Raw genomic sequence first — 1,023,669 nt, forward strand, 5'->3', positions numbered from 1 at the left:
TTATTTTTAAAGCAGTTGTGAGACAAAGCCATCCTATCCACCTAGGAGAGGATTGGCTTGTTTTTCTTTTCTCCCAAGTTCAGCCCCACTCTAAATTCCCAACTTTTCAGCACAGCCATGTGCAAATAACCAGACGCCTGCTCAAAACAGATTATCTTGCCTACAAAAGAACTGGGACTGTCTGTGGAGAAGGGAGTGGGGAATGGGGAGAGAAGGCACCCTTTGGACTGGTGGCCAGAACTACCGGGAAGCTGCCTGCAGAATCCTCCCAGTATCCTTTTGTCCACCAGCCATGGAAAGCTGGCCAGCCAGACATACGTGCTGACCATTCCATTTCTCTCACTCATGGAAAACCCTGAATCCAGGTGACAACCTTTGCCAAAGCTGGCTGATTTTCCATGCAGAAAACTTGAGAGCACTTTGGAGCCTTGAAAGTTGTAATGAGGCCCCAGAAAACAGGTGGCTGTGACGGAGAGGGATAGTCCTTGTATTGGAGGGACAGACGTGAGGAATAAGAGTAAGTCGGATGTCTCCCTGCCCCATCCAATAGTCCTGGCCACTGGACATTTGAAACAAGCAGCTATTTTTATTATTTTCCAGGCAGAGCAATCTGCCCCAAGTGGAAGTCTATCTTGGGTGGATTTATCTCTCTCCAATTCAGGCAGCCTCCCTTTGGCTTAGAAACTTACCCACATGAATGTAGAGTTGGGATGGCCAAAGCTAGAGGCAGTAACTGGGATCAGTCAAGGATAAGTGATTGGAAAATTGTTTTCTTTTAGGGATCCTGAGAGTAATAAAGCTCCTAGGATTATCTGCCTCTTTCTGAGTTCCTGGGCAGAACCTTGCCTTATGCTACCGCCAAGGAACTGTGTTTTGGGGACAAAGAGTAGGCGATCCAGAAGGTATTTTCTCAGAAAAGGAGTGAATTCATGAGATGGTTGAGTTTGAAGACTGATAGGGTTGGATCTGGAGCAGCTAGGTGGTGTAGTAGGTAAAGCCTAGACCTGGAGTCAGGAAGATCCAAGTTTAAATCTTGCCTTAGACACTTAGTAATTGTGTGACCCTGGACAAGTCACTTAACCCCGTTTACCTTAGTTTCCTTATCAGTAAAATAATCTGGAGAAGAAAATGGCAAACCACTCCAGTAGCTTTGCCAAGAAGACCTCAAATGGGGCCACAAAGTGTCAGACTCAACTAAAAATAATTCAGAAGGGCTGGCTCTGGAGTCGAAAAATGTTTGAGTTCTGGTTTTGATCCTTGTTTTGATGTGTGATCCTAGACAAATTGCTTTGCCTCTCTGGCCCTGTTTCCCTCTCCGATGAATGAAAAAATTGGACTCGTTATCTCTGAGTTTCCTTCAGAACTAAATCTATAATCCTATGATCTTAAGTGGTAGAATTAGATGATCCCTCAGGTCTCTTCTAAATCTGGAATTATAGGAGCCTATAATATTACAGAGAAACCTTGTTCAGGGGAAATGCAGCGATCTTGCATCCTCCCAGAATAAGGACCTGGCCCCAAAGTAAGTGATAATCCCAAAAGGTTTCTCAGGAACCAAGCAGGTATCACGAATTCCCAGTACCTAATTAGAAGCGACTGGATTTAGATTTGGTTAAGTGGCTGGACCCAAAGAGTAGTCATTAAGGATTTGACATTAACTTGGAGGAAAGCCTTGAGTGGATGTCCTGGGTGTCTGTTCCTGGATCTGAGATATTTAACATTTTCACTGATAATTTGTATAAATGCATATCAGATTTTCAGATGACACAAAGTTGGGAGGTATGGATACCATATTAGATGGAAGAATCCAAAAATTTTAAGAGGTTGAATTTTAAATGATTAAATCTAATAAAAATAAATGTAAAGTAAAAGAAACAAACAAACACATTCCTGGTACCCAAAGTTCCAACAATGTAAGATGGCAGCACAACCATGCCTTCTTATCTGGTGTCATTCTCGTTCATTTCCTCCACTGAATCTTCCATAGGATAGGAGTTGGATAGGGATCCAGTGTACTAGGGGTTCTCTCTGAAATTTCTTGGTATTTCTGGGGCGGCATTAGAACGCATGGATTGCCCATCAGTTTTCCTTCACTCTGACCACATGACTGACCCCCCTCCTGTTCCAGGCAGACACTTCTTTGATACTCTCTTTTATAACACTTCTTCAGGGCAATTCTTGATTGTTAATGTGGAGCCGACTTCTTAAATCCGCCATGCATCTCTTCATTGACCTGTGAGTGACCTGGAACTTTCATTCTTCAGGGACTGTGGTTTTCCATGTTTCACAGCCAAATAGCTTCATGGGAAGAACATTGGTGTTAGAAAGATGAGCCTTTGTTTCAGGGAGAAATTCTGAGTCATTATGCACAATGGATAATTTCCAAATTTGACACAGACTGCTTTCTTCCTCTCATTCAATTCTGGATATAAAGTTAATAGAAATGGAAGTGATTACTATGCATAAAAAGATCTTCAAGATTTGATATTTCACATGTTTTTAAAAAATAAATTTTATTCATGTCTTTTGTTTTTAAATTTCCTGAATTTTCCCAATATCTTTCCCCCTTTCTCCTCCCAGAAATCCATTCCACATAACAAATAATATTTGTTTGGGGCATGGGGGGAAGAGAAGAGGGGAAAAAAACAACCAACAAAACCAATCAGTACATTAAAAAAACTAAAAATATTTACAATGTTCCACACCTAGGGACCTCTGCAAAGAAGTGTGTGTGTGGTGGTGGTGGGGTAAACTCATATCTCTTCTTTGTGCTTTGTAATTTTGCAACACTCACTTTCAATTGATTTTTGATGGCTGTTCTACCCCTTTTTATGACTGTAGTCTTTGTACATATTGCTTTATTTACCTTTCATCAGTTCATCAAGCTTTCCACGCTTCTCTGTATTCATCATATTCCTTGTTTCTTAGAGCACACTCATATTTGTAATTTGTTTGGCTATTCCCCCCATCAGTGGGCATCTATTTTTAAAAACCCTTACTTTCTGTCTTAGCTCTAAGACAGAAGGGCAAAGGCTAGGCAATCAGGGATAAATGACTTGCCCAGGGTCACACGGCTAGGAAGTATCTGAGATCAGATTTGAACATAGATCCTCCCAACTCCAGACTTGGTGCTCTAACCATTGTGACACCTACTGTCCCTGGTTATCTATTTTATTTCCAGGTCTATGCTGTCTCCAAAAGATTTCCACATAATCCTGAGCCTGGTGATATGCTAGTTAAGACTATAATCAATTAAAAGCAGCATAATAGTGCATAGATACAGAAATTTAAGAGGCAGGCACATTGACAGCAGTGAGACCAATCAAGATTGATTGTGTAGGGAGGGGACAGCTAGGGGGCTCAGTGAACAGCCAGGCCTGGAGATGGGAAGTTCTATACACACACACACACACACACACACACACACACACACACACACACACACACACACACACGCTGCCTTGGAACTTAGTATTGATCCTAAGATGGAAGGTAAGGGTTAAAAGATTGATTGTAAAGGCTGAATATATTAAGCATGGAGAAGAGAAGGCTTGGGGTAGAGGTGGAGAATACATGGTGGGCATTTTCAAATTTGCTTTACTCTAAAGGATACCTCTGGGAGATCTAGATGGAAGTTACAGGGAAGTAGATTATATTTGAACTCAATTCAGCAATTTCACATCATGACCATTAGAAGTACCCACAGTGGAGGTTATGAGAGTCAGGACTAGATATGGGAGGTCCTGGGTTCAAATGTGACCTCAGACACTTCCCAGCTGTGTGACCCTGGGCAAGTCACTTGACCCCCATTGCCTAGCCCTTACCACTCTTCTGCCTTGGAGCCAATACACAGTATTGATTCCAAGACGGAAGGTCAGGGTTTAAATAAAAAAGTATCCACAGTAAAAATGAGATGCCAGCAATTTGGGAGGAGGCGCGGACCAGTGATTTCAATGGTAGAATGAACTCTCATTCAGGGCACTTGCTATACCAATGCAGATAGGCACTGTTTTGGCAACTGCCATTTTTTATAGCCATTCAGTAGAGTACCAAGAGGCTAAGCGATATGGCCAGGATCATATAGTCACAATGCGGTAGCAGAAAGACTTGAATCTGTTTCCTTGATTTCGCAGTCAGTTCTTAATCCATTAGGTCATGCTGCTGGACTATTCCAAGAGTCTCCTGGCTTTCAAGAGCCTGCCTCAAGTCCTCCCTTCCACTCTAATTCATTGTCAAATTGATTTCATTCATTTATTTATTTAGCTGTTTGTTTGTTTTGGTCTTACATTCCCTTTATGGGAATCATTTATTTATTTTGCCTACCATAAGAGAGTTGCATTTTTGACCTTGACAATGAGCATGACTAATGTGTCAAACTGATTTTAAAACATTGGTCTGGCCATGTCATCCTCTCCATCCCACCCCTATCCAATGAACTTGAGGGGCTCCTTACTATCTCCATTATTACAAAATCGAATCCCCAGCTTTGCTTTTAAATTCCTTCATCGCTTGGCCCCTTGCTACATTTCTGGTCTTCTTATATCTTACTCTCCTCCAGGCCAGTGACCCTGGCTACCTTGTTGTTCAATGTGACATTCCATCTCCTAACTGCAAGCTGTCTCTGCTACCTGGAATTCTTTCCCGTTTTGCCTTTGTTTCTCGGCTTCCCTGGCTTCTTCCTCCAAAGTCCTACCTTCTGCAAGAAACCTCTTTCAATCCTCCTTGATCTTTGCCCCCTTCCTCTGAAACTACCCCCGATTTCACCTGTCTGAATCTTGTTTGTACATTGTTGTCTACATGTTGTCTCCCTCAATAGATCAGGAGCTTCTTGACAGCAAGAATTGTCTTTAGCTTCTCTGGGTATGCCCAGCATTTAGCACAGTGCCTGGCACAAAGTAGTCAGTGCTTAATGAATGCCTGTTGACTTGCTTCTCACAAGAACACTAATATCGGGGGCAGCTGGGTAGCTCAGCGGATTGAGAGCCAGGCCTAGAGATGGGAGGTCCTAGGTTCAAATCTGGCCTCAGACACTTCCCAGCTGTGTGACCCTGGGCAAGTCACTTGACCCCCATTGCCTAGCCCTTACCACTCTTCTGCTTTGGAGCCAATACACAGTATTGACTCCAAGACAGAAGGGTAAGGGTTAAAAAAAAAAAGAACACTAATATCATTCACTCTTCTTTGGTTTGTCAAGAATTTTGCTCACAACAACCTTTTGAGTGTCTAGCACAAGGATTATTGTCACTTTTTTCAGAAGAGAAAAAAATGAGACTCAGGTCACTTAAGCAGCTTGCTCAGAGTCATCCTGCTAATTAATCTCAGAATTTGGACCAGGCTTCCCCAACTCCAGGTTCAATGCCATTCCCATTATACTACACTGCCATGCTGTAAAGTTTGTCAATCCCTTTCATTATCCCCTATTTCATTTCTTCTCAAAACAACCTTATAAGAGAAGCTGAGTGAGTATTATTTCAAAATAATGAAGAAATTCATCAACTCCAGAATAAAGAAACTGAGAGATAAAAATGACTAGTCCAAAGTCACAAAATAAGTTAGCGGTGGAGTTTTGAGATGGTACTAACACTTGAATGTACCAGTTCCTCCTTCAAGTGTTCATTCTTCAGTCATATATAAACTTCTCTAGTCATCAAAGAAAAATGTGAGAGTTATGTCTGGATTAACCAACGCTCACTATGAAAGGGGGACAGCATCTAAAACCAGGGGCCTTGGGTTCAAGGCTCATCTTGGCCACTTACTCACTGCTGACTCTAAGCAAAGTATTTTTCCTCTTTGGACTCAATTTCTTCATCTGTCAAATGAGGGCATTAGATTGACTACTCTCTAAGGTCTCTTCCAACTCTGAAGCTGTGGTTCTAATTTAGGCAAATGAGGAGTTGAATAAACTTTTGTGGGTTGGCCTGGCAACCTGCCCACCATTTATAAAGCTGGTACTTGGAAGGCATGGAAATCAATCTCCAACTTCCAAACAAACAGTTGAGGCCTGGCCCATCTTTAAGATAGAGAAAGTCTGTGTACTTGTGCTCCCTCCTACATAGACCCTCCCTAAAACAAAAACAAACTCACACATGCAAAAAGTTTAACCATCCAAGGTGGATTGTTTCCCTTTCTTTAGAGTACCAGTATCCCAAGGGCAGGGACTCCTCTGTATTCCATCTATGTTGTGAAGAGGTGAGCTATGGGATATAATTTGTTCCCCATTCAATTTCCTAGCTAGCCCTGGGGTAGAAGGAAAGTTTGCTCAGAGGAGACTGGGAATAATATCCAGTCTCTTCCATTCTTTCTTCCTTCCTCCCTCCTTCCTTTCTACCTCCCTTCTTCTTCCCTCCCTCCCTTCCTTTCTCTCTTCTTCCTCCATCCCTCCCTTCCTTCCTCTCTTCTTCCTTCCTTCCTTCCTTCCTTTCTTCCTTCCTTCCTTCCTTCCTTCCTTCCTTCCTTCCTCCTACCCTCCTTTCTCTCTCCCTCCCTTCCTTCTTTCTTTCTTTTCTTCCTTTTTCCCTCCCTCTTTTCTTCCTCCCTCCCCTCTTTTTTCCCTTCTTCCTTCCCCTTCCCCTTCTCTCCTTCCTCCTTCCCTTCTTCCTTCCTTCTGTCTCTCCCCCCTTTTTCCTTTCTCCCTTCCTTCTTTCCTTCCTCTCTTTCCTTCCCCTCCCATACCTACACAGATGCTGAGTTATGCACACATGCAAACTGTGTACATGACCCAGTGCCATGGCAAGGAGTTGGATGGTGGAAATGACAGGTAACTCAACAAATCCACAAGCATTTATTAAAATCACCTACTACATATGTACAAGGCACTGGGCCAAATACCAGGCATACAAAGGAAGGGAAAAAGAGTCTCTCATCTTAAGGAGCTCACAATCCAGTAGGGGAGACAGCAAGAAAAGAGCTATGTACAAATGAGATATAGGCAGAGTAAATTGGAGACAACCAACAGAGGGAAAGCATTAGCATTGAGGGAAATCAGGAAAAGTCTCAGCCAGAAGGTAGAGTTTTAGCTGGGATTTGAAGGAGGCTAGAGAGGACAAGAGATGTGGATGAGGAGGAAGAGCAGTCCAGGCTGAGGAACAGCCATTGAAAATGAACCAAATAAGGGTAAGTAGGTAGCACGGTAGATAGAAAGCCAGACCTGGAGTCAGGAGCATATAGGTTCAAATTTAACCTCTGACACTTCCTGACTGTGTGATCAAATCATATAACCCCAATTGCCAGCTCTTCTGTCTTAGAACTGATAACTAGAAGAGAAGATAAGGGTTTAAAAAAGATAGGGGAGTTAAATTTATTCTTGGAGATAAACAGGGAGCCTTTGGAGGTGCCAGCAACAGAAATTGGGAAGTTGGAAAGAGGGGAGAGCTTGGGTGTAAAGATAATGATTTCATCTTTGGCCATGTTGAGTTTAAGATGTCTATGGGACATCTGATTCAACGTGTTTAGATTTAGAGGTCAGGAGAGTGGTTAGGACTGGATAAGTTGATCTTAGAATCATTGCCAAAGAGATGATAATTGAATCCAGGGAGCTGATAAGAACTCCAAGTGAAATAATATAGAGGAAGAAGACAACCCATCTTCTGGAATTGAGGCAGCAGGCAAGGTGCACAGTGGGGTTTGTGATTTGGGGAACAACTAACCTTTGGGCAAAAGACTCATCTACCCACACTCTTTCCTCTCCTCACAACCTTTCCAACACTTCTTGAGGTATGTGCACTAATCAGTGCTCCACGATGGGGAAGAAAACAAGGATACGTTGGGCATTCCTGTCCTCAAGGAGTTTACTCTAATAAGGAAAGTGAGACAAGCATATAAATAATCATACTAAAAAGTCGAATAAGGCAAATAAGTATCCCCTCTCTAATAAGCATCATCCTTTGATATAGCGGTCAGCTCCTCCAGGTACCAAATGTTAATCTCTCTCAAAGACTTTGCATTTACTACATTATTAACAATAGTGATAAAGACAGTTTATGTGGCACAGTGGATAGTGTGCAACAGTTCTGAAATCTGGAAGCCCTGGGTTCAAATTTTACCTCAGACACTTCCTCCCTATGGGATTCTTAGCAAGTCACTTAACCTCTTTATCTAGCCCATGTCCCTCTGTCTAGAATTGTTACTAAGACAAAAAATAGGGGGTAAAAAATAACAATGAATAATTAGCTTTATTGTTTTCAAGTGCTTTGAATATAAACATCTCATTTGATCTTCATGAAACACGATGAGATAAGTGCTATTATTACTCCCATTTTACCATGAAGAAACTAAGGCACCAAGAAGTTTAAATGACTTGCCCAGGGTTACACAGCTAATAAATGAAGCACTTGAGTTTATCTGACTCCAAGCCCAACATTCAATGCACTATACCACTTAGCTGCCTCTGTATTTTGCACTGTCCCCTCTGACTGGAAAGCTGGAAGGTAGACTATCAAACTCCTCCCAATGCCTTCATTTACAGAGATTAAAAATTCTAGCTCCCTTTACTTTGCATTTCCATGGAATAAGATGCTCTTTCAAAAAATACTCAGTGGTATGTTTCCCTCATCCACAACTTTCCAGCCTCTTTTTATATGTTTTTCTCTCCATTAGATCATAAGTTCCTTGAGAGTAGGTATTGTCTTTTCATTAGTTGTATATTTAGCACTATGTTTGGCACTTAATATTTATTGAATTAGGCTCATTTACTTATATATTTACATATAGATGTGTGCCCACCCTCACCTCCTGCCCAGTGGGATGTAGGAGGTATGCTCCCTAACATCAGGAACTTTGTTTTAACCCTATGAGCTGGTACATAGTACCATGTATTGGTTTTTTAATTGTTTTGAAGAAAGGAGGAAACAATCATTTTTTAAAATATTTTATTTGATCATTTCCAAGCATTATTCGTTAAAGACATAGATCATTTTCTTTTCCTCCCCCCCACCCCCCATAGCCGACATGTAAATCCACTGGGCTTTACATGTTTTCTTGATTTGAACCCATTGCTATGTTGATAATATTTGCATTAGAGTGTTCATTTAGAGTCTCTCCTCTGTCATGTCCCCTCAACCTCTGTATTCAGGCAGTTGCTTTTCCTGGGTGTTTCCACTCCCATAGTTTATCCTCTGCTTATGAATAGTGTTTTTTTCTCCTAGATCCCTGCAAGTTGTTCAGGGACATTACACCGCCACTAATGGAGAAGTCCATTACATTCGATTATACCACAGTGTATTAGTCTCTGTGTACAATGTTCTCCTGGTTCTGCTCCTCTCGCTCTGCATCACTTCCTGGAGGTCGTTCCAGTCTCCATGGAACTTCTCCACTTTATTATTCTTTTTAGCACAATAGTACTCCATCACCAACATATACCACAGTTTGTTCAGCCATTCCCCAATTGATGGGCATCCACTCGTTTTCCAGTTTTGGGCCACCACAAAGAGCACAGGTATGAATATTTTTGTACAAGTCTTTGTGTCCATTATCTCTTTGGGGTACAGACCCAGCAGTGCTATGGCTGGATCAAAGGGTAGATATTCTTTTGTCGCCCTTTGGGCATAGTTCCAAATTGCCCTCCAGAATGGTTGGATCAGTTCACAACTCCACCAGCAATGAATTAATGTCCCTACTTTGCCACATCCCCTCCAGCATTCATTACTTTCCTTTGCTGTTATGTTAGCCAATCTGCTAGGTGTGAGGTGATACCTCAGAGTTGTTTTTATTTGCATCTCTCTGATTATAAGAGATTTAGAACACTTCTTCATGTGCTTATTAATAGTTTTGATTTCTTTATCTGAGAACTGCCTATCCAGGAAACAATCATTTATTAAGCATGCACAATGTGGCAGGCACTATACAAAACACTTTACAAATATCAACTCATTTGACCTTCACAATAACAGGTGCTATTTTTTAAACCCATTTTACAGATGAGGAAACTAAGGGAGAGAAGTTCTGTAACTTGCCTAGGATCACAAACTAGTAAGTATCTGAGGCTGGATTTGAACTTACATCTTCTTGACTCCAAGCACAGAGCTCAATCCACTGAGCCACCTAATTCCTCTCCTAGAGGGTGAGACCTGAAAAGAGGCTAATCCAATAATAGCTTTGTTGTTGTTGTTATTTGGTCATGTCCAACTCTTCATGACCCCATGGACCACAACACACCAGATCCTTTTGTACATCACTGAAGTCTAAGTTCATGTTCATTGCTTCCATGATACTATTGATCTCATCCTCTACTCTACCCCTGGGAGGAGATAAAGGGGAATTGGACGAGGGTCATGGCCATGAGGAAGGGAAGGATGGACTGGATGGGAGAATATTGGGAAGCTAGGATCTATAGGACTCGAACAGATGGCTTCTAATAGATGATAGTTTTCTCCAGTGCTATAGAAGATGAAGCATCCTGGAGACTCAGACTTCGTATAAGCCACCAAGTGTGGTCCAGCCTACCAAGACTTAGGAGGAAAAATTCAATGGCCCTCAGAAGCTGATTAAGTGTGGACTGAGAGGGAGGGTGAAGAGCCCCAGATGACTCTCTAACAGCTCATTAAGGCTTAGTCAGCCCTTCCCTGTGGAGCCTTTCTCCATAATTTTCTTTTATAAAAATGGTTTCACGATGCTCTTTTAAAAAATACTGCCATTGCTTTCCAATAAGTTCTCTCACATCAGTAGGAAAAAAATCCTTCCCAACAAAGAAACACTCTTAAGCAAAACTAATTAATACACTGGGTATATCTTTTAACATATTCCTCACTTTGCACCAATAGTCTACCACTTGTGAGCTTCCTTCTGGCTCTAGTTTACCATCCTGTGATCTCTCCAACAATAGGAGGGAGGCATGCTTCAACAGTTCACAAATATGACAATTGGTTCCTGTCTCCCCCATGAAATTTCTGTCATCTTTCAGAGTTCTTTTGTGACCACTGTTCTGGTCCTACTTTTACCAATTTTCAGTAGTTCTTACAAGTCCTCCCAAGTTTCCCTGAATATTTTTTGCCATTTCTTATAGCACCTTAACATCAGGTCAGCTAAGTGGCACACTTGATAGATTAAAGATCCTGTGGAGCCAGCAGGACCTCCATTCAAATTTATCCTCAGACACTAACTAGTTGTGTGACCTTGGGTGAGTCCCTTTACCTCTGTTTGCCTCAGTTCCCTCAACTATAAAATAAGGATAACAATAGCACCTATTTCAGGGCTGTTGTGAGAATCAGTTGAGATGATAACTGTAAAGCCTTAGCACAGTGCCTGGCACACTGTAGGTGCTATAAAAATGTTAGTTGCTATTATTATTACTCCAATATAGTCACATATCTAAATCTGTTCACTCATTCTCCTTAGCTCTACTCATTACTCTAATTCATTCACATATTTAAACCTATTCATTCATTCTTCTGTCAATGAGTGTACCCTTTGTTCCCAGCTCTTTACTCATACAAAAGTGCTAATGTAAATATTTTTGTACTGATGAAAATTTCCTCTGTTTTCAATCTTCTTGGGGAATACGCTCAATAGTGGTATCATTGAGTCAGTCAGTCAATAAACATTTATTAAGAACTATGTGTCAGGTACTGTGCTAAGGGCTAGAGATAAAAAAGAAGTAAAATACAATTTTTCAAGGAGGGAGCTCACTTATGAAGGGTCCCTTTCAAGAATCACCTACTATAGATAATCAAACTTCTATAGTTAACTCTGATTCGAAATATCCATCCCTTCCTCTTTCCTCTTCATCTGGCACATGTCCAGGCTCACGCCTAGACCCCAAGAGCTGCACATGGCCAACGTGCTTGGGTTTGTAACTGTTATAGAGTTACCATGGATTCTTCACCTTCCCTGGCAGTCCATGCTTAATTAGTTTCTGAGTGCTGTTGAATTTCCATACCTGTGAGTCTATAGGATGCTTCATCTCAAAGCATCTTCATCCCTCCTTCTCAAGGTGGGTGGGTGGGGAATGGGCAAAGGGTCTATAGGCATGGGGAGGAGTCATGACTCTGCAGTGGGAACCAATTCTGTACCAGCACATCCCAGAGAACAGAGAAATATTATAGGATTCTTCTTGACTGAGGATGTCAGAAAAATAACTGTACTGAAGACCTTTTGGGCTCTGCCTGTCTCTCTGCAGCCATCACTGCATTTTCTCTTCCTCTGTGGTATATAGCTGGCTTTGCTTGTACCACTCTTCTAATCTGGGCTACAATCCCAAGCACTTTGACCATGTGTAGCACTTGAGGCCCAGGCATGAGCCTGGACATTTGCCTGGTGAAAAGGGAAGGGAAGCTTCAGTGGGTACTTTGAATCAGAATTGACTTGTTTCTTTTATCTTCTAAGGCTATTGTACTGCTGAGTTTGAATGGGGGAGCTCCAATAGCTTTGTTAAAGATAGATGTACGTCTCTTTTTAGATGTAGGATTGGAGCTTGTCTAAGAAGGGAATGAACATCTTTAAAGCATCTACTCTGTGCCAGAAACTGTGCTAAGTACTTTATAAAGATTATTTCATTTGATTAGGAATCTTAGGGTTTTAACCATTCACCCTAGTTGCACACCATTTGTAAATCTGATTTTCATACAATCTTGATCTTTAGCCAAAAAAATAATTTTAAAAATGTTACATGGTGCTGGGCCACTAGAGACCTCCATTCAAACTGATATTGAACCCGTGATCTATTTTATTTCTCTTTTATTAACATTCATTTTAAAAATTTTGAGTTTCAAATTCTCTCCTTCCCTCCAATCCTTCCCCAAGACATGAACCCAATTCTTTGGGCCCAGTCATCCACCCAATACTTCTATAGCTCTTAATTTTGTTAAATCAAATCAGTGAGCATTTTTTAAACCTTTATCTTCTTTTTTTTACATTTTATTTGATTTTTAAATCTTTTCCCATGGTTACATGATTGTTGGTTGGTCATCTCCCTCTCTCCCAGAGTTGACAAGCAATTTCACTGAAACCCTTACCTTCTGCCTTAGAAGCAATACTAAGTACCCCAAGTGTTCCAAAATGGCAGAAGAGTGATATTGGGGTTAAATGACTTGCCCAGGGTCACTGAGTTCAAATTTGAACCCAGGATCTCTCTCTCTCTCTCTCTCTCTCTCTCTCTCTCTCTCTCTCTCTCTCTCTCTCTCTCTCTCTCTCTCTGCCTGGCTATTTACTTGAGCTATCTAATTGCCTATTAGTGAGCACTTATTAAATACCTATTATGTGCCAGGTTTTGTTATTACAGCTAAGGCTAGAAAAGCAACCCCTACCCCTCCAAAAAAAACCAAAACAGTCCCTGCCCTCAAGGAGCTCGAAGTCTAATGGGAGAGACAATATATTAACAACTATGTTCAAACAAGATATAAGCAGAGTAAGTAGGGCATAACCTCTGAAGAAAGGCACTAACACTAAAAGGAATCAGGAAAGGTTTCTTACAGAGGGCACAATTTTATCTGGGATATGAAGGAAGCCAGGAAGGTGGAAATGAGGAGGGAGAGAATTCCAGGACACACAGAGTTGAGAGACAGGAGTATCTTGATCAGAGAATAGCAAGGAGTCAGTTGTCACAGCACTGAAGAGTATGTAGGAGTGAGAAAGATATAAGAAGACTGTAAAGGTAGAGAATGCCAGTGTATGATGGATTTTGGATGGCAAACAGAGGATTTTCTCTTTGATCCTGGAGGTGTCAGAGAGTTATTAAGTTGGGGATGAGAGGGGACATGGTAAGATTGTGCTTTAGAACAGTCAGCTTAACAACCAAGTGGAGAATGGTCTGGAATAAGGATAGACTTGAGCCAGAAATACCAATCAGAACACTACTACAATAGTCTGGGCATGAGATGATGAGAGCATGGACCAAGGTGGTGGGTGACTGTGCCAGAGGAGAGAAGGAGGTACATATAAGAAATGTTATAAAGGTGAAATCAACAGTATTTAGCACCTAAAGGGAATAGGAAAGGCAAGAGAGGTTGAGGAAGGAAGGATGCCACCAAGGCTATGAAAGTGGGCAACTGGGAGAGTGATGTTACTCTTCATAGTAATAGGGAAGTTTGGGGAAAGGGAGGATTAGGGAGGAAAGGGAAAATCGTGTTTAAAAAGAAACAGATAGCCAAATAATTTGTAGAAATCCATTTATACCCTGCCTTGATTTTATATGCCCATTACTCTGATTGGGGAGTCCAGTGAGAATCTGGACCTATAAATTTACCAACACAGAGAACTTCCCAGGGAGAAAACTCCCCCTACCAAGACAGCTTGGTTCCTTTTCTTTGATTTAAAAGTCTTGGAGAGTTGTCTGTGGGTACTAAGAGATTGAGTGACACAATCAGGGTATCACACAACCAAGGTATCAGATGCAGCACTTGAACTCAGCTTTTTTTCTGCCTCTGGGTAGATTCTGTATCAACTACCTCTCCATCCTGCCCTTTCAGCACCAGTATTTGCAACCAGCAAAAAAAGAAAAAAAGTTAATCTGGTATGGGTTCAGAACAGATTTATATGCGACCCTTAGAGGTGGCTCTCCCTTTGAAAGTCTTTCCTTTTAGGCCAATGAAGTAGAAAGACTGACCCTGGCCTCCATCTCACGTCCTGATGCTAACTGGGTTCCTGCTTTACTGTCTAGACAAAAGTGCTGAGGTCCTCTGGGGCTGCAGAACAGCTCTTGGTTGTCCCAAGTCTTACTAACCTTTATTAGTTGAGGTTGTCCCCAGGTCCTTGACTAGACTCTAACGATGTCTCTGATCTCTTTGAGGTAGAGAAACCGAGGCAGAAAGGAATTAACTTATTCAAGTTCACAGGCCAGTTGGTGATAGAACTGAAACTAGGAGCCAGTTTTCTTCTTTGCTAGGCCAGCACCCCCCCCCCCCACTCCGCCCCAATCTGACAACTAAGGTGCCAGGGTGCTGGGTCCATTCCAACTCCTTGAGCTCCGATCCAGATGCAACTGCTGCTGGGGAGAGGGGAGCATCCATGACTGTAACTGCGGGCGCGTCTAGTTTCGCTTTGTTGCAGACTGGGGACCCCTCTGGCACAGCCTCCCGACCCCACCCCTCCCCTCTCCCAGGCATCTTGGACCGCCCCAGGAGTGCCGGGGTTCCAGCCAATCGTGGAGGGCTGCGCAGACAGCCCGCCTCCCCTCGGACTGCCTGGGCAGGCTGGCAGGCAGGCAGGCAGGCAGGCAGACTGACTAGGGAGTTGCGCTGCTGACGGATCTCAGTCGGGTACCAGCAGCCGCATCTCAGTCCTTGCGGTCCGGCTCTTCTGCTCCAGTCACCTGCGTGAGCCACCCGGCTCCCCCCCACCCCTCACCCCCTGCATCAGCAGCGGCGGCAGCCATTCCGGGAAGCGCAGGTCAGCGTAGCCAAGGCCAGCTCCGTACAGGGGGGCGGTGGCGGAGGCCCGATTCGAGGGTGGGAGCAAGAGAGCTGGGACGAAGCAGGAGATGGGGCACCCCTGGGGAAGAGGCATAGAAGGCAAGAGACTGGAAGAAGCTAGGGATGGAGGCAGGACCCCGGGAAGGGGAGGGGATGGGAGGGAGGCGGCAGCACTCTAAGCCGGGGACAGGGGGCATCCCTGGGAGCTGCGGAATGAAGGGAAAGACTGAAGGAAGGGGGAAGGGGCAGAGCTGGGTTGGAGGTAGCGAGGCCAGGGGCACAGCGCTGGGAAGGGTTCAGGGAAAGGGACGGAACATCCCTGGGGAAGGGCTGGAAGGAGCGAGATAGGAGGGCAGGAAGGGAGAGTATTGGAGATAAGTGGGGAGGGAGAAGGGTCAGAACTAGAAGGGAAATTAGGGGGACAGATCTGAGAACGGATTCAGGGAAAAGACTGGGGGCGTCCCTGGGAAAAGGCTGGAAGGAAGAAAAGTGAAAAGAAAGGAGGAAATTGGAAGGAATTCAGGACGAAGCGAAGGGAAATGACCAGGGCTGGAAGAGGACTCAGGAAAGGGGCTGGGGTACTTCCCTGGGGCAGCGCTAGAGGGAGCTGGGGAGCAAGGCACGGAACCCACTGGGCTAGACCCGCAGGAGGATTTGGGGCTCTGAGCCAGGGCCGAAAGCATCTCCCAGACCTGGGGAGAGGAGGGAGGGAGGGCTGAGCGGCCGCAGGGGATGGGAAGGGTGCTGGGGTGGGGCAGCGAACTGCAGGGACTAGGCAGCAGCGGGACCTGAGCGTCAGTCGCCCCGCGGGTTCTCTCCTGCACAGGCAGCCGCCACAGGCGCTGAAGATGCTGCTGCTTCCAAGACTGCTGCTGCTCGGGCTCCTGGCTGGAGCGGGGCGAGCCGCCCCGGCCTCCTCCCCTCTGCCCATCAGCCCTTCCCCTTTCCCCATGCCCCCCTCATCCCAGAGCCAGCGGGAAGGGCCCCCGCCCGCCCTCACCTTTCCGCAGGAGGAAGCCACCCTCGATGAGATGTTCCGTGAGGTGGAGGAATTGATGGAGGACACGCAGCACAAACTGCAGAGCGCCGTGGAGGAGGTGGGTGCGCTGCCTGGGAGAGCGAGTCGGCTTCTAGGCTCAGGAGAAAGCTGCCCAACTGAGTTACCGGCTGGGGCTGGGGGTGAGGGTAAGGGTCCAGGACTGAGGGAGGAGAAGTTGGCCCAGGCCAACTAGTCAGTCAACAAACCCTTATGAGCTCACACTGCGGGCCAAGAACTCTGCTAAGAGCAGGTGTTCATGGCTCAGCCATCTTGGGCCCAAGGCTATCCTGAGGGACCATCAAGGCACCTACCCAGGCTGCGGAGAGAGAGTTGAATAGGCCTGGTAGGACGCAGAAAAGAAGTCGCAGGTGAGCTCCATAATGGCGATCCCTGTCCCCACCCCCCTTGCCACTCCAGGGTGCACTAGAGCTGGGATTTCCTGCTGGTGAGCTCATCTTCACATCCAGGTGTTTTCTCCTTTAGCTGGTGCCTTGTGGCTTGTTCCAGCCTCTATCAAAGGGAAACTGGGACTAGAAAGGGATTCTGGGAGAATTTAGGGTCTTTGTTATCCTCTAAAGTACAATTTGGAGGCAAGGAAGAGAAGTCAGAAGTATGGTTGGCCCTCTGCTCCCAAATCAGGCTTTCAAAGACTCCCCTCTGAACAACTCAGCAACTATCTATGAAGAGTTCCTACTGTGCAAGGCACTAGCTTCTGGGGATGCAAATAGTCCAGTCTCAGTCCTTGAGGAGTTTCCAGTTTACATAGATATATACATTGCAGAAAGAATACTCAGTGGAATCAGGAAAAGCTTCCTATAGGAAACAAGCCTTAAGAGAAGCATTTTAAAAGACAAAGGTGAAGATGGAATATATTTCAAGCAGAGTAGAAAGACAGCAAGGGCAAAGACCCAGACAGGAAATAGAACCATGAGTTTGGAAAATAGCTAGAAGTCCAGTTTGACCAAAACATACAGAGTATACAAGGAATCCACATGAAATAAGTCTGGAAATGTGGGTTGAAGCCAGACAGGAGAAGGCTTTAAATGCCAAGTAGAAGAGTTTGCATTTTTCCCTCAAGCCAATTGAGAGCCTTTTTTGTAGATTTTGAAGCATGAGAGTGATATGGGCCAGACCTGTGTGTCTTAGCGATATGATTTTGGTAGCTGTTTGTGGAAGACAGATGATAAAATCTGAGATACCAATTAGGAGCTGGTTGCAACATGCCAATGGAGAGGTGATGAAAGTCTGATATAGGGCAGTGACCTTGTGAGTAAAGAGAGGGACAGATACAAGAGAACATCTAGGGATTGAGCAAGATTCCAGGGACACAGGTACTAACATTATAAGTCCAGGACTCACTCTAGCTTCATACCCCTTTGCCCTCTTTCCTGAATATTTCAGGGGCTGCTGGTTTCTGTGAGACAGCTTTACCCACTTTCCACAGCCTTAAATCATCAGTGCCACAGTCTCTGATCTGAAGGAAAGCCTATACCAATGGTGTGGGTAAGAAGATAGTCTAACAGTTACCTTTCCTTTGCAAGGAAGCTAAATTGACTAAAATTTCATTTCCCCTTGGCCTATTTTTATTTCTTAATATTTTTATTTTATTTAAAATATTGTTAAAATAAGTTTTAAAATAAGAGTTGGGAGGTCCTGGGTTCAAATTTGACCTTACATACTATATGACCCTGGGCAAGTACTTAATTTGCTTAGTCCTTGCCCTTCTTAGAGTTGTTACTAAGACAGGAAAGAAAGAAAGAAAGAAAGAAAGAAAGAAAGAAAGAAAGAAAGAAAGAAAGAAAGAAAGAAAGAAAGAAAGAAAGAAAGAAAGAAAGAAAGAAAGAAAGAAAGAAAGAAAGAAAGAAAGAAAGAAAGAAAGAAAGAAAGAAAGGAAGGAAGGAAGGAAGGAAGGAAGGAAGGAAGGAAGGAAGGAAGGAAGGAAGGAAGGAAGGAAGGAAGGAAGGAAGAAAGGAGGGAAGAAAGAAAGGAAGGAAGGAGGGAAGGAAGGAGTCAGCTAGAGGGTCCAAAGTGACAGGAAGCCCAAACTTATCACTTTTTTCCTTGGTCAGAGTAGTTTTGACCAAACCTATGCCTTTGTCTTCTTCCATCCAGTACCAAAAAAAGTTTCCATGCTGTATAGATTCTGTCTTGCCTGGAGTACCACATATAACACTTTGCTTAAAAGCCAAATGTTTCTGACCAAGGGAAATAGTTTTTTGATTTTCCTCAGCCCTGGATTAAGTTTGAGGGTTCCTACTGCATCTTTCAAGCTCTTGGAGTTTGCTGGGTCAAAATTGTATCAAAGGATCCTAGATTTAGTTAGAAGAAATCTAACAAAATAATCTGGAAATCAACTCAAATCATGTAGTCTATAACACCCTTCATTTTTCACGTAAGGAAACCAAGGCCCTAAGAAGTTGTGACTTGGCCATTGATTTGATCAAATTGTGTCCATGTAGAAGAGTGGAGAGGGTCAGAGCTTGAATCCCAGCATGTCATGACCAAGTCACTTAACATTTCTAGGCTCCAGTTCCCTCAGTGTAGAACCAAAAGGTCTGTCTAGATGACCTCTAATGTCTCTTTGAACCTTGACTTTATAATCCCTTGATGCTGTGGCTAAAGGCAGCTTCTCTAGTGGCTCAGATCTTACAAATAGCCTGGGCTTGATTCCCAGCCAACACAAAAATGGTCCAGATCCTGAAACTCCCATTTTCTATTTCTTGATGTCTGCCAAAGGATACTAGAATGGAGCGATAAGACAGAAGAAAGCCAGACAGGCCCATTAAATAGTACTTCAGCTTAACTTTGTTATTTCAGAGTCGGCTCAGCTAACACTGCCTCCATTTTCAGAGAGACACAGCCAGGTGAACAGCCTTGCTCAAGGCTGACTCATCCATTTCCTTTAGCTTATTTCAACTTCTTCAAGGTTGATTCCCACCAAGAAGAAAGAGGCCAACCCTATATTTTATTTCAGAATTGAAACTTTTTTCCATTTTCCATAAAACTTGAGTTGGCATTTGAAACTTAAACTCCAAGCAGGCATTCGTGCTAGAAAGAATCTGGGAATGACTTGATTGAATGGAAGTTCAAAGTGTGGCCATGTCTCATTTTATGGCTATATTATCCAAAATGGCCACATGTTACTCCAATTACCAGTTAGTGTTCCATGATGGGCATTAGCTAAGAATCTCATTAGGGTTTAGTGTAAATCCTTCCATGATGCTTGAAAAGCCAGTGATGAAGAGTTAGGTATACGGAGTTGGCCAGTGACCTTAATCATAGAGTCTGGATATCTGGCTTGAGCTATAGCCCCAAGTCATTTTGCCTGCCTGCGCCTCAGTTTCTTAATCTGAAGAAAACTGGAGATAATAATACATATACTTATTTACCTTGAAGGATAATAGCAATGTGATCATTCAATGTTCTAGGCACCATACTAGGTGTTAGGAATATAAAGATGCAAATAACAAAGCCCCTGCCTGCAAGGAGTGAATATTTTAAATGAGATACTACATGTTTACAAGTAAGTAAAACCAAAATATATGAAAAATAATACAAAGTAACTTTGAGAGGGAAGAGTATCACTACCTGTGACAAAAATGGGGGAATCAGGAATGGTCTAGTGTAGGAGGTGGTATCTGAGCTGTGCTTTGAAAGCAGCTAGTGATTCTCAACAGTAGAGGAAAGAAAGGCATGTGTCCCTGACGTGGAGAACCATTTGTACAAGGACCTAGAGGCAGGAGATGGGCTGCCATGTATAGACTGTGCTAGGAAGTGTTTATAAATGTAATAAAGTGCTAGATGTAAGGTTCAGCTAGTAGTTATACTTGCTCCAGTGATACATAGGGACAAATTAATTCCCCTCTCTAAGATTTCATTTTCCTCATCTATAAAGTGAGAAGGTTGGACAAGGCATTCTGCAAGTTCCTTTCCAGTTCTAAATCTTTGACTTTGTAAAGTTACCATAATCATGGCAGGTTGGTATCACAGAACCTGAACTGGGAGTGTACTTCAGGGGCCAACTGGTCCAAAGTATGCCTGACTGAGAAGCCTCTCTACAATGCTGCCAACTGCTTATTTGCCATCTCTTGGAAGATTTATGATGTAAAGGAGCCCATCATCTCTTGATGTAGCCCTTTCTACTTCTAGATAGTTCTAATTGCTAGAAAGATTTTTCCTCTATATACAGGACCTAAATCTGCCTCTGTTGTTGCTTCCACCCATGGCTCTACCTTCTGGGTCCAAGCAGAAGGAGACTAATTCCTAGTTAGATTTTGTTAATCCTTTTCTTCTTGAGACAGCTAGGTGGTACAGTGGGTAGAGTACTGGACCTGGAGTTAGGAAGACTCAAGTTCAAGTCTGGCCTCAGATTCTTAGTAACTGTGTGCCCCTGGACAAGTCGTTTAACTTCTGGCTGCCCCAATTTCCTCAACTGTAAAATATGGGGATTATAATAGCACCCACCTCCCGAGGTTGTTGTAAGGAAATGAAATATTTGTAAAGCACTTCACTCACAGAAGGTGTTTGATAGAAACTTGTTTCCTTCATTTCTTCTTTTTTCAACCCTTTCCTTCTATCCTAGTAACAAGGGTAAAAGACTAGGTTAAATGACTTGCCCAGGATCACACCTCTAGGAAGTATCTAAGTTCAGATTTGAATCCAGGTCCACCAGGTCTGGTACTCTATCTACTATGCCACTTACTTGCCCCTGTTTCCTTCATTTCTAACATCTCCTGGTAGTCTCATCTCCCTAGGAAAGCAGGTGATATATATTTCATGAAAGCAATCATGTTCTTATCAACATACCCTTGTTGCTTTTCCATTGCTGAGAAGAGGTGGCCATGCAGACCTTACTCAATTCAAGACAGACAATTGTATCATGATTTTCCCACTCAATTGATTTCCCAACATTCCACATGATCCAGCTGCATCATGCTGTTGACTTCCTGAACATGGGGGTGGGGGGTGGAAACAAGTGACATTCAATTGCACTCATTGGTGGAAGAAGTGAGTAAAGCTCTAGGCATTTGCCTTACAGATTGAGCCTGTCAGTCAGTTTGGTGATGACAGCTGCTAATACTTCGATAAAACCCTGCCCTTGGCAGTTTGCAAAGTGTTTTCATGTGTCCTTGCCCATTTGATCCTTACAACAGCCTTGCAAGTTAGAAAGAGTAGGGACTGGGTCTTATGCTCCCAACGATTTGCAGAGGCAGCTGGGTAGAGTGAACAGAGTATTTGAGAAGAAGTCAGGAAGACCTGGGTTTGAATCATGCCTCAAGCAGCTACAGGGATGCCTCCATTTTATCATCTGTAAAATGGAAATAATAGCAACCCTCACAACTATTTCAAAGGCTTGTTTTGGGGAACAAGTGAAATAACCTAAGTAAAACACTTAGAAAATTTTAAAGAGCCATATAATTGTTGCTTATTTTTTCTCGAGTCATTGTCTGTCTGGGAGACCTGGGTTCTAATCCCACTTCTGCTAGCAGCAGTATGGTGTAATAAATAGTGCTGGACCTGATATCAAGAATACCTAGTTTCATTTTTCTGCCTTAGAACTGATACTTAGTATTGATTCTAAGATCAACAGTTAGGGTTTAGAAGGAAAAAAAGAGGGGAAAGGAGCAGCTGGACAGCACAATAAGACCTGCGTTCAAATATGGCCTCAGACATTTCCTAGATGGTTGACTCTGGACAAGTCTTAAAAATTGTTATTAGTACCAAAAGTGAGGGTTTAAAAAAAAGGTCTGAGTTCAAATCTCATCTTAGTCATTCATAAACTATATAATGACCCTGGCCAACAAGCATTTTGTTACTGCCTGTAATATTCCAGACACTGAGCTAGGCACTGGGAATACAAAAGCAAAGAATGAAATAGTTCTTAATGTCAGAGTTTATAAACTAGCAAGGAATTCTAGTTCTAGGAAATGTCTGCAGTCAGATTAGAAACTAGATCCTCCTAACTCCAGGCTTCTAGAAGGCAAGCCACTTAGCCTCTTTGGACCTCAGTTTTCTAATCTGTAAAACAGGAACAGTGTAGACTAGGGGATCTTTAAGGTCCTTCATAGCTCTAAGTCCTACTAACAATTTTAGCTTTGTACTTGCATAATCTCTGGGTCTCAGTTTCTCATCTGTGCAATGCAGTGGTCAGACTAAAGAGTTATCATAAGATTATAGATTTATAGCTGGAAGGGACTTTAGAAGTCACCTAATCCAAGCTACCTATTTTATAAAAAGGAAATAACCTAAGAGAGAAGGGACTTCTCTGAGGTTATAGTCAGTAAGAGTCTCTCAAAGCTGGGATTTTTGAACCCAGATGCTCTTTCCATTACACCATGCTACCTCTGATCCTTTCAGCATTCTATATTTATCCTCTATCCTGGCTAATCGAATCACTTAGATTGTCTTCTTGCTAGATAGACTTGCCCGAGTCCTGAGCTGGAATGAATACATTTCCCCTGTTATCACATTATGCCCCTATAATGGGCACATGGAAACAATAAGTTATGCATGCACCATAGTTAGTAGGCTACATAGTCTTTCTGTGTTGAATACAACATGCTGAATGCCCAAATTTGCCTGCTAGGGCAATAATAGTTATGGCTGTATAAAATTTCCATGATAAAACTGTGCTTTCCATGGTTTATGATACTGTTAAAAGAGCTTTAGTTCATTCTGCTGAGAATAATTTTACACAAAGGCTCATTTCTGTTGCACTAAGTGAAGTGGAGATTTGCTCATTATTTGGTTATTTGACCAATATAGGAAACCAAATTGGATCATTCAGATGCCAAAGTGGATTGTTTCCCCTTGGCTTAGATAACTAGATTACTTCATGCCAGGCCCTGAAGCTGCATAGACTTTATTAACCATGTAATGGCCAAATTACTACTTCTTTCTTAGTAGATGATCTTACCTCCTAGTTTATTGAGAATTTTGAGATGACTTGGCATGAGTTCCCATCTGTACCTTTCCCTAACACTATCCTTTCCATCATTCCTTCTCTCTGTGTATATCTCTCTCTCCTTCTCTCTCTATTTCTCTCTCTGTCTCTCTCTTCTTCTCTCTTTCTGTCTCTCTGTTTCCTTCTCTGTCTCTCTGTCTGTCTCTCTCATTTCAATCTCTCCCTATTATGACAGAATGATGCCATTCTGGAAGGGACCTTGGTAGCCACTTAGTCAATCAACAAGAATTTACAAGGCCTTCCTCCTATATGCCAGGCACTGTAGTAGGTGCTGAGGATAGAAGTTCAAACAATGAAACAAACTCTACTTACAGGAAGTCAAGTCCCATCCTTACCTGAAAAAGGTTCCCTCTACAACATCTTGGCAGAGTGGTCATCATGCACTCAGCTCAAAGACTTCTAGTGAGGGAATGTCTATATCTCCCATGACAGTCCACTTCATTTGGGGACAGCTCCAACATGTTGGAAGTTGTCCTTCATGCCAAGGTTAAATTTATCTCTACCTGCTATCCTTTTAGCCTAGTGCTATCCTCTGGGATGGAACAGAACGAGATGGATCCTTCTTCCATATGAGAGTCCTTTTGTTTCTTCCTCTGTATCTCCACATATAATCAGTTCTTCCCTATATTTAAAACAACAACCCCACCTTCTCTGGCCCCTAGCTACTATCTATTCTGTTGCCTTTATTTTTTGCCAGTGTCCTCAAACCAGTGTCTTTACTCCCTACAGCTAGGTTTCACAGTGGATAGAGTGCCAGACCTGGAGTCAGGAACACTCATCTTCCTGAGTTCAAATCAGACCTCAGACACTTACTAGCTATGTGACCCTGGGCAAGTCATTGAACCCCTGTTTGCCTCCATTTCCTCATCCATATCTGAGCTGGAGAAAGAAATGGCAAGCCACTTCAGGATCTTTGCCAAGGAAATCCCAAAATAGGGTCACAAAGAGTCAGTCATGACTGAATAATAACAATATCACCTGCACCCATTTCTTATTGAACCAGTCCTTCTGAACCCTTCTCAACTGGCTTATGCTTCTAGAAACAGCATCTGTGAAGGCTTCCCATGAACTGTCATTTCCTTCCTAATTCCAGAGTGCCTTTTCTTATTCATCCTCTTCAGCTTCCCTGTGACATGTTCCACCAAGGATCACTTACTATTTGAACCTCTCCTCATGCCATTGTTTTCTGTCTCTCCCGTTCTCCCCCATAACGAGAGAGAGAGAGAGAGAGAGAGAGAGAGAGAGAGAGAGAGAGAGAGAGAGAGAGAGAAGGAAGAAGAAGAAGAGGAGGAGGAGGAGGAGCAGGAGGAGGAAGAGGAAGAGGAGGAGGAAGAAGAAGAGGAGGAGGAGAAAAAGAAAATTAGTGTTTCTTATCTCCCACCCCAAACTGGTCTTCTTCCTGTTCTTTACACATAACAAACACTCCATCTCCCATCTTAGTGTCTTTGCTCTTGCTGTCCTCCATGTCTGGGATGAACATCCTATTCATCTCCACTTCTCAGAATCCCTATGCTTTGAGATTCAATGCAAGGACCACCTTGTGCATGAAGCCTTCCCTCATCCCCTGCCCTACCTGATTACCCTCCCTGCTGGCACTTTCCCTCCCCAAACTATCCTTGTGTCTGTTTTTCTGTTCCACATATTTCTATTCCACATATCTATATCCACATCTTCTCCCCATGGCTTCTAAAAGTCATGGACTTTGTAATCCCAGCACCCTAGTACAGTGCCTGGTACTTAGTGGGTGCCTAGTTGATTGAGTCCATTTATTACCCCAGATCATCTTTCAGGTTAAACCCATTTCTTTCAGCTCAGCCTAAGTTGGGATGGTTTCACCAGCTTCATTCTCCCTCCCCCTTGCTCCAGCTTCCATCTTCTTAGTTGTCCATCCCTGGTAGTACTCTTGTCAATGCCTCTCCTTAGATATGGCCCCTAGAATTGGACCTCATGCCCTGATGTAGTTAACAGAGGATGGCATCAGGACACTTACCTTCTTGTTCTATTGCTTAAGGCCATGGTGTATGCACTTTTCTACTCCCTCCCCACTGAATCCTAGAGGTTGTTGGCTAGCACAATGAATAGAGTGCAGGGCCTGGGGTCAGGAAGATCTGAGTTTAAATTGGTTTCCCTTACTTACTAGCTATGTGACCAATGTGGGTAAGTCACATAACCTCTATTTGCCTTGGTTCTCTCATGCTTAAAATGGGGATCAAAATAGCACCAATCGTCCAAGCTTATTGTGAGGATTGAATGCTATGATAATTATAAAGCTCTTGGTACCTAGTCAATAATAAGTGTTTGTTGATTTTCTAAAGCACTTAGTATAGTGCCTAGCATATAAAAAGTGCTACACGCAGTATACGTGTTGGGTATTATTATTAGTTATTATTTTCCTTTCACTTTAAATTATTTTGCAAAGAGCTATATCTGCTAAGGGACAGATAGGTGATGTAGTAGACAAAGCATTGGACCTGGAGTAAGGAAGATCTCAGTTCAAATCTGGCCTTAGATACTTACTAGCTATGTGACCTTGGGCAAATCACTTGACCCCTATTTTCCTCAGTTCTTCATCTTTAAAATGGGAACACAGTGGAGGAGGAAATGCTGACTCTCCTAGTATGTTTATCTGGAAAACCCTATGAACTCTTTCCATGAGACCATGTAGAATTGAACATGAGTGAATGGCTCAACAACTATCATATTTTCAAGTTCTTCTAACTGTAGAGAAGTGGGATTTTTGTAGAATCCTAGAATTTCAGAACTGGAGAATGTTGTCATTTTACAAAGAAGGAAAGTGAAGTCTACATAGGAGAAGTTACTCATTCAAGGTCTCACAGAGAGATGGTAGCAAGGTCAATCTGGGAGTGAGTTTTCCTAGCTCCTTGCCCATTGGTCTTTCTGGTTATGCTGTGTATACCTTGAGATATGTCACACTCCTGACTATCCAGTTGAACCCCAGCTCCCTGTGTCATGATCCTGGATGAGCATCACCCCACTGATGATACTTCTAGTCTGTTGGGCTCTGATCTATAACTTTCAGACTAGACAAATTGCTCATTAAATTCCTCTTGAATTTTAGATAAAAGCAGAGGAGGAAGCCACCAAGGCTTCATCAGAAGTCATCCTGCAAAACCTGCCTCCCAATTTCCACAATGACTCCCACATGGAGGTCAAGGTTGGCAACAAAACCATCCACTTGCACCAGGAAATCGACAAGGTATGAGACCATCATTAGCACCTCATCATGCCTGTAGCAATGGCTTCTCCTTGTATGAAGAGGGGAAGGGGGCTCCTTCCCATGGAAAAATGGAGGTTTCACAAATCCTTTTTCCAGAGAGATCTCCCTGCCTGGGCCATGTGGAGTTCTCTAGACTTGCATCATTCATTCAACAAGTATTTATACCCTTCCCATATGGAGATGATAACTACAGCCAGAGGCAACAGTGAATTTCTTCTTTTTCCACAACTTGTTGAATGAAGGGGAGGCACCCCTGGGGCAGGTGCAGGGTTCAGGCCAGACACTGTCTGTGAAAGCACTTGACTTGAATCACTGTTGAGGGTTATCATTGTTATTATTATTTAGGGCTGAAACTGATGACTTTTCATGTGGTTCTAAAAGAAAGGGGGAGTGTTAGGAGTTTGGTCACTTTTCCAGATGTGTATCCCTCAGGAAAGGAAAGGAGCATTGGGACAGATTTGTTGGAAGAATCTAGAATCTTATTACATTTGTCTTACCGTGTCAGTGTTTCCGTCCTAGGTAACCAACAATCACACTGGACAGATGGTTGTTTCGGAAACGATTATTACCACCATCAAGGATGGAGAGAGCAAAAAGAATCATGTAAGTCCTAGCTATTCCTTCTTTTATTTCTAGACTTCCAGTGAGATCAAATCCAAGCACTGACGTCCACCATGAGCAGGAGGACAAGATTATATTTTTCTCCTCTCCCCTCCCCTCCTCTCTTCTCCTCTCCCCTCTCCTTCTCTCCTATCCCCTCCTCTCCTCTCCTCTTCCCTCCCTTTCCCTCCTCTCCTCTCCTCTTCTTTTCTTTTTTATGGTTGTTTTATTCTTTTTATCTGGTTCCTATCTAGGGTTGGAAAGGAGATGAAGTCATCTTTTATTGAATGCCTCCATCATACAGATTGGAAAAATAAGGGCCTGAGGGAGTCATGGGATCATATATTTAAAGCCACCTAGACAAATAGATAAAGCCTTTATTAAGCACCTATTATGTACCATTTATTGTTCTAAGAATGGAGAATAACAGTATAAACAAATAATAGCTTCTGCCATCAAGGAAGATATATTCTAATGAGAGAAAAATAACATAAAGGGGAGCTGAAAACAAGAGGGGGATGTACTCAGTGTCATAGAGTGAAGCTGTCTGGGAAGTGGCAAAGAAGTCAGATAAGACAAGAGCCAAGGGACCAAGGTACCATAGGTTCCCAACATGGCAGATTGATCCCTTTAGGCCCATTCAGCTTAACAATATAAGCCTAACCACTATCAGGCAGGGTAATGGTAAGAAAACACAGGCTAAAGGAAAAGGGCAAGCCTGCACACTCCCCACTCCAGCCCACCCCACCAAAATAGCTTCAGAAGATATATTTGGCAGGCCCAGATCTGTGCCCTGCATAGAACATTTAGGGGTCTCTGCCTCTATTTTTCATTTAAAAAAACTTTGTGGCTTTGTTGATATTTTGAAAGCATCCCCATCATCTCCTCATCCTTGTAGAATTCTACTTTGTTAAAAAAATGACAGTTAAGCAAAATAAATGGACACATTGGTCATGCCTGACAAGGTATGCCTCATTCCCCATCCCTCTGTGCTGAGAGGCAGGAAGCATATTTCACTGTCACTCCTCTGAAGTCCCAGTTGGTTGCTGCATCAATCATCATTCTGAAGTCTTACGGTGTTGTATTACCTTGTATTATTTTTGTGTTCTCCAAATCATTTCCACCACATTTGTTCTATATGGATTGAATCCTTCTAGAGCTGGATTTCTTAGCCACAGATCTTTTAGAGTCTTCCAAAAGGGTCTGTGAACTTAAATGACAAACCTGTGTATATGTATCTATAAATATATGTCTATTTTTATTTTCATTAATTTTTATTTTTCTTTCTAATCAACATTTTATTTTGTGCATTTAAAAAGATTGTTCTGGAAAGGGGTCGATAGTTTTCACCAGCCTCCCAAAGAGATCCAGGACCCCAAAAGGGTCAAGAAACCTTGCCTTAGAGGGAGGTAGTAGAGTCTCAGCCTCTTAATGGGATCAAGTGAAGGAGAATTGAGTGCTTCTTGTTCTTGCTGGTCTTGGACAACATTAAGGAAAAGAAATGGGATTTCTTCTGTTGGCCAAAGAGTCAGGCATCTTGTGGGCTTTTTTTGGTAGTGGGGGGGGGGGGGGAATATCAATTCAACTAACAAAAAAGTCATTCAAACTAACATTTGTTCACACTTACTGTGAGCTGCAGAGCCAGACTGTCCAGCGGAATGATAGGAATTCATAATCCTGTTCAAGAAGAGTCACAAATTCCAACCTACAGTTTCCTAGGGAGAGAGGAAGCCTGAGGCTGGAAAGAGTCACTCATGGCCCAGAACCAAGGAGAAGCAGCATTGTTTGGTAGAATAAGATGATGTCTCAGGGGCTTGGCCAGTAATCTCAGCTCTGGTACTCATTTATTGTGTGACCTTGGACCAAGTCCCTTCTTCAATCTGGGCTTTGTTCCCTTGTCTGTAGGATGAGAACTTTGGACTAGATAAAACCCAAGGTGCCTCCAGCTCTTGACATTCCATTCTATGAATGTCACTAGGCTGTAGAAAGAGGATTTTGTTGGGGCTGAGAGAAGAGAGGTAAATACAGGACTGAAAAAGGATCATAACAATTTGCAGAGAAACGAAACCAAATGGTGGGGATGAGTGAGCATCCGAAACAAATGTAAGGAGAATGAGACTAGCCAGGAATTTGAGGAAATGATAGACCACTAGATCTGGAGACAGAAGATCTGGGTTTGAAGCTCAGTTCTGTAATTTACTAGCTGTGGGATTTGGGGCAAGTGACTTATCATTTGTAGGATTTGTAGAATTTCTAATCTATGAATTTTATTTTGTGAATATTGTGAATATTTTGTGAATTTGATGAAAGATTGTCCCAGGAAGGGTCAGTAGGTTCCACCAGTCTCCCAAAGGGGTCCAGAAGACAAAAGGGGTCAAGAAACTTTGTTTTAGAGGAAAGCAGTGGAGTCCAGGTCTCTTAAAGGGATAAAATGATGGAGAATTGGGGATTGTAGAATGAGGATACTGGAATATGTGATTTCTAAGATCAACCTATAATGTTCCTGTAACAGGAAGAATTAAGATAGAAGAATGGAAAAGGAAGACAAGGAGAATTTTTTTTAAGGATTGATAATTCTCCTTTGAAACTTTGTGACCTGCTCTCTTTTTTCCTTGGAGAATAAAATATAGTGTAATTAAGCAGGGAAGAGTAAAAAATGAGATCTTTGGGCTACCTCAGTAAGAATGGTTTCACATATTTAATATACCTTTACCCAAGTAGACAATACAGCCAAAGGGCCTTTGGCTTTATGCAAAGATCCAACAGCCAGCTTTGAACTTGAGCAGAATTCTTCAGTCTGAACCCAGACTCCTAGCATTCCAGAGCTGGAGGGGACCCCAGAGTCTATCTGGTGCCACCCCTACCCAAAGAGGAATCTCTTCTCCATAATTTAGCACTTGGCCCAGTGCCTAACACATAGTAAGCACTTAAGAAATGTTGATTGATTGACCCCTGACAAATGCTTGGATGCTTTATCTTTAGTCAAAGGTTGGTATTCTTTCCACTTCAATATAGATAGGGTTAAAGGAGGATTTAGATAAAACTATATTCATATATTTATGTCTAAATAGCTAAAATATAATTTCATAGATTCTTTCATCTAACTGCATCCTAGTCAACGTTTTATCTGATTCTACTATCAATTAATTTGTAATTGAATACTTTTAAGTAACTGATGGAGATCCAGATCCATGAAGAAAAGGCTAAATTAGCTTCCCTCTTGGAGAACGAGCTCTTCCAGCTGCAAATTCCAGTTCCATCTATGTCCTTTGGCTTTGGGGGGTTTGCTCAGGTGTTTCAAACCCTTTGGCCATCGTGCCGTGGATTGCTGTGAAGGGGAGGACGATAGAGAGGGAGGAGGTGAAATGCTGCGAATTGCAAGCCAGGGCCCCTTAGAACTTTCACAGTTAATGATTTTCACAGTTGTTTCTGGAAGCAGCTGAAACCCTACCTTAAAAGAAAAAAAAAGATTTAAAAAACGATGTAATACTTTGTGAATTATGGCATTCCATATCCGGAGAGTCAGAGATTTAGAATTCGTAAGTGTAGTTCATTAAAAGAAAGTCACTGGAAGAGCCAAATTCTTCCCTTTCATCTTTGTATTAATACATGTAGAAACCTGAGAAGGCTTGTGGAAAGTTACAAGTTATAAGTATGTGAAGGCTTGAAAACTTACCACATCATATAATTGATTGGACTGTTTTTAGATTTGGGTGTGGGAGGGGAAAAAGGACAATTGAGTTTGTTATTTCACCTGGGGAGGCTGGCCAACAATAATGCTATGTGGGGGTCCTGTGGTCAGCCTTCTCTGCAGGGCATTCAGCTAGCACCCACTTCCCAGGCCAGCAGATTGGCCAATTGTTTTCATGGCCAAGGCAGGGAGAGGGAAGGAGTCTTTGAAGGTGGAGAGAGTGAGATCCCTCATATGAGAGTAGAAAAAGTGGTGCCAAGAGCACATCCCCCTTTGGAATGAAGAAATATGGCGGTCTATTTTGCGTCCTAATTCCTTGGGTGATTACGATTAGATTTACTGTACAGAACAGGTTATATCCAGCAAACTTTGGATAATTCAAATTCTAGCTTATGCAGAATAACTAAAAGGAACCATTAGAGCTCTACCCTTCTATTTTTATAACAGAGGAAGATGAAATCCAGCTAAGGGGTTTGCCATGGTCCAATAGACCTAATTGGTAGGGAGCTCTGAGGCCATCTAAGCTAATCCTCCATTTTATTGGTGAGGAAACTGAGGCACAAAGAGTGACTTGCTCAGGATCACACAGCTTTCACCTTTTCACTATTGCCCCAGCTGAGGAACCAGGTCTAAAATTCAATCAAATTCCCTGAATTCATTCTTTCGACAAGTATTTATTTATTAAGCATCCACTACCTAATAAAGCATTGTGCCAAAGGCTGGAGATACAAAGACAATTCAAAAAACAATCCCAGCCATTAAGGAGCCTATTTTTCTATGGGAATAATGCATTATTTATATGCATCAATTGCTCTCTTGGTTCTTAGATATAGATCTCATTGGTGTAGGGAAATCCCTTCTGCCAGTGAAGAACTGCAGCTTCCAGCTCAGCCTCTTGGAATGCCCAGAGATGAAGCTATTTGCCAGAGTCTTCAAGGCTAACCCTCTGCTATATGCCTCTTGTGCAAAACACATACAAAATTAGTAAAAGTCATTTGTGTTGTGTCTGATTAGGGGCCAGGAGATGGGCAGTGACTAGCTGCTATCAGTTATTATTTTTAAATGGTTTCTATGACTGCCTTTTGTTTTTAACATCATCTATATTTCCCCTACTAGCTTATCTCCTTCCCCTTCCAAAGAGCCATCCCTTGTAACAACAAAAATAAGTAGAAACAGAATTTATTAGCAAAACTAATTTTCCTTCTTCCCCTTCCAAAGAGACATCCCTTGTAACAACAAAGAAAGAAGATCAAGAGGAGGAAGAGACAAGATTTATTAGTAAAACTAATGGCCTTTCTCTTCCCCCTTCCAAAGAGTTAGCCCTTATAACAACAAAATAAATAAGAAAAGAGACAAATTTATTAGTAAAACTAATAGCCCCCTTCCCCCACCCCTTCCAAAGAGCTCTCCCTTATAACAACAAAAGTAACTAAAGAGGAAGGAGACAAAATTTATTAGGAAAAAGAATAGCCTTCCTCCTTTCCCTTATAAAGAATCATCTCTTATAATGATAAAAAGCAAATAAAGAAGAGAGAAAATTTGTTAGCAAAACTAATAGCCTTCCTTTCTCCCCTTATAACAACAAAATAAATAAAAGAGGAAGAGAAGAAAACTTATTAACAAAACTAATCAACATATTAGAAAAAATCTGACCCATGCAATGTTCCACACACTTGGGCCTCACCTCTACAAAGGAGCAAGGGATGGTGTCTTCCAAGGCTGTCAATTATTAAGCAGAATCAGTGAGTGTTGGCCACACTTCCTAGAATTATGGATATTAAAGAAATGAGAGAGTATAGAGAGAAGTTTTAGAAAATATCAAGGGTAAAGGGATGACTTCAGACTTTTAATTTTTGTAGGGGATGAATTAGGTGGCACAGTGGATAGAGAGCCAGGCCTGGAGATGTGAGGGCCTGCCTGGGTTCAAATCTGGCCTCAGATTCTTCCTAGCTGTATGACCCTGGGCAAGTCACTTAACTCCCTTTGGCCTAACTTTTATTGCTCTTCTGCCTTGGGAGCCAATACTCAATATTGATTCTAAGACAGAAGATGAGGGTTAAAAACATTTTTTAAAAGTTTTTTTTAAAAAGAAAGACTTGAATTTGTTTGCAGGCATAGGAGGAAAAGTGTGTCATCATGGAAAGACCACTGAATTTGGGTTGGAATCCCAGTTCTGTCTCTTATTACCCAGGTGGCCTTGGGCAAGTCATGGAACCTTCTCTGGTCTCAGTTGTCTTATGAGTGGTTTGAACTAGGTGATCTCCAAGGTCCTTTCCTGCTCCAAGGCTAGGACTGCTTTACTCTACTGGGACTGATGTCAGAAGACATTCAAATGCTGGCCCTGCCATCAATTTGCTATGTGACCGTGGGCAATTTACTTAACCTCTTTGACCATTAGTTTCTTCATCTATTAAATGGAGATAATTATAAAGTGCATGAGAAGAAAATGCTATCGAAATGTGAACTCCCATTATTTCTGGGTTAAAAGTATGGTTTTTCCTACTCATTAATTCCTTCCAAAGAGAGATCAGCTGTTTTCCCTACAGGTTCTGCAGACTGAACTGATGATTTCTAGGAATTTATTCATTGGGCTAAAATTCAACTTCAATGAAACATTTTTGAGTTTGTGATGAGATTTTTTTTAAACTGGCCTTGGAACTTCCTGTATCAAGTATCACTTGACATGCACAGACCCTCAACAGGGGCTTGGAGATCGTTGTGCTTAATGCACAGATTGCCAGTAGGAAGGCATTTCTTATAATGAGCCTCTGTCCTCCTACTGGACAGCTGGTTGGGAACGTTTCCCAGAGAGTTTATTTTTCTTTTCCATGTTTTAGGGAAGGGCCTCCTTGTGGGTTGACTTCTTTTGTCAGTAAGTGCAGAGCCTCATTCTTGAATGGAATAAGTTGTGTCTTTCCATCCCTGCCCTTATTAATGAAACCATAAGACAGGGAACACCCCATGGACAAGGAGCAGGAAGATGCCATGGAAGCCCTGGAAGGGAGAAGGACTGGAGAGATAATCTTATGCTCCTCCTTCTCCCTCCTTTACCTTCTGTCTTAGATATCTGCTTTAAGACAGAAGAGCAGAAAGGGCTAGGCAATTGTCTTGCCTAGGATCACCCAGCTAGAAAGTGTCTGAGGTCACATTTGAACTCAGGACCTCCCTGGTTTTATCTATTACGCTACCTAGTTGCTCCATTTTGTGCCCTTCTCAAAGACCTTCCTTCCTAAGAGCCCTAAATTCTTTGCACAGTGGGGTAAATGTAATAGATATTGTTAGATAATTTAGATAGATAATGCAAATAATTTCTCTTCCTCTGTGAGGCATGACTTTGGTCATCATCAATTTCCTTCCTGAGCTTGTGTGCGAGATGTTTGAGCCTCTAAAAGTCATAGATGATGTCGTTCAGTCATTTCAGTGGCGTCTGACTCATGGGAACTTCATTTGCTTTTTTGGGCAGAGATACTGGAGTCATATGCCATTTCCTTCTCTATTTCATTCTACAGATAGAGAAACTGAGGCAGAGTTGAGTGATTGGCTAGTGTAAGATTAAAATTGATATCTAATAACTCCAAGTATTATATTTTATAAGATTTATTAATAATTACTTACTTGAAGTAAAGGAATAAAAAGACAAGCATAAAACCTCAGTAAAGAGACATTTTCCCAACCTCAATAGCAGGAGAAGAAGAGAGGAGAGGGAGGGGTTGCAGAAACTAAATGTAAGGATGTAATGTAAGGACAAAAGTGGGGTTCTGAGAAACGGAGTACTGGGGTACAGAAATTAATTACACAATAGTGTCGGAGATCAGATTTGAACTCAGAAACATGAATCTTCTGACTTCAGGCTTAGCACTCCATCCACTACACTATCTAACCATCTCAAAAGTCATAGATGTAGAGCTGGAAGGGACCTCAGTTCAGGTCATTTAATCCAACTCTCCCATTTTATAGATGAGGAAGGTTTAAGTGACTTTCCCAAATTCATATAGGTAGCAAGTAGCAGAGGTAAGATTTGAATCCAGGTCCTGTGACTCCAGAGCTAGTGCTCTTTCTACTGTACCATATTAACTTCTTAGAGTCAATAGTTAACATTTTCATTCATTCAATAAGCATTTCAATAAACATTCAGTGTCTGTTCTGTGAAAGTGCCAGTGTTAGGAACTGGTGATGTAGACACAACTGGAAAAAAAAAATAGTCATACCTTATAGACATCAGGCTCCAAGGGCACTCAGAGGTCATCTGCTCCAACCTTGACATTTTACAAATAACTAGAGGGATCCAAGAGTTTATGTGACTTGTCTAAGGTCATTCAAATAATAAAATCTTAGAACCAGGGCAGCTGGGTGGCTTAGTGCATTGAGAGCCAGGTCTAGAGATGGGAGGTCCGAGGTTCAAATCTGGCCTCAGATTAGCTCTGTGACCCTGGGCAAGTCACTTAATCCCCATTGCCTAGCCCTTGTTGCTCTTCTGCCTTGGAACCAATGCATAGTATTAATTCTAAGGCATAATGAAAGGGTTTAAAAATAAAAATCTTTGCATCATAATTCAAACTCAGGATCTCTGATTATAGACCCAACAATCTCTCTATTATACCATATCTCTACCCTCAATCAGCCTGTATTCCACTTGGAAAATGGAATCCCACATTTCTAAAACTTTTCTTTGTTGCATGCTGTGAACATGTAAGAGGTATTTTGAATTTACCTTTGTCTTTATTTGTATTTTTTCTCTTTCTATTAGTCCTTATATCCTTATAAATGTCCTTGTCTTTCCTATGAAGATATTTTCCATTTTCTATAAGAATATGTGTCTTTCCTATAAGAATAAGAGAACAGAGATCTCAAGCTTGTCTAAAGCTGGGAACTCTAGTGTTGTAGTCAGTTATTCTACTGAGTAATGGGATGTGACAAGAGTCAAGGAATTTCCCAACCATAAGATTCATTCATCCTGTTGTTCTCGCCTGAGGGCATCCCTGGGAAATGGTCACAAAGGTTTACACGATGACAGTGTTCCATTCGTGAGAAGGATGACCAGCATCCTCATGAGCTGGGGGCGTTTGTTAATTCTATCTGAGATGCTGTGGTTAGGGTGGGAGAGAGGAGCTTTGGAGGAAAGAATGGTAGTTTCTCCAAGAAAACAGAAAGTCTTGTGTGACCTGATTGGAGGGAGGTGCCAATCGTACCATTACACTCAGAATTTCGGTCAGTTTGACCACTTGGTTTCCCGGCTTGGTTTCTGTTTTCAGTTTGCTCTCTGATTTCTGGCCAAGTCCTTGGGTTTCTGAAAGGTTTCATCCACCAGAAGGGGAACATTGAAGAAACCTGCGACCTCTTGGTAAATATTTGAACAATCACCAAACTAGCTAGACAAACACAGTAGATAAGCGCAACTTGAAGGAGACATTTCTTTTCAAAACATGCCCATACAGTATTTAAAGGTCATTGGTATGAAAACCCACCAGTGGTTTTTTTCCTTGAAAAAGAAAAACACGTTTGAAATCTTCCAGAGACTTGCCTACATTTAAATAATGACAGAAAGTCAGAGTTCTGAATGTACTCCATAGAATGTTGATCTATAGTAAAATTTTATTGCTATCCTTTTTTAATACCACCTACATTTTTCATTTTATCACTCTTTCCTTCCCAGGGAATAATACTTTATAAGAAAATACTAAAAAGATGGGGAAAGACATCTCAGCAAAACTCCCAACACATTAAAACTATCTGACATTATAATGCCATTCCACATCCATAATTTCCCTCCTCTCCAAATAAATCAATAAGCATTTATTAAGTTCTTACTGTGTACTAGGCACTGGGAACACATATATAAAACTAACAATTATTAAGTGCCTATTCTATGCCAAGTACAATACTAAGTGCTTTATAAATATCTCATTTGATCATCATTACAACCCTGAGAACTATTATTATCCCTATTTTAAAGATGAGGAAACTGAGGTAAAAGAGGCTGTGACTTACCCAAGATAACATAGCTAGTATTTAAGGCTGGTTTTGAACTCTGATTTTCCTGACTTCCTGTCTAGTCCTCTATCCTTTGAACCATCTGCCTTCTTTTATAAAGAATGAAAAAAATCCCTGAGGAGCAATTTTCTAGCAATGATAGCTATCTACTTGTGGGAGAGGCTGCCTTGGAATGGAGTGAGTGCCCTGTCACTAGAGGTGTTATTCAGATACGGATTGGACAACCATTTGGTTATTTGCAAAAGGGATTTCTATACTGGATTGGAGACTGGGTTACATGACCTCTGGGGTTCCTTCCATATGTGTTTCAATGGGGGAAAATGAAAGAGGGATGGATTTGGAGTCAATGGTCCTGGGTTCTAATCCTGGCTCTGTCATTTGCCACCATGTGATCCTGGGCAAATGACCTCTCCTCTCTGGACCTTTACACTTAATCTGTAACAGGAGGGAGTTGGACCAGATGACTGTTTTCAGCTTTAGGTCTAAGTCTAGTCAATCTTTTGGTAGGTTAGGGTCAATAATTGGTAAAAATGAGCCACTCATAGGTCACTTAATAGTCAATTAAAAGATTTACTTAAGAGGAAAGGCTGTTCAACAAGGCTATGGAAGGGCAGAGCCAAGATGGCAGCTTAGTAGCAGGGAAAGCTGAAACTGCTCTGACTATCCTTCCAGCAAGCCTATGCGTTGACTCATTCAGCTCAATGAAACTTTTTTGCCTCAGATTTGCCCATCATGAACTAAGCCAAGCCTTATATTAAGATAGCAACAACCTTTAACCAGCCTTTATTCTCCTGATCAAGTCAAATCTCAAAGATTCAATACCTTTTTTTTTTGTATCCTTACCTTCCATCTTAGAATCAATACTGTGTTTCAGTTCCACAGAAGAAGAGCAGTGATAAGGGCTAGGCAATGGGGTTGAGTGACTTACCCAGGGTCACATAACTAGAAAGTGTCTGAGGTCAAATTTGAACCCAGAATCAAAGCCTGGCTCTCAATCCATAGAGTCACTTTGCCCCAGATTTGATGCCTTTTAAAGAAAAAAAAAACAACTAACTTGCATGGAGACAGGGATGGTACATCATTTCCACCTCAGGAACCCATAAAATCTTTGACCAGCTTCCCACTTATTGCTCTCTAGGTCTGTTGCTTTCCTATCAATTCCAGGCTTGGTGAGAAAGAAAAATATCTCAATGTTTTACCTCATTTCCAAGTCAATATTAGCTCCATTCTGGCAGGAAACATTTGTCACTGAAGTCTGGCTGTCAGAGAACCCATTAATTTCTGCTCTTTTTTCTTCTTCAGTTTTTGGTATAAGAGATGTCGTCAACTTTAAACCTCTGTAACTGGGGCAGTTTCTAAAAAGAAGCTAGGTGCTATGGTTGCTAGGGGCAACTAGCTCAGGAGGCTAGCAAATATAACACGCTCTGTTTCCAGAGATAAAGTGATGGAGGGGGCAGACTAGAGTGAATCATAGAACATGGTTGTTAGGGTTGGAAGGAATCTCAGAGATCATCTATTATCATGCCCTCATTCCACAGAGGAGGAAACAGGCTCAGGGATACGACCCCAAAGTTCATACAGGTAGTAGAACCAGGATGGAAACTCAGATCCTCCGGTTCCAAAGAATAGGCATAGAAAAATCTTATCATGGGGGCAGTTAGGTGGCTCAGTAGATAAAGAGCCAGGCCTTGAGTTGAGAGATCCTGGTTTCAAATCTGACCTCAGACACTTCCTAGCTGTGTGACCCTGGGCAAGCCACTCAATCTCCACTGCCTAGCCCCATGTTGGCAAACGTATGGCACATGTACCAGAGGGTGCTGCTCCCTATCCCCTCTCCACTGTGCCTGAGGACAAATTTTCACATCACCCACCCCTCTTCCCAGCAGCCCAATGGGAGCACTTCCTCCCTGTCTGGGGCAAGGGGATAGCTCAGATGTGGCATGAGGGTGTAGTTTGGGCAATCAGTCTCTAAAATGTTTGCCATCACTGGCCTAGCCCTTCTCTTCTGCTTTAGGACCAGTATATACTATTGATTCCAAGATGGAAGATAGGTGGTTTTTTTAAAAAGAAAAATCTTATCATGGTAGTAGCTAAACCATCAGCTGAACAAGGAGTCAACCAGAGTTTTGAAGCCCTAAACTCAGAAACCTAAGAAATCCAGTCAAGAAGGAGAAGTATAAGGAACAATGAAAGTGTTTACTTAAGGGGTATTTAATAGGTAAAACCAAGGATTTTCATTTGTTTTCAAAGGTTGTTTCAAAGAAGTCTGTGGTATTTGTCAGAAGTATATTTTTGGTCTTTTTGTTAGATTTAAATAGACCAATTGGTTGACTGATTGAGGCAATGTGTCATTGTCCTCAGAGTTAGGAAGACTGGAATTCAAGTCCTTCCAGTTACATATACTAGTCAAGTATGTGCCCTGAATAAGTCTCTTCAGTTCTCAAGTCTCTAGGAAATCATCCAAGCCTCAGAGTTACAGAGAAGGTATCCAGCTACACGATAGAGAGGATTTCCTCAACCAGGAGCCGAGCCCCCTAGATCAATGAAATCAAAAATCCAGTCCCTATCCCTTCGATAAAGAACTTGTTTTTTTATCTACAAAGGCCTGGACATGTGAGGACATAAATCTAGAGTCTCACAGAGAGGCTCATTTAGTTCCATGAAATAAACATTTACCAAATGTCAACAAAGAACTTAGTAAACTGGAGCCCACAAAGTCAATTTTGGAAATTTGAGAGTGGATATCAGAAGAGGGAGGATGAAGAGCTAGCTGTGTGTGGAATCTGTCACCTATTGACAGAACATCAGATAAATGGCCATGGAAAAGGCAGAATTCTAAATGAGGACATTATAAGTGGGTGTTATGTGCATGTGCCTGAAGCAGTCAGCTCCTGAGGTGTTTTAGTGATGTGATGGAACAAAAATACGACCATTGGAAAAAATGAGACTATTTCCATTCTGTCATAGTTCAGGGCCTCCCTTGACCAGAAAGTGGAGGTTGGAATCCTGAAGAAGTACAGGAGATGGAAGACAGTCTCTGTAAAATAGAACTAGAATTTTAGCAGACTCCCATGCTCAATGTGTCTGGGCAATATGGACACCCAAAAGGCTATATAGGATCTTGGCTTCTTGGATAGGAATGGAAGCTCTGGGAAGTGTCCCAAAAAGAAGAGGTGTCAAACTTTGGAAATCTAAAATATTGTGTTCAGCTGTGGATATTCCACAGGAAGGACATGGACAAACTGGATCAGTTCATAAGAGGATGATTAGGATGTTCATGGAGGGTATTGGATTATATGGCACCCAAGAATCAGTAAGAGGAACTAGAAATGTTTAGCCTAGAGAAGATGTAAGGGAGAGATGATAGCTATTTCCAAATATATTTGGATAGCCTGAATAGTTCTCCCTTTGGGAAAGTAATATGATAGAGCAGAAAGAACACTTAGCATGGAGTCTGAGAACTTTGGTTCAAATCCCACCACAGGCTTTTACTAACTGTGTGTCCTCAGACAACTCACAACTTTCCTGGGTATCCGTTTCCTCATTTATAAAATTACGGTGTTGAACTAGATGACTTTTTGGGGTTCCTTCCAGCTCTAGACCTGTCATCCTATGAAGTCTTTGACAGGCTGTCACAGGAAAAAGGAATTAAGCCAGTTCTGCTAAGACCCCAAAGACAAAATTAGATCAGAATTTATTAAGCACCATGCTATCAAAGTAACAGTCCCTGCTCTCTCTTTTTGTTCTAATGGGTAGAATTTACACAAGTTTTGACTTGTTTTGACTCTTTATAAAGAAATCCTTGATATCAGTCAAAACCATCCAAGAGTGGAATGGGCTGCTTCCAGTAGTAGCAGGGCTCCCCAGTCCTAGAGATATTAAGACTGAGGCTTGATGATCATGGGTAAGGAGATGTTCAAGGACAGAGGTGTCAAACTCTCCTCCATGGATCCATGCCATATAGCCTGCAAAACTCCTGAATCTGCAAAAATACAGCATAACAAATAATGCTGACTTACAGTTTTCTAAGTCAACACACCACTGGTATAGATTCTTTGAATTTGACACCACTGCTAGGGGATGCCTGTTCAAATAAGAGTTGAAATAATAAACACCAAAAGGACCTTCAGGCCTTCCTGACTCCAGACCCAGAGCTCTTTGTGACTTGTCCAATTTGATCTTAGTTCTTCATTGATCCAAGTCCGTCACTCTGTTGGTGGTCTCTCAGGTCCTTTGCTGCTCAGAGATTCTATGATTCTCTGGCTTTGAACCCCATAGAGACCTCTGTTCTGTGGCTCTGTAAGGAGAGTGAGGCATTCTTTGGAGAAAGATATTACAGTATTCTACCTGGTTTGAAGCTGTTGACCAGCCATCACCTGGTAGAAATGCAGTTGGCAAAAGCCAGAGCCTTAGCTTCTAGTTTTCTTCTTTTGTAGGAGAGCAATCACAGCTCATTGTGAGAACCAATTTGTCTCTATCCATGGTGCCCCAAAGTCATCGTCTTCTTTTTTAAAACCCAAACATTTTATTGTTGTGTCAGTTCTTTAAAATAAAAACAAAACAAAACACCACATTTTAAATCCTTCCAGCCATTTGATTCTTGTTTCCTGCAGAGTAAATGCAACAAATAGGCCAGAATCACTGGAGGAATTGACATAGTTTCCACTTGGGAATTCTTGATGTTCTGGAAATTCTATTCGCCATTAAATACTATAGAATTCTCAGCTGAATGCTCAGTGTCCCCTTCTCACCCCTGAGAAATTATTTGAGTAGGTAGATTTTCACTTGGGATCTGGGTTTTCCCCAATGGCTCACTGTGTGTGCAACCCTTCCTGATTGCTTCTCAGGACAGTGGGCCCCTTCCCTTCTCAGGGCCTCAGTTGCATGATCTGTAAAATAAAGGATTTGGCCTGGACGGCCTTTAGTATAAGCCCTCTCATAAGCCACTTTGCCAGGGTTGGAAGCACAGTATTCTCCAAAAGGATCACAGACAATATACTCTGTCAGTATGGAAATAACATAAGGACAGATTGTTTAGCTAATAGAGCTGTTCATTCAGTAGGAAATAGATTGGGTGACTCCCTTATCTGCTTGGCTTTTTACCTAGTTTGTCTTAAAAAAGAAATCCTCAGTACTTAGCACAGTCCTTGACACAAAATAGGTGCTTAATAATGCTGTTTTGAAAACTCTTTTCATCCAATTTTAAGGACTTTGATAAGTGCTTAACATGGTTTATACAATGAAGATACAGAGACTAAAATCAAATAGTCCCAGTTCTCAAGGAACTTGGTGGAGATGGTGAGGAAAAAACAAGTGTTCAGTTTTTTTCAGTCATGTTTAACTCTTCCTGGCCCCATATGGGGTTTTCTTTTCTTTTCTTTTTTTTAATTTTTATTTGGTCATTTCCAAACATTATTCATTGGAAACAAAGATCATTTTCGTTTCTTCCCTTGGGGTTTTCTTGACAAAGGTACCAGAGATGTTTTGTCATTACCTTCTCCAGTTCATTTTATAGATGAGGAAACTGAGGCAAAGTTAAGTGACATGCTCAGGGTCACACAGCTAGTAAGTTTCTGGGGCCAGATTTGAACTCAGAAAGACTTATCTTCCTGAGTTCAGACTAGCATCCTATTCACTGTGCTGCCTAGTTGTCCTTAAGAAAGAAATGCCCAACTAACACCAGGATGGTAGGAATAGAAAGGGTGAAATTGGTGTAAGCCTTCTACTTGACATCTTGCCTGAGCCTGCAGTTATTAGTGCCTTCCCTCATCAAAATAAAAATATTTTAAAAGAACCTTATAATTTGTACAATTTGTAAGAAATTATATAATACATGCTATCTCTCTATTAAGGATTCCTTTGAGGTAGGGAGTTTTCATTTCTATCTTTATAGCACATTGCAAAATGCTTGGTACATAACAAGTATTTAATAGATGTTCTTTGATTGATTGATAGATATTCTGGAGAATAAGGCAATTGATTATCTTTAAAGGGCAAGGAAGAGGCAAAAATAAAGAATGATTCTCAGATTCCAGATCTGAGTGATTAAGAGATAGGTGGTGCCACCACTGTCATCATGCCATGTGCTCAGGATGCTGAGGTCTATCATTTATGGCATACTGTAGGTATTTCAGATCTGTGATTGATCTGCAAGCTAACTGCTATTAAGAGAGTTAACAACTCTGTGAAATAGGTACCACAGATATCGAGACCCCCATTTTACAGCTGAGGAAACTGAGATTCAATTCAATGGTTAGTCACTCAGCAGCTGTGACATGCTATAATCCCTCAGTGCCTTTTTATCCTGTTTGATTGTGTTCCATGACTTTCTATAAACCCTCCATAAAAGATTTTTAATCCAACATATAAGATGTTGGATATGAGAACATATCCGATATTTTATCCAATATATACCTTGTTGGTATATGTAAACATATGCCAGTCCACAGAGAAAAGCTGGTCTCTCAATAACATATTAATGTCAAGCATCCATGTAACAAATGGACCAAGCAACAGAGGAAGGCATGTTCCAGAGGTGGATCAGGTAAAAGTTGCCAGTAAATGATAGCTAAGAAGGACATGCCCCACAGACTGACCATAGAACACTGGCCAATATTAGGAGATCTAACCTACAGACTCAAGGCAGCCTTGTTGCAAGGATGTATACATAGATATGATCTAGAATCTGTCCCATCTGACCTTTGGGAAGACTTCAATTTCTACCCTTATAGGAAGCAAGGGGAGGGCCATGACTGGGTTTTTACTCCACTTTCCTATCTCCAAAAGGGACGCTGAACTAGGATTACATCACACATCAGATATTGGGAGTAGGGATATAGGATAAAATCCACTTTCCCCTGGTTACTCCATGGAGGAGGGAAGTACTTTAGCATACTCTCTGCCAGCTTAGTTCCCTCTCATTAAACTTTTATTGCACCAAGGACAATCAGAAATAGCGAGCAAACACGTTTGCACAAAGGACACTCACAAATAGGGAACAAAACATTTATGAAGGCGAGTTGTAAAAGGGTAATTGGGGAAGTTATACACATTAGTTATAAGAGAGGTGTTCTTTGACTCAGGAGTGAGATGACAAAGGAGAGGATGACTTTACCCAATAAGATCATTCTTCTTAGTCTCGGAGGGCACAAACACTGTGAGCCAAGTACCATGTTGGTTCATATGTCAACAGCTCCAGGAGGTCTCCCATCTATTATTGAAAGATGGCACCTTTTCCTCCAAATCAGCTCTCTCCTCTTTGCTTGCTTCGCTCCTAAACTCTCAGCTGGTCAAGGAAGCACATTCTCTCCAAGGCCATGCAAGGGACCCCCAGAAACTACATTTACATGGAGCTTAGAATGTAAGCTCTTTGATGACAGGGTCTATTTTTGCTAAACCCTCTGCCTGGCACATAGGAATCAACAAATACTTCTTGACTGGTTAAGAAGTTGGAAGGGATGGTGGAGAGGCTGAGCTGTGGGTGACCCGATTCCTCCCTCCCAACTTCTTTCTGCCTGGCAATACTTATTGTTGTAATTGGCTCCATTTGGAGCTCCAGAGCCTACTCAGTGTAGGCACAGCTGGTGGTATTTGTGGGGGAAGCTCATGTGATGCCTGAACCTGATTTCCATTTACAGATAATTTTACCCAACTTTTCCTACTGCAAACTTTCCATGGCTGTTGCCATTTCAGAAAAGAATGTGGTTTGGAACATTCCTCAAATCGTGTGGAAATGTGCTTGTGAACTGGAGTCAGAAAGTATTCTTTCTTTGAAATAACTTAAAGACTACTCCACCCCTATCCCCCAGGCATATTATCAGTCCAAAAAGTCCATTTCACCCCTTGAAATCCTTCCCTATGCCCAATCCTTATTTTTTTTAAACCCTTACCTTCCGTCTTGGAGTCAATACTGTATATTGGCTCCAAGGCAGAAGAGTGGTAAGGGCTAGGCAATGGGGGTCAAGTGACTTGTCCAGGGTCACACAGCTGGGAAGTGTCTGAGGCCAGATTTGAACCTAGGACCTCCTGTCTCTAGGCCTGGCTCTCAATCCACTGAGCTACCCAGCTGCTCCCTTTGCCCAATCCTTATTGTGGAGCCATGTTCTAGGTAATGGCAGGGGGATGGGGGGGTAAGAGTTCACACAATATCTTCCCCGCAGTGAAGCTCAGGGCTTCTTCTTCAGAAGCTCCAGGCTTCTGTTCTTACAACCCTATAGGATGACTCTCTTCTGTGTTCTCTGTTAGTATTAAATGATCCTTCCAGAGATCTTCATGAGACATGCACCAAAAAGTGGTAAACTGTGGATCTTTTGTCCTTGGCATCAACTCAACTAACCCAAACCTATGGTTTTTCCCCTTAAAGGTAACAAGAAGTGGGGGACTATGGTTGTGGAACAGTACAAATAATGTTAGACTCTTGTCAAGATAATGTTAAACTAACACATGCTAGTTTTCCTGCAGCTTTTCTCTTTTTTAAATTCTTTGGCATAAGATGTCCTTCTCTGGATGGTAGGTGGATAAGGATATATTGGGAAATGTTGATGGTAGGAATACAAAATTCATCGGTAAGATATATTTCCTTTTTCTTTTTTAAACTCTTGCTTTCTCAATAGATGTTTGAAGACAGAAGAGTGGCAAGGGCTAGGCAATTGGAATTAAATGATTTGCCAGGGTCACATATCTAGAAAGTGTCTGAGCCCAGATTTGAACCCAAGTCTTCCCAACTCCAGGCCTGGTGGTCTATCCAATATATGACCTAGCTACCCCTATATTTTCGAATAAGTAAATGTCAGCAACAACTAACATTTAGATGGCTCACAGTGATGAAGCACTCTAAGTTTCCTTTGTGTTTCACAACTTTGTGAAGTCAGTACTACAGATATTGGGTCCCCCGTTTCACAGATGAGGAAACTGAGGCTCAGTTGACTAGATACTTGTCAGGTTAGTGTCATAGGTGGTATTTGAACCCAGTCTGCCAGCATTTTATCTTCTTAAACTGAAATCGGACATTTAATGAACACTGTTGATACTTCAGATCTGTGAGTTCATTCTGTGTGTTAACTGGTGCATGCCACCCTTCCATCCCTTTTTATCTTGTTTGGTTCCATTCCCAGTCTTTCCATAAGTGCTTTATAAAGGAGCCACCCAAAATGCTGGAGGCCTCCCTGTTTTTCTCTTACTATTTTAGGAACAATGTGACTAGCATTCACTCTATTCATCTTTTGGCTTTTGGTTACACCCTTTCCCCATCATTTCTGTGGTTGATAACGTCTTTTATGTTGCTGCCTACAGACAAGTACTTGTTGGCAAGATGCTACAGTCTCCTTAAATCTGATGTATCCTTCCCTCCTCCTTAAGTCATTTGTAACATTGATTCAATTCAATTTAATTTACAAATTGAAAAATCCAATTCAATTCTCCAAGTTGAAAAAAAAATTAAAAGCCCAGTAGGGAGCATCTAGTGGTTCAGTGAGATTGAGAGCCAGATCCAGAGATGGGAGATCCTGGGTTCAAATTTGCCCTCAGATGCTTCCTGTCTGTATGACCCTGAGCAAGCCTCTTAATCCCTATTGCCTAGCCCTTAAAGTTCTTCTGCCTTGGAACCAATACACAGACAGTAATTGATTCTAAGATAGAAAGTAAGGGTTTAAAAAGCTTACTATGTGCCAGGCACTGTGCTAAGCACTAGGAATATAAATAAGAAAAAGATAATTCTTGCCCTCAAGGAGCTTACATTCTAATATATACTATAACATGTGCAAAATACATATAATACACAAAAGGAAGCAAATGGCAGAGGGCGAGGGGCAAGAATCACTAGGCACAGGGAATCAAAGCCCAGCAGAATTGCTGATAGAAAATGGGGAGTTATATGGAAGGTTCTGAAAGTTCAGGGCCTTCTGTCAAGGAAGGCTTTGGGAGAAATTCGCTTCTCTACATTCCAGTCTTCCAATCACAGAAGAGTCAACTATGGAGGTGCAGTTTGATACCTCAGCCCTTCATTGCCAAGAATGGAGCACTTCCTTCTTATCACCAAACTCTTCCATCTAGCAATGCTAGGAAATCCAGCTAACATCCCTGCGCTATCCACTTCCCTTCAACTCATCTGTTCTCAGGAACATCAGTGGGGAAGGGCGGCAATACCTCCTGAGGTTCATATGGCAGTCCCATCTGCTTTCAAGTATTCCCTAACACTAATGTGTGCACAAACTAACCTCCTAAAGATGTTACAGAAATGAAAAAACAAGAATAAGTATGGGTAGTCTGGCAATTAAGTTGCACAGTAGATAAAACACTATGCCTAAAGTGAGGAAGACCCAAGTTCAAGTTTGACCTCACGCCTTTACTACCTCTGTAATCCTGAGCAAGTCACTTAACCTCTGCCTCGGTTTCCTCATCTAAAAAATGGGCATATAAAAAAATATAATCCCCCTGCAGAGGGTGTTGACAAACACACAGATCACCCTGAGATACATGGCTGAGTTATAAGGTAGGTGAATCAATTGTAAAAAGGAAGTCAAAATAAGGTATCAAACTGTAGGATTTAAATTAATGTCCAATACTCTAAGTATTATATTTTACAAAGTTTATTAATAATCACTAGAAGTAAAGGAATAAAAAGGTAATTAACAAAATAAGATGACATTACTAAATTCTCCTGCTTGTTTTAAAAAAAAAAAACACTGGCAGCCGCTGCAATTACAGGAAGAAGAGAGTGAGAGACAGGGCTACACCAAATTTATAACCTCCCTATGTCAGCATATAATGTGAGGAGAGTGGGGTGCTGGGAATTGTAGTTTTTAGGGTAACTGTTTGTAATTATGCAATCCCCCCTGTGATTCCCATGGAAAACAAGCATGTAGAAATCTCCCAGATTTACATGTCTAGTTTCCCCATGGAATCAGCACACAAAACCAACTTAAATCTCTAAAGTTCTAAAACTAGCAGTGCATACAATGTTGCACTTTCTAAGAGGAAATTACAATAATTTGGGGATAAGAGGGAGATAAAAAGAAAGAGAATAAAGCCAATGATTGCCAGGCACATTGACAAAAAGCTAATTGGGGAGGAGGTCCCTTTGGCATAAGAGTGTACATTCAAAATAAATGCGTTCAACCCCCCACAGTTCAATTTCACTACATCCCAAAGTTCATTCTGGATCCATGGTGCCTTCTCCAAACAGTTCACTTTCTGGATTCCGGGTGGTAGCAAGTTTCTTATCCTAAAATTACTCTCAAACAAGAAAAATTTTTATAAAACTAGAATTTCATAACAATTATGCAATCCCTCTGATCAGGGTATTGACAAGCACACAGATCACCCTCAGATACATGGCTGAGTTATGAGGTATGTGAATCAATTGTAAAAAGGAATTCAAAAGCATAAAGAAAACCAAATAGAAGTAAAGGAAAAAAATCAAAATTAAATAGCATATAAAAATTCTAAGTAAGCAAGAATAAGCTCATAACACTCCTACCAGGGTTTTGTTGGGAGGATCATATGAAATAATATTCATAAAATGCACAGAGCCTTGCATATAGGAAATGCTTCATAAATATTAATTATTATTGATCATCATTTTTGGAGGGAGGAATAAAATTACTTTGGGATTTTGCCCTCTTTAAGGTATGTAAGAATCCAGCTGGATGCCTTTTAAAATGACAGATTTTGCCAATAAGCATATCATTAGATCCAGGCTAATGAAAGATATTGTCTCCCAAGTGCTGCTGCTACTTCCTCCTATAGTACCTTGGGTCCTGAGATGGTGCCGTACGATGAATGCAAAATTTATAGAAATGCTTGCAGAACTGTTTCATTTCATTTATTGCCTTCCCCTGGTTTAATTTATGAATGTTCTCAGGATGATCTTGCTTAACTAGGTTTCAAGCCAAGCTCTCTCCAAACTAGTTCCCATTTCAACTACTTTTTTGCTGTTTTATGAGGCGACGCTGCCCACATTTTTCCATCATCTTTGTCCTTAATGTTTTGCAAATGAACTTGTGCTTTAAATCAATGTTGCCCTTGGCTTTCACATTCCTTTGCTTGGCAGGGATATTTGTTGGCTAAGGCATTTTTTGGGCTTTTTCCATCTTCTCATTGTGACAATTATTTCAAACCATATTTTAGTGATACTTTTAACAACTCACGGTCTCATTCTGATTCCTCCATGTTCTACCCCCCTATAGAATCCTACTTCTAAACAAATAATGAAGCAAAACTAATCAACATTTAGCCATATCTGAATAGGTATGGATCCTTCTGCCTCATCTGGCCACTCTGTCTGTGATAGGTGGAGGAAGCATGCTTTGAAAAAAAAAATGATTAGTCCCCATGAGGATCAGACTTCTAAAGCCTTTCATTGGTGGTTTCCTTTGCCTTGTTTTTGTCAGTGTGTGTACATTGTTTCCTTTGCTCTGTATCAGTTCAACCTGGTCTTCTTTTTTTTCTGAAATTTTCAGATTCAGGGCAATATTATTATATATTACAATATTATATTACATCCACATATCATGGCAGTTATTCTGCATTAGTTTAACTTTTCAAAGTAATAGAGAAGGTTAATGGGTTTAATTTTGGAAATCTGAGAAATGGGAAGTAGACAGCTTGCTTAACAAGTCAGGCTACAGCACTGTAATTGTACACACACATACACAGTCTTCTCATCCTCACCTTTCTAACTTGGTATATTATTTGGACCTTTGGTCTAACCAGTTGATAATCTGAGTGTCTACAACTCATTCTGAAATAATGTGGATGCTAGTGACCTATTAAATTCTGTAGAATATCTAATCAGTTTGGGATCTTGTGGTGATATTTGTTTTTTGCCATGTCCAGCACACAAACTTTCTCCCTCTCTCAATCTCTCCCTCTCTCCTTTTTTTCCCCCTCTCATCTTCCCTCCTCTTGCTCTAATTCCCCTTGTCAGGGCATGTCTACCACTAGTCTGCAGCTTAAAGTCTTACAAGAAACTGGGGCATTGAGAGATGAGTGACTTGTATGAGATCATACAACTAATATGTATTAGAGGGACAACTTGAACCTTTATCGGGTATAGTATGATACTGTGTTTTCAAAAGGGCCGCAAGACAACACTGTCATGGCTCCAGTTTTACTGATTTTCTAGAGGTTCTTCTATAGACAATCATACGCAGAGGTTTTCACCCCTATCATTATAAGAACCCCTTTTAAAAAATTATTTTTACTGCCATGCAAAACACACTTCCACAGAACCCCTTTCTTAGAATAATACCAAGTGAATTCTTGGCTCCAAAGCCTGGAACGTCAGGCTTATCCAATAGTAGATTACTAGGATCATTTACTCAAGTATATTGTATCCCTAACCTGTTCCACTGACCTGCCCTTCTTCTTACTCAGCACCAGATGTTTTGATTACTGCTTTGTAATACAACTTGAAATCTGATATTGCTAGGGCGTTGATTGCTCGGATATTCTTGATCTTTTGTTCTTCCAGATGAATTTTATTATTTTTCTAGCTCCATAAAGTTATTCTTTGGTAGTTGGTATAGTAGTCTTTCAAGATGTCACTGTTTGGTTGTGGCTTTTTGTGCTCTTCCTACAGTCATGAATGAGGCAGTCCTGTGTTGGTTTATCTCCTCAAGCATCCTTCTGGTTTAAGGATACAGAAGAAAAGAAAGTTGAGGGACTTATGAGAAGGATGAGGGACCCTGTCTGCTTGATGCCCTACTTCCGAGAATATAGGCAAGGAGCTGCCAAGAAACCTGGAAGTTTTCAGCAAAGAAAGCTTCTGTATTATAGGGTTAAAGATATGAGAAACCATAACTAGAGCAACCTTTTCCCCAAAAAGCCAGGATCAGAAAGAAAGCCAGAGAGGCTCTCTGGAATGCCAAAGCAAACTTATGAATCACTGTATGTCAATAAAGGATAATAGAGAGATAAAAAAGATAATTATATGAACCTCTATATGTACAGTGGCTTTGAGTCAGGAAGACCTGTGTTCAAATCCAGACTCAGACATTTATTAGCTGTGTGATTCTGGGCAAGTCACTTAACTCCCTGTTTGCTTCAATTTACTCAACTCTAAAATGGGCATAATAGTGGCACCTAGTTCATATGGTTGTTATGAAGAACAAAGAAATTTTTTCATAGAGACATTCATTGCTCTGACCTTCTCCCGAGGAGCAGGAATATGCACCATTCTCAGAGTCCCATCTCTTGTGACATCAAACCTAGAATCATTTGAGCTTATGTGAAAGGAGAAAGAGTCTAAGGGTTGTCTAACAGTCTGCCCCTTTTGACTGAGCAAAGCTGGGATAAGGATAAGGAAGCCCTGTGAGATGCAAGGAAAGCATTCCACATCTGAATAAGACCCCCTCAAAAATTTGGAAAGTATGACTTTGGTCTTCCTTATAAATAAAGAGTCCTTTCCCTGAAGGAATTTGCTCTGGATTGGGAAGAATTGAAGATCAGACCTTTTCCCAATCCTTTCTAGAAGTGGCAAACCTTTGAGCTGAAACCCTAATGCAGTCCAAGAGAAGAGGCTCCTGCCAATCCCAGGCACATGGTTACCCTTGCTGAAAGAGGATGATACTTGAGTTGAAGAGATGCAGAAACATCCAGCCAAGCCAAGGGATGAAGGTAGTGAAGATTGCCACTGCCCAGGGAAGAGTAAACCCAATTGATCAACCCACCCAGAAAAGATGGCAGGCCCTATGAAAAACCCAATGTCTGAGGAACCTGTCCAGTCCAGTCTGCCAGGAGTCCAGTGGCCAAACGACCTGTCTAGGTCAATCAAGGAGCAGCTGAGCCAGATATGGAGTGAGTTTTGCAGCCAGAGTGACCTGGTTGACCAGTCTAGCAATGGACTGATCCATGTAACTGAGATACCACGCTCTGAGAGAGCCAATCAAGATGATCATCAAAGCAATTCATCCATCACAAGACACAACTGACTTCACGAGTACCTACATTCCAGAGAAAGGACAGTTCCAGAAGTATAAGTTGCCTTGAAAGCAGTAGCAATGTCAGTGTGTACAGATAGGGTGCCATATTTGTATTTTTTCTTTTCTAAAATCCTTACTTTCCATTTTAGAATCAATACTGTGTATTTGTTCCAATGCAGAAGAACAATAAGGGCTAGGCAATGGGGGTTAAGTGACTTGCCCAGGGTCATCTAGCTAGGAACTGTCTAAGGCCAGATTTGAACCCAGGACCTCCTGTCTCTAAATCTGGCTCTCAATCCACTAAGCCACCCAGCTACACCACTCCCCCCCACATTTGTATTCTTAGGAAGCATGACATGGAACCAGCAAGCAGTTGGCAGACAGCCCTAGTACGAACCCTGGGGTATTTTCCTAGACTACTCAGTGTGTATTTAATAGACATAATAATATTTCTCCAGCCTGATTGCCTTTGGCATAGCAGCAGAAAGAAGGGATGCTTTCAGAAGGGAAGTGGAGCCACCCCAAACCCTTTCTGGAACTTGTCTCTCTCCTGTCTCCTCATGAAGGTTGTTCCTCATGCCTAAAATTCTCTCCGATCTTTTCAAGGCCATGTTCTCCAATTTTTTGGTCCAGGAAAATTATTGAGGCCTCCAAAGACCTTTAGTTCTATCTGTATACATTTATAGGATTGGAAATTAAAATAGATAAATTTCTAAAAATTATCTATATTAAGTCATTTTGAATTATAGTAACATGAATGTAAATGATATATTTTACTGAAAATGTCTCTTTTCTGAGACAAAAACATAAAAACTAGCATTGTTTCACATATTCTTGCTCATCCCTTTAATGCCTGATTTAATAGGAGACAGCTGCATTCTCATGTCTGCTTCTGCATGCAATATGTTGTTTTGGGGGAAGTATATGAAGAAAATTTGGCTTCACACAGTTGGAAAAGGGAGGAGTATTGGAACAAGCAAATAACATCTTAGTCTTATGAAAATGGTTTGACCTCAAGAACTCCCAAGGATCCACAGACCACCCTTTGGAAACAGCCTTAGGTTCAAGTACCACCTCTTTCCTCTAAGAGGCCTCCTTCTGGCTGCTCCCTAATGTTGACATCCCCTTAATCGCTGGAGATTTAGCCTGGAAATCTCCTTTATTTACTCATCTGTATATAACGTGTTGTGTCAGCCCCAAGTCAAATGTAAGCTTCTTGAGGTCAGAGACTGTCTCCTTTTATTCTTCTACCCCCAGTGCTAGGCACATGGTGACCAATTGTTGACCAAGTTCCTCTCTGAGGTCTTTATTGGGACTTGTAAAGGTCTAAGCCAGTATGATGGTACCATTTTACTGGAGGAAATCTGCAGAGAATCTCAGAAAGCTACCCCACTACAGAGAACGGGTAGAGGCTTCCCCAGCCCAACCATGGGACCATGACATAATGAAGGCTAAGCACCCCTGATTTAGAAACCGCACAAATGAAGCTTGCCATCCTCCTTTACCTGTCTACCCCCTCTCTTTCTCCTTTTGTCTTGGCATTCCCATCGTAGCAGAGGGAGCAGCTTTCCTGAATAGGACCTTCTACCTAGGTATTCTCATGGGATAAGGGGACAGAACTAGTTCTAAAGAACTCAGGACAGTTCTTGGCCCACTCGCTACCGTCAGTGTAGGCAACTTCTCCACCAGCTACATACCAGCCTTCAGGCTGGGCCCCAAAGTTTTCCAGCCTCAATTTGTCTCAGAGCCAGCTCTACTTGCATTCAATCTCATGCATATTCCTTTTAATTTCCTGTAGAATTATGAGTACCTTCATCTGCAAAAAAAACCTCTGGGGCAATATTCTTGTCTATTCTTTCAGCTGATTGACCTTTCATTGGGCATCTTTGATGTTCCCTGTATTTTTTTAAAGCCTTACCTTATCAAGTGATAACCCAGTGGAAGTACTTGTCAGCTCCCCAGAGGGAGAGAACATGAATCATGTAACCATGGAAAAATATTTAAAAAGAAAAAAATAAAACCCTTACCTTTCATCTTAGAATCAATATTGTATATTGATTCCTGGGTAGAAGAGTGGTAAGGGCTAAGCAATGGGGGTTAAGTGACTTGCCTGGGGTCACAAAACTAGGAAGTGTCTGAAGCTAGTTTTGAACCCAGGACCTTCCATCTCTAGGCCTGGCTCTCTAGCCACTGACCCTCCAGTTGCCTCTAATATCTTCTGTATTGAGTGTTATTGTCTACATCTTCAGCCAAAGGGGGAAAAAAAGAAAGAATGAACTTGAATTATTCACAGAATTATTTAATTACATTACCATTGTAAAGATTAAAATTAGGGAAAAGCTGAGGCAGGTAGAAATTAGTTTCTCTCTGCAAGTATTACATTTTCAGAGGTTTATTGAAGGTTAAAATATAAAGAAAAAACAAGTAAGAAAGGCACGTGCTAGGTGGGCTGAGAGGCCCAATTCAATTTCATTCACATCATGAGAGACAGGTCTGCTGGGCAGCAGAAGTAGCCTTTACAACCAGGTTAAATACCCCATCTTGCTCTCGGCCCAAGTGAGGTTACAAGGCATTTTGGGAAGTGAGCAAGGACTTCTGGGGAATGGAGTCCAGAGTTCAAATCTCCATTTTTATACCATTTGACTTTCTTTTTTTGAAAAGAACAGGACTGATTGTCCATCATGGATATGCCAAGGTTGTACCAGCACTGGTGACTAAAGATTTCTTGTCTCTCTTTGCTTTAGGCTCATGAATGATTCTTAGTAGGGCTTAAAACTACAGCTATGTCCCTGTCCCTTTTGATGTCCTACATTCTCTCTTGGATCCTTCTGGTATCTGTCATAGATGGGTGATAGATCAGATAAAATGCTGGACTTCTGCAAAAGGTACCAAAAATGATGGTTTCCCTGGCTAGCTGTTGCCTAATGCATTGGGCCACCCCTCCCTTTACCCTACTCACAAGTATATCAGTACTTGGCAGTGTGATAATTAAAATTAAATTATGAGACTGCTAGTAGCATTAATAAGTTTATTAAATCAAAGTAGTAATAGTAAAGAGAGGGGAAAAGTAGGAGAGAGGGAGAGAGGTATTTTGCTTACTACTCTATTGGCCGCCATGATGGATTAAAGCTCATCACCCACAAGTTTTTCCAGTCTTCATACTCCAACCAGAAGACCCTGGCAGGCTCCTAGGTCTCCCCTTATAAGCCGTTTTCTTTACCCATTAGCTCTCACACATCACATCTAAGGGACCAACCAAAAAAAGAAAGTCAAATTTGCCTGGGCTGCCCAGGGGAGCAGTGCCTGAGAAATCTGCTTTCTGTCTCATTGGTTCCTTGGTTCTCTAACTTCCTTTCCCTGAGGGCTTATCTATACCTGAATCTACTCCAGCTCACTGAGAGATGACATAAAACATAAAACAAAGCAACATAATGTTACACCTCTAACTAAACTAAAATCACCTCCATTAAAATGCATCCATTGTCTTTTCCCAGGCAAACACTACTAGGGGCTCAGCACTCTGCCAACCAAATGTATACACTGGCCAAGACGTGGTCATTACAGCTTCCTAAATGATGATGGAACTGCTGACCAGTTCCTGACCTGCTGACCTAAGATGTGTGCTCTCTCTCCAGACGAGGACCACTTGTCCATAAATCATTACCCCTCAACCCCGCTCATCTGGAGATCCATTCCAATCATCCCCACTTGGAAGTCCTTCCTCTCCCTCCAACTTGGACCACTCTTTCCTTCCTTTCATTCTCATTCGGCAGCAGACAATCCCTTTCCCCCATGCACCGAGTCTATGTTTATTCCATGCTCTGCCTTCTCTTTCAGAAACCTGTTCTACTTCATTCTAGCAATAACTGTTAATCCATCCCACATTCACAAAGGCCAAATCTCTGTTGAAGCTCTTTATATGGTCCTCCTGCGTGAGTGCTGCCTCTTCCCTGCAGAGCTATCTGTCTTCCACTGAGATTCTCAGCCTTAGTTTCCACACCTGAGCAGACAATAGGGACTGGGGATTTAAGAGCCTAGGCTAAGTTGTTCTCTCCGAGGTTGGGGGAGCCCCTTTGGGTGAAGTGTAGAAGAATCTGAACTGGATGCTTTTGTTTCAGTGCACATGCTTGGGTTTCTGGCTCCCAGTTCTTTTGTTCTCATATCTCTCTGCTCAAAATGGAGATTCAAAAAATATTTGTTGAGTCAAATGGATTCAACAACCGTGTCTGTATAGCTACTGCCTGTAAGACCTAAAAGCGCGTGGGAAAAGAGGCTCCATATGGATGCCTCCATGTCTAGTCTAAAGGAACTATTAGAGGGAGGTGGGCTCAAGCTCACCCTCAGTGGCTGTGATTTTTCCATTTTATGAATTTTATCCTTTAAAAAAAAACCTAAAAACCCTCAGAATCAAGCCTAAGAATCAGTTGCAAGGCAGATGCCTAGGCAATTGGGGTTAAGTGGCTTCCCCCAGGTTCATGTACTTAGGAAGTATATGAGACCAGAAGTTGTTTACAGATTTGAAGTCAGCTGGGTCATGCAGTACATAGAGCGCTGAATCTGGAGTCAAGAAGATCTAAATTCAAATTCTGCTTGAAACACTTATTAGCTATGTGCCCCTTGGCAAATTATTTAATATTTGTCTGCCTTAATTAAATCATCTGCAAAATAGGGATAATGATACCCTCTACCTCTCAGTTTTGTCGTGAAGATAAATTGAGAGAATGTTTGTAAAGGGCTTTGCAAAACTTAAATGCTAACTATTGTTATTTTGGAATTGAAGATTGGTCATTTTTTGTTTAAGAATTCACAGGAACTCCTCCCTTCCTTTTCTCAAAGTAGGACACCCACAAGTCCCATCCCACTGGTCCTGCTTGAGTCAAGTTCTAGTATGGGGTTGGTGGCTGACAAAAGAATTGTCCCTTCCAGGCAATGTGTGAAGAGATCAGGGCAGCTGGGTGGCTCAGGGGATAGAGAGCCAGGTCTGGGGATGGGAGGTCCTGGATTCAAATGTGGCCTCAGACACTTCCTAGCTGTGTGACCCTGGGCAAGTCACTTTACCCCCATTGCCTAGGCCTTATCACTCTTCTGCCTTAGAACTGATACACAATATTGATTCTAAGATGGAAGGTAAGGGGAAAAGAAAAGAAAAGAAAAGAAAAGAAAAGAAAAGAAAAGAAAAGAAAAGAAAAGAAAAGAAAAGAAAAGAAAAGAAAAGAAAAGAAAGAAGGGACTGTTGAGGTGTTCTCTGAGCTGGTAGCAGAAGAGAGGGGGCAGATCTTTTTCATGAGCACAGGTTGGGGTCAGTATCATTGCAATCCTTTCTGAAGAAAAAAAAAGTGGCACATTATCCCTCTTATCTTTGTCCTGCCTTGCCTTGCTCTTCCAGATGTGCTGCTAACCAAGTCCTTCTGGTCAGGGAGCTCCTGCTAGGAATCTCAGATCTGGAGTTAAACGTGTCTTTGACCCATCCATTCCTTCTAGGGACTTCCTGGGATTGTTATCAGACCTCTCAGCCAGCCAAGAGCACTTGGCCTCCACAGGTGCTGTGAAAGGAACCCTGGATTTGGATTCCCAAGATCTGAGTTTGAATCCTAGCTGTTGCTCACCCCTTTGTGACCTTGAAGGAGGCATTTCCCCTCTGGACCTCAGTTCTATCATCTATAAAATGGGGTAGGGGCCAGACTAGGTTATATTTACCTGGGGCCTATTGTTGCTGCTAAGGAAAGTTCTTCTCCCAGGGAAGATCAGCAATTATACTACAACAGGACCTGGGTTCAAATGTCACCTCTGATGGATTCATTTAATACCTGTGTGACCTTGGGCAAGTGGCAACTTTCTTCCATCTCAATTTCTTCATCTATAAATTGAAGGGGTTAGACTAGATGGCCTCTAAGTCCCCTCCCTGCTCTGACTCTGTGACCCAAAGAATCACCTGTTCACTGAGAGACTGAGGGACTTACCCAAGTCACCAGCCAGCATGAATTCAGAGGCAAGACTTGAACTCAGGTCTTTAAGGCTCTGAGACTAACTCTTTATACCACATCTTCCTCTTCCTCATACAATAACAACTAATATCTCTAGTCTAAGGACTTGCTGAATCCTTTTCAGGTTGTTTTCCTCTTTTGGTGTCCTTTTTGGTGTCCTTTTGGTGTCCACTTGTCATCCAATCTGATCTGAGGCTCCAAGTGTGGCCACATGCTGGTAAACTGTCTTGGCAGATGGGCTAAACCCATTGGTGAGTTAGGGGAGTGTCTATCTCAGGCATGCAAAGACTTCCCCAGTGCAGTGGGTGACTGAGAACAATTTATTCCAGTGACCATAAAGATGGAGGAAGGAGGCTCCATGGAGTGCTTAAAGCTTGCTCAGACTTGGAAGAAGCCAAGCTCATCCACTGTCCCCTGAGCCATCCCAGTCATCCTGGATTTTGTCTTGCCACTGGACTTTGATGATTCTGGAAGAGAGAGTGAGGCTGATGACTTTGTGCAAGTCTCTCTTACTTAAATCCAGTTTATGCTTGAGCCAAAAGACATCCATGATGCCATTTTGGTCTTCTTCAAGCATGAAGGGCAACAACCAACCAGTAACAATAATCATAGCAACAATAATAACAACAACTAATCCTTAAAGTTTGTAAAGCAGCTAACTTCTATAAGATTATTCAAGCCTCATCACAACTCAGTGAGCTAGATAATCACAATCCCCATTTTACAGATCAGGAAGCTGAGGTTGAGATGATTAACTTCCTATAGTCAAAAGCTAATAAATCTTGAAGATGGGATTTGAACCTATGTTTCTTGACTCTAAATTCTGTTTATTCTTTTAGTATTTAATTTTTCCTTCTCCTCTAAAGTACGACAAGGGGAAAGGAATAAGCATTCGTACTATACCTGCTATGTACCAGATGCTTTCATAAATAACATCTCATTTGATCTTCACAATTCTGATAGATAGGTGCTACTTTTATCCCCTTTTTACAAATAAGGAAACTGAGGTTAAACGACTTAACCAGGGACACAAGGCTGGTATGTGTCTGAGGCTAGATTTAAACTCTGAATCCTTTTCAGAGTTGTTTTCCTCTTTTGGTGTCCACTTGTCATCCAGTCTGATTGGAGGATCCAGTAAGCTTTAGTAAGTACAATGGACACATCCTAGTAAACTGTCTAAATTCAGGATTTTTGACTCCTGAATCAGAACTCTGCCCACTGAACTGTATACCAGCTGCCTATGACTTTTCAGGGAATTGACTCCTTCCCATAGGGGCACAGCTTATCCCCTAGTGATCTAAGCATATCTTTCTGGAGGGACAGAGAATTACAGGAGAATTAATTTCAGTTCATCCATCAGGACAGAATTCCTTTACAGAAAAACAAAACAACACATCAACATATTTCCTGCTTCAGCCAAAGTTCAGACATTGGAGGGCTTGGCAGAGCAGGATACCAGCTAATGGGACTTCTTGGTTCATTGAGGGGTCACCAGAAAACTTTTTTTCATTTCGGCCCTTGAAGTTAGAAGCCTTTCCAAAATGCCTGTGTTTACGTTCCCACCCTAGTCTTGACCATCGCCAAATGCTTTCCTACTGGTGATTCTCTTTGGGAGTTGGGGGGGGGGCACACTTAGAAGGTGGAGCCTGGGCATTGAGTCCAAGATAAGCAAGGGAAGCTTGATTACTTTCTCCATATAACCTTACTATCTACTTGCTTTCTTTTCTAATTTTTTTTCTAATTTATTCTTCTTAAACTAGAAAGAACAAAAAATCCTACTTAATTGAGCATTCTACCTAGGTGGGTTCTAGATAATCAGAGTTTTCCTGTGCTTCTCTCTGGGGCCAGCCATCCTGAATTCTCTCCTTTGGATGCTTTCTCCAAATCTGCACGGGCCAGAGATGAGTCATGGAAATTGTAGCCTCTGGTGTGATTAACTAGAAAACTCATTGGCATCGTTGATGGGTATTTAAGGCTGTTGATGACACTGTCCCCAGAAAATGGCCCCTTACATAGGCCTGGAGGAACCGTCTGAGATGCCTGGGCTTCGTGACAAACCCAGCCTGCGGGTTCGAGCTTGAATGACATTGAGTAAATTGCCACCATTCTTGGTGCCTAGACTGGCTTCTGTGGATGTTTGGCATCCAAGCCCTGAATTTATTTTACACTAAACATTAACTTCTGTCTACCAAAAGCTATTCCTTCTGTTCCCTCTATCTGGAAAATGAAAGAATTAGAACCATTCCCCCCTCCACCACCACCCCCCCCCCGCCTCGGTTTTTCCATTATTTCATGACAGTGTGCAAGAGCAGAGAAATTTTCCTGGCAAAGTATCTAAGTTCAAACTATTCATTTTCCCCATCTACCCCTTCTCTTCCCTCCACAATGGAATATAAACTAAGCATTGGCCAAAGCCTGGGGGAGAACCCAGAGCTAGTTTTCTAAATATATACCTCCTTTGCCTGACAAGGATTATTAACCTAAATGGCTTTGGCTGGGTTATCTCTGGCTGCTTCTTGTGAATTCTTCATGTGGGAAGGGCAGGAAAAGGGGGTTAGCTAATAGAGAGAACAGTTCAATGCGACAAACATTTGTTAAGTACTGATGTGCTAGGTATCACCATTAGGTGCTAGGCAAACAAAGGGGAAAAAATCAAAATAATTATTCTCAACTAACTTCTTACTCTTCAGACTTTCTTTCTTTCCAGCAGCCGTCTCATCCTCAGCCCTACCCTGACCTGGACTACCATTCTATGAAGTGCCACACTCACCCTACCCCTAGCTCCATTCCTCCCTCCATCCTCTGTCAGAAACGAGTCAGCAGCAACAACCACTCCTCACTCTGGACTTTTCCATCTCTTCCCCTAGCCCCAGGCTCCCTTTCGTGTTTCATCTTCGGTCATTAGAAGGGACTCTGAGAGTAAGAACTGCCTTTTGGGGGATTATATTGGCATCATTATTGTTTAACACAGTGCTTGGCTCATAGTAAACATTAAGTGCTTTAAAGTATGGATTCTATCCATCTATTTATCCATCTGTCTATCATCTATCTATCTCCATCCATCCATCCATCCATCCATCTATCCATCCATCCATCTATCTATCTATCTATCTATCTATCTATCTATCTATCTGTCTGTCTGTCTGTCTGTCTGTCTATGTGGGTGGCTGGCTGGCTATCTTTTTGTCTATCTCTGTCTCTGTCTATCTATCCAACTATAAATTCATCTATTATCTATCTATACATTTTCATCTATCTGTCCATCTATCTCTTAAAAAAAACCAAACCCTTACCTTCTGTCTTAGAATCAATACTATGTGTTGTTTCCAAGACAGAAGAGAGGTAAGGACTAGGCAATGAAAGTCAAGTGACTTTCCCAGGGTCACACAGCTTGGAAGTGTCTGAGGCCATATTTGAACCTAGGACCTCCCACCTCTAGGCCTGTCTCTCAATCCACTGAGCTACCTAGATGCCTGCATGTCCATCTATCTTTTTATCTTTCTGTCTGTGTCTGTCTATCCTTCCATCTATCCATCCATCATCTATCCATCTATTCATCTATGTATCAATCCATCCATCTATCAATCCATCTATCTATCTATTATCTATCCATCCATCCATCCATCCATCTATCCATCCATCTATCTATCAATTATCTATATATCTATCTATTATCTATCCATCCATCCATCTATCCATCCATCTATCAATCATCTATCTATCTATTTTCTATCTATCTATCTATCTACCTATCTATCTATCCATCCATCCTTCCATCCATTTATCTATCCACCTGTCTCTACTATTTATCTTCTGGCGTTCAAGGAGTTTATATTCTACTGGGATGTGACAAAAGAACTCTGAGGGTTTGAAACATGAATTGCAATCAACCCACCATCAATAGGAAGATGGGATGGCTTCCACAGATAGCTCAGATCAAAGTTTTGAAGGTATTTTACATCTGACCCAAGGGTATCAGAGTCCCTTTCTCTTATTCCCTCTAGCTAGGAAACAGGAGATTTAGAACAGCCTCCACTATTATTATATGACCATTGCTAAGAAGGATTCTGGTGGTATCTGTGGCTATAGCCATCGGTGCCTCAGCTATTGTTTTGTGTCTTATAAAAGTGCTTATTTACCTGTTGGCTCTGGGACTCAGACCTTTATCCTAAATGGGGCACATGAAAAAGTCCCAAGATAGCTAGGGCAAGGTTACCTAGATAGAAACAAGCCTGCCTGAGGGATGCTTTAATTCTCTTCCTCTTTGTGACACTGGGAGACCTGTGGGGATAAGGTAGTAGGGAATACTTTGGAGACAATTCCATGACAACTCAGAGCCCCGTGGTCTAAAGTGATGTGGCAAAGGATAAAGACAGAAATTGAGGGGGGCAGCTTGTATTTTATTTTGTTTATTTATTTAAAACCCTTACCTTCCATCTTAAAATCATTACTAAGTATCAATTCCAAGACAAAAGAGTGATAAGGGCCAGGCAATTGGGGTTAAATGACTTGCCTAGGGTCACACAGTTAGGAATTGTCTGAAACCACATTTGAGGAACTTCTGCTTACTTGCAGTCTTAGAGGAACCTATTTGGGACAGCTGGGTGATGCAGTGAATAAAATCTGAAGTCAGGAAGGTCAAATTCAACCTTAGATACATATGACTCTGAACAAGTCACTTTGCCCTGCTTGCTTTAATTTCCTCATCTGTAAAATGGGGATGAAAGTAGCAGCTATCTCTCAGGATTTCTATGAAGACCAAATGAGATAATAATTGTAAAGCCCTTAGTATAGCCCCTGGCATATAGTAGGTGCTATATAAATGTTCGCTAGTATTATTTTGTGTTAGGGGTCTGGTGAAACCTCTGTGCCCTTTCTCAGAATTATGTTTTTTTTTTTTTAAATAATTGAAGGAAATGTTAAACTTGAGAAAAGCTAAAATGCAGAGATGGAAAAAATAGTCCAAGCTGAGCCAGGAGAGGAGTGAGCATGGCTGGCATGGGTTTAGGGAAAGACTTCGCTAGTTGGACAGAGGAGATGGCTTTAAAAAATCACCGACAGCATACAGGCTACTGGCTGAGAGTCTGGGGATCCAAGATCAAATCATGTGGTGCTTGTCTTTAGTGTTTACAGACAGTTGTAACAGCCTACATTTATATAGTGCCTCCCATGTGCCAGGCACTGTGCTGTGTGGTTTACAATGATCTTATTTGGTCCTCAGAGATTGAAGATTTAAGCCCTATTTCTCTGCTTCCAAAGACAACAATTTTTCCAGTAATAATAATAATGGCCCATGGATAAGGCATCAGCTTCTAGACCTAGGGATTATGGGTTCAAGCCCCATCTGAGTCGCTGGCACAGTGGGTAGAATGCCCAGCCTGGAGTCAGAAAGACTCTTTTTCATAGCACTCATAAATGGCCTCAGATACTTATTAGCTAAGTGACCCTGGGCAAGTCACTTAATGCTGTATGCCTCAGTTTCTTCATCTGTAAAATGAGCTGGAGAAGGAAATGGCAACCCACTATAGATTCTTTGTCACGAAAGCCCCAAATGGGGTCACAAAGAGTTGGACATCCCTGAAACAGCTGGACAACAATAACAATATTTATATAATATTTACTATCCTTCCAATAATCCTGCAAGGTAGGCACTATTATAAGCCTCAATGTTACAATTGAGAAAACTGAGGCATACAGTATTAAGTGACTTGCCCAGGGTCACACAGCTAGTAAATGTCCAAGGCCACTCTTTAGATCTTCCTGATTCCAGGCTCAGTGCCCTTTCCATGATGCCACCTAGCTACCTGTACTACATACGCCTCTGCCTTAAAGGACCTGGGTTCAAATCCCAACAGTCATTTGGAGGCTACGTGACATTGGGAAAGTCAGTTCAATGTAGTCCTCTCTAAAATAAGAGGTTAGACCAGATGAGTCATGATGATTCCTTAGAGACCTTAGACCTTAGAGACCTTAGAAGTCATCTCTTTGTATAATTAGAATTTGCTCCCCAGAACTCTCTTTCCAGCTTCCCGTGTTCCTTCTCACATTATGTGCTAACATAGGGAGGATATATTTTGAGTGTAACTCTGCCCTCACTCTCTTTCCCAGAGAAAGAAGTTGGAGGAGGTTGGAGGAATGCCAGGCAGAAGAATTTTTCTCACGTGACTTTACCCAGGCTTTTACTTTTGTTCTTATATTTTTTTCTACTTTCTACTTCAAATGATTATTAATAAATCTTATAAAATATAATACTTGGAGTTATTGGATATTAATTTTAATCTTACATCATCCAAATTCATTATTTTACAGTTGGATAAAATGAGTCCTGGAGAAAGGAAATTATTTACCCAAAGTCACATAGGCAGTTGAGTGGTAGAGTCGAGATTCAAACTTGGGTCCTAGGACTCTAAGTTCTACACAAGTCCATTGCTTCTTCACTTCTAAAACCAGTATTACCTTTGACAGCATTATACATCTGCTGTATTTATGCCTAAACAGAAGGAAGTCTTACTTTCTACCTTGGGTAAGCCAGAGTATAAATGAATGCTTTATATTTTCTACATTTCTTTATATATAATGTTTACATGTCTACTACAGAAAATGGTGCCCAAACAGAGCAGGAGATGTCTTGTCTCTGCCTTGGGGATTAGAAGCTCTCTTTCCCAGTGGGTGCCAAGCCAGTAGTTGGATGGGTTGGGCTTGGAGATGGGGCCATGCTGAGCAATGGTGGCAGCAGTGTGTGCTGCTATCGAGGGATCAGTAAAATGTCAGCCCTTTGAGGACAGGGACCCTTTTGTGGTTCATCACCTAGTCCAGTGCCTGGCATACATGACAGGGGACGGATGGATGGATTGACCAGGAGAATGGTGGCTTCCTGGTCTTTCTGGATCATGATTTTGTCAGAGAGGTTCTTAGGGTCTGATCTCAGTGTATATGGGTTCCCAATCAGCCTCTTCCCTTGTGGTACAGAACTAAACACTATATTTGGAGGGAAGGGATCTGAATTCAAATTTGGTCCTAAGTGACCCTTGGCAAATCATTTTCCTTTTCTGGGCTTCATCACACAGTCTAACTGTATGATTCCCAAAATCCTTTCTAGGCTCTAAATTCTAAAATCTTGGGACAGCGTCGCTGACCCTGTGGGGCAGGGAGAGTTCAGAGCATTTCAACAAGTGCCCATTAAGTGCTCCTGGTGGCCAGGAAAGTTATTCCACTCATCTGGCTCATTCCCCTGTGGCCAGAAACTGTCCACAGCTTAGTAACTTGGGCCCAGAAGGTCAGGGACAAGTGGGACTTCATTTCACCAGTGGAGAAGCTTTGAGGCTTGGGAAAGAACTTGTTGAAAGCCCAGTGGCAGAGCCTCCTTCACACAGCACAGAGTGTGGGTCTTGGCACACAGAAGATGCTTCATACATGTTTGCCTCTCACTGAACCACATGGTCTCCCTCAGCAACCATCCATTGAGTTGGTCTCCAAGAGTGGTTCAACTGACTTAGACTGGGCAGTGTTGTTAGCTCTAGCTATCCCTAACTTGGGTCTTCTCCTTGTCCCATTACCTCTGGAAGGACCTGGCTGTCAGAAGCCTGGGCACAGCCAACTTGTGCTCTTTTGTCTGTTCAGCCATGCCACTATGGGATTAAAGGGAGAGGACCCTCTGCTGCCATTTGGTGATAATCTGAGGGACACAGAGATGGATTCTGAAGAGGGCATTGGAGGAAAAAGAGTTTCCTGGGAAGCCTTGTGTTCCTGATTGCCTAAATAGCACTGAGTTCTAACTATACAATATTCTGTGGCATAGATGCTAATAAGGGAACCCAATATTTCCATTTTACAGAGGAGGAAACTGAGGCTTAGAGAAATCTGACTTACCTGAGGTCATAAAGTTAGTTTAAGGGACCCTCTGTAGATCACACAGACATAAAGTGGAAGAGGTATCACTGGAACCCTGGTCTCTGGATTCTGAGGGGTGTTTTCATTGAACCACCCAGCTCCGTCACAATTTGGGGTCTAGAAGGGTTAAAGTGGAGTACGGGGGTGAGGAAGGATCTGCTTTGAGTCTGAGTGCCAGATCAGAAGGTGTGGTCAGCCTGGGAAGAGACCAGACCAATATCCCTGTAGGACTCTGTGTGTGTGTGTGTGTGTGTAGGAAGGCAGGTGATAGAGCTGGTCACCTTTTCCTTTATGACTAGGAGAAGTGGGTGACAGAGGATGAGTGCCCCAAATTATGAGGAATGGCATGGCTGTTTTTCTCTTCAGGCTCATGTGTCCTCTCTCCTAGGCTTCTGCCCTGAAGGACCCAAAGTCAGGGCCTGGAAAATTGTTAGGTGGTAAAGTCAGGCTGTGGGCTCTCCTGGAGCAGTGCCAGGATCCCTTCCCAGCACAGCTCCCATCTCTTAAGGAAGGAATCCCTCAGAAATGGCCCCATTTTTTCCCTTCTCTCCGCTCTCCAGCCCCATTTACCTCCTTGGGTGCAGCCAGCAGCAAGTAGATTTCAACCAGAGCCCCATAAAGTTGTTGTATTGGTAAAAAGAATAATAATAAACCAAAACATTGACAGGTTTCTGGAAAAAGCCTCTGTCATCTTTTTACCAATAAAATCTTCTGGCTTCCCTTCTACATTTGCAGATGTGAATGCTTACTGTGGCCCAGCTCTGTCAGCCAAGAAGGCTCACCAGACTCTGGGGCCCTGGCCTCTGAGCCAAGCATACTGTAAATATTTCATGAGGCTGGGGATTGGGGGTGAGGAGTAGGGAGCCCCATGGCAGACAATGCAAAGATTACCCAAGCAGCTTCTGTTCCCGTAGGGGCCAGAGGGGCAGGGGGCATCTCTCTCCTTCCCAGAAGGCTGGTTCTCATTTGGCAAAGACATAAGAGCTCTTCCAGGCCCATATACCTTTCTTTTTCTTTCTTTCTTTCTCTCTTTCTTTCTCTCTTTCTTTCTCTCTTTCTTTCTTTCTTTCTTTCTTTCTTTCTTTCTTTCTTTCTTTCTTTCTTTCTTTCTTTCTTTCTTTCTTTCTTTCTTTCTTTCTTTCTTTCTTTCTTTCTTTCTTTCTTTCTTTCTTTCTTTCCTCATTCCTTCCTTCTTTCCCCCTTTCCTTTCATTTCCTTTCCTCCTTTCTTTTCCTCTCCTTTCCTCTCCTTTCCTCTCCTTTCCTCTCCTTTCCTTTCCTCTCCTTTCCTTTCCTCTCCTTTCCTTTCCTTTCCTTTCCTTTCCTTTCCTTTCCTTTCCTTTCCTTTCCTTTCCTTTCCTTTCCTTTCCTTTCCTTTCCTTTCCTTTCCTTTCCTTTCCTTTCCTTTCCTTTCCTTTCCTTTCCTTTCCTTTCCTTTCCTTTCCTTTCCTTTCCTTTCCTTTCCTTTCCTTTCCTTTCCTTCCTCTCTGCACATACATGCACACACAATCAAAAATATTTTGTTAAGCACCTACTATGTTCCAGGCATTGTGCCAGTCTCTTGGGATACTAGTACAAAAAAGGAAGCAATTCCTACTCACAAAAAGCTTATGTTCCAATGAAGCAGACAACAAGTACATATAGAAATATGTATGGCAGAAAAGTAAATACAAATGCAGATGGAGTCACTGACTATAAAGTAGTTTCAGAATGAGGATGCTAGGAGTTGTGAGGATCAGGAAAAGCTTCATTGAAAAGATGATGCTGGGACTTGGGTTCAAATGAGGCATCAGATCCTTCCTAGCTATATAACTCTGGGCAAGCCATTTAACCCCCATTGCCTCGCCCTTACTGCTCTTCTGCCTTGGAATTAGTACTTAGTACTGATTCTAAGACAGAAGGTAAGGGTTTAAAAAAGGAAGATGATGCTAATGAATTCCATCTTAAAGGAAGAGAAGGACTCTGTGAAGCAGAGGTGAAAAGCCAGTGGAGTGAAGGTAAATTCCAGGCATGAGGTATGGCTAATAGAAAAGGAAAGAGATGAGAGATGGAGTTCCTTGTACAAGAAACACAGAGGAGGTCAATTTGAATAGATTGCAGAGTACAAGTGGTATAGTCGTGTCCAGTGAGACTGGGAAGATAGTTTGGGGTTTGGTTATATAGGGCTTTAAGAGCTAAGCAAAAACATTTTAATTTTATCCTAGAGGCCATAGGAAGCCAATGGAGTTTCTTGATTCATGTGGCCAGATCTGGATTTAAGGGAAATTATTTTGTAGCAGTGTATAGGATGAAATGGGATGGGGAAAGACTTGAGGCAGAAACATCATTGAAGAGGCTGTTTCAATAATCTAGGCAGAGGTGATAGGGGCCCTGGCCAAGATGGGTATTGTGTGAGTACAGAAAAGGGGCCAGATTTGAGATTTATTGTGGAAGAAGAAGGAGGTGTGCTTGTAATCAGTTTCTAGGTCCCCTCATTCCTACTTTACATCAGCACTGAGAAATTCCCCAAATCCCTCTTCCCCTCAACAGAAGCGAACTCTAGGAACATGTGGTCCAACTTCCTCATATTGTCTTGTTGGCAAAAACTATGGCTTTCTTCTCCCTCCTCCCACCTTCATCCTCATTTTCCCTCCTTTTCATTTTCCTTTCTTTTCAGTGTAGATGGTGCTAAAGCTGGAATCAGGACAGACCCAAGTTAAAATACTGTCTTCCACTCACTAGCCAGGATAAACAAATTGTGTAACTTCTCTGAGCCTTACTTTTCTCATCTGTAAAGTGGGGATAAAAATACCCTTTGGAATAATTTTCAAGGGGTTATTATGAGTATTTAATGAGATAATATAAGTAAGGACCTTTGAAAATCTCAAGATGCCATATAAATGGCAGATGTAATTATTGCTATTATTATATTTTCAACCAGAAGGCAGACTCCACCATTTCCCAGAACAAGAGACAATATTTTCCAAGGGACTGGGGGATGGAAAAAAATGAGAGTGATCATCTGTCCCAGGCTCTTAGCTTGACTACCTGCCTTGCACACCATCTGTGACAGTGACCACTATCTACCTTGGTCCTGGAATTGGGCAGAAGGACTGGAGCTTCTGGAATGGTGCCTGGTTTGGGGAGGGAACCAGAATGACTTTGTAAAAGAATTGTTACTGAGAGATTTGGCCCAAGGGGCTCTGCAGTATCTTCAATCTCTCTGTCTCTCTGTCTCTGTCTCTGTCTCTGTCTCTGTCTCTATCTCTGTCTCTCTGTCTCTATCTCTCTGTCTCTGTCTCTGTCTCTATCTCTCTGTCTCTCTGTCTCTCTGTCTCTGTCTCTCTCTCTCCTTATTCTTTTCCCACATTCTTCCTTCCTCTCTCTCAATATTCATTCTCTTTATGCTCTCTCCTCAGCAAGGACTCACTCTTCCTGTGAGTCCTCTCTGTGAGAGCTGGAACTAATAAGTTTCAAAATTAAATCCATCTGCTCAGTGTATTAAAAGTAATCCTCAGAGTATGTGTTACTAGTTTAGGGTGTGTGTGTGTGATAAAGGAAACAAGCCTATAAGCTTTTGACTGTGTGGAGTGAGGGGTGGGAAGAGTTGAAAACTGGGTTTTAGACCTGATCTGCCATTAACTTTTGGGTGACCATAAGTAGTGTTATGTGTATTGTATAGTGTTATGTAACATAAGTAGGTTAGTGCTCCTTGATGGACTAGTTTCATCTGCAATTTGTTGGAATCAGCCTAGAGATCCCCCAAGGGCTCTTCCTTAACATTCTGTGGTTCTGCATGGAGAATAGCTTTTGGGGGGAAAATTAGATGCAGTGTAAAAATCCAGATGCCACGATCTTTGCCATCAGTGTCTTGGTTCTTCTGACATCTAGATGTAGTTGAGAAACTATTCATTGGACCTTTAAGATGAGATGGACTAGGAGTACATTGTTGGATCTTCAGGGTACAAGTTGATCCATGAATGAAGATTTTGGAGACCTCAAAGAAAGACTGGACCCTCTGCTGGCTATGGTATTGGATGCTCTTGATGAAGTGGGGAATCATCCTCCTCCCCATTTCCAGAATAAATGACTATCCCATGAGCTACCGGCAATATTCTCCCCTTTTTCGTATCTCTTCCCCTCATGTTATCAATGACAATTTTCTGTCAATTCCATCTTGAAAACATCCCTTGCACCCACCCCTTGCCTCTGTTTCTTTCTTCTCTTTCCACACCCAAACACATCTTTTATACGCATGGTAGTGTAGTGTTGCCACTTTGTTCAAGATCTTTTAATGTCTCCCCATGGTTGATCACATAATATTACTAGATGTGATTGATAAGATGGAAGACTATACATTCCCTCCTATCCTCACACCTCTCCAAAATAGAAATGATATTTGAGATAAAGCCATTTTAGCTGTCTCCATAGTCTAGGTCACCAAGAACCCAAATGGGGTAAAAACCCCATGAACTAATAGCTGAGAAAGCTAATCCTCAAATTCCTAACAAGCTCACTCAGCACTCCTTCCATTGCTACCCACCACAAGGGCAGGGATGAAAAAGTTGATTCACAGACTTGCAGAGGATTACTGCTCTCTGAGTAATATGGAAAACAAAAAGGCAGAAACTTGTTCTGTCTGGCATAGCAAGATGGCAGCACTCAGTGCTGTAGTAGAGATCTGAGGAAACTAAGGTTGGCTTTGTATGTGATTGGCAATCCACTGAACTTATGGGAAAGAGTCCAGTATCCAGCTGGAGCCAGTTTTTAAAAAATACTTACTTCCATGTTAGAATTGATATTAAGTATCATTCTAAGGCAGAAGAGTGGAAAGGGCCAGTCAGTTGGGATAGTCTGTCTTAAGGGTCTTACAACTAAGAAGTATCTGAGACCAGATTTGAACCCAGGACTTCCTATCTCTAGGTCTGGCTCTTTATCCATTGAGTCATCTCGATGCCCCTGGCATCAGTTCTGTTCCCCTAGAAGTCATTTGGGGCAAGGACAGAGGGCAGTGAAACCTGATTTGCCCAATATGGAGGAGACTTGGATGGATTTGAGGTCTAAATCTCAGAGAAACTGCCATCAAAATCAGAAAGTATACAATGGGATGAAATAAAGGGGAAGGACTGAAATTGCCAAAGACTGGAATTTCCTCATGAAGAGAAAAATGTAAAGATATTGAACATAAGCATATAAACCAATGGGGGAAAAAACTAAAAACAGAAAGGAATAGGATCTCCAGATCAGCTAAGAGAGTCCAGACAGTTATGACTAATCAGTACAAGATAGAGGAAAATGAATCAACATTTGAAGAAGCAGAGGAATCTATGGATTCCCAAGAGATCATGGAACTCTGTGAACTCATATAACCACTCTGGAGAATAATCTGGAATCATCCTAAAAAGACCATAAAATTATGCATACCCATTGACCCAGAAAAACCACTATTTTTTTAAACCCTCACCTTCCATCTAAGAATCAATACTGGGTTCTGGTTCTAAGGCAGAAGAGTGGTAAGGGCTAGGCAATGGGGGTTAAGTGACTTGTCCAGGGTCACACAGCTAGGAAGTGTGAGGTCAGGTTTGAACCCAGGACCTCCCATCTCTGGGTCTGACTCTCATTCCACTGAGCCACCCAGCTGCCTCCAAAACCACTATTATGTCTGTATCTCAGAGATCAAAGAGAAAGAACACACACACACACACACATATATAATGTATATGTGTCTGTCTATCTATCTACCTAAATTCTTTTTGTAGTGGCAAAAAAATTAGAAATTGAGGGGATGTCCATCATTTGGGGATTGGCTAAACAAGTTGTGGAATCTGGGTTCAGTAGATACTATTGTGCCATGAGAAATGATGAACAAAATGATTTCATAAAACCCTGGAAAGACTTATATGAACTGATGCAAAGCAGAACCAGGAAAACATTGTATACAGTAACAAAAATATTATACAGTGATCAACTATGAAAAACTAAACTAGTTTCATAAATGCAAGGATTCAAGAAAACCCAAAGGGACACATGATGAAAAATGCTATCCACAGCCATAGAAGAAACTGTTTTGAGTCCAATTGCAGTTCAAAGCATACCACTTTTCATTATGTTTCCTTCATGAGTTTTCTTATATGTGTAATACTGCATGTGTCTTCCTTCAAGATATGAGAAATATGGAAATATGTAATGCATAACAGCATTGGTCTAACCTATAGCAAATTATTTAAAGTCTCAGGGAAGAGGGGTAGGGAAGGAAGGAAAGAATATGGATCTCAAAACGACAGAAAACAATTGTTAAGAATTGTTTCTATTTGTAATAGAAAAAGAAAGGTTAAAAAGAAGAGAGATCATGGCATCACAGAATTCCTGAATGGTCTAAATAGAAATAAAAATTGTGAAAGCAGAATTTATGGCCTACACAACATAAATAATTGAAAGAATAAAAAAAATCTAATAAATGTTTGATTGCTCAATTAGAAGGGAAGCAAAGAGCAATTACTATTTTTAAAAAAACAACAAACACCATGATCTCCAAAGAAGCAAAACAGTCATCTTGAAGTTGTCCCTCTGTTTTTGAAGCTCAATTTAAACTCAATTCCATAAACACTTTTTAAATACCAAGACCTATGTTGGGGAAGAGACACAAGTCATGGCTATGCAGAAGTGACAATTTAGTTGAAAACTAAACCCAAGAAAACATCTCTGGGAGCAGAGAGCAGACTGTTTTGGCTAAATTTGATATGTTCCCAAGCATGTAGCCCAGGGCTCTACACACAGTAGGTGCTTAATAAGGCTTAGAATTGGATCAAATGAAGTTGTTATTTTGAGTGGGACTGATAGATATTTATAGTCTGCATCCAATTACTAATTAGCAAGTAATAGTAATTATTTTTACTATATTGTACTATTTTAGATTTTTCAAAGAGATTGATACTTTTAATCACAAGGTAAAGAGGGAAATGCTAGACTTGAAGTCTGGAGGAGTTGTGCTCAAATCCCATCTCTGACACCATCAGCTTTGAAAAATTGGAAAGGTTACTTCAGCCTCAGTTTTCCAAATCTGTGAAATTGGAATAATAGTAGCACCTGCCTCACAGCTTTGTTGTGAGTCTGAAATGGGAATAGTGAATGTATAGATAATTGCTAAAAATCAATGAAAAACAGCCATTTTGTTCAATGACATAATATTTCCCCCTCTAGGAATGTATCATTGATGAGGACTGTGGAACAGGGAAATATTGCCAGTTTTCCAGTTTTGAATATACTTGTGAACTCTGCAAAAGCCAACAAACTGTAAGTAACCAACCTCTGTGAAGGTCTAACATGATATTCCGCTAGTCTTTCTTTTTAAACTTTTTTATCTTCTGTCTTAAAATCAGTATTAAATATCAATTCCAAGGCAGACAAGTGTTAAGGTCTAGGCAATTGAGATTATGTGACTTGTCCAGGATCAAATAGCTAGAAAGTATCTGAAGTCAAATTTGGACCCAGGACCTTTTGTCTCTAGACTTGGCTTTCAATCCACTGAGCCACCTACCTGTCCCCTGTTCCTTTAGTATTGTCCTCTTAGAAGCTTCTTTGTCGATGCCTCAAAATCTGACATTGCTACTAGTCCCCTTTGGCATTTTGGCATTCAATCCATAGGAAAATGCCAGAGTTCCAAAATCCAATGTACACTGGGAAATGTCCACATATTCTTGGAAATACCAAAGATAATATAATCCATTTGGGGAACTTATCAGAAGGAGGAGGGAGGGAGAAATTGCTCTGCAGAGAAAGCTCTAAATCCAATCCTGGCTATTTCCAGGAGTACAGATTCTTTCCTGACTAGCATATGAGGGTAGGAAGGATCAATAGCATCTCTGCCTCCCAGACAGATTACAGGTGTGATATATGATACCTAAATCTTTAGCCGCCAACTTGGGCTGGAGACAGGGGGTTCTTGTAAAAAAAAAAATGCCCCTGTAGGGCACTTAGATATATGGAGAGTAATCAGCTGTTTGCCCAGAAAATAGTGACAAAATACCCTCATCTACACACTAGACCTGCCTGAGAAATAAGAATCTCCAAAACAATAATTCTCATTTCTTTAACAAAAAAAAATATATTATTCTGAATTTAAGAAATATCACCCCCCAAAATTAAGAAATATCACCCCAAACCCTCCAACAATCCATATATGAAGGAGAAATAATCTTTATTATGTACAGTTTGCTTTTATAAAATTTATATAATAAATTTAGCATGTTACTTTCATAACTATCCTATTTGTCAGTGTTCCTTTTGAGCTTCCATCTGTTCTTTTCTGTGCATTTTAAAAACTACAATCTTTCTTTCTTTGTTTCTTTTTGGGGCAACATTATCACTACCTCCCCAACTCTTGAATCTCCTTACGTGTCCCATTCCTCCCATAAAGAATGCAATTCTTTTTTTTTAATCTTTACATTCTGTCTTAGTATCAATTCTATGATAGAAGAGTAGCAAGAGCTACACAATTGTGGTTAAGTTACTTGCCCAGGGTTACAAGATTTGAAGCTAGGATCCTCCTGTTCTAGACCTGGTGCTCTATCCATTTAGCCACCTAGATGCCCCTGCAATTCTTTTTAATATGAACAGTTTAGCAAAACAAGTCCACATGTCTTACAGGTCCAAAAAAGTATACATCATTTGGAACTGTGAGTCCAACATCTCGTTGTCAAGAGATAGGGAGCTTGAATTGGTCATTGCATTGATTAGAATTGCCTACTTTTTCAAAATTGTTTTATAGTACTGTTGTTATGGGGACAGATTGTTCTGATTTTCACTTCAGTCCGTATCTTTTTTTTCTGAAAATTTTTATTGTTTCTTACATATTCCATTATACTGATACACCGTAATTTGTTCAATCACTCCCTGATTGATGAGTACCTCCTTTGTTTGCAGGTATTTCTTACAAACAAAAAAAAAATGCGATAAATATTTTTGTAAATTTGGGCCTTTTTTTCTTTCTTTGATTTCTTTGGGGTATAGACCTACCTATAATGCTGGGTCAGTGGGTATGCACAGCTTAATGACTTTGGTGGCAATGTTCCAAATTACTTTCCAAAATGATTGGACTAATTCACAGTTCCACCACCAGTGCATTTATTAGCCTATATTCTTACAATCCTTCCAAAAATTGTTATTATCCCTTTTGTCACCTTTGCTAATCTGATAGGTACAAGGTAGGATCTGTGCATCTTTCCAATTACTTATGATTTGGAGAATATTTTTAATGCAACTTTTGAGAGTTTGAATTTTTTTTCTTTTGAGAGCTATCCTTTTATATCCTTTCACAATTTATATATTGGGAAATGACTGACATTTTTAAATATTTGAATCGTTTCCTTCTATCATTTGGAAAGGAGAGCTTTACTGAGGAAACCTGATAAAAAAGATTTTTCCCCCTAATTAACTGCTTTTCTTCTCATTTTAAATTGTATTGCTTTTATTTGTTCAAAAACACTTTACCATTATTTAATAAAAATGGACTATTATATCTTTTATGATCTTTTCTATCTTTGACTGATCAAGAATTCTTCCCCTGTCTAGAGTCACAGAAGAGAATTTTTTTCCTTGTTTCTCTATTTTGTTTGTTTTTGATATTGAGGCCATCTATCTATCCCTTTGGAGCTTGTTGTGAAATATGGTATGAAATCTTGGTCTAAACTCAATTTCTGCCAGACTGAATTTCAGTATTTCACAAAGTTTTTATCAAACAGTGAATCCTCACACCAGTAGTTACAGTTTTAGGATTCACTGACTATTGTGTACCTCCCTTTGTATAGCACACGTGCCTCAAATTAGCCCTGTGGGACAGGTAATAAAAATACTATTTATCTCCATTTTACAAATGAGGCAACTGACAAAAAAGGGAGGGGAGGGGAGGATGCCTTTTCTAGCATCATGTAATTAAGAACAGAGTCCAAATATGGAATTAAAATTCATGGTTCTTTTGATGCTACCCAAATCTCCAAGTTAAATTGTAGAAGCTGAGTTTGCTATTAAAAGAGCCACGTATGGAATCATTTTGCAGCATGAATCAATCATCAGTCAGCTCCTCGTTAAGCTACTTTGCAAAATCCAAATTGTATGCATTAGGTTTTTCTAATGTGTGCCTCTCCCCATCTGAACCTACTGTTCACTGGTGGTGAGTGACATGACCACTAACCCACTGAGCCCCACTCAGTCTCCTGAACTCTGTCTTTTTTAAAACCCTGACCTTCCTCCTTAGAATCAATACTGTGTATTGGTTCCAAGGCAGAAGAGTGGTAAGGGCTAGGCAATGGGGGTCAAGTGAGTTGCCCAGGGTCACACAGCTCAGAAATGACTGAGGTCAAATTTGAACCCAGGACCTCCCATATCCAGACCTGACTCTATCCACTGAGCCACCCAGCTGCCCCCCTGAGCTTGTCCTGACTTAACCTCTAGTTCTGAGGGCTCTCATTTCATGTTTTTTTTTTGTCCCCTTTCTCAAGCTCTGCTCAAGAGATAGCGAATGCTGTGGGGACCAGCTCTGTGTCTGGGGTCATTGTGTAAAAGCTGCTTCAAAGGGTAGCAATGGGACCATCTGTGACAACCAGCAGGGCTGCCAGCCTGGCCTGTGCTGTGCTTTTCAGAAAGGTAGGTGGCCTCCCCTGTTCAGCACCTTGAGCTGTTCTCTGTAGGCTGGAGAAGCCTATTTCAATAAGATTGGGTCAAGTAGATGGATGAAGGAGGCAAGACTCTGATTCCCAGTATCGCAGACTCTCAGAGTTCCGAAGGATCATAGATGGCATCCAGTCCAACTTCCACCTGAGCCAGAATCCTCTACAATACCTCTGGTTGTCCTTAAAGCATTTTAGTGAAGGACTGAGATTTTCCATCCCATTTGGGGAGAGCACTGATTGTTAGGAAGTTTTTCTTGAGGGATTGGTTCCAATTCTGACCTCTGGGTCCAAGCAGAGCCAACTAGATCCCATTTCCAGGTGAAACCCCTTCAAATAATTGAAGTTATCATATCCTTTCCCTCTAGCTTTCCCACCCTTAGACTTTTCTCTTAGCCAAAAAGAGGTAAAAGAGACGTCTAGGGGAATCTGGTTAACTCAAGGGTATTAAGGAACCCCTTCTACGTCATCTCTCTGGTGCCCATGAGGGGGGACCCACTACTCTCTGAAGTGGTCCATTTTGGACCCCTCTGATTTTTAGGAAGTGTCTTTTTTTATTTTGAGATCTACCTCTTGGCAATTTCCACCCATTATCCTGCGGTGTCAAACCAAGGCAATTCCTGTGTGTGTGTGTGTGTGTGTGTGTGTGTGTGTGTGTGTGTGTGTGTGTGTGTGTGTAAGGGACGGTCAGAGGTTGAGAAACAAAGATTCCAGTGGCATCCTCAAAGGAAGATGGCTTGATGCATTAATTCTTTCCTGCCCCAGTAATCCTCCAAATCTCTAGTTTACTATCCAGATAGAAAGGACAGTTCCTTTAGGAGCCAAATCCTCTTCACCCCCATCTTCAGCAGCCTGGAGGAGCAAGGAGAGAACAATAGGTTTCCTATGGGAGGTATCATCCAAGCTGAGCTTTGAAGGAAACAAGGGGGGTGGCATAGATGAGAATCCAATGTCGTATTCCAGAAACCAGACACAGGCCAATTTGGCTTGAATGTAGAGTGAAAGAGAATAAGGTGTTAAAAGCCTGAAAGGTAGGCTGGAGCCATATCATAAAGCACTGAAAAGTCAAAGATTTTGTATTTTATATAAAAAAATAAAATAAAAGTAAAAAAAAGTAAAAAAAATAAAAGTAAAAGGTTAATATTACCTAGTTTTTTAAACCCTTGCCTTCCATCTTAGAAACAATACTGTATATTGGTTCCAAGGCAGAAGAGAGGTAAGGGCTAGTAAGGGTTCAAGTTACTTGCCCAGGGTCACACAGGAAGGAGGATCCAAGGCCAAATTTGAACCCAGGACTTCCTGTCTCTAGATCTGGCTCTCCATCTACTGAGCCACCTCATTGCTCCCCTGTATTTTATCTTAATGGCAAGCAGGAACCATTGGTGCAGTTCTTAAGCGGAGGAGTGACATGTCCTTTAGAAATATCAGCTTGGCTATTGTGTAGAAGATGGCTCAGAGAGGGGAGAGATGGGAGGCGGGGAGACCAATGAGGCTACTGCAGGAGTCCGTGTGAGATGTAATGAGGGACTGCCATGGAGCAAAGGGGAAAGATGTGAGTGAGACATGCTGTGGGTGTGAAAGCACTGAGACTTGGTGACTGGACCTGAGAATGAAGGAGTCCAAGGTGACTCAAGTTGGGAACACGAGTGAGTGATGATGCTCTGAACAGAACTGGAAGAGGTCAGGTTAGAGGGATGTTGTCTGGAGTGACTATGGCATATTCCACTGCAAGATGGGACCCTTGAAACCATGGGAGCTTAGGCGATCCAGAGAAAAGAACCCTGAGGATATCTCCATGTGTAAGAGCCGGGACAGGGATGATGATCAAAGGAACGTAAGAAATAATCAGACGGGTTCAAAGAGAAAAAGCCAGGGAGGAAAGAGTCCCCAAGTCCAGGAGGAGAGTTGTACAGGTCAAGAAAAGGAATCGGGAAATGGGATTGGATTGGCAATTAAGAGATGAGGGAGGGAAGAGTATTCAAACACTTAGCATGAGCGAAGCGGAATACCACATGCAGGATAGCTCCTGCCCTCCAGGAGGGGAGATTCCAAGTTGGGTGACCTGGGACAGGGCAGTCTCACTTGAGGGATGAGGTTGGAAGCCAGTGTGCAGAGGGCTCTAAAGGGACATCATCTCCTCCTCCACAGTGGGAGTGGGAGGTAAGAAAGTGGAAATCGTGAGAGTGGATCTTTTTCTGAGCCATTGGATACACTCAAAGGCAAGGCTACATCGTATTTCTTCTGCAGTTCAGAGAAGATTTCAATAAGGATTTTGCTGACTTCTTGCAGGGCTTCTCTTTCCTGTGTGCACACCACTGCCAGGGGAGGGAGAACTCTGCCACGACCCTTCCAATAGACTACTGGATCTCATCACATGGGAGCTGGAGCCTGACGGGGCACTAGACCGGTGCCCGTGTGCCACTGGTTTAATCTGCCAGCCACACAGGTGAGTGAGTTCTCTGTCAAAAACAAGACAAAACCAAAACCTCTCTTTTGGTCAGAAACCTTCGGTTTCCAGCACACATTTCCCACCACTTGCCATCTAGTTCTAAGCATGACTATGGTCACGTCAAAGTCTCAGAATCTGCAAGTTGGAAGGAGACTATATCACCCCCTTTCCCTTTTGTGGGTTTTAAAATCAATATACAATAACTGAAGTATTATATTTATAAGATGTATTAATAATAACTAAAATAAAACTTGTATCTAAATTAGCTGGGGTTGCAAGAGAAGAGAGGAGTCACAGCAAACTTAAAGCAATCACACAAATGTGAGGACACAGGAAAAGGGAAAAGGATTCTAGGAAATATAGAAAGGAATTTTGGGTAACATAGCTTTTTAGGAGTTCAAGAATTTCCAACTATACATTTTCCAGTGTTAACAAGTGGTCATCCAGCCTTTGGTGGACCCAGTGAGTCCGAGTCCTCTTTGTATGACAGCCCTTTGCAATATTATGTTTGAATGAGTACAAAGTTATCCCTGATGATAAAACTCTATCCCATGGATCCTAACTGGGGCCAAGCAGCACAAGTCTATTTTATCTTAAAGGTACCAGTCCTTTAGATGTTTCCCAATTAGAAGCACACATTAGGTTAAACCACAAAGCAGGGTGGTAGCATTTTTATTGTATTGTTTCCAAAGCATTGGTTCTGGAGTCATAGAACCTGGGTTCAAATCCCAGGTTTGACACAATGCCTGAGGGACCTTGGGAAAGCACTTGACCTTTTCTTTTTATGGAAGGGTTTGACTTGATGGCTCCTAAGATCACTTCAAGTTGTAGATCTATCATCCTGATATTGGCATGGTGGATACAACACTGGACTTTGAATCTGTAAGACCCGAGTTCAAATCCTGCCTCAAATAATTACTAGCCGTGGGACTCTGGCAAGTCACTTAACCTTTCTTAGACTGAGTTTCCTTACCTGTAAAATGGGAGTAAAATTATGGTAGCATCAAGTGAGATAACACACATAAAAGTGCTTTGTTAGCTATTAGCTACCCCATCTACTGGGAATTGGGGTCATTGAACCAGTAGGGAGATTGAGTAAATGTAATTGCTCATTCAGATCAGTCTCTTTGGAGTTTTCCATGCATAGAGAAAGAAAAAATATTTTTGGAAATGCTTGCAGAATTTTCATGGTCAAAAGGGTTTGGCCATTGTGTTCATGATTTGGACAGTCTTGCTTGAGCTCTGGAAACAGTCTAACAGAGTCAAGGCTGCTTCCGAGCAGGGAGCTGGTCTCCACTGAAATGCTCAACCAAAGTCACGCTGGGGCATTGTGACCAAACTCAGCTGCTTGCTTTCTAGGCACAGCTTGGTGTATGTGTGTGAATTATCCTTCAATAAAACGAGGCATGAAGACAAAGAGCAGGCAATGGCAAATGAGGGCCTTCTGTTCAGCTTGCTGCCTGGGGACATTACCGAGGACCAGGACGATGATGGAGATCTTGTTCAGGAAGTCCGTAGGGAACTGGAAAACCTGGAGAGAGATCTGTCAGAAATCTCTCTAGAAGAGCCTGCTGTGACTTCTGATCTGTTTTATGTAGATGAGATTTAAATGGTCAAGGACAGCTTTGTAATCTAGTCTTTTTACAAGTGTAATTTGTGTATATTGTCTTGCTTGTATAGGCCCCAAGCACATTCACCATTGGAGAGAAGTGCAATTCAATAACTAATATATTTTAAGAGGGAATATTCTTCATGCATGTTCAGATGAGGTTTCTTTCTTGGTGTGTTCAGTTCATTTATATATCTGGACCAAAAAAGGTGGCATTAAAAATTAATTAATTAGGCTTGTTATGTTTTGGGCCAGATGACTCAAAATTATAAACTAGATATATAAAAAAAGTTAATTCTCATTTTTGTACTTGCTCAGCTTAAATTATCCCCAACATTTAATATGAATGGTAGGGAAATGGCATTTCTAACCCTTTCAGATTAGTTTGAAAGTTTTTGGTAGGATGAGCTGTAATGGGAAACAATTTCCCTCACTAATGGTTTTTTAGGGGCAGTGAACTTTAGCCGTGTACAGAATTCCTTGTAATTTTGAAAATATAATCATGGTGAAATGGCAACAACTGAAGTTTCTGAGTATTTTTTACATGAAAAATCCAGTTGTCCAAATCTTAAGTCTTCTGGGGATATTTTCAACTTGTGTAGCTATAAAGAAAAGAGACTCGGTTAGTAGCAAGTCTCCATGACTGCCCCATTTGTGTTTCCATGTTTATTTGGGGAAAGAATGACCAGACACATTCAACAAATTCCACAAAAACTGTATCTATTGGAAAGAGAAAACAAGATTCTATTTTTAAGCACAGCTGAAATTAAATCTGGTTGTAAAAGTCCCCACCCCACCCCGTACTCCAAATTTAAGTGTATTTACTTATCAGCGATATGTTCTCACCAATTGTCTACAAACCCAACTTCTCGACAAAGAAAGATGGTATTTTAAAAGTCCTTTTATGGCATTAATCTTAGTAACTTGATCTGACTGAAGTAAAGTGCACTTTACTAAGTAGCCCTCCTCTACACTTCAAACAAGATACTTTGGGTGATTTAGAATATTTAAAATTTATGAAATTATTCTTCAGCTGCTATTGAACAATCTTAATAAAATGGAAAAATAGGAGTTCTTGAGCAAATGCTGCGCTATTAGGATAGCAATATCCTTTTTACTGTGATGGCTGCCAATGCCAGTGCCAATATCACACTCTTAAATTTCTGTGAGGACAGAATAAGCCCAATTCTTACAGATTATTAAAGAGGGAAAGGCAGTGTGATTTAGTGAATGGAGAGTAGACCTCAGAGTCAGAACGATGTGAGTTCAGGTTCTACCACTGACACATAAAGATTTTGTTATTCAAGGAAAGTAACAAATTTTCAGTGACCCTGGGGACTCTGTACACAGAGATGCTCGATATTGGCATTGATACGTTGTCTGATGGGGCATTTCTTATGCCAAGAAAATTATGGATGAGAGCCACTACCACCACCTTCTCCGGCCACAAAGATTCATGAGAACTGTCTTGAAAAAGTTAGTTATGTACATTGCATTTAAACTTATTATTATTCAAAGTTGCAAAGGATATTTAAAATACCAGAAGAAAATATGACATGGAAAGCTAGTCAGTACAATTTTGCCATTGTAAGGCCAAAAGATTCACTTCATCTAATTTTCTATTACGGCTCAAAAAGCATCTGGGAGATAGTATATCGATGACCAAGATCATACATGGAGTGTATTGTGGATAACTTTCTGGGACCAAAAGCTAAAAATAATTTTGGGGTAAAATATGACATTAACAGACTATTTCCAAATCTATGTTTAAAAAAAGTTGTCCACTATTACAGCAAAGCTTGGATTCTTAAACTACATTTTACATAGCCTTTTGTGGCAACACACAATCTTGATTTAAAGGGGATCCTAGATATCAACTAGTTCAACTCCAACCAATGAAACTCCCTTTAAGTGCCTGGTTCCATAAAAAATACCCAGTGACAAGCTCTTCACCCTAAATGGCTTTCATCATAGTGGTCTTCCTACAATTTCCGCAGAAGGATCCTAGTTTGCCAGGTGTAATGATCCACGGTTTTCCATTTTGAAGTGATGGTCATACTCCTTTTGTCTCTCTTCCAGGTTAAACACCCCATCCTTCCCCCCCAGTTCAGATCTTAGGACTTCTTTGGTATTAAGCCCTGCTTTGTCCAAACTAGCTGTGTCGCTGGGCAAGTCATCGAGCTTTTTTAGGTCTTCCCCTTCACCTCTAAAACCAAGGGGGTTATAAGCTCCCTTTCAGTTATAAAATTCTCTGATCCAGGTGGTTTCCAGGCTGGCTGTTATTCTCTGGCTCAACTGAAAAATAGATCTGAATATCTAGGTATTTATCAACAACTTAGAGGTCCCTGTCATTCTCCTACACTCCAAGACCTCTTTATATTCTTACCTGCCCTCTCCTTTGCTCCAGGCTCTGAGGAACAGTTTGCTTCATTAGTCACTCTTTCATCCCTTCTCCCTTTCTGTTGCCTTTAGTCACATCCTAGGCTTCACCTAAGTGCTCCAGCTTTAACAGACCTGTATTTTGATCCTGTCATTCCTGCCAACTATGGTGCCATTAATCTTTATTCCCATTTACTACCCAGGTCTAAGAGGAGGAATTCTTAACCTTTTTGGTGTCAGATACTTGGCAGTCTGGTAGATCTTTCAGACCCTTTCACAGAATGTTTTTAAATGCATATGATAAAATTAAAATATTTGGTAAATATTTTTAAAATATACAAAAAACATGTTAATCTGTTATTTTCTAAGTCATTATGTGACCTATATATTTTTGCATGTATGATTTGGTAGCCTCCCATTTCTATTTGAATTTGACACCCACTGATCTAAATCCCTTTCAGCTCTAACTCTGGAATGGCAGCCCTAATCTCTCTCTAGTCCCCTACCACCACCTGTCTGCTAAACCTCATCCCTTAGATGTCCACTTGCATCTTATACTTAACATGACAAAAGCAGAACTAAATATCCTACCTAAACCTGTGGCTCTTCTAAAGTTCTCTCCTGTGGTTAGTAGTTCTCTCCTAGTACCCTTGAGGTTGTCTGCCTCTTCTTTCTCCTTGTGTCATTTAGGTGCCAGATTTTGTCAATCCTGCCTCCACAAGATCTCTCATTTATTCCCAAATTCTTTCTATGTGGCATGGTAGAGAGGATAGAGAACTGGCCTCAAAGTCAGGAAGATGAGTTCAGGTCCCACCTCCAACCCCTACTAGCTATTCCAAGTTCCTTTACCCTCTTTATCCTCTTCTTAGGGCTCTAGGCATTAAACTGAGTAGCTGGCGGCAAGTAGCCTGCACAAACTCCACAAACTAGAACCAGATTAAGATGTAATTGGGACATGTTTAACAAAACTGTAACACAATGTTAATGCGGTTTTCTAGGTTGGTTCCCCCCTTTAAGGCAATATCCCATTCTCTCCCCTACGTGGTTAAATTAAGCTCTTGGGAGGCAGAAACTTGACCAAGGTAAAAAGTTTTTAATTTTTTTGGCAGGGCAAGGGGATTATTTAATGTTTTTTTGAATGAAGTGTCCTTGAAATATTGTGTCCGTGACACTTGAGAAATATTCTGTAAAGGGCCTGCTTTATATGAACTCAAATGTGATATTTCCATAAATGCAGCCAAAAGCAAGGTGAGTATTTTCAAAAGTTGCACCACTGATGTTTCATTTTGTCAAGACTATTAAGGTTGGAGATGAATTCTGTGGTCATGGTACTGAGTGATGGTAACAGCCCTACACAGGTGAAAGTTTCAGTATTTGAACTTGATGCTTGCCATGACAGACTGACAAAGCATTTCTGTGCTATAGACCAAACACTACAGCACCTCTGACATTAACTTTCCTAAATGCAGGCAGCTTAGCAGTGTTGAGGTTCTGGGTAAGCTGAATGCAAAGTTACCTCCTCCTTCATTCCAAGTGCCTTCACCCTTCACTATAGGGCCCTCAGTGTTGAGGGACCCGGTGTTGGGTGGTGCCAGGCCTCTGACTCTAGGAACCTGGACTTCGGACTTTCTGGGCTTTTGTTACCTTCTCTGACACTGTGTCATATTGTAAGTCATATTGACAGCCAGCCTGAGGTTCTGTGAGATACAAACTTAAGTTCCCAAATTTGTACTGTAAGATATTAATTTCCTAGATAATGTTCAATTCTGAAATATTAACAAGTAAAAGGTAAGTCCTACTTTTATTCAGGTTATTTTAATTGCTTCCATCTTATAACTATACTGAGTAAATTTAACCATTTTTTTTTTGAGGCACAACCCATATTATGTCATAAAGCATCTATCTGAACAAAATTAAGTCCAATACCTATCCAGATTCTAAATCCACAAGTTTAATAACTAAAATAACACAACAGAATGAACAAATGTTTTATTGGCATGTTCATTGTTGTAAACAGCATCTGGCGTGAAAAAGTTTACCAAAACCTTTTACTGATTTTTATAAATTAGATGGCATTTCCAAAAATTATATAGAATTTTTCCATTGATATTTTTATTTCGCAAAGCGAAAACTTGCAGATTTCGCAATGAATTCATGTTGACTTGTTTCTGTCTTGTATGATGATCTGATTTTATTAGCAAGATTATTTTGTAAGACTTTAAGACATTTCCAAAAGTTAAACTACATTACTAGAAATCAACTCCAAAAATTAAGGTCTGATTTACAAGGGTTCTAGAACTTGGAGTCTTCAAAAATGAAATGTACAAAAAGGGCAGCCAAACAGAAAAGCTCATCAACAAAGAAAAAGAAAATCCTACGAGACCCAGCATCATGACACCTAACTGAGAATTAAATTTAAATATGCTGCAATACTTTCAAATGTACACAATGAAAAATGATGTGGGAAAAGATTAGCCATGGTAAATATTAGAACTGCAATTTTGATAACTGAACGGGAAAATTTTATTTACAATGTTGGATGAAATAGTGAAATTCTTTTCTACATCTGAAACCTAACAAAAATCAGTCACAGTTACAATTCTGCAGTAAACTGATCCATCACCTGCTGGGAACTTTCTAAAGGGAACTTTCTGATGTTATTTTGAGAATAATGTTCCTAATACTTTAAGAAACAAAACAATACCACCCCCAAACAAGCAAGCAAACAAACAAAACACCTTCACACTTCTTCCTGTTACAGCTGGTTCTGATAATGATTCCATTATGTCTTCAGCTCCTACTTTTGCTGTTTTCTGTGAGTTAACACAAGTTGCATTTACTTCCGAATTGTCAATGAGGTAATGTGTGCATCAGTGAAACAAAGAAAATCATTCATTCATTCATGGCCTTTGCACAGCTTTTATTAGTAAGCTATGAATATCCTGTTTGAGACTAGTTTTACTAGCTCCTATGTGCACATTTCTGTCTTCATAAATGCTCACTCATTTCCCCCCACCCCCTTTTCTAGTTTTAGGGGTTTTTTTTTTATTTGCACATCCCTTTTAGCTTTACAGTACATTTGACTATAGTGCACAACATGATTCCAAGTCAAAACAGTGACCCACTGGGCCCTGAGCTTCTGATTGGCAAACGGCATCCCAATCAGCGCTGGTGTCATTGCTTTACCCCTAATGATGTCCTGCCATACTGGCACTACACAGTAGTAGCAAACCTTCCAATTAAAACAAAAAATCCCCCAGGGAAAATGCTACACTAGAAGAATCAGTCTTGAGTCAAATCTTTATTTGGTGCTCCGTCCAGATAAATTTTTAGTGCTTTTTCTTTACGAGGAGAGTAGGTTACACGATGTCCAGTTTTTTGGAGCCGGCTGCTTTCCTTTTTCATCAGTTCATTTCTCTGCTCATCTGTTAATTCCATTAATTCTTCAGTTTTATCCCTAAATTCAAATGATCACATTCGTTAAAAAATAGTTCTTTAACATTCTGGAAGGGAAAAACAAATTGTGCTAGGATGTACAACACTGATAAACGAGACAATGGTCAAACTAGTGAAATCTTTGGCAAGATGAACAACCAAATACTTCTTGCACCACCATTCTCCCTCTCCCGCCCCTTGCCCCCACTTCAGTGTTTTATCATTACTCCTTACCTTATTTAACCAGAAAATGCTAGGATTCCTGTTAGAAGTCAAAGCATCAGTCACTGATGTAGTTATAAAGTATGATACACAGGCTGCCTGACTATCTACAAAAAATGGTCTAGAAGGGTATTAATCACAACTTGCCTTCAGCAAACAGTTAGCAGTCAGTTCTCCAAATTAACCTGGATCTGGTTTTTTCAATATAATTATGGTCAAAAGTAGTCTAACTGCCTAATGGAGTCAAAAAACATGCCTTCAACATTACCTATAAAATATCACTGCGCCATCATCACAGATATAAAGGGGCCACACATTCAGTGTAGAAACTTTAGGGTTCCAATCCAAATCCTGGTGAATTTCTAGGACAGATATGTCACAGGGAAATGTTCCTCTGCCCTGAGGAAGAGAACATATTCCATGAATGCACCATGCTGGTGGACACATTTGCACTCAGGTGTGTTACGTCTATCACTGATCTCACCTTTGCAAATTCAATATCTTCCAAAGGTATCCCACTGATTTCACAAAGCTGGAAAACAAAAACAACCAAATGTGTTTGAGAATAATTATTTCCTCAGTTTTGAAGATAAAAGAACCTTCTCCCCCAATGTATATTATAATAGATTAAAATCCAAAGTGAGAAAGCACATACTACATACAAGAAACCAATATACTCATTGTTCTAGTTTTACCTGTTCTTTGCCCTCTGACCCCAAGTCTGAAAAATCAGAGTGATTCATTAAAAATAAGATCAGATGACTCAGTTTAATAGGCCTTACTTATCTCTTGGTGGCAACAGGTAAGAAGCCTTTCAAAGCATTACCTGCCCCGCAACAGCAAAGTGAGTATATGACCAACTCAAAGTTAAGGCTATCATTAGATGTTTTCAATATTCCAATTGAAGATTGTTTCTGAAAATTTCTTTAGATGAAAACTAACAAAATCATGTCATCAAAAATAGAAGAAACATTCATAAGAGTGTGTGATACACAAAGAAAAGTCACCTTCTCTCTCAGTTCATCAACACTGCTGCTTTCTAACACCACCTCTTGGAAGGGGTCGAGTCTCATGTCTGTTGGCCTCCACCGCCTAGACAGCACAGCCAGTTGTGACATGGATTTCATCTTCTCCACTCCTAAGAAATTAAAGATTAAGAATTTATCTTATTGCTAATGAGTACCACTTTTTATTTTATTTTTTTTTAATTTATTTAAGAAAAATTGTCCATGGTTACATGATTCATGTTCTTTCTCTCCCCTCCTATAGCCAACGCGCAAGACCCACTGGGTTTTACAACTACGTATTGTTTTTTTAAGTGTTCATGGTAAGAAAGATGGACCTCTAAGTATTGTCAAAAACTGAATGGGCAAAAGGAAAGAACAGACACAGAATGTCTTTTAAACAAGGGTACAATTTCATTCTCCACATCCCCATCCCCAACATTCCTAAGACAATTAAGGACTAAGCTGAAGAGGAGGGGAGGTTAAGAAGGAAACAAGGTATTTTGTACATCTAGGCTGATGTGAATGTTTTCAGCTCACTCTTTTTATTCTACCCCCTGGTCCCTAACAGCTCCTGTTTTCTTCAAGGATTTCTCAAGTCCACCTCTTTTATGGGGTCCTGCCTGACTAATACTCATGATTCCTTTTTCTGATTTCCTATAAACAGTTTATTATTGATCCTTGGAACTTTGTTTTTCCCCCCCTAAATAGAAACTAAACCAAGAGATGAAGACTATATTCTCCAAACACGAGAGCACAGGATGAGAATACACAAGACATGCTTAATAAAGAAGTGCTAATCAAAACTTCAAAAGGAAGAGGAATAAACAATAACTTCTCTTAATTCTCAGGTCATGAGACCTGATACTGCTTTGGGAGAGGTACCTGGGGCTAACCCTAGCCATGATCACTGAAGAATAGTGGGATCATGGAGAGCCTTTCTCAGTCAGAGATCTCTGAAATACCCTTCCTATGTGGCCTTGGAAAGGTCACTTTTTCTCAGGAACCCAGGTAGCTCTTGAGGGCAATTACTTGCCCAGTGGTTACTGATCTGTATAGTCAGAGGAGCTCCTTACTAGGCTCTTCCTACTATAAAATTACAGCTGTAGTCAGAAAAATAAAATTACTTATCAAATATATTTAGAATTTTTAGATCTTATTATTTTTCTTTCTTTTTATTTTTTAAACACTTACCTTCTGTCTTAAAATTAATACTTTGTATTGGTTCAAAGGCAGAAGAGCAATTAGGGGTAGGCAATGGGGGTTAAGTGACTTGCCCAGGTCACACGGCTAGGAAGTGTCTGAGGCCAAATTTAAACCTAGGACCTCCTTTCTCTAGGCCTGGCTCCCAATCCATGGAGGCACCCAGCCGCCCCCAGATCTTATTATTTCTAAAGAAAAAACATAATTTTTTAAACACAAAAATTAACTCATTAATTCTTACTATAATGCAAGTAATGTCTATAATATTTGCAGCCTATTTGTTATCTTATCAAAACTTTATTTTAAGGCATTGATAATACCATCAAGAACTTCAAGGAAAACCTCCCAGTTGCTGGAAATATTAATATCCTCTTCATAGACATGATAATCTAGAAAGACTGTGCCAGGATTCTTCCATGTTTTTTTCCTTAGACGAAACCTGTAAAAGAGTTATGACATATTAAAATTCTCTCCCCTCTAAGCCTTTAACTGATGTATGCCTAGGAGAAATGTTTATTGTTTATTGTCAAGATAGAAAGATAAATGGCTACTTGAAAAAATAATTTAGGCAAGTTGTACTGAAAATTCCTAATTCTTGCCTTTGAGGACTTAGTATGTTTTCAAACAGATTCCATGAAAGCAAGGCAATAAGGACCATCAAAGATCCCCAAGACTATCCTCTTCATATTAGAGGAGGAAACTAATTTCTTTGTAGCTATGTTAGTCCTTACTAAATAAAACTGAAGTTCTACAATTTTGAACAGCTCAGAGAATTCTGATCTTGTCTGGCTTAAGTTTAAGCATAAGTGGGGCTGCCAACTCCAAATTATCTATCTGTACATGATCCTTTAAACCATCCCAGCAGATAAGTGCCAATGTCCTTTACCTGTCAATGCTGAGTTCTAGCCCACACTGCTCCCTGAGCTGGGGAAGGAGCTCTTCTTTAGACTGTCGGACAGTCATGCCTTTAGCAAAAACAGCATCAAGGAGAAACCTACAGGGCTATAAATGCAAAAGAACTGGTAAGTGCTGAGATTCCTTAAAGTCCACAGCCACTTCTATTCAATTGAACTATCCTATACCCATATAAGGAAGAAGGATCACAATTTCAAAGAACAAAATTAAAAGAACATATGGAAGGAAACCTACTAAGAATACTTCCAAAGTATACTTGACACAGAACTGACAAACTAATAGCCAATTGCAATTGGAGAGGACATGAGTAAGGCAATGGCAATTCTGAGACGGATCCTCTCTTGCTGTACTACTCTATTTTTATGTCTTCGTCGTATTTTCCCAGTTAAATGATGTCAGCTCCCTGAAGGGAAGGAATTGTCTTTCTAGTTCTTTGTGTTCTCCCTACATCACCTACCACATACAGAAACTGAAATATTGGTACATTAAAGAATTGAGTTTCAATTAAGACAAACATCTAGAAAAAGAAAAGAATTAAAAAGCAGATCATCTGACTCGTTACGGTGAAAGTCCTTTTCTATGAATTCCTGCCCACCTTAGAGATCAAAAGGTTTTAGACAAATCAAAAGTATCTTCTTTTCCAGAAATGGGGGTCTCTTAAGACCTAAAATTAAAAACTATTAATAAAATTCTTTTTCTATCAAAGTCCTACTTCCAAATGATGCCTCTCTTTAAAGCAAGAGAGGCTGTTACCTGTAAGGGAAGTAGTTAGTACCTACATCAATGAAATAATATACTGTTTTTAGTAATAAATGTTGCTAAAACCATGAGAAGTTATCTTACGATGATTTAAAATAGATGTTCCTTACCTCTTGCTCATTTACTAAAAGCTGGTACACTTTGACTCTGTACTCTCCCTTCTTAAGTGCTCTCCCCAATCTAATTGTAATCTACAAGTCAGAAACAACATGTGTCAGATGTATTGTCACAAAAACAATGAAAACAGTTACTTAAGCTGTCATCATAACAAAATTACATTTTCAGGGTACTCCACTTCGTGAGGAAATGAGCAAAGGATGCTATCAAATCAATTATTCAAATCTAGCTCTAGTAATAAATAACTATTTTCATTAACCTTGTTGTCATCTGAAAATGATGAAAGTGTTTCATTCAGTCGGACACTCTCAAACTCTTGATTGCTGGCATAGACTCGAAAAACTTTGAAGTGAGAAGACAGAACTCCAACAAAGGGTTCCAAATGTTGTTTGAAGGCAGCCAGTGTAATTCTTTTATCAACATGCACCATCAACCCTAAGCAAAAATATTTTTTAAAAGTCTATAAGCATTAAATGAAACTATAAATGAAAAATATCAGTGTGTTTTAGGTAGAAAAGAGCTGTGTTTCATTCACGCAATCAATATTCAGGTACTATATATATAGTACTTTAATTCAGTAAAAAAAAAAAGCACCACATAAATCCAAATGCTTGCTTTGAAACTGCTCTAAAATATATTCTAATGAGATGAAAGTATTTTAGAGATATATTATTGAATTCTACTAAGAACTAGAAAGCCAATTTCCTGAATTTTCCTAGTGATCTCTGTAAATATGAGGAAAATAAATAATGCATTTGATATATCAAAAAATTACTATAATTCTTAAAGCATTAACTCTTACAATAATACCTCTGGAAGATATTTAAAAAACTATCTTTACCCCTGCCCCTCCACTAAAAGTCTGCTTTTTCTTTTTAAATACAGTTGAATGTCAAAGGGGAAAAGTATATATGGAGGGTTACATAAAACACTCAAAAGTTTAAAAATTAAGGAAAGTTACTCAAGCATGAAGTCTTATTGTAGTTATATGAGCTGTATGTTTAATACTATTTTTTTTAAATTGTGGGGGTGGAGTCTTTTTTTAGGAATATTATCCCAATTTATAACTTAATTCCATTATTCCAGCAAAAAGCAAAAACAAAATGATGCTTATTTAATTCACTACTGCTATTATTAAAAAAAAACACCACAACAGCATTACTGTACATTTCTTCTCTTAATACACACCAAAGACTATACAATATTATATTTATTTTCTAGGAAGCAGGAATTGCAGATATAGTGTTGTTCCAAAACAGCATTTTGTTTCAGGGTCATAAAGGCCTATTTTGTGGGTTGACAGAATTGTTCTCTATATTACCTGCAGAAGATGATTCTCAGATTATATGAATTGTTCTTTCCTAATGCCGACATGTTTTAGTTGCCATACTCCAGAAATAAAAGAAACATTTCCAGTGTAGTATGGCTTTTATACAAAGGAGGAAAAGTTTCAGTTTGTTTCAATTAACCACCCTCATGCTTTTCAGGAAAGGGTCTATGATGCCAGATTAATTTCCTGGTTCATTTTTGAAGGCCAAGGGTTTATTTTTCAAAAAAGTATTATTTGGATTATTGGCCTCTCAATGAATCATTTTACACTTCCCTAGATGAACACTTATCTGCAAATCTTCTGTTCAGTCAGATGATCTTGTTAAACAATCCTGCAGCGTCAGCCATGGGTTTCATATTTCATAACCCAGGACTTAACGTTATCTGCTAATCAGCAGATTCCCTCAGTATCTATTTTAAAATTATTTATAAAACGGCAACAAACTGGACTCAGTCAAACTCCTTCCCGGGCTTCATTGTTTACAGTTTTCTTTTCGGAAAATTTGTATTTATCCCTAAATTGTCCTGTTGTTTCTAAATCAATTCCCTAGCTATGACATAAAAAAAAAATGTTATGGAAAAGCTTTTTTAAAAAATCAAGTAGTAATTAAAGTCAATCATTGTAAATTGTTTCCCATCAACATTATTATTTTACATTTAGATAAGTCATTTTGTCATGGCTTTTCTTGTCTAGAAATAATGCTGATAGAAGGCCCATAGGGCATGCAGTGTAATGAACTATTCTTTAGTAAAGCTTCTCTGAACATTCCCAGAACAGATATATGCCTCTTGAGTTTTAGTGTTCCTCTAGAAGCTCTCTTAGATTATACTGGCAATCTGTTAAATGAAATGTGTTATTTGTAACAAGTTACAACCTTTACCTGATAAGGAACTGATTTTGCCTTCCAGTCTTTGCTGTGAATGAATGTATACATATTGGGAAGGGTAAGGAAACTGGGGTGTCAGTAAAAGAATGGTAAACTTTTCAAGGAAAATGAATGTGATTACATAAGCCACAAGAAAGTGAAATCAATCTGATATTTCTAGGAGCATCATAATTCTAAATTTTCATCAAGTTTCTTCAAAATTCTTGGGTAGAGGTTATCAGGTTCTAATGATAACTACATATGCTTTGTTAATCGGCTTTAGAACAAGAGTTCTTAACATTTTTTATCGTATTCCTCACACTCCTACCCAAAATGTACTTCCTAACCTCCTGTGGCAAAACCTATGAATCCTTCTCAAAATAATGTTTTTAAATGCATAAAATAAAATATTTAAACTTACAAAAGAACCCAATTATATTGAACTACGTCTTATACACTGATCATAGAAAGACTTTCTACTCTTGATGTATTTTAAAATATCTCTTATTATTGGCTAACTTTTTAAAAAAGGTGTGGCAAGTTGGGTCTACCTGACTTAGTTTGTACAACCTTTTCTTTCATTTCACTTTTCCAATTAATCATAAAGGTATGTTCTTTTATTTCCCAGTACAGGATGGATAATTAATATTTTAAGTCTCTAATATTTTACTTCTGAACTTTGAATATGTCATACTTCTTCAACACTCTCCAGGCTTTCTTGTGTTACTTATTTTGAAAATTATTCCTATTTTCCTCTAATCAAAACTATCATTTTATTACAATTCCCCTTTCCAAAATAGACAATAGTTTTAACTTCTTTTGCCATATAAATCGAATGTGCTATACTTTTATATCTAATTTGCATGTAAATTCATCAATTTAATTTTACCAAGAAATTATAACAAAAGCAATAAAGGGCAAGGTTTTATCACCTTGTACAAACTTTATGGCTTTCACAGATGGATTTAGAAGTGAATGTAGTGAGGGCAGCTGGGTAGCTCAGTGAATTGAGAGCCAAGCCAAGAGATGGAGGTTCTAGGTTCAAATCTGGCCTTAAATACTTCCCAGCTGTGTGACCCTGGGCTTAACCTCCATTACCTTGCCCTTACCACTATTCTGCCTTAGAACCAATACATAGTATTGACTCCAAGAAAAAGTGAATGTAGTGGACTCTCTTTAGTAAAGTTCACTCATGTATACATCTAATTGCAATATTAAGAACATGGGTACTGAGTTGCGAAGCTTTAAAATTTTACATACATTTATGTCCTTCTCCAGAACCTTCATCTGCAGCGTAGGATTCTGCTTTGAAATACATATACTGTGTTTCTCCCCTGCTCTTGCCACTTTCATCATATTCACTATCAGTTCCAGAGTCTTCTTCAGCTGTATCCCAGGTCTCTTTCTTTCCTTCATTTGCCTTAGATCTTCTACTACTTGTGATACTATGAGAGTCAAGTCCATTAGCCAAAGGGACTGGGGCACTGTCTGCATTGCACAAAGTGTCACTGCTGTGACTGGAACTAAGAATATCACTGTCCACTGAACTTGTACTCCTGTCATTGTTCACATCAGAGTCTGACCGCTCTTCAGACTGGAAATTTTCTGGATCAGAAGTCTGAATTTGCTGTTCAAGTTCTCTGTTATCAACTGATCCTGAAGAATCTCTCTCATTGAGAGGTGATTCAATGTTTTCAAAATCACTTGTCTCAGTACTCTTGCTACTGTCTCCATTATCTCCATCCTGTTGCTGTTGTAGAGACAAGCTTTTAAGCTTTTCAGTACTTTCTTCTAAGATAGCCTCTACAGATTTTAGGCTACCTAGAGGTCCTTTAACTCGTTCACATGCATCATCTACATTGCCAGAATCTCCACCAGCTTTCTGGTATGCTGTCCTTTTAGAATGAGATCCTGGAGATTGTTCAGGTAATAAAACAAACAGTCTGATTGTATTTGCATGCCGATCCAGCAGTTTCCACAAATGAGAGTCTGTAAAGGCCATCTGTCGATCCAAAGATTCAGAACTTTCGACAAATACCTAAACATTAAGGCAGAGAGTTCCGTTATATCATTGTAGTTTTGGTTCTTAGGCATTACAAGAGAATTATAGTACTCAAACAGGATACATATTGAATTGCAAAGAAAAAAATTTAAGGAAATTATTTAGGTGATAAGGCATTTAATTTAAATTCAAATGTTTAAGTCAGTGCATAAGCTTGTTGAAAAGACTTGAGAACTTTGCAGTTTTCCTCACTAGTAAATTTCAGTTAGCATTCTACTGCTTAAGAAAAATTCTAAACCTTACAGTCACATTATATCTGAAAAGTTCAAGAGTATTTTGCTCTTCATAGACAAAGATGGTGCTCTCAGGAGAACAGTAAGATGGTTGCTCAAAAGGTCCTCATCATGAGCAACATATATATCCACATATCTGTGAGATAGATGGTTAATGTCAGTGAGGCTGCTTCTGCCAATACAATTTTCCTTACTGAAAAATTAACTGACTATATGGAAACAGAATTTGCAATCTGGACCTCATCAGTATCATGTTCCAATCCACTATTTCTTAACCCATGAAAGGAACATTTGATGTATTATGAAGAAGTCCTCGAAATATCACAAAATCCTGGGTTTCTTCACAGATCTTTTCTCATTTTGAACCAGGCAAATGGCAACAGTAGTAATCATGTTGGAAAAAAGAAAGATGGCAGTTGTGTGTTTTTACACATAAAAAGTAATAGAAATGACAAATGGAGAGAACAATAACCTGGCAAGGTCACATGAATGTATAGACTAAAAGTGTTTGGGAACTAATGGATTAATCATGTGAACTAAAAATGGACATACTGAGTAAGATAGTTAAACTTAGAAACGAAAGTTTACCACATAATAATGGAAACATTGTAATACTTTGGCAAGAACACTGAACATTTCCAGGCTACAGTTTCCTTATCAATAAAATGATGCTTTCTAGGTCCCGTCTGCCACTAACATTCTATAAAATGCTATGAAAAATAACAAATAAATTCACATTGGAATTGTCTATAAATTTTAAAAGGTGGTACTATAGATGCAATTTTCTGAAGTGGAAAAAGTATAAAGGTATTATGCCTTCATCATTTCTCATAATGTCCCATTTCATGCTGTGCTTTCTCAGAAGATTATTATACCCAAACTCCATCTGGATGTAGTCAATACTATTACATCATTTAGTTTTAGTAAACCATGGACCTTCCATATTGTATTGTGCTTAAATAGTTAAAATCAGATAGTCGCCTTCTATTAAAAGCTACTACACCAAAAGGTTTAATTTAGAATTTCAATTTTAACTCAATAATAATAACTATTGTGCAACAGTATCTATATTTTGTCTGGATGCTTAACGATAAGGCTTTTCTATATTACATATATTTTGACTGAAATTAATATAAGGAAAGCTCAAAAGCAAAACAAAAAATGCTCAGATAAAAGCAAAAAGATAAGACATTTAAAGTGTCTCATCAGAAACACAGATGTTAAAACCCAATAACATAATTACTAGGCCTTTGCCTCTAGGAAAGGAAAGGAGTCCATATGTAAAAGTGTATGTATAGCAATTCTTTTCATAGTAGCAAAAAACTAGAAATTCAGGACCATCTGGTGGTGTCTATCACTCAGCGAATGCCTAAACAATATTGTAGATAAATGTATTGTATTATTGTATAATGGCAAAAGGGATGGTTTTAGAAGTATCTGGGAACACTTATATGAACTGATGCACTGTGGTAAGCAAAACCAGGGGTAAGGGTAATAATAATTACAATGAAAATGTAATAATAGATGGCATTAATATAGCAGTTACTTTGTGCTAGGAATTCTGCTAAGCATTTTACAATAATTATTTCATTGGATCCTCACAACAACCCTAGGAGGTAGGTGCTATTTACTGTCCCCACTTTACAAGTGAGGGAACTAAGGCAGGCAGAGATTAAGTGACTTGCCCATGGTCACATAGGGTCTTGAGGCCATATTCAAACTCAGGTCTTCCTGACTCCAGGCCCAGCACTCTGAAAGGGGGGAGGTTGAGAATGGGTTCTCCTCCCTTCTCCCATAAAAGAACAGAAGGAATCACAGACAAGCAAAACAGCTTTGAAAGTTAAATGTTGTATTTATTATATACTTAAAAATAAAAGCAAGCTCTATATAATGGAGATTCACAGTTTCAAGAACAATCCTTTCCTTCTGTTCTACAATGTAAATGGAAATGTTTACTTTATTTGGTGTTTAAGTTCAGAAAATAAATAAAATTAAATAAAAAAAAATACAGACTCCTATTTCTCACTGTTGCCCTCCCTCTCATCTGATGACCGATCCTGGCTGTAGCTTGCTTTATTTCAAAATATTTCTCTGGGTCTGGAAAAGGAGAAAAAGAGGCAACTCTAGTAGCAGCATGGCAAGCAAAAATTAACTTTTTTTGCAAGGAGTAAGGTGGTAAAAGGCAGTACAATATAGTTGCTAGAGAGTTGGCCTCGGTTAGGAAGACTTGTGTTCAAGTCTTGCCTCTGACACAAAATGGCTAAGTGAGACTGGAAAGGACATTCAATGGTTTAGTACCCCAGGGCAACTCTTTTAAGAGTATAATATAAGGTGAAGAACAGTTTTTGACCTGCATCTGTAGATGGTGTTTCCTATACCAACAAAATTCTATATCTACCACCACTCCCAATCCAAAAAGGTGTAACCAGATTATGAAATTAAAAGGTCAGATAGCACTAGTTGTTGAGAAGAGCACAGAGAATAGGGAAGATGTTTAAAGAGTAATAAGTTTAAGGTTAAAATGTTGGAAGTAGGGAGTAGAAAAATGAAATCAGAAAAATAAATAAGAAGGAAAATGTGAAGTAAGAGCCATCTGAGAATGTGATATGATATACCTAGAATAAATAAATGAAACTGGGCTTCAATATGCATTAGAATGATAATTATTGGAAATAATAAATAAATCCAAACAAATGAGAAAAGAGCATTAATTCTTACTTCTTCCTTTGGAGGACAGGTAAATAATGGAGGGAGAGGAAAATAATTCAGTGAGTTCAAGACTGTGACTGATTTCCCCTATACAAAGCTGAAGAACTTGATGCTCCTAGGCCAGGAGCTATACTTATTGTGAGTTCAAATTGGGCCCTGTTCCTGAGGTCATCTGTTCCCATACACCTAAGTTCCACAAGGGGACTGGCTGATTATGGGACAGGGTTTAAAAATGGCCAAATAGGGAGGAATGTATCAATATGTAAACAGACAAATATTTCATGAAGAAAGTGGGATTAAAGAGTAGGCTTGGTCAAGGTACAGAAAAGAAGGAAGGTGTACCAAAGGGCACAATATACATAAAAGGATGAAGGCAGAAATACAAACATGGTATGGATGGGTCTATGGGAAGACTGACCTGGAGAGAATCAAACTTGGGAAACAGTGTAAGAAAGCTGGAAAGGGAGAGTTTGTATTTTTACTTGAATTAAATGTAATTAATGGAAGAAATGGAAGAGGTGATGGAGCAGAATGGCAAGCTTTGATTCAAAAAGACTTGAAGTTCCACTTCTGATTTGTCTGTGTAGCACTGGGCAACCCTTCCAGGAAAGTCTCTAAGATGAAAAGTTGTCAACAGTTACATTCATAGAAGGAATTTTCTCACTAGAAGTTTCCTATGCCCATGAAATCACAGGTTCAAAACAAACAAACAAAGAAGATAAAATATAGGAAAGAGTCACTAAAGACACACCTTGTTACTTCTAAAGAAGCCTTCAGCCTTCAGTGTTTTACTGGACACATTAAGAAGACGCAAGTCATTGTAGCAGCGTTCCAGAACTATTCTCATTGTTTCAGCAGGCAAATGTATAGCCTATAAAGGGATCATAATTATAGAAAAAAAAACTTTAATTTTGCAAGAAACCATACCTTAAAATGAAAAGTTGACTAAAAAAATGACATTGAGCCTTTTCCAATGGGTCAAAGATAACATGGAAGTAACTAGTTAAAGTTAAAAAAAAAAAGAAAACACACACACAAAACTCAAGAATACAAATGAATCTTATTAATCTCACTTATTAAAACCACTGCTTATGAGAAGCCCAAAGGAACGCTTGCAAAGTAGTATTAAACAAAAATCTAAACATAAAAACATTCCACTTAAGCCACTCTAATTTTACTTTTAGGACTTAGAGTAGTGATCTTATTCAAAAATGAAAAACTTACCTCCTTATAGCTGGCATTTGGCCATCAGTTTGATACCTAATTCAAATAAACTGCTTTTCTTCATATTGTAACCAATCAATAACATTCTGATAATTTGTAACAATGGCCCAAATCAAAGAGAGAACAAGAAAAATAGATTTTGGCCAACAAATATTTGTTTCCCATCATGTCTATAGAAATGACTGGGGGGAATATCTCCTCCAATTCCTAACTGTAATCTATTAGTTTAAAAGTCCAATACCATCATATCTTTAAAGATACAAACTGGTGGCTGAATGGTAAAGAAATTGTCAACCTCCAGTTCCAGTTTCCAGGAACATAAAGGAATAGAGGCAACTGAGCTAGTACTCCCTCCTAATACAAAGGAGAAAGAATATAATCAAACGAACCTGCTTACATAATGCTGAAGAGCTTAAGGTGGTAATAATTTTGAGTGTGCTGACTCATAGCTCCTTGGCACTCCCCACCCCCCATCTTTAAATGAATGGCAAGAACATAAAAACAAATATGACCTTAGATATGTTCAAAAAACACATCAGAAGGGGCAGTTAGGTGGCTCAATGTATAGGGCCAGGCTTAGGGAAGGGAGGATCTGGGTTTAAATGTGGCCTCAGACATGTCCCAACTGCATGACCTTGGGCAAGTCACTTAACTCCAATTGCATAGCTCTTCTGTCTTGGAACCGATATTGTGTATCGATTCTAAGATAGAAAGTAAAAGTTTAAAAAAAGACATTAGCAAAACATGCCCATTGCAATCACAAAATACTAAGAGTGTTTCTGGGGAATCAGCAAGGCCTAGGCCCAAGATTTGTATCTGTTACTGAAGTTACAAGTTATTTGTTATCTTAATCCCTTGGGTAATGTCCTTAAGAATAAGGCAAAGAAAAATTGCTGATCTGTACTGGTCAAGGCAGTTTCCTCATGAGGAGTTCTCTAGAGATTAAATCTCAGCCCTGTATCTCCTCTCTCCCTCCTCATAAAAAAAAAAAAACAAAAACTGTCTCTAAAATTCTAGTTCCTATGTCTCTCTCTAGGACAATGTTATCTTTTATAATCGAAGCAAATGTACACATAGTTCTAGTAATGACTAAAAGCATAGGCATTTTGTTATCTCTGAACTAAAAGAAAAAAGACTAATCATCATCATCTCCAACTTCCTAATTTTTACAAATGAATATGTATGGGTTGGTAAAAATACACAGGTGAAATATTTTTTTAATCTAGCTACCAGGGCAATTTGGTAAGATGTTTTTAATATGTAATCATACAACTTCAGTGTAGTGTTAATAAAAGCAAAAAGTTAGTAACTCAAGTCATGTTCTGCTTGCTTCACAGTTACTTCTGTCCTTGACTTACCTGATCTACTAAACTAAAAGCTATTCCTGGGGAATAATCTTGCATTATTTATCTGTCTCCTCTATAGTTTATCAAAAGCATGTAAATAGGTACCAGAAAAATGTCTGCTGACTAATGTATATTTGGAATATGCCTAAGGTAATTCTTTTTGGTGAATATTTATTATCAAACTCTTAAGCACAATTTAAAAATAAATAAATAGAAAAATGTTAAGCATTCTTAAAAACTATGGCATACTCAAATCAATAGAACTATCAAAAGTTTAGTACTTGAAATGAAGCATTATTCAGTGTTAGTGAAAGGAATACAACCATTAGACATTCTTCTCAAATAGGCTGCCCAACTATTAAAGTTTTTATGTTAGATATGGAAATTATTTTTCTCCACCCATAGATTGTGTTATTTATTACTTACCTTTGAAATAAGCTGCTTAAATTCAGTGACTGTTTGATTTAAATAAGCTCGTACGCTAACTGGAGGAGCAACAGATTCTGTCTTTATATCAACCACATGAACTTTCACCATCACTTCTGCCACATGTGAAAAACATAAGAACAGAATTCTAAGTACTTAAAGTAACTGACTTAAGATATTCAGTGTATGGTTTTTAACAGTCACGGTTTAAAAAAAAGTAACAGTTACTTTTTTTGTGAAAAAGTATAATATACACACTTATTAAGACTGTCTTTTCCTTTCTTCATCTAAAGTTATTAACAAGTTAACCTTAATTAACAAGATGAACTATCCATAATGAAAAATCCAACAAATTGGGCTCCTCAAATAAAATGCTTTAAGCTTTTCTAGGATAACTGTAGCATACCAGGTATATTAGCATATTGAAAGTATGATTGGTGTATTGATATTGTATCTTATGTGTTCATATACAATACTCATAGTCATGTTGCTTATTGATTATTGTATTTCCAAATCTTCAATCCAAAGGTCAGAGGAATTCCTTGGCAGGACAATATTTGCCAGAGGGTCCTAGTTCACACCTTGTTGGACCACATTCCTTGCCAAGTCACATGTTTGTTTAACCTCCTCCTCTTTGATTACAATTGATTGTCAATAGAGCCAGTGTCAGGCATAAAGCCTATGCCATGTCACATGTTCATTGGCTACCTCCCATTCCACATTCCTAAACTCTTCAATAAAAGTTTGAAGGCACATGTAGTGCCCTCTCTCAATACCATCAGAGGGGCATGGCAAGATGTAGCTCATATTTTTTAATTCCTTGTCTCTGAGTGTTTATTCCTTTGTCTCTCTTGTGAATCTTGAAATTTCTCAGACTTGTGAATGTTAAAAATTTCCCCATTGGGGAATTCTCCATTGGAACAATTCCCTACTGGGAACATTCCCCATTTGGACAGTGAGAACTCTACTTGGATCAGAAATGGGAGGACCTCTACTCCACCCATACTTAGGACTGCTTTAGGGGAGAAAACTCCTTTATAAACAATGAAAGTACTTAAACCCATACTTATAATGAGGCAAAAAGTTCTTTAAGCCATGCCTATTTTTAGAATTAATACAATAGGGTGCTAAGTACCTATAAAGGTCAGGCAACTTGTGAATTTACAAGGAGCAAAGAGGTGAAAACTTATTCAGAAGTTTTTTCTGGTTCAAACTTACTAAAAGGATTAGTCGACTCAGCTGTGAATTCAGAATGGGCTGTCCTTTGGAAAATGTCTACTGTGATTGGTAGATGGAAGAACTTAGGGGAAGTGACATAGGAGAAAACCCCCTATATAAGAAAAAGGAATCTCTTGAGAAGAGGATCTCTCTTGAGAAAGAATCTCTTGGAGGAAATCTCTAAGGAGGTCTCTCAAGGGAGGCTGACTCTGGTTGGAACTCCCTCTGGGGAGACTCTGTCCCCCAGAATCCTCGCTTGAACAGATCTTATGGTGAGTGATAACTGACTGACTGATCTTTTCTTTTAGGACTTAGGACTGGGTTGGCCAGGGCTACCCTGGGCCAGTCTATCCTTTTCTCATTATTTCCTTTTTCTCTCTTTCTCTCTTTCTTTAATTCCTCATTGTATTATTAATTAAAATCTCTATAAAACCCAGTTGACTTGGGTATATTTATAATTGGGAATATTTCCCTGGCGACCACCTTATATTTGATTTAAAACAAAAAACTGTGGTGAAAACATATTTTCTGCAGTCACAATTTACTCACCCACTCTTATATCTACTATAATTTATAGCCTTCAACCATTTTGATTATTACAATTTACCTTTTTGTAGTCCTGGCTACTGACTGGGTAAATGCATCAATGCTTAGATCATTTTTGATTGGGCCCTAATTCAAGGACCTGTTATAGATTTATTTTTCTTTTTACTTGGAATTTTACACATAAGACTTTGATAGTCTATATTTTCATCCAGAAATCTTTCTTTTCTTTTTGATTTTTCTGATATCTTTTTAATATCTCTTGCCAATTGATTCACATACCTCATACCTCAGCCATGCATCCATAAGTGATCCTTTTTTTTTTCCTCAATCACCCTCTTAACAGGGGAAATGTAAAAATATCATTATTTAAATTGCAAAGTTTAAATTCCTTTTGAGAAGAATTTTAGCTAAAGAAGATGCTACCTCTCTGAATCCAGAACTGAACTGTTGGAGAAGATACCATGAAGAAGCCTCCAGACCAGCCAGCTGCACAAAATTGAACTTTGGGTGTGGTTGATTGAACATTTATTTGTATGTATATTTTCATGCCAAAGGGGACTGCCCCTAACTGGCTTTTTGTCAATGCGTTCAGCAATTATTGGTTTCTTTTTTTCTTATCCTCAAATTATTGTAATCTTTAAATTGATTATGTTTTTATGATCCTTTGGGAAAGGACTTCTTCCCTGAGGATCAAATGGGGGGAATGTAAAATTGAGATTTGAACTCTGGACTTCAATCCCCACAAGCCCTTGCTCCACTTCCCCAAAATGCTTTGTAATCTCACAGAATTCTGAGGTGGGCGAGATCGAGAAGGTATTTAACCTAATTGCAAGGCTTTTGTGGCCTCTTTTGGACTTCCGTTTTGGGGCAGAAGTGGCTCTTTCCATAATGTAGGTGAGGTCTTGTCTAGGCCTCTGGCCTAGGCATGTGTTTTTTCTTACTTGTATATTCTTAAATTCTCAACCTTTAATAAACCTCATAAAATATAATACTCCTTGCAGAGAGAAACTAATTTCTACCTGCCTCAGTCTCCCCTAAATTTTAATCTTTACACTCTCTTTCTCTTCTCTATCAATTTTCCCTTAGTTTCCAATCTCCTTCTCAGGTGTCCACCCACGAGAACTGTACGATGTAACGACAAGAGGTTACAATAACCTTAATTCATTAATAGTTAAAACTCACGATTTACTTTAAATGTGACTTCTGCTCTATATATTACCAATAAAACAGTATACAGTACAGAAACAACAATTTGATCTCTCTTTTAAAATGAGAATATTCTGGGAATGTTATTTCCAAAACTAAAGTTCTGATATTTACTGGAGTAGCAAAAGGCAGTTTTGGCAATTTCCAAAATATAGATCCACACCATTCAATTCTGTTAGATACTGGCTGCACTGAAAGAATAATGGATTGGCATTAAGGTTTCCTATAGTCCATACCTCTGCTAATAGATACCCCAACTTTTGAATGTTTATGATTATCTTTGAAACTTTAATATAATACTTTATATAGTTTATATATAGTTTATATATAGGGTCTTTCATTCTTAAAAAAAATTATTCTAAAATTCCTCTGCTTCACTCTTTTATTACATAGAAACAGGAACTTTAAAATGCTTAAGTATTCACAAGGTTTCCCCTGGAGTGCACAGCACACACTACATTATGGACTAACAAACAATGATTTCAAGATCCTGTCTAAGCTAAGGAATAATGATAATTATCTTTATTTGGCATCTGGGTTATTTTCATCTTCCATATATTTCTTTGTACATATCCCTGTTGAATTTTTAAATGCTTGTTCCTAAATTTTTCTTAATTTTTCATTTAAAAATTTGAAAATAAGTAAAACTGTTCAAATTCAACTTAAAAATAAGACACCCCCCCTCCCAATTACTTAAGTAATTTAAACTAAACAAAATTCTTCAGAATAATGTATTTCTTACCACCAGGTTTATAAGACTGGAAAACCTGATCAGGTTTTCTGGTTTCCAAGAGTAGATCAAACATGTATGTTGACTTGACTCCACCAAGTAGAAGCCCCATTGGAGTATCCTCTTCTCCTTCATATGATCGCTCTAGATAATCATGAAACTCGTCATACTTAACAAGACGACAGCAATCCAGGGGAATGACCTCTTCCAAATCCATCATCTAAAATTGGAAAAGTTACCCCACAGATTTTATTTTTTTAAATATAACATCAATATGACTATTACCACCTATAGTTCTCTCTCTTTACCTATACACATATACATATATTTATGTACTTATGACTTGTATAGATGCACAAATACAATACTTAGAAATATGAATTAAATGTTTTTAAAATAAAAATTAACTTTTATTTTTACCATCATTCCCAAATAACATTTTAAATGATTAAGCATGCAATCTATGTAACAAAGTATTCCAAACATAAAATTATTAAATGCTTTTCAGTAAAAATTTTGAAGTTAAACTGCACTCCAAAGTCAGGGTACTATGCAATTTTGAGGATACATATTTATGAATCATAAAAAGGAAAACTACATAATTTAAATGAAGGAATCACTCCATCATTTGCTCAATTATATAGGAATAAGAATGCTGCTATGAATGAGTAGGGGGAGCTTCTTAAGCAGCCTATTTTACATAACAATGGCTACACTGTAAGAGCTCACATCCATATAATTTAGAAAATGTTTTCCTTACAATAGCTCCTCGTGCTAGGTAGTTCAGGTATTATTATCTCTATTTACAGATTAGGAAACTGAGGCAAAAAGAAGTTAAAAGATTTATGTTCTTAGTAAAATAATGGAACTAGTGCTAGAACCAAGTTCTTCTGACTGCAAATCCTAAACTCATTTTACTACACCAGTGGTGTTAAGCTCAAATAAAAATGGTGGCCACTCTCTAGAACATAAGGATCTTGCAAGTGCACAAAGACTTAAGTTTTAAAATGTAATGTTATTTATACTTTATTTTTGTTAATTTTGTTAAATATTTCTGAATTCCATTTTAGTCTGGTTCAGAGTACTGTGGGCTGGGTATTTGACCCCTCAAAAAGATATCACAGTTACTTCCCTGGAGTAGACCAATGAACTGACATGTCATCTGTGGTACCAGACTTGAGAGTTTGCCTTTTCCACAAAAAGCATTATAGCATTATAGAAATCAAGCAGAGAAATCATAGGGAGTCACTGGAATATTTAATGTTCTTCATTATGACTGCAGGTAAATCAATCACTCCTAAGCCTTAGCTCCTCCATCTGTAAAATGGTGATAGCTGTATGTAGTTGAAAGAAGTTGAAGCTAGAGTCTGGGGGTCTGGGTTTGAATTTAATTTTGCTGCTTACTACACATGTGATCTTGAGCACGTTATTCAACCTCTCTGGGCTTCAGTTTCTCATCAGTAGGATGAGTGGATGGATGGGGAGCCTAAAAAGATGCCTTCCATCTCTGCAGTTGCCACTTTAATGCTTTTGTGAGGAAAACACCTTGTAATTTGTGAGGAAAACACCTTGTAAATTGATATGTAAACATTCAATGCTGCTACTGTAATTTCCGATATGTTTTAAATTAAACTTATTCATAATCATAAAGAAAGCCAGTAGCAAAATCATAATCAGTACAGAGGGCATCAAACATGAATTTTTTTTTAACCCTTACCTTTCATGTTAATATCAATACTAAGTATTGGTTCCAAGGTGGTAAGGGCGAGGCAATGGGGTTAAAGTGAAGTGTCTAATCCAGATTTGAACCCAAGACCTCCCAACTCCAGGCCTGGCTCTCAATCACTAAGCCACCTAGCGGCCCTGCTGACATGAAGTTTTATAGTTTAATCTTCACATTATAATATGTGGCAATGATTATTTGGGTTTCTCTTGCTACAACAAGTTATTGAAATCTCTAAGTGCCCTTTCTCTACAAAGCAAAATATAAGCTTTTAATATTAAGTCCTAGCTAGAAGCAACAGGTAGCTCAGTGGATAGAGTACCAGGCTTAGAGTAGGGAAGAATTGGATTCAAATTTGGGCTTAGACACTTCTAAGCTTTGTGACTCTGAACAAGTCACTTAACCGCAAGTGCCTTGCCCTGGCTGCTCTTCTGTCTTAAAATTGGTACTTAGATTCAAGGTAAGGGTTGAAAAAAAAATAAGTTCTACCCAGTCTAATTCATTTTGAGAACATGAACATTACTAAAGAGGAGCTGAATATACTCCAAGGGAGGGATATAAGGTACGTCTTTTGAGAAAATCCCATTCCTAGAAGAGGACAATTATTGGGGTTCCTGAAAAGAACTATTTTCAGTACTGAATCTGGACAAATGCTGCCATTGAGTGCAAAATGAGTAGGAAGAGAACAAATTAGATTACATTTGGGAATGTGTACAGGCCTTTACTACAAAAGAAAATAAAAAATGACAGAAAATCATGGGAGCAAGATGTTACATAATTAGGAGCCTGAATGATATAATGGAACCTCTAACATGCTAAAAGAAAAAAAAAAGAAGAAGAGGGCTGGCTTCTAGCTTGAAGATTTAAAGTGAAAAGGGTTTATGGGAAAACACAGAGCATAAAAGAAAAAGCAAGGTCATGGCCTGAACCTATAGGAATATTCCATATGAAAGCACAAATCAAAGCACTACTCTCTTACATGAGAATGGTTACAAATTGATAATATAAATGTAAATCTAGCAAACGGTAAGACAACATACCTTATAAGCTATTTCTACTGCTTCTTTTAGAGTCTTATCTTTATGAACCTCCAATTTATTTTCCATCATGACTTGTTTCACAGGATGCATGCAGAACAATTTTATCTGTAACACAAAAATTTACTCAATGTTTTAATCAGGCCAAAATTCACATTTTCATAAATTTTATTTTTAATTACATTACATCTTTAATTATATAAACATTATTTAGATTTATTATTATTATTATATATCATATAAATATTATATATTAAATTATTATATATTATTATATATTATATAAATATTATATATTAAAAATACTTTTATTTAGTAATAACAATTTTATCTTATAATTACTTAAAGAATGCCAACAATAACAAAACATTTCACTGTGTTAAAAGAACTAATGTTAAGCCCATTTTACTCCACTGCTAGAACGATTTTTCCTTCAAAAAAAGGTGAGAAAAGTCTGACCTTGCAGGTATTTCTTTCAATTTCACGCTGCCTCTTTTCTTGCTCTTCCAATTCTTTCTCTTTTTGCACCAAACTCTTAATGTGCTCCGGGTAGTCATTCACTTCTAAAAATTCTACCAATAACAATGATAATGATCAGATGCTGTCATTCCAATTCAGCTTTTATTACCCTTAACCTCAGATTTGTTGGTTTGTTTTACCAGATAGCTAACAGCAGAGGCCATCCCAGGACAGTTCTTTCCCTAGACACCTGGTCTTCTACAGAGTTCTAAAAATGATCATATTTGTAATAAGTATTTCTTAGCCATTTCTCTTGACAGCATATTAGTTAACTTGCTACAAGCTGAGTTTTATAGAATGAATCTAAAATTTATTATAGCTACCATTTATATAGCACTTTAAGGTTTGCAAAATACTTTCTAAGTTATCTCCTCTGGTCCTCATAACAACTGTGGGAGATAGATGAGTTTTATCCCCATTTTGCAGACCTGAAGTAGACAGAAGTTAAATGACTTGCTTAGGGTCTCACAGCTAGGGAGTAGGTAAGGCAAGGTGAACTCAGGTCTTCTTGATTTTAAGCCTAGTTTCATCAGAAAAGAAGAAAGAGGGGGCACTTCCATTTTGGCTTTATATATACATCCAGGGGAAACATGAGAGAAAACATATATGAGGGGGTAAGAAAAAAGGAAGAGGAGGAGGGAAGAAAGGAAGGAGAAAGGGACATTTGCAGGAGGAAGAGGAAGAAGAGAGAACTAAGACTTGTGATTTATTTCATTGGTGTAAGGAATTTGTTAGGTAAATTCTATCAATATGGACAAATAACTGTTTTACAATTTACTTGGAATCTAGGTTTACATATACATATATATATATATATATATATAAAATATGATTAGTGTCATTATCAAGGGCAACTATGATATGCCTTTTTGGAGAGAATCCACTAAGATCAACATCAAGTCTAATACATAAACTAAGACACAAATTCTCCTAAGACTGATGATGGTTGCACTTTCTGGTTTATTCTAAATAGGTATGGACACCATTTGTGAAAAATACAGACAATGTCCATAGGAAGATTTTGGACAGCTTATATTTTATTTCAATTCAGTAACTATTTGGCAAGCTCATGCTATGTACAAGGGTTTGTGCCAAGCACCAAAGGGCGAAAAATAAAAAAGAATAGTCTTTACTCTTAAGGTTACTTTTCACTTGGAGTAGTAGGGGTGGGGCTACATTGTATACATGACTAATTAGGGTACAACAAAAAAGAGGGAAAGAGAATTAGGGAAGATCAAGGGAAGGTTGAGCTAAATCTTCTAGGAAGAGGAGAGACCAAAGAAGAATACATTTCAGGCATGAAGAAAATACACAGAGGTGTAAGATAAAGGATAAAATTTGTGGAATAGCTAGTAATCTAGCCTGGCAGCAATGTAAAGGAGAGTGGTATGAAAAAAAAGGTTGGAAAGGTAGGTAGAACCAGGACAAGACAAGGTCTTAAACTGGCCTACTAACTTTTTCCCCAACTGCTCTGTTTCAGAAAAACATCCTTCTTGGTTATATTTAAAGTACTTTATTTAGATCTTTAACCCTCCCACTAGACCTGTTTAATTGCTCAGAGTACACCTACCACAAAATAGGAAGCCTTTTATGAAACTATGATATAGAAGTCTAAAAGACTTATTTATATCATATTACTGCCTCTTCATCTTCATCATTGTGTAACCACACCATCACTACCACTACTGCTACCATTTATATACATTACCTACTCTGAGGCACTTTACAAATATTATTTCATTTGATCCTCAAAACAAGAAAGGTATTGAGCTTCCTTGCCTCCTTTAGACTGTGTTTGAAGTTTAACAAAGGTAGACTGACACACATTTTTCTCTGAGCAAGATACATTTTATTAATTACCTGCCAATAGAATGTGTCAATGGCTGCCTCAGTTTAGGCAAAGACCCTGAGATGGAGACTCAGTTCTTTTTTATATAAGATTAGAACAAAGCACAAAACAGAGCAGGTGGGGAAATTATATGACTAATGACAAAGTTGACTTTCTGGGGTTGAGGACAGCATTTGGTTACATTGCTGAATCATGCTGGAAGTTGGAAATGAGGGGCAAGCAACAACTCCTTCCATTCCTCTTGTGACTAAGCAATGTTCATCATTTGAGTCCACCTGCAAGGATAGTGTGCCAGATTTCTTTAGAGAGCAAACTTAAAGGATATCTTAGTGGTCTAAAGATAGTAGATCAGATTCTCTAGTGTCTACCTGCATCCCTCAAAGAGAGAAATTCGTTAAGGCAAGAATAGCGATTAGCAGAAGAACTGGATTTCTTTTCTTTAAAGACTGTAGATAATTACTAAGATGGTGGCTGGGCTATTTATAGATCAAGGTTGCCTGGCTACCTATTAAGAGTTGACTTTTACTAATGAACTTTCACTCTAATAACTCTTCTAGCCCTAATCTGTAGCCCCATTTCTAAAAAAGAGCCATCTTTCCATCTGGCCAAGAGGTTATAGCAAATTTGACTAGGAATCTGGCTATTCTGTTCCTAGCATATGAAAGAGGTAGTAATAAATCCATAAAACTGAAACACTTTTGGCTTTATAGGTAAGAAAATCTGTGTTATAATGAAGTCCTACATTTTTTCTCTATACTAACTTCAAAATAGTTACAGAACAGAGAACAAGATCTTAATGATTTTTTTCCTCCATGGTAAGTAAAATTGTTCATTTTAAAAAGCAAACAAACAAAATTATTATGTTTTCCTTGTTAAAAAAAAAAAGGGCAACTTTAGTTACTTCCTGGTTGGAAAAGAGAATTTTCATAAAATTTGAAACACAATACCTTAATTTTTGCTCCTCTTAAATAATACCAAAATTTTTCTCCATGAAAAAATAATCATATTTTCTTTGTCATTATATTGTATAGCTATAGTACACTTGTATTTCACATTCTGTGACCTAAATTTTAAAGGTGTATTAGTACAGGGCATAAGGCTTCATTACTTTTAAATCTCATTTGGTGGGTAGAGGGCAGCTATGTAGTATAGCAGATAACAGAGCTGGACTTAAAGAGTCAGGAAGACTCATCTTCTTGAGTTTGAATTTGACTTCAGATCCTTGCTAGCTTTGTGGTCCTAAGTAAGTCGTTTAACACTGTTTACCTCAGTTCTTCATTTGTAAAATGAGCTAGAGAAGGAAAAGATACTGGAAATGCCATTCCAGTATCTTTGCCAAGAAAACTCCAAATGGAGTCACAAAAAGTGGGACATAACTGAAAGAACTGAACAACCACAATGTGTAATAAAAAATGGAAAGGAAAACCCTCAACAAAAGACACTAATTTCTTGGGACTTTTAAATAAAACAAAATACCTATAAATAGAAAATGACTGTTTTAAAGACTTATGCTTTTCATAGTCTATCCAAGTTCATGCACATAGTTCAAATATAAAAATATGGGTTTTTTGTTGGTACTAGGAGGAGGAACAGAAATACTTAACAAGTGGAGAGAGTCCTGGGGCTGAATGAGAAGAGGCTGTTTGAGTCCCAATTCTACTACTTTAGAGATCGTGCAACTTAGGACAAAAAACTTAACCTTTCTGGGTCTCAAGTTCTTCACTTGCAAATTGGGGGTTTTAGATGACCCTAGAGTTCAAGTTAGAAGGAAATTAGAACCCATGGAGTTATGAGGTTATGGAGTCAGAGGTTAAATGACTTGCTCAAAGTCAAACTGGGTATAAGCAGCAAACAGAAGTGAATGAATTAGGGCTCTTTCCATAGTACAAATACCTTTTATTGCCTACTTTTAATGGGTTGTTAAAATGATCAAACAATCAAGTGAGAATGTATATAAAAACACTCTGTAATTATAAATATCTTATGTGTGACTCCACTCATGGGAATATAACAAATCAAATTAAAAGACAGATTCTCTTATTTCAGAAATATATCGGGATGGAATTTCCAAATATTTTCTAATTTCCATAGATATGTCTCAGAAAAATACCTGGGGCAGATTTTGATCAAATATTATCTGAAAGTTAAAATAGAAATAATTAATAAAAAAAACTATCTCTTAGATTTGCCTACATTTGTTGATAATCTATTTTTTACTGTAATAAACATTTTATTCTTTTAAGCAGTATACTAGGCAACTTTAATGGTATTCCTACAGAGCAGGAATCAGTAGGAGGTTTAGGTTTTTTTCTTAATAAAAGAATTTTATTATAAAGTAGCTTCACCTATAAGATACTTCTCCAAAGTCTGTGCTTCAAAAACAATGTTGCAGTCAAACATTAGTTTTATTTTTTTTGATATTGAATAAGGACTCCATTACTAGAAAAAAATAAAAAATAAGCCCAAAACGTATAACTCCCAACTTAGTTGCAATTTTGGCAAGAATTATTCTGAGGGCCCTTAATGACTATATTTCAAATTCTAGTTCAAGAAATATAAACATAAGAAGGATTAAGTACCTTACTCAAGATAATTGAATTATTCTACATACATTAAACTCACTAATTTAATCTTGAAAACTCTTTAACTAGTGCTGTAAAACTGGTAAGATAATGCCCTATTACTATGTTCATAAAGTCAAGTTAAATACACTTACTTGCATTTCTCGAAGGATCCTTCAATCTATATATAAGCATATATGCATTTGTGGAGCTAGTAGAAAGACAAAGCAAAGTCAGCTGACTGAATTTAATTTTATTAGGTCAACAAGTATAGAAAGCACTCTTCCCTACTTCATTTTTTCAGGCACATTCATACTTAAACTTCACTAGGAAATCATGAAATTTTCTTCTGCTTGTATGTATGGATGAAATGATTCAACTGCCTCTCTGGTTAAGTCATTTGAATATCGAGTAGGCCTGTTTCCCAAAGTGACTCGTAATTGATGAGCTAGTTAAGTAATAATGTTAATAGAACTATAAGAGTGAGGGAAAAAAACCTCCAAATGCAGAAATCTAGCTCATGATTCCCTTGGCCCATTTTTCAAGACGGAGAACATTACTAACCTCGCAAAGGCACTAGAATAATATCCTCGACTTCCTGAAGATCCACCATGAGTTTTCTTAATGTCCTCTTGGGTTATCTGAAACATTATATCACAGTACTTAAGTCTGTAAAAGTTTAATTTGATGCTCTACATTGTCCCTAAACAAATGGAATTAATGAACTCTTGTAAAGGAGAGCAAATCAAAGGAAAAAGGAAAAGATAAAAAGAGGGAACACACACAATTACAATGTACCACATATATCAATTAGACCTAAATTTAGGACTATGTAAAATCTTCAGGGGGTGTCTAAACAGTTAATAAATCAAATTTTCATCAGTAGTCAATGGCTCCCAATGAACTTCAGCACTAATGATCAGGGAACAATTGTAAAAGTCTAGTTAAGAGAAAAATTAAAAAAAAAAAAAGAATTTTAGCATGTCAAATGAGTGAGACCGAAATAGGAATGGTGTTAAGAAAACCCAGTTCCACTCGGTCTTCTATGTTTTCTTCTCTCAAAAGTTTTGGTGAATTGGCATAATCTCAATTTCTCTTGTCAGGGCAAAAAATTTTTAAGTTCTTGCTTACCCGACTAACATGCTGATCATTGAAGCTGTACCACTGCTCATCACTGAATGATTTTATGCACGCATAATAATGACCACCAGCTGCACTTCCCGAATGAACCATAACAGAAAAGAGTTCGTATAGCAATGAATTCTAGAAGGGAAAGTAACAACATAGAAATCTCATTCATCTTTAATCCCATCTTCTTTAATACATATATAGTATAGAGATTTCAGGCTATGCTACAGGGAAGAGCAAAGGTATAAAAATGTGTAAATTGATAGACACTTTGGAACAAAACCTCAAGTCTGTTTCATAAATTTAACAATTTAGTGCCCATTTTCTCCATTCTAATCATGAAGTCTTGGAATGATGCATACTAAAAAGATGCTGAGTACAAAATAGATCTATGTGTGGTCCACAGTAAGTAAAAACAAACAAGAAAAATGTAAACAGGTAACTGGAAAATACTTTTCTTTACTAACAAAATATCTATGACTTCCTCTACAAGAGACAAGTGGTTTCCTTTAATAAAACCCATATTTGGGTGTCACTACACTCGATGACTATATTTGAGGGTTTTACCATAATAATTTGTTCAGAATTACTCTGTAATCACAGGCAAAGTTAATTGTAATCTGGATCTTCTAATACTACTTTCTTAGTTAAAAATTCTCTGATGGTTATAATAAAGGACTATTTTTATGGCCTTTTCTCAAAAAAATTAAAAAGAACTAGATCAGGTACTTTTCAGTTATGGTTGGAGAAAGGATAAAAGTGATAGCAAAATAGAGAACAGATATCCTCAATTGCATGAGTTATGAAGTTCATGAACAAAATCAATGAATTTAGGATAAAAGGAGAAATTCTGGATTGGGAAAAAAAATCTTTGCATCAACTATTTCAGAGGTCTGATATTCAAGATATATGGGGAACAAAACGTATACTATGAAGAACAATTCTCTAATGGATAAGTGGTCAGAGAACATGAACAAATAGTTATCAAAAGAAGATTCTGAGCAGCAACATGAAAGACTGATTCACAGGTAAGGGAAAAAGAACTTATAGGTTGCAAATCACACCCATCAAATTGACAAAGAGGACAAAAGATGAGCCTAGTCAATATATTGGAAGAACTGTGGAAAGAAACATTTAAGCTAACTGCATGAAATCAGACTAAGAAAATGATTAAAATGACTATACTCTTTGCCCAAGGGATCCTCCCTAGGGTATTCTATACAACAAAGTGTTTATAGAAGTACATTTTAATAGCAATTTTATAGCAAAGAACAAGAAAACAAGCAGACGCTGACAGACTTGAAAATGACTGAATGAATTCTATGAATGTAAAAGAATGCTACTGTACCTTAAAAGTACAAAAGAATACAGACAATAGGGAGACATAAAATAAAGTAAACTGGAGTAAACAATATGCACAATGACTATTTAAACAAATAAGTTTTTATTGATGTCTTCTATTTCTTACATTATTGTAATTATCCCAAGGACTTTTTCTCCCCAATCTCCCTCCCAAAGAGCCATCCCATATAACAAAGAATTTTCTGAGAGAGGAAAAAACAAAACAGCACAACTGATTGAAAAAGTTAGAAAAATGTGCAAGGTCTTAACACCTGTGGACCTCCTACCCCACAAGATGAAGGCTGGGGATGCCCTTTGTTCTCTTTACGTAAATTCTGTTTAATCTTTATAATTTTGCTACATTTACTTTGTTTTTTAAACCCATATCTTCTGTCTTAGAATCAATACTGTCTATCAGTTCCAAGGCACAAGAGTGGTAAGGACTAGGCAAAAGGGGTTAAGTGATTTGCCAAGGGTCACAAAGTCAGGAAGTATCTGAGGTTAGATTTGGTCTCAGAACCGCTCATCTCTACTTCTGACTTTCAATTCATTGAGCCATCTACATTCACTTTTGATGTTTTGATGTGCTGTACTTTCCATTTACAATGCTGTCATTATCAATTATATAGTTTGCTTGGCTTGGCTAACTTTACCCTCTATAGGCTTATATATAAAGTTCATATATATATATATATATATGTATGTATGTACACCTTACCATGTTTCTCTGTATTCATCACATACATAGTTTTTGGCAGCACAGTAATATTAGATTCTATTCATGTATCACAATTTAGTCATTCCCCAATTGATGTGCATCTACTTTTGCTTCAAATTATTATTATTTTTTTTTAAACCCTTACCTTCCGTCTTGGAATCAATGAATTGGTTCCAAGGCAGAAGAGCAGTAAGGGCTAGGCAATAGGGGTTACGTGACTTGCCCAGGGTCACACAGTTGGAAAGGTTATGAGGTCACATTTGAACCCAGGACTTCCTATCTCTAGGCCTGGCTCTCAATCCACTGAACCACTGAGCTGCCCCCTCCAATTATTTTTTAATAACAAAAACTGCTGCTCTAAATATTTTGTTGTATATGAGGACTTTCTTCTTATTGATTCTATGGATTCTCTGGTCTAAATACCAAGTATTGCCATATTTGGTAATTTTTGCCAATTTATACCTTTGGGGGGGCAAAAACTCACTATTGGACAAAAATTTCTGAGAAAACTAGAGAGCAGTTTGGCAGAACTAGGCATAGACGGGTGATGGTGAACCTTTCAGAGACCAAGTACTGTGCCCCCCAATGAGTACTAGGCATGCTCTGCCTCCTCTTACCCCACACAGAGGGAGAAAATGTTCCCACTGGGCTACTGGGCAGGTGAAGTGAAAAAAAAAATGTCCCCAGCAAGTTAGAGAGGGGGAGGGGAGTGGTCTGAGCAATCCACTGCCCTCCAGCTCTCCCACCTGTGAGCTGCCCACCTTATCTGTGCTCCCATTGAGCTGCTAGGCAGAGGGGCAGGGGATGTGAAAAAGTATCATCAGGCACAGTGGAGAGGGGGAGGGGAGCAACTCTGCCTGAGTCCCTCTCCCTTTCTAATAACAAACTTGGGAGAAAATGAGGGGGTGAAGTGGAGGTGGGGAGGGGGTGGTATGTGTGCTCACAGAGATTGCTCTGTATGCCATCTCTGGCACACATGCCATAGGTTTGCCATTATGGGCATAAACCAAGATCTCACACAGTGTACCAAGATACGATCAAAATGGTTACATGGTTTAGACATAAAATGCACTATCATAAGTAAGTTGGGAAGCACAGAAAACCTTGTTAGATCAATGGATAAGAGAAAAGCTTATGACCAAATGAAGCAGAGGGGATCACAGGAAGTAAAATGAGTAATTTTGATTAAATAAAATTTAAAGTTTTTGGACAAACTAAACCAGTAGAGTCAAAACCAGAAGGAAAGCAAGAAACTGGTGAAACAAGTTTTATAGCAAGTTTTTCTAATAAAGACTTCATTTCTCCAATTTTGAGAAATGACCCCAATTTATAAAAATAAAGGCCATTCTTCAATTGTTAAACTGTCAACGGATATGAATGATTTGTTTTCAAAAGAAAATATCAAAGTTACCAGTACTCACATGAAAAAATGTACTAATTCCCTACTGATTAGAGTAATGCAAATGAAAACTACTCTCAGATACCACTACCTCACATCTATCAGAATGGTTAACGCGACAGAAAAGGAAAACAACAAATGTGGGAGGGGATGTGGAAAAATAGGTACATTAAAGCATTGTTAGTGAAATTGTGAACTGGTCCAATTTAGAATTATGTCCAAAGGGCTATAAAACTGCCCATACCCTTAGACCTAGCAAATACTACTATTAGGTCTGTATTCCAATGAGATCACAAAAAAGGAGAAAGGATCTATTTGTACAAAAATATTTATAGCAGCTCTTTTTGTGGTGGCAGTGAATTAGAAACTGAGAAGCCTATCAAATGGGTAATGGTTGTGGTATATGATTGTGATGGAATACTATTGTTCTATAAGAAAGATGAGCAGGTTTCTCTGGTCAGGTTTTTATGAATGGTGCAACGTGAAGCATACATTTTTACTTTCTTCCTTTTTATGTTATTTTATTTTTTAAACAGCTAATATGAACATCTTTAGCATGTCTTCACAATATCTAGATATACTTGCTTTCTCAAAGGGTGGGAGAGAATCTGAAACTCAAAATGTTAAAAAAAAAATGAATGCCAAAAACAAATCAAAGACAGAAATTTAAGAATCATTTGCATAGAGATGAATGAACTTAGGTTCATTAGGGAACTGATGAAGTCATCCACAATTAAGGGATAAGATCTGGATGATGATCCATCAGATCCATCAAATGATACAAAGGAATGAACACAAAGACAAAGGAAGAACCAAGAAGTAGTGTCTCAAAGGCCCAGGAAAGATTTATATTAATTTAGGGCTTAGACTAAAGGTTCATTCAGGTCAACAAATCTGAGTGTTTTCCTTTTTGTGTCCTCAGCATTGAGCAAAAAACCCTGCATATGTTTTTGAAGACTTGAAGAAACTGAAGCATTTAAAAATATCATGAATGTTAAAACACATCTTTTAGTGCAACTGTGAATTATGTTTTGGGTGTGATTTTCCCAACTTGTTTGCCCTCAAGAAATTAGACAAAGTATTACTAACCTACACAGAGTGCAAAGCACCTTAGTTGTCCAAGTTACTATCCAGTTATTACTGCTCAATCATTCTTTTCATGCTTACTCCCAAAGTTCTATCTAATTCAAAAACCCTACTCTAGGTGTCCTCTCCAGGATACTGGTCTCAAGTCTGTCATCATTCAAAAGTTCAATACAGTAGGCTATTTATGTGGGGTGGAGGTGAGTAGATCTGATTCTTTTAAACCCTTTTAAAATGTAGTTACCATCTGTATGTGACCACATTTACAGATCAAAATAAGTATTTTAAAAACATACTTTTGAAAGAAGGAATATCAGTATCATCTATGAGAGTTCCTTAACTTGCCAGGCTGGAGATGCAATGGCCCTTCTACTATTAATAGGCACAGAAGCTTTGACTTGCTCCATTTCTATCCTGGTTCAATTTGCCTCAACTTATCGAAGTAACCTCCTGTTCCCCGGGGGGTTGCCCATATTGGTGCTGAACATAGAAGGAACAAGTGACTGACTTTGCCCTAACTGTAGCTCACAACTCCTGAGCTAGCTATCTACAAGCCACAATATCCCTGATGTATTCACAAGCCCCTGGGGGCACAAATTACAGGAGGCACCACCATGCTTGTAGTTCCAGTAATTCCTTTTAGAGATTGAATTTCCAATTCAATATCACAGAGAAAAAGGTACCTTTTCAAGACCAGGTTTTGTAATCTTTTCAGTTCCACTACTACTTTCAAGGCAGATTCCTTCATCGACCCCATCATCATTTGAGAAATCGTTGCTCATCTGATCACTGTGACAACTGCCTTCATTTTCTGCTCCACTGTCGGTACAACTCTCAGTCTGGGGAGACTTCTTCATAACAAATAAAAGTCTTCTTAAAATTTACAAGCCACATGAAGTGATAATACATTTAATACAAATACATCCACTTGAAAAAATTAATAGAATAAAATATTAAGATAAGTATTTCAATTCACAAGATACTAAATTAAACAAAATGGAGTTTCAAAATCATTTAAAAGAGAAAGCCTTGCTATTAAAATTTTGATTTTATAATTGAGTATTTTACCAAACAGAACTCTCTACTAAATATTATTTATAATTGTAAGAATGGTCTTTATTTTATCGATGTCTAAAATCTCATGATAGACAAAAATTTCTGAAGAGAAAGAAACTCAACTTACAATGGGATAATGTATTCCCTGTAATCAAGCCACTGACTAGATGAAAAGGGTTAAATTTAATACTAAATCAAGAGAAAAGTTAAAGATGAAAAGACGCCAAACAATTTGAATAACTGGTCTTTTCAAATAAATCATCAATGCTAAAATATGGAAAATGGAAAAAGATAAATGTTAAGTATCACCATTTGTTGTAAAAGTTACCAAAAGGAAACAATTGCCAAAGAGAGGAGGCTTTTTAAAAACGAGCCCCTAGATCACTTTTGTTGGCAAACATCATCTCTGCCATTTAGGGGAGAGATCAGAGGCAAGGAATGCAAACTCATTTTTAGAATTTTTTAATAGAATAGTGAAAGGTTATAATAAGTATTGCCTTATAAACTAATGGAATTGAAAAAAGGTCTAAGATTAGTGAATCAGATGAATTATATCATTTCAAGAATGTTCCAAAATTAAACAAATTGTCAATGTTGTGACAATAACTTGTTTTTTTATCATCAATGGCAGAGGAATTAGACTGTAATCTAAAACTCTGGACATTTGGACTCCAAAACCTCATGTTCTCAATCACTACAATGAAGAAGTAGAAATAGCAGCACCTAGGGAGATAGCCAGAGGATCAAGGCTTTAGGGCTAGAAGGCATTTTGAAAGTAATCTACTCCAAATTTCATAAACTGAGGCCCAAGGCCATAGAGGTGGTAAGTGGCAAAACCATACTTTAAATGCAATTTCTTTGACTGACTTCAATGCTGATACTTTTCTCACCATACTACAAAGGGATCATCAATAAAAACACACAAATCCAACTAAAGAAATTTCTTCCAAACTCAAGAGAATCTCTCAGCCTGTTTTTGAGAGGCTTGAAAAAAAAATCAAAGGGAAATGTCAATAGCTGGTGCAAGGGAGAGGAGTAGACTGGAGGCTACCTCTTCAGGCTGTCAACTCAAAAGCGCTGCCTGTCAATTTCCCTTGTGTCCATTTCTGAACAGGCTAAATAGAATGCTTTGCTTTTCAAAGGAAATGAAACTAGGCTTGAAATTTTCTTCACTGATTTTTCAAAATTACTGTAAAACACCGTTCTCTTTTAAGTGAAGAATTCCACTAGAGAATGGGGAAATAGCCAATAAGGTCACTGAAAGAAACTAAGAAAAGTCTTTTTGGTTCTCCTGGAAAAGGTTTGAGAAGACTGAACCAGACCAAGTAAATACACAGAGAAGCAAAAAATCCATGCTGAAGAAACATAATCTTGAAAACATGAGATTGCTTTACAACGGACCTCTGGAAGAGAAGCTATTAGAAGAATGGGGAAAAAAAATTACATGTCATATATTAAGATGCCAAGAGTTGATCCAGATTACAAAGGCAATCCATATGCCTGCTTTTTCATCTTTTTAAAATTTTTCTGGAAAAAAGTTATGTAATGTATCAAAGTTATGCTTGGTGAAAATATGAGCGTTTCACAAACTATTATCTTCAACAGACTCTACTTAGTTTATAACTGACATTTATATAGTGCTTTTCAGTTTCATAAAACATTTACACTAGATTCTCATAAAACTTTGCTGCTTAGGTTTTTTTGGTTAAAAAAAGCATTTAGCTTGGCAGAACAAAATACAGACTTACAAGGCTCTCCTCTGAGAGAGTCACTCACACCTATGTTAAGATCCTACGGCATTTCTTGACAAATGCAACCACAGAGATAATTCTGTTCAGCAACCATATAACTGAATAATAGATATTTTTGTTAAAATCATAATATCCTCTACTGTCACGGAGGATTTCTTGCTCCCTGTCTAAAAGTAGGGATTCTCTACAGCTAGTAAGATACTCTAGATAATATTGTTAATAAACATTACTGTACAAGATCTAGAACATTGTAGGGTCTCCTTAAGGAAATACATAAATATTCTAACAATCCATACAGGAAAAAATTAAGTGAACGAAAAATGCTACTTGCAGTTTGTATGGCCAGTCAATTGAGGAGAAACATAAAATACATATAATTTGAGATAAGCACTATAGATTGATAATGTCCAGAATTGAACAGAAAGAAAAAAAGAGTCTGATAAGATTATATTAGGGAAATTGTGCAATCTATTTAATCATCCCAAGTTGCTCCCTGTCACAAAGACCCATATTTTGAATATAAATATTCTCTTATAGAGAACATTTTAATTCTTTATGGTTTTGAATCCTGGAACACAATATAATCTGCAATTAACTCAAAGAATAGGGAGAATACTGTGGGGGCCAACAGATATCAGCACATTCCAAAGGTAGATCTACTCTATCAATGCATGGAAGAGGGAGCAACAAGAAAGCAGCCAAATCATAGGACAGGAGTGCAAGATGGTGAAAGGCAGTTCAGGTATACCACCACATATAGGATGGCCTGGAGAAGGGCTGACGATACATAAGAAGCCCACATAAGCACTACACGGAATAAGTCATGATAGTCTACAGGCTGCAGTGAATCAGGGAACACCCCTAGTAATGAAATCTACTGAAATATGATTAATTGTGATACCATCTGCCTAAAATAGTCTAAGATTAAGCATAACTTTCTGTTCTAGAAAATAATATCTATTTATTAGGTTGCTTTGAATTTGTAGATCTATGGACTTCTGTTTACTTAAATAAAGTCTCTCAAGGGAATGCCAAATCAGTTAGTCCATCTTTACTATCTAGTGAAAATCTCCAGTAATAAAAAAGCAATTATTTCAGTCACAATAGAATTAAGCTCTTGAAATCTTAATTCATCCCATGAAAAGTAACCACAAAAGAAAAGCACCACAAAAGGAAAGTAAATAGAGGAAAATGGCAAGAGGAAAAATCTAACAAATTTTGAAGAACTCTCCATTTTAAAGTGGGGAAGTAAACAATGTGTTCCTGCTTTGCCCTAACTTGTTCAAAAGCTGAAATTCCAGAAGGAGTCATTTAAAATATTCCTAATCCTTCCTAAATAAGCCTTAGATAACTACACAAAAGAACAAGGACCCTTAAATACATCAGTGGGGTAGAGGAGTGGAAAATGATACTTCCAAATAGAAATGGGGGCCACTAAAATATGCATAAAACATAGGGTTCCTGTGGTCCAATTACATTTTAATCTGATTTGGGCCAAATTTGGGAGCATTGCAGTCCATAATGCAGACTGTATGTTTGTCATCTCTACTCTATATACCTGTAAGTTTTCTAACTTTACCCTGATTAGTATGATAGGGGCCAAAATGGGAAGATAAACTCTCTGAAAACAATTTTCTGCATTTGGTTCCCCAGAACTTAGCACAGTGCCTGATATCATAATAGCCACTTAACAAATGCTTATTCATTCATTTCATTCACCAATGTACTCTCTAATCAATGAACACCAAACTGTGAGAGCTTATTTTATTTCCAAAGCCATATTAATTTAAATAGCAAAGTGTTCACAATTTAAGGTGTGCAGAGAAACCTCTCATTAAGTTAAATATTCTCTTCAGATCCTGACATTAAAAAAAAAAATAAAGGGAAGCAAAGAATGACCATCAAGACATTAAGTTCTATGAAAATCTACGTGGTACACTTTAATTCCTAGGCTGCTCACAAATATAGAGGAACTTAAAAGACTTGTCAAATTTAAAAGAGAATATTGTAGAAAATAATTATATATACCTCATCTTCAATGTCAATAAATGTACTCATATCTAGCTCTTCTGGGAAAGTCATCCGGTCATTTAATTTAATCCTGTGCATGGTGGTGTAATCAAAATCAAACCTTTTCAACTGCAGGGTCAGCAGATATGGAAAATGCAAAAAACGAAGGCCCTTAAAAAAAAAACCACAATGTTAAATATTGAATATCATTTCAAACAACCAATATCATGAAATTGAACAAGTGGTTTTTACCTTCCGTGCATCACACTTCTTCTTACACCGCTCACAAAAATACTGATTGGGACCATCAAGGATCTCTGGCTGTATAAATGCATGTAATGCTTCTTCCTAGTGAAAGAAATATATTCTTTTATAGTTGTTACTTTAAAGAAATATGTTAATGACTAGGGCCTGAACAGACATGACAATTTAAAAAGATTTTTAAAAAGGTAGGATGGCCAGAAACTTAAGACACCTAAGAGGCAGAAAGAAAAGTATTAGGAAATGGTAAGAAAAGATAGCTTCCACCTAGAAATAAGTGGTCATATATTGAACTAGCATCATATTTCATTCAGCATCAGAAATATCCACAAGGTCTCATCTGCTTCCCTATTTTTAAAAAAGTCCCTGTTATTTTGCACATCACATTTAGTAATTTCTCTGGAATCAATTTTTGTATCATCAGGAAATTTGATATTTTGCTAACTTACCAACCTCAGTTCTCATTCCTTTAATTTTAAAAGGATTCTTTCTCTCTGAAACATTAGTAATTCTTTCAGTATTTCATAGTATGCACAATTAATATAGAACAAAGGGAGATATTTTGGCTATATTATATATGTACGCACACATATATACATAGATATATACACACCCAACACCTCATTCTTCTTGGAGAATGTTATTGGTGTTTGAATATGGGAGATATCCAATGACAGATTTATAGTACTAAAACATTTGTCCATAACTACATATTTTAGTAAAAATAAAAAATCAGTTGTGTCCTATTCTCAATGCAATGTGAAATATTTTAAAAAACTTATTACAAGAGCTTCCACTACTTAAAACTTATTGCAAGACTGTTTCTTACTCAAAAGAATTAACAGGTTTTCATTCCTCAGTTTTGCATCCTTAAGAAAAAAGGAGACCACTTGAGTCAATTCTCAACATTTATAATTTTTCCAGTTTTCTAAAAGATATAGCCCATTTAACACAAAAAGCAAGTTTGGCTTCATGATCTCTGCCTGGCAGAGGTAGTAGTAAGCAATAAATAAATGCTTTTATCTAAACTCAAAGCGCATCTGAAGTCATCTGTTCCCCTGCAGTATTAAAGCAGAAATACCAATGGACAAATGCATATTAATAAGATATCAATTGAAAGAAAATTGGGTCACTAATACAAACATGTTATCTTCAAAGTAATTTCTTTTGTATGGAAAAAGTTGTTCCTCAAAAGGAGAATAAAAGGGTGTGTGGTCTGATAGAATAGACTCACCAATTGCAAACTGGCTGGCACACAGCTTATAAGATTACTATCTAAATGTTGTTGTTTGATGGATCCCACTTTGGGAAGAGATCAAGGATATGAGAAGGTATTCAAAAGGCCTCCAAATTCATCCCTTCTCCCTCCATTTCTTTCTCAGAACACAGGGAAGCACTAAGAACAAATAACAAAACACATGTTTGCAGGTTTTTTTTTTAAGCCCCTGCTTTTTTCCCCCACAATAAAGAGTTCTACTAGTAGTCATAAGACTTTTTTCAAATTATTTCCCTTAAAGCATTTTTCAATTAAAAAGAATGCCAAATTTTATATAAAAGACTACAGAAAGAAGCAAAAGTAGTTATCACTTAAATAAAGAAGAAAGATACTTCCCAGATAATTTACAAATAAGAAGGAGCTCTGGAAAAATGGTAGCCTTTCATAGGGCTTATTGTCGACCAGTGATTGCTATTCATCAATTGTGTAAGGTGTTGAATTACTGCTTTCAGAACAGAGGTAATGAAAATTGAACAGCAATTCTAAAAATTTTGCATGTGAAACTGCTCAACAGCATGCCTGCTACACTATGGCCCCCAGAGTTGAAATACAAGGTCCCCTGGATTCTTCACGTCTTAACTAAATATTTTCTAAGCTAGGGTAAGAAGTTTACTTGTTTTATAATTTACTTCAAAGCAGTAAGTTATAATGACTAGTAATGGTAAAAGTAGTTCATGATATTTTAGGCTCTCATAAAATTTACTATAGACACTCATTCAACTTCTGTAAATTATCTAGTTTTCCATATTATATATTCTCCAAAAATATTACAAGATAGAAGTTTAAACCAGAAACTTTTGGAAACAAGTAAAACCATTTTGAAGCTAGCCACACTACGAAATACAGTAAAAATTTAGATTCACTCATTCATCCAACCGACAAATAAATGATATAAATGATGGATAAAAGTGGTAATGTAAATTTATGTAGACTTAGTGTGATGTGCAAGTCAACAAAGGACCATACCTAAATATATTTTCTGTATTAAAATAAAAGTGATATCCCTTTGGACTCTCAAATACTGAATGAAATATTATGAATAATGTAGCACTATTACCATTAAGAATGTCACTGCTTACCAAAGGCCTAGAAAAATAATTGCTTTCTTCAGCTTCACATGTTTACTTGTGCTAATAAAATTCACAAAAATTATGTACTAAACTTGTGACAAAGTTTCAAATTTGTACATATCTCTATTTTTGATCACATGCCTCTCTTTTGGCAGAAAAAAAAATGGCATTATACCATAGGGCTTTTTTCCTCATAAAGGTTGTGGAATGAGCCAGAATACCAGCATCCTTTTGGAAGTGGGTATTCTCAAAGCCCTAATCAGAGGTTAGGGGAGAAATGTAAAGTTAGAATCTCCATATTTTTCCATCCACAGAAAAGAGAGCATTGGCTATGCCTATTTTATAGGAAAAAAAGAAACAAATACAGGTAAGTCATTTGTCCAAGGCACAATCTGAAAATTACTGTCCTAGATATTTACTGTTTTATGTAAATATTTTATTCTACTTCTTTAATTTAACATACTTGAAATTATCATTTTATTTTTTGGCCAAAAAAGCAACAAACTTACATGAATAATGGATAATTTTTCCAATATAAAAAGAGTTCAACATTAATCATTTTATTAGCTGGTCTTGGAAACAAATCCGTTTTAGACAGTCGTATTGTAATAACATGTTATATTTGAATATTATTTTTCAAAGTAATGAATTAATCAGCAAATATTTATTAAGTACCAACTATGTACCAAACACTGTGCTAGCTACTAGGGATAGAAAAAAAAATCGTTCCTACCCTCAAAGAGTGTGTGTGTGTGTATATATACACACACACACACACATATATATTGCAAAGGAAGCCAAACTGTACACAATACAATTACATAAAAATAGATACAAACTTATTTTAAAGGAGAGTTACTAATAGGGGAAACAGAAAAGACCTCATGTAGGGCATGGTATTTCAGCTGAGCTCTGAGGGAAACTAGGAATTGGAAAATGTAGAGGTAAAGAAGGAGTCTTCAAAAGGCACGTATTTTTTCTTCTAGGTAATCTCCACATGGCTTTGGGTGGAAACATCAAATTTCTTCATTGGCCTTCAATATGAGTAGCAGTAAAAAAAAGATGCTTTTACAAGGAGACTAGTTAAGTTTTGGGATACAATTGTAGAACAAAGTCTTTCTTCTCTAAGCAGTTCTCTGTAGGGTAGAGCTAAACCTGACACCACAGCCTCATCAATACCACTGTCTAACCAATTAAGCTAAAAGCCAAATTGTTTAATCACACATACACTGTATTTAGGGGATGGATTGTGTCAATTTTTGTAACCTCCATAGCATCTAGCAGTGTTAAGCACATAGGTACTCAATAAAACTCTGTCTTATCAATTCTCCATTGAAACAATGGCGAAAATGTAAAGGAACACAAATTAATTTGGGGATCAAAAATCTTACTTTTTTTTTGCATGATTTGTTTTTTTTTCCCCACAATGATGAAGATCATTAAGATTATATATCAGTAAAATGTAAGTTCCTTGAGAACAGCTGTCTTATTTTTACTTTTGCTTCCCTCCAGTCTACCATGGTCCCTAATAAGACTTTAAAACTTCAAAGATTTATAATTGTGGATAATCAATTTTACTGACAAAGATCACAAATGTTCTCTAACTGCACAGTGAACTTCAAGAATAACTATGGCTTTGTCTGACTTGGCTAGGCTCATCCTTAGACAAACAGACAGCCCATCACTGGGCTCATACTTAAAAGTCTTTCCAGCTTGGTAGGATCTGCCAGTTTGTGATAAGTTGGCTTGTTTTAAGGAAGAACACAGGGATCAATTCCAAGAACTGATGTAATATCAAAGATTTTAGTGGACTGTCTCATACAGAGCAACTACTTAATGGCTGTTGAACTGAATTTATTTAATCTACAAAGATTAAATTTAACTTGATTTAGATATAATATCTCGTGTCAAGCTTTTTCTAGATCATTAACCATCAAACAGACAATTCTATCACAATGGGTTTTGTTTCCTAATATGCTGGAAAGTGCTTTCACAAACAAAAAAGATCTAATCTTTCGGGTTTTGTATATGTCATTTAATTTAATTATTATCATCTAATAATTCTAACTAATTGTTAGAACTTATTTATAAGCAAACATGGATGGAAACATATGTTATAAAAGTCACAATTTGTGTTCTAAAGATGAGCTCAATTATTATAAGGAAAAAGTGTAATCTGAAATTAATTTAGTGCCTACGTTACAATTTGTTTGATAATTGTGACAAATTTCCATTTCTGATATCTTACTATAATTAAATTTATTTTATACAACTAATACAAAATTAAATTTCCTTTTAGTTTACATACACTGACATTATATTATACATATACAAAAAAAATAAATGAAGGGAAAGTCTATTCTAACAATATTTCTACCACTTTACATTTTAAAAACTGATATTAGAGGAAAATCAGAAGAATCTTCTAATAGGAAAAAACCTGCTAAATTAGTTTCCCCAATATTTCAAAGAAAAATAACCTAGAATCAGAAGTATATTTAAGAAAAATGGACATATGTCCATTTTCTGGAACACCAGAAAAAAATATTTCTTAAAGATTTTTAAAATTTCAACAAGTTCTATAATCCTCTAACACTAAAAGAGAATAAAGATTTGCAGATATTATACTGATAAATTAGGGGCATGTCAAATCAATTCATGTTTTATCCTTAGATTTGCATTCTGCTGTAAGACCTCTGAAGTGAATTACTTAGAATTTTGAGAATTAAAGAAAGTTTACATGAATCTTGGATTTATGTCAAAATCTGAAATGCCAAGCAAAATCAGGTTACTTTAAATATTTATGTATTTAAATGATATAGACCATATTTTGCAATTAATAAAAATATATAATAAGGAAAGCAGATAACACCTTAAAGGATAAAAAAGCACTGAAATTCGCTAATGAAGTCAGGAAACTAATTAAGATTGTACAGTATTAGATTATATAGCATAATTCAAATTGAAGACACGTTATTTTTAAAATTTTAAAGAGAATTTTATAGAACTCTACAAAGTATCTCTAATCTCTAATAAGAAATTACATTCTTAAATGTGCATAATTCTAGAAAAGTACACAATGGCAAGCAGTGATATAACCCTAACTTTAGACACTATGTAATGACAACTCATGCTGACTCAAAACACTAAATTCTAGTTTCAAACTTCATAAAATAATGGGAAATCACTTACCTCTAACTAGAGTTCTTTGAAGGTAGTATCCTCCTTAGAACCCCTATCTTGGGTAGTTTCGCCTGCTGCAATTTCCCTCAGGAGATACTAGCAAAGTCTAATAAGTTTTAGGTTCCCTTCTGCAAGCCCTATTAGCGCATGTGTGTAAACCTGCTTACATACTGCTTCATAGCTGTGATTTCCAATTCCCAATGAACCACCACCACCATAATCATCATCGCCGCCGCTGCCGCCACCACCACCACCACATCACCATTATCATCATCTGTGGATCAATGGAGGATACTACCTTCAGAGAATTCCACTTAGACACAGGCGATTTTTCCCTTCTCCAAAAGCAAGTATCCTCCATATCTCTCCACTGCTGAAATCTACAGAGCTAAAAGAATATCTACTAAGATGGCAAACAAGCAGGATAACCAACTGGTATAGTAACCAAAAGATTTAACCAAGCTATCTTACTTACCAACATTAAGAAAGTTCAACTAAGCAAATATCCAAGTCAAAATAATAAGACTAAAAGATAATTTTACCAAATTCCAATAAATCCAAAATAACAAGGAACATGAAAAATTGTTTCATAAAAACCAAAGGATATTATTTAGTAGGGAAATTGGAGAAAAAAGATCTGAATTGACTGTACTGGACTAGATATCTAGAATTATCTTCCACATTATAGCTCTTTTTAGTAGGAAAATAATAACAGTAATAAAGCTTATAGCTCTGAAGTTCTTATATATTATGGAACATATTCAATAGGTTTTTAGTTCTTCAGCTATCTGGATGACTAAAAGTCAATTAGCCACAAATGGAAATGTAAATATCAAATAATGAAAGAGATTCAAATAGTATTTTATAGGGTTCCCAAATCTTCTCTTCTACTTTTAAAACAGGAGTAAGGGGCAGGTCTTCCTTCAACCACTTACTCCAGAATAATGGTTTTTAATTTCTTATTAACTCAATTCTGGGCATCCCTAAATAGGTGATAAGCAGCCTGGAATTACTTATAGAAAATTTGCCTGGTCCTTAAAGGATAAATTATTCTATCCTAAGGGAAGGATAAGGAAATAGTACAGGCCTGGCAATCCTGGAAATTTGTCAGGCTCTCTGTGGAGGATATCAATCTTGTATTGAAACCACACCTACAGGGCTTCAAACCTTCAAACCTTCAAACCAATATGCTTATAGTTAATCTAAATCAAATTCTGGCTAAAGGTTATAAAATAAAAATTTGTACTGAGTTTGTATTTTATGTTAAGGACATAATGCTAAAGATTTTCACCCACTTTACATACTAAGAATGTATATTTTCCAGGCTACCAGTAAGAACTGAGAATAAGAATAAGGGTATACATGTAGTTACCTCTGAATATACTGATCTATTTCTGAACACTTTACCATTTCTTTCACACATTCTGATACATAATGTTATGCATTTTTTTTCTTTAACTTTTTAGCTTATATCCAATTGAGGAAGTATATAATTCCATTGGGGGATACAAGATATTATTTTACTTTGGTGTGCTCTTTAGCACCATAGTACTAGATATGTAGGTGTTTAAAAAATACTAGAAATGTATTTTAAATGTAGTCAATGAATAACAATACAATATAAAGCCTTAAGATATTAGTCCTACTATTCGAAAAATCACTACTTTTTTTGCACATTATATTTTACTTGGAAATTCACATTTGTGCTTCCAAACCACATCTTTTTAAAGAGTTTTATTTCATATCTATTCCTAGTCAATTTAAGTAAAACGGTGATCCCTACAGTAACAACAAATTTAAAGTAAAATTGAACTAAGGATGAACCATATATTTGGCTTACTCTTCTAAATAAGTATAATTTCACCATAACTATTCTAAGGAAAATGTACTAAATTAGAAAAAAATCTTTAATAAATATAAAAATTTTAGGATAATTCCCAAATTAAAACTACACTCATATAGACTGGAAGAAAAGAAATTATCTATAGAGCTGAGTATCACTGATAAATGGACCACTCTCAAGTTCAAATACAGACAACGCTTTTGACACACACACACACACACAAAAAAGCCAGGGCTAATTTTCTGTAGGATTCCAATATGTAATATCTAGGCAAATGTGGAAGAGGAATAAGTAAATTCTCAAACCTCCCTGTCTTGGTTCTACCTTCTCAACAATCTTTCTTCATCTTTCCCAAACCTAAATTTTCAATTCTATTCCTTCTCTGGACCTTTACTTTAGAGGAGGTAGTAAAAACAAGAAGGTTAAGAAAAATTAAATAGCTACTAGAAATAGACATGAAAAGGAAATAGATCTAGAATCCCAAAATTAGATAATTCATATCTGATTATCAAGTAGAAAAAGGTATGATCATGTTTATCATTTTTGTCAATATGTAATATCTAGGCAAATGTGGAAGAGGAATAAGTAAATTCTCAAACCTCCCTGTCTTGGTTCTACCTTTTCAACAATCTTTCTTCATCTTCCCCAAACCTAAATTTTCAATTCTATTCCTTCTCTGGACCTTTACTTTAGAGGAGGTAGTAAAAACAAGAAGGTTAAGAAAAATTAAATAGCTACTAGAAATAGACATGAAAAGGAAATAGATCTAGAATCCCAAAATTAGATAATTCATATCTGATTATCAAGTGGAAAAAGGTATGATCATGTTTATCATTTTTGTACAGGCATAATTTGTGGTTTTCATTTAAATTAAGTTTTAAAAAGAAAGAATACTATTTTCTGAAAATTTAGCCACTCTCTACAAGCAAAAATATGTAATTTTCAATTTTCTAAGTCCTACTCCCCACCTCCCCTATAAACAAATCACCTCTCAACATAGAAAGGACTCATCAAGAAAACACTTATAAACTGGATTAGTAAAATCAAAAAGGATAATGAAACCAATCTTATCTCCCATCAGAAAGAGTAAAACCCTTAGCCATGAGGCAGTACATTGGCATTTCTTTTCCTTTATATACATGCACTATTAGGACTCACTGAAGGGTCAAAAATCTTTTAGATCTTGCTAGCTTAACTGCAGAATGACTAACAACCCAAGAGGGAGTATCTAGGATGATACTTACCTTAAAATAAATTATACCACTGTGCTATTATGTATTCTGTGTATGGATACACAAGCAGTCAGCTGAAAGGTACACACCACACTAGCAAATGCCTGGCTGGAGCCATAAGGTCGGATGACCAATGGAATGTCAAGATATGTGTCGATTCTCCAGCCCTCATAACCACATTCCAGACACCTCACGTAGTCCTTCAGCTTCCCTTGATACAGTTCATTTATAAGATCAGCCTAGAAGAAGAATAGTTATTTGTCATTAAAAAGTAAAGTTCTGGAAAGCTTCAAATCTCTGGTATCTTATGGGAAAATATATTTAAAACTTATTTGTATTTATTAATAGTAGTATGAAATAGTTTAGAGAGTCAATATGAAATAAATTTTAAAAATTCAATTTTTAAATCTTAGCCTACCAAAATATATAAACCTATTAAAATGAACTTAAATGAAACCTGTAATCACATTATTCAAATAAATAGCACAATCTAAAAATTAATAACCATCACAACTAAAAGGCATGTCATTATTATTCCAGGAAATTGGAGTCATAATTATAAGATTAAAAAAATTCTTTTCATTTTTAATTATTCAATACTATTCATCTTTCCCCTCCAAACTTATTTTTATAAAAAATCATAAGCAAAGATGATAGCATTCCATAACAAATACAAATAAAACAATTATAAAGAACACAATTACATAATCTTCTATAAAAGTTTCTTTAAAATATCCCATTTAAGGGGTAGCTAGGTAGCAGAATAGATAGAGCTTGAGGCCTAGAATTAGGAGTTCTTGGGTTCAAACATAGCCTCAGATACTTCCTAGCTATGTGATCTAGGTCAAGTCACTTAACCTCATTTGCCTAGCCCTTATTGCTCTTCTGCCCTGGAACTGATATTTAGTATTCATTCAATGACAGAAGGCAAGAATTTAAAATGTGTATATCTACGTATATTCCTATTTAAGAGAAAGCCACCTCACCCCCCCCAAAAAAGAAAGCCAATTTTCCCCACGTGTGATTTTTCTAAAGGTATGCTTTGTGCCTTTTGACCATTGCACATTTAATTTCAGAACAATCCTTTGGGGAAAGGATTTGAGGGATCATCTTCAGAAGCTCTTTCTAATTCCTCCTATCCTGGTTCCTGCCCTCTTCTCCCAATAAGTGGGCCCTCTTGTTCTTAATTGGAATGATAGCACGAGGAAAGGAACTAATTGAGAAAGAAGTGATTTTAGATCTAATTAAACTTTCTCTTAATTTCTAAAGCAAAAATTTTTAGCATATACACAGACAAATAAATAACAAGACAATTCAAGAAAAGAAAGAGAACTAACAACTGGGAGGACAAGGGAAGGTTTTGTATATTTATATATCAAATGGTACCTGAGTTGAGTATGTAGCTAGTTATGAAGAAAAAAAAAATTTAAACTTTAATGTACTATGACTATAAATTATTAACTCACTTTAGGTGAAAGGCACAAATATGTCCAAGTACTCAACAGTCTACGTGTTTTATTAGGGATGGTACAAGATTTGCAAGTTCAGAGTTTATCCTTGACTCTTCACCCTCCCTCAACCTTATATATCCAAGTAGTTGCCAAATTTTGTCAGTCACATTTTGTCACAATATTCTTCTTTTCAATCTCCTTTTAAATCTAAAACAGGGGGGAAGCTGGGTAGCTCAGTAGATTGAGAGCAGAGCCAGGCCTAGAGATGGGAAGTCCTAGGTTCAAATCTGGCCTCAGACACTTCCCAGCTGTGTGACCCTGGGCAAGTCACTTAACCCCCATTGCCTAGCCCTTACCACTCTTCTGCCTTGGAACCAATTTACAGTATTGATTCTAAGATGGAAGGTAAGGGCTTAAAAAATAAATAAATAAATGAAATTTTCAAGGTTCTCATGGTAAACAAAACAAAGCATCAAATGGGGTCCATGTCCTTTCCTATATAAATATTCCCAAAATGTATGCTAGCTTTCTTATATAGCTCAACAGAATCACTATACTATAGAGATTGACCATTGAAATGGGGATTGAGCAGGTTACAAGTACCTACTGAGTGCCTAATCTTTCTCTGGGTACTAGAGTAATTTAAGTTCCCTGAGTGTAGCTACTACAGCCCACCAAGGAGGAACACTGACCTTCCTAGAAAAGGGGTCTTGCTTTTAATTATGACATTTACAAGCTATGTGATCATGGATGGGGGCAAGTCACATAACCTCTTGAAATATAATTTTTCTAGCAGCAAAATTCATATCTCTTGGGACTGAGGTGAGGAAAATTCTCTCTGAACCTAAAAGCATCATCTAAAGAGAATTTGCTCATGTTGACTCTTAAGATCCTTTACAGATTAACCTGATCTTACTTTACTCACTGGTTTTACCTCTAACAGCTGGGATTAAATTTATTCTCCTTGCTTTCAGGTTACAAAATTAGGCCCAATGAAGAAAATCTTCAGAGGCAGGCAGATTTTGGCTTGAGATTAGGCAAAACTTCCTAAATAATTATAACTTCCTAAAAAGTAGAATGGGCTGCCTAGGGAATAGATGAATTCCCTTCTTGGGAAGAGGGGTGTTAGATTAGAGGTCTACAAGGGAAGCTTGGATAAGCACTTGTCAGGTGTTGTAGAGAAAAATACTATTCAGTTTGTTGGATTAGATTTCTTAAATTCCTTTCCAACTCTGAGATTCTATGAAATTCTTGATTTCAGTAAAACCCACTGCCTAGCTCCAGAATCTAAACCGTAGTTTAATCTGTCTCATTCCCCATATTCTCTCTACTTAGTTTTGCACCCACCCCTAATCCCTGCCCCCTAAAATCAGAATGTTTTTTCCTCTCCTCTCATTAAAATAAGACCAAGCTTGGCCCCTATTTCTTCTATGAGGCCTTCTCCAACTAAACAAGTCTACACTAATATTTATCTCTAAAATTTATATTAGTTTGATACTTAATTGTACATTGTTTTTCATTATTAAAGTACATGTCTCATATGTTTACATCTTATCTACCTTCAACTCCTCTAAGACAGAATCCCCTTTTTTTAGGGTTTGAGTTTTTATTTATTTTTTGGATTCTTGTTAAGTACCTGGCATAATATACTAATTATTTATTTGCTACATTTATTGGGAAGCTTTTGTGTGTGTGTAAAGTCCTATGGGAGACAAAGATCAATCATATTTCAAATTTCTGTCGTGTTTTAAGCTTTAGAAAATACTTTCCTTACAACAACCCTGTAAGATAGGAAGCTTACTGTTACTTTTCTCATTTGAGACAAAAAACAACAACAACAACAAAAAAAACAGGCTGAAAAGATTAAATGGTTTGCCTTGAGTCATATAGTGTCAGACCTGACAATCAAGTCCAGTGCTCCTTTCACTAAAACATGATTTCCCCCCCAAAAGTGCCAAATGCATTCTACTTTTTCACTTTCTTCATATATATGTAAAAAAGAGTGGTTTGGACTTGATGACAACTAATTTCTCTTACAGCTCTTAAAATTCTAAAGTTCCAGATTAGGATATAATTCTGGCTATCTCCCATGGCTAGAATGCATTCCTCACTTTCTTTAAAAAAATAAATAAAAATACAACAAGTACCATTTTCTTTCAGTCAGTCAATAAATCTGAATTAAATGCCTAGATACCAGACACTGGGGATACAAAGCAAGCTAAAAGACAGTCCTTGCTTCTAAGAGTTCATAGCCAAACAGAGAAGATATCCTGCAACAACTATGCCAAACCAGCTGCAGACAGGAGAAAATCAATAGAGAGGTCTTAGCATGAATGCAGGTTGGGATCCCACCAACTGTGAATGCCTTCCCTCCCAAATCACCCTGCATTTAAACACTTTGCATCTACATAGATTTACTTTCTATTTATGCTGTACACATTTACATTGTGCTTGCTGGTTCTGAAATTAGAACCTAAGCTCCTTGGGTGGAAGGAACATTTTAATCCTTGTACTTGTATCCACAGTACCTGGGACACATTATGTGCATAATAAATGCCTACTGATTGATAAGTATATTTGTAATATTATAGATTACAGAATTAAAAATTCAATAAGTACCATAAAATATAATTATATTCAAAATTCAGAACAATCATTAATTCAACAAATAAATGAAAGCACCTACTGATGCTTTTACATTATGACAATAAGACAAAAATCATTTTTTAGGTAATAATTGACCCCAAGAAAATTATCCAGCACTCCCAAGTTTAAAATTTAAGTTACCTGCTCAGTTTGCTTCCACTTCTGTTCCAATGCATCAAACATGACTCTACAAAGTTCTTGTACATCATGTTGCTGCCAAGCTGTCACAAAAAGAAACTTTAATTTATTAAAAAAAAGGCAATTATCAATTTAGATGTATTTGACATATAAGCATATGTTTCAGAAACAGAAGCCATGACCAAGTAAGTGTAAAAAAGCTTGGGCTGATGAAAACATTTTCTTTTTCATACTTTTACATTTCAAATAAGCTTTCTTATTGATAGAGTTGATAGAGTACAATATACTAAAGTACACTTCAAGGGGATTTGTGATTTCCTTTTTGTTATGTTATGATATCAGTTCATCACATCTCATCCTTTTCCTTCATTCTCCCACCTCACTTCCCAACCAAGACCATCTCCATGAGTTATGGCCATCCACCCACATCCCCTAAAAGGCCACCTGGTGGCCATCCTTCTCCAGACGCCTTTTCAGACTACAGACACTGGGATCACTCTAAAAACATTTCTGGCTTAATAGGATCTGCCAGCACTAAATCTTTTGAGGGTCATCACCATGTCTTACTGAGATACCAGAGAAAGATTCCAGTGAAAAACTAAGATATAAAAGGAATATAATTAACTTACATTTTAATATAAAGCACTATACATTTCCAATACTATAAGTAAGACCAAGTCAAGCAATTACCTTTCCCCATGATGTTGATAATTTATAATAGTGAAGTACAACTGACAAGAAAACTAATTACCTTCACTACTATCCCATCCAAAGCTCCTCGTAACATCAGTTGTTTCAATTGCTCGCTTTTTGCTGGTTTGTAATAAAACAAAGAGTCTCTGAAGCTGGTATGGAATGCTTGTCACAGGATCTTCTTCAGATTCCTCAAATTCCCACCTATGGAAGTGAGACATTTGAATATTTTAAAATTATTCAATAAATAAATTAACAGTAAGAAATATCATATCTTTGTGTGTTTAATAGAAATAAACAAAATTTTATTTCACAAGACTACACATAAAAGCATAAAAACAAGAATAGCCAAGCATGAGAATGGCTCGTTTAAAAGAAATAATTTATCTCGATAGAGAAAGAATCCTATGAAGTGATTAATGATTAAGATCAAATAAAGCAGAAATATGAATGTAATATGAAAAATGACTATAATTATGCCAATGAAAAGACTAAGAGTCAAACTGAGGAATCTTAATGACCAATCTTGACCTGGGGAATAAATGATGACATTTTCCCCCTTCCAGGACAAAAGTAGGAAAATGTAGGGGAAGAATACTGCACAAGTCAATTTCATTTTTAATTCTTCTATTTGTTATTTGAAAGGACATTCTAGGAAATGATTTTCAGATAAGAAACAAAAGGGGTCAATAAATCTTAAAAAAGAAATTGGGGGAGAATTTTATTTTCTTACATACTCAGGATTTCTCACCAAAGCTTGAGTCTCAGATTCTTAAATTTTGAATCTAAGGAAGATCTCCATATGCAATCCTAATGCTAATAAAGATTCAATTTACCTTAAAAAAATGAATTTTTCTACCCCATTTTCTTTAAGTGGTACTACTATTATTTGAGTTATCTTGGCCAGAAACCATGGTACTGTCTCCTTATAGATGACCCCCAACCCATTCCTACCTAATCCTCTTATCTATGGTTTCAATTACCCAAAATCATTCCAGAAGGAGAGAGGCAGGAAGGGGCTTTTGCTAAAGATGGAGAGGTAGGTTGGACAGGTGTGAGGACTCAAGTGGGTGGAATGGGCAAAGGTCTCCTCTATGTGCTGGAGTTCCACCAGCTGCAGAAATCTCGCTTGTGTGTCAGTTCTGCTTTCACTTGGAGGGTTTTTTTTTGGTTATTTATTTATTTTTTGTGAGGAGTGTGCAGAGGGGAAAGTCTCAGGGAACCAAGCCAAGGGGCAGAATCAGGGAGAGAGAGCACAGTACTATTCAGTAAAGTTAACCCAAGAGTTAAAAGTTATAAACAAGTACTAACTATTGTTTTAGGCACCAAGGGTCTTGGGTTGTATTTCTCCATGGATAAGTGAGCCTACTGTATAGTAAAATATAATGTACTTCATTTCAATACTTTTTTAAAAAGTACTTAAGTCTATTTTAGCCCTTTAGAGTAAAAGGAATAATTTGGGTTTTTACCCTTTCCACTAAGCTAAATACCTAGGCCATAACTCTTTAAAAAGATTCTAATTTGTTGGTACATACATAATGGTTAAGTCTTATTGTTTACTTAAAATGACTAGTTCATCTCTTCCTCTTCATTCCCATGACCACCATTTCAGTGGAACCATTCATCACCTCATATCTGGATAGTACTGATAGCTTCTCAACTATTCTTACTCCTTTTATGGTGTAGCTATCTTACAATAAAAATTGAATAGTGATGCAAAATTTTCCTTTAATAATATTCTTATCATGTCACTTCCTTGTTGATGAGAAAAAATTAATCTTTAATAGTTCCTAATGTTTGTGACATCAAGGAAAAAAATTTCTGCTTCATATTCAATCCTATCCCTCATTTTACCACCACTACCAATAAAACCACATACAAATATTTAAGTGTCTACTAAGAACACTAATAGGTCTTGAGAGAGATGAAGTTATGACTAGATAGGAAGTTTCCGTATAACAGATAGAGAAAATGCTAACATGGACAGTTGTAACACATAATATTAAAGGATAAGTAATTTACAAAGTGCTACCCAAGGCCCAAAGGAAGATTCCAACTGACTATGAGGATTGGGAAAGGCTTCCTCAAGGAGGTAGCATCTAAAGTTATATTTAAAGGACTGGAAAGAATTTCAGACACCAAAGACAAAGAAAGGGAGAGAGGCACATAGGGTTCCTGGGGTGTCAAACTTAAATAAAAAGATTCCTTTGAGCCACATATTGGCTTAGAGAACCACAAATTAACATTATCAATGTCACATTATAATTTGTTTTGTTAAACATTTAGAGGTTCCCTCCAATACTTTTCCTCCTCCCTCTTCAGTTTCACACCTTTGGCTTAGGGTTCAGCCAGAGCTCACTCACTAAAAGCTCAACCGAGAAATTGAACCAGTTCAGAGACACAGTGAAGGAAACATCAAAGGCAGTACTAGGCCCCAAACAACGCAACCACCAGGACTGGTTTGACGAGAACAACACTGCTATTCAAGACCTATTGAGCAAGGAGAACAAAGCCTTTATGGAGTGGCAAAATAACCCAAACTCTGCTCCTAAAAAGGACAGATTCAAGTCTCTCCAAGCCACAGTGCAGCGTGAGATCAGGAAGATGCAAGACCAATGGTGGGGGAAAAAGGCAGAAGAAATCCAGCGGTTTGCTGATATGAAAAACTACAAACAATTTTTCAGTGCCCTCAAGACTGTCTATGGGCCATCAAAACCCACCACCACTCCCTTGCTATCCTCTGACGGTGACACTCTCATAAAAGATAAAAAAGGCATCAGCAACAGGTGGAAAGAACACTTCAGTCAGCTTCTCAACCGACCCTCTTCAGTCGACCAAAGCGCCCTTGACCAGATCCCCCAAAACCGCTCCATTGAACAACTTGATGTCCCTCCTTCAATAAAGGAAGTCCAAAAAGACATTAAACAAATGAGTGCAGGCAAGGCACCCAGTAAAGACGGGATCCCAACCGAGCTGTACAAGGCCTTAAATGGAAAGGCGCTCCAGGCATTCCACATAGTACTGGCCAGCATATGGGAAGAGGAAGACATGCCCCCAGACTCAGAGATGCCTCCATCGTAGCCCTATACAAGAACAAAGGCACATGAGCAGCCTGTGACAACTACAGAGGCATCTCACTACTCTCCACTGCCGGAAAGATCCTCACCCGCGTTATACTCAACAGACTAATGTCATCTGTTTCAGAGCAGAACCTGCCTGAATCACAATGTGGCTTCCGACCAGATCGTAGCACCATCGACATGGTCTTCACGGTGAGGCAAATGCAGGCAAAATGCCTTGAGCAGAACCTGAGTCTCTACATTGTCTTCATAGACCTGACAAAGGCGTTTGACACGGTGAACAGGGACACATTGTGGGTGATCCTCAACAAGCTCGGTTGCCCAGCAAAATTTGTCAAACTAATCCAGCTCTTTCATGTCGACATGACAGGGGAAGTCCTATCTGGTGGAGAGAATTCCGATCGCTTCAACATCTCCAATGGCGTGAAACAAGGCTGTGTCCTCGCTCCAGTACTATTCAACCTATTTTTCACCCAAATATTACGACATGCTGTGATGGATCTAGACCTGGGTGTCTACATCAAATACCGACTGGATGGCTCATTATTTGACCTTCACCGCCTGACTGCAAAAACAAAGACAACAGAGAGACTCATCCTGGAAGCTCTCTTTGCAGATGACTGTGCTCTCATGGCCCACCAAGAAAATCATCTTCAAACCATTGTGGACAGGTTCTCCACTGCAACAAAACTGGCCTGACTATCAGCCTCAGCAAAACAGAGGTGCTGTTCCAACCTGCACCAGGGAGGCCAACGAACCAGCCGTGCATCACAATCGACAGCACGCAGCTTTCTAACGTCAACACTTTCAAGTACCTGGGCAGCACCATTGCCAACGATGGGTCCCTAGACCACGAGATTAATGCCAGGATCCAAAAGGCCAGCCAGGCACTTGGGTGGCTGCGCTCCACAGTCCTCCAACACAGAGGTGTAAGCACTGCGACGAAGCTCAAAGTGTACAACGCAGTGGTCCTCAGCTCGCTCCTGTACGGTTGTGAGACATGGACACTGTACCAGAAGCACATGAAACAGCTGGAGCAATTCCACCAATGCTCTCTCCGGTCAATAATGAGGATCCGATGGCAGGACCGAATCACCAATCAGGAAGTCCTTGACAGAGCCAACTCCACCAGCATTGAAGTCATGGTCCTCAAAACCCAGCTACCATGGTCTGGACACGTCATCCTCATGGACCCACAGCGAATACCAAGACAGGTATTCTATGGTGAACTGTCAGCTGGACTCAGGAAACTCAGGACTCAGGCGACCAAAGTAAAGATTCAAGGATCAGCTAAAGTCAAACTTGAAGTGGGCTAGCATTACACCAAAGCAACTAGAACTCGCTGCCTCTGACAGAAGCAGCTGGCGAACCCACATTAACCATGCTGCCACCACCTTTGAAGATGAACGATATCAATGTCGTGCCTCTGAGCATGAAAGCCGACACCAGGCCACAACTGCACCTCCCGTAACAACTGGAGTCCCATGCCCCATGTGCCACAAACTTTGCGCCTCAGCCTTTGGACTCCAAAGCCACATGAGGGTACACCATAGATGAAACTGCACAAAGACAATAGTCATTCTCGATCACAGAGAGACTACCACTACACTATATACTATACAGCCAGAGCCCTTAAACCCATGAGGATCAAATGAATTTATATATATATATATATATATATATATATATATATATATATACACACACACACACACACACACTTGTATTCAAGGAGCAGACTTAGTTTGGCTGGTATGCATATAACATACAAACTCAGTGTTTCATTGGTATCACCTTTAAGAATTCATTTATTTCCACACTGGCATGAAATTTGTCACAGTAAGTCTTCTGCAGAGTAAAACATTTGGTAATTAAAATGAGAAACGACTATTTAAACAATATGCTCAATTAGAAGTTCTTTAAAGATGACTTAGGGAAAGGAGAATTTTAAAATATATTTGGGTTTACTCAAAATACAATTTTCACATTTAACTTATAAAGTAGCTGTAACATGTGAAAGTTAAGCTAAAATTGATTATTTGCTCACATGGATTTAAGTGTCATTTTGATCTAAATATAAACATATTTCTAAATTTTCTCCTTTTAGAAAATAGTAGTTTTTGAGATTTCCTCATTCAATTGCTTCTCCCTCTACTCTTTTAAAGTTTTAATCTCTTAAAATGTATCTAGGAAAATATATCTGAGAAATGTTCAGGTATTTTTCATGATAAATGAAAGGCAATGTGTTATTAGTTGAAAGAAGCCTATATTTGGAGTCAGAAGACTGGAATTCAAATCCAAGTCTATACATTTATTTATCAACACAATCACTTACCCCATGAACACCCTAGTTTCCATATCCATCAAATGTGAAGAATATTTGCATACCTATTCCTCAGAGTTGCTCTGAAGAAAGCACTGTATAAGCCTTAAAGTAATACAAAAGCATGAATTATTTAAAATGTGAAAAAATAAATTTAATTTAGTTGCTAGAATACTTACTTATACAATGCATTCCTGAATTCAGGAGTCATGAAAAGTGTTTGCAGAAGGCTGTTCAAATAGCAAGTCATTGCTTGATTTACTAATCCCACATATCCTTTAAAAAGATAACAAAAGCAAATAATACAATTCAATATTTAAAAGAAAAATCAGTAAGGAAGACAACAAATTTAGCATTTGCAAGCATTAAGTATTTACTTAGAACAAAAGAAAAAGGTTAATAGTATTTAAATTTTTTTTTAAACCCTTACCTTCCATCTTAGAATCAATACTGTGCATTGGTTCTAAGGCAGAAGAGTAGTAAGGGCTAGGCAATGGGGGTTAAGTGACATGCCCAGGGTCACATAGCTAGGAAGTGTCTGAGGCCAAATCTGAACCCAAGACCTCTCATCTCTAGGCCTGGCTCTCAATCCACTGAGTCACTCAGCTGCCACCAATATTACTTAATTTGTAACTATAACAATTTCTCTGGATCTTATTCAAGTATCTGTTTTCACAATTGTGCCTATATGAATATCATCTCTATAAACTCCATAATAGCATGTCAAATTGCTCCATAAGTAATAGCATCCAATACAGTATTTATTGTGTATCTCAAAGGGTTGCAAAACAAGTTTTTTAATACTAATGAAATTTGAACTGTTTCACACTGATATGAAAACAATTCTTCAAATTTAGATTATGAGAATATTACAGATCAAAAAGAAATCCATTAAGAGAATTCTATTAGCAAGCACAGTCCTATCATTTCTCTGAGATTTAATTTCTTCATGTATAGGATAAGGGGCTGGGTACAGACAGTCTTAAAGATCCCTTTCTGGCCTTAATATCTTTTAGGATGGAATCTATATGAAAGATTTGAAAAAATGAGCAAAAGCTGGAATCACTGGCATAAGTATTTAAAAGTCTTTCAAGGTGGACTACTTTGTAAAAATAACAGTCATATGGATATGTGAGTTCTGGTGTTTTTATCTTAAAATCACATGTTACAGACATACCTCATATAAAAACCTCCTTTAAGAAAAAAACCAAAAACCTTAACTTATAAAGCATTTCCCAGAATTCCTAAATGGAATGTGATGAGAAAAAGGTTCTGGGGAAGTATTTTAGAGAGGAATTCCAAGCTTAAGGCATTGAAGGGATCAAAGAGAAAGTAACTGGATCAGATATAAGTTATCAGATCTTCTATCAAATATTAAAGAACTCTAACAGCCTATATTGAGGATTCAGCATATGAATTCTTCTGTTTCAGTACCTCAAATGACAGACCATCATATAGTACATTTTATCGTGGGTTTTGTTTTGTTGAAGAGAATTCTTTCAAAGAAAAGTTCTATTTCAAGTGATTCCTGATATCAAATGCCATTAGATTTTAAGAATTTTTTTCATAAAATGCATCATGTCAATAAGACAAGCAGATAACTTGTTAACATGAAAATAACCCAAAAGTCTATATTTTTTCTCAATTTCAATTATTAATCAGAGTAAAAGTAAAATCATTAAATAATACAAAACAGTCACTATAAATTAGTTTTTAAATTGCAATGTCTAAATAAAACTATGCTTTGTTTAAAATTAGGTTCATAAATGACTCAATTCCTGAATAAAAGAGAGTAAATAATATAAACAGGCAAGGCTGAAAAATATGTAGGATAAAGAATAAAATACCAAAAGAAGGCATTTTAAAAAAGTGAAATTATTTCACTGTGATCAGATTATACTCCAAGAGTTAAAATCCAATAAAAGCCCTATGTTCTTTTAAAAGAAATGGTGATTCTTTCAAATGAACTACATTAGTGAAAATCAAAGAAATTCCTTCCAATCAAATAAGAATTCCCAAACTCTAAAAATGCATTCAAAGTCAGTTAATTTACAAAAGGTAGCTTATTTATTAACAAGTGTTCAATATTTTTGATTCTAGTTACTTTCACTGCTGATGAGTGGAGTTTATGTGCATGTATATGGGACAAAAAAAGGAAGGTTATAGGAATCCTAGAATATTGTAATAGAAAAAAGCAATGGACAAGGTAATGCAGTCCAAAGGAACAACTGGGCCAAAGAAGTCTTTGGAAATTGTATGTTCATTTGAACAATGAATTAATTGCTTCAAATAGAGCTTAACTTTAGAGCTCATGTCTACCTATTCTCCCAAATTCCTGTTCTCTCAAATTCCCTAAACACAGACTGAGTGCCCACTGAGAGTCTCATTTTTTCTTCTTCTCTTTTCTCAAATGCCACTATTCCACAATTCCAGCCCCTCATTCTCAGTTGTTTTTATTCTATTCTAAAATTCTAAGCCTTCGTTCACCTTCCCTCCTATCCCAAATTTCATTACCAAGTTTTCCAGTTTTCCAAAGTAAAAGTTAATGTGAAAAATTCTAATAATCAAAGAAGGCTACAAAAGTTCCCAAAGAGTTCTTTTCTCTAGTCTCTTGGCCTGATGTGCACATTTTAACAAGGGTCTCTGTAGGCAGATTATTATTTGGATTTCATATTGTATTATATAAAAGTTATATAAATTAAATATATACTCGTTATAAAGTTGGTATGTTTTCCCCTGCTGGCACATATAATTTTCTTAAGAGTTGCATTATAATCTGGCCTCAGACACTTCCCAGCTGTGTGACCCTGGGAAAGTCACTTGACCCCCATTGCTTAGCCCTTACCACTCTTCTGCCTTGGAGCCAATACACAGTATTGACTCCAAGATGGAAGGTAAAGGTTAAAAAAAAAGGAGTTGCATTATAAAAACTAAAAAAGAAAAAAAAGAGTTGCATTATAAGGTTATAACTAGTTAATATATTCCCAATTTAAAGCTCAGCTTTGTTATTTACTATCTTAGGCAAGACAAAACTTCTCTGGGTTTAATTTCTTCATCTATCAAAGGAAAAGATTAAATGATATAAGATCTAAGGTCACTCCAATTTCTAAATCTATAATTCTCCTATAAAAATGAATCAATATGAGAAGAACATCTTACCGGTTTCTGATTTATTCAATATAGAAGAATATGAGTAGCTTTGACTGACATAATCACCAGTGGAGCCTACAGAACCTTCTCTTGGGAGGGGACCAATAAACCTATCTTGCACACTGTCATCTACTGCACTGGAGTCCTCCTAAAAGTCAATGTAAAAAATATTTAATGAACAAATTTAACTGCTGCAATTTTAAAAACTACATGCTATATAAAATGCTGTCAATTACTAAACTTTGCAGAAGGATTTTAAAATCAGTAAATAAAATAATTAATGGAGTATTTACATTTAGGCCACCTCTATGATATATTTGAATATCATTTCCTAAGTCTATTTTATAACATAAGCAGTGTAAACAATACTTTGATGTCCATTTCATAGTATCAGAAACACTCTGATGTCACAGAGTGGTGCAGAAGTGATCCTGATCTCTTGAAGGCTATACCATTAGAAAACAAGCTCTATCATATCCTACCAAAATACAAGTTTTAAATGTAAACCAAGTGATGGATTCTTTGTTAAGTCTGGAAATGTTCATTACCAGGTTAGTTTCAGGCTATTAAAATTATTTTAGCCATGACAATTTATGAAGATTGTTATACAGTAATAAATCATTACAATTACCATAAAAATATCAAAGTTAAAAAAAGGAATCTGATTTTGATCAAGAGAAGTTCTAATACCAATAAAATTATCTATCACTTAAGAACTGAAACATTGCAGGTTTCTAGTTTGTGCTTTTATTATATATTTGTTGGTCATATTTCTGATTTTTCAGGACCCCAAAATCAAATATTTGGAGCAGGTATTTTATTGGTTATATAATAGTGCTCTCATTTTACAGATAAAGAAAACAGGTTGCCCAAGGCCACAAAGGTAGAAGTAGGAGAGCCAGCATCCAATTTCAGGTCCTCTGGCTCCAAATTTAGCATTCTTTCAAGTATACCATGTTGCTTCTTATATTTTATTTGTAGGTAAAAATTTTTGGTCTGGGCAGTTAGGCAGCACAAGTGGATAGAGTACCAGGCCTGGTGTTGGGAGGTCCTAGGTTCAAATCAGGCCTCAAATATAATTCCTAGCTGTGTGACCCTGGGCAAGTTACTTCACTCCAAATAAGTAGCCCTTACTGCTCTTCTACATTAGAATCAACATACAGTATCCATTCTATGACAGAAGAAAAAGGGTTTAAAAAAATTTATTTGGTGAAAAATGGAAACCTTCAAGTATAATCTGAACTATATAACAATTCAAAATCAAACAGAGAAAAGCATCCAAGTATTTAAGAGAAACAACTAAATGAATTTCTGGAAACATGGCTGTATATCTAAACAGTAGAGGGTGAAGACATGCAGGTTACAGTAAACTGTTGCTTTACCGATAGTATCTGAGGCTGTTCACCATCTTTATCTGTCAAATGAAGAAAGTTTTTCTTCCCAGGTTCAAAGTTAGTATCAAGAAGAGATTTGTCACTGGTGTGATCCAAAGGCTAAAGAACACAAAATAACATCTAAAATCATTTAAAATTTTTTCAATTATAGTAATAAATCATTACAATTACCACATAAAGTCTTAACTAGATTTGAAAACTGGTTCTTTTGAAACAAGTTCAGTAAAATTCTTTTAATGATGGCTTGAAATTAGCTATCCATTCACCCTCACACTTAGATGGTTAAGCACTCTCAACAATAAGTACTTTATGGGCCAGCAGCTATGTTAGGTAAAAAGAAAGGAGTTAGGTTAGATGATTTCTATGGTATTCTTTTGACTTTAAACCCAATGACTCCATGATCCATCAATAATAGGAGACTTCCATGAAACAATTCCTAAGAAAAATTACTTTGGTCATGGAATTTTATAAACTAGATTTAGGAAAGGCAAAAACTGTAAGAGAAAAAAATGCTAAGACTCAAAGAAGAAAATCTAATTATAATTATTCCTATGTTTTCCAAATATGCCAAAATATAAACCAGTACTCATCTGGTTTCCAGCAAAAGGAATTTTGTACATTTGAGAACAAAAAAGAAAGTTTATAAAATCTAGACATATTATTTCCTATTTAAGAAATTCGCTATATGAGATAGGTCACAATATGTGATAATATGGGTTAAAATAAAAAGCAACATCTAGTTTTCCTCAGTTCTTGCTTATTTGGGTGGGTGGGAGGTGGAAGGGGAAAACAGTGGAAGAATAGCTTTTTGAAGATATATAAAGATTAAGTGAGTAGTTTTCTAAAAACCATTTAAGTGGGATTCAACATCAACTTGGGAATAACATTAAGCAGTGTCTGGATATGAAATCAGATGCCCTGGATTCAAGATGCAGTTTATTGCTGGGCTTGGAGTCAGGACAGATAAAGGTTCAAACAATATAAACCAGATACTTATTAATGTAAAACACTATAATATGATTAGACTACTGGTTTTCATTTATCAGTTGTATCTTTTCAGTTCTATCATTTGCAAAATGAGAAAGGTAAGATCTCTTTCAGCTTTCATACTCTGTATTTACGTAATATTTGCATTATCTATTTCACAGGATTAGTATGAGGATTAAATGAGATAAAGTATGTAAAAGACTGTTAAGTACCATATAAGAGATCTATTCTCATGTTTTCCTTTTCTTTTTAAGGCACAAGCTCCTTCCTTCTTTCATTTTAGTCCTAATTATAATGGTCACTGGAAGAGACCTAAGAAAGGTAATACCTCCCTTCAAGCAAGATGACTCTTTTACTTTCCAGCCCAGATTGTAATTCTTAATTTCTGGGTGCTCCTAGAAAGGCATGGTTCTTTTCTGACTAGGTCCCACATTCATTCATTCATTCAGTCTGAAGTCAATACTATTTCTTTGAAAGTCACCTGAAGATCTAAATCTCTAAGCCTTTCTTAGAAAGGTCTCATCTCACTTTAATCAGTCTCTCCTCATTAGCCATTTTTTCCTTTTTTATCCTCTCTGCTTTTGGTACTATTCCAAGTTGATTCTCTCAACCTTTATATTCTCAGTTTGCTCATTCTGGGTTCTAACTACTTTTGAACCCAGGTTCTCTAAAAACTGTCAATCATCTCCCCTCCCACCAACTTTAGCCTACCTAAATTATAGAGTTCATGCTGATGTATCAGCATATTAAAACTTCATTAAACCCACAAGTCCTGCCACTGTTCTTTCTCTCTGAATACACACACACACACACACTCAAAACTTCACTTTTATATTCTATTCCTGCTCACTAACCTATGGTACCAAAACATAGCCTAACCATCCCATCGGTCTGCTATAGTATATAACAAAATTAATCAATGCTACCTATGAATTTTCTTTAAATATTTCTACCAGATAAGGGTTTGTGGAACCATTACTGCAAACATGACAGGGAAAATGGGATTTACACAAACAAATTTGTTGAGGAAAAGATGTTTCATTTTTGAATAGAAATAAAAAGGGTTCAATTCCTCAGTTTTACAAGGATGGGAAGACCAGGAAAAGTAAAAACTAGATTTAGTTTTTTAAAAAAGTAACTCACTTTTACAATGCTTTTAAGGTTTAAAAGATTCTTTTATTCACAATATTATAGCCTACAAAGGTTATAATATTATTATTCCCATTTAAGTATACTTCAATTCTTTATTATGCATGGCCAGCTAAGAATAGAGATATTCAAGGAAAAGAGAAGATGACAAAGCAAATAAAATGGCATACTCCCATTTAAATTCTTTTCCATTATATTAAAAGTTTGTTTAAAACATTACTTAAGAGGGGAAAAGCATAGCTCCTTTAAGAATAGCTCAATGGAGAAGCAAGTTGTAAAGTTCCCAAAAGCTGTGGGGCTTAAAGTGTAATCATAAGCAAGTCTATGCAAATATCTGCAACAGTGAAGAAGTATAAAAGCAAGATATGGCAGAAGTATTCCATACTGGAAAAAAAATAATCAGAGGGGAAAAGAAGTTGAAAGTTGTCAGAGAGAGCAAAGGTATATAAGATGGTCTTTGGAGAGTGATCCTTCGAAGAGCTAAAATAAACAGGGCAAGATGCTCATCACAGTCTTCTGGTGAATGAATGGGGAGCAGGGATGGTAAAATTAATGCTTTTACTTTTGAACAAGCAGAAGGTAAAAATATCGAGTAGGCAGTTGGAAATTCAGAATTAAAGCTCAGAAGAAAGGTTGCAAATGAGACAAATTTGAGAGAAAGAAGATACCTGAAGATAGCATCTTGAGGAACACCCACATTCCAGATCAGGAAGAAGAGAAGGAAGTGAAGGGAAGCAGGTGAAAAATTAGGACAATCAATGAAAAGGGTATTTCAAAGGCTGAAGGAGAATCAAATGATATGTGGACTAAATAGAAGTCACCAGCAACCATCTGGTAACCTTAGAAGAACTTTAGTAGAATATTAGGAATAAAAATCAGGTTATAAAGGGGTAAAAAAATGAAAAGGTAATAAGAAAACGAAGGCAACAAGCTTAGAAAACTCTTTTAATAATTTCAGTGACAAAAAGAAGGGACATTAAAAAAGAAGAACAAAATAAGACACGAATTTAAGGGAGTAAGACTTGAAAGTCTTTGTTGCTTTTTGGTTTGTTTTGCTTTTAAAGGAAGAGGCAATACAAAGATACAAAATTGGCTAAGAACAGATCAGATTGAGTGACAAGGGGGGAAAGGATAATACTGGTGAGAAAGAGGATTTCCTCTATCTCTAAGGCAGGAAAGAAAGACCTCAAAATTTAATGGAATATTTTTTTTAAGGATTTACTATATGCAAGGCATTATGCTTAATTCCTAGGATAAAAAGAAAAAAGCTACTAATTTCTACCCTCAAGTAACTTACAGGGGAAACAGAAATAAACCCAAGTAAATATCAAGTACATATAATGTAATAACCTGACATAATGTGTAACCTGACATAGAGCAGGTACTTAATAAATGTGTTTAGATTTACTGAGTATGAAGTCATTTCATGAGAGAAAGAGTGCTACTTGCAGAATGAATAAAAGAAAAAGCATTTATACAGTACTAATTAAGTGGAAAGCACTATATTAAATGCTGAGAAGACAAATAGAAAAATCAGTTCCTGCTCAAAAGGAGCTCACATTCTAATGGAAGAGAGAATGCAAATGGAGAGCTCCAACTGAAAATAAGATAAGAAAGTTCTAAGGGTCCTTAGATGACAATGCATTTTCTTCAGTATCTTGTCCTTTGACCAAATCGTATCAGTTTCTGATTCTAAACCATTTGACAATGCCAAGGACTTTTTGATGGCAAAACCTCTCTTTTCTGTGTCTTTAACAATTGTGATTAAAACACATAAAGAAGCAGTTAAGATGCCTCTTCTCCACTATGGTTGCTTCCTGAGATGAATGTTGAAGGCATTGATATTGAGGGGTGGGGTAGTATACTAAAGAGAAGGGGAAGACTATAACTCCCAGACTCAGGCTTCTTCACTGGTTGGCACCTAAGTGTCTGGCATCTAAGCTATTCTTTAAAAAAAGCTAAGATGTCTAAGAATTGGTGAAAAATCCTGACATGCAGAGGCATCCCAGATTAATAGACTGTACAGTGGATCAGGAAGTCGAACGCTAAGGTTAGAGTTCTTCTATCACTCATTTAACTGTGTGACAAACTGCTTAATTCTGCTGAGCTCGAGTTAGCTTATCTTTAAGGGAATAGAGTAATAATATTTAGTGCACATATATTATATGGTTGTTATAAAAAAAATTACCTTGTAAAATAAGCTCTGTGAGCCATTATGATTATTACTTGCAGCAGAAAGTATGGCAACCAAAAACAATTTTGCAGTAGAAAGGGCAGAGATAAGGGAGCTGCCACTAGACAGTTTCTAGCTTTAGTGAGCTAGGAAGTAGACAAACTGGAATTTTCAGTGGGGATGGTATGAGTTATCTGACAGGCAGTCAACAAGTAATGAATAAAGAACCTGCTGAGGGAGCAAACAAGATTAGAAAGCATGAGTGTGTAGTTTAATAACTTTCTCCTATAATATTCTACAGTCTAAGAGCAGATGATGAAATTAGTCCAGCAGTGAGGAGTGACATGGTAGGAAAGGTGCTAGAGAGAACCTTATTGAAATAGAGGGCAATGGGAAGGCAGGAGAGAGAGAATAGATCGTATCCAGGATAGGAAAAGCATCAAATAAAGTAAGAAGTAAACAGGAAGTGGTCAAGGAAACAGATCATAAAGAAGATGGGAGGAGGGGGAGAAGCACATTAGGTATGACAGAGACAAGAAATTTCATCAAGTTTTATTCTATTATTCATTTGGAAATATAGATTATTCTGTCCCAGTTAGTTTTAAAGCTGCTTTGTATTTCTTAACTTCAATTGAACTTGAACTTCAGCTTTTCAGGAAGCCTGTTTTAAAATCTAGAGGGGGGAAATCAGGTATAAAAACACTCCAGTTATGGAATATTTTTAAAAGTCTGACTTATGTTAAAAAAATAGCAGTATTAATTTTAGCAACTTGAAATCAGTTGAGTTAAATAGAAGATATTACCATGTCAGTAGCACTGATTCCATTTCCCCACACCAAATCAAAGGTTCCATTTACATAGCCCACTTTGTTGGCCACATCTTCAAATAATTTCCTCAGTGGAGTAGAAGCTGGTAAATTTAAAGTGATTCGTTCATTGACTGTCTTTGAATTAGTAGTATCTTGTATAATACATAAAACTCTAGGTTCTTCAGCAGCATTTTCTATCTGAAATTGAAAGAATCAAAATAATTTTTTGTTTTTTTAAAAGGAAAAATAAATATAAGCCCATGAAACTTTACTAAATCACCATTTAACAGAAACTAAGGAAATACATTAAATTACCCTTTTGGGGCCCAAGCTATGTAAGTATTATTATAGTATTACTCAAAATGGTTACATTTTAAATTAAAAGTGTTAGAAATGACACAAATATATCTTTGCTTTACAAATATATGAGGTTTATTTCAGAATGATTATAAAGATATACTCACCAATTTTTAGCTTGAGTAGTTAAGACACACTACATAAACAAACTTATTGAATGAATGAACATCCATGAAGGTACAAAATGATAGAATTTATAGTAAAGAATCTTGCACATTTAATAATATGCAAAATCTCTATTTTATAAATAATTAATTTAAAATAATGCAGTTTAATTGTGAGGCAGGCAAGAGGGAGAGGTGTTATTTCTTTCTTTTTTAGTCGAGGAACTAGAAAGTCTATTAAGTTTAAGTAACTTGTCCAAGATCAAACAACTAACAATTACCAGAATCTGGAGTAGAACTCAGATCTTTTCATTCATAATTCAGAGGTGCTTCCATAACCCATTTTGTCTGCATCACAAGTTAAAGACTTACTGAGTGCTTACATAGGAAAATATCTTTAGAGTTCCAAATAAGCATTTTAAAAACTAAATTAATAGAGGAAAAAATCCTATTACTAAGCAGAGAACTAACTGTTCTTTAGCCAATTTCTACTTTCAAAAAAGCTCCAAAATAAATTAACAAATATTTGAGTTTTAGTAGATTTTTTAAAAATTATAATTTCTTCTTCCCTCTACTTATTACTCACAGCCCTCACCCAAACTTTTTTTTTTTAAAGCAAAGTACCTTAAAGAAACAAATGTTAAAGAAAAAATGTGGATTGACAATTCTAACCAGCATTGATTGCGCATGACTCTAAACTTTACTGGTACACTAGCATGGAACAGCACTATTTAAGTTTTCCATTTGAATTTCCTGATTTGCCAATTTTAAATAAATTCCAGGCAGGCACTCATTGTGCCTTCTACTTATTGTGGCTCTCCTGTGGTGCCTACCACAATGCTATAGTGTCACACAAATAGTACATTGTTTTTTAAAAATGGCTTAATTATTAACTATCCAAAACACTTTATGGTACTTATTGATATCACAAAAGTATAATTAGGAAATGAAAGGAGAGGAGCAATCACCTTGAAAGCTAATAAATTATGCAGGAAAAAATCATGAGAAGACAAATCACCAGGTCTTTCCTTGTTCTCTTCACCTCATGAAATTACATTTTATTACTTCAAATAATCCTTTACCTAGTGGTGCCTATACTGAGTTTCTTCTGTAAGCTCCTGAAGGGCAAGCACTGTTTCTTTTCATATTCTGTATTCCCACAGGCTAGCACAGAGTTGTCCTATACATAATAAATGTTTGTTGATCTGATTTAATTTCAAAAGAAGATACATTCAGAGTTTCTGGGGCCTCTATGCATTATCATGCATGAAGCGTCAAAACAAATAGGATAATTTGGCTCCACTTTCAGTTTTCTGTCAAATTTAGATTTCAGATTCTAATCAATGGAGTGCATACACATACTCAATTTAACTGATTTAACTGACCACACAGAATAGCAATTCCGAGAAGGGTGATAGTGAGTAACCTTTCTCAATAAAACCATAAAAAAATTAATAGAAATTACAATTTAAATGTCACATTTATGGAAGTGAGAAGGCTGGTGTTCTATAGGTTTTCATTGTCCTCCATCTCCACCCCTATATTATAGAATTAAAGCTAGATTTTTCTGAAAATTCAAAAGAAGTTTATTGGGTTTTTCCTTCAAAAAAGATGATGAATTTTAGGGAAATATCACATCTAAAGAGGTCAGGGAAGGAGGGAGGGGAAAGTTGTAGTGACAGCTGGGTGGCTCAGTGGATTGAAAGCCAGGCCTAGAGATGAGAGGTCTTGGGTTCAAATATGGCCTCAGACACTTCCTAGATGTATGACCCTGGGCAAGTCACTTAACCCCCATTGCCTAGCCCTTACCACTCTTCTGCCTTGGAACCAATACACAGTATTGATTCCAAGATGGAAGGTAAGGGTTTAAAAAGATTTTTTTTTTTTAAAATAGAGGCCTGGGAAAATTTGCCCATTTAATAAATAAGATATGAAATGAAAAGTGGCCAGATGTAACTGGTAAGCCAGATACCATAAAGGGCAGCAAGGGTTTACTCTTGACCTGCTTCTGATTATTAAGAAATAAACTAGTTGGAAAAGCAAAAATGATGAGAATCTTCAGAGGTAGTGGTCTATGTCACTTTAAAACTCATTGTATGACAGATGAGGATGGAATGCCAGGCAGAGTGTGATAAGTACTCTAGATTTAGGATTTCAGATTTCAAATAGTTCAAAGAAATGACAGTAGGTAGGACCCTATAGCCTAAGAGTCAGAAAGGGAAATCATGTATTTGGTTTGGCTAGATATGCTAATGTAGTACCTCCCATTCCTGAGCATGCCTGTCCAAACTAAGCATAAGAACCCATTAGTCTTTTGGCTACTTTATCATTCTGCTGACTCATTAATTGAGCTTTCAGTCCTTTTCAGTAAACCAAGATTTCAAGGAACTTTTCACAAGAACTATGGCCCAAACAGATCTTCATTCAATACTTGTTTTTTTTTTATGCAAATACCATAAAAACTGGGGGAGGTACTGAAAACCTTGGTTAACTATTAAAATGCAGGCAAAATGGTAGCAATTTGCAAAGAGAAAGAAATGATTAAGGGGTCTAAGGAAGGATGCTTATCTATGAACTTAGCTTTTAAAAGGATGAAAAAAGGAGGAGAAACTGAAGCCAGAATGAGCTGTTTTGTAAACAGTGGTGAAAATAACAAAGAACCTTTTTTGCTAGGTTGGGAACAAGAGAAAGATGAAAGAAGAGAGAGACAGGGCTCTTGGCTTGGTGTGAATGGGAAAATAATTGACAGAGACTGGGCAGAGTGACTCAAATTCAACTGGGCAGAGTGACTCAAATTCAACATTTTGCATGTTTTTTAATAAAGTAAATGATATTCAGATATATTGATAGAACAAATAAAGAGGGAACTGAAATCTAAGATAAGTATTGAAAGTAAGATAACACACAGTTTCAGCCTCAATGAGCTCAAGTCACCTGGGTCAGAGTGCATGCATGATTAGAACCAACTCAGTGATCTTTGAGGAATCATGTTGAAATAGAAAAGTGTTATGAGGCTAAAGACAAGGAAATACTGTCTCAATTTTCATAAAAGAAAGAAGACAAATGCTTCAAACTACAGAACAATAAGCTTAATGTCAATTCCTGGTTAAGTTCTAGAAGAGTTAAAGGAACTGTTTATATAGGCGCTTAGAAAAAGAATAATCACTAAGTTAGCATGAATTCATTAATAAGCTATAAGACTAATTTGATTTCTTTTTTTTTTTTGGCAAGGTTACATGACTAGAAAATGGCTATAGATTACCAAAATTTCAATTGCCTGTAAGTTGCATGATACTTTTGTAGTTAGGAAATAGATTTATAGAATAGATGACAATATGGGTAGGTGGGCTTGTACTTAAAAGTTTGCTAATAGGATCCAATGATTATTGACTAATCAATATATTTATCAAATGTACAATGTCAAAAACTGCTGGAAAATTTGGAAAACAGTATGGCAGAAATTAGGTTTAGATCATTATCTTACACCCTATAACCAAGAGATGTGGCACATTTGTCTGGGCATCTTGGAGGGGGCCTCTACTGTGTGGAGGAATTTTTTTTTTGCCTGCCCTGTCCCTCCACCCAGCAGCCCAAAGTGAGCACTCCCTACCTCCACTGTCTGGGGTAATGTGGTGAGCTCACAGACAGCTCAAAGGTGCAGTTTGGGCACGTGATCAATAAAAGATTTTCCAACACAGGCCAACCAAGATAAGGTCAAAATGGGTACATAAGGAGTGATATTATAAGTAAATTAGAAGAGTGTAGAATAGTTTGCTTGTCAGAGAATTTATAACCAAACAAGATATAGCAAAAATTCCAAGATGTAAAAAGAATAATTTTATTATTAAATTAAAAAGGTTTTGTACAAACAAAAGCAATGTAACCAAAATTAAAAGGCAGGCAATAAACAAAGAAAAAATTTTTATAACAAATATCTCTGATAAAGGTCTCATTTCTCAAATATATAAAGAATTAATTCAAATTTATAATACAAAGTCATTCCCAAATTGAAAATGGTCAAAGGATATGAATAGGCATTTTAGATAAAGAAATCAAAGCTATCAATAATCATATAAAAAGACATCCTAAATCCCTATTGATTAGAGAAATGCAAATTAAAACAACTCTGAGGTACCACTATTAGATTGGCCAATACGACAGTAAAGGAAAATAATAAGTGTTGGAGGGAATGTGACAAAATTGGTACATTAATATATTGCTGGTGGAATTGCGAATTGATCCAATCATTCTGGAGGGCAATTTGCAATTATGCACAAAGAGCTATAAAAGAATGCATCCATTTTGATATAGTAATACCACTTCTAGATCTCTATCCCAAAGAGATTTTTAAAAATGGGGAAGACCTATTTGTACAAGAATATTTATAGTTGCACTTTTTGTGGTAACAAAGAACTGGAAACTAAAGGGATATCCCTCAATCAGGGAATGGCTGAACAAATTGTGGTATATTATTGTGCTATAAGGAATGATGAAGAGGATGATTTCAGAAAGAACTGTAAAGACCTATGTGAACTGATACAGTGTGAAATAAGCAGATCCAGGAGAATGTTATACACAGGAACTGCAATATTGTGGAGTAATCAAATGTGATAGACTTTGCTACTCATAGCAATTCAATGATCCTGAACAATTCTGAAGGACTTATGAAAAAGAATGCTATCCACTTGCGGAGAAAGAACAGCTGGAATAGAAATACAAATGAAACATATGATTTATCACTTGTTTTATTTGGGTATATGATTTGGGGGTTTGGTTTTATAAGATGATTCACTTATAAAAATGAATAATATGGAAATGTTTTGCATGATAATACATGTATAATCCAGACTGAATTGCTTGTCTGCTCCAGGAGAGGGGAGGGTAGAAGGGAAAGAAGCAACATGAATTATATAACTCTGGAAAAGTTATATGGAAATCTGTTATTAAAATAAAGTTTAAAAAAAAGGGGAAAATGCAAATGGCATAAAAGCTGGGATGGGTGCTCAGTACATTGGATGACAACATCTATCCAAAAAGAATGCTTTTAATGGTGAACAATAAGATAATATTTAATAGGATAAAATAAAAACCTATACTTGCATTAAAAAAATACTATGTATAAAATGGAGATCTCTCTGGGCAGTCGTTCACGTGAAAAATTCCTTAGAATCTTTGTGGATTGAAAGCTTAATTAGTCAGCAGAGTGATAAAGTAGCCAAAAGAATTAATGGGATCTTATATTTAGGAAAGGCAGGCTAAGGAAGGGAGGTGCTAGTTTTGCTATATTTTAGACAAGTCAAATACATGGAGGACATTTTCTAATGCTGGGTCTCACATTTTAAAAGGGCCTCAATATGTTGTAATTTATTTAGGGTTGAGAAGGAACTGAGACCAAAGAAGAGAAAACTTGGGTTAAATAACAGTAGCAGTCTTCAACTATTTAGAAGGTCATCTGTATAAGGAGATAAACTTTGTTTTGCTTGACTCCAGAAAAGAAATAGGGATAATGATACAAATTAGAAAGGCAGATTTTAGCATGACATTAGGTAACCATCCTAACAACTAGAAGTCTTAAAAAATAAAATGTGCTGTTTTAGGGGGTTGTGATTTCTGTCACTAGAAGTTTTTAAGCAGACATTGAATTACCAATGATTGAGGATATCACAGAGTCATGAAATGATTTCTGAGGGCCCATTAGACTCTACAATTCTAAGATTCTACAATTTTATACTTCAATGTCCTTAATTTTCTTTTTTAGAAATATTGGTCATATTCATACTGATTGAGTACATGGTGAGTAGTAGTTACTGTCAAAATTGAGAGAAAAGAAATATGGATGTATAATTGCAGTTTAAATTAACTTGTTGCATTTTCTTTGGAAATATGTTACTGCTCTAGATGGAAGACTTCCTGGTCTAACATTAGGTAATTATTTTTCTCAGTAGGTAACATTCATAGAAAAAAAAATGATCACAATATTCACCAGTAGCTCAGAAATATTTCATAGATACTTATATCTAACATGAAATATAGCCAAGAAGGTGCTAGACACTAATGTATATAAAAGCTATCTATCATATACTTAATATTCTTTTAAAGTTTTCTAACATAAAATTTAATACATACAACTGAAACATACATAAATGCTTAAAGAATTTACAATCTATAAAAATAGACAATGATTTAAAGACTGAAACCTTCCTTTCAGTTGCTATTTTTAAAGAAATGTAATATTGTGGTCATAATCTTTCAAAAAACACATATAACTAACAAAGTTGTTCTTTCTATAAGATGATAGTAATTTACTTTGTTCATTAGGAATCATCAAACTCTTCAACATGATTTAGACTTGAGTTTTTCCTTTTAAAAGTAGATTTCCTTTTTCAAGTAACCTATATCAAATACTCAATTAGCCTTAAGCTCCCTTTTAGTTAGGACATTTCTATAATTCGATGCTTCTAAATAAGAGTTTACTACACAATGGTTGAGGAAACAATTGTGAATAAGAAGGGTCTGAGTAGAAGTGATAAGGAAGAGGAGAGGGCAATTTAGAAAGTTTAGGGTGGGATTTTAGATTATAGTTAAACTAATGATTTGGAAAGTGAGGCAACTTCTGAGAATGTGGTAGTAGCCAACAACTTAGTTCAATAAAATCATTTAATTTTTAAATTAAGAAGTCAGATTTCTAGGGAGCAGCTGGGTAGCTCAGGAAATTGAGAGCCAGGCCTAGAGACGGGAGGTCCTAGGTTCAAATCTGGCCTCTGACACTTTCCAACTGTGTGACCTTGGGCAAGTCACTTAACCCCCATTGCCTAGCCCTTACTACTCTTTTGCCTTGGAGCCAATACACAGTCGATTCCAAGACAGAAGATAGGGGTTAAAAAAAAAAAGTCAGATTTTCAGATTGCTTTTTTTAAAAAAATGTAGCTATCTTGAACAAGAGACATCAAAGTGAACAAATCAAATGCTTTCTAGTTTTTTAAGGGAGTGGGAGAGCTAAAAATCGATCATGTTGTTAATAGGAATGTTTACATTAAGACTGGGTAGGAATACAAGAGTTACTTACACATGCATAAATTTTTAAAGAAATAACATGCCGTGTTATCAAACACAATTACAATCATGCTGTTATTTGTTCTATTATCACTTTAGCTGTCTACCTGTGAAAATTTCTTCTTCATTTCATCAAAGATACTTTGTCTGCATCTCCAAAACATATCCTATGATATATATAAGAACATAAATTATAATAAACCATTTCTTTAAATGGAATAGTGAAAAAAGTTCCTAAATTTAAAAGATTACAGGAGAAGGTTAAGTATTAATACTACAGATTTTCTTTTAAAACCAATATGTATAGTTTTCACCTATTTCTAGATTTTTTTAAAGAGGAAATTTAGGCTAAGTGACTTGTCATGGGTAACCCAGTCAGGAAGCATCACCTAATTGCCCCCTCTAAATTACTTTAATAAGGAAGACGAGGCTTGCAAAAAAACCAAGACTACAGAAAACGGCTTTATTGCAAAATACAGGAAGGGATACTGAAATACTGAAATAACAATAAACATATTTCTGAGAAATTGTGAGAAAAAAAACAAAATTTTTAAATCAAATCTTATTTTGAGTATTCTAGACCCTTTCTCTAGAGGTAAAGGCTTTAAAAAGCACATTAAGGAGGCAGCTAGATAGCTTAGGGGATTGAGAGCAATACCCGGAGAACAGAGGTTCTGGGTTCAAATGTGAGCTCAGATACTCCTAGGTCTATGAACCTGGGCAAGTCACCTGACCCACATTACCTAGCCCTCACCATTCTTTTGCCCTGGAACCAAGCATTAATTTTAAGACAGAAGGTAAGGATTAAAAAAAAAAAGAGGCACATTAAAAAGCATTTTAATGACATGAAGGGTTTGGACTACATGTTCTCTAAAGCCTGTTTCAGTTTAATTCACATATTATGAAGTCCTTTGTAAAAATTAAGTAATAACTCTCTAATTTTGTTTATTTCTCCCCCTGGATTTCTGCACAGTGGATTTTCTTGAGGTAAGGTTAAATGGCCTTGGTCCCAACATAATTAGATTAGGCTAGTAATTTTATGACTAAATTCTCAAATAGAAGATTAACTTAATGTCTGTCTCATCAAGATCTGAGTGTGTCTCACAGATTACACTGTAAAAAGCCTAGTGGTACCTATTGATTTCACCTTTTCAATCCTCTTCCCTCCCCCAACCTACTTTCTATTTTAAACTTAGTTAATCTAAATTATTGATAATAAATAACATGGTTTATGTTTATGTGAAAATACACCAAAACTGTCTCAAGCAACTTACTTTTCTCAATAGGTATCACAATATATGATCTGTGCTATTTCAATAGGATGTGTTAAAAGAAACTAATTTTAAAAAAACAACCCTTACCTTCTAACTTAAAATTGATTCAAGTATTGATTCTAGGCAATTACAGTTAAGTAATTTGCTCAGGGTCACATAGCTAAGAACTGTGTGAAGTCACATTTGAACCCAGATCCTCCTAACTCCAGACCTAGAACTCTTATCTATTTAACCACCAAGTAGCTCCTCTTAGTATCAATTATAACACAGAAAAGCAACAAGAGTTAGGCAACTGGGGTTAAATGACTTCCCCAGGGTCACATTGCTAGGAACTGTCAGAGGCAAAATTTGCACCCAGGTTCTCCTACCTAGTGTTCTATCTACTATGCTACTAAGCCACTCCTGAACTAATTTTTTAACACAGCCAACTTCTTAGGTTTTGACACTAAGGGCAAATTCGAACTATCGAATATAAGAGTTCCACTTACAGGTTTTCTACTTATCAAGGGTCTACTGAGATTGTTGAGAGGACTTCAGCAGACATTGGGAATTGGCAACACTCCCAAACATCTGTGGTCCCTACATGTACTAATAACCAAAGGTTTAACTCTTTTTTTGATTCACTTTATAATTTCTTAATCATGCCCTGCTTTTGGCATTCTTAAGAATAAAAATAATATATTTATGCTTGTTTTAAAATCAAACCTCATGCCCCAATTTGAAATAGATACAAATTCCTGGGATACAAGGTTTTCTACAAATAACACTTTTTTTCAATCTGGACTTGGGATTTGATTAATATGAGAGACCCAGAGTGAGGAGACTTACTGCAACTATTTCACAACTTAGTCTTAAGAGTTGTCAAGGGCACTGAGATGTTTAGTAACTAGCTCTAGGTAACAGTCATTATGGGTCAAGTCACAATGGAACCCAGGGCTTCCTAACTTACTCCATCTACCAAGCCACAATGTCTCTCAAATATTTTGTGTTTGAGTCAATCAATTTAATAACAAATTAATAATAACTTTTTACAGGTATACTATGAAGTACATCCCTTTGATCTGGTAAAAGTATTATTATTCCTATATGACAGACAAGGAAAACCAGGTAAAGAGAGAAATGAATAGGACCAACCATACAATTCCTAAGACATTATAACAAGAATTTTAAGTCAGGTTTTCTAAAACCAAGGCCAGTATCTCTTCTAATACACTATACTGAAGAATATTTAAATTTGCTTGAAGTTTGTAGTTTGGTGTCGTACAATTTATAAAGAAATTCAGCAAAAATTGTTTTCAGTCAAATGCTTAATGAAAGCAGTCTCTAAGGCAATCTCTATAGCTATGATATGTGCCTGCTTTACAATAAACAACTTACAATATTAGACTATATTAATAGAAAGAAGGCCCCAGATTATGGGAGAATGGTGACAGTAAAGATAAAAATAGGTAATTTTGAAGGAAGAGCAGGTTTTGAAGGAAAAATGAGCAGGTTGGAGAATGTTGGATTTGATGGTGAAATAAGTCAGATGGAGACATCCAACAAACAGCTAAGAACACAGAAGAGGCATTCAGGTGAAAGATGGTTTGAATGGAAGTTGTCCAGGGTAGCACAGAAAGAATCCTGGTTAAGATATAGACAGGAGTAGAGGACCTTGGAGATCCTTTCAATTCTAAGATTCTGTAAGGTGACAATTTATAATATATAACATAGGACTGGATGAAATCACTCAGGAAGAAAACTCAGGGAACATCTATACTTAAGGAGTTGGAAGAGAGATAATACACCAGCAAGGAACCTAAAAAAGGAGAAGTTAAGGAGAAGTCAGTTTTACAGGGGTAGCAATTCATCCTAAACCTTCTTAGATACTTGCCAAAATGTTCCCCAAAGACTTTCATGACAGAGTGAAGTTAATAATGTGATGTTACAATGAAAAGGCAGGAATTGTTATTTAACAACCAGAACTTTGTAGAACACACTATCAAACTATTATAAATTTACATGTAAGGGATATATATAAAAGGAGATTTCTTGATGAGATGGGAGAAGAAAATATTATTACACAGCTAGAGGGGACCAGGGAGTTATCTAATCCAACTTCCTTATTTTATAGATGAAAATTCTGAGGCTCTCAGTAACTTACAGAAAGTCATATGGGTAAGTAATAATTTTGGTATTCAAACTCAGGTCCTTTGACTCAAAATTAAACATTCTCAAATTGAAGTAGATAATCTAAAGTTTATTTCAATTATAAGATTCAAAGAAACACTTCATATGCTTGGTTACTATGTTATCTCCCTATATCATTGATTCATATGTATTTTACAAAAAGAGATGTGTATGTGAGTCTATAATTTCAAGAAAAAGGAATTGGTCGACATCATTAAATTTAGTATAAACATTAAAGAAAATAGAGAAAAAGACCACAGGATGGGGCAATAAGCATGGAACCTTTCAGAGAATTTCAACAGAATTATAAAGATATAAACAATAATGGTAGTAAAGATATCAAGGCACTAAAGATCAAACATGGGACAAAGTTTGACAATGAAAAGGAGAGGAAATGGGTAAGGAGACATGAGAGCCCAATAGTTCCCAAGCTAGAGACACTGAAATGAAATAAATAGGGGATATTAAAATAAAAATTTTGCCCCAAATTCTTAGTCATTTCAAATTCATTTAAACTCAGTAACTAATAGAAGAGTTAATGAAAACCGGTATGGGATAGAAATAAGGATAAGAGAATTATCAAATGAAAGGTAATACTTGGGAAGGTAGGTATATAATGTGGGAGTAATAAGAGAAGATCATGAGACCTAAACTAGAAGAGGGAGGTGTTTTTGGCATGATAGCATCAGGTGAAGGGAAAAGTTGTGAAAGGTACAAGCAGAGGCACAGAATTAGAAATGAACACTTTTAAGTTGATTTGACAGTGAGAAGAACCTCACTTAGACTAGTGTGGAATTTATGTTGGGAAAAGAATGGGATAAAAGAAATGGAAATAGATTTTGGAAGCCCATAAACAGTTTGGAATAGATGCTAAGGGCAACAGGAGGTATTGTGATTTTCTAAGTGAAGGAAAGGAATTTAAGTCATATTTTAGGAAAAGTGATCTGACAGCTAAGTGTAGGGAGGAGGAAAAGACTGAAGGAAGAATAGACAATTAAAAGGCTATCACAAAAATGTAGTTGTTAGAAGATAAGGCCTAAAATGTGGTTTGGAAGTAGATAGGAAGCAATAGAGAAAAAAGGGAATGCCAAGAGAAAAACAATAATTTTGCTGACTGATTTGACAAATGGGGGAAGGAGGAAAGAAAATCAAAGAAGACTCCAAAGATTTAATCTAAAAGATTAGAAAACAGAAAACAGTCTTGTTTGAGGGTAAAATAAGATCATTTTTTGGATCTATTGAACATAAGAGGATGACTGATCATTCAAGTGGTCCTATAAGCAGTTGAACTGGAATTTGAGCTGAAAACAAATTTGAATTTCATCAATATAGGAATGATGACATTTTGAGAATGGAAGTTAACTAACAGAGAGCCTCTCAGAAGGAATGAATCAGTATTTTTAAAGCATCTTTTTAATGTGCTAGGCATTGCTCAAATTGCTAAGGATATAAAGAGGTAAAAGGGGTGCTGTCTAATGGAGGTAGGCACACTGCAAACTACTATGAACAAGCAGGATTATAGACAGGATGAGTTGTAGAAAATCAGCAGAAGAGAGGCACTAGTATTAATGAAGATTGAAGGTGGGATTTTAGCTGGGATTTGAAGAATGCCAGGAAAGCTAAGAGAGAGAGTCAGTAAAAATTGCTAGAATTGGGAGTAGTGTCTTGTGAAGACTGTAATGGGGGGACAGACGAGACTAATTTCAACAATGTAGTATCACCTCAGTTATCTAGCAATCATAAAAATATAACTTTCAAGTAATTACACTGGGATGAACCTAACAGTCAAATACCACCAAAAACAGATTAGCTAGATAGGTTAACAAATAGTATGTGTGCAGAAGGAGGACAGGGAAAGACAAGGATACTATAAAATGTCTAAAGGACATTGCCTCTTATAGATACACGCACACAAACACACACACACCCCGCCAAATGTACTGTTCTATCAATTATAATATAACCCATTCTATTATACAGATTCCACAATTCCTTCCATGACAAAGAAATAAGCAGTAGCATTATTCTGACCCTAAAAAAAAAAGTTATTTCTAAAAAGGATGAGCAGAAAGATGTTGATGGAATAGTTATTCAAATTCCTTGCTGGTGCTGGGTGAAATAAAACTCTTGGATAATTACTGCATAATTAAAAAAAGCTAGGCCAGAATATTTAGACTTTTTTATTATTTGTGGTTCTCAGAAAAATGATCAGAAGGTATACCTATCTCTTTCACTATAGTCACTATAAGAGCAAAAGTTTTATGAATTATTTTTCTTTATTGAACTGGACCAATGATTCATCAATGTGGAAAACTCTTGATATGGAAATCTCATATAGCAGTACTGATCAGCAAAAACACTTTGGGGTAACTGTGAGGTTAAATGACATGCCCATGGAGACATGACTAGCATGTGTTAAGAGGTAAGCTTTGAACCTAGGTCTTCCTGGCTCCAAGTCTGGTTCTTCATACTGAACGGCCACATGTATATCTAATACCTCAAATTAAAGGGGTCTGAACTCTAACCCTCTCTTCACTGAAAAGAGGAGGGTACAGGAGGAAACAATGCATAAAAAAATAGATGTAGCACATTGGTCTTTTTTTCCTCTTTTAAAGAACTTTCTTATAAGTGATGGCTCATTAGGAGCAGTGTGCAATAGTGTGTGGAGGTAGTACACCTGCAAGTGCACATGCACAGCTGCACAGACAAAGAAATACGTATACTGTAACATCAGGGGGGAAAAAAAGCTACAATTAAAGAAATCTTCATTCTAGCCTCTGCTGTGAGGTAGATCACCATTTGACCTCTCATAGGAAAATCAGGGATTAGTGAACTGTTCAAATGAATAAAATATTCTTTCTGTTGCACTGATACTATTGCTCATCATTTCTTTTGTGTTTTTTTTATAAGGAACTTCAAAAAAGGCTTACTTTCCCAAAAATATTTTCTTTATTATTTAAAATCCCACCATTATAAAGTTCTTCCTTTTATTGTAATTAATTTTAGTTTGGGGGAATTTGTTACTTAAAATACAAGAAACTTCTTGGCAAGTCACACTGTCATTATCAGCCAGTTCCTTAAGAGAAATTAGCTGACAAGCTTATTGAGAGCAGGATTTGCAGCTGAGGAAAGGAGGTGGAAAGGGAAAGAAGTAATGGATGAGAAAGTAAGCAGAGAGAATACTTCACTTACTTTTAGGGTACCTCAAAGATTTTAAGCTTGAATAATTTATTCCCTATATATGCAAGCAAATGACTAATGGTGATAGTTATTTATATAGCACTTACTAAGTTCCAAACATTGTACTAAGTGCTTTAAATTATCTCATTTGATCCTCACAACTTGTGAGATAGGTGTTATTATCCCCATTTTACAAATGAGGAAACTGAGTAAAGCAGAGATTAAATTATTTGCCTAGGGTCTCAGAGCTAGTCAGTGTCTGAGGAAAAATATCAACTCTCAGGGGCTCAGTGTTAATTCACTTCATCACCTAGCTATCTGCCCTTAAAAAAAAAATTATTTCACTCTCATCATTCCAACTACTACTTTAGTATACAGATTTATTAATAGTCCTCATGTAGTACTGGGCTGACTTAGTAGGACTGACTATTCAAGTATTCCTTTGCCTTGCATCCTACAACCTATCTTACTTGTGACTGGGACTGCCAAATATATGCCACCAAGAGCATGGGGCTATCTAGCTTTCCATTTCTAAATGAAACTGAAATCTTTGTTATTAGATTATTAAGTATTTTTCTTTGCATTAAATGCAGCATTTGAAATATGGAATTGTAAGATCCAAATTTTTAAAAAATAGCAGCAAAAGTCTAAATATGAGCATTAAAATATCAAAGACTAAACAAAACAAATATGTTGTTCATTCTGAATAAGTGTTATATATAGTACAAGTCATAGGAAAAAAGTCTGTTGAACCAGTTGAACAAGGTTGAAATACACTAGCTAGTATCAATTTCACTGAGACGGCATGCTGGAAGAAAATCCAACATTTGTTGGAGTACAACTGAATAGAGGTTGAGCAGAAACAGAGGAGGGCAATGGGGACAAACATTTATATAGCACATATTATGTGCTAGGCACTGTCCTAAGCACTTTACAGATATTATCTCATTTGATCCTCACAATTCTGTGAGATAAGTAATATTATTTATTCACATTTTATAGCTGAGGAGACTGAGGCAGATAGTAGTTAAGTGCCTTGCCCAAGGTCAAATAGCTAACATTTGATTTGAATCCGGATTTAAAGTCAGATCTTCCTCACTCTTAGCTCAGTGCTCTAATCCCTGTGCCTCTCTAGAAAGAAAAAAGCACATAAATGTTCATGTATTCACTGGCCCCAGAAAGAATGGGAGGCGAGGAGGGTGAGGGAGAGATATGGCTATTATTTGAAGTATAATAAATTTATAGTTTGTTGGCTTTAAAAGTTTTTAACATAATCAAGCTTATGCTTTAGGCAACTGGCTCCAGAATTACTCTATAAATGCATTTTAACTACAAAAGCAAGCTAGATGATTTAAAAATAATATCCCAGAATTCTATATAGATGAAGTTTTTTTTAATTAAGATTAAAAGCAGAAAAAAATCTAAGTACATATATAAAAATATAAAAGAATTAAGAATAAGTATTAGAATGATCAGAGCCAGTGACTTTAGTTACTTATCCCCTGATGTATGTCAGTTGGATTTCTTAGATCCACTTCAAACTCAACTTGTCTATAATACAATCCCTGCCTCCACAACAAAAACCACTTCCTTTCTTTTTAACTTCCCCTTTTTTACCAATGGTACTATTCTTTTGGTTCTTCTAACTTTCAATTCTAGTGTTATCTTTGACTTCTACCTCTCCTCCTTTATCCTCTATACTAAATTAGTTACCAATCATCTCTCTCCTTTTATAACATGTTCCCCTCTTGTTATTTTCATATTCACCACCCAGACCTCTTATCCTTTAACTATCAGAGAGATGCCAAAGTAGCTTCTCTTTACCTGCATACTGCCACCAAACCAATCATCCTAAAATGTTTGTGTGAGTTCTGATTGATTTATCAAATAAATAAATAAGCCTGTAATCCAAGGGCCTTCTTTAAAAGGCTGTCATTCTTGAACTCATCTTTGCTCCCCCAACTGTCTCCTCTAACATCCTTATTACTGTCAAGGGGTACTATCATCCCCCTAGTCACTCAGGTGAAGTGTCATCTTCAACTCCTTGCTCTCACCTCATCACCATTATCAGTGGTCAAAGCTTGTTGCTTCTATTTCCATAAATTCTCTCATAACCTCTCCCCATTTTGACATTACAACTGTCCTCATATAGGCCCTCATCATCGCATCCTTCAACTACTGCAACAATCTCTAGGTTGGTCTCCCTGCCACAAATCTCTCCCCACTCCAATCACCCCTTTACTCAGATTCAGGTCTGATCATGTCACTCCCTACCCTCCACCCCTTACAGTGGCTCCCTAATACCTCTAGGATCAAATATAAAATCTTCTATTTGGTTTTTAAGCTCTTCAGAACTTGACCCTTTATTATCTTTTCCATCTTACACCTTACTGTTCCATGTACTCTGTGATCCAGTGACAGTCTCCTTGACACAAGCTATGACATTCTATTTTTCAATACTGAGCATCCCCATAAACTGTCTCTACCTTCTAATTTCCACTCTTGGTTTCTCTGGCTTCCTTCAAGACTCAGGTAAAGAAAATTCCACCTCCCACAAGAAGCCTTCCTCTGAGGGTAGTTGGGTGCAGTGGATTGAGAGCTGGACCTAGAGATGGGAGGTCCTAGGTTCAAATATGGCCTCAGACACTTCCCAGCTGTGTGACCCTGGGCAAGTCATTTAGCCCCCATTGTCTAGCCCTTACCACTCTTCTGCCTTGGAACTAATACACAGTAGGGACTCCAAGATGGAAGGTAAGGGTTTAAAAAAAATAAAAAATAAATAAATAATTAAAAAAGAAGCCTTCCTCTGACTTCTATAATCTTAGTGTCTTTCCTCTGAGACTATCCCCAATTTATCCTGTATATATTTGTCTATATATTCAAGGACTGCCAATTCCATTTCTTTGTATTTTCAACTCTTAGCACAGTGCCAAGTATGTGCTATGTACTTAATAAATTCTAATGAATTGACATTATCATTTCCAAAACTATCATTCCAATTAGGTCAACCCTCTAGTATTTCTATTACATTCTATATCTAATTATGATCAGACATATTCATGTTTTAGTCCCTATCTGAAATATCCTTTGTTTTTCTCTCTGCCAATGCCAATCCTCAGATCAAAAGGTTCCATTTACCCAAATCTTTGTGGCACTAACTCTAAATCTACACAATTATTTTTCCTTTCTTCTAAATTCCTTATAAATCTAAAAGATTAAAAACCTAAATTAATGTTCCCCAAGGGAAGTAAAATATATACAAAGAAATGAAAAAAGTTTTATTTTCTATTTTCATCTCCATCTACTAAAGTTCTCACCTTTAAGGCCCAACTGAAGTGCCTCCTCCAACAGGCCTTTCTGGATTCTTCTGCTAGCAATTCTCAAGCCTATGAACTCAATCTCTTTTGTACACAAATAAGAAAAGGCAAATGTATTCAATTACCTCTAACTCAATCACAGTTTCACTGAAGAGAGGGCCTTGGTCATTTTTCATTTTTACATCTTCAGCACCTCACAGACAATAAACACTTCATAAAACACTGCTGTATAGAACTGACCAGCACTCAACAAGTACTTATAAAATGCCCAAGTTATACTAAGTGCTGAAAGACAAAAAGAGCAAAAGAAAATAAAAACAAAGAAACCCAAAAAACCTAGTGTCCTTGATCCCAAAGAACTTACATTCTTTTGAGATGAATATGTACACCAACAATGGTTGTGGGCAGGCTTTTCTGAAAGAAACTGTGTGAAAGGAAGGTGAGATATAGGATAATAGTTTGAGGATGTAAAAATGTCTTTTTCAGGATAGGGGCAACTAAAGTATGTTGGTAGATAGAGTAAGAATTTGTAGAGATGGAGTAATTAAGAAATTAAGAGAAAGCCAGTGTTTTATCACAAGGACAATCTACTGGGGGAAAAAATGAGAGAGGGAATAGAATCGAAAGTATATGCATAAGAATTGGCTTTGATGAAGAAATAATTTGCTTCTGCATAAAGAATGAAGTAGAAGATAAAAAAGATGGATGATGTCAATCTTTTAACTAGGTTGACGACATGTGGGTACTAAGATGAGGACAAGTGTGAAGTTTTGAGATACAGAGAAGGGTAGAAGTGGTTACTCATGGCAAACTTTCTATTACTTCAAAATTCAAAGAGGATTGTGTTAAATATTTAAAAGTAGACATGTAAAGAGGTAAGAGAGAAAGGCTGGGTAAAGGCAAGACATGTAAATAAATAATTACAATACAAGATATTTCATAAATCACATCAGAATAGGAGATCTTAACTTATTTTGTACTTTGGTAGTCTGGTAAAACCTACAGACCCATTCTTAAAATGTTTCTTGCTCACATGCATAATTGATGGAAGTGCCAAATTTCAATAAGAGGTTAGTGAAAACAAATATGTAATTTTTTTCTTCTTTGAGTTCACAGAGCTCCTAAAACCTATAGTCAATGGATCCCAAGTTCAGTACCTTCACATAAGAGAAAAGATCACTTTTTGTTTGCTGAAGAAAGGAAAGGGATGGAAGAAGCAGGGAGAGAGGGAGGGACATTTGGGCTGGCCTCAGAGAATGAGTATTCGTTCAACAAAAATAGATTGGGCACCGCATATAAATATGGGAATTTAGGGGCTAATTCTTATACAGAGCACAACCACAAAGATTATGCCATTACTACAATCTACTGTTCTCCAAAGTTCCTACTTAAACATTGTTGATGAGTTAACTCATCCTTTCACAAACCAAGTGGAAAGACTATATTTGGAAAAGTTCAATGACAATTAGGCTCCTCTAAGTAGCAAAGGTACTTCCAATCCAATATCCTCAATTCCCCACTTCCCAATAAGCCAATGTTCTCTGGATGTTCTAAATCTCCCAAGTTACTCCACCCAAGCCTGCTCTATCTACCATGTTCCAAAATTTACATCATTGTACTCTCCTCTCACTGAATCCCTACAACATACCAAAAATGTAGCTGCTTTGAATCCTGTCATTTTAGCTTTTCCAGTCCTCTTTTCTCCACAAACAAGATCAGATGAGTGTCAAAACGTTCCTACCAGCAGAGGGAGCAAAGGGAACCACTCAACTTTCTAATGAGTCCTGAATAAACTTTATTTCAGACTACTGAAGGGAAAATGCTACAATGTCAGTTATAAAGTTCATCCATTTTAAGTACTATAACCCGGAAAAGAGTTCTAGGACCACCTTTCTAAGGCAGTGATGGTGAACCTTTAGCGACCACATGCCATGCCCCACCTCCAGAGACCAAGTGCCATGCCCTGCACCCCCACTAAGTGCTGGGTGTACCTCACACACACCCTTACCCCACACAGAGGAGGGAGGGAGTGCTCCCATTGGGCTGCTGTGTAGAGGGGTGGGTGATGTGAAAAAACATTGTCAGGAATGATGGAGAGGGGGAAGGGTGCATCTCCACCTAAGTCCTTCTGCCTTTCTAGCAACAAAGTCTGGGGGGTGGGGGAGGGTGGCGTGCATGCCCACAGAGAGCTCTTTGCCATCTTTGGTGTGTGTGCCATATGTTCGCCATCACTTTTCTAAGGTAACAGATCCTACCCAGAGATCTAAGTTGATGATTAAGGGGGAAACAAAATAATACCTGATTCCTCACCCCTTGTCCTAGCTTATCCTAGAAATGTGTGGCTGTGAAAAAATGTTATTTTTATTTGTGTGAATGGCTTAATAAATACATCTAATTACCATGCATTTCTAAAAATAGGTAAGTAATTATTAAATGTTCTTTTAAAATTTCAGTGTATGTGATTTTTATATTAATGCTCCAATGATCATATACATTCAGTCTGTAGTAGATTATTATTTACATACCATGCAAATCATCCCAAATTGTTAAAAGGAGAACAAGAATGGTCAGTTGTACAATTTGACAAACTGGACCAAATTGTCCAAACTAAAAATAGGAGAGTGAACAATAATGCAGCAAGGTATAGTGGGAAAAGCAGAGGCTTGGTAGTCTATACATGCACTTTGGTCCCAACTTGTCATTAACTAGACAGGACCTTGGGCCATATCACTTTCCCTTTCTGGGAGTCAGCTTCCTAATCTGCAAAATAGAGGAACTGGATTTCATCTGTGAAGAACCTTTTAACTCCTAATATTCTATTACTCTAAGGTGGTCAGTTGAAGTGGTCAGTTAAGGGGTTCAGAGATTCTGGAATGCCAGGCTAAAGAATGTGAACTTTGCTCAACAGAATGTGGCAAGCTTTTGACAGAGTCAGACTCAAAGGAAGATTAGAAAGAATTAGGAAAACTGATCTGAAAGTAGAATTTAAGAAAGATTTGGGAAGAGGGAAGGGTAAGAATTAATACTTCTATAACACTACTGGGGAAAAAAGGGCCCAGCTATATTATTTTCAATTCTCAAAAATAGGATTCAAGTTGAAAGGTGATGAGAACCCATCACATAAGGATCCATTCAAAGAATTGTTGCTATTTAGTCTGGAGAAAACCATACTGACATATAGAAAGTTATATGGAGGAAGATGATAGCATTCTATTAGGAAAAACTTTCTAATTATCAGAATTTTTCCAAAATGTAATAACCTCCCTCAGCAACTAGTCAGGACCCCAATCACTAAAGATCAGATGAGTGTCAAAAAGTTCCTACCAGCAGAGGGAGCAAAGGGAACCACTCAACTTTCTAATGAGTCCTGAATAAACTTTATTTCAGACTACTGAAGGGAAAATGCTACAATGTCAGTGATAAAGTTCATCCACTTTAAGTACTATAACCCGAAAAAGAGTTCTAGGACCACCTTTCTAAGGCAGTGATGGCGAACCTTTAGCGACCACATGCCATGCCCCACCTCCAGAGACCAAGTGCCATGCCCTGCACCCCCACTAAGTGCTGGGTGTACCTCACACACACCCTTACCCCACATAGAGGAGGGAGAGAGTGCTCCCATTGGGCTGCTGTGTAGAGGGGTGGGTGATGTGAAAAAACATTGTCAGGAATGATGGAGAGGGGGAAGGGTGCATCTCCACCTGAGTCCTTCTGCCTTTCTAGTAACAAAGTCTGGGGGGTGGGGGAGGGTGGCGTGCATGCCCACAGAGAGCTCTTTGCCATCTTTGGTGTGTGTGCCATATGTTCGCCATCACTTTTCAAATGGAGGCTGATTGGCCATTTTTCAGAGATATTATAGAAGAGATTCATGCTTCAAGTTTGCTCTATCAATCAGAGATCAAATGATCTGTGAAGTGCTCTTTTAATTCCATGAAATAGAAATCAGTTTAAAATTTGAAGATTACTATGAAATTACAAAAAAAATTTAACTGGATAGAAAGTATAAATATATTTATTGGAGTCACAGAGAAATAAGATCACTTTTAGAAATCAAGAATATATGAAATCTACCATGTACTCAGTACTACTCTACATACTTTGAGAAACAAAGGGTCCATGGTCTAGCTGGAGAGTCATCACAAAGAAAACCAGGCGTTAAGGCTAACTTGACCAATACAAAGTTTTGAAGTGATATTAGTATCTTATAACCAAGACCCAATGTAAAGAAACTGCACTTTAAGAAGACTTGGTTGGTTGCTCACTTATGGTACAGTTATTATAAAACTAATTCCGTCCTAAAAAGTCTTACTGAATATTGTGTTTCAATGGATTAGGTGGCATATGCTTATACCTGAGGGGAAAAAAGCAAATTAAAGAAAAATGATGAAAAGCTCAAGAAAGTCTTTAACTAGTTACATATTACTTATTCTACTCCTCTTAACTGAATGCAGTCATCAAATGAAACAGCACCTATCCAAACAGATGATATATTACCAAATGGCACAATCATTCCCTTCTCAATTGTTTATACTTGTGCTCTTTATATTCTTCTCATCTCCAGCTTATTATTTCTAAAACTGGTACTAGTAAACAGGTAACTGAACTAACCTCACAGGTCTCTGGATAACTTTTAATATTCAAAACAATGAATCTGGCTTTTGTTACTCAAAATTATCTTTCTTTCTGATTACCGTTAAGATTTCTTATGAGGAGGCCCCTTGCTGACAAGCAACGATCCAACTAGTGAAAAGCTTGTTTACAGGTTCTTAGATGTTCTAACTATGCGGTTATATGAAGCTGTATTTACTCAGCCTACTACTATATACTCTATACAGATGCACAAAAGGTAAATTTGAAAGTATGTGATGATATGCTGTTTTTATAACTCAAAATGATCTTATTTTATGACAAACAACTTAAAGTTAAATTTCGCCACTTGGTATATACACAGAGCTCCCTTCCATCTTGAGGACCCCCTGGAGTCAAGTGGGGCTGGAAGTTTTCACATTAGTCCAAAAGATAGCCTGTGTTTTAGAAAGAACTTTCTGAACTATGGGAGTAGAAATGCAAAAGAAAAACTTATGACTTATCACTTGTTTATATGGGCATATGATTTGGGGTTTTGGCTTTAAAAGATTACTATATTGCAAAAATGAATAATATAGAAACAAGTATCAGGTGATAACATTTGTACAACCCAGTGGAATTGATTGTCAGATCAGAGAGGGAAGAGGGGAGAGGAAAGAAAATGAACCATGGAAACATGGAAAAATATCTTAAAAAAAAAATAAAAATTTAAGACGGAAATAAAAGAGAACTTTCATTCTGGTCTATTTCTGCTACTAAATACTTTGTGAAGTATCACAACAAAAAATCAACAGTAGTTCTGGTACATTTTCATCTTTAAAACTACATAGGTTAAGCCAGATGACTTTCCAGGAGAGTGATTCAGGGACCTCAAAGCTGCAAACTTCCCTCATTAGGGATGACATGCAAGACTATGATGAAGTTTATATCAGTAATGCCATATAATATTTAAGGTGTTACAGAACTATCCTTTTTCCCCCAAAGGGAATAGTATTAGATAAGGGATATTTTACACATACTTTTCGTAAGTGAAAAACAAAGAACATTACAGAGTATTCTAAAACAAACATTTTCTTTGAATATCTAAGGTTTCTATCATATATTTAAATGAAATCTTTGTACCCTTAATTCTTATAACAATGTTTCACAAATAAGACTTCAGGATTATCATTTTTAAAAAAGACAATAAAATGTCAACATTCTTTATAGGTTCTAGGATATCATCCCAAGAAGAATATATGTTAAAAAAAAAAAGCATAATTGAAAGCATTTCTACTATTTTAACTGACAAGCTGAAATCATAAATAATCCTCATCACTTAAGAAAACCTAATTACAAAACAATATATTGAAGATATAACTTGTTTCAGAAAAAAGATACAAACTATTTAGACAAGTTTTAACAGTAGCATTTAAATATGTTGTACTGCTCTATTTCTTGCACCTTTTTCCCAAAACTGATTTATATAGAATAATGCCTATTAAAGATTAGGTAATATAAAAAATATTATTTTATCCATCTCTCTGAATTCAAAGAAATTCAGTTTTCTCTGAAATACAATCTTTATTTGAGGCTACCTCTGTCAAGAAAAAATAAGGTAATCTGTTTACTATGGCTCTTTATGAATATAATGGTTCATACCATTATGAAACAAAATGCTTTTGCCTAGGTATGGAAAAGTACCCAAAAAAGTTAAATTACATTATTTAAAGTTTATTGGCTTGTTAAATGAATATTTTGGAAAAGACATACAACTATTCTAAGGCATTAAAGAAAATAATTCTACTATCATATATCTAAAGCCTACAGGAGGCATCACAGTACAGTAGAAAGAAAACTAGATTTGGAATTAGGAAACCAGTTTGAGGCACAACTTTCAATTCATCAGCAGTGTGACTATAGACAAGTCACCTCTCTGAGCTCCAGTTTCTTCATCTGAAAAGTGAGAATAATAGTTGCATTATCTCACAGGGTTGCTGTAAAGAAAATATTTTTTAAAACCTTTGAATTATAACATATTCATAAAAGTGAAACCAAAAAAGTTAGTTTCCATTTTTTTCCTAAAAAAGTCCTCATTGGAAACTAAATTATCATTCTTTGCAGATAATATGAGGGTAAACTTAGAGAATCCTAAAGAATCAACTAAAAAACTTGTTGAAATAATTAATAACTTTAATAAAGTTACAGGATACAAAACAAATCCACATAAATCATCAGCATTTCTACATATATTAACAACAAAGTCTAGCAGCAAGAGTTAGAAAGAGAAATTCCATTTAAAGTCACTCTGGAACAATATAAAATACCTGGGAATCTACTGACCAAGGTAAACAGGAATCATCTGAACACAATTACAAAACACTTCACACAAATAAAGTCAGATCTAAACATATGGGAAATTATTATTATGAGTAGGCTAAGCTAATATAATAAAAATGACAATTCTACCTAACTTTATTTATTCAGAGCAATATCAATCAAAATATCAAATAATTATTTTATAGAACTAGAAAAATAATAAAATTCATCTGGAAGAACAAAAGGTAAAGAATATCAAGGGAACTAATAAAAAAATGAAGGAAGGTAGAATAGCAGATTTCAAACTATTATAAAGCATCAATCATCAAAATAGTCTGGTACTGGCTAAGAAATAAAATAATAGATCAATGGAGTAGATTAGATAAATAATATACAATGGTAAATGACCTTAGCAACCTAGTGTTTGATAAGCCCAAAGACTCCAACTTTTGCAATAAGAACTCACTCTTTAACAAAAACTGTTGGGAAAATTGGAAAACCGTATAGACCACTAATATCTCACATCCTATACCAAGAAAAGGTCAAAATGAATATATGATTTGAATATAAAGAGTGATACCATAACTAAATTAGGGAACATAATAGTTTACCTGACAGATCTTTGGAGAAAGGAAGAATTTATGAGCAAACAAGAGATAAGAGGGTATTTTGAGATGTTAAAATGAATAATTTTATATAAATTTATATACATATACAAATTTATATGAAATTTAAAAAATATAACCAAGATTAGAAAGGAAACATTAAAGTGGGAAAAAATCTTATAGTAAATTTCACTGATAAAGCTCTAATTTTGCAGATTGATAGAGAACTAAAACATTTTATAAGAATACAAGCCATTCCTCGCCTGGCAAACAAATGGTCTAAGGATATGAACAAACAATTTTCAGATAAAGAAATTAAAGCCATCGATAATCAAATGAAAATATAATAACCAAATAATCAAATCAATAATCAATATGATCAAATGAAAAAATGTTCTAGATTACTCTATTACAGAAATGCAAATTAAAACAATGGTGAGGTACCACCTCACATCTATCAGATTGGCCAATATGGCAGTAAAGGAAAGTGGTAAATGCTAGAGGGGATGTGACAAAATTGGAAAACTAATGCATTGTTTATTGAGTTGTGAACTGATCCAAATATTCTGGAGGGCAATTTGAAACAATGCCCAAAGGGCTATAAAACCCTTTGATCTGGTAATACCACTACTGGGTCTATATCCCAAAGAGATAATAAAAAGAGGAAAGGACCTACTTGCACAAAAAATATTTATAGTAGCTCTTTTTGTAGTAGCATTTTGAGGGGATGTCCATCAATTGGGAAAATGGATGAACAAATTCTGTTCATTTTGGAGCTAGAATACTATTGTGCTATAAAAAATTATAAGCATGATGATTTTTTAAAAAGCTGGAAATATCTACAGGAGCTAATGCAGAGTGAAATAAACTGGGCGGCCCACTGTACACAGAAACAGCAATAATGTGCAATGATTACCTGTGAAAACTTCACTACTCTCAGCAATAAAATGATCTGGGACAATCCTGAAAGACTTATGACAGGGAATGCTCTCTACTTCCAGAGAAAGAAATGTTAGAGTTATCTTTTACAACAATATATTTATGGTTTTATTTTGGGGTTTTGGTTAAGTATGAGTGTGCTCATACAACAATGACCAATATGGAAGTGTGTTTTGCACAACAATAAAAAAATTTTTTTGAAGGTCCTCATTGGCATCTGGAAACATTCCACTAATTTCCTTTCTTTAACATAGAATATCACCAAAAAAAAAAAGTGTATCTTTGACAGAGTAGGTATTCAATAAACATTTAAGTAGAAATATATCTCTTTAAAAACCTAAGTCTGACACTCAACTTCACACAGAAAAAAACTCCCCCTACACAATTTAGTGGCTTCTACTATGTGCCATTTTGCAGTATTTTAACTACTTCAGAAAATAAGGAGAGAGGTAAAGAGAACACAAATGATTACTTTGCTTTTTTTTCAGTTTACTGAGGAAGGCTTAAAGGAGGGATGAATTGAGAGATGTTTCAATGAAGGATAATAGGAAGCCTGTCAAACTGGCAGAAGAAGGGTATTCCTTCCTATCAAAGGGGTTGGCACACCACACACCCAAAATTAGAAATAGCAAATAATAGGTCTGACTAAGAGTAAAGAAAAATAAAAACAAAAAATATTTAACCCCTGGGCAGTCTTGGTAAAAAGCTATAAAGATGCTCTGAAGATAAGAAAAAAAGCTGGTAAATCTGACTTGCAGAATTATAATAATACAGTATCTGGGGAAAGGAAGGGAAGGAAAGGAGAAAAAAAGAGAATACACTACTTATGTTCAAGAGCTAATGTTTTAATCTAGAGAATGAGAATACTTACTGAGCAATGTCTTGATTTCCCAAAGCTAATTTGGGAAATATTGTTGCACAAAGATTAGAGAAATTTCACTTGGGTCAAGAAAGGTATTTAATGAGCAAACTACAAAGCTCTAATTTTTTTTGTGCCATTAAGTATCCACATAAACAATAAAGTGCATAATCTACCCCCTACCATTGTCACAGCTGCAACTTGCTTGTCAACTTCAGACCTAAAATACTATCACAAGTTTACCTAATAGAAATAGACACCCAAACTTCTAAAATTTCAAAACCTTTTTCTGTATGTCACTTAACTGTCCTGACTTGTATTGTTCTTTACTGTAAAGTCACATTTATTTCAAAATAGTACTGAACGTTTTACTAAACAAATATCAAAGACTGAAGGAGAAATGTTCATAGCAACAAACTATACTATGAAGACTGTTTAACCTGTGGCTGTCAAATGATCTCCTTTTACAGATTCTATGACTAATATAGTGGTGGAAGCAGAGGCTGATGGAACTGCTTGAGTTTGCAGCTTCAGAGCCATGGTAGAGCTAAAGTCAGTTGGGTGTCTGCAGCAAATCCAGCACTAACATGATGAGCTGCCAAGATTGGAGGGCTACCAGGCTGCCTAGGAAGGGGTATATTGGCTGTGAGTGGAAAAACTGAGAAGAGTTAAAGTTTCTGTCCTGATCAGCATGAGTATGGGCCTGTGTGGCACTTGGCATTTCCACTAGCGCTAGAAGGAAATCTAGTCTCAAAAATAAATATTACATATTCTATTGTCTACTTTTCAATTATGATATTTTAAAACAAAAATATTTATACATTTCACAATTTTATTTAATGATACTTCAAAGATTTAGGATTTCATTAATGTGGATAATGCCAACTAATAATAATAATAATGATGATGACAGCTAACATTTATATAGCGCTAAATACATGCCAAAGACTTTGTAGATGAGGAAATTGAGGCAAATGGAGGTTAAGTAACCCAGAGTGACAAAGCTAATATGTATTTAAGGCTAAATTCTTTACTCCAGGCCCAGTGCTCTATACACTATGTCACCTCACTGTCAATTCACGGACTGCAACTTCTCTTGGCCTTAACAGGTAATCTTTGAGTGTTTTCACATATAGTTCATCACCAGGCCCATACTCAAAGTCTTTCCAAATATGCCAGACCTTATTCTCCACTATTTTAGCTTTCAAGAGCAAAGCATCTAATTATTTTTTCCCTTAGGATTTGACAAACAAAAGAATGCATTTAAAAAAAAGTATTTACTAAGTGCTTAATATGTGCCAGGCACTATATTAAGTGTTAAGGATACAAAGACTTTGGGAAAGCTAAATGATTCAGTATATAAAGCCTGGGAGTCAGGAAGACCTGATAATAGCATTAGTCATATAGAAAATAGTCCTATTTAATTTAAAGACAAGGATTGTTTAAAATAAAAGCAAAATCTATACTAGCCTTGTCAAATTTAGTAGTTGTTTAGGAATATCCCTTAAGTGTAACCTTGGAAAAATATTTTAAAATAAATTAATTTAATTTTAAAAAATTGATAGTGCTAAGAGGCTTGTAATGTCATCCAAGGGTGGGAAATAAATTGGAGCATAAATACTGGGAATTAAAAAAAAAAAGAATATTTCTGAAGGAAGATTTTTCAAACATCACATCATATATAATAATAATATAAAAATACTATAATTATAGTAGTAAATGGAAAGCACAATCAATACTAAAATTTTACTTTTTAAAAATTATATAACATTCATCTCAAGGAGTTCAAAGTACAACACCACGCTGGAGTTTGGCAACATTAAAATAGATTTTATACTTCACTAACAAGTTATTGTGAAAAAATAAATCCTGGGAATATATGCATGAATACATATGAGTAAATTTCACAATGTACTTGGGAACCAGGGAAGTGGAAGTATAGATTAATTTAACAGACCACAAAGAGGTTACATTACCAAATCATGGGGAAAAAAAAGTCAGAAACTACACATATAAGAAAAAGCTAAATACTGATGTACAATTTCTTTCAATTCAATTTGTAGGTTCACTCCCTTAAAAACCTATTGAAAAATTAAGTGATAGAAACGAGATAATTCTTAAAATTGATCAAAGAACTATATAAAAAGAATCTCTCTGGCCATTTAACTTCTTAACCTGCTAACATAGGCAGTAAATTTAGAGACTAAAACAAATTCACTAAACACCTGTTTTGTACCTAGCAGTCTGTTAGTGGCATTGGGAAATCAAACATAAAAGAACTAATTGCTGTTCTCAAAAATTTTACAAGCCATACACATGTGAAACAGTAAGTACCAGGCAGTATAGTTTAAAATTACTAAATTGTTGTTGCAAGATAATGTGAAAACCTCAAACCACCACAAAAATGAAGCAAAATAACAGAAAAGGAAACACGTGGGTAAAAATTTAAAAGCATGAACTCTTATATATAGTTCACAGGTATATTGAACTTTAAAGCCTACAAAAAACTTCCTTAGGAACAGTCCAGTGAGGTAGATCCTACGTTATTTTTATTTTACAAATAACGTAACTAAAGCTTAGAGAGCTTAAGTGACTTGACCAAGGTAAGGAATGGAATCCAGGTCTTTTTACTCTAAATGCTACATTCATCACATTACCTCTCCAAGGAATAAGTAAATTACCACATCCTAAAAATAAGCAGAACATTCCATCTTCCTTAGTCATAGTCATGCAGTGATTTTTCTTTGGTATCCTCTCAGCTGGCAAAAATCAGAAACCATTACTTGAGAGAAGAGATAATGAACTTAAAAACACACACAAACCTGAGGAATGGCAGATCACTCACAAACCCTTAAGAAATTTAATTAAGGGAACTGGCACTGAAATTCTACATTGGTCCCCCGCTAGGAATGATGGGATCCTTATGAAATAATGATGGAGGTGAAAAAAAATAATAAAATGGATATATTCTCTTAGGATATTCTTAGGGGGTATGAGCTCATGATGAAAGCAATGTTTTGTTTTTTGCTTTGTTTTTGCATGAAATAAAGGAGAAAAGATGAGCCAAAATGAGTTTGCATATCTATTCCAGAAAGATTTTATTTCCTCTTCTGTATCATTATAACTCTTTTAAGTTTTCATTACCTCAACATTTTTGGACTCATTGTTATAAGTGTCTTCAAAATGTTTCCATATGTATGCTTATTATATATATATATATATATATATATATATATATATAATGTCCAAAAAGAAGACTTAGTGAAGTTTTATGGTTCAAGGGCTTAATATGAAACTTTTCGGACACCTTGTATATAATCTGTATCCTCCGTTAGATCAAGACCTTTGAGAATATGAACTACTTACTTATGTCAAATTTGATAGAGCATAGTAAAGTGATAGTTACATAGTGAGACATTTAATAAATATTAACTATAATACACATTTCTTGCAAAGGAGGAGAAAGTTCAAAATCATCCATATTTTTAAGACTGAAAAGAATCTATTACCAAACCACAGATATCAAACACAAAGAATTAGGAAGGGGGACACATATGTATGTATGTATGTATGTATATACTTAAATTCTCACGTTTTACTTTTGTTTTTATTTTTTTTAAACCCTCACCTTCATCTTAGAATCAATACTGTGTATTGGTTGTAAGGCAAAAGAGCAGTAAAGGCTAGGCAATGGGGGTTAAGTGACTTGCTCAAGAGTCACACGGCTAGGAAATGTCTGAGGCCAAATTTGAAACTAGGACCTCCCATCTCTAGGTCCAGCTCTCAATCCTCTAAGCTACCTAGCTGACCCCTACTTTTGTTTTTATATGACCTTCTTTTCTGAATATGTTCTTCCATAAAGCACCCAATGAGCCAGTCATTGAACAATAGACAAAAACTGGTTCAGCAAACCAAACCAATATATTAAATATACAACCTTCACAGTATACACATTATTCCATGGTGACAGCCCTCTCAAAAAAAAGGGAGGTGCAATTTCTCAAATAGAAGAATATAAGGAAAAGAATCAATGAATACTCATTAAGAGCAATTATTATAGAGTGCAAAGAGTTAGGCTAGGCCTATGAAAGTTACAAAAGACAAATTTTCTCCATTATTGTTCAGAAAGGTAAGACACACATAAAAAGTTAAGAAAGGTGAAATTCCAACAGCTCAAGACAACAGCATAAGAGATGCTACAAAATAGTACATAATTAGTTATCAAATTAATTGTACAGTGTTATAAGAGTTCTAAGAAAGGGAAGCTTAATGGACAATGGGGTATTTAAACCTAACCTTGAAAGAATATGGTTAGGGAAAAGGGGGTTGGGATAGGGGAGAGCAGAAGCAAGAACAAAAGCCTAGAGGTTAAACAGTACAAAACTGGATGGAAAGATAATGAGGAAACCAGTTTGGCTTGAATAAGGTTTTGGGCAAGGGAGATAAAAATAAATATAGGTTAAGTCCTAAATCAGACTACAGAGGGTCTTGAATAAATTTTGGCGTTTACTCTAGTTAATGTACAAGACAGATTTTCAACAAGAGAATATCTACTTTATGCAGATTAACCTGATGAAGGAATGAAGTGTCAAAGGGAATAGAGTAAGACCAGAGGGAAAAAAAAACAGTTAAGAAATAGGAGCTGATCTGCAATGGTGATGGTGCTAGATATTAGGGAAGAATATGAACAAAAGTTTTGGAGGCTAACTGAAATCCTGAAGCTAAGAGGATCTCTCATTTTTGAAGGGGAAATGAGAAATTCAACTGTAGATATGCTGAGTCTGAGATAATGGGACATACAAGTGAAAATATTTAGCAGACAATTGGAAGCATGGGACTGAAACTTAGAGGTGGTGGGGGACTAGAGAGGTTGATTAGATTATTACTGACTAAAATAATAACTAATATGCATATAGCTCAATTACTATGTATTTTACAATTATTGTCTCATCTGATTCTCACAACCCTGGGTAATAGACACTGCCATGACCCCCATTTTACAGATGAAGGCAGAGGTTAGTTAAGCGATTTGTCCAGGGTTACGGTGTCTGTGACCACATTTGAACTCAGATCTTACTGACCCCAGGCCCAGTACTCTATCCATAGTGTCATCTAGCTGCCTTGATTTGAAGTTCTTTATAGAGGTAAGAGTTGAAATTAGAGAAAGGAGACTTAGGGTAGAACAGAGCATTTTTGGAAGACCAGTCACTGAAGGAGAGGCAAATAAAAAAGCAGGCTAAGAAAGCAACACAAAAATTATAGTAGGCAAGGGTGCAGGGAAGTGGAAGAATGAGCAGCCTAAAGAGACCTCAACTAGGTTTGAGGAATGAGAAAAAGTCAATGGATATATGCCATTTAATCGTTAATTCCAAGAAAGAACAAGGTATGGAAGTTAGATTGAGGTTTTAGAAGATCAGAAAGTAAAGGTAACCACTGAGACAACTTGAATCTTTCATTCAGCAGTAAAAGCCAGAGGAAAAAAGCTAGCAAGTTTGGGAGAACTGTGTATATGTAATACATGGTAACCACAAAAATTAGAGTTTAAATTGGGGGAAAATTGTGCAGAGAAGACCCAAAGGGAAGGGGATCAATGGCACTGATAGAGGACCTCTTCTTTAAAAACTTTCCAAAGGTAAAAGAAGCACTGTGGTACAGGGAAATCTCTACTTTGTAGAGTAGGGGTAAAGTAGAAGTAAATCAGATTATTAAATCCACTTTAGTTTGAACTTTTGCTTCTTAAATTTAATAATTGGAGAGCATATCCATGTTTTCTCAGATTAGCATCCCCCCTCAAAAAAAAATGGAGGTGTGGGAATGTTATAAAGAAAATTAACCTTACCAATCACTAAAAATCCAACTCTAAGATCACTAGACAAAGAATGTCCATTTTTCTCTGTATCCCTACAGCCATATGACTATATAACAAGGCTTAATAAATGTCTTCACAAAAGGCAGGCATCTACCACCTTATACAATAAAGCTAATACAACATTTAAGTCATCAATAGGAATTTTCATTACTAAAAAATTGGAAGTCTGTTTCTGCCCATTTGTCTTTAAAAAAAAAAAAAGGAACTTGCTCCTAAAGTCTTCCATGTATTTTCTTCCCCCATTAAAATTGTAAGCTCCTTGAGAGCAAGGACTTGCTTCTTTCTCTATTTGTATCCCCAATGCTTAGTTAGGGTGCTTTGCAGAGAGTAGGAGCTTAATGTATGCTTTATTCAGTCATTCAACAGAGTTATCTATTTACCTCCTAGCTACCTACTCTATCCCCTCTCAATCCATCATCTCTCTATTTTTATCTATCTTAGTATAATGGTGCTTTGTAGAAAGACCTTAGTTGTATGTTTATTTCGTTATTCAATAGAATTCTCTATCTACAAAAATTTGGATATTATAGATCTAGCTCCCTATAAATCTACAGATATATACAGAGAAATCTACAGATATATACGCAAATACAGATATATTGAGATATGTATAAAGTCTATGATTGGCTTTTATTTTTATGTTAAATCAATTGACATCACATAAAAATGCCTCTAAGTTTTACTTCGTAAATTGAAAACAGGGATAATAAAAATGTTTTTTCCTTAACTAGCTAGTTTCAAATGTTGACAACCTGAACTGTTCACTCCACTTAAGAGAGCCAGGAAACTCGTCAACAAAACCAAAACCAAATCCTCTATTCTTGAAGTCTGGGGGTCGGACAGTTAAAAATAACCCCCAGCCTGTGCCTACAGACACAAGAGCAAGCATTATCGTCGCCCTGGCAGGTCGGCGGCGCGCTGTACAGACGTTGTCTCGGGGGCTCTATGGATGCTAGGAAGACGGCGCCAGATGGACGGCTCAGGCCAGCTTGCGCTGCGGCTTCCCTCCCATCCTCCCCGGGAGCTGGAGGTTTCTCTTATCATTCGCTCTCCAGAGGGAAACAGGGGAGTTTGTGCCCCGGCCGGGTACCCTTGCATCGAGGCCGGCGGCCCCAGCCCGGGTCCTTTTAGTATGCTCGGGAAGAGTGGGTCCCGTCCCCTCCCTAGGCTCATTTATTTAATTTTCAGGCGTCTCCAAGAAGCAAGGCTTATCCCCCACCCCACCCCCCCCACCCCCGGGCCCGGCCGCAGCCGTCTCCCACGCGGGGCCCGTGGCTAGGCCGGGCCCGCTGCCGGAGGCCGCAGCGCGGGCCTAGCCAGGCCCCTTGGCTCCCGCTCCCACTCACCTCCTTTGGGACGAGCTGGTTCTCCTCGCCCGGGACCATGGCTCAGACTCGGCCCTCAGGCGGCGCGATCCGACGCGAGGGACGGCGGTTCTGGGCCTCAGGAGAGGGCGGCCGAACCAGGCATTCTCCCGCCGCCCCGACCCTGGCCACTCGCGGAGGCCTCGGCCCGAGCCTCGGACGGCAGCACGCAGACACCGACCCAAGGAAGCCCCACCGTCACCGTCACCCTCGTCGTAGTCGTCACCCTTGTCGTCGTCGTCGTCGTCGTCGCTGCCGCCGCCGCCGCCGCCGCCCGGCCCCTCCCCCGGACGACAGCGATCAATGGAAAAATGGCGGCAGGCGTTCTCGCGAGACTTCAGCGCGTCCGGCCCCGGGAGGGGCCGGGACCTGGACCAGGCTAAACTGTCTGCGGCAGGGAATCCCGGCTGCGGCTCGGCCCCAAACGGAAGGGATTCCTGCCGTTTCGAGAATGGACCGCTCTCTCCTTTCCTTGAGCCCTGCGGCCGCGCCCCCCTTCTTCCTCCTTCCCGGGCCGGCGGCTTCTCTCTAAATCTGCGGGTCGAGTCTGGGCATTTCTCCCGTCGGCCCGGGGCCCCAGTCCTGTCTGGTTCTGGTTGGGCCCCCCATCAGGTCCAGTCCAATCAAGTCATCTAGCAGTCTGTAATTTAGTTCTTATTAAGCGCCCACTATGTGCCAGGCACTGCGCCAAGTGCTGAGGATTCAGGGAAAGGCTAAGAACAGCCGCATGCCTAGGAGTAGTTCACAACATGCACACCATTAGATACAAACAAGCAAAAAATTGGAAAATGTTAGAAGATTGGAGGTGACCGAGGGGAGGCGTTAGAATTAAGAGGAAACCTGAAAGATTTTCTGCAGAAGGTGCAAGCATTTATTAAGCGTTGACAGTGTGCCTAGCACCGTGCTAAACACTGGGGTTTCAGAGAAAGGGTACCGCTGCTGCCTTTCAGAAGCTCACAACATGGACACAATTAGGTACAAACCTAATGGCAGCTAGGTGGTGCAGTGGGTAGAAAACTGTACCGGAAGCAAAGAAGACTCATTTTCCCAGGTGTGAATCTTACCTGAGACTTAGCTGTGCTACTGTGAGCAAGTCACTAAACTCTGTTCACCTCAGTTTCTTCTGTAAAATGAGCAGGAAAATGAAAGGGCAAACCACTCCAGTATCTTTGCCAAGAAAACCCCAAATGGGATCACACTCTACTGAACAAGGATGTGCCCCAAGGTCAGCACAATATTTTGTATGTAGTAGATTTTTAATGTGTTGAAAGATTGAATTAATTTAGGCAATTGTACAGCTAAAGCATTCTTAGTGATTTCTGAATGGCTTAGAAATGTCCACAGCCTCCCTTTGGTGAACTTTTTCAAAGGGACCATCAACCAAATACTTCTCATGTCTAATAAACCTCATCATTTCTAAGCCTTGTTCACATGAGTAAAAATAACATGCTAGGGAGAAACTTCTGAATATGTTCCATTTGTGATCTATTATCAGTGCAAGAAAATAGTCTCTTTTTATGTTGTACAGTGTCAAAAGTTTCTCTGGAGCCTTTTTTTTTAAACAGTGGTTTTAGGGTTGACTTTGTATAAACTTACATGTGCTTCAAACTTATTATTCAGTCACTTCTGATTTTTCTCTAAATCAAAGATCATTGAGTTAATCAACAAGCATTTATTAACAAGGTGACTATTGGCCAAGAAATGTACCAGAATATAAAAATAGATAAACAATACAAATACTACTATAGTGTCTAGCCCTCAAGAAGAATTCTATGGAATTCTAAGAAACAAAGGTGGGGAGGGAGTACACTCTAGGCTTGGATGGAATAGACCTTCATAGGTGAAATGATCAGTCTGGCTAGACACTATAGTGCATAAGGGGAATAAGAGACTTTATTCAAAGAAATAACATTTCTTTGTTTCTGGCAACAGAAAGGGAGGTTGGGGGCAGGTTTAGAAGGGCTTTAAGTGCCAAACAAAGGAGTTTAAACTTGATGCCAGAGATGAGATGGAGACACTTGCATTTATTGATTAACAGAGCAATTTATTCAGTACTGCATTTTAGAAAAATCCCTTTGGCAGCTGTGTGGAGGATGAAATGCTCACATAGCTTTAGTCTTTTAATCATTCTAATTGCTCTCTTTGGGGAGTTTCTAACCTCCCCACATCCTCTCAAAAAGTGAATACATTCTTGTTTCACCTTTTCACCAATTCACTTCAAGAAGTATTTGTGAAACAGCTGCAACAGTGTGTGCTAGGCACTTTTTTAAAAAGTAAATTAATTTTAAGCACAGTTTTTAACATAAAAATAAAAGCCAATCATAGACTTTTTAAAAACAGATTTCCTTGAAAAGATCTTATTGCTTCAGAGGAAGTTAGGCTGGAAAGAAAATGACTGGATTTCAGAAAAGATGAACAGATTATCTTTAAAAAGGAAAAAAGCTGCTTAATGGGTAAAAGGTGGGAGATGAGAAGCACAGCTTTAGAAGAGAAATATCTTCTCTCCAGTGTCAGATGTGGAAAAATTTGAGACTGGCAGTTAGATGTTACCTGGTGAAAGACTTCTACTTGCAGAGTCAATGCTATGTACAAACATTATTCCAGCAAATTTAAATATTACCTTGCTAGCATTATCTTTAACTTAGATGTAATTATACAGCTTTATCATCATCATTAAACATTTATTGAACATTTGTTATATTAATTTGGGAAAATAATCAGTCTTCATCCAGTCTCAATGCCCCATATCAGTTTACCAAAGAAATGTTATTTCTTTGATAAAGTCTCTAGTTGACTGGAACAGAGAAATAATATTTAGTCCCAGTTCTGATTCTAAATAGCTGTATGACCTCAGTAGTTTTTTTGTTATTAACCATGACTTAAATCACAAACTCCAGAAACAAATGAACCTAAAAAGAAGAAAAATGAACAAAAACTCACCAAGGACAGATTTATGTCATTTGATATTCCCCCCCTTTTTTTCTCACTAAACATTTCATTATCAAGTGTCTTAATAATAATAAAATGATAATAATAGGTAGCTTTTATAACTTCTTTAGGGTATCCAAAATGTATTACGAATGTCTCATTTTATCCTCACAATTCTGAGAGATGGCACTATTTTTATCCTCCTTTTATAGATGAGGAAACTGAGGTGGGCAGCAGTTAGGTGACTTGTCCAGAGGTGCATATCTGGCAAGTGCCCAAGGGTAGATTTGAACTCAGGTCCAGTGCTCTATCCACTTGAAAAGGCTTTTAGGAGTCATTTCATTCTAATCTCTTATTTTACAAATGAAAAAACCCAAAACCTGGAAAAGGAAAATAAGTTGCCTAAGATCTATACTAGTAAATGGCAAATGTCTTGTTCAGTTATCTTTTGATCTTTGTAATCTCAATTGGAGATTTAATGGCAAAGATACTGGAGTGATTTGCCATTTCTTTCTCCAGTTCATTTTAGTGATTTCCTCATTATGGCAAAAAGGTTGAAGTGACTTACCCTAATGCACACAGCTCAATGTCTGAGGTCAGATTTGAACCCAGAAAGATGAGTCTTCCTGACATCAGAGTTGGCTCCCTATTCACTGTGCTACCTAGCTGCCCTGGCATATGGCAGAACTAGGATTCAGACCCAGGCCTTCTGACTCCCAATCCAAAGTTTTTAAGTGCTTGACACTATGCTGATCTCCCACTTGGCTGTTCACCTTATATAAAGTAAGCACTTGCTGTTTTTTGAACATTTTTGAATGGTAGCAGAAAGGATAAATAATCCTATATTCTTGTAGACTGTGCCAATGGATTGCAAACTCTTGGCCAATCCTATCAAGCTAGAAAGGCTTAGCACACAGACTGAGCAAAGAATTATATATTAGTCATTTGAGAACTAGCCTACATAAGTAAAGTTAACTAAGTAAGTAGCTAACCCAGTAAGACTTTTCACCACAAGGTAAGCTTCTGGGAATTTTTTTTTTTACTAGAAAAATTAATCAAGATCATGTATTAAGGCATGAAGTGTGTGTGTGTGTGTGTCTGTGTGTGTGTGTGTGTGTGTGTGTGTGTGTGTTGGGGGGGGGGGTGGTGATGATCAGTATAAATAGAGGGACAATCATGACTACTTGAAGTATTGAAGACTTTGTGTCTATTACCATATGGGCATTCAATATGTTTTTAGTGATGATGGTAGAGGAAACAGTTTCTTTACATATATTGCAGCATTATATTACCTAGTAACTATGAAACAAGATAACTTGCTTGGATTAGATTACTTTGCTAAATTGGTTTACCATTTTGGTTATACCATTTTCCTTGAGGGCATAATAAAAAATAAAACTTGAATCAAAAAAAAGGAAATTTCAAATTAAGTATCTAGTGTCAAGGTCAATACTTTTAGACTAGATTCAAACTTGCCAACTATTGCAGGCCTTATCTATTGAATATTTCTTGCAGTGTACTTTGAAATAATGTTAAATTGGTAGAATCCCTCAAGCAAAGGGGAACACTATCCTTAGAATGCACTTCAAAGCCTGTTAGGTGACTCAGTGGATAGAATGCCAGGCCTGGAGATAAGTTCACTTCTAGCCTCAGACATTTCTAACTGTGCAACCTTGGGCAAGTCACTTAATCTCATTTGCCTAGCCTTTGCCCTTCTGTCTTAGAGGTGTCAACAGAAGAGAAAGTAAGGGTTTATTTAAAACACACACACACACACACACACTTAAGCAATGGTATTAATGATGGATATACTAATACACCTTTTGTACATTGTTTGGGTAGAGAGATTCTAGAGCTTCATTCTTAGAGAACAAAGTGGATAGAAGGACAGACCTTCACTACAGAAGTCCTATGATGGAATCATGCCTTAGGCACTTAACTAAGTGGGTTACACAGAACAAGTCAAGAATGTCTTTCAGCCTGTTTTCTCATCTGTAAAATAGAATAATAATAATAGTATCCACCTCCCAGGGCTGTTGCAAGAATCAAATAAGAGGCCTCATACACTTCCTAGCTGGATCACCTGGGGCAAGTCACTTCACCTCAATTGCCTAGCCTTTACCACTCTTCTGCCTTTCAACCTCTATCTAGTATCAATTATAAGACATGTTATCCCTTTTAAAAAGGATTAAATGAGATAATATAGAGTACTTTGCAAACCTTGAAGTTTTACAAAAGTGCTAGCAAATGAAATAATATTTGAAAAGTGCTCAGCTTAGTGTTTTGCACTTAGTAGGCCCTTAATAATAAATTTTTGTTTTAAACATGATTATGATTGTTACTATCATTGTTATTGTTGTTATGTCTTGTCAAAATATAGGGGGTGCTCTAGGGCCAAGAGGGGGAGTTAGACCCACCTCACCCATACCCCCAACACTGACTGGAAAGGGAAAAATAATTGTGGCAATGGGGTGGTATTTAGGGGCACTTGGAAGTGAGCAGGGAGCTGGTTTTTATGATGATATGAGAAACTGGGAGATGAGAAACTCTTCTGAGTGCATAGAAAATGGAGGGAAAGGCAATAGTTGGGAAAGTGCATATTGTGATATGAGGTAGAAATAAGTTCTGGTGAATGTGAATGTCAGAGGGGTCCTTGTACTTTGGAGTTTGCCCTAAGGCTCATTTCCTATATACTATACTATGATGAAGGGCATAATGAGGGTTAGGGCTTATGAAAAAGTGACAGAGTAGAAAAAATACTATATTTGAAGTCAGAGTTATAGGTACAAATTCTGACACATTAGCTATGTGATCTTGTGCAAGTCTCTTAACAACTCCAGACCTGAAAAATGGAGAAATTAGACTGGAAGATCTTTAAAACTCTTTCTGACTATAAATCCTAAGATCCTACTACTTCTTATATAATACATACTAGTATAGAGCAAGAGAAGAGAAGAATAGAATATATCTGAATCCTGGGGCCATCTCTGCCATTTTGTGGCAGAGAAAAAGTGTTTGAGGACTGGGATATCAGGCAACATAAGGTAATGTATATTCTCAGACAGTCTCACTAAAATTTAAATATATGTATATTTAAATATATTTTAAAGATACTTGTTATAAGGAAACAAAAATGCTGTATCCTAATGTGAAGGAAAAAGACAACAGTATTAAAATTCCTTCTGCCACATTCTTGTGGTTTGGAGCCCACCCTGTGCTCTAGCCAGCAATATATGGCACATTATAGCAAGTTCAAAAGATTTTGATTAATGGCCTGGAAATACTTTATCTGTCCTCTAAATTCCAAGCCTAAATGTAGAGACGTTCACAGTTGCCCCTGCTCACCATGGTGCTAAAAAATACATGAAGTTTTTGGACACATAATCCATTGAAACTATCCACCAAGGTATGGAGAAGTTCCAATATGAGTCACTGACACTGGCCTCCTCTCTGGTCCTAGAACATACCACACTTCATCTTTCAACTACATTTTCATTGATGTTCCTTATGCCTGGAATTAATTCCCTTTTTATCTCTGCCTCTTGGCTTCCCTAGCTTCCTTCAAGTCCCAGATAAAATAGCACTTTTACAAGAAGCCTTTCCTGATTCCTTTTTATTCCAGTGCCTTTCCTCTGTTAATTATCTCTATTTTTTACTGTATACATTTTGTTTGGTCTGCTTTTTGCCTTTCTTTACCTTGTCTTTCAGTAGGTGTTTAATAAATGTTTGTCAACTTGGCTTGACTTCAGTCCACTAAATCCCTATTTTTCCCCCATGGTGTTCAGCCACACCTCCCCATCTTGTATTTGTGAAATCAATTTTTTAAAATCCCAGTGTATGATTTTATATTTATCTCTATATTTAATTTTATTGGATTTGGGTCAGTGTTCAAACCTTTCAAATTGTCTTTGAATCCTTACTCTATCATCCATTATGTTAGCTTCCCCTCCCAGCTTTGCCATCTGCAAATCTGATAACCTGCAGTTTATATTTTTATTGATTTATGCCATTGATGACTATGTTAAACCACAGAGCCAAACACATATTCCTGGGGCACTGCCCTGGAGCCCAGTTGACATGGAATCATTAATAACAACTCTTTGGTTCTGTCCATTCAACCTGTTCTGAATCCTGATTGTACTATTGTATAGCCTATATCTCTCCATCATTTACACAAGAATAGCATAAGAACTTTTATCAAATGCTTAGCAAAATCTATTCAGGCTTTATCTACAGTATATTTGTGATCCATGATCTTGTCAAAAAAGGAACATAGATCAGTCTGTCATGAGTTGTTCTTGATAAAGATATTCTGACTTAATTGTTATCACCATTTCCTTTTCTAAATGTTACTTGTCATCTCTCTAATGATCTTCCTTAGAGAGCAATAGTTGCTGCCTCCCTGATCTCACAGTCCAACTGCTTTGCTTTCTTAATTTTACTAATACTATAGTTCCAACTTGTCCATATATTTGTGGATCATTATGATATAGCCAGCTGTCCCTTTTGGCTTTATGACACCAACAGATGTGATAAAGACTACTGTCTATGTTTTCGTCTAAGTTATTGATAAAAATGTATTGATCTTAAAGAATTCTAATAGAAATATTTAATAGAAAATAGAATAGGGCCTCATGACATAGCCTTCGTCTAGATCATCAGATGTTCCCTCATGGGATTAGACTAACCTCTATATATTAGCAAATAATGAAGATTTTAAGATAAAAAAACTATAGAACTTTTGTTAGCATTATATTATCTGCTCAATTTAACTTATTAGCACTGTATATTTTGTTTTATTTTTAAAAAACCCTTACCTTCCATCTCCGAGTCAATACTGTGTATTGGTTCCAAGGCAGAAGAGTGGTAAGGGTGAGGCAATGGGGGTTAAGTGACTTGCCCAAGGTCACACAGCCAGAAAGTGTCTGAGGTCAAATTTGAACCCAGGACCTCCTATCTCTAGTAGGCCTGGCTCTCAACCTACTCATCTACCCAGTTGCCCCCTAGCATTGTATATTTTAAATGGCAACACTACTTATTTTAGTCAATCTTAGTAATACCTCGATTCTCAAATAGAATTTCCATGAACACAATGTATTTTGTTAAAGAAGAGGAAACAAAATAAGGTTATCTGTTGTTGTTCACTTCCGTCCAAATTCTTCCTGACCCTATTTAGGGTTTTCTTGGCTAAGGAAACCTAAGGAAGATTGGATCTTGTTGGTTTTTTCAGACATTTTAGTTTTGTCTGACTCTCCTTGGCCCCACTGGGTATTTTCTTAGCAAAGATATTGGAGTGGCTTGCCATTTCCTTCTCCAGTTTATTTTACAGATTAAGAAACTGAGGCAAACAGGATTAAGTGACTTGCCTAGGATCACAAGCTATTAATTATATGAGGCCAAGTTGAACTCAACAAGATGAGTCTTCCTGACTGCTGGCCTGGCACTATATCTACTGTGCCACCTAGCACAGATTACATTTACCACATGAAATTAAGGAAGTTTCAGATTTATCTTATAATTGACAAGGATTACTTTATATAGAGATAGTCAAAGATGCAGGGTTAGATTGGAGGCCTTCTCATAAGTGTCTTCCCATTTCAAAATGTTTATGACATAGATTAACTCATAGATATCATGAATTTAGTTGTTATAAAGTAAATTAGATGAATTAATGTTACAAATTAATTTCAGATTAGAATTCTAGCTTTCATGAGCTTTTAAAAGTGAAGATGTCCTATGTTTTCTTTTATACACCAAACTAGATTTTTTTTAATGTAAGAAGATTGCATTTCTATATACTTTCATCAGGCTAAATTATAAGTAGTAATAAAGAAAGTTTGTATTTTGGCTATTGAAAATGCTACCTCTCTTTCCTACCTCATGTGACTAAAGATTTTCCACATAATACTCAGCCCTCTGTATTTTTTTCCTTCACATTCAAATAACCTCAAGAACAGATTAAGTTAAAAAAAATATATATCCTCCAAGTAATAAGCCAGTTTGAAAAATTTACATCCCTAGAAATGAATCCTGGGTTGAGGGCAATGATAAAGTCTTGAAAATAGTGGGTTGTAATGAAAATGCCTCCTCAGCCATGACTGCTGTGGTTAAAATTTAATGGAACATTAAGATTGAACTATTGTGCTCCTGTTGGTCACTGCTATTGGTTTATAAAAACTGAGAGAAGATTTATACTATAAACAGATCTCTAGCCCCGGACATGAGAGACTTGGGTCTTTTTGGTGCTCAGCATATAAAAGGGTCATTTATTTTTCTTCATGTTGTTCATCTATTTATTGGTTTGTAATAACAATTAGGGGCCCCAGAGGTTGAACATTTCCTGATGGTTAATGATCTGTCCAGGTTAAAGGCCCAAAGCTTCTTGTTGGGATCATTAATTATACCAAACAGTCCTTGTATGCTGGGAAATGCTCTGCTTCCATCAGTTAGCATGATGACAGTACCTGTGGCCTAAGCATGAACTTCAGAATACTTAAGTTTCCTAAAGAGATTGTGTTGCTTTTAAATGCAGCAAGCTTCCAATCCTGGGGTTGGAACCAAAGGGCCTTGATATAAAATTCCGCCTCTGACTGACTATCCATGTGACTATAGGCAAGTCATTCAAGATTTCATAGCTGCAGCTTCCTTATCTATAAAATGAAGATGAAGACAGACACAACCTAGACCAGGAGATCATTGTGGGGAAAGAGTTTTATAAACCGTAAAATATTACATATAAACTCTTAAGAAGCTGTTGCATTTGTGGAAGCACACCCCAGTAAACTATCTCAGCAGATGGACCAAACCATATTGAGAGTAACTAACAGGCCTCAAACCCATCTGTGAGTGAGGAGAGTGGCTACTCTAAGGATATGAAGATTTACCCTGGTGGAATGGGCAGATGAGAATAATTTGTTCCAGCAGCCTTGAAGTTGGCTAAAAGCAGGCCCTGTGGAGCACTTCGAGTTTGGTTAGACATCTAAGAAGCCAAGGTCATCCCCTGCATCATGAGCCATCACCAGGGGTCTTTATTTTCATCTTGCCACTGGACATTGATATTTCTGTGAGGGTAAGGCTAACAACTTTGTGCAATTCTGCCTTACTTAAATCTACTTTATGTGAAAGTCAACAGAGCTTGTCCCTAGTGATGTCATTTTGGTCCTTTTTGAGTTCGAAGGACAGCAGTAGTAAAAATGTAAGCCTCTTGTTAGTGTTATGTTATATCCCAAAGCCTGGGTCAGGATCAACTAGGTTACTTTTCTGGAACGTAAACTTTGTTTCTTTCATTTTGTATTCTACCTCCCCTGTGAGGAAATTCCTCCAGGGGCCTACTGGACAATCAAGGTTTGTATCTACCTTCCCAGATATAAATTCAGCTGAGGTTATGTCTGTAAACTGAGGATGGCAGATCACTCTATTTCAGAGTTCTGTGCTTCACTAGGCTAGACCAAGTCCAGGTTAGTATCTGGCCTGTGAGTAATCATTACAAATTTAGGCTGGGTGAGATAGGGACATCTACTCTCAAACAAACAAACAAATATACTGGCCAACTTATATTAATAATAAAATAATATTAATACCTTCAATTAATGAAATTTCCTCCCTGGCCATATTCACCCTAGAGTTATCATTCTCATATTCCTCTTCTTTCAGCTCTAGCTTAGTTCTTTAAAATCATCCATGCCATCACCAAATTTTAACCACATTCATTTCTATACTAGTATAGAAGGAGGGAGTGTTATATCTATATTGTCATACTTCTTATGGTATTTTTATTATAACTTCAAGTTTATAGATTTTGGCAAAGCCATTCCTGCACACTTTAAGTTTGAGGTTATTTTCAAGACGTGGTCGAAGAATTCTTTTTTTCTATTTTCATTCTTCCTTATTATATTAACAAATTTGGGTAGCTTTCTTTTATGATTTCCTGAAATATGGTAACCAAGGTTTATTGTTTGTCAGTGATAGTCTAGGAATTTGATAATTTATAAATTATCTCTCTTTGAACTCTTTTCCAGGTCAGGTACTTTTGGAAATAGGTACTTTACATTTTCTATTATTTTTTAATCTTTTGACTTTGTCCAAAATTTTCTTGACTTGTGGAATAATTAAGTTCCAAAGACTCTATTCTGTTTTTCAAGGTGTCTATGACTGAGAAAAGATTTTCCATCTTGTAAGCTATTTTAATCTTCTGTTTTTCTAATCCAGATTTCCTTTTGAAATTCTAATTTCATTAAAAAAAAAAGTCTTGCTAAATTTCTCCCCAACTTTCTTGTAATTCTTGTGACCAAGCTATTTTTGTTTCTCAGATTCTTTTTATACTTATTGTGGAATGTATTCCCTTCTTCTGGCTTCTTTTAAATCTTTGGCTTCTTTTATCATAAAATTGCTTCATTATCTTTCATGTTTTCTTCTGTTTACTCATTTCCATTCTCTGTTCTTAGATTAGGACTTTGTGCCATTATCAGTGTCATCTCTTCCAGCACTCTTTGGTGGGCTAAATAGACCCTACTTGATCCAATCCCCTCAGTACTCTGAATGCTCTCCACTGCCATTCTGGATAGAATGGCAATGCTAGGCTCCTACCTTTGGCCTCAATCTGTAGATTCTCTCTCAGTCTCCTAGTTAGGTTCTGGACTCAACCATTCTTTTTCTTCTTCTCTTTGCAAAATTCTTCACTGGTTTTTGATTCCATTTCCAGTTGTGGCTATGACAAGCTTCAGTAGGATATTGGTGGTCTTAGGCTTCCTGCAAGTTCCCTATGTAGGTAGGTTACCAAGTGCTGAGCTGGCCCTGTGCTTAAAATGGCCTTACATCTCAGATTAAGGCAAAGACCTGGATTTGAGAATTTATAGGAAATTAGTACTTGGGAAATTCATATAAACAAGAGCTGTTTTATTATATAGTACAGTAAACAAGCAAAAAAAAAACACCAAAAAACCATAAATGTACACACTATATGGCAATATTGACTGACAGAAGTATATTCCCATGGATGTAAGAAATTCATCCAGTGAGAGGGCAAACGGAGAACATGTAGGAAAAGAATATGCTCAAAGCTAAGGTTCAAGTCACAAAATTATATACAATAAAAATGGGCTTGGTTAAGAATGGGTAATCAGTGCTAGGCATATAAAAGAGTTTTCCTAATCAGATCCAGTTGTTGTAAAAAGGTTCTCAAGGTGTTTATTAATACTAGACATGGGTGAGACTTGTGCTGGTGGGGTTTCTTTATCAGAATTGGAACTGAAAAAGAGTCCAAGTTAACTAAGGCAGAAGAGAAAACTTCTAACCCAGACCACCGCAGCCAATCAGGATTTTTATCCAACTAGAAGCTGTGATACCCTCTTGCTTAATTTTCCTCATCTGTCAGATGATCTGGAGAAAGAAATGGCAAACCACTCCAGGGCTTTGCCAAGAAAACCCCAAATGAGGTCATGAAGGGTTGGACACGACTGAAAAGATTCAACAATAACATAACTGCCTGATACAAGGTTAACTTAGGTCAAAACAGTGGAAAAGTACACATTGTCTGCCTTTGCCTATATGCTCTAAGGACCTACTAAGTCTAAGTGACTCCATTCTGGATCCTATCATTATAACTAATATCAAACAATATAAAAGTTATAATTATCATAGCCTGTCTCTTGCTGTGGTGTTCATTTATCTAGAGTGCAGAGGTCAAACTAGTCTTCCTGTGCAGTGAGCAGTGATTTATGAGAGCTGGCTGTATCCTCTGCTAATGTTCTGAGTGGCAAAGGGCTAGTATATGGCTTTACCATGATTATGTAGTTTTTGGATATTGTACCATTTTGCAATCTTCCCCTCACCCCCAAACTCCTCACAATGCCCTCCTTCACTGTGTCTTCTAGCTTCAGACACATGTTCTGACTTCCCAGATATGATCCTCTCCCAATTCTCATAGGTACATTTGCTGAAATTTATGCTGGCTTCCCTGCCATGGTCCTTTTCCAAGGCCCAACCAGCTTCTGTTTGTCTCTTTATACAGTTCTAAATGGATGAAAGAGATCATTTGGGTTTCTATTCATTTTTCTTTATCATTTTCCTATCTGGTATTTTTTAGATATTTGCTGGGATGTGTCTAGAAGAACTGGGCTCCTTGACAATGTTTCCCATCTACCATCTTAGCCAGTAGTCCCTACTGCATATTATATTCCTGGAATTGTTTCTTTCTAAACTACAACAATTCAGTGCCCTTACCCTTCTACCCCCAACCCCCAGCTTAATTAGATAGTTCTTGATTCTTCTCATGCCTCAATGCTTCCCCATAAATGGTTGCAGTGTAATATACTATTTCTCAGAGCTGTATAAAACCTTTGTGGCTTTTATGACTTTTATTTATGACTTACTTTTGTTTTGTTTTGTTTTTGCCAACTCATTTTTTAAACTACATAAAAGACCTGAATCTATAGTCTTTTTCTTGATTCTCCTCCTCTTGGATGTTTGATCCTGGTTTGTACCTGATGACCCCCTGGTTGAAGAATTCTCAGATGATGTGTCCCAGATTGTGGAGTCTCTGCTTTTCTACTAAAATGCCAGAGTAGGAGGTTCCTAATCTTAGGACTTAAAAAAAAAATCAGGTTTCTATTAAAGCTTGATTGCCACTAGATGTATGTGGTGGCCACACCCAGAAGACAGAGTACCTACTTCCATGTGCCTCTACATGAGCAACTATATTCATCTTATTCTACCTTCCTAAATATGAAGAGCCTACTTTCACTGAATTTCTCTTCAAGCAAGATGACCAGTGTCTCATCCCAGCTCTGGTGTCTTCCTAACATGAAATTGGGCATTCCTTCCCCAAGGAAGGAACAATGTCCCACCTATAAGTTTTTCAGAGTTATTCCTCATTGTCCTCCAGGTTATTCCCCTCAGGCACTAAGAGATAAATTAGTGACACTGTCAATGATATATGCCCTGAGAGAACATCCCCAATCCCTATTCCAGATGGAACATAGTTCCAAGTACAGTACCTTATATAAAACAGATGTCCAATAAATATTTACTGATTTAATTTGCTTCCTAGGAAATTAAATCAAATCAAATCAGAGTCCCTGTTCTACTACTGTTTGCTATATGGCATCTGAGAAGGTCAATTCACAGAGAATCACAGAATCTTAGCATGTTGTGACCAGAAGGGACATTAGAAATCAACTGTCTCATTTCATAGATGAGAAACTGAGGCTCAGGGTGAAGTAGACACTTTTGAGGTCATCTAGTTCAATCTTATCATGTTGCTTTATTTTTTGTTACATTGATTTTACATCACATTTTTATATATATTGTCTTTCCCATTCTTCTCCTCATTCTCACAGTGAACCTTCTTTAGTATCAAAGGAAAACAGCTAAGGAAAACCAACCAACCAACCATTGGTGTATGACAATGTATACAACTTTTTGTACCCATAATTTCCACCTTTCCAAAGAAAGTTATTGCATTTGTTCATCTCTTCTTCATAATCAAAATTGGTCATTAAAATTATCCAGTATTTGGTTTCATTTTAGTGTTCTTTTAATTATGTAAATTAAAATTTGTATTGTATTTATTGTATATTATTTCCTAGACTGTTTATTCTGCCTTCATTCATGAGTCTTTCCATTTTTCTAAATTATTCATATTTGTTACATTTATAATATAATAATATTCTACTATATTCATATATCACAATTGTTTTTTTTGCTACTACAGAAAGTGCTACTATTATTTTAGTATAAATGGGACTTTTCTTTTTCTACTTGACTTCCTTTGGATATATATCACATCAATGGGATGTCTGAATCAAAGGTCCTGAATAGTTGTGTTTTTTCTTAAATAAGTTCCAAATCATTTCCCAGATTAATTGGATTAATTCACAGTTCTGCCATGAGTACATTAATATGCCTGTCTTTCCACATATCGTATAACATTGACTGTTACCATCTTTTGTCATCTTTGCCAAATTGCTCAGTGTGAAGTCAAGCATTACAGTTGTCTTAATTGGTACATGAGATTTAGAACACTTTCATATGGTTATTCGTAGTATATATTTCTTCTTTTGAAATTTGTCTGATGGATCCTTTTACCACTTGTATATTATAATGATTTTATGTATCTTTGTTAATTCTCTATATATCTTGTTATCAGACTTTTTCCAGCTATTATAAAGAGATTTAGAGCTAGAAGGGACCTCAGAGATCTTCCTACTTCTCTTACTTCTACAAATGAGGAACCTGAAGCGCAAAGACCTCTTTGACTAGATCACATAAGTAGAGGTTAGATATAAAGATCTTCCCCAGTTCACATTTTTTTTTCCTTCTTATCTTGGCTAAATTGTTTTGAGTCAAGTGAAAAAAATATTTTTATAATTAATATGGTCTATTTTTTCTTTTATGATCTTTTAGAGATGAAAAAATCTAAGATCCAGAGAGGAGAAAGGATTCTATCTAGTCCAGCCCTCTCATTTTAAAGATCAAGAAGCTAATACCTAGCAAGTAGAATTGACTTGTGCAAGATCACACAACTGGTAAGGTTTAGGACAGGCATACACCTCTTTGGACTCTCATTCCTTAACTTCCCATGTCAGACTGCTTTTTTTTTATTCTAGTGGTCCATCAATTCAATGACCCTGAAAATGTTCAGAATTCTAAAATGTATGAAATTGTAAGTTAAAAACAAAAAGATCACATATTTTTCTCTGATTTCATAGTTATGGTTTTGTGATCACTGGAAAATCACTAACCACCTCTGAAATTTATTTTCCTCATCTGTAGAATGAGAATATGAAAAATTCTTATAGTATCTATATTAGGATTATTATGAGAATTAAACAAAATAATTTATGTGCAGTATTTTATAACCTTTAAAGAAATGCCATCTAACATTCTATAATGAGAGATCTGATGCCTGTGCAGATGCCATCATCTTCCTCATCTGATATAACCTGTCCATGTAGAGAACTTGTTTCTGGAATAATCCTGAAGACATATAAGAGAAATATTTTGGAGAGATTGTGGGGCATGTCTAAACATTCTATAACCAGCTGTAATTGGCTAATGGCACATGATTGGAAGGAGTCTTTCTCAATTGACTATGAGACTAGAACCGTTGGTGTTTTCAAAAAGACCTGTGTCAGCTTCAGCCATCCTTTAACTGTACTCAGTTGCTCTTCTCAAGACAATTGGAGAAAGAGTAAATACTATTAGAGTGTTAGACCATAGGGCTCTGTGCCCCTTTGAGGACTTATGTCTTCTGAGAAATGGGTCTTGGTCCTTAGCTTCTTTGTTTTCTTTTCCAATCTACTTGATGGGAGTGGAATTTTTGGCTTTGGAAGTTTCAAAGGATGGAAATTTGAGCCACAGAAATCCAAGAGTAGGTATATAGGCCAGGTCTTTTAGTCAGTACAGCAGATAGGTAGTTCAGTGGAGTCAGAAAAACCTCAAATACTTATTAGCTATTTTATTATTATTATATATAATATTAGCTCTGGGCATGTCTTATAATCTCTATTTGCCTTTATCCACTAGAGAAGGACACGGTAAAGTCATACCAGTGTCTTTCTCAAGAAGATCCTACAATGGGGATCAAGAAGAGTAGAAGAGAACTGAACAACAATAGTAATAGCAGCAATGTCCCTGAGAGAAAGGAATGACTGTAGGGAGTGACCTCAGCCTATCAGAAAGATTCACCTCACAGTCATGCTGTATTTGAGAACTTGGTGAGACTAATACTATGTAGGAACTGAGCAAGGTTTTGAGTCTATTCTACTTCTCTAACCCAAGTAGTGTAGGGGAGAATGTGTCTCAGAGGTATTGAGAAAAAGTGTTTTAAAATAAGAGGCAGCTATATGACACAGTGGATAGAGCACTGAACTTTGGATCAGGAAGACGAATTCAAATTCTACTTTGGACATTTACTCTGGACTCTGGGCAAGTCATTTAACCTCTGTTTGCTCATCCATAAAATGAGGATAATAATAGCACCTACTTCCTTCCTACTACCATTTTGAGGGTCAAATGAGATATTTTTAAGGCACTATATAAATACTAGCTATTCTTAATTTAAAAATCTACTAAATGAGAAGTGTTTAAATAGAAATAGGGTCAGTTTAAGAGCTGTTTCATTTGGAGAGAATTCAAAGCTCGGAGTAGGGACCCATAATTTCCAGTAAGATTTAGACACTGAGGGACAATCAATTGAGGCAGGAAATAGCATTAAAAAACAATTTCTGGCAGCAGAGAAGAGAAACCACAATGAATTCAGAGGAGAACCTGATCTGGCAACTGAGGATTGGGCTGTAGAAATGGACAGATTCTGGGAGTTGAGCAAATTGTGCAGCAGAGATGCTGCACCCAATAGGGAGCAATGTGAGGATTCCACCAAGAGAGAAAGGACATTGTGGTCATTAAGTATCAAAGGTGAGAACTTTTTCAGTCACATGTGTTCCTTATATGTATGTCCCACTACAATTGATCTCTGACTTTATGCCCACTCTTCCATGGATACCATGAATATTTCTTGACAGATATAACAAAGGTTTGTGGAGAGAATTCTTTGTAGCTACTATTCTAATTATGCCATTTTAGTAAATCCCATTCCTTCCAACTCATTACTGGCTGACTGTTAATGAGAAACTCATCAATGGAAGCCCCAGGAGATATAGTTTTAGGAATACCTTTCCCCACTCCCCCAACATTTCAATTTCTTTTTGTGGGTTGTTTCCTTCTATTGTTTGTAAGCTCCTTGTGGGTAGAAACTTTAAAAAAAAATTGTATCCCCTGCACTTGGCACAGTATCTGGCACGTAACGTAGTAGGCACCTGATAAATTTTTATTGACTGATTAATTGGAATGACAATTTTCTTCAATGCTTCTGTTGTGGTAGTATTAAGTTAAAAAAACAATCAATTGAAGAAGCAGTCATAGGTTTTGTCATCCTGTCTAATAGTTGGAGTTTGTGGAATAGTGAAAAGAACACTGGGCTACGAATCAAAATTGAATTCTATTCCTGACATTGGCACTGATTGTGGGAAAGTTACCTAATCTTTATGTCTACTTGCCTACATCAGTGCAGGATAATTATAATATTTCTTTTTCACAGGGAGTTGTGAGGATACAACTAGATAATATCTGTGAAATTGGGGTGAGATCTCAAGAAGCTACCACATCAATCTAACATGTTATTATCCCTTCCAACCGCCCTTATTCCCTGCTCCAAAAGATATCAGTCCTGAAATTTGGTAAGATTCTAAACTCCAAAGAATAAATTTGCCCCCCTCCCCATGGAGTACAAACAGGTGATTTTCTTTTCTTTTCTTCCTTTTCTTTTTTCACTTTCTATTAGCCAGTTGATTTTCTAGCTTCAGGATGCTAAGAGAGAATCCTTGGCATTTAGCCCCTTGTATGAAAGGGCACATCTTTGTGCACTTCAAACCTTAGGAAAGAAAGTTTTATTACCTCATTTTGTCTTTATATCACATAGATTTTGGAAAGTATTTCCTTTCTTTCTCCTCTCCCCCATCTGCCCTGAAACTGACCCTTTTCTTGGAACAAAGAAAAAAGTTAAGCAAAAACATCTGAAATAGTGACCTCTAAGGAACTATTATTGGATTTTCAATGACTGAAAGTTCAGCTTTATTTTAATTTACATTGCTGTAGTTTAAAGCAGTCCTTTTTGCTTTGACTATTCAAGTACCAACCAGACTACTTAGAGTCTAGAACTTCAAAGTATAGTAAATTAACCTCAAAAGTTTTTCTTTTCTGTATTTGTCACTGTGGATGTAGAATGTGCCAAGTGGGGTCATGAACACACATACTTAGGTACAACTGCCAAAGTTAAGATTTTTCTTTATGGTAGTTTGGTGGATAGAGCCCTGGGCTGGAAGTTGGAAGACCCAGGACACTTACTAGCCCAGGGACCTTGGGCACTTCACTTTACCTATGTCTGTTTCCTCAGTTTTAGTTTGGATGTTTTCCTTTGTGGGGTGTGTAGTTGGGGGGGGACTGGGGTGATTCCTTCCTGGGATGACTTCCTCCCTTTCAGATCCCTTCCAAACCTTGAGGTTCTAGGAAGTGGTCTTGGCTTGTGGGCACCCTGTGTGAGCTGCCTGGGACTCAGAGCTTCGGGCCAGTGACACTTACTGGGCGTGTGACCTTGGTTTAGACCCTTAACCTTCCTGAAGCTCAGTTGCCTCACATGTAAATTGGAAATAAAACTATAGTATATAAAGGGAATGTGTGTTGCTGCTGCTACCTCCCCAGCTCTGTTCCCTGAAGCTCCTGGCATTGGCCAGAAGTGAGTCAGGCCCCCAAGCTGGCACTGGGGCCTGTGGAGCAGTTTGGGTTTGTTGTGGTTTTCTATGCCAATGGTTAGCTCCCGGCCCTGCTGGTGGCTGGACCGTGGAACGTCGGGGCCTGGGTGTCCACTCGCGCTCCAGCCGCCGCCCTAGCACCTTTCAAAAGTCGCTGGAGGCCCCGCGATCCCCGCTGCCTCGGTGGGGCTCCCAGCTCGCTCGCCGGCCCCTGCAGCCCTCTCTCCTAGGCTTTCTCTGTTCAGCCCACCCCCGTAAGGTGCAGGAGCCAGGTCTGCGCCGGCAGAGGAGCCCCGAGGCCACCCCGGAGCCTTGGCGCCTGGCTGCCCCGCCTGGACCAGCAAGTGTCTCTCCTCAGCCAGTACGCGAGCCTTGGCGAGGCCGCAAAGGCGGCCGCATTGACGTCCACTCAGCACCCTCAAAGGTGAAATGCAGAACTTGGAGCCCGGAGCGGGTAGGGCCGTGGGCAGGAGCTCTGGGGCATACTGGCCCACCTTGCCGCCGCCCCCCCCTCCCCCCGGTCACTTCCCGTCCATGGGGGTCTCTTTGCCTCACCTTGGGGGCCTCCAAGTCACACTGCTCCTCCATTGGGGCCCCTGACTTACACTGCTCTACCGTGGGGGCCCCCGTTACACCACCCAACGGAAGGGGCCCCCGAGTTACATTGCCCGACGGAGGAGGCGCTCGAGTTACACCGCCAGACGGTGTCCCTCCCCCCAGTCGCGCTGCCAGATGGCAGGACCCTGAGTTACACCGCCGGAGGGAGGGGCCTCGAGTTACACCGCCAGATGGTGAGGCTGTGCTGTGCTGCAGGACCCCCTGGGGCAGCTCAGCCAGCCCCTGGGAGGGTATTAAGTAGTATATGGGTCTTGTTCTCTTGTCAGGGGAGCCAGGCAGCTACGCCGCCTCTCTTTAACTTCTCATGGCTCAGAGGAACAGAAAACCCAAGAGGAAACTGAAGTGTTGTCCTTGCCTTTCCTCTCCCGGGCCAGATGAGGACTGGCCGGAGCAGGTGAGAAGAAGGGCCCCTAGGGAGAGGAGATTTGGACTTTTTTTGAGGAGAGAGAAGGGGACGTCCATATCTACTCTGATTTAGATTACTCTGAGAGAAAGCTGCTCTGGGAGTTAGGGTCAGCTAGATTCCAAAGAGTGGGCATCCTAATAATCAATCACTTATGCATCCTGTGTGAGATACTGAAGGAATGGAGGGGTAACAGAAAAGCACGGAGTCCCCTGCCCCCAGAGGAGCTTGCCCTAGCTGGGGTGACAATTGGTGTTCCGAAATACCTTTAATACAAGGTAGACTATGAAAGTGGAGGAAGGGAATTCAGAACAAATGGCTGGAGGAGCTGTGAGGAAGGAGAGCTTAGAGATCTAAATCAGCCAAGCTTCAGGAAGGAAGTGGCACCTAAGGGGAATAGTTTTCCAAAAAAGAATTTATCAAAACCAGATCTGCTGTCCTTCCAAGTTGGCTCTATCTTGAGTTCTAACTCCAGCTCTATCATTAAAGTAATTGTGTGACATTAGATTACTAATTGTGTGGCCCTGGATAAATCTCATGACCTTCCTGGGCCTTAGTTTCCTCATCTATAAAATGAGAGAATTGGAGGAGGCAGTCCTCTGATGTCCCTTCCAGCTCTAGAATATCATCCTGTGAAGCTATTTTCTTTTTCCGAGAATTAGTTTTCTCATTTGTGAAATTTGCTTGATTTATTCTAGACAATACTTGATGATTCTATGATCAAGTTGAGAGGGGACATACATAATGTTATCCCCAGACATTACAAGTAGATCTTGTAAGCAGAAAGTCCCATCCCAATCCCCTTTTTTTTTTACCTTCATTGGTATTAATAGTTCCCAGTTGGGTGTGAAACCTCCCACCAGTGTTAGAGAGTTGCCTGGGCATTAGAACACTAATAGTTCTAGTGATTAGCCCATAGTCACACATTCAATAAATATTCAAGATTTCTAGACAGATCCACTATCCACCATGCATGTATTCTTTAGTGAAAAACATTTAATGGTAACAGCATTAGAGTAGGAATCAGAGATATTTTGCATGATATGCCCAGATAATATATAATGTTCCAAATCTTTCATCTTGTAGATGAAATTGCTGGTAATTTCTTGGTTGTGCTCTTAAGATTATGCTCAGTTCAACAAATATGTAGTGAGTGACTAGTGCTAGTCAGACACTTTTCCCCTTCTCTAACTTTCTAGACATGATGTACACACTGGAAAGAAGAGAATAGATGACAATGAAAAGATAGCTTCAGCTTCCATTCAGAACCCACAGCTTCTCAGCAGAGGAACTGCCTGCTTTTCCTTTCTCACAGTAGTAATCCAACTCTTCTTTTCCTTGGGATTAGTGCCAATACTTGGTTAATTTGGCAAATATTTCATAGGATCAAAAAAATTATAGCCATGAAGGAAACTTAGAGTTCATACAATTCAACATTCTCATTTTATAAATAATGGAAACCAAGGTCTAGAGAGAGGCTGGACTAGATGGCTTCTAAGGTTACTTCAAACTCTTAAGGTTCTGTGATTCTGTGAAGTGACTCAGGATCACTCAAGTAGCAGAAAATATTCTTAGACCTGCATATAGCTCTTTCTCATTGCATTTTAAAACTTTAACTGATTTGGGGATTGAAAAGGTCTTTCTCTCCCTCTCCCCCTCTCGGTCTCTCGTCTCTCCCTCCCTCCTTCTCTCTCTCTCCCTCCCTCCTTCTCTCTCTCTCTGTCTCTCTCTGTCTCTGTCTCTCTCTCTCTCTCTTTCTCTCTCTTTCTCTCTCTCTCTCTCTCTTTCTCTCTCTCTCTCTTCCTTTCTTTCTCTCTTTCTTTCTCTCTATCTGTGCTGTGTATTGGTTCCTTGGCAGAAGAGTGGTAAGGGCTAAGCAATGGAAGTTAAGTGATGTACCCAGAGTCTCACATCTAGATCAGAAGCCAGATAGGACCTCCATGTCTTTAGGACTTGCTCTCAATCCATTGACCTACCTAGCTTCTAAAGAAATTTTAGGCCTGAAATTGGGAGGGATTTTGGGGGGTTGTTGATGTTTAGGACAGAAGAGAACAATCTATTATTTAATAAATACAGACAAGTATTTATTAATCACTTTTACTGTATGCTAGATACTATGCCAAGCACTGAGGACACAAAGAAAAAATACAGTCCTTGCCTTTAAAGAGGATAAAATACTGAGTGAGACAACATAAAAACAACTAGATCTATACACATATATATGTCTGTACTCAAATATATGTATATATACACATGCATGCGCATATATACATATATGTGTCTATAGAGGTAGGCAGATAGATAGATAAGTAGATATAGATATATGAAAGGTAATCTGAAAAGGAAGTAATTTTAGCATCTGGGGGACACTGGGAAAAGTCTCCTACTGCTGAGCCTTTTAGGAAGCCAGGAAAACTAGGAAAATGAGAGCATACAATCCTATCCCCTTTGGATTCCAGAGCTGGGAGATGGTCATTATAAAGGTGTGAGTGGGGAGAGGTAGGATTGAGAGAATAGGTTATTTCTCCCGATACCATGATACAACAACTTATAAGTGTTAGATTTAAAATGGTTGATGTCTTAAACTGTAGTGATTAAAATAGTTGAATATATAAATTGTGATAGATATAAGAGAGGGTGAGTAAATTTTGACTGCAGAAATATGTTTCACTACAGTGTCTTGGTTTTTAAATCAAATATAAGGTGGTTGCCAGGGAAATATTCCCAATTATTCAAATACCCAAGTCAACTGGGTTTTATAGAGATTTTAATTAATACAAATGTGGAATTAAAGAAAAGAGAGAAAAAGGAAATAAGTATGAAGGGCCTTAAGCCAACATGGCCTAGATCTGAGTCTTAAGAGAGAGAGATCAGTCAGTCAGTCTTTTAACACTCACCACAAGGTCTACCTAAGCAAGGATTCTAGTGACACCAGGCCAGCATCATCTCAGCTGCTTTCACCATCTCCCTCCTCCATATGAATGTTTCAGAATCAGTCCTTCCTCAATCTGAATGTTTCAGAATGAGTCCTCCTCAATTTGAATGTTTCAGAATGAGTTGCAGCTCTTCTCTGAGCCGTTATTTTTAAGGGCAAAATCTCCTATGTCACCTCCCCTAAGTTCTTCCATCTACCAATCACTGTAGATGTTTTCCAAAAGACAGCCCATTTTGAATTCACAGCTGAGTAGATTGATCTCTTTAGTAAGTCAGAAAAAAAAATGCTGCTGTGTAGACTAATTTCATTAAGAGAAAACCTCTGAGTAAGTTTTCACCTTTTAGGTCTAAGTAGTTTACAAGTTGCCCCACCTTTATAGGCACTTAGCATCCCATTGTATCAATTCCAAAAATAGGCATGGCTCAAAGAACTCCTTTCCTTTATAAGTATGGTTTCAAGTGCTTTCATTGTTTAGTAAGGAGTTTTCTGCCCTAAAGCATTCTTAAGTATGGGTGGAATAGAAGTCCTCCCATAGCAATGAGTTTTCTCCCCTAAAGCAGTCCCAAGTAGGGATGGGGTAGAGATCCTCCCATAGCAAGGAGTTTTCACATTCAAGTAGAGTTCTCACTATCTGGTAGGGAATTATTTCAAGTAGGGAATTGGAGGATTCCTCAATGTGGAGTAAAATTTTTAACATTCATAAGTCTGTGAAATTTTAAGGTTTACAATCCCCCCTGATGATCATTGGGAGAATAGTCTCCCCATTGATCATTTAACATAATCAATTTGTAATCCTAAATATACTTCTAACTATATATATATATATACACGATATTCAAATTTCTAAGAGGAATTAGAATAGTGAGGGAGGAAATAGAAAAGAAAGCAAAACCAATGTTTTGCTAGGCACATTGACAGAAAGCCAAATTAGGGGCAGTCCCTTTTGGCATAAATGTGTACATTTACAATAAATGTTCAATCAAAGTTCAGTTCAATCAATCATATACAAAGTTCATTCTTGATCTTCTTGATGAAGTGTAGGTTTTCGGCATCTTTCTGCAACAGTTGATTCTCTGGATATAAAAGTTTCAAACTTCTTTCTTGGAGATCTTTTCTCGAACAAAATAAAAATCTTGAATTTTTATAAAAGTACAATCTTAAACAAAAAATCAAAATTCTTGGATTTTTATAAAAATACAATCTCAAACAAAAATTTCAAAAATTCTTAGATTTTAAATTAAAATACAATCCCCCCTGAAGTAGGTGTTAAAAAACATTCAGTTCAACTCAGAATTCGATGTTGAGTTATGGGGGTATATGAGTCAATTATCAAAAGAAGAGAAAAATAATAAAAAACATAAGGAAAAATTCAAAATAGGCCCTTGTATAGGTCCAATATAAAGTAATTTCTATCCCACAAGTCTGTAGGACAGAATGCAGTAATATTTCATTTATCCATTTGCAACCAAGACTACAGGAAGTTGCCATAATATAAGAAGAAAAGAATTAGAATTCTATTTTGATAGGGAAGTGTCATTCCCTCATCTGATTTTTTTTGTCATTCTCAGGGATATAGGGAGCCAGCATGATAGTCAAACTTTGTACTTGTATGAGTACTTCGTAAAGAGTGTAGATACAAGGAAGTCCTATGACTTAACATATGTCAAGCGTTGCAACCTCGAGTCTCACATTAGTATTTCATGTGTGCTCTTTTTGGCACTATTCAGGTTAAGTCTGGGCTCCTTGTTTTTTATCCCTTTTTCTGGAATCATACATAAACATTAATCACAGTCCTATAATATTTTATCAATAAATGGCAGGTTCCCATAGTTTAAAGCTTTTAGGTATATATTGATATTATAGCAAGAATATATATTAACTTCTATTACTGCAGGAAAAAATATTAATATTAATTATGTGTACCTTCAGTACAAAAATGAGAAAAAATCAAATATTCTAATCAAAATAAAGAAAAGAAATAATAAAAATAAGGAAAAAATCAGTAATTCAATGTGTTCTCGAAAAAAAAAACAGCATCCACTTGTCTAAGGATTATTATCTCCAATGCATGCGATAGGTTTCAGTCAATCAGTCTCAGCAGAAGATGCTTTCTTCACATGTGAGCAGTGAATCCAAGAGTCCCTTTCTCCAATCTTTATGGATGTTGGAGTAGTTAACAATATTTGGAATGGTCCTTCCCACGAAGGCTGAGTTGCTCCAGTACGCTTGAAATTCTTAATATAAACTTTATCTCCTGGATTCAGGTCATGCAGAGAAAAGTCTAGTGGTCCAGCTTGTACTGCAGCTCCGGATTCGTGGAGTTCATGTAGTTTGTGCTGTAACTCCTGTATATAGGAAGCAATAGTAATATCTCCCCCTAATAGTGAGATATATGCCAAGGAGAAAGGCTTAGCCTGTTTAGGTGGATGTCCAAAAAACATCTCAAATGGTGAAATATGTAAGTCTCCTCTAGGCCTGCTTCTAAGATAAAATAGGGCCAGAGGGAGAATTTCAGGCCATTTTAAATGGGTCTCAGTGTATAATTTGCCAATCATAGTTTTAAGTTCTTTGTTCATCCTCTCTACTTGGCCTGAGCTCTGGGGATGATTTGGAACATGAAATTTGGGAGTTATTCCCAAGCAAGAATATATCTGATTTAGAACAGAATCAGTAAAATGACTCCCCCTATCGGAATCAATATGTGCTAGCAGGCCAAAACGAGGAATAATTTTCTTTAAAAGTATCTTTGCAACAAAATCCGCCGTGGCTCAGGTCGCAGGAAATGCTTCCGGCCATCTGGTTAGTTGATCTACAATTACTAGACAAAATTTATAACGTCCAGCCTTTGGCATCGTTATGAAATCTATATCTGTAGATGTTCAAAAGGTGTGTAAGCCAGAGGACGTCCACCAAAGGCTTTTCCACGAAATGCATGTTGGTTATATGCCTGGTAGGTAGAGCATACTGAACACACTTTAGAGACTATGGGAGTTATACCAGGAGCTATCCATACTCTCTTAACAGAGTCCATGATGCCCTGGGTGCCAAAATGACCATTTTTATGAATAGATTGGCAAATTTGGTTATAGAAACTTCTAGGGAGCAGGGGTTTTCCTTCAGATGACACCCACACTCCATTAATCTGTTTTGCTTTGAATTTTTGTTTCCATTTTTCCACTTTCTTTTCATTATAGGAAAGTGGTAAATTTAAATCATTAGTAGTTGTTAATGTTAAAATTAATTCAGGCCCTTCTATGGCTGCTAGCTTTGCAGTGGCATCTGCTCGATCATTTCCTCTAAAGACAGGGTCAGAGCCACCTGTATGGGCAGAACAATGAACTACAGCTAGGGCTTCAGGAAGCTGGAGAGCAGAAAGAACTTCATTAATAATTTCTGCATTAGCTATAGATTTTCTAGCTGAGGTTAAGAATCCTCTCTGGAGCCATAACATTCCGACTGAGTGAAAAATGCCAAAAGCATATCTAGAATCCGTATAAATTGTTGCCTTTTTATCCTTGGCAATTATAAAGCTTGCTTCAGAGCTATGAGTTCTGCTCCTTGAGCGCTAATGTTAGAAGGTAGTGAAGCTGACCATTCAGTGGCAAATTCTGAGACTACAGCAGCTCCAGTGTAACGTATGCCATCCCTCATAAAAGAGGAACCACCGGTAAATAAAATCAGATCTGCATTGTCTAAGGGAGTGTCCAAGAGATTATCTCAAGGCTTTTCTGTCATGGACACTAATGTTTCACAATTGTGTAATGGTTCTCCTGAAGTTGGTAAATCTGGAAGCAAGGTGGCAGGGTTAAGAGTAGTACAATGTTTTAAAGTAATGTTTTCACTATTTAATAAGGTTATTTCATATCTTGTAATTCTCTGATCCGAGAATGCCTGTGTAACAGAATAAAGACTACCATAAATGCACAGGAAAGATACAAAGAATGTTTTCAACCTTGAGAACTTAAAGTGGTGAATTTAAGTTGAGGTTTCAGAGCATTTTACATTCATCCCTTGAGTCAGTGGAAAGGTTGTTACACTTGGAGTCAAAGAACATGGGTTCTAATCCCTGCTCTGCAATTTATCAGATATGTGATACTAGGCAAATCACTTCAACCTCTTGGTCTTTGGGTTTCTAAAAAGGAGATTAAACTCAGTGACTTTTTCCATATTTAAATTCCTTTGACAAGGGTAGCTAGATAGTGTAGTGGACTGGAAGTCAAGAAGACCTGAGCTAAAATTGAACTTCAGACACTAGCTATGTGACCATGGACAAGTCATTTAACTTTTGCCTCAATTTCCTCATCTATAAAATTGGGATGATGAGCGATCTTATATATATATATACACACATACATATATTTACCATATAGGATTTTTATGAGGATAAAGTATAAAGTGAAATAATATTTATGAAGAGCTCTACAAACCTTAAAACATTATATTCATGCCAGTAATTATTGGTATTATCATTATTAGCTCTTTGGGCATTTACTGTACTGCAAATGCGTATTGCACATTACTTGTTTAAGTGATAGAAGTTTACTTCAAATGAGTAGTTTGCTTATCTTGTCTCTCAGTTGTTACTTAATCAGTTTTGCTCAGTTTTAATTGAAACATTTTGATAAGCAGGTCTTTAACCAATCTCACCATCTGGTGTTTTTCTGTCACCCTGCTTTGCCTTATATGATGTGATGTGCAGAGAAACCATTCTTCAAGTACAGTTGGATGTGTCAATCAGATTTCACAGAATTTACATTCCGACTGCATCCAGCTTGCTATTGAATATATTTTCACAATTACTGCCTTTGTCAGCTTTGTATATAAAAGCACCTCAAAACCCATACCTCTAATATGATGGTGGTGGTGGTGGTGATGGCTATTCAGAAAGTGAGTTTGATGAACCAACTGCTGATGTATTAGGAAGAGAACAGTAATTTTTGTTGGCAGTATAGTAATTTAGGCATGTAAATTAAGACTATAAGATGAATCAACTTTAACTATTTTTGGCTTGCTGTATTATTCTTAGCTAGATATTTCTTCATTCAGAAATGAAGTTTTATCTGTCTTTGAGACTTTTATCTATTCAATTGACTAAAATTTTTGAGCAATAATGAATTTTTTAATTGGAAATTTTTTTCAGAGTGCTTAAAAACTGTACTCAAACATTATTTTTATCTGGTGATAATGTATAAAGACATTTACTTCCCCAGGAGTAATAATGAGGGAATAGAGTTAGGCACCTTGCCTCCAGACTACACTTGAACAAGATAAAAGCTAATCTATTCAGGGACCATTCATCATTATTGGTGACTTCCCCTTCTAATCTCTCCAGTTGAACTGAATGTTCTACTTCCCTTTCAGTACCCACTAATAGACAGGGAAAAAGAAAACTCTTGGAAAAAGAAATGAGGCATTACCCTTGGTACATAAACTTGAACGGGAAGGTTCAAAGGGATGAAAACTCTGACAAGAGGCTAACTGCAGACAAGTCTCTGTTTTTCAGTAAGTTTTCCTTCCTTCCTTCCTTCCTTCCTTCCTTCCTTCCTTCCTTCCTTCCTTCCTTCCTTCCTTCCTTCCTTCCTTCCTTCCTTCCTTCCTTCCTTCCTTCCTTCCTTCCTTCCTTCCTTCCTTCCTTCCTTCCTTCCTTCCTTCCTTTCTTTCTCTTTCTCTTTCTTTCTTTCTTTCTTTCTTTCTTTCTTTCTTTCTTTCTTTCTTTCTTTCTTTCTTTCTTTCTTTCTTTCTTTCTTTCTTTCTTTCTTTCTTTCTTTCTTTCTTTCTTTCTTTCTTTCTTTCTTTCTTTCTTTCTTTCTTTCTTTCTTTCTTTCTTTCTTTATGTATACCCATGATTGTCCCTCAGTGATGATTGCCTGCCTGAATTGATCTAAGTAGTTAGTTAGGCCATGTCACCAGCATCCCATGATTTTTAAAATCTACTAAATGGTGTAGAAGGGCAGTCATTTTACATTGTTGCCATATGCACCAAAGATCATACTCTACTGCCATTTTAGTATTAATATTCTTTATTTATTAGTATTAGTATTAATATTCTTTATTAGACTCTTCTTAATGTACCAATAATGTTATACATTTGCTTTTTGGACAGCAATATTAATATTCATATCGGTTTTTGTTTTGGGCATTAATAGCATGGTCTAGTTTATCTTGAATTATTCTTTAATGGCTTCATTCCTCTACTTTTCTAGTTCACCAGGATGCCTGGCATATACTTGGTACTTGATAAATGCTTGCTGATTCATTGGCTGCCTCTGGTTTTCCCAATAAGATATATATATATATATATATATATATATATATATATCTCTTCTTGAGGGCAGTGACAGTAGCACTGAGCACCTAGATTGTACATGTATGTTAGACAGTTAATACACATTTATCCAATAAGTGAATTAAACTTAACTTCTTTTTTGTATTATTTCAAGTGCCTTCCTTCAGAATCAGATGAAGAAGCAAAACTTCTTGGCCACTATGAAAACTCTGATGACAACAAGGAAAACTTCAGTAAGATTAATTACCAAATAGAAGAAAAACCTAGAAAACTCAATAAAGAGTGGAAGGCTCATCTGAACAGTCAGCATTCACAACTGTGTAATGACAGAGAAGACATGATAGGTTTAGAAAGCCATAGTCTTTTGAAGAATGCTTCAAACATTTCCAGCACTTCAGCTTTTAAGAAGTACAAACAATTTAAAAACAAAAATCTTGAGAATGATATAAAAAGTAGTCCGGAGCAAAATGAACCAACCAAAAATGATAATGGCCAGAACCAAGCTTTTTCTCTTTCATCTCTGTCTTTATCTATTATGGAAAAGAAAGCAAAGGTGAAAAAAGCTTCTCAGAAAAGCAATAGTCAAGACCAGCTGCCAGAGAAAAATTTTGGAAAAGTTTGTAAAAGTCCCAAACTATCAAAGAAGAGTAAAACCAAGACCAGACCATTCCGTCAGCACTTGCATGACCTCCCATCACAAGACTCTTACTTAAATGACAGTGATGAAGAACAGATAGCCAGCATTTCTAAAAACAGCAAAGATGGTAAACCCTTGTATAAACGTAAAGGTATTAATTCTGCATTATGTTATTTTGAAGATAGCATCCTAACTGGTTTTAAGAAGTGTAGGAAATCACATAAGGGAATCTCTATCAGGAAAGTACAAAGGGCTAAAACCCCTGAAACAAACAGGTATCACCAAAGTGTCCTAGAACCTCTTCTGTCATCAAGTCCTATTACCCTGGAATTAAAAAATTATGACTCAGAAGAGGAATTCTCTACAGGAAGCCTGTCAGAGAAGAGGGATTCTTTAACAGTGAAGTCAAGCACTGAAGAAATGTGCAGCAGTTTTGATCATAGCCAAGATATTTTTTTAACACAGAGGTCTTTATCTTCAGAGCATGTTTCCAATAGTTGGAACAGCTCTTTGTCTTCACCAGCTCCCAAACGGGCCAAGAATGGAAGTAGTGAATGGAGCGATAAACCCACCCATTCTCCAGATAATTTGTCACGGTTATCTTCAAGTGGAGAAATTGTCCCAAATGGAGAAATCATTCCAGATGATACTAATCTTTCTCAGAATAATTTGAAATTCTTTGAGAAAATCAGAAAATATTCAAGTACAAAAGAGAAAGCCATTCAGACAGAGGATTTCTTTGGTTCCTCAGGATTAGCTACCTCATTCCTCTTAAGAAAAGAAGTAGATTTATATGAAAAACCCCTGGACTTGACTTTGCCTGGGAGAAGCAGGTCTTGGGTCAATAGTGCTGAGAATGTTTCCTGTGCCATGTTGGCTGCTGGTGATGGGGTTCACTTAATTTCTGAAAATGTTTCTGAGACTATTTGTTCTGTAGAAGATCAAACAATAGGTTCAGGGCTAGCAACTGCTGTTCTTAGTGAAGACAGTGAGAAGTGTGTTTGCCATCAGCTGAGAAAATCAAATGAGATAAATTATATTCAGACAAAACTTAATTCATCCTTTTTCTTTAAAATGAAAGATGAACCAGACACTAACATTCCTAAAGAATCTTTAGCAAAATTAAAGAACCAAATAAAAAAATAATTCTATATAGAAATTGAACAGAAATAGTAGACACACAGTTTTAAGGCAGTTATATAATTTGCATGTTCCTATATAATATTTTGCATTCAAGAAAGATGGAATTTCTCATTTAATTATAAATGTATATTCTTCATAGGTTTAAGAAAACAGGCTGAGGAGTTGACAACTTAACTTCTTTGTGATTCTAAAGGGGAATTTGAACCAGTGTAGATACCTAAAACAGAGAAAGCCAAAGCCTGCTCCAATTTTGAATTAGAATGTACTGTATTAATATTAGTCCTTTATATTTCCAAGAAGTAAAAGTGATAATGCCCACTGGGGTTATGTCTATAATACATTAAAAAGCTGAGATGATAGTGGAAAAATTAAGTCAGTCACCCAGTGTGTGGACAAGACATCATCAAAGATAGATACCTTTTGGCAACACGTAGAAAACCTGTATGTAGTTTTGCTTGCCACAAGTTGTATATCATTAAACCAAGCTTTTGTAAGCTTAGTCTCAGTGTGCTGAGCCATAGCCATTAATTTTCAGTATCATGAGCAGTGGGGGAAAAACTCTTGTCCCCAAATTTTCACCTGGGCATTTAAGGGGGAGAGGGATGTCATTTCTGGAACAGTCATTTACCTAAGACTAGTGGTCAGCCTGCTCAGTTTTCTTTATTGTCCTCAATTTAAGACGATATTGAAAAAAATGTTTAAATGATACTCTCTAGGTATTTAGAATGTCTTTAAATTGTCTTTCATATTTTCTAACCAATAGATTTAGTAGTTATTGTAGGGATGATGTTGTGTAAGGAAAGGTAGGAAGTAAAATAATTGAATATACTTTATAATGGAGAGCTGTTTGGGGGGGTCTAAAATAATTTCATGTTGTATTTGCCTTCAAATATTTCCTTTTTCCTAAATTTTCAGCCATGAACATTAGAAACAATTTGATTTTGTTCAATTGTTCCTCCTCAAAGATGAAAAAAGGAGGCTAATTTTAACACCCCCAATTTTTAGTATGTATGACCTGTTACGTGGGGGGGGGGGGTGTATATGTGTGCATGTGTTTAGGTGTAGAATACTGATCTCTTCATTCAACATTCACCAAGTGTTAAAAGCTGGTTCCAAAGAATAAGTTATAACTTGAATTAACATTGTATTTAATTAAAGAGAAAATGTGAAATAAAGTTGTAAACTTTTTCTTATTCTTTGACTTTATGTTGAAATAAAAGTCCTTTATGCATCGGCTTTTTTTTTCCCAATCTATCTACCATATACCCTTTTATTCATTCTATGATATAAAAAGTAATGGGGGAAAGTCAATCACCATAGGTAAATCCTTTACTGTATGTATGTAATGACTGTCTTATGTGACAGTATATAGGTAAATGTTCGTGTATGAATATGTGCATAACATATACAGTAGCAGGGAAAATTGCTACTGTTGTTAGACCACCCTTCAACCCATGGAGCCATTACAGTCTTGATTTGCATGCTTGTCATTTAGGTCAAATGGAAACTATACCAAGTAGAGCTAATTTTCATCCTTTTTTATACAACTGGGAAAAATATATTGCCTTTCCTAATGTCTGCTAGTAAGAATTTAGCCAGTCCCAAATACTTCTTTGGATCTTAAATTGCCTAGTAAACTTGAGGATCCATGTGGGATACAGGAGGAAAAACTAAGGTGGGAAAAAGGTTATTTAAGAATGTTTATAAAGGTTATGGAAAATAGGTAATTTCCTGATAAATGCTGGTCATTTATTGTTCTCTCTCTACTAGCTTATTTCTGCAATCCTGTCTAGTTCTGTACCTATATAATTTCTTTGTCTTGGTGTTTATTTCTCCCTTCCCAACTTTCCCTGGCATGCCTTTTCAATGTTCATAAGTAACTACTGCTTAGAATCTTTGGGTTAGTTATTCTCATAAGGAACTCTCTAAGTTGGGAAACTTCTCAGCTTACTCTTTTGACCTCATACACCCACATACGTGAGTTAAGTATCTCCCCTAGAGAACTCTATTACCTGAAGGACATATAAATTCATTACAGTTGACTTGCCATAGTGGGAAACCACAGGAAGCCATGAAAAACCTCACACACAAGGGAAAATGAGGAAATGAACTGAGTGTAATATATCTAATTTGGTTCCCTGCAACTTGCCATCCGTGAAATAGATGATGTCACAATGTTATATTTGCCCTGCATCTTCAGAAACAATGTGGCTGATTTTGAGAATCACCACATCTTTGCTATTCATATTGGCAATTCTTATGCTGACATCTGTGATATCTCTGCCCCAAGATCCAAGTGGCTGTGGAAGAAAAGGAAATTAGAAGCCTCTTGTATGGAAAGCAAGCATATTCTTTCCTTGTGGGGTCTTGTGCCTTTCCTCTGACACCCTTTCCCAAGATGGATACCAGAGGGAAAGCCAAATATTTCTGTGCACAGTTTCAGAACTGAAATCTTGATCAAGTCAACATATGTTTATTAAATGCCTTCTATGTTCCAGGCTCTGTATTAAGTGCTGATGGTACAAAGAAAGAGAAAAGATAGTCCCTGGTCTCAAGAAGTTCATAATCTAATGGAGAGAAATTGCAAACAATTATTTTTAATTTGGAAAATTTATTCATTTAATTAATTTAGAATATTTTCCCATGGATACATGATTCATGTTCTTTCCCTCTTATCTCTCCCTCCCATAGCCGACATGCAATTCCACTGGGTTTTACATGTGTCACTGAGCATGACTTATTTCCATATTATTGATATTTGCACCAGAGTGATTGTTTAGAGTCTATATCCTCGATCATATCCCCATTGACCTATGTGATGAAGCAGTTGTTTTTCTTCTATGTTTCTATTCCTACAGTTCTTCCTCTGAATGTGGATAGTGTTCTTAATCATAAATTCCTCTGGATTGTCCTGGATTATTGCACTGCTGCTAGTAGAGAAGTCCATTACATTTGATTTTATCACAGTGTATTGCTGTCTGTGTATAATGCTCCTGGTTCTGCTTCCTTTACTCTCATGCAAACAATTATATACAAAAATGCTATATCTGGCATAAATCTGAAGTAATCAGTAGAGGGGGTAGTAGAATGGCAGTAGAACGAAGAAATCAGGAAAGAATTCCTGTAGAAGATAAGATTTTTACTTGAGATTTGAAGATGAAGAAAGGGTTTTTTAGGTGTTGGGAGTAGCCAGTGAAAACAGCCCATCTAGAAATGGAGTGCCCTGTGCATTCTATCAAGTGAATACTAATCAGCATTTTTATTAGGTACTGGATGTACTCTGGAAGAGGTGATCAGTGAAGGAAAAGACCTTGTCCCTGCCCTCAGGAAGCTTGTAGTCTAGTCTGGGAGAGAGCACTCAGAAAATAGTGAATATTGCAAATAGTATGAGATAGGCATAAGAACAATATCAATATCCCAATGAGCCTGCATCATGGTCGCTGGCCATCACCTGGACAGATTGGGGAGAGGCAGCTAGCTGTATGACCCTCTACACTATTCTTGTTCTGTGAAAGAACAACAAAATTTAGAAGGGCATGAGGAACTTGGAGCTCCCCAAATAAACCATTTATGTCCATGGCAGTGTTAGCACTATCATTAGAGATGCCAGCAGAGTTATGGGCACTCCACCAAATATATTTTGGATTGTTACATCTCTGCCCCAGCAGTGTAAGAGACAGTGTAGGCTGAGACATTTAAATAGGTGGTGGCAGTACAGTCTTGTGGGAAGAATTCTGCCTCTGGAAAGAGAGGATCTGATAAAACAGGAAAAAAACAATTCTAGAATCAAAGAATCTTGGATTAAATTCCACCTTTGATGGTTCTTATCTTTGTGACCTTGGGCAAGTTGTTTAATCTTCTTGGGCCTCTTTTTCATATGTAAAATGAAGGGGCTAAATAAAATAACCTTCTCTTTCTAAGGTCCCTCCTAGAGGGAAAGAGAAGGTTACCTTATGATCTATGATCCTAACTGGGTTACAATTCTGTTTTTACTACTTTCTTCATGCATAATCTTGGGTAAGTGGTTTTTCCTCTCAGGGCCTCAATTTTCTCTAAAATAAAGGGCTTTTATTTTTCAGTTCTAGGTATCTTATACTAGACATTGATAAGTTAGAGAGGAGTGGTAGTCTGATGGAAGGCAACCATAATGGGGAAAGTTCATACCATGTGAGGGCTATTTGAAAGAATTGGGGATGTTTATTCTGGAGAAGAAAAGGAGAAAGAGCAAGAAGATGAGAGTTTTCCTTTTTAATCCCAGAGGGCAAAACCTAGGAGTCTGGGGTAGAAATTAAAAAGAAGTAAATTTAAATTCAGGGTCCAGAAAAACTTCCTAATAATTATAGCTATCTTAAAGTGAGATTGGTTGCCTTTGGGAGGAAAACATTGATTCCCTCTCCAAGCAGTAACAGAGCATATCAGGGATTCTTATTTAAGTATGAGGTCAGACTAGATAACCTCTGAAGTATCTTCCAAATCTGAAATTTTGTGATTTGTTCTGGCTCTGTGCTTGTTCCCACTGATTTGGCTATGATGAAAAATTGAAGTTCTGGTGTAGATTTTGGTCAGCAACCTTTTTTTTTTACTAAAGTATATCAGTAGGGAAATCTAAACAATAAATGTGGTAGATCATTAGTCCTTAAACTTAAATAAGGAAGAAAGGAAAATAGAAAAAAAGAAACAAATTAATAGAGTGAGACCCTTAAAATAATTAATAATAAAAGCTAATGAGAAAGAGAGAGAACTATCATGCTTATTATAGTGCCATGTTGTTATTTAATCTTGTCCAACTCTTTGTGACCTTGTGGATCATATTGTCCATGAGGTTTTCTTGGCATTGTCAACATGGAAATCTAGAGATCCCCAGTTTATTTAGTTTTGAGTATAGAAACCCCAGGTTTTGACCTTGTCTCAGGAGAGGTTTCCCCCTGAGGGAAGGTCCCTATTCACCAGACAGTGAACTTCCTGGTAGTTTGGGTGGGAACAGCTAATCCCATCCAATATTGAACATCCCTTTTGTCCCAATGGTTTCTTCCCCCTAGGCTAAGGTCCATGACCAAGGTGACCCAGCCCTAGGCTAAGTCTTTTCCCTTTTGTGTCCATTGTGGGGCCCCAGCCCCTCACTATTATTCCTGTCTGGAACTCCTCATTTTCCTTTCTTACCATTGTGAAGTCAATCAACTGTCCCTCTAATCCTAAAGCCCCTAGGTCATCTAGAGTGGTATATAGGATCCCCAATTTCTTTTGTTCCTCAGAGTCCATCCTGAGTCGGTGGCACTCCCAGGGGCTGGCTTGACTCTGTGCAGTCTTGGAAAGCAGCTCTGTTGTCGTATTAGTAGCACTAACCCCTTTTCCCTTGATTAAAGAGTGATTTTTGACTATTTAATAGTTCTGTGTTTTTTCTAGTTGACAGCATAGATAATAGTTTGTCATTTCCTTCACCAGTGTATTAAACCAAATGGAGATTAAGTGTCTGAGGCTGGATTTGAACTCAAGTCTTCCTGACTCCAGGCCTAGTACTCTATCCATTGAGCCCACCTAGTTGCCCCTGTCATTGTATGCCCTCCCTATAGATGGGGCAGCATGGGCTAATGGATAGAAAGCCAACTTTGAAGTCAAGTAGATCTGGGTTCACATTTCAGCACTTCTGACTATAGCTATATGACAGTGGGAAAATAATTCAACTGCTCTGTGCCTCAGTTTCCTCATATGTAAAATGAAGTTAATGGTATCTGGGGTATTTGCTTTAAAATGTTGTTGAACTGATCAACTGGGATTGTAAATCAAGCACTTTGAGAACTTTAAAATGCCACCTAATGGCCAATTATAGTCATAATGTATACAATCTTTGTATGACAGATCAAATCTAATCCCTCTTTTCACATGCTTCCTTTAGTTCAGTGGTGTCAAACTCAAATAGAAATAGTGGCCACCAAACCATAGGTAAGGATCTTTGTGGGCATGTAATGACTTAGAAAATCACATTAACATTATCTATATTTATTGTCTATTTATTTTGTTAAATATTTCCCAATTATCTTTTAATTTGATTTGGTTGCATCATCTAGTTATTCCTCAATCCATGGAACTTCTACTGTGTCTGTGATTCTTTTCTACTCAAAAATTTTTAAAAGGTGATTTAATTATTTCGGTGTGTATGAGATCTTTTAATCTTTATTTTTTTCTCCTATACTTTATCAACTTGGAGGCCTATATTTTCTAAGATCAAAGGCTATCGAAGTTTTTGTAATTTTCCTAGAATAATTCCAGATTTCTTTCTGAAATGGTCAGATTAATCCACACCTTCATCAAGGGTGTATTTGTGTGTTTATCTTTTCACAATGCCTTCAACATTTACTCTTCTCATCTTTCGTTGTCTACTGTGTGAGGTGAAATCTCAGGTTGGATTTGCATTTCTTTTGTTAATTATTTGGAGTAATCTTTCATATACTTGTTAATAGTGTGTGATTATTTTTTGATGAATAGCTTGTTCATAACCTTTGACCACTTCAGCTTTGGAGAATGGCCTTCAAGTCAAGGTAGTTTCGTAAAATAGATTCGGAAATTAGCTTCAAATAGAGGTCAGGAATCCTGAATTGGTAGTGTATTTTCTATCTGTAGACTAAAGCTTTCCCATATCTCTAAGCTGGTTGCTGCTACTGTCCCATTCTTGCCTTCCTCTTGCCATTTGCTAGAATTTTCAACAGAATGGGAAGTGCAGTCAGTATTGGCACCTCCTTCACCTCTCCCATTCAGAGACTACCCTGTCAGCATCCTCTGACTCTGAGACTCTAAAGGCTGTAGGGAAATAAAACAAAATCCTTTTTTTACAGAAAGATTAGGGACCCAAATTGGGAAGTTTTAGGAGGGAATTGAACTAGATGATTTCCAAATCTCCCAGAAAGGGGTGTCTGTAGACACTTAGCATCCCAATAATTTGTGCCCAGAGTTGGACATCAAAATTGTGGATTTTCTTCCCGCATTTAAAATGGACTTGCTCACCATCCAAAACTTCAAGTTTTAACATTTGCTATTCACCTCCAAGTTGATAAAGTATAGAAGAAAAAAAAAAGAGAAATCAAAAGAGATCCCATATACACCATTCTTTGACAGATTTTTATCTCTTCATAGGAACAATTGTAATGGAGTCAGTAGAACTTAGCTGTAGGCAGAACACTTCTCTTTTAAGGAGTTCAAAGGACCATTTATACATCTTACTGGCCATCAGAGATGAGAGGCTGGTATTGTTACTCTATTTCCTGGATGAAGAGACTAAAAATAATAATATATTCTAGCTAGGAGGATATGGTCAGAAAGATGTTGAAAGGCTTGTAGTCATTTGAAATATTCAGCCAAGGACAATTTGAAGAATAAAAAACTAAATATAACATGTCTATCCACCATTATTATCATTATCATCACAATAACTAATATTTCTATAACTTTTCAAGGCTCACAAAATAGCTTAGACACATCCAGATCCACACAAAGTATGTAACACAAATATTATTATCTCTATTTACACATGAAGAAACTGAGGCTAAGAACATTTTTAAGGGACTTAAGTGCTTAGGGTCAATTTGGCTTAGTTTAGGCTGCAACTTCAGTATGACTGGTTTCCATCATATTTTAATCTACTTAGGAAGTTTAACTGCTTTCAGCAATGCAATTTTTGAATTATAATCAGTATTTTAACTAAGAAAAATTAACGTGCTCCTTGGTACATAATGAGGTTTGCTGACAGCAGTAGAAGGGAAACAGTTCACACTCAGGTTACATCTACATGGATAAAGTCAGATGGACAATGGGAACTATCTATATAATTTTAATCAGTGTACATGGCATAATTTTTCCTATCAACCTTCCTTAATTCCTTAATTCATTTATATTTCTTTCTTTAATTATCTGAATAATTGTGTTCATTCTCCATATAGCCTTGATCTTCAAAATTGGGGAGCATGAGAAGAAAGATGAGGAAGGAGAGAAAAAAGTAGAGAGAAAGAGAAAGAGGGGGAAGTGGGAGAAAGATAGAGAAAGGGAGAAAGAAAGGTAGAGAGAATATATCAAAGTTTTCATTTTTCATGATAATGTTCTCCTATCTTCAAAATTCTTGTATGTGTGTTTTCTGATTAAGGAGGTGATCCTCTTTGTGAATAAAGCTCATTTATATGCATATGCAGGATTTGAAGATATTTTGAGGAGGAACCTTTTTCAGTAGGAAATATGTACCAGGGAATAAAGGATCTTTCCTTAGAGAAAAAGCTTTAAAGACAGTAATAATCTTAATTAAATAGTTTTTAGTATTCAGAAAGGACCCGAATGTAAAATGTACATACAACTTTCAGCCATATGTTCATTTTAATGATATTAATATTTCCCCAGAGATGATAATAAAGTTTCTTCCTAATTATATACCATTTTATTATGCAGAATGAAATCTCATGTTAGTTTGGTTAACATTTTTAAAAATTGATAGCATTCATAATCTCAGAAAAAAGATAATTCTTGCTTTTTTTCCACTAGCGCAATTTTTGCTGCTCAAAAGCCAGTTATAGAATTAAGTAGATCAAAGAATTGCTTGTTCTAGTGAAACTCAGTCCCTCAATTTGCCAAGTATTCATGATAGCTATGTCTACTCTATGCAAAGTTAAAAAAAAAAAGTAAAATGAACTTGTTATTTTGGGCCATAGATATAAAAATGAGCTTTTAAAATGATTTCAATAATTAAAGTGGCTATAGACCCACATTTTAGCAGTCCTCTAGGGAAGCAGACTGACATACTAAAAAGAATATTGGACAGAACATTGGACAGAAGTCAGAAACCTGATTGTATCCTTTATTTTTGCTCTAACTACCTCTGTGACCTTGGGCAAGTTACTCAATCATAATAATACTTTATTTACCAAGCCCTTGTATATACATAATCTCTTTTGATCTTTGTAATAGCCAAAGAGTCAAGAGTAAGCAAAGTTATTTCTTCTATAAGATGAAGGAATTGGAGTAGATATTCTTACTACAGTTCCTTCTAGTTCCAAATCTTGTGATTCTTCCATTTTGCAAATGAGGGAACTTTCAAAGGAGGAACATTCAAAGAAGATAAATGTTTCCCCAAATCATATGACCAGTAAAACTGGGACCTGAACTCAGGAGTTTCTTATTTGAACTTGAACTCCAAGTATCTTACTAATCCTTGAAAATAATTGCTGTTTTCCTTAAGCCATCTGAACTTCAGTTTCTCATTTGTAAAAATGAAGTGTTTTACCCTTTCAGCAAAGCATTTGACAGTGTTCCATGACACCCATAAGGACTGAGATGAGAAAGGCAGACTGGATTGAGTCATGTGAACTGATTTTTTTTTTATCAAGACTTGATTTTATTGCTTTAGAGAAGAAGAGGAGAGAAAATTCTCATTCACTACCAATGGATAGCAACAAATATTCTTTAATTTGTAGTCTTAGAAAGTTGTCTAGGAGTTCTAAGAAGTCCAGCCACTTGCCCAAGGTCTCATAAATCATAAGTAGTAATTCTTAAATTCAAGTTCAGGTTGTTACCTAGTCAGAGACTAGAAAGAAGATAATTTAGACTAATTTAAGTCCATTTCACTTGGTACTAAAAGGTCATCATGTTAAAATATTTTCAAGAAATTTCTTAGTGACATTCTCTCTAGATTAGTACTAAAAACAAACTGGTTCAATAAACATTTCATACTTCTCCAGGCTTTTCAGCCAGCTTTGCTCACTGAACTGATTCCTCAGTTTGGCTTCAGCTTTCCTGATAGTGGAATGGTCCTTTCCTCCAGTTCCATCTTACAGTTTTACAATATTCAAGTATTTTACACACACAGGGATAATAACTCGGATCATTTTCTCCCTTGGCAGGAGAGGGGACCCTTTATTTTATACAGGCTTTTGTTATGTGAATTATATGTTTAAAGGGGAGAGTGGGTAATTTAATGATGAATTCAGGCTGTATGGACAGCTGGTTTGGACACATCCTGGGAATATTTTAGAAGATGGGTCCTAGTAAATTATAGAGACAGCTGGATGGAGTAGGAGAGGAGGAAGATTTAATATTGTATTGCTGGCTTCAATTCTGACTGCCCTACTCTTACCAAATGGCTGATCAGAAGCCCCAAAGCAATGATTCTATTTGTTTCTCTGGATGCTCTCTAGTTTTCCTCCCTGGTCTCTTTAATACCATAGGCTGCTGATACATAAATGATTCCACCTAGAAATACATTTTTATCTCCTTTGCAGGTGGACCCTGAATTAGAGATTCTGGACATCAATAAATACTTTCCTCCATGTTTTCACTGTGCAAAATGTTCAAGGGTTGGACATTTTAATCTGGCTATTCCCATAGTCATCTCAAGATAACAGATCCAAAAAACAGACCAAATTATGTTTCCCCCTAAATCTCTACTTCTTTTGAATTTCCTCTTTTGAATTTTATACTCACGTGTTCTAGCAGCTGTGTCTTTAAGCCAAGTTTTTTGTTAAAAAAAAGGACTAAGTGTGAGAGGGTATAGTAAAAAGGCAAGGAATTTCAAAAGTTTATTGAGAGGATTCTTTAGACTCCCGTGTGGTCAGCCACAATGTTACAAGGGAATCACTTTAAAAGACTGATATATATTAATTTAAGGTCGCCAAGGAATTCAGCTATGTAATTCCTAAATGAAACTCAAGTCACAGTCAATCTTTTATGGAGTTTAATTACAATAGGAGGAAGAAAGGAATTAGAGATAGAGAGAGAGAAAAAGGGAGAGAAGGGAATAGGGCTTGAATGTTTAGGCTGGGCCAAAAGGCCCAAGCCCTTAGATAGCTGGGGCAAAGAAAAGAGATCAGTCCCTATTACTCACGTGACCAAAATGGAGAAACAGTTTCAGAGGCCCCCACCTTCAGCTTCCTTCAGAGCAAACTTCTCAGAGCACACACCAACCACACTGACCCACTTCTCAACCCCCCACCGAGTCTTCAGACCCCCCTATCCTTAAGGAAACCATCCAAGTTCCCTCCCCTCAGTCCTCACATCTACCAATCACCTGTCCATCAATTTCCCTGTGCCAATGGAGGCTCTAGCTTAACCCAGGACCGCCCAGAGGTCTTCTGGCTTTGCACATGTCTGTTGAAGGTCATATTTTCAAATAATTAAATCTTTGATCCTTTGCTACAGCCCTTTCTAAATCCTGTTAACCTGAGTAGGGTACAGATTGGAATAATTAAATTTTGATCTAGGCTGCAGCCCTTACTCAATCCTGTTAGGACTGAATAGGGTGGAGATTGATTCCAAGTATCTCCATTGTATCAATTCTAAAATCAATCATGACTCAAAGAAATTCCTGTTCTATGCTTAAGCATAGGTCAAAGTCCTTTCCATTGTTCAGCAAAAGGTTTCTGTCCTAAAGTAATCTTAAGAAGGGAAGAGAAGGAACCTCCCATGCCAATGGGGTTCACATTCCAATAGTCAAGACCCACTATCAATAGGAAATTTTTCAAGTATGAAATTTCCCAATGGTGAAATTTCCAATATTTATAAGTCTAAGAAGTTTTGAGGTTTACAATAGTCAGTCACCAATTTTATAATTTTTCTACAATGTCTCTGACATACATCTCTTGCTCTGTACTCACATAGCCACCATCCTACTTTAGGCTCTTGTCACCTTCTAATTGGTCTCTTTGTTTCAAGTCTATCCCCACTCTAATTCATTCTCTAAAGTGATTTTCCTAAAAAATAGGTTTGTACCTGTCATTCCTAAACTCAATGAATGAAAATGGTTCCTTAGTACTTTTAAGATAGAATATTAAGTCTTCAATTTGGCAAAGTTTTAACTAGACTTCTCTCCTTCTTTCCAATCTTTTTTGCATCACATTCCTCTCCATGTTATAATTATGATTCAGCAACATTGACTTTGTTGTCCCTCAAACTTGACACATGATTTTCCATCTACATATTTTTCCAAGAGCCTCTTTATGGACTTCTGAAGTGCTAGTACTATTCTTTCTAAGGGTACCTTCTAGCTAGTCCCTAGCTTAGAGATTTTTAGATAGAATACATATATAACATATGTATGTAATATATATACATGTGTTTGGGAAAATGATCTAAAGCAAATACATTAGATGTAGGTTAATATGCTATTATTTTTGGTCTGAAAAATTCCAGGATGACCAGGGGGTTTCCTCTAGTTAGAAATTTAGAAAGGGAGTTTATATATCATTGTTTTCATAAAGAAGAAGAAAAAAGAAGACAGAGAAATTAATTTCTGAAGGTCACACAGTGAAGTGGTGTAGCTGACCCCAAAGCCCTTGATTCCCAGGTTGGTTCTCTTTCCATTATATCACACAAATAAGCCTTGATAGGTCATTCATGCCAGGGCTGAGGGAGACCCTGATAGGGCTAGATCAGGGTAGTGTTGAGGTTAAGCATAGGAGGATTAGTGACTAAGTAGGTGTTCAGTAGGCATGGGGCCAATTTCAGCAAGAAGGTGGAGGGTAAACTTATCAAGGTCAACAGTGATTTTCTGGCTTGCCTTTGTGAACTTTAAAACTGCTTAGACTCTACCTTAGAACATTTGGTTAAGGCTATAGCCTTATTGTAAACAAAAGAGGTACTTGGTCAGGAACATATTGAGAACTTTTAAAATTACTCCACCCTGCTCAGACAGTGCTTTAGGGGAAGATAAAGTTGTAAAATCCTGATGGAACAATGAAAAAGTCCCCAACTCATACTTATAGTAAAGCTAGAACCTTAAGCTAGGTCTATTTTTAGATCTAATGCAAAAGGGTGCTAAGTACCTATAAAGGTTAAGTTAATCACTAAAAGGTCAAGCAATTTACAAAAGGCAAGCTTAAAAAAAGAGGTGTGAAGTTTTAGTCTACCCAGAAAAGGTGATAACAAAAGAAGATGTGAACTAAGAATGGTCAGTCCTGGGGAAACGTCTACTGTGATTGGTAGATATGAAAATTTAGGGGATGTGACACAGGGAAAATTTTCTTTAAAAGGAAGGAGCTCCAGGTGGAGGACTAGTTGGAGTTTTGGAGTTAGTATGGAGGAGCTGGCTCTCTGAACTTAGTTGGAGTTTTGCTTGAGACAAAATCTTGTGGTGAGTGGATAAAAGACTGACTAGTCTCTCTTAAAGCTCTTTCCTACTATTTCCTCTTACTCTATCTCTCTCCCTTCCCTTAATTCCTTCATTTGTATTAATTAAAATCTCCATAAAACCCAGCTGACTTGGGTATTTCATATTTGGGAATTTTTCCCATGGCGACCACTTATTTTTAGATAAAACTCAAGACACTAAAATTTTATCTTTACAGTTCTGGCAATTCACAGTCTTGAAAACCATATTTTCGCGGTCACACCTTCTATTAAAATGTAATCACAGAAAAATTATACATTAATGCTGTGGAATAGCTGGTTTCCAGCAGATGGCAGCATTGTATTATCCAGTGGAAACAAACTCCTTTGGTCCCATTTCACATTAAGTTCATTGGATCACAGATTTAGAGCTGGAAAGATCTTCAAAAGACCTGAGTATATATTCTTCATTTTAAAGATGAGAACATTGGGGCCCAGAGAATTTCAATGACTTGCCTAAAGTCATACGGTAGTAAATACGGCAGATCTAGAATTCCAACCAAGAGTTCTTGGTTCTCCCAAACCACTGCACCCCAGGGATCCCAGTGGTCAGTCCCCTCCCTCTGCATGCATTTTAATTGCATGGGAATTAAAATATTTTAACTAGTTAGGGAAGTGGATCAGGGAAGGCTTCAAAGAGGTAGTCCATAAACTAAGCCATAAAAAAAAATGGGTAAAGGTTTTTAATACATGTAGGCTCAGAGGGAATGCATTCCTGGCAATGAGAGACAGATTGAATAGATGTACAGAGGCAGAAGAGGACAGGATAGAATTGGGAAATAGAAAATGAAGCAGTTTGGCTGGGATGTAGAATATGTGCAGGCAAGTGGTGTGAAATAAGGCTGGGAAGGGAAGGAGGAGACAGATTGTGAAGAGCCTTAAATGTCATACTAATGAGTTTTTCTTTATTCTTTAAGTGACTGCATTTTTTCAGCAAAGGAGTCATACCTGTGCATTAAGAAGATCAATCTGGCCATTGTGTGAATCTGAGATCGGAGAGAAGAGCAAGTAGAGTCAGGGAGACTAATTGAGAGGTTATTAAAATAGCTCAGATGAGAGCTGATGAAGGTCTGAAAGAGGGTGGAGTGAATTAGACAGGCACCAGGCATATTGTGGAAGTAAAATTAATTGGACTTTGAGGGCTGATTCAAATCAGGAAGTGAGGGACAGGGAAGAGTCAAAGATGATTCTCAGATTTTTTTTTTCACTTTAAACATTATTTTATTTGGTCATTTCCAAACATTATTCATTGGAAATAAAGATCATTTTCTTTTCCTCCCCCCCCCTTCCCACCACCTCTCCCATAGCCGACGCACAATTCCACTGGGTATCACATGTGTTCTTGGTTCGAACCCATTTTCATGTTGTTTGTATTTGCATTAGAGTGTTCATTTAGAGTCTCTCCTCAGTCATATCCCCTCCACCCCTGTAGTCAAGCAGTTGCTTTTCATCGGTATTTTTACTCCCACATTTTATCTTCTGCTTGTGGATAGTGTTTTTTAGATCCCTACAGATTGTTCAGGGACACTGGATTGCCACTAATGGAGAAGTCCATTACCTTCGATTGTACCACAATGTATCAGTCTCTGTGTATAATGTTTTCCTGGTTCTGCTCCTTTCACTCTGCATCACTTCTTGGAGGTCGTTCCAGTCTCCATGGAATTCCTCCACTTTATTATTCCTTTGAGCACAATAGCAGTATTCCGTCACCAACATATACCACAATTTGTTCAGCCATTCCCCAATTGAAGGGCATCCCCTCATTTTCCAATTTTTGGCCACCACAAGGAGTGCAGCTATGAATATTCTTGTACAAGTCTTTTTCCTTATTATCACTTTGGGGTATAAACCCAGCAGTGCTATAGCTGGATCAAAGGGCAGACAGTCTTTTATCACCCTTTGGGCATAGTTCCAAATTGCCCTCCAAAATGGTTGGATCAATGATTCTCAGGTTTTAAGCCTGGATAACTGGTGAATTGCCCTTAACAGGAAATAGAATGTTATGAAGTATTTCAGGTGTGCCATATTTGATGATGAATTCTGTTTTAGACCTAATGAATGGAAGAGAGGTTGGAATGTTCAGAAGGAGTTTTGATTGCACTTTACCCATCAAAAATTACTTCAAACAATTTTGCTCTAAGTGGGACTCACTTAGTCTAGAAGATCTTAGGGAAACTGCAACTTATTTATTTACAGCAAACAAAGAACAGAATAGAGAGAAGGATGAATTAGCTTATTAAGTTTGAGGTACACAATAGTGGAAAATGATGGATCAGGTGGTGAAACTACACTGTGAGAAGATGGTGATTATGGTAAAGAGGACCACCATGAGAAGTATTGAGGAGCTCTCCATGGCAGTGAACATCCAGCAGAAGAGATTAAGAACAACAAGAAGGGTGATGACAGTGGTAGTAGAGCAATGAGACACTGAAAAAGAAAGAGGATGGAGGCAAAGAAGTGGTGTGAGAGAGCAATCCTGGGGAGTATACTTTTGGGATACTTATTTCCTCCAATTCCATCAAATGGCATAACATTAAGGCCATTTACCATCCTGGTTACCTTCCTCTGGGCATTTCCTATCTTTTCAATGTCCTAAAAAAATGTGACATTCAAACTTGAACACAGGAGTCCTGATGTGGCCTGGTTAGGGAAGAGAGAAGGAAGCTTGACTCTCTACTCTTAGGCATTTTGCTTCTTCTGAACTTAACCTCACTACAACATAGAGCCAGATTACCTGAGGAAAGAGAGTTGGAAATGGAAATTTGAAGCTGGAAGACCATAGAAAAATCTGGAAAAAAAATGGTCAATGTAGTGAATGAGATAAGAATTCAAGAGATAAGTAAGTATTCCAGTGCAATGGCAAGGGCCCAGTTGAGATTGGGTAACATGAATTTGTAGTGTATAAATGGAGATTTTGAGCCTTTGGACTTCATCCCCCAGAAGTCCCTTAGTATTTCCCCAAATTCCCTTTTTCCTAAGACCCCATGTTGGCGAGATCATGTTATTGGTATTTAAGTGGATATATGCTCCCACGCCCCTTTCTGGACCTGTGACTGGGCTGAATTCAGGCAGTTCTTTTGCCCTAGCTATTATTAATAAAACTTTTAAAAATATAATACTTAATTATTGAATATTAATTAAAAAACCCACAGTAGTGGAATGAGTCAGTATTTCAAGACCTCTCCTCAAAGTTCTTATGAATAGGAGTACAGTATAGCAAGGGGGTGGGTGAATTGGCTATTAGTAAGTCAATAGAAGGATGTAGCAGACAGGCAGCTACAAGGTGTGAGTTTGAGCACCTGAAAGAGAAACCAGGAACTGGGGGAATGTGGGTGGAAGGGTTAAAGATTAAGGCAGGAAGAACATAAAAAGAGAAAATAGACACAGAGACTCAGGAGTCACCAGCATCAAGCCCAGCTTGTCAACTCCTCCTCCAATGGTCAGGGGTACAGAAGCGACTGAGCTGAACTACCTTTATTAAGGAAAATAGGAATGGGGCTGGTGGTATGTCAAACTGGTGTCATGGCAGAAATATTAGTGTCATATTGGCAATCAACAACAAGATAAAAGAGATGGATGGGAAGACAATGGAATAGCCAGTGCCCAGACCAGAATTCATTTGAAAGTCCTTCTTCCTATGGCACACTGGCACCATCTCATTCAGATGCTGAGTGTAGGTCTTTGACATTGCAAAAAAGCTATTGAAATTGCTTGCCAGCCTTCCAGACTGGAGACAATGGGAGAGGTTTGAGTTTCACAAAATTTGAACCCCAATTCAATTTAAGGATTCAGAAAATAATCATGTGCAACATTAGAAATATATCCATAAGTCTGGTCCACGAGCACTTTGCTCATTAGAGAAATACTTTTGAATACATCTCTAATACCTTCATGATTTGTTATATCAGAAACCCTACAAATGATAAAGTAAGGGATTTAAAGGGGGAGGGCAATGCCGTGACACTATGAATTGGGTTAATAGGGTCAAGATTCTTAATGGAGGCAAGTGAAGACAAAATCAATGTTATAGACTGAGAAAAGGAGAAGAAATTGAAGGCCTGGAGGCCATGGTGGGGCCAAAGGGTAGGGTCAGGAGGAATAAAGTCATCTGAGGTGTGGAGGGACAAAGTTATGAAAAAAGAGGAATGTCAGTGTATTGGACGTTGTGTAGAACCCTTTTGAATGATGGTAAGGGCTAAGGCATGACTAAGCTAAGAGAGTACAGATGAAGATTTTAGGAGTTAAGTAGGTAGGCCAGGGTTTTAGCAGGATCATCACCATAGATAGGGAAGTTACTAAGGATGATAGCAGTTTGATTGAAGAGGAAAACCGAGTTAGTTCTCTGTTTGATTTATACTTTTCTTTGTCAATATTTTTGACATGGTCATTTTTCTAATTTGGTTAGTTTAGGGTAATACTACCTTCAATAATATTTTATGCCAGGGATTTATCATGGTGTGGAGATACCTTGGGTTCTTGAAAGCTGTGCCAGCAGTGCACAGATTCTGGAAAATACTAAATTCCTAAAAAAGTCTTTAAATACAGGTCCAGCAACAAAATGTATCTATTATCTGAGGACCAGAACCATTTAAATATAGCAAATTGGCCACAAGGTGATGATTTTCTTTGAACTCAGAAAGTTTATCTACTAGTTATGGAGGTATTTATCATCCAAATTAATGGAATGAATATACCACTCATGAAACCACAGATATTTTGAAGCATTTGAAGTTTGAAGGATAATAACAAAATGATTTCTCATCCCCTGAGCACATATTGATGGAGTAACCACAGGATGAGGAGGTCAGAAGGAGAAAGGATTGTCTGTTTAAGGATCATGTACCTGAGGAAACCCAACCTGGCCATCGACATTATTCATGGATAACCTATAAGATGGATTATCCATTCAGTAGAAAACTGAGAGTTTTTAGGAAAAGATGATAATAATTACAATCCAATTATTTCATATCTTATCCCTGCCCCATTCCTTTAACTAAGAATAGGTATGTGTATTGTTTATATCTTGGCATTGAAATAACTTCTCTGACAACTGAATGTTCTTATGATAAAATATTAAGTATTAACCATCACTTCAACAACTCTGTAATAAAAGTTTTCATGGTGTTCATATATAATAGACCTGAACCTTGTCCCTGTTATTCTTGTCAGGTAACATTTTGTTTAAAAATTTTTAATCCCTGAGGTACTGCCTCACACCTATGAGATTGGCCAGTATAACAGTGAAGGAAAATGATAACTGTTAGAGGGGATGTGGCAAAATTGGGAAACTAGTGCATTGCTGGTGGAACTGTGTGAATGGATCCAACTACCCTGGAGGGCAATTTGGAATGATGCTCACAGGGCTATAAAACAATGCATACCCATTGATTCAGTAATACCACTACTAGGTCTGTATCACAGAGATAAAAAAAAAAAGGGAAAGGATTTACTTTTTTTTTATTTTTTTAATATTATTTTATTTGGTCGTTTTCATACATTATTCACTGGAAACAAAGATCGTTTTCTTTTCCTCCCCTCCCCTTCCCCCCCCCCCCCCCACCTTTCCCTCTCCCATAGCCGATGCATGATTCCACTGGTTATCACATGTGTTCTTGACTCGAACCCATTTCCCTGTTGTTGGAGTTTGCATTATAGTGTTCATTTAGAGTCTCTCCTCAGTCTTATCTCCTCCAACCCTGTAGTCAAGCAGTTGCTTTTCAGCGGTGTTTTTACTCCCACAGTTTATCCTCTGCTTGTGGGTAGTATTTTTTTTTTAGATCCCTGCAGATTGTTCAGGGAAATTGCATTGATACTAATGGAGAAGTCCATCACCTTCGATTGTACCACAATGTATCAGTCTCTGTGTAGAATGTTTTCCTGGTTCTGCTCCTTTCGCTCTGCATCACTTCCTGGAGGTTGTTCCAGTCTCCATGGAATTCCTCCACTTTATTATTCCTTTTAGCACAATAGTATTCCATCACCAACATATACCACAATTTGTTCAGCCATTCCCCAATTGAAGGGCATCCCCTCATTTTCCAATTTTTGGCCACCACAAAGAGCACAGCTATGAATATTTTTGTACAAGTCTTTTTGTCCATTATCTCTTTGGGGCAGACAGTCTTTTATCGCCCTTTGGACATAGTTCCAAATTGCCCTCCAGAATGGTTGGATCAATTCACAACTCCACCAGCAATGAATTAATGTCCCCACTTTGCCACATCCCCTCCAGCATTCATTACTTTGCATAGCTGTCATGTTAGCCAAACTGCTAGGTGTGAGGTGATACCTCAGAGTTGTTTTGATTTGCATCTCTCTGATTATAAGAGATGTAGAGCACTTTTTCATGTGCTTATTAATAGTTTTGATTTCTTTGGCTGAGAATTGCCTGTTCATGTCCCTTGCCCATTTGTCAATTGGAGAATGGCTTGATTTTTTGTACAATTGATTTAGTTCTTTATAAATTTTAGTAATTAAACCTTTGTCAGAAGATTGTTTCCCAATTTGTTGCTACCCTTCTGATTTTGGTTACATTGGTTTTGTTTGTACAAAACCTTTTTAAGTTGATGTAATCCAGATTATTTATTTTGCATTTTGTAACTCTTTCTAATTCTTGCTTGGTTTTGAAGTATTTCCCTTCCCAAAGGTCTGACATGTATACTATTCTGTGTTCGCCTAATTTTCTTATAGTTTCCTTCTTTATGTTCAAGTCATTCATCCATTTTGAATTTATCTTGGTGTAGGGTGTGAGGTGTTGATCTAAGCCTAATCTTTCCCATACTGTCCTCCAATTTTCCCAACAGTTTTTATGAAATAGTGGATTTTTGTCCCAAAAGCTGGGATCTTTGGGTTTGTCATATACTGTCTTGCTGAGGTTGCTTGCCCCCAGTCTATTCCACTGATCCTCCTTTCTGTCTCTTAGCCAGTACCAAATTGTTTTGATGACCGCTGCTTTGTAATATAGTCTGAGATCTGGGACTGCAAGACCCCCTTCCTTTGTATACTTTTACAAAATTATATATAGCTGTTCTTTTTGTGGTTACAGAGTTGGAAATTAAAGAGATGCCCATCAGTTGGGGAATGAGGAACAAATTGTGCTATATGGTGGTGATGAAATACTATTATGCTAAAAGGAATGATGAACAGAATGATTTCAGAAAGAACTGGAAAGACCTTTATGGACAGATGCAGAGTGAAATAAGCAGAACTAGGAAGACATTGTACATACTAACAGCAATATTGTGGAATGATCAACTGTTATAGACTTGGCTATTATCAGCAATGCAATGATTCAGGACAACTCTGCGGGACTTGTGAATAAATAATGCTATCCACCTCCAGAAAAAGAACTGTTGGAATCATAATGCAGATGAAAATATATGATTTTTTCCAAATGTGTATTTGGTTCTATGTTGTTTTATATGATTACTCACAAAAATGAACAATATGGAAATATGTTTGCATAATTATATGTGTATAACCCAGTTCAAATCATCTTCCTGCACCAGGAGGAGGAAGGGAAGGGGAGGAGGGAGATAAGTTTGATCATATAATTTAGGAAAATTTGTGAGGAAATGTGTCATTATATGTAATTAGTAAAAAAAAAAATTTAAAAAGTTACCAATAATAAAAAAAAATCATCAGTCCCATAATTTTGTTCAAATGACTTTAATCTGTTAAATAAATTACTAAGTAAAGTAGACCAGCATGTTCAGTCTTCCTACTCTGGCTCCAGTGCAATGTTATGGAAAACACATGAGAATTTTAATTATAAGACTTGGGTTCTAATCTTGGCTTTGCCAGTAACTAGCTGTGTGATCTTTGGCAGAGCACCAAAACTTTCAAAGCTTCACCTTTCTCCTTGGTATTGTGAGAATTTAACACATCTGCACTCCTTTTTCTATTCTTTGTACCTGGAGATCAGCCTTGGGTTTTAAAGAGGAAGTTTCATATTGAGTTTGAAAACAGCTCATTCTTTGAGATTGCAATTCAACATTTCCCTTTGTTTGAATTAAGAACAAGGTTTAGGGCTTATCTGTATATGGATGATGCATACATATCTTGGGAGCACTCTAGAAGTTTTGTAGCTTGCTGTCCCCCAGAATTGGCTTGCATCTTCTCCCACATGATTCCTGGTGGCCAGAAGACCAGCCTCTACTCCACATTAAGGTTGGAGTCCACCAAATCAGGTGGACTCAGAAAAGTTACATCACAAAGAGTTTAAAAGTGACTTAGGAGAGGAAGTAGGTCTCTTTGGCTTTAGATTCACACAGAGGGGAGGTGGTGAAGAGAGCACTGGCTCACCCACAGCTGGCTTGGTAGGGGAGGCAACTGAGAGAGTGTCAGTGGGTACATACACAAACCCTGTCTGGTTTAGGGCTGCCCAGGAGAGTACCCTTGTGCCCCTGAGGTCTGGCTGAGATGCTGATGCAGTTGGCTGGTGGAGGAGGCTTATAAAAGGGATAGCAAGCCACATGTGGTGGGTGCCTGTTCTTTCTCTGATCTGTTTTTTTTTTTAGTCATTTAGTAACAAATATAAATTAAGATACAGTCTCTAGAGAATTTTAATCATAATAATATGGCGACCATGAAGGGACTGTCAATTCCTCTTCTTTCTTGACTTTTTCTAAGTTTTTTTTTCTTCTTATAACATGGAGTAATTTATGTGTAGTGCAAAGAAAAAAATTTTTTTGGAAGTTCTGGGTTCCCAAGAATCTCAGACTATCAAGGAGAAACTTTGGGTAGGATTACTGTTTCTTTTGTGGGTCTATTTCTTTTGAATAGGTCTTCTGCATGTTTATATGTGTTGGCCAATTATATTGTTTCCTTTTTGGTTAGAGAGAAAAGGAACAAAATCAGCAGGATACACTAAAAGTGAAGTTGCTAAGGTGAAAGGAAAGCAACCGAGTTAGTTTATCTTTAAGGATATAGGAGTAAAAGAGAGAGACAAGATCTTCAGTTTTCTTCTGTTTAAAAAATCCTCATAACAAGAAAAACATGAATTAAGGTGTTCATGGGCGCTTCAACAGAACCTCATGGCCTTTAGGCAAGGTGGAGACTCAGGCTAGAACAAACAGGGTCTAATTTATTTTTGGTGTGTGCACCTACACATTAAGGTAGGACTCAGTATGACAGTGAAGTTTCTGATTTCTGGAATGGGCTGGCAGAAGCCTCTACATGGCGGCTGATGTGGTTATTGGCATGGCATAATTTCATGCCTGGACTTCAGGACACATGATCCAGTCTGCCCAATCAGAAAGCCTAGTAGGTATAATGTCATTGGCCATATAGTTCCAGGGCAAGTGGGAACTTATTGAACTTTTATTATTATTATTATTTTATTTTTATTATTATTATTATTATTGAACTTTTTGCTTGGCTCTGGCCTTGAATGCAAGCTCACTCTTTCTGCTCTTAATTTATCTGGTCCATCAATGTGCCAGTGAGGTTGGGAATCTGGGACCTGAAGAAGCAGCATGCCTGGGAAACTATGATAGTTAGAAAGACCTGATAATATCTTTCTTTCTCTCTTTTTTACAAGTAAATAATATGTCTCCAAGATTAATTTTAATTATAACAATTTGTTGAACAGATTCTATTTTATTTATTATTTATTTGTTTTTTTCCTTTTTATGGAAATCGGGAATATACATAGTAAGGATCCTATCCCACAAGGATCTCCTTTACATAGGCTTCTTATCCAATGGGAACAAGAGCTACTGCCAATGGAGCCAGGAGTGACAGAAAACACAAGACCTTAGCTTTTGTAAGACATGTTTTAAAACTATAACTATACCAGCTGGGGAGCTCCTTTGGCCTTCTTTTGGGTCTTTTGACTTTAAGATGTTAAGATTAGCTATTGGAAATAAAACTCCCAAAGAATTAGATTGTTGGGACATTTGGGCAGTGCTCCTTGATGAATCTACAAAGGTCCAATCAGGTGGCCAATTTTTTAACCTGTTTTCCACTGCTTTTTCCTACTCTTCTCATCCAACAGCTGTTTCTTTCTCTCTGGCCTCTCTCCCCACCATTGCCTTAGCCTGTCCTCCCTTCTCTCTTTTCAGGGATCCTCCCTAAAGTTTCCTTTGCCCTTTCCTCCCCTATATATGCTTTCCCCCTATTATTTATTTCTTTTTGCTGGTCTGGGCCTTCTCACTCTACCCCACCCTGAAGCCCTTGACATTTCCATTTCTCCCCCCACTCCAAGTGTGACCATTCTCCTCCAACCCCACTCAGCTCTAGCCTCAGCCTTGTCACTGACTACCTATACTCCTCCACCATTGAGAAGTCCTCCCCAAGAGCGTTCTCCCCAAAAGGGAGGTTCATATCCTCCTTATCTTCTCTGTTCAGTCTCTACATAGACTTTAGACTCAATAGTAGTAAATAATGATTCTCATTAAGGCATTTTTCCTCTGAAGGAAGTTCCCACATGTGACCAAATAGACAATGTAGTGACAGTAAGGCATTACGATCCATTCAGTCCTACCATCTTCAGTATGTGGAGACAGGACACATCCAGCTTTCCAATCCAATTGCTATTCTCAGACAGTTTGAGACCATTTTTTTGCGGGGGGGCTAATTCAAGCTGGGGTGATTTAATGGATCTAATACATACCTTACTCTCTGAAGGAGAAAATCAGGCAATTTTTGAGACCAGCAAAATAATCCTCAGAAGGATGGAAACAGTGGCCATTACAGGACCCACATAGGGACCCTAATAATCCTTAGGACTATATGAGGTTACATGATGCTAGAGAGGCTTTGCTCAAAGGAATGAGTGACTGCTCTACTAGCCCCCCCAAACTGGTGTAAATTTGAAGATGTTACTCAGGAAGATAATGAGCATCCCAGCCAAGCATCTGATTAGGTATGCCTGGCAGCTAAGAGGTACACAGGTTTAGATCCCATTAAATTCACTGAGGCTCATATACAGTATCATTTTGTGAAACATTTCTCCCTGAAAATAAAATAAATATTTCCATAAGCATTGTCCAGACTGGGTTATTATGAAGACAGGGCAGTTGAAGTGTGAGAGAGGGAAAGGAAAAAAATGAAAAAAAAAGGAGAAATTGGAAAAAAATTAAATTACAGGAAAAGGGAAATGTCTATCTTAGCTCTTCTTTTAACATCTGCACTTGTGGAACTTATAGCTCCCTTATGAGAAGTCACTAAGCCTCTGACTCAGGAAACTGATAATGACCTCAAACATGGAGGGTCAATGCATTATTTTTTTTGCAGAATGTAAGGTCAGAAGCAATAAATTGTAGTAGGAAGAATCAGAAGTTTAGAAACAGAAACTAGAATAATAATAGAGGCTCTAGGAGAGCTGATGTTTCTCCTGGAAATGACCATTTGAAGGGGACTGTAGTTATTGCAGGGAATGCCAGAGGAATCATGATTTTTGATGATATGAGGGAGGGGAAGGAGTCAGTGTGGTGTCAATGGTCTGTTCTCCTCATCATAGTAAAGAGCCTCATGTAACTTTTATTATGATAGGGGTTGGGGACATTTATTCATTTTAATTTATTTTTATTTTTTTAGTCAATTTAGAACATTATTCCTTGGTTACAAGAATCATATTTTTTCCCTCCCTTCCTTCCCCCCACCCTTCCCATTGCTGATGTGCAATTTCACTGGGTATTACATGTGTCCTTGATCAGAACCTATTTCCACGTTGTTGATGTTTGCACTAGGATGTTCATTTAGAGTCTACATCCCCAATCATATCCCTTCAACCCTAATCAAGCAGTTGTTTTTCTTTGGTGTTTCTACTCCCACAGTTTTTCCTCTGAATGCGGATAGTGTTCTTTCTCATAGATCCCTCCAGGTTGTTCAGGATCACTGCATTGCCACTATTGGAGAAGTCCATTACCTTCGATTGTACCACAATGTATCAGTCTCTGTGTACAATGTTTTCCTGGTTCTGCTCCTCTTGCTCTGCATCACTTCCTGGAGGTTGTTCCAGACTCCATGGAATTCCTCCACTTTATTATTCCTTTGAGCACAATAGTATTCCATCACCAACAGATACCACAATTTGTTAAGCCATTCCCCAATTGAAGGGCATCCCCTCATTTTCCAATTTTTTGCCACCACAAAGAGCACAGCTATGAATATTCTTGTACAAGTCTTTTTCCTTATTATCACTTTGGGGTACAAACTCAGCAGTGCTATGGCTGGATCAAAGGGCAGACAGTCTTTTATCGCCCTTTGGGCATAGTTCCAAATTGCCCTCCAGAATGGTTGGATCAATTCACAACTCCACCAGCAATGAATTAGTGTCCCTACTTTGCCACATCCCCTCCAGCATTCATTACTTTCCATAGCTGTCATGTTAGCCAATCTGCTAGGTGTGAGGTGATACCTCAGGGTTGTTTTGATTTGCATCTGTCTGATTATAAGAGATGTAGAGCACCTTTTCATGTGCTTATTAATAGTTTTGATTTCTTTGGCTGAGAACTGCCTGTTCATGTCCCTTGCCCATTTATCAATTGGAGAATGGCTTGATTTTTTGTACAATTGATTTAGCTGGTTGGGAACATTTATTATGATTGTCTCTTGGATACTGGGGCTTCCAGATCAGTCTTAGCGAGCAAACCCAATTCTGAATGTACTTCAGTTTGGTCTTTACATGTGGTTGGTGTATCAGAGAAGCCTCAAAATGTAAGCTTTGTGTCTATGCAGCTTCTGCTAGGAGAACACTAATTCATCTTGATGCCTCACTCCCTTACATATGGGGATCTATAGACAGTGGATCCCTAGTTATGGGGAAATTAAGTCCATTGTAGTTCTGACTAAAAATTCAGTCCCTGAATTCCTTCAGTTATATTCCTAATACCTGCCAGCTCTCATAGAATTAAAACAGGTCATTCTGTCCACCCATGCTCTAGACTACAAAAAGTCATTTACAGTATGTGTACATGAATAGAAGTGGGTGGCTTCTGGAGTCTTGACTCAAGTCTTTGGAACCATCCAACACCCAGTAGCCTAATATTCTGTATAGCTTGATGCAGTGGCTGCTGAAGTACCACCCTGCCTTTGGGCTGTGGCAGCCATACTTCTCTTATTGGAGAAGACCTATTATATAGTCTTAGGTTCTCCTTTAACTGTTCTCTATGTCTAGAAGGTCAAGGCATTAATGGTCTGATACAGAGCACAGGCATTTTCAGGTCAAAGACTTGCTAAATATGAGATAACTTTGTTAGGGAATGTAAATATCACCCTTAAATTTCTTACAGTCCTTAATCCTGTAACACTGGTTCCTGATTTGCTAGTCTCTGAGGAACCACTACATGATGGTACATGTGTAATGAACATGGTTCAGAAGTCTTGTATAATCTCTCTTATTCATCTTCAGCAAACTGATATAGTTTTCTACATGGATGACCATCAGCAAATTGGAGGGATTCACTGATTGGGAAGTCTCCTTCCAAGTGTTGCTGATTACTTTGACTGCCATCAAAGTTGGAGAAAAAGATTCTTGTATTCATTGTTCTCATGTAAAACCAGCATCTTATGCTGACTGACACTGGGGAATCCTATCTTGCTGTTCTACTAAAGCTCATGCCAAGCTTTTACCAGGGGAAAAAGTTATGTATACGCATACTTAGAATCATGGTCATGTTAAAGATATAATAGACTTAATTTTTAGGTAATCAATCTGTTTCTTTAAAATGCATGTTTGAAGGGGCAGCTGGGTAGCTCAGTGGATTGAGAGCAGGACTAGAGACAGGAGGGCCTAGGTTCAAATATGACCTCAGACACTTCCCAACTGTGTGACCCTGGGCAAGTCACTTAACTCCCATTGTCTGGCCCTTACTGCTCTTCTGCCAAGACGGAAGGTAAGGGTTTAAAAAAAAGAATACATGTTTGACACTATTGAATGAGGTCTAGGAAATGATCTTCCTTTTAATTTTGTTTTCTTCTCTTCTAATTTTTGTTAGTTTTTAGCATGCTTTTAAAACTTGAATTTATGGAATCATACCTGATATTTGGTATAGAAGGACCAGTTTACAATGCCTAACAGCCTTGACAACATTGTGCACCCCAAAGTTTATTTCATTTATTTATTTATTTTGTTTTTTTCCAAATTTTGAAAATATTTTTCCATGACTACATGATTCATGCTTCCCTCCCCTTCCCCAAACCCCCTCCCATAGCCAATGAGCAATTCCACCAGGTATTACATTTGTCATTGATCAAGACCTATTTCCATATTATTGATATTTGCACTAGGGTGATCATTTAGAGTCTACATATCCCATCATATCCCCATTGACACATGTGATCAAGCAGTTGTTTTTCTTCTGTGTTTCTGCTCCCACGGTTCTTTCTCTGGATGTAGATAGTATTCTTTCTCATAAGTCCCTCAGAATTGTCCTGGATTATTGCATTGCTGCTAGGAGAGACGTTCATTATGTTTAATTGTGCCACAGTGTATCAGTCTCTGTGTACAATGTTCTCCTGGTTCTGCTCCTTTCACTCTGCATCAGTTCCTAGAGGTCGTTCCAGTTCACATGGAATTCCTCCAGTTCATCATTCCTTTGAACATAATAGTATTCCATCACCAACAGATACCACAATTTGTTCAGCCATTCCCCAATTGATGTACCCCCAAATTTAGACTACCAAAAATGATTATTAAATCTTATGGGACTATTTATGATAAACTACAAAGGGAGTGCTAATAAGCCACTGATCAGTGCTAATAAACTGATGGTCATAGATGTCAAAAACTCCTGTGGGGATAAGATATGTCAGGGCCAAAGTGGGGAGAGCTGTCTCATGGGAGGGGCAGAAGAATGACTGTTCAACAAAGACTCTGAGATAGGACTCTTCTGACTCAACCGGTTAGGACATCTCTTTTTGTGGAGAATATTTTCATTTAGCTCTGACTCTTGTTTGCTATACCTATGCTCTTGTATAGAGTAGAAATCTTTTCAGGGGACCACATTTTCCATTTGTTCATACTTCTGTCCCTCTTTTTCTTTGGTATGGCAACTTTTTTTTGGTCATGGCAGATGGTGGATAACTGAAATACCATTTCACCTGACCTACATGCTTGCAGGATATAAGCTATCTCTCTACTGGACTATGGATAAATATAGAAGCTTGTTATAATTTTATATAAGTATATATATGTATTTTTCTCTTATTTTTGGGATAGGTCATTCATATATAATTTGGGTGACATTTAATTCATTCTTAAATGATAAACCTATATATAAATCCTATACCATCTATTGTTGTAATAAAAGAATACATACCATGTTGGAACATTATTTTATGTTACCATCAGGCTATATATGGCTTGTATATAGGGTTAGATCCTGGGAAGAATCTCATCCTCCTGAAGGGGGCATTGATAAGTTATCTTAATGGCCCAATGGCTAAGTTTTTTAAAGCAATTTTAGGGAAAGATATCACCAATAACTTAGAGCAGGAAAGCAGATATTCCAGAGAAAATACTGTGAGGACCATCATGATTCCAGGCAGACTAAAAACATGACAACAACAGAAGATGTTCCAAAACTCAGACAATATATCATGAGACTCTGAGTGAACCTTTGGATATAATGAACTGAACTGTGAGGGTCAGGCCCTCTATCCACTTCTGTTCTTCCCATGTGCCAATATTTAATTTTCCCTGTAAAACCCTTGTGTCAAAAAAGGGAGAATGCCCCCTAATGGCTCCTTGTCACATCTACTGATCATTTTTAATATGTCAAGAAACACCCAAACGTAATTAGATCCTTTGTGAAATAACTTTGGGGTTTTTATGTATCCTGATGCAACGATCTGTAGGAATGTAAGTAAGGGACAGAGTAAATTTTATAGATTGTCTTTTAGAGGAAAGGAGGAGAATTTGGATTCAAGTCCCCAATCTTGAAATGTATAGATATATATGGAATAATTCAACGGGGAGACTAACATGTCTCCCAATGAATCAGAGCAGAATTTGGTAGTATTTAATACTAATTTGCATTCCTTTTCTTTTCTTGGTACCCTAAGATCAGCCTAGGGTTTTAAAAGGAAAGTTTCATATTCAGTTTGAAAATAGTCCATTCTCTGAGATTGCAATTCAGCCCCTCCTTTTGATTGAATTAAGAACAAGGCTTGGGCTTATCTATATAAGGGAGATGCAAACACTCACTCTGGGAGTACTCCAGAAGCCTTGTGGCTTGTTGGCACCCAGAAGAGGCTTGCCTCTTGTCCTATGTGACTTGTCCTCCAGAAGACCAGCCTCTAAGTTTGGAGTCTGCCAAATCAGGGGGACTCAGAAAAGTGAAATCACAAAGAGCTTAAAAGAGACTTAGGAAAGGAAGTAGGTCTCTTTGGCCTCAAAATCACACAAAGAGCAGGTGGCAAGGAGAGCAATGGCTTGCCCATAGTGTGGCCATACAGCTGTCTTAGGGCAAGATGGCTAGGAAAGTGCCAGTGAGTGAGCATTGGTTAGGGGAGCCCAGGCATGAACCCACCTAAAGTCAGGCTGGGGGAGATGGCTTGTGAAAGGAGCAACTGGTCACATAGGGCTGGCACCTTTTCTTTCTCTGACCTGCCTTTTTTATGATTTAATTAATAATTATAAAATGTCTCCAGAGAATTTGAATCTTAACAGTATATGCTTGTTGGATTTGAATAGTGCCTGAAGTCCCTTCCAGCCCTGATTGTCTGGGTTGCTCTGGCTGTTGACTCAACATGTCACAAGAGTCAAGATAATTCTCCAGTTTGGGCCCTAGCTTCAAGGGGATATTGAGATTGCAAAACACGGAGAATTTCTGGCACTTGGTGTTAGCAGAATACAAATTATTATTACTGTTTTCATTCTGTCTGGTCAATCAATAGATGGCACAGATGGCTTTTTGAGGTGAGAACAATGTACTCCTGAAGACACATTGCTGCTAGCATTACAATAGTGTTTATAGCAATGTAACCAAGTCAGAAAACACCCAATCCTGGTCCCTTGGCTCCTGCATTGGTTCTCAGAGACTTAGACAGATGTTTTATAGAGTTCCTTCAAAATGTTAAAAGTTAATTAAGTGTTTTGTTGATGGTCTTTGTTCCCCAGCATGTCTTACATTCAGAGGCAGATTTTTGGTAAGTTTGGGATTGAAAAGGAACTAGGTGAAGTGAAATATGTTAGATTCAGAGTTGGAAGACCTGGTTTAAGTTCCTTTTCTAGAATTATAGACCAGGCAAGTTACTTCACTTTTTTTTCTCATCTATAAAACAAGCAGTTGGGTTAGATATCCATTAATGTCTTTTCCCTATCTAACATTCTGTGATTTTGCCCCTAGTTATCTCCTAATCACTGAATCCATTCAGTTGCCATCCTTTTTGACCTCTCTGTGGTTTTTCACATTATTAATCATTGTCCTTCCTAAATATGCTCTTTCCTTGACTTCATAAACACTATGCCCTTCTGGTTCTTCTTCTCCCTTCCTAACTGCCCTTCTGCTCTTTGTCTTTTCAGGCGGTTCCTCATTCTCTTCCTTACAGGCATTTGTGAGTGTTCTCAAATTTATGTTTCTTTTCTTTCTCTATATTCCTTCACATTCTACTCATTTATTTATCTATTTATTTATTCACTTGTTTATGTATATTTATATTCATTCATTTGTGCTTTAAAAATACTTTAAAGATTTTCCTGATAGGTATCAAATGATTACATTTGTGCAACCCAGAGGAATTGCTTGTCAGCTCTGGGAGGCGGGGAGGGAAGAGGGGAGAGAAAGAAAATGAATCCTGTAAACATGGAAAAATATTTTAAAATAAAAATTAAGTTGATAAAAAAAGACTTTTGTGTTTTCTTTTTCTTCCTTTTTTTGGGGGGAAGGGGAGTAATCATATCCTTGTTTTTTGTTCTTTCTGATTTCTCAAAAAAAATGTAAAAAAAGGAAAACAAAATCCTTGCAACAAAACTATCTAGTTAAATAAAACGAATCCCCATATTGCCTTTGTCTCAAAATATTTGTTTTAGTCCACATCTTGAGTTCATCTTGAGTCCACATCTTGAGTAGAAGGGTATATGTTTTATCATTAGAATTATAGTTGGTTATTACATTAATGAGAGACTATGTCTTTCAAAAATTGTTCATCTTTTCAGTGGTGCTGCTATTCTATAAATTGCTTTCTTTGTTCTCAATTCATACATAGTCAGTTCATTCAAGTATAGTTTATTTAGCCCTTTGATAATTGTTGAGTATCCCCTTAGTTTCTAGTTCTTTGCAAATTAAAAAGAGTTGCTGTAAGTATGTTTGTATATATAAGTCCTTTCCCTTTTTGGAGGCCTAGTATTGAGATTGCTAGGTCAGAGGGCATATAGATTAGTGAATTTTTGGCCACAGTTACAAATTGCTTTCCAAAAAGGTTGATCCAATTTACAACTCCCCCAACAATGCAGTAGTGTGCATTTTTCCAATGTTCATTTAACATTTTTCATTTTCCCTTTTGTGTTATCCTTTCCAATCTAATGGGTATGAAGTAGAGCCAAAATTGTTTAATTTATATTACTCTAGTTATTAATGATTTTGAGCAATTTTTTCAGATGGTTGCTGATAGCTTGGACTTCTTCCTTTGAAAATTATATGTTCATATTCTCTGACCATTTATTTATTAGGGATGGATTTGGCTCATTCTTAAATTTTAAAGACTGCCAATGTGCAAATGACTCCCATATTTATACATCTAGCTTTCCTTTAATTTTTCAGCTCTGGGTTCACATCTCCAACTGTTTATGGGGCATCAAAAAAGATCATAGCTAGCTAGAGCATTGGGCTGACTAATGAAATTAAGTTCTAAAGGCAAAAATGTAAAATCTTAAAGTTAGGTTAAAAAAAAACATCAGATTTTCAAGTGCAGAAGAGGCAAGACAAGGTTATAAAGCAGTTTAGCTGCAAATGATCTAGAGAGGAATTAGTGGATAGTAGCCAAAAAGGCTAATGTGATCTTAGGCTGCACCAAGAGGAGCAGGGTTTCTAGGGCTACAGAATTCAGTCCAACTGTATTTTTTTTTAAACCCTTACCTTCCACCTTGGAATCAATACTGTGTATTGACTCCAAGGCAGAAGAGTGGTAAGGGCAATGGCAATGTGGGTTAAGTGACTTGTCCAGGGTCACACAGATGAGAAGTGTCTGAGGCCAGATTTTGAACCCAGGATCTCCCATCTTTGGGCCTGGCTCTCAATCCACTGAACTACCCAGCTGCTCCCCCCTCTCCAATGTATTCTGATGAGCCTCAGGTCCTACACCTCACATAAGTACAAGGAATAACCCTATGATGCTCCAGTACAAAAACTACATTTGTTACTAAGGTAGATGCCATAGGGTTTAGGACAGAGATAAGGAGAGATTATCATGAACTGGGATAGAATTTGTTTTAGTTTTGTTTTCTTTTTCTATTCCTAACTTTGCTGCTTAGTACCTGAATGATGTCAGTCATGATACTTAATCCCTCTGGGTCTCAGTTTACTTCTCTGGAAAATAAGGAGTAGGGGGAAGCTGGGTAGCTCAGTGGATTGAGAGCCAGGCCTAGAGACGGGAGGTCCTAGGTTCAAATCTGGCCTCAGAAACTTCCTGGCTGTGTGACCCTGGGCAAGTCATTTGACCCCCATTGCCTAGCCCTTACCACTGTTCTGCCTTGGAGCCAATACACAGTATTGATTTCAAGGCGGAAGGTAAGGGTTTAAACAAAAAAAGAAAATAAGGGGTGTATATATTGTGAAAGAGGAATTGGGAAAGGCATGCAGCAAGACAAGAAGCAGTGGCTGAGTGGTGACCTGTCAGTCAAACCAAGGTTCCATTTGGAATGTTACCGGGAAACAGTTGAAGGCAAAAAACCAACTACTGACTGAACTCTGGACCTGACTTTATCTCTTGGACTTGGAATAATCTCTCTGACTTGCTCTGCTGGTGATAGTGACTAAAAGCCAGACCTAGCAGTCATTCCTCTCAAGTTGAACTCTATCCCAATATCCTCCAATCTAAGGCCAATCTGTAGTCTAGGGAAATCCTTAACCCTCTTACCTCCATTCTCCATATTTTCCTGTCTTCCCCAAATAAACCCTTTCTTAAGATAAAGGGAGATGAAGTATTTTCATTTGAGACACCACCAACTCACCTTGAGAGATTAAGTAGTCAGAAGAAGAAGACAAAGGGGAGGGAAGCTGAACAGGCTTAAGAGGGAGGCTGGGAGAGAGGGAGGAAATGTGAGGAAGGGAGGTATAGAGGGAGGAGTGGAAGACAGAAGAAATAGGATAACTGCCTGATCTGTTATCAATCAATATATCAATCACCCATCATATATACCTCCATCATTTTTGTCTATTACAGTATTAGACTCAATGATCTCCAAGGTTCATTCTATTTCTCAGTCTATGATTCTATAATGCTTGAAGAATCCTAGCATATAAGCTCTCATCAGTTAGTGTATCCTAAGCATTCATTCTGAAACTGAGCTCAGTTTCAATTGAGTAGTGGTAGTGTAAAGGTTAAAATTAATGGTTGGACAATGATTATATGAAATTATGTTGTCACCAGTATTTATTATATCTTGAGTCAGAAATCTATTTACAAATATTTACAAATAGAGAGGAAATAATAAAGAAGAGAAATGTGAGGGGGATAGAGGAGTTATTTATCCTCTCAACCTAAATGCTTTGCTCCAGGTCTGCTTAATCCAGACAAAGATTAATTAGCTCTCAACCAGGAAGATTGATAGTGAGTAATCACATGGGCTCCAAGATGGAAGCTAGTCTCTCCAGAAGCTAGGAAAGGGGTCAACCTTTTACTCACTTAACAAAGTAATCCATGAGTCAGAGTCCAAGTAGAAGCCGAGTCTGAGCCCACAATCCAAGCTGTAGTCTCCAGCAAAGCTCCCTTGAAGACTATCTCCAGAAGACAATCTCTTCAGACTATCTTCTCAAAGACAATCTTCCCTGAAGGAGTGCAGGGCTTGCGTTTTTTGTGGTGGCTTCTTGTCCTTTCCCTTCTTCACAGAGGCCAATCACAGTTTCCAAATTGTCTAGCACTGTCCAGGGGGCATGTCTATAGGATCTACTTCTCACCTTCTGAAGGTTAAGTTCTCATCAAAAAAGATTCACAGATTTCCAGCTGATTGAATTTCTAAGGGTGTGAATTCTCTAAGTACCTTGCTAGCTTCTCACAGAGTAGTATGTAGGGTATTTAATCTTTTGTTGACTCAATTCAAAAGTAGACAAGGGGGAGTTAATCCTGTCTTTAGTCTAGTGAGTTATTAAGTAGAGGTACTTAAGGTAGTGTTAATTCAGGATAGACAATAGAGTAAATAATTCTCTTTCACAGTAGGAATGGAATCCAGACCAGGAGGGCCAAGATAATTGGGTTGTGAGAAGAGGAAGCATCAGATATTGGCAACTTTTTTTTTCAAGAGGTTTAGCATTTAATGGCAAGAGAAGAGCTGCTCAGGCTGAAGGGTCAAGGGAAAGGTTTTTTTTTTTAGGACTGAGGTGACCTGAATATGTTTATCATAGATGAGAAGAAGCCAGTGAAGAAGAAAAGATGAATTAAATAATTTGATAAATGAGCATTTATTAAACACTAATTACCAGGTACTTTGCTTGTTGCCAGGGATCAATTTATGAAGAATGAAGTAATCTTCATCCTCAAGAAGTCTACATTCTTTTTTTAAAATTAAGTTTATTTATTTAATTAATTTAGAATATTTTTCCATGGTTATATGATTCATGTTCTTTTCCTCCCCTCCACCCATCCCCCTCCCAGAGCCAAGAAGTAATTCCACTGGGTTTTACATGTGCCATTGATCAAGACCTATTTTCATATTATTGATTTTTGCAACTACATCCCCAAACATGTCCCCATTGAATCATGTGATCAAGCAGTTGTTTTTCTTGGGTGTTTCTACTGCCACAGTTCTTTCTCTGGATGTGGATAACATTCTTTCTTAAAAGTCCTTCAGAATTGTCCTGGATCATTGCATTGCTGCTAGTAGAGGAGTCCATTACATTCAATTGTGCCACAATGTATCAGTCTCTGTGTACAATGTTCTCCTGATTCTGCTCCTCTCACTCTGCATCACTTCCTGGAGGTCATTCCAGTTCACATGGAATTCCTTCAGTTCATTATTCCTTTGAGCCACAAAACCCATCACCATCAGATACCATAATTTGCTCAGCCATTCCCCAATTGATGGGCATCCCCTCATTTTCCAATTTGTTGCCACCACAAAGAGCACAGATATGAATATTTTTGTACAAGTCCTTTATCTCTTTGGGGTACAAACCCAGCAGTGCTATGGCTGGATCAAAGGGTAGACATTCTTTTGTCGCCCTTTGGGCATAGTTCCAAATTGCCCTCCAGAATGGTTGGAGCAATTCACAACTTCACCAGCAATGCATTAGTGTCCCAATTTTGCCACATCCCCTCCAGCATTTATTTCTTTCCTTTGCTGTCATATTAGCCAATCTGCTAGGTGTGAAGTGATACCTCAGAATTGTTTTGATTTGCATTTCTCTAATTATAAGAGATTTAGAACACCTTTTCATGTGCTTATTGATAGTTTTGATTTCTTTATCTGAAAACTGCCTATCCATGTCCCTTGCCTATTTATCAATTGGGGAATGGCTTGATTTTTTTTTTTGTACAATTGATTTAGAAGGAGCTTACATTCTAAAAGGGAAGAAAAAATATATATGTATTATATATATACATATATATATAAACACATATCCCCAACATATACATATATATGCACACACATTATTTATGTGTATGTATATATGTATATGTGTGTATATTTAAAAGTTTATGTATGCTTTTTTTCTCCCAGAAATCTGATTTATCAACATTTACTGGAACACCCCTGTGTATCAGCATATACAGACTAAATATAAAGAGAATAAATACAAAATATAAATAGAAAGAAGTTTGGGGGGGAGGGTACTAACATTTAGGGGAGGGAAAAGTTTCCCATAGAAATACTCGATATATGTGAGAAAGGGCATAACTGATGGAGCAAAGTCCTAGGAGAAACAAGGAGGGATAAACCCAAGGTTTTGGTAGAGGGATTAGCCTTAAAAGTAAGAAGTAAATTCTGTAACCAGAAGGAAAGGGAAGAGAGTAATGGCTGATTCTGGATTTAAGGAATTGAGAGTGGTGGAGAGAGATCCTATCAAATGGGAAAACAAATGGTAGAATCATCACTTAAGTAGGAGGCTCTCTTATATTCACTTCACTTAAGGAGGAGGTGAGGTCATCTGGTGTATTAGGGATGGAGATTAGTTTGGGTACAAGAGTAGAGAGAAAAAAGATTTGAAACTGATGTTGTGGGGAATGAAGAAGTCATTAAGGGTAGAGTAGACAATTTGTTGAGCAACTATGGCAATTCATATGAGGTTGTCTACCTTAAATTTATAGTTGACAATTTAGAGACATCAGGAACAGGGAAAGAGCTATGCTCCCAAAATTATGACCCCAGGAAAGAGGTTTAAGTTCTTGATTAGTGACAAGGAGCCTATTGTTTGTTTTTTTCCAAGTCCTTCAAATAATTTACCCAACAAATGTGCAATTTAGACTCAAGGATTGACCACCTTGGTTAAATTAACTGTTATTTCAATACACTTGTCAGTCAAGTAAAATATATTATATCATTCATTTGGTTTATTTTTTCTCTTGCTACCAAATGGGCCAAACATCCAGACAGCATGGTATAGTGGAAAGAGATCTTATCTATGATCTAGGACCAGGGCACAAGTAACAGCTCTCCCACTAGGTAGCTGTGTATATATAAGAAATTACTTTACCTCTTTACACATCAGTATACTCATTTCTAAAGCAGAAGTAGAGGCAGACCAATTTCTATTCCTTCTGCCTTTCCCCTAGTGGATTGTTTATTGATATTTTTTTGTTTTGTTTTTACACTGCTTAGATTTCTCCCTTTATACCTCCCTCTTCTACTTCCAGAAAGTCCTACTTTATAACAAGAACTTTAAAGAAGACAAAGAAAACAAATTTAGCAAGATTGATGGATATAACAGAAAAATTTGATGTCATGGGTAATGTTCTGCATTAATAGATCCCAACCTTTGTCAAGGACAACGATTGGGGGATTAAAGGCTTATTCTTTATAATTTGAAAACATTAAATTAGATGTTTGGGGGATGCAAGAACATCCACTTACATTGTAGTCATTGTATGTATGTATGTGTGTGTGTCTCCTTTCCCTGCTTACTTCACTTTGTATCAGTTCATGCAAATCTTTCCATTTATCTCTGCATTCATCATTTTTCTTACAGCCTAATAATATCCCATTACATTCATGTACCACAATTTGTTTAGTCATTCCTCCGGGGATCTAGCTTGCTTTCCAGTTTTTTGCTTCCTCAAGAAGAGGATAAATATCTAAGTATATGTGAAGACTTGGGCAGCATGACATAGTGGATAGAATGTTGGACTTGCAGACAGGAAGACACAACTTCCTGAGTTCAAACCTGTTCTCAGACACTTACTAGCTGTGTGTCCTATTTATTTCAGTTTCTTCATCTGTAAAATCTGTAAAATGATCTGTGAAGAAAATGGCAAACCACTTCAGTATCTTTGCCAAGAAAACCCCAGATACGGTCACATTGCCCTTCATGTAGTCTACACCATTCTGTCTCTTATCTTTGGCTTTGCCATCTATCTCCCTTGACTGAAATACCTTTTCTTTTTACCTTTGTTTTTAAAATTTCTTTAGCCTTCTTCAAACACAGCTCTCATTCTACTTTATCTATGAAGCCTTTCTTCAACCCTCAGCTGCTAGTGACTCCCCATGGAATCACCTAGAATTTACTTTGTATGCACTTGTATGTGTATGTATTGTCATCCCAGAATACATATAAACTCCTTGAAAGCCAGTTTCCCTTTTGCCATTGTATTCCTGGCAACTACCACAGTGCCTAGCAGAGAGGAGATTCTTAGTAAGTGTTTGCTGATTGTTAATTCTCTATTTCAGGAATAAATGTTGAGATTCTGTGGAGTATAAATGTTATGGCTCACTTCTGAACATCTTTAGGTCTTGCTTCTTGCATTCTAGCCTCCTCCTCCTCCTCTTCCTTCTCATCTTCTCCTTCGTCCTTTTCTCTCTAATAGAACATCTACAAACCCGTAGCTCTGTGACTATGGGCTCTGGTTGGGGAGATTTCATCCAAGATGCTCAGTGTTTGGCCCATTCATTCTTTCACCTCTTCTTCATGTCTGTCTTTACTCCTCTCTTCACTCAGTTCTTGGTTCTAGCTCTTTTTTATGTATTATGGTCTCCCATTAAAATGGAAGCTCTTTCAGGACAGAGACTGCCCTGCTTGCTTGTTCTTATATATCCCCAGCATTGGGCACAGTGCCTGATACTTAGTAGGTGTTTACTATATGTTTTATTCTACTCATTTGGCAACAAGAGGAGTAAAATCACCAAGAAGCAAGAGGAACGGTTTTATACCTCCCAAGAGACTTGCTAGGTTTTCTATAGCCTATGTAGTATGCAGTCACCAGAGAGCAGTTGAAAGGAATTCATTCATTCATTTAGCAAATATAAATATATGTGTATACACACATATGCCAATGTATACATATATACAAACTTATAGATCATATAAATGTGCTAGTTTTGGGAGGGATATAAAGATGTATAAGGAAGGCATAGGTCCTTATATAAAGATATCTAAATTTCTGTCCAGAAAGACTTCAGTTTAAAAGCAAAATTAAATAGGGAAGAGCAGTGTAGGGGCTGAAGATTTTTTTGAGGGAGAGGAGGTAGAAAAATTGCTTAACCTGGAGTCGAGACCTAGGTTCAAATCCTAGATGTAACACGGAGCAAGAGCAAATCACCTAATTTCTCTCAGTTTCCTTATATGTTAAACAAATGGGGATCATCATATCCAAAGTACCTATCTCATGAATGAAATAGTTGACCTCATTAAACTTTAATATATAAATGTCACTTATTACTATTAGGGATCATAGAAATGTGAATTATTATCATACAAGTAGAATGACATACTTTCATTGCTGGCAAGGGACTTGTGACAGTATATAAATCAAATGAGTTCTGTCTATACCATTCCTAACAAGTCAGTTGTTATCAGCTAGGACACCATTCCCACTTGCATACCTGTTATGTTCCAGGGACTTATTTAAAGTCACATTAAGAAACAAGAACAGAGATAGGTAGGTGACTAAGTAGATAGAGAGTCAGGCCTAGAGATGGGGAGATCCTGGATTCAAATTTGGTTTCAGATGCTTCCTGGCTGTGTAACCTTGGGCAAGTCACTTAACCCCATTGCCTGGTCCTTACTGGTCTTCTGCCTTGGAACTGATACTTAATATTGATTTTAAGATGGAAGGTAAGGGTTAAAAAAACAAACCATCTTTAAAGGTCATCCCTTGTTTTTAAAAACACAAAACAATAAACCCCACCAAAAAACCTGCTGATTCCACTGTCAATGCTAGAAATTCTTCACTGAGTAATGGGAATGGAAACATTTCTCAAAGGAGATATTCATTCCAAACAGATTATTGAAGCATTGTCAATAGGTCTTGCTACTGCTCTCACCAGAGCTATTCATCTACTTTGTGCTGAGAGACTCTCAGTCAGTGGGGTCTTGGGTTTTTCCTCTTATTATGTTTAATCTTGCTGACAATATGGGCTTTTCTGAACATCATTCTTTTCCATGATATTGAAAGTCATTTCTGTGCCTGGGAAATATCAGAATAATGTGAAAGAACTGGTAATGCTTTTTTAAAAAATGCTTTAATTTTGTCAGGGACAACATAGCTGGTGACAGGGACATGCTGCCTAATCCAGAAAAAAGAGGCATCAGAAGGGTAATCAACAGTTGTCTTCATGAAAGACATGGCCAGTGAGAAAGTATAATCAGCAAAGGCAGCTGTCAAGCATGATCAGATGAAGAAAATTCCAAGACATAAATGTGGACTAGAGAAAAAGAATCAGGTATATAAGGATTATAGTTTAGGAGAACAAAACAGTGAAATTGGAGTTAGGAGAGCTAGATTCTAGTCCCAGGATTGCCACTGATGAGGCTGTGTGACTTGGGATCTGGAATGGGTTCTCCCCATCTGACCTTCCTCCTCACTTTCCAATGAAGGCACTCAAACCTGACCTATAAGAAATAGCATCTTCTATGCCTCTTATATTAGTGATCCCACTCTGGTCTCATGTTTTAGAGAACTACAAGCTGATTTCATGGTGGATCTACCTGATAATATCAATCATGGAATTAATTTGTGTTGTTGGTATTGTCCTCTTTTCTCTAGTTGTGTAAGTAGGTATATTTCTTTCAGATTCCAGGCCATCTGGTCTGTGTGTTTTGTCTGTTTGCTCCTAAGAAAGTTGGGATTCCATCCCTTGTTAGTGATCTTTAGCTTGTGCCTGTAGTCAGTGGGGAAGAAGATCAGGTTCCTGAGGGTGTCCAGTGTTGATGAGAATTGGTCCCAGACTAGATTAAGAAAATTTTTATTTAAGAGTATGACTTTAGAGTATCTCATTGCTACTTTCCACAAATAACCCAGGGGGAGAGGGAGAGAAAACCAGGTTCTCAAAGGATCACCAAGATGGCCAGAGGCTTCCCTGGATGATTTTGAAGACTTTGGTTCAGAGGCCGGGCTGCTATGGTCAGTGACACTGGAAAAACAGATAGTGTAATGTGAGTAGACTGATTGTACTCCAACACTTTTTTGATAGTTGCTTCTTAAAAATCTAATAAATCCCCCTGAGCCTCTGAATAGTCTGCATTAAGCCTTGAAAATGACAGGCAAATAGGGAGTGGTTTCTGACGTGCCAGTAGAATCATTATATCTCAGCCTCTCAAACATATCCCTAGGGTGATAGATTAGAATTTCTGAGCAGATATCCTATCAGTAAAGTAACCTAGTCTGTATCTAAATAGTCTTATCATCACAAAGTCACCCTTCTGATATACTGACCTCCTAATCTAGGGAGATACAAAACCCAACTTTGACATACAAGATGCTGAAAAAGAGGAAGACAAGCATATTTAGCAGTTCATTCCCCCTTTCCTTCACTCCACTCCACAATCCAATACATTCTGGATTCTTTCCTACATGCAGACATACTATTGGAACACAGAAGAGGACCCACACTGAATAATCTTTTCTGTGACACCCACAATAATGCAGTCATGCTTTGCTTGAATTTCAGAGGCTTATATGGTTCTGATCCCTTCTCTGCAGATATCCCAATCAGCCCAGATAATGATAATACCTTACATACATACCATTTTGAAGTTTATAAATTGCCTTTCACACAATAACCCTGTGAAATGGGTGCTTAAAGTATTATTATTCCCAATTTGCAAATGAGGAAAAATTCAGTTTAGGATCTAGCAATTTAGTAAGTGGTAGATTAAGCCCATGCCTTTGGCTTTCAAGACAAGTTTCTACTTTTTCTTTCTAATCCAACCCATTGGCTCCAGAGTCCTCTAGGCTTACTTGGCTTTGATCCTCTTTCCAGAGATAGCCAAATCTCCTCAAAGGCAGTAGGGTTGTGACCAATTTTATAATGTACCAGGTGTAGTAATCTCCTTTACTTCTTAAATACCTCAGCTAAATAGTGTGCCAGCACATGATGTTCTGGCGTAGTTATTCAAAATATGTTTTACCTGAAATGTTTTTCTACTGCTCTTTGTTTCTCCTGAATGTTCCTAATTACAATACCAACATTATCCATTGTAATGGAAGTCTGGTGCATTTACTGACCCCATCATCTTGCTCAGCTCATGCAACTTCTCCACATGGAGGATGCTGGAGAACTTGCTTTAGGAAATGTTTTAGAGAGACTGTGGAACATGTATAAACATTGTGTAACTGGGTTCTAGGTGACCAGAAATCTAGTGAAGAGGGAGCTCTCTGATGGACTTTGGAGACATACAGATAGACTAGTAAAGGTCAGGCTTTGCCTATTTTCCTTTAGTCACTTGATTCTTTTGCTCATAGTGTTCAGTGAGAGATAATGAAGTAAGGGACAGATTCCTCTCCTTTGAGGCCATATGACCCCAAGAAACAAGACTCTGTCCTTGACCTTTTTGTTCTTTTCCATTGGAGAGTAGAGCCTTCAACTCTGGGAGTTTCAAAGTTCTGGAGTTCAAACCACTACTTTGGGAGACAGGTTCCAGATTGAGTTTTATAGCTAGCCCTGCATTGATTTTCCAAGGAGCAATTTTCTATAGTTACCTTTGCAATCCCACCTAGTGGAAGGACTCATTCAGAAGATATACAGCATATAGATAAGAACTTTGTAGGACCAGTGTTTTGTGGGAACTGAGCTAAATTAAGATCCTAATCACCTTTCTCTCCATCCCCAGAGGCTGAGGTGGCATAGGAGGGATTATGCCTGAAAGTGTTTAGGAAAATGCTCATATTTTATTTTTGCTATAACATAGAAGTAAATATTTCTTTGTAAAAGCTAATTAATGTCAAGTTGCATTTTAAAATATTATTCATTTATTTTTAACTTTTTCTTTTAAAAATTTGAGTTCCAGATTCTCTGTTCTTTTCATCCTCCCCTATCCATTGAGAAAGCAAACTATATATCAATTAATATGTGTGAAATCAAAAGAAATAAATTTCCATATTAGCCATATCACAAAAGAAAGCCAAAAAACAATGAAAGTGAGAAAATTATACTTTGATTTGTACTCAAAATTAATCAACTCTCTCTTGGGAGGTAGGTAGCATTTTTTCATCATGAGTTTTTGGAATTTTCTAGGATCATTGTACCAATTGGAGTAGCCAGGTTTTTCACAGACGATCTTTATTACAACATAGCAGTTACTATGCACACTGATCTCCCAGTTCTCATTTCATTTTGTATCAGTTTGTATAGGTCTTGTCATGTTTTGCTGAACCTTGTTACCCTGTCATTTCTTATAGCACAATAGTACACCATCACAATCATATGAAACAACTTTTTTAGCCACTCCCCAAATGATGAGCATTCCCTCAATTTTCAATTCTTTGCCACCACAAGAAGATCTATAAATATTTTTATGTGAATATATATGTATGTATGTATCCTTTTCATTTTTTTAATCTCTCTCAGTTATAAATCTAGTGGTAGAATTGCTTGATCAAAGGATACACACAGTTTTATAGCAGTTTGGGGAACAGTTCCAAATTGTCCTCCAGAATGGTTGGACCAGTTCACTATTCTACCAACAGTTCATTAATGTACCCTCATTAATTTTTCCCTCATCCCCTCCAGCATTTGTCATTTCTGACATGTGGGGGGTTGATGATATTTTAGAGTTGTTTTAATTTGAATTTCTCTAATAAATAGTGATCTATAACATTTTTATATGACTAGAGATAGCTTTAATTTTTTCTTCTGAGAACTGCCCATTCATTTCACTTGACCAATTTACAATTAGAGAATGGTTGTTATTTTTATAAAGTTGACTAAATTCCCCATTATACCTATTCTTTTCCTCTTCTCCCAGTGCATTCTTCTTTCTCACTCTTATATTTTTAACTTTTGGTGATCAGTCCAACATAACTCACACCTGTGCCCACTGTCTATTTAGACTCCTACTATCTGCCCCAATAATGATGAGGTTCTTTGGAGTCACATGTATCATCTTCCCATATAGGAATATTAACAGCATATGGAATAATAATTCTACTGAGTCCCTTACTCTTTCATGTTTACCTTTTTATATTTCCCTTAAGTCTTCTGTTTGAATGTCAAAGTTTCTATTTACCTATGATCTTTTCATTAAGAATGCTTAGATATCCTCTATTTCAATAAATATATACTTTTTACCTTGAAAGATTATATACAGTTTTGCTAGGCAGGTAATTATTGGTTATAAACCTACCTTTTGGAATATCATGTGAAAACTGTTACATCTTGAGCTGACTGTGGCTCTACAATATTTGAATTTTTTTTTTGTTTCTGGCAGTTTGTATTTTCTCCTTGACTTGGGAATTTGGCTATATGTTTCATTGGAGTCTTCATTTTGAGATATCTTTAATTTCTATTTTACCTTTTTGGACCTCAGATATGAGGGCAGTTTTCCTTTATAATTTCTTAAAACATGCTATCAAGATTCCTTTTTTTTGATCATGGATTTCAGATAGTTAAGTAATTATTCAATTATTTCTCCTGTAAAATGGAGATTTGAACCCCAGACCTCAATTCCCAGAAGTCCTTGGTAGGTCCCAGAATGCCCTAAAATCTCACCTGAGGTCCTCACCTGGGCCTACTTGCTCTTTCTCTCAGCTTCTGCTTCTAGGCACACAGGGTTCTTTACCTAGCAGGCAAGATGTAGGTTGCACTTGCTTTTCTTATTTTGTATTTCTTTATTTCTTAATTCTAATAATCTTTAATAAACCTCATAAAAATACAATACCTTTGGCAGAGAAACTAATTTTAACTGTTACACTCCTCAAACTACTTTCCAGGTAAGTTTTATTTCCAAAGACTTATTTTACATTTTCTTCTATTTTTTTTTGGTCTTTGTTTTATTTTTTCTTGAAGTTTCATGGAGTCATTAGCTTCTACTTGCCCAATTCTAATTTTTAAGCAATTATTTTCTTCATTGAGCTTTTGTATCCCTTTTCCTATTTCACCAATTCTACTTCTTAAGAAGTTCTTTTTTTTCAGTAAGTTTTTGTATTTTCTTTTCTACTTGGAATTTTGATTTGATCCAGTGAATTTTCATTCCTCTTTTACCCAGCTTTTAATTCTTTTTTCCCCCCTCAAACTGTATTACTCAAATTCCCTTTCCCAACTTTTCCTCTTCCACTCTTCTCTCTCTCTTTTTAAACTCCTCCAGAAATCTTTTTTAGCCTTGGGTCCAATTAGCTTTTTTTTTTTTTGCTTTGCTTTCAGCTGTTTTGACATCACTGCCTTTTTTCTAAGTTTATGTATTGGACTTCCTTGCCACCACAGTAGAATTTTGTGGTCAAGTTCTTTTATTTGTTATTATTTGCTAAGTTTTCCAGCCTATTTCTTCACCTTGAACTTCATGTTAAAGCTCACCTGAGGGTTGGAAGGCACTGTCCCAAGTTTTAGTTTTTTTTCATGTTGATATGGTGGTTCTGTAAGTTTTCAGTGCTTCCAAGATGGTGTTATCTTAGCAGGGGTGTGACCACTGTTTTTTTGGTCCATGTTCTAGTCTTTAACTAGGAAGGGCTTCTGCTACCCTGCAGTTGCAAGTACTAGTTCTCCTCAACCCTAGAACTTCGATCAAGTCCCTTTATATCCTGCAGCACACCTGGTAGCACTCCTTTCTGATATCCTACCTCCTTTGCCTTTTGGAATATCATACTCCCAGCCTTCCATTCCTTTAATGTGGAAGCTGTCAAATCTTGAAGTACATATTAGGAAAATAGTGTAAACACAGAAAAGGTAAAAAAAAATGACATAAAAGATTAAAAGATATAGAGCTAAAGTAACAAAGGACAAAAAATTCCTTTAATATTTTTGGCCATGACTTCATGAAAAGCAGAGTGAAGAAGAGAAATAAAGATTCATATAAACAAAAATTCATTCATTTGTTCTTTCTGTCAATACAATTAGGTGTTTCAATCAATAGAGAGCTAGGCTTGGAGTCAGGAAGACCTGAGTTCAGATCTGTAGAATATCTCACATATACATAGGAATAGGATAACCAAATACCAGAACTCCCAGGTCTTGGAGAAAAACTGCCAGAAACAAAAAATTCAATTATTATGGAGCCATAGTGAGGATAGTTCAATATTTAATAGCTTCCACATTAAAGGAGTGGAAGGCTAGGAATATGATATTCCAAAAGGCAAAGGAGATAGGATTACAGAGAGGAGTGCTAGAAATGAGACCCACACTTGCTAATATAGTTACCAATCTACACCAGCTGCACTCAGTGCCAGTGAGGGATTTCCTGTGATCTTTCTGACCAGTTGTCTGACCTAACTTCCCCTTATAATGATTATTCAGTAAATTTCTATTAATGGAAAGAACAAATGAAATTTTGTTTATATGAATTTTTATTTCTCTTCTCCACTCTGCTTTTTATGAAATCATAGCTAGAAATGTTAAAGTAATTCTTTGTCCTTTGTTACTTTAGCTAAAATCTTTTAATCCTTTTGTATTATTTTTTTACTTTTTTGTGTGTTTAGCCTATTTTCCTAACTAGACAGTAAGTTTCCTAAGGGCAGAGATGTATCTTATGTTTCTTTGTATCCCCGCTGCTCCTGACTACAATATGTTGCACCTTAAGGAACAGGAACTTATTCAGTGTCTGTTGAAGGATTGTCTGCTCACCTCATAAGCACCACGTGTATGGAAATGTGCTACTGCTTAGTTCTCCATCATAATTCAGTCCTCCTAAATGGAAAGGTTTAAGTTGGTATTAGGAAGGCGATTATTTTTCAAAGATACTTCCTGCAGTGTCTAACATTCAAATTAAAATTGGTTCATATTCTGACAGAGGGATGCTATTAGAGGATAGGTCCTAAGCAAGTATGCATTACAGACCCATGAGGTCAAGCAAGGTTAATGAAAACATCTTTCAGTCTCTCAGCATAGCTTAGACATCTATATTCCAGCACGCCTCTCTGAATCTATAGTTTGGATTTTTAGGGCAAATCAAATGTGATAAAGCCTGAAGCATCTACTTAATGGTTTTGAATATGACTTTATTGGAAACATATTCATTAATTCAATTTTCACTCAACAAATATTTACTGAGCATTTAGTATATCCCTGGCACAAAGATGAATAAGATAGACAGTCCTTGCCCTCAAGGACCCAACACACTAATGAAGATATTATTGTTGGTCAGGTACTTTAATCATGTCCAGTTTTTTTGTGATCCCATTTGGAGTTTTCTTGGCAAAGACATTGGAGTGGTTTTCCATTTCCTACTTGTAGATAATTTTAGAGGTAAGGAAACTGAGGCAAACAAGGTTGAGTGACTTGCCCAGGATCCCACAGCTACTAAGTCTCTGAGGCCAGATTTGAACTTAGATCTTCTTGACTTTATGCTTGGTACTCTATCTACTATGCCACCTAGCTGCCCTTAATGGTTGTAGGAATATGTAAACACCATAGGGACAGTAGGAATAAAATGCTAGATGGGTTTGAGGAGAGAGATATCACTGTTTATAGGTGGTAGGAGTCAGGTAAGAGTTTGCAGAAGGGTAGCTTTTGAGCAGGGATGTGAAGGTTGCATAAGGTTTCAGTCATTAAGAGGAGGGTATTCAGGTATAAGGAACAACAGAAGCAAAGACAGGGAAGTGACTTCTCATTATTTTTCAGAGATATATCCCATAGTGTCTAATATTCAAATTAAAATTGGTTCATATTCCAACAGAGGGATTCTATTAGAAAATAAGATTACAATAATAATCACAAGACAGGTTTATGTTAGTGGCAGGTAGTCCTTTTTGGCAGGAGCATAGGGTTTAGGTAGGGGAGCAAAAGAAGATAAATCTGGGGAGAGATGTTGGAGTATGGAGTGCCTTGAAGCAATAGGAGATAAATACTCTGTTTATTTTATTTTCTTCCTTTTCATTGCCAAGATGGAGTATTAAACACTCCCAGGGGGATGGTATTAGTCTCACTCTCTAAAGATCTACAGGACCACATTGCCTAGTTCCTAGGGAGAAAAGCACTAGCTCATTACAAGCTTTAAGACTGATCCTCCAGAGCAAGAGAGATTAATCAAAATGCCTTAAGTTGACCACAGGCAATAGTACACCAGGGCATTCTGGAGCAGGGCACCTGGAGAAAGGAAAGGGAGAAAATGAGGAAGGAGATGGTAACAAGCCATTACCTAGGTGGAGATGGTTATATCTCTGTCTCCTTTTATGCATCCCAGACTAGTTCAATGTGAAGCCTGGGATCTCTATGCCAGTTTGTATGGAGTTTGATAGAATTCAGAAAAGCACTGGCACATCTTTCTTATGTTCCCGTGCCTGGGCTGCAGTTACTTGCCAACATAGAGCTAAGTGGGCCATCTAACTCTCTACATCCTCCAACAGTAAGAGTTGTACTTCATCACTGTACATCACTGCACTTCTAGTCTTCAGAGAAAGCATTGGGCAAAACAAACAACAAGAACAAAATCAAAGAATGTTTATCCAAGATCAGAGATCATTGAATCCAATACCCGCATACTCCTATTTTTCAGATGAGGAAACTGAGGTATAGTTAAGGAAAATAATTCATAAAGGTTATTCAGTGAGATAATGATTGCAATAGAACTAGAAACCTAGACTTTTGACTCATTCCAGGGTCTTTTCCCTAGCACCAACTAAATTTTTTCCCCCTTACTGTGTTTTCCCTGTGATAATGTATGAATTCAGTATACTTCATGTTATTCTGAAGGTTGGTTTTGCCATACAAAAATTTTTCCTCTTAGGCAGGCCAAATAACATTATGTTGGGCTCCTTCCAAGACCTATTTTTCTAGGTGCTGAATTAAAGAAAGGAATTATTTCCTTTTATTTCTAGTTTCCAACAATAATTCTGAATTATTGTTGAATTATGAAAATATAGACAATTACAAAAGAAACTCGTCAGAATTCTTCATGTAGGCATTCTTGTAGTTCCTTGAACAAGATATTCCAACTCTCATTTCTGTGCCTTTGCATTATTTGGAATGTTCTGACCCATTACTTTGGCCTTTTGGTTTCCTTGACTTTCTTCAAGATTCAAAATATCACCTACTTCTAGGGATTTTTCCTCATCCTCCTTCTATGTGCTAATTCCTTCCCTTTCAGAGCACCTTCTATCTGCTCTGTATATATATATCTCAGATGTACTTAGTTATTTATATACTGTCCTCTCCACTTGAAAGTAAGTTCTTCAGATCAGGGAATATCTTTTTGCCTTTACTTGTATTTTCATTGCTTAGCACAGTGACTGGAAAATACAATAAGTACTTAATAAATGTTTAATGACCAATTTGTGTTAATAAAACCATTAGGATTAGAGGTGGTTGAACTTTTTCATACTGACTCCAAACAATAATGGAAGGTTATGTCAAATTCATGATCAATAAATAAATGATATTATACAATAACAAAGTTTTAGAACTGAAAGGGGACCTCACGGGACATGGAGATCAATTCTCATTTGAATCACAAATCCCCTCTATAATATTTTTGATAAATGTTCATTTAGCATCTACCTGGAGATCTTCCACGAGATCTTCCTATTAACCTCTCAAGGCCACACATTTAATTTTTTTTTTTTACCAGTTTTAATTGTTAGCAAGGTTTCCCTTCTTACTCTGGAAGATCATTCCATTGCTATGACCCATCCTTCTGACTTGTTCCTCTGGGAATTTCCATTTTAAGAAAAGTACCCAGTTCACTCATGTTGACTTTTATTCTTCTCCAGGGTCTGCTTTTGATTCTCCTGATTGCTCTTCTCTCCCTTCCTCTCCCTACCTCTGTCTCTGCTTTTCAGTTTCCTTTTATATATTGCCTTCCCTCATTAGAAGGGGGGGCCATTTCACTGAAGTGAGGGATCATCTTTTTTTTTTTCCTGGTTTTCATATTCCTAGCACTTAGCACAAGTTTCTGGCACCTAGGCAGCATTTAATATACTTTGTTGACTGTTGACTGGCTGACTTATATTAACTCAAAATCTGTCCCTGTAACATTTGCTCATTGATCCTATATCTTCACCAGGGAATCCAACAGAACAAGTTCAATTCTTCTATCACATTGAAGAGGACAGTTTATTAAGCACATACTTATCAAATTTTAATTGGCAAATAAAAAAAATCTGAGGAAAATTCCAAGAGTCTTATATGAATAACTAAGAATGTGTTGGCAAAGTGTAAGGAGAGGAAAAATGAAAGATGAGAACTACAATAATGGCCTAGGGAGGTCTAAAGGGATTCAGAGAGTAAAATATCCCTCTAAGCTATAAAATCCAGGAATCAATAGCAGAGAAACAGAATGAGAGAGAGAGAGGACAAATTAGAAGAGGAGTAGATGTGAGTGAAAGGAAATAAGGCCAATAGTAGGACTGTAGAAATCAAAAGATTTAATTAGCCAACTAATCAGAAAATATTTTTGAGGTATTATTATATGCAAATGAATTCAATAGAGATGGATTCAAAGAAATATTAGAAACAATTCATGTCCTCGAACAGTTAACAATCAATTAAAATTACTCAAGGAAAGGAGAAACCATCACTATGTTAGTCATAAAACACAAAGGATAACATTTTAGAAAAAGTGTTAAAGAATCTGATCTGATATGCCTTTTTTCTGCCCTCCGAGGACCCTCATGGCCTGAACTGTGTAACCAGTGATGGTTAACTGACTCCTTTGAACAAAGAAATTGAATGTAAAAGGCAAGATTTAGCAACTAACTAGATATGTGATGCGAGGGAAAATGAGAAGTGAAGAATAATGCTGAGGTTACAAAGCTGGGAGAATGGAAGAATAATAATGTCTTTGAAATAGGAAATAGGAAAGTTTGGATCTGACCCCTTCTCTCCACTTTTACTAGTCTAAACTCTTGTCACTTTTCACCTAGATTATTGCCAAATCTCCCTGACTCATCTCTCACCACTCCAGTCCATTTTATATACTGTTGCCAAAGTAATTTCCCTTAACTATATATCTATGTGACTCACCTCCTCAATCAATTCCAGTGGCATCCTATTACCTCTAGGCTCAAATATAAATTACCCTGTTTAGTATTTAAAGTACTTCACAACCTGGCCCCAATTTACCTTTTCAGTTTCATTGGACATTACTTCCCCTCTCACATTCTGAATGAAGTAGCACAGAACATAGAACACTGAACCTGGAGTCAGAAAGAGCTAAATTCAGATCTTGTGTTTGGTACTTATTAGCTAGGTGATCTTGGGCAAGTCATTTAAGATTTCCTCAGTTATAAAATGGACATATTAATAGTCACTTACATCTAAGAATTATTGTGAGGATCAAATAAGATTATATTTTTAAAGCACTTAGCCAGTGTCTGGCACATAGTAGGCTCTATATAAAATGCTAGTTATTATTCATTAATTAACCAAAACTGACTTTGTTCCTCATGTATAACACTTCATTTCCCATATCTGGCCATTTACACTGGCTGTTCCACATGCCTAGAATTCACTCCTCATCTCTACTTTAAAGAGGTCCTTCCTTTAATCTAAGTATAAGCATCATCTTTTGCATGGGACCTTTCCATGTCTTCCAGGATATTAGTATCCTTGCTCCTAAACTTTATAGTATTGAACCCTTTTCTATATGTTTCTATTTATTTATTATGTTCATGTGTTGTAGTTATATTCCTATTATATTTCTACATGAATGTATATAGTCTTCCCTATTAACAGTTAAGTTCTTTGAGAGTAAGTATTGTTTTATTCTTTGTACACTTATCAGCAGTTTCTAGCCCAGTGCTTTTTGAGGTACTTGCTGATTGATTGAGAATAACATGGAAGAAGTATCATTCAGCAAACTCAAGATTTAAAAAATAAAATACTGCCCCCCCCCCAGGAAAACTGGAAAGGAAAACTATGTTGTTGGTTTCATCTCATTGGTAATAATTAATGCTGTTTTTGGAAACTGCTTCCTGACATAGGAGGCTTTTTCTTGTCCTCCATTTGAATTATTTCCAAAGAAGAATTCAGTGGGAGCTGAGACTCTCATCAGCAGTAAAGATCCAAGCAGAATTTGCAAAGCGTATTTTTAGCCTATTCAAAGACTCTACTGGGGACAAGGTAAACACAGAAATCACTGTCTCCCTTTTAGCTTACATTTCTGCCTGAAGGGAATGCCTGTATGGGAAACTCCCAGGAGGCAGATTTCTGGTTTACTAAATAGTCTTTTGCCCCTTCTCCTTTTTTTGAAGTTCTCTCTCTTGGTCATTTCATCTATTCCCATAGCTTCAGTGATCACCTCCAGGCAGTTGATTCCTACGTCTATGTACCCAATTCCAATTTGTTCCTAGCTTTGGCTCTGTATTACCAATAGCCTGAAAGACATCTTTACCAGAATAGGCTGCAAACATGTCAAATAGAACACATCTCTAGTTGATCTCATTAATTCTTCCTCTACCATTCACGTCTCTCAATTTTCTTTTTTCTCTTGATGATATCATTATCCTCCAAGCCATCAAGAATCAAAATAGATTCAATTTGAGGGTGGCATGAGGGAGAGGAAGGAAAGCTTCCTTTCTAGCCCCTCAGTTATCACCTTAGTCCCAGCCTTCTCTCTGAGATCACTTAAATTTATTTGAAAACTGGCATCCCTACCTCCACTATCTTTGGAAAAATTGTTTTTGTTCTTTCTTTTATCCTAAATTAGACAAACATCAATTAATATATGTTCTTCTGCATACAAAAAAGAAAAAACAAAAGAGGATTGTAATAAAACCATGAATTAGAATATGAACAGCTTGCTTTACAAAAAGCATATAATAAATTGAGTGTGTTAGTTTAAAGCTTCTCTGCTTGCCTTTGTCTCCCTCTGAATTTCCTTTTGGTCTCTTTTATGCATTTAAAAATGCTTTCATGATCTTTCTTTTCTTTTTGGTATCAATGTAATTCATGTACTCTTTTCTTCAATTAAAAAGAAAACCAACTCTCTTTTGTTAAGAATAAGCATAGTCAACCAATTTTAGTTAATTTATCCATTGGCCATGTATAAAAATATACATTTCATTCTAAATCTCAAGTCTATCATCTCTTCTCAGGAAGTAGCATGCTTTATTATTGGTTCTTTGGAGTTATGTTATGTCATATCAGAGTTCATTATTCCCTTCCCTGTACATTCCTTCCTTCTCTCTCCTTTTTCTATCCTGCCTCCTTTGTTCTTTCCTCCTTTTTCTTAGTTTTAAAATTGACTTCATTTTTTCAATAAACAAAAATGTATTCCCCACCCCCCTCCTATCTCTATTCTCAATTAAAAGGAGAAAGAAAAACAAACCCTTGGAACACAGTTGTTTTTTTTTCCTTCTAGACAGTCATTGTATAAATTGTTCTTCTGGTTCCTCTCACTTCATTCTATGTCAGTTCAAACATGTCTTCATAATGCTCTAAATCTATTCCTTTCATAATTTCCCATAGAATAATAATATTCTATTACATTCTCGTACCATCCTTTGTTTAGCCATTTCCCAGTTGATAGTGACCTTTTATTTCAGTTTTTTTTGTGACTGTTGTATTGAATGAAAGTTCTGAGTTCTGATTATAATTAATCAATTTATTAGGTAGCTAGCAATAACCAATAAACTGAGATAAATTAGTCTCTTTCAGGGAGCCTCCTCTTTAGACCTCTTTAAATTCAGGTGTCTTCCTTCTAACAGTACATCACCAGGACCTCCCAGGCAAAAGCAAGGCAACCCCAATTAGTAAACACTTTTTTTAAACCCTTAACCTTCTGTCCAATTATTGGTTCCAAGGCAGAAGAGTGGTAAGGGCTAGGCAGTGTGGGTTAAGTGACTTGCCCAGGGTCACACAGCTGAGAAGTGTCTGAGGCCAGATTTGAACCCAGGACCTCCTGTCTCTAGGCTGGACTCTCAATCCAAGCTGTCCCCTTGGTGAACATTTTACTGAAGGTGTGGGCTGAGTTATCAATTCCTCCCTATTACTTTATCATTGTGGAGAGAAGAGGCAGCTGGGCAAAGTAGGCTGGTCACAATACCCAGATGCCCCTAGCAATATGGGGCAGAAAAATAACTCCCATTAGGGTTTCCCTGGCTTAATTTCCCCTTTGTAGATCAGGTCAAAGAGACATGTTCCAGGTAAGAACTTGATTTCTGTTTACAAGATAAGTAAAAGTGAGGGTCTCTGCCCAGCAGATTTCCTGGGGGCTTTACATGGAAAGATAAAAATGTCCTCTCCCTAATAAAATGCAAGCTCCTTGAGGGAAGAGACTATTGCATTTTTTGTCTTTATATTCCTCAGTTAGAATGAGTGAGGTCTATTTTGAGTTGGGTTAAAAGATAGGGGTTTTGATAGAAAAGGGAAAATTAAGGATTAACATCAAATACCAAATGACAGAATATGAAATTAATTTTACTCACTATAAAAAGGCTACCATAAGTATTTTTCTACATACAGATTCTTTTCTGTTGTCTTTGATATTTTTGGGCTCTGAGCCTAATAGTATTGCCAGGTTAAAGGCTACCTCTCCTTCCGTTCTTTCTACTCTTTAATATATCCTTTACATGATAGGCAACATAATTTTCCTGAGGTATTGGTCTGACCCTGTGACTACCTTGCTCAAAAACTTTCAATGTCTTTTTACTGCTTATAGAAAAAAATAGCTCTTTGGCCAGATATTCAAGGCCCTCTTTTATCTGGATGAAACCTGCCTTTCTCAGGCTATTTTACATGATCTCATAGATCTCTCTCAGTCTATATTCCAGCCAAATTGTACAACTTTGTCTTGTCCTGAATTCTCCCATTTCTGAGGACTTTTATCTTTCTTTTCATTTGGCAAGTCTAATTGTTAGAAATTTATTTTCATTGAGCCTAAATCTGCTTCTCAGTAACTTATCCTTTAATATTAGATATTATTGTTCAGACATATCTGACTCTTTGTGATCCCATTTGGGATTTTTTGGGCAGAGAACACACTGGAGTGGCTTGTTATTTTCTTCAGTTCATTTTACAGATGACAAAACTGAGTCAAACAGGGTTAAGTGATTTGTACATTGTCCCACCACTAGTAAGTGTCTGAGGTCAGATTTGAACTCATGAAGATGAGTCTTCCTGACTTTGGCTCAGTACTGTATCCAGAGTGCCACCTAGCTTTCTTCCAATCCTTGATGTAAAGCTGGAAGACCTCAGAGGCCAATGAGTCCAAACTCTTCATTATATAAATGAGGGAACTAAGGCATAAGGAAGTTAAGGAACTAGCCAATGATCATATTGGTATAAATATCAGAGGCAGTATTTGAACCTAGGTCTTCTGACTCCAGGGACAGCATTTTTCCCACCCCTGTCTTCAGTTTAAATATCTTCACTTCATATTTCCCAGGCCTCTCTCCATACCAGTTCCTGCTATTCTAGTTTGTCAATTTCCTTCCTAAAACATGGCACCCAGAACCAAACTCAGTATTTCAGATGTGGTCTAAATAGTCCCACATAGAACAGTGAGACACTTAATTTGTCTTGTCCTGGAAATCTAATGCATTATAAGATCACATTAGGGTTTTTTGGCTATATACCTACAACTGTTAACTCTTATCAAGATGGTCAAAACTTTTCCCCAATATTTTTTTCTATTGAACTATTGTTTCACCCATATATTTCCATTTTATTGTGAAACATGAGGATAGAACTGTGCTATTTTCCATCTGTTTATACCATGTGCCCTTTGCACATAGTAAGTACTTAATACATGTTTTTTAAACTAGTAGAGATGGGATTTGATGTCCCTCAAAGTCTCTTCCTGAGGTTCTATCTGCGATTCCACGAATCTGTAATTCTGTAATTGAATTGACTTATTGGGCCTTAATTTCTTTTCTCTCTTCGAACTCTTGACTTTCCAAGTCCCTCAGCCCTTAATCTTTGGCCTTGTTTGGCAGAGAGGCTGCTCACTTGCTTTTGGAGAAGGCTCTAGGATTGTTTCATTAATGAGGGGCCAGTCTGCTGAATGTTGGGGAAGTACTTAGACAAGAGCCGGTTGCTAATGAGTTGTAGGCTGGCCAAGAAGACACCTAATCGAGTTTTAGTCTTTGACCAAGACCAATGGCTTGCAATGGAGTTGAATTAATTAAATTTAATCTTGGGTTACATTTTGGTATATATATATATATCCACACACACATTGGCATTATATATATGTTTGTGTACACATACATACATCATATATACATCTATATATACATCATACACATATTACATTTATTTATATAAAATGTCATCACTAAGCCCAAGGTGTAGACTCAACCTAAAGGAAGAGAAAAGATGGACCCCAGACTTGTAGGAAAATGCCTTAGTTAATGAAATAGATTGTAACATCAGTGAATAATGGAAGAGAGAAGAGGTGAGTGGGCAGACTGGGATGAGAGATCATTAAACTCAGTACTTAGGATTTCCCCTATGATGCCCCACCATCTGTATAGTTCCTTTTATTCATTCTCTGAATCCCTGATGCCTTCATCCCACTACCTTTTGGCTTTAAAGATGTCTTCAAACTTTTCTTCTCCCCTCCCAGACTCATCAGTTGCCAAATCTTGTCAATCATGCCTCCATAGCATCTCTTGTACCTGTCCCCTCTTCTTCACTTGCATGACCCTGTGTCTTTTGAGTTCAGGCCCTCAATAGCATTCACCTAGTCTAGAAAAGTTCTTGAGAAGTAGTTTCCTTCCTGTTACCTCCAGAACAAGACACAAATACCTATTTAACATTTAAAACTTGTCACAGTCTGGCTGCAACCTCCCTTTCTAGATACTACACATAGATTTTCCTTCATGTACTCTAAATTCCAGCTTGGGTGTGCCATAATCCAGGGAGTTCTAGTCTTGGAGTTGGGAGACCTGAGTTTTGATGCAGCCACAGACACTCACTAGTTGTGTGACCTTGGGCAAGTCATTTAACCTTTACCTTAACCTTACCTTAACCTTAAACATTACCTCAGTTTCCCTCATCTTAAATTAAGTTGGAGAAGCAAATGGCAAACTGGTCTAGTATCTTTGCCAAGAAAACCCCAAATGGGGTCATAAAGAGTCAGAGAGAACTAAAATGACTGAAAAAGGACAAGTCAGAGCTTACAGCATAATGTACATTTAATAAATAATTGTAGAATCAATGAATGTATTATTATTATAACTTCCTAATTGGTCTCCATCCTTCTAATCTCTCCCTTCTCTAATCCTTCCTCTACACTGTGGCCAAAATAATCTTCCTAAGAGTTTTATCTGAGCACAACATGCCATTCCTGCGCCCCAAAATTTTCCTTGACTCTGTATTGATGTGGGAGAAACACCCAATCTATAGCAGGGTCTCACCCCAAGAATGGGAGACTCAAACTCCATTCAGTACAGAAGTAAGAAAATAAATTTATTTGAAGAAGTAGAGGCTAATTAGGTAGCCATAGGGCCAATAGATAAGCCAAGAGGCTAGTAATAGCCCCTTTGAAGCTTGATAGCATGGAATAGCAGCTCAGGTATAGGGTGGCAGCTTCCTCTGAGGAGTGGAGCTACCTCACCCTGTGGATCAGGGTTGACATATTTATTGGGGGTATGGAGCTTAGTGTTTCACTTTCTAAATTCATGTGGAATTATGTTTTGGGGTTTGTTGCCATAGAGAAAAAGTCACATGTACAAGATTAGGGGATGATTCTGGAATGCCAGAGACCCCAGTACACAGGTTCAATGTTCCTCCATTGTCTACCTTGTAATCCATTTGCCAGGGAGAGGTCTTGCAGTTCTTCCAGAGTGGGGACATGGGGAGGGGGATATGGTACTTTGGAGGACTACTATAGGTAATTAATTATTTCTAAAAGCAACATAAGCAATTAATAAAACAGAGAAGGTACAAAGCTGATGCCTAACATAGAATATTACCAATCTAGTACACAGAGTGGATAATTGACAATCTACAATTCATGCTTGATTAATGCTGAAACTAGTGCCAAATAGGGAGAAATACAAGATTTCAGAGTACGATGGTTCCATTCCCCTTACTGTCCACTACCAGCCCACATCAGTATTACTTCTAGTAAAACATTCAGAATCCTCATATATTTAAATTCTTCTAGAGCCTGACTTCAATATGCATTTTCATCCTTTTTTAATGTCTTCCTTTTATTCTAGCCAAACTGGGCTCTTTTGCTATTCATTGAATTCAATTTCTATTTCCAGCCTAAGATTATAATATGAATGAAATATAGATCTAGAATTTGAAGGGAAACCAGAAGCCATCCAGTCTCATTTCTTAATTTTACAGGTGAGGAAACTGAGGCCCAGGGATGCACTTGCCTCTTTGCATTTATAAAGGTAATGGCTGGGGTGTTCTTTCTTATCGATGCCTTTTGGAATTCTTTTCTTCATTGGAGGCTCAACACAAGGACTACCTTTTCTTTGAAGTGTTTTCTGATTGTCCTCTTCCTTTACTTGAAAAAAGTGATCTTTTTGATTCCTTCCCCTTATTTTCATGGATGTATAATGCCTACATACATGTTGTATCTCTGCATTAGAATGTGAGCTCCTTGAGTGCAGGAACTGTTGAAATAGAGAAAGTAAACTGAGGGGAACTTGTTTCTTCTTGCAATGACTGCTGTCCTCTGGCTTTGACTAGAGAGGGCTGCTAAGGGAACCTGAAGCTGCTTATTTGTAATGGAGGTAGGAATGAGAAATGAGAGGGATGCTGCCACACAGGGATGCTGGTACACAGGAACTGTTACACAAGGGAACTGCTCAGGGGTTTACTCTGGGGTTTGCTTACTAATCCCTACTGATGACTGATGGATCAGTATATCTTTCTAACCTATTCCCCCCTTCACTCCCTCCCTTCTCCAACCCTCTCCTTTTTGCCTCCCTCACCTCCCAATCTTCTTGAAGCCTTTGGCTTCTTCCATCCCTCTTGAATGAACTATAAAGATACTCTAGTTGCTTTCTCAGGCAAGGGGTTTATTGGGATAACAGGATGGGAAACTGAAGTGAGAAGGATGAGGATGTCCCTAATCTAAACTGAGGGAGAATTGAGAGTTTGAGAAAGTAGTCCAGTCACAAGCTGTGACTCTAAGACATTAGGGAGATGGAGGACAACAGCTTTTAAATCTTTCTTCTTACTCACAAAATCAGCAAGGTCTCTCAGCTTAACCCCAGAGAGAAAACAAAGTCCAAAGTCTCTCAGTTTCTCCTGGCCAGCTCAACTCTCTCCAAGAGACAACCAACTCAAAAGCTTCTCCCCTGGTCAGCTTCAACTGCTCAGAGCCAGAGACAAAGTTCAAAGCCAGAGAACCCCCAAAACAAGTCAGCCCCACCAGGGTCTTTCAGCCAGGTTCTCAACCTCCAGAGTGAGAGTGACTCCAAGTCCCCTCCCCCTGTCAGCTCAACTGCCTACTCCTGGGAACATTCCATTTTGGAAATTCCTTCTTTTGATTGACAGATAGGTCTCCATTTTCTTGCATCTTAGTTTCCAAGTCCTCTCCATGCCTCTACTACACTGTTCAATTCCTTTTGCCTAGCACAAAGCCTTTCATTTAGTAAGCTGGGTATTTATTAATATTTGTTGAACTAAATTAGGCTGTAACTATGTATACAAGCTAGTTGGAATAGTTGGAGCAGCCATGACAGTCAAATGGGTTATCCTTGCCCTCTTCTCCCTGTCCTCTCATAAGCTTGTCCATACCACAGGGGCCCCACTGGCTCTCCATGCTAAAGAGGTCACTGAGCCCTGGGCTAGATGACTTTCTACCTGCTCTTGGACCCTGGGAGAAGAGTCAAAGCAGACTTTATTACTTGGCAATGTCTTCTCTGTAATGGATAGCTGACTGGTTGTGGGCTGTGTGTTGAGGCACCAGAGAGTTGGTATAATTGAGCCTGAGGACTTTGGAAAGATCACAAGACCTTATGTGTGCTCCCTGAGCACCCATTGCATCATTCTCTCCAAAATGACCCAGCTTCTTCCATAATGGGGCCTTCCTGGGGCTGTAACTATTGATAGTCAAAGTAATTATTGGTAAATGTCAAGATTATTCAAGAAACAGAATATTTTCTCAGAATCCAAGTTCCTATCTTGATTTTGACCCCTAGGTTCTTCTCAAGCTTTGTTTGAAGAGCCCAGAAGTTGGTTTCAGTAAGAATAAGATTTTTTTTTCTGTTCCCTCCACCCCCCACACCCCTTTCCACTGCTGTTGATTTCCTCTAGAGGATTCAGCAATGAATAAATTAGAGCCTCAAGTCCCAGGTCGAGTTCTTCTCTCTACAAAGTAATTTGCAGTGATCTTCCTATTAGCCCAGAGCTTTGGTTTGCTTTGAGCTGAAACCACAATGCTGCCCTTTTCTGCTCCTTTATAGCAAGGGGATGGGGTTGAGCTCATCATCTTGGCTCCAGGATGTTGGTTTCCATAATGGAATGGAGGGAAAGATGAATCTAGGGGGGCAATTCTCTGGAAAATTCTCCCAACAGTACCCTCAAAATTTGGATTTTGCAGGCTGTCAGGGGCTGCAGGAACCATCACTTGTGGTAGTTCCTTACCATAGTAATAGGGCTGGTATTTTCCCGGGCTCAGAAGGGAGAGAAGTCGCTGTGGGAATTGTATTTTTCCATTCTCAGAGGAGATATTGCAAAGCCACTGAGTTTTATTTGCCTAGAAAGGTAGAGTTCCCAAATCCTAGCCATAAAGACAAGACACTATGGCTGAGAGGAAGCAAGCAACAGTAAGGGATGAGCTAGGGCAGGGGCTGGGTTACTTGGAATAAGATTATGCAAGGTAGATATTTTTCATTGAAACAATCCTGGCTGATGACAGGCAAATGCCCCCTGCCCTTCCTCTCCTCTCACATGGACTTTGATAGGAAATAAGTCTGCACTTGGCAAAAGGCACCCTTGCCACACAAATGTAATTAGCCATCAACTGTCAGATATACTGGGTCTGGAGAAGCTTGAGTATGCAGACTCAGGAAGATGACAAGTAGTGACTGAGACAGCTGAGTTAGATTTTGGTCTTATCAGTTTACTTGCCATTCCCAGGAATAGGAATACCTATTAGGGTAGTCTGCAGGAACCAGCATTAGTAATGTTTCTGATGCTGGTGATCTGAATCTGGCTGTTTATACGAATGTCATTGAGATAAGCTCTTGTAGGAGAAACTCTGAATGGTTTTATTGGCTTGACAGTTTGATCTATGGTATATTTTACTGGCTATGTTTTAGAACTTGTTCCTTCTGTCATTATATGTGCTCTCATTTCTCTCTTGGGATCTAACTTTCTGTGACTGATCCAGGGGGCAGTAGTGGAAGAGTGGGGATCTCTTCTTAGAGCTCCTGTTGGTTCTTTGGATTTAGGGCTGAAAGGGACCTTCGAGACTATCTACTTTAAGCTCCTTGCTTCACAAATGAAGTTGCCAAAGCTAGTGCAGTCACAGAGCTGGGATTTGAACCCAATTTGTCTGACTATAATACAATCTTAGGCTCTCAGCTATTGCAGTCTAGATTGCATCAAAAGAGACAAAATATATAGGACTAGGGAGGTCACAGTCTGGCTATTCTTTGCCCTAGCTTCATGACCTCCCAAGGATTGTGTTCATTTAATCATTTAAGGACATTGATAAAATTGTGTAGATTTTTTAAAATCCAAAGATATTTTATTTTCCCAATTACATGTAATAACAAATTTCAACATATGTTTTCTGAAATGATAAGATCCAAATTTTCACCCTCCCTTCCTTCCCCTCCTTTTCTTGGAGATGGGTTATACTTGTCTTATCATGCAAATCATAGTTCCATATTGATCATTGTTGTAAGAGAATGTTGTTGTAAGAGAATACTCATACAAAACCAAAACCTTAAAATAAAACCCTAAATAAACTAATGTGAATGGGAGTATGGATCTGCATCTGACTCCAGCATTTTTTTCTCTGGAGCAGGCTAGCATTCTTTGTCTATCATAAGTCCTTCAGAAATGTCCTGGATCACTGTATTGTGGAGAACAACTAAATCTTTCACAGCTGATCATCATACAAATTGCTATTACTGTGTACGATGTTCTCCTGATTCTGCTTATTTCACTCTGCATCAGTTTCCAGCTTTTTTTCTGAAATCATCCTGCTTATCATTTCTTTTTCTTTTAGATTTTTGGAAAATTTTATTTAATTAGTTAATTTAGAATATTTTCCCAATTTTTCCATGGTTACAAGATTCCTGTTCTTTTACTCCCTTCCTCCCACCCCCCTCCTATAGCTGATGTGCAACTCCATGGGTTTTACATGTGTCATTGGTTGCTGCTTATTATTTCTTAAGGTATTTATTAATATTAACAGTATTATATTGCCAACAAATACCAAAATTGCATTGATCTTTAACATTTTTAGCGATGCCTTAAATGAAGGTGCACATGAGATGTTCGTTTAGTAATTAAAGTTGTCCAAAAGTGTGAATGGGTTAGGTTGGGAGGGAATTATCTCTCAATTACGGAGGTAAGCAAAGGATAGAAGACTGCTGTTCCTGTACATTATAGAGAAAATTCTTTGAATCTGAATTGAACTGCATGAACTCTATGATCCCTTCTGTCTCTGTGATTCTAGGTTTCTACAACTGCAAAATCTAGTGACCTTTCTTCTTTATGATGCTGACTTTCAAATCTAGCATCTAGATAGAAAAAATGCTCAGATGATTTTGATTTGTATATTTTTTTTCCTTTCTGTTTTGGTTTTTGTTTATCTCTGGGTGATCGGAGGAACTAGGGAATTAGCTGATGAGGTAAATTTTCTGTGGGTTAATTTTCCACTGATTGAAAATGCTTCTGGAGTTTGGCTCTGATATTACCATCCCTCCCCTAGCTCTGCTCTCAAATAACAGTTTAGGGAAAAGATAATAGTTTCCTCCCCAAATGTGAATAATACCACTTCTTATTAAGGTGGATGTTTGAACAGCTTTGACTAGGGAGTTGTGTCTTCCCTTTGGATGTCTCAGACTAGGAAGGTAGATACTGGCCATACATATAATCCAGGCTCCCTAGACCTTTTACTCTTAGAAGTCTCAGAATACCACACCACCTCCTCTGCCCCAATACTTCTATAGATTATAATCTTTTTACTTTACTTTTGACACTACTTAAATCTGAGGAGCTTGACAACATTTTAGGGTTGTCAGATCAAGTAAATTTTATGATCTCTAGAGGATGAGTAGGGGTGGTATGTCAGGGACTATCTTGCTTTCAAAATGATTTGTTGACCAGGCTCTAGACATGTTGTAATTTGATGGATGATACAATTAGGAATGAGTTTTCATTGGTATATCTCCTTAATTAAAAAAGCAAGCACCCCCCCTCCAAAATAATAAAAAAAAAACCCAAACACTAAAGGGAAAGCAATGACTGGCTTTCATAACAAAATATCATCCACAATAATAAAAATCAGTCAATCAACTGGTATTTACTAAGCAGTTATTATATGCCATACCCTATGCTAAGTGATTTTACATGTATATGTATATATATATATGTACATATATATATATACATATATATATAATACTACAGCAAAGCTAAAAGTTGGTTGGAAGGGGGCAAGAGATTGAGACATTGAAAGATGTCAAATTTGAAGAAAACACTGCACACATTAGGAAGTCTAGGGAATGAAGAACTCAAATGCATATGGAGAAGTCAGTGAGATAATGATTTGGCCAGGGCATAGCCAAATCCTTGACTTTTGTCCATAGCCCCTCATTGCATAAGACCTAGGCAGGTGTCAGGGAAAGGTAATTTTGTTATTCATACTAAGTATATGAGACAGGAGGACTGAGGGAAGCTACTTCTGAACCAGGAGGGATTGGTGAATAGGAGAGCCAAGACCTTGTTCACTTTTTGCAGGATGGTAAGATCCCAAAGACCCAAGGCTCCAAAGTGAAGATCAGTCCTAGGCTGAGGCATTGCCCTTGCTAAAAAGAGGACCATCATAGTCCAACTGCAAAGACTCCTCTAAAACCTCATGAAGCTAGAGGCTGAAGGGGGTGAGGGTGCAGCTGCTTATTGAATAACTGAGCCCAGAGAGTCTGGTGGATTGATTTGTCCAAAAGAGATGACACTCTTAGAAAAACCCCCATGGCCAAATGACCTGTCTGCCCTAGTCTGGCAGCAACAGCTAGCACAACAGTGGTCTTCCTGGATCAGTTCAGCAATAACTCAGTGGCCAAATGACCCAGCCCATCAACAACTACTTCCAGATACTATATAATCTATCAGGTCCAGGTCAGGGGCAACTGAGAGTCCCCTCTACAATTGAGCAATCTATTTGATCCAGTCTAGTAGCAGACTGATCCATCCAACTGAGCTGCTGTGCTAAGAAGTTCCACAATTCATCCATCATTGCTGTCATATCTCTTAGCGACTTTGAAAAGATTTCACTGTCCCCCATGAAGAAACAAAGGACACTGAGGCATACCCTGAGGACTTAAGAATTTTCTTGGCCACAATAATAATGGCATTTATATAATGCCCACGATGTGCCACTTTCACAGATATCTCATTTGATCCTCACAATGACCCTAGGCAGAAGAGAGTGGGTTCCTCGAATGCACCTTACTTACATACTTCGCTGTCATTTTCTATGAGGTTTATGAGTTTATGTGTGCTTATTGGAGAGTTTTGCTCATATTTGGGCAAAATGCTTTTTTATTGCACTCTCCTATGCAATTTGAGTAAATGCCTTTGTAAATAACTATATGAATCTATTAGGTGATTGTTAAGAGGAAATATACTGGTGGGGAAACAGTGTTAGGAGATTAATCTCCCACAGGTTTACTTCTAGAATTTTGAGATTAGAAGCAACTGTCCCTCTGGCGAACATTCCAGTGAAGAGAGGGGTATTACATACATGAAATCAATGCAAGATAGTTTGGGGAGAGAAGACACAAATACAGATATATCTGCATGTGTGAGGAGGGATCAGGACAACTTTTTATCTAAGGAAAACATTTTTTTCCCCCTAAGAAATGAAACTTGAAGGAATCAAAGATTCTCAGAAAAAGAGTATGTTCCAGGCACAGGAATAGCCCAAATCAGTACATCATTATGATGGCAGTTTTAGCCTTGGAGTCACAAGACAGAGAGAGACCTGGATTCAAATTCCACTTCAGATATCTACTACTTATGTGATATCCTGTCTGTTAAATCCAACTTTTTCATTTGTAAAATGGGGATAATAAAACCTACAGAAATTACCTCACAGGTTTGCTAGGATGACTGAATGAGCACTTTTTTATACATTAGAATACTCTGTAAATGTCAGCTACTATACAGGAAGAATGTCTTGAAGGAATCTGAATTAAAAAGATGCAAGATTGTATTTCTAGATGTTCTTCTAAACTCTGAAAATGAAATTGTTGAAGGACCAGAATGATTCATGTTAGATAGGACAACTCAGGCAGCAACAGATTCTTCTAGAAAATAATGGGTTTTTCACTATCCACAAGCAGAGGACAAACTGTGGGAGTAAAAACACCGAGGAAAAGCAACTGCTTGACTACAGGGGTTGAGGGGACATGATGGAGGAGAGACTCTAAATGAACACTCTAATGCAAATACCAACAACATGGAAATGGGTTCGAATCAAGAACACATTTGATACCCAATGGAATCATGTGTCGGCTATGGGAGAGGTGGGGGGGGGAAGGAAAAGAAAATGATCTTTGTTTCTAGTGAATAATGCTTAGAAATGATCAAATAAAATATGTTAATTTGCAAAAAAAAAAAAAAAGAAAAGAATGGGTTTTCCCCTTCTTTCCTCCCTCTCTCTCTTCTCCTCCCTCCCTCCTCTTCCTTTCTCCCTCCCTTCTTCCCTCCCTCCCTCTCTCCTTTCTCCCTCCCTCTCTCCCTTTCTCCCTCCCTCTCTCCCTCTCTCTCTTTCTCCCTTTCTCCCTCCCTTTCTCCCCCTCTCTCTTTCTCTTTCTTTCTTTCTTTCTGTCTTTCTTTCTTTCTTTCTTTCTTTCTTCTTCTTTCTTCTTTCTTTCTTTCTTTCTTTCTTTCTTTCTTTCTTTCTTTCTTTCTTTCTTTCTTTCTTTCTTTCTTTCTTTCTTTCTTTCTTTCTTTCTTTCTTTCTTTCTCTTTCTTTCTCTCTCTCTCTCTCTCTCTCTCTCTCTCTCTCTCTCTCTCTCTCATCACTCTCTCTCTCTCTCTCTCTCTCTCTCTCTCTCTCTCTCTCTCTCTCTCTCTCTCTCTCTCGTCTCTCCTCTCTGCTCTCTCTCTCTCATCTCTCTCTCTCTCTCTCTCTCTCTCTCTCCCTTGTTCTTGTTCTTCCAATTTAAGCTAGAGGCTTTCTTTATGGGACCAAAAGAATTCTCTTTAGATGTCAATGCTATGGTATGTAGATGGCCAGGGAGAGAGTGAGGATGAGATAGATACATCAACAAGAACGAGTGGCAAATAGGGATTATCTGCAACCAAAAAAAAAAAAAGAGTTAGCCATATCTCGGTTTGTTGGTAGGAAATTCTTTGACTGAAGTGGTTAATAGTGTTTTTTTTTTTTCAGAAGCACTTGGCTGATATTTGAAATTCGATTCTTATGTTGCCCAGGCTGCCATCACTTATTAATGAAGTTTTCAGCAGCAGGAACATTTCTTATGAGGTAAGAGTTTAGTATCCAATTGAGAGAATGTGCATTGGTCTGAAATACAGTTTAATTCACTAATTCGACATAGGCAAGTTGACACTCAGGTGGTGAGCATGCCTACTTTCCACCTTGCCTTACCAGCAAGCGCCTAACCTCTAAGTTAGCAAAACTACCACAAGGCAGAGTGCTTGAGTGTCTGAGAGATTGGATATTTTCCAGAGAAGTCCTTGAGTCTCCATGTAGTCTGTACTTCTACTGTGATTGCAAAGTTTGCAGAAATACCTTTTCTGAGGCCCAGACCTTGGAGAATTACTTGGGTAGATGACTCAGTTGGTAGAAGATGCTCCTTTGTAGAGTTGACCCCAAGAAAAGAAACTGAAATTTTCTGACTTAAGCCTGACACTTGCTTAGCTGCAGAGTTTTTGTTGTTGTTCAGTTGTTTTCAGTTGTCAACAGCTGGCTTATATAGATTAGCTTAGAGCTTTTATAATTGCAGTAATTTCTTCTAATTTGGTGTTGATTTTGACTTTGCTATAAGTAGTCAATGATGCACAATGAACACAAATAGGTGATTCAAAAAGAATGTCTATGTTGGCAACCAGTTATTTCCTGCCTGTTGACATGTAGTCAATTCATGTTTGACATGTCTATCATTTTCAATTCAATTCATTGAATTTAAGTACCTACTATGTGCTAGGTGTTGGGATACATGGATAAAAACAAAACAGTCTCTGCCTCAAGGAGCTTATATCTTCACCTGGGGCAGGAAATACAACATTTACAAGCTTAAGTTAAATCAGAGTAACCAAAGTGTGAGAGGGGACTAACAACTAAGAGGGCAGGGAGAATTAGATAATGTTTTCAAAGGAAGTGATGATTTAATAGGCCTTAAATGAAAGTAAATGTGCTAGGAATTAGTAGGGAAAGGGGAAGTATTTCAGGGATGGAGATCATTCTGAGTCCTAACTATGAATTTTGGCAACCAGGAAGAATTCAATTGAATAGGAGTTGGGATATGTTTGCTAAGGTATAATCACATGAATGCACCTTGTACATGGTTGAAGCAAACTGGAGACAGAGCTTACAGGACTTGGGGAGCTTGAGGAACTAGAACTGGGAGGGCAGGAGAACCAAGGAAGCCTGGAAGATGGTGAACTAGTACTGAATTTACTGGATCAGGGGTGGTGAATTAAGTGACAACAACAATGATCTTTTTAAAAATTCTATGAAATTTTTTATCCTGACCTTAACAAACATCAAATGACATGAGCATTTCCATACACATTTTAGAACAGAAAGAGGGGATTGTATATAAAACTGTGAATCTCTTTTATGAAGAACTTGTTTTTATTTTAAGGTATTTAATAAACTTTTGGTGTAAGTTTCAAAGTTGTTCTACTTGTCTGGGATTCCTTCTGGTCTTCTATCCTTTTCCCAAATTTTTGGAAACTATCCTTACCTGCCCTCTTCTTTTCACTTCCCCTCTCCCAAATGAAAGGCATAGAAAATTCCTCATCATAAATATGCAGTCAGACAAAACAAATTCCCACATTGATCATACTAAAGAGATATGTCTTGTTCTGTATTGAGTTTATCACCTCTCTATAAGGAGGTAGGTTGTCTGCTTCATCATTGGTACTCTGGAATGGTGGATGGTTAATCCATTAACAATATTGTCCTTTCCATCTCCAAATCTATGAGCTACAAACTTAGTTTAGCTGGAGTGTAGAAAATATGAAGAGGAACAATATAAAAGAATTATGGAAATATAGATTGAAACTAAATTATAGAAGGCCTTCAATGACAGGCTGAATTTATCTTTCATCTTAAAGACATAAATTAACATTTTGAAGCAAATGAGTGACATAGTCAGACCTATGTCTTAGGAAGATTATTTTAGGAGTTATATGGAAGAAGAAGAAGAAGAAGAACTCTGTGGAGGATGGACTTAATAGTATTTCATATTTTCCTTATCCAGCACCATCTGACTTTCTTTTCAAAGAAAGTAATCAAGGCACATAGGTATGAGATTTCTTAAACTTTTGTCCTTAGTTTTAAGATTCATAATATATTGTTTTTACAAAATAGTTTCCACCTTCTTCCCTCTGTGTTCACTTTCACATCAAAGTCAACATCAAGGTATATCTTATGTATTTGTTTTGTGTATACACAGCATTTGCTAATCTGTAAACATGTCTTTACACTAGTAAGAATATAAACTTCTTGAGGGCAAGAACTGTCTCCATAGAGATTGTATTTGCATCTACTACCTAGCACATAGTAGGTGCTTAATAAAGTCTTGTTCATTGATTTGCAGTTTTGTTCATGTAATTTCTAATCCTTCATTCTCTACAACAGATGGTATATAAGTTTGAATGATCTTTCCAGGGTTGTTTACCTGGCTTTTTGAAGAGCTCTAAAAAGATGTCCTATAAATGATTTTTCTTGTCGTCTTTGGGAACATGATGAAAGCTTTGATAAGTTTATTTGCCTTCTTGAAGAGAACACATCAGCCATCCTTACATTTAACTTCAACTTATTTGTGTTTTTTGTTTTTATTTCTGATGGGGGAGGGATTTCAATATGGACTTGGTTCAATTCCTCCAGTAGTATATTCACCCAATTATTAGATAGAAAGCTCAAATCTAGAGATTTTAGATTTTTTAAAATAGATGATATTAAACTATACTATTCCTAGATCTTTCTACCTTCTACATCATTGTCAACATCACTGTGGAGGCAGAAGGGGACCACATAGCTGACATCAAAAAAATCATCACCCCAAAACCAGCCTCTGATCATAAACCTTTCTCTACTCTCTTAGCCTGGCTTGATCATTAAGCATCATCTATAGTTGGAGCTTTCCTTGAAACATCTCCTGCTCTGTAGAAACTGCTAGACATAGTGCTTCCTTGACATAACTTTCAAAAACAAGGTCATGATCATGCAATGATGTGGTGTCATCTTTGATATTAATCTATAGTAGTAGTAGTAGTGGTGGTAGTCTCTTGGTGACCGAGAATGACTATTGTCTTTGTGCAGTTTCATCTACGGTGTACCCTCATGTGGCTTTGGAATCCAAAGGCTGAGGCGCAGAGTTTGTGGCACATGGGGCCTGGGACGCCAGTTGTCACGGGAGGTGCAGTTGTGGCCTGGTGTCGGAGTTAACGCGCAGTGGCAAGACGTCGACGTCGCTCATCTTCAAAGGTCACGGCGGCATGGTTAATGTGGGTTTGCCAGCTGCTTCTCTCAGAGGCAGCGAGTTCTAGTTGCTTTGGTGTCATGCCAGCCCACTTCAAGTTGGACTTTAGCTGATCCTTGAATCTTTTCTTTGGTCGGCCTTGTTTCCCGAGTCCAGCTGACAGTTCACCATAGAATACCTGTCTTGGTATTCGCGGTGGGTCCATGCGGATGACGTGTCCAGACCATCGTAGCTGGGTTTGGAGGACCAGGACTTCAATGCTGGTGGAGTTGGCTCTGTCGAGGACTTCCTGGTTGGTGATTCAGTCCTGCCATCGGATCCTCATGATTGACCGGAGGGAGCGTTGGTGGAATTGCTCCAGCTGTTTCATGTGCTTCCGGTACAGTGTCCATGTCTCACAACCGTACAGGAGCGAGCTGAGGACCACTGCGTTGTACACTTTGAGCTTCGTCGCAGTGCTCACACCGCTGTGTTGGAGGACTGTGGAGCACAGCCGCCCGAGTGCCTGGCTGGCCTTTTGGATCCTGGCATTGATCTCGTGGTCTAGGGACCCGTCATTGGCGATGGTGCTGCCCAGGTACTTGAAAGTGTTGACATTAGAAAGCTAAGTGCCGTCGATTGTAATGCATGGCTGGTTCATTGGCCTCCCTGGTGCAGGTTGGAACAGCACCTCTGTTTTGCTGAGGCTGATAGTCAGGCCAAACAGTTTTGTTGCGGTGGAGAACCTGTCCACAATGGTTTGGAGATGATTTCCTTGGTGGGCCATGAGAGCACAGTCATCTGCAAAGAGAGCTTCCAGGATGAGTCTCTCTGTTGTCTTTGTTTTTGCAGTCAGGTGGCGAAGGTCGAATAGCGAGCCATCCAGTCAGTATTTGATGTAGACGCTCAGGTCTAGATCCATCACAGCATGTCGTAATACTTGGGTGAAAAATAGGTTGAATAGTACTGGAGCGAGGACACAGCCTTGTTTCACGCCATTGGAGATGTTGAAGCGATCAGAAGTCTTTCCACCAGATAGGACTTCCCCTGTCATGTTGACATGAAAGAGCTGGATTAGTTTGACAAATTTTGCTGGGCAACCAAGCTTGCTGAGGATCACCCACAATGCTGTTCACTGTGTCGAATGCCTTTGTCAGGTCTATGAAGACAATGTAGAGACTCAGGTTCTGTTCATAATGTTAAGAAGATGCCCCCTAAATCTTAGTTTCTATTAGTGACCCACTACAAATATTGTCCATAAACTTATTTAAACATCTGTACATACACACACACACACACACACACACACACATATATTTCTAACCTATACCTCACCTCTTGGCATAATGTATTCCATAAGTCAATAGTCAACAAGAATTTGTTGAATGCTTTTTGTCTTAGTATTAGGCATTGTGCTAAATTCTGAGGTTACAAAGAAAAGTAAAAAAAGAGTCCCTCCTATAAGGAATTCAAATTCTAAAAGTGGAAGTAATATGAAAATAATTAGGCACATGCAAGATATGGACAGATGTATGGAAGGAAGGTAGGTACCTGTAGAGGGAAGGCACCAGAAGCTCGAATGACTAAAAACAGCTTCTTGAAGAAAGCTGGATTTGAGCTGAGTTGTGAAAGAAGAAAGATGAGCAAAACAATGGAAGCGCATAAGGAAAACATTCAAGTCATGAAGAAGAGCTAGTATAAGACATGAAATATGTAATGGAATGTTGTGTTTAAGGAAGAACAAGTCAGTCAGTGTTACCAAATCAGAAGATATTGTAACAGAGTTATTAGTAAGAAGATGGGAAAGGTGGGAAAGGTAGGGAGGGGCCAGGTTGTCAAGGACTTTTTATGCCAAACAGTGATCTTCATATTTGATCTTGGAGGTACTGGAAGCACTAAAATTTATTACTTGCTGGGTGAATTCAATTTATTTATTTACATTTGGGAAATTGTCTAACTTTTTTCCCAAAATTTATTTATTCATGTATTTCCCATGTTAATTTCTTCCTTCCTCCCTTCCCATTAGAGAAGGCATCATTTGACAAAAAGATATATATATATATATATATATATATATGCATATATATAAATATGTAAAAGAATGTCTTAATTATTTCTATCACTCAGTTCTTTCTCTGGAGGTGGATATACACAAGTTATTCTTTAAACAACATTTCTGTTGCTCTATATAATGTTCTTTTGGTTCTGCTCATTTCACTTTTCATAGTTTCATGTAAGTCTTTCCATGCTTTTCCAAAATTAACCTTGTCATTTCTTACAGCGTGGTAGTACTTCATCAGAATCAACAATCACAACTTGTTCAGCTATTCCTCAATGGATGGACATTTAATTTGTCAATTAGTAAGCATCTCCCATGTATAAAGCTCTATGGTGGAAATAGAGGTGAATAAGACAATATAATCCAGTAGGAGGACACAAAACACTTAAATATCTGAGCTCAGAGATAGCATGGCTGGTTCATAAAAGAAATGCAAGGAAGGTGCTATGTAAGGTCCAAGGAAAGAAGAATCATTTTAGAATCTGGGGAAAATAGGGAAGACTTATGGAGGAAGCAGGATTTATGCTAGACCCTGAAGGGTGGGTAGAATAATACCAGCAGATAGAGGTGGGACTGGTAGGAAGAGGGCATTACCCATTTAGAGATCAAGATGAACATGAATACAGAGGTGAGGAATATAGAGTGCATGTGGGTTATTAGTGACTAGTGTTTTTTTTTTCCTATAGTGTAGATGGTTGGATTTTGGGGAACACATTTCAAGTTTCCTTTGGTGCTCTTTTACTTCATAATTTGGGGATTTGATGAACAATCAATCAATGGATATTTGTTAAGCACCTATTATATGGCATGCACTGCACTAAGTGCTAGGGATACAAAAAGAGATAAGAAACAGTCATTGTATGCTATCTAATGGAGGAGATGGCATGCAAAAATATAAAAAGCAACTTATCAGGATAAATAGATCATTAAAAGAGGGAAGATACTGGAATTAAGAGGGATTGGGGATGTCTTCTTATAAAAAGTGAAATTTTAGTTCAGCTTAAAAAAGAAGTCAGGTAGGTCAGTGGTTGGAACAGAAAAGGGAAAGCATTTCAGGCATGGGGGCAGGTCAGACAGGGAAAATGCCAAGAGCTGAGAGCAGCATCTTGTTTGTGGAACAGATGGAGAGAAGAGGGTGTCTAATGCATGGGGAGTAGGGTGGCTGGGAGAGAATTGAAAGGTATGAGACTGAAGGAGTCTTGAGTTTTTTGGAAAAAATAACCCATATTAAGAAGTTATAAGGTATGGAGTGGAAGGGTTGGGGAAGAATTTCACCTAGGATAAACTTCAGCCTGGACCTAAGTTAGTTCAGAGCACTGAGAAATGGGAAGCCTCCTCACAAAATCTCGCTCTAAATGAAAAGACTTCTCAGCTGCACCATATGCAGAGTTGTAACTCACTCAAAATTGTATTGAGGCTATAAACTGTGAGAGCTCCTCTTGAAGAATTTATGAGAGTGCTGAGAGCCATATATTCACTCTGGAGACATCTATTGTTTGTTTATAATGTGTGCATGTTTAATTTGCAATAAAACCAGGAGGCAGTACTATACAACTGGCAATGCATCCACCCTCCAGTGCTGGTTTGGAAGACAGAAGGTAGGAAAGGAGAAGTCAAGATAAATTGAGAACTTTACTCCAATAAGACCTGAGAAATATCACCATAGTGAATCTGATCAAAGCTAGCCTTTACTTGAGGGAGATAAGTGATTTCTAGCATAGGTCCAGGGAAGGACATTTCTGCTCTATTATAAAGAACACTAACTCTAGTTTCAGAGATCTTGAGTTCAAATCTTGCTTTTTGACATTTACTTACTTTGAGACCTTGGAAAATTTTCTTAACCACCACAACCTAAGTTTTCTCATCTGTAAAATGAGATAATTACTCTAATTGGACAATGAAATCCTTTCTAACTCTACACCTATGATCCCAATGGACTATAATAATAGCTAGCATTTATATAGAGATATATTTTATTTTATCATTACCACAATTGGTAATATTATTATATCCCCATTTTGCAGATAAAGGAACTGAGGTAGACAGAAGTTCAGTAACTTGTCTAAGGTCATACTGAAATGGGGGTGTAAGGGCCCCTGGGGAACCCCAAGTCTCTAGAGGAATCTCAGACCAAAAAAAAGAGCATGTGAGAAATTCCTCAATCCTGCTCCCTAGGGATGATGGCAGTAGACGAAAGCCAGCCCTGGTGCAACCAAAGAGACAACTACATAAACAAAGGATTCTTTGAGAGGTACATTTCCTTCTGTTTTAGATGCATTTCCCTTAGTTTTATTATAAGGATTTTAGCATGGATCCATACCTTCTGTTTGCAACTCAAACATCACTAGGTTCTCTGAGATATGCAAATCACCCACCTTTAGGATCAGGGCTTATATGTCATTAACAATGTATACCTGCACTTCTACTTTAGACATCAAGGCATCTCAAAAGGGAATGTCACCCGATCTTCATTTCTCGTTCCTCTCCCCACAGTCCTTTCCAGGTCACATAGTTTCTGTTCCTTTAAGGTATAAAAATCCTGGACCCCTTCTCCAAAGGAAGGTAGACTTCACCTGCACCTGCCTCCTTGGCCATTCAATCAATAAATTCCTCTATTTTTAAAGATTTGTGGGAGCATGGTGATTCTTTAAGTGGGCACCCTTCCAAACTAGAACTCCCATAGCAAGTTCTCTATCCAGTTCTAACTGGCTGCCTCTATGATATATATATATATATATATATATATATATATATATATATATAACACATCTATAATCTTAGGTCTAGAGAGTAGACCCAAACTTTATTGATAAAGGAAATTCCCAGGTGAGAAACCATATTTTACCGATGTTAGTTGTAAATTGGCAGCTTCCCTGCAACTTATATTCTTAGAGCATGAGTTCTTAATCTGGGGGTCCATGAACATGTTTTTGAAAAATTATTTGACAATTGTATTTCAATATAATTGACTTCCTTTGCAATCCTATGTCTCTTATGCATTCAAAACTGTTATTTTGAGAAAGGGTCCTTAGGCTTCACCAGACTGCCCAAGGAAGACCCATTGCCACAGACAAAAAGATTAGGGACACTCATCAGAAGTTATCTATGACACTGAGAAATCATGACTTGACCTGGGTTATACCCAGGATATATGTGTGTCAGAGGCAGGATTGAACCTAGTCTTTCTGTCTTGTGAGGCCAGCTTTCTATCTACTATACCACAATTCCTTCCATTGTAGTTGGTGGCTTAATATTAACAGCCATAATTCTTTGATCTCAGGAACTAGCAATGTCTCAAATTCCTCATTAGAGTCATTCCTTTGGGTTAGATCTCCAGGTGTCTTCTTTTCACTTGAAAATTCAACAATGAAGGTAAGGTTAACTCTGTAGTTCATTATGTCACACCTTACTGTGGATTTTTTCCTCAGATATTAGTTAAAACCAAAGAGAGAATGAGAATTTGATTTGTGAATGAGAACTGCCTTGAGGGGATGGGAACCAGATATTGATATTAGATTTTGTGTGCAGAGAACAAGTTAGGAAGCTTGGAAAGTATAGAAAGTATTGAGGCAGTTAGGTGGTGCTGTGGAGAGAGTGCAGGATTTGGAGTCAGTAAGACTCATCTTCAAAAGTTTGAACCTGGCCTCAGATATCAGTTGTGTGAAGTCACTGGGCAAGTCACCTAACCCTATTTGCCTCAGTTTCCTCATCTGCAAAATAAGCTGGATAAGGAAATAGCAAACTGCTCCAATATCTTTGCCAAGAAAACCCCAAATGGGGCCACTAAGAGCCAGACATGACTGAAAAATGACTGAACAGCAACAACAGTGGACTGGTGGTGATGAGGAGATTAGGTTAGTGAATAATCAAAGTTGGCTAGAATGTAGAGTTTGGTGCAGATCTAAGATTTCTCTTAGGAGGTTGCAAGGTGCAGGAAAGAGAGTACAAGAAAGATGAGGTCAGACAGTGCTTAATACCACATTCCCTGGCTTCATCATCTTGCCTGGTAGATGACTCTTGGGTTATTTTGAATAGGCTTTCATTCCTCAAAGCTGGGCACTCACTTTGTGTGTAATAATTATAACTAGCATTGATTGTGAAAATAACTGATTTATTGATAGTTTATAGATAGGATCTCTTTATGTACAATCAGTATTAATCCATTTCCAATGGGTATTACTCAGTTTGTATAATTGCATAAATATATCCCCAGTCTATTTCTAATCAGTATTATTCATGAGTGATTGTACAATATATGCCCACATTTATATGGAGCTACTTGAGTTTGATTATTTAGGTATTGATCCATATTATGCTCCTCTCAGGTTAAAGGGATTCTTTCCTATGTCAGACTTTTTAGGCCAGTTTCTAGATTGTATGTTAAGAGGTATGAGTACACTTGCTTAACCACCAAAATGTCCAGGCTAGAGGCCCTCCATCCATGAAGAGTAAATTACCTAATGAGTAATGCCAACATGAGGAAGAGAATCATTTGGACCTCTGGACCTCTGCCCTTTGACATTTTTCCCTCACCCAACTTAGGGACATAAGCATTCCATTACCCATCGTGGGACCCTTTAGTCATTGATGGCCGCACATTCTGCTCATCCTGGGAGCAGAGATGACTCTTGCCTTGCCTTTATTGTGACTGCACATGGAAAGTCCCAAAGTTTTTTTGAGACCCCATCAACCTTTATCATTTACTATGATTGCTCAACATTGAGTAGGATTCTGCTTGCTGGATACCTGCACATTTATTGCCTGTTGCTAGGGTATAGGTAGGGGTCTCCTTGTCCATTGCCTCAAGACCTCCAGTGTGACCATGGGTGGGATCATTAATGAGTCTTTGTATTCTATGGTTCACTATTCAGACTATCTGAGACCTGAGGGTTATATAATCTTTATAAGGGAACAGGAAGGCATCTCAGATCATGAGAAAAATCTGAGGTCCCAATCAAAGAAAGCCAAGTCCTTTTAATAAATGGTTATTGGATCAGAGTTCTGCCTCAGTGATTTTATTACAGATTGACCAGAATTTTTGTCATGACATTATAGAAGCTTTGAGGTTTGCACAGTTTTTGTTATCACCTTTGATTCTAACAACATCCCGAGGTGAATGCTGTCATTATCCTCATTTCAAAAATGAAGAAATTAAAGACTTGCCTCTAGTTTACAGTTGAGGCAGGGTTTGAATTCACCCTTCTTCTGATTCTAAGTCCTGTCCATCTAATATGCCATTTAACTACCCTTATTTTTTCAATGTAATTGAACAAATAATGGTTACAGATCTCTTAGCAGGAGTAGAGGACACTGTATACTTGGGATACAAAGATAAAAAAATAATCTAACCCCTGATTTTAAGGAGCAAATCATATATTAGGTGCGTGAACTATATGCATAAATAATTGTAATACAAATAATGATTAAGTGCATGTAGGGGAGGTAAGATAGAAAGGATGGAAAAGAGGGTAAGAATGAAGGATCACTTCACCTTAATTCAATTCAATAAACATTAATTTAGCATCTACTATGTGCAAGGGATGTGACAAAGTCTAGGGATACAAAGATAAAGTTGAAAAATAGTTTCTGCCATCAAGGAGCTTATATTTTTCTGGAACCTAATTATTTCTACCTTGGATAGGGGGAAATCAGAGAAGGAATCCTGGAAGAGGAAATAATGGATTTGGATTCTAAAGCAGAGGAAGGCTGTCAGTAGAAGGGAATTGGGGTGGAGAATGGAATCAATTCTGTACATCTAGAGCAAGACAAGATTAGGAAATAATAAATATTCCAGTATGACTAGAATAGAGAGTGTAAGAATGTGAGAAGTGTGAAAAAAAAAAGGCTGAAGACAGGTTGGGAAAGGATCAGAATGTCAGGACCAGGAGTTTATTTGATGCACAACAGGAAACTGCTAAAGGAGTTTTGAGTCAAAGGAATAATATGAACAAAATGAAAAAGATCAGGGGTACAGAGTTGGAAGGATCCCAGAGGTCATTTAGCCCAACAATTTCATTTTTCAGACAAGAAACTGAGCTCCAAGTATAAGTGACTTGCCCAGTGTCACCCAGTCAATGCATCTGAGGCGGGATTTAAGGCAAGATCTTCTCATCTCCAAGTCAAGTGCCCCTTCCATCATGAAGTTCACTATAAATGGGAATTATTTTATTCTTGGTATTTATATCCCCAGGACTTAGCATAATGTCTTGAATACAGTAGGTGCTTAATAAATGCAGATAGTTCTCGCTTTACATAGATTCCCATTATTCAAATTTCATTTTAAGTAAAGAATTCTGAAAGGCAAAAGTGTGACCACTTATTTTTTGGATTTGAGAAAGATAAAAATTTGAAGATGTGAATAACAAGATTATAAAATTAGAGAAAAATAATTGGAGTTAGAAGTAGATGAGAATGACATGGAGGAGTTGATGGAATCTTCAGGAGAAGAACTGTCTAAGGAGGATCTGGTGGAGTAGCTGGCTGCAATGATAAAGAAGAAGAAAGGGAAGCTTCTGAGCCCAAGGTTGAACTAAAAAGGCTCACAATGAAACAGCTGGCTGAAGTGCTTCACTGTTTGAATGATTTTTTTTTCTTGTACTGAAAAGCTGGATCCAAACACTTCAGGGTTTTTACAAGTTCAAAGACCAGATGAGGATAATATTACATGCTATAAGGAAAAAAGAGAGCCACTGACCAAACATCTCTTGAGAACTTCATAAAAAATGTTACACAGCCAACCACTATTTATAAACTAGGGACAGTGGATGGGGAAGGGCCAATATAATACATCCCTGTGTTAATTTTGTTGTACAATATGTGCATGCTTTATTGTTTGCTATCTTTCATTTTATAGTTCTCTTTATTATCATGGTACAGTATTTAACATGTCTACATTTTAGTATATTTTGTGATTTGTGCTATATTATAAGGGGAGTTTATTTGTATTAGAGGGGTTAAGACTTTCAGTATAGAGAGGGGGAAAGAGGAGTGGAGACCCCCCCTTCTCAAAGTGGGGTTCAGGGGAGACAGCAGATGTAAGGAGTTGGCTCAGAGAGAGGAAAGGGGGCTTGAAGATTTCCCCCCTTCTGCCTTCCCTCCTTAGCTAAGGCTGATCCCTCAGATTCACTCTTGTTCCTCTTGTCCCCCCTCCACTGCTAGAGATCAAATGGTCTCCCCTTTGATCTGTTCACTCACACACAGCTTGGGGAAAAGATAACTATTTTAATGTCAACTCACTCAGGGGTTAACAAAGAATAAGTAGCAGGGAATGAATGGGAAAGGACAGTGGGAAAAGGACATCCTTGTCTCTAAACCCTTTTCCCTCCCTTCTTGAGTTTGGGGGGGGGAACTCAGGCCTTGGCAGCCCGAGCCCCCGGAGAGAAAGTCAGGTTGACTCACCTTGGGTTTGGCCTCTTGGCCACAGTTCAGACTCAGGGCAACAGGAGCTGAAGTAAAGTCGGACAGAGATTTAAAATGTCTTTCTCAGGTTTCTTCTTCAATAGTATTTTCAATTAGGAAATGTTTGGGGGAAATATTTCTAGTCACCAGCAGGAAAATGGGTAACCCTCAGGAGAATGTCTTTTTCCACCTTCTCTCTTCATCTTCTCCTGACTGAGAGACCAACTCCTCTACCAGCCAGATTCTTCTCCTCCTACTCAAGATTCCAAACTCTTGGGGCCCCTCCCCCATTGAGGTGATCAGTTTCACACACTCTTCAGTCTGGCACTTTTCTTTAGTGCCAGCCTCTGTCACAGTGCAAAGGTATTATTTTGTGCATACCTCTGTGTTTTGTAGAAGCTAACTGAAGTGGGTGGGTAGGGGCAAATTTGCATTCTGTGAAAATCACTTTATGTAGAAGTCTACGGAATGGTCCTCTAATGTAAAGAGAGAACTGTCTGTACTTGTTCATTGATTTATTCATTGATTGCTGCTTCTCAGGGAAAAAAATATTGCATATTGGCAAAATTTCTCTGACAGTTATGTAAAGGATGAATTGGAGGATGAGGAGACTAGTGGTAAAGAGTGATGTAAGTAAAGAGGTCAATACAATAGTCCAGGGCAAGAGGTGATGATGAATGGGAGATAGGTGCAAGAGACATTGTGAAATGTCAATCCATAGAAATTGGCAGCAGACCAGAGGTAAGGAAGGAGGAGACAAAAGGGTCATAAAAGCTTCAACCTAACTCATCATCTTTCAACTTTGATATCCTAAACTGATTAATACACATGCTTTTCAACTTTGACAAGTTCCCATCTTAATGATGACTCCCATTCAAATGTAGGTCCTGTCCCCTTCTTTATTCATTTCCAAATTATTTAAAATAAATATCTTCAAGAAGTATAGCTCTTCTGATGAGCTATTAATATATAAAGAATATAAATGGAGCTCTCACTAACTACTGGGATAACTGTTGCAAAACACCTTGGAATTCAGAGGAAATTTGTGGATCCTGACATGGGTGGTGGGAAGAAGTAATAAAGCTAGGAGTATCTTAAAGAGATAAACTAGAGATAGCTTCTAAATGTTTCTACTTTTATCTGTGGCTCTCTTCTTAATCCTACTTCTGATTTTGCTAGTTGAATGATCATAGACTTTAGCTCCATGTGCCTCATTTTCCTCATTAGTAAAATGAAAAAGAGTTGAACTAGATGGTGTCTGAGATATCTTCCAGTGATAGAGAATATTTGTAAATCAGAAGCAGATCCAAGATGATGGAGTAGTAGCAGATGGAATTTCAGTGAGCTCCCTTCCCCTGCCTCCAAAACATTTCCAAACACAGCTAGAAAATTCAATATGCCAACTCCAAATTTGGAAAATCCAAGAAAAAAGTCACTATGAGTCATTTTTTTTCCTAGGCCAGGTCAACACATGAGGCAGACAGAGAGATATGCAGACATTGGGGAAAGGGTTTGTCTACGATTGTGTCCTGGGGAGCATTCCAGCAAAGGGAGAGACTGCACCAGGGTCAGACACAATCACAGAGCTAAACTTGTGCAGAGTGCAAAAACAGGTGCCAGTTGTCATTTCTGCCCCTCAGCATCCTGTCCCAGGTCAGAAATCCAGGGTAGTCTAAAGAGGGGGTCTATGGTCAAAGTCCTTGGTGTGCAAGAAGTTCAGAAGAAAATATTTGTAAGATACTTTGAAACTTTAAAGCACCATATACGCAGTCATCTAGTCCCACTACTTTCACTTTATCAAAGAGGAAATTGAGGTAGAGGGAGGTCCAACATCATACATCAATGACCCTGGGATTCCTAGCTAAGATCCACTGTCAGGAGGGGCAAATTGCATGGCTGTGATTTGAGGCTTGTTAGGGGTCTGCTTGCTCATCCGTCCTGAGCAATTAATTAATGCCAAGGAACTTTCAAGCTATTTGGAATGGGAGAAGTAGGGGAGAGAATCACGCCTCATCCCTTTTTACACAACTCCAGTCAAAATAGTAGGAAGGAGGGACATGTGACTGGATTTTAGAAACAAGCCTTCCTTAATTTAAGATGACTTTTCTTTGAAAATGGGTAGGTATGGACAGTCCCATTCGCTCTTGGACCTGGACCTTGAACATGAAATGCAGAAGGCATGATGCTCCAATTAAGGGGTTGTTTTGGAGCAGGATTTAGAGAATGGAATGAAGAAAGAGATAATTTCAATGTGATCTGATTAAACCAAAATTAAGGAGGCATGGTTTAGAAATGCATCAGCCTATTGAGCATGGCTATTTCTCCCTTTGATCTTTCTTGGTGAATATTCCTTTCCTGGGTGGTGAATTAGTGACTGGCACAAGACAATGACTTTACTGGGCACTATCCATACATGACATCTCCCTCTATCTCCTTTGTATCTCCTTTCCCAGCTTCCCTTGTACCCCTCTCATAGATGCTTAGTTTAGAGTTGGCCATCTGCATCATCTGGTATCCAAGTAAGCTTGCCTGGACTGGGAGAGGTAACCAACTTCCATCCTCCTTCCTGGGATGCTTACATATTTTGCATCTCTAGAATTAGTTCAGAGAGTATAGTTTCAATGTATAAAAGATGTTATTTTGAAGGATTTGTTTGTTTGCTATTGAGTTAAAAATTTCTCTGAATGCCTATATACTTGCTTATCCTTAATAATATCTCCTCCTTTTTCCTTTTTCTCTGGCAAAAAATGATTGTTTATTCTATGAGATTCAGCTTTCCAAGCATCCTTTTGTCCAGATAGCATTGGTCTATAAAAGATTTGGTGGAGAAATACAGCTGTAGAGATTTAAAGAAAGAATTGTGCTTTGTAGGAGGGAGAGGTAGGATTTGTGGCATGGGGATCTATGAAAGTAGTAAAGAATTTGGGACTAGCATGAGGTCATTTACAGATTGGGGAAAAGGGCACAGAAAAAGAAGTAAGAAAATGCTAAAAACAAATACCTCCTGTTCCCAAGACTACGAATTCAGGCTAGTAATAGAAATACTGCTAGTCTGCAATCTTATGAGTTAAGTAGCCTTTGGTGGGTTGGGTTGGGAAATGACTACTGTTACTGCTTTTATCACATGACTAGAATGATTATTACATGGCTGCTATGAGATTTGGACATAGATCTCAGCTAAATTTTGTATTTCTTATTGCTGAACTCGCTGTATAATAAGGACCTAATAAATGTATTATTGTGCATTTCTTATGTAGCCATTTATAAATTTTAAGAATGATGCTATTGGGTCAGCTGGCTCAGAGGATTGAAAGCCAGGCCTAGAGATGGGAAGTCCTGGGTTGAAATTTGGCCTCAGACACTTCCTAGTTGTGTGACCCTGGGCAAGTCACTTAACCTTATTGCCTAGCCTTTACCACTCTATTGCCTTGAAACTAACTCTCAGTATTGATTCTAAGACAGAAAATAAGGTTTCTTGTTTTTTTTTTTAAAGAATGATGCTATTGAAGCTTTTTTTTTTAAAAAATCATTGTCCCTTCTCTATACTGTTCTCCTTTCCTCTGCCCAAACCTTCCTTGTCATAAAGAAAAACACACAAAGCCATTCTACAACATATGTATCATCCTATATTTGAAATCCACCACATCTCTGTTGAGAAGAAGGAATTATCAGGCCTCTGGAGTGAAGACCGATCCTTGCATTAATTGGAATTCTTTTGGCATTATTTTCCTTTACATTATTGTGCTCATTACATATATTGCTCTCTTGGTTGTGTTTTCCTTCCTTTTCATTGGTTCTTTCCAAGGTTCTCTGAATTTCTCAAATTTATTTTTTCTTATGTCACAATAATATTGCTTTACATTTCCATACTACAATTTGTTCAGTCATTGGGCATGTATTTTGTTTTTCATTTTTTGCTTTGTCACTTCCACACAAAGTTCTACTATGAATATTATAAATCTAGAACCGAAAGGGACATGAGAGATCCACCTCCTTTCATTTTAAAGCTAAGGGAACTGAAACTAGAGAGGTTAGTGACTTATCCAAGATCACAAACAAAGGTAGTATCAATGGTGGAATTTTGACCTAGGTGTTCTGACTCCAAAGCCAAGGCAATTTCAACTGCAATGGGGCTTTTCTGGGACTTTGGCATCTTTGTGGAATATATGCCCACTCAAGGGATCACAGAGTCAAATTATATGAATAATTTAGTCCTTAGACTCACATAATTCCAAATCATGTTTTTAAGGATTGTTGGATCATTTTCCAGCTCTACCTAAATTATATTAGTGTGCCTGTCTTCCCAAGCTTTGCTTATTTCTTACATTGTTCATTTTTCCTAATCTTAATTTAGAGTTTGCAAAGTACTTTCACATATACTGTAACATTTAATCATCAAAAAACTTGGTATTCACAACACCCTTGTGAAATAGGAGAAATATCTCCAGTTTTTGGATGAAGAAACTGAGGCTTGAAGGTGCTGAGGAGTAGGGAGTAAAGATAGGGCTTGAAACTAGGTCTTCTAATTCTAAATGCGGTGTTCTTTCTCCTATACTGTAGTATAGAAAATATGTTTTAAATATAAAACAACTTACTTACAATACAGGCATGCCTTGGAGATATTCTGGGTTTGGTTCCAGAACACTGCAATAAAGTGAATATCACAATAAAATAAGTCACATGAATTTTTTGTTTTCCCAGTGCAAATAAAAGTTATTCTTACACTATACTATTAAGTGTGCAATAATATTCCATCTAAAAAACAATGTACATACCTTAATTAAAATATTTTATTGCTAAAAAATGCTAACCATTATCTGAGCCTTCAGCAAGTCATAATATTTTGCTAGTAGAGGGTCTTGCCTTCATGTTGAGGGCTGCAGACTGAGCAAGGGTGTTGGTTGCTGAAGGCTGGAGTGACTGTGGCCATTGCTTTAAAATTTTTTAATTAATTAATTAATTTTGTTTTTCTAAACCCTTGCCTTCCATCTTAGAATCACTACTGTGTATTTGTTCCAAGGCAGGAGAGTGGTAAGGGCTGGCCAATGGAGGTTAAGTGTCTTGTTCAGGGTCACACAGCTAGGAAGTGCCTGGGGCCATATTTGAACCCAGGATCTCCCATCTCCAGGCCTGGCTCTCAATCCACTGAGACACCCAGTTTCCCTGGGCAACTTCTTAAAATAGAATAATAATAAAGTTTACTGCATTGACTCTTCCTTTCATGAAAGATTTCATGTATATTCTTGTCATCACTGTGGATATCGTTTTTTTTTTCTGGTTTTACTCATTTTTCCTGTCATTGTTCTTGCAAAGTTTTCCATGTTTCTCTGAATCCTTCATTGTCATCATTTCTAACTGCATAACTATCTATGTTCCATTACATCCACATACCACAGTTTATTCAGTCACTTCCAACTGATGGGACTTTCCTTTGTTCCCTGTTCTTTTCTACCATGAAATGTGTTCCTATATTTTGTTGTAGGTTGGGTACTTCTTTCTGTCTTTGACCTTATTGGGGGCATATGTCTGGCAATGCTATTTTTATATTTAACTTTCTAAAATTGAAATTAGTCTTTCAGAAACAACAAAATCCAGCAGAAAATAGGTAAATGAAGAAAATAAGTGGGGCAAAAAGTGATTTCAATGCAATAGAGATCTGGCAACAAAGGACTTAGATTTGAATTTGGCTCTGCCCCTTACTATCTCTTGATTTCATACAAACAACTTTAATGTTTTGAGCCCCAATTTACTCATCTATAAAATGAGAGAGTTAGAGTAGATAATCTGAGGCCATTCATTTCTACCCCTAGATCTATGTCCCTACCCTCCCAAACCATGCAAATCAATAAATGAGCAGTAGTCATCTTGGGAACAACTAACCTGTTTTCATTTTTAAATTCACTTTCCTTTTTTAATTTCCATTTTTAATCACTTCATTCAAAACTCGTCAGGACCTCAGACTTGTTACTTCATTTTCTGGATCTCAGTTTCCTCATCTATAAAAATCAGGAGGTTGGAATAGATGGTCTCTGGAATTACTTTTAGCTCAAGATCAGGCATGTCATTCAGGCAGGGTCCTTTGTTCCCTGTTTTTTGGCAGAGGCCATTTTTAGGAGGGTCAGCTCTCCCTGGCATGATTTAGGATATGGATTTAAATGGGAACAAAAAGTGGAGCTCTCATAAGTGGAGTTTTATAGCTGATATTGGGGTCATTTCAAGACTCCAACTTTCGGTGAGTGTGAGAAATAATTGGATCCCTACGCCATTTTAAGTAGACCGCTGCCCATTTTAAATCAATAATTTTATCCCTAAGATTAATTCTAATCAGTTTCACCTAGTTTAATGTGATTCTATGGGGTTAATGATTAGTTACTTATTATTAACAAATAATAATCAGTAACAATTAGTTACAGTTATAACTGAACCATTTCTAAAAATAAGAATCTTCCATAAAAGTCTATGTTAAATTCTAACTTGATAGCATAGTTTGACAAGGGCCTCCACCCTGATATCAGTGGAAAGTTCTATGATACATTAAGAAAAGGAAAAAAAAGCTCTTTTACTCAGTATTGCTTCCTTTATATTCCCCATTAAGTATGCTGGACCACCTGAAAAAGAAACTAAAGTGGGTGTGTTGATAAAGCAGGCCTAATGATAAAAGTGGGTAACACAAAGATGGGGTAGATGAGCTGGTTGCTACCTGTCTATCTACCATACTACATGTAGCAGTCCACCCCTAGCTATGGGCAAGAGGAACAGTTGGTATGTACAGATTGCCTTAGAAGAGAGCATGCTCAGTCTTGAGCATGCTCAGTATTGCACATGGCTGGGAAAGCCTCTGACCCTTGACCCCAGCTTCCCCCAGGTTAGGCGGGAACACAGGTTTCTTTGTGCTCACCTGGTTAAGAAAAACCACACCTATACCTTGTCATTAACCAATGATGATCATCCCTATGTACTGTGTATATTTGCATATCAAAGAAATTAAATAGGGCCCAGCCAGCTCCGCCTCTCTCTCTTCTGCTCTTGCTCTTTTTCAGGCTAGCTGATGGCTGTCCTGGCAGGAGATTGGCCTCTGGCCAAGCTCCATCTTTAAATCTTCTCTATCTCTCTTTCATCTCTCCGACCTGTGTGGTATTAAATGTGGATCTCTGGACTGGTAGAAGCCTTTGGAAGGGTCCTTTGATCAGAGCTTAGCTGTGGCTCATGGAAAATTAATAAAGACTCATTCCTGCCACCTCATATCTCTAATTTGACTCCGTCATCCCCCTTGTGGTATCTAAAACTTCTATCCTTTCTCTATCTTCCTACCTTAAAGCTTCTCTCTCCCCTCTGAGGAAGCTTTACTACAAAAGAGCATGAGCATCAAGAGTTTAGAGTCTACTTCTGCCTGGATTAACCAGGCTATGAAAGGATGGGACTGGGATCTAAAAGGAATAAAGACTGTACTCTGGAGAAAGAAGGCATCTCTGATCATGAAGAAGATCTAGGATCCTATTTCTTGGCTGGGGTCAGATCCCTCTAATAAAAGCTTTTGACTCAGAGCTCTGCCTCAGTTGTATTGCAGATTGGACAAATTTCTGGTGTTATATGAGTAACTTTCTCTTCCTGGATCCATTTTCTATCTTATAAAATAAGGGGTTTATAATAGATGATCTCCTAAGGCTTTTTTAGCTCAAACAATTGTGTTAGAGGGAATATATATATATATAACATCAAAGTTCCATTCAAGAACTGGAATTAAAAAGGGAAAACCTCCAAAGTATGGAGATTAAGTCCTTTTGGAGCAGAAGATTCTAGAAACTGTTTTAGAGTTAGAAGGATGTCAGAGATCATGTCATCCAACACTGCCATTTTACAAATAAAGAAACTGAGGCTCAATAAAGTTAAATTACTCATCAAAGGTCACATAGCTATTTAGTAACAGATCACTAATCTAAGCCCAAATCATCTAATCTAAATCTAATTCTCTCTATTGCACCATGGTTGGATCTCAGACTTAATTGTTTTCTCTTCTTAAAATATGATTCCTTCTTTGTTTGTGATCCTGGATTCCCATAGTATTTGAATCTGGAAGAGACCTTAGAGGTCATTTATTCCATTGCTGTCAAGTGACAGATGAGGAAGCTGAGGTACTGAGGAGGGAAATGAATTATCTGTGGTGATTCAGTAAGTACATGTAGATGTAGAATCAGAGGCTCTTAAGAGAGTTTGAAGGGACTTTATTCTACCCATATCTGCATAAGGATCCCCTTTGTGACTACTATAAAGTAGTATTTTTTTTTTACTTGAAGATCTCCAGAGATGGGCAACTCAGTCCTTCCCAAAGAAACCCATTCTACTTTGGGATGATTCTAGTTAGCAAGTATTTCTTGATATGATGCCTAAATTTCCTTTTTCACAATGTCTACCCACTGCTCTTAATTATGCCTTTAGCAACAACCTTTAACAAGGCTAATCTCTCTTTTTACATGATAGCCCTTCAAATGCTCAGAGATAGCAATCATGTTCTTTCATCTTCTCTTTTGCAGGCTAAACATCCCCGACTCCTTTAATTGCTCCTCCTATTGCATGAACTTGAGGTGCCTAATCATTTTAGATATAGATAACCTTTGGATGCTCTCCAGCTATGTTCCTTCTGATATATTTTGCTAAGAATTGAATATAGTACTCCAGCTGTGGCCTGGCTAGAGCAGAAGACAGCAGAAATCCCATCCAGGTAATGGGACTCAAACCCAGGTCTTCTGATTCTAAATCTAGTAGCAGATGGCTGCTGGAAGTGTACCAAGATAAAACTCAAGCCAGATATATAATGCTACTATAAGGCCAAACTTTGTAAGCCTCTCTTTGTCAACAATCCAAGCCTGAGAGTTTTAAGGTTAGAAGAATGGGTACAGGACTAAAACAGTAGCACCAAGTTAGTACACTCAATATATCGATGTATTAGAAATTGGATAGAACCTTACATTAGATGACCTCCAAGGTCCCTTCCCACTCTAAAGTCCTGTGAATCTATGATATTTCTCTTAATTCCCATGATAAATAAGTATGGAGGTAGAACGTGAACACTGTGAAAAGGGAAGGAAACTAACGTCCTTTTAAAAAAGAACATGAACTCAGCAAATTCATTGGTGCTGTTTGAGGACTTGAAGGATGAACCAATTTAGGCTGTTTTAGAACATGGATTGTTTCCAGTGGGAACCCCCTGTGAAAATGTGCACCCTTACTCCAGAGGACCATTGCTAGAAGGTTGGAAGGATAAAAGGATTTTGTGTAGAAGGAAAACAAAGTGTATTTCTGACAGACAGGTAAATGCCCCTTTGTGAAGGCAGTAATAACACATTTGTTGGCAAGAAAAGACATCTCCAACTTATTTTTGATACAGATCCAATTGCTTTTGGAATGCCAATAACCGCTCCATTACAGTATGAAATGGAGCAGCCCTAAAGATAATTGTTAAAATGTGCAGGAGGCAACCCCCCTCCTCCATTGCTGACAGGACTGAACGCACTTTTGGAAAGCGTTGTTAGCAAGAACAGCTTGTAAAATGGTTCACAACCAGACTCATTCCTCCTCCGCCTCCCTCAGATGCTGAAATCCAAATGTAATTGGCCATTTATCATGCGGGGAAGAGTACAAAGAGTCCTATTTTTTAATCATCTCAATCTCCTTTCCCACCCCAACAAAGAACACATATTGTGATATCACAAATTCATAGAATAATAGATATCCATGATGGAAAAAGCTTGCTGGGGTCACAAGTTGGTCCCTGATGGTCCAGGCAACAGAAGCAATTATCATCTTGCATGGGAACTTGCTGTATGGTTCACATCTTGAAGCCAGAAGAGGAAATAGTTTATGAACACATAAAGTACTCCATCATTTATTTATTTGTTTATTTTTGGAGTAAGGAAATTTTTAGACTCTTTGTTTATTCAGTAATTCCCTCTTTTTTTCTTCCTCTAAAATAGAGAGTTTTGTGATTTTCCTCCCCATTTTCTAAACAACACTAAGAAATGCTAACGGAATTTGCAAGAAAATGAAATCAAAGATTTATAAGTTGGAAGGAATCTTGGAGGTCATCTTGTCGAAACTCTTCATTTTATATATAGGGGAGCAGAGGATAGCAGTTAAATCACTTTCCTAAAATCACATTGCTAGTGTATAAAAGTAGATATGATAACAGCACCTATCTCACGGGGTTGTTATGAAGATAAAATGGGTAATACTTGTAAAGTGTTTTGCAAACCTTAAAGTGCTATATAAATGTTATTATTATTTATTATTATTAGTTGTTACAGTGGTAGTAATAATAGTAGTACATGGCAGAGCCTAGATTGAAATTCAGATTCTCTGACTGAAAGTGTTATGTTTTTCTTTCATTGTACTATGCTTGTTGTTGTTGTTATTGTCATTTAGTTGTTTCAATTGTGTCTGACTCTTTGTGACCCCATTTGGGGTTTCCTTGGTGAAGAAAGATACTAGAGTGGTTTGCCATTTGTTTGTCCAGTTCATTTTATAGATGAGGAAATGGAGGCAAAGAGGATTAAGAGACTTGCCTAGGGTCACAGAACTAGGAAGTATCTGAGCCTAGATTGGATTTTAGGACTTCCTAATTCAAGATCTGGTGCTCTATCTACTATTCCACCGTGCCAACTGGCTGCCTTGTACTCTACTGAGCCCCTCAGTTACATTTCTGTAAGGGGGACTGACCAGGGGAAACTCAGATCGATTTGATGAGATTATTGGGTGTGGGCCTTTCTCTGAAGCTAGCTAAAGGACATCTTTGAAGTTAGGAATGACATTTCTCCAAGAATATGCAAGAAACATCTGTGACTGTTTTCTAGTAAATGAGACTACCATCTAGTTGACTGGTGATTGAGACTTCCTGAAAAGATGCATGTTCCTCAGGGTCTATAAAAATAAGCTGGTTCTATTACACTTCTCATCTCTGTCTCTCTTTGACTCCTGGACAAGGGTCCAACAGAACAGATCTTAATAATTTTATCCTTCAAAAGATGGAGGATGGAGAATAGTTTATGTAGTAATAACAACAGTGTAATATAAAACAAATAAGAAAGACTTAAGAACTCTGATTGATGACCAATTGCAGTTTCGAAGCTATTCCTTTCCTGACAGAAAGAACATGAACTCAAGTTGCAAAATCTTACATGTATGTTTGGACATGACCAATGAATGGATTTATCTTGCCCAACTATACATATTTGACAGAAGGGTTTTGTTGTTTCTTCTTTCTTGATGAGGATGAGGGTAGCTTTTGGAGTATAGCAAAATTAGCAATATAGTTATCAAAATGAAAAAAAGGAAGGAAAAAGTGTCACTGAAATGTTTTAATAGGAAATCCAAACTAAACTGAATAGCATTGAAAATTAAATTTGTTGTGTATTTAGAGGGGTATAGACACTGTTTATGGTGATGAGGGGCAGATTCACATCTGCAAGGACCATCTTTTTCTACTTTTCTTTGTATATGGAAATGCTCACCTTCATTGATTTTTTTTAAACAAGATTTTTAAAAAGCTGGAGGAATTAGCAAAAGAAAATTCCATTCTAAATCCCCTGATCACTGATGGGCGGGATGGGTGGGGGGATTAGGTAGAAAAATAATTGGAACCTTGGAGGATGGAAGTGACCATTCCAGGTATCCATGATGAAGAAGGAAAAGGAATATGGACATAGTCTACCATGCACCCTAGAGTTGAGGAATGCAGATTTCAAAGTTAGGTAGGATTCCAAGGAATAAAATGCTTCAGTGGAAGCCATCCCAAGATGGATGGGGAAGACACACAAAAATGATGAAGACCCAAAAGGGAAATAATTCCAATGAGGAGGGAAAATGAGATTTGTCTGGAGAGACTGATGTGGATATATAGGGAATTCATCAACCAACTTAGATAAAAAATAAAAGAAATGGACAGAAGATGAAAGCAAAGCTAAGCAATGGATGATGTGTAAAGTTAAAGTTCAGCATGAGTTGGGGCTGGAGAGGGAAGCTAAGACAATAAGGATTCATATGTGGAAGCTGTAAAGAGGTAAATTCAGACCTGATGCCAGGAAAGACTGCCTCCTTCCTTGAAAGAGATCTTTAAAATGAGGCCAGATGCACTTGTTGGCTATGTTATAGTGGGGTTTTATTTTGTGTATTTCCTCAGTGATACTCCCTCTCAAATTTTGTGATGTCTACCTCTTCTCACTCTTTACAGGCGATGGAATTCGTAGCATGAGTATATGGCAGTAGAATGTGGTAGAATGTGCTAGAGGGTAAAGGCACCATTCCTGAAGTACAACCTCTTATTTAGAAGTGGGGAATTTTGAACATCCCAGTCAGTATAAACCTGGAATCTTATAGCAAGACAAGAGATATCTCCTGGGAAATACCAACTTTTGTGAGTTTCTTCATGGGTAGCCCCAAGTACAAAAATGACTGAGTTCTCTTAGGGCAGAGATAGCAAGATGGAACTGTTGGCATGCCCATGGGTATGCACAGGTAGTTATTGGGATTACACAACTAAAGAGAGGTGGTAGGAATGGGTGGTGGTGAACAGTACACACAAGAATGTTATACCAAAGGGGCAATCACTAGCACAATGGATAGAGGTCTGAGCTTGGAATCAGGTAGATTCAAGTTTAAATACTGTTTCTATCCTGCCTAGTCATGTGAAAAAGAGCAATTTAAAAATATTTGCCTGCCTCATTTTGCTTGACTATAAAATGGGGAAAATAATAGCAACCACCTCCAGGAGCTGTTGTGAGGATCAAATGAGGTAACATTCGTAAAGTGCTTAGTACAGTGTCTGACACGTAGTAGACAATTAATAAATACATATTCCCTTTTTCTTTCTTAGTACATTTGAAGGAGTATATTCCAAAGTTTTGAGTGTATGCTGCATTACTTTAGAAGAACAATTTCTAGCTCTTCAAAAAGATAGTTTGTTGGGTTTAGCATGATGATGACCATATCTTTTTATACTTCTAAAAATCATTTTGACCAAAGAAGTCTTATGAAGAAATATTTGGTACACATACCTATAAAACTGGAGAAGAGGAGTAAACCTTTCTTTTCTGATCTCAGATCTCTCTTTTACAATACCAACTCCAAGTGACTGGTGCTCTTCTTCAGTCTTAAAAAACTTAATTTGGAATAATTTTCAGAAGATTAAAGTTATCAAACTATGCTTGGCAGCTGTGCTACTAAGCATTTGAAAATTCATGAATTGTCATTGAATTACCAACATTACTACATTCATTTAGTTGAAGGATATCCTACTAGACCAAGAAAAGTGACAAAGTCACTGGGTTTTTCTGTACTTAATTATATGCTATATCAATATTTAGATGGCCCTAGACTTGTTCTGTTCCTTGCCAGGGAACTCATTCACTAAGCTGAATAGCCTTAATGCTCAGCAAAGTATAGCAGGAGTTACTAAATCCATCTGGTGAGCCTCAAGTGTTATAGTTTGCCTCTGCCCGGAAGACATTAGAATTAAGTTTCAAAACCTAGACTTGATCATTAGCTCACTCTGTGGCCCAAGAAACAGAGGTTTGGAAGTGACTATTTTTGGAATCTACCCATTCTTCAAGGATTGGGTCCAATGCTACACCCTCCATGATGTCTCAACTGATTCCTGTTCCTGTTGGAGATGATCTTTCTCTCTTCTCAATCGGCATTGAACTCCATACCTCTCATTTTGTACCACCTCCTTCTGGGTCTTGTTGGGGGAAACAGCCCTAATTCAAGTGTCAAATTGCTAACATTTCTATTATACTTTAAAGTTGACAGATATTACAACCATTATCTCACTTTATTCTTAAAATCAGGTGTTATTATTATCATCCCTATTTTACAAACTTAGATAGACATATTAAATGATTTGCCCAAAGTCATAAAGATAATAAATGATTGAGGCTAGATTTGAAATCTGGACCATTTGGACCTCTCTACTCTAGTTGATTGCAACCCCTAGCTGACTCAAATCATAGTAGATAGAGCCCTGGAGTCAGGAAGTTCATGGTTTGTGTTCAGCCTCTGACATATATTGGCTATAGGATTCTGGGCAACTCCTGTGCTAAGCACTTTTCATTCTTGGCCTCAGTTTCCTCATATACAAAACTGGAATAATAATAACACCTAACACAATGCATTACTGTGAGGATCAAATGAAATAATATGTGCAAGGAACTTCACCAGTCTTAGGATGCCATGCAAATATGAGCTATTATTTTTTATCTATCTTATTCTTCATCCTCATTATTATGTATTTGTTGCATAATATTTCACACAAGAGTATGTGCTGTATGTCTATGTATATACCACTTCCACCACTTTTCAGAATGTAAGCTCCATGAAGGCAGTAACCATGTTAACTATTCTTGTATCTTTCTCAATATTAAGTACAATGATCTACACATACTAGGTACCTAATAAATAGTTATTGAATAAATGAATGAATGAATGTATTGATGAAGCACAAGCTCATTACTAGAAACTTACTATCTCAGGTCCTAGGGCACCCTTGAGATAAATATAACTCCTTTGATACATGTAAAACCCAGTGTAATTGTGTGTTGGCTATGGTGGGGGGAGGGGAGGGAAACAGCATGAATCATGTAACCAAGGAAAAATATTCTAAATTAATTCATTAAATAAAATTTTCAATTAAAAAATAAATTTAACCCCTGGAAAAAGCCTTACCTACAAATGAACAGTTCTAGTCCTCAGTCTTTATAGCCTTATATCTATCCCCATTATATCAATCTATTCCCATTATATCCCTCTTGTTGCCTTTCAAATAAATAGAAATTGCCTTTCCTCTATTTGGTCTTATGTTCATTTGTTCTTTACATAAAATTTCTGTAACCCCTTCAGATTGAGCCTCTCTTGTTTTAAAAAAATATTTTTATTGATATTTTTGGTTTTTATATCACCTTCATTTCCAACTATATCTTTCCCTCTCCCCCCTTTCCCTACCCAGAGAGCCATCTGTTGTAAGAAAGGATAAAAAAGGAAAAGAAAAAAAGCAGTTCAGCAGATCTAAGCAACCCATCAACCAAGTCTGACAGTGTATGCTCTGTTCTGTACTCATAGTTCTTCTCTTTGAAGAAAGGAGGGGAAAGGGGCTATTCTTCATCTCTTCTCTGAGGCCAAGCTTGGTCTTTATAATTAAAGAATTCAGTTTTATTGGCAGGGGGAGGGCATGATTCTCTCCATTCATTTTGCCATCATAGTGTATATTTCCGGACTCTGTTTTCTTTTCTTCTTTTTTTTAATCTGTTTTTGCCTTTCTTTGGATCACCAGAGCCTAGCACAGTACTTGACTCATAGTAAATGTATTTAAGTCTTCCCATGCTCTTTTTCTTACTTCATCATGTTCTTTATTTCTCTTAGAGTTGTAATAGTCCCTTACATTTATGGACTATAATTTCTTTAGCCATTCCCCAATCTATGTGCAACTATGGTTCCTTGTTTGTTATGAGACAATTCCAAGACAATGGAGCATCTTATCTTGGGAGGGTCATAGAACTGTAGATCTTTAGAACTGAAATGAACCTTAGTCATCATCTCATTCAAATCCTTGGAAATGAAGGTGATGTAAACCGCCAAAATATCAATAAAAATATATTAAAAAACAAGAGAGGCTCAATCTGATGGGGTTACGGACATTTTATGGAAAGAATAAATGAACATGGGATCAAGTAGAGGAAGGGTGATTTCTATTCATTTGAAAGATGATCACAGCTTGATTGACATGATGGGAATAGATATAAGACTGTAAAGTCTGAGGACTGGAATTGTCCATTAGTAGGTAAGGCTCTGTCCAGGGGGTATATCCATCTCAAGGGTACCCTAGGACCTGAGGTAGTAAGTCTTTAGTAATGAGCTTGTGCTTCATTGATTCAATCATATGAAGTAACAGAGATTCTCAGAGGTGAAATTACTTGCTGGTCACACAGCTAATCCATGGCAAGGGTTTGGCTCTGTATTAATGCAACATATGCATAACTGTTATCTTAGCCTCAATATTCTGCTTTTCGGCTATTGAAGTGGGGACATTGGTTCCAAACAAAAAACAATGGATCTACAGTCTCCCCCCCAAAAGAAACCAGGGAGGACAAAATTTCCTCTTCACTACCTACATGAATCCTCTAGGAAGAAACAAACAAACCCTGAATTTAAGGTACCGAGGATATCTGCAGGTCTGAGATCTGAACAAATTTTCTAAAAACCCTTTGTTTGGAAAGGTGGCTGCTTCTGGTTTGTTACAGAGCAATCAGTTTATGCCAAAGCTTTCCAGGACCCAGCTTGGTGATTAAGAAATCCATCATTAGTATGTAAATCTCAGAGCTCTGGGCAAATTGAATATTAATTATTTGCTTCATAAGCTGATGCTGCTCAACAGTATGAAAATAGTTCAGGATAATTAGGATTTAACAACCTTCAGAAATAAAGAAAATAAATATGGGATTATTGATGAGTGACTTTGTTTTTATTTCATTACAGTATAATAAGTGGTCCCAGGATGGGTTTCATTTGCGCAGGATCAAGAGGAAAGCTGGGCCCCCAAATTGAGTACATGTGTCATGGTGACAAGAAGCAAGACTATAGAACTTAGAGTGTTTTTGGCAGGTATCAGCAAGGTTTATCATGGAATAAAACAATGTTTTCTGAATACTCATCCATTTTGGAATGAGTAAACTGATTCACAGAGTTTAGGTTCTTTTATTCTGTATTTGGATGTATGTTGGCTCTGATTGTGGCTCACTTCTCTGCTTTTAAAAAAAAGTTATTATTTATTTTTATTTAGTGATACTTTATTTTTCCCAATTATATGCAATAATAATTTTTAACATGTTTCCCAAAATTATATGGTTCAAATTGTTTCCCTTCTTCCCTCCCTTCCCTGTCTCAGAGATGGTAAGCAATTTGAGCTGTATTATATATAGTTTTTTTTTGGTAAGGGACTACTTACAAAAAACTACCCCCCCCCCCCCCAGTAAAACCATAAATAAACCAGTGTGAAAAATAGTCTGCTTGATCTGAATCTGACTCCAACAGTTCTTTCTCTGGAGGTGGATAGCATTCTTTGCTTCTCTGTTCTTTTTCAGTGATTTCATCAGCCTCCATTGGTTGAACTATCATCTTTATGTAGATGATTCTTAGATTTATATATCTAGCTTCAGTTTCTTGTATGAGCTCTAGTCCTGCATTACCAATTGCTTATTGGACTATTTGAACCAGATGTTCTCTAAGCATTGGAAACCCAATATGTCCAGAATAGAACGCAAAATCCTTCCTATAAAATCAGCCATTTTGGGGAGAGTAGAAAAAAATACAGAATTTAGAGTTTGAAGACCTACCTACCTATTTGACTTTGGGCAAGTTAGTCAAGCTTTCTAGTCTCAGTTTCTTCATTTGGAAAGACAGGAGGCAAGATCAGGTGAAATTTGTCACCTAATGATAGGCCATAATCTCTCCTATATAGTTTCTTCGGTGTTCCAAAGCACCTGTCAGATCAGGTGTATGGGATGTATAAAAGCATTATAGTCCAGTAGTGAACCTTATAAATTCATGATCCTTCAGTTCCCTATTCTATAGGACAAGGGAGACTCACATTCATTGTTGGTTGGGGTAGTGATATCTAAAAGCTAAACTAATACTCAGTTCAATTTTCCCCTCATCATTGCTCAGGGAACATGAGAAATGTGTCCCATGAAGCTGCAGAGGGGGAGAAACCTTGCCTGCATATTTCCTTCTAGTTAAAGAATGCACTGGTAATTCTACTCAGTTTGTTAGTCTGTTAGTCTGTCAGTCAGTCAGTAAACCAATCAGTCAGCCATGCCCATTAGAGTAGCATCCAGTAACACATCCATGAATCATTCAGGCTTATTCACTCGGGAGAGGAAAAGACCACAAGAAGATGAAAGGGGAAGTTTTGTGAGATTTCCACTTTTGATAAATGATTTAGGAAGGAATCTTATCTAAAACTATCTCTTTAATTAGTTGTATAAAAAGGGAAAAGCTGAAAAATACCTTACATGGATTATTTATGGAGAGGATGACCATAAAAATGGAAAATGATTAGAGACAGAATTGTGGAAAGAAATGAAGTTAGTGTAAAAGAAAAAGAGAAGGAAGAAAAGGGCAAGAAGAGTGGTCATAGTTATAGATTGTCAGAGCTAGAAGGGATGAGAGAGTCATCTAGTCCAAATTTTTGCTTCACTTAGGGATATCTTCCATAAGATTCCTGACAAATGGTCATCTAGCCTCTGTTTAAATGGGAATGAAATGGGAGGCCATGTAAAGCAGTGAGCTCCTTGTCACTGAATATCGAAATTTATGACAGCAAGCTTACTTCATTACAAAGCATCCTGATCCATTATTGAATAGCTCTAACTGGTAGGAAGAGCTTCCTTATTTCTAGTGGAGAGCAGCCTTTCTGGATCTTACACCTAGGTTCTGGTTCTGCCTCTAGGACTAATAAGGACGCTCAATCAATCAAACACTTATTAAGTGCCTAAGACATGACATGTTAGAGACAGTGATGGACATTAGGGAATTACAGATAAAAATTATAATCTCTGCCCCTTAAGCTCTAGTAGGGCTAATCAATCTTAGGTCTTTTCATTGTGATATCCCTTCAGATACTGTAAGACTAATTATAACTCCTATATTTCCTCTTCTCCAGGTTAAGTACTACTGTTTACTTCACCCAGACCCCATGTGTCATGGTCTCTAGAACCCTTGTTGTCCTGGGTATTCTTGGACACCCTCCAATTTATCCAAAAGTTTGAGTGTTTGGGTGGTGTTTTGGCATTAAAACAGAATCTGAGAGTCTTCCAGGTACATCCAGAATGACGTAGGAAGGTTGGACCTGATTTCCACCTATTGATAAATACTTCTAGCCAAGGACCTCATGCTGTGGGAAATTAAAGCACATTGGTATTGATGGTTATGCTGTAGCTGGTGGGCTAATCTCAACATTAAAGAGATGAGAATTCACTTCCTTTTGCGTTCTGACTTTCTTTTTTAGCAAAGTGCATCACATTGAATAGGCACTTAATTACTAGATGACTCATGGGTTGACCTCATAAACTGAGTTCCACAAAACATTGAAAATAGTTCTCTGATTTGGTTATCTGTACAGCAAAACAAATAAACAAACAAACAAATAAATAAATAAAATAAATAAAAGACCAGATCTAGAATACCGAGTCCTTTGAGTTACTATCTACCATTGATAACATTTCAAAGGAGTACCTAAGATAAACAATGATAATGGACTAAGCAAAGTGTGTTTCTTTCTCTTTCTTTCTTTGTTAATTCCTCCCTCCCTCCCTCCCTCCCTCCCTCCCTCCCTTCCTTCCTTCCTTCCTTCCTTCCTTCCTTCCTTCCTTCCTTCCTTCCTTCCTTCCTTCCTTCCTTCCTTCCTTCCTTCCTTCCTTCCTTCCTTCCTTCCTTCCTTCCTTCCTTCCTTCCTTCCTTCCTTCCTTCCTTTCTTTCTTTCTTTCTTTCTTTCTTTCTTTCTTTCTTTCTTTCTTTCTTTCTTTCTTTCTTTCTTTCTTTCTTTCTTTCTTTCTTTCTTTCTTTCTTTCTTTCTTTCTTAAAACTGATATTAAGAATCATTTCAAAGGCAGCAATAAGAACTAGACAGTTGGTGTCAAGTGACTTGCCCAGGGTCACACATCTAGGAATTGTCTATTGCCAGATTTGAAACCAGGATCTTCTGTCTCCAAGCTTTGTACTCTATCCACTAAGTCACCTAGCTGGCCTTGAAGAGTTATTTCAAAGTCCCAAGCAGCAACCTGATCAGTTTTACATTTGTGTGTGTGTGTGTATGCATGTGCCTGCCTGCATGCATGTGTATGTAATATCTTCAGTATAACTTACTATATATAATAACTTCAATGTAACTTAGAGATCCAAAAATATCATCAGTCTTATATTGTGAAAATACTGAGTACAAGTTTATTCATTCATTTAACATTTAATAAGTACTTTCTATGTGGGGAGAGAGAGTGAGTGAGAGAGAGAGAGAGATTGAGAGAGAGAGAGAGACTTAGATTTCACCCAAAGGAAAATTTCCCAAAATCTCTAGTATAGCAAGCTAGGAATAGGACACAATTCAAGTATCACCTTCTCTATACCTCTACACATTGGCCCTTTCATGGGTCTTCCTATTCCTTCAGGAACCTGAAATTCTTGAAACAGCTGGAAGACCAGGACCTCTCTTCCTCTAATTCTCACCAACTCTCTCTCTCTCAGGCAGGCATGAAGTGTTGAGTAATCAATCTTCACTAAAGAGGATAATCCCATGCAAGTAGCTCTTTGAGCTAATAGTTACAATGGTAAATATTGATAAATATAATATACATAAACAAAAGCTCTTTCATAAATAATTTTTAGAGTGTAAGTGGATCTTGTGATCCAATAGTTTGAGAACCATTGCATTATACCATGCTGTTCTTAGTCTGATCAATGGAAATCTATTTTGTTTTCCAATTCTTTGTTACTGAACAAAATGATGCTGTAAAGAAGCCATGAAATATTAAAAGATCCCAAGGAGTACTTCCAATATTTTTTGGGTATATTCTCTATGGATAATTTGAGGGAAACATATAGGCATGCAATGTATACAATGAAAGAAAGGGTGAGAGTTTTGATCTGCAAACATAATGGTGGACTCCAAGTTAATGAGATTACACTTTGACATATCTATCAAAATGAAGTATGGAAAATGTAGGTGCTGTGATGGAATATGGGATAGAAGGGTATGGTAGTGATATGAGGTCATATGTCTTTTGTTTGAGTTTCCTTTAAATTTTGTATATTAGCCAGTTCATTTTCTCTTCCTACTCCCATTCCAATGGTCAAGAACCATTTGTTGACTCTTTAACATATCTTGGTCCAAATACTTGCTTCTCTGTTTATTCTTTAATCACTCACACATGATTATAGGAAGCTATGATTGTATACCCCAGAGATGTTCTGGTTGTAAGTATTTAAGCCATTCAAAGCAAGACCATTAGAGTGTCATAGGGGTGTACCAGAAAAATCTGGTGGATTTGTATGCTCCAGGCAGATAGCTAAATACAGATCAGAATGGATGGGAATAAGACCCCAATCTTGGCCAGGGTCATGCTGAGTAATTTGAAATATGAATTGACACATCATTTGGAGACAGTATCGATGTATCTCACCTCTTGTTTCGGCTTCATTGTGCATATTATCTCATGTGGAAAATTAACTGGTGAATTAGCATTCTGCAAGACTCCTGAAAGAAGGGCAATCAGCTTCCTCTAAAGGCAGAACATTCAGGAAGAGATCCTTTCAGCAGATGAAGAAAAGCATTCCAGGGAGGGGGGCAGTTTGTAATCAGTTGATTTGCCTTTTGAATATGACCTTTGAATATAAACTGCACATAAGACTGAACTATCCAAGGAAATTTCTGGCAAGGAAAGCCAATCAAAATTGATTCCTTTTGATCCTCTCATTTCCCATTCCCCTTCCTCTCTTTCTCACATCTTCCTTTTATTCTCTTCCTTTCCTTTTCATTTCTTCCTCTAATGTCTGCTAGAGAGATTCAGATCCAGGATTGAGCTAAAGAGCATTAAAGAGTAAAACTTCCAGAGATTAGCTGGAGCTATAGAGTCACCCCACCCCATGCCTATGAATATCTTATTTCCATTTCACTCTATTTTTGTATTACATTAAACAGTTATGTTCCTAAAAATATTTAGAGAAAGCCATTGGAGTGTTGAGGACAAACTATTGAGGTAGTGACAATTTTTGACTGATCTGACAGATATTTTGACAGATGTGTAGATACAGTTTCATAGGGACTGGGTCTTATTTGGTTATCAAAGAGAGTGCTGACAGCAAAGTCTCAAATGCAAAGTCATCTAAATTAGGTTATTGGACAGCCCATTGTTATGGATGTGGTTGGATGAAAGCTAAATAGCATAACAAAGGAGGACACTTCTGTGATTTCATGGCTTCAGTGGCTACCTCTGTGCTTATGACTCCCTAAGCTATTTCTTTAGCCTTGACCTTTCTCAGAAGCATCAGACCTATTTCTCCAGATACCTGTTAGATTTTTTCCACTTGGATTCTTCACCATCCCCTGAAACTCAATGTGTTGAAAAGAGAATTGATTATTTCTGTATTATTCCCCTCCCTCCCACTGATTTCTCTTTGTTTATCAGTTATACAACCATTTATAGGTTTCTTAAGCTCCCATTATTAGACTCAACTTTAGATTCAACTTCAATTCTTTCCTATTCTTATTCTTCTTAAATACCCCAAACCCATATCAAAACATTTATTGAATTCTATTGATTCTTTGTCAATTCAAGAATCAACAAACACCTACTTACTACTGGCCAGGTGCTGGTAGGTATTGGAGAAATCAAACAGGTCTGTGATATTGATTTGGGAATCGTCTTAGACAATATAGCTTACAACCCTTCTTTGCTCCCACATCCTTGAAATTCTTGCCTATATCCTTCTCTAAGTTTATCACAAAGCCTCCACCCAGTATGTGTGAGGACTTTCTTCTAGTTTCTGGGTTCCACTTTGACTGTCCATCTTGTGTCCTCACCACATTACTAGCCCATTTTCTCTATCATACATTTCTTTGATAATACACAGTTTCTTGTCTGCCAGTACCATTAATCTCAGATATACGTACTGATGGACAAATTCTACAGGTTTTTTTTGTTGGACGGCACTGGGGCAACAAAGACAAAATGAAAAAAGTCCATATCCTCAAAGATCCTGTAGTCTACTTGGGGGAAAAAAACATGTATACACATTAAGTCAATGTGAGATATATACCAAGTTAATACAAAGCAATTTGGATGGAGAGGATGAAGAAAGGACTTAGTAGGAACTGCTACTTGAGCTAAATCTTTACTGTAGTTAGGAATTCTGAGAGATGAAGTTGAGAAAGGAAACCATTCCAAGCCTAAGAGACAGCATAAAGACAGAAAAATATTCAGGCATTGAAAACAATAGTGGGAATTTTTTATATGTGTAATAGCCAGTAGGCCAGTCTTACTAGAATATACAGACTGTGTGAGGAGAACTAATGTGAAATCAGCCTGGCAAGAGAAAATAAGAGCCAGATTGTGAAAGGGCTTTAAACATCAAAAGAGGTTTTTTAATAGGTAAAAATATATACCACCAAGTGTGAATACTAATGTCATGACAGGCTGTAGTTTGGATTTATTCTGATAAGCAACAGGAAACCATTGAAGCTTCTTGAGTAGAGGAGTAACATGGCTAAAGTTTTTTTTTGGTAAGAAGTGGCATTTTCTTATCCAAGGTCAAAGGACATTTCAAGAGTATATCTGATCAGAAAATTTCTTCCAATTTTTTCTTCATATTTTTACAGTGGCCAGTCTCATTAGCTTATTAAAATAGCAGTGCTTGCCTTCCTAGTCTCCAAGATAGCTCCCTTATAATCAACCCCAAGTAGTTTCTTTTTCTTAAAATCCAGATATTGTCACATAACTCCACTGCTCAAGAACTTTGAATATCTTTCAACTGCTTATCAGATCAAATCCAAACCCTTTAGCCTATCATTAGTGGACACCTTGAGTGAGTCCATGATTCCCCACTTTATGCATCTTTTAATATTAATACTCAAAGGACTGCTGTGCAAAGTAAATTCTGTGGTTGCTTCTATCAAGTAATTCTATATGAGATTTTATAGGAGGATAGCCTTTAAGGGTACACTTTCTTTCACCAAATAATTAACACTATTTATATAATAAGTACTTGTCATTGTAACTTGACACAGGAAAAACCAAGAAGATAAAGCATGCCTATTTCCCTGATTATGACATGTAATTGGGTAGGAAGACCATTGAGATAGTCCCTCAGTACAAGTTCCTTTGTCAGGCACTGCTGATGGACAATGAATGGGGTCTAGAATTGAATAGGAAAGGGAAATCTGGCTAGATTACATTTGGTAATGTTTTCAATGCTGTTGATAAACCCAAGGAACACCCTGCCTCCAAGCCCATCTTTTTAATACAGGACCCTCAAAGTGATCCTCTGTGGCTATGATTCATATAACACCACCATCTCAGAAGAAACAAAATTACAGCTGATTCATATGGCAAAGGAAAGCCACATGGTGAGTGTAAGCAGGCTGCAGTATATTATCAATGATAACTTGTCACAAGAAGTGGCATAAAAGATATCTTCAAGGACATGTCTGTTCATAAAAGTAGGTGAACTGCTCATGCAGTGAGATTACGGGATAACAGATGGGCAGCCTGAGTATTGCACTAGTATCCATGAAATATTAATTAAGAGATCCATAGGAGGGCCTCGAGCTCTTTGGATAGCTCCTCTGGAGAATTTATGAAAAAAGCATATACAACAATCATACAGGAGAGAATTAGTATATCACAGTGGATAAAATATTTGACTTGGAATCAAGATGAACTGGGTTTGAATCATGTCTCAGACACTTACTGTGTGACTCTGGATAGATCACTTTCTTTTAGCTTTAGTTTTCTTACCTATAAAAGGAGAATCAAACCAGCATCTGTGTCATAGGTCTGTTGTAAACATCAGATGAACTATTGCATGTAAAGTAATTCATAAAGGTTAAAATGCTATATAAATGTGACCTATCATTATTGTGAGCAGGGATGGATGGATTGTGATCTGCACCAGTGGAGGGAATTTCCATGCAGATGTGATTGTCCATTAAAGTAAAGTAATGTAAATGGAAGACACTATGCTAAGTGATGGAAAGGAAACACAAATGAAATATGACACTGTCCCAGGCCTTATAGAGCTTATAACCTAATAAGGGGGAATAGCCGTCCTTAAACTTGAAGAGGACCAAAATGGTAATGCTAGGTGATGTCTTTTCACTCACCCATAAATTAGATTTAAGTGAGGCAGAATTCCACAAAGTTATCACTTTCACTCTTTCTTCTAGTCATCAAAGTGCAGTGGTAAAATAGAAGTCAAGATAACTGGAGATGGCCTGGGAGGTGGCCTCCTTAGTTCTTTGACGTCTAACTAAACTGTAAGTGCTCCAAAGTGCCCAATTCTGCCACCTTCATGTCCTTAGGAATAAATTATTCTTATCTGCCTCTTTCATTATGGGAAGTATTTACATGCTTGGGGTAGACACCCCAGGTACCCCAATAAGGGAGACAGTTTGTGGAAAAGGCACAGGAATTGGAGTCAGGAGACCTGAGTTTGAATCCTGATTCTGCCATGTATATTACCTTTGTGACCATGGGTAACTCACTTAACCACATTGGGCTTCCATTTCTTCTGTCTATTAAATAAGGACTAAATGATCTCTAAGGTTTCTTCCAACTTTCGATCTATGGTCATAGAATTCATTCTCAATGAATTACTCAAATGGATCTGTAATCTCATTGATTTGGGAAGTCTTTTAAAAAATGCATATCTCAACTTGTTTACATCTGCTTACCTTGTGTGACTTTTGTCTGTGTTCTACCAAAATGTGCCATAGGTGATCCATCCAATAGGCTGGAAGCCATTTTCACTTTTTTTTTCTGATCTTGGGATATCAGTAAAATATTATGGCTATCTGTCATTTTTCACTCTTTCTATGTGACCAACCCATCTTCTCTTCCTTTTATAAAATTCTTGGATGATATCCTTTTATTCTTGCTCTTTAGAGTTCTTGTTTGTTATGAATTGCAGCCTGCTTATGCCCATTATATGACAGACATCTCTATTGCCTTGTATGTGATACTCATTTTTTTTTTATTTGAGGGAACTGATATTCTGCATCTCTCTGCTTTCTAGTAACATCAGGGAAATATTAGTATTGAAAAGATAGACTTTGATGCCATGGACAGCTTGGGGTTAGTATAAGTTCTTTGCAATTTCTCAAGAGCATTCCAGACCACTTTACTTCACACTTTCAATACTGATCCCAGACCATTCTCTATATGTAATGTCTATATGAAATATGTATGCATATATATATATATAAACACACACACACATATATATATATACATGCACATGCTGTTGGACAAGCTCTATAGGATGTTAATACAACTTTATGTTGCAATATGAGTAACAGTTATTCATTATTCACTTGGTTTTTCCTGTGTAGATGCACTGGTCAAATTCTTTTATGTTATTACCTATTTCTTCCGGGAGGATCTGCAGTTTCTTAGGGTTTGATTTAACCACCACATTTATATTCATAAACATAAATATTTGGAAGACCTCACTATAGTGAATTTCTACTTGAACTGAGCCCTATGTTGAATCCCCTTCATGTTTTATCCCTTGACTAGTGTTTATTTTGAGAGTCAATGAATGGGGGTATTTCTATTGTTATATCTCCTAAAGAAACTTAAAAGATCTTACATGGGGATGATATCACCTACCTCACAAGCTTGTTGTGAGGATCAAATGAGCTATGGAAAGTACTCTGCAAACTGTAGAGTGCTGTATAAATGCCAGAGATTATAGGTGGGTGGATGGCAGTTTTTTCCCCCTATGGAATCAAGTACATTTTAGGGAAATAAAAACAATAAGCAAAATGATATGTTATACTCTATATCTTTCAATTAGCTGTAAGACATGGTCCACAGTCCATTATATCTTAGAAAAGTCTTTGTTCTCTCCTAATGTTTTCTTTGAAGATGCTCTTGATTCATGTATAAATAACTCAAGATTTTGTAGAAATAGGAACATAGTTATATGTCAGAATTATTGCTCAGTCAGCTTTCCCTCCTCCCATTTTTAATGAGATCCAAGATTGTTCTATATCTTTGGTATCTCTCCCTCCATCAGATATTTTTATGCCAATATCTCATTGCCCTTAAAATTATATGACTCCAGAATGGATCTGCTTAATATTTAGGGGTCTTTCTCCAACTTTTCCCCATTTTTGTTATCTTTTATGCTATTTCTACCTTTGATACATATACCAATAAATACACAAACATTATCACATGCTTAATGTATAATAAGTACTCTGATATTGTAGAGATCATTAATTGGGGAAATGAGTTAGAAATACTGTGGAGGAGGCTTTTGATTTGTGCCTTGGAGAGTGGAATTCTAGGAAGAAAGAATGTACTGAGCAAGGAAATGAAAGTGAACAAGTGTAAGACAGGTCCAAGGGAATGTAGCAGTCTGGTTTAACAGGAATATAGAGTATCTGGAGAAAAGTAAGAGATAAGTTTGGAAAAATAGGGTTTTACTGGGTTATGAGGAGCCATTAATTCTTTTCTAGAAGGTTTGGATTTTACTTGGTTGACTGTAGAGAGACAGCTTAGAATAGTGGATAAAAGGCCGGCCTTGTCTGAGTTCAAGTCCCTCCTCCAACACATGCCAGCTGTGTATTGTGGATAAATCATTTAACTTCTCAGTGTCTGAGGGCACTCTAATCCTTCATTGCAACAGTAAAAGAAATTTCTGTACTGGGAGTTCTCAAAACTGATGAAATAACAATTCTGTACAAAAAGATAATAGTGAACCACTGGAGGATTTTAAGAGTAGTAACATGACCTGGACAATCAATCAATCAACATTTATTAAGTGCAAACCATGTGACAGTATTATGTCTTCCTTGTTTCTTCCTCTGCTCCTCTGGGCATCACTGGTAAATTCTTCCCAGAACCTTTATTTTGGACAAAGTCCCTGATCAGGCATCTCCTCATTCTCAAGAATATGGATTTTGGAAGGGTGGTTTGGACCAGGATAGAGGAGCCATGGACCAGCTTAGGATGTTGAACAAGAAGAAATTCTCCATCCTATGCATCTCTCAATATTAGTAATCAAAGAATTGTGGTACAAAGTTATGCCTGTGATTGTATATATCAAGGAATCCTCTATGGGATGCTTTATAGGAGCCTTTGAGAATGTACTTTCTTCCACTGAATAAGCCATACTGTTTATTTAATAGGTAGTTCTCATTGCGATTTGATGTAGGAAAAATCAAGTAGATAAAAATGCCTATTTCCCCAATTATGATAAGCAATTGAGTGGGAAACCCATTAAGGCAGTCCATCTGTACAAATATCTTTGGCAGGCACAGCTGAAGGATAAAGGGTGGGCTGTGGAAATAGTAGAGATGTTGATATTTAGACAATGATGAGGGCAATTGGACATCCATGAGTAGCAGTGACATGATGGCCCTGAGTTATATCAATAAAGATTAAGGATCCCGTGGAATGGTGATATTGCAGTTATCTTTTCTAGTAATAAGAGCTCACTTTGATATAATTCTTTACAATTTGCAAAGGGCTTTACATATATTATCTCATTTGATTTTATGTTAAGACAAGAAGAGGGAATGGATGATCATCTCTATTATAGTAATGGGGGCAGATGAGGCCAAAAGAAGTTAATTGACTTGCCCAAGTTCATATGGCTAGTAAGAAGCAGAATTAAGACTTGCCCCCAGATTTGACTCAAAGTCCAGTGCTCTTTACCAATTCTCTCTTTCCCAAGTGGTACTAATGACCTTATTTATGAAATTCTGAAAATTTCTGGGGATTTTCAAGTACAATAGGGGTATTTCCAGTTTTCCTAATATTGCAGACATATTCTGCAAATGTTGGCCCCCTCTCTGTTCACTCCAGGTTCCTTCAGTCTAGCATCAGGTGGCCTTTTCATTCCCAGCTCAGGTTGTCTTCTTGGGTCTTTGCAAGAGAGAGTTCTTTGAAATGAGGCCAAATGATGTCCCCGTGGACCAAATGCACTTTCCCTGAAGGGACTCAGAAGCACTAGAAAGGAACATGTTGACTGAAAGCCCTGTGGCAACACAACTCAGGAGTTAAGGTTCATGGAAAACAAGGAATTTGAACACTGGTGTGGTTTTCTATTAAATAATGATGTCCCTGGTGGGTGTCAGAGAAACATCAATCAGTCAGCTAGCCCATCAGGGAGATATCTAAGCACCCACAAACTTAAGCAGCTGGAATGGATCTTGAATCACAGAGCTCTATCATCCTAAGCCCATCTCTACAGGAGAGTGCATTTCCCTGGAGAGAAAGCCATTGGGGGACTATTGATCTCCCTAGGGAAACTAGGAAACTTTGAGTACTTTCTGCTGATAAAACAAGCATTTATGAATTTTTACTCACCCCTCCCTTTTCCTTTGGCTACAGAGATTTTTTTTTAAATTTTAGAATTAAGACTATGAATTAGTTCCAAAGCAGATGAGAGGTAAGGCGTTGGCAACTGGGGTTAAATGATTCGCTGAGGGTCACATAACTGGTAAGTAACTGAGGTCATATATGACCTTAGGACCTCCTATTTCTCAGCCTGACTTTTTATCCACTGAGCCACCTAGCAGTCTTGGTTTACAGAGATTTTGAAAGAAATAGCCTCTTAAAGTAGATAAGATTGTGGAAGATTATAAAGGATAGCCCTCTAGTGATGAGGAAAATTATTGGAAGATTTGAGACTATAATCTGGGGCTTCTGACTTTCAGATGGGTGCTCCCCACCCACCCCCCAAACCATATTGCTCTCTTTCTTTCTCTTAATTTACTTTCTACAGGGAGCCTTCCTAGATTGATCCAACCTATTCTCTACCATGCCACAATAACTTCAGACCTGCTATTCACATTAAATTACTTTGAAATATATTTTATTTGTAATAGAGTCATGGAAAGTACATTTTCCGAAAGTGTAAATCTAACCCCATGCTATTCCCCTGTTGAATAAACTCAAGCAGTTTTCAATTGCTTCTCGAATCAAATAGAAATTTCTTTGTTTAGTTTTTAAACCTCTTTACAATCTGGCCCCAACCAACATTTCCAGCCTCATTGGCCACTATTTCCCCTCCCCTACTCTATAATCCAGTCAAACTCACCTTCTCTTTGTTCCTCACATGTGATATCCACCCTTCCATCTTCATGCCATTGTACTGGCTGTATCTCATGACTATACCATTTTCTCTTGCCTCTACTACTTAATAGAATCTCTTTCTTCCTTCAAGACATAGCAACATCTTCTACATAAAGCCTTTCCTGACCCCTTCAACTGCTAGTGCCTTCACTTCCAAACTACCTGATAGTCAATTCCTTTGCATGCATTCTCTCTCTCTCTCTCTCTCTCTCTCTCTCTCTCTCCTTATTGTAGTTGCCATTAAATTGTTTCATTTGTGCCTGATTTGTGCCTGACTCTCTTTCTGACCCTTTGTGGGGGTTTCTTGCAAAAAATACTGGAGTGGTTTTCCATTTCCTTCTCCAGTTTACTTTATAGATGAGGAAATTGAGGTAAATAGGGTTAAGTGACCTGTCCAGAGTCACACAGCTATAAGTGTCTGAGACCAGATTTGAACTCAGGAATATGAGTTTTTCTGATTCTAAGCCTAGCACTCTAGCCACTGTGTCACTAGCTGCCCTCTCTCATCTGTCTGTCATATATTTATATATTCTAGACCTGTGGTGGCAAACTTATAGCATGTATGCCAGAGGGGACACTCAGAGCCCTCTCTGTGGGCATGTGAACCATAACCTCAGCATAGAGTTCACCAGAGTTCATTACTAGAAAGCCAAAGGGATTGGGATCGGACTGCTCCCCTCCCCTTCTCCATGTGCATTTGAGGACATTTCTCATATCACCTGCCCCTGTAAAAGGTTTGCCATCACTGTCTTAGACTGTAAATTCCTTGAGAATAGGAAGTATCTTTTGCCTTTCTTTGTATCTCTAGCTAAACACAATGCTGGGCACATAGTAGATAGTTACTAAATCGGGTTGACTTTTCTTTTCCATTGGAATGTAAGCTCCTTGTGAGCAGGAACTGTTTTATTCTTTGTTTATATCCCCAGTGGCTAACACATTGGCACTTAATAAGCAATTGTGCCTTAATTAATTGATTGACCTTGTTATATAGGTTTTTATTACTGACTTACTTTATAGCCACTGGGTTTGCCTGGCCCACGGCCTATTTGATGGAATCCTAATTGCCAGCTGTCCCAGGACAATGAATTCCTGGATGAAAACAGTGAGATATGGAGGCTCCTGGATGCCTGACAAATACTCCAAACTATTGGCAACAAAAATGCAGGAATTTACTAGGAGAGATTGAAATTCAGAGAAACCCAAGAATTACCTGACAGCTAATATGACCTTCTATTCTCCCAGAGTAGGAATCTTAGAACCCAAGAGTGTCCCACCTGAAAGGAACCTTACAAATCATCTAGACCAACCTGAATGCCAATCAGAATTCCCTTCTATGACATGCTTGACAAATGGTCTTCCCAGCTCTACTTCTAGTCTTTCTGTCCTGGAGCCAAACAAGACTAGTCTAATAGAGGTCCCACTTGATGGTCATTCAAATATTTGAAGAGAGCCATCATAGCATCATAGATTTAGAAGGGAAGGGGTATTAGAGACCATTAAGTTCTATTCCTTTATTTTCAATTCAAGGAAAATGAGACCTTGGGAGTTTTGTAGATTTGTAAATTTAAAGCTGGAAGGAACTGTAGAGGTCACCAAATTCATTCTTCTCTCCTCTCCCCCCCCTCCCCCCAATAAGGAAATTGAAGTCCTGAGAACTTTAATGATTTGTATAGGATCTCACAGCTGGTAAAGTGTTTCCATTAGAAGTCTAACTTAATTTTTTGTAACTCTGCATCTTGTGCTCTCTCTAATATGTCATACTGCCTCTCAGGTTAAGTAACTTTACCAATATCACAAAGGCAGGGAGTAACAAAGACAGGATCCAAGTCCCTGTCACTAGAGTTAATGCTTTTCCCACTGTACCATACTGCTTCTTGCATGTGTCATTGAGTCTTTTTTCTCCTGGTTAAATATCCCTAGTTCCTTCAGTAGATCCTCATGTGGAGTCACCTTCAGTTTTTACCTTATCTTAGATATGAAAGTTTGAAGATGGTGCTGACTTGTCATTGATTTTTTTTCTTAGTTTTCCTTTTCATTCCCTCCCCTCTGACCACTTAGGAAGATGAGAGAGAAGGAGAAAGAGGAAAAGTGAGAAAAACAAAGAAGATGGGATGCTTTGGAGATGCTAATAATAATGGAATTTACATAGCTCATTAACATTTTAAAATCCCTTTACATAAATTATCTTATTTGAACCCCTGTAATATGGTTTATTGGGTAGGTAGGAGGAGCAGTGGATACAGCATTGGGTCTGGAGTTAGTGGATCTTCCTGAGTTCAAATCTGGCCTCAGACACTTACTAGCTGTGTGACCCTGGGCAAGTCACTTAATCTTGTTTGCCACAGTTTCCTCATTTGTAAAATGAGCTGGAGAAGGAAATGGCAAACCTTTCCAGTATCTTTGCCAAGGAAACCTCAAATGGGGTCATAAAGAATGAAATATGACTGAAAAATGACTGAAAAACAACAACACAGTTGATTATCTCTATTGCATAGATGAAGTGACTTATTCAGGTTCATTAAGCTGTTAAATGTTTGGGGCAGGATTTGAATTCACACTCACTGAACTCCAAATCTTCCCCAATACCCATTACATTATGCTGCCTTCCAAAAGGTGTTAAAAAGGGCTTTAAAAATGTCCAAAACTAAGAGTCAGGATTGTATCCAACTTTATGTCTATGAATGGGATTTGAAAATAGTTTACTAGTAGGAGCCATGTATTCACTCAGCCTCATTGCTCATAACCACATTGCAAATGCAAAATGAATGAAAAAAATACTAAGCATTTATAATATGCCTAACATTTTATTAAACAATGGAGAAACAAATACAAAAATGAAGATGTCTTTGTCTTAAAGCAATTTATGTTCTAATGGGGGAAATAGCATATAAAGATGAATGTTGGCCAAGAAACTCTTGGTTTTAATCATTTTATGTATGTAGTATAGAGCCATAGGGAAGAGGAATACATCTTCATCAATATCAATGGTAGCACTGATTTCATTATGATTCCAGATCTAGAAAGTGTAGATGGGGGCGTGGAGGTTGGTGGAGGATATATTCATGGTGAGGAGGCCAATGGCTAGAAAATGGATGAGGAGTACAGTGAAGTATGGCTGGTGCTAGCCTATATAGAGTGAACCAATGGAGGCCCTCATTAATTAGGACAAGGTGAGGCAGGGTAGATCTTCCAAAGTTGAAAGGATTAAGTCCTTTGGGGAATCATGTCTGGTTCTGACTTGACAAGGCCAGCTGGCCAGAAGATGAAGATACATGGAGTCCTGAGGAAGACAAGGAAATGCTTTCAAATCATTTTACCCACTAGGATTGCCTGAAAGTGTCTTTCCTCTCTTTTCATTGGGGAGGGGGCTTCTAGAGAGTTGAACCTTTCTTAGGCTTCCATCCTACTCTCTGGTTAGCAATAGAATCCCAATGGATTCTGTAATCACTATATCAGTAGTCAAAGCAGCAAGCATTAACTATGCTTAATGATACTCTCATAAATCCGAAAGCCATATGGCAATTATAGAAAAAAGATATTTTTGAGGAGAGAATAATTTAAAATGATTGTTTCTTTTATTGTAACAGAGGGATCTAATTCACACAAGAAAACAATGAATGTCCTGATCTAGAGATGAGAAAATGCTTTCACTGATGTAAGCAATAAAATCAGGTCCTCAATTGGCTTCTCTAACATATTGACTAGTGGGTTTGTCTTCAATTTGACTAGTATTGATTAAACACCTACTATATGCAAGGCATGATGTTAGGTGCTGGGAATACAAAGAGAAAACGAAACATTCTGTCTTCAGAAAGCTTACATTTTTTTTTGGAGGATACAACATGTATCCAGATAATATGTAAATGCAACACAATATAAAACAATTTAAAGAGGTCAGAGTTCTAATAACTAGGGGAAACAGTAAAGGAAGAGATATATTTTCCAGGAAGGTGGAAATTGTATCAGAGGAGGAGGGGGCCCATTTTAGACATTCTAAAGAGAGAGCGTGTGCAAAGGAGATGGAATGCTATGTAGAGACAATAAGCATAGATCACATGCAAGTGATATGGCCATCTAATCTAACCCCTTAATTTTACAGATAAGGAAACTGAGGCTTATAGAAGTTCAGTGGCTGAGACTCATAGAACATAGACTAAGAGAAATGGAATGTAAGATTTTTGAGGGCTTCTCCTCCCAAGTAGTATATTAAAATAGAACCCAGACCTTTAGGTTATTGTCAGTCTTACAGTGCAATTGTAGAATTCTATGTAGTAGATCAGACAAAATAGGTGAGGTCTTTTTGCTGTAAAACGGTGTTGCTATGGCAGGGAGAGATGTTCCTTGGTGCTTTCTGGGTTTGCCTATGTATGAATTCTCCTGTGCCATATGCATTCATAGAAAAGTTCGTCTATTAGATTGTGCTGTGAACTGCCTGAGATCTGTGGCCTGGAAAAATTTGAAAGTTTTGAGTGATAATAATTCTGTGTCAAAGTTATATCTTTGACAAGACAAAAGTACACCCTGAGAAAGTTCTATTTCCTCACCAAGGTACAAAAATGCAGGGTTGTTGGAATGGTATTCAAGATCTTAGACCTTTAAAGATGCAGAAAGTCATACATAATATTCCAGGTTTCCACCTTATTCAGGAATTCCCTTTAAATCATCCCTACAAATGATCATATGACCTCTCCTTGAATACTTTGATGGGCAGATATTTCACTACCTTATAAGGAAATTCTTTTCCTTTAGTGGCTTCACATTGTCTACCAGGTAAAGTCAGGTTGGTATTAAGACCTTTGACAATATGATCTACACCTGTCTTTCCACATTTCTCTTATGTTAAAACCCCTTACTTGTCCTACAATGTAGCCAAACCAAATCACTTGCCATTCACTGGATGTATTATATAATTTCTTATCTTCATGACTTTATTCACATCATTTCCTACCCTTGGATTGCTCTTGAAATACATTTCCATCAATTGCATCCTTCCCATACCTTAATACCCAATTTTATTGCTAACTCCATTCTACTTTTCCTGTTCCTATCATGTCAGTTTGGCTACACCTTTTTCAGGCATATTCACTTTATTGTGCATCATAGATATTTTTGTATAACTTCTGGTTATTCTTTTTAGACCATAAACAACTTAATGAATTTCTCTTTCATCCTTAGTACTTACAAACACCCCTGTAAATATTAAACACTCAATATTCTTTTGTTGAGCTGAATCAAATTCTTCCACATAATGAGCTGAAATCTGCCTCTTTATAACTTTCCCTCGGTGGTCCTATTTTTGTCCTCTGGAGCCACACAGAAGTCTAATAAGTCTTCCCTATGATAATCCTCAAGCTATTTGTTTTATAACTACAATCTCCTCTCCTGTAGTCTTACTAACAGATGTAGCCTTGATACAAATAACTCCAAAGAGCCAATAATACAGAAATAATCCTTGGGGAACATTGTTATACTTTATAAGGGTCCCTGTAACAGATTTCCTTCCTTATTTCTATATTGCACAAACTAATATTAAGATGAGTTTGCATTCTCTGAGTACAGATTGATGGACATTTTGTAAACCTTAAAGTTCTATGTAAATATTAACTATTGTGATTAATGTTATTGTAGCACTCCTTCTAGCCTACTTTTCCAATTAATGATTGAATTAGTATGTTCATCCCCTGAGGGAGTGTGACTACTTCTCCCATTAGAGTTTTAAGGCAACCCTGAAGATCATTGGGGTTCATTGTACATTTCTTGTGATTCCTTATTTGGGGGAATCAGAAGTCCTTTTATCAATTAACCAGTAAAACTATTAAATTTTAGAAAAAATTATTTACTGAGGAAATATACCAGGAAGAGTAGTTTAAAAGAAAAAGGGGGCAGATCCAAGATGGTGGAGAAGATACAGAGACCCACATGACCAAATTACACTCCAAATAATTATGATATAACACCTCTAAATGAATTCTGGAATAGAATAACCTGAAAAAGATGGGGTAAAATAATTTTTTAGGCCAAAACAATTTGGAAGACTAGCATGAAAGATATATTGCACTAGGGTGGAAGTGGAGCTCAAATCAGCACACCAAGACATGTCCTACCATGGTAACAGACCTTGAAGATGGCTGAATCAGCAGTAAAGGCTTCTGGAGCTCTCAGCCTCAGATGGTAAACATGATGGGACAATTGTGCAGAAGGAGATTACAGGGTTTCTTTGCTGGTTCTGGGTTTAAAACTCTTATTGCATTGCCCATACACAGATCTAGGTCTCTGTCCTGAATCCCAGTCTCAGGGTGAGGAGGAGCACTACTATTCATCCATCAGTGCTAATGCCAATCATAGAGCAGGGACTCTAGTTATGGTTCCCAGGTGGAAAAGAGTTTTTGTGGTTGTTCATGCACCAGAGCACAGGCTGGAAGACTATTAAACACACTTTTCTTAGATTGTATCACTTTGGAAGAAATGAAGACATAGATCCCCAGAGTTAGCTTTGAAAGCAACTGCACAAAGAACCTGAAGTTTGGAACACTATTTCTCTTACCACAGTCATGGAAATCAACTGCAACAGTTTTTTTTTTTAAGTTAAAAGAAAATAAAAAAGCTGGAAAATAGTAAACAACAACAACATCAAAAAAGAAACTCAGAATAGAAAGCTATAGACTAAAATACAAACTTAGATGTCAACAAAGGCAATACTGCTGTATCCAAAGGCATCAAGAAAAAAAATACGAATTGGTATTAAGCCCCAAAAGAATTAATGGCAGAGTTCAAAAAAGCATCTTAAAAATTAAATAATAAAGGTAGAAGAATTGGGAAAAGAAATTAGAGTGATATTATAAAATCATGAAAAAAGTGACATTGCTTGGCAAAGGAGACAAAAAATGCTGAAGAAAACAATATCTTAAAAAAACAGAATAGGCCAGTTGGTAAAAGAGGCACAAAATTGCACTGGAGAGAACTTCTTTCAAGGCTGAATTGGATATATAGAAAAAGAGGTACAAAAATCCAATGAGGAAAAGAATTATTTAAAAAGTAGAATTGGTCAGGTCCAAAGATATGAGGTCATGAGTCCAAATCTGCCCTGAGATATTTTCTAGCTGTGTGGCTCTGATCAAGTCACTTAAGTCCATTGCCTAGCCTTTACCACATTTTTGCCTTGGAATCAATACATGGTATTGATTCTAAGATAGAAAGTAAAGGGATTTTTGTTTTTTAATTAAGCTTAATTAATTAATTAAGAATATTTTCCCATGGTTACATGATTCATGTTCTTTCCCTTCCCTCCCTGCCCTCCCCCCATAGCCAACGAGCAACTCCACTGGGTTTACATGTCATTGATCAAGACCTATTTCACTATTATTATTTGTACTAGGGTGATCATTTAGTCTACATCCCCAATCAAATCCCCATCGAACCATGTGACCAATCATATGTTTTTCTTCTGTGTTTCTATTTCCACAGTTCCTTCTCTGGATGTGGATAGCATTCTTTCTCATGAGTCCCTCAGAATTGTCCTGGATCATTGCATTGCCACTAATGGAGAAGTCCATTACATTCGATTGTACCACAGTGTATCCATCTCTGTGTACAATGTTCTCCTGGTTCTGCTCATTTCACTCTGCATCAATTCCTGGAGGTCTTTCCAGTTCACATGGAATTCCTCCAGTTCATTATTCCTTTGGGCACAATAGTATTCCATCATCAACAAATACCACAATTTCTTCAGCCATTCCCCAATTGAAGGGCATCCCCTCATTTTCCCATTTTTTTGCCACCACAAAGAACTCAACTGTAAATAATTTTGTGCAAGTCTTTTTCCTTATGATCTCTCTGGGGCATAAACCCAGCAGTTGTATGGCTAGATCAAAGGGCAGACAGTTTTTTAGCACCCTTTGGGCATAGTTCCAAATTGCCTTCCAGAATAGAACTCCACCAGCAATGCATTAGTATCCCAATTTTGTTGCATCCCCTACAACATCTATTACCTTCTTTTGTTGTCATATTAGTCAACCTTTTAGGTGTGAGGTGATACCTCAGAGTTGTTTTGATTTGCATTTCTCTAGTTATGAGAGATTTAGAACATTTTTAATGTGTTTATTGATAATTTTGATTTCTTTATCTGAAATTCTATTCATGTCCCTTGCCCATTTATCAAATGGGGAATGGCTTGAATTTTTGTACAATTGATTTAGCTCCTTATAAATTTGAGTAATTAGACCTTTGTCAGAGGTTTTTTTTATGAAAGTTTTTTTTTTTGCCAAATTTTTAAAACTGCCCTGATATTATAGAACTATAGAATTAATTAGAAATGGAAAGAATTTGTCAATCTCCTCTTGAAAGAGATCCCAAAAGGATAACTCCCAAGAATATTATAGCCATATTCCAGAACTCCTAAGTCAAAGAGAAAATATAAGCAGTCAAAAAGAAACAGTTCAAATATCACGAAGCTACAGTCAGAATAATACAAGATTTAGCAGCTTCCACATGAAAGTATTGGAGTGGCAAAAAATTAGAAAATGAGGGGGTGTCCATCAATTGGGCAATGGCTGAATAAATTGTGGCATATGTTGGTGATGGAATATTATTATGCTGAAAGAAATAATGAAATGGAGGAATTCCATGTGAACTGGAATGACCTCCAGGAATTGATGCAGAGTGAGAGGAGCAGAACCAGGAGAACATTGTACACAGAGACTGATACACTATGATACAATCAAATGTAATGGACTTTTCTACCAGCAACAATGCAATGACCTAGACCAATCTAGAGGAACTTGTGAGAAAGAACGCTATCCACATCCAGAAAAAGAACTGTGGAACCAGAAATGCATTAGAAAAATATATGCTCAGTCACGTAGTGTGATAGGGATCAGATTAGGGTTTTGACGTTAAAAGATTGCTCTACTACAAATATGAATAACATAGAAATATGTTTTGAACAATGATACATGTATAACCCAGTGGAACTTCTTGTCAGCTTTGGGAGGGGAGAGGAGAGAGCAGGAAATAGTGGGTGGGTTATAAATTATGTAACCATGGAAAATATTCTAAATAAAAATTAAAAAAGAAAAAAGAAAGTATTGGATGATCTGAAATATGATATTTCATAGGGTAAAGGAGTTAGGACTTCAGTCAAGACACACTTATCCAGAAAAACTGAGACTAATCTTTCAGGGGAGAAACGGGTATTCAGTAAAACAGAGGACTTTCAAACTTCCTGATGAAAAGACCAGTGTTGAATGAAAAACTTGACTTTCAAATACAAGACTCAAGAGAAGCTTAAAAATATAAATAAGAAAAAGAAATAAAAAGATATTCAATAAGGTTAAGTTATTTACATATACACATAGGAAGATGATTCTTATAACTCCCAATAATTTTATCACTATTAGGGCAGCTAGAAGTAGTATACAGAGACAAAGAGCAAGGGTGTGAGTAGAGTATGATGGGATGATACCTAAAAAAATAAAATTAAGGCATGAGACAATGGAATGCATTGGGAGAAGGGTAAAGAGAAAAATAGAATGGGGCAAATTATCTCACATAAGAGGCATGAAAGAGCTTTTACAGTGGAGAGGAAGATGGGAGAGTTGGGAAGGGAAGCACTTGAACTTTACTTTTATCAGAATTGGCTCAAAGAGGGGAAAACATACACAATCAATTGGGCATAGAATTTTTTCTTGCCCTACAGGAAGGGAAGGGGATGTGAAAAGAAGGCTGGGGGCTGATTGAAAAAAGGGACAAATTGGGGCATATGGTAGTCAGAAGCTAAACATTTTGAGGATGGACAGAATGAAAAGGGAGAGAAAAGAATAAATGGAGGGAGGACATAGGATGAAGAGTAATACATAGTAATCATAATGGTGCAAAAAATTTTACAAGCTCTCTAATAAAGGCCTCATTTCTCAAATACATAAAGAAGTGAGATGAATACATAAGAATACAAGTCATTCCCCAATTGATTAGTGGCCAAAGAATTTCAACAGGCAGTTCTCAAAGTAATTAAAGATCTCAATAGTCATGCAAAAAATGCTCTGAATTACTATTATTTAGAGAAGTAAAAATTAAAACAACTCTGAGGTCCTGCCCTACAACTATCAGATTGGCTATTATGCCTCAAAAGTAAAATGACAAAGTTGGGAGGGGATGTGGGATAATTGGAACACTAAAACAATGTTGGGGGGGGGGTTATGAACTGATTCAACTACTCTGGAGAGCAATTTGTACTTACATCCAAAGGACTAAGAGTATAGATGATCCAGCAATATCATTATTGGGTTTGTATCATAAAGTGTTAAAAATTTTAAAAAAATCAAAGAAGGGAAGAGGACCTATGTGCACAAGAAGATTTAAAGTAGCTCATTTTGTGGGGGAAAACAATTGGAAAATGAGGTGATAACTCATCAATTGAGGAATGGCTGAGTAAATTATAGCATATAATTGTGATGGAATACTATTGTGCTGTAAGAAATGATGAGCAAGAGGAGGTCACAAAAACCTGAAGTAGAGTGAAAAAAGAACCAAGAGAACATTGCACATAGTGACAACAATACTATGCTATTAACAAATGTAAATAATTTAGCTATTCTCAACAGTAATGAGCCAAAACAATCCCAAAGGACTCATGGTAAGAAACACCATCTGTTTCCAGAGAAAGGACTGATGGGAATCAGATCCCAGACCAATGGAAACTTTTTAAACTTTTTTACTTTTTTGTTGTGTTTCTTTCCACAAAAAGATTAATATAGAAAAATGTTTTATGTGATTGTACATGTAGAATCTATATCAAATTGCTTACCATCTTGGGTGGGATGAAGAGAGGGAGGGAGAAGTCAACAGTAAGAATTCCATTAAAATGTTGGAAACTATTTTTACATAAAATTGGGGAAAAATTAAATTAAATTAAAAAATAAGAAAAAAAAAGTAGTTATAAAAGCAATACCCTTCTTTTTCCTTGAACACTAAAGGACTCTAAGGAGAGTGGGCTCAAACTTCAAGTTAAAATTTAATGAGATACGTGTCCCAGTTACTCTTTTGTGGCAAAAGATTAGCTCACAGTTCTTAGTTCATGGAAATCCTTTTCTCCCTTGTGGGGTTTTAACGAAATTTCTCAGGAATGTTTTTCTGCTGAACTTCAAGTATCCACAACCATAGCCAACACTTTTCTCTGTCATAAGGGGTCACATTCTCTGATGCATTTACCTTCCTTTGGTTACTATTTTTTTTTTTACATCTGTTTGTAGAAACTTCCTCTGTCACCGGCTACTGTTACTACATTAATAATAATTGTAAGAGCAACTGTATATGAAGTTTTTAAGGCTGACAAAATGTATAAATTAACTTGTTTGATTATCATATCAACCCTGGGAAGCAGGTGCTTTTATTATCCCAATTTTATAGATGAGTAAACTGAGGTAAAATGGTCATACAATTAGCAAGTGTCTGAGGCAGGATTTCATTTCAGGTCTTCCTTACTTAAGCCCAGTGCTCTAGTCATAGTGCCACCTGGCTGTCTCTGTTACTGGTGGCACTTCTACTAGCTGTTCATATCTTTTAAAGTTCACAAAGACAAAAGCTGATCAATTCTGTCTATATGCTCATTTGCTTAAGATCATGGAAGAAAAACACAAAAGAAACATTATGTGCTCATGGAAACATGACATTTGGGTCATAGACAGGACATTCTCCCCCCTCCCCTCTGGCTCTAACCCAATGGTTCACAGAAGTTTTTCTATTCTTCACTTACCAAGAACTCAATCCTGGCTCAGCACATCAGGTGTTATTGGTTCTTCTGACTCTACTACTGTTTTGAAGACCTTTGAATATTACAGTTTTAGCCCCTCATTCACACATAAATGGAAAAAAGGTTTCCAAAGCTCCATATATTGGATTAGAAATAAGAAGGAAATATGAACTCATACTGTTTGAGCCTGATTTAGAAGGGCAAATCTGAGAATTCCGTAAAGACTGAGCTTTCCTTTGCCAGTTCCCATCTACACAGTTATGATTATTGACAATCTACAGTACGTTGAGTGGCAGAAGAAGACATGTTGGGATCAAATATTTGATTTGTTTAATCTACAAAGTGGCTAATCCCCGTGTGAATAAATTGAGAGTTTACTATCTTTACATTATTGATTGATACAAAGAAGAGAGACTTTGAGGCTATAAATAGATGAGTGGCAAAAAAGGAGAAAGGCAGGGAAAAGTGATTTGCTGCTCCTGGCACCTACACACTACTCCAATTTTAGCAGGCAAATTACAAAAGCATTTGGGCACAATATAAGGAATTTCTAACCAAAGGATTTTGGTTTCAGTAATAATTCATGCCTTCTCCCAAATTATTACAAAGCTGAATGGGTTTGTGATGGTCTCTGAGCACATTCTGCTATGCAGTGACTAAACACAATTGCTCATATCATTTGCAAAGAACATGGTTACTGAAATAGGAGACCTTCATTAGAATTTAAGTTTGTTGAGGGCAGGAACTTTTCATTTTTTGTCCTTATATTCTCAGTTCTTAGCATGATGCATGGCACATGATAGATAGTTAGTAAATGATTGAATTGAATTGGATTCTTCCATCCTTCTTTCCTTCTCATTCTCATCATATGCCTATGAACCATGAGAGAGTTCATAGGAAACTGAAGATGATGTTTTTCAGTGAGAAAAATCTATTTTTAGTAGTGTTGATTCTTTTTTTATCCATATTTGTTTTTATTATTTGTTTAGAATATTTTTCTGTGGTTCTATGATTCATGATTTTCCCTACTCCTCTTCCCTCCCCCCTCCCAGAGCTGATAAGCAATTCCATTGAGTTATACATGCATCATTTGTTCAAAACCTATTTCCATGTTATTCATATTTGCAATAGAATGATCTTTTAAAGCCCAAACCTCAATCACATCCCCATTGAACTATGTGATCGATCATATATTTTTCTTCTGCCTTTCTGTTCTCACAGTTTTTTTCTCTGGATGTGGATAACATTCTTTTTCATAAGTCCCTCTGTATTGTCCTGGATTATTGCATTGCTACTAGTAGAAAAGTCTATTACATTTGATTGTGCCATAATGTATCAGTCTGTGTATAATGTTCTCCTGGTTCTGCTCCTTTCACTCTGCATCAATTCTTGGAGGTCATTCCAGTTCACATAGTAATCCTCCATTTCTTTATTCCTTTCAGCACAATGATATTCCATCATCATCAGATACCACAATTTGTTCAGCCATTTCTCAATTGAGGGACACCTCCTTGTTTTCCAATTTTTTGCATGACAGAGAGTACAGATATAAATATTTTTGTACAAGTATTTTTTTATTATCTCTTTGGGGTACAAACTTAGCAGTGGTATTGCTGGATCAAAGGGCAGGCACTCTTTTTAAGCCCTTTGGATCTAATTACAAATTGCCCTCCAGAATGGTTGGACAAATTCACAACTCCACCAGCAATGCATTAGTTCCAATTTTGTCACATCCCCTCCAACATTTATCACTTTCCTATGCTGCCATATTGGCCAATCTGCAAGATGTGAGGTGGTACCTCAGAGTTGTTTTGATTTGCCTTTCTCTAATTAGAAGGGATTTAGAACACTTTTTCATGTGCTTATTGATAATTTTGATTTCTTTTTTGTTTTGTTACAAATCCCCCCCCCCCCCCCCAGTTTGTTGCTTTCTTTCTAATTTTGGTTGCATTGGTTTTGTTTGTACAACCTCTTTTTAATTTAATATAATCAAAGTCATTAATTTCACATTTTGTAATGTTCTCTATCTCTTGCTTGGTTTTAAATTCCTTCCTTTCCCACAGATCTGACAGGTATACTATTCCAGGTTCACCTAATTTATTTAGTGATTTTAAATGGAGTTTCTCTTTCTAACTCCTGCTGCTGTTTTGTTGGAAATATATAGAAATGCTGATGATTTATGTGGGTTTATTTTGTATTCTGCAACTTTGCTGAAGTTGATCATTATTTACCCTAGCCTTTTAGTTGATTTTCTAGGATTCTTTAAGTAGACCATCATATCATCTGCAAAGAGTGATAGTTTGGTCTCCTCATTGCATATTTTAATGCCTTCAATTTCTTTTTCTTCTCTAAGTGCTACTGCTAGAGTTTCTAGAACAATGTTAAATAACAGAGGTGATAATGGGCATTCTTGTTTCACTCCTGATCTTACTGGGAAGGCTTCTACCTTGTGCCCTTTGCAGATGATGCTTGCGGATGTTTTAAAATATATACTGTTTATTATTTTTGAGGAGTGACCCTTCTGTTCCTATACTTTCAAGTGTTTTCAATAGGAATGGATATTATATTTTGTCAAAGGCTTTTTCTGCATCTTTTGAGATAATTATGTGATTTCTATTGGTTTGATTATTGATATGATCAATTATAGACTGTTGATTCTTAAGATCGGAAGTGTAGGAACCTCAAAGCTACACCAGCAGAAGTACAGGTGGTGGAGTCAGAGACCAGATTTCATCACTGATTCCCATATTTTATGATCTCACTGACCTGTAGTCTCTTTATTTTTTTCTTCTGTTTACAGACAAATATGCATAGATGGCTCTTCTATTCTCAGATGTTCACCCTCTTCGTAACGTAGACAGAATAAGCATCCCTGAATATAGACCCAGAAAGGGAGAATCAATTAATTCTATTCATGATGAAGCTATATAAACAATTTGCTCACTGCTCCCTTTTCTAACTCTTCACTAACCATCCCTATAGTGATTTGGTCAAGGATTTTTTGACAAATAGAAAGTAATTACACAGGAGTAGGTAGGAGGGCAAGGTGCTTACTATATACTGGACACTGCTTATCAAATACTTTACAAATATTATCTAACTTGATTGCCCTATATTTAGGAGAATCCATTCTCTCTGATTTAAAACTGGTACATTTATTTGTCCTTCTTTGGACCTGGATCCAGTCCTTCATGTGCCTTTTATAAATACTTCATCTGGGTCTAGTAATTAGAACCTATCATGGTAGCTTATTACCACCTTCTCTTTTCTTGGGTTTCAACTTCCTACAAACAATTTTGATTGTTCTCTTTCCCATCCAATAATTGGAAATGCTTTTATGTATATATGCAATTCATTATTACCAACAACTGGATTTACCCAATGGCCTCAGTAGGTTTGGCCATTGCTCCCTCCAATGCTGTTTGCCAGACCCTAGATGTTGTATTGTCTATCTCTGGTTGCTATGAAACCTTCCTGGAATAATCATTTAATTCACCCAGACATCTTAGGACTGTTCTGTTTGTGTGAAAGGCTCATTCTGACCTCTGCCTATATCACTCTGTGCTTTAACAAGGAGAATATTTATGTGAGACACTAAAGATTCCAGAATGCTTTTTTGGGTAAGGAGGGCAGCTTAACCTGGTTTCATCAGCCAAATTCCTGGGACTTGGCTGAAAGCCTTGGCCTCTATCCCTGGACTATATAACCTCATAAAATGGTAAGCTCAATTGTGGAAGAACTAAAACACATTTTATTATTAACTAAAACAAACTTTATTTGTCATAATTTTTTATGTTGCTCACTTACAGATTTTATGCTCACATTCAATTCCTCTTGCTCTATTGTTAAACAGTTATCTTTTAAGTTTGGTCATTTTGTTCTTCCTTCTCTGAACAATGTTTTGCTGTATCTCAGGCTTTGTGGGGCCTGGGCAGCCCCACCAATCTTCCCTGGGACATCCCATTAGGGGCATAGCAGCTATGTGTGGGTCAAAGGGACTATATTCATTCAACTAAATTCCTTTGGGTAAATCTGAGCCATGATTGTTCTGGTCCTGCCTGTTATCATTCGCAAAGAAGCATTGGTACCATGGCTGGTGGTGGTGGCAATGTTGAAAGTAGCTAGCTTTCTCAATGGGGAGAAATGGGAAGAAAACATTAATCCATTTCCAACCAAATGCGATCCAGTTGCCAGAAGTATCTACTAAGTTGTTATAACATTGAAGGGCAACACATTAGAGGCTGGTCAATTTTTATGACTTACAGTGTTCTAGAATACTTATAGAATTAAGGCAATACCTAGGAAGCTTCTAGGTTGAAGGAAGAGAGTGGCTGTACTCACCTAAATTACAATACTAATAAATTAAATAATAAAAATACATAAATTAAAAAAAATATTCCATTGGCATTTTTCTAAATCTCTTTCCTTGTGTGTTAACCTGAAGGAAATCATCCTGGAGAATGTTAATGGCATGTCTATGCTTCTTCTGTAAGTGTCTAGTGTCTTATGACAGCTATTGATACTGGCCCCTCAATTCCCACACAAGGGATCTGTCCAATGATAAGAGTTTTTTATGTGGTGCTGGTTCTAAGATCTATCCTATCACCTGATGGGTATGTATGGAGAACTTCACTGTAACAGTTTTCTTAGTATGGAAACTTGCCCCGCTTCCCCTTCTGGAGAGCTTGGCAGAGTTGGTTCATAGAATTCGAGGGGAAAAAAAATCTCAGTTATTTATGTCATAGCTATTACCCTTCTAGTACTGCATAGCATGGTAGCTTGAGACTGCTGTAGTATCCTTTGCCTGGCTATTAAGTAGAAACAGACACTGACTTTTTCTAGCCAACATGAACTACCTTTTACGATGCAGATTAATACCTTTATAGGCCCTGGTGGCCTTTATAATAGAAAGATTAGGAAGGGTCATATTGGAACAAACTGTACTTTTGATGGAAGAAGGGAGACCCCTGCTGGGAATTCATAAGAAACTTAAGGCAGGGTCCATAATCACTTTGGAGGACCCCTGCCAGAAGCAAGGTGGAGAAACAATGATGGTGGGCAGCAGAGGTAGGAAGAGGGATGGTCATTGTTCATGGCTTGCTAATTGTCTTCTTTCTTGGTTTAGGAAAAGACCATTTAGATGGAATTCTTTCAGAAGAGCTAGACTGAATACTTAAAAGATGTCCTTAGAAATCTGACTGCTCTGGGTGACATGGTTAGATGATCATTTAGAAGACAGGAAGAAGAATAAAATCACATATTAAATTATTTGATTGCATGTTACGTACATTCAGTAGAATGTAAAACGCTTGAGGAGAGCTCTCATTGTTATGTCTAGTACAGCATCTGACATATGTATATATGTATATACAAATATATTAATATATATGGAGAGAAAAGGGGAGAGAAAGACACACACACACACACACACACACACACACACACACACACACATATATATATATATATATATAGAGAGAGAGAGACATAAATATTTATTGAGTAGACAATTGAAATCTCATCAGTATGGGCATCACTTCACTGGTAAAGATCAAAACACATACACAACTCACTGTGGCATAGTATCTAGGCAGGGATATGTTAGTAAATTTTTATCAACTGGCTCTTGAAAAAATATGCACATCACACTTTTAAGTTTAATCTGCATGATTAACACTTTTCATCAATTTCTTAAGTTTAGACAATCAACAAAACAACAAATCATTCTCTGACTTGTAGTGTTTGCTTATTTCTGAGGTGTTGATACTTATCCAGAAGATTTAACAATCAGTATTAGCTGTATTCAGTACACCCCTCACTAAATATTTGTTATACTTAATAAATATTATGCTTAATAAAACAGAATGCACAGGACCTGGAATCTGGAAGAACTGTATTCAAATCTTTCTTTAGACATTGACTATTTGTAAGATCATGGGCAAATGCTTTAACCTTCCAATGATCTTCAAGATAATTTCTAGCTTTAAATTCATGATCCTATCATCCTTCATCCTGTGAGATGCTCACTCATCCTTTTCCATACATTTTCCAAAGAGTATCCATTCAGTAAATATAATAGATTCTCTGGATTGGAAACACCATGATCCTAGAAGAATTAAAACTACCATAAATCTTCCTCCAGTTCCTTTAATATTTCATGGATACTAGTGCAGGATTCCTAGGTTGACTATTTGTTATTCTTTCTCCCTGACCAGCTAACCTCCTTTCCTAGTGATATAGGTGCTTAATAATAGACTATGCAACTTCTTACACGTGTCAGTATTGTCAAAGTGTTGAAATCTACTTAATCCACAATGTATCTTTCTATTTTCCCTTGGGTCACCTGCCATTTTGATTTTTCTGAGATCATGGTATTTCTCTATTTGTAGACATAAAGAAATATTCTCAACATTTATTAAGCATGTGCTACATGGTAGGTATTGTTCTAAGAGCTAGATTGTGAGAATGTTAGTCTTTTAACAGTTAATCATCCTTTTTAAAAATGGGTTTTGGTGACAATGATGAGCTTACAGGTCCCTGAATGCATTATGACTTTCCCAAATGTGATTTAGTCCATTCTCTTTCATTCAATTCTATGCTCAGTTCATTGCCATTTACAGTCCTTGCTGAAGGTATTCATATTGATTAACTAATTCTCAGGGTCACCCATTGAAAATACATGATATCATTTTGACTTTTCCCTTTGTGGATAACTAGAATGATATTTTTTTGAGTGACTGCAAATTTCCCCGAGAAAAGCCTATAGTTTACCTGAGATTAAAAAAAAAAAATCAGCAACATGTCATCAGCAAACAGTTGAGGGAACCTCATCTTCTGTGGAGAAGCTCTCTTCTTCTTCTTCTTCTTCTTCTTCTTCTTCTTCTTCTTCTTCTTCTTCTTCTTCTTCTTCTTCTTCTTCTTCTTCTTCTTCTTCTTCTTCTTCTTCTTCTTCTTCTTCTTCTTCTTTCTTCTTTCTTCTTTCTTCTTCTTCTTCTTCTTCTTCTTCTTCTTTCTTCTTTCTTCTTCTTCTTCTTCTTTCTTCTTTCTTCTTTCTTCTTCTTCTTCTTCTTCTTCTTCTTCTTCTTCTTCTTCTTCTTCTTCTTCTTCTTCTTCTTCTTCTTCTTCTTCTTCTTCTTCTTCTTCTTCTTCTTCTTCGCTTCATATAGAAGGATATCAGTGAAAAAAATTAGATCTTTGGTGAGTCTATGGTTTCTTATTTTATGACTCACTTAAACTCGATGCACAGGGTCCAACAATTTTTGCTACAGGTCAATACAAGAGAATAGGATGTTTTCACTCTATTCGAAAGGTGTTTTCAACTACATTGTGGCACTGACCAGCCCATTCTTGTATTATTGTTCACAACACACATATACAGATGAAGAAACTGAGACAAACAGGGTTAAGCGAATTGCCCAGGACAAACGGTCAGCTTTTAAATTTCAACACTTTATTGAATTTTGTAAAATGATTCAGTTTGTAATTTTTCATCATTCTCTGTCATAATGTTCACAACAATCCTGGGAGGTAAATATTATTATTATCTTCTTTTTATAGATGGAGAAACTGAGGCAGAGATTAGGTGACTTGCTCAGGATCATGCAGCTAGTAAGTGACCAAGGCCAGACTTGAACCTAGATTTTTCCAACTCTAAGAATAGTACTCAACCCATTATATATATATATATATATATATATATATATATATTTACATATGTCTCATTGTGTTTGTGTGTGCACTTAGTGGGAGATATATTTCTGAACACAAAAAATAAAGAGTGAAATTAATAAATACTAGTTTTAGTTCCTTACTCCAATGTCCAGTTATAATAATGACAATAATTAAAAATTCTAATTATTAAAACTAATAGTTATAAATATACATACATAATTATATCTATTGTATGGCCTCTAGAGGTCAGCCAGTCAGTCAATAATTATATATTATATATTTATATAAATGCTAATAATTATAGCTAATGCTTTAATATCTAAGTCAACTCAACAATCATTTATTAAGTACATAGTATGCAAAATCCTGGAAATATGAATAGAAGTGAAGGGAAAAAACAGTTCTTACCTTCAAGGAACTTTTATACATACATACCTATATACATACTTATATATACATATATATCATATACACATGCATACATATATATTTTAAACACTTACCTTTTGTCTTAGTATCAATTCTATGATTTGCCTAGAAAGTGTCTGAAGTCAGATTTGAACCCAGGGCATCACAATTCCAGGCTTAGTGCTCTATCTACTATGCTGTCTCCTAGTTGCTTAATGGGAGAAGCAGACCACAAATGAAAGGGAGCTGAAAATGTGGAGGTGGAGAAGGAGAAAGAAAGAAGGTAATTACAGAGAGTAATCAGGGAGGAAATATGGTTGGCATAGACGCTTTCATAAAATGGAAGTTCCAGGGACTGACCAACCAAAAGAAATAGCTGCAAGGGCAGAGAGAGCTTCTAGAGCAGGGGTCCCCAAACTTTTTACACTGGGGGCCAGTCCACTGTTTCTCAGACCATTGGAGGGCTGGACTGTAAAAACCCAACCCTAACCCTAACCCTAATCCTAACCTTAACCCTAACCGGGCAGCAGTATACACAGTGCAGAATCTCCTTCCCCACCTTGCTGGCATCTTCCATTGTGCAGCCACATAATCCTTTGCATGGTGCCTCTTTTTAAGGCACTGCCTTATACAGGGCTCCTCTCACTGACCATTAATGAAAGAGGTGCCCCTTCCAGAAGTGCAGTGGGGACCAGATACATGGCCTCAGAGGCTGCATGTGGCCCATGGGCTGTAGTTTGGGGACCCCTGTTCTAGAGTAAGAAGACTGCTAGAATATGGTGGAGGAAGTCCAGAGATTCTAGAGTGAAGTTCAGAAAGGAACACATTTTATTTTTAAAACAAGAATCCTGTGAAGGAAAATGAGGAGGGGTTACTATTTCATTTTGTAGATAAAAAAACCAGAGACTTAAGGAAGTGAAGTGTCTATTTGGTTCAATAGATATTTATTAAGCACCCACTATGTGCCAGGCACTGTATTAAGCACAGGATTTAAAAACAGAAGGAAAAGACAGTTTCTGTTCCCCAAAAGCTTTCAATCTAGTGGGAGATCTTAGGACTGCTCAGTCAGAGCCTGTGTGGGACAGAGAGTGCTTGGAGGAATAACTGCCAAGATGAATTACAGAGTAGTTTAGTGTCTCTGTTGGATGGACTCCACTGGAGTAAGGAACTATAAGTCCTGAAAGAATGCATGATTTTAAAGACTGAATCCAGACAGGCTATTTTCTATGTGTGAACTCCACTGCTGCTCCAGGTTATCAGAATTCAAAAAGTTTCTGAAATATTATCTCCCTCAGCAAATCTTTTTCTACCAACAAAGAGGTGAAGATATCTCCCTCTACACATTTGCCATAACTTCCCCCTTCCTTGCAACAAATACACTAAAATAATTTGCCCAAGTTATTGATATGTCATCAATATCCTTGTTTTCTTTGGTATTGTTTGCCACTGAGTAGTTGCTGCAAAAAGAAAGGAATGATTTGTGTCAACAGTCACTCCTACACCACCTTACACAGTCCCACCCACCGACAGGCTGTCTGGCATCAGTCTATTCATTATTAAAAGCAACAGTTATTCAGAGAACAATTGCTGCTTGAAGAAGAGATCAAAGGTAGCCGAAGACAGACTTGCTTTTGAGAATTCAAGGGATAGTGTTGGTACCAGAGATTCTTCTGTAGTCATTCCTTTATGATGATGGTCTAATCTTGCATCCTATTACAAAGAAGCCTCCAGAAGTCAGACAATTAATCAGTAAAAAATTATTAAGTGCCCTCTATTGGTCAGGCACTTTGCTAAAAGCTAGAGATTAAGAAAGAGTCAAAAGAACTGTTCGTTAAATGAATATACATGTTGCAGTTGATAGGATCAAAGATCTACACCTGGAAGTGACCTTCAATTCAAAGTGATTTAATCCAACTTCCTCATTTTATAAATGAGACTGAGGTCCATAGAGTTTTAGTGCCATGAAAATTTTTTTAAAAAGGTCTTTGATTTCAGTAGAGTGGACCATTAGTCACTAGACAGACTCATAGGAACATAGAATCTTAGTTGGAATGGACCTTAGAGGGTACTCAATCCATTCACCCATTAAATGAATGAATTTCCCTTACGTGTCTACAATATCTCTGCTAAGCAGTCATCCTAATTCTTCTCAAGCACCTCTTTTGATAGGGAACTCACTACTTACGAGCACAGGCCACACCAGGGCAGAAGAGCTCCAAATTTTAGGAAGTTCTTCCTAACATCCTACTGTGACCAACTGCCCTTTAGTTCTGTCCCCAAACCCTTAGTTCCTTCTAAGGTCAAACAGAACAAATTTAATTCTTCAGATATTTGAAGATAGTGTCTTTTTTTACTCAAACTTCAGTAATTTTAATAAACTCTGTTTTCTACTGATTGAGCAATTGGGATAGCAGGAGAATCTCTGCAGCTGGAATAGATATTATTTGGCTCTGTTTGGGTCTTCAAAAATGATTTTGAATCTTACTTGTGGGAGCCAATTGGGGAAAAGTTCAAGAAAGAAGTGAGCAGAGAGACTGCTGCTTGGATCCTTCCATTATATCAGAGTGGTCTCCTTGAGAACCTCTTTGATGGCTAGAAATAGATTTCCTCTATTACTGCTCAGCTGATATTCTGGTTGCTGTTATCTGGGCAGACTTGTCTTATGCAAGTAAAGAAATATGTTTCCAGCAGAACATTTGCCAGCTATTCTTGATGTTACAATTACTGTCTATTGGGCTGGTGTTGGATTTCCACTTCTATTTGTCTTGGATTTGTTGGTTTTAGCTTTCTGCTTATTTCTATTTGGTCTCCTAGGGTTACATGAATAGGGAGAAATGATGACCTCCCCTTCCCTTAAAAAAACGAATTAATTTAATGGCTTCTTTATTGAGAGTAGATTTTTATTCTGAAAAGAGAGGATAGGACATTTAATTCTTTTTTAATACAAACACATTTATCTTCTTTATTTTTAAGAATTTTCACAAACTATTTTTCATTCTTTTTTTAAGTTTTGAGTCACAAATTCTATTCTTTCTTCACACTGCTACTCCACTCATTGAGAAGATATGCTTATGATAGATAATATGATACAAATCATACATATGAAATCATGGGAGATATTTCTATATTAGCCATTTTGTTAAAAAAAGAGAGAGAAAAACAGTATGCTTCAATGTACACAAAATTTTTCAATTCTTTCTCTGGAGTTGGATAGCATTTTTTATCATGACTCCTTCAGAATGTCTTGAACCATTGTACTGATCAAAGTAGTTAAGTCTTTCAATGTTGATCAACATTATAATATTGCTGTTATAATATTGTAAAGTAATCTGGTTCTGCTCACTTCACTTTGCATCAGTTAATATGTCTTCTTAGGTTTATTTTGTTGTTGTTTTTTAGTTTGTCACTAAACATTTATTAAGTACCTAATATGTACCAACATCTTTTTTTTCATTTACACCTGGTTTATTCTTTGATTTAATTGATTAACATAATGCAGAGTCCAGTTAAGCTCCACTCATCCATTAATGAGGAAACTGAATGGAGGAAAAAGAAGGCTTTCTTTTTAACTCCAAAGGGCACATAGTGGCACTCAAGCATAGAGTTTAGGTCTTTTGGCTATCATTCAATACTCTGCATAGTTTGCTGTTAAGTTAGACCACCCAACAAAAATCTTTCCCAGGCTAGGAAAAGATGTATAGTTAGATGTTGATGTTGTTGATGATGATGATGTTGCTGCTGATGTTGCTAATGTTGATGACATTGATGTTGATGATGTTGATGTTGCTGCTTCTGCTGCTGATGCCAATGACATTGATTTTTTTTAAAATTTTATTTAGTCAATTTAGAACATTATTCCTTGGTTACAAGAATCATATTTCTTTCCCTCCCTCCCCTTCCCCGACCCCTTCCCATAGTCTACACAATTTCACTGGGTTTTATATGTGTCCTTGATCAGAACTCATTTCCATGTTGTTGATGTTTGCACTAGGATCATCATTTAGAGTCTATATCCCCAATCATATCCCCCTTGACCCATGTAATCAAGAAGTTGTTTTTCTTCAGTGTTTCTGTTCCCACAGTTTTTCCTCTAGATGTGGATAGTATTCTTTCTCATAGATCCCTCCAAGTTGTTCAGGATCACTGCATTGCCAATGACATTGATGTTGTTGATGATGTTGATGCTGATGATGTTGTTGATGTTGATGATGACTGAATTTGGAGTTGGAGGTTTTCCTTCCATTTGATCCTTTCTGACCCTTCCTGCTGTAATGATTACAATTTTCTTGGAGACTATCTCCAACCTCCTTTACTCTTCCATTGTATTGGTCTTCTCCCCACCTCCCCCATGTACTTCTTTATGCAATATATATTTTCCCCATTTTATCTCTTTCTCTATTTCTCTTAGAATTATCCTCTTTGTTAGCCCTAGTTTTTAATTTTTTTTGACACATCATCCTATACAGTTTGGCACTGTACTCTCTAAGTATACTTCTTCCAGCTACCCTGATGAGAATGACAATTTTTGAGAGTTACCAATATCATCTTTTCTTATAAGAATACAAATCATTCGATCTTATTCGGTCTCCTAAATCCCACCCCCACCCCCTTTCTTAATTATCTTTTGGTGATTCTCTTGAGTTCTGGGTTTGGGCATCAACTTTTCTTTTTATTTTAAGTCAGGTCTTTTCTTTAGGAATGCTTGGAAGTCTTCTATTTTTATTAAATGATCATACCTCCCCCTACAACAATATAATCAATTTTGCTGGGTTGTTTATTCTTGGTTGTAGACCCAGTTCCCTTGATTTCCAGAATATCATATACCATGCCTTCTGGTACTTCAGTGTGGATGCAGCCAGGTCCTGTGTTATCATAATTGTGGTTCCATGCTGTATGAATGGTTTCTTATGAGTAGTTTGTAGTATCTTTTCCTTGGTCTGGTAGTTCTTGAATTTGGCTATAACATTCATGAGTGTTGTAATTTGGAGATTAAATATAAGAGGTGGTCTGTGGATTCTTTTAATCTCCATGTTTCCCTCTTGCTCAAGAATATTGGGGCAGTTTTCTTGGATAATTTCCTGCAGAATGATGCCCAGGATTTTTCTTTTGCCATGATTTTCTGGTAGTCCAATAATTTTAAAACTCTCTTCTGGATCTATTTTCCAGATCTGTAATTATATCAATGAGGTGTTTCATATTTTCCTCAATTTTTTCTTTCTTTTGATTTTGTTTTATAGACTCCTGCTGCCTTGTGAAGTCATTAGCTTCTAGTTGTTGGATTCTAATTTTTAAAGGCTAAATTTCATCCCTGGTTTTTTGGTCATCCTTATCCTTCTGATCTGTTTTTATTTGTAGGCCATCTTTCACTCTCTTTGCCTCACTTTCTAGCAGGTCAGTTCTGGCTTTCAAAACACTATTTTCTTGTTTTAGTTCATGTGCCTCTCTTTCAAGATGACTTGCTTTGCTTTTTAAGTTCTTCTCTCACTTGTGTTCAGCCTCTCTTAATTGTTTTTTGAATTGTGTTTTGATTTCCTCCAAAGTCTGAGTTCAATTCCCTGGAGTTTCTGGGCTTTTGCTTAGTATTCCTTGGTCCTCCTCTGTTTCATTTGCTCTTTGTTGATTGCCTGGATAGAAGGTGTCAATTGTAATTTTTTTTTAGTTTTTCTGTTGTTTACTCATATTTCCCCCCCCCCCCCTTCTTTGCCCCCTGTCATTGGCTGTAATCTTGCTTCTCTGATTATTTGCTGGATCTGTGGGTTTGGGTTATTCTATCTTGAAGGGGCTTCTTCTCTGCTCTGCTGATTGACTAGATTAGACTGATGGAATATTAATGAGCCTTGAGGTCATATCTTCCCCATCTGGCAGCAGAAGCTGAAGGTATAGGTGAAGGTGTGGAGGCTGAAGGGAGCTATGCTTCCTGCCCTGTTATCAAGGTATTCTTACATTTAGTTCTTAATAGGTAAGAGCAGGAAACATTGAAAGGACATTTTAGTGCTTTAATTTTTTTTACTCTTTCTTATTTGCCTTTTTATGTTTCTCTTGAATTTTGCATCTGCACATCAAATTTTCTGTTTAGGTCTGGTCTTTCCTTCAGAACTGATTGGAAATTTTCTATTTTTTTAAATGACCATATTTTCTGAGACAGCATTCCACAAAGATATAATAGAAAGTGCAATTTTGTGATAGAGTGAATAGTGTCTTCTTAGTGAGTCTACATAGAGTTTACATTATGTTACAACTCATTAAAAGGCATTGGGAATTGTAAATCTTGAAATCTCTCAGACTTGTGAATGTTAAAGATTTCCCCATTGGGGAATTCTTAATTGGAACAAATTCCCTACTGAGAAACATTCCCCATTTTGATGTGAGAACTTGCCAGGATCAGAAATGGGAGGACCTCTACTCTACCCATACTTAAGACTGCTTTAGGGGAGAAAACTCATTGCTAAACAAAGAAAGTACTTGGATCCATGCTTATGGTGGGGCAAGGAGTTCTTTGAGCCAGGCCTGTTTTTAGAATTGATACAGTGGAATGCTAGGTACCTAAAAGGGTTGGGCAAGTTTTCTCTTGATGAGATTAGTTGACTCAGTTGTGTTTTCTCTAGTTCAGACTTACTGAGGATCTTGGTCAACACAGCAGCATTTTTTTCTGATTCAGACTTACTGAAGAGATTGGTCAACTTAGCAGGAATTTAGATGGGCAGTCCTTTGGAAAGCGTCTACAGTGATTGGTAGATGTAGAGACTTAGGGGAGGTGACATGGGAGAAAAACCCCTATATAAGAAAAAGCAGAATCTCTTGAGGAGATATATTCCTTTTGGAGGAATTCCTTTTGGAGGATCTCTGATGAGGACCGCTTGGGAAGAATCTCTTGAGAGAGGCTCTGGAGAAGGGAAGCTCTTGGAGGACAATCTCTAAGGAGGTCTCCCTGGAGCTCCTCTAAGGGGACTCTGTCCCTCTGGAGGCTCTGGAGAGAGGCCTTTTGGAACAGTATCTGGCTGGAAGGCTCTCTGGTGAAGTCAGCTGAGATGGAGCTGGCCTGGTGTTACTAGAATCCTTGTTTAGTCAGACCTTTTGGTGAGTGTTAAAAAACTGACTGATTTCTCTCTTAAGACTCAGGTCTAGGCCATATTGGCTTGAGGCCCTTCATGCTTATTCCTTTCTTATTCTCTCTCCCTTTCTTTGATTACTCATTGTATTGTTAATTAAAATCTCTATAAAACCCAATTGACTTGGGTATTTGAATAATTGGGAATATTTCCCTGAAGACCACCCTATATTTGATTTAAAAACCAAGACACTGTAGTGAAACATATTTCTGTGGTCAAATTTACTCACCCTCTCTTATATCTATCACAATTTATATCTTCCACCATTTTAACTCACTACAGTTTAAGACCTCAACCATTTTCAATCTCACAGAATGTGGGTTTATTTCTATTTACCTTAGACCTGAGAGTCTAAATTTGTGTGTGTGTCCTGGACCCTTTTGGTAGTTTGTTAAAGTATATGGACCCCTTCTCAGAATAATAGTTTTAAATTATCAAAAGAAAACCCAAATTTTAGTCAGAGGTTATACCCAGTGGAATTGCTTGTCAGCTTGGTGGGGGTTTGGGGGGAGGGAAGAGGAGAGGAAGATAATATGAATTATATAACCATGGAAAATATTTTAAAATAAATAAATAAATTAAAAGTTTTAGTCAGAGGTTATGAAAATAAATATATGTTTTTTTTTCTTCCACCAAAATCCTCAGACAATCTAAAATCCATCCTTAAATCCTTTGGGGGCCAGTAGACCCTAGGCTAAGAACCCCTATTTTAGACTTGGTCATAGTCATAGAAAATTTCAGCTGGCAAAACCTTTTGATCATACTCACAAAATATCAAGATTGGAAGAATCCTTAGAGATCATCCAGTTTACTTCCATTTTGTAGATGAAGAAACTGGCTCACCTGAACCCCCATCTTTCATCTAAAGTCCTATCTGATTCTCTAACAGTTTATATTTTTATAGAATAGATTATTATTCTTATTTTACCAGAGAGAGAACAGACTTATATAAATCTGAAGTCTTCTTTTAGACTTTCTTCTAAGTTCATATCTTTTGCAATACTCATAGTAACTTGCTTAGTTCACTGCTCAGTAAATTGTAAGTATGACAGATTACGTGCAAATAATAGTTCACACATCTAAAAGTAGTACTGATATTTCTGAATAGACCTTTAGGGGTAGATACTATTAGTATCACACATTCCATATTTTAGTCAACTATTCACTCTTCCCTCTACTCCACCTTGTGTATCATGTCTCTATGTCCTTGAATAGGTTGACTCCTAAGCGTAGAATGTTCTTCCCTTTCAACTCTGCCCCTTGGAATCCTTAGTTCATTTCAAGACTCAGCTGTGATGTCATTTCACACTTAAGGTGTTTCCTAGTCCCCTGAATTCTTTGTGCTTTACCAATCATCCTGTATTTATGTTGTATATTTTAAAATTTACTTATCTGTATGTATGCTTTCTCCTGGGCAGTTAGGTGGCAGTTAGGTAGAGGACTCCTCTTCCTGAGTTCAGATCCAGCCTCAGACATGTACTAGCTGTGTGACTCTGAGCAAGTCACTTAACTTTGCTTCAGTTTCCTTATCTGTAAAATGAGCTTGAGAAGGAAATGGCAAACCACTCCAGTATTTTTTTCCCCCAGAAAACTCCAAATGAGGTTATAAAGAGTTGGATATGACCAAAAATGAACTGAATTGAACAACCACAAATGCCGTATCTTCCCATTAGAATGTAACCTTCCTGAGGTCAGTGATAATTTTGTTTTTTGTTTTTTTCTTTAAATTCTGGACATCTACAACATTTCCTGGCACATAATAAATGAATTATTGGAATAGCAGTACTGGCTTATATTGAGCTAGTAATTTGACATTAAAAAACTCCCCCAAACCAAAAAACCCCCACAACTTTCATGGAATGAAAGAATTCCAGAATTTAAGAGCATGGAGGAGACACAGAAATCACCCTCCACAGTTCTTATTGCAATCCCTTCTTTCACATTCATGTAGAAGGTGAATCCAGTTCTCAACTGATACCCTCAAAGATGGTGATGCTACTGCCATCTTGGATTCTGGTCCATGTCTTGGGAGATAGATTAGTGATAAAGACTAGAATTTAGGAGCAGGTAGAAACTGGCTTCAGATTCTTCTGTTTAAATTTTCTAGCTGCATGACTTTGAATAAAAGTCATTTAATGTCATTGAGTCTAAATTTCTTTATTTGCAAAATGGAGATGGTAATACCTGCAGTATTTGGCTCAAGTAATAATACTGTAATACTTGGCTAAGAAGATCAGATATGATGATAGGTAGAGAAAACTAGCCTGAAGGGTAGCTAAATAGTACAGTGGAGAGTCAGTCCTGTAGATGGGGGGTCCTAAGTTCAAATCTGAAACCTGTCACTTCCTAGCTATGTGATTGGGCAAGTCACTTAACCCCAAATGCCTAACTCTTGCTGCTTTTCTGCCTTGGAATCAATATTTAGCATCAATTTTAAGACAGAAGGTAAAGAGGGTTTATTATCTAATTATCTAATAAAGTAAAAAAACCCCTAGCTTTACCTTCTGTCTTTAGTTTTTAAAAAGTAGTTTACTAGCTAATTTATTAAATTAGCTAATTTATATATTTATATAAATATGTAAATTTATATTATATATACATAGCTGGCTAATTCATTAAAGAAAAAAGAGTAGTCTGAATAAGATACTTAAATTATTAAGACCTAAAACTATATATATATATATATATATATATATATATATATAAGTTTTGGGGACAATCTGTATAAATGTCAGTTATTTTTACTTTCTACTTGTTGTCATTTTTTATGTTCCTGGTATAGAGTAATAATAGCCTTCATTTATATAGGATTTTAAGGCTTTGTAGAGCTTTGCACAAGTTATTTCATTATCTCTTCATAATTTTTCCATGAGGTATTATCCTATATTATAATTATCCCTATTTTATGGAACTTAAGTGACTTATCCAAGGTTACACAGCTGATAAGTGTCTGAGGAAAGAATGAAATCCGGGTCTTTTGGACTCCCAAGTTCAATATTCTATCCACTATGCCATCTAGGTGTCTCAAAAGGTCAATTTGCTGGTCTGGCGGTGGCAAGCTGGTCAGGTTATAGCGGGCAGGGGCCACTAAGAATCCAAATTTGGATGACAACAATCTAGCTAGACTCAGGCTTGAAAGTGTATTTCTGAGATTCTCTTTACCTTCTCTAATAGTAGGAAAAAAGGTTTCTGATATGCTCACAGTTGGAAACTCCCTTCTTGGGCATTCAGCTTCCTCACTACATTTTCTGTGCATTCCCCCCCTCATGCAAAGTCCCCTCCCAAATCCCACCACCGAGGCTCTGTTCCCTTCCACTTCCTACAGATTTCACCCCATGGAAATGACCAGAGGGGCCATAGTGGGTTGGAATGACTCACTGGCTGGAGTTCACAGGAAGTGTGAGCAGTTCTTCTGCCATAAGAGCAAGTGAGGCAGCAATAACAGGGACAGCTATGATTAAATTGGGAGTTTTAATAGCAAGCTGCCATAAGTATTGCTTCATCTTCAAGGACTTTCTCGGCTGAATTACCGGAGAATGCTGACTCTCTCTGGACACATGCTCATATCTAGGGAAATAAATATTGATTGCTTGTGGTGCATTTTAGCAGCAGCTCAGAGAAGGGGAGGTTCCTCTGCATTTGATTTTCTAATCTTTCTAATTTTCAAAATCTTTATAAAATCACATTGATATTAGAGGTAGATAAATATGTTGTCTCAAAGATGCACCAATTGGTCAGCAGGAAATGGCTAGCTACTTTTGTACTTAGGGGGGCTTTGATCTGTCAGAGCTGTCTCCTAGTGACCTGTCACTAGAAGGACTCTCAGTTTTAGGACAACTGGAGAGCACATAGTCACCATAACTGTGACTTTACCATAGATGAACTGCTTCTCTTATCTGGAAGTGCCTGTGTCACCAAGGATATTAGGAGAAGGGAATAAGCATTTATAGAGGGTCTAACATGTACCTGACACTGTGCTGATATCTCTTGTTTCCTCATAAACCCACTGGGAAGCAGGTGCTATTATCCCCATTTTACAGCTGTGGAAACTGAGGACAAGAGAGGTTAACTGACTTGCCCAGGTTTACACAGCTACTAAGTGTTTGAGGTTAGATATGAACTCAGGTCTTCTTGACTCTAAGTACAAAGCTCCACTCACTATGCTACTGGGGGCCTCAATAAATCGGAGGAGCAATATTTCTATTTGATCACAAGATCATAGTAGGTTCAAAGACTCTTCTCTAGGAAAGGACTTAAGTGGTCATCTGCATAGTCCATTGTTCTCATTTTTCAAAAATAACAACTTTGACTTAGGGAAGGTTAATGAGTTGCTCAAGATCATACGAGAAGCATATGGGTAAGGGAGGTCTGAATTTGAACTCAAGTCCTAGGACTCTAAGTTAGTGCTTTTTCTATTATACTACAGCTATGTCCCCAAAACACCAAATGGAGGAAATGAACTTGGGTCAGACCCATTCTGCAAAGAAATTCTCCCCAGAAGTTTGTGCTGACTGTTTCTCACACATGGCACTCCATCACCTGGGTCATTGCCTTTGCAATGGTTTTCTGTTAAGCCTAGAATCCTCTGCACACTCACGTCCATCTTTGAGTTTTCCTTCAAAACTCAGTTCCAATTTCACCTTATGCAGGTAACCTTTCCTGGTCCCCTCAGTGCCTTCTTTTCTCAGACTACCTTACGTCTGCCTATTCTGCATATCTTGAAGGTACCTAGCTATTTACCTGTTGTTTCCATCAATTGAGTGTGAGCTCCTTGAGAGCAGCTACTATCTTTTGGTCCTTTTTAAAAAATGTCCAGGGCTTAGTATAATGCCTAGCAAATAGCGAGAAATGCTTGTTGACTCTTTGTTGACCAACTTAACCCTTTCTCCAAAGCAAATAGTTTTAACCTACAGTACAAATAGCTTAATTTCTTTATAGTTGGTTTCCTTTATAATCTTATTAGTTTATTTTATACATTTAAAAATGTGCTTCTAAAAGTGGGATCCATAAGTGTCACCAGACTATCGAAGAGTACTATGTCATACACAAACAGAAGAATCCCTGCTTTTAGTGTCAACGTGTGTTTATTTCCTTTTTAAATTTAATATTTTATTTTCCCAAAATACATGTAATAACAATCTTTTACACATATTTTTTGAAATTATAATATCCAAATGGCCTCTCTGAGATAGTAAGTAATTTGATCTTGGATATATGTGTACATTTCCTTTTGGACCAGCACTTTGGGCATCAGTGCAGGGGATACAAGTCTTGAATTTGTGACTCTTGGTGGGAGTCTGTTCTTTTGTGAATGTCTATATGGGGTGAGAAGGATGCTGCAGATAAGTCTGGATTTTGTTAACTTGCCAAAGGTGGCTAGGAGTTGCTGAGAACCATTGTCAAGCTAATTTGGGGAGCATCACGGATGAGAGTATGATTTTGAAGCTTCACTTATGTCTTGCAAAAAGAAGGAACTGTCAGGTAAGACTTTTTACAAGAGTAATTGAGTATTTTGCAAGTATCTGGTCTCACCAGTTCCAGAGGTTGTGTAGCTCAGGAAGGTCCAGATAAAAATGTAATTGCCTTCTTTTTAATATTTGGCTTTTTGGTATATCCTTTGATTGTGCAGACTTCAGATGAATTTGCTTCTCGACCACCTACTGCCATTCTTCCCCCTCCACCTCTGCACTGAGTTGCCTCTTTTATAAAGGGTTAGCTAGGTTGCTCAATGGATAGAACACCAAACTTGGAATTGGAAGAACCCGGGTTCAAATTTGGTCTCAGAGACACTTTCTAGTTATGTGATCCTGGGAAAGTCATTTAACCAGAACTGCCTAGCCTTTGCTACTCTTCTGTCTTAGAACCAACACTTAATATTGATTTTAAGACAAGGTAAGGGTTTAAAAAATGAATTGCACAGAAATCATCTTATGACCTTATTATCATTCCAAATTTGAAGAATAATTACTATCTGCTATTCATTCATTCATTTATTCATTTCCACTTGAGCTTACTCATTCACTTGGTGAAATTAAATTCTTACTATGTGCAAAGTTTTATGCTAGATTTGTGAAGAGATACAAAGTTAAATATGAAAGACTTACTGGGGCAGTGGCAGTGGAAATGGGGAGGATAGGATAGAATAGTAGTGTTTTTGAGGCAGGTGAATGGCTAGGTCTTGGAAACTGATTGGTCTTGGGGGCAAAAGAAAAGGATGAGTCAGGAATGATTTTGAGAGTTATAGCCTTGTCACTGAGAAGATAAAAATAATGGGAGAGTCCTTGAGCTAAGGGATGGCTGATGTGTTTGGCTTCTATGCTCCCATTCTCTCTGAGCCTGTTCTTAGTGTTAACATGCTAACACAATCTCTGTTTCCCTCTTTCAATCTCTCTCTCTCTCTCTCTCTCTCTCTCTCTCTCTCTCTCTCTCTCTCTCTCTCTCTCTCTTGTTTTCTTTCTCTCTCCCTCCCTCCTTCCCTTTTTTCTCTCTTTCCCTCTCTTCCTCCCTTTCTCTCTCTCCCCCTCTCACTCCCTTTTCTGTCCCCCTCTCTTCATCCCTCCCTCCCTTTTTTCTCTCTCCCTCTCTCTCCCCTTTCTCTCCCCCCTCTCTGCCTCCCTCCTTCCTTCTCTCTCTCCCTCCCCCTCTCTCCCTCCCTCTCTCTCCCTCTTTTTTCTTCTTTCCCTCTCTCCCCCTTTCTCTGTCTCATTCACTATCTGTCATTCTCCTACCCTCTATCCCATTTTCTCTGACATCCTCTTCCCCTCTCCCCTTTTCTTTCCCAAACCAGGAGGGCAGGGTCCTCATGGGCAGGTTCCACTCTGATCAACATAGGAACTTTTATCTACTCCAATTTCAACCTGGTGGCCACCATATGGATGCTTGCCATATTAATGTTGAATTTAATTTAACTCAGCCACCAAATGAGGAAATCAGGATTTGTGAGTTTAAGAGATCTGCCAGCTTCAGTCTCTTGAATATCAGGAATTACAGGCATGTTCCACTCCATCCAGTCCCTTTCACTGAGCTTTCCTGCTGCAGAGTGCAATGCAGCTTCCTCTTTCTTCCCTGCCCTGAACTCTGAAAGTACACAGGGTTCTTCCTGCATTAAAATAATAAAAGGGAAATTCTTCAAATTGCAGGTGCATTAATAACTAGTCCTGGACTTCCATACATATATACCACAAGCTAAGCTTTCATCTTTCTGAATTATGCCTTCTCTTGAATGACTCCTTCTTCCAGATCTTGTCCCCAGGTAGCTTACCCAGACAGTCCTGTCTGGGCTTAATGTTGGATAAGCTCTAAGTTCCTGGCTGAGCCAGATTCCATTTAGCCAGAGTCTATGGTGTCTTATCCTTGCTGGAGTATACTTTTTTCACCCCAGTCCTGGGTGTGGATCCATCCCAGAAGGCATTTCTCAGGATGTCCCATGTAGTAAGCTCTCCTCTTGGAATTAAAGCTATCCTTGCTTATCCATTGTCTTGATGGCAAGTGACAATTTAAAGTCCCATCCTTACCTCAGGCTTCCTGCTTAAGGAAGGACCTTTAATAAATGTTTATTGACTCACTGACTTATGGAGCTTCCATATCATTCCACTAGACTTTAGGTTTTCCTGTATTCTATCATTTTCTTGGGAAGAAAGTATAGCAGAGGTGATATTATGCTGGGCTTGATGTCAGAAAGTTGCTCAGTCTTTTTTTTTTTTCAGTCATGTCTGACTCCTTGTAATTCCATTCAGTTTTCTTGGCAGAGATGCTGGAGGGATTTGCCATGTCCTTCTCTGACTCATTTTACAGATGAGGAGACAGTGGCAAATGAGGTTAAATGATTTGCCCAGGATCATAAAGCTAGTGTGAGGTTAGATTTGAACTCAGGTCTTCCTAACTCCTGGCTTGGCATTCTATCCACTGCATCATCTAGCCACCTTCAGCTTCTATCAGAAAGACTGCTCTTCAAATCTTACCTCAGATGCTTCAAACTGTGTGACCCTAGGCAAATAAGTCACTTAACATTATTGAGTCTCAGTTTGCTCACTTGTAAAATAACATCTCTCTTACATGATTATTATAAGCCTCAGATAATACAGTATATTTTGTAAAGAAAACCTCTCATCTTCTGTTCTAGAATTCATACCATCTACAAAAGATGCAAAAGATAGTTCCTGTCCTCAAGTAGCTTACAATCTAGTGGAAAGAAATGATGGTGATAATAGTAACAGTAGTAGTAGTAATCATTATCATCATTGTTGTCATTATTGTCATCATCACCATCATAGTAGTAATAAGGAGAAGGAATGGACCTATGATTTAATTTATATAGGTGACTCTTGGATTAGGAAACTCTACCAATACAGATGAACACTTTCTCCACAGCTTGTATTCTCGATATAAGTGTCTTGGAGCACTGAGAACTTAAGTGACTTACCCAGACTTACACAGTCAATATGTATTAGAGGTAGAACTTGAACACAGATCTTATTGGCTTTGAAGCCAATTCTCTAGCCATTTTGTAGGGGCTACCTTTCAGTAATTAAATATGAAAGAATAATAACAGGATAATGACTTTTCTGTCTGAATTCCATAGAAAGGAGAGAAGAATGGGAAAGCAATAATAATGATAACAAAAATAATGATGCACTTCTGTAGTGCTTTTATGTTTGCAAAGCACTTTATATACATTGTATGATTGAATTCTCTTTGTCTTATGAGTCAGTTATATTCATTTTCTAGATAGGAAAAAAAAGAGAAGTGTGTGGTATCATGAAGCCAAGAGAGAAGATGGTGTTCCAAAAGGAAGTTCACTGGGTCAGATTCTAAAGAGAAGTCAAGGAGACTGAGAACTGAGAAAGGCTATCATGAGATTCACTTGAAAGGTCATTAGTAAACTTTGAAAAGTCATTAGAGTGACTGGGGACAGAAATCACAATGGCAAGGTTTAGATGGGGGAGAATATGGAGACTCATTTATGTAGACGAGTCATTTAGAAGGTTTGTTGGTAAACAGGAGGAGAGAGATAAGAAAGTTGCTTAAGGAACTGGAAGCTTGGGAGAAGGTTACTTAATATTGGGAGAACCAGAGATGTTAGTAGGAAAAGGAATCTGTAGGCAAGGTAGATTGAAGATTAAAGAGGAGCTGACAGACACATAGAGCAATGATAATAGTAGAGGGCTAGCCATGGCAAGGAAGAGTATCATAGGAGTACAGATCTGGCTCTGGAAGGGTTGTCCAATCCAAACCCTTCATTTTACAGTTGAGAAACTAAGGCCCAGGGAAGCTTATGTGATTTGCCCAAGATCACACAGATAGTAGGCATTAGGGGTAAATTTTAAACCAACATTATCTTATCTAGAACCTAGGTTCTTCCATTACACCATGGCTACCCTTCTGATAGAAATGGAGAGGATAAGTTGATAGGATCATCCCTCATATATATGTAGCTGAAAGTGATCTTAGAGATCATTCAGTTTAGGGGAGCTTAGCCAGGGATCTGTGTTTAGATTTCAGAGGATTTGTGAACTTCAATGGGACAAAATGCATCTTCATTTTTCCTAACATTTGCCTTCCTTTATAATCCTACATATTTTATTTCATGCATTTAAAACATTATTCTGGAAAGGGGTTACCAGACTGCCAAAGGGGTCCATGACACCAAAAAAGGTAAAGAACTCCTGATCTAGTCCAATTGAGGGCAAAGTTATAGGGAGGTTGTCTGCTGAGAGGGAGAGGGGAGACTAGTATTTTGGGGCTTAGAGAAAGAGATTTGGAACATCTACCATGCACAGTATGACAGGCAGTCAATAAATGATGAACAAAGGGGTTGTTGAACAGCAGGGAGGACCTAAGTCAGGTTAAATAGCATGAATTTGTGATGGATCATTGTCAGCATGGTTTTGTTACTTTCTGGCTTAGAAGCTGGACAGAGATCAGGTTGAGAATGGGGGATAGCAAAAAGGTCAAGGATCTCTAAGTGGTTGAAGACAGCATTCTTTAAGTGATCTAAGCTGGAGAGGGATGCAAATGACTGAAAGAGATGAATTGAAAGAGGAATTTAGGAAGAGATAAGGGATAGAGGACAGTGGATAACAAAGATGGTAATAGGTAATTATTAAATACTTAGTGAATTTGATTGTATTTAATAGCAGAGTGGCATCCTAGAGAGATGGTCTTATAGTCAGGAAGAACTGACTTCTTGAGTCTGAGACTCTAGGTAAGTTCCTTAACTTCTAAATGCCCTCAGACAACTCTCCAAGAAAACAAATTAACAAGTTTCTAAATCTGGAAGGAACCTTAGAGTCCATGAGGGAACTGAGGAACTCAATTAATTACACAAGGTCACACAAGTAGAATCAGAGTCAGGATTTGAATTCAGGGCTTCTGACTCTTTTCACCATACAGATTTTCTTTGCCTAGGTATGTTGCTGATTTTTGCCTAGCAAAGACTGGTTTCATGTGGAGGAGTTCTATATTCTGATGAAAACACTCTCATAAAAGGGGAAGAGGAAGGGAAGGATATGTTTCCAACTAAAATTGTCACTTAAACTCACCGTCAAAAATACCTCAATATATACACCAGCTGGAATTATTGCAGCTTTGTTGTTGTTGTTATTGTTGCTTTCTAGGCCATCTTGTTAGCACTAGAGGCTCCAAATGGCCTGGAATTTGTCTTTTATTGTCTGTGCCAGATCAAACATTCATATTATATTCCCTATTTCAAAAACAATCACCTAGCCCTCCAGTCAAGCAGCATATTGATTTTAATTTGGACAAGTGCACAGGTGTTGAAGCTGTAGGCAGCAGGTTGGGGAGGGTGGTGATTGCTGTTGAATCCCAGTATTCCCTACCTTCCCTCCCCTATCCTGAGGAATGTGGAGAGATCCTGGATAGTTTGGGAGGCATTGGCCTCTGTGAGGAGAGTTTTTCCTTCTTCAGGAGGTAGAAGTTCTCTTCTTAAAAATTTTAAGAAAGTTTCAAAGACATTTGTTTTCCTAGGGAAAAATGAATATAAATTTAGTGTTTTTATTTAATCATTTGCCTCCAATAGACCTTTATAACACCAGGGTAGCTTCCTCATCTCTAAGAAACATTCATCCATAATAGTTTCCTAAAAGCACAAATCTTCTGGGATTTGAGGAAACAAAGTGATGTATCCCACACTGACCTTCTATTGTACATTTTTATCCTCTAGGAAGGGTGTAAAACCAGGTTTGGGTAACTGTGTTTTATACCAGGGTACTGAAATTTAGAGGGTGCTGACAATATTTGAAGTCACTCAAAAGAGAGAAACAATTGAACTTAGCACCTTATTTAGAGATTTTAATATAGAGGTTACACTCTCACAGAGGCACTTTCTGATCTGCCTCTTACCTACTCCCTCTCCAGAGCTGTTCTACCAATGCAACCCTATTTTATTTCTGTTTCTGCCTTCATCCCCATAGGCCCTTATGTCCAGTGATCCAGTCTCTTCCATCATGTAATTTCTACCAATTAATGCACCTTCTGAGAGACTGCATGGGTTAGTAGCTAGAGAGATAGCCCCAGGGTCTAGAAGACTTAGGTTCGGGGCCCATCTTTGACATATATTGACTATGGGATTCTGAGCAAGCATTCAACTTCTCAGGTCCTTAAGCAACTATTTTAAGACTCCAAATTACAGCAAAGTTGATAAAGAATATTGGCAAAGGACATTTCCTCATCAGGAATTAATTATTATTAATTAATGTATTAATGACATCATAGGTCCTGGACAACTTCCCCTCCCTCACAAAATCTATCCCATTGAGACCCAAACCATCAGAAAACTTCAGAATTTCCTCAGAATTGCTTTTAGTAAAGAAGCATATACCAAGCCATTGGCCCCATTTAGACCATGGTTTGTTGAAGCCTGTGGTATTTATATTCATCTTCCTGACAAGAAGACTTCAGCATTCTTTCCACCTACAGTAAGAGAAGATATGAATGAAGGACATTGACAAATGGATCCCTTATGTTAAATATTGTGAAAAGATGAATTAAGTACATATTTGTTAATTTAAGGATTAACTTTTTTAAAAAATCATAGGCTCTTTTATGGGAGGGATTTAGGCTGGTTTTTATTTATTGCATCTTCAATGCTTCTTGTTATGCCTTATCCACAGGAGGTGCTTAATTAATTGTCAGTCAATAAGAATTGATTAAGTTTGTACTATGTGCCAGGCACTGCACTAAGCTCTGGGGATGCAAAAGAAGCAAAAGACACTTTCTCTCTGCAATGAGCTCTCACTCTAATGGAGAAGGCACTAGAATTAAGAGGGGTTGGGAAATGCTGGGAATTTCATGGTAACTTGAAGAAAGCCAAAATAACCAGGAGGCAGAAATAAAGAGAGGGGACATTACAGGCATAAAGGACAGCCAGAGAAAAGGGCCAGAGGGACTTTCTCATGAAACAGCAAGGAGACCAGTGCAACTGAATTGAAGAGTATATAAAGAGGAATAAAGAATAAACAGATTGGAAACTGAAAACTTGGAATGGGGCGAAGTTAGGTTGTAAAAGGTTCTGAGTACCAAACAGAAAAATTATGCACAATCATTTCAGATTTCTTTGTATTTTGCCCAGGAGGTGATGGAAAACCACTAGAGTTTATCTGAATTTTAACTCAGGGGTCTTGTTAATCATAAACTGCCTCACTGACATCTCTACCTGGATGTTCCATAGGGATTTCAAATTCAACATGTTCAAAACAGAACCCTTTCTCTTTCTCCCAAATTCCACCCCATTTTGTAATTGCCTTATTTTTGTTGAAGGTGTCACCATTCTTTCAGTCACCCAAGCACATGACTTCAGAATTAGCCTTGATTCTCCCCTATCCTTCACTTTCTTAGATCCAATCTGTCGTTCAGTTTTATCATTCTACTCTTGCTGTATCTCTTTCATTTATCTTCTCTCTGCTCATAGAGCCCCAATGTAAAGTTCTTATCACTTTTCATCTAAACTCTTGTAATAGCCAATTATTTGTGTTTACATAACCAGTCTCTCTCATTTTCAGTCTATCCTCCACATCACTGCCAAATTGATATTCCAAAAGTACATTTCTACCTGTTTGCTCCTCTACTCAAAAAGATGCAAGTGCTCCTATTACCCTTGGGAAAAAGAGAAAGCCCTTCAGTTGGCATTTAAAGCCCACAACTCTCTATTTCCAGACTCTTTTCCCAGGCTTATTATACACTACTTCATGCCACTGAACTCTATGTTCCAGCCCAGATATACCCCTCCTCGCTCTTTGCCATTCCCTGTACACAACATTCCATTTCTATGGCCTTCATGTCAGCTATCTCCCATGCCTGGAATTCTCTCCCTCTTCATTTCCAACTTTTGGAATCTCTAGGTCAATTCAAATCTCAGTTCAAAAGTGACCTCTTTTCAGGGACCTTTTAAAAATTTTCCTCCCTCAATTGTTGGTGACTTCTCACAGTCACTTCAGATTTCTTTGTGAATTTTCTGTATTTACTTATTTGTGAATGTGTTATGATCCCCTTAGAACAGCGGTTCTCAACCTGTGGGTCATGACCCAGGCTCAGGGCTCTAACGACCAAAACATAGGGGTCACCTAAAGCCACTGGAAAATATATATTTCCGATGACTTTAGCTGCTGAGAAATCGTGCTACTTTACAGCAAGATCTTGGAAAGAATGGGGACCCTGCTGCCTGCACATTGTACTAATATTAGTTACTTATCAGCAGCCCTCCCCCTATGAGGGGCGATGGATTTATCCTGTTGTCTGGAGACCAGACTCAAACAGAGACCCAGAGAGAGCACCCAGGCACTGGCTCCGGAGGGGTTAAGAATGAGTCCTGGAGTGGATAACTCCTGGAGTGGATAACGGAGGCAAGTAATCCCAGCAAAGTGAAGCCTCAGCTTGAGCTGGAGGGAGACAACAGGAAGAAGAAGGCAGCATCTGCAGACCCCCTCCCTAGGCAGGGCTTATCTCTCACCCCAGCACTTAGGCTGCCTCCTGCTGGATTAATATTTCTCAACATATAATTAAATAGTGTTTTTGTGATTAATCACTGTTTAAATTATGTTTGATTTGTAGCAATGAGAATACATAATGCATATCAAGTATTTACATTCCGAATCATAACTGTAGCAAAATTACAGTTTTGAAGTAGCCACCAAAATAATTTTTTGGTTTGGGGTCACCGCAACATGAGGAACTGTATTGCGGGGTCACGGCATTAGAAAGGTTGAGAACCACTGCCTTAGAATAAAGGAAAGCCTTTGGAGATAGGGCCCACCTCAGTTTTGTATTGTATTCCTAAGTGCCTGCTACATGGTAGGCATTCAATAAATGTGTATTTATTGATTGGTTGATTAATTGACTAGCAATCACTGAATGATTGAACATATTTAACAATGGGGATTGCATCATTTCCCCCAAACTATCTCATTGTTGGGCAACCTTAGTAATTAGGGTACACTTCTTTACATTGAATTGAAATCTGCCTCCCTATAATTTCATCCATTCTGCCCACTAAGGCCATGGAGAGAGTAAATAAAAAAGTCTGGTCCATGTGGGTTTGTGCTGGTGGAGAGATGGAACAGTGGCAAGAGCAGACAGAGGTCTTTTTGTGAATCTACTTTAGAAGGGAGCTTGCTTTGTTGGGACATTAGAAAAAAAAACAAACTTTCCCCTTCCCCACTTTCAAAGAAGCTGCTGAGACAGAGAGAAGCCACTGGAGAGAATGTCACATAACATTTCGTATTCTGGCTTCATTTCCTGAGCTCAGACTTTCTGACCTGAGTCTGTGTTGTCTAAAAAAGAAGTTTCTTCTTTCAGCAAAAAAACTGCTGGGGAAAAGTGCCCCAGCCGTTAGGCTACAAAGTGACTCCCTGGAATGAGCTCTGAAGCGGTGCCACTAGGCGCTTGAAGCCCTAAATTGACCTTCCATAACATCATGAAACAAATATGCCTTTCAGAAGAAAAATATCTGTATTTAAAGGAGCCCCGTTCTTCTAATGAATCAAAACTGAATGAGATGGATAGAATTTCCTTTATGGAATATCAGAGTTGTAGAAATCCATTGGGCACAAATAAATGCCACAATATCCTAGGGGACTAATCAAGTAAAAGATGATTGATACACTGAGTCATAGGAGCTTATTGTAAACCAGTGGTGCTCATTGTTGTGTCCCTAGATCAAGATGGTGCAATCTCCCCTTTTCCCTTGTGAGAAGTCAAAGGCTTGGAGTTCTCATAAATTTAAGTCAACAAAAACATACTAAATATAAATGAAAGGCAGTGTAAAATAACAGAAAGCCAATTTTAAATTTAAAAATACTTAGAATCTTACAGGACTTCCTGAGGTACTGAGAATTTAATTGACTTGACCAGAGTTACTCTGTAGGTATGTGCCAATGTTGGGACATGAAATTAAGTTGCAAGGGCAATTTCTAATCAACACTGGTAGAAGAAGGAAAAAATCTTTCCTCACTGAGAATTCACTGCAATAAAATCACAGGTATAGTCCAGAAAAGAAAGAATATATAGGACACTGGGCATACAAATACCAGAATGAGGTAATTTCCATCTTCACCAAACAGCTATTAAAAGCCTGTTGCTCCTGCCTCTTTTGTCATAATGGATCCCAAAAGTTGAGAAAGAAGAAATATGGGAGGATGTTTGAGATGGCAGTAGCTAATTTACAGTGTCCCCATATTGCACAGTGCAACATTCCTTTCTCCTAATCCCCCTCAAAAAGTCATTTTATAGAATGATAAAGCTCATTTCCTTATTCCTTTTGGGCCATAAAAATAAGAAAAAAATGACGAATTTGACTTCACAGACATCATTGAAGCTTGTTTAAATGAAACAATAGGATGTAGCTCTAAATGGATATACCTTATTCAAAAGAAATGGGATCAATAAAAATAGGGTCTGGGGTAACATTATATATTAAGAAAATATATTTAAAATAGAGGAACTACAGGGCAGAAAAGTATGATGGAGAGGATCTGGATAAAGATCCATCAATCATTCAATAGTGTAAAGGTTAAAATTAATGGTTGGACAATGATTATATGAAATTATGTGGTTGCCAGTATTTATTAAATCTTGAGTCAGAAATTTATTCATAAATATATACAAATAGAAAAGAAACCATAAGGAAGAGAAATGTGAGGGGGACAGAGAAGTTAAATGTTTTGCTCTGGGTCTGCTTAATCCAGGCAGAGACTAATTAATTAGCTCTCCATCAGGAAGGCTGGTAGTGGGTAACCACATGGCCTCCTCCAAGATGGAAACTAGTCTCTCCAGAAGCTAGGAAAGGGGTCAGCCTTTCACTAACCCAACAAAGCAGTCCAAGAGTGAGAATCCAAGTAGAAGCCAAACTCTGAGCCCATGATGCAAGCTGAACTATCCAGTGGAACTTCCTCAAAGTTCTAAGTATCTAAGTATCTAAGTATCTAAGTATCTAAGTATCTAAGTATCTAAGACTATCTCCAGAAGACAATCTCTTCAGACTATCTTCTCAAAGCATGCTTTTATGGTGACTTCTTGTCCCTTCTCCTCTTCACAGGGGCCAATCACAGTTTCCAAATTGTCTAGCACTGCCCTGGGGTTAGTGTATGGGATCAACTTCTCACCTTCTGAAGGTTAAGTTCTCATCAAAAAGATTCACAGATTCACCACTGATTGATTTTTTAAGGGTGTGAATTCTCTAAGTACCTTGCTAGCTTCTCACCTAGTACTTGTAGGGTGTTTAGTCTTTGTTGATTCAATTTAAAAGTAGACAAAGGAGAGTTAATCCTGTCTTCAGTCTAGTGAGGTACTAAGTAGGGGTACTTTTGGTGTTAACTCAGGATAGACAATAAAGTAAAGAATTCTCTTTCATAACAGTTTCCTATTAAGTATCTATTATGTACCAGGCAGCATTGTGCTCAGCAGAGGGACACAAAGACAGAAACGAAAGACTATTATAAAAAATTTGCATGTTAATGGAGGAGACAAGAATCATATAACTGGTATGTACAAAACATATATAATAAGGCCAATGAAAGAACAAAAAAATTGATTTTGTTATTAAACTACAGACCAACTAGACAGAAGATGAAAATAGATTATGAGTTTGGGAAACTAATTATAAGTCTAGCCTAGTTAAAATTGCATGAAGACTTGTGGGACCCACTGTATCCACTCTGCCAAAAACAGAACATCTGATGACTAAGAATTTCATTCTTCAAAAATTAAAGGAAACAATAAGGGGAAACTATTCTTAAGCGGATTCTTCCTAATAGAGAAGATTTGTTAATAATGGTAATAGTGATGAGGACTTTAGGGGCAGGTGTTCAATCCTTTTTTTGTTGTTTTTCAGTTGTTTCAGTTTTGTCTTACTTTCCATGACTCCATTTGTTTTTTGTTTTGTTTTGGCAGAGATACTGGAGGTATTTACCATTTCCTTCACTAGCTCATTTGACTGATGAACAAACTGAGGCTAACAGGGTAAAGTGACTTGCCCAGGGTCACATAGCTAGTAAGTGTCACTCCTATTTAGGGTTTATGATAAAGGAGAGGAAAGTGATAATAAGATGAAATTTAATAGGGCAAATGTTTGTCATACATTTGGGTTCACTGCATATCCCCAGAACCCAGTATTGTGCCAAATAGAGAGCAGACCCTTAACAAATGCTGGTTGAATTATCTAATTTCTTGGAACATAGTGGCTGAAGGCCCACCTCTCCCAGAGACTTCCTTTTTATTTTTTATTGAATTGTATTTTTTCAATCATGCATAGTAACAGTTTTTGACAAATGTTTTCTGATATTTTACATTTCAGATTCTCTCTGTCCCTCCCTCTGTACCTTCTCAAGGTGGTAAATAGTCTGACATAGGTTATATCAGTGCTTTCATGTAATACATATTTCTGAATTCCCCATGTCATGATTGACGACATACATCACATATACATTAAAAAACTCATAAAGGAAATGAAGTGAAGGATGGTGTGCTTTGATCAGCAATCAGATTCCAACAGTTTATTCTTTGGTTATAGATAGTAGGTTTTTTTTTTTTTTAATCATGAGTCCTTTGGACTTAGAACCTTGTTTTGTTGATAAAAATTTAGTTCTTCTCAGTTGATCATTATACAATATTTCTGTCACTGTATATACTATTCTTCTGGTTCTGCTGACTTCACCTTGTATCATCTCATATAAGTCTTTTCAGGGTTTTTTTTTTTAATTCATCCTGTTCATCATTTCCTATGGTGCAATAGTTTCCCCCTTACAATCATATATCACAGCTTGTTCTACCATTTCCCAATTGATAGAAACCCCCCTATTTCCATTTCTTTGCCTCTACAAAGAAAACTGCTAAAATATTTTCGAACAAAGTAGGTCTTTTCCCCTTATCTCTGATCTCTTTGGGATAGAGACCCAGTAGAAGTATTTCTGGGTGAAAGGATATGCATAGTTTTATGGATCTTTGGAATGGTTGCACATTGCTTTCCAAAATGGCTTTATCAATTCACAGTTCTTTTCCCATAACCCCTACAACATTCCTTTTCCCTTTTTGGTCATATTAGCCTCTCTGATAGGTGTGAGGTGGTATCGCAGATTTATTTTAATTCACATTTCTCTAATCAATAGTGATTTGAAGAATTTCCTCATGTGACTATATAGAATTTTAATTTCTTTCTTTGTGAACTGCCTGTTCATATCCTTTGACCATTTATCAATTGGGTAATGCTTTCTATTTTTATAAATTTGACTCACTTCTCTTAAGAAATGAAGCCTTTGTCAGAAACACTTAATGTAAACATTCCCCCCCCAACTTGTTGCTTCCCTAATACTCTTGGTTGCATTGATTTTATTTGTATAGAAACATTTGAATTTAATGCAATCAAAACAATTAATTTCATCTTTTGTAATGTTATCATGTGTTGTTTGATTATAAATTCTTCCCTTATTCATGTCTGACAGGTAAATTTTTCTGTGCTCCCCTAATTTGGTTATGGTATCCCCTTTTATTTCTAGATTAACTATCAATTTTAATGTTATCTTGGTTTATGATGTGAGATGTTGTTCTAAGCCTAGTTTCTGCCATATTGTTTTCCAGTTTTCCCAGCAGTTTTTGTCAAATGAGCTCTTTCCTCATGAGCTTGGATCTTTGGGTTTACCTAACACTAGTGTCATTAACTGCTATATGTTGATTTCCTAATTGATTCCATTGATCCACTACTCTATTTCTTAGTCAGTACCATGTCATTTTGGTGATTACTGCTTTATTGTATAGTTTGAGACTGGGTATAGCTAAGCTTCCTTCCTTCATATTTTGTTCATTAATTCTCTTGATATTCTCAATCTATTGTTCTTAAAGATGAATTTTGTTATTATTTTTTAAAGTTCTATAAAATAGTTTTTGGGTAGTTTGATTGGTATGGCACTAAATAGGTAAATTAATTTAGATTGGATTGTCATTTTTATTATATTGATTTAGCATATTCCAATTGTTTAGGTATAACTTTATTTTTTGTGAAGTGTTTTGAATTGTGTTCACAGAATTGCTGAATTCATTTTGGTATGTATACTTCTAGATATTTTATATTGTCTACACTTATATGAAGTGCCATCCTCCTTCTCCTCCTCTTTATCATCATCCTCATCTTCATCCTTATCTTGGTCATCATGATCATAACCATGATCATGATTTTGTCCAGTCCTGGAAGGATTTCTGCTGCAGCCCCAGTCCAAGATGTTTTAAAGTAATTTTATAGGGGGCAGCTGGGTAGCTTAGTAGATTGAGAGCCAGTCCTAGAGATGGGAGGTCCTAGGTTCAAATCTGGCTTGAGCCACTTCCCAGCTGTGTGACCCTGGGCAAGTCACTTGACCCCCATTGCCTAGCCCTTACCACTCTTCTGCCTTGGAGCCAATACACAGTATTGACTCCAAGACAGAAGGTAAGGGTTTAAAAAAAAAAGTAATTTTATGAAAAGATAATCACCAATGCCCTGGATCATAAAAGCAGTTCTTCTGGAGAAGAGGCTATAAGAATGCTTGCAGAAATCACAAACTACATTGGAAGATTTGGAGTGAACTTCTGGATATAGTGAACTGCACAAAGCCCTCCATTTGTCTTATGGCAAAGGGGTTTGCCATATCAGTCTGACCGACAGGAGTTTGACCCAAGAGACAATGAGACCTGAGTAAAGCAACATAGCAAAGATTTATTGTAGACAAAAAGCAACAAGGGGGAGTCCAATGCCAGTAGAAATGGCTGACAACTACTTGGAAGGAGATTACAGGAGTCCCTTTGCTATCTCTGGGTGCAAGACTGTGGGAATCATGAGATATTATAGCATGAGAGGACTTCAGGGGTAATGTAACGTGGGTCACCTCTATTCATTGTCTCTGGGGAAGGTGAGCTTCTTGGATTAACTTCATTGGGTGTTCCTGAGAGAGAAGAGTCCTGGTCTTGAAATTGCAGGATATTGTTGGCAACCATTTTGTTTGCTTAACTGGAATTTGTCCCTTGTTCCCTAGTTGGGGTCTGTTTGTTTCCTGTTGCCTAGTTGGGGTCTCCAGGTTTATCACCCCCCCAAAGCTAATTAGGCTTTTTGTTAAATGCACCTATCAATCATTTTTTTCTCTCTTTCTCTTTTATTCCCCAAATTGTCCTAACTCCCTCTATGAAATATTCAACATTTTTTCCTATTTTTATACCCCCTAGTGAGAAAATCCAAATGTATAATAGATTCCATATGTGGAATGAGTCACTGGGGAGACCTGACATGTTAATCTCCTGTAAAACCAAGAGTAGGGAGACTTAACATGCTTGTCTCCCAAAGAATTGGGGTGGGAGGGGGGCAAGATTGTGTGAAGGAAATTATTTGGGGGATGTTGATCCCAAGTACAGAGGCTAGTGCTGGTGTTGGTATGAGTGACAACATGGCAAAGCCAGCTTCACTGTGGGCATCTCTACTGAAAGGGGAAGAACCAGCAGAATGTCACCACTAAAGGACAGATGGTATGAGGTTTGAAAACCAGTGGGCAAGGAGGGTTCTTTTTTTAAAACCTTTTCCTTCTGTCTTAGACTCAATACTGGGCATTAATTCTAAGGCAGAAGAGTGGTAAGGGCTTGGCAATGGGGGTTAAGTGACTTGCCCAGGGTCACATACCTAGGGAGTGTCTGAGGCCAGATTTGAACCAGGACCTCCCCTCTCTGGGTCTGACTCTCAATCCACTGAGCCACCCAGCTGCCCCCCAGGAGGTTCTTAAACACAGGTGGGAAGCTCTTTCACTCTCTCTTACCTTCCAGACCTCCACTGACTGGCTCTCTAAGTGGTCCTAGCTCTGGCTTATCTTGGCCCCTGATCTGTGGTGAGCCTAGCTGCCAGGGCCTTAGCCAGAAGAATTGGTTCTAGTTAGGCTGAAACCTCTCAATCTTTCATTCTGTTTCTCTCTTCACTAATACCTGCTAAATAAACTCTGGTGCTGAGACTCCAGACCAATTTTTATCTGTTACAGTGTATTGCTATGCCTATTTCAGCATTTCTTTCTTTAATTCATTAGATAAAGCAATGTGAGTAGTAGTTAATTAAGGAATAAACATCCTAAAAAACCTTAGATAAGAGATAATGGAAACCTGAAGGTCCAAGAGAACAGCAAAATATTACTTTGGACTAAGGTTTGCCTCCAAACCTAATGAGCCTCTCTGTCTCTGTATCTGCCTCTGTGCCTCTCTCTTCCTCTCTCCGTGTCCCTGTCCCTCTCTCTCCCTTCCTCCTTTCCTCCCATCCTATCTTTTTGCTGCTTCTTTTCTTTTCACTTTTTGATATGTCTCTCCCCAGTTTCCCTGTCTATATTCCATTTCCCTCTGATCTCTCTGTCTATCTTCTCCCTTCTCTGGGTCTTTCCTTTTGAATCAAAAAGTGTTAGCGATGGAAGAGTCCTTTGGGATCACCCAGTCAAATATCTTCATTTTGCAGATGGCCCACACAGAAGTGCACCAAAAGATAAAACCCAGGATGACATTTCTTTTCCCATTTCTCTTCTCTCCCTTGGTTACCTTTTCTTTTCCTTTCTCCCCTTAATTGATCATGATATAGAACTGAGGTATTTAAAATATTTATCATACTTGCCACATAGTTTTATGTCTTCTTTCTAAAAACAAGGTGAGCTGAACATTTTTTGATTCTCTGAGTCAGGTAACATGGCATGATGAAAGGCTGGTCTCAGTCAGGAAGTCCTGGCTTTAAGCCCTACCTCCCACACAGTCTTTCCAGCCCTGTGGCCCAGGGTGAGTCTTTCAACTTTTAGTGCCTCAGGCAACTTTCTATGATGATAAGTTATAGAGATTCTGATTGACATCACATAAGAGGTCTCTAAACAATTAAAATCATAGATCTGGACCTGAAAAGGAAACACCTAGATAAAGTTGCTTTGTATGTGTGGCATGCTGTTTATTTATTTTGGAATCTTGATAGGAAAAAACAAAAGTTTCTTTTCTTCTCTCCTAAAGCCTGAAATTATCCTGCTTTTTTGTAGTCAAATACAATTACTCTACTGTGCTTACTCTTTGGATTTTCCATTTTTAGGAAGAAACTCACACTATTAAAACAAGGATAGCTATTAGGCTGAAGGAGATGTCTTGTTAAAGGATATAGCCCTCCTAATTATACCCCAAAGAACCGGTTGAATTCCTATCAGAATGGGTCAGTCCTGCCAAAACTACCTTCCTAGGCAGAGAAGCAGGAAAGCTTTGAACTCATTTATATGCTCATTTTGCTTTGGGTAACCTTTCTGGAATTCATGGAAGGAGGAGCTGGTCATTTGGGTGGCATTTATTGGAAAGGAAGCCAACATTACTCATTTTAGAAAATCCCACAGAGTTTATCCTTGAATCCTTATGCCATCTAAAGAGAGATTCTGGCATTGGATTGAACAGTTCTGGACCTGAAATCAGGAAACCATGAGTTCAAATCTGGACTCAGACACTGAGTCACTTAACCTCTGCCTGACTCAGTTTCCTACTCTGTAAAGTGAAGATCATGATAGCCCCTGGCTACTGGAGTTGTTGTGAGCATAAGATGAGTTAATATCTGTAAAGTGCTTTGCAAGACTTAAAGCACCAGATCAATGATGGCCATTATTGTTGTTTGAAGTCAATAAAAGGTTTTCTGGGATTTCTTTTTCTACCTTGTATCTTCCTAACCAAGGCTTGTGGATAGGGTATTGAATGGGGAGTTGAAAACTCCCATTTTAGTGTTATTTATCATGTCAACATATAATTTTACTCAACCATTCATTTACATGGTGACAAGTTTTCTGTCTTCCTATGCAGTTCCTCTATTATCTTTATCTGAGCTTCACATTTATGGGAGATTTTATTACCAGTAGGGACAGAGGGCCTGCCAAATCTAGTCCTCTCTCCCTCACTTAAAAAAAAATCTCACTAATAAAATTAATTTAAATACTAAAAACAGTCCCCCCTGTTTTATCTGTTTCATTCAGCTTGGCCTTCACCCTTCAATTCAGCCACACACTTACTTTGCCTCCCTTAGTTCTGACCTTTCAATGTTTCCAGATCCCTGGCTACTCTACCAGACCTTGTATAAACACCTTTGGCTTATTCTGGTCTAAACTAGACCATGACTACTGAACATTAAACCCGTATCTCTTCCTAGCCTTCTAATGGATGCCAATATCATTTTCTTTCAAATTATGTTATTTTTACACTTTAATGAGATCTTGTTGTTCTGATTACTAACTTATCATGTGACTTACCTTCCTGATGTTTCCCCTCTGTAAACAAAAGAAGATCACACCTATTCCAGGACTCCCCAACTTTCATATCCCCAAGCAAAATAGAACAAACAAAAGTATCTTTGGGAAACTGCTGAAAACCCAAGCAGTAGCAGAAACTGAAGTGGGGTTTGTAGACAGAAAAACATTTGGTTGTCTCCATTCTTGGTCCCCCGAGGCAGCAATGGATTGATATTTGCTGGTTTCCTGCCTTCCAGCAAGGAAGGGAGAGAGCTTTGGGGAAATGACATTTCTGGAAATAACTAACCCCACCTGGTAATGAGAGAGGAGGTAGAAAGCATCCTTGTACCATCATCAATTATGCCATCCTGCTGGAAAGGGGAGACCCAGGAGAGAGAAGCTCTTGACACCACAATCGTTATTTATAGACACTTCCCCCAGTTCTGCTCACATTGTCTGTCTGCCCAGTGTATACCTCTTTCCAAAGGTTTTCATATTCTGTTCCTCTCCCCACTGACTGTGTGGATTGATTAGGACCTCAGATTCAGTCTCTCTTCCAAAGAAACCTGCAGGGTGACTTTTGAGTGGTATGGTGAGGCTTGAACTTGTGTTCTCTCCTGTAAGTACATAGATCAATTCATCAGTGAACATTTAGTCATCTATTGGGCATGAGGTCTGAGACAGTTGGGCAGGGGAATGGGGGCAGTGGGACAACACCAGGCTGAGTGAGATATAATCCTTGCCTGCTAGAAACTTATAGTCTAGTTATTAATAGTATAAGAAAATCTCTGAAAAGGGCTGAAAGACAGGAAGGGTGGCAGTTGTTTCTAGGAGGGAAATAGATCACCATGGGGCTTTACATAAAACACTTGTGTCCTCCATTAATGAATGCATGTGATTCACAAGTATGTGAGGATCCAAAGGTTTGTCAGCATTACAGTGGAGAGATTTGTTCTACCAGTGCCAATTGCAACCAATCTAGAATACCCAAAGTAAGTCAAAGAAGATAGTATCCTCCTTCATCAAAATTTTCTTTGTATATGTTTTAAATTTATTCTGTGTATATATTTTACATATATACACATATATGTAAATGTATATCCACACATACATATATATGTACATTCATATATACATATAAATATGTATATATGTATACACACACACACACACACACATACACACACACACATATATATATATATATATATATAGCTTCCCCCCAATAGAATGTAAATTCTTTAAGGGCAAAGGCCTGCCTCCCTGTACACCTCTAATTCTCTTTGTATGTCTTTGTATCTTCAGCTCAGAGTTTGGCACAGAGTGGGAAAAGCTGAATAAATATTTGTTGAACAAATGAATGATTAAATAAATGAACAAACTAACAAAGGAATGAATGAATAAATGAATACAAGTCATAATGATTTGTCTGAATGCCATGTAAAGGTTAAATGAGTTGCCTAGGGTCCCACAGCTAGTGACAGGGATGAGTTTTGAATGCATAATTTCTTTACTCCAAGTCTAGCATTCTATCTCTTCTGTAATACCGTATTATAAATATAGGCACTCTCTACCCATAACATTTTGATCATTTGGATTTTTGCGAAAGTCTGAGTGATTTTTCTAACTAATGACTATGATAAAGGATGGAATCAACTGGGTAGTTGGACAAGAAACATTCCAAATATAGTTCCAAATATTGACTTTTTAAAAAATACAGAGACATCTCTAGCCATGATTGGAAAGAGATGGCTTATATCTGGTGCCCAACTGGAATAGAAAATCTAAGTAGAAACTACTTTTGAGGAAAATGCATTTGGGGGACCCACTGCTTAAATTTATTGAATTGAAAATTAATATTAGAATTAGAAGGGACCATAAAGACTATCTAGTCCAATCTCTTCATTTTATGGTGGAGAAAAAAGTTGAAGGGATTTTCTCAAGAGCTGTAGTAGTCCAGAAAACTTGTTTGTTTTTACTTTGAATAGGGAGGGATCTTGGAGGACATCTAGTCCACCTTTCTCATTATCTGAGATAATTCAGGCTTAGAGAGGTAAAACAAGTTGCCCAAGATCACATATGGGATCAATTATAGACCCAGGAATTGAACCAGTCTTAGGTCTCTATGGGCAATTTTCTTTCCACTATACCATCCTTGTAGACATGATCCCTTCCTTCTGCTTATAATTCCCCCTAACTGGAACCTTCATCAGAAATTTCCAGATTTCCCTGGAAGTTCTCTGTCCATGACAACAGGGAAACCTTTCAGATATGCCTGCAGGATATGTTGTCTGTTCTTATAAAATCCCTAACTGCTCTGTTGTATGATGTGATGGTGTCCTTGGGAGTCTTACCTATCAACCATAGGAAGAGGGATGAGACTGATGTCAAGATTTGCCAAATCTCAGAAGACCACTGGGGACTTTCTCTTCCTCCTCCTGGCATATCTTGAAAAGAATCATGTCCAAATACTGGTAACATCTCTGGTTGTACCCTTTCCCCTCCTCTCACCATCCTTTTTGGATCTGTTGGCTTATGTTCCAGTTTGGGAGGGAATGGTTGCTACCTTTTGTCTGAGGTTTTAGACTGTATCCTAGCTGGGAGTTATGAGTGCTGCCTCAGTTCTGGGGGTGCCAGATGTGTCCTAGTTGGGTGAGGGGGAATAAGGGCTTCCATAGTAACTTTATTGTGGTGCCTCTGTCCCATCCTCCATTCCTTTAATCTTGGGTGTATCAAATTAAGTCACCTAGCTTTCCCTTGAATGACTTAAAATACACTAAAGAAAAGCTTCCTACTATTCATTGAATGGCTAGTCTCATTCTTCTTAAGCATTCAACCATTGGAAGAAAGTCACACAATGTATTTATTGCAGAATCAAGACAAGAAGAGGCTAGATGGACCTGACTGCCAGGCTGGTGCTCTTTCCATCATACAATCCTGACTCCCTGGACACCTCTGATTCTCTCTAACTGTATACATGTGAATAGCCTCCAAGTCCCATTCTAAGTCAGCTCAAGAGAATTGATTTAAACCAATGAAATGTTCCTAGAATATAAATGAAATGAGGAGCCCACGTACCTGGAAAACAACTTAATATGCTTATTACTTTACTTCCAAAGAAATAAGGAGTAAATTTTTAGCGTCTGAGCTTGAAGCAGACTTCAGAAGCTCTCGACCACAATTTCATGCAGTTGAGTATCTGGCCAGAAAAGAAGGAGGCACATGTTTGGGGAAGTTTAGTGTGACCCCTTTTCTTCTGAGGTTAGCAGGTTGGGAGTTATGTGTCCATGAAAGGAGGAAAGCTCCTTCTGAAAAAATCCTGCCAGTGAGTGAAAACGCCATTTTCTAGAGACTCTCCTGTTCTCCCTCTGGTGCTGGCATTCTCCTCTATTTCCCCACCTCCAAAAAAATCTGCTCCAACAGAAGAGCTGGAGCATGGCCCAGATCTCAAGCCTGACTCCAGCACCAGCTGACAGAAAGCTGGGGATTTTTCCCCTCATGTCACGTTTCAGAAAGTAATTGACAAAAACCTAAAGTGAAGATGTAATTATAGTTATTAGACACTTCAGGATGAATGCAACTCTGTGTGTGTGTGTGTGTGTGTGTGTGTGTGTGTAAAAGTGGAAGTTTGTGCATTGACACATGTTGGGTTCACCCTAGGCTTTAGGAAAGGAAGGAGGTAACAGTTTGCAAAGAACATCTTTATTCTTGTGATCACTATCCCTTGTGACTTCTCCCTAGCCATGGCAAAGCTCCTTTTGCAAGAGGAAGGCAGATACACACAAAAACTGGTAAGGCCTATTCATTTTTCTTGGTGGCATTTTCAATTTATTTTCAATGAACAAGTACTTTTCTCGTCCTTTCATTGCTCTTTACCAATTGGGGCAAGAGGGGAGTGAGAAATAAAACTCCTTATAAGAAATATACATATTAAAAAAACAATTTCTACAGTGGCCATATCTAAAAATATGACTCATTTTGCAGCTTAAGTCTATCACCTTTCCAGCAGGAGGTGGCTAGCAAGTCTAGGCCATGGCTTGTATTTGAGAATGATATCTGGTCATTGCGTTCCTCTCCAGGCAACACTCATGACATATCTCCATAAAATTTTCTATACCATGCCATAGAAATTTCTTTGCCCTAAAGGCTTTCTCCATCCCTGGGCTACTTCTCACATGAGAAGTAGCCTCCAACCCTGTGGACTCAATTTTTGACTTCTTTTAGAACTCCATTTTAAGGAGAAGGTCCAGGTTGACCACATATCCATTCCTTTACATATTATACTCATGATTCATCTCCATAGGACTTTCTTTGCCATAGTTCTGAATACCTTCCTTCCTGTTCCTTACTCTTTTGCTTTTCAGCTCTCCCTTTTAAGTATTATCTTCCATTAACATATAAATTGCTTGAAGGCATCTCTTTCTGGTTAAATTTCCAGCATTTAACAAAGTATCTGATATGTAGTAAGGGATTAACAAATACTTGTCATTGTTAACAAGTCCTTCAAAATTTCATCTTTACCGTGTTTTCACCTGATTGTGCTTACTATATTCCGTGTCAGCTCACACAAGTATTTCCAGGTTTCTATGATCCCATCCCTTTTCATCATTTCTTATGGTGTAATAATATTTGATTATATTCATAAACCATAATTTGTTCAGCATACTTCAGTTAATGGCACCCCTTTAGTTTCTAGTTCTTTGTTATTTCGAGAAGAGCCACTATAATTATTCTTGTAGACATGAGACCCTTTCACTTTTATTGAGTCGAGTGAATGAGGAGAAATGGGAGGCAGATTTTGACTCAGCTTAAGGGAAAACTTGACACTGTAATCCTTTTAGCAGTGGAATAAGGTGCTTGAAGGAGCATCTAAAATCTCTGTGCCTGGAGGTGTTCATAGACTCACTGAATCATAGATGTTCAGAATTGAAAGTGGAAGAGGCCTTAAAGGTTCTGAAAAGTATCTTGATGACTAAATACGAATCTCTTCTAAAGTATTCCTGACAAGTGGGCAATTCAGGTTCCTCTTAAAGACCTGCCACGAATGGAAAACTCTCTATTCTCTGGGACAGCCCAAGACAAATCTGGACAGGTCTGACTGTTGGAGATGTTTTTCCTTATGTAAATGCAAACCTTCCACTGCAAAGTCTTTCCCTTATTCCTTGTCCTGCCCTCTGAGGACAAGCAGAATAAGTCTAATCCCTGTCCCACATGAGAGCCCTTCCAATAGTTGAAAGCAATTGTATTTTCTCTTTCCAAGTGAAACATTTCTAGTTCCTTCAACTAATCAATCAATCAATCAATAAATCAGCAAGCATTTAGTAATCTTCTGGTATATTCCAGACACTCTGCTAGACATTGGGGATACAAATACAAAACTGCAAGGCATTGAACTCAAGAAGCTTACATGCTTTCAGGGGAGAGAGCCAGTATTTCTAAATCTATAATCTTATGATTAGTACTTAACTGCTCATGACACTGGACATTTGAAATCAATCAGATCTCCCTGTTTTAAAGTCATGACATTTCCTATTAAAAGACTTGAGAAGTTCTCATCCATAATTGGCCATGGCACCCAGTTCAATCCAGAATTTCTTCTGATCCTGGAACTAGTAGAGCTGCCCTGAAGCAGAGAATCAAGAGACCTAGGTCTTTGTAAACTTCTTCCTTCATGACCTGAAAAATATCATGTCTGGGTTTTCCTGATTATGTCCCGTCTTGGCTTTCCCATTTTAATTTTGTCATGGTCTTCTGGTAGACCAATGATTCTTAAGTTGTCTCTCCTGGGCCTATTTTCTAAATCTTCTGTTTTGTGAATGAGGTGTTTCATATTTTCCTCAATTTTTTCATTCTTTTGATTTTGTTTTATAGTTTTCTGCTGCCTTGTGAAGTTACTTGTTTCTAAGCTTTGGAAGCTTTTGGCTTTCAGGAAACTATTTTCTTGTTTTAGTTCAAGTGCCTCTGTTTCCAGATGACTTATCTTGCTTTTTAAGTTCTTTTCCCAGTTGTCTTCAGCCTCTCTTAATTGTGTTTTGAATTGTGTTTTGAGTTCTTCCATAGCCTGTGCCCAATTTGCTGGAGTTTCTGTGTTTTTCCTTGGTGTTCCTTGATCTTCCTCTGTTACATTTGCTTTTTGTTCATTGCCTGAATAGAAGCACTCGATTGTAATTTCTTTTTTTTTCTTTTTCTGTTGTTTGCTCATATTTGCCCCTTCTTTTCCCCCTGTAGTTGCCTGTAGTCTTGATCCTCTCATTATGGGCTGGATCTGTGGGTTTGGGCTTTTCTGTCAGCCTTCACCCTTGGAGCTTAGTCAGCAAAGCTTTCAGATAAATTTGTGGGGGAGGGGTGTTGGAGCTTGAGCTTCCCAGACCTTTGAAGGTTTGACAGTATTAAGGCAGGTGTCCCCAAACTACTGCCCACGGGCCACATGCAGCCCCCTGAGGCCATGTATCTGGCCTCCACTGCATTTCTGGAAGGGGCACCTCTTTCATTGGTAGTCAGTGAGAGGAGCACTGTATGTGGAGGTGCTGCAAAGCATGGCGTCGCTCACATACAGTACTACTTCTAGTGACATAATCTTTGCATGGTGCCTTAGCATAAGGTACCATGCAAAGGATGTTGGGGCTACACAATGGAAGACATCAATATGGTGAGCAGTGATCTGGAGGAGGGGATTCTGCACTGTGTACACTGTTGCCTGGTTACAGTTAGGGTTAGGGTTAGGTTTAGGTTTTTATAGTCCGGCCCTCCAATGATCTGAGGGACAGTGAATTGGCCCCCTGTGTAAAAAGTTTGGGGACCCCTGGATTAAGGAGTTGGTCTTGCAGAGCTGGATGTGCCCTGAGGCCAAAACCTTGGAAAGGGGGGCAATATGGAGTGTCTCATCTGCAATTGGGCTGCCTTCTCTGAGGTTCTCCTCCAGGTGCCTCCCCTTGGCCTGTGTTCAAAGCCCTGAGCCTGGCATAGCTTTGCCCACAAGGTACTCCCTCTAGACTAGCACCCTTGCCCACCCAGAGATTCCAGTCACTTCTAGAGGCTCAGTACTGTAAGTGAGGGCGGGGTCCTGGGACCTGCCTTCTTTTTTCCCCTTCAATCCAAATGTTCTTGAATTCAGGTCTTTTGGGGGCATACCTTTTAAGTTGAGTCCAGCAAGAGGGTTCCTTAGCTCTGTCCTGTTGTGAGATTTAGTTTTCAGTCCCCTAGGAGCATTTTTTTTAATTGGTGAGGAAGGGTTTCCAGAAGTCTGAACTTTTGCTGCCTCTACTCTGCCATATTGACCTCCCATTTTAATTTTGAAGGTTTTAGCCACAATGCCTCTGTGTGTGTGTGTGTGTGTGTGTGTGTGTGTGTATGTAGTCAATGGATTCCCCTAGTACCTTTCAATTATTGTTCCTGTCCCCCCTCTCTTGAGTGTCTCCAGTTAATTTGTATGGCATTCTTCACCAGGTTTTTACTTAAACATGCCAAATAAAAGGGTTTGCTGTTTTTGGCATTGGACTGGCTGGTGTACCGAAGCTTCAGACTCTTTAAGACCCAGTAATGGATCTTGGTACATGCCATTCTGTTGACTTATATTGATCTTATAATTACCCAGGTTTTAATTTACATTCATCTACCTATAATTCTTTCTTGCTATTTGCCCCATATCCTATACTTAGTCATCGGGTTTTTTAAAGCTAAATATAGAACTTTATATTTACTCCCTATCAAATTCCATCCATTATGATTCTATCAAATTTAAATTTTATCTAAAATCCAATCTAAAAATGGTGATAAAAAACTGATTCTTGTCCGAGTGACTTTACAGCCTAGACCTTATGATTCAGGGGATTCCTCTCCTATGGTATTTGGAACCTGTTATTGAGAATAGAGCTCTGCCCTTCCTCTCTCTTTAGCTCTCTGCCTAGTGCTCAGGATGGGCCATGTTCAATATATTATTTTTACCAACACTTACCATGAATCATCCTTCTGGATCATTCACATCTTCTCAATTTACTACTCTCCTGGTCTATTGTCACTGCTTTGGGAATTAGAGGCTTTCACAAAAGGGCTAGTGACGATAAAAAGCTATAGGCCTTTATTATGAGCACATTTTAACTCACACAGGAAAGGTATAAAACCTAAGCCTATTTATCTCTGGATACACCCAAGAGCAAGAGGTAGCAGAGGCAAGGTAAGAGAGGTTCAGGGTAAGGGAGACATATAATTCTCAGCTATTGGAAGGGCACAGATGCAACTGGTTATTAATTACCTGTGGGGTATTGTCAGGTCTCAGGTGTGATGATCTTTAGGCTACATCTGGAGGAGAAATTGAGTTCAATAACAACTCTTTTTAAGGGAGGTTGGAACAAGGAAAAGATCATTGACTGGAGTCAGAGGATCTAAGCTAGAATCCTGCCCTGGAGGTTTCCTATTTGATGGCTTTGGGAAAATCAAGTAGGATTCATAGATCTTTATTTCCTCACATATAAATGAAGGGAGTTTAATTGGAGCAGAAGAGTCAAACACATAGCCAAAGGGTTATATTGCTGCTATAACACTCCCAAGTAGTCCAAATCAGGGGCAGCTAGGTGACTCAATGGATTGAGAGCCAGACCTAGAGAAGGGAAGTCCTGGCTTCAAATATGGCCTCAGAAACTTCCTAACTCTGTGACCCTGGACAAATCACTTACCCCCAATTGCCTAGCCTTCACTACTCTTTTTTGGAACAAAACATAGTACTGATTTTAAGGTGGAAAGTAAGGGTTTAAAAAAAACTGTAACTTGGAAATATATAACAAAATAAATTAAAATATGATAGAATATAAATAATATTAATATTTTGTTTTCAAAACCAATATGCCATTGGTAGAGATCCTTATGTATTATTTAGTGGTCCCTGTGTCTATGTGAGTTTGGCAAACTGGACCAGATGGTCTCTGAGATTATTCTTTTTCTAGTTTTATCATCCTATTTCATTGTTCTTAGTTCAGTGCAAGTTCTATTATCCAAAATGCATCAATCAATCTACAATGATTTATTAAGCATTTGTATGCCTGGAATGTAGTAGAAACTTAATAAATGCTGGTCTAATGAATGAATAAAAAATGGAAGAAATCAAGACTTTCTTTTGGGGACTTGGTTAGGATAATCTGTCTTGGAAGGGGTTTTTGGTCATAATCTTGGACACCAGCACCAGCATGGTTGGATCAATGGGAATAACACTTAAAGAACTATGGGATAATTAAAAAAATATACAAAAATAAAAATTAGAGATTTTGAGAGACATTCTTTTTAAAATATTGCTCTAATTCTACTTCCATTTAAAAAATTGATATCTTAAAACATAATTTCTTGGTTTACTTATCTTCTGACAATGAACTCTTAAAAATTTTTAATTTTATTATCATGTAAAACACACTTCCATATGGATCACTGTTGTAAGAGCACACCATATACACCTCCACCCAATAAAACCATAAATATTCTGATGTGAAAGATAATATATTTTGTTCTGCAGTCATCCAACTTCAACAGTTCTTTCTCTGGAGGTGGATATCATTCCCCATCATAAGTCTTTCAGGATTGTCCCAGATCATTCTATTGCTGAGAGAAGCCAAGTTTTCACAGTTGATCATCATATTGTGAACAATGTTCTCCCTGTTCTGCTTATTTCATTCTGCATCAGTTCTTGCAGATCTTTCCAGCTTTTTCTGAAATTATCTTGTTTTCATCCCATCACCAACATGTACCATAATTTGTTCAGCCATTTTCCCCAGTTGATGGATTTTCCCTCAATTTCCAAATCTTTGCCACTACAAAAAAGAACTGCTATGAATATTTTTGTACAAGTAGGTCCTTCTCCCTTTTTTATTATCTCTTTGGGATAAAGACTCAGTAGTGGTATTATGGGATCAAAGGGTTTGCACATAGTGAACTCTCTTTTAATAAGGAAAAATATGCAAAATTTAATGAAGCAATATTTTTGATACATTTGATAGTGTATCCATCATTCCATACACATAGTCTGCTGCCTTTCTCTCAAAAGTAGGAATGTATATGTAACCATTCCTTTTGGGAATGGCTGCAAGGCAGCTCCAATGGTTCTGAACATCTTTCTTCTTCCCACAGGCCTTTTCAAACTCAAGGTTGGGTTGCAGTCAATTTATCCTCTGTTATTCAGAATTGAAACTAGTCTTTAAAATTAATCTGAATTTGCTTTTTAGTGTTGTTTTCATTTACATTATTGTAGTTGCTGTGTTCTGTTTCTTCATTCTTCACTCTGTATCATTTCACACAAATCTTAAGTTTCTTTGAATTCTGTATCTATATCATTTCTTACAGGACAATGCTATTCCTTTACCTTACATACCACAATTTATCCAGGTATTAAATAATTGATGGGTTCCCACTTTATTTCAAGTCTTGTTTTGTTTTGGGGCTACTTTGAAAACTTGGTTGTATGTGGGACCTTTCTGAGAAAACCCCCTTTTCAGCACCAGAAAAGGGAAGACTTAAAAACTCCAGTGTGGAAACCAAAAAGAAACTAAGAAGAAGCCAACCCTTTTGAGGATAGGTGAATGGGACATAGGCAAATGACAAATCTGAGGACTGCACAAATCATGCTAGGGAAAGCACTTAATACTAAACATAGAGTCCATCAAAGCCCATCCTTTTAACATCTGTTTAATGGCTCTTAATCAGATGCCAAAACTCCAGGTAGGGCTGTAGTCTCTGAGCCTACTATCAGTGAATTTGCCCTTGGTCGGTAGAACAGGACAGGAGCCTTTTCTTTGTCTAATGAATACTGGAAAATATTGTATTTTTCTGGTAGATCATCCTACCTTGAGTTCTGAGGGTGGGAGTGGGTTTGATCTACCGGATTCCTTAAAATGGCAATCCTGGGTATGTTACAGCACAGAACAACCTCACTCAAGGTGTAACACCTCCCTGCTCCAGCTGTCTCCATAACTGGAATATTTTCCCTCTTATATACCTCTACCTCTAAGAATCTCTAGCTTCCATCCAGGCACACAGCCTATGTGTTATCTCTACAGAAAGTCCTTCCAGATACCCTTAGTGACTTGGGGTCAGAGATAGAGCTCAAAGGGACATCAGAAATGGTCTAGTCTAACTCCTTCATTTTATAGATGTTGAAACTGAAGTCCCAAGAAATTACATGATTTTACTAATGTGTCTGTCTTCTAAAATTTGTGTATGTATTTACCTGCTTACATGTTGTACCCCCATAGAATTTTCAGTAGATTATAAGCTCCCTGAGAGCAAGGACTTTCCCCACCATTTTTGTCTTTATATCTCCAATGCCTTGCACATTGTCAGATTGATTTGGCTCACAACATATTAAATTCACTTTGACCCTTTTTTAGAATTTATACATTTGGAGCTAGAAGTAATCCTTGAGATTGGGATCAATCGTTGTATTTCACAGATGAGGAGGTTGAGGAGCAGAGAAGTTAACTAACTTGCCTAAGTTTACATAGGTAATTACTAAAAAGGCTCCATGGTTTGGCCTTAATTCCTCTGGCCCCAAATTTGAATTCCATTTCCAATAATCAGTTTTGGTTATTTGAATATCTTAATGTTGGAGACAACATGATCATTCATGATTCATTATAGCTATTTTTTCTTATTTGAGCCAAACCTGAGACTATATCTCTTTGCTTAGAAGCCCATCAGAATTCATTCTCTTAGAAGGTCTAATTGAGACATGCCAAGATTGGGTGTTTGGGGGCTTGGTTTTCAAAGCAATGCAAAAGCAAGTTCAAGGAAAATAGGGAATATACCCTCTAGATTCACAATTATCTTAGTTTTGGCTCCTTGTGACTAGGTATAGATTCCTCCCCAAATCTATCCCAGCCAGTTCCTCCTCAGAGTTTCTTTCACTCCTAAGCTAGGAGCCATTAATTTCAGCATTAGTAGACTGGAGGTCTTAAGTCATAGCCCTAGAGAAGTTGAAGATCTAGTCTAAAACCAACAAAATTAAATACAATAAGGATTGAGTTTTTTAAAAGTAGCCATCCAGGTACAGAGTGATAGAGATATGATTAGACAGCAATCTGGAGGTTTCAGTGAACTGCAAACAATATGAATCAATAGTGTGACATGGGACCCCAAAACAGTTCATAGGATCTTGGGCTTAGCATGAATGGAAATACAATGTTCATTTTTTTCTAAAGGCTATCAATAAGCTAAAGAATGTCAAGAGAAGGATGACTAGGATTGGAAGAGGACTAAAGGTTATGGTACATAGAGACAAGTTGAAGTGACAAGAGGTAAGTCAAAGGAACTGGAGAAAAGAAGATTCAGGAGCACAAATTAATGTCTTCAACTATTTGGCAGGCTGTCAAGTGATAAAGATATCGGACTTGTCTTGTTTGGCTTCATGGAATAACTAGGAACAATGGGTGGGAATTGTAGTGGGCAGAAAACAGATTTTTGTTCAATATAAGGAAAGAACTTCTGTCATAGTGCTAATGCGATATAATGTGATGTGATGATTAAGAGCTGGAACTAGTGAGAAAGTGAGGTGGCATGCTAGATGTTCTTGATCTGGAGGCAAGGATTGTTGTTGCTATTCAGTTATTCAGTTGTGTCCCAGACTTTATGACCCAATGGACTATAGCACACCAAAATTGTTTTCTTGGCAGAAATAATGGAGTGGTTTGTCATTTCTCTTTCCAGTGGATTAAAGTATATGGAGGTTAAGTGATGTCCTCAGGGTCAAATAGCTAGTAAATGTCTGAGGCCAGATTTGAATTCAGATCTTCCTGATTCCAAACCTAGTATTCTGTCCACTGAGCTACCAAAGAGGAAAGGATACCTGAGTTCAAATCTGGCTTCATACACTTGCTAACTATGTAACCCTGGATAAGTCACTTAATCTCTGTCTGCCTTGGTTTCTTCATCTGTAAAATGAATATTATAGTACTTGCCTGCCACAGTTGCTATGAAGATCAAATGTTAATATATGTAAAATATATTGCATCATAAACAGTTTTATCCATACTAGCTTTTATGATTGGCATAACCATAAAGTGTTACATCAACATAATAGAAAAGTTGAAAAAAACAAGAAATAAAAAAGAACCCCTGTCAAGGATATGTGGATCCTGAATGCAGGAACTAGGGAAATGCATGGATGTATGTGTCCAAGGCCACAGAGAGGGGATAGAATTCAGAATGCTTAAGGAAGAAAGGAGTCAAAGGACACCAGAAGTGGCCATAAGGTTATAACTGGGACCAGGGCATGGTGTGGTGGAAAGAACAGTGACTTGGATCCAGGAGGTTGGTGTCTGATCCTGGTCTTACTCTTAACTAGCTGTACCACCTTAGGCAAGTTCCTTAATATTTCTGTTCTTCAATTTCCATAAAAAACAAAGCAAAACAAAATAAAAAACTAGACCTTAGATTTTACTTGCATGGGGGTCTCACTATAATGGAACTCCTTCTACCTAGGCAACCAGAGAACTGTTCTGAAACTCTCAGTCCTAGAGAGTAACCTGGGATGCTGAAAGATTAAAGAACTTGCATCAGAAGCTGAATTTGAGCCAAGATGTTCCTCACTCTGAGATCAGTTCCCTATCCACTGTACTATGGCTGCCTCTGTTTCCTTATCTGAAAAACAATTATTTATGCTACCTACTTCAGAGATTTGCTTCAAAAAGGTCCTTTGTAAACTGAAAAACTCAATATAAACACGAGCAATATCAACCCAGAGGGAACCTGAGGTTTTGCATCCAAGGGATGATATATACTGTGGCTGTTTCCATTGCAGAGAAATTAAAATGTGTCATGGGCAGCACCAAGGATAAACTTCCCAATTTCACTGAGACCAGATCCCAAGTCCCAGGTCCCATAGTGGGGCTTCACAAAACCAGAGGGCATTATGGAATTTCATGAGGGAGCCATACAAAGAGTCCCAGAGTTGGAGAACAAATCCTGGGAAGAAAGGTTAAAGGACCTGAAATTATTTAGCCTCAAGAAGAGGCAGCTGGGGAGAGATTTAATAACCATCTTTGTGTAGCTGAAGGGTTATTATACAGAAACTGGTCACCAGCTGTCTCCTTTCAGCATCGAGGACAAAGCTGAAGGAAATGAGTTTACACACTATATGAAGAGACATTGAGGTCAGATGAGAAGACAAAAAAGCCATACCTTCCTGACAGAGTTGAAATGGGTTATTAAGGGAAGTTTATTGAGCATCTCAGAGATATTAAGTCTCTTACCTGGCACAGGAGAATCTGATGTCAGCAAGAAGGAACTGCTTCTTGGGAGAATCTTTCAAACCAAAAATTCTAGTACCAATATTCTCTCAAAAAAAGGAGTCAAGCTGTGCTCCCATCAATGTTGAGTTCATATTATTCTCCTGATCTTTTCAACTATTTTCAACATTTGAGACCCCCTTTATGTCATGTGACTGACCAGATTAGGGAAGTTGTACTCTTAGTTAATTGAATGAGAGTGAAAAATTTCACAATTGCCAATGCTGGGAATGCTCATGGACTTATAGACTACATTGCAAAAACCATTCTTCCCCTAGGAATCAGTATCTCATAGATTGGGAGCCAATTCCTTAAGTCACCTAAACAATAAAATTGCATTTTTACAGAATAACCAGGAACCAGGAGGGTCTTCTTAGGAAAGTTTGTTTTTCTGGAAAAGCACTAAGGATGTTATTGAAAAAGCACACAACCAAATTGATGAAAATTCTGCCTTAAGATAATGGGGTGGAGTCACAGAATATACTTGCAGTATTAGGAATGCACCAAAGCTATCTCTGAAAGATTTTTCTTTCAGACTCAGTCCTTATTGGAACACTGACCACTTTGCCACACAGGATCAGTGTATCAAGAGCTCAAAAAAATCCAAAAACTCTTGATGCCAGGGAAAGCAATACAAAAGACCTCATTAGGCTGCTTCTTTGTTGGTTAGGTCATGAGGGAAAAGACTTAAAGACACACTTATATTAGGAAAACTTCACCCAAAGTGGATTTTTCTTCACACACTCCTCTCCCCACTTCTCTCTCAAGCACACATGGTTTTTGCTCTCTTTCTGTGAATAATAAAAAGCCACAAAATATGGGCCAAGCTAATTACATTTACTGGCCTTGGTAAGTGCCTTTCCCCATCCTTAAACATCCCCTGTACAATCCTTCCAGCTGCTGTCATGATGCCAGTACAATGTTTCTCAGTTCTGAGCAGCTTGGTGCTGTCTACCGCTTCAGTGCTGAACTAGCCAACTACTCGTAGGGATGGTGTGGTTTAATGGGTAAAAGAATGATTTGGAGACAGGCAGACCTTTGAAACAGTTGTGTTCTTGACAGGGACAGATGGATCCTATAAGTCCTTTGTGCCTCAGTCTTCTTATCTATCAAATGAAGATAATACTACCTGTATTCATCTCATAGAGTTGTTACAGGGCACAAATGAAAAACAATAATACTTTGAGAACCTTAAATATTGTGTAAATAGCAGATATGATCTTTAAATAATTAAAAATTATTATGACTAATGGAGTGATAGAGTGGCATGGTATAAAGAACATCCTTAGGTATCAATGGACCTGGATTCCAATCCCACCTCTGATGGTCACCCTTTTGACCTTAATCTACCTAGACTTCATGTAGCATAATCTCATGGTCCTTTACACTTTTGACTGTCCTCATTTGGATGTTCTGAAACTTATTAATATCCTTCCTAAAGGGTGATAGTGAGAATAAAGCAATTTCCTTAACTGTAAAGTGAGATGGTTGGATTAGATGGCCTTTGATGTTTCTTCTAGCTCTGTATCTATGATCTGGTGATTAGTGAATGTTAAATAATTATTAATTACTTTAAACTTCATAGCAACCTCAGGATGGGGTAAGGTTATGTCTCTGATCTCTGTCTAATTAATCTATTCTCTGATGCTTCATAATGGTATGAGAATGAGCCTGGACTCCTGAAGGCTATAACATTACCAGAGTACAAGTGCTGCTGTGTTCTATCAAGATGGAAAGGCCTTGAGTTTGTATACAGTGCCAGGCTATATGTCTGGCATCAAGCTTTTCTAAGCTTTGAGAGTTCATTATGAGGTTGGTCTCAGGGTGATGGATTTTCTGACTATAGATACTCTTGAAGGTCTTCTGTTTAGAGAAGCAGGGAGTGTGATCTGTGCCAGTGTAGACAGTGCACACACTGATAAAGTTACAAATCTTCGTATTGATTGAACCCATATTGATTTAGTGCCGACTAGCTAGATGGTACAGTGGATAGAGTTCCTGGCCTGGACTCAGGAAGAATCATCTTCCTGAGTTCAAATCTGACTTCAGATAGTTACTGTCTGTGGGACTCTGAGGAAGTCCCTTAATCCTATTTGTCTCAGTTTTCTCATCTGTACAATGAGTTGGAGAAGGAAATGGCAAACCACTCCAGTATCTATGCCAAGAAAACCCCAAATGCCATCATTGAAAGTTGGAAACAACTGAAATAACTGAACAACAATAATGGGTAAAATCACTGTGTGAGGCTATGAGGGAATTGAAATGGGAAATGTTTTCTGTCCTTTGGGAGCTTGTTGTCTAGTAGGGGTGATAAGATAATAACAAGAAGAATAGCTGTCATTTATATAGTGCCTACTATGTGCCAGGCATTGTGATAAGTGCTTTACAAATACTATCTCATCTGAACCTCAAAACAATCTTGGAAAGGGAAGGGAGATAGCTATTATTTTTCCCTTTACTTTACAGCAAGAAACTAAGACAAACAAGGATTAAATAACTTGCCCAGGATCAGACAGATTTGAATGCAGATCTACCTGACTCTAGGACTGGTGCCCTAAGCATTACATCACTACCATCTTACTGCCCTAATGTGAATAGATTACAAAATCTCAGAGTTGGAAGGGAACTGAGAAGCCATCTAGTTCAACCCATACCTGAATGAGAATTCCCTCTGTTACATACTGCACAATTTGGAGTCAAGAAGACTTACAGCTAAATCTCACTTCAGACTTTTAGGTGTGTGACACTGGGCAAGTCACTTAATTTCTGTCTGCCCCTGTTTCCTCATTTATAAAATGAAGGTAATATTTAAGGCTGCCTCACAGAGTTGTTGTGAGGATCAAAGAAGATAATGCAAATAAAATACTTTAAAATCATGAAATGTATGAGTCATTATTATTTTCATCATTTTCATTTAGCCTTTGCTTAAAAACCTCCTATTGAGACAAAAGCCTCCATCTTCTGAGGCAACCTATTTAATTTTTTTTAAGCCCTTACCTTTCATCTTGGAGTCAATACTGTGTATTGGCTTCAAGGCAGAAGAGTGGTAAGGGCTAGGCAATGGGGGTTAAGTGACTTGCCCAGGGTCACACAGCTGGGAAGTGTCTGAGACCAGATTTGAACCTAGGACCTACCGTCTCTAGGCCTGGCTCTTAATCCACTGAGCCACCCAGCTGCCCCCTACCCATTTCATTTTTGCAGGAATTTAATTATTAGGAAGCTTTCTGTGAACTGAAGCCTAAATTTTACTCATTAATATTTCTGTTTATTTCTCTGAGTTCTGTCCTCTGGGGTTAAGCAAAACCCATCTCATCCATCTTCTATGTGGCAGAGCTATAAACACTTTTAAAAACATATCATGTTTGCCTTTACTCTTTTGGGCTACAAATTACACATCTTCTTCTAAACCTTATATGACGAGATCTTCAGACCCTTCATCACCCTGGTTGCCCTGCCCAGACTGCTCGCCAGTTTATCAATGTATTTTCTAACATGAGGTTCATAGTGTTAGCTAGATGAGATAAGATTATAGGCAAAGACCTGTTAACAGGCTATTATTGGGTGAGGCAGCTAGCTATCTCAGTAGATAGAGAGTCAGACCTGGAGTTGAGAGGTCCTGAGTTCAAATATGGTATTAAACACTTCCTAGATATGTAACCCTGGTCAAGTCACTTAACTCTCATTGCCTTTCTCTTATTGCTCTTCTGCCTTAGAACTGATACGTAGTATTGATTCTAAGACAGAAGGCAAGCTTTTTTAAAATGAGGGTATAGAGACCCCCCTTGAGAGTCCTACAACATTTATCTGTGGGAATAACCTGAGGTGGGGAGAGGAGGCTAAGGAAATGGGAGAATAATAATGACTCAAGGACAGAAGTTGAAACACATGGGGAGTAACTCGAACTCCAAGGAAATAAGAAGAATAAGAGAATAGGTGCGGAGTATCAGCCCCTTGATACTCCTAAAGACAAGATAGTCTGCTTTGGGGGTGACAGTGTCACTAGGAAAAGTGGGGAGTCTAAACTCCTTGGTGTTCCTATAGACAATAGAGTCTGAGCATTAGTAGGAGGCACTGGGGGGCGTCCCTGTCGCTAGAAAAGAGATACAGAGAAGCAAGAGCAATAAGAGGAGAGGAGGGTAAGGGAGAGAGAAAGAGAGACAGTGAAGGGCAAGAGCCAGTAAGTGAGAGTAAGAGAGTGCAAGAGAGAAGTTTCAGGCTAGTACGCAGTATTTATTGAGGGTTTTAGGAATGTATATGTAACATGACATAGGTTTTAACATTGGTTGAATTGACAACGATGAGATCAAAGAGGTGGAGTTTAATCCATCCCGCGTGTAAATGAATGTAGTCCTAGCAGAGCAACACCCTAATTCAAACCGCTATGTTAATGAATGTGCTCCGAGATGAGGCAGCGTGGCCCCATCAAGACCTAGCCCATGAATTTGCCCGTCTTTTGCTAGTGCCTAGGACTGTCCCTTTAACCTCAAGAGTTCTGACCATGTGTCTGGTAGTACAATATCAATACATCAATCATACTTCCCAGATGCCAACATGCCTGGTATGCTACAGAGATTATTACAGTAGTCTAGGTTAAAAGTAATTAAAAGCTGAACGAGGGTGACTATTGTGGGAATAGACAAGAGGATATGGCTGGGAGAGATCTTATCATTAGAATTAATAGTACTTGATTCAAATCGAGTCAAGTCAGCCAGCATTTATTAATTGCTTACTTCATGCCATTAACTCTGGTAAACTCTTGGATTATAAATGTAAGCCATAGGAAAGATGATCCCTCCAGTCAGGGAACTTCTATTACAACAAGAAATGATAACACATACAAATTATAATGGATAAAAGCTGAAGGAGGTGTGGTAGAAAAGAAGCTTCCTCTTAAGGGATATCATAAGGGGAAGAAGTTTAAAGAGTCAGGAGAGGATTCAAGTCATGAACATAACAGCCTGAATGAACAAACATGATTGTCCTGAGAAAGAAGAGGGATATAGTCAGAATCTAGAACTATGCTTATGTGAAAGAGATGAAAAGGGAAAAAAGAGGAGAATAGAATTTGTAGTACCTATTATGTGCCAGATATTGTGCTAAACACATTACAAATATCATCTCATTTTATCCTCACAAAACTTTCATGTGGTAGATGTTATTCTTATTCCCATTTTATAGTAAAGAAAACTGAGGAAAATAGAAGTTACTTGACCTGACCAGAGTCACATAGCTAGTGAATATCTGAAGCTGTAATTGAACTCAGGTATAACTGATTCTTGGCTCAAATGTCCATTGTGTTGCTTAGCTATGGAAAAGGAGATGAGGTACCATCCCAGGAGCCAGAGAGAGAGGATTTAGAGACATTAGTAGAGAACCAAGAAGGGGGAGGGTGTAATGTAAATTAGGTAGAAAAAGAAAGAACCTGGAAGAAGGTGGTGGTCAATGATGACAAATGAAAGGTCAAGGATGATGTGGACTGAGATGGATCCATTTTATTTCTCAATTTAAGGGTCATTAGTGTCCTTTAAAAGAACAACTGAAGTAGAGTTGAGAAAGTAAAATAAGATTGGAAGAGATTGAGGACTATGTGGTAATGGACTAAGCAAAAAGATTCAACATAGCCTATTTATTCATTCAAGAAATTTGCAGTGAAACTAGGGAAGAAAGATGGTATAGTAGTTGGAGATTTTCATAGGAGCATAGGACCATCAATCTATATCTGTAGTATAAAGGGAAAAGTTTTTGAACTGAGAAAAATTTGAGTATATTAGCGGACAAAAGAGAAGGAAGAAGTGGGAAGGTTGAAATTGAAAACAGAAGAAACTGTATATGTGTATATGTTCTGGAGGGGGAGTGATCTATAAAAGGCCAGGAGGAAAAAAAGAATGAGGTCAGTCTAGGTGGAAGGATCAGTCTAGGCCATGAATCAGAGTTGAGAAAAAGTATGTGTCTTCCCATACAAAGTTGGAGATTGAATCTACTTGTGTGTCCACTGGAGTTTTTGAGCCTTTACTGTAACATTTATAAATTTCACTTAAGAAGTGAACACCTATGTGCCATGAAAGGTGGAGTTTTGGGGTATCCAAAATACATGTATTTTTTAAATTTAAAAACTCCCTTTTTTCTGTCATAGGATTAATATTTTGTATTGATTCCAAGGGAGAAGAGTGATAAGGACTGGGCAATGGGAGTTAAGTGACTGGTAAGAGTCACACAGTTAGAATGTATATAAGATCAGATTTGAACCCAGGACTTCCTGTCTCCAGGACTGGAAGTATGTGTATTTATTAAAATGTATTAAAGGCTCTCTCTGACTCTGTCTCTGTCTCTCTCTTTGTGTGTGTGTGTGTGTGTGTGTGTGTGTGTGCACTTGAGGCATCTGCCTACTTTGAAGACCCTAATTCCTTTCACTGAGCTATATTAAATGTGCATTTTTCAAAATTACACTTTAGGAAATTCACTTTTATAGCTGGATATATGGTGAAATGGATCAGGGAGAGACTTGAGGCAGGAAAATTCACCAATAGAGCCTTTAAGTAGTTCAGTTAAGACATACATCGGACCTGTAGAGTGGTGGCTATGCCAATGGGGAGATGCAAATGAGAGATGAAAAGTAACAAAACTGAACAACAGATTGGATATGTGGGATACATTTGAGAGAGGAGAAATCATGAATTCCATGTAGGTTGTGAGATTGGATTGGTAACTGGGAGGATGGAAGTACTATCCTCAAGTGATAAAAGAAATTGAGAAGAGAGGAAGGCTTTGGGAGAAGGATGAGTTCTGCTTTGGACATGTTGACTTTAAAGTGACCATAGGTTCTTTAATTCAAGCTGTTCGTGGGGTAGTTGGTAATTGGAGTGCAGAGCTGTGATGAAAGATCCCCAGAAATAAGAGGGAAGGAGGAAAGAATGATGGAAAACAGACATTTTGTGGTATGGAGGAAATGAATCCAAAGACCTTACATATAATCTTATATAGCATAGTAAGAGAGCTCATCTACTTAGATTTTGATTGGGGGGATATGAAGCTGGGGCTGGAGATCCAAAGACAGGAAAAATATATAATAGTCATTATGTGGAATATGGAAAGCAATCAATGACAATACTTATAGCGTAAGTATATAATAACAAAAATTGTTTAAGGTTTCACAATTTTCCAAATTATGAAAATTTAGCAAATTGGGCAAAGGTAGATGGTGGGAATAACTTAGGGTTAGATATTACTAGGCATTTAGGCATTCAAGGAGAATAACTTTTATAGGTTTATCTCACTCATATCCTCAGTACTCTTCTTGAACACAAATCTGGAAGGAGAATCTTTTTGGACAGAAGATTTTGTTCAAACATTCTGGTTGCTTGCCTGGGCTATATTCCATTTTTCTCTGACTTCCCATTTATCTCATTCCATGCCTCTCCAACTGGCTTCCTCCCAAAGTGATGGATGTTGATAACACAGGCTGGAACATTCAGGAACTGTTTTTGTTTTCAGCCCTAAGGTTTATGGTGACAAGTTGTCCATTGCTGAGGGCAGAAGCAACTTTCCCTGGATCCTGGTGCATTTGGCCAAGCCTGGTCTAGACCTGTTTGCAGATCCTAAGAAGATTAGAAAAGTCATAAGCAATATGACCTGGACCTCCAATATGACCTGGTCATCTCCTACATACCATTTCCTGGGGAGATCACAACTGTTAGCCAAGATCTCAGAAAGGTAGACCAAAACTCAATCCTAGATAGTTTCTAAATTTTCTCTGCCCTGAGAAGAGATTTGGTAATCTCTACTAAATTAGGAAGGGTTGGGGAGTCAAATTTATGACTTTAGAATTCTGGGGCTGAGAGGGGGGATCTGGACCTGGGAATTCTCTGGTGTAGGGAACTGTGGTAAGAGAATACTCTCTATGAATATGCAAATTGGCAGTTCTTCTGCAATTTATATGCAGGAAATGTTGCCTAGGAGCACTGAGAAATTGGGGGACTTATCTTGGGTTACAAAACTAGTGCCTGGTAAAAGTAAGCCTTAAATTTAGGATTTCCTAACTCTAAGATCATTTCTAAATTCACTAAGCAGCCTTACCTCTCCTGATTTCTAGGCATCTGTTTACCAGTGCATTGAATATGGGCAGTAATGTAACTGAATATGACACCATAGCAGGAGCAGGTAAATACAATCTCATGGCTGTCATCAAGACTTCATAAGATGGAACTCATGACAGTAATGCAATGATAGAAAGGAATTTTTAATGGAGCTGGAATTTCACATATGTAAGCCTTCTCTACACTGTAAGACATCACTATTCCCTCCAACCCTTTTTGTTTTGTATTCTTGGTGTCTATGCCCATAAATTCCTCAATTTCTAAAACCTTCCTCCAAAATTCCCTATTCCCATGCTCATACCATCCTTCTCCCAGTCACCCACGCTCCAAACCTCAGTTATCTTGGGTTCCTTCCTTTTTTTTATATTGCCCAACATCCAATCAATCATGGAATCCTATTGATACTAACTCCATAATATATCTTGAAATCCAATTCTAGTATTCATATCTACTCTTCACACCACTACTTATCAATTTGATTATGATTAAATTTTCCTATCTTGTCCTGAAACTAACCGGTTCCTTCTTTTATCTATCCTCTAGGTCCATGGTGGCAAGCCTATGGCATGTGTGCCAGAGGGGGCACTCAGAGACCTCTTTGTGGGCATGCCTGCCATCACTCTAACACAGATATCCTTACTAGAAATCCAGAGGGATATGTGAGGCCAGACTGCTCCCTTCCCCCTCTCCATGCATGCCTGAGGACATCACCTGCTCCTCTAAAAGGTTCACTACCACTGCAGTTGAGACAAGTAATTTTTCGACAAACCTGTTCATTGCAAGGGTCACTGCAATTCCCTCATTTAAAAGATAAGACAGCTGAGACACAGGAGAGGTTAGTGCCTAGCCCAAGGTAATTCAAGTAATAAGCCTTCAATGTAGGATTTGAACCTAGGTCCTTTGACCTCAAGAGTCCACTGTACTATGTTGTCTCTTCATTAAAATTATAATTATTAGTCATTTAATAATTTATAGACATTCTATGGGAGATTTATGCATTGGATAGAGGGTTGAGTTAGATGACATTTAAGATTCTTGGAACATTCTGACTCCTAAAGCATCCCTCTAACCATTGTATTCTTCCATATAAACACCTTCAATGGTTCTACATAGCTGGCCAAATAAAATTTAAACTATATTCTAGCATTTAAGGCCATGTACAATTTAGCTTAAGCTTACTTCAGTTCTTATTCTCTGGGCTGTTTGTACCAGAAAGCCCTGATTTCAATCACCTTGCCCTTTCCCATACCTAAGCATTTTTATTTCATTTCATTTTAACAAATGTTGACTTAATATCTATTATGTGCAAAACAGAGATGTTGGCTTCAGAATCAGGCAGATCTGGGTTCAAGTCTCTCCTGACACACATAGTAGTGGTATGACTGTGGAAAAGTCACTTAATATTTCACTATTTTAGGTAATTCTCTAGTCCAGGAATTCACAACCTCTTGTTTATTTCTTGAATCCCCCCCCTTTATTTTTGCAATTTGGTAAAGCTTATGGACCCATTTTCAGGATAATGGTTTTTAATGTATACAATAAGATGCATAGGATTACAAAAGACTCATTATTTTAAAACACAAATTACAAAAAGAAAAAAAGGTCATGGACTCCAGGTTAAGAACTCTTTTTCTAGACCCTAAGTTGCTGAGAAGATGCTAACCTATATAGATAAAAGTGATTTCCACATTTGGAAGTTCCCTTTATCAATTAAATTGTAGACCTAGTCTCTATCTGCCAGGCAGCTTGGTGGTTCTGTAGTTGGAAGATTGGGCTTGGAGTCAGGAAGACTAAGCTTCCTGAGTTCAAATTTGGTCACAGACACTAGCTGTGTGATACTGGGTAAGTTACTTAACCCAATTTGCCTCAGTTTCCTTACTTGTAAAAATTATCTGGAGAAGGAAATGGCAAACCACTTCATTATCTTTGCAAAGAAAATCCCAAAAGGAGTAAGACAGAGTCAGACATGACTGAAAAACAACAAATCTGCAAGATGGTATGCTAGGGTTTGGAAATATATGACATATATGAAACAGTCTCAAAGAACTTAAATTCTACTGCTGTTTTTCATACTTGAAATAGTCCACTCTTCCCTCCTCCACTACCACCATCCTATCTGATTTCCTGATCTCTGTCTTTTAAAATCCTTCTCATCTTTCTGGGTCATGGACCACATGAAACCTTTCCTGACCATTTCCTCTTTTTCACTCAAGGAAAAGTGATCTCTCCATCCCCAAAGTTCTTTCAGAAATTTGCCTTGTTTTTCTTTAATATCGAATCACAGACTCCATATGTATTTATATGTATACATGTCCTATCTCACCCCCCCCCCACTCTTTGCCTATAAACTCTTTGAAATCAGGGACTTTTTTAAAAAAAAATTCACCCTTAGGACCTAGAGCTGTCTCAGACAGTGGTGGATATTTGAGTACAACAAGAAAATAAATACCCTTATGCAAATCCACAAAACTGATGGTTAAAAGCATAATGGAATATTTAGATGGGGATAAAAAAAGGGAGAAATTAATGGGATCTTTCTAGCATCTCTGCTTCAATTGAGACCATTACCATCTTTCTAGGCACCAGGGTTTGAAATCTCAGTCATTTTTCACTCTTTATTTTTCTTCAGTCCCTGTAGCCAATTAGTCACCTTGTCCTTTCAGTTGTGCTCCCATGTCTTCTCTTGCCTTTATCCCAATCTCTACACTTACAGCTACCACCCTAATTCAGGCCCCCATCACCACCAACCAGTACTATTGCTAGCATCTCCTAATTGATCTCTCTACCTTTATTCAGACTCACCCTCATCTAATCATCATTCGCAGAGCTGCCAGATCACTGCCTCTAAAACATAAATCTGGCCATATGGGCTGGCGATTTTTTTCCCTAGCATCTCTCATACTTGTCTGCTGATCCATTTCATAGCTACAGGAGACTCGGATACATTAAAATAAGCTGTTGGAATCTGCTCTGTATGACTTTCAATGTTTATCCTGGAGAAGTGCTGAAGCCTTTAGGGAAGGTCACAAAGTTAGACTCTGAGCTAAAAAGAAAAGTCTTCTCTTAGTTGATCTGCTTTTATTCAAGATACAGACCATTAAATCTTCTCTCAAAGTACTCTGGTCCCTGCACACCACAGATCCACTTGGTTTTGTAATCATCCCCTTGGCTAATTAATAGAAATGGTGAAAATGACTTTTCTCCCTTTTTCATATTAAGTTTTTAATTGCTTTGAGTTACCTAAGACAGTCATCTACTGAAGTTATTTTAAAAAGCTCTTCCCCATTTAAGATAGTTATTTGATAGAGTGATTATTTAAGTGATCTTTCTTATCCCTAGGAAAATCTTTAGAGCAGGGGTCCCCAAACTATGGCCCTTGGGTCACATGCAGCCCCCTGAGGCCACGTATCTGGCCCTCACTGCACTTCTTGAAGAGGCACCTATTTCACTGGTGGTCAGTGAGAGGAGCACAGTATGTGGCGACCCCTCAAAGCGCAGCATCACTCACATACAGTATTACTTCCGGTGACATAATCCTTTGTGTGGCACCTTAGAATGAGGTGCTGCGCAAAGGATTATGTGGCTGCACAATGGAAGACATCAGCATGGTGAGCAGCAATCTAGGGGAGGGGATTCTGCACTGTGTATACTGCTGCCTGGTTAGGGTTAGGGTTAGGTTTTTATAGTCTGGCCCTCCAGCAGTCTGAGGGACAGTGAACTGGCCCCCTGTTTAAAAAGTTTGGGGACCCCTACTTTAGAGGGAGAGATCAATTCATTTCAAAGTCTAAAGGTTATTTCTCCTCAGTAAAGAACCAATGAAGATTATTTGTGTATTTCTAAAAAAAATGCATTCTCTGGTATAGTCGCTGCCTTACCAGAAAAATGTATCCATTTCAAGAGCATTTATTGTTCAATGGTTCATTTTCAAAACATGCCCCGTCATAATGCCAGTTCATCATGTCAGCCCCCTCCCTATTCTGGAAATTTCAGTGGTTCCCTATTGCTTTTATGATGAATTCTAAACTTTTCTATTTGGCATAAAATGTTCACAATCTGGTTATAATTCTTTCTAGGCTGATTTTATATAATTTCTTCTCACATATGCCAAGTTCTAGTCAAACTAGTCTACTTGTTGTTTCTTGTACATATACTCCTGCCTCCCACTTTTGTGCCTTTGCCCGTCCTCCAAGGATGTTCTCCTTGCCTGGAATGTTCTTGCTCCTCACTTCTGCCTCTTGGAATTCCTAGCTCATCTTAAATCTCGTATGAAGAGCTCTCTTATATGCAATCCCTTTGCTACATTACCACTTTCTAATGTTCCTGCCTTCTCCATTACTTTTAATATTTTTATGCTTTAATATTTGTATATTTTTAAATTTACTATCCACATACAAGTTGTTTCCTCTAGTAAAATGTAAGTTCCCTGAAGTTAACAGTGTTTCATTTTTGTTTTAATATCGCAGTGTCTAGCAGAGATCCTGGTACATATCAGGAGCTTAATAAATAATAAAAAAGGCTGGTCAAATTGAATTGAATTGGCTTGTGTGTGGGATATGCTATAGACCATCTAGTCTGATGGAGAAAATATTAATACAAATCACAAGCACGAACAGAGGCAAGATATAGTAGAAGTTTGTTTTAAGCCATTTGGACAGCTAATGGAAATCTTATTCCTCTAAAAATCGACATGGTAGCTTTCTTCAAGTGTCAGATCTGTTGTGTGCTATTCTCTGAAGTGTCAGAGTGTAGAATTAAGACCAATGAGATAGAGTTTCAGGGAAACAGATTTTGATTGAAGATGAGGAAAGACTTTCTAACAATTTTTCTAGAAATGGAATGGACTTCAGTGAGTTTCTATCACTGAGCGAAGGGTACATAATAACTTGTTAGGTCTGTGGTGGAGGACTTTCTGCTGTTGGATAGAGAAGAATATAAGGTACATTGTAATATCATTTCATATATCTAGCATCTACACTTATCCTTGGAACTGGTCAGGACAGATCTCACCCCTGCCTTGGGGACAAGAATATTGACTTCTCAAGAGGCAGAGAGGCACTTTTGGTAAATACCACTGGACATGAGAAGGCCAAATTCTATCACTATTTCAGGCACTCAAGTCCTAAGGGAACCATTACTAGTGGAAGTTTATTTTTAGTCCCCGCTGACCTAAAATAGTAGCTAAATTTCTGGGACTTAATCTCTGAGAATGCCTCCTTTCTTCTCTTCTCTTCAAATTCCACCTTGCTTGATGGTAAATCAGTGTTATTCAGGAATAGGTAAGTCAACCTAGAAGCATGATGACATATAGCATCTGCCTGAAATCCAGGTCTTTAAGGTATTTGTGCCTGAGATTGATGTAGCTGGATGAGAAGAGTTCCTTTTAGATACAAATGGCCTTTCCCCTATATTTTACAGAGCATCTGGGACAGTACAAGCATCTGTTGAATTGTCAGCACATCTGCTCCAGATTTTATGTGTCCTTCTCTCCTGTAACACAACTCAGAGGTCCTACATGGACAAGTTTCATCCTTCTTAAAAAACTCTAAGGATTAAAAGGATGTCCATATCAGGGGCAGGGGCTATATTCAAGGCAGGAAGAATTTTATCAAGTGAGAGACTGGTAGTATGACTTTGGAGATGAGAAGATGTGGTTTAGGATTGGGGATTGAGGGTAAGGACAACAGATGATTTCAAGTATTTCTAGAAGAGGGATTAGACTAGTTCTGTTTGGATTCTAAGGAGCAGCACTGGGAGTAATAGGTAAAAGATGCAGAGAGCCAGATTTCAAGTTGGTGAATAGAAAAACTTTCTAAAAATAAGAGCTTTTCTCAAAGGCAGAATCTCCTGCTTCAGAAGATGATAGCTTTCATTTACCTGGAAATCATCAAACAGAAGTTGGATGGCAATTTGCAGAGGTCCACTGTAGACTCTTTACAGTGGAATCTAGTCACAATCACATATGAATAGTTTTTTTTTTTTTTATGAACCCTTACCTTCCGTCTTGGAGTCAATACTGTATATTGGCTCCAAGGCAGAAGAGTGGTAAGGGCTAGGCAATGGGGGTCAAGTGACTTGCCCAGGGTCACACAGCTGGGAAGTGTCTGAGGCCAGATTTGAACCTAGGACCTCCCGTCTCTAGGGCTGGCTCTCAATCCACTGAGCTACCCAGCTGCCCCCTATGAATAGGTTTTAATCAGTGATGCCAAACTCAAATAGGAATACGGACTTAGAAAACCACACAACAACATTGTCTACATCGAATTAGAATTTAATTTATTTCATGACACATTTCCCAATTACAATATAATTGGGTTCTGCACAATTGGGAGTATTATGGATAGTATGTAGCCCAGGGCTGTATGCTTGACACCTTTGGTCTAGATGACCTTTGGGATCATTTTGGATGGGAGATTGTGACTATTTAATTTGTGTTTTCTTCTCTCTTTTCTGTAGGCAGGAAAATAAAATCTAAAAATCCTTACTGTCTCAATTTTTTTGTACTTGTAAAGGTACAAAAACTAGGGACACTTCCTTTCATCCTCATCCTACTTCAGATAGATCAGGTTGGTCTACAGTAAAGAGTGCTGGATTTGGGGTCAGAGGTTTAAATTCTAATTGTGGCTTTGATGTTTATAAGCTATGTGACCTAGAAGAAGTTTAACTTCTTTGGGCCCAAGTTTCCTCATCTGTAAAAAAAAAAAAAGAGGTTATAACAGATGAGTTCAAAGGTTCCTTCCAATTCTAAAATCATTGATCCTGTCTAGTTTTCCTTTGAAATGTCACTCATACCTCTGTTTTCTTTGCATTCATTATTCCAAGGCATAGAATGTTGTGATTTACCCTCCTCAAATATTGAATTTGGGCATTGCAATACTACCTCTTCTAGGAAGCCTTCAGTCACTCCCCTCAATTCTCACAAAATTTATTTTGGAAGTTCTTGAATATGTTTGTTTTATTTTGTTTGTGATCATTTCTTGTCCACCTACCACTAGGCTTTAAGTTGCTTGAGGGAGGACAAAGAAAAGATCCTACCTGAATTTTGCTTCTCTCAGCACCCAGCATAGTGCTCTGTGCACAGTAGATCTATAATGAATATTATTCCATACTAAATTGAATTCATGAGTTTGTCAGTGTAGGCTCTCTTTCACTTTGGGCAGGAGGCAACTTATCATGTGAGTCTTATTCTTGTCTTTCTGTAAATCTCATAGTGGAGCTACTCAAAGGCTGGAAACCTCATTCTTCTCATATATGAACTTTATTAATTTAAAACTGCACTCAGACTTTGGGGACATCCTATATTTTGTTCTTAAAGGTTGCCCCAGTTTTTTCTCATTCCTATTTAATAACCAACCTACCCACTTTGATAAAACCTACCCCACTTTTGATAAAAGGCACCACTGAGTACAGTGGTGCCCTTTATTCCCTTTATGGCACATGCCATTGCTGGTAATAGACTGCATCCTATTTACAACTATTCTCAATTTTTTGATGGGTTACCTGCAATCTTCTGGAATTCTGTTTCGCATCATTATTCATGGATATGTAGCATCTTTAGAGAATATCTGAGACATGAAAACTGATTGTTTTGGGGCTGTAGCAGATGTGCAATTTCCCAAATCTGACAGATTTTGATCTCTTCCTTTTCAAGCTTAGACCCAGCCCACTGTCTATCCACAACTCCTGTCCAAGCTATAAGTACTAATGGATGAGCTCAATGGGCTGCCCATCAAATTGCTTTTCATAATCTGGATAAAATTCAAGCTCTCGTCCACTTAGATTTTCCAGTGTGGTTGGTGAGGCCACTTTCCTTTGAATGAATGGTTCACATTGATGAAATTTCATATGACTTATTGGAATAGAGACAATATCGCCCTTTAACAGGAGAATCTTGAAAAGCTTCTCCTCCAATTTTACTTGGACTTTGCACAAAACATACTCTTTGACATTACAAATATTACAAACATTACAAATTTGTTTAGAGAGCTGGGTGAACAGGACACTGATGTGCGGAAGGTGCTGATAATGCTTAGATATTTTTGGCAGCAAGAACAATAAGTTAAGATGGGAAGCTAGTAGATGGCATGTTTCTTCCCTATCTCCTGGTCTGCTGCAACCTAAGTGATTATCTCCCCAGCCTGGCTCTTCTCTATTCCCACTGTGATCCTTACCATGGTTTCCATAGTTGCAACCTCAGAGTGTTCTGGGATTTTTCATCACAATGGGCGGTGGTCTCTCTCCTTAAATCCCAACTGAATTTGTTTTTAAAAGACTGATGGCACATTTTATGCTTTTCACCTTAGCAAGCATGTTTGTGAGGCTTCCTCATCATGGCATTATATGTTCCTCTATTTTATGTTTTGTGTTGGCCATTAGAAAATTATTGGACAAAATTGTCTGTTTAGTCACTAGTATAATGGAATCTTGTATAATCAACATATGTATGAGGATATCCTAGCTGGAAGAGAGTCCCTAAGGCTAATGCTTTTCTCTACTAAGTCAAATATGTTTTAGCAGTCAACAGACAACAAATATATAGAAATCTTATATTTTCTGTACCTCTCAGTCATTTTTGTAACCAGAGAAAATGTATGTGTAGGAAAAGTCTGCCTCTTCTTTTCTCATGTTTTCATTAAGCATGCCTTTGCTGTGTACCTAGACCACTGTCACAATGAGAAGGGAGGTAAATTGTTATTTGCTGAAGTCTTCTTAGTAATCTTTTAAATATCATAATTCAAAATATGATTTTTAAATTCTTTTTGAGTATTCTAATAATTTGCTAAATATTCCACCATTCTTAAAGGCATCTATAAACATTAATTTAACTTTTCATACTTAGCATAAAATTTTTATACAATAACCAGTGAACTGACATACTACTTTAGAGGCAGTAAGGTATAGTGGAACATTTAATTTGTGTACAGATCTTGAATCTGACACTTAATAACTATGTGAATTCAGGCAAGTAATTGACTACTCTACTTTTCAGTTTTCCTTATCTGTAAAGTGGGCAGAGTAGATAAAATGCCAGGCCTGGAGTCAGGAAGACTCAATTTTGTAAGTGCAAATCTCACCTCAGAAAATAGCTGTGTGACACTGGGCAAGTCAGTTTGCCTCAGTTTCCTTATCTGTGAAATGAACTGGAGAAGGAAATGGAAACCAATCTAGTAGCTTTGCCAAGAAAACTCTAAAAGAGATCACAAAGATTAAGGCATGACTTAAATGACCAAACAACAACAAAAAGTGGGTATAATAAGATTTTAATTATTTCCTCTACAGGGTTGTTCTGGGAAAACACTTCATAAAACTTACTATGAATCATAGATATAACAAAGAAATAAACAAATAAGCAGTTATTAAGAGTTTGGTATGTAGGGAGCAGTAAATAGCTCAGTGGATTGATAGCCAGACTTTGGGACAGGAGATCCCAGGTTAAAATCAGGCTTCAAACACTTCCTAGCTGTGTGACCTTGGGCAAGTCACTTAACCCCCATTGCCTAGTCCTTACCTCTCTTCTGCCTTAGAATCAATCCACAGTGTTGATTCTATTCCTCTTAATATGGTAAAAAAAGAAGTAAGTTCTTGCCCTCTAGGGTCTTTAGTCATTGAGGAGGCATTGTAAGTACCTATAAATACTATAGATAGAAATAGTTGGAAAACAGATCCTGAGGAATTTTTGAAGGGAGGCACTGGCAGTTGGAGGGAATCAAGAAAGACTTTATGTTGGAGGTGGTCATCAATTGAGCTTTGAAGGAAATTAGGGATTCTAAGATGTGGAGGAGAAGAGGGAACATCCAAAGTGTTCCAAATGTCTTGAAGCCATTTTAAAGCTAGTAAAGCTAAGCTTTTTGGTGCACCTTGTTTTTTTTTTATTCTATATTTTTGACATTCTTTTTTATTTAAATTATTATTATTTTTTTTTTTTGTTATAATGCTCACTTTATTTCCCTGCCTTCCCGCAGCCAACGCACAATTTCATTGGATTTTACTTGTGTCCTTGATCAGAACCTATCTCAATGATGTTGTTTGCAGTAGGATATTCATTTAGAGTCTATATCCCCAACCATATTCCTTCAAACCATGTATTCAAGCCATTGTTTTTCTTCTGTGTTTTTACTCCCACTGTGTTTCCTCTGGATGTGGATAGTGGTTTTTCTCATAGGTTCCTCCAAGTTGTTCAGGATCACTGCATTGCCACTAATGAAGAAGTCCATTACATTTGATTGTACCACAGTGTATCAGTCTCTGTGTACAATGTTCTCCTGATTCTGCTCCTCTCATTCTGCATCACTTCCTGGAACTTGTTCCAGTCTCCATGGAATTCCTCCACTTTATTGTTCCTTTGAGCACAATAGTATTCTATCACCAACATATACCACAATTTGTTTAGCCATTCCCCAATTGATGGGCATCCCCTCATTTTCCAAATTTTTGCCACCACAAAGAGTGCCGCTATGAATATTCTTGTACAAGTCTTTTTCCTTATTATCTCTTTGGGGTATACACCCAGCAGTGCTATGGCTGGATCAAAGGGCAGACAGTCTTTTATCGCCCTTTGGGCATAATTCCAAATTGCCCTCCAGAATGGTTGGATCAATTCACAACTCCACCAGCAATGCATTAATGTTCCAACTTTGTCACACCCCCTCCAGCATTCATTACTTTCCTTTGCTGTTATGTTAGCCAATCTGCTAGGTGTGAGGTGATACCTCAGAGTTGTTTTGATTTGCATTTCTCTAATTATTAGAGGTTTAGAGTACTTTTTCATGTGCTTATTAATAGTTTTGATTTTTTTAAACTGAAAATTGCCTATTCATGTCCCTTGCCCATTTATCAGTTGGAGAATGGCTTGTTTTTTTTTTTTGTACAATTGCTTTAGTTCTTTATAAATTTGAGTAATTAGACTTTTTCAGAGGGTTTTCTAATGAATATTGTATCCCAATTTGTTGCTTCCCTTCTAATTTTGGATGCATTAGTTTTGTTTGTACAAAACCTTTTTAATTTGATGTAATCAAAGTTATTGATTTTAAATTTTGTGATTTTTTTCTAGCTCATGCTTGGTTTTAAAGTCTTTCCTTTCCCAAAGATCTGACAAGTATTCTATTCTGTGTTCACCTAATTTGTTTATAGTTTCCTTCTTTATATTCAGGTTATTCACACATTCTGAGTTTATCTTGGTGTAGGGTGTGAGATATTGATCCAAACCCAATTTCTCCCATACTGTTTTCCAATTTTCCCAGCAGTTTTTTTTTTATCAAATAGTGGGTTTTGGTCCCCAAAACTGGGATCTTTGGGCTTATCATAGATTGTCTTGCTGAGCTCATTTACCCCTAGTCTATTCCACTGATTCTCCTTTCTGTCTTTTAGCCAGTACCAAATTGTTTTGATGACCACTGCTTTATAATATAGTTTGAGATCTGGGACTGCAAGTCCTCCTTCCTTTGCTTTTTTTTTTCATGATTTCCCTGGATATCCTTGATCTTCTGTTCTTCCAAATGAACTTTGTTATGGTTTTTTCTAATTCGTTAAAACAGTTTTTTGGTAGTTCAATGGGTATGGCACTAAATAAGTAAATTAATTTGGGCAGGATTGTTACTTTTATTATGTTAGCTCGTCCTACCCATGAGCAGTCAATGTTTTTCCAATTGTTTAGATCTAGTTTTAATTGTATGGAGAGTGTTTTGTAGTTGTGTTCATATAGTTCCTGTGTTTGTCTTGGCAGATAGATTCCTAAGTATTTTATATTGTCTAGGGTGATTTTAAATGGAATTTCTCTTTCTAATTCTTACTGCTGAGATGGGTTGGAGATATATAGAAATGCTGATGACTTATAGGGGTTTATTTTGTATCCTGCAACTTTGCTAAAGTTGTTGATTATTTTGAGTAACTTTTTGGTTGATTCTCTAGGATTCCTTAAGTAAACCATCATATCATCTGCAAAGAGTGATAGCTTGGTCTCCTCATTGCCAATTTTAATACCTTCAATTTCTTTTTCTTCTCTAATTGCTACTACTAGTGTTTCTAGTACAATGTTAAATAATAGAGGTGATAATGGGCATCCTTGTTTCACTCCTGATCTTATTGGGAAGGCTTCTAGTTTATCCCCATTTCAGGTGATGTTTGATGATGAGTTTAGATATACTGTTTATTATTTTTAGGAAAGGCCTTTCTATTCCTATACTTTCTAGTGTTTTCAATAGGAATGGGTGGTGAATTTTATCAAAGGTTTTTTCTGCATCTATTGAGATAATTATGTGATTTTTGTTAGTTTGCTTGTTAATATGGTCACTTATGTGGATGGCTTTCCTAATATTGAACCATCCTTGCATTCCTGGTATGAATCCTACCTGTTCATAGTGAATAACCATTGTGATGACTTGCTAGAGTCTTTTTGCTAGTATCCTATTTAAGACTTTTGCATATATATTCATTAGAGAAATTGGTCTATAGTTTTCTTTCTCTGTTTTTGACCTGCCTGGCTTTGGGATCAGTACCATGTTTGTGTCGTAAAATGAATTTGGTAGAACTCCTTCATTGCTTATTCTGTCAAATAGTTTGTATAATATTGGGATTAGTTGTTCTTTGAATGTTTGAAAGAATTAATTTGTGAATCCATGTGGACCTGGGGATTTTTTCTTAGGGAGTTCTTTGATGGCTTGTTCAATTTCTTTTTCTGATATGGGGTTGTTTAGGTAATCTATTTCTTCCTCTGTTAGTCTAGGCAATTTATATTTTTGTAAGTAATCATCCATATCACCTAGATTGCCATATTTGTTGCCATATAATTGGGCATAATAGTTTTTAATGATTGCCTTACTTTCCTCTTCATTAGAGATAAGGTTTCCCTTTTCATCTTGGATACTGTCAACTTGGTTTTCTTGTTTCATTTTTTTCAATTGGACTGTCCAGTACTTTGTCTATTTTATTTGTTTTTTCAAAGTACCAGTTTCTAGTCTTATTTATTAAATCAATAGTTCTTTGACTTTCAGTTTTATTAATTTCTCCTTTGATTTTTAGGATCTCTAATTTAGTCTTCATCTGAGGATTTTTAATTTGTTCACTTTCTAGTTTTTTAATTTGCATGACCAATTCATTGACCTCTGCTCTCCCTAATTTGTTAATATATAAACTCAAGGATATAAATTTCCCCCTAAGTACTGCTTTGGCTGCATCCCATAAGTTTTGAAAGGATGTCTCATCAATGTCATTTTCTTCAATGAAATTATTAATTGTTTCTATGATTTGTTCTTTGACTAACCAGTTTTAGAGAATGGTGTTGTTTAATTTCCAATTAATTTTTGATTTACCTCTCCATGTACCCTTACTGATTATTATTTTCATTGCATTGTGATATGAGAAGGTTGCGTTTATTATTCCTGCTCTTTTGCACTTGTTTGCAATGTTTTTATGACCTAATACATGGTCAATTTTTGTGAATGTACCATGTGCTGCTGAAAAGAAGGTGTATTCCTTTTTGTCCCTATTTATTTTTCTCCACATATCTACTAACTCTATTTTTTTCTAAGATCTCATTCACTTCACTTACCTCTTTCTTATTTATTTTTTTGTTTGATTTATCTAGTTCGGATAGAGGAAGTTTCAGGTCTCCCACTAGTATAGTTTTTCTATCTATTTCATCCGTGAGCTCCACTAGTTTTTCCTTTGGAAATTTGGATGCTCTGCCATTTGGTGCATACATATTGAGTACTGATATTTCCTCATTGTCTATACTGCCTTTTATCAGGATGTAATTACCTTCCCTATCTCTTTTAACTAGATTTATTTTTACTTTGGCTTTGTCAGATATCATGATTGCGACTTCTGCCTTCTTTTTATCAGTTGATGCCCAATAGATTTGGCTCTTTCCTCTTACTTTCACCCTATGCGTATCTACCTTCCTCATGTGTGTTTCTTGTAGACAGCATATAGTAGGGTTTTGGATTCTAATCTACTCTGCTATTTGCTTTCATTTTATGGATGAGTTCATTCCATTCACATTCAGAGTTATGATTATCAGCTGTGTATTTCCCAGCATTTTGATTTCTACTCCTAGTCCTGCCTTTACTTCTTTCACTATTTCCTTCTACACCAATGTTTGTTTTTAATCAGTCCCCCTAGTTCCCACCCTTATTTTACTCCCTTTTCTACTCCCCTCCCTTCTTATTCCCCCCTTATTTTCTTTGCAATCTTTTTAAAACTACCTCCACCTTCTCCCTCCCTTATACTGCTTCCCTCCACACTAGACTGTTTGTTACCCTTATACTCCCCTATAGGCGCAAAACTATTCTCTGCTCCAATGGATTGGATTGTTTTCCCCTCTTTGGGCCAATTTCAATTCACATAAGAGTTGAGTATTTCTTGTTTCCAACCTCTTTACCCTTCCTGTTTATTGATGTTTTTCCCCCTCCTGCTATGAGCTTCTTTGTGACATATAAATTTACCCCCATTTGTTTCTTTTTCCATTTCTTTTAGTATTAACCTTATTTTTAGCTCCAGTTGTATGTATATATGTATATATGTATATATATGTATATGTATTTATGCATACATATATCTATATACCTATTTATGTCTTGTTATTTCATCCTATACAGTTTGTCACGGTTCCCTCTAAGTGTAATTCTTCTAGCTGCCCAGGTGATAGCAACAGTTTTTAAGAGTTACCAATGACCTCTTTTCTTATAGGGATACATATCATTTTAACTTGTTGAGTCTCTTAAAAAAGTTTTTTTTATTTTCTTTTTCTTTTTCCCCTCTTTTTTTTTTTGATAGGAAAGGAAGGGGATAAGCATTTATTAAGTACCCTCTATTTGCCAGGCAGTGTGCTAAGTATTTTACAAATATCTCATCTGATCATTAGAAAGACATTGGGAAATGGGTGATATTTTGATTCCCATTGTACAGCTAAAGACATTTGAGGCAGACAAATTAAATGGCTTGACAGGGTCACATAGTGTGTAATTTGAATCTGTTACCCTAAAAACTACTATCCCCAGCAAAACTACGATTCCATTCCCAGCACCCTACTCTCTTCCTGTCATTACGTGCTGACGTAAACAGGAGATAAATTCAGCGGCTCTTTTTCCTTTCTATGGTGGCTTTGGTGGAGCAGACAGAAAAAACTAAGTCACATGGTTCTCTTTTGTCAGATAATAAACTTCATAAAAATAATACTTGAAGTATTAGACATTAGTTTAAATCCTCCAAATAGCTAGTATATGTCAAAGCAAATTTGAACTCAGGTCCACCACTCTCTCTACTACACCACCTAGTAGTTTCCTTGCAGGGTAACTAAAGTAGACTGGTCAATTAGGATAATATTCCAAGTATACTCCACCTACTTCCAACTTCAGTAAAGTTTTGACAAAATTTATCCCAATATTCTTTTGGTCAAGAGGGTAAGAGATGAGCTGGACACATATTGTCGTGTTCTTGACCCTATGATATTGATTTAACTTTTTTTTAAACATTATTTGATTTGGTCATTTCCAAACATTATTCAGTGGAAACAAAGATCATTTTCTTTTCCTCCCCCTCCCCCACCTCTCCCATAGCCGACGCATGATTCCACTGGGTATCACATGTGTTCTTGATTTGAACCCATTTCCGTGTTGTTGGTATTTGCATTAGAGTGTTCATTTAGAGTCTCTCATCAGTCATATCCCCTCTGCCCCTGTAGTCAAGCAGTTGCTTTTCCTTGGTGTTTTTACTCCCACGGTTTATCCTCTGCTTGTGGATAGTGTTTTTTAGATCCCTGCAGATTGTTCAGGGACATTGCATTGACCCTAATGGAGAAGTCCATTACCTTCGATTGTACCAGTGTATCAGTCTCTGTGTATAATGATTTCCTGGTTCTGCTCCTTTTGCTCTGCATCACTTCCTGGAGGTTGTTCCAGACTCCATGGAATTCCTCCACTTTATTATTCCTTTTAGCACAATAGTATTCCATCACCAACATATACCACAATTTGTTCAGCCATTCCCCAATTGAAGGGCATCCCCTCATTTTCCAATTTTTGGCCACCACAAAGAGTGCAGCTATAAACATTCTTGTACAAGTCTTTTTCCTTATTTTCCCCTCTTTTTTAATTACCTTTTGATGGTTCTCTTGAGTTCTGTGCTTGGACATCAAATTTTCTATTCAGGTCTGGTCTTTTCTTTACAAATTCTTGGAATTTTTCTATTTTGTTGAATGACCATATTTTCTCCTGTAAGAATATAGTCAGTTTTGCTGGGTAATTTTTGGTTGTAGACCTAGTTCCCTTGCTTTCCAGAATATCATATTCCATGCCTTTCAGTCCTTCAGTGTAGATGCAGCAGATCCTCACTGTGGTTCCATGGTGTATGAATGACTTTTTCTTGGCAGGTTGTAATATATATATAGTTGGTCTGATAGTTCTTGAATTTGGCTATAACATTCCTGGGTGTTGTCAGTTGGGGATTAAGTACAGGAGGTGATCTCTGGATTCTTTCATTCTCCACTTTCCCCTCTTATTCTAGAATATTGGGGAAGTTTTCTTGAATAATTTCCTGTAATATTATGTCCAGGCTTTTTCTTTTGTCATGGTCTTCTGGTAGACCAGTGATTCTTAAATTGTCTCTCCTCAAATGATTTTCTAAATCTTCTGTTTTGTGAATGAGATGTTTCATATTTTCCTCAATTTTTTTATTCTTTTGGTTTTGTTTTATCGTGTCCTGCAGCCTTGTGAGGTCACTTGATTCTAGTTGTTGTATTCTGGTTCTTAAAGACTGGATTTCATCCCTGGCTTTTTGGTCATCCTTCTCTTTCTGATCTGATTTTCTTTGAAGGTCATCTTTCATCTTCTTTGCCTCATCTCTCATCTCCTTTGCCTCATCTTTCATCTCCTTTGCCTCATTTTTCAGCTGGTTGATTTTGGCTTTCAAGACACTATTTTCTGTTTCCAGATGACTTATCTTAGTTTTTAAGTTCTTTTCCCAATTGTCTTTAGCCTCTCTTAACTGTGTTTTGAATTGCATTTTGAGTTCTTACAAAGTCTGTATCCAACTCGCTGGGATTTCTGATTTATCATTTGCTGACCCCTCCCCCTCTTTTCCATTCGCTCTTTGCTCGTTATCTGTACAGAAGCTGTCTATTGTAATTTCTTTCTTCTTTTTCTGTTGTTTGCTCATATTTACCCCTTCTTTACTCCCCGTATTTGTCTGTGCTCTTACTCCTCTCATTTTTTTGGTTTTGGGGGGTTTCTGTTAGTCTCCCCTCTTGGAGCTTTGACAGAAGATCTCTCCCTGCAGTCTGTGGGGGAGGGGTGTTGGAGTTTGAGCTTCCCCGCCCAGAGGTTCTCACTGCCACTGGAGGCTTAGTGCTCTAGGTGGGGGAGAGGGGTCCTGGGTCATTCCTTCTGCCTTCCCCTTAAACCCGAGTATTCTCGGATTCTGGCTTTTGGGGGGCATACCTTTTGGATTGAGTCTAGCAGGAGGATTCCTTTGTTCTGTCCTGTTGTTTGGTTTGATTTTCAGTCCCCTAGGTGCATTCAGTTTGTGATTCATAAGGAAGGGTTTTCAGAGGTCTGAACATCTGCTGCTTCTAAGCCACCATCTTGACTTTGCCCCTGGCAAGCGGTTCACCTTGTTTTTAAGACATGATGAAACCACTGATTTTCAGGAAAGCACACAGTCCAGAAATGGAATATGAGTTTTTATTGTTATTTCTGATGAGGAAACTGAACCATATTTACATTGAGAGATATTTTTGCTATAAATAAAACCAGAGATAAAGACATTAGCTCAGTGGTTCTCATTTGATGGAATTTGGAGGCAATGTGGTACAGTGGAAAGCATACTGGCTCTGGTATCAGAGTCCCTGGATTCAAAACACATCTCTGAGCTTAATGGATGTACACGTGTAGTCAAGTCCCTTACGCTCCCTTGGCTCTGGTTTCTTTATCTGTTTCTTTATCTATTATATCCAAGAGGGTTGGCCTAGATGACCTTAAGGTCCTTTTCAGCTCTCTATCTGTGCTCCAATAGGTATCCAGAGGCAACGAGGAGCTCCATCTCGTAGAATACTTGACAGCCTGCCTTTGTCATGTTCCCGATAAACATAAGCAGGGACCCCTGCAGCGATGTCTCTGCCTCTTGTACTGACACGTGTTACAGGGAATGGAAAGGCAGAGGTGTTCTGGGAAGAATTCGATAAGAGGCAGCAAACTTGACAAGTGCTATATATATGTCACTTATTTCTGAAAAGCCACTCACCTGAAAATAGAAAATGTACCAACCCTGAATCCAGAGAGAATAAGTGGTATGTTGTCTAATCCCTGGAGTGAGTCATTCTTTGGGTTGTACCTGGGGAGGAAGGTGGAGTTTGCCAGTGAAAATAGGAGAAGGGAGTTGTGTTTGGGAGATGGGACAGAAAGCATAATTGCTTATTAAAAAGAATTTAGGAGGCAGCTGGGTAGCACAGTGGATAGAGTGCCAGGCTTGGAGTCAAGGACAACATGGATTCAGATATGACTTCAGTCACTTACCACATGGGTAAGCCTGGGCAAGTTGTTTTACCCCCAGTTGCCTAAACCTTACTGTTCTTCTACCTTAAAATTGATACTATAAGAGAAAGTAAGGGTTTAGCAAAAAGAATGATTTGTCAGTTCATTTTCCATGTGCAAGACCACAAGAACCCTGGGTAAATGAGTGAACTTTATGATCACTTCCTCCTAGGCAACACTGACATCTCTCATGGCCACAGAATATCCTTTTCTTGCTGCTTGGTCATTCCTGGGTGGAATGGATAAGCAGGTCGTTGAACCTGTTCTCTCTACCAGGCAAATGCAACATCTTGGACCAAAGACAAACTATTCTAGTATCTGCTTGTCTTAGAATGGGTAAGCAGGACTTAACAAGTGGGCTTCAGTTTTCTTTTGCCTAATATAAACCCTTTCTGGTGCCTCATCCTGGCACGGCTTTAATCCTTGGTTTCCAAAGTCTGGGGGAATAGTCTGTCATTCTCTAGCATGTCCTATTGATGAGATTTCTGTCCCTTGGCTGGGGACCAACATATAGCAAAGTCTGAAGAGGATAATTAGATGTTGCACCCAAGGAGGCATCTAGATAGCTCAATGGATTAAGAGCCATGCCTAGAGATAGGAGATCCTGGGTTCAAATCTGGCCTCAGATACTTTTTAGCTGTGCTACCCTGGGCAAATCACTTAAACCTCATTGCCTAGCCCTTACAACTCTTCTGTCTTGGAGCCAATACACAATATTGATTCTGAGATGGAAGATAAGGGTTAAGAAAAAGACAAGATTGCACAAGATAGAAGGCTGAACCTGGCATCCGAAAGACCTGAGTCTAAATCTGACCTCAGACACTTACTAGCTTTGGGTCTCTGCCTCAGTTTCCTCAACTATAAAATGGGGACAGCACCTACCTTTCAGGGTTGTTGTGAAGATATGATGAGATGATGTTTGTAAAGAGCTTTGAAAAAGTCCTAACATGTTCTATAAATAGTTCTATAGTAGTAGTAGTAGTGTCACCAGGTTGGTGGCAGGGCAATGATTGTTTTGGCGCCAGCTCCTCTTGAACTGTTTGCTAAGACTTAAAAGAGTTTACAATAGGAGAAACTCCACTGCCTTAATCCTAGGTCATTGATGGATTGGAGTGAGTCCAATACTAGTCACCCATCATTAGAGGTATTTTCATCACCAGGGTGATCATAAGCAAACAGTGAATTAAATCCTTTAAATACTTAAAATAGGAGGAATTCCTTTGATTGTTTGGTGAAGGAAGGCCAGAAAAGGCAGCTTCTATTGAGTGAAGGCTTTTTCTCTGGGGTGATGCCAGCACAGAAACAGTGGAAACATATGACCTTCAGTGAGAAAATAAGGAAAAAAGTTTTATTAGTTATTATGCTTAAATTGATTAAATTAAATTAACATTTAAAATTATTAAATGCTTACTGTGTGCAAAGCCCTGGGGATGTAAATAAAAAAGCAAGACAGTCTCTACTCTCAAGGACCTCACATTTTATTGTTGTTTGATCTTTTTTCAGTTGTGTCTGACTCTTCATGACCTCATTTGGGGTTTTCTTGGCAGAGATATTGGAGTGGTTTGCTCATTTTACAGATGAAGAACTGAGGCAAACTAGGTTACATGACTTTCCCAGGGTCACACAGCTAATAAGTATCTGAGGCCAAATTTGAATTCAGGGAAGATGAACCTTCCTGACTCCAGGCCAGGCCCTCTCCATGCACTGTACCTAAGAGGAGATATGTGCTAGCTGTGTGATCACAAAAACATCACCTAACCTCATTGACCCTTGATTTCTTCTTCTGTAAAATGGAAATAAGACTGGCAACTCCATCACAAGGTTGTTGCAAGGATCAAACATAGAGCAGTGATGACAAACTCCTTTTTTAAATGGAATATCACCATCTTTATTTATTTATTTTTATTTATTTAGAATATTTTCCCATGGTTACATTATTCATGATTTTTTCCACCCCTCTTTCCTCCGTGTCCCAGAACTGACAAGCAATTCCACTGGCTTATACATGTATCATTGTTCAAAACCTTTTTGCATATTATTTATATTTGTAATAGAGTTATTGTTTAACCTCAAAACCCTAATCATTTCCTCATCAAACCATGTGATCAATATGTTGATGACAAACTCTTATAGGGTCACTAACCATACATACAAACCCCTGCAATCCACCTATTAACATTATTTAGGCCCTATTATATTTTTATTTATTTTGTTAAACATTTCTCAATTTTATTTTAACCTGCTTTGGATTTACTCTTTATTTTCTGCTGAATCCCTAAGGCCTCAAGTGTGACACCTCAGATATAGAAATGGTATTTTGCAAAGTCCTGTATAAACAGTGATGTTTATACACCTCATCTCCATCTGCATCCATGAGCTTCCTCCACTTCAATGAGTGGAGGCTTGGGCTTGTTAGTTGCTATAGCTCGATTTCACAACATGGCAAACAAAGCAAGCCTCACTCCCCTCTTTACCCTATTTCCCCATGCCAGCTGGACAAAAGGGATTGTTTCTCACTTGGCCTGGTTAAGATGACTCTTACTCCCTTACTTTGGCCAAAGAAGACTGGGGGCAGCTGGGTAGTTCAGTGGATTAAGAGCCAGACCTAGAGATGGAAGGTCTTGGGCTCAAATATGGTCTCAGATACTTCCTAGCTGTGTGACCTTGGGTGGGAAGTATTGGTTTTTTAAGTATATTTTGGGCAACTAGGTAGCTCAATGGATAGAAAGCCAGACCTGGAAATAGACAGTCTTAGGTAAAATCTAGCCTCAGACACTTCCTAGCTGTGTGACCCTGGGTAAGTCACTTAAGGCCCATTGCCTACCCCTTACCACCCTTTATGCTTTGGAATCAATGCACAATCTTGATTCTAAGATGGAAAAGAAAGATAAAAAAAAGAAGACTAGTGATTGGCAATGAGGTATGATATTGTTAAAACAGATCCTTCAGCAGAAGAGGCTAGGAAGCTTTTTTTTTTTTTTTTAAATATAGAATACTCTTGCCTCAAACTGGAGAGTCATTACAAATCACACCTGCTTACTGTTTGTTTTTTTCTCATTCTCCTGGAATACCATGAGAAGGAACAAGATGTAAACTGAACCTCCTTGGGTTCTGCCTCATCCAGAAAAACAGAAGCAGTGGTAATTGCTTGGTGAGGATGCTCTCAGAGGCTCCTTCATCATGAAGATTTTCTGTGTTTCTGAGGTCAGGAATGTAGCTTCCTCTATGTACAAGGAATAAGTGTCTCTAGAAGAATTAATGCTTTTTACAGGAGTATGTGGTTTTCTCTTAGAGTATTTATTCCCTTTTTACTTAGGCCTTAGAAAGAGATCTGGGTTGGAATTCAAGAGAGCTGGGATCCATGTGCCTGATATTAACACCAGGTAACCTTAAACAAATGATTTTTGAGCTTTTCTTTGAGTTATAGTTTTCCCATTTGTTAAATAAAGAAGTTGAATCAGATTAACCCAATAGTTCTCTAATATGCTAGGTTTTGGTCATTTCTTTGTCTCTGTTTCTCAATTTCTTCCCTCCCTCCCTATACACTCTCTCTCTCTCTCTCTCTCTCTCTCTCTCTCTCTCTCTCTCTCTCTCTCTCTCTCTATCTCCTCTCTCTCCTCTCTCTCTCTCTCTCTCTCTCTCTCTCTCTCTCTCTCTCTCTCTCTCTCTCTCTCTCTCTCTCTCTCACATACACCTAGCCTGGTCCACAGTAAACCATATTTGAATTATTTCAGGACTTTGATTTCTCGTATGGAATACGGTCCTTCCATTTTTACCTGTCACAATCCTGACTTTTACTATTCATTCGAGGGCAGATCACTTAGAGCCCCTGGGTCTCAGTTTCCTCAAATATAAAATGAGAGCATTAAACTAAATGGCTTCTGAGGTCTATTCTATATCTTGAACCCTGATATGGTTTCTAATTCCTGCAAATTAGTAGATGGTCTTAAAGAGTTGATAGAGCCTAAAGCATTCCCTACCCTGGTTATGATCCTCCTTAATCTTAGCCAGATGGGCCTCAACAAACCAGCAGACCTACCTATTGGCCATCAGAATGGAAGCCTTGAAGGCTTGGCCAGAGATTGTGCATTGTTGTGACAGAAGAGGTCTTGCATTCAAATCTGGCCTCAGATATTTCCTAGTTATGGACCTAGGCAAGCCTCTTGACTCTAATTGCCAAGCTGTACTTCTCTTTTGTCTTGGAACCAATACACAGGATTGATTCTAAGATAGAAGGTAAAGGTTAAAAAAGAGAAGACTCCAGAGAAAGGATATCAGCGGAGATTCCAACAAATACAGGCAAAGCTGCATAATATCCTAGGACCCTCAGGGTCTTGATAGGAATGGCTTGAGAAATGCCACAAGTGTGCCCCATAGGACCATCAAACAGGGTTGAGCTGTTCAGTATTAGCTAGAAACTGGGTAGAAATGGGAGGAAGGAGAATAGATGAAGAAAGATTTTATAGGGGAACAGAGGTGAAACAAGGGGATATAAGGTAGATAGATATTTTATTCTTTGAGTTTGTGCATTTGTAGGAAGAAGTGATTTTGACAGATGACCTTAAATCTATGCTCTAGGGCACCTGGGAACTCTATAACCAGCTGGTGGCTAAGATAGAGGGGAAAGGTTAGCCTAGGGTAAAAGAAAGAGACTAACTATGGGTTGGCTAATTCACAGGAGTCTTTTCAACCAAGACTTAGCCCAGTAGCAGGTAGGGAATCTTTTCAGACCAGCAGGCAATTAGAACAGTGCTACCAAAGGGGCCAAGGAGAAGGCAGGATTCAAGGCCAAGTCCATTTGAGGATTGAGGTGGGAATGGGGTTGGCAGACTAGCCAAAATAGGCTTAATAGAAGGGCAAGGTGTGAAACTGGGTTTCTTGGGATAAAGCTGAGATCTCACCAGGTGAGCAGGGAGTGAGAAATAGGTACGAGAGAAGGAGAGTGAGGGCTGTAATGATAGACAAACATCCACACTGATTTGGGTGCTTGGATGAGCTTGTTTCATTCTTGTCTTTGTAGTCCCAGCATCTGGCACGGTATCCAACACATAGTAGGTTCTTAATAAGTGCTTGCTGATTGATTGGGGAAACAGTATATACCCCTAAAAGGTCAAAGGTATAGAAAAGTCCTGTGTGTAGTAAAATATTGATAGAAACATTCTTTGTGCTAGGGGAAGTATGGCTTTGACCTCCTATAGCCACTGCTGGATAAGAGGCTGGTGATCTCTGTGGTCAGTTAATCAACCACCACTTATTAAGCACCTACCATCAGACTCTGTGGATACAAAGCATGGTGGATATGGAGTCAGAGAAGATGGGGTTACTTTGCTTTGCTACTTTGGTTTGCTCCTTGATTTGCTACTTATTGCTAAAGTGACCATGGCAAATCATTCCTCCTCAATGAGCCTCAGTTTCCTCATCTTTAAAATGAAAGCTGTTTTAGAACAATGATGTCAAATTCAAGTAGCAATGAGGGCCACTAATTGTACCCAAAGATCCTTGTGGGCTACATATTCACTTAATTTTAAAATGTAACATTTACTCTGTTTTTATTTGTTAAATATTTCCCAGTTTTTTGGTTTTATTTGGTTCTCTCTCTCTCTCTCTCTCTCTCTCTCTCTCTCTCTCTCTCTCTCTCTCTCTCTCTCTCTCTCACACACACACACACACACACAAAACATAACAAGACTATCATTTCCATATTTCTAGAAATTATATGACTGTCTTAAGTGGTTTAAGACTACATCCTGAACATTGAAGTTCACTAGTTATCACCCCCCCCCCAGATCTTTGTCTAGCCTTTTGTTCCCATCTCATACTCAAAAAGGTGACTTTTAAAGCTAAGTGTAAGACTTTATTTATTCCTATTAAAGCTCATCCAAGATAGGTAAGAGGGGTAAGAAAAAAAAAAGGGTAGACCTGGAGTCAAGAAGACCTGACTTCAAATCTAGTTCACTACCTATATGACCCTGTACAAGTCTGTATCCCAAAGAGATCAAAGAAAAGACTGTATTTGTACAAAAATACTTAACAGCATTTTTCTGTGGTGACAAAAAACTGAGGGGATGCCTAACAATTGGGGAATGATCAGACAAGTTGTGGTATATGAATGGGATGGAATAATGTTGTATCATGAGAAATGACAAAAAGGATAATTTCAGAAAAACCTGGAAAGATTTTTATGTACTTATGCAAAGTGATGTGGGCAGAACTAGAAGGTTGTACACAGCAGCAATATTGTATGATAATCAACTGTGAATAACTTAACTATTACCAGCAGTGAAAAAATCCAAGACAACCTCAGAGTTTCCTCAAATATAAAAAGGGGATAATAATAGGATCCGCCTCACAGAATTGTTAGGGTAAAATAAGATAATATCTGCAAAGTGTTTTGCAAAGCTTAAATTGCATATAAATGCCAATTAGCATCATCATTGTTGTTGTTGATGTTATTCAGTTCAGGCCTTAGATCTTTGCTCAAGTCTAAGATATTTTTTGAAACCTGATACTCTCCTCCAACACATTAGACATCTATCTCTTCTAGGTTTAGGCAATCTATATATTTGATAGACATGCAAAACAACTAGGTCATGTGTGCAAAGCATTTTGCAAACTTCAAATCCATATGTAAACGGTTTTATTGTTGTTGTTGTTATCTAAGTCATTGGTTAAAATGTTAAGCATTGCAGGCCCAATTATAGATCCTACTAGAAAACTTCTTGAAAATCGACCGAACCTTTAATGATTCTTCTTTGAGTTAAGCCATTCAATCCATTCTAATCCACCTAACTAGCCTATTGACTCTAGACTACATCATTTCATCTTTTCCATCAGAATAATGAGTGGCTTTGTGGAATGCTTTTCTAGAATCTAGGTAAATAAGAATATAGGGAACTGGTTCAAACATAACTAAAAACCATATATCTCAATACATATAAGTGGACCAAAAATAGGAACAGTTTAAAAAATAAGACATATTATCAACAACCATATGAAAAAGTGTTGCATATTGCTAATAATAAAATAAACTTATATGAAAGCAATCAAGCTTACCCTCATTAGACTGACAAATTCTATAAACATTAGATAGAGTCGATGTTGGAGGATCTAAGAGAGGACAGGCACACTAATGTATGTACCTTTGATTTAGCTGGGATTTCAAATCTCAACTACATCCTACTATTCCAAAACAGATTAGAATTATGTGGAAAAAAAAAAGTCATTTTGTTTCTACCTTTGACCCACTACTATATACCGACAACAAAGTCAAAGATAGAGAAAGGTCCCATATGTAGCAAATTATTCATGGCGGCACATGTTTGGTTGCAAAGAAATTAGAAAGAAAATAGGTGCTCATTGTTCAATAAATGGTTGCGTATATGGTATTTTGTAAATATAATTGAACACCATTGTGCCACAAGCAATTACAAATATAAAAGATTCATGGAAGTACAAGGTGATTTACATGAACTGATACAAAGTGAAGTACTCAGAACCAGAAAGATAACCTATACAATCCATGACAATGGATATTAAGTAAAACACACTAAAAAGTAGCTTAATTTAGATTAACCACAACAGGCAATCTTGAGCTAAAAGAGAGATAATTTGTATTTCTCTTATCTGGTAGAAAGGTCAAGAACAATGGAAACAGTTTTACCTAACTCACTTAGGTTGTTAAAGTAAGAATTAAGTGGGGGTTGGAGAGGTGTGGCATATCAGAAAATGACAGGAGGGAGTGAAAAATGAAAGGTGTCAGTAAAACTTTAAAAAATAAAACAAAATCAAATTTCTACTCCATGTAATTTTATTAAAAAACAAACAAACCAAAAAGGATGTCTGGTATAACCAGTTCTTGAAGAAGCCACAATGGCTTTTTAAAAATTTAAATGTTTTTAATTTTTCCAATAATAATAATTTTCAACATACATTTTCCTACATTATACAATCCAAATTGTCTCCCCCAACCCTTCCTGGCAATGGTAATCAATTTGATCTGGATTATACATGTTTTATCAGGCAAAATTTACTTCTATATTGGTCCATAGTGGTTCTTTGTTATCACTTTCTTCTCCTAATATTCATTGATCATCTCTTTAGCCAAGAATTAAAGTTAAGCTTTTTTTTTGCTCAAGATGAATCTTTAGCCATATTTTCTAGGTTCCTTTCGGAAACATAATTTATTCTCACATGGAATACTGGAAGTGGCTAATTATCATCTGGTTTCCATCATCATTTTGGATAGATAAATGGCATGGGAAGATAGTATATTTCTTTTTTGTTGTTAAGCCAATGATTGCCTTAGAGCCCTTTAGCAAGGTGACAAATACCAATGGCCAGTTTTTATCTTTTCTTTTGATTTTTACTGAATAAACTCTCACTAAATTTTCTCTATAGCTACTTTGTGAACCCCTCAATGACAAGAAGCAGGTTCTTCTCAAGAGCATGTGACAAAAGATACACATTTGTTTCCCAGATTAAAAAAGATAGAGGTCCTTCTCATTCATTTCAGTATAATATTCTTCCTGTTTCAGCCTCCAAACATAGAAACATACATAGTATCACAGATTTAGAGATGGAAAAGATCTTAGAGATCATTGAGTATAGCCCCCCCTCATTTGTAGGTGGGGAAACTGAGACCCAGAGAAAAAAATAATTTGCCCAGTCACACAGCTAATAAGTATCTGTCCCTGGATTCGAACCTAGGTCTTCCTGATCCAAAGTCCAGGATTCTATCCATACAACAATATAGCTCTTTATTGTCTTCTAGTATATTGCTACATTTATCTGGGACAGGCCCTGCAGATGGACAGTGAGCCAGGCCCAGAGTCAAATGGGAGGAAAAGGACAGGCTTGAGTACATTTGGAAAATGGCATATTGTTTTCAGTGATCCTAAATGACTCCCCAACAGAAACCCCACAATTATTCTGCCAGCAAAGCATATGGCTATGAGCCAAAACAGCAGGTGATCAAGAGGCTTTGGGGAGTCATGTAGCGGAGCCAAGTAGACTTCAGCGTATTTCCAACAACGATGCATGGACAAGAAGTGATAGAAATGATATTATCTAGGAGGCGAATCATAGAAAATGGCAGTGGGCCAGTCACGGAATGAGAATGTAAGAAAACAGATGGACAGCCCTAGCACCAATTTATGACACACAAAAAAGACATCAATGAAGGCCTCCAGCACTTTGGGCAAATCCTCAATGGGGGATTGATTAGGGGTCATTAGCAAGAATCACAGCAGAGGAGAAAACATGGATGGGTGTAACCTGCACCAATGGGAGATGAGAACCGATGCCCAATGTGCTCACATGGAGAATTGATGTATATATTCTAGGAATTGCTTGAACTTCGACTTCAAATAACCTATGTTGGCTAGGTACCAAAACAGGTATGAAAAACAGGTAGAAAAAACAAACCACTTTCTGCTGACTCATTCACAAGAAAACAATCTAGGGATTTAGGAAAAGGTTCATTAGAACCAGTAACATAAACACTACATCCATTAGAAGAAGCAACTCTGGCAAATACTTGTCACTGTTCAGTTCGTCCAACTCATTGTGACTCCCTTTGGGTTTTTCTTGGCAAAGATCCAAAAAAAATGACCAAAAAAGTGGTTTGCCATTTCCTTCTCAAGCTCATTTTACAGATGAAGACATTGAAACAAACAAGGTTTAATGGCTTGCTCAGGGTCACACAGCTAATCAGGATCTAAGGTCAGATTTGCTTTCAAGATGAGTCTTCCTGACTCCTCTCCACTTGGCAACCTACCTGCCCATCAACTGGGAAATGAACCATGTCTCAGCCATAAGAATAGCAAGGTAGAGTAAAGAAAGACTGGGATTCTGGGGTCTTAAACAAGTGGAGAATACATTGAGAAAAACCCATAGCAAGATTATAACAGTTTTTCTAAGAAAAAATACCAAGGTTACAAATATATATATTCTGTCCCCCCTCCCCCCCCCCCCCCCCCCGGTGGATGGAGTGTTGGTTTTGAAGACAGAAAGGTCTGAGTTCAATTCCTGATTCATACATTTACTATCTGGGGTGAGTCTGGACAAGTCATATAACCTCTGTCTGTTTCAGTTTTCTCACCTGTAAAATGGGGGTGATAATAGCATCTACTATATGGTTGTTGTAAGATTAAATGAGATAACCTGTAAAGTGCTTTGGAAACTTGAAAGCACTATATAAATATAGCTATTAATATTTTTAGAATTTTTTTTGAGAGGACTTCACTGGAATTTTATTGGTAGAAATAACTTTTCTAGTTTCTTGGTCCATGCTTAGTAGCTTTTAGTATTAGAGAGTTGCCTGAGTCATTCAGGGGCTAAGTGATGTCCTTGGATTCAACTTGAGTCTTTGAGTCTGAGAGCTCTAATTATTATGTAATACTACTTCTTTGGTAATTAGACATAATCTTTTTTTTTTTTAAACCCTTACCTTCTGTCTTGGAGTCAATACTGTGTATTGGCTCCAAGGCAGAAGAGTGGTAAGGGCTAGGCAATGGGGGTCAAGTGACTTGCCCAGGGTCACACAGCTGGGAAGTGTCTGAGGCCAGATTTTAACCTAGGACCTCCCGTCTCTAGGACTGGTTCTCAATCCACTGAGCTACCCAGCTGCCCCCAATTAGACATAATCTTGCCCCATATTCTCTTTCCATTTTAGAACCTAAGATAAAGGTCTTCTAATCTATCTCCAATGCTGAAGCATGAATCAATTTATTTTATTTTTTTTCACCTTTAAATTTAATCTTCATTATTAAAATTTTCTCCATTATTTTTAAAGTCTAGGAAATCAGTAAAACCAAAAAAAAAAAAAATCAAATCCTGATCTGTAGCATTTGCCTATTTCTGAGGTGTAAAAGTCATGAATCAATTCAATATGACATAATTTGTTGATCAGCTACCATATACAAAGTCACTGGAAGTACAAAGACCATTGAAATGATTTCTGAGAATACAGACAAAAAAAGAAATAGTCCTCACTCCCAAGGAGATTACATATCTACAAGTAAGTAAATATAAAGTGTATGCAAAGTTAATAAAAGCAGTAGCAATGGTGAGCAACCCTTAACTCAAGGTGGACCTCCCACCTCCTGGTTCAAGGTACTTGATAGTTTAAAACCATAGCTCACCAGCCCCCAACTGATGGTATATTTAGTTTCTAATTAATGAAAGGATGTGAGTTTATGACTTTTCTGGTCCCACTCTTGACTCTCTAGCTTCATCTACCTCTTTGCCAAGACTTCTCACCCTAAAGATATCTCTATTACCTGTGGGTTTTCTTCTAATTGGTGAGTTTCTGCCTGAGACCACTATTTCATGAATGGCCCACACTATCTATGCCCTATTCTTGCCTGACTCCATTCCTATCTCTCTACTTTGCCACCTGGCCCTCTTGAGCCTCCCCTGCCTCGCATGACTTCCAACTCTTTTTTATGTATTATTATTTTTGTTTGTTTGTTTTAGAATATCAGGTCCTAAGATCCTTAATGGTAGGAATTATCTTTTGTTTTGTCCCTTACATTTGTATCCCCAGCACTTAGCACAGTGCCTGGAATGTTGTACTTACTAAGTGCTTTTTCTATCAAAAGGGATTTAATGAAATATCAATAAGACAGTTCTCCTATAAACCTTGTATAGTCTTTTACAAACATGCATATATTTAAATATACATACACACGAATATGTGTGTATATATTTGTATACACATATATGTATATATTTTTGTAGGTATGTGTATAGCAATGGGAATAATGGACATTTAGGGAGTACAAAGATGCACCCTCATGGGGAATACATATGCTAGAACACATCTGAGAAGAGTTCTCCATATAGGCATACACATTGTCAGGGCACATATTTGAGAGGACAATTCATGCTCCCAGTGCTGCAGAACCACTGATGTCTTCTAGAGTTAGACTTGTCTTGCTCTTCCTTTGGGTCAGCTTCCACCCTGCTGGTCTCATGCAGCAGGCACATCCCGTGTTCTGTGCATTACTAAAATCCTCCTGATGTCACTGCTGGCTGCTGTCAAGTGTGGACCCTCTGATTTCACATGGCAGAGTCTCTTTGTCTTTCTAGTTTCAGCTGGAGTCCTGAGGTTCCCTCTTAGGAAGAGCTGACTTTGATATAGGCTCCTTAGTTTCAGGGCCCAAAGGTCTTTCCTGCTCTTGTTCTTTTAAGGAGAAATAAGAATAACTCAAATTTACGTAGCACTTAGGATTTGCGAAGCACTTTCCATATACTATGTGATTCTCATAATAGCCCCATGAGGTGGGCTATTGCCATTTTACAGTTAAGAAAACAGGTTCAGGGATGTTAAATAATTTCTTGCGAGTCACAAGGCAATCTGAGTAGGGATTCAAACCCAGGTCTTCTTGACTTGGAACCCAGTTTTCTATCCACTGTGCCATGTTAGCTATTAACATAGTCACTATATGACAAAGGAACATTCACTGCTTTTATTTTTCCCCGTAACAAACTATTTATTTCTCTGGGTCTTGCCCCAAATGGGCACTCCCTCTCTGGAAGAGGAAAGGCAGGCTCTCTAGGACACAGATAGCCCCATCTAGGTCCTGATGGGGGGTCATTACACTCAAATGCCACAAACAGCAAATATGAAGAAGTCAGAGAGGTGTGAAGAGATTTGTGTGAACTGAAAACTAAAATAAAGCAAGAAGCAGGAACGTGAGACATACAAATCCTACCACAGGGGAGGAAGTACAAAAAGTGCCAACTGAAGGCTTCAGAGTTGAGCAAACTTGACTCTGGAGAGCCAGAGTTGAGAAAATATAGTTCCCTTTTCTCATTGCAGAGGTGGGAGAGTGTGATTGTAGAATGTTGCGTCCAATGTCACATATAGTCAATACACTGGTTTTTCTGAAATGTTTTTCCCTTTTTTTCTTTTTGTTCCATGTGTTACAATATGGCTTTCTAGGGAAGGTATTGCAGACAACAGATAAGTTCAGAAATGAGAGCAGTGTCTGAGAGCAAAATTAGAGCCAAAGATATCACCAAAATAAGATTTCAAACATTATACCTTATATAAAATCTACTCTAATTGCCTCTTTTAAAGATGTGGAAATGGGCTCAGACTGGGGAAAGCCCATGCAACATAACCAGGTGGGGGCAAAAAGTCAGGTCCCTTCACTCCTGGCTCATTGAGCTTTCTACGAAGCCAGCTGCTTCTTCTCTCTGTTATCTACCTTATCCTATTTACAATTAGAAAACACATCTAATGAGCCTTAAATTATTTTCTCTCTAAGCACAAAGAGTTTTTAATTAGTAAAGGCTATATCCAAACTGTGGTCAGATACAATTAATAGATTATAGAGCAGCTAATAGACTATATAAGATCATTGTTTGAACAAAGACACTTGTAGAAAAGATGAGGAAAGAGATGCTGTCAATTCATTTATCTCCTTATTCTTGCTTACCAGTCTCTATCCTCTAGTTTCTGTAAAGGAAATACAGTGATCCTTTACCTTTTACAGGAGTTACCAGAGACCTCCATGATAGGTGAAAATTCATGAAGTAGCTGGAGAGCAAACAGACTCACAGTGCTGCGGTTGGCTGCCTTTCATTCCACCAGCCAATAGTGAGTCATGTACAATCTCACATCGGCAAACATGCAAGTGGTAGTGGCATACTGCATTTTCATTGTGTACAGTATGATGTTCATCTGCAAAATCCCATGATATAGGGAAAATGCCATGATATAGAATTATATATTTATATATTTCAAAAACCAGTGATACAGTGAAGCATGTAAGTGAATTGTAATATAGTGAGTAATGATAGTATACCAAAACAAGGAAACATTTTATTTTGGGAATAGGCATTAGAGGTGCACTAGGACATGATGAAAATACAAGACTTTTGACAATCTACACCATTAGGACTTCACAGGCTTAAGGGGAGACTAAACATATAGGACTTACTCATACCCCAGACCCTGGTTGGTGAAGCCATGGCACACTGAGCACATCTGGCACTCAGGGAGCTGCTCCATTCCCCTTTTCCAGAGCCCTAGGACATTTTTTGCATGCTCCATCCCACTGTCCAGCCACCCAAAGCAAATACTTTCCCAATCAACTTACTCCTGTAATTTGGGGACCACAGACATCTCCAATTTGCCTCCTGGGCACTTGAACTGGGAAAAGGTTCACCAACCTTTTATCAGACAGTCTAGAAAACATGAGTGGTAGAGACATTCAAGGAATTTACTTGAAATGTGGATCAGCATGAAAGTAGGAAGAGGCCAAGTTAATAATTAAAGATATTTCTCAGGAGTGGAACACTTGGTTATATAGAAGGGACTCCATTTAAGCCTCATTTACTTCCAGGAGCCTGAAATGAGCCATGGAATCTGATGGTTAGAAGAAAACATATGGCTCATCCAGTATGTTTCCTTTTCATTGGGCAGGACCATATCTAAGCCACCCCATCTAGGTCTCTGGTCAATTCTAATCCAGAGGTAGCCCAGGCCTTATTGAGAGAGAAACTTCAATTCACCAGAATCATCTTTAAAGATATCAGTGCCTTACTTCTCTATGAGAAGCAATGCAATGATCCAGGACATTTCTGAAGGACTTATGAGAAAGAACACTATCTACATTCAGAGTAAAATCTGTGGCAGTAGAAACATAGAAGAAAAACAACTGCTTGATCACATGTGTCAATGGGGATATGATTGAGGTTATAAACCCTAAATGATCACCCTAGTGCAAATATCAATAATATGGAAATAGGTCTTGACCAAAGACACATGTAAAACCCAGTGGAGTTTTGCATCAGCTATGGGAGGGGGTTGAGGGGAGAGAGGGAAAGAACATGATTTTTGTAATTCTGGAAAAATGCTCTAAATTAATCAATTAAATAAAATTAAAAAAAATTAAAAACATAAACCAATATAAAAAAAGATGTCAGTGCAGAGGTAGTGAGGTGGTTCAGTGAATGAAGAACCAGGTCTGTACAAAGAGGTCCTGGGTTCAAATTTGATCTTACACCTTTCCTGGCTGTGTAATCCTGGACAAGTTACTTAATCCTCATTGCTTAGTCCTTACTGTTCTTCTATCTTAGAACTAACAAATAGTATTGATTCTAAGATGGTAGGAAAGGGTTAAAAAAAAGCTATCAGTGTATTTCCAAAGTACCTATGGTGGAAAAGGTTGTTTACCTGTAGAAAAGGAACCGAAGCATTCAATACAGGTTGAAACATACTTTAAAAAACTTTCCTTATATTTCTTGCTTTTTTCTCACTATGGCTAATCTGGAAATTTTGCATAACTTCACATGTATAGTCGATATCCTATTGTTTGCTTTCTCAATGGATGTGGGAAGGATAGGAGAAATGAAGAGAATTTGGAACTAAAAACAATTTTTAAGTGAATGTTAAAATTAAAAAAATCCTGAAAACAAAGGAGCTAATGATATCCCCAACACCATTTTCAGTCAATACATTGATAAATAAATTGTCATTGGTATTTAGATTACACATAGTTGTAGTAATAATGTAAATGGAAATAACAAGGTAAAATCCCTCCACCCCCTCAAATCTTACAAAACAAAATTATGTAATTATACTGACCTAGCTCAGTCCCCAAAAAGAGATACTAGAATCCACTTTCCTCGCTTTGTGAAGGTGAGGAACTCTGAGTATGTAACAAAATCTATCCTATCAAATTTCCTAATATCATGGTCAGTTTTTCCTCTCTCTTTCTTTTTCATTTTTTAAATAAGTGATAGCTTTCTGAATGGACGGGGGAGGTAGAGGGATATATTGGAAACTATTTGTGATATTAAAAACATCAATAAAAATTAAAAAGCCCAGTTGTTTATTGGCTAGCCAGTTCATATAAGGTTCTTTAATGGCTGCTAAGGGGGATACAAAAATAGAGGAGTCCTTTCCTTCAAAAATGTTATGATTCATTAGGGAGAGTTAACACATGTGATATTAAGTTAATTTTTTAGCAGGGCTTGTGAAAACAGAGGAAGAGAAATCACAGGCAGGACATCTTGCAAATGGCCTCTGCTTCTAAGAGCAGAACTCGCTGTGTTGGCCAATCAGTCTTGTTCCAATAGAGGCATGTAATGTTCTGTGTTTTGTCATAAAAATGAGATTTATCTAGACCAAAGAATCAATATCAAATTTTGTATGGAGTAAAATCTGCAGGGGAGATGTTTGACATGTTAAAAGGAAATAATGGGGGGTGAAATAATGTGAAGAGCAAGAGTTTCTCTCTCTCTCTCTCTCTCTCTCTCTCTCTCTCTCTCTCTCTTTCTCCTCTCTCTCTCTCTCTCTCTCTCTCTCTCTCTCTCTCTCTCTCTCTCTCTCATACCCACACACATATTTAAGATGATAGGAAAACTGTCCTTCTCTGGTGCTAGACAAAGGGGAGACCCCAGAATCACACTGATAGACAAGATCCTAGGGGACAATCTTCATCAAGGTGGATCTCATCCATGACTTCTAAGTCCCAGTAATCTAACTAACTCAGGATGTGCCTCCAAATCTTTCCAGGCCCACACAGATACAAACAAAGAAAACAGAGACCAATAAGGGAATTTTACTCTCTTAGAAGCATAGTAAGCAAGATTTATCTTCTGTGGGCCAGTGCCTAGCTTTCCTGGCCCAGGAAGAAACACTCTCACAAGATGGACCAGAAAATGGGGACTTGGCACATGGGTGAAATTTCCTAATAAAGTGTATCTAATTACAGTCAGTCATTTAGTCCATCAATGAACAAACATTTGTTTGTTAAGTACCTAATGTGTGCCAGAGAAGTAATATGGCATAGTGGATAAAGAGCTGGTCTTGCAGCTAGGAAGACCTAGGTTCAAGTTTAGCCTATGAAATATACTGGTTCTGTGACCTTACACAAATATCTTAAATCTCGGTGTTCTAGCAACTCCATTACTATTTGCACTGGTAGAGGGAGTTTGTTTCTTTGTCTGGGAGTGCCCTGGATCAATGAAATTTCTGAGCCAGTCTTTATCCCTATCCTTATTATGTGCCAAACACTGTTAGGAATTGAGGATAAAAAGACAAAAATAATCTTTAAATAATGTTGAAATAATTAATTTTTAAATAATCTTTATCTTTAAAGAAATTAAATTCTGTTAGCGACTCCACACCCTTCCCAACATAAAGGTGTTCCTATACATATGGGTATGTGTATCTATGCATATAAAATATGTTCAAAGCAAAAAAGAGGTAATTTTTTTGGAAGGACACACCAGCAAATGGGAGGGAATCAAGAATGGTCTCATTTAGCTAGTGATATTTGTGCTTTGAAGGAATCTCAAATATATACATCCTCTAAAAGGCAATATAAATTCACTTAAATTCACAAAGGTAGGAAGGCAGGCATTTGAAGTTATAAAATTCTTGAATAGAAAACATTTTCAGAGGGCAGAGCCAGGAATAATGGTAGAAGGAGCAAAGAGGAAAATTTAGGTTATGTGTCAGGAAAAAACATTCCAAGTAATTAGACCTGTCCAAAAATGGAATGGGCTGTGTGTGTACAAGGGAATGACCAGAAGCAAAGAAAAATTGAATTTGGAAGAAATACCTCAGAAGATGAACAGATGGAACCCCACAAGGCCTGGGGGGATGGGATGGAATTCCAGCCAGGCTCAAAAGCAGTTGGGAAGAAAAACCAAAGTTCTTCTTGTCTTGGGTTCTTTTGGAGCTTAGAGGGAGAACTACTTGGCTGTGAATATACATAAAATCTTTCAATTCTTTACTGGAACAGAAGAAGATCTTGAAATTATGGGTTTTGAAGTTCCCCTCTTAACACATGGACTCTAATTCAAGTTCTTTTATAAATCAAGATGTCTAATTTATTTGGATATAAAAGGTTGAAGGGGTAATGACAAGACAGGGGGAAGAGGGAAATCCTTGAGGTATCTTCCCTATAGGTTGAGGGTTTGACTAGGGAATCTTCTTCAGAAATAATCTTTGGGTTCCCCTAAGAGAAAAAGAGTCTTTATCCCAAAGATTGTCACCAGTTGAGAAATGAGATCTTCTTCTGTTCAGGTAAAGGATTGAGAGATTTTGTGTATATTCACAGTCAAGTAGTTCTCCCTCCCAGCTCCAAAGAGCCCCAGACCAAGAAGAACTTTGGTCTTTTCTTCCAAACGCTTTTGAGACTGGCTGGAATTCTATCCCATCCCCCCAGGTCTTGTGGGGTTTCAGCTGTTCATCTTCTGAGGTATTTCTTCCAAATTCAATTTTTCTTTGCTTCTGATCATTCATTCCCTTGTACACAACTGTCTCCAGATGTTGTGGGCTTTCCTTGAAGATCTTCAACAAGAAGTTGAATAATACCTTTTGGGACATATAAAGGGGATTCCTTTTGCATATGGCTTGGACTTTATGACCCTGTGGTCTCTCATAAATCTCAAATCTATGATCCTTAATATAATATAAAAGTAGAGTTAATAATTATGAAGGAGGTGTTAGTGAATGCCTAGCAGCAATAAATAGCATGGCTGACACAAATTCACTTGGGTTTAAGGACATTGTATTGGTATAAAAACAGATGTAGAAAATAGACCTTTAATTAAGAGGGGAACCAAAAAATGTCTCAGACTAGTCAAAGAATTTTATAAACTCCCAGGTACTGCCACTGTGTTAAATGGCATAGTGGATGGAGTATCTGGCCTGGATTCAGGAATTTCTGAGTTTGTATCCAACGTCAGATACTAACTGTGTGACCCTGGGCAAGTCACTTAACATTGTTTGCCTTCATTTCCTCACTTGTAAAACGAGCTAGAGAAAGAAATGGAAAACCATTCTAGTATCATTGCCAAGAAAACTTCAAGTGAGGCCACAAAGAGTCAGACACAACTGGAAAAACTAAACAACAACAAAGCTGTTGCATCCAGAGGCATAGTTTTGTACTTATTCTAGAATGAAATTACCCTTTAATATCATTTATAAATGTAACACTGCCTTCAGTATCCTCTTCCACAGAGACTTAAATGTTGTTACTACCTCTACAGAAGATTATTATTAGAATTAAAGGCAATATAGTTTTGTGGGTTTTTTTTGTGAGAAGATTAAGAAACAGTTTAACTTTCATTAACTATCATAGGAGAGTCTGCATAAGGAGAAAAGAGAAAGGACTAAAAGAACTTCTTTCCTGAGAGATTAAATGATTAACATTTTACTTTGTGGGAAAGCATTATGAAAAAGAATTTCTGATAGATTTGAATGATCATACTTAAATAATGTGTTTCTATAATGGAGGAGGAGCCAGTTGTAGAGTTGATTAGAGTATTCTATTTCATAGTTCTTTCCCATATTTTGAAGAACACAGAGGTGACTGCTTGTAAATTTTACTTACCACTGATATCTTGTAAATATTTAAGTTTTTGTATCATTATTTGTTACTATACTATAATAACTTAGATAGGCAGTTATGCTATAGGACAGTTAACTCCCTATCTAGCTTACACAGGAAACCTGAGTATGATCTATGATCAGTTTTTGTTCTTTTGAAGTACATATAGATTTTTTTTCTTTCACAGAGGTTTCATATTGCGGGTACAGACTATATTTTGAATAATAGAGAAGGGATGTAGTAGTTCTCAAATCTTGATAATTGGCATCGAAAGATGTTGTATGGCAATTTCTGGATGGGAAGGATGGTTTCCTTGGTTCAATGGATATAGTGCTGGAGTTGGAGTAAAAATTCCTGAGTTCAAATCCAGCCTCAGATATTCACTAGGTGGTTAATTTCTACTCAATATCTAGGAAGTAAGCCTTATTTTTCTCATTTGTAAAACTGGTACAATGTGATTTGTAGGACCTAGTATGCTAAAAAAACACTGGCCCTAGAGTCAGGAAATCCAGCTTCAGATACTTACTAGCTATCTGATCCCAACTAAGTCACTTAACCACTGTTTGCCTCAGTTTCCTTAACTGTAAAGTGGGGATAACAATAGCACCCATTTCCCAGAGTTGTTGTGAAGATCAAATGAGGTAAGATTATAAAGCACTTAGCACAGTTCCTGGCACAAACTAAGTGCTCTATTATTGCTGACTATTGTGGCATAACTACAGATGTGGAGCAAGTTTCACAGTTATTTATATCTCTACTGGGATTGGCAACAAGCCTAGGAGTAGATATGATCATTTTGAATTGCTGTCCATGATGGTGTATCAAGTAGCTGATCAGTCACCCAAGGGCCTCATGGAAAGGTCACAGATTTGATTTGTTCTCCTAGATAATCAACCAGGAGAATAATGATTGAAGGGCAAAAATAAGAGAGTGTTTCTCACAGACTAGAAAATTTGAAGGTACAGGATGCTAAAATATTCCAGCTGGCATAGAAGTCATCTAGTTCAATCCTCTCATTTTATAGGTGAGGAAACTGAGGCCCAGAGAAGAAAACTAACTTGTTCAAAATTAGGTAGCTAGTTAGATAAACAGAGCTGGTTCCAGAGACATGATGATGGTGACAGTGATACTGATGGGGCTGAGTTGATGACGGTAGTGGTGGTGATAATGATGATGATATCCAGGCATGGTAGCACGTACCTGTAGACATAATTCTTGTTACTCTTGAAGTTGAAGCTAGTGGGTCCCTTGAGCTTAATAGTTTCAGTAGGCTAAAGCTGATTGGTTGTCCACTCTGTATCTAGTACTAATAGGATGAGCCCTGAGAGTGAGAGACCATCAGGTTTCTTAAGGAAAGGTGAGCAGGTCCAGCTTGGAAACAGAACAGGTAAAGCTCTCATGCTGAAGAGTGGTGGGCTCAGGCTCATGAGTAGCCACTGTACTTTCATTCTGGGTGAGATAGGGATACACAGTCTCAAAAATAATAGCATTTATACAGTACTTTAAGATTTACAAAGCTTTGTATCATTATTTAATGTTATCTTTACCATAAGCCCAGAAGGAGGGTGGTGGTATAATTATCTTCATTTTATAGATCGAATATTGGAGGCAAGTGGAGGTTAAGTGATTTGTCCAGGGTCAGAGAGTTTGTAAGTGTCTGGGGCTGGATTTGAATTTAAATCTTCCTAACTCTAGGTCCAGTAATCTATCCATTGTGCCACCAAGCTGCCCTTAAAAGGAGTAATGTGGTACAGTTGAAAGAACCCTAGCTTGAGTGTCAGAAGGACTTGGATTTGAATCCTGCCTCTGCTACTGCATAGTTAAGAGACCCTGAGCAAGTCATTTCACCTCTCTAGACCTTAATTTTCTTACCTGTAAAATGAGGGGAATTAATTTGATGATCTTTAAGTCTCCATCTAACTCTCAACAAAGGACCACATGAAGAAATGTAGGAATGTAAGAATGCCAGGAGTTAATAAAATCCAATTCTGATAAAATGATGAACTTTGGAGAATGAAGAAGAAACTGCATTGGAGTCACTAGATTCAACTAAGATCAGATGGTTGAAGATTGAAGCAGTGATCATGAGGGAAAACTTGAGAAGAGAGAAGCAGAGAAAAGGGTGGGGTTTAGGGGAGAAAAGCTGTGTTGTGTCTAGAGAAGAGGAGAGTTTTGGAGTGGAAGATGAGGATGGAATTACTCATGTAAGATATCAGGGAACTTAAAGGAGAATAATTTGAACCTGGAAATAAGGGAACAGCCTGGAGGATCTTATACCACAAGGACCTGGATTAGTGTGGGATCAGTTGGAGGTCTTGGGTTCAAATCCCTCTTCTACCAGTCATTAAATGTGTGACCTTAGTAAATGACCTAGTCTTCTTAGGTCTCAGTTTCCAAATGTATAAAATGAAATGTTTGAATCTGAGAGATACCTTTAAACTCTAAATTACAGTTCTAGGGTGTTGCCTTCTTAGCCTCCTGCTCAGAAGAACTAAGCAAGCGAAAGAGAGAAAGGGGTGGGCAGTGCTTTGTTTGGGCAGTGATTAGGATGGAAGGGTAGAGCTAGGGAGCATTTTGGGAGAGTATCTGACTGTGCGAGAAAGCCACGGCTGGCTAGTATGAAACTGTTACTTTGTAAATGGAATCTATTGGTTATCCCTTTCTTCCAAAAAGAAAATCTTTCTCTCTAACTGGAGGGCTTAAAAGGATGTTATGATGATGTCATTGCCTGGGATTGGCTGGGATCAGGCAAGATGTGACAGAGGATGATCTGTTTCAACTACAGTGGTCTGGGCAAGGCTTGGCCAACAGGGACTGTGGCTAGGTATGTCTGACAGATGCCAGAAGCTATGTCTCCTGTCTGGATATTAGGACTAGCTTAGAGTGGGAGTTGGCCAAGTGCCTGGATAGTTTGAGCTAAATATCAAAACAGAAACCTGAGCCAGATTGAGGGTAGATCTGGGGGCTGGGGACTCGTGTAGGTGGACTCATCTAGAGCACCAGCAAGAGAGGAACCGATTGATGCCAAGCCATCAGGAAAGCAGGCAGGAGAATGACCAGTGGGCAAGATGGAAGCTGTGATGGGGTTTCCCTTCCCCTCCCACCTTTCCTTTCCACCCACAATATGGCTTAGGCCCACTCCTTCCCCTTCTCTACCCCAGTAGAGATTCCCTAAAAAGGTCACCCCCCACCCCAGTTGTGATTGATCTTGGGATCTCCTGATATAGCTTCCTGATCATCCAAGGCATAAAGTTTCACCCATGTGGATGACTTGGGTCTCTCAGACTAAGGGGATGCCTTGAGACCATGTGAGTTAACATACTCTGCCCTGCTGACTAGATTTGTTTCCAATAAGGTGACCAAGTCTACCAAAGCTAAAGCTAAGGTCCACTGGATCCTTGTTGATATCCTTTCTATGTGATCACCAAGTAAACCCCTTTGGCTAACTGTTCAATGACCAGTGGCTCATTTTCCCCCAACACTGAACCTGAACTAGAGGGGTCCTGTTATAAGACCCTACCCTAATAGTAACCAAAAGATTGATGAGACAAAGTATAGGATTAGGATACAGGCAGTAGTCACAAGCTTTTCCAGGATGGAGAGTTTGGGTGACAGGGGAAGGGAGGAGAAAGTAATGAACACTTATTAAGTGCCTACTATGTGCCAGGCACTGTACTAAGTGCTTTACAAATATTATCTTTTTTGATCCTTACAACAACCATGGAAAGTAGGTACTATTATTCTAATTTTATAGTTGAGGAAACTGAGGCAGGCAGCTCTTCACTAATTTGCCTAGTGTCTTGTAATTTGGAGATTGGTCATAAGGTGTGACTTAAAGACAATTGATGGTATCCTCCCAGGAATAATGGAAAGCAAAAAACTGTATTCTGGCATAGGCAAAGGCCCTTTATTAGCATATGAATGGATACATCTCTAATGACTGAAGAGTTCATCTCCTTAGATTTGGAGGGAGATCCTTAACAGCCATGGACTTTAATAGTATTGGCATGTATGCTGGTCCCTGCACAGGGGAGCTGCTCCCTTCCCCTTCTTCCCAGTGCCTGAGGACATTTTTTACATGCCCCACCCATCTGACTGTCCAGTCATGCAAAGCAAGGACTTCCTTCCTCCGCTCTCAGGGGTAATGCTGGTGGGGTGGGGTGGGTAGAGCTCACAGGCAGCTTGAAGTTGCCCTCTGGGGACTAAAACCTTTGCCAGTCACTCTAGAGGGAAGGATATACAATGAGACAGTGTAACCCTAGGGGCACAATGTTTGCAGGAAGAATGCTTCCATCCATTGGCATCAGAAAGTTTGGAAAAGACCATCTAGTGTGAACTCTCCAGTGAGGAAACTCCCTCAACCAATACTAATTAATATCTGTTCAGTAATAGCTACCTGTTGTTGGGGTCGGGGGGAGTGGTGGTGGTATGTTTTTTTTTAAACCATTGCCTTCTATCTTAGAATCCATACTGTGCATCCATCCAAGACAGAAGAGCATTAAAGGCTAGGCAATGGGGGTTAAGTGCCCAGGGTCACAAAGCTAGTAAGTGTCTGAGACCACATTTGAACCCAGGATCTCTCAGGTCTTGCTTTCAATCCATTGAGCCATCTAGCATCTCCCTTAGTTGTGGTTTAAAGGACTGAATATACCAAGGAGAGGAGGAGAAGGACATCGCCCCATTTGGCACCCTTCATTGGGTTCTTCAATGGGGTCCCATTGCCTATGGGATAGGGATGGGGACTGGACCTCTGATTTCCTTTATACAAGGAACTTCTGACAGTGCAGATTGGTATCTTCTCTGCATTGTATATAGTCTTAGAGAGTTGCCTGGGGAGGGGTAGGGCAGAGGCTGGATGAGGGTCTTTTAGTGACCTTCAGATCCTTCATTGTATCAGAGGTGCCACTTCAACCCAGGTCTTCTTGGCATGAAGGGGGCTTTGGTTTGACCGTGCCACATTCCATTCCAAAAACGAACTATAGTGAAAATAAAGGAAACTTGCCAGTGAGGGTACCCTTAGACTTATTTCATCAATCAGGAATTCAGATTAATTTCTCTTAAATCAAATCCTATAGCAGAACCAAATATGATAGGTCTAGGCACTTTTGTGGACCTGGGACCATCAAAACAACCCCTGTGGGACAGAGAGAAGCCAAGAGGAGGTCATAGGGTGTAGGGGTTGAGGGAGAAGGTAAGATAGGTTCAAGCTGGTGAGGAACTAGAGAGAAGTGAAGAAGTAGGCTGATTATTCTTGTTAATAAGGTTCTCCTTCTCTCTCTCTCTCTCTCTGTCTCTCTCTCTGTCTCTCTCTCTCTCTCTCTCTCTCTCTCTCTCTCTCTCTCTCTCTCTCTCTCTCTCTGTACAGGGTTGGATTGGAGCACCTCCTATGGGCATGGGATTGGGTCCTTTCCAGTGACACAGTTTGTTTTGCTGAAGGACTGCGGGTACTGTCAGTGCCCCCTATATTTCCCTGACAGGGCCCCTGGAAAAGTTCTTTTTTCCCTGCCCTAGTTATAGTGTAGTCTCTCTGGCTGAGAACTTTGAAAACTTGGCACATGCCTGATAGGCATAGTAATGCTGTTTCCTGGCTTCTAGGAAAGATGTGGGCTAGACATTGCTGTCCAGCCTTTGAGGCTCTGGGTCCAATGCCCTAACACAAACTCCAAATACTGGGCCAATCAGATGGCCCCATCTGAAGGACCCCTTTCTTGTCCTCCATATATGCTCAAGCTGAGGAAGGTCCAAGGGGCACACTTGGTGGCTGTGCTTCTTTCCCTGAGTGGCTCATTCCCTGGACAGAGCTTTTTTTCTGGTTCATGGGCTGCTACTGCTTGGAGAGAAGCCTGGAAAGTGGTGTGTGAGCACCTCCTCCATTTCTCCGGCTTATAAAAGAAAATATATATAAAATACTTTGCCACTTATCTCAGCAGGAGAAGCCTTGTACATATTGGAGACACAAAAAGACCTCTTTGGTTGGAGAGCTCTGAATCATACAGCATTTTGCAGTAGAACATTCAACTCAATGCTTCCTAGGCAGAGCCTTAATGATGGCCTCGAAGCTTTCCTCTGGGTCAGGGAACAGTATTGCTGTAGAGCCAGGCATGCCTCAAAGTCCCAGAGTTCTCCACTGGAGACTTACTTCTAGTCACCTGCATTTTATAACAATCCTCACATACAGCTTTGAGGAGGGGGATGGGGATGGGGATGGCAGAATTAGGAGATCTTTGTTCCGAACTGGGGAAAAAATGAAGCAGTCAAGCTTCTTGGATTCCCTGGCTCTGCTGAGAATTCCAAGCAGGGTTTGATCATGTTGGGGTGTGCAAGTGTTGCTGAATGTCTGGTGAAGCATGAATTGTAAACATGTCATTAGATTTAAAGGCTATCTTGAGATGGATGATGGTCAGAGGAGAATGTGGAATGCTGAGGACCAGACAGATCTGACTGAAAATGAGCTTCTGAATAATTTATAATGAATTGAACAATCAATACCTTAAGTCAGGCTTGGTGGAGCTCAGGAGCCCAGAGGCAAGCCCTGTAAGAAAGTAATTTTTAAAAAAACATTTGGTAAAGAGAAATAGCTTTGGGGTGGGAAAAGATAAGGAAAGAAGGGGGAATGAACACATAAACAATCATGCCTTATATTCATATAGTATTAAAAGGTTCACAAAGAACTTAAACATCTATTCTGTCACTTGGTCCTCCCTACAACCTAGTGAAGAGGTAGGTGCTATTCATCAGTCCCTTTTTAAAGATGAGGAAACTGAGTCTGAGAGGTTTAATGACTTGCCTAGGGTATTCTAATTTGTAAAACATCTGAGGCAGGAATTGAACTCTGATCTTTCTGACTTTAGATCCAGAATTCTTTTGTTCACTAGTCCTTCTGTTTAGCTGAGAATTGCCAAGTATTTCTGGAACACAAGTCATGTTCCTAGCAACATGGGACAGAAAAAGAAATATTAGACATAATCATTACTCCAAGGATCTTGCAGTACAGCTGGGGAGAAAAGGCAAGCACAAGGAAACAGCTGGATTCTAAATCCAAAGGCAGCGAGTAGAAGCATGAAAAGAATGGAGGGAAGTGTGGATGGAGGCAGTCTGGGAAAGCTGAATGAACTAAGTTGGATTCCAGTTGGACAGTGATTGATGGATGGGATTGGGACAGATGGAGAAAAGGGAGTGAGGAGGAAATTCTGTGGTGGGGTGTATTGGGGGTGGGAGGATCAGTACAAATAAAGGCAAAGAGCCAGCAATTAGAAGGACAAGAGTGGGGAAGTAGGACTTCTAGCCTGGATGAGTAGAGTAAATTCTAGAGTTGCAGGAGACAAGGCTGAATGAATGAGATTGAATAAACAGGTTCTTGAAATCTGGGTTGAGGAATTTAGGTTTCCACATGGCAGGATGGAGCCATTGCAGGCTTTTAGGCAGATGAGTTGCTTCTTTTGGCCAGGTTGTACAGGATGGATCAAAGTCAGAGAGAGAAGAGCCAGGAGTCAGGGTAACCAGGTGAGAGGCTGTTGCAGTAACCCCAGGATAAATTGGTTGATAAGAGTCTGGAAGGTGACAATGTGGGGAAATAGAGGAGGGATAAATCTGACATGCTTCTTGAAGGAAAAAAGAATGAGACTTTTTAGCAAGGGATGAAGTGTTACACTTGGGAGTCAAAGATGATTCCAGTGTCTAGTTTTGATTTTAGAATTTTCTTGGTAGAGGGAGAGAAGGGAGGGTAGGAGGAAGGAAGATATCTGGGAACTTTAATATAACAAAGAAACACATTAAAAAGTTTTCCCATAGCACTAGCCATAGAAATGAGGTAGTTGGGAAAAGGAGCAGGTTTAGGGCCAGTGGGTTTTTTTTTTTTAATTTTATTTTTGGGTTTGAGTTTCAGTTGGCAGAGAAATACATATGAATAATATAATGGAGAGAACTGGACTTAGTGAGAGGCCCCATGTTCTTAGCTTGGCTCTGCCACTGACCACTTGACTACCTGGGAAAAATTTGGCAAATCTTGTAATATCTTTGGGTGCTTCTTCAGCTATAAAATGAAGGACCCAGATTTGATCATCTCTAAGATCCCCTCCAGCTATAAAGTAATGAACCCATGTCCTGTAGATGGCTGGTGAGCAGGTGAGGGAGTTGTATGGGTTGGTATTAGCATGACAGCTTCTTCTCCACAGATTTTTCCATTAATAGAATTTTTCCTGGACAGAGCCTTCTGTCTGATTCATGGTCAATTACTGCTTTCATAAAGACCTGGAAAATGATGTCTGACCTCTTTTTTCCCAACTAGACCTGTAATATCATCAGTATAAGGAGCTCCTGGTGAGGAACTATCTCTATTAATGTATATCACCGACTCCTGACTTAGAATTTAGTCTTGAAGAGTTTCCAGGGTCCCTGAGAGATTAGACGACTTGTCCAGAGTCCTACTATCAGTAGGGGTTAGAAGGAGAATTTGAATCCATGCTCACAAACAATGCCACACCTTTTCTTTATCTTATAAAAGAAAAAAAGAGAGAAACAATATTATTATTTGCTATGTTTCTCTGTAGAGAAAACTCCTTTGTGAACAACTCTACTCAGCTTAAGGCCACTTATTTGACCATCTCTCTGATCTGAGGCACAGCTGGGAACCAGGACAAAGAAAAAGAAGCCTTTGAGTATTCAAAACAGATGTCATCATGGACGGGCACTAAAGCTACTTTCATTGTACATGTAATACTAACAGTACTTTTGCTTACTAGCTTCCAAGACCTCACAGATTTGAAGAAGCAAATGAGAGGGATTTGTGCCCAAACCAGGTAGAGGCAGACACAGTCAGGGTGTATAAGCAATAGTGGATAGTGAAGAAGAGAGACAAAACTATTTTTTTAAAAAGCAGACACAAGAACACAAGAAGCTCAGGAGACTAGGGCCATCCTATTAAATTCAATATTTATTAAAGCCCCAGAGAACTAACACTACAAAGACAAAAAAAGAGATTGTTCCTGGCCTCAAGGATTTTACCTTCAATTGGGAGCAGGGATACCACATAGGCATAGGTAAATAAATACAAATAATACAAGTCAAGGAGAGAGAGAGAGAGAGAGAGAGAGAGAGAGAGAGAGAGAGAGAGAGAGAGAGAGAGAGAGAGAGAGCGAGCACCAAGCACTGGATGAATAAAGGAAAACTTGGGAGAAGCTTTCAGATGAGGTACCAGGTACTAGCTTTATTTTGATAGACATATGGACACCCCTGTGGGATGTAGCTCAGGACAGTGATGAATATTCATATAAGGGAACCATGATACAAACCAAATCCAAGTCCAATGGTATTTTCTCCATTACACCAATGCTTTAATATTCTAGCCAGACTGACCTATTAGCTAGTCCCTGAGCTTAAAATTCCATCTCTCGCCTCCATGCACTGGCATGAACCATCCCCTTTCTTGGAATCTGTTCCTTCCTCATTTCCAACTTTCCAAATCCATAACTTCTTTCGCAACCAACCCAAGAAAGAAGCCGTGTGTGATCCCACAGTATTTAGAGCCTCAGAAGTCATCTAGTCTAACTCCCTGATTGTATAGATAAGAAAACTAAGTCCTTGGGAAATTAAGTGGCTTGCCCATAGTCACATAGTTATTTAAATCAACCCATCAACAAAATTAATAAAGTACCTCCTATGTGCCAAGGCAGTGTGATGGAGTGGATAGAGTGAGTTTGTTCAGGAGCCAGGAAGATCTGGTTTCAAGACTCACCATTGACATGCCATAGATGTGTGACCTTGAGGAAGTCACACTTCTCTTGGCTTCAGTTTTCTCATGGGTCAAATAAAGATAGTAGTACAATTACCTGCCTCACAGAATTGTTATGAGAGTTTCAAACTCAGATAATGCATACAAAATATGTTGCAAACTTTAAAGTCCTATATAAACATTATTCTATGACTACACACAACCTTTCAAGAGGTAAAGGAAATTTCTTCCTCTTAAATTTCCTATTCCAATTAAATAAAAGCTCTAGGTCCTGTCCTCTACCTCTATGATCCAGACCCTGGACTAGATGCTTGGGATATAATTTAATATATAATAATATAAATTAATAATTTATCTTTGTTTACGAACTTTAAAAGGTGATATGAATGTTAGCTACTATTACATCATTTATCCAATATATACATTTTAACTTAAATATGTATCATGTACATTTTTATCTCATCTATCTATCTATCGATGTATGTATGTATGTATGTATGTATGTATGTATGTATGTATCTATCTATCTATCTATCTATCTATCTACCATTTGAAAGTTGTCTCTCTCATTGACTATGCATTCCTTGAGAAAGGGCACTAATTTTGTCTTTTTTTTTTGGTATCTCAAGCTTTTGACTTGGTGCCTGGCACATAGTAGGTGCTTAATAAATGCTTGTTGACTTGAAACTTGCCCCCTTCTCCCAGAATGCCTATTGCCTGCCTCTAAGATACAGACATTGAGCAATGTTCTGTTAATACAAAGAAAAACAAATAGAACATCCTTCCTCACTAGAGATTAAAATGAGTCTGCACTTGTTACTCCTACCAACAGGAACATGTAATAAAGCTGTTTCCTTTTTAGAAAAACTTTGTATCCCTATTACCTAGCATAGAATCATGTATCTTTATGATGCTTAATTAATACTCAATGAATTGAAATTATACTCAGGGTCCTCGTGTTGAAGGATGGGATGGATGTGTGTGTGTGTGTGTGTGTGTGTGTGTGTGTGTGTGTGTGTGACATATTTTAGAAATATCCCAATACCATATGGCTGTGGATAATGGGGAAAAAAATCAAAACTGCTTGTAGCTCAAAAAACAGTGGAGAGATGCATACCAGGCATATATATTCAACAGCATGTTGCTGACAGTGACGCACATGACAGAAGTTTGTAAAGGGTATTATCCAGGAAATGTATGATTGAAAGGAGTGACCCAGTCATGTAAATAAGAGATAACAGATTGAGGGGTATTTGGAGAATGGTAAAAGACCCAGATGTCCCTCAGGAAAGTGGGTATCTTCTGTATCGAGTAATTATGAGAGTATGCGTGGGAGCAACATTTCCTAGGGCTTTGCCTTGTGGATGCATCCAGCTTTCCAAAGCCCCTTCCCCACCCAAGCTAGGCTTTTTTTCCCTTAAAAAGTATTGAAATCATTTGAAGAATTATTTGGCTCAAGGGAATAAGGCTGATGCAGCTTCCCAGTGGCTTACGTACAGAAAATTTAGGACTCGGGAGCCTAACTTCCTCAGGTTTTAGACCAGAAAGTCAAAATGAAGGCAGGGAAGTGACATCCAACTGAATCAATTCTGGATCCATGTTCAACAACCCTTCCCTGCACTGGCTAAATGATCTAAAAGTATTTTATTTCATTCAATCTTATATCTAAACTACCAGATTTACTTGATCTAGATCTAGCCTATGATAGAGTCAAGTCAAATGAAGTCAACTCAAACTCATAAACACCTGCTATGTGTCAGAGGGTATAAAGAAGAATTGTACAGAATGAGGTGTGTATGTGTGCCTGTGTGCTACAAAGGCAAAAAAAAAAAAATAAAGGCTCTTCCCTGAAGGAGCTTACCTTCTATGAGATAATAATAATGATGATGCTATTTATATTGTCCTTTAAGGTTTACGAAGAGCTTTATAGGAAGACGTGGTTTAAAGACTCTTTATTGGCCAATGCCAAATGGACCAACTATCTCTGTGATTGTAGTTCATGGAACAGAGCCTAAACTGTAGACTTTTTTACAGAGAAGAGAAGGTTGGGATGGTATAGAACATGCTGTCATCATGAGACCACTTTGGGAATATTCAGCTTTAGCATTCTGTATGTAACTATTTTATGTATTCCTAATTCGCTCACCCTATATGATGACGCATCTAGGTAATTCAGGGGATAGAGCACTGGGTTTGAAGTTAGGAAGACCTGAATTTACTCTATTTACTAGCTATGTGACCCTGGGCAAGTCCATTTTGTCTGCATTAGTTTCCTTATCTATAAAATGGGAATAAAATAACTTACCCCATAAAGGGTAGTTGTGAGGATTAAATGAAATAATATTCATAAAGAGATATACAAATATGAACAAAGGTGTTAAATGCAATGTCCAGTGAAGCCACAAACATGACAAATCTCTTGGGATTTTTATTGTTCATTTGTTTTCAGTCCTGCCAAACTTTGTGATCTCATTTGGAATTTTCTTGGCAAAGATACTGGAGTGGTTTGCTATTTCCTTCTCAACTTCATTTTAAGGATGCGGAACTAAGGCAAAAAAGATTAAGTGACTTGTCAACAGTCACACATCTAGTAAGTGTCTGAGGTCAGATTTTAACTCAGGAAGATGAGTCTTCTTGTACTCCAGACCCAGCATTATTGGCTATACCGTCTAGCTGCCTTAATCCATTCTTGAGATAGATACCTCAGTGAAATTGTGACCAAAGCACACAATGTTATCCTTCAGTTAGAGAAGTTGGATTGATTGTTATTTATGGAAAAAAAAACATAATAGCATTTATATAGTAAAAAGATATGTGAATACCAGCTATTATGATTATGATGATTATTCTTTCATCCTCCTGATTATAGTAATGCATAGTAATGTGAAGAATGATAAGATCATAGATCTGGAGCTTAAATAGACAGGTTTGGAGGTTATTTAGTCTGACTTTCTCACTTTACAGATGAGGAAATGGAAGCCAATGGAATATCTATTATCATACAGACTCCAAAGCCTCCTATCACCATGCCATAGTGCCAAGTAACCCAGATTGTAACTGATACACATCAGCAAAGGGTGGAGGAGTCCTAGGTGGGTGGTCTCTGTTATGGGCCATGAGTACAGCTAGAACTCAGCACTGACCTTGTGGGAAAGCAGAGTTACTGCCCTTTCAGCATAGAGATCTGGTCAAGTGTAAGACCAAGAAATTCGCCCATATTTAATCTCAGGGAGACAGAAGAGGAATACAGTGAAATACTGGAATCTAAGTAGGTGGTTCCCCTCCTGGATCACTGCATTGTTGACATGGAGGGGCTTATTTAGCTCAATGACACCATGAGCTATGCCATGCAGGGTTCCCCAAGATGAACAGGTCATTAGTGGAGAGTTGTGACAAAAGGTGATTCACCCAAGAAGGAAATGGCAAACCACTCCAGGAGCTTTTCTAAGAAAACTCCATGGACAGTATCAAGATGCTAAATGATATGACATCATAATGATGTGCTGGTCTATGGGGCCACCAAACAATAGCAATAACAAGTAGGTGGGCCAATAAGGCTAAGTAATAGGAGATAACCATCCCAAGGAAGGTTAACTAAAGGGAATTTGGATTATTGGGACTGTTGCAGATCTGACCTACTCAGGCTGGTCTAGTGGTTTGGAATGGAGTTGGGACAAAATGAGTTAACAAAGAGAGGTTTAATGGGCCATAGTATTGATCTCATTGAGTGTTGCTTCCTTTTCTCTCTCTTGGTCATACTATCATCAGTGTCTCTAGTTTTAGCCTTCCTGAACCAATTGAGTCTTCAGGTCATTTTAATTCCTTTTAAGGAAAAAGCTAGGCAAGTTTGTGGAGGTGTAGGGTAGGGTCTTAGGAAAAGGTAGTCCAGTAGAGAGGGCAACATCTTAGGAAAAACCAACCCAGCTGACATTAAGGGCTATTGCATTTGTGCACGTAATGATTAAAATACCTTGGAAACTGTATATTTAATTCTTTATTAGTAATAGTGAGAGAAAGAGAGAAAGGAAGAAAGAAAGATCACCAGGCTACCCTAACTAAATAAAAAGGCTCCAAGCTGCACCACACTTCCTCAGATCCAGCTCCCAGCTAAGGCTTAAGCAGAGTGCGATCTATGTTCCTCCAGAGAAAGGAGTAAGCTGCGTGCCCAGCCAATGAGATAGATCCAAGAAAAAGAGAATGAGCTACCACTCAGTCCCCTCTCTCATAAGGCCAGAGAGGTTACTGCTACCGGGGCTCTCAGTTTGGACAGTCCAGGTCCTGAGTTTGGACTTTCAGACATGTCACCCAAGGGGATTTCCACTGATCAGGTTTGGAATTGCCACATGACTCAATGGCTTCCTACCTAATGAGGTGAGTCTGAATAGGGATACCCTTTAGATTTAATTCACACAACAAATGCTCATGTAGGACCCTTTGTGCCTTCCAAGGCATATAAGCTAGCTTGGAGAGACTACACAGAGTTCAGAAAAATGTGATAAAACTGGAATCTTTGATTTACCAGATCTGGTAAACAGCCTCTCATCATTGCTCCCTGGTGCTGATATTGCTGTAAGGGGTGGGAAAGAAGGGCCACTAGTCCCCAGAACACTGAATATCTACCAGTCATGTGCACTCTAGTCACACTGTATGCTTCAAACCTTCTGGGACTGACACTCCAGCCTTGTGTCATGCTGCCTCATAAACCATCTGGGCTCCCAGCTGCTCCTTGAACCCCAAGACTCCCTCTCACACATGCCATTGGTCTGGATGGCCTCTGAGGTGCCTTTGAGTTTTTAGGGATTAGGGAGTGATTCCATGCTTTTTAATTTCTTATCTCTTATTGACTTTAGTATTTACCAAAGAAAATTCATCTACAGGCTTGCTAAATTGCAATTTTGCATAAGAGATGGTAACTTCTTCAAATGTTTTGGGTCCCACTTTTTGCCCCATCTTATTACTCTTTTGGGTTGCCCTCTTCCCAAGGAATTCTATATTTCTGACTCATTCCATTCAAAAAGCATAATTTTACCATATTTTATCTCCTTTTTTTTTGCAAAAGAACATTTAAACAAAATACTTAATTGTACATGAAATGACCAGATCATCCTGACACTTAGTACAAACTTTTGTTTTTAACTCCTTAACTCTTGACATGATCAGAATTTAATAAAAAGACAGCTACTTGAATGTTCTTTTGAGCTCTTTCTTTTGGACGTTATGGATTTTATCTTCCTTCCCATTTGAGGAGACAATTTCTAAAAGGAAATGACACTGGAGATATCTGCATTAAATTTATAATTCCAATCTTTCCTCAGTCCTTTTTTCTATCTATTTAGGGTCCTAAACTCAGGTTCAAGGATAAAGCCTCTGTATCCCTTTCCTGACCCTCCTCAACCCTTTCTCAACTGGAAACATTTTAATCAGTTTTCACCTACCCCTGAACCTTATTTAGAGCACTGGCATCCTTTCGCCACCAATGACCTTGGAACTGAGCTGTACTTATAACAGAGGAATCACAAGGAGCATCCAACCCCTTTCTCCCAGCTGCCTCCACCTCCCTGTTCCCTGGTCTGGGAAAATATGAGTTGATTCTTCCATTGTAGCCAGTCCTATTCCAGTCCCAGCAATGAATCCAGGTCTCTACTTTGAAAATTTGAGGAAATGGGGTCAAGTAGGTGACTCAATGGATTAAGATCTATGCTTAGAGATGGGAAGTCCTGGGTTCAACTATGGCCTCAGACACTTCCTGCCCTGGGCAGATCACTTAACTCCATTGCCTAGCCTATACTGCTTTTCTGTCTTGAAATCAATGCACAGGATAGTTTCGAAGATAGAAGATAAGCACTTTTTTTTAGTAAAGAAAATATGGGTACAAGAAAGCCCAATGTGGCTAGAGTCTCAAGAATCTTATCTCTAGGTGTCAGATCTCATTTTGCTAAGTTTCCCAGCTTGGAGTCTATGTAGTAGAAGGGGACCAATACTTGGAGTTATGGGACCTGAATTCAATCCTCAGCTCCACTCTTTACTATGCGATCCTGGGCAAGTTACCCAAATTTTCTGAGCCTCATTTCCTCATCAGTAAAATGAGGGGGTTATGCTGGATGACCTTTGAGGTCTCTTGAAGTTCTAAGGTTATAGATTTGTGATCCTAGCTGATGGCACCATTTGGATCTACATCTATTCCAGGTACCTTGGTGAGCCTGATTCCCAATGGCTTTTTACTAGGATTACTGGCCTTAATAGCATGCCCTAAATGTTCCTACTTGGGTGTCTGCACAAGAAGTTCCTGGGCATGCTGGCTTTGAATTAAGCTATCTGGATACTAAGAGGAGCCTGTGTTTACGAAGCACTGGTTGGAAGATAACTTGAAGAGATATGGGGTTTGGGGAAGCAGCTCAATCATTCACCACTTAGGAAGTTTGTTGTTTTGTAAACTTCGATAAGCCTCTTGAATTCTTTCATTTTTAACCCTCACCTTCTGTTTTAGCATCAATTCTAATACAGAAGAGCATTAGAGCAGTGAGGATTAGGCAATAGGGGTTAAGTGACTTGCCCAGAGTCACACAACTAGAAAGTATCTGAGACCAAATTTGAACCTAGGTCCTCTCGACTCCAAATCTGGCACTATCCACTCTGCTACCTAACTACCCCTGGCCTTTGGAATCCTTGAAATTAGTTGTCCCTTCCCACCCTTCCCCCCCCTTCCCCTCACACTATTCACTACTTTATTATGAATTAACTTGGCTTGGAGAGTAGAAGCTGCTTCCATGATACTTCTGTTGTTATTGGTACAGATATCTCACACACTCCCTCCGACCCTGTATTCTGGGAATTCTTTCATGTTCTCTTCAGGTCCTCATCCTTCCCTTGCAGAAACCACAAGCTCAGAAACCTGCCAGTTCAAATAAATGGCATAGCATCACATCTGATGAGTACTTTCTCACAAATATTATACATTACTGACATTGTTCTCTTTTTGTTTCTGTCTCTGTCTCTCTTTCTCTCTTTGTCTCTGTCTCTCTCTTTCTCTGTCTTTCTCTTTCTCTCTTTCTCTTTCCCTCCCTCTCCATGTCTCTCTCTGTCTCTATCTCCATCTGTTTCTGTCTCTCTTTATGTCTCTGTCTCTGTCTCTCTGTCTTTCTGTCTCTCTGTCTTTATCTCTGTCTCTCTCTCTCTGCATTTGGAGGGGGTACTATAACACAGGACTCTATCCAACCCTTGCTCTATGCCCTCTCCTCACAACAAATCCTGTCTTCTCTCTGATGAAGCTGCACCCTCAGACTTTAACTTACACCAATGCACAAACTGTCTCTCATGCTCCAGACACCCCTCATACACATTCTATTTTGACCCTAATTCATGGTACTCTGGTTCCTCTCATTCCCACTTCATATTCTCTACATTAACTCAGCCTTTCTAACCATGAACACTTTCCTTCCACAGGCTCAGGGCTAGTTACCACCACCAATGACTGTTCAACACCAGTAACAGGAAACATTGATCATCAGTTGTCCCCACCTGCCCTGATGACCAGCTATGCTCCCATTGGTGATGTTATTGACATTGACACAAGGAGCCAGAGGGAGCCTGGGTCAGAATCATGGGGTAGCCAAAGAAGAACTTTAAGGATGGGTCACTAGTGAAGCAATGGTCAAGAGGAGTAGAGGAGCTTGTGGATTATTTTTGAGAGAGATGACATGGTGGCTCTGTCCACTTCAATGGATTATAGGAAGCACATAAACATTTATTAAGCATCTGCTGTGTGCAGGCAATGTGTTAAGTTCTTTACAAATATTATCCTGTTGGATTCTCACATCAACCCCGGAAGGTAGGTGCTATTCTTATTCCAATTTTATAACTGAGGAAAATGAGGCAAAGATTATGTGACCTGTCCAATGTCACCCAACTAGTAAATTCTGGGGTCATATTTGAATTATGGACATGATCTACTGTGGCATTAGCTGCCAAAAGACCCACCTGTGGGAATCTTATCCTGAGACCAGGATCTTTTCAATATGAGCATGAATGCAGCTTTCCATAATTACATCCTACCATATCATTTTTTCTGCCACCAGCTTTCAAATTTAAGAAAAAATTTGAATCACCTATTTGAATTCTTCATTCTCTTTTGTACCTAAATCTGTCTTGAAATTAAGTTTCTACAGATATTGAGGGATGGTGGATTGGACCCATTTTAGTAGCCAGTTGTTAACTCCTATCATCAACTATCAACATTATAAGAGCAAACATTGTCATCACTAACATTCCTCCTTCTTACCACTTTCAACCATACAACCCATGGAAATACCCTTTTCAAAAAAGCCCAGTTGCCACACTGTGGTGAGATGGCTTCATGATTGTTGAATAGTTCATTCACCATCTGTCTAGTAGAGTGGAACAAAGCACACTTATTAGCCAAACAGTGCCCCAAGCCCTTAACAAGGACATCTGAAAAGGTCACTGCTCATTAGACCTGGCTGAGACCAGCAGTGGTCATATATCCTGGGCAACCAGAATGACAATACTTACGTCTGGGGCCTTAGCTTATGGTGCTGCAAAATGCTGGCCCAATCAATAGCTCTTGGGCTCAGTACTTTTTCTGGCTCCCTACTCTTCTCTCTTCTCCAGAGTTCCTTGTGAGGACTAGAAAGAACTACCATACAAGACCCTTTGACTACTACTGCTAGAGATGAGACTCTTTAGATGGGGGACAGAAGATGGGGCAATGAAGCCATTTGCATATCTTTTCCTTGTTCTCTAAATAGCATCCCTTCTCCTATGTTCCATTCCTCTAAACTGTCTTGGAAAGGGCTGGATTTCAATGTTAAAACTCCCATATATTTGTATTTGTTCTGTGCTTTCATGGAAATCCAGGTGAGGAACATCCCTCTGCTCTTGCAGATTGGCATCTATTCTCCAGTGAATAGTCTTAGAGTTATCAGTGACCCTGAGATTAATTGGTTCTATAAGCCTAGGCTTATACAACTAGTATGTACTGATCAACAAACACTTAATATGGGGTAGCTAGATGGCTCAGTGGATAGAGAGCTAAATGTGGAGATTGGACGTTCTGGGTTCAAATGTGGCCTTAGACACTTTCTAGCTTTGTGACCTGGGCAAGTCACTTAACCTCAATTAGTTAGCGCATTGGATCCAACACACATTATTGATTCTAAGACTGAAAGTAAGGGTTTAAAAAGATTCATTAAGCACTTACTATGGGCCAAGCACTATGCCAGTGACTGGGGATTCATACTCAGAGAACCAAATAATCCCTGTCTTAAGGAACTTCTATTTTAACAATGTCAGAATTTTAGAGGGAGGATTTAAACTCTATGGCTGGTTCTCTATACCAGTGGTCTTCAAAATGTGGACCATAGCCAAAGACAGATTGAATTCCACCATAAAACTGATAGCCATCCTTGGGACTGGTCTCCAGCATGAACACTCCTACCCATTATCCCTCAGTACTCCTGGACTCTACCTCCTGGACTTTTTCTGATCAAGCTCGCAGGCTCTCTCCTGAACCAGATATGGGCTCCTCTGGGCAGTTATTCCTCTAACCAAGCACGTGTCAGATTCTTTGTCTGTTATGAACCCATGTTTGTTGAGCCTGTTTTCAGAAATGTGTGATGGTGCATGATGGTGATGCCCACCCTGTTTCATAGCATTTGTGGATCTTCAGTGACTATTCCATCCACCTACTGCATGGTGATGAAGAATATTTTAACTGGTTGCTGAGCTATACATACAAAAGGCTTGACCAAATGGAAGAATACTCTCTTTCTTGGCAAAAAGCAAGGGGAGAACTGCTATAAGCCTCCAGAAGGGATAGAGGCAGATGCTGCCAGGGACTTCCTTATCTCTCAACTCATGCTGCCATGTGGCCGTGAACTCATTGCCACCTTTGGTCCTTGCTATGTCAATTTTTTTCTCTTCTTAGATAAATGAGTGTTGAAGATGGAAAGGATCAGATTTTGACCTTAATATGGTTCAAAATGCCTGAAGAGCCTCCTAGAGTCCAGCAACAGGAGTCCACAGTAGAACTTGTCTGTGGCTGGTGCAGCCAAGTCTGGTGAGTATGTAGCTCTGATATATTTGACCCAGCCTGGCACTGAATTTGTACTGGTATCAGAGACCATTTCTGTATGCAAGAGAGTGATTCATGCTTCAGCTGTGCCATAAACAGAAGCTAACCTGTACAGGGAATAGTCAATAATTGCCCTTTAAGCTTGAGTCCACTCTCTCCAAAGGCTCAGGGGCTGGAGAATAGGTTTCCATTTCTGAAACCCAGTTCCAGAGGTTTTTGTTCTTGCTGTATCTCCTCAGAAAATCTCCCTTTGCAGAAGCTAATTGATGTTAATTGGTTAATTGCTATTGAGGGAAAATCAGTTGGTCAACTGATTGCATGATATTAGAGAAATATTGACTCATTATATTAGGACAAAATATAGTGGATATGGGCTCATGAGCAATTGAATTAGCAATACCTCTGCACTCTCCTTGAGGCTACCCCTAGAACTCAGAAGGCAGAAGCAGTAGCTCTGCTCTGGGGACCTGAACTATCAGTATAAAATGTTGGGTGACTAAGTCCAGAGCCTCAGTGCTATTTAACCTAGCTCCTACTCCACCCCCACCCTACCCTTTCATCGTGGCTATGGAAGGCAGGCAGACAGACTCTGTAGCCTGCCTCATCTCACCCCTGACTCTGATTTTCCATTTTGGTGGGGCCAGAATGAATTTCAGAGTATGCACAAGAATGAGTACATTTTAATTGGCATCCCAGACCTCCTTCATTTCATTATCTTTCTCCTTAAATCTATCCCTTTTTCAAACTTTTCTTAGTTGCTGGCAAGGGTACCACAATTCTTTAGGTGACCCAGTTTAAAAAAAAATATATATATATTTATGTGTGTATGTATAACCTTCTGTCTTAGAATCAACACTATGTATTGGTTCCAAGGCAGAAGAGAGGTAAGGGCTAGGTAAAGGAGGTTATGTGACTTGTTCAGGGTCACACACACAGCTAGGACATATCTAAGGTCAAATTTGAATCCAAGACTGCCAGTCTCTAGATCAGGTTCCCAGTCTGTCTGCTGAGTCACCTGGCTACCTCCTAGTGACCTAGTTTTGCAGCCATCCTTGATTCCTTACTGTCACTGACTCTTTATATCTAGTCATCAAATTTTGTCACTTCTATCTCAGTAACATCTCTTGTACTCTTTTATGTGGCTCTTTCTCTTCCCTTAAATACTCTAGTTCAAGACCTCTGTTCTTTGTTGTTGTTTAGTGACCCCATTTGGGGTTTTCTTGGCAAAGATTTTGGAGTGATTTACTATTTCTTCTTCCAGTTCATTTTACAGATAAAGAAACAGAGGCAAATAGGGCTAAATGACTCATTCAAGACTTATTTAGGGTCACACAGCTAGTAAATGTCCAAAGTCAAATTTGAACTCAGGTCCTTCTGATCACAGGGCTGACACTATCCGATGTACCACCTACCTGACTTTTTGCCCCCTTTTGCCTTTAGCCTTCTAATTGGTCACTTTGCTTCTAGTTTCTCTCTAGTTGGGTTATTTTCCATATAGCTGCCAAAGTGATTTTACTCAAGCACAGTTCTAAGAATGCAACTCAATAAACTTCAGTGACCCCCTAGGATAACATTTTATTTCATTATTTTATATTTATCTCTTTAAATGTCTTTTTGGTGTCATTTTAAAATACACACAATCATTAGGACACAGCACATTGGGCAATTTATAAATAATATATATGTATCATTTGTGTGTGTTGTATTTTATTGATAAGGATACAGAACTTAAAAAGTTCAAAGACCACTCTATTAACGATGCTAAGCTTCCTTTGGCACTGACATTTGCAGGGTCTTAAATTGGCTGGTGACCATTCCTCAATTCAGGTCCTTTCCCCCTGACATCTCTCCTTCTGAAAATTCCCATTCTCCATTTTTATAATCTAGGCTTAGTTACCCTGAAGCTGGTTATAAAATGTTCTTCCCTCATTGGTGGTTGATAGTATCTGTTTATTACTGTGTATGTGGGTTTTATAAGAGAAGAGGTTTGGAAGAAACAATAGAGGGTGAGATTCATTTAGCGAGACCTGCGTTCAAATCATCTTTGACATTATCTGTCAGGTATAAAGATGATGTATGATGTATGTATCTCATATCTGATATTGTAGGTATCATATACCTCTGTGGAATGTACTATTATGTGCATAATGTATATATTGTATCTTAAGTATAATAAAATATGTATCTTATATATGATATGTGAGATATTATAAGTATCCTATGTATGAGCCATATACAAATATATGAAATCATACTTATGTATGATATTGGATAAGATATTTGTTAGATAAGATCTTTATGTTGGATGAGATACTTAACCTCTGTAAGCCTCACTAAGACATATATCCCCTATGTCTGTCTGCCTATTTCTCCCTTTCTCTGTCTGTCTGCCTTTCTGTCTGTCTGTCTCTCATTCTCTCTCCTTCTCTTTCTGTCTCTCTCCCTCTGTCTCTGTCTCTGTCTCTCTCTGTCTCTCTGTCTCTCTGTCTCTCTGTCTCTCTGTCTCTCTGTCTCTCTGTCTCTCTGTCTCTCTCTCTCTCTCTCTCTCTCTCTCTCTCTCTCTCTCTCTCTCTCTCTCTCTCTTTGTTGTGCTTCTCATAAAATCCTTTAGAACAACCCACTGAAATAAGGGCACTATAGTGGCTGGCCAGATTGAGCCCATGAGAGATTGGGGCTGGAATTGGTAATCCCCAGAAGCCAGCCAGGAGTAGGTGGTAAATGGGAGAAAAGAGTCTAGTTCTCTGGCACATAAACTCCGTAGAGGTTGAACAGAGAAAAGAGTCCCATGTAGGGCTGGAGCTACCATATGCTTGTGAAAACGATTTCCTTTGTTGCTGGTGGGTAAAACTTTGTAGAATGAAATGGGAAATGCCCCATGACAGGACTTTCTCAGAGCAGTTGACTCTCCTCAGGTTAGTGCCTTTATTCTAAGATTACCTTCCACTTATACTTTTCTGTGTGCAACACTTTTTTACACATAGTTTTCACCATTAGAATAGGTGCTCCTTGAGGGCAGGGGCTATGTTTCTTCTCTGTGTTCCCCGCACTTAGTACAGTGCCTTGGAAATAGTAGGTATGTGATAACTATTTTATTCCATTTTGTTGTTCAACGAAACAATTAAGCATTTCATTGCTACTGCATATAATGTCATATCTGATACCATTTTGGTACAAGTGAAAAAATATAACCGGCTGATTGGGATCAATAAGCTGCATCAACACCATACACACACACACACACATACACACACACACACACACACACATATATAATATTTGTTTTATAAATTTTGTCAGTAGTTGGGTGTAATATAGAAGTTGAAATGACTGCCATTCATCAGACACTAATGCAAATATGTGAATTGTTCAATGAACTCTAAAGATATTCAAAAATATATTTATTTTCTGGAGAAAAAGTGAAAAATGTGTACAAAAATTATATCAAAAGTATACGCTGCCAAAAGCTATAGCCGCTGCTTGAACCATTCACCAGCAACATTTAATATGACTTATTTAATATAATAAATATTTGTTGACTGACTGTGTTGTGGGGTATTAGCAGTGAGTTGTGATGGTCCATGTGCCTGAGGCTGTTGGGTATAGGCCCTATTCATTCTGCCTGAATTGTCCTTGCCTGATACACTGATGCATCAAAGGTGACCTTAGGAGCAGAATCCAAACCCCTGATTTTCCAGAGAATGGCATTAAGGCCATTAGAAATTGGTGAGTCCTCCAATGTTATATCAGTAGAAATATGAAAGGTGAGATTTGAACCCAGCTCCTCTAACCCCACAGAAAGTGATCTTTTGATTGTACAGTGCTGGATCCATGGCTGTATGTCTTGGATATGTGGATCCAGAGACATGAGGGATCCTTTTGAAGGGAGCATGATTCTTTCTGGACTATGAGTTGGCTGAACAGATCACACTGGAGAAAATGAGGATTTATGGCAAACATTTGGACAAAGATAGAGGGAGGGTCAGTTGATTTTCCAGAAGAATACCACCTAGTGCTATGGCCAGGGCACAGCCTTTTTTCTGGATGTCACGGGTGCCCTGGGAACAATGAAAACAGGAGACTGTGGTTGCAGATTGCTCTCTATGGAGAGGGACCAGCTGTTATGTTATGTTATGGCAAGTTATCTCTTTGGGGAGCTGGGCATTGTTCTCTGCCTCTCCTTTCCCATTTGCCCATGGCCAAATCATGGGACTGAGGTTGCTTGCCCTCTGTTACTGCTGGCTCATAGGGACAACTCTAGATGAGAAGTCATCTTTTTTTTTTTCTCTAGAATAGATGTTTCTACCTCCTCTGGCTTACAGAGGCCTCTAGACTCCTGGCCAAGCATTGTGTTACCTATGATGACTTTTCCTTTGTCCCAAGAGGAGCTATCCAGGAAGGCACATGTAGCAAAGGAGACAGAACATCCAAGCTTCTGGTCATCACCGCAACCAAAATGTGCAGCTGCTCCTCACCTTGGACATAATGATCTTTGCTACAGTCAAACCTATCTATTCTCCTCCTTCCATGCTATTTTGCTCACATTGCTTTATACACTTTGAATATCACAGAAACAAAGGTGTTTGTGCATCAGGTTAACTCATTATTATTATTAGTATCTTAGTAAGAATTAGCTTACTAGCTGCTTAATGGGATACCAGCAAGAGCAGGGTGGTTATAAGAGCATAGGAGATGATGTAAATTTTGATGAAGGTGTAGTGGAAAGAATGAGACATTGGAGTGGGGAAATAAGGTCCTGGACACTAAATGGGACAAGAGATACCTCAAGGGAGGAAGGGCTAAATGGATGCAGGGATGATGACCAAAAAATGAGTAATGAGAGGATGTTTATCATAATATCTTGTTTCAGATTCTTCTCTTCTACTTAGTACACCTGTCTTCTCTTTTCCTACGATCTTAGGGGTAGACATTCTGCCTTCCTTTTAAGCCAATTCTATTTGTCTCCTGACTCTGCTTTTTACTTCCTGTGTCCCCTTGGACAAATAATATAATTTCTATAAACCTCAGTTTCCTCATCTTTAATATGAGAATATTAGACTCTAATGATTTCTAAGGTTTCTTTCAGTTGTAAATCCATGATTCCCAAAGGAACCAACCTCTTCCCAATCTTGCTGCATACTTTTCCCCTTTCTCAGTAGCATTGTCTACCTTTCCTTCTCTACTGGCTCTTTCCTTTGTGTCTAAGTCAGTGATGGGCAACCTTTTGATTTTGGTGTGTCAAAATTCACCAAAAACCCAAGCATAACTTGGGTGATGGGTCATTCAGGGAAAAACAAAACAAAACATCTTTCTCGGCATGCGGCCCCATACTTCTCTGTATGTGGCTGTATGGGGCTGCATGTCATTGAAAATGGCTACATGTGTCAGTGCTGACACATATGTCATAGGTTCTCCATCATGGGCCTAACTCAAAATCGAATTAACAAACACCTGCTGGGTAAAGAAATCACCATTTTTCACATATTCTCAGGTCTGTTATCTTTCTGCCACTGTTTTTCCTTGAAACTCAATGTACCCCTTCTAACTGCCATTGCTTTCTCTTCTGCCTTCCTCAAACCAAACCCCTCTACTTCCTTACCATTAATAGCATCTTTATAATCTGGCTTCCACACTGGCCACCCTGCTGAAATGATTTCCTCTGAAATTACCAGTCACACTTATAGTCTAATCTAATTGTCTATCCCAACTTAATCATCCTTCTTTTTGCTGCCTTTGCCATGGCTATCCATCCTACTTCATGTAACTCTCCTCGTACATAATTCTACCCTTCTGGCTCAACTCCAAGATTTAGAGCTGGAGGGAACCTTATAGGTCATCTGTTTTGTATACATTTTTATATGTAACATCTCTCTTGAAAGAATAGAATTTCTCAATGGCAGATTGTTTCATTTTAAAAAATTAATTCCTAGCATTAGTGTATTGTGTGGCATAAAGTAAATAGATGCTCAGTAAAATCGATATAGTCCAACTCCTTAATTTTTCCTATGAGGAAACTGAAGCTCACAGAGATTAAGTGATTTATATGAGGTTACAAAATAAATGGGATTAGAACCTGGATCCTTTACCTCTTAATCGAATGCTCCTTTCATTATATTATGCTATCTTCTTCATTTTTCTGATTTGTCTGTTATCCACCTATCTTCCCTTATCCTGAATATGGTCTCCCCAATGTTTCTTATTTCACCTTCTTTTTTTCTCTATCTATACTGACTCCTTCCTCCAGGATTTCCATTTTAGTTCCATACTTCTAGTTGCTCTAGGATGTTGCCACTTGACTGAGAGTTTAAAGGTTAAGGTCTGGTTTTCAGCAAGAGTTTTTGACTTGAGATTTGTGAATTTTTTTTAATCAAAAACTATATTTTAATAGAATTGATTTCCTATGTAATCATCTGAAACATACTAGGTGCTTTTTTATTCAAAGATATTTTATTTTCCTAATTATATGTAATAACAATTTTCAAAATATGTTTTTTGAAATTATAAGATCCTGTCTCCCTCCCTCCCTTCCCTTCCTCTTCTTGAAGATGGTAAACAATTTGATCTAGGTTATACATGTATTATCATGCAGAACATGCTTCTATATTGGTCATTATTATAAGAATTCTCATATAAAACCAAACCCCCCAAATAAAACCTCAAATGAACTAATGTGAAAGATAGTATGCTTTGATCTGCAGCTGATTCCAATGGTTCTTTCTCTGGAGATGGATAGTTCTTTGTCATAAGTCCTTCAGAATTATCTCAGATCATTGTATTGCTGAGAGTAGCTAAGTCTTTCATAGTTGATCCTTGTACAGTATTGCTGTTATTGTGTACAATGTTCTTCTTGTTCTGCTTATTTCACTCTGCATCAGTTCATGTGGATCTTTCCAGTTTTTTTCCCTTGCTTATTTCTTATAGCAAAATAGTATTCTATCAGCAACATATACCACAGTTTGTTCAGTCATTCCCCAATGTGTGGACATCCCCTCAATTTCCAATTCTTTGACACCGCAAAAAGAGTTGCTATATTTTCATACAAGGAGGTCCTTTTCCCCTTTTTATGATCTCTTTGGTATATAGATCCAATAGTGGTATTATAGGATCAAAGGGTGCGCACAGTTTTATAGTCCTTTGGGCATAGTTCCAATTTGTCCTCCACAGTGGGTGCTGAATAATTGTTTATTGGACTGAATTGGGTTAAAAGGGGTCCATATACTTCACTAAATTGCCCAAGGGGCCTATGATCCAAAATAGCTTAAGAGTTCTTAGTTTAAAGTCTAGAACTCTTGGGTTTATATTCTAGAGCTCTCTAGTTTGAATTCCAACTTTATTAAGTCACCTAGTAAGAAATTATTTTTTCATTTAGCTTGTAAATTCCTCTAGGCATGTGATCGACTAATCTTTTCATCTCCCTAGCTCTTAATATGTTTTTTTTTTCTGCATGTAGTGGGTGTTTTGTAAATGTTCAGTGAAAGAATGAGTATGGATCTATTGATTACTTTCTATATGCAAGTTCATGCGTGATGCTGAAACACAAAAAGGAATGAGACAATCCCTGCATTCAAAGGATTTAGTCTAGGAGGTGAGATAAGACAGGGATACCCATAATTAGAATATGATATGGGTAAGATGAAACTTTCAATCAAAATACTATAGGAATTCTGAGGAAGAATTGATTTTGTTTTGTTTTTGTAATTAAAGGGAAGGGGGAAAAAAAACAAATAGCTAGCAGGGCTGTAGTGGGCAGAAAGCTGGCCTTGGAATCAGAAAGCCTTAGGTTCAAGTCCTGGTTCTGTCTCTAATGCACACTGGCTCTGCTATCCCTGGGAAAATCACTTACCTGTTCATTGCCTCAGACTAGATGTTGAAAAGAACATACCAGTCTTCTTGAGTGGAGAGAGCTTCCTTACTTTGGGAATTTCTTATATAAATTAAATCACAAGTCTAGACATCAATTCACCTCCTCTTGGTCCCCTCACTGGTTGTCCAGAATAAATAAAAACTCTCTCCTCCCTTCCACCCTCAGAGTAGATTCAGTTTTGATTTTCTCATATAACATTTGAAAGTAGGGGATAGGGACAGGTAAGCATTATCAGAGTATCTCAAGTACCGGGGGCTGATTCTTCCCTTTCTGAAGCAGGTTATATTCACAGCCCTCTGTAACTCTTCCTCTAGAGTCAATAGAAGAGATACTCTCTGAAGGATGAGTTCCCTCAAGAATTTAAGCAGAGCAGGCTGGAATTGCCTAGAGAATCCAACCAACTCAATGAATATTAACTGGGCCCCCTTAGCATGTGGGGATTGGGAGATCACATTGCCTTGACCACAGTAGACATTTAATAAATGTGTTGGATTGAATCAAATTATGAGATCACAGATTTCAATGTGGACTTCCATACAGAGGTTTTCCCTGCTTTCCCTCCTTCTAGCACCTCCTTTCCACTAAAAAGATGGTCTAGCATTTGTTTTGATGTTGTATCCCATCTCCTTGAGAGCTCCTTAAGGAAAGGGATAATTTGCTTTACACGTCTTTGAATCCATAGTGCCTGGCACCTAGGTGTGTGTAATAAATGCCTGTTGATTGCTTGATATAGTCAAACCCAACCCCTTCATTTGCTAACTCAAGACTCTAATAGATTGGCTCTAGGCTTTTTCTGGAGCTGAAATCTAATGTTGTAAGAGTCTATGGCAGCATAACTGGTTTTGAGTTCTACTTGAAGATTGTTTGAAAACTTAATTTTGAACTAGGTTGACCAAAGTGCTCTTCCCAACAGTCCTGTGAGGTTGGCAGTGAAAAGCATTGCTAAATCCATTTTCCAGATAAGAACTCCAGTCAGTTTCAGTCTACATAGGGAACAGATTTCTGATATTTAGCTAAAATCAAAAGCTCATACAGCTTGATCTAACTTCACCATATGAATCACATCTCTGGAGGAGAGAGAATGAAGGAGATAGTTTTCTCCCTCGTGGAGGCAGCAAATTTCAAATTTTTCTGATTTGAGCCTCTCTCTCTCTCTCTCTTTCTCTCTCTCTCTCTCTCTCTCTCTCTCTCTCTCTCTCTCTCTCTAGTCCAAGATGTGGGCTGAAGTCTCTCAGGATCTCAGATCCATTGCTATTTTTATATTATCTTTTTTTTTTTTTTGCAATATCCTTTGAGACTTTATTTAGGGGAGCAGACACTAGTAATGTGCCTAGGGTTGGATAAGTCAGGAGGAGGGGATCTAGGCAAGCTCCTCATGTCCAGGTCTCAGACTCTGGCAACTACTGCTATCCTTTCTTTGGGTGACTGAGTATCCCAGATAAGTTGGTTGGTCAGTTGTGACATAGCAGGGATGTGGTAGAGTCCTGTGCGCTTCCCCATCCCCTTTACTGTTTCTCACCCTGAGTTTTACCCAGGAAAATGTCCCCTCAGGTGATGTGGGGGTGAGGTGAGGAGGAGGGAAATCTTGTATTGAAGGGTAAAAGAAAGTCTTTTATTAAAAGCAGCTGGTACTGTGTGGGCGCTCCCGGAGCGGTGAATAATAATAAACGCACTAATAACAAACAAAATAATGTAAGTGCCAGAGCCCGGCACATGCCCCGCCCCCGCCCCCCCCAGTCCTCAATAAATGTGGCCAGCACTAGGTAATCCCTATCTCCGTGGTTGGCCTGGTTCTCCATGAATGACAGATTAAGTCTAGCCACCGGCTTGGGCTAAGGGAGCGCCTTTGAACAGGAAACTGATCCAGGCTTTCCCGACGTTCGCTGCGTGCCAGTGAAAGCAAGGGCCAACATGCTCCGACTTAGTTCTTTCTTCTGGGTATAGGGTGGGGGGAAGGTAACACATAGAAGTGATCGCTGGTAAAGACAGCGTTGTTTCCTTCAAGGCTATTTTCTAGAGAAACTGGCAGCCGGGATGAGATGCCAATCTAGGTCTCAGCTTCGGAGGGCATAGCCTGAGGCTGACCGCAGTAGACTGTAAACTCCTTGAGGGCAAGGACTGTTCCCTCCCTCAAGCCTCTCAGGCTGGTATCTCCCCGGCTCCTAGCCCTGTGCAGGACATGTTGGCTCTTAATAAATGTGTTTTTATTTTTATTTATTTATTTATTTTTTGCCTGGAATGGAAAGACCGGTGCAGCAGGGCGGGCAGCTAAGATGGTTCAGGGGGTCACAGCCACAGAAATTGCTCTGCAGCTAGTTGCTCAGCCAGGACCACTTCGGGGGGAAGCTCTTCCAGCCAAGTCAGGGCAGAGCTGGGGCGCTGGCCAGCAGCGGGGAATCCCAGCGGCAGGACTGGATGGGAGGAATTTGAGAGAGCCTTGGGTCTAGGAGCCAGCAATCTGGAGCCGAGGGAGACCCCTGCGGCAGGAGTAGTAGCAGTAAAGAGAACCCAGTGGATCTCCCCACCCAGTCCCCAACCCCCCAGTCCCCAGCCCTCGCGGCCTCTCTGCCAGGGATCCGGGGCTGGAAGGAAAGCCCTCCTATCCAGTGGCGAATGAGTCGGCGCTGGCTGGCTTGGGGCCCGGGAGTGGGACTGGAGCTCGGGGCCTTAGGGTGGGAGGAGAGGGTACCCCCTCCCCCGCCCTCTCCTGGGGCGCGCGCCAGAGGGGAGCTGGGCTGGGGGCTGGGGGATGGAGCAGAGCAGGTGGGGCGCCGGCTCGGACTCCGCCCCCTGCGCGGTCCCGTTGGTCCACTGCTGCACTTCCCCAGCCCCTCTCCGGAGCCGGAGCGCGATTGGCGGCGGCGCTTGTCGCTCGGAGGGGGCCGGGCAGTCCTGCTCTCGGGCTCGGCCCGCTGCAGCCTCCGCGGCCGCCGCCACCACCTCCTCCTCCTTCCTTATAGCTGCGCGGGCTGGTCTGCCCAGAGAGCCGGCGCAGGGCGATGGGGAGCGGCGTGGCCAAGCGCCCGGGCAGCTGCAAAGTTTGCCACACTTGCGCGCTGCGGTGCCTGGCTGCTGGGCGCCGCTGAGCGACTGCTGGAGGGGCTTCGGCTTCATTTCTCCTATTTGTTTGCGGTTCACCTAGTAAATAGAGCTATTTGCTTGGGCGGCCCCGGGAGCAGCAAACTTGGGGCTGTGCAGCGAAGATCCTGCAGGGGATTCGGGCCCTGAGCTAGCAGCCTGGGCTTTGCTTTCCAAAGCCACGGACTCAACCGTCCGGCAGCTCGGCATCCCGCCATCCCGCCGGCTCCAGATCGCGGAGTCCTTTGGAGCGTGCGGGTGGGTGTGGAAGACAGTAGGGATTAGGGACAGTTCAGCGGCCTTGGGGAGCACGGGGAGTTCCCCCTCTCTATGGAGGGAGCGCAGGATGGTGTGCACCAGGAAGACCAAAACTTTGGTGTCCACCTGCGTGATCCTGAGCGGCATGACCAACATCATCTGCCTGCTTTACGTGGGTTGGGTCACCAACTATATCGCCAGTGTCTATGTAAGGGTTCAGGAACCGGTGCCGGACAAGAAGCTGGACGAGGACAAAGGGGACACGCTGAGGATCATCGAGCGCCTGGACCACCTGGAGAATGTCATCAAACAGCACATTCAAGGTACACCGAGCCCTTTCACCACTGACGCTTCCTTGGGAAACTTTGCTGGACCGACCGGTTGGTGGTGGTGGTGGGGTGTATGTGAGTGTGTATGTGTGGGGAGCGGGAGGTGGGAGGTGGGAGAGGTAAGGGCGGGGGCGGAACACTTGGGTCTGAATAGACCTACAAGTAACCTAGGTCGGTGTGACTAGTCAATGATAAGAATAGTCTGTATGAGCACTCTTGCAAGAGTGCACGCATATTGTGGGTGGCTGCGTGGGGGGATTTACCTGTGAACAACCTGCAGGCGCTGTCTGTATACACATGTACACTCACGCAGGGGTGTCCTTTCGTGCCTGAGGTGGGCCGTGTGTGTGTGTGTGTGTGTGTGTGTGAGAGAGAGAGAGAGAGAGAGAGAGGAGAGACTCATTCACACATAGACACAGGAGCATATCCTCCCTAACCCTCAAAGAGGTAACCAGCACGTAGTCACACAAAAATTAGACACGTGCTGCACACTCTCTCTCTCTCTCTTTCTCTCTCTCTCTCTCTCTTTCTCTCTCTCTCTCTCTCTCTTTCTCTCTCTCTCTCTCTCTCTCTCTCTCTCTCTCTCTCTCTCTCTCTCTCACACACACACACACACACACACACACACATACACACATGAGTCTTTCATTCTCTGCTGCCTGGCGTAGGGAAACGGCCCTAGCAGCCTGTGGGGCCCTGGGGGTGCAGGGATGGGGTTCGAGAAAGGAAGAAAAGAGGTAGCGCGTTCTTTCCAGTCTGCCCTGCTCTCATTTTCGGGCTCGCAGCTGGACGGCTGGAGGGAGCTTGGAACCCGGGAATGCCCCTGCCTGCGGGCCTGGGGGAGGGGCTTCTCAAGCCCCGCGAAGAGTGGTTGCCCCTCCCCTCCCCTCGACTCACCCCTTCTTTGCCCCTCAATTCCCCAGCCTCTGGCCCCCTGCTTGGCTACTTGTGCCTAGTGATCACTCGAGTCCTTCTGAGGAAGACTCAGGTGTCGACTTTCAGAACCCCTGGGAGCTTGGGCCCTGGGCTCGGTCATGGACCTGTAGGTTGGCAGCCCTGGAGTTAGAGCTGGTGCTGGAGGTGAACCCTGGACCGGAAAGATCGGGAGGCACCAGGCTAGGAAAAGCAAGGGAGATCCTGGCCTGAGTTGAGGGGAGAAGGGGGATCTTATGGACCTAGCTAGTGTGACTGCTTTCTTGTGCCTCCATGCCTGAAATGTGCCTGCCTATGTGTGTATCTGTGTGTGTGTGTGCATGCGTGCGTGCACGCGCCTGCTTATATGTGCCTATGTGTTCGGAGAGGTTTAAAGCATCCCTTTTCCCTTAGCAGTCAGGGTGCTTTGCGAGTCCGTGTCAGTTCTTGGTTCCGGGTTAGTGGCTTGAAGGGAAGAGTATATTCTTGTTTCTTTGCTCCGTTCTTTTGACCAGCAGCTGGCTGGAAGCTGCTGGTACCGCTCAGGGTGGGGTGACAGTTCCAGCTCTCGTTGCCCGCCCTGCCCCCTGCCGGACAAACCCATAGCTGAGAACAGGCCCCCACTGGAGACTCGAAGGTGGGGCACTCCTCTCCAACCCCAACCTGGGCAATTTACTGTGGCCCTGAGCGTGCTTGAATTTTAAACCCAAGCCATCATTCGCCATCCCCACTCGATGAATGAGTTAGGTTTGTCTTCTTTCACTGTCTCAGCAGCCCCTCTGGCTAAAAAGAGGTGGAAAGGGTGGAGGGAGCCTTACACTTCAGAGTTGTCCCCAGATCTGCTCTTGCCATAGGAGTCACAATGAGTACTGCTCTCTTGCTGGACAGATCCGTTACAAACAAAATCTGGCCTCAGTCTGCAGCTTTCCATAGCACACCTGCCCCTCTGTCTATTTCCAGCAGACCACTATAGAAGGAGCCTTTTCTGCCTCTGACTGTCAGCAGCCTGTTGCTGATAATTCTTCCTTCTACTTTATCATCAGATACATCTGGCTTCCAAAAATTGCTCAGCAGTAGAAATGGAATTTTTGCCTCAGGGACGTTCAGAACTTTGTGAAATGAGGCTCACTGACCTGACTTTAACATTTCAAATCTAATTCCAGATCCAAAGTGATTTTTTATTTGTAGGTGTGTTCAGAGGAAATAATAGGGGCATCAGTCAGAGCCTGGGACCCTGGGGAGTAGTTATAGGGTCCTAAATGGGAGAGCTAAGGCCGACCACAAAGATCTTTTCCTTTCAGACTGTATTAGGGGAAAGAAAGTACAAAGAAAGCAGAAGAAAGCACTCACTACTCAGGTTAGATGAGATGGTGATAATGGATGATGGGGAAAAGGCAGAGGTGCTGAACTCTATATTTCCCTTTTTATTCCTTTGCAAAGAAGAATAATCCCTGGACTAGAAAAGTGAGAACAAAAATGGTAAATAAGGAGCTGAAACCTAGGGATGTAGTAAGAGAGCACCTACCTTGCCATTGATGAATTGACAGTCATTGTGGCTCTCCCACTTGCTACCTTCATATTGTTGGGCAAATGAATCATTTAACCTCTTTGGACCTTAGTTTTTTTTTTTTTATCTCTAAAAATAAACAAGTTGGGCTCAATTTTCTTTAAGGCTTCTTCCAATTCTAAATCTATAGCCTATAATCCTAGTGTATAAAAATAATTAGCAGCTGTGATTGCTGAGCTACTACTGATTTGAAAAATCTTGGAGAAGAGAGATGTGATACAGGATTGGAGAAAGAAAACCTTTTCAATTTTTAGAAAGAAGAAGCAAATGGAGTCTAGAGACTACAGATCTTTGAACTTATCTTAGATTGTTGGCAAAATTCTAGTTTGTCTTATTAAAGGATTAGTTAGTGAAGGTGCCAAAAAAGAAGTATCATTTATAACAAGCCCTATGACCATCTCTTGTGTTATTCTTGTGGAAAGGATGGAGAGATATGAACTAGATGATAGTACCATTATGTGAATTCAGAACTAGTTGGATGGCTACATCCAAAGAGTAGTCATTTATGTTTTGGGGCTCACTCCAAAGAACATCTATAGTGGTCCAGAGATTGCTTCCTGATCCACTGCTATTCATCATTTTTCTTAATGACTTGGATAAAGAAATAGATAGCATGTCCATCTTTCAGGGATCTAAAACCAAGATTTATAGTTAATAGAGTAGATAACAGTTGGGTTTTCAAAAGTCTTAGCAGGCTCTGATGATGGTAATAGCTAGTATTTATATAGCACCTACTACATATTAGGTTCTTTACAAAATCTCAATTGTTCCTTACAACAAACCTATTGATGATATTATTATCCTCTTTTTACAGATGATAAAACTGAGGCATATAGAAGTTAAGTGACTTGTCTAAGGTCACACGGCTAATAAGTGTCTGAGGTCACATTTGAACTCATGTCTTCTTGACTCCAGGGCCAGGCCTCTGGCCACTGAGCTATCTAGCTACTAATATGAGAATTAGTTCATAAATGAGGGAATATTTAGTTTGGAGAAGGTAAAGACTTAGTGAGGATATGACAATAGTCTTCAAGAATCTAAGGACTGTTTATATAGAAAAAGGATTAAATATATTCTGTTTTGTCTTCAATATCAGAACCAGGAGTAATGGGTGAGGGGTGCAGTGAGGCAGATTTGAATTTGATGGAAGGGAAAACTTCTCAAAAATTCAAGCCATAAAAATCAGTGGAATGAACTGCCTTGTCAGGCGATGACTTGGCATTCCTTGGACATCCTCTACCAAAGGCTGGACAAGTGCTTGGGCATGTTGTTTGTTGGAGGGATTCTTGGTTGGATATGAGTTGAACTAGGAAGCTGCTGAGGTCCCATCCATCCCTGGGTTTGAGAGTTCTCCCATCCATTTCCCTTTGGTCAGAAAATCGGCAGGCAGAGTACTATGGAAAGATTCTTCTGTGAGAGCTAGATGTGTAGTTTTTAGCTGTGAGACATCCGGTGAATGTGCTATTAAAATAGAATAGGTATTGTGTCTTTCTTTAGGAAAAAACCTTGCAATTAAGCATTGTTCATACCAGAAAACCTGGGAGAGCCAACAAAGCAACAAGGCTCTACCTTTTTTTAAAGATAGAGGTTTGAAAGGGGGTACTGAATCCCCCTAAGTGCATTAGAGTAAGTGTCTGAAAAGATTCCATGAAGCAAGCTTTAGGCATCAAAATTCTTCAACTCAATTCCATCAATCAACAAATGTTTAAACAATTCAATCTTGATTCTGGGTAGCTAGTGGGTGGGCCTTTGACCAAGTTGGTTGATTGAGCTTTTTGGCAGTTCTTGTAACTTATATTGCTGAGTCAGTATTATTCATGGCTTATACTCATCCTCCAAATCATAATTATGAGACTGATTCAGTTTATTCAGAGCCCAGTGGGAGCTGGCCACAGTGCTAGGTTCTACGTATACAAAGACAAAAGCAAAACAGACTGCCTCCAAGGAGCTTACATTCTAATGGGAAAGACTTATGTGAAAAGTAATGGCAGAAAGGATAACTAGATAGACTGAGAGCTAGACCAAGAGACAGAAGGTCCTAGATTCAAATCTGCCCTCGGACATTTCCCAGCTGTGTGACATTAGGCAAATCATTTAATTGCAATTTCCTAGCCTTTACCTTACTGTTCTTCTGCTTTAGAACCAATTCTAAGAAAGTTAGGATTAAAAAAAAAGGAATGTCAAGGACTAGGGGTAGAGGAATTAGGAAAGATTTCTTGCAGAAGATGGCACTTAAGTTAAGCTTCTAATGGAAGTAGGGATTCAAAGAGGCAGATATATGGAGAGAGAGCATTGCAGGCATGGGGTACAGAAAAGGGAGAAGGATTGACATATATAGGTGAGCTGGCGAATTTGGTTGGACTTATATGAAATTCATCTGGAAAGAAAAGTTTTGCAACCAAAATGTGGTGTGTTTTAAAGGCCCAAGAGTAATTTTTCCAAGAGGAAATTGAGATCCATTGATGCTTGTTGAGTGGAGGAATAGACAGAATCACACCTATACTCTAAGAATATCAGTTTGCTACCCGAGTAAGACAATCTGGTCTTGATTCAAGGCAGCCAATGGGTGATTCCTTGACCAAAAAGGTGGGCTGAGATTTTTAACAGCTATTGGTTTCTGCTACTGAGTAACGATTATTTGTGGCTTATAATCATTCTTCAAATAATATTCATGTTGCCTTAGAGCCTAGATAAGCTACCATCCTTTCCACTGGATAGAAGTCACCTTGGAAACTCAAAAGCACAAAATAATAATGATGTCAATTTAGAACCAGAAGTCATTTTACAGCTGAGGAAACTGAGATCCAAAGATGTTACAGAGGAAATACATTTTAACAACATGTGAGTTTAAGGTTTACAAAAGACTTTTTACCTATTAATTCTCTGTAAAGTAGGATTTTTAGGTATTATTCTCACAATTTTTCAGCTAAAAAACTGTAACTTGGAGGTTAAAGGGAACCTGGGTGGCACAGTGGATAAAGCACTGAGTCTGCAGTCTAGAAGATCTGAGTTGGAATTTAGCTTCAGATATTTAGTGGTTGTGTGACCCTGGGCAAGTCACTTAACTCTGCCTCAGTTTCTTCATTTGTATAATGGAGAATGATAATAATAACACTTCCTAGAATGGTTTTGAGGATCTAAGGAGATAATAATTGTAAGGAGCTTAATATGGTACCTGGTACATGGTAAGCCCTACATAAATGTTAGTTATTATTATTATGTGCTTTGCTCATGGACACACAGCTAGGAGATTTTGAAGGAGGAATTAGAACCCATGCCAGTTCTGACACACTTATGTCACAGATCGTCTCTTAAGTAGAAAGGTGGGAATTTTAACCAAAGTCTTCTGATTGCAAAGCCAGTGCTCTCCAAACCAGACGGGGCTGCTGCCTTGCTGAAATGTTACCAAGCATCCTAAGGAATGTGCATGAATGGGCCCTGCAATTAGAAGTAGCTTTGGAACCCCACTCACTCTGAGGTCTTCAGTCAAAGATGAAAAGTATATTTTCCTCATGGGGTTTGTCCTAATATTTAATTTTAATTTGTTTTCTGCTCGAATGATTTAATTAGATGGTGCCTGGGAATCTCTAGGGAGCTCAAATTGCAGATCTTAAACATTTTTTTTTTACAAAATGGATTGGAAATGAGGGGCAAACTTCAAAAATGTGCTTTTTTAAAACCACGGTTCCCTATAAATAAAATAAATTTGAATCAAACATTTCTATTTGGAGTCTTCTAAACGAGCCATACATGCGAGCTCAAAAGGGTGCTGAAGGTGAGTTTGCCTTTTGGAATGGGGACTGGCAAACTGGGGAGTGCAATTGTGGGTCCAATATGACAAGCATATATTGAACCTATATTCCATGCTGTGATGTGGCCAAAAATACAAAAGTTCAAAACTCTGTCCTCTGGGAGTTCACATCCTACTGAGGTAAATGGGGATCTCATGAAAATGAGCCTGGGTCCTACTCAAATGATCAGAATAGGATGTAGTGGACAGAGAGTATTGGGTCTGAAGTCAGGAAGAGTGGCATTCATCCAAAAGGCTATGACCTTAGGACAATAGGTAGAACCCTCAATTTACTATCTATGAAATAGGGATAAGAATATTTCTAACACCAACCTCATTGACTAGTGAAGTTTAAGTGAATCTTGTGAAATACTCTACAAATTTTAAAGAACCCAAACAAATGAGAAAATAAAACATTATTTTTGGTTTTTTTTTAAGTAAAGATTTTAAAAATAAACGATAATGGGCATTTTTGTTTTTAGACCTTTTATTTCCATCTTAGAATCATCATTAAATATTGGTTCCAAGGCAGAAGAACGGTAAGGGCTAGGAAACTGGGGTTTTATGACAGCTAGGAAGTGTCTGAGGTCAGATATGAACCCAGGACCTCTCATCTCCAGGTCTGGCTCCATATTCAGCTGCCCAAACAAAAGACTTTTAACAACAAATATCTTTGGGGAATTGGCAAGATAAGATTTTTGTTGTTGTTGTTGTGGAGAGGATTAGTGACTTTGAGAAGTAAGAAATTAAACATCTCTTGCATAAGGAATTGAATTACTGGATGAGTTATTTTCAAGCACTCACATTTCTTTGAATATTGTAATTAATAGTGTGCTAGAGTATTTGATTGATTTCTAAATCCATTATCCTCCCTCATTGAATCTAGTTAATTCCAACAATAGGAAGAATGTATTATTAACAATTTTCTTTTCATGAAAGTGTATTAGACACATTATATGCACATTAATGTTCATCTGAGCAGTAATATCAGGTTGCTTGCCAAGATAATCTATATGTGGTGTAAAAATTGGTGCCTTAAAAACATTGGGAAATGGTCATATATTATCTTTGGATTCTAGATTTAAGCTGGAAGGGACGCCAGAGACCATTCAGTCTGATCTCTTTATTTTACTGATGAAGCTGAGATGGGTGAGATAAATTGTGTGAGGTTCTCAGGGTCTTGTTTGGTCATTTCAATAGTGACTCCATTTGAGGTTTTATTGGCAAAGGTACTGGGATGGTTTGTCATTTCCTTCTCTGGATCATTTTACAGATGAAGAATTAAGTAAACAGGGTGAAGTAACTTGCCCAGGATCACACAGCTAGTAAGTGCCTGAGGTGGATTTTGAACTCAGAAAGAGTTCAAAGGCCCAACCCCCTATCCACTTGGCCACCTCACTGTAGAAAAATTGTTGTTATGAATCTGGAGTTCAGGAGATAGTTTTTTTTCTTCTTTCCTTTGCTGGTCTCAGTGACCTTTTGGGTGCCACTTATAAAGTGACCCATTTTCTAGGCAATCTCCAAAATGAATAAAAAAAGCTACCTTCTACTTTTAGTGAGGGGATCTTAAAAATGAAGGATATGATGTTTGTTTAGTGCTTTGAGTTTATCAGAGGCAACAAGGTAATATAAATGTGAGCTTTTGTTATTCTCATGAATGAACAGCAATTGTGGGTAAAATTGCATTAGTAACAATGGAATTGATACTTGGAGACTGCACAGTAATAGAATTTAAGGTTGGATTGAGAAGTTTATTAATAGACCAGGGTCATGTCTTGATGTAACAGAAAGAAAAAAATTTCAAGAAAAAGCAATCTAAGGATTAAAAAAAAAACAACCTTCCAGAAGTATGCTGCATTAAAACAAATGAATTCAGCATTCTTTTCTCCTCACTTGACATAAATTGTTGTTTGCCCTTGATAATGTATGTTGGTGTAGATTCTCTAGGAGAATTAGAAATGGAACATTAAAAAACCCCTCTAATTCTGACATTCCTGTTTGAATAATAATAACAGCAGGCATTTGTTTTGGTTCTTTAAAGTTTGTAGAGTGTTTCTCATATCTCATTTAAACCTTATAAGCCCATGAGGTTGGTGTTAGAAATTTTCTTACCCTCTTTTGTAGATAAGAGACTAAGGTTTATTTTCCTATCGTCCCAGAACTAATAATTGCCATAGGCTTTCTATGAACATGACTCCTCCTGACTTCAGGTCCAATACTCTGTCCAATACATCATATTTTGATCATTTGCGTAGGAGCTACACTTTTTCATGAGATTTTGGAAAATCAGTGTAGATCCTCTTTGTTACCAGCTGACCAAAACTCCAGGCTCCTACCTTGAGACTATGAGCTTCTGATTGGTAAATAATCACTGAGATCCACCATTCTTATCCTCTGACTATCTTTTTACTACATGGTTGGGTCTTTATTTTCTTTAATTCTTCTTTCTCCTCCAATTTCTAGATTTAAAAAACGAGAATTTCTCCAATCCCCTGCTGGCAGTACATCGTACCTCTTAAATTCATGGTTAGCTCTCATCCTCTCATTTCATCAGTGCAGTTGGTCTCCCATGGTAGGACACCTCATGGTTATCTTTGACTTTCTCTTCTTCTACCCTTACTAGACAATCAGGTACTTTGATGTAAATTCTATCTCTGGAGTAACTCTCACAATCATCTACTACTTTAGCCAAATGGATGGCTCCCAAGTTTTCCTAGAATTCACCACTAGAGGTTTTCCTCTAGGAACTTTCCCAAAACAAGAACTCTCTGGTAATTAGTGGGGAAGTATCTACTATAAATTGGGGGCCTTGGAGGCTGGGGAATCAGGGGATTTAGAATCCTTTTTTTAGGAGAGGTGTATCTCTTACTTTGGCTGGAGGCAACATAGTATGTTGGAAGGAGGGATGAATTTGGATTCAAATGGCAGCTCTTCTACTTACTATCTATGTTTGGTTGGGCAAATCATTGAATTTTCTCAGAAGCTTAGTTAAGTCAACTGTAAAATGATGTACAATTGTATATATGCTTCTTGAGGGAAGAGTCTTGCCTCACTTTTGGGTCTAGCACAATACCTGGCATAGAGTAGGTGCCAAATACAACCTTGATTGATTGATTAATTGAAAGGGTTTCTCCTTTAAATCCACAATCCTTTGAAACACTATTCTATTCATGAAAACCACTCTTTGATCCTTTCCTTGATGTCATATCAACAGTTAATCAACCATATTTAAAGGCCCAAGATGTACTAGGTATATCTATTTCTCTTGCTTATTGTGTTTCAACTTTGACTTAATTTCAGAATTAAGAAGGTGGGGAGGTTCCAGTCATTCATCAAGAATTAGTACCTTTAGAACTATAAGTGGAGGGAGTCTTAGAGGTCATACAGTCCACCCCCTCATTTTAGAGATGAACAAAACCAAGGCCCAGGGAGGTTTTTACTTTCTCAAGATTATATTAAGTTGGGGGGTGAGATTCAAACCCAGTCTTTTTTCTCTAGATCTAAAACACCTTCCACTGTCCCCTTTCTTCTTCTGAATCTTTCCTTTCTACTTCCCAGTCATTTCTTCAGGGCTAGTGTACATATAGGTACTCAGACTTTTTTCTCCTCTCTTGGAGCCTCTTAGGGTTTGGAGAGGGAGAAAGTACAATTGCTACATAGGAAAGCTTTAATAGAGTGGTTTTGGTCACAAAACATCAGCAGCTGTTTATTTGCTCAAAACAGTAGGAGTCCATATTAATAACCACGTGAATTATGTGTGTGGAAGTGAAAAGTAAGCAAAATTCTTACCGTGGCCCCATAAATGGGGCTTTCTTCTTTTATTGAACTAATCTCTCTTCCAGTAGATGCTGGTGACATTTCCTATTATCCATGCAGAAAGTCTGCCTTGATCTCCTACTCTCCAAAAAAAAAATTTTTTTTTTTGCCCTGCCTAGAACATAGTCCCAAAATGAAGAGCTTTTAGGTTTCCTTTTTTGCAGTAATAAGGTTTTAAATGTATGTCCTTCCTGTCTCAACAGAACTCAATAGATGATGTGAATTCTCTCTAGTTAATCTCTAACATGTCTTCATGATGGAGGAAGGACACCTTGGAGGAATTCCCAGAGCATGTGCTGAAAGGAACTTGGAGTGGAGAGGCTGAATTGAACAGGAGGAAAGGGGAAACAAAGCAAAAGAGAAAGTTCTAACATCCAGAGCTGCCCAGAAGGGGAATGGGCTGCTTTGGGGATGGGGTGACCCTTTTCTAAAGGTTTAGAGGCTACAGCATGGTCCCTTATAGCCACAGTTATAGCAGAGACTCTTGGCAAGATGGTGTTTGAGTTTGGAGTATCTGTGATCTTTCTATCTTAGCCTTCAGTTGAGAAAGAACATGTGTGCACATGTGTGTGTGTGTGTGTGTGTGAGAGAGAGAGAGAGAGAGAGAGAGAGACAGACAGACAGACAGACAGACAGACAGAAACAGAGAGCAGACACAGAGAATAGGCAGAGGCACAAAGATACAAAAGAGAGATGCAAAAACAAATACAGAGACAGACAAAAAGTGACAGAGATAGAGAAGCAGAAGGATACAGAGAAAGAAAGAGACAGAGATAGAAAGAGATGAAGAGGCAGAGACATAGAGAGAGATAGAGATAGAGGGAGATATAGAGACAAAGAGGCAGTTAGAGACAGAAAAACAGAGACAGAGAGTTACAGACATATATATATATTTCAAGGCACAGAGAGAGAATATAGAGATGATGGTAGTAGCTATGGGAAGTATGTGCCTACCTTTAAAGAACAACTCAAACTGTGGTTTTGACCAGGCTCAATCACAGAATCACAAGATTTGAGAGATGGAAGGAACCTATTCAACCATCTAGTCTAAGGATTAACAAACTATAGTCCTCTAACCAACCTTGGCCCATCACCTGGTTTTGTTCTTAGCTTGGAGGCCCTACAAAAGCAGGAAGAAGGCCTGATTTTGCCCTCAAGTCATAGTTTGATACAAACCATGATCAAGAATAATCCATTCTACAATTTGCCTGCCAAGTGGGCATCCTGCCTCAAGACCACTACTGAGATGGAATCCTTTACTTACCAAGGCAACCCATTCCATTTTTGGACAGTTCTAATTATTAGGAAGTTTTTCTTGACATTTATTCTAAATGGGGCTTTTTGGCACTTCTAACCAGCGCTCCTGGTTCTGCTCTTTGGGGCCAAACATATCAAGTTAAATACTTCTTTCTTTAGATGCCTTTTCAAACACTTGTATACAGACTAAGGTCTGTAAGGATATTCTGCAGAGATCCAGAAGAAGTGTGGGATGTAAGCCCTCACTTTAACTAAGATGTTGGATCATAGAGTTAGTGGTGGAGATGCTGATAAATAATATTCTATACAACAATTTATTGGGCTCTTTGACCTGTCCTTTCCCTATTTAGATTGAAATGAAATCAATATTTCCTTCAAAGAAGAATATCCTTCTAGACTTCTACAGTGAATGGGAATGGGACAGGAGGTCCCATAGAAATTGTAGAATTGTATGATCTGGTCCCATGACTGAAGCTACCTTTGAGAGTGGAATAGAGATAGGGAAAATGATTGGACCTTTGATTTCACTGGTAAAGGAAACTCCATGGATCCTGGGGAAGAGGAGACTCTCTATTCCAAGACAAGATGGCACTTATCTGAAACTTCTACTCTTAGGGAGTTGCCTAGAGCACTGAGATGTTAGGTGATTTGCCCCAGGTCCCACAACTGGTATGCATCAGGAGTAGAACCTGAAACCAGGCCCTTCTAGTTCCAATGTTAGCTTTCTATGTCTTATACCATGTTGAGAATAAAATGGAATGGGGGAAATTTTTTTTAAGTCAAGTGAAACCAGTAAGCAATTTCTAGGCACCTAATATGTGCTAGGCACCAAGCTAAACACTGAGTAGAAAGAGAAAACAAAAACAAACTAAAAAAAGCAGACATTAAAAAAAAAAACAAACAAACAACAAATCCAATTCCTACTCTCAAAAGCATTCATTGTCTAATGGTGGTGATAGCATGGCAACAAGTACATACAAACAAGCTACATAGGAGGATAAATGGAAAACCATCAGCATAGGAAAGGCACTAGCATTAAGGGGGTTTGGCCAAGGCTTCTTCTAGAAAATGGGGCTTTAGCTGAGACTTGAAGACATTCTGGGAAGCCAGGAGGGATAGATGAGGAGGGAGAAAATTTCAGGCATGGGGGACAGCTAAGAAAAAGAAGATTTGGATGATGGAGTGATCTCATAAAGCACTTACTAGGTGTCAAACACTTTGAAGAAAATTGAGAACACAAATAGAAAAGCAAAACTGACCCTGCTCCTCAGAACTCACATTCTAACTGTGGGAGACAATCCTCCTTGCAGGGTGTAGCAGCAGAGCCAATGGCAAGGCTTCATGGTTGTACACTTTTGAGGAGGAGGGAGATCCTGGCAGGATCTAGCCCAATACAAATGGATGTGTGTATTAGGAATTTTTTTTTTTAACCAGACCTAACCTGTGCTGATCATGTATTAAATTAGAGAGAAAACCAAACTAGAATTAATGAAAATTTATCAAATCCAAATCACAGTTCCCAGACCAGAGGGTCTGTCTGCTTTGTACAACCCTCTTCTTATTTCATGCTGTCATGAAGCTTCCAAAGTGCCTGCCTACTGGCCTTCCTTTTTGTCCTAAAAATATTTACTTTTAAAAATCTACTTAATGCAGCTGCTGGGGCATTGGACAGTTCCAAGAATGTGGCTTTGTTTGGAGGAGACAGTGCTATGGGCATGACGTTGCAAGGGGCCTCATTATCCTGTCTGAAGGATGCACAAAGTAAAACTGCTTTCCCCAGATGATTACTGGAAGGTCCTTCAAGGTTTCCTCCATGATTTTAGCCTACAGGGTGGAAGAACAGAGCTATGCATTTTTTTCCCCATACTGAACCCAGAAGTGACTTGGAGTGACTTTGGCTTATCTTCCTTCTAGGGTGAATTTGATTTAAATCAAATTGATTTAAGTCATAATTTCAATCACAGCCAGGAAGATGCGATTTAAATCACTTGTCAGAAAGACTCAGTTTAATCTTTTTTTCCCCTTCTCTCTATAAAAAGTACCTTCTTGCTGTTCGATAGAACCTTAACAGCATATATTCTTCACAACTCATAGAAAGAAGTAGTTTCATTTTTAGAAAATGCATACTATATACATTTTAAAGTAGTGACTTATTTTGATGATTTTCTCCCCCCATGAAAAAGTTTGCAGCTACATCCAGAAACTGAATAATGATCGTGACTGTCTACAAAATCTCTCTGGGTTGTGGGACATAGTCTATTGCCACAGATGATTGCCTGTGCTCTAAGCATTGAAAATCCTCTCACTCTTTTCTGGAAACTCTCTTGACCCATGTTAATATAGTCCTGTAGTGGGGGCAGCTAGGTGGCTCAGTGAAGAATCAGGCTAGAGACAGAAGGTTCTGTATTCAAATTTGGTTTCAGACACTTCCTAGCTGTGTGATCCTGGACAAGTCATTTAATCTCTATTGCCTAGCCCTTACTGTTCCTCTACCTTAGAACCAACACACAGCATTGCCTTTCTCCTAATGCCACATAAACCTAGGAGGAAAAGTGGCATGTTTTTTGAGAGCTTTTACTACTAGTAGCTGTAGAGAAATGGACACAGGTTAAACCCAACACAGACAAGGTTGAGAGTTTTGGAAGTCACAAAAGCCAGCAGTAATAGCATCTCTGATTGTTACCTTGATGGGAAGATGATGACAGACACAATCTTCTTCCCTCTTGACTAGAGGAGTAACATTTATCTGAGACTTGGTAGTTTGTAGAGATTTCCACACGTTTAGTTGGATGACTAGCTTCTTACAGGTCAGGGATGGTTTTGTTGTTATGACTGTATCTTTAGTACCGAAGAAGGACCTAGAACATATTAGGCACTTAATAGATGCTTTTTAATTGGTCAGCTGTGGCGTGAAGACATCTAATGGTGCCCTCTCTGGCAGCTGAGATCCGAAATTATTCTTTGTCCTGAATTCTTCTTTTTTTTACCCTCTTCCTTCTAGGTGTCTCATGGTAGGTCCTAACTCTTTCCTTTTGTGTGTGAAGACACCCTGTAATAAATACCTATTTGCTTTAAAGCATGACCGACCCATCCTACTCTTGTGAAAACATCCCGAAGTCCCTAGCTGGGAGTAATAGAGGTTGACAGAAGACGGTACAAGGAATGGGGCAATCCTCTTGTTATTTTGATACTTAAGAAACCACTAGAGCCTGGAAAGGCTGTGAGAGGTGAGTCATCTTCATTCTACTCTATAGGGCCAATTAGAAATATATACAGGCTAATTTGTCAATCTGTATTAAAAGTGTAGATATGCATTGAGCATGGGTGAGGTGTGCTAGGATATGTGAGTCATGCTCTGTGCAAATAAGCTTACACATTTTGACTTTTTTTCTTCAATAAGAAATTACATTTCTTACATGGGTGGCTTAGCAGACAGAGTATCTGGCTGAGAAATGGGAGGTCCTGGGTTCAAATGTGAGTTCAAACACTTCCTAGCTGTGTGACCCTGGGCAAGTCACTTAATCCCCAATCCCTACCCTTACCATTTTTTTCTTTTTCGCCTTGGGAATGATATAAGGTTTAGGACCTTGGTCTTCTGAGTAGCTGTGTTTCTATGATACTACACTGACTCTCATTTATGTCCTAAAAGTTATATCATAATTATAGACTGTCCCAGAAGGTGCTACAGTTGAAAAAAGAGCTTATAAAACCTACTTCCAGCAGCCTGGCAGAGAATTTAAGAAGTCTTTATGCAGGCACTAAATTTTTATTGGTTTATAACATTTACATAGGAACGTCTTATGTCTCCGATACCTTCTAGAGGCAAATGCATGCATAGTCATTCCCCACAAACATGGGACATTGCCAACCATGACAGTATTAAACCAGTTACTCAGCCCCCATGTGCTTATATGCCTAGCTATTCAAACTCCATTATATCAGTGAAGTCAAGCACACAGTCAACCACTCATCTATACTCTGCCTTGGACCACCAGTCACCACGCCCCATCCCATCCTACTCTTAGTCACAGCTATAACTGCCTTGATTTTATTGCTCCTGAATGCTTTGTGGTCAAAGGGGCTGGAAGTGAAGGCTGTCTTCTCTGGTATTAACCTGGGATTGTCAGGTTTGGGGAAGATACTGCTAGCCTTCCAAGTCTGATACCTGAGGGTCAACTCAGCTGCTGCTTCTATTGTCTAGCCCATCTCACCAGGATGAAGACTTTTCTTCATTTTTAGGAGGTAGAAAGGGACAAGTGAGACACTCTGTGGAGTCTTAGAAGAACCGGGGGAACCCCAGGGACTAATTTTAACTTTACTTGGCTAAAGAATGACCTAAGACTTTTCCTGTGTGAAACAATAGGATAGTAGATCTAGAATCCCAGTTTGAGTTTTCTCTGACATGTTAATGTATTTCCCTTAAAAGCAGTCTTTGTTGGGGCTGTTGGTTCTAAATTAGACATCTATTGTCCTTGACCAATGGGGTCCCCTTTGAGATATTAAGATGGGAACTCTCCTAATTGAAGGGAGGGAGTCTCAGCCCTAAAGATAAAGAGAGGGTGAGTAGGGACTGGGAGAAGTCAGTCATTGAAAAGGGGTTAAGAATAAGCCGGCTTCTCCACTTATCCTTTGGTAAAAATCAGAGATGCTATTACTGCCGGCTTTTATGACTTGTGAAACTCTCAACTTTGTCTGTGTTAGGTTTAACCTGTGTCCATTTTTCTACAGCTACTATTCGTAAAAGCTCTCAAAAAATATGCCACTTTCCTCCTAGGTTTATGTGGCATAGGAGAAAGGAAGGGAAAAATCAGAAAGCATTAGGGCTGCACAGTGAACTTGGGAGGAGAAGAACCTATGTGGGAGAATGAGTGGTGGTGAGGAATGGATGGTGGCGGAGAATAGATGGTAAAGAGAATGATGGTGGTGGAGAATGATAGTGATGGAAAATGGGTGATAGCAACAAAGTAGGGAAGCAAGTGGGCTAACACCTGGAGGTGATAGCAGAATCAGTCAATCAACAATCATCTATTAAGGGGCCTCTGTTTCAGAAATCATAGTTGGCACTGAGACAAAAATGAAAGAATATCTGCCCTTAAGGTATATATTATCAGGAGAGACAATGTGCACATAAACAAATATATACAGAATAAATATAAATGAATAACAAAGTAGTTTAGGAAGGGAGGGTACTAGCAGTTGTGTGGAAACAAGAAAAAATTCAGATAGTGTTTAAGCTGAGTCTTAATGGAAGAAAGGGGAAAATGGAGAAAATGAGAGGAAAAAGGGAGGGCATTGTAGGCATGGTGGATGGCCAATATAAAGGTACAAAGATGGGAGATGGATTATCAAAGTAGAAAACAGCTCTCACTCCACTGAACCACCCAGTTATCTTGCCCCCTTCATTTTAAAGACCAAAAAAAAAAAAAACAAACCCAAAACCAAAACTGGGGCTCACATAAGAGAAAGTATTTGTCCAAGATCACACAGGTAGTAACACACAGGAACCCCAAATATGACACTCCTGCCACCCCCCATACCATGCAGCTGCTCAAGCAGCTTTGGCAAGGCAGCCTGGGTTCAGATCACACCTGGGCTTGGGTCTTGGAGCCTGTTGGCTCGCCTATCTAGTTTCATACCCCTTGCCACTTACAATTTTGTAGCCAAATAAACAGACATTCCAAGAATCTGAATATTTTCCCACTGCATTACCCTGATGTTTTGACTTCTGGTATCTCACAGTTTATGTTGTTCTTTTAGTCTTAGCAAAGAATAACAAAAGCTGAAGTCCTTGGGGAAGGGGGTGCTTAAAATGTGGCCTTTGCCACATTGATAGGACCCTTTCCCTTTCCTCTCAAATTCCCATGTTGCAGCTGGATGGGAAAAGTCTGAAGCTTAAGGGATTGGGGGCGGGAGATGGCAGTGGTTTCATCTTAATAAAGCTGTCGCTTGTGGTAACTCTCAAACCAAAGCAATTTTATACGTACAGAAGGGAAAAAAGGATCCAGAGAAAGAATGAAATTAGGAGGCACCCAGCTAAATGTAGAGATTCTCTTTCTTGAAGGAGGATAGACTTGAGCTCATCTTTGATTTAGGCCTGGAGCACAAAAGGAAGAGAGGGAGCATAATTTATTTTCCAAGAGGAGATAAGAAATTTCCACTCTTCCCTGAGATCCCTATTGAGGGTTCCATTGGCTAGAATGGCAGAAGACTCAGATCTCTGTTCCTGGCTGGCAAAATAGAATTCCTGTTCTTTTGAGAACTTCTCACTGCTGCCTCAAGCCCCAGTTTACCCCTTCAGGCTTGGGAGAACACCAGTGGGAGAATTTATAAGAAGTTATTTTTTCAGTAGAGGAAGAGCTCCAGATTAGTCATATAGCCATAAAGTTAATTTCTTGTCTTCTAAATAGCCTTGATCTAAATTCTTTCCCAGTAGTAGACATGAGAGGTAGAGTGTGGAATGGATAGAGATGACCTTCCAATCAGGAAGATCTGGGTTCAAGTCTCACCTTTGACAGATGAATTACTTAACCTCTTAGTAGTCCAGACAATAATATTGTAAATTATAGAATAGTCCCTGTTTGCATAGGTAGAGGAAACTTCCACACTGAGGGTTTTTTACACTGTTATAATCACAGGTCCAGAGGAGAGAGAGGGAGAGGGAGAGGGAGAGAGAGAAGAAGAAGAGGAAGAGGGAGAGAGAAAGGGAGAAAGAGGTGGGGGGGGAAGAGAGAGAGGAAGAGGGAGAAAGAGAGAGGGAGAGGGAGAAAGAGAGAGGGGGGAGAGAGGGAGAGAGTAGGAGGAGGATGAAGGGAGGGAGAAATACTGGTTATTTAGTTTCCACTTGGGAATCAAGAGGTAATCTTTTCTGTGGCATCTCTGACAAGTGGTACTCCAGTATCTACTTGAAAATCTCCATTGTGGGAAGACATCCCACCCCTACCCCCCAAGGCAATTCATTCTACTGCTGGATGACTTTAGTTGTGAAGAAATTCTTTCTCTCAATGAACTGAAACCTGCTTTTGGTCAGCTTCTACCTTGTATAGCAGCCAGTTCCATCCTTTGGAACCCAGCAGATCATGTCTGATCCCTCTTCTATGCGACAACCATGTGGAGAGAATAGTGTTACTGTAGTTAGAAGATCTAGGTTCAACTCTCAGTTTTGATGTTGACTCCTTGTAAGGGCTTGAGAAAGTCACCTTGCCTTGCTAGGCCTTAATTTCTTCATTTATAAAAAAAATGGGGTTTGACTAGATGGCTCTGACATCCTTTCTAGCTCTAGATCTAGGATCCTATGGTTCTAATTAATGCTTCAAATACTTGAATACAAGAGTTGCATCAAACCCCATCACTCCAGTCCTGTAATATCTTCTTTTCTCTAGGCTAAAGCAATCCCATTTTCTTTGACTCTCCCTGACCTGTTTGCCCTTTTCTGGTTCTACTACAATTTCCCCCCAAATGTGGTGACTATAATTCAACAAAATACTCCTGATTTATTCTGACTAAAATAGAGAACAATGGGTCAGGGAACATGCTTTTGCCTAGATTTTTATCCCCAGCTCTTAGCATATTACCTGACATAATAAGCCCTTAACAGGTTCTTGATTAGTCAAACCCCATACTTCTTTTACAGAGGCTTAAAATCAAGTTTTATTCAGGGACTGCCATGCATACTTATATTGGGCTTGCAATTCAGGACAACTTCCCAATCTTTTTTTTTCACATGAATTATTGTTTAGCTCCACCTTCTCCATTCTGTTTTTATGTAGATTATTTTTTGAACCCTAGTGTTGAACTTTACATTTATTTAAAGAAAATTTAACTTATTAGATTCACTCTATTGTTCTAGGCCAACAATATCTCTTTTCAGATCCTATTATCTGCCCTTTCCGCTTTTGTGTCAACTCCACATTTGATAAGTATGCCATCTAGTCCTTAATCTGTTATCAAAAATGTGGATAAGCATAGCACTAAATCATTTAGGTCTTGTAATATTTTCTTGACTTCTTCCTGTCAGGACTATCACTGCCTAAACAATACAAGCCTAGGTTCTTGACTCCTGTGTCCAGTGTAAGAGGTCTCTTCAGGTTTCCTCATCATCTCTACTTATAGTCTTAGGTATAGTGCTCCTTGTTTGTGGTAGTCTTGACTTAATAAGACTTCTCTGATCATTTTCTGGTGGTTCTTTTTAAAAAGAGTAGCTCCAGCCTTGGCAAAGAAAAAGGGAAGGTAGAAATGAGAAAAGAACCAAAGACAAGGTGAACATTTCATATTAACATGACTATCTCATTCTCTTTCATCACATCAAGCAGATGGCTGCCTCACCTTTTGCCTGAAGCCTGTAGTGATATCTGATAGATTTTATTTTTCTTTTCATTTCAAGCAAGATGTGTAGCCCAGGGGTAGGCAGGCTGGTGTGAAAGAGCTGCAGACTGAGAAACTTATTGTGGGTGTCAGCAAGGTTGGGGGATTCAATTCCATAGTCATTGAGCCCCTGGAGGGATGGGGGGATAAACCTGTCTTTTTGGTTCTCTTACTGTAAGGCAGGAATTAAGTTCTATTTAATTCAGCATACTTATTTGAAAAACAGCTACTGTGTTTTTAGTCTTCTTTTAGATGCAGGAGGAGATATTAATTACCCCCAAACCCCGGGGAATGCATTGTGTCCCCAATTTGAGAATTCCTTCCAACAACATCTATTGCAACCCATCCTTGCCTCCCTTTCCAGTGTGACACTTGTCCATTCCCCCCCCCCCCCATCAGATTAAAAGAGGGTGTCCACCTGGAATACCCAAGGTTTTCCTTCCTTTCTCCAACAACAACTAGTGGAGTACAACCTGCCCACTGGTCATCTCTCACCTTTACTACATGAGTGGCTCACTCCCACTTCCTATCATGCATTTTCTGGATGATGTTCTTAATGCCTATTCATCTGTGAAGTTCCTCACTAGTTAAGTCTTACAGCCTATTCGCATCCACTCTGTGCTTCCCTATAACCCTCTGGGTGATAATTCAGTTTTATTTCCTTGGAAACTCCTATATTCCATGTTTCTCTGCCCAACAACATCACTGGTTGAATGCTGGTAGTAAAAAAAATTTCCAGGGGAAGCATGTGGTCAGTATAGAAGAAATGGACCTTGACCTTTTAAAGGTTTACCAGGATAAAAGGTTCAAACATAGAAGTTGTATATTATAGTTAAGCACATTAGGAAAGAAGAACACAAAGTGCTATGTAAAATCTGAGAGAGTGAAGGCTTCATGAAGGAGATGTCATTTCACCTAGACCTTGAACGATGGGTAGAATTTTGCTGAGGAAAAATTGGGTAGAAAGACATTCCAGGCATGGGACATAGTATGAACCAAGATAAAAAGGCTAGATAATGCAGGGAGTTTTTGAGAATCATCAGGGGTATATAAAAGGGGTCCATGGGATAAAGGTCTTGAGAGGGAGGCTGGGGACAAACCACAGAAAGCGTTGAGTGTCAGCCTAAGGAGTTTGAATTTGAATTCATCAAGCAACCAGGAGTCATCAAAACTTTTGAAGTTGGGGAGTGATGGAATTGGAGGGATGCTTTTAGGAAGATTAATCAGGCAGTTGTGAAGGCTGAATGGGAGACAGAGGCCAGAGGTGGATAGAACAAGTACACAGATAAGAAAAGTTGTGGTTTCTTCCACACAATGTAATTTCAAGCAGAAAAGCAGTAATAATTAGCAGGAATCAGAAAAGGCTTCATGAAGGAGGTGGTATTCTGGCTGTGTTTTGAAGGAAGCTGGCAGAAATGGGTCTAGAAGCCAGGTTTTCTTACTCCTACCTAGTTCAGGGCTCTTTCCAGCACCGTGCCTATTTAAGGGTAACCTGGCTATCCGATAGCCCTGGAGTTGCTATAATCTATGGACCTTTTCAGTGAGAGAGTGTTTTAAGTCCTGGTTGGAGTTACTTAAAAATACACCCTTTGTTAGGTCATGAATATTCAGTTTGTACACAGTTCCACGCAATTAGACAGATGCATATTTACAGTGGACATTTGTGTTATGGTCCATGGCTCTGCTTACTTTGAGTGATGAGGAGCTGACAGGTCTATCACTACCCAGACAGTGCCCCAGGGAAGGTTTCACAGGGAACTGTAGAAATGTCAGGGCTGGGAGGATTTCGGATTGGGAGCCTCCCAGAAAACGCTGTTGCCTTCATTTCCAAAGCTCTGACAATTCACACTTACCTGGGAAGCTTTTTGTGGATTTAGTTCCAGGGAATATGGATTTCCAATCAAGGAAATTCATCAATATCCCTGGGAGAAGAGATTGGCTTTTTTTAAAAAATTGGATAAGGGAAGGTGATTTTATATAATCAAGTCCAGAGTCTGGCCAGCCATTTTTCTTTGCTAGTAGGAATGCTGACAGGACACATGGTCATGGTTGTTGGCTCTCTGTTCTGGTGCTGAATTCTCATTAGTACTAATTTATTAATTGACCTTCTGAGTAGTGCTGCATTCAGGTTGCTCTGGAGGATGAATGTGGGTAGCTCAGAATGGACCCCCTTCACAAAAGAGTTTGGAATCAAGCAGTTTCTTTGTACACTTTTCTTTTTGAAAAAAAGAATATTCTTTTAGGGAATTTAGCAACTTGTGTTGCAATAAAAAACTAAGGAAATGATTAATTATGTAACTTAGGATTTTAGAGGCATTGAGTTTTGTGTTCTTAAAACCCTAGATTTTCAGTTATTCAGTCAGTTAAATGTGAGGATTGCAAGTGAAGGAGAGAGCAGACATGAATTATCGACAGATGAATCATGAATTATGGTGCTATGTTATAGTAACATAGTAGTAGACTCTCGGTGTCCGAGAATGCACAAGTGCTTTCAAAAATCCCCCTACATCACAGATCTACAGCTGGAAGGAAGCTCGGAGGCCAAAGAAACTAACTTCTTCATTTCACAGGTGAAAAAATAAGATTCATAAAAGTTGTGTCTTGCAGAGGTGGGATTTGATGGGAGGTTGTCTGTCTCCAGAGTAATTGTTCTTATCACTGTTCTACACTATCTCCCGGAGATGCTGTGAGCATTCTGGGGTCCTGTTGAGTAGTTTGGAAATCTCCAATTAATTCTCAGAATTTAAAAATCAAATATTATTTGAAGTAAACAGCTACATTTTAATACTCTATGTTTTTACATGGGACCCAATGGGAGGTTTGTTCTCTTCTTACTCATGTTACCATCCCTTCTTAAGCAGCTTGTATGATCCAAAAGGCCATTTTGGAAAAGTGTGTTTAATTTACTTTTAAAACCAAGTTAAGAGAATCTCTAAGGCCCTTCCTATTCTAATATTTTATGGTTCCATGATTCTAAGATTCCTCTGTAGATACAGTCATTTCATATTATAAACTCATAACCAAGATCTGCTGGTGACTTTAGAGGTTGGCTGACCTCAAAGCTAGGAAGACCTGTGTTTAAGTTCCTCCTCTGACCCATAATTACTGGGCAAGTCACCGAAACTCTTAGTGTTTTCTGCAATGCTCTGAGAATGGGGTAGATGCTGTTCTACACTGGAAGAGGGAGCTCCTTTATTGGGAGTTTCTTATCTCAGTTAAATCATGGATCCAACCTCCTCATTTTTGCTGAGGGGTAAACTTAGAGAAATAGAAAGTATGAATTGGCTCAAGGACACACAGCAATGGGTTTCTTCTCAGTTTATCTCTACATTTACTTATTTTGCTTGTTTGTTTATCTATGTCTACATTTAAAAAGTCCATATTCACTAGTAACTCTACCCTCTTTGACTTTTCAATTCTAAGTCAAAGTTTGAAAATGTGCATGTGTGTATATGTGTACATGTTTATACTTTTGATTTTCATTGGTGTAGAGACTTCCTCAGGAGGAAACCATCAACTATTTTACTGTTTACAGACTCAAGGGATTGCTTGGAGCACTGAGAAGTCAATTGACTTTTCCTGAGTCACACAGCTAGTACAGATTAGAGTTGAAACTTGAACTCAGTTCTTTCTGACTCTCTAGTACCCTGTGAATGTCTTAGCAGAAAAATATAATATTAAAATAAAGGGAACACTTCTGTCAGTCCTTACTCTTCTTGTCTACAATTATTTTAAATGACATTTCCTTATCTATCTCTTGTTGAACTTTGCTGATGGTAAATAGAAATGCTGATGATTTATGTGGGTTTATTTTGTATCCTACAACTTTGCTAACGTTGTTAATTGTTTCTCTGAGTTTTTTGGTTGATTCTCTGGAGTTCTCTGTGTAAACCATCATATCAGCTGCAAAGAGTAAGAGATTTGTTTCCTCATTGCCTATTCTAATTCCTTCAATTCTTTTTCTGCTCTTATTGCTATAGTTAGAGTTTCAAGTATACAATTAAAGAGTAGTAGCGATAATGGAGATCCTTGCTTCATCCTTGAACTTATTGGGAAGGATTTTAGTTTATTCCCCATTACAGATAAGGCTTGTGGTCCTTACCTCTTCTTTCTTTTCTGAGAGATAAACAAAACAATCTCTTTCCAGTTCACCAAAGATTTATTTTTAGAAATTTACTTTTAATATAGGTAAGGTACTTCTCTAAGTGTTAGGGATGAAAAGACAAAAGTGAAAAACAATCCTTGCCTTCAGGAAGCTTGAAGTTTGCTGGTGGGATACAAGCTACGAGGAGGGAGAAAGTATTGACAACAAAGGGCAATAGGAGATAAAATAGTCTTATGTACAGATGGCCAACTGGGAGAATTTGGTGTTGTATGCACATGTGTGTATGTGTGTAATATTTGAAATTGTAATTCCCTTTTGTGTAATAAAAACAGACTGATAAGTGGGCGAGAGAGCACCTTATTTGAGATAGCCAGCATCCCTGGGGAATTGTGGATAGTAGCGGGAAGACTGGCCCACGTGTTATCCAGCAATCTAATTCCATTTCCTTGCAGGAACAGCATGTCAATATGTTTTTTGTCTGCTGGACAATGTGTCGGAGATGTCTTTGATTTTTTTGTAACTCTGCATATAATTTCTTAGCATTTTTCTTCCGGGCATTGATTAAAGCTTTTCTACCTACTTTAAAGTCATTAAGTAGAAAAACCATCTGCTGAAGACAGATTGACAATATTGCTGGTGCCTTACGTTGAAAAGCAGGCATATTTTCTTTTACCGTGCTGTAAAGGTTATTCTGAGTTGAGCTGAAATGGAAGAGGTGAATCCGAGGGCCTTGTGGCTTCTCCATCGAAGTGGGTCTGAGGGTATTGTCAGGTGTCCCAGGGCATTTAGACCACGTGATATGGTGTCAATGAGAGTAGAGCCATCTAGCTGATAAGGATGTGTTTCAAGAGTTGCAGGATAAAATTCTTCATTTGGTCACATTACATTTCTGTCATCTCTTCCAACTTGGAATTCTCATCCATTGCCAGTATGCCAACATTAACATCCAAGTCCCCACCAAAAGGAACACACTGCTATTGTTATCATTTCTAGAAACTCATCAACCTTCAGGATGAAATTAACTTGGAAACCTCATCTCTCCCCTGACCCCCCCACCCCACCCCTGGAACCCCTTTCTTTCTCTAATTGGAGAGGGTGGGAGGTAGATTTCAGGGAGTTCCTCCCAGAACCCCCTATCTCTTTACAGAAACATTTTGGAGTAGTAGATAGTGAGAAGGCTTCTGATTCTTCTCCATTTAAGGATGGCATCCAGAGAATTCCCATCATCATTTCCCAGTTAGACTTCATAGTGTCTAGAAACTCATTATTTTGCAAGTTGAAATCCATCTTGTCACTCACAATTCTTCAGATCATTTCCCACTCTGGCTGCAGGACTTCATCATGGGTCGCCTCCTGGACTACCCCCCCCTTCCCATTTTTCAACTACTTTTTTTGTGTGTGTTATCTCCCCGTTGGAGTGGAAGCTTCTCGAGGGCAAGAACTATCTTGTGCTTTTCTTTGTATCCTCAGTGTTTAGGTGTATGGCACAGAGTAGGTACTTAATAAATATTTATTGGCTATTGGCCATTCATAGCTCCACTGAAGAATGACATTGTTTGTTTTTTTTTCCTTTATTTTATTCCAGTGACAAATTTGCATGCAAGTTTTCCATGGTTACATGATTCATGTTATCTCTCTCCCCTCTTCCCTCTCTACTCCCAGAGTGGACAAGCAATTCCACTGAGTTATACATATATTACCACTTAAAACCCATTTCCTTATTGTTCATTTTTGTAAGAGAGTCATCTTATATGACCCAAACCCCAAATCACATACTCATATAAACAAGTAATAAATCATTTTTTTCTTCTGGATTTCTACTCCCACATCTCTTTCTTTGGATATGGATAGTATTCCTTTTCATGAGTCCCTCAGAATTGTCCTGGAGCATTGCATTGCTGTTAGTAACAAAGTCTATCAGGTTTGATCATCCCACAATATTTCAGTGACTATGTATAATGTTCTGGTTCTGCTCATTTCACTTTGCATCAGTTCATGGAGCTTTAAGAATGACATTGTTTCAAATGAGACCAAAAAGAGTGGTAGTGCCTGATTTTATAATGTATTGAATTTCTGAAGGTTGTGGGTGAGGGAGAAAGAGAGGATTCACAGAGGGAAAGATCACCTTGGAGGACTTCTCTTGTCTCATATACCTTTACCATATGACTGAAATGCAGGAACAGGGGTGAGATTTATCATTTCGTTGTATAGAGAACTCCTGCATGGAAAATGGAAAATCCCTCTACCAATGCTTTCCTCCCTCCCCCAACTTACAGTTTTAGAATGTTGTCTAGAGTTCTGAGAAGTTAAATGACTTCCCCAGGGTCACACAGTCAGTGTGTGTTCAAGGTGGGACCTGAACCGAGGTCTTCTTAGTGCCCATATCAGTCACTCCACTCTGACTCCTTATCATTAGCTGGCATTTTGGTTTGTGAGCAGTTTTACTTGCAGTATCCCATTTGATGTTTGTAAAAACCTTGTGAAATATATACAACAGATATTTTTGGTCTATGTTTGTGACTTTACACAGAACTTTCTCCATGAGAAAACTCTCTCTACCAATCCAGATAAGGAACTTCTTTAAAACTTCTAGTCTTACCTAAGGCAAATAAGTTCAAGTGACTTGCCCAGGGTTACAAAGTCAGTATGCATCAAAGGCAGGTCTGCAAGTCATAACTCTCTCTGTCCCAGGACATTTTCCAAAACAGGGCATCTTAACCTTTGTTTGGAGGGTTATGGCAGTCTGGTGAAACCTTTGGACCCCTTCTCAGAATCATATTTTTAAATGCATAAAATAAAATACTTAAGATGATAAAGGAAGCCAGTCATATATGCAAAACCCAGTGGAATTGCCTGTTGGCTGTGGGGGTGGGTGGGAAAGAACATGATTCATGTAACTATGGAAAAATATTCTAAATTAATTAATTAAATTAATTAATTAAAAATCATATATGTATATATGTATGTATATGTATATATATGAAGCCAATAATTTTAGAAAAAGGTACATATTTTCTCACCCTTTTCATAGATGCCTGAAATCTATCTATGGACCCTTTATAGGTTCCTGGACCCCAAATTAAGAACCCCAACTCTAAGACTTAGATATTTTTGAGAAGATTTTGACTAGCATTGAGTAAATGGAATCTCCTTCCCAGAAGTTCCTTGTACTTAAGAAATTCAAGTTCAGTTCCTCTCCCTTCACAGAGATAGTTTGGAAAGATAGATAATTAACTGGCTTCTGAGTTGGGCAGATTTGCTTTTGATATGTAATGGCTGTGTGACCCTGGATGAGTCACCTGAACTTATTTGCCTTAGGTAAATAAGACAAGTAGTTTTAAAGAACTTACTGATTTGGATTGGTAGAGACAGTTTTCTCCTGGAGAGGGTTCTCCTATAAAATCACAGGTCTAGACCCACCTCCAAATTTCAAGGGAGTATGCTGATACTGAGAGCAGCTGAGTGATTTCCTCAGTTAGCCTTATTTCACAGGTGAGAAGAACAAGGTAGTAGATATCGTGTGGTCTAAAAGCAGGATTAGCCCCCATTGTTCCTCTCTGGCATGCTATACATGGGGTTATGCAGCCTTTCTGTCTTTGTGTCAGATCTGTTATTTGGGATAAAATAAGTGTTCCCTGCCTATGTATTTGCACATGCAGATTCTGATAGTCTGTGGGAGGATGGGGAAGATTTTTTTAGGTCCAAACCAGGCCAGTGGCTGGGCCTGCAAGTGCCAGCATCCACTTGTATTCAGTGTCTTTGCAGGGAAAGTTGCAGTGTGACCCGGTCCCCAGCAGTGCTGAGGGCATCATTAGCATTCTGGGTGGCTGTGAGCCCTGTTGTACAAATCAGCTGTTTAGGGCTTTAAAAAAAATTGCTGAATGGCTCTCTTGGTTAAGACTCCTAGAAGTGGGGAGTTAACAGTTTCCCACGCTTATTGAACGGCAAAAGACCTTAGGTTTTAGTGTTTTGCTTTCAGAAATTTTTTGGAAATCATTTTTAACAAAAATGTCTCAATGGGAAGCTTGTGGAATTCAGGCATCCTCTGGGAAGTGGCTATGGATGTTCCTTTTTTAGAAGTCTAGTCTTCATTATTATTTTTTTAGAGGAGGAAGACAGGCCAACTGGTTTCAAAAATTTTATTGTTCCCTACTATACATATGAGTGTATGATTATAAACACACACAAAGATATAAATCCACATCTATACAGATATATGTATTTGTACACATATGTATATATGCATGTGTACATATCGTACACATATGCCCGGTTTATTTAGATAGATTATACCTACATGCTACATTAATGCAACCATCTCTTCTTTTCCTGCAGCATGAATATATGTCATAAAATATGAAGCAGCAGAGCTGGTTGGGCCGTTAGAGATCACCGAGCCAACATCCTAAATGTACAGAGGTAGAAACTGAGGTTGAGAGAAGGACAAGGACTTGCCCAATGCCATATAATTAACCAGAAGTGGAAGCAAGCTCTATCCATTCTGATTCCTCATTGGAAATGCTTCCATAAGCCCAGATGAGACTGTGCAGAGAGATCAGTTCTAGTTATTGACTGCCACTCAAGCACATACCCTGCTCATTCATTCATTTATTCATTTAATCAGTCTTCATTCATTTATGAGCTCATTTAATGAGTGTGCTGTTCGTATGGTAGGACACATTGGCTTTCCTCCTTAAGAAGCTTATAGTAATCTGTTTTGAGAATGACATATATACATGAAATAATCAAATAACATAAAATGTAATTATTTGATAAAGACTCCAAGGAGTTTGGAGAAAAGACATCTGTCTTTTACACCGGGGGGGGGGAGGTGGTACAATTGGGTAGTCAGTGCTGTGGGTGATTTTGGTCTTCAGGACTTTGTTTTTAAGCTTTCTTGTAGAAAAGAGGAAGATCGACAAAGGGATTATTAGGTCACCACCCATGGTATTGGAGACATTGCAAATAGAGGAGAAAGAAGAACTATCCATTTCATATCTTGCTTCTTTTTTTCCCAGCCTAGAAGAATATTCTGGACTCCAAAGGATGGAACAGAAATAATCAATAAGGAAATGAAATCAAGAATAATGAGAGAAAAAAGAGAAAGTACCTAGTTTCCTTTGGGAAGGAGGGGAATAAGCATTCATTAAGTGCTTACTATTTATTAAGTGATAGAGTGTTGTAAATACTTTACGCATGTCTCATTTGATCCTTACATTAATCCTGGGAGGTAGGTGCTGTTATTATCCCCATTTTATATTTAATATAACTGAGGCAAACAGAGGTTAAGTGACTTGCTTAGGGTCACACAGCTAGTGTCTAAGGCAGGATTTGAACTCTGACTTTCCTGACTCTAGTTTTAGCCCCTTATCCATTGTATTGTCTGGCTGCTTCTTCACTATCTAATTGCTTCTAAACTCAAATCAGCAGATCTAAATGAACTATATCCTAGGGTGTTGAGAGAATTGACAGATATGATTGCTGAGCCACTGTCAATGGAAGATGGAACTGCAAAAGGGCAAATGTTACTATTTTCACAGAAAGAGAAGAGAATAGAATCTGAAAACTTATGAGCTTTATTTCAATTCCTAGCAAATTTTTAGAACAGATTACTAAAGGGTTGGTTAGTGAATATAGTAACAGCTAGCATTTTTATGCTTTGCAAAGCACTTGAGAAATATTATCTCATTCCCCCCCTCACAACAACCCCATTAGGAAGGTGCTATAATTATTATCACCATCTTATTTTATTTTATTTATTTGTTTATTTAAAAAAACATTGCCTTCTGTCTTGGAATGAATAAGTAATGGAAGATCAGTACAGGCTAGACAGTTGGGGTTTTTAGTGACTTGCTCAGGGTCACACAGGTAGGACATATCTGAAGCCATATTTGAACCCACTATCTCCTGTTTTCAGGCCATCCACTAAACTACCTAGCTACCCTATGACCCTCATCTACAGATGAAGAAACTGAGGTTAACTTGTTAAGTGACTCAAACAGAATTGAAACTCAGGTCTTCCTGATGCCAGGGTAAGCACTCTATCCACTACTTTTGCTGCTTCTAGGAAAAGAACAGCCATTACCAAGTATTAGTGTGCCTTTCTCAAGAATAGGTCATGCCAAGACTATTTCTAGTCATTTCTACCTTTTGAAGTATGAAAGTATCATTGACCAAGAACTCATTACGTTTGCTGCTTTCAACAGAGAAGAGCTCCAGAAGATTTCTGGAAAATTAGAATCCTATATCACTATCTCCAGCACAGTCTTAGGGGTGTTCTCCAAACCCTTCTTTTATTTTCTCCTTCTAAATGAACTATAGAAGGTGGTCTATAGCACACTCCAGTGATAGCATTTCTTTCTCTGTTGATCTTTATCCCAGTGGTCTACACCATACTTCTCCACTTTTATCTAGACATCAACTGACATGAGAAGAAATTTCTTGGTATTTAATGCTACCTGACCACTTACTCCCAGAGCTCTTTGGTCAGTCTTTTTTCTTTTGAATAAGAATATTCTTCTAGAGCCATATTTCAAGAAAGGGTTTCATCCCACTAACCCCTGATTTTATCCATGAGGTCAAATTTTCCTCCTTTCACCTTGCTTGTTAATCATATTCTGTTTAGTTAGGCTTAAAAAGCAGAGGTTGTGGATTTTATTATTGTTTCTTTATTCAAATATTTCCCCTGTAAATTACTGGGCATCTCTAGAGGTTTTTGGCTTTCTGCAGTCATTATTCTCTGTGATATCTTGTTTGGTGTGTGTACATAGATAGATCCCCATCCCTAGCTCCTATCCCTTCTCTTCTTTTTCAATTTAAAGCCATATTAATTAGGATGCTAGACCCCAGGCAGATTCCAGCCCTTGAACCTTGTTACATACAATGGAAATGCTGACCACTAAATGCCAGCATGGCTTCACTGAAAATAGTTCTTATCAGTCTTACCTCATTTGCCTCTTAAAAAATGAATTTACTAGACTGATGGACAAGTGATACACCATGGACTCAATATCCACGGGTTTCAGAATCATTGCTTGTATTTGGATTGAACTAGAAGATTTTCAAGGTCCCTTCTAGCTGGGAGATTGTACATATATCTATCTATATCTATATCTATATCTATATATATTTCTGCATATGATTAGCCTCTCCAATCATTTTGCCACAGTTTTCCTTTATTCATTCAGCACCCAGGAATTGTATGTTGACCCTTTACTCTCTGCTTTGAGACTTCATTCTCAGGTTAACCTTTCCCATTGTTTCAAGACATCCTAAACATTCTTTTTATAAAATAGCTTGGAATTGCAGGTGGAGAATCTGATAAGACTTACCTTTGAGTTGTTCCCTTTCCTCCTCTCATCTTCCTTTCATCCTATCCCCTTCTTTCTTTTCCCTTCCCTTCTCTTCATTTCCTTTCTTCCATGCATAAAGTCAGCCCTTGTAGATAAGTTGCTCAGACAAACCCTGTCTGGTTGGTGATAATTACATGAGCTTTGGGAATTTTCCTAGTTCCAGGTGTCTGGGAGTTAGGAACAAATAACATCTGTTCTCATGCAGTGGAGGAGTGGCAAATTACAAATCACAAGTCACTCTCAATAAATCCCAGACCTGAAGTTTGCCATGGAAGAGAACTGGCACTTACCGCCAGCCTGCCCAAGGTCTTTGTTTTGAGACAATATCAAAGATCTGGATTCTCCTTTCTTGAACTTGTATTCATTCCTGTGATAGGCTCATAAATCATATTAAGATCATAGAATCATAGATTTCTAGCTGGACAAGACCTTAGAAGTTACCTAGTCTAACCCCCTCATTATAGAAACTGAGGCTTGGTAGAGGTTAGATGGCCAAGGCCCCATATTTGTAAGTGGAAGAGCCAGTCAGTATTGAAGCCCAAGGCTTCTGATCCCAAATCCAGGACTTTCCCCACTCGTGTTGCCACGATTGTTCCTTGTTTCCCTCATAGATATTATAGTTATTTCTGCATAATACCTTATGTCCCTCCTAGACTGTGAGCTTTGTGTGATCCTGGAAGCTATTTTCTCTGTATCCTGTTAATGCTACCAATAGGGTCTTGTACATAATAGGTGTTTAGTGAAGTTATAAATGTACAAAGAGACCAGAGAAACCATCATAGAATCATAGGTTTAGAGCTGAAAGGGATCTAAGCGATCATTTAGTCTAATTCCCTAATTTTACAAAGAAACTGAGGCCCAGAGAAGGTAAATAAATTGCCTGAAGTCATAGGGTACATAGTCCAAGGTTTACAGAGAGTAAATAAACATTATGACTCATTTCCCTCACTTTATATAGGAGGAAATTGTCCAAAAGTGGAATGGTCTGCCTTGGGAGGGGTGGATTTTCAAGAAGAGGCTAATTGACAACTTCTTGGGCATATTATAGTGGAGATTCCTTTTATGACTAAAATGGACCCCTTTTTCTCCTCTTTGCCTGACTAGCTAGGGGTTGTATAGGTAAAAACAGTGACTCTTTTTCTTTCCTTTCCCAAGATTTCATAGTAAGGAAGATTCCTTTATAATGTCTTGGTTATCTCAAAAACTTCTTTTTAAAAAAATAGCTAGGTTAGAATAGATGGCTGTGAAGAACCCTTGCATCCTGAAAATTCTATGAAAAAGAGAGGGGAAGGCTCACATCCGTGGTTATGCAAATAGTAAATGGTGGAGTTGTCTTACTTGCTCACTTTACAGAGTAGAGAGTAGTAGAGAGTACAGAGTATCTGAGGTCACAAATAAAGTTAGTGGCAGAACCAGGACTAGAACCTTACTCTTTAAATTTCTAATTTGAACTTCTTGCCATCACTTGAAAGGACATGAGATAGGGAGACCAGACTTGAACTTTCTTTCCCTCTCCTCTCTTTATCACTCAGTCCAGCAGCTGTGGAAGTAGACTCAGTAGGGAAGGAGAGAAATAGAGAAGGGATGAAGAAAGCAAGAGAAAAGATCTTAGCTCTGGATCTCCAGACCTTTCATTTGCTTTCTACTGATGGTGGAAAGCATTGATGATTGGGGTGAAAGTGAGTGAGTGGTTAAGTGGTTCTTTATTCAGAGCAAAGCCAGATATGTGTAGTATCAGATCACTTTTGGCATGTGGGAACTGTCTGAAAGGGAAGGATATTTCAAATGGTCAATAAAATCAAGATGGCGGAAACACCTAGTCTTGTGTTCTGCCAATCTTGTTGTTAGTTTCATAGCTAGACTATTTCACTTCCAAAAATCCAATTTATTAATTTTGATGTGGTCATAGCTAACTCAGGTCACATCTTGAGTGGTAGGTGACAGTAGATTACTGGAGAAGTTATACTGTTTCTTGGCAAATGGGTCGATGGATATAAAGGTTATAGATTTAAGACCAGACCTGTTGGTTGTCTCAGAATGTTCCCTTTTTGAGGAAAGGAAGGGGTCATTCATGAAGTTGGGAAATCAGAACCCAATTATTTATTCACGACTTCTCCCTGCCCCAAATCCCTTCCCATAAAATGGGCCTTACTCATTTCTATCTCATATGAGAGCGCAGATCAGATCCACACAACTTAGAATGTCTGGGCCAGAAGTGAAATCCGGATTTGATTCTGATCTCAGAAAACGCCCACATCCCCTGCCTTCCAGCTGCTGAGATCTTTGAGGAATTGTCCAAGTGCTAGAGGTGTTCTCCAGAAAGCTTCAGCAGAAGTGTGGGCTGGGGATGGATTTCTTTTGTGCCTGCTCTAGGGTAATGTTAGGCCACATTGTTTAGAAAGGTTGAAAGATACAAAGTCTGTTAGGTTGTTTTGGATAAATATGCACCTCTTCTTTATGACTATAATTTGTTCTGTCAGCATTCTGAAGAGGCAACAAGAGCTAAATGTCATGCTGTCACCAGTTCCTCTCTGGCTTACCTTTCTCTCCATATGTGTTCAGACTGCCTCTCCTTTCCCAGAATATCATCTAACTGGTGAGAATGTGGCCGGAAGGAAACTCAGATCAAAGCTATTGTAGCTCCAGCACCGTCTGTTACTTGGACTAGACTTTGTATCGACTTACTTCTGTGAGTGTTGTATGGCCTCCAGTAGGAAAGATACATATTCCTGGTTGACAGGAACTGTTTGCTTCCTTTTGGTTGGATTCTCAGCATCCTACCACAGCAGTGATTTTGGGGAGGGATGATTGGCTCTATGGAGAGAAGGGAGATGGGTGCTCTGGAAAAGAGGTCAGGCCCCACCTGGAATTGTGTTTAGTTCTAGGTATCATATTTTAGGAAGGTGATTTTCAAAATGGAACACATTTAGAAAAGGAAAGCTTAGGATGGGAAAAGTGGGAACCAGGGGATGTTTAGACTAGAAAAGACTCAGAGGGACATGGTAGCTGACTTTAAATATTAGAACTGTCCTGTGAAAGAAGGATTAAACTTATTTCTTTCTCTTTCTCAGTCTCCCTGCCTTCTTTCCGCTCTTTGTCCTTCAAAGCCAGTCCCTATTCCTTTGCAAAGCCTTTTCTGATTACCATAGATCACAGAGATCTATTGATTCCTTGACATTCAAGAACCTTTACTATTTGGTCTGTTTGGCAACTAATAATAGTTTTAAAGAGGATTCTTGCCCATTGCTGAATTGTTCTGTGCCTTGTGCATTTTCAGTTTTTCTACATCATGCCATGGAAATAGAGTCAGAGAACCTGGGCTCTGTTGCCTGTGTGATCCTCAAAAAATGGCTTTACCTCTCTGGGCTTTTGTTTACTTGTCAATAAAATGGTGAAGTAAGGGGTTTGGACTAGATGACCTGAGGAATCCCTGCAGCTAAAAATCCTACAGGGAGAAGACTGCCATATTCTGTACCTGGGGAAGCTGCTTAGCATAGTGGATAAGAATGATGGACTTGGATTTAGGAAGATCTGAGATCAAATCCTGCCTCAGAAACTTGCTAGCTATGTGACCCTAGTCACATTACTTAACCATTCTCAATCTTATTTTACCTATCAATAAAATGGTGGTAATAATAAAAGCCACAGGGTTGTTTTTGAGAAGCTTTGCAGATATTAAAGTGCTAGCTATTATCATTATCATTATAGTTATATCTTAGGGGCTTCAGATGCTTTATATCTTATCTTCCCAGTTTGACTGTTTGCCTGTTGAGGGAAAGGTCCAAGGCTCATAGTTCTCAGCACCTTTCTTCCTTCTAGATTTTACACAAGTTTCTTCATGTAGTAGAGGATGGGATCAATAAATATTTGTTGATTGATTAATCTTTGGCTTTAGGACCTGTTTTTCTGAAGGCAATCATAGGCTGAACCGTTCTTTCTTCCTACCCACATCTATTACCAGAAATCCTGGAAGCAATTTATGAGCTTTCTAGGGAGAGTTTGAGCCAGGCAACATCCCCCAGAATCTCCTATTTGAGCCTTTTACATTTTTTGGTTCTCTACCTTTTCTTGTATGATTTTAGGGGAAAGGGCTATAACCTTGTCATGATCTGGCAGGGAGGAGGGGAAAAAAGCTCAAACTTCCATCATTTTTTTCTTGATTAAAGCCAGTGTCAGGGCACTTTTCAAGAAGTGACAATACTATTTACTCTCCTTTTTCCTACGGAAATTTATTTTTCCCTCAGGATGTTATTGAGCTAGGGAAAAACCAGTAGTAAAAAGTAAATAATGATTTGGTCTCCTATTCCTTCTCATCCTCCTGTAGCCAAAAGGTAGAGGACTTGATTTCTGGGACTCTGGGGATAGATGTGGGGCTGTAGCAAGGCAGACAAGGGGATACCTGGGTTTCACCAGGCTGGAATGTATGCAAAGGTACATCCCCCCCTTTTCCTGATCCCAGTTCTAAGGTCTTCCTTTCTACTATGCCTGTTTCTGCAGCACTCTGGCCCCTAGCCTCCAGAGAGGAAATGACTTTTTCTCCTTGGCAGCCTGGTTCTATCTTGCTCTGGGAACACAGAACAGCACTTCCTTCCAGATCCTCCCATTTCCCGAAGTTAAGTACCTATAACAGCTTTTTTGTGGCATGGGTGTATGACTCAAAGATAGAAATAAACTTTTCACAGTTTGGAGTATCCCAGACAATAATAGAATTGGCTGTATTGCTTCCTGTCCTTGGCCTCTGTCCCCCCCTGTCCCATTCTATGAATTCTGCAACTAGAATGTCCTATGTAGCAACATCCTTGCCCAGATCTCAATGTCTTTGGGTCTGAAATGTTTCCAGGCCATGTAGAGGGAGTCAGTTCTAGTAGTGGTGACAGGGAGACAATCAGTGAGAAATGATTTCCCATAAGACTGTAGGGGAAGCTTGCTAATTCTTTCATAATCAACAAATGTTACAGTACCATGAATTGTGTGATGGGTAGGAATTAGCTGGGGAACAGTTGGTTTGAGGTCAGAAATAAGGCATGAATATGATGAATAGATATCATGATTGTCATTCTTAAGTTGACTCCATAGGCCATTACACAAAGGGGCTCTGGATAGAGCCTAAACTGGAACAGATGTGTTGGGAAAAACCTCCATATAGGGCAACTTTAAAGAGTCTTGGAGTCAGGAGGACCTGGGTTCAAATTTTGTCTTATATGCTTTACAAACGTGTTTATTTATTATTCCTTTAATTGTTTAAAATTATATGTAGAAATAATTTTTGACAATGGTTTTCTAATATTTTACATTCCAAATTCTCTCCCTCCTTCTCTCCTCTTCCCCTTTTCTGAGACAGTAAATGATCTTATATAGGTTATTCCAGTGCTGTCATACAATATATATTTCTTTATTCCTCATGCCATAAAAGAAGACATATATCACACATGCAAGAAAAAACTCATAAAAGGGGGCAGCTGGGTAGCTCAATGGATTGAGAGCCAGGTCTAGAGACAGGAGATTCCAGGTTGAAATCTGGCCTCAGATCCTTCCTAGCTGTGTGACCCTGGGCAAGTCACTTAACCCCCATTGCCTAGTTCTTACCACTCTACTGCCTTGGAACCAACACATAGTATTGACTCTAAAGCAGAAGGTAAGCATTTTTTAAAAAATCATGAGAGAAATAAATTGAAAAATGGTATGGCTTGATCTGTATTTAGACTGTGATGGTTCCTTTGATGGCTAAGGATAGCAATCTTCATTGTGAGTCTTTTAGGGTTATCTTGAATCCTTGTATTACTGAAAAATTTAGTTAGTCTTTCACAGCTGATCATTGTACAGTGTTTCTATTACTATTTACAATATTCTCATGGTTCTGCTCCCTTTACTTTGCATCAGTTCATAGAAATCTTTTCAAGTTTTTCTGAAATCATCCTGTTTGGATTTCTTATGCATGATAGCATTCCATTACAACCATATACCACAACTTATTCAGTCATTCCCCAATTGATGTACATCTCCTCAGTTTCCAGTTCTTTGCCACTGCAAAGAGAGCTGCTATATTTTTGTACACATATGTCTATTTTTGTACATATGTGTCATTTTCCTTTTCCTTTGATTTCTTTGGGATATAGATATAGTAGTTGATCTTGTGTACTTAAAAAAATCCTTACCTTCCACCTTAGAATCAATACTCTGAATTAGTTCTAAGGCAGAAGAGTGGTAAGGGCCAGGCAATGGATGTTAAGTGATTTGCCCAGAGCCACACAGCTAGGAAGTATCTGAGGCAAGATTTGAACCTAGGGCCTATCATTTCCAGGCATAGCTCTCTATCCACTGAGCAACTTAGCGATTCCTTGTTTCTTATACACTTTTAAATCATGTCTCAGTTTCCTAATCATTAAGCTGAATGGGTTGGGTTCAATGGCCTTTTGGCTCCAAATATATTAGGTTACTCTCTGATATTTATACAATGATATCTAATATTTATATAGTGCTTTAAAAGCTTGCAATGCATTTCTACATTATCTCATTTAATCCTCACAACAGCCCTGGGAGAGAAATGTATTTTTTTTATTCCCATCTTACAGATGAGGAAATTGGGGCTAACAAAAAGTGACTTCCTTGACATCACTCAAGCATCTGAAATAAGCGTTCAAAAAATTTTAAATCTGAAACTTCCTGACTCTAAGTCCAGTGCTCTAATCACTAAGTAATGCTGCCTTCTAGTATGGCAAGGCTTGCAAAATGTTTGCTCCATATTCATGTAGGAGTTCTGGAATTCTTGCTAAAGCATATGCCTCATTATTGCATAGTCACATAGTAACAGTCTAGTCTCAGGTTTAGACGTGATCTTAGAAGCTTGCTACTCCAACCCCAACCCAAAGCCTGCCTCTTGCCTACCCATATGTTAAATGATTCTTCTATATTCCCCCTCTGCAGTAAACCTACCCAGAGGGGAGCAATAGTTTGTGCCAAGCATGATCAAGTACCCAATTAGCAACATTTGTTGAATTAATAATGAGCTTGGTCAGCTTAACCACTAGTCCCTCTGGGTGATAACCCAAGTGGCAGGGGGTCATAAGAAGAATAGAGACTTGAGTTTTTTCCTCTACTCATTTTCCTCTACTTCATTATAGTGTTTAACTTGAAGATGAATAAATGAATGAAAACAAATTTAATAAACACCTACTATGTGCTAAGCACAGTGTAGACAATGGGGATACAAATACTAAACTAAAGCAGTTTTTGTCTTTAAGCTTACATCCCTATAAAGTAGGGGAAGTGACAACACTTATAGGTGAGTAGAGGCCAAGGGAGAGAGTCTGGAGGGTCACAGGGATAGGTGGTGAGCCATATCATCTCCTTATTGGAAGCAATGGTAATCTTGATTCATGACTTCTCTGAAGTAGGGATGGCAGGGATCATAAGCTAATTGATCTAGAAGTAATAGGGGCCTCAGAGGCCATCTAGTCCAACTCCTTCAATTTACCAATGAAGAAACTGAGGCCCAAGGAGGTTAGGTATTGTTTCTGTGGAGGAGAAGATGGAAATCTGTGCTGGAGTACAGCCTGGGGAGGAATTGTTGCTTTTTTTTTTAATTTTTGGAAAATTTTACTTAATTAATTAATTTAGAATATTTTTCCATGGTTACAAGATTCATGTTCTTTCCCCCCTCCCCTACCACCTCCTGTAGCTGTTGTGCAGTTCCATTGGGTTTTACATTTGTAATTGATCAAAACCCATTTCCATATTATTAATACTTGCATTACGGTGATTGCTTAGAATCGACATCCCCAATCATATCCCCATCGACCCATGTGATCAAGCAGTTGTTTTTCTTCTGTGTTTCTACTTCCACAGTTCTTTCTCATAAGTCCCTCAGAATTGTCCTGGATCATTGCATTGCTGCTCATAGAGAAGTCCATTACATTTGATTATATCACAGTGTATTAGTCTCTGTGTACAATGTTTTCCTGGTTCTGCTCCTTTCACTCTGCATCAATTCGTGGAGGTTGTTCCAGTCTCCATGGAATTCCTCCACTTTATTATTCCTTTGAGCACAATAGTATTCCATCACCAACATATACCACAATTTGTTCAGCCATTCCCCAATTGATGGGCATCCCCTCGTTTTCCAATTTTTGTCCACCACAAAGAGCATAGCTATGAATATTCTTGTATAAGTCTTTTTCCTTATTATTTCTTTGGGGTACAAAACCCAGCAGTGCTATGCCTGGATCAAAGGGCAGACAGTCTTTTAGCACCCTTTGGTCATAGTTCCAAATTGCCATCCAGAGTGGTTGGATCAGGAATTGTTGTTTATAATCAGCACCTATCTCTGTTTTGGACATGTCTGTACTGAGGGGAAAATGGGAAACATTTCCCATCAATCAGACTCAGCTAATTCCAAGTCTTTGCTATCGAGCCACAGGGAAGTCCTGGTCTACATCAGCCTCCCAGCCTCAGCTCTATCTCATCTGAACCTGTGGGCCTGTGGTAGCTAGTCAGCCCTAGACTACTTAGCCAGGCCATGCTTCACATTCCTATAAATCCAGGGACTTTTTCTTGCCATCCACTATGTCACTGAATGTTACTTCCTTCACTCCCACCTTTCTTCTTGCTATAGGATTAGTAATCAAACCAATATGTATTGTCCTATTAGAATAGAAACTTCTTGATAGCAGGGAATTTTTGTCTTTGAATCTTTTGCAATTAGTACAATGCTTGACCCAGGAAATATTTGATGAATCCTTTTTCTTTCATTCATTGGTTACACTAGATGATCGTTAAGGTCTTTTCCAGGTCTAAATACTATGACGTTAGTTAGCTATACAACCATGGGCAAGCCATTTAATCCCTATATATGTCTCTATATTTTATATAGCTTCTTCATCTGTAAAATGGCCATACTAATATTTGTAGGATTCTTGGAAAACCTTAGTGCTACATTAAGTGAGAATTTGGATAGGGCAGGAGGTATTGTTATGTTGGAGCCAGCTGTAACAGTTTAAGCAGAGAAAAGAAATGTAGGGTCTTTTGTACAGATGTACTTTCCCTAATCCTCCCAGGTGCTAGTCCCCTTCTTCCCACATATTTATTTTGTTCCTATACTCTATGTGCTTATACTCGGGCAGCTAACTATGTGGTGGGGCAGCTTGGTGCTACCTTGGATAGAACCCAAGACTTGGAATCAGGAAGATCTAAGTTCCAGTCCAGCCTCAAGCATTTACTAGCTGTGGGACTCTGGGCAAATCACTTAACCCTTATTTGCCTCAGTTCCTCATCTGTAAAATGGGGACCCACTGGGGAAGGAAATGCCAAACCATTCCATTATCTTTGCTAAGAAAACCCCATGGGCCAAGTCCATACAGTTACATAGACTAGTTGGACAAGGTTGAACAACAACAAAAGATGGGGCTGGATAGAGCGGCTTAGAGTCAGGAAGACCTAAGTTCAAACCTTCTTCAGACTCTTTCTAGCTGTATGTTCTGGGGCAAGTCACTTAACTTCTTAGCCTTAGTTTCTTCATTTGTAACATGATGATAATAATGACATCGACCTCACAGGGTTATTGTATGGTTTAGATGAAGAAATATTTGCAAAACACTTTGTAAGCCTTCAGGAACTATAGAAATGCTAGCTAGATGTACACAGTCATATGGGGCAAGCATTCCTGTAGCACATTTAAGTTTGTAAAGTGCTTTACATAGTTAATATTCCCATTTTATAGATAAGAAAAATCAAGATACAGGAAGATTAAACTGTCTTTCCCAGAGTTGCAGTGTTAGAGGTTAGATTTGAACTCATTTTACTGACTGAGGGTCCAGTGCTCTAACCACTACTCCACCCAGCTGTACATCCATATTGGCTCTGCTATCAGAACATAAGGGCATTGAGGGCAAGGGTTTGATTTTTTTTTTTTTTACTTATTAGCTAATATTTACATAGTGACGGAAGGTAGGTGCTATTATTATCTGCATTTGAACAGTTGAAGAAACTGAGGCAGTAGATGCTGACTTGCCCAGGGTCATGCAGTTAGTAATTCAGGACTTCCTGACTCCAACCCAGATCTCTAACCACTGAGATACCTAGCATCTATCCCTTTACTGCAGTAAGAGGATCATAATGTCCACAGTAAAGGAAGTAAGAACCCCACTGTATTCTGTACTGGTCAGTCCTCATCTGGAGGACTATTCTGAACAGCACCTTTTTGGAGAGTCATGGAATACGTTCCAAGAGGGCAATTAGGATGACGAGAGGATTGGAGGATGTGGAGTGGAAGGTTTGACAGAGATAATAGAGGATGTTTAGTTTATAGCAGTAGGGTGGGACAGGATAGTTGGGTGTAGGTGCCTGAAGGGCTGTCTCATGGAAGATTGCTTATACTTGTTCCTCTTGGCCCCAAAGGGCAGAGCTAAGAGCAATGGGTGGTAACTGCAGAGAAATAGATTTCAGTCTATTATAAAGAAAACATTTTTAATGATGAGAACAGTCCCCAAAGTGAAAGGAATAGGTTACCTTGAAGTAAATGGGTTCCCTCTCTCTAAAGATCTTCAAATGAAGTCTGAAGGATGACTAGTCAGGGCTATTTTATTTTATCTATTTTTTAAAAACCTTTACCTTCCATCTTAAAATAAACACTATTTATTGGTTCCAAGGCAGAAGAGCGTCAAGGGCTAGGCAATGGGAATTAAGTGACTTGCCCAGGGTCACACAGATTAGGGCTATTTTAGAAAGGATTTTTAATCAGGTGTTGGGTGGAATAAATCATATCTGAGGTTTCTTGCTTTCCCTGGCTATAGAACAGACATTGGGCCTTTGTCTGCCTCCTAGAAACACTAAGTGACTTGCCCAGGATTGTACATCTAGTAAGTACCAGAGGCAGAATTTGAACCCAGGTCCTGTGACTCCAAATCCATGATTCTATTTATTATGCCAGGTTGCCTTAGCCAAGAATAGTGTTCAGGTACACATGAGGCTTAACACTGTCCCATATTAAGTCATCTGTTGAACTGATGTCTGAGGCTACAGCCATGGGTTAATTGCTAACTTGGAAGGGTATGGATTATCCATGAAGCCTGCAAATTAAAGCTAAGATTCTCCAATTATGTGCTTCTGTGTCCCATTGGCAAACCAACATTTAGTTTCCTGAGTGAGAAAGCTGTAAGGCATCACAGATTAACCTGCTGTCACCTTTAATTCTTCTGAGACAACAGGAGGATAATCATTGAATCACCACCACAGAATTTATTGCAGAGGGCTGGGTTCTCTTCTTGATTCTGTCGCTGTTTCGAGCAGGATGTTGGGTAAGGTCTTCTCCCTCCAGACCGTGGCTCCTTCTGTATAATGAAGGGTTTGGGTGAGTGACTTCTTGGGTATCCTGAAAGCTCTAAACATTTCATATTATTTGTTCTCTCAGCTCTGACATCCAAGGTTTGATAATCTAAGGTCCCACCAAGCTCTGGTGTTCGGTGTTCTAGGTTCTAAAATCTCTCACCTCTGATATTCCATGTTCTAAGCCCCAAGGGTCCTTCTAACTCTTACATTCTCTGTTTAACATTCTAAGAGACTTTCTGGTTCTGATAGCTTATGCTCAAAAGACCTTCCCTGCTCCAGATGTTCTGTATTATTAGGGTCCGCTAATTCTAGATTTCTGTGTCCCATTCTCTAAGGTCCCTCCTGGCTCTGACTTTCTGTGACTTTGCTGTCATTCCTGTTAGGCAGTAATGTGCCACAGGACCTGTATTTTTGTAGTTGTGTCTGTGCACAACAGCTCCTGTTGTCTTATGTCTACTTGCCATCTGGGTAGCTAAAGAGGAGAGTTCAAGTGGCTACTTTTGAGCCAGTCCCCCCTCCCCCAGAAGTGGTCTCACTTCTTCCCTACTGTTCAAAATGGGCAGATACCTATTTTAGGGGCTGGAAGACCTTGTTCTGAAGACCACACATCATTGGAGTTCCTGCATGTTGTTCTATTACATTTCCACTAAGATCTTTGAGTCAGGGTCTAGAGTCAGGAAGATCTGAGTTCAAATGTGATCTTGGACACTTACTCACCAACCATCTGACCCTGGGCAAGCCACTTCATCCTATTTGCCTCAGTTTCCTTCCCTATAAAATGAGCTTGAGAAGGAAATGACAAATTTCTCTAAGTATCTTTTCCGAGAAAATTCCAAATGGGGTCACAAAAAGACAGGACTGAAAACAATTGAACAAGGTTCTTAATAAAGCATCAGATGCACTTTCAGGAAGCAGCTGTTGGGAGGTTTGCTGGGATTCCATATTGCTTTTCTGCTTCCTGTTAGTGCATTGGCTTTTGTAATAGCAGGAGCTGATGGGGAAGGCTGGGGTACAGAGAGGAGGCAGCATTCAAGGAACCATCCGTGGATTTGGCCTTTTGAAATGGGGATATCAGGGCTGCCTTTGTATGAGCCTCTGCCTGTCTTCCTGCTTGCCTCACCCCACACCTTGCTTCCAGAGGATTTGGGTATTTCCCTGAAGTGAGTGGTTCCCCCCCACACCTCCCTCCTTTTTCTTTTCTAAAAGCTAGACTTGTAAATCCATCCTGGCAGAGCTATGGAAAAAAAATAGCAAGGCTCTTCTTAATTGGCTCAAGGCCATTGCACACATTACCAGGTGCACTCAAGCTGCAATTTACTTTTTAATTAAAGTTTCTCCTCCTTGAACGAAGGCTGAACGCTGGGTCAGATTTCTTTCGCTGGGAAAAGGTATTTTGTGCTATGGGCTTGTGGAAGCAGGGAACTCATATGGGACCTGCTTGATCTCCCAGACTCTGCTTTTCTTTCCCTTTCTTCATTCCTTTGGTATTCCTTGACCATCTTCAGAGACAGTTACTGAGTGAGGCTCTGACTCACATTTTTGTCTTGCTCTGGGCAGTCCTACTCTTCTGCCATCCCTGAGGATTCCTCATAAGTCAGATCTATGCTTGCCCCATATGCCAGTATCTGCTCCATCAGTCGTGTCTTTGCCCACTCTGCCTACAGAACTCAGGAGTCATGGGAGCTCCAAGTTAATGGCCACTAAGGAAATAAAAGTCTTGGCCATTTTGAAGGGATCTGGATGGTTTCAGTTTGATTGAGCGTGCATTCAGGCTTTTGTCTCAGCCTTCAATGGTCATTCAACTCACCATACCTGGTTAACATAGCACCAAAGTTCTGAGGGGAAACCAGGGAAAGTATTTTAATGTGAAAACCAAACAGATGTGAGGGAGTGAGAAAGGCTGGGAATGCAGCAAATGAGGGCGTACAGCCTGTGCCAGCCCAAGGAAGCCAGTTTTTTCAAACCAAAGAGCTACTCTAAGGGACTAAAGAGTAATCTAGCTTCTCTGTGTATGTGTGTGTGTGTGTCTACACATGTAGAGAGAGACAGAGAAGAGGTAAAGAGAAGAGAGACAGAGAGAAGTAAAGGAGAGAGAGAGAGAGAGAGAGAGGGAGAGAGAGATATGAAATTTCATTTCTAGACTTCATGTCTTCATCTCATCTCTGGATAGTTTGTCAACTCTGCTTTTCTCTCCTCTACTTCCTGGCTTCTCAGTCTTCAAGGAAACCTGTCTTTGCTTCTTTGTGTGTCTTTAGCACTTAGCATAGTGCCTGGCACATAAAAGGACCTTAGGAAATGTTTACTGATTGAGTCAAGCCTTAGTTCAAATCCCACCTTCAAAAGATCTCTTCTGGTCCCCTTACTGTTAACACCTTCATTCTGAGATAACCACCCCTTCCCACCATATGTGGAAATATTGGCATTCACATTGGGATATAACCATCAAAAAAGTTCTATCTTGCATCCTTGATATTAAATTACCTAAAGAAACCATGTATTATTTTCCCTAGGCACTGGGATTCTTTCTGAACTATTACAGATTGATTTTATATTCCAGACACAACCATGGGTATTCACAGATTATGAGACTTGGCCAACAGGATTTGTTTGCATGTATCTTATATATAAGCACAGTTGCTTTTTTGTGTGTTATTTTTATCATTAGAATATGAGCTCCTTGAAGTCAGGGGCCATTTTTTTTCGCCTTTCTTCATATCCTCAGTAGCTGTAACACACTAAATATTTGAGTTAGCCATAGTATGGGAGAGGTGGGAGCCATATTCACATTTTTTGCAAGTGTAATTTCCATACAACTTGGGGCATACCTAGTGCAAATTGAGATGCACTTGTGTGTCATTATCCACTTAATGAATCCCTGCTCTCTATGATTTCTTTAATGCAGACTGTATTTCATATATTAAGATAATTTCCCTTTCAGTAGGAACTGTGCTTTAGTTCATATTCCCTCCTCCAGTGATGATGAAATACATGAAGTCATCCAGACTCTTTTGACTAATCCTCTACTAACTAAAGGTAGATATATCTGGATTAGGAGGGTGGCCATCAGTGGTCAGGAGACTGAATTTGTGTCTAGTTGATGAGCTTTAACCAGGGCCTTAAACTTGGCATTATAACTTTATGCCACATTCTTCTACCTAATCCAGTAAATGATGGGAGTAGGGGGCAGGAAAGGTCTAGCCACATAGAGCTAGTATGTCCTGTCATAGGATGCTGATTATTCACAGATACAATGACTCACATAACCTTAGAACTAGAATTTTAGGGCCACAGGAAAAGAAGATTACAATGGTATGAGGCCTCTTCATTTACTGGTAAGAAATCAGATCACATAATCCTGGGAACCTTATCTCTGTGAGATTCTATGAGTCTATTCCATCTCCCTCATTTTACAAAAAAGGAAACTGAGGCCATGAAAGATAAAGTTATGTTCTCTGAACAGAACTGAAATGTTCTGTGTGCTACAGTTTCTTATGGCAAAGAGTGATATTGTGGCCTTAGCAAAACAAAGTGTTCGAGAGTCATTTATATTTGAACTGATCTAGTCAATTAACTAGCCTTTATTAAGTTTTTAACTATGTACGAGTCAGTGGGAATAAGGCAAAAAAGTCCTATCATGGGTCCTTGATGTTAAACCAACTACAGAAGCTACATCTGTTTTCCCCAAGCACTGGAATTCTTTCTGAATGATTACAAATTGATTCTATATTCCAGACACACCAGTGGGTATTCACAGATTATGAGAGCTAGCCAACAGGTATACTTGGTCATCAATATCTAGGATTAGTGTAATTGTTGTCTTTATTATCATCACCACCAGCAGCACCAATACCATTATCATCACCATCACTATCAACACTACCATCATTATCACCAATATCAATGTCATCATCACTATCACCAATACCACCAGCAACACCAACACTACTGCAATAATTTACATTTGCATACCAGTAAGATATTGTAGAAAGAACACAGGATTTAGAGTCAGAGAAGTTGTATTCTGACCCTGGCTGTGTTACTTTCATTCAGTTCAGTTCAATTCGCCAAGTGCCTACTTTTAAGTACCTACTATGTGGCAGGTGCCGGGCTAAGCCCTGGAGAAGGCAAGAACTAGAATAACCAGAGTCCTTTGCCTTCAAGCAACTCTAAATGAGTCATTTGACTTCTCTGAGCCCCCATTTCCAATTCTTTAAAACTCAAACAATTGGGCCTGATTATCTCAGAGGTCTCTTTCAGCTCCAATTCTGTAATCTTATGAACTTTATATTTCCCAAATGGATTGGGTCCATTATCTCATTTGACCCTCCCACATTAGGCAATGGAATGATTATTATCCAATTTTACTGAGGAAGAAACCAAGGCTCAGAGATATCAAAGGAAATGTTTAAGGTCCTCCTCCATTTTCAGTGGCTGAACATCTGTCTTTCAGGTGCATTTTAATATGGGGTTTAGCACTGAAAGTAATAATAAATATTAAACTCTGAATTATAGCCCACTCACTCCCGTGGAGGGAACTCTAGATTTTGGAAACACCTGGACAATTTCTTTCTAAGTTCTGTAGCACCATGAGTCTACTCTGCTTGATTCCAGAATGCCTTTTTTCCCTTTGACTCTCCTACTCCACTTCCCCTCCTCCTTCCTCCCTCCGCCTAGAAAGTGGCCAGGAGCTGAGCCAGACATCTCCTCCTTATAGGGGCTGTGAAAGTCACAGAGCCCTTCTCTGTGACTAAAAGATTTGTTTAAGAGCTATGAAGGATTTACTTAATTTACTTTCATTCTTCCTTCCTGGTCCTCCCATTATATGTCCCCATCCTTAGAGGGTGAAGGTGCTTCAGGTGAAGCCAGCAGAGACCGTGAAAATGCTGTAAACTATTAATACAGTGGCTCAGTGCTTTGCTTCCATCTTCTGCAGTCTAACACCCTTCAAGTAATTAATTGCATTCATGGTAATGAGCTTTAGATTTCGGACACCAGGCTGGCTTAAATAAACCTCACTTAAATGTTGTATTTATGATGTATTTCGTATGATAGAGATAGGAACTCAGCTCAGTATAGGCTGGGAAGATGAACCCACATACTTCAAAGGACCTCATCCAGAAAGGCAAATAAAATCTCTCTCCATATAAATTGGGGCGATTAATTTGCATGTCGTCTGTCTGCCAGGCTCCAGTGGACAATTCCTTAGCCATTTGGGAGTGTTGAACAACAAACCATTATGAAAACTCAAAGTAATTTATACTAATGCTTCCCTTCTGTCCTTCCCTCTGGGATGCTGACTCCTTGGGGGGCTAAAAGATTATGTTGGCTTCCTATGGGCAGTGAAGATCTCTGGGTAGGATTATAGATGAGAGCCCTAGCATTTGTCTCTGCCTGGTTCTACAATTCTGATTTAATTTAATTTTTTTTAAACATCTGCCATGGTGTAGTGTGAAGAACACAAGACTTATAGGCAGGAAGACTTGGATTCAAATTCTGTCCTAGAACTTAATGACTGAATAACACTGGTCAAGTCACTGAACTTTTTGGGTTGTAGGTTCTTCATCTGTTACCCAGATTCATATTATTATTATTCTCTATGCCTCATTCTCACCTCACATTTTCAGTCTTTTGCCAAGTCTTACCATTTCTCCCTTCACAGTATATCTTACATGTATCTTTTCTCCACTCACATATTAGATCTTCTCAATTGTCATCCAGATTTATGCAATAGCCTTTTCTTTCCATTTCTTTCCCCATTCCAATCCATCCTTGCTCATTTGCCAAAGTGATATCCCTGAAGCATAGATATGTCCATATAATCTCCCCCTTCAATAAACTCCAATGGCTCCCTTTTTTAATTGGAAATTTTATTTAATTAATTAATTTAGAAAATTTTTCCATGGTTATATGATCCATGTTCTTTCCCTCCCTTCCTCCCACCCCCTCCCATAGCCAACAAGCTATTCTACTGGGGTTTACATGTATCATTGACCAAGACCTATTTCCATATTATTGATATTTGCACTAGGGTGATCATTTAGAGTCTACATCCCCAATCATATCCCCATTGACCCATGTGATCAAGCAGTTATTTTTCTTCTGTGTTTCTAGTCCCACAATTCTTCCTCTGGATTTGGATAGCATCTTTCTCATAAGTCCCTCAGAATTGTCCTGGATCATTGCATTGCTGCTAGTAGAGAAGTCCATTACATTTGATTATACCACAGTGTGTTTGTCTCTGTGTACAATGTTCTCCTGGTTCTGCTCCTCTCGCTCTGCATCACTTCCTGGAGGTCGTTCCAGTCTCCATGGAATTCCTCCACTTTATTATTCCTTTGAGCACAATAGTATTCCATCACCAACATATACCACAATTTGCTCAGCCATTCCCCAATCGATGGGCATCCCCTCGTTTTCCAATTGTTTGCCACCACAAAGAGCACAGCTATGAATATTCTTGTACATGTATTTTTCCTTATTATCTCTTTGGGGTACAAACCCAACAGTGCTATGGCTGGATCAAAGGGCAGACAGTCTTTTAGCACCCTTTGGTCATAGTTCCAAATTGCCATCCAGAATGTTTGGATCAATTCACAACTCTACCAGCAATGCATTAATGTCCCAATTTTGCCACATCCCCTCCAACATTTACTACTTTCCTTTCAATGGCTCCCTTCTACCCCTAGGTCCTCTGGCATTTAAAGCTCTTCATAGCCTGGACCCTCCTTACCATTCCAGTCTTCTTAAACTTACTCCCCTCCATATTCACTATAATGCAACAAAATTGGTCTGTCACATAGGCATGCCTGGTTTAAAGTAATTCATAAGCTCATAGAATTTTTTTTAATTAGACAGGACCCAAAGGGCTATTTAAGCTAAACTTCTCTTTTCACAAATGATGAAACTGACACCCAGGGAAGATAAGTTATTTGCTCAAGGTCACACAGTAGTAAAATAATGGCAAGGATGGGATTCTAAACCCAATTTCTTAGATTTGAAATTCAGTATTCTTTTGAGGATACCAATTTCATTTAATTTAGTTTAAATTTTAATCATGGACTAAACCATGTTGTTTTACATTCTAGTTTCACCAGATCTTTGAATATCTTCCCAGTTTCTTGATCTTTGATATATTTCTTATTTCTCCTAGATTCCTACTCTCATTCTTACTCATTTGCTACTTTTAGCTTGGCTCTGCATTCCTGAATTCATCAGCTTATTCTCTGATTGCTGATCATCTGCTTGCCTTCCATTTTGGATTTTTAGACTTGATCTCTGATTCCCTACATTGGTTAGGGCCTTATTTCTAGTTCAGGCAAAGGAGTCCTTTTCTGGTCCAGTGGTCCTTTGGGTAGCAGCATGATGCCCTAGAATCAGTGCCATCCTGATTGAATCGACTGAATTTACCCCCTAATTTTAACATTCTGCTATGTCATTGACACCTAGCTTAGGGCAGAATACATAGAAAGTCTGTGCCAAATATTTTTTTAACTGAATTTTGATTCATCTTTTTTGGGGGTTGGAAAAATACAACTGTACCTTTAGGTGCTGTCTAACATAATGGTGGGGGCAGATATTTGAAAAATTGAGATTGCCTTTCTTTTGTGTTAAAGTTGGTGACATTTGCTCATAGAGTAATGAGTGATCCACATTCTCAGTGGAGAGGAAACCTTCCCAGCCAACAAAAAAGGGACTTAATTGGATCTTTTTGTCTCTTGACAGTCATCTCATGTTTTTGACTGGCAGATTCCTCATTATTAAAATTTACTAAAATTAGAGTGAAAGAGAGAAGAAAACTCATTTCATCTCATATTTCATTAGAGAAGGTAATGTCAGAACTAAGCTGAAGACTGGATTTGGAATCAGAAGAGCAAAGTTCAAATCTTGTCCCTGCCACTTACTTACCAGTCATGTGATGTTGGCAGGCATTAGAATCTAGTGGAAAATTTGCCATGATCTTTCCTTCATGCTTTCTCAAACATCCATCCTTTGTATTTTCTTTAAGCCATCACATCATTGATCATTAGGTGAGAACTCCAGAACTGCTCTATTATGTCTCTTGAAGGTTGATATAGATGCACCCTAGGAAAGAGAGAATGGTTTGATTACTATTGGATCTGTCAAATATCAAGGCTGAGCCTGTGGTACTTAATCAGAAGACCTGGGTTAAAACTGAGTTTCAGTTGGATGACATTGGGCAATGTTTTAAAATCTCTGAGCCTCAGTTTCCTATGAAATGAGGAGCATATTTCTAGTCCAGGCAAAAGACTCCTTTTGGGTAGGAGCATGATGCCCTGGAATAGTGCTTTTCTGCCATTCATCAAATAGTCTGGATTACCTCTTAGTTTTAGCTTTCTGCTCTAAGGCATTGACACCTAGCCTAGGGCAGAATACATAAAAGATATTTTTCTAAATGATTTCTAATGATTCTTCTAGATCTTAGCTTCCTTGATTTTAATCACCTCCTCTGGAAAATAATAAAAATAACTAGCATTTAAAGGGTGTTTTAAGACTCATAAAACACTTTTCACATCTGATCTAATTTTATTTTCACAAAAGCCCTGGAATGTAATTGCTATTATTATCCCCATTTAACAGGAGAGGAATGTTAAGTGACTTGCCCAATATCTTACTGCTAGTGTCTAGAGATAAGATTTGAATTCAGGTCTTACTGCTTCCAGGTCCAGCACTAAATCCATTTCCCACCTGGCAGCTTCAATGACCTATGAGCCTATGATTCTGTCAACCAGTCTACCCTGCCTCCTCATAAATGCCTAGACACATGGCAGCATCCTAGGATTTACAATTTTCTCTTCATGGCCTATAGTTGTATTCAGACAGCTTCTAGGACAAAATATTTCAAGTATGAACCATTACTTTGGAGACTTGGCCTTGTCAAAGTAACTTGTCCTTCTCATTGTTCATGGCTTCCTGTTCAAGTTTAAATAGCTCCTTTCCCCTCTGGGGATCAAAATGGCAACCGCTTCTCCAATCTGGGCCAGATGCCATGACTGTTTTTTTTTTTCCTTTTTCATATCTGCAGAAACCAGTGAGGCTTTCTGCTTTCCTCAAAGCTAAAAGAGAGGTGAGATTCCTGTAAAAGACCAGCTGCTCCTCTCATTTCCTAAGGGTCCTACCGGTAAGGGTCCTACTTAACAGCTGTCAGTCAGCCCTGGCCCTAAAGACGTCCAGAACTTGGAAAATGTCACACTCCAGGAAGGAGCCATTGCCCTTGGTTTTATAGGAAATGTCAACCGAAGGGACTCCATGAATATTCGGTGAAGACTTTGACAAATGCCCTACAGTATAACAATCTGTTGGGTGCTGTTGTCAGGAGCCTAATTATGAGTTTGGTCTCCTGGTTCATTAAGAAGCAGGTGAAAGAAAAGAGATGTTTGAATGCATCCATTCACACATGCAACTTTTTTTCTCCAGGTCATTGGATTTCTTTCCAAATTAAATAGTCTCATTATGTGTTATGGGCTCTGTGGAGTAAGTAGATCTGAAGTGAATTGAAACATCCTCTGTCAAGATATTATATTTGGCCAGGCCATGCCTAATTGACAAGAGGCTGCCAAAGCAAGCATAGAGTCTTGTAAATGCGTTCTTTGTGACACAATTAATCTACAGCTATCTTGCAGCCACTGTGGCCTTTTCAAAGAGTATTAGCCTGCTTGAAGAGATGAGACCTTCTGCAAGATGAATGCGCTATTCATGTAGGCATCTACTTGGAACCTCTCTAGAAATGAGGAGGACCAGAATATGTTAGGAAACAGCTGGAAGATGATGGGTGCCAGCTTGCTGATGTGCCATGGTTCAAGATTTTGACGAGTAGCCCCATAGAGTGGATAGAGAGGGCTGACCTTGGGGCCACAAAGATGAATGTTCAAGTCTTCCTTCTGCCACATGGAGCTTTGTGACCATGAAGAAGGCATTTGATTTCTCATGGTCCCAGGCAACACTGAGACTATATATAAATTGGTTTTGAAATACCAAACTATATCAGAGAAGAGGAGGAGTGTGTCTACACCAGAGGTATGTAGAACTGAGGAGACAACACATCTGAACAAACTTCACCCCCTCAACACACACACACACACACACACACACATGCACCCATATACATACTATCCGAGTTTCAGGATATGTTAAAAGAATTTGGAATAGGTTCATGTGACAAAATTGACAACTTCCTTCAAAGGAAGTCCTGTAGAATTGTGTTATCCCCTTGGAACCATAGCCTTTCCCTCATACCTTCTCCAGGGTCCATCCTTCATATTGTTTCTAGCCTAATAATAAGTAATCTTAGCCTAATAATATAATAGCCTAATAATAGTAATAATGAATTGGGTTTACCATGCCACTCCCCTTTTCAAAAAGCTCCAATGGCTCCCTATTGCCACCAGGATGAAATATAAAATCTTTTTTTTTTTTTTTAATTTTCAAAGACTCTAATCTTATCCCTGTGATGTTAACACAAGCCTTGACTGACATTACCTCTCTCAACCTCCTCTTGTTCTGATTGGACAATTGGAGGGTTGGAGTACCAGAAACTGGACTTTTTGATTGACTCTACTTTGCATCTGCTGCTTTGTCTGGTTTTAGCTCCATGAAAAAAGATGCCTCCATGCTGAATACCCTTTACTTTCCCCCCTTTGTTTCCTTTTCTGTTTTGACTCCTTTAATTAGACTGCTTGCTCCTTTGAGTGCAGGGAATGTCCTTATTAATTGTATCTCCAGTGCTTAGCACAGTGCCTGGCACATAGAAGGCACTTAATGTTTATTGGATTGGATTAGATTGCAAGGAAGCATGAGTTTCTAGGAGTGAAGGGGAGCCAATGTTGGAGAAGGGACAAGTGGTGCAATAGGGCTAGTGAAAGGCTAGAGGGCAGGGACCAATCTTGATCATCCACCCTCCTCTCCTATCCCAGAGGATTGAGACTTGGCTTATGCCTTATTTTGTAGAATTGATAGATTGCAAATCAAAATGAGAGCACTTTGAACTGGGTCCTAAACAAATCCACCTTCTCAGAGGAAATCAATCGGGATCTAGTTTAATGGAGGTGTTAGTGCTTTTATGATATTGATTATTAATAAGTCAAGAATTAGGGCTAATTATATTGGGTGCTCATTGGAGATTCAGGTCAAGTTGCTTGGAAGAAAGCTGTTCCAGACTCTTTAACAATGGCAACTCCTCATGTCATAGCAGAGATCCTTATACAAAGAGCTTAGGACTTTCCAAAAATCTTTTGATCAAATAAATGCATGTAAATTCACCATTTCCCTGTAGCTGCCTCTTGGTCTGCTTCCTGATTGATGTAAGCACTGGGCCAAGAAAAGCCCTAATAATTGAGTATGGAGCAATTTGTGCTTCATCTTCGATTATGCTTGTATTTCAAAATTATAGGTGCCATTAAGTCCATTCAGGACAGAGGACAGATATTCAAACAAACAAGGCCAGAGAAAAGCTTCCCAACTGGCACCTGTTCATGCAGCCAGATGTCCTTCTGAAATATTATTTTCCTCTTTTCCTCTTGATTTATTAGTTAACAGCTATTAGCACAAGACAAAGGCAGCTTGGGGAACTAAAAAGAACATTAGATTTGGAGTCATGGAGACTATGACCCTGGGCAAATAACCTCTCTGGGCTTCAATTTTCTTATCTGTAAAATGGAAGCTTGGGATGTTCCATCCAGCTAGAAATCCAGGATTTTATGATACTTTTTCTGTTTCAATTCTTCTCTGGTCTCACCATTCTGAGTACTTTCTTCATTAGTGTGGATTGTGGTCCATTTTATCCTCTGTGATTTCCATTCATTGACTTTCTCTAATCTTTTATAGAGAAAGAAAGGAAGGAAGGGAACAAGCATTTATTAAATGTCTACTGTTTGCAGCCAGGTGGCTCAGTGAATAGCATGCCAGGCCTGGACTAATCTTCCTGAGCTCAAATCTGGCCTCAGACACTTTACCAGCTGTGTGACCCTGGGCAAGTTGTTTGCCCCTGCCTACCTCAGTTTCCTCATCTATAAAATGAGTTGTAGAAGGAAATTGTCCACCACTTCAGTGTCTTTGCCAAGAAAACACCCAATAGGGTCATAAAGAGGCAGACATGACTGAAAAATGCCCCATGTTTCAGGTACTACAGTAAGTGGTTTACAAATGTTATCTCATTTGAGCTCCACAACAGCCATGGGAGATAGTCTGTTATTATTCACATTTTACAGTTGAAGAAACTGAGGAAAACAGACTTTGCCCAAGGTCACATATATAATAAGTGTCTAAAGCTGGATTTGAACTCAAGTTTTCTTGACTTCAGACACAGAACTCTATCCCTTAAATCATCTAGGTACCCAGCTCCATGTCTATGTCCATATGTACAAAATAAATGCAAGGCAGTCTTGGGGAGGAAGGCTTCATATAGAAGCCTTAATAATTCCAAATTATTTTTCTGAATGGTTGGAGCTCTTCACAACATATTTTTTAAATTACATTAAATTAAAATTTTTGTACCACTTCTTAAGCATATCCTCACTCATCTTGTGCCTCAGCCCACTTATACATATCAATGGTCTGTTCCTTGCCATTTGGGTCACTGCCATTTTGATCTGAGGCATCCTGACATAGCCAATAGTGCATCAGACTTTAAGGGCAGAAAACTTTCATTCTAATCCCTCCTTATATGCTGACTAGCTGTGTGACCCTGGAAAATTATTTAATCTTTCTGTGCCTTGGCTCCTTCTTCTATAAAACGAATAGATAGGACTCAATGACCATTTTGTTCCATCCTAGCTCTTGAATCAATAATTCAAGAATTATTCTGAGATTGTGTTATTCTGTGATTCAAAGATAAATGGGGGGGTGCAGCTGGGTGGCTCAGTGGATTGAGAGCCAAGACTAGAATCAGAAGGTCCTGGGTTCAAATCTGACCTCAGACGCTTCCCAGCTGTGTGACCCTGGGCAAGTCACTTAATTCCCATTGCTTAGCCCTTACTGCACTTCTGCCTTGAACCAATATACAGTGTTGATTCTAAGACAGAAGATAAGGATTTAAGAAAAAAAGATAAATAGCATTATTGGGAAGATGTTAACAATAAAGAGGACTTTTATGCCATCAAGGAATATGGGAAGTCATTGAAAGTGCTGTTCAGGGTAAACTATCCCAGTGTTTTCCTTGAGTTTGATTCTCATCTGGCTTTTTCTCTACCTACAAATGCCAATCTAAGTTTTACAAGAGCCACATATCCGTGGACCTGCTCTGCAAGCTCCCTGTCCAACTAGTGGCTATAACCTAGACAATATCCATATATCATCAAAAATGGGCTTTGCTCATATTAATTATTACTCTAAAGGTATATTATGGATGTTAATTGAGAATGGAAGAGAGTTTGATGTGACATAAAGAGTCAGAGTTTAATGTTAAATAGCCCCTTTTGTCTCCCCAGCAAAGTTGCTTAAAGTCCTAATCTTGAAATTATTCTCAAATGGTTTTAAGTATCATTTCTGCATAAATGAATTCCAAATCTATATATGCAGTACTAATCTCTCTTATTTCACTTTAATTCAGTTCAATTTGTATACAAGGCACCTTCCTATCCCTGGGGATTAAAAGACAAAAAAAAAATCAACAACCACCAAAAATAGAGTTCCTGCACTCAAGGAGCTTACATTCTGCCAGTGGCTATAACACGTAGCCAGATAATGACATTGAAAGGGATATCAGAATGGAAGAGAGCCCCAGCCTAGAAGGTTTTAACCAAACTGAGATGAAAATAACTAGAGAATCCCAGAGGAGCAGGTGTGAGAAAAGTACATTTCAGGCAGAGGGAACAGCTTGTAGTATTGGGCTACAGAGGTGGGAGATGGCATGTCAAGTTGGGAGAACAGCTAGCTGATTTGTAGGGCACATAAAGCAGAATAATATAAAATAAGTTTGAAATGATAGGTAGGAACTGCTTCTTGGAGGGTTCTAAATGTCCAAGCTGTGGCGTCGGAATTCTATTCATAGATCCTATTGGAGAACTATCTCCTCTTAGATGTGCCAAAGGCAATTCGAAGTCAACATGTTCAAAATGGAATTTGTCTTTCTGTTGAGGGCAGCAGCTTCCCAAAAGCCTTTAGTTGTTACAGTTCTTAGTCTTGGACTCATCCTTGATTCTTGACTTTCCTTCACTCTCCCTGGTTTAATCAGTTGACTGAGCCTGTTGATTCTACCTCAGCTCCTCTATTCTCTTCTTTCTACTCATAGACCATTGCCCTAATTGAGGCTGCCATCACCTCTAGCCTTGGCTATTTTAATAAGCCCTTAATCAACTTCTTCTCTGTCTTCTCTTCCCCAATTCATCCTCTGCCTCGCTGCCAGCATTATATTTTGGAGGCCCAAAGCTGGTCGTGCCATTCTTCAGACTCCTTAGCCTAGCATTTAAGACCCAAGACAGTCTGATTCAGACCTTCCTGTTCAGCCTTACTTCATACCACTTTCTTTTGCAAACTGTATTCTGGTCAGTCTCGTTTGCTGGCTATTTTCTGAGCTCCTGATGCTGCCTGGTATGTTCTCTCTTCCTCCTTCCATCTTCTATCTCTCAGATTCGTGGTCTTCCTTCATGGCTCAGATATTTGTGAAACTTCCTCTGGTTCTGCTGCCCCTCAGTGCTCTCTCCTTCCTCCTTTTTCATTACCCAATATTTACTGGAGTTCCTATTGTGTCATTTGAGTAGAATATAAGCCTCCTGAGGGCAGGGACTATTTGCCTTTCATCCTCATACTCACATTGCCTAGTATACTGTAGAGTATGAGGTAGGTGTATTTTTTTAAAGCTTTCTGTCTTAGTAATGACTCTGAGATAGAAGGGCAAGGGAAAGACAAATAGGGTTAAATGACTTGCCCAGGGTCACACAAGCTAGGAAGTGTTCAAGGACAAATTTGAACCCAGGTCTTTCTGACACCAGATCTGATGCTCTATCTACTGTGCAACATAGAGGGTCATCTTAGGAAATATATTCCATTTACATTCAAAAATTAAGAGATGCCAAGAGTTGGCACAACATCAAACTTCAACCACTCATCCAGGATTTTTTCTACTACTGGGCACTGTTGTTTTTTACCCTCGATGGTTACCTGACTTTGAAATAGTCAGTGTCTATGAAAGCATCTGCCCCAGTGTCTCATCTGACCATCCCTTTGTCCCCTTCTATGGATTGGAAGTGGCTGCCTCTTATTGCAGGCACCTACAATGTCCTGTTTTGGGGCATGGAATAAACTACACTAGTTTTCCATAATAGTTTCCAAAACCTTCTTTGTGTTGGCAGAGCTACGGAATGAAAACTGAAGGCATCTCTGAGCACTCCACTGTGTCTCTGTGCCCTGTCATGTCAGGGCTTGATATTGGAAGCTGCCCAGAAGGTTGCTTCAGCTAAAGGCAATGGAAACATTCAGAGAAGAGGCAATATTGTCTGATGCCTTCATGATCCCCTCATTTGGGGGCCTTTTATAGAGCTACAGAATGGAGACATGAGAAAAGGAGTGTGACTTGGTGTTCCTTACTACGCTGGACCCAGAGAAGGAGGAATGGTGGAATGATGGAATCTATGAGTTGGAATTAGTAAGAACCGGGATCAAGAGAGAATGCCCTCTCTACCAGCCCATCTAGAAAAGACTTCTATGCCTCCCTTTCCCCCCTCCCCATCTCTGCCTTTCACTCAGTTTTCTTTCAGAAAGCATTTATAGGATTTAGATAAAGTGTGGAAAGGACCTTAAAGATCAGCTAATCCAAGCCCCTCATTTCAGAGATGCCCATAGAAGTCAAAGGACTTATTGAAGGACACAGAAAAAGTCAGGCTGTAATTTGAATTCCCTCCAAATTCAGTGCTCTGCCCTGCCTCCTCCCAATTTATTGAGCACTGTCTTGAAAGTTAACATGACATAATGAAAGGAATACTAATTCTGGAGCCAAAGGATTTGGATTCAAATCTTACCTCTGGTGTTTTTCTACCTGTGTGACCTTAGGTAAGTCCCTAAGCCTATTTGGGGCTTAGTTTCCTAATCTATAAAATAAGGAGGTTGGCCTAGGTGGCTTCTGAGGCTCCTTCACATTCTTGGTCTTTGGTCCATGTGTAAGAGAGAATGCCTGTTGCTGAGATTTCAGCAAAACTGAAAGGGCAAGGGATTAAAAAAAAAAAGACAGACATTACAATGAAAAGGGAAATCCTTTAGATATAAAATAAACACTGCATCTTAGAAAGGGTCTTAATTGAATGTGAAGACATCAGGAAGGACAAGAAACTTGCCTGTATGGCACAGACCTTTGTTCCTAGTTATTTATTTGCATAAGATGTCCAAAGGATTCTGGGAAGAATAATTCAGGGAATTGTGCACTGATCTTCAAGAGTCAAGGTGAAGTACCTTCCTGAAAGTCTGAAAGAAGAAGCATCATTGAACTGGTTGGGCTAGACCTCTTCTGCCTCCTGACTGGAGATGACAAGTCTCAAAGCTAAGGGTTCAAGGAGGTCAAAAAGGACAGACTTCTGTAGTTCCTAGGCTAAGGGTCATTGCTGTCATTGGAAGAATACAGTAGCACTCAATCAGAAAAGAATACTAGAATGCTGCAGTCGAAGAAGGTGCATTACTCTACAGCAGAGCCAGTGGCTTAAAGCGATAAAAGACTGCAACTATCTACTAAAGACCAAGCCCAGGCAGTCCAGGGGATTGACCTGTCCAGCAGAGATGTCATGCCCTGAGAGGAGCCCTATAGCTATGTAATCTGTCTCCCCTGCCTAGAAGCAGCTGCCAAGCAATAGAGTGACTTGCCTGGCCAAGTCTGCAGCCAAATAACCTACCTGACCCTAGCAACAGACTGACCTGTCCAGCTGAACAGCAGATTAGCCCATACCCCATGAAATTCATTAAGACTTTCTGGAAAAAGAATAGCTAGACTTTGAGAAGACATAAACTGCCAATAGATAGAGAAAGGGGGGCAGAGAAGGGAGAGAGATAAAGAAACAGAGACAAGAGACAGAGATGCAGAGAAGGACAGAGAAGAGAGAGAGGGAGAAGAAGAAGAAGGAGAGAGACTAAGGGAGAGGGGGAGACAGAGAGAGAGAGAGAGAGAGAGAGAGAGAGAGAGAGAGAGGAGAGAGAGAGAGAGAGAGAGGAAGAGAGAGAGAGAGAGGAAGAGAGAGAGAGAAAGGGAAAGAGAGAGAGAGAGAGAGAGAGAGAGAGAGAGAGAGAGAGAGAGAGAGAGAGAGAGAGAGAGAGAGAGAGAGAGAGAGAGAGAGGAGAGAGAGAGAGAGAAAGGGAAAGAGAGAGAGAGAGAGAGAGAGAGAGAGAGAGAGAGAGAGAGAGAGAGAGAGAGAGAGAGAGAGAGCGAGCACTGCATGAAATGTTGCTTCTGGGGTTGAAGAGAGCATCAGAACACCATGGAAATCATATGTATAACCTATTTCAAATTGCTTGTCTTCTCAATGATGGGGGAAGGGAGAGAGGGAGAGAATTTAGAACTCAAAATTTTAAAGAAATGAATGTTAAAAATTGTTTTTACATTTAATTGGAAAAAATAAAATATTTTAAAACAGAACACCACAGAAATGTCTCAGAAAAACAGGAAAAATGATTCCTCAGATAAGGCTAGTCACAATATATAGTATTCCCCCTTCTCCACCTCCTACTGTCTTCCAGCCCTCATCCCACCCCACCCAGATGAGAAAATAGATATTGTTCACAACTTTCCCCTTGTCTGAACTCCTTTATATCACTTGCTTTTCACACTTAATCATATGCTGCTGTCTTCATCGTTACTGAACTATTTTCTGTATGAATGCCTGTTCTTTTCAAATAAAAATAATAATCACAATAGCCCACATTCATAATAGCTTTACAATTACAAAGCATTGTCTGTACTCATTTCCTTTCTTTGATTTTCCCAATAGCCCTGGGTGTAGATAGTGAAAATATTTGTATTATCCCCACTTTTCCTTCTATTTTAGTGTTATTATCATTTAGTACCAAACCTATAATTCCCTTGGTATTGGGAAATCTAAGGGAGGAAACTTTGGCAATCCAGACCACCACCTATCCTGCACCTTATAGTTCTAGAGAGTTGCCTCGAGCATTGAGAGGTTAGGTGACATGTCCAAAGTCAATTAATGAGATGCCCATGGTCCTTAAAACCAAGAATGTTTTTTGTTTTGTTTTGTTTTTTTGTCCAAGATGCCAAGTTGCCTTTCTTGCTTCCATTTTAGAGATGGGAAAACTGAGATTGAAAGAGGTTAATGACTTGTTCAAAGTCATGAAGTTGCTAGAAAGTGATGGAGCTGAAGTTTCCTGACTCTTAAGCTCAATGCTCTTTCTGCAGTTGCTGACAAAAAGACTGTAATCTCCAAGAGGGCAGGGACCATATTTTATATATAATTTATATGCTTTTCCATACCATACATAGTAGATAGGCAATGAATGGATGTATCTATGTCAATTATATGCCTGAGTGATGTTGACGTGGCATAAACAAAAATGTATGTGTGTGTGTGTGTGTGTGTAGTATGTAGTATGTAATGTCGGTGTGTGTGTTTTGAAGGAGGCTTGCAGGGAGGGGAAAGGAGAATACTTTGGTGGGCTAAAGATTTGGACAGAGGCTCTAAGGAAATGGTAGGGAGCTCAGAACTGGTCAAGGCAGGACAGGATTGGACAAGTATAACAGTCTTTTTTTTTCCTCCATAAAGGTCACATGCTGTGTTGTGGCAGGTTTGAGTGGTTAGGGAGGTGGCTGGCTTGTTACTGGAATTTCTGAGGAGTCTGGGATCAGAGGAGAGCCCTTTTTGATCTCTGGAATAAAGGAAAAATTTCGGTTTGGAGAAGGATTCCAGAAATACATGCAGCCAGTCTTGGATAGGTATCCCCCATGCTACTGATAGAGTCCAAGAGGCTGCTGCTGTAGTCATGCAGAACATCACAGACAAAAGAGGGAGTGCCCATTTGCCCATTCTGCCTTCCTCTCACAAACAATACTGGGTCCCTGCCATAACTCAGGGCTCCTGGAACTACAGCAGAACCTTGCATAGCCCCCAGCTTGCCAGTCCTCCTCCTGCTTTTCCAAATGACATCTTTGCCCCTCGCCATGTTGCTGTGACCTGTGTCTCCTGCCTTCCCCTTTGCTTCTGAAAGCTTTGACTTTTCTCCTGAAACCTGCTGGTTTTGTTTTCCATAGAAAAACAGAAGAGAACATTGCCATGTAGCAAAGCCTTGTTGTCTTTTATGGCCAGAAAAGGAAAGAAAAACAATTGCTCATGGGTGGAGAATGGAGGTTTGCCAAACAGGAGTCTGAGCAGAGTCACTGGCCTTGAGCACCGTATCCCCTCCCTTGTTACAGACCCAAACAATTCCAAGTGGAATCTCAGGGACATTGTCTGGGCATGCTTTTTAATTGATGGGTACTGGAGTGACTCATTCCTTTAACCTGAAGTGGTTGTAATAAAAACGGAGTACATTTATATACAATTTTAAGGTTTCAAAGTTCTTTCCATATCTTATCTCATTTGAACCTCCCAAACATCCTATGAGGGTTGTTATTGTTCTCGTTTTTACAGATGAAGAAACAGGTGAGAGATGAAGTGATTTGTACAGGGTCACACAGCTAGGGAGTGCTAGAGGCAGGACTTGAACTTAGGTCTCCTGGGTCCAAATTCAACACACTGTGGTCTCTACAGTGGTTTTTTTTTTAATGGGAATGAATTGTGGACTGAGGGACAGGGGGTGGAACCTTATTTTTATTCTGGTTCTGCCGTAAGTTCTCTCTCCCTTCTAGATCTCAGTGTCCTTATCTGAAAAATGAAGGTAGAGAATAAGATCTATCCTATCTCCAGCCATGTAAGACTTTATGAAAACAGTTGGGGTCAAATTGTGCAAGCTCTATACCAGGTCTCCTAAACCCCATGGAGAAGGAAGATGATTACTTTAAATCTTAGAGGAAAATATTTCTATAAGGCAGCATCTAAGAGCCTTTTAGGGTGATGTGGCTGGTTGGATTAGTTGTTAAGTAATTTCCCCTCCTCCTCCTCTTCTCCTCCTTCCCTCCTCCCCTCCAAACCCTCTTCTAAGTAAGGGGACACATCTATTTCTAATGCAGCTGTATCCTTATGGATTTTTTAATAAAGATGACGAATGACCCAGGAATTGATAAGAAAAGGCAAAAGTATTTTGGGTTATGCATTCAGGGACTGAATAATTTCAGTTAAAATTATATTTCACTGTGGGCCTTAAATGAATTTTTCATTAAAGTGCCATAACTGAGAGGAAGGTTAAAGATAATAGTCCTTGCCTGGTGGGGATATTGACAGAGGTCCCCCCCCCCCCATACAAGCTTGGATTCAGGAGCAGCATGTACATATCAGAGGAGGAGCGAGAGAACAACCATGCCATAAGTCTTGGCTGTTTTCTGATCCACAGCAGTAGGGGTGTGCCAGGATAAGCCAACAAACTGAAAAAGGGAAAGACATACCTACTAGCAGGGATAGTGATTCCAAAAAAACCTCTGGCAGGAATTGAGAGGCAGCATGATGCTATGAGGAAGAAATCAGGAGACCTGCTCCATCCCTGACATATGGTGGGATCTTGAGCAGGTGCTGACTCCTCTGCAAGTTGATGGCCTCTGTAAGATGAGGGTGTTGAACCTGGTGATCTCTAAAGTTCCCACCAGTTCTTTTTGGGTTATGAAGCAGAAGAAACCCCCTTTGTCAATTCAGGAGGGCACCTGATCTGTAACTTAAGATCTTGGATGGTTGCCGAGAGTCCAGAGATAGTTATCAGGGTCACATAGCTAGTACTTGTCAGATGCAGAATCTGAAATCAGAGCTTTTTGGCCCTCAGGATATCTCTCCCTCTGCTACATACACCACACTGCCTTCAGTTCTGATGCATGACCTTTTTTAAACCATACCTTTCACCTTAGAATCAATTCTAAATATTAATTCCAAGGCAGAAGAGAAGTAAAAGCTAGGCAATTGGGGTTAAATGACATGCCCAGGGTCATAGCTAGGAAGTGTCAGGCTAGATTTGAACACACAGGACCTTTCATTTGCAGGCATGGTTCTTTAGGACACTTTCTCCCTCTCCTTCTCCCTCTCCTCCTTTTCCCTCTCCCTCTCCTTCTCCCTGCCCCTGTCCCTGACCCTCTCTCTCCCTCTCCCTCACTCTCTCCCCCCAACTTGGGTTTGGGATCCTACAAATTCAGTTCCATTCCCCAAACATTTATTAAGTTCTAATTATGTGTAAGATACTCTGATAAGCTGACTCTTTTATATATAGCTGTGGATTACTTGAAACTGAATGTAATAAGTTCAAATGTATTCATAGGCATTACTCTTGGGGCAGATTGGTCTATTTTTTCAGAGCCTTCTTGATCTTAGGTTAGCACTAGACTGGCCAAAACTGCAGGTCCCATGGGCTTAACTATTATTTTTGTGGAGATGATTCACAGGTATGTATATCCAGTCTCAGTATCTCCCCTGAAATCTGGTTCCAAATCAGTAATTGCCCACTAGGCATTTCAAATGAGATCACTTGAAAGAATCTCAAACTCAACATATCTAAGACTGAACTCATTATCTTTCCCCATAAATCCTCCCATCTTTTAAATTTCATTTTTTTCTGTTGATAGCACTGCCATCATTCTAGTGTCTCACATTTATAATCTTATCATCCCCTTGGAGCCTTCATTCTTCTTCCACACTTGCATCCCATCAGTTCTACTTTCACAGCATCTGTCCTCTATGTCCCCTTCTTACAACTTTCAGTCTGTTAATATCCTAGAGATATTTTTTTCATATAAACTACTGGTGACTGTCCAGGTTTTCACTCACATAATTCCCTTTTTAGTTCAGACCTTCATCACTGTTCCTGGGTTATTAATTGATTGATCTTCATGCTTCAATTCTATCAACACTCCAATCTATATACAACTACCAAAGAACACAGATCTGGCCATGTCATTTCCTCATTCAATCAACCTCAGTGACTCCCTATTGCTATTAGGAACCATGCATGCATTTAAAAAAAATCAATGGAATAAATATAGGATTGTAGAGACCTGGCTAATAAGTGGTATTATTATATGAAAAGACCTTTAGGGGTTTATTTGGCTACAAGTTGTAAGACTAAGATATCAAGATTTGGATCAATATAAGGAGGATATTTTCTTTTTAAAAAATTGACATCTTTCGTTTTTATATCACCTTCTTTTCATGTTCCTCCTCCTCTACCCAGAGAGCCATCCTTTATAATAAAGAGAAAAAAATAACTCTTTATTCTTTATTGGGAGTCCCATCTTATTTCATTCTTCTCTTTCTCTCTCTCATTTTCTTTCTCTTTCCCTTCCTTCCTTCCTTCCTTCCTTCTTCCCTTTCTTCCTCTCTCACACTCTCTCTCATTGTCTCTCTCACTCTCTTTCTTTTTTTCTTCCTTTGTTTGTTTCCCTTTCTCTCTTTTTCTCTCTCCCTCCCTCCCCCTTCTCTCTTATTCTTTCTCTTGCCTTCTTTTTATCCTTGGGGTTTGGGACTAAATGCTGCTTAACAGCTGGGCCATGTGTCAGCCTAGTCCAATGGGGCCCAGGAAAGGTATCTATTTATAATCCATCTCCATCTTCCTTGCAAAGACATGTGCTGTGCTGAATCTTTAGAATTTAGTATTGAAAAGTAGACTTTCATCTTTAGAAGCAGTTTTGGATAAACTAGCATGTTTGCATTAAATTAAAATTTCCCCAAAATAGTCCTTCTACATTTTACTGCTGTGTAAGATATAAAGAGCTCACTGTTTGTCAAGGAGACCTGTGTGTAAATGATTTGCTGAGGCTCAATCTTTTTTTTTAAGTGTTCTGTTGATGATTGTCTAATTTGAAGGGTTTTGGTGGACTAGCTCCTATATAGGTGTTGGGGAACCCACACCTCCCAAAACATACTCTGGAAGCTCTTGGTTGTAACAAAGCTCAAGGTGATTCAGTGATGATGGGTGATCCAGGAAATCAGAGTTGACCTCATGATGCAGTAATGAAAGTGTAGTGGATAGATTTAAAGAAGTAATAATCCTGTTGTCATCTGTCCTGATTAGAACACACCTGAAGTATCTGTTTGTGCTTGGACACTCTATTTTATAAACAATATTGACAAGCTAATGTGAGTCCAAAGGACATGACAAGGATGGTGAGAGGACCAGAATCCATGGGTCTACAAACAACTGGAGAAGAGAAAATGTAAGACAAGGTAGAGTGGAGTATGATGTAGAATGTAAATACCTAGAAGGGAGGTTCCTTGGTTTGTTTTTGTCTTTTCAATGTCTAACACTGTGGAATGGATGGATAGATGAATGAATAATTATTATTTTCATATATTTGAAGCACCATCATATAGAATGATAGGTTTGATTTGCTTAGTCCTAGAAAGCAAAAATAGGAGCAATGAAGGGAGAAGATATGGGGGAAGATTTCCATTGAGCTAAAAGAAGAGATTTCTTTCTTTTTTTTTTAAGTCATAATCTTTTATTATAATATCTCAGAAGTCCCTTCTTTCTAAAAGAAGAGATTTCTAATCATTAAAGCTGACACCAAAATACAATGGGCTGTTCTGGGAGGTCATGAGCTCCCTATGATGGTGGGTCTTTAAGAAGTGGTTGGATTACCACAGCTCAGAAACTGTAGAGGGCATGCTTCTCAGGCTGGGAATTACACTGGATGATCAAGCCAACTTCTTACCCTATGTGCTATGAAACTTCCTTTCAAAGCCAAGCTGCCAATCCCCATTTGCTTATGAAGTTACTGAGAGTTTGCTTATTTCAAGAGCTATCAATGATAGCCCAAGGGTCAAGACTGAAGTCACTCTTCCTTTTTCTTCTGCTGGCCTGGCTAGGCTCAATTAACCTATTTTTTCCTTCCAGGGACTCATGTCCAAATGAGAGAGTTCCTTCAGTCATTGAGTCATAATATTAGGGCATGGAACACATAGAGATGAGCCTGGTCTGTGCTGGATAGATGAGGGGCAGCAGCATGCCTGTCATCATACTTATTTTGTTAACAGTGTAGCAAATCATTCTTGCCCAACACCATTCATGAAGACCATATTGGCCTGGGGATAGGACTAAATGATAGCTTCTAGCTCTAGTTCATGATTTGCAAAGGGTCCCTTTATGTCTGGTTTGTTTATCTGCTTTTAAGATGCAGAAACTTCAACATTTCAAAGCTGCAAATGTCAGGCAATGCTTATTATTTCTTTACTTTCTCATAGGGAAACTAGAGGCTCATCCTATATTTTGAATCACTCAATCATAAGAGTCTAGAGTTAAAAGGACTTGAGAAGGTATCTAATCTGACCTATACTTGAACAGGTAATTCCTTCTATGACAAATTTTTCTAGTGGTAGACCAGTCTCATCCTCGAGATCTCCAAGGACAGAGAATCCATCGATTTTGGGGGAGGTCCATTTTATTCTTGGAGAGTTTGGGCTAAAATTCTTCTTCTAACATCTATTCATTGGCCCTACTTTTACTTCTTGGGGCTCAGGAGAAATATAGCCCTCATTCACATAAAAATCCTTTTATGAAGTAGTGTGAGTGTTCTAATATTTGCATAAGATATGTATGTATTTCTTGTTTGGAAGTTTCCTATAAAGAAATCCAAGGTTTGGTGACAAGCCATTCTATTTCCCCATTCCTGCAGCTGTCCTTTTGGATGAACAGACCTTGCCTCTTTGATACTATGTACCTTAAAAAATATTCACTAAGAGGGAAGCTAGGTGACTCAGTGGATTGAGAGCCAGGTCTAGAGACAGAAGGTTGTAGGTTAAAATGCAGCCTCAGATACTTCCTATAGGTGTGATGCTGGGTGAGTCACTAAATATCTGTTGCTTAGGCCTTACTACTCTTCTGCCTTGGAACCAATATACAGTATTGATTCTTTTTTCCCATCATTTATATTTTTCCATGTTTACATGATTCATTTTCTTTCCTTCCCCTCTTCCTTCTCCCCTTCCAGAATTGATAAGCAATTCCACTGGGTTGTACAAATGTTATCACTTGATATCTATTTCTATATTATTCATTTTTGCTATAAAGTGATTTTTAGAGCCTAAACCCCAAATCACATACCCATATATACATGTGATAAGTGATGTCGTATGTCTTGCTTTTGCATTTCTACTCTCACAGTTCTTTCTCTCAATGTGGTTATCATTCTTTTACATAAGTCCTTCAGGAGTGTCCTGGCTTGTTGCATTGCTATTAGTAGCAAAGTCCATTACATTGGATTGTTCCACAATGTTCTACTTTCTGTGTACAATGTTCTCCTGGTTCTGCTCATTTCACTCTTGGAATGGCTTGATTTTTAGTACAATTGACCTAGCTCCTTATGCATTTGAGTGATTAGATCTTTGTCAGAGGTTTTTGTTATGAATCCCCCCCCCCATTTGTTGCTTCCTTCTAATTTTGGTTGCATTGGTTTTGTTTGTATAGAAAAAACTTAATTTAATATAATCAAAACTATTCATTTTATATTTTGTAGCATTCTCTATCTCCTGCTCAGACTTAAATTCTTTCCTTTCCCATAGATCTGACAGGTATACTATTCTATGTTCACGTAATTTGTTTATGATTTCCCTCTTTATATTTGTCATTTACCCACTCTGAGTTAATCTTGGCATAGGGTGTAAGATGTTGATCTAAACCTAATTTCTCCCATACTGTTTTCCAATTCTTCCAGTACAGTATAGATTCTAAGACAGAAGATAAAGGTTAAAAAATTTCACTAGAGGGGGCAGCTGGGTAGCTCAGTGGATTGAGAACCAGGCCTAGAGACTGGAGGTCCTAGGTTCAAATCTGGCCTCAGACACTTCCCAGCTGTGTGACCCTGGGCAAGTCACTTGACCCTCATTGCCTAGCCCTTACCACTCTTCTGCCTTGGAACCAATACATAGTATTGACTCCAAGACGGAAGGTAAGGGTTTAAAAAAAATTCACTAAAAAATAACTCTTTCAAGTGAGTTTGAGAAATAACTATATCATTTACTTAAGGATGCATTATTCCTTGCCTCATATAAGGAGGGGGCAGGGTGTTGTAGGATCAGTGAAATGATTATAGCACATCCCAACATCTGGCCAGGCAGGGAGAAGAAGATGCCAACATCAATTCCATTAGGCAACCTTGTCTCTCAGTTTCTTCTTAACATCTCTTGGCTGAATTGGCATCCTTGACTGATTTCCTTTATCCCTACCCAATGAAGACCTGCTGATTTATAGCCTTGGCCTGTTCTTGACCTCCATAATAAGGCTGTGAGGAAACATTAGAAGAAAAGGGAGATTAATGGTTGGCTGGCTGGCAATTCTCAGTGCTCACCTAGACTCAGCATTCACTCCTGATCTCACTGGACAGAGAAGTGATTCTCTTCCCAGTACTCTTATCCAGAGATCAAACTGAGCTCTAGCTATGGGAACTGTGGCTTCTGTGGACACCATGCACATTTGTGAGTAGTTTCTTACAAACAATTACCCCAAACTCCCCGACTCACTAGTTTAAAGGACATTAGGAAAGGCAAGAAGGGATTGTTTCATTTCTTTCCTTCTTCCTGCCATTTTCTTTCAGGTCATAAACCAGGGGTGTCTCTCACCTTTGTCCCTTTCTCTCCTTTCACACAGCCACTACCATAGTTCAGACCCTCATCTCTTCTTACTTGGATTAATCCAGTAGCCTCCTTCTTAGACTCCTAGCATTCAGCTTCTTGCTTTTCCAGTGTGTACTCCATACTACTGGCAAATTGATATTCTTAAAGTACAAGTCAGACTGTGTCAATCCCCTGCTCAAGAAATGTCCATGGGTCCTCAGTCCCCATTGGATATTCTTAGGACTTTTCTCTTTGTCATTGACAGCCTTTACATTCTGGCTCTAGTCTATCATTCCAGGATGATTACGAATTATTGACTCCCTGTGCACTCTATGCTCCAGCCAACCCAGCCTGTTTGCTCTTTCCTTGGATGAGGTTCTTGTCCAACATTCTATCATCTTTTGTCCCAGTGCCTTCACACAGCCCATACAGCCTGTTTAGAATGCATTTCCTCCTTATTTCTGACTTCTGGAATCAAGGAAATCAGGTGACACAGTGGTAAAGCTCTGGGCTTGGAGGCAGGAAGACCTGATTTCAAATTTGTCCCCAGACTAGTTGTTTGACTTTAGGCAAGTCACTTAACCTCTGCTTGCCTTGGTTTCTTCAATTGTCAATATGGCAACAACACTAGCAGCTACCTGCCAGGGTTGATATGATAAAGCACCTAGCACATAATAGGCACTCTATAAATAAATGCTTATTCCTTCTTCCCTTTTCCATTCTTGGAATCAATTCCTAATTCCTTCAAGGCTCCATTGTCAGCACCACCTTCTATAAGAGTTGCCTTTGCTAATGCCAGAATTCCCCTCAACCTAGTTATTATTTCTCCTTGTTTTGTGTATTCCTTTGCATTAGCTTACCTAAGTATAGGCTATTTTCCCCTAGGAAAAGGTAAGCTCCTTGAAGGAAGGGGCTTTTTTTCCCATGCCTTTTTTTCCCCAATGTTTTCCCATTGTCTTTTTATCCCCTCTGACTGGCATATCAGAGACACTTAGGAAGAGGGGGTTGAATTGAAGGCGAGCTCATTGCTGTGATCCATTAAGTCAGAGGCCTTCCTTAATGTTAGGCTGTCCTGAAAAAAAGGTAAGGGGCATCAACGTACATGGAGCGATACGCCGATTTCTAGGATTAAACAAAATCAATCCAGTTTGTTCACTTCTCATTCCCTCAGCCCTGGATAATCTTCTTTTGACATCATCTCTGGGCTGTAATGGGTGGGAGACTTGTGGGGTCTGGAGTGGGCAGTTGGAGCAATATTCCTCTTCATAACTCAGGGAAGGAACTCATGATCTACCTCCTCTGTTCATGGGAGACCTAGCGGAGGGAGAAGACCTTGCCCAGGAAGCAAGCTATGTGAGATACTGTTCTTCTGGAACAGCGATCTGGGCTGCAGTTGTGGGGATTTGAGAGAAAGAGAAAAAGTGTGTGTGCATATCCTGACAACTCAGCGTAGCTTGAACACATTCCCTGGTGACCCTGCTTGATGGGCAAGTAGACATGTCATGGTGCCCATTTGGGTCAGAATACCATTCCCTTAAGCAAGTTGGAAGACACTAAAGTTCTTCCCTGGGTCCCGACAGGGCTGCTGAGTGGTGTGCCTTGTGAGCTTTTAAATAAGAATGGAGGAAAGTTATCAAAAATCTTCCATCTTATATTTTATTATATTGGACAATAAGGAAGCTAAAAAAGATGAGACAGGCTCTTCTCCTAAATAACAAGCATTTATTTTTTTTATTTTTGAAAGTCTTACTGTCTGTTTTAGAATCAATATTAAGGATCAGTTCCAAGGCAGAAGAGTGGAAACAGGCAATGAGAGGGGGGTTGGTTAAAGGACTTGCCTAGGGTCACACTGTCTGAGATCACATTTGAACCTAGGACCTCTTATCTCTAGGCCTGGCTCTCAATCGACCTAGCTTCCCCTTAATAAGAAGTTATTGAGTTCCTATTATATGTCTGATGTGCTGCATCCTAGAAATACAAATTCAAGGAAGGAACCAATTCTGGATTTTAAGAAACTTATGTGTCCATAAATTAGGTTCCAGACAGCCCTGGGACCTCCTCTCCCATTTCTATAATCTCTTAAGCTTTCCACAAACCCTTCTTTATAAGATCCCTGGGAGGGAGAGAGTTTAAGGATCATTATGACTGAAAAAAAGAATTAATGCTTTATCAATGGTCCTTTGGAATAGTGGTTGGTCATTATGGATGAGAATTCTGAAGCCTTCCAAAGCTGCTTTTCTTTACAATGTTGTTATTATAAAAATTATTTTAAAATTATTCTCTTGGTTCTACTCATTTCTCTCTGCACCAGTTCATGTAAAAGTAAGTGTTAGTGATTGCTTTCTGTGATCTGGGCACAGAACTAGGTGCTGAGGATGCAAATTCAAAAAGAGAGATGGTCTTTGCCCTGTAGACATTTAAATTCCAATAAGGAATTCCAATAAGGGGCAGCTAGGTGGCTAGGTGGATAGAGAGCCAGGTCTGGGAGTACTGTGTTCAAACAGTTCCTAGTTGATTGACCCTGGGTAAGTCATTTAACCCTCCATTGCCTAACCTTTACTGCTCTTCTGCTGTGGAACTGATTCTTAGTATCAATCTCACAATAGAAGGTAAGGGTTAAAAAAAATTCAACAGGGGAAAAGTGGGATATAAGAGGATGGCTAGGAAAGGAAAATTTATTCTCTGGGGAATCCCAGGGATGGTAAGGTGATGACTATATTTTTTTCCCAAAAGTATCAGGATTATTTATTTTTTTCTGCTTATTTATTTATTGGAAATTTTATTTAATTGGTTGATTTAGAATATGTTTCCATGGTTACAAGATTCATGTTCTTTACCTCCCCTCCCTCCAACCTCCTCCTGTAGCTGATGTGCAATTCCACTAGGCTTTACATGTGTCATTAATCCAGACCTATTTCCATATTATTAATATTTGCATTAGAATGATCGTTTAGAGTCTACATCCCTAATCATATCCCCATCGACCTATGTGATCAAGCAGTTGTTTTTCTTCTGTGTTTCTACTCTGTTTTTTCTCTGGATGTGGATAGTGTTCTGTCTCATAAGTCCCTCAGAATTGTCCTGGATCACTGCATTGCTGCTAGTAGAAGAGTTCATTACATTTGAGTATCAGGATTATTAACTTAATTACTGAGCTCAGAGCAAGAGTTGGAAAAGGGGGGCATTGAGGGAACCAAGGGTGCATATTGGATAGGGACTGGCAGACAGTGGGATGGCCTGAGCAGAAGACTGCATAGTTGGGTAGCTGGAAGGATGAATGAATGAGAAAGAATTAAGTGCTTCTAACCTTCAAAGAATTGTCTAAAGTGTTTCAGGGGGCAGCTAAGTGGTTCAGTGAATAGAACACCAGGTCTGAAGTTGGGACAACCTAGGTTCACATGTGACTTCAGACACTTCCTAGCTGTGTGACCCTGGACAAGCCACTTAACTCTCATTGCCTAACCCTTGCCCCTCTGTCTTAGAGTTGTTACTAAGATAGAAGGTAAGGATTTAAAAATAGTGTTTCAAATACAAATTCAAAAGAAAGACAACCTCAAGGGAGCTCATGCTCTAATAGAGAAGAAAAACATAGGTTTTTGTTGTAAGTCAGATGGGAAGGTCTTTAGGGCATGGCAGCAAATATTCCTATTGATAAAACCATTTCTGTTCATGATATTGAATCATTTGATGGTGCCATGGATCTGGGTGATGAGAACTTTGGTTTCTGTGTCTCTAATAGCTGAGGCTACCAAGGAAATGGAAGTCATAGTACCTGAAAAGGTAGCTGCCCATTCATATTTTCATAAGGGTTTCCTCCCTAGATATTTGTCTCAGGGCTGATAGGGACAGGAAAGGGTATGGAGATAAGACCCTGCTCTTCCCTGTGCTTGAGATTACCTGCTTGGTAGTGTCAGTTCATTGGTGGGTGATGTTGAGAGGGTGAACCTCTTCCTCAAGGGGTGCTCTCCTGGATGATGGCTGTGGGAGTTGGGTTAGAATCAGATCTGGTGGTCTTGGGCAAGGTAATACTATTCCCAAATGGGAAGGACAAGCAAGGCTTTATATGTAGGACCAGCCAATAGACAGATATAATGAAGTAAGTGTACAAGTGTATTTACTGGTAATCAGTCTGCTAGATTCCAGTGGAATCAGAAACCATTCTAGTCTGGCCCATGGGATATATTATCCTTCAGGAAAGACCTAACAGAGGGAGAGCTGACAGAGACAGGGAGAGAGAAGGAAAGTATCATAGAGAGACAGAGTGTTCTGTTATCAGGTTGTCTTATTGCTCCATATGCTGCTGAGAGCAACCCTTCCTCTATAACAATATCCCCTCATACCTGCTCTGATCTGGACCCTCTGAGGCAGGGAGATATGGCTGAATCAGCAGATAAGATCCATTTTATTATCAAAATAATCATGACTCGGCAAGCTTCCCCCCCTCCCCAAGCTGTCTATCTCCTAAAGGTCACCAGGGGAGATTGTGACTGTGGTTATCAGGCTCTGACACCATCTACTACCTCATGTATTCATTTGTTCACTCATTCATTCAAGTATTCTCACATTCATTCATTCAATCCTCCATTCATCGATGAAGGGTTAATTATCTGTGTAGGGTTCTATGCAGAACACTGAAAATATAAAATTGGTTTCTGCCTTCAAAGGACTCACAGTCAGGTAGACTCATACACAAAGAACTGTAATTCAGGGCAGAATGAAGTATGTGACAAGAAAAGGGCATACACAATTCAGGAATTGAGGTGAGGGAGAGGCCACCTCCAGCTGGGATGAGGAGAGAAGGCTTCATGGAAGAAGGGATGGGTCCATGTAAGGATAAGATCATCCACAGACAGAAGTGGGAAATGGAGGGCATTAGAGGGGATGGGGAAGGAGGCAGGAGGCACAGGGTATACTCAGGGAGAAACACTAGGCAAGTTTGGGCCAAAATAGGAAGGGAAATAATATTAACATAAGTCCAGAAAGGAAGAGTGAAACCTAGCTAAGTGGTTTAGACTTTATTAGGCAATGGGGAGCCATTGAGAGCTTTTGAATAGGGGAGTAACATTATCAGAGTGGTACATTAGAAGGATAGTTCTGACAGCCTATGTAGGATGGATTGGAGAAGAGAGAGCCTAGAGGCAAGCAGACCAATTAGAAGGAGATTACAGTAAAAGGATGGATGTGAGAGGTGTTCTAGAAAGAATTTGCTGACTAACTGAATGTAGAAGTGGTAGGAGGAGAAGGAAGAGTCAAAGTCTGGTCAAAGCAGTCTGAGAGTGTGGCTCTGAGGCTTTTTCTGTCTTGAATAACCAGTGAGAGTTGCTGGGGAAAAATGAGTCCTCTTACACTAGCCCAGCTTTATCTTTTTCATGCCAGATGATGCAATGGATAAAGTGTTGGCCTGGGGAGGCATGAAGACGTGCCTTTGGATCCAGCCTGAGACACATTAGCCATGTGATCCCAGGCAAATCCCTTCTCCACCTGCCTCAGTTTCCTAAAATGTAAAATGGGGATAATAATATAACTCAAATATTTGTTTTAAGGATTAATGTATATGGTGATTAGTGGAATAACATCAAAGTGATACATTAGGACATGCATACATATATGTGTATATAATATATATATATATATGTGCTAGCTATTATTGTTGTTAATTCAGATTGTAACACAGAGATATTCTTAGAGACCAGTGTTATCGAATGAGTGATTTCTCTGTTTGCCTTGACAAGAGTGTGGTGGTTTCTACATTGGGGAAAATACTAGCTGTATTTTAGAAAGCCTCATTACCAATTTTTTCATTCCTATTAGGATAGGAAGGGGCCCAGAACTTCCAAGAGAGTCCTGGATTTGGATTGAGAAGACCCTTAATTCTGTCACTTTATTCTATAAAGTATATGACCCTAGGCAGTTACTTAATTCTCTGAACATCAGTCTTCTCATCTGTAAAATGAAGGGGTTGAGGGTTTGACTAGACAGTCATTGAATTCTCTTCCAACCTTAGATCTGTGGTCCCAAGATCATCACTGTGGGACCTTGGGCAAGTCTTTGGATCTCCAGGTTCTTGGGAGGGAGTTAGACCAGATATTTACTAAGGCCCCCTATAGCACTTTCTCTGGGGGCTGAAATAAATGGGGAAGCTCCTTGTCATTCTCACTCAAGAAACTCAATCTGCTTGGAATTGTAGGGTTTAAGGAATTACTCAGTAAAGAAATAATTGACTTTTCTGAAAATAAACACTGAGCAGGTAGAAAACAGCAATGCAAGCTGGTCCCATTTTTTCATGGCAGGCTCATTTTATTCAGAGTATTTGAAACATGAGCACACACACTATACATATTTTCAAGTTGATGTTATCAGGCTTGCTTCTCTGAATCACTGAACTTGCATTAAGCTGAGGCTCTGGAAGATAGTCTATTCCTGGCAAATGTTTACACCATGTCAGGCAAGTGGCCCTGGATGTGATCTGATAATAGACAGCTCCCACACCTTGGCTGCTGGCTTAGGCACTGGCCCATTCTGGCATTTTGATTAGTCTGAGTAATCGTAGGTGTGTGAATGGACTGGAGAGGGTGTGTGTGTGCGCTGGGTGCTGACAGGCATTCCCAGCTGTTGACAAACACTTGGCATCTGGGTTCCATTTCTCTTCTTTTTACTTTGCCATTCCTGCAGAAGAAATGGTAAGACTTTTCCTGCTTCCCTCTTAGGACTATGGGTGGCTGAACCTCCTCTATATTCTGAGGGAAGTGCAGAAGGGGAAAAGCTGAATGTTAGAGTTGATGAGTTGTCTTAACCACTCAGATTCTGCCTCACTGAGAAGCTGAGATGGTTCTTACCCCACTTATAGCATGACGTGGTCCCATTTGGGGTGTCTATGTCCTAGCTGGAAGTCCCTGTTCAAACCTCAGTGGCTTGTCCTACAAATGTAGGACAGGTAGTCCTACATACTATTTCTGGGCTCCATTTGACTATGACACAGTGAAAATTTTGGGGTTTATAATCCAAAGATAGGGTTGAAATTCTTCTTTGGCTATAGCCTCATCAGATTGCAAATTCTTATGGGTAGAGATTGTTTCATCCTAGAAAAGAGAATTTGAACAAGGGTAATAATACAGAACAGGTTGGCAGTTTTATTGGAGGGAAATACCAAATTGATGAAATCACAGATCCCAATCTCTGTAAATTCTTCAAGTCAAAAGGTCTAGGGTTAGAACTCTTTATCTGATGCTTATCAAGCTGTGTGACTATAGACCCTGACCTCAGTATTTCTTCTTTTGCAAAATGGGTATAATAATAACTGGGCTACCAGCCTCACAGAAATATAATGAGGATCAAATAAAATCATATAAAGCAAACATTTTGTGTTCATAAAGTATTCCATAGAAATGAATTGTTTTGATTATGAATATATTTCCAGGATCTCAGCCCTGTGGTGGGCTTCTGATGTATTCTTGCCCTGCCTGCTTCTGATAGCTCCTAGAATCCCCTTTGTGCTTCAAGTTGCTGCTTCATATCCTCTACCATCCCCTGGGGTGTGTGTCATTGTTTCATATCTCTTGTTATTCTTCCACATCCCAAGTCACCTCTGGTCTTCCCCATCCCATCTTTTCTATAAAAAAAAAAGGCAAGTTTTCAAGAAGACAAAGGACCAGAGATGGTAAATCAGACAGAACTGTGACATCTGGGGAAGATGGTGGTGAGACAGGATGGGAGGGAAAAGACTAAGGAAGTCTATGATATGGATAGAGGATGCAGGGGAAGTGGGGGAAATCTTTCAAACCCCTCCTTTAACCTCTGCCCAAAATGGATATTTTCTATAGCAGATGACTCCCAGTAGTTGCTTCAGGTAGCCTCTATCTCTCCACCTTCTGGGTCTTCTTAGGAAAAAAGTGAAATGGAATAAGAAGCACCAGTTGCTGGTGATGTTGACTAGATTCTGATTCTGGGGAGCCTGGCCCCTGGTTGTTGTTTGAGACTGGGAGGAGGCAGCAGTATGGGGTGGTGTGGACCAGGGAGATGGGGGCCAAAGGAGAGGAAGGATCGCTAAATAGGAGATTGATTCTGCTGGCATGTAACAGGCAAAATCCCTTTGTAGTTATTAAGTGCTGAGCTGTGCCCAGTAATGGCGAGAGAGAGAGTGGCAATCAATTTATAATTATAAAAGTATCAGACAGCAAGAGCTGGAAACCGTCTTCCGCATTATGTGGCGGAATTCTCCAGTGCTCCATCAAGGCTGTGCTAATACGTTTGCTAGAAGTTAAATGGATTTCTGGACCACATTCGAGGACTCGAAATAAGGGACATGGCAGGCAACCTTGGGCATCCGACAGCTAGCAATTGCAGCACAGTAGAATGTGAAACTTAAAAGGATCACTCTTTAGAAGGACACTGCTGAGAGAGTCTTCGCTCTGAGAACAGGGGCTGGTTAGTTAACAATGTCTTCTCTCTGGGGGAGGGGGGCAGTAGAAAGCATGTGGTGTGAATGTGGGCAGTCTCCCAGAGGGCAGCGGAGGGCAGTGAGGAGGAACGAAATTACTCTTGTGCTCTTAGGGGAAAAAATCACTGTTCATCTGCCAAGTTAGGGCCTTCCAGCCCTCCCCAGCCTTTTTTCAATTCTTATGTTGGTCTTTTGAACAAGCCTTTACCATTCTCTGGTACTAGTTTTCTTGAAGGTTTGATCATCCCCAAATTATTCTTTTATTTCCCAGTGGGGTAAGCTAGGCCTTTTCCACTCAAGGGAGAAATGGCCTTATTTCTTTGAAACATGGCCGCCCTGGAAAATCCATCTGAGGAAGTATTGGAAAGGAATCCTGGTGTAAGGCAAAGCTGTAATCTGGGGATGTAATTTGAGACTCAAGGAATCTGAGAGATGACAGAACTAGAAGTGACCCTCTAGTTCAGTTCCTTCTTTTGGTCTGATTGTGTTGTGTAAAGCAAATTGCATGAGTTGAAGGGGTGTTGTTCTCAATCCATGATCGTTTGATGGATTCATGACTAATGGAGGCATTAAACCTGCTAAATGTCTCAGAATAGCCATGTTGGCTGGTCAGGGGACCCTCAGACAGAATCATAGCAGTTTCAAAAACTTATTGATATCTTATGCCTAAATTTTCCCCAGTATCATTTTTTCTCTCTTCTATTAAGGAACTATCCCAAGAAGTAAATAATTTTTAAGGCAAAAAGAGAGAAAAAGAGGAACCCCCAGGAAAAATCATTCAATACATAAAAAATCTGAATTATATTCATTTTTCCTTCCCTGTAGATCACCTACCTCTCATATGGGGTCATGCCTGTCCTTTGTAATTCTGTTAAGCTTGTTTTCTTTTTTTTTCCTTTTAATTCTTTTCCCCAAATCCCTTCCTTACTATGTTCACTTTCAAACATTTTGTGGTTGTTATTATTTCTAATCACATTGTTGTTGTTATTGTATATATAAAGGTTTCTTATCTCAGTTTACTTACTCTGAATCTGTTCATGTAAGTCTCATGCTTCTCTATTTTCATTCAATTTGTTGTTTCTTACAACACAGTAATATTTCATTACATACACAATTTGTTTAGCCATTTTCTAATTGCTGGGAACCTACTCTGTAGAATCATAGCATAAAAGAATAGAACAAAACAGACCTGGAAAGAATGAATGGAATAGAATAGAATGCTATCCCGTCTCATCCTGTTTCTGATTTTTACCACATTTATGGCCTTGGACAAATCATTTAACCTCTATGAGGCTTAATTTCCTCACTTGCAAAATGAGAAGATGGGACTAGATAGACTCTGAATCCTTTTCCAGCCCAATAGTTATGATCTCTTGATTGAATATAAGATCATAGGGAGTCAAGATTGTTTCACTTTTTGTCTTTGTATATGATGGTAAAGCGGATGGAGTGCCCATTCTGGAGTCAGAAATATCTGAGTTCAAATGTGGCCTCAGAAGCTTACTAGCTGATGAGCTGTGTGACCCTGGGCAAGGCACTTAACCTATTTACCTCAGGTTCTTCATCTGTAAAATGATCTCGAGAAGGTACCATATTAGCCCAAATAGATTGTTATGTTTTTTTTCCACCTATGAAAGTTGCATTTGCACTATATTCAACCACTTCCAGCTTTGAAACCATAAATTGTGTATCGTGTGCCTCAACATACATAAAAATCATGGCTATATCCTAGGGCTGACCAAACACCTGTTTGTTTTGATATTCTGTCAAATGTCCCCATTAATACTGAAGGCTACAAATCAGTGTTAATTAAAACTACTGGAAATGAGAAAACTAGAATGACTGTGATGCTTGCAGTCTCAACTGATGGTGAAAACTAATTCCTTATGTAATTTTAAGGCATAAAACATTACCTAAGGAAAAGTTACCATGGAGGAGTGATCCTTTGGGTGCAGGAAAAGCGATGGATGAATGAAAGACTTGCGTTAGATTGATTGAATGTGGTCTGGGGTAGGCATCCGAGTGTGTTACTGCATCAGAGAGTAATGCTTGTACTTGATGTGTTCAAGGTTCACCTGACTGAAAATGTGAGGAAGAGAATTGCTGAAATGTGCATGGACCTAGTTGTTATTCCGGGAGGAATGACATCGCAATTACAAGTGTTAGATGTAGTAATTAATAAGCCATTCAAAGATTATTTGAGGAAAGAATATAAGGAATGGATGTTGACTGGAAACCATGAATTTACTCAATCAGGAAAAGTAAAGAAACCATCGGTCACTGTATTAGGGAACTGGATCACAACCACTCGGGACAAAATCTCCACTGAGTCCATTGTGCTTGGATTTAAAAAATGTTGTATGTCAAAGATGGTGTTTTTTGGGAAGAAGAGGGTGACGACGATGATTCAAATGATGTTTCCACTTCAGGAGATGAAGAAATAGAAGAGGAAGAAGAACATGATTAAATTTTTGGAAGATAATTTCTCACAAGTATCAATAAAAGTAACTTAATAAAAGCATCATATTAAAACTTCTTTTAACTTGTTTCCAGGACCTTGAAAAATCTTTGAATATAAAGTGCCTATATTATTCATGAGTTAAGAGAAAGTTGTAATTTGAAAGGAGAAAATAAAATGGGTGTTCCTTTTTTCTGAGTTACTCTTCAAAATACGGAATCACACTATATTTAGGTGAATATGGTAATGGAAAACCATTCCAGTATCTTTGCCAAGAAAATCCCAACTGGAGCATAAAGAGTCAGACATGGCCAGTTGATTAAACAACAACTTCTTAATTGGCTAAATCCAGTGCCTGACATGCAGTAGGTGCTTAATGAATGTTTGTTTTAAAGTTATAAGGAACTTCAAAGGTTTTCTAGTCCAGTTTGAAGCAAGACTATCTCCTATGACATCAACCATGGTCTTCTATCCCTTCATTTCGGAGGAGCAATGACAGTGCACATGGGGTGATGTCTTAACTTGGGAATTAGATTTAATATAGCTTCACAAAGTTGTCAGCCTCACTTTCTCTTCCAGAGTCACACACAGAGGACAAAAGTCAGGACCACTGGAGGTGACCCTTGGTGCAGTGGATGATCTTGGTGTCTTTGATGTCTAACTAAGCTTTAAGTGCTCCACAGTGCCTGCTTCAGCCATCTTTAGCATTGGAAGAAATTGTTCTCATCTACCCATTTGGCAAGGGGAAGTCTTCACATACTTAGATTAGACATTCTCCTAATTCACTGATGCTTACCCTCAACCTGGTTTAGCTTTGTCTGGTGAGATAACTTTATTGGGGTGTGACTGTTGTGAATGCTACAACTTCTTGGAGCCACAGGTAAGAGTTGTGTGAAAGGTAGACACCAACAGCGAATGAGCAGCCCTGAAAAGCGCTCAGTAAGTCCTCATACCAAAGGTGCTAGTTTTCCCTGAATACCCCATACATTCCATCTAACTTTTTAGCCTTTGGTGGCCATTTAGCCTTTACTTGAAGACCATTAGTAAAAGGGAACTCACTTCTTAATTAGGGAATTCATTCCATGTCTAGAGAAGTTAGATTACTTGGAAGTTTTCCTTATATTGAGTTAAAATTGCCTTACCCACTGAGCTTTGTTCTTTTTCTAGGTCCAAGAAGGGCAAAACGAATTCATCTTCTATAGGATTTATTAATATTTTTAAAAAAACATGTGATTTTGTTGCTGTACTCCTTCCAAAATGGAGATTGTGGTTTCCTCTGTATTTTTCTCTGTAGAGTTGTAAACACTAATTTTTCTAGTTATTATATTGCTTTGGTAACAGAAACTTTAATGCCAAGTGGCTAATCTTCTGATGAGGAGCCTCTCTGAACTTAGCTAGACTTATCTGTGGGCAACTAACAGAAAATATGGCTAGACTCATAATTTCAGAGCTAGAGCTACAAGTTACCTCATTCAATGAGGCAAAGCAACCTTTCTAATATTTAAAAATGATAGCTGTGATCCATCCCTACACCAATTCTCTTCTATAGTTAAACAAATTCTATTTCTTTAGTTGATATTTGTATGATACAGTTTAAGATCTCCCTCATCATTCTTCTTACCCTCCCATATTAATGCCATTCCTAAAATTAAAAACAACTCTGTGCTATTTCTAAACATAGCCTCTAGGACCAGATACTACAATCTAGTTGTGGATGATTAGAGAGAATGCAAAGGAACTAGCATCTCCTTTATTCTCAGTTTCCTTAACTTCTCATGTCTTGTTCATATGAATAGCTGTCTAATCATTTTTGCTCCATCTTATACTTGTGCAAAAGACTTTTTGTGCCTGAATGAATGACTTTACATTTATCCTTATTACATTTCATTTTATTGGATTTGGCTTCTGTTATCTAGGCTGTCAGCCTCCCTCTGCTCCTGAGACCAATTCTGCAATGTAATGCCATGTCTCCTCTAAATAGTGATGGAGATGGAATGACAAAATATCCCTTTTCAGCTTTCCTTTATGTAGACATTTTGTAGCTCACACCAATTCTATGATAAGATGACTTAGATAGTATCATGAATGGCAGCTTAGATAGTATCATGAATGGCAGCTAACAGGTTATTTAGCATTAGTTATAACTCAAAAGAAGTTCTTTAATGTCTAGATCATCATGCATTGGCAAGGAGGTGCCCCTGGGTTTGGGAGGCTATACTAACTCTGTTCGGTTCTACCATACTGGAATGTCCTGGGGACTCACAGTCACATCCTCCCTGAAGATTAGCCTGAGTTTCAAGAGACTCAGCAGGCTGACTACTAGGAGATGAATTCTTTGACTATGGCAACCCATCATGTGAAAACAATTCCAAAATGGCCATGCAGAAGTCCCCTGAAATTTCAACAGGGAAGGTGATAGTGTGATGGTAAAATGGGGGTGGGAGTGCAGAGAATGCTAAGAATAGGAGAGTTTTTAGATGGTCTATAAATAGGAACTTAACTTGCTATTATGGAAGAAAGACTCTTCAGAGTTCTGAATTTTAGAGAAAAGTCTGATGGAAACAATTTGAAAAATTAATTTTAAATTATTCTAATCTAAGCATCTTTCTGCTTAGAAAGAAAAATGTCCAAATTAACAGAATCCCCACAGGCACTTGGACATCTCTCTACACAGGTCATTTTAAAGTAATTCTCAAACAAAGAACATATTATAATATGAAAAAGCATAGATACAGAGCTTGAAATAAGGTAAAAGATCAGTTAACAGTTTGCTTCATCAAACAAAACAATACTCACTTAACTTTCAGCTCAGTCTTAGATAATCATTTTCCTAAAACCATTTAATCTCCCTTTGACCTATTCTCCCATGTTTTCCTTTCAGGCTGGTCAAAGGTAAGCCCAAGAGGTATTTCTATTAATTGTAAGTCAAAGAGACTTCCTTCTGATCTTTACCCTAAACTCTTTAGGGGATGAGGAAAGGCCATGTGACCTTAACTAGACAAGAGATATTTTCCCTTTTGAATCTTGTGATTACCCTTAATTCAGTTTCCTGAACTTTAGCTTTGGTCCCCCTTGTACAGACTTCTCTGGAGAAGTTGTATATTCTTCTTTTTTAAATTAACGAGGAGGAGAATGATGGTTCTTGAGTTCCTCTCCACTTGTGGCTCCCTAACAGATCCCTGTGCCAGGTAGGTAGATATTGTTTGGAGCCCTCAGAAGCTTGGCCCTTCTTCTACTGGTTGCCTATGCATTATGAAAATCTCCTTCCCCAGCATGCTTGGCCAAGGTCTCAATTTTGATAAACAATGTTCTAGACCCAAGGAGAATTTGTTGTTGTTTTAGTCATTTTCATTTGTGTGTGATTCTTTGTGACTCCTTTTGGATTTTTATTTTTTTGTGTGTGTGGCAAAGATACTAAAGTCATTTGTCATTTTCTTCTCTAGCTCATTTTACAGATGAGTAAACAGAGGCAAACAGGATTGAGTGACTTGCCCGGGTTCATCTATCTAGAAGTGTCTGGGGCCAGATTGAACTCAGGTTTTTCTGACTCTAGCACTGGCACTTTATCCACTACATCATCTACCAGTATCTAAGAAGAATAGTTCAATAAGAATCCCCAAGGGATCTAATAATAAGATTGTTTCATTTTTGTTAGAGACGGTCTATTACATATTAGTAATAAAACTTCTTCAGGTGTCTATGTACCCTTCTGAACTTATTGCTTCTCTCTTTTGTGTATGTTTTAAATGTTTCATTGACACTATTTTATTCTTTTTTTATATCTTTTTTTATGACTCACCCCCTCATCTCCTTTCTCTAAATATTCATTGTCCTTGTAACAAATAAGTACAGTTAGGAAAAATAAATAAGCTGGTTGTTCATATCTGAAAGCATATGTCTCATTCTTTTGACAAGGGATAGAAAGCCTATTTTATCATCAGTGTTCTAAAATCATGATTGGTTACTGCATTGGGCAGAGCCCTGAAGTGTTTCAATATTATTTTCCTTTATGATTTTTGTGGTCATTATGTAAATCGTCCACATAAGTCTTCCATTGGATGTATAAAGTCCATCACAACTTGGTCCTTCTTCTCTTTCTAGTATCCTTACATTTCAATGCCCTTAAGCTCTATGATTCATCAGGATACACTGACCTTTTTGCTGTTCCTACAATATAACATTCTAGCTCCCTTCAATTTCCTGTCTATATCTTTGCATTGGCTCTTTCTCCACCTGATGCCTTGAATGCTCTTCCCTCTCATTTCTATTTTCTGGATTTCCTTCAAAATTCACCTTGAGACTCACTTTCTGTTTGATGCTTCTTTTGGTATCTCCAGATCTTAATGCCTTCCTCTTTCCAATTATTTTCCATCTATTCTATATTTTGGATGCATTTTGTTAATTTACACATTGCCTCTGCCACTAAAATATATGTGCCTCTAGGGTAGAGACATTTTGGGGAGCTTTTCTCTGTATCCCCAGAACTTAGCATAGTGCTTGGCACATAGTGATTAAATGCATGTTGACCAACTTTCAACTTCGTTTTCCAGTTGACTTAAAGTCAAGAAGACCTGGGCTTAAATTCCACCTTCCATACTAGTATTGTGGCCTGCTTAACCTCCATTGGCCTCAGTTTCCTCATCTGTAAAATAGGAAACTTGGCCTCCATGACCTCAAAGATCCCTCCCAACTCTGTACCTATGATCCCAAGGATTCTATGGTCCTATGTCTTCCTGGCTTTGTCTGAATCAACAACATTTATCATCTCACAGTAATGCCAGTTGTATTAGATGGTAAACTTCTAGAGGACAGTGACTGTCTTTTATTTCTTTTATAATTCTCAGTTCTTGGAATAGTGCCTTGGCACAAAGTAGGCACTTCATAAATATTGATTGATTAAAATTAGATTCCATTACATTCTTACAGCAATATGAATTCAGTCATTCTTCAGCTTTTAAGCCCTAAATTTGTTTCCATCCTTTGTTGCTTTAAATATTTGAACATAGAGCCTATAAGGTTTTTCCAACCCACTCTTCCCCCTGGAAGCCTGCCTGGAGTGTATACCAGCATGAAACATTTATATAACTTGTTGCTGCTGGCCACTAGTCATTATTGGACACATGGGAAAATGGCTTCATTACTCCCAACCATGACTTTCTAGGTCACCATATTAGTTAAGTGCATTTAATAACTTTTGAAATGAGTGAAAGCACATTTAAAAGTATTGGCATGGGGAGTGAAGGCTGATTTTATAGAGTTTTGCCTGGGGCTTCAGAGTTTGAATTTAGTCATCTTTTTATTCTCTGAAGAGGATAAAGAAACTTATTGTGGATAATATTGATTGTTGATCAGCAATATTCTGTTCTTCACTGAACACTCTGTCTATTTAACTTATGGCCACTATCTTCCTAAATGCCTATTTAGCCCACCAAAATGGCACTCATAGAACTTGAAGAAGCAATGTGATGAGCCTTGCTGGAAAACGGTTCCCCTGATAGCATACACAAACTATCACCAAACATACATTCAAAGCTTTTTAAGCATGTGGGGCCAGCTAGAAGTTATGTCCCACTGGTAAAGCCTTTGAGAAACTAGTTACCATACCATAATGGATAATTATAACCCTTCTAGTATTAAAACATATGATTGGTCTTCTATTTCTAAGGCAATTTTTAAAAGCGTCATGATATGCCAAGAGCTTTTAAATTGAGATGTACACCATCTGCTACTAGTACGAGCTTATTATTATTTACCAAATATTCCTTGTGGTTTATTAGTATCTCCTTTTTTTAAGGTGATGCCAGAAGATCTATGTCCACATAGTCCAATGGTAACCCAACTTGAAGACTTAATTTCTACCCCTTCTCACAAGCAGTAAGGTTGGCATGACAGAAACTAGACCTAGGGATTTCCAACTTTTTGGAGATTCTCAATGGCCCATTCAAAATTATGTTGAGGAGCTCCTGCAAAGAGGTGATTTTGTCTCATGCATGGTTTGACTTCCTGAGAAATTCTGCCTCAGTAGTGTCTGTAAACAATCTTATTAAGTGCTATGTGCCAAGCATTGTGCTAATCTCTAATATAAATATAAAAATTAGAATATAAATATAGAACACAATACATTATAAATATATAAATATGATATAAATAATGTAATTATGACAATAAATAAATATAATATTCAGTGTTTATATATATAGTGTAATATAAATAGAAACGAATAGAAAAATAAAAACAAAACAATGTTTGTCTTAGAGAAGCTTATAGTCTAATGAAGGAGACAATATATGTGTTTATAATTATATTCAAAATGAATACAAGGTGGTTATGAGGAGGGCAAGCTCTACCAGATTTAGGGAGAGAAGAAAGATCAGCACTTGAGGGAAATCCCAAAGGACACCAGAAATCCAAGAATTAGAGATGAAGAGGGAGTTTCATTCCAGGCATGGCTGATGGTCAATGTCAAAACAGAGAGTTAGGATAGAGAGCATTGTGTGTGGAGCACATTTAGCAGGCCAGCGTTGTTGAACTGGACACAGTGAGGAGGAGAATAGCATTTAAGAAAACTGGCAAGGTTGGAAGATGCCATATTGCAAATAGATTTAAATGCCAGTGGAATTTACATTTGATTCTCAAGGTAATAAGGAGCAACTGGAGTTTGAATAAGGGACTGGAGGGGAGGGATGGTGACATGAGCATAACTGGTCTTTAGGAAAATCACATTGGCAACTCTGTGGAGGTTGGATTGTGGTGGGGAGAGGCTTGAGGCAGAGACCTAATAGGGAGTGGTTGTAACACTTTAGAGGACAGATGATGAAGAAGCTAGGTGATGAAGAAGCTGGGATTGAGAAGAGGGAATGTATTTGAGACATTTTGGAGAAAGAAGTGATAAGATCTGAAAGCGAATGAGGTCTTGTGGAGAGAGTGAGAGGGAGGAATCAGGGATGACACCACAGTTGCCAATCTAGGTGAATAGAAGCACGGTGGCACCCTAAAATAGTAATAGGGAAGTTAACTTTGCCCTTGTGGGTAATGCCACATTTAGCTCTTCTACTCACCTGGTTCAAAGGAATAGAATATCATCCTCAATGTCATTGATAGAAAGGGAATTATGGATGGGGTCCTGGTGGTCCATCTGTATCTATCTGAAAGAAGAGAGTTAGCAGCCTGCTCCAGGTTGGTCAGTATACTAGGGGATGACAGCTGATCATGATAATTGAACTCTGGGTAGTCTGGCTAGACTCATGTTTCAGAATACCATATTAAGACCTCATTTGCTTCTGATTTTGAGGGACGCTGATCAGGGAAAAAGCAATACCCTCATAGGGTTATATCTTCAAAGGTAACATCTGACTCTTTAGAACTCGTTTATAGTTCTAAAATGATGCCTTCTCTTTAACTTCTGGTATAATATAATGAACTAACTCATGGGCTCATACAGTATAGCTTGAAATCACCAATTTAATCTCTATGCTTCACTCTCACATGCTTATTCTATGTCTTCACAACTCAGTTGTATTTGTTGGCTTGCAGTTATTGAGGGTAAAAAAAAGGTTAATTGGAAATGTTGAGCTGTTTTCTCTTTTGCAGTCTTAGTGATGAAAATCTTTACAGATGTAGATTACAAGCTGGTGTCTGGTATATTTAAATAAATGTTGATACAGCACACCCTGTACAGTGTGACGGCTTATAATGAAGAACATTTCAGAGAATCCTAGAAATTAGAGACAGAAAAGGTCTATTGTGACATCTAATCATCCCTTGGCAACAGGATTGTTTCTAGTAGCTTACATGCAATAAGTTCAACCTAACAGGTGTGTATAGTAGGCAGCCTACAAGAGAATCAATTCAATTTTATTAAATAAATATTTTTGACTGTATAAATATTCAATGCTTGCTACTAAGGGAAGAGGGGTTGTATATAAAGACGAATAAGCAGCAGTTCCTGCCCTTCAGAAACTTATACTTTATCAGGAAGATGAGACAGTTATACAAAAAAATAAGATAGAAGATAGAATGTGAGAGATTCATAATGACTGTGAGAGATCAAGGAAGGGGAAGAGTATTATCAGTCAGAGGATGGGAGTGGACTGGGTCAGAGAGCTTTGAAGGGCCTGAAGGTGAGATTTTATCTGAAGGCAATATGAGGAGAGGACATTTCAGGCATACAAGCATGTGAGCAAAGATATGAAAGTGAGAAAATGTAGGATGGATTTTGGGGACAGTGAATAGTATGGCTGAAGCACAGAGTTTGTGGAGGGAATAAGACAAGATCAAATTGGGAAAGGGGGTTGCAATTCAATTGTATACCAAGTGAAGGAGATTGGTCTTTGATTAGCAATGGACAACCTTCACAGATATTATTTGACTGGTCCACCAGTGATTTTTTTTTTTGTCACAGGGAAACCAAATGAGCATCTCATCTCCAAATCTACATTGATTAATTGATTGATTGAGGTAGTTTTTGGTTCTCCAGGATTTGAATGCTGAGAGCTAAGATGACAGATTAAAGGACTCTGTTAACCCGAATCTCCCCCCTCCTACAGCACAGACAAAGAAAATAAATCACCTCAACACAAAGGAAAGCAGGAAGAAAATATCTCATTAGATGAGAAGTAAGAGTGGCCTAGGGAGTGCAGCATCTGTGGGAACCAGCAGAATGTCGACCAGCTCAAAGCACTGCTATATGGTCAGAGGCAATGAAGTGGCAGAGTGGGGATTGGCTTAGCCCATGAGACAACAGGGGAACTGGCTGCACATGTTGCTGAATCTAGCTGGACAAAACAGCTGCAAGCTTCTCTACAGCAAGCCAACAGGGCTATCCCTCAAAGGATACACTGTGGAACCCAAAGGCAGCTGGACAAACGACAAGTACTAGAGAAGACTCCTATGCAAGATTGGAACAGTGCTCCTTCTATCCCAGGAGCAAAGCAGAACCACAATAGATAATTAAGCTAATTTTAAAAATAGAAAAAATAAGCAAGACAATGAAAAAATTGGACCTTAGAAAGTTGCTTTAGTGACAGGCAAGATCAAAATGTGAACATGGAAGAGGACAACAATGCCAGAAAGGAAATTTGCAAAGCTGCAAAGGAAAGTATGAAAGGATGGCAGGCTCCAAAAGAACTCATTGGAGAACTTGGAAAGAAATTTTAAAATCAAATAAGAGAATTGACAGAGTCTCAACAGTTTGGAAAAAAATTCACTGGAGAAAAAAATTCCCTATAAACTAGAGTACGTCAAATGGAAATAAAGTCATAAAACACATTGACAAAAACATCTTACTAAAGACTAGAATGGGCCAAATGGAAATGGAGGCCCAAAAATAAACTGAAGAGGTGTAAATAGGTGGCTCAATGATTGGGGAGCCAGGCCTTGGAGACAGGAGGTCCTGGGTTCACATCTGGATTCAGATCCTTCCTAGCTGTGTGATCCTAGATAAGTCACTTAATCCCCATTGCCTAGTCCTTTACCTCTCTTCTGCCATAGAACCAATATATAGTATTGATTCTAAGAAGGAAGGTATAGGGTTTAAAAATACATCGAAGAAAACAACTTTTTTTAAATTTTATAATATTTTATTTGATCATTTCCAAGTATTATTCATTAAAGACAAAGATCATTTTCTTTTCCTCCCCCCATCCCCCGTAGCCGACGTGTGATTCCACTGGGTATCACATGTGTCCTTGATTCGAATCCATTGCCATGTTGTTAATATTTGCATTAGAGTGTTCGTTTAGAGTCTCTCCTCTGTCATGTCCCCTCAACCGCTGTAGTCAGGCAGTTGCTTTTTCTCAGTGTTTCCACTCCCACAGTTTATCCTCTGCTTATGGATAGTGTTTTTTCTCCTAGATCCCTGCAGATTGTTCAGGGACGTTACACCGCCACTAATGGAGAAGTCCATTATGTTCGATTATACCACAGTGTGTTTGTCTCTTTGTACAATGTTCTCCTGGTTCTGCTCCTCTCGCTCTGCATCACTTCCTGGAGGTCGTTCCAGTCCCCATGGAATTCCTCCACTTTATTATTCCTTTTAGCACAATAGTATTCCATCACCAACATATACCACAATTTGCTCAGCCATTCCCCAATTGATGGGCATCCCCTCGTTTTCCAGTTTTTGGCCACCACAAAGAGCGCAGCTATGAATAGAATACAACTTTCTAAAGACTAGAATGGGCCAAATGGAAATGGAGAGGACACTGAAGAAACTCTTAAAGAGTAGAATTAGCCAAATGGAAAGGGAAACACAAAATCTCAAGGAAGAAAATAACTTCCTGAAAACTAAAATTGGGCTAATGGAAGCTAGTGAATCTGTAAGACATCAGAAAACAAGAAGACAAAATCAAAAGAATGAAAAAATATAAGAATTTCTGAAATATCCCACTGGAAAAAAAAAAACAACTGACCTGGAAGATAGAAAGGAGAGATAATGTAAGAATCATCAGAATACTGTGACTTACCAGTCCATTATCAGAGGTCTTTTTTTTTTTTTACTTTTGCCTGAGGTGTGTTTACATAGAGGTGAGAGGGTGGTGCTTGGATTCAAGGGATACAGGATGGTTTTAGTGCATTTTCCTTCAAAACTATTGAATGGAAATCTAGTTTCAGCATTTCCATCCTCCAAAGAGGTATAGAAATGTAGCTGAGACCTAGTGGCCCTCACCAATAGCAAGAATTCTTGGTGGTTAACCATTGAGAAAGAAACAAATGCTATCCCTCTTTTCCCTCTTATTTCTATACTTTCACTCCCTTCCTTCTGATGATTTAGTCATTCTGTTCCATTTGGGGTGGTGTTCCTGGGTGATATATCATGTCATGCTCTAATGGATTGAATCCTGGATTCTTGTCCTGTAGCTTTAAGTCTTTGTTAAGTACCTACTAAGAGCCAGGCACTGTGCTAAGGGATGGGAATATAGAGGAAGGCCAAAATATGGTCCTTACCCTCAAGGAGCTCACATTTAAATGGGAGAGACAACAAGCAAAAATTATACATATAAGGAATATACAGTATAAATGAAAAGATAATCTCAGAGGGAAGGCATCAGGAAGTATGGAAAAGCTCTTGCAGAAGGTGAGACTTAAGTCATCATTTCACCTTCCTATGCTTCAGTTTTCATATCTGTAAAATGGAGGTTACCTGCTTACCCTGTACATCCCACAAGGTGGTTCTTAGGATTGAATGAGATGATGGATATGAAATTCTTTGAAAACCATAAGTTGTCATATAAATGGGACATGTTGCTTTCTTGATGCTGTTGGCCAATGAAGAACCAAGCCAATCATTCTATAATCTTCTTTCCTTCTGACTTTGGTCAAGAAGTGAGGTGGTATGGACAACACAGTGTACTTAGAAACAGAAAGCTTTGGGTTCAAATATCACCTCAGTTACTTCTTACTATTTGGCCCTGGACAAGTCACCTCTCTTATCTATGTCTCATATTCCTTATCTATAGAATGGGAAATTGTACTCATTGGTCCATGAATTCCTTCCAGCTCTAAATCTACCATCTTTGGACTGTGAGACATAGTGGTCTGTTCTTATAGAGAAAAATTGTATTTGTGAGAGATCCCATATCTGTCTATATATGCCAGCCTCGACCTTCCCTGAGGTGCCTGAGCTACCTAGGGGCAATGCCAGTTGGATCTCAGCTGGAGCCCTTGCAACTGTCCTGTCAGATCCAAGAAGGTGATGGCTGCCTCTTTATTCTGTTTAATATTCTGAGAAGCTGGGTCTATAGCTTGACATTTTCATCTGTCATCCATTGCACCCCTCTGCGTGCAGAGAGCGTGACTGACGGCTTTCAGAGCACAAAGGTAGGTTTGGTTTCTGTCCAGTGGTCTTATAAATTGATAAATTCTTTGATGGTTTATCCCTTCTAAGCAACTATGTGTATCAGAGGCAAAGGATCATTTTAGATTTAGGATCCTCAAATAGAGGATGGACCAGAGCCCATCTGTTCTGGTCCTTCGAGTGAACACAGCATACTATTCTCTCTCTCTCTCTTTCTCTCTCTCTTTCTCTCTCTGAAGGGCTGGAGATAGGGGGAACAGTTTCTGTGAGGTATACCTCTGCCCTATTTTCCTCATATAAATACACTCAAGAACTCATGCAATGAATTTAGAGAAGAAATAAAGAGAATTCCAAACCAGACTGCAGATAACGAGCCACTGGGGACCCATGAGGTCAGGCCTTCTCTAAAGGGTCTTTTTAAGTATCTGCCCATTTTTCCTCCTCATCAGTTCCCCTCTCAAGGTGGTAGGGCTTGCTCTCTTAACCAGAGGCAGGACCCAGCCCAAGGACCTTAACCGTTCTCTGTCTCTGCCTAAGGACCTTGGCCATCGTATGACGCTTAGTTCAGAACAGCTGAGGAAATGGGCTTTGGGCTTGTTCACTGTCAAATATCTCTTCAGAGAAAATGTCATCCTCAACCAGTCAAAGCCTCACCCATCTGCCAAGACAGACCAGATGTAAAGAAAGTGCTGTGGATACCAGTTTCAGGAGGGAAAAGAGCTAAATGAGAGAATCACACCCATTCACAATTGCACACTCACACACTTTCTCTCTCTCACACACACACACACCACACAAAATTCCCAAGTTAATTGTTCACTTGCATTGTACAAATTCCCTGCCAAATGACTTCAGCCCCCACGCCCTGCTCCGTGGCTGTAAAAAGCTCGGATGAGCAAATAAGTAAGCACATGTCAGTAAGTAGGAATCTACTACATCACTGTGTGAGGAACCAGGAGACCAAGCCTGATAGAGGCTAACAAACATTTCTTAAGGGCCTACTATGTGCCAGGCATTAAGAAAACAAAGGAAAAAAGGAAGCATCCCTGCTCTCACAGGCTGGTCTGTCAAGGAGAGCTGTTAAGAGATAAGTACATGATGAACCCAGTGAATAGGCTACAGAAAATGGATACATATAATGAGAAATACAGTTAATATTTGTGGGGAGACAAAACACAAACAACCAGAGTAGGGATATTTTATCTGGGGTTCATGAACTTTTTTCCCTTTAAACCCTTACCTTCTATTGTCATATCAATATTCAGAGTGGTAAGGGCTAGGCAATTGGGGGTTATGTGACTTGCCTCAAATCACATAGCTAGGCAGTATCTGAGGTCAGATTGGAACCCAACTCCAAGCCTGACACTCTATCCAAAAAAAACACCCAGCTGCCCCATTGGTGCTCTAGTTATGGATATGTGTTTTGCAGAACAGGAAACTAAAGCTGAGAGAGATTAAATTACTACCACCCTCTAGCTGAATGTTGAAAGTAGGATTCAAACTCAGTTCCTTGTCACTCCCAAGTCTTGTTCTCTTTCCACTTCCTCATACTATCATCTCTTATTGTTAACATGAGCAATAGTGAATGTGGATATTGGATCAAGGCTGGACTTGGACCTTGATTCTCTTTTAATAGGAGACTTTCTGGGAGGAAAATCCCTTTATCCATGTAGATCAATAACCATTCTATAACATATAGTCTTAGAGAACTTGCCTGGGGCACATAGACAGCATTTGTTACAAGTAGGACTTGAATTTGTGTCTTCCTGGTTCCAAGGCTCATTCTCTACACCCTGCCATATTGCCTCTCCATACAGGTATACGGATAATTAATAAATGGATTTTTGGGAGATATTCATTTGGCTTCATTCCTTTCTGTAGCTCTGAAGCAAAAGAAGCCAGCTTTGTCCACTGGCTGCCTCAGTCTGATTGTAGCCTTAAGCTGGAGCCTGGACTTAACTACCCAGTGTACAAATATTCTGAACATCCTGTATCCATAAAATGGTAGATGAGGATGAATCCACTCAGGGTCATGAGTCAGGGACCGCCTTTCCCCCTGGAGCTCTCAAAGAGTCAGAAGATGCCCCCAGTAGGATTGCTGTTCTAACAGTCCTGTCTTATCCATCTAGAGCCTTGTACAATGGCGGCCACACAGTGGGCATGTAATAAATGCTTGGTGATTGACTGATTATTGCTGTTTCCCAGGATGGGAAACCAGGGGAAGGAGTTCTCTTCCAGAGGGTCCCTGCCTTCATGGTCATTCTCTCCCCTCTGTGACTGGCCCCATGTCTCTGTAGTGTCCCCCTGAAACCTAGCATGCACAAACACACACATACAGAGTCTGTTCTAGGGCGTAATTAAACACAACTGCAATAGGAAGAAATTTCAAGAATAAGCTATAAGCATACACCTCACCTCTAAGTTGTTTTGAGATCATTATTAAGTTCTAGGCAGTAAGGTATAGTGGAGATGAAGCTGGCCTCCAAACACAGGAAACCTGAGTCAAGTTCTGTGTCTGACATCTGTGGGCTGGGTGACCCCCATTAAGTACTTAACTCTCAGGGTCCCAGTTGACTCTCTAGACTAGAAGTCTTACACTGGCAGAGCAAGTTGGGAGTTTCACTGGGTATGCCTATAAAGATGGAATCACAGGTCTGATACAATATACACACACTATATACATATATGTATTTATACACACATACATCTACATGTATGTATATATTTACATATGCATGTTTACCCAGGTGCATATTTTATTGTTGTCTAGTCATTCCAATCATGTCTAACTCTTTGTGACCCCATGTGGGGTTTTCTTGGCAAAGATACTGGACTGGTTTGCCATTTCCTTTTCTGACTGGTTTTATAGATGAGGAAACTGAGGCTAAGAGGGTTAAGTGACTTACCAAAGTCACACTTGCTTTAGTGTCTGAGGTTGAATTTGAATTTGGGTCTTTTTGACTCTCAGCTGGGTTCTCTATCCACTGCTCCACCTAGTTGTTCCCTGTGCACATACATGCACACACATGTACAATAGATATAGATAACCAGGTCCATATAGGCATGCGCTTATATGCATGTGTGTACATAATATGTAACATGGTATGTAGATATAAATACATGTGTATATGTACATAGAGATATCAAAGTCATGCTAAAATTGTAAGGCTTTGTCATAAGGGGACAAGCCCTGCTGGGATAGCATTTGTTGTTCCTATGAACCTGCTCCTCGTGATTGCAATTCCCTTAAAATGTGTGTTTTCTTGGTGCCAGTTACAGACAGCAGCAGTTGGCATGGACCATCATTTTTGTTTACTTTTGCTCTGTTCTTATGGAAATTCCTGAGCAGACCAAGAGCCCCCTTTAGAAGGTCAGCCCCTTGCTAGTAAGTCTTCTTTCATTCATTGTCTTTGTCTCACCAGCCTGGCACATAAGTGCTTATTAAATGCTTATTGATGGAATATTTCTCTTCCAGTGCAGATGGGCACCTTCTCTATAGCTTATGGTCTAAGAATTTTGATGCACTGGGTATCTCCTTTCAGGGCTTGATGATCCCCAAGCCTACTTAGTGGTTACACCAACCACTGCTGTCTTCACTTCTCTTAGATGCCCAACCGTCTCCCCTGGTGCTCTTCTGGCAAGTTCATGCACTGTAATGCCCATAGTGACCTCGGGCACTACCCAAGATCTTGTGTACCCAGTGTAGTGATGCCAGACTCATGGTGATGATGATAAGGCAGAGTTTGGGAGTCTGCTGTAAGTTTGGGAATGGAATATGTGTCATAAGCCCTAGTCAGGAAAATAGATGGATGCCTCCAACCCTCCTAACGGTGCTGGGGGAAAGTCCCACCAAGGAAGCCTTTGCTCCACCAAATCCAGGGGTCAAGCTGTAGCTTGAGCATGGCTAATGTATCTGCTTACAGGTTTTCTGCTGTTCTGACCATCCCTGACTGCCCAGACAGCCTGGTTACCGGGAGTGGCTCTGCTTCTCTTTCTCAAATTCACACAGCATCAGGGAGACTGAAAGGTCTTCCTCCATGGTCTTAAAACTTTGGCTCACCTTCAAGGTCCTCTACAGATTTCTGAAGAGTTCTGAATAGGGTTACCTGTCCTGGAGAGGGAAAAGACCACTTGAGTGTCCAAATCGTTATTGTATTTCATGGATAACAGTAACTAATATTTATATATCACTTTAAGGTTTGCAAAACATTTTATAAATATCTCATTTCATCCTCATAGCAAAATGCGTACTATTATCATCTCCATTTGACAGATGAGGAAACTGAGGTGAGAAGAGGGTTTGGGACTTGCACAGGGCTCACACCAGTGTGAGGCAGAATTGGAACCCAGGTCTTCCTGAGTCCAAGTCCAGCATTCTGCCCATGATGCCACTCCTTCTGGTGGTGCAAGATGGTGACCAACCCCTGCCTTCCCATTCTTTGGTTTAGCTCGAAACAAAAGAAATGATGCTTTCATCTTTGATTTCCTGTTCCCTGCTGGGTCCTGTGTCTCAGCAAAGAAGGTAAATAACTGGGAGTCATCGCAAATGTGTCCTCCCCAAATTTTCTGCTTTTCCAAACTTCTGAGATTTTAGTCTCCTTGTAGTATTTGTTGTCGGCTGGCCCCTTGCAGGGGTCTGACCTTTGCACATTCACAGTGGCTGCTAAAGCCTCTTTTGATTGGAAAACACTTTTCAGCATTAGCTATTTCATCCTGCAGCTCTTGCTGGCCAGGACAGCTAAGGACAGCCTGCCAGCAAGGTGACTTTGCCCTGGGTAGTATTCTTGATTAGCTTTCTATTGTGTGGGGTACATACTGTGTGCATGTATTCCTTAAATATATATATATATGTCATCACACATGGGCATGAATCATATGTGCATAGACACATAAACAAAATTGGACACCTATTAGAAGCATGGGTATTTGCCACACGAATAGAGGTCTCTGTGTATTGCTTATGCAGATTATCTATTATAGTATGACCAATTCACATTTATTTAATGCTTTATAAAACACTTTCCTTGGAACACCCCTGTGCCCATTTTATAGATAAGCAAACTGAGGCATACAGAGGGAAAATGATTTACTCAAGGTTATAGCTAGCAAGTGTTATAGGCAGGACTCAGGTCTTCTCTATTTGAATTTAAGGACTCAGGGTCAGCAAGACCAGAACTTGAATCCTATCCCCAACACTAGTCTCATGACCCTCTATCCCTTGTACCACTTATTTGCTTCTGGAGAGATTTGAGAAATAGCCAGGTGAGTTCAAGTCAGCATCATTTCTGTAAGTCTTTAATCCAACCCTTGGTACAATCATGATGGTGATGGACAATAAAGCCACACAGATCAGCTAGGTGGGGGACAGTGTCCTTTATGTGGTGACCCCCTTCTTGACGTCTATGAAGTTCTCAGTATCCCGTAGAAAATGGGAAGCAGAAGCCCAGGGCTGGTGCGCTCGATGGAGCTGCCATTTTAGGGCTAGAAGGACTGGATTGTGAGGCTTCGGATTTCTACCCGATGCCATGCATCCTTCAATAAATATCTTTAGCCTCATTATTGACCGATCTGCCCATCTAATAATAGCTGGGCTCTGCCCTGATCACAGACATTCTATCCTATTGCCCTACAAACCAAATGATCACAAAGAATTTCTTTGTGATACCCTGCATTTGGGAGGTTTTTTACATGGAAAATACAGCTCTTGTGACTCAGTTCTTGACACTCTTCTTTTATCTCCTATGTTCCCTGCCCATAGTTCCTTGAAAGTGCCCAGAATCACCCAGAGTCTTACTCAGAGTAAGGCCCATTTGAGTCAAAGACATTCGATGCATTTTAATGCAGAACCAAGTTCTACCCTAGGAATCTGCCAGAGAAGGGAATGGTGCTGGCCATAAAGCCCTAGTCCTAGGATCCTGACTGAGACTTCCTGGCTGTAAGCCCAGCATTCTAAGCACCTTGCTACATTGCATCTCACTTGTAGTTATACTTACCCTTTTATATTTTCTACTTCCACTCGTATTTTATGTTGTCTTTTCCAGTAGGAAATAAGGTCATTGAATAATAATAATATTTGACATTTATGGGAAGCCTCTACTATGTGCCAGGTGCTGTGCTAAGTGCTTTACAATTTTTCTCTCATTTTATTCTCACAATAACCCTAGGTCGGTGTTATTATTATCCCCATTTTGCAGATGAGAAAACTGAAGCAAACAGAGGTTAAGTGACTTGTGCTGGGTCACAGTCAGTACGTGTCTGAAGCTAGAACTCAGATCTTCAGTGCTTTATCCACTGGGGCCATTAGCTTGTTCTTTGCTGCCTCCATGCCTACCCTAGTGCCTGACACATAATAGATGCTTTAAAAAATGATTGGCTGTGGCTAGGGCTGAATTTACTGTTCAAGTCAGTAGAGGATGACATAGGCGCATGTTGCCATCGTTACTAATCCAAGGTGTGTCTTACATGGTACAGATCCCAAGCCAGGCAGCACAATGTGGATGGTGTATTCCTGGAAGAAGATGGACTCCGAGAGAGTGGGTGGTATGGTGGCCATCGCACAGTGAAGGATTTGCAATTTGGGGGCTGAACAAGGGAACAGACTCATTGGGCAGCCAGGGCTGGCTGCACTGGTACAGAGAAAGCACATATGGCAGACTCCCTGCCGCCCCACAGTAGTTCAGGGTCTGCCTTGCCTCACCATTTAGCTTGCTTTGGATGGCAGTTAATTGTCTACACTCTCATGTCTTTGGAGAGAAGATGTGTATGTTGTGATGCCCTGAATCTCATTCCACCAGCAATAAATTGCAGATCTGGCTTTTGGAATAAAAGACGAAGCCTTGCTGCCATCACAGTGAAATTGTGCTCCCTATTCTCAGGGACCAGGAAATCAATTTTTATTAAGTTGGAAGAAATAATAAGAGGAGATCACACTGACTTTCTCTGTGATAGTGATTTCTGGGCTTGGACAAGAGAGAGGGGAATGGCGGTTTTTAAATGTTCTCTCAGTTTTCAGAAGAACAGGCATTAGCCAAAGCCAGGGAGACCTGAAGCCCCAGATGAAGTAAATGGGGAAAAAGGTTACTGGTCTCCATAGCAGCATGGTATAAGGGAATTCAGGCACCAGCCTCAGACTCCTGAGAATCAGGGATGTTTGGAACTGGGAGGGACCTTAGAAATCATCTGGTTCACATTCCATATCTGAGAGATGTGGAAACTGAGGGGTACCAGGGCAGGAAAGTAGCAGTTTTCTGTGCAATTTCTGTACCTTTCTGTCAATGTGCCTCAGTCAGAGGAGAGATATATGTCCTCCAACTGGAGGGGCTGATCTTCATCCTTGACATAAACACTTTCTTCATTAGTTCTTTCTCATAAAGAAACAGCTTTAGTACACTCTTTCAACAGGACTGTTTTGATAAAATTCCATCTTTCTATTCTATTGTTTACTGGCTATCCCTCCTGCCTTCTATAATTCTCTGTCTCTGTCTGTGTCTTTATGTCTGTGTGTATCTCTCTCTCTGCCTGTCTCTGTCCATCTGTCTGTCTCTGTCCATCTGTCTGTCTCTGCCCCTCTCTGCCCTTCTTTCTCTCTGCCCCTGTCTGCCTCTCTCTGTCTCTCTCTCCTTCCTGACTTCTATAATTCTCTCTGTCTCCCTGTCTCTCTCTCTTTGTCTATCTCCTTCTCTCCCTCTTAGAAAGCCTCAGCTTCTCTGTCTTCCTCTAGAGAGCTCCAATCCCACTTTCTTCAAGACCTTAACATCCCTTTAGTGCTAGTGATCTTCAGTTAATCCTATAAATATCTATACAGAATTGCTTGCAGTTTATCTTTACCCATTATGCTTTCTTTGTATTTTCAGTGTTTAGTTAGCACAGTGCCTGGCATAAAGTCAGTGACTATTCAGAGGATGTGCCATGTTGGGCTCAGGACAGCAGCACTGGTTTGGGGTTCCTTCTGCTGAAAAGAGGCAGTTCCACAGCAGAGGTGTGCTCTAGGCTCCACAATCTAGGTGCTAGTCCTAAATCCCAGAGTCTCAGTGACCCTAGACATTGTGCTTAAGATGTCTTAGAGAAACAAAGGAACAGACATGTATTTTGAAAGCAACTGCTTGGTAGCCACAAGCTCTACTTAGACACAATTAGATTATTTCTAATTTGGTGTTGCAATAAATAGAGCACTGGACCTTGAGTCAAGAAAACCTAGATTCACATCTGGCCTCAGACACAATTTATGTGATCCTGGGCAAGTCACTTAACTGCAAACTGCCTCTGTTTTCTCAACTAAAAAATAAGGATAATAATAGCACTTACCAGCATTGTTGTGAGAATCAAATAGGACAATATGCACTTAATATGGTGCCTGCCACAATGGTAGGCACATAATACATCCTTTCTTCCTTCCTCCCTCCTTCCCTTCCTTCCATGTAAGCCAGAACCAAGGAAGTCTCTAATGCCGATGAGCTGATCATTGCCAGGCGCAGGCAAGTAATTGGCTCTTTATTTTATATAGGGTACAGCTAGGGTCTTGCTCTCCATTAGCCATTGGCCTCAACCTAGAGATAATTAGGCTAGTTCTCTAGAAGGCAGTATCAGTGAAGGATCTGATGCTGTTGCTCTGATCACTGCCACCTGCCTCCTGGATCTCTAGCCTTCATTCAACCCTGTCCTCAGACAGCTTACTGTAGAGGATTAAGCATTTATATAGCACCTATTATGTGCCAGATACTATGCTAAGCACTTTACAAATATTTCATTTGATCTTTACAGCAATCTTGAGAGGTAGGTACTGTTGTTTTTTTAACACAATAAACTATTTTTAAAATTTTTTTCTCAATTACGTATAAAAGTTTTTTAATTTGTTAAAAATTTTTTTGAGTTCCATATTCTCTTTTCCTTCCTTGGGAAGGCACAGGACATATATGGTCAAACAAAACATTTTTTATATTTGCCATTTGAAAAAGAAAATGCAGGACCCATCCCCCTGCAAAAAAACAACCCTAAGAAATCAAAGAAAGTTTAAAAATACTGTCTTTGATTTCTTAGGGTTTTGACTTGCATTCAGACTCCATCAGCTCTTTCTCTGTAGATGAATAGCATTTTTCATCATAAATCCTTCAGAATTATATTAGACAACTGTATTGCTGGGAATAGATAAACCATTTGTATTTGATCATTATACAATATTGTTATTACTATGTGCAGTGTTCTGGTTCTGCTCACTTCATTCTGTATCAATCCATGCAAATCTTCCCAGTTTTTTACTGAAAATATCCTGCTTATCATTTCTTAAAGGATGATGGTTTTCCATCATAGTCATATGCCACAAATCCATCCTTTCCCCAACCGATAGATTTCCCTTCAATCCCAATTCTTTGCCACCATATTGTTCTCAGAATGGTTGGATCAGTTCACAACTCTTCAAACACTGCATTCGTGTCTATTTTTCCATCCCCCCCCCCCCCCCGCCTCAGCATTTGCCATTTTCCTTATTATAGTCAATCTTATAGGTGTAAGGTGATTCTTCAGTTGTTTTAATTTGTATTTCTCTAAATCAATGGTGATTGAGAGTATTTTTAAAATATGACTTTGTTAGCTTTGATTTTTCATCTGAAAATGCCTATTCATGTCCTGTTCATATTTTTAAACCATCTATCAGCTAGGGAATAACTCATATTCTTATAAATTTGACTCAGTCAGCTAGCTATGTGGCACCAGGCATTGAGTCAAGAAAATTCATCTTTCTGAGTTCAAAGCTGGCTTCAGACAATTAGTAGTTGTTTAACCCCAGGTAAGTCACTTAACTATGTTTTCTTTAGTTTCTTCATCTATAAAATGAGTTGAAGAAGGGACTGGCAAACCACTCCAGTATCTTTGTCAAGAAAACTCCAAATGTAGTCATGAAGAGTGAGATGTGACTGAAAAAATGACAGAATGACAACAACGTTTTACTCAGTTCTCTATATATTTGAGAAATGAGGCCTTTAGAGAAACTTATTGTAAAAATGTTTTCCTGATTTCCTTCTAATCTTAGCTACACTGGTTTTGTGTGTGAAAACTCTTCTTAATTTAATGTAATAAAAATTATTTTTCAAAAACCCCCAGTGCAATCTAACTCTTATTTGGTCATAAATTCTTCCCTTAATCATAGATCCAATAGGTAAACTATTTTATAATCCCCGAATTTGCTTATAATATCACTTTTTAAAAATTAAAAAAATTAATTTTAATAACAAATTTCCTCATAAGTTTTCCAAAGTCATATGACTCATATTGTCTCTCCCACCCCCCCCTTCCCAGAGCTGACAAACAATTCGACCTGGGTTATACATATATTATAAGGCAAAGCATATTTCCATATTACTTGTTATTGTAAGCAAATTATTTTATAGAGCCTAAACCCCCAAACATAACTAAATAAGCAAGTAATAAATCATATGTTTTAATCAATATTTCTACTCCAACAGTTCTTTCTCAGAAGGTGGATAGCATTCTTTTCTTATAAGTTCTCAGAATTGTCCAGGATCACTGTATCACTGTTAGTAGAAAAGTTTATCACATTTGATTGTTCCATAATATTGAAGTGTACAATGTTCTCCTGGCTCTGCTTACTTCACTCTGCATCAGTTCAGGTAGGTCTTTCCAGCTCTTTCTGAAACCATCCTGTTCATCATTCCTTACAGCACAATAGTATTCATCACCATCATATACCACAATTAGTTCATCCATTGAGGGACACCCCTTTATTTTCTAATTCTTTGCCACCTCAAAAAGAGCAGTTATAAATATTTTTTGTACAAGCAGGTCCTTTCCCATTCTTTTGAAATCTCTTTGGAATACAGTCCTAGTAGTGGCATTACTGGATCAAAAGGTATGCATTCTTTTATAGCCTTTAAACTACTTTCTAGTTTTCTCAGAAATTTTTGTTGAATGGTGAATTCTTGTCCCGAAAACTGGGATTACTCTGGTAATTTAGTACTCTGCAATGTGCACCTAATCTACTCCACAGATCTATCACTCAATTTCTTAGCCAGTACTAGATTGTTTTGATGATTACTACTTTGTAATACAGTTTGAAATCTGGTACTGCTAGGCCATCTTTCACAATTTTTCCCATTGGTTTCCTTGAGATACTTAACCTTTTGTTCTTCCAGATGAATTTTGTTATTATTTTTTCTAGCTCTGAAAAATACATTTTTGGTAATTTGATTTGTATGGCACTGAATAAGTAAATTAATTTGGATAGAATTTTCATATTTATTATATTGATTTGACTTACCTATGAGTAATTAATATTTATTCAATTGTTCAGATTTGACTTTGTGTGAAAAGTATTTTGTAATCATATTCATATAGTTCCTGGATTTGTATTGGTAAATAGACTCCCAGGTATTTTATATTGTCTAAAGATATTGTAATTAGGATTTCTCTTTCTATCCTTTCCTGTTAGAGTTTATTGAATATATCTATATGTATATATAAATGTTGATAATTTTTGTGGACTTATTTTATGTTCTACAACTTTGCTGAAGATGTTAATTTTTCCACTTGTTTTTAGTTGATTCTCTAGTGTTCTCTAAGTATAGGATCATATCATCTTCAAAGAGTGATAGTTTTATTTCCTTATTGCCTATTCTAATTCCTTCAATTTCTTATTCTTCTATTTTTTGTTATAGCTAGCATTTCTAGTGCAACAGTGATTAATCATGGCAATAATGGATATTCTTGCTTCACTCCTGATTGTATTGGGAAAGCTTCTAGTTTATTCCCATTACAGATAAGGCTTGCTATAAGTTTTAGATACATACTGCCTATCATTTTAATGAAAGCCCTATATATTGCTATACTTTCTAGTGTTTTTTTTTAAACCCTTACCTTCTGTCTTAGAATCAGTGCTATGTATTGCTTCTAAGGCAGAGGAGTGGTAAGGGCTAGGCAATGGGGGTTAAGTAACTTGCCCAGGGTCACATGGCTAGGAAGTGTCTGAGGCCAGATTTGAACCTAGGACCTCCCATCTGTAGGCCTGACTCTCAATCCACTGAGCTACCGAGCTTCCCCCTAGTGTTTTTAAGTGAGAACAAGTGTCATCTTTTGTCAGAATAGTTTTTCTACATTTATTGAGATACTTATATTATTTTTATTATTTTTCTTGTTAATATATTCAATTATGCTGATAGTTTCCTCAATATTGAACCAGACCTGCTTTCCTGATATAAATCCCACTTGGTCACAGTATATAATTTTCTTGATATATTACTGTAATCTCCTTGCTAGTATTTTATCTTTTTTTTCCCCTTGCATCAATATCATTGGAGAAATTGGTGTGGTGTTTAAGTTTTGTTTTTTTTTCTCTTCCTGAATTAGGTATTAGCACATATTTGTGTCATAAAAGAAATTTGATCGGACTCCTTCTTGGACTACATTCCCCAAAAGTTTCTATTAGAATTAAATATTCTTTAAATGTTTGGCAACATTCACTTGTGAATCCATCTGTTCTTGGGAGTTCATTGATGCCTTTTTCAACTTTATTGTCTAAGATGAGGTTAGTTAGGTATTCTATTTACTCTTCTATTAGTCTAGGTAAGTTATGCTTTTCATAAATGTTCTTCCATTTCATGTAGGTTGTCAGACTTATTGGCATACAATTGGATAAAATAGTTTCTAATATTTGCTTTAATTTCATCATCATTGTTGATGTATTCACCTTTTTCATCTTTGATACTGGTAATATTATCTTCTTTTAAAAGAATCTAAGTAACCAATCATTTATCTTTCCCCTCCCTCCACCATAAAAATAGCTCTTTTAATTTTCAGGATTTCCAGTCTGGCATTTAGTAAGGGCTTTTTAATTTTTTTTCTAGTTGATTTTTAGTTGCTTGTCCAATTCATCGATCCACTCTTTCTCTATTTTATTTATGTGAGCACTTAGAGATAGAAAATTTCCCCTAAGTACTACTTTGGATATATCCCATAAATTTTGGTATATTGTTCCATTGTTGTCTTTCTCTTTAATGAAATTATTTATTGTTTCTATGATTTGGTCTTTGGCCCACTAATTCTTTAGAATTAGATTATGTTGTTTCCAATTCATTATTAATTTATGCTTCTATGGCCATTTATTGAATATAATTTTTATTACATTATGTTCTGAAAAGGATGCATTTAGCATTTCTGTTTTTCCACATTTGGTTATGAGGTTTTTATGCCCTGATACCTGTTTTTTTCTGAAAGTGCCATATACAGCTTAGAGAAAAGATATATTCCTTTCTATTTCCATTGAATTTTCAAGAGATATATCATATCTAATTTTTCTAAAATTCTATTCATCTCCTTAATCTATTTCTTGCTTATGTTATGGTTAGATTTATCTAGTTCTGAAAGGGAAAAACTGAGGCCTCTAGCTAGTATAGTTTTACTATTTCCTCCTGTAACTCATTTAGATTTTCTTTTAAGAATATGTATGTTGCGCCATTTGGGTGCATATATGTTTAATATTTATATCACTTTCTTGTTTATGGTACCTTTTATCAAAATATAGACTCCCTGTTCATCTATCTTAATTAGATCTATTTTTGTTTCTGGCTTTTTCTGAGATCATGATTGCTACCCTTACATTTTTTTTTCTTGGTTGAAGCATATGAGATTCTACTCCAGTCCTTTATTTTTACTCTGGACATGTCTCTCTGTTTCAAGTATGATTCTTGAAAACAACATATTATCAGATTATGGTTTTCAATCCATTCTGCTATTCATCTCCATTTTATGAGTGAATACATTCCATTCACATTCATATTTACAATGATTACTGTGCATTTCCCTCCATTCTTCCCCCCCCCATTTATCCTGCTCTCTTTCTCTTGTTGCTTGTTCTTCCCCAAAAGTCCATTTTGCTCCTGACCACTGCCTCCCTTAATTCGCCCTGTCTTCTGCCAATCTACCCTTCTCTTTCTCCTTCCTTATGGGGTATACTAGATTTCTTAAAACCAAAACCAAAACCAAAACCTTGCCTTTTCTCTTAGAAATGATACTAAGTATTGATTCTAAGGCAGAAGAGCAATAAGGACTAGGCAACTGAGGTTAAGTGACTTGCCCAGGGTCACACAGCCCTCCTTCCCCTGCACCTGCTAGAACAAAGTAGTTGTTCCACTTCATAGAGCACTGTTACTCCCCATGCAGTGCTTAACAAATCTATGATGGAGGTCTATCCTTGCCAGTGTTCTGATGCCTGTACTTGCCCATCATGTTTGTGTTCATAAACCATGTAAACACTTGTATGTGTATCTTGGAAGCCCTTAGAAACCCCTGATTGGATATGTAATATATAAAATACCCAGATTCCCTTACCTCAGGGCCCAGAACTTTGAGGAAAGGTCCATTCTAGGTCCCATGCTCATGTGTAATAATAAATCTCTTTCCTTCCTTTTGAGTGACAATTGTGGTTTCCTGCATCACTAAACTGAAAATTCTACAACAAACTGACCAGTACAAGTGTTACTCCACTAGCTACCTTTTGCAGAGGGGTTTTGATTCCTTATAAAGACTTTAATAACCTAAGGAACACTATAGTACCTTAGATTCTTTAAAAGAATTAAAAAATAATCCTGTGTGTGAGTTTTGATGGCTTCACTAGGTCAGAGCTTCTGGCAGTGGTATGAGGAGCTTGTGTCATGCATGAGCTCATGAAAGTGGAGAATCAGGATCACTAGAGGCACAAATTTTTATTTGGAATAAGGCAGGAAGCATTGGAGATTTGGCCTGAAATGGTTAGTATGTTAGAGATGGTACCTCCTGATGAGAATTGGACTAGACAAATCCCATATTTGAGTGTTCTAGGGCTCCCAGTTCTCCACAGCCAAGGAATACCCTTTGCAAAGAAAGAAATCCCTTCTCAGGGAGACAGGGAGACTGGAAGAAAAGATAGAATCATGGGCTTTTCCTTTAAGGACATGTTCCTCTAATTTGTTTGCAAGATAAACTCATAAGGCCTCCAGCTCCAGTTGGAGAACAAGTTCCTATTTGGTTCCTTGTATTAACTATCGTCAATGAGTCACCAAAGATGATAAATTTTAGTAACCCAGAAAAAAACTGGTCATTGTAAATGATGTTGAAGTTAGTAGAGTAGAAAGTGCTGACTTTGAAGAAAACAGCCTCTTGGTTGGGTAATTATATCTTAGATTACATTAAGTTTCAAGTGCTCTATCAGGGGTGATTCTGGATTAAGGAGTGGTCCCTGTCCCATTAGCAGAGTTGCCTTTGTTCTCAAGATTAGCCTCTGTTCTATTCTCTCAGAATTTCTCCTGGTTTGAGGATTAGCTTTTCTCTCAATATCAACAGAGTGGGAGTTAATTCATAATAGCTTCCTTTACTTCTGCTTTGGGGACTGTCTAGGGTCTAGCACCATTATAGGAATTGGTGTTGACTGACCAAAGTTTCTTATTCCTGTAATTGGTAGGAGAGTGGGGAGCCACTTCATTGATAAGAAACATTTGGTAGGTTGAAGAAGACTCCTTAACAACCAAAGAAACTTATTAATGCATTTAAAAATGTTGATTTTATTTCTCAGTAATTCTGTCCCTCAAAACCCATAGTACAAAAGATCAAAATAAAACATGTTGACCACACCTGACAATGAACATCTCATCACACACCTGTAGTCTACTATCTCTCTGATGAAAACAGATCAGTTCGTTGATCAGAGACCTCCATCCATTATTATGATTATTGAGTTAAATTGGTTTCTTGGTTCTTCTTACTTCACTTTGCCTCAGTTTACTGGGTCGTCCAAGAGTCTCTGGATTCTGCATACTCATAAATTGTATGCCACAAAATGATCCAATTCCATTCATATACCACAATTTGTTTATCCATTATCTAATCAATGGATACTCACTTTCCACTCTCCTTATTGATCTTCATGTCTCTCTTATCCCTACTTGGGGTTAAAGATATTAGCATTTTCTCCAGATGGCACTGAAAGTTGCCTGAAAATTGGCATTTTTATAAAAGAAATTATGGCAGTATGGAAAGAACTACACGGGGGAAAAACAACAACAACCAAACTTGGCAAAGGAAAACCTGAATCTGAGTTGAATCTTACCAGCTGTTAGATCATAAGTAAAAATTTTAACCTTTCTAAGCCTCTTTTTCCTCAAATATAAAGTGGGGATAGTAGTACTCATAGTATCTAGATCAGAAGATTATTTTGAGACACAAATGTAAAATATAAAATGTTTTGAAAACCATAAAATATCATATGAAGCATTAACATCTATTATTACTAGATAAGAAAGCATGTCATTGGCTTCTGATCAGCAACACACTTGTAGACCTGAAACAAGAGAGCCAGAGAATCCCCAAGTCCTTCAGCAAATCTAATGCTTCCTTTCTACTATTAGGGCAGATTATGAATAAAAGCATAAGAAACCAACAACTTTTCAAGTAATTTCTGTAATAATGGTAACTTGTTCTTCCATAATGCTTAACAGTTTAGGAAGTATGCATGGAGGCAGTATTCCCTAGTCATTAGAGAATCAGTCAATCAATACATCTTCATTAGGTAGACACTGTACTAAGTGTTGGTGATATGAAAAGAAGGCAAAAGACAATTCCTACCCTCAAGGAGATCACTCTACTCAAAGAGATAACAAGTAAATAAATATATACAAAGCAAGTTATTTACAGTATACAAAGGCGGGGGGGGGGGGGAAGTAATGTTAGGAAAACCCAAGAATTAAGAACAGTTGGGAAAAAGATAAAATCCTGGTTGGAACTTAAAAGGAATCCATGGAAATCAGTAGACAGAGATTAGGACCGAGAACATTCCAGGCATGGAGGATGCTCAAAGAGACCCAGAGTCAAGAGATTGAGAGTCATGAGCTCAGAACAGCAAGGAAGCCAGCAACACTGGATGGAAGAATACATGATGGAGAATAAAGCATAAGAAGACTGGAAAGAAGGATGGGGCTGGGTTATGAAGGGCTTTGAATGCCAAACAAAATCAGCCTCAGATACATGAACAGCTAGTTTCAAGTTCTGCTTCTGACTCATATTGAATGTGTAACCCTGGGTGAGTCATCTAACATCCCAGAGCTCTAGGCAACTCTTTTAAGATTGTAAATTACAAAGAAGCCATCAGAACCTGGGATTTCTAATGGGAGCTGGTAATTAAAAAGGAAACTGCTGCTTTCCATCATGATTAAACCTTTTTTTCATTCTTAGTGCAAACACTTCATCCTGCATGGATAGAGTTTTCTTACCATGGAGCTCTCTATACCAGTATAGCCACAGACCCAGTCCTTATCCCTATTCCTTTACAGGTTATCGACAACTTGAGTCACAATAACCTTGTGCTTACACTTTATTCTCTTCCACTTAAACTCTGATCTGGAGACATTGGCCTTTCCTTGCTTTCCTCAACCATGACATTCCATCTCCTGTCCTTATTCCTTCTCACTGATTGTTCTTCATGCCTGGAATGCTCAGCCTCCTGGCTTCTCTGTTTTCCTTCAAGATGCAGCTCAAATACCTTAAATGCCATCTGCAAGAGATTTTTCCTGGTTCCCGTTCTTCCCCTATTACTAGTGTCTTACCTTTAGAGATGACCTGCCTATCTATTTTCTTTGTGGTTTTTTAAACCCATACCTTCTGTCTTAGAATCAATATCAGTTCCAAAGAAGAGGAGCAGTAAAGGCTAGGCAATTGGGGTAAAGTGACTTGCCCAGGGTCACACAGCTAGAAAGTATCTGACACCAGATTTCAACCTAGGACCTTCTGTCTCCATGCCTGGATCTCTATCCATCAAGCCATCTAGATACCCCTTATTCTTTATGTATTTTGAATGTCTAGAGCATATTGTTTTCTCCATTGGAATCCGAGCTCCTTGAGGGCAAGGGCCATGTTTTACTTCTTTTTTTTTTATATCCCCAGCATTTATCACAGTTTTTGACACATGTGAATGCTTAATAACTGAGGTTAACTGATTGACTGATGAAAGTATTATTATCCCTATTTTCAATATGTGGAAATCATTCCTTAGAGAAATGAAATGATCCACTCTGGTTTACACAGCTAGTGGTTAGTGGAGTGAGGGCTCCAAGACCTTTGATTTTCATGCCAGGGCTCTATTAAAAATGTCTTTCTGAATATAAAGGGTCAGCATCTCTAGACTATTAATTACTGAAGTCTATCTGCTAGTATAGACGCATCCCTAATTTCTGACACATATTTCTTTTCCATTTGATGTGGTTCATTGCTTTATTCTCTCAGGCCATATGCTTGGTACTACTGAAGATATCTTGTCTTTATGGAGCTTATAGTTAATTTGTGGAAATATAGCATTCACATAGAAATAACTTTAACTAAATCATGATAAGTGCACAAAGAGATGCAAAGGGCCATGAGAGTTCAGGAAATAGAAATCACCTCTGTCTGGGAGAATTAGGGAAGGTTTCTTAGAAGAGGTGATACTGGGTCTTGGGTCTTGAAGGATGAGTAGAAATTGGTTAGGCAGAACTGAGGTGGGGAGAAAGTAGAGGAAGGCATCTAAGGCAGTAGAAACAGCATGAGCAAAGACTCAAAGGTAGGAAACCATCACTATCGGGTATAATTAGAGAACAGTAGGTGCCTGGTATAGCTATTCCCAGGAGAGGAGTTAATGGCAGATAAAATTGGAAAGGTAACTGATAACACTGATCCAGGGAGGCCTGCCTGACTTTACATGGAGATGCTGCTCTGTAATTCAGCACTTATTAAGGGTGCCAACGATTAAAGTATCCTTCTCATTAGATATGTCTAGAGAGTCGCAGAATGTCACCCTGAAATTATAGTAGAAGAAGGGAAGGAGACTGTAGACAGAGCAGAATCCAGAATCAGGTTTCAGGGTCAAGGGAGGATCTCATTGTGGGCAAGCCTTTGTGTGATGGGGAGCCACTAATGCAATTACAATGAACCTGAGGTTTTCTAATGGGAGCTAGTAATTGAAAAAGAAACTGCTGCTTTTTGTATTGGTTAAACCTTTTCCTTTCTTAGTGCAAACACTTCAACCAGCATATTCAGACAACAAACCCCAGACCACAGACTATTGAGAATCTTGGCCTGAACTTTTATTCTGTCCCTAGAAGTGCTTGAATTCCTGGTTGCCTTAGGGACAACAAAAATATAATATCTCAATATCTCAAGTTGTGGTAGCAAAGAACTGAAAATTGAGGGGATGACCATCAATTGAAGAATGACTAAATACCTTGTGGCATGTGTTTGTGATAAAAAAACTACTGTGCTATATTAAATGAAGAAAAGTTTAATTAAAAAAAAAACAGAGAAAAGACCTGTACAAAATTTTAAAGAGTGGAATAAGCAAAACCAAAAGAACATTATATACAGCAACAGAAAATTTATTTGAAGAATAATGTGTATATGTCTACCTCCAAAGAAAGAACTGGTAAATAGAAATAAGCAAGATGTAGTTTTATATATACATGCATCTTTTTTGTCAAATGATGCCTTCTTTAGTAGAGAGAGGGGGAGGGAAGAGATACCTGGGAACTTTAAGGTAATGAACAAACACACAAAATATCCTTTCCACCAGTTCCTCTCTGTTGCCCATTAATTCTGCCCTTTGAGACCAAGTAGAAGTCTAATCCCTCTTTCACATGATGGGTCTTCAGATATTTGAAGGTAGATATCATGTCCTCCTTAAGTCTTCTCTTCTCTAAATTAAAAAGCCCCAGTTCCTATCATCAGAGCTTACATGAAATGGTTTCCAGACCCCCCTCACAATCTCATTTGCTCTTTGGAAAGTCCTCTCTCAATGTTTTTCCTAAAATGTGGTTCCCCCAAAGTGAATACAATATCCCAGATATGACCAGATCAAGGCAGAAGAAAGTAGAACCATGTTTCTTAGTCCTGAATATGATCCTTCAATGAATACAGCTTACTGATGCAAAGTGGTGGCATAGATGGTGGATCCTGGAAGTAAAAAAGGTTCTACTTCTGACACCTACTGGTTCTCTGACATTAAACAAAGCTCCTTATCTTGGTGTTTTAAGAAGCTCTCTAAGATTAGGTAGCAACACTGAGCTGGGAGAGTTTCCTCATTAGATGTTATCTATGGTAATGGAATAATACAACCTAAGGATTATGTTCACATATTGTGTGTGACTTGTGGTGGAGTGGGAAGAATACTAGATTTGGAGTCCAGGGACCTGAATTCAATTTCTGGCTCTGCTACTCACTCCCCAACTATGTGATCTAAAGAAGGACATGTTGCCTCTCTCCACTTTGGTTTCCTCAAGTGTGAAATGAGGGGTGGAAATAGATGGCCTCCAAGGTATCTTCCATTTCTATTTTTATGGCCCTAACTCTCCATCACATAAAGCACTACACTGGATGATACCAAAAGAGTAAGAAGGAAGGAAGACTAGGCAACATTTTTTTAATAGCAAGGAAGTGTTTCCATATGTTTGAAGTAGGACCACAAAGCATTGTTCTGAAACATCCACACCATATGGCTTTGTGCTTTCAGTCTGCTGCCCCCAGGCTTTTCGGCTATGTTCTCCCTCTCCTGTGGATTCAGTCTGCTGGTTGATGGGAACAGTCAGTACCGATTACCAATCAGCTCCTGTAATGGGAGGTATCATTGGGCCAGCAATGCCTCTTTATAGCCCTTGAAAGTCCAGGGAATGTGCAGCTTCAGGCACCTTGAAAACTGCTGAAAGAATAAGAGAAAAGGGCTGCTGAGAACATCACTCTCCAGAGGGCATGGCCTACAGAAAGCAAATGAGCAATCAGAAGAGGGAGGGGCCTAACCAGAAAGGTGAGGAAGTCATCTAGAGGATATGAGAAAGTGAGGAAGTAATAATAGAGTGATAAAGCATAATATTCTGTTGAATAGAGGAGGAAAATGAGGAAATACTAAGGATAGTCAGAGAGAGAAAGAAAATTTTATGTCATTTTTAAGTCATGTCTGCTTCTTAGTGATCTTATTTGGGGTTTCTTTGGCAAAAATACTAAAGTGGTACACCATTTTCTTTTCCAACTCATTTTTTAGAGATGAGGAAACTGAGACAAAGAGGATCAAATGACTTGCCCAGAATCACCTGGCTAGGAAGTGTTTGAGGCTGAATTTGAACTCAGGAAGATTCCAGATCCAGTGCTCTATTCACTGTGTCACCTAGCTGCCCATGAGGAGAACAGAGGAATTATAAGGAAAGTGATCATCAGAAAAGAGGAGAGAGACAGAGAGACAGAGAGACAGAGAGAAAGACAGAGACAGAGAGAGACAGAGACAGAAAGAGAGACAGAGACAGAGAGAGAGACAGAGACAGAGAGAGTCTCCAACATCAGCACCAAGGACAGCATCAGGTGACTTGCTGCTCTGATTGATTATTCCAGATGAATTTCACTTTTTATCCTGGGTAGTCCAGTTTCAGTCCTTCTTCCCAGGATAGATTTCCTTGGCTTTAAAGGATTTGCATAGCCACCACGAACTCATTTGGGGAGTCTATGTTGTTTATGGAAGGCTCAGACCCTAAGGTAAGCATTTTTGTTCCAGTAGAGGAGCCCCCAATTTCTCCATTCTCAGAATCCTAGTCCTCCATTGTCTAGTCCCTTTCTAAACAAGGCAGGAGATTCTGACCAAAGGTTGGGCAACAGGAGGAAGGAAGATGAAACTTGGTAGCAGCTGGAAAGAAGGCAGGAGCCTGGAAGGTACTTATCCAGGGCTGCTTAGATTTCCGCTTTAAAAAATGAAACCTTTGCCTTTGTCTTCTATGCTTCCAGCACCTGATCCACTGGGAGGGCTACTGTAAACATCAGCTTTCTCCTTTCCTGTCTGCCTCAGGAGCAGCCTTAATGGAGTTGGTGTCCCAGTGCTCTGTCAGGTATAAGAATAGGCAGGCAGGAACTCCCTAGGGGCTTGTCGTAAATAGACTGTAGAACATAAAAAAACAGTCAGGGCTCTGGCAACTTCTCACTCCCAGAGTCTCCTCACTTGTACTTATTGGAACTGTCAGGGAACATAGAATGCATGAGGGTGAGTAATATGAAATAAGGCTGGAAAGATAGGCTGAAGTCAGGCGATGGTGGTTTTAAATACTAAAAAGAACTTTTTGTACCTTATTCTAGGGGCAATAGGGAGCTACTGAAATTTTTTGCACAGAGGAGAGGCAATCAGATTGATGCATTAGGAATGTCAATTTGTCAGCTGTGTAAAGGGATTAGGGATGGAACAGTGGATGTGTGGAAGATAAATTGAAGAGCTAATGAAATGGTTCAGGTAAGGAGTGAGAATGCCTCAGTTAGGGTGGTGGTCTATAAGTGGAGAGAAAGGGGTGGATGTAAGGACTGTTATTGAGGTGAATCTGACAAAATCAACCAAAAAGATAGAAAGATTTCCCAGTAATATACTGAAGGTCATGAAACTCAATGTCAACTCTGACTTAGAAGCCTCAGAAATGCACACCTTCTAACTCCCCAGGAGTTAATATTTTATACTACTTTAAGAGTTTACCAAGGGCTTTACCTATATTATCTCGACCATCATCATAACAATTTCATGAAAACCAACTTCACAACAACTCATGAGGCAAATATTATTGTCCCCATTTTGTTGTTGTTCAGTTGTTTCAGTCTTGTGAAACTTCGTGATCCCATTTGAGGATTTCTTGGCCAGTGTCATCAAAGAAAGTAACGAACAAGAGAGTGAACACTCTTTGTGTGGTAGTGGTAGTAGTTAGTTGTTGTTGAGCAGAAAGAGCAGAGACCACATTTTTTATTTTCTCTGAATCTCTGGCACTTTGTAGGCACTTAATAGGTGGTGGAACTGTTCTCAGCAAAGTAAGATGACTCTGGGGTTCTAGAATTATACATTAATCACCTTTTGGGGTGGTTTAGTTTTATGGGGAAGATGCTTTAGGGTTAGAGAGCCCCTTATGGGGGAAGAAGTGAACATTATGACCGAAATCAATGAACTGTCCACCTTATTAATTAATTTATTCATTCATCTATTCTTTCATTCAACAAATTTCCCTTTCGATCTTCCTTTATAGAGTTTGGGTCTCCTTCCATGCATAGTTAATATGCCAGGAGAAGAAACCAGAAGTCTGGTACAATGAAATCCAAGGCAAAAAGAGGGCTGCCAGATGTCTTTTTTCTTGATTATGGAAGATAACCAGTGATAAACTTTATTATGCTGGCTGAAATGGGAGCAGCCATTCCCTCTTGGGAATATCCCGTGGGAGATTGATATGGAGGGCCAACTGCCAACTGCTTAGGTGTTGAATTACCACTTGTTGATAGTGTACAGGGATCTTTACCTGTGGGTTCTTTGACCAGCAAGCACTTGAGCCTTAGGCCTGGGGTTGAGCTGGCATCCCCTCTCCATCACCCCATTGTAAGGTTCATTAACCTAGGGTCTGAATATTGTGTAAAGGGGAATCCTTGTTGCACCTTGGAATCTAGGAAAGATTTCAGGAGCAAGAACCTTTTTTTTTCTTTGCTTAAAGAAGAATGTGTAAAGAAAGTCACTGGGAAAATAGGCTTCATCTCAGGAGAGTTGGTTTTATAAACAATATTTCATAGAAACAGTTCATTGGAATACATGCTGATGGCTTGTGTACTCTCCTTAGGTTTAAATTCTTACTCTTCTCCCAGTCCATCTTCTCTGTGTAGGTTGGCCTTTGGGATCCTGATCTATGGCCTCATCCTGGTTTACAGTTGTATTCTTTATAAAGAATAAATTTTTATCATCACTTTTTGTCTTTCCATTGTCTAAAATTTCCTCATATCCTCCTTCATCTTCCTTTCAGAAAGCTATCCCTTATAATAAATATTTTTCAAAGGAAAAGGGAAAAAGAACAAATATTAACAAAACTAATACATCAAAAAAGTATAACAGGATATACAATGTTGCTTACCTGTGGACCTCCACCTTTTCATAGTTGGATTCTAGTCTCCCTTTTCTTATTTCTTGCTTCTCTGGTTTCTAGGTACCTTTGATTTAGCAGTAGCATAAGCCCCAAACCCTAATGGTATCCTGCCTTCCCTGTTGTTTCAGGTTGCCATGGCAATGATTCAGAGCCTGGTACCCAAGGAATAAGAGAAGCATCGAAATATAATAAGAACTATGCTGCACTTGGAACCAGAAAATCTGAATTCGAATCTTATCTCTACCATTTACTGAATGTACAGATCTGGGTAATCCCTTTACTGATCTAAACATCAGTTTCCTCATCTGTTAAATGTGAGAGATGGATTGATGCTCTATAGCAGGGACCTTTACTGTACCAACTCCTCTGTTATTCTTTCTAGGTAGAAGGCAAAGACAAGAACCAGTAGGAACAGAGATGCTCAAAGACCAACAGATCTTTCCTTAGGGTCAAACAACCTTACAATGAGAACTCAGTATCAGGTCTTCATGCTCCCTCTCCTGTCCCTGAACACAATTTTGTGACTCTGAACTGAAAATCTTATCCTTGGTTGAAGATTAATTAACCTGACAAAGAAAAGACTTTTGGGGGTCATGTGATTATGATCCCTAAAGGCTTAAAAGGCTGTCTTGGAAAAGAATTTTAAGTATTTTAGCTCACATTCATAAAGATTCTTTAAAGTTTATAAAGCACATTACATATGTACTCTCCTTTTGAGCCTCATTACAACCTTATGAGGTAGATGCTACTATTACCCTATTTTATAGAGAAGGAGACTGAGGCACAAGGAGTCTAAATGTCTTGCACAAAAATATCAATAATATGTAAATAGGTCTTGATCAATGGTACGTGTAAAACCCAATGGAATTGTGTGCCAGCTATGGGAGGGGCTGGGAGAGGGGAGGAAAAGAACATGAATCTTGTAACCATGGAAAAATACTCTAAATTAATTAAATAACATTTTCCAAATTAAAAAAAATGTCTTGCACAAGGTCGCACAGTTAATAAATATCCTCTACAGTGAGATTTGAGTCCAAATCTTCTTAACGACAAGTGCTGTACTCTATCCACTATATCAGTAGTAATTTGTTGTTGTTCAATCATTTAGTTGAGTTCAATGCTTTGTGACCCCATGAGCTATAGTATGTCAACATTACGATGGGGTTTTCTTAGTAAATATTCTGTAGTGGTTTGCCATTTCTTTCTCCAGTGGAGTAAGGCAAACAGAGGTTAAGTGACTTACGTAGGGTGACATAGTATCTGAGGCTAGTTTTGAATTCAGGTCTTTACTGACTCCAGACTTAATGCTTTATCCACTGAGCCACCCAGCTGTCCCACCAGAAGTAATAACTGAAATTTATTAAAATAGTGTTTTACAGTCTAAAAAGTACTTTATATAATTTATTTCAGTAGAGCCTGGCAACAACCCTGGTAGGATCTTAGCACCATTTTATAGATCAAGAAACTGAGGTTCATAAAGGCTACCTAGAGTAACATATCTGATAAATGATAAAGGCAGAATATGAGTCCAGTCAGGCTCCAGAGGCAGGTAACCAGGAGCAGCTGGTAAAAATTAAAGGGAGATAGATGTAAGTACTTTATAGCAATCAGGATTGTATAAAAATGAATAGCTTTCTCATGAAGTAATGAGTTTTCTGTCACTGGAGGTGTTCAAATAGAGGAAATCACATTTGGGGGATGTTATAGAAAGGATTCTTCCATCGGATAAGGGGTCAGGCTAAGTAATCTCTAATGTCCTTCCTAACTCTAAGATTTATGATCCTTAGAGCTGTGGAATATTTTTCTTTCAATTTAGTATTATCTATGGAGTGTTAGAAGAAGACCCTGTGTGGGGGCTTTCCTATTTATTCCTGAAAATGATTTCCCTTATTCTAATTAGCAAATACATGAAGGCTTCCTCTTTGTAGTGTGAGTTAGCTGTGAGTTACTTAATTTATAAGCTAGGGACAGAATAACTCTTTGCTTGTCTCCATTTCTACCTCAAAGCATCAGAGGTGCTGACAGACCTGGTCATTTTCATCAAGTTGGCAACTTAAGAAGGAGGCATGATGTAATTACAGGAGCTCTCCATCACTGGCTGGACCAAAGGGCCATTTTATAAATTCTTTTGGAGGGAGGAAAGAGAAGAAAGAAAGCCTTCCCTCTTCTTTTTTATGGTCTTCTCCTGTCTATTCCTAACCATCTTGGTTTGATCTGTCAAAACTCTTTTCCCAGCCCCCAGCATGACACTGTTCTTAGAGAAGATGAGAGGAAAGGAGTTAAGGTGAATGGATTTCACACAGAAAGGATACCCACTTATTTTAAAGGTGGGTGGCAGGAGTAATTTCTGTCTACAGTTACATTTGTAAACACAGCATTTTGGATATATCAAGAGACTCCAAATGATCTTCTTGTCACCATTTGTCTGCTAATTAAAAAGTGAAAAAATGCCAGTAGGAAGAAAATGGAGTCAGGAAAATGTAAAAATTGCCAAGACAAGCAGAACAGGGCTGGAGCTGGTGATTTTACATGCCATGTGTGCAGGCAGATGCATGCCTCATGGGGCACCTAAGAACATTTTGGCTGTTTGCTCTATAAATGTGATGTTGGCTTATAATTCAGGAAACTGGGCTTAATGATGGTTTGAGCATAGTTATGGGTTGTGAAGAGGCCTGAAAATACCATAGATACTGGTAGAAAGATACTGACTGAGTACTGCCTCACTGGGAACTGTCACATGCTGTTGGTATGGCCAGTTGGGAAGTGGTTTGAAAAGTGGGGTTAATTCCAATCATCTATATATGCATGTGAGATTGCCAAACTCATTAACATTTCTCCATGTTGGAGGATACTGACTGGTTATAGGGAATATGGGGGTAGAAGATGTTCTAAGATTCTTGGAAAAATTCTGGAATATATTATTAAAGGGATGGTAAGTAAACATCCAGAAAGAGTAACAGCAATCACAAAGAGTCAGCATGTCTTCAATAACAATGGATCATGCCAGACTAACCTCATTTCCATGTTTGACAGTTCCCAGAAGAGTAGACCAGGAAAATAAGGCATAGACAACTTAACCTAGATTTTTTTTTCAATGACTTGGTTGCAGCCTTTCATGCTACTCTCATGGGCAAAATGGAGAAGTGGGGCCTGGACAGTAGTATAATAAGGTGAATTTGGAACTAGTTAGGTGGCTGAAACAAAAAAAAGTCATAAATGGTTTGACATCAAGTTGAAAGATCTGAGAAGTGAGTGCTACAGGGATTTGTGACTGACTATTCAACATTTTTATCATTTGACCATATGAAGTCATGACTAGCATAATTATCAAATTTTCAGATGACTCAAAGCTGACAAAAAGATAGGTGATATATTGTTAGAATAATGCATTAAATCTAATGAAAAATGATTTAATAGGGTTGAATATGAAGTCTTACACTTCAGTTTTAAAAAATCATCTTCAGAATAGTAAAGTGATGGAGATGCAGCTACAGAGCATTTTGTCTGACAATGATTTGAGCTTTCTTGGACTTTGAGTCCATTATGGATATCATAGTTAAAAAGCTACTGCATTCTTAAATTTCATTAAGATAATCTCAGTGTCCCAGAGTAAGGAAATGGTTCTATTATGTTTTGGTTAGATTATACCTGGTGTATTATGACATACTTAGGAGGGGTATTGACAAACTGGGGGGCAGCCAGGATGGAGAAAGGCCTTGTGATCATGTTGTATGAGAATGGGTTTAAGGAACTGTGAATGTTAAGCCTGGAGAGAAGAGTTAAGAAGAGTGAGAATAGCTGTATTCATGGATTTGATGGGATGTCAGGTGGGAAGAATTGGATTTATTCCTGGGATTTGGACTCAGAGAGCAGAACAAAGAGAAACATTATAAAAATTGTGGAAGGGCAAATTTCAGATTAAGGTATGGAAACTTTCTTAATTGAGCTATCCCAGAGTGCTTAGGCAAAGACTACATAGATGACCATTGTTTAGGACTGTTGTAGGCGGGAGTATTCATGTTCTAGAGGACAATATGATTTTTGAAGTCTTTTTTAAACCTGTATAACCAGTAAAGATGAAATGATTGAGAAAACAAAGGTTTGATTAATAAATCAGAACCAAACCTCTTCCTCAGTTTAGTACTGGATTCCAAATACAGTCGGACGCAGACTTTTATACATTAAAAATAATTCCTCAAAGAAGGCCAATTAATTAAAAAGAAACTATACAACATGTGGAAATCTGATTTTTAATTGGAGGAAGGATTAGGAGCTTTCACAGCTGGGAGGGAGAGAGTGAACAGGTCCAGTTCCCTGAATTTGGGAAGGAGATGTCCCACTTCTTCCTAGTGTCTGTATCCAATCAAAAGAACATGAAAAGAATCACCAATTGATCAGTACATGACCAGTTTCAGATAGGACATATGAATTACTTGAGATGTACAATTATGAGGAAATTTCTTGAATCAATCTTGGGATCTGGCTGCATTTCTGTTCAACATAATGTAGGTCCTTGGTTAAAGGTCTTTAAGCAGCAGGTACAGGTAGTCCAGTTTTGCAACCATGAAGGGCTAGGTTCACACAATGCAATAAGATTTTCTCTCAATTCCCACAATTGAATAAACTTTCCTCAGAAGACAGCATTTTGAGTAGGCCCATAATTGAATAGAAAAGGAATTAAGCTAGCTCTATAACTGAGTGACAAGTTGAAATCAGTGTAGTTCACTCAGTTCCCACAATTAATCACTTGCTGTTCTAATCCCCTCAATTTCTTCAATTTTCTTGCACTTGATATTCTGCTGGACTATGATTTATATTTCATAAGGTCAGAGGTTGGAGTTAGGAATCCGTACGTATAGTCAAATGCCAACATTTTAGATGATGCCACCTTAGCACAGGATAACAAGAAGAAGCAGACAAGTCAGGACAAACAAGACAATCTTCCTCCCAGTGAGAGATAACTTCAAATTGAATGGGCTACCTTACCAGGTAATATGTTTCTCCTCAGTGGAAATCTTGGGACAAGGAAGACAGAATGTATGGCCATTGTATGATCATGTAATGAATATTTTGTAGTGGGAATTCCTATTTGGCTATATGTTGGACTGGATGCTTTCTTAAGTCCTGACTAGCTCTGAGATTATGTGCAGAAGTGACTTAAGCTAATGTAAAAGACAAAATGGGAAATGAGTGCCTTCCTGAAATTCCTGTGAAGACTGGTAGGAATCATGAGGATTTGTGTATTGGGAAAGGGTTGAACCAAGTGACTTCTGATGACCCTTCCAAATCAGATCGTTGGATTTCATGTATCTTCACTCGACCTGGCTGATAGAAAACTGATTCCAAGTCCAGGGCTGTCTGCTGCTCTTGTCCCCCAGTGATGCTCCCATTTCTAGTACCATGAACCTGTCAGTTCAACTCAGCAGAATGCTTTTTGGTTGTAAGCAAGCTTTTACTATGTTCCTGCATTATCTTTGTTTAGGAATACAAAAGATGGCAGGGAATAATGAGGCAGAAAGAGAAGTCTTTCATAAATGGTGCAGGGGAAAAACATCTGAGACACAGAAAGATGCCATAATAAGTAGGTGATCAGATAGCATTTCTATTCCCCTCCCCTGCTGTCTTTCATCCCTAACTTACTTACTTAAAGTGCTGGAAAACCCAGAATACACTCCATGTCATTGGCACAAATAAGATATATAAATAGCTGTCACAGAGAGGAGGTGGTGTGGGAGAGAGTACCAAAAGATCTCTCTAGGTGCCAACAGTAAATGTTCCATGCCTCAGTTGGAATGAGTATTCTACTTTTGCTCTCTGTAGATGTTACATGTGTCTATCACTGAGTGAATGTGCCCACATACTGGGAAATTTTCTCAGGAAGCTTAAAATGGCAGTGAATTTCAGAATGAAGAATTCCATTGGTCTTGAAGAAGGCCAAATGGTATTAACTTTGGGAGGCACATGATTTCTAATGGTGACAGGACTCTGAGGCTGCAGTTTCCAGGAAAATAGGATTTGTAGTACCAGGTAATGAACTGCCTTCACAAAGGTATGGTGGTAGGAATGTGGCAAAAGAACAACTACTTCTCCCCACTATCTCTCCAATAGAATGTAAGCTCCTTGAAGGTAAAGACTACTTCATTTTTTACTTTGTATGCCCAGTGCTTTGCATAGAGCCTGACACATAGTAGGTATTTAATAAATTTATTGATAAGCTTAATAAGAAATTAATTGTTGAGATTCAGGCTTATCTGTTAAGTAAGATCATAAATTTAGAGCTGGAGGGTCCAAAGGGACTATCTGGTCTAATCCCTCATTTTACACATAAGGAAACTGAGTTCCAGTGATATTGGGTGATTTACTAGATATCATGAACATTGTAACTGTTAGATCTGAACCCAGGTCTACTCATTCAAATCTAATAATTTTCTCAAGATACAAAATTGTCTCTGTGCCCTACACAGAGAAGTTAGAAAATTTTTCTTACCCTGTCAAAAGATTTTCTCAGTGGGGACCCAATGGCATTCTCTAGCTTCACCATGATTCCACCATGGATTCTCTTTGATTTCTGATTTTTCCAAGTTGGCTCAGTTATCTCTTTTGGAATCCTGAGTGTGCTGACAAAGGACAGCTAGTTGGTACAGTGTATAGAGTGCTGGTTCTGGAGTCAGGAAGACTCAACTTCATGAATTCAAATCCAGCCTCGCCACTTATTAGCTGTGTAACCATGAGCATATCACTTAACCCTGTTTGCCTCAGTTCCCTCATCTGAAATGATCTGGAGAAAGAAATGGCAAATTACTCTAATATCTCTGCCAAGAAAACCCAAATGGGGACACACAGACTTGGACGTGACAGAACATTGACAATAATAAAACTGTCTTGACAATAACCCATGATTTTCATGGCCTTCGTCCCACACTTTCCTGTATATGACCAGATCTCACCAATAAAGATAGATGCTAGTTGATATGACTTTCCCTGTTGGTCTAGGCCCTTTCTGGCAGTCTTTACTAGTAATATATATTGTGCCTACCATATATCCATCCTCTGTCAGTTGCTATGGGGCACTTGGGTCAAATTAAGCCTTAGACTCTGAACATCTTGTAGCAGGGCCCTGATAACCTCAAAGAAAAAGAGCAAACAAAAATAAATCAAATCATGTTCTACCCAAAGGAGTCACCAGCATATTTGTTTAAGGAGGAATAGAAAAATTCCTTTTCCAACAAAGTTGCTAGTGTTTCATTCTGATTGCCCTGGGGACATAAGTGATTAATATAATGTTAAAGTTGAAAGCAACATGAGAGGTCACCAAGTGATATTTGAAAGAACATGAAAAACAAGAGAGATGCCACAAAAATGGAGAAGGGCAAATGTTGTCCCATTTTTTAAAAGGAAGAGAATAGAGTCTGTAAAATGTAGCCGAGTAGGCTTGACAGTGATTCCTTGGGAAATTCTAAAGAGATAGATGATGAACATCTGGACGGGGCAATGTGGTTACAAAGAACCATCCTAGCATCGTCAAGATAGGTCACAATAGACTAACCTAAATTCCTTTTTTGACAGGATAACTAAACTAATAGGTGAGGGGAATTTGGTGACTGTATTTTATCTAGGGTAGAATATAATTAGATTAGAAATTGGTTGGTTGGCTAGATTCTAAGAATAGTTTTTAGTGGTTTAGTGGCAGTGTGAAAAGGGGTCTTCAGTGGAGTATCCCAGAGGTCTGTGCTTGCCCCAGGCTGCTTAATATTTTTGTAAGTGACTCAGACAAAGGCATAGATATTATCTTCATCAAGTCTGCAGGTGACAGAAAGCTTGGAGAAATAGCTCACATGTAATGGATAAAAGAGGGAGGATTCTAAAGGATCTTGACAAGCTGGAATTAGACTGAATCTAAAAAGATGAAATTAATGTAAAATGTTGGAATAAATGTCAAGTTTTACACCAAGGATAAGAAATTAACTTCACAGGCATATGATACAGGCATGGCAGTTATTCTGAAAAAGATCTGGGAATTCAACATGACTCAGTAGTGTGCTGTAACCCAAAACCTACTGTCATCTTGGACTACATGAGGAGAGGCATTGCTTCCAGGAAAATGGAGGTGAAATTTTCACTATACTCTGCTCTTGTCAGGCCTTCTCTGGAGTATTATATGCATTTCTGGACAGCACTTTTTTTATTCTTATTCTTATTTTTTCTTACATTTCTATTGTAAATTTTTATTTAATTAGTTTAGAATATTTTTCCATGGTTATATGATCTATGTTCTTTCCCTTCCCTCCTCCCTCCCCCTTCTCATATCCAACAAACAACTCCACTGTTGTTTACATGTGTCACTGACCAAGACCTATTTCCATATTATTAATATTTGCTTTACGGTGATTGCTTAGAGTCTACATCGCCAATCATATTCCCATCGACCTATGTGATTAAGCACTTGTTTTTCTTCTGTGTTTCTACTTCACTTTCTCTGGATATGGATAGCGTTCTTTCTCATAAATCCCTTAGAATTGTCCTGGATCATTGCATTGCTGCCAGTAGAGAAGTCCATTACATTCAATTGTGCCACAGTGTATTAGTCTATGTGTATAATTTTCTCCTGGTTCTGTTCCTTTCACTCTGCATCACTTCCTGGAGGTCTTTCTAGTTCACATGGAATCCCTCCAGTTCATTATTCCTTTTAGCACAATAGTAGTCCATCACCAATAGATACCACAATTTGTTCAGCCATTCTCCAATCAAAGGACATCCCCTCATTTTCCAATTTTTTGCCACCATAAAGAGAGTGGCTATGAATATGGACAGCACATTTTGAGAAAGACATTGATAAGCTAGAAAGTGTCCAGAGGTGTTGCTAGGATGGTGAAATGGTAAATGTTCTTGAGTTTGGGAAATATGAGAACTCGATGAAAGAACTGGGAATAATTAGCCTGGAAAGACTCATAAGGGCCATGATAGCAATCTTTAGGTATTTGAACAGTTGCAATCTGGAGGAGGGATTAGATTTGTTCTCTTTGACACCAGAGGGGTGGTAGGTGGTTAGAGCCCTGGACCTGAAATCAGGGAAGCAAGTTCAAATCTGGCCTCTGATATTTACTAGTTGTGTGATACAGGCAAGTCATTAAATCCTGTTTTCCTTAGTTTCCTTAGTTTTTAAAATGAGCTAGAGTTCAGACTGGCAAAATACTTTAGTATCTTTGCCTAGAAAACCCCAAATGGGATCATGAAGAGTTGGACATGACTGAAATGACTAAATAAAATATTTTACCTTTTAGGGCAGAACAAGGACAAGTGATTGAGACTTGCAAACAGGTCAATTTCAGCTGGATATTAGGAAAAACTTGCTAACAATTAGAACTGCTGAAAATTAGAATGGGTTGCATCCAGAGGGGGTGGATTTCCCCTCCTTAGAGGTCTTCAAGTAGAACCTGGATGAATATTTGTTGGATCTATTTTAGTAAGAATTCCTTTCTTATATGAGTTGGACTCTGTAGTCACTGAGATCCCCTTTCTTTCTCAAATTCTGGCATTAGAAATATTGGGGCTTTAACTATAGCACTTTCAGACAATGGATTCCGAAATAGTTGAATTCTTGGACTCAAACAAATAATCATTGATAATGTTAGCTTAGAATAAGGTGGACAGCAAAGGGCCCAGAGATCAATGCTTGACTTTGTGCTAATTCAATGGCTTTCAAAAAATCACTAATTTAGTTAAAGGCTTACACAGCATGCTTATTTAATTTGCAAGTGATACATACCTAGAAAGGATTGATAACTTCAAGAATGGCAGTCTTAAGATCTCAGAAAATCTTGATAGGTTAGAATAACAATATGAGTTGAATGAAATGAATTGGTAGTGATACTTGAAAAATCACACACTGGGGTTCAAAAAAATCAGCCTCAAAGCATAAGTTATTTTATAAACACTCTAGAGATTTTAATGGACTATAAGCTCAATGTGAGTGAATAGTGTAATAAGGCAACTAGAAAAAGCTAATGTGATCTTTGGTGGCAGTGAGATATAGGTATAGGCATAGGCACAGATCTATCTGTTTAGTGCATTAGTCCTTTCCCTCAAAGAACTTGCTTCTATCTAATAAATGACATTTCTATACGTGCCCTAAATTTGTCAACTACTTTTTATGCTTTGTTTTATTTGAGCCTCACAATATTTATTACATCTATATAGTATTATGAGTAGAGTTTCATTCAGGATGCCATAATTCAAGGACACTGATAAGTTAGAAAGTATATAAAGGAGAGCAACCAGGATGTGGAATTCATTTTGCCTTTGAAACATTTGAAGGAAGTGGGATTGTTTAGACTAGAGAAGGGGAGACATGAAGGGTGGAGTTTGTTTCTCCAAGGTTTGGAAGGCTGTTCATTTGGAAGAGAAATTATATTTGTGCTATATGGGCCCTAAGCAAAGAACCAAGAGCAATGGATGGAAATTTCCAAGAGACAAAATTTAGACTTGTGTCAGGAAAAATTTTCTAACAATTAAAGCTATCCCCAAAAAGAATATATTGGGCCAGAAGGGGATGAGTTCTCTTTATTGAATATCTTCAGACTGAATGAGAACTTCTTGGCTATGTCAGGGTGGGATATATTCACTGGAATCATGTATTCAATAAATCAAAGAGCATACCCTCTTTGGGAAACAGTAGGAAGAGGAGGCCTCACCCTTAATCCCACAGGATATTTGTGTTCAAACTAAGGCATAACCCCAAAGTCTTAGTTTAGACTTTTGGGATACTCTGTATATAGATCACTGTTCTCTTCCAAGATGGAGAGATGTTGCCTCAATTTGACCAAAAGGAGAGGTTGGAGAAATTGGTCTTTGTGGGGTCTGAGGACAGTGATTATAGAAATGAAGTTAATTGGTAAAACTCTCATTAATAATAATTGAGGAGCAGCTAGGTGGCTCATTATATAGAAAGCCAGGCCTAGAGATGGGTGGTCTTGGTTTCAAATATGTCCTCAGACACTTTCTAACTGTGTGACTTTGGACAAGTCAATTAACCCCCGTTGCCTGACCCTTCCTACTCTTCTGCCTTGGAATCAATACCAAGTGCTGATTCTAAGATGGAAGGTAAGGGTTAAAAATTAAAATCTGACCTTTGTATAGAGATAAAAAGTTTATAGAACTTTTCATGAGGTAGTTCTTATGTTATCATGCCCCTTTCATTATAAAGAAATAGAAGCTTAGGGTTGTTAAACACCTCGTCCATAGTTATCACATCACAATATCTGAGATAGGATTTTAATCAGGTTTTCTTACCTTTGCTGCCCACTTCCATGCTGCCTTCTTCTTCTTCTTTTTTTTTTTTTTTTGGATATTCTGGGCCACTCCTAGATGAGAGTTGGGACCTGGGGATTCTCCTTAGATGACACTAAACTAAGTATTTCTCATAGAGCTGCCATCATACTGTCTTTGATAGCAGTTTCCATTTCCTTCTCAATTAATTAGGTCTGAACATGTATATGTTTCCTGAGGAAGTGGGTGGGGAGGATGGGATGGGAGGGGGCATAACTAGGTCAGACCCATGGGAGTACTTCTCATCAAAAGATAGTGAGTACTGGAAGAGTTTTTCAAAGGTGAAATCCAGCCAGATTGACTACAGCTTCTGTTGCCTGGGATACCCTGAGGTTTTCCATCAAGATGGAAGCCTTACCCATCCCTCTAATTGCTTCTTGATTCTGCCTCCCCCAGTACTTTCAAATTCAGCTCTGTTGCCTTATACTTCTGAAAATAGGAGTTTGGTAGTTCATAAGATCAGAAACTTGGAAGGGACCATAGAGGCCATCAGGTCCAATTTCTTCATTTGATAAATGGAGAAACTGAGACCCAGGGAGATTAAATGACTTGTCTAAGGTTGTAAAGGTAGGTATTTAAGGTGGGATTTGAATCCCAAATTCTTGGCCTTCAGAACTAAGGGTGTGTTACTTAAGGGTATTCTGTCATGAGTATATTGGGTTTCCCCAGTTAAAATAGCAGGTATTTGTTGTTTGGTCATTTTAATTATGTCTGGCTCTTTGTGATTCAATTTGGAATTTTTTGGGGGGTGGGCAAAGATACTAGAGTGATTAGCCATTTCCTTCTCCAGCTCATTTTTTATTTATAAGTTAAGTGACTTGTTCAGAGGCACAGATAATAAGTGTGAGAAGCTGGATTTGAACTCAGGGGGATGAAGTCTTCCTGACTTCAGGTCTAGTACTCTGTGCATTATGGTGCTACCTTCTTGCCCATAATATATTCATTCACCAGGGACATCCATATCCACAGATCAATTCACTATGCCTTTAGTAAGTTTTCCCTGGGTACAGAGAACCCTACAACCTGCTGAGGACTCAAAGATCAATGAAGCAAGTCTAGTGGGAGGAACCACCAAAGATACAAATAACTCTAATGCATAAGAGGATGAGATAAGTGTAAAGTTAAGCGTGAGGGCAATGTGAAAACTTGCAGAATTGAATGATGAAGGAAGTGGCATCTTTGCTGGGCCTTGAATGATTTCAACAGATGAAGAGGAGGAAAGAGCAGGTGATCAGACTCCTGGGGATGGAAAAGTCCAAGGCATAGACAGGAGCTACCTCAGAGCTCATTAATACTCCATTAACCTAATCTAGTCAATCAGCAAAGCAGAGAAGAAACAAATAGAGCAGTTTGGCTGGACCATTGAGCAAACAGAGGGCAGTGATGCTCACTAACACTGGAAGGGCAGAATGGTGCCAGATGGTGAAAGCCATTGAATGTCAGGCTAAGTAAGGACTCGGGATTTCATTCAGTTAACCAGAAAGAGCTATTGGAGCATATTGAGCAGAGGAATGATGGAATCAGAACAATGCTTCAGGAAGTCATCTTCCTTCTGGCCTAGAAGGTATGTTCTGACAGATCCTCTTTGATATTTAGTTCTAACGTGAATTTGACTAGGAGACACAGGGGAGCATTCTCGAGCTAGCATGGGGTTGAAGATGAAAAAGGGAAATCTCATTTAGTGCTAGCCCAGCCTGAGTGTAGTCCTCGAGTATTTAGGGTTTGATATGACTCCTTGCCTCATCCCTAGGGTGAGGTGTCCAGGGATTAGAAGCTCCCAGATAGTCCTTTTACCCCAGATCCTCTAAGAAAGCAGGCCAGGAAAAAGGCTACACCTGGAGTGGGGAGGTCATGGGCTCAAATTTTGCCTCAGATAATTACCTCACCTGGATAAGTCTCTTAATTTCTTCAAGCTTTGGTTTCTATACTTGTAAAATGGGAATGCTAATAGCACCTGCTTTATAGGGCTTCTGTGAAGATCAAATTAGATAATTCATGCAAAGTGCTTTGCAAAACTTACAGCTCCCTAAATAAATGTCCACTGTTATAATAAGTCTAGTTGCTGAGGGCAATGGGATTTAGTCGTTGGTGGATAGGGTTGAAATAGATATTGCTATAAAGGATGTTTGTCATGATTTCAAGAGGTGATTTCTCTTCCCTGTATTACATCCTCTCCTGCACTGAGGGCCCTTAGTGTGCCATCAAGGATGGATAGAATCACTCTCCTTTCATTATCCTTTGGCCTCCAGTCCACACTCATCCAGATACCCAGCATTGGCCCGTGTTTTCCACTTCATTCTCCCCTCTCATCCTCCTAATCCCTCTTAACTTTCTTTTCTATAATGTTTCTCTCCTGGAAAGATGGGGCCCAATCCAAGCTAATTTGTCTCTAAGTACTATGTGTTTGGCAGTCTCTCCCCAGTGCTACCCCCATTCCCACACTCACCTTGCATGGGTTCCAAGGAAAGTAACAGGAAAGAAGAAGGATGAGCTGCCTTGCCCTGCTCCAAGCAATCCAATAACTGACCCAACCTCCCCTATTCTCCTGGCTTTTTTCCTCACCCAAGGGGAAGATTAATCTGTCCCATATTCTAACCTTTGCCTTGGGTTTCCTCTACTTAAAGACTGGAATAAGTCTTCTCCTAGATGATATATATGACACTGACTCCAACTTTCCCTCCTTCCTTCCTTCCTTCTAACATTTATTGAATCCCTATTATGTGCAAGGTGCTGACTCATCCGATTTGAGAACTGGAAAAATCCTTAGTGGCCTTCTAATTCAACACATAAACCAAAACAATTCCTATGATACCACACCTGCCAAGTGGTCCTCTGGACTCTATTTGAAGACCTCCAAAGAGGGACAACTCACCACACCTGGAGGAAGCCTGTTTCATTCTGGGATAGCTCTAATTAATAATAAGGTTTTTATAACATCAAGACTAAGTTGGAATATCCAACACCCTTTCCCCATGGACTATGCTGAGAGCTGAGATAAGAATCCTGCTGACTCAGAACCCAGGGCAAAGTCTGCAACCATGACAGAATACCTTGATAACAGAGCAGGAAGCACAGCTCCCTTCAGTCTCCACACCTTCACCTATACCTTCAGCTTCTGCTGCCAGCTGGGGAAGATCAGATCTCAGGGCTCATTAATACTCCACCAGCTTAATCTAGTCAATCAGCAGAGCAGAGAAGAAGCCCTTTAAGGACAGAATAGCCCAAGCCCATAGGTCCAGCAAGTAATCGGAGGAGAAAGATTATAGCCAATGACAGGGGGAAAAGTAGGAAAAAATATAAGTAAACAATAGAAAAAGAAAAAAGAAATTCCAAATGACAGTTTCTATTCAGGTAATGGATAAAGAGCAAATGGAACAGAGGGGGACCAAGGAACAGCAAGCAAAAACACAGAAACTCCAAGGAATTGGACTCGGGCTTTGAAAAAACTCAAAACACAATTCAAAAAAAGAGTTATGAGAGGATTAAGACAGTTGGAAAAAGGACTTAAAAAGCAAAATAAGTCATCTGGAAACAGAGACACATGAAATAAAACAAGAAAATAGTCTTGCAAGCCAGAAATGACCAGCTTGAAAATGAGGGAAAGAGAGTGAAAGATGGCTTACAAAGAAAAATAGATCAGAAGGAGACTGATCAAAAAACCAGGGATGAAATTCAGTCTTATAAAAATTAGAACCCAACAACTAGAAGTAAATAGCTTCACAAGGCAGCAAGAGCCTATAAAGCAAAAATCAAAATAATGAAAAAAATTGAGGAAAATATGAAACACCTCATTGATAAAACTACAGACCTGGAAAATAGATCAAGAAGAGACAATTTAAGAATTATTAGACTCCCAGAAAATCATGACAAAAGAAAAATCCTAGACATCATTCTACAGGAAATAATCCAAGAAAACTGTCCCAACATTCTTGAACAAGAGGGAAAAATGGACATTGAAAGAATCTAGAGATCACCTCCTGCATTTAATCCCCAATTGACAATACCCAGAAATGTTATAGCCACTTTCAAGAACAATCAGATCAAGGAAAAGATACTACAAGCTGCTAAAAGGAAACCATTTAGATATCATGAAACCACAATTAGGATAACACAGGACCTGACTGCATCTATACTGAAGGACCTGAAGGCATAGAATATGATATTCTGGAAAGCAAGGAACCTGGGTCTACAACCAAGAATCAACTAACCAGAAAAATTGACTATATTCTTGCAGGGTAAAGTATGGTCATTTAATAAAGTAGGAGACTTCCAAACATTCCTAAAGAAAAGACCTGACTGAAACATAAAATTTGATGCCCAAACACATAATTTAAGAGAATTACCAAAAGGTAATTAAGAAAGGGAAAACAAACTTAAGGGATGCAATAAGTTCAAATGATTTGTATTCCTATAAGAAAAGATGATATTGGTAACCCTTAAAAATTATTATCATCAGGTTAGCTAGAAGAAGTATACTTAGAGGGTACAGTGACAAACTGTATAGAATGATATGTCAAAAAATAACAAAATAAAGGCAAAAAGAGCATAATTCTAAGAGAAATAGGAAAAGAGATAAAATGGGGTAAATGTATATTGCATAAAGAAGCTCATGGCGGGAGGTGGGGAGAAGAACAATACAATGGAAGAGTGAAAGAGGTTGGAGATAGTCTCCAAGAAAATTTTAATCATTACAGGGTGTAATAGGAAGAAGTCTGCAAAAGAACTTTGCAATGCAAACTTTCAAGTGATTGACAAGAGCATGTAAAGGAGTCACATGGGAGCCTAAGGGTCAAGATCTGGGTAAAGATTCTAAGCTCCCAAGGGAAAGCTCACTTTTCTCCTGAAGGATCTAGGAGACTGTAAGTTTTACATCAGGTTTCTGACCTTTTGGTGATACCAGCTGAAGAGAGAGGAATCCTGCTTGAACTGGCTGCTGGCAGCTAGAACAGAGGACTAAAGACTCACTTCTCTACTGGATCTGATTTGGACAGTTTTCATCTGAAGATCCTGGCCCATTGATTGGACTCCATTTGTGAGATTTTTGTATTGGGAAAACTTAATGTTTTTAGCTTAGATAAGTTAGGTTTAAAATAGATTTATAGAAATTAGGGTTTACGATTAATTATAATAAATTTCCTTACCCTTTTCCCTCTTCCCTTTCCCAAATATGAACATGATTTTTATATGTTTCCTTCTTCTTCTATCTCCTAACAAAATCCAACTATTACAAGGTGGAAGGGTCAGAAAGGTTCACATGGAAGGAAAACCTCCAACTCCAAAATCAATCATCATCATCAACATCATAAACAACAACAACAACATCATCAACATCAACAACAACATTATCAACATCAACATCATCAGTATCAACAACATCATCAACATCAACAATAACTTCATCCACATCATCAACAATATCATCAACATCAATATCTAACTACCCATCTTTTCCTGGCCCAGGAAAGATTTTTTTATGGATGGTCTAACCTAATAGCATACTATACAGAGTACTGAATGAGAGCTGAAAGACCTATACTCTACGCTTGAGTGACACTATATGTCCTTTGGGGATAAAAAGAATGTCTTCTTTTTCCTGGACTCAGTGTCCTTATTTATGTATGAGTGAAGCTTACCTGAACTGTGTATTAAGTTAATCAATTAAATCAAAGAATAAACCAGGTATTAACAAGGGCACAGGGAGATGGGAGAAAGTTTTCTGTAGCATGGATAGTTGCAAAGTTCAGAAAATTAAAACTCCTGCTATAGCTTGGCCTCTTAAGTCCCTGCAGGACTAGGGCACTTTGTTCCTTCTCAGGTTGGAGATGTTGACTGGGTCGACACCTTTTCATTTATACACCTAGGAGCTCCTTGCCAACGTAGTTTATGGAACTATAAAAAAGGAATCCCTACTTTATCATTAATTAATCCACAAGCATTTGTTTATGGGCCAGACACTAGGGTAAAAATACTGAAAAGGAAAAAATCCCTGTTTTCAAAGAATTTTCACTTTAGTGGACAAGTGATCAACCACCTTTTGCTTGAAGGACTCCAGGGAAAGAGAACCTACCCCCTTTTGAGGTTGCCCTTTCTAGCTCTAATTTTAGAAGTCCAAATTTTCTTCTTTGCAATTTCCACCCCCTGGGATGATTACTGGGGATTGAGGCAAGTATAAAACATACATTTCCCTCAATGGGGCTCTATCATACTTTCTTCTCACACTACTCTGCCTCCCCTAGTATCTTCCCTCTGTATTGTTTTTTGTTGTATTTCTTACCTAGTTTATCTAGAAGTCTACAAGACTAGATATCTGGACGCCTAAGAAGAAGGATACCCATTCAGCTGGTTGACAATTTCTTTATTGTTGCTAACTGGTTGCTAACACAACACTTTGAAATACATATAATCCTCTTGGACATAGGACAGAAGTATATCTAATGATTTGGGGGTTATTGTCCCTCCAAAAAGAGTGAGAATGATGTAATGCTTTCTTACCTTCCACCCTATCTCTCCTTATCTCGCTCACTTATTTCCTTCTTTCCTCTTTCTTTAGTAGCATGGTTGGGCTGGCAAGTAGGAGAGGAGTCTTCAGTCTTTGCAGTATCATGAACCCGTTTGGCAGTCTGGTGAAGCTATGGACCCATAGAGTTTGGGGATACTATGGGCCCCTTTCAATGTTTGCTAAATTCTTTCTCAGAATGTTTTTAAGTTTTAAAAATTAAAGTATATGGAATAGCAAAGATAGAAAATTCTATTGAAATAGTTTTCAAAATATTTTAAATAACCAAGTTCACAGAATGGATGTGGGGGTGGGCAACAACTAGATGGCTCCGTGGATTTAGAGAGAGCCAAGCCTAGAGACCAGAAGACTTGGGTTCAGATTTGACTTCAGATACTTCCTTGTTGGGTGACCTTGGGCAAGTCACTTAATCCCACTTATGGAGCCCTTCCCACTCTTTTGTCTTGGAAACAATACATAGTATTGATTGTAAAATGGAAGCTAAGAGTTTAAAATAAAATAACAAGTTCATCCTCCCTAGTTTAAGAACTCTGAAGTAGCATGTCTAGGAGAAGGAAATCAGTTTGCTAGAAAAGGAAATTGTATTCCTGAAATTAAATCCTTTTGTCTTAGAATCCTTGTCAAGGCGACTAGTTGTAGATGAGGCCCCAGTATTATTACCATTCTGGCTCTTATACTGCCATCAAAACTGGAAAGCTATTTCTTCTTCTGTGGGAGGAACATTTTCCTGGGGCTGTCTGGGCACAGGGTACAGCACATTCTTTCTTGCAGCAGTGGGTATTTCAGGACTGCCCTTGTCTCTCTCTCTAACCTGGCTTCTAAGTCATCTCCTCCATCTGTCTGGCTGATGGATTGTCCCTGTGGGAGCCCACGAGCCAGTCAGCTAGGCAGAAGGAAGCCAAAGGATGGGCAATAGAAAAAAAGAAAAGTCTATTTTTCTCCTTTTTCTTTCCCCTCCCACATTCATACACCAAAAGCCAGACTGAAGTTGGTTATAGCCCATCACTAGTAATTCCTGCCTCTGTACATCTTCCAGTGTTTTTCCAGAAGGAACCATAACACTTGAATAGATCAGTGTGCTTCCTCTGTCCACCTTGTAATCTTTATGCAAAAGGCACTTGTAGCATAAAGGACCACGGTTAGCTTTTGTCAGGGATGGGTAGTAATCAAACTTTTTAATTTTAGCTCCTCCCTCCCAATAAAAGAAATATGGCTACCAAAAGAATCCAGGATTCTATTTCTTTTAAGCACTCAGACTCAAGTCCTAACATTTCTTCCCCCAATCAACAACCATTTAGTAAGAACCTACTATGTGCTAGGCATTGTACCAGGCAATGAAGAAATACGAAGACAAAAGTGAAGCAATTCTTGCCTTTGATAAGCCTATGATGTCTTGTACTATGGTGGTCATATTGAATGGTTAAGATTGTTTGACCTAAGAACCAGGGCTCTGTCAGTGGAGATGTACTTTGCAGTTCTCCCTATATGTGTCAGAACCAAGATAATCTTTTATATTGGTGGTTTAATGGACAGAATTCTTGATCCAAAGGCATAATCCTGAGTTCAAATCCCGGATCTACTATTTACTGCCTATCTAGAAATATGCAAATTGATTCTTTCTGAATCTCAATTTCCTGAAGATATAATAAGAATGTTGGTATAGATAGTTTTTGTGCATGTGTGTGTGCACATGTACACACCCTTTAGAGTTTTCAAGGTGCTTGTTGTATTTTCATTTGATCTTCATAATAATTCTCTGAAAGATCTGTTATATTATACCCATTTTAGAGATGAGGAGACTGAAGCTAAGAGAAATTCAATGATTTGCCCAGAGTCACATAGCTAGTAAGTTTCCAATGTGATATTTGAACTCAGGCCTTTTTGATTCTAAGTCTAGCACTCAATATAGATAGAGTACTCTTTCTGGTACTTGTCTGAGGAAAAACTAAGATATTTTATTAGTATAGACCACCAGAACCGGGGAGCAGGACTCAACCTACTAGAATCTTAAGAAGAAAGACTGAGGAATGAGGCATCAAATGACTCAGTGATATTGGCCTCTCTATTGACTTCCTTCCTTACCTAATGGCTCAGACCAGTCTGTAGGTGATCAACCAGACCCAACCCAATCAGAACATCCATGTAAGATATTGCCCTTTCTGAGGGAATTTATAACTGGGCCACTCAGGAAGTAGAAAGTCAGTCAACTAACCTGTGAGGAAATATGAATGAATGCTTTCCCCATTGAGACCTCTTAGAATCCCCATGTTCCTCAAGACTTTCATCTTAAGTCCTATCTCTTATAGGAAACCTTCTTTGATCTCCTAAATTATTAGTGATCCATCTCTCTGTCTCAAATTAGTCTGCTTCTTTCCTTAAATATTATATACCACCTTTCTCCCAATAAATAAGCTTTTTGAAGACAGGGACTATTCTATTATGCCTGTATGCCCTAGGGTGTAATATGATGCCTTACTCATAGTAAGAATTTAATAAATGTTTTTCTACAAGTGTGGCTCTGAAGAATGAAAGGACAATTCCCTCTCTCCATCCTTTCCTGAGGTGATGTGATATGGATATAGAACACTGGGTGGTTAGTTTTACTGTACTGATTTTTTCTCTTTTTTTTTTCTCTTTTGTTATGAGATTTGGAGAGAGGGAGGAAATAAAGATGATATTTAAAACAGAAAACTTCAAGAAAATAAAAAAGAAAAGAAATGTTGGGTTGGAATGGATTGGAGAGAGGACAGAGGACACAAATCTCAGTCTCTGGTACAAAAGGCAGGAACCTAAGGTCAGGGCCAAAGTGTCAGGCAAATCTAGATAATTGGGATTTCAGTCCTAGACAATGGTGGGTACTCACCATGGTGCTGAAGTCATTCTGCCCTCAGATCCTAGACAAAATCCAGACTGATAAGAACATAGACCCTAGAAGGAGGCAGGAATGAATGCATGTGTCTGGCAGCACCTGTGCTCTGTTTGGAAACTAAGGGTAGATAAACCCTGGATATTTACAGGGCTCACACAAAGCATGTTTGGTCAGGAGAGGCAAACAGGCTGGTGAGCTTCTAGTGGGTGTACAGGGAATTCAGCTAAATCCACCCAGAATTAGGAGGTCAATTTGTTTTGTAAGGGAAGGAATAAAACCTGGCATTTCACCTGCCTGGTGAGCTCAGAGGAACTTTATATGAGGTCAGGCCATTGGGGAACTACCACCCCTTTAACCTATCTACCACCCCTTTGGCACCTATCATATATTTATCATTACCCTTGGAGAGGGAAGGACTAGACCAATGATAGTGAACCTTTACAGATCGGATGCCAGACTCCTTATACCAAGTGCCATGCCAGCCCCCCACTGGATACTGAGTGCTCTATCCTGCCCTCCCCCAGAAACCAAGTGCCACACTCCATTCCACCCTTACCCCACATAGGGGAGGGAGTTAGCACTTCCATTAGGCTGCTGGACAGAGGGGTGGGTGATGAGAGGCACATGTAGAAAGGGGTAGAGGAGTGGTCTGAGCACTGTACTCTGTTCCCCTCTAGTCTGCTGCCTGTGAGATGCCCACCTTACCCCCTGTGAGCTCCCATTGAGCTGTTGGGCAGAGGGGTGGGTAATGTGAAAAAAAATGTCATCAGGCACAGTGGAGAGTAGGGAGGGAGAAGCTCTGCTTGAGACCCTCTGCCTTTCTAGTAATGAACTTGGAGGGGGTGGGGGAAGGAGGGCAGCCATGTGCTCATAGAGAGCACACTGCAAGCCATTTTGGCACCCATGCCATAGGTTTGCCACCACTACACTAGACTCTTCCATAATCAGCAACAAGACAAAGGAAGAGCTCCACTACACCAGGATTCCTAATAACATAAATTTAGGTATATCACAAGCCTGTCTCACTAAGTATGCAATCAAGGATTGAAGGACTTCAATTCAGTTCAGTTCAACTCAATAAACATTTATTATTTATTGTATTTCAAGCTCTGTGCTGTTCTCTGGCAATACAAAGACAAAACAAGTTAAACCCTGTCCTTGAGAAGTTTGCATTTTAATGTCGGAAATAGTATGTCCCAGGTCAATCAATAAAGATTGATTGAGCACCTGTCCTAGTCTAGGCACTGTGCTATATGCTGGGAGAGAAATACACAAGATATGACAAATAAACTCAGAGTGCTTTTGGGGAGGGGTATACAGATCAATATTAACTGGGAATATTGGTAAGTGTTTCTTATAAGATGTAGCATTTAAAATGAGCCTTTAAGTGATCTAGGGCATTAGGTGATGGAGGTGAGAAGAAATATGCAAAACCATAGAGGTGGAATATTAACAATCATATATGGGGAATACCAGATAGACCAGACCTGTCATTTGGTGGCATCTGTGATCTTGATCTTAATCACAAATCTTATCCAAATGTAGATCAAACCATACTATTTTTCACATTGATTTATGGGTTTTATTTGGGGGTTTTGGTTTTATATGAGTATTCTTTTATAACAATCACCAATATGGAAGTATGCTTTGCATGATAATCCATGTATAACCCAGATCAAATTGCTTACCATCTCTGAGGAGGGGGAGGGGAGGGGAGGAGAGAGACAGTTTGGATCTTATAATTTTGGATAACATATATTAAAATTTGTTATTAAATGTAATTGTGAAAATAAAATATCTTTAAGTAAAAAAAAATCTTGTCTAAACTAGGCTCTCCTTCATGCATAGATGTATTCATGTTTTTAGTATGGAACTGGCCCCCTCAACTTCCCATTGGCAACTTTTGAACTACTGGCAGCAGATCCCAGTGGGAAAGAGAACACTTGGGAAACGCTTGTTTTCTGTTTCAGTTGAATGGCCATGCTTTGCCTACAGGGAGGGTTAGAGGTCTGCTCCTATTACTGAGCCACCACACAGCCTGGCAAGGTCACCTCTCCTCTTGGAAGTCTGGACTGACTGTATTAACCATCAATGCTCTTGACCTTAGAGGACATCTGTGGCTGCTCTGCCTCACTTCAGCATGTCTTGTGGCATGCCACAGTCCCCAGGTACAAGTGGCACAGTCTCTAGGGACAGAGAGGTCCTTGCCAGTTCTGTTTCCTATTCCTGATGCAGTAAATCACTCCCATTAGCTGAGGTTGCTGTTCTGTTAGGTTTACTTATGGTCCAACTTATGGGTGATTTTGATGAGACCATCTGGCTTCAGTGGGCAGGTGCCAGCCCAGCCTGCCAGTGAAATGCTGTTTTTCTTGTCTCCTCCCCACCCTCTTTCCCTGGCAGCATTCTCTTAGAGATGCCTTCAGTGCCACATCCCTGCATCTTCAATGATGAGTGTGGCCTGAACACTTGAGGATCCCTGGATTCCTGGCTGGCATCTGGTTCTATAGCTGGTAGTAAGAGAATACGAGAAACTACAAAGCCTGCTTATCAGTAGTCACAGTGGCAACTCAGTTGTTTTTTCCCTTCTTGAGCTGCCTCATTCAGTTCTTCACCATGGGTCCAGAGGTAACAGCTTATAGCATGGGATGATCTTAGGTAGTGAGGGATAGTGGATAGTGCACTCAACTGGAAGTCGGAAAGAACTGAATCTGAAATCTTTGACACTTATTAACTGCCAGACCACAGATAAGACAAGCTATTTGATCTCTTGGAGCTTTAGTTTCATTATCTGTAAAGTGAGGTGAATACTACATATAATATTGAGAAAGAGAGAGGAGAGGGAGAGAGAGAGAGAGAGAGACAGAGACAGAGAGACAGAGAGAGAGGGGGAGAGAGGGAGGGAGGGAGGAAGAGAGGAAAGAAGAACTCTAGTATGTCACAATGGAAAGGAGAGATTTGGCATCAGAGAACCTGGGTTCAAATCCTTGCTTTGCTTCTTATAACCTATATGACTGTGTGCAAGTCATTTTCCCACTTCAGGACCAGTTTCTCATCTCTAAAATGAAAAGTTTGGCCCACTAGACTGCTCCTTAAATAACCTATAAACTTGCTTCACAGGGTCTTTGTGAGGTTTAAATAAATCAAAGCATAAAAAATATTTGGAAACCTTAAGACAGGCATAGAAATGTCAGTTATGGAAAGAAGGAAGTTCTTTGAGGGCAAGAACTAATTCACCTTTGTGAATATATATAAATCTATGTTTATTACTGTACTTATATCTTTACCCAGCTTTCCCTTCTCTCTCTCTCTCTCTCTCTCTCTCTCTCTCTCTCTCTCTCTCTCTCTCTCTCTCTCTCTCTCTCTCTTCATCCCTCTCTCTCTCATTTATCTATATGTCCACACATAAATATCCTATATGTGTATGTATTTACATATGTCTGTCTGTCTATCTATCTATCTATCTATCTATCTATCTATCTATCTATCTATCTATCTGTGTCTGTCTGCCTGTCTGTCTATCTATCTCTTGCAACCAATATGGTGTCTGACATATAAAGGCATGAGGAAAAAAGCTTCTTAGGGTTTCTAGGCTTTCCTGTTATTATTTTTCTCTTCCTACTTTTTCTTATCCCTTTTCTTCCTTTTAAATCATCTCTTTTTCCTTTTCTTTCTTCTCTTTCCTCTCGTTTTCTCTTGCTCTATTCTCTTACTTCCTCTTCTTTCTCTTCCTCCTCCTACACTAGTGCCCTCAGTCTGCTGATTGAGAGCTCGGTTCTTTCTGGATGAACACTTTCTTATGGGAAAAAGGCAGTTACCAGGATGAATACTACAGTTAGCCCTGTCATACCCCTGGTTTCCTTGTAGGTATCTAAGCCCCTTTTGGATAATTGTTTCTTCCTGTTGATCCAGGAAAAAAACCATGCTAGCTCCAGAGGAGCTTCTTATTCTTATCCCTAAACCACCTAGGCACATGTTTTATGTGCCACTTGGGGGCCAGTGACACTAATTATCTGAGCAACACCTGTTGATTAATTCAGAACCTCAATCAATTGGCTCATTTGGCAGCTTAGGCTTTGTGGCAGAGAATTCTGTAGCCTGCCTGGCTGGAATCCAGAGGCTCCCATAGTAGGTGGTAGCACCATGGTCATAGCAAGAGCAGCTTCTCCCTGTTTCCTTTTGAGTTTCTTGATTTTGACTTTGAGATCTATGAAAATAGAGTCAGCTGTTTGCTTTAGCCTGTAAATCTAACAGGAGGCTGGCTCATGGTAAGCATCGTCCCTGGATGGGGGAGGAAGATCTCTTTCCTTACCTGTGATTGTTTTTGACAGAGCAGAAAAGAGAAATTAAATTGTTTTAAAAGTATATTCTAATGTAGAAGAAGGTTGTTTGGGGGTGCATTTTATTTTGTATTTATTTTTGAGGGTTTAAATATTTCATGCAATGTCACTTACAGCTCGACTTCTCTAATTGGAGATCCAGAATGCCGTGCTGGGTCTATCTGTAGTACAGTTGAGTGAATAACACGAGGACATTTGCTTAACAAAAACGTGCTTAATTACACAACCACATATGACAAAATATTATTTCTCATACTGAAATGAATATGCCACAGCAGCTTGTTGATTGCAGAGGCAAATTTGCTGTGTGCACTTGAATACCTGATATATTTTAATGAAATGCCCTAAGCTAACAGGTACAACTGGTTTTCAGCTGGTTTCTTAGTCCACAGTGGAAAGCATCCTTGGGTTGTTTCAGAACACTGGGTTTGATTTCTTCCTCCTCCTTCCACTGGGCATTCTTTTTATTGTTGTTGTTCAGTCGTGTCTGACTCTTCATGACCTCATGGATTTGTCCATGGGCTTTTCTTGGCAATGACACTGGAGTAGGGGATTCTCTTTAACCTTTACCAGACCCCAGAATTTCAGTTTTGGAAGGGAAGCCAGAGGCCATCTTATGCAACCAGAACCTGAAAAGTCAAGTTTTCTTGACACCATTTCTCATTTGATTCAAACACCTCCAATCAGAAGGAACTCATTATGTTGATTTTACTTTTGGATATATCTAATCCTTAGGCAGTTTTCCTTAGAGCATTTGGCCTACTCTGATCCCAAACTTGATCAACTCCCTCCCCTACCCCTAGCACAGACTTAGGAGTATTTCTAGGAGCAATAATAAGAGCAAATGAGAGGCAGTGTGGCAGAGAGAAAAGATACTGATACTAGTGTAAAGTGCTCTGGGTTAAATTGCTGTCTCTCATACTATCTATGTACTGTTAGGCAAGCCATTTAACCTCCCCAAGACTCAGTTTTTTATCTGTAAAAATGAAAGAGTTGAACTAGAGAACCTCTGAGATCCCTTCTAGGTTCATGATTTTATGAAAAATAAAATAAAAGGAAGCAGAGGGGGAAATATAAGGAATGGAGTACAGTGCCTAGAACATTGTTGTTGTTCATGATCCCAAGACTATACCATCAAAGGAGTTTTCTTGGCAAAGATATTGGAGTGGTTTGCTATTTCTTTCTCCAAGTAGATTAAGGAAAACAGAGGTAAGTCTTGCCTAGGGTCACATAGCTAGTAAGTAACTAAAACTAGATTTGAATTCAGGTCCTGGTCTTCCTGACTCCAGACCATGATCTATCCACTGAACCATCTAACTGATTCATCCAGGACACAAAAGATACTTAATTAATGCCTTTTGATTGAATGGTTGTTTGATAATTGACCTTCAGAGCAGTCCCTTTCATTCCTCATTTCTTAGATGTAGTGTTGAAAGATTTCATCTTGTCAGGTGCTGCTCTAAACTTTGGAGATCCTATAAAAAAAGGAATCTCAGCCTTCTGCCATCTATAGCTACCTTATTCTCTGCTTCTTTAGAGCGGCACATTCAAAGCTTGAGTTAAAACTGTTCTCAGTCTGATGGATATTGCATTCTGACCATGAGTTCAGATCCCAGTTATGCCACTTACTATAGGACCTAGGGAAAGTCACTTCATCTTTTTGGACCTTAGTTTTTCCATCTCCAAAGTAAGAGGACTGGACGAGAGAACTTTTAAAATTGTTTCAACTTTTTACCTATAATATTTATGATTCTAAACAGTGGTAGGAAGTGATGGAATTGAGATGAGAGGAAGCATAGAATCACTATGAAATATACTAATAGTCACATTGCTATATCCCTTTTTCTTAAACCCTTTTTTTCCTGTCTTAGAATCACTACTGTGTATTGGTTCCAAGGCAGAGGAGCAGTGATGGCTAGACATTGTGAGTTAAGTGACTTATCCAGGGTCACACAGCTAGTAAGTGTTTGAGGCCAGCTTTGAACCCAGGCTCCCTTATCTTTGGGCCTAGCTCTCAATCTAATGAGCCACCCAGATGTCCCCCCACCCAAATCACTTTTTAAATGGCTTAAGTGCTTTTTATTATCTCATTTAGACCTCTCAAGAATCCTGTGAGGGTAGAAACTATAGGTGCTATTATCTCAATCTTATAGATGGCAAAATTGAGGTACAGAAAATTGAAATGACTCACTAGCGGTCTCACAGTCAGTAAGTGTCAGAATCTGGATCTGAACTCATCTTCCTGATTTTAAAGTCCAATACTTTATCCATTAGGCCACTGGGGAATCATCCTGATTAGGTGTATTTAACATTAGGAATTATAAGCCTCTCCCTCTCCCAAAGTGTTACTAGTAAAATTTTAATGTAGGATGTGTGGCAGGAAGCATCTATAGTGTCCTCAGGTAAAGAAGAAGCTCAGCTTGGGTTCTTGGAATACTTCTATCCTGCTGAAAGTTGGGCCATCAGAGGGAAGAAGTACATTGCAGAAGGTACTGCCAGTCTCTCTAAATTATCCATTATGAGGTGGTAAAGTCCTTGCTACTCTGCCTTAGTTTTATCTCAGAATGTCCCTGCATTTGGAGGGAGAGAAGCCTAGCCTAGAAGCTGGACCTAGGGAAGAAGAGTGACAGAAGCTACAAGAAGAATGTGGAGGTGAAAGTTCCAGTTCTTTCTTTCACAGGCCTTGGATCAAAGAAATAGAGATAGAAGTATTCTCATCTCCCTTCCTGAGTCTAGAATTACTAATGATGCTTCACTCCACTCAGATTTGTTTATAGGGCCAGCTCCTGACTTATGTTTTTGCCTGGACTTCTATGCTCATCAATAGTCATAGATGCCTCTCTTTCCAGTTGTTCTTAGTTAAGAAGTTGTTGAAATGCAAAGGTTTCTATTCCACAGGAAACCAGGAAGGCCACAAGCTTTCTATTGGTTCAGTGGAATCAAAGTGAGGTTGATGGGTGGAGTTGGCATTCAGGGCTCGTAGTTTAGAGGGAGAAATGAATTCTATTAAAGAAAATCCAGAATGATGGAGCACATCCATTATGGAGGCCTTGATGGCAGTCGGGAGACTGGGGGAGAGAAGGGAAGAAACTTGGAAATCCTACAATCAATTAATAATTCCATAAGACAGTTCATTATAATGGACAAGTGTTTAACTAAATAAAACTATAATCGAATGTGTCACAAGTGATCCACTATAGAATTAGGATCCTTTCATTCACACATCATTTCCTGCACAATTTAGTTAGATAACAAATACCACTTATCCAGTCAGTGCAGCCCATCAGCTGCTGAAATGCTGTTTATTTCTGTAATGGGACTTAAGGCAGAGGGAATGAAGCTTAGTGGGAAGTGAGGCATCAGCTTAGGGTGACAGGATTCCTTGCAACCAGTCAGCACCAACCATCTAGGCTATCATAGGAGGGAAACTCAGAGAGAAATAGAGGGCCACTAGGTTTCCTGGGATTGATTCTAGCTGGATCCACCTTACAGCAGAGTAGGCTAGAGGATCAGGGTTTGCTACCAATCAAGGTAGCCTATCCATGCTGGAACAGAGGAGTATATAAATTGCTTAGTAAGCTATCAAGCTACTCTTCCAATATATAAAAGTAGCAATTAGTTGGATTATATAAGAAGCAATTACTATTGCTTGCTTTGGGGAGTTTTATTTACTTGTTTATTTTTAATTTTATTTTTATTGTCATGCAAAACCCACTTCCATATTGGTCATTATCGTAAAAGCAAAGCCATCCATAACCAAAACGCACAAATAAAACCAAAGATGCACTGATGGGAAAGACGACTCCAACAGTTCTTTCTCTGGAGGTGGAGAGTATTCCCTGTCATAAGTCTTTCTGGATTGTATGGGTAGTTTTAGAAGTGGAGAAAGGAAGTGACCCATGTGTGCCATTGCTAGTCTAGACCTGTAGCTGTGTGGATGATCTGGAATCTTTCCTTTGGAGAAGTCTATGCACTGACCTATTGGGAGGATATGAATATGTGGTTGACAGCAATTGCAATGTGTTTGTGTTTCCCTTCTCTCCTACCCCAGACATCTCTATATTAACACTTTATGCCTTTCTCCAGCATCTAGATTAAACAGAAGGCTAAATCTGTGATGTTGTGGTAATCAGGAGTACATGAACTCTATGCCTGATTGAGTGAGTTGAAACTTCTCAATATCTCCATGGTCATATTTGAGAAGCCCTAAAGGCTCTTCTCCTTTGGGTTGAAACAAGCAATCATACTATCACTGAACTTATTAGAAGGGCAGGGATTAGATCAACTAGCAGGAGAAGGGGCATAGAATAAAAAGTAAAGAGAAACTTGCCCCAACCTTTATCTCTAGGGCCATTGATACTCCTGGGTTGTCCCTTGCTCTCAACATTTGAACCCATGGGCATTTCATTCTTCAGTCAATGGTCATAATTCTAGTTTTGTACCTATATTCCCCATGGCTGGGCTAACCTGCCCAATTGCCTCTCTTGCTGTGATCAGTCCCAAAGCTGACTTTCCATCTCTTTATTATTGGAAGATGGAGGTAAGAAGGGGAAAAGTCTGTTAAATGACCACTATGTGCCAAGAACTGTGCTAATCACTTTACAAATATCATCTTAGTAGATATTCCTTGAACCTCTCTAGATGAATCACTCATTCCACCCTTTATTGGAAAGACTCCTTCGACCTCTAGACTCTTGGGCTTTTGATTAATGATTCTTTCAGGGACTTTTCTCTCCTCCCTTGGCCTCATTTCCTGGGCTTGAATTAACTTAGCTATTGCTTAATTGTGAATTTTTACTGACTTGGTGGATCTCTCTTGCCTCCTGCTCCTACCTCTGTCCCTAAGTTTGACAAAGAGGGTTAATCTCCTTATTTACCAGCCACTTCGTGGCCTCAGTGTCTCCCAGGACGGCAGTCAGGATGCAATTTCAGGTGGGTCATTAGAGATAGCTAGGCAGTATTGTGGATAAGAATATTGGATGTGGAGTCAGACAGAGCTGATTTCAAAACCTGCCTTAGACATTTACTAGCTATGTGACCAGAGAGGAATCACTTGACCTTTTGATCTGTTTCTTACCTGTAAAATGGAAGATAATAATAGTCCTTACCTTCCAGGTTTTTTGTGAGGATCCAATGAAATAATATATGCCTAGCCTTTGCAAACCTTTAAGCACTATATAAATAAATACTAGTTGTTATCATTACAAATAATTAAAAACTAGTCAAGAGAAAGAGAAACAATTTGAAAATAGGTATGGAGCTCTCCTAATTTTCCCAAATTGACTCCTTTTCAGTCCCCAATAGCCATTTCATATTTTATTATGATTCTTTTTTCACCTTGACATATTTAGGGAAAAGGGAGGGAGATAGAGCAAATGATGGAAATTACCTAACCAGGCAACAAGCAATTGGAAATGTTCAAGTCCATGATTGCAGAATGGATTCTAGTGGCTGCCTTTTCTTGACAGAGCTCAGGAAGGATACTATTCTTGACCCTTCACTGAGCCAACAATGAGGCCTCCATCCTAATACAACCCCACAAACAGCACTGACTGAAACAACTTACTCTGCTAAGAAAGGTTTTTGTAACACACCTTCTAGAATAAATTGGGCACCCGCGGCCACAGCTGCTCAGGGGTGGCTATGGCCTCTGGAAATTGCTTAGCTTATGGCTGCAGATGGCAGTTGCCACTGATTAAGATCCTCCAGCATTTATTTACTTTTGATGTTATCTTTAAATGAAGATGGTTAGAGCAACTGGCAACTCTTTTTCCTCTACTTGTTCCCTAGCAGGGACTGGCTAATTTTACAGGGTGTCATTCTCCATTAGACCCTCTTATTGTGGGTCCATTAGTCCAGGTCCCTGGGGTCCCCTTTGGCTCCCTTTTCTCTATTTTCCTGGGGTGATCCGCAAATATGTGTATGTGTTTGTATGGAGGGGGGGGGGCAGGGTTTCTTTGGAGTATGACTGGACAAATTGAACCATATAACAACCTGAAAACACATTTTCTGGCCCACTTACAGCAGAGGAATAGAAACTTTCAATCCTCAGAGAAAAATAAATGATGTTCCCCATGAGCAGTTTCAGAAGAAATGTCATTTGAGACATAAACTCCTTTTTTATTGTCACCTATGTAAACTTCCTGGGGAATAAACCGACTCGGCATGCTGCGAAAGTCTCTTGTTCATCTGCTAGAACAGAACGTATTAGGTTATTTGCAGAAGGAAGATTGAAAACTGGCAGAAAAGTCAGAGTTCATTCCTATTGCAAATGTATGGGAGGAGATGTTTGCATTAATGGAAAATAACAGAGTTATTACGTTCATAGATGACTACCCTCTGAGAACTGGGTGATAGCAGAGGGGGCCCAAAGGGAAAATTCTTTATAAGAAGAGAAAATTTCTATCTATCTGGGGCAGGACAGTGAGAGGTTTTCCTGACACCCTGCCTTTGCCCTAGCTGTTCTATGTACTTGGAAAGGGTGAGTGCCTAGATGCCAAGTCCCAATAGTCCAGTCCCTTGAAGAGTCAAGAAGTCAGCAAACACAACTCAGAAGCCTAGAAGAGGCTTGTGCTCTTGTATGGGATCAGTTGTATGGCACCATGTCCTCCTTGACTTTGCACTTGGTCCATTGAGCAAGGATGCCCTTGCCTCCAGCTTGTCTTTTCAGAATCAAGGGGTATTCTGCTCATCCTTACAACCTGGCTGGTCTTAGCTTTCTTTCCATGTGATAAGCTTGGCTCTGGGCTTCATTGCTCTTCTCTTTTAACTACAGCCACCATTTCTGACCTTCCACTTTCCTTCTCACATCCTTCTGGATCACCTGACAATGAATGCTGCACATCAGGATGTCATATTCCCTTTCTGGGACCTGGCTGATGGACTTACTTAGCCTTGACTTTCTGACCTTGTAGGACAGTGAGAGTTCTAAAACTTTATCACTTTTCACCCATATGGAACAAAGAATGGAATCTCTGATTCCTACCTCTTACATCTAGCTTCCTTGTCCTATAATTTTTTCCTTATAAGGGGTAAAGACTGTAGGGAGAGATTCATAAAGATATGTAGGTGATATAAAAACAAAACAAAACAAAAAGATATTTCTAAATATCAACATTAACATATTTTTCACAAATCTAGATTTAACAATTTCAGAAATTTCCACATTTATTCATAAACAGTGCCTTGGAAGTTTTTTCAAAATAAATTTTTATTTATCTTTTGTTTTTATATTGCCTGTATTTCCCAGAGTATCTTTCTTCATACCCTTCTAGAGATTCTTCTGTTATTAAGAAGGAAAAAAATGAATTAAAAACTGGGGAGTCATCAAAATTAGTTAATATATCAAAGAATATGGCATATTCAGTGTTCTACTATTATTACTTGAGCTGCAGAAAATTCTCTGTATTTGAACAAGTGTGATTACTTGGTTAGGGGTATGATGGAACTCAAAAGCTAATTGTTAAACTTTTAGTGTGTAGCAGATGCTACAAATCAGGACTGGGCTTATGGTTTTATTCATTGTCTAGACTTAAGAAAGTGATGGAAACATTTTAATAATTAATATTAAACTTAAAAATTATGTCATGTGCCTTTTTGTCCTCTTCTAGAAAGCCAAATTTTAAACATTTACCAGGGCAGCCCTGACTTGTCTCCATTTTAGAAATTAAAAAAGATTGAGCTTGGGGGCAGCAAGTTGGAACAGTGGATTGAGAGCCAGGCCTACAGATGGTCAAATCTAGCCTCAGAAACTTCCTAGTTGTGTGACCCTGGGCAAGTCACTTAACCCCTTCTTCTGCCTTAGAACCAGTACATAGTATTGATTCTAAGATGGAAGGTAAGTTTTTTAAGAGAAATAATAACAACAATGAAAAGACTGAGCCTCAGAAGGTTGGTGACTTGGTTAATGTTTCTTATAAGTAATAGAACTGAAATTGGAATCAATGTCCACTGACTCTATATCAAGTTCTCTTTCAACAACATTATGGTGGTGATTGTTTGCAGTGGTAAGTTCTTAATATCATATTTATGTCTAGAAGAGGCCTATCTAGTTCAACCTCTCTTTTGGTGAATGAGGAAACTGAGGAACAAAATGATTCAGTGATTTGCCTGGGATTACATAGCCAGTAAATCTCAGAAGTAGAATTTGAACCTAGATCTTCCTGATTCCAAGTCCAGTATTGTATCCTCTATATTATGCTGTCTTTAGCAACCAACCTTGTTGGTCCTAATGAGTACTGGTAGGTGAACATGAAGGGCATAGAGGTAAGCTTAAGGAATGAGTTTGGGAAGTACAGGAGGGGGCAGGAAAGAGCCTAGAAAAGAGGAAAGCTAGAGAAGATTGGCTGCCTGAGATGTTCTATTTAATGAAAGGACCAGACTTATTTCATCTATCTACCTTCAGCTTATCCCTTTCCAAAGCTCTACTCACCTCATGGACTTAGGCTTAATCGTATAATAGCTATTGAAGACCTTTCCCTTTCACTTTATTCTCCTAAACCTCCATCTCTTATAATTGATGACATCCCTTCTACTTTCATTGAAAGAGGCTCCATCCACCTTAGCACTTCCCTTTGCCCTCTCCCCATCCTGCTTGATATAGCCTTGTTTCTACATCCATCCCCTCTTTTGTACTTTGCCCTTCAGGGGTAGAGTGGCCAAGAAGGTGCTGTAATAAATGATCATGTGATAAATGATCATGTGATAAATGATAAAAGGATATATGGAGCCATAGATGTAGATATGGCATATATAAAAAAGTATAGTGTGCGTAGCCATATAGAAAGAGTTATATATGCATAAAAAGCATGTGTGTATATATAGTATATGTATGTATATTATATATGTAGTGTGTGTCTCTCTTTTACATATATGTATATATATAGAGAGAGGGAGACACACACACACACACACACACACACATACAAACATATATATCAGGAAATGGCCATGGTTGGTGTGAATTCTTGGGTTCTCTTGGCACGATCCACTCTGATACTGAGAGGCAAACTATAAATGAGAATTTGGAGGAAGGGAAGAATGAAAGGTCACACATTTTTCTTGCAACAACTGAAAAAATCCACACACAATAGCTTTTTTTCCCTTTAAAGGTTACTAACTCTTAGATTAGATGATCTGGAAAGTTCCTTCCAGCATTCGATATTTTACAAGAATATATTGCTTCATGAGATAGTTTTTCCATAACACAGGTAGGACAAAGGAACATAGCTTTAGAATTGGAAGGGAACTCAGAGGCCTTGTCTAATCCATTCATTTTAGAGGTGAGAAAACTAAGACTCAGAGAGGTTGTGATTTACTCAAGATCACACAGCTAATAAGTGTCAGAAAAGCTGACACTAGGTTGGCTAGTGATTCTGTATAGGAAAAGGAACTTTTGTGAACTCCAAGAATCTCTTTATTCAGTTCACAGACCTGAAGATCACTTATTGCAAAGCAGCATAAGGTATGTAGTGGATGTGATACTGGATTTGGAGTCAAGAAGATCTGGGTTCAAATTTTATCTGGCTGGGTGACCTTGAGAGTTATAGTTGAGTTCCCAATTCCCATCAGCACACCTTACTTAAAAATCCCCTACTAAGGAATTAACAGGAATGGACCAAACAACAGCAATAACAAATAAAACAAAAAACATACACAGGGACCATATATATACATATATAAATTTACACACATAAACTATTCTTGATATTAGACTACTTGGTATCAAGTTGATATATAACAATTACTGGTGTTAAGTTAATACTAAATATCAAGTTAATACAATAGGAAGACTACATAATACTACTTTGTATCCAGAAAGAACATTGTTAAAAAATGAATATGTGTGGGGGCAACTAGTTGGCTCAGTGGATAGAGACTCAGGGTTGGAGATGAGAAGTCCTGGGTTCAAATCTAGTCTCAGTTTCTTCCTAGCTGTATAACCCTCATTGCCTAGCCCTTACAGCTCTTCTGCCTTGGAACCAATATCTTAATATTATTAATTAATTAACCAGTTAATTAATTAATATTCTTACTCCTAAGACAGATGGTAAGGGCTTTGTTTTTTTAATGAATATGTGTGGTTTAGGAAGTGGAGAGCTATATCCAGATATCTTTGAGTCATTTCCCATTAGCCCAGGAGTACAATGAGTTTATCAGTTTAGATCATAATTTAATAAGTGGGAGGCAGGAAGAGAGGAAGAATAGGGGGTTAGAAAAGGAAAATCTGTGGATGTGGTTGACAAATGGACCAAAAAGTGAGAGCAACCAAAGAAGGCATCTCTCTTAGAGACTATGAGCTTTGAGCAATAAGGGATAGAAATAGAGAGAGGAAGAGATGTCTCTGCTGCAAGACTCATGATTCTTGGTAATGAGATGAGTCAACATGTGTCCAACTTTGCTCTGCCATTTTTGTCCAGAGAGGATAGGGGACCCATCCAAGGTCACACACAGTGAGTCAGCAGAGCCAATACCAGAATCCAGGATTCCTGACTGCTGGTATAGTCAAAGGCTTTCCCCAAGAAATGGGTATTTTGTCCTGATAAATGAAACTTGACTTTGCTCATATCCCCTGCTTAGAAGCTGCTTATTCCTACTTTTTAAAGACATCATTCAAACAGTGGGGGATTTGCAAGGAGGAGAAACATTTTCTTATTTAGCAATGCCATATTCCAGGACTGTTTCCTTCAGACCACATCTGGGCTGCAGACTTCTCTCATGTAGTGTTTTTACACATTCTAAATGTCTTGTCTGCATCAGAGAGCAGGGTCTACAAAGGTGAAGCCTTCATATGAGGCTGTTTCTTTTCTTAGGAATGGATTTGACCTTGGACCCTTCATTGTACTAATAACTTTGGTTGGGGGTTGGGAGCAGCAGGGCAGAGCTGTGAGGAATGGAATACTCAGATTCAACTCAGCTCAATTCAATTCAACATTTATTCAGGATTAAGTTCTAATTGTGTACAAGGAACTGTGCCAAAGACTGGAGATACAGAAATAAGCAAGCAAACAAGCAAAAATGGGCATTTCTTCCCACCCCTGAGGAGCTGACATTTTACTGGACAATGGGAATCCTTCATAAATTGGGTCTCCGTACCTGATCATTTTAGCTGCTAATCTATATACCACGGAGGGGAGTCCTGCTGTTGCTTTTATGTGAGGCAGGGGGAAGATTGAATCTAGAATTAGTGTAGAGAATTCTCAGGCAAAAAACTTCTTAACCAATGAAAGCCACCAACTTCTTTGTGATTTAGTTTTAGAGAGTTAGCCATTGTTCTGTTATATATTAATTTAGAGTTGCCTGCATCACGAAGAGGTTAAATGACTTACCTAGGGTCACACAGCCAGTGTGTGTTCAAGACAGGCCATGACTCAGACTGTCTTCATTCCATCAACAGCCTTCTAGCCATTATTCAGGAATCAATTGGCATTTGTGGTCCATTTTTCACATACATATTCAAAAAGGACTTTTTCTTCCATATTTAAAAATAATGGAATCAAGTCACACTCCATGTGTTTATGCAATAAAGTCTCTCTTTTCCTGTGGAGGGGCTTTTAATTAATCTAAAACAAGCTCCTTATTTTCTGCTTTAAAATAACAGTGACAGAAATCAATAACTGGCATGGATGCCATCAGTGACCATCTCCAAGAAGCTCAGAACTGGTACAGACATTCTCATTAATCAGCAGACTCTCCAGGGTCCCCCTACCTGTACCCCTATGATCTTTGTGCAACAAAAATTCAAGAGTAGTAGTCTCTGTGTTTCAGACATATTATCATTGCGGTTCTTGAGGAGTCCAGGTTTGGTAATACATAGTAACTCATTAAAAAAGTATACTTCCATGCCACTTGGAGAAATTTTCAGTAACTGTTCACAACAGGTGACTTCCATCAGCTGTGGAAATCAGGATTTGTGATCACTTGAAATCTGGAGATAATCTTCAACTGTCATTATTTCTGGTTGTTTCAGCACCCACCTTACTGTGCCTCTCACCAGAATCCTTCCCAAGAACCAGAGAGATATAATCTCCTCTTTTCACTTCTTAGCTTCTGTTGAGAGTTCTAATATGCTAGAAGATGGCCACAAGAATGTCAATAGGAGGCATACAAGTTCTAAATTAGGTGTAGATGGTCAGTTCTTCAGTCATCCAGAGCTGGCCTAAGTGACAGTCTGGTATAGGGAAATGGGCAAAAGGCATATCATCAGGAGACTTGAATTCAAGTCAATTCAGTTCAAATAAGAGTATCATAAATCTAGAGGTTGTCTTGTCCTTGGGCACAGTCTGAAGGCCCACTCTTGACCAGATCCCTTCCCTAATGTCAACAAATCTCTCTCTTTCCCTATGCTAAACTGGGCTGGAAAAGTGACTCAATGAGACTTTAAAAAAATTTCTCTTTTCAATTTGGTCCTGTGAATTTTCTAGATCTAGATCTCTTTGGAAGAGTTTGGATAAGGAGTCTGCCATACTTCTTCTTGCTACTCCACCAACTTGCTCCCTCCACAGCCAAATTATATTGATATTAGCACATGCATACCCCTCTATCAGCATATAACCAATGGATTTAGCACCTAGTTCAGTGATGATGAACCATTTAGAGACTGAGGGCCCAAACTCCAATCTTCATGCCTCACATGCACTACCCCCCTCACTGCACTCAGGGGGAGAGAGGAAGCACTCCCACTGGGCTGCTGGGCAGAGGGGCAGATGATGTGAAAAATATTATCAGGCATGTGTGAAAAGAGGGAGGAGAGCAGCCTCCTCCAGCACATGTGCCATAAGTTTGCCAAGATGGACCTAGTTGGCAAAAATCATTAGTTAAAATGGAAACTATCAACGGGAAGACATTGTTAATATCATTCATCTATTAGTTGTTGTAGTAATTAGTTTCCCCTTCTTCATCATAAGTTGATTTGAGCATGATTTTTTTTCTGCTGCTTGCCTCAGTTGTGAACATCTCTTGTATGGTTGTTTTTATCTCATCCAACCCACTCATTTTACAGAGGAGGAAACTGAGACCCAGAGAAGGAAAATGCCTCACTGTGGGTTACACAGATAAGTTAAATTTCTACTGGGAATTCTCAGGATACATTGTGCATCTTAGTAATCAGTAACTTATTAAAGTTCAGTATATATATATATATGTATATATATATATATAAAGTATATATATATATAAAGTTCAGTATATATAAAGATCAGTAACTTATTAAAATGTTATAATTTATTTGTGATATAAAAGAATAATTAGCAAATTGATCAAACAGTGAATGAAAATATGTTCATTTCACATTTGGAATGAGTCAACTGTAATGAGCTAGTCTATCTAAGGATAAAATCACTATCGGGAGATTGGGCTTATTTTTGCCCCCTCTGGTTAAATTAAATATCCACCTTGGAACCTGCTTTGGAAATGCTTCCTTAGGGACTGGGCCAGTAGTCCATCAGGTCCAGAACTTGTTAGTACTCTCCTGCCATTAAATGGCATGTGGCTCTTCTTGATCCCAATGAGTATAGTCCAGATGACTAGGGGAGTCCAATCAACAAGTATCAGGAGATGTTATGGGAGCTGGGAATACAAATGCAAAAGATAAAACAATCCCTCCACACTAGGAATTTACATTCTAAAGGGAGAAACAAGTACATATAGAAACGTGTTTGGAATAAATGTCAAGAGAACACAATACAATAACTACAAAGTAGTTAAATTCAATGTTTTTGGCAGGGAAGAGTTCTATGAGTTTGGGGGATCAGGCAAGCCTTCATGTAAAAAATTATGCTGGAGCTTCTTCTTAAAAGAAGAGAGGGAATGAATTCCAGGCAGAGAGGTACAAAGCATATGCACACACGGAGAGAAAGGATATATATATATATGTATATATACACACACACACACACACACACATATATATGTACATACACATATATCCTTTCTGTGTATATATATATGTACACATCCATCCATATACAGACATATATTTACATATACTATATATGTTTATGGGTATATGTGTAAAGGATATAGACATATATTTATATATGTACATATATGCATATAAGCACACACATGTAAACCATACATATATGTATACTACTGGTAAGTGAACATATGAGTAAAATAGGAGAACTTAAATAAAAACTAATCTTAAAAACAAAGTGTAAGTAGATACATAGCAGGGTAAAAAGAGCATTAATGTTGGGATCTGAGGAGCAGAGTTCAAATCCCACTTCTGTTGTTTAATGACTTTGGAACAAATCATTTCACCTCTTGCCAGTCTCCCCATTTGTACAAAGGGGGTGTTGAACTAAGTGGCCTTTAAGTCATTCTGGCTCTGCATCTTTGGTCTATTATATCATTGCTCTTTCTTGCTGTGAACAGTGATCCATGTTTGTTCATTTGGAATGGACTCTACAGGGTTAAATGACTGTGGCAAATCATGTCACCTCTCTGGTCTGTCTCCTCATCCGTGCAATGGGGATTCTGCTTTTTTATATGTTTTTGGATTTTCTTTTGAGAATTGATTCATATACTCCATAACTCAACCATGTATCCTGGGTTGATCCATGTGTTGATCAATACCGTCCTCAGGGGGGATTGTATAATTTTCATAAATTCAAGATTAAAAAAAAATTTGAGAGTAATTTCAGGAAAAGAAACTTGTTAACTCCCCTAATCAAGAAAGTGAACTGTTTGGAAAAGGTGCCATAAAAAATGCCTGTAGAAACCACACACAGGATCAAAAGATCCTTAATGAACCTTGGGATGTAGTAAATTGAACTGAGGGTAATTGAACACATGCATTCTAATGTAAAATCTTATGCCAAAGGGGATTGCCCCCTAATTGGCTTTTTGTCAATATGTCTACCAATCATTGGTTTTGTTCTCTTTCTCTTTTATTTCCCTCATATCCCCAAATTATTGTAATTTCTCCTTAGAAAGTGCAATATTATATGTACCTCTAGTAAGAGATCTTTAGAGATATAAACTGGTTAGGTTATTTGAAATGATTCATTGGGGAGACTAGGCATGTAAATCTGGGAGATTTCAACATGCTCGTCTCCCAAAGAATCACAGGGGGATTGTGTAGCTAGAATTCACTCACGAAGGCTCCTTCAATCCAACTCATCTTACCCAGAATCTCATTTGCATGCTTACACTGTGTGAATGGACATCAACGGATGTGTGTGGGGGGATGAAGGATAAAAGTTTGGGTGTAGCACCACCCCCTCTCTATTTCCCAGAACCTGGGGAGCCTGACTGAGAGCCAGGGCTGAGAATTTACATACGTGGTCTCACTTAAGTTAGCAATATAGGCTTTTACTTCTATCTATTTGCTTTTTTTACTTCAAGTGATTATTAACAAACCTTATGGAAAATGATACTTGGAGTTATTAATTTAAATTTAACAGGTCTCTTTTAAGGTCATTCTGGCTCTGCATCTTTCTTCTATTATATCATTGTTCTTCCTTGCTGTGGACACTATTCCATATTTGTTCATTTGGAATGGACTCTGTAGGGTTTAATGACTCTTGCAAATCACATCACCTCTCTGATCTGTCTCCTTATCTATGCAATGGAGGTGTTGGGATAGGTAGCTTTTAAGGTCATTCTAGCTCTGCATCTTTGGTCTATTATATTATTGTTTTTCCTTGCTGCAGCCACTGGTCCATGTTTGTTCATTTGGAATGGACTCTCCAGGTACATTCTGTTCCCTTCTAGTTCCTCCCTGCTTCTGTATCCCCACTTCTTGCCTTTCCATCAGAGCCAGGAGAAATTGGGACCTTGAGACCTCATGTCTGAAAGGTAGCCACTGTTCCCTCTTCTAGAAATGTCATTAGTAGGAGGTGCTCAGGGCCCCAGGCATTTCAAAGCTCATTCATCCAACCTGTCTAGGAGGATGGGGCGGGCCAGCAACATCTCATGAAAACACAGGAGGCCTTTTATCTCAGCATGTTTAAACACTTTGGAGCCAAGGTAGAGTATACACAGAAGAACATAAAAACAAGTCACTGTTGGCTAAAGTTTGTATGCAAGTGTACCCAGGTGACACATAAATCCAGTGAGTGGTACCTTGCTTGGAAATCCATCTTATTTATCCTGTCATTTCCTCTTTTTTATGAGGTGATGGGTTGTGCTGAGGGGTGGGTTTTTTCCTCCTTCTGCAGACCTAAGCATTAAGAACATTCAGGCAGCTTCCTGTGCAGGCTCCCTGGAGGACACTGGGTTACAGGGTAGGGGCAGTTTGGCACCTCTGAGAGCCCAGCCAGTTCAAATTCCCTGCCCCCTCCTTGTCATGCAATTGTAGGAAAGAGCTCTTCAGGTCCCAGAAATGGCCTCCGAGGGTTGCCTCCACCCAGATGCCCTTGGAAACCACAGGATAGGGACATTCAAGGGGAACTTGTGTGAGCCATCAAGGGAAGAGGGAGTTCTGTGGATTCTTGGACCTGCCCTTCCTAACCTCCCTTTCTGCTGATGAATAAATTACTGTTAAAGTTCAAAAGAACACGTTTAATCCCAAGAATAAACAAGTGAAAAAAAAAGAAGTGGTAGGAAATGTCTATGTAACCTAAAGACCAGGGACCCAGTTGGTGAAGTCTCATTAATTACACCTCTACTCATTTGGAATTTGTAATCACTTACTAGTGATGGCCACCATGATGATTGAGTAACAGATTTGATAAGGTCCAGCTCATGACTTCCCTGGCCATGAGAATAATTGGCCCAATAATGATGGAATGCTTTACATTTAATATTTCACTGAGTCCTCATGGAAACCTTGGGAGATACATCATCTCCTTTTAATATAAGGAAACTGAGCCTCATGATAACAGGTAATTATAAGAAATGGAGCAGCTCGATGACACAGTGGATAGAGAGACAGACCAGGAGTCAGGGAGACTCATCTTCCTGAGTTCAAATCTGGCCTCAGATACTTTCTAGCTATGTGACCCTGGGCAATTCACTTGTCCTTCTTTGCCTAAGTTTCCTCATCTATACAATGAGCTAGAGAAGGAAATGACAAACCAGTCCAGCAAAGGTGCCAAGAAAACTCCAAAATGGGGTCATGGAGAGACAGATGTGACTGAAATGACTAAATAATAATAAGTATCAGAGGTAAGATGTGAATTGAGTTTTTTTTTTAACCCTAGGTCCAATGCTCTATGCACTGGATCATTCATTTTTTCTCCTATTGATAATTCATGGACTTGCCCTTCCTAATTACTCTTTCTGAAAACTTTATTATTAAAGTAAGGAAAATGTTTTCAGTCCCAAAGGTAAATAAATGGGAAAAGTATATGTGTGTATGAGGGGAAAATATTTAAGTATCTGAAGGCCAAAACCCAGACATAGCAACCTCAAGAATCATGTCTTTCCTAATAGATAATGTACTAGAGGGGCATCATGGGTTAGTGGTTAGAGAAGATGGCCTCAGAGACAGAAGGAAATGTTTCATCAACTTTCATCTCTGACACAAACTGACCTCCTGATCTCTTAACAGGTAACTATATCTGGGCAACACTCAAAGACTTTAAATTGTAGAACTAGTGCTGATCCTCTTTGGTAGAAGGACTTTCCTGAAGTCCTGCCAGCACGAAGAACTCATAGGTTGGATTTCCAACAATTGGGTTTGTTGGTATTGTTAGCTTTCCATCAATGTACCTACTCAATGTTGGCCAATGTCCATGTCAGGGAAAAACTATATAATTCCTTAGATATATGTTTGTTTACATTTCTGTTCTTAAGGTCATTTTTGTGCTCTGTTTTGTCAATTCCCTTCTTAAAATGGGACATTAGAACTGAGCACAACACTCCAGATGGGGTCCTACCATCATCTCTATGGCCCTGGGGCATACAAAATTGCCATACACATAGTGCTTAATTATATTTTTGTTCAATTAGATTGATTGGAGGCATTCTATGCAAAACACTGGGACGAGTCAAGAAGACTTGAGTTTGAATCTGTACTGAGATAATTACCAACTGTGTGGAAAAATGAGGAGAGCAAACATCGATTTAGTGCCTACTACACGCATACATAAGAACTTTACATATACTGTCAAGTATTTTAACATTTGTCTGCCTCAGTTTCCTCATCTGTAAAATAAGAATAATAATAGTACTTACCTCCCAAGGTTGTAAGAATCAAATCAGATAGCATCTGCAAGCCATTTAGAACAGTGTCTGAAAGATAATAAATACTTAATAAAATATTATTCTGAACATTTTGTCTCAATATACACTATAATCAGAGTAGATTCTTGACCACTATGTTGCTTTACCTTTTAGTTCACTAGCACTGATAGATTTTTTTTTCTCAAAAAAATTCATTTAATTAAAACTCCCTCATAAGGATAGGTAGATAGCTTAGTGTATTGAAAGCCTGATCTGGAGATGGGAGGTCCTGGGTTCAAATCTACCCTCAGACACTTCCTAGCTGTGTATCACTGGGCAAGTTACTCAATCCATATTGTTTAGCCTTTCCTGATCTACCTTGGAACCAATATACAGTATTAATTCTAAGATGGAAGGTAAGGGTTTAAAAAAAAGGAATCCTTCATTTTGCACTTGTGCAATTACTTTTTTTTTAAACCCTTACCTTCCATCTTAGAATTAATACTGTATATTGGTTCCAACACAAAACAGTGGGAAGAGCTAGGCAATGGGGGTTAAGTGACTTGCCCAGGGACACAGCCAGGAAGTTTCTGAACCCTGGATATCCCATCTCTAGGCCTACTTCTCTATCCACTCATCTACCTAGATTTCCCCTTGTAATTACTTTTTTAAAAAGTATACTTTATGTTTTAACTGATTACACATGTAAAATTTATACCAGATTTCTTGTAGTCTTGGGGAGAGGGGAGGGGAGGGAGGTAGTGAAAGAGGGAGGGAGGATCAGAAAATGGGAGAAGAGTTGAAACTCAAAATTTAAAACAAATGAATGTTAAAATATTGCTTTTACATGTAGTAGGGGGAAAAGAAAATATTATTTTGAAAAATTTTACATTTGTTCCTACTAAATTTCATCTTGTTGAAAATAACTCAGCATTTCAGCTCATAGGGATGCATTTAGATCCTGATTGTGACATCCAATATATTTGCTGCCCCTCCCAGCTGGTAATTATGATACCTATTCTTTCAAATAAGTAAATAATAAAGGTGTTGCATAACATGGATCTATACCCAGATCCCAGGGACACAGGATGCCATATTGTTTCCCTCTTTCTGTCTCTCTCTTTGATCACCTTCACTGAATTTATAAAATCTTCTGCTTTCTGCCCTGTCCTCACTTCCTCTTTTCTCTCTCCTCCTCTTGCTCCCTCTCTCTCTCTCTCTGTCTCTCTCTGTCTCTCTCTGTCTCTCTGTCTCTGTCTCTCTGTCTCTCTCTCTCTCTCTCTCTCTCTCTCTCTCTCTCTCTCTCTCTCTCTCATCTCTCTCTCTCTCTCTCTCTCTCTGTTTCTGTCTCTCCCCTACCCTCTGTCTATCTTTTTTGTTTCTATTTCATTCAGAGCAGACTCTCAAAGCCCTGAGCTCTTTACACATCACAGTGAATAGATCTGCCATATTGCCCCTCCATATCAAAAGAAAACCAGAAATCACATAACTTTTCTTCACAGATACCCATCCCAGCAGTTTTAATATTCCATAAGATACTCTCACCATTGATAAAGCGTGGTATAGGGGAGAGTGCATTGGGTTGGAGTCAGTCAGTACACATTTCTTTAACAGCTACCACCTAGGCTAGACACTGTGCTAAGCCCTAAGGATACAGAGGAAGGCAAAAAATCAGCTGCTCTAAAAGACTTGAATTCCTATCCCACTTTGGATTCTTTCCTACCTTTGTGTTCCTTGGCAAGTTGCAACCTCTGTGCCTCAGTTTCTTTATAAAATGAAAATTTTGGCCTCTAAGGTTCCTTCTGGCTTCAAATAAAAGATCTTAAAAGCATTCAGGTGGCCTTATGGATAGAATACTAAGACTAGAGTCAGGAAGACCTGAGTTCAAATCCAGATTCAGAAATTTGCCAACTGTGTGACACAGGACAAATCACTTAATTTCTGCCCACCTCAGTTTCCTGAATTGTAAAGTAAGAATAATTATAGCACTTACCCCAGTGTACCTCTAATGATCTGAGATAGTACTTGTAAAGCACTTAGCACAATGACTAATGTGTAATAGTTACTTAGTGAATGTTTGTTCCCTACCTCCCTATGATCATAGAGTGTGTCATCTGTAACCTATCAGAGATATTAGCTTCTTGTTCTGGTATGGGTTGGACAACATGGCCTCAGAGGTTTCTTCTATTGGAGATCCAATAATAGAGATTTTCTTTCTCTTCAGCAAAGCGTAAAGAGAAAACTGCTGGTCCATAAGGAGTGCTTTGTGCTTTATTTCTCTTGGGCTCTCTAGGTTATTAAAGCTGACCACGATTAACTGTAAGATTGTTTGTGACTTTTACCACACCAGTTGCCTGGAGATCATGGCTATTTGAGTTAAGAAGCACAGTTTCCTGAATTCTCTTTAGACTTCAGTTAGTAAAAATGGTAGTGCTCAGAAGATATTTTTGAATGGAATGGATTTCTTTTCTTTTCTTTTGTCTTTTCTTTTCTTTTCTTTTCTTTTCTTTTCTTTTCTTTTCTTTTCTTTTCTTTCCTTCCTTCCTTCCTTCCTTCCTTCCTTCCTTCCTTCCTTCCTTCCTTCCTTCCTTCCTTCCTTCCTTCCTTCCTTCCTTCCTTCCTTCCTTCCTTCCTTCCTTCCTTCCTTCTTCCTTCCTTCCTTCCTTCCTTCCTTCCTTCCTTCCTTCTTTCTTCTTTCTTTCTTTCTTTCTTTCTTTCTTTCTTTCTTTCTTTCTTTCTTTCTTTCTTTCTTTCTTCTTTCTTTCTTTCTCATTCAAAATGAGTGATATATTTATCTCACCATATTGCCTTTTTTTTTTAAACCATGAAGTAAAGGTACTTATAATGGCTAATATGGACATGATCACTTAATCTGGAGCTATCAGGGGTTGACCAGGGACTTGCTAGGACAGAAAATCAATGTCATAAATAATGAAAAGAACACTAGATTTGGAATCAGAAAGCTCATGTGTTATCTTGGTTTTATGCTTAGGAAAAAAAAAAAAAGCTAGTGAAAACATGTGAAAGTCACAACCTCTCTGGGCTCAATTTTCTTATCTGTAAAATGAAGGAATTGAATTAAAGCTCTTTCACTCTCTAAATCCCATGATCTATGAGATAGTGTTGGCCCCTCTGTTAGAAGTTTTCTTCTTGATCACTCTTACTGTTCTTCACTTAGTTGAAGCTTTCACCCTCATTTTCATGGGAACTTTGGCCTTTGACTTTCTTCCTCATGCCTCTGCTAGCCAGGACTTTGGAGGATGCCTCCATTGGTTAATTGAGAAAGAGCCATAGCAGGATTCCAGGGCTTGTGCTTGATGGAATTTTTTCCACCCATTGGCTCCCACTTACCTTCTAATTGTATTTTATAGCACTCTCCTTCACGATCTCAACTTTTTCTTGTCAAAATGACCTGCTAGCTGGTTCCTGCACATGACAATCCATCTCCATTCTCTCTGAAATTCCACAAATGGTTCTCCAAGGCCAGAGCTTCTTTTTCTCTTCCACCTCACAGAATCCCAAGTTTTCTTCAATACCCTACTGTGTTCATGGCACAGCTAGATACCACTTCCTACTGGGAGCCTTCCCTGATATCCCAAGGTATTAGAGCTTTCTTCTTTTAAGAATCACTTTGAAGGGGGCAGCTGGGTAGCTCAGTGGATTGAGAGCTAGGCCTAGAGACGGGAGGTCCTAAGTTCAAATCTGGCCTCAGACACTTCCTAGCTGTGTGACCCTGGGCAAGTCACTTAACCCCCATTGCCTAGTCCTTACCACTCTTCTGCCTTGGAGCCAATATACAGTATTGACTCCAAGACGGAAGGTAAGGGTTTAAAAAAAAAAAGAATCACTTTGTGTTAGTCTATGTATTTAATATATATATATATATATATATATATATATATATTTGAATAATACTTTAAATTATTCTATATATTTCACTTACATGTATTCATATTATATTGTTCCAGCAGACAATAAGCTACTCTAGGACAAGGACTGTTTCATTTTAGTGGGTTTACCCTTTGCCTGCTTCATAGTAGGAACTTCATAAATATTTGTTGAATTGTGAGGAATTGTGATACTATGGAAACAAACCTGCATTTGGAGTCTGAACATTTGTGTTCAAATCCCATCTCTACTAGTGAGATCTTTCATTCTGGAAAGAATGTATATGAATCAAAATTTTATGTAAAGTTTGTTTTTACTTTTTGTGATTAAAAATGCATATATGGTAAATGCTTAAAAAAAGTGACCTTGGGAAAGTAACAACCCTTCTAGGCTTCATGTTTCTCATCTATAAAATGGGAGAATTAGATTTGGTATCCTAAGGTCTTAGACACTTATTATCTGTGTGACCCTGGGAAAGTCACTTACTCTTCTTTGACTCAGTTTCCTGATCTATAAATGATCCAGAGAAGGAAATGGCAAACCTCTTCAGCAAAGATGCCAAGAGAACCCTAAATGGGGTCATGAAGAGACATGAACATAGTAGAATGGTGGAAGAGAATGGACATGATAGAAAAATGACTGAATAACATGCTTCTAGGTCTTAATCCATATTGCACCTCCTCTGTATATACCTTCTGTGTGCTTAGTTAAATAAAGTATTAGCTAATTTAGTTAAAGGTTGCCTCCCCTATTACAATGTGGCTGTGAGGATGTTTTCACCTTTCCTTGTATCTCCAGTGTTTGGTTATAGTAACTGCCTAATGAATTCTTGTTGACTAACTGAATTGAATCTCATATTTTCAGAGCTATGGTCCTTGGTCTTTGCTTCTGGGTACAAGGTCTGAAGGAAGACTTTCGTGCTTTGTGCTTTAGTCTCGATACTTAAGCTTCAAGGTTTTTTCTGTGTATCTCTTTGTAAAGTCAGGGACAGACTGCCCTGGATTTCTGGCCACAATATCTTGCATCTCAAATTCTTTTAGTTCATTCGTACTCTTAAAGTGCCTCTACTTTCAGCATTTGGCTGCTTAGCAATGGAACTTATTTGGTTTTCCATTCAGAAACTGGGAGGCCAGATGGCTCTGCGCCTCACAGGCTGCCTGGTTTCTTCAGTCTGATTGGATTGGACTTACTTGAAGAAGTGGGCAAAAGGATGTGGAGGCTGTAAATCCAGGTCTCGCCCTTCGCTCCCAGTGCCAAAACTGTAAAGGAAATTTCCAACTGAATTTCTGACCTGTTTCTTCTTCCATCTTTTGGGTGGGATAGGGAGTGTCCATCTGAGGTCTCATCAAAATATAAGGGAGAGGATTAGCTAAGATTTAAATTATTTTAAAATATTTATCATTATTTTATTCTAATAAATTTACATATAAGTTTTCCAAAGTTACATGATTCATGTTGTCTCCCTCCCCTTTTCCATCTCCCCTCCTGGTAAGATTCAAGAGTTCTTAACCTGGGGTTCATGAACTTGTTTTTAAAAAAAAATGTTTCGATAATTATTTCAAAATGATGGGTTGCAGGGGCAGCTGGGTGACTCAGTGGATTGAATGCCAAGCCTAGAGATGGGATTCAAATCTGGCTTCAGACATTTCCTAGCTGGGTGACCCTGGGTAAGTCACTTAACCCCTATTGCCTAGCCCTAACCTCTCTTCTGTCTTGGAACTGATATATTGTATTGATTCTAAGATGGAAGGTAAGGATTGAAAAAAAAATGATGGGTTACTTTATATTCCACTGAATTTTAATTTATGCTTTTAAAACCTGACCCTGAGGAGTCCATAGACTTCAGAGGAGACTGCCAAAGGGTTCAAAAAAGGGTAAGAACTCTTGAGCTAAGTGGATCTTTCCATTGGTAGTATATCTGGAATCAGGAGAATAGCTAGTATCTAAATAGTGCTTTAACAATGATACATGCAGAACCCAGTGGAATTGCTTGTAGGATCCTAGAGGGAGGAGGGAGGAGGGGAAAGAAAGAAAGGAGGGGAAAGAAAGGAGGGGAAAGAAAGGAGGGGAGAGAAAGATCATGCAACCATGGGAAAATATTCTCAATTAATTAGTTAAATAAGTAAAAAAAATTTAAAATAGTGTTTTAAGGTTTTCGAAGTGCTTTAAAGTGATTGCCCCATTTGGTCCCAATAATTCTGGAAAATAGTTGCTATTATTTACACCTTCTCCCCATTTCATAGATGAGAAAACTGAGGCAGGCAGAGGTTAAGAGACTTTCTCCATGTTCATACAATTAATAAATATCTGTGGTTGGATTTGAATTCAGATCTTCCTAATTCTAGGCACAGGGTCTTAGGTGAGCAAGAGAGATCCCAACCAAGTTCAAGTTGCTTTGAGTCCCGAAGGTCCACTTGGGATTGCTTGTGGTTGACTGCAGACTGCAGGCAGTGCGCTGAGTTGGTATATAACTTTCCTGCAATTGAATTTCCCTTTGGTGGAATTTGGAATCAGCCTGGAGATTCTCCCAGGTGACTGGGGCTCTGGTTGCCAGACTGAAATACTGCCCCAGCAATGAGCAAACTGTACCTGCATTCCCTGTGAATGATGGCAGCCGGGACTAGATTCATTCCTCGGATCAGGCCACTGTGAAATTACTGTGAGAAGAGCAGTATGTAAATTGACAAGATGGAAATGAAGGGCCATCAAATCGATCACTAGCACGTGGCGAGGTTTAAAAAAAAAGGTGAAAGCAGGAAAAATAGAGACCTGGAGGCTAAGGTGCCAACGCACAGCTATCTGGCTTCCGCCATGGCCATTCTGTTCCCCTCTCCCGCACCCTCCGCCAAGACCCCTCCACCACACACAGGAACCAGCCTAGGATGACAGGAAAATGCTAAATGAGGGACTCGGGCTGCTTGGCTAGTGCTGTGGGCAGAGGCAGCAAGTTTATCTTAGTAGTTTGTTTGCAAGCACCTGAAATATTAAACGCGAAGCTGAGAGGAAGAGGAAGGGGCAGGGGAAAGCGGCTGCTGGCTGCTGGCTGCTGGCTGCTGGCTGTTGTTCTTGAATGATGGGGCCTGCCATGCAGCTTCGGATCATTCTCTGATGGGGCACCCCTGAGTATATGCTCCGAGCCCCCTTCCCAGATCTATCCAATAGGAACCATTCTGAGAGATTCAGAGATGAGGAACCTAGTGATTCTCAGCCCTTTCCCCCCACCCCGACCCTGGCCTCGTGCCTGTGGACATCAATCAGCCCATCAACAGGCATTTAGTAAACCTATATATGCCAGGCACTTTGCTAAATACTCTAGGATTCCAGGAAAGGTGCAGTTTCCTGCCTCAAGAACCTTGGGAATGGGAAAGAGTTTTGGGCTAGGAGGAACCTTAGAGCTTTTCTAGGATCATAGAAGAAGAGAGATTTAGAACTGAAAGAGTCTTTAGTGGTCATCTCATCATAAGAAAGGGCAGCTAGGTGGTACAATGGATAGAGTATCTTCAAAATCAGCCTCAGACTATCGTGTGGTCCTGGGCAGCCTTTTGCCTCAGTTTCCTCATCTGTAAAATCAGCTGAAGAAGAAAATGGCAAACCACTCCAATATATTTGCCAAGAAAATTCCAAAAATAATCAGGAAGAATTAAAAGTGATTGAAGAAATGACTAAAACAAAAGTCTTAGAAACTTGGACATGGAGCTGGAGAAACTCAGAAACCCTCAGAAACTCAGCTCTTATGTTAGGGATAAGGAATGTGAAGGCTAGCGAAGTGACTTATGGGAGATCACACCTATAGGAAGTGCATCAGAAATAACCCAGGTCCTCTGATTGCCAGGACCACAGTCTTTCCATAGCACTCTACTGTCTCTAGTACAGCCCCCATATTTTATAGTAGGTGAAGCTAAAGCCCAGAGGCAGAGTGACTTACCCACACAAACAGCATCTGAAACCTCCATCTTCTTCTCTAAATTCAGTTCTTTCCACTAGACAACATTGCCTCTTTTGCCTTTTCTGTGCTTTAGCAGACAAGCCTGTTTCCCAAGATTTCTGTGAATTCAGGTAGCTCCCTACTACATCTTGACTTTATTCTCAGGATACTCCCTAGACCCCATCTCCTGAGGCTCCAGGGTCTGCTGCCTCTGCGCATTTAGGATTTATGGCTCCACAGTTTTCCTTGGCTTTTACTTTTACTGAATGAGGAATGATTAATTCTGGAGTGGAGCACTCTTTGGCTAGCCTGGGCTTTTAATGGGAGTCAGTCTCCCCATAAATATCCCACTGGATAAAAGCTGGCTCTGGAGTCAGGAAGACACCTTCCCCAGTTCAAATCAGACCTCAGAGTCACTTACTAGCTATGTGACTCTGAACAAGTCATTTAAACCTGTTGGCCTCCTTATCTGTTGGGTTTCCTTATCTGTAAAGGGAACTAGAGAAGGAAATGGCAAACCAGTATCTTTTTTTTTAAACCCTTACCTTCTGTCTTGGAGTCAATACTGTATATTGGCTCCAAGGCAGAAGAGTGGTAAGGGGTAGGCAATGGGGGTCAAGTGACTTGCCCAGGGTCACACAGCTAGGAAGTGTCTGAGGTCATATTTGAACCCAGGACCTCCCATCTCTAGGCCTGGCTCTCAATCCACTGAGCTACCCAGCTGCCCCCACAAACAAGTATCTTTGCCAAGAAAACCTCAAATGGGTCATGTAGAGTCAGATATGACTGAATAACAACAGTCTCAAAAGCTAGGCTTCTATAATACAGTTCAGATGGTGGTTAGTGAGAGGGTGAGTTCGCTTCCCCGGGGGCAGAAGGCTTTCTGCTGCCCTAAGAACCTAAAGAAGAAAAAGTAGAGAACTGAAACTGAATTCTTGATAATAGGTCAATTTATGTCTTTATCAGTCCTTTGCTTCAGAAGTCAGGACCCTTTTCCTACCTGGGATTAGCAGTGCCTTCCTGAGAAATGAATGCATTTAGTGGGATCTGATTGTTTCATAATTGGAAAAAAAGCTTTTGAAGCTATCTCCCATCCTTTTAGGGAAGACAAAGCTGCATATTAGCCCGTAGCCTAATAGGACTTTACCTCAGATGGCTAACACTGGTGGAGCCCAGGCACCTGCCTCAACTTACTTTTTGCAGTAACCCACCACCCTTGCGCCTCATTTCATGTTTCTCCTATGATGCCATTTTCCCCAAGGGCCTCCCTCTCTTGCAGGTCCAATCCCCATGATTACCACTGACCTCCTAACCCAACTCACTTGCTTTTGCCCCAGGTAAAAATATCACTTGTTATGGTTCCATTGAGCAGAGCTCAGTAGGCAGCAAAATGGAGCAGACTGAGTGGTTGGAGCGGACCTAGAACTTAGAACCATTGGCTGGTGCTTAGCACAGTGCCTGACACATATGGCCAAGTGACCTAGAAAGATCCCAGATTGAGCATTTAAGTGATTCACGAAGTATTCATAGAAATATTGAATAGTTGGCGATATGGCCTGGCAGATAGTATAAGGGTGGTCCAATGGGGTGGGTAACAGGATAGTGCTCCAGGAGGCATTAAGGATACACTGTGAAGTATTTAGAATCCTATAGACATCCAGGAGTTTAGCATCCTAGGCTCAGGAGATAGGCCAAGAGAAACTGAGCACCTGGACAAAGAATCAAGATATTGATTGAGCATAAGGAAACCCTAAGTGGTGCTATTTTATAAAATTATAAGACCCCATTAGAGTTAGAAGGCAAGAGAAGCTCAGAGAAGTGACAAGTAGGAAGGAACTAAGTCAGTTTTTGAACCCAGTGCCTTGGACTCCAAATATTTTAGTCTTTTTTTTTTCTCCTTCATCGCATTGAAGAGAGAGAATGTATTGAGAGGTTGTAGCAGTGACTCATCATTACTGACACAAGGTACTTCCAAATTCCTCTAGCACTGGCAGATCAACTATTTCTAACATTGTCCTTCTATAAAGCATGGAACCAATGCCCCTGTTTCTCATTGTCTTAGGAGTGGAGAAGTGAAGCACCTACCTACCACAACATTGGATATTTCCAAGGTTCTAAAGAGTTCCTTAGTTTTTTTTTTTTAATAATGGGAAAATCAATGATCCACAAACAGGGAGAAGATGTGGGGTCTGTGGCTGTTAAGATCCAATCCTATGTCTGGTGTAGAGTCCAAGACAATCCTCCATTCTCTCTTCAAACTCATACTTCACACACTCAGTCACTCTTATTTCTATGTAGGTGTTTTCCTAAATCATATTTTCAGCCCTATCCTTTCATCTGACTTAAAGGATTTCTTCCAGTGAATGCCCTCTGGCACCTCAAATTTATTATATTCAAAACTGATGATATTATTTCCCCCTAACTCTCCATCTTGATTAGTTATGAAAAATAAGGAATGAACCCAATCATTAGAATCAGGCATAAGGTCAGGGAGAGACTATGTTCCTGAGGAAAGTAGCACCCCACCTGGAGGACTGTGGGGTCAGAGAGCTAGGCTGGCTACTATAACCAGTGTGGAAATCTTAGGAAGGCCTATATTTTTATCTCATATTCATGAATATTATTTGCCTTTTTTGTTACAATGGGTGACTTGATTATTTGGGTCCTTTAAAGGGCACTGAAAGTTACAGCTTTCTGCTGGCTTGACCATATGGTGTGGACTACAGGACAAGCACACAACATTCTGTCCCCATTTGGTGAATGGCACTGAAAATGTAACTGTTCATCCTCATCCTAACCTTAGTTGAATTAAGACTATGGCTTTTAGGTCTTGAGTCTACTTGGATAATGGTCCTTTAAGAAACCAAGAGGTTATCACAACCATGTGTGTTCTGTACCCACAGAAACCTCATTCTGGATTGATTTAGCTGCTATTGATCTGATTTACTTTCCCTGACTTTCCTCTGGTCTTCCTTCTTTATCTTAGTGCCTGATTCCACAGACCATTTCTTAGTGTTCAGGTAGGTAATCTGACAATAGTCCAGCTTTTGTTCTGGTTTCCAATAGAATGTAAGCTCGTTGAGGGCTAGGACTGGTTCACTTTGTCTTGTATCCCCAGCACCTAGGAAGAGCTCTTTGTAAAAGTAGGTGCTTGATAAGTCCTTGATGAATGAAAATGAATGAGTGATATATGAAGGGATGGATGGATGAATGGATAGAGAGATGAATGGATGAGTACCCAATGGATAGGTAGATGTTTTTAGATTTGCCTTTTAAGTTCCCTTTTGCCCCATGCTAGTCACTGCTCCCTGATTAGTGGATAAGTTGTTTGTGATTTGTCCCTCATCATGACTAGTGCCCCCCTGTCCCTCAAAGCTGTCACTTCATTATCAGCTGTCAGATCATTTCAGTTGTTACTCTGCTTAGCTAGGACTTCTCTGCCCCCTGCTGGCTTTCCTCATTGATTCCCTGAGGTCCTTAATTTAATCCTAGCTGTCCCCCAAAACATGTGTCAGAGGACAGCTGTGGCTTTGCCTTTTGCTTGGCAAGAGATCAGAAACATTAATGAACCATGGATGGATAATCAAAAGTTAAATTAACTATCTAGAAAAAAGACAGTGATGGAATGGAGTGGATTTGACTGACAAGATCATAGAAGCAAAGAGATTTTAGTCTATCTTTTCCAGGAAATGAGGAAAACATGCTCATTCTACTTACAACTGGCTTCCAATATTCATGGAGATGATTTCAAGAAGGCAAAGTGGGTGTTGGGGAGCAAGATGAGCAGCTAGGCTCTCACCTTTCCCCAACATCCCTTTTGAGCATCTTTTGTGTGGAAAACCAGGCTCTGCCAGTGAGTAATGGCCTTTTTCAGGCAGCTCAGGCTATTGGAGGGTGGGCTTTCCATCCTAGAACCTCAGGAGGCCTTGTGGTTGCTGTCAGAAAATGAATCATGCTCTTCTCAAATTGGAAAAATTGCAAGATTTCCCCACATGCATACATAGGCTGTACTTCCCTGACCTCCAAACACAAGTGAATATACAGTGAATAGAATAAGAATAGAATAGAATAATGGATTGGAATATGAAGAGAGCCAGGCTGCTTAGAGAGACAGAACACACAAGCTTGGGATCTTCTTTTGGTGACTTTTTTATTTAGAGTAACTGAGCTTTTGCTTTACTTATTTCTGAGCAATGGCAAGGCCCTACCTAGTGCAGGAAAATATTTCCTTCCACCACTCACACTCCCAGTCTCCCAAGGCACTTTGTTCTCCCAGCTCTTATCATATATTCACATTCTATGTAGTATTGTATCCTTTTGTGGGTGTCTAATCTCCCCTCCTGAGCTATCAGGTCTACCTCTGGCTCCTCTATCCATCCTGCTCTCATACTCTCCCTCTGTCTCTGCACTGCCTGGTTACCTTGACCAGTCCTTTCAATCATTCAATCAGCAGGCACCTAGGAAGCACCTTTTGTACTGGGTATTGGGGACATAAAGGCAAAGAATGAAACAATCTCTTCTTCCAAAGAACTTATTATTTCAAGTATGTTTTTGCCAAAACTTATGTCCTTCTTCTTTACGCATCCCACCAAATCCTAACTCTAGAAAGGCTCCCTTTCCCCATCTATTTTTTTTTCCATTCCTCCATGAAGGTTGCTGAGAAAGTCACAGGTTTGGGCCAGCTGACATCCCTACAGATTTATGCTATCTAGTTTCAAAGATGAGTCTGCTGTTTCTTGGCAATTCACTTATTCTTCTTGGTAACACCCTATCACATTTACCTAAGCAATAATGCTGATGCTGAACCATGTTTCCGTTCTAATCCCCTAGCCTATCCATGCTCCCTGCAGAAGAGCTCCTGCAGATCCTTCCACCTCAACTTGTTGCTAAATATTCACCTCTTCTCCCCCTTCAATCAATCAACATTCTTTAAGTCTCTACTCTGTGCCAGTCACTTTGCTAAGTGGGGATGCAATTCCTGCCCTTAGTGAGCTTATGTTCTATTAGAATGATTAATATTTTTCCTTCTTATTAGAAGTACATTTCTTGATTTTCAAGACTAAACTCATCCATATGTAATTTCAAGTTTTTTTCCATCCTCTCTCCTCTAAGACATTGCTTGGTCAATTATCCCCCTTAATTGCTCTCCCCTTAATTAGTGAGTGCCTCTTCTTTCTCAGTCTATCAATCAATAAACATTTAGTAAGCAGAATCATAGAAAAATTAGAGTTGAAAGCAACCTCAATGACCATCCAGTTCAATCCAAAAGAAGCCTCACTAAAACAGACCTGACAATTAATTGTCTATCCTTTGCTAAGAGACCTCCTTGGAGGGAAAACCATTCCTCCAGGAAATTCATTAAACGTACTATATGCCATGCACTGTGTATAAATATATTTACTTCTCTCTGTCTCTCTAGATTTTTATTCTCAAAGGTGAGAGTCCACCCACTTTTGATGGCTTTATTCATAACCCACATGACTACCCTGTCTAAAACTCTCTTCCTAAGCTCACTGTCATTCAGTTGTTTCAGTTGTATCTTTACACTTCATGACCCTTTTTGAGATATTCTTGGCAAAGATACTAGCACAATTTGCCATTTCCTTCTCCAGTTCATTTTGCAGATGAAGAAACTGAGGCAAATGGGTTTAAGTGACTTATCCAGGGTCACACAGCTGGTAAGTGTTTGAGTTTGGATTTGAATTCAGGAAGATGAGCATTCCTCAAAAAAGCAAATGTGTCAGAAGTAAAACTCTGACATTTAAGGCACTCCATAAATTGACTCCAACCTACATTTCCAGCCTTTTCTTGTATCCTCCTTCATATAGTATGTTTCACTCCAACTGTACAATATGTAGTTCTGTGAATATTCACTGAATTTATCTATTCCTATGCTTCAATACTCCCTTGCTTGGACTACTCTCTCAACTCTGCCTATAAAACCCCTACTCGTCCTTTAAGACTATTTCTAATGCCACCTCTTCCTTAAAGCCTTCCCTGATTTGGCCAGCTGTCACTTTGCAACCTCTTTTTCTCTGCCTATTTCTGCCTGCCTGCCATTCTGTCTCTCTAATTTCTCTCTCTCTAATCTCTCTCGGTCTCTCTGTCTCTGTCTCTCTCTGTCTCTGTCTGCCTGTCTGTTTCTCTCCTCTCATAACTCAGCATTTTTTTTCTTTTCATTGAATTTAGTTCAGTGCCATTCAACATTTGTTAAGTAACTACCATGTACTTTTTCTAAGTTGTATTGTGATTATTTATAAGAGACATCTTGATGTAATAAATAGAGAGCAAGCTTACGTATCTGCCATTTGAAGACAGTCCTAGCTACTTTGGGTGAGGTTTGTCACAGGGTTTGTGGTCAGCTCCAGGCCTGGAGTCAGGAAGACTTAAGTTCACCTCTGATCTCACACACTAACTGTGTACCCCCAGGAAAGTCATTAGCCCTTTTTGCCTCAGTTTCCGCATCTGTAAAATAAGTTGGAAATGAAAATGGCAAACCATTCCATTATCTATGCCAAGAAAACCACAAATAGGATCATGAAGAGACTGAATAAACCACCAGGCTTGTCTCAGGGTGATAATTTATTTTCTTTTGGCTATAGTAATTCACAAAGAAGTGTTCAAGGGATTGTTGTCTCAATTGGCTCAGGGAGCACTTGCATTGATGATGTCATGAATCACCACACTGTTGAATTGTTAAAGTATCTGCTACTTAATTATAAGTTCCACAGGAGCAGGGACTGTTTCTCCTTCATCTGTTGTGTCCCCTCACAGCTTTTCTTATATAGATCAGGAAGCATTTATGGAATTTAACTATAAGCACTCACTTCTCTGAGCAATGCAACCAGAAAAGTGATCTGCCAGGGAGATACTGTTGACTCCTCACAGCTCTGCCATTAGGCTGTTGCCAGAAAGAAAGATTTCTCTCCTTAAATGCCAGGGTTCAATAGAACTGCTGATTTCTAGTCTGAAAGGGCTTCTTGCCTCTCTTTACTCTGATGTCCCAGTGAAACCACATCCCAGATTACTTGTTTCCAAAAGTGAAAATCCAATTTCCAGCCAATGCCAAAAAGGCACCTTTTTTCTTCAGCGAGAGAATAGTTTTTCATTAATATTTTCATCAATATTAATAGCATGCTATAGCCATACTTTGTTTTTAGGCTCAGTCCTGGCTATGAATACAAACAGAGTGCTTTTCTTCCTTGCATAATGTACTGCCTCAGAAGTAGGACTTAATGCACTTTATTGCTAATGATTTTGACAGCCTTAGCCCATAACCTGCTCTATCCCTCCAAACTGCTGCTCTAGCATTGTGCTGTCTTATTCCTAGGATACAGATTCCTGGGTGAAAAAGTTAAGTGAAATGTGTTGAATGATTAAATGAATATGCATTAAGAAATTCATGGTATGTTCTTCAAAGTATTTGGATTCCCAACTGACTCCCCTTATATCCATATTGAAACTCAATCCAGGGGTAGATATTAAATTTCCTTTGAAAAATGGAGTATAAGAATTGAGCAAAAAAGAACTCTGAAGTCCTATGATTTTTCCTTTGACCATGTTAATAGGCTTAAAGAAAGATTGTTAATTGGTTATGCCCAGTGAAACATTGTTTTCCTAGGCATTCTCCATCAGGCAGAACTAATTGTCACTCTCATTCCATGATTTTATTAATTTAATGCTGGTAATTTGGGGAAGGATGCTCAGGAGCCATCTGGAAGACATCTCCTACTTCTTCTGTGAGGGTCCTTTATTTTCTTTGCTTGATTCTTGCTGATATTTCTTAGGACACATCCATTTGGTTCCTTGGGTAATAGAAAACAATTCCAGAATGTTTAAAATGGCAAATACTAATGGATGTCCAATTGTGAAATTGTACCACTTCTGTATCTGCCTCCAGTAGGGGCTAGATTCCCTTACAGGTCTTGAACCCGTGGTTAAAATCAATGCCTACAAAGGCACTGCCTTTTCTTCCAGATGTTGTGCTAGAAGAATATAATCAGGGGGCTCCTCAGAGTCTTAGTGTAAGACAAGTTTCTTGAGCAGGTCTTGAGCAGAGCCAGAACTCTTCAGTGACTATCTACCTTGGTAGTCCAACTAGCTCAGTCCTGGTCTCTTGTTTCTGCTTGCTGACTGCAGATATCTAGATAATCTCTATTCAAGTATTCCTCTCTTGTGAGGAAAATGGATACAGGACATTTATGATCCAATGTTCCCCTAGAGTCGGTTCAGAATGTGTGAACCCAGAGGGAGAATTCACACACATGAAGGAAGATAGTTGGGAAAGGAATCTCAGACAACAAAGGTGGGAAATATGCCAGTTTAGAAGATTCTGACTATGCCCAAAGGACAATAAAAGAATGTCTGCCCTTTGATCCAGCCATAGCACTGCTGGGTTTGTACCCCAAAGAGATAATGGACAAAAAGACGTGTACAAGAATATTCATAGCTGCGCTCTTTGTGGTGGCCAAAAATTGGAAAACGAGGGGATGCCCTTCAATTGGGGAATGGCTGAACAAATTGTGGTATATGTTGGTGATTGAATACTATTGTGCAAAAAGGAATAATAAAGTGGAGGAAATCCATGGAGACTGGAACGACCTCCAGGAAGTGATACAGAGCAAGAGGAGCAGAACCAGGAGAACATTGTACACAGAGACTAATACACTGTGGTATAATCGAACGTAATGGACTTCTCCATTAGTGGCGGTGTAATGTCCCTGAACAATCTGCAGGGATCTAGGAGAAAAAACACTATTCATAAGCAGAGGACAAACTGTGGGAGTAGAAACACTGAGGAAAAGCAACTGCCCAACTACAGCGGTTGAGGGGACATGACAGAGGAGAGACTCTAAACGAACACTCTAATGCAAATACTAACAACATGACAATGGGTTCAAGTCAAGAACACATGTGATACCCAGTGGAATCATGTGCCAGCTATGGGAGAGGTGGGGGTGGGGGGAGGAAAAGAAAATGATCTTTGTCTTTAATGAATAATGCTTAGAAATGATCAAATAAAATATTATTTTAAAAAAAGATTCTGTGTAAAAATCTCTTCTGTGAACTCACATTTTTTCAATTCTTTAGCAAAACTTTGGCAAGTTGATCAAATGACCAGCTTTTGAGGCTTCTTAGCTGCTGGTTCTTCTAGATGAGAGTTAATTGCCTCCCATATAAAGAGATCTAGAGGTATCAATGCCAGAATAGTCAGAGACAGATGTCACTGATTGTCTCTCTCTCTCGATCTCTATCAGCAGTCTGGCTACTTGCAGGGGCACAACCAGGCTCTGACACCTGATTGACCTCCTCTAGCACTAATAGGGCAACTCCATATTTCTCTTTTTTTAAACCCTTACCTTCCATCTTGGAGTCAACGCTGTGTATTGGCTCCAAGGCAGAAGAGCAGTAAGGGCTAGGCAGTGGGGGTTAAGTGACTTGCCCAGGGTCACATAGCTGGGAAATGTCTGAGGCCAGATTGGAACCTAGGACCTCCTGTTTCTAGGTCTGACTCTCAATCCACTGAGCCACCCATCTGCCCCACCCTGCATTTCTAAAAGGACCTTTATAAATGGCCTTGCTAAAGTGATCTTATATCTCATATTTTTGTGGGGCTTTGACTTTAGAGAAAGAATTCTGATGCCACTTCCTGATCCAGAAAGTATAGAATTTCCATCAAGATTCTTCCTCATAGTGCAGTCAGAGTGCAGTTTGATCAAAAGGACATTGAAGGCAAGCCCCTGGCTCCAGAAATGGTAGATTTCTGTGAGAAAACCAGCAACAAAATGGGAGTATAGTTTCTATTACAGAGATAAAGCAATGTATAAATTCCTCAGACTATTACTTAAGTAACTGATACTTATTTAGAATTTTAAAGTTGGCATAATGCTTTTCAGACATCTTATTTCAACCTCATAACCACTCTTTGATAGGTATTATTCATGTGATTGTACCCTTATTACAAGTCAGGAAATTGAGGCTCAGCATCGAGGGTCATGTAGATAATAAATGTCAGAAGTGTGGTTGGGATCCATGTTTTTCCTACTCCAGGTAAAGCATTCTATCAATCTCACCATACGTTGGCTCACACCAATGGAACATACTTTGGCTAGAGGACTTCATTGGACCTAATGAAGAAGTGATGGCTACCAGGAGAATTTTACACATTGGATTTGTCATGTAGAACATAATCTGGGGTTACTTTATCCTTTTTAAAGACTAGTATATGGAGGAGTCTCTGCTTAGCTAAGAGGACAAGTGAAAAATCTTCCCCAATACAGTGAATTAGGACAGAGAAACACACTTTTGATTTAGATCCAAAACCCTTGAAAGGACGAATGAATATTTTCAAAAGATCTAACAATTTGGACACTCAGGATAATTAGTTCTATGAGTGTTTTCTGAAGTTAAATGATACCAATCAAATAAAAAAAGGATGTTTCTGTAATAAGCTGTATGTGGAAGGCATAGTATTCCCTCTGGTACATGCTGTGGAGATGTGCAATGGTCAATAGAGAATGAAGGATGGGGGCAATAAATGTTGAAACAAACAGTGATGACTTTGAATCAAAATTCTTGAGTTCAAATGTTCCTAGCTCTATTTCTCATGGGCTTGGTGACTTTAGGCAAGATAACTCTTTCTAGCCTTAGTTTCCTTACCTGTCAAAAGGAGATAATATTCACATAATTATCCCCATATAGCTGTTGTGAGGAAAATGCTTTATAAACAAATGCCTACTAGGGCCAGTGAGATTGTCCAGTGGATAGCCATGTCTGGAGATGGGAGGTCATGGGTTCAAATCTGGCCTCAGACTTCCTAACTGTGTGACCCTGGACAAGTAGCTTAACCCCAATGGCCTAGCCTTTACCACTCTTATGTCTTCCAAACAATACTTAGTATTGATTATAAGGTATAAAGTAAAGGATTCAAAAAAATAATTAATGACATCTATATTTATATGAGTTATTGTTCATATTTCCCTATAAACCTTCTATAGAGGCTCTATCTACCCAAACACTGGAGGACTCTTCATTCTCTTTTGCTATCTACAGACTGATATTGGCAGTTGGACCATCTGTTTATAAACTGTCATCCCTATGACAAGTTACTTATTTTCTTTTTATGACCAAACCAATGTGCATAGATGAACTGTAAGCATTGTTCCCACTTGGGTTTGCATGGAAATTGAGGAGACGTGATAGGAGAATGTTCTCTTGCCTCCTAGAAACCCAGTGCAGGTACTCAAAAGTCAAGGACTGGGTTTAGCTGTCAGATTGAACACCTCAGAGGGAGTGGAGATTTATTGAGTGTTAAATGTCAGTATCGATGTAATAAAGATGGTACACAGTGAGTAATAAGCACTTTCCAGATGAAGAACCTCTCTCAATAAGTTGTCAACCTGTCGGCAGCTGTGAATTATTAAAAAAAGAGGAAAAAAAACATTTGGAGTCACTTCCCTTTCTGATACACTCCTGCAGCCCTTGTCCATGTCAGCTTGTCAGGAGGCCTGGTATGTCCTGGGGAGTGTGCAGTGATAGCCCAAGACCTAGTGAATGAATGGCTCAGCCTGTCTCACCTCTCTTGGGCTCTTGTTTCTTTCTTTTTTTTTACTATTCTGGGGAGTAGATTTCTGTTCTATAGAGGGCTTTGTCCATAGCAGAGAGGCTTTAGGTAGAGAAATACAAGAAATAGGTGAATAATATGAGCAAATGTTTACATGAACATTTCTAGTGATAAAAGTCTTAAATACACATAGAGTGGAAAATATGAGCCCTGGACTTAGAGGTTGAAAAAATAACTTAAAATCCCACCTTAGGTATTTATTCCCTATGCAGCCCATGGCAAGTCAGTTAATTTGTTTGTACCTCAGTTTCTTCATCTGTAAAATGAAAAGATTGTTAGATGCCCTCTAAGGCCCTGTCTAGTTCTAGAGCTATAACTCCATGATCCTCACAAGAGATTTGTAGAGCGGGTAGTATAAGTATCCCATTTTAGAGATAAAAATCCTGAGGTCCAAAAAAATGAATTTATCTAAAGTTTTATATAGATAGTGAATTACAGATTAAGAATTAAATATATATATATATATATATATTTTTGAGTACATAGTACTCACTCACTCACTCCCATCATCTCTGCTTCTTGAAATCCTGGCTATCCTCTAAGACCCAATTCAAGTATTAATTCCTCTAGGAAGTTGTCCCTGATACCAATCCCACAGCTGATAAAGATGTCTCCCCCAGATGAACTCTTCAGTGTTTGGCTTAATTCTTCTTCTGCATACTTCTTACACTTCCTTTCATATTGTAGTTATTTAAATCTGTGCTCTTTCTCTCCTTTCTTAGTAGATTCTGCATCCCAAAAAGGCTAAATCAGTGTCTGAAAACTCTTCCCAGGGCTATCCTTGCCTTGGAGTTATCCTTTGGTGATTTTCTGAGATGATAAATTGCAACTCTGTTGTCTATCTTCATTGGAAGAAGGATTTACCTCACTGAGGAGCTCCTTCCCCTTCTGAAATGATTATAAAAGCCTTCTTTATGCTGTCTACATTGCTTTCCACACAGCTAATAGGCAATAAATGCAGGTTGAGTGAATGAAGTTAGATTCCAGTGATGATGAACTTGTTATCACAGGAATACCCCATTTCTACCAAGCCCAGAGACAGGACCTGGAGACAAATTCTATATGACACCAGATGGGGTTATGGTGTGGGGATGGGATGGGGCTTTCAGAAGAAAGATATTGTAGCTAGTGATCAGGACTCAGGTTCTAGAGAAGGAATGTGGAAAATAGATTCCAAGTCTCTTCATAAAGGCTTTCATTGAGATACTTGTAATCAGTGATGACAGGGTGAGTGGAGGCTGCTATTTTGTTTAGAATAATAGGATGACCTGACCTGGAACTGTGGCTGGAATAATTGACCTATTAGTGATGTGCTCTTTAAATAAATTCAAGAATACTTTACAGCAGTAAAGTTTCATATGACTCTATGAAGTTGATCAACTTCACAGAATTTTATGGTTGTTCTTTCCACTTACATTGCTGTAGGTATCATGTGTACTTTCCCCTTATCTTTGTTTACTTCACTCTGCATCAGTTTATTTAAGTTATTTTATGTTTCTCTGTATTCATCACATTCATTGTTCCTAAAAGCCCAGTAATATTCCATTTCATGAACCACAATTCCATTAAACAAATCCAATTGATGGGCATCTACTTTATTCCTAGGTCATTGCTACCACAAAAAGTGCTGCTATAAATATTTTATTTTATATGAAGACTTTCTTTTTATTAATGACCTCTTTGGGTTATATGCCTAGTGTTAGAACCACTGGGTCAAAAAATAAGGATATTTTAATATTTTATTTGCAAAATTTAAAGTTGTTTTCTAGAATGAACTTTCCATGAATTTAAATTATAGTTGTGTTTGCTTTTTTCTGGAATAATAATCTGTCTTCAACTGATACCAATGAGACAAGAAGAAAATAATTTGGCCAATGCTCAGTGCCCTAGCCCCAGATTTCAGCTTTTCTTTGTTTCCTTATCATTCTTGTAATAATTAAACTTAGACTTAAGACAGAAGCAGAGGCAGAGAGAAACAAGTACCTTGGCCCCAGATGATCCCTAAAATATCTATCATGTTTAACATTGTAGAATTTTGTTATTTATTTATCTCTTGATGCTCTCTCTCTGGATAGCTGTGGAGCTGGGGATGGGAGAGTCAGAAGGATGGACTTTAAAGCAAAGTCTTACCAAAAAAAAAAAAAAAGCCAATATTTGTTTTTTTCAGAAAACCTATTGGCTGCCTGGCTTCCATGACAGACTACCTTTCAGCTGCTGTCCACCATCTTGGTTCTGAAAGCAAGAGATCAAGTTTGGTTCAAACTCTAGAAACTTCCTTCTTTAATTCTACTGTTTCTAACATCCAGGGCAACCCTGGAACATAGAGAGCTAAGATAATTGTAATTATTGAGTTTGTTTCAATGAGGATATTTATTTTATTTTTCTTCCTTTTCAATCCAGTCTCTCTTGGCTGAAATGGCCTCAGACTCTTGATATGATGAAATTAGTTAGAAACACAAGTAAGAATGGCCAGAGGGGATAAAAGAAAGCACAGAAGTTGAGGTCACAGCTAAGAGTACCAGTAGTTCACTATCCTTAAAGTGACTAGCTCTATAATATGAGTTTCTCTTTCCCCTTCAGAACAGGCTGGACAGGAACTCTTTAGATCAATATTTTTAGGAGTATTTTGGTATTTTCATACTAAAACACATTAGAGTATTAGATAAAAATTACCTCTTACTGGTCCTAGAAGAAAACCTACTATTGCTTTACTGGTCTAGAGCTGTTATTCTCATGGTTGAAAGATTCTCTTTTTCATTCTCTCTCTCTTTGCTTTTGTATTGCTCTTGTGATAGTAAGTAGGAGTTAGCACATTCATACTAGGTGACCAGAATAGTGTGAGAGACTCAGTGCCTAGGAGCAGTTGAGATCTGTCACTTAGAGACTATGCCCTGTATTTTCAATTTCCTTGAAGGGTGAATCCTCTCTTATTCTCAGGATTATGGAATAGCATGCTGGCCTTGGAATATGGATGAACAGGTTTTGAAGATAGCACTATCTATAATGGTGAGGAAGTAGTGCCTTTCCCTTTCCAAGCCTCATCTTCTTTGTCTGTTAAATAGAATAAGACTCACGGTTCTCTCCTTATAGAGTTTCTGTGAGGCTCAACCATATATAAAATTATTCTTACACTTTAAAAGTTCTATATAAAAATCAAGTTTAATTATTAACTAATATGAGACACTTTGTGGGTTTAGCCCCTTTTGACTTGGTAGTGATTATTATCAAACTGTGTCTCAGAAAGACCCTAAGGAACTTTGTATTTGTAATCCCAGTCTTTAAAACTACACCCACCAGTATCCAGTGAGCCATCCATTTCTACCAGGAGACTGCATAGTCTTGTGGAAGGTGACCTAGGTTCACTTACCCTTGTGACCTGAGGCAAGTAACTTAATTTCTTTGGGCCTGGTTTTCCTGTCTATACAATGAGTGAAGTGGACTTGGTGACCTTTAAGGTCTTTCCCAGCATTAAATCTATGATACTGTGATTTGTGATCACAACAATCCATGTTATAAATTTATGTATCTTTTTCTGGGTCAAATATTGCAATAGTCTCCCAATTGTTCTCCCTGTGTTGTCTTTCCATCCTTCACTCCATCCTACATACTGCTGCCAAAGCAATTTTCCATAAGCTCAAATTTGGTCATGACTCATTCAACTCTAGTGCTTTCCTATTGCCTTGAGGATAAGACACTAATATTTAACTCTTCAGGAGACTATCCCAAACTTATATTTCTAACCTCATTGGACATTGTTGTCCCATTCACCCTTTGCAATCTGACCAAACTCTCTCCCATTCCCTATCTTTGTGCCTCTGCACTGACCATCCTATGTGCCTAGAGCGCACTCCTTTTTACTTCTGCCTCAAAGTATCCCCATTTTCCTTTAAGAGGCAACTAAAGCACTATTTTCTATATGAGGCTTTTCCTGATTCCCTCAATGATTAGTACTCTATCTTCCAAACTACTTTACACTAAACGACTTTGTACATATTTGTATTTGTACATCTTATTTTATGCTATGCAGCATATTCTTATATGTTCTTCTGGGTCTCCTCCATTGGAATTGGGAGCTCCTTTGAATAGAGACTGTTTCATTCTTTGCATTTTTATTCCTGACACCAAGAACACCGACTGGCACTTGGTAGAAACTTAATAAATGCTTGTGGATTGATTGATCAAGTAGGAAAAAAGACAAACATTTAAGCACCTACTCCATATGGAGTACTGAGCTAAGTAACTGAGTCAATGGAAATTTTGTGTAAGACAGTTTTTACCTTTTTAGATGTTATAGTCTAGTGGGAGTGGGAAGGAACAAACATTTATCTTCTGGTTCTAGGGAGACTTTTTTCCCTATTTCCAGGGAAGTAGGCACTTAAGATATCACTGATTCATAGGAAATATCAATCCAGGATTATGAAGGAAGACTTTAGGGAGGATTCAAAGTAGGGTACTAAGGACTGAAGTCTTAAACTCCAGTTAGAGAATTCGTGAAAAGCAGGAAAGAAATGAGGGAATTCCAGGGAATTTTCTTGGGCAAAGGGCACTTCAGTTAGTGAACTGATGTTTTAGCCACATAACTAATAAGGAGTCAGAGCCCTATCCATAAAAGGGGTTGTCTCCAAGGCCTCTTTAATAACTTGCCTATTTTGTCACTTAAAGTCTTAAAGAAAACATTCCCTACTAAATATCTTCTATTTATTTGCAAATTGAACAAGAAACACACTCTCTAGCCTCTGAATTAAGGGAAGAAAATGTAGCAAAGCAAGGGGCAGAAGAGTTCTTATTTTTTGTTCTATTAGTGTCCATGATCTATCATTAATATTTAAGTCCAAGACATGTACTACTAAAGAGACTTGAGATAGAAACCAAACTTCTTAGAGTGTTTCGGGCTACTGAGACCATATCTGAAGGAAGTGGAATGGTAGTAGTTAGGGGAATGGAAACCCCATTATACCACACAAATTTATTGAGGGAACTCGGGATAAAGGAATTAGCCTGCATGTGAGAAGACACAGGGGAAATGTGATTTGTGTATTTGTATTTTTGAAGGGATATTTGTGGTGCAAGGAGCAGTCTTATTTTTTTGGTCCCAAAGAGCAAAGTAATCATAGGGGGAAAGATGCCTTGCAAAGAGATGTTCTTATAATAGGCCTCTTTTGGGAACTATCAAGTCCTTATCATCATAGGTCTTCAAATGGAGTCTAGATGCTACCAAAGTGATTTCTATTTAAAGGTTGGATTCAACATTCTCAGCTTCTTTTCAGATCTATGTTTCTGCTAGAACAAATATTTTCCCTGAATCCCCTCCTCCAACAATTGAAGATAAAATATGTAGAAATGGAACATTGACAAATACACCAATCAGCATATACTTATATACTCTCTTTTAGATAGAGTCCTAAGTGCTGTCAGAAAACCTGGGTGCAAGACTTAGTTCTGACACTCATCACACTATATAACCTTAAGCTTAAAAATTTTGAGTCTCAATTTCCTCCTCAGAGAGATAGGAATGATAGTATTTATAATTCTAATTTCACAGAGTTGGCATGAGGAGCAAATGAGAGAATGGATCTCAAATACTATATAAATGTGAATTCTGATTTTCTTTTTGTCTCCAGCATCTAGAGCAGCACTCTGTGCACAGCAGGTGCTCAGGAATCCTTGACTAGATTGAATTGAATCACACAATGAATAAATGAAAGCTTACAAGTGAGAAGTGAGAAGTGTTCAAACTCCATGGCCAAGAGAATGGGCATCACTGCATGGCACCATGTTGCTTGAGCAAAGAGGTCTGGCAGCATCCAGAAAAGAATGAAAGACTCTGAAACCATCTCTTTGGATTTGAACATTAATTATTTCTAAAAGGAACAGAATCCAATCTGGGCCATTGGGAGCCATAGATCTGGACTCCCAGCATGTCAGGCTCCATATTATTAGTTCTTTGCCCTGCTGTTTTAATGAGATTAATGATTGTTTTTCTGTTGAGCACCTACCTGTGATCTTCATAAAGAATGAGTCACATGAAGCACTGTGAAGATCTCTCCCTGGAAAATGGATGTTAACAGAGTTCAGGGAAATAGGAAAATTGTCAGCTATTTGAGATTTACTAACTGTAATATGATAACGAGATGTATAATGCAGGTAGGAAAAATTGAAAGAGAAATGACAAAAAGCAGAATTATAAGGGAGGAAAAAAGGAGCTCTCATTTTGTTATTCTCTTGACTCATCCTGTGATAAAAAACATGAAATAGGGGAGAAAGTGAAAATCTGCATGCAGAAACAGAGAAAAAGTCTTTGTGAAAAGACAAATTCCCTAAGCACTGTGTTGTGTTTTTTTTCCCAGCTTAACTGAGCATTGGAGCTGGAATATCAGTCCAAAGGTGATTTGTACCATTCTGTGTGCTGACCAGCACTGTGGTAGGGGTGGGGGTAATGTATTGCTTCACCAAGCACATATGTCTGCCTTATCTGGAATAAGCACTCTCTTTCTAGGAGTGTATGTGGGGGGAGTTTATAGATACCTGGAGTTAGAGTAAGAAGACCTAGATTAGGGTCTCAACCACCACCTTTATGACCATGAACCAATCACATTCCTTCTCTTTACATTTCATTTTCCTCATTTACAAAAGGAAGTTTTGGACTTGTTCCTCAAGGTTTCTGTTGACTTAGCCATTCTATGCTTTCAATGATCCAGGGCTATGTGAATACACTTCCTTGATACTTTTTTAAAAAATTTATTTAATTAGATGATTTAGAATTATTTTCCATGGTTACAAGACTCATGTTCCTTCCCTCCCCTTCCCCAACCCCTCCCATATATGACACACAATTCCACTGGGTTTAACATGTGCCATTGATCAAGACCCATTTCCTTATTATTAGTATTTGCACTAGGGTGATCTTTTAGAGTCCACTTTCCCAGTCATAGCCCCACTGACCCATGTGATCAAGTGGTTGCTTTTCTTCTGTGTTTCTTTTCCCACAGTTCTTCCTCTGGATGTGGATGGTATTCTTTCTCATATACCCTTCCAAATAGTTCTGGATCATTGCATTGCTACTAGTAGAGAAATCCATTATATTTGAATTTACCACTGTACATCAGTCTCTGTGTACAATGTTATCCTGGTTATGCTCCTTTCACTCTGCATCAATTCCTGGAGTTCATTCCAGTTCACATGGAATTCCTCCAGTTTATTATTCCTTTGAGCACAATAGCATTTCATCATCAACATATACCACAATTTGTTTAGCCATTCCCCAATCGAAGGACATCCCTTCATTTTCCAATTTTTTGCCACCACAAACTTCATGGCTGTGAATATTCTTGTACAAGTATTTTTCCTTATTATCTATTTGGGGTACAAACTCAGCAGTGGTATAATTGGATCAAAGGGCAGATAGCCTTTTAGTGCCCTTTAGACATAGTTCCAAATTGCCTTCCAGAATGATTGGATCAATTCACAACTCCACCAGCAATGCATTAATGTCCTGACTTTGCCACATCCTCTCCAGCATTCGGTACTTTCCATTGCTGTCATGTTAGCCAATCTGCTAGGTGTGAGGTGATACCTCAGAGTTGTTTTGATTTGCATCTCTCTGATTATAAAAGATTTAGAACATTTTTTCATGTGCTTTTTATAGTTTTGATTTCTTTATCTGAAAATTGCCTATTCATGTCCCTTGCCCATTTATCAACTGGGGAATGGCTTGAATTTTTGCACAATTGATTTAGTTCCCTATAAATTTGAGTGATTAGACCTTTGTCAGAGGTTTTTTTTTTTTTTAATAAAAATTGTTTCCCAATTTGTTGCTTCCCTTCTAATTTTGACTGCATTGGTTTTGTTTATACAAAACCTTTTTAATTTAATGTAATCAAAATTATGTGTTTTGCATTTTGTAATTTTTTCAAACTCTTGCTTGGTCTTAAAATCTTTCCTTTCCCAAAGATCTGACAAGTATACTACTCTGCATTCACCTAATTTACTTATTGTTTCCTCCTTTATGTTCAAGTCATTCACCCATTCTGAGTTTATCTTGGTATAGAGTATGAGATGTTGATCTAATCCTAATCTCTCCCATACTGTTTTCCAATTTTCCCAGCAGTTTTTGTCTAATAGTGGATTTTTGTCCCCAAAGCTGGGATCTTTGGGTTTATCATAGATTGTCTTTCTGAGGTCACTTACCCCAAGTCTATTCCACTGATCCTCCCTTCTGTCTCTTAGCCAGTACCATATAGTTTTGATGACCACTGCTTTATAGTACAGTTTAAGATCGGGTACTATTAGGCCACCATCCTTAGCATTTTTTTCATTATTTCCCTTGATATTCTTGATCTTTTGTTCTTACAAATAAATTTGGTTATTGCTTTTTTGTAATTTTATAAAAAAGTGTTTTGGTAGTTTTATGGGTATGGCCCCAAATAAGTAAATTAGTTTGGGTAGGATTGTCATTTTTATTATGTTAGCTCACCCTACTCATGAGCAATTAATGTTTTTCCAATTATCTAGATGTAGTTTTAATTGTTTTAATTGTGTGGAGAATGTTTTGTAGTTGTGTTAATATAGTTTCTGAGTTTGTCTTGGCAGATAGATTCTTAAGTATTTTATACTGTCTGTGGTGATTTTAAAGGAAATTTCTTTTTCTAACTCTTGCTTCTGAGATGATTTGGAAGTATATAGAAATGCTGATTATTTATGTGGGTTTATTTTATATCCTGCAACTTTGCTAAAGTTGTTGATTATTTCCATTAGCTTTTTAGTTAATTATCTAGGATTCCTTAAGTAAACCATCATATCATCTGCAAAGAGTGATAGCTTGGTCTTTTCATTGCCTATTTTAATACCTCCAATTTCTTTTTCTTCCCTAATTGCTACTGCTAGTATTTCTAGTACAATGTTAAATAATAAAAGTGATAATGGGCATCCTTGTTTCACTCCTGGTCTTATTGGGAATTCTTCTAATTTATCCCCATTGCAGATGATGTTTGCTGATGGTTTTAAATATATAGTTTATTATTTTTAGAAAAGGCCCATCTATTCCTATGCTTTCTTGTGTTTTCAGTAGGAATGAGTGTTATATTTTGTTGAAGGCTTTTTCTGCATCTATTGAGATAATCATGTGATTTTTGTTGGTTTGCTTGTTGATATGGTCTATTAAGTGAATGGTTTTCCTTATATTGAACCATCCTTGCATTCCTGTATAGTATAAATGCTACCTGATCATAATGAATGACCCTTGTGATCACTTGCTGTGTCTTTTGGCTAGTATTCTATTTAAGATTTTTGCATCTATTTTCATTAAGGAGATTGATCTATAGTTTTCTTTCTCTGTTTTTGATCTTCCTGGCTTTGGAATCAGTACCATATTTGTGTTGTTAAAGGAATTTGGTAGAACTCCTTCTTTGCTTATTATGTCAAATAGTTTGGATAGTATTGGGAATAGTTGTTCTTTGAATGTTTGATAGAATTCACTTGTGAATCCATCATGCCCTGGGGATTTTTTCTTAGGGACACTACCTAGATTCTTATAATGATTTTTATGAGAGATAACTGGTCCAATTTTTTTTACTTTATTTTTTAATTTCCATGTTATCTATTTTTGCAAGTGAAAAATCATATAAAACCCAAACCTCAAAAGACATACACAAATAAACAATTGAAAAACGGTATGTTTTTGATCTGTATACTGATTCCCACAGTTCTTTTTCTGGAGATGGATAGCATTCTCTGTCACAAATCCCTCAGAATTGTCCTGTGTCATTGTATTGCTGAGAGTAGCTGTCTATCACAGTTGAGCATTCCACAATATTGCTGATACTGTGTACAATGTTCTTCTGTTTCTGCTTACTTTAGTCTGCATCAGTCCATGTAGGTCTTTCAATCTCTTTCTGAAATTGCCCTCTTCATCATTCCTTACAGCATGATAGTATTCCCTCATCTGATCCAATCTTTTAATTATACACATAAGTAAAGTGAGGCTCAAGGAAAAAGCCTTTCAGAAAGACAGGGTCATCTATGTCCATGATCATAGATTCCTCAAATCACACACTCTCAAAACTAGAAGGGATTTCAGGGGGGTTTTGAGTTCAATCTCTTTCCTCAAGCAAAATTGCCTCTATAACATTAGCAACAAATTATGTATATAGTTTTAACTGCAAGACTACTACTGATAGGATTTTTTTTTTACTTTCCAAGGTAACTCATTACATTGTCAGATAGCTCAGATTTTAAGAAATTCTTCTTTGTTTTGCATTGTACCCAGTGGCTTCTTTATCTCCTTTGGAGCTAAGTAGAATGCCTATCCTTTATTCCAATTAGGTATCACACACTGGGTAGAGTGAGTGAGGTGGTATAATGAATAGACTGTTGAGACTGGGATCAGAAAGATCTGAGTTCTAATTTAGCCTCACTTAGTTTAGTCTGCTTTCTTCTCCTTTTTCTCTCCTCTCTCCTTCCTTCCATTCCTTCATTTCTGCCTGCCTTCCTTCTTGCCTTCATTCCTGCCTTCCTTCCACATAACAGTCCTCTAATTCACACTGTTAGAGAATAATCTTGCCTCTCCTTGTTTTATCTTCCTCAGGCTAAAGAGTTCCAGTTGATCTTTATTTGGCATGGGTTTCATGTCCCTCACCAACATGACCATGTACTTCTGGATATGTTCCCATTTGGCTATGTATTTTCTAAAATATGTTTACCTGAGGAGAACAAACCAGTCCAGATGAGGACTGGCAGGTGATATCATGGCAGTGGATTTGGGGGGATAGTTTCCCAGTTTGGCAAATCAAGTTTTGGAAGACCCCTTAATTCCTAGTCCAGAAGACTGTGCCACAAGAAGATATGCATTTTTTTCTGTTTGGTAGCCCAAGAATCTTCCTTCTGTTCTAATATCTTTACCTATAACCATAGACTCCTTACCAACTCTATCATCGGTGATCCTTAGGATCCTAAAATGTAGAAGTCATAAGGGATCCTTAGAAATCAATCCTAATGTCCTTCTTTTAAGGATGAGAAGACTGAGATTCAGAGATAGGGATAGCTTCCCAAAGCTCCATGTCCCACATCCCCTATTCCTAGACTTTTCCCTGCTATCCTCAGGACTTTTCCATACTGGTTATGGAGGTTTTCCTCATATCTGATTCTTAGAATCTTTCAAGGCTCAACTCAGGTCACAACTTCTCTAAGAAGTCTTTTCTGTTTCTCCAGTTATTACTATCTTCACCTTCCTCAGTTTCCCTTGTATTTATTTGTTCTCTGCCTTCGACATTTCTTCCCACCTTAAAACTACACTAAGAGTTTTGGAACACATTCTATAATAGAAATTCTTTTAGTGCCAAGACTTTCTCCTTTTTATTTTCATCCTCAGTATCTTACATAGGGTATGGACCTGGGATTCATCAGTGTGAGACACTTCTTATGTAGAAAGTCCTCTTACCCATATGAAGTACCAGCTTGTCCATAGCTTAGACAGTTTCCTAGAGTACTGCAAGGTAAAGTGATTTATCCATGATTCTCCACTAGTATGTGTCAGAGGAAAGATTTGGAAGCCAGTAGAGCACAATGGAAGAAGAGCTTTGAATTTGGAGGCAGAAAATCTGAGTTCAAATCTCACTTCTTTTTGTGTGATCATGTAACCTCTTTTGACCTCAATTTCTTCATCTGTTAAATGAGAGGATTGAATGAAATTATCTCTAAGGTTATTTTGAAACTTAGATCTACAGCCCTATGAATTTGGGTCTTCCTTGAAAATAACAGTGCTTAATGAATATAAATCAAGTGACTTGAAGATAATACTAAAGCAAAATCTTGGAGTCAAATATATTTGCTTGCTTCAGGAAAGTCCTAGTCCTGACCCTCACTCACCCTACTGGTTTAGAAAAAGTTGCTGAGTCCCCATTAGAAGCAGCCTTTCCCCCTTGAGGGCCCCATTTTCATTGTTCAGTCTTCTCTAGCTGCCTGGATGGTATGTCTGTCTGCCCCCAACATTTCCTGCCAGAAACAAGTTCTCTGCTGTCCATGTGCTTGCTAAATGCTAAGTATACAGCATCCGCTGGAGCCAGCCGCTGTCGAGAATAACTCAGCCAAGGACATGCTCTCTATCTCTCTAGGGGAATGCAGATTGTCCATCAACAGGAAAATCCTTCACCTTGAAAGGCTGACTAGGATGGTTTCATATTATTAAAAAAATTTTGTCCTCCACAGCAGTGTTGTGTGTCCTGAGAGCATCTATATAAAATTTTTGGTTAAATGCATTTTCTTTCACAGTAAGGCCCTCACTCTCAATATCTATATCCTACATACAACCTTCCTCTATTTCACCAAATAACAATAATCATCCCCAATCTCTCATCCTTCAGTTAGACCTCTCCCTGATTTTCTTAGTCATGGACACATAGATTTAGAATTCAAAAAGACCTTAGAGGTTATCCAATTAAATTGTCTTATTTTACAGAGGAGGAAACTAAGGCCTACAGAAGTTAAATGACTTGTCCAAAGACACAAATGCTAGTAAGTGGCAAAGACAATACTCATAGCCAAATCATTTGCCTTCAAGTTCATTATCCTCTTTTGACTCTTCACCTTTCCCTTCTGTCATAGTAGACTTTGGATATTGCATTCCTTTCCTTATAAACTTTGCGAGACTGTGGCCATTGTGCCTTATTCACCATTGTTTCCTCTAATCAAGACACTACTTATATCAGGAGATTTGTGATTCACAGTTGACAAATTCCATTAAAATTTTGTTCTGAAATAGGGAGGCATGGAGCACCAGGCACCTTTTCTTTCTCCTGGCACCAATAATCTATCAGTTGAATAGATTAACAATATTCTTCTATCAAACCATTGCCAGCTAGAAATGGCTTCTTCTTTGCTGGCACATTTGAAAAGATTGCCTCTGGAAGAAATTATGTCCCTCCCTCCTAAATCCTATGATTAAATCCTGAACTTAAAGTCAGGAAATCTGGGTTTTGATTTCTGCCTTTGCCATTTAGTAACTGTGTGATCTTGGGTAATCTATATCCCATTTCTGACTATTTCCTCATATACAAAACAGGGGTGATGATTCTTGTTTTTCCTTCCTTGTAGTATGATTCATTACTACTTATAATTATAACCCCTTACCTTTCCATAGTTAACTTATAGTGGGTATTCATGGCTACTTTGGTTCTCAATATTCATTCAGCTCTAACCTGAGCCCAAGGCCCTTCACATAGTTGGCACTCAATTCCTAGTTTTTGAATAATTGACTGAATGAAGGGAAAGCAAAGAGATAGAGCATCTAATTAAAACAATTAAGTTATTGTAGCTAAAAGTCAATATTCATATTTTGAGATTGTCTTATGGCTATAAAATATTTCACTATCATTATCTTATTAAATTTTCCATCTTTGCTCTGCAATCTTCCTATAATCCTAATCCTTTGGGAATATTCCAAGCTCTTTCTTCCATCTCTACTCTATTCGTCCATTTCTAAGTCCCTAGTAATTGATGGTTAGTAGCACTGGTGACTCAGAGCCAAAAGTCATGGTTTGAAGAGATTACTGGTCTAAACTCTGATCAATGCAATACTCAGACATAATTCAAGAAGACCAGTGATGAAACATGTTACCCATCACTGATAGAGATGATGGACCCAGGGAATGAGGCATACATAATTAATTTCTTAGCACCAAGTGAGGCACATTGTGTTTAGTAAATGGTTATTGGAATGAATTACCATGGAATAGGACCCTGGAACTTTTAATGGCTACAGCCAATTTGAGTAAACAAGTGTGATATGGCAGCCAAAACAGGACCTTAGGCTACTCTACTAGATGTCATTGTTCAGGATGAAGGAGGTGAGCACTCTACTATTGACACTACTATTGACATACTCTGACACTCCTGGTCAGGGATCATGGAGGAAAATGTGTTTGGATCTGGGCACCATATTTGAGGAATGTTATTAACAGCACACACAAAGGAAAGTGATCAAGTTGGAGAGAGGAACAGAGACTAGAGACCATACTCCATGAGGGAGACTTGAAGGAGATTGGGAAGATTTAGTTCTTAGTTTCCAGAAGAGATGGAAAGGGCATAAGAGCTATCTTCAGAATTTGAAGTCTTTAGATGATTAGACTTGTTCTATTTGGTTTCAGATTAGGAGAGTCTGGTAGGAGAGCTGAGTTTGAATCCTGCCTCAGATGAGTGATGCTGGGCAAGTCATTTAATTTCTCTCTGTCTGAGTTTCCTTATCTTTAAAATGATGATAATAATAGCAATGACCTCACAGGGTTATTATGAGAATCAAATGAGGCCACATATGTAAAGAATTTCCTAAATCTTAAAGCATTATATAAATGTTGGCTATTGCTATGCTAATCAAATTTTAGAGGCAAATTTCAGTTCACTATAAGAATAATAACTTCCTGTCAATGGGAGTTGAGGAATAGACTATATTCTTGGGTAGTGAGTTCCCTGGCACTCCATAGGAAAACCCTGGCATCCTACCCATATCTGCAATCAGAGCCTGGATTAACTACTTTTATTGAGAACCAGGAAAGTGTTGCAGTTGAGGTCATGGGACTCTGAGTTTCTATAACCCTAAATTATCCACAGAAGATGTGTCAGTAGTATACGGTGGGCTTAATGGAGTGTCAACACCAGGGATGGACTTCATAGGACCTAAAGCCCTATTGCTGAACCCCCAATCTGGACTCTTCCCAGGCCTGAGCACTTCTACCTTGGTTGGGAAACCAGTAGCTTAGTGTGAGAATTTTAAATTTCAGGGCATGGAGCACCATGAAACAATGCTGCTGCATGGACCTACATCCCCAGACTCTCAAAGTTCTTCTATTAGCTGTCCTCAACATTTCAGGAGTGCCTTTTCAGAACCAGGAAGAACATCAGATCTGTTCCTAGTTGAAACTGTCAGGAAAAGAAAGTTTATTTATTTTGGATGGAGACCAAAGCCAAGTAAAACATGAATAGTTTCTTGAAAAGTGGCCTTTCTGCTGAGAATTTATCTGATCTGCCAGTCTCTCAAGCCATCTTCTCCCTGGCCCTCTCTGCTCTGCTGCTGAACTCTTGAGCTTGCTTTCATGCTCCCTTCCTGCCTTTGAAGAAAGTGTTTTTTGCTTCATGCCCTGAGAACACTTAAAGGGCTTCTAAGCTTGTTTGGAAAACAAATGAGTAAACAGGGACTGGAGGAGGAGACCAATTCACCTGAAAGGTGAGGAAATATCTCTAATGCTTCTCTCTGACTTTCAGTGTGCCCTGACCTTTTCCTCTGGCACTTTGACAAGTACAGAAAGGTCTGATGATCTTGTCAAGGATGAAGCTCTCAACTTTGTTTCAGAACCTATTTTTGAGTATTCTTTGTGCCCAAGACCTTGGATAGGTCACAAGCCAAGTCCAGTACATAGGATTCTCCAAGGGATGCATGTAATACCTAGTTATATAGAACAGAAATATGCATGGAACTTCCATTAAGGGATGTGAGTTGGTCTTCTTGTTCCTTCTCCTTTCATGACTGTTACCTTTTCACCTACAATATATTAGGCGTTATTATTAGGTTAGTATAAGTACCACCCTGGTAGGTGGCACCTCCTGCTTCTATATGCTGCCATAGGTAGCCTCAAAAGAGGAGAGAGTTTGGTGCCCTTGCTTGGGGTATTGCCACAGCAGCTCCTTCCAGCCCTCATAGCTTACCTGCTCTGCTGCCCTGAGAGTGTTAACATTGACTTTAGATTGAATTTATATCTTGTAAAGTCTCTTGTTTTGAGACAAATAGCCTACTTTTCACAGCTTATGGATAATGGGAGGGAGAACATGAGTAGCCATGGACATGTGTCAGTGGCTCCTCATGTTCTCCCTCCCATATAGAAGCAGGAGGTGCTAGGATTCTCCCACCTAGGGACCCACAAATTTGTCCTTACCACTTGACTCACTGTGTTCCAAGAGAGATAGACCAATGTGTCCTTACTAAAACAAAATGGAGGTGCAGATGGCCAGTTTGCTTCTAAGCAAGAAAAGAAGGAAAGGTTTAACTGTCAGGCCTGGGTGAGGAAGTTTGGTAGGAATTCAGACCCATCCTTCTGTGAACTCTGCAAGCCTGGCCCCTTGCAGCCTGGCTAGAATATAACATAGAGCATTCTGATCAGGTATGGAAAAAAAGGACGAAAAGATGGTATCGATGATATCAAAGTAGTAAATGTTATGGGGAAGTAAGAAGGTGACCTATGTGCCTGTGCTGTTGTTATCATCCTTGACTCTACCATCATCATAGCTCATATTTTTTATAGCGTCGTTACAAAGTATTTTCAGAGTACAGTATAGCTTTATTATTGCAATCTTTTTAGAGCCTTACTTCATTTAATCACTACAGTCACTGTGCAGGGTCAATAGAAGGGGGAAGAGATGGGAAAGAAATAAGCATTTCCTGTGCACCAGGAACTTTGCAAAATGCTTTATAAATATTATCTCATTTGATCCTCCTCACAACAACCCATTGAGGTAAGTACTATCATAATCCACATTTTAAAGTTAAAAAAACTGAGGTAGGCAGAAATTAAGTGGTTAAGTTGCCCAAGGTCACATAACTATTATGTATGTGTCTAAGGCCATATTTGAACTCAGGTCTTCCTAACTCTAAGCTTTATGCTCTATCCATTTTGCTATCCAATTGTGTGTAAAAGTATTAGTCATTATCTTACAGCTAAAGGAACTGGAGTCCAGAGAATTCAACATCTAGGCACTAAGGGACTAGGAATCAAACATTCTGTTCCTTTATCAATAAAGAAAGCAGGGTGGTATAGTGGAAACAGCACTGGGTTTAGTCAGTCAGCAGCAAGGTAGACAATAAGCTTGTAAGTGTGTACTGTGTCTTTGACACTAGGCTAAGAGATGAGACTTCAAAAATTAGAAAGAAATGTAGTCCCCTCCCTCTAGGAGCTTACATTCTGGAGGAGGAGATATTATATATTGGTATATGAATAGAGTCATAGGACTTGAGTTTGAATGCTCATTCTATCATTGTGTGTCCCTGAGTAAGTCATTTAACCTTTTATTTTTTTTTTGCTCTCCTCTGTAAAGTAAGGAGGTTAGATTAGATGGCTTTCCTTGGTTTACTATATAATTTTTCCCCATCACACACTCAACAATCTAAGTCTAGAAGCATTTATTAAGCGCCTACTATGTGGACCTAGGTCAGTCCCTGCCCTTGGGCTGCTCATATAATCTAATGAGAGAAATAACCTTCAAATAACTATGTAAAAACAAGCTATAAACAGCATAAATTGAAGTTAATCAACAGAGACAAGGCCCTGGAATTAAGGATAATCAGGAAAGGTAGAAGGTAAGACTTTAGGTGAGATTTCAAGGAAGCCAAGAGAAGAAGATAAGGAAGGAGAGATTTCCAGGCATGGGAGACAGCCAGCAAAATTGCACAGAGTTGGAAAATGGAGTGTCTAATGCAAGGAACAGCAAGGAGGCCAATGTCAAATTGGCCTAATTGCGTATTCCCTGAACTCAGCATTCTATCACTTATCTCTGCCCAAGAGGACATCACTGCTGGGCAGGTCAGAATCTGCTGAGGGCAATTAGGCCTTTGCCTGGCAGTCTGTGTAGAAGGAAGTTCTAATAGAGTAGTGAAAGTCAGAGCCATGAAGTAAAATGTTGGGAATTAAGGTGTTAGTATTGGCCAAAGGGACTACTGTGCTTATGATATATTATCTCTATTTCTCCATCATTCATCTCGGTGACTTATAGAGTAGGGAGAGTATTTCCTTTTCCTTGTGGGCACAGTACCTGGCACATAGTAGGCACTGAAAGGACACTTATTGACTGACTTATACTTACTCAAATTAATCTTTGATCTTGACAATGTGGACATTCTCTCCAATGTCACAGTTGGCCCATCCATGCCTGCCTATCCCATGGAACTCTTTCCCATTTACTCACATAAGCTCATCACTGGGGAGCCCTCCACCATGCTGGGGGTCTTTCCTGATGCCTTTGGAGCAGAGACTTTTTGTTGGTTAACTATTACTCTTTCCATGTGATGAGACTATCTTTCATTGTTGTTGTTGTTGTTGAGTCATTTTAGTGACTCTTCATGACTCCATTTGGAGTTTTCTTGACAGAGATACTGGAGTGGTTTGCCATTTCCTCCTCCAGCTCATTTTATAGATGAGGAACTGAGACAAACAGAGCTTAATCGCCCATTTATTAGATAACATCTTTTACTTTAGTTCTTCAAAATTATTTGTTATATGTTTTAGTCTATGTGCACCTGAGCCTTTCCATGGTGATTATTGGCTTAAATGAATAAATGATGTATAGCAGTCTCGATGGTCATCCATGAATAATAATAACATTCTGACTGGATCCCAAGGGGTCCTGGCAGACTAGAGATGACTATTTTTACTGATAGTTGAGGGGATACAGAGATTTCTAGAGTTCATAATTGGGGTCCAAGGTACAAAAGAGGTTCTATATCTGAGGGAATAGGCCAAATATAAACAGAACTCAGTAGGCAGAGTGGCTGAAACCAGAGAGAGTCATGGAAAGATGGAGAAGCACAACTGGGGCTGATATAAGATGAAGAAGCAAATTGGTAAAGAGCAAACTCTAGAAAATGGGAAAGTTAAACAGGGAATCACCGATCCAGGCAGGAACAAAGGAGGTCAGAGTCCCAACTAGAGTAGTTGTCCACTAAAAGGGATTTAATGTCCTGGGTCTTTTTTCTTCTAATAGGATAGAGGGTCAACTCTACCTTATTTCATAAATTGTAACCAAGGGATTGAGAGCCATGCCCAGAGATGGAAGATCCTAGGTTCAAATCTGGCCTCAGACATTTCCCAACTGTGTGACCCTGGGCAAGTCACTTAACCCCTGTTGCCTAGCTGCTAGCACTCTTCTGCCTTAGAACTAATATGCAGACAAAAGGTAAGGCTCTATTCTTTAACAATTAAAAAAAAGATTGAAACTAAAATGAACCTCAGAAGCCATCTGGTTTTATCATCTCCCTTTACAGATGAGAAAACTGGGACAGAGAGATTGGTTAAGTAATTTTCCCAAGGTCACTTAAGTACTAAGTAGCTAAGCTGGTAAGGGCTCCTTCCATTGTATCATGTTCCTTCCAGCATAGTATGATGCCTTGCATATAAAAGGCACTTCATACAAACAAGTTATATTCAGAATAAATTAGAGAAAATCAAGAAGAGGAAGGCAATGTAATTAAGGAGGATCAGGAAAAGCAGAAGGTAAGACTTGGAGTGAGACTTCGAAGAAGCCTGGGATGAATGTTAAATTAAAAGCTGAGACCTACTGAAACAATTTCAAACTAGTACAGTGGAATGATTGCTGAGTTTGGAGGCAGAGGATTGGCTTTCAAATCCCAGCAACTGTCATTCACTACCTGGGTAACCCTGGGCAAATCACTTTAACCTCTTCAGGACTCCATTCTCTCATCTTTAAATGAGGGCATTAGACTAAATGACCTCTAAGATTCCTCCGAGCATTAATTCTATGATCCTATCATACCAGATAACAGCACTTGGTCTTATGGTCATGTGACTCTGGCATTTTACTGTCCAGTTCTTTGTACCCTGCAGGTTGTGAGACTTTTTACACACACACACACACACACACACACACACACACACTGTGTTCTTTCTGGAGTTTGAGATCAGGGGCATCATTTCAATCCAGCCAGATATATTTTTGTTCAGGCAATAATCAGGTGACATCTGCTTAAGGCTAGACCATCCTGGTACAGTATCAACTTATCGACTTTCCAAATGCCAGAGTTAATTGACAAAGCAAAGCTCCTAAAGCAATAGACACAAGTGGCCCAGAGAACAGAAACATGCCAGAGTTTGCCACGTAAGTTCATTGTTTCAGGTCTATAAAGATAACATGTGTTTATAGGATAAGTCTAGGGTCTGAAGGAAGAGATTAGAGTTTATTCAGTGCCTTAAAGCCATGTACATTTCTATTTCTGGATATGTACAGAGATAAAGAAAGAAAATGGTACCCTGGCATGGGGCTAGGATGGGATCCACCACTCTGAGACAGTTGTCCTAAGGGAACAGATGGAATCATTGAAATTTTGCAGAATGAAAGCTCACTAGATGCAATGTAGTTATTAATGATGTAGGTGTGAGAAAGGGGTAAACAATTTGCTAATTATTTTCTCAGCTGGCACTGAATTAGGTTATCTTATGAAGACTGGCAAGGAGGGAGAAGCAATTCCAGTGTACCTTCTGGGGATAGTAATGCAGGAAGAAAATATGATAAGGATATGGCTGAGGCAGATGGGGAAAAGTGAACCAGAATACCCAAGTAAGACCTCCACATGGGACAAAGCAAAGCGGGAGGGATGTTCTGCTCAGGTGCTGCCTTCTTCTTTTGGGAACACATGAGGACTACTCTTACAGATCCTCTTTCCTTGGGGAATTCCCAGCTGTTATTAGAGTAAGACTGCAATTAATGATAGCAATAAGAAGCATGTATTGCCATAACTCATGGGCCAGAAGCCTAGGGCAATAGGACATTTACTATGTAAACTGTTGAGTTGGGCAGTTGAGAGTCATAGAGTCCAGGACAGTTCAGAGAGGGGGTCCATGGCATGTCTGTGGGAAAGGTCCATTTTGTGCTAACACATGGTCTCCTTGGGTTCCCATGGGATGCAAATAACCCTCTACTGCTAGAAAGCCAGAGGCACAAAGTTTTTATAAACAAAATGCTGAGAACAGTTCCCACATCTTTATTCCCTATTCAACAATTTTTTTCACATAAGATATTAGAAATTTAAAAAAATAATAATCCCTGCTGCCAAGAAACTTATATTCCTCTGAGGGATATTGTACATACATCAAGAGTTTTTAACCTGGTATCTATGTATTTATTTATTTTTTTATGTTTTGATAACTATATTTCAATATAATTGGTTTTCTTTGTAATCATAAGTAGGTTATTTTAAGCATATAAACACATTATATTAAGAAGGGATTTATATGCTTCACTATGCTTTCAAAGGAGTCCATGATAATAAATAATTTAAGAAACTCTAATATACACAGATAAATGAATACAAGGTAAGTTGAGGCAGGAGAAAATACTAACAACTATATTCTTTCCAAAGACTTTCAAAGGAAAATATTGTTTACTTAAGGGCACTATATATAAAGAATAGGAACTGGACTTGTAATTTCATTTGAATAAATAAATCCCAGAGGAGTACCACTGCTGGCTGTCACATCTGCTACTTAAAATCTTGGAGACTTGCCTAAATCATTGAGATGTTAAATGGCTTATCACATGTTTAAGTGGATCACATGACCAACATGTTCCAGGAGCAGGATTTGAACCCACATATTCTGTCACTGAGGTATATCTCTCTCCACTATGCTATGCTCGGCCATCAAATACCATAGTCTTGTGTTTGGGACAGAGCTAATAACAAAGGTCTGGAGACTATAGATGCAGAGTCAACAAGATGTTAAATTTGATTGGAACAAAGAGTGTATGAAAGAAAATCACATATACTACAACTGTTAGGGTAGCCTAGGACCAGATTGTGAAACATTTTCAATGTTAAACAGCTGATTTTGTATTTAATACTACAGGTAATAGGGAGCTATTGAGTAAGGAAGTGACATGGCCACACCTATTCTTCATGAAAATTCCGTTAGTAGCTGTTTGGAGAATAAGTGAAGAGGGCAATGAATTTGAATCTTGGAGGATGTAGAAGATGATTGCAATAGTCCAGGCAACAGCACAAGAGAATAGGGATAAGTAGATTTTTTTTCAGTTTCCTTCTAGGTTTAAAGTCCTTCCTTTCACTTGATAATTCACCATAGAACTGAGCATTAGGGGGAGCTGGGTAGCTCAGTGGATTGAGAGTCAGGCCTAGAGATGGGAGGTCCTAGGTTCAAAATTGAGTTCAGACACTTCCCAGCTGTGTGACCCTGGGCAAGTCACTTGACCCCCATTGCCTAGCCCTTACCTCTCTTCTGCCTTGGAGCTAATACACAGTATTGACTACAAGGGGGAAGGTAAAAAAAGAACTGAGCATTAGCTCGATTTTCTCTCCCAGCCTAGCAACCTAGGAATGTGATTTATAGCAATGTAGGTATTTATTTAACAATAATCCATCACCAAACAATTTGTATTTTTGTGGCATGTTGTTATAATGGTGGGATGTTATCCTTTTGGTGCTAAGGAGCTCAGGGGTCAAGAAGAATGGTTCTCATTTCCCCCCGTTTGCACAATTTGGAGGGTTTATAGAAAGAAGCAGAAAAAATAGAACCATTTCACTTTTGCCATATGGTGACTCAACAAACTCAGATTATATTCTGGTTTTAGATGTGTAAAGTGCTTTATGATACCTTTTCTTCTTTTTTTCCTAGCTAATTGCCTTTAGAGATAGGAGAGAGTACGTCCAAAACACCTTCCCAGACTTCAGTCTAGTCAGACTAACCAGAGGCCCTTTCCCATCAATGGCTGCTGCCCTGGTAACCTATTCATCCGAAAGCTGAATACTTTTTCCTCAATTCCATAGATACACATAGACCATAAGGCTTCTGCTGCTGCTGCTGCTAATAATAATAATAATAATGATAATGATAATAATAATAATTTTGTTAATAATAATATAGCTCACATTTATATAGCACTTTAAAGTATTTGAGCACTTTACAAATATTATCTCATTTTAGCCTTACAACTCTGGGAAGGAGGTACCAGTATTTTTCTCATTTTATAGATGAAGAAATAGGCCAATGTCAAGTAAGTGACTTGCCTAGGGCCACATGGATGGCAAATCTCTGTGACCAGATTACTTCCTGACTACAAGTTGACAGATCTATCCATTGTGCTGCCTAGCTACTTAGTTGAATTCTTCCAGGAAGACTGAAGATAAGTTCACCTTTTCTGGATGAATCCTTCATGTGCTGGCCCCAAGGAAGATACATAAGTGTATAGAAGAACAAATTGGGGTTGACCAGAAGTCCATACGGATTCTCTTTTCCAAACTTTCCTAGTCTTTTTTTCAGTTTATAGAATATGCGAATTGTTGGACTTGTGAGTCTGACCCACAGTCTTGTGGCTTTTGACCTCCTAGAGTTTCAGGGCACTCTAAGCCCTTTTTATTCTTCCTCATTATCCTCACCACCAAAAGGCAAATGTAAGAAGACTCCGTTAGGGAGATCCTCATAATTCTTAAGCTAATGCTGGAAGAACCATTATAGCCCAGACTTCAGAATGATGTTTGCACTGAAACTCCACTTTATGAATCTCTGGGCTTTTCCCAATAGCCTCATGGGCAACTTTCTGCCCTTTTCAGTGATGGCTTGAGCAATGAAATAATCTCTCAGCCTCTGGGAAATCTCTAGTTCTACGCTAAGTGAGAAATGCAGTTAAGCTTTTATTGCTATCTAAAGTGCCAGTCCTATCTTGAATAACAAATTGAATTCTCCAGTATTTTGGCTTATTTTCTATTTTGGATGGAGTTGTTTTTAATTTCTCTCCATTGCTTCTTCATTGCCATCTTTTTCTTCATCTTGGAAAGCAGTTCAAGTTAGATTCTAGCTTTATTCACTGGTTTTATTTAGTTTTCTGAACAATTTGGGAGAGAATCTTTTGCCTTCTTACAGCCATGTTTCCATGAGGATCCTATCTAGCGACTTGCTAGCCACTTTGTGTTGTGCTATCATAGACATCCTGGGATCTCATTCAGATACCTTTCTAGGTTTCCCCTAATGTAACCACTTTCATCTACCATCCAGGACCCTGAGATCTAGAGGATTCTTTAGTCTGACCAGCAGTGAGGCAATGGCAGAGTTAGACTTTGACACTAAGACATCTGACTAGACTCATACTTTCAACATAAATCTACCAAGACCAGCTCAGAGACATTTATCAGAAATAATTTCTTGTATTTTGACTCATTTCTGGTCATTTGACTCATTCCTGAATTCCTTCTATCACTTTTCAATTTTCACAGAATGGGGATCTTCCATTAAGCCTCTGGAAAGCCTCCACATTGTCTGAGAGACAATAATATATAACACATCTCCCCTTAAACTGTGCCCAAATTGAAGCCTCCTGAGGCAAGATAATCACTAACATTGCAAGAGAAGTGTATAAACACCTACTAACCACCCAAAGAAGCAAATATCTGCTCACCAAATCCAGTAGAATCTTGTCTGGGGGGCAGCTGGGTAGCTCAGTGGATTGAGAGCCAGGTGCAGAGATGGAAGATCCTAGGTTCAAATCTGACCTCAGACACTTCCCAGCTGTGTGATCCTGGGCAAGTCACTTGACCCCCATTGCCTAGCCCTTACCCCTCTTCTGCCTTAGAACCAATGCACAGTATTGATTCTAAGATGGAAAGTAAGGGTTTAAAAAAATCTTGTCTGTCTATAGAAGGCTCTTCCTTTGTTCTTCAACTAAATTGAATGTTGCTTAAAGGGTTTGCTTAAGAATCATTTTCCAACCCACTTCTATGCAAGAAAATCTGAAAGAGCAAGTTGGGGAACTATCATGCTGGCGATGGCACCATGTTTCATTTTTAGCAAAGTCTGGGCTTCATTCCCAAGCTCTTGTTGTGTGTCCTAATCTATGAGTTTCCCTGGGTACTGAATGATCAGGCCCAATCTGTGACTCCCGCAAGTGTCTATAACTGACACCTTATTATGATCCTGGTCCTCACCACAGCACTATATATATCTGGTTTCTTGTTTGGGACAACAGATAGATATGTTGAAACTTTATCAGATGTGACATTGTAGGCTTTTCCTTGAAATACTGGATATTTAGTAATCCTTTGCTTTTATTTCCCTTTCCATGTTATCTTTTTTATCCTTTTAAAAATATTTTATTCATCCTCTATTCTTTTTCATATCACTATAATTTCCCAATATCTCCACCCCTCTCAGATCTTAATCTCCAGACAAAACCTTCCGTTGTTAGTAAGGTTTCATCAAGCAAAACAAGTCAACATTGTCTGTGTCCAAAAAAGTATTCTATATCTCATTCCCTCTTCTATATTTACTACCTCTCTGCTAAGAAGAAAGAGGCATCCCTGTTTGTGAATTCTGGGAAGCCATACTTAAACGCTACATTGATGGAGAACTCTGAAGTATTTCAGTGTTATTTTCATTTACATTATTAGTCACTGTGTAAATGGTTCTCCTGATTCTGCTCATTTCACTCTGCATCAGTTCATGAGTCTTCCCAACCTTCCCTGAACTCTTCATATTCATTTTTAAAGCTTAATAATTGTATTAAAATCTCATTATTTCTTTAGCAACCTACCAATTTATAAACAAATGTTTTCCTTCCAGTTCTTTGCTACTCCAGGCAAGGATTGCTATGAATATTTGTGTATGTAAAGGACCTTTTCCTCCTGAATTTGACTTCTTTGAGGTATGCAGTGATATGTTCTGTTCTTTTCTAATCTCAATTCTGTGTAAGGGGATATCAAAGGTCATTCCGAGGGCCTTCTAAGCTATAGCTGAGTAGCACTGAGTGTAATGATCATGACACATGACTCTCATCTATGTCTTTGAGATAGTGAGGCTGTGCTCCTAGGTCTTGAGGAGAGCAGCTGGTCAGAAGAACATCTTGACTTAGGAACAACTATCTCTACTGTAACATCTGGAAGTGCTTTTTTATCATTGCTCTGATTTTTAGCAATCAATTCATGTTGTTTTCTGGACTAAGAAAGGATCTCAGCAGAATAATCCCTGAGTTTCTGGCCTTTGCCCAGGGGAAGGAAGGCATAAGAGAAACAGGCTAAAGTAACTTTCCTAGACATTTGGAATTAGAAGAATGTTCTCTGAATGGGAAAGGACTGTGGGATCTGGTGGTATAGGATCTGGTGTTTACTAATAACAACTCTCATTTCTCGCTTTCTTTTTTGTTTTAATTCAAAGCTGCTCTGTATTCTTTTTGGTAGAAAATGACTTACTAACTTAATATTGAGCCACTGCCTACATAAAGGGTGATTCAAATTACACAGCTGCTATTTTCACATTGTGGCAGATTATGCCTGTCATGTCACTTTTCGTGGCCTCAGTTCCCTCATCTGTAAAATGATGGTATTGAACTAGGTGATCCATAAGCTTCCTTGTAGCTATAAACCTATGGCCTAATTAAACTCGCTTGGTAGCTATTTACATTTAAATGAATCACTTTCACAGTCTAAAATGCAACTTTTCATACACTCCATTAAGTCTCCATCAAGCTTCTTCTTTGTCCATCATTCCAATTCTCTTTCCTTTTACATGCTTACAATTACTGTGTACTCTGTTCTGCTTTTTGTCACTTTGCATTATTTCATAAATGTCCTTTCAAATTCCTTTGTTATTCATCCTCCTTGGTCTTAATTGCATTATGGTATTCCATTACATAAATGCACCAAAATTTATTTAAGCAACCCCCTATTTTCAAATATTTTGATTACTAGATTACTTCTAGGATTTTTTTAATGCAAATAATGTTTCTATGAAAATCTTTGAATAGTTCTTATATTCCTGACAATGAAATTATTGGGTTGGAAGGTGTGATTCTTCTTTATAATTTTTACTACATAATTCCCAGGTTCCCCTCAAAAGTATTTCCACTAGCTTGCCAATCCACTAGCAATGAATGAGTGTATATGCATCTTCACAGCCTTATCAATTACCTCATGCTTCTATAATGCTCAACAATCCTCTGAGGAAGGTAGTTCCAAGTACTATTATATTCATTGCACAAATAAAGAAGTGAGATTCAGGGAAGTTATGTGATTTACAAAGTCACATACTGAGTCATGATGGAACCAGGATTTGAACCCAATTTTGTGTCTCTAGATGACCATATTACAAGGTCTGTGTGCTAATGTTGTGTCCAGGAGTGCTTTGATGAACACATAGTAGGTGCTAGGTGATCCAAATAGGTTACCTATGAAGGGTCAAGCTTTGGACCTTAGGTCTTTCTTAATCTAGGATGCTTCTTGGGCATCACCTTCTCCTTGCAGCAGAATGTAGAGGACAGAGTGCTGAACTTGAAGTCCTTCATTCAAATCTTTTCCTCCTATCTTGCCAGCCTCCTATCTTGTAGCCCTAGGCAAGTCATATAACCTCTTCTAGCCTCAATTCTTTATCCATAAAATGAAGAGATCTGACTTCTAAAGTCAATCTCTAAACTAGATGGGATGACTAATACCCTTCCGCTCCAAGACTATCATCACCATTCCCCATTTTCTAAAACTGGCCCACAGAAATTAAGTTTCTGACCTCTGCCCTCCATGATATTTCCATGGCTGGATGCCTTAGTCTGGCATCCACTGGTTCCTTTCTCTCTCGTGTCCTCGTGGTGCCTTCACTCTCTCACCCCTCCAGTACCTACCCACCCCTTTTAGTTTTCTTTTTATGTATTTTCTTCAATATAAGTTTGTGGAGGCTAGGGACTATCTTTTTTTGCTTGTATCTATATTCCCTGATCTTTGCACAGTTCCTGGAATACAGCAAGCACTTTCACAAGTGCTAGTTGACTGACCTTCTTCTCTGCCTCTTACACACCTTCAATCATAAATGCCTTTACTACAGTTTTTCTACACAAAGCAATTATTGACCTACTCTTCCAATTTCCAAACTCATTTGTAGCCAATGTCAGGGCCTCTTGCAGGAATGGCAGGTTTGGGTGGTTCTATCCCTATTACTATGTTAGGATTATTTTCCTCTTTCCTGACCAAGTGACAAACAAGAAAAAAACCTAAGTAAATTGTATGGGGCTCCCCTCACCTCAAAAATCAGAAAATTTGGCCAGTGATCATAGTGCTCTTGAGAAAAAATGGGGCTAGGTTCTTGCTCTGTGGTCTGGCTTGGAGTGTATATGTGTGCATGTGTGTTTATATGTATCTGTGTGTGTCTGTATGTGAAAGGTCGTGTACCCCAACTAGTATACCATGTTGACAATAAAAATGGGAGCTTAAGAGTCAGTGGAGAATAATGCTGCATACATTCTAGACTTTGAGTCAGGGAGATTTGGGCTCAAGTCTTGCCTTAGCTAGATGATCATGGGTCAGTCACTGATTCTTAGACCTTCCATTTCTTCATCTATAGAATCAGGATATTTAGTTACCTACTTTATTGGGTTGTTGGGATACTCAAAAGAGTAATGGCCAGACAGTGATAACAATATGAGTCATTGTCATCACTGTCATCATCACTGTCATCATCATCATCATCATCATCATCATCTGAATTTGGAGAATAAGCACCAGCCCAGACCCAACTGTCCTTGCAGCACTTTGTCCCCAAGCTGAGGGTTTAGATTCTTGACTCTGAGGAGACTATACTCTGAGAATGCTGCCATTGAGCCAAAGTTTCTACCTAGCTATATTCATTCACGGACTTGCTTCCCTCTTCTTTGATGTGAGTGCCAAGGCCAGTTGGTACAATGAAGAGTAGAGACTAGGTAGCTTTTGACTTCCCTTCCAGCTCTAAATTTTCTTGGATCCCATGAGCCCATGAGTCTCACAGGTCATTCTCTAATATACAAGTTTATCTACTTCCTCCAGAACCATAGGGCTATTTATTAGGCTACTAAGGCAACATGATGGAGTAGCTAGAGAGCTAGTGTTAAAGATCCTAAATCAAGTCCTGCCTCTGACACATACTGACTGTGACTATAGGCAAGTCACGTAACTTCTCTATAATTTAAGAAACTCTCTCTAAGATTACAAACTTCTTTGCATCTTAGTTTCCTCATCAGTAAAATGAGTGATTTGAGCTAACTTGACCTCTAAGTTCCTTCCAGCTGCAAATCTTGTGCTTCTATTTCCTAATAACTGAAGAAATAAATGAAAGATTCATGGGAAATGAGACAATTTTTCTGAGTCACAAAGGATGTCAATAGATAGAAATGTAAGGTAGAGTAGTGAAGCAAATATGGATGAGATATAGGAATATTTTGGACTCTGTTTGACCTTTGAAGAACATTGACATGCTCTGCTCAGCCTCTGCCTCAAAATCATAGATACCTATTATTTTTTAATTAATTAATTTAGAATATTTTCCCATGATCACATGATTCATGTTCTTTCCCTCCCTTCCCCCCAACCCCATACCTGATGCACAATTCCACTGGGTTTTACTTGTGCCATTGATCAAAATTTATTTCCATATTATTGATAATCGCACTAGGGTATGATAGTTTAGAGTCTACATCCCCAATCATATATAGATAGCTTTTAGCTCCAGTGGCTACTATTTGCTTGGAAGTCATTGCTGCTGTTTCATAGAGTGTGGATTTGACTTAAACCGTGGCCAAGGTGAGCATAGCAGGCATGTTTCTCAATCATCCCCAGGCAGCTGCAAAACTTACTACCCAAATAGGAGATAACATCCTGACCTTTTATAATAGAGAAAGTTCCATTTTATCAGTAGGTGGGGAGCTTGAATTCCAAATTAATTTTCCACATCTGGGCCATTCCTCTCTCCACCCTGCCCTTAGAACCATGCCTCAGCCTGGGTAAGTAATGACATAGGATTAACCTAGATCCTAGGCAAGACCACTACAGCAGAGTAGGAAAGAGAAAGATGGGACTTCCAACTAAAGCTGAGTTCAGCAGATACCAACTGCAGGCATGTCACCTTGGAGGTCAGTACAGTTCTCTGAAATGCAGGGAGGTTGTAGTGACTGCCAGGTAGTTTGTGGCTATGTTGGGGGAGCAAGAACTTGACCATGTGGTCCTTGGGCTCAGAGGGAGATATAGAATCCTAGGAAGGAATAATGGTAGAATGGAGAAAATAAGACATAGCCCCAGACCAGTAGGATCTGGGTCTAGAAACCAAGAAAGAGATGCAAGTGTTGGGTATTAAGATGGGCACCTATTTACTGATATTAGGGTTCGAGGTAAAAGCTTGGTAAAGCAACAGAAAAATAAGGATCCATTGATGGAACTAGAACTAGGAGCAAGACAGGAAAACATGAGCTTCATCTTTAAATATCTGTAAGGTGTTGCCTTTGTTCTAAGGAATAAAACTAGAGGTGCAAATTATTTTAACTCAATGTCAAGAAAACCTTCCTACCTTGACCAAAATGAGAGGCAGCTATGAAAATGGATAAAGCAGAGAATGTGGTGTTAGGAAGACCAAATATCAGATGTTACCTTCAGCATTACCAGCTATGGGACCCTGGACAAATAAGTGCTTAACCCCTCCCATCCTTGGTTTACACATCTATAAAATGAAGATAATAATAGAACCTCCTTCTCGGGGTTGCAGTGAGGCTCAAATGTTACAATATTTGTGAAGCACTTTGCACATTGGGACCTTGGAGATCATTGAGTCCATTAAGTGCTGTCCTTCCCCATTTTAAAGATTAAGGAACCTGAGTTCAGGAAAAGCCAAATTGACTTGTCCAGGATCACAAGCTAATAAGTGTCAAAGACAGGATTTGAATTCATGCTTTCTTGACTTCAAGTCCAAAGCTCTATTTACTATACTACAATGCCCCCAAATCCAAGGCAGTCAAACATAGTGACCTCCTTGTAGCTTCCCTAGCTTTCTCCAAGTATCAGCTAAAGACCCACCTCCTTCATGAAGTTTTTCCCAATCTTCTTTAATCTTAGTGCTTTGTCTTTGAGATTATTTTTAATTTATCCCATATATATCTTGTATCTGCATTGTTGTTCGAATATTGTCTCCCCATTTAGACTGAGCTCCTTGAGAACAAGGAATGTTTATTGTCTCATTATTCACAGTCCTTGGTACAATGCTGGGCTCATAGAAGCCACTACATAAATGGTAGTTAATATTGACTTGTTTAGTGAGAGATAATTAAAAAATTTTAATACAATATTTTATTTACCAATTATATGCAATAACAATTTTTAACATTTGTTTGAGTTCCAAATTCTCTCCCTCTCTCCCACCCTCCCTCTCCTCACCTTTCCCTGAAATGGCAACAAACTTGATGTAATTTATACCTATATGATCATATAAAACATTTCTTTACACTGGTCATACTGTGGAAGAAGACTCATGAAACAAAAGCAAAGCACACACAAAAATTAAGTGATAAGTAGTTGCTTTGATATGCATTCACACTCCATCAGTTCTTTCTCTAGACATGGATAGCTTTTTTCACCCTCAATCCTTTGGAATTGTTTTATATCACTGTATTGCTGAGAATAGCTACAATATTGCTGTTTCTGTGTGCAACATTCTCCTGGTTCTTCTTATTTCACTTTGTATCAATTCATGTAAGTCTTCCCAGGTGTTTCCAAAATCATTCTGCTTATCATTTCTTATAGTGCCATAATGTTCCATTGCAATCATATACCACAACTTATTCAGCCATTCCCCAGTTGATAGAAATCCCCTAAATTTCCAATTCTTTAGCCAGGAAGAAAATGTTAATGAACTGACAATCACCAATAATTCTCACCAATTAACTTAAAACATCACATTAATATTAGTAATTAGTATTATTTTAATATTAACAGCAATAATAATATGGATGGCTCAGGAGATAGTGGGTCATTGTAGATCTTCAGATTAAGGCTTGATACTTGTCCAGAATGAAGGTCTAGGGTTTCAGACAAGGGCTCAACTTGATGCTCTCCAAAGTCCCTTCTAACTCCGAGATGTTGTGGTTTAGGATAGGATTCATAGGCTTATATTCCTTTTTGTTCAAAAGATTTTTCCTATTTGGTGTTGCTGAAGACTCAGCAAGGACCCTTCCCTTTTCCTTTAACACTGCATAAAAGTAGAACAGAATAGTGATGCTAAATTAGCAATTTTTCAATTGGAAAAAGCTCATTTCTCTTCCCCCCCCCCCTCCCCACCACTCCACCTCCTTCAGAATTGCTGGCATGAAAATTTTTTGGAACCTCCCTCACCAGATATCAAATGCATTAATAGACCATAGTGTTCAGACATAATACCAGTTTCCCTATCTCCCTGTGATAAATCCTTTCACCGTCACGCCAGAAAAACAGATTTTGTTTGAAAATTGCCCCTTTCCTTTGAACATCTCTTTGACATTAATTCAAAGCCAGTTCTTAGGCCTGAAGGGGCTTGGGGTTTGGAGGGCATATTTGTTAACTTTTTTTTCCAAAGGACAAATCCACTACTCGCTGCGGTGATACAGCTGTTCTTGTCCTGGCTTTGAGAGTTACGTCTGCGAGTGATAATGAAAAGATGTCTGTGGCACTAACAGCTGCTGGGATTGATGGTGCTTTGGGTCTGGGGGCGGCTGGGAGCTCATCTGTACAGTGGGCAGATGAGAGTCTCAGCTCAATGCACAATTGTGCCCCTTCTTTTCCAATGGCCATAAATTGCATCTTAAAGATTTAGAAATGGGCTATGGAACAAGAGTAAAACCCACAATATTTCTCCTTCTAAGTTTGTTTTTCCAGATTTGTTCACCTCTACTACCCTTACATAAAATATGTATTCAAATTTTCCTGTTTCCCAAATGAGCTTTGTAGGCTGAGATGCTTTCTTATCTAATAGTAACAAAAGTAATAACATATTTATATAGTGCTTTCAATGTTTACAAAACACTTTCCACAACACTGTCTGATGGGAGTAGATAGTGCGAATTTTCCCCTTAAATGAAGAAATAGGTTCTGAGGGAATGAAGTCATATCTCCCAGGGCCTATTAAATACATTAATTAATTAACCAATCAATCAAGTTTAATTAATTATATGCTTAATTTAATATAACATTCAATGTATGTTTTAATATATCACAGGATTATATATTTAATTATGGTAAATATGAATAGGTTAAGTCTATAACTAAGTCTTTGAAGTATCAGAACTAGAATTTGAAGTCCACAAGACTCCTGACTTACTTTTTGTTTAATCCTTATTTTCTGCCTTCTTAAAACTAGTATTAAGTGTCAGTTCTAAGCCAGCAGAGCAGTTAAGGGCTAGGCAATTGAAATTAATACATCTAAGATGTGTCTGAGGTCAGAGATGAACCCAGGACCTCCTATCTCCAAGCCTCTCTATCCACTGAGCCACCTAGCTGCCCTTCCCCTTTCTAGATCATATCAGAGTTGAATTTGTCATTCAGTTTGCTTTCCATGTAGAATATAGTTTTAGGATCTTTGACTTATCAACCTCTTTTACAGATGAGGAAAGTAAGGCTGAGAAGTATTGAGCTACTTATGCAAGATTTTTACTGCACAGGTCACAAATAAAAATAACTGACAGTTTTATATCACTTAAAGATTTACAAAACTTATTCTATATATTATCTCATTTTGCTGATCTGAGATTTGAACCTAGGTCCTCTGATTCTAAAGTCAATGATTTTTCCACTCCTCTATTTAATGTTTTTGTCTTCATCCAAATTGCTCATCATTGGTTCAGTCAATGCATTTATTAAGTGCTAGGGGAATGGTGCTAAGTGCTGGGGATACAAATTTGAGGAGGAAAAGAGATAGACCCTGCCATTAAGGAACTTATATTCCAACAAGGGAAGAGGGTAAACAAAAGGAAGCTGAAAAAGCAGGAATTTCAAGGAGGAGGTATGATGTAGAGATCCAGAAAATCAGAAAGGGATCTGGGAGAGGAATGAAGAATGACTAGCCTTCCACTCTTTCTCAAAATGGAGATTCTAGGAGAAATTCACCAATGGAAGAAGGTGACCTCTGTCAGAGAGAGGTTCTAAGATAAGATGTTCTCCATGAATGTTCTATGAAGCCCAACATTATAGTGATAAAGTGGTGGAGGTGGGCACAAGTGAGGATGCACCAATCAAAGTCACTGTAGGTCTAGAGTCTTTGGAGTGTATAGTTTATGGCAAGTCTACAGTATAAACTCAGTATTCTTCACCCTGACCTACCTTATACTCCTTTTGTATTGTATTATTAAAAATAAGAAGATGATGAAGCATAGCTATTTGACCAAAGAGAAATCTTAAGCATACCAGTATCCATTGTGATATAAAATAAATCTAGGTATGTACCAAAATGAATAACAAGAGGTTCCAATAAACTATGATATACTAAGAGACATGAAAAGACAGCAAGTGATATAGACTGGTACATAGAGTGGTGGGCTTGGAATCAAGATCTGGGTTCAAATCCACCCTATAGAATCCTACCAGCTGAGGACTGAAAATATGGCAGAATTTTTTTTTTAAACTTTAGCAACTTCCTAGGACAATGTAGTCTCTCAATTGGTAGGGAGAGTTCCCTCCTGAGGAATTCTCCACTGAAGAAATCCAATCTAGTAAGCATTTATCAAATGGATAGTATGTGGAAGCTCTGTGTGAGACAGATAATGGGGATGGAAATTTGAAATTCAAGGCAATCCTTGCCCTCGAGGAACATACTTGTTCCAGGGTTGGGGGGTGGTGGTGGAGGAATCACATATTTCCTCACATACAAGGCAACACATTTTCATGTACCAGGACAAGGACTCTTTTTCTTATCGCTTCCCATTACCCATATTCACTGAAAAGTGAATAAGATCATTCTTACCACTCAGTATGAGAGCAATACTTGATAGTATTGATTACCATTACAAACAATAATAATGGCCCAGGTCCTGTCCAGCTGCCTCCATCTGTGAACCTGGGGGAGCCAGGAGAGCTCAGCAACTGAAATACCAACAAGGTAGTTTCACTTGGTTCATTCCAGGAAATTGATGTATGGAAACACTGTGTTTTATGTGTGAACAGTTGAAGTGTATATTTAGAAGCTCCAGCATTGAGCTCCAGACTGTCAGCACTCTTTTAAAAAAATGATGGCATGCTCTATGGAGTTCATTATATCTCGTTGGCAGAATCGGAGGTTCCAAGGGTTGTTTGAAAGTAGTGAATAACAGCACATATAAATCCATGCTCCTTGGATGCATGCATTTTTCACTCCCTAAAATGAGTTCTTTACATTTTCTTTATGTAGTTGGCATGGAACATAAAAACGTAGGGCTCTTTAATCGCACCTTATCATTTTGCATAATTTTTAATCAAAATTCCTGCCCTTTGGGTTTCTACCTCAGGGACACCCCTTTCATGAGCATCCCATAGTCAGTACCTTACAGTATCGGGTCAACACAACACATGAGCAAAGAGGACACTTGAAGGGCAATGTCACAAGCAGCTGTGTCTGCACATCTGGCCACTGGCCATATCAGCTAAACCCCATAAATCTACACTTAAATGGACTTACCTAAATTGGAGAACATTTAACCAAAGGAGGAATATTTTGGGAAAAGCAAGACATTGAGAGGAGTTCAACTCTCCTCAGCCTTCTCTGGAGTATGTTTTAGCTTCATCTTCCTGGTAATGGGCTTTTAAGAAGCAGCATAATGGGTCTGAGCCAGACACTCCCCCCATGGGGAATGCTGATGGGATCTGATCACATTACAGCCTAATGACTTGTCAGACTTGGTTCTGAAGCTTAAAAGAGATTTTGGAGTTTATGCTTCTCCTCATTGGGGGTAAGCAGAGGCATCACAGGATCATAAGGAAGAACCTGGTTCCTAAGGTTCAAAAGGGCCTTTATCATTATATGTTCTCATTTTACAGATGAGGAAACCAAAGTCAAGTTGGTTAAGTGACTTGCCTGACCAAGGTCCTAAAGTAGTAAGGAGCATAGCCAGGACCCAAATCCAGGTCCCCGGACTCCACATCCAGAACTCTTCCCAATATAGTGCCTTGGCTCCTTGACTAAGGAGTAGGAAGACCAGATTTCAGACTCTAGTTCTGCTTCTTGTTTGACTGAGTGCTTCTGAGTCAATTATTTTACTTCTGTGAGATCCATGAAATAATATGAATTAATAGTAACAAAATACATATGGGATAAATGATTATAAAAATAAATGAAATGAAGAGGTTGATATTTGTGCCAAAATTGCAGGGCTGTCATGAGAAAGAGTTAAAATCATGCCTGGAAAGTGCTTTGTGATCGCAAAATATTTCTTGAGGAGATAGCAGGTTGTCTTAGCAGGAAGCCACTGGCAGAAGAAGCTTCTCAGTCTATGGCAACTCACCCATTCTAGAGGCTTGAAGCTCCTGCTAAGGATGAGCCATAGTTTCTATTTTTATCCCTCTTGGTCTGTCTGGGAGCTGTCCATAGAATGGAAAGACCTAGGTTTGCATCCTGGCTCTGCCACTTACTACCATGGGGACCTTGGACAATTGGTTAAATTTTTCTGTGCCCCATCTTTCTTATCTCTGAAATGAGAGGAGGTAGTCAAAGAAATGCCCTCTGAGATGCCTTTCAGCTTGAAATCTTAGGATCCAATGCTTTGTAGGGAAATCCATTCCATATTCTTGTTTCTCCTGGTGACCCCTAGTGGTCGATGTGTTTGCTTGGAACGCCATGCCCTCCTTGCTTGGTTAAGCCAAATAATGAGGGAGAAACAGAGAGAGGAAAATGAGAACTTCTAGACTTGGCTAGTAGCCAAATGTATGGCCACAGCTGTTCACGGTGCTGCCTCTCAAGCATCCCTCTGCCCACAGGCAGCTCTGAAGTTCCATTTTAAACCTCAGTTTGGAAAGTATAATCCAATAGGGTGTTTGGCCTTTCTCTTGGCTTGGAGGGTCTTTCATTCAGAGCAGCAGGAATGAGAGTGAGGAGGTAACAGGCCTCTTTGTGTGCATGTGTGTATGTGACTTTAATAATTATAGCACTGTTTGCAAGTGAACATTCCTAAGGATCTCTGAGAGCTGACTTAGCTCCCAAGTGTAAATCAGTCCTGGCCCTCCTCCACCCTACCCCATTAAAAGCAGGCTCTGCTTGTCTTTAGTGAGCTAAATTTTCATCTTTAGATTTAGAGGGGAAAATGCCATTCTGGAAGTATGAAGCCCTGAGTTTGAAATCTCTACCACTTATCAGTGGTAGGACCTTGGGTAAGCCCCTTGCTCCTCTTCAGGTCTATTTTTCATCTCTAAAACAAGTGGCTAGGACTTGAGTTTTCAAATCTCTGCCAGCTGGTATGTTATATGGTTTTGTTTGCTGATGACAGGAATGGCTTTCTGGGCTACCTTTAGTGGTGATGGTAGGGATAGGGTGGGACTGTCAGCTCTTTTACCCCAAGAACTCTCTCTTCACCTGGATCTATCACTAAGTTACATTCAATAATTAATTCTACTTTTTTTTTTTTACTTACCTACTGTGAGCCACATGACATGGTGGCTAGAAAGCCAGTCTTCCAGCTAGAAAGACGGGTTCAAATCTCACCTCAGATGGGCAGTTGCTGTGTAACTCTGGACAAGTCACTTCATTTCTCACAGCTCTAGACAATTCTCTAAGAATACAATTTCTAAGAAGATGCCCAATTGTGTGGTTAAAAGTTTTGTTTAGTTTTTTTTTAACCAAGGAGATTCTCTATACTAATGAAATCAAAGGTCCAGTCTCTCTCATTACTTTAATTAGGTCAACTCTTCATGTGTTCATGAAAATTTCCCATGACTTGGACTCAGTAGACCTTGGCGTAAGTCTTAGTTTAGATTCTGCCATCTACTGTTCGCTCTGCTGTGCAACCTAACACAAAATACTTCACCTCTCTAGGGATTGTTTCTCTGCTCTACAAAATGAGGGGTCATAGGGGAGGCTGGGTGTACCTGTGTCAAGAATGTTCTAGAGAGAAAGTGGCTCCCATGCCTCCCTCCAAGGTCCCTTCTAGTTCTGAAATGACAGGCTATTTCAACTATAGGATGGCTAAGGTTTCTTCTAGCTCTGCTATCCTATGAACCTAACTTATCCAAACCTCAGTTTTCATCATATGTGAAATGGGCTTGGTGATACCACTCTATCTATCAGTTTATTCTAGGAAAAGAAATAGGCAACTTCCACTTAGAGCACTTTAGAAATTGGAGTTCAAGATGGATTAAATGTTAAATAGTCATTTATGGTTGGTTATAAATCCCAAAGTGGAATTCTTTTAGGGGTGTTTTTTTCTTTCACTATTTGAAATGCATTATTAGGTGCTATATTTTGGAAGAAGAAGTCTAATTGAATGTCCAGAAATGGAAATGTCTCTTGTCAGCTTTCAGTGGGCTCCTGCTGGCTGGCGTCTGCCTGTCAGTCTCCTGCAGAGTATTAACTCAACCCATTACTTCACAGCTGAAGGAGCTGGAGATGAGAACCTTGCTCAACAAATAAATTGAGGGGACACAAGAGATGCCCATAACCCAGGCCCAACTCCTGCCTGAATTGTTAATGGGGGGCTAGTTAACCCAGCTAGAGGGAAGAATAAGTAAATGTTCAGACCTGTTTCAGATCTTTTATACACATCTTGTGGAAAGAATACTCTCCCTGGAGTCAAAGGACCTGGTCTGGTGTTTGAGCTCACCTCTGAAACAGGTTACTGAACCTTCCTGAGATTTAGTTTCTTCATCTGTAAAATGAAGATCCAGATAGCCTCTAGGGTCCCTTATAGCTCCAGAGCTAGGAGTCTATGCTTCCCTTTGTGCACTTGCACAGGACAAGAAAGGAGAGATGGAGGGAAGGAAAGAAAGAAGGGAGAGAGGAGGGAGGAAGGAGAAAAGAAAGATGGAAGGAAGAAAGGGAGGGAGGAATGAAGGAAGGAATGAAAGAAGGAAGGGAGGGAAGGAGGGAGGGAGAAAAGAAAGGAAGGGAGGGAGAGAGGAAGAAAGAGAGAAAGGAAGAAAAGGAGGGAGGAAGAAAGGGAGGAAGGAAGGAAAGGAGGAAGAGAGGAAAGAAGGAAAGACTTATTGAGCATCTATTATATACCAGGCAATTTATATATAATCTCATTTGATCCTCACAATAACCCCAGAGAGATCAATATTATTAAATCCATTTTACTGTTGAAGAAACAGAGGCAGGCAGAAGTTAAGTAGCTTGCCCAGGGTCACACAGCTAGCATCAATCTTAGGCATAATTTGAATTTAGATCTTCCAGACTATAAGCTCTATCCTGGGTACTACTTAACTGCCAAGGAAAGAGTCTTTGGAGTCAGAAGATTAGTTGTAATTCTCCCACAGCCTCACTGTGTGACCTTGGATAAATCTCCTGTTCTCTCTTTGCCTCTCTGGTGGGGATAGAAGCAGGCTTTGAAGCCCTCTAGACTGGTGAGGGCCCAGAAGTACACCTCCTCTGGAGGATTCCAGCCTGAACCCACTCCCCCCAGTGTCCACTCTGGAAAGTCATTGCCCTGTTTTGCACCCCAGCTCTGCTTCTCTCCCTTCCAATATGGCTGATAAAACTTTAAACCAGGCCCATGAATCAACCTCTTATCTTTCTGAATTATTATTATTATTATTATTCCTCTCCTGAGCCTGAAGGTAATGAGGGTGGTGACGCAGTCCTTGGACACTCTTAGCCTGAGCTCTACCATATTACTGGGGAAAGAAAAGGTAAACTACCCAGAAACTTAAATTTTCTCTTCATCTAGGAGTCATCATCATCAACACACCAGCCAGGACCAGGGGAGGAAATAATCATAATCCAAATAGATAACCGGGCTCTGTGTGGGCACCATAATGATAATCCTAATGAGAATAGTTCACCTTGACATAGGCTTATAGGGCTTGCAAAGCACTTGACAGTTTGCAAAATCACTTTAGAAGTATATTCTCATTGAAATGATGGATGGCATCCCCCATGAGGGGATAGTTTATCCATTCTCTGAACTCTTGGCCTGTTATGAAAGTTGTTCTTCAGCTGGTCTCATCTCTTTTTTCCTACCATCATGCTTTCTCCCCTTCTAATCCCTGGGTCCTTCATGCCCCCTCTCTTTGCCTCAAGGGAAAGTTGAGACTGAAAAGACCCCAAACGAAGGAACTGGAAGTGTTAAGGCTGCTTTGTCAGGCAGTGGCGACAATGGCGGTCCTTCCAGTGCAGTTCCTATGGCCTCCGAGGCAGCTTGGAATCCTGGCTGTGTCTCCAGATGGGCCCATCTCGCTCCCCTGATTAGCCAGTGCACAGGGTTATTATCCTCTCCTGTTATAGCACTTAATTGCCAAAGCCCGGCAAGCTGCTCTTGGGCTGTTTTCCTACTGTATCAGTATATTCTTCTGAAAGCCACAGGAATGTTCCTAATCCAAAATTCCCCACTCTCATTAGTGGTCTAGATGCTTTGAGTCTCAAACATATCTCTGAGACCATACTGTGGCATTTTCAGAATGTCATCTGTAATTATTAAAGGGCCTTTTTTTCTTTTAGAGGGAGAAAATGCACAATGAAGTATTGGTTTTAGGGTGACTAATAAAATCCACGCTAACTGAAGCATTTGGATGTAGGGAAGAGAACCTCACAGTCTCACATAGAGAGAGAAAAGGTTTTTATTCATGGGCTCACAGTTGGGGTCGGGGACTCTGCAGACATCCACAGAAATGATCTCTGTTCAAAACCAAGGGCATGTGGAGTTGGTGCTGTGACTTGGAAGTCATGTTTGGGTGAGGGGTGGGCAGGCGCTGACCTGTACACATGAACCAAGCCTTTATTTCCTCCAGGCCCCTCCAGCAGGCCCCATCTTCTAAGAATAAAGGCCTGAGCAGGGGAAAGATGACCAGCTCCTTGGCCCAAAGAGCTAGGATTATAGAGCTAGAATGAAATATAGAGGGTGCCTAACCCGTCCATTTTATAGATGAAGAAACTGAGACCCAGAGAGGTCACAGAATTAACATTTTAGAGCTTGAAAGGAATTTAGAGATCATCTAATCTAACCCCTTCATTTTGAGATTAAGAAGACAGACATAGAAGATCATAAAATCACTGATTTAGGGATGGATGGGACCTTAGAATGTTATCTAGTCTAATTCCTTCATCTTCCTAATGAGGAAACTGAGACCTACAGGGATGAATTGACTTACCTAGGATCATTAATAATAATACTAACAATAACAACAATAATAGCTATCATTTATAAAGTATTTTAAAGTTTTGCAAAGCGCTTTACAAATATTAATTAATTTGATCCTTACAACTGCCCTGTGAGGTAAGTTCTATTATTATCCCCATCTAAAAATAAGAGAAAAGAGGCTAATAGAGATTGTGATTTGCCCAAGGTCATATAACTGATAAGTATCTGAGAGTGTATTTGAACTCAAGTCTTCCTGACTTCAAGTTCAGCTCCCTTATTGAACCCAGGTCTTCTGACAGAATCCAGTGTGCTTCCCATGGTCCCACACTGCCTCTCCATATCTGAGCCTTCAGTTAGCCAACTTCTACTGAACATTGATGCTATGCACCTAGAATTGGGGGAGGAGATGCTTTGTGTAGAATCACTGTCTTCTTTGGAGTTCTTAAAGTCCTAAACAATATGAAGATCAAAGTGCTTTACAAACCTTAAAGTGCTCTACAAATGGTAGCTATCACCATCATTATTGTTGTTGTTGGTGTCATCATCATCATCATCATTATTATTATTATTGGTGGAGCCCCAACTGGTCCTTGGAGGATGTGTGACACAAGGCAGAATATGTATAGCTTCTGCCCTTGAAGAGAAGGTGATATGACTGCAGGAAGCAAGAATTCATATGGAATCATTACTGGGGGAGCAGGGTGGGTCAGGCAAAGCTCTGAGCTTATATCTTTCAGTTATAGGAATTCTTTGAGAAGGAGAGATACTCTGGGAATTCAAATTGTTGGAGGTGCTCTTTGACAAATGGATCCACTGACTAATTTATAAGACTCTAAATAGAAGTTCCTCCAGCAAATGTGTTCTTCCTTGTGATCTTATTCTGGAGGTCAAGTCCCAAGGGGCAATTATGGTGCTGATGGAGAGCAAGGACCCAGAACATTTCAGCTGGCTTCCCTCAGGATAATTTGGTTGGAAAATACATAGCTTTCTCCTTCAAAATGATTGCTTCGGAAACAGAAGGAAAGTCAGTACCTATCTACCGAGGAATGGTCAAATAGAAAATTGTATGTGAACATACTAGACTATCATTGTTCAATAATAAATGTAAAATAGGAAGAATTCAGGGAAACTTGGGAAAATTTTGCATGGACTGATGCAGAAATAGGAGAATAATATGTGATGAAAACAATAACACTGACAGCATTTGGAAGTCTTCAGAATTCTGATCAATGCAGTGACCAATCATAACTTCAAAGGGCTGATTATAAAACATGTAGCTCATCTCGATAGAAAGGTGGTGGGCCAAGGAATCGGAGTGGAACAAGCATTTTAAGATAGATGTTTTTGATCATTTAGCTTGCTTACACTTATGCATTACAAAAGAGACTTCTATTGGGTTGGGATAAAGATATTAATAAATGTATTTTTTAAAATATTAATAAGATACTCAAGAAAGAAATATTATACAGCCTTCCTTAGTCCATCATCACATTTCCTGTTTCCAAATCTTGGGATAGTAGCTCCTCATTGTGGTATTTTCCACCCACAGACCATCTGTTCCAGGCTTTTACATACCTCTGCCTGGAGAGCAAATGATGAGAATGGATGAAGTCTAGTCATGATGAATGGATGTGTATCCATTCAAGCTGCCTCTGGTGGACAAAGCATCTCTAAGAACTTTCTGGCTGGCTGGCTGGCTGGGAAGAGATTTCACACCCACCTGTTGCCTGCCTCCAGGAATAATTAAATGATAAAACCCTTTGAGATACCATGTGGATGAAAGAAAAACAGAGATTTACATACGTTTTCTCTGGGAAATGTCAAGAAAGAGAAAGAAAGTCAATCTTTCTGTCGAAGTTCAGAAATGTCATCCTTACTGTGAATCTTTCAAATGTTCTTATTTTACTTCAAAGGGCTAAGTGATTAGTGTCCTTTCAGATGAATTTTCTGCTGCAAATTGGCTAATGAAAATTGATGCACCAAGACAAGGAGAAGCTGATGTTGCTGCAGGTGAAGGGTTTAGAAGTATAAAAGGGAAGAGAAAGGAATGAGCATTTACTAAGTACCTACTATATGCCAGGCAAATATACATTCCAAATATTTGTTTCAGGAATTTGGGAAGAGGCCAGAGTGGCACTGCTATAAGATTGGTAGAATGATAGTGGTTTCTACTGTTACCTCTCAGAAATAATCTTAGTTCACATTTCTGTGAGTTTAATACCTTTCAGTTTTTCAGTAGTTTCAGTTGAGTCTGACTCTTCATGACCCCATTTGGTGTTTTCTTGGCAAACTGAGCAGTTGGCTATTTTTTTCCAACAAGTCATTTTTATATGAGAAAACTGAAGCTTACAGGGTTAAGTGATTTGCCCAGGGTCCTATAGTCAAATCTGAACTCGGGTCTTCCCAAATCTACATCCAATGCTTTATCTATTTTGCCACCTAGTTGCCTAATATCTTTAGAGCATCATTGATTTAGAACTCAAAGAAACCTTAGATGTTACCTATCCAAACTCCTTCTCCTACTCATGAAGAGCTAAGGTCCAGGCAGGATTTGAACCCAGGTCTTCTAACTCTGAATTCAGACCATGTTGCTGTACCATGCTTTCTTGTGATCTGGTATAAGTATTATTATCCCCATTTTATAAGGAAGAGATTGAGGGGAAGAGATGAGGAGAGAGAGAGAGAGAGAGAGAGAGAGAGAGAGAGAGAGAGAGAGAGAGAGAGAGAGAGAGAGAGAGAGAGAGAGAGGAGGGGGGGGCAGGCTGGGGTTATATCATTTATAAGTTTTGGAGCCAGGAATCAAACTTTGATCTCATGACTCCAGTCAAGACCAAGGCTCTTTCCATTGCTTCACTTGCACCTAACTTTGTATGGGTATGGAAGCTAGGTGACTGGCATTGTATGTTACCCAAAGTGAAATCAAGTCATATTTCTGATAAGAAATGCTGACATCAGAGTCTTCATGCTGGTCAAAAAGAGATCCATCTTCTGTTTTTGGAGCCTCTTGGTATCTGGTACCTCTCAGAAGGTAAAAGCTGAGAATGGTCTGGATCTACAGATAGACTGCTCACACTAGCTCAAAGCCCTTTCCAGGTTAGAATAGAGCTCAAAGGAAAGGAGTGTGGAAGAAGGAGAATAGGGTAAGGATAATGTAAAAAAATTCCTGAGTCACCATCAGAAACTCATCAATCCCAGAAATTATTTGGCAGTCCACTAAGGACTGCACTCTGGGAGATGATGCTTTCCCAAGATTTCATACTCTTCTAGGTTTACAGAATGGACAGATATTTGGATAGCTACTCTCAGTTGTACATCTCACTTTCAAATGCATAAAAAATAAAGCCTTAGCACTTCAGAAAAGTCACCTCTGCAGGGCTTATCCCTTAAATATAAACCAGTATATTGACTGATTTAGATGATCGTATAACATATATATCCCAAGATAAGTGAAGAAATGGCAAGAGATCACTTAATTGCCTTTGGTGAGTCCAAGATGGCAGGCTTCAATGAATGGTATCTGAAAAGTCTTGAAGAGCTGGTAAATTTGGCTACTGAGTTACTGGCAGATATAATTGCTGAATCACTACTTTCTGTGTTCTTTGAGGAATTATGGAGAATGAGAACACATTTTATCTTGACTTTCCAAAAAGAGAAGAATTTGGAATCTTCAAACAATGATTTGAAAGATTATTAAATGAATAGCTGAAGATAACTGAGAAAGGAAAAAGATGATCACTAAGCTTATTAAGCACCAGTATGAGCTTATAAAAAACAAGCTTTGCTAGACTAATTATATTTTCAGAATAGTAAGGGGATGCTTTAGCCGTAGTAGGCCTGGATTTTAGCAAAGCATTTGATAAAGTCTCTCTCCCCACCATCACCCCATTGTGATATCTTGGTAGACAAGATGTAAAAGTGAGAGCTTGATGACAGAAAATTCTTGAACTGGTTTGGAACTTGTTGTCTGACTATATTCAACCATTTAGTGGTAGTTAAATTCATTGATATTCTCTGGAAATCTCTAGTGGAGTGTCTCCAGGTATTTTGAGAGTCTTTTATTTGTTTTGTTTTTTATTCATTACTTAGATGAAGACATAGATGGTATGTTTATCAGATTTGTGGGATAGGAAACTAAAAAGAAAGATAGTATCAGGATGTGAAAGTGAGGATGAGGGAGACAGGAAGAGATAGAAGGTAAAGATGGAGAAATGAGGGACAGTTGAGAAGGGACAGGAAAGCGACATGAAAGAAGAGAGAAGGAAAAGTAGATAAAAGAAAAGGAGAAAAAGGTGAGAGAGAAGAAAAAATGGAGAGAAAGAAAATCAGGAAGGAATGATGGAAAAATAATAAAAGGGGAGAGTGAAATATAAGAACGGAGAGGCAAAAGAAGAAACAAAATAGATTGAAAGAGAGGATAGAATGGAGGGGAGAAAGAAGAAAAATGAAGTTAATATAGAAGAAAGAAAATAAAAGAAAGGGGAGAATACTAAGTAAAGAGTATAGAGAATTAGGGGCAAGAAAGAAGAAACAGAAGAGAGAACAGATAATCAAAGGAAATATGATAGAAGAGATAAAAGAATGGAGGCAGGAAGAAAGAAGAGAGAGGAACCTGGGAGCTGACTAACACTTTTCCCTTGACGTTGCAGGGCAGGAGGATGAAGTCAGAATAAAGGCAATATGTTATAATGGGGGAAAAATACTGGCTCTGGAGTCAGGTGATTTGGATTCAAATCTAGGTTCTATTACTTGCTTCCTATGGGACTTTAGCTAAGGCACTCTTTCCTATCCTTAACCTATCCTCAGATGTAAAATGAGGGGTCTAATGTAGCTGAAATGATGATTCTAGCTATGATTCTAAATTGTGATTCTTGTGTGATTGTTAGCTTACCTTTGGAAAGTCTTGGGGATGAGCATGGGGGTAACCTCTGACTCCACATTTACTCACATTTACCACATTTACAAAAAAAGGTCTTAGGTGTCGGTTCCTTATTAAGGGTGTTGGAGCAGGGGCATGGGGGTGGGACAAAAAAATAAGAAAACTTCATTAAACAAAATGAAAATCTGCTTTTTTGGCACTAGAAAATAGGGGAGTAGGGGGAGACTTGGAGCAATTTTCTCTGGAGCAGCTTGGTACAGCCCTATATCTGACTCAGCTGTTCTTTATTCTGTTTTATCTTGACTGAACTGTATGATGCATCCCTTTTTAGTTGGGATCCTAGTTTTAGAGCTGAAAGGGAGAACTGAGGCTCAGGGCAGTTAAGGGACTTAGTCAGTCCTAGAGCTAATATGTGTGTTGGGTAGAAGGGGTGGTAGCAGGGATTCCTGACTCCAAGTCCAATCTTCCACATCATGTCTTAGGTTGATACTCAAAAAGTGGGTGATATCCCAAAGAGGCTTCTGCAGTCGTCCAGTCCAACGGATGGAGTGGGCCTGGGGATGAGGAAAGCTGTACATTTGGGTACAAACATGTTAATCCTCAAATCCCATTCTGATCTTTTGAAGTGTCAGTGTTTCTGCTGTTATAAGCTTCTCAGTCTGGAATAAAAAGGCTGAGCCCTGCCATCTGTTGCCCTCTCCCTAACCCAGCCATTGATTGTTCCAGATGGATTTCCTGGGTTATCAATGGTATTTCCTGTTGCTTGCCCTTCCTCTCCTTGTCTTCCTCCCCACCCCCAAAACTTCTTTGTGAAGAGTCTTTCTGGTCACAAAATAGGAGCCCAGGAAATGCATGTTGAGTGAACTCCAAAGCTAGAGGGACTCTGGGAGGATGGCAAGTCCAACCTCCCCCTTATTGTTAAAAAGAGAGAGTTCAGGAAAAGAGAGGAACTACCCCACCTGAAGTCACAGAGGAAGCTAGGGGAAAGGGATGTAAGTAATAATAGAAATAATAATACACTGGCTTTTATGTAGTCCTTTAAAGTAAACTCCAAGTTTCTTTGTTTTCTTATAATTCTTACCTTCCTTTTGAGAGTGAATACTGTGTTTTGGTTCCAAGGCAGAAGAGTGCTAAGGGCTAGGGCAGTGGGGGTTAAGTGACTTGTCACACATTTAAGAAGTGCCTGAGATCAAATTTGAACCCAGAACCTCCCATCTCAAGGTCTTGCTGAACCACCTCATTACCTGCAAACTCAGAACTTTCTCACTGTTCTAGTCTTGAGAAGTAGATCATGCAAAAAATGACTCCCATGTCGGCAGATCCAGGGTCAAATTTCATCCATGAGCTTAACACCTGTATGTCCTTGGACAAGTCCTTTAACCTCTAGGGGCCCAAGTTTATATTTGTTTTTGGTTTGTTTGTTTTGAGATGTGTTTTGTTGGTTTTGTTTTTTGTTTTTTTTTTTTTGTCTATCTGTTAAACCAGGAGGTTGGACTAGTCTCTTCTAGCTCCAAAGCTGTAATCTTCTGAATTCCCAATGATGCCCAAAGAGATCCCAGGGAAACCTCATTTCTTTCCTACTTTGAGCTTCTTTGATTCCAATCACACTACACTGGGATTTGGAATAATTCAGATTCTTACTGAAGAAAAGGTCAGAAACCACCTGGGGCGGCAGGGATAAGTCAGTCAGGACTTTAATACATTTATGATACATTATTATATAATACAAGCCTATTGTGGATCATTATTTTTTCATTACCTGACCTCATTCCACTTGGTAATTCCCACTTTTGTATCCAAAAGCAATGAAACTTTCTTTTAAATATTGTATGACTTGGCTCACTAATTGGAATTCTCATATATTCACTCCCACATTCCAAATGAATGAATCATCAGTTTTTAGGACTGGAAGGAACTTCGGACAGCTTCCAATTCAACCCACCCATTTTACAGATGAGGACACTGAGACCTGGAGAGATTCTACTATGCTACTAAACACATATAGTTAATCAGTGGCAAAGCTGGGAATTAACCCCAGGTCTTCCAGAGTCCTGATGCTTTGGGGGGAAATACTAGAACTCTCTGGGTGATGATTCCCTAAAGGCTGCCTAACTCCTATAAAACAAGCTTTGATCTCATATGTTTCCTTGTTCTTTGTGTTTTTCCAGAAGCCCCTGCCAAACCAGAGGAGAGTGCTGCAGAAGCCTTCACAGACTCATCCCTCTTTGCCCACTGGGGCCAGGACCTCAGCCCTGAAAGCAGACGCATTGCCCTGAAGCAGTTCCAATATTATGGCTACAATGCTTACCTCAGTGACCGCTTACCCCTGGATCGACCCCTGCCTGACCTCCGTCCCAATGGGTGAGCACAGCCAATGACCTGGCCATGTGGGCATCCCACGATGGAACCAGTTCCATAGTTACCAGGTCTACAGTGACCCTGAGCTTCTGAGGATATTAGATCTTGGGGGCACTTAGAGGTTTTCTATTTTAATCTCTGTGGTCTACTAATAGGAAAACTGAGGCTAGAACCAAAGTCTTCTGATTCTCGGGTCAGAACCCTTGCCATTGTACCTTGCTGCATCTGCCTGTGCTGGGAAACATGGTTTTCTCATGAAAATGAAAGACCAAGGGTCAGAGCTATTGAGCCCCTTTCCTCACTCTTCTTTGACATTCCACAGTTACCCTTCTCTCTACTTAGCCTCAGTCTTCCCATCTGCAAAAGTAGAAGATGAGTTTCTTTCCCCATAAAGAGGTTTTGAGGATTGATGGCTTAATTTGCATCTTGAAGGCTTTTGAATCCTCTGCAGTTAAAGTGCTGCTCTGTGAATATGTCATCTTAACCCAATTAGTTGTATTTTTATGAATACTCATTTTTCCTATAAATTAATTTTATAAATTACATGAATCTTCTTGAACTAACAAGTCCATTATACCCAGCAGAGAAGAATGTCTATACCACTCTTAGTTATAGAAGAATGTTCCTCTAAGGCTACGTTAGGATGGTTATTGCTCTTAATTATTAAAAATGAGAAGCTATTCCACAGCTGAAAAAGCCTTATTAACTTCAGGTAACATCTTCATTCTTCCCTTTGACCCTCTTTCCCTCCCTCTCTCCTTCCTTCCCTCCTTTATTCCTTTCCTCTTTCCTCCCTTCCTTAGCTTGTTCACTCATTTGTTCATTCCTTCCTTCCTTCCTTCTTTCCCTTTCTCCCTTCCTCCTTCTCTCCTCTCCTTCCCTCCTTTCCTCCTTCCTTCCTTCCTTCTTTAGTTTGTTCATTTGTTTATTCATTTTTTCCTTTTAAATAAAAGTTAATAATCACTAATCAACCCTTGCCTAAAGTTTACAAGAACAATTCAGATAATCCTTCCTGAGTTGTAAAGTTCATCTGTCCCTAGGGTGCCTATAAGGTACGCCTATTCTCCTGGAGCTTATAAGGACAGAAGCTGGTCTGGATCACTACTTAGCAAGAAAGGATAGACAATCCAAATCCCAAAGAGCCATTGCTATAGATGTGAATCTCAGTGAAGACCTAAGCCATTTGTCTCAGGATATCTGGGGAATGTTCTGAAACACTGAGAATTACCTTCTTTCTTTGCCCAATAGGCTATCTCTTCCACAGGATAGACAGTGTCCATATCAGTTTTATATGCCACATAGCATCACAATGGTTTGAATTCTCCACATCTGAGATGTTGGAGGAAGAACCCATATTACATTAGAAAAAGATATCAGAGCTGAAAACTAACGGATACTTTTTTATCTCTGGATTTTCATGATACTCTCTTTTCTTGGCTTTCCTCCTACATATTTGGCCTGGTATCTACTAGACTTTGACTCTGGAAGAGAGAGTGAGGCTGATGATTTTGTGTAACTGCCTCATTTAAATCTATTTCTCCAGTAAGTAAATGCATCACCCTGTGATATCATTAATTATCTCCAAAAATGAAGTGGGGGAAGGTACAGATAAGTGATACAGTGGATAGAATACCAGATAGGAAGTATCTGAGACCAGATTTGAACCTAAGATCTCCTATCATTTCCAGACTTGTTCTCTATCCACTGAACCACCTAGCAGCTCGAGGACACTAGCTCTTTTGCTGTTCCTTGAGCAAAATACTTCCTCTCCAAACTCTGCATTTTCCCCTTACCTGGAATTCTCTCCATCCTCATCTCTCTACCTCCCATATTCCTTCACTTCCTTCAAGTCCTAAGTAAAACCTAACCTTCAATAAGCCTTTTCTGTTGCCCCTTCATGTTAGTACCTTCTCTCTGAAATTAGTTCCAATTCATCCATGCAATTCTTCTTGGAAAAAATTTGGAGACTTCATTGTGCTGAACATTCAGTCTCTATAGGGTATCCAGGCAACTGAGTGATATAATAAATACAGTGTTAGGCTTAAAGTCAGGAAGAGCTGAGTACAAAGCCAGCCTCAGACATATACTCCCTGTGTTAACCTGGTCAAGTCATTTAACCTCTGTCTGCTTCAGTTTCCTCATATGTAAAATGGGGATCATAATAACGCCTTACCTCCCAGGGTGATTGTGAGGAAGAGATGAGCTATTTGTAAAATGCCTTGCAAAACTATGTATGCTAGCAAAAATAATTATAAACTGCTATTAATTTGTATAGGTTAAGAGAATTTCCTTCCTATGCTGATGAAATCATAGTTCTGGAATGTGAAGGGCAGGGACCCTTATCCACCCCCAAAAAACCATCAAGTAGTTTCTTTGTCTTTAAATACCATGTAATGCCACCTATAATTATTACTATTGTCTCACTAAATGTCCTTTTCTGATTCCTCATTATGGTGTTGACCTTAAGTCCTTGAAAGCTATGCCAATAGGATGCAAGCTTTGTCATGTTTTAACAAGCTCTAAAGGCAGGTGCAAAGAAACTCACTGCCAGAAGGCTCGCCACTGGGCAATGCCTTTCCACTGACCACAACATTTCCTAAGGTATGGAGGAGGTTTGTGACCTATGTGCTTGGCAGAGGGAATATTGGGCACACTGGTGACATCCTGGAACCAGAAGTACTGAAACAAATATTATTGTCATCGTTGGTATTATCCTTGTTGTTGTTCATGCCATGATTACTACTGAGATTCTTTAACCTTTGTCTGATGCTGGATAGGTGCTGACCATGTCTGATATTAAAGCTGAGCTTGGAGACACAATTTATAGGCAATCAAGCAACAGGCATTTATTAAATGTTTGCCAAGTGCTAGATGCCAGGCTAGCTCTGCTAAGAAACAATGCCTTCCTTCAAAGAGCTTACGTCCTCTCAGAAAGACAAAAAGAGACCATAAAAAAGCAGTACAGAAAAATGTGATGATGGAGCATTATTAGCTGGAGGGAAATTATGAAAAGCTCCAGAGCTTTCATGTGGAAGGCAATGTTTGAGCTGAACTTTGAAGGAAATTAGAGATTCCAAGAGGTCAAAGTGAAGAGAGATTGATTGCATTTAGGCATGAGGAGCAGCCAAGGAGGTAGAAGATGGAGTATCATAGGTGAGGGACAGCTGGATGGCCTATTTAAACTATAGAGGGTGTGAAGGGTTGAGAATAGATATTAGTTTTGATAGATGGTTGGAGCCAGGCTGTGAAGGACTTTACTGGCCAGATATGGGTCAACTAGGTGGAGACATGAATTTCAAATCTGTGATTTCAAATCTGGCCTCAGACACTTACTAGCTGTATGACCTTGAGAGAGTCACTTAACACTGTTTGCCTTAGTTTCTTCAACTGTAAAATATACCAGAAAAGGAAACAGCAAGTCACTCCAGTTTTTTTGGTTTTTTTGCCAAGAAAACTTGAAATGTGATCAGAGTCAGACACAACTAAAAATAATGTCAAAAGGCTGAATAGAGGATTTTTCATTTGATGCTAAAGATGATAGAGAGTCAGTGGAGTTAAAAAAGGAGGGGAATGTTATGGTCAGATTTTTTAGGAGAATCATTATGGTTTCTTGATGGTGGATTGGGGAGAAATAAGGCAGGAAGAACTATTAGGAGGTTACTGTAACAGTCCAGGCAAGAGAAGATTGGGCTTGAACCTATTTCTTTTTGCAAATGGAGAATGACTAAGAGTTGGTCATAAAGGCAGGCAAAAAAAGCAGGTAAGGGAGAGTTTTCCTAGTTTAGCAGAGTTCTTTGGGGTAGGCGTTTCTCACAGACTCCAGGGAATTTGGGAAGCAGTCAACAAAGTATCTTTGTATACAGGTCTTAAGTAGTCTTTCCTCAGCAAGAAAACATCTTACCTTTCTTTAGTTGGTGAAGGCTGGATTTGCCTGAAAAATGGGAAGCATGCCCCATCATTAAAAATTTAAAGATTCTGCACTTAGGCAGCTGAGCTGGTTAAAAGTAGGCCTTTCTAGTTTGGTTTAACAGAAACATATACCTCTGCATGGTCCCAGAGAGTAACATACATGGGTGTCTTATACATGACTATCCTATGTTATGGTTTATATGCAGAAACATACCCAGGATCAGAGAACCGACGGGGGCCACATGAGACTCACCTTGCAAAAGGATGCAGTGCTTAAAACCAGAAGTGAATGGCTGCATGTCTTATCAATATCATACAAGGACTTCATTTGAAATAATTTTTCTTGGTTCAAGTAGAAGGTAATTCACACGGACAGTCTTGGAGCAGAGAGAAAATAATAAAGATATTTTTAAAGCTATTGCCTTCCATCTTAGAATCAATGCTCTATATTGGTTCCAAGGCAGAAAAGCAGTAAGGGCTAGACAATGGGGGTTAAGAGACAGGCCCCGGGTCACACAGCTAGGAAGTATCTGAGGTCAGAGTTGAACCCAGGACTTCCCATCTCTTGGTCTGTCTCTCAGTCTCCTGAGCCACCTACCTACCTGCAAAAAGATTCTTAAACATAGACTGTATCTGAATAGGACTCTGTTCTATAACTTTTCTAACAAACAATCATCAGGTCCATTGTTTGATTACGTTCCACAATGGAGAGCTCTTGACCTACAATTTGGGGATGAGTCTTCCAACTAACTTTTCTTCTATTGAACTAAAAGTATTCACTCTTTAATTTCCACTTCATCTAATTTCTAGTTCTGACCTCCATGACCAGGTAGGAAAATAATAGGACCATAGATCATAGAGGCAGAAGGAATTTTAGAGACCATTAGGTCTTACCCCCTCATTTTACATATGAGGAAACTGAGGTACAAAGAGGTTCAGTGACTTACCTAGGGCCACACAGCTAGTTAAGTGTCTGATCTGAACTCAGGATGTAGTTTTTACTTTGGAGCCCCAGCTCTTAGCCAAGCATCCAACACAATAAACAATTAATGCTTTTGGATTGATTCCTGACTTCAAGTCTAGTGTTCTATCCAATACACCATGCTGATTCTCAAATAAAACATGTCTAATCTCTCTTGAAAATGACAGCTCTTAGATATTTAGGGACCTCTGTGGTATGTTGCCTCTCCATCCCAAGTGTTCTCTTCTTCAGGCTAAGGCAGCATCCTTAGTTTTGACTCTGCTGGAGGTCCTGGTTACCATTCTTTGGAAACACTTCCATGGGTCATTGGTGTATGTGTCCTTTTGGCCCCTGCAGGGGACGTACAGTGGTTGAGTCTGGGTTGGGGATTAGCTAGAGATTAGTAGACCCTTATCTCAGACTAAATGCACAGAATTTAAGAGAGTCAACATGGGGGCCAGGGAGAGAGAGAAAAATGGGTGTGTTAATCTGTATCTAATGCCCAAGTTATGGAATCAGCAGATCAAGTGAATGACTAGTTCAAATTCAGAGCCAGAAATTAAACATTCAGCAAGATGGCAGAAAACTAGGGGTTAGGCAGGAAAATGCAGCCAGGGTATAATGGGTATAACCCTGGATGTGGGAGAAGGGAGGGTGTCAGGAAACAGCAAGAAGTGGGACTGGCTATATTCTTCACTGGAGAATCATCCCGGGGTAGCAGGTTCATCTTCTGGTGGTAGCAAAGCAGTACCCATCTCATACTCCCATCCCTCTCCTCAGTTTAGCTCATCACTTGGAAGCGAGACCCTAGTACACAGACTTCTAAAATGGGGCACCCAGAGTTGGAAACCAACAATAACAACTGGCACTTACAGGGTGCTCTAAGGTTGGCAAAGGACTTCATGGATATCTCATTTTATTCTCACAAAAATGCTAGAAGGGGTGTAGGTAGTGGATTTGAGTGGATTGGGAGTCAAGCCTAGATGGGAGATCTTAGATTCATATCTGAACTCAAATGCTTCCTATCTGTATGACCCTGCATAAGTCACTTAACTCCAATTCCTCAGCCTTTACCATTCTTCTGTCTTGGACTGATATTTAGTATTGATTCTAAGATCAAAGGTAAGGGTTTTTAGAAAAATACTAGGAGGTAGTTTGTAATATTTCCATTTTACAGTTGAAGAAACTGAGTCAATCCCTGGATTCAATTCAATTTTCAATTCAGCTGTCAACTATTCGTTCAGTCATGTTCAACTCTTCCTGACTCTATTTGGAGTTTTCTTGACAGGTACTAGAGTGGTTTACCATTTCCTTCTCCAGCTCATTTTATAGTTGAGGAAACTGAGGCAGACAAGGTCAAGTTTTCTCATGTGACAGATGAGAAAACTGAGGTAAACAGGATTAAGTGACTTTTCCCCAGACCACACAACTAGTATGGGTCTGCAACTGGATTTCAGCTTGGGTCTTCCAGACTCCAGGTTTGTTTTCTGAACCAATTAGGAAGTTTCTGAGAAGGTTAGGAAGAGACTTAATGAGTCTGTCAGTGGTACAGCTGATAGAGTGCTAGGAATGGAATTAAGAAGATCTTCAGATACTGTGTGACACTAGATTTGCCATTTGAGTTCTGTTTGCCTCAGTTTTCTCACCTATAAAATGGGGGTGGTAACAGTACCCACCTCCTACAATTGTTGTGAGGATCCAATAAGATAATAAATTTAAAGTGTTTAGCATGGTGCTGGACACATAGTAGATGCTATGTAAATGCTAGCTATTATTATTATTAAAATAAGGATAATGATTTTACCTACCTTGAAAGGTAATTGTGAGGATCTAATGAAATTAGAAGTATAAAGTTTTTTGTAAACTGGCACATAGTAAGTGTCTTATAAATGTTAGCTATTATTATTTTATCTTTTTATTAATTATTTATATTATCATTATCTTTGAAATAGGCATAATAGGGGGTGACTCAGTGGCTCAGTGGATAGAGCTCCAGGTCTAGAGATAGGAGGTCATGGGTTCAAATTTAGCCTTAGATACTTCCTAGTTCCCTGGGCAAGTCACTGAACCCCCATTGCCTAGCCCTTGGTGCTCTTCTACCTGGGAACCAATACACAGTATTGAGTCTGAGACAGAAGATAGGGTCAAAAAAAAGTGCTGAGCACCATGCCTGGCACACAGTAGGAGCTGTATGAAGGCTTCATTCCCTCAGCCACCTGCTTCCTTTTGTAAAAACCCTGTGAGCCTTGCCCCAGACTTTCCTCAGCCCAAGGGGCGTGGAGTCCTGTCCATGGTCCTGTCACACCAGCTGTTCCTGTCTGTTCAGGGACGGCCTCTGTAAACTCCTGGATTCTCTTCTTCTTGTTCTTCTATGCCAAAGCCCCAAAACAGCTGACATGCAAGTCCCTGCCAAAGGTCTGTGCACTTTGGAAAGAAAACACGCAGCAAATAACAACAGACACAGAACAGAAAGAATGGTGAAAGGAGATGAATAAGAAAAGGCGGGACCCTGCATGGTGCATGCCTTTACCTGAGGAGAGAAGAGGCTGCTGGAGAAGCCAGTTGCCTTTGGCATCTTTTGCCCGGTGACCTCGGAGGCTGAGGAACTACCCCTTCCCCTCATGGTCCCCGTGGACAATGAGAGCTGGTTCTAGCTTGGAGGTATGAAGAGGGGTGTGAGGGAACCAGCCCATTCATATGGCCCCAGCCCCCAAGCCAGCCAGCCGCCATCCCAGGATGCTGGCAGGACAAGAGACTGTGAAGGATGCCCCAAAAAGCAGTATTTGGGCTGTTGGTGGCATTAGCAGTATCAGGGAGAAAGCAGGCAGAGATGGGAAATTTCGACCTCCCAGGCAGGTGGTGTTGTCCTCTATTAAAAGCCTTGCTGGAAAGTCTAAATTGAGTTTAAATTGTCAGATCAGTCCACCAAGAGGCGATGGGGGCTACCTCAGAGCTCTCCCCCAACCCCCATTCAGAGCAAACCTGTTGCCATGGAAATCCCATTAACGACTTCTCTGTCACCAAGGTCGCTTCCTCTGGTTTCTGCCTCTGTGTACACAAGCTGACCCACCTGGCCATCTCCTGCTCTGACAGAATGGGGCCATTGTGAGCCTCCTCCCCTGGACTGAGATTCCTGTCATTGTTTTGTCTTTCTTAAGATAATCTCTCCTACAATCTTTGAGCAGAGAGGTTTTTTGACATCATGGCGGGGAGCAATGGGGGAAGCTATAACTGCATCACTCTCCAGAGATGGACCCAACTGCTGACTGCCTTCAGCAGTGGGGGAGATGGGAGGATCCTTCCCTCCCATCATCCCTCCTTCCCCCACCAAGATTCTATCTCTGAAAGAAGTGCCCAGGGATCATAAACCTAGAACCAAAATAGAACCTTACTGGTCCTCACATCCAGCACCTTTATTTTCACCCAGAAAGGTGAAATAATTAACTGAAGTCACACAGGGGAATAAATACCATATCCAGGATTTAAACCCAGGTCCTCTGACTCCAAATTCCATTTCTTTTTCCAGTGCCTCACAATAATATTCTTCTATAGAAAAACCTATGATTCATCCCTTATTTAGGGTATAGGATTTGGGGTTTTGGTTTCAAAAGATGACTCTATTACAAAAATGAATAAGATAGAAATAGGTTTTGAGTGATCATAAATGTATAACCCAGTGGAAACACTTGTCAGCTCCAGGAGGGGGGAGGGAAGAAGGGACAGAGACAACATGAATCATGGAACCATGGAAAATATTTTAAAACATAAAATCATATTTAAAAGTAATATTCTTCTATGACCACAGCTAAAAAACCAATAATATGGTATAGGCAAGGGATTCTTGACCATGAGTTTGTTTTTGTTTTTAAATTTAGATAACTGCATTTCAATAGAATATATTTCCTTACTAAGTTTATGTATTTTATTGCATGTACTTAAGAACTTTCTTCTAAGAAAGGATCTAGACATTTCACCAGGCTAACAAAAAGGATTTTATGGCACAAAATTATTAAGAACTCTTAGTCCTGGACTATAAGCTTCCCTCCTCAATAATTCAGGGACGTGAGATGTAGTAAGGAGAAAACTAGAATAGGAATCCCAGAATTATAAAGCTTTAGAAGTCATATGGATCAGCTCTCTCCTGAACACACCCCACAAGTGTTCCGTTGATTGAAACATTTAGCAAATGAAAATTTGCTTTCTCCAGAGGCAGTCCCTGCCACTCTGAGATAGCTCTAGTATCAGGGAAGCTTTCCTTAAATACATTGACTCTAAATTTTCAACTTCCATCCTTTGCTGCAAATTCTGCCCTCCGTGCCCCAGCAGAATAAATCTAATCAATTAATAAACTGCTAATAAACACCTACTATATAACAGTCACTATGCTGAGAAATGTGGATTCAAAAAGGAGGCAAAAGATAGTCCTTGTGTTCAAGGAGAACTGAATTCAAATCCGGACCCCTCTGATTACTAGCTGTGTGTCTTTAGATGAAATAAGTCATCTCTTCAAATCTGTTTCCTCACCTGTAAAATGGGAATAATTTAAATAATAGTAATAATAGCTACCATTCATTCATATAGCCATCTAAGGTTCACAAAGTGCTTCATAAGTATCATCTCATTTTGTTTTCTCACAACAAATATATTTTACAAGTGAGGAAACAGGCAGAGAGAGGCTAATTTGATTTGCTTAGGTCACATTCATTAATATGTAAAGCAAGTTTTGAACTCAGGTTTTCCTGAATCCAAATTTAGCCCTCTCCACTATGCTGCTGAATATGCAATGCTTGCTTCAGTAGCCTCTCCTATCAAAACCAAAGAAATTGTCAGCATGCCAGGTACCAAAGCCTCTTAGAGTGCCTGTCACAGTTTCTATAATCTCTGTAGGAGCAGCAATTAAAGTTCATGTGAGACAGATTCAGCCAGGTCCTATTAGTGGGAACAATGAATCTCATGAAGTGGTCAAATGTATTTTTACTTCACATTATTTGAAGCTATAATTATGTAAAATATAGCCACTGGTTTTGGTGCAATAGAAATGTGCAGTGGAGGTTCAAATAGTGAAGCCACATCAAGGAATTTGTACTATTCAGAAACTAGCAGTACAAGCCTCAGTTTCCCTGTTTGTAAAAGAAGGCATAATTTTATCTCCTTCCCTGGGTCGTGAAGATCAAATGAGATAATATATGTGATCTCTAAGTCTCAAAATGCTACAGAAATGGAAGATGGTATGATTACATCTAAAACTGGGACAAAAATCCTTTACAGCAACTCTACATGGGAAAGTTCTTGGTAAGGAATCCTATAAATGAGAGTTGTTTGTTCTTCAATATTTTGATTGATTTGTGGGCTCATTGATGGGGTTCTACCTCCAGCTGGGCAGACTACAACCTCTCCACTCTTGATTCTTGTTCGGGTCTCCCATAAATCTTCCACAGAACATCTGCACCATACACCAAAGGACTGCCTGTGGGTCTATGAATATTTCATGGGGAGCAGCACAGCACTCTGGCTAGTTATCTCTTATCCCTTCCTTTTATTATTTGAAAAGCCCACTGCATTTTCTGGTCAGACGTTTCATGGATGTTTCAAGATGCTTAAGCTGTCTCACTCACATGCTAGCCCAAGTGAGCATTGAGCTAGCCCCTATGCCACTGAACACATCATTAAGGGATCACCATAGCCAGCCTGTAAAGAAGACATAAGATACTATGATTGAACCTGGACTGGCTATTACAGATTCTCAGAGAGGTAATTGTGGAGTTACAAAGACCTGAATTCAGGTACTGCCTCTAATACACATATCATGTCACCATTGGCAACTTAAACCCCAATTGCCTAGTCCTTACTTCTGATTGATATTTGGTATCAATTCTAAGATAGAAGATAAGGGTTTGAAAAAACATCATCTCATTTTTTGTCATAATAGTAATTTTATTATTATCCCCATTTTACAATTGAGGAAACTGAGGCATATGCAAGTTAAGTGATTTCCCCAGGGATATCCAGTTAGTAAGTGTCTGAGGCTAGATTTGAACTCATCTTCCTGTCCTCAGATTCAATATACCACCTAGCTTCCTCTTACATGCTTGTTAGTTATTTAAATGATTGTGCTTAAGGAACATCACTTTGAAGTCTGTGTGGAGAATGGAACAGACAATGAGAGACTTAAGTCAGGAGAGACTAATAACAATGAGAGATAATGTGAGCTGGAACGCAAGGTTGCAGTTGTGTACATGGATAGAACAGGAGCGATGGGAAAGGAATTTGGGAGGTAGAAATGGCAAGAAGGATGCAGTCACAGATCCAGACTGAAAAGAAAAATAAGCATCTATAATTTTTCCAATCCTGTGCTGGGCCACGGAGGAATTTGAAGGAAGTAGAAAACGCGATCCCTGCTGACTTGTTTACATGAAACAACTAGAGAACAACATTTAATCAAGGGCTGAATTAGGTGGAGAAGAATTTAAGTACTCTACAAACTCAGAGAGGGAGAGAAAGATCATGGCAGCTACTCATGGTCAGGGACAGATTCCTGAAGGCAATGAGTCTCAAGTTGGACCTTATGATGAGAAGGACTTAAAGAGAGGACAGAGAAGGGTCTTTTAGAAGGAAGACTGGGAAGGGGCAAAAGTGAATAGAGCATAGGTAGATGAGGAGAAGAGAGAGTGTCAAAAGTCAATGGTTCATATAATAGAACTTCATAAGCCATGTCTAGTGCATAAAAGGCTCTAGCTAGAGGGCTAAGTGGTACTGCTCCCAACACAAAGTCCTCTTTTAGACTCTCCTTATTTTCCTGATTGAACCCCAAGAGATCTCTAGACACCCTCTCACCCTCTTATCATATGTCTGTCTCCAGGCATCTCTGGCTTCCAAATTCTTTTAATGGTGATGGCAGCCATCTTCCACAAATGGTAAAGGATGGAAATCTTATCCTAGTCTTTCTGTTGGTTCTATGCTAACTTGGTGATAGTTTACTCACTAAATCAGGGGTCACCTTTCCCTTCCCCACCTCCTATCACTCCTGGATCATTTTTCTAGATTCTAGGTCTAAGAATTTAATTAATGTTTAATATCTACCATAAATAATAGAATCAGAATTCTGGCATCTAACCTTCTGAGTGTTGAACTTGGTGTCAGGAAAGTCTGGGTTCAAGTTCTCAGGCATTTATTGTACGATGTTAAACAAGTCAATTAAACTTTCTATGCCTCAGCTTCCTCATGTGTAAAAGGAATTGGACTTGATATCTTCTAGGGTCCCTTCAGTTCCTAAGCCATAGTTCTCTGATCTTCCTTCAGTAAAGCTAGGGTCCAGCACTATTGGAGGCTGGAGATGTAGATTTGGGTTCCATTAACATTAAGATGATGACTGAAGCTTATCCTGGGCATGGGTAAGCTTTCAGACTAATTAGCCTAATTATAAAGGAACCAGAAACTAAGGATTGAGTATTAGTGGAAGAGCCAGGGTAGAGTGGAAGAACCAGCAAAGTACAGAGAAGGAGTCATCATAGGAATTGGAGGATATCTAGGATGAAGCAATAAGGCTCAAGTCAAGGGAACTTTAAAGAGTTAGGAAGGGATTAAATGTAAAAAGGAGCAGATCCATGAATCCTCTAACTTTTTAAAAATGTCTTAGAATCAATGCAGTGCATTGTTTCCAATGTGGAAGAGTGGTAAGGGCTAAGCAATGGGGATTAAGTGACTTGCCTGGGGTCACATAGCTAGGAAGTGTATAAGACCATATTTGAACCCAGGATCTCCCAACTGTAGGTCTTGTTGTCAATCTACTGAGCCACTTAGCTGACCCTCCACCAACTTTTTAAAGTTATGAATGAAAGGGCTAAAGAAATGGTAATCTATAAACACTGTGAACACATTTTAGCAATACAATCTAATAAGCATAATAAAATTAATCTGAATCCTTTAATAAACTGAAGAACCTCAGATGGAAGGTAACAGAATCCTAATGGTCTAGGAGGCCTCTAGAGAAGAAAGGATCTAGAACCATTCCAGAGTCATAAGGAAAAAGAGTCAAAGCTGTGACCGAAGGGGGCTGAGTTCTTGGAAATCATGTAGTTCCATATGCTTATTGTCACAGTTAGTAAATTGAAACATGGATAGTTATATGATCTTGGGGCCAGGGCCCTGAGAAGTAAGAAGATTTCAGTGTCTAGGAGATCATCAAAGGGCAGTGCAGAATAAGAGTGATGCTATGCAACCAAAGCTATGACCTTTGAATCTAAGCCAAAAGACCAATCATTCTCCAACCTCGATTATGCCACTAAGTGGCTAGATATCTACAGATGAATCTTGTTCCTAGATCAAGTCTGGGTAGAAATGTTCAGAGTGGTGGCCTGAAGGCTTTTCTGTCCTACTCACTTAATAATTATTGTGAAATCACTGAGATTTTAGCTAGTCAAAAGTCACTAGTAAATATGCATAATAAAGGCAGAATGTAGAGTAAGTGGGAACCAATAGTCCAGCTTGCTTCAACCAGTTTTTTGTTCTTGTGAGTGATAAGTAAAAGGTGATTTAAAAAAAAACTTAAAGTGTGCCAGATGTTGCCTTATCTAGTTTTGGGAGGGGAGTAAAGGGTTCAATTACAAATTAATTAATTAATGAAAAAATACAAAAAAAATTCTTGAAAGAAGAAAAAACCCTTATAGATAGGTAGAGGTAGAAATAATTTTTATTATTCATTTGCATGTCAAGAGGACTCTTAGAAGACAGAGGAGTCTTGTTGTCTGGGGCTTCTATATAACTTCTGGGGATGTTTTTGGATGGAATCACAAAAAAATGGGTTTGGGATTACAAAACTCACAATAACAAGAGCCAAAACGAAATATCTAACCCCAAATCGAATAGTTTCATGGAGCCAAGTCAACACCAGGAGAAAATATTCAAAGAAATATATATAATATAATAGCCCAGGATATTCTGCTGACTGCTTGGCTAGGAATAATGGTCTCTGACTACTCACTAAGAGAACAACAGACCTCTCTGCCAGGGAGAGGCTTTAGAGTCACTGCAGCCCAGGAGGTGGTAGCTAATAACAACAAATGACTTTCAATGGATGACTTTGAAGATTTGGACTGACCTTGGTAGGATTAAATGGCTGAAATCCAGCAGATGGTAGCCAGAGGACAACTTGGCAATTCCAAGTACAGCAGAGATTACCCGGCAGACATAATAGTGTATAGTAAAGACAGAGCCTAAGGACAGAGTGGCAGCAAGTGCTGGGATTACATCTATGGGGTCCCCTAGTCATTCTGCAGTACTGGGGGTGTGTGTGAATTATCCTGGTCATACATGATTCCTGGCCACCACACGCTCCTCCACCATACATGTTCCTCTTTGAACATGTTCCCTGGTGACTTGTGTCCAAAGGGTATGCTCTGCATTTGTGTTCTCTCCCACTGGTGATACAATAGCCTGTGAGAAAGCATATCCTTTCTTTATATGGGGGAATCATTTTTTTGGTCATTTTATTTGTTAAACTACTTTTAAAAATGTATTTTTCTTTGAACTAGTATATTGTGTGGTCAAAGTAGGGACAGTGATTAGGGCTTGTGGACTCTGGTTTTGAGTGGGTGGTTACTCATAGACTTAAATTCAGGGTAGCTTTTTGGGGTGCCCATATGTTAGTGTACCTCCTCTCAGGTGCTTCATTTGGGTCTCTTCTCTATCCTAAAATCATGATAAACTGAACTCCTTTATAAATATTAATATAATGATAAATAAAAATATAATAATAAAATAATATAATTAATATAATATAATAAAAATATATGAATTCAGAAATAATACAGAAGGTTAAGGTAATTAGAAATATATGTGTGCATATATGTATGTATATATATATATATATATAAATATTTTAAATCCTCATTTTCTGTCTTAGAATCAAGGCAGAGATCAGTAAGGGATAAGCAATAGGGGTTAAAAGACTTGCCCAGGGTCACTGGGGTCCACTAGGAAGTGTCTGAGGCCAGATTTGACCCCAAGATCTCCTACTTCTAGGCCTTTCTATCCACTGAGCTATCTATCTGCCCCAGAAATATACATGTGTATGTATGTGTGCGTGTGTGTGTGTGTACATATGGTAAGTAGAAATATATATATATGAATATCTTGAACATACATATCTTGAACCTTACCTTTTAACTTAAAATCAATACTAAGTATCCATTCCAAGGCAAAAGAGTGGTAAAGGCTAAATAATTGAGATTAATTGATTTGCCCAGGGTCATATAGCTGGAAAGTGTCTAAGGTCAAATCTGAACCCAGAATCTCTTGGCTCTAGACCTGGATCTCTATCCACTGAGTCGCCCAGTTGCTACTGGAAATACATTAAAAAAAAACCCTTATTCCTGGGTAGAGGAGCACCTATAAATTCTGACAGTCCCTGGTCTAGTCTGGCCAAGATTTTCCTTGAGCCAGGAGTTACATTCTTGGTTGTCTGCTTCCTGCTTCCTTCCAAATAAGAAAGATGTCTTCTTTCGTAGAACCCCCCTTTACTGACTGGGAAATTCATTTCTAGGATCATGTTGGAGCAAACTCATTGATCCATTCTACCAGTTTCAGGCTGTCGCTCAGCCAATTGAGGAAACCTTCTGATTAAAAGTTAGATTCTTAGTGTTCTACCTATCTTAGTCCTTTAGTTAACTAATTTCTTAGAATCTACCTTAAACAAGGCATTTACTAAGCTTTTAACTATATACTTGGCACTGTGCTGATCCCTGGGGATACAAATGAAAAGTAAAAAGAAATACAGTCCTTGCCCTTGGTGCACTGACTTTCTCATGGTAGATGATAACACTCAAATGAAAACTGCAAATCCTGAAGGTGAAAGATAAGGTATCCATACAGGGAGGGAAGGATAAGGTACCCATACAGGGAGGGAAGGATAAGGTACCCATTCAAGGAGGGAAGGATAAGGTACCCATACAGGGAGGGAAGGATAAGGTACCCATTCAGGGAGGGAAGGAAAAGGTACCCATACAGGGAGGGAAGGAAAAGGTACCCATACAGGGAGGGAAGGATAAGGTACCCATTCAGGGAGGGAAGGAAAAGGTACCCATACAGGGAGGGAAGGAAAAGGTACCCATACAGGGAGGGAAGGATAAGGTACCCATTCAGGGAGGGAAGGAAAAGGTACCCATTCAGGGAGGGAAGGAAAAGGTACCCATTCAGGGAGGGAAGGATAAGGTACCCATTCAGGGAGGGAAGGAAAAGGTACCCATTCAGGGAGGGAAGGAAAAGGTACCCATACAGGGAGGGAAGGAAAAGGTACCCACACAGGGAGGGAAGGATAAGGTACCCATTCAGGGAGGGAAGGATAAGGTACCCATTCAGGGAGGGAAGGAAAAGGTACCCATACAGGGAGGGAAGGAAAAGGTACCCATACAGGGAGGGAAGGAAAAGGTACCCATTCAGGGAGGGAAGGATAAGGTACCCATACAGGGAGGGAAGGATAAGGTACCCATTCAGGGAGGGAAGGATAAGGTACCCATACAGGGAGGGAAGGATAAGGTACCCATTCAGGGAGGGAAGGAAAAGGTACCCATTCAGGGAGGGAAGGAAAAGGTACCCATTCAGGGAGGGAAGGATAAGGTACCCATTCAGGGAGGGAAGGAAAAGGTACCCATACAGGGAGGGAAGGAAAAGGTACCCATACAGGGAGGGAAGGAAAAGGTACCCACACAGGGAGGGAAGGATAAGGTACCCATTCAGGGAGGGAAGGATAAGGTACCCATTCAGGGAGGGAAGGAAAAGGTACCCATACAGGGAGGGAAGGAAAAGGTACCCATACAGGGAGGGAAGGAAAAGGAACCCACACAGGGAGGGAAGGATAAGGTACCCATTCAGGGAGGGAAGGATAAGGTACCCATACAGGGAGGGAAGGATAAGGTACCCATACAGGGAGGGAAGGAAAAGGGACCCATACAGGGAGGGAAGGATAAGGTACCCATACAAGGAGGGAAGGAAAAGGTACCCATACAGGGAGGGAAGGATAAGGTACCCATACAGGGAGGGAAGGATAAGGTACCCACACAGGGAGGGAAGGATAAGGTACCCATTCAGGGAGGGAAGGATAAGGTACCCATACAGGGAGGGAAGGATAAGGTACCCACACAGGGAGGGAAGGATAAGGTACCCATTCAGGGAGGGAAGGATAAGGTACCCATACAGGGAGGGAAGGAAAAGGGACCCATACAGGGAGGGAAGGATAAGGTACCCATACAAGGAGGGAAGGAAAAGGTACCCATACAGGGAGGGAAGGATAAGGTACCCATACAGGGAGGGAAGGATAAGGTACCCATACAGGGAGGGAAGGATAAGGTACCCATTCAGGGAGGGAAGGATAAGGTACCCATACAGGGAGGGAAGGATAAGGTACCCATTCAGGGAGGGAAGGAAAAGGGACCCATACAGGGAGGGAAGGAAAAGGTACCCACACAGGGAGGGAAGGATAAGGTACCCATACAGGAGTGTTGTGTTGAAATACAAAATCCAGAAACTCCCCAGCAGAGTCAGGAGGGGAATGAAGGTTGTTTGGTCTGGGTATCTCTTCAAAATGGAGGCCTTGAAAGAAACTCACCAATGGGAGGAAACCAATAGAGGGCTCCATGATGTTCTGGGGGAGAAAGCTACAAGGGAAGATGAAGTTTTCAGGATGAGGAGACTCAGGGCACCAAGGGTGTTTGCAAAATGAGATGGTGGTTGAGGAAAGATGGTAAAATCTGGAAAACCAGAAGAAGAGCCATGAAGGGAGAGTGAGGAATGGAATGAATATTTAGTAAGCCCTTCTTATGAACCAGGCAGTATGCTAAGTGCTTTACAAATATTTGCCTCATTATTTTATCAAATATTATCTCCTCTGATCCTCACAACAGCCCTATGAGGTAGATGCTATTATTATCCCCATTTTACAGCAGAGACAAATGAGATGGGCAGAAGTTCAGTGACTTGCCCATCATCACACAGATGGTGAATGTCTGAGGCTGAATTTGGACTCAGGTCATCCTGACTCTCAGGTCAGTGATCTATCCTAGCTGCCATGAGGGGAATATAGGTTGACTGGCTCAACCAAGGCAATACAGAACAGGTATGACACTTCCATGCTATCCTAAAGGTCAGAATTCAACTTGACACAACGATTATCCCCCAAAGTTCATAAGACATTCTATCTTAAAAACCGACCAAACAAATGAGCTCTCTTTTTAATTCATGGGTCTCAGCCTCCAAACACTAACCCCTTCCTGCTTCTAGAAACAATGGTGTTCCTGGCTGGCATTGACCCAATTCCCCTTTGTAAAAGATGCTACTCTCTCTGACTCTCCACAATGTCTCTTGGCTTGGTACTTGGCCCATTTTCACTGACTCCTGTCCAGTTTTCTTCCCAGCCCCCATTTTTGAAATCCTCTTTTCCTAATCCCCCAGCAAACAACAATTACGCGACTGCTACCTGTCTCTAGCCCCTGACAAGAAAACCACAGTTGCAGAGAGAGAGAGAGAGAGAGAGAGAGAGATGCAATGGATTATGTCTGAGATGGAGCTTTTAGTCTGAATCAAATGAGATTTGGCTTTTGCCCTGGCCCATTATCCTATTTGACCAACGGCCTCTATTTCCTAATAGAAATAGCATGGAGTTTACTTCCTCAGTGTGATAGGGCAACTGCTCCTTATATAAATGTATTTTATAAACTACTTGGAACCATCCCAGGGGGGAAGTCTTGCTGGGAGACTTACTCAGCACTACAGCTCTGCCTCCCTCCATTCCCCCACAGCCTCCGCCTCCATCTCCTCATGTGCATAGAGATCAATAAAGCTGAGTTTATCATGACTATCAATTCCCAGCTTATTAGACAGCCATATTATTCCCTGCTCAGAAATGTCTGTTTTTATCTCTAGTGGAAAATGGTTAGACTTTGAACAAGAGTAAAAGTAAAAAGGGAACTTTTATGGCTTAATTTTTACAGGAGAATGTGTCTCTTCTTGAAACGGGGAAGAAATCAATCTTTTACAGTTTGGCTTTGAAAGAAGCTTAAAGAGCCAAGTGCTAATTATACTTCTGTTGTTTCCACTTTTCCACTTTTGCCTCAGTCTTCAAGTGAGGAAGGCAGAGAGATAGCTTTTGCCCTGTATTCTGCCTTGGTTAGATCACTACTGGTGGGTTGTGTTCAGTCTTGGGTACCACATTTAAAAAAAAATCTTTTACCTTCCATCTAAGTGTCAATCTAAGACAGAAGAGTAGTAAGGGCTAGTCAATTGGGGTTAAGGGACTTGCCCAGGGTCACATAGCTAGGAAATGTGAGGGGCCAAATTTGAACCTAGGTCCTCCCAACTCCAAGTGTGACATTCTATCCACTGTGCTACCCAGCTATCCCAATGGGTGCCACATTTTGACAGGACATTGATCAACTGGAAAGAGTCCAAAGGAAGGTAATTGGGAAAGTGAAGGGCCTTGAATTCATGCCTCATGAGGACTGGTTGAGGAAACTCAGCATGTTCAGCCTAGAGACAAGAAGACTGAAGGTGAAGTGTGGAGAGCTTCAGTTATTTGAAGGAACTATTTCGTTTAATCCCAGAGGGCCAAACCAGAAGTCACGAACAGAAGATGCTTAGATGGATTTTAGTTTGATGTCTTAAAAACCTTAATAACAATTAGAGCGATTCTGAAATGGGCTGCCTCAGAGGGTAGGTAGAGGTCTTCACCCACCATTAGTCAGTCTTCAGGCTAAGGCTTTATGACTACCTGGCAATATATTATTGAGGGCATTCTTGCTCAGATGGCCTAGATCAGAGATGTCAAATACCAGCTAGTAGGCTGCATTGTGGACAACAGCACTCAAGTTGTCAACACTCTGAATGTGACTTGAGCCAGATTAAAATGTAATTGTGAAATGCTTAACAAAACAGATGAAATGCAATGGAAATAGATATTGTTAATATGTAATTTTCTAAGTCATTATGCAAGCTACAGGGATCCTTATGTATATGGCCCTGGTTGCTATTTTAGTTGGACACCAATGGCCTAAGTAGATTAGGGGTTCCATCTCTAAGAGTCTGTAACTTAGAGGAGAGGCCTTAAAGATTTTTTGTTTTTATAAACAGAAGATGTAGGATTCTTTGAGGCTTTGAGGAAGATTATGCTGAGTGTAACCAAAGTTGGAGAACTGGAATGCTGGAATTCCCATGAGCTGTGGCTGTGGTTATGAATTGGAATGCAATAACCAAGTCTGTCCACCTCTTGACAGAAGGAAGAAAGGACACGTTGTTTCTCTTTCTTTCCCAGCATTTTAGTATCTGCTTCAATGCCAAGAAGGAGAATGTTGGTAAAGGAGATATGTGCCTTACACATAAAAGGGACTTAATGAAATGTAAATTTAGTGTTAGATCATCCAGTGATCAAATCTATAAAAATAACTGGTGGCAAAATGGACAGAACTCGATTTGGAGTGAGAATGTGTCTCAGTTTCCTCACCTCAAAGTTTAAAATCTATAATTCAAAGTCATTTAACCTTTTTTTGGCCTCAATTTTTTCATCTGAAATAGGAATTGGGATCACAACCTCCCAGGACCACCATTTTCTCATCTGTAAAGTTAAGGAGTTGGGAGTAGACCAGGGGTATTAAGCACAAATGAAAATGGGGGCCACTAAACTATATATCCATATCCCTGCAGGCTGAATATTGATTTAGAAAAACATACATGTTTATGTATTCATTTTTATGAATACAATGACACATTAAAATCAGATAGGAACCACATTTTAAACTGGTTTGGCTGATATTCTAGCCTAAGAACTGTATGTTTGACACTTCTGAACTGGATGGCCTGGAAGGAAGGAAAGGGGAAGGGAGAGAGTAAAGGAAAAAGAGAGAGAGGGAGGAAGAAAGGAAGAGAGGGAGTAAGAGAAGGAAGGAAAAAAGGAAGGAAAGAAGGAAGGAAGGAGGGAAGGAGGGAAGGAAAGGGAGGGAAGGAGGGAGGGAGGGAGGAAGGGAGGAAAGAAGGAAGGAAGGAAGGAAGGAAGGAAGGAAGGAAGAAAAGAAGGAAGGAAGGAAGGAAGGAACCTTTATTAAGGATTTACTATGTGCCAGGAACAATTTTAAGCATTTTACAAATTTTATCTCATTTGATCCTTACACCAATAGTGGGGAGTAGGGGCTTTATTGTTTCAATTTTACATTTGAGAAAATTGAGGCAAACAGTGGTTAAGTGACTTGCTCAGGACCACAGAGTAGTCAGTAAGTGTTTGAGGCTGAATTTAAATTGAGATCTTCCTGATTCTAAACCCAGCACTCTATCCACTTTGCCACCTAGTGAGTTACTTCATACATTAAAAGATTAGAAGGTTTTACACAAAGTTCAACAGGCACTTACTAAGTGACCAATGTACTGTGTAATGCTTGTCAAACCTTTTCTCCCCAAGACCAGCATCCTCTCCTTTATCAAGTCATGATCATTCTCCACATACCTCATTTAACCAAAACCTTGACTTTGAAACAAATATTAAAATGTTGAAAGAGAAGGGGAGGATTTGGACCTGTAAGATTCCTTATCACTCTAAATCTATGATCCTGTGATAGGAATCTGAAAGCATTAGTCAAGCAGCAAATATTTCCCAGAATACCATCCTTAGATATTAACTGATTATGGTGGGGGAGCTGAAGGAAGGAATAATATGACATTATAAGAACTGAAAATATTCTAGCTCATCAATTTGTTTGTGGATCCTCTTTGGACTCAGGTTGGGAGCCAACTTGATTCTCCAATGCCTAGTCCTCCTGCTTTCCTAATTAAGAGTTTCACCATTTGATTGATGAAAGCCATAAACTTGCTGTTCCCATCTCCTTAATAATGGGTGTCTTCCTAGCACTGGGCAGGGACTGTCAGTATTTGGATAGAGACATGTTTAGTTGGTTTTCAGAGCTTAGTGCAATATCTAGTACAAAGCTTATTCCTAATAAATATTTACTAATTAATTACTTTTCACAAAGTGGGGGGAAGATGGATACATGTGATGGTCAAGGTTCTCAGCATCTTTCTATAATGCAGCCTTTTTTTTTTACTCTTACCATCTATCTTAGCATCAATTCTAAGACAGAAGAGTGGAAAGGACTAGGCAATTGGTATTAAGTGATTTTCCCAGGGTCACACAGCTAGGAAGTGTCTGAAGCCAAATTTGAACCCAGGTCCTTCCTCCCAACTTCAAACCTGGCACTCTATTCCCTATGCTACTTAGCTGCCATTATCTCATTCTTTTTTCATGAGTCCTACATAGCTTTACCTCTCTTGTCCTGTCACTTCTGACTACTTATTAGGTACTATGTGTGCCCTACTTTCTCCCTGTTCTGGGGATTATGAATTGGATGCAGAAAGACTGATGGATGGAAAAAGGCAGTAGAGCTATAAATGTCTCTGATCTTCACTGTGGAGTCAAAGATGGGAAGATAATATGGCCACTAGAGAGAACTGAGCCCTGCTCAGAAACTCCTGGGAGAAACCTTAAGGTGAAAACTTTGGCACTAAAAGGACCATGTGATTGCACTGAAAGCAGGATAATAGAGAAAATAATAGAGAAAGGCTTTACTCATAAGAGGAAAAAGTGTTAATCTTCTATGGAAAATGTTTTAATTAAAAGTAAAATTTTGTTTTAAAAAGAACAATGTGGGTCAAATGGCAAAAATTTGAAATTCAGACTCGTTACCCTACTTAACTTCTTTTTGTAGCTGTTCTGTTGTATTTAATGTGATTTAACATATTTAGAAAAAGAGCAGGAAAAGATTTGGATCCGACAAATCCTTGGCACAAAATTATTGGAGGTTAAGAGACACCTGTTCACAAAATAAGAACTATATTAGTGGAGTTACTCTTTAGACAGAACTGTTTAAATACTTCTAATATGGGGTGAACCGGTGCCAAGCCAAGAATAACTTTTCCTAAGAATCTCAGCAAAAATATAAACTAAATGTAGGCTCTCCCTGGCAGGTGGAGAAAAAGCAGATTATTACCAGAGTTAAGAGGAATTTATTTCTTAACTCTCATAAGTACCTGAAAATATACTAGAGTCCTAATGCATATAAGGGAGGGGGGAAAGCAGGAAATGAGGGAGAGTGAGTGAGAGAGACATAGACAAAGAGAGAGAAGAGACAGACAGGCAGAGAGAAAAAGAAAGAGAGAGAAAGAGGAGGAGAGGAGAAGAAAGAAGGAGGAGGAGAAAAAGAAGAAAAAGAAGAAGATAGAGAGACTCTAAGCATTATTTAACAACAGAAAAGTTTTTGTTCAGTCATTTTGGACTCTTTGCCATTTGAAGTTTTCTTGACAAGATACTGAAGTAGTTTGCCATTGCTTTCTCAGCTCATTTTACAGATGAGGAAATGACTTGCCCATGGTTGCACAACCAGTATCTGTCTGAGGCCAGAATGGAACTCAGTATTCCTGACTCCAAGACCAGCATGCCATCCATTGTGCCATCTAGCTGCCCAAAGTTTAATGACAAGAATACTTGACTTGTACCCAAGTGTTCATTATTTTGAACCTCATTCTGATTGGTCTTTCAAGTCATGTTGAAATTAAATTAATCAAAATCTGTGCTTTTCATTCAGTAAGAATTAGCCTTTTTGTAAGAGAACCAGCAGTGAGAAGACCTTGTAATATTCAGCTGCCATGCCTGAAAATGGAAGAAATCCCAGTGTTCCTAGAAATAATTAAATAGTTTCTATTGGGAATGTCTTATGATCCCAAACCTCTTAAATCATTCAACACACCATGATAAATATACTGAAAAAAGCCTTAGGAAAAATCTTCACAAAATGTTAACTGTGTCACCTTCCTATTCCCCACCAGTACTGGAGATGCTTTCATATTTTCTTTTCATCATATATTTGGAACTGAAAAGTACTTGAAGGCCCATTGAGTCCTGCACCATCATTATATAAATGAAGAAGCTAAAATACAGAGAATTTAAGTGACTTGCTCAGGATCATACAGCTAATAAACTTCTTAGAAAAAATTTCAAACTTTAGATCTTCTTGCCTCTAAGCCCATCACTCTGACCCTTTACAGAACTTGACTTCTATAGTATTTACTATATATCCTATTTAGGTTCGGGGTTATAAACATTTAACTAGAAGATTAAGCCAAGTCTCCTTCCTCTCTATTCCTTTATTCTCTTTCCACATTCATTATTCATCCTTCAAATCTAAGGTTGAACAGGAAGCATATTATTCTTTCGAACTTATAGGAGGTCAGAGAGATGGTTCTCTATCCTATCCTTATCTGCTACCTTTCCCCTAAAAATCTTATTTTAAAGAAGACTCAGTACCTTCACCTTTGGTGAGAGAGGAGAATTGCTGGAAATAGAATAAGAGAAGTTTCTGTAAATTTCTGGTAACCATAGAGACAGGGATTTCAGTTTTTTAATCACACCTATTTAAGCACATACTGGTCTTGAGGAGATTCCTCTAAAAGGAACTGTACTGGTTACCCTCCTTATGAGGGACCAGGAGGGTCCCTTGGGCACTTTTCCCACAAATAAAATCATTACATTATTGTTAATTTCACCATAGCAGTATTCTCTTTTTGGAGTAAGACAGTTCAACAGAGTTTTGTCCCTTTTGTGGAATGGGGACTTTTGCCTGAATTCTAAGTACAGGGACTGAAGACTTTTGACTTTCAGGGTCTACTGACTTCTGACATAGGCACAAATTAAAATAATTGAGCATATAAAAAGCTTCCAGGTATGTCTTATGAGCAAGGTGACCTTCCAGGAAGGATGCTACCCACTGGTCTATCTCTTCTGTTATGTACATTCAAATAGTTGCCTGGGTATGCTCAGAGTAGAATTTTTGAGACCACTGGTCAAAGAATAATTTAATTGGACAATAAGCTCAAGAAGGTCCTTATTTTGGCAAGAGAACTATTGTGGGGCCCACACCCCATCACTCACTCTCACTTAAAGGCATCTTGATATTGTTGTAGTCATGCACAATGACTGCCATGCCCTTGAGTTCTTAATCATAATGTTATCTGATGTCTATGGCAAGGTGACATTCCAGTCCTATTGGGATGCTTACCAGAGCAGGTAGAGAACCTGTTGTCCCTCAGTAGGACCTAGCCGGGGATCAGGAAAGGACTCTGGCTTGATAGGAATCAAAGTAAGGATTTACAGTGTGACTTGAGCCCACACTCTCTTTATGAGCAGAGAGGAAAAGACAACAGAAGAATTTCGGTACAGATTGAGATCTAGAGTATGGAAAATATGGCCTCGTACCAGGCAGTGGATGGGTCAGCTGATTAGCTGGAATAAGTCAAAGGCTGGAGATAGTGTCAGAGACAGAAGGAAATTCACACCATTTCAGAGGAGGGTGACTGATGGGCAAAACCTAGCTTCCAGGCTACAAGAGTTCGGTGTCCTTTGACAGATGAAAAGTTGAAGTCAACAATAAGCATGAATGTAATTTGGTCACACACAAGAAATTCACAGATACATGTGAATTCTAAATCCAGTCTGCATCATACAGCTTGTTCCCTCAACTCACCTTAACCCTTGTCAGCTGAGAAACTTTTTTCACTATTGCTTATCAGACCATCCTTCATAGAATCTATGGAGAAGTATGCTTGTTTGCCTGGTTGCCAGATAGAGCACCCCTTGTACTGTTTCTGCCTTTGTTAACCTCCTTGAAACTTAGATGGTGGTAGACACTTCACTTCTTTTCTCCAGGGTAGGGATCCCTAGTTCTTTATATTGCATAACTTTGAGGCTTTACAAATCTGGCTACCTTCCTCCAAATATGCTCCATCTCATGAACAAAGCTATCAATATATTTCTTACAATGGGGCACCCAAATCTAAACATTGGTGCTTCAGGTGTGACCTGGACAGGACAGGTCACAATGGGATTATTGCTTCCCTCCCATACCATTCTAGATACTCTCTTTCCTTTAATTTAAAGTAACAGAAGACTGAACTAACTTTTGGTGCTTTATTTTGTCTTGAATGCTACATGATTGAGTATCTAGCTAAATAAAAACCTCATTTTCATAGGAACTTTAGTCTAGCCATACCTTATTAAATCCTGTATTTGTAAGGTTGCTTTTAAAAAATCTTATTATAATACTTGTGAACTTTATGCATTTTATTGCATTTGGGACATCTTGAGGAAATGGTTTTGGTCCAGATTCTGTCATTCAACATATTAGCCATCCCATCCATTTATCTCTATGTCACCTGAAAATATGATAAATATGCCAGCTATATCTTTATCAATCATTGAGAAAAAGTATTGAACATGACACATGTAAAATCCAGTGGAATTGCTTGTTAGCTCTGGGAGCAGGGAGAGAGGAGGGGAGGGAAAAAACATGAATCATGTAACCATGGGAAAATATTCCAAATTAATTAATTAAATAAATGAACTTAAAAAAATTAAAATTTTAAATTTTAAAAAGTATTGAACATCTTTGATCTTTGAGGTCACTTCACTAGAAAACCTCCATCTAAAACAGCCTCCTCCTGCTGGCTTCAATTCCCCTATCTGTAAAATGAGCAACTTAGGTAAGATGATCTCTAGGCAGTATACAATAATGGAAAAAGCCCTCACTTGGGAGTTGAGTCATGGGTTCTAATCCTAGCTCTGCCAATAATTAGCTATGGACTTTTGAACAAGTCCTTTCCCCAGTCTGGGCTTCCATTTCTGCCTCTGTACAGGACCTTTCCTTCTCTAACATTGATACTCCTGTGATTCCAACTCTAATTTCTTGTCCATAGCTGAATGTGGCCTTGTATTTGACAGCTCATCCCTAGATGGTAAATGGAACTGGGCCAGGAACTCTGAAGGATTTGGATGGTTCTCTGAGGCTGATTGCTTTACATATGTAGTTTTTGATACTGTACTTAATCTGAAGACCCTTCCTGAACCCAATGAGGCTTGGTTACCATTTTATAGAAGCCAATGGATTTCACTGGGGGGATCCTATATCCCATTGGTGTTGGAAGGATTTGCTATAAGAAGCCTGTTTGAGGTCCCAGGTTATTCACTTAGATGATTTGAATAGGCTGTGGAGTGCTTTCTATTTTGAGTTTGTTGGATTTTCTAGTGAAGAGCAGAGGGTCACAGGATCTTGAAAGATCATAAATAAATGAGCTAACTTGTTATGAGCTAACCAGTGTGATAAATACTGAGGATATGAGTACAAAAGCAAGATAGCCCCCCACCCTCAAGAAGGGGAAGAAAAGGAGAGACTCTAGTACCTACTAAGTGCAGACACTGTGCTAAATGCTTTTCATAAATATTATCTCATAAGCTCAAGGACTTATATTTCTACCATGGAGAGACACATATCGGAGAGTGATGGCCAAGGAAGGGTATTTTATTTGGGGGGCTCACAGAGATAACAAGGGGAGCAATAGGGCAATCCAATAACATGTTTTTTCCAGAGGCAATGTTAGTAGTGTTGATTGATCATAGTTTTAAGAGGAAGATATGGAGAGAGTAAAGAATTGTGTTCTGTGTTAGTAAAGAAAGTATTTGGAGTGAATATGAGAATGCATAGTGCTAGATAGCAAAGAAGAGCTGAATGGCTTAGATCTAGCTCCTCCCTGGCATGGTTTCTGATGGTCCAGTTTGGAGGGTCAAGCAGCAGCAGCAGCAGTAGTAGCAACGCTATATGGTACAGTGAAAAGTGATGGTGTGTCTAGCTTTTGGGAGGTACCTCTTTTACAGGATAGCAAGGGTGGAGGGATATTGTAGACTGGGTTGGCTGCCTCACAGAACTAAGGCTCTGGCTGTTTTCTGTTTTCAGGTGCCGAAATCTCTCCTTTCCTGACAGCCTCCCAGAGGTCAGCATTGTTTTTATCTTTGTTAATGAGGCTCTCTCTGTGATCCTGAGATCCATTCACTCTGCCATTGACCGGACTCCTCCTCATCTGCTCAAGGAAATCATTCTGGTGGATGATAATAGCAGTAATGGTATGTTCCTTCTTACTTTAAGATATATATCGCAAATTCTATGCTGCTGCCTTTGAGAAAACTCATTCATTCAACACACATTTTTGTAAAAGTCAGTATGTCAGTGGTGCATTGTCCTAGACAATGGAGATAAAAAGACAACAGTGAACAATAATCTCCTGTCTTTGGAAGATTGCCTTCTGAGGGGGGGGGGGGAGGGAGAGCAGAATATGCACATAGACAAATAAAAAAGTGTGTGTGTGTGTGTGTGTGTGTGTGTGTGTGTGTTTGTATAACATTTCCTCTAAGGGTATTTCTTGAGTCTAACTCCCCAGTGGAAAACTAAATACTTCTTCCCTTCCCTAGGAGTTCTGGGGTAAGCCTAAGGGGTTGGGTGTTTTCTCATATTCTCTCATGAGTCCCCACCAGTATATACTCCATTCATTATTCAGCTGATATCAATTAGCCAGCTAGAGTTAATTAGCTTTTTAAAAGGGAACATTTACTGAGATGGTGTAGATAGATAGATAGATAGATAGATAGATAGATAGATAGATAGATAGATGGATGGATGGATGGATGGATGGATGGATAGATAGATAGATAGATAGATAGATAGATAGATAGATAGATAGATAGATAGATAGATAGATAGAAGGATAGATAGATAGATAGATAGATAGATAGACAGACAGACAGACAGACAGACAGACAGACAGACAGACAGATAGATAGATAGATAGATAAATAGAACACATCCCCACCCCAAAAAAGGCTGAGACACACTTCTCCACATGTTCATATGAGATCCAGAGGAAAGTGAACTTGAATTTAGCAGGTATATATGGCACAGGAGGAACTCACAACTCTAGACTGGACAGAATTCCTTTTCTCCCTTCTAATCCTCATGAAGTTCCATTGAGGTATATGACTCTCTTCTGGGTCAGGAAGTGAGGACCCTTGTGGAATCCTGAAGATATCATACTCTCTGAAGCTGCCTTTCCTTGGGGTATCCTCTCTCAGCTCCTAGAATTGTTATTGGTCCAGTTTTCCTGATTTTATGATGAATGAGGAAGGGGCCATGCTTTGCAAAGATATAAAGATGAGCTATAGCAGGACAATGGCAAGCATGCTAGTTTTACTGAAACACAAATGGAACAAATGGAAATAACCTATGGCATGCTTGGTATGTCATTGACTTCACCTTCTGGAGCCATGTTCCTTTTCTGGGAACTCATGTAAGCCAGGGAAATCTTCTAATTGACCTTTCTCTGAAAATTTCACTGCCTCAGACTTTTTTCTCCACTGAGACCTCTTTCCAAAGTTTCAATGACTTGGAACTTTCACACTTGCTGCCTGACTGCATCAGTACAGATGCCTGGGGGCCTCTGACATGTTTGCATCCAAGAAAACTTTTAGAAAGCCATCCTTGAAGTGGCAATGGTAGTCATACCCCCAAATCAAGTCCTTCTCTCACCACCAGTGAGGCAACCATTACATCAACTAAGATAAGGAATTTCTTATTGCTGGTGATTCCTATTAGCCCCTTCTTACTTTCCTTAGAGGGTCCTTAAAGAGCAGTATCTTTCTGGGTGAAGAGCATACTGGATTGTGAATAGGTCTCAGACCCCAGAGATCTTTGCTCCTAAAGGAGCCCCTGTCACTTGGGACATTTGGGTTGATCCTGAGTGTCTGTGTGTCCATGTGTCCATGTGTCCATGTGTATATTTCCCTCTGTGTTGGTATGTCCAACACTGATACAGAGTACACAGCCCTTACCTTCTATGCCCACAAAAGAGCAAGAAATCCCTGATTTCCTGATGGGTACCCTACTCATTTGTACATGTCTCTGGGCCTTAGGAGATCAATGGCGACTATTTTGAGCTTCTCACATTAATTGGCATGTTGGCCATTGAGGCTAACAAGACTTTTCTGACTAAATACATAACCAAGTGTGGCTCTGGGGTGTCCTGTCTCTAGGAAGTGAGTTCTGTTAACTAAGAGAAGCCTGTTTTATGGCTGGCCCATCTGTGTACACTGAGTGATGCATCTGTCAAATATCAATGTATACCTGCAGGTTTCCAGATCAACTTTTGAAGACCTCTTTTAATCTTGCTGTAATCTCTTCTGTCCCACTCCTGAGGAAAATACCTGTTCAGACACATGGCCTTTCAAACTGAGTCTGGGATGTCTATGAGCCACTTCCCTACCCACTGATTCTATGCTTTCCTAATGCCACTGTGCTGATTTGAGGTCAGAATTCTGCCTATATATTAGTTCTTAGGCAGTTTGGAATACATACAGTTCTAATCAGAACGAGAGATGTTTCATCTGCAACCGTGAATGGTGCCTTTGAAAGCTCTGACTTTAATTACTTCAACAAAAAGTGTTTTTTAATGTGAGTCTGCACCCAAAAAAAAAAACACTCAGGGCTAACAGGAATTGCAGGCCTGGGTCAACAACCAGAGCCACATTTCTCTAAAGCAAACACTTTGAAACTGTGAGGGTAAAACCCAGTGAAAAATCCTGCCTCTGTCTGCATGGATGCCCCTTGAACAGGGTTTCCTTTGTAAGGGAAGATGCTCCTTCTTGGGTGCACTCTGTAACTGGGCCTCTGCTATCTTTAGAGCCTCCATTGGTTTCCATGAGCTAATCCCCAATATGATGCATTTACTGGTAAAACTCAGGGTTTAAATGGGCTATTTGTGTTTTGCTGAAGGTTAAAAGCTTGAAAGCTTCACATAATCGACATATATTTAGTTTGACCCAAATAGACAACTCTACTTTTGTTTTTGCTTGATTATTACTCAGTGATGGGAGTGGGGATAATCTTTGGTACTTTCTGAAGGGCAGCCAACATGGACTGACTTTCATCTGGTGCTTCTAATGGGGCAGGAGGAAGAGTTCTGACCTTGGAATCCAAAGACCTGGGTTCAAGATCCACTTCCTACATCATCTAGTTGTGGGACCTTGGACATGGCATGGCCTAGTAGACAGATTGGGCTTACAGTCAGGAAGATCCAACTAAAACTCCACCTCATATGCGAACTATTTTTGTGAGATCTTGGGAAAATCATTTAACATCTCTATGCCTTCATTTCTACATCTGTAAAAATGGGTATCATATTAGTAATCATTATAATAATCCTAACAAAAGATTATTGTGAGTTCAAAATTTTACAAACTATATTGTAAAACTCCAAATGACACAAAATGTGAGCAATTATTACTATTATTGTTGCAAATATTAATAGAGACAGCAAGATCTAGGGGATAGAGAGCTAGTCTTAAAGCCAGGAAGATCTCAGGTTAAGTCCTACCTCTGACACAAACTAGCCAATGCTCTCGGAAACTTTCAGGGCTGATGAATTCCAGAGAAGATACTAAAAATTCATTGGTAGAAGGAGTTTTCTCACCTGGGAATTCCCTAGATTAAATCCTGGGTCTAGTCTTTATTTCTATTATTATTATTATTATTATTATTATTTTGCAAAATGGGAATCATACCACTTGCAATGTCTTTGAGACATGGAAGGAATTTCCTCACTTAGAAGTTCCTATACTAACTTCATCATAGGTCCAGTCCTTATTTATATTATTATTATTTTTCCAGTTGAGGATCAGACCACTTAGAATATCTGTGATGCTTACCTTGACACAGGGTTGCTGTCAGTATCAAATAAGATAAAATATAGAAAGGGTTTCATAATCACAAAGTGTTGTGTAAACATGAGTTGTTATATATTAAATGAGGGAAAGACCAATCATCCATCAAGGCTAGCAATAAAAAAGGCACCCCTATTTATTATACTTGTTTTTCTTTTTAATCTGCTAGGATTTCGGTACCAATGGTCTTGTTGGCCAAGGCCCCTGAGGCCCATGGAAAAAAATGGAGGCATCTTGGCTTTGGGAAAAAACAGAGAAGCTCAAATGACTGAATCTATGACTGGCTAGTAGTGTTAGGGCATTAGAGTGTGGTGGACCCAAATATTTGTTAGCACCTGATACTCCAAGTGATTGGAACTTGGGGGGGGGGGAAGCGGAAATATGGATATTTCCTTGTGATATTAGTTAGAGCCTTTTCTAGTCTCTGGCCCCTAACATTGCTAAGGTTCCCATGAGGGTGGCTGACCTGGGATAGCAATTATCCCTCCTACATATCAAATATGAATGGGGTTTGCAGCTGCAGAACATTGCTTGAGGTAGATTTTTTAAATGTTATTTTTAGTTTTACTAATGCCTTTTGTTTTTAGATCACAGTTATTTCCAGATACAGCCATCTCCCCACCCCTTGACACACCTCCCTGGGGCTGAGCTTTCACTTGCAACAAAGAAAAAGACTTCAGCAAAACCAACCAACATTATATCATACAATATATGCGCCATTCCACCACCATGTTCCCCCACCCCTCTAACAAAAATAAGTCAACAAACACTTTATAAACACTATGAAGAAAGTACTGCATAAAGACCCAAAAAGGAAGTGAATTTTCTCTTTGAGATATTTATTTTTTTCTAAAATCAAGACAAAAAAAAAATCTGGGGAGTAATTTCATTCGTATGTAGAACTCAAGTTCCAGGTAAGGAAAATCCATCTATCATTGCAAGTCAGTGCCTATTCTGTAACTTTGAGGGGGCAAGTGAGTTTCACATAGGGCCAGGACTCCAAATCCACCATTTTGACCACCAGACATCTTTCTATACTGTAATGTTTAGAAGGTTAATGAATTTACTCCAGACAACTTAGAAATAATAATGAAAACAAGTAGGTGGAATGCATATGGCACCCCAAACCAGGCCCATTAGAATGCTGGAATAGAGTGGGAAGCCATTTCTTTTTATTCATATGGATGAGGAAGCTTCAAGTCTGACCAGTGATGGTGAGGGTAATCAGAAAGGTTGCTTTCCATCACCCCTAAAGGGGAACACTTTGCTGGTTGGCTATATTTAAAAAATCCCCCAAAATTTTAGACATAAGACCCAGAAAGGAGGCTGACTGAAATTTCTCTTTAGATGGATTGATTACATCTAAAGAGGTTGACTCAAGGTCCAAAATGTCCTAAGAACACTGTCATCCCTGTACTCTTTGAAATGCTATGACATTTAAGCAATTACCCAATTAGAAGTCATTTCCTTTTCTCCCTCTTCCCTTTTAAACCAATATTTCTCAGCTTTGCCTTTATAAGCTATATGTTATTGGGTTTTTTTAGGTAGGCCATCTAAACGAAATCTCTGACCCTCAGCAATATCATGGGGTTATTGTCAGGAGATGCTTTCTAAAGCTTAATAAAGGATAAACTGTTTGGGATAGGGAATGAACCAATGATTTCACTGTAAGAAACTTTCTCTAGCAAAAGGCAATACCAACTTTTTTGCATCCTTAAGGGTCAGAGAGTTTTCTAGAGCACCAGATGTTAGGTAATTTATTGAAGGACACATAGCCATGATGTACTAGAAGAATATTTTGAACCCAGATCTTCCAGGTTCTGGAGTGCTCAGCTTTGCCAAACTTCTTTCTCTTTGGTAAATTCTTATTGTTACATAAATGTGAACATTTATCATTGTTATTTATCATTATCAGAGAAGCTTATTTGTCATTGTTGAGTCATTTCAATTGTGTCCAACTTTTCATGACCCCATTTGGGGTTTTGTTGGCAAAGATACTGGAGTGGTTTGTCATTTCCTTCTCCAACTCATTTTGCAGATGAGGAACTGAGGCAAAAGGGATTAAATGTCTTGCTCAGTCACACAGCTAATAAGTGTCAGAGACTAGATTTGAATTCAGAAAAATGAGTTTTACTGATTTAAAGCCTAATGCTATATCTTTTATACCACCTAGCTGTCCCAACAAGGGATGCCTTGTTGGCTAATTTTCCTCTGAACCCAAACTTATTCCCTTGATTGAATCAGTATCTATCTGAATATAGCAAAAAAGAAGGGAAGTGATTTACTTTTATTGTTTCACCTTTACTGCCTCCTTGAAGCAAGTCTTTCTGCTATCCTCTTCTTTTCCAAAGGAAAACTAAGTTTTCAGAACTGATGGAACAATCTAGGTTCATCCTTTGGTCCTTTTTCTGGTTCCTCAAAATCTTTCTTGTGCCTTACCTGCCAGCAAACATCAATGTAGCAGGCATTTCCTAAATGAGCTCCTTCCTTTCTTCATGCCTTGTGTGGTCATGTGTAATGAATACCAGGTACCCAGTTTAGGATTCCATGACATTTGGGAGATAGTAAGAACAGTCAGTCCCTTTTCTGAACTATCCATCTTTCAAGACTCAGTGGGACAGGGTATGACCAATAGATTTTCCTTAAGTTGAGAAACATCAGATCAAGACCATAGCTTGCTGTAGGATAGATGTATTTTCTTGGCCCAGAGATCTCATCAATGTGGGCATTTCTTGGTGTAGATCATAACCTTTGGTTTGTCTCATAGATCTAGAGCTCTGAGACCACAGAAATCATTTAATCTGATCTCTAATTTTACAGATGAGAAAAATGAGGCAGAGAGTTTGGGTGACTTTTCAAAAGTCGTACAGGTGGTTAATATTAGAGGTGAGATTTGAACCAGGTATTTTTTGCTCCAGAACCAGTGTTCTTTTCACTGTATCATGCTAAACAATCTATGGCTTGCCCCATCCCTGGTATGCCTCATTTTCAAGTTATCTCTCTTTGGAAACCCATCTTAGGTTGTTTCTACCATGTAATTAATGACTGGTCATTTCCTGCAGTCTCCACTCCCATCCCTCTTCCCAACATGCCTCCATACTTTCCTTTGGATAACCAACAATCTTGATTCCTTAGAGATTTTTAGTGTTCCACGACTCATAGTCAAATTGCATCACTGGAAGAATAATGACATTTAAAAAGATGACTAGAGCCCAGAAGATGGAAAATTAATAAAATACTAAAGAGGATCTGAGTTCAAATTGTATCTCTGTTCCTTACTCTCTTGGGCAAATCACATAACATCCTTGGCTTCAATTTCCTCATCTTCAAAATGAGGATGTTGGACTAGATGGATTCTGAAGTCTCCTCTGACTCTAACTCTATAATTCTATATTCTAAAGAAAAGCGTGTTGTCATTATGAATACTGTACAAACAGGACTGCTTCCAAAGCTACAAATGGAAATGAATATGTATTTTGCAAGAAAAGCAAACCAGACAGAGTAGAGCCCTATAGTTTCCTATATAACCCTCTTTTTCTGCTCTACTACACATATGGAAATAACCATTTTATTGGATGTTTGTGGAGTTCAAAATAAAAGTAAATAAATTGTTTTTAAAAAGAAAGTTACTATACATTTTCCCAAGTGTAGTTGTAGCTCACAGTCTCTCTCCTCTCCCCGAGGTCTGGGCCCCAAGTTATATCTCTGAGCAGTGTATCTGTCCAAGGTATGTTAACTGATAGATCAGTTCCATCCAACTGCATGTCAGAGCGTGGAAGCAGTCATTCTTCAGCTTCTTGATTTTGTCCACATAGAAAATTAGGCTGCACTCTTTGGGAGGGATTATGAATTTTCCTCATTTAAGAAGTTTTGCTGGCTTTGCTGCAATCAGCACCGTGTCTTCTGTAAACTGGGTCATGGTGAATACTTCATAACCAAAGAGGAAATTCTTCTTTGATTTGTACTTTACCTTAGATGCCCGCCATGACAATGGCAAAAAACTTTGGCTAACATGCAAATGTCCTTGCTCTGTTTCATGATGGATAAGAGTAATCAGAGAATCACTGAAGAAATTTAATTTTTGTTGGGTAGATCGAAGAATATCATATGATCTTAATATATATTTGGAGACTATATTACTAGAGAAGAGTCATTAAGTTGATATTTTTGCCTTAGGATTGAATGCTTCAGATAGTCAACAAATGGTAAATACAATAGGATCTTGTATATTCTACATCTTTTGGCCAGTTGTGTGAGTATAAACATGTGATCTGAAGCAGAAAAGGAGGACCAAGGTTAGAAATGAAGCTATAATTTCATTGTAGAGGGAACTTCTGGGTGACAAAACTCCCTCTGCTATAGTGCAGGTTAGCAGCAACTTCTCTGAAACTTAGCCTTACCTAAAGTACTGACAATCTAAAGGACTTTTGTAGGTACACAGAGGCAACAGGTTTTAGAGGCAGGATTTGAACCCAGGTCTTCTTGACTGATAGTAGTTCTCTTTTCCACTGATTAGAGGTATCAGGTTTACTACACATGCCCTTAGAAAACCCCGTACTGTCTCAGAAACAGTTTAAAATGGAATTGGAAAATGTCTAACAAAATAAATATAACTACAATACCATAGAGACAATGCCAATTTGTGGTTTTCTAAGTCAATTTATGTTACCAGCAGGGATCTGTTTCTATTTAATTTTGATATCACTATATCACTTTTCCCCCCAAATGCAACCCTCATAGGACTTAAATAAACTCTACTGTTCTTTGTTGTGGTTCAGTCCAACTCTTTGTGACCACATTTGGGTTTTTCTTGGCAAAGATATTAGACTGGTTTGCCATTTCCTTATTTAACTCTTATTTCTACAGATGAGGAAACTGAGAAGCTATGTGAGTGTGATTGGAGCATAGGAAGGAAAAACTCATATTAATGCTTCCTCTGCAAGATCTATGTTTTTCATTATCTTGGAGGAAAGGAGTTCAACATAAAAGATCTGCTTTGCACCCTTCAGTGTTCAAAAATATAAGTAAAACTCACATTTCTCTGTCACTTTGGGGTTATAAAGCATATAAGATCCATTAGCACGTTTTATCTTTGGAACAACCCTATGGAAGGTAGGTAACAGAATTATTATCCACATTTTTTCTTTACCTTTGGTTTTATTGATATTGGGAACTCCTATTAAGGAAATTCCCTCTACCAATTCAGATCCACTGAAGACTACTCTATAACTTGTAGGCTAGGAAAGATGCCTAAGAGCACTAAAGGGCTTGGATCACACAATCAGTATATATTGGATGTTTGAGTTTATATCTCCCCATCTCTAATGTCAGATCTCAATCCTTTATGTCATGATGACCCACCTTGCAGATAAGAAGACTGAGGTTTAGAGAGGGGAAGTTAAATTTGCCTAAAACAGATATGGAATGTCAACCCTGATATTTGAACTTTACCATGCTGTAAAGAGTAGCAAAGATCACAGGACAATAATGGACCAGAAGGTTGCTTCAGACATGGATGTTCACATCCCAAGCTAGGAAGATGTGTTTAGGATAAGTGCCACAGTGGGGCTCAACCTCTGTCGGCATCCTTTTTCTCATTCATCAGAACAACTACAGAGCAACTTAGAGATTCTTGGTTTTTATTAACTTGACTTTTAATGACTCCCAGTAGGCCAGTTTCCTCAGCTAGAGATGGGTTTCAATGTTTCTTCAAAATCACCTAGAAGATCTGCAATGATGTACATTGAAGAGAATGTAAAAAGAATAACCTTTGTTTCTCATAATGCTTTTGAAGGGATCTTTTTGTGCACCAACACGTCCATTCTAAAACTTGGTTGGTCATGGACCAACAGTCCATGACAACAGTGACCAACAGTCACTGACTGTCCAATTTTCCATCTTGCATAAGCACTGGGAGGATTAGGTATAACTTAGTACCTGGCTTGTCCCTAGTCATTGTAAAGTGTGAATATTATGGTTGAGACTGAAAAAAAATCTAAATTTAAAATGGTCTCCAAGTGAAATCCCTAATAATAAAATACCCAAGTCAGCTGCCAAATTTTTATGGTGATTTAATTACAAAAGGAGGAAGAAAATATTAGAGGGATAGAGAGAGGAGAGAGAGAGAGAGAGAGAGAGAGAGAGAGAGAGAGAGAGAGAGAGAGAGAGAGAGAGAGAGAGAGAGATAGAGAGTCTGAAGGAAAGCTGTCTATGTGGCTCCTCCAAGCTCAAGCTCCAGGATCAAACTGAACTCTAGCCCTCTCCACAGGAAGTCAGGAGAATTCCAGAGGCTATTCTCTACCTCACTTCCTGCGTCTCACATGTGTCAATGGTGGCTCAAGCTTGACTTAGGACAGCTCAGAGATCTGTCCTTTTTTTTGCACATGTCTGTTGAAGGCCATTTTCTCAGATAATTAAATCTTGAGTTAATGCAGACCTTCCTAATCTTGTTAAACTAAGAAGGGAGGAGAAATGTAGTTTCCAAGAACTGATTCTGTTATTCCAAGTATCTCTATTGTTATTGATCAGGAAATAACTTAATCAGATCTTCTAAAGAATGGTCTGATTAGGGTGGAATAGTTTTTAAATTCACATCATGCTATTGGCATTGAGAACCCTGTTCTCAATTTGCTAAATTTGGACTAAAGTTGATGATATTAACATTAAATTTAGCAACATTAAATCTAGGTTCCAATAGGCTTAGGTTTGAGTCATCATTGGGCCAACTAACTATGTGATCTTGGACAAATACTTACCCTCTCACAAACTCAGCTTCTTTTTTCTATTAAATGGGATTAATACTATTTGTATTACCTCCCTAATAGTTGGTTAGCCCTGATATGAAAATGAGATCATAAATATGGAAGTGCTTTATAACTTTAGAATATTTTATGACTCTTGTCATTTTTATTTTTAAAAATATTTTATCAATGCCTGTTTTTAGTATTACTAGTTTTGTTTGGTCTGAGACTATGATTTCATTGTTAGGAGGCACAATAGATAAGGGAACTGCTGCTACTGATGCAGATCAACAACTCTCCTGTAGCTTATATCTTTAGAGTTGTCTGAGAAGACCCTAGAAGGTTAAAAGGCTCATCTTGGGAAACACAGCCAGTAAGTAGGAAAGGTGGGACTTGGATCCTGGTTTTCTTTACTTGGAAGCCAGTTCTCTCTTTACTATGAAACTTTGTCTTTGCCTGATGTTTTTATGAAACAATTATTTGGGGGCAGGAGAAGGTTACTTTCTCCCTCCAGATGAATATCCCCCTGCAGCAAAGAAAAACTAGTAACAATGCCCAATGAATGCAGTGACCACATCAGGTAATATATGTAACATTCTGCCTAGAAGCCCCCACCACTCTCCTGAGGGTAGTCAGTCATGTCTCACTCTCTCTTATCCACAACCATTATTGACTTTTCATTTGTTCAAGGGTGTGGTTTCCTTTTAGTGGCTTTTTCCTTTTCTTTGTTGCCCAAGTAGATTGTTCTTGTGGTTCTGCTTTTCCCGGGCATGATTAGAAGGCTCTTCTGTAGCGAGTTATGTATCACTGTAATCACTGGTAATATCTCACATGTATCCAGTGGAGAAGGTCCTGGGTCTTGAGACTATATAGCTGACTGTCAGCCCCTTCACTTCCTGCCCCTAGTAGGGGGCTCTGCCACTGGGTCTCTTCCAACTCTAGGATTCTATCATCTCCCTATTTTCCCAGATGTGTGGAGCAATTTTTTTTTAACCCTTACTTTCTATCCTATTCATCTCTAAGGCAGAAGAACAAAAGCTAACATATGGGATTAAGTGACTTGCCCAAACATTTAAGAAATATATGAGGTCAGATTTGAACTTAGTTCCTTCTGACTCCAAGCTAGTGCTCTATCCATTAGTTGCCCCCCAAAATGAGATTTTAAGCAGCATTTAATCTGAAAATATTTCTCCAACCTCAGATGGGGACATCCCTATCTTAAACTTTACACTTTGGGTATTTTCCCATTTGACCCTCAGAGTCCCTAACCTGTAAAATGTGAAACTTAACTGCTCTCTTCTGACCTCATCACACCCTGTCACAGACTGGACACAGACTGTCCAGAACTAAATGTGACCTTATAGGTGTGACCATATAGGAATGATTCCATCTAAATCTAAAATTTGCATTTGTTATGATTATGTAAATAGCTTTGAATGTAAGCTCTTTGAGGACAAGGACCATGTTTTTCTTTTACTTGGTTATCCACTGCACTTGGCAGTGTAGGTCTCTTAGGAACTTAATGACCTTATAGGTCACATTTAGTTCTGGACAGTCTGTGTCGAAAGGAGGTTGAGAAGGCTGAGGGTCTCCAGAAACAAATAACTAGAGTGATGAATGCCCTAGAGTCTGTGCCATTTGAGGATCACTTGAAGGAACTGAGATTGTTTGGAAAGAGAAAAGATGACTTAGGATAGATGCGACTGGAGCCTTCAAGATCTGAATGGCTGCTAGGGGGAAGAGGGATTAAATTTGTTTTGTTATCCCTTAGGGAGTGGCTACATGGCATAATGGATAGAACTCTGGGCCAAGAGTGAAGTGGAGGCACTTCATAAAGTGAGTCCAGACACCCAAAAATTCAATTAATGGAACCAATATTATTTATTAATAATACATACCTAACTTGCCAGGGCAACCTTCCTAGTGAAAGTTGTGCCGAACTGAAGTTACAATGCAGTTTTTATAGGGTGCAAGATACAAAGCAAACAATGTTCATTATGAGACATAACCTTGATGGAGCAAGCAGCCTTATCATCTAGAAGTTAAATTGGTCAGTAGCATGGGGTACAAGACATTCCTTGTATCTTATCCTAGCTGCCAGCACTAAGGGAGTTATTTTCTCATGGATTCTAACTATCCTGAGCTGACTGACATTCACAGGAAAGCTCATTTCTGAAATCTACTTTCCCAGGGAAAAACAGATATTTCTGATCAATGACTTAGTTTACCTTACTTCAAGGGTCTGGAAGAACTGAGTTCAAATCTGGTCTCTGACACTTACTAGCTGTGTGACTTTAGGCAAGTCACCTAACCCTGTTTGCCTCAGTTTCCTTATCTGCAAAATGTGCTGGGAAAGGAAATGGCAAACCATTCCATTATCTTTGCTAAGATATGACTGAAAACTATTAAACCATAAGTAACAAGACAGAAAAAACTAAGCAAGGAGTTGAAATTGCAGAAAGGAGATTGTAGGTTGTATAAAAAAAAAAAAAAACCTTCCTAACAATTAGAGCTATGCAAAAATAATATTTTTCACTAGCCTGAGAAGGTTTTAAATTATCCCTTTCTGTAGATCTTCAAAAATAGACTTGGGTGACTATTTTTCAACTGATGGAGATTCTCTTTTCACACATGAATTAGATGAGATACCTATTGATTCTGTTTTCTCTGGATGGCTTAGATGGAATGATTCCATCTAAATCTAAAATTTGCATTTGTTATGATTATGTAAATAGCTTTGAATGTAAGCTCTTTGAGGACAAGGACCATGTTTTTCTTTTACTTGGTTATCCATTGCACTTGGCAGTGTAGGTCTCTTAGGAACTTAATGAATATTGATTTATTGATTGAAAGAGCTAGGTGGTACAGTGGATAGAATGTGAAGTCTGGAATCCTGAAGACTCAGCCTTCCTGAATTTAAATATGGCCTGAAAAGTGATTAAACAAAGGCAAAGATTATCCTGTGATCTCTTCTGATTCCTACAATCTATGATTCTTAATGCCTGCAAGGGACCAATTCGAATTTCACCTTTCTTCTCAACTCTTCCTTTCTCTCCCAATCCCACTTTATTTGGCCCTGTGGGTATTTACTGATAAGCAGCAAAGGGCAGAGATATGAAGGAGGTAGGAACAGAAAGGAAGAGCTGTTTCACCAGCTGGTGGCACTATTTGGGTCCCTGGAGAGGCAACAGAATTTCAGATGAGTATTTCAGTCCTAAGTTTTTCCTCATACCAAAAGCTAGGTTTCAAAAGTATAGTCTAAAACACCTCAGGGCTTCCCCTTACATGAGAGACATTCCTCATTTTTTAAAAGCCTGGGCTAGGTGTATATATGTACATAAATGTATGTATACATGTCCATTTGTTGTACACACAGGTGTGCTTTCCATAAGTGGGCCCATCACTTTAATCCAGAGCCCTCTTTAAAATGCCAATGAATGATGAGTAATAACACCACATGAATCATTGTTATTTCCATTTGTCAGCAGAGAAAATCTTGATGCAATTACTAAGTGTTATCGGTTCTCTCAAGATTGCTTACTGCCAGCTGCTGGGCGGCTCCTTTCCCCGGAAGCCACCCAGTCCTCTGGCCCAGTGCCTGCCTAATCATTGTTTAATGTTTCCAAAGATGCCATCTTACACTGGAGATAGGCATTCCAGGCAGTAAAAATACCAACATATTTGCATGCAGCTAGAATAATTGGAAAAATAGAAAGAAAGGAAAAAAAAACACAGGGAAAAAAGAATGTGCAAACAGCCTTGTGCTTTATGGAGCTGAAAGAATCCCATATAGCTAATCGAATTACAACCAAGACTTAGGAAGCTTAAAGATGTTTATACAACTGAGCACATGCTCTGCTTGTTGCCAGGGTTGGAATACTATTCCTCACCAATCAGCCATCCTTGGGAAATGAGGATATTCCAAAATGTTCCTATACACTCTCCAGCTCAAACTCACAGGTTCAAGCACAACTTTCCCAGGTTCAAGGTATTGTTTCAGGCCATACTTCTAAAACTATAGGAGCCCCCATTGGTGCATTTACCTTTAATATTCAGCCAGTTGACATAATTAGCTGAAAGCATTTATTGAAATGGAATAGTAAGAGCAGTAGCTATAAAACATTAGCACCCCCCCCCCAATCTTGAGCATGCTTTTTTACAAATAAACAGATTCAGTAGGAAGAATGGGCAGTGGGCATATGACTGATACTTGAGCTGGCCAATGGCCAGCCACTCTATATTTCCATTAAGCTTTACTGTGCAACTTCTTCATACTTCTCAAATGAACAATAGAGTACAAACTCTTCTTTATATTTTCTTTACAGTCCCAGCAGCCACCCACTTGCCAGAAATTTAGGATAGTTCTTGAGAAGAAAAGACATAGCTACTTGGAAATGAATTGTTTCTTCCCTTCTAACTTTAGAAGAAAAACATTTGGATTTTTTTATGGGGAAACAGAAAATTTGGTTATTAAAAACAATGTCATTTAGGATGCCAACAGGAGTAGGTGGTGTAGGGCAAGATTCTGTTAGGCCCTCATTCCCATAGTCAGAATAGCAAAATTGCCAACCATGATGATGACAACATGGACAGAACTAGAGATGATTTGGGGCACATAATTTTAGGAAGTATATTGAAGACCTGTAATGGACAAAAGATATTAGACTTATTTTGCTTAGCTCCAGTTGGCAAATATGGAAACAATGGTAGAAAGATGCAGGGAAGCAGATTCAGTCCTGATGAAAGGGAAAAAATGACTGAGTGATTAGAATAATATGAAAATAGAGTTAGTCACCTTTTGAAATAATGATATCACCATCATTGGTGATGCTATGGCAAAATCTGGAAGTCCACTTGATAGGTATGTTGGACTAGGCACCATGGAGCCACCAAATAGATGAAGACCTCTGACTTGGAGATTCTGTGAATTGTGTTGAGAATTAGAATCTAACCAAGAAATCTACACTCCTAATGCAGTAACTTGAATTCTCTGATATACTTAAGGGAAGCCCGAGGCCAACAAACTTGTCTCCCTTCTCTGCAGGACTTTTGGGAGTCATTGTACAAGGCCCACCTGCATTGAGGTCTTTTAGGCCATCCCAATAGTGACTTCCTACCTAAATTCCATTTAGAGTCCATCTTCTTTGTACTCCTAGAAAAAAAAAAAGACAAAGGTTAATTTAAAATCAAAAGCACCACTCAACCCAGTGACAAATAACTCTAGAGATAAAATTCTTGCTTTGTCTTCCCTTAGATATTTTGAAGAGTATTAAATTAGAAAAACATACATATATGGGTCAACTGTTAGTTGTTGAGTTTGTTGATTGAAAAATGAAGTATTGAGTGCCTGGAAATCCTGCTTATCCATTCCCCCAAAGACTGGTCCATATAATTCACAATGATCAACAAAGTAACTCCCACAACTTGACAGTGCAAATGCCCAACAAGGAGAGATCTGTAGTGTTAGATAAAATCGAACATTTCAGGAGTAGGAATCCCAGACATTTTAAATATTGATATTAACTTTTGAAAAATGTTTTCACAAAATTTCACAAGAGCTCCTACAAAATTCTTAGCTTCTGAACTTGTTTCCTCATCTGTAAAATGAGGATAATGACAAAGGGGCAAAATTGATTCATCAAAAATAAGTCCTACCATATGATCAATCACATGGCTCAATGGGTATATGATTAGAGATTTTGATTTTAAATGATCACTCTATTAAAAATATTAATAATATGGAAATCGCTTTTGAACAATGATAAATGTATAACCAAGTGGAATTGTTTGTCAGCTCAGGGAGGGGGAAGGGAAGAGGGAAGGGAAAGAATATGAATCATGTAACCATGGGAAAATACTCTTAATTAATTAATGAATTAATAAAAAAAAATAGTCTCGCTATGTGAACTTCTTTTCTAGGGTCACTCTTGAGTGATAGCTAAAGGGAATGTTATAGATAAAGTTCATATCAGTTTTAGCAAAGCATCTGGCAAAGATTATGATCTACTCTTGTTGGCGAGATGGAGAAATGTGGGTTAGCTTTTATTGCCCAGGTAGGTAGATTCAGAATTGGTCATACCTCTGAACCCAGGAGATCTTTAATGGGATACTCAGGAATGTATGTTTGGCCTTAGGCTGTTTGCCTTTTTTTCTAAAGCTTGGGTGAAGACATATCCTTAATCATCTGGCAAATGAGATTTAGGTAAGAAGGTAAGGTCGTTATTGTCCTTCATACTCAAAGGGAATCAAAATGACATCACTATGTCTGGATCAGTGTATGTTGTGTCCAACTGTGGTGATTAGACCAATATGAGCTACAAAGGCTCTGTCAGAAGCTGAGCATGAATAGCCTGTATCCCAGAGTAGATGATCCTGTGCCAGCATTTCCCCTTTCTCACAATCAATACCAAAGTCTTTCAGAGGGACCTTGAGAGTATCCTTGTATCACTTCTGACCTCCATGTTAGCACTTGCCTTGTGTGAGGTCTCCATAAAATAGTCTTCTAGGCAAATATATGTTTAGCATTTAAACTACATGGGCAGCCCATTGGAGTTGTGCTCTGTGCAGTAGAGTATGAATGGATGAGAAAAGACCTCAGCATCCTTAACTTTACCATGCCAGGTGATCTTCAGAAGAGCAGGTGATATAGTTGGTTGAGAGTAAGTTAGAATAGTCAGCTAAAGAAAATATAATGAAACTGAACAGGGAAGAATAGCGAGTCTTTTAGTTGGATTCGATTACATAAGTCCAGGTTGGGGAGGTATGATTAAATAGCAATTCATGATAAACCTTGAGTACAAATTGAAGCATTTTTTCACTTCATTTTCTTGTTTATTTGTTTATTTTTGCAACAAGGCTAATTTAGAAATCTTTTGCATGACTTCACATGCATAATGAGTATAACATTGCTCGCCTTCTCAGTGAATGGAGGAGGGATTGGAGAGAGGGAGAGAATTTGGAACTCAAAAATTTTTAAATGAATGTAAAAAATTACATAGCTACTTATCTGAAAAATACATGGGCTTTTTGTGGACTGAGGGCTCAATAGAATGAATGAATAAATGAATGAATGAATGCATGCTTGAATGAAAAAATGAATGAATAAAAAATGCAAGTGCTTACTATGTGCCAGGTACTATTCTAAAGTCTAAGGGGATAGATATTTTTTTTTGACCTATGTTTTCATTAGAATAGGGAACTACCTTTACCAATGCAGCTTAGGACCTACTTTGCCTTTAAGAATTTTATATTCTACTCTAAAATAAATTGCTTCATGACTCTTGTGACAAGCCTATATGAATTCCTAAAATGACAGACATACAGACTTGAGTTTGGCCTTGGCTTGGAGTATCTTCAGTTTGGGAGGATCTGTCAGTACTTGTGGCCTGATGATCTCAACTTTGAGAATCCAAGGTCACACACTCAGCTACTAGAGGAAGATTAAGAACAGTAGGTGACATTTGGAGAGCTCTTTACCCATGTGATCCCATTAGATGTTCATATCAGCCCTGCCTTGAATGTGCCTTTAAGCTTCCAGAGTTTGAGGTCAAGAGCTTAGTTTCTAGATCAGCTGTTTCCTACATAATTAGAGAGGTTTCCACCACTTCCTGACATCCACAAAGTCACAACTTAGGACAAGAAGAGTCAAGAAACCATGTGGCTAATCAATTCTTCATTTCGTGAGTTTAAAGTCAGACTCTTGAGTGAGTCTAAAGACCTAAGGTCATCCCAGTAAAATCAGAAGAGAAACTAATCAGAACTTGCTTCTGCCTGATGGAGAGTGCTCTTGAAAAAGCAAGTCTATCCAATATGAAGGTATCAAGCAGTACTTAATTAGCTGCATAGAATTACTGGATAACTCAATCACAGAGCAAATGGGTCAAGAATAAAATTGTCCAATTATCCTAAAATTCTGGGCTCTGATAGTTTGTAGGAAGTTCAAAGGACATATACTATATCTACTATCTGAAGGAGAAATTTCTTATATGAAGACTTTCAACAAAAATTCATTTAACTTCTCTTTGAATACTTCCAGTGATGAGGAAGTCACTCTCTTTTGAAAGAGTACATTTGGGGGCTGCTAGGTGGTTCAATGGATTGAGAGCCAGGAGGTCCTAGGTTCAAATCTGGCCTCAAATACTCCCTAGCTGTGTGATCCTGGGCAACTCACTTAACTCCCATTCCCTAACCATTACAACTCTTCTGCCTTGGAACCAATGTACAGTATTGACTCTAAGACAGAAGGTAAGGATGTAAAAAAAAGTGTATTCTATTATTTGATATTTCTGATGGTTTTAAAAGTTTGTTTTCCTCTTATAGGAGGGAAAATTATGAAACTGGTCATAAATTTAATAATTTTGTTAATCAGGAAGGAATAATGGGAAAGGATGGGAAAAAAAGAAGAGAGAGATATAAATTACTTTCCTTGATGCTCCATTTGACTTACTATTCTGTAGCCACCATGTGGGCCCCCTAGCCACACTAATATTAATGTCAAGCCAGCACCAAACACCAAGAGAAGATGACAAAAATCTGCTCTTGCTTCAGTTGATCTTTTTTTCAATCCACTGACTCTTACACATCATAACTCTGGAGACAACCATGGCTTTCTATTTTGTCTGGGCTGCCTAGGGAGGCAGTCCAGGAGACATCTAGCCTGCCCTCCTGTCTTGTGATCTCTTATCTCCTTTCTCTATTGTTGCCTTTTTTTTGAACTGACTGCAAGGGCACCAAAGCTGCCATTCTATCCTCATGACCCAACTCCTCTCAACAATTTCCCTCACACACTTTGTATTGAGTCAAAATCAGGTTCTCTTTGCCTTCTACCCATGGGTCCACCCTGGAAGTCAAAAAGAAGTGGTCAAATCCTTCTTTCATATGACAGTATTCAGATATTTGAAAATAACTTTTAATTGCCCCTTGAGCTTTCTCCTCTCCAGGCCAAGCATCTCTTATTTCTTTAAGTAATGTTTTTATAATAGTCTCTAGTTTCTCTTACTGTCCTGATTACATACCATTTTGTTAGCATCCCTCCTAATATCTGATTCCAAGAAGCTAACATGGTAGGCTAATTTCTGGACTTGCCACCTTGCCACTGTTGTCACTTCTGGTCATTCTCCTAACTTGATTTTCATATCCTGTTCTGGGGAAGTGTTGATTGTTGGAAGCTCCCTTTATCTATCCAGCCAATCCTAGTCAACTGGTCATACCATCTTTGGTCCATGTTGTAGCAGGTATCTCCCCCAACACTATTTCTTGCTCCACTTTGCATCTCTTATTCTGAGAAAAACTGAATCACTGACACCTTTCTTCCTGAATAAAAGGGTCATTCAATTGCTTTTTGGTTGCATTGCACCGTCTCTGGACTCTCACCTTTTCTCTACCTACCATACTCCTTTATATCCTATTTCTCCCATATGAGAATATAAGCTCATTGAGGGCAAAGAATATCCCTCTTTTGCATTTGTGTCATCTCTACTTATTGCAATGCCTATGCCTAAAGCATAGTAAGCATTTAATAAATGCTATTTCATTCACTCATTCATTCATTCATTCATGATATTCTAGATGTGGTCTGACCAGGGCAGAATGCAGAAGGACTAGCACTATCCTTTCTCTGTTAAGGTATCCTGACATTAAATTTGCTGCCTGAAATGGGATAAAGAAGTATTCCCAAGGTTTCAACCAATGATCAAAGGTTTGTGCGGTGAGCCCTTTCCCTGGCTACCATCATCAGGTTTTTTGAGAGAATGTGAGGAGGTAATTTTGTCTCTTCTCCTGATGTTGGTTCCCTTAAATCTCTAGAATCAAGCTTGCAAGTTTCCCCTTATGGGAGCCCTTGATGCAGACTTGAATCAGGTCTGCCCTCAGTTTCCCTGCAGAGTGTAACCTCACATTTGCTCATATTCAGTCTAATAAATGCTGCCAGAGAAGTTGGAAAAGGCACAAAGTTAAAAATGAGCTTATACTCACCTTTGTCCCTCACAAGCTTCCCACAGGAATATGATAGACATCTCTCTGAACAGTTATATGGAAAACAGAACATCAGCTACAACAACAATGATAATATAAAGTAACAGTATTGGTACTGATAATAATAAAGGCTGCTAGGTAGAGAAATGGCAAGATGAGTCCTGAACTTAAATTAAGGAAGACCTGGTTTCTAATTCTACTTCAGATACTTGTTAACTGTTTGACCTTGGGAAAGTTACTTGATCTTTCCCAGCATCATAATCCTCTTTTGCAAAATCAGTGTAATAATAGTACCTAGCTAACAGGGTTGTTGAAAGAATCACATAAGATAATACATAGTACAGTGCAATGAAACTTTAATGGTCTATCAAATTCTGGCTATTATTAATAATTAGAAAAAGAAGAAAAGTCACTCTTGTCCCCATTCTTCTCTGAACTCATCCATATTCACACCTCTGTAAGCCATGATTTAGTTCTCTTCCATGTGGTCTTTCTCATTCCAATGGGAGCTCTTCAAAGGTAGGATGTCTTTCTTTTGCTTATATTTGTAATTTCCAGAGCTTAACACAATACCTGACACATTGTGAGCACTTAATACATGCTCTTTCTATCAGTTGATTGATCTGTCTATCTAGAATTGGTAGTAGAAGTGTCAATCTCAGCATTTAATAGATGAGGAAATTAAGAGAGTAAAGACTTGCCCAAAGACATATCTAGAAAGTGACTGAGCCATAACTCTTCTTAGAATCACAGAATCTCAGATTGGGAAGGAATCACATCTTGGTTTTTTTTTTCTTTTTCAAAACTGCTACTTCTTGAGAAACTACATTTAAAATCACTCGATAGTATAGAATTCCTAGGAATCTATTTGCCAAGATAAACACAGGAATTATATGAACACAATTACAAAAACTTTTTTTTAATTTATTTTTTTAAACCCTTATCTTCTGTAAGGGTTAGGCAATGGGGGTCAAGTGACTTGCCCACGATCGCATAGCTGGGAAGTGTCTGAGGCCAGATTTGAACATAGGACCTCCCATCTGTAGGCCTGGCTCTTAATCCACTGAGCTACCCAGTTGCCACTCTACAAAAAGCTTTTCACACAAGTAAAGTTAGGTGCAAACAATTGGAAAAACATTAATTGCTCATGGGTAGGCTGAGCTAATATAATAAAAATTACAATTCTACCTAAATTAACTTATTTATTCAGTGCCATAACTATCAAGCTACCAAAAACTTTTATAGAACTAGAAAAAATAATAACAAAATTCATCTGTAAGATCAGAAAGTCAAGAATATCAAAGGAAATGATGAAAAAAAATGTGAAGGATAGTGGCCTAGCAGTAACAGAACTTAAACTATAATATAAAACAATAACCATCAAATGATCTGCTACTAACTAAGAAATAGAAGGTTGGATCAGTGGAATCGATTAGGGGTGACCTCAGCAATCTAGTGTTTGATAAACTCAAAGATCCCAACTTTGGGGATAAGGACTCACTTTTTGACACAAACTTCTGGGAAAATTGGAAAACAATATGGCAAAAATTAGGTTTAGATCAATATCTCATACTCTATACCAAGATAAAGTCAAAGTGGCTATATGATTTAAACATAGAGTGATATTATGAGTAAATTAAGGGAACATAGAATAGTTTACTCTTCAGATCTATGGAGAAGGGAAGAATTTATAACCAAACAAGAGATAGAGAACATTTCAAAATGTAGCATGAATAATTTTGATTATATTATATTAAAAGGTTTTGTACAAATAATGTTAGAAGGGAAGCAACAAACTGGGGAAAAATTAATAACAAATTTCTCTGTTAAAGGTCTCATTTCTCAAATATATAAAGAACTAAGTAAAAATATAAGAATCCAAGTCATTCCCAAATTGACAAATGGCCAAAGACTATGAATAGGCAGTTTCTAGATAAAGAAATCAAAGCTATCAATAATAAAAACGTTCTAAATCACTCTGAGGTACCATATCATGCCTATCATATGACCAGTATGACATTCAAGGAATATGATAAATGTTGAAGGGGATGTGGCAAAATTGGGACACTAATGCATTGTTGGTGGAGTTGTGAGCTGATCCAATCATTCTGGAGGGCAACTGGAATTCTACCCAAAGGGCTATAAAAGAATGCATACACTTTGATCCAGTAATACCACTACTAGATCTGTATCCCAAAGAGATTTTTAAAAATGGGATAGGACCTGTTTATACAAAAATATTTATAGCTACTCTCTTTGGGATGGCAAAGAATCAGAAACTAAAGGGATGTCTCAGTTGGGGAATGGCTGAACAAAATATAGTACATAATGGTGATGGAATACTATTATTGTACAATAAGAAATGATGAGTAGGATGATTTCAGAAAGAGCTGGAAACTCTTTCTAAAGAGCTATATGAACTAATGCAGAGTGAAATAAGCAGAACCAAGAAAATATTGTCCATAGTAACAGCAGTATTGTGGAACAATCAAATGTGATAAGCTTTGCTACTAACAATAATTCAGTCCAAAACAATTCTGAGGGATTTATGACAAAGAATGCTATCTACATCCAGAGAAAGAACTGTTGGAGTAAGAATGCAGATGAAAAGCATATGATTTATCACTTGTTGATTTATTTGAGCTTATATTTTAGGATTTTGGTCTTATGAGATTATTCACTTATAAAAATGAATAATTTGGAAACATGTTTTGCATGATGATACATGTATAACCCAGATTGAATTGCTTGACAGCTCTGGGAGGGGAGGGGGAAGAAAAAGAAGGAAAGGAGACAATTTGGATTATATAAATTTGGAAAACTCCTGTAGAAATTTGTTATTAAAATAAAAATGTTTTCAAAAGTAAAAACAAACAAACTCCTACTTTCTGTCCAAGTAACAACTCTAAGAAAGACAAGAGTTAAATAAATGGGGTTAAATGATTTGCCTAGAGTCACATAGCTAGAAAGTGTTGGAGGCCAGATTTGAACCAAGATTTTGAACCTCCTGACTCCAGATCTGGCAATGTATCCACTGAGCCACCTAACTGACTCCAGATATTTCATCTTGTTCAATTCATTCTTATCCAGGAATCCCCACTTTAAGATCCATGACAAATTATCAATCCAGCCTCCACTCAAAGACCTCTGGTAATGGAAAAGTCATGTTCTAAAGAAACTCATTCCCTTTTGGAACAATTCTAATTATTACATTTTGCCTTGTGGTAAGCCCAAATCAACCTCTCTATAACCCCCTTTTCCTTGACCCATACTCTTACTCTCTGGGAGTCAAGCTGAATAAGTTGAATCCTTCTTTCACTTCACTTCAGTACCTGGAGACAGCTATCACGCCCAACTCCCCAAGTCTCTTATTGAGGGTAAATGCCCTTAGTCCATTCAATTAATCCTTGTAGAACATAGTTTTGCCCATCCTACTCTTCTACTGTCCTCTAAAGATAACTCTGGACCTAATGACTAATGGAAGGACAGAAGAGCCCCAGGAAACACAAAATAGAATCTTAAATCCAAATAGGCAGCTATATATCATAGAACAACTGATAAAGACGGCCATATGTTAACAAAGGGGTCTCCTGGATCCATTGGAATGCCTTTTGCCAGGGGAGATTACTAATGCTCTCATGGGTTGAGAAGAAACTTAGATACTGGTCCTGACTCTGCCACACTAACTCACTAGGGAACTTGGGCAAAACAATTCCTTTCATTGGACCTTAGTTTCTTTATTAATGAGCTGTTGATGAAGATATTAACCCTATATAAGTCCCAGGTATTTCATAAGAATATAATGAGCAAAGAGACAAAATAAGTGCTTTGGGAGAGTGAAAAACATCAAGTGGCAGCTGGCAATCATACATATTAAGAAAATGATTATTTGTATTTTAAGATACATTTTTATTGAAGCCTTTTTCATATACCCCATTATCTACTCTATCTTCTCCATCCTCCATCCCAGAGAGCCATGTCTCATAACAAAATAAAAAAAGAAAGGGGAAAGAAACCTTTTCATAAAAACTAACCACCACATGGAAAAGTTCAAAAGTACATGCAGTGTTCCATACTCATAGTCTACCTTAACTCTACAAAGAAATAGAAAAACAATTTGTGATAATAATTTTTTTTAAACCCTTACCTTCCATCTTGGAATCAGTACTGTGTATTGGTTCTAAGACAGAAGAGAGGTAAAGGCTAGGCAATGGGGATTAAATGACTTGCCCAGGGTCACACAACTGAGAAGTGTCTGAGGCCAGATTTGAACCTAAGACCTCCTCTCTCTAGGCCTGGCTCTCAATCCACTGAGCAACCCAGCTGCCCCTGTGAGAATAATTTTTAAAGAAACAAACTCGAGTTCTGACACCTAGTTAGAGTTTTATCATCTGAAAAGTTTCCCATGAAGAGTTGTTTCCCATGAGGCAGCCCATGTTCAGAGCTTTTCTGGTCTCCTTTGGGAATACCTATGGGGGTTCCTGGTAAATTCTTTTGAATCAATGCTGATAAATCTGTATCCAGTTTACACTTATCATATGGTTGTGAAAAAATAGTCCGCACTCCTACTCCCTTCCTTCTTCCATCTGTGTCCTTATTCATTCTGGCTGATGAAAAATGGGAGTGCAGTTTATTCTAGTACTCTGGGTATGAGAGGTAGTCCTCTAATCAGTTTTTGTCAGAAAGTCAGGCACTTGCAGGAGGCAGGAGTGTACAGATTATCTATGCAACTGGATTTTAACTTCAGGGGAAGGATTGTCTCCCGAATATCTCTGAGCCTTTAAGAACTGCTGCTTTTTTATTTGAGTGGATGATGATAAAAATGCCATGTTTGGGAAAGAACAGGGAGAAAATAACAGCAATGAAAGGGATGATGACAAAAAGTAGTGTTGAGAGAAATGTGTAAACAATCTCCATTTGAATAGGAAAAAAATGTTCAACAAAATCCCACTTTTGAAGTGGATACATTTTTATGCAGTAATTTTGTGCAAATATTTTTCAGAGTGTGACTATTGTTTTTCTTTGAAAGAGATCTTATTCTAGGGCTGTAGACTATATTTGGGGGCATCTGCAATCAGACCAATATGCTACAAAATACTTTTTGGTTACAGATTGCAATATTTCCATTATTTTCTTTCAGACTCATAGTAACCCTGAGAGGACAAGAGCATAAATATTATTATCTCCATTTTACATATGAATAAACTAAGGCTCATGAAGGTCATATAGCTAGTATTAAAGGACTGAAGTCACATCTTTTGCATTCAAGTCTAGTGTTCTAACCAGTTAGCCTCAAAGACACTCTTTCTTAGAGACTCAGTTTAATTTTTGGAAAAAACCAGTAGGTGTTTGATATCAAGTCTGGTGAATGAGTAGCTAGCTAGAAGATATACAGAATCCTGAGATTTCTAAAAGGTTCCAACCTTAGAACCAAACAAGCAACAATTATGTTACTCTAATAAACTAGTCAGGTAAACAACTCTGCAGCAAAGATGTTTATTTATTTCCATTGGCCAAGAGAAGACTCACAGACCCAAGCTGGGAAGGAGATGACAACTTTGTAGTATTTTAAGGAAAAAGGGAAGGGGTTTTCTGTGACTGAACAATGTGGGAAAACTTCTGCCCAGTACGATAGATATATTGACAACCATTTGAAATATAAACCAGGTTGGGACTCTGATAAGAGAGAAGAAAACGGGGGCACTGTTCAGAGCAGTCTGACCTTTCCTTATGGTCAGGAACACTGCAAAGTCATCTCTGAGGCATGCCACCACCTTATCAGATTGATGTTCCAAGGCAATTCTGAATATCACAAAGCCATTAAAAACCTGTTGGCATTTGACAAAGTCTTCTTGTATATATTGCCTCATTTGATCCTCATAGCAACTCTGTGAGGTAGGTGCTATTATTATCCTCATTTTACCAGTGGGGGAACTAAGGCACAAGTTAAGTGACTTTCTCATATTCACACAAATAGTAAGTATCTAAAGCAGGATTTGAACTCATGTATTCCAGACTTCCATTCTATTTACTAAACTACCTAGCTTTTTAGTGGAGCAACTCCTACCTGAAGCATGAATCCTCTCTACTATAGGCTCTGCTTCAATTCTTCCAAAGATAGGGAACTCTTCTTCCCACCAGACAATTTGTTCCTCCTCCAGATAAGGTAGGAATTTCTTTATTTTATCAGTCTGAAATCTGTCTCTTTGTAATTCCCAATGATTAAAGGAAATAAATCACCACAACTGCCTTTGAGCTAAGTGATGTCCATGACTTGTTCCTCTTCCCTTCAGGTCAGTCAGCCTAAGTTCTTTCGGCTGATCCTTCTGAAACATCGTTCCCAGTTCCCTGACCATCCTGGCCACCTTTCTCCAGATCACCTACAGCTCCTCCTCATTCTTCCTAAGTGGACTCAATGTTCTGGATGGGGTCAGATTTTCCACAAAGGACAGCAGAAAAACTTATTAGGGTAACTCATCTCTGAGTGGGATTAGATCTCATTGAGAGCAAGCATCCTTTGTTTGAATGTATTTATGAGGAACAAGCTAATGAAGCATCCACAGGAGGGACCAGATAATGTAAAGACTACTGCAATTTTGCAAATCTGGATGGACGACCTATATAACCTGGCTAGACAATTACTGAGCCTATATTAATCACCTATAGTATATTAGCATTTGCAAAAGTTTAATAAAACAAATGAGATATATCATGAGATATGAACTGTATCATCCCATTTGAGGTTCAAATCAACCATGAGAGATAGGTGATCCCATTTTATAAATGGAGAAAAATTAAGCCATGCAAGTTAAGAGACTCGTTCAGGGGCAACAAACTAGTAAGTGAATGGGGCAGGATATGGATTCAGATCTCTCTAGTTCCAAGGTCGAAGGTATTATCCACCATTTAGCTGCCTCGCCTTTATTGAGCATTTCTCTCTCCTGTCTTCTGGTCAAGGGTTGGGGGGAATAAGTAGAATTTGGAAGGCAAAAAGCCTCAAGCAAGTATGCCTATCAATTCCCAATCTTTGACTTTCTGAGAGAATCTGATGGGACTGTAGGTATGAAATTGGATCAGGGCTCATCATTCATATGCTAAATTCAATGCCAAGAAGGAAGATGCAAAAATATTATGTATGTTTTGGATAGGGGAGAGAGAGATTGATAATGAAGGCAACATTTTTGCATAGGAGTATGATGTGACCCTGCTGCTTTGGAGAGGAATTAAAGGGCTAGAGTGCAGACCCTGCTGATGGAATCAGGCAGTCTGGAGAGATTTTCTGTCCGGACAATGAAAAGGAATTAAATTGGCTTTAAATGACATATTCTTGTATAGCTGATTTTTTTTTTTTTGCATGCTCTGCAGAATCACTTTCAAAACCAGATCTTACCTTCCTGTCCTGTCCTCTCTCCCTTCAATGGCAACCACAACTAAAGATATTTGCTTCAAAAGAGAGGAAGGACCTTTTCCCTATTACTGAAAGATCATGGCTTTCCAATTGGAAAGGGACTTAGAGCACATCCAAATCTAGCTCCTCATTTTTTCAGATGAGGAAAGTAAGGCTTTAAAGGGGCTAAGCAATTTAGTGAAGATCAAACAGATAGCAAAGGACCATGTCAAGATGTGCACCATGTCATCTGACTACAAATGCAGCTCTCTGCTATACCTTATGGTCTTCCAAAAGCTGTGGCTAAGCCACAGGTTCCTCTTTCCATGGTCTGACCATCTGCAAGTTTATATGCATTTTCAGGCATTACTTGATTTCCAAAAATTAAAAAAAAAAAAGTGCAAAGATTGAACTAAGTAATTTCCCAAGCATTCCTGAGGAGTACTGCTCTGTCCTAAGGTCAAGATAATCAAGATCATATATAAAGGCAAAGACCTTCCATTGGAGTTGGCTAATCTTTTCCCAGGAGCCACTTTGTTGAGTAATGTTGACAATATAGTCTCCCATCCCTGACTCCCATGAAAACCCTTCACTTCAAGGACTTAAACTCTGAGTTCACAAAGACACGTTGATCTTGGAAGATTGGTTGAGATCCCACACAAGGACACAGTGGAAAAAACTCTGGACACAGGCAGAAGTTCTGAGTTTGAGTCTCAGATCTAGCATTTTCTAGCTGTTGTGAACCTGACCAGTTTTAACTTTCTGGACCATGATTCAATCTGTGAAATAGGGTTAATAACACTTGTACTACCTACCCAACAAAGAGATGGCAAAATGTTTTGTAAAATTAAAGGTTACTTAAAGGTTACATGATCTCATTTGAACCTTAAGTATTTCTTGTTATGACCTGTGATTTCATTGCTATGGAGCTTACCAGTGAGGAGACTGGTCAACCCTTTGGACTTGGGTTCAAATCCTGACACTACTATTTACTACCTTTGTGATTTTGAGAAAGTCACTTTGCTTCTCTCTGTCTTGGTTTCCACATCTATATAAAAAAGAGGTCAGACTAGAGGGCCTCTGGGATCCCTTTAGGAGGCATCTGGGGGACATGACTAAAGAAGATATATACTGCCATAGGAGGAATAAATGGAATCTCAATGCAGATTGAAGCATACCATTCTTTACTTTGCTTCTCTCATGAATTTCTTTCTAGTATAAATAATATTATCTTGTTTCACAACAGGATGAATAGGTATCATATTACCTGCCTTCTTGGGAAAGGGGAAGGAGTGGAAGGGAAGGGAAAAATAAGAAATGAGACAGATTTTTGGACAAAACAAAACTCATGTGAGAATTTGTTTCTCTTGGAAAAGCATATTTATAATAATTTAATCCATATTTATTATATTTTACATTTAAAATATTTATATTTAGCATATTATAATATATTTCATATTTATAATAAATAATATACATTATCCTCTTATATTAATATTATGCTACATGTATAATAATTCAAAAAAGAGGCAGATGGGTAGCTTATTATATAGAGTTCTGAGCCTAGTCAAAAAGATTTAAATCCAAATTTGGACTTAGACACGAGCTTCATGGCATTAGACAAATCACTTAACCCCTGTCTGCCTCAGTTTCCTCATCTGTAAAATGGGAATAATGATAATAATAGAACTCTGTCCCCAGAGTTATTGAGACGATTAAAAGAGATCATAGTTGTCAAGCACTTTGTATTATACCTAACACATATCTAGAACTATATAAATGCTAGCTATTATTATTAGTTAACTTCTCTGGGCTTCAATATTCTTAACTGGGACAATATTAACATGAGAGTTACAATAGAATTTCCCTTGCACAGTTGTTGTGAGGATCAATTGAGAAACTGTAAAGAAAAAAGATACTTAGCACAGTATTGCTGTTGAGGGAAGCTAGATGACAAAGTAGATAGAAAACTGGGCCTGGAGACTGGAAGACTTGAGTTCAAATCTTCCTTAAACATTTACTAGTATTGTGACTGTAGGTAAGTCACTTGATCCTGTTTGCCTCAGTTTCCTCATCCATAAAAGGAACTGGAGAAGGAAATAGCAAAGAACTCCAGTATCTTTGCTAAGTAGATGCCAAATGGAGTCACAAAGAAATGATTGAAAGGACTGAATAGCCTGGTTTACCAAAAAGAGGGAAACATGGTTCAGACTGACAGGAAGACTCAGTTGAGTTCATCTGCTAGAAGTGTCCCTTGACACTCTAGAGCAGTGGTTCTCAACCTTTATATGTTGCCATGATATGTTGCTGTGACCCCAAATCAAAAAATTACTTTGGTGGCTACTTCAAAACTGTAATTTTGCTACAGTTATGATTTGGAATGTAAATACCTGATATGCATTATGTATTCTCATTGCTACAAACTGAGAGGTTGAGAACCGCTGCTCTAGAGACAGATAGACAAGAACTATTATCAGGGGAGTTTATGCATTTCTGGTGGGCATGGATCTCATTGTGTCCAAGGTAAAAGCTGTTGCTGATGACTGGTACCTTCTAAGTTCTTGATTGGCTCTAGGCTCAGACATCCCAAGTAATCAATGCAAGGCTTTTCATAAATGCCTTTCACCTTGATTTACAATTTAAGGAGCATGTTTTCCCTCCTGGTGATGGCTCAGGTTTGGCCTCTCTGGATTTTGATATCCTCCATTCAGATAGATGCTGACCTTCAGAAATTAAGCATCCCCAGGGCTGTGCTTTCTACTATTCCCTTCCCTCTGCTTCCAGAAAGCAGCAGAATTGCCAGAAATTTTGCCCCCAGCCAGTAACTTCACCTTGGTGCTCCTCCTGAGAACTGTATCTGAATACTCAGAGGCCACCCGGCCATCTGCCCTGGCCAGCCAGAGTGGACTAACTGTATCATTCCTATTCCTCTTCCTCCCATAACTTTAATAGAGCCCCATTCTCATTGATAATAAGATATTGTACTTAGAAAGTACTTCCATTGTTATCCAATACTTCTCGTATATTATAGTACTCAAAACATCCCTTTAGGGTAGCTCTATAGCTGCCATTTTGGAAATTAGAATACCAAAATTTAAGAATTTGAGTGACTTGCATGAGTCCTATTGTTCATAAGTATCTAAGGCAGAATTTGGACCCAGGTCTTCCTTACTCCAAACAGAATGCTCTATCCATGATCACATGCAGAAATCATGGTGGTGGCAGCAGTGACTACAGCAACAGTGGTGCCTCAGGGGCAAGGATGCCAGGGAAGCATCCGTAACATAAAGTGGATAATGCTTTAGTGCATTATTTAAATTGTCCTGGGCTAGTATAAGGTGCATTAAGCACCAAATTGTATAAACCTAAAAATCACAGCATAATGCTGTAAAGGGGCCTAAGGGACTCAAAGAGGAATGAGCTTGAACAGCATAGTCTGTTAAGATGATCAAATCCCTGATTAAAATCACCTCCTAGGATCAAATGGCCCCTGGAGAAAGTGATGAGAATCTTGGAATCCTAATCAGGCAGAGGTGGGACTTTGCAGAACCATATACAGATACAGCTCTCTAGGGATGGAAGAGGTTCAGAACAGGTCAAGCTGGACTGCCCAGTAGCAAGTCTGCTCCCATGTCTTCTGGACCCCTTGCAACCCATTAGAAGAGACACTTTATAAATGGCATGATTTAGATTGCCTTTAGTAAGTCAGGAAACTTTTATTAAGCACCTACTCTGTGCCAGGCTCTCTGCTAAGCTGTTGGGATGCAAAGAAAGGCAAAAAACAGTCCTTGCCCTCAAGGAGTTTGTGTTCTAAAGATGGTGGAAAATATCCAAACAACTAGATATGAACAAGACATGGAGGAAACAATCATCAGAGGAAAAGGCTCACTGGGTCTATTTAAGAAACAAATATTTGGTCAGATTTTTTCACTTTACTAAAATATATGTGATATTGGCATAGTGTAACCCACCAATAACCTGCTGGTCAACTATCAGATTATCTATATTGATTAGTTAGGCAGTAGACTATGTCCCTTTCTTGTTTAAACTTCAGTGGCTCTCTTTAGGATAAAATACAGATTTCTCTATATGACATTTAAAGCCCTTCATAATTGGCTGTCAAGTTGAATTGTTACTCAACATTTCAGATAGGGTAATTAGGTGGCATAGTAGAGTGGCAGCCTCAAAGTCAGGAAGACTTAACTTCGTGAGTTCAAATCTGCCTTTAGACTCTTACTATGTGTCCCTGTTTGCTTCAGTTTCCTCATCATCTATAAAATGAGCTGGAGAAGAAAATGGCAGGCTATTCCAATATCTCAGCCAAGAAAAACTCAAGTGGGTTTACAGAGAATTGGACACAACTGAAAAAAATGACTCAACAATATATTTCAGACAAACTGGGCTCTTTGCCATTGTCATCATTGTCTATACATGACTTCAGGACTTTGCCCCCATGCCATCTCCAATTCCATCTCTTGGAATCCACAACTCCATTAAGGCTCAGCTCAAGTTTCTTCTAAGAGGACTTACCTAATCCTCCCACCCCCATTCACTGTGTATTTTTTGTGTGTCTATCCTAAACTTCCTTATATCCCTCCAAGGGATTATAAGCTTTGTGAGGGCAAGGACTATTTCACTTTCAGTTGAATTACAAATATTTATTTAGCAGTTCCTACATGTCACTTTTTGTGCAGATACAGTGATGAACTATGGAAAACCCAAACCCCTAGTCTCAAGGAGTATACATGGAAGTGTATGGTGTGTGTGTGTGTGTGTTTCTATATATATTGGCATCTATATATACTCTAATTCTGTCCATCTGTTAAAATGGCAATGAAGAAGGAAAAAAGAAAGGAGAGAGGGAGATGATAGAGAGAAGGCAAAAGGAGGAAAGGTTAGAAAAAAGAAACATTGGAGAATTAGGAATCAGACTCATTCATTCACTTGTTTAATGAATATTTTTTAAGAACTTACTTTGCATCATGCACCAAGGCTACAAATATGAAATAGTCTTTGCCCACAAATTGATTACACTAGATATATTAAAACAATACAAATACATGTACACAGCTAAGTATAAAATATGGTTATTTGATGAGGTAGAGATGGTTCTGATCTCCCAAAGTTATTTCTACTAACAAACAGGTTCTGTTGGGATCTTTCTGATGTCCCCCGATAAAAGAGGAAGTTATGTTAAACAGTGGATTATTGGGTAGAACAAAGCTGAGGCAGGGGTGGAACCCTCTATAATTTTTACTCAAAAGCCCACATTTAAGCTTATGATTAGATGATCTCTGAGCCATTGGCCCTGCTAAAGACAAGCAGTGCTCACTTGACTTGACCATCATTGCAGGAAATGAATATGGGATTTCTATCTTTTTTACATTCAACTCTTCACCATTTTCATGTGTAGGTCCACCCTCAATTAACCCTGAGATTCCAGCTATTATATGTCAAAATTAGTATAATAAGCAGTAGCACATAGTATATACAGTGGCTTCAAGGAATGACTCACTGAGTAGGGGATGAGGGAAGGGCATAATAGGAAATGAAGGTGACTTAAAAAAAAGGAAATAACATTTTCTAAACCCTTTAACATGGATGGGACAAACATGATCTCCATTTTACAGATGAGAAACCTGAGTCACAGAGAAATGAAGTGACTTGCTAGAAATCACAGAATCAAGGTATTAGTATAAGAAAGGACCTCAGAGGCTATTTAATTAATGCATAATTAAATGACTATACTGGAGGGGTAATAACCTTGGATCCACACTCTCAGGGGATCCATGGACATATTTTAAGAAGTTCATGGATCTGGATTGGGAAAAGATTGCATTTTACCTTCACAACATGTCTCAAATATGTCCACCTCTCTCCTCTGACAATGCCACCATTCCAGCGCAAGTCCTCATCACCTCATGCCTCAATTATTGCAGTAGTTGGTGGGCTTCTGCCTGCCTAAAGTCTCTCCTCACTTTAATCCATCTCTAAAGAGATTTTCCTACAATACAGGTCCTATCCTATCTCCCCCATACTCAATAATAGCCAGTGGCTTTCTGTTACCTACAGGAGCAAATACAAGATGCTCTGTTTAATATTCAAAGTCCTTCATAATTTAGAACCTTCCTACTCTTCCAGCCTTCTTGTACCTTACTCCCTATCATGTACTCTGATCCAGAGACACCAGTCTCCTAGATATTCCTTGAATAAGACATTCCCTCTCTCAGCTCCACACATTTTCTCTGGTTGTCCCTCATTCCTGAAATGTTCTTCCTCCTCTACTCCAACTATTGACCTCCATGGCTTCCTTTAAATCTCATCTAAAATTATACCTTCTGTCGGAATCTTTCTCTAGCTCCTCTGAATTCCTGTACATCCCTGACAAATAGCCCTCCTTCATCTATATGAAGAAATTCAGTGGAACTGAGTATAACCAGACTCCACAGTTGGGGATAATACATCAATAAAGATGATGCCCAGAGAAGACAATTGATTTTGATGGTATGAAAAGAACAGATGGGGTGAAAAGGGGTGGTGGTGGTAAGTCGGACAAATGAAAAGGAAACTAGGAACTATGGGGAGTTGGGCTCAGAATGATGGTAAAGCTGGACAGGGGTGCTGAGAATAGGTCATTGTTGAGACAAATTGTCAAGAAACAGAACAAAGCATTTTGTGGACTGCTTTGGACAAGGGATATGCTAAGACATTTTAACACATCTAAGGCCCTGCCAGTCTGAATCTCAAAACTCATTATATAAGGGCTAATTGAGAGCAATAGTGTTGAAATCTTGATGGGACTCACCATCCTATTAAGTTTTTGAAGCGCAGTGCCCTCCCCAGGCCAATATTTCCCTTTTTTGCTATCTTCCTCATTAAAATGTATGCTCCTTAAGGGCAAGGAAAGTCTTTGTTCTTTTTAATTTGTATCCCCAGTGCTTGGTTCAGTGCTTGGCTGGCACATAGCAAGGCTTAATAAACATTTTTATTCACTCATTTATTCTTTCATTATTCATGCAAGCTCATTCATTCAAAGCTCAGTATCTAAGATGGTAGCCCTATTTCCATCACATTGCTAACCCTTTCTTCCCTCCACTAGCCAAGCTTTCATGTTCTGCTTTTCTTCCCCTCAACCCTGGCTTTGGGGAATTCCAAATTTGACATCTTCTTCTTTTGTCTTGTAAACCAGGGCAAGTTTGTTCAGACACATTTCTCCACTTTCGTCTTCCTCAAAGGCTTATTTATTTAGTTCAATGGCCAAATAAAGTTACATGCTCCCCTCAGCCCCATGACGTTCAATTACCAGGTCTTTGATAATATCACTCATCCTGAATCTCTTTTCTGTTACACAAATCATCTGACAGCCTCCAATAGATCATGCAGCTGACTTTGAGGAGATGACTACTGTTTCTGAATAGTAACGAACAAAGCACTGAGTTCAACAGCCTTTGTTATTTGTGCCTTAGTATTTCTGAGCCAGCTGGGTGTATTTTGGTGAGATCATGAAGTCTAACTCACTGGTCTCCCTGATTCTGTTGTATGAGATATTTCCTTTCAACATATACATAAACAAATATATAGAAAATAAATATGAGATAGTGGATCATACCTTATCATCTCTATTTCACAAATGAGGAAACTGAGGTTGAAAGAGGCTAGATGATTTGCCTAGGATTACACATAGTATTAGTAAGTGTCTGAGATGGATTCAAACTCAGGTCTTTTTACTATAAGCCCAGCACTCACACGCCCTCCCCTCCAATTACTCCCTTCAATTTGTCAGCTATTTCTTAAGACCCATTATGTGAAAACATGAAGGGGCCTTAGAAACCATCTAGTCCAGCTCTTTTTTAATTTGAAAAAATGAAAGGCTAGAAATGTTGATTTTCCCCAACATCATACAGTTAGTGATAGAGACACGATCTGAGCCCTGCCAACATGACTCTCAATAGAGAATTTTTTCATTGCTCCATTTTGAAGTTAATTTGTTTCATTGGTTCATTGTCCTGAGAATAGCTATGGTAGAACTAGGGTCAAGGTCACCAAGGCTTAGGATGGATCTTGGGAATTTTCTTTTCAAGATTCTTACCCTACCCACACTGGCAGGGAAAGCTAGCTATGTGCTAGGGGAAAAAATCCATCTTCCTTTTGGAGAACAATGAGAAGGAGGAAAGGAGACATATTCTTTACTGGCAAGTTATGTGCCAAGGTGCTGTTAGCCCCTCACATCTTCATAGGCTTAATACCCATTTTTCTTGTGGCAACCACTCTGGCTGGTAAGTGTTCTGATCATGCATTTCAGGCTCTCTTCCCTTCATATATTTTTATTGAAAGTGAAGGGAGGAATGTCCCTATAGAGGAGCCAGCAGCAAGTTCTTTTTTTTTTAAACCCTTACCTTCCATCTTGGAATCGATATTGTGTATTGGTTCCAAGACAGAAGAGTGGTAAGGACTAAGCAATGGGGGTTAAGTGACTTGCCCAGGGTCACACAGCTGGAAGTGTCTAAGGCCAGATTTGGACCTAGGACCTCCTGTCTCTAGGTCTGGCTCTCAATCCACTGAGCTACCAGGCTGCTCCACCCCCCACCCACACCCCAGCAGCAAGTTCTAATTGGTAATCTGTGATTATGGTGACAGCTGTTGGCTACAGAGACTGACTTATCACTCACTACCACATTAAAGATCTGAACTGATGTACCCCAAAGAGCCTTATACTTATAGTGAGCCACCTCGAGCATCCTGCCAAATTTAGCCCAAAGGCTACTAGTGCTCCCTGCCTATGGAAGTCCAGGTCTGGCTTGAAATGGCCAGGCACACTCCCAGTGGCAATGCTGACTAACTGCTTCATAGGCAGAGCATAGAGTGACACCAGTATGCCATCTGCCAGGCATGTCTGTCCATTTTATTCACCCTGGACACCAGAGATCTAGGACTAGAATACCCCAAATGCAGAAGTAGAGGAGTCTACACCATGGACTCTAGATGCCAGACTGGGAATTTAAGGAGGGATTCTAGGGAAGGGAAATTATCATGGATAATTGTTAATATTTCCACAGAATTTCCATTGGATGGAACACTAGATAGAGTTGGCCTTGGAGTCAGGAAGACCTCGATTTAGGTTTAGCTAATGACACATACTGGCTATGTGACTTAAGCTCTCAGTGCCCCCAGGCAACTTTGTAAGACCAAGGGGCAGAGAAGGTGCCAGGCTGCTTTGCTAGAGAGAGTTTGCTGGGGAGTTGCTAGGCCAGTAAGTCATAGCTATTGTTCCTATGCCTAACTATATGCACCAAGTCACTTTTTAAAATTAATTAATTTATTTGATTGTTACATTAAAATATCCAGTTAACTCTCTCCCTTCCTTTCCTCTCTTCATCAGAGAAGGCATCATTTGACAAAAAAGATATAAGTGTATATTTAAACTTATGACTTATTTATTTCTATTCATCACTTCTTTCTCTGGCAGTGGACCTACACAAGTCATTCTTTACACAATATTTCTGCTGCTTTAGATAATGTTCTCTTGATCACTTCTAATAAAATTCCTTGAGGTTAAGTTGGGTCCAATCACTACCATTTTACAAATGGGAAAACAGAGTCACAGAGAAGTTAAATAGCATACTTAAGTTCTTCAATTAGCAGATAGTGACTGTTGGACTAAAATTCCTGGTCTTCTGCCTCCAGGTGCAGCATGTTTCCAACTTTAGGGACGAGAGACTGAAGCAAGGTCAATGAGCCAGGAAGGGCAGATGCTTCCTTTATGGCTGGTGAATGCCAGTACCCCTCCCTCAGCTTAGCAGTATGCAGCAAAACATTCCTGGACTGAAGGAATAATTGCCATACATCATTTTGTATGAATATTTAGGGGGCCTCAGAACTCAGCCCTTCAGGCCCACAGTGGATCTCCAGATGGCATACACAATCCTCTTTCACCACTCCAGCAGTGTGCACTGGATTTGGGTAGGCCAGATGGAGGGGATGTCATCTGACCATTCTGCTCAAGGCATCTCACTGAGAGTTGGCGCCTGACAACAAGGGCAATTCTGATAGTCAAGGACCCTATCTTGTCTAAGGTTTCCCACTCAGCAAAATAGCACGTGCAAGTAATCAAATTTTGCTCTTTGTAAGGGGTGACATGAACAAAAGATCTGACTGGACAAGATAAATACTTCTAAACACCATTTGATTTTGTGGTTTCAAATATAATCACTATGATTTGGCTCAAAATACAATAATAATAACCAACACATGGTGCTTTAAAATTTTTTAAGTGCTTGATATTTGAGCCTTTCTGCAACATTATGATAGGTGGTATGAGTATCCCTATTTCATGGATGAAGATATTAAGGCTGAGTGGCTGTGTGCATGAGGCATAATTTGAACTCAAGTCTTTTAGCATGTTCACGACTATGGCTCCACCACTTCTTCAGTGTAAAGAACAGAGGCAATCTTGAGAGTAGAATTTAATTTAATTTCCTGTAGTTGAATGTTTGAAAGGAGAGAAAAATATCATGTCTCCTCAGATTTCATTTAGGTAGAACTAAGCTTCAAGAGAGCCCTATCTCAATACACAATTTGCCATTACTTTAAAGATGGCATTGGCATAGTTACTACTACATTGTTACTACTACAGTTAGAGTAAGAAAGTCTTGAGTTCAACTTCCTCCTCTGATCTTTATTTCCAAACTGTGGATCCCAAAGCAAGGTATTTCATAATTCTGAGTCTCATCTGTAAAATGGGGATCTTGATTGTACCATTCAGTTCCCTTGGGATTATCAAGCAAATTATCTTTATAATGCTTTTCCCATAGCTTAAGTTAAACTCAATTTTCCAAGAATATATTTTTGGGATAACTAGGTAGCCCAGTGGATAGGGTGCCAGACCTGGAGTTAGGAGATCCTAGGTTCAAATCTGTCCTCAGGGGTGTAAGGGTAAATTTAGGGTTGAGACTGAATATAAATTTAATTGGTCATCAGGGATTTAATTCAAATCCAAAATAAAAATACTCAAGTCAGTTTGGAATTTTAGGATGGTTTAATTAATACAGAGGGAAGGAATTAAGAAGAAGAGAGAGGGAAAAAGGTATAGGATTTCTCTGGCCTAGCCTGTGCCAGGGGAGTTCAAAGACCTCCTCTATGAGGCCACCTCAGAAGATTAGAGGCTTCCTAAGAGGATAGTGTTTTGGAAGGTAAAGGAAAAAGGAATCAGTCTAAACTCTGAGAGAGCTCAGTGAAGATGTCTCACCTGAACTAGGCTACTAAGCTTCTCCCAGTATTGAATTAAGGACGCTCACTGCCAAAGCAGGACAATAGCTGCAGCCACGCCAAGATGCCAAGACTCCCAGCATGTTGCCACCAGCCAAGTCTCTGCAAAAAGAGAGCCCCAGAGTGAGAGAGGAAGTGATGTGAAACATATAGACCATTTTTACATCACTTCCTGGGTCTCACATGTACCAATGGTAGCTTAAGCTTGACTTAGGACAGCCCAGGGAATCTGTCAGTTGTTTCTGATTTGTCATTTGCTAGCACATGTCCATCATAGGCCATCCTTCTCAACATGTAATCCTTAAGTAGGGGTGTAGACATTCCTGTTTTGTTAGACTAAGCGGGGTTGAGTAAATCTAAAACTCACAGGGAGGAGTCAAAATGGTGGCTTAGAAGCAGCAAAAGCTGAAACTTCTGTGACTTTCCTTCCACACCAAAAGTAAAAACAAGCACTTCAAAATAGACAGAAAGCCAAACTGAACAACAAGATAGAGCCACAGGACCCTCCTACTTGATTCAATCTGACAGATACAACAGATAAAGTTGAATTCTCAGGTATAAGGAAAAGATCCAACACCTTTCCCCCACCTACTGCTCTGAGATCTGTGGTAGGACTCAGGCTGACTGTGGGATTCCCGGGTGAAGGCTGCAACACTGATGGAGTACCTTGGTACCACCATAGAAAGCTCAGGACTCTGACCAGGTGGCTGGCAGGAAGGCGGCTAGCTGAGAGGACCAAAGAAGAGAGCCTCCACACCTTCACCTTCACCTTCACCATCAGCCTCTCCTGGAAGTTGGAAAAGATTTGACCTTGGGGTATATTAATACAACAGGTCAGATCAATCTATATAATCCAGTTTGTCAATAGAGCAGAGAAGAAGCCCCTTCAGGGCAGAAAAGTTCAAAATCACAGATCCAGCAAACAAAGAGAGGAGCAAGAATACAGCCCATAAGGAAAGGGAAAGAAGGAAAAATTATGAGTGAACAGCAGAAGAAGGAAAAAGAAGTTATAATTGACAGCTTCTATTTGGGTAATGAACAAATAACAAATGGAAAAAAGGAGGACCAAATAACAGCAAGCAAAACCTTATAAACTCCAGCAATTTGGACTCAGGCTCTGGAAGAGCTCAAAAAAGAATTCAAAGAACAAATAATAGAGGTTGAAGAAAATTGGGCAAAGAACTTAAAAAAGAAAATAGGTCATTTGGAAACAGAGGCATGAACTAAAACAATAAAATAGTGCTGTTTTTTTTAAACCAGAATTGACCAGCTTGAAAATGAGGCAAAGAAAGTAAAAGATAAAAATAGTAACTTACAAAGAAAAATAGATCAAAAGGAAAAGGAAGATCAAAAGAGTCAGGGGTGAAATTAAGTCTTTAAAAATTAGAAATGAACAATTATAAACAAATGACTTCACAAGGCAGCAAGAATCTGTAGAACAAAATCAAAAGAATGAAAAAATTGAAGAAAATGTGAAACACTTCATTGATAAAAACAATTGATATGGAAAACAAGTCCAGGAGAGATAATTTAAGAATTATTGCACTACCTAAAAATCATGGCCAAAGAAAAATCCTGGACATCATTCTATAGGAAGTTATCCAAGAAAAATGCCCTGATATTCTTGAATGAGAAGGTAAAATAGAGATTGAAAGAATCTACAGATTACCTCCTGCATTAAATCCCCAAATGACAATACCCTGGAATGGTATAGCAAAGTTCAAGAATTTCCAGATCAAGGAGAAGATACTACAAGCTACTAGAAAGAAACAATTCAGATAGCATGGAGCCACAGTCAGGATTACACAAGAGCTGGCTACATCCACAATGAAGGCATGGAATATGATATTCTGGAAAGCAAAGGAACTGGGTCCACACCCAAGAATCAATTACCCAGAAAAACTGATTATATTATTACAGGGGAAAGCATGATCATTTAAAACTCCTTAAGAAGAGACCAGACTTAAACCAAAAATTTGACGCTCAAATACAGAATTCAAGAGAATAACCAAAAGATAATTAAGAAAGAAAAAAAATTAAGGGACTTAATAAAGTTAAATTACTTGTATTCCTATATGAAAAGATGACATCAGTAATTTAAAATTTGTTATCATCACTGTAGCTGGAAGGAGTATACTCAGAGGGAACAGTGGTAAACTATATAGAATGATATATAAAAAAAACTAGGGGTAAAAAGGAGAATATTACTAAGAGAAAAAGGGAAAGAGGTGAAATGCAATAAAATATATTTGATAAAGAAGTGCATGGAGGCCGGAGCAGGAGAAGACCAATACAATGGAAGGGAGGAAGAGGCTGGTGACAGGTAATACTTAAATATTATAGTCATTGGGACTGGCTCAGAGAGGGAAGAACAGACAGATCCATCGGGGCAGAGAATTGTTTCATGCCCTGTAGAAAAGTAGTAGTAATAGTAGTAGTAGTAGCAGTAGTAGTCTCTCTGTAACCGAGAATGACAATTGTCTTTCTGCGTTTTCATCTGTGGTGTACCCTCATATGGCTTTGAAGTACAAAGACTGAGGCACAAAGTTTGTGGCACATGGGGCATGGAATGCCAGTTGTTATGGGAAGTGTGGTTGCGGCCTGATGTCGGCATTCACGCGCAGCGGCAAAGACTTTGACGTCGTTTGTATGACCCGCCAGTCGCGGTGTGCTGACTGGGTGTTTGTAGGGCAGACAATGTTTGGGACACCTTTTCTAGTCCCCTCCCTTGATTAGGGTGAGCAGTGCTGTTGTAGAGAGGGCTGCTCAGTTGCCCAGGATGCTGCTGAACATCCCTGCTGCCCTACAGGGTCGAGCGACCACTGACTGGTCCATGGGCCGCCTACGTGCAGGATCATGACTACAACTGCCAGTGGTCACCTCCACCTGTTGCGTCGCCACTCCCCTATCACTGCAGGTCTTGAAGAGGGTGGATGGGGTTAGGATAGATGAGTGTGCACAAAGACACTTGTGCGTGAAGGAGATTTAAGTGGAAAAGTCGATGCACAGAGACAGTCCCACTCTCTTGGCATTGGAAGCCTGGGTCCAGTGGCACGAAAAGTCGTTACACCTGGAGACTTCCTCAGCTGCATTGGATGGCCGTGTTGTCCTTTGTGCTCCTTCACGCCCTAAGCACTCCACAGTGCTTTGCTGCATCGCCATCTCAGCTGTTGAACCTTCTTGTTGGTTTCTTCCATCTGTTCCGCTGAAGCAGTCTTCACATGCTGGGTGAGCAAAGCCCTGGTTCACCAGGGGTTGACGACCCAATGGCTACCCTCACAAGGTTTAGCTGGCCTGTCGAAGCCATTGCCCGGGGTGTGGCTGCTGCCGCATGCTAGCAGCTACTGGGAGCCACAAGTGAGAGCTGGGTGTCAGGTAGGGGTCAGAGGTTGGAGAGCTGCCCTAGGAGGGCATGACAAGCCCTCCATACTAGAGATACTCCTCCTCCCTGAGCACCCCATAAAACAATAAATAATAAATATGGTAATGGGGAGGGGAGAAATATAAGGGAGGGAGAGTTGAGGGATTGTTTAAAAGGCACTATAGTAAGAGGGGAATAATAAGAAGGTGAGTGGGCAGGAAGGGGAGAGAGTAACATTAGGGAGGGGAAAGGGGGGAGACTGACTAAGAATGAAAAGCTGGAGGGGAGGGTAAGAAGGACAAGAGGAAAGGTAGGATTAAAGGAGGAAGTCAAAATGGAGGGGAATACACAGACAGTAATCATAAATGTGAATGTGGATGGGATGAACTCACCCCTAAAAAGGAAGTGAATAGCAGAATGGATAAAAAAACAAAACCCTACCATATCTTGTCTACAAGTAACACACTTGAGGCAATTAAACATGTACAGAATAAAGGTAAGAGGGTAGAGCAGAACTTACTGGGATTCAACTGAAATAAAGAAGGTAAGAATAGTGATAATGATTTTAGACAAAACTAAAGTAAAAATAGATTTGATTAAAAGAGATAAGGATGATGATTAAAGACAGTATAAATAATGAAGAAATATCACTACTTAACAGATGTGCACCAAATGATATAGCATCCAGATTCTTTTATTTTTTTTATTATATTTTATTTGATCATTTCCAAGCATTATTCATTAAAGACATAGATAGCATCCAGATTCTTAAAGGAAAAACTAAAGGAACTTAAGGAGGAAATATGTATTTAAACTATATTAGTGAGGGACCTCAATCTCTATCAGAACTAGATATATCCACTATGTTATATAGTTATCCCTTGAGATAATATTCTAATACCATATGTACCATAATTTATTCAGGCACTCTCCAATTCATAATTATCCCTTTTCATCTTATAACAAAAGAAAGCTACTTTAAATAATTTTGTCTTTTCTACTTTCTTTGATCTCTCTGATATATAGGCCTAATAATGGAATCACTGGGTCAAAGGGTGGGTATAGTTTAGTGACTGTAGGTATAATTCTAAATTAATCATTATTAAATTGTACTTTGGAGTGGAAAAAAAAGCATTAAAGTCATTATATTTTAAGTCATTAAAAATAAATGGATGTGTATATTTTTTAAAAAATCTAATCTGACCTCATATACTACCTAACTGTATGACCCTGGTCAAGTTATTTAACCTCAGCTGCCTAGTCCTTGCCACTATTCTGTCTTAGAATTGATACTAAGACAGAAGGTCAGGGTTAAAAAAAAAGTGATTTTTTTCGATCTTTCTCAAAGATGAGAATTAACTCCTTAAGTTTCTCAGGGAAATTTTTTCTCTTAATTTTTTTCTCTCCAAAGCACAACCTCAATTATGTCATCTATAAAAAAAGAAATGTTTATAGCACTTATCTCACAGAGTTGTTCAAGGTAAGGAATCAAGGCAGCTTGCTGGCATGACGGACATGGGTTCTAGAAGATCTGAATCCAAATCCTATCGCAGGCATTTAATAGCTTTGTAACCCTAAGCAAGCTACTTTAACTCTCTTAGCTTCATATTTCCTTTTCTATGAAATGAGTATAATAATAAATAGCACTTACCCTCCCTGGGGTGTCATGTGTATAAAAAACAGATAACATTTAAAGGACTTTGCTAGTTATTGTAAGGATTATATGATGTCAAGTATTGTCACCATTTAGCCAATTAACAAACAAGAACCAACAGGTGCTAGGCTCTTGATTTAGGATATTGAATCTGGAATGTTATAATGAATGGAAGTCTGGAAAGACTAGGCTTCAGGTTTATCTCTTCTGGGGCCAAGGCTCTACAGGAGACTTTGGGTTTGCTACATTATCCATTGTATTTCCATATCTTTCCTTCTGAGACTCAAGGATCTCATTCCCTCCAGTGAATGGCAATCTTAAGGTAACACTGAGTAAGAGGTAGAAAATTCCATGTGATTTCAGCTAGAGAAGTTCTTGTTTCTCAATCTGCCATCTCCAGCCAGAAATGGGAACTACAGGCTTTTGGGTTAGGTGCTTTTGAGTAGCTATTTAAATGCACATCCCTTGGGAGAGTTACCCCTTTAATCTGTTATCAGCCCTTGACACTTTAGCCTGAATAAATCTACCATCTTTTATCTAAGGATGGTTTTGATAGGAAGACAGAAAGAGGACCTTAGAGCCTGGAGAGGTGAGAAGAAAGGAGGGAACTGGAGGGCAGCTATCAGAAAGTAGGGGAGAGTTCAGAAGTGGGAGGTAGGGGCACAAAGTTCACTTGCTTGATGATTTTTTGAGGGCTAGTGCTGGTTAAAGATAAGATATTTAATGTAACAGGTCCAAAATGACTCTGGCAGCCAAATTGGAAGCACTTTGAAAATGTATGTCATTGACAGTCTCACATAGTGGAAAGACTAGCTTCCCAGGATGGGTGAAACTATTTCCTTGTTAGGATATTTACCCACAGAATCAGAGATGGAAAGGACTTTAGAGGAATCAGATCAGCCCATCTCCATAGCATCAAAAGATACAGAATCATCCAGTTCTAATGAATCTTCAGCAAGGGCAAGATCCACTACCATATGGAAATCAGTTGAAGGAACTAGGACTATATAGCCTGGAGAAGAGAAGATAGAGGGAGAAGGGAGGAGAAATATGAGAGCTAGGTTCAAATATCGAAAGAGTTGTTAAATGGAATATGAATTTGGTTTGTTCTGTAAGAGCAAAGGGTAGAAGGTGCAGACTGATTAATATGCTCATTCAGGTTTATATAAAAAAAAACTTTCCTAAAATTTTGAACTCAGACTGTATGCTGACTTATGAGGAATGCTGGGAGGGGTGGGGATGATATCCTCTGAGGCCCTTTCCAACATCTAGATTTTGTGCTTCTAGGATTCCAGGGTAGTAACTGTGCTTGTGACGTTCACTATTTCTTTGAGCTTGGAAATCAACTAGCAGCATGACATTTTCCTAATAGCATTCCCCTGAATGGTCTCATGCCATCACTGAGCAATTCTGCTGCTGGTCAGCCTAACCTCACAGAGGCTAAATGACCTCACCTGTGCCTCAGTCCTCTTAATGGAAATAAAATGGACTTGTGCCATTTTGAAATGAGTTTTGGGTTGTGGTCTGTTTAGAGAGTAGACTCTATTATCAAGAATAGATTCTGCCCATTTTGAACTGGGTCAGAAAATAGGCACAATTAGCCTGTCAAGAAGAGGGAAAATCTGACAGATTTCTGTTTCATTCAACCATCCCCTAAGAGTGACTAAGATGATTCAACATCCTGAGATCTCAATGTTGAGTGCTGCTTAGGTTCTCACCTGGACTATTTTAATAGGCTCCTAACTGGTCTCCCTATTCCAAATCCATTCAAATAAAATTCGTACCACATGGCCCTAATCCAACATAAAAAGGCTCCTACTATGTGCTAGACAATGTAATAAGCACTAATGGATACTCAGATAAATCTGTAATCTCATCAGCATAGGATGCAGGTAAAAAATTATCCACACCTGCCATCTTTTTTTAATTTATTTTTATTTTTTTTAAATATATTTTATTTGATCATTTCCAAGCATTATTCGTTAAAGACATAGATCATTTTCTTTTCCTCCCCCCCCACCCCCCATAGCCGACGCGTAAGTCCACTGGGCATTAGATGTTTTCTTGATTTGAACCCATTGCTTTGTTGATAGTATTTGCATTAGAGTGTTCATTTAGAGTCTATCCTCTGTCATGTCCCCTCAACCTCTGTATTCAGGCAGTTGCTTTTTCTCGGTGTTTCCACTCCCATAGTTTATCCTTTGCTTATGAATGGTGTTTTTTTCTCCTGGATCCCTGAAAGTTGTTCAGGGACATTACACCGCCCCTAATGGAGAAGTCCATTACGTTCGATTATACCACAGTGTATTAGTCTCTGTGTACAATGTTCTCCTGGTTCTGCTCCTCTCGCTCTGCATCACTTCCTGGAGGTTGTTCCAGTCTCCATGGAACTTCTCCACTTTATTATTCCTTTTAGCACAATAGTACTCCATCACCAACATATACCACAGTTTGTTCAGCCATTCCCCAATTGATGGGCATCCCCTCGTTTTCCAGTTTTGGGCCACCACAAAGAGCGCAGCTATGAATATTCTTGTACAAGTCTTTGTGTCCATTATCTCTCTGGGGTACAGACCCAGCAGTGCTATGGCTGGGTCAAAGGGTAGATATTCTTTTAGCACCCTTTGGGCATAGTTCCAAATTGCCCTCCAGAGTGGTTGGATCAGTTTACAACTCCACCAGCAATGAATTAATGTCCCTATTTTGCCACATCCCCTCCAGCATTCATTACTTTCCTTTGCTGTTATGTTAGCCAATCTGCTAGGTGTGAGGTGATACCTCAGAGTTGTTTTGATTTGCATCTCTCTGATTATAAGAGATGTAGAACACTTCTTCATGTGCTTGTTAATAGTTTTGATTTCTTTATCTGAGAACTGCCTATCCATTTCCCTTGCCCATTTATCAATTGGAGAATGGCTTGATTTTTTGTACAATTGATTTAGCTCATTATAAATATGAGTAATTAAACCTTTGTCAGAGGTTTCTATGAAGATTTTTTCCCAATTTGTTGTTTCCCTTCTGATTTTAGTTATATTGGTTTTGTTTGTACAAAAGCTTTTTAGTTTGATGTAGTCAAAATTATTTATTTTACATTTTGTGATTCTTTCTATATCTTGCTTGGTTTTAAAGCCTTTCCCCTCCCAAAGGTCTGACATGTATACTATTCTGTGTTTACCCAATTTACTTATGGTTTCCTTCTTTATGTTTAAGTCACTCACCCATTTTGAATTTATCTTGGTGTAGGGTGTGAGGTGTTGATCTATTCCTAGTCTCTCCCACACTGTCTTCCAATTTTCCCAGCAGTTTTTATCGAATAGTGGATTTTTGTCCCAAAAGCTGGGATCTTTGGGTTTATCGTATACTGTCTTGCTGAGGTCGCTTTCCCCCAGTCTATTCCACTGATCTTCCTTTCTGTTTCTTAGCCAGTACCAAATTGTTTTGATGACTGCTGCTTTGTAATATAGTTTTAGGTCAGGGACTGCAAGGCCCCCATCATATGTGTTTTTTTTCATTATTTCCCTGGATATCCTTGATCTTTTGTTCTTCCAAATGAACTTTGTTATGGTTTTTTCTAAATCAGTGAAGAAGTATTTTGGTAGTTCAATGGGTATGGCACTAAATAGATAAATAAGTTTGGGTAGGATGGTCATTTTTATTATATTGGCTCATCCTATCCATGAGCAGTTAATGTTTTTCCATTTGTTCAAGTCTAGTTTTAGTTGTGTGGCGAGTGTTTTGTAGTTGTGTTCATATAGTTCCTGTGTTTGTCTTGGGAGGTAGATTCCTAGGTATTTTATTTTGTCTAAGGTGATTTTGAATGGGATTTCTCTTTCTAGTTCTTGCTGCTGAGCTGTGTTGGAGATATATAGAAAAGCTGATGATTTATGTGGGTTTATTTTGTATCCTGCAACTTTGCTAAAGTTGTTGATTATTTCAATTAGCTTTTTGGTTGAATCTCTAGGATTCTTTAAGTAGACCATCATGTCATCCGCAAAGAGTGATTACTTGGTCTCCTCCTTGCCTATTTTGATGCCTTCAATTCCTTTATCTTCTCTAATTGCTACTGCTAGTGTTTCTAGTACAATGTCAAATAGTAGAGGTGATAATGGGCATCCTTGTTTCACTCCTGATCTTATTGGGAATGTGTCTAGTTTATCCCCATTGCAGATGATATTAGCTGTTGGTTTTAGATATATACTGTTTATTATTTTTAGGAATGACCCTTCTATTCCTATGCTTTCTAGTGTTTTTAATAGGAATGGGTGTTGTATTTTATCAAAGGCTTTTTCTGCATCTATTGAAATAATCATGTGATTCTTGCTAGTTTGCTTGTTGATGTGGTCAATTATGTGGATGGTTTTCCTAATGTTGAACCAGCCCTGCATCCCTGGTATGAATCCTACTTGATCATGGTGAATGATCCTTCTGATCACTTGCTGGAGTCTTTTTGCTAGTATCCTATTTAAGATTTTTGCATCTATATTCATTAGGGAGATTGGCCTATAGTTTTCTTTCTCTGTTTTTGACCTGCCTGGTTTTGGAATCAGTACCATGTTTGTGTCGTAAAAGGAGTTTGGTAGAACTCCCTCTTTGCTTATTATGTCAAATAGTTTGTATAGTATTGGGATTAACTGTTCTCTGAATGTTTGATAGAATTCACAGGTGAATCCATCAGGCCCTGGGGACTTTTTCTTAGGAAGTTCTTTGATGGCTTGTTGGATTTCAATTTCTGATATGGGATTATTTAGGAATTCTATTTCCTCTTCTGTTAGTCTAGGCAGTTTGTATTTTTGTATATATTCATCCATTTCTCCTAAATTGGTGTATTTATTGCCATATAATTGGGCAAAGTAATTTCTAATGATTGCCTTAATTTCCTCCTCATTGGAGGTGCTGTCCCCCTTTTCATCTTTAATGCTGTGAATTTGCTTTTCTTCCTTCCTTTTTTTAACTAGATTGACCAGTACCTTGTCTATTTTGTTTGTTTTTTCAAAGTACCAGCTTCTTGTCTCATTTATTAAATCAATAGTTCTATCACTTTCGATTTTATTAATTTCTCCCTTAATTTTTAGGATTTCTAATTTGGTTTTCTGCTGGGGGTTTTTAATTTGGTCGCTTTCCAGTTTTTTCATTTGCATTTCCAATTGATTGATCTCTGCTCTCCCTTGTTTGTTAATATAAGCATTCAGGGATATGAATTTACCTCTGATTACCGCTTTGGCTGCATCCCAAAAGGTTTGAAAGGATGTTTCGCCATTGTCATTTTCCTCGATGAAATTATTAATTGTTTCTATGATTTCTTCTTTAACTAAACGGTTTTGGAGTATCATATTGTTTAATTTCCAATTGGTTTTAGATTTGGTTTTCCATGTACCCTTACTAATCATTATTTTTATTGCCTTGTGATCTGAGAAGGCTGCATTCATTATTTCTGCTTTTCTGCATTTGTGTGCTATGTTTCTGTGACCTAATGTATGGTCAATTTTTGTGAATGTGCCATGTGGTGCTGAGAAGAAGGTGTATTCCTTTTTATCCCTATTTATTTTTCTCCATATGTCTATTAATTCTAATTTTTCTAAGATTTCATTCACTTCTTTTACCTCTTTCTTATTTATTTTTTGATTTGATTTATCTATATTTGATAATGGTTGGTTTAAGTCTCCCACTAGTATGGTTTTATTGTCTATTTCTTCCTTCAATTCGCCTAGTTTCTCCATTAGAAATTTGGGTGCTATATTATTTGGTGCATACATATTGATTAATGATATTTCCTCATTGTCTATAGTCCCTTTTAACAAAATATAATTACCTTCCCTATCCCTTTTGATCAGGTCTATTTTTGCATTGGCTTTATCAGATATCATGATTACCACTCCTGCCTTCTTTCTATCAGTTGAAGCCCAGAAGGTCTTACTCCATCCTTTAATTCTGACCTTGTGGGTGTCAACCCGCCTCATGTGTGTTTCTTGAAGACAACATATGGTAGGGTTTTGGATTCTAATCCATTCTGCTATTCGTCTACGTTTTATGGGTGAGTTCATCCCATTCACGTTCAAAGTTATGATTGTCATTTGTGGACTCCCTGGCATTTTGATTGCCTTCCCTAATTCTAACCTTTTCTTCTTCGGCTCTACCTTTTAGTCCAGTGATTTACTTTGAAACAGTCCCCCTTGTCCCCTCCCTTGATGTTTCCCTTTTTAGTCCCTCCCTTTTTGTTCCCTCCCCCTTCCCCCTCTCTTTCCCTCCCTTTTTGTTCTCCCTCTCCCCCTCCCCCCCTTGGTTTTCCCTTCTCCTTACCCTTGTTGGGTAAGATAGAATTCAAGATCCCAATGGATCTGGATGTTTTTCCCTCTCAGAGCTGATTTCCCTGAGATTGAGGTTTAAGTAACCCCCCCCCTCTCTTCCTCTCCTTCTTATAGGAGTTTTCTTCCCCTCCCCTTCCCATGTGAATCTTTGTGTGAGAATGATTATTCTATTTGGTCTTTCTTTACCCCCTATTTATACATTACATTTTCCCCACATGTTAGTATACATAGGTTGATATAAATGTAGTCCTTATAGAAGAGAGTTTGAGTAAAAGAAGAAGATAACATTTTCCCCTTTCCTTAATATTTACCTTTTCAGGTATTCCTTGCTCTTTGATTTTCGGTATCAAACTTTCCACAGAGCTCTGGTCTTTTCTTTGCAAAAAGTTGGAAGTCTTCTATTTTGTTGAATGCCCATACTTTCCCTTGGAAGTATATAGTCAGTTTTGCTGGGTAGCTGATTCTTGGTTGGAGACCCAGCTCTCTTGCCTTTCTGAAGATCATGTTCCATGCCTTACGATCATTCAGAGTAGAACTTGCAAGGTCTTGGGTGACCCTGATTGGCATTCCTTTATATCTAAATTGTCTTTTTCTGGCTTCCTGTAGGATTTTTTCTTTTGTTTGATAGCTTTGGAATTTGGCAATTACATTCCTGGGAGTTGTCTTTTGGGGGTTTAGTGTAGAAGGTGTTCTGTGAGCTCTGTCAGTGGCTGTATTGCCCCCTTGTTCTAGAATCTCTGGGCAATTTTCTTTGATTATATCTTGTATCACCATGTCCAGTTTGGTGTTTATTTCTGGCTTTTCTGGGAGTCCAATTATTCTTAAATTATCCCTTCTCCCCCTATTTTCCAGATCTATCACCTTGTCGGTGAGATATTTTATGTTCTCTTCTAATTTCTTGGTATTTTGGCTTTGCTTTATTAATTCTTGCTCTTTTACACGATCGTTGTCTTCCAGCTGCCTGATTCTGGCCTTTAAAGCCTGGTTTTCTTTTACAGTTTGGTCAAACTGGTTTTGTAGATGTGTGAATTTCTTTTGCATTATTTCCAACTTTTCCTCCCAAAAGGCTTCCATCTTTTTGGTCATTTCTGATTCAAATTCTTCATAGGTTTGTGGAGAGTTTCCATTTCCTTTGGAAGGTTTTGGAGCATTTTCTTTTATATTATCTTCTGTCTGCTCTGTATTTTGTATTTTGGCTCCATAGAATGTGTCCAAAGTCGCCCCTTTCTTCTTATTTTTCTTGGTATTTTGGGGCTTCTGTGGTTCTGTGGAGTTTGCCATTTCTGAATGTGGAGGATTAGTTTTTCTTGTCTCTGTCTGGTGTTCAGAGGCTTTAGTCCTGGGCAGATGGTTCTATGAGCTTTCCCTGGGTTAAACTGAATATGCCTCACTGGAACTGGAATGGAAGGGTGGGACCACGAGGCCACACTCTCCCCCCGGCTGGCTTTCCGGAAGTTGCCTTCAGAATCGCTGGCCGTGAGGCTGTTTCGTCAGCCTGTGGGGGGATGGGCTGCAGCTTTCCCAAGCTCTAGGGCAAGGACTTTCACTGAGACTTGGATAGCAGGATCCAGCCAGTGAGGCTGTCTTGCCCGCCCTGAGGGTTGCTGTTGTTTCGACCAGCTCTCTGCAGCGGAAGCCCCAGGCAGTAACTTTCACCGGGACTGTAGAATGCCCTGAGGGTTCTGCTCTCTGAGCGTGGCTGGGCTGCGGCTTCCGGGAGCCTTAGACTCTGGGCTCCTACCCCTGAGGTCCGAGTGATCTCGGGTTCTGGCTTTTGAGGGGAGCTGTACCTTTTGAACCGGGTCCAGGTCCAGGAGGAGGGTTCCCAGGGTCTGTGCTGTTGATCGTTTTGAATTTCGGCGCCTTAGGAGCTTATCGTTTGAGATCGGTCGGGAAGGGTTTTCAGGAGATCTGAGCTTTAGCTTTCTCTAAGCCGCCATCTTAACCGGAAGTCCACACCTGCCATCTTGAATATCTCTTGTTCATGTTCATTGCTTGGAGTCCAACCAATGTGTTGGGAGCCTTCCTTCCATGTGGAAGGAAAGGATCTCAGGGACATTCTAGTAAAACCCCTTCACTTTTACAAGTGAGGAAATTGAGGTAGAGGTAAAAGTGACTTTTCCTACGATTATACATATATTAAGTGTCACAGGAAGGATATGAACCTTAATTCTCTGACTCCAGAATTTATACCCTTCCTTCTGAACCAAAGTGCCTCTCTTGCTTTCCCTGACATAAGGATGCCAGAGGAAGACACACAATGTCTATCAGTTTTATCTCATTCTTACAACCTAACCAGCTATCGCTTCATATCTTTTTACTCATTCTCTTATTCCTCTCCAGGCTCAAGTTCTTGCTCTCCAGACTCCCTTTTCCATCATTCCCCAGCAGCCTTCATACCTGGGAAGAACACTCTGCATCTGTAGCCCCTTGTTTTAATGAATCCATTCCTCTCAGAACCTCCATTTTAAGGAAAGTGACCAGTCGGCCATGTTCGTTACTTCATTCCTCTTTGGGTGCCTATTGTGGCCCTCTAGATTTATTTGTCAATCATCCTTCTCACTCTGGAAAACCACTCTAGTTCCTTCCAGGGCCAGTTCCAGTTCACAACACAAATTCCTTTGATTATATCTATTACTCTTGAACTGATTTTTTCTCTCCCTTTGTATCCTATTGGTAATAAGGTATAGTGAACAGAGAGTTCAGAAGACCTGAGTTCAAGTGCCACTTCTAACACATATTTGCATTTGTGATCTCAACCAAGCCACCTAACCCCTGTTTGTCTCAGTTTTCTCATCTGAAGAATTCAGATTAATCATCTAGGTGGCTCAGTAAATAGAGTACCGACCTGCAGTTAGGAAGACTCATCTTCATGACTTCAAAACTAGCCTCAGCCACTTACTAGCTGTGTGACCCTGGGCAAGTCACTTAACCCTGCTTGCTTCAGTGTCCCCATCTATAAAATGAGCTGGAGAAGAAAATGGCAGCCACTCTAGCATATTTGTCAAGAAAACTCCAAATGAAGTCAGAGAGTTGACATGACTAAAAGGACAGAAGAACAACAAAATGAGAATAATAATAGCACCTACCTCAAAAGATTTTGTGAAAAGTAAATGAAATAATCACTGTAAAGCACTGAGCACAGTGCCTGGCACATAATAAGTGCAATATAAATATTAATTATTGTCATTATTTGTATTATTTTCCTCATCTGTCTAGAAAGACTTAGGGGCTCCTCTATGCCAATAACAATAAAATTAAGCTCCTTACATTAGCATTGTAGGGTCTTTACTACCTGGAAAAGTAAGAAGAACCCTGGATTTGAAATTAGAGAAGAGCATTGACTCTGGTGTTAGAGCACTGACAAGTTTAAATCTGCTTCTGACACTTGCTATTTGTGTGACCTTGGATCACTCACTAATTTTCCCTTTCCTAAGGTGGAAAGCTTTGGCTTCTTTTACTAAATTTTGCTTCATTAACTTGAAAGTTTGGATGGATGGAAGGAAATGTCGCCCATAGATCAGCTGTCAGGAGAGGATAATCTCTTAATTTTTCTGAAAGAAATGGCCCTGGGAGAAAGTGATGAATATCCCTCAAACATTAAGGTCCTCAGAATTAATGTTCAGCAGGTGATTGGATTGAAGGATATGTTGGTCCACCTACTTGTTGATTTCAGAATCCTTCAAGCCTCTCCCTTTTGTCCATGGGAAGAGTGAATGCATGTTTATCAGCAGTGACAGTCATGGAAATCTCACACCCCTGGCTCTCCCCCTCTTTGAATTTCACTGTACCTGGCCATCCTCACAATCAGCAAGGAATCTACAAGCAGTTTCTAAGTGCCTACTATATGCAAGGTACTGTGCTGAATGCTGTTAGTAGAGAAAAATAAAAATAAAATAAGATTTAAAAACCCCAGCCCTACCTTTGAGGAGCTTACATTTTTAAATAATTTTGCTCCTCAAAGTTGAGTGGAGAGATGATACTCTGACTCATCATTTTAAAATTTTATTGAATTTTATTTTTCAATTATCAAGCACTTATTTTCTCACTCCCCTCAAAGAAAAAGAAAACCTTTGTAATAATTATAGTCAGTCATCAAACATTTATGAAATGCCTACAATATGCCAACATTGTGCTAAATCCAGAGAATACAAAACAAGCTCCCTTTTCCCCCAATATATCTTTTACTCAGTCTAATGGTAGAGACAGAAGGCAGATAACTGGATACAAACAAGCTATACAAAGCATAAATCAGAGATAATCCAGAGAGAGAAGCCACTAATATTAGAAGGGGGTCAAATGATGCATATTCAAGTAAAACAAATTCCCACATTGACCATGTCCAAAAATGTGGGTCTCTTTTTGTATCTTGAGTTCATTATCTCTTTGTCTCCAGCAGTGGGTTAAACAGTATCATGGGAACAACAAACCTGAACTTTGATAGAGACAGTGGAAGATAGAAAAGCCTGGCATGTTGTGGTCCACGAGGTCACAAAGGGTCAGACATGACTCAAGGACTGAACATCTCTGGTAGTGGGTAGCATTCTTGATCAACAGTTCTGTGGAATAATGACTGGCCACTGCATTGATCAGGGTTCTTAAGTATTTCACAGTTGTTTATTTTAACATTGCTGTTGTTACAGTATAGATTTATTTGACTCCGCTCACTTCAATCTACAACCCTTTAGATGTCTTCCCAGATTTCCCTGAAACCATCCATTTCATCATTTCTTACATCAATAATATTCCATGATGTATAAATACAATAATTTGCTCAGCCTTTCCCTAATTGATAGGTAGTCCCTTTGTTTCCATTTTTGCCACTATAAAAAGAGCAACTATGAAATGTTTTGCATTGACAAGCACTTCTATCTTCAGTCTCTCTGTGAAGGAGCTTACATTCTAATGAAAGTGACACTTAAATTGGTATATATGCTAGCTTTGGTGGCAGGGACAAACTATCATCAGGCTGTAATGGTTAGTACGATGCTGCTTGATCTGGCTGGACTCTAACCCCTTATTCTACAAGTGGGAAAACAAACTCAAAGAAAAGAAAAGATTTATTTATAGCTATAAGGAACCCTGACTAATAATGATATCTCATATTTTTCCTATTATACTTATCGGACTCTTCATATTCATAATCTCATTTGATCCTCGGAGTAACCACACGAGAGAAAAATTAACTTCATTTTACAAATGAGAAAATTGAAGTACAAGATAGAGATATGATGTACATAAATAAGGTCAATGGTAATAAGGCAGAGAGATGACTAGAAACCATGTCTTCCAACTTCCCATCCAGGACTCTTAATATCACATTGCTCCATCATCTAAGAGTGTTGGGTTGGGAGTTAGAGGACCCACCTCTTACACTTAAGGGAATCATCCCCTCATTTTATAGGTGAGGAAACTGAGGCTGCAGGAGACTGAGTGACTTTCTCAGGGTCTTTCAGTTATTAAGCATCTAAGGCAAGGTTTGAATTTAAATCTTCCCTATCCCAAGCCTAGCACTTTATTCACTTGCTACTTAGCTACTTCTCCTTACTGGCTATGGGATCTAATGCAAGGCCCTAAAGTTTTCTGCCCTCCATTTCCTTACCTGTAAAATGAAGGTGATGGACTAGATGGTCTCTCTCTTCCAGCTCTGATTCCTTAAGGACATATTCTTATCTTTTTCAGTAGGAGAAATAGAAATCACCTAGCAACTCTCTTCCTTGGGCATGATGGCTCCCTACATTCATGTTTCATCGAATACCTGACAAATTTAAACCATGAGTCTATAATTTAAGCATTATTTACCAGAATAAAACCCTCTTAATTTCCCCCAAGTGCCTGTGGCAATGAGCTGCTTAACTCAAACACTTGAACAGTCTTACTCATGAAGATGATACTTCAATCCAACTTGTCTACTTACTTTTCAAACAGCAGGCAAAGAGGAAATATGAGAGAAGCTTTGTAATGTATTCCATAACCTCTGTGGACCCGCCACCATAGGCTCAGGAAAGAGAGTGAAACACATCATTCATCTCAATTTTCTGAGTCATTGAATTTCTAAGTTGGGAGGGATTTCAGGGGTTGGGTTGCTCAATTTGTACCTGAAAATAAATCCCTTAAAAACATGCCCAGGTGTTCATCCAGCCTTTGCTTAAAGTCCTGTAGTGAGAGGGAGAAGGGAGAGAAATCCCTACCTAATGAGATAGCCCATGATGCTTTTAGACAGTTCTCATCATTAGAAAGATTTCCCCCGCCACCTCCTTACATTAAGCCTAAATTTATCCCTTTGAAATGTGCTGACATTATTTCTATTTTTTCCTTCCTGAATTCAACTAGAACATTTACATGATAGTCTTTCAAAGGATCAGAGAAAGCAATCATATCTTCCTAAGGTCTTCTCTTCTTGAAGTTCTTTGAACTGAGCCTCTCATGGCTTCTCACTCACCATCTTGGTTACTGCCTTTTGGTTATTCTCCAGTGCTTCAGTGTGTTTCCCAAGATATGATACCTGGATCTGAATATGAGACTTCAGAAGTGGTCAGATGTGGACCTCATGCCGTGGCGCTGTCCTCTCCCTAGTTCTGGACATCATGCCTCTCTTAATACAGCATGAGAGTGTGTTCACTTATTAGCCATATATTTCAATAGAGACTCATTTTGTGCTTTTTTTACTTAAATGAACAATTCAGTTTAACTTAAATATCTGCTTGAACAAGGCATTGGTACACAAAAGGCGATATAGGGATATTATAAAATATTGTCCTATTAGAAACAGTGAAAATGAGGAATTTAAATAAACATGGGAGACATGTCATCTAATACAAAGGGAAGTAAGTAAACCAGGAAAGCAATCTCTTTGTACTACTATGCTGCTTTCATAAGTGTTGATGGAGGTACCTGTATTACATGAATCAGGACATCTGGATTTGAACCGAGTGAGGACATGTTATGTGTTCTTTTTAAATTTTTATATGTTGATATAATTTTAAACATTTTATTTATTTGCTTGTTACACTAAAATATCAGTGAACTCCCTCCATCCCCCCCCCATTTAGAGAAGGCATCATTTGGCATATATATGTATATATACATGTATATGTTTATATAAAATATTTGATATATGTATATATAAATGTATATATATGTATATAAGATATATGTATATATAAAACTATGTCTTATTTTACTTATCAGTTCTTTCTCTGGAGGTAGACATACACAAGTCACTCTTCAAACAATATTTCTATTGCTGTGTATAATGTTTTCTTAGTTCTGCTCATTTCACTCTTCAAAATTTCATATAAGTCTTTCCATGATTTTTTCCAAAATTAACCTGTTCATCATTTCTCATGGTTCAGCAATATTCTATACAATTTAAAATAATTATTTTCTGACATTTTGTAACCCATGTTTTCTCTGTCCTCCTATCTCTTCCCCTCCCCAAGACAACAGTTAACATTATCTAGTTTATACATGTTCTTCTACAATACATATTTTCATGTTCATCATGCTGTGAAAGAAGATATTTATAGAGCTTACACTAAAGAAAGATTCATGGAAGAAACAAAGTGAAAGAATAATAGGCTTCAGTCTAAATTCAAACTCACAGTGGATACCCTTTTCCAACATTAGTCCCTTGGTGTTGTCTTAGATCCTTGCATTGCTGATAATAAAGTCATTCACATTTGATTATTGTACATTATTCCTGTTACTATGTACAATGTTCTCCTGGCCCTGTTCACTTTGCATCAGTTCACATAAGTCTTTCCAGGTTTTTTTGTGATCATCTTGTTTGCAATTTCTTATGGTACAATAATATATATATTTTTAAACTCATCTTCCATCCTGGAATTGATACTAAGTATTGGTAATGAGGTTAAGTGACTTGCCCAGGATCATCAGTAGAAAATATATGAGGCCTATTTGAACCCAGGACCTCCTTTATCTCTAAGCCTGACTGTCAATCCACTGAGTCACCTACTTGACACTATGGTACAATAGTATTCCATTACTATCATTTACCACAACTTGTTCACAGCCATTCCCTAATCGGTGGGCATCCCTTCGGTTTCCAGTTCTTTACCACCACAAAAAGAGCTGCTATAATTGCTTTGCTACAAATAGGTCCTCCTCCCCCATCTTATTTCTTTGGGAATCGGACCTAATTGTTGAATTGCTGGGTAGAACAAGGGGAGTTACTTTATCCCTATGGCTTTTATTTTCACCATCAGAAAACAAGGCTATTAGACTAAAGAGCTTTTAAAGATCTTTTGGTTTCCAAATGCTTTGACCATGACAGAAGATAATTCAGATCAGGGAGATGAGATGAAGACAAAATGTTGTTATGGGACTGAAGCCAGGGAATAAACAGCAAGGCAGAAGTACAGTTTTCTCTGAATGACAGGCTTTGTCATGCTCAGCATGTTTTTTGTCAGAAGTTGTCAGAGATGTTGAAAGTGGGTTCCTGTGTGCTGTCCAGCTTTCCTTTTGCTCATTAAAGAAGGAATCTTTGGATTCAGTAGGATCCCCACAATTGATTGTCACATTTTTGTTGCTATTGTTATTGTTTAATGTTTCTGGAGGCTAGTCTGATAGTCACATGATATATAAGAGGACCTTTTCTGTGATCGAGAATCAACCAGCACCTGTAGAACTTGTCCTGAGACTGATTGCAGAACCACATCTGGACAGAGCATGAGCCCTTGACAGAGAACAAGAAATTTCTGCCTAAGGTCTTAGACCTATTCTTGAGAATTACTTTTTAACAAATTCTCCTTGTTTCTACCCCACTTGACCTTTCCAGTTATTGACTCTACTAGTCCAACTGGCCATCCACAGTCCCTACTGACTCCTACTTTCTTGAGCCTTAAGTCAGTCAACTAACAAGGTTTTATTAAGAACCTTTTAAATGCCAGTGATAAAAATGCAAACGTAAAGTCTGATCTGTTCTCACAAAGCTTACATTCTCTAGGGAGAAATAACATATACATATACAATTTATATATATTAAATATAAGGTAATTTTGAAGAGAGGGAAATTATATCAGCTGGGGTTCTCAGGAAAGACCCCATATAGGAAGTAGATAGCATTTAAACAGAGTTTTGAATGGTACTAGGTATTCTTACGGGTGGAAATGAAGAGGGAGAGAATTCCACTTGTGGGGAAAAACATGGACAAAGGCATGGATATAAGTAAAGAAATGACTATCAAAAGAACATCAGACTAAATAGTGATAATATTATAGTAATATAATAATAAAATATAATAATAAAGACTGAAGACTAATAGTATCTGTGAAGATAAAGCTATATACAAAAACCTAGAAAGATAAATTGAAGTCATGTAGTGAAGGGCTTTAAAAGAGAGGAGTTGGTATTTGATCCCAGGGATAATGAGGAGCTTTTGGAGTTTACTGAGCAAGTGAGTTACATGATCATACATGAGTTTAGGATCATCAGTTTAGGGGCCAGATGGAAGATGGTTCCCCTTCCTTTTATACTGCCTTCTGTATATCATACATGCAATTTTTAGATATTGTGTCTTCCATTAGATTGTGAATTCCTTGAGAGTGGAGATTGTGGTGGTTGGGGTTAGTGTTGTTTCCCTTTCTTTATACTCCAAGAACTTAGCACAATATGTGGTATATGGTAAATAATTAATGTTGGCTGTTTGATCCAGTCATAGCACTGCTGGGTTTATGCCCCAAAAAGAGATAATAAGGAAAAAGATATGTACAAAAATATTCATAGTTGCGCTCTTTGTGGTGGCAAAAAAAAATGGAAAATGAGGGGATGCCCTTCAATTGGGGAATGAGCAAATTGTGATATATGTTGGTGATGGAATACTATTGTGCTCAAAGGAATAATAAAGTGGAGGAATTCCATGGGGACTGGAATAACCTCCAGGAAGTGATGCAGAGTGAAAGGAGCAGAACCAGGAGAACATTGTACACAGAGACTGATACACTGTGGTACAATTGAATGTAATGGACTCCTCCATTAGTGGTAATGCATTGATCTTGAAGAATCCAGAGGGATACAAGAGAAAAAAAACACTATCCACATTCAGAGGAAAAACTGTGTGAGTGAAAACACCAAAGAAAACAACTGCTTGATTACATGGGTCGAAGGGGATATGATTGGGGATATAGACTCTAAATGAACATCCTAGTGCAAATGCCAACAACATGGAAGTGGGTTCTGATCAAGGATACATGCAATACCCAGTGGAATTGAGCATTGGCTATGGGAGGGGAGGGGTGGAAGGGGAGGGAGGAATAGAAAATGATTTTTGTAACCAAGGAATAATGTTTGAAATTGACCAAATTAAAAAAAAAATAATGTTGGCTGGCTGTATTGGAAAAAGGAGAATCTCAAGGCAGGGAGAGCAATGAAGATGTTATTTCAAGAGTTCAGAAAGAAAGTGATGAGATCCCAAACTAGAATGGTAACCATTGGAGTAGAGAATAGGGGAGAATCAGCAATAGATGCCATGGTAGGAGATTTAGCTACTGTTTGGGAATGGGGGGACAGAGAGGATAAGTTTTTATTCAGTCATTTTTCAGTTGTGCCTGACTCTGTGACCCAAATTTAGGGCTTTCTTTGCAAAGATATTAGAGTAGTTAGCCATTTACTTTTCCAGCTCATTTTATAGATGATGAAACTGAGGCAAACAGGGTTAAGTGACTTGCCTAAAGTCACACAGCATGTAAGTGTCTGAAGCTACATTTGAACTCAGGGAGATGAGGCTTCCTGATTCTAGGCTGGACACTGTCCACTGCACCAACATGCCACATAAGAAGAGTGGTGAATGTCTATGAAGCTGTAAACCTAAGTACCTAGAAGGAAAGTGATACTTTCAGTCAAAAAATATAGGGAATTTAGAAGAGGTGTGAGTTTGGAAGAAAGATAGAGAATTTGGAAAAGGAAGAAAGACAATTTCTATTTTGAACATTTTGAGATTGAGATCCTCTGGAACATCCACTTTATAGTGCCCATTAGACAGATGGTGATGTAGGAACTGGAACTAAAAAGAGATTAGAGATAAATATATAGCTCTGACAGTTATAAGCATAGAGATGACAATTCAACCAATGGGAATTCTTGAGATTACTGAAAAAGAGTATAGTCATTGAAGATAAAGTGACTAGGGACAACTCTGTGCTGCAGGACACTCACAGATAAGAGACCAGATAGAATCGATGATCCAGCAAAGGAGACTAAGAAGGAGGAGCTCTTGGGCCAGTCTGAAGAGAAATGATAGACCAGTGATTCCAGGGAAAACCAGAGAGTGTGGTCACCAGGGTCCAATGCTTTCCTTGTCTCTTCCTTCAGCATCCTTCCCTCTCTGGGTCCCTGAAAAAAAGTTGCTCCACCCTTTCCCTAGCTTCTCACCTGTTGTATGTGTAGACCTGAAGCATCTGCCAGACTCTTGATACTTGATAGTATCAGCATTCCTCTTGGTCTATCATTGTAACTCCTACTTTATCCTTAATCTGAATTCTTTGCACCCAAATATTTTTTTTTTTTCTGAGAGGATGTCTAACGGGGGAAACCAAGGCTCAGAAATGGTTAAGTGATAACTAGGAATTCCAGAAGAGAGATCTGAACTTGAGTACCTTCCTGATTCTTTAGTCAAGCACCTTTAGGTACATAGCAATGAAGATGTCTCCCCTGAGTAGATTTTTGTAATTTGTTTTTTTGTCTTGAATTATTAGTTGTCTGTGAGGATCACTTTAATCCAATAAATTAATATTTGTTGTATCCCTCTTTCATTGCATTGTGGACATCCACAGAGGTGTCCTAGGATAAATGAGAAGAAATATCCCTGAAAAAGTTGCTGGTAGCCCTGAACTGGGGGTTAGAGTGAGGGTGACTATAGGGGCAGAGGAGAGGCAGTCAGAGAGGCAGAGGAAAGTTAAGCCTCCCCATGAGCAGCCTCCCCCAGACAGAAGACTTCATAACCTCAAAAGTCCCTTTTAACTCCAAATCTGTGACTTTATGATCCTATGATTTACCCTTTACTCTCTGTGGGCTCTATACTGTCCTTCCCTCTCCAGAGATGTAAATCTCTAAATATTCTTGAGTAACAAATTACTGTGACATGTCTTCCCAGATTTGTGCCCTCATGGCAAACCAAGTCCCTTGACATAAGTTGTTTCAGCTGTTTTAAGAATAGGAAGCCTCCATTTTTGACTTGCTCTAATTAAATGGATGAGATGCCAGTCTAACTGTCTGATTTGCCTCCTTTGACCAAATTTTCCAAAGGCAGATCTGAGGCCCCCAGCCACACAAAGCAGGCTTGTTTCTGACACTGTCATTTAATAAAAAAGAGAAGCTGTTGACATGCATTATGGTAACTGAAATATGCCAGACAGATAGCCAAGTTCCAGCCCCTCAGGTATTTAGGGCCTAACAAGGCTTAGGACCATCAAGCAGCTGAAACAGATTTCTTTACATCTGCCAATCCAATTCTGATGTAGTGCAGAGAGGGAAATGGTAGGAGGCTTGTCTGTCCTGGTGCGGGAGAGTGATGTAGAATCAATCACAGGGAGAGAACCCTCATTGTAGATGGTCAATAGCAGAGCATCAGTGGGTTTAGGAAAGAAGGCCATGGAGACCCACCTCAGTGAGCACATGTTGTCTTTGACTTTTGTTGCCTTGGGGAAATTCAATGTTAGATAAACATGGTGGCCCATTGGGATTCCTGTAGCTTACCAACACGCTAAAACAATCATCTTTAAATGACCAAGAAGAATTTGACTATATGCAGCACTGAAAATTTTTTTAAAGTATTATGTCCTGATAATACATAATACAGATCAAATGGCTTACTATCTCTGAGATGCAAAGTATTTTTTTCCCCAGTATTTTTGCAAAAATGGTTGTCATTTTGGTTGGTGATTGCAGACTGCTTAATGTACTAGACAAAGCTAATATTTTATTCTAAAGATGCAGTAATTAAATGGGGAAAATTTATGAAGCTAAAGATTATATATTTTATTTTTCATAAATGTTTGAAATATAAATCTATGAAAATTCCATTTGGGGAGGGAAGAGAGGGATGGAGACAATTTTGATCTTAAAATTTCAGAAAACATGTCTTGAAAAGTATTACATGTAATTGGAAAAATAAAATATCTTTGAAAAATATTTGGAGCACTAAATGAAGAACTAATAGTCCTGGCCTTTAGTTTTGATTCTGCCATTTACTGGTGGGCAAGTTATATAATCTCTCACCCTCAGATTCCTCATTGGAAAAGTGGGGATAATAATACTTGTCTCAGAAGAACTGAAAGTGAGTATTACTCAGAGGGTCTTGGAGGTGTGAGATGTGAGAAAGTTGAAACAGATGACAAAGAAGGAATGACAGAGGGTAACCACAGGGAAAATATCAAGAAATCTGTCATCCAAAAAGAAGATGGGCTGATGGGAAAGAGTGGAAAGCAATCAAAGGACAACTCATACCCTCCATTGATATCTTTGTGATATCAAGAGAAAATGAGGAAAATCTCCAACATGTTAGGTGATCTCCTATGGTGAACTTGGAAATTATGGATATGAAGCATCATTTCCTGAAGCAGAAGACCTGATTGAAGTTCAAATCCTGACTCTACTATTTACTACCTGTGTGACCTTCAACATGTCACTTTTCTAAACCTCAATATTCTTATCTGCAAAATGAGAAGTCTGAACTAGGTGTCCTCTAAAGTTGCCTATAGCTCTAAATCTATGATCCTGTAAAACATTTGCAGGATGGGCAGACTTGTATCAGAGGAGGAAAAAACAACATTGATCAGATCATATGTCCATTTGAGCTCTTGAGGACCACTTTCATCTCAGAGCTTTTGGAAGGAAACCATTTTCTAATCTGTAAATGGCTATGAAAATGTGAGCTGTGATTATTTATACAGCCTTTATACAACAGTTTATATTTAGAAACTTGTCCCAAAGGGCTCCATTTGCAGGAGCTTGATGGAACCTGTCCAAGTTGGGGGAAAATCTTTAGGACCTTTCAAAATAAACTTTATTGTTAAAATGCTTTAAAAGAAATCCAAAAGTTTTGCAAATGTTACTTGTAATTTACAATAAGCAAAATCAATGAAAGAATGGACCCATAAGAATGTTGGACCATTCAGTTCATTGAGAGCCTCAGTGGAATGACTTTTTTATTAACCCTTACCTTCCATCTTGGTATTAATTCTAAGACAGAAGAGCAACAAAGGGTAGAGAGAGGATGCAAACATGGCAGAGGCCAGAGGGGCTCTGGAATACATTTGCTTCTTCTCCAGAACTGGCATCTCCAACCTTGTGCACAAAGGTTGCACAGATAGGAAGTGTCTGAGGTCATATTCGATCCCAAGTGCTCCAGACTTCAGGATTGGGGCTCTATCCACTGTGCCACCTAGCTGCTCCTTGAATAACTTTTCAAAGCAAAAAATAGAAAGTTGGATTAATTCTGACTGGGCTAGAGGTTAGTTTGTCTTGTTTGGACCCCTACGTATACAGTACATGGAAATTTGCATAAGGTTAACATTCTTTTCAAATATGTCCTTTGTAGAAGTAGCTTTTCAGTGTTAAATCACTTTGGGGAGAACCTGGTGATGCTATTTTGGTTAATATTTATTCTTAGAAAAATAATAAAGAATTTGCAGCATCTTTAATTTTTAATTTTCACTACTAGAGACCAGTAATTATAAACAATTTTGAGCCTATGGAGTAAGTGATGCTGTTTTAGGCTGTTTCAGAAAGTCCTTTTTTTTTTACAAGAATAAACAGCAAATCACTCACTCTGGTTAATGTCAAGATCAACTACTAAATGATTCCATGTCTCAACAAATTTGGTTGGACATTCTCCTTTCCATGACCTTGCTACAAATGCCTCTCTCATGCCCTCTCCCCACTCCCTCCCACTTTCTTTGAGCAGGGAATAGGCACAAATCAATTGCCACTTCCAGTTCAGATGCAATGATGATTTTATACATTTAAGGGTTTTTCCCCTTAAAATCCTCATCCTCTGTCTTAGAATCAGTGCTAAGTATTGGTCCAAGAGAGAAGTGTGGTAAAGTCTATGAAATTGGGTTTGAGTGACTTGTCTAGAGTCAAACAGCTAGCAAAGTGTATGAGGCCAGATTTGAACCCTCATTTCTAAGCCTGGCACTCTATGGAGCCATTTGGTTGCCCCTACATTTAAATCTCAAAGTTTAATTTGGTTTTGTATTTGACTCATCTTGCATACTAAATAATCATGAAACAACTCTTTTTTTATCTTTCTTGATTCCTCAGATAATTTTAAATAACATCTCAAAACCATCAAAACCATTTCTTGATTTGTTACCCATTTCCTCTCCCCCTTTCTTTGTTTTTCATAAGTCTATTGTAAAAGTTTTTTGGGGGGAGGTAAAGGGCAGAGAGGGAGAGTGCTGCTTCTATGCATTAATGAGGAGAAGAAGAGAAGTAATAGGACTTAGGATTTGAGACTTTCAATTCATTCACCTCTCTCATCTCAACACCTGCCTCACTGTGGCTTAATTTTCTGAGTAATTTCCCAGGGGTGCCTCCCAAATTGTGCCACTTTCCATAGCCTGTTAACCATGTCATTTTGTGGGCTTGAGTGCTAGAGACATGTTACAGGTTGGGAGAGTTTTCCATCTTTTCCTTTCCAATCTCTCTCTTTTGTTAAGGTGCACTGATGCCCTTTGCAGTCACTGATGCTGTCCATATATCCTTCCTCTGGAGCTGAGCTTTCTTTCTCCAGATGCAGTGGTGGGGAGTTACTAGCATATGAGCATGAAGGAAAGGCTAAGTGGCCTCAATCAGTTCCCTCTAGCAGGTCTGGCTGGGCCAGGCAGTTTTGCAAATATAGCAACACAGCTGCTTTTGAAATAGCAAAGGCTCCGCTGGGCATCTATTTGTGGATCACTTCCTTTGTGCACAAGGTCGGAGATGCCAGTTCTGGAGAAGAAGCAAATGTATTCCAGAGTCCCTCTGGCCTCTGCCATGTTTGCAGACATCCTCTCTCTACCATGACCTCATTGGAGGGGAGGGGGAATTTGCCTTTTATTTGGGGGAATTGGCAGGTCTCACAGCTGTGCTAGAGGAAGACTGTCTGTGCCCTGAGTAGTTTCCTCTGAAGGATGTGTGCCTTGGAGGTAACTCCTGCCAGGCTGTTCTGATGAACTACGGTTAGTTTGGGAAGAATGGGATTTGTGGGCTCCCGAGAGATAGGCAGAGTTTTATCAGCACCTCTTCATTTGAGTCAGGAAATCAGATGCCCTGAAATTGGTTGAGATAATCAGCAAGGCAGAGATTTCTGCCTAACAGAATGTGACTTCAGAAGCAGCCAAGCTGAATGACTCCTATAATGCAGAATGTGAATTGTCTTTGAAGCAGCCAGTAGCAATAGATAGAAGCTACCAGAAGGCAGATTTCAGTTCAGAATAAAGGAAATCTAGTAAACAATCTGCTGCCCCCAAAAGCATAAGTTTACATGCAAGGGACTGTAGAGGCTCTCTGGTTCAACCCCCTCATTTTGTAGAGAGGGAAACAAAGGTGGAGGGAAGTTCACTGATTTAATTTAAAAAATAGTACTAGAGAAAGGGTTTGAAGTGAGATTTAGAGGCAATGCTCTTTCCATCACATCACAGGGTTCTCTAGATGAAAGGAGATGTCCTCAAGATAATGAGTTCACCTCAGCGAGGTACCCAAGCAATGGCTGTACTCTACATTGTAGTCTAACTGAATGACTAGTCATTCTCTTCACTCAGAAAGCCATCTTCCACCACCAGGTAATTGTAGAGACCATTCTCAATGTCCCTCTCCAGTTCCACCTTGTGTAATCCTTAGCTTCCTTCAAGGCTTAGTTCTCTGCCACCTCCTTTACATGGTCTTCCCTGAGCATCTCAGCTGAATGTTGGGTTTTTTTTCTCATCTCCAAAGTATTCCTACAGTACTTTGTTTGGAGTTCTCTCTTGCCCCCATCACTCACTGCTTTGCATCATACTTAGCAGTGTACGTAGTATATCCTCCTTGACCCACTCCAACCCTCCATTACTCAGTAGAACCTGAGTGTCTCTGAGGCAGGGAAATGTGTTATTTTAAATATTCATTTCCCCCAATATCTTTTGTGGCTATATGGAAGACTTCTGAGTTCATCAATATGGTGGCTCTCAAATTGGAAATTCCCTTCACCATTACAAATGGAAACCCCAAGAGAATTACTCAAGGCCTATAGGGGTTAAGTGATTTGTTCCAAGATCATACAACTAGTAAGTGATGGAGGTGAGAAATGAATCTCCCTGATTCTAAGTCCAACACTGACAGAGACAAACCAAGTTTGGGGTCTAAGAAATTAGGCAAAAGTCCAAACTTTGGTAATAATATTCTAGGTCTAAGGACGAAGATTGGAATATGAATATCTCCCCAATCCCAGTGGACTAAATATCTTAGGAAGTGGCATAGTCAGAAAAACAATCTTTAGAAAGAATATATTTTGTACCCATTTAGCCACGAATTTGCTGAACCCCCCCATATACTCATGTTCTCCCCACTCGTTCATTCCTGTGTTTTTTTTCCTTTATAAACTCTTCCCCTATTCAATAAACTTTGCTGGCAGTAGTTATCAACTCTGCAGTCCTTCTGACCTTAAAGATTCTAGTATCTCTGGTCTTTTATTTCTCGCTCCTACTAAGGGACCCTTGGCCCCTGGTCTGAGCCTTTGGGGCTCCTCTCCCTCCTTTAGACTCTAACACAACACTTAACTTTAAAAAAAATCCTTCACCTTTTGAGTTAGAAATGATACTAAGATAAAAAGATACTAAGATACAAAAATCATTTCTAAGGCAGGAGAGTGATGAGGGCTAGGCAATGGGGCTTAAGTGACTTGCCCAGGGTCATACAGCTAGGAGTTATCTGAGACCATATTTGAACCCAAGTCTTCCCTTCTCCAGGCCTGGTGCTTTTTTTTTTTTTCACTAAGTAACCAAGTTGCATATATTCTATTAACTATTAGCTAAGCCTGGCTGCTGCCTTTCCCAAAGTAGATACATATTTTAGGTAATCAGTAAATATGTATTCAGTTCAACTATCTAATGTCCTTTATTTTTGTTAAATCCTTACCTTCCCTCCTAGAATCAATACTTGTATTAGTTATAAGGCAGAAGAGAGATAAGGGTCAGGCAATAGAAGGTTCAGTGATTTGCCAGAGTCACATAGCTAGAACGTGTCTGAGGCCGGATTTGAGTCTGGAAACTCTCATCATAGGGAGCTGCCTTGGTTCTCTATCTACTGAGCCACCCAGCTGTCCCCTAATGCCCTTTAGACTATGCACAACAAAGGATGATGTGTTGTTCAGTCATATATGATTCGTTGTGACCCCATTTTGGGTTTTGTTGGCAGAGATATTAGAGTGGTTTGCCATTTCCTTCTCCAGCTCATTTTATAGACAAAGTAAGTTATTTGCTCCAGGTCCTGCAGTTAATAAATGTCAGGGGCTGAATTTGAACTCTGGTCTTCCTCATTCCAGGCTAGGTGCTCGATATATCCACTGTACCACTCAGCTACCCCTAAAGAATGTTGTAGACTAATACCTTAGGTAGAGGTTGGGCTGGTTCATCTCTGAGGTATCTTTTAGCCCAAATATGCACTGGTTCTAACATGTTTTTAGCAATACATACTATCAACAAGCGAAGTTACTAATTGAGGTCTGGCAAAGCCACCCCACCCAAATTAAAGCCTTAATCTCATCCTCCTTTTTGATAGGTAGTGATTTTTACCTACAGTCAATCAGATAGGTGCTGGGAGTTATTTTTAGGAATGGAGAAGGGTTTGATTTGCTCTACCCATACTCTGACTTCTAGGTAATCCTCTGCTACATGTGAGAAGAAAGTGGCTAGAATCAGGGAGGCAGTCTGTGGCTGAAAGGCAGAGTGTGGCACTCTGTGACCTAATGTAGACCATGTGGGAGTTGAACCTTGAGCCTATGTTTGATAACCATCCTATTCTACCCCATGCCAACTGAACTAATGGGCCAAAAGACCTGGGCCATGTGGCTTGATCAGCTCTGCCTACTTTCTGGGTGGGTCACTCCACACCTGGGGCCATTTCTTGTAGGTACAATCCCTCTCTCTCATTTTCTTTTCCCCCATTTATTCTGGGTCTTGCCCTCCAAACCCTCAATCTTTTTAAAAAAGCAAATATGCAAATGACAAACTTCTGAAATGATAAAATGTCCCCAGAACACCTCTCATTTACACTTTATTATACACCTATGTTGGACTTTGCAGGGAACATTGTACATTGTGATGGGGGATCTTATCCCACTTCTACACTGTAAGACTCAAGAGGACACATTGATTTCTCTTTCTCTCTCTCCCCGCTCCCTCTCTCCCTCCTCTCTCTTTTATTCTCTCCCTCCCTCCCTTCCTTTCTCTCTCTCTCTGTCTCTCTCCCACCCTCCCTCTATATTTCTCTCCCCCCTCTATCTCAATACCTAGAATAATATCCTAGATACAGTAGACACTTAGTCAATGTTTATTGTTGAATAGATGTTTGAATGAATTAATGATTAAACAGGCCTGGGGACTGTTCTTGTGGTCACTGTCTATAAGACTGAAAACTATTTGACTTTGTAAGCATAATAATAAAACATTTATACCATGTTTCAAGTTATTAGGATAAATTTTCCTGTACTTCATTATCAAGTCAATTGATGATAAATGGTGAGAAACTGGCAAGCTCAGGTGTTCCTGAATCCTTCTTCTCCTCTCCACTTTTCATACTTTCCTTTATGTACTAGTCCTGGAGTGTATGGACTCTCATGTTTACTTTTATTTGTGTTCCCAAAGATTAGCTAGATGTCTAGCACATAGTGCTAAGTAAATACTTGATTATTCTCTTTCTTTTCCTCATCCTCTCCTATATGTGTGATGGGGTGTGATCAAGGAAAACAAAATCATTTTTTTCATAAGCTGAGTGACTTGAGGCTGGATAGCCTGATGTAATCAGATGCACCAGAGCAGGGTCTCTTTTACCACCATACCCCTAAAAAGGGGGGAGCTGGTGACACCACCCACCCACTTCTTGAGTCTTTGGGCCCAGGTTTTCCTGGATGATCTCTGATTTGGCCCAAAATAAGATCCAATTTTCATAGATTATGAGAGTAGGTCTTTATGAAAGCAAATGAGACTTTTTTTAGTGTTACACCAAATCATTAGAGCATTGAAAGTGTCAGAAGAGCACAGAAGGGGATAAATTGTTCCTGCCAATTGACCTCTTTAGAGAAGTTACCCAGGGAAACCCACCACCAGTTACTTATATATCAGCTTATTTCTCATCAATGAAATGTGGAGGAATCCCTATGTAATCCTGGCTGAGAAGTTTACATCCAGTTTCCTGTGTGTATTCAGCCCTCAGAGATCTTTTGTGTTCAGTTGGATATTTGGGGGAATTCTTCTCCTTTACCACTTCCTCTTTATGACATTCCATTTCCTTTGCAACAGAAGAACTCAAGGAGAAGCTGAAAGACTATGTGGACAAAGTGAACACCCACAAGCCTGGCTTCATCAAAGTCGTCCGCCATAGCAAGCAAGAAGGGCTGATCCGTTCCCGTGTAAGCGGCTGGCGAGCAGCCACAGCTCCAGTGGTTGCTCTCTTTGATGCCCATGTGGAGTTCAATGTTGGCTGGTAGGTGCCAAGACTTCTATCACCCCTCTGGGGATTTCTGTGAAAGGATCTTGCAAGCACCATTGGCTTGAATTCTGATCTGCCCCAACCTTTTTCCTCCAATGCTAGGGAGCATGAGTTGGAGATGGTCCTTTATCCTGGCCAGTAAAGTGGTTGAATAGTGATGACACAATTGCCCATGGAGAGTGTAGATGTCTGGTTGTGCAGAGATCCTATTTTTAGGACTATATTTATTGGGGTTGATAGGATACCTAGACTTTATTAGGTAGTGAGCTATGCCCTTATAGAAAACATTTCTAATAAATACCAGGTCTTGTGAATTTGTGGTTCCTTACTATGTCTACATTTCTCCAAGCTGAAAGTATTTACTTCTCTAATATTGCTAATAGGAGATACAATGATACAGATGAAGGAGGACTAAATTTTGAGTCAGAGGTCCTAGGTTCAAATACCATTTTGGTAAATTAATATTTATGGAATAAGGGCAGCTAGGTGATGCAATGGACAGTGCCAAGTCTAGAGTCAGGAAGACACATCTTCCTGAGTTAATCCAGTCTCAGACACTTATTAGCTGTGTGACCCTGGGAAAGTCACTTAATGCTGTTTGCCTCAGTTTCCTTATGTGTAAAATGAGCTGTAGGAGGAAACAGCAAGCCACTTTAGTATCTTTGCCAAGAAAACCTCAAGAGGGGTCATGAAGAGACAGACACAACTGAAAACACCTGAATGTACACACAGTAAGACCATGTGCAAATAACTGAATCTCTGGGCCTTAGTTTCCTTATCAATAAAATGAGTGCATTGTATGATTGCAAATGACTCAAGGGCCCTTTCAGCTCTAAATCTTTACAACTATAATCCTAAAATATTGATAATGTTGCTAGCATGCTATATTTGGAATCAAGAAAACATAGGTTCAACTCCTGCCATAGCCAATTACCTGTTATGGGACCTTGGACAAAGTTGCTTCCACACTCTGAACTTCAGATTCCTTATCTATAAAATGGAAATAATCATGCCCACAGTACTCAATTCAAAGGATTGTGGTTAGGTTTTAAAGATACAACATATATAATGTATTTTATAAACCTTAAAGTACCATATGAAAAGTCAATTACTATTATCATTTTTATAAATATAATAGCAGTTCATATTTATATAGGGCTATTTATATAGTGCCTACTATATGACAAGCAGTATACTGAGCCCCACTCCTTTTTTTATTTTAAACAAATACTACAACAATCCTGGGAGATGGTGTTATTAGCATTTCCATTTTATAAACTGAAAGAGATTAAGTGACTTGCCCAGGGTTGCATATTTAGGAAGTATTTGAGGTTCAATTTGAACTCATTTTCTTCCTGACTTCAGGCCCTGTCTTCTGTCCATGGTACTACAAGCTGCCTCCTGGAAACACCAAGCAGGGTCTTCATTTATGATGTGAATTCTTCAACACTTTTACAATTTGAGTAGTGAAAACATTAGTATGCCCTTTCTGTGGATAAGGAAACGGAGAGTTGGTCAAAGGAAATGACTTATTCAAGACCACATAGTATATTTGAAACCTAAATCTGAACCCACTTCTAAGATCAAGTCCAGCGCCTTTTCAATTGGATCATTCAAGAAACAGAAAGAAATAGCAACCTAAGTAGGTCCCTTCTGTGTTACATGCCAAATCTGGACTTGTTTTCTCATAACTCAAGGAAAATTAAGATAGTAGCTAACAGGTTTTTTTTTTTTATTATTAAAGTTCCTGCTTGGCATTTCCAGTCATTTACAAACCATTTTCATTGAATTTATGGTGAGGATAGGAGAGGGAATTGGATTATTTCAAGCTGATTTGAATAAACAATTATACAGGAAATTTAATGCTAATGAGCAGAGAGGCCCTTTTCAAAAACACATTAATCATCAGGAGTCAATAGGTATCTTGGAGCTGCCAAAATTGGGCCTTCAAATCTTATTCTTCTTTGAGGCTATTTATTGCCCTTCCCATCCTGTATCTTCAAGACTGAAGGAGGTGGAGTTGATAAGTAATATGGAAGAGAGAATAGCCTAATCATAACAGATTAATGTCTTAAAATGTTTGAAGAAATAGCCTACAAAAGAGGGGTTAGACTTGCTCTTCTTAGCTCCCCCCCCCAAAAAAAGGAGAAAAGGGACCAAATGGGAGTGATGCTGTAACATAATGGAAATAAAATGGAAATGGAGGCAGGGCACCTGGGTTTGAATCTCCATTCTTTCTCTTAGGATAGGTGTGATCTTAGGCAAGTCATTTCTTCCTTCTCTTGGCTAGTTTTCATATCTGTAAAATGGAGAGATTGGAATATATATGATCTATGATTTCCCTTCCAGTTTTAAATCTATGGTCCTATAAACCTATGAAATCCAAGGAACACTTCTTAAGTTCAGTATAAGGAGGAATTTCTTGGAATTGCTGGATCAAAAGGTATGCATAGTTTCATAACTTTTAGGGCACAGTTACTAATTGATTCCCAGAATGATTGGACCAATACATAGCTCCAACAGTATATTATTGTGCCTGCTTTCCCTCAGTCTCTCCAACACTTTCCATTTCCACTTTTTTGTCATCTTTTCTAGTATGATGAGTGTGAGGTGGAACTTCAGAGTTGCTTTAGTTTGCATTTCTCTAATCATTAGTGAAATCAGCTAGGTGGTGTAGTGGATAGGGTGTTGAGTTTGGAGTCAAGAAGACTCATTTTCTTGAACTGAAATACAGTCTCACTGATGCATACTAGCTGTGTGACTCTAAGCAAGTCACCTCACCCTCTTTGCCTCAGTTTCCTCATCTGTAAATGAGCTAGAGAAGGAAATGGCAAACCTCTGCAGTATCTTTGCCAAGAAAACCCAAAATGAGGTGATGAAGAATTGGACAAGACTGTGAAATGATTAAACAACAATCTGTATTTTATTTTAATAACAAATTTACACATAAGTTTTCCAAATTTATATGCATTTTGTCTCCTTCCCTTCTTCCCTCTCTACTCCCAGAGTTGACAAGTGATTCAATCTGAGTGGTACATGTATTATCCAGCAAAACATATTTTAAGGAGGAACTTCTTAACATTGAGAACTGTTGAATGAATGTACTGCCTTAGAAGGCACTACTAAATATATCCAATGGGAAATTTGGATGGTTAGCTGTCAAGAAGGTAGTGGAGGAGATTCATAATCAGGTTTGGGCAGGACTAGAGGACTTCTGCATTCCTTTCCAGCTCTAAGATTTGGTGATTTTGTATATACCACACAGTGATAGCTGACAAAAAGAAATTTCAAAGTTCTCTGAGTCTCAGTGTCTTCTATCAGGATGACAATAGTCCGTCCCCCTTGAATTAAGTGCTTCTCTTCCCTCAATAATGTATTATGAATTTGTACAAAATCAAAGCTAGAATTTAGTCATTCCCATGAAAGCAAAAGTTTCCTTTTTCTTTTTTCCCTTCTTGAGAACTATAATTCTTATTTTTATTTAGAAGGTACCAAAAGAGAATCAGAGCTGGATTGGTTGGCCTTGGTTAACAAGAAGTAAGGATTCCAGGGTATTCTAATATCATGATCTTGGATCTTGCTTTAGGGAACTTCTCAGAATGAAGGGAACTTAATTATGAAATTATTATTAAATAAAAATTATATTATTAAATTTATTATTAATGTTAAATTATTAAAATACATTTTGGGGGGCACCTAATTGGCTTAGTGGATAGAGAGTCAGGCCTGAAGACAAGAGGTTCTTGGTTCAAACCTCTCCTCAGATATTTACTAGCAAGTCACTTAATTCTCATTGCCTAGCCTTTATCTCTCTTCTGCCTTGGAACCAATACTTAGCATCAATTCTAAAATAGAAAGTAAATACATTTTTGTATCTGTTTGATGGATCACATTTGTAAAAATATACATTTTAAAATATGTTAAAACATGAGTGGAAAATGGAAATATTGTTCTAATTTTAGAAAATGCAATAATTTAGAGTCTACAGGATATAGGCTCATGAGATTGACTTTCCTATTAAAGGGATGGTTATAAATATATAGAAAGGGAAGCAATGATCACTAACAGAAAACATGGATCATTAAGTACTGGCCCTGCCAGACTAACTTCGGTACTTCTTTTGAAGAAGTTACTAAACCAATAAGTAGGGAAATGCCATATATAATAAATGTGAAAATTCATAAATTATTTGACAAACTCTTTCATACTATGCTCATGGCAAGATAGCAAGATGTGGACTAGATGATGAATATAGATAGGTGGATTTAGAACTGCTTGGGTGTTAGGTCCAAATAGTAATCCATAATTTAATTAAATTATTTTATTTATTTATTTATTACTATTTTATTCATTGATATTTCATTATTATAAAATTGTTGTGGAGTTGTAATAATTATATTACAATATAATTATTAAATTATTTGTTTATTAATTACTTTTACTTATTAAAAATAAAAATAATTAACTATTACTTAATACAAAGTAAATTTTAGTTCCATATGAGGATAAATTTCCTAACAATTAGAACTATCCTAAAGTAGAATGAATTGCTCTTAGGGCTGAGGGTCTTCGAACAAATTGCCCAAATAACCATAAAGGAGATTGATACTTAGGCTGGATCTTGGCTTAGATGACCTCCAGCATGCATCCAACTCTTATAATTCTATAATATTCCTTTATGTTGCTCCTAGGGGATTCCCTAAACTTGTCCTTATAATGGTTGTACAATTCTATTCCACCCATCCTCTTGCCAGGGTGAGGAGGATATTGTTACTCCAGAAACTTTCCCCAATTTTTCCTGGTCTATCTCTGCAGCAGCAGCTATCTCTCTGCCTTCTTCCCCCCAGGGCAGAACCTGTGCTCACCAGGATAAAAGAAAACCGCAAGCGAATCATATCTCCATCCTTCGACAACATCAAATATGATAATTTTGAAATAGAAGAGTATCCCCTCGCTGCACAGGGCTTTGACTGGGAGTTGTGGTGTCGCTATTTAAATCCTCCCAAGTCCTGGTGGAAGTTGGAGAATTCAACTGCTCCGATAAGGTATGTGTTGGTGCTGATAGTTCTTTTGCCCTTCTGATGGACTAATCTGGTCCAAGAACAAGCTGGTTGTTTATTTCTATCCCATTACCAAAGGCCATTTGGTCTCTGGTCCAAGCCTACCCTTTCCCAGTGGCTAACCTGATTTCATCCAACAACCCTGCTCTCAACTAGGGAGACAAAGGAAATATAAGAGAGTTGGACAAGGTCCCTGGGGGCTTTCTCCAGAGTAAAGCAATTGAAATATCACCAGCATAAAACAGGACTTCCAATTGCCTTTCAAGGTCCTATGTCATCTCTGCCTTCAATACTACCTTTGTGTATCAACTGGAAAATACAATAAATTGGATTGTGTCAATTTAGCTTCTTAAGAGTCGAAACCCATGTAAAAATAAAGCCCTACAAGACAGTCACTATGTTCTTTGTTAATAAGGATTCATGGCATCATCACCAAGCTAAGTTGTGGTCTCATAGCATAACATTATTTTTTTAAAATATTGTTGCAATGAACAAATACTAAGAGGCATAAAATGGAAGGGGTCCTGGACTTTAATACTTTGTTTCTCTTTGGGCAAATCAGTTCCCATTTGAGATCCTCAATATTTTCATCTAGAAAATGGGAAGAATAATAATGTGTAACATCTCTCTCTCATCCAACATTAGTATGAGGAGAAAATAATATAAAGCTCTTTGTAAGTATAAAATTCTACACTGTTATTCAATCTGATTCACTAAATATTCAGTAGATACCTACTACATAAAATAATGGGCAGCAAGGAGGAGCAGTGGATAGAGCACTGGGTCTGGAGTTAGGAAGACCTAAGTTCAAACCTGATCTCAGTCACTTAGTAGTTGTATGACCCTGGACAAGTCAATTAAGCCTATTTATCTAAGTTTCCTCATCAGTAAAATGGGCTGGAGAAGGAAATGGCAAACCACTCTGGGATTCTTGTCAAGAAAATAACAAAAGGGGTCATGAAGTTAGGATGTGACTGAAAAATGACTACAATGCACAATAATAATAATTGATGTTTGTAGACTATTTTAAGGTTATAAAAGACTGTATATATGTCTTCTCCTCAGAACATTACAACCACCTTTTCAAGTAAGGGTCACCATGATTATTATCTCCATTTTACACATGAGGAAACTAAGGCTCAGATGTTAAGTGATTTGGCCAGGTTTCCACAACTACTAAGTGTTTGAAATGGGATTCAAACTGGTATTCCTTTTTTTAAATTTTATTATTTTTTTTTTGGTTACAATAATCACTTTATTTCCCTCCCTACACTCCACCAACCCTTCCTGCAGCTGACACGCAATTTCATTGGGTATTACTTGTTTCCTTGATCAGAATCTATTTCCATGTTATTGTTTGCACTAGGATGATCATTTAGAGTCTACATCCCCAACCATATCCCTTTGACCCATGTATCCAAGCAGTTGTTTTTCTTCGGTGTTTTTAGTCCCATAGTGTTTCCTCTGAATGTGGATAGTGGTTTTTCTCATAGATTCCTCCAAGTTGTTCAGGGACATTGCATTGCCACTGATGGAGAAGTCCATTACATTCGATTGCACCACAGTGTATCTGTCTCCATGTACAACGTTCTCCTGGTTCTGCTCCTTTCACTCTGCATTAATTCCTCGATGTTGTTCCAGTCTCCATGGAATTCCTCCACTTTATTATTCCTTTTAGCACAATAGTATTCCATCACCAACATATACCACAATTTGTTCAGCCATTCCCCAATTGAAGGGCATCCCCTCATTTTCCAATTTTTTGCCATCACAAAGAGTGCAGCTATGAATATTCTTGTACATGTATTTTTCCTTATTATCTCTTTGGGGTACAAACCCAGCAGTGCTATGGCTGGATCAAAGGGCAGACAGTCTTTTAGTGCCCTTTGGGCCTAGTTCCAATTTGCCCTCCAGAATGGTTGGATCAATTCACAACTCCCAAACTGATATTCCTAATTAGGTTCAATATTTGATCAACCTTAATGTGCCATATTTCTAACTTTGTGACACTATGTTAGATATTGGAGATATGAAGGCATAAATACAACAGTTTCTGCCCTCAAGGAGCAAATATTCTGCTGAAAGGTCAGAATATATACATAGATAAAAAATGTATTCAAAATGAACACAAAGTAAGCCAAAAACTGGGTTCAAATTTTGCTTCTGGCACTTACTGTCTGCATATTGTTGTTGGCCACTTGTTTTCTGTCATATTCAACTTTTTATGACCCCATTTTCTTGGCTAATATACTGGCGTGATTCACCTTTTCCTTCCCAGGCTCATTTTACAGATGAGAAAACTAAAGCAACAAGATGAAATTACTTGCCTAGGGTCACACAACTAAGATACTGGAGTTGTTTGCTTTTTCTTTCTCCAGCTCATTTTATAGATGAGGGGACGGAGGCAACAGGGTTAGGTGCCTTGCCCAAGATCACCCAGTTACTACAAGTCTGAGGCTAGATTTGAATTTAGGAAGAGAAGTCTTCCTGACTCAAGACTTGGCATTCTGTCCACTATGCCATGTAGAGAGCATGGTAGCATAGTATATAATAACTGGATGAGAGTCTGGAAGATGATTTATAAACATCCCTAAGACACTTAATAAAAACTGTGTGACACCAGAAAAGTTATTTAACCTCAATTTCCTTATTTGTAAAATAATAGTACCTTGTCAGGGCTGTTATGAGGACAAAAATGAGAAAATATTAGGAAATTCCAGTGCAAACCTTAAACCATTCTATAAATTATCACCATGATTAGTTATTAATTTCTCAGTTCTCCAGCCGACTCTCTAAGACTCTTAATTTGCTGAAATTGTGCCAACCTATATTGGTAGATGGAGTTTCCTCATCTAGAAGTTCCCTATAATAATGAAACTACAGACCATGTCTCTAAATCTCACATTACCTAAAGTCTACTTAGCTGTGTATATGCTGTAATACCAAAGAAGAATGGAAGTTCCTTGATGGTAAAAAGAATTTCTTTTTGTCTTTGCATTTTCAGTGTCTGTCATATATTGAACATAATAGGTGCTTAATAAAGTTGTGGGATGGAAATTGAATTGGATTGGGTTGTCCATAAGGGAAGTCATTTCCTCAGAGTGGCAACAGCTAGAATTGATATCACTGTAATGCCAGTCAAACAAGAACACCACCATCATTGGTACACCCTACATAGACAAGGTCCAAGGTGGAAGGCAGACTTTCACCCAGATACAATAAATTCTCACAGTTTATATAAACCTTAGAAACTGGAAAGATAAAGAAACGCAACCTAAGGAACTTGTTACCTCTTTCTTTAAATAAATGCTTATCAATGTTCTTAAAAACATTATTGCTAATTTCTTTTCACTCCCCCATATTGAATTTACTTGTCCTTCATAATAGAAGTCTTCAGTTGTTATTTAGTCAAATCCAATTCTTTGTGATCATATTTGGGTTTTCTTGGCAAAGATACTGTAGTAGTATGCCACTTTCTTCTCTAACTCATTTTACAAATGAAGAAACTGAGACTTATAAAGTTAAGTGACTTGTTATGGGGTGTTTCTTGGCAAAGATACTGAAATGACTTGTCATTCCCTTTTCTAGATCATTTTACAGATGAGGAAACTGAGGCAAAAAAAAGAGTTAAGTGATTTGTCTATGGTCACAGAGCTAGTAAGTTTCTGAAGCCAGATTTTAAATCATAAAGATGAATCTTTCTGACTCCAAACCCAGCTCTCTATTCACTGTGCTAGTTAGTTGCCTGAAACAACCACAAAGAGGTACAATTAAGGAAAATAAATCAGCCCATTATCTATATATAATCACTAAACTTCATTCTGCACCTGTAGTTCAAGGCCTCTTGTTAGATAAGAGGCATCATACATTGCTAAACAGGTCTCTAAAATGAGCAGTGTTTCCAAGACTTTCATTATCTTTCTTTACAATATTGTAGTCCTTATGGACACTCCTCCCCAACTTCTGTTTTCGTGGCTCTGCATTAGTTAAAACAAAACTTCCTGAGTTTTAAAAATTGTTCTTATTTGTGATTTTTATGGCACAGGTATATTCCATTGAATTCATATGCCATAATTTGTTCAGCCATTCTCCAAATTCATGATGTTGCCTTTTCCCTGAAAAAAAATCTTCTAGCAACTTGCCTTCTGGGCTAGGGGATCTCCAATAATTGCAACTCCTCAGTGAGTTTCAGTAACATTGATATGTAAATAACTAATAATTTTAGCTTCTCTTCTTCCTGCCCTCTTCTCCCATTTAAACCCTAGCCATAGACTAAGAAGGTACCAGGCAGGAGTCATAAACTCATAGCACTATTAGCAGAATGATCTGGAACCATTTTAGCAAGCTTATGAACTCTGGAAGACCAAAGTCTCCATCTCCTCCCAGTTGGATTATCCTTCTACAGAGAAAAAGTGGGTATTTCTACCAGCCTTCTCCTAACACCCTGCCCTCTTTAATTAGCACCCCATTGTGTTCAGGGTTTCCTACATGAGTACAATGGCAAAGAGGGCCTTTTTCTTCATTGTGTATTTGCAGGAGATTACTAAAAGACAGTGGAGTGAGTACTATTTTTGCAATGTGCTTTGGGGAAGGACAGGAGCTTGTTTTGCTGTCATATTCTCTTGGGCTCACTTGTCTCAGAGGAGGGGATCATTAGTGATTCTTTCCCCAGGAGTACACTTCACCTGTGATTATTGTTGGCATCTTTTCTTTTTCTGTAGTTCTTGACACAATTATTGACATAATTAAGGGGGGAAATGTGATGAAATGCTTTGATGTAACTATTTACTCTCATTTATTCTCACTGCTCTCTCTGTATATGAAGCCTCAACAAGATCTTTAAACCCAAGTAACTAGGTGAGAGGAGGCATTTTTTTCCTCTAATAATTCTTCCATGATGACCAAGACCAGGGGACCACTTGCCGAGGAACACTCAGACAAGAGTCTATTGAGGCAGCAGACCAATGGCCACTGGTCTTCAAAACTTAGATAGTTCAAATAATCAATCAGTAAATATTTATTGCATATTTACTATGTTCCAGGCACTATGCTAAGTGCAAGGGACATAAGGAAAGAAAAATAACCAGTCCCTGCCTTCAAGGGATTTATATTCTAATGAATCAAGCAAGCCATTCCAGTTTTCATCTTTATATTGCATTTTATTGTTAAAAGATGCCTAGTAATTGTTTCTTGAATTGAATTAGAAAGAATTTTATGTTGAACCAAAATTTGTTTCCTAGTTTCCAATAATTACTTGTACATCGGCCACCAAACAGAACAAGTATACTTTCTCTTCTACACATACTGGTCCTTTAGGTATCTGAAGACACTGCAACCTCCTTCTCTAGTCTAAACATTTTCCATTATTCTAATTCCTCCTCTAGACATGTTTTCTATCCCTTTCATCATCCTAGTCTTCTCTGAACATGTTCTAGCTTGCCAAAATCCTCCAACATATCACCTAGAAGTGAACATAAAATGCAAACATGGTCTCACCATGGAAGAAGACAAAGGGACTCTTATTTTCCATATTTAATTATTCTATTTCTCTTAGTTTAGTCTAAGATTGTGTTAACTTTATTTTTAAACCTTTACCCGTTGTCTTGGAATTGATATTAAGTATTGGTTCCAAGACAAAAGAGCAGCAAGGGCTAGGCACTTGGGATTAATCCACTTGCCCAGGGACATATAGCTAGAAAGTGTCTGAAGCCAGATTTGAATCTAGGACCTCTTGTCTCCAGGTCCATCTATCTATCTATCCATTGAACCACTTGGTTGCCCCTTACACTAACTTTTAATGTGATCATATTGACAATATGACTGTTGGTTCATATTCAACTTGTAACCAAATAAAACTCCAAGATATTTAACAAGAACTACTTTTAGGACATATATTTTCAGTTCATCTGCTTACACGGTTACATACACAGCTTGTCATTTGTTTGATGTGTGTGTGTTTGTGTGTGTGTGGTGGAGGAGGGTGACAAATTCAGGATGACATTCCCCCTTGCTGAAGTTCATCTTCAAGCCTTCGTTTCAGTGTTCCAAGCTGTCAAAAACAATTTTGAATCTTGATAGTTTCATCTGCGGTATGAACTTTCCCTCCCAATTTTGTGCCAGCTGTGAATTTGTTAAGTATGTCATCTATGTCTTCACCCAAGTCACTCTTTGAAAATGTTGAACAGATCAGAACCAAGGACAAAGCCAAATAGCACTTGACTTCAAGACAGCCTCCAGGTTACAGAGCTAGATGTGATTCAGGAATAAGGTCATAGAATGTTAAGACCAGAAGGGACTTTAGAGTTAATTAAGCTTATCCCCTTCATTTTATAGCAGAGGAAAGTGATGTCCAAAGAGGGAAGGTTGCCCAAGGAGTTAGTGACAGAGAGAAGACCAGGACCAAAGTCTGTTTAATTTTGCTCTGTCAGTTTGCAATTAATGAAAATTATAATATTCAACCAGGTCCTACTTCATCTCACTATATTGCCATTCAATCCTCTAGGTTATCATAGGAGAGATTGTTAAATGATTTGCTAAAATAAAGATGTATCATGCCTTTGGCATTCTGGATCTGCCAACCTAGTAACCCTACCCCCAAATTTCCAGAAAGAGTATATCCCCATGAAACTGTAATCTAGAAACATAGACTAAAGTTAGGCAGAAATGATGTTTACACTATTCATATCAAAGCAAAATCTGGCTGATTTTGTATTGTCATAAACATATTGGGAGCAACTTCAGAATGGGGCAGTCCGGGAGGAATACGACATAGTGTACACCTGGGTCAAAAGTAATAGCCAGAGGGGGCAGGTGCGAAGCTCAGTGTATTGAGAGCCAGGCCTAGAAATAGGAGGTCCTATGTTCAAATCTGACCTCAAACACTTCCCAGCTGTGTGACCCTGGGCAAGTCACTTAACCCCCATTACCTAGCCCTTACCACTCTTCTGCCTTGGAGCCAATACACAGTATGGACTCCAAGACAGAAGGTAAGGGTTTAAAAAATAATAGCTGGAAAGTCATATAAGCTGGACTGTATCTGGAGTATTAGCAGAGCTTTCACTTAAATACTCAAGGTGAGACCAAGATCAATGACCAGTAAATTTTAGAGCTCTAAATTGTAGGGTGCTCTAATCTAGAGCACTATCTGTGGAATAAGGAAGACCTGAGTTCATATCTTCCCTCAGGCACACTTCCATGTGACTAAGAAAATCTCTTAACTTCTCTCAAGTTCATTTCCTATTCCCTTAAAAGAGGATTCATCAGGGTTATGGTAAGGATCAAGGTAATACTCAAAGACCTTCACAAACCTTAAACTGCTATATAAGTGCCATTATTATTAATACATGATGCTTTAAGATTTATAAAATATATGCCGTTTAACAATCTCTGGAGCTCAATAGTGGAAATATTATTAGTCATGTTTATAGATAATAAAATCGAGGCACAGAGGTGAACCTAATTTCCCATGGTTACCAAACAGTTGTCAGAGACAAATTTGAGTCCATGCCACTTGACTTCAGATGTCTTTCCACTATACTAAATTGTTTCTGTAGTTTCGGAAGGCCCTTTCCAATTCTAGGATATTGTTCCTAAATATCTAAGTATTAACTAAAATTGAGGAGTGTAGATTAAATTGGGAGTCTAAGGGAGATAGGGTTGACAGTCAGAAGGCCAAGCCTGGCAGAAGGCATGGGAAGAACCAGGTCCCAAGTATAAAAGGATAGACTGGGAGTTAAGAATTCTAGTCTTAGACAATGAAACAGCCAGAAAGTAAAGCTTTTGAGGAGCTATGGAAGATCCCTGAAGACTTTAGAGGAACTTCGTATGTTGATACACAATGCCACATGGCCAGAGATCTCTAGGCAGGTACTATCTGCCTTCTTCCTAATTATTGAGAAGCAGTCTTGATGTTGAAGAAAGAGGGCTGATAGGAATGGACTGCCCAATAGATTGTCTAGGGATTGGCAATTGCCAGCCATCACAGAAGAAGACCAGACCTCTAGGGAGCTCTTGCAACTCTTTGATCCATAGAAGTCCACAAAGGACAACCTCTGATAACTGTTTCCATCTCTATCCTGCCTACAGGAGCCCAGCCCTCATTGGCTGCTTTATTGTGGACAGGCAATATTTCCAGGAGATCGGCTTATTGGATGAAGGAATGGAGGTCTATGGAGGAGAAAATGTGGAGCTGGGTATCAGGGTGAGTTGGTTCCTAGGGAGTAAGGACTTAAGAAAGAACATGGGAAAATGGAGAAATGGAGCAGAACTGTCCTGTGGGCAGAAAGACTGTGAAGAACCATCAACATCTCACCCAGGATTGCCGAAGCCTGGCTGGTGCAGGGGATGTTTGTGGGCAGCTCATGCCAGTGGATGGCATGATCTAATTGCCCAATCAAAATAGAGGGATGTAGTAGCATCAGCCTGCATGTCACTGAGCAGGAAAAGATCCTCCTGACACCTGGACTCATTTAACAGAGGGAAATTGCTTTGGAGGCATCTGGAATGCACAGGATTATTGGGGAGCTAATATATTCATAGAGTCTGGTGCCTGCATAATCACCCTCATTTCTCCTGCTCTCCCAGTCCTGGTCATTTATTCACCATTTGCCAGCCTCGGTATCTCATTCCATCTCCACTCCTAGATAAAATGCTCACCCCCAAACATAATATTGTCTCATTGAAGTGGTTGGCAGAGATAGCTGGTACAGGCAGGAGGTGCCTCCTGTTACCTATGTAAAATGGGTAGAAATAACTAGGTTTGTATCAGGGAATTAGATTTGTGAACTCTGTTACCAACAGGCATGTGAGTCAATCATTATAAGCGAGAGTTGTGTGGCCTTTTCAGTTCCCTGAATATAAAGCTCCTCTGGTCTATAGGCCAATCCACAATTCTCTACGTGCATGGTGAAATATCATAAGGTAATTCAGTGCTTGAGGTTTGAAGGTGCTCTGGAAATGTAGGATTCCCTTCCTTTCTGACTTCTTCAAATTCCTTTCTTCTCTCTTGTCAGAAAAAAAATGTCATTATGACAGCAGCAGAGAGGATAGATGATTCTCTCCTACACTGCCCAACATCTAGCTGACAATGGAACTTGAGAAAAAAGGGAGATTTTTGAATTTTCTGTTCTGTTCTGTGGCATTCCATTGAAAAATCTCAGCCCATGAGTAATTTCCCCATTTGAAACCGACTAGGTGATTTCTTATGGCCCTTCTAGCCCAGTTGGTCTTTGGATCTCCTGAAACTGCTTCCTCCAGTGATATATCCCTAATTGCATTAAGCATCAGTTTTTTCATATGTCCAGTGGGCATTATGTTGAGGTCTGAATGCAATCATGCCAATGAAAGCATTTGGAAAAAGTGAACATTCCTCACATATAAGAGATTGTTATTTCAACAACATTTACCTAAACCAATGTCAATTAACCTTCAACCCCATTTCCTCCCTTCCTCCTACACAGATCTGGAATCTAGAATTCAGTCCAAGACTAGCACAGTAGCAAAAAGTTTGTCTACTTCTTAGTAGACAAAACATATCACAGAGTCCACGTACTGTACTTCTAGGATAGCTTTAAAGCCTCCATATATCAAATTTGTTTACTCTTTTTGGATGCACATTTCTGATAGCCATAGTTATTAATGTCCAAGTCTATAGCAAAATAGAAGCAGCAAGCTTAAAACATGGCATGCTGCAGGTGGGCTCACCAATGGTACTAGAGTGGGGAGTATTGGTGGACACACCTAACAATGAGAGAAGAAGCAGACAGACTAGAAGGTACATTAACTCAGAGTTGAGCATCCTGGACCCATTAGGTACAGTTCTCAAGGGCCCAACTCATCATGAGGCAGTTCAGTGTTACACAATGCAGGTTAGGAATGGACATTCATAATGATGACCTTTAGTCATCAAGTCGAGGCTGAATTTTACTCTCATTCCCTGGTTAAAGGAGGTGAGAAATTGTGTGATACTTAGAAAATATTTCCATCTCAAATATTTGAAGTACAACAATGTAATTGTTTAAAGGGGTAACTGTTAATCTCTAAAACAAGATAGGTGGGTAGGCATATTCCATCATTTTTATTCTACCTCAGGACATCAATGAATCTGAAAGGCTGAAACAGAAATATATCATAGGCTTATGGCAGCAAATTGGTAGATTATCATGCCCCAGGAGTCCCTCAGTGGATACACATGATAAGTCAGAGCCATAGTGATGGGTAATAATCTGGGACAACTCATGGGCTTTTGTTCTTATAGGCAAGAGAGACTTTTCAGGGTCTGAAAGGTGCTAACATCCCCATGCTTCAGAGGACAGCTCATTAGTACCAGGCAGCAATAAACTGTGGGATTGTCTCCATGCGATTGTGTCTTTCATACATGCTACCTTTAGCCCTCCCTAGCAATGACTTGGCTTGAAGGAGTATCTCAAGTTGGATGGACCCATTTTGTCAACAAGCTGCACATTCCCATTTCAAGTATGTTAAGAAGCAATCCTGGCGATAGTCTTAACCATGGGGTAAAGACTCAAATGACATCATAAAGGTTTCAATTATCCAAATACAATTTCATTGATGCACATTTTAGAACCACAGCATCTGGGAAGAAAGGAAGCATGATTTATGGAGAGAAGACCAAGTTTGGACAAAGGAAGAGCTGGATTCAAGCTCTGTCTCTGACACAAACTGAATGAGTCAGGAAGTATTTTAAGTGCTTTAGAATGAGGCAGGCATTTAAAAATGTATTTTTATAATTTATTTATCTTTATGTTATTTATTTGTATCTTATAAATATTTTTATATTTAGCATATTTGTTATTAAATGTTTTATATTATTATCTATTCAATATTTGACATTGTGCTAAGATCCAAGAATACAGATAAAAGCAAAAAGACAGCGCCTGCTTTCTAGGAGTTTATGTTCTTATGGAGGAAAACAACACATTAAAGGGAAATGACAATTGGATAGGGAGAATAAAGGTGCCCTGCACAAGGCATGGACATGTTAAAGAAATCTGGAGTACAGCCTGGAGAAATATCAATATGTGGCCAGCATGGACACTTCTTAAATGGAGGCCCTAAGAGAAGTCATCCAATATTGCTTAATTTCTCAGTGCTTCAGGCAACTCTAATACTTTAAATTCCTCATTAATTACTAATCTGCATGGGTGGACAGGGATTCTGTCCTGGGAATTCCCTGTCTTGATGAAATTTCAAAGTTAGAGCTTCTTTGCTACCATCTTTCCTGAAGGCACCTGAGATAATATATTTTACTGCAAACTTTTCCCAGTTAAGAACAATGGTTTTGCTCCTCATGCCCCTTCTCCTTTTGTTCAGTCATTTTTCAGTCATGCCTAACTCTTCAAGATCCCATTTGAGGTCTTGGCAAAGATACTGGACACATTTGCCATTTCTTTCTCCCATATTCCAGTCTTCTTACAGCACCTTTAGTTTCAGAAGATCCCTTTGTTGTTCAATTGTTTTTCAGTGTCCAACTCTTCATGATCCTATTTTAAGGTTTTCTTGGCAGAGACACTGGAGTGGTTTGCCATTTCCTTCTCCAACCTTCCATTATTTTCAGAAGCTCCAAGCTTAGTCCTGCTCTTACCTTTGTGCCAAATTGTCCATCTGGAAGGAAATCAAGAAGGACATTCTGCAGAGTTTGCAGGGGTGTTTGAAGGAAAGGGAAAGAAGGAGGCAATGGGAGTCACAAATTGTTGTGCAGAATTGAGGAAGACCAGTGAATTGGTAGGTGTATGAATCTTGAAATAGTGCTGTTATTCTCTTTTTCTATATCTACATGTTCACAGTGGAAAGAATGCTGGGTTTGGAGTCAGAGAACCTGGGTTCAAATCCAATCTCTACTATCTAATAACCTTGTGACAATGGACAGACTATGTCATCACTGAGTTTCTGTTTCCTCATCTATTATATAAAGGTGTTGGACCAGATGCCCTCTAGCATGTCTTCTGGGTCTGAATCTATGACTAAGAATCTTTTAAATAATGATAATGATAGCAAGAATAGCAAGAATAATAAGAATTCAGGAATCATATTTAAACCTTAAATGCTATGTGTGCTTTGGACAAATATGACTAAGACTGAATCCTTGCCCTCAGAGGGCTCATAGTATAATAAGAGACATAGAATCATAGATTTAAATCTGGAAGAGACCTTTGTGACCATCAAATCCAGCTTCCTCATTTTGTGAAAATGAGTAAAGTAGGACTCAAGTTGAATGACTTGTCTAAGTTCACAAAGCTAATCAGTGTGTGGAGCTATATTTGTATTCAGGACTTCATGACTAAAAGTCCAACACTTTCTCCACTATACCTTCTAGCTACATAAAGCATGCCCATAGATAACTGATGGAAAATACAATCTAAGTATAAAGGAAAGGTATGAACAAGGTACAATGTCTTCATTTTCAAGTGTGGCAATTATGGAGATGAAATCCATTCTAGACCCTAAAGTTCAAGCAACAGCTAGAACTAGGAAGGAGAATATCCCAGAGGAGATGATTATAATGATTAATTAGCACAATACCTGGCACATAATAGGCACTTAATAAATATTTATTGACTATCGATCAATAATGATATTTCAGTCCTTCAAAAGAGTAATGCTTTTTATTAGTAATAGGTATTTAAATCCCAACTATTATGTGCCTTAGATAATTTCTTTGGACAACAATGTCATTAACTAGTGGTCTACTTTCAGGGAATGAGATTTTATAAACTCACCTAGGCTTATTCTTGATAATAAGACAAATGCTTTGTCTCCACCCCTGTAATATACAATTCACCAGCTTCACAGTATCTTCCAAGTGTTGTGCTACATTGGCAAAGTCTCTCAGAAACCAAAGGTATCTCCAGAACCATGATGAAGACTCTGAGCAGAATGGTAGTAGAGAATGGTCATAAAAATATTAATCATCCTTTACATTTTTATGATTTTATCATTTCAAAGTGTTCTCACATGTGTAACTTCAATTCTTCATGTCCTCCTAACAACTTGATGAGATAGGTAGGCTAGATACTGTTATTCCCATTTTAAAGATGAAAACACTGAGATTTAGAAAGATTAAATTAACTTTCCCAAAGCACACATCTCTTTAGTGATGGAACTCCCAAATCCAAGACCTTCTGACCCCTTCTGATCAATCCAAGTTCTTTAATCCAAATGCTTTGTCACATGTATAGGTACTACCCTCTGTTTGTACTATAGTCAGACTTGTCGTCCTGAACAGCTTTAATTCAGATGGCATACCACTCATCATAAAATCCTAGTCTTACCATATGAGAAGGGTGTATTTTATGATGGGGGAAAATGGTTCAAAGCATTTGTTCTTTTATGGTGAGTCATTATCCTCTTGGATATAGGACAGGATTTGTGATTCAGAACATCAAGGAAGTCAATATTACTACTATTTTATGTTCAGGTATAAGGATCTTCCTTAATATTACTGAGGTCACAAAGAAGTTCAGCCCATTGCCAGGTTTTGTGACATATCACTGGTGGGGAGGGCAGATAATCACTGATAATATGGGATTGGTCACATAAAAAATCCTATTATTATGGTTGATGGCTTTTAGTCAAGGATCTGGGTTCTCTGTAAGTCAAACAATCCAGAGTTCCTTCCAAAGCCTTTGCTTTGATTTTTTTAAACCCTTACTCTCTGTCTTAGAATAAACACTAAGTATTAGTTCCAAGACAGAAGAGCAGTAAGAGCTAGGCAATTGGGGTTAAGTTACTTGCCTAGGTCACATAGACACTAGGAAGTGTCTGAGGCCATATTTGAATCCATGACCTCCCATCTCTAGATCTAGCACTCTTATCTACTGAGCCACCAAGCTGTTCCTTTGCCTTTGATTTAAAATCAGCTATTTCTTTTTTTTTTTAATTTACAATATTTTCTCATGGTTACATGATTCAGGAACCCTGACCTATTCCTTCCATTCTCTCAGAGCTGAGAAGAAATTCCACTGGGCTATACATATATCATTGTTCAAAATCTATTTCCATGTTATTCATATGTGCAGTGGAGTAATCTTTTAACATCAAAACCCCAATCATATTCCTATCGAACTATGTGATCGATCATATGTTTTTCTTCAGTTTTTCTGCTCCCACAGTTCTTTCTCTGAATGTGGATAGTGTTCTTTTGCATAAGTTCCTCTGGATTGTCCTGGATCATTGCATTGCTGCAGATTGCTGTAGATAAGTCTGTTACATTCAATTGTACCACAGTGTATCAGTCTCTGTGTACAAGATCTTCTGGTTCTGCTCCTTTTACTCTGCATCCATTCCTGGAGGTCATTCCAGTTTACATGGAATTCCTCCATTTCTTTATTCCTTTCAGCACAATAATATTCCATCAACATCAGATACCACAATTTGTTCAGTCATTCCCCAACTGCAGGACAACCCTTCATAAAATCAATTATTTCTTAAGAAAATAGACCATGTGAATATAATTCAATTCAACTTTATTTTAAAATGATAATACAAGTTGACTACAGGGTGATGAATTTTTTTCAGCCACAAAAATTCATGTAGATCTCTTATTAAGGAATAGAGGGGTTATAAACTTCAGTGGTTGAAGGGGCACCCATAAGAAATTATGGATCTTTGAAAGTATTAAAATATATAAATTAAAATATAATTCCTTCCCCATGTCAGTGTTCATTTTATTGAAATTCTTTATGATAGTTAATGTTATCACCCTGAAGAAACAAGAACAGCAGAATGTGAGGGCAGCACTTGTGGGCAACAACCATATTAAGGTTTAAAGTGCTACCTGATTCCCTATTATCTGAGCCTGGGAGTTGTCAATAATCCTATTTCGGCATCAGATGAACAGAGGGGCCACTGTCAGTCTACCCTGACCTGGGCTTAGAGGGTGAGCCTTTGATTGCACAACAGTATTGCAGCCTTTTTTCTCAGCTAACAGTTGAGTCTTTGGCCATGGTCATAGCCTGAAGACTGAGTATCATTTCCTCTCTGTGTCAGGACAGTGAAGCTTCAGCCCTCTTCTTCTAAGCCATAGGCAGAGTCTTTTGTTCTGTCCTTAACCTGGGAACTGAATCTATGATCACTTTCTATAGAGGTACAGAACTTGGACACTTCTGATCTAGGATCTAGATCTATGATCCCTTTTCCAAGGTTAGATCAACAGGGCAGGAGTCTTGTTCTTAGTGTAAGGTCCGAGTCCAGAATCCTGGTCCTCCTCTATTTCATGTTTCCTGCTATGATTACTTGTCTACGTGCCATATTTGTGATTTTATGCTTGAAAGACTAGTTTCTTCCTGGCTTCCCTGATCCCTATCTGGTCTGGCATTCTTCGTTTATCTTTTTTTAAAGTAGTTATTAGGGTACCTTGCTTCTGTTTCCTAGTATTCTGCCATTTTGGCTTATGTCTTTTAATAATGAATTTTAAATGTTATTAAGCTTTTTTCATGAAATTACAGAATTTAGGGACACAAATAATATTTTCATTACTGCTCCTATGAAGGGTAAGTGATTCAGAGGTAAAAGAGAGTTTTGGAAAGTGAATAGTTGGTAAATAAAATGGTAATGGAAAAGATGACATGGATTTCTGGAACATGACTTAAAAAAAGAAGAATGACAATATCCTTGACCAGAGACAGAGTATACCTAGCAGGAGCTGGTAAGAATATAACTACCTCAAGCCAGGACTAGAGATGGAAGATCCTGGGTTCATATCTGGCCCCAGACAATTCCTAGATGTGTGACTCTAGAAAAGTTACTTAAACTCTTTTGCCCAGACCCTGGTGCTCTTCTGCCTTTGACTCTTTTTTTTTCACTTTAAACATTATTTTATTTAGTCATTTCCAAACATTATTCATTGGAAACAAAGATCATTTTCTTTTCCTCCCCCCCCCCCTTCCCACCACCTCGCCCATAGCCGATGCACAATTCCATTGGGTATCACCTGTGTTCTTGGTTTGAACCCATTTCCATGTTGTTGGTATTTGCATTAGAGTGTTCATTTAGAGTCTCTCCTCGGTCATATCCCCTCCACCCCTGCAGTCAAGCAGTTGCTTTTCCTCGGTGTTTTTACTCCCATAGTTTATCCTCTGCTTGTGGATAATGTTTTTTAGATCCCTGCAGATTGTTCAGGGACATTGCATTGACACTAATGGAGAAGTCCATTACCTTCGATTGTACCACAATGTATCAGTCTCTGTGTATAACGTTTTCCTGGTTCTGCTCCTTTCGCTCTGCATCACTTCCTGGAGGTTGTTCCAGACTCCTTGGAATTCCTCTACTTTATTATTCCTTTGAGCACAATAGTATTCCATCACCAACATATACCACAATTTGTTCAGCCATTCCCCAATTGAAGGGCATCCCCTCGTTTTCCAATTTTTGGCCACCACAAAGAGTGCAGCTATGAATATTCTTGTACAAGTCTTTTTCCTTATTGTCTCTTTGGGGTATAAACCCAGCAGTGCTATAGCTGGATCAAAGTATGCCTTTGATTCTAAGACAGAAAATATGGGATTTTTTAAAAAACTTCATTTACCTGGAGTCTTATGTATCCAATTAACTGAAAAGGAAGAGTAAGAAAAAAGACTTTCAACATATATTCACCAAACTAAGGATCGTAATGATTAGTAGAAATGTAGAAAGAATGGTTGTTGAGGCACTCTAAATGTTATAAAAGGCAAAATCCAACAAAACATCTAGAAATCCATCGCCTCAAATATCTATACATTAATACAGAAACTATAGGTAACTAATAAAATAAAGCAAATATCCTGAGGCATATTTAACTTCCTAGACTATTGAAACTTGGTGGCATCACGTCTGAGTAGAATATCCCTTTGGGAAGGGATATTGTATTGAAAAGAGAAAGGAAGCCAAGGATGGATTTCATTTGGATGAAGATCAGCTGAGATTGAAAAGTGATATTGCCATGATTTCATTACAGGCTTCATGTACAAAAAGAAAAAAATAGCTCAGGAAATTGGGAAACAGCCCACAAGCTCAGCAAAATGTCTGATATAACAGTGTCTGGAGTATCCAGATATCTATTAGGATTCTCTGTCAAAGGTTGAGTAACTAATAATTTCTTGACTTACTAATAATTCTAACTTTCGAAGGGTGGCAGAATCAGAAGGGAAATTCTATTCTGGATCTCACCAGTAAGAGTAACTAGTTGCTTGGGTAGAAGTGATCTATGAACCTTGGAATGAGATTATCATTCCATCTTGGAATTTTTTTAATAGAAAGGAGGAAGAAGAAGGCTGGGTGAGATCTAACCTAAATTTTGTAAGAGTTCAGATAAAATATAGGATCTTATGGAAAATTTGAGAGAAGCCAGACCAGGAGTCACAGGATGCTCTCAAGAAAGAAATTCCAATGATGCAAAGAAATAGTTCTGATGAAGGAGAAAAATGGGACTTGTCTAAGACAGTTGCAGATGCACAGAGCACTCATCGGATAACTTGACCTTTAAAAAGGCATATAAAGAAGGAAGCAAGGGAAGGGATTATAGGCCAAGTCAGAATCAGGCCAGACTGAAATTTCAGTTTTAGAACTGGAATGAGGTCAAGAAGTCCTGAGTTTGAATCCTGTCTCAGAAAGGCACAAGCTGTGTGGTGATGAAAAAAAGCATTTGAACTGTTTGCTTCAGTTTCCCTATCTGTAAAATGGGGATAATAACACTCTTCTCAAGCTTGATATAAGAATCAAATGGGATTTTAAAAGAAAAATCTCTTTCCTTTTGTCTTAGAAGTGATGCTCTGTATTGGTTTTTAAGGCAGAAGAGTGGTTAGGGCTAGGCAATTGTGAGAGTGTGACTTATCCAACAGAGCTAGGAAATGTTCAAGGTCAAATTTGAACCCAGGACCTTCCATCTCCAGGTCTGGCTCTCTATCCACTGAATCACCTCACTGCCCCAAGTTTATATAGTGTGTGAATGTGTATGTATATATATATATACATATATATATGTATATATATTCTATATCATATATCTGTATATATATAAAACTTTGCAAACCTTAAAGAATTTATTTAATGTTATTAATTACCAATTATAACAGCATGTTTCAGTTAAGCAGCAGTTTCCCTGCCTCTCTGATGGCAGTACTATTCAGAAAGAGACACTCCTGCTTCCTTAAGGGATGAACTATGTGTCTAGGACTCCAGGAAATTACATCAATAGTCCAAGCTTTAGTGTTTTGAGCCAATTAAGTTTCAAGGATGGTTTAGATATATTTTAATGAAAAACTAACCTAACCTACATGAAGCGTCTGTTCCTACTATACAGGTAATTTAGGAGAATAAATACAAAAAAAGTGGCATCTTCCTGTGAAAATGGTGTCAAAAATGCTAAGCCTTAGAATGAGCTGAGGAAGGCATAGGAAACAAACCTCTTATTTAAAAGAAAAGATCAGAGAAAAAATAAGACCCTCATTGGGGAGGATGAGCTGACAAAAACAATAGATGGAAAGAAAACAGAGCTGTTCACTCATTATTTTATTTCTGTTTTCCACCGAGAAAGAGAATGACCTTTAGACTAGAAAGGACAGACTAAAAATTCATAATAAAGTGTTGCTAAACAAGATAAATAAGGCAATATCCAGACAGCACTGGTCTGCTCCTTATAAGGTCAAGTCACTAATCCAGGGTGACCTAAAACCTTGGTCCTAAAAAAATGGCAGATGGGATTGCTGAGTCACATTCAATGATCTCTGAAAGACGAGGTATTTCAACTTATTTTCTAAAGTGGAGCAGAGAATGAGCTATATAATTATAAACCACCAAACTTTGACTTTAGTCTTTGGCATAATTCTCGAAAATGTTATTAAAGGGAAAAGGTAGGTGGATCAGAGCTAGAGAGGAGGTCCTGGTTTCAAATGTGGCCTCAGACACTTCCTAGCTGTGTGACTCTGGACAAGTCACTTAACCCCCATTGCGTATCCCTTACTGCTCTTCTGCCTTGGAACCAATACACTATATTGATTCTAACATGAAAGTTAAGGGTTTAAAAAGAAAATGTTATTAAAGGGATGGTAGGTGAGCATATTAATAAAAAGAAGTGCTAACCACAAGAATTTAGCATAGCTTTATAAAAAACTAGTGATGCTATAGATTATATAACTTTGGAAAATTTGTATAGAAATTTATTATTAAATTTAAAAAAAACTAGAGATGCTAGATGAAATTCATTCCTCTTTTTTGTGACAGACTTGCTTGGGAGAATGCCACCAATAGAGGCAGCTAGATGGCACAATGGATTGAGTGCTGAACCTAGAATCAGAAAGATCTGAGTTCAAATCCAACTTCAGACACTAATTAACTATGTAATCCTGGGCAAGTCACTGAATCTCTGTCTGTCTCAGTCTGTAAAGTGATACCGATAGCATCTACCTCCTAGGATTGTTATGGGGATAAAATGAGACAATATTTGAAAAACTCTTTACAAGTGTTATGGAACTATATTGAAGGCTGCTATTCTTCCATAATTTTCCTAGATTTTAGCAAAACCTTTGACAAAGATCTTATTTATCCCATTTTGGTGGACAGATATGAGTTACATTATAATTCGATTAAGTGGATTCAATATTGGTTCAATGAATAGGCTCAAAGTTTAGTCTATAATGTTCCATTTTGTTTTTTCTTTCAACTTGGAAGGAAATCTCCTAAGAGATGCCCCAGAGATGTGTGTTTGCCTAATACCATTTAATCTTTTTATCAGGGACTTTAATGTAGGCATATTTATCAAATTCACAGATAACATAAAACTTAAAGCAAAAGCTAGTACAGCAGAAGGTAGTCAAAATCAAAACCATCTTGAAAGGCTCAAGGAATGGGCTAAATCTAATAAGATGAAATTTAATAAGTTTAAACATAAAGTCATACTTCAATCCAAGAGAATCATTTTACAGATATAAGATGGAGGATACTAGTCATCAATTCATTTGAAAAACATCTGAAGGTTTCAGTGGTTTACCAGATAAATAATTATTATTTAATAGCCAGAAATACTAACATAACCTTAGGCTGCAAAGCAGAAACATAGTTGCTAGGAATGAGGAAATTATATTCCCACAATTCTCTTCTCTGATCAAACCATATCTGGTGTCATCTTCCATTCTGAGGACCACATTTTAGGAAATATCTAGGTGACACAGTAGACAATGCTAGTAACTAGAATTAGGAAGAGTTCAGATCCAACTTTAGACACAAATTGGGCAAGTCATTTAAATTCTGTCTGACTCAGTTTTCTCCTGTGTCAAATGGGGATAATATCATCTACCTCCCAGAGTCATTCTGAGAATCAAATGGTATAATATTTGTCTTTTAATTAATTAATTTAGAATATTTTCCCATTGTTACATGATTCATATTCCCCCCCCTTTTTCCCTTCCCCTCCTAGAGCTAGCTGACAAGCAATTCCACTGGATTACACATATATTAGTATTTGAAACCTATTTCTGTATTATTCATATTTGTAATAAAGTGATCTTTTAGAACTAAAATCACCAATCATTTAAATGGTATAATATTTGTAAAGTGCTTAGCACCAGGCCTGGCACATAGTAGGTAATTAATAAATTCACATTCCCTTCCCCATAATCTGTATACTATCTAGTGAATGATAAGAAGGATGTGAAGAAGGGTTGAAGAAACTGAGTGTACTGAATGTGGAGAGAGAAGACTTGGGGGAGAAGAGAGATCACAATAGTAGTGTTCAAACATCTGAATGACCATCATGTGTGAAATGGAATGTATTTTCTTTGCTTGTCTTCTAAAAACAATAGGTAGAAGCTATAGATAGAATTTTCAAAGGACAATTTTGGTTTGATTTAAGAAGAGAGACTCTTAATGGTTAGAGCTATCAAATGAGGGGATGAAATACCTGAAGAGTTATTAGGTTTTGAAGTTGTTGTTGTTTAGTCTTTTTTTTTTCATTCATGCTGGACTCTTCATGACCCCATTTGGGGGCTTTCTTGGCAAAGATACTGGAGAGGTTGACCCTTTCCTTTTCCAGTTTATTTTATAGATGAGGAAGTAGAGGTTAACAGGATTAAGTGACTTGTCCAGCATCACATAGTTTCTGAGGTCATATTTGAACCTGGGTATTCCTGTCCTCAGGTCTGATACTCCATCCACTGAACCACCTTTACTTCACTGAAAGACTTCAGTCAAAAGCTGGCTGACCAGTAGATATTGTATAGAATGGCTTAGTCTAGAGAATCTCTCCTAACACCAAATGCTGGGATTCTGGGTAGAACTTGGACTCCACTGAGGTGATTACAACTACCTTGTACAGATGGTTCCTTTATAAACCTTTATCTGACCCTGAAGCACTTGGAACTCTGGGGTTAGGTTCAGGAGGTTCAGAACCATGAACAGATCCTGGCTACTACTGGGTATTGCCTTTCTCCATTAATACTCATAAAGCTCCTCTCTCTGCTTTGGATCTTGCCTTCTCCTCATAACAGTAACAATTCCAATGGAAAAGGTAATAAAATCCATTAGGGACCACAGCTTCCAGGTAAAGGTAGATGGATGATTCCTGTTTTAGTGACTTTAAAGGCACTCATAAAGGGTATTTCTGAAACATTGTCCCTGAAACTACGCCAGAAAGGGAGAACTTCAAAATGTAAATGTGCCACCAAACAGACTCAGAGAACATTCTCCCTTCCTAATTCCCTTGAGACTAAGAAAATTAAACATTCTAAATTGGATTTTATTCTCAGATTGCCATTAAATGCTATGCTTCTGCTGGCCAGCTCAAGCACAGTACTGAAGAGTTCTTACAATGTTATCAAGAGAGGAGAGAATGCTTATCCACATTTCCATTTTCATTCATCTTTCATCTTAAACTGTACTTTTCTATTGCCTATCATTCATAGCTTTGTAGTTGGGCCTATAAAATACCAGCAGACTAAATCAAACACATGTTAATAGACTGCAGTTTCCTGAGGGCAGTAGTTTCCAAAGAACTCTAACCACGTGCATGTTTAAGATCTTTGAAATGAGCTTAGATCTTTATTTCTTTCCCCCCAAAATCCCCTCAACACTCCAGTCTAATGGCAAGACATATCTGGACAGAAATGATCACTGACATTTGAACATGCATGACTGAGGCGTAGGAGAAAAAACAAGTCTAGAGATATGACTTGGAAGATATCAGCATAAAAGTAATTACTTAAATTGTGTGAATTAAATTAATTAAAACATTCTACACTTTCCATGGTGCAACTCATACCCAGTTTAAAGGGCTGCCAGAACCTGGGTCTCTTTTGCAAGATCTCAGGTAGATTTTCCAATATACATTAATGAGAAGCCAGTTTCCCATCCTCATTCTGCCTATTCATTCCACAAGAAATGCTAACCCTGAAAAGAATGAAGAGTTGGCCTCCAGTTAAATACCAGTACCATCCAATTTCATTAGGAACAGAGGCAAAGAGAAAAGAGACATTGGTGAAAGCTTGAGCAATCAAAAAAAACTTCATAGAAGAGGATGATCTTAAAAGGTGGACAGTCTCCTTTATATTGGATTTTAAGACACTGAGGGCTACTGAGATTATTGTGCGTAGATGGCCAAATCCAGTAGAATATACACTTCTTGAAGGCACAGATTGTTTCTTTGTTTTCTGACTTGTAACTCTGGTACCTAGATCATTGTTGTCATATAAAAAGAATTATGTATCTATTTTATATACATATATGTGTATATGCACACACACATACTATTTCAATAGGTTCTGGGGAGGAATGGAGATATTTTATAAAAATAAGATGTATCATAGTATGTGATCAGAAATAAGCATGGTATATTTGTTGGTCAAGCTTGACTAAATATAATGTATGTGCATGTATGAGTACATATGTGTTTGTGGAGCTGAGGGAATGGAATGCAGTTTACTGAGAAATAAAGCAGAATGGGGCCATATAAAGAGTTGCTTGGAAACCCCACTGTGGGAATTTAGACTTTTGAAAGAAGAAATGGGGAGAAATTGAAGGTTTTTGAGCAGGTAGTGACATGATAAATACCATATTTAGGGAAGATTATCCAAGCAGCTATAGACAGAATGATTTGGAGGCAGAGACAGCAAGCTATCTGAGAGGCTGTTTCGCTAATCCTGGCTTGAGGTAATGTGGGTCTGGACTAGAGTGATAGCAGTGGGCTTAGAGAGACAGATTCAAGAAACATTATAAAATAAAAATCAACTGGAATTGATAACTATTTGAACAAAGGGGATGTAGAAGATTGTCAAAGGTGTCTCCAAGGCTTCCAACTCAATCGTGCCAAAGAATTATCATACTATTGACAGAGAAAAGGAGATTAGGAGGAAGAGGAGTTAGCTAGGAGGGGAAGATGATTAGTTCAGCTTTAAAACAATTAAATTTGAAGTGATAGCAAGTCTGGCTTGAGATATTTAACATGAAGTCAAAGATAAATTACTGAGATTCAGGAGAGAAGACAGGTCTGGAAAGAAGTTGTTCCTATGAAGATAATAGTTGCAGCCATGGAAATGAATTAATTCTCCAGGAAAGAGAATGGAGGAAGAGAAATTCAGATGGCTAAGGACTGAGCTTTGAGGAAAACCAGAAGTTATAGAATGGAAATAGAAAGAGAACATACAAAGAAATAGCAGAGTTTGGAGAAATGGGTGCCAAATTAGGACAATGAAATACTAAAGAACAAAAGAAAGGAGAATTTTAAGATTGTAACAGAAGAACTAAGTACAAGATAAACAAATGCCTCCTGAATTTAGTATCAAAGAATTCACTGGTGACTTTTGAAGGACCAGTTTCATTGATATCCCCAGAGAGCATAGCTGGAGAAGAAATGGAGATGGTGGGCATAGTTCATCTATTTGAGAATGGTCAACATTGAAAAAAAAGGCTAGAATTATGAGAGTCACTAGAGTAAATGTTAGTGGTAAGTAAAGTTGTCCCCCTCCCCCAACCCCACAATCCTAGGAGACCTGTAAACATAAGAAGACAGAGAAGATACAGGCATTCTGGAAAGGGGGCTTATCTTACATTATTTTAAACATAAAATGTTATTTCCATAAATTTGCCAAACTTTCTGGATTAATCAAAATGGCATGCATCAGAAAGAGATGAAAAGAGTTCTGATCTCAGGGGATTCTCATCCAGGTTCAGAAATGAAACAGATTCTCTCCCACCTATTTACTCTGTTGTCCAGGAAGTTGAGTACATGCCAGTGTCAGGGATCCAGAACTTCTGATATGCCAGCTCCCACAACCTCAAGGCAATAGGACTCAGAACGGGAGGCTGAGGATACAGCTACCACTGATCCTGGGATACAGAGTCATCATAGCTCAGTACATTAATATTCTATTAGCCAAACATCAGGATCTTGCAACAGATGATAATGATATAAATAATTTCCTTCTGGTCCCATATAATGCAAGACAAGACACAGATAAGAAAAGCTGATAGAACTACTTAATCCTCAAGCTGACTAGGTCTCACCTATTGTTCTGTCAAAGCTTTACCATACCAGCATAAGGACCAGTTAAGGAAGCCTCAAGAATGTAGAGATTATGTCACCTTGATTTTTTCTCCTTGCTATGGACAGCCTCAGAGTTCAAGAAAGGTTGATGGCCTCACTTGGATGACTGGGAACACTGGTCACATTTATTTCCCCAGACACACTGCCCTGCCTCCCTGGTTGTGCTAACATCAGGATGCAAATAAAGAGAGGGGAATATAGATGTGTGGTTCTCCTTCAGCTGCTTCCTCCAGTTTTGTGCATCTATGTGGCAATATGGTATTGGGAAGTAATACAAGGGAAGGACTTGAGGTGACTTTTTCAGGTGAGGACTTAAAAAAAACAACTTTTGAACTGCCCTTTTCTTCCATTCTTATAGCAGGAAAACAATTAGAGTAGGTGTGCTGACATTCTCAGGTAAAATAAATGGCTTCAATTATTGACCTAATCAGATACTCACAGGAATATCTATCCCATCTGGAGATTTCAAATGAAACTTTTCCTGGCTATGCTGAAGAAGCAAAGAGTGATAGCACCAGCTGGGGAGGTTCTAAGGTCAATTAGAAAGAAAAGGTCTTCTGTTATATGTTTGCCCACAGAACACTGACAGAAGCTGTCCAGAACTGGGCTAACGCACAGGGGTTCAATTGTTCTTTTGCTCAAAGAAGGATGAAGGACCTTGGAAGCCATAAAATGGCCCTGAGAAGGCGTCATCCAAGTCTCAGGTCTACACTTTGTTATTATGGGATGGAGCCTTAGGTCCCATCTGAAATTGAAGGAATGAATTGGAACATTTTTTCAAAGTAAAACAGCCCTCCCCTAATTTTCCTCCTTACTTGACTACATTGTCCCCAGATACATAAAACATGTAGCCACATTTCAGATAAATTATTTCTGTCAGGTGTAGAGGAACCCCAAGTGCAGCCACTGGCATTCAAGTGGACTGTAATGCTGAGTGCTTTCTATTAACTCCTCTCTCTCTCTCTCTCTCTCTCTCTCTCTCTCTCTCTCTCTCTCTCTCTCTCTCTCTCTCTCTCTCTCCATTTTCTTTCTTTCTCTTTTTCCTTCTTTCTTTCTCTCTCTTTTTCTTTTCTTCCCTCCCCTTCTCCCTTCTCCTCTCTCCTACTCTTTCCCTCCCTCCCCATCTTCTCCCTTTCTGTATTCTTTCTTTCTATCCATCTCTCCCCACTAGCACCAGAGCACCTTATCAAGAAACTGTTGTATTCTATAAACAAGATATATCTTTCCCTGAAACAGTTCTCCCCACCCCCTAGATTTTCATCTATAAGCACAGCATTTTTCTTACCCTGACTCCCAACTTTGGGATTTGCCCTATGGAAGTCTTGGGGAACTACCAGTGATAGCCCAGGGAACAATTCATCTGCTTGGTATTATTTCTTTAGCTTAGGAAAAGCATCTTAGGTTTTTATTTTGTTTTGTTTTTGTTTTTACCTCCTTGAAGTGGAACCCAGGTCAAACAACCATAAAAACATGGAACATGTTTCCAATTGAAGAAGATAGGGACCAGGATGAGGCAAAATTCATTATTCCTCCTAACTAGTCATTAAACTCTTTTGTTTCTATGCTGAAAAAGAACAACCAGTCCTATCAGCATCCTCAAAATTTGACACCCTAGGATTGAGTCCCCATTGCCCAGCCCTTGTTATGATTCTCCATAGGACTGTCAATAGTTTCAGTCTGAAGCTTTTGGCAAGCCTTGGGGTCATATTGGTGCTGGTTGCAGGTGAGGCAAAAAGAGTCTCCTTCTTAAAGATTTTCTTGCTAAGCTGCTCCCCTAAATCCTCAAAAGGTCTACTGGCAGAAATTTGGTAGTGTTAACGTTCCTATCATTAGCCTCCATGTCTGTCTATTTCTATGGATATGTTCATTCATCACAAAGAGAGCCAATAGCTCACATCTATCACCAGAGATAGCTGTTTTGTTTGGTGTATTTAATGGGAACCCCTACCTTTTCAGTGTACAAGGCAACAGACTCTTAGAGTTCTTAGAGGAAAGCTGAGGATTCATCAATTGAGACCTACTACTCCAGATCATAGCAATTAAGCTGAAAAGGATCTTAACCCAACCTTGGTATATTCCAACCTCTTCATTTTGCTGATAATAAAACTGAGATTCACAGAGATTACATACCTTGCCACATTCACACAAGTTGTCAGCATCAGCATTGGGATTGGAACTCCGACCCCTAGAATCCAGAGCCTGTTTTCTTTTGCATTGTACCACTATGACTTCCTTCCTGGTAGTGAGTTTTTCCTCTCACTCTGAATGGATGTGTGCTCTATGTGTCATTGCTTCTATCACTGGTATTCCTACTAGGAATGGCATCTCTTTTAAAATGATTCCTCAAAGCCACCACCTACATAGACAGCATGCCATCCCAAGGGACCCAATTTGCTCAAGGTTAACAAAATCAAGTCACATTAGCTTTGAGCCCAATTCTCTTTCCTCCCCTCCTTATTTTGCTCTTTAGAGTCATCTTCCCCTTTCTCCCTTTCTCATATATTTAAATCATCACATTACAGTCAACATTTTCACTATCAAAATGTCTATGTAAAATAAATTATTCCTAAGCCCTAGTCACTGGCTGTTGTTCATGTTATATTTAGTATTAGGAAATGCTATCCCGGCTGCAATCTTTGGGGACACCTTTGAGAGGATGAGTAATATTGAATTTGACCATTTTAAGAAACATGGGGTGAGAAGGGAGTGAATATTTTCTCCCCAAATAACTTGCTTAAATTGTTCATAATTATCTAAAAGGGTATATGACAAGGACATATTTTTTAATGTTTGCATCTCCCCTCCATAATCATGAGGATGATGCCATATATATAGAAAGTGGTTGTTCAATGGGTGAATATAGGATCATATATTTAGAATTGGATCACACTTCATTGGTCATCTACTCCAACACTTTTAGTGTACACACAAGAGAACTGAAGCGGAGACACTCAGTGATGTGTCCAAGTTGACCAATATAATAAATATCAGAGGCAGGATTTGAACCTACATCTTCTGCCTTCAAAACTAGTACTTTTCCTATGGCACTATGATGTTTCCTGGACAATTGTGCACACCTCTGCACCAGTGAGAGGTAGAATTGGGATGGGTCCTCATGGCACAAAATGAAAGGAAAAGCTGACAAGTCTGTTTAGAAAGTTTGCCATCATCTGCTCTTCTATTTGTGGTCCTGAGAGTAATGGTATACAGGATAAGAACAACTTCAATATGTCTTCATATAAACACAATTAATTTTTAAAATCCCTGATGGGTTAAATGATTTGCTCATGGTCACATAGAAAGTTTCAAGGGAAGGGTTAAACCAATGTCTGTCTCTCTATTTAAACCCTTCTCTTCCATCTTAGAATCAACACCATGTATTAGTTTCAAGGCAGAAGAGCAATTAGGGCTAGGCAATAGGGGTTAAGTGACTGGCCCAAGGTCACATAGCTAGGAAGTGTCTGAAGCCATATTTGAACCCAGTATCTTCCATCTCTAGGCCTGGCTTTCACTCCAGAGAGCCACCTACCTGTCTCCCTCCAGTGTTTCTCTTGATGCTATTATTCCTACACAAATTCTCATCTCTATCCCAATCTATTTGCATCACTGACTACCCATATTGAGCCAACAGCCTGGGTAATTGCCACACTTTACTTGGTGCTAGGTAGGTCTGACCTTGGAGACTAAGAAGAAATAGATTCTTCATCCTGCCTCCTGCTTTCACCTCATTTTGGATCCATCCAATGAGAAGAGTGACTTGTGAATTTTAGTGGGTTTTTTTGTTTTTGTTTTGTCCTGGCAGAATATACTAGTCATCCAAGGTGCATGTCTCAGAGGTAAATAGATGACATAGTAGCTGGAGTCCTGGACCCTGAGTCAGGGAGATATTAGTTCAAATTTTGCCTCGGACTTTGAGTAATTGTGTGTCCCTGGGCAAGTCACTTAATTTCATCTGCCTCAATTTATTCATTTGCAGAAAAGGGATAATAATAGCACCTATCTCCAATTAGATAGTATTTATGCAATGCCTGTCACACAGTAATAAATGCTCATTCCCTTTCTTATTCCTTCTGCTCCTACTCTTTCCATGCCTGATTTCTTTTCTGCATTGAAAATCCACCAACCAGCATCTTTGGCCTGCATCAAAGCAAAAAAAATAAACCAGATGGTCTCTTAGAGTTTCTTGAGATCGTATTGCTTCTTGAACTTTTCCAGAGGGGATCTGGAAAAATTACTGAGAAAAAATCACCCAGAACTTCCCTCATTAAGGGAAGTGTCAAAGTATCCCATTGAACCTACACACTCAGAGGGCCTGGCTTCCCAGATCATGGTTGGAGAATCAGTGATTCTCATCCCTTCCTATACAGAAAAGTTGTAAATTTGAGGGGCTCAGGCAGACCCTAATATGAGTATTTTCCCCTTCCGACTCCAGCCCTATCGAGTCCTTCCTCAGACAGAATGATTATCCCAATGCTATGTCTTTCACGCTACCCCTCCATGTTTACCAAGTGAAGCCCCAGGAGCCCAAGCCTGCCATTCCCCATTTTCAAACTGTCATTTCTAAGTGATGGTTATTTCCACACAACAAGCTGCCTTAGGTTGGAAGGGGGAAGCTGAAACTGTGAGCACTGGCTTTTCAAAGTGTCAGTAACACAATTGGGTGTCAGTCACCACACCTGTCAAGTCTTGCTCTCTGGAGCAGCTTCTATTTTAGCACCAGACATCAAGGAAAATAAGAGCCCTCATCCTGCCCCACTCTCCCAGCTGTTCAACTTCCTCCCTATTCCACTTGTACACCCAGGCCCTAGAGCTTCCCAGCCAGCCTCTGAGATCCTCTACTGTTTTCCTATTTGAGGGGAAAATCTTCTATTAGAGGGAGAAGAACGTGGGATGTAATGGAGATGGGGAAGGGGGTAGATTTGATGATCCCTTTTGAACAATGTAGGCTTGGTCTTGGACCTCACTGTAAGGAGTCTATTTCCTACTCTTTGATAGGGACCTGGGTTCTTGTCTTTCAATTTAGAACGTTCTCTTTCGTGACTTTCTAAACATCTCCCAGCATTGCGCCAAACAATACTGAAGGCACCAAACATCTTGATTTCTCTTAAATTTGTCAGTTAGAGGTCTGATGCCTCACCTCCCATTTGCCTAGATATCTCTCCTGTCAATTGAATCTTCCTAATTCCATTCCTTTCTTTCCTTCCTCTTTCCCACTTTCTCTTGTCTCTTCATACTCCAGACCATAAGCATGCATCTTTCTAGTGACAGGTGCATATATCATAATGTACCTTGAGTGTTCATATAAGAAAAAACTTCCAAGTTCTTAATTTGTAAGCTTTCCTATGTGTCTGTGGACTCCATATAATTCATTTTGATTTTGGGGATCATAAATTGAGAGTAGGAATGGATCTTAGTGATCAAAGGCTCATAGACACAATGGTTTGGGACCTCAAAAGCTATCTAGTCCAGCCACTTCACTTTAACGATGAGAACACTAAGGTCCAAAGTAATTAAATGACTTGTTTGAAGTCATCTACATCATGAATGGAAGTTCCAGGATTCAAACCCAGACCCTCTGATTCTAACTGACCATATGCCAGAAGCTTTGTCAAGAGCCTCAGATGGCCATGGTGTCTTCACTCTCAGAAGATCTTTAGACTCATCAAGCTTATTTACAATATTCTGCAATCCATAGCCCACTCTTAGCCAATCAGGAAGCCATCTGATTGAATAGATTTTGGTAGGATGTTCATGTTTCAGTTTAATGGTTTTACTAGGCATGCCCTCTGCCCACAGGAAAACAAAGACTTATTACTGAGTTTTCTTTAATATCAAAAATCAGAATAATTCAATCCAACCCACAGTTGGGGAACTCCCCCAAAATTCACAAAAGACAATCTTTTTTCCTTTTTAGTCTAAAGTTATATTCAGCTCCAAGATGCTCCTGTTCTAGTCCCATTGCCCACATTTAAGTAGGATCAGAGTTCAAGAGGAGAAAAGGAGTTTAGAGATGAGCAAGTCATAGGATAAAAAATCTAGTCCTAGAAAGACAAGAAAACTTCTAGTCCAACCTCTTGAATTTGCAGTTAAAGTCCAAAGTGGTTAAATAATTTGCCCAAAATAGCTGTCAATGTCCTGTTAGAATTTGAAACCAAATCCAGTGAGTTTTGACCCAGAGCTCTTTCTACTATAAAAATAATAACTGTGATTTATTATAATAATAACTATAATTGACATAGCTCTTTAAGGTTTACAGAGTGCTTTACATCCACTATCTCACTTGATCCTCACAGCAAACCTCTGAAGTAACTGATTCTAGTATTGTCTCCACTTTACAGAAGGGGAAATTGAGGTTCAGAGATTTTAAGTGACTTGCTCAGAAAGAGTCACACAGCCAGTAAGTATCTGAGGCAAGATTCACATTTCAAGTCCAATGCTCTGAACACTCTATCCCTGTGCCACTTAACTGATGGCCTGGACCATCTTGTCTGCAGGGATGATGAGAATTCTTTCATTTAAATTTATTTATGAATTTGTTTGTTACATTAAAATACCTAGGTAACTCCTTTCCTCCCTCCTCTCTTGCCTACACTAGAGAAGGCATCATTTGACAAAAATACATATATGTAATATATATTATATATAACATATGTTGATTTATTTATTTTATATATTAATATATTATATTTATATGATTTACATCTAAAACATTGTTATTTTTATATATAATTTTATAAGTATTATAAAATACTTATAATATATAATAATAATATAATACTTATAAAATTATATATAATTATATGTATATATATACTTATATATATAAATACTTATAAATATTAAATAAATATATATATATAATATAATACTTATAAAATTATATATAATTATATGTATATATATATATATAAGCACTCTATGTCTTTATTTTATTTATCAGTTCTTTCTCTGGAGGTGGACATAATTTTTTAAAAGCCCGAGTAGGGCTCTGACTATTCTGTGCTAATAGAACTGGAACTCAGATGGCAGGGACAAGAGGAATAAGAAGGAAATGCCAATGGTTGGAAATCATCAAGTGTGCCCACATAGGTATGCCTGTGCTCACATGCATCCGTGTGTCAACAGGCACAGAGGAGCTTGCCACCTCTACTGAGGAGCCTGTTCTAAAGCCTGAGATCAGCCCTTTCCAGCCCTGCCAGCTCTCTGCTTCCAACTAGACACCTCTGAGGGCCAAGGCTGCCAGCTCCAGGGGGAGGTACCAGTGATCACTGCTCCATATTTCACCAAAATAGCCCAGGGGGCAGCCCCATTCTCAGGGACCAGCAAGGGCACGAGGGTGGGGGCTGAGCGCTGCTCTTTGAAGGTAAAGGATGGTTTCTGGTCTCTGCTTTCTGAACAGAGGGAAAATCTGGCACCCCAGCGTCTTGGGGACCAATTAGTCTACAGTGCCTGGCAGCACAAGGAATGATGTATTTCAAAACAACTGGAGAAAGTTGCGTCTATTCTGTGCTTTCTTGGTGCCCGTCAGTCAACATGGAAGCACTTTATCTCTCAGTAACACCAGCCTGGGAGTGACTTTTTGCAATTACAAACAGGCACAGCCCAGATGCAGTTTAACAATACATTGTAAAACTTTTACGGTGAGTGGAGATAAGTGCAAAATTAATCCCTAAAGAACAAAGCAATTTAAAAAGTACATAATGAAGCAATTAGCAAAAAATGGTTGGTGGTAGAGGAGAGAGAGAACCCATGAACCGTTTTACCCAGAGAGGTTCTTCCCAGGCAGCTGTGTCTGAGTTATGAGGGTGTTGGGACACGTCCGCTTCCGGGGAGGTGGTATTTGAGCCAGAGCAAAGGCAGGGTTGCCATTTTTAAGAAAGAGTTCTACGTTGGCAGTAGGAGTGCTAACACCTATTGAGATTCTTAAATTTAAGGAGAAAAAAGTGGTTTCCTTAAACTAAGCCTTCCTGCTGGTTTACATTAGCACCAAGCCCTGGGCTCAGAGAATATACTACCTAGTTACCAGGCATCCTGAAGCTCCTGTGGAGATGGTGTGTTGGCCCTGCAAAGCCCCAGGGGCATCTCTCAGCAATGAATTTAATCAGCCTCCACTGGAGCTACCAGGGAAGTCCAAAAGCTTCACAACACAAGAGGAGTCTAAGAGGAGTCTTGACTTGAATGGCTACCACATCTGCTCCAACCTGACTCATCTTCACCAGCCCCAACTCCTTGCTGATGCCCACTCATGGCCACAGAAACTTTGTGAAGACTCAATGGACAAGATGTTTCTTCATAGGTCATTGATTTAGAACCCAAAAGAAATTTAGAGGCCATTGAATATAACCCTAGCCCTCATTTTAACAGATGGGGAAACTAAGGCACAGAGGAGTGAAATGATTTGCCTACTTGTCCCAGACCTGGAAAGGGTCTAAAGTGGAATTTAAATACAAGTCTCCTTGACTCCTTGACCCATCTCCTACGCCACACTGCTTCTTCCCTATACCATGGTCTGTGAAGCTGATTCCAAAGGAAACCCAGATATTCACAGGCAAGGGCAATGTTGAACTGGCCACTAGCCACTTTGGGGAGAGGAAGTAGAATTCCTCTTGAGATAAGACTCTCTTCAATTCTCAGCTAAAACCTTACCTTTATAAGATGTCTTTCCTGGTCCCCCTTTTTGCTATTTATCTTCCCTCTGTTGGTTGATTTATCCTCCAATTTATCCTGAACATATAACTTGCTTGCACATAGTTAGTTGCTTGCATGCTGTCTTTCTCATTAGACTGTAAGATCCCTGAGAGCAGATTTTTTTTGCATTTCTTACACCCCCTGGCTTGGCACAGTGCCTGGCACATAAGAGCAGCCCTCTTTTCAGCTTTGCTCCACAGCTTCACCAAGCCAAGATGGCATGCAGTGAAGACAGCCCATCAGAATCACCAGCACCAGGGGATTTGCTAGTGTTAGTTTAAAGAGTGGAAACCAAACTGCTTTCCAGGCTGTAACTAACAGCTGTTGTGCAGGTGTGCATATTGTTTACAGCTGACCACATCTCTTTCCCATAGCCCCAGGGCTGCTCTGCTTCCAGGCTTCAGGCAGTCTGGGGCTGTGAAGGCTCTCAGCCATTGACAATGCTTCCCAGGGCATTGTGGCTCTTCAGGAAAGAACAAGGATGACCAGGCAGACTATGGCCAATTCTGCAAGATGACTTCATCTGTTTCCAAGGCATCAATTGGATCCTTCCTTATTCTATTGGTTGAGGGGTGGATACCCCTATATTTCTCATCATTAGGTACCAGGGTGTCCACTTTTAAGAAAACAGAATTTATCAAGTTATTAAAGGAGGGAATAATGATTGCTTTCTACAAAAGAGATCTCCCATTATAAAACATTTATATAAATACTTCATTCTTCTGATATATTCCAACCATGATTCAATTAACTTTGTTGTTGTTCAGTCATGTCCAAGTCTTTATGACCCAGTGGACCATGTTGTCCGTGGGGTTTTCTTGACAAAGATACTGGAATGGTTTGACATTTCCATCTCCAGTGATTTAAGGCAGAGGGTAAGTGACTTGGCCGGGGTTACTCAACTAGTAAGTGTCTAAGACTGGACTTAAACTCTAGTCTTCCTGACTTCAAGCCCACCACTCTGTGCACTGTGGCATCACTTACCTCACTCAATTAACCTACATTTTATTTAGACATAACTGAGTGGTATGTTTTTAAATTTTATTTAGAATATTTTTCCGTGGTTCCATGATTCATGTTGTCTCCATTCCCTCTTCCCTCCCCCTCCCAGAACTGACAAGCAATTCCACATGTATCAAAACCTATTTAATTCATATCTTAGAAATATTTTACTGCAGAAAGTAGGAGAAACAGTGTAGCAATGCTGGTAAGAAGATGGTTTTTAGGGTTTGGAAGACCTAAGTTCAGGTCTTGCTTCTGATACATCCTCAATGTGTGTCCACAGGAAAGTAACATTGCTCTTCCCCAGGCAGCTAAGACTAAATCGGGAGCAATTGAAGTTGAACATTAATGGAGGAGGTTTCCACCAGGGATGTTCCCCCACACCAGTGACATTACAGACCTTGACTCTCCCACCTCCAAACACAAACCAAAAATATAAAATTCTCTCCCATGTAAAGTTGTTTTCGAAATAGAGGAGATCTCAGACAATGAGCTTGAACTTTCTATAATAAAATCTTCATCACAAATACATGATACTAGTAGACTCTGCACACTATGCATTTCCTAAATAGTTCCATGTAAACCAACAGTTTGGTACTAATACAAGTTGGCAGGAGGGTTCGGTTTATGGAAACTTTTTTTAATAAAACTCTTGAAAATCTTTACACACATATGGACAGCTTTCAACTTTCTAAAAATGGAAATGATTCCTTCAATCAGATTCTCCAAAGACCAAATTGTAGCAGGCAGGCTCATTATTTAAATCAGTGGTTTTGAACCTGGGGTCCAAGAACTTGTTTATCTTATTTTGATAACTCTATTTCAGTGAAATTGGTTTCCTTTTGGAATCCAATGTATTTTCTGTAATGCATTTTAAAATGTTCGGGAAGTCCAAAAGCTTCACCACACAACAAGAGGAGTCTAAGACCCAAAGATTAAGAACTCCTGATTAAAAGGAATTCTTGTGTTTGTGGAGATTTATGATTGATGAGTTTCTTTGAAGTGAGGGGAAAGGGAAGGAGCATGAACAAGTATTTATTTAAGTGCCTACTATGTGCCAGGTACAATGCCAAGTCCTTTTAAAATATTTTATTTGATGCTCACAAGGACCCTAGGAGGTAAGTACTATTATGAGCCCCATTTTACAATTGACTCAGACATTAAGTGACTTGCCCTGGGTCACAGATCTAATGTCTGAGGCCATATTTGAACTCTTGTCTTCTTGATGGCAAATCCAGAATCCACCTACATCAAGCCCAAGCAACTTAGCTATCCCAAGTGAGGCACCCTTACAGGTGTTTTTTGTCAATGATGATGATAGTGCCTCCACTACTATAGAAGACTTAATGTGGTCTTGGGCTGACCTGGGGGCCAGTGCTGATGGAAGTTCAAGTTAGAGTGGTAAAGTCTTTGTGTGTTGATGATAGATTGTGTATTCCTTATCTGAGAGTCAGGCTGCCTAGATTCCAAACCTTATTACCATATTTACTGGACTGATGAATTTTCCAACTGCTATAATTCATGGAGTCAATACACTAAGGCATGGAAGGTTAGAATAGATATGTATTGGTGGAAGGAGAGTCCTCATGAATGAAATGATTATGATGTTACTCAAGTTAAAAAATAATTTTGAGTTCCTAGCCGTGTGACCTTAGGTAAGTCACATAATCCTAGTTGTCTAACTCTGGCCACTCTTTTGTCTTTGAACCAATATTTAGTACTAATTCTAAAATGGAAGTTAAATGTTATAAAAAAAATCATTGAGACAGATGTAAAAAGGGCAAAAGACTTCAAAAAATATACCAACTTTAGAAGCAAAACAACTGCTTGATCATATACATGGATGGATGGGGATATGTTTGGGGATGTAGACTCTAAGTGATCATCCTAATGCATATATTAATAATATGGAAATAGGTCTTGATCAATGACACATGTAAAACCCAGAGGAATTGTGCATCGGCTATGGGAGGAGGATGGGGGAAGGGCTGGGAAAGAACATGAATCATGTAGCCATGGAAAAATATTCTAAATCAATTAATTAAATACAATTTTTCAAATCAAAAAAAAAATAAATAAATGAAATGCACCAGCTTTTCTAATCTAAACATTTCTAATGGGGTAGTATAGCAACTATAAGCCCTAAACCCATAGTGTAAGTTTTCTAAGGTGTCAATAATAATAATAGAGTTAAACATTTTAAATTCAATCTGAGCATTTTAAGAAAATTACTAGTAGATTTGATCTATTCTGGGTACATGGGATAATATTTGTTCTTATCTATGTGACCCTGGACAAGTCGAGTTATTTATATATATTATACATATATACAAACATATACCATATATATACACACCCATACTATTTATCTATCCATTCATCTGTCTCTCTCTATCTTTATCTCTTTATCTCCATCTATCCATCTATCTATCTATCTCCATCCTTCTGTCCATCTACCTATTTGTCCATCTATCTTTCTGTCCATCATCCATCCATCCATCCATCCATCCATCCATCCATCCATCTATCTGTCTGTCTGTCTACCTATCTATTTGTGTAGTAGCCCATCCCCGGAGCATCCAAGTTCTACTAGTGAGGAGTAAAAGTCAACCGGATGTGGCTAAAAGACTTCTAAACTGAGACTCACCATTGCTGGGTTCTAGACCTGCCTTTGCTACCAGCTCCCATTCCACTGTGAGCCTTAGTTTTCTCCTTTTATGAAACCAGGAAGGTTAGTGTATGTGGTTTCAATGGTCCTTCCACCCCACCTCCAGCCACTTTGTTGTTTAATATTTAGCCTGCAGCACAGAAATCCCCTGAATCTGAAGCTTAGTTTCTCTAAGGAAGTCAGACAACGGATCAGCAACTAGTTCCCACCCACATCCTTTTTTCTATGACACTGACACCAATGTGTTATGAATGTCCCCCCTATGCTAACAATCCCTGTTATGGTTCTTTGCCTTCTCAGGGACCCAAGAAGCTATTTTTTCCCTTCTGAGGACTTTTGAATATTAACCAGGCCAAGTCTCCTGAGTTTGGGGTGATTTACTTGCTTAGTGACTTGGGATTTGGGGGGAAGGACTCAGGTCATCATAGAGACCACATTAGCCATTTTGTACCTCTCTTCCAGACGGACAATTTGGACTTGGTAATGACATGCAAACGAGCTGCTTAACATCATGTAGGATTTGTTTCTGATTAGATTAAGCCACAGTAACATGAAAGGAACAGCCACTGATTAAGGAGATAAAAAAGGAAACACTTTAAATGAATAAGTGGTTCATCTTCATAAAGCAAAGCATAAATTAAGCCCAGTCCAGGGGATCAGCTTTAGAATAGCAGCTGATTTGATTGAGTTTTTCAGAATTCATTGGTAAGAAGAATGTGTCTCAGTGCAATTGAAAGAGACTTAACCCACCAGAGAGGGCTCCAGATATTCAGAACAAATAGCTAGGCCCATTTATCTGATGCAAATAGCTTTCAGATTGAAGTAGAGCAGCCTTATTTGACTCTTAGGAAACTTCTGTACAGTTCTCTTGGCCTATTCATTCATTCAACAGTCATGAAATTAACATTTGTTAAATACCTACTGTGTGCAGAAAACCCTGCTGGAAGAGATAGAAAAATTAGATAAATGGTGGTCGCTGCCTTTCATTGTTCAGATCATTTAAAATAATTCAATTCTATAAGCATTATCAAGGGTCTACTCTGTGCAATGTGTATGCCAGACCAAAACAAACATTAGATTACAGTTGAAAGATTTTTTGAGTGGATCCAGCCTTATGATTTTGTACTTCAGAATTCCCATTATGGAAACCTTCTCTGGTAAGACTCATTCGTAATTTGTAGTCTTGGAGAGTTTTCTGAGGGTCCTGAGAGGCAAAGTGAGATCACACAGCCAATATATATCAGAGTCAAGATTTTAAACCAGGGCTTCCTGACACCAAAGCTGGGTCCTGCGTCCCCTGGGCCACATTGGCTCTCATATTTCACCACAGAATAGTCAGCAAATGCAGAGAATTTACACAGACACCATCTCCAAAGTCATTCTTCTGGCACTCTTGTGATTAAAGCACATACAGCCCGACATCCATCCTTGGGGTCTGAGAGGGGACCCAGGGTCTCCTTTATGTAATGGACTAGTTTGCTTGGATTAATGATATTCCTAATTTCTATTTTCTCACCATTAGCCCACTGAGTGAGTTTCCAACAGAAAAGACTGCTATTTCAGCAAATCCTAAACCCTTGAAGAAGAGACTTTTTTTAATTCTGAAAGATGAAAAGCTTCCAGACAATTCATCTGGACCTTCCCCCCCCTTTCCTTGGAATTCATCCAGGACATTCATTTTCTGCCACCTCTTGAGACCTAGGAAGAAACCTTACAAACAGGGAAATCTTTTTAAATCTGTCTTGGGGCTGTCCCAAATACTAAGACCCCCTCGGGAGCCCTTCCAAGAATAAGTATGATTTTTCCCAGCAGTAATCCTGACCCAAGGACACTTCAGACAGGGGGGTAATCACAGGAAGCATGTCTTGGGAAATAATATTCCAAAGGTTCTTTTTTCTTGGTATGGATAAGAAAATGAATAGTGAGACTGTAGCATAGGGCAGAGAACTGGAAATCTAGAATCAGAATACCCAAGTTTACATCCTGGCTCAGCTGAATCATGATCCCTATGCAAGTTGCTTATCCTTTCTTAATTCTTCATCTGCAAAATAAGGGGGTTGAACTAGGTGACCTCTAAAGTCCCTTTTAGTTCTAAATCTATGAGCCTATAGACTCTTTTGCAATTTAAAATAATTTCAAATGCATCCAGGAAAATTGGAGGTTAGATATAATAGAGATATCTACTATATTCAAGTTCCACACCAAAGTAGAAAGCTAGTGAAATCATCATGTGATCAATATTCCCTGAAAACCTATTCTACCCAGTACTGTATTTTAAAATAAGTTTTTATTGATATTTTCTATTTCTTACATCACTGTAGCTATCCTATGTATTTCTTCTCCTCCCCATCTCAGAGAACCATCCCATATGACAAATAGTGATATTTTAGCGAAGAAAGAAATGTCAGTACAACCTACTGATTTATATATTTTAAAAAACCAAAAAAAAAAAGAATATCATGTGTAACATCTATGGACCTTGATGGGTTGGGGTGGGTTGGGGCTAGCTTTATTAGAATCCTGCTTGATCTTTATTTTGTCCAGTCCTATAATCTATTCTAGGAACTATAGAGGGAAGAAAGCATAAATAAACACAGAGTATGCTTCCTTCCTAAATGAATTTTTCATTTCTTGGAAAAGAGTTAAAATTGAAAAAGAAGCTCTGGTAATTTGGAAAGAGCACTGAATTTGGAACCAATAGGACCTGAGTTCAAGTCTCAGCTGACACTCACTAGCTGTATTAACTTGGCCAAGTAATTTAATTTCCATGAACTTCATCTTCCTCACCTTTAAGAAAGGGATAATGATACTTGCACTGCCCATTTCACAGGGCCTTTGTGAGAACTATGAATTGTGAGAAAGAATTGGGGAGCTTTCTGAAGTTGTCAGATTTTGAGGTATCACAACTGTGTGAAAGACTAAACCATCTCTTGAATCTCCATATCACATAGTATACAGTTCCTTAAAAACCTACTGATTGATTGATTGATTGTTCAAGAGAATAATTGAAGTTTCCCCTAGCTCTATTCTTTTCTTAGGACATCCCTAACTAAAGACTAAGTGCCCTTGAAATATACTGGATATATCAGAAAAAGAATGTAGGAAACTACATATGATAAGGCAGGAAAGTAGGGAAATAGGAGTACTTTGAATATCAGGATAAGGAATTTGAATGTCATTCTCTAGGCAATAGGGAAATTGTGTAGGGTTTTGGTGAGGGAGGTGACATGGCCAGACCTGTACTTTGTGAAGATTAGTTTGGTAATAATGTGAAGGATGGGATGAGGCACAGGCTACCCAATTCTTGGCAGATAATGGATTCATGGTGCAGAATAGGACCTGTATTTTCAGGCACATCCAGTGAGAACTTATATTGCTTGACTATTTACATTTATTTCAAAGTTTTCATTTCTTTATCTGTTTCTTTCTAATGGAGGGGCAGGTGAGGTGGTGATTGTAGGATAGAAAAAGGTAAAATTTTTAAAAGAGACAGAGTCCTCAAGCTGTGATTTTTTCTAATCCACACAGGAGAGAATAGAAGGGAGGTCAGAAAGAATGACCAGCAATCAGAGCAGCTTTAAAAATCTACAAGTTGAATTTATTATATACCTAAAAAGAAAAGCAAGTGATACATAAGAGTTCTGAAGTTTTACATACAATTCTCTTTTTCTGTTCTACTGTGTACATTGAAATGCTCATTTCATTTGGTGTTTGTTAAACTCAGACAAAAGTATTTTTAATATAAAATGAGATAGATTGTAGGGGAAAGAGAATGGAGATAGGCAGTTGTTCATTCAGAAGAGAGATGAGAGAGAGAGAGAGAGAGAGAGAGAGAGAGAGAGAGAGAGAGAGAGAGAGAGAGAGAGAGAGAGAGAGAGATCTGTAATCCATATAGAGGTTAATAGCTAGAAAAGCTAGACAATGGAGGTCGGTGATGTTTCTGAGGGAGAGAATTTCAACCTTAAAGAGAGCCATGGATAAAGGACCTAGGATGCTATTCACTTTAAGAAGGCAGAAAGAAGAAGAAAGAATAGTGTGATATAAATAATAATGTCTCAAGTTCAAAAACTTGGTTTCAAATCTCTCCAGTATGACCTTCAGCTAGCTTGTCAAACTTAATGTTTGCCTCAGTTTCCTGAACTAAAAAATAAAGAACAATAATAACACCTGCCTCCCAGGATTTTTATGAGGATAAAATGTGATAATCTTTATAAAGAGCTTTGCAGATCATCAAGGTTATATAAATGCTAAATATTATTACTATTAATAATAACAAACAATAAAATAATTTTATAAATAGTACAATAATAATACAAAAACAATAAAGTAAAAGAATAAAAACAATAAAATCAGGGAGTTGGATTTCAAGTTCCTTTATATCTCTACATGTTTGATCTTATGAAGTAGAAAGAGAAGCAGCAAGAAAGGAGAGAGGCCAGTCAGGCTAGTGGAGTGCCATGGAAACCAGAGGAATGGAGAATTTCACAAAGAAATTGGTCAAGAATTTTAAAAACTACAAAGATAAGGAAAATGATGATAGAGAAATTGCCATTGGATTTTGAAATGAGGGTGCCATTGATGGCCTCCTAGTTGAGAGTAATTTCTGTAAGTGGATAATTGCATGGAATTACAGAGAAAATCAATAGAGAGGAAAGGAAAAAGAGAAATCAAGGAGGTTACTTGAGAAGATAATAGAAAAAAGAGAGAAGGTGCTATTTTAAAATTGGTGAAATCCCTACATGTTTGAAAGCAGAAAGGAAGAAGCCATCAGAGAAGGAAGAAATGAATACATAGGAGAAAAAAGGGGAGAAAGAACCAAGAGAGTTCTTAGAGGAGACAGGAGAAGATGGAAACCACGGGCACTTGGGGACGGTCTTGGCAAGTAGGACAAACTCTATTTCCTCTAAAACCTGAGAGGAGAATAAGAAAATGAATAAAAGTATACATGTAGTTAGAATTTCTTTATCTTGCTCAGTAACTTCAGTTTAGTTTACTCTTTATGACCCCATTTGTGATTTTCTTGGAAAAGATACTGAAATTGTTTGCTATTTCTTTCTTCAGTTCATTTTACAGATGAGAAAGCTGAGGCAAACATGGTTAAGTGACTTGCTCAAAGTCACTCAGCTAGCAAGTATCTGAGGTGTGATTTGAACTCATAAAGATGAATCATCTTGATTCCAAGGGGAGAGAAGAAAGTTTTAACCTGTTAGACTTATGAGATCATAGATTTAGATCTGGAAAGAATTTTAGAGATCATCTAGTCCAAACTTACCATTTTTTAGGCCAAGAAACTTAGACCTAGATAGGTTAAGTGAATTGCCCAACATCATACAAGTAGATAGACCCTCTATTCAGATCCAAGATTGAATTCAAATCCTATAAAACCAAATGCAGAACTTTTTCTATTGTATTGTGCTGTCTTCAATGTCTCAGTAAAGTAGGAAGTGAATGAATCTGCCAAGAAAGAGATGGGAAGGTGAGACTGGATACTGAAACCCCATGGATTTTGAAATAAGGATGCCATTGGTGACCTCCTTGTTGGGAGAGTAATTTCGGGATGTGGAAAAAATTATATGGAATTACAGAGGGAATCAGTAGAGAGGAAAGTAAAGGGAAAAATAGAAGAGATTACAAGAGAGAAGACGTTGTTGGTACAATGGATGTGGGGATTTTGCTAGTAAATTAATTGACAGGCAAATATTAAGAACCCTCTGTGTTCCTGGAACTATATTAGACTTTGGCAGCCTAAATGAAAAAGTCTCTGCTCCTAAGAAGCTTACAATATAGAGTAGGATTTTGTGAGAAAAGAAATACAATGGATGTGATGAGTAGGAAGGTGGTACCTCTCAACTGAAGAATGCATTTATATAAGGCATAATAGTAGCAACCTGGAGTGGACTGAGTCAACATGGACTTTTCCCAGAATGATGTGAGGACCTAGGAGCTTGAATAGAGGTTGATATATCCAAAAGAGTGAGTTTGGACTGAACATCATCAATTCAGGTAAGCTACATGAGGAAGGTAATCTATTATGTGTTGATGATTCCAGGGTGCAAAAGCATGACAAATTCCAAATAGCCCATAATATCCAAACTAGCCCTCTTCTTCACAGAGCACTTCTGTACTCAGTCTTGACCCTATCCCACTTTGGTCATCTCAGCAGCATACATGAGTCCATCCTTGATGACAATTAGGTCAAGTCATTTAAGCCCTCTGAATCTCTATTTCCCCACCTAGGGAAAATATCTTTTATTTTTTACTGCATGCATCCCTGGGTTGTTGTGAGGGTCATCTATGGAAGCTAGTTTTCAAATCTCAAGTTGCTTTAAAAATACAAGCTATTATTAATATCCATAGAGTGGATCTTGGAGACTAAGTCCACAGTGGATGAGTCCAAACCTCCCCTATCAATTCATTTAGGAAGAAGGTAAATGTAGATGGAGTTGGCCCAAACCAAGTCCAGAACCTGGGAAGAAAATGATGATGTTGGTATAATCATTTATCTAGGTACAGTACTATGCCATTTACTAATTTGCCTTCATTTCCATTATGCCAACTGATTTTCCAACAAACCTATGTGTGCTTTTTTAAACGCTTACCTTCTGTCTTGGAATCAATACTGTGTATTGGTTCCAAGGCAAAAGAGAGGTAAAGGCTATGCAATAGGGGTTAAGTGACCTGCCTAGAGTCACACAGCTAAGAATTATCTGAGGTCAGATTTGAACCTAGGACCTCCCATCTCTAGACCTGACTCTCAATCCACTGAGCTACCCAGCTGCCCCCAACTCTCACTCTTCTTGACCTCACTACAGCCTTTAATGCTCTCCTTCTTGATATTCTCTTTATACTTTTTTGGAAAACCTCTCTCCTGGTTTTTCTTTATCTATTTGACCACTCCTTCTCTGGTTCCTTTGCTGGATACTCCTCTAGATCATACCTTCCAATGCTAGATGTCTATCATGTCTATTTCCTGGGCCCTAATCCCTTTTCCCTCTTGGAAATTTCATCAGCAACCATGGATATAACTATCATGTCTTTCATAATGATTCTCAAATCTGTCTTCCCTGCTCTATTCTCTCTGTTGACCTCCAATATTATATATCTAACTATTTTTCAGACATCTCAAGTTGGGTCCAGTAGACATTTGGAACTTAATATGACCAGTTGAGAATTCATTGTCTTTTCTCTAAATGTTCCTCCTTCCTTCAAAATAGGAAGGAAATTTCCTTATTACTGTAGAGGGCAATGCCATTCTCCCAATGTGTCAGGCTTGTAACCTAGGAGTCCTGGACTTTGTATACAAGTTCTCACCAAAGCCTTTGCAATATCTTGTGAATATAATTCCTTCTCTTTTCTGACACTCCCACCACTCTGAATGTCATCACTTCAGTACCATGAAAAGAATACAAGATTTATAGTCACAGATGCTAGGTTTAAATCCTGGCTTTTATAGTTCTATTACTTTTGGCTAGTTGACCTCTTTGGGTCTCAGTTTCCTAATCTGTAAAAGTGTTCTAAATCAGATCTCTCATGTCCCCTCCAGGTCAAAATCTTGTATCCTATGATCCTATATCCCCCTATCAAATGTGGCCCTCAAATTGCAGTATTCATTGCACATATTTCCCAAAATTGGGGAATCAACCCTTCTTGGAGAAGGGAATATAACTCTCTGCTTCAGGAAAGAAAGCCTGATTAATTGGAGTTTGCTCAAGCACTAGCTAATTGTTATTTACTATCTATATTAAGTGGTCTGTTATGACTTGAAGAGTCTATAGTAGATGCCTTAGGACATGAGGATAGTTTGATGGTTTCTCTTCAGTGAAATGAAGTTAATGGTTTCACCAGATGAAGCTGTTGGAGATTGCTTCTGTTCACTCAATGGCTTGCCTGGTTTTATGACATTAATTTAAACTACATAATCAAAATAACTAACTGCTTCAACTGGGCTGCAGCAGGATGCACTTGGGCATCATCAGTGCTTTGCTGAAAAACAGCTTTGGTTTGAGGGAAATCACTGGGTACAATTGAGTCTACTCATATGTCACTTTTATGGCCTTTTATAAATAAAAGGATGTGGAGGTGGTATTTAAAACTATGTTTCCCCAGAACCAGTGATCACATAATACTCTTTTAACTGGATTGTGTACCTTTGGGTCAGAAAGTGTTGGATGTGGCCTTCTAGCACATCCCATCACCACTACCAGCTTCTTTTGACCTCTGTTGTCCACCTCTTCTCCTGAAGTGACACCCTCTGTCTTCCTCTTTCTTTGAGCATAGATTTTGAACTAGAAGGTACACTAGATGCCATATAAACCAACCCCTTTATTTTATAAATAGATTGAGGTCTGCAAAGGTGATGTGATTTGTTTGTAGTCAAATAGGAGCGATAGAGTTGAGACTTGAAGCCAGGTCCTTTGGCTCCAAATTGAGTGCTCTTTCAGATTGGGTTTTTCAAAAAGCTCCTTATTCATAACTCAGGGATAATGGGGGAGGCAAAATAATAAAACATAGAATTGTCATATTACATAATTGGGAATTAAATAATCAAATGGCTGTCCCCAATGCTGGCATAACTTCCTGAGCTAACTAGCTTCTTCACTTAATAGCTGTTTGCTGCCTCCAAAAAAGATACCTCCTCTACCTGTTCAGTCTCTGTCTGTCTTTCTGTCTCTGTCTCTGTCTCTGTCTCTGTCTCTCTGTATCTCTCTCTCTCTCTCTCTCTCTCTCTCTCTCTCTCTCTCTCTCTCTCTCTCTCTCTCTCTCTCTCTCTCTCTCTCACCTCTTCTTGTCTTCAGCCTAGTTCCTAGCTCTAACTTCCTTTCTACTTCCTGACTAATACAAATCTCCTTTCCCTCCCCCAATCCTCAAAATAATTTCAATCCTATTCTTTCCCTGTTGTTGGGCAAGAGTGCCCAGTTTCCCAGGCTCAGCCTCAGCCATTCTAACCTCATCCTACCAGGAAAATAAATGTTCACCCAAAGCCACACTTATTTCCTCTCTCCCTTCTGCAATCTATATAAGGTTAAAACCATGGACAGTTCCCACCTGTTCCCAGAATCAGACATTCTCTTTGGAGAATCTCTTCAGATTTCATGGATTCCCCCTTACTATGATGTGCCATGCAGTGGAACCCTAGAAATCTTTACCTGTGATATTAAGTCACAAGACTATTGTTTTCTACAGCATAAGCAGAAAGCAATTAGGCAGTATCCCAGAGATAGCTCTGCAACCGTGCTGAATCCATGCCATCCACTCCTAGGCACAGAAACTGCCAAGAATCCAGAGGCTATAGCCAGATGCTTAAGATGATAATAAGGTTCTCATAGCAGGAGTGGATTATTTCAGAGAATCAGAGAATATCCAAGTTAGGAGAAGCCATATAGACAGAACCATTTCCCTCTCTCCTTAGCCCATAGAGTTTTTGTAATGATCAAATAAAATAATGTGTATAAATCAAAACATTAAAGCAAACATTAAAGAAGTATAAAAATTCTACTATTAATATTATTGTTTATGGTTGTTGTTGTTATTTAGAAAGTCCTTCCTCTTAGAAAGCAGATGAATTTGGGTTTGCCTATAGGATAATAGTCTACGATTTTCCTGAAATCCCTTTCTCTCATAGAATTCCACATAGTCCTTCACAGGCTTGTGGTGTCATCCTGTGATTTGAGCTCCTCCTTCCCTTCCTGCCCACTAGGAAACAAAACACACTTTGGGACTTCTAAACAGAAAGAAATTCTCTTCCTTTCCTCCCCATATCCCTACTGTTTCTGTAAAGAAAATGCAAGGAGAAACATTTTTAAAAAGCAAGGGGATTGTCTACTGATTTTCTTTTGTAGAGGCAACTGGTTGTACAGTGGCTAGACCCATAGGTCTGGAGTCAGCTGTATGACTTTGGGTAAGTCACCTGATCTGTCTGCCTCAGTTTCCTCAATGCAAAGTGGGGATAATAATAACACCTATCTCTCAGGGTTGTTGTGAAGATCAAATGAGATAATATTTGTAAAACTCTTAGCTCCCTGCCTGGCATTTGAACTCTTGCTTCCTTCCTTACATATAGGCTAGCACAGAGGACTGAATCCTTAGTCAAGAATAATTCCTTCCATAACTCCTAAGTAATCAAGTTATCTTGGAGGTAGTTTTAGTTGGTGAAATCCATACCATAAGACAATAATTCCCAATGTATTTTGCTCCATGAATCCCTTTCAACAATAACAAAAAAATGTGTTGTGAACCCCAGTGTATTTTATACTTTTTACAATATGATTTATAATTCTTTACTGCTATAAGTACCATTAAAGAATTTTTATTATGAATCCTTTGAACTATTGTTGAGAACCTTGGGTATTCTCAAGCAACTAAATGAAAATCATTGCCTTAGAAGGAAGCAAGGGGATGATTCTAAATAATTCCCCTCAGAATTAGACTATTCACTGAGATCTTAATGAATGCTGTCTTGTAATAAGATGCCAATGAGTATATCCATACTCTATGCCTGTGGTGGCAAACCTATGGCATGTGTGCCAAGAGACACTCAGCGTCCTCTCTGTGGGCAGGAGTGCAATTGCCCCAGCAGAGTTCTCCAGAGTTTGTTATTAGAAATCCAGAGGGAGGGGGCAGCTGGGTAGCTCAGTGGATTGAGAACCAGGCCTAGAGATGGGAGATCCTAGGTTCAAATCTGGCCTCAGCCACTTTATAGCTGTGTGACCCTGGGCAAGTCACTTGATCCCCATTGCCTAGCCCTTACTACTCTTCTGCCTTGGAGCCAGTACACAGTATTGATTCCAAGACGGAAGGTAAGGGTTTAAAAAAAAAAGAAAAGAAATCCAGAGGGACATGGGACTGGGCTGATCCCCTACCCCTCTCCACAGGCACCTGAGGACATTTCTCACATCACCTACTCCTCTAAAAGGATCTGCAACACTGCTCTATACAGAAAGATAAAGACTCATTGCCCTGTATGCTCCTTACTTTAATTGGAGAATCCCTCTGATTGCCCCACTCCATAAACACACACACATACTCAGATCATGAGCAGATGTGAACTTTGCCAAAATCATTCCTTTCCATGCTCTAATGAACCTTAAGGCCAGGGGCAGGTGGGTCTATTCACCTGCTTTGATGTCCAGATCCTGCAAAGTCCCAATATTGTTGGGCTCTGACTTGGGTACGGCTCATCTAGGATATTATTTTCAGTTCTGTGTCCAGAAGAAGCAATATAAGTCAGAGAAGGGATTTGACAACCATGTCATACAAGGAGTTAGAGATGTTTAGCCTGGAGGAGCAAAGACTTAGATGACCATGATTGCTGTATTTGAGTATCAGAAGGATTGTTGAGGAGGCAGGAGAGGGATTAAACTTGTTTTGCTTGTCTCTGCAGAAAGTTAGATCAATGATTGAAAGTTGCATGGACATAGATATCAGTTTCATATAAAGGACATCTTCCTAACAACTAGAACTGCACAAATATGGAAGTGACTGCCTCAGGAGGCAGCGAATCTTTCTCAGAAATATTCAAGCAAAGACTGAATGACTGTATTTCAGGGGCACCGGGAAAGGGTTGCCTGTATGAATAATTGGATTGTTGGATTCTAAGACTTTGAAGATACAGCATTGTATTAAGTATTTCATTGATGATTCTTAAGATCAGGTTTAAAGTATATACTTCTTCAGACTAGAACCCATCCATGACTTGCCCTTGAATTTCATTACTGTTTGTTTCTAGCTTATCTCTACCCTTCCTTTAAACCTCTCAATTTGTTCTCAACCTCTCAATTTGTAGCAATGAGAATACATAATGCATATCAGGTATTTACATTCCAAATCATAACTGTAGCAAAATTACAGTTTTGAAGTAGCCACCAAAATAATTTTTTGGTTTGGGATCACCGCAACATGAGGAACTGTATTGCAGGGTCACGGCATTAGAAAGGTTGAGAACCACTGTTTTAAACTCTTTGAGGAGAATGACTCTCTTTTTGTTTGTTTTTGTATGCCCAGTTTGAATATGCTTAGCACAGTGCCAGGACCATAATAAATATTTCTTAAATGCTTATTGATAAGTTATTGATTATTCTTGAGTGAATCCGTTCACTTCACTGGGTCTCAGTTTCCTCTTCTAGAAAATGGAATAGATAGGGTTTTTTAAAAACCTTTCTTCCTGTCTTAGAAACAACTCTAAGACAGAATGGCAGGGATTTGGCAAATGGGGTTTAATGACTTACCCAGAATCACATAGTTAGGAAATAGCTGAGGTCACATTTGAATCCAGGACCTCCTGACTCCAGGTCTGATGCTCTATCTACTGTGCCACTTAAGTGCCCAATCTTTTAGTCCTAAATCACTGATGATATGGGAGGTAAAATTTTGCAAGAAAATCTCTATTTCCTTTAAAACTCTAAGGATTTTAGGGTTAGTATGTGTAACCTCAACTCCACTCCATCCATATTCCATTTCCCACCTCCCACTCCCAGATAAATGCAAACTTCTAGAGGGCAAAGGCTATTTCACTTTTGTGTTTAGATCTCCAGTTTTTAGCATAGTGTCTTTTACAAAAAAGGTTAATAAATGTTTCTCAAATTTAATTGAATTTAAACATGGAAATTTTAGAGGTATATCTATTCAGAGAAATAACGATGTTATGCCTTATGTTCAATTTGCTACATTGAAATGTCTTATGTAATATCGTCCATTCTCACTGCAATAAAAAATAATTCCCTCACATATTAGAATTAACAGTATTGTATTAAGAGCCTGCAGGTACTGTTTCATTAGTAGGACAAAGCAAGAAGAAAATGAAAACTGTCCAAGTTGCTTGCTCATAGGTAATAGAGATTAGTCCCTAAGGCCAAACCTGGGCATGGTGTGCTTACCAAGCATTGGTACTATTGGGGATCATTTAACTCTCCCTAGGAGAAAAGTGCCATGTAAACCAATCCATCAACAAGCACTAAATTCCTGTTGTGTCCCCAACACTGCCTTTGATGATGAGGAGGAGAGGGGACAAGTAAAAAAGGATGCGTCATTTCATGAGTGCTCCCAGGAAGGAATCTCCTTCTGTTAGTGAAGATCAGCAAACTTTGTGGGACTTAGAGAGTTGGTTATAGCACTGAGAGTTTAAGCAACTTTCCCAAGATCACACATCCAGTCTATATCAGAGGCAGAATATGAATTCAGGTCTTTCTGGGATCAGAAAGTATGGTAGTCTATGCCCTGAAGAGTTTTATGTTTTACTATAACAGCCCATTGAGCTAAGATGAATTCTACCAAAGAGTTATCTAAAAAAATGTCTGATGGGGCAGTTAAGGTGGGAGGAAAGATGAGGATCTTGGGTTCAAATGTGGACTCAGACACTTCTTAGCTGTGTGACCTTAGAGAAATCACTTACCAATTACCTAGACATTATCATTCTTCTTCCTTAGAACCAATACTTAGTATTGATTTTAAGACAAAAGATAAGGGTTTGACAAAAAAGAAAACAAGAAAGGACATAGGATAAATGTTGATTCTCTTCCCTTAAGGAGAATGATAGCTAACTTTGGAGTCTTAAAATTTGGGTTGAAATTCTGACTCAGCCACTTATAGTAGTAGTAGTAGTAATAGTAGTAGTAGTAGTAACAAACTAATGTTTGTGTAGCATTTAGTCTGTGCCAGACACAATTCTAATTGCTTTATAATTATTATCTCATTAAGTCCTCACAACAACCCTGGAAGACAGGTGCTATCATTATCTTCATTTCACCGAGGAAGAAACTGAGACAAACAGAGGTCAAGTGAATTGCTCAGGGTCCTACAGCTAGCTAGTAAGTATCTGAGGCCAGCATTGAACTTGGGTCTTCCTGACTCCAGACATAGTCTCTATCTACCGTGCCACTGAGCTGCCTCATTAACAGTATGAACCATTAATTTTCCATTATTCTTGGTGGGGTGAATTTCAGGTAAGGCTGACCTGAAAGCCAGGAGGGCTTAAGTTCAAGTTCCATCTCCTCATAACCAGTCACCACTAAGTGTAGTCACACTTACAACCTTTAAGTGATCAAGACAGTGATCTAAGATTTTAAGTTAGAAAGAAGATGCTAATCTGTGCTGGTAAAGGGAATTTCCTCATACAGGAATTCCAATGAAGTTCCTAAGCCCACTTTCCATTCATCATGTATTTGTTTGTATGTGTCCTTGTCTCTTTTATCAAGAAGAACCTAGCTTTTCCTGAATGCAAGACCATTACTCTCTTCCCTCTACCAGGCAGAATCCATAGTGAAAAGTTAGCAAAGCTCCCAGAACAACCGAAATAAACAGTGTAAAGGGTGGAAAGGATCTTGGCTTCAGAGAATACCTTGGCTGAAGTCCTAGCTCTCTCTCTTAATCACCTATTATGTTCCAGGCACTGTGCTAAATATTAGGGATATTTTTTTTAATTGTATTTAGAATATTTTCCCATGGTTACATGATTCATAATCCCCCCGCCCCCAGTCTCTCCTTCCCCTTCCCAAAGCCGACAAGCAATTCTACTGGGTTATGGATTTATCATTGTTCTAAACCTATTTCTATGTTATTCATATTTGCAGTAGAGCAATCTTTTAACATCAGGGAAAAAATTTTAAGTAGTCCCTGACCTGGAGGAGCTCATAATCTCATGGAAGACAAATCATTTTCTTCTTTTGATCTCTTCTTTGTGACTAAGGATTGTGGCATCCATATTCTTAGCACCCACCTTAGCAACTGGAATATAGTAGATGAAGATAAGTTTCTTTGTTTGCTTTCCATGTTGTCTCCTTTTTCAGACTGGGAGTTCCTCAAGGACAGAACCTATCATTTGCCTTTCTTTGTACTTTCAGTGCTTAGCACAGGGTCTAGCACTTAGTAGGTAATTGCAATCATCAAGAAACATTTATTAAGCACCTACTATGTGCTGCAAAAAAAAATGGAGACTTGAATCCAGGACTCCATTCCCCAGAAGTCCTTGCTCACTTCCCAAAATGCCTTGTAACCTCACCTGGGCCGAGAGCGAGATGGGGTATTTAACCTCGTTGTAAAGGCTACGTGCCCTTTTTTCTACTTCTACTTCAGAGCAGACGTGTCTCTCATGATGTGAATGAAATGGAATTGGGGCTCTCAGCCCACCTAGCATGTGCCTTTCTTACTTGTATTTTCTTAAATTCTCAACCTTTAATAAACCTCTAAAAATATAATACTCCTTGCAGAGAGAAACTAATTTCTACCTGCCTCAGTTTCCCAAAATTTTAATCATAACAGTTGAATTTTAACTGTTACAGTGCCAGTCACTGTGCTAAGGACTGGGGATGTAAAATGTGCCAAAAGACTGTCCTTACCCTCATATAAATACATATTTATATGATAGTGTTATTTATTCAATATTATTGAATGTATTCTATTTATAGAAATAGAAACATTTATATATTTATTGATGTATCCACTAATCTTGGACAAGTAATCCAACTTCTATGGGTCTCAGATTCCCCATCTACAAAAAGATAGTGTTAATAATTACTCACATTTCTCTGGAGCCCCAAGATTTGCAAAGAATTTATCTTACGACAATTTCATGAGGAAGGTAATGCAAATCAATTGCCATTTTATGGATGGGAAAACTGAGTCTTACAAAAGTGAATGACTTATCCTCTCTTCACTACTAAGATATTTGAGTAAGCAAAGGCACCAGAGAGGGTGTCAATAGGACTGGGGTCCCTGCCCCTGAGACATACTAAGGTCATTTGGAGGAAGTTCCTCCCACCTTTGAGGCTTCCACTTCCTTTTCATTGACATGATAGGTTGGGCTAGATGATGTCTAATGTCCCAGTAGGAGTATGGCATAAGCATTTCCAGCACTACCCCCACTACCCCTGGCAAGTGGTCCTGGGTGTACAATGAGCTACTGAATATTAAGGGAATCAAGGACCAATAGTTTGCGCTTCTAATATCAGGAACATTGCTAGCTCTCACCAGGATATTTCCTCCTTGAGATCAGTGAAAACAGAATAAGACATTTCTCAGTTGGTTATGGGGATAATGAGCTCAAGAGATGAAGTGACCCAGCTTCCTAGGGGGCTGGAAGGGGTGACTAATTGTAAAACAGAAAGCAGTAACATGCAAAATGTTTTGCACATTTGGTGAGACATCACTATCTTCTTGATGCTGGCCTGGGAAGCTTAGAAAGAAGAGCGAGAAATCTAATTGGCATGCTACAGGGGAAAAACCAATTGGTTCAGTCAGAGGCTTTGGATTGGAATTATACCACTGTCACTGGCTACTTCTGTGAACTTTCTTATCCTCAGTTTTCTCATCTGTAAAATGAGCAGGTTGGACTTAGTGCCTTCCAAGATCCCTTTCTGCTCTATATCTATTACACTATGAGTTTTGACAAGTCACTGAGCATCTCTCAGATTGCTCATCTATTAAATGAGGTAGTGGTTGGGCAGAAAGACTTCTATCTCTAAATCCATAAGCCTGGGATCTTCTGGTTCTGTAATTTATTTGTTGGCATAAGATGGTATTATAGAGTAGCAAGGAGATTTGGTTTTGGAGTGAGGAGAGTTTCCTTTTTATTCAGGCTCTGCCTTTGACTTCTATGTAATCTTAGGGAAGTTGCTTTCTCTCTCTGGACTTCCTTGTCTTTATCAGTAGACGTGGTCCTCTCTCTCCAAAGTTCCAGCCAGCTCCCAATTTCTTTGATTCTGATCTCTCCAGCTGGGCATGTTCTCTCCCTCTTTAGAAGTCCCTCTTCCAATACTTGGTCTGGACTTCCTGCATCCACTCCTACTAGACTGAGCTTCATGAGGGCAAGGATCGGTCATTAACTTTATCTCTCCCAGAGCCCTGTGCACTAGAGACTCTCTGTCAATGTCTGCTGAATTGAACTAAGTTGCATTGGTCATCTCCCCTGCAGGTGTGGCAGTGTGGTGGGAGTGTGGAGGTCCTGCCCTGCTCCAGAATAGCCCACATTGAGCGAGCTCACAAGCCCTACACTGAGGACCTCACAGCCCATGTCCGCAGAAATGCTCTGAGGGTGGCAGAAGTCTGGATGGATGAATTTAAGAGTCATGTCTATATGGCATGGAATATACCCCAAGAGGTAGGTCATTCCCCATGGGTTCTAGGATGCTCAGGGTTCCAGTAGGGATAAATACAGTGGTACATACAACTTATCGGGTGGCCTTAGCAGACACCTAGAAAAGATCTTAAAAATTTAAGGGAAAGGCAGCTAGGTGGCTCAGTGGATAGAGAGCCAGGCCTGGAGTTGAGAGGTCCTGAGTTCAAATGTGACCTCAGACACTTCCTAGCTGTGTAACTGCTCAAATTATTTAGCCCCCATTGTCTAGCCTTTACTACTCTTCTGCCTTGGAACCAATACTTAGAAGGTAATGGTTAAAAAAGAGAAGGTTTAAGGGAAGGGTCAGGAGTAGAAAACTCATGCAGTCCTGTTTAACCAGGACTAATGACCTTCTCTCTTGATCTGTTTCTTTGTGTGAAAATTGAGGGGGGTGGAGTTAGTGGGAAAAGTCTTTCCTAGCTATGAAGTCCTATGGCTATCCATTAAATAGTATTATGATTGAGGATATCCATGTTTTATGAGAATGGAAGGACCATCAAAATTCAGACAATTACCAAAGCTCCCAGAGGCCAGTGGATTTACCCATCTTTGCTCACTAGACCTTTGAATATAGGCTCACCACGTAGGTTCAAGGCTCTCTCCAGAACTGACCACCACTGCCAGATACTGCCACTGCAATGTCTACCACAGACCCCATTAGATGTAAATGATATTGATCTTTCCCTGAGTGAGAGATCTTTCCACTGGGACCCATCATGCAGAGCTGTGAATAAGTTTGGCCCTTTTCCTAGAGGGCATTGAATCTTACAAAAGGCATTGCCTGCTAAGATTCAATTGCTGCCCTCTATTCTCTTCTCCACCAATACAAACATACTCAGATCTTCTCAGGATAGGGAATTCCACAATGGAAATTCTGTCCACCAACATTAAATGTTCCCTACTCATTATAAATCCTGAGTCTGAGGCTCAGAAAAGCTATGTGACTTCCCCAGGGTCATATGGCCAATAAGTGTAAGAGAAAGGAGGGGAAAATAAAATTTTTGTTGATAAAAATTAAAATAAAAACCTGTGAGACAGGTTCTTTGATCTCTACTTAAAATGTCTCAAAGGCAGGATACTAACACAAATCTTCTTGACTGCACTCTGCAATGTGGTCTCTAGTCACTAGATTCTAGGAAGAAGAAGGAAAAATTGCTGCTGCATTATTTGTGTGTAGGCGCCTGATGAAATGACTCTTCATTTAGAAAAGGGCAGAGTCTTTAGATATGTCATGAGGCTTCTAGTCCTATCTCTAGGGCTTGCCCAATATGTCTCTGCCCTTTATTTGGGGCTCCATGCGTGACTTAGAACCTGTTCCCACTTTAGGCCATGGCTTTCCTTGAGAGTCTTGAGCCTTGGCTGAAGCCCCCTATTGGGAGGACTATGAATCTTTGCTTTCCCTAAGAAATTCCTGTTCTCATAAACTCTACCAAATGAGACAGGATGCAGATCAAGATGATGGGGAAAGTAGCAGTTATTTTAGCCAAAACTAACCCTGGAGCTTTGTGGTAACCAATCAGATGAGACTTTATTAGTTAGGAGAAGAGCTCTAAGCTCTACCTAGAAAAAAGGAAGCAAATTGTGCTCAAGACTCTGAACAAAATACACTGATGATTAATTAAGCTGCCAGAGTGAAATTCTGATGGGGAATCTTTCCAGGAAAGTAGCACCATGCTATAGGCTTGAAATTAGTGAGGAGTGCCCAATTATAGGACTTTGGTTCAGACTCCAACCCCTAGGATGTTTCCTAAGCCTGCAAAAGAATCCATTTCACCAGTCTAATGACTTCAACAAAGTCAGTCTAATGACCGTCAAAGCCTCATTACTACAGGCTTTGGAAAATCCTTGGGAGTCTGCTAAGAGAGTGATCTGACTCCCTAGGTCCCCTGGAAAGGACTAAGTCACACAATTTAGAGAATGTCAGAGCTCAAAAGACCAACAGAGATCAAACCCCTCTTTACAGGGGACAGACTGAGATCCAGGGAATGGAAGCCAGTAAGTGCTAGATTGGAATCAGTCGGGTTGGCTTCAAATACCAGGTAGGCTGTGGTACTTTTGGCAAATTACTTGAGCTCTCTGGGCCTTGGTTTCCTTCTTTAGAAAGGGAAGGAGTTGAACTTGACCTTTAAAGATTTTTCCAGTCCCAAATCTAAGTTCCTATGAACTTGGGAACTTCCTATGAACTTCCTATGAAGAGCCTTTCTCAAGGTCACAAGACAAGTCAATGGCAAATGGAGACAGTAACCATACTTTCTATATTCCAACTTTAATTCCTTCTCTACCATGCTACTAAACCTCCCCTCGTGGGATTTCATTCATTCGTTCTGGAATATTCATTCATTCATATCTTCATTGATTTAAAGTTGGAAGGAACCTCAAGATCACATAGTCCAACCCTCATTTTATAGGTGAGGAAAATGACAAATCAAAAGGTTAAATGCCCAGAGTCACACAGTATCAGAGGCAGAATTTGAATTCTGGTCTTAATTCAAGTATACTACCCCATCACTTCCCATTCATTCATTCATTCATTCATTCCATAAAAAAAAAAACTTTAATCATTAAATGCTGGGCAGAGAGCACATTTAGATAAGGTATGGTCCATGTCTTGTTGGATCTTACAGACTATTAGGTTGATAAGACTTATGGCGAAAGCTCTGATTTTATAGATGCATAAAAAAGCTACAAAACAAAATGCTTCTGTATTTCTCTAAAAATGAGATGCAGAATAGTTGTTGATCTTCAGGGGTACACAGAGTTCTCTCTAACACTAGAATCTGAGATCCAGAGCAGGGAAGAAAGCAAACTGTAGAACATTCAAAGACAAAAATGAAACAGTTCCTCACCTCAAGGAGCTTACACTCAACTGGAAGGGAGTGGGAATACAACATGAAATGATTAGGATATCCAGTTAATACAAACTATTATCCTGGGGGAGTTCTAAAGCAGAGGCTAGGGTGATGGTGAGGAGAGGGTCATACGTGGTCTTACAGAGGTGGTGCCACCTAATCTAAGGAAGCTAGAGATTCCAAGGGGGTAGAGATGGTGAAGAACTTCATTTCATAGGGGTGCTGGCAAAGGGAGATGGAAGACCTGTTTGTTTGAAATTCAGAGTGCATGAGGGGGATAAATAGGAAATAAATATGGAAAGCTAGACTAGAGTCCAGTTGTCATCAGCGATGTCTATGCATGATAGACTCATGGACTTTTGATTTATACTCAGTCTGTCATTGTAGCCTTATTGTTTCTTAAAAATAATAATAACATGATGTATACACATGACCCCAAAGTCTCACTATTTGTGGTTAAAAATCACACTAAGATTTTTGGAACACATGTATACTATACATTTGTGTGTATACATATATATATACTTATATGGTATCATAATGTATGACATCATGTGTATATTTCTATTATGTGTGCATCTACATATATACCACATACATGGATATATATATACATATATCCTCCTCTAATTACATACACACATATGTTTGTTTGGCAGTATTGCATTGTGAAGGGAGAGTTGATCTCAAAACTAGGAAGACATAAATTCAAAATTCTCACACATAGCAGCTGGGTGACCTTGAATAAGTCAATTAACTTTTCAATGTTCCTTGCAACTCCCAAAGATAATAAGTTGCAGAGAAAGTGTCAACCTATATTGGGAAAGTATTTCCTCATCCAGGATTACTATGTATACACATATATGTATGTATTGCATACGTACAGGTAATATTTTATGACAATCCTGAAGATGCTTGAAGACAACAATCAATAACTCATTATCTTCATCGATTGCATCAGATCACACCAATACACAATACTGGTGCGCCATACATCCATGTTGGCCCACTTCCATGTCCCTTCTTTCAAATAAGCCTTGAGAATTTCTGCACTTGAGGCTTTGAGTGACCACATTGAGTTTGTTACTTGTCCAGTCACAAGTAGGTTTCAATTACAGCCACCACACAGGTCATCGCTGCAGGCCAGGGACCCCAAAGGAAGTCAGTGGTTTTAAATACAATTCTGGAGTCTGAGCAGTATTGTCTGAAACCCTTCTTTGGCAGCCAAGAGCTCAGACCAGCACAACTATTCCTCAGGAGGCTGCTGATAGGGGCTTGTATCTGCTCTGGAAGCAGAAGAAGCTGCTCTTCAATCATGACTGTTTTTCTATGTGGACAGGATTCTGGAATCGACATTGGTGACATTTCTGCAAGAAAAGCCCTGAGGAAAAAACTGCAGTGTAAGACATTCCGGTGGTACCTTGTTAGTGTGTACCCAGAAATGAGGATGTACTCAGACATCATCGCATATGGGGTGGTAAGGATTCTGTTTCTTTTCATAAGTCTTTAAAATAATTGGGTGTATATTTTTTAATTAAAAAAAGAAATAATTGGGTGAATTTTTTTAAGGACAGGGGCAATGAAGGTGGTGGAAAGAGTAGAAAAACTCCCAATAGGGAGTCACAAGACTTGGGTTCAAGTTTCAGCTCAATCACTGTTCATCTGTGTGACTCTACATGGTTTCTTTAACCTTTTTAGCCTCCATTTTCTTATTTGTGAAATAAGGTCAGGATGGTTTAATTCTACTCAAATTCTAGGGTCACAGAATCCTAACTTTAGAACTGGAAAGGACCTTTAAAACCACCATGTCCCCACCTCTTCATTTCAGGGATGATGGGCCTGAAAGCCAAAAGAAATTGAGTGATAGTTAATAAGTGTCTGAGACAGCCTAGGGTCTTCAACCCAGGTCTTCCTGCTTCCAATACCATACTCTATCAATTGTTCATTAAGGTACCATTCTAGATAATGAGAATTCAAAAACAGAAATGAAACTGATCCTGTGCTCTGGAAGCCTACACTCTACTGGGGAGAGAGAGGGAGTGTGGAATGTAATCAGATAGGTAAATGCAAACAATATATAAAACTACATGGAATCATGACAAGAGAGAAAGCAATAACAACTGGAGAAACCAAGAAAGGCTTCATGTAGCAGGTGGCCCCTAGGCTCAGGTTAAAGGAAGCTAAGAATTCCAAAAGATACGTGATATTTGTAGTCCGGCTATCCATGTAGGCATGATATCCCCATACTAGAATATTAAGAAAGATAACATCTTTGAGAGTAGAGACCAGATCTGACTTCAATGTATGTCTCCTTCAGTGCCTAGCACAGACCTGTGCAGTAGAGAACATGTAATAAATGTCTGTTTAATGGAATACATTGGAATAATAACCTGTACAACATATCAAAGTACCATTATTGCTGGTCTCAAATTTGTAGCCATTAAGATGCCATAGAAATAAATATTCTCTGTTTTTCCTGTTGGCAAGGAATTCTTGTGGGCAGAGAGGAAGGAGAGAGACTAGTGGGGAAAGCACAACTCAGCCTCTGCATTTCAAATTGTTCTCTCAGGGGGAAGGTCTGGAGCCCAGAATGCTCAGCTTGTCTTCCAAGCCTTAAAGCTCCTTTGCTTAGTTTGTCTTTGTTCTGTTTACAAAATTGCACTGCTTTTGAACCTCAGCATATTCTTGTTATGTAAAGTTTTAAATGGCTAGCCTGACCCTTCAGATCATTCTCTTTCAGTGTCCTGAGGGTTATTGTGAAGCATTTGGTATTCTCCATCATTGGACCCCCTAGAAAATGAGATTCCACTCAGGGAGAAGGACTTGGGGACCGGTACTTTACAGCTTTTGCAGGGGAGATAAGGATTCATATGGAGAATAAGGTTCATTTGAGTGTCCCACCACCCCTGTCCCCACTTCCCTACTCAGATCATATTTCTATCCAGAAGCCATCTAAGTCTAATGCCTCATTTTATAGACAAAAACTCACAGATGTTTATTGACTTGCCCAAAGTCACACTGATGGTAAGTGGCAGAGACAGGACTTAAAATTAAGTTCCTCAGACATCCTCAATACAGGGTTGTTCTTTTCTTAGAGTGTCTCTGTCTCATTATCTCCTCTTTGCAAATCCTAGACTTTGTCTCCACCATGTTTCTACTTCCTTTACCTGTTCCTTAAGCTCTGCTAAAGGAAGAAGGAAGGGAGGGCTCTTTTCTGCCCCATTCCCATCCCAGGTAGCTACAGTAGAACTGTATCATGTTGCTTTTGTGTTATATAAAGAATCCTTTGCCTTAAAAAGCATTGTTATATGAAATCTGTGAAGTGGTTCAAGATTCTTGGATATTCCAACTGAAAGGAAAGATTCCTGGAATCATGGATCTCAGAGGGACATCTAGTCCAACTTCTCCTTATTTTACAGATGAGTAAACTGAGACCCATCTAAAGTCATTCAGGTAGTAGATAGATTTGAACCCTCTTTTTGGCTTTCTTTATATACCTAGTGCTTTGCAGAGGGCATTAGAGACTGTCTGTTCCTCTGATTCCTAATAATTTACTCTTTCTGATTACCAAGAGATCTCTCCCCATACATATGTGTACATGTATTTAGGTATGTATGTGCAGATATTTTGAGCCAATACTTACATGTAAGCCATCAAAACCCATTAATGATACAATGCAATACATAGATGACATGGAGGTGATATATATATATATAATAGATGGGAATATATACATACTCATGAACATACATACATGTATATTATCACTGTATTTTTGTATCTACAGTACTAGTGTCAGAGCCCGAGCTGCAAATAGCCCACCACCCATCCAGCCTCTGCTTGAACATTCTCCAATGAGGGTAAACCCATTGTCTTGAGTCATATCATTCCCTTTTTGACAATGGATTCAAATTCTACCTTTGATACATATAGGTCATATGTCCCTAGGCAAGTTTTTAACCTTGCTAAGCCTCAGTTTCCTCATTTGTAAAATGAAGATAGTAATACCTATAGTGCCTGCCTACCTCTGAGGATTTTGACATAAGGAGCTTATTGTAAACATCAGCTCTCATTATTATTAACATTAGGAGGACCAGAATTTTAAAATATCTCAAAGGGCTGGGGAAGCAGGTAAGTGGCTCAGGGGATAGAGTCAGACCTAGAGATAGGAGGTCCTGTGTTTAAATCTGACATTAGACACTTCCTAGCTTTGTGACCCTGGGCAAGTCACTTAACCCTAATTGCCTGGCCCTTACCTCTCTTCTACCTTGGAACTGACACTTAGTATCAACTCTAAGATAAAGATTTAAAAAGAATAGCTCAAGGAGCTAAGCTGTGTCCACTGACACAGTGCATTTTTATCAATAAGATAAAGATCAATAGAGATCATATTGATGAAAAGTTTTCTTATGAAGCAAATTTTGGGGTCAGTTGATGCTTCTGGTCCTTTTAGCATTGCAAAAGGACCAGCTCACATGTCTGTAGCCCTTGATAACTCTTAATCACTTTGCCTGTGTGACCTTATTTAATGGACATAGCAGACCTATTAGCTAGGGAGTTAAACATCATCACCATTTTACCAGAAAGAAAATGAAGACCTGAAGACATTAAGTGATTTTCCTTTGTTATGCTCTTTGGACAGCTAGGTGGTGCAATGGACAGAGTGTCAGGTCTGGAGTCAGGAGGACTTCGTCTTCCTGAGTTCAAATCTGGCTTCAGACACTTACTAACTGTGTGACTGTGGACTTAACCCTGTTTGCCTCAGTTTCCTCATCTTTAAAATGAGCTGGAGAAGTAAAAGACAAACCCCTCCTGGATCTTTGCCGAGATCTCAAATGGGGTAAATGAAAAGTTGTACACGACTGGACAACACCAACAATTAATATTCGTTATGGTCAAGAATTGTCTTGCTTTTGTCCTTCTACTCTCCCCTCCCCAGATTTGGGTGAGTGTATAGCAGTCCCTCAACCAATGAATCAACCAGTTCTCCTGTGCACCATCATTGAGACCACAGAGACAGAGAATGAAACAATCACTTCTCTCAAGAAGCTCAGTGATAATAAATGATCATCGATCCATAGACCTAAGATGGCCTGGCAGGTCAGAAGCAGACTAGGATTCTCAATTCCTCAGGCAGTGCTCTTGGAAAGGCGAGCTTTTGCCTAGGAGTTGTTTATATCTCAGTCCATCGCTACAGGCTAAGGTCATCTATGTCTCTAGTTGATATTCCCAGACTACTTTCCTCTAGATTTCCATTCTCCAAATAAACATTACACTTACTTCTATTAAAAATAAAATGAAAAAAAGTCAGTGGCACAAACACTCTCGGTCTGGCCATGAGCTGAAATACAAACAAAATCTGTGAATAAGCCGGCTTGAAATCTGATCTTTCCATGTAAATAGAGACCAATGATAACAAACAAGATGGCTTAGGGACTACGTGGGCAGCCTTACCACTTCCTTTTCCATTAGCAACAATTCCCTGACTTAGCATCACCACCTCCATTTATGAGTTTATGATGTTTCTTTTTCAAGCAAACTGGTTGTCATCCATGAAGGTGCCCACAAGCAGAATGGAGGCCCAGGCATGGACCTCCTGCCAGCCAATATTGGAGACACCATGGCAGCAGGGTTAGATATTTCATGAGGACAGAGCCCAAGTCTTGGCACTGATATTGATGACTGGGCAAAAAGAGGGGCAGATTGGGTCTAGGCTTTGAATTCTCTTTCTATTCTTGGCCCTCTAAAGGATCTTAGACTTGTCCTTTCCTCATATCACTTTAAAACAACAGTAATTAAACTGGGATATGGGAATTTTAAAGGCATCTGAGTGTCATGGTCTGGAGTCCAAAAGACCTGAATTCAAATCCAGGCTCAGATATTTATTAGCTATGTGACCCTGGCCAAGTCATTTAATCCTATTTACCTAAGTTTCTTCATCTGTAAAATAAGCTGAAGAAAGAAATGGCAAACCACTCCAGTGTTTTTGCCAAGAAAACCTCAAATGGGGTCATAAGGAATTGGACATGACTCAACAACAACTGTGGATTTTAAGAAAAAAAATATATATATATATTTACAACTATATGTTAATGTAATTGTTTTCATGTTTAATCCCATGTATTTTATTGTGTGCATTTAAAAACATGAATCTGGGAAGAGATCCATAGCTTTTTCTAGACTTCCAGATGAGTCCATGACATTAATAAGGTTAATAACCTTTACTCTCTCTCCCTCTCTCTCACTCCCTCTCTCTCTCTCTCTCTCTTTCCACCTCTCCTCTCTATCTCTGTCTCTCTCTTCTCCCTGTCTCTTTCTCTTTTGCTCTCTCTATGAGCCCTTAGGTTCTATCTTAGAATTTATTGTAAGTATCCCAAGGCAGAAGAGTTGTAGAGACTAGGTATTGGGAGTTAAGTGACTTACCCAGGGTCACACAGCTGGGAAATGCCTGGGGTCAAATTTAAACCCAGGACCTTCTATCTCTAGGCTTAGCTCTCTGTCTACTGAGCCACCCAGCTGTCCCCATTATCACATTTTATCTGTAGATCTTTATATGTTTTCTACCCCTACTCTGAAGGAGAGGTATCTCTTCCACATTAAGACTTTCCCTATAGGATATTATTGGGGATGTAGACTCTAAATGATCACCCTAATGCAAATGTCAATAACATGGAAATAGGTCTTGATCAACGACACCTGTAAAACCCAATGGAATTGCACGTCAGCTACAGGAGGGGGGTGGGAAGAGAGGAAGGAAAGAACATGAATCATGTAACCATGGAAAAATATTCTAAATCAATTAATTAAATAAATTGTTTTCAAATTTAAAAAATGACTTTCCCTATGACGGTTTTGATATATCTATAGTGGTTTGCCATTTCCTTCTCCAACTTGTTTTGTAGATGAGAAACTGAGGCAACTAGGGTTAAGTGACTTGCACAGGGTCACATGGCTAGTAAGTGTCTTAGACTGGATTTGAACTCATGAAGATGATTATGAATAATACATGTAATGTATACCTCATGGAGTTGCTTCAAGTATAATTGTGACTAAAAAGCTATCAATGTGAGCTATTATTGTTGTCAAGATTATCTAATCTTGATGGGGCAGGAGTGGCAGACAGCAGTCTCAGTTAATGACAAATTACACATTTCTATAATTGTAAACTGTTTGTACCTGTGCCCATTAACACGATGAGGATGAGGGAGCTGCTTAAGTAATAGCTTAATGATAGGGGATATTTTTCTTCTATAATTATGCTCCTCCCAACCCAAGGGAGTTACTATTAATTATGGGTCCTCCATATTCTTTAGTCTGTGTATTGGAGGTGGGGTTGCTGTAACCTATAGAAGGAACGAAGTTCAGGGCAGGAGAATTTCCCCTGCCTTCCTTCCCAGGTGTGGTCAGAGGAATGGGCCAGTGGAGTTTATGTCTCCCACCAGGAATCAGCTGTCTTTGTTCAACAGAAAGTCCCAACAGGATGTGCCCCCTCTCTACCCTGTCTTCAAACAAGTGCTCTATTTATTGGATGCCAGAGGAATTGTTTCTCCCTGGCTTTCTGTGCTTACACAAGTCAGGAACAATGGGCCAGTCCAGGTGGGAGAGTGGAAGAAGGAAGGAGAGAGGAGAGCAGGAGGGAGGCAAGAGTGAGAGAGATGCATCAGTCAGTCAACCAATCAATATGAACTTATTAAACACCTACTATGTAAGCCTTAGGAATCTCTGACAGGAAGAACCATATGTCCCAAGGAGACCTGAGAATGAATGAAAGTCAATTAAAAAGCATTTATTGAGCAATTATTATGTGCCAAACACCATGTCAGACACTGGAGATGCAAAAAGAAAAATGCAAGACAGACCCTCCTTTCAAGGAGCTTGTAATCTAATTGGGGACACAACTCACAAAGGCTTCAGGGTAGATGGAAAATCCTAAAATTTCTAATGGTGTAGTGAAGTGAGAAGGGACAAGACGGAGGGGTCTTTAAGAAATAGGTATGCTGAACAGCTAGGTAGCTCAGTGGATAGAGTACCAGGCCTGGAATTGGGAAGACCTGGGTTCAAATTTAATCTCAGGTACTTCCTAGCTTTGTGATCTTGGATATGTCACTTAATCCCACTTGCCTAGCCCTTACCACATTTCAGTCTTAGAATAGATATTAAGACAGAAGGTAAGAGTTGAGACAGACAGACAGATAGAAAAACAGAGAGGGAGAGGGACAAATATAGGGAGAAAAAGAGAGGGAGAGAGAATTATACAAGAACCAAAGGATATGACTGCAGAGGAACTGAGTAGTAGAAAGAACATTACTTTGGGGATCAGAAATCCTGAGTTCAAGCCTTGGTTCTTCTACTTACTACCTATATAATCTTGAATAAATCATTTCACTTCATTGGGCTTGTTTCCCCATCTAGGGAGAGACCAGATGTCCAGCCTTCCAGCTCTAAATCTCTACCCAGGGCTGGAAAGCATTTTCCTAAGAAGTCCTGACCCTGAAGGAGCCCTTCATTGCACCCTATCCCCATGGCTGCACATCCACCTGGACAGAGGCTGTGGAGAGCTCTTTGCCCCAGGCTCTCTTTGTAAGACATGTCAAAACATCCCATAGAGCTGGAGCAGGAGACAATATCGTCTAGTGGAAAGAGCATTCGATTTGGAGCCAGAGGATCTGGGTTTGAACCCCATCCGTGCTATTTATTAGCTGTTCGTGGCTTTGTGCGTAAAACCCTACCTTTCTCTGGGCTCCAGTTTGCTCCTCTGTAAAATGAAGGGATGAGATGAGAGGGCATCTTCTGCACTTTCTAGCTCTCAATTCTGTGCTTTTTGGCATCATACATCAAATTATTTTCTTCTCTCCAGAGTAGTGGAACTTTGGACACTAAGCTTCAGCCTGCAGATTACCAACTCTTGACTTTCTTCTTCAAATAGAAAATGTTTCCTGAAGGTCCCAGCTCACTGGTTTCCATAGCATTTGGGGACCTCATGGTTTGATTATGGAAAATGGAAGTGATCTCTATGGAATGCTTGCTTTTCTTGGCTTAATATATTCATTTTCTCCCCTTTCCTCCCCCTCTTATATGTCTGTTCTGTGTCCCAGCTGCAGAATTCCCTGAAGAGTGACTTATGTCTCGATCAAGGACCAGACACAGAAAATGTCCCCATCATGTACTTGTGCCATGGCATGACCCCACAGGTGAGTCACATGGATGATCTCAGAGATGGATGGCCATTGCTGTAGCTTCTTGGAATGGAAAGGAATGGAGGTTTGGGGGTAGTATCAGCCACAGCAATGAATCATGATGCTCCACCTTGCCAAGCAGAGAGTCTGGGTGGAAACAGCACCAGGCCTCCATTCTTTGGCTGGCCATCAGGAACCAGCAGGGAACACCCACAGGGAGAGAAAGGAAGGAGATGGCAGGGTCGAATCAAAGAAATCTGGAAGTCATCAAGGCTCTGTGAGCAAGAGGATATAGAACAAGTTCTTTCATGCCTTTGTGAGATCTGGTGGGCTTCTCAGGTGGAATCATATAGGACTCTGCCTTGATGTTTTTAATCCTTTTTTGTTTTTTTAAACAAAACCGGTGAGTCTATTGTTATAAAGATCTTTCAGGAAGGATTTTCTCTACAGATGCAGAACTGTACCTTTTCTGTAATGTATGGTCTAGGAGAGCTGCCTGGGCAGTGAAACACAAATGACTTGCCCAGAGTCACACAGCCAATTTGTGTCAGAGGCAGCATTTGAACATAGATCTTCCTGACTCAAAGGCCAACTCTCTATATATTAGGGAACGTTACTTCCATTTTATTATATCTAGCCCAGAATTAAAATGAGTTGAATTTATTTAATCATGTCTAGCCCTTACTCAAATAATACAGTTTTTAATTTAAATTTATTTGTTTGAGATACATTTTTAATTTCTCCTCACATATAGTATTTCCCCTTGGTGGAATAATGTCTTCTTGAGAGCATGGGCATTTTTCATTTTTTCTTAGTAACTCAGGAGCCTAACACAGTTCCTGACCCATAGTGAACATTCCATAAATGTATGTGAATTCCTAAATTGAATGAACAGACTGGTAAGTATCCCCACTTGAAATTCTTCAGACATCACAGTTGGGCACCTTAACTTGATTCCATAGCAGATGAAGCTCCTGTTCCCATTAGGAATGAGTCATGAACACCCAGAGCCTCTTGGGACATTTTCCTCAAAGGAAGTCCTAGCACAGCTTAATGTTATCAATGGGACCCCTGGGGAAAGTGCCAAATCCACCAACAGCAAGTATTTCTGAAGGACCTGCAATAGGCAGTGAACAGTGCTGGTCTCAGGATTTTGCCTACCTGTCTAGAACAACTTTAATGCATCAAATCCCCAAATCAGTTGTCTGGCTGGAGCCCTAGGGAGATGGGACGTCTCGTAGAAGTCAGAGAAGGAGCATTACAGAATGGAAATCGAGGAGTCAGACAAAGCTGGAAACAGCCTCATCTCTTACTAATTGTGTATGACCAAATGAGATCATATTTGTAAAGCACTTAGCACTGTACCTGGCATTTTGGGTCACCTAGCCACTAGACAGGAGGGAGCTACTGATGGAGTGTTCTCTTTTCAGGTCCCTAACAAGAATCAGGAGGCAATATGGTACAAAAGAAAGAGTTGGAAAACTTGGGTTCAGATCTTGAATCTATTAACTTTTGTCTGTGTGACTTACACGGAGGCACTTAAAATCTTTGGGTCTCAATTTCCTCATCAGTAAAATGATGACATTGGAATAGACAACTTCTAAGGTCCCTTCTAGCACTAAATCTATGCCTCTGTGATCAAGGTTAAGCCAACAGTAGACAGAACACTGGGGCTTAGAATCAAGAATCACAAACTCATATTCATAAGCTCAAATATGGTCTTAGACATTTACCAGCTGTGTGACCCTGGGCAAGTCACTTCACCATGTTTGCTTCAGTTTCCTCATCTGTAACATGAGCTGGGGAAGGAAATGGAAAACCACTCCAAGATCTTTTCTGCCAAGAAACCCCCAAATGGGATCATGAAGAGTAGAATACAACTTAAAATAATTGAACAACCACAAAATGGGGGTTGATTTGTAAAGTTAGTTTGCCAGCTCAGAGATTGAAGAAAGGAAGATTATCACACTATGTCTCACACCTGAATAGAATTCTCTCCAGGGACATAAACATGAAGAACTGCTCAGAGCAGATAGTATTAAAGCTGTCTGAGGAAGGAGCCCCCACTTCCCTTCATCCTCTCCCATTCTGAGTCCTCCTGGGAGCCTGCATTACTTCATTTAGTCTTCACACACTCGATGATTTTAGGGAGATGTTGTCCCTTAGGATTCTTTTGCTTTCTTCAGGTGTGGGCAGCTGGGATTTTCAGGAGGTAAAGACTTCACAGATTTTATGTGATCATGTAATTCTACCTCCGAGGAGGCTTGGTTTTAGCAAGAAATTCTTCTCATTCTTTTAAGATGGTGGCAAACTTGTCTTATTCTTTTTTCCTCAGATATTTCATTTTATATAGGTGAATATTTTTCTCTGGTTGAGAGGATATGCATATTTTCTCTCCTCTGTTCTCCTCCCCTTTGCTGAAACAGGTACTTCCTGTTTCATAGAATTTAGAAATGTAGGAAACATTCAAGATCATCTCCCAACCTCCTAATTATATAACAGAGGAAATCTAAAGAGAATAGATTTAACTGAGATGGCATTGGCAGTAAATAATAGAATGAGGAATTGAATCTAAGTCCTCTGGGCCTAAATTCATTGCAATTTTTGTTGCACCAAGTGGACTCTCTTACAGTCCCTTTAAGCCACAGAATAAAAGAAAGAAAAAGTTGAAGGGACCTTTGTGATCACTTCATCCAAACCTCAAAGTGTCCTTGAATTCCTTCTCTTTAGGATCAGTCTCTACTTCCTGCTCTCCTTACTTGCATGAGCACTGACCATCTCCACAGCATCTCCATCTTATCTCATTATAATAACCATCCTCATTCTGAGAAGCCTCCTCATCCCATCTCATTCCCATCCCCATCAGCATCTCTATCCCATTCCATCCTGTTCCCATCTCTATCCATATCTCCATCCTAATCCACCCTATCCCATTAGTATCCTAATCCCATTCTCAAATACTTCTTTCCATAAAATTCCCATCTCCATTCCCATTCTTATTGGTATCCCTCTTACTTCTCATCAAATTTCCAGCCCCATCATCATATCCATTCTACTCCTCCCCATATCTGTCCAAATCTTTTCCAGAATAGAGTATTATTGTTGTTCATTCATTTCAGTCACGTATGACTCTTCATAATTCCATTTGGGTTTTTTTTGGCAAAGATACTAAAGTGGTTCACCATTTCCTTCTCTAGCTCATTTGACAGATGAGGAAACTGAGACAAACAGGGTTAATGACTTGCATAGAGTCACATAGCAAGTGTCTGAGGCCAAATTTGACTCAATTCTTCCTGACTTCAGGCTCAGAGCTCTACCCCCATGCCACCTAGCTGCCCAAGACAGAGTGAAATGGTGCAATTACCCCTTAGATATTCTCTTAATTCTGTCCTATTTTTTCCCCTTCCCAATGAAAGATCTAACATAAACAAGCCCTGGGCATTTTCCTACTAGAAAAGAGGAAAACAAGACAAGGACACAAAAATATACAAAGCTAAGCCTGACTCTTAATCTCTGATCTAGCTTTCATGTAGCTTCTCCTAAGAAGGGCCTGCTTGCACATGAGAGACCTTTACTCCATTGTCTAATTCTGAGAGCTTCTCATAATCCTGAAGCAGATGATAGTAGTAGTGCCTGGAAATACATCAGTTAGAACTTTTCCACGATAGTTTTAAAGGCTATGGTTGAGTCAAAACCATGTTTGGTATATACCTTACCATGATATTCAGTCATTACAATCTTGTCCTTCCTTGGGAAGATTGTCAAGATCAACTAAGCTAGAATGGCTCTACTGAGCTGAACAGAATTTTAATATTAGCTTTAGGCTCTTGGCTAAACTGACATGCTTTCATCTCCCCATAAGATGAAGACACATTAAAAATACTACTATCACTACCACCAATAACAAGAATAACCACCAATATTTATAAGACTCCTTAAGGTTTTAATTGAATCTTCTAGATAATCTTGAGTTTCAAAGGAATTCTATGAGAAAGATCCTATATGTAGCCTTGAATCTATTTTATGGATAAGGAAAATAAGATCAGAAATGTTAGGCAAATTCCCTGGGCTCATACACACTAGTAAGTATCAGAGTTGGATAAGAACTTGGAACTCTTGATTCCTAGAAGAGTGATTTTTCTACTTTAATCTTAAAATTTCATTGGGAACCCTCCAAGTATTCCACTCATTCATGCCCTTCCGGGTGCTAAGTTGACTCCACCCAATTTTTTTTCAGAGCTAACAGTGCTTGTATTTTTTTTAAACCCTTACCTTCCATCTTAGAATCAATACTGGACATTGGTTCTAAGGCAGAAGAACAGTGAGGGCTAGGCTGTAGAGGTTAAGTGACTTGCCTAGAGTCACACAACTAGAAAGTATCTGAGGTCAGATTTGAACCTAGGACCTCCCATCTTTGGGCCTGACTCTCAATCCACTTAGCCACCCAGCTGCCCTCAAAATTTTAGCTTTAGTCCTTGTATTTTTTAATCTAGATTGGGGTTCTCTTTATTTTTTGTCTATTGGGAAGAGACTGGAACAACTTTAATCATGGGGGCAAATTCACAGTTTGAATGGGATTCCCATGGAGTGAAAACTTCACACTCTGATGTATCCCTGTTACCTCTGATGTTCTTGAAATTGCTAGCTGTCTATAGCAATAGCTGATTTCTAAGAAAAATCATATAAAGGAAGGAAGGAGAAAAGGAGGCAGATAGAAAAAGTGGTATAAATCAGGCACAGAATCTCCTGAGTTGGAAGGGACTTCTTGGGCCATCTAGTATGACCAAGGGTGTGCTACATTTGGTTTATTACTAGTTTGCAAGAACTGATTGTTACATTTTCAGTTTATGGTTGAGAATTAAGAAAATCATAAGAAAAAGATTAATAATGCATAAATTTGTATTATTAGCCTGAATAAAAGTGTATCCTGCTTATTTTTTTTTCAAAGAACTGGTTGTTAAACATTTAAAAGCACACCATTGATCATGCACATTCCTAAACAAGATTTCCCTCTCTAAAATACCCAGCCAATGGTCATCCAGCCTTTGCTTGAAGACTTCTAGTAAGAGGTAACTCAATACCACTTAAGACAAACCATTTCTCTTTAAATAGTTCTAATTGTTAGGGAAGTTTTCCTTAAATAAGTTCAGGGAAATGACTGGACCTTTCTGATCTTAGTTTCCTTATCTGTAAAGTGGATTCAAGACTACCTATGGGACCTTACTTATAAGGTTGCTTTGAAAATCAAATAAGATTATCTGCAAAGTTCATTTAAAACTAAATCTTCTTTGCAACTCCCACAGCTTAATCTCTAGTTCTTCCCTCCCAGGCAAAAGAGATCAAGTCTAAATCCCAGAAAATAACCATCCTTCAAGTTTTTGAAGATTGGTTTGATGTTATCCAAAGTCTGAGTTTCTTAACCTTTTTGTGCCATGGACTTCTTTGGAAGTCTGGCAAAGCCTATGGACTCCTTCTCAGTAATGTCTTTAAATGCATAAAATAAAATACATAGGATTTCAAAGGAAGCTAATATATTGGAATACTGTTATCAAATTATTTTTTAAGTTGACAGATCTCAGGTTTTAAGAACAATTACCCTGGAGGGCAACTGGGTTGCTCAATGGATTGAGAGCCAGGCCTAGAGATGGGAGGTCCTAGGTTCAAATCAGACACCTCCTAGCTGTGTGACACTGGGCAAGTCACTTGACCCCCATTGCCTAGCCCTTACCACTCTTCTGCCTTAGAATCAATTCCAAGATGGAAGGTAAGGATTTAAAAAAAAAAAAAAGAACTATTACTCTGGGTCTTTTGTTCTAACCACTCCCAATTCTTCACATGGCATGATTAAATGGCCCTCTATTATCCTGGTTGCCCTCTTATGATTGTCCTTCAGATAAATATCCTTCCTAAAACATGTTACCTATTACTGAATCTAATAGTCTAGATTAAGTCTGACTAAGGAAAAAATGTAGCAGGACCATTACCTCCCTAGTTCTATAAATCCTTCCTCTCTTAATTCAGCTTGTGATCAACTTAGACTTTTTTGGCTACCAAATAAAGCTGTTGACTCACATCAAGCTTGTAGTTCAATAAAACACACAGCTATGTTTTGGACAAACTGATGAATATCACCTTTCATCTCCTATCTTCAGCTTATAAAGGTGATTTTTTTTAACCCAAGTTTAATACTTTCCATTTATTTCTATTAAATTTTGCTTTATTAGATTCAGCTCAGAATTCTTGCCTGTGGCTATTATCTTGAGATTCATTATGTTTATTTTCCCTCCCAGATTTTTGTCATCTTGAAATTTTGATAAGCTTGACATTTATTTATTTATCCAAGCTATTGATAAAAATATTGACCATCTTAGAGCCAAGCATAGATCTTCAGGGCACTCCATTGAAGACTCCCTTTCAAGATAATATCCAATTATTGACTAAACTTTCAATCTCTTGACTAAATTATAGAGTTTAGTTATTCAACCAGTTATTAATGCACTGAAAATATCATAATATGGATCTCATCTGTCTACTTTGTTCACAAGAATAACATCTGAGTCTTTGTCATATGCTTTGCTATATTATAGACAAACCACATCTATATCATTCCTCTAATCTGTTTAGTTTGGAAAACCCTTCCAAGAAAGTCAATGAGATTACTCTTCCATGACCTCTTCATGATTAAGCCATATTGTATTTATGATCACAACTTCCTTTTCAAAATGTATACCAACCATCCTTTTAATATGTTCTAAAATTTTGTCAGGAAATTAATTCAAGCTCACTGACCCATGGTTTGCAGTCGGTATCTTTTTGTTGTTTTGTTTTGTTTTTTGTAATGACATGTCCACATTGGAAAGGGACTTCTCCTTCCTCAGTGTGGATTGTATTCAAAGCCTTTAAACTAAGCCCATACACATAATATAAATAAACTAGATCTATACCAGACCTGGAGTCAGGGATACCTGAGTTTAAGTTGATCTTAGGCACTGACCTTGGGTAAGTCACTTAATCCTATTTGACTCAGTGGCTTCATCTGTAAAATGAGCTGGAGAAGGACATGGCAAACAACTCCAGCATCATTGTCAAGAAAACTTTATAAGAGGTCATTAAGAGTCATTGATGACTGAAATGACTGAGCAACAACATTTTGCCCAGATGAGGAGTGCAGAATCCATTCATGTGCCAACCCAACCCCACTGTGGATAGGCACAGAAACTTTAAGCTGTTTCACTTTTAACATTAACTTATCCACATCTCCTTAGGCAGCCTGGTGTCTCCCAGATCACAGGGCCTAAAATATTGATGTTATATTTAGTATAGGTGCTCGATCAACCTTAGCCCTCAGAATTCCCAAACTCATGAAACTCGAGTTAGCCTCCTGAGTAGCAGATTCCAAACACTTTTATCTTTCATGAGAATGGATCTATTTGGCCTTCTCCAATCCTTTGGTTGCTCTCTTATTCTCCAGGATATTTCCAAAAGCATTGGCAGAAGTTCATCTATTACATATCTTGGGTTCTTTCAGCACCTAAGGATGTAACTCTTCTAGATCTGGTAAACTTAATTCATCAAGAGTATCTAGACATTCTGGTTGTTGTTTTTTTTTTTAATTCATTGTTTTTCATTATCATTATCCTCCTAATTATCTTGAATATCAGTTCCCCATCAGCCATTTTTGTTCTCTTCTTTCCAATTCAAAAATCCTCCTCCTAGGTATAAAAAATAGAAGCAAAATAAGTGTTGAGCAGCTCTTCTTTCTCTCCATTATGTATTATCATTGACCCATCCAGTCCGAGCTTTCGAATGATCCATTCTTTCATCTTCATTCCCCCTCCCCCAGCAGAGCTTTTAAAATCCCTCCTGTTATTCTTAGCTCTCATTGCTAGCCTCAGCTCATTCTGAGATTTAGCACTCCTGACAGGATTCTTACAGGACCATGCCAAGCTTTCATATTCATTCCATCTCTGTTTGTTACCCTTGATTCCATCTTCTGTATTTGACTTTTAAAATTCTAAGTTTGTTGATGAGTTCCCTGTGTGCCAGAGTGGTCTCTTTAGACAATCTCCTCCCCTTCTTCCTCATTGGAAATATTTTTTTTGTGTCTTTAGAATTTCATTATTGAGTATCTCCTAGGCTGGCTTCCTCCAAAGAATTTGAGTCCATGGAATCCTATTTCTCCTTTCTCTGAACCCTTTCAAATCTGCCCTCCAAAACCATAGTGTGCTTATCAGACAATATCTGGCTTTTATATCTTCTCTGTTTTCAAAGTCTCCCAAGGATATCATCAACCCCTCACCCCACCCCAACAAGCAATTCTCCATTACCTGGGAGAACTGGATATAGAATAGATATTTCCCTTTTTAGTTCCTCTAACTTTTGTTAAATAGAATTATCATCTGAGCAATCAAGATATTATTAGCTACTTTGCCTTTGACAAAAAGAAACAAGAGGCAAAGAGAAAGGCAGAGAGCGAGGCTCCAACACATATGTGCATAATCAAAGCCCCATATCACTTCTGTATCATGTCTGTGCCAGGTTTTTGATCTGTTTCCTAAGATCCACTTTTGTCAGGTACATCAAAAACAATCTCTTCTGTTTCTGCCCCTGTTAATTTTGACACAAATTTTTATCTACTGTGTTTCCTGGATTTCCTTACATGAGTGTATCTTCTTAATAGACACTGTTGAGTCATTTAATTCTTTCTTTTCTTTTTTGAAAGGCATATAGCCTCCTAAAGCCATATTCTAATTTTGAGTCTCATCCCACCAAGTCTCAGTAATACTTCTGAGGTCCAATTTGTCTCCTTGTGTTAGGATCACTAGTCTTCTTTGCTATTTATCCAGCATCTATCATTGGTAAATAAACATTTGAGTTCATGGTTTTTACTATTATTGATTATTCCCTAAGATCGTGTCTGTTTTGAATTTGGGGCATCCCCAGTGCCCCACTGAGAAATCCCACATTCTAGCTACCTAATTTTCTTGGTATCCAACTTGGTGAAGAGCAAAAGATGGTTTTCTCCCTCTGTTTTCCTTGTTCCCCATTATCACTTTCATTGAAGATGCCCTGGCTTTATATATAGATGGTTCCTCAATGATGCCTGTTGGGATGTAGTGGTGGTGCTCACACTCATAAACAGAGAGGCTCAGGGCTTATGTCTTCACTCTGGGTTAACTCAGCAGCTAATTTCTTATTCTGTTTCATAAAAGGATCTCATTTGCATTTCCTTTTAGCAGTAGAATAAACAAGCTAGACAAGGCAGGGTCTGGGATGACAGACTTGTCAGCTCAATAGGAGATGGATCACAGTCTGCAGCCACCCAGGGAAGGCTCTAATGACTGTATTCAGCCCCCCAGATGTGACCCCCTAACCCCGGTTTGCTCAGCATGCTCATGACAGTGCTGTCACTGCCCCACCATTCAGAACACAGGCATTAAGCTTGTAACTCCCCATGTCTCTGTGGCACATCCAAACTTTGCATATGGGTTTAGAAATGAGAGATTTGTGATACCTCTGTGAAATGCCCCTGGATTTAATACTTCCACATGTCAACCAACACAGAGAGAGAGAATGCCTTGGGCTCATGAAACAGGTCTTGGGCCTTTGTTTTCTTTCCTGGTTTTTCTTGTTTGAAACCAAGGTAAGATGAACACCTCTCTAGTATCTTTCCATCCTGCAAACTAAGATAGGAGAGAGGAGGGCATTCAGCCAACAGTCATCCAATAAACTTTTGTTCAGTACCTATTACATACCAGTACAGACCAGGGAAGAGAGAGACCAGGATTGCTTTGGGGAGATTGCAAAGTTCTTTTACTGACCTCAAACTTCCCATGAAAGCAGAAGCCCATCTTTTTCATTCTGAAATTTTACTGGTGTTGCCATAAGGCAGTGAAATGTGAACTACCACCTCCTTTGAAGAACTAAAGATGGTGGAGGGCAAAAGAGAAGTTCTTGGTGGATCTAAGCAAGAAATGCAAGATCTAATCAATGATGAAGTAAAAGAAGTTATAAGAAGTAACATGAAAGAAAAGAGTGAGTAGCATGGCTAAAGAATTCTATGATAGCATTGTAAGATGGGCTAGTGTGTGACTGGGGGACTTGTGTGACATTGAGAGAAAACAAAGAAGGTCTCCAGTAAGTTGGATGGACCTTTCATGGCCACCTTTTGGGAGAATATAAATAAGAACTACAGAGCATTGGGCAGGTTTAGATGCATTGTGATCTTCATAGTTGAAATGAATTCTTTAATTGTTTTGTATTTGACTATGTGGAAGGTATTATGGTAGTAAATGTAAACGCAACAGGAAAAGAAATTAAAAATTGACTGCCCTTAAGACGCTTATATTCTACTAGCCACATATAGCATGTATATGATGAAGTAAATACAATGGAATTACCAGGGAGATTGCTTACAGCTTGAGAGATTAGGAAAAAGATTTCTGAAGGAAATGGCTTTAGAGTTAAACCTTCAGGGGAGATTAAGATTCCAAAGAAAAAGGTGAAGAGGGAGGGGCACATTTCAGTCATATGGAATGGTGGGTGCTAAAACATAAGTGTAGGAGATAAAATGTCTTTCAGAGGAAAAAAGCAAACAGGCCAGTTAAGCTGAAATGTATACTTTGTGAATGGAAAATATTAAGAATTCAGATTAAAAAGATAATATGGACTCTAAATGTCAAATAGAGGAGTTATTTTATACTAGATACAATAGGGAACCCCAAGAGCTTCTTGAACAGAGGAGTAAGAAATATTTAAGAAATATGTATAGCAAAGCAAAACAAATTCCTTCATTGAGCATGTCTAAAAAGGTATGTCTCATTCTGCATAGAAGGTGATTAGTGTCCTGCATTATCTGTTTTCTAGAATGATATAGTTCATTTCATTGCTCAGAGTTTTAAATCTTTTGAAGTTCTTTTTCATGACAATGTTGTTGTTATGCAAATCATCCTCCTGTTTCTGCTCAGTTACTCTACAACAGATCCTAAAGGTTTTCCCAGATTTCTCTAAAACTGCTCCCTTCATCATTTCTTTTGGCATGATAGTATTCTCTCACATCAATAGACCATAATTTGCTTAGGTACTCCCTCATAGTTTCCATTTTTGACCACAGAAAAGGGCTGCTATGGATATTCTTGTATATAAGAGTATTTTTCCTTTTACTTGACTCTTGGGATTAGGTAGGTAAAGTTAGCATTCATCCACACTGAAATCACTGAATGTGTAGAGAGAGTGGGAAGAAGGTGCAAGACAAAATTCCTTGAGTACATTCATAAATAGAGGGTGTATGAGATGATGCAGGAGTGTTGCTGAGCCCATTTCAGGGCTGCTTGTCCACCTTTGGTTTCCACCTGTCATCCAATTCTCACCTATAGGTCGAAGATGCTGTAGCATGAAGAATGGCCACACCACCAGGAAAACTGTCTTGGCATATTGGGCCAAACCAGGTTGAGGGTAACCAACAGGTCTAAAACCTGTCAGTGAGTTAGGGAAATGTGTACCTCAAGCATGTGAAGACTTTTCCCAGTAAATGGGTGGGTGAGAAAATTTTGTTTCAACTATCATGAAGACAGCTGAACAGGTATTGTAAAGCACTTAGAGCTTGGTATGACATCAAAGATGCCAAGGCCATCCACTATATTCTGGGTCATTGCTAGGTATCCTGACTTTTATCTTGCCACTGAACTTCAGTGACTCTGGAAGAGAAAATGAGGCTGATGATTTTGTGCAACTCTGCCTCACTTAAATCCAGTTCATACCCAAGTCAAGACATCATTCTGTGAAGTCACTAGACATCTTTGAATATGGAGGACAAATAGCAACTGAAGTTGAGAAATGCAAGAGATATTGTGGAGAGAGAAGCTAAGTAGCTCAGTATGCTGAGAGCCAGTCCTAGAGATGAGAAGTCTTGGGTTTAATTCTAGGTTTAGAGAATGGGCATAGACCTGGCAGAGGAAGTCAGAACAGCATGAGAATTTGGGGGTTTGGGCAAAATCTTACAAGGGATCCAAAATGGTACCTTTTCTCCATGCATATACAGAGACCATTTTCTTTCCCATACATGGGGCCTCTGTGGACCAGGCACCATGGACATTGTGTAGACATCTTTCAAACAAATCCCTTTGTAAAGCCTAGTTTGAAGGTAATACAATCCACTCTGAAGAGGGCAAAGTCCCTTTTCCCTGTTCTTACAGAGTAAACTGTTGGCCGGGGGTAAGTAGATCTAGTTTCATCCATGAACGCTCTCTTAGGTGAGCTGAGATGGGAAGCATGGTCAACCCCTTGTTATTAGTTGGACCAAGAGTGAGGAAGATTTTCTTTGGATATAATACACTGGATGAGTCACTTGGGTCCTAAGTTGCCTCATACATAAAATGGGAATGTTAAGTGGACTAGATGACCTCTGAGATCCAATCTAGCTTTAAATATAGGTTTCTATTGTCCTTTGAGAAGCAATGTAGGAAGCCACAGTTGATGTCAGTGAATTGATGGGCCTATTATGGGAACAAGTTTTCTGTACATGAGTATGAGTTTTCTGTTGTCATGGGACCCATGATATCAGCAATATAGGGAAATCATGATGTAGAAACTCCCTTCTACCAATACAGACTGACAACTCCTTAGTTATGGTCTTAAAGAGTCTCCTGGAGGTACTAAGAAGTTAAGATATGCCCACATGTTTCCAACTCCAAGGTCTGTCTTCTATCCTTTATACTATATCATGGATAACAATCCTTTTTTTTTTTTTAAATCAAGAAAAGCTATGGGACATGCTCAGTTCTCTCAAGTACATCCACAAAGAAATTTGTTGGGGAGAAATAATTGACATCCATAGATACAGAGAAAATTTCTGTACCAACACCACTTCTATTCATCCTGTTAAGGATGCACCTTGAGAAATCGTTTATGGAAGTGATGGGGACAAAGAGTGGGTGAAGAGCAGGAGAGAAGTCCTTGAGGTCAGAGATGTATTAATAAATAGGAAGAATTGATGCTGTCTTGGACATCTTAAATCAATTGCCAGAACGGGTTTATTTCCTAAAAAATAAATTATGAACCACTGGAAAAGCATGTGGGGGTGGAGGTTGGCTTGGGTGAAGGACGCATTACAAATGAAAGCTTCCAAAAATCTTTTTTCTATTTGTGAAAAATAATTTTCTCTCGTGGCTTGGGCCTCCAGAATAGATATATGTGTCAGCAAAATTCTATTTTCTTGGCATTTTCAGGTTGAGAATGACCCCACATCAAATCTGATTCAGTTGGGAAGTGAATTAAAGTCTTTTTCAAGTGCTAACCACAAGATAAATTGAGCCACAATCTGTGGCACTCCCTCTATGGAATCTCTGGAGTAGTCTTCCTCTATATGGCCTTAATAAGGTCTAAGGCTGTGGCCCAGCTGTTCAGGGACATCAAAGCTACTTATGTGCTATAGGGCATAGGTCTGAGGTTTGAAGGCCATGGCTTAGGTCCTACAACTACAAATATCTCTACCCACCAGTAGTAATTATGGTGCTGAAACTATGAAACTCAACAAATGGTCTCCATGCCACCACTGGAGATTGTATGGTATGAAAGAAATAGCATTGAGTGTAGAATCAGAATATCTGGGTTCAAGTTCCTAATTATTTGTGGTGAGGATCAAATGAGATAATATTTGTATATTATTTAACATAGTGCCTAGCACAAAGTAGATGCTTAATAATTGCTTGTTCCCTTTATTTCTTCCTTCTTTTTAAGTCCCTTCCAACTCTAGATCTATTGTCTCAATAGCTGGGATCTTTGGGTTTATCAAATTCTAGGTTACTGTGTTCATTTGCTTCTGTTGTATACCTAATTAATTCCACTTATCGACCATTCTATTTCTTATCAAGCTCCAAATTCTTTAATGCTTTCTACTTTGTAATATATTTTGAAATCTGGTGCTGCTGGACCCTCAACCTTCATGTGTTTTTTCAGTGATTCCTCCAAATGAATTTTTTATTTTTTCAACCTCTAAAAGAAAATTCTCTAGTAGTTTAATCAATATGGCATTGAAAAAGTAAATTAATATAGGTAAAATTGTCAGTTTCCTTGTCTTAGCTTGGCCCACACATGAGCAAGTATTATTTTTCCTTTTGTTTAAATCTGTGTGGAGTATTTTGAAAGCATGTTCTTATAGCTCCTCTATGTGTCTTTCAATAGACTCCCAAATATTTCATACTATCTGCAATTACTTTAAATGGAAATTCTCATTCTATCTCTTCCTGATGGGTTTTCTTGGAAACATATATAAATGCTGATGATTTATGTAAATTTATTTTATATGCTTTAATTTTTCTAAAGTTGTCAATTGTTTCAACTAATTTTTAGTTGATTCTCTAAGGTTCTTTTTTTTTTAATTAAACCCTTACCTTCTGTCTTGGAATCAATACTGGGTATTGGTTCCAAGGTAGAAGAATAATAGGGGCTAGGCAGTTGACTTGCCCCAGAGTCACAAAGCTAGGAAGTGTCTGAGGCCAGATTTGAACTCTAGGCCTGGCTCTCAATCCACTGAGCCATTCAGCTACCCCCTCTAGGGTTCTTTAAGATCAAGAATGGATCAAGGATAACACATGATCTGCAAAAAGTGATTTTTTTCTTTATTGCCTGCGTTTATTCCTTTAATTTTTTTTCTTGTCTTATTGTTGTAGCTATCACTCAGCATAATATTGAATAATAGCAGAATTCTTACTTCATCTCTTATCTAATTGGGAAGGCCTCTAGTTTATTCCCATTATGGATAATGTTTGACCTTGGTTTTAGATAGATACTGCTCATCTTTTGGAGGCAACTAGTTTAGTGGATAGTGATGAGCCTAGAGTCTGGAAGACCTGAGCTCAAATCTGGCCTCAGAAACATACTATCTGTGTGACCTTGGGAAAGTCATTTAATAACTGTTTCTCTGAAGAAGAAAAGGGCAAACCATTCCAGTGTCTTTGCCAAGAAAACTCCATGGGCAGTATTGATGTGCTCTCATTCATGTAAGGGTGAAATTTATGGTTGGCCTGAATAGCACACGTGGGTCATAGACCTTCCTTCCCGACACTAAATCCTTTAGTAGGGGTGTATACATTCTTGGTAGATAAAAATCTGAAGAATAAGTAGGGTGGAGTTAATCTCATTTTAACATTCATAAGGTCCCCAAAAGTCAGAGATGCTTGAACAGAAACTTACCACTTTAAGAAAAACTGCATTTATTCTTATGCTTTCAGCATTTTTAATAGGAAGTGATGTCATCTTTTGTCAAAAGCTTTTTCTATATTTGTTTATATAAGCAATTGAGTTGTGTCAGGGTTTTTGGTTCTTGATGTGGTCCATTATGCTTACAGCTTTTTTCATATTGAACTATTCCTAAATGTTTGGCATAAATCCAGCCTGGTATATATGACATACCTAACAAATGACCTTCATAATAAATTTCTATAATCTCCTTGCTAGTGTTTTATTTAAAATGTGTGTATCAATATTCATTAGGGAAATTAATCTATAATTTTCTTTCTCTGTTTTTGTTCTCATTGATTTAAGTCTCAAAATGATATTTGTGTCATAGAAGGAATTTGGTAGAACTCACTCTTTACCTATTTTTTCCCAAAAATCTTATATGAATATTAATTATTCTTTAGATGTTTGGTGGAACTCACTCATAAATCCATGTGTTGCTAAGGTCTTTTTTTCTTTTAACCTTTACCTTTCATCTTAGAATCAATACTGCATATTGGTTCCAAAGCAGAAGAATACCATTGTAAGGGCTAAGCAATGAGGGGTTAAGTGGTCCATGGGGTCACAAAGAGTCAGTCACAGATAAATGATAACAACAACAAATATTCTTCCATTTAATTTAGTTTGTCAGGTTTAAGGGCATATAGTTAGGCAAAACAGCACCTAATAATTGCTCTAATTTCAGTTTTTTGGTTGTGCATTTGCCTTTTTTCACTTTTGATAGCGGCAATTAGTTTTCTTTCTTCTTTAAATCAAATTAGCCAATGGTTTATCTATTTTATTGTATTTTTAAAAAACAAAACCAGCTCCTAGTATAATTGATTAATTCAACTATATTTCTTTTGGCTTTCAATTTTATTAATCTCTCCTTTGATTTCTCTTCTGATGTTTAATTGAGAGTTTGTAATTTTTTCTAGTTTTTTTGGGGAAGGAATAGCATATCCAATTTGTTTATTAGTTATTCATCTCTTTTACTGATGCAAGCATTTATAAATACAAAATTTCCCCTAAGTATTACTTTGGGGTGAATCCTACAAATTTTGATATGTTTACTCATGGTTGTCATTAACTTTAGTGAAATTATTGTTTTTATAAATTTTTCTTTGAGCCACTCATTCTTTCCATTTTTCTTTTTAAGATCATCTTAGCATAATTGGCCTCTGCCTGAGTAGACTCCTAACTGCTCAAATGATGATAAAGTTCTTTGACATTATATATTCATATCCTCTTCCCATATAGGAATGTAAATAATTTAACTTATTGAATCCCTTATAATTGCTCATTGATGTTTAACATTTATGCTTCTCTTGATTCTTGGGTTGGAGCATCAATTTTTCTATTCAGCTCTAGTTATCATCAGGAATATTCAAATGCTCTCATATTCATCAAATGCCCATTTTTGCAACTGTCAGATTATGATAAATGCTATTTTAATTATTTCTTTCTGTTTACTTACAGTATTTTTTCCTTGACATTTGGAATTTGGCTATAACATTCTTGGAAGTTTTCATTTTTTGATCATAGAGATATTTGGTGAATTCTTTCCATTACCATTTTCCTTCTAGTTCTAAAATATTTGAGCAGTTTTCCTTTATAATTCCTTGAAATATACTGTCTTGGTTCTTTTTTTGAGCATAACTTTCAGATAGCCTAGTACTTGCTAAATTACCTCTTCTTGATCTGTTTTCCTAGCCATTTGTTTTTCCTATGAGATATTTCATATTATTTTCTAACTTTCCAGTTATTTAACTGTTTTATTATTTCTTGATGCTTCATGGAATCATTAGCTTCCACTTAATTAATTCTGCTTTTTAAGGAGTTATGTTTTTCAGTGAAGTTTTTTTGTTTCGTTTTCTTTTACCATATGGCCAATTCTTATTTTTAAGTTTTCTTTGGTATTTTATAGACTTTTTCATCAAGCTGTTAATTCTCTTTTCTTGCATTAATCTCATTTCTTTTATCCATTTTCCTCTTATCATTTTATTTTATTGTTTAAATCATGTTTTAACTCTTATTTATCTCTCTCTTTAGTTCTAGAAATTCTTGTTAGGTTTCTGTCTAATCTGCATTTTCCTTTGAGGTTTTGCTTGTAGATGTTTTTACAGTATTGTCTTCTGATTTAGTGTCTTGAGTTTCCTATTAAAATAGTATATGTTATGGTCAGGTTATTTTGTTTATGTTTACTCACATTTTCATCTATTTCATGACTTTGGACTTTATGTTAGAGTTGGACTTTATTAACCTCTGGCAATGGAGAGATGCTTGGCTTGACCTTCTAATTTTTTATGTTCTGTTGTTTTGTCAGGTAGGTCTGGAGGTCTGTAAGTTTTTAGAGCTTCCAAGATCTAGAGGGGAGAATTCTGGTCACTGCCCTCCTGTTTCACATTCTAGTCCTTACCTATATAGAACTCCTCCTACTCTCTCATAACCATTCCTCTCTATCCTGGAACTATGATTCAGAACTGAGTAATGGGCAACAGAGCTGTCAGATGGTACCCTATCCTGTTCTTAATGCTAATACAGAATTCCCCTGGTATCTATTTCTGACAAGGTGTTTAGTCCCCTTATATTCCCTAGGCACTGAGTGCTACCACTGCTACTATCACCCTTGTCTTCACTCCTGTTGCCACTACTGCCTCCAAGGACCACATCCCATGCCACTTTCACTGTGCTAAACTCCCATCTAGTCCCTAATCCACTGGCCAGAGACCCCTCTTTTTGTCTTCCTAAGCTGCTCTAGGCTAGAAAATAACTCTCTAACTTCTTATTGGTTTTTCCACCCAATATTCAGTTTGATGCAGTTTTTAAAGTTGTTTAGAGGAATATGTGGTAAGAGTTGGGAAATGTTCAATTCACTCTTCCATTTTAACTCCACCTACCCAAAATATTCTATTAATATTTACTTCTACAACATTTTTATCCTTCATTACCTCATATTCAATTTCATGGTTTTCCTGGTATAATGGCTCAAGGAGGGGTTCCAGGTCATGTGATGGAATTCTCATGGAATCACACATCCTAGAGACTATGTCTCCTTCTTCTAGGTCTTCTTCATCCATCCATCCTGAACATTTTGTGACACCTTGCCATATTCCATGACTCTTTGCTTCTTCCTCATACCCCACACCACCCAAAATAGCATGACTCATACCAGAAACTAAACCTCCCTCCATGATGGTCTTACATAATGCTTCATACCATTCACACCAAACATCTTAAAACATCTTACATTCTAGAATGCTGCTAATTATACACATGTATAATCCTCCCCTTCCAACTCTCCCCACATTCCCTGCTTGCCACCTATTGCATAGGAAAAAGAAACCAACTAAAATTCATGGTGCTATTGCTCTTGGAAAGAGTGTGACTGTCCTATACCTTCACTCACCATCACTATGACTGCCCACTGCCTGATTACCACTCCTAAATGTGTTTTCCCCCTCATATTAAAATATAAGTTCCTTGAAGGCAGAGACCATCATTTTTGCTTTGTATCCCTAGCACCTAGCACAGTACCTGGCACAATGCACAATTAATAAATTGATTCATTTTTTAATTTACTCAAGATGATGATGAGAAACACTCATTGTCTTAGCATGTAAAAGGGAAGATTTTCAAGAAGGCACATAACTTCAGATTGTTATGTTGTCCGACTTTTCTTAGCATGTCAGTTGGCCTATATACAGACCACCTTAGATTGAATTATTTGTTTCAGTTCCTGGCCTTCTTGGATTTGATGTCCTGAGAGACTGGTCTCTGACCTACTTTGGCCTTTGATTTATAAGCATGCTTTGAACTCTGAAACTCATAACCCAAGTAGAGATTCTTTGTCAAGCCCAGGCATTATCCTAATCTTATATTTATTCCCTTCAGGGTATTTGACCCTATATTCTAGTGGTGAATTATGTATTTCTAACTTTAAGTGAGAATTTAGACTTTCCTTTTTTAAGTTGGTTGATTAAGATTCTCAGGAAAGGCTTTTTGGTTGAGGTAGAATTTGAGCTTGCTCAGAAGGGTGGATCAGCTTTGATTGGCAGAAGGACCTGGAAGAGGGTCATTCTAGGTAAAGGAGTCTACCTGAGCAAATGCTAAGCATTGGAACTCCAATGAAAAGTGCTCATCTTGAGTGCCTGTGAGACACCCTCAGAGTAATGATATTCCCAAGAGCAATGTCCTAGGCCATCGTCAAGCCTCTCTTTGACTTCATCTCATTGAGTGTGCCCCAACCACTAGGGAACTGGCATTAAGTATACTTCTGAAGTCTACTGCATTTTCCCTATGTTCAGAATTATATATGACTTTTCTGGACTAAACTTAATCTTATGCCATATAGGAAAGAGAAGAGAAAGCTGATGCAAAGGCAGAATGAGAAGGACTTTGGCTTATAGATAGAGATGAGTGGCCATTATTTCAGTCAGATTATGTCTGCCCTCTTGGCTAATACTTCCCAATAGAGTCTTATTTGCATATGGCCCTAACATGTCATTTCCTACCTCTTCCAGATCATTAATAAAGATTTCTGATTAGTCTAGACCTAACTCAATCCATGTGGTATGGATTCGGTGTGATAAAGCATCTTTTATAGAGAAGCCCCCCCAGACTTGTAATTTATTACAGAATAAGTGTTATGCTGACTTCCTTGGCTCCCCTGAGGAATGGAGCCCCTGGTGAATTAGTGCCCTCCTTTAGGTCAGTTACAAAGGTAGTACAGTGAGTCATTTCTGGAGCTCTTCTTCTGCCCCTTGGACAGGTGAGCTTTTGTCATATTTAATGGATAGAGAGACATGCCTTGATAAAGGAGGTCCTAGATTCAAATATGGCCTCAGACATTTCCTAACTGTGTGACTCATGGCAAGTCACTTGACCACTTGTCTAGCCCTTGCCATTCTTCTGCCTTGGAGCCAATAATTAGTATTGATTCCATGATGAGGTAATGATGTTGTTCTTTTGTTCTTTTAATAATATGGCTGGATGGGATGATTGACACCCAGTTTTCAAGGGCATTTCCTTAGTGCCAAATTAAGGAGTTTGTAGTTGATCCAAGAGGTCATTAGGAGGCAAATAAAACTATTGAAACAGAGTGACATGATCAGCTCATACTTTCAGAGTATTGTTGTGCTAACTGGGTGAAGGATGCAATATGATACTATGAAAAAAGCATAGATTCTAGAACCATAAGACCTGGATTCAGATCCTGTCTTTGAGGATAACTAAATCGCTTCAGCTCTCTAGACATTTGTTCTCTTTCCCATTAAATGAAAGCACTGGGAAAGATAGGTCCCTTTGAGCTCTAGAATTATGAACCTGATATATATACAGTTTATACTCATTTGTAATGAACTCATTCTACTTCTCCCAAATCTTTCCCTTTTCAAACTTATTTCTATAAAAAAGTACCACATACCCTCCAAATCTACCAGACCCACAACATCACCATTAACTTTAACTCTTCTTTCGCACCCTGCATTTCCAATCTGTTGCTATATCTTGTTATTTTGTAGCATCTCTTAGAAACTTCTCTCTACTCACACAGACCTGGTTCAAAGCCTCGTATCTTGTCTGTTTTACTACAATAGACTTCTTTTTTTAAACACTTACCTTCAATGTTAGAATCAATACTGGGTATTGGTTCCAAGGTGGAAGAGTAGTAAGGGCTAGGCAGTTGACTTGCCCAGAGTCACACAGCTGGGAAGTGTCTGAGGCCAGATTTGAAACCAGGAACTCCTGTCTCTAGACTTCTCTCTCTGTCCCCTGAGCCACCCAGCTGCCCCCTTACAATAGCCTTTTAACTTGTCTTCCTGCCTCGGGTCTCTCTTCACTCTAATTCATCCCCCACTGATCTTCCAAGTACAAAGCTACACCATCGCTTGTACTCACTAGCAGCTCTCTATTACCTCCAAGATCAAACACAAAGTCCTCTGTTGGTATTGAAAATTCTTCATAATCTGGCCCCTTCCAATATTTCCAGACATCTTAACTTTTACTTCCTTCCCCATTTTTTTTTCAAAACCTTAGCTTCTGTCTTAGAATCTCTACTGGATATTGGTTCTAAGGCAGAAGAGTGATTAGGGCTAGGCAATAGGGGTTAAGTGACTTGCTTAATATATCAAGTCACTGAACCACCAAGTTGCCCCCTTTTACTTCCTTCTTTTTTTTCTCTACAATTTAGATAGACTGACCTAGCACAAATATCTATCTCCCATACAGGACAATAATTCATTTTCCATCTCAGTGCATCAGCTTTTCCCTATACTTAAAAGGTCCTCACCTTTACCTCTTTTTTATTTTGCTTCCTTCAAGGCTCAGCTCAAGGGAGCAGCTGGGTGGCTCAATGTATAGAGAGTCAGGCCAAGAGACGGGAGGTCCTGGGTTCAAATCTGGCCTTAGACACTTTCTAGTTGTGTGACCTGGGCAAGTCACTTAACCCCCATTGCAATAGCCCTTATTGCTCTTCTGCCTTGGAACCAATACACAGCATTGATTCCAAGACAGAAGGTAAGGGTTTAAAAAAAAAAGACTCAGCTCAAATCCTACCTTCTCTAAGAGGTTACCCCAGCTATTAATGCCTTTCTCTTTCACTTTATCATCATCGATTCTGTATATATATTGCATGCTCCTAGATATTTACATCTCGTCTCCCTCATTAGAATATATTTTCCTTGAGGGAAAAGACTATTTTTACATTTCTTTGCATTCCCAACATTTTGCCCAATTTCTGGGAAATAGTAAGGGCTGCTTAATAAATGTTTGTTGACTGATGAACAAAGCAAGGCAGAGGTATATTGGGCTCCTCTTTTATATATATATATATGTGTATATATATATATATATATGTCATGGGATGAAGGAAACATGGAGGTCCTCGTTGCTCTCTTGGCTGGGTCGCCCTTCTCCCTTCCCAAGGGATGCTCAGCTCACTAGCTAACCCTCTCCTCCTCAAGACCATCGGTGCTCAAATGGCAGGTCCATTCATTGTCCTCGCTCTCCCAAGCAGAGGGATGCTGCTCTGGGCCAGGGCTTTGGAGTTGAAAATGATCATGAGCCCTGGAGACCCACTTCTACCCAGCCTGGAGACAATTCCAGGAGCTCCCACAGGTCTGCCTGGCCCCTCTCAGCTAAGTGCCATGAGGCTGAGGGAGCCGAGGTGCAGATGAACAGAGAGGAGGCTGCTTTGTAACCGGGGGCCAGGAGGCACAGGGAGGGCTGATCTTGAAGCCTATCTCCATTGTGCATCTGAGCAAGCAATTTGGTGAATGGAGCTGACATTTGTTCATGGCTGCTTCTGTCTGGGGAGACTGCTCCGTGTTATTAATGCGGTTGGAAAGTTAAATTTGGATCCGCAAATGTTCTTTTGTATGTTTCTCATGTTTAATTCATGAACTCATCCCACATACCACAGGCAGCAGAATGCCTAGTAGAAGAAGTCATTTTTCTACCCTGAACAACTTCTCAATGAGCGGAGGTTCACAGCTCACCCGGAATGAGGGTTTTGACAGTCCTCGGGGAGCTGGGGAAGCCCCAAACTACACACTGGTTACTCCAGTAGCCCTGGAGTAGTCACACCCGGAGCTATTACTTCATAAAGGATCAGCCTGCAATGGGCACCCCAGTGTCATTGAGACCTAGACGGGCAAAAAGGGGACCATGAGAGCAGGGTCTCTGAATGTCTGGGGGGTCCCCAGGGAAACTAGGCAGCCTTGGAGTGAACAAAACATTCACTGGTGTGTGACTGTAGTCTAGAAAGAAGGAGTCAATGAAGTCAAAAGACCTGGGTTGGAATCTTGGCTCAAATGCCTTGCTAGGGCAAATCTCTTTTTCCAAGCACTACTTTCCTCATCTATACATTGGGAGTGGTGATATTCTTATGTTGTTCTGTCATTTTAGGCATTTCTAGTCAGACCCCATTCATGACCCCATTTGGGGTTTTCATGGCAAAGGTCCTGGAGTAGTTTGCCATTTCCTTGTCAAGCTCATTTTACAGATGAGAAAACTGAAGCAAACAGGGTTAAGTGACTTGTCCAGGGTCACACAACTAATAAGTGTCTGAGGCCAAATTTGAAATTCAGGGAGATGGGTCATCCTGACTCCAGGTCCACTGACTCCAGGATGTGTTCATATATTCCTATCCTAGTACCTTACTTTGGTGCCTCAGGGTGACCTAGAGATAACTCTGTCTTCTTCTTTTTAAAACTCTTACCTTCTGTCTTAGAATCCATACTAAGCACTGATTCTAAGGGAAAAGAGTGAGGCAATTGGGGTTAAGTGACTTATCCAGGGTCACATAACTAGGAAGTATCTGAGACTGAATTTGAACCCAGATCCTCCCTACTCCAGCTTTGGTACTCTCTCCATTGAGCCACCTAGCTGCCCCTATCTTCTTGAAGGATCTGCCAAGTAAAGATAGTATGACATAATGGAAGGAACACTAGTATAGGTAGGTAGTGGATAATAGATATGGAATGAGACATGCTCTATCAATGTGTCCTGGTTTACTTTGATGACCTAGGCTTTTTTGTTAGAGAAAGATGATTCTTGGGGCAGGGGGGTCATTAGGAAGTGGTAGCCATCTTTAAAAAGCATCAATAAAATATTTATTTGGAAGAAAAAAGAAGAGAAGAAAGGGGAAAATGAGGAAATAAGGAAAGGAGGGAGGGAGGGCACTAACTCTGCTCTTTACTAGCTATATGACTATGTGACTGGGCCTCAGTCTCCTCATCTGTAAAATGAGAGGATTAGAGCAGTTGACCCATAAAGACCTTTTCCAACTCTAAAATCTTATGATTTCAAGGTAACTGAAAAGATATCTACTACATTACCAGTGGAATCCCAACTCTTTCAGCATTCATTTCTACCTCATCTATGACTCCTGTAATAGAGAGAGTTAGTCTGGTGGTAAAAAAAAAAAGAGAGAAAAAATGGAGACCTCCTCTCTAAAGGCAGGGTCCAGGAGAAACAGCTGCTGTTTAACTTGGCCAAGGGAGAGGAGAGAGGGAGTAAGTCTGTAGTTCCCCCCTCAGCCTCCCCTTGGTTATAGTGGCTCACCCAAACTGCATCTTGACTTCCCTCTAATACTATGATATATAGAGCTTCCCTCCTCAGAGACAGAGAAGTTACTCTCCCCCAAGCTGAAAATGTTTCCCCACTCACACTAGGATCAACAACTTTATTCTAACTGATCAACTGGGGATACCATAGGGAAATGGCTGCAGGAGGAGGTTGTGAGGAAAGAGGGAAAAGGTGTCCCTATTATAGCTATCCCTTCCTCCCTCCTCAAGTTGGGGAACCCAGGCCTTGACAGTCATGGACCCCTGAGAGATTCAGGCTTGGATGGCCCTGGTCTTGGCCCCACTGGGCACAGTTCAGACCCAGGGTACCAGGAATTATAAGGTGATCTTGTCAGCTGCTTTGTGTCTTCTTAAACTGGCCACTTCAGTTTGGAATGGGGGGGGGTGTGAAGGTGTCCAGTCACCAGGAGAAAGATATAAGTCTTTTCTCAGGAGCAAGTCTTGACCAGAACTTTTCTCTAACTGCCTCTCCTACAGAATCTCCTGCTCTCTTAAGATTCCAGAATCTCTCCTGGGGTCCCTCCCCCATTGTGGTTGAGGATCCAGCAATTTCCCAGACTGTAACTCCAGTTCTTGGGTTTGAAACTTCTATCACACTCCTCATCCTTTCCTTTATTGAGGTTTACAAATTCCATTAACTTGGGAAAATGGGAGAAAGTTGCCTGGTATACATATATTCCATTATGACTTAACCCAGATAACTTCATGACTAAGTGTTAGAGAGAACATACATTCTGATGCCATTTCTCAGTCTGATGGAATACTCAATAAGGAGCCAAAGTCATCATCAGGAAGGCCAGGGATCAAGCCCACACATCTTTCTAAGACTGAAAGTCACAGAGTTGGTGCCGATATCCATTGATAAGACAGTTTTCTCACCTAGAAAATAGGCTAGAGAAAGAAATGGTAAGCCACTCCAGAATCTTTGCCAAGAAAAATCCAAATGGGATCATGAAGAATCAGACACAACTAAAATCAACAATGAACAACAGGAATAACAAATGAACAAAATTTCTCATTGGGAGAATCCAATGCCAGTGAAATCACAGATCTTGTCAACAACAACAACAACAAAAAATCATTGGTCACAAATTAATTCTTTGGATCTCCAACCTTGACTGGGACTAGAATGTTGGAGGGTCTCTGTGGTAGATGAAGACAGGATGACATAATGGAAAGAGCACTGGAGTTCAGGAGTCTTTGGTTTAGGTCCCTCCTCTGATGTTTAGAGCTCTGTTACCTTGGACAAATCACTTTATCTCTTTTCTTCATTTATAAAATGAGGCGATTGGATTAGATGGCTTCTGAGGTCACTTCTACCTTAGGATCTCTCATTCTTTCATTCTATATGCCTTTCAAAGGTGTTAGCACAAGCTAAGGTCATCAATGGGGAAAGAGGGAGGAGATCAGACAGAGTAACTAGAAAACTTGAGGATTCAGCATCAAAGCAAGAGAAAGGAGTACAAATATGATCACCTGGATTCAGATACCAAGGAATTGATATCAACTGGGACACATCAAAGAAACAAGATGAAACTAAAGAATATTGATCCTCCTCTATGGAGAAGTTGGAAACTAAGTCATTGTTGAAACAAGTTGTCCAGTGACATGCAGAGTTTCCACATCCATGGGATGGTCATCAAATTGAGATCCATAGAGGTAATGTTGCTCATCTAGGGACAGAGCATGGAAACTTGAAAGGCATATATACCTTGAAATCCTGGTGTCCTGACTCTAGGAGAGCCTAGGAAACCTACCTAAGGAAGTTTACTCCAAGAAATAAAATACCACAGAGAAGCAACGGCTTTGATCTTGAGGGTCTCTGCTGATAATGTGCTACCCTGATTTGAGAATTCTGTGACATATATGAGCAAGCTGGGAACATTTGGATTTCTTGCCAGGCTCAATAACCTTGGAATTACTGTACTCCACCTGCCCTGGATCAGTGCTCCTGTTTGTTTCACAGGGATCATTTCCTAACAGGGAATTTGTATTCCAATCCCTTCCTCCCTCCTCTTTCTCAAGGGCCCTTATAATATTAAGAACATTAAAGTCACTTCTCCCAGTCCTTCTGGAAGCCCCCAAAATGTCTCTTTTGAGGACCAAGAGTAAAAGCATAAATTTTCCTTTCATCCCAATTCTTTTTAAAAATGCCCATAATTTTCTCTTTCTCTTGAAAGCTGTTATTCTTAGAACCTGATAGTTTTTCTCTTTCTTCTTTAAGACGTAGTCAAAGTTGCTGCAATTTTATGGGCTTCTAGGAGACCCTACATATCACTCACAGTTGATAGTGCCATGGAATAAATCAGTTTGAGTCAGGGGACTGAATGGGCTGGAAAAACACTTCTATACTTGTACTGACTATTTTGGTAAAACATCCACTGGGAGACCCAGGGCACACTTTACCCTCAGGGTTTAGTAGCTTCCAAGTTACTGAATGGATAATAAAGAAAAGAACCCTGGGAAAGGGGAGCTTGATAAGAATCCTTGGGGAGAAAGCACTTTGGTATGTGGCGGAGAGAATGTTAATATTCTTTCCTTCAGGGAAACTTTCCTCTGGATATGAGGATTTGGTTTAGGGAATGAACCTTTGCTTCCATTACTCACTAATTGTGTGTCTTTAAGCAAATGACTTTAAGCAAATAACTCTGGAGCACATTTTCCCTACCTGTAAAACGAATACAATAATACTTCCACTATCCTTGTCTCAGGATTGCTCATTTAAATAAGATAGTGTGTGTAAAGCACTCTAATAATGAACAGGCATAGAATAAGCAGGTAGTTAATAAGGAAGAGCATGGAAAGGTCTTTGGAAACAAGACCAGTTTGGTCTCAGTACAAGGTATTGTTCCAGGTTTTGAGTAAGGAAGACCTGAGTTCAAATTCAGTTTTGGAGGCTTACTAGCTGTGTGATTCTAGGTAACTCAACAACTCAACTTTTTTAGCCTCAGTTTCCTTCTCTATGACATGGGGATAATAAAAGCACCTACCTCACAGGGGTGTTGTTTGGAGCAGATGAAATGACATGTGTAAAGCACTTCATGCCCCATTTCAGAATCAAGTACCTTGTCAAAGGGTTTATTATTATCTATTGTAAAGATTAAAATTTAGGGAAAGCTGAGGCAGGTAGAAATTAGTTTCTCTCTGCAAGGAGTATTATATTTTTAGAGGTTTATTAAAGGTTAAGGATTAAAGAAAATACAGTATAAGAAAAACACATGCCTAGGCCAGAGGCCTAGACAAGATAACCTCACATCATGAAAGAGATGCATCTGCTCCAAAACGAAAGTCCAAAAGAGGCTGAGCCTATTCACAACCAGGTTTAAATACCCCATCTCACTCTAGGCTCAGGTGAGATTACAAAGCATTCTGGGGAAATGGAACAAAGGGTTGTGGGGATTGAAGTCCTGGATTCAAGTCTATTTTACATCCCCCGTTTGATCGTTATTGGGGAAGGGAAGAAGTTTCCCCAAAAAGGATCATGAAAACAATCAATTTAAAGATTACAATAATTTGAGGATGAGGGGGGGGAAAAAACCCAAAACCAATAATTGCTGTACTCATTGACAAAAAGCCAGTTAGGGGGCTGTCCCCTTTGGCATGAAAGTATACATACAAATAAATGTTCAATCAACTACACCCAAAGTTCATTTTTGTGCAGCTTGTGGTCTGGAGGCTTCTTCATGTTAGCTGCTCCAACAGTTCAGTTCTGGATTCAGAGAGGTATCATCTTTCTTTACCTAAAATTCTTCTCAAAAAGAATTTAAACTTTGCAATTTAAATAATATTTTTTTTTACACTCCCTCATTAAGAGGGTGATTGACAAATGCAGGATCACTTAGGGATGCATGGCTGAGGTATGAGGCATATGAATCAATTGGTAAGAGAAATTAAAAAGATATCAGAAAATCCAAATAAAAAAGAAAATTTCCGGATGAAAATATAGACTATCAAAGACTTATGTGTAAAAATTCCAAGTAAAAAGAAAAATAAATCTATAGCAGGTCCTTGAATCAGGGCCCAATCAAAATGATCTAAGCAATGATGCATTTACCCAGTCAATAGCCAGGATTATAGAAAGGTACCACATTATGAAAGGCAGAAAAAGGGACCAGATTATTGGAGCCAAGGTTTTGGGGATACTCATCTGAGTATTTTCAGAGTGAGTGTGGACACAAGGAAAGCCTATGTCTAGCATGTTAAACACAGTAACCTCGAATCTTCACACTAGGTTCAAGACCTTTGTATTGGCATATAAGTGCATCAATCCATCCTGGATTGGCTTTTCTTTGGCTCTGTGTAATGGCTCTTGTGTGTATATCTTGTCCTGGAATCAGACAGAATCATTAAGCAAAGTCCCATAATTTTTGAATAATTAGTGGCATCATTTTTATAGTCACAAGCTTTTGGGGCATGCATTAGCAAATGTATCTTAAACTTATATTACTGAAAAATCAAAAGGTTAAAGAAAATCTTAATGCTGGTGACATGTGCTCCAAATATAAAAAAGAGAGAAAATATATAAAAAACCTGAAAAGGTATATTGCACATGCGAGAAAAATATAATAAAAGAGTTTTAAAAATTCAAAAATGTAGCTTATAATCATTGACACACTGTGTCAGCTAAGAAAATATAGCATACAAGGCTTTCTCACCAAAAATGTGATCCATTTCCTCTTCATGTCTGACCATGATCTACTGTGAGTATGACAAATGAATTGAACAGTAGTACAAATATGTAGATATCAATATCCCCAAAATTCTCAATAGCCCAATTAATTACAATAGCAAACAAACACTATCATATTTCACATAAGTTGTGGTATGGCATTTTTAAAATCTATGAATTGATGGATATTTGTCACAAGTTTTTACAATCATAGCAATTCTTTCAACCTTGGTATTTAAACATATTTTTAAACAAAGTAAAACTCGTCTTGGGTTAAGAACATAATCAAGAAATCTATATATCATTCTGGTGGAAGTAAAATAGTGAGCTAAAGAGTATAAATGAAGGGTGCTCCTTTTTTGGAGGCTTTTTAGGGGTACAAATTCCCTGAGATTAACTGCCCCAACTTCCATTCACATATTTAGAAATGCGGGAAGGTTGGGGGTTATAAAATTTATTTCACTTCAGTTAGAATTGGCCTTAAACCTCGTGGTAGGGGCAGGCAAAAATAACCAGAGATTGTTAAAAAATTCCCCAAATCATATTTAAAAAACCCTTTAAATCATTTGAGATATTTAGCACATTAATTTTCCAAAGATTGTTATAGCAATTGTAACTAGTTCTGAAGTCCATCTATCCTCTATGTGGCAATTTACAAAGGCAAAAATTTGAAAGGCTGTTTTTTCATATATGGGCTTATTCAATAATATTTGTTCAATAGTTATAGGGGAAAAGCAACAGAATATGACAGTAGTCAAAACTCAGTACATTAAAATGAACAGTATAACAGAATAATATTGAATCCAGTAATAAATCAATTTAAACTCACAAAGTTAAATCTTAGACAAAACAGTCAGGAAAATACAATAGAAATACAGAGATTTGTATAAACCATTGGAGTTTGAAATGCCTTAAAATTTATAACCTCCAGTCTTTAAAGTTCCTTGTTTTTGTTTTTGTTTTTAATTATCCATTTAAATGTCTATTGTCCGAAGGCAGAGTGGTAAGGGCTAAGCAATGGGAGTTAAGGGACCCATCCAGGGCCCCACAGCTGGGGAACATCTGAGGCCAGATTTAAACCCAGGACCACATGTCTTTAGGCCTGGCTCTCAGTTCGCTGAGCCACTCATTTGCAACTTCAAAGTTAAAGTTGAATCTTTGGACTGAATCTTCTCCCTGACACACAGGTGAAGTCAATAAAATCACCAGAACAGTCAAAAGGTATCCTTTTAAATAGCACATTGCTTTTAAGTTCCTGTTTGGAAAAGTCTATTTTTTCTCCTCTCCCTTTCTCTCTCCCCTCCTACACTCCGATCCGCCCACGTGGTCAATACCCTGTTTGTTTGTTACCAGCTGGTAGAAATGAGTCCTGAGCAATGAGTGAATCTGCTCCAAGGCTAGAGTTTGTTGGGCAGGCAGGTCACCAGGAGATTTCAATCTTGGTTGAATCAGGTGGTCCAGGTGAGCGAGAGAAAGACAGCCAGGGTGGGCAGGGCTGGGAGCCGGAGGAGCACAGACAAGCAGGGCCGGGAGCGGAGCAGGCAGCCGGGGTGGGCAGGTGAGCCACAATCTGCAAACAGGTCTGCAGGCAGGGAGAAGCGGCCCTCCAAAGCAGATGGTGTCAGCAGGCAGGCAGGCAGGCAGGGCCAGGAGCTAATGGCTGGAACGAGCAGCAGCTTTGCAGGGATAAAAAAAACCTCGGCCAGAGAAACATGGATCAGAACAAATTTCTAGGCACTAGCTATTAAAGATTAACTAAAAATCAGAAAAGAGTCAGAAGATTGAGATATTTCGTTTTCCCAAAGTGGTTACGCCAACTGTAAAGATTAAAATTTAGGGGAAGCTGAGGCAGGTAGAAATTAGTTTCTCTCTACAAGGAGTATTATATTTTTTTAGAGGTTTATTAAAGGTTAACGATTAAAGAAAATACAGAATAAGAAAAACACATGCCTAGGCCAGAGGCCTAGGCAAGATAACCTCACATCATGAAAGAGACATGTCTGCTCCAAAAGGGAAGTCCAAAAGAGGCCGAGCCTATTCACAACCAGGTTTAAATATCCCATCTCGCTCTTGGCCCAGGTGAGATTATAAAGCATTCTGGGAAGTGGAGCAAAGGGTTGTGGGGATTGAAATCCTGGATTCGAGTCTATTTTTACAATATGTGTGTATATATGTGGCATTTATATCTATATAGACATGCATACACATAGATATGTGTCCATATATGTATGTATATACACATATAAGTATAAATAGAATATATGTATGTACATATAATCATATTTTCCATAAACAACACTGGGAGGAAGATGATGAAAATATTATTGGCCCCAATCAGATAATTGTCAAGTCACCACCAAAGTCCAAGATCTTGACTTTGAGTTTGCAGTGGCAAGGGAAGTGAGGATCTGCCCTGTTTCTGTCCCAAATATATACATGGATTTCATGAAAACTATCCAAAAAACCTCTAGAGTCAAGTCCAAGATCTGATTATCTGAATCCAGGTGTCCTGGGTCACACATTCCATTATTCAATCAATGACTCAGTCAATAGACAAGTCCAGTGCTAAAGGAAGTTTGATCCTGCTCCTCTCTTCCCTTTGATGACTTTTCAACATTATCTCTCTCTAGACTCATGAGACAACTAACCAGGAATGTGCTATCCTTGTCTCCTTCCCAGAGGTCTTTGCTCTCAGTATACTGGCAACAGATTTTTGCTGGCAAGTTAACTGGCAATTGGCTTAAGTAATTGCCTTTACTTCAAGCCTGTGATTTTAACTATGGATTGAGACTGTTTATTCTTAATATTGTCTTATTTGATTTTTAATAGAGCTCTGTAACATTAGATTTTTCAAGCCTTCGTCCTCATTCCATTGTCCCAACAATCCTAGGAATACCCCCACATTCCCTGCCCCAGACTGGCTTCTAAAATTAAGGTAATTAAGATTGAGAATATAAATTCTATCTTGTCTGGTAAATTAAAAAAAAAAAACTAGTTTTGGACAAATATTTCCAAGGGATGGCATGGCCATTGGGATGAATGGGGTGGGGGAGTCAATCCCATTGAAGTCTAACTTTTTTTTTTTTATCTAGATCAGCGAATATATTGGAAAATCTATGATTAGGCAAGTGATTTTCCCCATCATCCTGAGAGAATAAGGGGTGGGGGGGGGGATGGAAAATATTAGCCCATCTCCTCATTACATAGCCACCAAATAAAGATTTCTTAGGCTGTTCCCCTCCCAATCCTTCTATTATAGATGTCTAGGTAAGAACTAAATAATGAACTTCCAAAAATATATTTAATGACTCAAGATTCTGAATGAATTTATCTTTTGATTAGTGAGAGAGATCATGGACCAATTAATGTATTGATTATCATTAGTGTAATCAATACATTTATTTTTCTTACCTATAAACCAGTACCTCAGAATTTTTATTCATCATAAGGCCATGGAGAACTGAAAGAAGGCCTTCAAATCCAAAAGAATTAATGCCTAATAGTATAATTTTTGCTTATTCCATTTTAATAACTCCAATAATACGAATGATAACAACGGTTCGCATTTGTAGAGGTCTTTAAAGTATATGAAGTGCTTTATGAATGTTGTTTCATTTGTTCCATACAACAACCCTGTGAGATAGGTTCTATTATTACCCCCATTTTATAGATAAGGAAAATGAGGCTGAGAAAAGATTAAGAGATTCACCAGAACTACATAGAAAATAGGATTTGAACTAGAGTCATCCTGATTTTTAGGTTTCACCCTAAATCCACCTAACTGTCCATCCTTCCTTTCAGGGAACTAAGCAACACATTTTTTACTTGATTGCAAATTCTACTCCTGTTGAAGTCAGAGGGGAAGAGTGCACAGAAAACAACAGACTATTATGTGTTCTTTATAAAATTTCATAACCTTATAGTTTAGAGACAGAGTGAGTAAATTTAGTTGGGCTCCTGGTCATATCTGAATTGGATAAGTTTCTAGAGTTCAGTCCTGAATCACGAGTGTTGCTGACATTCTGGGTGACTTCCCACAGTCAGAGCATTTTCTAGTTCTCACTTTGCCCGATTCATCCTGATTTGTTTCTTGTCTAGGTCACTTTGACCCTTGGAACGTTTAAAATTTTGGTAATTGAGGATCGTGGGAGTTTGTGAGCAGCTTTAAAATAGGGGTGGATTCTGTCTCTTTCAAGTGGATAGTTACAAGGGCAATATCATTCAGCAGCACTGGAGAAGAAATGAAAGGTTATCTCAAGAAAATGAGAGTTCTCCATATCCATTCCATGCTGGAGTGTAATCTACACAATCCATTTATTGAAATGCTTCAAAAGAACTGGCAAATATAGAACAGTCTCCATGGCAGGGAGAGTCTTCCCCATTGGTGGAAGTCTTCAAGTAAAGACTAGATATCTTATTGTTGGAGATATTATAAAAAGGATTCCTTTTCAGGTTTGGGTTGTATTTTATGTCTTTGGAGCTCCTCTACAACTCTGAGATTTTAAGATTCCCACTGCTCATATTCCTTCAATTGCTTCTACCAGAGGGCTGCTTTGCCAACTACTGTGAAGGTGACCAGGATTTCTGAACTACTTAGATTTACAGATTCTTCTGACAGAATATTAATTGTTCTTTAAAGTGCATGGTTTACTTCCCAAATGAGCAGTCAGGATTTAAGTGAGAACAACCAAGGTCCTCTAGGACCCTCATGGGGTTAATTTTATTTGTCTTCTAAGAGGAAAATTTCTCCTAGTACCAAGGAAAACAATGTGTGTATCCTTTGCTTGGACTGTTTGAGAAGAATATGGAATTTTATCTAATACTCCCTACTCTCCTAAGAAATCTAGTGTCTGAAATTCCTCTTTTCCCTTTTCATCTCAGAGAAAGCTCACAAGGCCAACAGGCAGTTCCGCCATCTTGGCCCATCTTCTTGAGAAGATATGGGCACTCACAGAGGGACAAATTGGTTCTCTACAAAAACAAAATAAAAAAGAGAGAACTAAGAACTTGACTATGCACACATCACATGCCCTTAAGTAATTTGTAAGTTTCTCTAACTCATGTGCCTATAACATATGAATTTGTTTATAAAAAATGGATCCACACTCATACCCTCAAGAGCACATGGGGAAAAAAAGGAAATAAAAAGTATTGGATATGGAGTCTAAGGGAACTACATTAAGGTGTGGCATTTAATAATTGTGAGACTTTGGACAAGTCATTTAACCTTCTATAGCCTTAGTTTACTTAATAGTAAAATGAGAGAATTGATCTAGATTAGAGATTCCTAATCTTTCTTTGTCCAGCCCAAACCTCTCCCCTGACCTTCAGACTCATATTTCCTACTTCCTATTAGATACCTCAAATTGGATGCATGTAGACTTCTTAAATTCAACATGTACAAAACTGAACTCAACATTTTTTCTTCAAAACATTCTTCTCTTCTTAATTTCCCTGTTATTTTCAAAAGTATGACCATCATTCCAGTCACCCAGGATCACACTCTAGTTGTTGTTCTTAACTTCTCACTCTCTTTCATCCCCCATATTTAATCAGAGGCCACATCTTGTCATTCCTATCTTCATAATACCTCTCATGTACATCTCCTCTCCTCTGTTACTATCCTGACATGGGCCTTCATCCTCATGTACCTGGATTACTTTGATAGCTTTCTGGTTGGTGTCCCAGCCTCAAGTTCTTCCTATCCCAGCCCATTCTCCTTTACTTATAAAAGTGATCTTTCACAGGTCTGATCTAGTTATTAACTCCTTCCTCAATTCAATAAATTCCTTTGTCTCCTTTCATAAAGCTTCCAGAATCAACAATAAAATCCTTTATTTGATTGGTTTTTAAAATACTAGAGTTCTCCTGCTTTCCCATCTTCTTGCATGTTGCTACCCCAGGCTTATTCTATGTTCCAGGGATATGGACCTACTTCTTACACAAGACACTCATCTGACTGGACATTTTCTTTGACTGTCTTGCATACCTGGAATACACTCCTTCCCCATCTCTACCTCCTCCCTTCGATGACTTCTTTCAGGTCTCAACTAAAATTCTACATTCTACAAGAAGTCGCTCCTAATCTTCTTTAATATTAATGCCTCCCTTTTGAAACTATCCCCAATTTATCTTGTCTATATCCTTTTAGAACACAGTTGCATATGTGTGGTCTCCCTCACTCAACTGTGAGCTCCTTGAGAGCAGGGACTACTTAAGGGGTTTGTTTGGGTATATTTTTATCCTTTCATAGTATCCCTAACACTTAACACAGTGTTTGAACCATAGTTAAGCACCTAATTGATGCTTCTACTACTATTTGTGTGCTAGTTTTAAATAATTAAAATAAAATGAATAGAATTACAAAGGAAACCAATGATTAGCGAAAATAAAGATGTATTTTTTTCCGGTTCAAGTTCATAGTCCCTCTGATACCAACCAATCCTTGGAGGTCTATGAGCCCTAGTTTAAGTGCCCCTGCTCTGGATGATCATTAAGTTACTTCCAGTGTTAAATTCTGCATAAGTCTGTATCCATCATAAAAACATGTTTAACCTGCATCTTCGCTGATGCTCAGGACATGTCCTAGAAGTTTCACTATGCTTTGTTGCCCAGTCAAGATCTCTTTTCTTTCTTTCCAAATAAACAGCTTGTCTGATCTTCTAATGGACTCCTTTGAAGGAAATCTTTGGTTTACCCAACCCTGTGGCTGATCAAGGCAGTGAAAGGTTGCCCAGAGACAGGCCTTCCATGACGGAGTAGGTTAATTGGGCTTTCAGAGACCTGGGGATGCTTCATCCATGCTGTTAAGGTTTAGGAACCAGTACCTATTTCCAAACCTTTTTAAACTTCAACCATAGACTCTACAGGATGGGAATGGACCTTAGGGGTCATTTATTATAAATTTTCTCTCTATGACATCTCAAACAAATTGTTATATATCTTCTATTTAAACACCTCCATTGATGGAGAACTCCCTACCTATCAAAGCAGACTTTTCTATTTTTGTACAGCTTTAGTTGATAGGAAGTTCTTCCTTTTATTGAAGTCATATATGCCTCCCTCTCTTACTTCTTCCCACTGTGCCAAACTCTAACTTATGGATTCAAGCAGAATAAGTCTAATCCTTCTGTAGTGTGCTATGCCCCTTGAAGTATTTATCAACAGTTACCATAACTGAAGGATCTTTGGGGTCATCTAATTCCCTTCTGCATTGTTATCATTCAAAAAATATTTATTTAGGTCCTAAGGCTTCCCATTGGACCTTTGACCTCCAGGAACACTGGGACTTCTATACGGGAAGAGAGATGCATATAGAATGTCAGAATGCCCTTGCCAGGCAATATGAACAGTAAAGGGGGACACTGGAAAAGACTGACAAGAAAACTGCTGAGTTTGGGGGGACTCTTGGTGTCATGGGCTTCTGACAACAAGTTACCCCATGCTGATAGGATGCTTTTCTTTGTACTGAGCCAAAATTTGCTTCCTTCTAACAATAGGGACCACAGAAGTTGATAAAGGATTTCTAGGACTAAGACAGAAGGAGGGAAGAGTGGCAATAAAGAGGCCTAGAAGAAGAGGTGATAAAAAATAGTACAGGATTCAACAGATGTGGAGGACAGGACTGACAGGAGCAAAAACAGAAAGAGGAGTAATATGGGTTCTGGAAGCAATTTGACCTAATGGAAACAAGAGAAGATTTGAAGTTTAAAGGCCTGAGTTAGAATTCTCTGATTCTTGCTAGCTATGTGACTGGGAATTCTATTCACTTGAATAAACCAGTGGTTGGACACTATGCTGAACACTTGGAATAAAAAGACAAAGCCACAATAGTCCTTGCCTTCAGGGAGCTTACATTCCTCTAGGGCTGGGGTGGGGAAACAACAGGTACACAAATGTATAAATGCAAAATATGTACAAATAAATGCAAAGTTATTTCAAGAAGGGGAAGCACTTATAACTGGTGGAATCAAAAAGTGGCTATTACAGGAAATTATAGCTGAACCTTGACTTCTAGGAAACCTAGGACTTCTCAGGAGTTGGTGAGGAGGGAAAACATTCAAGGCATAGGGTATATCCTCTGCAAAAGTATGTATTTGGAATTCTGAGTTTGAGGAAGATTTAGTAATCCAGATTGCCTTGATTAGAGAATATATAGAGAGACAGAGCCAAGATGTAGGGGTAAAGATAGGGAATTGCTTGAGCTGTCTCAAATTCCTCACCAAACTACATTAAAATAATTTATCATAATGAATTCTGGAGCAGCAATACTAACAAAAGTATGGGGCAAAACATTTTTCTTACTGAAGACAACTTAAAACGTTGGCAGGAAAGGTCTCCTTCACTGAGGTAAGAATGGAGCACAATCCAGTGCAGACCATGCCTGGTAAGCCAGAAATAGAATTTGGGGGTTAGTAAATCTGCAGCAGCAGTGGCTTTCAGAGCTCTCAGCCCAAAGAGCATAAAAGGGAGTGGTCAGATAACTAGTTAGAAGGCACCTATGTTGGCACTGGACATATAATTTTGTTACATTTCCTGTACACGGTTCTGTGGTACAGTTCCAGAGCCAGGGGACCACTAGAAGGAACAGGGCACCCTGGACACAGTTCCAGTGTAAAAAAGAGTGCTCGTAGTCACTCACAGACCAGGTCAAGGGAGAACAAACCATGTCTCTACTTAGATCATATTGCTTTGAAAGAATTGAAAACTTACAGACTTCTAGAACTAGCTTTTGAAATAGCAGCACCAAGAATTTGGGGCTTGGAACAGTGCCTCCTCTGTTCAAATTTAACCTAGAGCTAAAAAAATATGGGCTGGAAAATGAGAAAGATGACAAAAAAGAGCCTGATCATAGAAAGTTATTGTGATGACAGAGAAGATCAAAACATAAACTCACCATACTCTTTGGGGAGTCTAAGAGGAGTTAGGAGCTAGCTGTTGTTCACAACCCACCTTTCCACAAATACAAAAGCATGGACATTCATCTGGACTCATGCATGCATTACAGACTTTCTTCCATACCTACAATGTTTTCCCTATTCATCTCTGTCTCTTGGTCTCCCATAAAGCTAGTGCCTACTCTCTGAAATGATCTCCAGACTATCCTATATACATCTTGTATATACCTCAATATTTACACATTTTATCTGCATTAGAATATAAGCTTCTTGTAGGCAGAGTCTGGTTTAACTTGTCTTTTTTTTTATCCTATTTTATCCTAATTGTTGATTAGCACTGTCTCTGACACATGGTGGGCATTTAGTGTTTGTTATAATTATTATCATTGTTATTGTAAGAGTAAGAAATAAGAAGGGAAACAAAAATGGTGCCCATTTTGGCTCAGACTTTGTTTGGACACTGACCTAAGACAAGTAGGTATGGATGCATGGTGAGTTATAGACTATGCTGTTAAATAGAAGGGCAAGAAACACAGATGAAAGGGAAAGATGAATTCCATATCATTCAGCTTCAGGGATGACCCTGGCAAATCCTGCTTGCAGAACAAATGACTTCAAAGATAGCAGAGTAAGTGTGAGCCAGAAGGTTACCTCACTTACAACAAATACCATTTTTCTCTCCAGAAACAGGTTGATACAAGTTTAATAATCTTCAATTAGAAGAGGACTATTGAGGTAGTGGATAGAGAAGGGAGAAAGGAGAGAAAGGGGGGGGGGGAAGAGGTAGAGAAAGCCTCAGGATAGTTGTGTGTGCCATCAAAGCTCCTACTTCATCAGCTTTCCAAGGGGAACTCTTCTCCTTTCTTAAGAATCATTTCTTTTTTAGCTAATGAGGACATTGCCTATCTAATGATGTATCTACCCATCTCTCTCTCTCTCTCTCTCTCTCTCTCTCTCTCTCTCTCTCTCTCTCTCTCTCTCTCTCTCTCTCTCCATCTATTTGATTCTGGAGGCTGTTTCCATGGGAAACAAAATGTCTCACACAGTGAAAAAGAGTTCTGGACAGAGAACTAGTCAGAAGGCTTGAGCCTGAAACCCAGAACAGCAACTGATGTCCCATGTGACCTGAAGCTGGTCACTGAACTCCTCCAGGTGTCCATTTCCTTGTGTCTAAACTAGGGATTAGGGGAGTCAATCCTGTGAGCTCTTGTGATCAAAAAATTAGGTACATATTCAAAATCTATGGAGAATAATTACAGTGAATTTGACCCAGCAGTTCTGAAGAAAGAAGCCCAAAGACTGAACAAAGATGGTGAAGCTCTGTTCCTTTGAAGCCAACCCAGTCTTGCCACTCCACTCACTCCCTAAATCTATTCCTGTGCCTCTCCACTCCTCACCAGCAGCTTCTTTCCCAAGGCCTTCTCCTTGGGGTCCTTAGCCCAGACCCCAACTTCAGGAGGTACCCAGGCCATGCCCACATCACCCCTGGCTTTTCTCTACACTCTCTGGATTTCTCCACTTCCTTTCCTTCTCCCCTTTTCTCTCTTTCCAACCCATTCTCCCTGCTTCTCTTGCTGTATAATTTCCTCCATTAGAATGTGAGGATCTTGAGTATTGCCATCATCTTTTTTTCCTTGTAGTTATATCCTTAGTTCCTAACAGGAAAGATTTGAAAGTAACATGTTGAATTTGTTATATACTTTTTTTTTAATGTACATGGTAGAGATTCTGAATCTTATATATGAAATTCCATTTTCTGTTCTACTTTGCATATAGAAATATATGCACATTTATATGTATAAGAAAAGTACATAAGTTTAATACATACATAATATTTCATGTAATCTATTGTTCAGTTATTTTCACATGTATGATTCTTTGTGACCCCGTTTGGGGTTTTCTTGGAAGAGACACTGGAGTGGTTTGCCATTTCTTTCTCCAACTCATTTTACAGATGAGGAAAATCAGGCAAGCAGGGTTAAGTGATTTGCCCAGAGTCACATGGATTTGAACTCAGGAAGCTGAATCTTCTAAACTCCACACCCAGTATTCTATCCACTGCACCACTTAGCTGTACTATAATATATGTACATATTCGTATATACTCATATGCTTAATATAAAATTCATCATGCTCCTTTGAAAGCTGTTCTGATTGTTTGTATTTCCTTTTGAACTTCCTTCAATTCTCTTCTGTTCATTTTAAAATATTTTGACCTTCTTTGTTTTGTTTTTCTGTTTGAGACAACTTTGTCTCTAGTTCCCCTCTCCCTCACCAAATTCTATCCTCCTCCATGTGAAAAAAATGATCATAGTCAAGAACACAAATCTACATAGTGACCATATCCAAAAACATATGGATATTCTGCATCTTGAATCTATCACTTCTCTTTGAGGAGGTGTGGAGAATGTGTCTTTATTTATTCTCTAGAGTTATGATTATATTGCATTGATTACAATTCTCAATTCTTTTTTTTTCATACTTGAAGGACGAGACACTTCAATTGATGTAAAAATATTGTAATTTTACTTTGAAATACAAATTTTCATCCTACTATGTCTATTTTCCTTGCTTATACATTTTAAAAAATGGAATCAATTGATGCAGCTTGGTCTTTCAAGGTATTCTTAAATTTCTGGTCTTCCTAGGAATTTGGTTGTTTTTTCTTTAAGTGTTATTCATGTATCTTCTAAGCTACTGAGTTCCCTATTTAACTAGAAATATTTAAGAAGCCTGGATGAAATCTTGTTAATGGCTATAATAAAAGGGGGTTCTGCATGATGTAGTAGATTGGACAATAGGATCCTTTCTGACTGAGAGGTTGTATAATTTGACAAGTATTTCCAACCAAAGGGAGAGAATTTCAGAGCTAATGGGAACCTCTGACAACAGTCCAACCCACACCTGTTAGAACACACCTCAGCAACATACCTGAGGACATGTGGTCTTCTACTTTGCTTAAAGAGCTCAAGTAAGAAAGAACTCTACTTCCCAATGGGTGGCCCATTCTACTTCTGGAGAGTTCTCATACTTAGAAGTTTTTCCTTGCAACAAACCTAAACTACCCTTTGTAAGTTGTATTCACCTTCTGTTGCCTATTGGCAAGGAAAATTACTCTAATCTCTCTTCTACATCTTCCCACTCAGCTGAACCCTTTGTACTTCAGTATCATGGCCCCCTGCACTTCCTGGGTACTTTCCTCTTTCCATTTGCAGCTTGCTTTTGTTTAATGTCTTCCCTTATTAGATTGTAAACTCCTTGAAAACAAGTTATATTTATTTTTCTTTTCTTGTTCTTATTCTTTTGTTGTTGTTGTTATATTACCAGCACATAGCACAGTGCCTGGCAAATAGTAGGTACTTAATCAATCTTTACTGACTGACTAACCTTCACATATTTGAAGACAGTTTCTCATATCCTCCCCCCAAAACTTCTCTTCTCTAGTACAACACCTTAATTCCTTCATTCAGTGTTATGCTATGAACCCTAAACCCTTTACCATCTTGCTGCCCTCCTCTGCACTCTCCATCATGTCCATAAATCTTCTACAATATGGTGCCCAGCCTAAACATGATCCTTCAGGTATATTCTGACTAGAGCAGAGGGAAAGGAATCAGTTAACACAAATTATTCTTTTAATCATGATCTTATTTGCTTTTTCTGGCTCTTCAAAGGTTAGAGCCTTATGAGTGGGACTGGTGTTCATTGTTGCTCAACAAATGGGATCTTGCTGATGCCTTACAAGGTTTATCTAACATGAGGATTACATTGAAGGTCTAGGTGGTAGGACCTGCCTTGTCCTTTGGAAGTGGGCCTTGTCCTGTGAGCTGGACAAAGCCCCAGCTATTTCAGCTTAGAGACCCTTCTTACTTTCAGACCATGCAACTTGGGTGGTAACTCAGCCAAGAGACCCAACTCATACCTCTTAACAATTCAATGAGCATTTATTAAGCTACTACTGATGTCCAGGTACTGCCTAGGGGCTCTATGTGCAAAAATAAAATGTGAGATAGTCATTGTCTGTAAATATTGGACAATAAATAATTACAATAGGGATTGAGTCAGGTGGGAATGTTCATGATGAAGGATTTCAGAAAAGAATAAATGTAGAAGGTAGAGCTGGAATATAGGAAGTGAAGGTAAATTAGGAGAACATTTCAGGCATGGGACCTACACAGACACAAAGGTGAGAGAGAAGAGCATTGATTTTAAGAAATATCTTGACTAGAGTAAAAGGAGTGGAGTGTCCAAGCAGTACCGTTCACGTCTATAGGAGAGGAGAAATGAGCATCTGGGACAAAAACCACTTTCTATATTCAGTCCATTTACTGAGGCTGCTTCTGAGATGCAAGTGATCACCTCAGGGAACATCCGTGGCTCTATTTCTTTCCGCTTCACCACAGTTCATAGTTACACTTGATTGCATAGGAGATATGCTGGGTGGTTGTTATTTAAATAATAAACCATTGCCTGACTTTGTTATGATTTTCTACCTCTCTAATGCAAGAGGTCATTGTGGTAACAACTGTACCATGTAGGAAATCCCAAGACCATCTCTCCAAGTCCCCTCTGCCAATGCTTCAGAGCAGATAAATTGGATCTCAAGTCTTAGCTGTTCTGTCTATGGCATTTGTGGAGAATACCCAAGAAAGAGTTCCTAATGGTGTGCCCTTCAAGTCCATTTCTAACAAGAGGCAGTCATTTAGGCAGGATAAGAAGCTCCCTCTCTTTCTCTTTCCATGACCTTCTCCTTTTCTCTGCCAATTAGATCTACCTACATACAGGGGGTAACATGGTCCCGTGGAGAAAACACTGGACTTAGAGTCAAGGAGATTGGTCAGAGGCCGGACTCAGCTACCAATCACCAATGTGATCTTGGGGAAATTTCTTTACTTCTCCAATATTGTTTTTTTATGGCATAGAAAAAACCATGTCACACTCCCCAAACCCTACTCCAACCCATTAAATGCCAGTGGCTGCCAATTACCTCCAGGATCTGATGTAAAATGCTCTGTGTGGTATTTATAGCTCCTTGTAGCTTGTCCTTTTCCTACTTTTTCCAGTCTTTTTGCTCTTGAACCTCCTCCACCTACTCCACTGACCATCTCTCATCCACTTTATACTCAGTGTCTCCTATTCTTAGAAAGTTCTCCCTCTTCACCTCTGTTTCCTGGCTTCCCTGACTTCCTTCAAGAATCAACTTAAATCCCATCCTCAAGAAGAGACTGTTCCCTTGCCTCATCCCCCAAACTCCACCACAATTGCATAATTGTAATAAACATTTCAGGGCTCTTATGAGGTTTAGAGCATTGTATGTGGAAAAACTTAACACTTTCCGGAAAAGGTGAGGAACACTAATAAAATGGTCAAAGAAACCAGCCACAAAGCAGACAGGAAGCACTAGACCAGAAGAGCGAGTCCTCCCAGAACACTATGCACTCCTGCATAGCTAGTAAATATTGTAGATAGTTACTACATAGGTAGCATCAGAACTGGCATTCCAAGCCAGGTTTTTCTTCCTGGTTTCTAGCTGGGCACTCTGGCTGTTCCTCTGCTCTTCCCTAATGTAGAAAAAAAGGTTGCTGAAACTTAAAGCATCATAGAAATGTCAGTTGGTGTTATATTACATCCCTATAGCACTTTATGGTCACAAAGCACTTTCCTCTGCATTACTTATTTAAGGCTCACAACAGCCTTGTGAGGAATGCAGGGGAGGGATTATTTGTCCCCATTTGACAAATGAGGTTAATGCTTCTCTCTTTAGTCAATGAAGGCTTTCTGGAGGTGGCAAGATTCTGGGTAGAAAGGAGAACACAGAAAGAGGGAAGGTCAAACTTGCATCCATTGTCAACAATGGGATGAGTTCCAACTGTCTGCTTGATAAGGCTGCTCTTAAAATGCTTGAACCCCCCCCCCCCCCCCCAGTAATCAAATCCTCTCCATCAACTCTCATGTCCTACAAGTAACAAGAATTGCTGCCTCCCTATGGGAGAACTTAGATGTCTGTGGATGACCTCAGGCATTTCAATAGTCTCATTGATGAAGAATGTTTCCTACTCCCTGGTTCCGCAAGAGAAAGGAGCATGGTCAGAGTGCTGAACTTGGAATCATATGAAGTGAGTTTGAATTCTAGTTCTGCCACTACCTTTGAAATGCTGGACAAGTCACATAGCCACTCTGGGTCTCAGTTTCCTAATATGAAAAGTAAGAGGCTAATGTCCCTTTAGATTCTAAGTCTACCATAATATCACCCTAAATCCTTTCTGTTCTCTGATCCTTAAATCCTTCATCTGTAAAATTAGGAGGTTGGACTGGGTAATCTCTATGGCTCCTCCCAAATCTACAGCTCTGCCTTTTCTGACATATTCGGGCATTTTCTGCCTTTCTGATTAAAAAAAAAATCATGGCTGTAAGCAGGAAATATTTTCCTTCTAAGTTTCCCATGAATGAAAAACTAGCAGCACTTGTCAGTTGGCCTTAAGAGCCAGAAAATTGCCTAAAGCTATGTACTCTTTGCAGATGGGTTGCCCCAACCATCCTAAGTGGTTTTTCAGGAAGTGCTGAAAGTGAAAATTAGCTTTGTACATTGTGTTTCTCCCAACCCCAAGAATGTGTCATGTTTGTATCACTGTGCCTGGCATATGCCCAGCAAGTCAAACTTCCACCATCATCTCAACTACAAACTCTACTCAGACTCTGATGGAGAAATTTCAGGACTCTAATTCCAAAAATCCTTGAAATAGAGGCAGCTAGGTAGCTCAGTGGATAAATATCCAGTCCTGGAGATGAGAAATCTGAAGTTTAAACCTGGCCATAGACATTTCCTAGCTGTGTTACCTTGGGCAAGTCATTTAACCCCAAATTGCCTTGCCCTTACCTCTCTTCTGCCTTCAAACGAATATTTAGTATAAATTCTAAGACAGAAGGTAAAGGTTTTTTAAAAAATCCTTTGGAATAGCAACACCCTCCAGATCATTGTGCAGCATGGTCTCCACAATCATTATTGTAGGGAGCTACCTCTCTGGAAAAGGGGGTCAGCAATACTTATCAACTGCTATCAATAAGGTAGCTGAAACATCAAGATTCCCTAAGTATCTGTCAGGTGAATATATGCCAAGTTCTGTCCCTCGGGTATTTTTAGAGATAGATCAATATCTTAGACCCAAGAGCCTTGGGAATAGCAATGCACTCCAGGCCACTGGCCCTTTCTTCATCACAACCCTAAGAGCCATTGTGGAGGGGAAAAACCCCCATGGAGAGTGAGCCCCCTTCAGTCCTCATCAACAACAACTTCTGAATAGTAATGGATGAATAGGTTCAAAAGCCCCATGAATGTCATCATCTCCTACAACACTAGCCCTACTTCCAGCCCAGTCTATATCATCTAAGGAAGCAACTCTTGTGCAGATGAAACTCTTTCACTGAGGAGCCCCTGCTACTGAAGATATAGAAAAGACAGTGTCCATCATCAAAGTCCTTGACACTGTCAAATAGTTCAAAAACAGAAGCAATATGGTTTTCTCACTGGGAATGGCATTAAAGAAGCTGCACTGCCATTCATTTTGATGCTGAACCCCAAAGACTGTAGGGCCCTTCCATCTAGCTTGCCATTGAATCATTCTATATGCACTGGCTCCTCCAATTAGAATGTGAGCCCTTTGAAGGCAAGGACTGTCTTGCTTATGCATTTGTAACGCTAGGCTTAGCTTATTGCTTTGGTCATGGTAAGTAATAAATAAATGCTCTTTTCATTCATTCAAGAATCTTTGCTTGCTTCTATACTTGATTGATTGGTTAATTAAAAGGAACATGTCCTCAAGGAGACAAAGTATGATAGAAAGGTCCCCAGCCTGGGAGCAAGAAAATCTTTATTCAAATCTAGGCTCTATCACTAACTCACCTTATGACCTGGAGTAAGTCACTGTGCTCTCATGATGGACCTCAGTTTCCTCCTTTGTGAAATAAGGAAGATGAACTAGATTGTTTCACAACTTGCTTCCTGATCATCTACAATCCCTTAGGTTTTGCCAAGAGTGAATTTGAAGGGGAAGATTCTCTGTTATGTATTAGAAAATCCAAGATCTCTGACATTCATTCTTTTATGTTGGGTGGGGGGGGGGGGGAGGGGGAGAGGATGTTCCCAGAATTTAGCATTTGTAAGGACCTTGGAGAGAGATCATTGCATCCTATTCTTTCATTTGACAAAGGAGGAAACCAAGACCCAGGGAAGAAACATGATTTCTCTTGTTCCTTTGGCTCCAAAGGAGAATGGCTGCTATCAAACCCCCTTTTCCCTCTTTGTGTTCCTCCCTTCCAGAATGTGTATTATACGAGCAGTCAGCAACTCCAGCTAGGCGTCCTGAGTCCCACTGTTGATGACGATGACAACAGGTGCCTGGTGGATGTGAACAGTCGGCCCCGGCTCATTGAATGCAGTTATGCCAAAGCCAAGAGAATGAAGCTTCACTGGCACTTTTCTCAGGTAATAGCCATTTCCTACAACTACCCTTGATATACTCCAGCTCCCATAAGTGCTGATTACCATCCCTTCAACCATCAGGACATTCAAGTACATCCAAGCTGGCCAGCACTCTTGCCCCCTTCTCAGTGACTTCCCATAAACACTATAAAAACCAGATGGGGAAGACAAGAAGGTGGTACTAGTGGTGGTTCTTGGCATAAGGTTCAATAGACACCCCAAATGAGTGATTTTGTGGCAACCTAGCAACCCCATTAGATAGATAAAAGGGAGAAAATCTATGCCCAAGATTCACATATTAAAAATTAGTTTAGTACTGCTAGCTGGAGGCAGGAGGGGGTTGCTGTGGTCACCCAGATTTGCCTCCAGATTGTGGTGATGATGTGGAAGCTCTTCCTTCTGTCTTTTGTGCAAGATAATCCCCATCTCTGACCTATTTTAGGATTTCTCCTTTCTTTTCAGTCTTTTCAAGAAAACGACTAGTGGGAAATGAGGTGTCATCTATTACCTTCAATTCTAAATCTACACTTTGGGATCTTTGAGCAAAGTAATTTGTTGAGAAGTAGGAGACTGTGAAATTCAAACATTCCCCAGCTTATTCAAAATTGTTTAATAAAAGAATTTTGGAAGATTTTAGCTATGAGTCATTTGGGTCCAGTCCATCACAGCTTATGAACTTCTCATTGGAGAAGACCTTCTCAGCTTGGTCTTTGGAGGGAAAGAGAAAGCAAGAAATAATAATAAGTAGCATTTAGATAGTGCTTTAAGTTTTACTTTTCTTTTTTTTAAGTTTTACATTTCATGTTATCTCACTTGATCCCCCCAAATAGCCATCCGATGCTATTATTATTATTATTATTATTATTATTATTCCCATTTTATAAATGGGAGAACTGAGGCAGAAAAAGGAGACATGTCTTGCCTGAGTTTACACAGCTCAGCTATTAAGTGTCTCAGGTAGGATTTGAACTGAGTCTTCCTGACTGTTTGACTACCTCAATATACAAACAAAATGCCATAGTTATACAGAATAGTAGTTAGTTCTCAATTTCCTACTTAGTGCCAGGATGATTGTCTTGGGTTGGTCCCTCAAGAGAATATCAAAAGCCTTAGAGGGATCCTGGTGGCTTTTTTCTTCCCTTGGGACTATATGAATGCTAACTCAGAGTTTATAAGAGACAAGGAATAAACTTCCAATACTTGAAGATCCTAACAAGAGGAGAAAAGCCTTGGTTATGAATATAGCTATATATAAATGTGTGTAGGCATGTATATATTTTCTAGCAAGTAAGATCAATTCATTTACATTCCGGAGAGGGAAGAAGGAGAGTACTTGCAGTTTCAAATTCTAAGAAGCAAAACTATATCCTAATATACATAATAAAAAGGGTCATAGAAACCACAACCCAGACATTATGGTTTAAGGGGCCCTAGAGCAATGCTCCTATTTTTTTTTCACCAAAACAATTGATAAAGGGATTCTTAACCCTTTTTGTCCTGGGTACCCCTTTGGCTATCTGATGAAGCCTATGAACTCCTTAGAATAAAAAATTTAAATGTGAAAACAAAATAACATAAACTGTATGGGATTGTAAAGGAAACCAAACTTTAATGAAAATAAATATTTTTTTTCTTTTTTTCTGTCTAAGTTTGTGAACCCACTGACATGTATCTACAGACACCCTTGGGAGTCCATGCACCTCAGGTTAAGAACCTTGCACTGGATTATCCTTAGGGCTGTATTTCATCACATAAAGTCTGATGGTAGTGGCTAGATCAATCCTAGAAAACCTTGATTATAGCCATCTGGGGACCATACCACCAAGAAGCAGGGAACACTAGCCCCCAAACCCCCATATTGCTCCCCCCTCAAAAAATAAGCCAAAACAGACAAGTAAACAAACCAATCAGTCAGTCAAGATTTGTAGAATTAAGCTGAATCAAATAAAGAACCATTTCTCTAATATATCATCAACTTTGACTTGCTAATCCCCTTTGAATTCCCCTGGACATGAATATCACCATCATCACTACCACCACCATCACTTTTCTTACCTATTCTCCCTCCCTATCTTAACCCAAAGATCTTGGTACTTTGGAAATAGCCAGATACAAACCTTGCCTGGATTTTCACTTCATGTTAGCTCTCCTCCTTAACTCTGCCTTCCCCTATATGTGTATACAATTTCTTTGACTGTAAATACCCCATAAAAGAAAAAAGAGAAAGTTGAGACTTCTTCTCTGGTAGGAAGGGAGGGCCAAACATTTTTATGAGGGTTTTCCAGATTTGGAACCCTCACAATGGGGAAGAGATCTCTGTTTAATGGTTTAGTGTATGAGTAGAGACTCTATGTAAGTCTACACATGGCAACCATTCCAAGAAGGAAGCTCCCAGAATGAAGGAAGTAACCATCCTGGGAATTGTGCTTCCAGTTCCATTACCAATGATAGTTTGGAACCACATCTGCTAAGTTGCCTGCTGACTTTACCAAATTTAATTAACTTCAGTAACTATCTGTTAAGCATTCAGAGTTCTGTGCTGGGAACTGGAATAGATAACAAAAATGAAATGAGGCATGGTCCCTGAAGATGATGCAGAAAACATGGAAAGAACAACACATTCAGAGTCAGAGGACTTAGGTTCAAATTTGGGTCTCAATTTCCTTTTCTATGGAATGAAGAATTGAACTAGATGGTTTCTACAGTTCCTTTTGGCTACAAAGAAAAAAAAAGTCTTTAAAAATCTAGGGAAAAAATCTAGGCTTAGATGCCACATGTTCTCATGAAATTTATAATTTCATGGAGAAATTAGACATATAGATAAATATTTTAAAGCCTGCCCATGAAGCTTATTAATAGCTCCATGGATAGAATGCCTGGCCTAAAGACAGGAAGTCCTGAGTTCAAATATGATCTCAGATACTTCCCCATTGTATGATCTTGGGTGAAATTCTTAAGCCCAATTGTCTATCCTTACCATTATTCTGCCTTGGAACCAATATTTAGTTTTGATTCTAAGACAGAAAATAAGAGTTTTTAATAGGAAGGAAGGAAGGAAGGAAGGAAGGAAGGAAGGAAGGAAGGAAGGAAGGAAGGAAGGAAGGAAGGAAGGAAGGAAGGAAGGAAGGAAGGAAGGAAGGAAGGAAGGAAGGAAGGAAGAAAGGAAGGAAGGAAGGAAGGAAGGAAGGAAGGAAGGAAGGAAGGAAGGAAGGAAGGAAGGAAGGAAGGAAGGGAGGAAGGAAGGAAGGAAGGAAGGAAGGAAGGAAGGAAGGAAGGAAGGAAGGAAGGAAGGAAGGAAGGAAGGAAGGAAGGAAGGAAGGAAGGAAGGAAGGAAGGAAGGAAGGAAGGAAGGAGGGAGGGAGGGAGGGAAGGAAGGAAGGAGGGAGGGAAGGAAGGAGGGAGGGAGGGAGGAAAGGAAGGAGGGAGGGAGGGAAGGAAGGAGGGAGGGAGGGAGGGAAGGAGGGAAGGAAGGAAGGAAACGCAGGGAGGACATTCTAAATCTCTCATCTATAGAGGTAGCAGAGATCCTTCTTGTCCATTTTAGGCAAAAGTAAATGACAAGATAAATTTGTGAAAACAAAATTAGGAATGATCAGGAGAGCTAAGTAATATGTGTATATCATAAGGGTAGCTCCACAGTTGAAAAATCTATAAAGTCAGAGGTTCTACATCTGACAATTACTACCTGTATGTCTTTGGGCATCTCACTTAACCTTCCTTCTACTTTAAATTTGTGATCCTATGATTGTATGAATTAAGCTTCAATCATAAACTTGAACTATGACCTCACACTGATATATCTCCTTGGGCTGGTGATGGCTGAAAAACTAAGGGGTAGAAGTTGGAGGTGGGGGAGATGAATGGCACAGGCTCCTATAAAAAATGAAAGTCACTATAAATGGCTATTTCAGTACTTTCCTTATTTCCAACAAATCTCCAGACCTCCACTGCCCCCTGTACAGCTCATTCATCAGTTTCATGGAGGTGGGTTTGCTTGACTATTCCAGCTCCCCAAGGCACCATAAGCTGCCCTGCTGGGAGGCACCAGTTCTGTTGCCTCCAGGCAAAAAAAGACCTATTATTAATAAAAATAGTAATTGCTAATAGGAAGATCTACTGCCAGATTTTATCAAGTAAGGGCTAATTAAAATGTCTTGTGCCCAGTATATGCTTCATTAGGGATGTCCAGCAAGTTCTTAGTATCTAACATTGAGGCAGTAAAACTCTTGTGCAGTCAAACCCATCACGTCATCCCTTTGATCACATTCTCTCCTAGGTCTCGGCTTGCATTGGACTAATTCTTAAACTAAAGAATCCATTTCCCCCCTCACGGCATTGGTGAGAGTCAGTGGAGAAGGAGGCAGAGGTGGAATAGTGGGAAAGGCACTGGCTTTGAAATAAAAAAAAAAAAACTTGGATGAATCCTGGCTTCTCTGCTGACCACCTAGATATGTATAGACAAATCATTCCATCTCTCTGAGCCTCAGGATCCTCCTCCATTTAATGGGAATAATAAAACTTGCACTACCTCCCTCACAAGGTTACTTCAAGGAAAGCACATTGTGACCTATAAAGCACCATGGACAAGGTATTTGTTTTTGTCCAAAGCTTCAAGCTTTGAGACAGAAATGATTTTATTGTGTGGGCTTCTCAGCCCATATCTCTCAATTGTCCACTTTGGTAGATTAGTGATTCAGTCACTTTGTTCTTCAGTATCATTACCAACCCTAATGTCCTTCTTCCCCCTTTCTCACCACCACATAGATCATAAATTCCTTGAAGATAATGGTTGTCAAGATTTTGGGTTTTTATCCTCGGCATCTAGCACAGTTTCTAACACATAGCAGGTGCATAATTAATGCTTATTGAATTGAATCAAGTACTTTCAATTCACTGGATCTGGAGTTAGATAACATCGTTCCAATCTCATGTGTGATGGTTACTGTCTGTGTCCTTGGACAAGTTTTCTGAATCCCCCTGAGACTCAGTTTCCCCATTCATAAAATCAGGGGAATAGATATTCTCCAATGATCAGTTTTCATCTTATTTTCTGGTTGGATGCTCCATTGTGAATATTAGCAGCCTAGGTCTATCTTCTTCCATAAGATCCTCCTAAACATGCTAAGTAAATCTTGGGGATCCAAAGTAAAAGCAAAACAGTCCCTTCCCTCAAGGAGCTTATCTTCTAATGAAGGAGAAAGCTGTATATCAATATGTTATGCATACAAAGTAAATGCAAAGTAATAACCTTAAAGCATGAGCCCATCTGAAGACTAGTTGTATCAGCCTCAGCAAGTCGATGGATTCAAATACTCTGTGATAGAGTGGGAAAAGGATAGGACTTACAAAATAGGTTCCCTAGTCCAGGTACTACCATCATCTTACTGTGTGACTCAGGACCACTCACTCCTCCACTCTGGACCTGTTTCCTCAAGTGTACAATGAGAAGACTATATGGTATCATTTCTTAGTCCCTCCTACCCTCAACAGTCCATAAGTCTATGTAAGTATTAGTTTTGGATAAGTCAAGTCCCATTGCTATAACAGAACCTCCAGGAGACATGTAGAAGGCAATATATCCTTTGTACCTTGCTGAGGGGACCTACCTATGCCTCATCACAACTCTGGCTCCACTCTGTCCATGAAAGACTCTTGAAGAACCCTTGACCCCCCACCACTTCCTAATCTATGCATCTCTTCCTTTTCTTAGAGCACTATAATGAAAGTAGCCTGACATTAATGGCAGCAATCTGATGCTGAGAGGATTCCAGGCATTTTAGCAATTTTCTAATTAGCATATTTCCAATCAGAAGGACTCTCATCCCATTGGCAGCCATGTCCTTGCCCATGCTACTGAAGTAGACTTCCAAAAAAAAAGTTTTACATTTTTACTTTTTAGAAAAAGTCTTAATTTAGAGAACCAGTGCAGCCTGGCTCACCTATTATTAAAGAATTAAAGTATGTAGTGTTTTGCATAATGAAAAATAATCAATATTTATTAAGAACTGAGAATGTTTCTGCAAGTCATTGCCCACTGGTAGCTGTTGCTAAGGCTGGTAGGGGGCAGAGGATGTGTTGTGCATTATTTAAATCTTACACAGGAACTAATTTCCTAGTAACAGGTTTTAATCTTGGCAAATTACATGGAGATCCTACCAAGTTGGATATTCCAGTGCACAAGTTGGGACAAAAGGAGCTTTTAATGGGTGTATTTCAAACCTTCTCTCAAGTTTCACATTATGTATTATTTTACCCTCCGGAGGACCACATTTAAGCTCCAGAGACACTCATGCTGAATTAATTTAAGATTATCTAGTGCAATTCTCCTAGCGTTCCTTACAAAGCAGATACACATTTGCATATCTTAGTGTAGCATCTCCTACACCAATTTTATTTTTAACAAATAAAATAGGTTGAGTGGTTTTTTTTTTTTTTTTGGTATTGTATGGTTTCTTGTTTCGTATTTTTTTTTTTTTTGCAAACTCCTCCAAGCATCTTGTCTATGCTCTAAGTCGAACCATAGAAATGTCAAATATTGACACTAAAGTCACATTTTATGAAAAAAAAAATCTCTCTGAATCATATGCTGGGCCCTACGGGATGATTTTCAGAAGGCTGTGTGTTCTGTGTAGTTGCCCAAGATTATTCCTTAAGAGTGAGGGTGTTCCTTAGTTGTAGACTAGGCACAAAAGAACTGTCTCTGGTCCTGAACCACCCAAGATCAGAATTCTGTGGTCCAGGGTTTGAAAGTCTTGGAGCTAGTAAACTATCATCCCAACTGGACAGCTGTGATCAGTTCAGTAGAGCTGAAATCCCAGCCCTTCAAAGAAGACCCCAAGTGTCCTTATCATGACTTAACAACTTCAATTTAATTTAATGACTTAGTAACTCAAAGTCTTACTGGTTATTTTGGCCCTGGTCAAGACTCTGCAAGTCTCTACCAGATGCTAATAGACCAGAAGGTCCTTGAGGTCAGGAATGATATCTTAGATAAACTTAAGTACACCCAGGATTTAAGTGACACAGGGCTCTACATTCAGTAGAAACTCAATACACTGGCCACCATCTCAGAATTCTAAGGAAGTTTTCTCATATTGCCTCTGGGAATTGATCCTATAAATCAGCTCTCAATAGAACTGCATTTCTGGGATATCATTTCTTTATTTTGTCTGGCAACTGGCCATTTCTGCCTCACACATATAGTTTCCTTTCCTATAAGAGACTCTATGTTGCCTTTGCCTCTGAAATAATTAATTCTACCTGTTTCTTCTATCTAATTTTTGGGCTGAGGGACAACCAAAGACACATCTCAAACCCAAAGGCAGAGGCAGGTGATGAGAATTAGACACATACTAGCCTATTCCTATGCACCAGAATGAATCTCATGCTTCTAAGAATTCACTCAAAATCACCATGAAAAAGGAGAAACATAGCATAACCTGATGTGGTCTGGAAGTATTAGGCTTCTTTTACTTCCTTAACTGTATGAGGCAGAATACTGTAGAATTTTTCTAAGAGCTTTGCCCTCTTGCCCCATGACTCACAGATTGATATCCTATCTCAGACTAGGACACCAATCAATCAAAAGCTTTTGTTAAGTACCTACTATGTACCAGGCACTGAACTAAACACCTGAAGGAGGTTCCTGGAAGGCATTGTTGCCCTAAAGTATATCAATCTCCATGTCAATCCACCATGAATGTGTTATTCAACAATGTACATACATTCTTCTTGAAACTATATTTTCATCCTGAAATCACCATTGTGAGAAGTGATGATTTTTGTAGGTTATTCCCTGCTGGGTAAAATAGAAAGAACTCTCTTGTTAGTCAAATTGACCATATTCCACTTCAGAGGATACGCTTTTATTTTAGTATTTTGGTTTGCTAGGTAATTCCATGTTCACTCTATCCATTCCATTCATATGGAGAGGTTTGGCTAGTTCTTCAAGAGTCAGATTTTGGCCCAATATATAAATGGTTTTTGTAACAAAAAAAATTGTCCAAAAATGGAATTCCCCACCTTGAAAGGTCACTAGACCTTTCTGTCACTAGAAATGCTCTAGCATAGGCAGAATAACTCCTTTGGGAAAGATATCTCTATACTCACCTCAGCTTGTTATTCTAGTAGCATTAGAAGTTACCACATCCAACAGCTGAATTTCTGCATCATTACACTTAAAAGCCCAGCTCTGAATTTAGAGTTGGCAAGATTTGGCTTTTCCTTGGCACTAATCCAGAGGACCTTTGCTTTTGACCACAAGAATTCCACTTTAACTATTCAACAGCAAGAATTCAACAAACTTGTGGTCAGCAATTATTATTTGCATGCAAAGCAACAACATTCTAGAGCAGTAGGGGGATAAAAACAACCCCTACCCTTAAGTTTGCATTGTCAGTAAGCTTTCTAAACCTTCCCTGATCTCCAAGGACCAGTGAAAAGCAATGAGTGCCCCAAATTTCTGTGTCCCTCAGGTGACTCAGTTTCCTAGTTTCAGAGTTGCCATATAACTACATTTCCCTTGGAATTGTCTGCCCCTAATGGAGATAATCAGCATGGTTGCTAATTTCCAGGGCCCTTTCTGGAACCATTGTCATAGACCAGATTTATATGGGCAATACAGACATATTCTTGCACACCAGATTAGGGATTCACTGTGACTAGATTTTTTTTGCCATTGCCACTGTAATTTTGTCCACAAATCTAACCTAGGCCCCCTCTTCCCCTTCTCCTTTCTATCTTTACACACTTCAGACAACAAGAATAATAGGTAGCATTTATATAGCACTTTAAGGTATATGTATGAGGCACTTTCCATATATTATCACACATTGATTCAATCCTTAAAACAACCTTGCGCAAAAGATCTTTTATTATTCTCAGTTTATAGAAGAGAGAACAGAAGTTAGAGAGAATAATTTGTCCAGAGCCATACTCCTTACTTCAAGTCTCTCTCTCTCTCTCTCTCTCTCTCTCTCTCTCTCTCTCTCTCTCTCTCTCTCTCTCTCTCTCTCTCTCTCTCTCTCTCTCTCTCTCAGCAGTCAACTTTTATGTCTTTTTCACAAGGGCTTATCAAGTTCATTCATCCCTTCTATCATCCCACAATCATTCTCAGCCAATCAGTAATTATCCTGATTATTGCTGGTTGGTTGGTACTCCATATCTACCCAATCATTGAATTAAGTAGTTATCTAGTTTTACTCAGCTGAGAATGGTGGGATAAGATGATAAAAGTATCATCACAAATTATTAAAGTTTATTCCAACACCTTAAAAGTAAAGATCCAATGTCCATCTGAAATCACAATAAGACAAGCTGTTACACCTTGATCATAGATATTGAAGAGGGGATCTTTCCAAGGGTAGGACATCACACTAGATGACCGCTAGAGTCTTTGCCAACTCTAGGCACCCGAAGAAAGCAAGAAATAACACAGTTGAGTGGACAAAGGATGGAGAGATTTAAGTTTATGTCCTCTCTCATATGTTTACCCACCAAATAATGAACCTTGGAGGCCATCTACTTCATGAATGAGAGAAACAGTCAAGAGAATTTGAATGACTTGCTCAAAAACACACAAGTAAAAAGTAATAGAACAGGGATGGATTAATGAAAGTAAGTTTCCTTCTCTGCCATTTGGACAGAAGTCTAAATTCAGTTCCTTGGGATTACCTGCCCCTAGAGGAGATAATCAGCATGATCACCAATTCACAGGGCTCCTTTTGAAATTGTTGTCATGGATAGGCTCTACATTGGCAATACAGACATCTTGCATGTCAGATTAGGGATTCACTGGGACTAGCTAGTCTGAATGAGAAAAAGAGAGTGCTATTGCTTTCACATGCTAATTGCTAACCAACCTCTCCAAATAGAGGTCCTAACAGGTCTACTTTAATAAATAAGTAAGCAGGGCCCAATTAATTCAACAAGCCTCAACTGGATGCCTACTAAGTGTAAGAAATCATGCTCAGCATTATTCAAACAATCAAACAAAGTCAGAGCGGGAAGAAGCCTCTAGTCCAGCTCAGACATATATAAGAACCCCTTCTTAAAAAAAATAAAACTCTTACTTTCTGTCTTGGAATCAATATCATAGTTTAGTTCTAAGACAGAAGAGTCATAAGGGCTAGACAATGGGGGTTAAGTGACTTGCCCAGGGTCATATAGCTAGGCACTGTCTGAGGCCAGTGTTGAGCCTAGGACCTCCCATCTCAATGCCTGACAAGAACCCCTTCTTAAAAAGTACTCCCAACTATTTAGCTTTGGCTTAAACACTTTTAGTGAGGAAGAACCCATTACATGCACCTTAACTTCAGGTTGTCTCTGCTTGGATAGAAGCCAGTCTCTCTTGACATTGGAGGTAGAATTTTCCTCTCTACAATTTCTTATTGCTCCCACTTTCCTCTGGGTCCAAGCATAGTTTCTAGGTCCTTGAGAGCAGGGATTTTTTTTCATTTGCTGTCTTTTTATCCCTGTAGTCTATCATTCAGTACCTGACATACAATTGCTGCTGTTTAGTTGTTTCAATCATGTCTAACTTTTCATGACCCCATTTAGGGTTTTCTTGGCAAAGATAAAGGAGTGATTTATCACTTCCTTCTCCAACCCATTTTACACATGAGGAAACTGAGGCAATAATTGGCTTGTCCAGGGTCATATAGCTAATACATATCTGAAGCAAAATTTGAACTCAGTTCTATCTAACTCCAGGCCCAGCACTCAATCCACTGGGCCACCTTGCTGCCCTTGACACACAAGAGGTGATTACTAAATACTTGTTGATTGATTGAGGTAAGATCCTAGAAAGAAGGTCATTTATCACCCAGTCAGAAGAGAAATGGCAGTTTGAATCAGGGAGGAATATTTAAGTCAGGCTTTAAAGGACAAGAGGAGGTCTTCAACACATAGAAAGGGAGAGGAAAGATCTTCCAGAGGGCTTTTTTTTAACTGCATCTCTAATTTCATGGAATAGAACATTCCTAAGAAAATGCTTTCTTTGTGTATGCAGGTACTTTCTTTGTAATTAACAGTCTTGGGGTAGTTGGAAAGGGAAGGAGGAAAATGAGATTTTAAATAACTTTCCCAGCATGACCTCATGCATATGTGTCAGAGAAGGTCTTTGAACTGAAGCTTCTAGATTGGGGATGGGGTAGCTCTCAGTCCACTCTCTGATTGCCTTTAAGCCAATGAGAATAATGCAGGAGAAGGCAACAGGGCTTACTATCTGTTTAGGGAAATGGGAGGAGGAATTGTAGCAATGGTTTGGGTTCAGGGGAATTGGAGTCTTAATCTAACTTCTGTCACTAGTGTAGGCAATGAGCTCCTTCAAAGGAGGGAGTCTCTTGCCTTTCCATAAGTGCAGGGAGCAGATGGAGCTCTAGACTTGAAAACAGGATACCTTGAGTTCAAATCTGACCTCAGGCCCCTACTTACTTTGCCACCCTGTGCAAGTCACTGCCTCAGTTTCCTCAGCTGTAAAATAGACATAATAATAGGACCCCCCTCTTATAGTCATTGTGAAGATTACAATGATATAATATTTATAAAGTATTTTGCAGTGATTGGAACACTCATTGAATGCTTGTTTCCCTCTTTCCCCAGAATTCAGCATAGTGCCGGTCACATAATAGACACTTAAATGCTTGTTGAATGACTATGTGACTTTGCACAAATAAGGCACTTTCCCTTTCTCAGGCTCAGTTTCCTATTCAGTCAAATGGCAGAGTTGGATCAGATGACTTCTAATGTCCTTTCCAGCCTCAAAGTTCTGCAGTTCTCAAAGTCAAATTACAAAGCATTATTTAAATAACAATTCCATTAGAATCTTCCTAAGGACCTATTTGACTAATTGCCAAATGAATGGAACCTCAGAGGCTCTGCAGTGAGCTCAGTATTGCAGCTGCTGGTTGCTTGCATCTCCTCTAAATCCTTCACCCTTGTGCTCCCCCCCAGCTGTCCAATGTGGCCAATGGGAGGTGCTTGAGATCAAAATAAGAGAAGTCTGTTAATTGGGGAGAGATGGACAGAGAGGGAGGCAAGAAAACCCTTTTCAGAAGAGTGTGCAATATGAAAAGAGCTAAACCAGGAAGGAAAATGAGGCTTTGGTCATGGTTGAGATGCTGAGCCTTCCAAAAAGGCTCAGATGGCATCTCTACTCTAATCCAAGGAGCTGATGCAGGATGACTGACCCAGCTTCAAACAAATGATGTTTGCCAGGAGCCCTTCCTAATTCTTCCAAAGATCCCGGCCCAGAGGGGACAATAGTTCATGGAATCACAGGTAGAAAGTTGGGAAGGATCCTAGAGGTTGTAGAATCAATCCCCCTCATTTTATATGAGAGGAAACAGAGTTTCAGAGAAGTTGTGACTTGCCCAAGTTCACAAATTAGGGGCAAAGTGCTCCATTTATCCCCCTCTTCTCCACCTTTATCAGTTCCCATCAGCCACTGAAAGTAATGATTCCACCTGATGATGAAAAGAAATGGCTGCAAGGCTAAGATAAGAGATAAGGCTATATCTCTTTAAAGGAAATGGGCAACCACTGAAGATTCAGGGCAAGAGAGGCATCAATCAAACCTATACATCAAAGGGTTAATTTAGTAGTTGTATGAAAGATGGATTAGAGAGGGAGTGGGGGAAGGAGAACAAAGATGTTGTAGAGATGGAATTTTGGCAGGAGGAGAAGGGAATAAGCATTTACATGGCACCTACTATGTGCCAAACTATTATTTCATTTGACCCTCACCACAACCCCCATTTTGCAATTGAGGAAATTGAGGCAAACAGATTAAGTGACTTGACCAGGATCATATGGCTAGTAAGCATCTGAGGCTGAATTTGAATTTAGGTCTTCCTGACTCCAGGTCTAGTATTTCATTCATTACTTCTAAGGGACTGACCTGGAGTCAGGAAACTTGGGTTCAAATCTCATTTCTACCACTTACTCTCTGTCCATGTAAAAAAATTCTTAATTGCTTTAAGTCTGTTTCCCCTTTATGAAATGAGAATAGTAATAGTCATGCTACCTACTTTCTGGGGTTGTTATGGGACCATGCTTTGTAAACCTTAAAGCTCTATAAAAAGTCAGTGAATAAACATTTATTAAGCATCTCCTATGTTAGCGTAATGTGGATTAGGACTAAATGATTCTCAAAGCCCCTTCTAACCTAAATAGTTCATGAGTCTGTAAATTCTCCCACTACTCCAAGGAGATGTGTAGGAGAAGTCCCATTTATTATTTTTCATTGGGTGATTTAACTGCCTCAAAGTCTAGATAAAGTTCCCTCACTAATAACAGAGCACTGAATTTGGAGGACCTGTGCTTGTATCCTGACCCTTCCATGTACCAGGCACTGTGCTAAGTTCAGGGGATACAAGAAAAGGCAAAAGACAGTCCGGGCTCTGGAGTTCACATTCTAATGAGGGAGAATTTCCCGAAACAACTACAACTATAGAGTGCACAAACACTCTATATACAGGATAAATTGAAAGTAATTGACAGAAGGAAGGCACTAGAATGAAAATGTGTCATTAGTTTGTTTGTTTTTTAATAAAAGACTTGAACCTGATACTTCATTAAAATTCTAATACAAAGGGACAGCTGGGTAGCTTGGTGGGTTGAGAGCCAGGCCTAGAGACAGAAGGTACTGGGTTCAAATCTTGCCTCAGACTCTTTCCTAACTGTGTGACCCTGGGCAAGTCACTTAGTCACATTGCCTAGCCCTTACCACTCTTCTGCCTTAGAAACAATACACAGTATTGATTCTACAGTGGAATGTAAGGTTCTGTTTTTTTTTTTAACCCCATGGACCATTGGACTTCCATTTGGATATAATTGGGCTCCTTTTTTATTTTTAATTCAAGCATAGTCACTTTCCCTCCTACCCAACACCCTACAGCCTTTGCAGTGAGCCCCTCACCACAAGAAGAGTAAAAACTCCAAATCTCAGATCATTACTCTTTTTTAAAAACCCTTACCTTCCATCTTAGAATCAGTACTAAATATTGGTTCTAAGACAGAAGAGCAGTAAGGGCTAGGCAATGGAGGTTAAGTGACTTGCTCAGGGTCACACAGCTAGGAAGTGTCTGAGACTGGATTTGAACCCAGGACTTATTGTCTCTAGGACTAGCTTTCTATCCACTGAGCCACCTAGCTGCCCTAGTCATCACTCTTGATAGTCTATGCCCATAATCATCACCACCATCATACCATTCATCATCATCATCATCATCATCATCATCATCATCATCACTATTATCCTTATCCTTATCTGGTGCTTTAAGATTTGCCACATGTTTTCTAGTTCTTCTCATTTGGTGAAAGCACCATTTGACCAGGCAAGTTTCTTCCTCTCCAAAAGCCCAAATTTCTCCATTAGCATAATGAGGAAGAGCTAGATGATCTCCAATAACCCAAATGTTTCATGAGTCTGGGAACTCCCTCACTCCTTAAGAACATTCATTCTGCTTATTCCTTTTCAGAGGGGGATTTAACTACCAATGGAGCTGGTTAAATTTCTCTTACCGACAATGGCTGGCTAACCATAGAAAAAAGTCTGAATTTGGAGCTCCTGCATTTGAATCCTGACCTTGTCATTTATTTCCTACCTGTGTGATGTCAGGCAACATATTGAAGCTCTCTGAGCCATTTAAAATTAGAGCTTTGAACTAGATGGTCTTTAAAGCCATTACAGCCCTTGAGCTATGATCCTAGGAAGTCTCCTTTTTTCCAGGCTCTCTATTTGGACTTGTTATTGCAAGCCCCCTAACTAACCTCATCATGCTGGCAGAAAGAGGTTTCAAGGCTCAGGCTTGCTAGGCAGCTTCCATGGATCAGCTAATCTGGATGATTTTACCAGGGGAATGATTTCCAGGCAGTGCTAACTCCAAATCTTCATTTGCATCCTTCTTCCCAACTGCTCTTGGGATTCCTCTACACTGAAGAGATCCAGCTACTTGTCCTGGTCCAAGCCAAAGAAAAAGTGAAGAAGAGTAGCCTGAAGACATAGGAAACGGTTTATTGTAACCATTGGGAGTTCTGAGGTCAGTTAGTCAACCAAAAGAATTTCGCATATGCTATTCTGTGCCATAACAAGAAGGAGAATGCCATAGAAGATAAGCAGCCTTAGAGTCAGGTAGACATGGGTTCAAATCCTACCACTAGCAAATACTGGTTGTGTGACTCTAGGCAAGGTATTTTATGTCTCAGTGGTCCAGATAATACTCTAAGAGTATAAACTGACCATCAGTTATCCATCTGAATGGCTAGAAGATATTTTCTTACTAAGAATCCCTTATAGTAATCAAATCAAAGGTCTGGTCCACAAAATAGTAATAATGTACCAAGGAAAATGTGCTAGGTGCTGGGAATATAAATTTTAAAATTATCCCTGCCTTCAACCCATTTTTATCCTGATGCTAGTAATAATAGATATCATTTATATGGTACTTTATAATTTGAAAAGTAATATATATGTATGTATAGGAGTATACATATATATAAATTCATTTGATCTATGATATCTAGATATAGATGCAATTATTATACCCATTTTACTGATGTGGAAACTGAGGCACTGAAAGATTATGTGATTTTCCCAAGGTCACACTGCTAATTAGTGTATGAGACAGGATCTAAACTTGAGTTTTCCAACTCAGAATCCCAGATTCTATTCACCATGTCATCTGGTTGCTGCTAGAGAAAGAACACAGCATGACATAACAGAAATGGGTCCTAAAGACAAAGTCCATTGACTAAGAATATGCCTGATGAAGGCTTCAGATCTGTAAGGGGCAGGAATACCCGGGACAATCAAGGATGCTGCTCTGGAATTGAAATTGAATGGGATCCCCATGCCAGAGTTGAGATTAGCTTCTAGAATAGGCATTCATAGTCAATTTTATGTTCAAGACCCTTTTGGCAGGCTGATGAAACCTAAGGATCCTTAGAATCACAAAAGAAAATGATTATGTTGAAATAACTATTAAAAAATTTAAAAACAAGTTCATAGACTGTGGGTGATGAGCCCCCAATCTATAGGAAAGCATTCCCAAAGAGAATGTAGAGACACTATGACGAGAACAATGCTACTTCCTAGACAAAGTAGAGCAGATATAATGGCTCCCCATTTAACAGTTGAAAAAACTGAGTTCTTAGGATACAAAGTGACTCTCCCAAGGTCACACAACATGATAGTGATAGTGCCAGAACTCAAACCCAGACCCTTGCCTCCCAGTACATTGTTCCTTTGACTGCAACATGATAAGACTATCTTGAACCCAAACCCTCTGACAGAAGAGGGTCTTTTAAGACCCCTAAGACAATGGGAGAACTGAGCCTACACAGAGGTGAAAACCATGCTGGAAATGAGAAATGGGCTTTGGGGAGTGTTATTAGGCTTCTTAATTCCATACATTCCATTTTTGAATTTTTTTAATGCTGTTTCCATATTTAATTTGGTTTCCATTCCAATTAAGCTCTCTGTGTGCTACTGCCTTTCTCCTGCCAGGTTTAATTGCCCTTATTTAAATACTTTAATTAAAAGTATTGTGGGTTTCCAGATCCTGGAGTTGTAAGTATTGCACAAATAATTTAGATGGCTGGGCTGATAAGCTAAACAACTGTGCTCTCCTAAGGGAGAAAAATCTGTGCACTGAAAACTCCAATGCCTAGGCATCATGGGGTTGGATGTACGTCTGAAAGAGGTAGAAGTGGGGATGGGGCACCAGGGAAAATCCTCAGGGTACCAAGTCCTGACCTGAATGTGGATTGGCAAAACCATCACAGAGAACCTCTGTTCCATTTTCCTCAAGTGACAGAAATGGAAACTGAGACTCAGAGAAGGAAAATCATTCCTCTAAGGTCATACAGTTATTGGTGGCAGGAAAAGAACTAAATCCCCAGGTGTTTTGCTCTCCATCAAACACACTGTTCTCAAGACTAGCTGCCAGAATTCTCTTGTAACAACCTAAACAATCCTTTGCTAAGCTCCCAGATAGGGAGCTGGGCTCAGCTTGCCTGGTACATCATAATCAGTAAGATCTGAGTTTGAAGAGGTCAGAGGAACGATTAATAAGCACATACAGTCTGAGATCCTGGGGGGGAAATTGGCCCCAGAGGAATGGGATGAACTCAAGAACAAAATTCTGACAAAACCACAAACACAAATGGTTCTGATGAGGAATTTAAAAAAAGAAGAAGAAACTGGGGGAACCAGCATAGATACTGAGCTAATTCATCGACGAGTTCTGATTTTTAAAAGCCATGTACAGAAGATGGAAGCAAGGGCTTAGGGTGAATACAAAAGAGAGGCATGCTCTGCTGAGTCTAAACTGAGACTGCCAATGAATGCTAAGACATCAACAAAGATGTTTTCTGTTAAGTAAAGGACAAAAGAAAGATCAAAGAAGGAAGTAGATTGATGCTTGGGGAAGATGACATCAGAGAGAAAACAGAGTTTTATACAGGGCAAAGAGCATAAGATTTGGATTCAAATCCTACCTCTGTTTATTATCACTGTGACCTTGAGGAAATTGCCTAACCTCTCTTGGCCTCAGTCTCCTTGTCTGTAAAATGAGAATTGGTCCAATTATTTGGACCAGTTGATTTCAGCTCTAAATTTATGATACTACAAACTATTATTTCATTTTTGAGGTTTGTTTTTTTCCCCTACCAAAGCAGAAAATCTAGAAAGGATAGAACAAAGGTGTTTGACAAGGGAGTTGAAACCAAAAAAAAAATAAGGAGTTAGTAGGTGTTGGTATTTATCCCACAATGGTTAAAATGTTAGTTCTGTAGTCAGGAAGATCTTTGTTAAAATCTCATATTAGGGGACAGAGAGGTGGCTCAGTGGATAGAGAACTACTCCTAGAGATTATAGGTCCTGGGTTCAAATCCGGGCTCAGACCCTTCCTAGCTATGTGACCCTGGGCAAGTCACAACCCCAGTTGCCTAGCTCTTACTGATGTGCCATGGTACTGATACTTACTATTGATTCTAAGATAGAAAGTAAAGGTTAAAAAAAAAACTTCTCTTAGCTACTTCCTTGCTGTATGTCTCTGGACAAGCCAATTTGCCTCAGTTTACTCAACCATATAATGGGCATGATGATTGAACCTACCTCCTTGTGTTGAGATGACCAAGTGAGAAAAAATGTATAAAGCACTTAGCACAGTGCCTGGCACATAGTGAGCTCCAAATAAATGTTTGTTTCTTTCCCTTCTCCCTCAAAGAATTGAAATCACCAAGCCCAGATTAAACTACATTCTAGGACACAGAAAGAATGTGCAGATGAGATTTCTCAGCTTCTGTCAGCAGCTTTTGAAAAAAAATCACAAAAAATAAGAGTTTTCATAGAACTGAAAATGGGCAAGTGCAGTCCTGATTTTCAAAAAGAGGAAGGAGGTAAGCTATTCTAAATATAGGCTGGCAATCTAGCCTTTGATTCTTGGCACAACTGGAGATACTAGCAGATTGCAGTGGAAAAGCAACCTGAGGTAGCTAGCTGGCTCAGTGGATGGAGCACTATGCCAAGAGTAGGGAAGACTTGAATTCTAATCCAGCCTCAGACAATTATTAGCACTATGAATCTGAGCAAATCATTTATCTTCTGATAGCCTAGGGGCAGCTGGAGTTAGGAGGATTGGGTTCAAATATGGCCCCAGATACTTCCTAGCTGTGTGACCCTAGGCAAGTCACTTAACCCCCATTGTCTAGCCCTTACTGCTCATCTGCCTTGGAATCAATACTTGTATGGATTCTAAGACATAAGATAAGGGCTTAAAATATCTATCCATGTCATATCTCTTTGCCTTGATCTACTGGAGAAGAAAATGACAAAGCACTAGTGTCTTTGCCAAGAAAACTCCATGGATAGAGTGATCCACTGAGGCACAAAGAGTTGAACCTGATGAAAAATGATGTAAAGGAAAGAAATTTGAATTTACAGGTAAAGAATTTGAACTAGAATCCCTTACTACTTGAACGGCCTTAAACAAATCCCTTCATATTTCTAGGCTTCCATTTCCTTTATTGATAAAAAAAAAAGGTGTTATAGTCAATGACATTTAACATCCCTTCTATATCCAAATCTATGATCTTGTGACAGTTCTAGAACATCTCTAAAAACATTTCTTAATGTTTAACTTAAACCAAAAAAGAGAGTTCCCATACACATAGTAGGGGTAAAAATGGGAATAATTACTTATTAAGTACCTACTATATTCCAGACACTGTGCTAGGTACTTCATAAATATTATCACTTCCTTAAGTCTTCGTATTAGAGAAGTTTTATGTTTTAATAGCTTAAAACTGCACTAAGGCTTTGGGGTCGTGCCATATTATCAAAGAAGATCACCTCGTCATTAGAATCTTGAAATGTCACATTTAAGCCTTTTAAGGTTGACTAAGTAACTAAGAAACACAGCACCGTGCTGTGTTAGAAGCCTTTGGGGATGACTCAGTTGGAATAATCATGATTACAATACCAGGCATGGCACCCTGCCCTTGAGGAGTCATTGGCACCCAAGAAATTCTCATGAGCCATATAGGTCAGGATTGAATATGGCAGACTCTCTCACTGTTAACAATTTGTTATAGTGGAAAGAATGATTGACTGTGAGTCAGGAAATCTGAGCTCTAGCCCTAGCCCCATTGCTCTATGACCCAAGTTGAAAACTTCTAAAGGCACCAAACTGTAGGACCAATAGAGATCAGATAAATTTCATATTACTCCCTTTCATATAACACCATGGTTACTCTACATACAAGATAATCCATGTCTTATCTGCCTGCCTGGATTGCTCTCCCTATAGGAGACTGTAAGCTTCTTGAAGGTCAGAAATATTCTGTTTTCTCTTTGTACCCATTGCCTTTAACAATCTTGGCACATAATAGCACTTAATATATTACTGTTGAATTGAATTGAATTAAGATTGATAAGAGGGGCAACTAATGGTTCAGTTAATAGAGAGCCAGACCTTAAAATGGGAGGTTCAAATCTGGCCTCAGACACCTCCTAGCTATGTGACTCTGGACAAGTCACTTAACCCTAATTGCCTATCCTTTACCATTTTTCTGCTTTGGAACCAATATTTGGTATCAATTCTAAGACAGAAGATAACAATTGTTTGGGGTTTGTTTGCTTTAAGATGGAGAAGAGCAAAAAGCAAACGTTAGAAGCCTGAGCCCCAATCCAATATCTATCCCATAATGAACCTGCTCTAACCCATGTAATGGGGTGTCAATTGGGCATCACAATCGATTAGAAGGGGCACTCAATTTGAAGACAGAAGACTTGGGACCAGATGCTGTATCTGCCATGGACAAGCCATTCATCTAACTGGGACCCAGTTTTCTCCTCTGTAAAGTGAGGGGATGCAATTGACAAATGGTCAAATGGTTTTCAGATAAAGAAATCAAAACTATCAATAATCACTTGAAAAAGTGTTCTAAATCCCTTCTAATTAGAGAAATGCGCATCAAAACAACTCTGAGGTACCACCTCACACCTAGCAGATTGGCCAATATGAAAGTAAAATAAAATAATAAATGTTGGAGGGCATGCGTCAAAATTAAGACAATAATACACTACTGGTAGAGTTGAGAATTGATCCAACCATTCTGGAGGGCAATTTGGAACTATGCACAAATGGCTTTAAAAGACTGTCTGCCCTTTGATCCAGCCATAGCACTGCTGGGTTTGTACCCAAAAAAGATAATAAGGAAAAATACTTGCATAAAAATATTCACAACTGTGCTCTTTGTAGTGGCAAAAAAATTGGAAAATGAGGGGATGCCCTTCAATTGGGGAATGGCTGAACAAATTGTGGTATATGTTGGTGATGGAATACTATTGTGCTATAAGGAATGATAAACTGCTTATTTCTATAAAAACTGGAAAGACCTCCCTGAACTGATATGGAGTGAAATGAGCAGAACCAGGAGAACAATTTACGCAGAGACTGAAACATTGTGGGACAATCGTATATAACTGACTGCCACTGATAGCAATTAACAATCCAGGACAATCCTGAGGGACTTATGAGAAGGAATGCTATCCACATCCAGAGAAAGAACTGTGGGAATAGAAACTCACAAGGAAAACATTTGATTTTTCACTGGTATACATGGGAATTGAGTGGGAGGTTTTGGTTTTCAAGAGATTATTACAAAATGAATTATGTAGAAAAATGAGGGGAGGAAATAATCTAGATGATCACTAAGGTGTCTTTTGGTTCTAGCTCTATAATTCTCTGAGTAATTAGAAAAGAAATGTAAATCCTAAAGTCTGACATAGATCTGTCAAAGACAAGTCATAGCTAACAAACCTCATCTTCCATTTTAATTTTTTTGGAGAGAGGCACTTACTGACTGGCTAGTTCAGGGAAATGTAGACATGATATACCTAGATTTCAGTAATACATTTGGCGAAGGTTTTCATGGCCTCTTTGTGGGCCAGATGGAAAAAAGCATGAGCTAAGTAGATTGTACAATTTAGACTGATGCAAAACTGATTGAATAAGTAAACCCAAAGGATGGCAGCTATTGAACTGAAGGCAACCTTGACAGAGGTCTCTGGTGGAGGGCTCCAAGAATCTGTCCTTGACCTTGTGCTGCTCAACATTTTCTTCTATGAATTAGACAATGGTGGGGTTGGCATTATTATCAAAGTTTCAGGTGATCCATCTGAGAGAGATTATTAACATAATAAATGATATAATCAGGGTCCACAAAGATCCCCAAAGGCTATAATAATGGAATAAATCTAATAATATTAAATATAGAAGTCCTTCAACAATATTCTGAAAAATTAATTGCACAAGCAGAGTAGACTACAGAACTGAAATATTAATGAGTCTATATTATAACAGTCTAGACAGATAAATGGCTCAGTGGATAAAGCACTGGTGTCAGGAAGAGCTGAGTTCAAACTCTGCCATGAACTAACTGTATGACCCTTCACCTCTGTCTGCTTCAGTTTCCGTTGTAAAATAGAGATAATAATAATACCTACCTCTCCAGTTTACAATGTGTGTAACTCACTTAGACCAGTGCTGGGCATATAAGAGATACACAATAAATGCTTTTTTTTTTAATGTAGTGGCCAAAAAACTAAAGAGATATCAGAGTCAATGAACAGAAAGTTAGTGTCCAGAATAAGGCAACATCCTCTGCCCTAATCATTCCAAATTCTGAATACTGTATTCTACTATGGACACCACTAGCTATAGACCAATGAGAGGAGAGCAACCATAATGGTCTGGAAACCATGCAATATAAGGAACAAGCCAAGGAATATATAGTTTTAAATAGATCTTAGAGATCATCTAGTCCACTCTTCTCATTGTGCTGAGAAGCAGCATGCATGGTGCAGTGGATAGAGGACTAGACTTGTGGTCAGGGAAGACCTGGGTTTAAATCCTACCTTTAACACTTTGTAACTATGAATATGAATAAATATGAATAAGAGATAATAAAAACTGAAGAACTGATCCATTAATTCACCAAAAGGATCAATTAAGATCATGAAAAATGGAAAGTTCTTTCCAAGATTAAACCAGGATATAATATCAGTCATTATTATTACTGAGGGAAACAGAGGCTCAGAGAATTTAAATAGCTTCTTACTGTCACACACAAAGAGTAGCAAAATTAGGTTTCTTTTTTATTTTTATTTTAAATATTTTTCTAAGTTTACATGATTCATTTTCTTTCCCTCTCCTCTTCTCTCCCCCCACCCAGAGCCAACAAGCAATTCCACTGGTTTGTACAAATGTTATCACTTGATACTTATTTCCATATTATTCATTTTTGCTATAGAACCATCTTTTAAAGCCTAAACTCCAAATCACACACACACACACATACACACACACACATATACATACATATATATATGATAAGTGATGTCATATATTCTTCATTTGCATTTCTACTCCCATAGTTTTTTCTCTCGATGTAATTAGCATTCTTTCCCATAAGTCCTTCAGGAGTGTCCTGACTTGTTGCATTGATACTAGTAGCAAAATCCATTACATTGGATTGTTCCACAATGATTTACTTTCTGTGTACAGTGTTATCCTGGTCCTGATCATTTCACTCTGCATCAGTTAACTGAGATTCTCCCAGTTCATATAGAAATCCTCCAGATCATCTTTCCTTACAGCACAATAGTATTCCATCACCATCATATACCACATTTTGTTCAGCCATTCCCCAATTGAAGGACAACCCTTCATTTTCCAATTTTTTGCCATGACAAAAAGAGTGGCTATGAATATTTTTGTACAAACATTTTTCCTTACTATCTCTTTGGGGTACAAACCTAATAGTATTGCTAAATCAAAGGGTATGCATTCTTTTATGTGCATCTCTTTGCACATAATTCCAAATTGCTTTCCAGAATGGCTGAATTAATTCACAATTCCACCAGCAATTTTAATACCTTCAATTTCTTTTTCTTCTCTAATTGCTACTGCTAGCATTTCTAGGACAATAGTAAGTAGTAGTGGTGATAATGGGCATCCCTGCTTCACTCCTGATCTTATTGGGAAAGCATCTAACTTATCCCCATTGCAGATGATACTTGCTGATGGTTTTAAATAAATACTGTTTATTATTTTGAGGAAAGACCCTCTAATTCATATATTTTCTAGTGTTTTCATTAGGAGTGTGTGTTGTATTTTGTCAAAGGATTTTTCTGAATCTTTTGAGATAATCATGTGATTTCTATTAGTTTGGTTGTTGATATGGTCAATTTTGTGGATGGTTTTCCTAATATTAAACCATCCTTGTATTTCTGTTATTATCCCACCTGATTATAGTGGATAGTCTTTGTGATAAGTTGCTGTAGCCTTTTATCTAGTACTTTATTTAATATTTTTTCATCTATGTTCATTAATAATATTGGTCTATAGTTTTCCTTCTCTGTTTTTGGTCTTCCTGGCTTGGCAGTTAGTACCATATTTGTATCATAAAAAGAATTTCATAACAATCCTTCTTTGCCCATTTTGCAAAATAGTTTGTAGAATGTTAGGATTAATTGATCTTTAAATTTTTGATAGAATTCACTTGTGAATCCATCTGGCCCTGGTGATTTTTTCTTAGAGAGGTCCTCAATGGCTTGTTCAATTTCTTTTTCTATTATGGGATTATTTAAGTATTCTATTTCTTCTTCTGTTAATCTAAGCAATTTATATTTTTAGAAATATTTGTCCATTTCACCTAGATTGCCATATTTATCATCAAATAATTGGGTGGAATAGCTCTCAATTATTGCCTTAATTTTCTCTTTATTAGAGGTAAAATCACCCATTTCATTCATTATACTGTTAATTTGTTTCTCTTCTTTCTTTTTCTTATTTAATCAACAAATATTTTGTTTTAATTTTTTTTTCAAAATACCAGCTCCTACTCTTATTTATTAGTTCTATAGTTCTTTTACTTTCAATTTTATTAATTTCTCCTTTGATTTTTAAGATTTCCAATTTGGTCTTTATCTGAGGATTTTTAATTTGTTCTCGTCCTAGTTTTTTTAGTTGCATGCCCAATTCTTTAATCTCCTCTCTCTTTTTTGTTAATATGGGCACTCAGGGATATACATTTTGCCCTGAGTATTGCTTTTGCTCTGTCTCATATATTTTGATTTGTGGTTTCCTCATTATCATTCTCTTCAATGAAATCAGAAATTGTTTCCATGATTTGCTCTTTAACCAACCATTTTTGGAGAATAAGATTATTTAATTTCAAATTAATTTTTAATTTGCCTCTCCATGGAAACTTACTAATTATAATTTTTATTGCATTATGATCTAAAAAATTACATTTATTATTTCTGCTTTTCTGCATTTCTTTGCAATGCCTTTATGCCCTAATACCTGGTAAATCTTTGTAAATGTACTATGTGCTGCAGAGAAGGTATATTCCTTTTTATCCCTATTTACTTTTCTCCATATATCTATTAACTCCAATTTTTCTAAGATTTCATTCACATCTCTTAATTCTTTCTTATTTATTTTTGGTTCAATTTATCTTGATCTGATAGAGGAAGGTTAAGCTCTCCCACTAGTATAAATTTACTATCTATTTCCTCCTAAAGCTCCAATAATTTTTTCTTTAAAAATATGGATGCTATACTATTTGGTACATACATGCTGAGTACTGATATTTCTTCATTGTCTATACTGCCTTTTATCAGGATGTAATTACCTTCCTTATCTCTTTAAATCAGATTTATTTTTACTTTGGCTTTGTCAGATGTCATGATTGCATCTCTGCCTTCTTTTTCTCAGTTGATACCCAATAAATTCTGCCTGTGTGTGTCTACCTGCCTCATGTGTGTTTCTTGTAGACAATATATGGTAAGATTTGGGTATCTAATCCACTCTGTTATTTGCTTCCATTTTATGGGTGAGTTCATCCCATTAACATTCAGAATTATGATTACTACCCATGTATTCCCCATCATTTTGATTTCCTCTTTTAGACCTGCCCTTTCTTCTTTCACTATTTCCTTCCACATCAGTGTTTTGCTTTTAATCAGTCCCCTTTTTCACCCTTATTTTACTTTCCTTCACACCCCCTCCCTTCTTATTCCCCTCCTATTTCTTTTTAAGATCTATTAATTGCCCCACACAGAACTTTCCCTCCCTTTTAATATTCCCTTCCCCTTTCTTCTCCCCCTTGTTTATTCTCTTTCACCTTCTCTGTAGGGTAAGATAGAATCTTATACCCCACTAGATCTGGCTGTTCTTCCCTCTTAGAACTGATTCCAGTGAGAGTTAGATTTTCGTATTACCTATCACCACTCTCTTCTTCCCCCTCCTATAATGGTATTCTTCCTCCTACTTTGTACCTCTTTGTGTAGTATAATTTATCCTATTTTACCTCTTTTTTTAATTTCTCTTAGTACCATCTTCTTTTTTGCTCCCCTCCTCCATATTTTTACATATCATCTTAAACAGCTTAATACAACAGCCTCTGCCTATGAATATTTCTTCTTTCTACTATGATAATGAAAACAATTTTTAAAAGTTACAGATATCCCTTTTCCATATGTGAAAACAATCAATTTGACTTTATTGAAGTCCTTGAATTTTTTCCCCTTTTTATGGTTCTCTTGAATTTTGTATTTGGAAATCAAATTTTATGTTTAGTTCTGGTCTTTTCTTTAGGAATGCTTGGAAATATTCTATTTTATTAAATGTCCATACTTGCCCTTAAAAATATATAGTCACTTTTGATGGGTAGGTGATTCTTAGTTGTAGACCCAATTCTCTTGCCTTTCTGAATGTCATAATCCAAGCCTTGTGGTCCTTTAGTGTGGAAGCTGCCAGATCCTGTATAATCCTAACTGGAGCTCCTTGATATCTGAATTGTCTCTTTATGGCTGTTTGAAGTATTTTTCTCCTTGGCCTGAAAGGTCTTGAATTTGGCTATAATATTCCTGGGAGTTGTCTTTTGGAGATTAAATGTAGGGGTGATCTGTAGATTATTTAAATATCTATTTGGCCCACTTGTTCAAGAATATCAGAGCAATTTTCTTGGTTAATTTTGTAATAAGATGTCAAGGTTTTTTTGGTTGTTGTTGTTCCATGATTTCAGGTAGTCCAATAATTCTCAAATTGTCTCTCCTGCATCTGTTTTCCAGGTCAGTTGTCTTTTCAATGTGATATTTCATATTTTCTTCTATTTTGTCATTCTTTTTTATTTCACTTTATTAATTCTTGAAGTGTTGTGAGACCATTAGCTTCTACTTGCCCAATCATAGTCTTTAAAGACTGATTTTCAGCTATGATCTTTTGATTTTCATTTTCAGTTTGGTCTATCCTGCTTTTCATGGCTCCAGCAGGTCAATTCTGGTCTCCAATTTCCTTATTACTTCATTTGATTTCTGTGCCTCTTTTTCTATGTGGGAAATTTTTCCTTTTAAGCTGTTATCTTTTTGTATTGCTTTCATTTCTTTTTCCCACATTTCTTACCATTTTTATTCTATCTTTTTTATTTGATTCTTGGACTACTTTTTGAGTTCCTACAGGGCGTGTGGCCAAGGTAGGGGGAGGGATTTAAATGTGTTTGCTTGTTTCTCACTCTTTTCTGTTGTTTCTGTATTTTGCTCTATTTCTCCATAGAAATTCTCCAGGATCAAGAGCTTTTTTTGCTGTTGCTTATTCCTTTTGCCTCTAGAGGACTGAGATTCCTGTATTTTGTTGGTCATTTCTTTCTTAGCTTCTGTCTCATAGGGCTTTGTCTTGGTGCTGTCTTCCCTTCCCTGTCAGAAGCCTGAGTGAGGGCACGTAGATCTGTGATGCTCTTTGTGTGATCTTCCTCCCTTTCTGCTGCTGCTGTTGCAGCTATTTATTCTGTTGCTGTTCAAGCTGCTGAAGCTCTGATTCCCTCCTCCAATGGCTGGTATTTTCAAGGGTGGGCCTGTAGTGTAGCATGCTGTACCACATTTTTCCCTAAGGCTATCTTCTTTAACTGCTAGGGCTGGCTGCTGCTGCTGAGTGGGAGTGAGCTCCCTGCTTTTCCCCAAATCTCACTGCCCAGGTCTGGAACATCCCTCAGGGGTGAGTTTGTGGTGCTTTCAGGCAGCCCCCAAGAATTTGTAGACTTCCTTAGCCCTGGTTCTCATTAGAAGTGGGGAGTGGAGAGAGGGGTAGTCCCTTATGCAGTTTTTCCCCCTTATAGAATTGGAATGCCCTCTCGTTGCTTTTGTCCAGTGGAAGGACCCCTTTATTCATCATGTTTTGACCTCTGTCCTTTTGAAATGCTTTGTAATGATTGGTTTGGAAGAAATTTCTAAGCAGCTCCAAGTTTTTCCTGCTACTAAGTCACAATCTTAGCTCCACCTTTGAGCATTAGGTTTCTAACTCAAATTCTCTAAACCAAAATTAGGTGTTCTTTCCAAAGGAAGTAGGGAACTTTAGCCTGGAAAAGAAAAGATTTTGAGTGATATGGTTACTACGTTTAAGTATCTGATGGACTGTCAAGTGGAACACAGATTCATCTTATTCTATGCAGGCACAGAAGGGGATCTAGCTGGTACAGAGGATAGAGTGCCAGGTCTAGGGTCAAGAAAACCCAAGTTCAAATCTGGTCTCAGACACTTACTAGTTGGATGACCCTGGGCAAGTCACTTAACCCCATTTACCTCAGTGTCGTCACATATCGAATGAGCTGGAGAAGGAAATGGCAAACTACTGCATTATCTTTGCCAATAAAACTCCAAATTGTTTATGAAGAGGCAGACATGACTGAAATGACTAAGCAACATCAACAACTCAGTCTCAGAGGGCAGATGAGGAATCAGAGGAATGATGAGACATTTCATGGGAAAGGATTTGTACTCAATATTAATAAACATTTTCTTACAATTAAAGGTGTCCAAAATTGAACAATCTGCCTCTAAACTTTGTCAGTCCCTTATTTCTACAAATCTGCAAAGAGAAGCTGAATGGTCAACTATTTTCCAGATAAGTTATAGAAGGGAATGCCTATTTTCCATAAAACTGGAAATAGCACTCTGCCCCTAAACTAGAGTGGGTGAATATCCCAAAGCTTCAGACATCTAGACCAACAACCTTTGGATGTCTTGAAGTCCCAGTGAAGTATTAGGGATGATATGCAGAGAACTCCAAACTCACTAATATTTTGACTCAATTTTGAGGAGTGAGACAAGGCTCTAATGGGGCCAGGGACCAGAGAGGGCACTTGGCTGGTGGTTATTTTACTGAGAGTGGCCTCTCATATCCTTAGACAAGAAGATCCATTATTAAAATTTCTCCTCTTTAAGAATGGGTCCTGTCTGTCACTGTCACACTCTACCAAGAAAGATTCTGTGGCTCAGGGAAATTCACAGGCACTCTGGATTTGACCCAATAACCCCATTAAAACTTGCCTACTGCCAAAGCTCTTGATGATGGCATGGAACAGAACCAAAGCCAGCCTAGTTTCAAAGACCTCAAAAGTCAAGGGAATGGATTAAGTTGGGTGGAGAGATCAAACAGGAGAAAATGAACCCTTGATTAGGTCTGAGAAGATTTTTTTGGACTCAATTCCAGAAAAAGTTAATCTAAACTTATGTTTTCTCTTCCTTATCCACCACTTCACAAAGACATCACAAGAGGTCTTCCATATGTCATCATTGTCCCTTCCATATCCCACCTCTCCCAATATCCAAAATCACAGGAGGCTTGTGATATATAGAGACAACTCATACCTCGTTAACAATTTATACTAGCACTATTTTTCTGTCCATTTCCTAGTGTAATCCTTTATAGTATTATCATGAAATATGGAGTTCCCATTTTATAGAGGATACTGAAGGTCCAAGAAAGGAAGTAATTTGATCAAGGTCATAGAGAGGAAGGCAACAAGCATTTTTAAATGTTCCTATTATGTATCAGTACTTTAAAATTATTACTTCACTGGGAGAAGCTAGGTGACTCTGTAGATAGAGAGCCAGGCCTGATAATGGGACATTCTGGGTTCAGATCTGGCCTCAGTGACTTACTATGTGACCTTGGACAAGTCACTTAACCCCCATTGGCTAGCCCTTACCACTCTTTTGCCTTATAAAAAATGCACAGTATTGATTCTAAGATGGAAGGTAAAGGGTTTTTTTTTTCTAATTACTTCATTTAATCCTCACTACAATCCTAGGAAGGGCAGGTAGGTGGCACAGTGGATAGAGTGCTGGGGCCTGGAGTAAGGAAGATGAATCTTCCTGAATCCAAATCAGAGCTCAGACACTTACTATCTCTGCGATCCAGGGCAAGTCAAATAACCCTGTTTGCTTCAGTTCCTTATTTATAAAATGAGCTGGGAAAGGAAATGGCAAACTGTTCCAAGTATTTGCCAAGAAAGTCTCAAGTGGGATCAGTAAGAATCAGACACATCTGAAACAAAAGAACAATAGCTCTAGGAGGTATGTACTGTTATTAGAATTCATTTTACAGATGAGAAAAATTGATACTCAAATTACTTGTCCAAGGTGACACAACTAGTAAATGTCCGAGATCATATTTGAACTCAGGTCTTCATGACTCCATTCCTGGTACCCTATTTTCCTTGCCATCTAGCTGGTAGTAAGTGATAGACCTGGGATTCAGTCTCAGATCCTCCACCTAAATTGAACACTCCTTTCATTGTACTGTGGTGTTGACTACAATATCGGTTCTCTCTCCAGTAAACCATACTCCAAAGCCATCTGAGACAGATATGTACTCTACCTGTTTGGGTATATAGATATCAGTGTCTACACAGACGCATTCCCTGCCCATGAGAACCATCTCCCTGAAGGGACCACATTGGTAGACATCAGCATCCACATGCCACTTTTGAAACCTTTTTTTAATTATCATATACAACCACTGTGAGGGGCAGATGCAATTGCCAATGCATACTGAAAAGAATACCTACTATATTTGGAATGAGAAGACCTGGATTAAAATCCCAAACTTCTCTTTGACAACCTTACATAAGTCAACTTTTCTAGGCTGTATTTTCCTCATCTATAAAAATAATGATATTGGAACTTGAACTCTCCCAAGTCTCTTCTAGGTCTAGTTTTTGCAATACCATAAACTAGATCTTGGACCCAGGTCTGTTTCTCTTTACTAGTTCAGGGCTTTATCTGTTGATAGTGACGTGAATATAATCCATGATTTTCCTCAACTCACATGCCTCAGTAGTTCACTTAGTTCTTTAGACTATCACTAATTCTGTGGGCTGACCTTTGTAAGGCCTTTCACTATCTTCATCATTCTCTGGATGTTCTTGAACATTAATATCCTTCCCACTATAAGGTGCCCAGAGCTGGACAGATATGATCTGACCAGGGGATATTAGATCGAGATTGTAACCCTCTTAATTCCCACATTTAGTGCCTCTCTTAATTCAGCCTCAGATCATATTCAATTTCTTGCTTTCCATATTGAATAAAAAAATTCACATAAATGAAAAATATTGGTCTTGAAATCTGCTAGGATCCCTACATCAGTTAATACTTGCAAATGGTAGCTACTCTCCAAAATTGACTCAAGTACCTACTGAATCCCTCCTGTTGCTCAAACCCAGAGAACTATTTCTGCAACTTTCCCAAGGAGCTACTTCACAAGTAACTCCCTGCACTCACATCTCAGATGATGCTCAAGGAGGAACCATTCTACTGGAGAAGTCAAGGAGAGCACTGGACTAGGAGTGAGGAAATCTGGGTTCAAGACTAATCCTTACCAATCAGAAGATATGTTATGAAGAGAAAGGTGTGGTATGGAAGAAAAACACTGGATTAGTAATCAGATAAACTGGGTTCAAATTCTGGCTCTGGTGTGATTTAAGACACATCATTTTAAGGTAGCTAGGTGATGCAATGGAGAGAGAACCAGGTATGTAGATGGGCGGTACTGGATTCAAATCTGCCCTCAAACATTTCCTTGCTCTGTGACCCTGAGCAAGTCACTTAGTCCAAATTTTCCTAAACCTTACTCTTCTGTCTTGGAACTGATACCTGTTATCAATTCTAAAACAGAAGATAAAGGTTATTTTTTTTAAAAGATATATTGCTTCTCCCTGAGCCCATTTCCTCATATTTAACATGAATAAGGTTAGTGTTCCAAAAACCTAAAATATAAATTACCTAGGAAATAACTTTCGATAAGCATTGCTGGAAAAGTGGAAAACAATTTGGAAGAAATTAGCTTTAGGTCAATATATTACACCATATACCACAATAAACTTCCTACCATTTAGAGCTCTCTAAAAGTAGAATGGTCTGCCTTGGTAGGTGATGGTTTCCCTCTAACTTGGGGTCTTCAAGTAAATACTAGATGACCATTTGTCAGGTATTTTGCAAAGAGGATTCTTAGATATAGCTTCGATAAAATGGCTCTTTCCAATTGCTCCTTTGATACTTTCATGGTCACAATCTTCAAGTTGACTTTGTAGCAATTAAAATTATCTCAAGAAAATGATTTTTCTTACTATTAAAATAATTTATTATTTAGCCAGTCAAGACATCTCAACCATCATAAGATGAAAAGACACTCCTAATCCACGTACCTATATACATTTTTGGGGGTGGAATTCATTATTTGGCTCCTTCTTTGAACATCCCCAAATATCTCTAATTTGGGGGCAGCTGGGTGGCTCAGTGGATCAAGAGTCAGGTACAGAGATAGGAGCTCCTGGGTTCAAATCTGGCCTCAGACACTTCCTAGATATGTGACCCTGGGCAAGTCACTTAACCCCCATTGCCTAGCCCTTACCACTCTTCTGCCTTAGAGCCAATACCCAGTATTGATTCTAAGACAGAAGGTAAAGGTTTAAAAACAACATCTCTAATCGGCAATCTATCTAATTAGGAAGTGGTCCATAAACCTTTCTACTTCTCCCCATTCCCACAGATGGATGTCACCAAAAAAAAAGTATCATTGTTGAACTTTTCCTGTTAGTCAGTGTCTGTGTGAAAAGACCACAATCCTTGGGATAAAAAAAATGCAAAAATCTATAGACTGAAAGGAGCCAAATCTGAGAACTGGCTCAGGAATTCTCCCTTAGTATATAGGAATGATTCTGAGCCTTTATAATCCAAGACCCTGATATAAAAATAATACAGTATAAGGAAAATAAATTCTCACAACTTAAAATCTCTCAGCCTTTGTTTACTCATCTAAAAACAGGATAATATCACTTGCCCTATGGGATTATTAAGAAGATCAAAAGAGATAACATGTGGACCTTAAAGCACTATATAAATACTATTATTGTTGTCAGCAATAGCAGCAGCAACCCACTGGGTATCTGTCATCTGAATATGATGGTCATGATAATGTAATAATTATGTAGCTCCTTATTTCCCTGGCACAAACAGGGAGTGAATAGAAGGGATCTTTCTTGTCCTGTCTTGTATCCTACTCTATCCCTCTATACACACACTCACGCTTTACTTTCTGCATCCATAACTAGTATTTGGACTATAATTGTCCCCTGACCCAACTCTCGGCTTTGACTTTTCAGGAAGGGCCCATCCAGAACCGGCGATCCAAGCGTTGCCTAGAGCTGCAGGAAAACAGTGACAATGAATTTGGGTTCCAGCTCGTGCTGCAGAAGTGCTCTGGCCAGCACTGGTCCATCACGAACATCTTGCAGAGCCTGTCCTCCTGACCAACCCTGCAGAGAGAGGGGAACCTCTCCGTCCCATCTCCTGCTACTGTGTAGCAAGAGTTACAAGCGTGTTGCCTGCTCTACTGTATTCTTTTCTTGGGGTTTTCCATGTGGAAGCTGGGCTTGTGGGCTGAGAAAAGAGACTCATTTCCTACTCAATTTTCATGGAATTTATAGAAAGATGCTGAATGGTGGGTGAGGGTGTAAGGTTATAAACTATTTTACAACTGTACATAGGGAACAAATGGAGACTATTTATAACAGACAATAAAATGCTATTGGTTAAGAAAAGACTTCCTCTGGTCATTTGGTGCTCTGCAAGAGGATGGGAAAGTCCCTCCAATCCAGGGGTTCATAGAGCTGAAGACAAATTGGAGTTTGCTTTTTCAATAGCAATTCATGCTAACATTGATTAAGCACCTATTAGATGTAAATTTGATCAGTCAATCTGGAACTATTTATTGGGTGTCTTCCATCATATAGGCTGGTAGCTGCTGGGGATGAAATGACAAAGAAAGAAATAGTTCCTGACCTCAAGAAACTTCCATTCAATATAGTCCATTCTCAGTTGATATACTCAATAACCCTTGGAGGAGGAGACTTTTAAGAGCTCAGGGAAGAGCTGCCCAAAGAGGTGTTCATCCATTTCACATGGCCTCTACTTGCTTCTCCTCCTAGTCCAATATGAGATGAGCCTTGGATGATAAGAGCATCACTGACATGCACTCTGATCAGGAAATTCAAACTGGAAGTGGTCTGTAGAAATGAGCATCTCAGTTACTCCTCTCTGCCTAACGCACCAGACACTACTCAATGGCCAACTTTACATCCTAGAGACCCTAGTGACTAAGTAGATTTGGGGGAATGGGACTGCTACTGCCTAATACTGACATCTCCCTGGGAAAATACTAATGTCCTCTAGATAAATATCACCCTGACAGTAAGGTTTCTGGTCCCTTTTCAACTACTGCAAGCGATGGGTAAAATGACCTCTTTGTCAGAGCCTAAGAGAGAAGACAGGGGAAGGAAGGAGGAATGTAGAAGAAGTGAAAGGTGAGGTGGGGGGATAAAGAGGGAGAGATAGAGACAGTCAGGGAAAGCACTCCTAGAAAAAGGAACTCAAAAGTACTACCTCCACTGATATAGGAAAAGATAGAGAAGGAAACCAGGTATGTGCCAAAGTTGCAATAAGCTTCTCTTCCACATCATTGGAACCCTACACTCAAGTACACGTACACTTAATTCACAGCTTCCAGGTTGATTTTTTTATTGACACAAAGAGACACCCTAAAAACCATTTTCATGAGTTGCCGTGGCTAAAAAATCCCCTTCCCCTGGATCCAGTCCTGTGGAAATGATTTTTTTTCTATATACTTAACTAGACAGCCATAGGAGAGGCAGCATGGTATCCATTGCCCTATCCATGCCTGAAGTCATTCCACTGTGATAAGACCTTTGACAATTCACAGAGCCTTAGTTCTAAAGTTGGAAGGATCCTCAAAGAACTTTTGGTCCAACTTCTTTATATTCTAGATGAATAAATGGAGGCCAAGGAAGATCAAGTGATGACCAAGATCACACAAGTAGTATCTATTAAATCTGGGGTTTGAAGCATCCCATACTTCTCTGGAACAGCCTTTCAGAACCCAGGGTTTCTCTCACCTCTAATGGCAATGGAGAAGGATATGGATGGAGGGCAAGAAGAAATACCCCAAAACAATGTATACACATGGGAAAAGATCCCTTTGGATCAGACCCCTCTGTAACCATCCAATCAAACATCTCCATTTGATTAATAATAATAATGCACATTTATAAAATTTAATGTTTGCAAAGGGCTTTAGGTATGTCACCTCATTTGATCCTCACAACAATCCTGGCAGTATTAACCTAATTTTATAGATGAGGAAACTGAGGCTGAAAAATCAAATGGTTAGCCTAGGATCACACAATTGGTGAGTAACTGAAGCAGAATTTAAACTCAAGTTTTCCCAACTCCCCATTCAAGACTTCCATCCACCACCCATCACCTGTACCTTAAACTTAGCAGCTCCGAAGGTGATCTCATTGTCTTCCCCTGAAAAGCAACTCTTCCTCCCAACTTTCCTATTTCTGTTCTAATCATCACAATTTCTCTTGTCCCTCAGGCTTGTAACCTTAAAGTCATTCTTGGCCCTTACCTCTCCTTATCACTCACATCCAATCAAATGTCAAATCATGCTACTACTTCTACCTTCCCAACATTTCTCCCATGTGTCTCCTTTCTTCTCCCAGAGTCACCACCCTACCTCAGGCCCTGGTCTCTTCACAATCCCTATTGGAAGAGTCTCCTAACAAATTGCCCTGACACCCTCCATTTCTCCCTCCAATTCTTTTCTCATACCAAAGCCAAATATATCTTCCTAAAGCTCAGATCTGTTTATATCACTAGTTGATAAACCAATCAATCAAAACATTTATTAATGTCATGCTATGCACCAGGCACAGGAAATAACACAGAACAAAAATGAAACATACTTGCCGAAATCCTTCAATATTGATTCATTTCTCCAAAATGGCCTCCACTTATATGAAACAACTAGGTGGTACAATAGGTATATTGCCAAGCCTAAAGTCAAGAAGACCTGGGTTCAAATCCAGCCTCAGATACTTACTAGTTGGGTTACCTGGGTAAGTCATTTCACCCTGTTTGTCTCAGTTTCCTGTAAAATGAGCTAGAGAAGGAAATGGCAAACCACTCCAGTATCCTTGCCAAGAAAACCCCAAAAGAGGTCATAAAGAGTCAGATATGACTAATAAACAAAACAATAACAACAATATAGAGAATCAGAACCATGTCCCTAGAATATCTACCTATCCCAGACTCCAGCAGATCTTAGAACCCATTTCTGTCCCCAGAATGTGCTTCCCTCTATTGGGAAGCACAGGATAGGTGTGGGGTGTATCCTCAAGAGACAAATCCCAGAGTCTTTAGGCTCCATCCTAGCTTTGACTTGTATCCAGACCCATTCTGGATTTTATGAAGAGTTTCCAACTCTTTGCTTTGGTAAAGAGGCCTTAGACCCAATGTGCTCAGCCCACTTCACATCTCAAATTCAGAAAGGAAGAGGCCTGTTCTGATCATCCCACCACTCTCTTCTCCCACCATTCATTTGCCCAGGAACTCGAGCTTTAGGCTAATTAGTCTTGCAAAACATGTCCGGCTTTATGTGTACCCTGAAAGGAAATCATTATTTTTCTTAATGACATGAACATTAAGCACCTTTTTTCCCCACTTAGTCTGCAAACAGAATTGGCCTATATTTCTGTGAGAAAGCTCTCTAAATACATCACTGTTGATCTTCCCCAGACACTGGGTTGGCTGATGCACTCTGCTGTGAGAGGGGAAGTCACCAAATGTAGTGGGCCCTAGTCACCATCTTCCATAGCTAGGATCCCAGAGCTGGAAGGGATCTCAATGGACATTTAGGTCTCATTTCCATTGTGATTTGATTGGCTCCTCTTTGCCTATTCTTCTCTGTCCCTTGGCACAGAAAACAGGTTTAAAAAAGAATGCTGTCATCTCTCCATTATTATCTTGGAAGATACCTCATATAATAGCCATGTCCTTTTGGGTTATATTTTTTGTATTACCATTAAAAAAAGTTATCCATTGTTAAATGGTGATGTTCCTGAGAAGAAGGGCATGTTGTCTCAGATCCTAAAACCAGTTCCCACCAGGTTATCATTTGGTCTGAAGCTTAATGGGTTTTCCATTGGACTACAAGCCCAATAGGAATCAGCTAGAAAAGCTAATGGAGTCTTTGGCAGAATTAAAAGAGGTCACAATGTTCCAGACTGGGTGGGAAAATGATAGTCTCCACCATGTATGGGCTACTCTTCTCAGAACACATCACCACATGTTAGAAAGGCCATGTAAATCTGGAAGGTTTCTAGAGGAGTGTGAAGGATGATGCCATTAGAGGAACTCTTGAGGGAGTTTGGGGATGGTGAGCCTAGAGAAGAAAAATTATGTGTGTGTGGGGGGGGGGGGGTAAGGCATGATAGCCATCATTAAGTATTTGAAGAGCTACCATGTGGAAGGAGGATTAGAATTATTCTGCCTGACCCCAAAGGACAGATAAAGGAACAATGGACAGAAGATGCAAAGAGAGAAATGTAGCTTTGATGAGTGAGCTGAATTGCCTTGAGAGGCTCCTTCCACCCATCACTAAAAGTCTTCAAGCATAGGTTGCTTGTACAAATGGAGCCAGGTAGATTCTAGAAGGGATTTTTGCTTAGGCATGAATTGGATTACATGACATCTGATGGCCCTTTCAAACCTTGACATCCTGGGATTCTAGTGGAGAATAGATAGAGTCAACCAGCCAGTTGGAGGTGTGCCTCCTAGAAAGTCAAGGGATTGTTCAAGACCCACCAGCTGATGACAGAATGAAGGTGGAGGATGCCATTGAGAAGAGGAATGCTAAAAAATTGTTCCTCTTCAGGAAGGTCCCTGAAAGCAATCCTACTTCATAGTTTAACCCTCTGTACTTCCCACCTTCAGGAACCTCACACTTCTTTTTATTTAATCCTTACTTTCTGACTTAGTAATAACTCTAAGACAGAAGGGCAAGAGCTATATGAATGAGGTTAAGTGACTTGCTCAGGATCACACAGTTAAGAAAGATTTGAGGTCAAATGTGAACCCAGATCCTCCTGACTCAAGGCCTGGCTCTCTGTCTACTCTTCTACCTAATTACCCTCACATATAATTCTTGGAAAACAGACTGAGGACCATAACCAGGGCTAGAAAGTGAACCTCTGCTATGGCATTCTAGATTAGCACATTAATGTATTTAAACATGCCAACATTCTCCCTACACATATACATATGGAAATACATTCACATATCCATACATAGTCATTACTATCCTCCAAAAAGTGAGTTTTTCTGACACAGACAGAACAAGCTAGGAATAATTACATCATAGCTCCTGCTGGGCAGGCCCATTAACTTGAAATCATAGAAATCTCATTATGATAATCTTTCTTTTTAATTATAGGAGAGGAATAATGAGGTATTGTCTAAGGAAAGACAAGGGAGGGAGAGGATATAAACTGAGGTAAATCTGATTTAGAAGTTTTTTACCTGAAAATGTCCCTTTCCCCACCTCTTTCCCTGGCCATTCCAGCCCCAAGACCAGAGAAATCTAGAGGACAGATGACAAAGTCCACTGACATCCCAGATCACCCATATCTTTCCCACAATTCCTGCCTTCAGGTCCTACTGCTATCAAGATGGAGAATAGGAAATAGTAAAGGGTGTGAATTGGAGAGAGGCAAATTCAGTTTTAATGAAAAACTTCCTAGTAAGTAGAGTTTTCAAAAGTGTAATGGACTGCCACTATGAAGAAGTGGGTTAACTGAAGGTGTTCCTTCAGAGTTGTATAGGGGATTGGATTTTATAACCTTAGATATCTTTTCCAATACAGGAATTCTGTGACTTCAAGAGAAGATAGAGATGAAACTCCTAAGACACAACACTTTGCATGATTTCTGGGTCCCATCATGGTTCCCTCCAAATGGATGCACCCTAGCTTATCAATGTCATTGCTAAAATGTGGTACTTAACACTGGAGACAATATTTAAGAGTGATGTGAGCAGGACAGTGAGCATTGGAATTATCCTCTTACTCAATCAGCACTGTATACCTTTTTCAGTGGAGCCTCATCTGGCATTATCCCTTTGGGTTGCCATGCCATGTTGTTAACTCATATTGAACCTGCTAAATACTCTAAATCTTTTCCATATGAATTGTTCTCTAGTTTATTTTTGGGCAGTTGATTTTTTGAACCTATTAGAACTTTACATTTATTTCTACTACGTCATATTAGGTTGAGCCCACTATTGTAATCTCTGAGTTCTCTATCTCTAGGGCAGGGGGTTCTTATTTTAGGATAAATGGATAGATTTAAGGGGATCCTGAACTTGGAGTTTATTATCACTAACCTCCTACTAAAATATAGCATTTTCTTTCATTAAAAATATGGGAAGCAAACTTTTTTTTCCTGAGAAGGGATTTATAGACTTCATCAACTTATCAAAAGAGTATATGACACAAAAATAAGCTTTTGTTTGTTCTGTCTAAATACATAGGGTGCAGTTTTTGCCCATATTTGCCTGGAAGATTGGAAATGATTCTCAAAGTCAGTTCTGAAAGTAGAAATTGCCAGGACCTTTCTCAAAGACTGGATAGGGACCAGAGTTGGAGTTCAGAGGTATTAAACATGCCTTCTAGGGGCACTATTGTGCCCAAATCAGATTAAAATTTAATTAGGAAATATTTGACAAAATAAATAAAAATATAATAAAATATAGATAATGTTAATCTGTGATTTTCTAAGCCAGTGTGCAGCCCAAAGAGATCCTTATATATAATTTAGTGTCCCCCATTTCTATTTGAGTGTGACATCACTTTCCTAGTCCAGCTCCCTTATTTTATGGAGGAAGAAACTGAAGCCCACAAAAGTTAAGTGATTTACCCAAGGATGCTCAGGTAAAAGCTAAGATTAGAACTCCAGTTACTTGACTCCAGCACCATTATTCTTTCTACTATTAAGCACTGCTACTTTCCAAATCTTAACACATTTTCTAAATTCAGAAACCACAGACTAAAATTACCCACTGAGGAAGAAAATCCAACAATTTTAAGGCCAGCTTTACTGAGCCTGGAATGGTCACATCCCAGCAGTTTTTCAGACAATTTCTACCCTTGCACTGTAAGCTCCCAATAATCCCTCTCAGTGAAGCAGAACAGGGACATATATGGATCATTCCAAAGAGCATTCACCTATGACTCATTTCCAATTGGATTGTGGCTTCCTGGCATAACAGCTTATATATGTTTGTTTTTTGACTTTTGTAATATATTTACCTGCCTTGTTCAAGTTGATAGTGAAATGATGAGCGTCTTTTCCTAGGTACAGCCTCTTGACCAAGGGACAGATGATGGAGGAGGAAACTAGCTGGCAAAACTTCTTTGTCCCAGCCCAGGGTCTCCAGAGCCTCAAGAAATAGCCCTACTCTGCTCCTGCTATGGAGCCCTACATATTTCCTACATGGCTCCTCTATGGAATCCCACATAGCTCCTTTGTGATTCCTCTACAAAAACCTCCTTAGCTCCCCCATGGTCCTTCTATGGAGTCCCATGTAGTTCCTCCATGACTCCTCTATGGAGCCTCCCCATTGCTTCTCCATGGCCCCTAAATGGAACCATAAAGACTGTCCCTCTTTGACTCCCTTTCTGTTCAAACACCCCCATTGTCCATTTTCCATTCATTCCTCATTGGAAACCAGAATTAACCAACATATTCATCCATCTGTACAATAGTACAACAATTATAATAGTTGAGAATTCTAAGATCAAAGGAATGAGTTTGGGAAGCAATGATTTCCATTAAAATAGGAATCATTGGGAGGCAGTCTGGTACAGTGGAAGGATCACTAACTCTGGAATGAGAGGATCTGAGTTCAAGTACTACCTCTGATGTTTACTGCCTGGCTGACTTTGAGCAAATAACTCTATTTATTATCTCTAAGATCCCTTCAGACTCTAATCTTAGGTCCAGAAAGGTGAAATTATTTTCTCAAGGTCAAGCAACTGGAAAAGAATAATGATGATAATAACATTTATATTTCCAGTGGTTTGCAATGGTTCTTTATAAATACCTCATTTTATTCTCCCAACAACCATGAGAGGTAGGTGATATTATTATCCTCATTTTACATATGAAGAAACTGAGTCAATCAAAGGTTAAATGACTTGGCCAGGGTTGTACTTCTAGTTAGAGTCTGAGGCCATATTTAAACTCAGTCTTATAGAGATGAGAATATGAAAATAGGAGTTAGTTTAAGTAAAGTTGAAGATGGTCTAGCATGAGTGCATGCTAGAAACACTACAGGAAAAGATTATGGAAAGTGGTGAGAGAAGGGGGAGTTTTTGAAGGTGCAATGACCAACTGCTTGACTCTTCCTGTCCTGAAGCTGAGAAACCAAGGAGCTGTTCTCTGCTGAGCCTGTATTACCAAGCCTGTTGTTGAGAGAAGGGAAACCTTTTAATTTCCTTTGGGAGTACCTTTTCTCCCAAGAAGAACCATACCTAAAGAAGATCTTATCTATTCTCAACTCTGATGAAGAAAAACATTATCCAGAGTCCCTTGTTGGTGTGAGGGCTGAGGTGTTCACCTCAGGCCCGGTCCAGCTAGAGTGAACTCAGACACCTAAAGTTCATCCTTATCTATCTTGGAAACTTATCAACATCAATCTAAATCAACCAGGGAGGATTTACAGTGTCAGGAAGAATAGAGAGGGTTTGGGGAATATTAGCCAGAAGCAGGGAAGTCTTAGGGAGTGTCAGGATCACAAAGACTCCATCTCGTGATGGACTTAGGGGGAAGTGGGAAGTGAGAGACCTTAGAGATTAGGGCATCCCCTTTCTAAATCTTCCCTCCCTACCTTTTGTTTTACTAATAAAACTGTTAGTTTTACATCAACAACTTTATGGAAGACTGGTTGGCGCCCTGGCCTAGTGTGGTAAGGCCCAGCTGCCTTACCTCACTAAAGGGGACTAGGGCATCCCTTGGTGGATTACAACATCAACACACCTCAGCATACTCCAATATTTCAGTCTTCATGACTCTGGGTCCAGTGTTTAATCCACCACATCACCTAACTGCCTAAAGGCTAGAACATGTCTTTTTTAAATTCTCTAATAGAAAAACCCTCCAGTATGTTAAGTAGATTTCCATGTGAGTGTGTATATATGCATATATTGTATATATAATGAGTGTATGTTGATATATGTGTATTTATAGGAAGACAGAGACAGGAGTGGCATGAGATAGGCCAACATGGATGGGTTGCCATTGCCAACTTTAGCGAAAGCTCCCAGATCCATTTGATTATGGAATATTCAAATTGTAGAAGAATGACTTGAGTCATTGGGCCAAAGGCCAAAGGAGCTCAACATCTGTGCACATCTACTCATCCCTTGAACTTAGCCCCCCTCCGTTGTCTCCAGCTACAGAGAGATGTCTATTCTCTTTAACCACTTGTGGTATTTCCCATTAGATCTTTGACAGCAGCTTTGGCCATCTAGCACAGGCTGGGTAAACACTTGTTAGAGATGTTGTAAGGGGGTTTCCTTGATTGAAGGGGATCGGAGGTCTTTACTAGGGATCATACTATAGTATGTGGATCCAAATACTAAAATATAAATAGTCCTAGCCCTCAAGAAGCTCCACTGGGGGAAGATAATTAATCAAGGTCTTCATTTGTAAAATGGGGTTAATAAGAGTACTTAATTCACAGATTTGTACTGAGGATCAAATGAAATAATCTCCCTGAAGTCTATAACAGTTTATAAATATTTGTTGCTATTATTATGTGAGGCAACTAGGTGGTTCAGTGGATAGAGTGCTGGGAAGATCAGAGTTCAAATCTAACTTCAGCCATTTACTAGCTGTGTGAACATGGGCAAGTCATTTACTTTTTGTTTTAATCCACCACTCCAGTATCCAGTCAAAAACTGAGGACTTTCCTTAAATTACTTTGATATTATGTAGATATCAAAGTAGGAGAAGCAGTGCCAAGTCTAAAGCAAATCCTATGGACAGTAATGGCATGCTATGGTTCCTAGGGTCACAGAAAATTAAACAAAACTAAACAGCAACATTATTATTTTGTAAACGAATAATACAAGCACATACACATATAGATATATGTTTACATAAGGGGAAGGGAAGGAATAAGCATTTAAATTGTACCACTATGTGCTAAAAACCAATATTTTTACAAATATCAGCTCATTTGGTCTTCACAACCACCCTGAGAGACAGTTCTATTATCATCCCCATTTTACATTTGAGGAAACTGAAGGCAAAAAGTTAAATTACTTGTTCAGGATCATATGGCTATTAAGGGTCTGAAACTGGTTTTGAATTCCTGGCTCCAGATCCAATGTTCTACCCACTAAACCATCAGCTACCTCTAAATCTTGTATGCCTGATAATATAGACACATAATGTGTGTATATGTATATATACACATACAAACACATGTACGTACATTTATGAAGAAAGGAGATAATGCTGACAATTAGGGGAGTACAAAAAGGTCCCTGGTAGGAAATGGCACATGAGCTGAACCTTGGAATAAATACTCTAGGAGTTATAAATAAGAAAGGAGTCCATTTTAAGATTGGGAACACAGCCTATGCCCAAGGATGAGAAATAAGAGTGTCAGATTCCAGGAACAGCAAATAGTAGTGCCATTTGGTGAGAACATCTTGTGTGTGTGTGTGTGTGTGTGCGTGTGTGTGTGTGTGTGTGTGTGTGAGAGAGAGAGAGAGAGAGAGAGAGAGAGAGAGAGAGAGAGATGTACAACACTAAAAAAGTAGGCTACTGTCAGATTGTGAAGTGCTTGAACTGCCTCAGATCCTGCGATTCTTAGGAGCCATGGATTTAGAATAGTGAGAGGACTTCAGCCAAGTGAGGAGTGGAGTTGAGGAGGGGAATCCTCCAGGCCAGACTGTTTAGGACATTTCTCTTGCAACAGACTTGATTTCCTTTCATGCTGAAAGAGATAAGCATGTCTCTTGCAGGGTGCTATTCCAGGAGAAGGCGACCAGGCACACAACAAGTAGGTAGAAGCCACCTAGATCCCAGCAGCTTCCTTTCAGGGATCCCTCCCACCCAGAGTAGGCACCACCCATAACACCTTCTTACTGATAAATCTCCCTGCTCCTCCTCCCACTCTGAATTGTAAACGCCTGCCCTAGGCTTTGATTCATTCAGACACCTGACCTTCCCAGCACCACCAGTGTGATACTGTGATTAATGAGGCAATTATTTTGGTTGGAGACACTGTGCAAAATAAATAGCCTATTCCCCTCCAATTTACTGTTTTAATAAATAAATAACATTATATGCTCTATTTTTTTTATTGCTGCTCATACCTGAGAGTTAATGATGAATCTCAGTGTTATTCCATTCCAAAATTAATAGGATCTGCCAGATGAGTTTGAAATATGGGATTGCATTTGTCCTTTGGTGTTAACAGCAAGACAACTGGAGAGGGGTGGAGGGGAGGAAGATGATGGGGCAGGATGTTCAGATCACAGGAGAATCCATCCACCAGGGCAGACTCCAGGGACCTAAGCTTGGGGTGGGGAAGCCCAGAACTCTGCTTTGTAATTTGGGTTTCAAGGTCAATCAGTAGATATGACAAGTGTTCTAATGGGAGGAACTTTTGTTTCCCCATTGTGAGCACTTAAATGGCCAGCAAAAACCAATCTCAAAGGCACATGAAGTAACAATGGAACATGGAACAGAGTGATTGTCAGGTGCCCAGTGTCCAAAACCAGCCTTGTCTCTTACCACAGAAAATTATGGGGATTTCAGCTGGTTAAATTCAGCTGCCAAAGGCTGGATCTGGCTCAGGTCTCATCATCACTTGCTCTGATTTTGGTGCATACTATGGACTTTGACACTAGTTAGAACTCTAAATTGATAAAGACACATACTGAGTTTATGGTTGTTTAGTCATTTCGGTTATGTGTGATTATTCATGACCCTTTGGGGAGGTTTTCTCGGCAAAGATACTGGAACGGTTTGCCCTTTTCCTTCTTCAGCTCATTTTACAGATAAGGAAACTAAGGCAAATAGGGCTAAGTGACTTGCCCAGAGTTTTGAATGCAGGAAGATGAGTCTTCCTGATTCTCAGTCCATTGATCTATTCAGTGTGCCATCTAGCTGCAGATCACTGAGCACACAGATCATTAAAGCCCTCGGGTCTTTTTCATATATGCTATTACTATACTTCCCAAATTATACTGATGCAACTGATTTTTTTAAGTATAAGACATTTTTATGGGTTGAAAAAAAATGTATAAAAGAAGGAAAAGAGGCCAGAATGCCTTTGGGTAATTGCTCAATTCTTTTAATGACCCTAACTATCTCCTTGAAACAAAAGTCCCTATTTTTAACCCCATTATTCTTCCAGCAATGCTGTGTAGCTACAAGTCAAGAAAGAACTATAGTCTCTGAAGAATTTAAATTAAGGATCACCAGAAAAATAATGGCCATAGGCAGATACAACACATCACAAGCAAGAAATTATGCCCAAGGAGTAGGGTCAAGGATGTCACCAGAGTAATGAGTGGACTAATTTTTTTAAGAAAAATTGGTCACACACATAGTGAAAGCAAGAGTTGGCACTGCTCCTACTACTTTGATATCCATACAATGTCAAGGTAATTTAAAGAAGGTCCTTAGTATCTCAGTTGGAACTGTTTAACAGTTATAGGCATAGACATAGAGTCATACAGGATGGACAGGCATAGACAGGCTGTGCTTGTATGATTTGATTGAATATTCCCATCAATGAAATCACAAATCATAAGGAACATTAGGATACTTGTGCAAGACTTTACATTTATTGGTATCAGATTTCATCTTCTTACTTCAGCCCAGCATTCCAAGCTGTCAAGATCTTGGGATTGCTATTCTATCATCCATTTTACCTTCCCTTGACATCTATCCATCCCCAGTAGTGTCATCTACAAATATCCACAAATATGTCATCCGTCTTCATCGAAAGCATTGATAAATGTTGAACACAAGAAGACTGAGTAGAGTAATAGCCCATTCGTGCTCCACCTCCAGGTTGATATGAATCAAAACTCCTTGGATCCAATTACTTAATTGGCTCTGAATCCACCTAACTGAATTATCAACACACCCATATCTCTCCATCTTTTTATCCACAAGTGTATTGTGAGAAATATTGCCAAATGCTTTGTTTCAATCTAGGAATGGCACATCCAGAGTATTTTCTTGGTCTATATAGAAATCCAGACTATACAAAACAAATTATTCCAACTTAATAAACATTTATTAAACACTTATTGTATACCAGGATTTTGCTAAGAAGTAGGGATTCAAAGACAAAAATGTAATCACCCCTGTTCTCAAGGAACTTGTATTCTATATGGAGTTGGGAATGAAGGGGTAGAGAGAGAACACATGACCAAATGATTCAATTATAGACACATATGTACACACAAATACATATTTATGTGTGTCTGTGTGTATAGATGCATATAGACTGATAAATAATATATGTATATATGTAGGTCTCTGTATATAGATGGACAGAGATAGATTAGAGAGGGATGGATAGATAAATAGATAGATAGATGGATAGATAGATGGATAGATAGATAGATAGATAGATAGATAGATAGATAGATAGATAGATAGATAGATAGATAGGTAGGTAGATAGATAGATAGATAGATAGATAGATAGATAGATAGATAGATAGATAGATAGATAGATAGATAGATAGATAGATAGACAAATAGATGGATAAATAGAGGAATAGACAGACAGATGGACAGTCAGATAGATGGATGGATCAATAGAAAGACAGTTAGATGCAGAGACAGACAGACAGACAGACAGACAGATAGATAGATAGATAGATAGATAGATAGATAGATAGATAGATAGATAGATAGATAGGTAGATAGATAGATAGATAGATAGATAGATAGATAGATAGATAGACAAATAGATGGATAAATAGAGGAATAGACAGACAGATGGACAGTCAGACAGATGGATGGATCAATAGAAAGACAGTTAGATGCATATACAGACAGACAGACAGACAGACAGACAGACAGACAGACAGACAGACAGACAGATAGATAGATAGATAGATAGATAGATAGATAGATAGATAGCAAATAGATGGATAAATAGAGGAATAGACAGACAGATGGACAGTCAGACAGATAGATGGATGGATCAATAGAAAGACAGTTAGATGCAGATACAGACAGACAGACAGACAGACAGACAGATAGATAGATAGATAGATAGATAGATAGATAGATAGATAGATAGATAGATAGATAGATAGACAGACAGGCAGAAATGATAGATGTGCAGCTAGATTGCCATTGGATAGAGTGGTAGAGAGATAGATTTGGAGACCAGAAGTCTTGAACTCAAATTCCACCTTAAACATCTACTAGCTTTGTGACTTAGTGCAAGTCGGAACTTTTCTGTACCTCAAATGCTTCATTTGCAAAATGGAGATGATAATAATAGCAAATACCTTATAGGATAATTGAGAAGATCACATGAGAATATGTATGCTAACAAATTTGTGTGTGTGTGTGTGTGTGTGTGTGTAGCAGCTAGGTGGTTCAGTGGATAAAGAGTCACACCTGGAGGTAGGAGGTCCTGGGTTCAAATTTGGCCTCAGATACTTCTTACTTATATGGCCCTGGTCAAGTCACTTACCCCCAGTTGTTTAGCTTTTCCCATTCTTTTGCCTTGGAATGAATACTTAGTATTGAATCTAAGATAGAAGGTAAGGTGTTTTTTTTTTAAAGGCTATATAAATGTTAGCTAGTATAATGTAAACATATATACAAATAGGTGTGTATATGTGTTAACATAAAAAAAGATAGAATAAACATTTATATAGTGCTTATTATGTTCCAAACACTGTGTAAAATGCTTTTTGAAAATGCTATCTGATTCAGTCTTCATTACAACAGTGTGAGGTATGTTCTCTTATCTCCATTTTTCAGTTAAGGAGACTGAGGAAAACAGAAATTAAATGACTTGCCCAGGGCCACATAACTAATAAATGTCTAAGGTTGGATTTTAAGTCAGTAAACTCAGGGACATTGTCTTGAGAAGGAGAGAAATTGGGTTCAAATGTTATTTTTTATGCTAATTATCTTTGTGACTTTGGGAAATCATTTAGCCTCCCTGGCTTCAGGTTCCTCATCTAGAAAATGAAGGGGTTGGGCTAGATGATCTCGGTGGTCCCTTCCAGCTCTATTTCTAAGATTCAGTGATTCTATGAGCCTATGATAATTTCAGGGTATGATATAAAGGGGCACTAACCACTAAGATATTTTTAAATGGCCTCTTGTAGGAGATGGTATTTCAGTTAAGCCCTGAAGATATTTTTATGATGAAGCCATAATAGTTTAAAGAGACAATCATCACTCTTCTTAATTTTTTACAAATGACTATTTTAGTAATTCATTCTTGATCTTTGTCAGGAATTCTGAATCAAGCTTATATATCTATTTATCCCCCACAGAACCTACTAAAGGACCTTGAATGGATGGATGGATGCATGGGTATGTGGTTGGATGGGTGGGTGGGAGATGAATGGATGGATAAATTTATGGATAAATGAATGGATAGTATGTAGAATCTGTGAATAAGAAAGGCATTTTCTCCATAGCTGAGAGGAATTATTCCATGTTATCTTCAACCAGAGTGGTTTAAGTTGAATTTAACAATGTAATTAAATTCTAGATCTCCCTTCCCTCATTCTAGGGAGGCCACAAAGAACATTATTAAAAAGTCTCTTATAGGAGATGTTACTTGAGTTGAAAAGTCTATACTGACCCCAGCATCAGAAAAAAAGATTTGGCCCAAACTTCCATGTTTTAATATTCTAAAAAAGAGCAGGCATTTTATGTATTCCTCACATATAATAATTCATGTCCCACCTTCATTTCTAGAATCCATGGCTTCTTAACATTCCTTCAAAACTTATCTCAAGTCATCTCCTACATGTGGCCCTTCCTGATCCCTTTCCCTGATAGTATCTTCCATATAAATTACTTTATATATATATATATATATGGAGAAAGAGAGAGAGAGAGAGAGAGAGAGAGAGAGAGAGAGAGAGAGAGAGAGAGAGAGAGAGAGAGAGAGAGAGAGAGAGAGAGCACATATGGGGTATCCCTAAAATCTTAGCCTTTACTTAATTTGTACATATTCTATGGGTCTTTACATGTTGTCTCCTCCCATAGAATGTAAGCTCTTTGAGGCTCAGACTGTTTCATTCTTGTCTTTGCATCCCCAGCACCTAATATAGTGCCTGGTACATACATAGTAGGCACTTAATAAATTTTATTGACTGGTTAGGGTAAAATAATGAAAGAAAAAGGCATCAAAGGGAAAGCAAGAAATTAGTTTCATGGAGCTGTCAAACAAACTAGGGTGGTTTAGCTGCTACCTTTTCTGGAAAAAAGAGACTACACTAAGTGACTTCTTTATAGGTCCTCTCCTATAGACCTTCTAGAAGAGGGGTCTTAACCTATTTTTTTAACCCTTACCTTCCATCTTGGAGTCAATACTGTGTATTGGCTCCAAGGCAGAAGAGTGGTAAGGGCTAGACAATGGGGGTCAAGTGACTTGCCCAGGGTCACACAGCTGGGAAGTATCTGAGGCCAGATTTAAACCCAGGACCTCCCATCTCTAGTCCTGATTCTCAATCCACTGAGCTACCCAGCTGCCCCTGGGTCTTAACCTTTTTTTGTGTGTGTCATAGATGTCTTTGACAATCCATTGAGCCTATGGAATTTTTCTCAGAATACTGTTTTTAATTGCATAAAATAAAATATGTCAGATGATAAAGAAAGCCAATTACATTGAAATGTTCATCAAAATGTTAATAACAAAGTTAATAGATCCCAGGTTAAGAACATAAATACCCCTGAGACATCTCTTTAGCATGAGATCAATTCCTAGAGGGGAACTACCCCTAGGTCTGGACTAAGAAGCTGTAATCACCCAGGTGTACCTGTGTGGGGCAGTTCTAAAGTTGTGAAGTTCTAAGAGAAGTATCATGGGGTCTCAGGGTGTCTTCAGATTTGCCATGGTCAGACCCAAGACATAGCTCTGAATATTAACTGTTAATCACCTTCCTGGGCTCCAGCTTTGACCTCACTGCCTTGGACATCACTAGGTGCTCACACCTCCAGAGCCTGGTCTGTGTATATCACCTCTGCTTTCCAACAACACCTCAACCACTCTGAGCTTTTGTCCTTCTAGGCTGTAGAAGAGATTAATGACTTCTAGTAGGAAGAGAGGCAGCTCCAGTTTCTGTGTCTGCCTTGCAGGTTGGACAGGCAGCCTCCTGGGCCCCTAGGGAACTCAGCAGGAACAGCTATTCATCTTTCTTAAGCTTTGTTTTAAGAGCCCACTTAAAATGGCCCATTTTCACTTGGCTCAGCAATCAGCGCATGTAACTCCAGTAACAGTGTGTGCTTTTGATGAGAGTATTTAGAGTTGCTTAATGAAAGATGGCTTGTCTTATATTCAAGAAAATCTTTCTGCTTTCTAGTGTACATTTGTGTGTATGCCTGTGTGTGCCAATACGTGGGCATGGGCATGTTTGTACATGGGTATGCTCTAGTCAGGAAATATCTTCTTCATTCATATCTACCTACTATGCTAATGAGGGGGGGGAAACTCAGAAAGAGGCATTTCTGAGTCAGCCAACCCTGAGGCTTGGGTCATCAAAGGATTATTCCTATAATGATCTGAGATATCTGGGTTATGCCTCTAGCTTATTCTTGCTATCCACAGACCAACAAGAAAAATAGATTAGTTACTATGGAATCCTGCCCCCTGTAATGTAGTCTAAAGGGTCACTTTCCCTTCCTCCCCCCCCCCAGGTTTGAAACCATTTGGATAGAAATCCCACCCAGATTTTCAGAGGAAGACTAGAAGGGGCAGAAAACTTATGCTATTATTTGCACAAGAATTCCCCCTCATTCTGTTTCCCTACTTCCTTGGAGTTTATTCTGGTTTTCTCAAAACCAAGATGGCGAGTCTCAGTATCTCCAGAATCAATAAAAACTCTGATGCTATATTCAATAGGTTTGCCTTCATTCCCTAGGACACTGGGAAAAAATTGGAATATTGGATCCTCAGTCTCTGCCAGAGGAGTTACTGCATCAACATACACCAACTTCCTTGGTTCTACCTGCCTTATCCTACCTATCCTGTCAGTATGGAAGAACATAGCTATTCCTCTGAGCTGGTTTCACTAAACAACAAGCCCTTAGCACAGAGTGGGTCTTTTACACTATTAAATGGCAATTATCCATCTACTACTATTGACTCTAGCCTCCATTCCACAATGTTTCTCCATTATTAACCACTAGTTATTGGTGTCCCATTTCTACTTAACCCTAAAATAATTAGTAAGCATTTATAAAGGAATATTTACTACAAAAATATCACAAGAGCAGAAATACAAACATTTCCAACACTTGGAGGCATACTTCCTCCTAAATTACTCTAGTCCCTGGGTACATTATGTACAAAATTAAATCTCTTCCTCCAAAGAATTGGTTTCACCAAGGTCACTTCCAAATGCAACATAACCGAATCATGGATTAATCCACATATCTCCTTCTGTTGGTCTGAGTCTACCAGGCTACTCAAGATTTCTAGCAAATTCTAGGAAGGAATTCCAGCTTTTTTTCCTGTACAGACTCAGTTCTTCTTACCTTTTTTGAAGCTTACAAGGTCAGAGCAATCTGTCTTAAAAGCATGAAAAAAAAAAAGATACAACGAAAACAGAAGCAAAAGGAGGGTCATACACTCTTGGCTCCATCCTATTTCTGGGAGATGTAAAGGGCCCAGAAGTCCAAAGATGGTTATCTTCCTTCTGAAATGCCAGCCAGGCTAGAAACAGATCCACTTTGGCTACTCCAGGCCTTTGATAGCTCAATGGCCAATAAAAAAAAGGTTCTTCTTCACCTCATAGTCAACAGAACAAATTGAACAATATATGCCCATGCTCCCATGTCTACATGAGGGATTGTGTCTCCTAAGCATCCTGTACATTCTCAAAAACTGAACTCATTGGCTAGTCTTTTGTTACAAGATAACAAGCTAGTAAAGAAAATATTTTTGTTCTCTGCTTCCTGCCATGTCTACCTGAATCTCTGCTGTTTCTGGGCTTCTTTGTCTGTATCATTTTTTGTTATCCTTTTTTTTTAATATACCTATCTAGACAAGTAAGTGGGTCAGTGGATACAGAACCAGGTCTGGAAATGTGAAGTCCTGGGTTCAAATCTGAACTCAGATAGATGCTAGCTGTGTGACTCTGGGCAAATTACTTAATTCCAATTGCCTAGTTTTACCATTCTTCTGTTTTGGAACAGATGCTTAGCACTGATTCTAAGACAGAAGATAAATACATGTATATATTTATATAGGCAATGTATATACAGTTCTAGTTCTGCCAATTTAATTTTGTATCACTCCACATAATGATTTTTATATTTATCACTTCTTTCCATGCTTCCATGTATGATTCCTATTTAGCACTTTCAAAAGAACCATAATATTCCATATATTAAAATACTCTTGTAACTTCTAGCCACCCTGGGCTCTCATATCAGAGTGGTAAATGTGAGCACATGTCCTCAATGGGAGTGCTCTTGAAATGAGCAGGAAACTAATGAAGAGAATTGTGGAGTGGGGAAGAAGGTAGAAGAGCAATACACTAACTACTCTTTAAGTTTAGGGTCCCCTTGTTTTAGCTGACCTTGAGTTATAGAGACTTCCTGATCACCAGGTAGAGAATGACAGCAAAATCAGTGGCTGTTATTGGAATGAGACTTACTGATTACTACATAAATGAGTGGCAGCTGACTTTGGAGAGCCCAATTTCCAGGCTGCCATGTGAGAGGCATAGAGTGGTGAGCCATCGCTACTGGACTGAGTCTGTAGAAATAATCCACATTGCTTGTTGGTTACAGGAGGGGATTATGGGAGGGAGTTAGGAGAAGGGGAGGGAAAGAACATGATTCATGTAACCATGGAAAAATATTCTAAATTAATTAAATAAACTTAAAAAAATAATCCACATCTTGAAATAGAGAAAGAAGTAGAAATTAGAGGGAAAGAAAAGACTTCAAGTCCCCCAAAAGGATCCAATGATAGATCTGGAGAGGGTGGAGTTTTTTCTTACCACTCTCCCAATGCATCCCATTGGTGGTAATTATCCAAACCTAAGATTTCACACACATACATACATTTTCTCCTCTTCCAAAAAATTAAAAAGACAGCTCGAAGGAGGGTTTTGGGGTGCTGGTTAGAAGAGTATGATTCCATAGAGAAACAGAACTTTTTTTTTTCCTTTGGTTTTTTCAATGTTCAATAAATGTGGCCACAGTATGGTCAGTACCTGTGTCCTGTGAATATGGAGGATCATGAGCCATAGAGAGTTCAGATCTGGAATGTGCACTCCAAAGCTGTAAATTTCATATTTTTAATATTTGAAACAATAGTCTATTTCATCTCTTAGATAAAATCCAAACTGGGCTAGGGTGGGTTTAAGTTGCTCAGTGCTAGCACTTGAAGGGTCAAAAGGTATGATCATTTTGGTTGCTTATTGCTCTCTGAAAGGTTTGTACCAAGCTACCTTTCTGATAATGATGTATCTGAGTGCCTGTGTTCTTCCCATCCCCACATTTTTGCTTTTTTATTTTTTACTGTTTTTACACTCCTTAATGAGGAAAGTGGTATCTTAAGGTGGGCTTAATTTGCATTTCTCTGATTAGCAGGGAATTTTCGCTTCTTGTCATGTGGTTATTAAGTCTATATTTCTTCTTTTTATAAAATCTGCCCTTTATGTCCAATGAGCATCCCTCCATTGGAGATTGTGAATTATTAGTCTTACAGATATGAATCCATTCCTTTGAGATTCTAGTTGTCAGACCTAAGTGTCTGACATATTTACTGAAAATATTTTTCCTGGTCTTTTTTATTTCTTTTCATTTAAAAGATACAGTTTTATGTTGTACAATTTTTTAATTTATTAAACTTACCAATTTTGTCCCCAGTAATTTCTCCTATGGAGTGACAAGATGTCCTTCATCTGAATAATATCTTCTCCTTTAAAGAAATATTTAGATTATTAGTTCAGTTAGAGTTTTTTGAAGGAAAGTAGGTCAGATAGATCCCAAAATGTTTTCAGGTCAGTTTTCCCATGAGGTTTTATTGAATAGAGTGATTCCATATCCAAGTTTGTTTTTAAGTACCAATTTATCAAAGCTGAATCTTTCATATATATTGAGTTTCAGAACTGAGCTTTCTTCTGTTTCCTTGATCTATTTTTAAAAATTCTCTTCCCAACACCACTGTTTGTTTATTGCTTTATAATACATCTTTAGAACTGGTGGTTTTAGGTCCTTTCCCCAGTTTTATTTTTTATACATCTTAATAGTTTCTTCTGATTTTCCACATGAGTTTTCTTATAATTTTAATTCTATGAAATAATCTGTTGTTAATTTTACTGGCATTTCATTCAATTTGAAAATTAGTTTGGGAAATTCATTTTAATAGTGCAATTTAAGGTTTGCAAAGCACTTTACAAATATTAATTTTGTCCTTACCACAACCCTAGAAAGTAGGTGCTATTTTTGTCCCCACTTTATAGATGAGGTAACTGAGGCAGATATAGACAAACTAATTTGCACAGGATCACACAGCTAATATCTATGGCCCGTTTTGAACTGCAGGTCTATTGCTCTATCCCCTGTACCTCCTAGGTTCTATAATCTTTTCTATGTTTCTTCTGCATAACTGTGGGCCAAAGGCATTCTTCCATCTGGCCCATTCTTTCTTAATGTCTATCCGCCATTATGAATTTGTCTTCATGTCAATCTCTTGTCTGCATTTCTAAGTTAATAATCAAATATATGCCCTTTTTGTTATTATTGTAAAGTGCATGTTTCTATTTGTTCCTCCCACTTCTTGATGGTGGTGAATAAGCATGGAGAAAACTTTTGTGAATTTATCATGCATTATGAGCCTTTACTAAAGTCATTTAACTATCAGTTTTATTAATTTGGGTGTTATTTGTTCATGGCATTTACAAATAAAGAAATTTTAATTTCTTCCTTGCCAATAAAAGCTAAGGCAATGGGGGTGGGGGGAGCAGCTGGGTAGCTCAGTGGATTGAGAGCCAGGCCTAGAGATGGGAGATCCTAGGTTCAAATTTCACCTCAGACACTTCTCAACTGTGTGACCCTGGGAAAGTCCCTTAACCCCCATCGCCTAGACCTTACCATTCTTCTGTCTTGGAACCAATACACAGTATTAATTCCAAGATGGAAGGTAAGGGTTTAAAAAAAAAAAAAGCTAAGACTGTGATCAGATGACCTTTATCATTTCTCCTATTATTAAAGCTTCTTATAATCATTGTTTTCTTTATTTTAAACCAGCCTTACATTCCATTTATAAACTATTTTAAATTGCTACTTTATTTGATTTGTAGCTCATCTTGGTCTACTAGCTTCCTTTAAGTCCAACTAAAATCCCATCTTCTTTAGGAACCCTTTCTTAATTTCTCTTAATTCTAGTGCCTTATCTTTTTTAAGTATTTCCTATTTATCCTATCAATAAATTGCTTGTATTTATTTGTTTGTTTGTTTGTTGCCTCTCCCATTAGATTGTGATGTCCTTGAAATCACAAACTGTCTTTTTTCTTTTTGTCTTCTTTGTTCAGCACAGGGCCTGGCACAAGGTTAATAAATATTCATCAACTTTTTTTCTTTCCCAGTTTTGTCTTTGGTTAAGGACTCAGTCCCTATTTATCTGTCATAAGGAGCTAGCTAACCTACCATCTTGCTTTATGTTTTAAAATACATAATAAAGGAATTACTTACTCTTTAAAGATTTGGTAAAAATCACTTGAGAGTCAATATCTTTTTGAAGGAGAGCTCTTTCCTGTGTTTCTGATTTCACCTGAGATTGCTCTGCTTAGTTATTATTTTGCCACTTTGGATGTATTATAATTCTGTAAGTGATGATCAGTCTTTGAGATTTTCAAATTTATAAGCATAGAGCTATAGACAGTCATCAGTAGTAATTTTCTCTATTTATTTTGTCCTCATTCTGATATCTCCTTTCTACTGCCTAATTTTTGTCATTAGTGTTTACTCGCCTCCTTTTTTGATTAGACTTGCTAATGGATTATCAATTTTGTTGGTCTTTTCAAAAGAACAGGTCTTTGGATTTATTTATGTTTTAAATGGCTTTATTTTCAGTTGTATTGATCTCAACTTGTCTCAGAGACTTCTCTTTCTCTGTGGCATTTTTCCAAGTTTTTTTTCTTTTTTAGGTGCAAAACACTTTTAATTCTCATTCTTACGTAAATAAGCATTTATGGCTATGGCCCATTACTACTTCCCGGTTTGGCTTCATTCTATAGATTTTTACATGAAGTATATATACTGTGATTATTGTTGATATAATATGCCATTATTGTTGTACTTTTATATTTTATAATTCTACATATTTCATGTATTTTTTTCATTTTTGCTGCATTGTTAGTACGAGCTTTATTTCATTAAATAGTCTATAAATGTAGTATACTTAATTTCTGCTTTTTTGTCTTCTTTGTGGCCTAGTACCTGATAAATTTTAGTAAAAGGTCCATAATTGGTTGGTAAAAAGTATCTTTTCCTTTAAGTTATCTCTATATTCCTATTAGATTTAGTTTACTTAATACTCTGGTTCTAATTGTTTTTTATCATCTTTCAAATTGTATTAAGATTTCCCACTAATTTAAAAAATGTATTTCTTCTAACGAAGCTATGAAGTTTTCTTTTATGAATTCTACTGTAGAATTATTATGGACACATATTTAAAACTGATACCATCTAATTTTGAATAGAATTTTTTGACATAATATCCTTGCTCTTTTTTTCATACTTTCAAGTTTGATTCCAACAGTGTTCATTTTCATTAATGCTAATTCCACTTTTAGTGATTTCTAAAAGGATACTCTCTTAAATTTTAGGCTACTTTTTCATTTTGTATCCATTGAGATTTTCTGTAGAAACTGTTTCTAGCCCATAGAATATTGTTGGATTCTGCTTTTTAATATTTTCTCTGACTCTTTTTACATTTTATTGGGAGTGTTCAGTCCATTTTCATTACAATTCTTGAGTTTATCTTTTCTATAAATGCTTTATTGGAAATAAATACATACTTTTAAAATCATATTATCAGATTGTAGATTTAGATCTAGAAAGGACCCTGGCTGCTATATCTAGTCCAACCCCTACATCTTACAGATAAAGAAACCAAGGTTCAAGATTATCTATTGATTTGTCAATGTTCATGCTGTCAGTTTCAGAGTTGGAATCTGAAGTCTGGACCTCTTACTCCAAATCCTGTGTGTTTTCTATTATGCTACTCTGCCTCCATTATTAATCCAAACTTGAGAACCACTCTAAACAATTCCTCCAATGATAATAACTATGTAGATTACATTAATGTGGGTTTTCCCTTTATCAAAGATGAGAATTTCACCATAGGATTATCCTACTCCTCCTCCATTCTCTCTTGATTTTTTGCTTGTTTTCCCCTCCCTTCTAGTTCTCAAGAGCATCTTTCTGAAACCTTAAGTGATTTAGCTAACATTGTTCAAAAGTTCTCTCATTTACTTAGCAACTGCTTAATCTCTACTATTTGAATACAATATCATTACCTTTTTCTGGGAAGATTGTTGAAACACTTCTCTACACACCACATTTGAGAATGGTAGTTACTTTATAGCCTGAGTTGTAGTCTTAGACCTGATCTTTAAATGGAGACTTGGAGTATTAAAGACACAGAACAGCTGGATATACATATAAACTCTGGCTCTCCAGAGAGAAACTTACCTCTAATCTAATCTATCCAATCCAATCTAAAAATGAAATGATAAAATGAGATAGGATTAGACAATAAACCCAGCTTAACACAATAGGCTAGAATTGAACATAATACAACATAACAAAAAACATAATATAATATATAGCTAGCATTTAAGTAAGACCTTCTATATTCTAGGTACAGTGCTAAATGCTTTATAAATATTATCTCACTTAATCCTCAAAATAACTCTAAGAAGTAGGAGTTATTATTATCACCATTTTAGAGTTGAAGAGGCTGAGGCAAATAAAGGTTAAGTGATTTGCTTACTAGTTGTGTGATCCTGGTTAAGTCATTTAACCTTGTTTGCCTCAGTTCCTCATCTGTAAAACGAGCTGGAGAAGGAAATGGCAAACGACTCCAGTATCTATGCCAAGAAAAACCCAAATGAAGTCACAAAGAGATGGACATGACTGAACAAAATAAAACAAAGACTTGCCAAAAGTCACACAGATAATACCTCAGGCCACATTTGAACTCAGAACTTCCTGACTCCAGTGTTCTATCCATTGTACCACCAAACCATTTATTTATTAGGGAACCATGAGGCTTCAAGGGAGTAAAGGACTATATGAACCAAAGATGGTAGGATGATGAGAACATCTTTGACCATACTGGGGACTATAAGTAAGTGAGCTGGAAGAAACAGGATAGCAGTGGTGGAACAACAGAAAAGGTCCTAGATAAGTAGAAGAATTCCAGTATTAAGCTTCTTGTGGCAAACAAAGGAGTCATATCTGAAGAATAGTAATTAATAATTCTCTCATGGAGGAGCAAATGCAAACATTGATTACCCTTCATTAGGCTATGATTTATGTGGACTGTGATGATTCAGGGGAAAGGAATTGACTCTCATTTGAACTCGAGTACATGGGGTTTCAATCATAGAGATGTACTATGAGTTTAAAGAACTGTCTAGGACCCTATTGTAAATCAAGAATCCTTTCTTCCTATAGAGCCCCAGCTACAATCCTACAAAATCAGATTTCCAGAGAATATGCCCTACCACTCATTTAACAACTTGCCTTGGGACTGAACTCTGCTGATTGGTAGACAAGTGAGTGGAAATTTATCTAGCTCACTATATCTTACTGCATCCAGGTCATCCTTCCCATCTCATCCAACCATCCATTAGGAAACCTGAGCCTAACCCATATGGGCACTTTGTTGTCAGACATGTTCCCCATTTCCCCACACCTTTACTCTCATACTTATTCTGAGAAAAGGAATCAAATACATGTTTTCAATCCTGGAAAGGGATGAATGAAGATAATATTTCTTAACTTTTCAAATGTTATGATCTAATTCCTGCAATCTTCCCTTTTCCTCCTTGAACAATTTGCTATATTTATAATGATTGTTTCTCATTAAATGCTTTCTGTACTTCCTCTAGCATTTTGTAGTAGTATTTTCCCCTTATTATGATGTTGGTAGGCATGTTAAATTGTGAGCTCACCCATGTCATGATCCTGTGAATTTTTTCTGTTTGTATTTCACAAGATGATTCCTTCAAGTCTGGTGAGTTTTCTTTGATGGTTTCCTTGATTTTTGTATCCAAATACTTTTTAAAGTTCCATAAAATGGCAACAATCCTGAGACTGCTGTGTTATGAACACAGAAAACCCATAGAACCCATGTGGGTCAGGTTAGTATTTTCTAATTCTTCAAGTAATCCAAATCAATCAATCAATAATAATTTGTTAAGGAACTACTATGTGTCAAGCATTAGAAATCTAAATATAATGTCATATTATCATACTATAAATGTAATATACAAGCTTAAACATATTATAATGCATATTATAAAATATCAGCTGTTATATGTTATTCAGTCAGTTCAGTTTGCCTAACTCTTTGTGACCCCATTTGGGATTTTCTTGGCAAAGAGTGAAATAATTTGCTATTTTCTTCTATGGCTCACTTTATAGATGAGGAAACTGAGTCAAACAAGGTTAAGTGACTTGTCCAGGGTCACAGAGTGTCTGAGACTAGATTTTAACTCAAAAAAAGAGTCTTCCTAACTTTAGATACAGCATTCTATCTTCTATGTGATTTAGTTGCCTTGTTATATATTATGTTTCAAATATAATATATAAGATTTACAATATAACATATATAAATATTTATAATATAAATTATATTATAATAGAACATCTATTGTATGTTATAAATAATATTAAAAACTTATAGTTTAATGTATAATATATTATAATAAAATACACATTGTATATTATATTGAAAATATAATATTTACAAATTAAACTGTCAGATTATTGGAATTGGGTAAATGGCCCCAAGCCCTCCCGACTTAACACATGGTATTACTTGTTAGAGCTGAATAGAGTTCTTCACACAAACACAAATGTGTTGTCAGATCATTTTATTTTATTTATTTTATTTTAAAACCCTTACCTTCCATCTTAGAATCAATAATATGTGTTGGTTCCAAGGCAGAAGAGCAATAATTGCTAGGCAATGGGGGTCAAGTAACTTGCCCAGGGTCACATAGCTAGGAAGTGTCTGAGGCCCAATTTGAACCCAAGACCTCCCATCCCTAGGCCTGACTCTCAATCCACTGAGCCACCCAGCTGCCCCCTTGTCAGATCATTTTAAAGATGAAAACAATTCCAGCTATTCAGCCAATAGAGAAAGACTGTTGCTAACCACATGGCAGACCTATGCAGAATGTCCACTTATGGGCCAATTCTCCTCTCTTTCTTGGGAACAGCTTCCAAGCATTTTTGGTAGTCTAGCTATATGCCAAGTCATGTTATAGAAGTCACAGGGCAATTGATTGAGATGTTCTTAGAATGAATTTAAATGCTGATTTCATTATTATTCTCAGCAATAGAGTCATAGAAGGGAAGGTACAGGAGCATTAATATGGCATTGAGATGTCTAAAAACATCCTATGGAAGTTTGATTTTAAGCAAGATAAAATGAAATACTCACTAATAAAAGCTCAGGGCCATAGGGGTGAAACCTTCAGTATGGACAGATATAAGCATTTGAACTCAGGTCATCTGACTCCAAATCCAACTTTTCTTTTCCTCTACCTCCAAAATAGCTTCCAAAAATGGAATAGAATTTTGGGTATTGAAGGGTCTAATGGAGAGAGCTTGGCCCTGAAATTTTCTCTGGAAGATAGAATTGATATGGAATTAGCTTTCCCATAAGACTATATTGTCTCACTATGGTCCTTTGGAGAATTACTGTACCCTAACATCTCAACATCCCCCTCTTTTCTTTTGCAGTGGGCTTGCCACAGAACAAAGATGCAGGACCCAATGAATGTTTCTCAGTTACATTTACTTACTATATACAACATAGGTCACTAGCCATGGTACTGACTGTGGGCTGATGACACTGTTGGATGAAAAAGGAACTTTCAAGATATCAGTTTCTCAAAAGTTTACTAACATCAACAAGGAGATTTCATTCCTTGAATACTCTTCATTTCTAAAGATAATTAACCTTTGCAATTATTTTCATAAAGATCCAAGCACTATTTGGTAACCTAGCAACACAAAGGAGGCCAGCCTAGGGATGGACCCATGTCCTTGATAAATCAGAACCAAATTATTATTCTAGCTTTTGAATGCCAGAAGCTATGGAAATCCTGAACCGTATTATGCAATGGAACAAGGACATTGTAGATAGTGAGAATGTGAGTCCCCACTTCAGATCCACACCAGGAATGTCAATCTCCCCCACTCATTTGGGAACACAGTCACTCAGACAGCATTTCTAGCATTAACTCATTTGGCAGATAGTTGTTAGGCCCCCTTCATGGCATTGTGTCCAAGTGTCCAATCCTTTTCATCCTGGTTCAGTGAATAGACTTCTGGACATTTAAGTCAGGAAGAATGGGGTTCAAACCCAGAGGCTAATACTTGCCAGTTATTTGATCATGAGCAATATTCTCAGCCTCTGTGTACTTCAGACTGGAAAGAGGACTATCTGCCATCAGTGAACCTACATTCATATCTAAGCTCTGCCACTTAAACCTATGTGATCATGGACAAGACAGCTCATACCTATTGATCTAGACATTCTAGAAAGTGATTTGGTTCCATACTCAGAAAATTACCAAGTCAATGTCTACTTTCTGACCATAAATGCCACTGTTAATCTTGTACTACCAAGGAAATCAAAGAGAGAAAGTATCTATAGGTATAAAATTTACAATTCTTTTCGATGATAGTCAAAACTTGGACATTAATGGTCTACCCTCCCATTGTGGAATCAACAAACAAATTGTAGTACAATCGTACTTGATACTTGAGCACCTTAAGTGAGGAGCAATTCAAGATGCTTACATTCAGGATCAGGATTTTTTGCTTTAAGTCACAAGTAGATATTTGAATCATGAGTTTCTGCCCTTGGGAGGAGCCGGAGGGAGGAGTCTGAAGTGGATGAGGTAATCAGTACAAGTGAGATTAAGGAAATGTTGAGAATTTGGGGAAAAATTAAACAGTTTATTGAAAAGACACACTCAGAAAAAGTTGCAACAGGTCATGTGTTAGGGCTGTGTAATGACATTTATTTCAGACATTGTCAGAAGCTTCTGAAAGGGAAGAGGAAACAAACTTCCATGGAAAGGTTTTTGTTGAAATGGCCTCTAAGTAAAATCCAGGAAAGTGTGGCAAAACAGTTAAAAATTCAATAAAGAAGATGATGATAATTAAGTAAAGTTTAAAAATAGCAATTAAGTTTAGCAATAAAGTTATATATCATAAGTAATGTATAAGGTCAATTTTGAATTTAAATGTAGCATTACATGAGTAGAGAGTAAGTTATGTTGAGCCATAGTGCACGAAATTAAAACTTTCTCTGCCAGCATCTTCACCTGACCTTGAAGGTAAATAACATTTCAGAACAAGTTTATTTTCTTGACTCTTTCTTATTATCTGTATATATTTGTTTGTTATTGATAAAGTACATTTCTGCATTTAAAAGCAAATAAAACAAAAATATGTGTGTTTTGGGGGGCCAGAATGAATTAATTGTATTTCCATTCATTTAAATGGGGACATTCAATTTGACACATGAGCAAACTAAGTTTCAAGCTTGGCCATGGAACGAATTAAACTCATGTGTCAATGTACCACTGTACATGAATATAATGGAATATTTTTGTGCCCTAAAAATTATGAAATGGAAATTTTCAGAGGAATTTAGGAAGACCTTGTGAATTGATGCAGAGCTAAGTGACTAGAAGTAGGAGAAAAATTTATACTATGACAATATTATAGAGTAAATAACTATGAAAAGCTTTATAATTCTGATCAATGCAATAATAAAAATAAGCTGTGAGTCCAGAAACTATTACAAGGCACTCACCTACTTACAGAAAGGTGATGAACTTGAAATGCAAAATAGATATACATTTTTGAACATGACTAATGGACAAATTTGCTTTAGTGGATTATATAGATAGATATGGGAGAATTTGGTTTTCTTTTTAATTTGTTCACTATGAAGGAGGAAGAAGTATCAGGCATGACATTACTTTTTTTAAAAAAACTTGTTGAAAATAATTAAAGAACATTTAAAACAATACTTTGATAAAATTCTCCCACTGAAACAGGAAAAAGAATATCTCACTTGTATAGGTACCAATTTTCTCATTTATAAAAAAATGAAATAGTTGGACTAGGAGACTTCAAAGATCTCTTTCAACTTTATAGGACTTACCTACTAAATTATAAGTGGTAGAATTGGTAGAGGAAATTTCCACACTTGGAAGCTCACTCATGACTTGCAGATCCTTCATCCTTTACATGTTTGCATTTCATCCCCCATAGATCATACCATTGAATACACTCCCTCCCCTGTGCCATGGTCTCAATGGGTCACACATGGCACATTCCCCATGCCTTGTCCCTGTTGGATAGAGCTTGTATTGAATCATTAGTATAATCCCTGGCTATGTTTGAAGGAGGATTGGGGAAGCATTTCAACCTTCCAATAACTGGCCCTGAGATAATTGCCTAGGTCCTTCCCTAAAGCTCCTACTTCATTTTCCTGGCACCCTGAATGTGGCTGGAAATAAATTGATTCTGCCAGGAAAGCATAATCACATTCTATCGGATTAGTCTTAGCCAGAAGCTGCTGTCAGACACCCTCTGGGACTAGTCATGCTCTGCCTCTCATGAGAAAGACCAACACAAACTGGTCTGATGATAGATTTAGTGAAAGACAAAGAATGAGAAGTATATCCTCCTTGCCTGATCTGTGTGGTCTATGGCTAGGGGGACAATGAGGGAGCTCGTGACCTAAAAAACAGTGAGTTCTACAGAGAAAATAGTACAGAATACAAACTGATCTCCCACTGCCATCCTAGACTGGTTCCTGACCCTGACTCCTCAGTGAACCTTGACCCTAGCAATAGATAAGAGATATAAAGAGATCTAGGGATTTTTATGGACTTCAAGTTCAATTCAACCTCAATCAACAGTGCCACAATGTCATGTTTCAAAAGTTAATGTTATCATCAACTACATTAAGAGAGAAATATTCAGAACAAAGGAAGTTGTAATAATACTAGATTCAGCACTTTCCAGATAAAAGATGGAATACTGTACTACGTAAGGATTGGTTGAATAAACTTAGAGCATTAAGCCTAGAGAAGAGAAGATTCATCAAAGATACAGTACCTACTTTCTGTATTTGGATGAATGCCAAGTAGAAGAGGAATTCAAGTTTTTCTTGATCCCAGAGGGCAGAATTAGGTGCAATGATTGGTTAAGAAGAAGATGGAGCCCTAATGCAAACAATATCTTAATTATTCCATTGTCAGAGGCTATTCCTAACCACAGAATAGTCTTCCTTGAGTTGGCTGGGTAACCATTTGCCATGATAATTGCAAAGGGGTTCTTTGCTCATATATATCCTGAGGTGCCTTTCAACTGTGAAATGTTGTGATTCTTGGATTCTGTTGTCAAGGATTGACACAGCTCCAGATAGAACTTCAACTAGTCTCAGAGTAAGCCTTTGTCCCTGAATCCACCAGAGATGGAATCTAGAAACTAATCATTCATTCAACGTTAAGTATTGTGAATTTAAAAATTTGATTGTGGAAAGGAAAACTAAAACAAGTTCTGGACTTTCTGCCAGAGTTGGAACAAACAGCAGTTGGAGTGTTAGAGAGAAGATATTGACAAGATTGACAAGTGGTGGAGGAAGGGGCAACTGGGAGTGGCAGTGGGTCTTATGACTGAGTCTCTTCCTGGCCCTGGAACTGGCTATTACATTCCTGGGGGCTGTCTTTTGGGGATTTAGTATAGAGGATGTTCTATGAGCTCTTTCAATTTCTATTTTGCCCCCTTGTTTGAGAACATCAGGACAATTCTCTTCGATGATTTCTTGTATGGCATCAATGTTTTTGTTAATCTCTGGTTTTTCAGGTAGACCAATGATTCTCAAATTGTCTCTCCTTCCTCTGTTTTCCTGGTCTGTTACCTTGTCAGTGAGATATTTTATGTTTTCTTCTAATTCATTAATTTTTTGACTTTGATTTATTAATTCTTGATGTTTTGCAAGATCACTATTTTCCAGTTGCTTAATTCTGGTCTTTAAGGACTGGCTTTGCTTTTTCAGTTTGGTCTGCCCTTCTGTTAGAGGCTTCCAGCAATTTCTCCAATTGTGAGTTTTTGTCTGTCAGGCTGAAGACCTCTTTCTGAATTTGTTCCCATTTTTCTAGCCAGAAGGTTTCCATCTTTTGGATAAGCTCCATTTTGAGTTCTTCCAGAGCTTGTGGATAATTTCCATTTTGGGGGGGCGTGTTTTGATTTTGTTTGCATTTCATCCTCTTTTTTGTCTGTAGCCTGCTTTTTCCCTCCATAAAAGTTTTCAATAGTCACTTTTTTCCCTTTCTTCTTGTAGGATTGATCTTGGGCACTCTGAGCCATCCCTTTGATGGTTTTCCCTTTCCTTTTTATTCAGGAATCTGGGTGAGGTGGGCAGATTTTGATGTTTTTGCCTCATGCTGATTCTTCCCAGCCCACATGGTCTGTGATCTCTTCTCTCCTGTGGGCACAGGCTTCCCCTGTAAAACCGCTCAGAGGGGTCTTTCCCTGGTAGTCCTTGCCAGTTCCCAAGGACCCTGGTGTGCCCCTCCCCCACTACAGCGAGGAGTGGAAGAGATTTTGCCTCAGGCCATTTCTAGAGCCTCCACGGTGTTCGCAGTTTGCAGGAGCCCCCGTGGTCTGCGCGCTCTCCAGTGAAACTGCTCTGAGTGGTAGTTCCCTGGATGTCCTTGTTAGATCCCAAGGACCCTGGAGTGCTCCCCACTCACTGCAGAGACACTCCTCACTTACTCACTGTCTCCGGTGAGTGCGCTAGTCCCTACTCTGGTTCCGTAAGTGGGGTAGGGGATGGCACCTCAGCTCAGCTCACCCTTGGCAGTGAGCTTTCTCTCCCTCTTAGAGTGTGGGAATGTTCAAACCCCATGTACCTTCGTTGCTGTGGGCTGCTGGAAAGTCCCTCCAACCTTCCAAATATGATTTTTTATGCTCTTTTGAGGTAGTCTGTTACGTTCGGTATGGGGGAGAGGAAGCAATTTGCATCTATATTGCTGCCATGTTTACCCGGAAGTCCCCCAACTGGCCCTGGAACTGGAAGGAGTCTCCCTCCCTGTCTCTGGATAGAAGTGCCTCTATTCCTGAATTTCCAAACTATGTGCTCTACCTATATCCCTGTGATCATGTTCATCAGACAAAAGGATTGAAGGAAACCAGTTTGGACTGTAAGGCTGGTCTTTAGGGCATCAGCCCGAAGAGACAGGCCCAACAAGCTCTGAAAGTCAGAACTTTCTTCCTCTTGTTGTCTACTGCTAAAACTTTAAACTTAAGAAAACTAGCACAGATTAGCATAGACAGGAATTAACAGAAACCCTCCACCAGCCTGTGAGGCCTGATGTCAGCTCAAAAGCTGAGAGAGACTCAAACCTCATCTAGGGAAATCCCTCTTCCTTCTTCCCTGATACCACCCCAATCCAAACTTGTTATTAAAATTTATCTTTATTTGAATATCTCAGTCAGATAAGAGGACTAATATTTCAGGGGACACAAAGACAACTGAACCTCAGGACAGCCATTCAACTATAAATGGTCCTTATTGGACCCCTATTGTGTGACCTTGGTCTAGAGGGAGGCTCGTCCCTCAGGAGGGTCCATGCTTACCTACTCTGGGGTATCTGCAACATGAGTCTATAGAGAAGACACCCCCTCAGGCTATCAAAGTGTTCCATTCCTCAGGAACCCCATTTTTCAAAAATAGCCTCTCAATGGGGGGCATCTCTCTCCTTTTACCTCACCGGCAGCCATATTCCCTCTCTCCCCTCAACTCCTCCATTCCTTGCTACAAAACCTTCCATATCCCCTGTTCTTCAATCCAAACCCATTTTCCCAATATAATATTACAGTATCCAGGAGTCAAGATGGCAGCGTAGAGGCAGCGAAAGTTCAGACCCCTGAAAACCCTTCCTTACTGATTATAAACTAAATGCTCCTAGGGGACTAAAAATCAAACCTAACAACAGGACAGAGCCAAATAACCCTTCTGCTGGACTCAACTTAAAAGGTATGCTCCCCAAAAGCCTGAATTCAAGAACACTCAGGTTTAAGGGGAAGGAAAAAGGAAGGTCCCAGGACTCCTCCCCCACCTAGGGCTCTGAGCCTCCAGCTGTAGATGGAAGCTCTTGGCGGGAAAGGGTGCTGGTCTGGAAGGAGTACCTTGTGGGCAAAGCTGTGCCAGGCTCAGAGCATTGAACACAGGTAGTGGGGAAGCAGTTGGGCAAGAAGTGCAGAGCAGTCAGCCTAGTTGCAGCAGCAGAGACACTTCATATTGCCTGCCCTCCCCCCATGAGGCTTTGGCCTCAAGGCACATCCAGCTATGCAACTCAGCTACGCTTAATCCCATCAAAGTCTTCAGAAGGCAGGGAAGCACAAGCTTCAACACCCCTCCCCCACAAACTGCACTGAGAGATTTTCTGTCTAAGATCGAAGGGTGAAGGCTGACAGAAAAGTCCAAAACCAGAGATCCAACACAAAACGAGAAGAGCAAAACTGCAGGCAACTACAGTAAGTAAAGAAGTGGTAAATATGAGCAAACAACAGAAAAAGAAAAAAGAAATTACAATTGACAGCTTATATCCAGGCAATGAACAAAGAGCAAATAGAACAAAGAAGGATGAAGGAACAGCAAGCAAAAAATGGAAACTCCAGCAAATTGGATATAGGCTTTGGAAGAACTCAAAATAAAATTCAAAATACAATTAAGAGATGATGAAGACAACTGGGAAAGGAACTTAAAAGGCAAGATAAGTCATCTGGAAACAGAAAACAATGTCTTTAAAGCCAAAATTAGTCAGCTTGAAATGAGGCAAAGGAGATGAAAGATCAGAAGAAGAAGGATGACCAAAAAGCCAGGGATGAAATCCAGTCTTTAAAAACCAGAATACAACAACTAGAAGCAAGTGACTTCACAAGGCAGCAGGAAACTATAAAACAATACCAAAAGAGTGAAAAAAAATGAGGAAAATATGAAGCACCTCATTCACAAAACAGAAGATTTAGAAAATTGTTCCAAGAGAGACAACTTAAGAATCATTGGTCTACCGGAAGACCATGAAGAAAAAAAAATCCTGGACACCATACTACAGGAAACTATCCAAGAAAACTGCCTTGATATTCTAGAACAAGAGGGAAAAGTGGAGATTGAAAGAATCCACAGAACACCTCCTGTACTTAATCCCCAACTGACAATACCCAGGAATGTTATAGCCAAATTCAAGAACTATCAGACCAAAGAAAAGATATTACAAGCTGCCAAGAAGAAGTCATTCAAATACCATGGAACCACTGTGAGAATAATGCAGGATCTGGTTTCATCCACACTGAAGGGCCGAGAGGCATGGAATATGATATTCTAGAAAGCAAGGAAACTAGGTCTACATCCAAGAATCAACTACCCAGAAAAACTGACTATATTCTTACAGGGGAAAGTATGGTCATTTAACAAAATAGAAGAATTCCAAGCATTTGTAAAGAAAAGACAAGATCTGAACAGAAAATTTGATGCCCAAACACAGAACTCAAGAGAATCATAAAAAGGTAATTAAGAAAGAGGAAAAATAAAAACAAAACAAAGCAAACAAAAAAAACCTTCTTTTAAGAGACCTAATAAGTTAAAATGATATGTATCCCTATAAGAAAAGAGGTCATTGGTAACTCTTAAAAATTGTTATTATCACTTGGGTAGCTAGAAGAATTATACTTAGAGGGAACAGTGACAAACTGTATAGGATGAAATGCCAAGATACAAATATTTATATAGATATATGTATGCATAAATACATATGTGTGTGTGTGTGTGTATAAAACTAGACCTAAAAAAGAGGTTAATACTAAAAGAAATGGGGAAAGAAACAAAATGGGGTAAATTTATATGTCACAAAGAAGCACATGGCGGGAGGTGGGGAGAACATCAATATACTGAAAGGGTAAAGAGATTGGAAATGGGAAATATTCAATTGGTATGTGCATTGAAATTGACTCAAAGATGGAAGAACAATCAAATGCATTGGGGCAGAGAATTCATTTACACACTGTAGGGAAATAGAAGGGTAACAAAAGGACTGGTGGGGAGGGAAGCAGTAAAAGGGAGGGAGAGGGTGGGGTAGTTTGAAAAGACTGTAAAGAAAATAAGAAGAGAATAAGAAGGGAGGGGGGTAGAAAGGGAAGTAAAGTAAGGGAGGGAATTAGGGGAACTGATTAAAAACAAAATATTGGTATAGAAAGAAATACTGAAAGAAGAAAAGGCAGGACTAAGAATGGAAATAAAAATGCTGGGAAATACACAGCTGGTAATCATAACTCTGAAGGCAAATGAAATGAACACATGAATACACATAAGGTAAAAGTAAGAGGATGAAACCAAATCTATTGGGCATCAACTGATAAAAAGAAGTCAGGCGTTGCAATCATGATATCTGACAAAGCCAAAGTAAAAATAGATCTAGTAAAAAGAGATAGGGAAGGTAATTACATCCCGATAAAAGGCAGTATAGACAATGAGGAAATATCAGTACTCAACATGTATGCACCAAATGGCATAGCATCCAAATTTCTAAAGGAGAAACTAGGGGAGCTCAAGGATGAAATAGATAGAAAAAGTATACTAGTGGGAGACCTGAACCTTCCTGTATCAGAACTACATAAATCAAAGCAAAAAATAAATAAGAAAGAGGTAAGATAAGTGAATGACATCTTAGAAAAAGTAGTGTTAGTAGATATGTGGAGAAAAATAAATAGGGACAAAAAGGAATACATCTTCTTTTCAGCAGCACATGGTACATTCACGAAAATTGACCATGTACTAGGGTATAAAAATATTGCAAACAAGTACAAAAGAGCAGAAATGTTTTGAATGCAACCTTCTCAGATCACAATGCAATGAAAATAATAATTAGTAAGAGCACATGGAGAGATAAATGAAAAATTAATTGGAAATTAAACAATACAATTCTCCAAAATTGGTTAAAGAACAAATCATAGAAACAATAACTTCATTGCAGAAAATGAGAATGTTGAGACATCCTTTCAAAATCTATGGGATGCAGCCAAAGCAGTACTCAGGGGGAAATTTATATCCTTCAGTTCATACATGAACAAATTAGGAAGGGCAGAGGTCAATGAATTGGGCATGCAAATTAAAAAACTAGAAAGTGAACAAATTAAAAATCCTCAGATGTAGACTAAATTAGAGATCCTAAAAATCAAAGGAGAAATTAATAAAATTGAAAGTCAAAGAACTATTGATTTAATAAATAAGACTAGAAGCTGGTACTTTGAAAAAACAAATAAAATAGAAAGTATTCATCAAACAAATTTAAAAAAGGAAAGAAGAAAACCAAATTGACAGTATCCAAGATGAAAAGGGAGACCTCACCTCTAATGAACAGGAAATTAAAGCAATCATTAAAAATTGTTATGCCCAATTATATGGCAATAAATATGGTAATCTAGGTGATGTGGATGAATATTTACAAAAATATAAATTGCCTAGACTAACAGAGGAAGAAATAGACTACTTAAATAATGCCATATCAGAAAAAGAAATTGAACAAGCCATAAAAGAACTCCCTAAGAAAAAGTCCCTATATGACAGAATTAAACAAATAATGAGTTCTACCAAATTCCTTTTACAACACAAATATGGTACTGATTCCAAAGCCAGGCACGTCAAAACAGAGAAAGAAAACTACAGACCAATCTTCTTAATGAATATAGATGCAAAAATTTTAAATAATATACTAGCAAAAAGACTCCAACAAGTCATCACGAGGGTTACTCACTATGACCAGGTAGGATTCATACCAGGAATGAAAGGATGGTTCAATATTAGGAAAACCATCCACATAATTGACCAGATTAACAAGCAAACTGACAAAAATCACATGATTGTCTGAATAGATGCAGAAAAAGCCTTTGACAAAATAAAAAACCCATTCCTATTGAAAACACTAGAAAGCATAGGAATAGAGGTGTCTTTCCTAAAAATAAACAGTATCTATCTAAAACCATCAGCAAACATCATCTGCAATAGGAATAAACTAGAAGCATTCCCAATAAGATCAGGAGTGAAACAAGGATGCCTATTATCACCTCTATAATTTAACATTATACTAGAAATACTAGCTATAGCAATTAGAGAAGAAAAAGAAATTGAATGTATTAAAATAGGCAATGAGGAGATCAAGCTATTGCTCTTTGCAGATGATATGATGATCTACTTAAATAATGCTAGAGAATCAACTAAAAAGATAGTGGAAATAATCAACAACTTTAGCAAAGTTTCAGGATACAAAATAAACCCACATAAGTCATCAGCATTTCTATATATTTCCAATGCATCTCAGCAGCAAGAATTAGAAAGAGAAATTCCATTTAAAATCACCCTACACAATATAAAATACTTAGGAATCTATCTGCCAAGACAAACACAGGAACTTTATGAGCACAACTACAAAACACTCTTCACACAATTAAAACTAGATTTAAACAATTGGAAAAACATCAATTGTTCATGGGTAGAACAAGCTAACATAATAAAAATGACAATTCTAACCAAATTAATTTACTTATTTAGTGCCATACTCATTGAACTACCAAAAAACTTTTTTACTGAATTAGAAAAAAACATAACAAAGTTGATTTGGAAGAACAAAAGATCAAGAATACCCAGGGAAGTCATGAAAAAAAATGTGAAGGAAGGAGACCTTGCAGTACCAGATCTCAAACTATACTAAAAAGCAGTGGTCATCAAAACAATTTGGTACTTGCTAAGAGACAGAAAAGAGGATCAGTGGATAGACTTGGGGTAAGTGACCTCAGCAAGACAGTCTATGATAAACTCAAGGTTCCCAGCTTTTGGAACCAAAATCCACTATTTGATAAAAAACTGCTGGGAAAATTGGAAGACAGTATGGGAGAGATTAAGTTTAGATCAATATCTCACACCCTACACCAAGATAAACTCAGAATGGGTTAATGACTTGAATATAAAGAGGGAAACTATAAGTAAATTAGGTGAACTCAGAATAGTATACATGTCAGACCTTTGGGAAAGGAAAGATGTTAAAACCAAGTAAGTGCTAGAAAAAAATCACAAAATGTAAAATAAATAATTTTGATTACATCAAATTAAAAGTTTTGTACAAACAAAACCAATGCAACCAAAATTAGAAGGGAAGCAACAAATTGGGAAACAATCTTCATCACAAAAACCTCTGACAAAGATCTAATTACTCAAATTTATAAAGAGCTAAATCAATTGAACAATAAATTTAGCCTTTCTCCAATTGATAAATGGGCAAGGGACATGAATAGGCAATTTTCAGTTAAAGAAATCAAAACTATTATTAATCACATGAAAAAGTGTTCTAAATCTCTTATAATCAGAGAGATGAAAATCAAAACAACTCTGAGGTATCACCTCACACCTAGCAGATTGGCTAACATGACAGCAATGGAAAGTAATGAATGCTGGAGGGTATGTGGCAAAGTTGGGACATTAATGCATTGATGGTGGAGTTGTGAATTGATCCAACAATTCTGGAGGGCAATATGGAACTATGCCCAAAGGATGCTAAAAGACTGTCTGCCCTTTGATCCAGCCATAGTACTGCTGTGTTTGTACCCCAAAGAGAAAATAAGGAAAAAGAGTTGTACAAGAGTATTCATAACTAAGCTCTTTGTGGTAGCAAAAAAATTGAAAAATGAGGAGATGCCCTTCAATTGGGGAATGGCTGAACAAATTGTGGTATATGTTGGTGATGGAATACTATTGTGCTGTAAAGACTGATGACCTAGGGGTATTCCATGGGAACTGGAATGACCTCCAGGAATTGATGCAGAGTGAAAGGAGCAGAACAAGGAGAACATTGTACACAGAGACTGATACACTGTGGTACAATCGAATGTAATGGACTTCTCCATTAGTGACAATGCGGTGATCCTGAAAAACTTGGAGGGTTCTATGAGAGAGCACACTATCCACATTCAGAGGAAAAACTGTGGGAGTAGAAACACAGAAGAAAAACAACTGCTTTCTCTAATGGTTTGATGGGGATATGATTGGGGACATAGACCCTAAATGAACATCCTAATGTAAACACCAACAACATGGAAATAGGTTTTGATCAAGGACACATGTAATACACTGTGGAATTGCACATCAGCTATGGTAAGGGTGGGGGGAGGGAAGGGAGGGAAAGAATATGATTCTTATAACCAAGGAATAATGTTCTAAATTGACTAAATAAATAACTTACAATGAAAAAAATTTAAAATATAAAAACAAGTATTGCCTATCCACAATGGATAGAAGAAAAAAAAACATTAAGTATCCATCTGTGTGTAGAGCACTAACAACAACCACATCCTGACCCTTAATTCTGGACTCTGCTTAATAGCTGACCCCAGCCAGACTGGCTACCTTTTGGATTCGAGTATAGATCTAGCAGTTGAGAGTTGGTTTGGCTCCCTGTGAACATTGCCAATGGTTCTTTCCTCGGTTATTCTCTATTGTGAATCTCTGGTTCCAGTAAAATTATCACCTGATGGCCTGGAAAACTCACCCCTTCAAGGAATATATAAACAATTAGTAGAATCATACAAAATTACATAATCACAGTGGTTATCTAGTGCAATGAACAGTGATCCCCACTACTTTTATCTCTAGAAAGGTCATTTACACATGTAAAACCCAGTGGAATTGTGCATCAGCTATTGGATCAGGATGGAAGGAGGGGAGGGAAAGAACATGAATCTTGTAACCATGGAAAAATATTCTAAATTAACTAATTAAATAAAAATTTTAAAAAATTAAATAAATCAAAAGGTCATTTAAGGGGCAGCTGGGTGGCTCCATGGATATAGAGTCAGGTCTGGAGAAAGTCCTGGCTTCAAATCTGACCTGAAATGCTTCCTAGTTGTGAGACCTTGGGCAAGTCATTTACCCCCAATTGCTAGCCCATACCATTCTTCTGCCTTGGACCCAATACTATTCATTCTAAGATGGAGGGGCTTAAAATGCTCATCTATATTTTGCTCAAAAAATTCCAGTGATTAGAAATTCACTACCATCTAAGGCAAACAGTTCTTTTTTTTTGGAAAGCTTTAATTGTCTGAATAAGACTGCAGCTTTCTTCTTCTGTTCCTAGGTTTGCTGTCTGGTAAGTCTATTCTTTCTTCCACAAGCTAGCTTTTTAAATAATTATGCACAACTATACTGTCTCATCCCTTCCCCTAGTCTTCTCTTCTCCAGGCTAAACATTCCAAGTTACATCAGTCGATTCTCATGTGACATTGTCTCTTCTCTGTTCATCACCTTATTATCCCTCCTCTGGAGACCATCCAACTTGTCAATGTGCCCCCTAGAAGGTGGTACCTATAGTGACTGTCACTTGGGGACCTAATAAATGCTAGTTTACTCACCACAATACTTCAGAAGTTATCTAAGGAAGAACAGAATGGGACTATTATCTCTCTCCTCTGCATTACTAATCATATCACAATCTAGTTAAAGATTGCATTGATTTTTCTGGTTGAACTAATAACCTATTGAGTTTACAGTCAAACCTTCCAGATTTCTTTCATGTGAATCATTGTCTAGCCACACTTCTCCCATCTATTACTTGTACAGCAGATTTTTGGACACAAAAGAAGGACTTGAAATGTGTCCCTTTTAAATTTCATATTGTCAGATTTGTCCCATTGTTCAAGCTTGTCAGGAACTTTTTGGATCATAACTGCCATCCAATCCATAAATAATTTAATTTTTATCGTCTACTAATTTGATAGGCACTTGGACTTCAACCAAGTCCTATATATAATCAGTGAATAACCCAGGGCCAGGGATTTCAGAACACAACACTGAGTTGACATTGATTTCTTAATGACAATTTTTTGGGTCTAGTCACTCAACTAGCTCATCTTTCTCCATCTTGTCCAAAAGAATAGCACAGAGAAATTTTGGCAAGTTCTTCCCTGAAATACAGGTTTGGCATTTTCCTTGTTCAAACATTTATTGTTAAGCATATACTATGAACAGAGTTCTGGGCTAGATGATGAAGTCCCAGAGATAAAAACTCAGAGTTTACATTCTATTATAATTACCAGTCTACTGTAGATCTGTTTTACCAGGAAGAGAAGTCAAGCTTATCAGCTTCAAGTTTTCCTAACTCTTCTCTTGTTAAAAAATGGCAACAGTAGATTTTTTCAGACTCATGGCACTTCTCCATGATTTTTTCAAAGATCACTGACAACAACCACATCTACTAGCTCTTTCAGTAAGTTTGGGTGTACTGTGTTTGAGGGTGGCAACCTGGACCCATTGAGGGAAGCTAAATGTTTTCTTACTGTCATCTTGTCTCTGACCTTAACGTCTAGCTCTCTGTTAATAATGTTTATTCTGTCCAACTCAATCCAAGGATCCTCTTCCTTGGTACAGTAAATAGAAACAAACGAAAAAACAGCTAAATTCTGCCTTCTCTTAATCATCCAAATTGAACAACAATCCTATCTGCTTTTCCACAAGGAAGCTAAAGATTCCCTTATGGTCCTTAGCACTTATTATTCAGTTGTGTCCAACTCTTCATGACCCCAAGGACATTGATGGTGTTTCCTTGGCAAAAATGCTATAGTGGTTTGCCATTTCTTTCTCCAGTGCATTAAGGCAAACAGAGGTTAAGTGAATTGCCCAGGGTCACACAACTAGTGAATATCTGAAGATGGATTTAAACTCAGATCTTCCTGACTCTAGGCCCAGTGCCTCAGTCACCTGACTGCCCTGAACTAGCCTTGGATTATTCTGAGCTCTTAAAAGTATTTTTTCAAGATCACATAACTCTTTTTGTATTCATTTTCCATTATCTTCCCATTCTTTCATCTCATGTATGTCTTTGTAAAATCTAAATTTTGATCAGCTTCCTCCCCATCAGAATTATTTCTGTTGTCTTCTTTTGTCTTCATTTTTTTTGTGCCTTTGTGTCTTCATTTTTGAGAACTTCTTATCCCTTCTGAGCTCCTGGACAATTTTGGGGCATGGGACTCTACTAATCGTTTCTATGAACTCTGAAATTCCTACAGAATGTGAATTTATCACCAATTGCTACTATATCATACCAGCTCTGCAATCTGTTTCTCAAATATCTCACCTACTTTCTCCTTCTAGTCTGGTGGCCAGCAATAGATATTCACAGTTCTGCTCCTTTGATCTTCATTCAAATGATCTATTTTCCTCATTTCCTCACATGATTTTTTTTTCTTATCCTATGTTCCACCACTACCCATCTTTGATTTCATGTTTTCCTTTAAAATGAGGTGCACTTTTCCATTATTTTTTCTACTTGTGAGTCTCAGCACACCAATTCTCATGTAGATGAATTTGCCTCCTTGTCTGAGAATTTCTAGTTCATATTCTTCTTCGTGCATATTTACTTTTGCATATCAGAAGTTATCTAAGGGCATAATTCTTATCTTTTGATTTCAGAAAAAAAAAGCTGGAAAGACTTACATATACTGATGCAGAAAGAAATAAAGAGAACGAGGAGAACATTGTATATGATAACACCAATATTATATGATCAACTGTGAAAGACTTGCCCACTCTCAGCAATTCAGTGATCCAGGACAATTCTGAAGGACTTATGACACAAAGAATGCTATCTACCTCCAGAGGAAAAACTGTTGGAAATTAGTATCGAAGCATACTAGTTTTCACTTTAGTTTTGTGTTTTTATTTTAGGATTTTGATTTTATAAGAGTATTTTCTTATAACAATGAATAATATGGAAATGTGTTTGGCATGATAATACATGTATAGCTCATATCAATATTTTTTACCATCTCTAGAAGGGAGGAAGGAAAGAAGGGAGGAAAACAATTTGGATCTTATAATTTCAGAAATCTTATAATCTTATAATTCAGAAATATGGGGAAATTGTTATGACATGTAATTGGGAAAGTAAAATGTCTTTTAAAATAGATAAATAATTCTTACCATGCTTTGTTAAAGGTACCTTCTTGTTAAAGGTAACTTTAACAAATTAATATAACTGAAACTTCAAGGTCCAGCATGACATTGACACTGGTGCCCAGCTCTGTTTCCTAATCCTCCTGTGATTCTGAATATGAATTAACATGAAACCATCTCAAGGCTTAGGGATTGTTAATGCACTCCCATAGCTTTAATTAGCACCCTTGTGCAGAGAATTCTCAAGTCTGTATCTCTGGCCCTTCTCTCTCCCTGAGCTCCAGAAAAAAATGCCCAACTATCACTTGACATTTCTACTTGATTGCCTGATGGCACCTCAAATTAAATAAGGCCAAAACTGCATTCATCATTTCCACCAAAATCTGCTCCTCCTTCCAAATTCCCTATTTCTCTTCATGGCAAGTCTACTTTCTCAGTCGCTTGGTGTACAAGACAGAGTATTGGGCCTAGAGTCAAAAACACCTGGATTTGAATTGTGCCTCAGGTACTTAGTAGCTATATGATTAAGAACAAGTCACATAAGCTCTCAAAGCCTCAGTTTTCTCATATGTAAAATTATTTCTAACATCCTTTCTTAACTCGAAATCTATAATCCTATGATCTCCCACCTCCAATCAGTTTCCAAATCCCAATGATTCTTCCTCTAAATTATTGTTCATGCTTCTCTCCTTTCTACTCATAAATGTTACTACTTTTTGCCAGGTCCTTTAGAATCTGATACAAGAATTTTAGGATCTGCTGGATCCTACCTTTGATCCTACACACAGCAGAGTGTGCTGATGTTCTCACCACCTCCCTTCCCAGCAATACCCTGTCCACATTGTCCTCCATCAGTAAATTTCATTGGCCCTGAGGCCAAGTAAGAGCACTTCTTTCAGGCATTTAAAGCCCTTCAGCAGAGAGATGACAAAACAACTCCAATACACCCCTTCATAGAGTGGGGAGATCCATGAGTATTATACATTGCACATGTTTCCAGACTTTCTCAATATATCAATCCATTGTCCTGACTTTTTTCTGCCTAAAAAGTACTATTTGTCTTATGGGATGTTTTGGAACATTCAAGGAGGACTAGCACCTCTTGTGTGAGGTCTTTTCAGGATTGCTCATCTTCCTTTGGTATCTACCTTTCACCCAACTCTCACTCGTGGCTCCCCAAAGCTGTAGCATGCACAGTGGCCACATGTTAGTAGAACTTCCTTGGCAGACTAGTCAAACTCTGTTGAGAATAACTGACCAGCCTTGACACTTTGTTAAAATTGGGGGTTACCTATCCCAAGCATGTGAAGACTTCCCCCAATGGGCAGATGAGCCCAGTTTGCTCAAAAAACCATGAATATGTCTGATTTAGACAGTGGAAGATTTAGAGCTTGGTCAAACATCAAAGATGCCAAAGTCATCCACTATATCCCATGCCATCACCAGTCATCCTGACTTTTATCCTGCCACTGGACTTTGGAAGAGAGAATGAAGTTGATGATTTTTGTGCAATTCTGACTCATTGAAAAACAATTCATATAAAAGCAAGTCATCATCCCAGGATGCCAAGGGTCTTCTTTGAAAACAAAGGATGAACAACAATGAATTTGTCCAATGGGATGGCTCTCTGGGATGGGGAGGCAGAAGATTACTTTGAATAACTATGTTAATGTAAGAAAAAATCAATAAAATCTTATCAAAATAAAATAAAAAATAAAGCCCTTCCCAGCCTGGTCCTAAACTACCATTATATATTAACCTCCCTTTTCCCATACTCAGGGTGGTATTGCCAAAATGGCCATTTTTTGTGTCTCTTATTACATTTCATCTTGGGTTCTTTTTCTTATTACATTTCATTTTGGGTTCTTTTGTCTTGTACTGGCTGGTCTCCATGCTCAATCGCCCTCCAGCCTCATTTCCACCTCTTGGAATTTCTAGGGTTTTGTTGTTGTTTTTTTTTCTCAAAAGTCTACTCATATGTTAGCACAGGGTAAGTTTCTGCTGAGGGAGATAGGACCAGTGCTTCAATTCAGAGGGATGCTCACAGAGGCCAAGATGAATGACCTTCATCAGTGACAATCAGCCACTGTTTGTCACTGTTTTCCAGACCAATGACTTCTCAAATGAAAATGTCCAGTATGCAATCTTTCTGTTTGGACCCTCCGGGAGGCCCAGGACTGTGGGTAAAACTGTGAATCATGACCCAAAGTTAGGCATTTCATAACAGTTCTTAAGGACTTTAAAAGCCTTACAGGAGAGGCTTTCTGTTTTGTCCTGACATGCCTGCAACTATTTTTTTAATAGAACATAAGTGACTTTAAGGCATGATTGTTCTGTTTTTTGTCTTTATATTTTTCAATGATGATCACAGTATCTTCACATAGTTTAATAAATTTTTAAAATTTTTAAAACTTTAAATTTTAAAAAAATTTAACAAAAAAAAAAATTTTAAAATTTAAAAATAATTTTTTTAAAATATATTTTATTTGATCATTTCCAAGCATTATTCGTTAAAGACATAGATCATTTTCTTTTCCTCCCCCCCACCCCCCATAGCCGACGCGTAAGTCCACTGGGCATTAGATGTTTTCTTGATTTGAACCCATTGCTTTGTTGATAGTATTTGCATTAGAGTGTTCATTTAAAGTCTATCCTCTGTCATGTCCCCTCAACCTCTGTATTCAGGCAGTTGCTTTTTCTCGGTGTTTCCACTCCCATAGTTTATCCTTTGCTTATGAATGGTGTTTTTTTTTCTCCTGGATCCCTGAAAGTTGTTCAGGGACATTACACTGCCCCTAATGGAGAAGTCCATTACGTTCGATTATACCACAGTGTATTAGTCTCTGTGTACAATGTTCTCCTGGTTCTGCTCCTCTCGCTCTGCATCACTTCCTGGAGGTTGTTCCAGTCTCCATGGAACTTCTCCACTTTATTATTCCTTTGAGCACAATAGTATTCCATCACCAACATATACCACAGTTTGTTCAGCCATTCCCCAATTGATGGGCATCCCCTCGTTTTCCAGTTTTGGGCCACCACAAAGAGTGCAGCTATGAATATTTTTGTACAAGTCTTTGTGTCCATTATCTCTTTGGGGTACAGACCCAGCAGTGCTATGGCTGGGTCAAAGGGTAGATATTCTTTTGTCGCCCTTTGGGCATAGTTCCAAATTGCCCTCCAGAATGGTTGGATCAGTTCACAACTCCACCAGCAATGAATTAATGTCCCTACTTTGCCACATCCCCTCCAGCATTCATTACTTTCCTTTGCTGTTATGTTAGCCAATCTGCTAGGTGTGAGGTGATACCTCAGAGTTGTTTTGATTTGCATCTCTCTGATTATAAGAGATGTAGAACACTTCTTCATGTGCTTGTTAATAGTTTTGATTTCTTTATCTGAGAACTGCCTATCCATTTCCATTGCCCATTTATCAATTGGAGAATGGCTTGATTTTTTGTACAATTGATTTAGCTCATTATAAATATGAGTAATTAAACCTTTGTCAGAGGTTTCTATGAAGATTTTTTCCCAATTTGTTTTTTCCCTTCTGATTTTAGTTATATTGGTTTTGTTTGTACAAAAGCTTTTTAGTTTGATGTAGTCAAAATTATTTATTTTACATTTTGTGATTCTTTCTATATCTTGCTTGGTTTTAAAGCCTTTCCCCTCCCAAAGGTCTGACATGTATACTATTCTGTGTTTACCCAATTTACTTATGGTTTCCTTCTTTATGTTTAAGTCACTCACCCATTTTGAATTTATCTTGGTGTAGGGTGTGAGGTGTTGATCTATTCCTAGTCTCTCCCACACTGTCTTCCAATTTTCCCAGCAGTTTTTATCGAATAGTGGATTTTTGTCCCAAAAGCTGGGATCTTTGGGTTTATCGTATACTGTCTTGCTGAGGTCGTTTTCCCCCAGTCTATTCCACTGATCTTCCTTTCTGTTTCTTAGCCAGTACCAAATTGTTTTGATGACTGCTGCTTTGTAATATAGTTTGAGGTCTGGGACTGCAAGGCCCCCATCATATGTGTTTTTTTTCATTATTTCCCTGGATATCCTTGATCTTTTGTTCTTCCAAATGAACTTTGTTATGGTTTTTTCTAAATCAGTGAAGAAGTATTTTGGTAGTTCAATGGGTATGGAACTAAATAGATAAATAAGTTTGGGTAGGATGGTCATTTTTATTATATTGGCTCGTCCTATCCATGAGCAGTTAATGTTTTTCCAATTGTTCAAGTCTAGTTTTAGTTGTGTGGCGAGTGTTTTGTAGTTGTGTTCATATAGTTCCTGTGTTTGTCTTGGGAGATAGATTCCTAGGTATTTTATTTTGTCTAAGGTGATTTTGAATGGGATTTCTCTTTCTAGTTCTTGCTGCTGAGCTGTGTTGGAGATATATAGAAAAGCTGATGATTTATGTGGGTTTATTTTGTATCCTGCAACTTTGCTAAAGTTGTTGATTATTTCAATTAGCTTTTTGGTTGAATCTCTAGGATTCTTTAAGTAGACCATCATGTCATCCGCAAAGAGTGATAACTTGGTCTCCTCCTTGCCTATTCTGATGCCTTCAATTTCTTTATCTTCTCTAATTGCTACTGCTAGTGTTTCTAGTACAATGTCAAATAGTAGAGGTGATAATGGGCATCCTTGTTTCACTCCTGATCTTATTGGGAATGCATCTAGTTTATCCCCATTGCAGATGATATTAGCTGTTGGTTTTAGATACATACTGTTTATTATTTTTAGGAATGACCCTTCTATTCCTATGCTTTCTAGTGTTTTTAATAGGAATGGGTGTTGTATTTTATCAAAGGCTTTTTCTGCATCTATTGAGATAATCATGTGGTTCTTGCTAGTTTGCTTGTTGATGTGGTCGATTATGTGGATGGTTTTCCTAATGTTGAACCAGCCCTGCATCCCTGGTATGAATCCTACTTGATCATGGTGAATGATCCTTCTGATCACTTGCTGGAGTCTTTTTGCTAGTATCCTATTTAAAATTTTTGCATCTATATTCATTAGGGAGATTGGTCTATAGTTTTCTTTCTCTGTTTTTGACCTGCCTGGTTTTGGAATCAGTACCATGTTTGTGTCGTAAAAGGAGTTTGGTAGAACTCCCTCTTTGCTTATTATGTCAAATAGTTTGTATAGTATTGGGGTTAACTGTTCTCTGAATGTTTGATAGAATTCACAGGTGAATCCATCAGGCCCTGGGGATTTTTTCTTAGGAAGTTCTTTGATGGCTTGATGGATTTCAATTTCTGATATGGGATTATTTAAGAATTCTATTTCCTCTTCTGTTAGTCTAGGCAGTTTGTATTTTTGTATATATTCATCCATTTTTCCTAAATTGGTGTATTTATTGCCATATAATTGGGCAAAGTAATTTCTAATGATTGCCTTAATTTCCTCCTCATTGGAGGTGCTGTCCCCCTTTTCATCTTTAATGCTGTGAATTTGCTTTTCTTCCTTCCTTTTTTTAATTAGATTGACCAGTACTTTGTCTATTTTGTTTGTTTTTTCAAAGTACCAGCTTCTTGTCTTATTTATTAAATCAATAGTTCTATCACTTTCGATTTTATTAATTTCTCCCTTAATTTTTAGGATTTCTAATTTGGTTTTCTGCTGGGGGTTTTTAATTTGATCGCTTTCCAGTTTTTTCAATTGCATTTCCAATTGATTGATCTCTGCTCTCCCTTGTTTGTTAATATGAGCTTTCAGGGATATGAATTTGCCTCTGATTACCGCTTTGGCTGCATCCCAAAAGGTTTGAAAGGATGTTTCGCCATTGTCATTTTCCTTGATGAAATTATTAATTGTTTCTATGATTTCTTCTTTAGCTAAACGGTTTTGGAGTATCATATTGTTTAATTTCCAATTGGTTTTAGATTTGGTTTTCCATGTACCATTACTAATCATTATTTTTATTGCCTTGTGATCTGAGAAGGCTGCATTCATTATTTCTGCTTTTTTGCATTTGTGTGCTATGTTTCTGTGACCTAATGTATGGTCAATTTTTGTGAATGTGCCATGTGGTGCTGAGAAGAAGGTGTATTCCTTTTTATCCCTATTTATTTTTCTCCATATGTCTATTAATTCTAATTTTTCTAAGATTTCATTCACTTCTTTTACCTCTTTCTTATTTATTTTTTGATTTGATTTATCTAAATTTGATAATGGTTGGTTTAAGTCTCCCACTAGTATGGTTTTATTGTCTATTTCTTCCTTCAATTCTCCTAGTTTCTCCATTAGAAATTTGGGTGCTATATTATTTGGTGCATACATGTTGATTAATGATATTTCCTCATTGTCTAGAGTCCCTTTTAACAAAATATAATTACCTTCCCTATCCCTTTTGATCAGGTCTATTTTTGCATTGGCTTTATCAGATATCATGATTACCACTCCTGCCTTCTTTCTATCAGTTGAGGCCCAGAAGGTCTTACTCCATCCTTTAATTCTGACCTTGTGGGTGTCAACCCACCTCATGTGTGTTTCTTGAAGACAACATATGGTAGGGTTTTGGATTCTAATCCATTCAGCTATTCGTCTATGTTTTATGGGTGAGTTCATCCCATTCACGTTCAAAGTTATGATTGTCATTTGTGGACTCCCTGGCATTTTGATTGCCTTCCCTAATTCTAACCTTTTCTTCTTCGGCTCTACCTTTTAGTCCAGTGATTTACTTTGAATCAGTCCCCCTTGTCCCCTCCCTTGATGTTTCCCTTTTTAGTCCCTCCCTTTTTGTTCCCTCCCCCTCCCCCCTCTCTTTCCCTCCCTTTTTGTTCTCCCTCTCCCCCTCCCCCCCTTGGTTTTCCCTTCTCCTTACCCTTGTTGGGTAAGATAGAATTCAAGATCCCAATGGATCTGGATGTTTTTCCCTCTCAGAGTTGATTTCCCTGAGATTGAGGTTTAAGTAACCCCCCCCCCTCTCTTCCTCTCCTTCTTATAGGAGTTTTCTTCCCCTCCCCTTCCCCTGTGAATTTTGTGTGAGAACCATTATTCTATTTGGTCTTTCTTTACCCCCTATTTATACATTACATTTTCCCCACATATTAGTATACATAGATTGATATAAATGTAGTCCTTATAGAAGAGAGTTTGAGTAAAAGAAGATAACATTTTTCCCCTTTCCTTAATATTTACCTTTTCAGGTATTCCTTGCTCTTTGATTTTCGGTATCAAACTTTCCACAGAGCTCTGGTCTTTTCTTTGCAAAAAGTTGGAAGTCTTCTATTTTGTTGAATGCCCATACTTTCCCTTGGAAGTATATAGTCAGTTTTGCTGGGTAGCTGATTCTTGGTTGGAGACCCAGCTCTCTTGCCTTTCTGAAGATCATGTTCCATGCCTTACGATCATTCAGCGTAGAACTTGCAAGGTCTTGTGTGATCCTGATTGGCATTCCTTTATATCTAAATTGTCTTTTTCTGGCTTCCTGTAGGATTTTTTCTTTTGTTTGATAGCTTTGGAATTTGGCAATTACATTCCTGGGAGTTGTCTTTTGGGGGTTTAGTGTAGAAGGTGTTCTGTGAGCTCTGTCAGTGGCTGTATTGCCCCCTTGTTCTAGAATCTCTGGGCAATTTTCTTTGATTATATCTTGTATCACCATGTCCAGTTTGGTGTTTATTTCTGGCTTTTCTGGGAGTCCAATTATTCTTAAATTTTCTCTTCTCCCCCTGTTTTCCAGATCTATCACCTTGTCGGTGAGATATTTTATGTTCTCTTCTAATTTCTTGGTGTTTTGGCTTTGCTTTATTAGTTCTTGCTTTAAAGCCTGGTTTTCTTTTACAGTTTGGTCAAACTGGTTTTGTAGATGCGTGAATTTCTTTTGCATCATTTCCCACTTTTCCTCCCAGAGGGCTTCCATCTTTTTGGTCCTTTCTGATTCAAATTCTTCATGGGTTTGTGGAGAGTTTCTATTTCCTTTGGAAGATTTTGGAGAATTTTCTTGTATATCTTCTTCTATCTGCTCTGTATTTTGTATTTTGGCTCCATAGAATGTGTCCAGAGTCGCCCCTTTCTTCTTATTTTTCTTGGTATTTTGGGGCTTCTGTGGTTCTGTGGAGTTTGCCATTTCTGAATGTGGAGGATTAGTTTTTCTTGCCTCTGTCTGGTGTTCAGAGGCAGTCCTGGGCAGATGGTTCTATGAGCTTTCCCTGGGTTAAACTGAATATGCCTCACTGGAACTGGAATGGAAGGGTCGGACCACGAGGCCACACTCTCCCCCTGTGGCTCAATTTCCGGAAGTTGCCTTCAGAATCCCTGGCCGTGAGGCTGTTTCGTCGGCCTGCGGGGGGATGGGCTGCAGCTTCCCCAAGCTCCGAGAGCACAGACTTTCACTGAGACTTGGATAGCAGGATCCAGCCCGTGAGGCTGTCTTGCCCGCCCTGAGAGTTGCTGTTGTTTTGACCAGCTCTCTGCAGCGGAGGCCCCAGGCAGTAACTTTCACCCGGACCGACAGGCTCTTTGCAGCGGAAGCCCCAGGCAGTAACTTTCACCCGGACTGGGACTTGGGTAGAAGACCCTGAGGGTTGTTGTTCCTCAGACCCTGCTCTCTGAGCCCGGTGCGGCTGCCGCTTCCGGGAGCCTTGGACTCTGCGCTCCTACCCCTGAGGTCCGAGGGATCTCGGGTTCTGGCTTTTAAGGGGAGCCGTACCTTTTGAACCGGGTCCAGGTCCAGGAGGAGGGTTCCCAGGGTCTGTGCTGTTGATCGTTTTGAATTTCGGCACCTTAGGAGCTTCTAGTTTGAGATCGGTCGGGAAGGGTTTTCCGGAGATCTGAACTTCAGCTTTCTCTAAGCCGCCATCTTAACCGGAAGTCAAAAATAATTTTTTAAAAATAAAAAAGTTTAATAAATTAGTTAATTTAAAATGAATAAATGAATGATGGTAAATGTAATGTTTCTGAGGTCACCAGCTTGAGGTGCAATGGAGTCATGTGTCTTACAAATTAATAGCACTGAGGGCAGCTAGATGGGTCAGTAGATTGAGAACTAGGCCTAGAGATGGAGGTCCTGGGTTCGAATGTGACCTCACACCCGTCCTAGCTGTGTGGCCCTGGAAAAGTGACTTAAACCCATTGCCTAGCCCTTACTGCTCTTCTGCCTCAGAAACAATACTGATTCTAAGACATAAGGTAAGGATTTTTAAAATATAATAATAATAATAATAATGTGCCTAGGTTAGTGCCTGGCACATAATAGTAATAAAAGCTTGTTTCCTCTCTTACATGTCTTAAGCATATTTTCCCACCTCTGGAGAACCAGTTGATAAGTATTTAGTAGCACATTTCTGCTATTACCAAGTTCTGTGGCAATCTAGTCGATTATGCAGATGTTATAAAGTGGGTTGTGATACCATTCATTAAAATAGGTATTAATTAATCACATTTATATAGGACATTTTGGTAATAAAGTACCTTTCTCACATGATGATCATCAGCAATACAAATATTATTATCTCCATTTTACAGATGGGGAAAACTGAGGCTAAGTGACTTTCCTACAGTCACACTTCAGGAAAATTAATATTATTTTATAAAATATGCCCTTTTCTGTCAAAACCTGCATCTTTTCATCTAGCTTAAAGAGAAATCTCTCCAGACTGAGCTGGATGAGGATTATAATTACTCTGAGCCTTCCAGGCATTTGCCTGGGCAGGGACCCTTGTTTTTGTATATTCCATAAATAGAAGGTAACTTACTTAAAGGTCATATTTACCCAAGGGATGGCTCTTGTGTCCTTGTGTTCTAATCAAGATTTAGGGGGACTTGGTCTACCCAGGGAGAGAACAAGCCAGTGAAGACCTCATTGAGATGGTTTATATATTTTTCTGACCCAGAATTGCAGGAGGCAACTGTTTCTCGTGGAACCACTGGCATTCTTTGAGGGTAAGAGGGGCATGAAAGGTCCTACCTGAAGGTCAATCTACCCACCCATCAGGAATGCCTTTCATTTGTCAGGGGAGGTCCCAATGATGTGTCATCAGGTCAATCAGGAAGAAGATACCTGAAAGGTAACAGGATATTTACTAACCTTGGACAAGTTGCTAACTCCTGTATACCTCTGTTTCCTCCTCTGTAAAATGAATTGGGGAAGGAAACAATGAAATTTTCCAATATCTCTGCCAAAAAAAATACTTAAATGGTATCACAAAGACTTAGCCATGACTGAAAAACAACTCAATGAAACCTAACTAGTAAATTGATTAATCATGCTCGGAACTCTGTGCCTCCGAATTTCATTTGTGACACACCATTAGCAAATGTCAAAGTGATACTCAAACTCGAACATTCTGATACTAAATCCAATGCCACAGCCATTGCTCTTACTAATTGAAATTCCAACCAAATGTTGGGTGCTGAAGGGTGGGTGTGTGATAAAGAGAAAATCCCTGCCCTCATAGGCATACAAATAACTACAAAGCAAAGATTTGTTGTCTGGACCTCTGATTTCCTTGTCCTACAAGGCTCCTTCTATCACAAATCAGCAATGATTTTACAGCTCTTTGCCCCAGAGAGTCACTGAGTTGCTTGGGAGTATTGAGGTTTAAGTGATTTACCCAAGTCACACAGCCAGAATATATACCAAAGACAGAACATGAACCTAAGTCTTTCTTAGTCAGAGATCAGTTCTATTTTTTTTTTTACTCTGAGCTGCCTTTCATAGAACAAAAGAATATTAAAAAGTAGGGACAAAGTCCCCCGAGAGGTCAGAAAGAGAAGGGAAGGGCATCTGGGTCTAGGCATTGAAATATGGATGGGACTTCAACTCATGAAGAAGGCTCTTGAGGTGAAGGAAAACTATTAGTGCTAGTGTGGAGATACAGGCTACATTCAGGGAATAGACAGTAATGTAATTTGGTTTTTTTAAATGGAGTATAGTAATAGGAATTAAGACCAAAAGAGTAGGTAATGCCCCTACCCCAACTCTCACCCAAAAAGGTATACTCCTTGATATTTGTAATTAAATTTAGGAGTCTTATTTAAACCCTTCACAACAGAAATAGAAACAGAATGCCAAGTGGTCCATTTGCTAATTATTCTTCACTAACAGACATTGGAACTGGCTTGTCTCTACCCATAACAAACACACAAGGCGCCATCATAACACTGATTTGCCAGGAATAGACTAGCACCCAAGTTATAAGCTATGTTACAAGAGAGCTCAGAAACAATGAATGTGAAATACATGAAATGGTGCTACCATCAAACATAGTGGTCTTGGGAAAAACCAATGAATCTCTCTTGAAGGGAGACTCAATAAGCAACAGTATTTACAGCTTTCCTGCTCTACTGATCACTTAGAGATGAGTTACCTGGATTCCATCACCAATCATAGGGGCAGGAAAAGCATGAATTCATTGGGACAGTCCTTGCACCTTAGGACCAGAACCCTGGGCATGTCAATTCAGGCTACAGCAGTACGGCTCCTGCATTCTCTTCCCAATTGTGTTTGATTATTCCACATGTAACCCTAACTCCCCTTCTCCTCCATCTTTCTTGTGAGACCCTTATGTTTTCCTAGGTATATTTTTTAATAGAACATAGTCTTCACACCATAACTAGGACAAGTTAGATGGGGTTTTGTCCCAAGCTGCTGAAATTTAAAGGGCTCAGTTAGTACTTACCAGGTAGGGATAATCAAGTATAGCATTTTAATTTTTAGTTTATAATTAATTAAAAAAAGGAAGCTCCTATAACTTAGGCTTCTCTAATCGTTTCCTGACAGAGTTACCCCAGAAACAGCTCAAGGGAGCATCAGCAAGCTACCCATCCCCCCCCATCAAGAAGCTCACAATATTTCCTCTTCTCCTTAACTAGAAAGTTACTAAGAAAGAGTTTTGTTGTTTGTCCTATATTTTTATATGCATTTAGTCCTAGTTTATCAGCTGATTAAAAGACTTTTTCACCCCAGAAAAAAAACTAGAAAACAAATGAAGAATATCAGCACTTGCTTCGAAGTAGGGGAGAAGGGTCCTTCTATTACACAAGTCTAGAAGCAGGTTTGCCTAGCCTCTATGTGGCAGATAACAATTGGGATAGAATAGTGACATAGCCAATAGAGGACCAGCTCCAGAGTCAGGAGGAACTGAGTTCAAATCCAGATTCAGACATTTACTAGTTCTTTGACTCTGGTCAAGTTGTTTAACCCTGCATGCCTCTGATTCCTCATCTGTAAAATGAGCTGGAAAAAGAAATAGCAAACCACTCCAAGATCTTTGCCAAGAAAACTCCAAATGGGGTCACAAAGAATTAGACATGACAAAAATGATAACACCAAAAATGCTACACATGTTCAAAGGACTGGCTTTTCATTGAATAGCCTCCCCCTTCCCATTACAGCAAGGTCCCTGTCTCCTTGGGGGTTTCTCTCCTTATAGAACATTGTATTTTGTAATCTCTTGAGGTTTCCTTGGTCAAAATTAGTGGATTTTTAAAAATTGATTTAAAAGCACTTTGGGGACTATTTGTTTCTATACATTTCATCAGTCCCTTTCTTTGTGTGGACTATTCAGACTTCCTGCAGCAACCATATTGTGGCCCTTCCCTTCCCTTACTCTTCTCTTACAACATTCATTTTCCCAACTAAGACCTGACTTCTCTAATGTCTTCCAACTACCTTAAATCCATGGAACTCTGACCTGAGATCTCTGCCTCTCTGAGAAGCACAGAGGTGAAATAAGTGACAGATTCACCCTCTAGCTCACACAGCTGTTCTCTGCATCAACTCAACCATGTCTGCCCTCAAAATAAAGTTGTATCCACAGGAAGTTCTCTGCACACTCCCTGCCATGAGCACCTGGGGACCAGAGCTGATGCTGCTGGGTCAAAACATGTACCAGCATTAAAGGAATATTTAGATGCTGCTGCCTAAAGAGTAAGGGAATCTGGAGATACCACTCACAGCTGTAGGCACCTACACCCCTGTTTCCCCATCTGCAGCTGGGTTACATTAGTACAGATGTTGCTTTTCAACTTGGGTATCCATATATACCTGTAGCTGTTGATCCTGAGATACAGATCCCAGGATGGACCAAGGGAGCAATACTGACTTCACCCAATGAATCAGCAAGAGTGGATTCATGATGTTGGGTCCACCAAAGGCCATGTGTCACAGGGTCTTGCAAAGGATTCTTCTTCAAAAGCCCTCTGTTACCAGCAGCTGGTCAGATCACCAGCCCTTGATGCTGATTCAATATAGAAGAAATTGCTACCTGATGTGAATTTTCTCAGATGTGTGGCATCTCCAGCTTCTCTTCTTCCTCAGACCTTATCCCATCTATTCATTCCAGCTTTTCCTCTCTATTCATGTTTTAACAGGTTATTCCCAATAAAAATCTAGTGTCAAAGAACTAAAACTTCTTCTAGGCACCCACAGGCCCTTGTGTGTGCCTTTGGGCATAGGCATGATACATTGGGGCATTAATCTCTCCCTTTGTACAATTAGGTTATTAGTCTAGATCAGAGGTCCTCAATAACAAAAGGTTGGCAAAGCACTTTACAAATATTGTCTCATTTGATTCTCACAACAGCCCTGGGAAGTAATTGCTCTTAATGTCCCCAATTTATAGATGAAAAATTTGAGGTAGACAGAGATGAAATGATTTCTCCAGCTAGTAAGAGTCTTAAACAAAATCTGAACATAGTTCTTTTTGGCTCTATGGCTAGACTTTTACTCCTCACTATCTAGCTGTTTTATATTTATAACTCTATAATTTTATGTATTTAAAAATATAGAGTTCATCAGACCAGCAAAGAGAGATCTATGAGGCAAAAAGGGTAAAGAATCCCTGCTTTAAAGATCCTTTGGTCTATATGCAACTAGGTGGTATGATGAATAGAGTACTGGGTTGAGAGTCAGGAACTCATCTCCCTGAGTTCAAATCTGATCTCAAATACTTACTAGATGTGTGATCCTGGGCAAATCAGTTAATCCTATTTGCTTCAGTTTCATCATCTGTCAAATGAGCTAGAGAAGGAAATGGCAAACTACTCTAGTATCCTTGACAAGAAAATCCCATAGAATGATCGACACCAATGATCCATTGATAGAACTTAGTTTGGTTTTAGCCATGTTTTTTAAGAGTTTTCAGCAAGAAAATTGTGAATTATTGCTTGTTGGCAGTTTTGCTATAGTCAAGGCAATAGCCAAGGGATTGACCCAAATTATATAATCCAATAAATGCCAAATTTTATCAGGAGCCAAAATAATAAAATAGTAATAGAAATAATAATTATCCCCTTCAGATGCCATCCTCCAATGTCTCATCATGGCGTAGAGATTACTCTGGATTTTTAAAGGCTTGGCTGGCAGATAAACTAGCTCTAGTACTCACGTGCCAGGTATCTCCTGCAGGTCTCACTGCAGGCGAGGCAGCAATATAAGCTAGACTTGGCACTTAGGAGAGGTGGGTTCAAAGCCTGCCTCTGACATTTACTTAGCATTGGGCCCTGGGCAGGTTACTTCTCTCTGAGCCTCAGTTTTCACATCTGTAAAATGAGAATAATAATACCAATTCTACCTTTCTTACAAGTATGACTGTGAGGCTCAAATGAGATGAAGAAATATGGAAACTGCTTTGTAAACTTTAAAATACAATGCAGGATGAAAAGGAATTTCAATGAAGTTTTAAAGTAATTCCTATACATCATTCATTTGGGCTTCACAACCACCCTTGGGAAGTAGAATAGTAAATACTATTATTCTTATTTTACAGATGAGGAAACTGAGGCTCATAAAGATGAATAGTTTTAAGGTTTACTAGTTTAAAATAACACTAAGACTTTTTTTAAAACCCTGACCTCTTGTATTAATATCAGTATATTTTTTAAAAATAAACTCTTACCCTCTGTCTTGGAACTGATACTGTGTATTGGTTCTAAGGCAGAAGAGCAGTGAAGGCTAGCCAATTGGTGGCAGGCAATAAATGCCTTGCCCAAGATCACGTAGTTAGGGAGTGTCTGAGTCTAGATTTGAACCCCACACCTCCCATCTTTGAGCCTGGCTCTCTATCCACTGAGCCACCTAACTGCCCCCTTACACCAAGACTTTTGAGAGACTCTCTGTATAAATGCCAGCTAGTGAAAAAGATCTGTGGGTGGGGTTAGTGATGGACAGAAACCTATCTGTAGTCTGAGGACGAGCCCTGCTTCATTCAGAGAGATTCTTTGCCAAATTAGCTTCAGGGCAGTGAAATATTTTGGCTCTCACAACTCTCAAAGACCATTTGCTAAGTTCTAAAGGGGTTAGAAGCTGCATGGGTGGAATGAATACCCACATGGTCCAAATTATAGATGTTTGAAATGCTGAAATAATAATCATCAAAATAGCATCACATATGGATAGATTTTTTTAAGCCTAGTTTAAAATTAGAACAGGGTGTTTAGAAATGTTTTGATAGATGCCTCTAAAACAATTTCAAGCTGTTGTGGACCAGGACTGACTCAGGCCAGCCTGGCGGCTCATGCTCTGGATTAGAATGAAACGATACTTGGAGACCCTGTTTTCCTCAGTTTCTTCATCTGGAGAATGAGCTAGAGTATTGCCAAGAAAACCTCAAATGGGGCCCTGGAGAATCTGACATAACTGAAAAACAACAGATCAAAATAAGAACATCCACATCATAGAGTTATTATGGGAATGCAATGCTTAAGGATCAAGATAAATGTGAGTTTTGATTGTTATTGTATGAATTGCTTCAGCTCTATCTCTTGAACCAGCTAAGTCTCTAGAACAGTTTCCCTGACTTTAAGAAAAGAAAACAAACAAATTAGCCTATTCTCCCACTCTGGAACTTTAGAAGGTGATATTTCTAATACAAAACCAGTGGTCACACAGGTGTCTGTACTGAGTTCTCACAGAAGGTCTCCTCCAGCTGTTGTTCTCATGAGAAGCTATTGGAGTCTTCATTTGGCTCAAGGGCTTTTACGAGATAAAAGAAGGCTATCCAAAGGACCTCAGAGGGGCAGCCAGATGACTCAATGGATACAGAGCCAAACCTTGAAACAATAGGTCCTGGGTTCAAAGATGGCCTCAGATATTTCCTAGTTGTGTGACCCTGCAGAGGTAACTTTACCCTAATTGCCTAGCCCTTATCACTCTTCTCCCTTGGAATCAAGGTAGGAGTTTTAAATGTATTTATTTTAAAAATAATTTTTAAAAAAAGAAAGGACATTGGGGTACAGGCAGCACGGTAGCTACAGAAGAGATTACAAATGAAATGGAGGAAAGCAGCCCTTCTGAGAAGAAATGGAAATGACCTGCCTTAGCCACCTCCTTTCCATGGAACATTATATAAGATGCTCCCATCAAGGCACTCCTTGGGCTGAGCAGTCTAGCCAGCTGAGTTGTCTTTAAGCCAATTGGGACAACACTTCAAGACTCCAGCAAAGAACTCCCTTCTGATAAGAGAAGGAATCCCTGAGCTCTCATTGCCAATCAGGTCACTGTCTCCTGGTCATTCATCCAGTTCCTTATCTGTGTTTCAAATAAACCATGCAAGCTACCCTGGGAAGTTCTGCATTTGTGAAGGGAAGGACCCTTTTATTTGGGGAAGAAGTTATCAATGCTTCATTATACAGTTTATTGTCTGTGTCTGAGGGGCACTGACTCCTTGTGACCTAGACTTTGGCTGTTCTGAGCAAGCAGTAATCCATGGTGACTAGGAAGTATTGGTAGACAAGGAACTGGACTTGGAATGGGGTGCGGGGTGGGGGGGATTTGAGTTCAGATCTTGCCTCCAACATTTGCAGCTATATAATGTTTCTTTTCAGTGGTAGGGGCCAATTTTTATTTTATGGAATTGTATTCATTTTAATTTGTTATTTTATGAACATAAATGAATATGGGTTGTCAACTTGGAAACTAGAAACCCCAAACTTGAGATTTTGAGAATCCCAAGTTTGTAGCAGCATGAGGTCAAAGATGCTTGACCTTGTCACATGAGACTTTCTCCTGGAGGGAAGTCCCAATTTCACAAGTTTCAGACTAACAACAGACCTCAAAGTACTTTAGGTGGAGCTAGCAGTCTTTTTTACTCTGTATTGGTTCCAAGGCAGAAAAGTGGTAAGGGCTAGTTTATTGCAATGAGGGTCAAGTGACTTGCCCAGGGTCACACAGCTAGAAAGCATCTGAGGCCAGGTTTGAACTTACAACCTCCAGTCTCTAGGCCTGGCTCTCCATCCACTGAGCCATCTACTTACCCCCTAGAATTAGCAGTCTTAATCAGGTGTGAAGTACTCTTCTTTTTGTCCTGGTAGTTCTTCCCTTGTTGTAAAAGTCCTTTCTAAAGTAGCCCAGCTCTTGGCTTTCCCTTTTGTGTCCATTGTAAAGCATCAGCCTCTCCTTGATAATCCTGTCCAGAACTCTTCATTTCCTTTGTAGCCATTGTAAAGACTATCAACCATACTTTCTCATCCTCTGGTCCCCAAGAGGTATATAAGTTCCCCAAATTCTTTTGTCCTTTGGAGCTGTCACTCTAGTGCAGTTGGCACTCCCAGGAGTCAGTAGCCAAAGTGTCTTCCTCAGGTCCAAGGAGAGTGTCCCTTTTGAAAAAACAATCAGGTCACACTCCCTAGATGAGCTGATCAACACTTTCTTTTCCTTAAAAAAACTGGAGAAGCCATTGCATTCCCAACAGGACCATAGCTGGTCATCTACCATTCTAGACTTAAGCCCCATTTCCCTTTCATGGTGCCCTCCATCCTTGGAGTCACCTGTAGCAGGCTGCTTCCAAACAGATATGACTCCCGTGCTAATCTAAGCCTCTTCAAGATGTACTTGCTAATTAAAATGTGAAACCGTTTTTATCCCTTTAATTAAGATACAAGACGGGAAACATAATTTAATTTGGTCCATTGAAAATATCAGTATTATTAGTTCCATAACTCGCTTCCATTAAGAAGACTTTGTTAAACATTTTCTTATTTCACACTCACTGGGGATTCGGAGCATGCCCGGGTGCTGTAAACCATAGCAGTAGTTTGGCTACCCTTGGAAATGAGAAGCTGCCATGGTCCCATTAAAATGGAGCCACTTTACAAACAGATGCCAAATAATAAATGGTTCTTAGTAGAGCAGGATTACAATCAATCATCCCACAGGCCTACCAGCCCTCACCGCCAACAGCTGCCTACCTAGGACGGAAGAGCAGCAATAAATAAAACCCAGGGCAGAGGAAGCAACACTAACACGCCTTCTAATCATTTCAGAGATCACCTACAGGACGTCTGTCAGGAGCCAAGGGACTAAGCTGGCCCAGAGAACTTCCTGCCTGTTGGCAGAGAGGTAGGAGGTTTGGGGTGAGGAATGTGGCATGCACCTGGCAGATAATGGTGCTGACCATAGTTCTGCTTTGTTACGAGGGAGGGTTCTATTGGATAGTACTTGTGTATTATGTATATATAAATATATGTGTATATATGTATATAGGAAAATATTAATATGTGTAGATATGAATATGCACATATAAACATGAATACATGTAGATATAAATATATGTACATAAAATAGACATAGTGTATAATTATATATGCATATAAATATAGATGTGCATGTAAATGTGTTCATATACAAATTTATATATGTATATAAACATGTGTGTATGTATATAAATATAAATATTTGCATATATAAATGTGTGTATATAAAATATAAATATATGCATGTACATATGCATATACATACAAATGTAGAAATATAAATATAAACACATGTTCATGTATGTATACACATGTAAATATGTATATAGACACATATGTATTGATATAAATGCATGTGTGTAAATATTATGTGTATGTACATAAATATAGATTTTTGTATGTGCCTATATAAATGTGTGCGTATACATATGAATCTGTGTGTCCATACATGTATGTGTATATTGTGAATTTTAGATTTTCTCCATTTTGCTTAGTCTTAGAAATTCTAGCAACCAGGAATGTCTACACCCCCACTTAAGGATTAACTGTGAGTAGGATGGCCTATGACTGACATGTGCTAGCAAGTGACATATAAAAAACAACTAACAGACCCCTTAGACTGTCCTAAGTCAAGCTTAAGCTACCATGCTACCATTGGTACATGTGAAATGCAGGAAGTAATGTAAAGAACTGCCTATATATTTCACATCACTTCCTCTCTCGCTCTCTCACAGAGACATGACTCTCTCTCTAGCTCCTGTGGCTCGTGGCAGCATGCTGGGCATCTTAGCATTTTGGCATTTGCGGCTTGCTGGTGAGGTGACTGGAGAAGCTCTGTAGTGTGGGTTAGGTGAGGCATCTTCCCTGAGTGACCTGGGTGAGAGGTTAGGCAGATTTGATTCCTCCTTTCCTTTACCTCCTAAAGTACTATCCTCTTAGGAGGCCCCTCATCTCAGATTCTCTGAACTTCCCTTGGCTTAGGCTAGGTGGGAGAAAACTTAAACCCTTTTCTCTCTTCTTCTTCTTCTTAATTCCTTCCCTCTATTGTAATTAAACCACCATAAAAATCCCAAACTGATTTGAGTAATTTATTGGGATTGAATTAATTCCTGGAAACCACTAGTATAATATATTCAGTCAATAACCCCTAATTTTACCCTTAATAATATAGACATGTGTGTATATAAATATTAATGTGTTTTATACACATGGTATATATAAGTATATGTATACATTAATATAGATATGTTTATATATGTAAATATAAATATATGTATACATCATATAAATATATGTGTGTATATGTAAATATATGTATATATCAATATATGTGTACACACACATATATAGCAGGGGCAGTTGGGTAGCAAAGGAGATAAAGTTCTAAGCCTGGCGTAGGGAGGACCTGGATTGAAATCTAATCTCAGACACTTCCTACCTGTGTGACCTTGAAGTGATTTCACTTAAACCCGTCTACTTAGCCATTGCCACTCTTCTGCCTTGGAATTTATAAGACAGAAGGTAAGGGTAAAAATGATAATAATGACAACTTAGTAGTATGGCAACTAGTAGAGTAGTGGTCTCCCCCAGTCATTAGTGTAGATAACTGGGGAATAATACAGAAGACACCATCGAGACAGAGCCAGTTTCACTGCCATGCTTCATCTAGGATCAAATGAGATGACTCAAAGAATTCTGCAAGCTTTAAAGCACTATTCAAATGCTAGTTATTTTTAGTGCTGTTGGGTTTTTTAACTTATTATTATAGGGAGGTCCTGGCTGAGCACAGGGAAGATGTGGTCCTGGTTGCTGTTGTTCAGTCATTTCCAGTCGGGTCCAACTGTTTGTGACTGCATATGGGGTTTTCTTGACAAAGACAGTGGAGTGGTTTACCAAGATGTGGTTGGGTTACACCAAGGTGTCAGATCCCAGGAGACAGGCAGGGCTAGCCAGATCCCAGCATCCAGGATATTGTGGTTCTAGTGTGGTTGCTAAACTAAGGATGATACTGAAAAGTGGATTCACTTGGTTCTGTTCCTTCATGGTTGATCTTGTTTTCCCCTCTATACTTTATAGAAAGAGAGCAAGACTCACCTCACTGGCTCAGGATTTTAAAAAATGCCTGAGGCAGAATTTGAACTTAGGTCTTCAGGACTCTATGTATTTTATCACCCAGCACAAGTCTAATCCTCCAAAATATTTGAAGAAAGATACTATGCCTCCCTGCCAAATCTTTTCTTCTGCAGGTTCAACACACTGCACTCCCCAACCTGATCCTTATATGCCATAGTTGCTAAAATCTTCACCATCCTGCTTTTCTGGGACCTGAAATATTTGAACTTATTTAACTTAATTTAATGTTAAGGACTTGCCAGAAAAGGATTTTATGGAAACTGAGCACTGGAAGAATTGAGTTAACCTAAGATCACATGAGCAGTAAATTACAAAGCTAGGACATAAATCCAGGGTCTTGAACTCCAAATCAAATACTCCATCAAATATTCTACACAGTCTTCATAAAAACAAAGAAAACCCCTTCTTTTCCATCTTAGAATCAATACTATGTGTTGATTTCAAGACAGAAGAGAGGTAAGGGCTAGACAATGGGGGTCAAGTGACTTGCCCAGGGTCACACAGCTAGGAAGTGTCTGAGGCCACGTTTGAACCCAGGACTTCCTGTCTTTGAACTTGGCTATCTATCCACTGAGACACCTAGCTGCACCCCACACTATCTTTATTTTTAAAAGCAACTCTGACCATGTGAAATTAGAGCATTTGAAGCTTTAGCAATAACAACAATAAGAGGTTCATTAGACCAATAGAAAAATATTATGGGAATAAAGTAAAAATAAATAAATAAAATATTCTTTTAAATTTTAAAGAAAAATATTGTGGTTACCAAAAACCCTTGGACTTGTTAGAAAGATGTCATATAACCTTTAATAACTGGGGGTCAGGGAAGAAAGCCAGGTTAGGACACATGATAATTGATGTCCATGGCTGGTTTCCAGCTTCTTGACTACCTTCTTCCTCTCTGTGAGTTATCACTGAAACATGGAGAGCCCTAGGCTACCTATTCTCATTTCTATTTGAAAAATGAATTTGTAATTCACTGGACTTTGGGTCCTGTCAAAATCCATGACTAAGAAAGCCATAAATTCAAAAATAATGTTAACCTAAGGATTGTGCTCAGAAAAAGCATATAAAATGGGTGGCAGGGGTTGGGGGTGAAGGATGGCTTGGAAAGCAACTCACTTGGAGTGTAGCCTCTGGGGACAGGAGGTACAGCTTCTGGAATCTTTATACTTTAACTATTTAATAACTATTAACTATTTTTTCTTAAAAAAAAAAAACCCTTACCTTCTGTCTTAAAATCAATACTGTGTATTGGTTCCAAGGCAGAAGAGTGGTAAGGGCTAGGCAATGGGGGTTAAGTGACTTGCCCAGGGTCACACAGCTGGGAAGTGTCTGAGGCCAGATTTGAACCCAGGACCTCTCATCTCTAGGACTGACTTGCCATACATTGAGTCACTTAGCTGCTCCCCTTTATCTATTTTAATTATACTTCCTAACTAGGCGCTTAAGTTTATTCTATTAGCTCCCTTTAAATTATATCTCCCTCAGGCAAAATACCAGTTGCCCTGTCCTTGTTATAGCTATAGATGCCAAAAAAAAAATAATAGAACAATACCAGCCAGACCCCGATGCCTAGGGTATTGAGGAGAGGATGCCACAGCCAGAACTGGGGATATGTCTGTCTCTTCCCCCAAAGATACTCAAGAAACAGACCCCTCTTAGTGAACAAAAAGATTTATAAACCTTCAGTCCTCTCCTGTATGCTAAGGTTGGTCACGTCCATCTAGCTTGGAGGTCATTATAACTGGAATGCCTTCCTCATAAATCTATGGACCTCTACAGTTTATAAAGTGTTTTTTTTTTCCCAATGCCAGTGAGAATAATAAATAAGAAATTACTTTAAAATAATATTTTGAATAATAAAACAATGTTATTTTATTAATAAATAAATAAAAACAGTATTCTAATTTGACACTTAAAGGAAATTAGATGTAAAGAGGTAGATCAGATTTAGAACTAGAAGGGACCTTTAAAAATATCATATGGCACTTTAAGTTGTAAAGGATCTTAAATTTAATATCTCATTTGATCCTCACAAAAACACATAATGTAGGGGCTATTATTATCTCCACTTTGCAGATGAAGAAACTGAGGCAGAGAGGTCAAGTGACTTGCCCAGGGTTGCATAGCTAGCAAGTGACTAAAGCAGGATTTAACTCAGATCTTCCTTACTGCAAGCTCAATGCTCTTCCCATTGCACTATCTAGCTGCCTCTTAGAAGTGATCTAGCCCAACTCCTCATTATACAGATGAGGAAATGAGACAGAGAAAGATGAAGTAATTTATTTGCAAGTCACCCCATTAATAGGTGTCAGATTCAAGACTTGAACCCATATCTAAGGCTCTGTCCATTTAATGATGCCACTTCTTAAGCTATGGGCAGGGAGGTGGCACAGTAGATAGAAAACCAGGTCTAGAGTCAGGAAAACTCCTCTTCCTGAATTCAAATCCAGTCTCAGACACCTACAAACTATGTGGCCCAGACAAGTCACTTGACCTTGCTTGTCTCAGTTTTCTCATCTGTAAAATAATCTAGAGAAGGAAATGCAAAAAAACACTCCAGTATCTTTGCCAAGAAAATCTCAAATGGGGTCATGAAGAGCCAGACATGACTGAAAACTTCTTAACCTCTTAAGCTACTTTTTGATGGATGCCCTGTGAAGTCCCTGGGATTAAGTCCTTAGACATATGCACTTCTTGACTCACCAAAACCCTCATTCCTATTAAATCTCTAACTTCTTATCAGCTCTGAATTCCTACTTACAAGAGTGGAATCAATGTCCAGGGCCGATGTGGCCTGCCTTGGAGGTCAGGGCTGTGGGCACAGAGCCCAGCTGGTTAATGGGCAAGGAATGACTCTGAATTCAGTCTACTGCAAAGATGAAGTCAGTTTCCTCTGTGCCCCTCAATGGGAGGTAGGTGTCATTCATGCCTGGTATCTGGAGGAGGTAGAGAGAACTGACTGACTCATTGACAGATGCTTGCCTGGGATTCCAGAGGCGGGGGCTGAATGCCTCGCCCCCCCAAGGCAGTCAGTGCCTATAGATAGAGGCTCTTAGCAAATGTTACTGAACGGGCCCCTTTTTGAGCTAAATTCTGCCAGTGATGCTCAACGTGGAAAGAAAGTGTGAGGAAGATAGGAATTCACAGTTCAACATTACTCAGCCCACTCTTCCTTCCACTGTGAGCTTTGTTTCCCCCAGGACACCCTGAAACTATAAACTTATCAAGGCAAGAAATAGTTCAGAAACCAGGACTTTGCATGCAAGCAGCAATCTCCCCCAAAGTACTCTGTGAACCAGCCAAGAGGAACTGTCCACTGTTCCCCTAATTTAACCTACACATTTCAGCTGTCTGCCCTTTTCTCTACTCATGCAAATCCCTCCACTTGGAATGCTCTCTCCATTCTCATCCCCTCCATCCTTCTCCTAACTCCTCCTATTGGCAGTGAACCAATCCTTCAAGGTCTAACACAAATGCCATCTCCTCCTGGGATCATTTCCTGGTCCCCCAGTCAGAGCAGTTTCATACCACTCAATACTTTGGCTCTGACATAAGAGGACTCAAGTTCAAATTCTTCCTTGAATGTTTATTACCTATTGGGTACCTTCTAGGTCCTCAATTCACTCATCTGTAAAATGTGTTTGGACTTGATCATTTCTGAGGTCTCTTCCAGCTCTAAATCTATGTTCTTGTGTTCCTAACTCTGAACTCATGATCCATCCCTCCCCCCCACCCCTCTCTCTCTCTCTCTCTCTCTCTCTCTCTCTCTCTCTCTCTCTCTCTCTCTCTCTCTCTCTCTCTCTCTCTCCTCTATCTCTCAATATATATATATATATATATTGGACATATATATCCTATTCAAGTGTGGATTATTTTTCTCCTTGTCTTAACTCTTTTACTAGAGGGTAGAAAAATTCTTCTTCAAATCTCTTATTATCAAGCATGGCATATTACCTAGAGAAGGCATGTTTGTTGAATTGAGTATTGAAGAAAAGGCCAAAAGGCCCCTGACCTGGTACATGGGTCCTAGGTTCAAATCCTTCTGTGCTACTGTGTGATTTTGATAAACTCAATTGTTCTTCCTGGACCTCAGGCTCATGACTAAAATGAGGAAATTGAACTAGGTGACTTCTGTGGTCTCTTGGAGCTCTGACCTATGAGTGTGTAATATCTGATAGCATAGCCCTGGCTCCTACAATCATGGGGAACCCTGGATAAATATTCAATTCATCACAGTCTTAGCCAGATGTTCTCTTTGACAGAGGAGATGAAACACTGACAGTCCTATACTCTGTCCCCAGTCCCTAGGCATGTTTCACCTTCCATAGATCTTCAATGGCATTTGATAGGATTTGTGAATGGAATGTACCTACATTTTGAGGTGCCCTGTTATACCCAGAATGCTGCAGTTCCACCACTCATATTCCTCCCTTCATGTAGATAGGAATGAGTAGTGCTCTTACAACTTCAAATATAGAAAGCACCATTTATTTTGTACCACCTATGAGGTGGTCTAGTACACTCTTGTAGAGAATTGTTAAATTGATAAGTTCTACTTCCTTTTGTTTGTTGTTCATTTTCCTCCTTCAAGATACCCCTGAGCAGGTGAGATATAGAGCACCAGAGATGTAGCTTCACAGAGTTTCTTTTGAAAAGTATCTATCAGTCTAAGTGGACTCCAGTTATAGGTCAATAGAAGGAGAGAGGTTCTGTATCCAGAACAAAGGAGGTGATTATTTGTTTTCTACCATAGTCAGACACAACTGGAGCTTTGAGTTCTGGGTACCTCAGTTGAGGAAAGACACTGACAAGCTGGAATAGGACCAAAGGAAGACAACTAGAATGTTGGACCAAACTATGGGATAAAAGGGCAAGTGGAGGGCACTGTAGGTGCTAAGTCTAATGAAAAAAGAAGACTAACTGGGAGCTGTAAAAGTCATTTTCAAAAATCTAAAAAGCTGTTATGTAGAAGAGGGATTAGGGGCGTGTGTGTGTGTGTGTGTGTGTGTGTGTGTGTGTGTGTGTGTGTGTGTTTGTTCCACATGGAAAACCTAGGGCTAAGTGAGGGGTATTACAGAAAGACTTGTTTGTACCCCATAAAGGAAAGACTCCATCAATCAGGGAACTGTCCAACTGTGAAAAAGGCTCCTTCATTAGGTAGTAAGTTCTCTATAACTTATAGGTGTACAGGCAAGGGCTTGTCAAAAACATCATAGACAAGATTCCTTCTAACAGGTTGGGCTAGATAGTCTCCGAGGTCCCTTTTAGGTCTGAAATTATACAATGCTATGTCCCCAAATAGCAAACTCCTTAACTTGTTCCATCAGAGAGACAACTTCCAGTAAATTTGGGATATTTTAAGAAAGCATTTGGGACAGCTAGGTGGCTCAGTTTATAGAGATCCATGCCTGGAGATAGCAGATCCTGGGTTCAAATCTGTCCTTAAATACTTTCTAGATGTGTGATCCTTCGTAAGTCACATTCCCTAATTACCTAACCCTTACCACTCTTCTGCCTTGGATTTGGTACATAGAATCCATTTTTAGGCAAAAGGTAAGGTTTTAACAAAAAGGAAGGAAGGAAGGAAGGAAGGAAGGAAGGAAGGAAGGAAGGAAGGAAGGAAGGAAGGAAGGAAGGAAGGAAGGAAGGAAGGAAGGAAGGAAGGAAGGAAGGAAGGAAGGAAAAGATAAAAAGAAAGAAAGCATTTTAAAATTCTATACTCACTACCTCTTCTATCAAATGAGCTCATTAAATGCAATTTGGGTGTTTTCACCAGTTTGGTGTGTGAAATGACTTGCTGTACTAATCTCCTCAATTCCCTTGTCAGCAAAGTGGCTTGGGGTATAGAGCACTCGGTTTGGAGTCAGGAAGTCATGTATTCAAATATAGCCTTGTGTACTAGCTATGTGGTCCTGGGGTTGTTTGACTTAGTTTCCTCAAATGTAAAATGAGGATTATAATAATAGAACAAACCTCCTAGAATTGTTGTGAGGATCAAATAAAATAACATTTTTAAAGTACTTAAAGCACTACCTGGCATATAGCATACATTTAACAAATATTTGTTTCCTTATTTACCACCTAGGACTGGTGACTTTAGGAAAAAGTACTTATTTCCTATGCCCAAAGGACTCAGAGATCTGGTCTGGGATCTTCAAGATGTTACCCAGAGTCACAAGGTATCCAAGATGAAAACAATCTCATTTTTTTCTTTGCACTCAGTTGACATTCATTCAATGTTGGTCAATAGTCTTGTGTTGTTAAAACATTTTTCAGTTGTGTCTAACTCTCCGTGACCCCATTTGGAGTTTTCTTGGCAGAGACATTGGAATGGTTTTGCCATTTCCTTCTCCAGCTTATTTTACAAGTGAAGAAACTGGGGCAAACAGGGTGACGTGACTTCATCAGGGTCAAATAGCTAGTAAATATCTGAGGCCAGATTTGAACTCATAAAGAGGAATCTTCCTGACTCTAGGCCTGGCACTCTATCCACTGCACACCTAGCTGCCCTTGGTTAATAGTACTCATTCACAAAACACTAAGCATTCCTCATCATACACCCTATTGTGTGGGCATTATTGTCTTCATTTTACAAATAAGGAAACTGAGGCCAGGAGGAAGTAGGAGGAATGGTATACCCAATATCACATAGTTAGTAAATGGCCATGAACCCAGGCTTTGTCTTGATCACTCCAGAATCCATTCATTCTTCTGCATCTACTGCCTACCATGAAGGGCTTGTCACTTGCCCATTTCAGGGACTGGTTTTGGAGAGACATCCCAGACCTCTTAGCCACTCACTCTTCTAGGTACTCTAAGCTTTGCCCCTTTGTTATGAGAGTTCATCAGAGAACTGTTTCCTGGTCCACAGTATCTCAGCTCCCTATAGAAATACTTTTCTGATTTTGTATTCTATGTGGTTTTCTCAACCTTCATACAGGGTCGCTGGGAAACATTCATTGGACCAGTGTTTCTGTGTCTTTTACACACCTAAAATTTGAGACATTGTCTGTAAAGCTATTCAGGCTCCCTTAGGGAAGGAATCAGGAGCTTCCCAATAATCTGGCTTGAATCTTACCTCCAACACCTGCTGACTGTGAAGATGCCAGCAAACTATGTAACCTCACTGAGCCTCAGGTCTCTCCTTCATAAAATGGAGATAATATTCCCTATAGAACCTTCTTCAATGAGTTAAGTTCAAGCTTGACCCATGGGAACCCAGGCCTGGGAGCATGTAAAAGGGGCTCTGTCTAGTGCCAACTCAAGTGGAGGGAGGAGAATCGGAAGTAAATGGTGACTGCTTCTGGAAATATGGGATGAAATATCATGCGCTCATCATGGAATCAAGAAGACTGCAGTTCCAATCCAACTTCATTTACTTTCTAGCTGTGTAACCCTGTTCAAGTTACTTAACCTCAGCCTGCCTTAGTTTCCTCAACTGTAAAATGGGAGCAATAACAACACCTACCTCCAGGATTGATTGAGAAGGTGATATAAGGGGCTTAGCATAGTGTACAGCACATAATATGTGTTTAATAAGTGCTTACTGATTAATTGATTCTCAAAGGCTATGCCAGCAGAGAACCAGTTCTGACAGGTTCTATTAGCCATGGGCTATCTGTCTATATAGTCTGAGGACCAGCCTCAGTTCCATGAGGACCCTCACCACTCTAGCTTGTGGGAGATGAATTTTTAGCCATAACAGTTCTGAAAGACCATCTACTAAGTGGTAGAGAAATTGCAGTCTTTGCTCATGGTGGGAGTGCCCACAGCAATCGAACTCTGCACCTTTAAATTGCTGAGAAACTTTAAATATCCATAAATTTCATAGTATGGATACCTGTATGAGGCATAGAGAAAGATTGTAATGACCCTTTCTGGGATTCAATGTCCATTTGCAAAATAAAGAGGGATAGGTAGGAGGACAGGATTAGATGATCTCTTAGACCCCTTCTGGTGATTAAATAGCAACATAGAAAGATCAATAAGATGGCTACAAAAATTTATTAAATGCTTACTATGTATCAGGTATTGTACTAAGTACTGGGGTTACAAATTGCCAATAAGACCTTGCTCTCCAGAAGCTCATAGTCTAATGGGGCAAAACAACACATAAGGGAAGAAGAGGAGAGAAGACGGTGAGGAGACTACAGGAAAAAGAAATGGTATGGAAACCTGGGTTCCAGCAGATAAGACAAAAATCTCCCCTACAAAGATTGTTCTATTACAAAAAATGAATAATATGGAAGTAGGTATCAAGTATACACATGTATAACCCAATGAAATTGTTTGTCAGCTCCAGGAGGGGGAAGGAGAGAAAATGAATCAAGTAACCATGGACAAATGTTTTAAAATAAAATCAAATAAATGAATAAAATCTCCCCTACCACAGCGGTGGGGTTGGGGAGGAGCCAGGGTAGTGTTCAGTAATGCCACTCTTACCACTGGCAGTGCTCCTGAAGTGAGTCATGGCAATGGCAGCAGAGATGGCAGCCAGCTTCTGCTCAGTGTTAAGGTATTTATCACACATCTTCCCGGACTTAGAAATCCCATTACAGGAAGATGCCATAGATTGAATGATGGCGTTGCCTGTATTTGATGAATGCACGTATATGTTCAGTTATCTCCAGTTCATTATCTATCTGCCAATGCAGTGGCATTCAGAACGTAAGCCCCCTGAAGACAAGGACCTCATCCCCTTGTCTCGACAAGCCCCTTAGCCCAGTCTAGCCTTGGATCTCCCAAGACGTGCTCAGAACCTGCTGCACAAGGGGAAAGGAAAATGATTGCAAAGCACCCCTTCCCATCTGCCCTAGGCAGAGCTGTCTATAACCTGCTCGGAGCACAGCCTGACGAGTCAGGAAAAGCTCAGCATTTCCCATAGCCCCTAATTAATGACATTTCTCGTAGAGAAATGAAATGTTGGCTCTACAAATGACCCAGCTGGTAATGGCACCTGGCTGTAAATCAGTCATGTTCTCCAACAGGGCCGGCTCTGGATACAAAGCAGTAATCGCCACTGAGATCCTCCCTATTGCAGTGACCTGATTTTCATCTCTCTAGCCCCTAATGTGGGAGCCAAGAGATGAGCAGGATAAATCACCCAGCGTCTTCTTCTTCTCCTCCTTTCAGTGCCCCCACCCTCCAGAGGGCTCAGGATCCCTTTTCCATCAGGTGCCAATTCATGTAGAATCACAGAAACTGCACAATGTCAGAATTGAAAGAACCCTTGGGATAAGACACACAGAAAGAGAAGATGTCAGAGCTGTAAGGAAGCTGAGAACCTAGAATGTCAGAGCTGGGAGGGCCCTTAGAACACAGGCTGCTATAGAAGACTTTGAGGGGCACTTACAACATAGACCATCTAAGCTGCTGGCACAGTGGAAAGAGCCCCGGAGTCAGAAGACCTGGGGTCACATCCTCCTATTTAGTGAAAATAATAAATAGCATTTATATAGCACTTTAAGGTTCTTAAAATGTTTTACATGTAGTACCTTATTTGATCCTCATAATAATCCTGAGAAGTACATGTTATTGTCGTCCTCATTTGACAGATGAAGAAACTGAGGTTAAATGACTTGCTCATGGTCACAAGCTAGTAAATATCTGGGAAGGTAAGGCATAGATATGGACATAAGGTGGTGTGGAGGCCTGGTTCCAGACAAGATAAAATAAACTCACCTCCCAGAACCAGGACTCCAAGGGGTAGAGTCCAAGATTCTATTGAGGGACAGTAGGACATGATGGCGGCAGTACATATGGCATGTGAATATCTAGGAAGTGGTCATAGATCACTAGGGCTCAAAGGGCTCTTAGAATATGGATTTTCAAAGGTGGGGGTTCTCAGAGTAGACCTTAGAATATGGAATATAGAGTATCAGGACTGGAAAGGTCTTTTGATCATGGATTGGAAGAGCTTGAAAGATGTTAAAATATAGAATAATAGATTTTGAATAGGGCTAATGTAGGAATTAGTTTTCTTTGACTCTACATACTTGTTTAAAAGGGTTTTGTTTTTCTTTCTTTTTTCAATATGGGGGCAGGCAGGAAGGAGAAAAAATAGATTTTTGTTCATTCAAGATTAAAATTGTTTTAAAAGTCAGAGCTGAAATAAACCTAAGAACATGGAGTTTCAGGACAGAAAAAGGCCTTGGATACCCATTGGTCTGGCACCTTTGCTTCTCAGATGAGACTTGGGAAACAAAAGTGACTTGCCTGAGTTCATACAATCCAGCTCCTGAGCCAACGTCCTTCTCATTACCCACACATCACCTTTTCTTGGTTTGTATATTTTGTCTTATAAATCCTGTCAACAATCATCTGAGAAGAGCAGTGATGAACTTTAAGTTATTTAACAGGTTTTGAATTTTGATTATTTGAAGTCATCCTGCAAGTTGACTCAACCAACCAAGAGCTCGATTTCCATAACGCTGTCAAACATGAATAGTGATGATTGTGCCATTAATATCAGTAATTCTTCTTGCAGGCAATTAAACTTGGCATTGCTATCGTTACCTAATGTGTTTATATCAGCCACTGTAATTGTTTTCTAAAGCTGTAAATTTCTCAAGTTAATTATAAACAAATTGCTATGCTTAATTAATGGGCATCACTAATACTATATTATCTAATATGCATTTGAATGAGTCTAGTTAAAGCCACACCAAGCTGAATTAATAATGCTAAGCATGTGGCTCTGTTTTTCTCACAAGACTCCCCAAACTTCTCGAGAAGAAAAGTTCTTTGGCTGGAACTTTCCAGAATTGATCCCTTCCAGAACCTGTGTTCCTAAGATCATTTGTATCTCAAGCCAATATCTCCCTAAATCAGTGTCACCTTGAGCTGAAGCCTCCTATCATCATCTGCCTCTCCAGAGCCCAAACTCTGGCTACCTGTCCAAGGGTGGCTATGATACCTATAAAGGCATTGGGGAGAAAGCCTTTCCTAACTAAGCTGGCCCTTTCTATCATGGTAGATCAGAATTCTCCAAAATCAAGGTAAATGTAGTCAGGAGACTTGGGTCAAGACATAACCCTGATCGTTCTTACATTGGCACCCATTATCCCGTATTTCCTAATTTAGTGCTGAAAACCCACTGGTTAACAATCAACCAGAAACATCTATTAAGTACAGAAGATACAAAGACCAAAATGGATCACTCCTTGGCCTCAAGAAGTTTAGATTCTAATGGAGAGAGAGAGAGAGAGAGAGAGAGAGAGAGAGAGAGAGAGAGAGAGAAGAGAAACAAAGAGAAGGAATTTTTGTTTATAAGATTCACAACAACTTTATGAGGTCAATACTTGTAAAGATTAAAATTAGGGAATATGGGGAGACTGAGGCAGGTAGAATTTAGTTTCTCTCTGCAAGGAGTATTATATTTTTAGAGGTTTATTAAAGTTAAGGATTAAAGAAAATACAGGATAAGAAACACATGTCCAGGCCACAGAGAGGCCTAGACACAACCTCACCTACATTATGGAAAGAGACACATCTGCCCCAAACGGAAGTCCAAGAGAGCCCTCAAAAGCCTTTGAATCAGCTTAAATACCTTCTCGATCTTGGCCCAGGTGAGATTAAAAAGCATTCTGGGGAAGTGGAGCAAAGGCTTGTGGGGATTGTAGTTCTGTATTTGAGTCTATTTTTTACATTCCCCTGTTTTATCGTTTGAAAAAACAATTTTCCAAAGGATCATGAAAACATAATCAATTTAAAGATTACAATAATTTGAGGATAAGGGAGAGAAAAAAAGAATAAAACCAATAATTGCTGAACGCATTGACAAAAAGCCCGTTAGGGGGCAGTCCCCTTTGGCATGAAAGTACAGATACAAATAAATGTTCAATCAACCACACCCAAAGTTCAATTTTGTGCAGCTGGCTGGTCTGGAGGCTTCTTCATGGTATCTTCTCCAACAGTTCAGTTCTGGATTCAGAGAGGTAGCATCTTCTTTACCTAAAATTCTTCTCAAAAGGAACTTAAACTTTGCAATTTAAATAATGATACTTTTTTTTTACATACTACAGGAACTATGAGCTCCATTTTATAGATGAGGAAACTGATGCCCACCAGTGGGGAACTGACTTGTCCAAGAGTATATAGCTGGTGACTTTCAGAGGTCTTCATGCCCAGGACTTCCCACTCCAAGTCTAACTTCTATTTCCTACCTATGCTGAATGGAGCCACTCACCACTACAAGAAGGAAGGAAACAAGTAATTATACTATATGACAAGCATTATGCAATTATCTCATTTGATTCTCACAACAACCCTAGAAAGTGAGCATTATTACTAATCCCTATTTTATAGTTGAGAGAAGTGAGGCAAACAAAAGTTAAGTGCCTTGCCCAGGAACACACAATTCAAGTGTCTGAGACTGGATTTGAATTCAGGTCTTCCTGACTTTAGCCTAGAACTCTATCCAGTGAGCTATCTACCTGAATGACAGGAAAAATGAGTCATTTTGTAAAAATGAGAAAACTGTTTTTCCCCAGTGACTAACTTTATTTGCAGTAGGAATATGCATTGAAAGTTACCCTATTCTGAATTCCAGGAAGACTGCCTTACTGCAGACATTCAGACAAAGACTGGGTGCCAACTGGTATTTTTGTGATGTGGAAGGGATTCTCACTCTGGCATGCCTTGTACTCAATGATCCCTAAGGTCCTTCCAGCCTTGACTCTCCATGAATCAGCAAGTCAATCACTAGTTCCTATAGTCCTAGGTCTTGGCTGGAGGAACCGAGCCATAACTAGCAATCTTAGTACCTTGAGAAATCTTTAGAAGAATTCTCCAGAACAAAAGCATGCCATTATATTGATGTGTATTTTATTTTATTTTTAATCTTTCTTTTTGTCTAAGTAACAATGCTAAGACAGAAAGACAAGGGCAAGACAAATGGGCCTTAAAATGACTTGTCAAGGGTCACACAGCTAGGAAGTATCTGAGGTCAGATTTGAACCATGGTCCTGATTCCTTGCCTGACTCTTTATGCTCTGAGCTACCTAGCTGCCCTTCTACATCAAAGTTTAAAGACAAATTCAGTTGGGTTGAAAGAGCAACTCTAGCACATGAGACCAATATGGGACAAGACTTCATAACGATGTCCCTTCATGGGAAGAGTCAAAAACCTCAGAATACAGCCTCTGTGGCCAGAGATCCCACAGCAAGGTCATTTCGGAGAAGGAGGAAGGAGCAGAGTGGACTGCAGCCCCTGGGGACAGAAAGTACACCGAAGTGCTAAGTACAGATGTTCTCTGATGCTGAAAGAGTGTTAAGTGCTATCAGCACTCTCTCAATCGTGATGCCCTGGAGAAAAGCCCTGGTTACCCTTTCCTAGTTGTAGCTCTAACTGGGAGGATTTGTTTCCAAAAGAGGAGTCAGCAAAGAATGTTCCACTATGTCTTCATGATTCTGCAGAGGCTGCCCAAGAGCATTGGGGGGTGAGGAGGGAGCAAGCAGCTAATAATACCTCTTCACATTCCAAATTGAAGTCCTTAGCCAGGTTTTTCAATATATAGCTTGCGATGCCCTGACTTTGGCAAAAAAAAAATGCCATCCAAAGACTGTTTTTTCTCATGATTGGACTTGAGAAAGTCAAGAAAGTGTTTTTTTGTAAATTACTACTCTGAGAGCTTGGGGGCTAAAGGTAGAATAGGAAGCAAGGAGACTTGGAGGGTTAGACTGGACAATATATTCCTCTGAATCTTAGTGCCTTCCCTCTAAGACTATTTCCAATTTATATATTATGTAGTTATATATAATTTATTTATTATATATAATTTATATGTGAAATAATTCTATATTATATATTGTATATATTATATGATGTATGACATTTATATACTATATATAATTTTTATATTATATTTATATATTTTGTGTAATTTATATATTTATATTTTATATGTAATTTATACATTATATAATTTATGACATATTCATGTATTATTTATATTTATATATTATATATAAATTTTATATGACCTATTTATATGTTATATAATTTATACATATGTTAAAGTATTATTTATATTTTATATTATATATAATTTATATTTATGTATAATTTGTCATATACTATTTATATTATTGGAGTTGTTTATATTTTACATATAATACTAATGCACATGAATATATATCTTGTTTTATGTCATTGTTTGCTCCTTATCTTTCTCATTAGACTGTGAATTCCCTGAGAAAAGGGACTGTCTTTTGTTTTTCTTTGGATCCCCAGAGCTTAGCACAATGCCTAACATATAGTAAGCATTTGTTAATATTATTGACTTGATCTGAACTTGTAGAAACTGAAAGCAGGAAGATTAATAATGGCAGAGAATTTGACCCCAGTGGCAAATGTATCTGTTTGCTTACAGGAGATGAATTATGTTTCTTTTAGCATATCTCTATTGCAAATTCAATAAATATGCGGAACTCCTTAGGGTGGCATTCAAGATCTTCTATAATCTAGCTTCAGTCTACCTTTTCCAGCCTATCTCATATTATATGAGCTAAGCAATTCCTGTTTTAAAGTCAATCAATCAAGAAACACTCATTACAGGTCTTCTTATTTATGTAAAAGGTATAAAGAAGCAACTAAGTGGTTCAGTGGGTAGAACACTAGAGCTAAAGTCAGGAAGACTCATCTTCCTGAGTTCAAATCTGGTCTAAGATATTTACTATCTATGTGATCCTGAGCAAATCACTAAACCTTGTTTGCCTCAGTCCCCTCATCTGTAAAATGAGCTGAAGATGGGGCAGCTAGGTAGTATAGTGGATGGAGTGCCATGCCTGAAGTTGGGGGGACCTGGAGTCAAATATGGCCTCAAACATTTTCTACTTGACTGGAACAGTCACTTAACCCCATTTGCCTCAGTTCTCTCATCTGTACAAGGCACAGGCAACAAATATAAGACTGTTTCTGCTTTCAGAGAACTTCTATTCTATAGGTGGCTAAAACACTTAAGAAAAGTAAATACAAATTATTTACAAAATAAATACAAGATGATCTGCTTAGGGTAATTTAGAAAGGCTCCTAAAAGAAGGAATTTGAGCAGATCTTTAAAATGAATTAGAGCTTCCAAAAAGTAGAGAAGAGGAAGAGAGCAATCCAAGGATGGGAGACAGGAATAGAGGAGGCAGATGGAATGTCATGAATGGGGAAAGAATAAAATAGATTAGCCTGGATGTTGTGTAGAGTGTGTGAGGAAAAGCAATATGTAATCAATTTGGAAAGACAGCATGGAGCTATATTATACAAGGGCTTTAAATGCCAAACAAAAGAGTTTTAAGACAACCTAGAAGAAATAGGGAGCCAATGAAACTTTTTGACCTAGAGAGTGACAGAGTCCCACCTTCCCATATCTATGCTTGTTAAAAGAAGACAATAATTCCTGACATCAACCCTCCACTCTCATCCCTTTGCCCAATATCTAGGGGATAATTGTCTCATTTATGGCCCAATACATTACTTTCTATTTTGTATTATAGTTATGTATGTACATCATCCTTT

General features: G+C 38.7%; 4 protein-coding genes and 1 long non-coding RNA gene across 16 annotated transcripts; 4 read left to right on the top strand and 1 right to left on the bottom strand.

Moving 5' to 3' along the window:
• Nucleotides 1-14,897: 14,897 nt before the first annotated feature.
• DKK3 (dickkopf WNT signaling pathway inhibitor 3) lies at nt 14,898-80,876 on the top strand. Of its 2 annotated transcripts, none has more exons than XM_056802080.1 (8): nt 14,898-15,318; nt 16,168-16,438; nt 26,424-26,561; nt 27,102-27,185; nt 72,838-72,930; nt 76,134-76,278; nt 78,591-78,747; nt 80,110-80,876. In XM_056802080.1, the coding sequence occupies exons 2-8, from the start codon at nt 16,190-16,192 to the stop codon at nt 80,357-80,359; spliced, it is 1,116 nt and encodes a 371-aa protein (XP_056658058.1). In that variant the 5' UTR covers nt 14,898-15,318; nt 16,168-16,189; the 3' UTR covers nt 80,360-80,876. The 2 variants fall into 2 exon arrangements, with proteins under 2 accessions (XP_056658058.1, XP_056658057.1); XM_056802079.1 differs by having other exon boundaries at nt 15,102-15,440.
• Nucleotides 80,877-84,712: 3,836 nt separating this feature from the next.
• USP47 (ubiquitin specific peptidase 47) lies at nt 84,713-185,625 on the bottom strand. Of its 6 annotated transcripts, XM_016423432.2 has the most exons (29): nt 185,279-185,547; nt 158,943-159,002; nt 151,316-151,519; nt 146,192-146,302; nt 144,819-144,957; nt 141,839-141,935; nt 136,315-136,460; nt 135,567-135,646; nt 131,418-131,567; nt 122,716-122,811; nt 122,482-122,634; nt 118,330-118,497; nt 113,109-113,240; nt 112,542-112,618; nt 112,133-112,188; nt 107,508-107,620; nt 107,052-107,156; nt 104,301-104,508; nt 100,589-100,704; nt 98,344-98,463; nt 93,849-94,626; nt 90,653-90,828; nt 90,387-90,467; nt 89,489-89,604; nt 88,923-89,041; nt 87,403-87,533; nt 86,880-86,927; nt 86,664-86,794; nt 84,713-86,195 (listed from the first exon to the last, which is right to left on the bottom strand). In XM_016423432.2, the coding sequence occupies exons 1-29, from the start codon at nt 185,315-185,317 to the stop codon at nt 86,021-86,023; spliced, it is 4,125 nt and encodes a 1,374-aa protein (XP_016278918.1). In that variant the 5' UTR covers nt 185,318-185,547; the 3' UTR covers nt 84,713-86,020. The 6 variants fall into 6 exon arrangements, with proteins under 6 accessions (XP_016278918.1, XP_007497155.1, XP_016278919.1 ...); XM_007497093.3 differs by lacking the exon at nt 158,943-159,002 and having other exon boundaries at nt 185,279-185,625; XM_016423433.2 differs by lacking the exon at nt 118,330-118,497 and having other exon boundaries at nt 185,279-185,458.
• Nucleotides 185,626-202,524: 16,899 nt separating this feature from the next.
• LOC103099950 (uncharacterized) lies at nt 202,525-217,789 on the top strand. Its single transcript, XM_056803789.1, has 3 exons — nt 202,525-202,622; nt 204,451-204,955; nt 214,928-217,789. Exons 1-3 carry the CDS (start codon nt 202,525-202,527, stop codon nt 216,554-216,556), a joined length of 2,232 nt encoding a protein of 743 aa, XP_056659767.1. The 3' UTR covers nt 216,557-217,789.
• A 249,072-nt stretch (nt 217,790-466,861) lies between these two features.
• On the top strand, nt 466,862-943,760 carry GALNT18 (polypeptide N-acetylgalactosaminyltransferase 18). Of its 6 annotated transcripts, none has more exons than XM_001379569.4 (11): nt 466,862-467,710; nt 693,836-694,028; nt 721,704-721,870; nt 792,695-792,878; nt 797,732-797,929; nt 806,030-806,144; nt 851,732-851,917; nt 856,124-856,261; nt 863,880-863,975; nt 910,146-910,310; nt 943,323-943,760. In XM_001379569.4, exons 1-11 carry the CDS (start codon nt 467,476-467,478, stop codon nt 943,467-943,469), a joined length of 1,824 nt encoding a protein of 607 aa, XP_001379606.1. In that variant the 5' UTR covers nt 466,862-467,475; the 3' UTR covers nt 943,470-943,760. The 6 variants fall into 6 exon arrangements, with proteins under 6 accessions (XP_001379606.1, XP_056658060.1, XP_056658062.1 ...); XM_007497091.3 differs by having other exon boundaries at nt 466,916-467,710; nt 792,698-792,878; XM_056802082.1 differs by lacking the exon at nt 863,880-863,975 and having other exon boundaries at nt 466,878-467,710.
• Nucleotides 943,761-969,574: 25,814 nt separating this feature from the next.
• LOC103092704 (uncharacterized) lies at nt 969,575-972,806 on the top strand. The gene is made up of 2 exons (XR_469376.3): nt 969,575-969,708; nt 971,318-972,806. It is a non-coding gene; the product is annotated as an uncharacterized LOC103092704 (long non-coding RNA).
• The last annotated feature ends 50,863 nt before the right edge of the window (nt 972,807-1,023,669 follow it).

The sequence above is a fragment of the Monodelphis domestica genome, chromosome 6 (assembly GCF_027887165.1).
Source record: "Monodelphis domestica isolate mMonDom1 chromosome 6, mMonDom1.pri, whole genome shotgun sequence".
Taxonomy (NCBI): Eukaryota; Metazoa; Chordata; class Mammalia; order Didelphimorphia; family Didelphidae; genus Monodelphis; species Monodelphis domestica.

Excerpts from the sequence above, each read along its gene's own strand:
- LOC103099950 (XM_056803789.1), top strand. The coding sequence starts at position 202,525 with ATGGACAGATTCTGGGAGTTGAGCAAATTGTGCAGCAGAGATGCTGCA. Across the intron at positions 202,623-204,450 it reads AAGAGAGAAAGGACATTGTG|GGAATGTGTGTTGCTGCTGC; the intron begins GTCATTAAGTAT and ends TAGTATATAAAG. Across the intron at positions 204,956-214,927 it reads TCCACTCAGCACCCTCAAAG|TGCCTTCCTTCAGAATCAGA; the intron begins GTGAAATGCAGA and ends TATTATTTCAAG.
- USP47 (XM_016423432.2), bottom strand. The coding sequence starts at position 185,317 with ATGGTCCCGGGCGAGGAGAACCAGCTCGTCCCAAAGGAG. Across the intron at positions 146,303-151,315 it reads GAATCAGTGCTACTGACATG|CCTTTGGATCACACCAGTGA; the intron begins GTAATATCTTCT and ends TGTGTTCTTTAG. Across the intron at positions 136,461-141,838 it reads TTCAGGAATGCATTGTATAA|GTGGGAATTTGAGGAATCTG; the intron begins GTAAGTATTCTA and ends TCACTTCCATAG.
- DKK3 (XM_056802080.1), top strand. The coding sequence starts at position 16,190 with ATGCTGCTGCTTCCAAGACTGCTGCTGCTCGGGCTCCTGGCTGGAGCG. Across the intron at positions 16,439-26,423 it reads TGCAGAGCGCCGTGGAGGAG|ATAAAAGCAGAGGAGGAAGC; the intron begins GTGGGTGCGCTG and ends CTTGAATTTTAG. Across the intron at positions 78,748-80,109 it reads TTAATCTGCCAGCCACACAG|GCACAGCTTGGTGTATGTGT; the intron begins GTGAGTGAGTTC and ends CTTGCTTTCTAG.
- GALNT18 (XM_001379569.4), top strand. The coding sequence starts at position 467,476 with ATGGTGTGCACCAGGAAGACCAAAACTTTGGTGTCCACCTGCGTGATC. Across the intron at positions 806,145-851,731 it reads ATGTGGAGCTGGGTATCAGG|GTGTGGCAGTGTGGTGGGAG; the intron begins GTGAGTTGGTTC and ends TCTCCCCTGCAG. Across the intron at positions 863,976-910,145 it reads GCCATGGCATGACCCCACAG|AATGTGTATTATACGAGCAG; the intron begins GTGAGTCACATG and ends CCTCCCTTCCAG.